The sequence below is a fragment of the Anser cygnoides genome, chromosome 4 (assembly GCF_040182565.1).
Source record: "Anser cygnoides isolate HZ-2024a breed goose chromosome 4, Taihu_goose_T2T_genome, whole genome shotgun sequence".
Classification (NCBI taxonomy): domain Eukaryota; kingdom Metazoa; phylum Chordata; class Aves; order Anseriformes; family Anatidae; genus Anser; species Anser cygnoides.
In genome coordinates this window covers 32,507,320-33,660,752 of record NC_089876.1, presented here as the reverse complement: position 1 = coordinate 33,660,752, position 1,153,433 = coordinate 32,507,320, and the positions used below count along the sequence as shown (strand labels likewise).

At 41.6% G+C, this 1,153,433-nt stretch overlaps 23 protein-coding genes, 10 long non-coding RNA genes and 1 pseudogene across 110 annotated transcripts; 19 read left to right on the top strand and 15 right to left on the bottom strand.

The window, feature by feature from the left end:
- The first annotated feature begins 46,460 nt into the window (after window positions 1-46,460).
- LOC136790836 (uncharacterized) lies at window positions 46,461-50,346 on the top strand. Its single transcript, XR_010831586.1, has 4 exons — window positions 46,461-47,109; window positions 48,164-48,258; window positions 48,397-48,534; window positions 50,155-50,346. It is a non-coding gene; the product is annotated as an uncharacterized lncRNA (long non-coding RNA).
- A 13,920-nt stretch (window positions 50,347-64,266) lies between these two features.
- Window positions 64,267-80,411, top strand: LOC125184059 (uncharacterized). Its single transcript, XR_007167322.2, has 4 exons — window positions 64,267-64,663; window positions 66,910-67,072; window positions 70,155-70,291; window positions 80,251-80,411. It is a non-coding gene; the product is annotated as an uncharacterized lncRNA (long non-coding RNA).
- Window positions 80,412-80,497: 86 nt separating this feature from the next.
- On the top strand, window positions 80,498-106,966 carry LOC106038685 (uncharacterized). The gene is made up of 5 exons (XR_007167321.2): window positions 80,498-80,550; window positions 83,471-85,255; window positions 85,944-86,113; window positions 100,157-100,195; window positions 106,830-106,966. It is a non-coding gene; the product is annotated as an uncharacterized lncRNA (long non-coding RNA).
- A 7,963-nt stretch (window positions 106,967-114,929) lies between these two features.
- On the top strand, window positions 114,930-136,334 carry LOC106038684 (uncharacterized). Of its 3 annotated transcripts, XR_007167320.2 has the most exons (6): window positions 118,503-118,680; window positions 119,011-119,195; window positions 126,805-126,894; window positions 127,476-127,687; window positions 134,675-134,758; window positions 135,525-136,334. It is a non-coding gene; the product is annotated as an uncharacterized lncRNA (long non-coding RNA). The 3 variants fall into 3 exon arrangements; XR_010831070.1 differs by lacking the exons at window positions 118,503-118,680; window positions 127,476-127,687 and adding an exon at window positions 114,930-115,508; XR_001208772.3 differs by lacking the exon at window positions 127,476-127,687.
- Window positions 136,335-166,285: 29,951 nt separating this feature from the next.
- LOC106038624 (uncharacterized) lies at window positions 166,286-196,824 on the bottom strand. Of its 4 annotated transcripts, none has more exons than XR_007167324.2 (9): window positions 195,632-196,824; window positions 186,943-187,043; window positions 183,879-183,928; window positions 176,088-178,639; window positions 175,013-175,103; window positions 174,722-174,813; window positions 171,196-171,298; window positions 167,648-167,793; window positions 166,286-166,419 (listed from the first exon to the last, which is right to left on the bottom strand). It is a non-coding gene; the product is annotated as an uncharacterized lncRNA (long non-coding RNA). The 4 variants fall into 4 exon arrangements; XR_007167327.2 differs by having other exon boundaries at window positions 176,088-176,192; XR_010831069.1 differs by lacking the exon at window positions 183,879-183,928 and having other exon boundaries at window positions 176,088-176,192.
- A 44,632-nt stretch (window positions 196,825-241,456) lies between these two features.
- MAD2L1 (mitotic arrest deficient 2 like 1) lies at window positions 241,457-244,275 on the top strand. The gene is made up of 5 exons (XM_048074500.2): window positions 241,457-241,608; window positions 241,799-241,945; window positions 242,024-242,144; window positions 242,594-242,697; window positions 243,482-244,275. Exons 1-5 carry the CDS (start codon window positions 241,533-241,535, stop codon window positions 243,652-243,654), a joined length of 621 nt encoding a protein of 206 aa, XP_047930457.1. The 5' UTR covers window positions 241,457-241,532; the 3' UTR covers window positions 243,655-244,275.
- A 711-nt stretch (window positions 244,276-244,986) lies between these two features.
- Window positions 244,987-278,405, bottom strand: RPL7L1 (ribosomal protein L7 like 1). 2 transcript variants are annotated; one of them, XM_066996651.1, is made up of 7 exons: window positions 278,353-278,405; window positions 248,614-248,722; window positions 247,093-247,256; window positions 246,774-246,911; window positions 246,409-246,518; window positions 245,967-246,179; window positions 244,987-245,723 (listed from the first exon to the last, which is right to left on the bottom strand). In XM_066996651.1, exons 1-6 carry the CDS (start codon window positions 278,388-278,390, stop codon window positions 245,971-245,973), a joined length of 768 nt encoding a protein of 255 aa, XP_066852752.1. In that variant the 5' UTR covers window positions 278,391-278,405; the 3' UTR covers window positions 244,987-245,723; window positions 245,967-245,970. The 2 variants fall into 2 exon arrangements, with proteins under 2 accessions (XP_066852752.1, XP_047930456.1); XM_048074499.2 differs by lacking the exon at window positions 278,353-278,405 and adding an exon at window positions 248,843-248,991.
- Window positions 278,406-287,719: 9,314 nt separating this feature from the next.
- On the top strand, window positions 287,720-423,987 carry PDE5A (phosphodiesterase 5A). Of its 9 annotated transcripts, none has more exons than XM_048074554.2 (23): window positions 287,720-288,109; window positions 303,729-303,831; window positions 305,270-305,381; window positions 371,735-372,317; window positions 373,810-373,899; window positions 383,057-383,128; window positions 384,225-384,314; window positions 385,532-385,669; window positions 386,846-386,913; window positions 389,108-389,216; window positions 392,060-392,144; window positions 396,313-396,488; window positions 397,970-398,020; window positions 403,201-403,347; window positions 405,399-405,524; window positions 407,477-407,571; window positions 410,960-411,047; window positions 412,199-412,299; window positions 412,389-412,466; window positions 413,941-414,004; window positions 414,599-414,673; window positions 415,191-415,274; window positions 418,595-423,987. In XM_048074554.2, exons 1-23 carry the CDS (start codon window positions 288,017-288,019, stop codon window positions 418,730-418,732), a joined length of 2,766 nt encoding a protein of 921 aa, XP_047930511.2. In that variant the 5' UTR covers window positions 287,720-288,016; the 3' UTR covers window positions 418,733-423,987. The 9 variants fall into 9 exon arrangements, with proteins under 9 accessions (XP_047930511.2, XP_066852733.1, XP_047930515.1 ...); XM_066996632.1 differs by having other exon boundaries at window positions 287,723-288,109; window positions 397,970-398,029; XM_048074558.2 differs by lacking the exon at window positions 303,729-303,831 and having other exon boundaries at window positions 287,723-288,109; window positions 397,970-398,029.
- Window positions 320,379-436,136, bottom strand: LOC136790809 (uncharacterized). Its single transcript, XR_010831435.1, has 5 exons — window positions 435,254-436,136; window positions 417,296-417,412; window positions 380,723-380,794; window positions 370,531-370,584; window positions 320,379-320,729 (listed from the first exon to the last, which is right to left on the bottom strand). It is a non-coding gene; the product is annotated as an uncharacterized lncRNA (long non-coding RNA).
- FABP2 (fatty acid binding protein 2) lies at window positions 431,846-434,993 on the top strand. Its single transcript, XM_013185328.3, has 4 exons — window positions 431,846-431,966; window positions 432,666-432,838; window positions 433,450-433,557; window positions 434,476-434,993. Exons 1-4 carry the CDS (start codon window positions 431,900-431,902, stop codon window positions 434,524-434,526), a joined length of 399 nt encoding a protein of 132 aa, XP_013040782.1. The 5' UTR covers window positions 431,846-431,899; the 3' UTR covers window positions 434,527-434,993.
- An 837-nt stretch (window positions 436,137-436,973) lies between the features above and the next one.
- On the top strand, window positions 436,974-437,821 carry LOC136790808 (uncharacterized). The gene is made up of 2 exons (XR_010831434.1): window positions 436,974-437,450; window positions 437,538-437,821. It is a non-coding gene; the product is annotated as an uncharacterized lncRNA (long non-coding RNA).
- A 1,652-nt stretch (window positions 437,822-439,473) lies between these two features.
- USP53 (ubiquitin specific peptidase 53) lies at window positions 439,474-478,082 on the bottom strand. 4 transcript variants are annotated; one of them, XM_048074542.2, is made up of 16 exons: window positions 477,907-478,082; window positions 467,926-468,656; window positions 465,489-465,581; window positions 461,477-461,611; window positions 459,892-460,005; window positions 459,723-459,805; window positions 459,325-459,430; window positions 458,385-458,531; window positions 457,726-457,875; window positions 457,097-457,268; window positions 456,155-456,304; window positions 454,960-455,103; window positions 453,995-454,727; window positions 450,609-450,682; window positions 444,417-444,516; window positions 439,474-443,610 (listed from the first exon to the last, which is right to left on the bottom strand). In XM_048074542.2, exons 2-16 carry the CDS (start codon window positions 468,067-468,069, stop codon window positions 442,626-442,628), a joined length of 3,330 nt encoding a protein of 1,109 aa, XP_047930499.1. In that variant the 5' UTR covers window positions 468,070-468,656; window positions 477,907-478,082; the 3' UTR covers window positions 439,474-442,625. The 4 variants fall into 4 exon arrangements, with proteins under 4 accessions (XP_047930499.1, XP_047930502.1, XP_047930501.1 ...); XM_048074545.2 differs by lacking the exon at window positions 477,907-478,082 and adding an exon at window positions 477,658-477,852; XM_048074544.2 differs by lacking the exon at window positions 477,907-478,082 and adding an exon at window positions 472,784-473,765.
- Window positions 478,083-478,683: 601 nt separating this feature from the next.
- On the top strand, window positions 478,684-691,228 carry LOC125184060 (protein transport protein Sec24D-like; annotated as a pseudogene).
- MYOZ2 (myozenin 2) lies at window positions 493,563-512,173 on the bottom strand. 2 transcript variants are annotated; one of them, XM_013185300.3, is made up of 6 exons: window positions 511,970-512,167; window positions 511,315-511,418; window positions 505,815-505,984; window positions 503,170-503,299; window positions 501,195-501,378; window positions 493,563-493,991 (listed from the first exon to the last, which is right to left on the bottom strand). In XM_013185300.3, exons 2-6 carry the CDS (start codon window positions 511,388-511,390, stop codon window positions 493,760-493,762), a joined length of 792 nt encoding a protein of 263 aa, XP_013040754.1. In that variant the 5' UTR covers window positions 511,391-511,418; window positions 511,970-512,167; the 3' UTR covers window positions 493,563-493,759. The 2 variants fall into 2 exon arrangements, with proteins under 2 accessions (XP_013040754.1, XP_013040755.1); XM_013185301.3 differs by lacking the exon at window positions 511,315-511,418 and having other exon boundaries at window positions 511,970-512,173.
- Window positions 531,105-623,954, bottom strand: SYNPO2 (synaptopodin 2). 3 transcript variants are annotated; one of them, XM_013185299.3, is made up of 5 exons: window positions 623,681-623,954; window positions 563,889-564,040; window positions 558,712-559,505; window positions 553,318-555,500; window positions 531,105-535,449 (listed from the first exon to the last, which is right to left on the bottom strand). In XM_013185299.3, the coding sequence occupies exons 1-5, from the start codon at window positions 623,807-623,809 to the stop codon at window positions 534,883-534,885; spliced, it is 3,825 nt and encodes a 1,274-aa protein (XP_013040753.2). In that variant the 5' UTR covers window positions 623,810-623,954; the 3' UTR covers window positions 531,105-534,882. The 3 variants fall into 3 exon arrangements, with proteins under 3 accessions (XP_013040753.2, XP_066852732.1, XP_047930498.1); XM_048074541.2 differs by lacking the exon at window positions 531,105-535,449 and adding an exon at window positions 535,492-547,976 and having other exon boundaries at window positions 623,681-623,953; XM_066996631.1 differs by lacking the exon at window positions 563,889-564,040 and having other exon boundaries at window positions 623,681-623,814.
- On the top strand, window positions 656,472-671,600 carry LOC125184062 (uncharacterized). Its single transcript, XR_007167333.2, has 2 exons — window positions 656,472-660,882; window positions 664,515-671,600. It is a non-coding gene; the product is annotated as an uncharacterized lncRNA (long non-coding RNA).
- LOC106041932 (uncharacterized) lies at window positions 690,350-695,115 on the bottom strand. Of its 2 annotated transcripts, none has more exons than XR_007167329.2 (3): window positions 694,972-695,115; window positions 694,634-694,813; window positions 690,350-690,489 (listed from the first exon to the last, which is right to left on the bottom strand). It is a non-coding gene; the product is annotated as an uncharacterized lncRNA (long non-coding RNA). The 2 variants fall into 2 exon arrangements; XR_007167331.2 differs by having other exon boundaries at window positions 694,988-695,076.
- Window positions 695,078-702,575, top strand: ABRAXAS1 (abraxas 1, BRCA1 A complex subunit). Of its 2 annotated transcripts, XM_066996640.1 has the most exons (9): window positions 695,078-695,205; window positions 695,734-695,824; window positions 697,155-697,191; window positions 698,044-698,110; window positions 698,802-698,995; window positions 699,951-700,070; window positions 700,670-700,754; window positions 701,215-701,326; window positions 701,471-702,575. In XM_066996640.1, the coding sequence occupies exons 1-9, from the start codon at window positions 695,119-695,121 to the stop codon at window positions 701,896-701,898; spliced, it is 1,221 nt and encodes a 406-aa protein (XP_066852741.1). In that variant the 5' UTR covers window positions 695,078-695,118; the 3' UTR covers window positions 701,899-702,575. The 2 variants fall into 2 exon arrangements, with proteins under 2 accessions (XP_066852741.1, XP_066852742.1); XM_066996641.1 differs by lacking the exon at window positions 695,734-695,824 and having other exon boundaries at window positions 695,086-695,205.
- On the bottom strand, window positions 702,574-704,946 carry MRPS18C (mitochondrial ribosomal protein S18C). The gene is made up of 6 exons (XM_066996654.1): window positions 704,796-704,946; window positions 704,647-704,708; window positions 703,602-703,685; window positions 703,146-703,203; window positions 702,775-702,834; window positions 702,574-702,686 (listed from the first exon to the last, which is right to left on the bottom strand). Exons 1-6 carry the CDS (start codon window positions 704,845-704,847, stop codon window positions 702,616-702,618), a joined length of 387 nt encoding a protein of 128 aa, XP_066852755.1. The 5' UTR covers window positions 704,848-704,946; the 3' UTR covers window positions 702,574-702,615.
- A 50-nt stretch (window positions 704,947-704,996) lies between these two features.
- HELQ (helicase, POLQ like) lies at window positions 704,997-722,941 on the top strand. 7 transcript variants are annotated; one of them, XM_048074551.2, is made up of 19 exons: window positions 704,997-705,242; window positions 705,538-705,745; window positions 705,875-706,276; window positions 706,772-706,950; window positions 707,528-707,728; window positions 708,171-708,243; window positions 708,706-708,803; window positions 709,375-709,473; window positions 710,162-710,307; window positions 711,188-711,427; window positions 712,279-712,420; window positions 712,727-712,831; window positions 713,346-713,565; window positions 715,866-716,023; window positions 717,550-717,648; window positions 717,945-718,118; window positions 718,720-718,836; window positions 722,021-722,155; window positions 722,698-722,941. In XM_048074551.2, the coding sequence occupies exons 1-19, from the start codon at window positions 705,090-705,092 to the stop codon at window positions 722,782-722,784; spliced, it is 3,036 nt and encodes a 1,011-aa protein (XP_047930508.2). In that variant the 5' UTR covers window positions 704,997-705,089; the 3' UTR covers window positions 722,785-722,941. The 7 variants fall into 7 exon arrangements, 5 of the variants coding, with proteins under 5 accessions (XP_047930508.2, XP_047930505.2, XP_047930504.2 ...); XM_048074548.2 differs by having other exon boundaries at window positions 705,538-706,276; window positions 718,723-718,836; XM_048074547.2 differs by having other exon boundaries at window positions 705,538-706,276.
- Window positions 722,942-724,243: 1,302 nt separating this feature from the next.
- On the bottom strand, window positions 724,244-731,057 carry LOC136790810 (uncharacterized). The gene is made up of 3 exons (XR_010831436.1): window positions 730,917-731,057; window positions 725,227-725,500; window positions 724,244-724,957 (listed from the first exon to the last, which is right to left on the bottom strand). It is a non-coding gene; the product is annotated as an uncharacterized lncRNA (long non-coding RNA).
- On the top strand, window positions 726,424-733,803 carry HPSE (heparanase). 2 transcript variants are annotated; one of them, XM_048074560.2, is made up of 12 exons: window positions 726,424-727,275; window positions 728,210-728,355; window positions 728,991-729,116; window positions 729,221-729,394; window positions 729,475-729,646; window positions 729,894-729,941; window positions 730,469-730,562; window positions 730,824-730,930; window positions 731,010-731,124; window positions 731,875-731,993; window positions 732,125-732,271; window positions 732,880-733,803. In XM_048074560.2, exons 1-12 carry the CDS (start codon window positions 727,109-727,111, stop codon window positions 733,439-733,441), a joined length of 1,977 nt encoding a protein of 658 aa, XP_047930517.2. In that variant the 5' UTR covers window positions 726,424-727,108; the 3' UTR covers window positions 733,442-733,803. The 2 variants fall into 2 exon arrangements, with proteins under 2 accessions (XP_047930517.2, XP_047930518.1); XM_048074561.2 differs by having other exon boundaries at window positions 726,428-727,275; window positions 732,935-733,240.
- Window positions 733,804-733,942: 139 nt separating this feature from the next.
- Window positions 733,943-742,233, top strand: COQ2 (coenzyme Q2, polyprenyltransferase). Of its 2 annotated transcripts, XM_066996642.1 has the most exons (7): window positions 734,916-735,161; window positions 735,345-735,511; window positions 737,503-737,624; window positions 737,820-737,905; window positions 738,662-738,795; window positions 739,213-739,401; window positions 741,683-742,233. In XM_066996642.1, the coding sequence occupies exons 1-7, from the start codon at window positions 734,939-734,941 to the stop codon at window positions 741,836-741,838; spliced, it is 1,077 nt and encodes a 358-aa protein (XP_066852743.1). In that variant the 5' UTR covers window positions 734,916-734,938; the 3' UTR covers window positions 741,839-742,233. The 2 variants fall into 2 exon arrangements, with proteins under 2 accessions (XP_066852744.1, XP_066852743.1); XM_066996643.1 differs by lacking the exon at window positions 739,213-739,401 and having other exon boundaries at window positions 733,943-735,161.
- A 532-nt stretch (window positions 742,234-742,765) lies between these two features.
- Window positions 742,766-748,707, top strand: LOC106041938 (placenta-specific gene 8 protein-like). 4 transcript variants are annotated; one of them, XM_013190653.3, is made up of 5 exons: window positions 742,783-742,923; window positions 746,065-746,239; window positions 747,426-747,568; window positions 747,642-747,766; window positions 748,365-748,707. In XM_013190653.3, the coding sequence occupies exons 3-5, from the start codon at window positions 747,454-747,456 to the stop codon at window positions 748,650-748,652; spliced, it is 528 nt and encodes a 175-aa protein (XP_013046107.3). In that variant the 5' UTR covers window positions 742,783-742,923; window positions 746,065-746,239; window positions 747,426-747,453; the 3' UTR covers window positions 748,653-748,707. The 4 variants fall into 4 exon arrangements, with proteins under 4 accessions (XP_066852753.1, XP_013046107.3, XP_013046106.3 ...); XM_013190654.3 differs by lacking the exon at window positions 742,783-742,923 and having other exon boundaries at window positions 746,039-746,176; window positions 748,365-748,468; window positions 748,594-748,707; XM_066996652.1 differs by lacking the exon at window positions 746,065-746,239 and having other exon boundaries at window positions 742,766-742,923.
- Window positions 748,708-749,206: 499 nt separating this feature from the next.
- Window positions 749,207-750,757, top strand: LOC106041939 (placenta-specific gene 8 protein-like). Of its 5 annotated transcripts, XM_013190656.3 has the most exons (5): window positions 749,414-749,733; window positions 749,972-750,088; window positions 750,174-750,298; window positions 750,408-750,511; window positions 750,626-750,757. In XM_013190656.3, coding segments are annotated over exons 1-5 (411 nt in total). In that variant the 5' UTR covers window positions 749,414-749,669; the 3' UTR covers window positions 750,627-750,757. The 5 variants fall into 5 exon arrangements, with proteins under 5 accessions (XP_013046113.1, XP_013046111.1, XP_013046109.2 ...); XM_013190659.3 differs by lacking the exons at window positions 749,414-749,733; window positions 750,626-750,757 and adding an exon at window positions 749,207-749,363 and having other exon boundaries at window positions 750,408-750,515; XM_013190657.3 differs by lacking the exons at window positions 749,414-749,733; window positions 750,626-750,757 and adding an exon at window positions 749,225-749,363 and having other exon boundaries at window positions 749,952-750,088; window positions 750,408-750,515.
- Window positions 750,758-754,072: 3,315 nt separating this feature from the next.
- Window positions 754,073-764,011, bottom strand: HNRNPD (heterogeneous nuclear ribonucleoprotein D). 2 transcript variants are annotated; one of them, XR_010831432.1, is made up of 9 exons: window positions 763,716-764,011; window positions 760,227-760,395; window positions 759,237-759,398; window positions 757,916-758,047; window positions 756,893-756,992; window positions 756,651-756,797; window positions 755,606-755,703; window positions 755,191-755,297; window positions 754,073-754,389 (listed from the first exon to the last, which is right to left on the bottom strand). XR_010831432.1 is itself a non-coding variant. In XM_066996644.1 (8 exons), exons 1-7 carry the CDS (start codon window positions 763,901-763,903, stop codon window positions 755,636-755,638), a joined length of 966 nt encoding a protein of 321 aa, XP_066852745.1. In that variant the 5' UTR covers window positions 763,904-764,010; the 3' UTR covers window positions 754,073-754,389; window positions 755,606-755,635. The 2 variants fall into 2 exon arrangements, 1 of the variants encoding a protein (XP_066852745.1); XM_066996644.1 differs by lacking the exon at window positions 755,191-755,297 and having other exon boundaries at window positions 763,716-764,010.
- A 647-nt stretch (window positions 764,012-764,658) lies between these two features.
- HNRNPDL (heterogeneous nuclear ribonucleoprotein D like) lies at window positions 764,659-769,023 on the bottom strand. Of its 4 annotated transcripts, XR_010831433.1 has the most exons (9): window positions 768,845-769,023; window positions 768,410-768,578; window positions 768,170-768,331; window positions 767,597-767,728; window positions 767,367-767,481; window positions 766,416-766,583; window positions 766,106-766,203; window positions 765,621-765,724; window positions 764,659-764,928 (listed from the first exon to the last, which is right to left on the bottom strand). XR_010831433.1 is itself a non-coding variant. In XM_066996649.1 (8 exons), the coding sequence occupies exons 1-7, from the start codon at window positions 768,931-768,933 to the stop codon at window positions 766,133-766,135; spliced, it is 906 nt and encodes a 301-aa protein (XP_066852750.1). In that variant the 5' UTR covers window positions 768,934-769,023; the 3' UTR covers window positions 764,659-765,724; window positions 766,106-766,132. The 4 variants fall into 4 exon arrangements, 3 of the variants coding, with proteins under 3 accessions (XP_066852750.1, XP_066852749.1, XP_066852748.1); XM_066996649.1 differs by having other exon boundaries at window positions 764,659-765,724; XM_066996648.1 differs by lacking the exon at window positions 765,621-765,724.
- On the top strand, window positions 768,987-774,998 carry ENOPH1 (enolase-phosphatase 1). 2 transcript variants are annotated; one of them, XM_066996645.1, is made up of 6 exons: window positions 769,092-769,250; window positions 770,509-770,610; window positions 770,708-770,910; window positions 772,194-772,326; window positions 772,643-772,766; window positions 773,407-774,998. In XM_066996645.1, exons 1-6 carry the CDS (start codon window positions 769,167-769,169, stop codon window positions 773,544-773,546), a joined length of 786 nt encoding a protein of 261 aa, XP_066852746.1. In that variant the 5' UTR covers window positions 769,092-769,166; the 3' UTR covers window positions 773,547-774,998. The 2 variants fall into 2 exon arrangements, with proteins under 2 accessions (XP_066852747.1, XP_066852746.1); XM_066996646.1 differs by lacking the exon at window positions 773,407-774,998 and having other exon boundaries at window positions 768,987-769,250; window positions 772,194-772,312.
- A 142-nt stretch (window positions 774,999-775,140) lies between these two features.
- Window positions 775,141-788,744, bottom strand: TMEM150C (transmembrane protein 150C). Of its 6 annotated transcripts, none has more exons than XM_013190571.3 (8): window positions 788,588-788,744; window positions 784,210-784,291; window positions 783,142-783,195; window positions 782,990-783,022; window positions 782,820-782,887; window positions 780,096-780,223; window positions 777,566-777,743; window positions 775,141-777,228 (listed from the first exon to the last, which is right to left on the bottom strand). In XM_013190571.3, exons 1-8 carry the CDS (start codon window positions 788,601-788,603, stop codon window positions 777,020-777,022), a joined length of 768 nt encoding a protein of 255 aa, XP_013046025.1. In that variant the 5' UTR covers window positions 788,604-788,744; the 3' UTR covers window positions 775,141-777,019. The 6 variants fall into 6 exon arrangements, with proteins under 6 accessions (XP_013046025.1, XP_047930349.1, XP_047930350.1 ...); XM_048074392.2 differs by lacking the exon at window positions 788,588-788,744 and adding an exon at window positions 787,836-788,062 and having other exon boundaries at window positions 784,210-784,294; XM_048074393.2 differs by lacking the exon at window positions 788,588-788,744 and adding an exon at window positions 787,836-788,062.
- Window positions 788,745-790,930: 2,186 nt separating this feature from the next.
- On the bottom strand, window positions 790,931-810,613 carry SCD5 (stearoyl-CoA desaturase 5). The gene is made up of 5 exons (XM_066996639.1): window positions 809,843-810,613; window positions 799,502-799,632; window positions 795,885-796,090; window positions 793,072-793,304; window positions 790,931-792,614 (listed from the first exon to the last, which is right to left on the bottom strand). Exons 1-5 carry the CDS (start codon window positions 810,525-810,527, stop codon window positions 792,424-792,426), a joined length of 1,446 nt encoding a protein of 481 aa, XP_066852740.1. The 5' UTR covers window positions 810,528-810,613; the 3' UTR covers window positions 790,931-792,423.
- A 5,542-nt stretch (window positions 810,614-816,155) lies between these two features.
- SEC31A (SEC31 homolog A, COPII coat complex component) lies at window positions 816,156-856,120 on the bottom strand. 16 transcript variants are annotated; one of them, XM_048074319.2, is made up of 30 exons: window positions 856,034-856,119; window positions 855,687-855,822; window positions 855,299-855,381; window positions 854,738-854,861; window positions 852,626-852,824; window positions 851,362-851,457; window positions 849,683-849,823; window positions 848,600-848,742; window positions 848,007-848,106; window positions 846,727-846,888; window positions 846,385-846,537; window positions 844,494-844,730; window positions 843,891-843,965; window positions 841,634-841,684; window positions 840,761-840,838; window positions 838,328-838,403; window positions 837,454-837,632; window positions 835,805-835,931; window positions 834,668-834,813; window positions 832,731-832,904; window positions 831,997-832,170; window positions 829,257-829,349; window positions 828,486-828,612; window positions 827,570-827,926; window positions 824,214-824,261; window positions 822,800-822,858; window positions 820,627-820,893; window positions 820,124-820,243; window positions 817,458-817,529; window positions 816,156-816,751 (listed from the first exon to the last, which is right to left on the bottom strand). In XM_048074319.2, the coding sequence occupies exons 3-30, from the start codon at window positions 855,375-855,377 to the stop codon at window positions 816,572-816,574; spliced, it is 3,837 nt and encodes a 1,278-aa protein (XP_047930276.1). In that variant the 5' UTR covers window positions 855,378-855,381; window positions 855,687-855,822; window positions 856,034-856,119; the 3' UTR covers window positions 816,156-816,571. The 16 variants fall into 16 exon arrangements, with proteins under 16 accessions (XP_047930276.1, XP_066852717.1, XP_066852718.1 ...); XM_066996616.1 differs by having other exon boundaries at window positions 824,223-824,261; XM_066996617.1 differs by having other exon boundaries at window positions 827,615-827,926.
- Window positions 856,121-857,140: 1,020 nt separating this feature from the next.
- LIN54 (lin-54 DREAM MuvB core complex component) lies at window positions 857,141-894,822 on the bottom strand. Of its 6 annotated transcripts, none has more exons than XM_066996635.1 (14): window positions 894,684-894,822; window positions 880,440-881,167; window positions 875,035-875,155; window positions 872,232-872,377; window positions 870,529-870,684; window positions 867,957-868,173; window positions 867,143-867,216; window positions 866,792-866,989; window positions 865,687-865,778; window positions 864,285-864,356; window positions 861,735-861,837; window positions 861,296-861,433; window positions 860,410-860,612; window positions 857,141-859,950 (listed from the first exon to the last, which is right to left on the bottom strand). In XM_066996635.1, exons 2-14 carry the CDS (start codon window positions 881,130-881,132, stop codon window positions 859,749-859,751), a joined length of 2,415 nt encoding a protein of 804 aa, XP_066852736.1. In that variant the 5' UTR covers window positions 881,133-881,167; window positions 894,684-894,822; the 3' UTR covers window positions 857,141-859,748. The 6 variants fall into 6 exon arrangements, with proteins under 6 accessions (XP_066852736.1, XP_066852737.1, XP_066852735.1 ...); XM_066996636.1 differs by lacking the exon at window positions 894,684-894,822 and adding an exon at window positions 894,450-894,570; XM_066996634.1 differs by lacking the exon at window positions 894,684-894,822 and adding an exon at window positions 892,783-894,226 and having other exon boundaries at window positions 865,687-865,772.
- Window positions 894,823-894,895: 73 nt separating this feature from the next.
- Window positions 894,896-904,200, top strand: COPS4 (COP9 signalosome subunit 4). The gene is made up of 10 exons (XM_048074535.2): window positions 894,896-895,059; window positions 896,299-896,378; window positions 897,156-897,307; window positions 898,535-898,638; window positions 899,354-899,507; window positions 900,612-900,762; window positions 901,137-901,307; window positions 902,621-902,736; window positions 903,076-903,160; window positions 903,631-904,200. The coding sequence occupies exons 1-10, from the start codon at window positions 894,986-894,988 to the stop codon at window positions 903,762-903,764; spliced, it is 1,221 nt and encodes a 406-aa protein (XP_047930492.1). The 5' UTR covers window positions 894,896-894,985; the 3' UTR covers window positions 903,765-904,200.
- A 56,844-nt stretch (window positions 904,201-961,044) lies between these two features.
- ARHGAP24 (Rho GTPase activating protein 24) lies at window positions 961,045-1,149,367 on the top strand. 11 transcript variants are annotated; one of them, XM_013190528.3, is made up of 10 exons: window positions 961,045-961,112; window positions 996,065-996,264; window positions 1,025,584-1,025,671; window positions 1,109,779-1,109,901; window positions 1,125,990-1,126,197; window positions 1,138,955-1,139,087; window positions 1,142,852-1,142,925; window positions 1,143,524-1,143,645; window positions 1,146,431-1,147,499; window positions 1,148,630-1,149,367. In XM_013190528.3, exons 2-10 carry the CDS (start codon window positions 996,085-996,087, stop codon window positions 1,148,871-1,148,873), a joined length of 2,241 nt encoding a protein of 746 aa, XP_013045982.3. In that variant the 5' UTR covers window positions 961,045-961,112; window positions 996,065-996,084; the 3' UTR covers window positions 1,148,874-1,149,367. The 11 variants fall into 11 exon arrangements, with proteins under 11 accessions (XP_013045982.3, XP_047930482.2, XP_066852738.1 ...); XM_048074525.2 differs by lacking the exon at window positions 961,045-961,112 and adding an exon at window positions 967,584-967,680; XM_048074527.2 differs by lacking the exon at window positions 961,045-961,112 and adding an exon at window positions 967,862-968,095.
- Window positions 1,149,368-1,153,433: the final 4,066 nt, after the last annotated feature.

Below are 1,153,433 nucleotides of genomic sequence, written 5' to 3'. Positions count from 1 at the left end.
GATGTATGAAATGTAGATGGTCTCTTTTGGACATATTCCAGACTTTTCTGGATTTAGCTTCAGTTTGCCAGAGAGCATTATAAATATATCAGGTCTTATTAAGCCCTTTTTGCATGCATCATATCATCTAGGCACAAAACTGAGTGAACCATGCTATTTTTCAGTGCAACTAATTGTCCAGCCTTTCCTTCTGGAAACACTCTAAATGACTCTTTACTTCCTTTTGTGAAATTTCCATCTCCTGATTTGTTTGGCTTTTTTTTTTTTTTTTTTGCCAGGTCACGCTGTTCTTTTTTTCCCCTCTTTATTTTTTAAGCTTCTCTCTTGCTTTTTTTTTTTTTTCCCGTCTTCTGAGTTTCTAAGTGCTCTAGGCACTGGTGACTGAGCAGCAGATTTTTTTTTTCTTTTTACTCCAATTTGGCCATATTTGTTTTCTGTAACACAAATTCACCTCATTAGAGGCTGAACTTTTTCCTCACATCAGTGTTATTGTTCTGATACTGCAGTGCTGTTACTAGAATAGCTAGCTAGAATGTGCAAGCAGCAGACTGCTAGAGAATTTTATTCCTCTCTAGCAGAAATAGATGAAATGTGGGGTTTTACAAATAATTTTCCTTAAGAGAGGAAACTGATGACAATGTAAAGGAAATCTTCAATGGGATCTTGCTTGTTTATCAGTTAGGTACAAAACTCTTTTTCTCTGAATGCAGAAAAATAAGGATTAAAAAAAAAAAAAGTATTGAGTGTAATTCCAAGAATTTCTCAGTAGTGTTTGTATAAAAAGCTCTCATTCTATCCTTCTGTGGAAGCTTTCTTTTCAGGTATACACACCAAATGCTTGCTCTGACTTCTTATTGGCTTTGCTTTTTTTCTTTTTTCTTTCCCTCTCTTGTCCCTACTGTTGTGTCTCCTCATGTCAGATGTATGCATACACAGTTTTGCCACAAAAATATCCAGTGAAACACCTGAACCTGCATAGCTCAGCTATCTTTATTGATGAACAGATGAAAATCTGTTTGACTCTCTAATGCAGCTTTAATGATTTTATACAACTATTTTAAGTGAAAGACCCATCCAATCATTCCAACTCATCTTAATGAAGTTTAATCCAGTCTGCCACCTATTGACAAGATTCTTTTGTCTCCGTGTTTGATTTTGGGGTTAGTAGAAGTAAAGATGTACAGTAAAAGAGTGTCTTTTCCTCTCCTTGTGGCTCAGGTAATTTGCACCATTTCCCACTGCTTGCTGTGTTACCTGCCCAAAATTGCTAAATTTTTTTAAATAGCTTTTGCTGTCTGGTAGCAGAAATGCCTCAAGTGTTTGTGTGGTTGTACCTGGAGGGAGAGCAGCAGCAATTCACAATTTCTGTGGGACATGTGACTTGCTCTCTTAGTAAAAGTATGTACACCTTTGTGTGTGAAGAAGTCTGAAGTAAGCCTAGGCTATGAGAAGAAACACTATGGAAAAGCAATTTTTGTGGAACTTCAGGTAGATTTCCATAGCTTTATGTGTAAACTGGTGCGAGAATATCTCAGAGATGGGGAGTGAGGGAAATGAGACTCAGAAGGAACTCATCATTTCATCTCAGTTGGGGTGGTTTTGCATGTGAAATAGAGGGAATTGGAATTTTGGCTGTTGCAAAAGTCCTTGCAAATACCAGCAGTGTTTCACTAGAAGATTTTGCTATTGCGTTCTCAGTTTCACTGAGCCTTTTAGTGTTTTAGTAAAATTCTTAGAGAGGTCTAGGTATGATGCAAAATTTGTTTCCCTAGTTTTTTCCCCTCTTTGCCTTTTCCCTTCAGGTTATTGCTGCTGTTCCGCATCAACTTCTCAACCCTTCCTTTCCTGGCTGTCTTTCTTTGTGTTTAGATCTTTCTCCAAGAAATCTGGAAAGATGCACTCATCTATTTTCCTTCCAAGCAGAAGAACAAAAGCACAAAATGAGTGGTGTATTCCCTGCTGATTTCACAACTTGAACCAATATTTTTCACAGTGTTTATGGAAGCCTTCCTCCAGAGACACCTGCCAGATCTTGATCCCTGCTCGAAGCCTCACTGCTGTGGCTATGCACTGCTGTGGATTACTGGGATAAGAAGTGACCTTGGAAAATGTGACTGCAAGTGGGAAAAGCCAGGATGTTTTTCTGTAGAAAAAAGTTAACACTTCTTTTGCATCTTGGTTTGTTACGAGTAACCATACATGGTTCAAGGTTCTTAGAAAACTATTTTCTGTTATCTTTGACATACCTTATAATGTATTTCAAGCTTTGACACAATGTGGCTGGCACAATTTCATGAATGCTATAGCATGAAATGGCTGAGCAGCTAAAGAACTGTTCTTTTTAAATTGAGTTTTTCTAACATTTTCAGAGCTGCATGAATAGAGACAATCAGCATAGTTAGGTTTGCTCAGAAGAGCACTTGAGTCTGCCTGCTTGTGACTCTGCCAAGCGATGGGACTTGGAATACAAGTACTGAGATCCGTAGTTCATTACTTTGTTTTTAGTTGTCTAATGTTTCTGTATTTCAGTAACAGCTGGGGTAGACCCACAAGTATTGATGACAGAGGGAGATGTTCTGGCAGAGGATTAGGCGTCATGTCTCTCTACCACCTACCTTGAGGAACTAAAAGGAGCCATTTGCATGGCAGACCCTGTGTAGGCTGCAGCCAGTGGCAATGCTTTCTTAATATGGTTAATGCCTCAGGAAACTAGCAAAGGCAATAGCAAGATTAAATGTGGCATATCTATTGGAAGTATTTGTTAGTAACATCATGGTTTACTTGAAAAAAAAGATCCTACTTGCTTATTGCAGATTCTTTATTGATTATATCTGCTGGTTGTTTTTCCAGGTTGCATAAATGCTGCTTTTCTAAGTATTGGTCTGCATGTGAGGGCAATGGGTGGATTTTTGTGCATATTTTCCTGTTCAGTAAAGTTAACACTTAGCCTGTAAATTCATTCTGAAAACCTTGTTTTCAACTTGGGATAGTGGTTGGGTGTTACATGAATAGTCAGCGTTTTCCTGTCCGTTTCTACTTGATGTATGACCCTATGTAGAATGGGACTTTTCTTAATATAGCAGTCATTACTATGATAAAATACTTTGATTTGGGAAAAAATAATAATTCCTGAGTGATCTGTGAACTTAAAACACATTGAATTCCAATTAGAAATGTTACTCTATGAATTACAATTTTATTTGAGATTATTACTACATTTACTGTGATCTTCTGCTTGTCCTTAAGTCACAGCCTGGGCTCATAGTTTGATTTTTACTGTTTTGCACCTACAGGTTACACCTAGCTGGTGAGCTACAGTTTAGATCAGTAGTTCAGAACAGGATGAAAAATACTATTTCTAGTATCTATGGCTGATAAGTGAGGAATGAAATAATGAATTGTCCTGGCCATACTCTGAAGTCTGTGGCAAAGCTAAAATTTGAAATTGTGTGTTCTGACTCAGCTATTAGATACAAATCCTTGCCTGGGTGTTCAGATGTACAAAACCTTTTTTTATATACCGAGTAGTTTGAATGTCACCTAACAAACCAAGTTCTCCTCTTGTTTTGACATGAACAACTGAGATTTCCTCTTTTGCCCACAGACTTCATTAACTATGTGGCTTTTTTAATCACCAGGCACTCACCCAAAATAGCCTACACATTGTTCGAGTGTCCTTACTGGTAGGAAGCATGACCTCCTCTCTGATACTGGGCCACCAAAAAAGAATGTAGTAAATTTTAATGTGATTGTAACTTAGCCAGCATTTACATAAAAGAAAACAATGATCTTCTTGTTATGGAGATCATTAATGAAACATCAGCAGTGGTCTGCAAATGCTACCACGTTGTGATCCAGCTGAAAAAACAGCCTTGTGTAACTTGAGTACGTTGCATAACACAGGAAGTGGAAAAACAAACTAAATTTTCAAGGGCTGTTTGCATTTTAACTAGAGCTGAATGAAAAGTCTACATTGAATAACTTTTTGAGTAATTTAACTTTTGTATCCTCTGAAGGTATATGTATGAGGCTGAATAAATTCTTCCTCGCCTGTTCAATGCTGCTATTTGTGGTGGCATTTTTCAGTGTGTTAATCTAACGTATGAAATTCAAATAGCATAGAATTTCAGATACATCACATGGCACTGTTTCTGTTTCCTGTTGGGTAAGGGTATGAGTGCTCTGCAGCCAGGATTTGTAGGTAATTCAAAATTCATCTTCCTTGCTTAGTCAGGCATGTAACTTTGAAATTTACCAATTAGCCTCCTGAAAGATAAATGCAGTAAATCATGTGCTGTCATAGGTGAACTTGTGTTCCAATAAATTCATGGAAGCATGATAATTTATAGAACTTGCTTGGCATTATTTATCTAGGAATAGTTCAATACATTCCGATGCATGTATCTTCCAGACAAACATTTCTCTCAGATAGTATTATACAGGTACATCTCACTGTAGAAAGGCAAAGTTGCAGAACTCAGAAAAATTTCAGGAGGTGACAGTCAATCAAGAAACTCTTCAACTATTTCTTACAAGGTCTGCCATTTTCAAAAATGAAAATTTCCCATAAGGATCAAGTATGTAAATAATCTGAATCTAGTTTTTGACATCAAAAAAAAAGTTTGTTAACAGCATTAAAAGACTTTCCCTGATATTCAAACTTCCCAGATCAGAGGTTTCTTTAGGATGAGTGGAAGTATAGTACAGCCTATGGAAGTTTTTTGCTACAGAGTTTTTCAAGGAAATTGCATCCAGGCCAAAAAGGGTAAAAATCGAATGTAAAGATGGAAAAATCAGGAAAATGAACTCCAAAATGAAACTGTCAGCTTTTGTTGTGGGTGATGTATAAACAAACATATGCACAGAGTTCAAGAGAATTATATTGACTTCTCATTAGCTGAAGATCTGTTTCTCTGACCCAGCTGAAGGGACACAGATATTACTGACCAAAAAATGGTTGTTCAGCACTGACAAGTAAATTGAGATTGACTCACTTGTGAATTAATAATAGATAGGACAGCCACACTGTAAATTGCATTTTGTCTTTTATTAGTGGGAGAGGAGAGTAGGAGAGGGTGCTGTGCTGGCTTATTTTTGTAAATAGCACGGAGCTGTGAACTTTTAAATTTCTTCTATGTACTGAACTCAACAGAATTGCAAGGCATACTCTCATTATAGTTTCCTTTGTTATTATTAAAATTAATAGCCATCTGGTGAGCATCAGCTTCAATATAAAAAATGATGTTCTTTAGTTTGGTCAGCCTTCAGTGGATAAGTGAGAGGCACGAAGGATCTGCATTTACTCAGGCATTACTTGGCATTGGTATTTTCTGCCACCAGGATCTAAGGGTAATGGATGAGAAAGCACTTCACAATGGATATAATTGCCATATTCCATGGGGCTGAAGTAACATTCGCAGCCCACATTATCTGTTCAAACTCTGTAATACTAAGTATGCATTAAGTATTGTGGTTTATTTGATCAACAGAACTCTCCCACCTCCCCCGTCCCTGCTCCCCAAGCCACAGATGGAGCAGTGGCTTTTCAATTGAGTGAGGACACCACAGAATTTATGGCTGCCTGGGGATTATTCTTTGGATTTGGCGTTAACTTAAAATTGGGCTATGTTTTTATAATTATTTTTTCCTTTATTTTATTTTCCCCATGTGAAAAAAATCTGCTTTTGATATATATTGTTACCCATGTATTTAAAATGTGACAATATGTAAACTGTATTTCAAATGGTGCAACACTGGCCAATTTCCAAGCTGGGTTAGATTTATAGGATAACAGTATGTTGTATTGTTTTGTGCCAAATTCTTGGACTGATGTGACACTTAGTTAATTTTAACACACACATACAGACCCCTACCTATATTTCTATCTATAAAATTTTATGAAATACAGCAAGTAGCTGAAAGATGCATGCTTTTTAAAGAGCTGATTGTTTAAGGGAAAATATTCTAATTGTGTGCCTTCTACTACCATATTTGTCTTTTGTATTTCAGTGAAGTCTTGAGGACCTCGTCTGTTGTGATAGGTGTACACGCATGAGAAAAAAAGTGGTCTTTACCCCAGCTTCCCTGCAGCCAGGTAAAAAGGAAGAAACTGGAGCTGGATATACAGAACAATTGGGGAAAGCATAGTGGGTGCTTTGTAATATTTTTGTTGTTGTTGATGATTTTTTTTTACCTTTTCAACATACTTGTGAAAACAAACTTTCATGTTCTTGTTGCTTCGTTGCTTATGTCTCTCTAGGGTTACAGTTCACTCCTTGTGACATTAATGCTTCTGTCTATATCAAGCAAACAAGGTGTAATGAATTAAAGGTTTCATAAACTTATGTGGGAAACCAGGCAGGACAACTATGGAACCTTTGTGAAAATATGTCCCAGTTCAGGCCAAAGGCTTGTTTTCTGCCATTTCTTTTACCATGATGTGGCTGGGAAGATTTCTAAATTAAATATATTTCAAGTATGCCAAGAGATAAATATATGCCTTTAAATTTTATTCTTTCTGTACCCATCTACCAATATAAAGTAAGCTTTTTTTTTCAAAGAAAGGTCCCACCATAATGAGCTATTTCTGAATTCATTCAGATTACCAGTATAATCTGAGGTGAAATTTTTGTGGAATATGAAGAAATTAAGATTTTGTTAACAATGAAAAAACAGTATTTCTGCTTTTTTGTAAAAGTAATATCATAAGGGTACTTTTTTTGATAAATACCTGTCAGAGTTTACACCATAATCTCAGACATAACCTGATTATACCCATGTTTTGGAGAAGCAAGTTTCAACATTACTTCTTGCTCAAGTGTGGTTGTATGAGTCTGGGCAAGTCATAATTGAATGTGTGTGTGGCAAAAATGATTTGGGTACTAATTATCTTGGATATTGTTTGATTGCATGTGTGCAGAATGTATACCCTACATATTTATGGGTGGGTCTAGTGAACAAAGGTTATTTAAAATGTGGGTTCAGTTCCATGAAATAAAAGTGGTAAATAGAAGGGAAAGTTTAAAGAAAAATAAAAAGACTAATAAAGGCAGAAAATGTGGATTTTTTTTTAATTCCATGTAGGTTGGGTGTTTTTGTTTTATTTTTGTTTTCTTTTGTTTAAAGGGAACTGTATTAGATTTACTGTGATTGCTTCATAAACCTGGAAGGATGTTAGTAACACAATTCCAGAGATGAGTAGCGTTTTGTAACTCTTTCATTGCTGATAGCACCTCACTCTTGACAAGACTGATCTTTTGTCTTGTGCTTGCAGCCTTCAGGGTCCATGTGTTTGTCTTGTAACTTCCCAGGCCTCTTGCAGGCTGATTTGTATGCCACAGTACAACTGGTAGAAAAAAGTTCCACATTCAGCACTGCAGTGACTGCCACTTTCACTTAGAACAGGTACAAGGAATTCACACCTATTCCTTGTATTCAGGATTTCAGAGAGTGGAGCTCACACACTAAATTTGGGAAAGTTGGGTTAAATTTTGTCCTCTGATATTTCTACTTTGCAGAGCAGTGGCCTGCAATAGAGGAGTTTGTTACAATCTGGGACGTGTCCTTCTGGGAAAGCAGGGAAGCAGATGCATCACCATTTTGAAGTGGCTGTCCTTATCCCTGGAAAAGCTGGTTTTATAACCCATGGCTCTGAAGCCTGGAGTAGCAAAGGAATGACCGCAGTTTGTTTATGAACCTTGTGCTTCTGGCACTCCAGCAAAGATGTGTCTTAACAGTCAGACAGGTCAGAGACTATTTTCAGTAAAAAAAAAAACCTTGCATTGTTTTTGGATTGCACTCACTCCCTTCTATTTGTTTTTCATGTCTACTCCTCTGATCATTCTCATGTTTCTCTATTTGCAAAGCTAAACAAGAAAATAAAATATAAAAAAAAAAAAAAAAACACAAATGTTTGCCACACTAGAAAGTAACAGATTAGAAATACAAAAATTAAAAATGGCTGCATTGTTTGTATTTCCTCTTAATTAAAATGTGATCTTTTCAAAAGTACAAAAAATCCATTTTTTATTTTTATTTTTAAAGAAAACAAAGGTATTTTCAGTGCAAAATATTGTTTGAGAACTGTCAGCTACTGGGTGTCTTATATCCTCAAGTTCAGTGGGAGTGCTCTGGAAGCATGTATAATCTAGAACTTTGAATAATTTACTGTAGCTACTTTATTCTGTGATCTATCAGAGTCAGGCTGCAGTAACTGAAGCTGAACTAGCTTAGCCACTGGAACTGAATAAGACAATAGGGGTGAATGTATTTCAACAGAGTATAAGGGTTTGATCAAAGTTTTGTGTGTTATCAAAAGTAATTCCCTGTTGTAACAGGAGATTGCCTGCTGATACACATGTTTTTAACAGATACCATAGACTATTTTCTATTATTTTTGCAGGAGGATGAACTTCTGTTCAACAGCCCATCCTTTAATAGACATAAGATCAAAGCAATGTCAAGCAAGTGTTGCTAATCCGTTTGAATTAGTGGTGCAAGTTCATGAGGTCACTTGTAAAAGTGATGTAATATGCAGAAAACCTCTAAAAACTGAACATATGTTATATGTAAAGCAAGAAGCAAAGTAAACTGGAACATTGAAATGGGACTGAGTGACATGCGTTCTGTATCCACATGGAAGGCACTAGAGACGAGGACACGGAGCTGGTAATGTCTCTAGTTTTCTGGCTGCAGCATTGCACATAAATGCACATTGTGTTGCAACAGTCTGAGCTTGTACCTCCTAGTTCAGGCTTCAGAAGGATTACCATTAATGGCACAGTTGCAAAGAGTTGGGTGTATTTTGCTTGTTAGTTTGTTTACCTCCATGACCAAATATATTACATTTGTGGATATGGTGATACCATTTAATGAAGTCCAATGTATTAAATACCAGTTGACAAAATATGAAATATCTTTTTTATAAAACAGTTTTTTTGTATGTGTTGTGGAATAAGGGAGAAGAAAGATACTGGTCAAATACTCAAAGAAGCTTAGGGAATTATGATAGCTAAACAACTACAATACTTTTAGGAGCTAAGCTAATCACAGCTTCAGTCACAAATCATTTTGTAATCCTTTCAAATATAATCTCATGGCATAGTGGGACCCAATCTTACTTGTCACTGCTTTTTTGTTGGAGCAGCAGTATAAAAATAATAAGTGAAGAAGAGGGTTCTGGAGTTCAGACTCCTTTTTTGAGGTGTTGCACTGTGTTTAATATTGAACAAATGATTAAAAGATGCTATGTCAGTTAAGAAATTACCTATGTTTAGTGAATTAAAGAACAGTGAGAAGGGGACAGAAAAAATAGGAACATGGAGTTAATCTGATTCCCTAGTTGGAATCATTATGTATTCTTTCCAGGACTTACTAACTAGTCATATTGCTAAGGGGAAAAAAAATTGTCATTACTGATCTGTTTCTGTTTTGTGTTTAAGTACTGGATAGTAATGACAGTAAGCTTGCATTTAAGGCATGTCTCAAAACTGTGCTAATGTGCCTGACTATCTGAAGAGGAATGTTTGCTGTCTAGCTAAAGATACCATTTTGATCTAGCAGGTTTGGTGCATGAAAATTTGGTATTAAGAGATGTAGTTTTAAATTATGAGGAATACCTAAGAGAACTGTGTTTTGGACTTTGTAAACACAGAACTCTTTCCTTTTTTTTGTTTGTTTTGTTTTGTTCCCAGGTGCAGGAATAGCACAGCACCTCTAAAACACACATACATTACAGTGTGCAAAATGTATGTTTGGAAAGCAGAGCTTTTCACCTATCAGCTGTCTCTAAATCTATCCACTGCTTGGGAAGCCCACTGGAATTAGGGCCCAGTATGTATATGCCCAGTATCATTAAGAGTTAGAGTGAGATGCAGATGCTGGTATAGGGTGATTGCTGGTCCTGGAGCCTTCGTGCAGAGTGCGCAGCATTCCCCCTTCTAATCAGAAGCAGATACTCCCTTCCCAGCTGTCCCCTGTACTCTTGTTCACATTCTTACATTAGAAGCTTGGGCCAGGCAGTGAAAACTTCATTTCTCATAATATCTTCAAGGAAATCCATGGGATTATCACCACCTGTTACCACTGTGTAACGCTCAGATGCTATTCCACTTTGCGAGGTGACATAGAAAGTGAATGACAATTGCAAGAGTGGATGGCTGCAAAAGAGAGCTTCACAGGTAGGTTTTCCTGCCTCAGGATCACTGTCTGGACATCTTGGGACTCTACGCTTCAGTCTAGCTTCCACGGTCTCCTTCTGATGCGTGCTTTCCCTCTGTTTATTTTCCTGCTTCGTCTCTTTATGACTTTTCTGGTCTCTTGGTGCCTCACTAATGCTTTTTGCTCCCTTGCTTTCAAATTGTTTCCATTAAAAAAAAAAAATCCCTGAATTTATTGTAACGGATCTGAACATGCAGCTTCTAATGCTGGTGAGGCATACGCTGTGGGTGGGATCCAGTTGCCTATATTGTGCTCTTGAGGATGCCCCAGGGCAGCCCACTTGGCCTGCGTTTGCCCAGAAGGGCACGTTATTTCCTGGAGGTCCTGTCTTGTTTGTCAGCCTCCTGGAGACATTTTCACATGCCCTAAGGCAGCCAAAATGCCACCAGACGCCTATGTTTACACAACCAAATCTCACCCACAGTGGAACGCTGCAGTCTGTGCAAAAAGGTTGAGAGAAAGTTTCCTGCTGACATTTTTTTGACAGAAAATTGGGGTTTTATTTATTCCTTTGTGCGATATATGCCTTTTCTGTGGGCAGAATTCCCAGTGAAGACTTGATGGTTCAGCTCGCTGTGCACATGCACCCTGTCAGAGGGGAAAGAAACATTTTCTAACCAGTTTCATAGCAGCCTCAGCTTACATTGGTGACTCCTGTGAATTATTGCCACTTAGGAAGCCTTGCGTTACAATGCTATAACATGCTGTTTGGAGCATGGTTTCCACTATTTGTGAATTCTAATTTGGGCAGAAAAATGGAATAGGGACAGTTAGCAGAATAACAAGTAATAGCAGGAATGTTTGTCTTCCTGTCATAACCTTATATTTTTATAATACCAGTTCATCAGGAAGCTGAATTCTTTTGTCTTTTTTTTTTTCCCCATAGTGATCTTGGAGCTAGTAATGCAAAGGTAAAGAAGACTTGAATGTTTTAAAACAAATGAGAATATGTTGCTTGAAGAATATGCAATCACTGTTCTGGCCCCCTTTGTTTTTGTTCTCTGCCTTGCCTTACACAGCTTTTGTGGATAGTGCATAAGGATTTATTTAGAAATGCAGCCCTCACTTCTGTGATCATCTCCACATGGGGGCAGAGGTCCATCTGTCGATCATTTTGCTGGGTGGGGTATTAATTTTGAAAAGAGCTGGGTAACAGACAGCTTACATGTTTTTGATATTTCTTCATGTGGTTATGGTGGCTTTTGCTGCCCTCCTGTCTTCGAGGAGGGGATTTTCAGAAATGCTCTGCTGGCCAAAGCCTGTACCTATTACAGACATTAGGAAGACTCTCCTGGGTGCGATACAAGTTGAGAAAGGACAATAATAATCATTCTTTAAAAAAAAAAAAATCTCATCAGACATAATTTTGCAGACAGCAGGTAGAATAGTTGAAATGGAACACACAGTGTGCAGGCCGCCTGGCAGTAGCTGTGAAGAAAACGTGTGCCTGAATACTTCACTGAGAAATGTAGTCATTGGTGTGCATTGACTAAGAGCTTTTGACAGTCTTTGTTGCTGGGCAAAAAGGGAGCAAAAAAGGAAAACGAGTATAGAACATATGCTGAGAACGTAAGTCGTATAAGCAGATGACAGTTACTCTTTGATTTGTTATTTATCTACAGGTATTCTTAATTTCAATATTCTGTTGTCATTATATCCTAGTTGTGATCCATCTCATTGCAATTTATTCCGCAGCATGCTTAAACAGCATGTTACATGGTTGAAAAATATTGGTGTAATCTGTACAATATATCAGTAAAGGATATTGTTGGCGGAAGACCACCTAGGTGAACTGGAAAGAAGAGATCTGAAAGTGTATTTTGTTTCCTCTCAGTCGCCTTGTATTGGCTATGACATTGATTGTAGCTCTTCTGTTTGCCTGAAGGGCAAATAGCAATATTTTACTTGTAGCGTAAAAGGTAACATGGATGTAATATGTGTAGGTAGTGCATGTCTCCAAGGAGAAATTTTAAAGAGAGGAAGTAGGCACCCTTGAAGTACTCATGATTTTAGCTGAAATGGACAGGATTTGTGTCCGTCTCATATATCAGTGCACTTTATATAGTATTGCAAGCCTTTTGAATGATATCAGTCCCAAGCAGAATATTTTTGAGAACTGCTACGATTTGTTATAAGGGCCATTCAATACTATCAGATGCTTTTCTGGCAACCTATGATAGGACAGCTGAAGAGTATTCAGACAATTAGGCCTCAGGCATTAACTGCATTATTCCTTGAACATAGCTTTTAACACCTGATATATGAAACCCATTTGACCTTTCTCTGTATTTATAGAAATCTGGTAGTGCAGTCTGACAGCCATGGGTTTTTGCTACCTTTTGTAATTTACAGTTAGGTAAGCTATTTGCTGGAAATCCCTGATTTGTTTGATTTGATTCTTGTTTGATCTTTTTGGGTATTAGTGTAATTAGATGAGTTTTTGAATTGGCTTGGACAGGGCCAATATTGAATTTCTTCTATAGCTATTGTAGTATCAGCATTATTTGGTGTTTACAGTTTTATAAAGTTGACCAAAAAGAAAAAAAAAATGGGCCTCATGTCAGTTATAGTTCCTCTTTAATGTGATACTACATTTCTAGCTTATCTGCTTTCTATCCTCTCTACATACATAACAATATACATCTCAGCTGTTTCATTCATGTTATTTTGTTAGGAAAATGGCATATTTATCAGTCTATATGAGTAAGTTTCTTAGTAAAGGATAAAGAGGGGAGGAGTTTGGGGCTTACAGATGTTTTTATTAATGAAGTTACTCTTTCAGTTTTTTTTTTCTTTTTTGTCTGCTTCCTTGAAAGGGAGGAAGAAGTGATGTTGAATTTCAGATTTGCTCCGTCACATTTATCTTGCAAAAAGTTTCTGCACTTGATTGGAATTTGCTGTGACAAACGCGAATAAAAGAAGAAGGGATAATTACTACTTTTCAGTAGTGAAAAATGCAACTGCAGAGTCAGTGCTACTGGCTAAATAAGCTAAAAGAGAGCCAAAAATTTGTTACTGCTGCAGAGTCTGGTTCTGGATGCCAAAATCAAATCTGATCTTTCCCATTGGTATTCTGGTATAGTATTCTAATCCAGCCTAATTTCGGTGAAAACTGTGGCCTTTTGATTTATTTTGGTATATAATCTATATTTCCTGCTAAGGAGGGATCCTGAGGAAGGTTGTGAGGTCCCTATCAGAGGACGTTGTTCCCAAGTCCCAAGCTGGTTTTCTGCTTACAAAAGCGAACAAGATACGCTCTGGCACCCAGATCATTTTTCACTGGGCTTTATGGAAGTAATCATATGCTACCTCTGCCAGGAAAAAAAATAAAATAAATCCATAATCCACATTTGACCACCCCTAGCAAAAGTGGCCCCAGCTATAGGTTCTTGCTTGGGTTTAATAAGCCTTTTGTATCTGTCCAAAGCCTGGAGCTGTTTAACGCAAAAGCTGTCAGGATTATTTTCACAATAGCATGGCTAAGCTAGAAGTGGAAGATCCTAGTTTTACATCGATCTCCTGGAGAGCTTGCTTTGGGGAGTCCCTGGAATACCAGCTGGGATTTAAATCTTCCTTGTTTTGGTGACAGCTCTGTCTGTTTGTTATCAATGGAAACAGTCTCTGGGAATGGTTCCTCCATGCACCAGGGCTGTTTTTTTCCCTGTGGTTAATTGCATTAAAGTGAATTAAGTATCAAAGCAGAGTTCAGCAAGGAAACACACACCTCTTAAAAATGAACAGAACGTTCGCTCTTATTTATACCAATCCACTCTGAGAACTCCTACTAAATGTTAAGTAACTATTATCTTAGAACTAAGCATCTAACAACTTTTCATGAGTTGTGGACACAGAGCATATTTGGGATCAGATTGTTGTGACAGGTGTGACTTGCAAGGTGGTGTAGCGATCAACATTTGGGAAAAGAGATTTTTGTGTTCTTTGACCCTGAACAAATTTGCATACTTACAGGGACTGTAGACCTACTGGTGCTGACAACAGATGGCTCAGAATGTTCTCAGAGGAGAGCGTGAAGTGAAAAGGGAGATAGATAATTGCTGTGATCATGCTGTTGGCCTGGAAGTCAGGAGGTGTTACTGGCTGCGAAATGATGCAAAGAAATTATTTGACCACAATGGACATGTAGTAGTAACAAGGTGAAACTCTTGCCTTTTTCACAGAACTGATAGTGTTTTCAATATTTCACTCTAAACCATTTGCTTAGGAGTGAATGCAAAATCAGAGAGTCCTTTAGTATCCAGTAAAAATGTTATTAATTCAGCTATTTAGCTGGGGTTGAACAAGCCATGCAAATCTGAAAAGGAATGTCTTGTGCATCATTTGTTTGTGCTTAGTTTTTGTGCTTCCTCCCATTTGGTTTGGTGATTTTGCTGAATATATTTGAGAAAGAAATAGAAATGGTGTACTAGTGGAAGCATTTCCAGATGGGTTCTGCGTTACAAGAGGGAATATACTCTGTGGGATATTTGTGAGAGGTTTATATGCCTATGCACAGAAATAAAGAGTATCCCTGTAAAAGTATCCCTGAAAGTACATTTAGCGTAGGCACTCATAGTAATCCACAGCATACAGCTGAAGGAGTGGAAGGCACTGTGAAAGTGATGCTTCTTAATTGTTGTGTATCTTCACTGCAAGTGCCTTCCTCCAAATAAAATTTGCAAGGAGACAGGAGATGTGGAGTGACAGTGCACTAAGGAATGCATTGCCGTCTCTCAAGTCACATGGCAAGACTTCTGCAGCAGGATTGATCTGTTTTGCTTCTAATCTTATATAGGTAGATCTGGGAAATGCATAAAAAGGGTATTAGAAAATAGAGCATCAAAAAAAAAAAAAAAAACGTGATGTGTTGGCTTTACAAGCTTCCTCCAGGGTATTTGACAGAATCCATAGCTTCATATCTCATTGCACATGTTTAAATAAATATTAAAGACAAGCATTTTTCCTAAGATATGCTAGGGTACAACAGAAAGAATATTAATGTTTTTGCCCCTGGCAAAAGCATTTCATGGCTGTAGTAATCATCTCCAATTATTTGTTAGTGTCATGACTTTTTGGCTATTGTTTATCTAATAGCATTTAAACAGAAGCTTATTTGTGATAAGTTTTTACATTTTTATAGGTTGAAGTCTGTATGTGTTTAACATACATGCAAATTAATTTGGAAAATGGGGGCAAGACACACAGATCAAAACTGGCTGTAAACTGCTGCTGACTTCACAACAGGGAGTTGGGCTTACATGGGTTTTAGTACTTCAGATTCCTTCCCAATCCTTTTATTTCTGATGTAGCAATTGCCAGCAAAAATACATCTTATTTCCCCTTGCTAAGAAAGACCTAAGTGTTCCCTTTCTTTGAGAACATCCAAATTCCCTTAGGCAAACACCCAGGAATGTGTAATTATTTTGAAAAAAAAAAAAGCTACTAGGGTAATCCTGCATTCATAACCAATTCCAGAAAATATAGAGACAAATATGAAATATCCTCTGTGTAAAAATTTGGTCTCTAGGTAGATATTTGCACTTGATAGATATTTGCATATGTACATATTTGGTAGGTAAACATTTTATTTGCACCTCAGATGTATACATACTACTAAAAGGTAGGTATTTTTCCATCTTGTCTTGCTGCAGATACTGCTCTGTGGAGATGACAAATGTATAAATCTCACAGATTTCTCAGAAAGAGAATTCTCAGATACTTTTCTTCGTCCTCAAGAAAAAAACCACAAGGTATTCTCATTCCTCTGTTGAGCATCCTGTAAATGGAAACGGAAATGTTTCTTGGGTAAGTTCCCATTTTTATATTGAAAATGCTGCGGGCCTTGTTCTGTGATATAGTTGCCTTCCTTCTGCCAGTAAATCCCAGAACCATTGCTAAATGTTTTCAGAAGTAAACCTCATGTCTTATCCTTCCACCTTTCCCTCTGGAGGTCAAATGTTTGTAGGATGGGTCTTTAGGCAGGGAAGAAGGGATGCCAAATTCACAGCTGTGCAAATATCCTGTGCCCATGTGTGAAGAACACTTCAAACAGTGCACCCAGGATGTGCCAGAGTTGGTTCAAGATGGACCAAAAATAGATCACACTGCTCCAGAGAGGACTGCCAGCCTGGGCAAATATCTATATTATCCTATCAAATATTATCCTAATGCGGATGCAGCTGGTTATTGATCTTAATGTGGCCCAATTCTTAAGGTCAGTCAGTGAAATCCAAAAACGTAGGATGCAATTAAAATCATTTTTGTTGTTCTATTTTCGTCCCATCATTTGCACTTTCTACTTCTGGTTGAAACAGCAGGCAAAGCGCTGAACCTTTACGGAGAAACCTTCCATTAAAGGTTTTGGTAATGATCTGATATAAATGAATCTGTTAAAATTGCTAATGTATTTATAAACAAGGAAGTATTAACAGAGGCAAGAACCAGGGAGAAGTTTAAAATAGCAAGATTGCCATCTTGTATGTTGTTTGAAGAATGGACTAGCTATGCTCTCCCTTGGTCTTGTTTGCCTACTCAGGTTTTGAGGGAGGCTTGTTTTTTAAGTAAATTTATCCATGACCTGGAGAAGCCTTGGTGGAAGATTCTAAGATCATCCAAAATGTTATTCAGACCCCAGGGCAATGTTTGTTCTATTTCTAAAAAAAAAGCCAAGATATTGGATTATAGCATAGTCCCTGCCATAAATGTAGTGTTTCCTCTCTTTAAAACTGTCAAATTAGGTCATACCACTATTCTGTCCCTTCAACAATCTTTACAACTGAAACCTTCCAGAAGGCAAAAAATTAAATTTCCTGCCTGAGAAGTATTGGGAGAGAAAATCTGCCTTGATTTCTGTTTCTCTTCAGAAGTCCTACCATTGGATACAAAAATGCCAATTGCACTTTAGTTGGTAATATTTGCAATGTGAACTATTAAATGAAAGTTTTAATTCATCAGCCATTGGTAGTAAATCTTTTGATATTATGTGCATTACTTTAGAAACAGTTTTGTAAATCAAATTAAAAGGAAAAAATGCTTTGATGATTAGAAATGCATCTGCAATAGCTCTGTAGGCAGTTCAGCCATATTATAACTCCAGATACATTCCTGTTGCCTGATTGTTCCCTGTGTAATGGTGTTTGTTGTCTGACATGAGAAGCAAGCCTTCTGAGAATGAAAGACTTGTCTTCTGTTTGTAAAGCACTGGCCAAACTCGAAGCACTGCAGTGATTTTGTAATTAGTGGCAAACCTTAAGAAATTTCATGTAATGAAATGCTTAACATTCTGTTGGGTTGTTTTTAATTTATTTGAAATTCTGAGGTCTGAATTTTTCGTATCATATTTTGTTGGTTTTTCATAAGTAGCATGCTATAAAACAGTGTCATTTAAAGAAAAAAAAAAAAGCTAGATTAACCAGCTGTGGACAGAGTGTTTGGCAGAACAAAATTTTTGAATTTAACTGTTGAAAAAACTCCATTCTGGAGTTCTGGACTTTTACCATAGAAGAATGAAGTAGAAATTGGATCTGAAAAAAATGACTTTGTATCTTTTCAAGACTAGTGCTTTTTACTTATATGCTATCTGAAATGATTTTGTTTGGGGGAATAAAACAGTAATATATGATCGAAGCACTGAGCTTTCTGACTCTCATTTGGTGCTGGAATGCTAATTATTGGATATGTACCTAATTGCTCCACAATATGAGCTATATGTCATGAAGATGATGTTCTCCTTCTAGAAGTTTTCAGCTTGAAATGATACAGCAGAAATGGAGGTGCAAAGTAGCATCAAAGAACAAGTCAAAGAATGATAAAAAGATTCCATTACTGAATCTGATATAGATTTGCAACAAAGTAAAAAGTGCTTTTCCAAAGGTGAAAAAATTGCTAGATTTTCTAAAAATATTCCTTTAATTGTGATTTTGTGAAGCGGACCTATAAAGCAGATAAATTCATGTCCAAATCAATTAGTGACATAATAGCAGGCACAAGTGTGGAAGAAAAAGCCTATTTTGAGTGATATTCCTGAAATACAGCAGGTACAGTCATTTTCATATTTGCTAGTTATTAACATTTTTGAAGTCACCAGAGCAACTGATCTATCTCTAATGTAATGCAGTATTTGGAATTATGGTGTTTGTTCTTTGTTTGTTTGTTTTGTAATCCTGTTTGGTGATGAACATTTGCACATTTCTTGGACTTCTTTCAAAAATTTACAAGAAGGTGCTTTGTATGTAGGCTGTGAAAGGCCCCAGAAATTTTCTATACTGGGTTTACTCAGACAAAGTGAAATAAACCTCCAATTCAAAGGTATGACAAACACTATTTCCATACTAGTACTGTACCTTCATCACTTGTGACCTTACTGTTTGATGATTTGGCACAATGCCACAGCATAATTCAGTGATTCCCTGAATATCATGATTCTTTCATGTGGAAAACAATAAAAAGCATATGGTATCAATTATACTTCACTATTTCCCTGAGAATTCAAGCACTAGAAATAAAAAACATTGTCTGAAGACTTTGAATTTCCATTAACCGGAAACAGTTGGTATAAATTATTTTTACTGAAACGGCTTACCAGCCCTGGATAATAAAAGAAAAATAACATTGGCATTTCTTTGACTTCGTAGGTGCAAAATATGTCATGCTCAGAGGGAGCATAAAATTCCAGGTCGGGTAGTGGAATCATTTTATTGAGTATTGCATTTGTCTTGGAGAAGTCTGGAAGAATGGGTTTCCTATGATCTTAATTCCTACAGCATCTCTAAGTATCATGGTGATTTGTGTGATAAAACAAATATACTGGATAATGAATATCATGAACAGCTACAGTAAAAGTAGGACATAAGAGGAGAGGCTTCTAGAATAATAAAACTTTTGGTGTCATTGCAAATGTGTAAATTCTTGCACAGGTGCATTAATACGTTGCAGGTAATTGAAAGAGTAACCTTTCATTATCATTTCTCTAAGATCTCTAATTAGGACATAGTTTCTGAGTATCATCCAAGGTGAAAATTCTGAACTGTATCTCTTGACAGTCTCTTTTGAACTCTCTCTGAGGGAGATTCATTCTTTAGGTGTATGTGAGTGCCTGTGAAGGCACAAATTGGTCTTAAGGTTTCAGCTAAAGAATGCACTTAAACACTTCAGAAATCAAAGCTGAGCTATTCAAAGAAATGTTTTTACTAGCAATATATTTCCAAAGCATGGCTTGGTTGGACCTGAGTTTTAGAAATTTCATAGCTGTACATATTTTAGTGCCTTGCTCTCTGAGTATTTTCATTGTAATTGACCGTATAAAAGTCAGTTACAGTGCAAGAGAGGGCTTTTGTTCCTTTGTTCCTTGGTTCAAGACAATTGCTCTGCAGAATCTGGACTCATTCTGATGTGGCAACATTTCTGGTAAATCGCAATCAAGTTTATATTACATTGTTTGTCTTAACTACCAGGATTTATCTTTATTGCCTACTACCACATTTGGTAAGTGGCTTTTTTCCTATTGTTTCCATAAAAGGAACAACTCTATAAAAGCAGTAGTGTTTACTCAGACAGAAACTTAAGCTTAACTGATAGTAACTCTCAGAAACCTAAACATAATCTATCTGGGATTGCCATGGTAAAGCAAGAAGTCAATAAAATGCTTGTTAACCAGAAAGGAAAATAGGAAAGTGAGTTAAATTCCAGACTTCTAAATTTTGTACTTGACAAATAGACTGCTATCCATGTTAAATATGACTTAATCAGTAGGGTTGCTTGTATAATTATATACCACCTAGCATTAGGAGTTTATGTGCCTGTGGATTTACAGGCACATTTTTAGGTTTATTAGGCAATAGTTATTACTTTCTATTTACATTCTAGAACTGGGGTTGCATGAAACAGAGAATGGAATTTAGCCTTCAAACTTGGTGTAAATCTCACTGGTTGGGTTAGCAAAGGAGATGGACAAATTAAGTGTGCAAGAATGGCTGAAGTTCAGCAACAAGAGTAGAACTGCAGAATTGTGAAAACAGCAATGCGAAGGAAGGAGTCAACATTAGACTGAAGTCTTTCATCTGTGGATATATGACAACTGTAAAAGTAAGAAATTTGCTGTTGATTAATTAAAAAAAGAAAAAAGAAAAAAAAAAAGCATGATGAGGTCAAAGAAGCCAATAAATCCTTGAAAACTCCAGGTGGACCTCTGTCGGCTTCTGTTAGCATTTGTTGACCAGCAAGGCTTCATTTTCCAAGTCTTTTGTACTGCAGTAAGAATCTTTGCTCTGTTAAAATATGCTATATTCTAAAGCTGTGAGAGTAACAGTAGTGTAGAGAAATGTAAGTGGACAAAAGAACAGTGTCCAATGTATTTGAGATGAACAATTACATTTGAAATGTTGTTGTCTTTGCAGAGGCTCTTGTAGGAGTTCAGAAGAAAGATCTTATCTAGAAGTTTGATAAAAGATTAATGGTGTCCTGTATGCTGCTGAATTCCTTTAGAAACAGCTGATTTTCAAGCCACTGTTCATGTTAGTTTAATGGAGTAGCCATTTTTCTGTGTCCTAGTAAAATACTGTGCCCATGGTGGAGGGAGGTGGCACTAATGTATCCTGTTTTGAATTCAAGCAGAGCTACAAAGGTCTTTTCTCTTAGGGTCTCTGTGCACACCCCCTTCTAAGTATAAGACCAACTGCATAATCCTGGATGTATTTAGTGGTAGGAACCTGGACCTCTTCCTCAAAGCTCAAGGTCTACGAACCCACGTCCTGTTGTTGCCCCTTGATGCTGGCTAAAAGTCTGGTCTGTTATCTCCAATGTGCTCTCTGTGAGGACAGGCCCTTGGTATCCAAATAAACTTGTTTTGCCTGATGTCACTTCCAGTAGCCTGTGGTTTGAATGGTGACAAAGCATCTCTTCTTCCTACTGATTTCTTCTGCAGCTTTATTCCCTTTTAATCTATGAAGAAGGTAAGAATTCTGATCAGAACTTGGCGAAATTAGACTTCCAGGGCTGTGCCATAGCATGATTTTCATCCTTTAGTTATGGTTATTTGAAGGTGGGTGCATAGCTGCTCCCAGCTCTTATATCTGAAGCAAATTCAGGCAACACCCATCCGAATTATGAACCTGAGTTTCTTATACTTGCCTGCTTGCCCAAAAAGCTCTTTCCATCTATCCCCAAGAAAAGAAGAGGCACAGGTAATTCACCTGGTAGCAACACTTCTCCACACAGTCCCTTATTTGGGTCTGTTGACCCCTATGCCCAGCTGGCTCACCAGGAAGGAGTATTGCCCTAAAGTGCTTACGTTTAACTGGGAAATCATGAAGGTATAAAGACCCTCCGTCTTCCTTCTTCTGAGAGATGAGTGACACTGGTCTGATGGGAAATAATGAATTTTCTCTTTTCTAAGGTATTTGGAGACAGAGTTTTCCTGAAGTTAACTACAAATTATACCCACCTTCTCTGGAATAGTCTTAGTTTCAGCATCAATGGCCCAATATAAAAATGTTTTAACTGACATAGCCAAATTTAGTATAGTTAAGAAACCATATGTATTTGCACAAAATTAGAATTTATTGTTATAAAATAGCATATAATATTTAAACTACCATATTTTTTCCAGGCATCTTTCATTAGAGAGACTGATGACTATTACTACAAATATCCCACAGAGTGTTCGATTATGCTGGAAGGAGGATGAAAACGACATGCCAGAAGCTACGCAAGAGAGATGATGCACATTATTCTAATTTTATGAGGTTGTAGATCTTGGGAAAAGGAGAGATTTATAACACCACTCCCTACAATAATTAAGAAAGTGTGTGTATGATTTATGTGTATGTATTGGGAAGATGGGGTAATTTGCTGAAAATATCACAGAAAATAGAATCTCTGAATAATAATGATCTGTGCAATATGTGTTTTCTCAGGATACCTCAGAAGAATCCAAATATTCTGTACTAGTCATGAGGTAAAAGTCCATTATTCAAATTGAAAAATATCTTTCTGTGCTGCAGAACTCAGCCATTGTTTTCTCTTTCATTTCTCAGTGATTTGGTGCTAGCTAAAAATACATGTCATATTCAATGCCACAGAGTCTGAAAAACACCGCTGATCAGCTGCCAACATAATGTTTTATAAATCTTGTCATCTTAATGTGAGCAGAAATTAGGTAGGGATTTTACTTTAAACTAAGCATAGGCCTGATTTGTCAGGTCATTTAAGTGTAGGCTTGCTGGTATTGCATAAATGTCATTGAAATCACTTTCAGAGATAAAAATTATTTATGTCTTGGAGGGATTATTATTTTGATAATTCAGAAACAGAACAATGGCAATCTTATATGCTTTGTTGACTTGAGATCAGGAACAACTGCGTATGCAGATCTTGAGGTAGAGTTTGTTAAGGCAAGTTATTTAAAAATATTTTTTAAAACTGTTGATAGTATATCATGTAATTTTTTCTTCCCTTCATTTACAATTAAAGATTCAGTGTTCAGATGATTATGTGGAAAGTGAAATAGTGCAAGCTATTTGAAACAAATATGAAGTTTGCTTTCTTTGATATTTTACGTTGCACTCGTTCCAAGAACACATAGGGGAAGCAAGCTCTCAGTAAGAATAAAATACAATTTCTAGGGAAAGTTGTAGATAAAATCTGGCTGGTTTCAAAAGGAGGAGCAGGGGCAGTAAATTAATACTTTATGTTCTCTATGTTAGCTAATATCAGACTGTGTTGCAGGAATTCTCATCTGGCAACTTTTTCAACAGAGAAGTAGGTCTTAAGTTTTCTTCTTAAGTAGTTTCCATTTTCTACAGCAAAATCTGGATTTGACTCTGATCTCATTTCTTGTTGTTTTAGGCTAGCAAAATTCCACTGATGTTGAATAATAGTATTTGTTCTAATACAGGATTTCATTAGGAAATTAAAAATGGCACTGTTGTGTCCCTTATATGTCCCATTGTTTGTATTCGGGGTGAACATCAAAACTGCAGGTCTGATTTTTAGCTTCTTCCTGTAGAGCATCAATGGACTGCTTATTAATTTAGAGTCTAAATTAACGTGAAAACTGGCTTCATTACCTTATTCAAAGTTCATTTATTTCTATGATTCTATTCTAATGGTGGGACACCCACTAATGGTAGTGACCTATTGCCTCTCATAATTATTGTTAATCTAATACTCTGTGCTTAAAGTGTGGGAGCAGCTAGCAGTCTGGGCTCATGCAAAAGTGTTTGGAATTTATTATTTTTTTTTGGTCCCAAAAAGACATAAGGAAACAACAAACAAAAAGGTTTCGTTTGCTGGTGCTGTGGTTTAACCCGGCTGGCAGCTAAACACCACACCAGCCGTTCGCTCACCCTCCCACCTCCCTCTCTGGGATGGGGGAGAGAAACGGGAAAGTGAAGCCTGTGAGTTGAGATAAAGACAGTTTATTAAGACAGGAAAATAATAATAACAATAATAATAATAGTGATAATGATAATAGTATTAATAATAATAATGTGTAAAAAACAAGTGATGCACAATGCAATTGCTCACCACACGCTGACCGATGCCCAGCCTATCCCCGAGCAGCCGGCCCCCCACCCCGGCCAGCCACCCCTATATATTGTTTAGCATGACGCCATAAGGTATGGAATACCCCTTTGGCCAGTTTGGGTCAGCTGTCCTGGGTCTGTCCCCTCCCAGCTCCTGCTGCACCCCTAGCCTGCTCGCTGGCAGGACAGAGCGAGAAGCCGAAAAGTCCTTGGCCTGGTGTAAACACTGCTCTGCAACAATTAAAACATCAGCATGTTATCAGCGCTCTTCTCATCCTAATCCAAAACATAGCACCCTACCAGCTCCTATGAGGAAAATTAACTCTGTCCTAACTGGAACCAGGACAGCTGGCTTGGAACAAGAGAGCAGAGCAGAATTAAAACTGTGTGGTATCTACATATAAATATGAAATATAAATATGAAAATCACAGAATCGAAGGGGTTGGAAGGAACCTCAAAAGATCATCGGGTCCAACCCCCCTGCCAAAGCAGGCTCCTTAGAGCAGGCTGCCCAGGTAGGCGTCCAGACGTGCCTTGAATATCTCCAGAGAGGGAGACTCCACAACCTCCCTGGGCAGCCTGTTCCAGTGCTCCGTCACCCTCACTGTGAAGAATTTCTTTCGCATGCTGGTGTGGAACTTCCTGTGCTCTATCTTGTGGCCATTGCCCCTTGTCCTGTCCCCACAAACCACTGAGAAGAGGTTGGCCAAATCCGTCTGTCTCCCACACCTCAGGTATTTATACACATTGATAAGATCCCCTCTGTCTTCTCTTCTCCAGGCTGAACAGACCCAGGTCTTGCAGCCTTTCCTCATAGGGAAGATGCTCTAGGCCCTGTATCATCTTTGTGGCCCTCTGCTGGACTCTTTCCAGGAGTTCTGTCTTTTTTGTACCAGGGAGCCCAGAATTGGACACAGTACTCCCGGTGAGGCCTGACCAGGGCGGAGTCGAGGGGAGGATCACCTCCCTTGACCTGCTGGCCACACTCCTTTTAATGCACGCTCCTTTTAATACAGCACCTGAAGAGTCAGTTCTTTCTAAAAGTATTTTAGTTTGTATGCAAATAACTTTACAATGTACTATTTATCTTCTAAAGCAAAAATTTGTAGCTGGTGGATACAGATTATAGTAATGTAGCTTTTTTTTTTTTTTAATTCTAGTATGGTAATCTAATTACAGTTAAACATGAAAAAGTAAATGTCCCTTTGCAAGTCCATTTTTTATGTTCTTTTCTAAAGCAAGTAAACGTCAGTAAATTTGTCTTAAATATGTGATGTGATACTGTCCAGTTTTTAAGTATTTTTCTTACGGTTCTGCAGTGGAATTACTTTTTGTTCATTCAAAAAGGATGAAATCTTATGACTGCTGTTACTGAGGTCTGTGTTATTTATTTTAAATTAAGTGTTCTAATATTGTTCACAGAGAAGAAAATATACTATGGAAAAACTAGCTCCAATGCTTGAAACACATTCCAGATCATGCAGACGTACTGCTCTATCCATATATTATGTGTGAGTCTGACCACTGGCGTAAGTTACCTTATTCTCATAAAGTGTTTATTCTATAGAAATTTTCCTTCTTTACTGTGAGTAGCTCCGAGATCATCTCTTCCACTTTCCCCCGGATGTGGTCTTCTGCTGGGGATCAAAACCATTAAACTAAATGTAGTCTAAAGACAATATTTTTATGGTGATGCACTTATGTAGGTAGAGTTTTGCATTGTTTCTTGAGGCTTTTCATCCCCTACTCCCCCTAATCTCAATTTTTTTACTCCAGTTTTGTGCTGTCATAATGATATTGCTGGTCTTCACCAGGCAAACATAGATTTGTGCATCTGGTCATCTTTCTGGTTACACGTGGACAGTACTTACATAAAACCACTCTGGAGAGTGCATTTAAGATAGACATGGGACTCTTACATTGAGGTTGCAGCTGAAGGCTTTTTAAATCATCTTTCTATTTCCAGGATTGCTGTACATATTTACAAAATGGTAGAAGCAGCACATTATTCAAAAGTAAAGTTTGTATAAAGCCATGTCAAATGCATGCATGTTCTGTGTTTCAGTATGGCAGAGAAAGAGCTTCTCTTCTCCAAGCCTCTGCAGTCCAGCTTTTCTCACAGTCATGTTGAGTAAGGAAAGCCATCAGTCAGAATTACTTTGCAGAAAGCAAACAAATTGCTATCAGTAAGAAGTTTTTGTTACAGGATCCCAGGACAGCCTTAGGACAAAAACAAGGCTTCCTGTGCTAGTTGGAACAGGGATGCACACACATGTGCACACAGTTCTCCGTAAGAAGCAAGAACACCAAGAACTGGTAAAGTACACGTTTGGCTGCTTCTGTGAAATTGCACACAAGATTTTTGCTGCCAAGCAGTGTTTTTTTTTTCCTCTTTATGAATAAACTTCTAACTATTGCAGGTGGCAGACCCCTTTTCTAAGTGTATATTCCTGTGTGTCCTGAGACATCAGAGGGGGAAATATCTGAGGTGGGGGATGGAACTGAGAAGAGACTGGAATGCTGTGCAGGTATGGTGAGATTGTGAGTACAACTTCTTTGAGACAGAGAAAATACTAAGAAGGGTGAGGCCTGGGGGTTTGTCAGTGCTGCATGAATGTGAACGTGTGGGAAAGAAGGATGTCTCATTGAACAGTCACATCAAAACAAGTCTGTCTCATTTCTTTTTGTTTATTTACATACAAGTTAAAAGTATATTTATTTGGACAGCTTGAAATAAGCTCTGTTTTCCAGCAGGAAAATACAGCTAAATCCTTGCGTACTATGAATTGGCACCACTGCACTGAAATCAAGAAAGCTTGTTGATTTACATCAGCTGTTGCATATTAACTAGAAAAAAAATATAATGTAGTGCGTGTTGTAGGTGTCCAGATCCAAAATTTTTCAAGTCAGTTTTTTAGCTAGTATATTTGGATGACTGAGATATCCTGACAGGTATATTAGAAGAAAAACTTCATGATTTAACATTAATTTACCATGCCAGGTGTTTCCGATTGGGTTGTGTGCTGTACCATAGTAATCTTAGGTAATGCTTTCTTCATATGTGCTAAAGATTTTATTATCCAGTATAGCTCCTGTTTTGAGTAAGGATATTGCTTATGCCTAATCTTGTGTAGCGAAAGTGTAGGCTATATATAAACAAGAATTGTTTAAGCTGAGATACATTCTGAATCTAATCATAATATTAATGATACAAGAAGATGCAAACTGCTAGAATCTAGTTTCACAGCTTTATAGGGTTACTCGACAGGACAAAAGCATTGCACCAAATTGATTGACTGATGCAATGCCAAAGCTCTCACAGGGGCAGACCTTGAATTGCCTGGCACAAGACTGTTTTGGCCAGAAGTTCAGAGCAGCACAATTTGAGGAAACTGTCTGTGAGAAGCAGTGCCCCCTCCCTGCACCACCAGTTCAGAACTCAGGGGAAACCAGAAGCTGTTGGCCTTGAACAAAATGGATGTAATTGGTCTCATCTTTGGAGGAATAACTGTTTTTGTTGGCATGTTTCCTCTTTAACTTGGCAAAGAGCAGTACGTTATGGTAAGACCTTGTAAGACCACTAGGCTGTCTGTGGGTTGTTGCCCATCTTTCATATGATCCATCTTTGATACCACAATGTTTTTTCTTCACAAGATAACAGAGTTACAAATAGGATATTTTTCTGCTATTGAAATGATTCCACATCCTCTCTCCAGAACAAGTTACCTCTTGGGCCAAGAATGCTTCAGTTTAGGTGCATGGAGCCAGGCACACACAGCTTAGACATACATTTGCCAGGATTTGGCATTCACATTTCTGTCTGATTTGCCTCCAGTTGTAGCTTTTCCTATTCTTAAATTTGCATTTGAAATGTACTCTGGGTCCTTTGCCGGTATCCTACACCTTAGGCAGCTTTTTAATGGCCCTGAAAGGTATAAAAGGCTTCTTGGCATAACAGATCATACAAGCTGTGCTGCCAGAGCTGACCCACCAGAGACAGCTACACAGGAGGTCTTTGTGTCTTTACATGTTTAGCCATAACTTCAGAGCATCTTTGTTTCTCAGCCCCTAAGAGAAAGGAATGTGGGTTTACAATGTCTTGACACACGTTCCCTCTTCTGAAAGATTCCCAGGAGTAAAAGAAGTCAAGACAAGGAGGGGTTTGTGGGGAGAGTATGAAAAATATTGTGAAAGGATGGCAGCAGCACCATGTCGGAGAAGGTTTTATTTTAACTTGCCTATGAATTACAAATTGCAATTTCAACCTCTTTTTATTCCCCAGAATGAAAAGGAGAGAACTAATTCTCTATTGAAACAAAAGCTTTAAGCATAATAATCTATATCTGAGAGTAGGCATTGGGTTGGGGAACATCACTCAGCCCTTTGGGCCAATAACAGTCTGCTGTGCCCACAGAGGTAATGAAGGATATGTGACCACATCCCTTATGGGTCGTATAAAGAATATTGAAGATGGGACACTGGAAAAAAAAATACAAAAGATTGTTTCTAGAGACCTTGTAAACTGACAGTTAACTCTACTGTTCAACAGAAGTCCTTCTGGCAGGTTGTTTAAGCTGAGCTCTTTTATCCAACCATAGAACTGGTAGAGGAGGACAGTTGTTGAGAGAATGAATTTTGAGATACTCCACCATGTCAAGACTGTACAGAGTTTCACCCCAAACACCTACTGCTGTCATCTCACAGAAGCAAACACACAAACAAAACCTAAGTAATATACCTGGAAGCTTGGAAAATAGCTCGTGATTACTAGTTATGCAAGAAAGAGGGTGTTGGAATGGGTGTAAGAATTTTTGGCTAGATGGATTTTCAAACTTCAAGGAAAAAGTTGGGCTTGCATTTTGAGTAAGGTTTATTCTTCTTTTAACTCAGCAATGTCCTTGTTCCATGTTTATTTTGGCATGCAGCTAATTAGTAATATGATTCTTGTTGTGAGGGTTTATATAAAGTATCCCACATTCTTTAGTACCCAAAACTCTGACTGGCTTTAATACAGGTCGGTGTTACTGTTGCAGTTCATGGCTGAGCTTCATTTTGGGCATCTATATGTAGCTACTTAAGGCACTGCTGAGGGAAAAGAATCTATCCAAATAATGTATTTCCAAAGAATGCTGGTGGTGTGAAACGCTGTGTTTATTGAATAAACACAGTGGTGGAGTAAATCAATGCTGGGTATAAAAATATGCAGTTCTTGTAGAGTATATGTTACACTAAGCATGGATATGTTGCATCTCTATGCCATCTTTGTATCTTGAGTGTTACACTCATATATGCTAGTTGTTGTGCACTTAGAAATTGGGAAAAACATCTATCAGGTATAACACAGGGTCTCATGGTCTTGTTAAACCAGCCACAAAAATCAGATGTACTTAGAAATTAAAAATCAAGCAAAAGTTATCTCTCAATCTTAAGATTGAATGGATTCTTAAAATATGTTAGCAACAATAAATTCTACTGCCTAGGTTCAAAATGCACTTAATTGTATTCAAGAATGGCAGAGTGACCCGTACTCATCATTGAATGATAAATGGGATGGATGTGAACTCCTGAAATGCACACTGGAGTGTGACAAAATGCACCTGCACCACTGTTAGATGAAAACAGATGATGATACACTTCTTTCTAAGATGAAACAGCTCTTTCTAGAGCTACATATGAAAATTCCATTTCTGAAATCAATGAGATGAGTAAATTTTTATTGTATAAGTTGTAATTTGAATCACTATAATTTGAATCAAATCATGGTCCTATGCCAACAGTGATATCATTAATATTGTCAATTTTTTAGTCCTTATCTATATAATTTGTCTAAAGTGGCAAATTCAATTCAATGTTAGTTGTAAACAGATGGGGATAACCTGAAACAATTCACTGGAAGTTATATATGTGTTGGAATACATCCTTTTATTTTGTGTGCCATAGAAAGAGTAAACATAATTAGATCTATACTTTTCCACCCAAGTGACTTTTACTAATAAAAATGCACTCACAGAATAACATGACATGATTTACTCCTTGTATATAAACAAATAGTTACATGTTCCTCTATTTCCTTCTCTCTGAATTTCAACTGCAGACTCAAAAATGCATGCTCAAACTGGTGCAAAATAAAGGTGCGGATTATTGTGCAAATGAAACTACTGAGATCAAGAATGCAAATTTAAAAAATAGAAATAATCTCTATCCATTTTTTTGTCCTTTTGTATGTCAAGTATTTTAGGAAGATAAGAATCTTCAGATTAGGAAGAGATTAATACTGATTAATATATTTTATTATGCTGTAGTTCAGTGCACACATCAAAAAAAACAGTGACAGAGCCTGAAGGGTCTGGTCAATATGATACAAACCACAGCTCTGTCTCCCCCACTACCTTATTTTCTTATATGTAACTTATGTTTGTTTCTGGAAGATAAAATCTGGGTTTAATTACATCTATGGACAACCCATGCAAAATAAGAAACAGCAGGAAGGAGGGTACTTTGGGGAGCAAAATATTTGGGTGAGCTTCCTCTTGTATATTTGGAGAAGCAAGGGACTTGGATTTCTCTGAAACATAAGCTGGCTTTTCTTCCTCTCCCCAGAGAACCCATTAGTAATTGGTGTGCAAAAGTAGTAATTATATTCAGGTGTTTAATCCACAGTATTTCATAGCACATGGCACTTCACTAGTGCTTATATTTTATCTTGGAAAAGTTATGTGAGAAATTAACTTAAACTGTGGGAGTCCTTGAACATACCTGCATCAGTCTGAAAAATGTGTTTTCCAAAAGGACTTGGGGACGGTAAGCTGCCACTGAGTACCTATGGCCTGCATAGCTACCCTGGTCCTCATTCAGTGAGTGAAGCCCCCACTTGCTGAGGAATGATTCAAGAAGCTGGGGAGCTGCACATGTCTGCACATCCTCCTGCCCACATGGGGCCAAAATGACCCCTCAAGGCCAAGAGCAGACCAGTACAAAAACCTTCCTGACTCCTGAGGTCTGCAGAAGATACTTGTGCTATGCCCCAAAATCTCTTTCACTTCAGCCAGAGCAAGGTTACTATGTCAGGCTGCATCCTGCAACGATACAGGTTTGAACTGCCAGGTCTTCATCTCTTTGTTTTGTCAGACGTTTGCCAGAAAAAATTATAAATAGTTTTCTCAGCCAGAGAACCGTGTGTTCTATGCAAATGAAAGCAAATTGTTCTGGTGTTAATCATCTCACTTGTCATTGAGCAACAGAAAGCTTTTGAAGCTAATTCAGAAATTTCCATCCCATCAAAATGCAAGCTTTGTTGGGTCTGCTTACCTGTGTAGTGTTATTCTCATACATACACACACATTAGCATTGCCTTAACTCAAGATCTGACAAACATATCCTGATTTAGTGGAGGTCAGTGGAAAACAGTATTGAATCCAGACTTTCCTGGTTCCCTTTGAAATAACTTGTTGGATGAATGTGCCAAGATCATTTGTGGAAAACTGCCCTTGCACTATGTAACAGTGAGCCCCGCTTTTAGCTCTGTGAGTCTTGCCTGGCTCTGGTACAACCTCCCAGTCTACTACTTTTATTATCTTCAGTCTCTTTTCAATGCAGATGTTGCCTGTATTTTCTGAGGTATGAAACAAGCAATGGAAAAAAAAAAAAAAAAGCAAAGGATGTTCTTTCTGGAGATTGTAGGGATTAACATCTACATTGCTCTTTAAAGAAGCTCAAAACGTTTTACTAGCTTCAAATAGTAGCGGTTTGTATCTGTCACCCTACCTGTGATTATCTCATTGTTAGGGTTTGTATGTTTGGTTAGTAACACATGCTCATTCGTCTGATTAGCACCATGCTTTAATTTCATTTAATAAGTATACTTTGGAGTCAGGATGATCTTCATCAACCAGAATAATTTAACTTTGCTGTGTAGAATTAATTAAGATGAAGACTGTCAAATGAAACATAAAAAATAATCAGTGGTTCTAATTAGGAGATAATAACAAGTTTTTTTTGTTGTTTATCAGTTTTGTTTTGGTCTCAGCATCACATTTATTTTTTAAGAACAGTTACACGTTGTGAACATTTATTTAAATACATTTGATTTCGCATGGCACCATGCAAATAAATAAAATCCTTAACCCTCTTTTGACAACCAATAATTAAGAGTGCAAACTAAATACTGAAAAAAGAGATTTAGGAATAGGTGCCTAATTTAGGCATACATCGGGAGTTTGAAGAATTATGTATCACTTAAGAGATTAGCTGAGGCAGTCTCTGTTAGAAATTAACAATTATCTCCAAGAACTGATAGAGTCCTGATACAATTTTGAGAGATTTGAGGCAAGACATTAAAGAAAATGCTTTTGAAAGGGAAGAAAAAAGAGGATCAAGGGAACTGTAGTTGTTGAAGAACTGACTACTCTCTGTTTCCATTCAAGAATGTCCTACTTTGGGAATCTAAATGTCACTCTGGTTATGTTCAGGACTTTTCTTGCTCTCTGCACATCAAAATGCTACACCTGGCGTTGCCCAGCACGTTGTCTATGTGCCTGTACTTTGGTATCAAAACCTTTATACAAAGGGCTAGTGGAGTATGCTTAGGCACCAAGCCTGTATAACTAATATAGATGTCAAACGGAATGGCATTTCAGGACAGAACCTAAGAATGTTTTTTAAATCAAGTTCTTTTCAGTGTTTTCATTAATGGCTCAGAGCATGGCCAGTGGAAAAGGCTGGTGTAAGACTTTGTGGAGGAAGTCCAGATGGAAGGGGTTTGAAACAGTTCAGACTGTGAAAGCGAAGACTCTGGATAAATTGGTGAAATGGTCTTAAATACATGAAATTCAGTGCACAAATGCAAATTATGACAGTGGGGAAGAAGAAATCTCATATACGAGTGTAAAAAAGGGTCATGTAAGCAGGCAATAATACTGTGGAAAAAGGATGGAAATATTTTACTGGGTTCAAAAATGAATCAGTGGTGTGATGCTGTTGCAAAAAGAAAAAAAAGATTTCATTCAGGAGTATGTTGGTAGACACATGATCTATCAGACTGTATGTACAACTGTGCTCAGTAATAGTAGAGACTTACTGGCAGTATGGTATATAAGCACGTTCAAGATAGAAAAGTTAGAGTTCAGAGGAGAGCGTCAGGGCAATAAGGGGTTTAGAAAAAAACTGGAGGCTTTTGTTTTGTTTTGCAGATAGAAGACTTGGTCCAATTTCTGTGATTCGAAAAAAGCTGGCTGTGAGAAGGATGGTGCTGGCTGATTCTGTGTGTCGCCTAGGGATCAGGCAGGAAGTATTTGGTTAACATGCAGCAAAGACATTTTGGTGTCAGGAGGAGCTGATATCCCAAACCAGACAGCTATTCAAGGTGGTTATGGAGTCTTTTCCTTTGGAGATTTTTAAGAACAGAGCAGAAAAATATCTCCCGGAAATGCTGAGATGCGTTTTCCCCAGACTGGGGAAATTACTTGGTGCTTTCTTTCTGCCCATGTGCCTGTTTTCTTCCAAGTCAGAGCAGAGTTTGGAGGAAGGCAGCTGGCATTCATAAGGAGTGCACTTGCCTCAAGGTATTGCCTCAGCCAAGGAGTCAAAATTTGGCTTGAAGCATTTTAATTTAATAGTCATAAGGTGATAGGGCATATAGGTTGAAACATAGATCCATGGTGAACTAGTACAGACATTGTGAAATGGAAAGTAATTCTGCAAATGCAAAAGGTTGGCTATGCTTCAAATCAGAGAAATTCTTCCTACTTATATGTGCAGTTTCTACACGATGGCAGCATCATTTGCTTTCTGGATTTCCTTTGAGTTGTTTCACAGCTCCAGGTTTATGGTGAACATAAAGGTCATAATAAACTATTCAAAAAACAGAAGTTTTGAGGGGTTAGAGATGTCATCGTTGTTGCTTACAATTAAATCCAAGAAATAGAAGTCTCACCCCTTCCAGCTTGTTATTGGGCACTGTGCCCAATGAAGTAATTTTCCTTTGATTATGCAGCCAGTCCTGAACATATGAATAGATTTGATGACTGCATGCTCTATTTTTTTTTTTTTTATTTTATGGATTTTATTCTGACTAGAGGCTATACAGTATGTTATGCTACCCATCAGACTTGGCTACAGAGTCAAGCTTCAAGAACACTGTTCTTTCCTTGCCAGCTTATTCAGCCTACAGTCACTCAGCCCACAACAGCTTGTCAGCTCTACTGAAAAGAGCCAAGTAAGACTTCACCATGTTTCTTTCCTGTTCCTCTGCAAAAGACAGTACGTTTCTTGAATCAGATTGAGCAGAAGTTCTTGTGGTACATGGCCAAGAGCTTTGTTAATATCTCATGGGCTCAGAAGAGGCAGCCTGGTCCTGTTAACTGTTGAGTGCTGAAGAGGAGCCAGGAAGAAAACAATTCTTCCTCGTAGTTACGGGAATGTTCTGTTCATAACGCATCGATGTTTTTATGAGCTCCAGCAAACTGTAAACACAGAGGGAAATATAATTTCCACCCCTATGCTGTGGTGAAGAGAAACACCATGTCCTAAGTTCACAGAATGAAAGGCTACTGAACTGCACATGAGGAAAAAATACTGTTGGGATTAAAATCCTCCAAAGGCATCCATGTAACACATGGCATCATTATCTGATACAAGCTGAAAAGAATGCTCTTCAGAAACACTCTCAGGATAACACACAAAACTTTGTGGGAAAGGTACATTTCAAGATGAGATTGCTGGCCATGTGCTCAGAGCAACAGAACAAAAACACCAGGAAGAGACCTAAGGTATAACAGTAGAAGCAAACATGGCATCTGTGTCTAGGGAAACACCAACTACCTGATAGGTCTTCTCACCTCTGAGACTTATAAGTCTCAGTGTACCTGAAGGGACCCATAGGAAACTAGCCAATACAGGTATCCCACAGACTAATCCCTGGTAATTTAGTTTGCTCACTCTTTTATACATTCTACACTGTTTAGCATTGGCATTTTTTAATACTTTAGTGGAAGAACCCAAATCATGCACCTTTTCCAGGTGATTTTTCTATTGTGCATTAGCATTACAAAGTACCCACTGTATCATTTTATGTAAGAAGACATCTCAGAATCCAGCATGCCAAATGAGTTAACAATACAGTCTGCATCTGGCTGCTCAATTGTGCTAGTGGTGAACAGAAGTACAGGAAATGGGGAAAAAGCATGACAATAAAATTGTACCAGAATAAGAGTAGAACCATCATACAGACGTAGACCATTGTTACAACTCTAAAATTAGGGATATAATCATAATAGAAACCTCACATTCTAACTTAATTTAGACCCTCCAAGAAGAATTGCAGATGCTTTCACCCCACAAAGCACGTTGCCTTGACAAATCCTCAGGAGTTTTTTGCCTGCTAACCATGACAACACATCTGGCTGGTAAGGTTTTGTATTGTGGTCCAGCAACAGTACAACTCTTCTCTTCTTCCCTCTCTCTCTCTCCCCCTTTTCTCCATCTCTCTCTGTGTCTATTCCCTTCCCTCCTCTCAGGCTTATTCCCACTGGGTGTTTCTTTCAAGTTCTGCTGCCAAACTTTTTGCTTCTCTCCTGCCAGGCGTTCCGCTTGTAAATTGCCAGAGCACTCTCTTTTTTCTTCTAAGCATTCACTTTTCTTTCTTCTCATTTTCTCTAGTCTTTTGTCTTTCATTTGTAATGAAATCCTTTTTTTCCCCATCTCTTTCTTTTTTCTTTCCTGCTGCCATTTTGTGTAGCTGTTGCCTACAAGTTTTTGAGATTACAATTTCTGTTAGTGTATATGTGATGATGCTTTTGGTCTAACACTTTGCTCCCCAATTACTCACTGTTTTGCCTGAAATTGATTGCCTTTCAGAGCAAACATTGATGTAGTCTATGGTTCTAGGTAACTTGTATAAATCTCATGAAATAGAAACTCAAAGGAATTAGAGTCTGTAAAAACACATAGGTGTGAATTGATTTGAATGTTTTCAAACTGTGCAAAATTAAATTCTTGTCTTCCATGAACTTCACAAATTTTTGTATTTTGATGGAGGAAAAAGAAAGATTTGAGGAGTAAAGTTTTCTGTAGTATTATATTCTGCTGCTTTTAACAAATGCATTGGGGACTTTGAAGTATTGTGTTAAGCTCTATTTTAACACGAAGTACAGTATTATCAAAATGCTTCCTATCAGTTGTTGAAAACAAATTTCTTCATATTTGAGTAATGTTTTGTATTCTTTTATTTATCTAGGATGAGGAATAGCAGGAACACAAGAGGTTTTCCTGGGAATGCATCCAAGAAGTGCTGGTAGAGGCTTTCTAGTTAATCAGTTTGTCAAAAGCAGTACTTTTTCAACATGCAGCATTATTCACTTAATTTTTCATTAAGCTTTTTAATGTAAGCACTATTAAAGCAAGCAGCTGTGATATGGAAATGTTTATGTATGCCAGATCACTTGAACGTCCTAACTTTTCATCTGTGCAACAAGAAACTGAACTATATATTGTGAGCATCGCTGAACATCAGCAGCCACAACAGCCATGCAGGGCGCACTCCCTCCGGCATCACACGCTCACTGCAGTCTCCCTTAAAGTTTGTTCTCTGTTCATATATCATAAGTGAGTGTTACTCATAAAGGATTTGAAGTCCCCAAGCATATGTGTCCACTTCCACCATTAAAGTGGATTCAGGTGCTTGGCATGGCTGTCTCCAGGCAGACTTTCCTTAAATAATTGATATCTGCCGTCCCATTGCCCCATAGTTGTGTATCTGGATGTACTCACGTTGCATTTATAGGGGTTTTGCATGAGTCGCTGGCTGACAGAACCTGTGGCAAGGATCTCACACTTTCTTTTATTAACGTAACCTATTTTTGCATTCTCAGATGACAAATTATGCCAAATGAGCTTTCTTGCACCTACTATGATATGATGAGAAATTCGTACGTCAGCCGCAGCTGTCCTGAAAAGGTTGTAAAACTTTTAGTGGTGTGAGGCACTTGGATTTGATTGCCAGAAGATGTTGAATGAAAAAAGGAGAGAGACATGCTAGAAATCAACCTTTCAAATATTTAGCTGTGATCAAGTGTGTTATATTTTGACTTATCTGCTTTCTTAAGAGTTAGGTATAGTGCTCCTATGCGGTGTTACAGTTAAAATCTTGCTGCAGGCAAAAAGCAACATTCGTTGAACCAAGAACTTTCCATTCGTTTAGTTAGTCTTTTATTACTCTGGTCAAACTTATCTAATTAATACAAAAATCCTCGTTAATCATATGGTAAAAATGTTACAGAAGAAAACTTTCCTATTTACACCTTTTCTCTGGTGTTATATACACAATTCTGAAGTCCTTCTGGGTCCTCAGAGCAATGGTTTTGGTCTTCCTCAAATGGAAGAGGAAGTTCATAATGATGTGTCAGCATACAGAGAACAAAACAAAGTTATTGGTGTTCTATGCAGCGAGTGCCTATCTGTGTGTCAGTCCTTTCCTATGTATGATTTTCCCAGAGCTAAGCCAAAAGAGCTGAGGCAATAAGCAGTGGCCTGGCAGTTGAGTGACTTCAAAAAATGGTGCCACAGAAGTTTGAAGGGCCTTAATCTGCCTCTTTTGCGTGGTTGAGTTCATTGCAGACTTAGAATAAATCTCAGTCAGATTTTTGAAAATTGAGGTGTACAGTTCCAGGAGCCGAGGCAATTCACTGCCCTTTGCACAGAGATGAGTGTAAGAGTGTCAGATGAACTGTACGTGGTTGTTCTGTGTCACAAAGGATAGCTAATGTACATACTGGGCCTCCCTCTAGGGGGGAAAAAAAAAATCTGTATCTTAACCATTTTACTAGTTTCATTGATATTTAGAATTTTTTTAATTGCTTTGGAAATTCTCTGCTGCAGACATGAAATTTTAAGGGCAAACCCCCAAATTATTTGGAGACCGGAGAAATCAATTGATTAAAACAATTTGGAAAAGACTAAATATTTTCCAGTCAATGAAATATGAACATAATTTGCATATACTTTAAAGATATGAATGCTTAAGTCAAAGGAAAGGACTAATGTTATATCAACTTTGGGAAAAGCTGTTTCTGTTAGTTTTAGTTGTGAAGAATGTTTTGGAACTCTTCCCTGAAGAGCTCTTGCAAAAATCCATGATGCTTTCCCTTGTTTTAAACAAGATGTTCTATTTTCCAGAAGACTAACAGACATATGACACAGTTTTGCAGCTCTCTTGTGCTTGCTGGTTTTATCTGGATGCTGAACACCTGTAATCTCAATTCATTTAAATATGTTTTCTCAGTCTCATCCTGTACCAGCTGTTTGAGTAGCTCAGTATCATCTCCTTAACTACAGCAAGCACTTGTTGCCTAATGGAAAGGATCTCCCTCGCACTCTCTCTCAGGATAGTTTATTTCATTAAAAGGTACGGCCCAGTTTCTTAGGCCACTAAATCGTGTATATCTCTGGCACTACAACATAGATGTTTTGCAGCAGCTTTATTTAAACTTAAAGAAACAAAATTCATTTATATATCAAATGATGAGAGTAATAAATTCAGTATAGTGGCTTGTTGTGCATTTTGTTCTTTTATTTGCTTGCCACTATTAATTCAGGGTGATTTATTCTGTTATAAACTAATTGATAGTTTTCAGATGTGTAATTCTCTGTATGTGAAAGGCTATTGTATTTACAATAACCTAGCTATATGTATTCAAAAACTTCCCAAAGGATATTAATGGTGGATGGCAGAGGACAGGTGGGAGGTGATTGGACTTTTGTCCCAAAGATAAGTAACAATGCTGATTTTTATATTGCCACTGCTTGCTCCAGATTGGGTATTTGTTCCGATGAAATGGATAGTTTACTTTCACCAAGTTGTCTCAGGCAGTTTAGAGAGAGGAGAAGTTGGGGGGGGGGGGGGGTGGAATATCTGATTTGTTGCTGGCTCAGATCTGCCATACTCTGCTAGCAAATGTGAGAACCCCACATATGATCCCCAGAGCATAATTTTGCTACTCATTGGCATCAGAGAGCTAGAACACCCATTCTCCTGTTTTTACCAGGTCATTTTATATCCTGAAGTAAGCAAGTTTGAAAATATCATTATTTCATTTTGCATAAGTATGTAAACTATGGTCTTTCAGATAGTTTTTAGAAAACTGATTGCATGCATGTACTGATATTGGTGAATTTCCTTCAGGTGGGATGACAACGTGCATGCTGTTGACAGCACTGAGACAACACAAAGATGGGCTTTAGAGGGATAACAGTTCCTAGTTATGGCAATGCTGTTCAGAAACAAAGGAATGCATATAGCAGATACCAGCTTCCACATCATTAGATGCTGTAATTTTTTTTCTCTGCAGAAAGTACAACAGAGACTATTCCTGTTGAGTGAGTACAATATTGAATTTTATTGAATGTTAAACAAGCATGGTTTGTATCTGTTTTGAAGCTTTCCCTTTGTCATGTGCATTCATTTGGTACCTATAATGCCTATTTGTTGCACTGAAAATCTGCAAAGTGCATGTGGCTTCAGTACTTTCCTACTAGGAGGGTGGCAACTAATTGAATGGCTTCCACATGGATAGCAGTTACACATCTTGTAGCCTACCAGGCTTCTGTCCCTTAGTTTATCATGGGAGCTGAATTTTACTATATTCAGATTGTTGCCTTCTTTTGTATTTGTTTTTAAATGCAAACCTTTTTCATTAAAAGACACAATAAATTTAAGTTAAAATCGTTGTCTGCTCTGGTCTTCCCTCTACAGGGAGAGCAAATCAGGGAGTGAAATGAAGCTGTAGCTGATGTGCCATCCTAATTTATGATTTGTACTGTATTTTGAAAAAAAGTAACACACAGATCAGAGTATTGAATTTAATTCCTTATATTTGACACACTGCTTCCATGAAAGTAGTGGGACGTCTCAGAAGATGGTCATCAAATTCTCCATTTTTTTCTGTAGAGCTCATGGATGCACAAAAGGTGTGGTGCCCTGGAAAAAAAACAACAAAACAACAAACCCTTTAGGAATGCTATGGAAAGGCAATATTTTGCTGGGCCAAAGTATAAGTTTTAATCTTGCAAATGTATTCACATGTGAAGGTAAAATAAATTTGTGTATATGACTGTTTCTGCCCAATGCAGTAGCCTCAGTGAGAGTTGGAGTCATCCTTATTCTGATGCTGTCTCTGAGGTGTTTCCAGTCATCTTAGAAGGAAAAAGAGATGCAGATTACAAGCCCGTTTTAGTCATTGCTTGGCACAGGGCAGAGATGAGTCTCTAGAGGAGGCTTGGGGAGTGGGAGAGGAGGGGTCTGTCAAGAAAGGCAGCTTGGAAAGCCAAGAAAAGGAGTGACACAGTATCTAGGATAAAGTATGGATAATAAGAAGAAAATAGTGTTGGGGATGGAATGTAAACAACCACCCTCGGAGCCGTCATGGAGGCAGCCCTGGATTTCATATTGCAGGTGAGCAATCTCTTACTGGATCTGCAAAATCCCTGTGTGGGCAGGGGCAAGGAAGAGGAAATGAAGACATGTCGAGTGTGAAAAATCATAAAGTGGTTTTTGCCTGCATTGTTATCCAAGTCAGTCTTTCACAGTACGAGACCTCTATGACAAGCATGGATTTGTAGTGAGGAGGGGCTACTATTTCAAGTCAACCTTCTCTGCTGGTGTGTCTGAGAGAAATAAAAGTAGCTAAATACAGTGTCTCTGACATATATTCCCACTTCTGTTAGAAATATTTTATAACCCACATCCCTAACAGAATTTGGGAGAAATAATTGCAACAATGTATTGTTATGATGTATTGCAAGACCACAGTGGAATAATATTTTGGAACTTTAACTGTTCTGCATCTGATCTAATATTGCAGCTAATCCATCAAAAATTGATCCTGAAGTCTCTCAAAAATAGCTGCTGCTGCAAATACCTATAATGAATGCTAGCATTGCCTTGCTGAATACAAAAATGGTACTGCACAAGTCCTGAGAGTGACCAAAACAGATCAATAGTTTGTGGGAAGATATCCCCAACAGAACCTGATGAGCACTGATCTTCATCTCTCTATTGATCAGTACTGCAATTCCACATGTTAAAAATAAGTTTTGTTATATAAAGAAATGTCATAGAATCATTGAAATAGGACCAGAGCTACCTCCACTCAAGTATCACCTCTACCTGAACCACTATTAATGCACTGAAACTGGGTGCTTGCAATTATTGCCATCACTGTATTAGGGCTTTTTGCAATAACTGGCATTCCCTGCATTTCATCAGGGAGTCCTTTTTCATAAAAACAAACAAACAAGCAAACAAAAAACAAACATTGCTATCCTTTCTTGGATTTTTATAAACGAATCAAGAAGTTTTGTAGAATAAATTGTACATCAACTTGACAGTAAATCCATGCACTTAAAACCAAGTAAATTCAGGATAAATTTAATTTCAAGAAACTGTGCTAAACTAAGGGAGATGCTACATTTAAATACTGAAAATAAATTTAATCAGTTATGGACAAACCAGTTACAGGCTTGCTGATCAAAAAAGCAGGAGCTTTAAAGCCTGTAGATAATGTGTTTGAGTCACACTAAATTATATTGCTTTTTTAATGGAAGAAATTTGAGGAAAATGGATCTTTTTACAAGGAATGGACAGAGCAATAGCAGAGTATATTGGCTGTGATGATTTATTTGTTTTCCAGAGCTTTTGGGTGACTTATTCTTGAAATATTACTGAGTTAGCTTCTCCCAGCTCACCTGCTGGAGCCATTGTTTTTCCTCTGCAGGCATTTTACTATGTCTCTGTCTGTCACTATATGTAGTCATAAATGTAGTACTTCAGGCCTCGTGTTTCACATGCAAAGCCAAAAAGGAGAAGAGAGGAAAATATCATGATTTTCTTTTTCTTTTGCTGGAACAATTGGATTCTGGGAGAAACTGAAGCTAGTTAAGCAAAGTGGACTCTGAGCCATTTGGGAGCTAGCTAAAGATTAGTGAAAATTATATAGGAAAGGAGCAATTCTGCAAAATGAAGTGTAGAAACTGGATAATGCGAGCAATCGTTTCTGACAAGGTCCTTACTGTCTATTATTTGCGTAGAGAAAGACAATGCCTAGTTTGTAGCTCCATCAAGAATGGGACTTCAGCATTTTGCAGAATCTCAGTGAGTAATTGCAATTTTAAGGCTATTATTTCACTATTCAGGATTTTATTCAAAATGGAGATAAAATGCTTTTGTTTACTAACAAAGATGCATGGAATTTCCGCATGAAGCATTCAGGTGCTGGATAATGGCCTTTGTTGTCAGAGGATAAATGAGTCAGCCTCATTTCTCAAAGGACACTTTGGTCAAATAGTGAAAACAGGAACTACTCCCATTGAAGTATCATAAGCAGAATTTTACAAACTAAGATTAGGTAGCCTTTGCAGGTGTAGTAGTTATCCTGTGTATTCCGCACATAAATATTGAGTACTCAACAGAAGCCTGCCTCTGGACATGCTTTTTGGCATGCATTCCAATGGAGCTTTTCTGTTTCTGAAACAGTCATTTAGGGACTTCTCTGTTAAAGCTTTCACGAGACAAGAAGTGATAGGGAAGGAAATGAGTAAATCCATGGCAAATGTGCATTTTCATTATTAGTGCTTTTCTGGTTCTTTTTACAGCTTTTGTCATACATTTTAGAAGAGAAAGGGTTGTTACAATATCTGGGTCATTGATTGTTTGTTGGTGAGTTTTGAGTTCAGAAGTAAGCATGACAGCAATGGCTATTTGACAACATTTTCATAGTCTGAAAGAGTTCCAGACCAAGCTTCTTTTCTTGCTATCACATGTTTTCCTTTTGCAAATTACTGTGATTTAAAGGAATGTTACATGATTGTTGCTTCATTTAACCTTTGAGCTGGAAAATAGAAAAGGATGAAATGGATAATGCAAGAACCTTCTTTTAAACTATAAAGCAGCAATTTTTAAACAGCATAGAATGATCTAGTACATGCTGAATGCTTGACTTTTTTTTCATAGATGTGTTATAATTCTTCAGTTGTTAAAGAGAAGAGAGCTATCTAGTGGTTACAGATGTCATCATGTTTTGTCCAACAGCTATCAAGGACTGTATCCAACTTGAAAAGTACAGAGTGGTTTAAATCATCTGTGAATAATGCAAGGTTTGGGATTACGCTCTGTAACACTGGAGGACAGATTCTGCCACCTGCTATGGTTTTACAAACTCATTTTTTGAAATACAGGTTTCTCATCTTACTAATTGAAAATCACACAATATTTTAAGGTAAAAGTTACAGCTGGAAATGTGAATTTAAGTAGTTTTTGTTGGGATACAGTTTAATGACTAGTCTTTGTGTAGCCATGGGAAAAAAAAGGAGGGGGGGGGAACAAAAAAAGCAGATTAGTTGCCAAGTGGCATGAAGGAAATTTGGTTGCCCAACAAATATTTATCTTCTGGAAGTGAAAGAAACCCTCCACAGCATACTTTACTATAGAGGATAGTCAGCATATCAACAGTCGATACGGCATCCTATGGCAGATTGCACCAGTCTGCTGTATATGACTCATATATGGAACTTGAACATTTACTTGCCTTAAAAATGAATAAGAAACTACAGACCTAACTGAAATATCAGTATTGTTTGTTTAAAAAAATGAAATAAAATCAAATGCCACTTGAAGCAGTGGAGGGTATTTCTCAGTTCTTCTTTTCTGTCTGAAGTGTAAGGTGTTCTCTAGCAAGTACTTGCATTGAAATAGAGAGAATAGATGCTAAGTTTGAAGCTGTAGTAGGAGTTCATTTTCATTAATTTCAGGTTGTGTTTTGTCCTTTAAAGCTAACAATGTCTTGAAGAGTCAGAGAACTCTCAACTCACACTCTGGCAGGTAGATAGTGCAAAAATGAGCTCTGAAATATTTTCAGCTCTTTTGAATAATTAATTATAACAACAGAGATTTTTTCCAAAGAGGCTCTCAGTGCAAGGTATTCCATTGCATTATTCTTCTATAGAGAGTGCCAGCCTATTCCTTTGCACATTTTGCATCCTTCTAAGCACATGCTCTTGCCTTTTTTTTGTGCTACTTTATGTTCCCTTTACTGTTTCTTCTCTGAACTAAACCATTCCAACAGGGACATTGCACCTGCTTAAATATCTTTAAAATTACCTCTGCACATACCTAAATTCATTACAGATGCATACGAGAACCAAGCAGTGAGACACTCTGTCTTGGTGTCTCTGACACCAAATTGTCATCAAAAATCTCACCATTGCTTTTTCACCTGCTCATGTGGTACCCAGCTGTGGCTTGTTGGCCTTGTGTTCGCCTGCACTATGAGATTTGCTGTTCAGAGATGAGACTTCCACTTCTGCAGGACTCTCACATCAATTCTGAGTTGGCCCCTGTGTGCTCTTCCAGGGAATGCAGAGAAGTTAGGCTTTGATGGGAGGGGATGTGGGGGTTACTTGTTCGTCTTCCATGTGCACTAAAACGTAAGTGCATACTGTAAAGAAAACATAGCTACAAAAGAGAGCAGAGTGGTTAGAGTGAAAATGTCTAACAACTTTGGAAACCAGTATCTTTACATGTTTTACATTATAGTTCAGTATGTTAACACTTGGCCACAGTGCCGTACATCTCCTAATGCATCAGAATTATTGAAACATCTGGGCTAAATAGCTTCATGCCGATCCACTGAGAAAATCCACAAAGGATTCAATCCTTTAAAAAATATTTCATTTTATATCTAGGATAGTAGGTTGCATTACAGTTATATACCAATTTATTAAACACACAGGAACATTTTGTTTCCTTTTTTTTTCCTGTTAGTCTTTAAGTGCCTGCAGGGCACACCTGTGTTTCTTCACCAAGAGCTGCATTGCCACCAGGCTTTGCTTGGCTGCTGTGTGGGAGAGGGAGCAGAGAGGTGCCTTGTCCCTTTACGCAGCCCACCAAAAATAACAGACCTCTCCAGAGCCAAGAGCAATCCTTTAAAAGAAAGATGCTTCTGCTATGTTTCTCTCCTGTGCAGCGATGCAAGCTGATCCCATCCAGCCTCAGGAGAGGCTCCTGGTTTCCAAAACTTCCCTGGTTCCCTGAAAATTGTGCATGCTGTATGCTGCCCTGCTCTGAGTACAGGAAGGCAGAGCCAGTGGGCAGCCATGGTTAAATTTAATGCACTGTGGCCGAGCGTTCAGAAATTACATTGAGGAGTGTGGTATGATTTTTGTACAATGGGAATTTAGATGTGCTAAGCATGAATAGAGCTTCACTTCCTTCCTGTGGCTGGGGTTAATAATGGCTTAGAATTGCTTAAAATGTTTTGTCAAAGTGCGCTATATTGAAGAAATAATCATTTTATTGGTAGAAATTCTATTTTTCTCTCCTTTTTGGGGAGCATGGGCCACCAAGAATGCACGTCATCCAACTTAGCAAAGGCAGATTTTATTCCTTTCCTCTCTCTCTCCTTTTTTTTTTTTTTAATAGCTCTTTTAATTCTTTCCAGAGGGGAAAAAAATCCAAAGCCACTATCATCTTTTTATTTTTTATTTTATTTTATTTTATTTTATTTTATTTTTTATTTTTTCCAGCTTTGCCTGAAGTACAGAATGTTTCTGGCATCAGCTGCCTTCTCCATTGCTCACCAGCCTGGTGCTGCCCCTTGTGATGACTGCTCCTCTTCTGCCTTGACATCATATATCTTCCGAAATACCATACGACTCATGTTCCTATGGTAGCCATCTCCTGAAGGTGAGAAGGTTGCATATGCTACAGCAACGTACTCCTTATATCTGTCTGCAGCATCTTCCACAGACTGGAGTGGAAATGATTGTGAGAGCCAATTAAGAATTGGTTGAATGGTGTTTCTCTTTATTACTTCTATTGTAGAAAGAAGTAGTGAGTGTCTGTGGATTTGTTTTTTGTTGTTGTTGTTGTTTTGGGGTTGTTTCTTTTGTTTGTTTGTTTTATCTTGTTTTTTAAATCCTGATTTGAAAAACCAAGAAGGAAAGTTTTGCCTGGAGTAAATGCCAGGGAAAAGACAACAGAATATATTTCTCTGCATTAGATACCAGATAAGTGGTGCAGCTGGACTTGTTCAGTTGGCATTCCAGATGTTTTCACGCTGAAGTCCCAAATGTGCTGGTAATTAATGTGTTTTCTAGCATTCAGAAATACCCATGTATCAGCAATAATGAATTTCAAGTTTTTTCTACTTTGTGTCATTTTAGATGCACTTTTCTCCAATATACGTAGTACCAAAACCAGTCCCACATTTCAAAAATGCATAGTGCCAGGTACAACATTCACACTCGTTAAGGAAATGATGCATGAAATAAATATGCTTTTTTCAGAGAAATTTGTACCTATTAAACTAGGTGTTCAAGGGATCGCATCATCTGCTCAAGAGCAAAATTCGGTCTGAAAAATCACAACTGATACCTGATAGCACTCACTTGTTCTTATGGCATTGATGATTTTGGTCAGTTTTCTCAGATATTTTCAGATGGAAGGATAAATGATTCATGCTGTTACGTGGACTGGTTCCCTGTTTACTTAGAAATAATTACGCTTAGTAAGGTTCTCTTTATTATTATCATTATTATTATTATCATTATTATTATTATTGTTATTATTATTATTCTGCAAAACCCCTATTGAAATTGTTGTGGGGCTTATTTGCAATGTTTTCAAAAATATTTATCTTTTAAGTCTTTTTAGCAGGTAGAAATAAGGTGGGGTTGTCAGCAGGTTGAATCAGGCATCTATGAGCAAAATGCTTCATGGATGTTAATTTAGAAACCATTTAAGACAAATTAAATAGCACTTGGATGGTAGAATCTTCCCCAAAGACACTCTTTTAAGAATATTTTGTATTGTGCAACTGAAATCTGGTGTTGAGAGAGACGACCTAAGTCCCCCATTTCCTTCAGTAATTTCTTTTGTTTACCATAAAACACAGAGTTACTTGTAAGTGATAGGAAAAAGTCCTTTTCTACTTGTTCAACTATTAATGTCTTGGTATTCCAGGGCAGATTTCATGGAGAAAAGTGACAATTACACCAGATCTCTTGGGGCAGTGAAGCACTGAGGCTGCCCACACAGCACCTCCATGTTCGTGTTAAGGGACGTGTGTTCTTGACTTTGTACTCTCCTAATGACAAGAACATTTGTGCCGCCCCAAAAGGCAGCTGTTGTTTCACTGCCGGCATCCCTTGCAGTCAGCAGGATTTGTGGTACAAGCTGAAACATGGGATGGCCAGAGAATGCTGTTCAGCTCACTGTGCATTTCAGGACAGCCCCAGGTGACTCTGTGATGGTCTGGTTGCAGTGAGTGATGGCAGCGTTCCTTTAGGTGGCGTTTCCACTGGGACAGCCGAAGACACCTTCAGGTAGGTGGTGATTGCTATTTCTGTCGTACGGTTGGTAAGATTAAATCCCTAGGGGTTTAAGTGGTTAACCTGAGGAGCAGGTACTAAATCCAGAACACATTAAGCACCAAACATTCCAGCTTTTGGCCTCTGGCAACATAGCTCCATTTAGTATAAGAGGAACAAAAAATCCCCAAATCCTTTAATTAATCATGGAAGGAATAAATGTGCAGAAACCTCATACGCTTTCAATCACACCGTTATTTTTCATTGCTGCAAAGCTATCCTGGGGCATGAGTTCACAGGGAGAAAGGGTGGCTGAGGTGAGAAGTGTTCAAACAGCTGAGTAAACCACACATGCACTTGAAATTACTGCAAGGTTTATAAGTTCATATAAGCCTCATAACTGTAAGGTTTATTAGCCAGCGCTGAGATTTTCCAAGGGAAATGGGGGAAGATGCGAGTTGATTAACTCTCCACTATATTGCATGTGCTGTAATGCTGGAGAGCAAGTGGCATGGAAGAGTCCCAAATGGTGAAGGTGGGGTAAGTCCCACTCCACCTCTTTTTGCTGCTTTTCAGGGAGTTTAAATTAGGGAAAAAAGTTGGTAAAAAATAAATGGTTGATGATAACAAGAGAGCAAAGGCCCAGTGAATCTCATTTCATTTCATGAAAAGTTTTCAGCTTTTGTGCTAAAGAATCAGTTTTGTTTTCAAGCAGAGAGTAAATACATCTTTAAAAATCGAGGACACCTAGAGACATGCATGGTTTGGACCTTGGTGCTGGAAGCCAGGGTGTCTGGCAGGTGATTCAGGCTCTCTCATCCTCACACCCGGATGTTTGCAGCTACTATCCAACAGTTGCCACCAACAGCGATGCTTGTTAGTGTGGAGAAGGAAGCCTTTAGGTGATTCAAGCCAGGCACCCAGAATCAGAGTATATGAAACAACTCACAAAAAGCCCATACTGAGACAGTTGTAGTCCCTTGACAGTTGTAGCAAGAGCAAGCATTAGCATATTTTACAGGCAGGATGTAGAGTTTCACTAAAATGAGATTTTCTTATATTTTACCAGCCACAATTCGATTCTGAACGTACTTGAAAGACCTGTCATTCTTCCTTGGGTGTTTATGGGACTGATCTCCATGTAACCATGGCCTAAATAAGCAGGTATATGTGTGCAAGCAGATTACAACAAAACTTGCTCAAGAAAGAGGCTTTGTTTGTTTTTTACACTACATCTGAGATCATTTTGGCTAGTGAGGTGACTAAAAGGAGATAAGGCTTTTGTTTATTTAATATTTTTAGCAGAAAACTTGTCCCATGGATTGCTGGGTACTGGTGAAATGATGACGTAAAGTTTTGAGGTTTGATCTAATGGGAAGAACGGAAGAGCTTCTTGGAGTACAGGAAGAAGGAGGTGACTTCCTTGCAGCAAGTGAAATGGTATGGAATGTAACGGTGCTGAGCATGAGATTAGGCAACTAAGAGGAAGACCAACCATATGAAAAACAAAGAATTGGTCAAAAGTTTTAGTGCTTGGCTAAAATGTGAAGGTTTCTGTCCAACAAATGTTCAGACTGATATTACAGGAAAAGACCCTATGCTCCTGATTTTATTTATTTAATTATTCATTCATTCATTTTTGAGGTGAAATTTGTGAAAGGCAATATGTTTACCTATGGCAGCAGAAGAGTGCAATCAGTGGTTTAAGAGTGTCTTTCCAGTTTTGGGTCCCCAGTCACAAGCAGTATTTACACAGGGGAAATGGAAACAGCATTGGTCATCTAAAAGAGACATGCTGACTTGCCGCAAAAGAGTGTTTGCTAAAACTTCTAAATAGACTATCACTAAAGATGTAGTTTCTCGGGAAAAAGCAGAAGAAAATGAGTTTTGTGGTATTCTGAACATACAGCACAGAACCCATCACTTAATTGGTGAAATTTTTTTTTTTCAGTAGCAATGAAATGATAAAATGGCTTCTTATTGCACATTTCAAAACAAAAATGCTTCAAAGCAAAATCTGCTACTTTTTTTTTTTTTCTGTAGATGGAGTAATTTATTTTTCTGTATGGGTTTTGTTAGGATGTCAACATTCAAAGGCATAACTTTTGTGGTTTGAGTAATATCACTGGTGGCTTTTCATGCAGCTGGCAAATATGATTCACAAAAAGTTTGCATTTTGCAGACATGTTTTTAGCAGGAAAAGTCATTTTTTCCACTAGACTCTGGAAGGATTTTATAATGCATATAAATGGAGTTTATTAAGGTTTTGGCAGATTTGTGATACACATTAATTTGAATAACCTACGATGTCTCCTATTAAATAGTCAAATTTGGTAATCTTGGTCCCAGGTAAGATTCCTGGGTAAGTTTCTCTGACCCTGACCCCAGGTAACATGTTTTCTTATATCAGTACATGTTTCCTCCAGCAGCTGTGGGACAAAACAGCATATCTTGACCATCCAAGCTACTTCTGTCTAATCTAAGGTAGAATTCACATGCCTAAAGTGGACAGCAAATATAAAAAGTGTTTGAACAGCTGAATAAGCTGAACAGGTGTTTTAAAATAATACTATTTATAAGTTCATACAGCTTCATAACACTGAGACTTATTAGCCAGCATAATAATTTTCCAAGGGAAGTAGGAGATGGTTTGAATTAATTAACCCTCGAGTATATTGTGCACATTGTAGCACTGAAGAAAGCACTGCATGGACCAGTCCTGAATGGCACATGTTGGGTAAGCTCTTTTCTCCTAGTCAGTGGGTAGCTGCAATACTCCACATTGCATCCAAGTACTTTGTTTTGTCATAACTGTAGGGGTTAGAAGATTTAATTTAACTTCTTTATTTGCTGCTGAGAAATCAAAAGCACAGGATCATACAAGTGTAGTGATAAGTGATGAATGGCTTGTCCCAGCACCTTAGTAGTTCTTGTTTTTTCTGTATTTATTTTCCCATGCCTACCCTGCTTGTCATGGTGACGGGGTTAAAATAAGTAAGATAATAAATATTTTTTTCTGTATTTTTGCACATTCAAAAATAACTGCAAATTTCTCCTTAGAATAAAATGTGTTTGATGGCAAATGGAGGCTCTGGCAGACAGCGCATCACTCTGGCACAGCGGGCAGCACCTACTCTGGTGAGACTGCCTGTGGGCAGTGCAAAACCTGGACCTTTCCTCCTCTGTGAGGCTGGGGACATGTCCCCACCAGCGCCCAGGATGCTGGTGGAGAGGCGCATGCAGTATTTAGGTATTGCTCGTTTGGGTTTATCTGTGTTGCCATTCAGCTGCTACTCAAACTGTCACGTCTTTAATTCTCAGCAACATATGCAGCTTTGGAGACTTGAACCTAATTTGGGAAAATGAACTGTGAAAGAGGCAATTATATGAAGTTAGGGAGGTGATTATGGAGTGTGTTGCTCCGTCCAAAAAGGCATTAAATTGTTACACTAAGCCCTACAGAAAACTAGGTAAGATAGGTAAAATAATAATAAAGAAAAGGCAGTATTTTAGAACAGGCATATAATTTTCAGAAAATATTTAGAAGGTGTAAATTAGTCCTTATAACATACTGACATCTTCCACCATTGTATTACACTGAAAGTCTATACATCTGATATTGAAAACAGAGGTCAAAACTTCTTAAGGTTGATCTCATTAAGTCTGGATTGTTGTGGTAAGAAGAAAATAGGGAACTGGATAAATATGCATTTAAAAAAATACTACTTTTATTGATAAATAAAGTAAGTGTATTCATCACTGTGCCTGAAAAAAAACACATAAGTATTTCTTTGGTAAAGTAGTAAACAGATTTCACAATAATGTAAGGACTATTGTTTGCCCAAACTAGTTATAAAGAATTATTGAAGAAAATATGGATGAAAATATTGCTCTCTAAAAAACATTGTATTATCCCATAGATAAACTGAATTTCCTCTTCCAATCCCTCATTGCATATACGGCTCTCCATCTGTTCTAACCTTTAGTTGAAAAATAACCTGAGCTTTCAGTAATTTGGTTTATCTTCATTAAAAATGTAGTGAGTAGGTTTTTAAATGAATGAAGTCTCAGTTCCTTCTCCTTTGTTGTGGGTACTGTGGTAAATGATACAGTAAATAATGCAGTAAGTGATATAGTAATACAAATCTGGAATATAATAAATGATAATTACTTTTTAATTGCTAACATTCATTATGAAAGTTAAAGTCACCAAATGAAATTCAAATTATGGGAACTCACTATACCTTTTCTTGAAGAATAAGTTTTTCTTAAAACAAAATGAAACAAAACAAACCGCCCTGTTTCCTAGAAACTCAGTCACTTGAATACAATGGCATTTCTCAATGTCTCCTGCTTCTACTTTAGAAGAATACACTTGTATTATAACAACACTGCAGAGTCTTTACAGAAATGGAGAATGCCATTTCAAGGTGTTGTTGATACAGCATGAATTGCATTTTAGGAACCTGTGATTTAAATGAGGAAGGCAATCAACATTCCTCACCTGGGAAAAGGGGAACGTCTTTATCTGCAGGTGGGAAAAGAGTGGAAATTAATGCATCAGTTGAGCAGAATAATCCTGGGGTTGTGAAGATCTCAATGCCAAGCATCCAGCAAATTTTCCTTGGGATGGGGAGGAGAAGGCAGGCACACAGCCCTTCTGAGCTGAGGGCAGGCTGAAGAGAGTTCCAGCTCAGCAGGAGGTCTTGGGTCACTAATAATTTTGGAAAGTTTTGGGACACTGGTGAGAAATTTGACAACAGAGTACCAGAAATATCAATCCACATAAAACAGTCTTTGGGTCCAATTTTTTTTTTTTTTTTTGCTTTCACCTTTCTCTTTAACATCTGTGTTTTTCCAGTAAATGTTTTTGTAAGGCTAGGGTACAAGCAATGATCCCTCTGTGGCAATGTTTCTCCTTCTTGATCTTGAATGGACTAGTTTGAAAGAATCTTATATTTCTTGGCTTCTATGGTTTATTTACTGACATTTCCTCTGATACATGTAGGGAGACTGTATGAGAGTAGTAGCATGAGTAATGGCTCCTTCAGAGGGCAGATGAGCTCCCTGCAGGTCTGACAGCTGATGCCATCTTTCAGAAAACTTAGAGAAGCCCTTCAAATCACCAGGTATGTTTTCCCTTCAGGACTTGCTGCTGCAAGCTGCAAGTTTCCTTTTAATGGTTTATGATTCCTCTCTGTGTTCTGTGGGAGACCAGAGGCTGCTTCATCAAGCCAGTCTTCATGGGGATTCCTCACTGGTATCCCACAAGAAATAATGTACAAGGTGCCATTCTGCAAAGATGGACTGTAGAAATATATACATACATAGTGAATGATAAATATAGATGCCAGCAAAGATACGTGTAAAAGAACCTGGTATAGATAAGCTTCAGAACTGACTGAGCCCAGCCTTCAAGTGAGTGTGGTCCTTTGACTGTGGGTATTCCAGCAGAGCACAGAGCCTAGCTTGTCACATTTGCAGTTTGATCCAAACTTACAGAAAGATGTCCTGGAAATTTAAACTGTACATCTAAATGAAGACCTTCATAACTTTACTGGTATTTTTTTTTCTCCATTTAGTTATTTCTGTTCAAATACCTTTTTTCCATCACCTGAGGATTGAGGCAGATGAATTAATATCACTGAGCTCATCGGCAGAAGGTAGGCACACTTCATTGCGCTCTCCAGAGCGAAAGGTAAATAAAAAAAGGAGCAGGGCAGTCTTTCTCCTCACCACATGTCAGCCAAGAGGTCCGTCCAGGCGGAGAGGCAGCACTGCACTTCCCCCAGAGAGGCTGAACGTGAGCTTCCTGCAAGCCAAAGTGTCTGCATGGTCCAGCCAGACTGGACCCTTGTGTTATGAATCCTGGCCAGTTTGGGGTGCAGGATAGGATCCCAAATTGCTTGGGGTTCCTAGGAGCACATGTTGGGAGCCTGTGCAGGACAGAGGAGGAGCAGAGCAGCTGGGGTGTGACGGGTGCTCCCCTGTGGCAGCGCCCCATGGGTTTTGGCAGTGCTAGGAGGAAAAGCACCAACAGTGGACAGAGGAAGGGTTTCTGCTTTCAACGTGTCAGCCAACTTTCAGTTGCTGCTGCCAAGATTTTATTAGCACTGCAAAAAGAAACTTTGTTCGGGGGGTCTTTACTTCCAATTCCAGTTTAATTCAAGTCAATGTTGGAAAGCGTGTCTTGCCCTCCACTGCCCTTCTGCTGTTTCACAACCTCTGGTGGAGTTGCCCTCATGCAATGGAGTAGGAATGGCTTCTGGATCTCAGGGGAGCTTGATTTATTATACCACATTCAGTGTATAAATGGGCATATTATGGGCATGGGGGAGAGATGGAGACAGGAGGAAGAAGGGCCTGAGAGATGTGAACTGGTTTCAATAAGAGCCAGTATGAAATTTCATCCCCCTCTCAGGAAGAAATCAGCCTCTTCAAAATCTCCCATTTTCCAGAGCTTAAAGTAAATAAGTAAATAGCTTATGCTCCTGCTTGTTGGCTTCAGAGGGAGCCCAAAATCATGGTACAAAAGGGATATGAAGAACAATTTAAAGGTTTGAAAGAAAGTATTTCCAAATGAATCTGTTTGAGGTAGGATTGGTTCTTAATAATTTCCCCCTTTGGTTTTCATAGCAGAGGGGACAACAGAAGATCTACTTTCACCTATTCCTGCATTCACTCTGAACCAAATAGCTGTGCCAGTAGTCAAGCAAAGAAATATTTAATTGCTAAAACTTCAATTTACATTAGCTCTAAAGACTCATTTTGTTACTTTCTTTAATTATCTGAACCAAATAAACACTGAAGAGTATCTCTCACTTTAATTTAGGACCTGATTCAGCAAGGTAATTTAATTAAGTGGGAGTATAATTCACAGCCCATTAGAAGTCCCACTGAAACCTACTTTTGCCGCTTTGCAGTTCTTTCAGAGCTGGTTTTATTTCTTGGCATTCCAGGCCAAGCCAAGCTTGGTTTGTTGTTGGTGTTGTGCTTTTTTTTTTTTTTTTTCCATTTCAGCTCAAGTTGTGACTGGGGAGAAAGGTATGCAAAGTTAGTGGCAAAAAATTTTGTGGATGGTTTAAGGAAGAGCTGGATTTCTGGTTGCGGAAGGGCTGCAGAGGAGCAGAAGTGTGCACGAAGCTGGTGCTGCCCCAGATGCTGGGGGATTCTCTGTGGCAGAGGGATGCTGGTGGGATGCTGGTGCCGGAGGGACAGGCGATGACACTCTGTGAGCCATCTGTGCTCCTCTCCAGGAGCGGTCAAAGCGTCACCACCCCCCTGTGTGCTCCCTTGCATAAACCTTTTGCAGACACCTGCATTGGTGGTGACGTGCTGGCAGGGACCAGGCCTCCGCTTGACTCCTCACATCACTTGCCTGCGTAGGCCTAAATGTCCCACAGGAGGCTGCCTCTGCTGTCCCAAAAAGGCTGATGAAGCTGTGATGAAGGATTTGCCTGGATGAATTTCTATTAAAAAGTTTCAGAGAAATACTCACCTTGACGTTAGCTGAGTTGGAATATTTATTTTTGAAATCCAACTCACTCAGAGTGTAGTCTCACTTGCCCTGGTATGAATAACTCCATTATGTTTTTATATATATATATATATATATATATATATATATATATACATATAAATGGATCAATTAGAAGAAACTTGGATAAAGTGCCCCTCTTTCAAGAATTTGTGGATGCAGTTCAAGAATCAACATAGTTGGTATATAAATTGAGAACACACAGAGGAAAATTTTTATCTGTTGTTATGGATAAAGCAATATTATAAATCACTTTTTTTTTGTTCAAAATAGGGAATCTAGGTGATAAATACTTTATTTTGTTTAAAAGCAATTAAATTCATACTTTATGTTCTTATATAAAATATAGAAGAAGCAAGATAGTGTTTTTTTTCAGGAAAATATCTAAAAATTTTCTGCAAGTTTGGGAAAACTTTGAACTTCTGTTCTAACGATACAGAAAATGATGGCAGATTAGCACTTTAAAACAAATACTTTTTGTGTAATACGAGAATAACTAATCTTCATGTTAAAGAGGAAGGGACATAACAAAGAGGCAATTTGCCAAATGCCAGTGCAGGGTTATGAATAGACTCCAACAAAGCTCTTAGCTTCTTGTCCAGAGAGTGCAGTGCAGAGCTGCTTTCCCACAAAGTTAACTTTATGTCACTGACTGAGTTGCTGGGAAACTGGGGTACTTGCACATAGAAAATTAATATGAAAGATGTTTCCATTCTGGATTTATCAACATATGATTCTGAATTTTTTTTTTTTCAGTTCTCTCATTACCTGCTTCCTTTTTGTGTTTCCCCATAATTTCAAATGGGAATTATGCTGCCTCCGGTGATTAGTGGTGCTTGGAAATATTTTAAATTTGTAGAGTGACAAATAAATGTCAAATTGTTACTTTTAAAAATAAGTTAAAAAAAAAAAAAACTCTTTAGAAATACCACTACTATGATTTTACACAAGAAGAAAATATTTTCAGTTTGGTGCCAATAGCCTTCTGGGGGACAGTTCCTGGAAAAACTTGCGTTTTGGGTTTGGGGAGAGGAAAAGGAAGATAAAGTAGCTTTCAGAAGAAATTCATGTTGAGAAAATTCTTACACTAGAAAATAAATGCAGTAAGGTCAGAGGGAAACGAACAAATGGCAACTACTCCTTTGGCTTATAACAAATAGAAAGGTGGGAAGATTTTTTTTGCTTAATTATTGGTCTTTAAAAGACGAGTGAGTGTGAAGCAAAGGTATGAGCTATCTTTAGCTGGAAGTGTAACTGCACTAGCTGAACCAGGTTGCACAGGCTGTTGAAAAACCTTGAGAAACAGGTTTGCAGAGCTGATTTCAGGAGCAGATCAGCTGGGACACATCTGGTCCAGGTTGAACATTTTTTCTGGGTGCCTTTTTGCATTATTAAGCGGGACAGGGACATGCCTGATCCTGCGTATGCTTGTGCATCTCGTGGAGCTTACATGGACAGCCTCAGCCAGTTGGTTGAAACTGCAGCAGATGTGAGACTTTGTGCAGCTGAGTTTACTAGCCAATGCATTACATTTTTAGTTCTCCAAATCATTTAAAACTGTTTTACAGCTTTACTACAGCAAGAAATGTACATGAATATATTTAAGTGCTGTTGATACAGAAGTTGATTGAGGAAAAAGGGAATGCACTTTAAAAAAATAGAAGAAAGGACAATAAAAACTTTAAGCGGAAATAAAAGACAAAATTTATTTAATTTATCAGCTGTCGTCTATGTTCCTCTGCTTGGGATATTCTCCCTAGGTGCTAATTTTCCCTGCAACAGCTAACACCAGACCACACTGTATAACAGGAAAAAATGTTAAGCTGTTTAAGATGGTTCAGTTGTACTATAAATATGCACAAAGCCCATACTTGGGTAACTGAAGTATTTGTGCCAGGACCTTTCTGAATCGCTTGTTTCCAGCTAACTGAAACATCCGTGCTGTTTCTGTGTGCGGGAGCAGCACTTGTACCTTTGTGACTTGCTCTGCAAAAGGGCTTCTGGTGCTGGGAAGAAAAATTAAAATAACGGGGGGCTGCAGGAACATCTGCTAGGACGTGGAGCCCTCACAGGAGACGCAGAGTTCAGGGCACCAAGCATAAACTGAGCACTGATATGTATTTTTTTCCTGGATTATCTGACAACTTATTTTTTTTTTTTTGTTAGGTCCTTATTCCATGAGGAACAAATTTACATAATCTATAAGGATTCAGAGTGATCTCTATAGATCTGAAACCCTGAGCATGCTATCCGGGATGATTGACTTAGTGCTCCTCAAAAATGCTGTTCATTTGTTTCTCACTTGCCCTCTAGATTTCGCTCCTGCTGTGCTAGCAGACGCACACCATGTATGCAGACATCTGTATTTGTTCCACTGACGGGAACTTGGTTGTGAACATCTCATGGCTGTCTGCATTAGTTTGGACAGCTGGGTAGGCACGTCCTTAGGGAAATCACCAAGGCACTTTCACAACTTTTCTTCCTTCATTTGTTTTATACCTCATTGTTTGTTCCTTTGCTTTTATCTGTATCAATGTTACTGTGTTTCCTGCCAGCATGCAAACTCAATGCCTTGTATTCTGCATTTTGTTGGCTTCATATTTAAGTGAACATTAGATACTTTCCATTCACATTCAACGTAGTTTGCCTACATTTCCTGAGCCAGGTGATCTGTTAGCAGTAGCTCTGTGCCAGTCATAGATTCCTTTAACTGAAATATTTCATTTTTATACCTTTTGTGAGAGCTGGTCAGTCCACGGGAACCAACAGGTCAGTCCTTTTTCTGTAGCTGCTCTGAGTGGAGAACGGCAACGTGTCCTTGGGTCAGGGGAGGGAACCCAGCACATTTCCCAACAGCTGGAGGAGCAGGCTTGAGAAAAAGGCAGGCAAGCCACTAACGAGCTCATAACAGAAAGGAAGAAGATCAGAGCGAAGCAGCTTGAAATGAAGGGCCAGGTGGGCACCAGAAGGAAGTGCTGCACACTTTCTTGCTTTGGCCATGAGGGAAGGCAACTTCAGAGCAAACACTTGCATGTGTGCAAGGAATGTATCAGCTAGTGAGATCATGATGATTTGTTCCAGAAAGTAGCCAAACCGTGTTGTGCAAACTTCTAATTCCTGGTAAAGTAAGCAACACAGCAGGGGTGCTGGCTCAGTCATGTCTCTGGCACTTCATGGTCTACAGTGAGCTTAATGTTTTCTAAAGGGTTGGGAGCTGTGGAGGAAACTATTCCCTTCTCAACTGCTCTTCACACATCTGAAAACCTCTGCAAAGCACTTTGAGGACTGTTTCTCTGCTCCCCAGAGCAAGCAGCCCTCACCCTTCAGGCTTTCCTAATAAGCTGTCTTCCCAAGGCCTGTCTTCCCGAAGCCCCTCATTGTCCTTGTTCCTGTTTTTGAGACTTTTTCCATCCTGTCCACATCCTCCTGGACTTATGGTGCCTGCAGCTGAGCCACGTGCTTCCCACCACTGAGCCAAATGCCAGTGGTACACCATGTGTTTTACAGATGGTACTTCTGTTTATTTTTCCCAGAATGGTTTTCCATTTTTTCCCAGCAGCGTGATATTGTTAACTCATATCTACAAGTTAATATATTAGTAGTGAAATGGTGGGTTTGGGGTGTTTTTTACTTTTTGGTGGTGATGTGTTTGTTTTAACTTAAGACAGCTGGGAATCACTGGCAGATTCAGCTTATTCAATGTATAGGTTTTCTCAATGCTAAGGTTGAAAAAACACATTCACAAAAGTACCTGCCAACACCACGAATGTCATTAGAACTGTACTGGGCTATCAGAAGGGTTGCTCTGCTCCTTCTTTTAATCGGTATCAGGAAAGAGGTTTGTGCTTGACTTCAGGTTTGTCCATCATCACTGTATAAATTAAATTACCATTGGTTTTATCGGGTCTGAAGATAGGCTTCTGAAAGTGGAGGTCAGATCTGGTCTTTTGCTTCCCAGCTAGTTTCAAGGAAGCAAAAGGTTGCAGGCCCTTTGCTGTCTGTGTCACAACAGTCTGAACTCCTCAGTTATCAGTGTGTCAAAGTATTTTTTCCTCATGTCAACAAATCCACATTGATTGAAGGCTCAGTTTTCTATACTCTCCATGATTTCCCCTATAGGTCTACACTGAAGCCATTATATAGTCAGAAATATCTGAGAGAGTAGATGTCCTGCAAAGCTGTAATTTGTGTCCAGGCTGACACACTTCAAAAACATGAGCAGGGAAAAAATAATAATAAAATGTATATTTTTTTTCTTTTTAATAGTTTGGAAACAGATGACTAGTTAACCTCTTGAGATTCAACATATGTTAGTGTGAAGCGGTGAGCTTGCATGCTTGCTGCCCACTTCATGACTACAAGCTGAAAATATTTTGACATCACTAGTCAAAGTTTGATAAAGCTAATTATTGTTGGAGAAGCACCCAAGATGCTTGCCATGTTGGCTGTCTTTCAGTGCATCCCACTGAATATTGCAGTGCTCTCCAGTCAGATGTTTCCAGAGACCATTTCATGAATGCATATAACAACCTGGCAAAGTTTCCTGCCACTGAAAATGCACAGTCTGCATAAATCCCAGGGTACTTATTCCTGTCTCTGTAATTTTCTTCGTAGGAAACCATTCAATATACAGAGTATATCTTCTGCACGCATTCAAATGGTAAAAAGAAAGAAAACAACACAAAAATCTTCCAATAGCTCATTTTCAGCTCATATTTTATGTTTCAAATAAGTTTCTGGATATCGCAACAGCTGTAGACTGTGCAAGCAAAGCAGAAGTCTCTCGATTTAGTCTGTGGCATGATTTTGCTCATTCTTCCACTGCTTCCTGAACTCAGCATGTCCCAGTGTTGTTTGACAGAGATACCAAGTCAGCTGGCTGCTTTTCCCGTCAGCACTGCTCTCTACTGTGCCTCTCCCTGCAGACAGCAACTTCTGTGATAAGGACAAGTTTTTGACTCTTAGCATTCATCAAAAAGCACCGTTTTTTTAACAAATATGTTCAGCTAGGATCTCCGATGCATGTCCAATTTGTCTCCTGCACAACACTCTTCTTAGTTTGCTTTTTTAATGCAGTGGGATTGGAAATAATCAGACTTTAACAACACCATGTGGCTGAGCACACAGTATAGAAACCAGAACGTTTAAGAAGTACACCATTATCTGTGTTACACAGATGGAGTAGCCCATCAGTGAGTTTTTTATCACAGACATAGTGGTGGTGGAATGAAATCAGGGTCACTACTCTTGCTCCCTGTCCTTCCTTCTAGACAGCAGTTGGGACAACAGCATTAATGGTTCAAAGCTTCTGTGTTCATTTGTTGTTTTGTTTGTTTGTTTTCTTGCTTTTGTAGCTTGACCTCCTCTCTGCTCATCAGCCTACTTGATGCTCATGTACACCTAGTGGAACTATAGACTTGCTTTCATCCCAAGCCTCTGCATTTTGGCCAACTCTACAAGGGGAGCAGAGTTCTCAGCCAGGCTGAGGTGAATGTTAGGCAGAAATGAAGAACGTGAGAGCGTGATCTCTCACCAGCAACAAGAAGAGTCTGCAGACAGCTCAGCAGCCCTCAGACCTGGAGATCAGATGGGGACTGATGGGGACTGAATACAGTGAATGTTCCCAGTTCACATGGAATTATGTTAGAATGGGTATTTCTAACTTAAGGGGGCAAAAGCCCCTCCCAGTAAAGAATTTTGGTTGTTTTAGTTCTTAGGACATTTAATGATGTACTGGCACATAATAACTGCGCTATAAATACAGTCTGAAAAAATATGAGCTTAGTTTGGAAGCTGCTCTTCAGCTAAATTATGGGGTTTTGATCCTGACCTAAACTGATCCCACATGTTCCTGGATTCTCCCAATGTTTGAGTGCATAGTAAATCAACCATAGCTTTTGCTTTTTATTGCAAAGAATGAACAGAAGAGATTGTGAGTTATGAGACTTTGGCATCTGTTTATCACATGGTTTAGGATTGTTTGATATCTTTTTAGCTTTAAGATGTAAATGAAGTTTAAAACAGGTACACAGGATCAAAATGTAGATGTCTGCACATATCTGCCAGGGGTCAAACTATTTAACTGGCATCAGTTTACAGAAAGTAGTCTGAGGTTCCCCCAAACCTTTGTGTTTCAAAAGTGTCTCTACAGAGGCAACTGCTGGTGTACTGATCTTACAAGTAGTAATGGGTTCTGCTCACAAATATTTTGCATTATTGCCTATGTGAAGAAACAGTACCATAGTAGTGAACAATAAAGAAGAAAAATATATCAAGCAACTTCTTCACTAGTAATTCCCAAAGTTTAAAAGCAAAAACTGTTGTACCCCTAGATTATGCTGCTTCTGCTTAGAAAAAATGTACATGTCCAGTATGTCTTCTTTCCTCCTCTTCTAAGGCCACCTCATCCCTCTTTTTTGATCCGTCTTGTTAGACCAGTTTTAGTGGTCTTATTATAAGCAAGTGTCTGTTCTGCAGCATGGATCTTATCCTTCCCACCTCAGCTCGAAAGCCCTTTGCATTTCTGTTCATGGACATGTTTTTGTCCCCTGATCCCTGCCCTCCAGGCCTTTTTATTCTTGAGATGTTTTGCTCTTTTTGTCTTTGCAGTCTGTACCTGGTAGCTTCTTCCTATTCATTGGCTTTTTTTTGCAAGTTTCTTTTTTTTTTTCTCTTCCTTGAGAGTTGGTATTTTTACTCTTTAACTGTAGTATTAATGTATGGCTAAGCTGTATTCTTGGACTCAGCTTTCCCAGTGCACTGGCTTTCCCCTTTGAAACCATTAATCATGCAGCAGGACTTTTTTTTTTTTTTTTTTTTTGAGTCTGCTGCCCACACAAGCCTGTTGCCATGTGGGCTGTAGAGTCAGCTTGTCTGAAGTCTCATATAGTAATTACCAGGTAATAAAATTTAACTGCCCGATAAAACCACATGGAAGAACCATGCTATTGCTGGCTTGTCCTACCCAGCTGTCCTCTTCCTGCCTGCCGGATCTTCTGGGCAGGGGAAGGACTAACCAAGGTCCATTTTGGCCCTCTTCTGTGTGTTTCTGTGATAAGGATTCTGGTGAATCAAGGCTCAGAGGACTTCTGTAACAGACTGTGAGCTGTAAGCAGTGAATCTGAACTAAATAATTCCTACTTTTCATCAGAATTCCTACTTTTCCATCAGGAAAAAAAAAAAAAGGTAAATAAGGCACTCCAAAGTTATCCTCAGACACTAAGCTGCTTTCTAGGTGCCTGGGAAAATGTTTCACCTACCAATGCTGCAAAGCTGATCTACTGCAGCCTTAAATTACTTGGTGTGGTGTGAAGGTGTCTAGCATGGACTAAACAGCAGCTCCACTAAATTGGCTATGACTCAAGCTGGCAGAACTAGCATTACGTCTCCGGTCCAGTAAGGGTATATAATAGCTTTATGGAGAAATGAAAAATGTCAGCTTTCTGCCAACTTGCTAACAGAATATATATCCCCATTGTAACTCATAATTTATATTACTGTAGTGCTGGTATCTTCCTTTATCACCTGCGTGTTCTGTCTCATTTTTTTTTACTTCTCAATAGGATAACAGTCCTGGTATTTTATGTTGTTGTTGCTTGTCTCTGTTTGTTTTGTTTTTCCATTTTCCTTTTTTATAACTCAGTAACTAATATTCCTGTCTTCTCCTGAGCTCCTTGGGGGTGAAAGTATATCTGCCTAGAGTTTCTGGGAGATTTGTGAATGCATTTAAAACTGGTCCAGAAGACTATTAAAATGGTGGGTGGGTAATTTGGGAGAGAAGGTTGCTGAGTTGTACAGTCAGGCAAACAGAAAGGATCTTAAGATATCATTAAATCCATACTCCTGCCCCAAAGCAAGATACTTACACTAATATTCCTAAAAGATGCTTTTCTAAAGATTCCTTCAATGATGACAACACTTCAGCTTCATTAGACAACTGTTTGCCCTTAATGTTAAAAATGTTATGTTAATATTGAATCTAAGTATTTCAGATTGTCATTTATGTAATTTCTGCTCTTACTCCCTGGTGGACATGGAGAACATAAACATGTCCTTTTCTTTGAAGCATCATTTTAGGTTTTTGAAGACTTATCTGCTCTTACTAGTCCAATCTTCTTCAGGCTGAAAAGCTCCAACACAGTAGGTCTTTCCACAGACTTTGTGTTGTCTATCAATTTTGTTTCTCTCTTCTGTCTTTTTTCCCCATTAATCCACATCTTTGCAGTACAGTATACAAAACTGGACACACTAATGTAACTGAGGGCTTCCACTGAGGCTGGTGAGATGAGTGGGGAGATGACTTCCCTTGCCTTGCAAGTTATATTCCCATTTATACAGCTGAGTGTTGTATCTGGAACTTTTTGCAATGTGATATCATTCATGCCTGTCCTGTCTGTGCTATGTCCACTATAACCTATGTATCAACTTCTAAGGAATTGCTCTGAAGTAGTCTGGCCTGTATTGGCACAGTTTAATATCCTGAAGTACACAATAGCCTTGTAAGGGTGCCATCAGATGATGTGTCCTTATTCTTTGAGATCACATCTCCATTTGATCTGCTCTTTGTGCTAATCCTGTGGTCCCCCACGTGTCCTCCCAGATTCATGTTGACTCCAAATACTCTCTATTCCATCATGTGGGACATTAATAAATATATTTAATAGTCCTGAATCTAGGATAGATTCTAAAAAGCCATCCCTTGAAGCACTCTACCATTTTCACTCTGAAGCACCATCTTTCCTTCTTTCTACCTGTTTTCTACTGCCTCAGAGTTTGTCTTGTTCCTTGAAGGAAAACAACTTGTTTGGTATACAGTGCAAAAAGAGTTCCATTTCCTTCCTACTTCTTGCAGTGGTTTTCTGGGAATGGAGAAGGAGGGAAGGAAAAACGTGCAAGTTGCTTTCAGAATGAAGTATATATTTTCAATCCTTTTTGTCAGATTGATCATTATAGTGCCTGCAGACACTTCAGGGTCTCCACTTGGAAGCAGGATCAGAGCTAAGCATTCAGAGCACTGGAGTCAAAACCCTGAGCCTCCTACAATGGCTGCACATGGCTGTTCTGCTTTTAGTTAAAAACCAATGAGCTGTTACACCGAAATCTAGGCAAGGGAGCTATGAAGGGAAAACGCATGCGAATGCCTTGATTAATAGCATCCCTAAATGACAATGGCTGTTTTATAGGCTTTATAAGATTGTGGTGTTTCTCATATATAAAAAAGGACAAGATGTGGTTGTAATTAATGGAGAAGCTCTTTGTTGAAGCTGTTGACTCTAGCAAAGAACCCAAGGGTTTCTCAGGCTCTTCAGTTGTAAAACTAACTAAATACATCTAGGGCTGCCTTGTGTCACTCCATGGCATCTTTCAAAGCTGTAATTAGCAGATACCTAATGAGTTGCTGTTACAGTATGTGCATCAGATGACTCAAATATTTACTTTAGGCCTCTGCTTCTCTTTCTCTATGCAAGTGAGAATTATTTAGTTTTAACATTTAGAGAGAGAGTTTTCTTCAGTCACCTCACTTCAAAACTTCATTGCTTTCCAATATCCTGGCTGTCAGACTGAGTCCTCTTTAGTACCTTCAGCAGAAAGGTGCATATAAAACATTTAGTGGTGAGAGTCCTTGCTTCATGAAGCTTTCTCTGATTTGTAGGAAGTTTGCCTAAAGGCAATATTTTCACTACTATAGGTAGTAAATTTGAATTTAATGTAGTACCTGGCATAAAGCCTACTGATGGGCTTAGGAAGAGATTTTAAGATTCTCCTCTGCACCTTCTTTTCAATTGTCTCCATCTTCATGAGTCTTCAGTAAAGCTGCAGTGTTCATTGTGCTCCAGAAAACCTGCTTGTTATCCTTATTTGAGTGTTACAGCAAATCAGATGTCTGATGCATAAAACATAGCCGGCCTGCTGATGGTTATGAAGGAGCAAATGACAGAATAACATTGTTACCCTCCTTGCATTTTTTAGCATGACTGCAGCTGCCCAATTGCTTCATGGTGGACCTTGTGAGCATAAGACATCTCGCTAAAGGTGAGTGGAAACAAATCAAGACAGGTTATGCTTTTAGCTCTAAAAGAATTTCATGAACGGGGCAGTGGAAGAATAATTAGGAGACTGGATCCCTGACACTTACCTCGTATAACAGACTCTTCTGACAGACCGTGAAGTGCGATGCCAGTAATGAAGCAGCTGTGATTTAGCCTTGTGATTCCAGTGTACAGCACCTGGTTTTCTGTACTGACTTTGCTTTCTCACTCCCAAAATTTGTATTCACTTACCTGCCTGTGATATCTGAAGCACTGGGCAGACAAATATTTTTATCATCATATAGTTGCTATGGCAGATCTTTTCAAAATGACCAACTGCAGCAGTCAGTATTAAATTGCCTACATTTCTTAAATGCTTGAAGGTGTAACCCATGTGGTAGCACAGCTAATTGCTCCTTAACCTTGGAGAAATATGGTATAATGGGAGTGTGAAAAGACTAAGAAATTAGGCTGCATCTGTCTGTTGTGGCCTAGATTGAGTGATGCCAGATGATAGTAGCCCTTTATCTTTGCCAGGATGGGGTGGTTCTAGTTGAGGAACTTTCATTGATGCTGTGATGTCCTGTGGGGCAGTGGTGATGGAGCCGGAACATGATTAGTGGAAGAAGGGCTGCAGACACCCCTTCCCTTCCCTGACCCGTGCTTGGGTGCAGGGAAAGGAAGGGGGGCCTGCAGCCCTTCTTCTACTAATGTCTTTTGGAATGAAGATTGCTAACACTTCCCAATGACCAGCAAGGAGCTGCTTCCAGGAGAAGAGTATATGTGTCAGGAATCCTTCATACTCCAAAGCCTTCCTATTATTGTCCATCCACATTATTCTAAAGACGTTCCTTTTGTACTCTTTGTTAAGCACACTTGAAAACCTTAAATATTAGTTTTGACAAGAATTTCACATTTACTGTGTTTGGGCTGACCTTGGTTCAGAAATTTGCTAGTCACTCCCTGTCCTTAGCCATTTCCACTGTAAAAAGTAAATATTCAGATAAGAATCAAATATAGAACTAAATTAAAGATAAATATCTTTCACTTAGATATTTTTTTCCACACAGCTGGTTATTTCTGAAGACTGTTCAAAGACATTTTTAAAGAAATAACTGAATGACTTCAGGTTTGAGAACAAAGGTACATCTAGATACATATATGCAACTAGCGTATTGCAAGCATCTTCTGTTGCACGTACCTGAAACAGATTTCTTCCTGGCATCACTGGTCTTCTAGACATAAATCTCAGGGGGCTTGAACTGAATGTTCAACAGGTTTTGAATGAAGAAAAAAAAATAGTGGGGGGGAGGTTAGCATGTGTTGTAAGAGTATCTGTTTTATAACAGTCATGGTTGTCACAATAAACATGATTAATTTGTTCTTCATTGCCAGCCACTCTCTTAATTCTTTAGATGGTGGCAAAGATGAATAGGGAGCAAGTTTCATACTTCTGAAAAGCTGTGAATTTATATGGTGCCAGTCTCATAGTTACAGGCAGTTGAATGAATCACACATGAGTTGCAATCTGACCAGTAGTTCTTTTCTTAACTATGATTTTTTAATGTGCCAGTCTTATTTTTCCCTCAGCACAGTCCCATTTCTTTCATTGACAAAAGGAAGAATAGGAATATTTCTTTTCTTTAGCAAATTTGCTTTAGTCTGTGGGCACTGAGTAATTCATGCAAATTATGCAATTTATAGAAGAGAGACATTAGTTTTGCTCCAAGGTCCCCAAAATACACATTAGTGTTAATGTCTTTGAGTCTGCCCTGTCACTACCGTCCAAGATCCTATGAATCATTTTCACTTTTATCTTCAAACTTATCTTGATTTTTGACAAAATTACAGAGAAACATTGCCAATGGGCTCTGTAAGACATGCCTAAAATAAACCAAAACATAAAGTATTATTGGTTAGCCTCCACAGATCGTCTCTTCTTTAAACTGCTGCTCTCACTTCTGGCTGCTTTGGTCAGTATTGATTTGGTCTTGTCAAATTGCTCTTGTTTATTTTTTGCAGTCATCTATCTTGCCCTTCAGATGTTGTTTATCTGGAGTGACATTTGCTTACACATTAATTAGCAAAGTGACTTAGATGTATATATTTTTGTAGGTCTGGTTATTTTTAGAGGGGTCTGGATGTTGCCAGATTAAGTTGCATTCCTACCTCTGCTCTTTGGATATCTGTCAGGTAACAACTGTAAATTTGGGGCTGTAACTTACCAGTGATCATGAAATTTGTTTGCAGATTTACACAGATGTTCAAAATGGACAAGCAAAGAGGTGAACCACAATGTCTACCCCTAATATCTGTGGTTGAGGTTTGACATGTGAGGATTTGGCAGATCAACCTCAAAGTTTGGAAAAGCTGTATTCCCTTCTTCAGTGAACAAGACCTGATGCTGCTTAATGTAAGTAAGGTTTTAATACAGTATCTGGAATGTGTATAGATGCTTGTTTAAATTAAATGTAAAGTGTTAAATACACATCTTCTGCGGCATTTCAGATCTCATTTGGATGAAATCAAAATTGGCATTTGTAACCCAAACTGAGATATAACTCACAGAAAGTGAGAAGGGTATTAAAGAAAAAGACACACGATTTGATTGTACTTAGCAAGTAAACAAACAAACTATACATATGGTTAAGGGACACTACAAATTTTCCTGGTGGCAATGCCAGAACCAAACATTGGGGCTCCAACCCGCACTCCCAGTTCTGGACCTTTTATCACTCATATACTAGAAGTAGCCTTTGTAGTATTGGAAGATGATGATGATTTGCCATATCACCTAAAGTGCTGGAGATGTGCTTTTTTGTTTGTTTATTGGCTTTTGGTTTTGGTTTAACGTTACACAAAGCTTTATAAACAACTAATGTGACTGATAGCAATGCAAATTTCCCTGAATCATGAAGTAGCTAAATAATTTCTGTTAGTAGAGAGAGACTATCTTGTCTGTCAGTCAAGCAGATCTTATTGTCCTATTGGTTGTATTCAGATGATTTTAATGGACTGAATTAGAGGAAAATGCCTCATAGCACAGACCTTCTTGCTTTAAAGATGTTTGTAATTTTACTACAATATCTTTACCCAAATTATCTATTTAGTATGTTTAAAATTAACGAGAAAATCCATGGCTTAAACAGGTAATGAGAGTCACTTAATTACTTCAAGCTATAAGGAAAGTAATTTCCAATAGAATAACTTAGGCTATCATCCTGTGCTCTACAGCTGAGGGACTGAACTGCACAGCGCTGCCCGCAGCTGGGAACACAGCAGTATAAACTGCTTTCACATCCCTACTCCACCAGAGCTCATGCCTTACAAAGGAAATGGGTATGGTCAGGGAAAGGCTGGAAATAGGGAGCTGAGAGATGCATGGCATGAGCAGGCACTTTCCATTAAAGTGAAGTCCTCTTGGTGAAGTCCTTGGGCAAAAATTATTGTAATATCCCATCCTTTTCTTCCAAGGAGATGATTCATGTCTGAGATCTTTCAACTTTTCCTGAAAGGGAAAGACAGAAACTCCTGCTGTTGTAGAATAATTGAATTCAATGTTTTTCCTCCCTTCAGGCCAAGGTTTTTAACTGAAAGAGAAAACTGGCAGATATTCTTAGCTTTCGGAATGTATCTCTGTCAGTTTTCTGTCTTGTGATTCCAAACAAATCAAAACAACAAAGCCGGTCTCTGAGTTCCAAGATGGGACACAGAAGAATGACACAATTGTGTTTGCAGAATGGATGAGTTAACCTCTATGTCTTTCAACTTGCTTGCAATGGCTGATGTCAAACATACGTATACAAGAAAATATGAAATTCCTTTATAATTTACAAAATTGCTGCTGAGCTTTTAGTGCAATGTGGTCAAAGCCTGTTTTACTTCTAATGCTGGGAGGCTGGCCATTTGTGCTGAATGAGAGGAGTGGGCTGCTTGTAATCTCGCATGCCAGCCCTTTATCAATCTTGGAGATGGGTCAGCAACTCCGACCAAATTTGAGATGGGCTTTAATCACCTTAATTGCCTATGGACGTCTCTGAGCACTGGGAGCTGGATGGAACGAAAAGATTCGTGTTATTGCCAGCACTGACAGAAGCACTGTCAGAAATCATCCTTTACGTCGAGGGTTTGACAGGAGCTGTTGGGCCAGACCGCATCTCCAGCTCCAGACCAATGCTGCAGGTATCCACCACCAGGACTATTGCAGGAAGAGCAGATGGTCAGGGTTATTGCTCTGGAAGGAGATTTAGGAAACAAAGGGCAAAAATAGAAAGGAAATCAAGCTTTGCTAATTTTGCTGTTTGTGGAATTAACTTTTACTATTGAAATTAGAGAACAGCCCCACAAGTCTCTTTCTGGTTTTTCTCCAGAGCACTGTCAGGGTGAGATTCTTCTCACTGATCTAGTTTTCAAATTAGCTATCAGTTTGGCCTGTGCACATTCTTAGTTCCTTTTTTTTTTTTCCCTGACATAATGTTACTATTGCAGAAGATTTTTAACATTACTACTTCAGAAGATTTTTGAATTATAAATATGACAGGAGATTCTAGGGTTTTCTTTCATTTTAAAGACATTTATTGAATGTATATATATAATGTCAGTAGAGCAAGGGCATGACCAGTACTTGTATATTGTCTACTGGGATCAAAACATAACAAGGCTGGTATTTTACTCTCTTTATGTATGTTTTACTACCATTGTAAATTGTTGTCAGTTGACTTTGAAGGTGGTCAGAGGTTAAAATACCAAGTAACTGTTTTGTGAACAATATTCCAATATTCTGCAGCTGGAGAAGATAACACAACAGCTTAATTTCATAATTTATGGCATATCTCTGCAGAGGGGACATCATTTTAGAAAAATACACCCTCAATGAATGGATGTTACTGAGAAATCCATGAATGTCAAGCCAGGTCGCAGCCATTAAACTCCAACATTCACATGCAGTCAGATAGGTGTGGGGTCTGATCATCTCTTTTGAAATCTATGTGTTGCTTTTAATTATTTTTCAATAACAGTTGAATTTGGCCCTTGAATTATAGGTGGAGGCTATTTACTCTGTTTTGGTGGTCTAGAGCGAAGTGTTATGTGCTGATGTGAAAATAAGATAGCATAAGACACGGCAGCTTTGGCTGATGAGAGAATTTCAGCTTTCAGCCTGGCTGGTTAAGTTAGCTATTTGTTCAGGGGCATGATGGAATAATAAATAATAATAATAATAAAAAAAAAGGTTATGCATTACAACAGTGAACAATTGGCTGCAGCTCTAATCAAGAGACAAAGAAAATCATGCCTAATGACTAAACCAGACAGCAGGTTGCACATTTGGACTTCATGATGCATTCCAGTCAGTAACATGAAAGACAGGAAATACCTTACACGTGTTGCCTTTGGGGAACAAGAGAAGATATTGGAGGTCAAGCATGGCTCTACAACATTTGCTGATAAATCTTTTCAATAGTGTTTTTTTTTTTTTCTTTTATATTCCTGAGCAGTGTGGTATTGCCTGCAAAGCAGTGGGAAGATCAAACAGCCTTTCAGCCAGCTGCTCAACATTGGTCACTGCCTTTAGAGAACGATGAACCCATCAGCGCGGCTGAGTGCTGCTGTAGATCATCCAGCACATGCAGAGGTAAACTGAGAGCCGGGAGTGACCTTGAGCACTGTACCAACAGCATTTGGCCACGACCAGTAATAATGTCAATCTGTTATCTCCCAGTGCAATCCAACTAGCTACTGGAGTCAAGGTTGCAGACTGGAGACCCCAGAGCTGTTTTTAACTGCTTGCATCTGAAAGTTCATCTAAATTCAGTCTCGTGAAATTGCTGCAACATTAGAAACCATCATTGTAATTAGGCTTCACAGAGCCCTTCATCTGTATTCCTTCACTCTCTTTTGTAAATACAAGATAGCTGACTTAAGAGAGTGTCATTCCCTCTGGTGCCAAAATTTGGGTAAATCACTAGAAAAACAGTATTCTTGGTGTGGTAACAAACACAGTAAAAAGTTATTTTCCCCTTTTTAAATCCTGACAAGCTGTAGAAAGCAGCAACTTTACAGCCTCTCTCAAAACACATTATAATATAGCACATTATTTTATGCTGTTCCTAATGTTTTGGCTGTTATTGCTAACTACAATGGCACGTTAACATAGGCTACTTCACAGGTTACTGAGGAGTAGAATCCTTGTTCCAAACAGAATCACAGAATCATCTAGGTTGGAAGAGACCTCCAAGATCACCTAGTCCAACCTCTGACCTAACACTACCAAGTCCTCCACTAAACCTCCACTAAGCTCTAAATCTAAACGTCTTTTAAAGACCTCCAGGGATGGAGATTCAACCACTTCCCTGGGCAACCCATTCCAATGCCTAACAACCCTTTCAGTAAAGAAGTTCTTCCTCATATCCAACCTAAACCTCCCCTTGCACAACTTTAGCCCATTCCCCCTCGTCCTGTCACCAGGCACGTGGGAGAATAGCCAACCCCCACCTCGCTACAGCCTCCTTTAAGGTACATGTAGAGAGCAATAAGGTCACCCCTGAGCCTCCTCTTCTCCAGGCTGAACAACCCCAGCTCCCTCAGACGCTCCTCATGAGACTTGTTCTCCAGGCCCCTCACCAGCTTCGTCGCCCTTCTCTGGACTCGCTCGAGCACCTCGACGTCCTTCTTGTAGCGAGGGGCCCAAAACTGAACACAGTACTCGAGGTGCGGCCTCACCAGAGCCGAGTACAGGGGGACAATCACTTCCCTAGTCCTACTGGCCCCACTGTTTCTTATGCAAGCCAGGATGCTGTTGGCCTTCTTGGCCACCTGAGCACACTGCTGGCTCATATTCAGCTGCCTATCAACCAGTACTCCCAGGTCCTTCTCTGCCAGGCAGCTTTCCAACCACTCATCTCCCAGCCTGTAGCACTGCTTGGGGTTGTTGTGACCCAGGTGCAGGACCCGGCACTTGGCCTTGTTGAACCTCATACAGTTGGCCTCAGCCCATCGCTCCAGCCTATCCAGATCCTCCTGCAGAGCTTTCCTACCCTCGAGCAGACCGACACACGCACCTAACTTGGTGTCGTCTGCAAGCTTACTGAGGGTGCACTCGATCCCCTCATCCAGGTCACCGATAAAGATATTAAAGAGAACTGGCCACAGTACTGAGCCCTGGGGGACTCCACTAGTGACCGGCCTCCAACTGGATTTAACTCCATTCACCACAACTCTTTGGGCCCGGCTACCTAGCCAGTTTCTAACCCAATGAAGCGTACACTAGTCCAAGCCACGAGCAGCCAGTTTCCCAAGGAGAATGCTGTGGGAAATGGTGTGAAAAGCCTTACTGAGGTCAAGGTAGACCACATCCACCGCCTGTCCCTCATCCACCAAGCGCGTCTCTTTGTCATAGAAGGAGAATAAAAGACAGAGTAAAAGTGAAGGAATTAGTTCCATGTCATTGGTGGGTTTCTCTTGCTCAGCTGTTATGTTTATTTAGTGTGGTGATAATGATAATGATTTTCTATAAGACCATAGTAAAAAAAATAGTCATTCTATTTCAGTAAATATAGGGTGTTTAGACCTTTATGTTACAAAAGGTAAAGAGAAGGATATAGAGATGTGGGGGGTGAATCTCACAGTAGAGTATTTCTTCAGTAATTGTATGTAAATTGACAGTAAATTTCTTCAGCATTGCATGGTCTACAAGTGTGCCTAGATATAAGCACATAGTTGAACGCCTTGGGCCGGGACCAAGGTATGGTTGGACTTGATGATCTTATGAGTCTTTTCCAACTTGAATGATTGTATGATACTATTTGTAAATGGAAATGATGTAATTCTGTCCGTGGTGCTGCCGAGAGTCCCCGTGCCACTGCTCAACCACAGTCTGCAGGGTAGTATCAAACCTTGACTTGTTGTCTGCTGCGGCACAGCTTTTGGGGTCCATTTGGATCTGTTAACTGTTAGGTGAATGGTTACAATTGGCTTCAAGTGAGAAATTTAGGGATTTCAGCTCCTTGGTGGATAATTTTCTTTCAATTCATATGTGAGATATTTTGATCTGTTCTGTAAAGAAATCTTGTGAAATTTCTGACTCTAAACCATGCTAAGAATGCAGGTATGCATGTGAAAAATAGTAACCACAATATACTTGAAATGGTTCTTTCAAAATGTGTTCCAGAAAAGGAGAGAAAGGGCAGAAAGAGGGCACATTTTTTTCTTGATTTCTTTAGCAGCTAAAGAAAACTGTTTGTTTATTTTAAAACATGTAAGCCTTTTTCCTGAGTGCTTTTTGAATGCTATAATAATCTATGCAGTTTAGAAATACCGGAGCCAAAGACAGGACTTTAACTAGGGTTTCAGTAAACTGGGGCTGCAGACCTACCTAAGCAGCCGGTTCTGTGCTGAATTTCAGCTCAATCCTGTTTCATCTGAGGACAATAGAAAAACTCAGAATAAATTCAATATTATATGTTCAGGGAAGAAATCTGTGGTTTGGAGGGCAATTAAAAATCTACTGGAAGCATAGAGAATCAGCAAAAATACTTTCAGAAGTCTGTCTTTCCTCTGCATAATGAATAGTCAGAGCATCTTGTCGCCCAACAAGGTACAAATTAGGTTATTATTTTCCCAGCTGCAAGTTATTCACGTGGGGAATGACGTACCAACAAAGCTGGTTGTGCATATACGTATTTCAAGACTTTCAAAAGCTAGTGACAAGGTAATTGTTTGATAGATGCAATATGCTATGGGATTGGTATCCAAATAACACCAACATCAATATTTGGTCATATTGTCAGTGTATAAGCAATCTGTCTTCAAATTGTGTCTGAAAGCAACAAAACCAAATTTTCTCAGAAAAAAGTTGCATTGCATGTGCAGTGGAGAAAAATCTCCACTGGTGATAACACATTGTGGTCAAGTTTCTCAGAATTGGTGGGTAACTTATGCCAGACAAATATGAACCAAGTATATTGTGTGAAAACCAAGCAAGTGCTTGGTTGGTAAAGTATAATCATACTCAGACATGCTTATTGTTTGAAGAAACTCAGGGAACAAGTCTCAAAATTCCACTTAGTGAGTTCAAACTGGCGCTACTCTGAGTGGCACTGAGCATTTATTGGGTTACTGAGCAGGACTGGTTGTTTTAATCTGAGCCTTACAGAAAGCAAATTACAAAAAAATCAGTCAATACTGTTGACAAAGTCCATTACTTCTGCACTTCAGTCTGCTTGCATTTTGCTCCACAATTATGTTGCCATAAATATTTTCCATGGAAAGTATGGAGTGAACAACCCTTTTATTTTTCAATGTTGATGATTTTTTGTGAGATGAACTGCATAGCATTTCCAAAGCATAACGGCACCAGGGAGGAGGAAACTTGCTTCAGTTTAGCATATTTCAGTCTTTTAGAAAGTTCCTTTTCTAAGTTGTGTTTTTATGCATTTGGACCATCTCTGAATGCAGCTAAAGGGTGGTTTTGATGTATGAGGTAGTTAATATGATTGAGGAGAGAAAATGGTCAATACTTGATTTTAAAACATTTAAGGTGACTTTGACCATAGCAGTCTATTTCTTGTTAAGCCAATAAATTAGAAGTGATAGTCTACTTTGTATTAAGACAAAATATAAGTAGGCCTAAATGTCTGTAAAATGCCCATTCACATTTACTATGCATGTCATTGAAAGATAGCTGTGACGTTTTCTCTTGCATTTTTCTCAATCAGCCAGCATTTCTATTTAAACGGGCATTTTCAGTCCTCTAGAAATGTGTATGAAAACATTCCCTCAGCTAAGAACTGATAAGCAGGGTCACATTTTACGAGCCTTTTGAAAATATAAAATATTGCATAGCATATACCTTTAACACACTCGTGTATATGTAGCAGATCCTTTTCATATCATTTTTTGAAGAGCAATATGGTTGCATGAAAAAAGACACAAGGCCAACAAGCAGTCCCCAGCAGTTCACCCAGGTCTGGCAGCGGTGTGGCAATGCCAATGGAGTGCTTGGCATGAGCTATCCCATTTCTCAGCTGTGACACCACATTTGCAGTCTACTTGTTGGCTGGTTGTTCTTCTGGGGGAGATTGTTACTGTTTTTTAATTGTGCTATAACTCTGTGATTAAACAAAGCAGTAAACGGACTGTGTGGTGATAAAAGCAACATATATACCTGAAGACTTTAAATTAATGGTGGGGATGTTGCTGTAGAAAACTTACTAAAGGTTGTGACCCTTTTTTGGACACACATTAAATTTTTATGAAATTCTTCCCAGTCCCTGTGGATCCTTCACAAACACCAAGAGCAGTTCCTCTTGCAGGCTGGGCTTCTTCACTGCTTATGCTAAATCATTAATAAATGATTTTAAGTAATGTTGGCTCTGATAGAGATTGCAAGCCTGTTCTTCAACATTATAAAATTGATATTTGCATCTAATTTGGGTTTTGGTCTCCTATTCCATTTATGATGCAGAACAGTATTTCCCTCCCCTTCTGTGTCATGCTTTGTCATGAGCCTTCTGGGAACTGAAGTGAGCGTTATCAAATCCTTCAAGCAGTTCCCAGGCTTAAGAAATGCAAGACCATTACACAACAAACCACGAAAATTCACAGCTTTTGTTTGTAGATATCCAAGAGTGGAAAAAGCAAAATAATTTGATTAGTCTGTTCATAATATGTATGCTGTAGGATCTGTAGATGCATATAACTTTGTAAGACTCGCTATTAACAAGTATTTCCAGAGGAAATGGGTTCCTTTCTTTCAGGAAGTCTCCCTAAATGTGAAGTTCTGTTTATGGCTTAAAAGATTATTTTGGCATCCTTCCACTCAGTCGTTAGCATCTTGAATCCCACACTGTAATTAGCTACACATGCATACTGGAGTACTGGTGTAGCAGTCTGTCATATCTAGCCACCTTTAAGCTCATTGTTTCCTGTTTGTCACCATGTTCCTCTATTTGTTAATTATTGTTTTGCTGAACACCTACAACTAACAATACGGAAGTGCAAATATTTAGAAAGATGAGAGAGATACTCATCTTGGGAAGAGTATTATGGATTTTTCAATACTATTGCATTCCATAATATCACTTTGACCTTCAGAGAAGTTTCACAAGGGAGGATGCTCTAGCTCTGCCTAACCTACCATTGCTATATACATGTTACGTTGTTAAAGGTAAAATCACTTATGGATAGGTCCTGAAGGAGGATGAGGTGCCTGGAGAAACCCAGAACAGTGCCAGTGCCCCAGCTGGGGTCCAGATGCTCCTGCACAAGCGGTGCACTGACCTTCTGTGTTCGCTTCTCTCTGGCTGCCATCACTGCAGGTCCCCCAGGTGGGCAGGGTGGCACCGCAGCACTGGACACCAGCTGCCGCCTGTCACCCCCGGGGGATCTGGGTGGGCTGGAGGTCAGGAAGCAGCTCATGTCTCCTGAAGACCATCTGATGGAAACACACTCTGTCTTTAACATATGGAACAGTGAAATGAGGAAAAAATCTGCATTTCTGCTGTAGCTTTCTATTAATTCTCTGAGCTGTATTTGGTGGCCTTGGTAAGCATGAGGAAGGTTGGTGCTGCTGACGAAGGTAACCAAAGCCAGTACCTCCTGTGCACAGGTTTCCAGCTGGTGTATGTTCCTCTGTCACAGCACAGTCCCTAGGCTGTTCTTGTTCAAGCCAGGTGATGTTATCAGCTGCTGATCAGGCTCTTGCAGGAAGCTCCACTTTCGTGAACCTGAACGTTTATTCTCCAGAAAATGATCATCAGATCCTTGTGTTATTATAGTTCTGAATGGGAGCTGCAAATGCTGGTTTAAGACCACATTGCTCATCTTTAAAAGAATGGTGTACTTCCTCAGGGACCAATGTACGGTTTTTATCTGAATTTATTACCTGTTATTTTGTTTCACATGTCAAGTATGATAATGAGGTCCAATCAGGAACAACCAAGACTGGCTATTTCTTGAAGAGCAAAAACTTGCTAAGCCTTTGAAGCATAAGGCTTTACGCATTTAAAATGAGAAGTATCAATGAAAAACTAACTTCTGAATGCTCAAAGGCAAGATCTGGGATAGGTGAGGAGACTGTGATGGCGTTTCAGCTGGGAGTTTCACAGCTCATGTTTGCACTCACAAATGTGTATCTGTCCATTCTGCTCTTTGCAGAGCCCTTGGTCTGGATAAAAAGGTTGTGGGGTGTGCAGGAGGGTCTTTGTCAGCAGCTAAAGTCTGTCTCAGAAGCCAAGCTGCCCATGGGGAAGAGGACATCTCATCTAGATATTTGGATGGGATCTGTATTTGCACTCACAAATAGCAGTACTCTGCATCCATATCCCAGTTGAGCCTCATCTGGGACATGACCAGAATACAGGAAGAGCAGGCTTATTAAATTCATGTTGGCACCTTGTCATTTGAAGACTTTTTGTGGACCTGAAGTACAGCAGCTGTTTACAAGGCACCCTTATTTTTTCTCATCTATTTCGTTAATAGGCAAAAATACTTTAGAAACAGAAATCCTCTGATCAGGCATTCATAATGAAGAATTACTGCCTGTCCTATACTGTTCCCTTCAGACTGTTGCTGTCATTTAATAACTCAAGGATGTGATTTGTAGCATCCTTCTTGGGAAAGTGTCCTACCGTCTAACATCCCTTTTTGGAAGGCTGTTTCCAATATGTAGCTGTAAGCTTCCTTCATTCAAAATTGTGTTGCTTTCAAGCTGTTCTTCCAATGTACACACACATTTCAGTTACGGCAATTAATCATTTTCTTTCCTGGGAAACTTACATGGGTCTAGTCATAGCTTTTTCTCGTAAGCTGGAAGTTTTAACTAAGTAATGCCTTGGGATCCAAAACCAGTTCGTGGCACTGAAGCTGTTTCCTCAGAATAAACTTCATCACAGCTAGGTTTCATTGTGCTCCAGATTTTCCTTGATATTTTTCAGTTGTAGGTGCATGCAAAGTATTAAATATTGGCCTTTGTTAGTGCCACCACTGCTACTCCATACTGGAAGACCACTTGGATGCTCCTGGGGTTAAAGAAGCCTAAACTTATCCTGACACCCTTGTCTTCTTCTAGGGTCCCATGTGCTTTCCTCTCTCTAGAAAACAGTTCAATGTTATTGGTCTCTCCTTCCATTATTACCCCATTTTTCTACTTTTAACATGTTTTTGTTGGCTGGTGATGTTATTTTTCTTCTCCATCAGCCCTGCAGCCTTGGTACTGTTGGGGCAGGACCCTCTTCCTGTCCAGCATCATGTCTAGCAGCTGACAAACCACAGTATGAGCCCTCTGCTTACACTTCCAAAAATTAATTTGTTGTTTTCCAACTCCTGAAAGCGTCTTTGACCTGCTTGTGTTACTGTAAATATCCTCTTTGCCTGTCACAACTATTTTGGTGATAAAACAACTGTTCACATGGTGTCAAAGAATGGGCAGGAACTTGAGAGAAAAATGATCAAGACCAATGTTTTTCCTGCTTTCTTGACTCTAGGCAGTGCTCACTGAAAATACAGATCTACTGAAAAACAATGCTATCTAAAAAGAGAGCAGTTTTCCTTACTCTCAGACAAACTTTTAAAAACAATCTCTCAAGAAAAAGTTTCAAAGTTCTCAAAAAAAAAAAAGGGGGGGAATGTATCTAAAGATGAATGGGAAGACACATGTTTTTAGTAACAGATACTTTATTTTTAGGTAGTATAATTTTTATGGAAGTCATAATGTTTTATAAGTTTTAATGAATGTCCTTCTCAGAATAACTTGAGAGTTACTATCAGTGCATTATCTGGGAAAAGGTCACCAGATCTGTTCTGAAAAGAGAGGCATTTGCAAATGGGAGGTTACACAGGTTGGGGAAGGGAATTTAAAGTAAAGCACTACGTGCACATCGCAGTCTGCACTGAGGGAAGTGCACACGTGGTATAGCAAGACCAGATGCATGAATCCTGAAGTCTTTTGGATTTTATTGGTGTCCAAACACAAGCGAACCTTTATGCCATGGCAGAATTTATGTTCTGTAGCAGGAATACAACTCCCTTTCTTGAGACAAATAAGATACAACCTGCTCACTATTCTAATATCTTTAAGTTGCTAAACTTCAGATTCACAGCCGAACTTCAGAGAAACTGTCCTTGCAACCACTCCATACCCATGTCCTGGCTGCTGGCTGGCACCCAGCCCTTAGGTGTGCCTCCAGCGAGCCTTGGCTCAAAATGCAGTGCACCAGTCACCCTGAGGTGCACGCTGAATTTAATTCAAGCCACAGCCAGGGACACAAGCCATGTTGTAATTATGGGCTCAAAGCCCATTACATTCATGGATCAAGCTTGCAGTATGATCCTGTGAAAAGACACCAGATCTGTTTCAGCAGAAACTGGGAAGCAATGATTTTTACCAATTTTTCCGGTTAACTTTAAACTGTTGACATGGTGCTAAATTCAGTATGCTGAAGGTGTTTCCATGTGTCACTTCTAATAGGATACAGGTGTCAGACAATTTGAGATTATTTCAAACCTAATTTTCCTAGAGTGAAGATACAAACAGTTACACCAGAAGCAGATGTTGGGTCTTTCTCACCCCTCTGAAATGTGGTTTGGCATCCATCCAGTCTGAGTCTATGGGGAAAAAGAGAAAATTATATTTAATTTTAGCTTGCTTGGTTTCCTCCTTTCAAAATCTACATGAATGTGCAATAAAATAGCCCATCCCTTTTCCCTCTGCTTACACAGGGACTAAGTATCTTGTTGCAAACAGATGGAGTGCAGTCAGGTTGGGACGTGAACATTTTTCCATCTCCCCACTATCACTATGTGGGCCAAAATTTTGTAAAAAAAAATGCTATCTTTTCCTTTTTCCACCATTCTCCCTGCCTCTTTCAGTTATTTTTCTAGTGCATTTGTCGGAAGTAACAGCCAGGAAACAAAGGCTACAAGGACTGCACGTAAACCACCATTTTGGGGTCCTGCCTCTGGTCCATCCCCATTGACCTACCTTGGGGTGGTCTCTAGGATTGCATCAGGGCTCGAGAGAGCAGCCCTGAGAGCATCTTCTTCCCTCTGATTTCAGCCTGCTAAGATCTCCTTTAGCTTTTCTTACTTTTTGAAGCAATGTTTCTTTTCCACTTTATTCATGTAGTTTTATGTGAAATCTCAGCTATGCATCATGGGTACAAAAACTAGAGATCACTTGCTGGCACCGTGCTGTCCTGAGAATGATACATGCTTTCCATCAGAACTCATGTAGGTGACAGAAGAATTGAGCTCATAACATTGGGATTTACACTTTGTAGAAAAGAACATCCTATTCTGAGCATCACCATTCAGATTTTGGTTTCTGATGCTCAAATATGTATTTCTTCACCTGTTTCTAGTGAAGGAATCTTATGACTACAAATCCCACTTAGGGTACAACCTTACTTAAAGTCAAATTATCATCAAATGCTACAATTAAAAATAGTTCTGCTTAAGTCCAAATAATTGCACATTAATATATACATATATATTAAGGATTTAAGAAAATGTATTGTGGAGATATGGAGATAATGTGGAGATAATTTTTTTTCTTTTCTTTTCTTTTTTCAATCAATATTTGTTGACCATGAAAAGACTTCTGAAGAGTTGCTCTCATAACCAAACAACACAACCTTCAATATTTAAGAGCCATAAATTTATACTGGGAAGCAAAGGGGTGGGATGTTTTTGTCATCCATCTCCACGTGCCCGAGGAAGAAATGCATGAAGTCCTTCTACACAAAACAGGGACTCCACAGAGTGGTAAGCACATAAGGGAAAAACCACCAGATGATGGGTGGAAGGTTTTAACATCACTGTTTATCTGCACTATGTCAATGCAGATTGCACCAGGAATGTTCTCAAGTCAACCCCCCACTGAGGCCACCGGCAGAGGTGAGTAAATACAATAAATAGGAAGCATTAATTGCTGGCTTCTGAATCAAAGGAAAAACTACGGAAACGCCACTCTGCAAATTGGGTTTTAACTGCACTGCCAGGAAGTTATCTAGAGGCATTTGAAGACCAACTTAGTAACAGGAAATTAATCAAAAGCATTTTAAAGTGGCTCCTTGGCCAGTGAGTGCTGTGGTGGCTATTTATTCTGCTGAACTATGGCAATTTAGCCCAGTTAAGGGTCTGCTCAGATGTTGTATATTAGCCACTGCCAGAACAAGTGACCTTTTTGCACAGTACATTAAGAACAGAACAAAAAGATAGAAATTCCCATTTTCCAAGCATGGTCCAAATAAACCTCTGTGCTCTTGTTGAGCCAGCTGTGTTGAAGAGGAGTGATTATAACAAGCCTTTTTTTTCAGCCTGCACCTGTCTCTCCTTCCGCAGCTGAGGACACACTGGAAATCTACTTCCCTATAGACCTGATCCAGTAAAAGTTTCAGGTGGAAATTAAATTCATCATTATCTACATCTATTTTTACTTAACCACTTAAGGGGAAAAACACCCAAAAGTCAGCAGTTACAGGAATGTGCAGTAGCTACTCACCCGCAGTGAAGAAAAACTTCCCCCCTTTCTCCATCCCCAAATAGATTTAAGGTTCTTTTATTTTTCACTCTTGTGGTCATCAAGGTCTTGCAAAGAAGAAATGAGGACCAGATTCAAGCAGCCTCGCGTTGCTGGTAGCCACAGTCCAGCTCGTGAGATGACAGCTCTGCTACCACCTAAGCAGAAACATTCATGTTTGGGGAAGGTTTAGTGCACCCTGGGTTGTGCCACTTGGGACTGTGTCCTGCACCCCTTGCTTCAGGCACAGCTGCATGGATCAATCCAGCAGCTTTGTTTTATCAAGGAATATATGGGAAAGAAATGTGCCAAAATATCAAAAGGAAAACAAAAAACAAACAAACAAACAAAAAAAAAACACACACAAATGTGTTTACAAAGTGTAGCATCCACTGCCAAGGTCTGATGTGGATCCACCGTGAAGGACACTGGCTGGCTTTCTCCAAAGACTGTTTTCCTCTTGATTTTTCTGAGGAATTTAAGAATTTGCTAGAGCAAAGTGGAGTTCAGCATTATCCATGGAGAATGCAAAACTGTCTAGTTTCCTCCTAGCAGATGGATATATTATAGAAAATATAAATAGACGTTTAAAGTCTTCAAAGTGCTGTGAAATATTCCATTTATTTGGTGTATCTAAAATTGCATTACCATTTCTAAAGCATTGGTTTCCTTTAAGATATCTTCCTTCTTTCAAATGAATAGCTTTTTTTATACTTAGTTATTTTGCTGAGGTAATTCTCACAGTGATCTTATCCACCTTCAAATCTTTGCCCGTGTTCCCTCAGCCAGCTGTTATTCACCCGTAAGCATGCCTAATGCCAGTTGTTTGATTTCTGGCACTGAAATACAAGAAAATTAATAGCTTCAAAATTGGCATTATTGGATTTTTCTTTTAATCCAAAATTATTGGATTTTTCTGTCTTTAAGACATGATGTCTGTAAGCTGACCGGCACTATGTAAATATCAGACATCACACATAGTCTCTGTTCCTGGGGAAAAAATCAAAGTAGAACTCAAATTGTTTTGTGACAAGATGCTGTATATGACTGAGGCAAGACAGCAGGATGCTAAATGAAAATTACTAAAGCATGTCAAAATAGAGTGACAATAATAAATTATTGTCAAATGAAATGCTTCATGCTGACCTAAATTGTTACACTACATTTTATCATATTGTGATTAAGTATGTGGTTCAAAAAAGATTAATCTCCCTGGGATGTTGTTGTTATTTCTACTGTGAATCAATTGCCACAGCTTACTTGAAATAAATTAGATTTTTCAAAATAATATTCTTAATGCAAGCTATGCAAATCATAACTCCAATAATTAATATATTTATCTCCTATAACATCGAAGTGCTAATTGTTAGATTTTTTATTATTCTTACTACTTCAAGGCAGTACCTGCATTTCTGGAACTCTGTGTAGTTTCATCCTCTATCGTTTCGGGTTTGAGAAGAATTATATCTACAAATGCAGCCATTCAAAATTATGGTTGTATGATAGAAAATGACTACTTTCAGCATACTAATCAGCAAGTCAATAGAGTCCATAAAAACTAGGGATACGAACCAGAAAACGTTATTCATTAATTTTGTTTATGGTTATTTAATTTTAATTATAATACTTTAAAGCTCTTTAAATCTACAACTCCATCATATGTAAGTTAATGTAGTATATTTTTTCAAAAATAATCAAGGCCTGGTAATATAGATCACTACAGAGCCTGTAATTAAATCTTTGATGAGTTTCAAAGTGATTTTTAAGTGTGCATGCAGATTGTAAAAAGTGCTTTACCAAAGCTCTATTCCTATCATCATGACTTCAGGAATGTTTCTCAGGCAATGTCCAAATTAAATTTTCTTTCAAGTTCAAAATGGATATGTTTCTAATTGAATAATGACCTTGCCAATAAATATTCTGTGTACGTACACAAAACAATGAATTTTCACACCTCTTTTCCTTTGTAAGTGATAATAACGAATATTTTTCTACGGATCATAAAGGCCTTTAATACTATTATTGCCATTATGCCTTAGAGAAGGGAGCCTTGATGATATCCATTGCAGGTGTTTTCTTCTCTGAAGAGGTGATTCTAGATCTGATCTTACAGCGCTAATTTTGGCACCATCACAATGGTCAAAGGCCAAAAAAAAAAAAGGCACTGACAACAGAGTATATCTCACTGCTGTCTGCATAAGGACCTCATGAGATGGAGGACAATTTCTCTGCCATTTCCTGATTTTTATTTCGTAGAAACCAGTGTGCACCACTTATCCGCTATTCTCATTGCAGATTTTATTCACATTTGTACATTCTGAAATGGTCCTCAGACCGGTACCATTGCCATGGTCCATCAGGAATCACATCACCTAATTCACGTCAGCAAGTCTCCTGGCCCACCTGCACCTCTGACAGCAGAAAATGGAGTGGAAGTATTTTATTTTTTTTTCTGGAGTAATTTCCTTGTAATTAAATTACATGTTAAAGACAGGCTTTCACTACCTCGTGTTACAACATGGGAGCTTGCAGGTTTCCAGCGATAAGCAGGCTGTAGTCAATTAGAAAACCTCAGGGTTTTAAGAGTCTGTTCACTAAAATATGTTATAGTTCAAGTCGTTGTGTAACAACCCACATCTCTTACAGCTGTGAAACGCTCCCATCATCAAGTAGGTCTCTGGGACTCCCTCAGGAATGGCAGACTCTAGATATCCAGCTGCTAGGAACAAAAATAAATCTCTTTGAAGACTTATTTGCTGTCACATTGTGCGAGGACTTAGAAAGGCTGAAATATTTTAATCATTAATCTCCATTCATCAAATCTTGTCATTCTTAACAAAACTCCAAAATAGTTTCAGCTGTGAGTTGGATGTCAATGACACCTAGCTCCGTGCATAGATATCAGTTTTGTGAGATATGCCACACACAAGACATGCCTGCTGCAATTGAAACAACTCCTGCCCATGCAGAGACACTAGAGAACATTCCATAATTCATTATTATTTATACTTTTAGCTATTCTGCAGGAATAATAGCAAAACTTTAATAGCTATTGATCACAAACCTCTATTACCAGTATTATAATCTTTTTCAATAATGGTCAAAGAGTCTGTGATACTGACACATAGTGTTTGTTACCATTACTCTGGTGTAATATTAGCAGCAGAAATCACTGCTATTAGAAGTTGTCACTACATAGAAATATTTATTGCAGAGGCGTATTTGGAAAAATATCTGAAAATATCTTAGTGAGTGATGAAAAACTCAGTAGAATATGTGGGTCTTTATTTTGCTGGGGTTGGAAAAAACACATTTTCATTTCTTTTCTGAGTTCCTTGTTTTAAAGTAGTAATCATTTCTATTTTTTTTCTCAAAATATTTTATTTTTTTATAGCTAACCTTAAAAGAAAGAAAACAAAAATAATATGAAGGAAAATGTGGTTGTATTTAAAACGTTCCTTGACCTCTTCCTTGGTTGTGCCTATAAACATTGTACAAATTAATAGCAAACGTTGCACAACTTAGAGGTAAGTTTTTAATGCCTTAAAAGACTTCTTGGCTGGCAAGTATTTCCAAACAAAGGAATCCCAACATATTTCTTTAGGCTGTTTTTTTCTCGTAGTATTTCTTCTTATTTATAAGCAATGTCTTGCTTCTCCCAGTCTTCCACCCAGCCTTCTTGAGTAACACCAAGACCATTAATGCTACATTTGTGGTGTTGCACCAGCAATCCTGGTGGAAGTCCTGTGGCATGCGGTTAGCAGAAGAGAAGGTGAATGTGTGTGGGAAAATGTGCTCAGGCTGCACAAATATCTGAAGCGTGCACATTAAAGAAAGAGCACTTTATTGCTGGCCAAGTGCAAGGCTATTGCTTGAACATCATAGTGATTCTTTGCTCTGCTACGATTTAATCCAAAGGCCACCAAGATCAATGGAGAGAAGCTCCTCCAGACTTCACAAAAACTTTGCATCAGCCTGCCTTAATACCCTTCTACCAGAAGGCCAGAAATCCCTGCAGCCATCTAGGGAGAAAAAACCTTACCCCACTTCGGAGTCAAGATATCATTCAGGGATGCACAGGTTAGATCATCTTACCAGATAGATAGAGTATGGGAATGAGGAATAAAACATCCTAGCCCAACAGTTGTTTTCAAGGACTTTTATTCATTCTTTTGAAGCACAAGCCAAAGCCATTTGCAGGCTCCTGTGGAAATGTTCACATTAACATCAGTATGTAATTTTTCTGGGGTTTGGGTATATTTGAAGGACAGAGAATAATATAAGAATTGCTATGAAATGCTGAAAACATTTTGACCTGCTCTTGATTTTTTATTTTCTTTTATTTTTGAGTTGCTGGTTTATCACTATATTCAGTTCACGTTTAGAGAATACTTAGTAGAAAAAAAGCTCTTTATTAGAAGAATAGGGTAGCAAGCAAAGCATGAGCATTGTCTTGCTTTTTATTACAAGGATGAGGCCAAAGGTCTGGGCATAAAATGGTTCTGGACCTCAGTATTACCACTGAGAGTATACAGGCTTCTTCACTAGTAACCTATAGCCATGGGGAAAAAAAGGTATAATTAGCAGAAAGCTGGACAGTTTACTGAACGCATGTTCTCGCCTCCCTCCTTCTTAGTGAATTTTTCCATTGAGTTTTCTGCAGCTTCTGATTTTTTATTTTTATTTTTTAATTATTCCCTCCCAGAGAGGGATTTTCCTGTATCGTTATTTCCAAGAGTTTTCTGTCTGATTTATTTTCTATTTTCAGTACTCAATGAAGCAGAAAAACAATATTAGTCTTTGGTGACCAGGGAAAATAAAAAAAGTTCATGAAGGTGGTCTCCAGATGATCTAGTGCCTCGTAGAAGCGACCGCTTTGGTCTGCCTTCGCACTGACTGGAAGCAAATCTCCGATGCCAGCAGGTTTGGCAAGTGCAGGTAAGCTGCGTTCGCTAAATGTGCTAAGAAATCACCCACACAAACATGCTCCAGCTTTGGCAGTATCCAAGCAGTGGCTATTACCACTCCAGGGAGGAAATAATTAAAGCCATTTCTTGACTCTGACAGTTTGATACTGGTGGTTTTCAATGGCAAATTACCAACATCTGTACTGCAAAATTCAGCTACTGCTGCAATTATTCAGCAGGGATAACCACAGAGGTGCTAGGACTTTTTCATTTTCTATATGTTCCCTAGTTAGATGTGACCTACAATTAAGACCTAAACTACACATGGTGGCAAGTTCGGTCTCTTGTGTTAGAAATGTAAATGAAACCATATGGAAAACTTAATATGCTGTGAAAAACTCAATAGCAAATGCATCAAAGACAGAAAATGAAAGACTGGAAAAACATCTGAATGGGCTTCTTAATCATGTAAAAATTTCAAGTTTGCAGAGCAATTCAGAAGTAAAATTTATACAATTCATTCAATTCCACAAAAATGATGTCTTTTCATTCCCACATACTGTTCTAACTGTCTTGCATAGTAAACACAAGTAGAGTGTGACTGTACGAGCTGAAAACTCACGTCTAATGTCCATGGCAAGCAACTGGAACTCTTAATTGCTTTTGAAAGAAAAATGTAGCTAAAAGATAAATAATCTAGTCATATATAGAACTCAAACTCAAATATTTCTTTTTAAATACTTGCTAGAAAAGGGAATACAAATCTGAGCGGAAGTGAGAGGCTACGACATGAAATATATTTCTAAGAGAGAATTAGGTTTGAATTCATCATAAAATTACTGCTTTATTATTCCACTGCTTCTATTGTAGCTGTCTATCAGGGTTTTAAGTTATAATCCAATTGGGTCAAGGATTTACTGATATATGAAACTTAGTTTAGTTTGTAAAGTGGCACTCAGTCTTCAGCTTCATATCACTATTGTTTAAGCTTCAGAACCAGATCAAGGTGTAATATAACTGCTGTTAAAACGCACGGTCAGAAGGATGAGGGTTTCCTTTGTGTTTCATGCTCTCCTGGCTGGGTGGGCTTTCACACTGGGCAGCCACAGGTGTGCAGACTGCACTGATCCTGCCCCAAATACTTCACTGCTGAGAAAGGAGAGGGAAATTATCACCATGCATCAACCTCTTCTTGCCATGTACCTATGGTTCTGATGCATTAATACATAAGGGCTGATTCCCAGCTTTAGATTTGCAATAAACATTTTACATGAACTGTGTAGTATGGGATAAGAGACAAGTCGGAAGGAGTTACTTTGCATGACTATGGGCTGAAAAACAAAACAAAACAAGAACAACAACACAGAGAAATCTGCATGTTGTAAGCAAAAAGTGTAAGAAGAGTTTGCATAAAAAACAATTTTCTCTCATTTCAGTTGTGTTAAGGCCAAACAGTAGTAAATTTTTAATGCTGATGATAGTTATAGTCTTTATGGCGCTAATCAGGCTGTGGCAAAAATCATCTGTAGTCACTAAACAATTAAATGCCTACTTCCCTTTAGAAAAGGGAGAAACAGTGTTGAGCTCCTAGGAAATCAGAGCAAGTTTCTCAGAGGTAGCTATTTTAGGCTGCTCAGAGGGTTCTTTGTGAGTAAAAGGATGAAGATCTTTGGTGGACAAAGGTAGCTTGTTTTTTATTTTCCTGTTTTGTTGTGGTTATTTCAATTTAATTTAGGTATTATAAGTGCCAATAAATCTAATAGAACATTTAAAGGATCATAGGCATTTATATTTTGAAATTGATAAGGAAGAGAATGTCTAATTTTAATGATGCATTATCATTGCAATAATAAAGCAATTTTCGGTCCTCGTTGCAAGCAGAGTGTTGTGCTGGCTATGTTCTTATCAATGGGCCAAAGGATGCTAATTTAACCAATGTCCCCATCATGCAAATCCTACTTGTAGACCTCAGGAAAGAAATAGGTCACTAAATTTTTTGTGGTAGTACTGAATCCAAGTGCTGTGAAGCGAATTAAATGCAAACTAAGTAGACTAGGAAATGTTTGTAGTTTTGAAAAGCAAGGGCAGCTGCTGTATATGCAGTTGGATGTAGATTATATAGAAGAAAATACACATGTAAATATCTTTTTTCATTCTGACTCCACATTTCACGTGAGCATGGACAGAACAACTCTAGATACTATATTCTCATCAGCAGCACCTTAAAACGTTGTCATGACTTATAGCAGTGAGAAACATAGAAATCAATATTGATTGGCCACTAAATTAAGAGTAATATGATGGCATAGCTTCCAGGCAAATCCACAGTGCCTTGATTTATGAGCAGGTCTGGGAAAAAGGGGTAAGGATAAGGTTTAAAAGGTATAATAATTTTGTGATTGAGATTTTTCTCATGTAAGACTAAACTAATAGTTTAAAAAGAGGAACTGTGTGAGTGCAATGATCTAAAAGGAAAATTTTGTCAGTCTCTAGGCTGTTTGAGAGGAGTTTTAGCCTCTTACCAGAGTACTGAGCCATTTCACTGTGTATTGGAGTCATCAGGGAAAATACAGCATGAAGCTAATAGTAATGAGAAAAGAAAATGACTTTCCTGTGATGCAGGTTGGAGCGAGCATAAGTTGCATCTCTTTTTTGTCATGTTGATCTTTTGTTTTGTGTTACTGCTGGGTGTATTCAGTTCCAGAAACTTTGCAAGTATAGCTGTTTATGTATAATATCTCCATTTAGGGAAACCCACCAAAGTAATTTGAAGTGTATTTCTCCTAGGAATCTATGTAATCCAACATTTATTTTTACCTGCCTCTTGATGATCAGGGGCAGTCATTTATATATATTTATATATTTTTAATCAGGTTGGTTTGTGCAACAAGCTATATCTGACAGCCATATCTAACATGTTTGTTTGAGTGGAGCCATGTGCGAGTTGCAAAGCAGAGAACCCAACCCACTGTGTCACTAACTAAATCCCAGGGCTTTGTATTTCCACATATTTTTGTTTCTCTAAGGCCAGTGAAGAGGAAAACTAAGGGAAATCACAGAGAATGAATGCCATAAGGAACTGTTTCTCATCTGGTCATGTTTACACAAAAATACAGAGAATTATGCCTTTAAAAGTTCAAGTCTTAGAATGGAGATTTGTGCTTAGCAGGCATAAGTCAAGAAGTCACTTGCAACAAAACTGGTTTGTTTTTTATCATCACTCGCAATATCCTGATTCTCTGCTAGCTATTGCAAACAGTTTGGTGAGCAAGCAGAAGAGATGTCAGTGGACAAGGTATCACTAAAAAAAATTCTTGGCCATTGCTAGGTAAAGGCATGACTTAGTACAGAAAAGTATGATTTAGTCACTGAATCGATTTTTAAAATAACATTTCTCCAAAGGCAAGAAACAAACCTTAGAAAATATATTTATATCTGGTGATAGAAGAAACTAATATTTTTTTAATCTGAAAGTGCAAAATGATAATTTGTATTTTCTGAACATTATGAACAAAGCCAGACAACTCCATAGTTTTTGAAGAATTTCACTGATAGTCTTCTAACTGAAGGCATGATCTCAGGAGAAATCATCCTCTCCATTCTGGATTTTAATTTTTGTTCAAGTGTTAATTTCTAAAAGCTGGCAAGTATCGATTCTCTGAATTCAAAAAGTTGAATTTTTGAAGGTTTTGAAACTTAGGAGCTATAGGATTTGGTGCTTGAAATATTCAGTCTTGGAGTTTTGTCAGGAGTCTCCAAAATTGTTCTTTGTTTCTTCAGTCAGCTGTAAGGGATGCTAAGTTCTCCTAACAAAAATATTTGAGCAGCATAAAGAGTTCTTGAGAATGAAAAGAATTTTCTTGAATACAAATAGTATTTTTCACAAAACGCTTCAAATTTCTTTGTAGCTTTTTCTTACTGTTCACTCATTTACTTCATCATGATTATGGCATCAGTGTGATGATTTCCTTGGGGAACCCTGTCTTCAAGTTTCAGGAAAAAACATGGTACAGTTGAGTTTATGAGAAAATTGCTTGTGCTCTAGACATGACACTGTCGTGTCCTGCTTCTAGAAATGCTTCAGTGCTCCTTTGTCAAAGACTCCTGTTTCCTTTCTTGAAGCCTGCTGGCTGGCAAGAGGACCTGGGTCAGGCGGGCACACACCCCCAGCACGACAGCTGTGCTGCGCCCTCCGGTCCCAGCCCTGGCTACATCCAGGCTGTCTCTCCACCCAGTGCAGCAACAGCTCTTCTCTGTCTGCTTCTGGTCCCAGGACTGCCTGATGCGTGATGGCATTGATTCTTTCCCTGGGATTGCTTTAGTGACTATGACAACAGAAATGTGATATTTATTCATACACAGAAGATACAGAAAGAGCAGTTGCGACACGAAGGTACAAGGATAAATAAGAGCTGCTCTCTGCAGCTCTGTGTCAGGACTGGAGGAGTACATGGCAGTGCTCCTGCAAATGTTTGCATGTAGATTTAACTGGGCAGGAGCCCCCAGACTTTTGTGCAGGCAAAAACATTGCCGTCTTGTGATCTGTAGTTAACACGGACAACACTAATAAACTGCAGTACTTACTGGGATGTTTCCCTGTCCTATTAAAAAAAGGAAATTATATAATCTAATATTTCTCTCCACTGCCATCTAGTGAAGTTATTACGCTGCATAAAGGCTTTGATACTCTCAGCTGATCATTTTAACTGCTAACCATATCTTAGTTGCATACAGGACTTTGTGCAGAAAATAGAGTTTGAATGTAAAGTAGCTAATATTCATCCTTAGAATAATAGCAAATGAGACTAATAATACCAAAAAAGTTAGGTAGTGTAAGTCTAATTGTAGAATTCTAACAGTGATTACAATGCTAGAGATATTCAAGGCTTTTGAATAAAGCAAGGACTAAATATCTGCAAGCTGATAGAGTGGTTTATATTCAGTCATCTTCAACCCTCCCCCCCCCGAAAGTAAACGGGTTTCTTAGGGTTGAAACCAATATAAGTTTAGAAATAAAAATGTAACTCTTGTGGTAAATGTATACTTTCTGTTTTGTAAACCATCCTAAAAGATTTTAAACTTAAGATTTGGTTACTGTATGCTGTTACTTCCAGAATCTTGCAGAAAGTTTATCCTCACACAGAACATCCCTTCATTAAGGTCTGAAAGGGACTCCAGATGCCCTTTGGACATTGCCCTGCACCAAATCAAGCTCATAATTAGTCCATTCCATCCCTTCAAATAAATGATCTTTTCAGTCTCTGATCTCTCCTGATCCACCTTTTGTGTGTGTGTGTGTTTGTGTGTCTCAGTTACCAGTCTGTATCTTCTACTTTAAGTTTGTATCTTCAAGTCCACGGAATGATGCTCACCAAAATCCTCAATGAAGATCTTTGGCCTAGAATTAAACAATATATTTCAAAAACAAACTGCTGAGATTTTCATTAATTGACTATGCTTAACTATGTCAAGCAAAAGACACCGTGGGTGTATTCTTTTTTTCCTGCTTCCTGTGCCAGGATGTGCATGTCCCCAGGTTATGCTATGAGCAGTGCCTGATCTGGAAAGAGAAAAGAAATGGAACAATTATACTTCTCCATTTCTGTTCAACTCGATGAGATTGATTTTGTTTAAAGATCCTTGGCTATTTTTGTTACTTACAAGTAGGTCAACCCATCTTTTCCTGATAGTGGAAATAGCTAAAATAGGACATGCAGCTCTAAAGTCATTACTGCCTTCATATGTCATTCAGTGAGCAAAATCTGTCTTAATGCTCCCATGAACCTCTTCCTAAAACCAGAAGCTTTTTGCAATACAAGAGCCTAAAATTAATTGAAGTTGAAAACATACATAATATTAACACAATTTAGAAGAATATATTGAGACAAAAATAATCCCTTCTGTGGCTGAAACCTGTACTTCCATTACCATAGCTGAGTGATATCTCTAAACTCTGTCGCATTCACTGTATCTCAATTTCACTTGCACAGACAGGATGGAAAAGCCTAAGTTCATACAAGGCTAATCTGTTTGCTTTTGTGTCTAGCTTTAATAGATAGATGGGGCTTATGTAATTATTTTTAGTTTTGTCCGACTGAACTTGTTATTTTCCACAAAATCTACCAGGCAACATTTACTGGCAAACTTTTGGTGTGTATCCTTCAGCCCTAACTGATTAAATACTGTGTTAAAGTAGAAAGATAGGATGAGTTAACTTATATTTTAACTTGAGGTTAGCTGCTGAGATGTGTATTACAGACAGAAACTGTAGATTTATGGACGTGCTGTATTTTCTGGAGTTATGAAAAGGAGGTCAAAGGATCACAGAATGGTTGAGGTTGGAAGGGACCTGTGGAAGTTATCTGGTACAACCTGTTTGCTGGAGCAGGTTGCAAACTAGAGCAGATTTTTTGGATGGAAAGTTAGTTGGAGTGGTCCAAAACATATCCAGGTTGCAAACTAATGGTTAAGGACTGTGAGAGCTCAGAGTAAATCATTCACATTTACTCCTTTTATTTATCTGACTTGGCCTATCTAAAATGTTTAGCAGACAAATTTCCTCCCAGATATTAGCCAAGCTCAACCTGGAAGTCTAAAGTAGAGCATGAAAAAGTGAAATAGAGAGTGAAACAAATGGTCATCTGGCAACCAAAAGACAAGTCTGGGGTGTAGTAAAGTTCTGGCTATTATTTATTTGGGGAAAACCTTTTGATTAAAGTCTTCCATGGAATTGTATCATAAAGTATAAATTACTGAACAACAACTCTTAAAATTGCTTAAAAGTTTAGGGAATTCAGGAGGCTTTGAAAAATCTGATGCTTATAGTTCTGAATGAGGTTGCTATATAGAGTAATTGGAGCAATATTTAAAGAAAGGAACAAACCTTTATTCAGTTTACTGAGAAAGGGTTAAATAGGACTTAGTTGTATCTACTACTCCCCTAAGCCAAGCTGACCGAGTGATTAAGAGAAGGAGTTATTTTAGCTGTCTCTTGAGGCTGTCTTCTAAATAATCTTAAATCATATAGTCTGCACAGGCTTATTTACAATATGCCAGGATAGCCAGACAATGACCATGTTGCTAATTATAAGTAAGCAGACAGTTTGGTTCATTGACAACTTCAGTACTGATCTTTTGCTGAATAACATTTAATTTCTAGCCAAATTGCGTTTAAGCTTCTTTGTTCAAGAACTTGCCTTTCTGAGTTAGAAGCAATGACATTTGAATGCTTGATTGCATATTGCTATAATACTTACATTTATTTTTTATTGGAAAAATACCATTCTGAGTAGAAAACTACAGCCACTGTGTTATCTTTATTTACATCTTCATCCAAAAAGTTACAAGTTAATAGCATATAAAGAACCCACAATGAAGTTCCTAAGTAGCCCTATTATCAATAAACAGCGAAGAAAGTACCTTGTACTTAGGGATGTCAAGCACATCAGGAGGAAGAAGGAAGTTGAATTATGATGGCATTGCATGGTTCACATTATATTCTCAACCAGAATTCTTATTTCTTGTTTTGAAGTTGCCTGGTAAGGTTTCAGTATTAAGAAGCTCTCTTTTATTCTTTCCATGATTGTTTATGTTGGACCTCACGTACTCCAAGCTGTTTTTTTTAACTCACCCCAAAACATCAGAGTTTATGGACATTCCTACAGCTGATAAAGCAATGTAAATGGCCTTTATGTCTCAAGCTAAAAAGCAGTGTGGCAGATTAAATGGCATGCCCTTCTTTGAAAAGTGACAAGAAAGAAAAACTCCAAGAGTGCAAAGCCACTTGTTTTTCACTTTCAGGGTAAGCTGCTTGATGGATAGGTGGCTATAGAAGAGGGATGAATACAGGGCATTTTACTTAGACACAGGAAAGTTCAAGATTGATTACATACCCTAGTTTTGCATAGTGCAGCTTCTATACATAATATTAAATGCAGACTGGAGAACAAAGGTAAAATATTTCAGGATGTGCTGAATATGGATGACTGTAACATAATTATTTCCTCTTTTCAATGCATTGTTGTTTGTAATACCATGCTATAAAACTATCCTGTTGAAAAGATGAATCAATCTGACCAGGTATATGAATTCTCAGCTACACAGACTTACTGCAGATGGATTTTACAAAGCAGTACTACAGTTTCTCAATCTGCCAGTAAGTTGAATGCTGTTCTATTTCCACAAGAAAAATGTAATAAAAAATGAGACATCAAGAAATCTATGAAAAATGTGGGGGAAAAAAAAAAAAAGGATTTGAATTCTAATTCGCAGTAACATAAAGTATCTGCAAAAATGGCTTGTTTTCAGTCAAACTTTTCTAATCAAGCATTAAAATGTTTTGTTTTCCTGAGAAGTTAACCTGTCCATTGTATTCTTCTTTATTCCTGCATTCCATCAGAGCAATAACTGTATTCCACCTTGTATGTACATTTTCCATTAAATATTGGAATGAATGTATATTAAAAAATCTGGTGAAAAGGGAGAAGGATATAAGCTACAAATTTTGAAGGTAATCTTGTTGCATAAGATCAGTATCAGACTTAGCATTCATTTTGTCTAAAATCATGTGTCCTATATGCATATTGACCAAGGATGAATACTTAGGAAGAGAAAAACTTAAGAAAACAATTAGTGATATTTCCCCAGAATTCTTTTCTGGCCTCTGTTGCTATGTGGCCCAGGATCTTCCTGAGCCAGAGCTGGTGTGAGCTTGACCCAACTCTTGATGGATTTTTCTTCCATAAGTTTTGCCAATCACTCTCTAAATCCAAGGAAACTTTTGGTGTTCTGGTCCTGACTGTGGAACCACCTCTATGAATCTGATTTTGGTGGGTTTCAAAAATCCAGGGCAAGTTTTGGGGTCCTGACCCTAATGAGGTTGATGGACTTCTTCTGACTGGGACTCCATCCTTGCTTCTACTTGCACAGATTGCATCTGGTACACAGGCTGCCATACAGCCCAGTTCTTCTGAAGGAATAAAATAAGTATAAATAATAAAATAAATAAAAATAAAGACTTCTGGGAAAATTATTTGATGTCTGTCCTGTCTTAGACTCATTTGGTGGATGTAAAAGTAGTGTCATAACAATCACTTAATATTTGTAGAGAAAACCAGAACTCAGCAGTATATTATTGTGCAAATTTGTATATAGGTTGCATTTTTTTATTTGTTTACTTAGAGTAAGTAAAAAAGAGGTTTTTTCTTTTTTTTTTTTTCAGGCAGAAGGCATAGAGATTTTGCTAATAAGGGCAGATTCTTTTGATGTCAGGCCTCACACTGCATAAAATTCATAGACTCATCATTAGTTCTTGTCATCTCTTAGGGGCTTTTGGCTTGGGGCCAAACAGTTGATATAGTAGAGAGCTTCCAGCTAAAATAACAGCCTCTGCATCTTTATCTTCCCATCCATCAGATTGTTGGTGGAAGATAGGGCTAATTTGTCACTCTATCCACTTGGAAAAGTTTGATAAATGGCTTAATTAGACTTTTTTTTTTATTAAGAAATCATATTTCTTGAGAACTGGAGGTTGGGAAAACAATGGCTAAGGAGTGAATTAGAAAAGGAAAATATTTTTTCTTCAGTAAAGATCAGAGGAGACATGACCATTATGTGAGCATGAGAAGTGGAAGGAGTGCAGTTGGTTGGAAGGAGTTTCAAGGAAAAACAAAACAAAAAAATAACAAACAACTGTTCTGCAAGCAGAGCAGTAACCTGGAGAGCGTGGGCTTGACAGTGTCTCTATAGAAGCATCAAGCTGCAGAGTGCCAATTTAAATACGCTGCCTCCCAAATTAGAGTGCATTTAAACCTCTATGTTGAGACCTCTAAAACAAATAACATGGCACCATTGTACCCGGAAGACCATCCAAAAATACAATTAAGTATATTGTTTTAATGCTTTTTAATCCAGGTTGTCATATATAATGAAGGGAACCATGCTCTTGAGGACACTCCTTGTGCTGGTTAGTGTCTATGCCAGTCAAAGTGAGGACTTCAATTCAAACCTCATTCTTTACTTTGGGGAAAGAGGGGACAAGACCATGGCCATGTGCAATTCTTTTTGTGATGAGTCAAAGGCTGAACAAAGCAGGATCACAGTTTTCAAATATCCCTGCACAGAACACACTAAAGTTAAAAGGATATTTCCATTTTCTTCTTCTTGTGAGGTCATTTCATGGCTTATGAATAAAACACCTAAAAGGATTAAAATCAGTAATTTTGGTACTTTTGGAACTTTCAGCCATAAAAAAGGGAGAGGGAAGTTGCATTAAGTTCTTTTCCTGTGTGTTGCTTTAGCCACTGTGTTTAGATAGTTACCCCTCTACTTTACATATGTAACTATGACGTGTACACACGTATTCACACGTGTGGATGTCTGTGACATCTGGCAAATCTTAACGTGTTATATATGCCTGGACTTTGTATTTGTAACTATCTTTTTATGTAACTATGCTATTTGGGTCACCAAAAAGCATCATTCTTCTTCCTCTTGTCTGATGTAAATTAACAAGGCAACAGACAAATTTCACTCTCCACTTTTCAATAAACTGTCCAGAAATTGGATGTAGTTCAGAAATAATTTTAAGACTCCTTAACCTCCAGGCAAAAAATTATTTTAGGAAGCAAAAGACAAATATTTTTCAATTAATAAGATTTAGCATCCCCTTCTATGCAATGCATTAATATGAAATGACACTGAGGGGTAATAGGCCTGGAATTAGTACTTCCCCAAGGAAATGTCTTATCTTTTGCACTAAATTAACTGTGTCTTTCTCACACATCCTAAAGCTGTCACTTTGGGCATTCTGCTTAAGGAAATGTCTTCTGATTTAAAGTTTCTGAGAAGAAAGGCAAAACAAATGTGGTTAAACAATAATGACCTCTTACGCCCCAGTCTCCACAACCCTTTCTGAAGTGGGTAGCTGTTACCATTACCATTAAATCATTAACACTCCTCAAAGGTCACTGGGACAGATTGTGGGAGTAGCCTCCATGTGGGTCAAATCCTGGAGGCATTACATCTGTGAAAGCACAGCGGAAAATAGCAGGGTAACGAGGCAATGAATCAGCATAACACGGAACTGCATAAGGAGACTGTTCATGAGGAGTTTGCAGGCCGGCCTGCAGGCAATTGGTACAACTACAACCAGAAATGGTTGCAGGTTACTGCTATCTCCTGGTGGCCTCTCTGAGACCTAATAATCACAATGCAAGCACTATACTGCAGGTATTCTCCATCGCTGCAAGCCAAGGTCACCAAAAGGGGACTTTGGGACCTGCTCTTGCTACTCTTCCTGTTTTGGCCCACCTGCTGATGGGACCCCTGCTCTTTGTGGCTGCTCTCACCAGAGACCACAGCAGGAGGGCCACGCTGACATCCAGCTCAGCAGATGCTGTTTGCTGAGCCAGTTTTGCAAAAATGCTTCATCTGTGCTATTCTGTCTTGCTCCTCTGTTGACAGCAGTTGCAAAATGCCCTGCATTGCTGTTTGTAGCTGGCAACTAGTAAGAGCTCCAAGTTGGGCCTTGTTGTAAATAAGGTACATCCTTAATGTAATAGGAAAAAATGATGTAAAAAAGTACCATTTGGTATTCCTGGCTATAGTTTTTTTCTCAGTGTAATCTAATTTATGAGTTTATATGATGACTCAGTTTTACCATCTCCTCTTAGAGTATCAGGACTGGTACCCTGTGACATTTTCCACCTCAGGGAATGGTTGCATATGTCCTAGCTCACATGAACAGCATAATGGTCATCACTGGACCAACCGTGATGGGTGAAGCTATTCATGTGCATGTTTACAGGATCTGGTCCCAAGATAGTAACTGCCCCTATTACTAGTGAACTGAAGATAAATTGTACTTGCAGCTTTAGTTCTTCACTAGGAAATCTGATTTATCTAATTGCAGAATCTAAAAGTTCAGCAAAGTGACTACACATTGGGACATGAAAAGTGCATTTACAGGATTATTTTTGCATTGAAGGGAAAGGAAATCAAGCATTTTTTTTCCGTATAAAGAAATGTTTTAGACACAAGGAAAAAAGGAATATGTCAATCCTTGTGTTGCTGATTTGCTATTTTAAACTAAGTGAATATATGCAATATGCTTTGCTATACTTTAAAAATAAGAACTGTGAGAAATAAAACTCAATAAGTCTACAGTAATTCTTTGTTTTTATTTAGGGACAGTTGTGGATATTAATATTTTAAATTAATTCAATGTGTTTTGAGTTGCTCTGCCACTTAGTTTACTTGAAAACTAAAAACATTTGTAACAAAACAGCTAGATTGGTTTTAAGTCAAACCAGTGTAAAAGAATATGTAAAACTAATGGCGTACTTCAGACCATTAAAAAAAAAAGAAAAAAAAAGCCTTTTGGACTATAAATGAAAATGATTTCAATTTATGTGCATTAGAAACCAAAGCTAAAACTCTACAGCTACTTCAAAAAAAAATATAAATTAATTCTCCAGACATTCACATTATGATTCCCTCTACCCACCCACCTATGCACCCCCCCCCCCAAAAAAAAAAAAAAAATTCAATATAAAGTGAACTCAAGGTCATTTCTACAGGTATTGAGCATCCAGGAGAGCTGGAATGAGTACATTGGAACTAACTGGAAGTTTTGCAACCAGGTCTTTTTTGAATCCTGTGAATGGCATATCTGCAGTTTTAACTACCTAAATCTGTTATGTTATAGCACAGAAGCAAGTATCTGCTATATTAGTCAGTCAGTGGTGAGGTCCGGAGAGTAGAGCTAATGGAAGCCCTGATCATGAAGTAGACATATAGAGCAGAAAAAAAAAAAAAAGCTTTGAAGTAGATATATAGAGCAGAAAAAAATATATATATAATTGTCTTTAGGCATTTCCAGTAGGCATTTTCAATATCACAGCTTTACTGTATTGTACAACTAGAAGTGATCAGTAGCTGGAAATAGCCTTTGATGTCTCATGTGAACATCAATATGAGCATGCAGTAGTGAGTCTAAAGTGACCACGATACTAAGCTCCACATGGTCAGTGCTCTTGAAGGTATTGATCTATTTAATTTGAGGTGATTCTCAAGCATTTCGGCAGATGAACTTGGTTTCTTAAAAATGATCAAGTGTTCTCTCATCAGCAGTTTACTGCATGTAGAATAGGCTTAGATATTTTTACAGGTACATTAAGCACCATCTGCAAAATGATTGTGAATCTGCCATTGATTTGCTTTTTTATACTTAGTATCGTACACACTTTAAAAGAATCTGTTATATGTGAATAGAAAAGAACAGCTCATAACATTTTACAATTACTGTAAATAAATCATATCTAGCAGTCTGTCCTAAGGTGAAATGAAGCATATTTTTATTATTTCACCTTACAATATAGTGTGTTTTAGTCAAACCAAGTTCTTACTTGTTTTATTTAGAGCCTGAACTGAAATCATTACACTTTAGTTCTTCATAAAATGCTTGGAAACTAGACTTTTCAGTAAGGATTTCAAAATGATGTCATTCTTACACAGTTGAAAAGTTTAGACCAAACAGGGGACAGCAGAAACAAAGGGCCAGGTTCATTCAAGCATTAAAAATAGTACATGAATGGATCCCAAGTGGAATTTAGTTATGTAAGGACTTCACAATCTGATCATAGTGATGACCTGCAGATTCCTTAGCTGTAGTTCAAATTCATTTCTGGAAAGAGTAGTTAGAAGCTAAAACATTCATGGCATTTTTTCTGAAATGAAGAAAATTGCCAGCCTTCCTCCTTCTTGTGATACGATAACACTTGAATAGTTATTTTAGTTATGGTGAACTCTATCCTTAGGATTGGTTGGATAAATAAGATTTTTTTTTAAATAAATATGTATTATTAATAGTTTGATAATTTGGTTGATAGCTGTTTTCAAAGGGGAAGAATATAACACAATCAGGAAAGTGTGTGATAGTCTCTCTACTGAACTCAATAGTAATATCTTTTGGTCTTCCTGTCTAGTTCATCTATTGAGATAATCTCTGCCGAACTTTTTCATCCATTACATATTATCTACAAACTAAATAAACTCCATTTTCTTTTCAATACAGATTCCAGTTGCTCATCCAGTTGCTTCTGGACTTATTAAGGTAAGTGAGAAACACAGTGAACTTGAATGAATATAAAACTAGGAGAGAGATCATAAAGCATAGGATATGCATGTACTTAAAATTGTTTATGTATGTTTGCTTTGATCTTTAAATGTAAAACTAATGCTCATCGCAAGTTAGTAATTGCTTACCAGAACCAGATTTGCCTTTCATTGTAGCATCAAACTTGAGATAATAATAGCAGCATGAAAAATAGCTCCTAAGTTGCCAGGATGAAAAATAGCTTCTGAGGTTTTAATGTATGATGCTTTTACTCTTTTGGCTTTTGTTTGCCTTTAGAACCAGAAATGAACGTATTATCCTTTCAAATTGCTTTGATAAATCTCATTCCCTTTAGGATTAAACATTCCTGAACATCTTTATGTTTCACTGATGTCTTTCAAACAAACATAAATTAATTCTTTAGCTCAGAATTTCTACTCATGAGACGTAATTCTCCTTGTCTCTAGCATTATTATAGTCAAGTTTGTTTGTTCAAAGTGACCATCATGTTACTGTTTTGATTTGTGCTATTTGACATAGCTGGTTTGTATACTTAAGGGAAGTACAGAGATCATGCATGGCATTGAGCAGTGCAAAACAAGACTCAGATTTTAATGCTGTAGTGTCCTACAAGGGCAAGTTAGAGGGTTATATGTCAAATGTCAGTTGTAGATGCAAATCTAAGAGACTTTTTTGTGTTGAGTTCAAACGCAGGTGTAACCACCAGGTACTAGCTACTTTGTGATATGGTGTATCTCCACTGAATTAAAGCTGAGGAGAATACATGTATAGACAGGAGTTCACTCTTCATAAATACTCATACACAAACATTTGCAAAATTGTTAATGGCATAACATGACTCAGCTCTCTTGAAATAATTGAACCATGTGATTTATACCACTAATTTTAGTTGACCATGCTGTAAACTTCTGGAAGCTGACCCTATTCAAAAGAGCGTGATACAAAAAAACATTTTTTTCTGCAGAAAAGGTATCCACTGAAAATGATACTAAACTTAAAACAGTACAAGTCTCTATCAGAGTGCTGCAGTTCCACACAGCCAAGTATTCATCTGGTTTTATGGGCCTGCTAGGTGTCACTTGACTTTTTTGGGGTGTGTATTTCTTAATGTATATTTATGTGGACAGCGCCGATCTGGTTGTAAACAATATAGCTGGCCAGGCCAGCTGGATGGTAAGGAAGCACTGGCCACAATTGTGAGTGTTGTAGGTGTTGTATAAAAAAGCACCCAGCGTGTGCTACTGGTCTTCCGGGGATGCTGCAAGTGGCCACTACCACCCCAGCACATGGTGGGAATCATTTGGTATAACTGGTTTTCTCACTTGCAACTTCTGTTTAGGGGCTCTGGAGCGGGAGAGACATACAGGGAGGATCTGAAGGACGCAGTGTCTGTGCCTGGCACCACTCTGCAGGGCAGCTTTTGGCCAAGGGGCCTGTGACAAGTTGGGTTGTCCAGGCTGCCTTTGGGGGAACCCAAAGTGAGCTGAGCATTTCCCAGGTTTCTTCACTGCACATGAACTTGGCGTCCTGTGAGCTGACCCAAGCAGACAGTGGTCAGCCAGTGAATTTGGCATGGAAGAAGGTGGTTTTGCAGGGCAACAGTTCACCAGGGGTGACCTCTCTTTCTAGTTCCCTGGAGATATTTGTTAATCAGCCACAATCCTTTTGGTTGTCTGGCCCTCAGTTTTGGCAAAACAGTTTTCTGACATGGCTGAAGTCAAAATATAAGAATTTTGTGAACAGTTCAGGCTTTATATTATGAGAGTTTGCTGTGAGATATCTTGCCTAAAGACATTCTCCATTTTTCCTGTTTGCTTTTCTAACAGCCTACTAGACAAATCTGTAGATTTATACAAAGAACATCGAAACAAACAGTTCATATACAGTATTCAATATTAATATAGTAACTTAGACGAGGTATGCACACTCACGTAGCTGGTAAAGTGCATGAATCACAGAATGGGTGGGGTTGGAAGGGACCTCTGAAGATCATCTAGTCCAACTGCCCTGCCGAGCAGGATCACCTAGGGCACAGTGCGCAGGATGGCATCCAGGTGGGTTTTGAATATCTCCAGAGGAGGAGACTCCACAGCCTCTCTGGGCAACATGTTCCAGTGCTCTGTCACCCTCACAGTAAAGAAGTGCCCCCTCATGAAGGAGATACAGACTTGATAGAAGATGAATTCTTGTCCCAGCAAATCTTTTTAAGGATATCAGTGTTCAGGAAGAAGGAAGAAATGTCCAATTCTATCTCAGATGGAGTCTGCAGCACCTATGTATTGTTCAATAATTCATTTTTTAATGTTTAATTAATTTTAAATTACATGTCCTAATGATATGGCAGTACTTGAATGAATGAGATGGCTCATGCACACCAGATAATTTGAAAAAGTTCAAATGAAAAAGAAAATCACAATTCTTGCTGCAGATTATGAGTATTTATTTTAGACTTACTAAGGCTTTGAACAAGGCTATATACATTTTAGTTAATGAGGCTGGCATGTCATATAAATGGTTTATGAGTTCTCTGGTTCAGGAACAAGGCTTTATAACTGATACAGTACAATTCTGAAGTACAGAGGTGTAAGAGACAAAACCAATCTACATTGAGATACATCCAATTTGTGTTTTACTTTGCATTTGACTTGGTGTTCAGCCGCTCAACAGTCATCCTATAATTGGACTTATAAAATTACACTCTCATTCCCTTTAGTGACAGGGAAACTGCTAAAGGAAGTGTCCGCCATACTCAGTTTAATTTCTACCGTCATCCAAACACACAGATGGTTATTCAAATCTCATCTAGGAAGGAAAGTAGGACTCTTCCGATCAAAGTGCTGTGAAATTTCTAGTACTCTGGACAGGGCAGAATGAGTGCAAAAACGCTCTCCCTTGCACTGAAATACTGCTGCAGGGTTGGTGTTATCCCAGCTCCAGTGATGAAAAAAATACTGGCAAAATGTTTAAAAATAGACTACAAAATATGTGTTTTAAAAGTCGATGTATTTTGTGATTCAAATTTAATGTTTACACTGTCTACTATTCCGTTCAAGACGATGTATACATTTCCAACATGTATATTGTATTTTTGCATATTGTAGACCTAGTTCAATTTAGAAACATATAAAAGTAATTCCAAATGAAATTACATAAACCCATAGTATTAAACTGGATTGCTTTCACATACAGGCTTCTTATTAGACTTCGTGTATTAAGATTAGGACTTGCCAGTTACGGTGATGTTATATTCATACTTAAGAGTTATTCCATGCCATTGGTGCATTTTTACTAGTTATAAATTAAATTGGACGCTTCCTATTATATCTATTATTGGCTGAATAAATTATGTGTTAAAAATTGACCTCCTAAGCATTTCCAGGTAAAAAACAAATAGGGTAAAAGTGATTTCAATATCCATGGTTTTGTGGTGATTTAATTTTGTTGATTTCAGAATTATGCCATAGGCATTATTGTTCTTTACTTAATTTAAAAAAGAAGAAGAAAGCCAATATAAGGAATCCTTAACATTGCTATGAAGAAATGTTCTACTACCACAAAAGCTCTATTTCTCACTAACCAGTTCAGGCATCTCTAAAACTCTAGGAACTGAAGGTGGTCTTTTTAGGTGCAGAAAGGTACACCAGAACGTTGTAAAATTATGAACTATTGTTAATGCTCTGGTTGTTTCAATACATAAGCAAAGGATTTCTGCCATTCTTCCCAAATACTTATATTTTTTATTACTGTGCCTGTTATCTTTATTTTTTCTGTAATATTTGCTTAACCTCCTGGGACCTTTTTGAGGATTATAAAGCAGTTAACATTCAAAATTCACTTCTGAATGTGCATACAAACTGATTCCAGTTCCAGGTGCTGTGGTTGCAAATGAAAGAAGATACATTTAATCTAATATTCAATTTAATGTTTAGTCTTAGAGGAGAAATTCGATTAAAAATACTAAACAAGTTTAAAAAAAAATCAGCAAAAGCAAAACTTACAGTTAAGAACAAGCAAGTTGTGAAAGTTCCATATCTAAAATGGTTTAACTGTCCTTTAAGAAAGTTTGACCCAGAGCCAACATTCATCCGTTCCCATATTATAACTGTATTTTGGAAAACTCACCATTTGGGAGTTATATTTCCTCAGGTAACATTGGTAAAGCACATAAAATTCCTCCTGTTTAAGCCAATGTAAGCCTGTGAAATCTGTACACTTCTGTGAAGCATTTATAAAAATGTTATGGTGTTGGACTCAGTCTGTAAAGGCCTTTCTGTGGCTAATGCCAGAGAAGTACCATATACAGGACATATTTTCAATATTGACGAAAATGGAAAAAGCAAGCTCAGCCCAATTTGTGCTCCAGACTTGGACTGTGAACACTGACGAACTCTCTCAGCTGTGTCCAGCTGCGAAGGCCAGGGAGTTCAAGAAGTGCACAGTCTATCAATGGCTCTTATGTGCCTCTTACTGCCCTAATATTGGAATGTCCCACAGTCATCTTCATAACTCCTCTGTGTGCTAGGGATGTGATAAAGTTTCAGTTCAACAGAGATAACTGAGTTTCAAATGCCAGCACTTTCTTATCCGGTAGTGGAGGAGGCACCACCACTGAGTGATTGATTCCACTGAAAGTTCAAAATTCTTTCTTTTTCTCTCCCTCCTTATTGCAAGTAGGGGAATATAAGATGGTAGGTTAAACGAGGTGCTTCTCTTTTATATGGTGAAATTAGGAAAAATGAACCTACCTTAACTGACTTTCCCAGCAACACACAGAATGGTTAGCTGAGGCAGTGGGCCAGTGACTAATCCATGCTGGTACCCTAATTACAGACATATCAGTTTTTATAGTCTTGGTGAACAAATGCAGAAGAAAAAGGAAAATAAAATTAAATTTAGTTGACCAAACAAGTTTTATTTATTTATTTATTTATTTTGAGAAAAAAAATAGATATTCTGATTGCTCTGATTGCTGTGGAACATTATTCTCAAGAAAAGTCAATCTTATAGAAATTAATTGTTTAATTTAGTTCAGTTCCAGCTTGCAAATATTTTCTGCTCTGGAGCTGTTCTCTTAATGAACTAAATGAGAAAAAGAAATCCTGCAGCCCTCAGTTTAATCACCCTCCCTCAGTATAACTTTTCTTGTGGGCAGTGGCACCATTCATACCAGAGAAGTATGACCTTGACTTTAGAATTAGCAATATCTCACACTGATAAAGTGCCTTAAGAAAACAATAGGATGGAGTGGCACATGTACCATAGCACATTACATTAATATAGCTGGGATAAATAGCTAAAAATGGTACTATGCATAAATTTAATGTATCAACAATGAATGGTTGCAATTCCTCCCTCCTTAGTTTAAGGAAAGAACTTCCATTTTCCCTAAGGGCCTCTCTTTTAATATTGGGGTGACCAAGAATGATAAATAAGCAATCAAAACCACAGGTTAATGATGCCAGACTTTAGTCCGAGTATACAGTATGTGATTACAATGGTCTCAAACTGCTAGCAGGCAATTACTGTTCACAACAGCAAGGCATCTCAAGAGCATTATGTCTGCTGTGAACATGTATCTGCTCCATGTGAAAAATTCATTGCTTTAACTGAAATTTGTATTTTATTTTGCTTCCCTGAAATGCAATGTCAGCCCTGAACTTGGGCATAGTGGCACCCCTCCCGAACAAAACAAAAATCTTTCTTTGTCATTTTGTCATAGAAATAATATGCACTATATACATAATACAAGGAATGCTACTTCTATCATACAACAGAGATAATTAAAATACCTTGTAAATTTTTTTTCCTGCATGTAACAACTTTCTGTTCATATATATACATATATATTTATTTTTGTTGTTGTTTTTTTACATATGCTTAAACAAGTAAGATGGTAACATGCACTGACTACTCATGCACCTGGGCAGTAGACCTCAGCAGGAATTTTGCTGACCATCTACAAAAACACGGATATGGGGAGGTGGCAAGTTGGGCTAAGCATCAAAAGGGCTATGTTGGAGAAACACGGCCTGTTACAAGGTCTATTACAATGAAATGGCTATTTTCACTAAAAACAAACAAACAAACAAAAACAACTTTAACCTTGTTAGTGTTCTATTGATAATGAGTAGCCTCTTTCGTACAACATTGTTCTCTTAAGCTCGCATTGTATTATGTACATGTTAAAATATACACCTTCTACAAGATTTCCTGTTGAGATACCAAGCACCTAAAAAGAAGCACCATCTGAGCCACCACCAGAGAAGTATTTTATGGCCAAGAGTGCTGCCCAAGTTTACAATGGATGCCACAGATTTCAGGAGGCAGGTGAAAATCTGTGATCCCTGAAGGGATGCCATGGCCTCAGTTTGCCCATAGTGTCATGGCACTCTGTGTCTGCTCTAGGCTACTATGGGAACTGCTATTTCCCAGCACTACTGAGAAAATTCTTGACAGAATAAATTATCCTGTAGTCAATTCAGCGCATAATGTAGATATGTCCAAATGCAAAATGTGGTATGCATTTGCGTCTAAATCTAAAATTATATGTTTGTTTTCTAAGGAAATGTTATAAAAATAGGTAATGAGAGTTCTCTGCTTTTATTTCCAGGGACTGCAAAATACCCAGGTGATTTTTGGGAACATCTTAATATTGTGTACATGGTGCAGAGCACAGCGTAATCTGCAGAAAGCCCTTGGAGAGAAACATAAACTTCCATTGGCAGACTCCAGTTCTTCAGGAAAACAAGGTGTAGGTCAGTATCCATATGTCTTTGATATACTCTAATTCCTTTTAAAGAAATACAGCCTAATAACAAAAATTTAGTAAATTCTCTTAAGATTTTTTCCAACTGTATCTCTTGCTTTATTATGAACAAACAAGTTTTTAATTCTAATAAATTTTACTTAGTATAGCACAGAAAACATTTTACAGTGTAAACGGGTGTAATCTCTTCCTGTGCACCAGGGATTGTCTGCACAGGTTTTCCATTTCCATGCATCTCTTGATGCAGTTATTACTTCTCATCGACTTGACAACACTTCCAAGGGACAGGAGAATTCATAGATGTGCACAAAGGAACAGAAAATATAAACATGAATGATAAAAGTCTGTTTTTATACTACATTCAAGCAATGATTAAGCTTTCCTATGTGACTGGAAGACAAAGAGAAAAACAGGTCAAGGTTTGGTAAACTCAGAACCACCTAAGTTTCAGAAACAAACAAATCAAATGTAATTTTGATTTAACATTTTAACATTTAACATTTCACATATTTCTTTCTAGGACTAGTGATTTGGAAGTGATTTTCTTTACCTTTTCGTTTTTCTAAAATCTTGTTAGTTCATCTGATCTTGAATGCTTGCTTTTTATTGCTTGTCTTTCCTAGTGAATTTCTTTACCTCTCTTTGATATTTACTATACCTGGCTTTAAATGACAAGATAAATATCACTGATGTTCCAAACAGTGTCCATGAAGAACTTATCAGTGTTTCTGAAAATTTCTTGGACTTTATTTTTAGCCTAATTGAGAGATTTTTATTGTTTAACCTCTGCAAATCCCTCCATAAGGAATATTGTAGGAAAATTGAAAAGGAACAACCTTAAACCCAACTTCTAATACCTATACTTTGTTCCTTGTTTTTTTCTGAAGTCATGTGCACTTTCTTCTATTTTAATTTCCCTACTGAGAGATTTTTTGGGTGATTTTGTAGAAGCTTATCTATACCCAGTAGTTTTGTCATCTTACTGTGGTGATTTGTTTTGTTTTGTTTGTTTGTTTGTTTTTAATGTGCTAGCACAACTACTGTCAGAAGTGATGAATTTCTATTTGAATCTCAGTTACAACTTCTTTATTTGCATAAATAGTCCTATTTTTGCTTCAATAATGATATGTCTGCCTGTAGTTGTTAACATCATTATTGTCCAAGCAAAAGATCTGTCAAGAAACAGATGGGTTCTTCCACAGGCTAAAATGGGGCTAAAAGGAGGATTTTTAAACAAAAGAAACTGTAAGAAAAATCACTTTTTTATATTGAGGTTTGGCTGTACCTTGGCTTGATCAGTTTAATGGTTTTACATAACAGCCTATGTCTGTTCAAAGTCAATTCACATTTACCTGCAGAGTCCTCATCAAGTGTATTTGTACAAATAGAAAATGAGAACACTTCTGTTGTATTTGTCATCACTTATCTGAGGTCTTATACCTGCACAACATGCTCCATGTATTCTGGAGTCAGCAACACACACGAGACCTGAAGACATAAATTCTACAGCCTGCCTTGAGTTGGGTACATCCATCTATACACCTGCTTCTCAAAGTGCACCTGTTCCTCAGTTTTGTAGGTTTAAATGATCTGATTCAATATTTTCCTAAACATTCATGTAATTATTACTGTGTGTGAAGTTGGGCAAGTATTTGGTTTACTTTGCTAAGTCAAAGTTAGTTTCAGGTACAGTATATGCAGTTCCCACTGGTGATCTAACAAGCCCAGGTGAGTAACTTTCAGAAGGCAAATTTAGGAAGGGTGGCTTTAACATAGATATTAGCGATAACTGACAAAAAAAATGTTCTTTGCTTTATAGGAAGGTAAAGATTATACTGAACTTATATATTTTTTTTGTTGATTATTTCAATTCTACTGCCCTTTATTTCACTCCCATGGCTATAGTGATGTAACATTAGGATTTAAAAAAAAAAAAACACACACACACAAAAAAAAACAAAAAACAAACAAACAAAACCATTTCATTCCTGCTTCCATTTTTAACGTCTTTTTCAGTACTGACTGGTAAAAGGAAAAATGGGAATTGCCCAAACTTTCAGACTGAGCTTAGCTGAAACAATCTTAATAAAAAACACAAACATCTCCAGGGAAGCATTTTAGGAAATAGAAACTGCTCCAATTTGGGAGCTGAAAAAACATCGAAGAAAATACCCTGCACATACATACAGATCTATTTGCTTTAAAAATATTGTGCATAGGAAGCTGTTCTTTTCTTAATACCCATATCTGAGTTTTTCAACAGAAAATGTTTTAAGTGGATCATATAGAAAAGAGTCAAGCATGGATTAGAGTGGATTGTACATGGTTGGCTCAAGAATGGTAAAACCAATGTTGACCAAGTTTTACAGATATCCCGGACAAAACCTCAGTCTGCAAATTGCAAAGTCCAGATGGAGTTTATTTGAGGGTGTTATGCTCAATACAAAATAAAGAGTTTTTATAGTTAAGACAAAATTAAATCTTAACTACATTTTTCACAGACCAAACTTTTTTCTTACTGTTGAAATTACTAACTAGGCCACTAGCCATACCACCACAAAGCAACAGAAATTCCTGAGGTATCTCCTGGTGTTTTGTTTCTATCTGGCCTAAAAGACAGACCAGAATCTGGCCTGCAAAGTTATCATTATAATGTCAATATAAATATAATTACATTTTCTCCAGCAATGGAATTAGTGCCACTAGGAAACAAAATCATTTTAGGTTTCTCCTGCTGTGTTTGTACAAGCGTAGGGTCTAACTGGCAACCAGGGAAATTTGGCCTTTACGCTGAGATACTTTAATACTATGCTTTCCATTTCAAGATGAAATTACTACTAGTGGGATTTATGCCATACAAAAAGAATTTTTGTTGCTAAATCTTCTGGTTGTTCAAGCTGCTTTGCCTCACCACATAAAGATAGCTATTTAAATGACTCCACATACATAGATATACAGCTAGATGTGTGTGTGTGGTGGTGGTAGGGGTTAGGATGCCTTTTTAGGGAAATTAATGTGAAAGAAATTATGGCAATGTAAAGCAACATATTCAACCAGAATTTACAACACTTTTTCTGTTCCTCATATAGTGAGGCATATGTCACCTTTCGAAGCAAATGTGAAATAGAGCCTTCACACATTCCTTTTTCATTTGTCCAAACATTAGAAAAGGCTGACAGCTGCCAAAGATACAAAGCACATCCCTGTTGATTTTGAATCTGAGTGCATTTTTTTTTTTTTTATTTTTTTTCAGAAAAGCTGGTGAGCTTCCTGGTAACTATTTTCTGCAGCTCTGGGCATGTTCACTTCCTAAGACTCTGCAGGTGATTGAGGCATCTTTTCTGAATGCATGTGATGATAGGACCCAGCTCACCAGTTTTCACCCATTCTGACATACCTTGGTAGACCTCTCTGAATACCAGGTGCTCCATCTCTGCTGGCAGCACTCAGTAGTAAGCCCTTGAATGCTGCTCACTGTAGGGACCCAGGCAAGCATGCTGAAGAGCTTGCAGCAGGCCACATGCCCACATTTTTCTTTGTGAAAGGAAGAACTGGGAGGGGGGAACAAGTCACTTAGGGGGTAGGAAAGGAGAAGGGCTTGGTTATCCATGGGCTTGCATTCTCAGTTTTGGGGGAAAAGTCATTTAGGAAATAAATGAATCCCTGCAGATTCCAGAAGCATGTCTTGTGCATCGGTAGATTGGCTCTTCACTTAGTAACACAGAAAACATGGCATTAGTCTAGAATGACGATGAAAAGCTAATTATCCCTACATAAGATTGCTTCTAAACTAATATTGGAGTGACTAAACTGTTCTTAAAAGTGTTCTCAAATGAGAGAAAATCAACAAGCTGAAGCCAATTTTCCTTAAACGTAGCCATCAACCTCTTTTAAAACAGTCTGAAGTTTTACTACATTTTAAGTATTTCAACTGCAGCTTTAGCATTATCCAGCTTCAGTGATTTAGAGCAAAACCTTGCCCTCGTTACCAACTGTAGCCCAGCTGGGCTGCTTAACTTTCTGTTGTAGACATAGCAATCTGATGCCCAGCATCCATCAGTAGGAAAAAATATACATATTGCATGGCATATTGTTGGTTTTACTACTAAAATTGTTTCAAATGACCACTAGAAAACCTAAAAGAGTATAATACTCAAGCCAAAGGAAATATTCTCATGATTTAATCTCAAAGCTTTTTAAATCCCTAGCTTAGTTTTTTTTCTTCCTCAGCCAAAGAAGCAACACTTTACTTTCAAGATGTTTTGCTAGCATATGCGTATTAATATTTTTTTTAAATCTCTTTTCCACTACAACTTAAACAGTGAATGTGCTTATTAAATCCTAGGTAGGATGAAATTTGGCTTTAATTACTTTTATACTAATTACATGTTTTTAATCTATGGTTTAGTGAATTATTAGTTACAGCTGCAGTAAGCAAAAATACACATTGGCTGAGGGAAATGTGTCCCTTTGTAGATGGTCTCTGTAGGTCCTTATTAAATCCTACTAAACCTTATGAGTTAAGGCCTAAGTAGTTTATAGGCTTTGAGCAAATGAGCACATTTCAGTCTCTGAGGATATCGTTGACATCTCCCCAGTAGGTACATAGTACCTCTGCTGTTTTTCTAACCATTTTAGATATATATAGTAATAATAATAATAAAGGCTTGAATGTAAAGCCCAAAAAAACTTATCGCAGAAAATTTAAAATCACATACTTTCAGACAGGATTTTGTTCCAAAATTTTGTATTGTTTCTAATTTTCCTCTGCTTTTTTTTTTTTTTTCTGTCATTGTTATGATATAGCAATGGGGGTCAGATTCTTGAAGTCAAGATAGGACAAGTTTATTGAAAAACTTTCTGGGTATCTAGATTTAAAGTTTTAGTTGGACTGTTTTCTGGTGTGCAAAAACTGTACACATGTATCGCTCTTCCCTTTGCACATCTGAAAACTACAGCATTAAAGAATTAGCCCCTGGAGTGTTATTATCCACTTCCAACTGATGGGATACAAAGAGGCTTTATGACTCCTTCAATACACTGTGGTAAAGCTGGGAAAGGAACCCAGATGTCCTGGTTCCTCATCCTGTCCCTGAATCACAAACCACACAGTCTTGCCTTATTAGTGACAATCACAGCACATGGAAACAGACTATTTATACTTAAATATTTCATCTGTTCTCACTCATTATTCCCTAACTCACCAATATAATTATGCTGGCAAGGCAACAGTATCTTTTCCCCGGTAAGCACAAACAGATTGTTAGGTTTTCTGCCGAGATACAATCTGTGGAAGAAGAGCTCCCAGATAACCAAGATCAAAAGCATCGTGATTTCTTGGTAACTCAGCAATGGGAGAGAAGATTTCTTAACATCTTCCCCAGTTGGCTCTGACAGATGTATTAAAAGGATAGATGAAGAGAAGTTAACATTGAAAAGAACATCAATTCAGAAAGAGTAAAGCCAAAGACTAAGAAAGAATAAAATGGGCCTTTGGAAAGTTCTTTTTTCTGTTTGTTTGTTTTAATTTTTTATTTTTATTTTCCACCAGTTCAGTGCTCCCTGGGACAGTGCAGGGGACACATACATCCCATGCAAATCCCCTGTGGGATGAACCCCAATGTGGTTCACGTTCCTGGCTTGGCACCTTAAAACCCAGGCAAGGCTGAGAAAACTATGAAGAAGTGACTATGGACGGGTCTTGGGGATGCTGGAGACTTCAGCACCGTGTCACAGCATGATTCCCATCTCTCTCACGCTAACGGGAATGTTGCAGCCACACATCTGGATACAGCTTGCCAGGGAAAGGCTCTCAAGCCTGCAGATGTGAGACAGGTTCTCTGCAAAGCACAAGGGTAATGGTGAGGGGATTGAAATGAGCAGGGCATTTAACTGACAGCTTTGTTTGCACTTGATAAAGCAAACAGCACCATAGCAAGCCATTTGGTATCTAATGCACTGTTTGTTTCTTCTATTCAAACAAGGGAGAAAGTGGAGGAGGCTATGAGATCCAAAGCTCGTGGTGGCTCAAGGTGTTCAACTGGATCCATAACGAGAAGAACACATTGGTTACAGTAGGCTAACAGACATTAAAAAATGCAGTTTTGCCACATCAATACAGACCTAGTCAATTGTTTTAGTTTGGGAGGCTTGCCCTAAGGTTGTAGCCAGATCTCTTTCAAAGTCCTTTCCAAACACGCTACTCATAATACTGTGTAAAAGTTGTTCAAACAATATTTAACAGTCCTCAGAGTCTGCATAACAATCAACTTTGCACAGAAAAAATAAGATCTGTGCAAGATAAATCTGAGCTATGCATTGTATAAATGTTACAAATTGTCTAAGTGACTACATATCCTCTGATTAGCAAAAATCACACTTGTTCTGTCAAAATATTTGCTTCCATATATGGGGAATAAAGATGCACCCTGGGCAAAGCATGATAGCCATAGAGAACTTTGCTACTGAAGCCTGTAACACTGCATTTCACTCTGTATAAGGCAGGGACCTCTCAGCTATTGACACTGCCAGGCTGCCTCGTCCTGGGACTGGGGTGGCAGCTGCAATCTGTCTCCCAGATGTCGACGTCTGAACACTGCATTATATAAATGTCAGGTGCCCCATACTTGGTGTTTTTCAGAGAAATGCAGAAGCCTGGTTGCATTTGTTAACATGTAGACAACACGTACACTAGTCATTCTCAATAGAGAGTTTATCGCCATAAAGCTTTAGGCTCCTAATTTCAAGCAGATTTGGAGCAGAGGCTGAAAATACATTGATTCATAATGTTCGTGTTGAGGTTTCCAAAGCAATTGCCAATTAACAGGAACACTTTGGCTGGAACTGTTGGTCTGCTGCCTTATGCCCTCTCAAATGTATCCCTAGGAAATCTCCCCAGTAGTGGAAAATAACCAGTTGAATCTGAGAGCATCAGAGAGAGGAGATGGCTAAAGAGCACTGTATTTTCATCTGTTAGTAAGTCGGAAACATTCTGCTCTACATGTGCTCTTTTGTTTCCCTTGTCTGGTGTTGGGTGACTCAGTGCAGCCCCTGTGGGATCCTGAAGCATTGCGTTTTTTAACACTGCAAGTGAAACGGGCACCATAACCTCTGCACGGCCCCGGAGCTGCATAGAAATTATTTCCTGCTCTCTGCAAAGGAAGATGCCTTCAGATTTTGTTCAATGATAACAAATACAAAAAGGGAGGCCTCCCCTGGCTTCAGCAATCCTATCCCTCCCACTGGGCTTTGCTAGAGGTGGCAGAGTTGAAACTCTAAGGTTTTATTTTCAGAATGTGGTCATTTTGATATTTTAAAGTAAACAACTCTTGGTTCCCATGTATTATTCAAATAGAGAGGAGTGGGTATCCAAAGCATGCATAATCAAATATCCAGCCTCCACCAGACTACCTTCTCGGACCACTTGAGAAATTTCCCTGTCACTATTGTTATCATTCTCCGTTCACTTCCTTCCGTTATTTAACACTTCAGACATCACGTCTCATGTTTACCCCACAGCTGTGGGGTGAAGCGAGCATGGTCTGTATTCCTGCAAGCTTTCTTGGACAGTGCTTGCCCACAGCAGAAGAGAGCGGCGCAGGTGTGGCTGCTACCACATTCAGACAGAAATAACCTGTTGGAAGTAGATTTGTTTTCGAATCTTTCAGTGGGAAAATATCCATTTCAGAGAGGGGAACTAATGATTTTTAACCTGCCTATCACTCTCTTTTATTGCTGGCATGTAAAATCCTTACTGGGTTTGAAGTTGTAAGTGGAAATGCTGAGGATATTTTCCTTGCTGCCAAAACATTTACATGAAACTGCAATTCAGATCAAATTATCTTGAAACTGCAAAGCGTGCAGAGATTCCAAATTAGTCAACTCGGAGAGATTGTTGCATATTGAAATTACACAGCAGAAGCCAGCAGAATGCCACTGCTGCTTCCAACTCACAAGAATGGCAAAAGCAACTCTTAAAAGAATTCTTCTCCTTAAACGCACAGTTGTAATGGGCACAAAGAGCAGTATTTGACCCAGCATTTCACTATCAGAAAAACATAGCTTGTCATGCTTTCAGGCAGGCTGGTTAGTTCTGGCCATTGTTTCCACAATGCTTTAGGTACAAATGGAACTGCTTAGAGAGAACAGTGAGGTGGGTGGTAACGGGGCATGGAAGTGATGCACGAGCAAGCTAAAGCATAAAAGTAAAGAGCTACGGCTACTTACAGAAGGACAGGCTGAAAATATAAATTCAAAAGTGCACTAGGCTGTCAAAGCTGGTCAGTGCTGGCAGGATCCTGTTACTTGCTCTATTTTATTTCTTTGTATCTCACATTTATTTTTCAGCAACACCCTAGTTATGGAAAAGACTCAAAAAATATCAACAAAAAGAGGACTGGGGCAACATCATGAAATTCAAGTCTTTAACAAGCCACCATTCAAGATATTTAGAAGTGTTCTTCCTTTTCACAGTATTCTAAATAATGTTACTGCTGCTGTTCAATGGGGATTCTGCAGTGCAAGGTAAAGTAATGTTAAAGGCTTCCCTAAAATATACCATGGTTCCCCCCAAAAGCCGTAAAGGTGCTTTTTCAGCAATCACAGGAAGGGCTGTCTGATTTGGCAGCAGAGGTCAGGGGTCATTTCTATTTGTCAGAGAGGGGATGGACAGATGAAAGCATTCTATACAGAGAAAACTTTAAGTGAGAAAACCAGAAACTTCTAATGCTGCTCTCAGAAAGGAGCTGACAAAAGTAAGGGCTGCAGAAAGAGCTCACTCGTAAGGAATACTGGGGGTGGCACTGGATAGGGGTCCTTTGCCCTCTCAGTCACTGGCAGTTGGAGACTGACAGCTACAGCTTGTGTGTTTTCTCTGGGCGAGTTTGCAGTTGATTTGTTCTCATTCATTCAGTGAAATATCCTGAAAAGCAATGGGATAACACGTGATAGGATAATCCATAGATGTCATGACTATTGATGCTCAATATCCTTCAGTATGACATATTTGTCGCGGTACAAAATCTCAACAGTTTCAGAATCATTTTCCTAATTTTTGTTAAAAGGATACTCTGCCCTGGTGAGTGTCCTGTATGTAAGGAGAGTCATAGTTTCACAAAAATCAGATCAAATTTTTTTTTTTTTTGTCATTAAATTCTTTACCCAGAGTTAGCAGAAAGAAGAAATGAATGATGCTGCACAGGATAGCATGGCACTGGCTTTTTAAATCTAACACAAATTTCTGCTAAAATACTAATAAAATCCTCCTGTCCTGCAAATTTGACATAAATTTTTGATGAAAAATGGGCTAAAGCTCAAATAACCCATTAAAAAGAGAGACTATCTTGCAAACTGATATTTCCTTCATACTTCTTTGATGTATTTTCATGCATGTATTTTCAACATATGCATACAAAGCCAATGATCTCAGAATGCTTGAAACAGTGATGTCATGTCACACCTCACTATCTTGAGTATTTCTGATCCCTCAGGTTTGGTGGTGAACTTGGCATCACCCACAAGGAGAGGTGCACAAAGTTTCCTGCATCTTCTCCTTTCTCACAAACTCTTGATGCTTCCGGGAGGAATAGCTAGCTCTTCATTCTCCACCTTAAAAAAGTGAAATCTATCTTATGGCTCTGATTCAATAGTGCATTTCAACACCTATTTTAAAGCATCAGACGAGCTCCAGTGAGCACAGGAAGTGTGTGGGCAGTCTGAATGACATAGGCGCGTATGTAAATATTCTGCTGAATGGGGCTTCAAGTTGCATTGGGGAAAGCATGCAGTTAGATAAAAAAAGAGCACAACTATTCCTTTTCTTTCCTTCTATTTTCAACAGTATTTATCTGTATTTTTCTTAAAGTAAGGGTGTGTGAAAAGCTGCACTATTGTAGATAGAATATATAAAATGTGATGCATTGAATATTTGGAAATTAATTTTTCAGGGGACTTCTTTTCAGTCTAGACTATAATGACATATTCTGCCAATTTGTTTGTCCGGTCTCCCTGTGAACATAACATTTGATACTGTAGGCAATGTAAAGATCTCTGATAAGCTTGCTACTTCCTGCAGTACTCTGTGTTTATGATGAAGATTTTTAAGTATTTTGGGATACTTCCTCAAAACATATACAGTAAGTTAAATATCAGACCCTAAGGAATAGAATAAACTTTGAACATATTTGCTAAATCTTCCTTCCTGCCTTTTTTGACTGATTTTATTATTATTATTTTTTATTTAATGACATTTTATTACAACATTTATATCCAAACGACAAAAGGAAAATTTGAACCAGGAATTTCAGGTCTGGTCAAAAGCAAACAGAAATAGGGAAGATTAATATCAATGTACTGAGTACCAGACTCAGTCATATATCCCACTGTTCTGGCACTCAGACTGGAATTCCTGATAGACGAGAAAGTGCAGAGCAATCTTGCAGCAGTTCTTAATGTGTTACCTTGTCTCCAGGGAACTGCAACTTCCAAAATTTAAACTGATCAAGTCCTAAGTCCTTGCAGAGACACGAGAAACGTAATTGTCTCAAGAATGTCTCATATCTTGCAGTATCTCAAAATTCCTCGTACAAGAAGTTCCAGGACATGCACATAATTCAGTGCTGTCTTCTTTGTCCACATTTTGCACATTTTAACCATGTGCCCTCATGTTTTTTTCCAAGCTAGACTATTCTTAACTTTAAAGTCCCTGGTTAAGACCAGGCATCTTTGAGTTTTTGCTGCTGTGCCAACATCCTCTGAGTTTACCCTCTCTGTGGTGCATATATACTTCTGAAATGCTAGGACTTGGCTGTGATCTTGCTCATGACCTCAGCCTAGACCCTTTGGTAGCTCTTTACATCAGTACCAACCAACTGGGAACTTCTGGATGTGGAGCACTGGAAACAAAGCTGAATATAAGAAATAACAAGCATTTCCACCAGAAAGATTCCAGTAACTAAGCCAATCTTCAGGGGGTAATGCTGACTCATTCATGGTACTTCTTGCAATGCCTTTATTGCTTTTTAGTTAAGCACAATGCAGCTGTGTATTAAGCCACAGGCATAATATGGGACAAAAGGCACATCTGGCTTTTTCACTGTTTTTAATTTTCTTCCTTCCAGTTATTACTGGGCCCATTGTAGTGGCAACAGCTAGACATGAAGAAGAGTTGCGCTCAAATTTTGCCATTTCAGATTCATTTGTAAAATTCATGTTGTTTTCTGAAAATGTTAAATTTCACTACAAGAAGTTAGATTAAAAAGAAAAAAATCTAATTATCCTTATTAGTCCAGATATTTTGGTTCAAATTAGGAAGGCAAGAATATTTGAAATTTGAATAAAAAACAAGCTGAGTGTAAAAGAAATCCAGGAAAACTAACTCCTGTTCTTCCTGTCAGATAACTCAAACATTGTTCTAAAAAGTTACTGGAACCACCTGTAGGAATAATCAGATCATGATTTACACAGGCAAGCCTAGCTAGCTAATTAAGATCTTCTGGGAAGCTGCTACAAGGGGTAAAGGTGCTTAAGAGAGCTGGTGAATTTTTCTGAGAGCTGAGGACCAAATCAGCCCTTGTGCATGAAGACAGAAAACTATGTCAGAAGGCTCTCCTGACTAAGCAAGAAGATTTTTAATGGGCTGAAATGGAAATGCAACCACCCAAGAAGCAGAAACAAGCATGGGCCATCAAGGGCAGGGGTGTGCTCACTTGCTTGGGTACTTAATAGTGAAATGGGGAAGGCCAAAGCCTGGCTGGAGCTAAAACTAAGGGGTATAAGAAGGTGATAGGAGGCTGCTACAAGTGCATTAGCAGCAAAAAGACCATTAGTGTTTCCTGCAAATTGATTAGAAAAAACTTGGTTTTCCTGGGCTCTCTGCTACCTGGACTCATCTGCATGGACGTGTTTGTGCTCAGAGAACTGTGTTAAAAGAATAGATAAAAATGGTTTTTTATGTTTGTTTGTTTTTGTTCTGTGTGTTTCTGAAGTATCCAGTATTGAAATTATTCTCTGTTGTCCTTGCATTTAGAGAAATATCTCCCCTGGTTGTGTGCAGTCAGCTCTAGTTTGAATGTATGAGAATATCTTTGAGTTGGTCTTCATCATCACTCAGAATCACACTACTGGGAATGGCAGCAGTATCCTTTGGCACAGCGAAGTCACCTCCAGAAATAGTGGCTCACAGCTCTCCTCAGGTTATGCCAATATCATACGGTGAGTAATGGTTGGACCTGGATTATCCAATGTGACTGCAGATAAACGAGGTACACCTGAGCTAGATTTAAACTACCTATGAAGGGACTGAAAGCCATGTAGTCTAGAGTTTGCCCCAAGCCAAGGAGCTGATTTTTGAATCTATTTCTATGCAAATCATTGTGATTTCTACACTGTGGGCAGTGTGACAGCTACCACAGTTAATTAGAAATCAGCCTTGCTGAGTTTGTCAGCTGCTAGTTCAAGTCTGCATGACTTGAAGTTTATGGAAACCAGGACAGTCATCCAGAAGGTATGTCATCTCTATTTGGAATAGTTTATTTACACTAGCTTTTACATATATGTAATGAACAAACTTGGATGAAAGCCATCATACGGCTGTAACCCTCTCATGGGAACCACTCTTCAAATTAGATATCTAGACCTAATTAAGTTGACTTTCAGAGAGGAATCTATTAGAGTGTGCCAGTGGTTTATGTGACGCTTGCTAAGCAATGCCATTTCTGTCTGGAAACTCTTCTGGAACAGTGGAAAAAAATAATATATATTTTTTCCAATAGGTCTCAAAATGTTGCACTAATTTTGTCAACGTTGTCTATAAATGGGCAAAACTTCAAATTGTGCTAAGGGATGAAGGGGTAGTATGAAATAATTTAATGGAAAATTGGCAATTTAAACTACCTATAGTCTCATTAAAAGTAACTACATTGGACTAGATGAGTAACTTTTGAGCCTGTAATCTGGCAAAAAAAATAAATGTTGTCTATTCAAAGTCCACTAAGTTCTGTTCTGTCGCAGTCTCTGCCTTTCTGAAATGGAAAGTAAGATGTAGCAATCTTCTGTGGATTTTGTGGCATTCTTTTTAGGATGTTTTTCATATTCTGTACCTTGCACAATTACCGAAAAATGCCTCCAGGCTTGTAACTGCTTTCTGTCTTCGTATATAGATCATCCACCAGCTGGGATGGTTGCCTTCCCTCATCTCTCTGGTGCCTTTTAGGTAGTCGGACCCAACTATTTTGGAATAAATCAAGTGAGCATCACCAGTTTTCCTTTGCTGAGACACCTTCCCTCTGATGGACAAAGTTCTCTTTTACCACACTGGGGTGATCCGTACCAGTTTGGTGCACTCCTTTAAAAAGAGCAGTGTCTGCAGTGAGCTATTGTTTGAATTACTATGCAATACAGTGGTTGTAAGAATAAACTCTTTAAGTCAGAGATCCTTGTGAATAACTTGTTATTATAACTAGCTGAAAGCACCATTTCCTGTTTCTTGCTGGAGGACTTTTCTGTGCTAGAGGTTTTTCTTAGCAATGCTTCCAACATTGTATTTAGAGTACCATCCTTAGGTCAGTCTAACAAAGAAAATTCTTTTTACACTTTTAAAATGTTGATTCTTGTTTCCTCTTTAATTTTATTTATATATATATATAAATGTATATATATATACACACACACACACTGGGAATCTCTGAAATCTCAGCAATTGTACTAATTACTGAAAGTTCACTTTTCTCCAAAGACATGAAACTTTGGCAGTAGCATGGTTAGCTTTTAAACTGATTCTAAATCAGACTTCAGTTCAATCTGCTTTGTGTGAGTTTTAAATCCATTTTTTTTCTTCCATCTGACTTTTTTAAGCCTTTGCAGAGGGTAATTATGAAGAGAGTAACACAGATCTTCAAGGAGATAGTGTCTTTCAAACAATATGTCTGCTCTTGTAGAACAAGTTTCAGCGTAAATTCCAGTTACAAATTAAAACAAAAACCATTCTCTGCCTCCTACTGTCAGCAGCCCCAATTGCCCCCAATGTACTTTTTAATACCTACTTTGTACTTCCTAATCTTTTCATAACGCAGCCAGTTCATCCCCAGCTTCTCTGTGAAGGAAGGTGCTCAGCCCCCTGGCTGTATGTTGTGTGGATGCACAGCTTTCAGGTGGTTTGGAGAGCAGTCACCAGCTATCCTCTTTTCCATTTCAAAAATGGAAAGGACAGGGAGACAAGCCAAACTTACAGTTAATCTGCAAAAATATATGCTCGAGTTCCTGTGCAAGTTTGTGACGAGAAGGGTCCTGTGTTTTTAGAAAGTAGTAGTATTTCACATGGTATTGTATTTGTTTACAGTTGCTATACATTTTTGCTTCAAGTGGTTACACATCAACATTTGTAAAATGAAACCATATGGTGTGGTTATTATTTCCAATGTCAACTGTTACTAGACTTAAACGCCCACCTTCTCTGGACATATTTATTTTTTTCCCCACTTTAGAGTACACTGCTGAGGAGTCTTTTGTTTTGCTTTAATTTATGTTTGTTTGAGACCCAGTGCAATAGAAGTTTCATTTTGGTGGAAGGCTACCTGGCATTAATGCAATACAAACAATAAGTGGTAATAAAAATGTTTTTTGTTGTTGTTCGCAAGTCACAATAATATCTGACAAACATTTACTTTTTGCCTCTTTAACCAAGTTGATTAAATGATTCACTTCATGCACATTCACTGCATCCAGATGTAATTCCAGTTTCAGTAGATAGGTTGCCAAAGATTTGTTGAAAAACGGCTATTTTACAAGTTTTTTTTGGTAATCAGTTTTCAGTCTATAAGATTTTTGTGATTTGTTTCATTGATGTAACTTGTTACAGCAAGTGTGAGAAAAAGATCTAGGTGTTCTGCTTGACCCCATGAAGAATATGAGTTCTCGGCAGCAGGGAATCATACAAATACAATAACACAATCCAATTTAAATGTGACATTTGGATTCATCAGGAGAAATATTTCAGGTGGAGACAGGGAAGTGTTAGCACCTTTGCATGAAGCCCTGAAAAGAGCGCTCTACACGTGGAAGGCTGTGCAAAATTCTGACCATCTGTGGTTAAGAAAGATGATCTCAGATGGATGCTGGAAATGCTGGTAGGATGATGGGAGGAGTGGAAAATCTATTATACAAGAGAAAAGCAAAGATCACAGCCTCTGCAGCCTAACAAAATTAAGAGGGGTTATAGTCATTGTCACTGAATATGTTCTGGAGATAAGTATCAAGGGAGAAATGCTACTTCAGCAACCTAAGAGCAACATTGGTATTAGAAACAAGCAGGGATAAATTGCCTATAACTAAATTTAAGCTGGAAATTATGATGGTTATAAGCAATGAGATCCTGCAACTGCCATAGGGTAAAAAGAGCTGAGTGTTAACTCTTTCTAAGACTGAGCTCACTAAATTTTCAAAAGGGGCTTTTAAGTGAGACTACGTTTGTTACAGTCCCTCAAGAGGCCCTTCCTTTGTAGAAGGCAGAAAACGAAGGGTGTCCCAGACCCCTCCTAAGCCAGGGGCTGCTTGGATTTCAGGCTGGTATGATCAGAGCTCCATGGTTTTATGTTCTCCAGCATAACCGGGATCACTAGAATTTTCAGAGTAACGATATAAACTAAAGGAAACAACATTTGATTTTTCAGATAGATACCGATGCTTCAAATTCATGACAATTTTGGAATTAACCAAATACCTGGCTGCAACTTCGATGCTGATGCACACACAGTATGGCACAAAAAAATGAAAGAACACATTAAAAGCAAACAATATTTTTATTAATGAGTATATTCAGATATTTTTAAGGTTTATTTCTTTTTCCCAGGGGATTCATACAGTTATATCCTGAGTTGGAAGTGTCTACCCTGATGATCCGCAAGGATCATCAAGTCCAACTGCTTGTGTGCACACAGGACTACCCAAAATTCAAACCATGTTTCAAAAGTTTGCTGGAAGAAAACCCTGCAGCACCCCTAAATGGCCAGGTCTCTGCCCAGGAGCCCTGGGGACAGTGCAGGCTCACAGGCACCGACCCTACCATGGGCTGAGCCCTGCTTCCCAGGGGCTGGGGGACACAGAAGAGACTAAGGCTGCAGGAGGGGCAGCTGAAGGGACAGATATGGCATGTCAGGGAAACAAACAAACCAACAAAAAACAAGACGCATTAGGGAAGCACTGTATTTACCTTGCATAATGAGCTATGATGCACTCCTTTCTTTCCCGGAAAGGGGCCTCTATGAAACGTGCTACATAAAATAATCTTCCAACCCCATCCTTTGTTTTCTAACTCCTTACATGTTTTTAAACTGTACCCCTGCAAAACCAAAAAAGAACATATTCTGCCAGTGACCTAAATTTACAGAAAGACAAATCCATTGTCTTCAAACAGCATGTGAACTCCCAGCTTCATAGGTTGCTGATCCTCTCCCTCCCGAGCCAAAAAAAAATTTCTATTAACCAATAACATGATTGTCTTATGGCAGCATATTTGTAAAATGCCCTTTATGTTTTCTGTCCTGTTAAACTATGATACTATTTCTGGGGCTCTATATTAAGAGCAAGCTTTAATCTTCCGAATCATCTGCCTCAGAGGCAGGTGCTCAGAGGTGACCCGCACCACCTTCCTACTTCCCCTGTTCTGGGGGGTAGTATTGCTCTAAATAAGGGTCTTGTACAGACTAGAACAACCACAGGGCTACTTTAATTTTCTTCATTAAATTAGAAAGGTCATGATTAAGGAATTGGCTGCATATACTATTTCACCTCTGCCTCTCAACATCCCTGGGACCCTGCCTGTGCTGTTCAAGCATCCATCTCAACAAGAAAGAAAGGGAGACTGGAATAAACATATCACCCAATGCTACAGAATCAGCTGGCTGCTTGACATTTATGTAGTATTCGTTTTTTTTTGTCACAGAGGTAGTAAAGTGTGATTCCAGCAGACCCAGAGACTGCCTCTTGGAGAATCTGGCACATGATCACTGGCCTTTTTAAAATGACAAGCAAGCCACAACAAAAGAACGGGAGTCCATTATTTTGGAAATAAGTGTTTCTGTACCTGGTCACTATGTTCTCATCAAGTGGTAGAGATGCACAAATTTTCTTTAGCAATACCGCAATTTTGCTTGCTTGGAATGGCCCTTATGTATCCTTGTCTGTATCTAACACTGACAAATTAACAAATAATGTGCACCTTAAAATTTCTGTTGTAAGCTTGCTTCCTCTGGCTGATAACAAGTTTCCAGTAAACTCAGTTTGTGCTATAGATGCAAAGGAGGTTTTGTCAGACAAATTCCTTCCAAACCATGGATAATCGTTATCCACTATAAATTACCTAATTTTTTATTTTTTTTTTTAATTGTGTGGAAAAAGGAACAAGGAGTTTGGTTGCCAAATCCCTCAGAAGTGGCCTAAATGCTCATTGTCTAACTGAGATCACAGATTCAGACTGTTGTCCCATTGTCCAGCATCGGTGCATGCAATAGCCTGGCCTCATAAAACAGACATTTAGCTGAACAGAACCAATTAGCCCTCCATCGTTGCCCCTGTTCACAATAGAAAAAAACAGCTGATGTTCCCTTAACTTGAAACAATAGGAGGATATGCATGGGCTGTGTAACTCTTACAAGCAGAGTAACTCTTTCCAGAGTGGGACCGTGAGAAAGTAAAGCCCATAAATGCCCTTTCAGTGGATGAACTCCTGAACAGTCTTTTATAATGTGAACTCATCTGTCAGCTGTCTGTAGATGCACTTTTCTTTAGAAAATCTCAGTTCAACTGCAGCATGCCAGTTTTTAGTGATAAACTATTCTGCTGAATAATATTCTGTCTCAGAATTGTATTCATCCCAGTATTGATTTATTCAGCAACATCTTTTACCCCCAGCCCTCTTTTACATTCCTTACCATGCTTGCACCTCTTCCTAATGGTCTCAGAATAGCAATGACCACCGATGAGAGTATGGCAAGAACTGAATGTTGCTTCTAACAATAGCAGTGAGGCTTCATTTAAGATTAAGATGCTGAGAAAATTCAAGTGAAGAAGCTGATGAGCTCAGAAATTCAGGCCTTCCATATGAATTCAGTAATTTACTTTCTTTTGACTGCTTTCTGCTCCACCTAGTTGGGATATTGCCACCGCATCTAATGTTTGAATACCGAGAACCCAGCTAGAGCTCCTGCTAGCGACAAGGCTGTGTTCAAAATATGACTCCCTCCCTTCAAAACTAGCATACAGCATTGTCTCACTTCCAACCCGCAGTGTTTTCCAAGCACCTTCAGGCAATAGTTGCAAGTATGAAACTCTTTGGACAAAGAGGCCTTCATTAATGGCAAGGCAAAGATACCATTAACTTCTGAGAAACAATGCACAATAAATAAAACCATCTACTCATTTAGTACCTTTGGCAATTGTCCCTTGTCTTGGTCGCCAGCTGATGCTGTGAATTTTGTGTAGGCATGCATTCTTTCTGAAAACCATTTCTCCTTCCCTATCTGCTAAATTTCACTGTAGTTTAGCAGTATTTGGACACTGCAGCTTCAGAACTCTGAATCCTGCTTAGGCAGGCCTGTTTCCAACCCCCTGCAAATCCATACACTGTTATATTCTGAATTCCCTTCCTAAAGCCCCATCTAAAGATCTCATTCTATTTCATGGCTCAGTAAAGGAGTTTTCAGTGATAATGTCTGAGTTCTGCTGCTGTTACTGATGGTTTGAGTAAAAAAAACTTCCCTGTGTTCAGCTCCATCATGACCACGTCTCTCCATCAAGGCTACTTGTTAAATCCTTTGCCAGAGCTCTTACAGAGGAGTCCTGCCAGTATGAAAGGCTAAGAGTGGTAGGGCTTTGCTTATTTAAATGTAACTGTTATCTCCCCAAAATGCCACTGTAGGAGTGAGTAGTGAAAGACATAGAAAGGCCATATTTTTTGTTAACTAACAGGTGGTATCAGAGAGCCCCTACCTCTCTGTATTATCTGTCCTTCCAGTGATCTGGATGAATAACTGAACAGATTAACTAGTTTTATGGGCATTCTTCTCTTGCTCACCAATAGATGGGAGCAGAGATTTCTCTACTCATGAAATTTTGAGGGTAAAATGCTTGCAGTTTTTTGAAAGACTAGAAGGGGAAAAAATAAAAACCAAACAATGACGATATAGCTCATTCATGTGCCCACAGGGAGAAGTATATTGTTTAGTTTAGTAGCATAGAAATGAGGTTTTTAATGGGAGTCAAATGGAAACCAGGAGTCAGCACTCTTGAATTCTTTAACCTTGGAAATCTCCGTTACGGTATCTAGTGCTAGTCAGAGGTATTTAATACATTTACAACCTCTCATTGTTATTTCCCAGATATAAGCGTGTTTTGCTTGGATCCAGGCCTTTACAAAAGTAAATAAACATGTCCTAAACTTCCATTCATTTTTCTTAAAAGATCAAAGACAAAAAGCTGTCCAGATGTAAATAGCTAAGCCTCTAATGAGACGATCAGTGAATTGTTTCTCTCTTGTACTGTAAGCACTTAAATTAAAATATTGCACTTAGGGCCCTCTGCACTTTCTAACTTGTATAGCAGGAGCCAAGTATCTAACACAAGCCAGACAAAAAACTTCAGCAATTAGCTTTCAACATAGGTCTCCAGCCTCTGACCTTTCTTGTTCATCAGAGGCAAGCCAAATGCTTTGTTAAACAATATTAATTGTGCCTGGCACTTCTCTAGAGCCAGAGACGTCACAAATAGTTTCCTATTAGCAGGAGGCTGTTTGCAAGAAGCAAATTCATGCATATTTTCTTTTCAACAGAGGCTGACTCAGCCGTACTAGAGGTGAAGAGACTTCTGATCCTGTTCTCTGCACGCTGAACGTGGACGTGGAACGGGAGCCTCTACAGAGGTAACACCCGCATGGTGCTATGTTGTGCTGCTCTTTGCCATCCCAGGCTTAACACCACCCCTGGCCCAGGGGTCTATCCACTGCATCCTGCACTTGCTGATCCCTGCAGCCATCCTATCTAACTGCACACATGTAGCTGAAGTGCTCAGGTTAGGACTTCTTTGTACTGGCAGTGAGGGAGAGAAATGTTTGCAGAGGCACAGTTTGGCTGGGCTGAGCTGCTTCTTGCCACCGCCAGTTTGCACCACGTACAGATGGGGTCTGGGGCTGGTAGGCACTCACCTTGGGAAGCTTAGTCAAGCGTCACAGCAAGGCAGGATGAACGTGGGATAAAAGGCTTGATTTATGTATGTATCAGAAGACAGAAAGCTGCAGCTTTCCTGTTAAATGGAGTCCTGCTGTTACTGTCTAATTTCAAGGGTTTAAACATGATGCATCGCCTTCTGTCTAAACTGTTGTCAAGTCACTGTAACTCCAGTGGCACCCATAGACTTTCTCCTCTTCTGCAACAATGTGAGGTTGGAATTTTTCACCCCATCTTAAAAACTGTTGGATTTCTCCCTGTGAATTTCTGTCCTTAGATGCCAAGAAGATTAAGTAATCATTGTAGCAAAACCTAACTGCAGCTGATTGCCACTTACCAACTGCCTAGTCCTGGTGTCTCCATTCTGCAAAAAGCAGCTACTTTCGGAAAGTGAAGCAAAAAAACTCCTCTCACTTACAACAAAGGAGCAATTGATATTATCTTTTGTGCTGATCCATGCTAACATATTAAAGTAAGCAGCAGTATAAAGTAAGTAGTACTTGCCTTGGCTTAATGGATTTCACATTTTTCTAGTTCTAAATTTAAAAGAATATCAGCAATGCAGCTCATTTCACAGTTAAATACCATATATCTGCTTAGAAATAGTTTGAGTTGAGATATATGCTAGTCAAAATTGTAGTCTGAGCTCTCCTGTTTCTTTCAGCTTTTCCAACAATAAATGTATCAGAAATTCCTCAAGGGAAAACATCTCTCCTGGAGCCCTGTGTTGTGTACATGCCTTTGCACATGGCACAGTCTGAGCTTCCTCTTTCTTCCTGTTTTATTTTATCTTGCTCTCTTCAAAGCTTCTCCATGGTGAAAACATTGAGAAAATCTTGTTATGGTCCCAGTAGCTGGAGTTTCTGTTTCTGGATTATTACAAATTGTGCTACAATTTGATGCTAAAACAGTCCTATTGCCTGTATAGCCTCAATTCCAATTACTTAATAGTTTTCTTTGGTTTGGTCCCACTAGCTGCTGAGTAGCTGCTCTGGAACATGGACAGATGTTTACAATATGTTGGTACACATTTGGGGTCCACTCGGTATGAGATGCTACCAAGGACTACACAGGTGGACCAGCCCCCCACTCCAGTGATGGAAATTACAGCTTTCAGTAGCTGCTGCTGTGGAACATGACAGTCTGAATAGGAACAAGTTTTATTCTCTGCTACCTTTCGAAGTCAAGAAGCAGAGTTTGTACTTGGGAAGCAACATCAAAAGACTGTGTTCACTTTTTCTTAGAGTCCTGAATAGTTAACTACTGCTGGTAAGACAGAGCTATGGGGCCTAGCCCTCCATATCTTGGCACACCTGACATTTTGCCAGCTCCTGAGGCGCTGTTAGACACACACTGCTCCTCCCTTACATCTCATACTGCTTTGGCAGCAGTGGGATATAACCAGAGAAATGTTCTGCCTAATCTTCTGCCTGGGTCACAGGTGAATCTTTAATTGCGTCTTTGTTTTTTAAATAGGTGAAAAATTAAAAAAGGAAGAGTTAAGGAAAGTCAGAAGTTACACCAATGGGGTTAAAACACACTCCTTCTTCAGTAAACAGGAATTACAGGTGTAAGTTGTAACAGCTAAAATACCCATCAGTGATAAGGGATTTGTATCAGCAAAACAATGCTGTAAAGGTTGATTCAGTGGCCTTCAGGTGTTAAACCTTGCCCCACCAGAGGCATCTGATGCGGGATCCAATGCGGGAAGTGCTGCCTGGAGAGGGACAGAGCTGGGGGTTACATGGGCAAAGGTTATGCCAGACTATAAATGGAAAATTGCTTTTGAGAAGTGATTTGGTTTGAGATCTACTACTGACCAGGGATAACAGAATATCGATTTTTCTTAATAGAAAAGAAAGGTAGTAATGAAGAGGTTGAAACAAATAGAAGCAGTTTTACTGTACTGTATGTCCTCCCTCCCCATTTCAGGAGATCACATTTTACAGATTTACAGCTTGAGCTTTCAGAGTAAAGCAGGAGAAACGAGCATCTATCAGTTTTAGAGAAAGCGCATGCAAGCTCCTGAAGAGATTCTAAAGACATTTCAGCCCACAACTCATAACTAAAACAGACAAAGGAATAGTTTTAGTAAACGTGTCATCCCATGGATCACAAAGTGGGGAAAATATAGTGTCATGATTCTCTTTAAAATTTATGTGTCTGTATACAATATGAGGCTCTGAGGAGGATGCACGTAATACCACCTGAAAATATTAGTTAGGGCAGTGAAAGTCAGTTCACTGAGTACCTCTGCCATATCTTATTTTCAAAAACAAAAATCTGGTTGATATTGGCCAGGAACAAGGTGACAGTGACCTGCATGTCTTGTGGGAGCTAGGGAAAGCTGGCAGGGCGAGGACCATCTTTTTTATAGGATATGGCATGGAAAGCAGCCACACACTATCAGAAAGGCCAGAGACCATTGTGATCTCTCCTTTATTTGCTGTATTGAACAAACAATTTTAGGAAACAAGAAGGTGGGACTTTAGATCTGCTGCTGCTTTTTCCAAGATGTCGTCAGTCAGACTTACCGCCAGGGGTCACAGAAAAATGGGTATTTCCAGGCCTACGAACTATCGGGTGGGGCTTTTTTGCCACTGAGCTTGGCATTGATTTTGTAACACACATGTGCATGTACAGTCTCAGATCTGGCTGGATGACAGCTCTTTCACCTAGGTCAGCAGGCTGCTTACTCACCACACTCACTATGGTACATCTGCCAGTGGGTACCACATACTTTTCATGTTCTTCTTTAGCTTAACCCGGGGCCCTATTGCCTTCTGGCTCTGGTGAATCAAAGGGTGCAAGACCATAATCTGGTTTGTTTTCTCTAACACGTCCTAGTACTCTTCCTTTACAAGCAGGCAATTAAAGAGCATAAACCTCAATCTAACATTAGCTTGAAAAAGCAGTTTGCTCTTTGCATAATCACAAAGAACTAGTGCGGTTTGATGACAATTCAGCTTCAGAAAAGGTTTTGAGATTCTGACAAAATCCATTCCACTTTAAAACAAACTCATTTTTCTCAGTTTACAATTATGATATATAAATATAACTTTACTTGCTTAGCTGCAGAAGATAAAGGTTTTAGTTTCTGCCTACATAATTCAGAACAATTTTCAAGTAAGAGCAAGTGGTCCAGAGAGAACCACATCATGGATTCTCTAACATCTCAGATCACTTACTTGGGCACTTTTTGAAGAAGAGATACAGATAACCCATCCTCTGCAATGAATGCTTATGTTCCGGGATCAAAATAATTTTGGATTTATTTTTTTTTTGTCTCTTTAGAATTTTCCAGAAAGAATTTCTGGTATTTATTCTGAATTTTATCTAAACTCATTCACTCTCCATTTTTAAGAGATTTATTCCGTATAAAAAAGTGGGTTTACCACCTTTTCCATGAACCCCATTTTTCATGACACAGTGACCTTTCAGAGCCCTGATCTTGTCCAAGAATGTTGGTATTCAGAATGCATTTCCCAGCTCTTCTCAAGTCATTTGCTTTACTACAGGATGATGATCTCTCCAGATCCTCTTCGTTACAGGGCTTCTCTGAAATAAAAGTCTATATTTTTTTTCCTTCTGGCAGTAACCTACAGATACCAATCGTCTTAACTAGCACAGCTAGAGTAGAAATTGCCAGGAGTTCCAAAAATAAATAAATAAATGGAGTAGAGAAAAAGAATTCAGCTGACTGCAAGACAAGGAGGAGTTTTTTGGAAGTCAGCAAGATCTCTGATTTGTAGTTTGGTTGTGTTCCTAATTTATCAAAGCCACATCTTCATTCTAGTAATAAGCTGTACTAAAAACCAAACTCTCCAACCCAAAACTGACTGCTGACTTTATGCTGACAGTAATAGCAGCCTTTCTGAAATTATAGTTTTTGTTACTGATGCTATCAAAATTAAAATTAAAACCTTATCCTGCAAGAGGGAATGCTTTTACACATTTCTGTACACTTTTATAATAAAATGGGGGGAGAAATTTCACAAAATTACCCAATAAAACATCAGATTAAGATGCTGTAGTAATTCAATATTTAAGATCATAATTAACCAGCTTCAGCTGATTAGGAGTCAAGGATTATCTACTTCCCTCCACTGGAATAAGTAGAAAAATAGGTACCTCTAGAGAGCTCCCCGTGTTACAGCCATGCTATGAAGGGGACATTTGCACAGGGGAGAAATATCTGGCTTCCGTTCACTATAGGAAAAGCCAAAACAAGCAGCTTTAGCCTAAGTGCCCAAGTCTTAGACAGCTAACGTTAGGTGAGTGGAACCCTGTCCTGGTTATGTAGCAGGAGGTACAGGGTTTTTTCAGTAATAGGTTCTATTGAAATTATCAGTGGTAGTGTCAGTCCTAAACTGGAGTAAAAGGCAAAGGACTGAAGGCTGCTCCCTTTGACGTGGTGTAAAATGAAGCTTGTGGCTAGTGGCAGCGTGTCTGCATTCATGTAAAGAAAAAGAATCCACGTAATCATATATTCTTCTTTTTATTATTTTATATATAAACATGATCTAGGAGAAAGAACTATGTATAAAATTCAAACCCTTAGCAAAAGTCTATGGTTTTTGCTGAGCTACAATTTATTCATGCAGAGGAGCATGGCTTCTATTACACATCAAACACGTTTGTGGGGCAGTGCTTTGCTCCAGACTGTTTACATTAACACCACACATATCCTACTCACACTCCTTATCCATCTCCTGTGCCCTTTCTGATCCAGGAGAGAGCAGTGCACAGGAGTGAAGGCTGTGTGGTGTGGAGGTGCCGACCTGCTCCCACCACCAAGTGCTGGGCAGAGGGCTGAGTGGGATGCTTGGCAGCATGCTCCGGCTCCACAAAGGCATTCCTGCTGCTCTGCGATCCAGCTGCGGGCACAAGGCCCAGGCTGTGATTTGTGGTGAGGATATTTTGCTTTGACAGCCCAATGTCACTTTGTTTTTACATAATCAGCCCTTTTTATTATAATCTGCTGGCTTTGGATAACAGCGGTGAAAAACATTTCCAAGTGGAAGCGGCACCCTGGGTAAGGACCGAGACAGAAGGCATTCAAAGAGACCAAATATTTCTTATTTCTTGTAATCACCTGCAGTCAAGTGTTGGCAAGTGTTTGCTGATAATTTGCTCTGCAGGAAGGACAGAGTGACAGCATGCGAAAAGGGGTTCTTTTGTGTTTTAACAAGCCTCTGATTATGCCCTTCAAAGACTGGTTTGCCGTCAGCAGAAAGTGAGACAAGTATCTGCGGCCTGAAGTGGCTGGAGGAGAAGTCAGACATGCCTTCGCTGTACCAGGCTTTTGTTCGGAGAACCTCTCCGTCTGGATGGGCAGCAGGAACAGGAGAGCATTTCAAGCTGGGGGAAGTACCGTGCTGCTGTCCATGAACCACTGATGGGGTTTTTGCGTGGAGCATTACAGAAAATTACATGCAGTGCTTTTTTTTTTTTTTTTTTTTTCTGCCAAATGCAAGAGCTGAGATGTTTGCAAGCAACACAAAGTAAACTCAGGCATTGAGACTCATTCCTGAAATCTGTCTGGTGGCTGATCCTGTGGCATGTACCCCGAACGTACTCATTGTGTAAGCTTTCCCTCATGCATACCCAAAGACTGTCATGAGTACAACGGCACTACCGCTGTGATACTGCTAACGGTACCGCCTCCACAAAAGGGAAGGTAATTAGCAGAGAAATGACTATTGGTGCAGCTAGAAAGTAGACAACTAATCTTTTGGATTTCAGTTCATTGCGTCGTTGTTGTCAAACCAGTGCCTGATCTTCCCAGACCCCACTTCATGGCTGTTCCTTTCTTTCTGTCCTTTCTTCTTCCCCCTTTTTGCAGGGACTATGGCTTACTCTGATTCACTTTATTTCTTCCTTCTGAAGTGGCCGTAGGGCAGCCCCCTGTTGCCAAGGATATGGTTAATGCATGCGACATCGTGCCGCAGGAAACAATCGGGAGCCTCCTGCTCATGCCTGGCATAACGGTGCTGTAATCAGCAAAGCCAGACTGGGAGCAGGACTTGCAAGCTGTGCAATTACAGAGGAACTTCTCTTTAAAGGAAGTGTTCTTGGAAATAGCTTTCAGGAGGAAAGGTACAGCTTTTGCTTGTAAAATGATAGCTTACAAAGGTATTATGGCCAAACTCAAGTCAGAGCATAGACTAGCAGTGGTAAACATGTGCCCTTTTGACAATAAATCACCAGGTAATATTGCTGTGTGGAAAATAATAAGATTTTTTTTCCTAACCGCAAAGAGCCTATCAGGAGATCAAGAATCTCCAGTTCTCAATGATACAGCTGTTTTACCAAAATTTAATTAATGAGGAATAATATTTTGGGAACAAGAGAAAACACCTCTGTAGGATGTGGACTGTGAGGGATAGATGGAAAGTGGCCTGTGTAAACAGCTCAGCAACTCTGGGATAAATTATAGCAGCATTTGTATGCATGATTGCCCTTCTGTGTAAAACAAGGCATGCAGCCACACACAGGAGTGATGTGCAAGGCAGGCATGGGGGCTGATGTTAAGCTGATCCAGAACAGAAGATCTCTCCCATCACATCTGAGTTCGACCCAGGCAAGTTTATGTAACTCTAAATGAGCAAATAAATAGGGGAGCAGGTCTCACTGAGAGTACTGAGAGGAAATTCAAGGTATGCTATCTACATATATTTATTTCTGGGTTTAGGGTTTACTTAACTCAGAATATGGATTGTAACTTCATCATTAATAGTTATTTTGTCAATTTCTGGACTTCAGGAATGCTGAAAGATCAGGTCCAGGGTGCTCCATTTTCATGGAGTCTACACACACGGGCATGGGTACAGAGAGCTGGAGGAGTTCGTATCAGAGGCACCGCCAGGAGCTTTGCATTCCCCAGATCTGTCTGCATTGCTAGCCGCAAAATGTCAACATCACCTTCCTCAGAGAGCACAATGAATTAAATGAGGCTTAATTAATTAGTGTCAGTAAAGCAGATGTAACAATTATGATGGAAGTAAATAAATGTACATATTGGAAATTATTATTGTCTCTGCAAAGGATTTGTTGTGAAATCCCTATGGCCATTTCACTCCTCCCCATGTTGCTGTTGGGAACATCACTGGGAAACATTCAGAAATAAACTGCAAATTGATGAGGAGCTAATGTACTTTTACAAGTTTATATTGTAGCAAAACAATCAGGAAGCAGCCCTCTTTAATAACCCACTGTGGACTTGATGGTGAAATACACCCCCGGTATTTTATGTCCATATCATGCCATGTCATGTGTCACAAATAAGGGTACTGTTCAAAGTTCTGGGGTTTATTTGAAATGTTTTACTTGTGATAGCCCCACCGAGGCTTTTGTATTATTTATGAAGGCTATTCTTCTACACTACAGGAGGGGAAATTAAAGCGGCTGTGCCAGTCTGAGCTGTTTCATATGAAGATAATAATTAACTGTGTATTTTATTCTGTGTACTCACAGGAGCTGATTTTGGTCACATATGCCCTTCTGAGAATCAAGAATAATAACGCTAAACTTGGTTTAGTTACACTGAACATGTTTGGTGTAAGTAAGAGTGAGCATCTGAACCCTACCTCCTGAATATGCCTCCTCTCAGACCAACAGGGCATCTTTTACAATGTTGGTTGGCAAGTACTGGTGCAAAGTAGTCATTTGCCCTTGGGTCATGGGATGACGTCAAGGGAAAGAAAAGGGGGAAATAGTGGGGGGAATGAAAGAACACAACCTAGTAATTGTGAAGTTATTGCATGTGTCTGTGCAGTAGGTATTCTGCAAAATATGGGTCTGAAAAAAACAAATTTGAAGCTATACCAGGCTAGTATTGTATGAAGCCTTTGGCAGCTTTGAAATTCAGGCTTATTAGCAATGAAATTTATTGCCAATCCATTCAAGAAATTAGGCCATTATAAAAGATTTGAAATGAATGAAACCTTACATACCTTGCGGGTAGTAAGGACAATACAACCTCAATATAATAGATACTGTAATAGTGAACCATACTTGGAAATACATAAATTGAGAAAATTCTGAGGTGCTTTTCTAAGCAAAATGACAAAGAGGACAAATTAAGCTGACTAGAGGTCCTAGGTATAAAAGCAAGCAGGACTAATGTACTGAGAGAAGCAGGCAAAATATTAAGAAAATAAGAGTAGGATGAAAGGATGAAAGATAACGTGCCACATTGAGGGGAATAACTGGACTGAGGGGAATAACTGTACCCTGCAGAGGCAGCCAGAGATGAAACCCTTTCCAGTCATCAGCTCACCCAAGAGATTTTTATATTTTGCTCTGTGCTCTTTTCGCTCTGCAGGTGATGGCAGTTTCAGCAGAGAGAGAATGGGAGCCAGGACCTGTGCGACTACAATATTGCCATCTCACTACATCATGCTGAGCAGAAGCCATGAAGGGGGAAAAATATCCTCTTGCCTCACTGAGGAAGGATAGGGGTGAAGCAATCATAGACCGTGCATAGAGCACTCTGTCTTTTCTGCCTCTGAGCCCACTTGCTTTTTTTTTTTCTTTCTTTTTTTTTTCTTTCACTAGATGGTACTGACAACAGTCAACATTTGTGGAAAGAAAAGTTTCCACAGCCCATTCCAAGATATCTCCTTGTTTCTTTGGGTGACTGCATTTCCTGTGCTGTAATGAGCTGTCCATGACTGCTGCATCTTCAGGGCTATGCACTGTTCCCTGCCAAGGATGGCAACGTCATGTATTGCCCTGCTAGTAGGACATATCTGTGGATTTTCAGTTTTATGTTATACACTTTGTGCTTATGTGTTTCCCTCCTTGCTTCCCAAAAAACAAGACTTAAGGGTAACTATAATCTCTGTTTTATGACAGTGCAGTGTGTTGCTAACCTCATCAGGGGCATGAGTCTGGTTTCTATTCACAGATGTACATTTCTTTATTGCCTGTCTCAACTTAATCAATTTTTGTCCCAGTGAGTAAGTGAGCAGTAAATGAGTAATGAGATGAGTGAAAATATGAATGGAAAAATAACAAGTACTATTTTCTTTATTGCCTTTAATAATATTTGTATTTATATTGCTACATTAATAAATTAAATATTAAATGAGTTAGCTAAATTAAATATTAAGACAATATGTTAGATACACATAATGTATACATGGTATTTGTATTATTATAAGATTTTATTATTATTGCATTTTAAATACTAGCACGTTTATATATAATTCCAAGAGAACCACTCACAGAGTAAGATGTGTGAGTGCAAAGAGGAACGAAGGCATTTTCCCACACCCAGCTTGTGACCAAGAAAGTCCCCAGACAGCTCAGGCACCTGAGGAGGCAGAGAGACGATCAGCATGATGGGCTGCCACCTGGGCACATACTGCGGACAGCCTGGCAGCTGCCTTTCAGCACTTAGGCACATTTGGAAATCTCTACCTCTGGCTTTAGATAGGTGATGGCAGAGTGATGCGGGTAGAAACTACACAGGGGCTCGGTCTGCCACAAAAGGAGTCTGCTTGGGTTTGGGGGTTTCTGAACAGGAAAATGTCTAAAACAATTCTTTTTTTCTTCTCTCGAAGTCTGAATTCCTTCTTTTTAAATGACTTTTTTTTTTTTGACACATGACATCTTTTTCTTCCTGTTTTCTCTCATTTAAAAAAAATAGTTTTTGTGCACATTCCAATGCATTTTAGAGAGTTTTTATAAGACAGCTTTGCCAGCTTCCAACTACACTAAGCTTTCTATGATTTGAGCATCTATTCAGGCAACATTAGCTTTACATTTAATAGTCAATTTCTAGATTTACATAAACACAAAATATAAATGATCTTCAGGGACTTAATGCAACAAAAGCTAACCAGCTCTCCATAATATTATCTCTGTTTTTCATAGCTGTGCTTTGCATTTTTCACCATACCTAAATGGGAGAGGGGAAACCCTATCATTAAGGCAATTTACTGAAAGAAATGCCCTGATAACAAAAACAAACAAACAAAAAATATTCTTGTTTGCAAATTGTCACCAGCTAGATTATGTGACCTCTACTCGTGTGGAAATTTTTGAAAAGAGATGCAGTGACTGTAGAGTCAATCTAGCATTACAGAGCCTAAGCCCCATGAATTATTCTCAGGTGAAGGATCTGTTTGAGTGGAAGATGTAGATGTGCATCACCTTTTTACCTCTTCCCATTTGCTCCTCCTCATCCCCCAGCCATGCAGTGCAAAGCCGAGCCTGAGACACAAGTATCACGAAACCACAGGTAGCTGCGCACATTTGCAGTCACAAAAACAATAAAATAAATTAGAAAAATATCTTTTTTATTTTTATTTATTTTTCTGAGTGCTAAGACAGAAGAGAACTCACCCTGTGAGAGCTGGATGTGGGGCTGGCAGGGTCTGTGGTCCCATGTCCATGTTTCAGGCACTGGGGGAACGCGTGGCCAAGGCTCAGGACGTCTCTCGTATGAAGCTGCATTTGGATGAGATGTGTCCCTGTACTGCAGCTTCTCAGCAATACCTCTGTGCCTGATCCTGCTGATACCCCTTAACCTCTCTGAGCACTTAATCCCTATCAGGAAAACGGGAATGATTACGCTGCCTTTGTTCCACACATTCTTATTTTAAATGTGATATTCTTCAACGCAACCTGAGCACGTAAGTTAAAGTGATGGTTTCAGAGACCAGTGGACATTGCTGGAATAGGAAGAGATGTGGTCATTGAACAGCTGTCATAGGATAGCACATATGGGTTTGGCATGCACTCCTGCCAAAATGCCTTGATCCAAAAGTATACATTTTAATATAAAAATTAATTATGCAAATTGATTTTGAGTGAGGTGAAGACCTGAATGTGTAGTGTTAGCAGGAAAAAAAGAAGGAAAGCACTCTGTTTTTCAAGAAAGAAAAACAATATCTCCTGAACTTTCACATTTCTTTTGCAATTCCTAACTGAGAAAACACTTCCTCCTGCAGTTCTGACCCAGAAGGAGGTAGGAAAGGGGTGCTGGACAGATTTCTTTCAAACCTAGCAGCAGGTAACCCAGACCTTCATGTTAAACACAGACCGTCATCTTAAACACGAGCTTCTGCGTGACACTTCACTTTGAGAGGTGCAGATCTCTTCTGATGTCCACAAGGCTCCATGGGCCATTGGGGATTTTCTAAGGCTTGTGATGTCTTTCCATTTTCATTGTATATTTCTCTCATTCCCATTTTTTCTATCTTCCAGGTACTGCATGTTAATCAAGACAAAATTGGGTTAATACCTTTACCCTCAGTCCAGAGAATGACAGTCAGCCGACAAACATTTCAATAGATGCGACTACTCCCAGGCTTAAATTTAAGCAGGTGCTGAATGCTGACTATAGGAAAATACTTCAGTGTTCCCGGCCCAGCTCATATTTGAACATTCCTTCCAAGAAAAACCTTCATAAACTTTGTCAGACAGTGAAACAATAAACTACCACACGCCTTGGACACTTCCTTGACTTCCATCCCCTTTTTTAGATAATTTCCAAAAAAATGTGTGTTCTCTTCCTGTAGTCAGTACACGACAAGCTTAGAGCAAGTTGGCTAAAGTTTGTTCAGGCTGGGGAATACCAAAATGAGGCTCAGAAGGGTGATATGGCTACAGTCTCTGTTGCTGGATCCATCGTCAGCTGGACCAGCCCCCTCCTCATGTCCTGTACACGCAGCTTAATTGGCCTCGTTGCTCCAAGAAAAGGCAGCAGTATTGATTTACTGCACTGTATAAATGTGTTTATAGCTTGGCACTAGCACACTTACACTCACTTTTTTCCAACATAGATTTCAAATAAGCCCTTTGCTCAAATGAGTCTATTAACTTTAAAGTGCCTAAAGCTAAACTCAATTACAGGAGGCAGGCTTTGGGGGCTGCAGCCCAAAACAGCTGGGGATGGCTATTGGAATCTTCTGTCAGTGACTGTTTTTGGGGCATTGCTGGTGGAAAAATAATTAATTAAGTAAAAGCAAGCAGCATACATTGCTCCAACTGAGCTGCCTGTTACTTCGGCTGGTGCTCAGATCCACCTGACTCCTTGGGCTTGTTAGAACAGCTCTTGATTTCAGCCAACAAGAAACTAGAATATAACCCATTCCTTCCTCTTTTTAGTAATTTTGAATAGTCATATTTCCCTGTGGGTGGGGAACAAGGGGATCAGCAGCCCTAAGAGATGCTGGGGGAGCCATGCCTCTGCATAGCACTGGAGACTTTAATGCCTAACAGCAATTTGCAGCCCAGCAGGGATAGTTAATCAAGCAGAAAGTTTTAGAAGACCCCTAAGTGCAACCTATAATTACTTATACCTGCTCCAGATGAGTTCTCTCCAGCTAAGGAATAATATGGCATTCTAGTTGCAAGTAAGTGTTTGACTTTAACTGTAATACTAAAGGAACACCTTCCTACTTGATGAGAGAAAATATTTGAAGAGAACAGAATTAAATTAAGGTCAATAAATAAAATTTAGGATGACTGCCAGAGTAGAAAATTTAAGTAGAAATGCCTGGGGATGCCGCCTGTGCTGTGAGAGTGTAGAGACAGGGCATGGCAACTGAAAGTCATGACATGAGCTTTTACTTAGACATATGCAATGAAACTGGTACATTGTATGTGGGAAGGCACACAGAACAGACAGTTGTCCCGTATTAAAATTTATGCATATTTCTCAGGTAGGTGTGATCTGCATAGCTTGAAATCCTAGCTCCATTTGAACTAATGGAAGTTTTACAGTTTAACATAAAGACATCAGGGGACACTCATGAATCTGGCTGATATTTTTCTGTCTCATCCCCAGCATATAGTCCCTTAAAAATTCTTCAGACTTAGAAGCACTGCTTTTGCACATTTCTGCAAGATAGAACATGATCATTACTGGATATCTGCTTTGAAAACCTGCTTAAAAACAAAACAAACAAACAAAAAGCTCTTTTTATTTATTTTTTTTTTTTTACAATTATCCCTAGTATCTCAAAAGAAAAGCACTTCTTGCTGGAGGAAGAGAAAAATAGACAGACTTGCTATGTAATAAGAACTAGATTTGTTTCCGTGCTGTGTTTTATTTTGCTTTTTTTCCCAGGGAATTTGCTCATAGTTTCTGGTGGGTAATGAGGAAGTATCTCCTGATCTGTAGCTGTCCGGGGAATTCCTTTTCCAGAGGAAATTTTGAGCACAACATTATCACAAGTTATAGGCTGATCTGAGAAAGCACGGCTGCTCTGTGAATTGGGAACTGCTCTCTTCTCAGCCTGCCATCCATTACAAGGCAGTGCCTGCCCACTGCTTTTTGTGCCAGTGTGTTGTTTGTGTGAGGACCGAAAAAAAAAAAACATCTATGTGCCACGGTCAAGAAGTGATGCCCCATTCCCTCCGGAGCCTGGCTCATGTTGCCCTGTTTCTGGATGGCAGCCATCAGAAAGAGCTGAAGACATTATGAAGGGATACAGCTTTTAATTAAAAATTATAATGGGCTGGTGTCACACTGTGATACAAATTGGACTTGCAAACTTCAGCAAAATACCTGTGTTTAGGAAATGAATGTTTTCAGTGCAATATTTCTTGGACCCACAAGATTTATAAAGTACTAGGCTACATAGATGTTTGTTGAAATTAAAGGCATTGTGATGAATGAAAATGCACTGAATCTGTTTCATATGACATTCAGACACCTCATTCCATGTACAGATAGATGTTACTCTCCAAAACAAAGGCACGGAGATATACTAGTCATGACCCACGCAGTTTTTCCCTGGAGACTTCCGTGTGCATAAAAGAAGAAATGAGAGCAAGAGAAGCTAGGAGAGAGGAAATAGTCCAAACAGGCTCCGAATGGAATAGATATGGGGAGAGGAGCTGCAGGAAACTCAGTGGGAGCAAGCTCAAGGGCTGAGCCCAGGTGGAGAGAGACCTGGAGCTGCAAGCAAGAAGCCATCTCCCATGGTGTTGTGGTGTGCCTCCTCCTGGGCCTGGGGAGTGTGTCGGTTTTAGGTAAGCAGGGCTGCTTCAAAGATACCCAGCAGCAATACCCATTTTTCTGTTTAACACAGAATATATGGAGACCCCTGTATTTTGTCCAGCCACTTTGATTACAGCACTCACAGCTGACTGGCTGTTGCTCCATGGCATCAGCCATTAGGCAGTGCTGACAGACTCATGTAGTTATTTGTGTCTTATCAGGAAAAAAAGTGTCTATTGCCACTCTCCAGATATGCTGGAAGGCTCAAGAAAACAGACATGGAGAACGAAGCATCCATGGCTACCGTCCTACTTCTGTTCATGTTGGCTTTTGCATTTGTTCAGGTTAGGCTGCTGCCACTTCATGGTGCACTTCATCTGCTGGAATGACACTGGAGCTGTCTGTGTTTATCTTCTGCATTTGCATTTATATTTGTGTTTATATTTGTTACTTTTATATTTTGGAAAGGCTATCCACTGTGATTTTTGCTTTCACCTGACTGGCCCCCTTTGCATGGTAAGTCTCTTCCAATATTTCCCATAGTGTTTCAGAGTACACATTTGAGCGGAGGAGGTTGCTACACGAGTGGGGAGACCAAAGACTTCAGGAGAGCTCTGTAGTTGGCTGGGGGGTCTTAGGGAAATTTCTCTCTCAGTTCTTTATATACAACCTCTTATAGCCATAAAGCTGGGATTTGTCTATTTTTTAAGGCCGTTGGACTCTTAAGTGGGGTTTCCTTCTGGTTGTTTTGTGTTTAAGATCAGAAATCATGAGACTGGGATGATATTTCTTTCAGTTTACCACAAAAACAATCAGTGAAATGTTTTCACACATTTTCTCTTGCTCCAAAGGAAGGAAATAAATGTTGTCTGCTGCAATTCAAGCACTCTAGAAAGGACAGACAGACCTTGATGATGTAGCAGCCCTGGGTAATCAAAAGAAAAATCTGTCCTGCTCAGCTGAATTGCCTCATGAAACACAAATGCCAAAATGCTGTGACCTTCATGAAGTTGGGGCCTCCTGACAGCACACGGAGATTCCTTATATTCCTTCATTTGCAGTTTTCTGCAACAACACTGCAGCGACACTGCAGCAAACAGAGAACATCGGACATCCCTGCTATGCACAGGGTGACCAGCAGATATCAGGTCCAACAAACCCAAACATAATCAGCCTCAGACACAATGTGAATAGTTGTGATGGAAGCTGAATCCTTCATTTGCTCTTTGCGTTTTCTGCCTTTTCTTTGGTTTTGTTTTTCTCTCTTCCTTTGCAATTGTCAAGGAAGCATCTGTGAGTTTTATTAAACAAATGTTACACATTAAAAACCCATTGCTGTCTGCCAGAAAGGAAAATGGCATCTTATTTGAAAACAATATGCAATTGTTATTGCTGTCTTGTTGCAAGTTACGCCCTTGAAAAATGATAGGGACTTATTTAGTAGCAACTGATGCTGAGGAAAGCACTATAACTAAAGCATTAACTGTTGCATTATCTTTGGGAAATACAATACCCAATTTCAAACACCATAATACAAATATGCTCGGTATATTGTACTCTTACATAAGTTTATGATCACTTCAAGGAGAAAGTACTTACAGGACAGAATAACAACATTTTTCCATGACGCTTTTGTCTGCTTGTCTCAGTGTTGCAGCCAGCAAATGTTCGCTCTGGCCAAATGCACCGAGGTACTGGGATAGCGTCTGTCTGGTAGACATAGCGTTTTGTGGTCATCACTCGTATTTCATTTCATGCACAGGCCTTGGGACAGTAAAGGGGACTTGGGTCTTGATCTGCCATTGCATCTATCAGCACTAACTGATTTTATTGGCAGGCTGTGTGCAAATGTTGCAACACCATCCTGGAGTATGCCAGCAGGGCTAATGCTGACATGCCATGACTAGAAGTACAATTTTTACCTTAAGTAGGTACCCTCAACATCTATACATATATATATATAACGTATACATCTATACATGTACATATAATAGACAGCAACTTCTGAGGTTTTATTGTTCTTTTTTTATGTTTCCATCTGAGTGTATTTTGTATCCCCTTTTATTTTACTTCTCTTTTTTATTTTTTTGCTCAATTTTATTTTGTATTTTATGCTGTGTATAATTCAGATCACTACTAACAGATTGTTGCAAAGCAAATCAGGAGACACAAAAGCAGATCATTCGTCAGCAGTGGCAGAAACCACTTGGAAACCTAGCCTTATTTTCTGCATGTGGTTAAAGCCTCTCTCTCAGCAGAACTTATTTACTATATTTCAGTTACCTGCTATTTATTCAACAAATATTTCACGTTATTGAATTTAATTTTCCCCTCCTGCTTTAGAGAAAACATATAAAAATATTTGTATGATGAATTATGGGTTTTATAAATACTGGATAATATAGTACATAAAGAATTGTGGGAACTAGTGTAAAGTTTTTATCCTTGCTGTTCATTCAAGTGGGTTGGATCCATAATTCAGAAGAGGTGAAAGCCCTGATCCAAGTAGAATTTTATTTTTAACTACAAAAACAGTAGCATAATCAGTATTCAAAAGGAGAAAAGAGCTCTGAAAAAAAGCTGTAAGAGTTTTAGCCCAAAAAAAAAATTCAACTTCCACACCTTGTACTAATTGTCCTGTTAGTACAAGTCCAATGAACTTGTTAATTTAATATATATATATATTACAATTTAACATATGAATTATTTGACTTATGATTTAAAATTATTTTAGTTTTTTTAAAAAAATCTGACCTTGGACAATGTGATTTTTCTCAGTAGCAGATCAAATCTCTGGAATTCCAAAATGTCGCTACATGAAATGCTCCCATTTCCTTCCTCCCTCCAGCTCCAACAAGCTGATGCACATGGTGATTACAGTGCATTATTTTCATTGTGCCAATTGTACCAAACCACTCCTTTCTTAGAGTAGAAACTATCGGATGAGGCCCAAAAACCTCCACCTGCAGAACAGAAGAACATGGTGAAGCTGAACAATGAGGGTTACAGCAAAGTTTCACCTATGCAAAGAACTCTGGAGATGCTCTAATGATATTTTGGTACCTTTGAAACAAAGCCCTGAGCAAATGCAACCCTGTGGCCACAGTCTGGGAATGATGGTAATGTAAAAAGGAAGCTCACACTGACATGCCATGTAGTATTAGATAGTACATAGAACTGGCACATGGTATTTACTGCCAGCCGAAGCATGGTTCTCATGTCATCATTAGGAGTACAAGCACCATGCTGAGCCCCAGTCTCCACTTGGCACCCTTACAATTGCTTACTCTGTAACAGCCAATGGTTCTGTGTGCAAAGAGCATTTATTCTTTTGGGACTTGGAGATGGTCTGAAGACCATGCAGGTACGTAGTGAAGCGTTCTGCAGGCTGAAACCCCTCAAAAATCTTTTCTCAGGGAAGGTGATGTGAATGCTCTGGGCAGAATCAGGGCACGTCACCCAAGCAGAAAAAAAACATACTTATTTTGAATATGGCAGCCTTGGAGTGGAGGAATCTCTCCAGTATTGGACTCCAGAGCTGTAACACAGAGGCTGCAAAGTGTGCTGCTTACTGAGGTATCAATGCTACGTGATTTGGCCAAGCCAAATTTCGAAAGCCTGAAAGCCAACATCCTAGGCTCCCATAGGCAAGGAAAGAGGTTAATGCATCCATCATATATAAAAAGCGTCTGTGAAGAATTTGCCCGTGCCCTCCCACTGGTGAGAAACTCCAGCATTCACGGTAAAGCAGCTGATGTCATTACATCACATAGACAGTGACTGAAACTTGTGGCAGTGCTAGCTTGTTATTATTAAGACTGATTGAAGCCTGTGGCAGCTCTGGTTTGCCAGCAGATTCCCATCCGTTTTCAGGTGGGAGCGAGGAGCACAGAGTGCTGGCTGGCCACCCAGCGTGTCACATCTCACAGATTCCTGCACTTACATGGGCAGTGGAGTGATCAATCACTGGGAAAAGCTTCATTTTGCACCTTCCTCAAGAAATTGGTGAAAGGGGGATTCTGCCTGTTATGCCTGGTGTGCAAAGCGCTTTGCAAAGGTCCATTGAAGACACCTCATCACCTCTGCCGTAACACCTCATAGTCCCTCGTTAGCTCTTCCCTTTTTACAGTCTTGCAGGTGAAAAGGTCTGCCTTGTTTAAACACCCCTAAGGCTACCAGCAAGGAAACATTGAACTGTACAAGAAATCACTAGAATATAAAAACAGATGCATGTGTTCGTCTTGGGGATAAGCACGTTATGATATGGGGCTAACTCCGTTCCTGTTTCACTTAATGTCGATGCAAAGCGATCCCAGCACAGCCAGCAGATTTCTGAGTTTATGCCAGGCTTGCGGAGAGCAGCGTTTGTCTGAGAATTACTGTCAGGCCCCTCACAATCACATTTTCACTTGTTCCGGGTGGGCTGGGTCTTGTTGACAATCCCCTGGGCTTCAATTTGGAAGAAATGGCTTCATGTTTGACCTTGTATCTCCAATGTCATATGTCTGCCTGCCTCGCCCACACGCTTTGCACTGACTCTGTTCCCCTTTATTTGAATTTCATATGATGTAAGCTGTAGTAGCAATGCCTGCTCTTTTTTTTTTTTTTTCTGCTTCACTTTTGGCTTAGAGCATTCTCAAGTGCTCCCCAGTTTTTGTTTCTGCATCTACACTGCTTTTATAAAACTGCCTCAGCAAATATGGGTGACCAATAAAAGGTATGCTTCCTTTCACCCTCAGCTGCTCCAACCTGAATTTTCAAAATCCCTTTGGGCTGAACAAATACAGAAGATTTTATGGACAATTTTCAAAACATTCACAGCTTTTTCATATGTGAAAACAGAAAGCCAAAGTTTTATCTGAACCTAATCCAAATGCTCTGAAAATTTTCGAAGATCTCATGTGTACCTATGCAGATACTTTTCTTACACTTGCTGCGAGGAGGGGACAACTCCTGGTAGTGGCAATAGCTAGTGAGTTAATGTGCTCTCCCTGACCACTGGTAGAAGACATGCCAGGGCTAAATAAATTGATGTCCATTTAGTGTTTAACTATCTACTCATAGTAGCAGAACCAACTCATGGCTACATATAGGTGATTTGTGGTGCACAGCTGAAGCAATGAGTGTCCCTCAATATATTGTTTTTAAAACTTTTGTATTCCAATGAGTCATTAGATATTTGATGATCTCTAATTTTTGGATGAGAGTCCTCAGGGTTACAGGGTCACATTAAGATTAAAAGTGAGACAAACAAAGATATCTCTCTCACACACACACACACACAAAAACCTGGATCACGAGTTCCCCAGAAAGGCACTGGGAGTGACAGACATTCAAGTCTGAAAACCAGTGTCTGAGAAAGGCAACAAAGAGGCAAGAATGAAGGGCCACCTTGACAAAAAAATTACCTGGCATGTTTTGAGTCTGCTGTGATTTGTGATTTTTTCCATCACATTTGAGGGGGAAAAAAAAAAGAGAGAGAGAGAGTGGAAAAAGAAAAATAAGTTAGGTTATTTCAGTGTAAGCATGTTAAATAACTGGCATCTTTCCTGAAAACTTGTAAAATGAGTTGTAGCTCCACACAATTAAGTTGGCTGGGTTATAGTATCCTGCAAAATTAGACATCTTTAATGGGAGTGTTGACAAGTTCTTCAGTGTAGCAACAAAGTGGTGCCCACTCAAAGAACGAAGCAAAGCTCCTGGGAAGTAATTAAAGAATATTTTGGTCAGCTTGTGATGCAAATGTGATTTTTTCAGGTTACACAGAAATAAACTGGAAACCCACAGAACATCAGCAAAAAAGACTAAAGTAACAAGACTGACTGATGTTTGTCCAAACGGGCCTGAAAGGAAAGGGAAAGGATGGGGAGATATGACAGGAAGGTTTCAGCGTTGCTGTGGTTCAGGAAAATCTCTCTCCTCTTTGTCCTTTTAATTTTAGATTTTTACAGTCTGATGATGGAGACAAAGCTAAGACACCTTTTCATTAACTTTAGCTCTTTCTCCTTCATCTGGAAAAAAGACACTAATTCAGATTCACATTTAACTGATGCAGAGCCTTGTTACAGAACAGAATTTGCATTATTGAAATGTGCTATTTTCACTAGTCTGTAGCTATATTTTGTTTCAAGACAAGCTTTTCTTCATTGCTTTTTAATGGTGTTACATATCATAGTCTGTTCATTACATAGACCATTTCCTATTCATATTACTGTGAATTAAATTCAAGTAATTTCAGTGAAATCAACAGAGACCATCTAGATTTCAACTGATTTATCTGATGCAGAAATATGGTTTTATACTGTAATCTAGCTCCTCAAGTTCACTAATGACCTAATGAAATTTAGAAAAGCTAAGTGCAGTAATTCCCAAATTAAATGCATCCTTTTTTTTCTGCTAACATGATGAAATAATGATGGTCAACAATAATATTGAATAAATATATCCAAGAGTTAACACTCTCCTGTGTACCTTTCATACTTAGCTAGATCAATACTTCCAACAGTTCTTCAATGGTGTTACTACTTTGTTTCAGGAAGAAAATTTAATGCAAGAATACCAAGAGGAAAGTAAGGTTTTAAAATCAATATGTTAATTGTTGAAGTCCATCTAACAAAGCAATCTTTTAGTTATTTTGTCAACATGGTAAAATTAGGAGATAGCTGGTGTTCAAGGGGGAAACAGTCAAACTCTAAATCAAGACTTGAAAAAAAGACTTGAAAAATCAGGAGACATAAAGTACAGGGAGGAAGAACCAAGTCACAAACTCTCTTCTTTGTCCATGAAGACAATTCAGTAAAGGAGTGTTTTGAACAGTTCTGAAGGAAATTTATTTAGACAATTAGCCCATAAGTGGTTATGGGTGCCTTGTATTCAAAGGTGGAAGCCTGAAAAATTAAAAGGTGTGAAGTAGATACATCCACAAGGTGAAAAGTGGGTGAAGTCATTTTTAAATCACTTTTATCACTTTTTGTATGCACTGATGTTTAAAACAGCATTGGTTAATGACAGTGTTTATTAATGACACAGTAGATTTTCTAATGTACCCTACCATCCCTAATTACTTCTTAACCCACTTAATTGGACTATTCAATTTTTAGTAATTTCTGCAGTAAATGGGTACATCATATAGTCCAAATGCATGACTGTTCTTGTAATTGCTTATGTTTCCGGTTTCCTGATGCAGTGAGTTTTCTATTTCATGAACTACTGTGAGAAAAAATCATGTGATAAAGGTGTGACCCAGCAATGCATCAGTAAATAGCCATTCCTCTGATGAACAACTTATTAAGAAACAGACATCTGAATGAAATCAGATTCCCGGGGAGTCTGTGGCACTAGACATACCAGAGAGGCATGAAACCTTGTTATATGCCATGACCAAGAAAAAGGATTTTTTTTTTTACCTAGGCAGGGCTCGTGGTTAATATTCTGCTCTTGTGCTTAGCCTATTAAAGACCCAGTGTGCTTTTGTTTATGATCTGGTTCTTGTTCAGCACATTTACATGCAACTAATCGTTCAAGTGGCTCGGTCACCTCTGGTATGAAATGGAGCTGAGCTGAAATGCTAAAGGCTAGAGCTTTGTTTTCAACATGGAAAAAAAATGAAACAAAGGTATTGGAATTACTGTAAATATATGTATTTGCTTTGATAGAAACCTTGAGTGATAACTTTCTTATTCCATAGAATAGCGTTGTATATATACATTACAGCTGGTAAAAAGACTCCAAGATTATTTAGGTTTTACGTAACATTTTTGCTTTTAAGTTTGTTAGTTTGGAGATACAGCATTTACCTTGGCAATATAAGACAATATTCACAGCTTAATTAATTAAGTCATGTCCCAATCTCTAATTATGATACATACACACACACACACACAAAAAATACTCTTATCATCCTTAGACAATTTCTTGGAAAAGAAGAGCAAGCTCTGTTAAGACATATGGCAAGCAGTCTTTTCTGCAAAACAGCAAACTAAAACACAGTACTATTACCATGTGCTAAGAGATGCCGTCCTTTTACACAGTATATTTTAAAGTTCTCCAGAAGCAGCAGGTATGCCACTTGAAGAGTTGCACCAAGGTTACCAAGTTACTACAAGGAATTGAAAGGTAAGAAAGAAAGGAACAAAATGAGATGAAATTCCGTGAATTAAAATTGCAATTTCCCAGACATTTTTTTCTAATTGCAAAATTCTAAGTTGGAAATTTGTGAAATGTGACTAAGAAGAAAATAACTGAGAATGCCTGCTGCACTGAGATGTCTCTCTGCTAACACACACCTAAATAGAAATAGGTATCAGAAGTCAGTTCAGTTGAATTAAGCACCCATTCTAGCTGGAGTGAGAAATGAAGCCATAGATTTAGTTGCCGTAAAGCTGCCAAGTTGTTTGCTTTTTTTTTTTCTTTATTTCTTGGCTCCATTATGTTATCATCCTGTTGTGATATTTATATACAGTATGCAAAAAAGTAGGTATTATTTTGGCATCCATCACAAAAAAATCTATAGAAGCTACTGCATATTGCTATTTTCGTGTGCTTAGTAGCCATCATCCAGCAAGTGAACAAAGACTATATTTTCAAATAATCATGCTTTTATCTTGACCAAATACTCTGTTTATGTTATTTATGATAATCCTGGCTTCATGCAAGCAGGCTGAAGGAGGTGTGCAGGGGAATCCACTGACGATGGCACATTAGTACAACACATTAGTACAGTGATCTATTTGTCCATATTTTGCTATTGCATATTTGAAAAGGTCAGACCCAAATAAAACTGCCAAGATATGATATTCCTCTGAGAGGAAGAAAATGGTTTATGTATCTCAGCTTTGCCAAAAAACTATGGAAACCAGAGCTTCATTTTGTGAATAAAGATGTAGGCACAAATACTGCCTCAAGCAGGGTGAAGACCACCCTTGGGCAGAAGTGTTTAGGAGTTAAAGTGGTGAAAGGTTGGGGGTTTGCTTTGTTTTGCAGAACATTTGGGTGTGTATAACAGGCCTGTCTAAACAGAATTGGTGTGTCTGATGGCTGATCCAATATTCCAAGGAGGTCCTCTATTCAGAACTTGTTTTCCTTCCACACTTACCCTACTTTGTGTATTGTGCTAGATTATACTGGTTTCATAAGTGGCAGTCACAGTTACTGTCCATCTGGTTATGTTTTGAGGCTCTATAAAGTTTTAACAACTGTGAAGGGTGAAAAATATTGAAGTATGCAGCCAGTCTGAAGTGGTTATCTAGAGACTTAACCTACTGTCGCCAGGAACACACAAAGGATACTTCATGTTCAATGTAAAATGTGTTTATATCTGTAGTCTTAATACAGCAAGTGTTCCTTTGTGATGTAAGAGATTCTCTCTATATTTATAACCTCTTAATGAATGAAAATAGTTACAATTATAATATTAAATTCATACCAACATATCTCCACATCTAATCTTGATTCAGGGCATGTGTAAGTGAATGAGCTACTTGGTTAACTCTTGCACTTGTCTTATTGGTTACTTTTTAATAAGCAGGTTTTATGCTTTTCAATGTCCTTTAATAAGATTTTGGTTTGTGAGTATTAATTCACATGCTGTTCATAATGGAATGCCAGTCAGTTCTCAAAATGCTTGTACACACTTGTTTTTTCATGTGTAAGAAGTCCTTTTCTCTATTTTGGATTTTTCAGTGCTTAATAACTCCTTCTTTAAAACAAAGCACTAACAACGATGTACAGGATGAATATAAATTTCATCTACTTCCATGATAAAAGACAGCTGTTACCAATTAAATAAATGTTACATGTGCAGTCAGAGAAGCCATACCAATGAATAGTTGGAAAAAATCAAGATGGCTTAAACAGACATCTAATACTGGTGTTTGGTACTTGGTGTAATTCTGCATGTCAACATAATTCCAGTTGCTCCTGATATTTCCAGCAAATGCTGCTTTCAGTTCTCAGACTTTACTGGTTGAGGAGTGAGATCCCAATTTCCACAGAGTTAAATTCCCCAATAGATTCATCAGCACTTTACAGTAAGTCACAAGAAAAATATATAATGTTCATTTTTTGGAACAAGAATGTACATAGAGAAACATTTTGGCAAATGCACATACTATATTAGTAACCTGCAAATCTTAATGCAACAGATTTACCCTTTGGGGAAAGAAAAAAAAATGTTATCACAGACTAATCTTTAACTCTTATCTCTGTGGTGACAGAGAATCTGTTTTGAAATGTCTGGCTAGGCAAGAGCATGGTTGTGCAAATAAACTGCTCAGGTACACATCCTGAAGCTCTGGAGCAGACCTTTTGACATCAATGAGATTTAAACTGATCATCTGTCAGTTTAAAAAGCAGGATGGTGCTTGTTTTGGGGTCAAAGGGAAAAACAGGGCATTAGGACTACAATTCTGCAAACTACTGCCTTCACATCATTGTATAATACACTACTTGGCTCTTTTCTGGTTTATCAGGATAGCACGTCCAACTGGATCTGCAAGCTGGGTCTACAATGCCTCCCTGCTCACAGAGTGGTGCTAAAGACCACAGCACATGCCAAGGACTGGTCCCCATTATGCCAGCTTTCAGTCAGCTCCAAATCATGCTGTCTCCCTGGCTGGCTTTCATTTGGGCTTTCTCTGTGCTCCTGGTGTTTTGATGAATGCTTAACAGAAGAGAAGCAGAATTACACAAAACTGTCTTGTTCTGATATATCAGGCAGTTAGTTACCCTCCGTCCCCTGAGCAAAATAATACCTGGGCTGAGAATAGCACCAGAGCTCCTCACTCAGCAGCTGAAACCTTGCCAGCGATTGCCAAGTGTGATTTAAGCCTCTCTTGGTCATAAACAGCTTTTTGGTACTTTATCCCTTGGTTATCCCAGCTAGGCCAATATTTTTTGTTTGTTTGTTTGCCATTTGTAAGAGAGAATGAAACTATGTTGGGCTCAAGAGAAGCTCTCCAGTTGGAGGAGGGGGAAAAAAGGTGCTCCAAGACTATCATAAAAGCAGAGATGATGTCAGAAGAGTGAAGACTTTTCCTGTGGTTTCTTAGTACCCATCTGAAATAATTCTTTATGAGGATTTGGAGGAAGTAGAGGCCTCAGTTTACTATCAGGTTCAGCGGTTTGGAAAGCTGTGCGGTAGGGTTACCAGCAAATCTTTGTTTTATCCATCCTGACAGGTTCTGCTGTTTCATACAGGTATTTATTTTTCTAATGCAATATTATAAATCAGTGTCAGCTCATCAACATTCCCATGGTCTTCCAAAGCATTTCCATACCTGCCAAAGGTTCCCACCTGACCCACAGACCTAGGATACTATATAAGCTCCTTTAATGTGGCATGTAGTGCTACATTGTGCTCTGGCACGACACTCCCACTCAGAGGAAGGAGTTGCTCCCAAGAGTTATGGCTTAAGGATACCACAAGACTTGTATTAAAAATCACCTCTAGTAATAGTCTGTCTTAAAAAAAATCATAACAAAGTAAGCCACTATTTTGTTTAAACAACAGCTTTTTTTTTTTTCTCCCATTTGCTGTTCAGTTAGGAAAGGCTGATCGATTAATTTGGCTAATAGGATGATAAGTCATTGTGTTAATGTACTGCACATGGTATGCTGTCTTCAATCGAAACGCTTTGTATGTATTTACAAACTAAAGGCTGTTCATTCCTCCTGGCTAAGGAAGTCCCATTGGTTCTGTTTTATGTATAGGGGAACCACGATTAAGGTTATTTGCCTAAGGCCAAATTTCAAATTCTCTGTGAGGACCCTGGAGTAAAGTAAGAGACTATCAGGAGCCTTCAGAGGACCATCCTCCAGCTGAGACCAACCAGAGTGCAACATGTGTTGGTCATGCCTCTTCCTTTGCCTCGTTGTCCAGCCCAGTACCTGCCACCTTTCTTTTCTTTTGAGTGGGTGCATTTCAAGAAATGTTAAAAATTAAACAAAATTAAGTTCAGTTGTTATTTTGTAAGAATCATACTTATTTCTAGGAGCTGAAATTACTGACTCCACCAGCTAATAACACGACTGAAGTCCTGATAATAGGAAATGGTGTCTTGGATGCTGGGGTTACTAGTGTCACACCAGGTTGCATATTCCGTACCACAGTAATGCTGCAATGCTCTTGCGCTGCCCTGCTTTGCTAAAGGTTACTAGATCAAAGCTAGGTCCATGCTAAATGATTTGAAGCAAAACAGGCCCTTTATTTTCAGACTATCTCAAGGGCTTTTGAAAGTGGGAGGAAACCAAATGACAGTTAATGGATCTAGGAGGGCCTGACCTGAGGATAAGGTTAAGTGGTATAATAATCTCCACGCTGAACTTGGTGCTGTATAGCAGCTTCCCTAATGTGCTTGGTCACAAGGTGAACCACTTTGAGCCAACCTCACAGGTTTTCTGCCCACACCACTTAGAGTGAAGTTTAAGGTTCTGTCAAACATGGGAACCCCCACATAAAACACTTTCCTTTCTACACACTAAAGACCATTTTCCTCCAGACTACACTCACTGATAACCTTCTCATATTTCTCATTCACTTCTGTGCACTGTCCTTTCTTTAATGTTGTCATATTTGCCTCCGAAAGTTGCCTTTTAGAGACAAAATTTAACAGAGTGCTAATGTTGATGTATGCATACCATGGAAGCTTTCTTGAAGAATTTACTTTCATTCTATCACATTTTCTAAATCTAAAACATTTATTAGATTGTAGGCTTTCTTCTTTGAGAATCAAAAAGTTAATGCACAGGTTCTTTTGTTTGTCTTTCTTGTTAGAGAAGGGAATGGCCTGGCTGAAGAATGGTTCCTTTGCAGATATCGTTGGATGGGCATATCAGTCAGATTTTATTTATTTATTTATTTATTTATTGTCATCTTTGAAAGATAGATAAAACTAGCTAATGAATTGCAGAGTTTCTACTGTAACAACATGCTTGTTAAGACCAGCATAGACAATATTATCCACAGACCTCATTAAGGAAAAATGCCTTAATGTCCTACTCTCAGAGACATTACACATATCTTCCCACTGCAGGAAAAAAAAAATAGCTGAGCTAAATTTGGAATTTCTCTGAAGTAAGAAAAAGACTCTAAGCTAAGAGAACAATCCATGAGGAATTATTCCCCGATGGCTTGGGAAGGATTTGTTTCTGACATGTTCCAGCTCAACCCAACCACAGTCTTGTGGTACCACTGCACCAGAGAAGGTTTTTATCCTGCAAGGATAACACCAAGTTACTCAAACTGAAATACGGTGGTATTTTAATACATAGAGAAGAAAAAGTCATGTGATAAAAGCCAGCAAATAGAGGTAGGAACACTTCCCGTGCTGAAGACAAAATGAAGGAAGCTCTAGTCATGCCTCATGGAGATCTCTGCACCAAGGAAAATGACAGATTTATTGTCATCAATTCAGGATGACATATGAATATAATCAAATGTAGCTACAATGACAGACTACATGCTAGGTCAATATGCTACCTGGAATTTCAAAAGGTCAGGATATGGCACAAATAACAGGATCAGTCAAAAGACACACAGGGGTAGGAGACCAACATTTGGTATGTAGACAAGAAGGACTTTCATCTGAGCTAGGAAAGCAGATGTAATTCAAATAATAGGTTAGTTAGCTAAGTAGATGGCTAAGAAAAAAGGAAAAAGAAATGAAAAACAGAAGAGATAGAATGTAATCCTTCTAAGAAAGTTACAAATCTCCTAGATAGGATGGAAAGAATATTAAGAAATTTTTTTAGAAAGAGCGTCAGCTGAGATCAAAAAGTCTGCTGTATTCACAACAAAGGAACACAGGTATTCTGTGCTGACTTCTCTATGAGTTGTATAAATAAGAAGGGAAATACAATCAGAAGTTTGGGAAAGATTTCCAAAATAACCCCCCCTTTAAAATCAAAGTGCTCATATGAGTGATGGAAAGAAGACAGGGGATTCAGAACAGGATGCAAGTTGTTTATAACAAAAGCATTACAGATAATATGGTTTGGTTTTGTTTACATTCAGAAAAGACATCTGAATAACCTGTCATCTCAGCCAATTGTTCCAGAAAACTTATTATTCTTTTCTAAAGAAATCATGTGTGATTGACCTCTCAAGCAAACTGCTGAGCTACAACCCCACAATAACAAGGGATTTCTGTCCGTTAATGTTCTCCATCAAGCTTAGCCTTTCCATTTAATCTAGACCATAGTCCAAGTTGTCAAGGCTCATTCTTTCAGTTCTGGAAATTCTTTGTTTGGCCTATTGAGTTGGCCAAAGGAATTACTATAAAAATACACTTAAAGGACTTTGTCAAGAGATCTTCTATTTAAGTCTCAAAAGGTCAACATATCTTCAGTTTTTTGATTTTCCTGAACTGATGAGGAACACAATGGTGCAGAGAAATCACACTTATCCCAACCCACAAGATGGTAATAACTGAGGTGCTAATGCGCAATCATTCGGCTTTCAGATTGACACAGCAGTCTAGGGGGAGAAAACAAGTTTTTTGTCCATGATGTCTCTATTTTATGGTGCCAAAAGACCTAGGAGGAGCTCAGAACTCTTACTCATTCTCAGTGTTCATTGCTATAGGCCCACTTATTAATACCTTAGCAGTATTAACTCTGCCATTCAAAGCAGTCACAAAACCCACTGATTTTACCCCACCTTAAGTATCAGAGGTACAGAAAAACATAATTCCTTTTTTGTTGAAATAGATTTTAACATTTTTTGCCATTTATATAAGCATACAAATCTACTAAATCAAAGATACATAATGATAAAGGAACACTTTAGAAAATCACAAAGTAAAAAGAATAATAAAAGTAAGATTAATCTGACTTAAAAACCAAAGGTGCTGAAAATAAAATAAATTATCCTATTCCTGCATCTAAGCACCTTGATTATAAGCTCTACAGTGTTATATATCACTAGCGGAAATAAAAGAAAGTGAAAGAAAAAAAAATAAGAGTATTAATAGAACAGTAAGAAGTATACCAGAAAGGATAATGAAACATCGGTAATGATTAATGGTGTAATGGATCACTCTATATATCTTTGCAGAAAGAAAATATCCAAATTACCTCAGCTTTAATAATCATATTTCGAGTAACTGTAGATGAGGAACTTAAAATGTATGTAAAAGACTGGAAATGATTATAAAAGATCAGAGGCTTTCAAAATTTGCTGTATATCAGGTCTAATGCCAAGAGCAACATATGAAATCTAATCTGAGAGTTTCACAATTTTCCTTTGTTTGAGCAGATCCCCATGCAATGAAAACCTACATCATGCCCAAACTGAAAGGAACAGTTAGTGGAAAGGATTCAGAGGTAACTACCACTAGTCCATTTCTCACTGGCAAAGTAAAAAAGGAGGTGAAGAATTAATTAGTTTAAGAAATCCCAAGGAACATGGTTTAGATTAAAAGATGCACTTTGTAAGCAGTCAGCTGGAAAGTTGATACAGCACTGCTCATACAGATGTTTGGAAGTATTTCACAAACTAATTTTGGAGAGTGCTTCTAAAGGTTTTTGCTCTTCCACTGCTCTGTGCCATCTCCTATTTATCCTAAGTTTAAAATAGAAAGAAAACAACAACAACAACAACAAAAAAAAAAACTACAGCTCCTAGTTAAATAGGATGGATAATTTTAAAGAAACACAAGAGAATATAAGATATTATGGTCCATATTCTGTAGATCCAGAAACTATAGTAGGTTGGCAGGTCCCTTTTTACCAATAAGCAATAAAAATGAAGTAATAGCCTATCTGTCAAAAGCCATGAGGTTTAATTCAGTCCCTTGGTTCATATTGTCTGTGTGTGAACACCTCACAGAGCAGTAAATTGCTACACTGAAATCCTGGAGTTCAGACCTGGTTGTGTGGCTTATCTTTAACAATCCAGTTCCATATTGCTCTCTGGCTAGTCATTCCTAGCAGGACGCTCTACCTGACCCTCTGCCTACAGAGGTAACAGCTCTCTCTTATCTTGGTGTCTCAGCCCACCTCTACTGCCAGTTTGTGATATATTTAGAGCTCTACTGCACTCCCTAAAAAATAAACACACAAATGAGTTACTTAATTAAGAACTGAAGTAGAGGAGTAAGGCAGAATGTCTGACCTACATTTGACAATCATAAGTGGTTTTAATACTTAAAATCAAGGTGTGCCAAGGTAAAACTGAAAGCTTAGTCATAAGGTAAAGCAGTGCTATGCCTGTTCCTTGTCTGGTTCCAGCAAGTACCACAGCATCTGTCCCCAGACGTGTTCTGTTCTCAAAGCAGAAGAAATTAGAAGGAAAAGGGCTTTGATGTTGACCTCTCCACAATGCAACAGCATTAATTCAGTATTGCACAAGCCAGAGGAACTGTCAGTGTCCCTGGAGGTGACCCAGCCTGCTAGCCGTTTTCACGCCCCAGAGACTTGAAGTGATCCACGAGGAAAAAGCATCTTGCAGTGTTAGTATTTGTGCACTTATATAATAGAGATGGGAAGGGGCTCAGAGCTCAAGAAATTATGTTTCTGCTGTCCCAGTCTGGCTTGGCTTGGGATGGAGCCACAGGGCCATTCCTGGAGCCACTGCCAGCTGCAGCAGGCATGCAAAGAGGAGGCAGCGGCACAAAGCAGTGTGGCGTTAGAAGCAGCTAGGGATGGGTAGGAAAAAGATGCATGAGGACGCAGGCACAGGAGGGAATAAGCAAAGAGAAAGAGAAGATCTTGCCAAGTTTTCATACAAAAACACTGAGAATGTCTGAGCGTGTGTTTGGGTCAAAGTCTGGGCCAATGCTCTTGGGTTCTGTTAATTCATTTTGCAACTTTTTGTGAAAATTCTGTCTTTCTATTGATGAGGAGCTGTGAGTGCTCTTCAAGTTGAAAGATGAAGGCTTATCCCACCATGCCCTTTATCCAAAATATTTCTCTGTCTTCAGAGATTTTGTGTTTCTGAAATACATATAGACTTAGTGATGAAAGATGTAACACAAGAATGAGTTGTTATTGTTACTATCACAAAAACACACATTTAGCACTCAAGGGAATTCAAGCTGCCATATGGTGTAACTGAGGAGCCCAAATTCTAAATTAGATATAAATCATTTTGATTCATTCTTTTAAGTCAATTTCTTTTTCCAAAAGAAAGAAGACTAGATGGAAGGAAAAGTAAAGAAAACTAATACCACTTTGCCAGTCCACAACTCATTCAGAATTAAATACTTCCCTTTTTAACCTCCTTACAAGTGGACATTTTTCTGTTTATTCTAGCTGTTTTACTAATTATTTCTCTGTGATCTTACTTTTTCTTAGTGGGCACATTCCACATGCAGTCTGGTCCTGCAATGCCAGTTGTAGCCTTTGGCTTTCTTTTTTTTCTTTCTTCTCTAAAACAGAAATAAACCCTGCGCTGGTGCTGTCTCAGCTTTGAAGCAGAAACAAGCCAGCTCTGACTGCGTATGTTCTCTGTGCCATGCTTCCCTGCAGTGACTAGGGCCCTCTCTCCCTCTGGGAGCCCTTTCCAAAGGACAGCTCTTCCTTCCGTCTCTACCCACTAGGTATCAGGTTCAGCAAGGAGAAATGGTAGATGTTGCTTTTCCCCTTCCTGCTGACTTGATGCATTTTTGTGTATCTGTTCTGCTCATCTCTCAAAATCTCTCTGTGTCTGGAAGAGGTGTTACCTAATGGCAGTAGCCCAGTGAGACAGTTTCTCCTTTTCTATCTGAGCTTTGGTGTTGCAAGTACGATTATGAGGGATGACTCTCGTGTTGATGAAAGAGAGTGGAGTTTCCATTAACTTCCCTGGGGTCAAAACTTCACCCTGGGGGACCTATTCGGAGACATGGGAGGGAATTTCCATTTTAACAGAGAATTTTCAACCCCTTAATTATGCTGCAAACCTCAAATATTTTCTTCACAGGACAAAGTTCGTATCTTATTTCAGATGAATGTAGTGGCTGAGCGTCATCTGCTGCCAGAAAACCTTTAGAAGTTACTTAAAACTAAAACACGCATAAAAGAGAAGCAGGGTGGGAAAGGGTTGTTTGCTATTAAACACCAACACAAACCAAGCAGGGGTTTTGTCTATTCCCTTCCCCCATTTTGTTCACACAGTCCTTGTCACCCTTCAGACAGCCTTAGAATGCTAATTTTTCTAATCACTAGGGGAGTGAAAACTGTTGTAGAAATTAACCAAAATATAATTTTAAACTTTATTTAATGAGCCTGCAGCCACACCTGTAAATAAAATCTTAATCCTTCCCTTCTTAACTGCCAAGAACAGTAGTCCCAAACACTGTACAACCTGACAAATTCAGATTCAAAGCAAACATTTGAAACCATTTCCAAAAGGTTGTTTTAATCAGAACTGGCAGGTGGCTTTTACAAAGAAATGGTTTTAAAGAAGAGCCTAATTGTTCTCTTTTCACAAATGTTTAGGATTTCTCTTCACATAGAAGCAGATGATACAGATGCTCTGCATGATTCAGCAAAATGATACCGTAATGATAAAGCTTAGCTCAGCTTTAATCTTTGTTATACTTTCCACCACCTTCTGAACTTTAAGTCTTTCAATTATTCTGTTTTTCTCAGGGATAAAATCTGTATGCATGTAATTCTCATTTAACACTAATAACAATGTGAAAACCTTCACACATCAAAGATGTGACTACGTGCTTTTGTCTATACTAATGGCTTGAGAGAAAATCTTGATAAATCAAGGTTTTTTTTTTTTTCCTTTTCCTCTTTCTTAAGTTTTGTTGCCTTGATTAGATAAAAAAAATAATAGGGGGCTGTCAATCTGCTTTCTTTTCAGGTCTTCTCTGTCTCTTTCTAAATTAGTTACAGCCTGCTTTTTGTAGCTTTATAGCCAGCCTGACCTAATTTAATTACCATGACTTGTGTGGCTTAAAGATAAATAGTTTTATTCAGTCTGTCTACTTTTGTATAAGTTTTCCCTTTCATGCATCTCTCTATATTTTGGCATTCAGAATTCTTGCTTTCTGTTCCTCGGTGGGTTAACGCAAGGTTAGTTTTATAGCATTGTCCATATTCCCACAAAAAGGCCCCTTTGATGCTGTTCTGCTTGGCCCCTGCTTTGCTCTATCTGTTGCATGCTGGGGGCCTTTGTGGGGCACAGACAACCAGCTCGGGGACTGCCGGTGACATTCCCCCAAGCATCTCAGTGTCCTGGTGGCACTGGCTGAGTCTGAGGAACACAGGATAGAAGATGCACTGCTGTACCCATCGTGAGGTACAAACCCCCAAAGCCCCAGAGCTTGCTCACTACACTGCTACTGATATTTTTCTGTTTGAGGAAAATATTTCACAAAACAAAGTGTGAGACATGGCAGAGAGAGGAAGATTGGAAGGCCTGGGATACTGCTGATGGACCGGTTACCCTGCTGTTCCTGTGCAAATACTTGACAAATACAAATCCCCTGCTCAACACAGGTTATAATTATGTTCATTCCACGTTTAAAGGGAAAACGAAAAGCAAAGATTCTAAGACTATAATCAGGCCTTCACCAATAGCAGTGTTTTTAGAGCCAACTGGTTCTGCATGTAGATGTTTTGTTCTAAGGAGTCTTTGAAATAATTTTATTTAGGATGATAGGGTGGGGTATGTGCTGCACTTCAGAACAAGGAATCACCAAAGTCAGTAACATATAAACTTCTAAAACCAGAGTTGTGTTCTCAATAGGCAGGGCTTCACCAAAGGTGATATAGCTGTACTTTTAACTGCACTGGAAAGCTGTCTTAAAACAAGCAGCCCCAGGATGGTGAGTACACAAAATATCCAACCACAAATGTATTTAAATAAAAAACTGCATGTGTTGAACTATCCAGAAACACGTGAAAAATCTTGCCATAACCTTACAAAGGCTGTTCAGTGGAAATGCACTGGGAGAAGGAAGGCAAAGAAATGTATTTAAATGGTATTTCAGTTTTCAACCATTTCAAGCCAACTGTACAGCCACATAAGAAGATGTTTTGTTTTGCAGATGCATCAAAAGGGCTAGCATCAGACCATGTTCCTCTGGAACTATGAATAGCACCTCTAAATAAACAGAGCACTTCTTTGTGCACTTGCCAGAAACCAACACACTATAGACACAAAGTAGAAACAGTATTTCCATGTGTTAACACCCACAGCAAGGAAAGAATCCATTGACACTTCCATGGTTGGAAAATGGAGAGGTGAACCATTTCTTTCCAGCCACGATTAACTAGAAAACCCTACGGAACACATAAAGAGGGAAACAAAAGGAAGATGAATTTGTTGCCTGTTTACACTAAAATAGCCCAACCGTGTAGGGATGGATTTGTCATAAACATCCACTGGTGCCTTGCCTCAGCTCCTCTGAAAGCCTGCAACTGACTTCACTAGGCAAGGAGTTTGATTATCAGTCATTTCTTTTGAGAAAAAATGTGGCGCATACCTTACCTTTATCTAGTTCTCCCCTTCATAAACAGTATCAAAATAAAGTGCAGCCACCCCTGAGCACAGTGCTGCATCCACTCAGGAAACAAACTGCTACAACTGTGGAAAGAGACTGGGTCAGGTCACTGGGGTAAACCTCTACTGCTGTTAAAAAAAAAAAAAAAAAAATGTCCTGCTGAGAAGATAAGGTTTTAAAGGCTCCTCAGATAGATGCAGACACAGAGGAAACTTTATGGCACACTATTAATCTTTCTTAGAAAGATGAAGTGTTGATGTGACCTTGATGAAATCCGAAGCTGCCATTTGGAAGAGGGGAAAAAAGGGAGACCAGAATGCTTCAAATACAGCATTTTCATCACCAAAGAACACCTATCACACTGAGACTCCCTTTTCAGTGGAAGAAAAATGTTTATTTTGATTTTTAATGTATGACATAGCCTGCTTGAATTAAGCTGTTTGCAGTTGCCCACTTGTACCTCCTTTCATAAGAGCTTTCTTTACTGAGTGAATCTCTCTCACTGTCTTGGAAATCAGGTTTCTTGGCTTTCTTCTGAGGTAGCACATGTGATGATGGTAACAGGTCAGCCAGAGACAGAATTTAGTATTCTCTCTATTAGAGTAAAGAAACAAATATAGGTATGTCCACTCTTGTATTTAGAGAGTCATGAGTAAGTTGTCTACTGCCTGGGTAGCCTTCCCAGGCATTTGTTTCCTACTGAAGTCATGGACCAAACAAGAAACTCCACTTCATGAACTTCTGCTGCTGGCTCAAACTTGCTGCAGCCACGCCATAGCAATCACTGATCTGGCAGAGGGTCACTCTACAGACTTGGGGTTGGGGAGTGTTTATGCTTTTTTCAAGAACATATAAAAGCATAAAGATGGCATAAAGACTGTAGTAAATGTACTGGCTCCTTTGACTGAAGTGCAATTGTATTCTTGTGCCTGATCCAGATCACACTTGTGTCTCTGTGTGCATCAACAAAGATTTTGTATTAACGGTTACAGAATCACAGCCTGAATCTGCACAACATAATAAGTATTAGTTCCTTCATCTTCGTGGGACAAAGTCACTCAATACATCTCTGGCCCATAGGTCTGTGGAATTTATTGTCATTTAGTCTGAATCCACTTAATAATGATCATATGCTCTAAATACTAAAAATAAAATATGAAAAAAAAAATCTGCAGATTGTTTTAAACTGTGACACAAATGGATATAAGATCTCCAGTAACACAATTTTATGCTGTGAAAATGCCCTCAAGCTGTCCAAGGATACAACTGCATTACACAGAGATATACACACACCCATAAAGTTCATGCCAAGTATGTTGACAAATCCCTCCACTGTGCTCTTGGACACTAAAATACAGAAATAAAGCAAAGAGCTCATACAACTATGAAAGCTTACTTAAAAGAACGGATTGTGATGTTTCTTCCCCTCTTAAAACGGAGAAAGGTGTACCAGGAAAATATGAGTGAGAATAAATATATATTTAAAAAAAAAAAACTGATTAAGCTTCTGTTACATTCCTACAGCCATTGTATTTTATAACCTCACATAGAACATTCAGATGAATGTCAGTATCACTGTACAAAGTGTATCTCAATATAAATACTCAGTATTTCACCTATGAACACCAAATACATTTTGCAGTGGTTTTAAAATAACCCTGTTGAGGTTTGCTTCAGTTTTTTAATACAAATGTAGATATATAATTTAGAAGCGTTATTTCATGCTTTATCTTGATACTGTTAGAAGAGCCTCCAGTCCTTGTTTAAAAAGGCATCTACTAGGGTTTAAAAAGAATATATCTGAGGTCATTAGCAAAGGAAATTGCTACCATCAATTCTGACCTACCACAGGTTTTGAAAGAAAGAACAAACTGTGAAACTTAAAAGAAAACCCAAGAAATGTGTTTTGTGTATCCATGTGCAATATTTTGGTTACAACGAAATAAAATGCTGATATGTGCCAGACACCCTGAAGTTGCTCTCCTGTGACTAATTCTTCTGAGCTAGTTTTTAAATTAATCTCCCAGTGCTTGGCCTCTTCCCACCCTTGTTATTAAACTAACAAAAGCAGTTTATACCAACCACGCTATAAGCAAAGAAATAAAATAAAAACTCCTTGTGATGGACAGCTTTACCAAAATCACATTAATGTTCTATTAAATAAAATTCCATACATAGAATTTTATTTCAGTGTATAAAATGCTTAATTTCCAAATGTGATACTCAAATGCTTTATTTGGATCTTTGCTGGTCTGTTCTAAAGGGAATATTCCTAAGCAACGTACATGAAGCTAATTGTACCCTGGGGTGCATCAGGTTCAGCACTGCCAGCCGGGTGAGGGAACGGATTGTCCTGCTCTGCTCTGCGCTGTGCGGCCTCACCTCAAGCACTGCGTGTGGTTTTGGGTACCACAATATAAGAAGGACATAAAACTGGTAGAGAGCATCCAGAGGAGGGCTACAAAGATGGTGAAGGTTCTGGAGGGCAAGACATATGAGGAGCAGCTGAGGTCCCTTGGTTTGTTCAGCCCAGAGCAGAGCAGGCTGAGGGGAGGCCTCATGGCGGCCTGCAGCTCCCTCACGAGGGGAGCGGAGGGGCAGGCGCTGAGCTCTGCTCTCTGGGGGCAGCGACAGGACCCGAGGGAACGGCATGGAGCTGGGACAGGGGAGGGTCAGGCTGGGTGTTAGGGGAAGGTTCTGCACCCAGAGGGTGGTCGGGCACTGGGACAGGCTCCCCAGGGCAGTGGTCATGGCACTGTGCCTGGCAGAGTTCAAGAAGTCTTTGGACAATGCTCTCAGACATTTGATTTTTGGGTGGTCCTGTGTGAAGCCAGGAGTTGGACTTGATGATCCCTGAGGGTCCCTTCCAACTCAGGGTATTCTGTGATTCTATGATACTAAACAGAATAGTTGCAAAGTTCCCAGGAAGCTGATTAGCTGCAGAAGAGAAGTGTACGTTTCCATTGGTACAACCCCCTCACCCTCCTCACCTCCCTGTCCTTCCCCCCCCCCCCCCCCCCCCCCCCAAAGAGATAGGACAAACAAACAATGACAAAAACCCTTCATATGTGCTTTTCAAGGATTACTGCAACCCTTAGCAAAATCATGATCAACAGATTTCAATAAGGTGTTCAAAACTTCAGTGCATGAATCTATATTTTCCATATAACCAGGCAAAGGATTTCGGAGAAGTCCACTCTGAGGCATCTGAGTGGTCCGGCTATGCTTTCTCACTATCCTTTTTCTACTCAATGATCTTTGGAGTTTTGCTTTGACTGAACTGGTGTTTCATTTCAGAGTGCCAACTCAAACACACCAACAGAGTTGGATATTTGAGGCAGCTGCTGTCCTTGCCTTTAGCCCTACCTCCTTCCTGTGTGCCACTGCCTCTGGAGAAGTTAGCCAGAAGGGATAGGTAAGCAGCTTCTCCATAGCTCAATCTCAGTATACCATGGTAAATGCAATCTATAATTCCAATAATGAAAAAAAAAATTAACACTCTGTGAAGAAGGCACCAGAGGTGGATAAGAACAGAAAAAGCAGGTACGCAGAATGTGGGATAGAAAAGATGTGCGGAAGATGGAAATTTGTGCTGAAGGGCTGGAAAGAGAGTAACTGGCCTCCTGAAGAGGACAAAGGCAAGGTGATCTTGGCAACCATTGCCAATCACTTCTATTCTTTTTTCTAGGAAGGCTTAAAGCTGCTTTATCTGTCCAAAATGTTTAGATTTAAAATTGCAAAAGGCTACCTCTGCCAATATGAGTGCAATGGTCCTTGATCTCATTTGGTGTCTCTAGATGTTTTCATTTTACCAGCAGTAATATAAGAGCAACCACAGATGAATTTTAGAAATGGTCATTCCTTATTTGTGTTTCTGCCTTTGTTATATCCTGAACAAAAATAATGCCAGAAAGAGAGATGCCATGAGAAAAAAAGTATAGATCAATTCACAGATTTATATGTGGATCAAACACTGACTGCCTTTGGCAGAGGTACACATATGATCATTACTCCATCCAGATTCAAGAAAATGAAGGGCAGAATGCAGCATAGATTCCACTGCTCTGATCACACACAGAAACCAGCTGATATTTTGAGGTTTTGAGGCTACAACATGTGGATCTTCTAAAGAGCAGACTGCAACCTTGAGGGGTTTGTTTGGTTTGGTTTTTCAACTGAAATCTGACATGCATTACATGTGAACATTTGGAAGTCATATTGCTCATTATGCATTACATATAATTGCTTCAACTTTTACAGTGTGCAGTCATTAAACTGCCTTTCAAAATAATAGAGCACTTAACAAAACCCTTACGGACATGTGACCAAATAAAGATGAATAAGCGTGGTGTCTAACTTTACAAACTCTGTTTATTTTAGTGTAGATGTGTGCATCCCCTTTTTAATCAGTGGTGATGCTTGCAAATGGAAGGGGTGTGTAGGGAGCGGGCCATATTGTAATCTATGTACAGATATACACATAGAAGAATAAATTACTTCTGGCACAGATTTATTTTAGTCAAGATTCTCTGAACAGCAGGGAGAGATCTGATATGTGTAACAGTAGGCCCCAGCCAATTAGTCCGTGACAGATAAGAACCTTTCCTTCATTCATGCTGTTAGGTTTATATGTCGCTTCAACCTTTGGTGATTTCAGGTTCCCCTCTGACTTCAGTGAAATCCAACTTTTATCAGCTGGGATTCTGGCATTCTTTCCAGGTGCAGCAAAGAAATACCCCATTTGGAAGGAATGAACTATGATATGTGAGCCTTGCTTGTGTGTTATGGGGAGGAATGCTTTTGTAGTTACACTCCTCAAAAATCTGCAAACAAGGAAACAAACTCATTAATTATACACAGAAGTGTACCCTTTCAAAGCACCACCAGGGGGCTCAACCAAGTGACATCCATTAATTTCTGTAGTAGCAGCCAAGACTAAAGTATGCTGCTTTGGAAATTTACCCTGCCATAGCTGTGCAGAAATGGTTCCTTTAAAATAGTCAAGAAGAGTTTAGAAAATCCCCTACACTGTTAATATCTTTCATTGTTTTTGATATCAGTGTTTTACTACACTCTCAAAGTTAAGAAAAGTTTTCTAAGACAACATTCCCCATGGTACGTAAAGACCCATGGGGTATCTTAGATTGTTGAGATGGCAAATTCACTCCATTCATTAGCTCATGATCCAGATAGAGGTGCCTTTAAAAATTTAGACTAGTACTTGCATTGTTTCACTACATCAGCAAAAGCAGCACTTCACGGTTTCCTCAGTAAGAATTTAATGGCATAAACTCAAATTTTCATTTACATACATAGAAAAAGTAAGATTCCCACACTTTTTTCCCTTGGGCCTTGTGAGTCTGTATTGAAAGAACTAAGAAGGCTCCATTTTACCTTACGAAAGTGAAAAGAAAAGGAAGGAAGAAAGAGGGAGCAACACCGCACATCTTCCAGGAGCTGAAGAGGAGGGAAGACACACAGGAGCAGCTGGGAATGAATAGCAGCTGGTTTTCCCTAAGACAAGAGCTCTTAAAGACGGTTCTCAGATTCCACTGCCCTTTGAGCTCAGGAAGGGCACTAGACCTTGCCATCCTTGGTGCTTCACATCTGGGACAGCAGGTAGCTGCCAGGCATTAGTGGTCATAAGTGGCTTCTGAGCTCATGGATGCCTGGTAGTTGCACATGGTCTTCAAAAGACTTCAACCAAGAAAACCAGCTCATTTATTAGACAGGTGGACATTTAGCTGGCCTCTGCAGTCAGCAGGATTCAGCATTACTTCTGACCTCTGATCAGAGTACAGTTTCTCGTACTTATAAGTACTTATAAGTAGAATCATAGAATAATTTAAGTTGCAATGAACTGCTATATATCATCTAGTTCAAACCCTTGCTCAACTTCAGAGTTGCGTCAGGTTGTTCAGAGACCATCCTGTTGAGTTTTGAGGATCTCCAGGGGATGAAATTCTAAAGCCTGGCTGGGAAGCCCCTTCCTGTGCTGATCCACCCTCATCACGAGCATCTGAGAGGTACTGATGATCTAGAAACCCTTACCTCTTAGAAAAGGAAGATACTGCTGAGCAGACGATGGGCCAACTCCTGAGCTTGCTTGCTCCATGGTACTGGCAGGACTTCAAACGAGGGGACAGCTCTGAGGAAACTGGTTGCCATTCCTTTCAACTTGTTTTGGTCAGTGGGAACTGAGAGAGCAAGATTTAGAATCACTCAGAGCAGACATGAGTGAGGACTCCAAAGTCCCATTTCAGATGGTTTTGAGGATGTACAAGAAAGCACTCCCACAGTGAGATTTAAAATCAGACTCAAGTGACCTCACCAGGTCTGTTTGCAGAAGACCATCCCCTTTCCACCCCTTTTCCTTCCCTCTTCCATTTTGTTTACACACCAACAAAGCTGTGCTTGTTGGGTGGCTGGAGGACAGGGTGTTATAGAGATTGTTGGCTCCACACTTTAGAAACAGCCTCAGTAACCTCATATAATAAAATACCAGCCCAAATGTTCTAAGGAAGCAAGAACAACCTTCTCATATGTTTACATTTTAAATCAAAAATTAAAAGTTCTGGTGAAACAAAAAAGTCTGATTTACAGTTCTTTTTGGTACAGTTGAAAAAGAATTATTTTGGAGGTCTTACAGGAAGGCTTTTTTTCCTTCCTTTTGTTGTTGTTAACTTGATTTATTTGTACATATCCTTAGAAGTTTCAGTCAAATTTCACACAAAACTTATTTCCAACAAAAGAGTTTCCTGCTTCTCGATAGAAAATGAGTAAAACTCAGGTTCAAATTCCTCCTCCACTTCTGTGACCTGGGGCAACTATTGCTGCCTTTTAAAATATGCGTACTTCTCCTGTCCCTGGTGATTGTTATTAATACAGTTTAGGGAAAGTGGTGATAAAGATCAATCCCCTACCCAGAAAAGAAACATTAACTGCTTCTTTCATGTCTTCCATAGTGAGTGAGCAGCTACAGTTTTAAATGATCCCCAGATGTTTACTACTTCTTGTGCTCAACTGAGGTTTAGGTTTTCTCCAGAGCAGCTGTGCCATGTTGGGTATTTCTGGTTATCCTGCAGGCTTCAACTTCTTGTCCTCTGAAGAAAATGTAAAGGTCAAACTAAAAGCCTGTGTGGCATGGAAGTCCCCAGCGAAAAATAAACCAAGGATGATCTCTTACCATTGGCCAGCTGAAGCTATGCCTCTGCACACTAAACAAAATATTCAAGGAATTCCTATAGAGATGGGTATGTGAACATTACAAGCTTTTCACTTGATTACAAAAAGGATTCCCATAAAAGAATAATCGCTGATGTCCCTCACTAAAAACATGCTCTTTTTCTTATTCTTTTTGGCAGTGTTTCCTATTTCCCTATTCTGACTCAGAGCTCAGACTTTTCCCTTGTTGGTCCTGCCTAGAGTCTTTTCTTCACATGGTCACTCAGTGAAGATACAGAAAACTAAAGTAGATCAAACATTATTTAAAAAGAAGGCAGGAGAGAAGACAGCTCAGGAAAGTATAGTATAGACAACCTAATTTGACCATCTGGAAAAATTATTACAATCAATTTATAGGCACCTACAGCAGTGTGAGCTGAAAAACAAAGATTTATCAAGACCAAAAGATAACCTGATTACTTTCCCTCATTCACAACTGGCCTGGTGAAGAGGCAAATTTACATTGCATAACAAAGTTTTTGACACAATCTAACGTAAAAGCACACTGGGAGGGATGCTCAAGACAAAACTACAAATCCACAGTTTTCTGAGGAAATAAATACTCAGAAACTACTCCTTAGCATGCAAAAAGACACTAAATAGGAGAGTCTACCTTGTGTACATAGTGTACATATTTCTTTAATATTTTAAATACTAAGAGTATTAGTAATCACAATATTAACAGCAATAAGAAGATACAAAAATGCCTTCTAAATAACATTGTTTTTTGAAATCCCTTAGCATGAGAGAATGGATTTTTTTTCTTGAATTTAAAATACAGTCCTTATTACCTTTTGAGAATGGATTATTTTTTCTTGAATTTAAAATACAGTTCTTATTGCTTTTTTTTTTTTTTTAGGAGAAGGGAGTCAGATTGTTTCTTCTAAACCAAACATGAAAAAACAGAAATTAAACTTCCAAGTTTTACAGTTTACCGTTTCAGTAATTTCTACTTGACTACTGCATAGCCGCTATGCAGTATGACTGTTTCTGTCAAGGTAAACTCACTATGGAAAAATCAACCTCTGGCTAATTAGCAGTGGCTATGTTCCTTGAATAGGAGAGCAAACTGTTTTTTACATAGCTGATCTTCACAGCTGTGGCTTTTCACTGAAAGCAGCATCAAAACCAAACGTATTTGGTAGCATTTATGTATACACAAAAAATAAGGATGGATAAAGGAAAAAAGTCCTCTAAGTTAGAAAATTTTTACCACACTAACAGGTAATATTAAAAGCAAGGAACAGAGAAGTGTGTTGTTATGCTCAGAACACAATAAATAGCATGATTAAGGCAGGATTAACAATAATAATTTTCATTCTGCTTCTCTTTCCTTTGCACTTGTCATAATTAGTCCCTGATGATGTGAAGACTTACCTTTACTAATGCTTAGTCCCACTGGAAGTAATTAATGCTGATAGAAGCATGCACTTTTCAAGAGGTTTAAACAGATTAGTATCTGAAGAGCCCAACAATTTTTTTCATAATTATAACCATGTAAGTAATGACAAGAAGATCATGCTGTACAGGGCATTAATTTTATTTTTTATTTTTTGCCTTCTTGTTATGCACTGTTCCTTTCCTTCTGTTCTTGTGAGGAACATTACAGATGTAGTGAATCTGCATGAACAGTGGAGATGGAGGAAAAATGCCACAAATTAAGGTAGGACTCCTACACCTGATACAGTGTATATAACTTAGAGGACGTCATGAAAAACAAAAGGCTCTGATCTTAATTACCATTTCAGGGCAGTCATTCTGATTGAGCACTCAAATAATTGAACTGGTCTTCTCTTTTTAATTAATGCAAAGAGGCTAATTTGATTTAATTGGATCTAACCATATAGAAACTAAGTATATACATATATTGTTAAGGCATTTCTTTCATGGCACATAGGCAGGCTTAAAATTGTCCTAAGGGGCTTTTAAATTTTAATAATACCAGAGACGCGGTGGAAAGTATTCTGCACTGTATGAAATAATTTGACTTCATTTATCTTTGCTGATACTGAGAAGGTAGTAGGATGGCTCTTGCATTCAATTATGTGTTCCCACACAGGAAGGTTTGAACAAGACTGTTTTTAACACAGTGCACTTTTTCTACTCTAATTTGGCTCAACATAAAACTACTCTTCATTCTACTGCTAAAACATTAGAGCAGGCAAACATTTAATCATGAGCTGAACTATACCTAGTTCATATGTGAAATATTGTCATCTGTTAGCATATAAATGTTAATAAATGTTGAGTTAATCTTCTATTAACTCTGGATTAGTAACTGTCATAGGTTTATTTAAACTGAACCATGAATTCACATATTTAATTATTTCTGAAGACATATAATTTGACTTCTATGTGAAAATCATGTTACTTACTGATCTATTTCACTGAGCTTATACAAAGAAAGTGGGAATGCTCTGAAATGCATACACTACAGACATCTTCCAACGTAGAGGCCAATCTTTCCTGCTGAGAAAGCTGAAAAACAATAAAGTACATAGTTGATTCTCTATTTATTGGAAAATATACATATCTAACAATTAAATACAAATTGCGATCTCTCTTCCATATTGCTGAAATGGGATTGTCAAAAAGACACTAAAATAATCATCTTAGAACCACGTTGACGATTTGGTATTGCTGTTTGCTGAGACAAAATGGTAGAAAAGTTGGAAAGCAATTTCATTAACAATTTCCACACTATTTCTCCTGGTTGTTCTTCACTGGATTTGGGGTTTTCTTTTCCTATTTTGAAGTCTCTCGCCTTTTTGCTTTAGCATTTAAAAAGAAATCTTTCATTTACAGATTTTCATTTCTTTCTACTTTTTTTTTTTTGTCTGTTTTATCGCTTTCCCATTTTTGCTCAGGGGAAATAAATTTTCAGAATTAGCTAGATGTCTATAGAGGAGAAAACTGTGAACAAAGGAAAAAAATACATATAATAACTGCAAACATCTTTTTTTTTTTTTAACTTTACGAATTGCAGGAATATCCTTACCTTTTTAAAATCAATTGCATTAGAGGAGGGGGGTGTCATACTTTACAAGGAAGTCTATTGTCAGTTCATAAAATTTTGTTCAAAAATACTGATCAACTCAATTATAATTAATTATGAGACCACCTGGTTACTTACAATGCCAAGGATTTCTTGAGCTCTCACTAGCTAAACTATCTTAAAAACAAGAAGAACTTAGCTTATTGAATTCTGGAGGACTCCTAATGAGGACATCCAGGGAGACTTAACTGAAATGGGCTCCAGTTACATCTCCCTAGAACTGACTGGCTACTAAAAGCCACAAGGCAAGAATCAACAGTCTTTCCCTACCCCTGGGAACACATTATACCTCATGGCTCTTTGCAGGCATTGAGATCCAAGGTCTCCACCCACTCATCAGGAAAATAATCTTCATGTGGCTGTGCCAGAAATGAGACTTGATCATCGGCATAAAATTAAAAATGGATTTATGGACTTCCCAGAATGGGACTCGGGTTCTGACAAAACATCCTGCTTTCTGCTCATCAAAAGGAAAGGCAAACATAAGATATTATTAAAGCTACTGAGATTGTTTTGTTTGTTTGTTTTTAATTTTCTTTCATAGCCAGTATTGTTCAAATATCTTTTCTAGGTGTTATTTTTGTAAGGATAATTAGATTGCATTTTCTATCTGAATTCTCAATGAGAATGCAGCTGCAGTTTGACCTCAACCTTTTTATTATCTTTTTTTTTTTTTTTTTTTTTGTATCATTTACCACAGGCAGGAAATAATAGCAAGCTTATTGGGCTTGAAGATACTTCCCATTGGTACACACTTCAACTGGGGTATAGCTGTTAATATGTCTGTGATATAATTCCTCACGAGTAAAAGTTAGCCAAAGATCCTACTTACTCAAAGCAAAATAAGAGTTAGGGCAAATGTCCTGGGATCTGTAAAATCTACTGTTTCTAAAATTAATCTCCTTTGCTCTATGAAAAAGGCTATGAGGATTATACACCTGGGAAGTTGCAAACACTATATTATAGTTAGTTAAAATGGACTAGATTCTTTCCTTCTGCAAAATACTGAAGTCAATGGTTACAAAAGTAGCGTTTTTGGCCTGCAGCTTCTGATGGGTGACTGGAATAGCAGATCTAAAGGAAACTTAATGCAGAATTACTATGGCATATAATTTTGGAATAGGCAAAGAAAAAGCCTTAGGAAACTCTACAGTAAAATGATATGCTTGTAACTTTGAAATACTGGAACTTCCTGACATAGTCTGACCTATTTCTATTAGTAGGTTTGCAACCATTTGGGCATTTCAGTTGCAGAGTCAGAGTCTACAAATTGGTACATTGTGCTACCCACCCACACAAGCATCCCCTAAATACAAATCAGTGACAAGTGTTAACATTGTGCTGAGACTCTTCCTGATCTGTGCAAACCAAAAGCAACTCATAAGATAAGGACAAACAAAAGTACTGCTGAATGGTGCGCACTCTTTCTTCCTTTCTCCTGCTCAAGCCATGACACTTTCTTGTGCACCCCTGTTGAAGTCTTGAACATGATGTCAATACTGATATCATGATAAAAATACACACACACACACATATATGGTTTGTATGTTATTGTAGTGCCTCATCACTACCCCCAAGAATGAAGGCTCTATTCAGTGAAAAACTACAGATAAAGTGTGCTTGACCTACAGCAACAATGACAGAGCCCTAAACATTTGCAGTCAGGCAGGATAGAAAGGTTACCAAACTGAAAAATTTGATGGAGATGGTCAGGAGGACTGCAAAACAAGAAAAACATGATTTGTGAGAAAGCAGAAAAGTAGAAAGAAAGCTCAGCTTGCCCTTATCTGATTCAAATTACATTTACAAGTGAGAATGCTTTCTACTAACAGAAAATAAGGATCTGCACTGAGTGTTTTACACAAAACTGGAGGATAATTGGTTATTTAAGACAGAAATAAAATAAGTGCATGAAGCACTTTGCAGAAGCTCGTACAATCCACTGGAACACTTTTGGCTTACTGAACACTTTGAAACAGAAACTGAACGTTTCAGCAGAAGTTCAAGAGTCCTTGAAATTGGCTTTTGTTCGTCACCCATAGATTATCTACTCTAATGACCCCTCCTTCCTTTCTGCACTCTCTTCTTTTATTATTATTCATGATTTGTCAGCAGCCAAGAAATTCCTCTGGGTTCCAGTGATGAAGTGCTTCATTTGGACTAATTGTTTCATTTACTTTAAAAGAACAAAGAAATATGTCAAAGCACATTTATTCATTTGAGGCCACTTTTAAATCTTAAATGTTAAATATGTTGCCAGTCCTTACAATTTTTGGAAATGAAAATCAAAGATTTAACTTTCAAAAATATTGTAAGCCAAACACCAGCACACATTGTAGATATTATGCAGAGATGGTGAAGAGAGCATCAAAGTTCTGGTGTTTGTGCCACTACATATTTTACCTTAAGATCACTAATTTTCCCAGACTGCCTTGGCACATCTCAGATATGACACCACTAAATTAAGGCTCTTCATCCTCTGCTCCCCAGACACACAAACAACATTCAACACTCTGGCTGAAATGTCTGCTGAAAGTGTGGTAGAAGGAAACGGCAGGAGAGAAGGAAATAGAATAAACTAGTACAGGAGAAATATAACATCAAGACAGTAGAAAACAGGCAGGAATTTGGGTATGGAAATAGAAACAGAGTACTATGTGGAAATATTAGTAGTAGAAGGGGAGAAGAAACAGCCATAAATTAGGCATAGTTTTTCATAGGACTTTAGGTCTGAGAATAGATAACATGGATGGGTAATTTTGCCCAATCATCCAGCTATGCATGCTTTTGTGCTAAGCCTTAGCTGGTATATATTGGCTAAATAAATGGGAAAGTAAGTTTCATACCTAACTTCAGTGAAACTGCATCTCTTACGTTTCAACTGAATTTGGTTCTTGTTTCTTCTTTTTTTGGTACAGATTTTGGAACCTCTCCCATCCTGGGTGAAAGGAAACACAGATTGAAATGGTTTCCAGAAAAACAAACAAAAAAACAACAAACACTAAAAATGAATTAAACATTAAGAGATACATTTGACAGGGGCTATAGATACAAAACAGGCTAATACCAGAGTAGGCACTCAGGTATTCATTCCAAAACTGTGGTTCAGGTATGTGAAAGCCCAGTCAACCACCTACCACTAGTCCAGTGGAAAACATTAAACTCTATGTTCAACAGCCTCGTGATGGGTTGTAAGAAAGCGGTTCAGGTTACTCATGCTCAGTTTGTCTAAAAAAAAAAAAAAAAAAAAAAAGATAGTGAAAAATAGTATTTTGAAGTGTGTTTTACCTTTTGCAGTACCTGGACTGCTATCCATTTAAACTGTTCTCCAGTCCCACTTCCCAGCACCTTTGTGCTTAACGGGTTAAAACTCCACTAACAGGAGAAAGTAATGTACCATTTTACTCTGAATTTTTGTGGCATTACTTCTTTATCATAGTATTAGTACTCAATAATAAGGTTAACAGCCCTTTGAACTCAACCGTTCGCATGTTTCTGCATACTATACAGTTGTTAAGGGAATGCAGACTAAACCTCTATGTTGTATGCTCTTTAATCTGAATTTCTTGCCTCACTGGCTGCAAGCCAGCTGTGATCCTAATCTTTGATATATTATAGGGTTTTGTGCAAGATTTAAAGTAGTTAGTGTGATGCTAGAGCAGATTACCCCTTGGAGAAGTAGAATAAATAAATTAAAAAAGACTTAATTTTCACAGTTCAGAACCGTGGCATGCACCCTGATACCACACACAGATGAAACTTAATGGCTCTTATTTATTCTTGTCCTTTACGGACAAACCAATTAATGTTATTGTGTGAGGTGTGCTCTACTTGTCCATTGTGCCCACTCTACTGAAAAGAAACAGTTCCCATCATTTTGATGTACCACCCCAGCATGATCTCTAGTACATCATATCTTCAGATGATGTGTGCAATGGAGTCTGTGGCAGCAGCTAAATCAGTACTTAGTTCACTGATGTGAGACGCCAAATTGAAAGAGATTGACTTAGTGTCTTGGGCATTCTCCTAGCCATAAAATGTGACATACTGTGCCCATTTAAAGTATTGCTGTCTAGAAGAGTGACAAGGTTAGCAGGAAGATGTATCATTGAATCATTGCTATCAGCCATTGTGCAATAAAACCTGTGTTCAAATAATGATGCCAGCATACAGAATATTTAAACCAATATGTTTTCAGTTGGAGCAACTTACCGTGTTTCTGCTTTCAATGGTAATGGTCTTTGGTGTTTCCTGGGAGACTTTTTTCAAGGACATGATCAAATGGAAATAAGTTTGCACATTTTTCCACAGCTACAACTGAAAATAAAGCAGCTCAGTTGTTTGGAGATGCAGCTGGCAATATTCACAGTCACTTAAGTGGTTGTATACTCTGAAAGTCAACTGTGAAGTTATCAGGAATGTGGCTACTTTTTCCCCTGCACAGTATTTACCAACTTTAACATTTATCCTTTGTCATCTGTCAACCTAATAATTAAAAAACAGGAGAAGGCACTTCAACTTTAATTTAAACTACACAGACTATTGCTCAAGTCACGGTAAAGAATAGAATTGTTCATTTGACATTTGTCTTTATATAAAAGAGAAAACAAATAGTACCATGAAGTTGGCACCAGTTGTATAAATGTTGCTGTTCAGCCTGAGGCCAAACAGTCTGTAGTTTTTGACCTGATACTTGAACAAACCTGAGGAAAAGCTCTCATACAAGCAGTTCTGGCCTTTCCTGGGAAGTCACAGTGAACTATACAGTCTGTATAAAGACTTGAGCTCCAGCTCATACTGTGAGGAGCAAGGAGGATTTTGACACCATAAGATAAATGGAATAGAGCCATCCTGCTCTCTCAAGTAACCATAAGATGATCCTGGTTAATTTGCCTGTGTTAGCCACCTTCAGATGGCTAATGGGAGGTGAGATGAGTTCCATATAAGAACAGCCCTTTCTCACTTCTTCCATGATCAACTTAAAATTTAATTCACCTCCCCAGCCTGTTCCAAATGTAGTGATGCATAGGAAGCTAATAGTTGAATTTGAATGTTATCCATTTCAAGCTTATAGTTAATATAAGAAATGCACTAAATTAAAAATCATCCTGATTTGCTAATGTATCATTTTCTGTAAAACCTGTTTATGTTTTAAAAGGGTTATATGTATTAATTCTGAGGTCTAATATTAGACAATTACTTTTATGGGTTAAGAAACAAACAGCTGGTCTTGATGATGGCAGGACTGAAATGAACTTTGAATACACATGTATAAAATCATCTCTCCAGCAGCAACCCAGCACCTTCGTTGATTCTGAGCTGGCTGGCCAGTCTGAAGATTTATCCATAGGACAGAAGAGGAAAGATTATTGCATACATAAGTCATGCTCTTCCCCCAGAGTATGTCCCATAATGACTACTTATTGCAGAGTGAGTTCTGTGCAGACAGATCCCATAGCACCACATTTTCAAAACTGTGTTTGCTTCAAGTCTATGGCTGAAGTCCAGTACAGCAGTTCAAGACCACATTTACAAGCATCTGATAGGCATTGCATTCACCATGGCAATCTAGGGGAATGAATGCTACTTCCTCCAACAAGCCATCATCTTTGTAATCTTAATCACCTCTTCCTTCCTTCCTTCCTTCCTTCCTTCCTTCCTTCCATTCCATATTCTCAAAGACAAGGAAATATTGAACTTTTCACGTTCTTTCACTTCTCTAGCTTCATAATTTCTAACAGTTTGCTATCATGAGGTTTACTCAAGACAGCCCACTAAGATCAACAACCTTTTTCTGACAGAGCAGAACCAAGAAAGAAACCAGGAAAGAGCCGAAGTCTTTCTTGGTAAGACTTGCTTGTCCCATCTCAAAGCTTTGCTGAGCACAAAGGTTTTTCCTTCTGTTTACAGAAGGAAATTCATGTTAATCTAAGAGTTTCAAACATAATTTTAGGTAATCGGGCATATTAAAGGGGACAGCTTTTGTGCAACTTTTGCTCAAAGTCCATAGGTTTTGTTTCCTTTCTAACTTTGGACTCTATTCCTGACTCTTTCAGTTTCTGTCTTTCTAGGCAAGTAACTAGTTTCCCCTTCACTGCAATTCATCATTGGTTTCCCTTTTTTTTTTTTTTTTCCTTTTTTTTTTTATGAGCCTGACTATTTGTGGTGGAGTCTTCTAATTTGATTCCACATTGTGGCTTGCTCCCAGGAATATTTGCAATGCTTGGACCATTCTGCCTTCTTTACCTTAGTTATCCTATTCCTCAAATGGGACAAATATATTAACACCAGAAATTCCATTGTAGGTGAGAGGGTAACCTTCTCCTTGGTGACACTGCCTGTCCTGTCCAGTTTTACATTTGTTATAAACTACTTACAGAAACTGGGGACATCATTCTCCCCGTAAAATCATAAAACATTTATTGAAGTAAGGTCAACTTGAGCAAACAAAATTATATATACAAGGGGAACAAAATAAAAGCTATCAGCAGGGCACAGGTTTATTTTATGCAGATGTAGTTTGTGTTCTATGGGACCCAGCAATACTCAAGTTTCCAATAACTTCTTTTTTTTTGCTTGACCAATTTTCTTTATTACTTATAGGTCCCTGAAGAATTCAGAGCTGTTATTACAAACATATACATTACAGAAGGAACACAGCCTGACATGCATAACTTTTTAATAAGGTTTTCATCAGCTGCTCTTACTGACATTTTTTCATTTCTTTTACACCCTGCTTTTAATGTCTCAGTCTTCATTTGATCCTGTAAAATAAAAGTGGAATATTACCACAGAATGTGTTCATGGCTGAATATAAAAATAATCACACAATGTACTTGAAGCATGAAAGCTCTCTAGGCAATTTCCGTTCCTGTTTGCGTATGTAGTCTATGCATCCGGATTGAAAAAGTTATCCTCTTTTCCTATATCAGATTAAAACTCCCAAAAAAGCATTCTCAAAGCTTAGATTCAGAATAGGAAATAATCCATAAAAGTCTTTAAATCCAAAAAAAAAAAGAAGTCTTTAAATCAAACATTCAAAAGTAAGCACACACATTTGTGCAAAGAATTTTGTGAAATCTTTCAAGACCTGCACTTGCAAAACTGTACACCACAAGTTGGTGTTCAAAACTCAGTCTATATCAGAGGATGTATGCCAAAATAAAGAATCCTTTTTATCAATGAGAAGTGATTGTAATGATCTAAAATTTAATTATCTGAAGTAACAATATACGCAAAAATATGAAGCAGTTCTTAGTTGTACCACAGATGTTAATACAGTGACTGTCTGTTTGTTGCTAATTCAGGTCCATCAGGACTGCAGGGAAGTTTATTCTGGCAACAGCTCTTATTAGCATCAAAGAAGCATATTTTAGGTTTGACTACTTTTAATAAAGTGTGATTTATACCCGAAATGGATTTGTTTGCCATGATCCAAACATTTGGAGACAAGTAAATATATATATACACATACAAAATATATGTTAATTTTCTCAGCTCAGGTGTCAATATTGGTGACAGAAACAATGGGATGCATCTAATGTCCCTGTCGACCAACCTTTCTTAGCAGAAAAACTGCTGAAAGAAATTTTAGTATGTTATTTCTAGACATTTTCGTCTTTGGTGTGTTCCCTCTTCAACATGAGATGCATTGTAATAAAAAGGAGAGAAAGAAAGTGAAGCTTCAGAGAGTTAAGCTTCACATTCTGTGGTCAAAGATGAAATATAAGCTTGCTATGGGATTGCATCAGTAAGCAAATACACATCTACTGACTTCAGTGGATTTCTGTCAATGATCACTCTTACTAACCCTCACTTTTCCTTATTTTATCACTTAGGTCTGATACATAGGTTTGGCTTTGTCCCATCTGTGCTCTGCACTCAGCAGTTATGATGGATGAGGGATTCATATTCAAGAGCCATTCATTTGCATTTGCTGCAATATACTGGGCAAATCCATTTTAATTTTTCCATCCCCATAAATACCAGCAGGCACCATGAAATCTGACCTGCAGTAGCTCACATTTGATACCCACTGCTGACGCACTGCTCACAGCACTGCCAGAAGAGAGTTATATTGAAGTGCTCTGGACAGCTTTACCAACTGAAAATGTCAGTGCCAGTACAACTCAAAACAATCTCAAAACCTGACTGTTAATACAATAAATCTGAAAATGTATGCAAAAACAACACAGAATAAAGAAAAGCTGTGAAGAGCAGGGGAGAAGCTGGGGTAAAGAAAAGAAGCTACAAAATATGGAGTTGGTAGTTCTGAAATAATGCAGGATGCTTAGGATTTATAATGGTGAGGGAACACATCCAGAATTAGTCAAATAAATGATTCCCAACTGTTCTATACCCTGCAACCTGGCAAGTAAACCTGCAGTCTACAGATATCCCTCTTAACATCTGGTAGTGTGATGATTCTGAGCATGTGCTTGTCCATTCACATTCACAAAGACAGGAGATTGCCCATCCTGCTTTGTTCGCTAAAGAAAAATTCAAATACTCTTCAAAGACTCTTGGGGGTGTGTTCACATCACTACAATACTTCACCAAAATTACAGCTTTACATTCCTCTTGACTCTGGCTGTACTGTATGAAACATCCACAGGGCAAAGGAGGAGGGTGATGAAATACAAACTAAATTATCTGAAAATTCAGAAGTGTTACGTTTCTCCATGTGCTTCCCCTCCACCCCAATCTTGCTTCCCCTCTAATTTAAACTCCCTGTCTTCCTGATCTTTCCCTAACAGTGGCATTATAGTACTGATAATATAAAGATGACAACAGAGAGTAAAGTCCGAAGGGACTGCTCATTTCCCATCATCTTCAATTCTGCCGGTAGCATAACTGGCCATCACAGCCTGGGCAGGATACTTGTGAGTATCTGAGATGACTGTAGCCACCTGCTCATGACTCCCATCCCTTGTGGTGATAATGGCAGCTCTAAGCTTTCCTCTTTAGTTCAAGTAAAAACAGTTTCGATACCTGAAATCAGCTAAATCATATTGATATGCTGAGAGTCACACAGAAGTACCTCAGAAGAGCTATTAGGCAACTTGTGACTGAACCTTTGTCTCCAAGAAGGTTTTGTACTGGTAATGGAGACCTATAACCTCTACCCCCCAGTTTGATCTCCAGAGAGTTTTTGTCTTCCCTATTTTAACATTTAAGGAGGTCAGCATAAGTCTTCCCAACGATTTCAGTGATCTCGAGCAGAAGGCTCCAGCCCTGCATCTGGAAAGTACTTTCTGTCCTCTTGGGCTAAATAGAATTTATTAGCTTTGCAGTATTACATATTAATATATATCACTATGTCTGAGAGCCTCATAAACTACCTGGTGGACATATTATGTTCATTAAATGGGGTACTAAGACGTGTGTACATTAGCCAAATGCAGAATTTAACAAAAATTGATATATAAAAGAGTGTAAACTAAAGAGGAATAAAGGAATGTTAGTTATCATGCCATAACAAAATGTTCTCACACCTACACATATCCCTGGAGAATTGTTACCTCATGCCCTGAGTGGTGGATGTCTACAAAGAGTGGGTTTTGTTGTCTGAGGTAACTCACCTGGAATTAGTTAATACTAAGTGAAGCCAATATACTAAATACTAAATGAATATAATGCTAAATGAAGCCAAGGAATGCTATCATTTTAAAGAGCTCAGTGATACAGTAAATTGATGTCGGATTTACAGTATTGACATCATATTTAATTTAAGTGTCTACATTTATTTATTCTGATGGTTTTCTGATTTACATGTAAAAAAAGTTGCTGAGGAGTTATGATTAAAGTCTAGAACATCTCTACACTGCTATTAAAACCTTTTTTTTACTCGTCTAATCTGAAAGCTAAAATGACTGTTCTCTATTGATCTGCCTCTACCTCTGGTTAAACAAATACATATATCGTCAAAATTATATTCTATAATATGTAAAAGGGCACACCACATAAAGAAATAACTAAAATGACACAAAATTAAATGGGAAAACAGAAGATTCTTATAGCCTACAAGAGTATTCTTATTGGATATTAAACACCTTTTCATGACATATTTATTCCATCTTTAGTTTACAGTCCTTATGAGGGACTGCTTCTTGTGGTACCTGAAGGCAGCAAATTCTGTAAAAATCTGTATGCAATACATTTACTTAATAACCTATTGAAACCCAAATAAATATTTCAATTCAAGGTGCATTGGATCAGTCATATATGCAAACTACCATTTGTAAATAAATATCAATAATCAATAATATATCTTTAGCAATACAGTATAATGGGCTCCCTGAAATTCATGATTCCTCTCAACCTAGACTGAGATTCAAAGTTTTCAGTGGCAGCTGCATTTTCTCTCATCAGAAAGAGATTATTCCCTGAACTTGCTTAGGATTCATGCACCAAAGGCAAACATCTAGCAGTCCCTTGGAAATTTTACATTACTATGCAGTTATGAAATCGTCTTTTCTACAATACCAACGGGACTTAACATCTTTAATAGCTTTCTTCTCCAGTAGCCCCAAAGAGGAAAATGCCCAGGAATTAGCGATAAGCACTGTTCACACTCACTAATCCTAATATTCCATTATTAGGATACCTGAATACATCTTAAGGAAGGCTTCAAAAGCATGTGCCAAAGAAAGCACTTAATTTCCACCTTTACTTGTACACATTATTCACATGACTGAATGCAAAGAACAGGAAGGTACCAATGAAAAATTAGTAAGCAAGTAAATCACTAACTACTTACATGTGCAATCAGTTAGTTTATAGTAACTATGATGCAAATTTAACCATGGCAATCAGCTCTCCACCTTTACAAATGTATTCTCACACAAGTTTTCAAATCCCTGTATGTATGACCTCAAGAGCCTCTGACGCTCCTAAGCTATTTTATTAGATAGTCAGAATTTTCAGATCTTTTTCTGCTCAAAATAAAACAACAAAATTAAACTCAAACATGATGGTTTTTGTTGTTGTTGTTGTTTTAATCAAGAACAGCAGAGCAAAAAGCCAGTAAAAGAATAACATTATTGCTTAAATACTAGAGCACTACTTCTTTTTCCATTACTTTTCTGTTTGTTTGATTGTTCTTTAAAGAAGCTTCTGCCAGTGTAAAATAAAATCCAGTCTGGGGTGGAATGAGAAGCTACCTACTACAGAACAACTAAGAGGCCTCCATGAGACCTCCATGAGACATGTCAGGGTTTATCAGCTGGTGATCGTGGAGGCCAGTGATGCTGATGGAATGTGAGTGCAGGCCCCACCACCCTGACCACAAGGCCTTTCCAGACCTCGTCCCAGATGGAAACAAAAACCAGTTGTGACCATCAGAAACCTGATTAATTGGGAATGACATTCTGGGCCTAGTGCTGGTGACCCAATGACTGGGAATTGCCCTGGAGGTTTAAAGTCTCATGTCCTTCCCAGAGCAGCAGTCAGACATATAACAAAACTGCCTAGTTAAATTACATTAGCCAACTACTGTTTACAAATTTCAGGATCACACACGGTCTGCCCATTGTTTGGCACAGATAAACACAATCAGCCCTGGCATTTGAAGCTGCTGACAGATTGCCAGCCACTGGTGCAGATGGTGGCAGCACAAGAGCGCTAATTACCGATGACATTAATGATGAGGTAACCTGTCTCTCTTCAGCTAATAAACAGACGGAATGTGTTTCCTATTATTATTATTTTTTTTCAGATAACAAATTGTTTAGCTTTAATGGTAGAGAGCAACAAAACCAAATTATCTGTTCTTTGGAGAAATTTGTTTTCTGCTAATTGCTCTAAACAATCAATAAAAGAATTACAACTGGCATTATCCCACTGGGAACAGAAGCAAAGAAGTCAAAGTCAATTAGCTTTCTATAGTATGATGCACTCAGATGGAAAGAATCATTACAACAGAGTGTAAAAGTCAAACTATAAAGTATGCAGTTCCATGAACAAAGCAGACTTAGGAAATCGAGACAGGCTGCTTTTACATACCTGTCAATTCTTCATATACCACAGCAGCCTCCAGTTTTTTTTAGATGCTTCTAGAAAAAGGGAAAAAGCCACATAATATGACTTCCTTGGATCTTAGAAGTCCTGGTGTCTCAGGAGAGCACTAAGGCTATAAGTCTTCAGAGGTCATGACCAAAAAATCTCTCAGCTATAGAACAACAAGAACTACTAACTAGCTCAGTTTTCTGTCAATGTTCCATGAAAGCAAATACGATAAATACAGCAAAACTGAGGACTCCACAGTGGCCAGTGAAATGCAACACAAATGTTGAAAATAATTGCCATAGTTGACTTCCCAGCCTTTTCCATATTATTTCCATTCTCAATCTGTGTATAGAAGTGGGGGGCAGGAATAAAACAGGGCAACTGTTCAATGCTTACATATGATCGACTCTAAATACTTATTAACAGCCATGCTTCAAGTGAGAAGATCACCACTGGGACTGGCTATCTGGTATCTGGTTCCTGCCTTGTGCAAGAACCAGATACCAGATGCACAACAGTGTGCTGAATGACTGTAGCATCTCACCTGTAAGAGGCGGGACCTCAAGTTCTTGCTGAGACTCTGAAAACCTTGAGAAGTGGGATTCCTGTGTTCTGCAGGGCTGTGGCTCCTGGCCTTGTTGAGCAGTGCCTCTCACCACAGCCCACAACCTGTCCAGGAGGAAGCAGCCCCTCACACACTAGCAAGATATCACAAAGCTGTGATATCCTGCTTCAAAACTGAGTAGAGATGTATATTTCTGCATATATCCCTATTTCCCCCACTGTGTGATTATAATACAACAAAGCAAAACAAAAGAAAAATATATTAACTGGCCATAGGGGTTGAATACTTTAATCAGTAGCAATTAGAAAAAAGCAGCAGCCATGTAGTAATGACAAAGGAGTAGCCATCTCCATCGAAAAAAAAAAATCAAGCACATGAGTGTCCTGGTTCCAGTTAGGACAGAGTTAATTTTCCTCCTAGTAGCTGGTAGGGTGCTATGTTTTGGATTAGGATGAGAAGAGCGCTGATAACATGCTGATGTTTTAATTGTTGCAGAGCAGTGTTTACACCAGGCCAAGGACTTTTCGGCTTCTCGCTCTGTCCTGCCAGCGAGCAGGCTAGGGGTGCAGCAGGAGCTGGGAGGGGACGGACCCAGGACAGCTGACCCAAACTGGCCAAAGGGGTATTCCATACCATCTGGGGTCATGCTAAACAATGGCTGCGGGAGCTGGAGCTGGAGCGGCAATATATAGGGGTGGCTGGCCGGGGTGGGGGGCCAGCTGCTCGGTGATAGGCTGGGCATCGGTCATAAGTGATATTCTGCTAGAATAACTTCTCATTGTTGCATTATCTGATTTTGCGTAATTACACAGAGCATTGTTTTCAGAATTACATTTATATTTAAATATAATTCATGAATTATTTCTTGGTTCCAGTACATTCAATTAAGAAAATGACATTTCAACACACTTTGTGTGGAACACAACTCACTTTGTATGTTGAAAGAGTCAAATTCACATTATTTCATGTTAATTCCTTGCACCCTGCAGTTTGTCATCAGTGAAAAGCTTAGTAGCATATAGTGTGCCCTTGAAAACTGAAATCATTGAGCGTTACATGAACTCTTGATTGATTTAACTTATCTTTTGGGCTGAGTTCCTGACTCTTCTAGTAAGGAGTGGCTAAAAAGCCAAAATGCTTTTGCACAGGCTACTTGAATGACAGTGCTTATTTCCCTGAGATTACTCCATTAGGACATTTTCCTGCACAGGTTTATTTTTCTACAGTAATGCCTCTAATTTTATACTGGGTAAAAATTGCTGGCCACCCAAGGTCTTAAATGCATTCATCAATGTTTTCAGCGATGATGTAATGTTGTATTTGAAAACACATTATCTCCTCACTTTCTACTTTATGCTGTTGCACACAAAGGAGTCAATTGACTTTTTCATGTACATACAATTGCAAAGGCATCCAAAACTTTTGTTAAAGGCCACCTACTTTTTCCACGAGTTATCAGAAACAACACAGGCAGCCTATTTAGGAGCGAATAACAATGAATGGCTGTTCTAGCCTGGGAAAGGTTTACATATATCCTCATAGCTCTCTTTATTCAGAGCTTGTAAATAACAACAGAATACAAGCCCTACAGCCACTAATTTAGCACCACATTGTGACTGTTTCTTTCCATTTGCCTCAAGCAAAGTCAAGTTTTAGTGACCTTTTTTTGGCCAATATAGATGGAACTTGTTCACGTGACCTGGGCACTGTTCTGTACAAAGTGTTAAATATCTTGTACAAAGCAAATGGTACAGACTGTTGACCAAGAAATTCCTACGACTGGGCTTAAGATAGGTTGTTGGTGCATTGCTGAATAAATGAAGTCTTGGACTAAATTTTGTTGAAAAGGAAAAGAAACATTTTTGTGTAGTTTTGTTGCAAAACATTCCTAATTCAGGGGCTATTCTTCTGTTAAACACAAAAAAGAAAGTTTTAAGGAATGAAACAAATGATTGTTTTTATCAGTTTTCCTCCTGACTTCTTGTGAAATGAAGACAACATCCCTCTATTGCTATATGTAATAATATTTAGTTATCACCTGTAACTTACTATATTTTCCTGTGGGAAAAAGAACGTGGTGGTTAGAAAAGATACTTGATACAGAATGAAACACTCTCACATAGACTCTGTTTACAAAGCCATTTATGAAATTTAAAAAATTGCTGTGAATGTCTTGCTTACTTTTCAAGCAAACAGAGATGTTTTCTTCCTGTGCTAACGCAAGACAGATTTCCACAGAACTTCAGATGAGTGCTAACATTTGTTCTTTACAACATATCCCTCTACAGATGAGACTGAATTCTGCCCTCCTTCTCATTTTGGCAACTACTGCATAAGTAACAGTTGCATAGTGCAATTCTGAGTCACAAGTTTGACTTATCATCTGCAGACTGTTGGGTTGGTTCCCCCCCCCCCCCCCCCCCCCCAATGCTGGAATCCTCATACTTTATCAGATACAAAGGGTGGGTATCTAACAAAATCTAAGTCGGCTCTTACCATGCAACTTTTGTTTTCCCTTCACACACATAAAGCAATCCTGAAGTGTTTATACAGACAAAAGGAAATCTTTTATCATACTCTTTGCTCATCTGGGTCACCTGAAATGCAAAGTGCAAAATTAAATTCCTACAAATAGTAAAACAGTTCATTCCTCTTTCTGCACTCTGCTACACTTCACCATGCACACAATGCGGTAATTGCTTTTGCTTGACTTGTTCAAACAGCTATGTTCATGATGTGACAGCTAGGGCACTAATATATTTATGCCCTTTGTAATCGGCCAGCACTGCTTGTAATTAGGTGCAAAGTTAATTAAGTGCAATACATCTAATAACTGCCTGCCAGTAATTGTAAAGTTTGATTTAGCACATGAACTGTCAAGGTGTCAGAATGGTGTATTAAAAAATAAGTTGCTAACAGAAAAACAATCCTGCCACAAGCCAGAGGAAAGCACTGTGACTGTAAGTCAGTTGAGAAAAGGAAGAGGTACTCAGTACTTCCTACTTCCGATGCTGGGAAATGACCCCACCTGCATGGTGAGAAGTTGTATCTTGCTTTGTTGAACTCCAAATTAAAATATATTTTTACCTACCGGCTCATGTCTTCTCCTATAGATAACCATTCTCTTTAAGAGATATGCATATGTTGTGGAAATTTTTAAAGCCTATTAATGTCACTAAGACAACAGAATTACTTTTAATAAAATTGACGCACAATTAATATGAAAATAACTTAGAATGGTGTTGGCATTTCATGCTTAGGGTCCTGGTTGTGGAAAAACAACTTTTCTTCTATTGAGTGTAAGAGAACAGTACTCATATCCCAAATACCTATAAGTAATAACAGCTTATAAATTATGCTTTAGCTGTTTGTGTTTTAATTAATTTCACTGTTTCAATTCTTTGCCTGAGAAAAAAACATGTCTTTCATGATTTTAGTCATTACAGGATGTCCTTTCTCCATATGACCATTTCAAATTACTTATTCTTGGTTTCAACTATTTATTTGTGCTTTTATTTCTCTCTGCATTTTTTCTGGAAAATCAGTTTCTTTCTCATGAATTGATCATCATTTCTCCATAAGCACAGTGTGTTTTCCAGATCCACATTCTTCTCTCTTAAAAGCAATTTTGGTAACCTCAGATGTTTCTGTCACCTCCATCTCTGTATGGCATGAACTGTGAAATGTTCTCTGCATGCTAGGCAATCTGGGCCGGTTAGAGCCAAAGCATAGCTGGTCAGTAGAAAAAAATAAAGAGCAAAAAAATAGCACATAGTTCTATGCATAGAAATATATAGAACAATTTAGAACTAGCTGCACAGCAGTTTAGAAGTTACAGTGAGTGCACATGAGTTATACAGCAGCACAAAATATATGCCTAATTCAATAATACTTTGGTTATTAGCACACTTATAGATGTATGAAGATCAGAAACTTATACCTTTGAGATACCAAGAGGGAAAGTATGGACAATGCTCTGAAACTTTTTTAGGCTAGCAGGTCCAAATGGAATGGATGGAAGTTGTACACAAATAGGGTAGCCCATAAACCTTGAGAAATAATGTTAACTTCAACGACAGCATTACTCCTTCAAAAGCAATCCCCAGTAAAGCTTTCTTTCTAAAACACTTCACAAAAATCAATGTCAGATAAGCTAATCTTTGTGGTTAGTTATTATGAACTGATATTTGATCGGGGAAATTATGCTCTAGATTGACATGAAATTAATAATGCTTGTTGTGTGGTGCCCAATGACAAAGGTAAATGCTAATAGCTCTGAAATCCTAATGATTGCCAAAGTACTCTTCCGAGCTTTGATTAGTGCTTGTGTTGTGCAATTATGCTTTTCTATAATTACTGTGAATTACCATCATGATATTATTATTCTCATATTTTCTATTCCTCTGAAATCGTCAAAATTTCCTGCAGCTAAAAATGGATTTCATTTGCATTACCACAAGCTTTGATTGTTTAATGAAAAATAATTCCATGCAGACCCTCATGTTAAATTGTCCATTTAAAATTTTCCTGTTATCTAGATTATGTTGAAGTGCTCCTTCTTTCATTTATCATTTGCCTTTATTATCACAGTCACAGTCCTCGTTTTATGCTAGATTCTGGAGAGAAGAAAACAATGAAAGACATTTTTATCCATATCCTTGTCTTTTGCCTAGAAGCGTTTCTCTGCATGTTCTTCGTTAAAGTTCCTTCTTTGGAAAGCTTAAAAATGCACCACTTTCTAGCAAAACGTGGCAGCTTTCTAAAAAAATTACTTTCTTTGGTTGTAGGAGGGTCTGTGGAAGTCTACCATCGACTCATCTAAAGCTTAGAACCATGCCCTAAGCCATAGAGATGACCAAGGTCCATGAAATGATCTTGTCTGTGCCTGATGGCTGCTGGATATTTCCCTCTCAATAAACACACACAGTCGGGCAGTGCATGTTTCTTGAGAACATCCATTTCCCTGCTATGGGCACGCAGCTACATCTGTGTCAGTACTAAACTGTTTTTGGCAACTGTGGGTATCTTTGTGGTTTTCATTGCTGTAGTGGCTTTAAACTTCACAAGCCTAAAATGACAATCATTTATCAAAATGAGCTTCAGTGCAATTTGCTCAATTTGAAGCAAATCTCAGGACTGATTTTCAAAGTGTTCGTACTCCCTGTGAGCAGTATTGATTGTTTTCATTATTCAGATGGCTATTTAACTGCCTTGGGAAAACAAACAAACAAGAGACCATTTCACCTTCAGAAATTCAAAAGTAAATAAACAAAAAAGCCTTTTTTTTTGCATGTTTCACAATGATTTTTGTTTATGTACCGGGAAAAATTAGACCCAATTTTAAATATTGATTTTGTAATCTTACTTTTTCCCATCTGTAAACACTTACTGACTTTTTTTCTCCTTTCTCAGTAATTTTACAGAACATCTCCTGATGTCTTATGAAGCAATGGTGGTTTTGAGCACTCCCCAAAGCCTGCTACGTGGCAGCTAGCAAAACATGATTGCAACTATGTTGGGGGGAAATACTCAAACCACGTACTCACCTTTGCTGTAATGAAAATGTAGCTTAAGCCATACTCAAGACTAATCTTCATAAAACATTTTCAGAGCAGAAAGGAAAAAATGATTGAGTTCAGTAGATTTGTGGGGACGGTATGAACTTTGAAACGCATACAGTGTACAAGAAACAGCAAAATCCATCCAAAAGCCAAGCTTCAAAAATCAGAGAAAATATGGGTTTGTAAGAGTATGCAGCAGTCTCTTTTAGAGGTGTTGAGTTAAATAAGTGTAACAAAACACCAAACAGACATGACCTTCAAAATCAAAAAGTATTCAAGTATTCCACAACCTAAAGAAGAGGTCATCTGATATTTGGAATATTTCTTCCTAAAATACATCACTTCCTCCTGAAGTGTGTGTATGTTTAAAAAGATAGATAAAAGAAGATAAAGAAACAGAATCTATTCTTCAAAGCTTACTGAAATTCAAGTAACTTTTTCTTTGTTTAAGTAGAAAGTTTTCATATTTCTATTGCAACAAAAATGGAAAAATATTGTGAGCTTTGCACAGTTTTGACAGCCTTGATGCCTGATTGTTGTGTTACTCAGTCTACCTGAAGTTCACCACAGTTTTGCTGCCTGTACTTTAAAAGCCTTCACTGCAGTATTTTTACTGAAATAGTAATTCAGTAATTTTTGAAACACCTAATGCTTACCTTGTGATGTATTCACAAATGCTGGACTAGAGCAAGAATATAGTCTAGATAACTCTAAATTGATATTATGTATTTAGCTACATACACAAAGAATATTATTTTGTTCCTTTCCCTCTCTTATTTCTTACTATTGTTTTTCAACTGGTTCTATTTTCACCTCATATATGCATCTGATTTTTCTCTCACATACACACAAATCTCCTATGCAAAGTGTTAATATAACACGTGTGGTCACAATTTCACACTTATAATACTCAAATAGGTTTGAAGTTAGTCAGAATAAGTTTGACCATGCCCATATGTATACCTGAGGAGATAAAAGACTGGATCAGATGAAGGAAAACAATCAACAAAAAAAAAAAAGTGTGTATACATATATATATGAGTGTGTGTATATATATATATCTTTTAAATATTTTGTTTTTCATTTTCATCATGGATAATAACAAATGGAGATACTTTACCTATAATTTTATTGTGATGTGGGGAAAATGAAGCCCACATTGAACGTCTGTAGATTGCATCCTTTGAAGCAGTTAAGATTTTATAATGATAGCTAAAGAATTGGGTTTTGAAGCAGCAATGCACACTTGTGAAACCACAACTTTGTGAAACTTTGTCACAGCTGTGACTGTGTTCTCTTTGCTTCCTGGATGAATCATGGTTCTGCTGGGCTGTATACATGTCCTGATGAAATGAGCACATGCTACATGGCCATCTTTAACACTGTCTTAAATATTGGTTCTGTACCACCTAGCCCAATTAGGGCTGCCAAGGGAATGAACATGGCAGTGACACCGACAGTAGGATTAGCATCATACACATCTTCATCCCAGTCTGCTTTATGTCAGTTCTACTTGAAGTCACACCATATAAGACGGGCTCTTATTTTTAGGTACCCAAACCAACACTACATAAACAAACAAGAAGGAACAAACGAGCAGAAACATCAGGCTTTGACCTTGCCAGTGAGCCAACCTTCTCTGACTGGAACCAGTATAAATGTAAAATATTAGAGAAGATCCCACCCGTACTTCATGGAAACTTCTGCTCTACCACCCACATGGTCACTGCCCAGTCTTAGCCCTCATATGGGAGGTCAGCACAGATCCTGCTCGTTACAGAATTTTTCTTTCATACTACAGATCAGCTTCAAGAGCCTAGGAGAGGAGCTAATCCTACACACATGTGCCTCTGGTGAGATGGCAACTGTCCCTGGCTAAGGAATTAACACCCCTTTTCAAGTTATCCTCTTTCTTCTGAGCTTCCAACAAACAAATCAAATCCAGCATTTAGCAACTGCATGTTTCAAATCACCAAAAGCCCCTTCAGATCTTGAAGCTGTACACACTGTCTGCTAGAATATCCTCAGGCACTCTGTTACAATTGAATCGTAACTTGTGGCACCCTCGTTCTCATCCCATTGCACTGAGTTACCTCCACTGTCTACAGAGAGGACTCCACATACTTTCAGGCAGGCAGCTATGTGCTGGACAACAGCAGGAACATATTATTAAATATTTCTTTTATCTTCACTTACAATAGCCACAAGTTTAACCAATCTTGAAATATTTTCCATCAGAGTACTGCATCCACAAAGGTTCTAAGCCTTGGAGAGTAAACGGGGTTTTAGGTGATTATGGCTCCTCAGTCACTTTCATCTAGCCCCACCAATTTTATCCCAAAACCTTGAAAAAAATCCGCTGTCATATGCCACAGCATAAATGAAAGGTACACAATCATCTGTGTTGCTCTATTTCCTCCTGCTAGGCCTCGTGTTCTTCCTCTGAGATAATATAGTTTAGGCTGTTGACCTTTCACTACAGTTTAGATTTTGTTTGAGAGTGTTAAAAATATTTTAGCTCCTGAGTGGCTCTGTGACTGGAGAGACCGCAGCCAGTGAGCTGGGTGGTCCTTTCTACTGCAAGGCTTTTCTGGACGCTCAGGAACTGACTAGGCCAAACTGGCACTGAACTCAGTGTACTTGAGTAGTCACACTACTACATTATATATCACAGAATCACAGAATTGAAGTGGTTGGAAGGGACCTCGAGAGATCATTGAGTCCAACCCCCCTGCCAAAGCAGGTTCCTTAGAGCAGGCTGCCCAGGTAGGCATCCAGCCAAACCTTGAATATCTCCAGAAAAGGAGACTCCACAACCTCCCTGGGCAGCCTGTTCCAGTGCTCCGTCACTCTCACTGTGAAGAATTTCTTTTGCATGTTGGTGCAGAACTTCCTGTGTTCCATCTCGTGGCCATTACCCCTTGTCCTGTCCCCACAAACCACTGAGAAGAGGTTGGCCAAATCCCTCTGTCTCCCACACCTCAGGTATTTATAAACATTGATGAGATCCCCTCTCAGTCTTCTTTTCTCCAGGCTGAACAGACCCAGGTCTCTCAGCCTTTCCTCATAGGAAAGATGCTCCAGGCCCCGTATCATCTTTGTGGCCCTCCGCTGGACTCTTTCCAGGAGATCCCTGTCTTTTTTGTACCAGGGAGCCCAGAACTGGACACAGTACTCCCGGTGAGGCCTGACCAGGGCAGAGTAGAAGGGGAAGACCTACCTTGACCTGCTGGCCACACTCCTTTTAATGCACCCCAGGATCCCATTGGCCCTCTTGGCCACCAGGGCACACCACTGGCTCATGGTCAACCTGTCGTCCACCAGGACCCCCAGGTCCTTCTCCTCAGAGCTCCTCTCCAGCAGCTCACCCCCCAGCCTGTACTGATATGAACGATTGTTCTTCCCAGGTGCAGGACTTTACACTTGCTCTTATTAAACCGCATTTGGTTTCTTCCGGCCCATCTCTCCAGCCGGTCCAGGTCTCACTGAATGGCAGCACAGCCTTCTGGCGTGTCAGCCACTCCTCCCAGCTTCGTGTCATCGGCGTACTTGCTGAGGGCAGACACTATTCCCTTGTCAAGGTTGTCGACGAAGATGTTGAACAGGACTGGACCCAGCACTGACCCCTGGGGAACACCACTAGTCACAGGCCTCCAGCCAGACTCTGTGCCACCAATCACCACCCTCTGAGCTCGGCCAGTCAGCCAGTTCTCAACCCACCTTACTGTCCACTCATCTATCCCACATTTTGCAGCTTTGCTAGCAGGATGTCATGGGAGACAGTATCAAAAGTCTTGCTAAAATCAAGGTAGATGACACCCACTGCTCTCCCCCCATCTACCCAGCTGGCGATGCCATCATAGAAGGCAACGAGGTTGGTCAAGTACGACATGGTGAATCCATGCTGACTACTCCTCATAACCTTCTTCTCTTCCAATTGCTTGGAGGTGGCATCCAGAACAAGCTGTTCCAACACATTTCCAGGGACAGAGGTGAGGCTGACTGGCCTGCAGTTTCCCGGATCCTCTTTCTTGCCCTTCTTGAAGACCGGAGTGACATTGGCTATCCTCCAGTCTTCAGGCACCTCTCCTGTTCTCCAGGACCTTTCAAAGATGACAGAGAGCAGTTCGGCGATCACCTCTGCCAACTCCCTTAGCACACATGGATGCATCCCGTCAGGGCCAATGAATTTGTGTGCATTGATCCCACTCAGACGCTCCCGAACCACTCCCTCATCAACCAGGGGGGAGCTCTCCATTTCCCAGACCCTTTCTCCTCCCTCCAGGGTTCAGGAGTCCTGAAGGGGGAGTCCTTGAAGCAAAGACTGAAGCAAAGAAAGCATTCAGTATCTCTGCCTTCTCAGCGTCTCCCGTTACCAGGACACCCCCCTCGTTCAGCAAGGGACCCACATTATCCCTAGTCTTCCTTTTACTGTTTAAATACTTAAAAAAAAACTTCTTATTATCCTTTATCTCTTTTTCAAGCCTCATCTCTAGGCAGGCTTTATCCTTCATATTGCAACTTACGTGTAGTGTGGAGGGATTTCTCTCCTATACAAATTGGATGTTCTGTTGTAATGTAATGCTGGAATGCAATATATGCTTTACCTATATGCAGAAGGCCACATATTCTTACTTCCTGCTGAATGTTCCGCAAAAACTGGAAGACCAGCCTGAACACAAAGAAATCACATGGAGAGCTGTATCCAAATTCCTTCAGAGAGGGAAATGGTCTTAGACATTCATGTCCATCAGAATATGGATATTCTGGTTATAAATTCTTCTAAATCTTCCTGGTTATGGCTAGAGTAGCATCTCCAGGCTGCCTTGTGGCCAACCCAAGGGAGAAGTTCTGGTCCAGGAATGACTGCTTAGCTGAAGAACAGTCTTGGATTAATCACTTTCCTCCCCCTGTTACTATTTCTGTTTGCAAAGCACAGAGTCAATTAAGGATAGGAAGTCGTACATAAAAAGTCATTACTATTAAAGGATATTCCACTTCACTTTTCACACTCCACTGAACTGCAAAGGCTTAAAAATGCACTGCTGTGACACAGTCAAGACTGTGTCTTATTGGCCAAAGCTGCTTTTACCTGTCACCAACTAAGTCATCTTATGTAATTGTGATCAAACATAAAAATGTATTAATTTTTTCTAGGCCGCTACTTAAATGCCTGGAAGGATACATGAATTGTCTTAGTGAGTTAAGTGTCTGAATAGCAAGATAACAAATAACTTTGGTAGCTGTGTCCATGTCTCTAATTCTTACTTGAACATTCAGGGACGATCTGCAGTAATAAATACAGCTTCAAGTGATTTGGTCAAACAGCTGTGAAATCAGGAGAAAGCTCATGACCTATTTGAATACACCTTTTAGTGGGAGTCAGATATAAACAACATAAAATTGTGACTGAATCTGGACCACATTCAGGTTAGTATGTGATGACATCTTCTAGACAACCCATGTTACACAGAAGACGGCTGACCTAGTTCACTGCTGTCAGAATACTGCCTGAGTCGCCCATTTTGTTCGTCAGTTCCCAGGCTGAAATTTCAATCACAATGTATAATAAATTAGGCCAGTCATGTAATCGTATTTCAAACTAGATACCAAAAGACTGTCACCTGTTCTAGATAAAAATTGAACCACAGCCAGTAATCCATAAATCCCTTTGTCCCGTCCTGAAGGTAGTACCTAGAATAAAAACATAACAATATTTAGGATTCTGAAGTGATTGCTACTGCAGAGATGACAGATGAGATACCGCAGAGCAAACATCACCGGACTCGCAGCTACTGCACTGAAAGAATCCCTCCTAGCACAGCTGTGCTGCCAGGATGTGTGAACAGGACTGAAGATGTAGCATGTTTGGAAGCCTTTTCTTGTCCTGCCTTATGTTAATTCAGTCCAAATATTGGAAAGCAAAAGTTTGCAGCCTTACTGATATGAACCAAAGTTAAATAAATAAACAAATCATAATCACAAGCATGGCAGAAAGCCAACATGCTGAAGTGAATGCTATTGACCTAGCAAGCACACTGCAATCTCTCCATCTGGGAACAGCCTCTCAGGGCAGATGAATGCCTAAAATATTTACAGTCCCCCATGAAACAAGCACTGACCTTCTTATGTAGAAAACAAGCCTAGGTAGCTATTTGATCTTCCCTCGACTGGCTTAATAGTTTAAAAAATCCTTTTGGCTTAACTTAGCTATTAAACAGAATCAAACGAGTTGAAACTTGCTTTTAGCAAAGCAAATGGATGACTGTCATCTGGATGCAATGGCAGCAGGACAAGCTCAATGAGAACTGTTGCACCGACACTGCTGCATCCAAACCTGCCTTCTGGCTGGAATCTTCAGTCTAATACAGAGCAAGCTAGAAGGCTGAATGAACTGTGTACGTTGTCTGGAGACAGAAGCAAATAAATATCAAAGGAAATTCCAAAATTAGACCAGTATGAAAGACAACGCTAAGGATGATGAGCAGAATATTCAGAATAGTAGAATATATTTGTAGAAATGTTCCTAATTAGAGTCAGTTAGCAATAATCCGAGAGGATATCTCAGAAAGGTTACTCATTTTCCCTGAAAGCAGTATTTCTCACAAGGGTGTATTTATTTCTTCCGGAAGAGCTGGCCCTGTCTGCAGGCTTAGGAATGCCATTTCAGGGACTTTCAGCTGGAGATTTCATCCAGAGGACCCCAGATGTCCCAAATGTAAAGTCAAGCCAGGAGCTAGCAGGCAGGTAAATTTAAAATATCTGTCCTGAGACCCTGATTCATCTGGAGATATCAGCAGGATGAGCAAAAGGAAGGCAACTCCAGAACCCACAGGGACCAGCAGCTGTTGAGAAGACTTGGGGACAAGGTTAGATAAAGAAATACCACATTTAAATGTTTTCTATATGTAATATTGTGGGATTCCTGGGAAAAGCAGACTTTCTGAATTACCAGTTCTTTTCCCCTTACATTCAAAAACTACCAAATTAGTTGAAGAGCTTACTTTAGAAATCCATAGCGATAGGTGACGCAACTTTGACTACTGCTATTGCTTGTTTGCACTTCTCACCTTAGCCTTGCAGAGCATGCTACACTCCTGTTCTCAAATCTCCTGTTTTCTTATATTGAAATTTTTATCTTTCCTGTTCTTTCATAACCCTCACATATTTTTTTCATAAAGCACTATTCCAAATCACACAATCTCTCCAAATCTCAGGAAACAGAATATTCCATCATTTAGAAAGTTTAATAGTTACCATGTTGTTGAGTGAAATGTAAACATCAAATATAAAGACCTCAGATTTTTTTCCCTAATTAGGGGAGTTTCGGTCTCTACCTCAGTAAACAGAACTGCCTTTCCTTTTCTAAGGAAGAGAAAGTTTTTAACAAAGCAGGAGAACATTGCATAAATGTTGCATAAATGTTAGAAATAACAAATATTACCAGTATTACAAGAATACAGTAAGATGTTCAAAGCTAGAAAAGCTTAGGGAGCGTTATCTCTCTGCGATGTTTTGTTTCACAGTCAATTTCAGTTTTTATAATTTCTATCTCCTTCTGTTTCCAGCAGCATTGGTCTCCCATGCAACATTTGGAGAGATTAGGTAAAGCAGATCCAGTACACCAACACCTTCCTCAGTAGTGACATATCAGCTCTTTGCTCTCTAAGCTTAGCTTCTTAGGGTTTAAAGTTAATGAAATAAAATATCCACAAATTCACCAAATGAGCTTTCTGACACAAAACCACTTTCTTGCATATCTATATCCACTAAGGACATTTTTGAAGTATTTTGAAATTATATTTTAACACCACTGCCAGCATAATAAAGTTCTTCATAGACAGTGAGAGGTTACTTTGACTCTGGCACCATCTACTGAGAAGTGAATAAAAGTGCCTGGCTACAAGACCAAGAATGTATATTAATCAAGGAAATACGCCCTGATTTCTTCATGCAGTGTGAATATTTCTATTTTCTCATCACCAAGAAGGCTTTCACTTACATCCTTGAAAAATATTTTCTTAGCTTCTCATTACTGTTGACATTCAACAGAGTGCAATGATATAATGTAATAGGATCTTTCCAGTCTGTAAGATAACCAGTACAAATAAACAAAAAGTTGCTTGCACTGACTTTGCAAGTAATTTTTCACCACACAGACACTAAGGAGGGCTATTTCAGTGTTACTGCCAGGAACGTTCTTAGCTGTGCAAATACATTAAAATATGAAGGTAAAGGTATAAAAAAATAAAAACAAAAAATTCACAGTCTTAGTTTAGAAAACAGCTTTCTTATTCTTACCTTTCTAAATATTTAATTCTCCCTATGCAGACAGAATACTTTCACCATGCATTAACAAGCAAAGCACAAATAATACAGAATTGTATTTTGAGATTAATATTTAAGTTGAAAATGTTTCTAAGCAAAAACTTACCAAATGCCAGCTTTTCATCCATTTTCTGTGATTACTTGAAAACACCAATGTTGAGTTTCATAAATTTTTGCCATTAGTGAAAACATAGAAATATATCAGAAAACAGCATTTGTACTAAAAATTGAAAAAAAATAATAATTATATTGAAAATGCCTCCAAACATCAAGTCTGTCATAACCAGTAATCTCCCAAAAGAATTTAGGCACTCAAGAAAAATACTGTAAGGTATCTCTTTCTGTGTGTCACACGCATTGCTTTGGTTTACTCCAGATTCTAGAATTTCAAAAGAAGATAGGCATTTTAAAAGTAAAACAGTTTATGGGAAAAAAGGTGATATTTTGCCTTTGCCTTATGTTTATACAGAACTCATATTAATTAAAACAGGAAGCAAAATGAAGAAGGACAACAAGGGGTTACTCTAAATTCAGAAGATGAAGACAGAGGTTAGTAAAGAAATAAATGCTGCAAAATAATAAAAATTGATCACTTGTACCTCTGAGCAATGAAATGAAGACAAGGAATATTGGTTTAAGCCTGCTGGACATTGAGAAAAACAGAGCCATCGTGCTCGCAGGGTCTGCTGATTAATGTTTGGCTTTAGCGTAATATAAGATTTATTGCATTTTGCTTGAAGTGGGTAATTGAATAATCCCTCCAAAAAGCAATAATTTTTCCATGAAGTTCATAAAGTTAATACACTCCAAATCTCCAAGCAGCAGAAGAGAAATAGCTAAGTGTCTACCTGTGGAAATCATTGGAAGTAATTCACAATGCACAAGCATCACTTTATGGAAGTTAGTTATTAAAGCATTTCAAAGGACAGAGTAAACAAAATATTTTTAAATACTGCCCATGTATACATATCATAACTGGGTGAATGAACAGCGGTTCTTTTATCAGTATATATATCATATATACAGTATCTACATTGAATCATTGATTACCATTGCTGCTTTATATGGACTAAAATGAAATTGCAACTCGAATGCATCCTGACTCAACATATCCTTATTTTTGCTAGTCTTTCAAGCTGTACTGACAATATTTCCAATTGCCGAGAAATGGAAGAGCAAGTTCCACAGGTACTACTTAGGTTCCTGACACCAATGGAAATATGGGGAAAGGGAAAGAAAATTCATATTCATTCATTTTATGTTTGGGGTCTATAGACCATATCCCTTAAGATGCTTGTAAGACTCAGACAATCATCCAGAGATCAGCACCATAGCATCTCGTAATCATTATGAGCATTTGGAGGATATAATCTCTTCCTATGCTCTGGAGTGGAAATTACTAGAGTTAAGATCCTGACAGAACACAGAAGAAAGCAAGCTAGCCTCTTCTACTGTCCTGTGCTCTTCTAACTCATCTTACCTAAACCAGATCAAAAAGGCATACAATAATGAACATATTCATCAGGGCTGGATTTACAAGCGTACAAAAGTGTATGTTAGACTAACAGAACAAAGATGTGTCACTTAATTAGTTTTAGCAAAAAGAAACTGAAAAATAAAAAGCAGTATTTGTACAAAATGTGGCTATCATTAATTCTGAAAATGTTAACAACAAAATCAGAGATCATAATGCCTTTCAAATCAATGCAAAACAAGATGCAATAACCTGAAATCTAACCATATCCAATCTTTCAATATCCTCAAGCTTACGTACTTAAAAAGTATCACCTACAACAGTTACCACACTTCTAGACATTCTTAACAGGAAAAAAGCACTGAACAATTTTTGTTTGTTTTTAAGGAAAGGAAGAAAATATCAAGCCCTTAGACTGTCACTAAAAATGTTGATACAAAAAGCAAAAATCATTCTTCATAGTGGCCTGTGGGCTCTTCTTTAGCTCCCAAAAGATGGTCCCAAGCAGCAAAACATTTTCACTGCAGCCCATAGTCTCCAGCAAATGTTTTTTTGAAGACATCTTACATGCTGGAACTGTACCTTGACGTCAGATAACAAGGCTACTCCTGAGATCAAATTAAAAAATAACAAAAAAATTAACACGTAAATGATACCCGCCCACAATGTCACAATGAGTGTCAAGCACTAATATTTTAAGGAATGTAGGAAATACTACTACTACTGTGCTCATCCTGTTAGGTGAATAAATTACTTGGACATTTTATTTGATAAGTAAATTACCAGGTAGCTATTTAATGTAAATGTGCAGTAGACATTGGTGATCAAGGTGCATTTTTCTGCATCTGACTTGTGCATCTGTTGTGCCTAATTTGGCGTCTGCTCCATTAAGGATACTGACACCACATTTGTTCTGATCTTGCTGACCTCTTAGCCACGTGTACCCATGTACCCAAAACAATTCTGTGGAGAAGGGAAGTTCACTGTGAAACTTTCAAAACACTTCAACTATGACTGTTAGAGGTCAAACTCTTTCATCTAAAAGTGCCCTTGAAGATATAGCCAGACTTGAACAAACCACGAATAGCCTGACAGAATGCTGGCTCACCATCCCATGGAGCATGTATACCGAAATGGAGAGATCTGCAACACCTAAGGACATGTTCCATGATGTTTTTGAGTCCTATAACAAAGGTAGGGAGATGATTCAAGCTTCAGTTGCAACAGAAATTCTGAACCCTGAATCATGTACCTTCTTTCTATAGGCCATATGTAACAGTACTGTACAAAAATGCAAACTTACAAACTTCAACCCAATCATGCCCATATCTGTGCTGAATCTGGTTCCAAGCATTATATCCAACAGTTTTCCTGGAAACTCTCAAATCCATAAACATCAGTATAGGACAAATTCAATCCCGGTGTTAGTGGACATAAATTGGCAAAAGCCAATGCAGTCACAAAAGATCAGACAGGTAGATATTTCTCATATGGTTGGCAGGTATACATGACTGTACTGCACATGCTATCTAAATTCAGTTAGTGCCAAAAACCAGAGTTACAGTGTTTCTCTCATGAAGCAACTATTAATTTATTTTAAATTAGTAGATATAGAAACATATCAGAAAAAAATTCCATAAGAGAATGGTGAAACTAAAATTCAGAACAACTGAATAAAACCAGAAAAGTGATTAACAGTAAAAGAAAACAAGGGAAAAGTCAATTCACAGGAAATCATCTTGCCTGTGCCCTTCAGACATCCCCACATTTCCACAAAAATATCTGGACTTCACACCATGGCCTAAAAATCAAAGGATTTAATTTGTACTGGAGAGGGACAAATGAAATCCAAAAGGAAGAACTAACGCTCTTCCACTAACCCTCCAACTTAAAACAAAAAGCAGAGGCTAAAGCCTCTTCCCCAATGGGTCTGTGTACCACACGGAAAGATACCACCTTGTAGACCAGATCATTGTGTCTCTCACTACTTACACAGCTTCTCTGTCTCACACTGACTGAAAACACACTTTTGGAGCCACACACGGACTCAGCTCCTCAGTGAATGTAAACTAGTAAGTTCTGGAGTGGAGTCAATAGCTCCATGCCTAGTCACAGCAGATCAGAACTTGGATCCCAGTTTTCCATATAGCTTTTCAATCTTTGTTTTTCACCTGGCCATGACAACAAAATGGCCTTTCAGCTGGGGCGTGCAACTTACACTTCCAGTACTGCCCTCAGTGGATTACCGAGTTGAGAAAATCATGATGTCTTTCTCATTAATGAAACGTTTCTCAGACTGGATTGCAGTGATACAATACATTTCAGACATTCTTCTTCTCTGAATTAATGCACATGGGACTACTAATGTAGTACTTTTGACATAAGAGATCTTTTTTGAATGTGCACTTCATATTATATAGCTTCACAAGAAACACCAATGGAAACATTAGAATTCTCTATTCATACTTTAACTTTCACTTTGAACCATCTGGTAATCTCAGTCAGGTATGAAGTAAATTATGCGCCTCCAATAAATTTTCAGGACACTGTCTGCCTCTTTTTCTCCTAGATAAAAAACACATTTTAAAAATATGATGTAGCCATTTAAGATTCAAAAACAATGCCATCACAACATATATAGTAAGATAATGGAAGAATGAGGGCACTTTTTTTTTGGTACTGATGTGTACTTAAGACAGAAAAAAATGATGCTTCCACCCTGCAATCAGATTTCACATGGTATTACTTTGGGAACTCTGTGCAAAGATAAAGGTCAGATGGGACATATTGCTCCAATATCTCTTAGGGAGTAAAGGTGTTTTGGCTCCTGCTAGAGTAGATTAATAGCATATCTATGAGCAACATGAGAGTTGTTGGCTGAAGAAAAGTTACTCAATCTTGAAAGCAAGCAAGCAGTGTGGGCTGCCAGTGAAGATGGAGGAGAAACTGATTTTCTCAGTGTGAATAAAGGACTTCTACCCCGGCACTGACAAGATGAATCCACCTGATCATTAGAACAAAATAAAGTTCACAAGTGCTTTGTACAGAGTAGAGAAGCCTAGTTTGGGAAGCAACAAGAAAAATGGCCCTGTTTGTGCAACAAAATTCTATTCATCTTTTCATGTGGATACTTTTCCACAAAAATATCCCCTTCAGTATTTGAAAAATATACACATTAGGCTGACTTTGGCACTCAGAGTGCAGTTCAGTCACACATTTAAGCACATTCAAGCTGTAGTCAGACACTCTTCTGACTGAAGCTGAGCTGGATTAGCAAGTAACACTCACCACTACTCTCAGTACATCTCCTCTGCAGAGGGATTCCTGGCTTTGCAGGAGTGCCAGCCTCCCTATATTCAATAACACCCTAACCAATTTCAGAATCATAGAATCACAGAATATCCCAAGTTGGAAGGGACCCACAAGGATCATCAAGTCCAACTCCTGGCTCCACAAAGGACCACACAAAAATCAGACCCTGTGTCTGAAAGCATTGTCCAAATACTTTGTGAACTCTGGCAGGCTCGGTACCGTGACCACTGCCCTGCAGAGCCTGCCCCAGTGCCTGACTACCCTCTGGGTGCAGAACCTTTCCCTAAAACCCAGCCTGACCCTCCCCTGTCCCAGCTCCATGCCGTTCCCTCGGGTCCTGTCGCTGTCCCCAGAGAGCAGAGCTCAGCGCCTGCCCCTCCGCTCCCCTCGTGAGGGAGCTGCAGGCCGCCATGAGGCCTCCCCTCAGCCTGCTCTGCTCTGGGCTGAACAAACCAAGGGACCTCAGCCGCTCCTCACACATCTTCCCCTCCAGGCCCTTCACCATCTTTGTAGCCCTCCTTTGGATACTCTCTACTAGTTTTGTGTCCTTTTTATACTGTGGTGCCCAAAACCACGCACAGTGCTTGAGGTGAGGCCACACCAGCACAGAGCAGAGCAGGACAATCCCTTCCCTCACCCTGCTAGAATTGTTAAGCCTGATGCACCCCAGGGTACGGCTGGCCCTCCCCACTGCCAGGGCACGCTGATGTCAAGCAAACCTTCCAGGTTCCTCTCTGTGGGGCTGTTCTCCAGTTTCACATCCCCCAGTCTGTACATATAGCCAGGGTTGCCCCTTCCCAGGTGCAGAATCTGACACTTGCCCTTGTTAAAATTCATATTGTTGGTGATTGCCCAGCTCTCTAATTTGTCAGGATCTCTCTGCAGGGCCTCTCCACCCTTGATGGAATCCTCCCAATTTAGTCTAATTTGCGAACTTACTCAAAATACCTTCTAGTCCTACATGCAAGTCTTTTATGAAAACACTGAAGAGAACTTGCCCTAAAACAGTGCCCTGGGGACCCTACTAGTGACTGGCTGCCAGCCTGATGTTACCCCATTTACTATAATCCTTTGAGCCCAATCCGTCATCCAACTGTTCACTCATCATATTATGTTTTTATCTAGCTGTATGCTGGAAATTATGTCCAGAAGGACACTGTGAGAAACAGTGTCAAAAGCTTTACAGAAATCCAAAAAGATTACATTAGCTAGCTTCCCTTGGTCAACTAGATGGGTGACCTTGTCATAAAAGGAAACTAAGTTTCTTAAGCAGGACCTTCCCCCCGTGAACCTATGTTGGCTATAAGCAATGACCACATTGTCCTTCAAGTGTTTTCCAATAACTTCCAGAATAATTTTCTCCGTAATTTTACCAGGCACTGAAGTGAGACTGACAGACCAGTAATAACCAGGGTCTTCTTTCTTGCCCTTCATGGAAATTGAACCAATGTTTGCCAGCTTCCAGTCAACAAAGACCTCTCCAGATTCACAAGACCATTGAAAAATAATTGAGAGAGGTCCCGCGATGACATCAGCCAGCTCTCTGTGTACCCTGGGATGAATCTCATCAGGCCTCATAGACTTATGTGCATCCAGGTGGAGCAGCAAATCCCACACAAGTTTGGGGTTAGCTAGGAGTTTATCATTACTGTAGTCACAGTCCTCCAACTCAGGGGCCCTGGGATCTCAGAGCCCATCATCAGTGTTGAAGTCAGAGGCAAAGGAGCCATTAAACATCTCTGCTTTGTCTATGTCCCTGTTTGTGAGGTGACTGTCCCCATCAAGTAACGGACGACTGTTTTCTCTGGTCCTCCTTTTGCTGTTAACATATTTAAAAAAAAAAAAAATCTTTTTATTGCCACCCACAGTACTAGCCAGAATACAGTTTATATAGCATAAATAATCATTACTCTATTTTCTGATACATTTGATCAAACTGTATAAAGAAATGACTATATGTGCTTTGTACCATCTGATCTGGCAACAGAAATAGACAGCCAGCACTGGAGAGTATGACTTAATATTTTATCTAAGCAATCCTCCCATTGGGTTAGGAAATACAACAGTCTTTATGAAAACACTAATCAATGTTTATCATGTTTCAGACTAACATGGGTAAGAACTCTAAATTTGTAAATTAATGAATTTACAAAAGAAATCAGTGTCAAAAAAAATGTAGGCAATGAACTAGGTCTGACTGAATGATCCATATTTGTGATGCTAAATTTGCATTCTTCAATAAGCAACCAAACACATTCTTTCATGAAGAATTTAGGAGTTTGGGGTAACACAGTATCGTACGTAGTAAGTTCTATCCCAGACAGCATATCTGATACAGAGAAAAAATGGAGAAGGAAAGTCCTACAACCAAATTACAGTGGGGCCCACACAATAAAAAAGGGTGAAAGTTTGGAATGGCTTGAATATTTGGAGTGGGTTGAAAACTGGGAGTAATGCAAGATAGCAAATCTTGCCAAAATATTTATGTCTCTCTGACCTATGCAGGTTAGATCTTCAGATGAGAATCTGTTTGTAACAGTGGCAGCTAATAAAAAGTAAAATTTATGGTTTTCTCATCATAAACACTGCCCCAGATGTTCAACCACAAAGTACACAGGTTAACCACCCAACCAAATGCAAGGATGAAGATCAATAAAACAACATCAGGGTATCCTCTTACCAGTAAAGGCAGAATATTTGACTAAAGAGCAGACAGTATATGGTATCTCAGGTGACTCTTTAAAACTCTTGCCATAAAATTATTAAGGATGTTAATATGAGAATTGCAATCTGAAGACCAAAGACCATATTTTATACTCTCCTTCCTTACAAGGGGAGATACAGAGTGTATTTCAGAACCTGGGCAGGACTGATACTATCCCTGATGGGTTACGAGAAGTTCACATAATAAGATAAAACCCCTAAAGCATGAAAGATAGAATCATACTGTCCTTTTATTTGATCAGATGTAATTCCACATGCACTTTATTCTAAATCCTAGCTGTATCCTATTTTCTGAATTTCTGCACAAAGAATAACATTGGAATTAGTAGTATTTATGACCCCATTGCCGTGCACTATGAAGTACTGTCACAATCCCTTGCTTTGCCCATCAGCTGGTTTCAAGGCAAGCATTACTGTATTATGTATAAATCTGACTGATCACCTTGTACCCTTCATATTCTACAGCCAAGAGCATCCAGAGCTATAATGGTTGAAATGCAAGATTTCCCTTGTTGTTTACTAAGTAAGTTCAATAAAACCTCAGTCCTAGCTCAAAATGCCTGTTGTCAGTTGCAAATAGGCTTTCTGCTATTATTCATAAATTTTAGGGCTAGCTGCATGATTACGCTAATCCTCATGATAAAACAGCAATAAACATGCAACTTGTAATGGTGAATAGTCCCTGCAAATGATGGAAGACTGAGTAGATTTGTGAATGTTTATGCAGACCAAACATTCAATCTTTTTGTGATGTATCCCAGTAGATTGTTTTCTAAGATTTTTTTTTCCAGTTTTGAGACTGAGGAACTCTTCATTACATTTTACACAAAATACAGCTTTCTCTGCTATTTCTTATTATATGTGTTGGAGAATTTTTTCTTATTGAATTTTCAGAGATCATTGATGATATACAGATAGAGCACATCTTGCCTCTAGCAAATTTGTGAAGACACCAAATGCCTGGTTTTCTTAAGTTGTCATGGTGTCTGTAGCTGACAATGCAATAAGAATGAAAGATGATTTCTTTGTCTATGTGAGGGGCCTTAAACCTGTGGGGAAACAGCTTTGCAAGCACATAAATGTTGCACCTTTTGGTTCTGCTTTGCATAGGACAAATAAAAGAGTTTGCATAGGAGACAAATAAAAGCAGTTGCCCTTGCTGAAAAGATAGAAAAGAATTAACATACAGAAAAGAATTAACATAGTTCTCAAAAATTTCTGGAAGTTGGAAGATCAGATCATTTAGAAGGTTGAGGAATATGTGCAGAGAGGAATGGAAGAACAATCATGTAACTTTGGTTTCTTTGTTTGACTTTCTTGTGAACATAGCACAATTAGTGATTCCTAATCAGTAATTTGCATCTTGGCTACTTTTTCCCATCCGTATCTGATGACGTGGTATGACAGGGCTCAGATTTTGACTGCTAAGCCTCTCTTTCTGGATTGCACAGACTTGATTTCAGGAAGTCAGCTTTCAAGGTCTACAGATATATGGATGCAAGATGTGTTACTGTAACTTTGTAGGCACACACTGTTGGTGAATATTATTTCTATAAGAAGAGGAACAAGAGAAACTTGTAAAGTGGAAAATATTCCATATTCTTTTAGAGCATCTTTCCATGTAATGCCAGGTATAGTTTTAAGTGACTTTCTAGCAACTTTTGTCCTTTTAATCAGCTATGCCTCACCATAGAAAGGGTTCCTATAGTTTACCATTTTGTGGTCAATAATTTTAATTTTATTCATTGTCATTGCATAATTTTTAATGGAAAGAAAAAGTCACATCATTGTTAGAAATAATTTTATACTGCAGCATCCTGTGGCAGTGATGCGAGACCCCACCTTTTTCTCTGTTTCTGACATTACATTCCAGAATTATTTTATCAACATTTCAGTCGCTGACATTCAGCCCTGTGAGTGTTCACATGTGTGATGTATCCTTCGACATTTAATATCTCACAGTGCTTTTGTTACTCATAAAAGGAATGCTAAAAATTTAGGATGGGAAGCCTGATTGTTTCATCCATGCTGTGTTCCTTCTATCTACTGCTGCTCAACACATGAGAACAACATCTCTGGTTAGACCAAACGTCCATTTAGCAGAGCAGCAGATGCTTAAGAAAACGAGGCACATATCCTTCCCTTGAGGTGCTCTCTCAGTTCCTGAAGCTGAGTCGCTCAAGAACCACCTGATGGCATCTACACAGGTACGTCTTTTCTCTTACTGGAAGAATTTATCTTTTCCGTGACCCTATACTGAGATTTCTGAAGTTTGTGTTTTCGATCTTATGGATACTTCCTCTTCATCAAGTGTAGTAGCCCAAGATGTGTCACATGCTCCGGATGGTCAGAGTACCAGTTCTGTTTCCACACAAGACTGATCTGTTGTGGGATTTGGGACTGGACACTTTGTGTCCTCTCATACCCATCACTGGTATGGTAGTTAACATAAACAGTTGTCAGCTGAAACCTCAGCATACTGAAGCAATGCAAATAGTAACAACACTGCACATCCCATTTTTTAGGCAAATAACCACTAATGTGGAATTTGGCCCCTTAGTCTTCCACAGTCAGCATCTGCATCTTCTTCCATTGGCCTTTTCCACCTTGCAACGTCTTCCCCCATGCACCTATTTCTGCTGGTGTGTGAGGTAGAAACACTGCCAAAAGTTAACATTTCCTAGGTAAAAGAGTTTTCCTGGAATTTTGGTAGCAAACCTTTGCTTCTGGAATAAAGTCATTTTATTACTATTGTCCCTTTACAAAAGGGAGGGTGGGACAAAGTGGATTTAAATACAGAGCTGAAGCATGCAAAGAAACTGAGAAAAGCCTACTTCGTGTTAAGAGTTACATAGCAGAAACCCAGTAGTCCACCACACTGGATTTACTCATTAATTTTTTTTATCCCCCCCCCCCCCCCCCCATTTAGCTAGAGTTTCAGCCTCTGCCTTAAATACCACTGCTGTGCCTGTCCTCAATGGCTTGTGTTTCTGGATCAAAACTTAACTTTCTTCCTGGAAGAACACTATTCTTTAATATGTCATTTGTAACAACAGAGCCGTTAGGCTGATGGTAAATCTAGTCCAAATTTCACTTCCTTACACATTCCATTTTTGCTGAACTGGAGTAGACGAGAAAAATACAGAAACTTCAATGGGAATAATCTTGTGCAGATGGAGGAAACCCAGATGTATTTAAGTAGAGCAGCTCTTTGTCAGTCAAAGGAGTCCAAAGGACAGATGTGTTGTTTGTTAATCATTCAGAAAACCCTTGTGATTAGAAACTCCTAGATCTTGAAAAGGCCAGCCAACTAAAAAAGATACACTGTGCTCCAGCATTCATAGTATTCCACTTGGGAGAATAAGAGGATTCCTTGGCCAGAAGTAAGAACAATGTAAATAAGGTTATTATATTTAAAAATCAGAGTGCATGCCCTGGAGGATGGGGATATTTCAGTTCTATAAATCATCAAGGAAGATCTGGCAAAGTTCAGTGTCCAACTGGCATACAAATTTAACAAGAAGACTAGTGCAGACATTTCTTTAAAAATCTGAAGGAAAAACAGAGGTAGAGACAAGCCAATGAATTAAAATACTATGAAAAGCAAGTGAAAGCCATTAGTAAAGAACCTGAAAGCAATATACTGTGACCTCCAGAGAGTATCCCCAAGTGTACAGAGTGTAAGGGTGGAGGAAAAACAGAGAGTATCCAATGAGAACTAACATAAATAAAAGCCTAAAGTCATGGAATATAGAAAGAGTTCACCATGCACTGAATTTTGTATGGGTAAGATGTATTAATTTTATACAGCTCATTTGATACCCTAGGTTATGATTGATAATTCCTGTTGCATTTAATCAACATCCTATTATTAAATAATTATTTGTATTACTTAGGACGCAGTCAAAATCAGGGATCCCAGGTGTCAAACAAAGATGAACTATATAGCTGCTACCCCCAAATATAGACAAATAGATAATACAGCAACAACAAAAAAGAAGCTAAGACTAGTCAACAGTATGATCAGTCGTTTCACTGCATCATCCACATATTTATTTTCAGTATTTCTGTAGACCTCATGGCAAAGTAGAGGCTAAAGAAGAGTTTTGAAGTGTCTTTGCTAACTCATGGGGAGATTCCTCCAAACGTGGAGGACAACTTAGCAGAAAGCAGAAGATATTTGCTTGGAAATCTAGCAGGGAAAGATGCCCTCACAAGGAAATGAACGAGACCCATTTGGTAGCAGTATCAGAGCAGTGATAGAGCAGTGCAGCTTGTACAGTAACTGCAGCAGAGGAAAAGAGGAACTGAGAGGTTGAGCCAAGTTGGTGGTAAAGCATTTAAGAAAGGTAGCTAATGGAGAATGACAAAGATTTCAGTCTGGGCTAACAGGGACAACTGTATGTCCCGTTGAGCTATTATACAAAGTTAAGACATAGAATGAAAAGGAGGAAATCTGAGGCACAAAACCCCCACAGACAAGGAGGAGGGAATTGGAGAGGATCTGTTTGTAAGATGTGCCGAGGGAATAAACAGGGAGGTAGAAGAGAAATCAGGAGAAGACAGAGACACAGCAGCCAGACCAGACATGATCTCAAGCAGACAAGCGCAGTTGGATGGGTCAAAGGGGACGAGCAGGGACACTGATCAGAGATGCCGCAAACTCCGGATGGAGCTTCAGTCATGCTGAGTTATGAGGCAGCTGCAACAGCCACTAACAAAGACTTGGCTCAGATAAGCACCATAGTTAAGTACTGAGACACACTGGAACAGAATGGTACTGCACAGCAGAATCATCTCTTTTTCTTGTTATTCTTAGGTATAAAGATTGAGTACTGCAGAGCTTCATAGTCCATCTGTTGGAGACCATAGCAATTGAAATCATATGTGAACAGTAGGACCCTGGTTTGCAAAAAAAAAAGGTAAAAAAGAATCTTTGGACACAGTTCAGTAATTTTTTTCAGTCCAGCCAGGCAGTGAGGTCTGGAAATAAACAGGTGAATGCACCCCTGATTTTATGATAGGTAAATCCATGAGCAAGACAGGAATCGTTTTCTTCTATCCTTTTCTACTTTCAGTTTTCTTTCTATAAATCAGAGTTAACTATTCTACTACAGGTTTTATTTGTCATGTTTATTCTTTGGTGTCATGGCCTTAAATATTTCCTTAGTCTCTTAATCAGTCTGCCTCCTCACTGGTCACTGCCCTTCCTCTGTGCATATTTCTGTACCTATCTCATTTGAAAAAATAAAAATAAAAAACAGTAAAAGGAAGAGATCAGTTAACAGTAACTTAAAAGTAAGAGAAAATAGGCAACTGGGAAGTTTGCACCTCTCTAAATACATGGCATGCTCATTGTAGCATATTATTGTAGCTTATGAGAATGTTTATTGTAGCATTGGATCTGAGGAATAAAAGTAGTTCTACGGGTCTGATTAGCAAGGATTTGCAAGCTTAGCCATTTATTCCATCAAACCTACCTACACGTAAAGAATTTAGTAAGGTGTTATAATATTTTCTAACTAGTAATACTAATGTTCTCTCAGCATGCATATTAGCTATCCTATATTCAGTACATTATTTTCTTGTTTTGATTCTTTAGGAAAAGCATGGTTAACATCTCACTGTCTATAAAGTTCCACTGCTCTATACTTAACAATTTTCTTATCTCGGTTTTGTTAAGACTTACTGAATGAAGAGGGAGATCAAGATATTCCAATTCTATTGTCCTCTACTCACCGAAGAAATACTCAAAAAAAAAAAATCTGCCTCCACATCAAATACCTTCATCTACATTAGGTCCAATGGCAGTTTTGCCATTTACATCACTAGGTTTAGCATACCTATGCATGCTCATGAAAAACTTACTCTTTTTTAGTATAATTTTTTCCCATACACAGCTGAGGGCTTGGGGCAGAATAATGTTAACAGGAGCAATGTAACTTAACAACAACAACAACCAGTGTGTTGATAACTATAAAATTACATCAGCCAACACAACACCTGGTTACCCATTATCATTTTTGAAAATTCAAAAAGGATCCTAATAGCCACAAACTACATAACAGATTCAAGTTTGTATCTCATGCCTAGCAATTCTGAGACTGGGTTCTGATCCGAGGGAAATTAGGATTTCACACACAAATAACTCTTCGCCCAGAACAAAAAAGCAATTTGCCCACAATCATGTCTGATGCAGGAAGCCCTCTCAGATAACATTATGAATAAAACCAAAATGAGCAAAACTATTTTCCATTTGAGTGATAGAGTTTTTGCCTAAAAGATATATTAAGTGCAGATCAAGTTTTAAAGAAGGAAGTAAAAAATTACTAGAAGCCTTTCAAGAATTACATAAGAAAACAAACGTTCAATCTGGATAACTGGATGAATTTCTTGCTATTTCATTTCAACATTTAGATTCTCACAATTTTAGGCACAGCCTAAAATTAAGAATACATGCTTAAAAAAGAAACTCTTGACAAAGTATGATCTGCCAAAAACATGAAATGAATGTTGTATATTATGCAAACAAGTATTAGATTTCTGTGAATTCACTGTTACTTTCATAGTAATGACTGTTGTGGACAGCAAGTAACAACAGAGGCAGGCCAGCACAACAAATCTACAGCAAAATATGTGGACACATCATTTTATGTAAACCAGCATTTAGTTATTACTGTTGGTTTTGAGGAGCAGTGTTGCCAGCTGTCACAAAATGCATAAGCAGTTCATAACCATAAGAATAGTTCCTCAGGCAGCTGCAAGACCATAAGCAACCGATTTTTATTCCTCAAAGGCCTTCACAAAACATACCATTTAGTTTAAAAAAGGGCAGCTATTTCAGAAAACATACACCAAATATAAAAAGGAAAAAGGAAATTTCTCTGTTAAATTAAATGGATTTGTAGAGTAGCCCAGCCAGTACATTCTAAGCATCTTGTCCTAAAAGGAAGCCACAGTTACAAGACATATAGGACTAAATCACAGTACATCAGTTTACTTTATGAGTTTAATTTATTAAATTAAACTAGATCAGCCGACTTCACCAGATGAGGGTTTCACACCTTGTCATTCTTATTAAACAGAAGATTAACTCAAAGTGAACAAAGTTGAATCAATTAGGCCAGGCCTACTGCTCCTTAAGGGCAGGAAGTTTAGACTTGGATAAAAGCTGAGCAACAGTAAACACAGATCTTCATAACCTTCACATCACTGTTGCTCATTGCCACCAGCCAGATTTCACCTCCGTCTACTACATTCCATCAGAAGCCATGTTATGACAGTTCCTTAGCACAAAGAACAACTTGTGCCAAATGAGGAAAATGGGTTATTGTCAAGCAGAGACCAGGGGATGAGAGAATGAAGCAAGGCTCTACGTGGCACAGAAACATTTAACAGCAGAAATGGATGAGAACTGAAATTCAACAGAAAGTGCAGAAACAAGACAGATTTCAACCTCAGTTTTCCTACAGAAGCTACAGAAGGATGTAAGGATTGCCCTACTGACTCAGACCGAAGGGCCTGTACTGTCCAGTAGGCTAACTTGGACAATCACTAAAAGACAGCAAGTAAACATGGCCAACTTTTGTGGCCCACACAGGATGGCTGAGTTTGGAAGGGACCTCTTTAGATTACCCTGTCCAACTGCCCTTCTCAAGCAGGAACACCTAGAACAAAGAGGGCTTCTGAACATCTCCAAGGATGGAGACTCCATAACCTCAATGGGCAGCTTATTCCAACGCTTGACCATTCTCACAGTAAAAATATTCCTGTGCTCAGATGGAATCTCATGTGTTTTAATTTGTGCCCATTGCCTCTTGTCCTGTCAGTAGGCAGTCCTGAGAGTTTCCCCTTTTCTTCATTCCCTTCCATCAGGTCTTTACACACATTGGTAAACTCCCCGACCCTTCTCTTCTCCAGGGTAGCAGTTGCAGCTCTCTCTTCCTCTCCTCATTTATGAAATGTTCCAGTTCCTTAAAATCATCTTTGTACTCCTTTGCTGGACTTGCTCCAGTAAGTCCATACTTCTGTTGTACTGGGGAGCCCACGAATCTAGATGTGTCTCACCAGCGCTGAGCACAAGGGAAATCACCTGCTGGCAATACCCTGCCTAATGCAGCCCAGGGGGCTGTTGGCACCCTTTGCTGCAAGGTCACATTGCTGGCTTGTGTTCAGATTGTTGTCCACCATTACACCCCGGTCCTTCTCTGCAGATCTGCTTTCCAACCAGTTGGCCTCCAGCTTGTACTGGTGTCTCGAGTTGCTCTTCCCCAGGTGCAGCACTTTGCACTTTACTTTATTGAACTTCATGAGGTTTCTTTCTGCCTGGCTCTCCAGACTGTAGATGTCCCTCTGAATGGCAACAAGCCCATCTGACATATCAACTGTATGAATCTGTATGAAGAGGTGGGTTCATCAAAGTTTTGTTCAGTACCATGATGACCCCTTTAGTCTTTTTATCATTATTCTCTCCAGGATGCCTAACATCTTGACAGTTGTGGCTGCCACAGCACATTAAGCCAATGGTTTTATGTAACTGCCAGTGATGATAAAATCTCTCTTTCCTGAGTTGCAACATTCCGTTTTGAGTACAGTTTACTTCTTTCTAGATGCATAATCTTCCAGTAATTTACACTTTTCATCAATTTATCCTATTTTGTAAGGTCCCTATGTGTTTCTGTAATGTAAGCGTGACATTTTTCCAACTAGGCAACCTAGTAGCAGATGCTGACCTGAAAAATCACACTGCTCCAAGCCCTTTTTCCGGAGCATCCATGAAGACATGGAATAAATCTTTCATTGGTACTTTCAGTGGTCAAAGTAACCACTAAATCCTATCCTATGCTTTCTACCCTTTTACCAGCCTTCAGCCCCAAAGGGACTTTTTCTGCATTCACATGGTGACTTAAGCGGCTTTAATAAACTTTGGTATGAAAATTTGTCAAGAGCTTACTGAAAATCCAGTACGTCCATTAGATCCACTTCAACCATGCATTTTTGATACCCTTGAAGAATTCCAATAAGCTAATGAGGCAGGACTTCCCTTTAAAGAAGCCATGCTAACCTCATCCAAACTGTTTTTCATGCATTTAGAAACTGCTTTCATTATTATAGGCTCTCATCTTTCCAGGGAAAAAAGTCAGACTCAGTGGTCTGTAATTCTCAGGATCCCATATAGTGCCTTTTCCTAGTGGCAATCCACAGTCCCTTAGCACAGTTATTGTTTGCTATGAAGCAATAGATTACACTGGCCACAAACTCTGCAATTTTATATTACTTATTAGTCATACACCGATTTTCTAAGGTTAAATCTATGACACAAGAATACAATTCATCTTTTTTTTTTTTTTTTTTTTTTTTTTAACCTCCTCTACCCCTTCCCCAAGTTTTCCACTACATCAGATTCCCTGGAAAAAAAAAGTATCAGCACAAGTGTTCACAAGTTCACAGCTGAAGAAAAAGTTTCTAGAACTTGCTCAGTTTTCTTTCTTTTCATAACTATATTATGCAGCAAATGAAGACCCCTAAAAGTCACGGCATGAAAAACATACCAAATATAGGAAGATCATAGAAATTTTCAGACTATGCAACAGAACTGCTCAGAGTTGGTCATTTTCCTTTGCAAAGGCTTGTACAAGCATTCTGTTCAATTTCATGTCTGTGGGAGTTTGCATCCCCCACATCTAGTGTTCAGATACAAAGTCACACGAACCCTTATTCTCATAATAAACATGCCCAGCTATATCTCACCTAATTTTTCCATGGTGCTGAGTTTAATAAAAGCTGGATTTAACTCCATTATTTGGACAAGACTTATTAAAAGTTTTCTGATATAGAATCATTTTTTTTTCCATCTGTGCAGGCTCACCCCTAAGTTTATAATGAATGCTGAGGTTACAAGAGGCATAGGATCTGGTACCTTGTGATATTTTGCATGACACTGGTTCTACAGAAGAAGATAACCTGGAAATTAATTTACTGGCTCCAGGATATAAACCCATCCTTTTGCAACTGAGGAAAGAAAGAAAAATGAACAAACAAACAAAAAAAAACCATCATTCACACTAACACCACTAAGTATTATCAAATGAAGTAGTTAAGGTGAAATACAACACAATTTTCAAAAACATTTCATTTTCATGAATGAATGCTAGTGTCTGGACAATATATATCAGAACAAATTTAGCTGCAATGTCCACCCAGTAGTGGACATTGTGCCACATGAGACACCTTTTCTTATAGCAGTAGATATTCTTCAAACACGTGAATGAAGGCAAAGTTTATAAGTGCTCACATTCAGGCTTCAAATAATTACAGCTGCACTGCAGCTTAGGTTTCAGCATTTTTACTTTTTAATAGCATGCTATCACACTTGTGATATAAACAAAGTAATCAATTACCAAAGCAATCAGAACTACGAGTGGCTAGCTCTTTCAAAATTGTTCTTAGTCTGGTGTTGTGTGGTGAAAAAAAAAAGATGAAAACATTCCTAGTAAAATCATGACTTTGAAAGGTGCGTTTCCTTTGTTCTAAGTGCTTATTTATGAAAGTACGCACATCACAAAAAACATTGTTTCATGCCATGTATCATTGCTGAAAGATTTGGTTTACTCATGTTTGAACGTGATCTCTCTGAAGCTGTAGATCCTGGCTTTTCAGCCGTCTACATACAGTAGGAAACACTATATTGTGTTTCTTTCACCAGAGACTTTGATAATAGAGCTCTGTCATGCTTCCTTATTGGAGTTTGCATTGCCTTAGGCTGATTTAGAAGGCCATCTGGAAATTGCAACTGATTAATTAGCTGTGAGCCTATGATGTGAAGAGGGCAGATGGAACACAGCACTTCATTGCTCCCTGCTCTGCAAGAGCTACCAGTCCAATACCAGACCCACACCAAGGCCCCCGTCTCTTTCAAGGAAGATTTAGATATGTCTATCACAGTGATTATATTTCCTCAGCTGCTTTTTCTCCCAGTTCTGTTCATTGGAGATACCAATGGTGACAAAGATGATGTCTAAAAACCATGAGGGAAGGGAGCTGACAACAAGAGTGTTTTCAGCATAAGTCCAGCCTTGTAGAACTCAGGCAAAACCAGTCTGGTTTCATATGTATCACTCCTAAATGTATTTCCAAATGAAAAGCCATGGTATTATAAACCTAATTGTTATCTATAAAAGAAAAACAACAACAACAAACAACAACAACAAACAACACATACATCTGAGAATCCTCTTGGCCACTGCGCGTATACCAGATTCACTTGCGCACATTAAATACAATCATATTTACAGCCTCTGACTTTCTGGTCAGAGATATGGACGCCCTACACCAAAGTTCTGGTGCTATAAGTAGCATAAGTATCAAGAAGCAGCTCTAGGCTGAGGCAGAGAGGAAAGCTATTCATCATCCCAAGATTTATCTTCCCCACTAAGCCTTCCACATTACTCTCCCTATACTCTCTGAGTGAGAAGGACAAGATGAAATGAATGTCAATGAAAACCTCTTCTTCCTTCTTTATTCTACCATACTTCTGAGAAAAAAAGACTTCCTTCTTATTAGTTTGTCTTGCTAACCTTGTGGTCAGCTTGAATTTACAAAGTCAAGAGACTGAGCTGGCTGATCCCTTTGGCCTAAAAACTGTGCGTAATGTTAGAGAAAACAATATCAAAAAGAATGAAGATTAAAAAAGTGACTCTTTTTCATTCTCCAGTTTAGCTATTGAGAATGGCTGAAGACTAACAGAGCACGCAATAGAAATGGTAAATATATTATTTCTCTTGATAAGGTAATTACATTTCAGAGCTCCAGGCATGAATCAGTACCCCACTGTGTACAATACAAGGTCTTATGCAATCACAGAGGAATATCTGATACAAACATTACAGCTAAGTGAGAGAGGCAGAGCTTATTTACTCTGTTTAGAGTTATTGCTATGTATAAACTACAAGTAATCAAGCAGCTCTGCATTTCTTTCTGGATGCAACTGTCATGGATATAGTAATCAAGGAAGATGAAGTTATCTCACATAGCACGTTTATGCAGAAAGCAAATTATTCTGTCATTCTCTCCTTGCTATTTTGTCAGCTACTTTTACTTGAAAATTAAGGAAGACAGAGAAGTAAAAAGGCATCACCTTTGATAAACAGCTTTTTTTGCACAAACAGTATCATAATGTACCAGCTTAAATTTAAGTCTCACCTCTTCCAAATTTATTGCTGATGAAATATATATGCATAAGCATCACTAAAAGCTGCACTTTCAGAGCTTTTCCGAGAAACTTGACCATAACTGACGTTTAAGAAATCAACAACATCAAACATTTGCCAGAAGGTGGCCAGTAAGAGAGGGATGCAGTACTATAGCACATTTGCAAATAACGCAGAGAAAGAATTTAAGACAGTAGTTGTTCAATAAACATATTTACAAATATTTCATTGTACTTAGATTCAAATGATATTTCAGTCCAGATTAAAATACCAGGCTCAGTATTTACACTTCAAATCCATTTTCTCTCTTTAAATTACTTACAAGCCCACATTTTAACATACTAAACTCCTGATGAGAGGCAGAAAAAAAAGCCACCAAATGCCCATTCCAAAAACTCCTTCATTCCACACTGAAATCTGAAAACAGAGTCAAGCTCTGCCTATTTGACTCCATCATACTTGCTGGTATTGGCCTTGCTATTTTCAACTTGTCAAACAGCCCACTGACTAGCTATTTTAAACTGAATTGTAAATATTCCAGGAGCAGCCCAAAGGAAAGAGAAACCAATACATCTAGCCTGCAAAACCCTTCCAGTTCTTCAGTATTTTCCAAGTGGATAGTCTGAAAATCTTTATTTTTTCTCTGGTAGGGTAAATCATGTATCAAATGTTAGCCCATACATTAAAGCTCTTTGCTTGTCTACAACAACTTGAGGAGTCCAAGGCTCCTGATATTAGCTAACAGCAATACACATATATGCAAAACCTTGTTTACCTTTCCCTCCCATTCTTCTTTCCTCTTCTTCCTTCTTTAAACCATTCCAGTACCCGTGTCTTGACATATTGAACTCTGCACGTTAGGCTGCTTTTGATTTGTGAGGAGAGTTACAATAGTTAATTACAGAGCACGGTCTTCTGTGACTCAAACATTTTGCATTTATAGGCTCTTGATATAGTCCAGAGCAAGAGGCTAACCCGTATTTAATTTGTCCAACACGTTTCTGGTTAAAGTTCCATCAAATGGGTGACTGGAATCCCTCCGATTCAGCTGGAAAAGTCACTTTGAAGGAGGCGTTTATTAGCAACATTTGCCTCAGTCACAACAGGAGGCCCTGAGGGCCTGGGGAAAATCAGTGGTTGCTTATAATAGTCAAACCCGGCTATTCCCCACAGGATAAAGTGTCAATAATAGGTTAGATATTATTATTTGGAATTGATTTTACAGCGGGTATAAAATTAAAGAAAGCAAGGCCATTCCTCCAGGCGGAGGAGGCCTGTGCTTTGAAAGGCCCTCTGGCCTGACCCCCGCGGCCCCAGCCCGGCAAGGCTGCCGCAGGGCCGGCCTCCCAGCCAGCACCCAGCTGCTCGCCATGGAGCATGATTAACATAGCTGAGGGCCCGCAGCACTTAGCACAATTAAATCAACAGGCTGTAGTTCATTCCTCCACCGTGACACGAAAAAGGCGCAGAACCCAGATGTCTGCTTTTGCTTTCTTCTATCTTTACGTTTGCTGGAGTGATTCTTGCGAGCGTTTAATCCTCTCTGTGGCCCGACATTCACACGAAAATTTAGTGCGCGTGTGATTTTTGACTGAAAACGTCTGAAGCCAGAGTATCATTAGCTCACGGTCTTTTCAAGTGATACACCCAGTAGTTAATTCTGAGGGGATTCTACATTAAAACAAGAAATATTTTCAGCAGTATTGTGAAGGAATGTGCTGGGCAGCCTTTAACTACAAATATTTTTCTTACACACAGACTCTGAAACTTCTCTATAGAGACAACCACAAACTCCTTGAGCACTGTAAGACTGTTTCAACTGAGGAAAAAGACATTTTGTAGTCTTTTACAGTCTCTTACAGTGTGTTATACATCATACTGCCCTGAGAAGACAGCTTAACGAGAGAGTCCTGCCTTATCAGAGTGACTGTATTACTATTGTAAATGCAATGAAATTATACTTTGCAAAACACAGCAAATACCTTCCTTAAAAATCTGTGCAATAAGAATGCCCTTTTTCAATAGCAGCACTAAACAAAAATGTGAATATGTTCTCTCTCTTTAGGATCCCAGACAGGTGAGGTAACTGAAAGTTCCTCTTGTTCAAGCCAACAATTCTTATTCTTTTCTGTTTATCTCACTGTCCCTAGAAAATTTAATGGATACTGCTCTAGAAAGCATTAATTTTCAAATGTTTCATGGAAGTTAAGCTCCTCGTTGACAAACACCTCTAAAATTTAGCCTAAGCTTAAGACCTGAAATGCTATAGGCACTTAGGAGCCTAAGTCTCAGTGAATCCCTGATACAATTCCTTTCTGAAAACAGACTATTTCATAAATCATCAAACTTTTTGTCTAAAAGAGCTGGTTTTGCCCTTTTGTAATCCAGTACAAATTCACTAGTCCAGTTAGACTTATATCCAGCAATATCAAGTCTAAATTTCACCAACCCTATGTAAAACCTTGATTATCCAAAGCTCATTTTCAATCCTGTTTTTGTTGTCATTTGTTTGTTAGTTTTTTGTTTTGTTTTGTTTTGGTAGCTGTGTGGGTTCTCTGCTTGCTTGCTTGTTTGTTTTTGCATTTTCTATTCCTGTTCTCTTCTCCCTTTGCCCCTTCACATTTGTCTATTTTGCCAGTGCTTCCTCATCTCCTCATCGCCCCTCACTCATTAAGACCTCCAAAATTATTTTTAAGCATGTCAAGACCAGGAAAGCAGGAATGAATTTCATGATGTTCACAATATTTTGAAAGAAACCAGACTGTATCGAGAAAATGTTCCACGTGGTGTTTTCTTTTTAAAAAAGGTACACTGTTTTACCTGTCTCAGAAAGTCCTGTGAGCCTGAAGGTGGAAACCATTGTGCTCTTGATGCAAGAGGTACAAAGTGCATGGCCTGACTGAAGAATGAGATGATGAAATATTTGTTGTCTGCACCAAAATGCATTAGCCACAATAATTTATTCTAAACCAGTCAGTGCATTGCTTTTTTCTCAAGGGAATCAAGGAAACATTTGCATACAAGCGGTGCTTAAATAGATGTTAACAGAGTGTCACTATTACAGATACGGGCCTGAGAGCACCACACCCTAATGCAATGTTCTTGACATTTGACAGCCTTGCATCAGCACACCACCCAGCTCTGTCCTGAGCTTTCACACAAGGTGGTGGAATCCAACCAAGTGCAGAGCAAGAGCAGAGAGCTCTCTTTCATGCACATCTGGGAGTCCCAGAGATAAGAATGCTAATACAAAACCTTAGTCATCCAGCACTGTTTCGCATATTTTGGCATGGCCTTTCTACTATGCTTGCACAAGGAAAAAGACAATGTCCTGTATTCTCTCTACCTGCAAGTTGCTAACTAATTGTTAAGTCTTCATGGCAAATGTGTTCTTGGGAACAGCAGGAAATGCTCTCTGTCTGTTGATACCTTACATATATCTTAAATTACCCTCATTCTCTTCCCTAAGCTGTCATCAGACTATGAATCTCAGGGCAGGGGCGACCTTGGTAAACTTTCTTCACTGTCAGGGCTAAGCAAAGTCTGAGAAAACAGTGCCGGTATAAATACACATCTGACTTCAGCACTAAAAACTCAGCTGGGATGAGAGCTGGAAGTAAAAAATGGCTAATTTCACAAACATGGTAGGAGAAGGATACCTGTATCTTACACAGAATGCAACAACAACAACAAAGTGTCCCAGCTTGCTCCCTGGCTCCCATTATCAGAGCATCTTCTCTACATTACAGGAAAAGAAACAGCCCTCGTGGGACCATGATTTGATTTACATCATCACATAACCAATACATTAAATAGTTATTGGAGATGATTTTTGCCATGTCCTTGGTGCAGTGCTTTCTGATGAAGTGTGCGCAAAACACACATCTGGTCTATTAAGCTATGGAGACATTGTGTGAACCATATGGTAAGGGCTGATGAAAAAAGAGACCAGTGAAATCTGCAAACTTAAATACATTTGCCAGAGCTGGGTGTCTGATTCTGGTAATAGCCAGTACCAAGCTGGGATAACGTAATTAAAAATGTGTGATGTTACATGGCTCCAAACATAGCAGGAGATTCTAGTGAGAAAACTAACGTGCCATGTGAAATGCTGAACTTCATTAGGTGACGCTTCTAACCACCACATGACATTTGTAAAAAAATAACCTATCAATACAACCCATGATAGTGTGAAACTGTGCAATTTTCTCTCTCTCTTTACAAAAAGTACCAGCTTAAACAGATTCTGCCACTCGTGGAAAGAAGCTGCTAGGTTTCTACTTGGGATTAGTATGTCTGACTAAAAAATCAAAAAAAAAATAAAAATAAAAATTCACAGACATCTTTGAAAAAAAGCTTTGTAGCCAATTTTACACTTAAATTTCTCTAAATAGGAAATAAATTATTTTTCAAGTAAGCTATTGGTCTATTGTATTAAAAGAGTTTGGAGCATTTTGGCTGTTTGAATTTTTGCTGAAGGAGAGAAACAACATAAATTCTGATTATGTAAAACTAATCAAAATGCCTTTGCGAGGCTTAAAAACTGGTATTTTAGATGGTCAATGACAAGACTTGGGCACACCTTTTCAAGTTTTCAGTTTTATTTCATATATATGATTATCCGATTTTTATTTTTTAAATAGGAGCAGGTAGCAGTGCTGGGTTCTGGTATTAATTACACATGGAAACAGAAAACCTGAAGTAAACCTGGTAGCATTTTAAGAATCCAGCTATTGTGAATTCATCTGGAATTCATTGGGCTACCCCTGGCGGTAATGAGTTCATGCTGTATTAGTAGTAACGTCACATGTACACTAATAGATGTTCTACTGAGATCAGTATTATTTAATTGACTCAAAGGATTAGTTTAAGATCAATTTTCTTTTAACTGTATTTTTAACATAGCTTTCTATTGAAGCTTCCCATGAGACAAAAAGACATCAGAGGAAAAACTTTCATACAAAAAATATACAAAATCTGACATTTTTGTCTCCTTAGGAAAGATACAAAAAGCATTAGAATTGTATAGTCTGTCCCCCACATAAACAAATAAGTTTTTTTATAAAATAATTTTCTCTGTAGGAAACAAAATATTTAACTCTACAAAAGTGAACATATACAGATTCAAAAGTGATATTAAGGTGCATCTAAGTAAAAATGACCTATCTTACATGGGGAAAAATGATGCAAACAATCCACAGAAATACTGAGCAGTATCACCCGCACATTTCTGCTTTGTCAGGCATGCTAAATCGGAGAACAAAAATAACATTGGTACCAGTTGCATGACCAGGATCTGATAAATAATGGACAAACAATAGCTTGGATACTTGGGGCTGTATAGAGAAGACATCTCAACTGTTTGTAGTGTCTTGTGAATTGCACTAGAAACAACAATGTGATTACTCTTAACCCCTTTTTAACTTCAGTCCTCTTCACCAGTAAGTTTCTATGTCTTTCCAGAGTTAGCTGGCTAAGATGAACAAGCTGACCAGGTATCAAAATCCAGATGCAATTAATATCAGCAGTTCCATAGCCGATGAGAATAAAACAGGTCTTCCTTCTTCATATTTTTTTCTTCAAAGAAAGAAACTACTGCAAGGAAGTGAAAAAGAGTTATAAAGGGGACACCTGGTTTGGAAAGTTCTACTCTTCTCAGATGGTCTGTTCCACCTAGAGACAAGAAGCCTTACAACTTAACTTTCCTTACGTCAAGCAGCTGCGCATTCTTATCCTTTTATTTCAGATTATCCACCTCCCTGATTTTACAAATCAGTAGCAGAAATTGCTCCTAGCAAACTTTGGTGCTGTGATCATAAAAGAAAGAGGACCTAAGAAGCAATAAAGAAGACCTAAATCAGAATTTAGAAGAGCTGCTTTCTTAGGAAGCAAGATTTACACATTCATGTATCAAATGTGCATTCATCTTTCTGAACCATCCCTCTCAATAACTTTAGAGCTGTCAGTCATCTTCAAACAGATTTAATAAAACAGTGGATGTCTCAAAAGATTTTTAAAAAGATTTAAAATTTTTCAGGAACAGGGAAAAACTTACTTATGCCAAAGTGGGACGAGAATGATGTCTCTCAGTCCTTAGTAGACATCAGGTAATCCACACCGGAGGGTATTTTGAATGCCCTATATGCAGAAAAAGCTTCCAGGAGGCTTGCAGCTTAGCAGGCCAATTCCAAGCCATGTTGTTTTGTCCTTTGTATTTTCTAGAGTCCTCTCCAATTCTGCATATCGCAACACTCTTTCCTTTTCTCTGTTCAGACTACTTGGCAATGCTTCCGCGGATGCGGTTCTTACTCCTTCAATATCATGTCTTTCACAACCAACTTGCATTTAAAACAGCATATGGTATTGCAACTTAAAACATGGCACTAAGGGAATTCAAACACAGCTTCGGTTCCTGTAGGTCACCTCCCTCTGTTTGCTCTAGTTGTATTTTTCAGACCCTCTAATCAGCTTCCAAACTCAGAAAAACTTGTTCAGGCAATCTGTGCCTACACTCCATGGACCTACCCCTAGCTCTGAAAAACAATACTGAAAGTGAAATGGACAGAAGACAGGGCAGACAGGAGGAAGCACACCCAGACAGTAAGGAGGAGGAGAGAAAAATTAATTAGTTACATGATGGAGATGATCCCTAGTACTAATTTGCTTTTGCTAGCAGTTACTACAAATACACAGTTATCAACATCTCTTTAAGTACCCTGCATTCCTCAGTGTTTGTCTCTACAAATATTCACAACTCTCCTTCTGTTGTGGTCCTAACTGCGCTCCAGACATCCGTGCACGACCAGGAAGTTCCACTCCCTTGGTGGCATCGTTATGAAAACATTCACATTTAAGGGAAGTCTCACAGCAAACAAATGGTGTGGCTTTACACTAATCTCCCACTACATTTCTGCACACAGGAATCTGAAAAAAAGCTCAACGGGGAGGTCTGCCAAGTCTCCCCTGGGATAGCCTTTGTGTAAAAAGGAGTACTTTGGAAGTTAATTAGAGACAGTCTGGTTTTTATACTCAGTAATAAATAAATAAATAAAAGCCAATTACAGTTAATGGGAAATCAAAGGATTCTCATTTGGATTTGCTTACAGTTAGTATTGCAATTCAGTTTTGTACAGCAAAATAGCAAAATGAACATTAAGAGTGACTAAACAATGAAAGGATCCCACTTGCTGGAATTTAATTTTCTTACAGCAAGCTTATCCCTCGTGTAGGAGTTGCGAAGGCACTAGGGATTAATTAAACAATGCAAGAGAGATATATTGAACATATGGACACAACAGAACTAGAGAGGTTGCTAATATTTACCGAACAAATCGTTCACACTGGGAAAGGAGACCGCCTTTGTGGAGCATGCAGCCTCATAGCATGTGAAAAATACCCTTGCTACAGTGCCTTCCTCAAGCACACCCAACAGCGAGGGACCAGCAACAGTCTCCCTTTGAAGACATACACACACTCGGGAGATTAGCTGAAGGACTGAATAAGTACTGGCAGAAATTAAAAGCAGCCATCAACCAAGTGATAAAACTAAGCTTCCAGATAGTACAGCAAGGTCACAAGAGAAGGGATCCTCAGCACAGCAGAGAGCAGTGAAGAAACCCTTGAGCCAAGTCTAACACCTTCCTATGCTTCAACAGCGGGTCGCACAGTGCTGTCAGCCCTGAACCCCAGCTGCACCTGGATCCACAACAGCTCCCCAAACCTGTGTTAGGACAGGGATCTGCTTCTGCTTGTAAACCACCTACGGGCACACAAGGAGAAGAGGCCATGCACACTGCGTACAGCTAGGATTGGCATAGGAATAAGACTTGAGTAACACCTAGATAAGTTGGGACTTAGGAATGAAGTTAGTGCTGAGCTGGGACCACCTGGCATATCTACAACCACAGACACCTCATACTTGCAAAACAGCTTTACTTACCCTGCTTTGGCAGAGGCTTAGCACCACACTACAACAGTAATAAGCTCTGCAAGGGCAGCACAGATCCCAAACTGATTTTGATCCTGAACAATAAGCTGAGTCAAAGGTTTTCCCTCTTTTTTTCCCCCCTTCAATAAAAAGAGTTATTTGGGCCCAAAATGAACATCAAATAGAGTTTTCATGGCTAATATTTTATCCTTCCTAATTATAAAAGGGAATCAACCAGTAGTTTATTTTTATATTTTTTTTGTTTTCCTCCACCTTCCTCACATTAAAATGATTATTTAAAAACATGCTTCAACTTAGTGTCCCATTTTTTGTTTAAAAAAAAAATCATGCTCAAAGCTAAAATAAAATAACTAAAATAAAAATAATAATGACAAACTAGCAGTTTACACTTATATTTTTTCTAAGCTGTAGCAAGAGACCAAACACTCTGGAAGCTATGTGACATCCTGGACAGGAGGTATGTCATTATAAGATGTTAATATTTCTGTCCTTATGCCAGCACAGTCACTTGTCCAGGATTAGCAGAAAGCAAATTATTTTTTTGATTAAGATCAAGATTTGATTAAGATAAGAAAGATTAAAATCTTTCTTAAATGTCACATTAAAATTCCCAGCTCTGGATCTTGTGTAGCCTTGTGTGCTGCATTCCCTCAATTCCTTCTGAAGCCTCCCACTCCCCTGACAAAATGTCCCTTTCAACAGTCCCAGCAACTGACACACTCGTAGCCCTGAAAAGGCCCTTCCTCAGACAAATGCCCACTGAACAGAACACAAACATCTGGGCAGTGTACATAGCTCTTCAACTTTCCTGGTCTTAAAATATGTTTCCTATCTGGAAATCCTTTTGAATCACTATTCAGCTTGCTTACAGCTATATACCTCTTGAATCCTACTCAGCTTGCTTACAGCCTGAATAAAACAAATATTACATTTTGATGAAAAAGGAAAACCAATAAAGTTCCAATGCTATTAATCTCAAATCTGTTGTGGTTTTTTTGTTTGTTTTTCATTGAAATTTGCACTTAATAGTATTTTCTGTAAAAACCATACTAGCTATCTAAATCTAGGTCTTAACCCATCTCAGAAGCACTTACATTCTACTCCAAAACTTTCCTATATTTTCCATCAATGTCATTCATGTGACTATAATACACTTCATAATCCGCATAGGTTCACCTGATCATGGTAAATTTTGATGTGCTGAGCACAAAAATTATATATCTTAAAATCTATCTAGTAAAAACTTTTCAGAAAATACCCATTTTAAAACGTGTGCTTTAATTTAACTTCCAGTAGAACAGAAGTTAAGAATAACTTCAGTAAAACTTCCTACAAAAAAATAAAATATTGGTTTTATTGTGTTTAGCAAATCTGGATAAATCCAGAAACTATAGACTTCTGTATTAGAAGTTCATAATATTCTGATTACCCTATTTCCTCCTTGAAGAAATAACTCCCGATAGATAAAGCTTCCTGTAACTTTTCACAGGACATGCGTACAAACTCAGACTATTGTTTGTGTCTCTGTGTTATAATATAGTACTTTGTGCTCTTGAGACAGAACCATACACTTCGATTACATGACCTCTGTTTTAATAATACTGACATCAAACACTCCTGATGGGGTTCTAGAAAAACCAGCTTCATAGCAATGACTACAGGGCTGATCTCCCTCACAGTCATGGAGTGACCATTTTTTAGTGTATTGGTTAAAACTATTTCTATCAAACGCAGACCCAAAACACTGCTAACCATGACGTAACTCTCAACTTACGTCTTCAGTAGCAATGCCAAGATCAGCTGGCGCTTTAATAAAAATGGAACACAATACTACCTATCGTATTCCAATGTGCAAATAAATGTCCAGTGTGTATGATTTTTTGTAACTTTAGGGAAAACCACATTTTCCATGAAACTGTCACTTAAAAAGTGATAAGTACATGCACACATGAATTAAAATTAAATAAATTAATTAAATTTAACAACCTGGAATTCACTGAATATACATCTATCAAATGAAAACCGTAGCCTCTTTAGACAGGGGAAGAATCAAGAATCATAAACATTCAGTATGGAACATCAACCAAAACAGCTTGTGAAACTATGTTTTTTCACAAAACAATGTTTGCACTGCACCAAAATATTTTTGAAATTAAGCTTAAAACCAGAACATAACTCATGAAAAATTGAACAACTGGACTCTCATCTTTGTGCATGTAGGTAATTTCATTAATACTCCCATCAGGGAAGGATGTTTCCACTTCAGCACTTATTCTATAAGTCTGTGCTCTGTATTTCTAAAAACTAAGCTTGGGACTCTTCCCATCTGAATGCCTCTATTCCTGTTCCCCCTTTCAGCGTTAATAGCCAAATAGCTTTATCAAAGAGTCGATCTCTTCTATGATAAAATACATTGAGACCAGCTGAGCATAAAAGGGGAAGAAAAAAACCACTTCTCTGCAGGAAATACATAATGCAGCTTTCATATCATTCATTGTAAACAAGCAGGACGATGTGCTAGGCCTGTTTACTGAGAAAAAGCTGCTGTTTTAATCATTTGTAAACAAAAATGATATGAGGACCAGAATAATTTACTGAAAAATAAATACATTTACTAAAGCATCCAGTTTGGGGCACTTATTAAAAAGCAAGAGAAGTAATCAGGTTATAAATAGCCTCTATACTTGTTGCAAGTTACAGAGACACATCTGGCTTCATAGATATTGTGGCAAAGTTTGCTTTCACTTCCATGAGTGTAAACGTGGTGTAACTATACCAGATTCATTGTTTAACTGAGCTTGCCTTGTTATTCATTCCCATAGGGAAACACAGGATGTTATGCATCACTCCTGAAGGTATTCCGATGTGGCTTTTGTCATGTCGTGATGAGGGCTGAAGGTTTTCACCCCCTTAATAATCGCGTGAAGTTAAATTTGCTGCGTTGACTTACCCCATGTTCAGGGAAAAGGTGAGACAGAGACAGAAGACAGTCATGTCCGTTGTCCCACTATCAGCCACCCCGTCACGTACTCCACTACAAAACCAGTTAGGATTCTTGCCACTACTGGGACACGTAAAAGGTTAGGACTTCCATTTGGTGTTCTGTTTTCTTGGACAGAAGCAACCAAAGATATTTTCGCTTTACAAAGGTGCCAGACTTTGCCACCCACCTCTGCAGCACCAGGTGCTGAAAGCAGCAGAACCACTGTGCTGTCACTGACAGAGAAGCGGTCACAGTGCCTACCTCTGAAGAAACAAGTAAAGCAGATACATTTGGTGGGCTTAACTCTTCTGCAGATTGCTGGAGTTTCTCCTGTTCTGCCAAATGTTTTAAGAAATGTAAGAGACTCTTTCTATTAGGCTTCCTTCCTGCAGACAAAACCCTTCAGTAGCATCGGGAGGAGCGGCTGATACACCAGAGGGACCTTGACAGGCTGCAGAAATGGGCTGACAGGAACCTCACGCAGTTCAGCTAGGGTACACGCAGAGTCCGGCACCTGGGGTCTAATAACTCCTTGCAACTGAATGTGAGGGTTTCCGACCAGCTGGAAGGCAGCTTTGCAGGAAAGTACCTGGACACCAAGTTGAAGATGAGCAAGCAGTGTGCCCTTGTGGTAATGAAGTCTAATCGCATCTTGGGCTGCATTAGGACGAGCATTGCTAGCAGGTCGAGGGAGGTGATCATTCCCCACTACTTGTGAGGCCACACGTGACTTACCGTGTCCAGTTCTGGGCTCCTCAGTACAGGAGAAACATGGAGCTACTGAAAAAGAGTCCACTGAAGGGCCGCTAGGATGATTAAGTGACTGGAGCATCTCTCCTATGAGGAAAGGCTGAGAGAGCTGTCCTGTTTAGCCTAGAGATTTTCATCCTTGGAAATACTGAAAAGCTGCCTGCACATGGTCCTGGGCAACTGGCTCCAGGTGGCCCTGCTTGAGCAGGGAGGTTGGATAAGATGGCCTCCAGCAGCCCCTTCCAGCCTTAGTCATTCTGTGATCCTGTATCTCCTTCAAAGTGCTTGAATAAATGTGTTATGAAGAAATGCATGTTGAATTACATGTGTAACTTTCTCACTTCAATTATCTGCAAAAATCATCACACAAAAAATCCACCATAACATATATACACATACATATACAAAACAATATCTGAGAATAATACCAGAGCATAAAACATTGTAATGACAAATGAGGAATATTCTGAACTTGACTTACTTGTGACTACTTCACTGACACGCCGTGTAAATTTACACCTTTCCTGGTTGGTTACATTATTCAGAACTTTGTTTTTCATTTTCCTCCGATATAGACAGATTCAGACAACTTATAAAATCTGCCAGCAAGCTGTTGCCAATTTTTAGTATATACATGATTTAGACCTGTTTTTAGTTTAATTGACATTTTGCTTATTTAAAACACAAAACTTGGCCACTGAGGAAAAAAACACTCATTTTTAACAGGATCATGGAAATATTAGCAAGAGCAGTCCATAAATCACTAAAAATGATTTTTAAATTCTCAGAGCATGAACAATCAGTGTGTCAAATGGAATGGAGGTTTGATGGGAACATTTTTTTTTCTGGGAACAATTATTTTGCTTCACTAAAGCGAGTCCAGCTACAAAGGGCAATCCTATTCTAACATAAGCATGGTTTCTAGTGTTCCACTTAGTAATATGGTTAACCAAATATAAGAAAAATCATTCTCAAGCCAATTCTTCAGGCATACTAATAAGTAACAGAACCTTTACAAAATCCAAGAAAAGACTGGCTCCACAAAATCTTACCTTAATGCACTTAAAGATACTGATAATTGCACACTACAAATTGGAAGTGGGAATAAGGGAGACATGCAGTCCTAATGCCTTACTCCCAGACTATGTCCTTCTGCTCCACTCAGAGAGAATGAGAATAGAGCTGTAACCAGAAAAAGAAGGGGGGGGGGGGGGGGGTGGAATGTCACGACAGGGTTGAATAGGAATGAAATGCTGGCAAAAAATAAAGTTAAAAATAAAGAAGGAAAATGATTTAAATCAATATTGTCTGCTTTAAGGAAGATCAAGAATTATTTAATACAATAGCAATACTCCATATAAACAGAAGTTGTGGTTGCATGACGTAGGTCAGTATTTTGTTTCAAACCAATATATATTTGCATTTACTCAAAACTAGCCATAGTAACTTGGGGTAATTTTTCATTAATACATGGGTCAGGAACAGTTTGTGAATTAGAAACTAATCAAATTTTCCAATATTTAATTATATTCACATGAAACATTGAATTGTGAAGGTGAAAAGTGCTTCTGCCTTCTCAGAAACTCTACAAAAGCAACCACTGTCATCTGCACACAAACACAAGTTATCCCCTTGTCACAACAGCTCAGACATGAGCTTTCTTTATCTAGTAATTTATTTTTATAAGCTTTTAACAAACTGAAGGTTGGCTAAATTGTAATTAATCACAATTTATCATCTCAAGAAATGGGGCCTTTTTAAAATATCTAAATAGTTTGCCAAAATATTAAAGAAGTCTCAAAAGTGCAGCCAGTAGTTTTCCATCTATTATTTCTGAATACAAATTTAAAGCCAATCATTTTCCAGTTTCAGTTGTGTTCAGCAACTGTAAAATTCAGCTTATTCTGAATACCAAAACAACTCTCTCAAACAGAGGTGGTTGATGAACAGTGTCCAGAAAAAACAACACAAAGTTTTTACAAACCTATGTTATCTACGGTACCATGACTATAGCAGCCCCATCCTGAAGTAGGTGAAATTGAAGAATGGGACCAGGCGTAAAAAAGAGGTAACATGACACAGCAAGACATGGGTAATTAAGAGTGTGAAAGTAAATCCAGTGCTTCCTGAGCTCTAGTTTCTTGTTTACTAGTAAGAATGCTCCCATATTGAGGTCATTTGTCAAACTATTTTAATTTTATTGCATGTTCTGAGGTGTTATGTAAAGTTTTTGCTTAGTACACTTACCCATCAGTAGATCATGTCCTTTGGCTCTACAGCATCCTGTTTAATGTTGAAGAATGTTTATGTAACATGGCTATTGCTGCTTCTTTCCTCCAGATTTTAGTTTAAGTCTAGGTCCAGTTTTGTTACTGTCTGTGTGGTTTGCTTTTTGTTTGTTTTTTTTTTTTTTGTATTTTTCAGGAAATATCAGCACAGTTGTCACTGGAGATGGAGTAGCCATGTGCATTTCATCTACTGTCTGCAGAGAACTTAGCAAGATTATTTTTCCCTCTTTACAAATAACAGTGCCATTTGCTTGGTAAACATAATGCAAAATCAGCAAGGGTAATGTGTAAAAGCCTGCAGGTCAGCACAGATTATTACAGCTTCTAAATTCACGTGCAACCTGGTTGGCCAACATGTGCCCAAGGATACAGCAAGGTTAAGGCAGCTCCGCAGAGGAAATCTAAACATCGATGTAATGCAAAACGCGTGTGTGGCAGTAACTGGAGACAGCCATTCATAGTGAGATAAAGCTTTTGGCAGAGAGAGTTCAGCAATCTGGCCACGCTGTTGAGTGGAAAGAGCTACGTGCAACTTTGGACACATTGAAGAGAACACAAAAAGATGCAGGACATTTTACCTAGCAAATTAGCACAGGCAACAAGTAGACACGGTGAATCAACCTGTAGCATTTTAGGAAATAATTCAAATAATTAAAACAGGGGACATTTCTTATTACAGCATGTAACCCTACATTTTACTACCATCACTAAGCTGGCATGTCTTTATTATCATTTCCCATTAGTATAATTTTGTGGGGTTTAACATGTGAAATACAATGAAAATTCATATAAATAAATGCATTGGTCGTTAAAAAGAAAGATTAAAAGATATTTTCTGGCATGAGTTTAATTTAGAGCAGGGGATAGAGTAAGTTTGGATTTTACCATTGCTAAAAAGTTTATGCAAAGTGAAATTGTATGGAAAATAGAGTACGTGAAATACAAAATAACTGGGCAGCTGAACTGCAGTTCAGGACTATCTTTGCCAGGTCTGACCATTAAAACTCAATCTTTTCCTTCTCCCTCCTGTCTTCAAATGGATTTTCAATTCCCTTTTGTTCCATGGCACAGTTTCAACAGATGGGATGGAGAATGTTGCCCAGTCAAACTAGCCTAACGCTTGATGCCAAGAACACTTTTCTGGCCATGGGAGAAGAGGGTTTGAATCTCTTCTGGTTGCAGAAGTCACTGAACCTCAGTCTTCTCAATGCTAGATGACTGTTCTGATATTGCAGTGTTAAATGGGTGTAGACATCATCACTATCGGATCTTTTCTACATATAAATAAATAAAAATAGAACCTCTCTGTTCTTTAAAATATAAAGATGGCAGCGACCAACACACCCCCCACCTAGACGTTGCAGTACCTATGCTTGCAGGATTTATAAGTCTTTTGTTGGAAACTTAGACCTAAAGTGGTTAGCACAAGCTCATACAAAGTCCCTAACAAGAAAGAATGCAAATGAAACAGTGCTGACTGCCAGCTGCAGAAACCGTAAAGGGCAGCATCACCTTGCAAAACATCGTATAGTCACACTGCACAGTCGCTGCAGAAAGCTTGTAACAGATCCAGAAACCATGGGCCAACATGTAGCTTAAGCAAACAGCACAACAAAGCAGTGTCACCTCCCCTCGATGCAACTAGGTGGTCAGGTATTACCCAATGGCTTCCCCTCATCGAGCAGAGGACCTGCATAATCCCCCTCTTGTTTTAACAGATTGCATTGTACTTCTCCAACAACTCTAGTAACCTTGCGTTTAATGAAAATATTTATGATTATGATATTTATGATTTTTTTATGCTTTGACAAATGTCAGATTATTCCTTAAGTTGCTGCTTCAATACATCCAAGTCCACGTCCGAGGACTTCTTCGTTAACATCTTTAAAGGCTTAAAGGAACTTAATGGATCAACGATGTGGCAAATCATTCAGCTAACACGGATCAAAGATCATAGAATCATCCAGCTAACACAAACAAAGTAAGCTTTGCTTTAGCCCAATGAATTTTTCCAAGTCGCAATAGTGACCCGACTGTGAGAGCGACTATCTCCCCTCAGTCTGCCACCTACCTCTGTCAGATTACAACGAAGGACTAGCTCACCTTGAGCAATAATGCCTTGTTTTCGCTCAAATCAGATTTCCAGGAAGGGACACTGTAGGGAACAATTAGCATCAAACTGCTACTCACATTACTAAGCCATCTGGTTTCCATTTTTATGCTCCTAGCAACGTCAGATCATGAGGTTTGGACGAGGCCATCCATTGTGCAGGAGACGTAGATAACTAGCATGAACTTTCAAATATTGTTCCAATCTTCTCTAGTTTTCTCTCCTAAAAACTTTGCCAGTACTGACTTACGCAACAAACAAGTGAATAAATAGCATGTCCTTTTGGGCTCATTAATGACTTTTAAAATAAAATCATTTTATTCAGATTGTTCCAGCAAATCCTTTCTTCACTTGTTTTCCTGGCTACTTTGCAAGTGGTCCCACAGTCTATCATTAAGTGATTTTTTTTATTATTATTTTTAAAACAGCAAAGACAACCCCAAATAGCCTTCCCTTCTCATGTGGCACCTTGGTTGAATATGGATCAATGTCTCACCTCTAATAAAAAAATAAAGTATTTATTTACTACTTTCTGACTGTCCTTAAAGATAATTAAGAAGAACATTTCACTTTCCATGTGATGTGTGATGAAGTGAGAGAGATAGGAGCCTCTTTACAGTTAAAGCAGAGTTGTATAAATTTGATTTTGTGCCTGATATGACCCATACCTAGTTCAGTGCTGTTCTTGTGCAAATACAACTTTAACTACTTTTAAGCTATCAATGTAAGTGCATAGGTATTGCCCAGATTTTCATATAACGGTACTTTTAACAATCCATCTCATTCGTAGACAGTTCATGGTTCTTCTATTAACCAGCAGAGCAGGTGAATTCTGATGGAAACATCAAAGAAAGTTTATAAATCAGCCATTTGTCATGCTACAGGATTAGACTTCCCAGGGAGCAAACTGAACTGAGAGGGACAGGTACCGAGGTTCATAAAATATTTCAGATAATCTCACTGTCATGACATACTGATGGTCTTTTTTGTTTGTTTGTTTGTTGTTTTGGTTGGTTGGTTGGGTCTGGTTTTTGAAGAAAGGCATACAAAATTTCCCAAAACGTGAAAAAGGATAGTTTTATTGAAATAAACTACATTTGCTAAAGAATTCCTCCTTCCATACAGTAATAGATAGCTTATTTAGAAAGCCATTCTCTCCCATTTTCATAAGCCGTTCACTACTTAAGAGAAAACCTTTGAAAATTTTGCATGCCTATTTTAACATTCTGACAACAGGGCACCTAACTTGCCTGGTCTAATCTAAATGCAGAAAAAAAAATGCAGAGAGAGACTAATTTTCAAGAGGAAATTAAGGAATGATTCGTACTTTTGCTTCAGATATTTCTAATGCTAACACTATGCCGCTCACAATTTATTTGCCTTTTCAGTCATTATAACTCTCAGGCATCATGTAACCCATGTTGTATTCCTTGCAACACAATCAATTGAACAAGTCCATCATGGTTATACATCAGAAATGACACAATAGAAAGCAATCACAAAATAACAATTATCATCAAACGCATTGTAATCATGCACCTATATCTTATCAAAAGTCCTTGTGATACTATCAAGGCACATTTACTATGCTAACCAATCTTCATCACCCCTTTGCTCCTCAGTACTTGACGACACATTGACAGCCTAATTCTCTGCTGATGAGTCTGCTCTGGTGTTACAAAAGACCTGTTCTGAATTTAAAGCTAAATAGTGGTATACTGGCTTAATAAGTCTAAAATACTTGAGAACTGTGTAGCTGTCCATTAATTTCTACATATGCCAACTTCAGACACGAATGGAGCTTAACGTGAACAGGATTAACATTCATCTTTCAAATTATTAACCTTCTGGTGCTTAATTGGGGATTTAGTAAAAAGCTGGATTCAGTGGATTTCACATTACCTGTTACCACTGTAACACGACATCATCGAGCACTACAAAGTTTTCAAGGCACAGAAAGTTCATTCAAGTTCTGCTATTACTGATTCTGAAACAGGATTCCTGTCTTCACTTGAAACCTTTAAAAATTATTGTTTAGCAGTTAAATCAGCTTTAGTGCAACAGCAACAAAAAGTAAACATTGAAAGTGGGCATCTTTCATCTACAGTTTGTTGAGGAGCCCCTTTCAGAGCCACATTGGCATTGTTAATCTATGTTACCATTTCAAATACAAGCTGTACCACCTATACTGTTGTAGAAATTCGCTTCCTCTAAAACACAGTGTTGAAAGAATTATTATGCAAATAAAAGTGAGGCATTCTTCATACCGTTCATATTCCATAAATTACACAAACCATCCTAGAAAGAAATGACATATATAAATGCCCTATGTTAACTACTGAATAAGTATGTGTGATTCTATAGTAGTTCTGACATAATCAATGCAGCTGCACCTTCAGAAAATAACCTTACCAGGCAGGAGATGAAACCTGCAGGGTGTCACAAGTATGCTTGTTTTTTCAACATGGTCAACAACAAAGTCTTAACAAAAATATAACAAAAAGTGTTTTTATTGATAAACTATACATCTATACATTTAAAACTATACCAACGATATATTAACGTTCTTGCTGGCATCTCAGAGGCTTGTCAGTGAACCATTCATGTGCCCTAACACTTGGTGTCCAGAACAAGACTGACACGTTGTGGAAGAAGCTCTCACTCCATGTATTAAATGTGCCCAAAGCACCAGGTGGTAAACTGTGTTACAAAGGGAAAAGCATTTGCACAGACAGAAAGACCTACATGTATGTACCTCTCACATCTCTCAGACAGGCAACCTACACAATTATGTTTAGTCTGGGTGAAAACGAAGGAAATTCGCCTTCAACTTGCAGGATGTGGACAGGAAAAAAAGAACACAGACTTACTGAAAAATCAAATCAAATTTGATTTCTGTCACTATCATTTTTATTTTCGCGTTTCAAGTTAAGGTTTTCCTTCATTCTGGCACATGTTTTAAAAAACAGCAAAGAAATAAATCTAAAACTTTCTAAACTGAAGTACTTAACTACTGTAAAATGAACTTGCTGTAGTTTCAGACTAAACTGAAAGGATGCAGATAACTTATGCTCCTGGTGCCATCTCCTGGTAGTGAAGAGGTAAAATCACCAGAAGAATCTAATTATTTTCTAAGTACCCTTTAGAAAAACGTCAGGACTCAGAGAGCTAGAGGAAGAACGTTGTTACACAGAAGTAGCTTTTTAAACTCTCGAAACCACAAAAGTTATTTCACTGCACATGAAGGCCAGTATCTGGATGTAGCTTCACTCAAGATGAGTGTTGCTCTTACATTGGCTTAAATAAGGAAACATAACATTTCTCTGGCTTTCTAGGTATAAGTAGTTACCTGAATAAGTTTACTTTCAAAATACATTCAGTATCACTGATAACAGTTAAGATGAAAAGTAATTTTACAGAGTTTCACACCATGTTCAAAACCCAAACAAGGAATTCCCTTTGAGAAGTCCACTCAGAGTAATTCTAGTGCAGCTTATTAGCTCACGCTGACTCATTTTAAAGTCAATTTCTTTTTAATATTTAAAATTCAGAACATTCTTTCCCAGTTGCATCACTCTTTCCTTGTTGTTGATGAAAGACTGCAGTATGGCTACTTGTAATAATATCCCATGGATTACATTGTAAAAAATAAAAATAAATAATAGCATTAGCCAACTTGAAAAGAAATGTTATAAAGTTATTTTGACAGCTGACACCAAGTACCTGGACTTATCCTACAAACTTCAATGCTACGAAGACTGTTTGTTGAAACTTGACCACCACCAACAAAAAAATTGAAACAACTTGAGCTTGGTAATAAAACACCTGTCAAAAAGTACAGTATTTTACATTAATTCTAGAGTTAGCTCCAGGTAATAATAAATCACGAAAGGAATCCTGGGTGAAAGCTGTGAAGACACAATGGAAGGCAGTAAAGTTAAGTAAGTTAAAGATTTTAGTAGGTTTAAAAATAACTCTTAGATAAAGGAACAGTGATGGTACGTGGCTGTGCTGGTGGCCTGCTCTGTGCCCAGGGAGCACTTTTCCTGGAAACCAACCAATGTCACTCCCTCCCACAGCACAGAGAACTAAACAGCTGAAATAGAAAAGCTGAAATAGGAAAGTAACAATTTCACCAAAAATCATGGAAGTTCAGCCAACTGAGAAGGACCTCAGCCCACTGCGGGATAAGATAGCATCCAGCACATGATGTAAAAATACCACAAGCTGGACTGAGGACGGAAGGGAGCAAAATGTCTAACCTGCAGAACAAGAATGAGCTCAACACTGCCATGAATTTTAAGCGCTGAAAACTAGTGATGGGTAGAATTATAAACCCCTAAGGGGAACCAAAGCAATGCACAGAAAATAGGAGGGAATAAGGCAAAAGGGCTAGCTGTATCTGTGGGCTAGCGAGTAGGGAATCTCCTGAAGTGGGAGAGAAAACACCTCAGAAGAGCCTGAGATCTCCCAGAACGGGAGAGCGCTAAGGGTCTGTTAAGGTAAGCTTTCCTTCCTCTGCACAGGAAAAAATGGATTTACTGAGGCTTAATATGACAATTTGTTAATGTGATTAGAGGGCTCTTGTAACAAATGGAACTTTTATTTTAACAAACTGTTTTACTACACTGTCCATATCACCCTGAGGTGGGGAAAAAAGAAAAAAAAAAAGTGAATTATTTCTTCTAGTCTGCTGAATGACTACAGGAGTGTGACTAGGGTTGCCTTAAAAAAAAAGTGAAGGAGCAGCAGTGATCTGGATTGTCACAGGTTCACTGACAATTGCCATGGGGAAGCAATCATTAAATGCTGCAGAAAAACCAAGATAAATAGGGGACATTTCCTTCCACAGAAAGAGAAGAAAAAAAAAAATCTGTCATAACATCGAGCTATAATTTAGAAATAGAGCAATGAATGAAGAAACATAAGAGAACCAAATTAAATGCAACTGGGATTTCACATTCCTTATGAAAATTAAGGCTTTAGCATGAGATAATTAAAGCAAGGATAGCCAACTCATGATGTGCCAGAACATATAACTCAGCCTGTCATCTTCATTCCTGAGAGTCCCTCCGAGCTGGTCAGGAAGCAGGCTGTCAGCCACACAAACCATTCACTAACCCATGGCAGTCTCCCTGCTGTTCTCCTCTGTGAGAGCCCCACGGCCTCCCGGAGGTGCCCTAATCACAAGCAACACAATCATCGTTGCATGGAGCATGCTCATTCATTCAGTACTATGACAAAAGGACTTCAGTGCATGTGTCCCCAGCACACCACGGTGTGCCCTCATGTGGCCACCAGGCTCAGCTGAAGCAATGACTGCAGCCCTAGATACATGATGGTAAGCACACATCCCCTAGGTGCCTCCGTTGGGGGATTTTGGCTTGACCTGGCAGAAAAGCTGAGTGACACTGATCTAAAAGAAGCAAAGAAAATGAAGACAAGTATTGTGGAGCTTAGGACTTGTAATAGAAAAAACAAAGATGAGATAATGAGAGAACACAAAAGGAAAAACAGCACACATACTGTCACATAACTAAACCTTTATGCAAGTGAACTACTGGCAGAGGGAAGGACAGGAACATCTTGCTGACATGAAGACAAAATAGAGGCGAAGATGAAGAACCTTCTGGCAGAAGAAATACAAAGGTTAAGAAAAAGAAAGATGCTACCTTATGGACTAAAAAGACTGAACTTTTTAAAACTAATGAATTGGCCATATAAAAAGTAGTATATGTTAAAAGACAAAGGAAAATATTAGGAGCTTTGTACTGCAAAAAGTTCAGAAGTATTGAAAATATGCAGTTCCTACCATTAGATTACATTTACAGTACAAATAAGAAATTAAAAGAGAAGTAGTGGCACATTATAAAAGGGAAAAGTATTTCCCTAAGGAGACAGAAATATTAGAATTGCAAAATGCAAAGGGTTTTTCTTGGCATGGGAGCACGGTGCAATTAAGTCTGTTGTTGATAAGCATATCTGCACAGTCACATCAACAACAGATCTTCAAGCCATCTACACCGAAACACAGTGAAACAAATTTATGGAAAATCAAATCAGTTAATTGCAGTGGGAGACTCTTAAGAATCCAACAGAGCTATATTTAGCTGAATTTTGCTTCTAGGAGCATTGGGGTTTATTGGGTTTTTGGTTTTGGTGGTTTTTTTTTTGTTGTTTTTGTTTTTTTTTTCTCCATTTGTTTTTTTTTACAGTAACAAGCCAGTTGGAGGAGAAACATGTAAATATTGATCAAAAACTCTACTATGCTTGCCTGTCCTCATGCAATAGTGCTTTCAAGCTCTTATGTTAATCACAAGTAAGCAGCCCTTCGAAAACCTCTGAGGGGGCAAAACGTATGAAAAGCCAAGAAGGGAAAAAAGGGTTCTAAGGCCATTTTGATATAGGGTAACATAGTGCACAAGGTGTGTAGTAAAACAGCAAACTAACTTCTAAAGGCCAGGCCTAGCATGGATAATGCTGCCATAGGATGAATAATGCTTACCATAGGCCTTGAAGCACCCTATACTTAATCGAAAAATATTCTGTTCAGAAGACTAATGTATAACACAGTCACTAGTGATCAAGGCCCAGAATAAAGTTCTCTAGATTAATAAAACTATTTTGACTCTTTCAGAATTTCCAGCACACGAGTCCAGGACCATATTACTCTTTTTAATCACAGCAGCACAAACCCCCAAACAAACTGTATTTCCTGTCAGCGCAAACACTGGAACCAAAAGATAGCCTCGGCTTTTGAGAAAAATATTTTGCTGTGACAAAATAAGCAACCACGCTACTGACTCACTCTTTTAGCACCTAGCCTATGTAAGGACCATACAGGTAATTCCCCCTCCTCTGTGAGTCACCCATTACCCCTTGGACTCTAGGAGACTGTTTCGTCCCCCTTGCTTGGTCTCTCCCTGCCTGCCTTTTAGCAGCGCCGGCAAAACAAGTCTGTTCTCCCCTCAGTGCCTCATACAGGTCAGGCCACCCTAACCCAGGCACCCGCTGCCCCTGCCGACCCGGGGAGCGCCCTCACGGGGACACCCAGCGGCGCTCCGCCCCACAAACCCGCCCTTCCCTCAGCCCAGCCACAGGGCCGGGACGGATCGGACACCCACCGACCCCACAGCACCCAAAACTCGTGAGACATTTAAACTGGAAAGAACTGCTTTACTCCGTGCCCGACAGCCCTTCCTAGCGAGGACGGTGAACAGTTCCCCCTCCGTGAACGGACCGCGCTGACGGGAACCACCGCCCGCCAACGGCCGCCCCGCACGCAGGCGCCCTGCGGCCGCGGGGCGGGAGGGGAGGCGCGGCGGCGGCACCGCGCCTGCGCGGGGAGGGGCGGGGCCGGGATTCGAAAGCGGGCGGCGGGGAGCGGGCGGGCGGCCCCATGGCCAAGCAGGCGGTGCGGGACCAGCAGGGCATCACCCTGCGGGGCAGCGCCGAGATCGTCGCCGAGTTCTTCTGTAAGGGGCTGCGGGGCCAGGCGGGAGGGGTGGGGGGAGGAGGAGGAGGAGGGAGGAAGAAGAGGGGGAAGGAAGGCAGCCCGCTCGCCCCCGTGCTGCGACGCGAAATGGCGGCCGGTGGGGGGGTGGGGGGGCGCGGGGTCTGTCGCCTCGTGTCCCGCCTCACGTCTCTCCCCACACTGCGCTGCAGCCTATGGGATCAACAGCATCCTGTACCAGCGGGGCATCTACCCCCCCGAGACCTTCACCCGCGTCCAGAAGTACGGGCTCACCCTGCTGGTCACCACCGACCCCGAGCTGAAGAACTACCTCAACAACGTGGTGGAGCAGATGAAAGGTGCCCGGGGGGTCTGGAGGCGCAGGGTCGCTGCCTGCGCTTGGCGCCGCCGCTAACTGCCCGGGCTGCTTCTTTCAGAGTGGCTCTGCAAGTGCCTGGTGCAGCGCCTGGTGGTGGTCATCTCCAGCATCGAAAGCAACGAGGTTCTGGAGCGGTGGCAGTTCGACATAGAGTGCGACAAAACTGCCAAGGACGAGAGGTGAGTAACGGTGCGCCTCTGGGCCTGGCTGTGGTGCAGGCACCAGGCGATGGCCGTGTGCGTCAGCACCGTTCTGCCTCCTCTGAGCAGCTGCCGCAGCTTTGTCTCACTAAGAGCACAGAAGGTGTCCTGTCAAACCTAAAATCCTATGTAACGGATGTGGCTTGAAGAACCGCTTCTCTCCTGTTGTTCTGCCAAAACTTTCTCATCCATTCCAGACTGAAAATAAACCTTAGTGTTCCTTAAAAATACTGTGAAGTTTCACAAGCAAAAATAAAGTAAAGCTGACAGTGTTCCGAGCCTGTTTACCTAAGGCTTAAAAGAATGCCCCTCCTCTAAAGGATCACAGCAAACAAACCACCAGCAGCTTGGCAGAACTGTGTTTAAAAAACACTGTTAGTATACTAGGTTGAAAATTTGCTTTTTTAATAATTTTCCTATTTTTCCAGTGTGCCCCGAGAAAAATCTCAGAAAGCTATTCAGGATGAAATTCGGTCTGTTATCAGACAAATAACTGCCACAGTAACTTTTCTGCCTCTGTTGGAAACTGCCTGTGAGTATTCACAACTTCTTTAAAGCTATCAAACATTTTCAGAAAGCCTGAACAACTTTTTCCATTGTAGAAAATATTTTTGGTTTTTGTTTTTCTTATTATTACTTGAAATGTCATATACTGTTGCATTCGAGAGCATTAGGTTTTGTTAGACTGAGATCATCTCCTGCAGATATGTACAGTATGGAAGCAGTGCGTCTGACAAAATACTCTCAAGGATTGTCCCATGCTGCTTCCTGCACAATAGTGAAAAGAATTGCTAATGTACATACCGTGCTGTAGCTCTCATTGAAGAAATTGGAACAACTTCATTAGAAGGTGCTAGCGGGACTTTCTCCAAAAACTACTTGAAGCTCTTTTTGTCAAAAAGTTACAGTTCAAGGTGACCTAACTAGCTTGATGAAACTAAATATACTCTGAGGAACATAATTTTTCATAATTAAAATGTTTTATGACTACAGCTGTGGACAGACTCATATAAATACTAAGCATTGAGATTATCTGAAGTAACTGCCATGTAGAGCCCAGTTCACAGTATTTCAACACATTTCAAAACAAAAAATTGCATCATACTCATTTCAGGAGAAAAGTAAAATGGCTGTGCATATGAATGTTAACCAGGACTATTTTTTCATGCTTTAACTGCTCTTTCTTTCCCCATAAATAGTATTAGTGTAACTTCTGATATCATTGGCATGTCTCAAATTCTAGAGGAGTCACTAACTTCAAACATGGCATCTTCCTGTCTGTGTATAACTGTTAATTTGTTCCCTCTTGTTTACAGGTGCCTTTGACTTGCTGATTTACACTGATAAAGATTTGGCTGTGCCAGAAAAGTGGGAAGAGTCAGGACCACAATTCATTGCCAATTCAGAAGAGGTTCGCCTTCGTTCCTTCACTACCACGATCCACAAAGTAAATAGTATGGTAGCTTACAAAAAGGATTCCTTTCCCTGAGACAGGGGTTCTTGTACATATCTTGTCATCTTGTATAGTTTCTGTTCATAGTGCAGCTATTATGAACACACTATTGCTCTTGCTGAAGTATGGTACAGAAAAACGGCAAAGCGCGTCTGATAATGTGGTTTAACACTAGACTATGCTGGCATTGTTTAAAGAGGTCTAAATAAGGTGTTCATTATGATAGTTAAATCCTTTCTTAACTGAACACACCAAACTAATGGTGTGCTAAGCCGTACAGAATTCACTGAAAATAATGCTTGAGTCTAGGATTAGTTGGTAGAATTCAGATCCTGTATAAACTACATTCTAGTAGCAGACTGACATTAAAATTCTTGCTCCTGACATGCCAGTCTTTCACGTAAAGATGTTCCTATTACCAGGAATAATCCAAAGCTAATCAAGACCAATTCTGAAGTGATGTGTACCTCTTTACAATGAAAGCAGCTGTTTATCAGAAAAAGCTGAAATACATGAAGCCTTGTATGTTAGAAAGGGGGCCTCTGTAGTTCTGGGGAGTGCTGTTCTGCTTCAGTGTATCTTTTTTTTTAACGTCTGTCAAACATTTTCTATGTTTGTATTCTTGTTTTATGGAATAAAACTTGAAATTTTAAGTCAGACATTGTGGTAATTTGTAATTTGGATGTGTCTATGAACTTCAGCTATTACCTGTCAAGCAGTAACCTAAAGGCATACCTGCTTCTGGAAAAAACACAAACCTCAAGTACCTTACCCCCTTCCTGAGTCAGAGAACAAGTGCTATGTAGTCAGTATGAAATCCATTAATTATAGTTTCCCTCTACTTGAGTCTTCAAGTAGCTGTGTGCCACAGCACCTAATGGTTAAATAGTGTTGCCTTTCAGATTTGTTCATATATCCTTCATGTTTCAATATCCCTAACTTATTCTAATGTTGATAAAAACCTCTTGTACCCTTAATTCGTCTTCACCAAATTTCCCACACCTGTAAGTGTTCAAGAGCTGTCTGGACAGTGCCCTCAATTATGTGCTTTAACTTTTGGTTAGCCCTGAACAGGTCAGGCAGTTGGACTACATGATCTGGGAAGGTCTCCTCCAGCTGAACTATTGTATTCATTTCAGCCAGAGTATTAACATCCATCTAGAAGATTTAAAGTACTTCTACTGTTATTCTGAAAGTAAGGTAAGCCTCTTGCAAGTTGAGAAGCATGTTTAACACGGATGGTTACTGAGTAATCACAGGGCTCTCTCTTTGTCCATGGCATATTTTCAGAACTCCCAACAGCAACAGTCTGTTACTTACCCACTTAAGCAGTTATAAATCAATCAGAGCATGAGTGGTATAACAATATCATTTTAAGAATTTATTTAAAAAGTATTGAATATTTTTGTAATACAGCTGTGAAGTATACATAGCGGGCTTTCCTACCAGAGAATATTTATCTCCAGCAGTCCCTATCTAGCACAGCTGCAAAGATGTTTTGTAAATCAGTAGGACAAAATCACAGATTTTTAAATAAATACAATCTAGCTGCTTCAAGAAGTGTTACACTGTTCCCTGTGGTAACAGAGGAGTAAAGCTAGTGTTTTCCTCTGCCTGTCAGCAACAACCAGCTGACTGCACTACCCATCTACACCTACAAGGAGATACACTTCAACAGCGAGAACAATTTCAAGCACTTCTTCCCTTGGGGAGGACTGGACAAAAGCACTGGGTACAAGTCACTCGTAACAAGTTTATATCAGGAAGTGACAACCCATGCTTTATACTAAAGGTGTTATTCAGGGCATAATTGCTACAGAGCCGGCAGTGAGGAATATAAAAAAAAAGTTAAAAAACACCTTCTTTTACAGATAGCACAGTCATATTGCTCCAGGAAGTTCAAGTCACTTTTTTCTTGCACCAAATACAGTTTCTCTTCTTCTTCAAGAAGGACCAGCCCAAAATGTATCTCCATCATCATCTATGTTTATTTTTTAAGAGGCAGCAAGAGTCAAAAGATGTAGCATATCACTGTAGACAGCCAAGGTCTGTGAAAATTACACGTGAAGAGGAACAGGTTCTAAATCCTGATGTTTTCAAAGACCCTGCAGAACAAGAAAGAAAAATAGAATTAACAGTCACTTCAGTCACTAATGAAATCTCCCAATAGTCAAGTCTTTATGGAGGAATCTATCAGGATTTGCCAATACCTAATGTGACCCTCAATCTTCACTATTTGACCTTGACAGTCACTTTCGTAGAGTGACCTGGTGACAGTACAGTTATTCTTAAGAAGACAGATAAAGGGTAACATAGGATTTAGAAGTTAGACTACAGGCATTCCTCACCTGTCTAGTTCAGCTGACGTATAAGCTGGTTGATTCCTTCACCTCTGCAGCCAGGCTTACCCATTTCCTTGAGGAAACCCACTTTATTACGTGCAGCATGGCGGGCCACTGACAGATGGAAAGGCCATAGAAACTCCGTGACATTTCTGAAATACCTCCCAGCTGAATAGATTTCATGAATAAGGTCTTCCAGGCAAATAATACCAAAGTTCCCTGCAAGGAAAAAAAAAAAGAAAATAAAATGAACAAACACACATACCACACACACAGAGGCACATCTCATGTGTGTGGTATTATCTTTATTCACATTATCCAAGGACTGCAGTCCTCCACATACAAGTCTTGCAGGATTTCTCTCCCTCCCTTCCCTCAGGTCAGAACGCAAACTCTCAGCACCCCCCTCTTCCCTTGATTCACTTCATTTTCTTATCTTCTTCCTCACCTAAATGTTCCTCTATCAGCATATTGTCTGTCAGAGGTACCTTCTTCTTGTTAACAATTGCTTGGCCCCGTTTCAGGATAAGCTCTCGTACAGACTTCAGGTTAGGGTATCTGTACAAAAACAGAAATCAGATTCCATAGTGGAGAGAAAAGATGCAGCGGAAAGTCCCATTCTAATTCTTTGTACTTAAGTAGGAAAGTAACCAATATATGTTTACAAAGATGAAAAGGAACAAGATTTAAATGTAAAGTTGCCAAAGACCACTACTGGACCAGCTAGCTATAGATTTGTGACAGCACATGAAAAATTGGGAAGATGTGATGCTTACACACAATCTGCTATGAAATCATGCGAATAGTACTTACCCCCACGCCACGTAAGGTTCCACAATCCGCAGCATCTTCAGCGTTAATGGAGACAGTTTAACAAATGTTCCACTGTAAATTTTTCTCAGCCGCAGCAACTCGATCACTCTCCTTACCCTCAAACTCACTCCCCTAATCCTGAATTGATAAAAAAAAAAAATACTAACAGTTACCGTATTTCTTTAATACAGCACCAAATGGCCTCAGGTTACTTGCATAGAGACCTGTCTGGCTTGATCCCACTTCCTTTGCTTAGGAAGGATATGACAGTTACAAACAGTAGCAATAATAAAGATAGGGAGTAACAAAGACTTCTTACTCTGTAATCCGCACAACAAAGGCTAGTTTGTGCTCCTTAGGCACAGCCACCTGTCCAGGTTTCTGCTCCATGCGCCTCAGCCGGACCTCGTCTCGGTGTTTGCGCCATGAATCTCGAAGAAAAGTTTCAAGGCGCTTAAACTGGATTTGTTTCCCCTTCTGGTGCTAAAGACAAAAGGATAAGAAATGATTACCCTTCCCAACAATCTTAGAAGCTAGCATCTCAAAGGTCAGATGAAATTCAGAACTTCATGAACTATGCTCTTTCATTTTTGGAGGCAGTAAGAAGAAAATAGATTTGAAAATCCAAGCCCAAATGATACAGAATTGAGGGACAACATGCAAAGTTATAAACTTCAAGCAGCTAGCTGTAGCTTCCAGTGAACATGGGAGTTTTGCCACAGAAGAAAATAAGTTAGGAGTAAGAAAGAGCAAGACCCAGAACGCTTTCAAGCATAGGAGAAATCAAATGGACACAGCCACATACACAGCTCAATTAGTCACCTGGAAAACCAGAAACAACATATGTCTGGGTAAAACAGATGATAAAGTAATAGTCCACTGTGAGTCAAAGTAACCATCCAAAAGAAATTAACTTTTAATTCCTTTTCTATAAAGGTATACATGCAAGAAAGGAGAAAGAAACATTCAACTGAGTATTACTCATTTAAACACAGAAAGCCCAGCTCACTTGAAAAAAAAATCTTTTCAGAATTATGAGAGGAGGGAAAACATATTTAATTCAAAAGATGTTTAAATGCCTATGCTTAGTTCAGGATCAAGTACATCCACCTAAATCACAGCACTTCCTCATATGAGGAAGGCATGTACTTGGCATTTACCAAATGAATTTAGCCAATAATACATCTAAAATATATTATACACTTTTGAATTAAAGAGTATAGTGTTGTGTGTCTTTAGTTTTATTTCACATCGGAAATCACCTGTGAAATTAGTTCAGATTTTCAAAGCAGGCAGAGACTTGATCAGACCCATCATTAGGGTCTTTTTTCAAATGAGAATCTTGAAAGGGGGCTATCGAACATTATTAGTTTGGTTTCCACTTTCACTCTGGGAATACAGCAGGCCTTTCACATATGTAACAAAACATACACAGTAGGTAGCAAAGAACAGAAGTTTTACACGTAATCCTATAAACACCATAAAGGTAGATTCCCAAGGAAAGCCTTAAGCCATTCCCAAGGAAGGCCCGGGCTGTTTTAGCGGAGACACAGCAGAGCGGGTCCCAAGCTCGGGAGATAGCTCACAGGGCACAGCGAGTCCCCGCATCAGTGGCACTTGTCACCCCGTGCGTGGCAAAAGGCCTCACCGTGACGCTCTGTTTAACTACGTCCAGGAGACGACCTATACACAGCTAACTAACCGCACTCCCAGGGATGCGCACGGTCCCCGGGGAGGCTCATAACGCAGAGCTGACCGCTTCCAGGCAGCACAGCCACCGCTAACACGGCGCCCCGCTCCCCGCTCGGCTGCGCTCTCCCCCTGCGGCCCCGGCCCCCACCTTCCGCTTGTCGAGGAGCGCCTGCTTGGCCTGGGTGGCCTTGATGGCCTGGTACGCCTTCCTCTTCTTCAGCAGGTTCTCCGGCACCAGCGGGATCCGCCGCTTCGGCCTGCGGGGCACAAGCAGCCGGTCACACGCACCGCCGCCCTCCCGACCGCCCCCCGGCCGCCCGCCGCCCGCTGCCCGCCGATGGCGGCCGATGCGCTGCCCCCCCGCCCCGAGCACTCACTCGCCGTCCGCCATCTTGCCGCCGCCGCCGCGCATGCACCGGGCGGGGCGTGTGATGGCCGCCGGGAGGCGGGATGGGTGCAAGCCCGGGGCACGGAGGGAAGGGGAGCGGCTCGGGGCTGTCCCCGCCCTGAAGGGATAACGGCCGGATAGCGGTTGTTTGGGAACCTAAAAGTTAAGCCGTGGAAGGGCAGCCCCGAGCACTGACTGTGTTGAAATGGGATGCTGCCGCACTTCGAGGGGCACGAGGACTGGGAGGGGAAGAAGTCATCCCCCAGCACCTACCGGGCGTCAAATGGCAGCCACAGTGGCTGGGCACGGACCTCAGGCTTTGACGTGTCAGTCCCGCTGCAAGAGCAGCATCACCATGTCAGGAGCCTGTGACAGACAAAATGCCTTTCCGAAAGATCTTTCCTTTCAGCCTCTCACCTCAATACCACAGGTGGCCTCACCAGGAGGAATGAGACCATTTCTCTCCCTTCCTGGTGGCTTCCAAGTGAAGCCATTCCCGCCCCCGAACAGCAAGTCCTGCCTGAAGGAGCATGTAGGCCCAAACAAGGACTCGGGGGCCACACAGCACACCTGATGCGCAGGCCAGCAGCTGGGCACAGCCACATTTGAGGGAAGGGTCTCAAACATGGCCATGGCCCTGTGCAGTAGGAAAAGACAATCACACCTCTGGGGCAGTAGGGGCAGTGTGAGGAGCAGGTACAGGGACAGGGAATGGGGAGTTGCATTGCAAACTGTAGTCTGGAGAGGTTGCAGAGGCAGGAACAAGCACAGAATCATAGAATCACAGAATATCCCGAGTTGGAAGGGACCCACAAGGATCATCGAGTCCACCTCCTGGCACCGCGCAGGTCTACCCAAAAGCTCAGACCACATGACTGAGCACAGTCCAAACGCTTCTTGAACTCCAACAGGCTTGGTGCCGTGACTACGTCCCTGGGGAGCCTGTTCCAGTGTGCGACAACCCTCTCAGTGAAGAACCTTTTCCTGACATCAAGCCTAAACCTCCCTTGTCACAGCTTGACACCATTCTCTCGGGTGCTATCACTGGTCACTAAAGAGAATAGATCGGCACCTGCCCCTCCACTCCCCCTCGTGAGGAAGCTGTAGGCCACAATGAGGTCTCCCCTCAGTCTCCTCTTTTCCAGGCTGAACAGGCCAAGTGACCTCAACCGCTCCTCATACATCTTCCCCTCTAGGCCCTTCACCATCTTTGTAGCCCTTCTCTGGACACTCTCCAATAGTTTCACATCTTTTTTGTACTGTGGTGCCCAGAACTGCACACAGTACTTGAGGTGAGGCCGCACCAGCACAGAGTAGAGCAGGACAATCACTTTCCTTGACTGAAATACAAGATTTTTCTTCTCAGAGCTGGCCCTACCTCTTAATGTCTTCGCATCACCTTTGCTGATACTTCCTGTTGTGTAAGAGACAGATTACAGGAGGAATTTATACCTAACAGGTCTATTAACACCTCTACCATTCTCCACTATTTGAATCTGTCTCAGCAACACACATAAGTGTGTTGCTATATCATATCAATGTAACTTGACCCAAAAGAAGTATTTCTCAAGAGAATAAACACAGTGTGATCTTGAAGAGGTGTGCAAAGCTGTGTTGTCTTTTGATATCCACTAAAACTCACTTAGGACATTAAAGAACATCTGTCCCTGGCTGCATGTAGTAAGTCTGAATGTTAGATTAGCCTATACCAGTAGATACTGCTCAACATCATTTCAAATTTAGGAAAGGTTTGGGAGTCCGCCTGTGGAGTTGGTTGGGTATCTCTGGTGCTGACAGCCAGTGGCAGTGTGCTCCCTTTACAGAGCTCCTCTGCTGGGACTACAAACGCAGCAGAGAGGCAAGACTGGAGGGGGTCCAGCACTGTCCCCTCATTGCTCTGTAAGAGTAGAAGGAACCTCCCAAGCTGGGAAGCCACTGGGCATAGCAGGGGGTCCCCTCTGGTCCCTCTTTATCCCCTCTTCCCAATTTCCCTTGGCCCTCCCCCAGTTCTCCTGTCTCCCTCCACCCCCCTGCAGGACCTGCTGGTCTGCCTCACCACACCTCTGCTGTGGCCCCAGGCAGCACCGACACCACTCCTGCCCTGGTGTCTCCCACTGCACACAGAGACCCTTGCCCATGGCCACCCTACTGCCACCACCAGCTCCCCACAGTGCCGGGGGGGCTCTGTGTGTTTGCCCCAGCCAAGGCAGCACCAAGGTGACGGGATGCTGCAGGCAGCATCCCCCCACCCAGCGCCATCACCATACTCCATCCATGCCAATGGCTCCTGCTAGAGACAGGTTGCATGGGGTTGTGGTGGGAGGGACATGCATGGGTAGCCAGAGGGGATTAATCAGCTCACCAGGAGATTTAGAAATAAAGATTGTCTTCTTGTTCACAGGGTCCTGCACTGAGCTTTATTGCACTAATTTTGTGGAGTTTGCTTGGGCCAGCTGATAAAATTTCTGAAAACCTAGGGAAATCATCAGGTCAGTTTTCATGTGTTCCTGAGAAGGAAGCACATTAGGGAATATAGGTACCCCAGAGTATGTTGCCAGGCAGAAAGATCACCAACTTTCACTGCCAGGCCCAGACAAACTGGGTTCCCAAATGCATGTCTGAATGGGACTGTGTCTCTAACAGTAAAAATATATATTTCAAATGGCTGCTGATGGAACCTTTACAAATTTCACTAGAATGTAACTACTCTCCGAGTTAAAATGTTCACTTCACTGTCCTTTTACATTCATGTGTTAGTTAAGTCCCAACACCAGCCAGAGTGGCTGTCCCAGTCAGAAAGGGCTGCCCGACCAAGCCAGGGCAGTGCAGGTACAACCACCCTCTGTGCCCTCCAAGTGTCAAATGAGAGCAACTGTGTCCTGCCAGTCCCAGGTTAGGTGACGTTTACATCGAACATGGAGCCAAAGCTCTGAAGAGGAAAGAGCCCAAGCACAGGGAAAACTTATCCAGACAAAACAGAGGTTGCTGATGCAAATGTTAAAGTAATTGTAGCATAGATGTCTTCCTGGATAACATTCCCAAGACATGGTATAAAAAGAAGAAAAGAAAGGAGGAAGTGGAGTTGTTACCCCCAAACCTCAGAGATTTTGTCACTGTATTTACTGCAAGTTGGCTTGTGATAATCCTGTGGAAAGAAAAATATGAAAAAATAGAAGACGCAAAACAGCAAATATCAAAGGACTATTGCACTGAACTTGTAGGAACTTTCAAGATTATAGAAACACAGTCAGGATTTATATTTAGTGTTGCTGGATTTGGGGCTGGACCCAAGGATGCACTCTGGAAGGGGGAGCCTTGATGAACCAGAGCACTGGGCTAAGGAGATGGGGGAAGCAAGCCTGGGACAGCATCTGGAGTGTGCATATCATGTGTGAAGGTGGAGAGCAGGACTGAGGAGAGCAGCCTGATCCAGCTCTTCACAACCTACTGAACGTCCTCAGCTGAATGACAGGAAAGCACAGATGAATGCAGGGCTTGAGCAGACAGACCGGCATAGCTGGCAAACGGCTGGAACCAAAACCATACCAATGCTTTTGTGTGTTTTTTTTTTGTTTGTTTGTTTGTTTGGTGGTGGTGTTTTTGTTTGTTTGTTTGTTTTCAAATCCTTATTCGAGAGAAGGGGAAACTGTGGCAAACGGTTTGGACAGCAATCTCACCCGCAGATGGTGCCATAGCCTCACGGAGGGGAGATGTTGCATCTGATGAGGTGGTATTTGTGCTCTGCAGCCTCCTCTTTGCCATGGAGGGTAGAAGCGTGTTGCATGCCTGCACGCTGGACTTGTTGCTTTAATTGCATCTGTAATCATTTGATTTATACCAGCCACTGTTAACTCTTCAGCTAAATAGCTGAGAATCAGAGCCTTTCACTAAAAATCTCAGGGATGTCAAAGTTTAACTGCTTCACCTCAATAAAGCTGCAAACCTTTACAACATTGTAAATTAGGCCATTTCTCTTTTGACACCTAATACCCAAATATCTGTATTTAGAAACGCGAGCCCACATTCTGGCACCTGCTCGGGTACATGCTCTGCAAAGAGCACACCACTTGGAGAGTAAAACCAGCTTCCCACCAGCTATTCTTTGATGCAGTCTTTTGGATTATGAAACAGAAAGCACATGAAACAGATCATATGAAAGTTTTATTTTTTAAAAAATAGAGGCAAATTAATAAATTTCACTCTGCCATGAGAGTAAGCTGCTCTACATAGAAATAACTGAAGTCTCTGGCAGCTCACAAAGGGAAATGTGGCCCATTTAAATTTACACATGAGTATGTTTTGTTTAACAAGGGAAATGCAAATAGGATCTTGGGTATTTCATTATTTATGGAAAGGAAACAATAAGTAAATAAATATTTCAAGTGCTGTTGCTATGAAATGTCACACAGCATAGCAGCATACCCGTGCTGACTTGTTAAACATTAACTAATAGTTACAGTATATTAATGAATGACTATTCAAATGTTCTCCTTTGCAGGCTTAGTCAGAAAAAAATATTTTCTTTCCTATATAGCAAGCTGTTGTAAATTGACTTTCAGCACTCTAAATCCCTATTGTCTTCATTTTTCTTCACAAGACCTTACATTTTTTGAGATTTCCATTAACTGTTACAGATAAAACCAATGACAACATGTTTATGATTGTCACCATCAGTCAGTGATGGATTAAATGATTCCTCCTCGCTTACAGGTCATTCAGGATGAAAGGTAAAACCATTTTCAAAAGGCTGGAGCAAAACGATGGATATTTAGTTATGCCACTTGCAGTCACTGCTATTCAGTGACTTCACAAATCAGCTAGTGGCTTCCCCTCAGTATTGGTGATGAAGGTCCTTTGTGAGTGCGTTTTCTCCATTTCTCCAACACACCTCAGATAAGGCTCAGAACTCACCCAAGGAAATTATTTTTGAAAACTAGGTTTTTATGTAATTCAAAAAGGCCTGCTGGGTTGAGGAGGGTGGGTGGGGACAGAAGACATCGCTTTTAAGGACCAAAATTGAATGTGTCATATCAAAATAAATCATCCATAAAGCAAGTCAGGAAAACATGACTTCCTTTTCATCAGCAGAATAGAAAATAACCCCTTTTCTGTACCGCATGGAGACTTCTTCCACTTTAATTTCAAAATATAAAAATCCTCACAATGTATTTTTTAACAAAGCATGTTACCTTTTGATACGTTACTGGCTGTGGCAGGTCTGCTATGCTGTTTTTGAGGAGACTGTGTTTGAAAGGTTGACTGGGAAGATCAAAATCAAGAGGCTGCCTATATCTTTCCAGAAGGATGTCCCTGGAAGGGAAGAATTTTTGAAAAGAGCATCTCTCAGATGGCCTTGCTTTGTCTGAGCTGCTTGCCTTTATAGGTAAAACTTGGAATATTTTACACGTGACTAAGTGTCCCTGCTCTAATCACACTGGTCCATTTTGGAGTGCTGCTGCAGAACACTCACAAACATCTTTCATGGTTTCTGCCTACCTTGGCTTGAATCTCTTCACAGTGCTTCTACAATTCACATAGGTGCTGCAGAGCTGCCCAAGAGCAGATCCCTTCGTTATACTTGGGACTCCATTAGAGCAAATAAAAGCAAACAAAGGCAGATCTCTCTTTTGCCCCCTGCAGTCCTTACATGATCTGGTTCCCTCTCTTGAGTGAAGCGTCTTGCCAGCTTTCATTTTATCGTGATCTGATATTTTATCGTGGCTGATATTTTGTGTCGCATATTTTAATGTTCATTTTTATTACCTCATTCATGGACACAAAGCTGCAGCAAGTCTTTTATGCTGTTTTGAGGAGGCTGTGTTTGAAAGCTTGACTTTGAGACCAAAATCAAAAGGCTGCAGATATCGTTCCATAGGGAGCACCCTGGAAAGGAAGAATTTTTTAAAAATAGCATCTCTCAGAAAGTGAGGTCTTGCTTCGACCTAGACATTAGAAAATACAAAAATAGCAAACTGAAGTTAATAGGTATAAGTCTCAGAAAAGTAGATGCTGTTGTTTTGTTTTGTTGTTGTGTCAATGTAGTCCTCTTCTCCTAAAGGAGAAGAATCCAAAAAGAATCCAAAACTCTCCTTTGGATTAAATATTTAAGACTATTTCCTCCCTGCAGTAGGAATAAATTGTGTGGACTTCAGCCACAACTTAAATCTTCATTTTCATCATGCCAAAAGCTTAGCTTTCTGGAGGTATCCGAGTGTTCCTCTCTTTCCATTAATGGAGATGTTTGCTATTTGGGGTACAGACCATTGTTTTTGGATGCACTGGTGGTGAACTGTACACAGCCATAGAAGGAATAACTTGCACCAAAAGTTCTAGTCATCTGTTTTACTGGATTATTTATTTTCTTCAAGTATGAATGATGGCATTTGTAGACTCTAAATTTCTAAATTTTTAATCCTAGACAACAGTTTATGTCCCCAAAAGAATTTGTTATGACATGGTTACTGCAACAGAAATTTCCAGCCCTTTCTTTATACTTACTATGCTTCTGTTTAGATAGTGCTATGCTTCTTGTGTTACAGATTTTCTTAATGTTTCTACAATGAGTGGATAGTTAATAGGAATAGTAACTGCCACAGAATAAAGGATATTACTATTCTTTAGTTAATAGCAATATATTGCACTGCCATGTTTCCGTAACTCTGTCTAAGCCATTTAACTCTATAAATATAAAGCAAGACGTCTGTGAAACAAGTATTCAACTGTTTGAAAATGCAACATATACAGCTTGAAAAAAAAAAGTAACAAACATGTTGCTAGTTGAGCGCAAAAAATATGTACAAAAATGTGTAAAATGTGTGAAAATGTGTAAACAAAACTAAACATGGTAAAATATAAGTATGGAAATGTAGTTAAGAGATGAGTATGTCAAAAACGTACTCACTTTAGCATGCGCACAGTTAGGGCTCCTGGGACAAAATCTGTCGTGTGGGATAAAAGGAGGGACGCTGCTGACCTGGGCGCAGAATCAGTGCCTGCATTTCAGAGAGGTCAGTCGGGAAATGAAACAAGCTGTGGGTAACAACACGGGGCATGGATTCCAGGAGCAGAGGCAGGAGGTGAAGCATCTTGTCCATAAAACTTCTTGCCTTATTTTATCTTCTGACATTAACAGGAGAGCATAAAGCTCCATTAAATTCATTTTAAATCCCACAAAACCTCTACAGACAATATGTGCTGTCTCAGAACAAAAAAAAAGGAGCAGTGTTCGAAGTCTATCACTCTTGCCAGTGAACCATGTCCCAATCTGAAACCTGCCTGTAATGTATTCTCTGTAAAAAGAGCCAACAAATTAAATTCTGTTTATTTTGCCAGATCGTGATCTAATCTGGGGAACATTTTAATGGGGGAAATACCTTGTGATCTTAAATTATGCCCATTTTCAGATCTTTTAAGGAAAAAGTTTATATGATTTGGAAAGAGGCCCAAGAACTGCTCTATATGCACACTAAAACCAATGTTTAACAGAGAAAAAAGCCATGTGGTCTAGGACTTTCTTTCATGAAAATAACAATCACATGGAGATAGACTAATATTTAATAAAAATATTGTTGTGAAAATTGTGCATACATGCTTTTTTATTTTAATAACAGGGTTTCTTAACAACAGCGTTTCTGACAGAAATCCTGCAAATACTCCTCAAGGAGAGTAGTCTGGGTATAATGAAGAGACATGAATGGGACTAGTATTGGTGACTATTTGGCAGCTAATGGCTGCCTAATATGTCAAATTAAAAGGTCTAAAAACTTATGTTTTGTGGTTTGCGTCTCCCTGGAAAAAAAAAATGTGGGGAAAAACAATTCCATACAGTGGACCTAAGTCATAAAGTCAAGAATTAAAAACTATTTACTTATTCCAAATATTTTATCTTGTTTCCTTCAAGAAATTTAACTCAGATGCTTATTCCTTTCATTTCCAACATTTTGTAAATAGAATATGACTTTCTGATGAAAAAATAACAGCATTTTTCAGGAAAAGAGAATCTGGCATTTCTGCGTTTTGCACATGTTGAAAGGAAATGCTTCACGCTTCAGATTTCTGCCCTTGTCTTTTCACTGAAGGCATTTGCTTTCTTTGGCTTTCTGAAGACTTTACAATAAACCCCTCAGAAGTCTATTTTGTGACCTTACAATTTGTTGAAAAACTGCACCTGCACCACCATATCAAATTGCAGATAGCTTTATGGAAAAATACTGGTGTTTGAATCCATCCTGGCCATAAGATATACACTGCCTGATAAACCCCACATGTAACAGAGTTCACTGCATCTGCATCCACGGGAAGTCCGAGATGCAGCCACAGGATTTTTGAGAATTTCACTCCAGGTATGGTCTCCTGATACGTGAGAACACATTTGACGCAAAAGGAGTCTATATATTTATAATCAGTTTTTAAAAAGCTTTCAAAATATTTTAGCATTGTTTTGAGGTTTTCACCGATTTCAAAGGAAATAGGATCAGCCAGAACTCAGTATTATTTAAAACACTACTTTCTAAATATTGTGCGGTATGCAAATAGATTCAAGTAAGTACGTAAATAAAATAAGTCTCCATTGACTATGACAGAGTGATAAACAATAACACAGCCGTCACAGCAAAATCCAGTTGCTTGCCCCCCTCGTTGTGGTATAACTAGCAACCCCGTCTTGCAAGCACCTATTTCTGTGAGAAATCCCCCTGCTTCCCATGGCCCCGCAGCTGGCTTTGGAGCTCCCATTCCGGGATATTTTCCAGGCTGGGCCACAACGGACTGCCTGCGGGAGACAGGAACACTGCATCTCTCAAGAGGCAACGCTGCGCTTGGTAGGTCTGAACACGAGATCGTGGCTCAGTCTGCTCCTTCAGCTGTGGTTTCATTGCCTTCTTCACGCTGCCTCCTGTGTGAGAAGCAACAACTTGGCAGTTTTCAAATACTTTTTAAAGTGGGGATTCTCCCACGTTTGCAAGACCAAGTCCTCTAGCACTCCCCCAGCTGAGTAATAACTACTGCAGTGATTTCTACCTTTAGTGTGATTCATTTTCAAGTGTTGGAAAATATTCCAACTTAGAAAGCTTGATTTTATAGAAACTACTGTGAATACTTCACCAGAAGAAAAGCAGACTACTAATAAACCACTCACACTGTTCTCAGATATTGTCCGTGGAAATTATGTCTGGAGTTTTAAGAGCTTCTGTGTTATTAGAGATTTACATCTATCAAAAAATTCTGACATTTTCTGAGAGTGGTGGTACCTATTTACAAGTTTCTGAAGTGAAACACTTGCAAGAAATGAAATGTTAAGTAATTTAATTTTGCTCTAATGTATTTGTAAAGGCTTGATTAATGAACCTGAAATAGAAAAAATAATGTTTTTCAATTACAATAAACGGTGATGAAAATAATTTTGTTTTCCATCTCGACTAACCACACCAGAGAGTAGTGTGTACTATGAATTTAATTGTACCTTTAAAGAAAAACCAGACATCATTCTAGATGGTCTCCACAGGTCTCTATGACCTCTCCTACCTCCACGGGGATGAAAAGATATATTTTATTTGTGAAAAAGAAGACAGATTGAATTATGCTTGAGATGAAAGACAATGAGAGCAGAATAGCTGTCTTCCACACTCAGTAATTGGAAATCCTGCCTCCTACTAGATTACTTTTTAATTGAACCTCCAAGATAAAAATGCAACTAATTATGCCATTTAGGTAGCGGAAGCATGTTCATAAGTACACCACAGCATGAGCTATTCATAAAAATACTGCAGACTGGGGAACCACAGAAAGGGATGGAATGGAGTAAGCTAATTAGGAGGTTTGTCATTTCAATGCAGACAACTTCATAGGAAATGCTTTGTGTACTCAGATGTAATTTCTGTCCTAAATGTCAATGATTCTGGTACAAGGGTGGTAGTGCTAGAGAATTATTTCTATCAACTAAACAAAACAAAATAAAACACACATTTAATTATTCTTCCTTCATGGGCCAAGTTATCCTGGGCCAAGTTATTTCTTATACAAGAAATCCTTCAACAAGTCCACTTGTGGAGACTAGGGGAGGGAGCTGTTGTTTCAAACAGAAGAATAAATCTGAAGAAAATTAAATCGGTATAAATGGGAGATGATTTTCATTAATTTATGTAAAATCACAGCAGAATAGTATTATTAGTTTGCAGACTGTACTATTGAGCTCTAAATGAAGCTGTGATTCTGAGTGCTGTAACGGTGCATGGCAATAGAGCTATAAAGATCCTCTCACTTTTTTCCCTGTTAATTTATGCAGGGAAAGATTTGGTTGGAACATTTTATTTTGCCTACAAGTATTTGAGACAACTGCCTAGTCAAGATAAAGAGACAGAGCATTTGTACTTGACCAGGATATGCCAGATACAAAACACAGAGCCTGAAGAAAACGGTTTTACCCCAAGGAAAGAGCTGTGTCCCAGCCTCTCCAATCTGCTGATGTGTGGCTGGAGTGAGGGGAGGGAGGAGGTGGTTGCAGGCTTCTCCTCATGTAAACCACAACCTTTTATGGGTGGGATTTTAGCTCCTTACCGAAGCTGAATTCTTCAGTACCTGGATAACAGTAACTGAGCTGAAAGTTTTCACTACAAGAGTTCAAATATATGCTTTAAAAAATAAAAACAGTAAATAAAAATGTAGCAGCATTTCAAATATTCATACATGAAATGTTGGGTTCTAGGCTAATTACTAAGCATGGGAGTGAGATTTTGGAATTAGTATAGATTTAAAAAAAATCAGCTCTATGCTTAGGATGATAAACAAAAATAATTGAGAATTATTTGAAAAGGGACTCAGAACAAAGTTTTAGAAAAAGTTTTAGTTTAGAGACCATCATCACATTACTGTAACCCTCAGCATGTTTTGAATGCTACACCTTTGGTCAGTTTTCATTCTTCCCTCTGTCCATCCTATACCCCTCCCTCCCTCCCCCTGAGATACAAAAGTAGATTTGGAAAAGCTTCAGAGAAAGAAGATAAAAGATATGGAATGGTTTCCATCTGTAGAGCAGTTAAACAGAATGGACACACAAGCTGAAAGAAAGGTATATGGGAGAAAATAGTCAGTAAAATCACAGTTGGTGTGGTGGTTGTTTACTCCTTCTTCCAGTACAGGAAGAAGGGAACCTCAGATGAAAGTAACAGGAGGCAGGTTCACAAGTAACCTGTTCTTCCAACACATGAACTTGTAGTTAAGACGTGTTCTGAGAAAGCTAAAACCCTACATGCAAAGACTGAACAATTTCATGGAAAAACAGATATATTGATTACAAATGACACCCCTTCTGGCTCTAGAAGTATCTAAGCAGCAACAGTTGGAGGTCATGGAAGTGTTCTTGTGGTTTGTCACTTCACGTTTCCTTCACTCTTCCTAAAACTTTACTTCTTGTGACTGTCAGAAACAGACTACAGCTAGATAAACCTTTAATTTGTCTGAGCCTAGCTGTTCTCATAAGTCATGCCAAGCCCCATATCACCATATTTTTTTATTTTATAATATAATCTCTTCTCCTTGAATGCTAGGGAAGGGAAGATTGGAGTGCAAGTGCACCTCCGCAAAATGGTTTGGATAACCAAGACATGGAGAAAAGGTAGACACATTGGAGGCAGCTCTGAACAACCATTCCCTTTTCTTCTGCAGCTGGTGCCCAGCCTTCTCTGTTTGCTGACTATTTCCCATTCATTACAGTTATCCTCACGTTCAAGTATCAAAAAGACTCAGTTCTCTTAAAAAGAGTTATGAAAAAAATGCTGGTGAGTCAGGAGTCCCAACAAATCAAAAAGACGTGCCTGGAGCAAAACACAAGGAGGTGTTAGGCAAGTCAAAGATCAGGAGAGAAACTTTTTGACCCTATAATAGACTCCTGATAGTTAGAACTGACATTAGAACTGACATGGCACATCTGCCAGCCACTTGCATATTGGGAAGATGTAAATCTACATGCCATTTTCTGGGACAATATTTCCCCTGCAAGACTGGAAATCTATTTTCAGTATCAATTTGGGCCTGCAGCACAAATTGGATTCTCAGATACTCACAGTTCTGTGGTGGTCCTGGCAAAATGTCATTCAAGTATTCAAGCTATCAGATGGATGCAAAACGTCATTTGAAAACGCCACCTAACACACAACATTTAAGTGTCTTACACAACCTACCATCAGTCATAGCCTTGGTAGCACTTTTGCCCGTCGTTAGAATAACCCCCTTTCCTTTGTACGTTTGGGTTCTGTCATGAAATTTATCCAGTAAATTTCCTGAACAAGTTGATTTTTATGGCATTCATTCTATCTCTATATGCAGAGATACTTCCAGATATTCTATCATTTCTCATAATACTCATATACTCCACTTTTTTCCTAAAGAGTTTGCAGATGTTTCTTTCACAACACCCAGTCCAGTTTTGTCCTAAACATTTCACACTTTTCACACAGATCCTAATACAGATAAACCAGTTAAGAAGTTTTCTGAAAATGAACAAGTTAAGGCTCCGCAACTAAACCACAAATAAGAAAGGTATTGATCCTATGCCCAAACTGTATTTTCCAACAATGGTCAACTCTATACCAAAAAAAAAAAAAAAAAAACGGAAAAAGCAAACTGAACAAAGTCAGTGTTGTCACAGAGCAGCCAAATAATCCTGCATTCTGCAGGAAGGGCTGATAGAAGAGGGGCTGATCTGATCTGACTGCACGTCCTTCTTCCATGTCCACCTGCCCCTGTCCTGTTTTTCTGCCTTTAGAGCACATCCTTTTCAGATCTTTAAACAGCCCTAGATAAATGAATCCATTTTTGCAATGAACTATTATTACTTATCTGAAAGCTAAAAGGATGAGGAAATTTGCCAAAGACCCGAGAACAGATGTAAATTAGCGAGAAGGGGATCAAGGAGCTGGTTAGCTCCAGGTACCCTTGTCTGGACCACAGCTATGGAGAGCACTTGCAGCAAGTGGTGCTTGGTCCCTGCTTCTCAGAAGTGTCCTCCTCCCTGTTGTAACTTTCATCCATTGACTGATGGAGTGAGATTGCAGGGGTACTCATTCATCTTGAAATAAAACAGTTTTTACAGTGCTCAGCCTTGCGTTAGGGGGGGATAAGAAGAGGAGCAAGCATCGACAGTAATAAACCAGAGAAATTCAAAGCGACTGCACTGATGTTCTGCACCATGCTCTGTAGGACTTGCTTCTTCCCTGGCAGTTTTCTACAACCCCCAGCAGGATCAAGGCCTTTCCATATCAGATGCTGTGGTCTGACATCTAAGATAGAGTTTCTGACTCAAGGGACTATACTGAAGAAGGGCTAATAAAGAAAATCTGTGTCCCCTTTCTAAACCAATTAACAGAAAAACAAGTGTGTCTTGCTAGTTTCATTTTTCTCTGCACACATACTGATTATACTGTACATTTTTATACATCATATAGACAAAAATATTTGTCATCATTATTTCATATTTTTAATAACAAAAAGTATTCCTTCCTTTCAGTAAACAACCTTAGCAGTGAAAGAAATCATTTGGGTGCGGGTGTGCTTCAAAAGAACGTTTGTTCTGAGAACAGTTTTTTTTCCTCTGCATCCAATGCACTGCAGTTATATCAGAAAAACACACGCTTTTTTTTTTTAAACCTGGTATGTCAAGTCACTGCCTAATGCAGGAGCTAGCTCTACGTGATGAGGTAAAGATAATCAGCAGGGCAGGTTTTATCAAGAAAAGGCTCTTAAACTTGCAGGAGAGGGAAGAAGCTGATCTACTTTACATATACACCTGTGATTTCATTTGACGTCTTCTTGAAGGAGGTGCCTGAGTTTAGTTTATAGCCAATGTAGAAATGCTTTGTGTACTTTCATACTGCTTAATTTAAGTGCCTCAACTTAGCTTTCAATATCTCCTTCAGAAAGAAAAATCTTTTCTTACAGCCTCTTTAATACGCAACAGAAAATGGAAATAAATACCTTCAAATTCAACCCCTTCCCAAATTTGACAATCTCTGAAACACTTTAAAATGTGTGTAAAATAAGAAGAAAGAATGGGAAAACTGGCTTTTCCATTTCTCATTCTTTTCAAATCCAGACTGGCTACCTTTATGGAAGATTAAGCTTGAATGAAAAACACACTATCTGTAGGATTCAGAATACAGATAACAAGCCAAAAAACAGGTTATCGAAACCCACTGCTGTGATGGGACCTTTCTCCTCCTGTTGGAAGCAGCACGGGTCAGCGAGGAGGTGCCCGTGCCCAGGCTGGGGCTGCAGGGACCTGCTGCGGCTCTGCCCCTTTGCCAGGACAAGCCTGGGTCTCCTCCCTAGCTCCCTTCCCTGGTTCCTGTCAACAAAGTGCACCTGCAGGTCACAGAGGAGCTGCAAAACATTCTTGCCACAACCTAGAGAGGCCTGAGGGCTGCAGACCGTGTTACAGCATGTACCTGTATAACCCAGTGCTTACTTCTAATTCAGATAGGGATTTAGTCTCAACAGCTCACTTCTTTATAGCTGTTTCAAATCTGGAAGGTACCATTGAAATGTGACCCCGTTGCCTGTTTGTAATGATCTGTGAACAGACACCTGGGTTTAGTGCTGTTCTGTTATTACTATGGATTACCCACCAGATGGTTTAGATAAAAATACTTCAAATGATGAATAGCTCATGAATTCTTCACGTCACTTCAAAGGCTTGCTTTTCAGAATTTGCACTGTACAAGTGGTCCCTTGTGCGTATTTTTTGTTGCTGATTCTCTTCGCCAGTTTGCAGGCCACCAAATCCACAAGCTGCCTCCAGAATAATCACATCTACCTGCGAAGTGTGAGTACCTCTGCAAATACACATGGGCATTTCCACTGCTTGCTGTTGCTGCACGCAGAAAGTCTCTGGAAAGTGAGCGTAAGGCCTTCCATATGGAGCCAAAAGGGAAACTTGGGGGTGTTAGTGGAACAAATGTGAATTAGTTATTTTTCAGTCTTCATTCAGCTCTAATTAAAATTAATATCACTTTGGCTCATACTAACACTACTAACAGTGAGGAAATTTGTAGCTAAAACTTCCAGCTTGCTAGGCTTAGATGCTGCTGCACATATGGTTTGTGTGATCACTGACTGTTCCCGATAAAAGCCCATATGGGCTGCGACGAGCATGCAATCAAGGCATTGATGCTGTAGCCTCACTTGTTGTTGTTGTCATTAGCTTATTTCTCAATTTCACTCCACTTCTAACTACAAGGTATTTACTGTCTGTCATCTCTTTTCCCCTTCTGCGTAGTCTCACAGTCATCACAGCACCTCTAGCGACCACGACTCAGGCCATTCAGCAGAGGCTTCCAGAAGAGTCATGCATCATTGCCAGTCTGCTCCCAATATCTCATATTCTTTGCATCAGCAGCACAACCACTGACAAACCTTGCAGTCCTTCAGGAAGCTGAACTACCTGCCAGCAAGTAACCTGAGGAAAAGTTTCTTACCAACTGGTCATTAAGAATGTCTTACATTTAAAAGACAAAATTATGTACAACAGGAAACATTTTTCCTGATCTTTTTTTTAAGTTGATTTATAATAGAAGTATTTTTGTGTTGTTTGTTTATTTATTGGGTTCTACAGTTGTTGCTACTATTGTGTGAAATATTCCCCACCATCACTTCCAAATTATTTTGAAATCTAGTGATTTGAGTTACATCTCCCCAGAGTTTAATCTATTTTAATAAGTTTTAGATGCTTATTTAGTTTCTATAATTTATCTCACTCTTCTCGTAAATCTCTCCTTCCTTGCTTTAGCGTACTCTTTGGAAGACACGTACCCAGAATACATTCAGAACAATTACTGCTGGTGCAAACATAAGAGTTTAAAGGTATTGAATTAGAATCAGTGGGTTTCTGAAATGTAAAGCACATGCAAATGCCAATTCACTTGCCGGAGAACATAGGGTATAGGTAAGAGACTGAAGGAGTGTTGCTTCAGTGGCCATCCATTTTATGTCTGCATGTCTTCTGCAGGTGGCTATCAGAAATTAAATGCACCATCCTCAGTGGGCAGTGTGTACATAACAAACGTGTGACAAATTTGCGAATATCAGAAGTCCATTCTAAGCCAGCACATTTCTGTACCTGCAAATTATCGGTGAATGCCTTTTAGCAGAGTAAACTTATCCATGAGTTAAGTCGTAAGGATTCTTAAACAGACAACTGAGTGACTTAATAGGATGCTATTAACAAAGCAAGAGTGAAAATGAGGAAGATTATTCTCAAATATTTTGCAGTTTATGCAGGATTTGTGACAAACATTTAGCTGTGTATGGTCTGATCTAAACTTCTTTGGATGCGTCTCCAGGTATATAACAAAACAGTTGTTGCATCCTTCTCAGTCTGACAGCTAAACTAGAAGATGAATACAGCCCCTGACCACCAGGGCCTCTCTTCTCCAGGGCTCTGCACCTCTGACACATTTCCCTCAGGCCCTTTGGTTCAAGCTTTCCCTTCTGTCCATTGCAAGTCTGCTCTGGTTGAATTATAAAACATTTTCCACTCAGAGGGGTCTGTTGGTTGTTGTGCTTTCATTATTTTTGTATTTTACACTGGCGGTATCTGAAAACCATACAGAGATTTCATATTTCATTCCCCTGATGGGGCCATTGAGTCAGAAACTCGCATCAGTCTCCTAGAGTTGCCCTTCCTTTCACCAATGCACTTTGAGCTGAAAAGGAAGATTTGGCCACATATTCTGACAGCTTGTATTTTGTTACTTCCTATCCTCTAGTCCTGTATCTTTATTATACTGACTGTAAAAAGGGATAAAAAATAAAATTATGTTAAAGCTTAGTTTATATAACACTAATCTAATAGGAAGCTATTAAAGTACAGTGAAAATAGAAACATACTCTTCAGCCTAAAACTTAATTTCAGCTGAACTTGTGCTCTTTACAACATAAGAGGAGGCACATATTCATTTTGTAAAAATGAGCTTTTTGTTTAAGTTAAACTTACTTATTGGTAGCATTTTCATTATGACTAACGAAAAAGAGAAGTTTTAAGTTTAGATTTTTAAGCAAAAAAATATTCCTATTGATATATTACGGCAAATAATCTTGCCTGAAAAATAATTCACTCTTAAAAAGCAATTAGTAACAGGATTAGTTATCATTCTTCATTATTTTTGTTTTGTTTGCTTTATGACATGCTACTTTTTCAGAAACACTCTTTTGACCTCCTTGTCCCATCTGAGTTAAGCACTTTCTTGGGAGAGAATTGACAACCCAAAAGGTGCTCTAGTTTGTGTTAAGTGTAAATAGCACAAGTGATCTCATGATCAACATGACTTTTAGGTACTAAGATCCCACCATCTACAGTGTTTGTTGATAGCATCTTCCATATAGAAGAAATTCTGCACTTGGAAATACAGCATAAAAGGCCACTTCTGTCACATTACAGCATAAAAGATTAACGGAAATTACATTATTTTTCTACAAAGGAATTTGTAAATAAGAGCATAAACAGAGGCAACAAAGTTAAATAGACTAAACTACAAAACAAAGGCCCTTATAAAGGAAGCAGATATGAAAATGTGTACATAGAGACATATATCTACATACATTAACTTATAGATGTAACTACAGAATAACAGAATGTCCCGAGTGGGAAGGAACCCACAAGGATCATTGAGTCCAACTGCTGGCTCCACAAAGGATCACCCAAAAATCAAACCCTGTGTCTGAAAACATTGTTCAAACACTTCTTGAACTATATTCAATACGGGTGCAAAACCTATAAAAGTTCAAAAAGAAGACCAAATGCTGTACAGTATTTTTACTACAATTTTAAAAGATACTTGGTCCAGAAAGGAAGAAGACATATTGGGTTTGGGAAGAAGGCACGCCTGGTCTTGGGGGAAGGAACAGTCTATGACATGCTTTTAAGGGGTAGCAAAAGATGCAGCGCAAATAAAGATGAACGTATTCATGGTTTCAGTGCCAGTCTTGATGGTGAACCCTCTGCGTTCTCACTGGCACTCATGGTAGCACGCATGGCATGCAAGAGGCAGCTTGTTTTGGAAGACCAGATATACCATACAGCAACACTGCAGATGTTAAAATTAGAAGATTGGAAGGGGCCTCAAGAGAGATTTAAATCAATTTTCCTATGATAAAGCAGCACCAGCTATTCCTGTGTTTTTCCAGACTCCATTAATTCTCCATGTAATCTATTGTACAACTCCTCTATGTTCATCATTAGAAAGTCTTTTCAATGTATAATCATCTGTGCTGCACTTCAAGTTCATTAGGGTGTTGTTCTATATAAATCTATCATAGAGGGTTTTTGGTTTTTTGTTTTTGTTTTTTTCTTTGTTTTTATTTTAAATTTTGTCTATTAAACATAGGTAAATCAGTAAGGGATAAGTCCAGGCAGTTAGCTCAGATGTTTACCAACTCTTCTGCTGATCACTTGTCTTACATGGCCTGATGGGACCCTTTCCTCGTTACAGGGGTTTACAGGGTTGTGGCCTCACTATCCGACTAGAAGAGAATTTCCTACTGCAAGCAGTTGCAAAGCTATCTTCCAAGGCCCACACTGCAAAGAGCAATGCTGGACTGGGAGCAAAAGTGACAAGCTGGAGACACGGCTGTCTCATGGTGTCCTGAAGGCACTCTAGGAAGCACTGGAGCTTGAGGGGTCATGCTAGGAGGCTGCCTTAGCTCTGAAACATCTTAAAACGGAGAGGCTCACAATTAGGAAGGAAGAGAGATTTTTAAGCCACCAGTGAACTCAGTGGGGCTCAGCGCTTTCAATGCAGACAGACTTTCTCTCTTTGTGTTCCCATGAACGGGGTATCTTGACTTTCTAATGCTCAGTAAATGCAGTTACACTCAGAGGCAACTCTTGCCTCCCACAAAAGGCTCTGTTCTGCCAGCTAAATTACCAGACTGTGATGTTTTATAAGCCATGTTTTTCCTCTCTCTTTATGTTGTAACCAATGGGCACTGGACTCCAAGGGATGTTAAGAGCAAGTTTATTGCACACAGTAGGTAAATATTTGTTGTACTCTGTCTCATACTTGCTCTTCTATTATTTTTTCCACAGACGTATTAAAATTGGATTAGTGCTTAATCTTGCTTTTATTTTTTGTCTACTTTGTCTACATAATAGCACAGCATCACTGTCACTTTATGTTTTGAAACACTTTCACACTTGCATAGCTGAAAGGATATTTTGTTTGGTTGAGATCCTAAATTCATGTGGAGCTAGGACAAGAAATGAAGTGCCTGTCCAAAGCAACCTGGTTAGCTTGCAGAGCCAGCACCACAGCTGAAGAAGATTACCCCCAGGCTTCTATGGTGGAAAAATATAAGGCTGTAGCAAACAGACGTGGGCTATAAGCTGCTCACCCCTATTTGTACAGGGAACTTGCAGGGGAAATCTCTTTCACAATAACTGCCAATTAGCCTTCACCCTACTAAAAGGGTCAAAATCAACTACAAGGCACACGTCTCCCTCTTTTTTTTTTTTTTTTTTTTTTTTTTTATCCTGAAGATCTGGTATTCTCAAGTAAAGTTTCAAAATTGTGAAATTTCTTCCCTAAATGCCTGTGGCTCCAAGACAGCTCATGGCAAAACTCCCACACAGCCATACCTACTTCCCATCGGCTACATATCCAAGCCCATAAAATACTTTAACTCTTCCAAACTGTCATAGAAATGTTTAGCACTTGTAGAGCTACTGCACAACTGGCTTTGAAAAAATAGCTAAGAATAATTGTTCTGCAAATTCAAAGAAATAAGTTGTATGTGACAGGTTAAAATTCAAAAAGGGACCGAGGAGTTGTAGAAAAAGAAGCCACAGACCTGGGTCTTTACTTTCCCAATCTTACCGCAAACAGCAAAAAGTTTTTTAATGACATAATCACTGGTGAAGACCTCTGTTTCCCCAGAAAAGGTCTTGACTTCTCTGAATAAATCAGGGTCACTCGAGACTGAGAAAAAACCTGCTGTGGTGACCAGCTCTGTGCACTTTATCACAAGCTGTAGGAATTTCCCATAATTATGCTTTGCAAATAAATTACCATCAACATAACAAACACACAGAGACATTAAATGTGAACAAAGATATTTTTGAGATCTTTGAAGAGGGAGAAAATTTAATTCAATTAGAGTTGCTCAGAAGACAGTCATAAAAGAACTTCCTGTTTAAAAGGATTTTGTCCAGATCTCTTACCAAGACTAATAACAAGTAATAACAGTAATTGGGATTTCTACAGGGCCTTTCACCCAAGGAGCTTAAAGAACAAAAGGGGAATTCCTTTCTAGTTATCCAGAGTTTGTTTTGTTTTATAATCAGGGGCCCAAGAGCAAAGCTCCAGCTCTGAGCCTCTTGGTGGGGGAGAGTGCTGACACTGAGGACACCCATAGGGGATGCTGGAGGGACCATGCCTGAGGCAGATGGGCCCTTATTAGCCCTCTTGCTGCTATATAATCAAAATCCCTCAAGGCTGGTACAGGCAAGCTGGTTTTGCTGGCACAAGCGGTTTAAGTACATCTTGCTAGTTTCTGAACACATCTATTACTCCTATTCTGTAACATGCTAACTTGGTGTGTGTTCATCATTTAACTAAAATTACTATTATTCAGAATGAATGACTCCTTAGCAATCTCACAGCTAATGTAACGTGTTTGCCTACCTTTAAATAGCCTCCCTGGAGATGTAAAATTCCTGTGCTAACAATGCCTCTCATTTTGCTGAAGGGCATTTCATCTAGTCCACTGCCCAGCAGCAACAATCACAAATTGTAAGCATCAAGTTGCAAGCTTTGAATCTAGTAAATAACAGACCAAAACACTAGGTGGATGTCCCGTTTGAAACAGGCATGGAGGCCAGAACATGCCCAGTCTGAAATTAAAGGGCAGGAGAGCAGGACCGGAGAGTAGCACGCAGCTCCATCTCCTTCCTCCATCTCTTTCCAGTAGCCAGACAAATTTCAAGTCTGAGCACACTCATGTGGACTGTTGCCTCTGTTTAAGAGCAAATTAATTACAGGCATATCGGAAATGTGAACAAATTAAATCCCTCTTACTTCACACTCTCTTGCTTTATGTATTTGCATCCTCTGTTTTGAATTTCCTGAGAGAAAATAGGCAATTAAAACTCAATACTTCATGACGCAGACTTTCCTAGTGATCCTGCGTAGCCTTGCTAGAGCTGGCACATGGCTGTGAGAGGGCATATTCCAACCAGGCAGCCAGAAGGTTGTAAAATGATAATTGAAAGGATTAATGGAGAGCACCATATGCTCAGCCTTTGGGTCTGGCCACAAGCAGTACAGGGCATGCAGAGACTTCCAGTACAGTGCGAGGCCAGAAAAGGTAACAGATGCTGATATTTCTAGAAACCAAGAGAATAAAACTTGAATGAAACACAGTAGGTATAAGTAAGACATGGTTTTTGCTTCATGAAGGATGTGAACAGATGAGTAACAGAACGGGTTGGGTTGGAAGGACCTTGAAGACCTAGTCAGACCCTAGTTCCTCCCCCCTGCCATGGGCAGGGACACCTCCCACCAGACCAGGTTGCCCAAAGCCCCATCCAGCCTGGCCTTGAGCACCTTCAGGGATGGGGCATCCACAGCTTCTCTGGGCAGTCTGTGCCAGTGTCCTGGAAGATTTTGCTGCATCGGAGACATTTAATTAGTCCAGCTCTGAGGGGCTGGGGACAAATTCCTCCACCTCAACCATCACTCTGTACAGTCCAGTTTTTACGCTAAAACACTCAGCCTGCGTGCATTTTCCTCTTAAAGTCTTCCCACTGGGGTACCGCTCCCACATGCATGCCGTTTCTGTTATCTGGAAACCACCAATAAAAATGGAGATAAGGTGTTTACTGTCAGTATGTCCTTTTACTCTGGAATAAACTGTTAAATTCTAAAATACCTGAACCCCAAAGAGGAAGCTGCTTTTGTGATAAAGTTTAGTCAAGGTGAGCAACTGAACTCCTCTGAATGCTGAACTCCTCTCGGAGCTCGCAGCCAAGACTGGGAGGCTCTGGGGGAGCCAAAATACAGCACAGGCAGAGCAATGCTTGCTGGCTATATAAGGAACAGATCCACAGGCTTCCCATCTCAGCAGAAGAAAGATGATAACTAATAAGGTGCTATAAATACAGACATGTTTATGGGACGTGTTACATAACGGCTTTCCATGAGCTTCATGCCTCCCCCTTCACTGACACACACCACAAAATGTTTAATCTTATTGTCTCTTTATACTAAAAGGAATCTAATTTTAAAGCCAGAAACTAGGACAATATCTCATGATCTAAAGCTCCAAGTTAGCATTCACATGACCAAAGAGTTTGCTTTTCATTATACTTTATTTTCTATTTGTACCTTACCTATTTTTTCTCCCCAGATATGCATCCACAGCCTTTTCTAGTTTTTAATTTGATGCATAGTGTTGAAAACAGTATTATTTCCACAATTTCAGAATGTACTTGGGAGAGAAAAAAATATTTTGAAGAGTACAGTGATTTGAGGAATACACTAGAAGACTTAAGTACTTTAAGATATTTGGGGTAACAGATGGCATACATTGTCCTTTGCAAATACATGTCAAATAACAAGCCTATGAGGTTGAAGATGTGAACAGCTGCTAAAGAAAGAGGCCAGAAGTTATAGTAGAATAAATTGATAAGTCTTGTCTTACCGTATTGTAAGAAAGACAGTCTGAGTTTGCCTGGTTAACACGAGTAGATGGCACTCAGATCCCCATGTAACCCTGAGGTTGAAAGGAAGTGCAAATAAAGCACCAGTTCATCCCAACCCACCCTATGGAGTACAGTAATTACACAGCTGTCTTGAATGGGTCAAACTGCCATGCTAAATTTCAGGTGATAACATGTACATTTTGAGTGTAAAAGTTTTTGTCATTTTGTTTTTTTTTCCGGAAAGGTGTGGGTTATAATAAATAGATTTGCTACCTCTGGTCTTTAAGGACAGTTTTTCTAAACAGTTTGATTTATAATTGCTTGGTCCTGCGCCGGAAAGGAAGAGAAGGCCAGCCACGTAGGAAATAGCCGACAAAAAGCCCATGCTGTGGGAGTGCATCCCTGGAGTACATGCATGGGAAGGAGCCAGCTTTGTAGCACTACAAGAGGTTCATCTGGCAGCACACCAGGAACATTTTGCTCCCGACTGAGAGTGAGTAAGGGAAGAGGTTGGAAAATACAGCACCTTCACAATATGTCATTTCTCATTGTAACTAAAAGCTGTCATGGCATGAGGGAAGAATGTAGAAAAAAAAAAAAGGAGCAGGAAAGAAAGCATATGGAAAACACAGGAGGAGAAGAGTGTGAAATATGGAGGAAAACAGCAAGGAGAGAATGGGAATGGAGTGGGTGGGTAAATTAAGAGCATATAAATAGTAGAAGAGGAAAAGGAATAGGAAAGGAGAAAAAGCTTGAAGACCAGGCCTTTTTTTCTAGCTCTAATCTAGTAATTAGGCCCGTATGACTAGGTCTTGGTGCCCATAGAGCTTCTGTCAGGAACATATTTAAATCTTGTCAAATCAAACACCTGCTTGAGGCTTGTTTTCATCCGCCCATGCCTCACATTGCCTTCCACGAGACCACACGTTTCAGCATCCCCACAGAAGATGGAGATGGAGTATGTCCCATGCTGGGGCAGGGTCTTAGCTAGGAGGTGACACAGGGATCCGCACCCAGACAGAGCATACTTTATATTATTTCCATTACGAATGATACGGTCTTATCCTTTCAGAGATTTCAAAACTGCTAATTCACGCTACTTCTCCCAGTTTACTATGGAATCATTTTCCCTTTATTTCCACAGGATTATCTTGTTTTCATTTCTTCAGTTGCTGCCATTTCTGCATGTTTTTGTTTTGTTTCTTTTTTTCCCTTCCTATTCTCTCTTTCACAACTTGAAAAACTCACAGCTAAAGGAGTGAGGAGAATTGCTCCTTGATTTCTACTGGAAGCACCAGATGACCTCTCCTCCCTCCCCTTTACTTGGTGTGGCGAGCACTGCGCCCCAGCACTGCTCTGGTCCTGTGGCTGCTCAGGGACTGACCAAGTAAGCAGGGAAATCTGAGCCGGGATCGGCAGAGACACCTGGTATCAGGCTGAAGCACAGAGCCAGAGAGGGAGCAATTCCATTTGGTGATTGCTGTCAAGGTTTCATAATCTGTTTCTGTTTCAATGAGGAATTAAACAATCCCTTTCAAACATTTCTGCGAAACAGAATTGTGGTGAAACATCTGTTTTCTGGCTGAAGATGAAGATACATTTTCTCTCAGTTAGGATACAATCAGGGACCTAGATCCTTCCAATTAAATGTTTTGCTAGTACCTCCATTAAATATTTTTTAAATATTTCAGCTGCTCAAGCAGAGCATATTTGCACATCGATGACAAAAGTGTAGTCAATGAGGGGAGAACAGTGTTGCAGGATGTAAAACTTCACTCTACAGATGAACAGGCAAAGCAGCTGCAGCCTTTAAGAGAGGAATACAAGGCCAGAAGCCTTTGACCTACCGACAGTCAGTACTGGCTATCTCGCTCCTTTATTCCCTTCATTTTTCATTATCGCAGCATTTGCCATGAATTAATCTAGCATTGCCAGTGACAAGAGAGCAAGCTTGGACTGCACCTCACCTTTCCTAAATAGATCTGCTTCCTCTGTTATTAAAAAGCGGAACTAAATAACGCATCTATCTTCTAAAACTCAGGAACTTACTGGCATTAGTGTATCAATGCTATTTGATGATTTCTTGAGCATGCATTTAATGGAGGCTACCTTCTGCAAGGCCACAGGTTACAGTACCATTCCTCAGATTAATTGTTCTTTTGCCATTAACAGCTCCTTCTCTTCCCGATTGTAACACTGTGAAGGACCATGAATTTTTAATGGACCTTTTCTTAAGGTTACTGCTCAGGTATGCTATATATATTAAATACCCAGGAAGTAAAAATAAATAAATAAATAAATCTCTATTGTGTTCATTTTTACAAATAGCCTACTTTAGACCCTCTCAATAAAACATTCAAAGAAAGATGCCATTTATTAATTGTTCATTACAAATAATTGGTTTATGCATGAATAAAGCACATTCCACATGCACCAATTTCTCAGGAAACGTATTGATTTCATATTTCCTTTCTTCAAGCTCTATTTCACAAGGGTTAATTTAATTCGTGGCAGTGAAAATTAAAAGCATTTCAGATTCAAAGAAAAACAGGGCTAGAGAGAAAGAAACAAATTGCATTAAATGCAACCTTTGTCCAAGGTCTTCTGTTGTGACCTGAGCCTGCTCTCTACCAAGCCACTGAAAACACTATGCAGGAGAGAAATCCTAGGTATTAGTGCTCCAACTAGCACCAAATACATGGAGGAAAAAAAAGTTCAGAGGAGGTACAAAAATTTTTCATGCTAAATACTTTTCCACTTAAGTTTCATCTATAGAAGTAATTTGTATTTGCAAAAAGCTTTTTCAAAGGTTATGTTTAGGTAGTCACTGTTAAAATATTGAATATGAACTTGCTTATTTTTAGCAGTGTTTAAAATTAGGTAAAATCAAGTAAAATTAAAAATTTGTGGGATTTTTTATATGCCACCGAAAGGGGATACTGAATTACAGTGAGAGTTATTTTGAAATATTAAAAATGTTGTTGCTAAGGATTAAAATCTACTAACTACTGAGCAGAAGACTCTTGCTTTTCTTGCTTTTTCTTATTGAGGATTCTGAACTTCAAATTTCCACGATGTTTTTCCTATCCTCTCAGCTGTGAAAGTCTTTGGAGTCCAGTAGGGATACTGAAGATAAATACATTGAACTTCAGTATTTCCTCAGAAGTAGAGAACACAGTGTTACAGAAAGTGTTACTCACTTCTGTGAACTGTCAACTCATTCTAGCATAAGTAACTAAACCTTTCCCAGAGAAAAATAGATTTCAAGTCCATTAGCTTGGACTAACTAACCTTGTGTTTTCTTGATGTCAATTCACAGAGTTTGGTTTCAAGAACTGTCTTCCGTGGATCCTTCTCAAAGAGTTGAAATTGGAGTTGCACAGAAAAAAATATCGAAAGTAACATTATCTGATGTATGTGTTTTTTTTTTCTTAGTCTGTTTCCAAACTCTGCTTCACAGAGCTCTTACGGAATCTTTGCAGCATCAGTTGTGTTCACACAGTGCTAGGCAGTTCCTTCTTGCCCTCAGGAGGCATGGAGCCAACAAAAAGAAGAGGGGAAACTGGCAGCAAACAACAAAAAAAAAGAAGCCACGCTCTCTTTTTTCCCCTCCTCTGAAAGGAGAATTTACAACATACGAGTACTTCTTAATGCTACATCTACATGCACACCGCTCCCATTGCTTCACCTTGGACATGAAGCGTGGGAGGTGCCACAGCTGAAAACAGGACAAACCAGCACCTCTAAGATACAGCCTGCAGCATTACTGCAGTTCTGGAGAATTGCACTGCACAAGAACACTGCTGGGGCCTTCGCAGAAAGCACAGTTTCAGTATGAGTTGTGCCGGACACATGACAATCTTGCTGGACTCACAGTAAGATTAAAAAAAGTAGAGTTCAGGGCTTTGCTGCTGGAATCAGAGAGGCACCAGAAGTGGTCCCTTCCCAGCCAGGGCACAGCAGTCACTCACCTGTATCTACCTCTCTCCTCCAACATCACTTGCTGTGACCACAGAACTGACACAACCAGGAGACTCGTCTGCCTTAGGCGGTGTTTACATTATGGTGGCCTAGATTGCAAAATACTCCTTCTCAGAGGAGGGTGTAATAAGCAGAGAGGACATAGTTTGATTTTCACATTTCAGCTCAAGCTTGCTAAGCTCAAAAGGTTTAAAAAACCATAAACATTTCCATAAAGTAGGCAGTATCTTTACAGCTCACTTTCAGAAAAAGATTGTTTCAGAAAGGTTAAGTTTCACATTTGCGTGCAGATCATAGAATCACAGAATGGGTTGGAAGGGACCTTAAAGCCTATCCAGTTCCAACCCCCCTGCCATGGGCAGGGACACCTCCCACCAGACCAGGTTGCCCAAAGCCCCATCCAGCCTGGCCTTGAGCACCTCCAGGGATGGGGCAGCCACAGCCTCCTTGGGCAGCCTGTTCCAGTGCCTCACCACCCTCTGAGTGAAGAATTTCTACTTTGTACCTAATTTTAGTTTAAAACCATTTTAAACCATTTTAGTTTACAACGTCTTAGTATAAAGGTTACTCCATTACTCCTTGTCCACTGCAGGCCCTAGTAAAAAGTCTCTCCCCGTATTTCTTATCAGCCCCCATTTAAGCATTGAAAAGCTGCAATAAGGTCTCCCTGGAGCCTTTTTTAATCCAGGCTGAACAACTCCAGCTCTCTCAGGTGAATGCTCCCAATATTGAAAAGGACAAGCCAAAATTTCCAGGCCTAAGTCCCTAAGCTCATAAAGTAGACTTCAAGCACCTACTCCAGATTTCAAGGATTTGCACATGACTGCTAATGGAGGAGAAGATATTAACGTAACTGTAAGGTGGGTGACTTCTTCGGGTGCTTGAGCATGACCCTGCTCAAGCCTAGGACTCTGGCACAGACAGCAGAATACCCAGGGTCCCACTAAGGGCAAGACGGTGCCATTTATTTTGGCTGTACCAAGTGATGTTCATTAAAGCAAGCTCAAAAGAAAAGAGATAGCCTAAGAGAAGTCAGAAATTAATAACTTCTCAGATCTGGGCTCCAACCAGTTCAAAAAGCTTTTCTGCTGACAGCAGGTTGTTTTCAACACTAAGTATGAAGCATTCATCTTTATCCTTTGAAGCTGTGCCATTCACACCAATATATACACAAGGGTCCTGAAATGGATACTTACTAAAACAAAATGCCTGTTCAAAATGAATACCTTTTTCAACTTCAAACCACATTGTACACAGAAGTTCTTTGGAGCTTTTTAAAGACAAAAGCAAGAAAAATAAAGGCAAGGAAAAAATTTTAAACAATTCTGTCCCTATGCACCAAGCAGTAATGTAAAATAGAAAAGTTATGTCAAAGTGAACCACTAAATGGGTATGCTTTCTGCAAATCAAGCCAATACAAATTTCATAAAACTTTCCCCGTTAGAGGTACAAACCATCTGTTAAAAGAATAACATTCTAGTGCCATAATATTTTCACTGTTCCAACTGAATGTGAAGTTGTGTATTGCATTGAAACAATAATATCAGATATCATAAAAATGTGTTGAGACTCATGACAGCATGATCCCTGAAGGCAGCCTGATGGTGGGAACTGAAATCTTAATTTTGGAAGTACTGCTGAGATGTAGTTTTCTTCCAAGAATTAGGGTACTGGTGCATTAAAGTTTTTTAATAGGCATCTATAAAATTGAATATTACTTTACTATGGTTTCCTAACAAATAATTAATTCTAGCATGTTTTGTTTATATTTGGGAATTTAATTTTCTCATTCAGTTTTTTACATGACATTTAGCGATGGGTTAGCCATGCTAACAATTAAGAATGCTTTGCCCATAAGAAGTAAAATCAGTATTTTTGATTATTTTTCATCATTTATTGTGCTAACACAGACCAGTTTCAAAGCTTCTATCTATTCCCAATCCCTCTTTCTATAACAGAGATAACAAATAACTTTTCAAAGTAAGAATGGTTCTGGAACGTAGTTTATTTGAGCAGAAACTTTTGGCTGTCCTTAATTTATTTGGTTCTGGATCACGCTAACAGCACTACTTTTTGCTCATTAAGGTCTAAATAGCATGTACAAAAATAGCTAAGATAATGTATAAGAAAATGCAAGGTTTTGCAAACAAAACAATATATTTTAATAATTTCTACAATGTTTTATTTTCACATTTCACAGGCAAATTTATGAGTACCTGACAGCAGTAAAAATGACTAATCACAACTGTAGCTGCGATCACGTGAAGCTTCAGGGTATGACCAAGGTCGTAGCAGTAATTTAACAAATGTATAAGTCTGGTTATTTTCTGTCATATAGATATTTGGATCATTAAGATGAAGGAAGTGAATGCCAGGGTTGTGCTAGACATAAAAGTAAAGGTAGAGCATTTACAGGAACCACTCTCTTGCTTTCTCATTTCCAGAGAGGTCACAGAAGTGTACACAAAAGGTATCTATCCTGTGACAAAAACTATCAACTCTTAGGTGTAATCACTTTGTAAAATTCATCATTTATGAAATTCCCCCTGTTCAGACTGCTCAAAGATATACTGTATTATTTTGTTACCAGGATGGATGGTGGCTGTACTCACCTCATTGATTTAACCTTATTTCAGAACTACAGTAGCTTAGGGCCACGATTTGAAAAGAACCTGGTATCCAGCAACTTCCATTAACACTTTCTGTGTTGATCATGTAGGCACTGGAGCTATTCACTTTTAAAAATAAGTTGAAAAAGACTTCACCTTGAATCCTGCTCCAGTTCATTAACATCACAAAGACAACGTATCTAGAGATTTCCCATTACTCACCCTGAAGTTTTCTTCTGCCTGCTGCTGTCATTCCCCATTTGTGCAAGGAGAGAAAAGCCCTTGTTCTCTACCTTAAGGCATCTAGTCATGCTGTGAAGCCTTTTTTTTTTTTTTTTTTTAACCAAGAGAACTCCTGAAAGACATTGCCATGGGAATCAAAGTAGGGCAGCAGATACTTGAAGCTGCATGATAATCAAAAGATGTGCCAAAGCTCCAAATTAAGAGATACACTAGTTTTTCATAAGCAACTGCAGATGATCCTTTATCTTATTAGAACCCAGAGTATTTGCATATGTTTGAATCTTGAATAACTGATTTTGTTGCATTCATTTCTTTTTCAAACCTTTTCTAATTATTTAGACAGCTTTTATAAACTCCATAAATTTCCAAAGAATCGTGTGTAGATATTAACTAAAATACTCTTTAGAAGGAAAGGAAAGAAAAATGTCCAAAAAAGTATGAAATTACTTCACAACTGAGTTTGAAAAGGTGTTACACCATAGTAAGGAATACACTGCAAAAGTAATTTACAGTACTTACTGGGCTCTAAAGATCAATATTTCAAATATGTACATGTGGAGCACTACACATAATAAGCTATCCACTTTCAGAGCAGTGTTATTCTTAGAGTAAGCCAAAGAAAGGTTAATTTCTACTGTTTATACAGGCAGCAATTATAGAACAGATTTAATAAGAGCAGGCTAAGAACAAGTTTGAAAGGGTTTTCATTTCATTTTCAGCTGCTTCTAAAATATCTCGTCACAGTTGCCTAGGTTGTGGTGCTTTATTATGACTTTCTGATTTACCCCTTGAAGAGAAACTTACTAGTTTTGCAAAAAATGCAACAACATGCCAGCTTCTTTCAGGAAGAGAAGACTGTGGAGTGCAAACACTAAGGGAAGCTATGAAAAATACATTTACATTCAGCTGTTCTGTTATGCAAGGTCATATGCACAAAGAACTAGTGATCATGTATCAACTGCAGATCTGCAACAGGAGCAAAAAGAAAAGCACCAAAGGAAAGATTCTTGCATTTGTTAGCTCTGCTTTTAGGTCACCCTCACAGCAAAAACATCCCTAAAACCAGGCATAGCAGCTCAAATGATAATATCCCCACCGCCCCAGTTTCTCTACAGCAGAGTTGTTTTTGCCTGCAGTTCTCCTGTAGGAAAACAATTTGCCATAGATGAAAAAAAAAAAAAAAGCAAAAGATGAAGTTGCTCAGCTATAGCCTGAACATTTGCGCTTAGAGTATACCATTGAAGCTAGGAAGACTTCCTCTGAAATTTGAGTTCAAGCAGCTAAACTGAAGTTTCTTTTTCCATGTCTTAAATTATTTGCTCCCTGTGAGAGTACAGAACCTCACAGGGCTCATTTGGACAAATGCTCAGATTTAAGCCTGAATATGAAGAGCCAGGTGGCTCAGCTGTTTGCATCCATATTCTTGCATCCCCACGTAAATGCAGGCTTCTCTTTCACTCCATATTCAAGCTACAGCAAGAGCCAAAAGAGACTGATTAAACAATCTGGGCTCAAGCAGCCAACTAAATCCCCAAACTATCATCATTGACCTCAAAAGCCAGTTAAATTATTTTTTGTCACCTTCATAAATTATAGGATTTCTATGATACCTAATTCAACAGGAAGAAAAGCATACCTTCTTCACCCACCAAATTTTAAACAGTTTGATAGGTCCTCTTTAGTCCCCTGACACAGAATAACTAGATCTTATACCTACTTCACGTCCAGAGACTTAACAATAAGAATAAAACAAAGATTTCTTTTTTAATTCCCTTCAAATTGAAATTAATTATTCAACCAATGTTCCAATGTTTTTCTAGTTGTTCTCCCTACATATAAATGAAATGCATACACATCCATAGCTATTCAGGCCTCCAGCACAAGTAAGTATCTTCAGACATGCAGATAAATACAGTCTCAAAGACAACTAGAAGGCAGGCCACTAAACCTAACCTTGCCACATTTTTATTTTTATTTTTTTTACCATAGCAGTGCTGAGAGCTAAAAACAGAAATGCAGAAGTCCACATTTCTCTGCAGCAGCAATGCAGCTTTTGTACACTCAGTGCAAGTCTCAGTAACAGGGCTCCCTCCTACCCTCATCTCATCCCTCCCCACGGCCCCTCTGGAGCTACGCCATTCCACAAAGCCACCATTATGGTATAATGCTATACGTTAGTCCATAACAAAAGCTCAAGAGCTTTCGTTTGTTCCCTTGCACGTTTTCTTATTAGGCTAAGTTACATGATAGTTTAATGTAAGCTAATGCAGGGAAACCTCATTATGCAAAGTGTGGGGGGAAGCCAATACAAATATCAAAGCCTAGCAGCTGTTGACGTGTTTTTGATATCTTATTAATGCTTTAGTAAGGTCTCTTGGATAAAGCCTGGAAATCAAACCCACACAACACAACACAACACAAAGGGCTCATAGAGGAGGCACAATGATAGATTTGGATATTGCTTACTGATCTACAGTGAAATTGCCTTCTGGAAGCAAGAAAAGCAAATATCATGAACAGGTATATTAGAAGCACTGTGGTGAAATTTGTTGTTCATCATTGAAGTGATGGGGCTAAGACCTATCAAAGGGACACATGCACTTTAAAACACTTACATGACAAAAGAAAAGCAATCCTTCAGAAAAAAAAAAAAAAGTCTTTCATTCTAAGAAGAAGTGTTAGCTGTGGGAGTTCATTTTCTGGAGAAATGACAGTAAGCTCAGATGAAGGACAATCACCCCAGACCCCCCAAGAACAGCACACTAGAGTTTTATCAGGACCTCTTGCAATTTCTCTCCAAACATCAGAGCTAACACCCAGCTGCATTTAGATACTGAAACATAAGTGTGCCAGCGCTGTGCCACAGGATGACCTTCTTTCTCTTAGTCTGTGGTCCAGGCAGCACAGGGACCAGAGACCTGGAAAGTGACACCTGCTTTTTGCTGCTTCACCATCTGTTAGCATGAGGAAAGGGTAACTTGATAAGCTTTCAGACACAGTGGCTATCTGCAATGCAAGCCTGGCAACAGTATGAATGTATTAGCAAAGGTGTCTACGTGCAATTCAAACATACTATTAAAGCTTTTTTTTTTTTTTCCTGGAGATTAACCATAAAGAATTTCTTATTTGCTGTTGTGTTTTTTTTTTTCCTCTTAGAAAGGTCTCTGATAAAAAATAGGGAACAAAAATACTTTCTTCTGAAGCTTAGACCCAATATAACCAAGTTATTCTATCAAGTCTGAATGTATTTTGTGTCAGAAGTTGGGACAAAAATAGAAATTTTTAGTTAGAGCTGGAGTGGTATTAAAGTACAAAAAGAGCATTTGTTTTTCATTTTCTGCAAGCAAAACCATGAATATTCCTACTATATTTTGCTTCTGATTAGCTTTTAGTATTGAAAATTAAAATCAATTAGAACAATTGCCTTGGTACTAAAGGGAATCACCACCATCTAGAGTCAAAGTTTGCAGAAGTGTTTATTTTTGGAAGTAAATCCAGACCAAGCAGCAGAGAAGAGATTGGTTAACTTCAAATTCAGTCTTTGAAAATGATTTTTTTTTCCCTTTTTTCTTTTTCCAGAGTAACATAGATTGTTTCTAACCTAGATTGTTTCACAGAAAAAGTCTCTAAAAACAACTCTTAAATTCCACAGAGGACTTAAATCTCACAGTTACATAGGCAGGGATGAGAACAAGCAAGTTTTCTTTCTCTGTGCCATTATCACAGCCAATCTAGAACAAACAGAACAAGAACCTAACACATCTAATGAATTGGGGATTTCTACCGTGACCTCTCCCTTGCACCAGGGAGCAGCAGCAGTACAGAGAAAGGAGGCAGTAACACTCAATTGCCAGGCTGCAGCTTCCTTGGTGCCACAGTTTGCAGCAAAAAACCATCTATCCTGGTGATATCTTCAGATAATATTGAACTTTAAATTATAGCTCCTTTATTTCCAGGGCAGGAAACACAGACAGTTGGCTGGATCAAGTCTCTCCCCTCACCTGTGAAAAGCCCTTTTCACAGATCTGCTGGAGAGCTTTAGCTCACAACAGCACCCAATGGTCTTAGCTCAGGTGCTCCATGGTTCAGTACCTGCTTTGATGGGTAAAGAGTTTGTTACACAAGTCATTGCAGAAGATCCGGGTAAGAATTTAGGCATCTTATTGTCATCAAATAAAGTACACATTCATTAAACAAAACAGGACATAATCATTAGCTTTAATCAATGGCTTCAAGAAAAGAAAATGAAGACACAAAACAGTTTGTGGGTAGAGAAATTCGTAAGAGATCACATTCAGTAATAAAGAAAAAAGGGGTTAAATGTTCCTGTTATATTCACGTGAAGAGCACCTCCTTTGGTAAGGATACTCATCTTAATTTGTTATAGAGGGAAGGAAACTGACAGCTCATATCGTTAAATAGACCCAGTTTTGAAGTTGCCTTAACTCAGTGTTCTGCATGAACACTGCATGCTCCTTTCTCATTCCAAGTCATCTGAGATTTATGGGCAATTGAAAGCTGGGAACTGCAAAAGGAACAGAGGGAACAACTGTGCTTTTATACATCCAGGTGGCAGAATAAGTAAAACTGAAAAATGAGCACTGATGTGCTGGGGTTTCAATTTTTTTTTTTCTCAAGTGTGAGCTGGGTCCTAGAGAAAAGTCAGGGAGTAGAAGTAGGAACTTTTGGTTAGAAAAATTGATTGAAACTCCAGAAGATTTTCCACAGTCTTCAGAAAATGCAGGAACAAATTTGATCAAAGTACTCTTTTGCACATTATGGAGTACACATTTTACCTTTGCCTGTGTTACTTCTATTCTAATCAGTCCAGCTAAAGACTGTCTTTTAGTATGTCTAAAGTCTTGCAAAACTAAACTCCACTCTTCCCCCAGATATGATTGTATCCCCATGTATTTATGTCGATCATCTACACTAAACTGGTGATTAGCAAGAAGAGTCTAGAAAAGATGCAAGTCTAGCATTCCAGATCATAAACAGTCTTTAATTCAGGGAAAAGTTCCCTTTGAGTAGGTTATTTCATATGATCTTACAATGACATTTCTTGCACTTCCCCCATGATAATTTGCTGCTTGCCACCACCGTCTACAGTGGTGATGAGATCATCAAGCTGAACTAATTCAGCATGATGGTACACTTGTTTCACTGTAATTAATCCTCCACATTTTCATTATGGAATTACTATTTTTCTTCAGAAAGTGTGCCATTATTGTTCTTTTACCTCAAGAAACTCCCTAATTTTACCACTACCAGTGAGGACTGTACTCCCAGGGCACTAGAGAGTACCTGGTTCCAGCTTGTCCCAGTCTGCAGAGCGACGCTGACTGATTGGTGTTGTGACTTAAGCACGTCTCAGAGGTTTTACTAAATTTCAAATATATTCATATTTCCTTGGCCAAGGGATTGGCTCATTCTCTGGAGGTTTCCAATTTTAGATGGCTCCAAAACGGTACTAAAAACATTCTCCAAGAAAAGCAGGGCTGTCACTCTGAGGAAGGTTTTTAGGGTGTGTGGAACACTGCTTAGCTGAGGAATGTCTGCATTTCGATGTAGCAAAGAGCACGCCATGCTAATGCAAGTATTTCATACTGGAATAACACTTACTTCATTCTGGTAAGGTGAAGAGTTTCAGTTTCCTCAAACACCCTGAATATTTTGCTGCCTGAGTAGTATCTGTCCTTTCAATAATCAAGGAAATCTTTATATGATGCTATAATGTCTGCATACTTAATAGGCTAGAAGCAGCTATCTGTATGAAAAGCCGTATGATTGAAAACGATGCAAGAATGAAGACTTTCAGCATTTTCTGTTGATAACTAAATTATTTTTTTTTTTAAATCCTTGAATTATAGGGACAAATTCTTATTACATTCAAGGCCTGTCAGTCAACTATAGATCATGTATAAGAATTCAAGTTTTCACAAGTAATCTGAGGTTATCCAAATTGTACTTGTATACATGCACAGTTTGAGCTTGGTTACTTTATTTTTCAGATCTCTGAACTGCCTGAAATCTTTGGTCCAGCTAGGGAAAAGCGAGCTATTCCTCAGCATTAGTCCCCAAAAACATGATTTAAAGTTGTAGCCAAAGCATGGAATGGAATAATCCACATGAACAAACAATTACAAGTTTATGTTAGTTCATTTTCACATGCAAGCAGGCATATCATTCCTCTGCTTCCCTTCTCTTCAGGGATCAGGACCAGAAGCATCAAAATAGAGTAAGAAACACTTCTTCCACTATTCCTTTCCTGGCTGAAATCAGGAAAGGCTGGAAGTCTCACAGGAAAGACTTATTCCATGATTTTCCAACAGCAGAACTTTAAGGATGCTTCCAATAAGTGGAGAGATTTGAATGATTCTGTCCCTCAGCCAGATTTCCCTAGCTATTCATTAAGCTATGTTATTCTGATCATTGGTCAATTCATCTAGTTTATTTTGGCTTTCATCTGGGTGAGCATTTCTTCCATTTTCTCCAAACTTGACAGAAAGCACAATATTGAGAAATTAAGAAGGTTTAGAGCTTAAGACTCCTAAAAGTTTGACTTAGAAATTTAACAGATTCCTTTGAGAAGCCTAGGCACTCACAGACTGGCTTTTAGAGACTTTCAGCTCTTCTGTATGCAGATCAGTGCCTGGTGTGAATTTCAGAAAATAGCTCGGGAACTAAACTTCTTCAGAAATATTTTTGTTACTGGCTAAGATGTTCTGAAGTCACAAGGAAATCTTCTGGAAAGTTATTTATATCAATAGCTATCACACCACTGAAGTCAACCAATCTAATCATCCCTAGAGAGTTACAACAATAGGAATTATAAATAGCTAAAATATCCTGGATATCTCCAGCAGTATTTTAAAAACATTGGTCATACAGACTAGTAACTAAGAACAAATCTTAGGACATGACCTCTCAATTTGAATATCAGAATATGTGCTCACTTGTCACTGCCAAATGGCTTTCCTAAGGCCAGATGCTTTATTCTAAGCAAAACACACTTAATGCAACAGACAAAGGTGAATACAAAGGCAGAGAATAGATGGTCCGTCTCATCACTATATAGGTAGGAGTCACTAAAAGTTTATGTACATGTGTTTGGTAAGGAAATGTAATAGATGAGACAAGCTAACAAAAAGCACTCAATTTTTGATTAACATGAAGACTACATTCAAGATGAGTTTGTTTTGAGTCCATTTGTAGATGAATTTTAAATTATCATCTTCAATGCAGTTTAAGCATATCCAGAAGAGATGGACTTCAATGAGGCATGTATGTTTGTTTTATAACTTAGTTCCCTGTTCACTTCAAATTCAAAGTGTTTCAGGTAGTAAAATTTGCATTATTTCAACACCATATGCATGGTTTTAGTTCTTTGGTGGAACTACACACACTGCCTCCATCTCATGAGTACTGCCTGAGGATATCTCAGTTTCCCTTTTCACTGTGTGCTTTGCAGCCTTCGGCAGTTCCTTCATACCCAGCTACAAGCAACCAAAGATCTCCCTACACATAGCTCCCCAGCCATCCACATTGCATAATGTTTCTAACGCAGACAAATGCAGTCAGACAACATTGAGGTAGACCTCACCTGATATTGTCTTAAAACATTACCAGTGTCCCTGCTGAGAGTGTGACCAAAGCCATTTTACATGAAACTAAGAGGACATGAAGCACAACTTCAAATGCCAGAAAAGAATGTTGCCAGAAAATACTTTGCAGCACTTGCAAGCCAGGACCACTTTCTGTAATGGTCATTTCTTTTTGTTCAGTGAAAGAGATGAAGGAAATTCTGAATAGTTTGAAAACTGCAAGACAAATTGTCTACATGCTGGGAAGTGTCCTGGAAAAAGTTAGGTAAAATGAAAAACTTAGGAAGTGGTGATTACACATACCAGCACTTCTTATACATCTTTATAATGCAGTCTACTTTTTTTTTCCTATCTTCAAAAAGTATCTAGGTAGCTAATAAGCAGCACATTATATTCAGTTCTGCTACTGGAACCCACTTGTTCCAGACCTGTACCATCCAGTTCTGTTACAGGACCTTGTCTGCCAAGATACTCTTTATTAGAAAGAAACAGAAAAGGACATATCCTGACCCCTTCCCTTTAGTGTTTGTGTAGTTATTAAAGGGTGAGTGCACGGTTATACTGACAGTTTAATCTGCCTAATTATTTTCATTAAACACTTAGGCTTTCAAGAACATCAGACTTCAGTCAGGTTGAAATTTCTTCTTGTACTCTGGAAATTTTTTTTTATTTTTTTTAAAGTTTGATATAAAATAGTTCAGCCTTTTTTGGAACAAACTTAGCGAAGGATGTTTTTGCCAACATTCATATTTTTCATCTGTTTTCTGAAGAACCATAATGATTTATAACAGGAGCTTAAAATCTGGCAGCAAGACAACCCTCAAGTTAGCATGGTATCTTTTGTCCCCAGGAAAACCCCATTCTTATTCAACTGGGTTAACAGTTACAGAAACATCCCAGTTGGTATTTATAGAACAGAAGCTGTAACATTTCGCAGTTTTTTCAATACTGCAAGAGGAACATGCAAACTCTGAAGCCTGCTGGACCCCTTGTCCTGAACAGGTACTACACATCTGAAGATAAAGCTCTGGACAGCTTTATCCTGAGCAGATTTCCATGTGTTTTTTTTGTTTTTTTTTTGTTTGTTTGTTTGTTTGTTTTTAACAGCAACTATGTCATCAGCAGAAAGAGTACAATAAAAATATTTAGCAAGAGAAGTTAATTGAAAGTTAATTTCTCCACATTATTTATACATGTCAGGAGAGATTAAAGCCTTTCAAGGTTGTATTGATCTATTCATCCTGTATAATGAGTTCCCTAGAATTTAAGGGCTATTTCTTCAGTTGTTATAACTCAGTTCTGTTAAGAGTTACATTGGTTTACCCCGACTAATATTCTTTAGCTAAGCTGCCAAGCTAATAAAACCATTTTAGCTGTACTTTTAAACTAATTCCCAAATATTATCTGAAAGGTTTCTTCAGTGCAAAAAACCCACCCCAGTATAGGCCACAGCCCTGAATCCATTGCACAATCCATATTACTGGTCAGTAAGTGATCATGAGGGTACCCTAGGTTACTGCTTCCTCATGATGAGTTCAGAGAGAGGGCGAAAACAGTTTGAAAAACATTTCAAATTTCAGCAGAGTTTTTCAGACTTTGCAGACACAGAAGTCACTCAGATGTCCAAAGGGACAGCCTTAGCAAGCCCTGTCATTTTATGACAAATTGGACCATGGTATTTTAGAAGGGATTTAGTTGGGATTGCTAAACACATGCCCAAAAGAGAACTGCTTCTTGGATTTTTTCAATCAAGTAGCACTATATTTGGACTGGAAACAGCCCGTGGACAAGCAGGAATAACCATTAGAAGGCAAGTGAGAAGTTTCAAGCAGATGATACTACAGTCAAGGAAGAAACAACTTGAATGTATCTGGGCACGTTTCCATACTGACTCAAGCAACACTTTTTCCCATGACATCAGACTCAAAACAACCAATATATTATAGCCCATATGTTGATTAAAGAAAACCCAAGCAGTGCAGAGGCATGCACCAGCCTACCGAGCACCGACTGAACAAAAGCTGGACTGCTTGCAAGCCATGGGAGTTAATAAAACAAATAAAAAGCCCCAAGTTTTCAGGATAAGGAGCCTGAGTAAGACTTCTCAGCAAGATGAGGTTGTGAACACTGAGGTAAGACTGAAAGTAAATTGGCTGGATAAATGTTATACAGTCTAACTAGATGACAAATACAATAAATGAGCAATGCTTTGAATATGCAGCAGTGATAAGGCTCAGAAATCTGAAAAGTTGGTTACAGATAATGTACTTAGAGAACCTGCTACCTAAAGTCATGTGGCATTTACATAGGAAGTTTGGACTGTAGAATGGTTTGTAATTGGTGTTCAGAAGATCTTCTGGCAGATAAAGGGTTTTCCAGCAATATAATGCTGAGAATAAACATGCAAAGAAATACATAAAAGCTGTTTTCACAAGAATAATGCTACTTTCATAAAACTGATTGCATTTTAGGAGAAGAACAGCTAGAACGCCATCCTCACAAGATGCCAACAATCAATCTATTGAGAACAGTTAGTAAATCATACCATTTAGCAACTTAAAATGACATGGTGTATTCTGAAATCAAAACAGAAACTTATACTGGATGAGAAAGAGGTACTTGCTAGGACTAGCATATTGATGCTGTTTAGGAAAGAATTGGGAACTGCACTCTTACTTTAAGATGGCCTAACGACAGTAATGGCTTACTGCATAAAGCTGAATTTACTAACTGAATTTACTGCACTATCGAACGTTGAATTATCTGATCTGCTTATCCTGTGTAATAAGAGGCCACAGGCCATCTTCGTTCCCTCTCAGAACAACAAGAAGTCAAAATCAGAAAGGAGTCCTGTCAAATGAAGATAAATATGAATAGAAGTATGAAGTAGACAGGTTATTAAGTTTCAATTATTTTAGCAAAAATGATATAAGCTCATCAAGACCAGTAGCCATGGAATATCATTAAATAAAATGTAATGTCATTGAGGTTAAAATGAGAACACCTAGGTTTACAGAAGAATGGATAATTGTTCTTTGTTTGTACAGTACTGAACACATTCACAAAAGGTAAGAAATGCCTTGTTCGTTAGCCAGATTTCTGAAGACAGTTCACTTATAGGTTTCTTCTGTTTTAAATGAATATATTTAAAGGAATATAAATTTGTTTATACTGCTTACAAAAGCTTCAGTCCAGGAATGACTGGTTAGCATCAAACTATACAGTGAAAGACTTACTTAAAAGAGCAACGTAAACAAATTGGGCAATTTTAATTCTTTGCCATTCAGTTTGGATCTCTGCATCCATCTTTGACAGATACTTGTCTGTAGAGATATTTAGGTAACAGCATACTTGATTAAGCTCTGATACTGTCAAAAAAAAGAAACGTGCTTCTTCCAAGCAAATGATCTTCCTAAAATAGTCTCAAGAGCAAGCTGTTATCTGTCAAGAGAACCCTTAAGGTCCTTAGTCCTAATAACTACCTCCCACATTGTTACCAACAGTGGCAGATGCACATTCAAGTTTTTTGGAATATTCACTATTTTAAAAGTTGAGTACTAATGCCAGTTGAGGTGTGTTAACATCTGAATAGCACTCTTGCACTGATCTTCAGTGCCTAAGGCAAAACCCAACAGCTTTTTTTCTGCATCTTCCATCTCCAATTTGCAGGAAATAGGGATGACTTACCGGCCAAATTCACTGCGTAATAATCACCGGGACTGAGTGAGCATGGAAGTACATGATTTCTGTAGTGATATCATCTTTTGTAACCCTACGTTTTCCTCAAAGGTGGAGAAACAGTGGTCAGCCACTAACAGCTGCCAACACACCACTGCAGTTTACAGCATCTTTTAGCTACTGTAACATTTTGAGCTAGAAGGAATGAATCTATTATAGATGCAGAAGTAGCTTAAAGTGGCTTCTCTCGTGTTTCTCCCTTCTTTCTCTCCTCAACACCCTGCAAGGATAAGAGCAACCACCTCAGAACAGGCAGAGATCTCTTTAGTAACCTCTTTCCACCAACAGCCTCTGGAATATGACTCCTATAATTTCCATGAAGCAAAGAAAAGGCCTGGGCTAACCATGAACTTCTTTACTCTAGATGGGGATAATCCCCAAGTTTAGTCAGAGCTAAGATTTTGAAAAAGGACATAAATTACAATAGCTTCATTAACTTTGCTACAACTAACAACTTTCACCTGACTTGTACAGTTTTGTTCTTTTACACAGCAAGTGCTCTTAAATTCTCATCTAATGCTAAAAGTCTATATTCCTCTTTTCTAAAAATGTATTAAATGATGTATCTTAAAACCACAAATTAATACATAGTCTGAAGACAGTCAAAATAATCTGTGGACAGGTGTCAGTGAATAATTTCTTCAAAACAAGAATTTCATATCTTAATAAAGATATATTTTAAACCTATACTCTAGGTCCAATTTGAAACCACCATTATAGAAATTAAGTACCTGCTATCATTCCACGCTCAGAAGCAAATTATGCAGTGTATAGTGCAGATGAACACTTTACAATTCTTTAAGTTAAAGAAAGTAATTTAAGTTGTTTAGCAGCTTAAGGTACAGTTAACAGTAACTTGGCTTTAACTCATCACTTTAGAAGTCCATCCTGTAGATTCAAGAAATTCTAGAAAAGGGAAGCATAGTAGGTCTTTTAACCTTATCTAATCCTTATGAAGTCATTAACATCAAACCGAGGAATAGAAACATAGTCTGACAACTAGCAGGCATATTAGTTATCTTTCAGCCCCTGCTCTTGATTTTAAGCTGAGGCTGTACATTCCCTGCACTGCATAGAAAGGAGTGTAATGAGATACAACTGGGAAAAAACATTTTGAACTTGATGACAGGTAGCTGAGCTTAAGACTAAGAGGTTATTTATGCCTTCAATAGTGCTACGGGTCTGGTCTTCAATATCCATATCCTTAAAATACAGGCAAAGGATATGTAGGAAGAGAGAGACATGGTGCAGTGTAAGACTGCACTCACTGCGTTGTAACAAGTAGCATTGCATCCTATTTATTCCATAGAGAAAAATACCTTTATAGAATACACAAGAAAGTGCTAAGATCTGGATTACAGTCAATATAAAGCACTGATGTCACTATTGCAAAGACCTTTGTAGGTGCATTTTCGATGTTCATATTTCAAACTCAAGTAACACCTGCTTATTTAACAGCAACCTGTGTAAACACTAATCCATGCTTTTTAAAGAAAAAAATGGAAACTCTGCACCCCAGTGTCCATTTCATAAGATGCATGTAAGACAGGTCTGCAACTGGTTTTGCTTTAGTAGTCATGCCATCAGCAATTACAAACATCTCAGCTACACAGGTCATAGTTTCCACATTTGTACCTAACTGTTCTGCTAAACTTACTTTGGTGTAACAAGCCAACATTCTTTAATAGAAAATCCAGATATTTTCACATTTAGTATTAGCATATTCTATATGCATAATTGCTTTTATGATATTTATCCCAGTGTATGAAAAGCAACCAAATGGCACAGTAGACTGTCATGAATTGCTAGGTAAGAAACGTTCTGTTGGACTGAACCAGCTGTTGAACATGTCTTTTCAAAATCCTTGAAAACCATGTTAACTGCTACATCTTGTTTTTCACGCACCTCAGCAGTTCTTCATGTTGGCTGGAAGTGCAGACTATGAAATGACTGTTCTTGCATTATTGTGAGTTTGGCTTTAGCCAAGAAGTCCTGGAATTGCAATCGTGTATTCTTTGGGGTATATTCAAAGTTAAACTAAACCTCCAAATGTTTCTTGGCTCACCTGCCATTAACTGGACCTTGAACTAACCATTCAATGGCTGGGGGGCTAGTGCTGCCATCTGTTTTGACAAATGTTTTCCATTGCCTCTGCATAGCTGACAGAACACAAGGCATATTGGGAAAAGGTGAGGTTCTCTTTCTGATTCACCAAGAATTCTTCTAGTGCTCAGAAATCTAATCAGAACATAGCTGACTGTATGAAACTAATTGTAAATCTGTTTGTAAAAGATTTTAATTTGTCATGAGCTGTAGGTCTTCTCAAATTTTCCTAGATGCCTATCAGTTACTCTGAGCATCTGTCTGCTCTTTAGTCCTTCAGTCAAAAAAATCTCTGTTAAGTGGAAAATCATAGCTGGAGGCGTTCTGAAAAAAACAATACACATCACTTCTACTTCTGTCTTCCATACAGTTTCAAAAACTGCACAAAAGTTATAACCATGCACATTAAGAAAAGCAGTTGTGTAAAGTCAGATTTATTTTTTTTTAGTTATTAAAACCAGAAATCCATAAACAGACTTAGGAATAGGGCTTTATCTTTCTCACAAGATAGCCAACGACTGCCTGTTTCATATTGTTAGTTTCAGGTGTGACTTAAATAGCTTTGGCACAGCAATAGGAAAAAATGACATCTCAGAACTTTCGTATCGAGTGCCAATAAGCTCTTATTTAGCCTGCAAGATATTTTGATAGCAAGATGAATTTTTTAATACCAATTCCATATCAGAAAAGCATTTTTTGTTTCTGAAAATCAGAATCTTCATTTCAGAGTAACTTCCTAAAACAACATGTGACACTACAGCTCTCCAGCACAAAGGCTAACACAGATCAGCTACATCTTTTTCTCTCTTAAAGGCAGTCTGTGGCTTGTAGACCTGGGTATCTGCTAGGTACTCTTCTCTATAAGAAGAGAGCCTAATCTGACCTCAGAATCAATTGTTAGGTCTGCACAGACCTCAGGACCTCAAAACAATTTTTCATTTCTTAATGCCAATCTACTATGTATTGTATTACTTCCTCAGAAACTGAGGCAATTGCCTGCAAAACATGGGAAGAAAATTCTCTAATTTTCCATTCCTTTTCCATATAGAATTAGACACTTATATCATGATGATCTAATCTCCTCTCCACTCAAGCAGTAGCTAGAAATGGGTTATTAGCAGAAGGTTCTTCAGCTTTCTTATAAGATAAAGCACTTCAAGATAGCACACATCCACTTCTTGGGGAGCTGCTTTACTAGTCTCTCTAAAAGATATGGTCAGGTTTATTCTCTAAATAAAAGATAAAAGATATGGTCAGACCCAGATCTGAAATGAGACAAATTTATTACAGACTGCCCAGGACCGTGAAGACTTCCTACCTTCCACATTATAGCGTGGACTATGTCTGTATCCTCAAGATTACCAAAATCCCGATTGCTTAAGCAAGGCTGGCCTCATAATTCAAATAGCAAAATTAATCCCAGTGTCTTAAAGTTTGATCTTACCCGCCAAAAAAAAAAAAAAAAAAAGGCAAGTTAAATTGGTGCTTTAGATCTACCTACATTTTCTCTACCATAAAGTGTAACTTGAAAGGTATTTCTTAATTTCATCTCATAAAAATTATAGTCTGGACTATGAAAACATCAAGCCTGATCCCTTCTGGTTGACACACTGTCATCAGTAACAAGAATTCAGTGGCATGTAGGCTTGCAGTGCCTCAGGTGTAGTCAGCTGGAATTTAGTTAGAATAGAAGTTTCCCCTTATCTCGTAGCTTTGCAGGGATAGTAGAAAGAACAAAAAAACTGTTTATATTTATCTCTAAGTAGGTGTGTGAATGCATATGTAAGCAACTGTCAGGTAAGCAGAGATCATTTTTATACTGTCATATTCCAAAGGAATAAAGACACCATGTTAAGGAGTCCCAGACTCTTTTTCCTGTGCGAACCACTAGAGATATTGGGCAAACAGCAGGAACAACGCCCTTTCCGCATGCACACATACAAGATGCACAAGGGATAGCACTATAGATAGTGCTACCTAATGCCTAGATTGCACACTGCATGACAAACTCATGCCCCTTCTCATTGCTATGCCTGGTGCTAGTTGCATAGAGAAACAGAGTGCGAAGCATTGAAGAAAGTAATGCCCACTTACACAGCCTAGTATCTTTGCACCAGAATCAGTGTGTGTATCACAAACCACCTACAATCACCCAAATATGAGCTGTACCCCAGCTCTACTCACCAGGCCAACACAGATTCACAGATTCACAGATTTCTCTAGGTTGGAAGAGACCTCAAGATCATCGAGTCCAACCTCCGACCTAACACTAAGTACTCCACTAAACCATATCCCTAAGCTCTACATCTAAACGTCTTTTAAAGACCTCCAGGGATGGTGACTCCACCACCTCCCTGGGCAGCCCGTTCCAATGCTTAATAACCCTTTCGGTAAAGAAGTACTTCCTAACATCCAACCTAAAACTCCCCTGTCGCAACTTTAGCCCATTCCCCCTCGTCCTGTCACTAGGCACGTGGGAGAATAGACCAACCCCCACCTCTCTACAGCCTCCTTTCAGGTAACTGTAGAGAGCGATGAGGTCGCCCCTGAGCCTCCTCTTCTCCAGGCTGAACAAGCCCAGCTCCCTCAGCCGCTCCTCGTAAGACTTGTTCTCCAGACCCCTCACCAGCTTGGTCGCCCTTCTCTGGACTCGCTCGAGCACGTCCATGTCCTTTCTGTAGCGAGGGGCCCAAAACTGAACACAGTACTCGAGGTGCGGCCTCACCAGAGCCGAGTACAGGGGCACAATCACTTCCCTCGAACACAGCACATCCCTGCTGCCCTCTGCCATGGCCCTGCTCTCTAAGTCAAGACCAGGTGTTACCAGCACCCACAGCAGCACTTGAAGGAAGGTTCACAGTCTTCCTCCAGATAGTCTATCTCAGCCATTACTACCTGAAGATGTTTATCTTACAGCTCAGCTCACATAGACTATTTCACACAGGCAAAGTTGAGAGCTGCCATCCTTGCATACAACTTAGAAAAGGCTGTGGGGCACCAGCAGTAAATACTTACACATCTCTACTTGGATAAGTAGGGCCTAAATAAAAATTGGCTTTGAGTTTTCAGTTTTTAAATGGACAAATGCAAGTGATCATTATAAAGTTACATTTCTGAGAAATTTAGGAACAATATCTTCTTTGGTAAGAAATGCTGCTAAGGATCAGCAACAGTCTGTTTGGGGGTGATACAGCATTTGCCTTCCATATTTCAGATTTTCCCTGTGCTTATTACAGCCCTATTGGTTCTCATTTCATTTTATATCCATCTGCGCTGCTCATAGGTCACAAATCTCCCTAAAGTCAGCTTCTATCCCACCTTTCCCCTGAATTAGGTACTTTACTATTTCATTGTCTCTTTTATTTACAATCCAGTTCCATTTTACCATTGAATCACTTCATCTTTTAAAACAACATGCTTGTTTAGATCATGGCCCTACAACCAAAAGCCTCTGCATTTTCTCCTTGAAAGGAAAGGAGAAAGACTGAGAAATACTGTTGCATGCCAACACCAACAACTTGCTGTTAGCCTCATCTTTTTCTGCAACTAAGATGGATGAACCAGAGCAAAGTTTTTTTGAGGACCTGTACATTTATCTAAATAAATGTATGAGCACAGGCTCAGAATGCTTAAGCAGAGAACATAAACAGATATTTTAACTGAACAGTACCATCCGAGCTGCATCCGTTCTATATAGTTAAGGAAATTGTCTAAGTTGTTAAAAAAGCAAGACCTCTTCTACAGAAGTCTCATGTGCTGCTCATGTCTGTACCTGAGGTTTGGATAAATTGGAGCAGGCTGAAAGGCTTTCATCCAAAACTATTTTCAAGGCAAAAAGAAATAAATACTTCAGAAATATTCTGCAAAGATCTGGCTTAATTTGGTCTTCCCTCTGCAAGCAGTGATGATATATACATCCAAAGCTTTTCAAACTAAAAATAAGAACCATTATTTTTATTTAAAGTTTCTTAAATTTTGTGGAGGATTGTATTTGTGTGAACATGGCATCACGATGAAAGCGGTATAGGTAGCCTTAAGAATTAGGTTTTCTTTGGTCCCTGGAATTGATTTCATCCTGCCCAAGTGCTAACTTCAGTATCACGAGTATAAAGTTATGCATACATGCACCTCTCTGCAAGATTTGATCCGTTAATGCTATTAGGATATATATGTGGAGGAGATATGCAACATATGTAACACTGGAGATCTCTTTTCAAAACTTACGCTACAGCTTCAAGTAGTCTTTCTCCTTAATCAGCACAGACTCCAGACATCGTAACAGTTATCTGCAGCTCTCAAAGCCCCCTAGCAATATTATATATCTGCTAGTCTTATTTCTCTGCCCTTTATTAGCTCACCTACCATACTTTAACAGGGATGAACCAAGTAAAATTTCAGGAACCGTTTTTGAAGCTTATGAATTATTTTACTGGTACCAAAGTAAATAGGTCTGCCTAAACATTCTCTCTAATAGCAATAAATTCAGTCTTCCTATTCTTAGAAGAAGTATTTTCAGCCTCTTATTAGAATCACGAGAATCAAGGGAGTTGATGAGGGTTGCCAATTCTGATAAAGCAACCATGTAAGTGTCCAGAAAAAGTAGTAATTAAAAGCTACATTTCATCTTGATTTTTAAAATGACCTTTCCTAATTTCTGTGCAAAATATAATAACCAGATACAAAAAGCCTTGCATAAATCAGATCACAAGATGTTTTTAAGATATCTGGTTTATCTAAACTTGAACTGAATAATGAATTTATGCTAGCAGTACAGAAGAAGGAAAGATGTAAAATTAGGTTGTGCTGCTAACTGGGCTCCTGAAGTTCTGAAAAGAGAAATCACAGACAACGAAAAGTACTGCTTTACAATTCAGGTTGCATGTCACAATGTCATACCTATGATTCATGTCACATGCCACAGAGTCATTGTGCACATGTACAAATCAAGTGCCAGACATAAAATTAGGTATTTCTGGATTACATAGAAATTACTTAAGTATATATCTTAGTTAAATATTAGTAAACAGTAAAATCTTCTAATGTAAAGTATTGAAATTTCATTTTCTCCTTAACTTTAAAAGATCAACTTTCTTTCTGAAGCATGCAACTCTTTGTATTTACTTGTCTTTCCTTTGTCTTAAAACAGAAGAGAGAATAACAAAAGGAAAAACAGACAATATCACTAATTTTCTTTATTCATATTACCAGATAAATTTCTTTATGAAGAGATGAATGACAGGCAAGGGTATATGCATAATCTAGAATTTTTAAAATACTCTAGGATTACTTTAAAACTTGAGACATACCTAAGCAGGATTAATTCAAATTTCCCCCAGCATAACTGAAAGATATTAGGCCCTGGAGACCTTAGTATTATTCAAAGATATAATTTTAAAGAAAAAAGGAAAAAAGTTCTGCACATGTACGCCCTCTGTGAAACCATTCCTTCATCGGTGAAAGCAGAGACATAATGTAATGTCTCATAATTCATAGGAATTACATTAAAAGCAGCCATAGGATTTGTGGGTTTATCTTCTATTTAAAAAGGCGACCACACAATCAGTAAACTTGCATCAAGGGAAAAAGAGTGAAGCCCAGTGATATTAGCTATTAAACATTTGAAGAACAAAACTAAGAAATAGCCTGATCTGTTTTAGTCCACCTGACATTTATGTCCACATCAAACTAACAAGTCATTAATATCCAGGTAAATGTAAGCAAGGGAGATTTTAGCTGAGAAGTCTTGTTCAAAGTAATAAAACTTTTATTCACACTCAGCTTGTACATCAACATTTCATAACTTGGCAGCCCTGAACAAATACTCAGAATCACCAGTCCAATGGCACGGAACAGAATCAGTCAGCATCTGTTAATAAAATCCTTACATGACTACGGAAAAAGCAATTACCATTAACATTTTTTCTCAGAGAAACCTGGCTACATATAGGGAAAAAATATCAGACAGCAAATTGCGTGTGATAGGGGCTTCAAGTTTTTCCTTTTTGCCTTCTACACAAAAAAAAGATTCCTTGGAACTCAAGTTCTTTCACAGACTTTAGCTTCCTAAAGAGCCACAAGAGAATTTGCTCATCCAAGTTCTCCTAAGCCAGGCCTGTCTTATTCCAAAACATTCTTAAATGCTAAAATCAGCAGATAACAAGAATGTATGTCAAAAAGACATGCTTCATTCAGGAGAAGATACCAGATACCAGTTTTCCAAGTTAACCATTTTCAGTTTATCATAAATTCTCATCTTACCACTGATTTCTGCAATGGAATTTCTTTTAGCTGTCAGTTCTGTCATAGTGTATAGAGCAGAATACAGCATACTAAATAGTATGATTTTTAATATGCCACATGTCACAGTATTTATTAAGGTCTCAGGAGTTACCAAGACAATATACTAAAATTTAACTTTATGTGCTAATACTCAAGATTAACACGCAGCAAGAATCATAACTATACAAATATAGCAGTTTTTAAACTCTACCGATTAGAATCATAGAATGGCTGGGGTTGGAAGGGACCTTAAAGATCATATAACTCCAACCCCCAAGAAAGGAAAGAATCCATCAAGTAAGAATTTTTTTTTTTGAACTAAGCTTACAGTGATTAGAGTTTCTTATCTTTCCCATGCCAAGGGAATAATCCTATAGTACCCTACTCTGACTACAAAGTTGAATGCCATTAGGAAATCCCACTGTTTTCAGCAGCAAGTACAATTTTAGTAATTACAACTTAAAAAAAAAAAAAATTAAGTATTCCTGAAGGTCTTTAGCAGCATATACTAGTATTAGTATAAAAATACTATGTGTGTATATATAGACATATATATTCACATTTTAAAACAGTGCTAGTTCAGCGCTAATTCAAAGAAAAGACACAAGGAAGAAACTGATACAAGACTTTGGAATGACTAGCTGAATCAACAATATGACTAACGGTATGAATTGCAGCTGACAGCACATCTTTGCATAGGACAACAATAAAGATGACTGGTCAGAGTAGAAAATGATGACTTATGCTGCATAAAGTATCTCGTAATATAAATGCAAGCAGATAGTATCTTCAGTGCACATGAAAATAGAGTTGGTTTTGGGACTTACAGTAATCATTGCCCACAGTCAGGAGGTGTGCTCTTTGTGAGTACATCTTTCCACGACTCCAGACTGTTATATGCCACTTTCAGTTGTAATTAGTTGTGGTCATTTAGTCAAATATTATGAGGTCAAACACTTTCAAATCTACATAGGCAGACATGGCTATCAGCAGTCTGATTTTAATTACAGAACTGCTACAACTAATCAACACCCACATCTTGCTTCTGGTCAATGCCATGTACCTTAATAGGTCTGTAGGTTGTGTGCTGTGTTTAACAGGTAGAGTTTTATCAGTTTTGTGATTTTAATTTTACTTGTAATCATTCTGAAAGTTTAATTACTGCTGCCACTTGTATATGTATTTTCTCTGTAGTGTTAAATACTAAATAAAATTGATTCGCTTTGGACACTTCCTGGGGCTAAAGAGTTCTGGAAGGCTGCTTTAGGACCTCCGTTCAATTTTCTGTTAGTTCCTGGACAGTGGGATTATGTTGTTTTCTAGAGTAAAGCGTCTACATTTAAAGTCCTCCATCCCCTTGGATTTAGGGAATTATACCGTGGTAGCTACTATGAATTTAATTACTATTTCTGACAAAGCAGACTGGTGCAGAATACACTCCCCTCCCCCTCGCACCTTCTCACCTACTTTTATTTTTATCATGGGAACAGAAAATGACAAGAAGGGGTGAGGTCTTAAGTCACTAAACCCAATCTCTGCTGCCTCAGGCACCACATCATCTCATCTTTCACAAACTCCACCACAGAAGTAGCTTGCCTTCTTACCATCCTTAAGTTGAATGAAAGACAGCTACCCCAGACTCTGCTTTAAAAATTAAAAGCCTCTTCTACTTTGCAATCTAAAATGGCTTTAAGTCACCATTAATTCATTGTGTCAACTTTAACACTTAGCTTAAATAATCTTATAGCGTTCATCTTCTAACGCATTAATAAAAAACATATTACCTGTCTCCTATTCTGCTAGCCTAAATAAAACAAATTCTCCCATCTTCTCTTATGTGGGAGATCAACATAGATTTGACCAAGCTATCGTTTAGTGTACAGATTTTATATTGTTCTTTTTTTATTATTATTAATTGTTAATTTTATATTGTCCTTCTATTTTCAATTTCTCATCGAGTATTCAGGATAAGTTCCTTAGGAAAATGTCTGTCAGGAATTTTCTGTGGTACATGGCATGGTCCAACCAAATCACAAGTGTCAGTCTCAAAGCACACATTGCCTATGAGTTAGGCTGCAAGTTTAGACAAGGCATCCAAAAATTAATTAATACTCAAATTAATACTTGTTACACTGATCAGCTTATTTATATATTTATTGCAGCATGCCTTGACTACTGAAATTACACCCTCTGTAGCTTCCAAGTTTTCCCATTCTGCTCAGACCACTGGAAAACCACAAAGCCACAAACAGATAAAGATGTTTTTTTAAAAAACATTTTTTGTAGTTATGTCTTCATATTTCATTTGTGCCTCCTTACTTTCTAATCAGTTTCTATTTTGTTGATTTGGGGTTCTGTACAAAGAGTATCCAATAACTCTTTATTTGTTATCCATCCGTCCTATCCCTCATTCTTGGCCGAACAGTGTTCCTTTACTAGCACAGCTCCACAAGTCTGGGTGCTCTAATAAACAAACCCTCCAGGTCAGAATGTTTTCTTACCTTTGACTTATCAGTCACCCTCCTCCTCTCAGTATTTCCAGAGTATGACAAAAATTCTGAGAGCCATGGTTGCACCTATTTCTATTGCTGTTCTTAGACATTCCAGCAGAAAAGTATTTAGCACCAAGCGATGAGCTCATTTTAAGAGCTGCTTTCAACCAAATTTCCTTTTCCAGATGGCATATGAATTGAAACCTTCTATCATGGACTTAACAAGCCGTGGGTTGCTGTTAATTGTCACTTCCAGGTTTCAGTGTTGTTTATAAGCCACTAATAAAGCCTGCTGTTCCTTTCAAATTAGAAAATTAATTCTAATTTTTAAGGGTATACTTCACACCCTACTTTCCTTCTCCCTCTTATTAAATTCTTGCCTTGACATCTGCCTGTGTATTTCTCACACGATCAGCAGAAGATTAAATCTTGATATTTCATTGAGATTTTCTTCGCATCTTTTTCAGATAAAGTTCTTTAAGGGATTTTACAGTAAAGGCCAAGTATCTTCTGCTCTATCAGCTCTTATTGCAGAGAAAAGAACTTGTCCCTTTCTTGTTTAATATTCTGAAACAAATTCTTACTCTGGTGAATAACACATAAAAAGAAGTGATACCATATTGATATGCATACCATATGAAAAATAATATATTTTAATATTTCCACTGTCTGATACCTTATCTCAACCAGCAATTAACAAATGTGCAACTGGCAGTCTTCTGAATTTGTGTAGCTTAGTAATAGAAAACAAAGCAGCAACAACAAGGTGAGGTTAGGTTGTTGGTTTTTAATATTAGAGCAGAGTTTAAGATGAGTGCCAAGTCACCAGGGTTCTGTCCACTAATATCTACAAGGCTTCCAGATGACACCCTGAAACATGAGCTGCACAAGTCCAGCTTGTTGATCACCAAGTTTCTATTATTTGTCAGGTAACTGTAAAGTAGATATTGGACTTGGGTCTTTCCAAATTGTCTGATGACAATTTAGAGTACAAAGCCACCTGAATTACAAGAAATAAGGTATCCACATCAGCAAAGCACCAAGTCCAGGACTCTTCTGCAGTTTACAAGACCCATTACCACCTTACACTCAGGCAGGCACATGCACTTCCAGCACAGGCATGCTCACTTTGGGGGCTTTTGCATGCTTAGCACTCTATTAGCCAAACTTTACATAGAGTAGATGTACAGTGAGTGCTAAAAGCAGGGCCTTAGAAGTTAGAATATGTACATCTTCAGTCATCACATTCTTCTCCCTGCAGCAAGGATTTGGAAGAAGAGACCAAGGTCATGCTACATAACTACAAAATTTCTTAGCCAGCCCATCTATAGATGAACTCTCCAAGGAAGTTGCTTTAACCCCAAGGCCATATTCACAGCTGTAAGACTTCTACATGGCCTAGAGAAACGGATTCCTCATTCAGCCTCCAAGGCATTTCCCAGCACAAAGCCCAGCTGTTTGAGCTGGGAATAGTTTGGAATTACAGCTTTCAAAATCCTGCACTTTTTACAGTTAATTGAAAACCAAATTCGATGGGAACATACCACAGAGAAGTCAAATAAAACAGAAATGTGGTTTGTATGCTTCCTCTAGACATGCATCAAGAAAGGAGAACCCAAACAGAAAAAGGCTCTCCTTACTATTCACTTACTATTATAAGCAAATCATAGGCTCTATACAACAGATTCAAATTCCCTAGACAGAAGTATGCTCTCATACATATCGCTGACTGAAAAAAAAACAATCTGATAATTCAAGCTGAAAACATATAAATCAGAGTTATGCACCCTAACAGTTACCTGGCATTGTCAGTGGCCACCTCAAACTGAGTAGAAGGGAAGTAGAGAAAGGCAGCATTTCAGAGCAAGCTGCATCAGCACACCCTGACAGCTACAGCCAGGCAGTGCCACTTGCCTGCTCCTCACTGACAGCTGTCCCAGCCCCAACAGCCAGCTCTGCTCTACCATCTCACCCTCCTTATCTACATGTAGGAAGGCTGTGATCCCTTCTTCAAGAGAGCGTACACCATGGAACTGAATACCTAAATTCCAAGGAGCTCTTTAAGCCCCTACCTGCAAATTAAATCTCTCCCTCAAAACATTAATTTTGCATTTAAAAAATACATATGCATGTGAGTCTAACATAGAGTAACTTTTGTATAACAAGTAGAAAGAAAATCCAGGCAGAGGTGGTTAGTTCTCAGGCTTCCTCCTAGTTTCTGGGTTACTGGAATAGCACCTGCTTTGCCTCTAGAGATCTCTTCTCCTCTGACACCACGCACTAATACAGAAGCAAAATGGAACTAGAGGTGCATCACATACCAAGATGTATGCACAGTATATTCATTTAGTCACTCATGAGCTTCCTGAACTGTATCCTGCTTGCCACATGAATAGCTAATATTCTTCGTCTGTTTTCTTGTGTAAATATTCGGGGGGGGGGGGGGGGGGGGGGGAAGTGTTCTTCCAGTGCTTTGGAATGTGTGTTTTGGGCAAGAAAGTATTACACTGGATTTACTGTACTTTGATACTTCTGTGTCAGTTACTTGAGATCAAAGCCAAACTCCTCCTTACAGGGGGAAAGTCACCTTAACCTAGAGTTACACTGTGCTAGTGGTATTTACATTTGGATACTATCAAAGAAATCTCACCATCACTAAAACATATAAAATATTAACCAAATTCAGTATTTTCTGTTGATTAAATCAGCTGTCCTGACTTTTGTTTCTATACACTGGATAACATATATACCAAATACAATTGTTGGCCCTACATTGCAGCATTTTGTTCTATGATGTGCATCTGGTCTCCAAGATATTTTGAAACAACTGCATGAAGCACTACATAGTATAGGTCTTGGCATATTTTCTACAATACTATATAGTGATTTGAGCCACAGATGTTTATTCCCACAGGAGATGTTATTAAGGACAAGGAGTTGTGAACATACCATAAATGGCCCTAAATCTTCAATAGGAACACAGTAGTTTTTCATTTTCACCATTAAATATGATTATAGTAATTAACCCAAAACTTATAAAACACAGTTATATTAATTACAGGGTGTAAATTGACGGTCTATCCAAAATGTTAACCATTCTGTTGTATGTTGGGTTTCTGCTTTATTGTCTCTGGTACAGAGTCATTTCATTAGAAGAATATGTTTCTGGAACCACTCTTCTGGCAAAGGCAACTCCTTCAGGAATCTTGGTTACAGACCTATTGGGTCAGATTATCTGACAGGTTAGTCTTTCAACACTTTCTGAAGGCTGGGGAAAATACTACGCTTTCTGTTGGAAAATCAAAGCAGATAAAAAAAGCCCATTTCTTGAGCTGAGTTTTTTTGTTTGTTTCAAACTCTTTCCTTTTACAAGCTTAATTTTTATTCACAGCTTCTCCTGATATGAGCATGCAACATGGGGTTTAAACCCTTTCCTTAGCTGAAGTTTACAGATTTTACCTCCTTCAAGCCCTTAAGATTTTTATACAAATTGCTTCACCAGCTATTTTGATAACCCTTATCAAGCTTTCAGAAGAGACATAGCAGCAGGGTTTTTTTCCTAAAAATCTCATCTTTTGTCTCAGTAATTGGAACCAGGCTCCTTTGAAAAAATCTGTCCCCAAGATTACTGTTTGCCACTGAATCGTGAATATTTGGATTGCCTATGTAATGCAAACTGCATAAAGAAGTAGTGATTCTGTTTTCAAAGGAAAGTAGAGCTGAAGGATCAGACAAATCAAGCTATAGTGCCTCGTGCCTTTCTTCTTCCAAAGGAGTGGCTAATGACTTTGGGAAGACTGGAAAGAGGTCAAGTATGAATGCATGATTAAGAGAAGAAAAATCTTCCACACCAATTATAGTTTCTATGCTTTTGGCTAGAACCCAGAACCCTGCTTCCAGGGGTAGCCCAGTGACTTTTCTATTTCCTAATCACTCTACAGGGTCAAAAGGATGGATGCATGCAATCAGCTTGCTATTTTGTAAGCCTGGAAGAAATGGGATTGGCAGACAGTCTCAGAAATTCAGTTAGAATATAATTAACAATAAAATAAACTTTTCCCAAAAGAAAGCTACTCAGGCTTCAAAATCCTCTGACATTGGGGACCGCATACAAACTACATTTCTACCTAGCTCCCCATCACTACTACCTGCAGCACTATCATTACTTCACAAAAGCATTCAAAAACCACAGGAAATTAGAATAAAGCAACAAATTCTACCACCGTATAAAGCACTATGCTTGGCATGCTCTCATTTGCTAAAGTCTACTGTTTTTCAAACTAGTTAGCACTCTTCAAACTAGTTAGCACACATGAACTCCTTTTTCAGTTGATACAGAATTGCAGACATCCATCCCAACAGCATTCAAGGAGTTCTCCAATGCAAGAACCTGTGGTGCATTTACTGAGGGTTCTGCCTTGTCCTAGGACTGTACAGAGTTTCAAACCCTGACAATGTTACAATGTTTTAAGAATTGCCAGGTGAACGAAGAACATCAATCTTTGTTTAGGGTATGAAAATCTTAGTCAACATTGAAAAAAAATTAAAAAAAATAAAAAAACACTCATATGCCTCTGAATAAAAGCATTTTTTAAGGAAGAGCCATTCCACTTCCAGCCGCACACAGGAGCATCACAGCTGCTGTACTACTTTTACAGTAAGGTACTATCTGTTTTTCAGGGTATGTCACCAATGCAATGGATGAAATCCACAACCCTCACAAGGCTCCTTTGTGCTGCTGCAGGTCTGTGGTTCCACCTCCACACCACTTAAGCACTGGAGCAGTTGAAAGGTATGGTGGGAGGAAAGGGAGCACAAACTGTTCTTGTGATCCCAGCCGGAAAAATGGCTCCTCTGAAAAGACATCCATGTAGCTGCTGTAGTTTGCATTAGGAAATGTTTTGTTTCACAGAAGTCAGAGATGTACCAACATCTTATTTATGTGATAAAAAGAATAATGATTGGGGTTGTCCATGCCTTTTTCTGCAGAGATCATGAACAAAAGAGTGGGACAAAATCATGTTTGAAGTTTACCGAGTTCTGTTTTCTCACTTACCGGTTTATGTAACTGTGATCAGCAGCACTTTAAGAGTTAAGCCAACACAGAACTTTCCAGTTCACTAGTAGCAGTTAGAACTGAGTTTGAATATAAATTGAAAATGTAAAATTATCTGAAGCTCAAATGGCTGCTTCCAATGCATTTTTATTTACTCTCTCAAGAGCCCTCTTCACATCTCTTGTTAAACTATGTACTACATTCAAATTAAAGCCTAAGATATATATATAACTTCTCTTTCTATTTCTCACCAATTGAAATGATTTATCTGGGTTAGGCATGAACCCAAAGGATATGATCTATGATGTCAGAAATGGCATTAACTTACCACAGTGATAAATAGCCAAGGTAATGCTCGTCTTAAACTGAGTACGGTTGGCTTTCCTCTTCAAGTAGACAACTGGAAAAAAAAAATAGTTTGTATCAACAGAATTGAAGAGGTTTACAAGTGGAATTTCCTTTTGGATTTCCCAATTTCCTTAAGAGAATTAATACATTATTTCTCAATTACATTCTACATTTTGGCATAGTCTAACGCAGTGGGAGGAGAAACTCATTAAAAGTGTGGTAAATGGTCCTATGTGGGAAGAATACAGCAGGCAACAATCAGAGCCTGGATGTGACTGCAGGTCTTCCCTTTCTGTTTTGAAGAAAAAAGAAAAAAAAAAGTTGCATTTGGAAATAATTGGAAAAATGTACACTGAGCAGACAAAGAGCCATCAGGAAGACTCGTAACTAGTATAAACAACAGGATTCAGGCAATAGTTGGCATGTTCCACTATGTCTATTGATTACCTTTAACACGCAGCACATTACACAACATAGTCTCAGTCTTGCTGCTCCCAGCACAAGGACACCTGCAGTGATGTGGGACCACAGCATTGCCAGTACCCTAGAGGCACCCCTAAGCAGCAGCACTGCATACAACCAGATGGAGTCTCATTAAATCATGTACCCTGAGTGCTCTTGAATAAGCAAATGGATAGCTATTTCTGCAGAACAGCATTGGTGGAACAAAAAGTATTAAAAAATGAAGCCTTCTATAGCTGTAAAATGTAATTCCTTTTTGAGACTTTAAAAGTTATACTTCAAGTAACAAGTGAAAATGCTATCACTTCTTGCAAGTTCTTCCATTACTTAAAGCAAAACGCAGAGAAAACATTTAAATTTAGGCTGATGTAGAAATTTATTTTCTGACTAAGCAATGTATTGTCCTCTCTATCAGCCCAGCTGCACAAATGCAGTAACAAGTTAAAAAAACAAAAAGCAAAAGGCAGCTTCTTAGTGAGGTCCAGATGCTTTAAATAAACTGCTCTTCTCCTTAAACACCTCCCAAGCCATAGCTAAATAGGAACTTAAGCATGCTTATGAAGTTCTGCAGAATTTTATTTGTTTTCCAGCGATTAGAAGTTACCATGCCTCTGTGGGAATTGGAAGCACACTAGGTTTTCCTATCCATAATAAAGGTAATTACAACAGAACTGATGCCACCTTAAGATTAGAGGATCATATATTTTATGATTCTGTTTATACAGTAACATATTGTGCTGTTTACCTTGGCTAGGCAATGTGCATACTGGGACTGCTTCTTATTATACGAAACTCGATCTTTTCACTGTTACCATGTCCTTTTCTGGCCTCTAACTCTACCTTTTCTGAACTACTTCTTCGTGAAGAGTTTTTTCATCTTTATCTCTTAGAACACATCATCTTACCAAACTATATTTGTGTGCATGCAAAGATGATGACTGAAGCTAAACCTGAGCACACATGAGAAAGGATGCTAATAAAAATGACATTATTTCAAGGTGATTTTAGTCAGAGCTGTAGCAGAATACACTTCTGTTTCCTGCAAAAAGCAGAAAGCATAGGAGAAAACTGTAGGGACTGATCACATAGCAAAAGACTGATACCATAATAGGCATGGGGAAGAAGCTAAATCTGTCCTGCTGTTTTATGCTTGTAGTGTTCGACTCTGCAACAGCAGCTTCCTTTTTAATATAAGTTTTGTAACAGGCGTTTGCCGTACATACTGCCAACAATTACACCTCAGCAGAAGGTTAGCCAAATGCAGAACATGCTTGCCTAATTTTTTGTTGACTCAGATTGCCCTGTTAGGAACTGGCTGTGGCAACTGACATGAGGAACACAACCACAGTAGCTGGGGCTGTGGCAGAAGCAGCTGTTTCTTGTAAAGAAATGCTGGTGAACATTTCATTGCTGGTGAAATAGTATTTTACCACTCATGAAACAACTGAGCAATGCCTCACTGTATGCAAATAAAGATTCTTAGCCCATGCATAAATATGGATTTCTTAACACCTGCCTTAGTTTTTAGGGTCAGAAAACAAGAATAAAATTCCATAGAAGTTTCATTAGTGACAGATCTTTTAACTGGCAAACTGCAAAGTAATTTTTATTGCTATATTAAAGGGGAGATTGCATTGTAAGGTGTTTTTTTTTTTTGCTTTTTAATGTAAAAATATATTTGAAAGGAAGAGGCTAGGAAGCTGAGGCAAGGGAAGTTTAGGCTGGACATCAGGAAGAGGTTCTTCACGACACCAAGTTAGGTGCGTGTGTCGGTCTGCTCGAGGGCAGGAAGGCTCTGCAGGAGGATCTGGATAGGCTGGAGCGATGGGCTGAGGCCAACTGTATGAAGTTCAACAAGGCCAAGTGCCGGGTCCTGCACCTGGGCCACAACAACCCCAAGCAGCGCTACAGGCTGGGAGATGAGTGGCTGGAAAGCTGCCTGGCAGAGAAGGACCTGGGAGTCTTGGTCAATAGTTGGCTGAATATGAGCCAGCAGTGTGCTCAGGTGGCCAAGAAGGCCAACAGCATCCTGGCTTGTATAAGCAGCAGCGTGGCCAGCAGGGCTAGGGATGTGATTGTCCCCCTGTACTCGGCTCTGGTGAGGCCGCACCTCGAGTACTGTGTTCAGTTTTGGGCCCCTCGCTACAAGAAGGACGTCAAGGTGCTTGAGTGAGTCCAGAGAAGGGCGACCAAGCTGGTGAGGGGTCTGGAGAACAAGTCTCACGAGGAGCGGCTGAGGGAGCTGGGGTTGTTCAGCCTGGAGAAGAGGAGGCTCAGGGGTGACCTTATCGCTCTCTATAGGTACCTTAAAGCAGGCTGTAGAGAGGTGGGGGTTGGTCTGTTCTCCCACGTGCCTGGTGACAGGACGAGGGGGAATGGGCTAAAGTTGTGCCAGGGGAGGTTTAGGTTGGATCTTCTTTACTGAAAGTGTTGTTAAGCATTGGAATAGGCTGCCCAGGGAAGTGGTGGAGTCACCATCCCTGGAGGTCTTTAAAAGACATTTAGATGTAGAGCTTAGCAATATGGTTTAGTGGAGGACTTGTTAGTGTTAGGTCAGAGGTTGGACTGGGTGATCTTGGAGGTCTCTTTCAACCTAGATGATTCTGTGATTCACAGAGAGGGTGGTTGCACACTGGAACAGGCTCCCCAGGGAAGCAGTCACTGCACCAAGCCTGTCTGAATTTAAGAAGCGTTTGGACTGTGCACTTAGTCACATGGTCTAAACTTTTGCGTAGACCTGTGCGGTGCCAGGAGTTGGACTTGATGATCCTTATGGGTCCCTTCCAACTCGGGATATTCTATGATTCTATATTTGAAGGTCTCACAAAAGTTTCCACCAATTCATCTGGAGTTCTTGTTGACTGATGCTTTAAACATGCCAGAATCTAGTAGAGTTCATAATCAGAGCTCTTTAAACAGCTGTTGAGTTAAAGAGGGTAAAAGATGCTATTCAAATGTAGATATTGAAATTGAGCCAGATTCCAGGCACCTCTATTCCTTAAGGTTTACAGGCCTGTTTTTGCAAACTGACAAGTGCCTTACAGGAGGTAAAGTTCTGAATGTTCAAATCCATACTTGTGATTAAGTAGAAACAAAAATAACCTTCAGGTAAAAAGTCTGAAAGCCTGTTTAAAATGCAGACTGATGTGCTTCCAGAAGCATCTCACTAAAACTATAACATACAAAGAAGGTGTGGAATTATTCCCCATCTTCAACAAGCTTCTACATTCCGCTAACCCTGTCACATCCACTGTGCCACAGATGCCTGATCCCTTGACCTCAGGATCTGACTAGAAAATACACCTTCTTGCAGCAGGGTATCCTGCATCAAATGATAGGCACCTGGGATAAAAATCACACCATGCTAAATTTTAGAGTTGGCTATGTCCTTTGCTAATTATCCCCAAGGGATTTCCACAAGGTGTCACGCAGGACTTGCTTCCACCTCCAGCAGCTAGACAGCACGCTGGTGCTTACAGCCCAAAAAACCCTCCAAACCACAACTGGGGACAGCTGCTGCTGAGCACTGCTGGTGTTCTTCAGGGTTATCTTCTTGCCTCAGTGGGAAGAAATCCTGGAGGACTTGTTTTTAATCCCTTAAAAAGTGCTTTGTAAAGGTTACGACCACAGGATAGGCTGAGAGAAAATATTTCTGACAAAACCCATTCTTAAATTATTGCCTGCTCTTTGCTAGGTAGGCTGAGTACCCCACCTGCTCTTATTTCCTATTGCTGGAAACCTGAATACAGTGTATACAGACTTGAGCACATTTCAAACTCAGCATAGCTGCACAAGGTAACTGGTATTTTCTTAAAAGAAATCACTTCAACAGATTATCAGGTTCACAGCTGAAATAACAAAACATAGTTGCTTGCTAAAAGACATGGAGAATGTTTAACACATACTACAGATAGCAAGTGACAAAAGACCAAGGAACCAAAACTGATTCATGCCGACGGGGTCTTGAATGAAACTGCAGCCCCTGCCAGTAAACAGAGCTGTCAGAAGCCCCAGGCCATGGCTTCTCACAGCCAGCTCCGGTATTCCTCCCACTTAAGTCTCCAGCCACAATGCCACATCACATTGCCACCTAGTGGACACCAATATTTAACACTCCCAACCCTCAGTCATAGGAGCATAAATAGTTTCAGTTTTATTTTTTATTAAAAATAATAATAATAATCTTACTCTTTTCAGTTCAGTCCCAGACTACAACAATGCATATAAGTGCAGGAAACACCCAAACTAGCAACTTCAGCTTTTACTGGTTTATGAAGGTGTCTGGAAATAATGATTCCTTCTCAAAGTCAAAAACGTGTAAAACAAACAGTATAGCCAGCAACTAGATTTTTATTTCAGATTTTTTTTTTATTCTATCGCGTTGTTGAAGAAATTCCTCCATTCTAAAGCAATACAAAGCTCCTCATAAATAAAACATGTTTAAGGGCATTACCCCTAAGAGAAAACCCCAGGAAGTTTTAGCACAGCTCCTTACAGCAGCCAGGCATGTTTTGTGTGAGAAATTTAAGATGCGTGGTACACAAAGATTAATGTGTACATAGAGAGGCAGATGCTGCTTGCACTGACACTGTTCTTGCCTCCCTTCTGGCTACAAGATGGGATATAATTAAGAACGGAAATACTGGAAGTTAAAAACAGTAGATGCTAATTTGAGAAAAGGCATCCCTGGTGTGTGAAAAAGCTTCCAACTTAAGAATGACATCTAGCCAAGCGTGACAACCTGCAATTGGATCTGTATCTTAGCAGTTATCTGATGCCTACATTTTTATCCTACAGGAAAACACTAGAGAAAATACGTTCACAGGCATTAACTTTGAAACTTCCATTTCTGTCCTGCCTATGGCTCACTAACTTAAAGAGGAAGCATAAGAAGAAAATGACTGGTTAAGACTGAGAAGAAACTTCTTTAAATAGCCATAATCCCCTGCTCCAAAGAATCCAATACAGCTCTCTTAAAGTTCTCTTAAAAGATCTTGCAGATCTCTTAAGATCACTTCACACCCTCTTTGCATTCTTATTTTGTGAGCTTGCCGGCCCCCAACCCAGCCCATCAGAACCAAGTAGTTGAATAGTTGTAGCTTGATTATTGCCAGTTCAGATGTCAAAAAGTGGCACTTTAAGACAGAAAGTCAGCTGTGAATACCGAGTTGTGCAAGTGCCCACTGGAAAGAATAAAATCATAGGTTTGACCATACTTCACCCACTCATTTTGATCAAACCTAGAAAAATTGGTGGTTTTGACCTCAGCTTCAAGAGCATAAATCTAGATCATCTTGACCAGAGCCTTTGATGTCAGTAAAGTCACGCCTAATTTACCCTAGCAGAACTGAAATTAGAGCCTAGCCCAAGGGTAAAAACATCTTTCAAGTCACCCAGCCTGGTCCTCCCCCTGTGCAGGTTTGTAGCTGCACCACAGTGACTCTATCCTTATACCATCCCTTCCTATGACTTGAAGTTTGTCATCGTTTCCTTCTAACCACAGGGTAGGAGAGACTTTCAGGGTCAGAGCTGATCATGGGACTCTGGTCTGTGAGGGGAACTTTTCTCCCAGCCTTCTCACACAATAGCATTTATCTGCATTCTCTAATTACATACAACTACAGCTGGGTAAAATCAGAGAAACCCACTAGACAGGATAACGTACATTTTCTTCAAGTCTAAGGAAAGTCAATGAGTAGTTCTGAAGTAAAGAAAAAGGAAAAAAAATGAGAGAAGAAAATAAGACCTGTATATGCTTTGACATTCTTAAAACTATATTTTTTTCAGGTCAGAAGGACTAATGCAAGTCACACTATTCAGGGAAGGAGGCACTAAGTGACAACAAAGGAAGATGACAAAGCAGGAGCAGAAGAAACTAGATCAAGTCAATAGAAAGCAAGTTCATGATTGGATTTGGCTGCCAAAATATCCTCCCATATCTCCCTCTCCTGACCTTTAGCAAATTATATCCTATGCTGTTCTGTTTCCCCATGGAGCCATAATGAACATTTACTTTCCTCTGGCTCAAAGCACACGTTCAATACAGGAAAGCCAAGCAAGCTAAAAAAGGTTTTTGGAAACAGACTGACAGATCCACAGTCACTAGTTGCCATACCAGGGTCTTTAGTGAGCATATCCCAGGGCAGATGAGGGTCCACACCAAGCACTTTTCATGCTGGCTCCTCCTCGGGGGGGGCACCAAACGGCCTATGAAACCTCAGGCACTGAGAACATGACTGGAAAAGGCCACAAGCACCCTGCTCCAATGTCGACAATAGCCCGGCTTGGACACAACAGCTTCCTGAAATCCCTTCCAATATAAATATTCAAAGATTCTACCAACATCTTTAAAATTTCACTTTTTTTTAACCTCAGTTAAACAAGGATAGAGGACCAAAGCCTCTCCAGAAATAAGCAGTGCGCTGTTAAAAAGCATGCTGTAATAAAACCTTTAAGTGAGTTTTAAGTGAATATTAAACACATAATAATGCACGTTGCTACAGCCAGCAATGAAATTGAACACAACAATCAGAGCAAGACAGTTTAGCACAGATGCCTTGACAATTCATTATTTAAATAAAAAACAAAGGACAGTTGTCCACAACACATAGGTTGCCACATGAAAAAGTTATTTCCACATTTTTCCTACAGCCTGCTTTAATTGAAAGTCATAGGAAACGTGAGCTTAGGAGAGCAAGATTAGACATAAAGCTCCTCAAAAATCACTAGAGGAAAGGAAATCTTCTTAAGCTTCGGTGTTTTTTAGCAGTTCATCCTAGACTAGGCCTAACTTCCCACCTGGGATTAGGCCTTTCCACAATGCTTTCTGTTTTCAGAGATCACATACAACGCACAGGGCTGGTTACAGTAGCTCAGGGACAAAACAAGCAGCACCCTTACCCAAACATAGAGTTACAGATTAGGCATTAGACACCATGCTCTGAGATCAAAGTAACTATCCCAGCTATTTCACTGCAGGTTTACTAATCCTAGTGCTAGAGAGAGATCATCTTTACACTTAATCTAAATTACATAAACCTGGTAGGTATCTTCACAGCCAGTACTAATCTACTCTGCCCAGTAATTTAAGCCAGGGCTCTAAATTGGTTTGTGAGGAACTGTCTATCCTGGATCTGCATCATGAGGGGACGCCTCTCTTTGGAAAATGTGGAAGTAGCAGTTTAAGCCAGGTGGTATTTGTTGTGCATGAAGCAAGGTAGCATTAATTCAAGAGATTAATCATAGTCTTTCTCACTTTTTATACCAGGCTTTATCCATTAATCTGCACTTGCAGTAGAAGCTCTGTAAGTCACATCAGTAACTAAGACAGTTATTGTAAAGTCCTGATAACAGAAAGCTGGGAAGTGCACAAGCAATGATAAAGAAAAAAAAAATCAAGGTTATGGTATCACAAAAGGAACTTTGTCTGCTTAGCCAGAAAAACATTTCTTTACAAAATAACTTCCTTATTGTCCAGCAAGTGTTTTGTACTACTAATTGTAAAAGTTGCAGAGAAACCTCAATGTGAGCCTACTGCAATGTTATCCATCAAGCAAAGGTCACCACTTTATATGTGCAGTTCAATTAAGTATGAGTTCACGATGCCTTCTCTGCATTTACTATACAGTGCTAGAGAACCAACAGAGTAGTAGAGATGCTGCAACATCATATGCAAGACAAAAACACCCTGCTTCATGTGCAGCACCTGGGATCAAACTTTATGATAAGGCACAAAACCAATTACACCTTATCAATACAACACTAAAAAACAAGCTCCCCAAATCCAAAGCCATTGCGCTTGCTTCCTGCGAATTTCTGCCAAAAGGTCATTTCTGCCTTGATGCCAACAGAGACACTGTGCTGACACAAGCAGTTGCTACACACTTCTGGCTGGTTGGACAGTTTGGTTTGCTGCACCAGCCTTTTTAGTTCTGCTTTCTCCTCACTGTCTACTCCTCTGTAAAGGCCAGAAACTTTTCTGTTTAATGCCAATCACAATACTTTGTTGGACATTTGTACTCCTGTAATAAACAGTAAGAATAACAGAAGGTCACATGTTTGAATCTACATCTGCTATCCCTGTCTCTAAAGGCTGTGATGGATGGCACTGATAGATTTAGCCATAATATGCTGAGCATTACTAGTCTCAGCTGTTCATTCATCTCTTTGCCAGAGGTGATTGCCTTGTGGCAAACACATGCCAATCCTGTAGCTTCTGTAGTTTGCAGCTTGGCAGATTTAACCACAGTTATTCACTTCTGTAACTCTTGCAATGTAACTTCTGCAGGAAGGTGGGGTAGGCACCTGAGAAAGGAAAGGTAGCCTTAACCTGACAGAGCTCATCTGTCATAGTCAAAAAGGCCAGTATTTTGATAACAGAGATTTCAGATATGCATGCAAAACAAACAAAAGCACCTTCTGACATGAAGCCATATAACAATCTAAGAATGGATTCTCCCTATTTTCTGTTTGATCACTAAACTTATTTTTTGTCCGTGCAGTATTTCCCTTTACAGGTTTAAGGTGAAAAACAAGCTCAGATTTCCATTTTAAGCACCCTCATGTTCCTCCTATAGTACAAGTCAAACTGACCCTATCCCAGTTAATAAATATTTCCAGTGTTGCTGCTCTCTCTGTATCCTGCTTTAATGTAATGACACCACAGCAACAGTTCCCGGCACTCCAGAGATGATGGGAAAGTATAAACAGCGCTCCATCTGCAGTTCATTTGCTATCGCTATAAAAAAAGAGCAAAACAAGCCTTTGACTGATGGTCGGTTTCCACAGTTCAGTGGCAACAGCTTTGCAAATGAACTATTTCAGGCAAGAGCTGGTGGCAGTTATTTGATAAAATGCAGCAGTTCTGATAATATGTGGATTTTTTATATTTTTTTTTAAACTTGGACTTTGTAAATGGTAGTATTCAAGGACAAGCTTGCCAGGTCAAATTTGACCCAGGTTTTGAATGTGTAAAAGCTGAGTGGTAGAGATCACTGAAGGAAAGATTAATGACACTATTATCATGAATTTGTGCAGCTACATAGCTGTGCACAGAGAAAAAGGTTTGTTTGGAGGCATGGTAAATGAAGTCTGGGTATGTTCTGGGGATACTTTGGTTCCTTTTTCAGTATGGAGATAATTTATCTCAGAGTTATTCAAATACACTTGAGTTACCATATGCAGGCTTTAAAGATTAATATTTTTTTTACTTCTGCCTGATGATCAGCAGTTTTGTAATTTCCTATTATCATCAAAATACACTCTATTTAACATTACCCAGCTAACCTGCACTGAAAGATTCTCATAATATGTCCAGCTGGCCCCTTCAATATTATGTTTTTCATGCTGTTGCAATGCAATCAGTGTGTGATATTTTAATTATTATCTTTCCAAATGTGTAAAATTGAACTCTGATTCTCCTGAGCAAAAACATTTTATAGTTCACCAGTTGTGATGTACTAAATTGTAAAGAACACAGCTCTTGCATGAAATGGTAAGAACACCTTAATCAGTTTGGGACTACATTCTTACCTTGTGAAATCAGCCAAAGCTCCTCTAATATCCTCAGTGCACTCATTTACATCTCCTGAAGAGCTGCCATCTGAGGGAGGCAGGGCCATGCAGAGAGAGGGGGCAGGAAGAACAGTTGATCTCATTGCCCACTGTGTTGAGTAATTACAGGGGTCTTGAACCTCGTGCCAGTGGGACAGACCTTGATAGTCAGGGTATGGTAATCTCTACTTGTATTACTAATTCCTTTGTAGCTCTGGGCACCTCATCTGATCATTGTCAAAGTTTTGGTCCAATATTTAAATTTGTTAAGTATCTGTAATCAAAGTCAGACAGGCCTGCATGTATAGGTGCTTGATACACTGCTGATTAAATTCAGCACTAGGGCCAAATCACTTGACTGAAATTTTCATCTCCTCAGTGCAGGGTAAATACCACCCCAGTGTCACTATGGGCATCTGCAGTCTTGAAGGTTCACATAGAAACTGGCCTCTGCAAGGACAGAAAGTATTTCTTCCCTTTGACTTCAATTCTTCCTTCATTTGCAGCTGATCTGGTCCCTGCAAAAACTGGTAGGTGAAACTCTGAGATCTGTTAAGAGATTTTTCTCTCTTCTTCCTGTCATTAAACAATTTCAGTTTCAGCAATGTTAGGCCCAAGAAGCAATTCTGGAGGAAAATGGATTGTAAAAACATGACCCAAATGTTCCTGACTTCAATGAAAAATTCACTGAATTCAGTCAGACACATTATTTGATGAGCTCTTTCCCTGTCTTCCCTGTGTTTCCAGAGGTGGATAAATAATTCAGTCAAACATAAACATAATCACTTTTGAAATCTGCTGAATAAAGGAGTCTTCCTCCTGATCATACTCTGGGTCTCAGTTTATTTCAGTGGAAATACTTTGTGATTAAAATACTGAATATTACAAGATTGCCATCACATTCCCAGGTCAGTCTGTGAGAATTGCTCCTCACCTTCAGGCTCTAAGTTTCCAAAATTCCCAGATATTCATGGGCCTTTTTCTGTTCACAGTAGACTGGCCTCTTCATTAATTTCTGCTGTGCTCAGATCTCTCATCTACAGAATGGTAGTTCTTCACATCACAGTGGTGTGGGAAGCATGAATCCAAACACCCCTCAGGTATTATGAAGAAAGGGTTTTATAGAGGCTGCCTGCACAAATTTGCCAGATGTGTTCAGAGTTTATTGTCCCTTTTAGCCTGCACTGAAAGTCTCCGTCATATAATGTGGCTGTAATTACATGTTGGCGTTCCACTCATGATTGGAGCTGCTTCTACTCCAGAATAATACAGGAAGGTAAAAAGCCTGTTCACGTCTAAAAATCAGTGCTGCTTGGCCATTTATCTCTCTGGTACCTTTCAGAGATCCTAATTCAAAGCTTGAAATTCTCTACCAGTTCATTAAGCAAAGTATTTATTGTACAGCTAGGAAATCCTGCATAATTTGGTCTTTAATTGTAGCCTTTCACCCTTTCTTTTCACAATGACCAACTGGAATTGCATCTTCTGTTCTTTCTAAACCATTCATTCATTCATACTGTCCACCAGGATATAATCCCTCATTTCCAGCTGGGAACCACTTGCAGCAATCCCCTGTTATACACACCAGAAATTTAGCACTATGAATGAAAGCAGTGACACATATTAATCAGTATGCCATGTTTTTTCTGGGTATGAAATTTCAGAATATCCGCTAAATTGTAAAGTTTGTTTGTAACTTCATCTACCTCTCCTTTCCTCATAATTATTTACATGGGACCATTGGGATACAGCATGTCATAATATTCTTTCATACTTGCAAACCACAAACTAGAAGAAAGCTGAGCCAGGACTAATGCAAACAGACAGAAACAGATAAGTACATCTGGCTATGAATAAACAGCAAGTTTTTTGCTTCCTCTCCTGGAAACTTTCTTGGACTGCGTTCCACCACAGTTTATTCTTTTAGAGACAAAATGGCCTGCTTCAATAGTTGCATAATATTGTAAAGCATCATCAGATTCAGGCATCACAAAAGACTTAAAAGTCCACGAGCAAAAGTAGATCTATTTTTAGAGCCAATGATCCATCATTTGTACAGATTAATATTAGTTAAAGAAAATAATAAATTAAACATAATCAGCTCTACCTATACAAAAACAACACTAACCGGTGACAAGTTAAAATTGAGCTGGCTGAGTTAAATCCACACTGTGAATGGGCAGGTTGGTCCCCCACACAAGTTGCTTTGCACAGCTGCAATACTGTCCGTGTTGTGGAAGGGACAGTTTGGGGAAATATCTATAACAAATCAAATCACACTGGAAATGCCATTTGCCTGTTGAGCAGAATGGGTAAACTAATATTAGAAACCTCCACTTTAATTTTTCCTGTCTCCATTCCATGGTAAATTGTTATCTATTTATTTTTAACTACAACAAAAGGTTGTACTTTTCCACAGCTATTCCAAATGTAGTCATTCATCCTTTTTTAACAAAGTTACAAGAACATTCACTGTGGAGTCTGAGGGATGGTAAACAGAAATTGATTTCAGATTTAATAGTAATATTTGTCATAGATGAGTTGATATTTTCAATTATTTCTACTGACTCCTCAATCCTAAATCTATGTTCCAGAAAGAGTTCTCAAAGAGATTTTTTTCCAAAAGTAATGATTTTTCTCTAAATTCAGACTGTTACGTTCAAGTTTGTAGAAAAAAAAGTTGTTACAGAAAGCTAAAACAAAACCATATGTTTTCTATTTCTTTTAAGAAAAAGTTCTCTGTTATCAGTTGCACTTTTTAATGCTAAAATTAAATACTATATTGCAGAAAAACAAGGGCTATTTACTGGCTAAATGCTACCAAAAGAGAAGATCTATTTATCACTTACAATTTTCAGTGGCATGTATGTGGTCTTTATTTATTGAGTTTTGTTATTTACAGTCATTCAACAGTTACTTATAGAACTTAATTTTGTAATTTTCTCTGTCTTGTTTCTCAGTTGTATATCTTATCTCTTTCCTAATTGAAAGGACTGAGCTTTCTTACAGAAAGGATTTCCATAGTTTATTTCCAAAGCTTTCGACAGCACTCTAAGTCTGTTCAATTCATCCGCTGTGTAAATAAACCATCATTTTAAACAAAAGATGAAAGTAGTGCTTTTGCAGATATCCTCCCTGTATAACCATTTAAAAGAGAACCAAGAGTTATTTTGCTTTCAGCACATAAGCTTGCAAATAAAATCTTTGAACATGAACTTTGAAGAAGAATACTGATCTGCAACAGGGTCTGTCCACGTGTATCGTCTCTCAGGCACAGGTAACTTTCCTAAATTTGAAAGAGCTTTGTGTAAGATTGGGAGTTTTTTTCATCAGATGGCCTTGAATGTACTGGGCTTACCTGCAGGAAGGGACCAAAGGTAGAAGTTAACCATATTGGATGGTTTTACATTTGTCTTGTAAAAAACTTACTTTCAGCCTCACTATGGCAGTAAATCAGAGACTATTTATACCCAGAGCTTTGAATACTTACTGCCTGGTAACACCAGACAAGACTAAAGAGGAAAAAAAAAAAAAAAAAAAAAGGAGCAGTTCTTAGTTCTTCAAGTTAGTGCCTTTCCCTGTCATGGAAAGTTTTGCAAACAGGTATTGCTTATTACTTTAAGCTACTGGGTTTGAGACTGAAAATCATTGGTTTGAAATTTGGTCTGAAGAATCTTGCCAAAGCTGGTACTGAAGTTTTAACGGCTCAAAAATAATGAAAGGATATGCATAGATTATTGTAAATAAATAACATGGTATGTCAGGAAGAATGAAGGAGAGTGATGAAAGGCAATGAAAGACCATGATTTAAAGAGTCACATTGCAGAGCAGCACAAACACAGTGATGTTCTCCTGTTAAGATCTCTTTTTACAAAGTTGTGGGCTTTTATTGTTTTGCTGAAAATGTTTTGAGAAGGTACTTTTCAGGAATTTAAAATAATGAAGAAAAACTACATTTCCCTATTTGTACTCTCATTGAAGTTTTAATTCTTTAAGGTAAACTCAGTCTGATGAGATATTTTTCTAAAGAATTTATTCCATTAAGGGGGAAAGAGGTAAATGTCCCAAAAATTGTTTAGCACAGGCATTCAAGCTCTGCCATTGGAAAGGGTAAACAGCAAGTTACACAGATCTTGAATGTCAAGTCATTTTATTCGTTATATTTCATTGTAGTTAGGCTTGGGTGAACTTCAGAAAATTGAAGTGTGTGCATACATGTGTCCTTCCATTTATGGAAGGTGTAATAACTCTGGAAGAGCTGACATATTATGACAGAGAATAAATACAAAACTGTATAAACAGATTTCATTGCAATTGGTAGTCCTTAGACAAAACTTTCTTCTATCCACATACTGCCAAACTCAGTAAAGACAGGATTTAACAAAGCTCAATGTAAAGTCCAAAACAGGGACCTAATTCCATTTTAATGGATATTATATAAACCCAGTATACAAGAATTTCATTGCTAATCTGGGAGTAGAAAGATCAAGATCTGGAGTCCTTACACGAGTGTAAAATACAAGCATTTAGTTCAGCTTTCTGCAGATCAAAGAATGTGATACTTTGTGATTATTATTTTAAATGCTTTTAATTAATCTCAGAACAAGCTGCAGCTAAAGGTCATGATTTAAGTGCTTTAGACTGCAGAGATGCAGCTCCAAGGAAAAGTGTGTTTTTGTGTTGCTAGGGGAACCCTTCATGTGTGATGGCAGCAGAAACTCTCTGAAAAACAAGAAAAGAAGGGTAAGTAGGTATTGTTTAATAAAAAACATGAAAAGATTAAATCAAGGTCCAGAAAATCATTACACATAAAAAAGAGGGACAGACAGAACATTTTTTAAAGCATTTTAAGAGAGTTTTTAAATATTTAATATTAATAGTTTTAAAATATTTATTTGTTAAAACTATATTTAATTATTTCAAAGGAAGAGCTTAGACTAGAACTGTTGCCAGAGATTGCTTAATGAAATAGATTAATGGTGCCCTGAAAGGACCTCAGAAGGCTGGTGCTGTGTGCATGAAACCAGTGGAAGGATGCAGACTGTAGAATTTCCATGACATTTTCTTAAAATCCAGTAATCTGTGAAACTTTCCTTGCTTCAGAATTTATCATAAATCAGATCTCAACAAATCTGTCAATTTCTATGCACAGTTGTGCCACATTTTACAGTAATATTCTCCACTTCCAGGGTGCTTTGAAAATCCCTCTGAACTGAGCCTTAAACAAAGATTTTCTCTGTATGATGTGGATTGAAATCACTGCTCTAGATCATCACTAAAAATTATAGGGTCAGGGTCTCAGTTGACTTCTGCCTATTTATATCCACTGAGTATATAACATGGTGCCGTAATATAAGGACATAAAACTATTTGAGAGCGTCCAAAGGAGGGCTACAAAGATGATAAAGGGTCTGGAGGGGAAGGCATGTTAGGAGCGGCCGTGGTCCCTTGGTTTGTTCAGCCCCGAGCAGAGCAGGCTGAGGGGAGGCCTCATGGCGGCCTGCAGCTCCCTCACGAGGGGAGCGGAGGGGCAGGCGCTGAGCTCTGCTCCCTGGGGACAGTGACAGGACCCGAGGGGACGGCATGGAGCTGGGACAGGGGAGGGTCAGGCTGGGTGTTAGGGGAAGGTTCTGCACCCAGAGGGTGGTCGGGCACTGGGACAGGCTCCCCAGGGCAGTGGTCACCGCACTGTGCCTGCCAGAGTTCAAGAAGCATTTGGACAAGGCTCTCAGACATAGGGTTTGATTTTTGGGTGGTCCTGTATGGAGCCAGGAGTTGGATTTGATGGTCCCTGAGGGTCCCTTCCAACTTGGGATATTCTGTGATTCTATGAAAGCTGATCAATAGAAATTAGTATCAAGTAAACAAGTTTTTAAACAGTTTTAGTAGATCTCTGTAAATAATTGAAATTTTGGCCAACTGATCACACTTAGAGACACTTAGTGACACTGAAGTATTAAGTGAATATGGTTAAATTTCATCTGAAGCATAGTTTCAAATTCACAACTATACCTTCTAAATTTAAAAAAAAAAAAAAAAAAAAAACTTTCAAAACTGGTTTAAAACCTTTTAACCAGTCTGTTAGGGCAATCTTTTTCAGGTAAAAACTATTTGAAAAATCAGTCTTGGTCTGTTTAATAATTTCATTGCCCTGCACATATTTTTTTGGTGCACAAGGTACTTATTTGAAAATATTTCTAATCCTCTACTTCTGATTGCTCTAAAGCCCTAGACTGGCACCTTCTACAACGAAAATCTTTGTACAGTGGAGATGATAAATATGGAGGTTCCTCTTCATTGTTCCTCCTACAACTGTCCTGGTGCCTTGCAACTGCATATTGCAATTGGGTGCAATCCAGTACTTTGGTTAGACCAAAGAAAAACCCAGTTCTACTGCTGACAAAAGAAGAAGAAAAAAAGATACGCATATAATCTTCTATGAGTTAAAGAAATCTTATTTCATTCATACATTTTTCAGTGCCTCACACAAGGGTTCTAGCACAGCCATCATAGCCAATGCATGAAGAAATTTTCCTATTCTTTCACTCTTTGGCAGCTCCATTAGGTAGCATGTGAAATTTTTCTTCTTTATCTTGAACAAAGTTATCTAAAACAGAAATCGTTTTCACTTGTCGAAGGGAAAAGAAGGACTAATCAGGTATTATTATCTTCGTGCAGACCTTTTTTATTACAGAATTACTTTCTGACAATTTGTTGTTTAGTAAATAAGTTTACTAAACATATATGGGAATTTGTCTAAATCATATATATTTCTGGGAAATAAGCTACATGGGTAGGTAAGAAATAATGATTTCATACATATTATATAGGACATACATATAGTTAGAAAATGCAAAGAACGTTGATACAGTGGGAAAATTATTTGTAGATAGACTCTTGCTTAAGAATTCCCATACCTATTACAGAAACTATGAATTGTTACATGTGAAGAACAAAAATGTGTGAAATGCCTATAAAAGTATTTGGTAATTTGGATGTTTCTCTGCACTGTGTACTTCACACAAAGCTTAAATGTCAAGGAATCCTACACTGAAGCACTGACAAAATTATGAAAATTATTACATACTTTTTAAGCCCACCAACATCTTAGTTAGATTGTCCATAGAATTCAGGTCAGCAGCCATAAAATACAAAAAATTTATCAATCCTAATTCCACAGTAGTATTTCTATGCACAGGCCTCAGGTCTAGTTGTTGCATTCCCAGATTTTTCTTCCGACAGTGGGATTATTACAGATATTGACAGTAGCATATTAAAAGGCCTAAACTGGAAATGCAGACTAATAAAAAATGGAAAATAATAATGTTGAAAAGACTACTTGTCTTAATACAATAATATTCACTATTTGACCTTTTTCTTCTCACGCTCAAGAAGAATAGAACGTCATAAACAAACTTCCATAGGGACAAACTATATCATAGATAATCTCTTTTGAGAATAGCATGCTTGCAATAATATACATGAATTAACTTACTGTAATTTATGATATGTAGGACTAGGACTTTTTAGTGTATAACCCTGCATTAAATTATGTGGCCCAATGCATCAGACTTTTCATTCTAATAAGTTCAATGTATATTAGACATTTGCAATAAGTGTTTACTTTAAAAGCCTCACAGAAGAGGGGACAAAACAACATTCTTTAGTTTTCATTATTCATGACTTGTTCCAGCTTAAATCATAATTTTCTCTCTGCTTCAGACAATCTGTTTAGTTTCACATTACTTTTCATGCTTCAATAGCATTAATAACAGAACATTGAAAGCTAAGGCATATTTTAGTTGAGCTTACAATAAAGACCAAAGCATAATCCATAACAGTTGCCATTCATGACTGCATTGTTCCAATATTATATTTCTATAATTGCATTAACTTTCACAGTACTACACCAGCATGTAACCAAATAGCACATTGGTGGCTAAGGCCTGGAACAGATGGGCTTCTCATGAGCCAGTCCCCAGCTGTTATGTGCCAGCACTGCGCTGTTGAAACCAATGCAATTGCAATAATATCAGCCAAAGATCTGCTCCACTGGATCATATTCTGATGCATTTGCATCGATATATATACCTCTACCAATAAAATATGCATCACGAATGGCATAAAAACAGGCTGTGAAAACAATTGTACAGTGCCCCAACACAGGTCAGCTGGCCCAATAGCACATCCAAACACACATCTGGTCACACATACTTAGGAGAGGAGGAAAAAAATCTGCAGATGCATATCACATGCACTTCCCCTTGTAAGGGTCCATCTTTACTGGGAGCAATTAGTGAACTGGAGACCTCCTGATGTACAGTTTGCATCCAGCTCATCATACTTTGTACCCACTGATATTCCTACCCTCATTGCATTTTTTAATGCTTTATGAGCCCATTTCTATTTTTGACTTCCACAACATCCAGTGGCGATGACAATAGGAAAAACAGCTCCTTTGTATATATTTTTAGTGAACTACTTGACATTTTCATTAAATCCTCACTAGTTCTCATCGTAAACACTAAATAATAGGTCCCTCAATTCCTCAGCAATCTATTTGCCTTTCTAATCTCCCTTCTATATACCTTCAGAGCACTCTGTGACAGGCACCCTCACTTTTTTTTTCCCTGAGTCCCACTGAATATAATTCACTGTTACACAGGCCTGACTGCTCAGTGCTTTACACCTTCTGTAATCATTACAACATACAGGGCAAATAAAGTACAGACTGGTTGAAAATCAATCCTGATTCAACAGCATTTTATACCCAAATGCACGACATAATATATGTTTAATCATACAGGAACTGACCACAGCTTGATAGAAATCTTCCTGTCTCTAGTAGCATCAACAGAGCAATGTTAATTTATACCAGATGGACATCTGGCCCAGCTTGTGTGAAGAAACTGTTGAGGTAGAAATTTAATATTTAAACTAGTACAAACCTACAGAATTCTGCAATGAAATTAAATTTGAGTACAGGATTAGTTATACTTTGATTATCTATTAAAGAAGGCCTGTTTTTACAGTAAACAGAAAATTGAAAATAATTGGAATCAAAACTTTTGCTGTTTATGTAGTGTCACTTTCATGACACTTACCCTAAATGTATTTATTATTAAAGTGGATGAGTGACATGCCTAAAGAAGGTGAGAAGAGTAACCTGGCACCTTGGGTTGCTCCCCTGTTTTTCTACAAATCTAGACAGGGCCACAGTCACAGCCAGCCAGTCACATGCATGTTTACATAGAGATGAATTTTGATACATTACAATGCCCTTGAGAAGCCATAAGGCCTGAAAATTGGGGAATGTGAGAATAAAATATTCACCCACTAACCAGAACTAGGGGGTTTATGATTCTAGAGTTGTTGAAGATACTTTTGGGACCAAGGGTTGAGCTAAGCCAGTCTTACCAAGAAATAGCTTATGCAGCAGTCTTTTTCCCCCTTCTAACTCCCCCATTTCTTATGATGCTTTTCTTTCCCCCTTTTGCTTTCTTCCTTCTTTATGTCAGGATATGAGAAGGAAGCTGGAGCTTAAATTATAAGACCTGGTTTTAGTATTTATGGCTGTTTTCAGAAAGTGGGAGAGCTGCTGAGGCCAGATGCCTGGCACACGCTTGGTGATTGAAGAGTATGTAGGAGGAAGCTTGCTACCTATTGCCTTGGCTTTCCACAGTAAACTTGGTCTCCCTACTCTCACTGTAGTTTCTCTGTCTTTTCTACTGCTGCATCTAAGTGATCTCTAGTTTTAAAGTCTGGCAAAGACCTGAAAAAAGATAAAAAGCATAACATAACAGTGAGCTGCTTTTATTAATTTTCAACTGGCATTCTAGAGATTTAATTAAATTTCTCCAATTTTGGCCATTGCCAGGAAATGTGACAGAACAGAGAGTGATCACCTGAGTTTCCGCAGTTCTTCCTGGGCACTGACTGGCAGCACAGTAATGCAGTACAGTGCTAGGGGAGGACATGTTGCAGGCAAAGTCCTTCAGAGAGCCAGAGAATACAACAAAGGCTGCACTGTGTCTTCACCCCCATAGTACTGAATGTTGATCATATTCTCCTCATATTATTTGCCTTGGACTAGTCTGACTTGTTTTTTTCAATGCAATGATAATTGGAACATTTAGATCATAGCTCTAAGCAGCATTTCTCCATAGTACGATATCTAAATATCATTGTTTCTATATCCAGCTTACGCGTATTCTGATGAAAAATATGTTGTGGAAGGACAGTATAGGGAAAAGCAAAATGCATTCCTCATCCAGAGGAAAGTAATCATTCTTTTGATATTTCAGTATTAATCTGTCATAGTCTCTTTGTGCGCATTTTATTGCCTGATCAATGGGGAACTCTTGTAGACCTATCAACAGATTTCCTGAAGCTTGAAAATGAGGCAATCATGGACTTTAAGTGTGACAATGTACTAGCAAAATGGTGAGGATTGTAGAACAGTGTAGATACTATATAACAAATTGTTTATCCATTTTACGAAATGCCAGTGTCTGGAATTTTTATAGAGATGATGAAGCACTGAAATACGAGCAGTTTGATAACCTTATTTTTAAGAGTGGGCTTGAATCAAAGATGTTGAAGCACAGATGAGGATTTCTTTCTGTAGTAATATTCACTTGTTACTCTTTACCAGTTGTTTCTATTCTTTCTGGTAAGGCATCTTCTAGTATATAGGTATACATTTCTGCCAGTTTGTCCTTCAAAACCATCTATCAGGCATTCAGCTACTTAACTTCACAATTAACAAAGCTATTTGTGATAGTGAAAAGCGTTCTATGCCCATATTTTATTAAACCATGTTTTTCTCGTGGAGCTTGATCACTTGTATTATTATTAAAGTAAATACCAGAAATTATATGAAGGCATTGTAGAGATCAGGAAAAAATATTGAAAGATCCATGAAAAATGGCTTTCCCTTTGGATAATTTGAACAGTTATTCTGCTGGGGCTATCTCTGTCTGTTTCTTTTTGTAAGACCTCTGGACCAAAGACATCTTCCTGAACTTTGTGGAATCATACTCAGATCAATAAAACTAAGAAAGATTAAGTGACAATACCTGTGCCTGATCAGGATTCGAAGTCCCTTTTGAAACAAATCCAAAACAGTTCACCATAAAGCAAAAAAGCCCACAACTCCATTATGATAATCCTATGTCATATGTTATGGAATGATTCTAAGATTCCCAGTAAGCCAGGTACATACAATACAAAAGAGCTACGTAAGCATGAAATAATGGACCTAGGTCTTACCAGTTGCTAGGACCAGGCAGGAAATCTATGTAAGTTTCACCCATTTTTGTGTGATAAGAGTGATCTTGCAATGATGCACTACACATAGTCCAACTGGCAAAAACCTTACATGTAGATGTTTGTTTTGGTGTAGTAAATTGGCAAGAGGGCCAAAGAACCAACAAGATGGACAAGAAAGCCAAGGGAGAAAAAAAGGAAAGAATAGAAGGAATATGAATTAAGAATATATATATAGATTAAAAAAAAAAAACAAACTATGCATGAATTATAATGTAGAGCTACTCATCTCAAAGAGTTTATTTCTGGCCCTTTACCCATAAGATTTTTCCAACGATAATATGGTATAAGCAGTAATAAGAACTTCATGAATGATGTTGCAGACAAATTATAGAAAAGAGATCAGATCCTTTGAGTTTTGGGGGAAATTTTATGACATAGTACTTGTGTGCTGAATGCTTGTCCTCCTATTCATGTCTCTATGATTTTCTTATGTTTATGTAACTTTATCATTCCATATAACCAAAATTAACATTAGTTTATTTTCTGCCCATCTCACATGTTACACATAAACACAGAATGAATTTTAATGTTTTGTTTAAATCTAATGAACTCAAAACCTATCAGTGTTAAACCAATGAAAAAAAGCGTTAACAAAAATGTCATCAATTATTTACATAGCCTCCAGAGAAACCTTGTGCATGTATGGTGGTAATATTTAAAAAAGAAAACTGTTTCATCTAAAAAATAACAAACAGTTGCTAGAGGTTCTGAGAAAATTATCTTCAAGTTATCTGAATTTAATCCATGAACCAGTGCAGAACTTCAGAATGGAATACAGCAGACTTTGGATAGCAGACCTTGTGCATTATCTAACTGCTTGATTTAGTCACTTATTTCAAAAACATAGGCTCTTTGGTGTAGACAATATTGTGTCCTGTTTTGTTATATTTGTATAAATCACAAGTGTTTAAAGTAAAAAAGACCTAAATATAAATCTGGTATAAAGACTAAGCAGTATTTTGCTATATATTATACATTCAGATAGTAGCTATTCCATAAACACAAAATATGCAATTATCCTGAAAAGAAAATGCAAGGGATCTGTTTTCAATTTTAGGTTCTCTAAATTTATTTCTGGGAACTGTATTACTTTCAGGAACTATGGGTTAAATGGGAGGAAAAACAGGAGCAATGAACTTGATTTGGCAGTTAAACACTGAGTTCACTGATTTCAGGAATAGTTTCTTTTCCACCAGATGAAGACTTTTCCAGTGCGAATAACTCATTGATATAGTAAGGACAATGAAGAACAATGGCTTCTTACAGTGGAAACTCAGAACAGTAATGACTGTTCTGTTTCCACAGAAAATGTTTTAATTTCATGTTTTGAAAGGACAAACCTTTTGAAAGCATATTTCCAAAATACATCTGCAAAATAGCTTACCATTCTCCTTTACTCACTGCTTCCATGAGACTCAGAGCATTATGCTTCATGGTTACTCAACTCTGTGCAGAAACATTTTCCCACAAAAAGACTGGTAAATTTTTTTGCAAAAGCCTAAGCAAAAGCCAATGTGGAAGTACACCTCCAGTATGGATCCCCGACATCTTTGGAAATGACAGAAACAGCAAAATCCAAAACAGATCATTCCTTCTGATCCAGTGTTGCTCTAAATGATTTCAAATTGTACATAAAGTATATGATATTCATGACCACAGATCAGTGCCATTATTACATATTTTTTAAAACCTATGATTAAGTTATCAGCTGCCAAAGCCATGTCTGACTGTGGCTGACACACACTGTCCTAATTTTTTTTTTGGATGACTAATACAGGTGCTTCAACGGCAGTTCTAGTGGGAAGGAAGGTCTGTGAAAAAGCCCCTCTGGCAGATACAGACATAGCTATAGATGCTAATCTGTAGTCACTTTAACACTCAGATGAAGAAATCTGCTAGCTGTGTGCTGTCTTGACAATAGAAAGCAGACTGAGTTTCCATAAAAGTTGAAAAACACCTGAAGAAATATATGTTAGTAGAGAAAAAAGCAGGTCTGTCAGTGCCCTAATGTATGAGGGCCTACCCCGGAGATCTTCAGTTGTGAAGGTTGCTATTTTTAATGAGTATGACAGACAAAAGTCTGTCTATATCATACAGGTAAATTTCTATACCCTCCCCGCCCCCCTCCCCAAAAAAAAAAGTGTCTTCTGCAATTCCTTTTCTTTTCCCTAGAAAGCTTTGAAATTTTATCTGTGCAAGATGGATGAATGAGGACATATTCTTGTCTTTAGAGCTTACAGCATCTCAATTAAAGTGAAGATATTTTTCCAAAAGAATGTGTTATGTATTTAAGAAAAGAAGTTCACTGTGGGATGACAGAGATCAACATTTTCTTTCCTGGAAGAAGCTTTGTTTAGTTTCCATTAAGTAATGAGCTGCTAAAAGATTTGCTGCTATAAGAAACCAAAAAAAGACACCTTAAACACACTAAAGCAAAGCATTGTCCTGTGGGACAGTTGCATAGTACAAGTTGGTGCCAGTAGGCACTCTGTCGCTGATATATGAACTAGAAATAGCTAACACTGAAGATTTGTTCCAGAAACATTCTTGAGAAAATTGTTTTCCTGAAATACATAATCATGCTTATTTTTTTTACATTCCAGTGTTTTTACTGGTTTGGTAGTCTTGACAGGAGGCATGAATCACAAACTTACAAGAAGACAGCATTCTGCATTCCTTTCTGTGGAAAAGTCAGGCCCTAATGATTTTTGCAAGATAGACCAAGGGAATATGCAACATGAACATTGCTTGCTTGACATTCATCTACATAAAAATGAGAAGACAGGATACTTCTGCAGTTAGAGCTACATATAGACAATAACAGATGACAGTGTTGTCCAAACAATGGTTTTTATTCTTTACTTAGTTTGGCCATATCTTGTTTTATAAAACCAATTATTATGGAATACTCTGTGAAGTACAGTACTGGTACACGAGTGAGAATGACGGAACTAAGAGGCAGTAGAGATGGCTGAATTTCATGTTGAGGAATTGTCTCTCAATATACCTTTTTCATTCAAAAATTACTCATTATTTCATTACTCATTATTTATTTCAACAAGATAACTAATGTCAACCCATAACTATCTGTGAAGATAATTTTTCTGAGTGCTGAATATATACAATTTAATATTTGAGCTGTTTGCTCAACTTAGCTTCTTGATATTGTTTCCTCTTCCTGACTGGAAGGCCTTTCATACTAATTTTGTTTGAAACAAACTCTATCTAATCATTAAATAAATTTGATTTTGTAATCAAATTAATCTCAATTTAAAGTCTAGCATTCACTTTATGAAAACATATTGTCACAAGAAGTAAATAAAAATGAGTATAAGCATTTGCCAGAAAAATGGTGAATATTTTTGTAGCGTTTTTCTGCTTTGCTGCTATCATAGAGTTGTCTGTAATACATATCAGCAGTAAAAAAAGTAATAAACAATTGACCAACACATATCCATTTATTTAGAAACAGTTCCATGGTGAAGATTTGAGCCTGTGACTTTGCGTACATTCTCAGTTGTATGAGAGGATATGTTTTTTGTCTAGCCACAGTAGAAGTCCTTATCTTTAGTTTCAACTTGTGAAAGTAAATTTGTCATTATATTAAGCCATAGGTCCCTTATACATGCATCTTTCTCTAAAACCAGAGTTATGTGGTCCTCAGAGCAATGTTATTAGGCTTACAGTTCTGCTGTAAGGCTCTTGGGCTTTAACAGCAACACCAAATACCAAAACTCCATGTGTGCTTATCAAGAACTAAGTACACTTGAGTAAAACTGGAAGACCACGGATTTCAGCTCACTCTAAACACATTGTAGGCAGCTGAAGGCTGACAGAAATAAGTACCATTGGCTTTAGTTCTGAATATTGCTGAAATAGCCTGGCCCTAAAGACACTCATAAGGATGATGCATATTTTCAGAGGTACCAGGACTCCACGCTGACATCCTACACTTTCATACTATAATAGTTTTGAAGTTGTTTGGGAACAACTTTGAAAAAAAATGTAGATTAAAGCAGTTCTTCCTTGCAAGGGCATCAAAGGAAGGATAGAAACACACACTGTTAACTTCTGCCAGTTCAGCTTGTTGAACCTGCACAATGTGAACAGTACTATTAATTTATGCATTTGCATAAGCATTTTCCTGGGTGAGCACCAGGAAAATATGTTAGCTGTGGAGACAGTAGATCAAGTTCTACACAGATTCCACAGGTATACAGTTTGGGTCAGCTGATACCACTTCAAAGTCTCTCTGTATGACTGGGGAAAAAAAAAAAAAAAAAAAAAACTATTACTTGTAAAAGTGCCACAAATATTACTTGTACAAAGTCTGAGACTCCTTCACTTCTTGGCCTTTGTAAGTGCTTGCCAACTCATGGGTTTAAACACGTTATTCATACAGGAGACAACCTGGACCTCTAATCTGTTTCTATTTTGAATTGGGGTAAGCAACTTAATCCTCCAGAGACAGTTTCAATTTCTGTAAAACAAAGTTTGAAGGCACTATTTTCTCCTACAGGGAACATTATGAATTGAACTAATTAACACTTAACAAGTGTTTAATATTTCAGAAAACTAAGTGCTATGGAGAAGAAGAGTATTGGGATCCTGTTTATGGTAGAATACTTGCATTTGACAAGTAGTTGAGAACTAGCCTTTACTCTCTGCCTTAGCATCTCTGAAGTGCCCTGCGTCCTCATCAACATTTTGTTCTCTACGTCTTCCACATGTATTTACCACTTCCAGACAGCAATTACGTTTATCCTCCAAAACTGGCAGTTATCTTACAAGTCAAACTTTATTTCACTGTTACTCCATAATATCATGAAAACAAACACCATAGGTTTTTCCTTGCACTTTTTATTTCAGGCAGACAATTCTCTACTCCCTCTGCTTAGAAAAATTCTGAGTGCAGTTATGATTCCACTATCAAACTAGAGAATACTCTGAGTTTTACACTTAACACTTTGGCTACCGTTGTATAGAAAATACTAACGGTGACAGCAATGAAAGGAAACAGCCTTTCCTAGTCATAAACTCCTGGGTAATCTGCATGGCATGAAGGTTCTAAATTAAGAACCAAAGCGTTCCATATTTCTGAGTACAACTGTAAATTAAAAGTAAGCATATACAAAATACTTCAAGCCCCTGAATAACAGCAGGACATCATAGTCCATTCCACAGTCTTTTTTAGACTGGTCCATTAATGTTTTATATACAGCTGGACATACATCTGATAAACATCGCTGCATTAACAGTACTTTTTTTCTTAAACACTTTGCATAATAAGACAAAGATGTAAGTAACATGGGGCAAAACAAAATGCAAATACCTGTAGATTTTCAGAACTTTAAGATCTTAACAAAACTTGCATCCTGGATCCAAGCATTCTCACAATGATTTTGAATTTACTTAGAGGCTGGAATTTTCAGAGTGGATGAAATCCAGTCACCAAATGTTCAATTTCTAAAATTCAAGTACTTATCTGAATTTGAAGTACGTCATGAACTTTTCATTGTACAGTAGAGATCATTTATGATGTATTTGGTATACAGGCATTATATTAAGCAAACATTTAAATGTGCAGGCTTACATTACATCAAGAGTATTCAAACTAAAAGAATGTCAAGCCAAACTTTTCAGAATTGTATTCTTAACAAGAAAAGCTCTTGAGGGGATACATAACCTCTGATGACATTGCAGTTGCAGTGTCCAGTTTAAAAAACTCCTGAAAAAAATATGTCAAAACCAATTTGAATGATTAGCTCTAGATTTTCCTTATCCTGGTGAAGGGGAAAAGTATGAATCTTAAATACTTACCATCATTAGTGTTATCTCTGTAATACTGCCCCAAATGACCACGTCAATCCTCATAAACCAGCAAAGGAAAATGATCTCTAATATGTGCGCAAAGCCAAATAGATTATCAAAATTTACATATCAACATGGAAGGACTCATCTAAAGGATTTTGCACAGGGATCAGTCGTGGGTCCAGTGGTATAAAATATTTCACTACTGACCCAAATAGCAGGTCAGAGAATAGACTCATTAAATTTAGAGACAAATGTAGTCTGGTACACTGTAACTACTTTGGAGGACAAAAATAGGATTCATAATATCTTGATAAACTGGAGATAAGAATGGAAAACTTGAGATATTTTTCATGTTGTAGAAGTGCAAGTAACACACTCATCAATAAGAAACTACACCAAGGGAAAATGGGGAAGAGCTATTGATGGAGAAATTCATTTGGGAAAGGATATAGAAATTAGCTGACCACAGACCAGACATGAGTTAAAAATGACATGCTGCTGCAAACACAGAAATGTCCTTCTGGAATGCAGATAGCATGCAAGTTTGCAAAGCAACTCTTCATTCTACTCAGCCCTGATAAGGCTTTAACTGGATTATTGTGCCTAGGTCAGGGACCACACTTCAAGAAATTTATGTACTGGTCAAAGACAGTCCCAAAGATAGCAATAAAAATGATAAAAGGTCTATAAAATATGAATTATGATAAAATACTGAAAAAGTGGGATTTTTAACCTAAAAGACTAAGGGAAGGCTTGATTACAGTCTTTCAGACAAGTAGAAGGCTACTTTATGTGTCTGCAGAAGTAACAGGCCAAAATTCAAGCAAGCAAATTCAGATTACATATTCAAAAAAAAAATTTTGAGAAGACCATGAACAGCAGAAGAGTTTGACTGAGGTTTTCTGTATCCATACTGAAGACTTCAGGGCACGCTGACAAGTATCTGTCACGAAGGACCCAAAGGTTGTTGCTTTTGCCTTGAACTAGATGACTTCAGGTCCCTTATAGCCCTACGATCCTGTACTTTTGGCTTGCTCTTTATCCTGTTTAGCTGAAGCACTGAAAGTCATGACATATGCCACATGCAAAATACATCCGGTTTCCATGAGCCCCGTACAAGCTTCTGCTTCTCTTCCTTCTACTTTCACTTTCTACTAAAAGGAAAAGTCAAATTATTGTTTTTCTCATTCAAACCTATTGTTTTACTGAAATTTCAGCTTCTCAGTAGTGGTCTAGAAATTTCAAGGCTCAAACCTAAGAGATAGGAACATTCTGGTCCTTATCCTGTTAAACAATGAAGGGCAAGAACAGCCAAACACATGCTTACTGTTTAAGGAAGTGTGCCAATATCTGGCAGATTGCTCAGCAGGCTCATTATCTTGTAGATTGAGCCATCGCAGGATCACAGAATCACACAGAGTCACCGAACGGTTGAGGTTGGCCGGGACCTCTGGAGGTCTTCTGGTCTGCCCCCCTGCTCAAGCAGGGCCACCCAGAGCAGGTTGCTCAGGACCATGTCAGTGTCATTCAGGAGACTGAGCTGTATGTATTCAATTCAAGTAGACAGAAAACAATAAACTAAATCTTGAAAACTGTCTCAAATATCTCCAAAACTTTGTTGTTTAATTTACAACTTCAAACAATTTGTACAGCTCAAACTGAAAGGACAGAACTGATGCAAGTAACCGCAGGAATTAAGAAAAAAAATCTTCTTTTATTACCAACAATGTCATTAATGCTTCTATGGAGACAACCAGAAATGTTGGCGTGTAGGGAAAATTGTATTATTTTTTTCAGAAGCAGCCCAAGTTTTTTTATGATTTTTCTATCCACAGCTTGTTTGAAGGTATTGTAGGGAATAGCTGAAAGGCATAAACCATAATTAGAAGTTGAACCATGCCAAGACACCATGGGCATTGTTCAAGAAGTCATGCCAATTGACATCCCAAGCATGCAATGTGAAAAGAGGGTTTGCCAACAATTTGTGAAAAATTATCTCAGCATGTTGTTTCATTTCAGTATTAACATTGTTTTAAAAAATGTCAGCCAGTTACATAGGGTTTGGCTGCAATCCAGGTGTGAAACAGTGATGAAGAGGGCCATTAATGCAAAATGCCAAGCCCTGAGTTTCATGTCATTAATATTTATGACATAGTGTGAAGAGCCTTATTTAAATGCCACTTGGTGTGTGGGTTGGGGAGGGGGAAGAGACGGATGGTAGGGGAGGAGAGTTATAGTATTTATGCTAAAGTGTCAAAGTCTTGACATGGAACAAAGCCCTTTACAGACACAGAGTAGTAATAATTAGCCTAATGTTTGGATAGTTACACTTTATTTGACCTCTGATTTTAATGGTATAAAATTGTAAAAACTAACCATCTTGTCAAGCCACCAAAGGAAATGCATTTGGATGGGTATTTGGAAACCACATGTAATTGTTAACCATCATCTATTATTTTGGGCAAATTGCCTGAAGCGTACTGAACCTCAAATACTTATTTCAAGCTGCTCTGGCCCTTCTGAAGTGATGTTATAATTTCAGGCAGACAATATGCTTTGTTTAACATCGTCCTATAACTCCTACCAGTGCCTGCTGAGGTCACAAAATAATTGATTTCCTCCTTTTCCAGGCTGTGGCAAGAAACTGCATGCTTCAAGCGAGTAGTGCCCTAGACCTTTACAAGGTCACAGGAGGTGATCAGACGTTTTCACATCCATGACTTCTATAAGTGATGTTTTTTGTACACTGATGAGATTTAGTGTTTAGGTCCTTCCTTAATGAAACACAACTCCATTGTTAGTGTCCTCTGTCCTGGAATGGCAATGCTCTGCATTTTGTCATATGAACACAGCGAGTCGCTTTTATACTTTTATACAATTCACATAAGATTTGCATGAACTATGTAGCCAGTCCTCAGTTCCCTGTTTTTAATTGCAAATTGTCTCCTTCTCTTGACATAAGTAGTCTGTTTTTTGTCATAACTTAATTCCTACAAACTGCTGTGTTTTTTCAACTTATGCTCTTATGTCAAGAAATAAATGAAGTGCACTATACACATCATATTTTTCATGCAACTGTCAGACATGCTTATTGCTTACATAAAAATACAGCATTGTTTAGAAAAGAGAAAAAAAATAGAGTGAGCTGGTATAAAATATTCCTTTTTAAAGTAGCAATTCCTTGGAGATTAAATTTTAGAAAGAAAATGATATTTCATGGTCTGCAAAGAAAAATCTGCTTTTCAAAATGCAGAGAACAATCAAATTAAATTAAATTTACAATTTTATATGAAGAAATCATCATATTTGTAGCACCAAAATATAAAATGAAATCATATTGTAATTAACTGTTGAAAAATCCTTTTAATATGCACTAATATAAAATTGATAGTGTACTCTGTTACTCAGGAAATGTATTCATTTTGTAGTCACTATCTCCTGTTTCTATTCAAAGAAGGTCAAAGCTCAGGCTCAGCAGGAATCTAGGAACTCTTAAAGCGAGGCTGAATGAACCCCCAGGCATGTTTTCTTAAATTATGTTACAGTTGCTCTGTAACTATATCCATCCAGAGTATCTCCTAAAATCCATACGTTAAGAATGGGTGATTGTACTTTGGACTACAAAACCCGTCACAAAATAACAAAGAGGTTAGATTCTCAATGATTTAAAATTGATAACCAATCTAAGACCATGGAGAAACTCCTTCTAATGACTGTTAATGAAGTTTTCTTTCTAGTAACCTATTTAGGTTAGTCAGGACTGAAAACAATGATAAGGAATATCAGAGACATCTGGGACATCCACATCAGTAAGTGGATAATGCAATGGGAAATTATAATCATTAGTTGATTAATGTAAATAATGTATGACCCCCCAAAATTTCTAGAAGTCACTTTTTAGCATACATTATTTACATTAATCAACAAATGAACAGGGATTTTCCTACATGGAGCTTAGTGTGCAGTGCTTGGATCCTGAGACAATGGGGCTCAGGAGTACTTTGTGTCAGGCAAAGGGACTGCAACATGGTTAGCAATTCGAGAAGTTACCCAAGCATGGCGTTACTCAGTGTAGCTCTACTGGCACCTCAGAGCAATACAACACAATAGAACCAAGCAATACAACACAATAGAACCAAATTCTGGAAATTAGAAACCACTCACCTCAAGCTGAGATCACAAAATCTGGGAACAAGAACTTTAGCAGACCTTTCTCACAATATGATCCTGAGCTGTGCCTGTGTTAAATAAAAGCTGATCTCCAGAGCCCCACTGTGCAAAGTGCATTTCTTTGGGAATTTTGTAGAAAGATTATGTTTGTATGCACACTCTGTATTTCCCTTTTATAAACACATATGGTGGCTCTTTAAATCTGACTTTGACTTCTCTACATATACCAGCCTCATCTCAGGGTTCATACTGAGAAGTTCACAAATACTGGATGCCATTTCTAAAGAACTCTCCTTCAAAGGAGAAAGACAGCCTCTTTGATAATTCTAGGATGGCCATGGCCAAAGTGTATTTAGCATCCAGGCTGGCTAGAGGGCTTGCCCAATACTTTTCTACTGCAGCAACATTAGGTTCAGGAGGAACTTGCCCAGCATCTGGAACTGTTCCGTTTTTACTAAGCATTTTCTACTGCAGCACTAAGACTATCTTATCTTTCTTTATTACCTCTGTGTAACATATATGTGTGTGTTTCAATAAGATTATCGTTTAGTCAGATTACTGCATTCACATAATTACATCAATCAAGCGAGCATTTTAGGCACACAATTCCTTGGCATCTGATCAATTTTCTGCAAAGAGGATAAGGTCTTTGATCTCACCCTAGAGAGGGTCACTAGAGTATGATCCCAAAGATGCTGAATGCTGATTTCAGAAAAAAAAAAATGATGATCAGGACATCTCAAAAACGATTGTTTAGGTTAAGAGTTCAGCTAATAAGTTCCCTGACTCCTAAGTGCTATGCACCTCCTGGGAGGTACTGAGACCCTCCAGCTGCCCTTGCAGTTAATGGAGATGAGGATACTCCATATTTTGCATAACCCAGCTATAAATGCATTACACTTAACTGCATAATCTCAAGGATAAGAGAACATCTGTCATCCAATAACAGCAAACACCATCTGGGTTTGTATCATTGTATTCCTACTTACTTGAACAAATGAAGCTCAAGTGACACTGGGCGTTGCTTCAAAGGAAAAACAAAATGTATTTACACTTGTTACTTTGCCCTTTTGCACATTTTGAACAGCTATAATGAAAGGCTTTGCCTACAAAAGCATTCATTAGAATAACTGCTATTTCTGTTTTCTCAGCTATCTTTTCAGAATTATATCATTTTTCTCTAATCATCTCATGGAAGATATCCAAAGTAGTCATGAAGGAACTCACATCTCATTCCTTCTGACCTTAGCTAGTAGCCTTTTTTTTCTTTTTTTGTCTATTTTTAAAGATAATATCAAGTGTCCTACTTGATCTTTTCAGCTTCTGCCCCAGAGAAGGCTGGCTGGTCCTCTTCTGCTTCTCTGCTGGTACTAAAACAAAGGAGCTGCAATAGCAGCACAGTATCAGGCCAAAAATCTTTTCTGTCAGAGTAAACTAGACCTCTGGAACTTTGCCAGAAGAAATGCAGATGAGTTGGTTTGAACACTTTGTACTGCTCATAATTTATAGTGTCTTCTTATTAATATTTTTAATTTCTGGAGGAAAATAAAATTATTCTGCACTGTGGAGTCAGTTTGTAAAGCTGTTCAAATTACCTGACTAGATAATTGTTCCTCTTCTAGCTTCTGATTAAGGCTATTTCTGCTGTCACTTTATTAAACAGAGAGCAGAGCACATGCCCCAGTCTAAAGTTGGAAATGGCTCTTTAGAAAGATTTGGGAAATTCATCATTTAACTCAGTACTACAATGGATTCTAAAGACAGTTACTCACAGCAATTGATGCTGTGTTTTCCAAACTTAGCCCTTTAAGGGACTGATGTGCTCTGTGCCCCCAAAAGAATATCCGACTTGAAAAGCAAACCTAAGAACTAGTGTTAGAAGAGGATGCTAAAGTAGGCCAAATGAACCAGGTATAAACAAAGCTCTGAGAACTAAGAGGAAATTAGTGAATAACTAGAACAGCTTGCATAAATCTAGGGAGACAAAAATATGTTTATTTCGAATCTTGGAATCCAAAGCCAATTTGTATCTAGTGCTGGGTTGAACTTTTCAGTAGATACTTTAAAATGCTCATAATTTTCTATACTACTCGTAGATTTTTTTATAATTTATAGAAACATCTGTTTCCCTAACTATGTACAGAGGCAACTTTTGTAGGTAGGCTTTTGTACTTATTTGACCAATTCCATCTCTGCACACACACTTTCATACACACCTTCAAAGAATAAAGCATGTTTGAAATGCCTGCAAACTCACAGATAGTTACAGCTTTAAAACACATTGCATTTCTAAAGCCCACAGATGTCTTCATCCAGACAGCTGTACTCCACACTAGCATCTCAATTCTAACCATAAAACTGAGAACTGACCTCCCAAGGTAATGCATATTATTATTATATGTGTTACAATAGCACTTGAGAAACCGAATTACATCCTTCCCGGTATTTAGAGCTGTGCAATATCTGCGATATGAGGCTGCCTTGTAAATTTAGAATGCTAGCTCCTAGGGGACAGGCTAGAGGTAGGGGGAGAAATAAGCTCATAGGGAAGAAATGTTAGAAATCAGACCTATTGACTTCCAGTCCAGGGCATTACACAACAGAATATGTCAACTATTATATTATCGTGTTAACTATAACTGCCTTTGAAGTGAGATGAGACTCACGTACTTCTGTGTCTCACACACACACATACACAAAGGGAATTTTCCCAAAAAACTTTTTTTTTTCTAATGAAGTTTCTGGAAAGAATTATAGGTGGTTGGTTTTTTTTGTTTGGTTGTTTTTTTTGTTTTGGTTGGTTGCTTTTTTTTTTTTTTCTTGTAATAGAAAGCAAGTTCCAAAGGGACAATTTTATTCTTGCAGTGGTAAAAGCAATTTAAGTTTCCATAATAATTGAGTAATCCATGGCAGTGTGTGAAAACTTTTGGTATATATATCAGTATTTCTATTCTGGTTGGGTAAAAGATTTAAGAAGTTTCTGAGAGATCACATGCAATAGCATCCCCTCACTGGTAGAGACTCCAGCAAGGAAAAGTAACCTCTGTTGTCCCTTGGCTTATAACCAATATAGACCAAAACCCTTTCTCTCTTTGTCTCCTCTCCCTTACACTCATTTAGAGTAGTCACCTCAGAGCATTACCTGGTGTCACCTCCAGTACAGGAAAGGAGACAAAATATCCAGTGTGAGCCATAGGTGGGTGGCAGGCTTTTAGTCGTCCTGTAAATGTAAAAGCAGGCAGTGCCTTCCTTCATACCTCAGCAGCAGGAATAGGCCCCGCTTTGCCAGTTTGCTGTTCCCTAGATGATCTCTTTCTCAGAAGAGAAAAATTGGCAACTTTCTTCACTTCCAGTCACTAACATATGTTCATGTATCAAACAACTTAATTGTCAGTACATGGAATAATAACAATTAAGGATCAGAGATCAGTGTTCTAGTTTAAAGTGAAAGTGAAATGCAGTCTATGCTCAGGCCAGTCCCACATGTTTATAGCATTTCTTCTGGGCAAAGTCAGTCAGATTGCAATGGCTGCATTGCAGGCTGGTGTGCCAAGTCTATGTTCAGAGCACTTCTTATGGGATTTCTGAATATATAGTGTAAATTGACCACATCTTTCTCCTCTCCTCAGGAATACTGTAACATGGTATCACACCTCCTATTTGAATGCTCTTGCAAATGTTAATGAAAGAAAGTTCACAATCTCTTTCTAAAGTAAAATAAGTATTTAATACCTGTTTTCCAGCTCAGCCATCCGAGGCAAAGACAATTAATTAGTGTAAATTCTTGCCCATGAGAGTTGCTAAATTATGAATTATTTTGGTCAGGAAGTATTTTTTTGTTTTGTTTTGTTCTGTTTTGTTTTAATTTATGGCCAGAAAGTAATAATTATTTATAACAAATAATCAGTTGTAACAACAATTAGTTATAATAACAAGGAATGGTAAAAAACATAATCCTAGATTGCAACAGTGGTAGAAATGAAGAGGAGGAATTTTGACTCTTTGCTATATCAAGCCACTAAAAATTAGCCATTAGACAAAAATGGCAGAAAAACAGATGGAAGCATAACTAGGATCCTTCTTGTGCATGGAATGGCAAGAAACTGCAGCGTTGGCAGCCCTTCTCATGAAACTGAGAACTTGAGCCACTAAGACATTCAGTGTCTTTCTCTGATTCACAGCTCAGGATTTCCGTCCATCTCTTCACAGGTATTTTATTTCTGGTCTCCACCGCAGCCACAGGTTAATTTGTAAGGTGGAAACTCCCCTTTCTGCTGAGCAAGCCAGTGCCAAGAGCAGAGCAGGCTGAGGAGGAGCAGCTCCCAGCCCGTGCTGAGCCCCCGTGCCACACACATCTGGCCGTGTCCAGGTGCTGTCTCGTGCTGTCAGGACAGACCTGAGCACCAGGTCCCACTGCTGCTTACTCCCTCCATCCCTCACAGGCAGGGTAAATCACATCCAGGCTCCAAGGCGAGTGCTGGCAGCTGTGCAAATGCAGGGTGAAGTGCTGCACCGTACACCCCAGCTGTCCCTCTGTTAAGGCAGGGCTGCCTTGTTTGCATGCCTGTATCAAAAAGTAACAGCCACAAAATATCAAAGACTGTTTTTCCTCTCCAAACTGACTGCCTGTTGTTATTTCTCAAAACATGAGTCCATCTGCGTCTTTCCAAGCTATGGACATGTGGAGACATCTGCGTCATTTTGAAAAAAGCATGTGTGTTTGCTTCTCACGGGAAGTTGGAACTTGCCAAGAAATAATTGTCAAGACTCTTTATTGTTTTCACTTTTATACCTGTTATTCCTGAGCAAAAAGGACTTGAATCTCCTCTCCTTCCCAATGTAAATCTGAATTAAGCTCACAGAGCTATGGAAAATAAGGTACCTAAGGCATCGGAACAAATATTCTTTGATCCAGAAGGTATCTATTTAGTTCGTTTGATCATAAAGAGAGCCTACTCAGTTCTCACTGCACATCACTGCACTTTCTGAGTAGCAAAGGTTCACAGGGCTGCTATGGCTCATCCAGTGTCAGCCACTCAGAGATATTCAGACTGATGGACAGTACTAAGAATTCCCATGGCAGAAATAAAGGCAGAGACAAGACCACTTCTGTAATCTACTGTGGTATACAAGTCCTAAAAGTGTTATTTTTGAAAAAGCTGAATCTGGTAGTGTAAAGAAACATAGCAACAGCTTTTAAAGCAAAACTATCAAGGTGAAATAAACACATTAGCAGCATCTAGATTTGGCACTTCCTTACAGTTCTGATGGAAATACTACTTTGGGTGCAGATCTTCCAAAGAAGACAAAATGTTGATTTGAATAAGCTTCTAGTTTTGTTGCATTGGCATAAATCTAGGTAAACCCTAGTGAATTGAATCACTTAACTACTAGAGAAGAACAGGGAAAAGAGAAGAATTTGACCCATTGCATAGAGTGACTGTGGTTCTCCAATGTATTTAGTTTTGCAGTAGTGATGAGAGTATGACCATGAAGTGGACAGCAAAGATGAATCCAGGTGTCACTGCAGCTACTTCCTATCCTAAGCCAGTGCTGTTTCTACTGCTGTACTGCATTTGGCAAAGTTAATGACAGGCAAGAATCTATGTGTCATATCCAGTCATTATCACAGGAATATGCAATGTGTTCTCTTCACCAAGGAGAAAGGTCCTAAAACTAAGCACAGGCTTCTATCTTAGGAGATTTTGAATATTACAAAAGTACTGCTAGCATTGACAGGACAAAGATCTGGCCTCTGATCTTCAAATGTGTAAGTTTTTTGCAAGGATTATCCAGCCCAGCTTTTCACACACAAAGTAGCCCTGTGAAGCTGAGTCTCACATGCCAAATGTGTTTCCAAAGCTACCAGTGCTTCAGCTCTGGAACCACAGAAGCCACTCCTTGCTAAAAAATACCTGTCTTTCACAATTCCTCTTTTTTATCTTCATTACAATTAATTTAATTTATTTCAAGGCAGTTGACAGCAAAAGCAAAACATTTTGTTCCTACTCTGGAAAAGATGTGGAGACATCCCTGAGGAAAACCAACCACACAATGGCAACACTGTTCATTAAAAATCCAAGATCTGCCATGCAATGCTGTTTATAATTTATCCCATCTGTGGCAGGAGGGACATCATTGTGATGATCGAGGTGATAAGTTCTGGAAAGAAATATAAATCATTCATTCAAGTATTTCAGATGTATTCTTAAAATGCAGCAGTAATTCTTCATTATCTCCTTCTTAGGAGACTGCATTTGGAAGCCACAGCTCATCCTTAACCAGTAAAAGTAGTTCACTTACAGACAAGGGAACTGTGGTATGAAATGTTCGAAATGAATGAGAAGACAATAAAAAGTAAACAAAATTTAAATATTTTTGCTTTTCAAAACCAAATTTTGTTTTCCATCACATATTTAAAATTTGATTTGCATTTCCCACAATAGGAATTTATTGTGCAATACCTGAAAGCACAGACTTATGGGAATGGAGTACAATTTTATAAATACTGGTGTTTATTTTCAGAAGCTCCCAGATCAGTAAATGAAATCACAGTTTTACCCATCAGTTGTAAATCTGTAAAACCTTAGCTACTAATGGCATTATGTAGCAATCTGGAATTAACCCAAGACAGCTTTCTGGATGAAAGAAGTCATCTTCCTATAGGAGTGTCCTTGGTGTTTATAAGACCTCTATCTTAAAATCACATCACCATAACACTAGAAAGTTAGGGGAAGTGTTAGATTTCCTCAGAGGGCATCTTATCTCTGGGCACTACCAGCTTTTTCCTCCCAGACATGATTAGCTTGTGGGAGTCATATGAACTTTTTTTGAAGGCCACAATTTTTGCTTCAGAATGGCTCAGATTGTACCGAGCTGCAGGTATTTTGAAAACAAAATTAACTTTCCATACAAGGTTAAAAATACTCACTGAGCCCTCTCCCACATCAGACTGCAAGAGCTGAATGCTACTACGCTATCAATACAGTCAGTATATTTTTCAGGAACAAAATATAAACATTGAGAAAGAACACTTAATATAAGTTTGCTAAGTACTTTTGCTTCCTTTCTTGGTCATGGCTATGAGAAACTGTTTGTTTAAATGTGGAGGAAAATGAATAGATTTCCCAGACTTCCCTCCTTTGCCAGCAAATACAGTGTTCACCGTACATTGCATAACATGTGGTGAAAAGGAAAAAAAATAGATTCTCTTGTTAAAATACCTGCCGTCACTAGTTAATTTGTTGTGTGTTTTTTTACCTTTCCCTATAAATGTGCATAGAGCCACCTCAGTGTCTATTGACATCTCCAGGGATAGGTTTGGTCCTTAGGAATAATGGGAAAGGTCTCTGGTCTGAATTCTGCACTCTCCCCTACGAGCATTAAGCCCAGTAGCTTTCCTACCGCTTCTACATAAATGCTGGCAAGGACTGGGCAGACGAAGTGCTCTGTGCAACTGCTCGGAGGATAAAAGCTCTTGACCTGGTGGTTTAGTCACAGCAAATGTGCACATTGAGAAGACGTGTGGTGCTGAGAAGAACAGAACGATTCTATTCCAGCCTCACACCTCCGCTTGGTTGCCAAGATGCCCAGCAGCAGTGCTGAACAAGGGAATCAGAGGCTGCAGAGCAGCCAAGCATAGTGCATGAGTTAAGCCACAAATAATAGGAGAACACGCACTTAAGTTAATAGCATATGCTGCCTCAAGCTTTCTTCTTTCAAGGAAACTTTCTAGCTTGTAGGAACAAAGCCCCCCACCCGTCTGGAGGCTGTTCGGCAGTGTGCAATAAGTGAGATTTTTTTATTCCAGCCGCTTTCCAGTAGACTGTGTTAACATAAGAAAGTCATTACTACTTTCATTATTGGCAAAACTGCAGTGTCCTGAGGGAGCCAAGAGATGTGAACAGGCTGAGACTCATCTAGGACAAGGAAATCTAAGTTGCAGTTTGGGCACATTAAAGAATGAGCCATACGCTGTGCTCTGTGGATGAGGACCTCAAACTTACCAATGACAGATCAGTGACTCCACAAGTATTTCAAAACCCTCACATAAGAATAAAGTAGAAAGGGCTTCTTTCCTTAATTTCTGAGATAAGTAACTTCTGAGAAGGAATTTTAATTCAAAGTACAAAAATCATTTCCTATCAGATCCACAGAGATGGACCTTAGTTTCTGATAAAGCCAACATTAAGAGGAGTCCATGTATTAACTCATATCCCATTTCAATGAGTTTCTGTCTCATCTGTGTGTGTCAAACATGTGTGAATCATTCTGCCAAAACTCTGGAGGCTGTCTAGGAACTACCAAGCACAAGTGAAAGCATCTGTGCTCCACGTAGCACAGCTGTATGAATGATGCTGCTCGCCTGCCCGCAGAGCACACACCATGCCAGCTGTTTGACAGGGTGAATGGGAAGGGAGATCGATGAGAGGCTCTCTGAGAGAGCCTGGGGCACACTTCAAAAGCATTTTTTTCCTTTCACTCCTCTGCTTTTATGCACTGCTCATATTGCTTTGATTATTTCACTTCTTTAATCTGATCAACATTAATAAACAGCAAGTACTCCTCCCAGCACTTATTTTTAATAATTTCTTTAAGCAATGAGCTGAAAGTCTGATACTTTGCCAGGGTCAGATGGCTCAGATTACGCAGCTGCGTTCCTGTGTTAGCACCCAAGGATTTATGTAGAAGTTTGCATTCTACTTTATAGTCAGTGAAAACCAACAAAGCCTGCAGTACAACCAGCTTTCTGGTGGTCAGTAATGTCCTGTACTGGAGGGAACATTGTTGATTACACAAATGTCTTTACCTTTAATGGCTTTCTTTAAATTCTTTCATATCATTGTGTTGTGCTTAGCTTGGTGACCAATCTGCTCTGCTGAGGAGTGAAGTACCAGCTATATTTTTATAATTTTTGGAATAAAAACAGATTAACCTGAACCTTAATTACCTCTTTTATCAGTGCAAAGAAAGTAGTTGCTAAGAAAAAGATTTTCTCATCCTTTTGAAGGCCTTCTTGTCTGTGTTTACAGCTCTTTTTATTTGAGCTTAATGAACATTTGTGCAGGCAATGTTAGATTGGCATGAACAGTACACAGAGTGAATTTCAGGCCTGTTAACAGAGATTTGCTATCTGTGAATTAGATTCTTGATTAAATAAAACACATTTTGGCAGGCTCAGATTTGCTTTTTAAAGGTCAAGACATTCAGTCAGAGAACAGAAACAATACTATGAACAAAACACAAAGGCCCACTCCATGTCCCAAGGACCTTTATGAAGAAGCACGGCTCTGTGAGAAGTATACAGTGAGATCAAAAGGGCAGCAATAAATCAGAATCACTAGTGTGCATGTTCAGATAATGATAGCTCTCTGTTGCTATTAATTTCTATTTCTAAGTGCTATGTAAGGAGTTTTCTGAGGAAGATTTGAATACGAGCGGATAGTGTGCTTTTGTGAAGCTGTGAAAGATATCTTCAAACACTGGTGATGATAAGAGCACAAATGAAATGTGATGAAATGTGATAAGAACACTAGAGACACCAGAAAAAAATCTTAATCTAGATCTGTAGGCCGGAATGATATTGATAGGGTGATGGGTGATATGTAGAGGGACATCTCTTTGACTCCTTCCATAAAGAAACTAAAAATAGGAAGGAGAATGAATGTTAGGCTATCTACATATTGATTTGGAAGGAGTGGATAAGAATTGTTTAAGTTCAATGTTAGCAGAGGCAAAGAAGCAAAAGAGCAGGTAGAAACCAGCCTGAAGCAGAAGAGCTCTTTGTTCTGGGACCATCAGAACAAATGCAACTGTGTTTTCTATACTTTTTTGTGACTAACAGATTTTTAATTGAATTATACTAATGCTCCAGGCAGCAAAAAGCCCACGCAGGAAAGATCTCACTGTCTAAAGGCTGCCTGGGATGGTGCAGACCTCCAGCTGAAGCTCCAGGTCTCTGCAAGGCTCTCTGCTGCGCGGGTGCTGTGGTCTCCTGAAAGGTTCACTATCGCACTGACTCTCAATGAGTGCATTAATAGTGTGTCTCTTCAATTGGGCTATTATTCTTTGAGATGTTCGCATTATTTTGTTATCTTTATCCTTCCATCAGCTTTGTCTGTTGCTGGCTAGAGCATTTGAAGAATCCTGGAGTTAAAGGAACTGACAGATATTGACAGATGCAGATAAACACAAACTGAAAAACCTTGCACCTTTTTTTTTTTTTTAATCGTAGCAAGAGCTTCAGAAATTATTTAATACTACTATTAATGAGCATAGCTCTTCAGAAACAGCAAGAATCCTGGAAAAAAAAAAAAAAAAAGGAACTCAAGTTTTGACTGAGGGAGGTTGTTTCAATCTGAATCTTTCCCACTGAGATGTAAAGTGACCCAGCTGTCTTAATGCTTTGAGCCACTCTGAATGAGAAACAGCCTAACCCTTCAGGGACAACCGCAGCAAATAAGAACTCTTAACAAATGAAAACAATAGTACTATGCATGTTTCAGCTGAATGCTCAGCGGGGTTGTATCTGTGTTAAAATCTACATTCTACAAGTTTTTAGGGCTGGAAAGCACTGGGGCACTTCCAGCTTTTGCTTTCTACTTTAGTGACTAGCTTAAAATCAACTTAAATTTCTATATTTTCTTCCCATATTAGAGGATATAAGCATTACAGGATTTCAGTTCCTGGTTGGTTTGTCTGTTTGCTTGTTTGTTGTATATTCATATATACACATATATATATATATACATTTTCCATTCTAAAGTAGTCACACTGTTGTAATCAACAGAATTGGAAGATTATAGCAATATATTTATTCTGATAGTAATGTTAAACTCCATGCTTCAGTTAAACTGAGAATCAGTCCATATAAAATGAACATCTTTCAACTTCACCAAAAATTCTAAGCCATCATGGAGATTTGTTGATTTGCTTTTTATTCCCTTTTGCTCTTCTTACTTCCACACAACTTTGAATTCTCTTATCTCCCCAAACTACTTTTAAGTAGCAAAACAGGATGGTATTTTTATTCACACACATGGAGTGGCAAACAGTTCCTGATTTATCCTGGGTTTTCAGGAGCTTAAGGACCTGAGGAGGAGAGGCTGTTCATGCGGGCCTACTGTAGCCATTTTGCTGTAAACACAGAACTCAATCATGTCAATACAAATCTAGTCAGCAGTGTCGTTTCCTTACAAGATCTGTAAAGTCAGCTGTCAACACACAGAAAGAGCTCTTCTAGATCACTATCAAAGGAAAACGAAATGACATATAAAGACCGTGTACCACACGCACACAAATCCTGCCTTTCAGTCCATTTTGCACCTCTGGCCTCTGGCCTCCTGTGGAAAGGAGAAAAATAGCACAGGATGTGTATGTGTTTGGCACGGGGTGAGCTGACAGGCAAGGCTGCAGCCCGCCAGCCCTGCCACACTCAGCTGTCCTTGCAGGCTGCCAGAGGCTGTGCCACATTTGGGTTTTTCAAGGGTGCTCGTGGTATTATTTGAGCAACGAGAACACATCAGCTTCTGCTTCCACACAACCATTTTACTTGGGAAATAAAAGAAAAACAAAATAAATGCAACCAGATCAAATAAAAATTAAATATTTTTTTCTTCAGGTCTCTGAAAGAGACCAGACTTTGCAGACAGACAGACGGATGGTCAGGTGTGGCCCGTGGCTTGCAAGCAGCTGGCAGGAGGTTTAGGCTCATGAAGAGTCCCCTTACTATTTCTGACTGCTAGCAGAATTGCATGCTTATTTCCATATCACTGTCCCCATCTATCTAGCTCTTTCTGGCAGTTTTTTTCTCACATGGTCTGATTCCTCTCAGTCTATAATCTTCACTGAAGGCCTAAAAGTGGGGTGGGCAGCTAGCGTTCTTAATCTGGAGGAGGTACTTGTCTCCTCTGTTGGACAGGAGACTTCTTGCTTTGCAGGGATGAAAGCCACAGTTCACATTTTCATATGCTCCCAAAGTGAATGCAGGCTGAAATTTTTGAAGTGACACAAAATCAGGGTTGCCACTTTCCAGAATCAGAAATTGCCCACAGCCCACAGCACACCCCTGACAGAGCTCTTACCTGCTCTCCTAGAGATGGCACAAGATGTCAGAAGTAGCTAGGTAACCCCTCAACTGTGGGAAGCATTAAAATTTAGCTCCCTGGTGGTTTAGAAGGATAATCACAATACAAAAAGCAAGTGACTCATCCGTTGTGATTTTAGCTATGTATGAGAAAAACTTTTTCACTACCCTAAGCCAAATCATGCAATCTTTCCGTTTAGTTAAAGCCATGTGTAGTACAAGACTAGTGACAACTATCTGTCTTCACAGATATAATGGGAGGACACTAATTAATAGAAAAGCTTTTAAGATATACAATTTGTATTTGAGTTCCAAGAAAAAATGTTTTATTCTGTCATTTGTGTTAGTTTTACAAGGGCACTTGAAGGTCCAATTATGCTAAATGCTGCAGAACCACGTGGCCAGGGACAGGCCCTGCCTCAGAAACTGAACAGAATGCAACCTGCCAGTGATGAAATGTAAGTACCAATTTGAGAAATGGAACATCAAGCTTGAAAAGATATCGTAATGTGGACCTAGTAGTAGCTCTTAGATCACTCACTATTTTCCTGAAAAATACAGATTTGCTTCTTCAGGAAGGCAGGGTGGTGCTGGCCCAAAGAGAGTCTAAATGGGAGTTTAATGGGAGAGTCTAAAGATCCATTTCACTAATTTGCTCTACAATAGTTTTCTTCTATTTACTAGACAGAAACTAGTTACTAGATCCTCAGGTCAGCCAAAGCTTAAAAACAAATGATGAGGCAGCATGAGCAGCCACTGGAGGGAACACCTCTTCATCAGATTGCAGCTGATTTGGGATCAGCAGTGGTATATTGTGAATAGACTCATTCAGACTCCCTTGGCTGAACAAATGTCTACACCACAGATGTCTTGAGGGATGGGCATGAAAGCTGAAGGAGAAAATGCAAGGATCCTGAGCATGCTATACCCCTCAAAAAAAATAAAAAATAAAATAAAAAAATGGGATCCAGCAATAGACACACATTCATTTATAAGAACCTCTTTTCAATCTGAATGCTTTCATACATTTTGTTCTTGAGTATAATTAAAATGCCATATATTCCCTTAGCCTTAGTTACAATCTTATCTCTTACACATTTACCATGCTTGTTCAAAACACTGAATGCTTTGTGGTTATACTTTTAGGTTATAATTTCAATATTATGTGTAAGTAATCTCTCTATTCATCTTCTGTATTGTTTAATTTTTGCTGAACTTTCCCAACCATACATTGACACTACTTAATTAACAGACTACGTCTACACATTCCTAAAATGCCCTGAAAACATTTTTATGCCCACTGCATAATACTTCAGTGATATATTCTGTGTTTACCTGTAGGCTTTTTATTGGACTGGGTCCAAACCTCCACTCCAACCACTCTACCGTAGCTTGAAAAAAAAGAGAATATTTGATGCTGTACCCACTCAAGCAAGAGATATATTTTTTGCACGGCTTCCAGTACAAAGAAATCCTGACTCCAAGTGTGTTCTTTAGAAAGTGTAGCATTTTTTTTTCATAATTATTTTTCCAGAATCGGTAATGCATATAGAACACCAATGAAGTTTGTTCTTATCAGTAAATCAGTAGCTAAAATATGCTTACTTATAATGGGTTAAAAGGAGTTAATTTATTCAGTTAAGTACAGTTAAGCTTGGTCAAAGGAACACCTTGTCTTTCAAAAATGTCTTCCACTGGGAAATGTTAAGCAGCTTAATTACTTTGGGATCTGGACAAGATCGTCTCCTATTAGTCTAAATAAATAATGTCAGTGAAAGTATAATTTTAGATTCATAAAATGCTTAAAAACTTTGGCACTAGCCAAATTTATTACTTGTTTCTATTTGTAGTGGGACTTCATTGTGATACAAATTTACTGGGCACCTTAGTATATAGCAGATGCTTCACAGAGTTTCTGACTACACAGCAGTTTCCCTCTTCATGGTAAGACAGAAGCAATGAAAACAACCGCATAAACATATTCTTGCATGTTATATCCTAGACTATGAAGATTTCATATTGATAGTAACAAACAGAAAGATTGACCAGCTCTGTGCCACTAAAATATTCCTTGGGATCTACTGAGGTAGAAATCATATGTCCACCACTAAGATTCCAAAATATCAGGAAGTAAAATAATACCTGTTTAACAGCCCTAAAGCCTCAGTAAGACAAAATTTAAAAGAACCAAACTCAGAAAAGCATGTCTTGAAATCCCAGGCAAGATCCCAAAGACAGAAGAGAAGCAAACATTGTTCCATTATTTAATAAGGAAATTGCAGATCATTTTGTCTGACATCAATGTCAGGAAAACTGATGGAAAGGCTGGTACAGGAAGCAATCAGTGTACAATTAAAGGATGATAGTACAATTAACGCCAGTCAACATAGTTAGATAGAAAATTGGTTTTGTCAGAAAAAAACTTCCTGTTTTCCCATGAGATTATGTATCTGTTTGATAAAGGAAACTCATACAGATTTCTCTAGGACTTTGACTCATAACCTTAGGGATATGGTTTAGTGGGTAATATTGGTGGTAGGGGGATGGTTGGACCAGATGATCTTGGAGGTCTTTTCCAACTTCAATGATTCTATGATTCTATGATATACAGACATTGTAGTTTGTTTTTTTTTTAAAAAAAAAAAAAAGGAAGAAAGAAAGACAGAAAAAAAAAACAGCAAAGTATACTATCAGTGTGGTCCATACTATGTGGACCCAAACCATACTGAATAATGTTAAGAAAAATAGAAAATTATTGCTGGAAAGAGATGCAAATGATAAAAAAGTTATAGTGATAAATAATGGGAAGGACAGGCCATTAACACAGACCAACTAAGATTACTTAGTAAGGTCTGGACTATATTTTAACACAGAGGAGAAAAGATTGTTCATCAAAGAACAAAGAACAGAGGTCTCATATCCAGGATGGAAGATGATATTGTAAAAAGCAGTGACTCTGAAAAGAAATAAATGGTAATAGTAGACCCAAGTAGACATGAGTTCTCAAAGCAAAGTGTAGGCAACAGGCAAAAGTTACTCTTATTGCACATGATGAGGTAGGAGTTGTTGGTACTATTACAACTGTCTATGATTTCAGAGAGATAATTACTTGGAAAATGTGCTGATTACAGCATCTCCAGAAAAGCAAAGCCTTGTACTGACAGAAACTATACTAATAATGCGTGATGATAGGGAGTCTTTAGAAACTAATTTGTGAGAAGTTTATCAGAGAATTATGGTCTCTGAATATATAAATGGTATAGTAGATGGCTTTCTAATCTGTCAGAAGCAAACAAACAAAAACCAACAGGAGGATCCATACATGCTACTGAAGACAGATAAATTAAAAGGCAAAATGGTAGAAACATTCAGCAGCAAGGAAAATTAACTGTGTGAACAACATACTTGAAGACATGTTGGATTCAAGTCCCTATATAAAAACAACAGTCTTTCTAAAGCCTTGCATTAACACTGAATTGTTGGGTGAGTTTCTGTGGCATACTGTTAGGAAAATATGAGGAGATCACCATCAGAGTAACACACCTCACTCTACACTGGATTCAGAATTCTCCTCCTCCTCATACACACTGAAGCAGCCCATACAATCCTAAAACAGAATGGTCCCAGTTGCAAGGATTTGTACCTGAAAAACATCTGAGTAATCTTAGCTTTATATAGTCCATCACTTTTTTATTTTCATGTTGAGGTCTCCTTCTTCCAGCAACCATAATTAGGAAAAATGCCCTTATACTTTGGCTTAATAATTATTTGTAAGGTTACATACAAACCTAATTAAATTTGAGATGACAAATACTAAAAAAACTACTAATAAGCACACCTATTAACTAACTAGCCAGTAGTTGCTAAAAAGCTGGTTAAAAAATAAACTGTATTGTGTCAATTAGGAAAAAAAAAAAAAAAAAGTTCCTTGTGCAGCAAGAGGGCCTAGAATGAAATCTGGCCTACATAAGTTTCCTACTTACCTACTAATTCCCATTTAAACCCTGTCAAACTCCGTATCTAAGTTAAAAAAAAACAGAACATTTTGATCACCGCTTCAATTTTCAACATGTTAGAAGCCCAGAAGTGTCTGCTGAATGCAACTGGAAAGGGGCTACGTGGGTGCACATTTGCAGGGGATTGTAGCCTGGCCCTTTGAACAAGTCAGTGCACTGGGTTTGCTGCTATCCCTTGTGACACAACCACGCATAACCTCCCTGCTTAAATCAGGGCTGTGTCTGCATGTTCATTGAAGATGTGGGTCTGGCATGTCAGCACCAGAAACCAGCTAACTAAACAAGAAATCATGCTCAGAAGTCCACTTTCGCCTAGCTGCATCATCCCCGTGATTGCCCAGCCCCATGTCCTTCAGCAAATTTGCACTAAGCTTGATGAGGTAAAGAATACACTGGAGGACAGGCATAGGATTCAAAATAACCTTGACAAATTGGAGAAATGGGTCATTATCAGAGGATGAAATTAAAAAGGTTAAAGAAAAGGAAAGTGCACTTAAGCAGAAGTAAACAGGTGCACAGGGAACATCTGACAACACGGCAACTATTTAGAAAAAGGGAATAGAGTACAGTGGGTCACCATGAGTCAACAAGATCAGACTGCTGCCAAGAAGACATACCCAAGGGGGGACTATATTAGCAGGAATGTAGCCTGCAAGGTACCCAAAATATCCGTTCCACTTCATTCATTATTGATATGTGTTCAACTGGACTACTTGATCCTAGCTTGATGAGACACCACCGGAATGGCAGAGATAATCTGGGAAAAGTCCACAGTGAGAAAGAATGATTGGAGGGCTAAAAAATGTGCCATTAAAGGAAGAATGGAAATAAATGGCACTACTTAGCTGAAAGGAGAGAAAGCTGAGGAAAAGAGACACACTTGGTAACAGTCTTCGAATTTATTCTGAGACTTCCAACAGAAAGTAGAAGAGGTTAAAACCTGAGCATGCTGGTCAGCTGATGTATTAAATGCTAATATGTTAAACTCAAATTCCAAATTTTCAGGGGATAAAGTTAGACGGTATTTTCCAGACAAATGTCTGTGTATTACAAACAAGTTTGCAAAGCCACTGCTTTCCTGAGATTAACAGCAATTTTGCATGGTACTTTGATTGACGCAAATGCTCAATCACATTCAAATCAAAATAGGAGGAAGCTACTATTTTACATGGCTTCCTGTAGGACATATGCAATGGTATCCCAGAGGAGAAGGCAGGTTATGCAATGAATGAGCAGCTCTGCAAAACTGTGTTTATTTCGGAAGCATTTCCAGTAATTATTTGGGAAGGACTGAGAGAAGGAGCTGATAAGACATTCTCATGATTTAGTATTTTCATCACTGAAGTAACAATTAGATTTTAAATGAATTAGATTTTGGTTGCTATTTTATCCTCTTCATACAACTTAAGTAATGGGAGGGAAATGGAAACTTGCTTTACTAATATTAGGCTTCTTCCACTGCGTGCGTGTTTGCATGTGTGTGTGAAAGTGCTGGCTAATAAAGAAGCAGGATAGTTTCCTCTCCCTTACCATATTCTAGCCTCACTGGCAATTTAGTACAGTCCTAAACTTGTTTTAGGAGCCAGAATGGTCCAACTGTTTTCCAGATTTAAGGGATGGTAGAAAGACAGCCAATTCCCACTTCTTAGCAATGCTAAATGTTGCTCCAATTCATCTAATGAGTAAGTCAGACAAATAAGTCAACTGTGGTGACATTAGAAACCTTATTTTCTTCCCTTTTAAAGGGGAATGCTATAGAAATAAATGAGTTTCTAATAAGTTAAAATAAATAAAGGGTTCTTTCAGCATAAATATTTTAGAAATACTTCTCTGATTAAAAACTTATTTGTTCTATATAAATACTCGTTCTTACATCTGATCATGAGTTAGCAGCATCTCTGATTTATGTGCCTTGCACATACCAAAAAATCCCATCTTCCTTATTTCCTTGCTAAATTCCTTATTCCTTCCTTATTTCCTATGCTACAGTATTTGCAAAATATACAAACAAAGACTTCAGTTAATAAGCTTTTCTATCAGCCGGTCCCGCTATAGAAAGGCCTTCTGCAGGAAAAGCATTCTGGCTTCTATACTGAGCTCTCAAGCACCCTGCCTTGCCACAAGTAGCTTTTAAACTTGAACCGGACATATTTATTTGTGTGTCATTACCACAAATCCTTTTCATGTTTACAGCTACTACACATCAGTTCTGTCATCCAAGTTCTGGAAACAAACTGGAAGCCTGGGTGTGAGTTAAGATACATGGAGCTTTTTCACAGCACTTTTGAAGCCAAAACCATGCAAGACTTTTTCCAATTTTACCATTCACTTCTCTGTTATGTTTGGCCTTCACCCTGTCCCGTCACCTTAAAAATGAAAACAGCATGTTCATTATTATTCATGAAAATTCATTGGATATGGAGAAAGTATCCCTTTTTTTCCCCCAACCATTCCATTTTTGTTTCTTTTGGGAAAGACTATGCTATTCTTTAGTCTGTTGAACTGATCTTTTGCCACTGAATTCACAGGAAGACAACCATCTGCATCAGCTTTACTGACTCTTATCTGTAGGATGGATAATTGAGAGGCCATCAACCCTGAGCCAAGTGCATGGTGCTGCTGCCCTGCCCATCTTCCCCCTCCTTTGGTACAAAATCACACACATGCTCTCGAAACCTGGGCAGCCATCCACGGTCCAGGCAGCTCCATCCTACAGGGTCCAAGGACCTCATGGCATGAACAGGGATGCTGTATGCTTACTTCTCAGCCAGCCTAGACTTCAATGTTGTTGTTTACAGGGCTCAGTACAACACATATCTGTTCTTGACTGGGCTTTACTGAATGCTGCTACAGTAAACATGCTTCTTTCTATTAGTGCTCCTCCTAATTATATGAATTGAGATGGTACATATTGCAGCTGACATAATATCATTGACCATTACCTTGTTATTCTCCTATGAGACAGACAGAAAATCCTATTCTATTTTAAATACCAGTAATCAAATTATATATTTGCATTCATCCTTTTGTAAACAATCTCCTGTCTCCTTACAGAAGAGAGATCTCCATCTGTTTGCTCATTCCTAGCTTTCCCATCTAGACCACCTCTGATAATTCTGCAATTGTATTTTGAGATGGGATGAGCAGTTCTGTTACCAATATGGAACCATTAGGAGACATTCTGGGAAATGCTTGTTGATATTTATGAAATCTGCATTTTATAATTCTGTATTTTACATTTCTCTTGTATTTCTTAAGCATTCTAACACAGTGTTGTTTTCCGAAAGCTTTGCCCAGCTTAGAAGTTTTTATTGCCATGTCTAGTGTAGCCTCAAAAGTCTTTTCCTGAATGAAACAGTTAATTTAGAAATCTGCGAGTTCCAAGACATGTTTATCTTCTTTTTTCTAACATACCGTACTTTCCAGGTTTTGACACTAAACATCAACTTCTTTTATTGCTGTGTTGTCTCTTTTTGTGGTTTGCCTGATAATTCTGAATTTCCCCGTCGAAAGACTTCTCTTTGCCTGGACTAGTGGCTTGACTCCTGTGGCATATCTTAACCAGTTTATCTTTACATCTTGCTCTTTGGTCACCGTGCACATTTCTCCTGAGATTCCTTGTATAACAGAGTTATGTTGATGTAAACCTTCCCTTGCTGTGCGCTTGTATTACACAAACTCTTGCAGCCAAAAGACAGATGTTACACAAAGACACAGAAGAAAAAAATTTCCCCCAAGCTCAGGGACAGGCTCTTAATCCCTTTGCCGTGAAGCTTCTGCCGCTGCCTCTGCTCGTGCTGCAGAATCCCCCTCTCCTGTCGGGGCTGGAGGCAAGTCTCTACGTGCACTGCCAAAAATCACAAAGGTGTGCGGGGATGCATGCTCTGTCTGAAGTGCACCACCCTGCATACACCGAAAGGCTTTAAGAGGGGCAGAAAACCTTTTACTTTCTATTATCTTTCTCAATTTATCATGCAGGAGAATCGTTTTAAAGACCCTATATATCCCTTTCCACAGAAACCTGCTGCTGCTTTTTACTGGTATTGACCTCCAAAGATGCCGCATGTGATGACACAGGAAACTATGCCTGTGCATCATACTTCGTGTGAGGTTTTTTGGGAATGCAGTCAATTATTGTAAAAGTGTGCACATGCATATGTTAGAGTGGAACTACAGTACAGGAAAGTGATGCTCAGCACTAACCCAGACTTTCAATCCTGCTAATATCAGAGGGAAAAAAAAAAAAAAAAAAAAAAAAAGTAGCTGTGAGTCTGGAGCATCTTCAGAGCTAGGCTGCGTTCATTGAGTGTCTAAAGCGAACCTAAAAGCCTCGCTGGAGGCAAGAAGGATCGAAAAGCCAGGGCTTATATCGACACCCAACCGTGAATCACTCCACGGAGCCTTCTGATTTCACCACTTTTTCTAAGCGGGCTTCGCCAGGCCACACCTTGAAGGGCAAATAACCGAAGGCGGGGAGGTGTTCCCTCGGCAGGCTCGGGGCGAACAATTCCCTTCTTCATCGCTTTGGGGTTTCTCCCTGCCCTGGCCACGCACACGGAGGACGCCTCCTCCTGCCGCCGCCCTCCTCAGCGCCGAGCACCGGGGGCGGCGCGGCCGGGGGCTGCCGCCGGTGCCCCGCGGCGGGACTGAGCCGTGCCGTGCGGGGCAGAGCCGCGCCGAGCCGTGCCGAGCGGGGCGGGGGCGCTGCGGGAGGTGGAGCCGCCTGCCCGCCGCGGGCCGGGGATGCGCTGAGGTGCGGCGGCGGGGCCGGGGCTTCCTCCCGCCCGCTTCGGGCGAGCACCTGGGCGCGGGGCGGGGGCGGCCCCCGGCCGGAGGAGGTCGGGCGGCGCTGAAGGGGGCCGAAGGGAGCGGGCAGGGCTGTGGGAGCGGAGCATGGAGCGCAGCTGCCGCCCCCCGCCGGAGCAGGAAGCGGTGGAAGCGTGGCTGGACGATCACTGCGACTTCGCCCGCTCCTACTTTGTTAGGAAAGCCACAAGGTAAGGCTGGTGAGGCGGCGGGCGGAGACAGAGCCTTCCTCGGCGGCGAGAGGTCGCTCCTCGGTTCCCCTTCGCTGTCCCCGAAGGAAAGAAAAAAGCCGTTCCCCCACCCCCACCCTCGAAAAGAGCAAAGACCGAAAGCAGCCGGCGGCGGCTCCGGGGCAGGCACCCCTGGGGGGCTCTCCTCGCCCCTTGGAGGCTGCCCTTGCCCCCGAGCAGCAGGCAGCGGGCTGCTCCCTGCCCGGCCCCGCCGGCCCGAGGGAAGCGCGGCGAAGCGCTGGGAGATGCCGGCCGGCCGGGAGGGGCAGCGAGGCGCTACTTGTCACCCCGAAACTGGGACTGTCCTTAAAGAGCGCAGCCGAACCCCTGGCTCTGTAGGTGTAGGGGCCGAGACCAGCTGGGATTGGGATTGGGGCTGGGATTGGGATTGGGGCTCGCCATTCTGCAGCCGTCGTGGCCGGCAGGGGGCAGCGCGGAGCCGGGCTGCGGCGCAGGGCAGGCAGCGGCTGCGAGTTCCCCTGCGCCCGGGGGCGGCTGCTCCTCGCTTCCCGTCTTTCGGGTTTGGTTTTTGCCAAGAGCTAATGTAAAGATCCGAAGAGCTCATCTGGGCTTTCCCCCCTGGCCTGACATGCTGCCTTATGGAGATAAGACGAGGTATTTGCTTACCGTTGTCACACTTCAGCAGTGGGACTTCGAGTTGAAACTGAGTAAATTCAGCTATTTTTAGAAGTGGAGTCAGGTTTCCATTTTGAATATTTTCCGATAAACAAAGCAGTGGGGATGCTGAGCACAGGCAATCTGCGGCTCCCACGGTATATCTCAGTGGAGAGCTCGGGTTAGTAAGTCCTGTGGTTTGGTCCTTGGACACACCACCTCCGCGGGCTCTCCTCTCCTCTCCTATCCTCTCCTCTCCTCTCCATCTGCTCACTGCTGCTGATTTACTTCTTTCCCAAGTCACTTAGCAGGGATGGCTGCATTCTGAATGAGGCTTTGCTGCTGCTCCTCTCTGCATGGGATGGGGCGGTAAGAAGAGAAATCCCCATTAATAATTGACTCACAGCAAGCCAGAAGGCTTTGGGGGTCACCTACTTTCTTGTGACCATCTGTCACACAGTCCCTCTTTCCTCTGCTGCTTCTTCCTTAGGTTGATTTAGCAGAAAGTAATAAAAAGTGCCTTTAAATAAGTCTTTAAAATGTTGAATTTTTAAAAAAGGCTGTGCATAGGTATAGCTGATGGAAGCGTTTAACTTTGATATTCTACAGAACACTAGTTCATGGTATATAACTGAAGGGTAGCTTATTTGCCCAGGAAATAGGGTGTTAGCAGCTTTGAGAAGTAGCATTTTATTAGTCCAGCTTGTCACACTTCCTTTGGAAACTGGAAGTAGTATTGAACAAATAGGAATGTTAATTAATAGTAACTGCTGTGTCAGATTTGTTCTCCCCTTGGAGGGGTTTGGTTAGTCTCTTTTCTCACGCTGCGGCAGCTTTGTGTTTGAGTAGGTCTGAAGCAGGCAGTAGTTCCCCAAATACAATCCAGTCATGTCTTCGTGACAGCAATGCCTCTGCATTTAGAGAAGGTTTTGCAGAAAAACTGTTGACTTGGAGTTGTTGCTTGGCAGTAATTGTGATGGTTTTATAGAGATGAAAACATTGTATTAGTTTTGAAACTATCTTCTCTGTTGTTTTGCATGGAGTGCCTTTTTTCTTTTTTTGTATTACTGTCTAAATAGCAAACTATAAATATTTAATAAGGAATGACTTTCATATGTTAGCTTGTATATGATTAGGCAAGTTGTGAGTTACCCAATTGTATGGTTCAGGTTTTATTCACTGAAATGATACCCTGTAAACCTGATAAAATGTTTAATGTTCTACATTGTGGCGCTATTTTAGAGCTTAAAAAGGGGGGGAAAAAAAACCACAGCCCACTAACATTTAATGCTATGCTTTGTTTTAGTTGAAACTTTGTGCTACAGCAGTACGTTGAACAGACTATGCTGTGAATCTTTCGGTTAATTAGCATTAGATTTATTCTGTCATGTAAAACAGTACTCCTTGAGCTAGTTCTTACTGTTTTCTAATCTTAATTTACTGCTGTTTTTTTGTCGTTACTGTTGTTGTTTTTTTTCTTCTTTTTAATATGCATAAGTCCTCACAGGTCCTGAAAGCAGTTGACCAAAAGTTAGTTACTGTGGTATCTTACAGAGCAGAGGCATATCTTGCATATCCACCTCCTCAACACTAGGCATAATTGCTAATGGCAAAAGTTTCTCTCTCTGTTTTTCAAATAGTCGCACGCAGGAACAGATCACCAGCTAAACCACTTACTACAGAGTAATACAAGCCCTTTCTGCTGATGATAATTGGCTTTGAGTCAGACCCTAATTTAGCAATTGCATTTTATGCTAGGCATTAATTTTTATATTTATATTTCTGTGTAATTAATTCATTCCTGCAGTGTTCTGGTAATTCTGCCTCCAAAAATTGTTTGTAGAATTAGGTGTCTAATTAATACCAATAAAATAAATACTTTGGGTAGTCTTATGCTGCAGATTTTATTTATTTTTTAAGTATGGGAGTCATGTTTTATATTCATGGAGTGAGTGGTAACTTCTGTTTTGCATGCATCAGTTTCATGTTAGTATCAGTTTTCATCATTTAACTTACACATTTTCTGACAGGGTGGCACTTCAAAAGAAAGCATTTGCTTTTATTCATTTGTATTAATTGTTGTTTATAACGTGGGTGTGACAACTGGCAGAGTCGATAGGCTCACCAGTAGACACTCTGGATGCTCGGGGAGAAGGGCTGCAGGTCCTCTGGTTAATGACTGCTTTTGTCCTCACCCCTAAAATGTGTTGCAGGAGATAATTATATCCAAAGGGTTTACACCTTGTGTTTTGATCCTGCAAAGCCTCGAGGCTGACTGTCTGGAGGCAGGCCACATTGCTGCCTCCCTCAAGTCTCCGATGGCTAGGCGCGCCGACAAGTTCTGCAGTAAAGCTCCCATGATTGACTTCCACCTGCACAGCACAAGGTTGCAATCCCACAAGCAGGTACAGATGAATAGCTTTAAATTTATCCCTCCTTTCAGTATGTGAACAAACTGCAATCCCAGAAGTAGGAAGCTACAGAATCAGTTATTTATTACTTTCTTTTGTACCAGGGAGACAAACGGTATACAGAGATAATATAAATAGCTATTATCCATGAAGTGCTACAGGCTGATCAAAGTGCAGAACAACAAAGGGGAAGTATGTCACCAGCACTCAGTGAAGTTTTATCGGAGATGAATTTGGTTCACTTAGGGATTCAGTCTGCTGGTTGGCAGACCTTCTGGCTGGAGGGTTTCTTACTGCACACTTAGGGGGTTCAAGAAGTCCTAAATGCCTGGCTCCTACTAAACTTAAGCAATATATTTTCTTGCTTTTTGTTTCAGCTCCTCTTGTTATTTTTCCTCTTTCAAAGTTTTAGAATTGCATATCATATTTTGGCTTCCCAGAAAGCAGAAAAGTCTTCAAGCAAAACAATACTTATTTTAGATTGCCTTGAGTTTACCCATAGTGTTGTTTAAAGACACTTTATAGCTCATGTTCAGAAGCTTTAAAGTATAATTTGATGTTATTGTCACAAAACTGTACTGCATTTACGACTGAATCTTGTTGCCGTTTTTGTCTTTCTAAAGTTCTATCATTCTGTATTTCCTTTAAAAAATAACCCATGCATTTTCACGTTCAAACTTCATACTTATTTTAACCCTCTGTGGAATACTTGTGTATTTCTAACTTCCTGCTTGTCCCTACTCTTACAGATATGAGAGGGATTCTCTTTTGGTGCTCTTTGCGATCACAAGCAGCAGGCTGCCAAAACAACCAAAGTAAAAATTCTTCTCGGTTAGAGACATCTGCATTGTTCCAGACAGTTTTTGTCTGGCTTCCTAAATGTATGGCACAACAGATATAAATTATTAAACCAACTCTCGTATGTCTCTCACTGGAAATAGGGTTATTTTGTTATAAATACATCTTGGCTTATTAAACCAGGCTGGGAAATATTTACAAATGAATTAAGGTGGGGTGGTTTTTGGAAAAATAAATGTCCTTAACAGCATGGTACTTCATAGTGCTTCACCGAGGATTCCAGAAGTGGCATTTACTGGGAACCTGCACTTTGCTGGAATTCAGAGATTGCACAATTTGAATATATCAATTACATTTATTACTTTGAAAATAACTCAAGTACAGTCGTTGTTTTTTCTTCTTGGTGGTTGGCGGACAATCAGTTTGTAATGTGCTGCCTGGTGTACTTAGGACACTTGCCTTCTAGTCTCCGTGTCTAGAGGGCTTTTCAAAAATGCCATTCCTTTTGAGCTGGCTATTTATGTTTAATCTCATAAATATTATCCGTAAGGATGTCCTTGCTTTGTTTGGTAATGTGTGCTTATTTTTTTCTAATTGAAAGGAAATTATTTTTTGAGCAAGTGTATGAAAATTCAGACTATCAAAGACATAAGTATATAAAATTTTCTGCACTGAAATGTGTTTTGGTCTAGCTTTTCTTAAAAAAAAAAAAATGGTTTATGGAAAAAATACTAATCCTAAGAATATACAAGTATGAGCCATATTCATCCTTAATGTGACCGTGGTAAGTAGGCAGTGGTTTTTAAACTTCTGTGATTGAAGGACCCCTTACAACTTTCCAGTGGAGGCACAGAATCCTATGCAAACTGTTCAAATATACTGAAAGTAGATTTGCTTTTCTAAGTTACTTGATGTGAAGCATTTACAAGTGGACGGCAGACCCACTGATTCTTTGGACCACGTCTAGAAAACCACAGGAAGCAGTGGTGTTAATGCAGGGATTTGAATGTTTTCTCCCACTTACTTCTATTAGATATTTACAGAAAGAAAGGAGTACAGAAAAAAAAAAAAAAGATTTCTATGAAATCTTGGAAAGCTTTCTTGTAGGTCTAACGATCTCCATAGTTATTTCATTTATAAATAGTCTCCATACCCTTTTGCATTTCTTGACAACTGCAAAGTACATCCCAAAATATTTTAATCTCCTGATTTCTTACCCTCCTGAATGTTTTTTGAATGTTATCCACGTTAATGAAGTTGTAAATGTGATTAAGTATTTTTGGCGTTTATTCTTGGAAATAAAGTTAGGTCTGAGCCTGAGTATTTTGGAAACAAAGTTTAAAACAGCAAATACTGGATACTGAAGAAAATATCATTTGAGAAACAGTTATAAATTGCTAGTAAGTGATTTCTATCTTTAATTCCCAAAAAGCTATAAGCTTTTCCTACACAAAATCTTTGGCATGAAGGTAAACTAGTCAGCAGATAGTACTGAGCATCTGCAAGAAGAACAAGTTTTTAGTACTTACTGTTTGCCTTAGGCAATCAAGAAACAAACAGGCATGTCAGCACATTAACTAAAATACTACTGGTGAACCTTAGTGGCCAGATAGAAAATAAGGTGGACTACAGTTAACATCTTCCTGCCTTCTTTGGGTTCAGGGTAACTTTAGTATTGTATTACAGTGCTTGTGGTAATACCGATAGGTGTTTGAAATTCATTTCCATTCTTGTTGCTGTTAATAGGATGAATTTAGAGAACAGGGTCTAAATTTATGGCAACGGGAAAGAAAGTGGAGTTGAGGTATATGTCACCCTTGTGGGAGACAAGGAAGTTAGACACCTTTCTTTTATTTTTAAAGTTGTAGAAGTTCGTGAAACTTTTATGTTGGGGATCTGTTGAATCTTCACAATTGCCAACTGCTTACATGAGGAGGAAATTCATGTCTTTGCACAGGATTAGTACAAAGACTACGGATATAAAATAAAAATACCACACCAATCTGTTTTTGAAGCTGAAGGGAGGCTTCTAGGGTGTAGAAATTTTGCTAGCTAACAAGCACAAGGATAAAATTCATGACATCACCTGTGATGTCGTCAGATCAAAGAAAGTACATTTAAATATCATAGCCTACATTCATGCTTATTTGAATGCTAGATTAAAGTTGAACTGTGTGGAGAATATACGATCCAGAGTAAGAAACAAAGCCAGTTTAGACAATACATTCTTGACTTGAACTAATATGCAACAACCTGTTTTCATTTTCAGCGTTAAAGAGAAGGCATTTTGCTTTTGTCATGAATAAATATAATTAATAAAATCACAAAATACAAGTCTTTCTTTTCCTTACTGGCAAAGAAATGTATATTTATATGGAATGCATCTTGATTTATGAGATTTACTTTTTTTAAAAAAAAAAAAAAGGGGGGTTGGGGCAGCATTAAGTACAAAAGGAGCTATTTACAAAGTGCCAGAAAAGAAACCCTGATCAAATGGCCCTTGTGAATTACTCAATGGTTGTAATTTCACATTAGGTCTGGCACTGAAAATATAGCCACAAAATATATTTGCTTGGTAAAAGATTTATATTTTCCCATTTATTTGTGCATTATGGTGAACTCACCCCAGCACAGAGGGCCAGCCCAAAGCCTCTGCACCACTTAAATCCTACTTAACCCCTGTTTTGGGACTTTAAGTGGAACTGAACCAGTGCCTAAGATTTATGGGAAGTCTCCAGGCAGGTGTACACTTAACTTTTAATCAGTCATTCACCAAAGCCACTGGCATTGTGCTATTGCTTTCCACAACAAAACAATTAGATCCATGGTTATTTTTAAGATTTTTTTGAGTCTGCAATGAGAAGTAAACATTTGGAGGAGAAATAAAGGGTCATGTTTTAGAATTTGACCTTCAGTCTCTGAGGATTTACTGTGTCTTTCTTTATACTGTGAATAGAAAGTTCGTTTTAGGGAAGACAGCAATTCTTGTTAAAAGTTAGGCTTGCAGTTTTCTTAAAGAAAACGTGAAAATAGCTGAGAACAGTCTGTTAATGAGTTTCCTGTTTCTAATACTTTTGCTTCAAATAATAAATTGACCTCTGCCTCCTATTTTAAAAATAATATGAGCATCAGACAAGATTTATGTTATTTCATAGCTCCAAAAAGTTATTTTACTCTTTCGTGACCATGATTTGAGTCCAGAATCAGAATTCTTCATTTAGATCTGTATTCGAATTGAAATCCATCGGACAACTTGCATGTTTAACATTAAATATAAGTTTATATATTTAACCAAGTTGTGCCCAAAAATTGACATCAACTTTAAGTTGTATTTTGTCTTCACAAATTGTTTGCCTACCACATAGGAATAGCACCTCTAGTAACTATAACTGGACAAGGGTTTAAGGAAAAGCAGTTATTGTCTGTCTCTTTTTTTTAGTTCATGTGTAAACTGTAAAAATGTGTTATTTTTAGTATTTCCATTTAATGAGGCCTTGCACAGTTTTTTTAAATTTTTCCATAGCTAGAAAGGAGACAAAAACACTTCAAACATGATTGTGAAATAGGATGTACTAGAAACAAAATGGAAAGGCAAATTGAATATCCAAGATGCTTGTTGTGAATTTCATACTCATTTGTTAAAATTGAATAGATTTCAATTTGTTAACCCTTTAAATGATTTCTATATCTAAATTATGTCAAGACATGGGAAAGAAATTTGAAGACATCTAGTGGTTACATTAAGGAAAGCAATTGAGAAATAGATAACAGGCTAGGCTTGAAATATTGTTGACTTCAACACTAGGATTAGGCCACAGGAACTCAGATACTCAAAAGCTGCCATTCTGTAGTAGACAAGTTTGGATTGAATCCCTCTCTTGAAGTGTATTATCAGTAACTGCTAGTTTAAATGAAAAACTAGCAAAACATTCTACACAACTGCTGAAATATTACATGTTGTATACCTGAACGATTTATGAGCAACAGAGAAAATGTACGGGAAGTTATTTGTTGTTTCACTAAAATCCATTCAACATTTGTTACTTTCATGGTACAGTAATTATTATGTATCTTTGTCCAAGATGAATAGGATGCAGCATACTATCATAGTTGCCTCTCAGTATTATTTTTGTGCTCTGTTTTTGCAGATTTTGTCCAACGATTCTAAATGCTTACTGAATGGTCACACGAGTATGGTCTTACATATGTGAACGTATGAGCAAAGCAACTATAATTTCGCTGTTACTCTTTAAACATCTTTACCAGGTGGTTTTGTTTTTTTTGCCTTTTTCTTTTTCTTTCTTTTTTTTTTTTGAGAAGTATGTGGTGTATTCTGAAGATAATCTCAAGGACACAAAGATGGGTGCAATAAATTATTTAACGTTACCAGTGTGTGAGTAGAATAGTAATTAGTGTCAGGTCAGCATGTTTTGATAAGTAAGGCACAGAAAAATCAAGCTGAGGTTCTTTTGAGGTATAACTGCTTGAACTGTCTCAAGCCATGTCTCCTCCTTGTGCCTATGTTTTCTCAACCACTGATTTTTTCTATTTTTGTTGCCTATTCAAATTGCAAACCTCTTGCTTCAAGGACAGTTCTACTTCCTATACAATCTTTAACACACCAGGGCCAGAGTCTTAGCTCTTCTGAAGTTCCTGAGTGATAATACAATGCAGATAATACGTGTGTAGTTGGATACAAGTGATTACAAAGAGGATCACACAATCTTTTTTTTTCCTTAAAATGTTTTATCTTCCATTGTATTTTCATCTGCTTCTCATCCCCTCTTGAAAATTCCTCTCAAATTTTATCATCTGCTGATGAGATCACCTGCCAAATTCAGCAGTCGGTATTATCATGATCCTTTGAAGTTGAGAGGAAAGACTGGAAGAAGTGACTAAAGAATGATTACTTCGTAGTTGTGCTTATGAACTCCGGAATAAATCATAGCTTGCTCAGGTGGAAGCTCATAGCGCAGTAAAAGACCATAGTGCAGAGAAGGATGTATGCAGCAAATGAGGAATGAGTGCAGATGTCTGTATCTCCTTAACCTGCAGTGACTAAAAAGCTTTGCTGTGATGGAAACATTGCATTGGTTTTAACTATCTGTGTAGATCACTATGAATCAGTATCTGCTCCTGTTTAACACACTGCTGTAACTTCTGAACTTACTTTCACCTTAACGTAATTTTTGCAAGGGTCTGGTCCTTACCGTCAGCTCTTAACAACGCCAATGCTTACTGAAGGCTACTTGTATGAATAGAGTGGTCACAAGTGTTTGTTTCTTCACATAGTCCTTTCAAAATCACATCTTAGTCACATTTAGCACTTGTTACTAATTTCCAGTCACTTACCTGTGGTTCAGTATGTGTCTGGTATCAGATACTTTGAGCTAGCCCCGTGCTGAGAAAATAGTTGTTTGTAATAATACTTGCCATACATTGTTAAATAGGATAGAAAGTCAACAAGCAAATGTACGTCAAGACTTCATCTCATAGATTTGAAATAGAGCTAGAATATGCCAGTTAATGTGAAATGCTAGTTCTTCCACCCATAACTGTATGAGTAAAACGAGCTAAATAGTTTCCTTGTTAGAAGAGGCATTCAGTAAAGGTCAGTGAACACTGTTCTTATTCCAGCTGAATTTGAGCAGCTTTCCTGTTGCCTAAACTAAAATGCCTAAATGGTTTGAAGTTGAAAACCATACTTTAAAATGCATAGCTAAGGATTTTTTTGTTGTTGTGAACCTACAGAGCTGTTTGAAAATTGCACTCTGTGTTGGCAATTTATTGGACCATCATCTAAGGGACATTAAGGGGGAGAGGAATATGTTGCTTGTAATTATGCAGCTTCACATACAGTTCTGTTCAATGTCAAAGCATTGTATAAGTAATGCAGACAGCTAACAAGTAGCCAGTCCTTATTAAAGAAATGTAATTACTTTCACTGGAAAGGCTTTACAGTTATGTTGCACATCCCTCAACAACCTCCAGCAGATAGAGAAACATTAGAAATCTTATTTTACACAGTGAAAAGCCAAAAAGGTAAAAATTAAATTATTTCATGGCCACAGTGTGAGAATTGGTATTAGAATTCAGCATATATTGTTTTTACTGATTATTATTACTACAGTGTTAAAGCCAGAAGACATCATTACACAAAAGTAAAGAAGTAATAAAAAGGCAAGTTTCAAATGATAAACCAAATTTCTGCTTTAGCTTTTGTTTTGTCCATAAGGGGCACCTGAATCTTTTTCTGCCTTATGTCTTGTATCAACATACCCACCCATGTAAATTCAGTGTAAAACAGAGCTAACCAAAATGGTAGCATTTTATATTCTCACTTCCTCATGTGTAAATAAGCAGAAAATCAGATTACTCTAAAACTGCTGTCACTCAGCAATAGTACAGGTTCACACCGATCCGTTTCCAAACGTGCCTAGACAAATCACTGTACCTAATTGCTGGCTAGTTGAAGAAAGCTTCCATCTGGTTATATGTTATTACAGTCTCTTTTAAATCTTATTTTACATGGATGCCAGTCCTCTATGTTCAAAAATCAAGTCAGCATGCACAAATGTGAAACTGGCTCGGCTCACAAGCCCTGTTTTCAAACTATTGATCATTCTCTATTTACTTTTCTGTGTCTGAGACTTTACATGCACACGGCTCGTGTTTTCAGGTTTGTCTCTGAAGCCTTAGTGCTAGATGCTCAATTTTGTTTAGAAAAAGCTAAAATTTCCAAGTAATTGCTTCTGTTGAAGAATCAAACAAAAAGAACCCAAATAAAAAGCACATGTGATGACAAGTTATAAGCACTGATTTTAGAAGTTGTACTGTGCTTACTTAAAAAATTTTGCATTTTGTTCTCTTTCTTTTCTTAAGGATATTTTTGGTCATTTTCATTACTATTTTTTATTCTGCTTTCTCATTCAAGTTTAAAATGAAAAATCCAAATGTTATCAAATGCTAGCTTCTTATTTTGGCTCTCACTGAAACAGCTTTTGCAAGTGTGATTTTGCCCTGTGCAAATTATATTATGTATTTCAACAATACATGGTCGCAACTCCCACATCTGGTATTTATGCTGATTAAGTACTATCAAATAATCTTGTTAAAATCATAGTCTTAATAATAAATTAATTGCTCCTTATGTTTCTTCATTGTGTGAAGTATGTGGATGAGATGACTTCACAAAAAGTATATATTGCTGCTGTAATCAAGAAGGATCACTGGTAGCTTTTATGAATATACTTAAAAAGCAGAGTTTACTTCCTTTACTAATAAGTAGCTAAGCAATGAACCAAAACCCTTTGAGAATAACAATGGAATTTCATTGTGTTCTCTGGCACCATGTTTCCAGTAACTGGACTAGCTTTGTATTGCTGGGAAATTTATAATAGATGTTGACTGAGGTATATTACTGCTACGGTAAGCGCTGTTCCAGGAGCTTCATGGAAAATGTAAAAACAAGGAATGAAATTCTAGCTCGGTGGAACTCTGAGGCAAAACTCCCACTGCCTTAACTGTGTCCAACATTTCATTCAGTGGTTTTGGACAAAGACCCTTACAACTCAAGACTCTCATCTTCAGAAGATTCACAGATGTGCATCACACACGTGATGTGTGACCACATTGACCATTCAGCCTTGAAGGTCAGTGAGGCTATGAATGATATTACCCATCTGTGTAAGGTTTTGCATGATGATGAGGAAAAAAAATAGTCTACCTACTTATTCGGAGTTGCACTGGTGTGAATAAGAGAAGGACTTGGTTTCACAGTGCTGTATTGAATGGGATCTGCCTCAAAAAAAAAAAAACAACTTTTTTTTTGAGGTGGGGGCTAAATTATTAAGTAGTTCACAAAGAGGTGGGATGGGTACAGTAACATAATGACTTTCTCTTGCCCAAGTGCTCTCTTTACACTCACACTGTTTCCTAAATGAATTCAATTTTTCATAGTATGTTTTCCTACAGTTGAGGCCTCCAAATTGTATGTGATTGCAGAATCTGAGAAACTCTTTCACAACATAAGACAAATAAGTCTCCTGTTATGGACTGCTTCTTAATAAAGATAGTATTGGTGGATTTTAGATTTTAATCAGCTATATTACTCTGAATTAACAACTAACTTGCATCATTGCATTCTACAACGTAGATGAAGCTGTTCTATAAGAAAAAAAGGCTATGTACTATCATTTACAAATTTAAGATATACTAATGCATGTAACTGATCAGAGGCTGACTAACCTGATTAATTTCCATGGTTTCATTCAGCTTCAGTCTTGAAATTCCTGTGGTCTGCTGAGCAAATAAAAAATATCCCAAATTTAAAATATGACCACCATGAAAGGCTTCCAAGAGATCAGACTTTTTAATAGGATATTTGCTGTTTGTAGGGCAAACATTATGTAATTCATAAAAAGCATTTCTTCTGAGAGCAGATCATGTGACAACGTTTCCTCACAGCATAAATGAAATTTAAAAAAAAAAAAAGATTTTGGACAAGTAAATATTATAGTGATAAGAAAGTATAGTTGTGGGTTTTTTTGATGTTGTATGTGTTTATGGATAATCCAAGATAGGCTGCATTTAGGGAGGATATAATTTAAGTGCTGGAGATTTAACATTAAAAATATATTTTAAAATTTTACTATTAATTTTTAAACACTTCAAAAACATTATTTTTGGTTGAATTAGGCAATGAGTTTTATCCTCAAGGAACTTAAATGGGAGAGGTATGAAAACAACATGTTTTCATTGTTTTGAAGAGGTTTGAATTAGAAATATTCATGTTTCTTTCTGACAGTTTTTAAGCAAAGCTTGAATGTTGACTCAAACAGCATTTTTCATGAGTTGTGAGACAGCAGGGAAAAATAACTTAAAACAGTGGACAAACAACATAAGAACAACATAAAAATAGGAGAGGTTGCAGGTGCTTTGACAGAATTGAAGTTCAAAATTATCTCTTAAAACATTAAGAAATGGTCTAGAAAAATAGAATTAAAACAGAAAGCTTTGTTTTCACACACAATTTTATATATATATATATATATATATACACACACACACATCTTATAAATAATTCCATATCTTAGGAATGAGAAGGACTTGAACTTTTCAAGCAGTAGATTATAGTGTAAACTTTTGATCTCCTGTATTCTGAAAGCCACAGAGTAAGCAGTCTTCCTCTGGCCTATTCAAGTATTTCCTCTAGGTGGAAATAGTTTCCTTTGTACAGGGGATAAAACATTACAAACTTAACCTAGGCTAAGTGCTGCCTAAAACTGAAGAATATTGGTAAATATTGATACAGAGGAACTCTAAAGGTGCACTCATGTCCACTGTATGAAAAAGTTTAGTCATCCTCTTTGCAGTGTCGTCTTCAAATACGTGTTAGTTCCTAAAGATTTTTAACATATATTATTTACTACATTTTATTTTTGTTTTACAGAGAAATGGTTAATGCATGGTTTGCTGAGAGAGTTCATACCATCCCCGTCTGCAAGGAGGGAACCAAGTCTCAGAGTGAATCCTGTGCTTGTCACCAGCCTGCCTGTGCTGAGACCACCAACTCTGGGACGCCAGCGAGGAAAATCTCTGCTTCTGAATTTGACAGACCCTTACGGCCTATTTTTGTCAAGGACTCAGTAGGAGCAGTGACCTTCCTCTCTGGCTCTGAAAAGAAGGAACAGATGCCTCTGCAATCTCCAAGGATTGGGACCAGTGGAGGGGATCAGTGCTCAAGGCTCTTAGAACTTGTGAAAGATATTTCTAGTCACTTGGATGTCACAGCACTTTGCCATAAAATTTTCCTACATATCCATGAGCTTATAGCAGCTGATCGCTATTCCCTGTTCTTGGTCTGCGAGGATAGCTCTAACGAGAAGTTTCTTGTAAGCAGACTGTTTGATGTGGCTGAAGGCTCCACCCTAGAAGAAGCTTCAAACAGCTGCATTCGCCTTGAATGGAACAAGGGCATTGTGGGCCATGTGGCTGCTATCGGCCAGCCTCTGAACATCAAAAATGCGTATGAGGTAAACCAAGAAAATCTATGTTGAACAAATCTTGAAACTAGAAAAAGCTGATGTGATTTTGTCATTTTAGCCTATGTATTTGGAGCTTTGTTGACTTACACCAGTCAAGAGGCAAACCTGACACCAAATTTCCCATTAGAATAGACATATTACACAAGCACACAGATGCAGAAACTTGTCGCTATGACTAATGCTAGAGGAATGGTAGCATCAAAATCAATTATTTAAGTTTGACAGTCAGATTTTCAGCCCCGTCTTAACCAGTTACGTACACACCAGTATTTACATTTCTAGCTTTGGACACATAAATGTTTATGTATAAGGACATAAGATACTTCCGCACCAAAATGAATGAAGTTATGAGCGTGAGTAATTATTTGCAAAACTACGGTCCTGAGACTGAAAATAATTTTGAGAAGTTTATCATATCTGGGGCACAAAGAGCAGGATCTGAATGAATAAGAACAGGGTGAGGCTTTGAACTGTATAGCAGTCTCCCAAATGAAATAATACTCTGCAATATGCATAACTTAATGCAAGGCTAGATGAAAAAAGAAAGAGAATCCAGCACTGGGAGAGGACCTGTCTTACACCTCCTCTTAACATCTTTTAATTCCAGGCTCTTTGGATATGCTGATTTTGTGCTTTGAATCTAGGGATGATGGAAAATTTAATTAACTAATACAAGCATAGAGAGCAAAAAATTACCACTTCTGATTGATCATCTCTTGGTTAATCTCAGCATGTTTACAGAATTGGGTACCATTACCAAGCACTATTCTTCAGAAGCAGCAAGGAGCACAGTATGATTGCATATGTTGTTTTAATTTTCAGCAAACACTTGCTTTTTCACAAAGTGCCTAAATATTTGTTGATATGTCTCCAATGGGGCATCACCTATCCTTGTATTTTAAAAGTTCTTCCTTGTATTGAGTCATCATGTTCAACTTGAAATCAATTACCAGAGAAAGAACAGCAGCTATACATATATTTATATTTTAGTGAGAATTAAAGTTTTATAACAACATTCAGCTGAAAAAAAAGACGTAAGCGAGTAAAAGCAAAAACATTAACCACTTTCATGAAATTTTGTTTTTCTTTGGCCATATGTCTTTCAGTATGTTTCTGTAATTTCCTTTTGATGATAAAAGCCATACTGGAGATAGTTATTCCATGCATAAATTCTTTATAATGATGGTCTAAGCTCAAGAAAGGCTTCTCCTAAAGTTGTTTGTTTTCTTGTTCTTTCTGTCAGTTGTATTTATCCACAGGCACTCATGTTCCACATAAATGTTTTGTTGTGTTTTTTTTTTTCCTTTTAACCCACTCTGACAGTAACACCTTTATATAATTATTAACTGTTACCTAAGATAGCAAAGGTTCCATTACTAGCTAAGTCAGATACTGTACTTTTTTAACCTTTAAACCAGGGAAGAAAAAGAAACAGTCTTTAAGCAAGTAGTCAACTAATTATTTTTTTCTCCTATATCAGGATCCACGATTCAATGCAGAAGTCGACCAGATCACGGGGTATAAGACTCAGAGTATTCTTTGTATGCCAATAAAGAATCATAGGGAAGAGGTAAGTTGCAGCATTGGGTTCACTTCATGTAATACTGTTTCCAGCTATGCTAATTCTTTAAACTTTTATTAGCTGTCAGTCATTATCTTACAGCATAAACCCATATCTTTAAAAAAAAAAAAAAAGACTGTGTGCTTATGATTGCTTGGACTTTTAATTTTATCTTATCTAGTTCAGTAATGTAAGCCAAAGGGAATTGTCAAGAAGAGTTTAACCCCCAGATGCAGAAGTAGAATATATGAATTTAACTCCAGAAGTGCTGTTCATGGTTCCTGTACCTAGTATCTGTCAGCATTAAAATTCTCTGCGGGTTTATTGGTCTATCTCGGCACACACTCAGATTGCAATTAAGAGTTACTGTGCTTCAGCTTGGGTTTTATCTAGGTTATGTTCTTGAGAGTACATAAATTATTTTTTATCATTGTATAGAAGGTTTTTACATTCTGTTAACTCAGCTCATAAGTAATAAATTAAGAAACACATTAAGTGCTTAAGATCAGGCATTGAAAACACATGGCGTTGATGTGATTTTGAGAAGTCATTGATAAGTCATGTAATGTAAAGTCAAATTACTTCAAATATGAAATAATGTGAACTCTTGCATGTATTTCCCATCAGTGCTACTTCTCACAGAAGTTCTCCCTTCCTACCTGATACCCTCCCTGATACTATTGCAGTAGGGAGAATTCTTATTACAAACTTAGGTCTTCTAGCATTGACCAGCTCAAGAGTACATTCAGTGAAGACAAAGCACAAAACTGGGATCGAAAAAAAAGCAAGCACCACTGTTCTACTTAGGGAGGTAGTTAGGATTTCTTAATTTATTTTTTTTTTGTGTGTGTGTGTATTTTGTTTGGTTTTTGATCCTGACTGCAGTAGCCTTCAGGTACACCATCAGTTCTTAGGATGCTTGCACAGTGTAGGATTCCTTATAGAGTGCATCAGAGCTTTAAGATGGAGACTTTCTCTCCTGTAATTCCTTTATTCTTCAGAGTGTTTATCATTTGCTTCCAGAAAGTTCAAACTCCAAAACCAAATGCTGCCAAGATTGTTTTGAAGATATCATACGTTCTTTTTCTTGCTTTTCCATTTTCCATAAACTCTTGACTGAGTTCATTTGTTGAATCTTACTGTAGCTGATCCAGACGATCAGCCAGGATTTCCTTTCTTAACCTACTGCAAATTTTGGTTTAAAATGTTCTTTCAATTCTTCCAAGGACAGAACTTGAAATTGACTTGAGTTGACACTACCTTGCAGACAACGCTTCTAGTCTTCCTCTCCTAGTCCCAAGCCCACTTCGAAGTCTTCCCATTTCCAGCTGGCAGCAGCCACTGCTGGCCCTGGGCCAGCTGATGAGCAAATCAGATGCTGTGTGGAGCAGCGCTCCATGTCAGGCTGATGCAAGATTTTAAATTTCACCCACACCATCCCATTTTCTTTTTGTTGAATAGGAAAAAATGCTGTGTTCTATGTAATTGGGATCAGAAACGAAGTACAGGATCCTCGCTAGCCAGGGAACACGAAAGTGCTAACTTCTCGTTGGGCCTTTGCGGTAGGTAGGGGAAAGAATAAGAGCTGTAGTCTGTTGGTGAAACACACCATGGCTTACAGGCTGAGTAAGCCTGCAATTGGCCGTATCTTCAGCTAGGTTTCTACTCCTAAGTGCATCAGCAAGTGGAAATGAAGCAGGGACATGTTTATTTTGAAAGCTTCAGCCAACGTGAAATTTGAAGAGTCTGTTACACTCACTCTTGTATGCAATAATTTGAAGGGGCTAAACTAGAAAATCCCTTTTAGGAAAGGATAACACTTATTTTTTTCCTGAATTTGAAGTCTATACTAGGAGGTTTTTGTTCCTCTCACCATAACAGTTTGGTGACATGCTTCTAGAGAGACTTTGGAGTCAGGGAATCAGCCTTTAATTTGCCATCTGCTTTTTCTGTTTAGAAAAAAAAAAATCAGAATATGGGCTCCTCCCTGTGATAAATAAATAAATTCCCAAAGCCCCTCTAGAAATATGGAGGCTAGTGAATGCTTCCTTAGCCCAGGATGTCAGCAGTCACAGTCAAGAGATGATTCTGGAAAACATCCAAAAATAAATACTGAGAATGAGAAGCAACTGTGACTTTTTTGTATGTTTGCTTAGTATTGGTACTATTTTTTAAAACAAAAGAATAAGTAATTGAGATTAAGAAAATCTCATGCTGATTATTAAATCCTCCGGGCCGGCTGAAGTACGGAGATTTTTCCAGTAGATGTTTTTCACATTTTCCTGTATTTCCATGAGGCATGTGAGAAACCAACATCTCACTTAAAAATAACTACTAATAAGAAATTCCATAGATGAAAAGAAGAGCTCATAAAAAGGATTCAGGAAATAATAGTAATCTTAAAAGGGAAAAAAAAAATAGTGAAAATGAGTACCTCTGCACAGATGCGTACCAAAAACGGAATCCCATTCACTTGATAGCAGGACTCTTTTTCAGTCCCCTACTCGACCTATTCTTGCTGACAGAAATGTCAGAGAAACGTTGCATTTCAGATCGAGAAAATTCTGCTGATTATGTCATCTAAGATCAGATCATAGAAGCTTGTACAGTGCTAGCTTTGTAAAGAGTTTTCATTTTCCCATGAAAGACTGCAAATACAAACTGACCGAGCTTTGTATGCAGCTTTAGGGGCTTTGAACAAAGTTCTGGCACCTGTAAATCAGTGCTGTGCAAAGTCTAGTAACTAAACAAATTCCATCCATCCCATTATATGCCAAAAGATTGCCATGTGATGCTTTCTGTCATGCAGAGCTATATTATTTGTTGTTTGTAACCATTGAAGAACACAGTGAGGAAGACAGGCCTTGAGTAATCTGAATTGTCCTCTACTTAAAACAAACAACAAAATGGTTCTAAGTCAAATTATCTAAAGCTATCCATGTATTTAAAATTGTCTGAAGGTGAATGTGAAGCCATAGCAAAAACTCCATTTTCATCCTAAAAGATTTTCTCTTCTGTAGCAGCAGATAACTTTAAACATATTCACATCAATATATGCAATGTGTAGAGTTATCAAGACATCAATCAGACCTACTCTGTGTATCAGAGAATACCTCAAAACCTTCAAAACAGAGTGAATTATCATCCTCAGTAGTACAAAAAAAAATCCAGTGAAAAGTCAGTATTAGCCAGCTCATACCACAGCTATCAAGGCTATTTCTTTTACAAGAAAAAATGATATTGATGGTCACAGGATTTAGCTGTAGCTATTAATGCTAACCGTTTTAGTGCTATAGTGTTTATGCAGAAATCAGGGTTTTATCACTAGTGGCAGATCTAAGGTTGTGGCTGTTCACATCATGTATGTCAAAAAGCATTTTTGATGTGTCCTTAAACCTTCGATTTTTTTTCAGAAGCTCTAAATGCTACTGATTTGCCTTCTTATAGTACCCTTAATGAAGTGAGTAAATGCACTAGCACTTTTCTTTTCCCTGATTTTGCTTGGTCTTGGATTCAAAGACCCAGAAAAAGGACTATAGAAGTTGTTGCAAGTAATTATCACCTTAAGAATTTCTCCATCTGGTTTTGTAGACATTTGTAAACAAACACTCATTTTGAAGAAAAAATCTTACAGAACTGAATAGTGAATGGAAGTCATTAGCTTAAAGCAACTTGTGGAGTTATTGAGAACTGATACAAGGCTCAGTACAGCTCTCTGGTTTGGAATATCTGCAGAAGGGATGGTTCCTAACTGGAAGAGTCATCATAGCTGTAGTAGAAGCTGTACAGGAATGATACATATTTTTTTCCTTTATGCTGTGCAAAATAATTTCCATAAAATACTATTTTGGTTTAAATCTTATTAAAATCTGTAGGATTTTCTCATGTGGGGACTTCTAGTTGAATTAACCGAGACCTATCTCCCAGGCTCTGAGCCTGAAGTATGTAAAATTGAACTTCCCACTAATTGGCAAGGCAAATCTTCTGTTCTGGCAATGATCATTCCAATTGTTTAGTTGTGTTTTTTGTTGTTGTTGTTTTTTAATTTGCCCTAACCTCTCACTGGGAAGCTTTTCGGCATACATCAGGGTGGTATTCTGTTTACAACAGCCATTCAAAGTATCCTGTTGAACTTTATAAAAGATAACCAGGCATGTTATGGTTAGCCAACTACATTCTTTTTTCCCACAATGCCAACTTCAGGTACAACATATCACAGTGACTGCAGTATAGCCAAGCTACCTTGAAACAAACTACCTCCAGTTCCAGTAGCAGTCTTGCTGCAGGATTATGGAGATCAGTAATTTGCTGCTTGGAGGATTTTCAACTAATGCTGAGACGTATTATAGTAGCTAGACTGCTAGGAATCACACAGGCTACTGTTGGCAAGAACGGTAGAAGAGGATGTGAAAGTTTTGTTGATTAAAAATGAAAGTCTGTAAATAGAGGTCTGTCCCTATAGGATAGTTTTATAAGCCTGATTCAAAGATGTACAAAAGCAGGAGAGCAAAGTAAGCTTAAAACTACTCAGTCTGTCCTCTCATGTGGATATGTTCCTATCTTTAAAATGAGATAAAAGTTGAGTTTTTCTCTCCCTGTTACCATTCTTTGGCTTAATGTTATTTTTCTTCAGGTGCCAGCAAAATAATTTTTATTTATTTATTTATTCTCAGGACACAAAACGGTATTTTTAAATCAGCTAAAGTCAGAACCAACTAAAAAAGGCACTAGCTCCCTGTAGAGCTGGAACAGCTTTCACAGAGTTAGGCCTGGAGTCCTAATGTTCAAAAAAAATGTAGCATGAAACAATACAGATAAAACTCATATCTCAGTCATCGTCTACTGAGAGACACTCCAGGTAGCCTGCTACTTTTAGAGGCAGGAGGCAGCTAACAGTAGAAAAGAGTGAAAATAATGTCCTCTGATAATTAGAAGAAATCTCTCATTGTAATGTGATCAGGTTTTATTAAACTGGATAACTGGTAGAGCTAGAGAGGAAAGGTTACAGAACAAGCAGCAGCACTGGAAGATTGCCTGTGTTGCCAGCAAGAGTAGAGTTAGGAGAGCTGTGTTCTGAGGTGGTAAAACAGGTACGGGTTCTGACTTAGTAATTGGTGGCTATTTTTTTCTCCTTTTTGGGGATTGACAGAGAACTATTCCATCATCAAAGCTGCTTTCTGTGTTCATGGCGTATGTCTGTCTTACGTCATTTGAATGGAAAATGACAAAGTGTTTGGTTTCTGATTCAAGGGGATTTTTTTCCACTGACTTTAAAGAAGGCTAGACTGAGGACTAAGGTCCTTTATATACAGCATGTTTGCTTCTGCCCACCCCTTTTGTACTTCCAATACAGCAAACCTGGATGAAGGCTCTTGCTAGGAGCTGTGTGACTAGTTTATACAACACCAACCTAGTCAGACTGGGAGTAAAGCTCATCAGTTTGTAGCACTTGACAGCTCGCTGGTTACTTTAGGGATTAGGACACAAGATTACAGGTCTCTAAATATAAGCAAATAATAATTACTGCAGTGTTTACTCTCCCTTAATCTTGGTTTTCTTCAGTCCATAGTACTTTCTTATGATTTTCTCTAGCAGTTATCCCCTTTCATGGCTGTTTTAGCCCCTTTCTGGCCTAGTAGTTTTGCCTTGGGTGAACAACAAGTATGCAGGATAATTCGGTAGGCATAGCAAGACAGTGACAAGTAAAAAGTATCTTTGCTTTAGTGCTACAGGACTCAGCTTTCAAGAAGGTTAATTTGGTGCCTGCTTGTAAAAGAAGTAATGAAAGATGAGATAATGTGCCTATGTAACTTAATACCTTTTTGTTAGACTGGAACAGAGCATTCATCAGTGAATCTTCAAGTGGGCTGTCATTTTTTTTGTGTGTGTTCTTCAGGATTTACAGAGAATGTTTTATTTCAGATATGAAGTAACATGTCTTCTTTATTGCCATAAAGATTTCACACTTTAATATAGCTGTTATATGAGTAAGTTTTCTGCATAGCTGAGCTCATAGTAGTTACAGTCACCTTTGATTCAAAATCTGTGCTGGTGTGAACGTAACTCCCAGATGGAGGGATCAGGCCTATTGTCTTTTCAGATTTGTTTATAGCAAGTTTAAAAAAAAATTAATTTTAGTGAATCCTAACAGTGTGAAAACCAAAAATGCAAGCCTGTGTTCTCCATGGCCTAAAATGCTTTCACATGATTAAGTTTTGTCCTAATTACATAATGACATTAGTAACAGGAACAAACCCTCCTGAGTTTTTACATCTCCTCCTAATTACCTGCTTGCAGGCAAGACTCCAGTGTCTAACTAATACACATCTTAGTGAAGTTTACTTGAATTTGTACTGATATAAATCAGAATAAGTCCAGAATCTGGACCAGCTTAATCTTTAAAACTGATAACTTTATATGAAAAATGACACATACTACAAAAGTCTCTTTCAAAGCTTAGGATGTCACTGAACAATGGAAAATATTTTGTCAACTGTTTTTTTTATAAAAAAGAAGTGTTTTATGCAGTTTGTCATCTGCATAAAATTTTTATCATCATCAAGACAAGCAGGATTTTTTTTAGCAGGTTTACTCTCCTCATTACTCCTTCCCCCCCTCTATTAAAAGCTTTTATTGGAAGACCTTAATAAAGATACAAAAATGACCATTTCCATTGATGCACATGCCTTTTTTTTAATGTATGAGTAACCTGCAAGGCTAAATAGTCTTTTTGCTGTATTGGTATGGTACTTATACTGTTTTTTAGCTTTTTTAAGCACCACAGGCCTTCCTTTCATTGGCAGAGGTGTTTATGCACAATAAAAGTACTCACCTCTTAATTCTTAAACTCCGTAATGATGCCTCTGAACTCATCATAATTGTCTTCGCCCGTGCTGGACCAAAGCTGGAAAAAAATAAAAATAAAAAAATGAGAACCCCCAAAAAGACAGTGGTGTGGGAAAAGGTCTAATCATTAGTCTTTTCAGGTGCGGGTTAACGTAAAAGCATATATGATTATTAAAGGATTTCCTTACTATTCAAAGTCTGCTTTAGAAGTATATATGGCAGGTATATTGTTAGTATAGTGAGAATGTTCACTAGGTAAGAAGTTTTCCCTGAAGTCAAGGAGAAGTGAACTGTGGGAAGAACTGGGTTGTATGGAATGGACTTGACAGCTGAGCTTTATTTCAGATGGACATTTTTGAGCCCACAGTTGGCACTGATTCATGCTGCAGAACACTGACCTTGTAACATCAGTATTTTGGGAATGCTGGTGTGAGAGATGGCAAATTGTTGTCTTTTCCATTACAAAAACATAACTGTATCCTCTCCTTCAGTTTAGCAGTTATATGTTGAAATGATTAACAGCCAAGTACAGTTTTTTAAACATGCACACCACACAGTTTTCTTCTGATATTGTTTATCAAAAAAAGCAAGATGAAAAAATGCTGTCATTAACAACTTGCAATGGTCTTATACTACTTAGATTTCAAACAAAGCAAATTCTTTTGTTTTGTCAATCATTTACTTGAGATCTGACAAAAATGTCTGAAAAGAATCAAAAGCTTTGTATATACTTTATGGCTTCTTACCACGTACCCACTCACGTTACTGTACTTGGCTTCATCTGTTCTAGTAAATTCTAACCTCAGAGTTTACTGCACTGTAGATTTACTGGCCTTAACAGAAGAGGAGACTCAGCCATTTAAATAGATGTAACCATGTTAATTGTAATGAAGTGCAGGGTTTTAGTGAGTGACTTCTAGCTCTTCCCAGTTTCCAGCCTATGTCTCCTGCCTCTTGCTCTGGTGCTTATCCTCTGTTTCACTTCTGAGTGCCTTCCAGTTTTAGTGTGCTGTGAAGTGGCATGGTTAACGTGATTCAGAAGGGTACTTATATGGAAGTAAAAGGGTAAGTGTAGGATCCATGAAAAAGTTTAAACTAGCTTACAGGACAGAATGGTCGCTGCCAGCAAACAGATTAAATAACTGCAGTAAGGAATCTAGAGAAATACTATCCCAGTGAGTTGTTTTTTTTTTTTTTTGACTAAATGCTCCCTCTCTTCATACAGACTCACATGAAAGTCTCTTGAAATTCTCTTGTTTCCCCTGGTCTCTGAAAAACAGACCCAAATTACCACTAAGACATCTATGTTGACTATGTAAGAGCAAATCCAAAGCAGCCATACAGTTTCATTTCTCTGAAAATAGCAGAGTTGGAGCCTACGTTAGAAACAAATCAATACTAAACAAAAATCTGAATTTCATTTTTATCTTTATAAGTAATTTTGCTGTTTGCCAGGCAGATTGGTTTGCTGGGAGGCTCTCACCAGCATGCAGAATTGAACTCCGCAAAGACTGGCAGTAACAAAAGCATCGTTCTTCAGCTGTGTTGTACTCTCACATTCATTTTACGTTTCTTTTAAATCTAAACCAACATCTTTTATTGCAAAATCACATTTCCTGGCTAATTCTTTTCTGTGTAGAAAGTTGGAAAAGCACCAGTAGCTCAATCATCTCTATGGGACTGTTTTCTGTTCCGTAAGAAATCATATTTTAATCTCCCAATTCATGTAATTATGTCCAGAAACCTGAAATCAAATTTTATCACAGACTATTTCTACACTAAAAAAAGCATCATCTCAAAGCTTAACACAACGTAGACAGGACTTTATAAGAATAAAACTAGGTGTGTAATCTTGCCAGATTCCATTTTTTTACACTCAAATCCCAAAGCAGACAAGCCAACAAGCAAGTAAATAGAGCTGGTCTGTCAGTGTCTTTATAATTATTTCATAAAGTGTAGCAGATCTTTTTATAGTTCATGTAAATACTCTTTGTTACTATCTATGCTCTGATTTATGTGAGCAGCCTTAATTTATGAAGCCAGTTAGCTGCTATTCCTAATACATAGTGCATTTGAAATCTAAGGATTTAAGCCATGTGCCAGAAGCAGAAAGAACTACCCAAGGAAAAGTCTTTAATGTTGTTCAAGGCATATAGATTTGTTTCTTAGGTCTGTCACAGATGTCCTGTGAATGATGTTTTACCCTTGGCTTAGCTTCTTTAGCTGTAAAACAATCATTTATTTTTTCATATGTCTGGGAATAAAGTCCAATGACAGATTCCTTAAAAATGATCTAATTATTCCCTTCTGAATGCACTAGGTTGTTGGTGTGGCTCAAGCAATCAATAAGAAATCGGGAACTGGTGGGACTTTCACTGAACAAGACGAAAAGGTATAGAAGCTGGACATTTCTGTCTGTTCTGTTTTCATAGGGGATCAGGGGTTATATATGCTATTGCTTTTCACACTGATCAGACATCTTAAAGTTACTAAAAATTAATCACTGAAAAAGTAAGAATTCCTGGTAATATTGCAAAATTCTTTCCTTATAGAGCCACGAGAAATATGGATGTGACATAGTTTAATTTCTCTTTTCAGAATGGTATCTCTCATACATGTCAAATACAGGTTTACTCTACAGAGATGCACTGTAGGACAGTTCCATAGCTTATAATAGACATCATTTTTATGAAGTGATTATAGGTCTCTTGGCATCTCTGACAATACATATTTTGAGTATTAAAATTTACATAGTGATTATTTTCTAAATATTGCATCACTTCTTAATACAGCAATTAGAGGAAGAGAAAAGGCCATGGATAAATTATAAATAATACATGAGATAATCAGTAGAGCAGACAGCACCTTGATTCCTAATTCTCCCAATGAAGTTGCTTTCCAGACATTTCCAGATTTCACATCTAGATTTGTAGAGCAAAAGAGGCTGCACAAAGGCTGAAGAAGTTGACTGAATTTTCAGCAGTAAAAATAAATAAGTAAATACCAGAATGTAATGTTCCTCTTTGAAAACTTTCCCCTTTAAAACAAAATGCATACTGAGTATTTGTGGGATATAAGAAGTAATCCCATTCAAATAAGGAAAAAAATTGTGGTTCCGCTATGTTAGCAGAATTTTATTTCCACTTCCCAACATAACAGAGGCTGATTGTCTGCACCAAGTTTTTCTAGGTAAAATCTGCATTATTGCAAGACGAGTTGATTCCTCTGTGCTGCTTCTTACCCCAATCCTACTTGTACCAGGATAAACTGGAAAGATAGTTAGTTTAAAAAGAGAGAAGAGATACTTGAGGAAATAACAAATTATGAGTAACTGGAGGAAAAAAAAAAGGAATGTGAATGCCAAAAATAGCTTTAAATATCAATTAAGATTTCAAAGTGGAAAAAAAAAGTAGGAGCTTATCTTTGAACAGAGTTAAGATGCTGTGAGACATTATCTTCATCAGATGCTTATGTTTATTTGTCTTCAGGATTTTGCTGCATATTTGGCATTTTGTGGAATTGTTCTTCATAATGCTCAATTGTATGAAACATCTTTGCTTGAAAACAGGCGTAATCAGGTATGATCTACAGGTTTGTCCCAAGAATACAAAAATTATGATGGTCAGCTAAAATCTGCACCTTTTCCTGTTATTTCTGATATGGTAGCAATTCCTTGGCAATTTTTAATTACTCTAATACTGTGGAGCTCTAACTGCACTGAGAAGTAGCTTGGCAGATTTCAGCTCGGGCTGTGAAAAGTGGGCTGTGTGGGGGAAAACAGTAAAGCTACGTGTCCAAAATTCATTCCATGTCAATATACTTGATACTGCCTGAAGTTATCCTGTGGCTCACTGTGTGTATTACACAGTCGGAGGCACGTATACTCCAGAAATTTCAGGTAAAATTATCCCTACAGCATGGCAGAGGTTATACAGATTGCTCTTTTAGTCTCCTACAACTATAAATAGTCACTAACAATATTTTCCATAATGATCAGACAGGAAACTAAATTTCCTAGAGGAATGTAATTCCTCCAATTATGTAATAAATTCCTCTAATAATGTAATAAGAATAGCCATCTATGTAACTGATGGGTTATTAACGCCATAGCCTTTATGGGTGGAATATCTCTCCCCTACATGATATGAAAAGTTCTTGGAGAAACAACTAGGCAGCAGTTGTTTTAATAGCATTCTGGTATGTCTGAGTTTCCAAGTGACTATTGGTGTCTGTAAATTGGTACAAATTTGGATAATCTTTTCAAATTGGTTCCATGCTTCCTGTGGGGAAAAGGGAATATAATTTGACCACATCTAAGTAGCTAAGTCCTTCAACAGCAGCTTTGAAATATGGCAGCCTGGACCTAAATGATGTTTTCACCAAATGAGTTCGTTAAGCTCTGTTTGAATTACAACAGATAATAGTTGTGCTCAAAAGTCTTCAGTAATCTAAATATCACGGTTGATATTTTTACAATGCACACAAGAGCCATAGGAAACCATTAGGTTTCCTAAGGGCAAATTGCTGTGTGCTGTCTGGACTTCTCAAATTTCATTTGATCAACTGTTAATGTTGATCTGACCGGAAACATCAGACAACTAATTAGGCTATCTATTTTCTCCACCAAACTGGCTAATAATTCCTGTTGCCTTGCAGTCTGTATGACAGCCAAAGCTTAATTTTTGTCACAGACATGTGTTGATTTCCTTGATTCAGAGAAGAGGAGAAGAGTAGGAACTGTAATTATTGCTTACATCGCCATCAGTCAAATTTTCACAAAAGACTTTTTTTCCAGGTGCTTCTTGATCTTGCCAGCCTGATTTTTGAAGAGCAACAGTCTTTGGAAGTAATTCTGAAGAAGATAGCTGCCACTATAATATCTTTCATGCAGGTGCAGAGGTGTACCATCTTCATAGTGGATGAAGATTGTACTGTGAGTATATTTTCTTGGTTAAAAGTCAGAAGTGCTGGGAAGTCCCTGGGAGCGGTATTGGCTTCCCTCCATTCTGATTCAGTAGCATTTCAAACCTTCTTCCTCCCTGCCATTGCTTTTATGGCATCCAGTCAGGGCAGGTGTTGATTTCAGAGGATTAGGTCTTTGTGTAGGCGAGGATGCCATTTTATGCAGTCATTTTGCATTACCTATTGGTAAGCTATGGCTCTAAGCTCTCTCCTGTGGCATAGATCTTGAATGTAGAACTTTTTTATAACTCATTTTATTGGCTACTGATGTAAGACAAAAAAAAAAAGGAAAAGGCTGGGTGAAAAACAATGCGGCTTTTACTTGATGTGCAGAATCAGTTTTGACTGTACTTTTTATTTCTTGAATATATCTCATCAGGGAGTATCTAAACAAGGTATCTGAAGAGAATCGTGGCCTCTCCCAAGATCCTGGCTCACTGAAGCAAAGCACATACTCCTTTCCTATCTGCCTACTTTTATTTCCTTTGTATTGAAAATAGGCTGCAGAACAAGAAGCAGGATGTTATGTTGCAATAATATTTCCCTGTATTTTAGAGAGTTATTCTTGCACAGGAATGTGGAAGAGGAATTTACATAATGTATGTATTCAGATATTCACACAGTCCCTGCAAGTCAGCCAAACTCTAGCACCTAGTTTCCAGTCTGTAGTTTGAATGCGTAGTACAGAGAGAATCTAATTTCTCTCTACGTTTAGGCTTCTCAAGTATAAAAAAAACTTATGTGAAAAGAAAGACAGAGATCTGTCAACCTGTTTAAAAGGCTTTGATGTCCTCACCTCCCCAAGCAAAGCAGTTATTATGCACTCCTGGTCTGGAACTGGATGAATGTTAAAATATGGAAGTTCTGTGCTAACAGGTAAATTTGGCACAGCTTATAAATACCGGCATTTCTTCTCAGAATGATCAGTAGAGATTCAAGACACTTCAGTGATATTTAAAGAAGATAATTATGTCATAGGAATCTGTACCATTGCTGCTAGATGTGAAATGAAATTAAACAATTTTATACTTGTCTTTATTACAGAATAGGTGTTGATAATTGCCATGAGCATAAGCTTTTCAAATGAATATTACTACTCTAACTTATAACCACAATGATATATTAAAGTATCTTCTTGGTATTCCAGGATTCATTTTCTAGTGTGTTTCACATGGAATCTGAAGAATTAGAGGATTCAGCTGAAAACCTGAAGAGGTAAAACAATGAATTTAAGGTTTTTTTTTTCATCATGGGAGAATGTTGAAGAAATTATGCTTTTAATATAGGTTTTCATAATAAAGGACACAGTACCATGCCTTTCCACTGGGTGCCATGTATTTCTGCTGTGGAACAGGTTTTGCCCTGAAAAGTACATAGACAAATTGCCTTAAAAAGTTCACTCTGAGCAGAATAGGAGAACAAGGTCTGTTCTCTTCATTTTGTCAGGTCGAAGTACATAGTTGCATCTCAAGGTTATGCTGTGGAAATGTGCAAAACACGAGAAGTAAAAATCTAATTTCATGGGCTGCTCTAGAACTGGTCTGTAAGAAATCTATGTAGGTGACTATGTTGTAGAGTTGACACAACCACATTAGTAGTTACCAAACGGTGTATAACCATATGATTTTAATCAAAAAAAAAAAGTAAAGTACTTTATAAAGAAGGATAAGCATTATTCTTATTTTATAGATAGGAAAGATGGATCAAAGAACATGACCAACGAAATCAAGAATAATGACTGATAGTTAGATTTTTAGGTCGTGTTCAAGAAACCACTAAGAATTTCAACTGGGAAGGATGGAAAGAAGTAGACATAATTGTATTAAAATACTCAGATTACATAGTTTCCAAATTTACTCTGAACCTTTGTATTTAAGTTTTGAAAATTACCGTCTTCATTACCTTTCTGTCATCACAAGAAGTTGTTTCAAATAGTGTCAAAAGAGTGAGAGACAGTTGTATCTAAAACACACTATGACAAATGTAGTGTCAGGAGAGAAAAATGGAAATTTCTATACCTCTTTGATCTTTTTTTTTCAGTGAACATTTCTTATATGAAATTTAATTACATATATTTGAAAATGAACTTAAAAATATGTGGCTTAAGCAAATAAAAACCATTGAGATGTAGTAGGATTTCTAGACAACATACAGTCAGAAAGTTCAGAGGTACAAAATGGTACTAAGATCACAGAATAACTCTTTACTTCCTCTTCTATACTGTGGGAATGGCAGAGAGAGATTTTACCTTCCTATTCATTATCCCTTTCATGGTTACTAGTTAAGGCACTCAAAATGTAATTTACTGCTTGCATGGGTCATCAGTAAATTATTTCTCCTAACTGATAGGAAGGGAATGTTGGAACCTTAGCTGCATATCTGAATTTTGTTCATGGGACAGCACAGTTAATATGCCAAGGACTGTACTACGAGTCAGCAATTGGAGTTAGAACTTCTGCATTGTTTTAAGGTCACAATTTCAGGCAAACAAAAAAACATGACATGGATTAGATGGAAAGTATTATGTTACAAAATATAATTTCAGGCTTATTATGTAATCAGGGACCCTGAGTTAAACCCAGATCAGACTCGTTTTCAGAATTATGTGGTATTGCCTTGTATAACCAAGTTGGTGAAATAATGAGAGAATAATTCTCTTCCTCAAACACGGTGAACATCCTTTGGATATACACTTACACCAGAAGGATAGCTAAAGTCGAGTCAAACGTCAGAGGAACTTGTTCAGGAGCTTGTTGGGAATAGGTGCATTATTAGGACATATGCCCTTCTCCAATGTTAGCAAAGGGGGCCAATAGAATTGAAATCCCTTAATTAATACATCGTGGCTGTATAAAGGAGATGATTGAAGGTATTTTCTGCCCCAATTTGGAAAAAAACACCTCTCTTTCAGGAACAGGATCCCCATGCAAATGATTGTTCTTTTACTTTTAGAACAAATCTGAAATAAAGTTAGGAGTAGGAAATTCACAAATGTTACCAGCTATACCCAGTCTAAAGAATATGCGAATTTCATCTATTGATTTTTCAAGTGTGTGAGATTTGAGAATAGTTTGTTTTCAGAGTTGTTTATTTCAATGCAAACTCAGTTGCTCATTCTTTATCCTTCATCTACATGAACGGAAACGATTTGTTTATTTCTTAAATTTGATGTTTGGTGTTAACATTTTGGAATGCTAAAGAAATGGTGTAGTGTATAAATTAATCCACTCTGTCATTTTGTGATGGCAACTGGATTAGGGTACAAAATTTGAACTCAATTCCATTATATAGCTGTTGGTTATATCTTTCTTGGCCTTATCCATGTAAGATATTTACTGTTACCTGCTTTGCATAATGAAGTGTCCTGTTGTCATACTAAGCAGCTAAAAATAATATTTTTATCCCTTAGGGACTGTGATACAAACAAAATCAATTATATGTACGCTCAGTATGTCAAGAATACTATGGAGCCTCTCAACATCCCAGATGTCTGCAAAGATAGAAGATTTCCCTGGACAGTAAGTAAAATAAGCTTACATTTGAAATTCAGAATTGATTTTTTTCTGTCTACCTTTCAAATCTTTCTCGCTTTCCCCTCAGTATTTTTTTTTAATTTGATGGCCACAGTTAGAATTCCACAAACACAAAGGAAGGTACAATGTTTGCTTTATAAAATTCTTTATCAGTGAAGAAATGGTACAATACTCACACAGTGAGCAGGGTATTCCTATAGCCATTATTTAAAAAGGTTAACATTCATTTGTCAATAGAAACTGTGATGTGGAGAGCTTGCAGTGTATTCTCTGGGAAGCATTTAAGTGAAGAACAGCTGGAGGTTTTCACAGCAATTCTCTGTAGTTTACTGTGATTGTTGGGAAGCTCTCAAAAGTTCCTTCCGTTTCATTCCCTCCTTTCCCTTCTTGTTCTGGCAAAGATTAATGATATTTATGCCAGTTCTTTGCTGCTTTTGAGAAGGAACAATTTCACTTTTCTGTGAAAGATTTTGCTTCACACTTCATCAAGTGTGAGCTTGTGGTGTGGTGCACTACTGAACACAGATACTGGAGAACAAGGAGGGAAGGTCACTTTGCAAAACTCAGATTACAATCAGGTTGTGTTCGAAGTCATCAACATAAAGTAAAATTGTAATTCTGTGTTTTCCTCTCAGTGCAGAAACTTGAAAAAAACTCTTCTTAATATAGGTAGGCCTGTTAGCCAGATGGGTTCAGAGAGAGAGTAAGAGGAGGGATAAGATTTGTCACGATCAGCAGGTTTTTATCAAACTCTTTGTTTTGTGTCACACAACCAAAAGTTCAGAAACAGTTCTGCTAGAAGGAATTTTGGATAATGTTTTTCACACAGTCACAGTGGCTGCATCTCCACCACTACGTAGGAGCAGTATCAAGGCTGGGTGGAGGCAAAATCTTTTGAAAGCTGACAAACCGTGGTATGTGGGAAATCCCAGGCGTACCTAGTAACCTAAAAACCCCAGCTTGTCTCTTTCTTTGGAGAACGTTCAACAGCATGCTCACTCACTTTATGAAAAGAACTTTGTGCTTTCTAAATGCATTGGCAGCCTCAGCTACCAACGTAGTGATGTGAGGCAGAAAAACAGCATGGGTTTCTTCACAGGAGAGCCCTGATGTTGCCTGCCTCAGGTTCAGGCTATCTATAAGGACAGGATTTAAGCCAAATGCTAAGATTCAGCAGCCATGCCTGTGTGTTTTTTTCCTGAACCAACAAAGTTAGGGTAGTAGAGACGAAGTTCAAGTATCTACAACACTCATTAAAACCATTTATGCCTATTCTTGTTTAGTCTCCTTCCTTTTCATTAATACTGGGACAAGTATATTTTTAAACACTGTACACTGGTCTTGTCCAATCCAGACAAGCTGGAGTTTCAGCGCACCTGAAATTTACCGTGAAACAGCAGGTTCTCCTTAAGGTAGCCGTAAACCAGTTTTCATGCAAACTTAACTTGGCGGTTCTCAACTGCCCCTGCTGGAGAGGTCTAGCAGGGAGAGATGCTGATTCCTAGCCTTTTTTTACAGCTTATTTCACAGGTACATCTTTTCAGCCTGCAGTTCAGAAACCAGCAAAATCCTACTCTTAAGTTGTTCCATCTAACCTGTTGATAATGGGCTACTAAATATTAAGTTCCTGGAGTCATGTAAAGTATCTGGCATGATATAATCCCTTCATCTTTTCTTCAAAGAATCATACTTCCTATTGCCATTTATAAGCATTATAGTGTTTGTGCATTAGCCTGCACAGAAAATCTTCAATCCCTTGCACAGGACAAGACGACAAAGCAACAGCAGTAAAAGCAAGCAAACAAACCAAAACACAAACAAACAAACAAAAAAAACCACACAGCCAACCAAACAATCCACCCCCCACCCCCCCCCCAGCACTTTTGATCTGAAATATTAGTGCATACACATTTTTTGTGTCACATACAATTAGAGATTGGCCTTCATTTACTTCTCAGCAACTGCCGTATTATTCCAGGACCAAGAGCAACTGAACAGATCTAGGTCATTTGCTCACCAGATATTTGATGTAGGTGTATTGTCGTTTTGTTCCCCCCTTTCACCTTCTCACTTCCTAGATTAAGTCAGTGTCCTTCTCTTGGGGCATGATAGCAAAAAATACATCCAGCCTAGCAATGATAAAAGGTCTTAGGAAGACTGTAGTATGTTCACCTAGTCAGAAAACTGGTCATTATTTGGATCATAACTTAGTCTCCACCACCAGACCTTTCATAACATCGCTGGGTTAATCAAGGTGTCTCAAATGAACCAAAAGGGTTTACAAAAATTTGTGTGTCACAAAATGCACAATTAGCTTAATGCTAGGTAGCTACTCCTGTTTTATGACATCTGTTCTTTGTGGCCATACTGTAAGTGAAGAAGATATGCTGGAAATAGAAGAAGTCAGTTACTTTCACAGCTCTTCACCTGATGAGAATAGAAAGGTGTCCTAAAGCCCAGCTGATCTCTTTTCAGCTGCACCAAGTCGAACACTTTGTCTTGGTGCAGAATTGTCATTTTTATGAAAGCAAAATGAAAGAACCTATTACAAAATTAACACATTTTTAGCACAATTACACAAGTCACTGGCAACTCTGATTATCAACTTTACCTGTATTATTATTATTCGCTAAATCTTGTATCAGATGTAATGTTTATTATACCATCCAGCCAAAGATGTGCAAACTCTTTGAAGACATGACTGCTTTTTGAAGGAAAATGTGAACCAAGAATAGCTGTAGGCCCCAGCTCTACATCATTTTCATTTCAGGCACCTAAGCATTAGTCTTAAAAATTGTAACTGTATTTTTTTTTTGTTTGTTTAACAGAATGACAATGCAGAAAATGTAAATCAACACATAAAGAGTTTGCTGTGTACACCAATAAAAAATGGGAAAAAGAATAAGGTGATAGGTAGGTATCTTTACAAAAAGTATTTTTGTACTTGTCATAGCAATATTTCTGTGCTTCACAGTAAAGTCTCAGCAACGTGGAATCTAAACACAGGGGAAGAGACCCTTAATTATCATGCTTTCAACTAACAAGTCCATTGCAACCTTGCCTGTAAATTGCTTGCCTTACAAGTTACCAGCTACCTACAACTCTCCTGTGATATTTCATCATTTTCATAGCTTCATGCATTTGATAGTTTTCTATAAGTAAAATTATTTTCACTGTTTCCTTTTCAGAGAGTCAGATACCACTCTCACTGTTACAAGGCAGTGAAAGGAAGAGAAGATGTAAATCAGTAAATAAGCTCTGGGCTTTTAGGGAACAGAGGTGGTAGTACTCTGAAAGTATAGCATGTGGGAAGGCAAGCGGGCTGTGCATACGGTGACAGTTTTGCAAATAAGGTTTGGCTACAGAAAGATTCATACATGAGAAGGCTAAGTGCTATGCAGTATTGGTGCTATGAATTGCCCTTTAGAGTTGCCTGCTTCTACCAGCAGATTGCATAGGAAGGCTACAGTCCTATTACAAGACACTAAGTTTAAAAGCCCAAATCTACCTAGCACAAATACCTCTGCAGCATCTCCTTTGCTTTTTCTTGAACTTTTCTTCTTTTTTAAAGAATGCCCATAGTACCACTGGTTTCCTGTGGTAAAATTTTCATAAGTAGTTTGATGTCACTTAGGCCCACATAGGCCTAGATCCTTATGGAAACTTAAAAGCCTATTTATCTTTAGGTCCCTGAAAATATTTAGGTGGCCAGGGTCTGGATCCTCCAAGATGAAATAAATGCCTAAATTGTCTTGAGGATCTGGTCCTAACAATGATTCAGGGAATAAGCTTAATGAGTTTTAAGTCTTTCCATGAGTTTCAGATTCACCTTAGGCAAGAGGAGGATGATGCTTTTGAAGATTACCAGGTCCTCCCTGTCCCATGAAGAGTAGAATGCGTGTCAGCCTACTATGCTGGCATCAGTAAGTTCCATGACCAAACAGAACATAAAATATATTAATTTCCAGATAGCAGTGTAAATCCAACTTCCTCACCTTTACAGAATTTGTCAAGAAAATGTTCCAAGATTGTATTTTTAATGGTCTTCACGTAATTGTGCTTGAGAATTATGGCAAAACCACATAATCAATGTATACAGTAAATACAAGATTCTTTTTCCATGAAGACAGCTCTTTTTTAATTCCTGAAGCAAAAAGAGAAGCATTGTCTTTACTAAATAGAGTTCTTTGAAATTTCTTCTTATATCAGCCTCCTCAATGATTTATTACTTTGTTTTCTGTATTTTACCAGACTCTAGAAGACCAAGATGAAAATTGAACTGTTGAACTTTAATGAGATTTGCTTCACTATGCTGTTAACTACTGATAAAAGTTACATCAGATCTCATGTGGAGTGTTTCTATTGTTGTGTTTTTGTCTTTTTTTTTCTGTGAAATTTCAAACTGAAAGTTTCAGTCAGGCAGCATTTTTAGGTGGGTTTTTCAAATCCGAGCAATTCTCAGTGAGAAATGTTCTTCAAAGTCCTTTCAGGTTTCACAGCCCACCTAATGTTCAAATCTTTAACAGGGCAACATCAAAAACTTGTTTCAGGGACAATACCCGTAGGTTCCTTTAACATACTGTATAAGAATATTTTGTCTCCCTTTTTTAAGATTAGTATACCCAAGACCAGAATTTGGAGAGTGGGGTGTGCAGAGGGGGCAGTGAGGGTAGGAAAAACCATCCACAGTAAAACCAAGCAAATCTTACTCGAAGAAGGATAAAAAGATTTTTTTTAACTCTCCTGACTTGTACATTTTTCAGATTTGTGTTGAAAACTTTATAGAATTTTTCTGTGGTTTTGTAAGTATGGCCCAATGAAAGAAATTTGAGTACCTTTACTTCTAACATATGGACCCCTGAATGCTTCTGGGACCCCTGAATGCTTTTGAAAAATGTTCCAGTTAAGAGTCTTAAATAGCACACGGCATATTTGTTGTAGTTTTCCCATTTTTAAAAGGCATTTATGTGTATCCAAATGCTGTGCCTTTTAAGAATTCATTTTCACTTGTGGCTTATTCACTGTTGAATCTGACTCTTGTGTTTGTTACATCACAGTTGCTATGGAAATAATTATAAAGTCATAAACAGTACTAAACAGAGATTTGAAAGTGAGTTCCATGAGATTTTCCCTGGGTTTTATAAGTCAGCTTCTTTTTCCCAGGGAAGGTTAATCTTGTTCTTAGTGAATCCTTATTCTCCAAAATTATATATTTTTAATATCATTTAAGTATCTACTAATCCATTAAAGCAGCATCTTCTTTGCAATATTCAGATACCACAACCCCTGCCCCAGTGGTTTACAACTGCAGTTGTAATCTTACTGATCTCTCTAGAGGAGACTCGAATACTAAAGTTCTTCAAACAGAACATAATTTGGAAATAGGATGGTGTTCATATAGTGTCACCAGACATTAAAATTTCTACATGCTAGGCCATTGTTCTTCTAAAAACATAGTTAAAACGTGCAACGTTCTTTTCCTTCTTTTTTCTGCTTACTGTAAAAGGGAAGATATAAACTAGCTCCCTCATAGACTTTTTTTAAAATTACAAACCATAATGATTTTTTTAGTCTGTAAATGTAGCGTATTACAATCCTAGAATTACTTTCATATAAAAAATCATTAGTACTAATAAAACCTTAGAGTAACTGATTATGTTCACTGTTGATTCTACTGTTAAATAGTATTGGTTATAATTTCTTCCCTATCAATAAACAGAGAGCAAATCCGTCCTCCCTGACATTATGGTGGCAAAGTGTAAGGCATTCAGATTCTATTCATATAACCTATGTAAATGAGGAGTAGCTCTGCTAGAGCAAAACCTGAAAGCTGGTAAACAGTGTTCTGGAAACATCATTAAATAGTTATCTTCTCCTTTGCTGGTTAAATACATATTTAATAAATTACTGTTTCTGCTGCAAAATGTTCTTCATAAAATACATAGAATGTACAAACTGGTAAGCAATTACAATTTATATCAAATTAAGAATACTGCATTTTCTTTTTTTTCTTTTTTTTTTTTTTAGAATTCTTAATTTGGAACTATGACTTTCACTGGGACAGTTATTTGCAACTGATCAGGAAAATATTAGCTTTTATCTTTAAAACTGCCAGTCCTTACACTTATGAGCGTGAAAAAGCGTTTGAATTTGCGTAAGACAGTAGTCGCTCTCACAGCATTTAGGACAAAGACGTTTTTACGATGCAGCTGCTTTAATTCATATTCTGATTTCTTAGCAAAAACTGCCATTTGCTAGGTGAAGCTAGATTGAGGTATATATGTGAATTTCCCTCTGCTTAAAACAAAGATTTAATCTGCAGGCATGGTAGAAGTTACCTGTCAAACCTCTCAATGGCAAGTGCACAGAAAAGTCTGGCACTAAACAGCAGAAATTATTAACAAAAAATAAACAGATGCAAAAAATAAACAGATGCAATCATCAGCAAAATCAACAAAAAAGTTAACAATCTGATTTCAATAGCATGCTTTTGGATGACTTCAGTAATCTTTGGAGCAGGCTGTAATCCAATCACATCCTCGTGGAGTCAGCAAATATATTTGAACTTCGAGCCTCAACTTGGCTATTTCTGTTTAGTTCATTTATTTTAAAAAATTTCCAGTACTGACTCAAACAAGAAATTGAAAACTCAGTGTACCAATGTTCTGACTTTCATAGATGTTCTTTTGGCATGCTGACAAAAATTTAATTAGCCTCCAAAGGACAAATCGTCTTTAGGGATTAAATCAACCTAGAATACTATTAATAATAAAAGTCAGGATGAAAACTACCCTAGAATTTCACCCAAATTTTTGGCTTATAAATCCTAATAAATGCTTTCGGGTTTACCAAGTAATGTATGATATTTTAGTATTTATTCTGTAATACAGTGAACTCACTCTAATGAACTTTGGGATGAAAAATTCTGTAGCACTACAATGTGTCACTTTAATGTATATCGGTGGTTTGTACTGTAGGCTAAACAGTCTTAGACCTAATTTTTCCCTTGACGTATCATACCATAGATGGTATTTTGGCAATTCTCTGTATTAATTCTTTAAATTTCTCTATCCTGACTTAGGGGTTTGCCAGCTTGTGAATAAGATGGAAGAAAATTCAGGCAAAATCAAGGCTTTCAACAGAAATGACGAAGAGTTCCTGGAAGCTTTTGTCATCTTTTGTGGCTTGGGGATCCAGAATACACAGATGTATGAAGCTGTAGAAAGAGCAATGGCCAAACAGATGGTGACATTAGAGGTAAGCTCAAAATCTAGGTGGTCTTAAATTGACACAAAACAGATCCTAACTTTCTCCAGACCTTGACTGTTCTACACAGAAGTGCAGCTACTCCCATGAATACTCAATAGAAATTGTTCTCCGCCATGAGAACAACATTTGGCCTGCTGAGTTGCACAGGATTTTCTTTGCTGGTTTCCGTATCTGACGGCAGACTATTTCATTTGGTGTTGTATTTTAACTTTACTCATGAGATTTAGTGGTGAACTGAACACATCTTTTCCTCTACATGAAGCTACGCATTGGCAGCATAGCTGGTTTGTTCAGTTGCGTAGGAAGAGGAAATGGTTTGGGGGATTAGGGGCTTCCTTTTCTTGTCTGAGGTTTTCTGTGATGATTTTGGCTCAGTCCTTTAGACAAACTGGTTTGGGGAGTAACAGCAGCGTTATTGTAGGTTTTCAGCAATTTCTTTGGAGTCAAAGACTCCATCAAACCATATCAAGATGAATGTCATCTGTCTAAGCCTTTGAATTGGTTACTGTTAAATTTAATAGCTGAAGAATGCTTTAGTCTGAGAAGTTGAATTACTCAGAGGTGATAGCTTGAGGCTGAAAGTGAAAAAATTGTAGACTTTGGATCTCCTAATATTCTTTATGTAAATAGAGTGTTTGCAGGTTTCCTAAAATGTGGGTTATATACCTGGTAGCCTCTAAAAGAAACGTTACTACTCTCAGATAAACCCATATTAAGTCATATTAAATAAAAAGATGGTAAAATTATTGTCAAAATAATTTAAGTTCTTTAAAAAGAAGCTGCCAGTTTACCTGGCAAATTAGCAATTCTCTGTCCTACTGTAGCACTTTATAGATAATATGTGAAGTCCACACCTATAAATTCCATAGTGGGAAAAATATTATAGGTTAATATATAAATTGGCTTCTTTAAAAAAAAAAGTTATTCTTTAGATGCTAAAAAAAAAATCCATAACATTTTCATGTCCTGGGTTCTCACAGCTAAAAAACATGAGCTTATTTTGTTAATTTAAAACAAACATATTTTCTTTCAGACTTTTCTGCCAAGTTTCATTTAAGGCAAAACTTTCTTTTATGTCTGAATAAACTCCTGAAACGATTATTATGGCAACAATGTCAGGCTCGTAATTATAGCTGTTTCATGAATTATTTGTCTTTGAAAGTGGAGCATGAAAATTTTCCAAAGAGAAAATCAGAGTTCTTTGCTCATTTATAGAAACTATTTACATTTTCTTGGCCTAATTATCTCAAGAAGATTTTGTGCTGTGGGAGATCTGTAAAAGCTGCAGATATCTCCCCGTGTGCTTTTGGAGCTCCTTAAAACCGGAGCAGGCCCTGCATGGACACCAGATTTCATCAGCAAGTGCAACACAATGCAGCTGCAGACTGAAAAATTCTGCTTTAGTTAAAACCCTCCTTCTTTTATCACATTGTTCTTTTGTTTGTTCTAAGGTCTCCTTTTCTCTTTAGGTTCTCTCATACCATGCTTCTGCTGCAGAGGAGGAAACGAGGGAGCTGCAGGTAACAGCGGTAATTGAATTTTTTACTATTACTTTAGAAATATTTCATTGATGTAACAAAGAAGGGCAGTCCTTTACACAGACATGATCCCTACACATGTGGAAGCACATTTTCCAGAAATAAAAATTATAGTGAAGTTAACATTACAATGTACAGAGAGCTGCAATTACCTGAAAGCCAGAAATATAAATAGACACTGACATACTGACTGCCATTCTCGTGAGCTTAAATGACAGCAGCTGTTGGTGCAATAATACTACCAACTCACAATGATCAAGTATTTCAGAAGCAAACTCTTGTGATTTTTTTTTCGCAGCTAAGTCTGAATTTTGTATATTTTATATCTTTGGTATAGCTTTGTGGCCTAGGAACAGAATCAACAGCATGTGGCTGCTCTAATTTAAAGCCATAGCTTTCAAATACTTTTTAATTTGTGGACTCCTGAAAAGGTTAGATTGGAGGAGCAAAACCATACAGAGTTTCAACCTACTGACAATAGCTTTAGTTTTCTTCTTAATTACCCTACGATTACAGACCCTTGCCCTAAAAATCCACATGGTACAATCAGACAGTTAATATTCCTGCACTGTCTTTTAGTTGAATCAGTTAAGACTTCATTCCTAAAGCACAGAAAAGAGACCAATCCTGCTCTTTAAATATCTGCAGTCAGCATATACCCCTTCAGATACAGGATCATTGATCATTGCTACCTTTTTTTTTTTTGACTCTGTACTCACAAAATAGAATACAATGAAATGTTGGAACTATCAACATCTATTTTTCTTTTTTTTTTTTTTTCATGAAGCTATTTGATGTTTCTGTGCACTGAGAAAGTTACCAATACTTGAATAGAGATGGGGCCAAGTGAGTTTATAAATCAAGTCATTCATGTTAAAGACATCAGTTCACCTGTGCCTAATCTTAAGTTTTGAATAAGTAGTGACAAAGGCAGCACCTGCTACCCAAGTTGAAAAGCTAACCTTCTCACCTTAGATTCTCCTCTTAGTAATGGGAGAGAGACAGGTGATTCTAGAAATTAGCTCATAGCTGAAGTCCGTTTTAAGTAAGAATTCAGGGAAATATGTAAGCGTGGCGATTCCTTTTGTATGCAGATGATTCTTTCCTTGAAATCTAACTTAAAATGTTAGTCGAGGGCAGGTGTAGAGACTTTTTTTTTGGGGGGGGGGTAAACAAAGGCTTTACAAGAACTTCTGTGAACTTGTTGTGCTAGTATTTCCCTCTAATTAAGAATAACCTCCACAGTATTACTCTGTGTTGACTGTCTTCCCATTAACACTTCACAGTAAGATTTCAGTTTTGAAATCATCATGTGGAACACCTAACTAATACACACACCTCGCCTGAAGTGATAGACGGATGTTGCTCAGAGTTTGTTCCAGGCGTCAGATTGTACAACACTGATTTCATGTGTGCCGATGTGATCGAGGTGACACAGCAAGTCAGTACCCATAAAAGAGGCCCTTACTGGTAGCTAAAGCTAATGCACTGCATATTACAACTTCCGTTCTACTACTGAGCATCAGCTGATGAATGGTGATTTACTTGGCTCCAGAACTCTTATATCAAGCCAGCCAAAATAGATTAAGGTGGTCATTCTGGATATAACTTTGTGTGATTTGCTTTGTTTTGCTTTAAAATAATCTGATAGAACAGATTTTTTCACTTTCACCATTGCATCCGCATAGCACGAGTGTCCTATTGCATCAGTCACTGCTTTTGGGCGTGGATACTGTCTGCAACCTGTGCTCTATAATACAAAGCAAATGAAACAAAGTAAAATTTCGTTTTGCTACCACCCAATTACCACAATGATACCATATTTTCCTTAGCCTTCCTTTGGCTGCTAATGTATTTATGGAATTTGGGTTAGAAACTGTCTGGGTAGCCGGGCCCAAAGAGTCGTAGTGAATGGAGTTAAATCCAGCTGGAGGCCGGTCACTAGTGGAGTCCCCCAGGGCTCAGTACTGCGGCCAGTTCTCTTTAATGTCTTTATCGATGATCTGGATGAGAGGATCGAGTGCACCCTCAGTAAGTTTGCAGATGACACTAAGTTAGGTGCCTGTGTCGATCTGCTCAAGGGAAGGAAGGCTCTGCAGAAGGATCTGGATAGGCTGGACCGATGGGCTGAGGCCAACTGTATGAGGTTCAACAAGGCCAAGTGCTGGGTCCTGCACCTGGGGCGTAACAACCCCAAGCAGCGCTACAGGCTGGGAGGTGAGTGGTTGGAAAGCTGCCTGGCAGAGAAGGACCTGGGAGTCTTGGTTGATAGTTGGCTGAATATGAGCCAGCAGTGTGCTCAGGTGGCCAAGAAGGCCAACAGCATCCTGGCTTGTATCAGAAACCGTGTGGCCAGCAGGGCTAGGGAAGTGATTGTCCCCCTGTACTCGGCTCTGGTGAGGCTGCACCTCGAGTACTGTGTTCAGTTTTGGGCCCCTCACTACAAGAAGGACATGGAGGTGCTCGAGCGAGTCCAGAGAAGGGCAACGAAGCTGGTGAGGGGCCTGGAGAACAAGTCTTATGAGGAGCGGCTGAGGGAGCTGGGCTTGTTCAGCCTGGAGAAGAGGAAGCTCAGGGGCGACCTTATCCCACTCTCCAGGTACCTTAAAGGAGGCTGTAGCGAGGTGGGGGTTGGTCTGTTCTCCCAGGTGCCCGGTGACAGGACAAGGGGGAATGGGCTAAAGTTGTGCCAGGGGAGGCTTAGGTTGGATATTAGGAAGAACTTTACCGAAAGGGTTGTTAGGCATTGGAATGGGCTGCCCAGGGAAGTGGTTGAGTCGCCATCCCTGGAGGTCTTTAAAAGACGTTTAGATGTAGAACTTAGTGATATGGTTTAGTGGAGGACTTGTTAGTGTTAGATCGGAGGTTGGACTAGGTGATCTTGGAGGTCTCTTTCAACCTAAATGATTCTGTGATTCTGTGAAACCATTTTTGTTGCCCTTCCCGTCCATCACTAGTTCTAACTCAAGGTTAGCTTTGGTTTTCCCAGCTCCATCCTGGTATGCTTTGGTAATGTCCCTGCACTGATCCCAAGTAGCCCATCCCCGCTTCCTCTCTGTGTACTGCATGTCTTCATCTGAGCAAACTGAGGAGTTCCCTGTTCATCCATAAGGGCCTTTTACCATGCTTGCTTTACTTCTTGCATGTCAGAATGGACTGTTCTTGTGCTTGAGCAGATTTGCCTTGAAGGTAATGCCTTGGCATGAAATGAAGTTATAAGCTTTATCTGTAAGTTTTTCAATAATATAAGACATGTATTCAAAACTATTTTTATACTTAACCAGGTAATGAAATGGAGTCACTAAATTATTTGCTATTCATTGCTACTAATACAATCCCTATAGTAAGCAATAGTAATTAGAAAGTCACAATTATGCAAAAAGGGGAAATAACTGGCACTTTTTCTTTTCTTGACTATGTCATGCTGTTTATAATTTTCCTGAGGTGGAGAAACTGAGCAAGAGGTTGTAGTTTGGTCAGTGCTTACAGAAGCAGAGAATAGCTTAATAACTTGAAATTAAAATAGCTGATCAACTTTCATGCCGCAAAATGGGTGGGCAGATAGCTCTACTGGCTTTGGTAAGTAGAAGGGGAAATATCTAATCCAGTTAAATAACCCTTGAATAGCTATAGAGTGCAGGTTTTTTAAGTGTCATCTGAAATTAATTATTGCTGGGAAAGACAGGAGATCAAGGACGGGAAAGATAAACTACAAATAAAATTAGAATGCAGGCATGAGAAGGTGTTCTGTTGAGCTACTACTGTGCTCTGAATTGTTTTTTGATTTTCCTCATGAAATATCAGGCTGCAGTTGCATTTTTTCAAAATTGTCATCAGATATCCTAAATGGCTGCATTATTTTCCACTGAGTATACAGGCTTGGTGGTTCTTTCCCATGCATGTGGGTGAAATACTACATGAGTCCAAACCAAAGGATGCAAAATTACTGGTACAAAAAAATATATATTAAAATGTTGGATTTTGTTCCTGTATAAATACTATTTTTCATAATCTTTCATGTCTTTCCAATTGTGATGCACAGAAAAGATAATAGCAAACTTAGGTGAAATAGAGACTGGTACACTTAGCTATGGGGAGAGCTGATTTGCCTCCTACACGTAACAGTACTTTAGATTATAACACGTACTTTCTTTTCAGTGTGCCAGCCTTCTAGGATACAGTTCCCCATGCTGGAGAAATGTTTTGTCCTAGAACTACAAAGCAGAAAGATAAACACTTATTTCTTTAGCCATCCCAGTTTTAGCTGATTTTCTTTTAAACCATATTGAAGTAAACAACTGGAAGGAAGTAGTACTGAAAACTCCACCTTTTTATTTACTGAAAAAAATGATACTAATTTTATCTGATTCTAATCTATAACATAAGATATCATGTACGTGTTAACAAATTTAACATCTGTATTTTGAGGGGCAATCGATACATATACTCTGAATTTTATAACTAGAAAATGTAGAGCTGTGATACACAGATGTGTTGGAAGATTATTGATAATAGAAGTTACAGATTTTTAAAATTAGTGTTGTTTTTTTTGCATGTCTACTTTAGAATTTCAAAGCAAAGATGTATAATTATACTCTAAATACATTAAAAACATCATTCAAGGGTTTTAAAGATTATCTGACCAGAGGTAAACCCTAATTTTTCAGGTATTTAGCCCTGAGAAAGCTGTAAACAGGTTCTGGCTACCGCAGTGCTGAATGTGGATTCTGCTAGGAATTCTTTGTTCTAACAAGTCTACGGTGATATATTTCCTCACCATTTTTAGAAAAACACCAACAGTTACAGATTTTGATGTCCGTACTTCCATAAAAACAAACTACATTGCTTAATTTTCTCAATCTCCCAATTTCATACATACTCTTAGTTATAATTTCTCTTAGGTGACTTAGGTAACAGACTGTTTGACCATGTAATCCTTTACTTATTCTCTTGATCTATGGAAAAAGTGTTTGTTAAATCTGAGAAGCAAATAAGACAGTGTTAAAGAAGAAAGGCTAATGAAAGATAAGTGAGAAGTACTTATGAGGTTTCAGCATAACATGAAGGTAAAATTTAGTATCTTACTACTTCTCTGTTGAAAAAGCAGATAGTTATGTTATGATTTCTCTTATGCTAAGTTTTATTCTCTTATTCTTCTCTAGGCTGCTGTAGTACCATCTGCACAATCTCTCAACCTAACTGACTTCAACTTCAGTGATTTTGAGCTATCGGATTTTGAAACAACACTGTGTACAATTCGAATGTTCACAGACCTCAATCTGGTGCAGAATTTCCAAATGAAACATGAGGTATAAAATCTGTCAGATGCTGCTTCACATAACGAGACAAATTAATGATTGGAAAATCAGGAGAATATTGAAACAAGCCTACAGTATATCAGTAATATAAGTGAAAACCTGTATTAAGGATTAGTTTCAAGCCATTTAAGGGCTATTATTACCAGAAACGGCGTAAAAGTCAGTAATGTGCCATAGTAAGAAAAAAGGGCAAATTTTTGTTCTTTACTGGCAGAGGAGTAGTGTTTAATGCCCGTGGAGTAATTATATTGTAGCTCATATTTGAAGAGACACACAGAGATACAAATTAATTTTAAAAATTCTGGGGAGAGAACTAACACTTTAGATTTAGGAAAGTTTGAATGATTAAGCTGATTTTCTCCAGAAAACAGAATATTGAGGAGGGAGATGTTAGCGACTTTTCAGTAAGTGAAAGACTGTTAAAAAGGGGACAGTAGTAAGGCTGTAAGAGAAGTAAATAGCTTAGTCTTTCCCCCACAAAAGATTAGATTAGATGTCAGGGGGGACTTTATATTTATGGAGATAGTAAAGACTGAAATAGATTACTTAAGTGGACTGTGAAAATTCCACTGGAGGCTTTTACCAATAGACCTAGTTGTAGATATGCATCTGTCCTTGGTGATCTAGACAGGTATTCTTATTTTGCCCTGGAGTTAGACTAGGTGATCTCTTAGGCCTCTTCCAGTCAATACACATGACTTCTATTAATAAAAGCATTCATTTATAAATGCTTTAATTTTTGCTCTTTATATTTTTTTGATAAAACCTCCAAAGCTTAGTATCAAAATGCAAGATTCATCTGGAGGACTCCATAGACAGATGAGTAAGGGAGAACAGGTATTTAATTTGTAGATCACCAGCTTACAGGACAATTTAAATGTGTAGAGTTTCAGGACAGAAAGCAGTACTATATTACCTAGTCTGATCTCTTGAATATCACAGTACTTAGTTTTACCTCTGTGGTAAGGCCAAGAACTTGTACTTCTTTAAGGGGTACGACCCAAAAGGAGGAGAGAGGGTGTAACTTCTAGTTCAGGGTGGAGCAATTCTGCTGGGTTTGAAACAACAAAATAGTACCGTGATAATAGACGTATAGGTACATATTATCGGTAGAAGCAAGAGAGCATTAACAGCTTTGAAGCTGCACCTCTGTCTTCCCATACTAGAGCTCAAGAAAACCGGCAGTAGCAAAATACTCCTTATTTGACAGTGGAAAGGCACAGAATACTGCTGTTTTTGTCTGTGCATAATTGTTCATCTGGATGAGTGACACTGGATTTTCATTTCTGCCACCTTTCACTAGGAACACTAAAAATCATCTTGAACAATCTAAGGCCAAGGTCCTCAGCCAGCATTTAACGTATAGCAGTATGCTGTACACATTTAAACCAAGGGATCTGCTTTAGTACACATCCAGTTACTCTCTGGCCTTCATGCCTTTCACTTTCTTAAAAGTAAAGTATAACCCACAACTAGTAATACATTTCTGTAAAACATCCAGGGCATACTTGCTTCCTTCATGAGAAAATACAACCCAGCAATATAGTAATTGCTATCTTTCTATCATACTTGCTTTCCAAAGTCCAAAACCACTTGTCTTTTGACAAGCTGATATGAGTGAAAAGCCACATGTTCATTATCAAAACAGCTCTTAAGAGAGTTCTGCAATTCAAAAATAAATGACATATGTTGTTACAAGCAAGCATTTTTTTCTCCCACTTAGCTCAATATAACTCAGTTTCTGAATTAACAACAGTTACTAACTAACATAACAGATACTAACGTTTAGCCAGTAGTAATAAAAAACAAAACCACAAGTGTTACATACTCAAGGAGAGGCTAAACTGGTGGTTGTAAGCACATTTTTATCTATGTTCACAAGAATGACATACACGTATGTTGTTATATTTGAACTTAATTGAGGTAAAAGGAAATTTTTCTGTATGAGAGTTTGCAAAACTATCTTGAGAAAAATTTGTTTTCCTAAAACGAATAAATGTTTAATATATTTACAGTTAACTATGTGATGCTGTTTCTTAAAGGTTCTCTGCAGATGGATTTTAAGCGTGAAGAAAAATTATCGGAAAAATGTTGCTTATCACAATTGGAGACATGCCTTTAATACAGCGCAGTGCATGTTTGCAGCTTTAAAATCTGGTAAAATTCAGGTATGTTTTGCTGTTTGTAGTTTAAGAACCTTCTGGCTAACTTCTGTAATAATGCAGAGTTCCAGTTGTCATGTTGTTAAGATGTTCATTCTTCTACAGGATTGCTAATGAAATCAAAAACTTCTGGCTTTAAATGCTTGGTTTATTCGGCTGTTGCCATGTTGTTATGTATCCAGTTTCAGCTAAATCCTCTGGAAATGTTCGGGTGGATGCTCCTAATAGAAATATCTCAAATAAAGCATGTATAGCATTATATCTTTTTTAAAAGTCAATGCTTGTGCTGCAAGCAAATCTACAAGCTGTAATAGAAAGGGACCAAAAGGACCACAAGAAGAGGAAATAAGTTTCATGATGCTTCCTTATAATCAGCATGTTTTGTTTGTTTGTTTGTTTTTAAGTTCATAAACAGAGCTGAATACAGCTGTAGACAAACAATAGGACATTTTTAGAAATAAAAATTTAAATGCTCATTTCGGTGCCTTTGAACAATGTTTCAGCTTTCCACCTAAAAGTTTAATAATTTCAAAAACAGTCTAATCATTCTGTATTACAAATACTGAAGAGCCAGATGATCCCAAAAATAAGAAAAACTTGCATTCAAGACTTTTCCAAAATATGTTTTCAGGTTTACTTTTTATTTTTCTTGAAGAAAACAAAATGTTCCTGTTCATTTTGAATCAACATGTTTCTCAGTTGGATTACGGACAATTGTTACTACTTGGTTTATTAAGAGACAAAGGCAAAGACATTCACATTCCTTCTAGTTGGAAAAGAGTGGGACATGGTAGATTTGCTCTGTGTGCAGTATGGCAATCTCAGATGCTTCTGATAGCTTGCTTGCTATTTTTGGAATCCTGTCAGTCTCCACTGCAATTTCCATAAATTGTTTTATTCCTAACTGCATTGGATTCACTCCACTCTCATTTTCATGTCCTAGATTCTGGACTCAGAAATTGCATTGAACATTAGTCTCTCAATTTCCTTTCATCTGAGAGGAAAAACAAGCAGTAGGATGCACATCTTCCTAAGAGAAACATAAAATCAGTCATTTCCAAACTGCTCTGACTAGAGTAAGGACAGGCTGCATTATCTAGAAAGCAGACGCAATCCACAGAAGTTGTAACTGCTTGAAGAAAATCTGGATTTGGTTGTACACAGGGCACAGCCCCCCAGTGGCTGTGCTGTCACTAGCTGTTTTTCAAATTCCTGTCGTGACTGTTGTGCCTGCTATTCTCATCCCATTAAAAAAAAAATGCTGCATGAATATTGTAGTTTTGTCCAGCCGCTGTTTCTCACATTTAAGTAAATTTTCTATTCATTTCTATTGAACAATATGCAAGGTATGAAATAGTCATGAAAGAGAAACTGTAACCTCTCCACTAATCTTTGCTGAAGCTCCAGAATAAGCTTTTAGTAATGAATCTGATGTTGCTGAATTTTGTTTTTAATGGGTTTTGAACTTCTGTTAATTTATTTGCCCAGTGATCAATGTAGAGCATGCCATTTTTCCCTTTTGATTATTCCAAGGACATTTGTATTTTTTCTACTGGTTTAGGGAATGTAGCCTAACTTCCTTGAGGTTATATAGGAGCTGAACTAAAAGTAATGGAGCCAGAACTAAAAAAAAAATCAGGCCAATGCTGTCTTTTTGCTGGCAGGTGACATTACACAAGTCACTTCCTCTTCTACATCAGATTCCTCATCAGTAATATTGGGCTTGAGGATGTTAATTCTTTCTGAAAACTCATTGAGGCCTATGAGGAATGATTATTACTGTGCACCACTTCAGAGATAACCCCTTACTGTCAGCACACAATTTTATGTCTGTGGCCTCTTGGCCAGAGCTTATCACCTATGTGGGTGAAGACAAGATGGCAGATATAAAACACGCTGTGCAAAATAAATCCCTGTTGCAAAGGTAACTCACTTCTTGTATTTCTCTTTACATATAGAGCAAACTGACTGACTTAGAAACACTGGCTTTACTGATAGCAGCTCTAAGCCATGATTTAGATCACAGAGGAGTGAACAACTCCTACATACAAAGGTAAGTAGCCTGAAAGAAGTTAAATAAAAACAATCGAATACATAAAATCACAGAACTAAAGTACAGTCTAATTGATTTGACAACGTGAGACTGTGCAAAGGAAGGTCTTTACATAGGAGTAAGTGCAAGAACAGCCTGAAACATTCAAGGCCAAAGACATGTAACCTCGCTGAGCTAGCTAACTGCGATGGCAGATGACCTGAACTCTTCGGAGACTGTGCAGGGGCAGCATCTTCCTGCTGCTGTTCCAGATGTCCCATCCCCCAGTTCCCACACAGAGATAGCAAAAGGTCCCAGCTTCTAAGCGACAGCATGACAAAAACGTGCAGCTTTTCAGATTGCTTGCTGCCCAGCCAGCTGTTCCCTATCTAGCCTGGGCCAGCCCAGAGCTGAGCTGTGCAGCCGTCCTGATGACACCACACCATTTTGGACTCCGATCATTTCACCCATGATTTAGCCATGGTTTTCCAGAATTCAAAGTTGATTTGGATAGGACACATATTTAAAACCACATTACAAATTTATGATTGGTTGGCATTATTTTGGGTTATCTATACTCTAACTTTGATCAAGTCTGAAATTACAGAAAAGCCTTTACAAAGCAAAAAGGCAAGATATATTTTAAAGCCTTGGAACAAAATATTTCACTAAATAATTAAACTAAACAATTAATAATAATTAAAATAATTAATAATTAAACTAAACAAAATATTTCAAATTGAAATTAGCAAAATAAAATCATCTGAACTCTTCTGAAATTCTCCATATTTTAATTTTTAACAAAAAAAAATATAATTTATCAATAGTTTCAGATCGGCACAAAATGTGTTTTTCAGTGAATTTAGTATTCACTTCAAATAACACTATACGATTCTTTGATTGAATAAATAGCTTGACTTAAAACATGATATAATGTTATTCCTGTGATATGGCAATGTGTCCTGCTCTGACCAGAGATGGGGAAAAGTTACCCAGAAACGTTTACTTGTATCTTTTTCTGGCAGAGCTGGAGAGTGGTTTTGAAGCTGCTTTTGGCAGAAATGGTCAGCTGTTCTCGCTGTGTGTAAAATAAGATATTAGGGGAGGAAAAATTTGTTTCAGGCAGAGAATACTGAAAGGCTGAAAATAAGTAAGCTGAAGGAGAGCTCCTGCCTTTCAGATACATGTCAAAAATAACGCTAAGACCAATGGGTAAAGCAAAAAAAAAAAAAAAAAAAAAAAAAGCCATAAAATTGAAAGAGTAACCTTTTTGTAGTTCCCTAATAGGGGAATCCAGCAGTAACTTGTAGCCTTGCAGTGATTAGAACTGGTTAGCTATTTTTTGCTTTATTTATTTAAAAATAAATTTCCTGGAAGACATCTGGAGATGCGTCATCTCCTCTCAAAAATGTCCTGGGAAAGTGTCATAGACAGCAAAATTTAACATTCATACATGCTGTAAAGCAGAAACGATTACAGCTGAATTCTTTTTCAACAAAACAGTTCCATGAATTTTGTTTTTAAATTCCACATGTAAATTAAATGAAAAGCAATTTTTTCTAGAAAAGGATCCCTTTTGTTTGCTCTTGGAAGCAGAGCAAGTGGGGAATTGGCATATGTTTTTTTTTTTTTTCTTAAGCAACAGAGTTTCAAAAATTAAAATGGTCCTGGTAGCAGAAATTACAGGAAATGAACTGTTTAAAGGTCTTTTGTAGATATGCAGAGGTTTTGTTTTCCTTTTTTTTTCAAACCCACATGTAAAGTAGGCAAGCACAGAGTATGAAAACTGCATAACCAAACCACTGTGTTCTGAAAGCAGTGGTGTCCTTTGCCCTGGCTTGGTGGTTTAACAAAAATGCTGTGTAGTACAGAACTAGGAACTTGAGTTTATTTCCAGCACTTGTGTCTTCCCAGACAATCAGGGTCTGTAAGTACTGAGCAAGCTCTAGTTTGGTGCACTACTTGGGAAGATAACGTAAGATTTTTCTCACATATTTCTCTCTTCGATCAAGATGAACTTCAGGGACATAGCATGCATCCCATTTAACTCAATGGGAATTTCACTCAGCGTGCATTGGCACAGTCCTACAATTTGTTTTCTAACAGAAACACGCAAGCATATTTGCTATATATTTTCCTCTTGCAGTGGTCTCAGAGGAGGTGCTGGGCAGCCAGCCCGTAATCCCGAGGGACTTGCATCCTTTAATCTCCCTTTGTGCGTTTTTGTTTGTCTTTCCATCTTTCTCTCCACATTTCTGTGCTTCTGAAATCCCTGGAGGCTCCTTTCATGGCTTTTGAGTTTCTGTGTGCATGTACTTTACATAGGGACTCAACCCTGCAACCACTTAGTCATGTGAATGATCCTTAACCATACCAAAAGTCTTATGGAACTGTACACTAAAACAGAATTTCTCACGTGATTAAACGTTTGTAGGTCAGATTATAATTAGAGTAATATTTTCAGGATAAGCAGCAAAACAGACTTCCAAGAGAATCTTGTTTTAGTTAAAGATATGAGATAACCGATGTGGGAACTGGGTTTGAAAATGAAGATAGAGTAGCAAAAGCTAAGAAAGTTATGCAATGAGGAAGAGGGGAAAATAAGAAATCCTCAGAGGAGGAATTTTATGTATTTTGTCTAAAGCTACTCAAACAGTAATTATTTTTTTTCTAGACTAAACTTTAAATTCTGTATCCATGCACTTGGTTTTATGCTGTTTTTCCACTGCCTGTAGTACAACTGACATCTTGTTTCCCTTTTGGATTTTGCCCTGGACAAAGGGAAGGTAATGATACTGCAGTAGTCTGGTCGTGAGAATGGTGACGAAGTATCAGTACACTTGCTAGCCCAATAGGAAATTATCTGCTCAACATTTGGGGGCCTGCACCAGAGTCCATTGAGGCCAGCAGGAACTTACCCATTGACATCTGTGGGCTTTAGATCAGGTCTGCTTTATTACTTGCAAGTTCAGTATATATGATGAAATATGCCAGGCGGGTGTGCAAAATGAACAGAAACCAAAACTCACTTATATTCTGTTGGTGAAGAAACCTTTCTTGTTGCCTTTCCTTTTTGTGGAAGAACTCTGACCCCTTTACAAGACCTCGTTTTACATTCTCACTCCTTGCATGCAGCTGGTCTCTACAGGTAACAGAAGGCAGAAAACTAGAGTTGTCAGTGCTCTAAGTAACAGTGTTGTCTTTTTATCTGTACTCCTCCTGCATCTTTCCAAATATATTCATTTTGTTAGCCAGTCATACAGAAGGGAGAAAGGAACTGGTTAAAAACAAGCATTGGTGGGTGGGGATGAACGGCTAATAATAAGAGGACATTAAAAAGGAAATTATTTCTGGATGAGCATTATGTTTAATTTGATTTCTCGATCTGATTGGTGTTTTTGCTCTTCAGAAGTGAACATCCACTGGCTCAACTCTATTGCCACTCTATCATGGAGCATCACCATTTTGATCAATGCCTGATGATCCTGAATAGTCCAGTGAGTGCCTCGTTTTTGTGTATGCTGAAAGGAAACCATTCCCGATTTTAATTTTTATTTTTAGCTTTTGGATAAATTCCCGCTCTTATACATTCCTAAAGTGATCTGTATTCCTTTTCGGGTAAAAAAAAACAAATGCAGCAGTTTTGAGATCACAGTTCCATTTCTGAGGGCCACCAAACCTTTCCAACTGTTGCCTGATAAGGGAATTCTTGCTAATATCCTTGAATACCTGCCTCCTTCGACCAAAGGAAACAAAAAGCTTTGTTGCCATTTTCATGACCTCTTATGAACCACCAAACAAACCCAAGTTCTTGCTTTCATTTCAAAAAACATTCCGGCCTACACATACACAGAGCAGTCCTGATGAGACCAAACCAAACACTGCTTGATGTTTACATTCCAAAGTGAAGCCAAACCTAAGCTAAGTAAATATGCAAATAAAGCTACATTCTTCTATTATTAACTAATTCTAAGACCAGTTATTCATCATGCATGATCATTTCAAAGCTGTGTATCTCCAATGTTCGTTTCATATCACAGGTGTGATACTTCTGGCATCCTTTGTATTGCAATGATTCTCTCCTGTTCATACAGGAAAATATGGAAAAATGTGGAGGCAAGTTGCCATGTCACCAACTATATAGTGCTTTGGTTTGACCAGGGGCTGCTGATCTTGTCTTTCTATGTACTAGCTTGTTATTTATGTTGCTTCGTGAAAGGGGAGAGTTTTAATTTATGTGAGCTGTATAGGCAGATAGTGGAACCTGTTACCATTCCTGTGCTTAAGGGAAGGAGGAGGGAAAAGGAAAGAGAAATGCTCTGATACGACTGATGGCAAATTTATTTTTTATGAATGAAAGGGACTTAAAGGCTTTGCTGTTGCTCTGCCTGCAGTTTCATTTTGTAAAAGTCAGTTATGACGCTGTGCTGCACAGCTTTCTTTCTGCCATTACTCAAGAAGACTGGAATTTTTATTTTTAAATTGGGGAATCCTCAAAAGGAAGCAGATAAAAGAATGACAGCAGATACCAATAAGCAACTTGGAATGATTCAGTATCTAAGACAGATTTTAGCAAACTGGTGTGTTGTTGCCTGTTTTACCACTAACACTGATTTATTTTTTGTTGTTGTTTGTTTGTTTTGTAAAGGGAAATCAGATTCTCAGCAGCCTTTCCATTGAGGAATACAAGGCCACACTGAAAATGATAAAACAAGCCATTCTAGCCACAGACCTAGCACTATACATAAAGTAAGTCACAGGCAAGTTTGGCTGTGTAGTCACTGCTTGATATTTGTGTTGTGTCAGCACACTGTAAAATCTTTTAACTTCTTTTAAAGGAGGAGAGGAGAATTTTTTGAACTTCTAAGGAAGAAGCAATTTAATTGGGAAGATCCTATGCAGAAGGAGCTATTTTTGTAAGTAAATGCAGAATGGTTAAAAAGCCAATTAATATTAGGTGCTCAAGTTTCCATGCCATGTTGTTGTGAACTACATTAAAACCAGCAGATCTATGTGCTCTGGGTGTGTACAAACTGGTACAGGTGACACAGGTTGCTCCTTGGGTGTGAATTACCAAGCCTGCAGCCTATAATAATAAATTTTGTTAAGTAGCATGTGGAGTTACAGAAGCATTTCTGTTCTATAGGATTCCTATCTAAGTACCATGTTCTTTTGCTGTGGATACTTCATACTTAATAATTGAATTGTTGAAACCCATAACTAAAGATTCAGGACTGGAAGTTTGTTTTAAACGGATTCCTTACTGGAAGTGGAAATATATATAATATATATATATATATATATTATATATTCATATATATAGTCATATATATTATATATATATAAATAATAGAAAGACACTTTGTAATGCACAGCTAGAGAAAAGCAGGTTTACCTAGGCTGTCTCAGAAAGGAAGACTGTCCTATTTCAAATTCAGTGCCTTTAAAAACCTGTCTCACTTAGTCACATTCATGTCTTTCTCTGTTTCAGTCCTTGACCCTCATACCGTCGATAAAGATAGTAGTCTCTGTTAATGAGAGGAATAAATCATAGAATCACAGAATTATTCCAAGTTGGAAGGGACCCTCAGGGATCATTGAGTCCAACCCCTGGTTCCACACAGGGCCACCTAAAAATCAAACCCTGTGTCTGAGAGCATTGTCCAAAAGCTTCTTGAATTCCGCCAGGCCCAGTGCTGTGCCCACTGCCCTGAACAGACTGTCCCAGCTCCATGCCGTTCCCTTGGGTCCTGTCGCTGTCCCCAGAGAGCAGAGCTCAGCGCCTGCCCCTCCGCTCCCCTTGTGAGGGAGCTTCAGGCCACCATGAGGCTTCCCCTCAGCCTGCTCTGCTCAGGGCTGAACAAACCAAGGGGCCTCAGCTGCTCCTCACACATCTTCCCCTCCAGACCCTTCACCATCTTTGTAGCCCACCTTTGGATGCTTTCTAATAGTTCTATGTCCTTCTTATGTTGTGGTACCCAAAACCACACGCAGTGCTTGAGGTGAGGCCACACCAGCACAGAGCAGAGCAGGACAATCCCTTCCCTCGCCCTGCTAGCAGTGCTAAGCCTGATGCATCCCAGGGTATGGTTGGTCCTTTTGGCTGCCGTGAATAAATGTGCTGTCTGTCCAGTTGCAAAATAGAATGAAACAGTTCATTTGATGTGAATCCACCAAAAGAATTGGTAGAGATTTGCTCATTTCACACAGGTGAAAGGGTCTACCACATCAGCAAGCCTTGGACATCTTTATAACTTTGCTTTAATTTCACTTTTTTTTCTGACTTTGATTTCCTTGAAATTGGATATTCTATTTACTAATCACTTGGCTCGGTGTCTACATAAATTTCACAATATAGTAATTCATAGATTTCTTTTTTTTTTTCTATAGAGCAATGCTGATGACTGCTTGTGATTTATCAGCCATAACCAAACCATGGCCAGTTCAGCAACGGGTATATGCTTAATTTTAAGACTTCCTAAATACAAACTCTGCATGACGTCTTCTGCTTCCTCCATCCAACCCATATTGCAAAGGCAAGGGTGGAACACAGAGCCTTAGGAAGCAGTCCTTCAAAGTGCTAAATGTGGATTGAAGACTTTCTCAGGTCTTTGCAGCAAAATCTGTGCATTTAGCTATGACAGCCTGTTAGTAGGTTAGTCTGAAGGTGAATCGTGGATCTCTGTATTTATGTAACATTTCAGTGTTACTACAAGGTAGTCAACTGATATGACAGTATTCAGTATCAGCTGGCCTTTCTCTATGTGGATTACTCCAGCTGTTACCAGTGGTAAGACACTTTTGTGCCATTTTCTCCAAGTTACTTTGTCAGAGTAATCATCAGAGTAAGTATCAGCACATGCATGTGTTTCTTCTGTGCACAGACCCATGTAAAGAAATCTAAAGGCTAGCTGTTATGTTGAAGATTTTCATTATGGGGAATCCCAATCTGATATATCCTAAGGAGACACAGAAAACTCAGGAAACAGTTTTGATCATAGGTAGCAAGCAAACTTTTATAGCTCTCAATGTATGAAATCTCTTGCAGATTGCTGAGCTTGTAGCTACCGAGTTCTTTGATCAGGGTGATAAAGAGCGGAAGGAACTCAACATAGAACCAACAGTAAGTGGAAGATCATATAGAATCACCTCTCTTTAAATGGCTTCTACAAATAGCACCTCACTTGCCTTTTAAAAGCCACCATTTCTGTCAGTGACCAGAATTTAGGACCAACTCCTTCCCTGTCTTCCTGGCCGTCAGTTTTCTTCTGTGGTTCCCAGACACCAGCACTATGTCATTATCTTTGAGCCAAAAGAACAGATAGCATTATCTCTTCTAAATCAGTATTATTAAATTGTCTAGGAAGTACATTCCTAAATTGGTACGTATTTGCAGCCTGTCCTAAATAAATAAGCTTTTCTATTCCTCTAGTCTGTCAGTCCAAAGACAACCTTCTAAGGCTAGTCATGCAGTCAAATTACCTGCATTATAACAAGTACTGATGCCTTGCTGTGTTGAGCTTGCTGTGTTTTTTAAGGTGCTGCTTTTTAATTTCAGACCCTTTGTTTCTGTTTCATCTTTAAATGCATTTAAACATAGAGCTTATTAAACATAGAGCTTATTTACTTCTTATTTGCAGGATTTAATGAACAGAGAGAAGAAAAACAAAATTCCAAGCATGCAGGTTGGATTCATTGATGCTGTTTGTTTGCAGCTGTATGAGGTATGGTGCCTTAGAACTGGAAATATCTAAAACCAGAACTGCTCAGTGTACCTTCTAATAGTTGCAGATATAAAATTAGAGCCAAATTTGTTGTAGTACCCAAGTTAGAAAGAAAAACAGATTACACACACACACACATACATATATATATATATATAAAATTGACTGCAATATCCAGTTGGAGAAATGATTATTTTAGTATTTACCATTAATGGTATGTTTGGCTGATTAATGTATATTGTTTTATTTTTTTTTAAATCCGGTAGTAATTGCTGTGTTCTGTGAACTGGTATTAGATCCCTGGGTTATATTTTGGATTCTGCCAGTGAGCTGCTGTGATCATTAGGGAAAGACAAAAACATCTAATGCTTTGCTATCTGTGGAAAGAATGGTATGCATGTACTGCACTGTTAAAGAGTGTTGTTTAAAAGTTCTATAGCATTCAGAATTTTTCATGCAAAAGGTGATATATGATACATATAAGAAATTTACCTGAGTTCAAAATTTCCCATCCATTTTTTTCTCTCTCATCACACACAAAAGGAGTGCATGAGAGCATTCATTAAAATGTTTTTCATCCTGGTCACAAACTGCATAAGTAAATACTTGGTCAGATAAAATGTGAAATAAATTATAATTCCTAACTTTTTAAAACCAGTAAAGCACTAGAGTGGAAGCTTGTCCACTGAGACTGTAGCAAGTGTTTTACAGGCAATGAGGTAAAAAAAAGAAAGGTGAGGAACAAATAGTCTAACTCTAATCTTAACCTTCCAATGGGAGGACGAAGGTGATTCAGTTTTTTCCCTTTTACACAGTAAATCCTTCTAAAAAGAATCCACATCCACCAGTTGGAAGAACACAAAGGTAGAGAGGAAGGAGGGAACTACTAGCTGCTGCCCCCTGTATGTTTCTGTGCTGTAAAAACGTTGTCAGGAAAATAAGGCAGCCTTTGCTGGGAAGCCTCAGAAAGCTGTCTCCAGTAGTAGCTAAGCTGCTGAAAGAAGACTAAGTAGCTGAGCAAAGGTACACATTATACAGATAGAAAATTCTTTGAATAGGATATCGGAACAAGTTTGAATGTCCACAGCTCCAGAGACTGTATAACTGTGCTTTATTTGCTGGGGAGAGCTTTACTTTCCCATTTATGAAAAGATCAGAAAACATTCAGTTATTTACTCTGAAGTATGCACTGCATCTCACATCAACAGTTACCAAATAATATTAGTACAAATTATACCTAGGTCTTGTACAGTTCCTGCAAGGAAATGAGGTGTGTGAGTAATTACTAGTGACTTAGTCCCTGCTTTTGTAACTGCAGCTTTGTTGTGCTGCAGTGAAGACAATCTAATTCCTGGTTGGCAGCCAAGAGCACCTACAAATATTAGGAGTCTTCTCCTTTCTCTTCAATTGGGGAAGAAAGAATGAGATGCCATGCATACAGGAGGGGCTATAAGCATGTACATGTTGCCTCTTACAGCTTTCCACTTATCACTCCTATTTTTCATCCTGTCTCAAAGTCTGTCCTGAACAGGAATGACACATAGCAAGCTGGCAGTATCTGGGACTTTATATAGGCTCAGAGTAGCCAGCACGCGTCCAAACTGGAGAGATAAGTGAGCGTGACATATCTGCAAGGGCAGAGAGCACTAAAGAGAATGGGGAGCGTATGAGGAAGTGACATAACCAGTAACAATAATGGTAAATCCAAGAAAAGGGCTACAGTGTGAGCTGACACACTGTTTATTTTAACTGGAGTACAGGTAGGGGATATCACCTGCTTACACAGATTTTAGTTCAATGAGTAATAAATGGTAAAACATAAGCAACTTCTATGTTACTTTGAAAATGAACAAGCACACATTTCACTCTCAAATATTATAATGCTAGAATGGCAGACAAGAAACAGGATTGTAACTACAGTGTTTTCACCAACTGTTTCTTAGCTTTAATCCAGTCAGTAGGAATTTGACAAACAATGCAGAGGTGAGTGTCCAGTGCAGCACTGCAAGTTTGTGACTTACCATGTTATTCAGAGTGGTTCAAATCCCAATGAACTGAAGCTGCGTGGCTTGTTTTAGACAGATAACCAGTGGAGTTATGCCAACTGATCTGCATGTCTTCCCTTTAAGTTCAGGAATCTGAAAAAAACAAATGTATGTTTCACTCTTCATTTTTTAATTGAAAAAATTGTACCATTTAGTAGTTGCTGTTTAGATATGTTCAGATATATAAATCAGGAATACTCAAGAGATACTTGAGAGCCCCATTCTTCTTATAGTGGTGTAAATCAAGAATAATTCTTTTAGGTCTACTGGAACTAATGACGCTGTCTAGAAAACCAAAAGGAGGAACTATGAAGATTTATACAAGTTGATAATTCACTAGAGTACCCATGTGAAATTCTGACTTTTGAAATATATATAGTGACCAGCAGAGGAACTAGGACTTTTCTCTACATACTTAACAGTCCTCATAGTAGTTCTAGAATCAGTGGTCTCACTCTTGCCCATACCTTGTAGTCCAGCACTGTCTGAACTATTAAACTCCCACTCCACGCTTCTGAATAGGGTGACTTCATTCCAGAAGTCAGCAGAACCCTTCATGCAAGGACCAAGCATCACTATCATGTGAGAATATGTATTCATCACTTCCATCAGAAAAACGCAAAAATGCTTATTCTTCTATTTAATTTTCAATTCCGTATTTAAATACCAACCCAGTTTTCCTTCAGTCTGCTATACTGTCACAGCCACATCACGGAAAATACTTGATAGACTTCAGTTGCAGCTGTTTCCCAGAGGCACCAAGTGCCAAATGGAATTTATCTATCAGGTGCTAATTGCCTTGAATTCAAATATTTCAGGGACGACTCCTCTGAATCAGTAGTGATGCCATCAGTGAATATGGTCACAGTGACTATAACTGCTCTGCATCTGATTCTGATTCCCATTCCAAGGTCATTTTTATGATGGCAGCCTTGCAGTATATAGAAAGGGCTGGCTTGCAAACAAAGTCCATCCATGGTACTTCACTAGGAATCCTGGACGGGTCATTTGTGCATAACACAACAAAATTAACATGGTTCCTCCTGCACCTGTGTATCATGTGCTGCACAGACACTGACATTCAGCCCAGTTTGCTGGGTAACTGTATTCATGTTTGAAGTGCAACGGGAAGCCTTCCTTAAATGTCAAAATACAAGTTCAGTTTCAGGTATAAATAGACCTCATATTTCAGTCATTCTGGTTGCTCTAATGGTCAACTTTAAGAACACTTTTGTTGTTGTTAAACTGTTTTACATGTTTTACAATTTATTTCAGGCCCTAACGCATGTATCAGAGGCCTGCTACCCTTTACTGGATGGCTGTAGGAAAAATAGGCAGAAATGGCAATCCTTAGCTGAACAACAAGAGAAGAATCTGATTAATGGAGAAAGCAATCAAGCCAAACGGAACTGAGATGCCGATTTAAAAACCACAAGCTTAAGTTCACATAGAAGACAGTAATAGGGGAGTACTGCATTTTACTAAACACTGTATGGATTTGGATTATGTTTTGCCACTGCTGTATTATTTTTCCACATTTCAAGATATAGCATGACCATGTATATGTCAAGGTTATATAAAGATCATATATTTCTTTTATTACATCTGAGTGAGATCAAAAAAGATCTGCAAAGTTAGCTTATGCTACCCTATTCCACAAGAAGGTACGAGTGCAGTTACTCGACTGTCTCTGAGAGCCTATTACTTTATAGATGTATATAGTTGTTCAGTGATCATGTTGTGGCCAGTATCTTAAAGACTACTGCATTTCGCACCTTTTTTCCTCTTCCAGTTTTGCTGTGTTAGGTTGTAAAAGAAATGAGTGGTCTTGCCTCCTCTCTTCCCAGAGGCTGTGAAGAAAGATTGGGACTAACTCTGGGGAGCTTAATCCAGCATATACTATGCTGACTTCTTTCAGGAGACAGAACTGGGCTTTGAAGTGAAATAGCCCCAGAATTTGTGTACCCAGTAGCTTTTTCATATGTTAAGAATGTCTTAGCAAATGTCTTGCATTTGGATGAATTTTTTAAAACCCTGTGAATTACTAGGCAATGGAGGACTTAGGAGTTATGTGGTACAAGTGTCATAATTATCCATGGATAATGGAAATTGCTTGTTGTTGATTAAATACAACATAACTGACAGGCTGCCTTGGAAGACTGATTCCTATAGAAGTCTGCAGGAAGCGAAAAGAGAAATGGAAGCTAAACAAGATCATTTTTATATGGTTTTAACTTCATTTTGAAGTTGAATTTAACATCATCATAACCAACAAACTAAATCACAGGCAGGAAAAGTGGAAGAGAATGTGACTGCAAGAGATGAAATCCGAATCAGAATGATGCAGGAATGGCATACTGCCAGTGACCATCAAGGACCAGTGCTATTATGAAATGGCTATGACCACTTTGAAGAAAATTTTATGTTAATATCTTTTTAAAATCATTTTTAGCAGCACTAGTTAATGTTATAAATGATCCACCATGTCTTAAAGGAATATGAAAAAAGAATACTGAAAGCAAATATATATCAGAATGCTACAGGGATTTACCAAAAGTAAGAATTAATTAACTTGCACTAGGAAAAGAAGGCATTGATATTTATTCAAATGAAGACGAATCATAAAAATTGTTTTGAACTGATCATTGGGAACCAATTCAAGAAAATATGCATGTAAGACAATCCTAAAAGAGTAGTACAAAGAGAGTACAATTGCTTTGGCTGGGCAGGATTAAGAGACTAATGTCAGCAATCTAAGATTGGTTAGTGGTTAAGTATAACTTCAGCTACATAGAGACAGAAAATATTGATTTATTTATTTTTTTATCTGTAGTAAGGACTCTAGTTAAAATCAAAAAAAGTATAACGTAAAGGTCATACACTTAGTATCATACTTGAAGGACAGGAGTTATTTTGTATCACAGTAATCCAGAAAATTCTTGTTGGAAACTGCAATAAATTTGTCTTCCCCGGAGACTATCAATCTCACCTCTAGTAGCTGGTTAGAAAGACACCGAAAACAACCTCTCTTTATGCATTTAAATAAGCAATACCAGCAGCTAACAAAAAATGAAGCAAGTGCTTCAAAATGTTCCACAAAAAATGTTCCATTTTCAAAAAACGTAGAATAATGTATTCTTACATTTTGCAGCATTTCTGCCAACCTGTATTATTTGGCACTGATTAAATCCCATCTCAAATTTCTCTAATGACTACCAATAACATATTATTGCAGCTGTATTTGAAAACTTTTTTTTTCTACAAAAGTATTTCTCCGATGGGGTTTTTGTTTTCTTTTTTTGGATTTTACAAGAAAGTATGGAATTCAACAGTAATTAAGAATTCTAGAGCTATTGTTATGCTGTGTTCCATATGTGTATTTATATGCATACACAGTACAATATATGTATGTAACAGGTCATAGACATGCTGAAAAATTACAGCATACTGCCCCCTCAGTCTCCCACCTCAAAAGAAATATAATGTTTTTAGGTACTTTTTGATAAATAGGAATCTTGCTTCAGGATTTGCATAGTCCTTGTATATTCTTTTCCTTGAATGTTTGAGATGCTGAACTATAATTATTATGTCAACTGAGGAAATACGTATTTAATATAAATATGAACAAAGTATATGTATATAAAGATGTATTCTTGCTGGTATGGTTGAGACTAGTAATTCATGGTGACAACACAGCAAATCAACTACAGTAGTATTACAGTGTAGTGATGTATCATTTACATTAAGGTTCCAGTATTATATTTCTTTGCTATATTGTGTGTTCAACAAAGCTTTATTATGATATATACTTGTAACTATTACAAAAGAATGCTGGATTCTTACCTTTGACTTGAAAAAAATGCACAAATTGCATTTTTCAAAGGTTCACATAAAATGAACACAGTTATAGAGTATGTGCATATATTTAATTACATATTTGTACACACTTATCCCACAATCTCTTCCACTACAAAGATTGGAACATTCATAGAAATATAGTTCCTAGTAAATAAATCATTTAAATGTCACAATATACCTGTATCTGTATATATTTCTACAAAAACAAACCCTTTAACTACTGGTTATAGAATCTTAAGAGCATAGTTTGCTGTACTTTGTGAAAATTCAGAGAATAATCAAATTGCATATGTAGTGTTTCACTCTGCCTGAAGGCAAAGTCAAAGGGTGCTGGTTTTGTCTCATAGCTTTGTGTGGGCTGTTTGCAGGAAGTTTTATTTTATTTCATAGTGTAGATAGGTGACAATATGGAGGAAAAAAAAAAAAAGCCAGACTGTTTTTTGACTGAAATTCATTGCCTTCAGAATTTAAATCCAGCCATGCCGCTATCATAAATTTCATCATGAATTGTGTATCTGATTATTTTAGTCGGCTTTCAACCGTACTCTGCCCTAACTTACATTGTTTAGCTAAAGAAATCAAGCGGAAGATACAAGCAGAAATGGAGTTCAGCACTTTGTCAGTTCAGTCTTATGTCTGCTAAAGCTGTTGTGAACTTTGTTATTTAAGTCTTCGGGTACAGAATTTGTCCCACTAATTTTTAATCCTAGTCTCAATTAAGACAAGTTATGATCCTACTTGTTCTCAGACATGCACATATATTCTTTTGAAGTCACTCCGCAGTGCAGGTTAATGCTTAAAATACACTTTTCTTTTTTTGTCCCCCTTCTGAAAAAAATACTTGTCATGTGTATTAACATATACAAAATTATTGATTAACCCTAGGTCTTCTAATTAAAAATAACAGTGAGGCTCTTAAGCTGCAGGTAGTACTTCTTTTCCCAGCAGGTTAGCCACACATCCAGTATTACCTGTGGAATATATAGGTTTTCTATTATCCACAAACAGGTTTTTTTTTTTTTTAAAAAAAGAGACAAAAAACAATGTAAATTTGATTTTGGAGATGGAGTTGATTTTCAAGCAGTAGCAGTTTAAATTCAAGAGCAGATCACTCTCAGATCTGTGCAGAATGCAAACGCAAGTGGGCTAGTGATAAAAGTGAATAATCTCTTCCATTGATAACCAGCTGATCTCTCTTTAGAAGAGAGGGCTGAAGCCTGATTTTATGCATCACTTTCTGCCAACTGGGTGCATGTAAAGGTAAGTTTTTGAACTCCAACCCAATGCATTTTATCTGGTAGTGGCATGAACTACCAGTTTCAGAGCAGTCTTATTCTTGCATAAGATTTTTCAGAATTACTGAGTAACTGACTGTGCAACTTATTATACAGAAAGATTATGACAAGTCAGATCTACCCCTTAAAATTAAGGGATGTTCCTGGAGTGAATTGGTTCGTGTCCCTCACAGTTAAGCATGAGAAAATAGCACTGAGTGTTGATGAAAAAAATGCCTCACTCACAGTTAATTCGTACACTTTTAAAGGTTTTACAGAGACCTAAGATTTCAGGTAAATTTTTACATTAGCTTTAGTTAAGAGTCTTGACTCTGCAATGCTGTAGGTTGATCTTCACATCAAATCACACGCACTTTACATTCCACAAGGTTTCAGCTTTATTTCACACTCCCCTGCTCAGCATCTTCAGGGACTTGCACTAATTTGAGAGATAAGCTTGAACATTGGAGCTTGAATAAAAATCCGACTTTGGCCTGAGTATGAGAAATAACGAGGGCTGGACTTTTTGGGTTGGACTTTCACGGGAAGAAGAAACATCACAGAGTCCGGCCTGGTAATTGGTGGTGACACTTGCTAAATACAGCAAATTGTGACTTCAAGATCCTTTATCTTTGTCATTGCTAGATGAATGGAAATTGCATAGGAAAGTTTATTTTCCACATAAAGTTTGTTTCCATAGAGAAACTCATATCTAAGTACCACTGTTTGTAAATGTATATTTATGTGACAATGCTATATAATAGCTAGTTTCCACTAACTTTCACAGCATGAGTTTGTCGTGCCGGGGCCTAAGGTATGCTCAAGTGTCCATTTAAAGTCAATTATGTAATTTCAGTTTACCTCAGTGGGAGTTGGCTTGAGCTCAGTGGGAGACTGGATAGAAGGTGAAGGAATGGGTCAAAGCCACCTTTTCTACCCAATAAAGAGGAACCAAACTCTTACCCTTGGTAACACCTGCCTCACCTGCTCTTTACTGCATTCAGCTATTGCTGCTGATGCCTGAGGTACCTTACAGATGTAACCAAAGTTAGAATTTGAGCCCTCTGTGTATTCACGTGGCAGACACATGCACGTGTCTCTTGAAGAATGTAGTGTGAAATGCACTGTAAATAGTTTTAATATACATTTCTATTATAGTTTAATAAAAATCTTAATCACAGTCACTAGCCACTGAGTTTGTCCACTTGTATTCTTTTATCTTAAAAATATTTGAACAAATATATAGTTTCTGGGCACAGTATTTTTGTACTAGGTTAACTGGGTTACTCTGTATATAATGTTCTGCCTTTAAGTAGTCTTCTGAATGTTATGTGTTCTCGCTCGCTTCTGTCCTGTGACTACTTAGTAAAACTAGTTATATTACTTAAGAGAACCATTAGTCCTTCTTAATTGTACAGCTGATAGCGAATATGAGAGTCACGTTATTTTTGATGGTCAAACTGCTGCTTAGTTTCTTCCTCATTCTTCTCTTTGTACTGTTCTCATGCTTTTTAAAATAAAAAGGACGTCAAATAATTTTTACTGTTTGTTAGCTAGCATTATTGAGGTTAAATTTTCAACACCTCACTGTTGCCTGATTCAAGTCATCACTTCTGCAAATGTATATTTTATTGCATTTTTAATAACTTTTCTAGGGCCTAGAAATTCTGACAAGAACTTCACTATTAATATCAAGATACCTCTAACACAAGCACTACTTGACAGTGGGGTTTCTTTTAACAGCAAAAAATAATTTGCTGTTACTAACCACTAGAGAGCAGTGCAGCTACAATTGCTAGGAGCTGTCAGAAACCAGGTTAGTAGTAGGCAAATAAAACTGTTACACAGATCCATTTTCATCCTTTGTCCCTGGCTGTCAATTCCTAGGTAGCATATAAGAGAGATCGAAATAGTCAACCCAGTGACTTCCAACAAAACTGTGAAAATTTTATTCTTTACACCAAAAGCTGCATCATGTGCAAACTGCTGATCCCAGAAGTAAATCAAGACCGATGGGCTGCTTGGCACTGTTCTTTGGCTATTAGGTTCTCCACAGCAACACTTCTGGCTTGACTTTTTTTTTTAGCTCTAGGCAAAACCAACAAGTATGTACATCCCAGACAAACAACAGGCTCATTCAAAAAGTTATGAAGGGCCAGATTTAGTTCAGTACAAAACCCAAGCACTGTTTGCTCAAACCAACTGCAATTTTGTGAGTGCAACTGAACAACTGCCTGTGTATATCTACATATATCAAGTAACCATTTGCTGCTGGGACTCCAATCTTTCCACCCCAGTCACCAACCTAGGCATGCTCCTGCTTGGTGTTCACTGGCCTGCTGAATGAATTCATTTGGGAGAAATGGCACAGTTTTCAACAGGAATACTGCAACACATTCCTTACCCAACCCAGAAAAGAATATCACCTTGAACTAGGGTATTTTGTTGAAGAGGTGAAAAAGAATATTAGACTTGGTCTTTCACATCTTGCACGGTGATGACCATTTTTAAACAAAGGGAAAAGATGATAGCCCCTTCTTCCACCTTATTTTTAGTAACAGTGGTGACAGCTGTTGCTGACATGCACCAGTAAAGTCTCACTATTTAAGATCTATACAGAGTAGTTCAAATTATGAGTTTGCTGCAGTAGTAAGTTCAGGATCTAAATTTATGGAATCTAGCAGCCATCAAGTTTTTCAGCCCTTCAGAGGAGAGTAGCATTTCTCAGCACTTATGGAGCCATAACTTTAAAACTTGAATTTCAGTTGAAAAATACCACAAGTTACAAACACAGTAATTTTTCACTTCAGTATACTCAATTCAGATTTTTTTTGCAATATTTGGCTGCGTGTATTTCCCCCAGTATTTCCAACACTCTATTTTACTTAACATGGAAATTTATTTTTACTTTTCCTGAGAGATTAAATTGTTCTTCAGACAGCTGTATTATTTTCTGTTCTGAATTTGTACTGTCAAATAAAAATAAAATCCACTTTCCTGATGAAATATGAGGCTAAACGATTCAGCCTGCTATTGTCCTCCCAACAGTTCATAATGGCTGATAAATAGCTCTGTATTTTACATAGCTTTCTTTTCTTTAACATCATCAAAGATCTTTAACAAACACTGGGAGTAAAACACACGGTTAAATCATTCCACTAAGTTACACATGATTAGTTCACATACAAGCATTTTTTTTTTGAGCTTTTTTTTTTTTTTGTAGTAGTAGTAGTAGTTGATCAAGTCACTGGCATATTATTTTATGACATAAATGGCTTTTTAATGTAAGGGAAGTTCAGTTCACAGATAAGTAGAGAGGTTAATTTGATCAAAGTCACACAAAATCTATTTCTTAGCTGGACGGAATTAAGATTTGGGTCCCAGTTCTGCTTTTACATAAGACATGAAGAAAAGAATGTTTTGTGTTGAAGACATCTTTCCCTTTCATTACACAAATGCTTAATTACCTGAGCTGTGTAGGGTGCTCCCTTGCTATTATGCTGAGCTCAGAAAAAATCCTTATTTTACAGATTGAGATTAGATCCGAGTCACTAATCCAGATAATCACAATAATCTTTTGTGGAGTTTGGAGCTGTATCATAGTCAAGAGAAAAAGTGTACAATCAGCAAACAGCTATGTTGAAATGAACCAAAAGGCCAGTTCAGATTTTGGAGAAACTGAAAAGATAGGTGCAGATTGTCAACACAGTACACTGTTAGCTCATTAACTACTTCCCCAAATTTGGCTGCTACTAAGCATCTACCTGGAAAATACAGGATAAGAGTACTAAGATACATGTTTAAATCAAGCCTGACTCAAAGCCCTACAGGTCTACTGACATCAGTCTGTATGTGACAAGTGCCAAATGGCACTAATACTCAGAGATTTGTGTAACGTTTACTGGAGAAGCACGCTGTTATTTATATTGGCAATAGCTCAATATCGCTTCCTCTTCATTATGACTAGGCCAGATTCTACTGTTCTAGGTAATCCTAGGACACATTTTAGGGTACACTAGTAGATGAAGGAAATAACAGAGTTAGTATTTCTTTAAGAAAACCTTGCATTTTGCTTCTAGATTATTTTTTTTTAACCTCGAGCTTATTGTGAAGAAGCCTTTGCACTTCAGATCTCTCCAGTAGTCAACTCTCAAAAACATGCAGCGCTTCATGGAACAGAGCCATTACACACAAATTATAAAGGAGCATATACAGACACTTAGGAGTAAGTTTTAAGATCCACAGCCCACTATTAAATAATCAGACAGATGCATTCTATGCTCCGTGGAAATTTCTAAGTAATCTTCGAACGGTGAAGTTTCATGTTGAACAGGTTGCACAATCAGCAGTATCCAGATACTGCTTGAAACATTTGGGACCGGCCCTGTTTAGCATCTTCGCTGGTGACGCAGACAGTAGGATCGAGTGCACCCTCAGCAAGTTTGCCGATGACACCAAGCTGAGTGCTGTGGCTGACATGCAGGAGGGCAGGGTTGTCATCCAGAGGGACCTGGCAGGTGGGCCTGTGCAAACTTCATGAGGTTCAACGCCAAGGGCAAGGCCCGGCAGCTGGGCTGGGGCAATCCCAAGCATAAATACAGGCTGGGTCGAGAACGGATTGAGAGCAGCCCTGAGGAGAAGGACCTGGGGGTGTTGGTGGATGAGAAGCTCAACATGAACGGGCAAGGTGCACTTGCAGCCCTGAAAACCAACCGTATCCTGGGCTGCATCAAAAGCAGTTTGGATAGCAGGGCAAGGGAGGTGATTCTCTGCCTCTGCTTTGCTCTCGTGAGGCCCCACCTGGCCTCAGGATGATCAAAGGGCTGGAACACCTCTCCTGTGAAGACAGGCTGAGAGAGCTGGGGTTGTTCAGCCTGGAGAAGAGAAGGCTCTGGGGAAACCTTACAGCGGCCTTCCAGTACCTACAGGGGCCTACTGGAAAGCTGGGGAGGGACTCTGTCAGGGAGTGTAGGGGTAGGACAAGGGGGAATGGCTTTAAACTACAGGAGGGTAGGTTTAGATTAGATATAAGGAAGAAATTATTTACTATGAGGGTGGTGAGGCACTGGCACAGGTTGCCCAGAAAAGCTGTGGATGTCCCATTCCTGGAGGTGTTCAAGGCCAGGCTGGACGAAGCCTTGGCCAACCTTATCTAGTGGGTGGCATCCCTTGCCCATGGCAGGGGGGTTGGACTAGATGATCTTTAAGGTCCCTTCCAACCCAAACCATTCTGTGACTCTACAAAACAAACAAACCAAAAGCCTACAACAACAACAAAACCAAACCAAAACAAAAACAAACTTAGCAAATGGGCAGGTGGAATCGGACAAAAGCTAGTTTGAGTATGATCTAATCCTGCTGCAGCACAACATCCAGTTACAATACATACTTGGAAATCGTTTATGGAAGAGATGGCATTAGTCAAGCTACATTGAACTCCTTATTGCTAAGCCACCCATAAGTTATCCTAAGGTTGGCTTTATTGACATAGAATTATGTTTACTATAGCCATATAAATATAAGTATTGTGGTTTAAATTCTCAGTCAAACTTCGTGACAAGCGATCTAGATGCAATTAAATGACGTCAATGCCCAGCTATCCTTGCTATCCATTCACAGACATTTAGAAGATTCCTGTAATAGAAAACATGCAGAAACACTGCCAAATCAGTTCCCAATTACCTGACAGACATCAGTTCATCTGCATCATTTTAACAGGTATGAACAGACTCATATCTTTCTTAATATATATATATAACAACATTATATATAATAATATTTATAAAAGTATATTACTTTTACGCTGGCCCCAAGCCAGTACCACTCTGTGGTAAAGCAGAGTTTTATTGTCCTTGCTAATTTTAGGCTGAACAACTTTAAGACAAGCCACTAAACAATAAATGGGATAGAGGAATGCAACCCACTGCAAAAGCATTTTTGCCACCCTGATCTTTGGAATCGCATTCTGAATTATCTTCATAATACAGCTTGATGTGTTTATCAGAGACGGGCATGATGAGATTGGCAAAGCAGTATAAGTTAATCATTGATTTCCATCCACCTCATTTAAAGATCAAACTTCAAAGTTAAGTTTGCCTTTTTCTAGTGTCCTACAGTTGGCAAACTGACTAAAGCCACAAATACAAGAATCCACACCTTTAGCTTTCAAGACTTTCATGCAACCAGCAATACTAAACAGATTTTTCAATGCAGCATCTAAACAAAAACTGTAGTTTTGAAATCTGCACAAGGAAAAGCTAGAAGAAGGGGAAAAAAAAAAGGGGGATAGTGAGATATTCCAACATTAAAAAAAAAATCTACAAAAACAATCTTAGTTATAATTTTAGAAGAGAAAAGAAAGCTTTTGCAGGAACTCAACTCTGAAATGTACATAGCGTCATTCTTTTACATATAAGAAATCTGAAGTCAGATTGTAGCGTGTTAATAGTCCTAAGTAACTCATAAAGTGTGAGTTAAATCTCATAAAAATGCAGCTGCTGGTTCTGACACTGACATTCCACCACACCTCGGGAAGAACAGCTCCTTGTGCCATCAGTGCACACCAGCGGAGGGACCCCATATACTCATAAATATCAACCACCTGTGAGGTTCTTGCTTAACTAACACAGCCGTGGGGCTGATCTGAAGAGGATCCTAAGGATTCATACTCAGTGAAAAGAAACGCTAAGGAAGGGAAAATGGGGAAGAAATGAAGCAACAGGCTGTTAACGGAAAATTCAGGACCAACCAATTGCTGCTCCTATGGTGAAAAGGTTTAGAGCTGGCTGCTTAGCCTGACTTCTGAGGGAGGCCACAGAATCACAAGTGGGGAGAGGCAAACTGTGAGATAACTGACAGGAAAAGCACATCTGGGAGAAGTTCCTGCTAGTTTAGGATTCACTCCAGAAGACCCGCTCTCTTTTTCAAGGTTCAAGAGAATTGCTGGACTAAGTTGGATGCAGAAATTCATACCTAATTTGTGGAACATCACTACTCTGAGTTTTGTTTTCAGAGCTTAAGAAGATGGTTTAAATGAGAAGAGCAATCAGCAATGATAATTTTGTTTAAATACATAGAAGATTACTTCAGATATTTTAACATTTCTTAAATGAAATTAATCACCAGGTTCTTGGAGAGAATACAGAACCCACCTAAAAGTTAGAAAAGCTCTCTTGAAGTGCTCAATAAGCAGTAGTTTCCTATTTGTTAGATTTCATATGGACCTGAAACAATGTGAATTAGAGACCTGTTGCCATTATTTAAATCATAGAATCATACAATCATTAAGGTTGGAAAAGACCTTCAAGATCATCTGGTCCAACCATCACCCTACTACCAATCTCATCACTAAACCATGTCCCTAAGCACTTAATAAAGTACTTTGAAAGTATCTATCTTTAAAAAAAAAAAAATCCCAAAAAGTATTTCAATCTTTTCATATAAAAAATGCTCTATGCTATACATATGCACAAAAATTATATATACATACTCTTCTACATTGAACTGCTGCACAGCCTCAGTTATTTACTGGATTCAAGACAAGTGACTACACCACTGACAGAAAGAACATTTCTGCAAAGACTATAAAAAAGGGAGACTGTAAATCTGGTGAACTATAACCTGACATCATATTTTTGTTTACGCCTATGTACTACATAAATAATATAGATAGACAATGATAACTACAAAGGTCAAGAGATACTCCAATGCAATAAAAAAGAAGAAATAATCCAACTTAAAAACAGACACTCATCTTGGCCATTTTTGGAGCTGGCTGAAGAGTAAGATGGGTGTCCATGAGTAGCACAGCACTGGGCACAGGCTGTGATATTCTTTGAGACATCAAGTTGGGTTTTAGCAGGGTGCTAATACAACTACACATCTCCAACCTTAGAACTGGTTGATTTTTACCCAGTTCCAATCTCCAGACTAGCAGGTGTATATTTCCCTAAGTCAAATGACAGGATTATAAGAAGAAGGAAAGGGAGAGAAGAGGTAGCTGTTACAGGAAGAATGGCAGACTCTGCTTCTCCTTAGTCTTAGAGAGAATAAAAAGGCATTTATAAGATGAAAGACTGTGGCTACAAGGGATGGGAACTACAGTAGCTGGAACAGAGGAAGATGAGCGGACAAGCTGCAGCCTGAAGAGGACCCATGTCCACCACCCCAATCCTTGCCACTTGTGGGTAAACCTTCTCATGCAGAAAAGGGGTATGTCTGGGGGTTTCTGCTCTCCCCCAGATGCAGAACCCCTGGGGGTACAGCAACCTCCCAGGAACCATGCATTTGGCATATGACATTAGCATTGGTTTCAAAATGAAGCTGACTGGAGGGAAAAAACACAGTGTTCTGGTAACTAGCAAGTATCACTGGGTTGCACCTCAGTAAAACCTCTTGCTGCAGTCTGGAATCCACAGGTGGACAAGATTATGATAACATGGGGCTGTTAAAATTCATTAAGCAGAGCACAACCCCATCACCTGTGTGCTAAGCAAAATTCAGTTCAGCATTCAGGATTTACGTTTTGAAGCTAATAGACAGTAAAGCTAATGCCATCCATAAGAACAGCGTAATTATAATCCTAAATTTGCCACAGACAGATTTGGTACAGGCAAACTTGCTCAGTTTTAAGAAGAGCTATTGTGTGGGGAAGAAGCAGCTAGGTAAGGGTAGGCTCAAGTTCAGCATTATTCCTAAACAGACAAAACCTGGGACCTATGGAAATCAACCACATCAGGTATATTCACTTTGTGGCATCTTTTTCTGTTGTAGGAATGGGTAAAACACATAGCATTCACTGAGCATGTTATAATATAGACAATCTTTAGAAACTGCTCAGAATTTAAACTGAGTGAGCACATGAATACAGAATATCATCACAATTTTCATAGCTCAGCACTAGACAAGAAGAAAGTGAATAGTTTTCTGAAACTGCAGACACTCAGTAAATTCTCCACCCAATGTTTATTATGTAGAGTAGAACAGACTTCTGCCAATAGACAAGGTAAAGATTTGTGTTTGGTTTGTTGGGTAAACAGAGTTTCTCCAGCTGTATAGAGACTCTCCCTCAAGCGTGATGTTCTATACACCAGAGAGAGAAAATGTCAGTAAACTTTCTTAGCCTAATCATTACTTTCACTAGATAAACAATTTTTACTACAAGTCAAATAAGATGAAAAAAAAATGAATGGATTAATGATTGTTTATAAAGAAGTATAATAAAGATATTACCATCATTTTGGGCAATAAGGGAGAGATTCAGCAAGCAGTCTGGTCACGATTTGAAAATTTGATTAAACTACAGTAAACCTCTCCCTGACAAGATCAGCGCAACAGTTGAGCTTTAGCCAGCCACATCATCATGTAAATTGCTTTCATGATAAGCCAGTTTATAAATTCTCTTTGCAAAGCTCGGCTACTTCACGGAAGTCCTCCTACAGACAGAAAGATGGCATTTAATGGTGCTTGGAAAATAGACAGAAATGAAAATTATGAAAAATTCATGGAGACCATGGGTAAGCCTTACTTTTCCAATGCCTTCTAAATGCTTGATATTGCTATGGCTGACTCCAAACTCAAGCTTTCGGTGCACTACCTTCTGGCTAACTTGTCTTTTGCTGTTTGCTACTCTGTCCTAGTACACTGTCCTGCATTTATTTCCAAAAGATTCTATAGAGAGGGGAAAAGATTCTACAGAGAGGTAGAAAAAGATTCTGATTTTAATTACATTATCTTAAACAATCCAGCTAATTCCAGTAGAGTTATTTCAGCAGAACAATCTCTAGGACTTCTAAGATTACATTCGTGAAAAATGCTCAGAGAATTTGAATGATAAACTCTAAACAGAATTCTATACCAGGAATATTATTTTGATAACATAAAACTGGTTTAAAAATTAGGGAGGAAGGAAACCATTTATCTTCAATTTTACAGAACACGCATGATTCAAGTCATTTTAACATGTGGATGCTTACTTTAAGCTTGTACAAATTGCCTGTAATATGGATATAAACAACTATTCCAGTTGGCTAGTGGTTTGTATTATATCTGTACTACTGAACACTGCCTCAGTAAAAGGTGGAGAAGAATAAAAATCTGGGTCAGAATGCTGGGCTAAGCTCAGCTGACCACATAAATGTCACGACAAAGATACAAATATGATGTTCTCTTTTGTGTTTTTTTTTTTCCTGATTTATGTTAATTGATTTTTCCAGGTGTTAACATTATGAAAAGGAAGTTAGGAGCCCATGATAATCTGAAGATCACTATTCAACAAGATGGAAACAAATTTCTTGTCAAAGAATCAAGCAACTTCCGTACCATTGATATTGAATTCACTCTGGGAGTCAGCTTTGAATACAGTCTGGCAGATGGGACTGAACTTACTGTAAGATACTTTTTATATGATTATATATTTATTATATAGTAACAACTTTCTGAAGTACAATTTCAGGATTAATGACCTGTTTTCCTAGGTTCTAATTTAAATTTGACTTTTAAAGTCTGACTGTCCAGGAATGCCTGCAGCACATATACAAGATCACAAGTTAGTCTTAACTATTAATGGCTTAACACTGTAACAGGAAGCTCAGTGTTCTGTACAGTGCCCCAAAAGTAGAGTATCCAGCAATCTTCACATGCAGGAACCCAGGCACGTGCAATTTCGTATTTTATAATACTCAAGTACACCACCTAGAGTGTAGTGAGGGTATTGTAAGAAATTAACTATACAGAGAAAAGGTAAAATCAACTGAGCACTAAAAAAATTTAGTTTGACAAATAGGGAATTAAATAAACTATTAGTTTTATTAATATTTCATTTTTATAGCCTGTCCAACTATGTCATAAAAACTTGATTATACTGTTTTAATCTCTGCTCACCTTAAAGCACTCCTGCAGTCTTTAAATCAAATCAGATATCAGATATATATAAATCAAATCAAAATAAACACAGAATGCTGTGTTTATTGTAATATATATATATATTTCCCATCATAGGGTTCTTGGAATATGGAAGGAAACAAACTTGTAGGAACATTTACAAGAAAAGATAATGGAAAGGCACTCACAGCATACAGAGAAATCGTCGGTGATGAGCTCGTTCAGGTGAGTTAAGCAGTCACTTATGTGCAACTTAAACACATAACAACCTGAAAATAAGCTCATGTTCAGAGCTGTTTCGACAGTAGAAAGTATTTTCTTCAAGCCAAGTAACCTAATTTATCTTCAGTTAAAATCCTCAAGTCTATATTAAAATTTAAAACTATAAAATAAAACTTTAAAATACGTGTTTTTTTTCCTACCCATGTAAACTGTATCTTATCAACACATTCTGACATCTCTGAATACAAGCTATATATAGAAGGTACATACATACTACATATATAGCGTACATAGTATATATACGGTATATATATAAGTATACATATACCTACTTTAGTGTGAGGGCCCTTTTCTGACTTCTAAAAGCGTTACTGCAGGAGCTCATACAGGATAATGTACTCAAGTGCCTGATAAATGCCCTTTTCAAACGACGGAAGGGGAAGCTCGAGACAAATGGGAAATGCCTCACTGATCTGCAGTAAAGCCAGAGACTGAAGTGAATCACAATGTTTCAGGATCCCTTCCACTAGCTGGACACAAACTTCTTAAAAATAAATAACCAGGTGTGAGATCTGAGATCAAAATCATACAGTCTAACCTTTCACATTTCTAAAAAAAAAAAAAAAAAAAAAGGCACTTGTTTAGAAATTTTATTGGGAATACAGCTCTTCAACACCTTGGTGTTTTTTTGTTTGTTTGTTTTGTTTTGTTTTAAGCCTCCAAAAATTGTTCAAATGTTTGCATGGGGAATTTATGGCTATTGTCAATAGGCTGCTTTCCTTACGTTCCTTTCCTCAGAGCCCTTACGAGGTCCTGTAGGCCCCACAATTAATTAAACTGCCTTTGCTGTTTCTCAATAGAATCTGTGAAATGAGATTTTATGAAAGCAGTCACTGATTTTTCTTCTTAATTTCTGAACAGACCTATGTGTATGAAGGAGTTGAAGCCAAGAGATTCTTCAAAAAGTGCTAAATTCTTCACCCAGAACAGCACTAGAACTGAAATCCAATGATAAAAGGCCATTTTTCTACATATACCCTGTTGTTTTTCCTTTTATCCCCTCACAGCACCTAAAAAGTTGTGATCACTTACTGCTACTGAAAACGTTTGTTTACATTTAGTGTTTTGCCTTGAATAAACAAAATTCTATTACAATTTGAAACAAATGCTAAAGTGTTATTTGTATGAAGTCCTACCTGACTGTAAAAGGCTGGCAAAATTATGTTCTATAATCAGAACCTAAATATTTTTGCACTGGTTTTTAAATGGTGACTTAGTTTCCTTACCATTATATTTATATTGATTAAAGGTTTCTCTGTGTACTGAGAATTGTGTAATAAGGATGGTAAAACTTACAAGAAACCTGGGAACCCCCAAGTCTCGAAAAATCTTATATGTAAATATAAATGCACAATAAATAAAAATATGGTCAGATAACACCTCTCACTTTGATGGTTCAAATGATATCTCTGATGCCTTGCTGATATCAATAGGAGTAATATCAAGCACTTGCTGATGATATACAGATATCTCACATAAAGCAGTTTCACTATATTTGTTTTTTAAAGTGTGGACATGCTTTTAAAACATACAGATTTGGAATTGTTCCAATACATTAGGGCTCAAAATCATTCTGTGTCAGGAAGAATGTCAGAAACTTTTTTTCAGGACATGAATAAAAATATTCAAGGTATCTTACCACGATAAAGAATGATTTCAGACAAAGCTGGCTTCAAGTAAGTACTGGTGCTTCTGATGGGTGACAAATACGTGTACCACGTTCTGCTCACATCACTCAGTCTGTAACTGCTGATTTCACCCCAGACTCAACTCCCTCGAGTCGCACTATTTCCTAGGGTTGGCAATAAAAATGCCTCTTGAGGGCCAGCTTTAGTCTAGATCTGCTGTGTCCCCATAACTAAGCCTCCCAGTGGCAATCCAGTCCTTGTCCCCGTGTCTGAAGGGCACCTTCTTCCAGCCCTGCGTGGTCACTGACACAGCAGCAGAACACACCTGGGTGCTGCGGACACTTCTGTCCTGCAGCAAACATGCCCCAGGACTCTCTGCTTGTTTCTGAGCTCTTTACACCTTCCTCCTTCTGCTGTCACAGTGAGAAAAAGGCTGATCCACGCAAGGGCCTTGCTAAAAGGTTATACCTCCACGGGGACCTGAGGACAGCCCCGAGCTCTAACCCACAGCACGAGTGCAGCTGTAGTCTCTTACAGCACGTCAGCACACAATTGCCTGAGGATGGGAAGCAGCTGAATAGCCTTCTGCCGTCTGCTTATTCATATGCTGCTGGAGCTCCTGGTTTCAAATATCATTTCTTATCGGGCACATTTACACTTCTAATTCTTTGCTTGTTTGTTTGTTTGTTTTCTAATTCCTCTCGAAAATTATTCCACTGTTTTCTTGGCTCTCTTGGCTGTTTTTTTGCTGGGTAGAAAAGAGAATGTTCTTTCTTCAGTTATTTCTACAGCTAAAGCCTCTCCAGCCTATGCTTTTGTAGTCTTAAGGGTCTCAGAGCTCCCTCTAATGGCAAAAGGCTCTCATGACGCCAACTGGATTCGATTTCAGATTAGGGAGCACCATCCTTCGTCAAAACAATTCGGATTTTCTCCAGTCCCCAATATTGATTGTAAGAGATGTAAGATTGGAGAGCAAATGTACGAAAAGCTAAACAAAAGTACAGGATAATTACTAGGTAGGGTTTTTGTTTGTTTGTTTTTGTTTTGTTGTTGTTGTGGGGGGTATTTTTTTAAGTATTTGAGAAATTATTTTAGCAAATTCTAGATTACATACAAGGCCATTAACTGAATGGTACATTGATAGGAAGGAAGGGTGTGAGAAGCAACCTGAAGATATAAGTTTAAAAGTGTTCAACAACCTCATATACTTCAGACAGATGCAGGTGGCAGCTGTACTTGAAAAATAAGGAAAAAACAGTAAGATTCAGTCTCTAATACCTGAGGTAGGATCGACTACTGTATTCTGCACATAGCATTGCTTTTACTCTTGATGCAGGCTAAAAGTGGTTAATAGCTCCAATGAAGATGCTTTTGTTTAGTATAATCACTAATTTCTAGTTACTCTTCTAGACAAAATGAAAAAAATTGCACTCCTTCCAACTCCGAGTGAATTGGCATGTCTGTCAGATGGCAGTACAGGCTGTGCAGCTTCGTTTCTTTGAATTTTTTTATGCAGTTGCATGCTGTGTAAAGCCCCCAGTGTGCATGAATTTCTCCACGATGGTTTAAGGCGTACAAGCTGCAACCAGCTTCCAAGCACGTATCTTAAAACAACTTCCAGTTTCGCTGGGTATCTTCCCACCAAGATTTCCTAGAGGAGCCTTCAGTTTGCTCCAGCAAGCCACCCGCCCTCCACGAAGCTGACCCAGCAAGTGGGGAATGTTTATTTCCACACAAGTCCCTGTGCAGACTGCCCGGAGCAGCCCTGGTACTTTGGCAGAAATGCCCGCCACGGGCTGACGGAGGCTCCCGCCGCGGGAGCTCCCTGCCAACGGCCACCAACGGTCACCAACCGCCACCAACGGTCACCACCCCCCGTCACGTGACGCGCCAGCCCATCCCTCGGGTGTGGCCGCGCGGGGGCGTGGCGGCGGGGACGTGCGCTCGCCTCCCATTGGCTCCGCACGCGGAAGGGCTGCAGGCGCCTGCGCGCTGGGCACCGCCCCCGGCCCTTCCCGGAGCGGCGCGACAAGATGGCGGCGGCGGCGGCGGCGTCGCGGCGCCGGGAGCAGGCGGAGAGGGAGGCGGAGCGGGACGCGGCGGCGGTGCCGGCGCCGGCGCTGTCGGGGCAGTCGTACTGGCTGGACCTGTGGCTCTTCGTCCTCTTCGACCTGGCGCTCTTCGTGCTCATCTACCTGCTGCCCTGAGGTCGGGGGGGCCGCGGGGCGGGCCGGGGGTGCTGAGCCGAGCCCGTGCCGCGGGGAGCCCCTGACCCGGCGTCTCTGTGCCCCGCAGGGCCGCGGCCCCGGCGCTCGGCGCCTCACGGAGAGCAGTGGGACCCGCCCGGCAGGAGGCGGCCGTGGGGACGCCGCCGCTCGCACCTGGGGACCTCCGCCTGAGGCGGGAGCCGCGCCCGCCCTGCCCCGCGCTGTGCCTTCGGAGTCCGCGGGACGGCTCGGCTGCGCCTTGGTCGTTTGTGCCTGAATATTTATGATGCATACGTGAAAATGTGTATTCTTTGTAAAAAAGCGACCGAGAGGACAGACGATATTGACAATAAAACGCAGCTCACACAGAGACGGGAATTGTAACTCGGGCCTTATTGCTTGAAAGACGAAACATACCTCTGCTGTCGTACTTTGGAGAAGTTGAGCGTGCTAGTATGTTGTTACCCCTGTTTGCCTGTTGTACCATTCTCTCTTTGTACCACAGTGTGTAGGAGATTCGTGCTTCAGCAGTTTCTGAGCTTTCTGGAATGTGGCAGCGGGTAGCAGTGGGTGCTGTCTGAGCACCCACTGACTGAGTCAGTTCTGAGCACCTTGCTATGAACAGTGAAGGAGGGAGCTTACGAGAAGAGCCTTCCTAGGCAGGTTACATGTGAAGTACGCGCCTCCCTACGTCTGTGAGCAGCTGTAAATAGTACCAGCCCTTCAACTTCCACGTGCCCCATCAAAATTTGGTGTGTCTCTGACTATAACGAGGCCTTCAAAACAATGTTACGTTAAGGAATATCTCATGTGCTCAGGAGAAAGAAAAGGAAGCTGAGTACACAGAGTAAGATTTTTACCAGATAATCAGGTTTTGAGAAAGAAAGTCTTTAACTATGGGTGGAAGCAGTTCAGTTGCCTTGTGTATTTTTCCCTTGTAAATACCCTTAATTGTGAGAAGTATATATATTTTTTTTCCCAGGAATAAATACAAAATATAACTGGACTTCAGAGACTCAAGTGTAGGGTGTTCCAGCATCCTCTAACACATTGAGAAGAGGCTGCTATCAGGTTAAATAGGTTTCAGGTCATGAAAGTGGGTACACTTTTTTTTTTTTTTTATTCGTAAACAATTCTTCAGTTGACAGTAGCTTCAATTATATATCAGGTTTGTGTGTTCAGAAGTGAGCTTAAAGCTTTATACCTGTATCTGCTAGTATTTATGACATGGGTTGGTAGTACCTATGAAAAAGTGGTTTCAGCATTCCTGATTCGGGCTAGAAAAAAGCTGAACTATGATTGCATTCTCACACAGAGGAAAATTGTTTTTTAACTTTTATTTCAAATGAGCCTATTAAAGAGACAAGTTCGCTACTGTTTTTTTCTCCAACATGATTTCACAGTGAAATCTCAAGGGAACAACCTACTAAGGAAGCACTGTAATCACTGTAATGTTCCATTTCTCTTTTGTAAGGCAGACTTGAGAAAAAATGTTGATTCAATCGACTTTAGAAGGTTAAAAGAAATCTCAAGCTATTCTGTAGTGATTTATTTTTTTCCCTTCAGCCAGGTCTGAAAGACAGGGTTTTACCTATCTCAGGAAACAAAGCTATCAAAGTACAGGCTTGTGATGCTTTGAGCTCAAGCTATTTAATACACCCCTGGAGTACCTAAATATACATATAAAAGCAAACTCCACTTCACTTCACTTACCCCTAACAGAGTAGCGCTATAAGGTATAACTAATCAAGCAGTTGTCACCAAATCTAGGGGATTATGGTATTAAAATTGATTTATGCATTTCATAGGTATTTAGAAAGCTAAATAGCTTATTAACAAGCCAGTATTTAACAAAATGAATTTTACTTCAAATATGATAACAACCACCTTCTTTTCAAAGCTTACAAGCATTAGTATTAACTGTCATCGTTTAAAAATGTGGTTCTGGAAAGCCAGGGTATGGGGGTCTTGGTGTGGGTTTGGGTTTTGGTTTGTGTGTGGCATACAGAAAGAACAGAGACAAAGACATTTTAAGTTTTTAATCTGATAGTTTGAACAAGCAGAACTTTGCAAGAAAATAATTCTAAAGACTGAAAAATATATTAATTACAAGACTTGTTAATTGTTTACTGTTACAAAAATCATCTAGGCTCTTATACAAATCTATAGCCAGAAGGGGACATTTATAAAAAAATAAATAGGCACCCTAGGTAAGTCAAAACAAGTTATCACATATTCATTAGCAAATATTACATACATACACGGAGTGCAGAGTCAAATATAAAAACAAAGGTGCCTGAATTAGCTGTCTGTTTACTATTAAATACCTGGTAAACATGGGTCACCTAAGAAGTTGTCTGGTAAGATTGTTTCAAGCAAAGCAAGAAGACAGAAGTACATCTAAATTACTGCAGCTACTTTAAAAATAAGTTTACCAGTTGTGCTTACTGGAAACCAAGTTCATTGGCATCAGTAATAGGCATTCATATTGCTTTTTGTACAGAAGTATGAACATTGTTATGCATGTTTAAAAATAGCTGTTATTATTCACAGTTGTTGCTGTGCTATTTATACATAAAAATACTGTCATTTCAAATACAAGATTTTTGCAAACACTTTTTACAAATTATACATTATTTACAAATTCCATAATCTTTGTTTTTTACACAAGTATTAGAAGACAGTTTTACTTAACTGGCTATGTATATTATGTAACATGGCTGTAGGTACACTAGAAAAGATTAATTTACAAGTTTTGAAATCTTTCAAAAATACTACAATAAGGAATCTTCCAAGTTCTTACATGTTCAAGGCTTTTTTCCTCTATTCCACTGATTTGCTTACAAAAGGATAATTTCAAGTTGCTGTTTTCCAGCAACCATACCTAAACATGCATAATTCTTTGCACTATAAACTCTAGAATTCTTTCTTTCTCCAAGTGCTGAAATAAATTTTGATCAAGAAGACAAAAATAAGATTAAGATACCTGGTTTGTTGCATACCTCCTGTTCCAGTTTTATACTATAAGTTACAAGTAGTTTAAAACACTGACCTTAAAGAATAACCAAATGTGTAACTTGGTTAATCACGCTAAACAGTTTTCAACATTTTATTGAAGCACTAAAACTCGCATAAGTTTTATAAACATTAAAAAAGCCTCTCTGACTAACAGTGCAAGCACAATCAAGTGTGTTTACCATGCATTTTTAGCCTGCTTGCATTATTTTCTTAACTAAAAGGCATTTACGTTTAGATGTCGTCAGCACCACCCCAATTTTAAGTTAACAGTAACACAAATAATTAAAAGGTTCAGCTTTTCCAGATTGTGTCAGGACTTCCTGACATTAATTCTAAATTACACATTGTGCAGTGTTACAACAGACTGGAACAGAACCCTAAGCCGATGCTTCTGATACCACAAGACGCAGGAGGTCATTTCTAACGCTCAGGGTTGCCAGGAGGGTAAAATCCTGTTCACCCTTCTTTTCTCCCCCATCCTCACTGGTCCACGTGCTTTGCCCCAGCAGTCACTTAATACTTCCATGCACTGATTTAACTTCCTAACCAAATAAATGCCAAATAAATCTGCTTTATTTCTGAATTAAGTCAGGTTAGCAAAAGACACTGTAAATGCCAGACCTGCCAAAACAGCAGGGCAGAGTGCCAGAACAGAGAAAAAGAGGAACCTCTTCTCATGCCACCTTAGTCTAAATGGCTGCAGGTTCAGTCAGACTTACCTGCTATTACAGTACTTAGCCATTTGTAGAACTGTTCCGAAGAGGGAAAAAACTGTCGGTAAAATTATGTCTGATCCCTGTTAAACATTGCTTAAAATGTCAAGCTGAAAAGATAGGAAGTTCAATAAATAGCAACACTGACTTTGTGTGCAACTGTAGAATAAATCAGAACAGAACATAAACAGCAAATATGCCTAAAGTACTTAGAGAGGCTACAGACAGGATGGAGGCTCACTCTTCACAAGGAGCCACATAGAGAAGACAAGGGGCAATGGGTAACGAGTTGCACCAGGAAAGACTTCATCTTGATCTAAGATTTTTTTTTATTTTTTTTTTTTATTAACAGTGAGAACAATCAATCACTGGAACAACCTCCATAGGGACACACTTATCTAGCACCCTGTACAATCACATCCTGAAAGCCTCCAATAATAGAAAGTTTTCAAGGTTCAATGGGACAGGATGCTAGATAATCCTATCTAAGCTGCCTTTTCACAAGAAACGTTGGACCTGATTATCTTTCAAAGGTCCCTTCCAAGCTGGGCTGTTTTATGATTCCGTAATTCTAAAACCTTACCAAAATGCATATTTGACAGCTATATAATACATCCATATTTTAAAATTAGCATCCTATTTTCCTATACCAGTTTGTAGCTTATGTGGTTAAACTTAATTTGACTAAGTTAAAGTATATAGCTTATAGGGTGAACAAATCTCATAAATGTGTAAGTTTAAAAGTGTGTACAAACAGAGCAGGTATATTAATAGGATAACATTACTGCCATTTACTTGAATTCCCTTTAAAAATCTTACCTAGCACTTGCAAAACAAAACGGTTTGTAAAGAATTATCCTTAAGGCTTTTAAATAAGTTAGAAAATCTCTGGATAAACTTGTATTAAAGACACTTGAAGGTTTGCGAAAGCACAGACTCTCAGAGAAGTCAGCTGAAGAAACAACCTCCTGCTATCTATCAGGAAAATACTGCTCCGTTGTATTTACTGCATTATATATGGTAATACGTTTACCACTTTTGTTTGTTTAAGTATGTAGTGACCACAGTCTGAAGGAACACTTTTTAAACTGCAACTATTTAAATCTTAAAAAAAAAAATAAATCAGTAACATCTAGTTGATCCCACTGCTGTAAGATGCATACACCTAGAGGGACCCTTTTCAACCTAAACTGTAGAAGATGAGACAAGTAACAGTGGTAAGTATTAAGGCAACTACAGTAATAAATCAAAGAACCGGAAGTTTAGCACCTCTTCTCCTCTGCTCACCTCCTATTTGCATATTCATTTACAGAGTCATAACCCCTAGGCAAAGTACAGCCAACTGGGTACCAACTTACACACAGAGATTCAAGGCTTGTGCCCATTTACAGACTATGTGAAATGCAACAGTCAGATCCAGATTTTTATTTTTATTTTTTTTAGCTCTATCTACTGCAATGTATGCCTTCTACATTTGCCTTGTACCTTTGCTCGGATGTAGGATGCCTGGGCTCATGAGTAGCATGGTAGGGAGCATTCAGTTCTACTCCAGCTGGTGATGGATGCTTTTCTTTGTGAAAGCTTCCACTGTCAGTAAAATACAGCTTGGGTCTCTGATGATATTTCATCCTGTATGTGTCAGTCATACAACTGTCTACTGAAAAATAAGTTGTTAGGGATACGCTGTCATTGCCATCCACATAGCCAGCACTTGGTCCCATATGACGAGATCCTTTCTTTAAGAAGTTCTCAGACACTGTCCAAAAGTCATTAACTGATAAGCTAGGTGGAGAATCCGGTTTATGAACAAACAACTCATTCCCTTGAAATGGCTCTTTGAGCCTTTGTTCGTTTGTAAATACATTTGCTTCTGATGCCGACTTTAAAGGTGTACCTGCTTGCCTTAATGGGTTATTTTGCAACGCTTCTGTCAGTTTTACATCAGCTGCTGAATTACTTTCTGATCCTGGCAAAACATTCAGAGCATATTTCTTTGGAGGTAAAGGGGGAGGAAGATTTTGGTAAACTGCTTCTGGCACCCAAAGAGCATCCGCCCTGCGGACTGGGTGCCCGGCATGCTCACAGGGAGGGGGCAGCACAACGGGCCTTTCCAGTGGGTTCTGTGGCACAGAAGCCAAAAACCCCATCTTGGGAACAAACATTCTTGCATGAAGAGGCTGCGGATGGGACGAGGAGTGAAAATCATTGTTGACTGGCTTCCTTCCACAGACGTTTTCTGTATAAGGGTGGGGTATGCCATCAGCACAATATACTGATACATTCATCTTCTCAAACCTGTCTGGATTAAGCCACTCTGAAGAATTCGGTTCGTTTGCCTTGTTCCTACTTTCTGACTTCACCACCTCTTTAAGAACTGGCTGTAGAGTTGATGATGGGAAAAGTTTCCTATTACTCTCAGGCATTTCAGCTCTAAAACACAAAAACAAAGAGGACATAAGTATCCATTAAAGCCAGGGTAACAATGGCAAATGATGCAAGCAACTTTTACAGTGACAGCCCTGGTAACACTGCCTAGGTATTCTTGAGCTGACATAAGCCATTTAATTAAAAGTTGCATTAAATCACTCCAAGCTTCTTTCATTTGAAAGGTACACTGTCCCCAGAAAACTTTGTGGGAGATTGAAAGAGTCATAATAAAGAAATTCCTTCAAGATACAGGACTGTATCAAGTATGAATTTGGTTTTCTTCTAAGCATCCTTGTGATTTGGGCTTATAATTCCATTTTTCAAATGCTAGGTGTTACTTCGGGGAGCTAAACTTGCATTTTGATTCTTGGTTTTCAAGAGGTTCTGAGCACTTACAGTTCAAATCAACAGAACAGAACAGAAACAACAGGTATACTGCAGCAGCTTCTAAACAGACAATACCCCCTTCCTGGTTATTGCATTAACCACAAAATTGGTTAACCAATACTTGTTATATAATACAATTTCAAAACAAAAATATTAAAACCCATTGCTCCAGTAAGATGGCTTAAACTACATAAATTTGGTTCCATCCACTAAATAACAGAAACTCATTTTTTTTCCAAGAGCAAAGCTTTTATCCTTATAAATTACATAAAATGCAAGAGGCATTTTCTGTCAAAAAGTTTTAATACCTTAACTTCTTTAATTATACTTTAACAATACTTAATATTGATTACTATCACATTACAGAATTATTTTTTTTTTTAAATAATACTACATAGTAAATTAATACTAGTATTAGTTACCTCTTTACTGGAGGACTGGGCACCTGCAAATGTAATTCTGTTGGGAAATTAACGTGAGGTTTGTAGTTAGCTTCTGAACTGATGGGGTCCTTCCTCAAGTCTGGGGGTGGAAAAATATTTTAAAATAAGCAGAAATACAGTCCAACTCCTTTGTGATTTCTTAGAGGTTATACACAAACAAAACACAACAAAACAAGAAATTTAATTCTTGTCAAGATCTGACAGAAGTCAAAATAACATTTTTGGAAAAAATTCTTCACAGAAGATCACATCTTATATTCATCCACAGTAATCTGAAGGAAATGTTCTCTCTCTTTTTTAAATGTTGCCAGAAAAGAGGTAATTATCACAATTTTGTTCACAATCCTATAGAGATGTTTTCAAAATTCATTTAATCTAATTACAAATACATTTTTCAAAAATAGTTTTTAATGAAAGCACCTTTATTCAGATATCCAAAATAAATTTTGTAATAATATATTACTACTTTTGAATTTTCACATGACTTATTAACAAATCAGAATGTATACTGTAAGAGTGGGGTTTTGCTTGTGTTTTGTTTCTTTGTTTGAGAAATGCATTATGCATCCTTGAAACATTTAAAAAATGCTAGAACTGTTACTTCTCCTACAATAACTGTACAGTTTGCAGAGATATGAAGCAGACAGAGAGCATTATCACTCACATGCCCTAAGCACACAACGTAAGAGTGCTCGGGCCAGCAGTACTACACACACTCTAAGAAGCTCCTTCTATTCACAGACAAAAGCAAAGAATTTTTCTCTAAAAATACACAATTTCTGAACAAAGCAGCTCCTAGTTAACAGTGAATAAAAGAAGCATTGAAGAATCCATGTTGACACCACACAGAAGAAAACACACTCTTGGCAAGTGACAAGCAATGGTCTTTCTGTTGGAAGATAGTTACTGTAAGTCTTCCTAATGCAATAATTGGTCCATTATAACCAGTCACCTGCTCTGCAGTCAATCAAAAGTTGTATTTTGTAAATGTATGGACTATATCCATACAACTACTTTGCTTATTTCAGAAAAAATGGCAATGTACTTCACAAAAGGCAGCCTACACTGCCTGAATTCCAGTGGAATGATCTGATTCAGCAGGCAGTACTAATTTACCCTGTCAGAAATTAGCTAACATAGGCTGTCCTCTTTTTATCAGCAAAAGCTATAAAAATTTGGTATCTATTCTTAACTGATGTAATCTTACTAAGTTTTTTTTTTTTTAATATATTATTTGCATGTTTTATTTTCCCCAGTTTTAAAGCCTTGGAAGCATTCTTTTGACTCATGAACTCATTTTTGACTTGAGTCAAAAACCCAACAGAGAAGAACTAAACTAAAAACTTTGGGGCAATGCTGGAGATTTACTTCAAGGGTCAGTATGTGCCCTATCTTTTAGCAGATAAAAGATTAAAGAAGTTAAATCTTTGACAAAGACACAGGTTGTAGAGGCTAAAAAGGCATATACCTGAAGAGACAAAGCCTTCAATACAGCTTTCCTTCGAGCCTTGAAACTAAAAAAAATTCTTGCTATTCCAGCATGGTAAACAGTACCACAACCCTAGAAAGAACACTTATGTGAAAACATGGTTACTGAATGAGCCCTTGTGACACTGGCAAGGGTCAAGTGACTAACCTGAAAGGAAGTTCGAAACTTCTCCAGCAGGCCATGACATCAGAGATAACTAACACTGAGGTAATCAAATAGAAAACATTTCATTCTGCTACAGATTTTAATGAACTGTAAATCACTTTACTGAGAAAAGCACAGGCTCTGTCACATTAATTCCTGTGAATCATTTTCAGTTCAGTATTTAATCATAGACCCGTCTTCAGCATACAGTCTAGGAATAAATTAGTCAATTTAATTTTCTAGATTAACTGTGTCTGTAGCTAATGTTTTTAGCTTTAAGTCTTTGAATATACAGGTTTTTATACAAGAGCATTCCTACTTAAAAATCACATACAAATTGACCATACAACTGCTCTTTAATTCCAAAACCCGACTGATGTGAAGTGCATTCCAAGCCAAACTCTGAGGGAATTTAGCACGTCAAGTCCTTCCAAAAGGCAGTATCATAAATCTGTCAGGAGGAGGCAGCAAAGGGTAGTAAACTGTTTCTTTAGCATGCCCATGGCACACTCAACCAAAGCTGCTCAGCAATACCAGGTGATCTGTCTTCAGAATTCCAGCTAACTTAAAAATAGACGTGTTATTTTCTCTTCTGCTGACATGAGATCCATGCAAGGTTAAAACCAGGCACAGGCTCTATAGGGAATTTTGGCTCCAGATTCTTTGCAAACCCAAATATGGGACACATGAGCACTGTGCTCAGCTGCAGACTGACAACCTTATCATAACCTCTAAGCAGCTTACCAATAAGTAAAGGTAGCTCTGGTCTCTCAAATACAAACCAATCTTAAAAGATTTATCAACAGCAGTTTTCACAGCTGAATAGCCAATCTAGATTTGTAAAAAGACTAACACCCATTCTATAGCCAACAAGTAAAGCAAAAGTTTTTTCCTCTAATGACTTAATTTACATATACAGAACATTTGCACAATTCTGCAATGCCCAATTTCTGTACATTAAAAAAAAAATCAAATTCTTACTAATGTTTTAGCTGCATGTTTCCTGTAGTTTTGATTTCCTGATGAGTGTTTTTTATTGGTTTATTTTTTTTAAGTTGCCAATAAGAATGTCCTGTGGTAAATTCTTCTCCCTGAACACAGACTTTTTCTGTGTTCAGCTGAAATCACAGATGAACTTACTGGAAGCTTTGGAAATGTGGAACAAAAACAGTCCCAGAAAAGAAGGTAAACACATTATAATTTGTTTTAAAAATACTGTATTTTTAAAAATATATAAAAAATCATTTTATTGAATAAACTCTCCTTTTAGAGCAACATGCAGTTGTAAAACTTTTATTATATACTTTTTAGCACATTTTTTTTCCTTAGTTTTTAACATCCAGGCAAAATGAAAATACAGTTCTACTTTTTTTTTTTTTTTAAATACTTGCACACGTGAGAGCTTAAGCAAGTTTTGAAGTGGAACAACTGTTACCAGAGAATATCAACTGTTATCCTCCCTTCATTATGATCTGCCCTTCCTATCAAGTTTATTGGGTCTTTGTTTTAAAATCTGAACCTTAACCTTTGCTTCGTTGCTTTTAAATTTCAAACTTCTTACATTCATAAAGTGAACAACAGAAATGAGAGTGCTTAAAATTTCAACCTTTGAGGGTTATTTGACTGCATTTGGAAACCTTTACAGTTAAGGATTTAGTTCTGAGGGTTTTTATTTGTCTTTCATCTGTCATTTATAGACACTCCAGAAAGACATTTGTTTGTTTCTGATTTGCATTAAGGAAAGTAAGTAGCTGTATGCTTCAATTCACTACTCAGTTCTTCAAACAAAATAGTCATATAGACTTACTGCATCAGAAAGGTTAACAACTGGATTTTCCCTTAGAAGCACATTTTAAATATTACTATAAATATATGTTTTTCCTAGGACGATATGTTTTCTTTTTCAGAAGTATGGTTTTCTGAAGTCACAAAGAATTAAAGGCAACCTGGGGATTGTTTCCATATTCACAAGAGCTTCTGAATGATTCAAGATTTCGGTTGAAATTGTCTCATACTAGTGACCTCAACAACTATTAACAGAAAAACCTCTGGATTTACGATATTAAAAACACCACTCTGCAAATGCAATGCAATTCTTTTCAAATGGAACGAATTATTAACTTAAGGCATTGATGCTGAGCACATCTTTTTTATTATCATTTAAATGAAGTCACTGAACAGGTAGCTTTTATCATTGCATCTTAAACAAGATTCCATAAAGCATTCAGCCCATTTGAATTACCATTTTATTTGACTGAACGGATAGTTCAAAAAGTACTCTGAACTTTGAAAAAAATAAAATCTAGAAAATACGGCTTCTAGGTTTAATTGCTGGCCATGTGGGACACTTGCTTTAGCGCAAGTTATCTACTGCTTACAAGTAGTGAAAGAAGCAGCCATTTGATCTACATAACCACTGTGTGATACGTTACTATCTTTAAAATGCTCTAACAATAAGTTTATTTTTGTAAGTCAAGGACAGAATTCCTGAACCACTGAACAGTAGCCTAATTCAGCTCCTGTTAAAATCGGGAACTGGCAAAGCACAGTTACGCAAACAGTGGGCATAATTAAAAGTTCATGGTTATTTTCCCAAGAAGAGACAAGAAGTTATTTTTTCAAGTTGCCAGGAGCAGCTAACAAACATTTCCTATGTTTTGTTCCTCTCTCAGAAAGGACTAGATATTTCCTTGTTAAAGTATCATTTTCTAGGAATCTATATAATGTTTACCTACCAGTTCTAGTTGTGGTCACAATACTCAGAACCATAATATAAGGCAATAAAACTGGTACCTGTAAATGACTACTACTGTTTTTCCTAAAGGTGTTCTGACACTTTTTACACAAGCAAGAAACCTATGTCTAAATCTTTAACCTTGGCCATGTACATAATCAAATTCTTCAGATTTCTTTTCAGCCCATTTATCATTTACAGTAAAAGTGGTTTTCCAAAACTCGCACACGTGAAAACTTCACATTTAATTTAGAATTACATATGGTTTTGTTACAAAACTACTCAAAAATTAGTGAAACAGAATTACTGAAAAGATGGGAATTTTACACCAATGCTTTATGACAATTATGTTTTATGATAACTGTGAGGATCACTTGGAATAGGTAACAGTTTTGAAGAAATATTTGTAACGTGATCAAAGTTTTAAATATAATCAAGTACAGTACACAGTAATCTCCAGAGAATACTTAGCAATAAATTGAAACATTGTTTGAACCCAACTATTTCTCATTCTGACAGCGTTTTTTGTATTTTCACTAGTGGCTTTTTTTCCTTTTTTGCTACCCCAGTGTTTATATACTTTCTTCCACTGGTAATGATAAAAAACAGTTATACTACAGAACTACAGTAGAAAAAATATCATACAAAACTAGATCTTTGCATTCCATGCCAAATTGGGTTTGAGGGCTTTTGTTTTTGTCAAAATGAAAAAAAAAGAAAAAACACCAAATTAGTTCTCTTTTTACAACCAAAAACTAATTGGAGTAACAATAACAAAGTGATGTGGCGAATGCATCACCTCTCTCAAATTTAAGTCTTAGAAGAATCTGTAGTGTACAATTCTCTGAAAAGTAGTATGATATCTATAAAAAAAAATCAAACATTTCCTGGGGAAGTGTCTTAATATTTATTGCACCTCTTTGTACAAGCACTATTCCATTGTTCCAGCAACAGTAGATAATGATTTTGGCTGGCCTCATGCTGACCTATAATATTTATATGCCACGGCATTTATAAAAACCCAGCAGACATATTAGTATGTAAAAGGAAGTAGATTTCCTTATTACAAGTTGTTTCTTCCTGATATTACTTCTTATCTTGAAGAAAGAGAAATGGTACCACAGCATACCCAGACATTTAAAAAAAAATCTTCCTTAGTATCCACTAAGAACACTCATGGAAATGGTTTTTTTTTTTGGAAAACACAGGGAATGAACAAAAGAACTGCATTTTCTTTTGACTTTTTTTGGGGGCGGGGGGGGGGGGGCGAGAGGGGGCATGGGAGATGGGCACAGTTGCTAAAAAAACATTAAATGGAGAAATACGTTCTCAAGCAGAATACAAGCAAAAGAAAATGAGATTCACATTTAATCATTTGCATCGGATTAAAAAGAAAATACTGATTAAAGGCAGTGAAAATGAATTACACTGAATGCCTTATATGCCAGCATAATGTCATTCAAAAATCATGAATACTGGTAAAAACTTGTGTTTCTGGTGCTTGTACAGGGAACCTACACCAGCCAGTAGCAGTTACACACTGGCACAAAACAGCCATCAACTCCATGCAAATTTTCTTGACCTAGGTACAGACAACATTACGTGTTGCCATTAAAATGATAACTTTTATACATTTTTCACTTTTATGAAATATCATGACAAATTTGCAGCAACATTATAAAATAAAAAAAAACAGAAATCTATCCATCTCTTATGTGATATCAGTATGTTAGTATTACAATTTTGGTATATGTAAATTATTTCTAGAAAGCTTCTAATTCTTTATACAAGTTAAAATTCTTACCGTAAAAATTTCTGTTCTGCTGGGATACGGAATGTAACACATTTTCAGCTTTTCTGGTTGACAGGTTCTGCTCACTGTAAAATAAACACACACATAATTTGAAAGGTTCAACTCCTGCCATGTGATCACAAACATTACTTCCTTGAATGCATACAAGCATAAAAATTTTGCCTGTGTGAAACTTTGGTGCTTGTTATCATTACTGTCACATTTTTGACTAAAACGCTTTACAGAAGATACATAAAATAGCGAAGGTGGCACTTGAATACTTTTAACACACCTAACATGCATGATAGGCTGCAATGACGCAGATGAATTTAGGATGAACTGCATCTTTTAACACGGACAGTTGAAAAACATACAGTTTGTGAGGCTGGTGTATCCGTTTGTTCTGAAGATTGCACATGCCCTCTCATCCCAGCCCCACTGTAGAGGAGCAGGATGTCCACTATGCAATGCAGAAATAATCAAGACAATTTGTTATGTAGTATCACCTCGGTCTGCTTAATAAAGAGCTGATTTCCAAAGCTATCAACAACTTAACAGAGATGTGTCACTAGTGAGAAAAGAATACAAACTGCACTTTTTCCTCACCGCAAATAAAAACTTCAGAAAATTTTTAAAGAGTGCATACTAACAGAGATCACTGAGAAAGCACAACTGTTTAGAATATCATTTTTCTAGAGGAATAGATGATACTGGTCACATGATTCCATTTATTTGATTTTTTTCCCAATAATTACCACTTAGTGCAGCAAAAGAAAACTACCAATGTGGTAGTCTATTCCTATTTATCATCACTATCACCCATGTCCAAAACAAATTTTCAGTGCTAGTAGGTTACACCTTGATTATTTCAAAGTGAAACACCTATGCAGCAGCATCTATGAGAAGCTTGAATTCAGTGCAGAAATCTCTCAGCATTTTAAATACGTGAAACTTGTTAGCTAACATTCTAGCTTGTCTGTTTTCCTAGTTTCACATTTTGCTATTTATTGTTTTTATATTCATACTTTGTTGTAACAACAAAACTGATATTGACACTTGGTCTCTCACTTTTTCCTCAAACTGGAAGAAAACCAGAAGATAACAGTCACAGATGCAAGTGGAAAATTCAGCAGAGTTGTTAACTTTTGCTGTTCTAGTTAAGCAAAAAGTGTGCCTTACCAACCCTGACAGGGAGCTGACAAACACCCTGCTATTTCCTTCCTTCCCCCAAAGTAAAGCAGAGAAGATACATGGTGACAACTTTGCTATAAAAGACTCTTGTTATTGAAACGACAGGAAAGTAAGAAAAACAGTGAAAGAAAAAGGCAGAAGGAACGTAAAAGGCAGGAAAACAAAAGTCATTTTTTTTCCACCTTGTCAAATAATTCAAGTAATTCCTTTGGATTCTGGTACTGGTACTGCCAGTCAATTCTAAATACCAATCACATAAAATCTTTCGGAAGATTTTATTGGTCTAAAGTTTTATTGGTCACCCAATAAAACTGGAAAGTCCCAAGAAATCATGTGTATTTGGATAACGTATATTCTTTCTTTGACAAAAGGTTAAACAACAGTGTAAGCAGATTCCTAATGATTCAAGTTATTTACATTTATAAAAGTCTCTCATAAAAAAATACAAGGAATATTTGGTCGTCTCATTAAGTTACCTACTGGAGGACATATAAAAAAACATGGTTAAACTGTAGAAATCACTGTTCAAGGTAACTAGACACCACAATTAAAAACATGGTTTAAAGGGGCTGTACATGCATTTATTTGTATAATTATTCAAATATTCATATTTATTCATATCATTATTCAAATAAAGCCCATGAGGGTTTTGCATGGTGCAGTTCTGTTTAGTTGGCTGGGAGGTAAAGGAGCAGAGAGAGTGGTGAACAGATAAAGCATGGAATAAAAGTGTTTTAATTGGAAGTGGATACCACAGTCTCAGTCTCCCGTTCGGAAAGTCCATAAAACAGCCAGGTACACTAGGGTCAGAAGAATACACCTCCCAAATACCACCATTTTTATCCTCTTTACTCTCTCCATAAGCACCTGCTGCTGGCTACTGGTGCAGACTGAAAGAACTCCAGATGAACCTTTGGTCCTGTCTTGGTAAGGCCATTTTTTTTGGCCTTATTTATAACTTCTGTATGCCAAATAAAATAATTCCCTAGGAAACTGAGAACTAAGCAAATGATTGTTTTTGCTTTCTTGCAGTACCAAAATAATCAGAGACATTTTATTTCACCCAGAAGGTGAATTCTGAATGTTTTAAATTAAAATTTTGCTTTGATAACTTTCTACATGCTTTGTGAAATACATTTTAAATTTTGCATCTCTACTTAGAGAAGTCAGAGCAGTTTCGTTCTTTGCACCTGCCACTCCCTTCCCCAGTAAGAAAAAAAACAGATGAAAACACGTATCCAAATCATGCTCAAATCTAGCAATCATTTGTGAATAAGCTTGGTCTAATAACTGTGCTTTTCCATTTTATGGATATAAACAAAATTCAGAATAAGAACATATAGATTCTAGTAGGAATGAATTTCTACATACAGTTTAAGACACACAATGCTGAAAACTGCATGCAGAAGGTTGACAACTTTATCTCACAGCACCATAGAATCATTTAAGTTGGAAGGGAGCTCAGGAGATCATCTAGTCCAACCCCCTGCTCAAGCAGGGTCAGCCAGAACAGGCACTGCTCAGGACCACATTCAGCCGCGTTAGGAGCATCTCTGCAGATGGAGACTCCAAAACCTCTCTGGACAGCATACTTGTTACTGCAATTCTTAGAAAGTTCACTAAAATTTGGCTACTAACCATTCTTTTTTTTAAGCCAGTTTTAGTAATTTTACACTTCTCAGCAAAGATTTCAAACATCTCAACCAATTATCAAATGACCAATATACCTTAGGTGTTCTAGAAATCTAAATTTCAGAACAATGACTAGAAACAATACACAAGAGTCATCTACTGCCATTCCCATCTTTTCAGTAGGGGCCTGTCCATACAACTATTACAGATACGATTTGTACGGACAGTTCTATTCCATTGCAGGTAGCAAGTTACCCACAGCTTGAAACCCCTGTAATTAAAAAGTTGTAGCAATTATTTGAAATTAACACACCCTGCCCCTCAGCAGGGCTTCAAAGCTCTGGCTCAGCACCTTCCAAACAGAACTGAATACTGTTGAAGCCTCAGAGTGAAGGTAATATAAGACTCATATTTGCACTCATATTTCTAGATATATTGCTAGTTTTCTACATACATAGCCCAAAGACGTAAAGTTCCAGAAGTATACTTACTTGATTGTATATGGAACAACACCCGAACATAGTAATTTATTTTTCTGTACAATCTATAGAAGTTCTTAAGAGAACTAGCATTACCTGCAGGAAGTGCCATCTTTAACGTTCTTGACCTCAGCTGGATTGATTCCTTCAGTAACAGGAGAGTCTGGATTTGCAGATCCATTGCTGATATGATCACTGCTTTCATAACCAGATTCTGTTCTCTGGATCTGCCAGTTATCACCATGGATTTTTCTCTCTGCAAAGCCTTTGATTTTTTCAGCATTGCCTTTTCCCTCTGAATCCAAAGAGCTTCTACTTCCTGTATCCTGTTTCGTTTCATCTTCATATATAGTCATTAAACATTTCTGGATTTGGTTCTCTTTCGGCCAATGGTGAAAGCTCCGTTCTTTTTCATGTTTAGATTTACTGTTCGGAGTTGCCTTGTGCTTCGGGCTATGCTGTTTCTTCTCAGTCTCACTGAAAATGCTGTCTACATTTAGCGTCTCTCGCATGGGTTTCCAGCCTTTACTTCTGCTTCTGCTGCTGATGATACTTCCTTTGTCTCTAGAGTCTTGACTGCAGTCTGTATCATAGCCAGTGACACCATCAGTCCGGGTCCTAACCATCGGTTTCTCCCCAGCTGTAAAAGCTTCTGTTTTATTTGTTCCAAGCACCGGTACAGAAAGCTTTGCTTGGTGCGGTACACTGTCATGCTTATATGGTCCTCTTCCCTGGCTGCTGTATATGCGCTGATCAGTGCATTGTCTAAGTCCATTCCCAACTGGAGGAGATCCTGACTTAAAATTGGAACGATCTTCCCCAGTTAAATCTGGTAAGAAGGAAGAGGGAGAAAAAAAAAAGCTGCATTAAAGTTCTCACAAATAATTTAACATACAACAAATAATATAACAAATATTATCACAGTTCATATTTTTCTTATATTATCTCAAATTCAGTACATGTTTCAGAACACTGCAAACTGAAAAACAAAGAAGAAAAAAAATCTTGGTGCTAAAACCTGTCTAAACCATTGATTCTCTGGTCATATTTTTAAAGTGTACCTCTTTGTCTCCCAGACTCTTTTCTTGGTCCTCTGTCAGCATCTTTTCGTAAAGATGAGAAGTTTTTCATATCAGCAGCTTTCTGAGCACACTCTCTGGATATGTCCTTTAGCCTGTCCTTTTGATCATTGTAAACTAACTTAGCTGCAAAAAATATATATTTTGCCAATTATCATTAATAAAAACTTACTCATGATCAAAATACACAATTGTATTTATGTACAATAACATTTATATTTTATCATTAACACTACTTAAAAAGATTAATGAATTATAAACCACAGATTCTTAAGAAAACAGAAGATGTATAGCATACATGTGCAAGCATACAGATATCTCCAAGCAGTCCACTAAAGAGCGCTAATGAAAGCAACCAAAGCAGCATTACCTCAGGCATGTCTTAAAGGCGTGTCTTGTTAAGACTGAATACTCAAGCTATTTTCAAAGCACATACTATTTACCTCAACTTTTATGAATTATACTACAAAATTAATCCAAGTTTAATCTTGTCTAAATGTGAAGTGCTATTTTTACTAAAACAGCAGTCACTGCTTAAGAACAACAAATTCCCCTTTTGGGTCATCACCTCATCAAAAAAAGTTATCAAGATGTGCATTCTGAAGTTTGATAAGGTTTAGCAATTCAACAATGAAAGGCAGAAGGGAAACATCTCTCAAGTAAGAGAAGCCAACATCTCTCCCAGTATGGGAAGTTTGTAGCAAATGCACAGACACATAAGACAGCAGTCACTCCCCAGTATTGCTGCTTAAATAATTTTTGGTTGGTTGGTTTTGGAAGCCTGGTTTACTGACAAAATAGATTGTAAAATAGGTTAAAGGTGCCTTTTAAAAAAAATAATAATAATAAAAAAGTATTTTTCCCCCCAAACATAAACATCAGTTAATATACAGGATTAAAAATAATACCGCACATCACAATACTGTTGGGAAACAGTGTTCCACCAAACAGCCAATGACTTGCAGAGCCACATGCTCTACCAGATCAAATCGGTTTCAACTTTCTAATGAGCTTTTTAACTGACAATATGACTGGAAGGTATGAAGTTGTTGGAGAAAAGGATGCAGGCCTCAAGCAGCACTTTAGTACAGGAAGTATAAGGGGTAGTTACGGCACCAATGTAAATATTTCATAATAAGCCACATATTGGGGTTGGGGGGGGGAGGGAGGTACATACCTGGACCTCTGCCGCCACTAGCCTGAATGTGGCTTCTGCTGAAGGCTGAATTATCTGGCTGAAGTTTTTTATTACTCCTTTGACTAGCGGAGTCTCCAATTCCATTCTCTTTCAACTGGTCTGACTTAGGAGCAGAATGCTTCTCAAACCCTAACAAACAACATATCTATCTTTAGAATTACAGGCTTCCTAATTTAAATCTTCCGATGTGTAAATTCAAAACTAATTCTTAATTTAGGATTAAGAAAACAAAAAGAAACAAGCAACCCACCACAGTTCAACATGCTAGGCAGTAAGGTTTTGTAACATCTTGTATCCTGCCATATTTATAATGGCAGGCTGCAGTAGAATAGGCTCCACTCCTTCCCTGAAGCAGTGCATGTCCTATTGCGACTTATTATGTAAAGAGGATACATGTCAAATTCAATTGGTCTTTTAACTTTACTTGTATGTTATATTTAAAGTTTAGAAAAAGTGCACGTGCATAGGCATATGGTAACACACACTCCAAATATATCTCTGTATTTGTATTAAGCTCTGGTAAAATGCTATAAAAAGCATTTTTTAAGCAGCATGGATGATTTTAAATTAATAATATTTTAAGCAGTTTTTTAAATGTACCAATACATGCTTAAGAACATTTGCATATACAAATATACTAGATTTTCTTCTGAAAGAACTACTTTACACATAACTTTAGTAATGACCAATCTTCCATAAAAAAAATCCACTCCTTATCCACGTCTCAATTTGTATTCCCATATCAGACAAAACAGGCAGTTCCAGTCTGAAGTATGTATACTAATATTTTTTCTTTTGAGTCCCTTTAGATAATTACTGATAAAAGTATTTAAGAACAAATCAGCTAATCCATTACCCCTCCTTATAATCCTCGTTTCATAATTCCTCATAGTTTATATCATTATTAAAAAAATGAATTACCTAAGTCTTCCCCATTTCCTCCTACTGCTTTGTTTGGAGACCAGTGAATAATCTGCTTTGGAGCATCTTCTGGAGATACAGCTGTGCCATCTGGGTTAGCATAAAATAGCAACAATGGCTGAAAGTGACACCGAATGCACCTGGAGACCACATCTTTCCATTTTGTTCCGATCTAAGAAAAAAATAATCTTTCTGTATCAAAGCCATCAACGAGAATTACAGAAAGAATAATTCAATCAACAGCAGGTAACCATGTCCTAATTCCAAAGGTACGTTAAGATTCAACACTGCAGCATAAGTTCATGTAAATTGTGGCAAGAATCTAGAACCAGCATTACACTGGCTAACAACCAGAACATCAATTACTGATGGCTATATTTGCAGTGTTAAGTCTTTCATAAAAAGAATGAAAAGTTCAATAGTTGACAGGACGTGCATTAACATGAAGTATCTGGCATTTTTAAGTGGTGAAGTTAATTCTATAATTCATTTGTGAAAACTTATTTAGTAAACTAAAGGTTCACTTAAAAAAGAGACATTCATTTGACTTGTTTAAGTGTTGTGACAGAAGAACGCATTCTAGAAAACTGAAGATCACTAAACTTGGTAGCAGTAAAAACAGCATTTACCTCTTTTACATTAGCATCATCAAACAGCACCCATTTGCAACTCTTGGTGTGAAAGGCAAAGGCACAGTAATGTCGGCTTGTGTAGCAAATCATTCCCACAAGAAAAAGTTCACTATTTTTGGCATTTTCATCTGTAACCCTATAGAAGAGCTGTAAAGATATTTAATATTTTTAAATGCATGTAACACACTTACCCTTGATTTCTAGGCCAACTACTGGCACTCCACCAAGACAATTAGAATTAAATATCTTGTTGCATTATTCAGTTTTTCATTAATAATGATCTTTGCTCTTAATAGGTCTATTTTAACTTTTCTTTTTTTATATAGCTATTAAGGCAAAATGGTAATGCTCTGGATTAATTCAACAAATTTCAAATTGAATATGATATTCTTAAATTTTCAACTAGGAATTTATCTATATTCCTCTTCATACTTAGGTATATGACCAACACTTCTGACAAGACTTTTTCCTCTCAGAAAAACTACACTAGGCAGCACATTATACAGAATGTTAGCCATAAATTTTGAAGTTAAATTGTGCTGATTTTTAAATACATATAATTACATACCCATATGTATATATGCATATATTTGTATTTACATAAGATTTATATAAAATTAAATTCTAGAATAAAGAATTAGTTTTAGGTCAGATACCCCAGGAAGATAAAGTTGTGTTGCCAGATTCCGCATAACCTCTTCTGTCAGGTCAGAGTGTTCTGAATCCCAGACTAAACCAATTGTCACAATTTCAGGGCAATTCATAAGAACACGACGAATTTTTATTTTTTGACCACAGTTACTCTAGAGAAAGGGAAAAAAAAAGGGTGTGGTGACAAGGAAAACAAATATGTTAAAAGAAACCTCTAAGCTCCTTGTTGAGTTACCAGGCAAAACAAAACAACCCTCTGCAACTTATTCTAATTCTCAAATTGAATTATGATTTTTGTTTCTAACAATTTATAGGTAAAATTCTTCATCATCACTTTTTATGTTTTTAAAGTAAATACCATAAACACTGATGAAGGCTACAGTTAAACTTCTACATCCAATCACCACCCTAAAATAGAAATCTCTGAGCACATGCAAGTCACCGTCATGATTTTGTTACCCATACCCAGGAAATTTAGGGTTATTTCTATACTTTCTTATTCCCTTCTTGATGATTCCCAGATTAATAGTATTGATAAAGTATCATTTGAAGAAGAGAAGGATGAAGCAGAATAAGCTAATGGAGACTTTTTTTTGGTTGATAAAAGTACAACATTATTCCAATTAAAGACGATTTTCTCAAGCTCTCAGTGTATATGAACGAAAGGTGCTTCATTCAAACAATACACTCGTTCAGACTAATCAAAAGTACCTAGCTGTAGATTTAACATGGAGTGAAAGTACAGGCCTAATAACTCAACTTTCTAACTAGTTACTTACACATCCAGTACAAAGTTTATCTGTAACTGTAGCAACAGAATTCAGACTGCACTGAAGTGGCCAGAAGGAATCCTGCTTTTAGAGGAATACTTCAGCCTGATTTAACATCCTAAAGAGTTCTCCATTATACATTAACGAAAGTCACGGAACATCTTCGTTTACTTACAGGACACTTTCTGTAGTCACCAGCAGTATTTGCTGCCTGCAGCAATTCTGCAAACATTTCTGGCTTGAGACGCTCATGCCTCTCCATCATTCTTTCTACTTCATTACTGTAAAAAATTGTAAGAAAGGAGTTCCACAGTTATTTTCCATTTAAGAATAAACAGATTTCTATCAAGTCTCAACTAATCTTTTGCATAACATGAAAAGACTCAGAGGTAAAACAGTAACAATGTATACTTTTTGTCAAACTCTCCCCCCAACATCTTGTTTTTGAAATCCAAATGTTACTTTGGGACACTATCTCAAAAGAACTCACTTTTAACTTACAGCATTTTTCTGGCATATTACTGGGAGTGTATATATACAAATTAAGACAAATACAAGAATAAAACCCCTTACCACAGGGCTGTGGTAGAAATGTAACGCACAAATTCCGTAAAAGGCAATGGGTCTGATGATGCTCCACAACTGCGGCATACACACTACAAAAATAAAGATCCTTTTGTTTTTACTTACTCATGACAGCAGAAACAAAGTATTTGTTAAAGCAATCAAATAATAGTCTGACCTGTTCATACAGTGTCATAGCAAACTTCTGATGAGAAATACAGGATTTTGAAGTGCACATATCTGTGTCACTGTTTGGCACTAGGTGAAAATGAATCCTCTCAAGGATATTTTCCTAAAAAGAAACAACAACATAAACTGATGAAGTCGGAATATATAAGCAATATTCCAGTTTAATACTCCAGCAATTATTCCTCTTAGCTCCAAACAGGCAACTTACAAGTTTAACATGTACTTAATTCTGTCCCTATTCACATTGAAGTGGATGGGAATTCTCTTCACTTAAAGGTTTTCAAACTTTAATATAACAAAAACAGCATTAAACAACAGTTATCCAACTCCAACTCTCCTAGCATGTGTTCTCTTATGAAGGTCATGAATCTTCATGAAGAAATACTAAGACAATATTAACATAATTGCATGCAATGCTTGAAAGATGTTTTGGATCAGGCCTCAGTCTCAGTTGTTCTTCACACTTGCGCATTTTCTCTACGTATTTCCTGATCATGTTTAGCGTTTATGCCAACGCAATGAGTACTGCTGACAGAGGCCTGGAAAAAGCTTATAAATAGCACATGCCTTATCCCATCCCCAGTCTTTTTAATGAAAAAGAAAAAAGGTACTATGATTGTCATTTGTTTGACCCCTGTATCGGCACAGCCATTTTTTTTTTTCTCTTTCGCCAAAAATACCAGAGGTAATGGGAGGAAGAAAATATAGGCAGATAATTCAGGTAGCAGATATTTTCAGGGGTCACAACACGTTCTGCTTAGACGAAGAACTGATGAGATTCCCTTTCCTGACTGCAATTCATTAGCCTGTCTGCAAACACTCAAAACAACCACTTTAAGGAGTTCTTCATTGGATTTTCCTATGTATTTGAAAATGCACCTGGCAGGTAGGTGTTCATTTGTGGGTTATTCCAGAGGTTGTTGAAAGCTGAAAGTAATCAAAGCAGCAAACATATTTTCTGTACCTGTTATATTTTTTTATTAGGCTGAACAATTTTCATTGTTCAGAGGACAGACCTCCCAGAAAAGTTTCTTTACCAGTGTCAATGTGACTTTGAGTCATCTTTTATGACCACAATAACCATTCACGCTTTTCAAAGAGAGACTTCATAAAAGCAGCAAGTAACTGCAGCAAGAGTTGAGATCTTCAAGTTTTTGTTCACTCTTGGATAAGATAATGGAAATCTCTTCTGCAGAGATGCCAGCAATGAGCTGGCTAGTTGAAATGGAACATCTTTCAACGGGTGTTAAGAGAACCCTTCTCTCCATCCAAAAATTTTTGGGAACGATTGAGAGTTACTTATCCTCCCTCACCTCCTGTAGTGATGATGTTTCACACACCCCTCTGTCTGAGACACAGAGTTAGGAAAGAAAGTATGGAGCAAATGCAAGACGACTCCATTTCACATTACTACTTACTGTGGGTGTCTCCATAAATTGACATAAACAAGATCAGCAGTATTATGCTACTTGTATCCTACCTGTGAGTCTAAATTTACCAAAACAATAAGCCAGGCTGGCATCCTTTCTATAAAGCTAACATAATCCTACTTGACTATTGTAAAGAATACTCACAAAGCATTCTGCTGCATCATCCATGAATCCAAGCTGGAAACGTTGTTCATCTTTAAAACTTTCCGCCAGGGCATGTCTCATATTATCTGACGGGAGTGCTTTTTCTCGACTGTGTTGAAATTGTGAAAATATTGCCTAGGAAGAAATATGATTACTCAGCTTAATTAGCCACTTAACTATGTACTGCATTTCTATTCAAATAGATCAGTTCTTATGCAGCATGCCTAAACAGCAAATATAAAAAGCATAAATATATGCAAATTTACAAATGACTACTTTCTCTTGAAGTTACTCAAGTTCCATGTTCTCACCATTACTTGTTCAATTATAAAAAGTTAAGCTACCAAACGGAACTCTGATTCAGTAGGAAAAAAACACAAAGCATATAAAAATGCAAAAAGCAAGCCCTTCAGCTCCCAAAAGCAACACAAAACTTTGGTCTGTAATTACGCAGCTTTTTTAATTTGGCCACTGGAATAGTGGTTTATGCTTAAGTATCTCATCTTTACAGATCGTACGTATTTCTTAGGGGCACAATGTAATTTTAGTTTATAGCACTTATTAAATAGTACATTTACATTACTATTTCAGACAGGATCATACCTTTATTAAAATGATGGATATGCAAAAAACTCCCGTTATATAGAATGCTGAAAATCCTTGCTATTAAATTAACTATCTACTCAACCAGTGTATACAGTAAGACAAGAAAACGGGTCAATATTTGTAGTTCCAGAACATGAAAATAAACTGCATTTGATTTTTTCTTCATTTCCCAGAAGAGACAGTTGTCTACTACTTTTCTTTTTGGCAGATATGCATGTAAGTGACCTCATTATTTAGCAAGTAAGGAAGGCTGATTTTAAAAGAACTGAACGTTAAAATCCATTAACTGGATGAGAAAACATTTGCAGACATTTAAGGGTGTATTCCACTCTCAAAAATTCTCTGAAGTCAAACTTCTGAGAAAAAAAGAAGAGAAACAAAGTACATCGGGAGAAGTCATGTAAAATATAAATAAGGATATTCATTCTTCACATAGGCCTCCTAGGTAAAAAAAAAAAAAATCTGTTGTACAGAAGGCAAAGAAGCAACAGACACCCAAAGTTTCAGTGCTAATAAAGTAGCGTTTTAAACATGATGCATTCCAGTATAACTGCCTGCCAAATATTTAAAACTTCCCTCTCACACCAGAAAGCATTTTAGCAGCCTCTATGTTCTAAATCCCACTCCAGCAGTACCCAGAAAAAAAAAAAATCATATTTAACACATAGAACACCAATATTTTTTAAAAAGTGTTGAACAGAGTAAAACAGAACTTACTGGCTTAGCTAGTAAACTTACTAGTTTACACTATAGGCTCAGAAAAAGCCTAGAATAGCACTTACACAGGGGGAAAAAAAGTCAAATTCCTTTTGGAAAGGTTAAAAAAATTCAAAAATAATGTTTTGTCTTTTGTATAAGAAGAGTTAAAATAGCCCCAAACCATAAAAAAAACACACAAACAAGTTGCTGAAATGCATCCTCATAGAGCACATACACCACATGAATATAAAAATGCCCCAGGTTCAGAACACAGAACAAACAGAATCACTCAACCAGTATCTCTAATAAGCCAAGAAAGCAAAACCAGTAGTGCACATAATGACTGAGGACAGATACTTCCAAATGAGTTAACTACAGTGGTGTTTCTGGTTCAATACCTAGGCTACTGGCCATACAGTTATAAAGAATGCAATTATGTCGTTAAAGCAATGACCAATTCAATTCTAACCCATTACAGAACAGGCAGCAATATGGCTTATCATTTATGTTGGGAACTTACCAAAACAGGAAGACATGACAGTCCAAGCGATGCAAAATATTCAGGTTTTGTAAGCCATTTAGAAAAACGGCACAAGAAAATGCATTATGGGAGTAATCAAACCTTCTAGAGCAGGTACTTGAGAGAATAAAATAACCAGTCCTAAATTGCAGTAGCCTTACAGAAGAGCTAAAGCTAGTGTGTTGTTTTGGGAGGTGACTTAAAGTGATGAAAACCTATTTCACTTTGTACTGGAACCCCAGTAATTACAAAGGAAAAGGGTATTAAGGTACAGCAAATAGCAAGTTTAGCTTAGAAAAAAGCAGCCGGTCTTCACAAATGCACCATTGGCACACACCAACTCATTACTTATGTTCATTTGCAACTTGACATGATATCTTCATGTTTCTGAGCACCTTAAAACTGCTACAGTATTTTTTTACTATGATTTTAGCAATGTGATTACTCACATAGAGAATGCAGTATACATACATTCCAGAAACTGCCACTATTCAATCACTCTGAATTTCTGAAAGTCAGTTCCAATGCATCATTGAACAAGACGATATATGACCAGCACTTAATGTGTAATATGGGTCAAATCAAAAGCAATAGGCCACAAAATGTGTAATATGGGTCAAATCAAAAGGGATAGGCCACAAATCTTACTCCAGATTATCACATCAGACGTAAACATGACTTCTCGTACACACAACAATAAAAGATTATACCTAAAAATTTTATCTAAAAACAGAGGTGTGCCAAGTTATGGTTTGGATTTCATGTAGTAATAAGACCAAGTGTCCAGCACACAGAAGAACATATAATATGCATGAAAACCCTTGTGAAACAGAAAGCCCCATTAAGTTCTGTGGAGTTAAAAGCTTGTAAAAAGGTTGGGAAAAAGCCTCAGGAAGCTGGTCTGAATATGAGTAGTTGCATCAAAACCTACTTCATCTTGTTTGTTTTTTAAAATGAACCATTTTAACCAAAGAAGTAAAATGACACCTTCTAGGAAAGCTATATTTGGGAAAAGAGAGACTAGTGGAGAGATCAGCCGTGCTATATCACAATCATGATAAACACTAAAATGGTTTGAAAAAAACCTACACAGAATACATAGATTATACACCTCCTGAAAGACTAAGTATCACTGCAAATACTTCTTGCCTCAAAATGTTTATTCAGTAACAAAGTTTGGTCTGTAAAATGCCCTGTGAATAAACTCTAACTGGAAACACCTGACAAATACTTGGCTTATCCTTGCCTACAATTTAGTATAGTCAAAAACCACTTCCTTGATGAATTTCGTTTTTAACTAGTGTTGACCCTTTCAGCTCTCTCCATACAAGTGATTCTTGGTTCTGTATATAACTATACAGAAACCCAAACCACCTTTGTTGTCAGTAAAAGTAGAAAGTGCATATTACTAGAAGAACAAGCAAACAAAACAAAAACTCCTATGCATTTTTCATTGGGAATTTTATCCCAATGGAACATGAGATACGATGTTTACAGTTCTTCCCTGGTAACTGAAAGCAGTCAAATACCATTGCAGTAGAAATAGCAAGAACCTAACAGAAATCATTTGTTTCTAGACTTCAGATGAGTTACAAAACTGAAGTACGAGTTTTGTGTGCTGGTTAAGACTTGCAGATCTGACATACTTTTACAATTCTAAAATACTACCAGCATTCTTTAAATTTCTAGTACCTCTGCCTACCTTTCACTACCTAAAAGCTAAACAATTAAGTTCTGTAGAGTTACCATCAACTACTCAGAAAAAAGTCCTGAGACCTTATCAGTCAGTAATGTTATTGTACTCAAACACTGAAGTAAAGAACAAAAGCATTTGTATGTAGATAGAAAAAACAGATCTCTACAAGGTTTGCTAGAAATTTTCAATTAGGTTATAGTGTCTTAGACAACAGTCGCATGCTTAAGCAGACTGCAAATTTGTGTACTGTAATATTTTGCCTATAATACAAGAAAATATTTGTTACAAACATCTGTTACAAATGTCCTTAAATCTAAATTGTTTCTTTATACAAGTATGATTCAATCACAAGAATGAGACATTCTTATTAGACATATGAACGAAAAGGACGTAAAATTATCAGATCTCAGTAAAATTTTCTCCCTCATTTTTTAAGACGTATAGGGAGAAATGCATAATGATTCGTTCTAAAATTTTTATTCATTATTTACCTTTAAAGCACAAAATATGCATGCATCTCCCTGGCATACGTGTCCAGTTAAACCTCTCAAACTTCGTCGAAATATGTCAAGTTGCCATAAAACCTATAAAAGATGCACAGAAAATAAGTAATGCATTTTGAAAGCTCTACATTTAACACAATAACATGCACTAGATCTCTCTTCTTCCTCCTGATTTTACATAACATTTACAACATGAGCACCAGGACTGCTAAACGATGATCCTTTTCCATTAGCTTAGTAAATTTTGGAAGGTTTGCATTCACAACTCTTGTATAAAATGTAGATCTCATTTTTAAACTTTTGAAACAATGGCACTATACTTTATATTGGAAATGCTGAAATGCTCTTTAGGAAACGAGAAGTAAGCTTAACTTTGTACAGAGTGCAGTAGTGTATCTTATGGCTTTACATAAGAGGAAAAAAGCTATGGGGTCTCATTTTTCCTCTCTCCCTCTTTCAAATAAAAGAGATGAAGACACGGAAACTGAATTGCTAGGTAAAATGTGAACAGCATTTCATTTTGCTCTCTTACTAAAAACTATCACTGAAATACATTTGTTTTTCCACAGCTCAAGATAATCCACTTGTGCTTTATCAGTTGCAAGTTTCTACTTTTTATTATGTAGCTACTGTATATAAAGGTAACATCAATTTAGTCGCACTATCCTGCTTTCAGTATCTACTATCTTAGTTGCACAATCAGTGCAGTAGTTCACAAAGTTGCCATAAAAAATAAATGCATAAAAATGAGTTCTTGAGAGACACTGTAACACAACAGTTGCAAATCCAGAAGAAAAATTTCTATCTATAAATATAAATGTTAAAATGAATTAGGATATTTTTGAAAAGGAATGTTAGAACATCAGTTCTGAAGGTTGAACAAAGGAGAGAAAAGAAAGGAACACATTCCTCCTTTTAAAAGGGCAGTCACCAATCATCACCCACCATGAGATAAACAGCAGTATGTTGTAAAATACTAGGACTGTCTGAAAGCATAACTAAAAATGACTTAGGGTTTAATTTCAGGGCACCCTAGGGGAAACTACCAAAACTAAAGAAGAATATAGGTCATGCTGTTCTCATTAAATCCAACGCAGCAAACTCATTCTACACAGCCTATTGTACGTTTTTGTTTTAAACCTATTTAGATACCACATTTATATGGCATTTGCATATCTCACCTCCTGTGTTCATATCTATACCATTTTTAAGACTTATTTTTGTTGTTGGATGGCTTTTTTTCACCTTTTTTTTTTTTAAGGGAAGTCTATGCATCTATTAAGACCTCTGCCAGTTTGGCAAATAATTCTGTACAATTTGCAAACAACCAGGGCCAAAATCTAAGCATTACAACAAAATATACTCTTATACCCTCTATTTGCATATTTTTTATTTTTTTTTAAACTTCTACTTTTTTGATTTAAAAAGACCTAAAACTAAACTACTGCTAGTATTCCGACTTGCAGACAACCTGGAAAGAATAGCACTGTTCTGTCACAGAATTAATTATATCCCCATATTCTGTCACAAATAGGCTTGTAAAAGACCAACTTTTATCATGCTAACATCACTGTACTATTAAACTATACTTAAGAGATCTAAACAGGCAACGCTTTTTTCAATTAAAGTTCACAGAACAGTACATAGGCAATACTTGCAAGAATTTGACCTGTAACAGATACGCATATAGAGTAAAAAGATACTTAAGTCATATTTCTTTGGTATCAATTGTATCTCCTGCTCTACTAATTCCATAAGGCTTTCCTAAAATTAGAACCAAAGCTTTCAACTGCATGTGCATCTTCTGATATGCCCCAGTGACATAATTTAATGTACTGATTCTGAGAAAACAGCATTTCAATAAAAATAGTATCCTATTCAATGCATGTAGTAGTACTAGCTGCTGCACATTTAAAAAAAAAAAAGTAAATTTGGTAGGTAATAAAAACACTATGTTTAACAAACATTGGTTTTAAAATTCAAACACTAAGTTTTAAAGTTATGAGTAATAAGCTGCCAAATATGAAAAGAAAGTTTTACTGTTATCCTTAATGTATGCAAGCAATATAACATGCTGTCATTTTTGGCAGAATTAAATATTTAACATTCACAATCAATTCCTTAAAATCAAATTCTAAATAAAATTATTCCCACCATTGTCTTTTTTCTGTGATAGCCACCTTTTACAGGAAAGTCAATTCCAGAAAGCAATAATATTCTGTCTCAATTCGCATCATTAAAAAGTTTAATAAGTTGAGAACTGAATTTAACACCACTGGAAAACATGGTGTATTTTTCTGTAGAACGCACATACTGCAATACAAAAAATAATAAAACAGCATTTCCAAGAGAACCCTTTCCCTGTTATGATCATCTAAGCTGCAACAAAACGAGAACTACTTAATAAATCAAAAAATTTTCTTACCTGAACAGCACTATTTAGAAAGCAGCTGTTTTGTCCTGGTTCATTTAATAAACCTTTTGTCGGGGCCAGAGACAATATACTTCCAGGCTGATAAACTTTTCCAAGGTTACCCCCAGGTTTCCTTAAAAATTTCACCCATGCCATTATCTTCCAGAGTTTATAATTGCACTATTTACACTTAAATATTTAAGGATATGATGGGTGCAAGGCAAAGAAGAAGGTCCTAAGAGAATCACTGTAAAGTCATGACATTCCATTCAACCCTGTGTAACAGTAACCATTCAGGGGTTTAAGTCCTTATTCCAGGAGCAGCTGTCAGCAATCTATCAGGATCAGTCTGTCAGTTAAAATATAACCACATAAAAGTTTTCAAATGAAACTTTCAAAAAAAAAAAAAAAAGAAAAAAACATATGGTGTCCAGTTAAGGTTAAAATACATAAAAGTTATTTGAATAAAAGTTCTTATTAAGCAAGTTGCACAGTAATTGACTTCTTCTTCCAGGGATATCAATGAATTATACTATAAATCATGAGTTGTATTATATCACGAGGTTATATATATCACAGAAATGGAAAACTCTTGACAGGCGTTATACTCCTATTTTCTGACTTGACAGGCACTATACTCCTCTTCTCTGACTTCCATCCATCTTTTTACTTTTAACTGTGGCCCACAAAATATATTCCAGTTTAGAAGACTCCATGTTTATCTCATTCTCTTTCAAGTGAATCTGAAATAGGAAAAAAATAATATAAAAACAGATTTTTCAAAAATGTTAAAGATCTAAATAAATAAGATGGCTGTAACAACTGCTTAATATACAGGCAGATGCAATAATCAGAGAAGAAAAGAAGAAAATTTCCACTCCATAGTTTTCTCAAGACAGAAAAATTATTTTGTCTGTCATAATCAGTTATTTTCTAGTTTACTATACACCTCTAGAGACCATGATAAAGTTTGGATTCTGCTAACAATACGTAGCACAGCTTGTAAAAAGAACACATGACATGTGTTATTCTAACTTTGAATCTCAAAGCCTAATTAAAAGATTACCAAGAAATAAATATTTTTATTCTACACTTGAAAACCTAAGATGCTTTTGATTTCAGTATCTCAACAAATCACATGAACTTATGCCTATGTTTTACGATTCTGAAGGTGTTATACATGGATTCTCAGCTTTCAAAGTTTTGTACTACTTAGTAAACACTACAAAAATACGTCATTAATCTAGTTGCATTCGTAAAGCATCTAGAGAAACACAGCTAGAAGCAGAGCAAGAATGTTTCAATAGCAGTCCTAGACCAGTGACTGCCCCAATAACCAACTCCAAGATTCTCCAGTTCCAACAGTAAGAGTCTCTCCTTGCTGAAGGCACGTATTTCCAGTTAAATGACTCATCGTCAAAAGCACATTTAAAGCCCATATAGTGATCCTCTCAGAACAATGGGTTATCCAATCAGTTTGGCATTATTACAACATCCATATACATACTTAAAGTAATAGCACAGAACAGAATAAATTTGAATGAACCAAAGCCATTACGACTACATATTTGGGGAAAAAAAAAAAAAGGTGAAATATGGGCCTTCCACATCACAGACAACCTATTCACCTTAAATTTTACAAGCATGCAAGATACTAAAGATGTATCAGGGTACACAAAAACTTGCAGCTTTCTCACTATAATTTTTTCCACTATGAAAGCCTTTTCAGAATGGTGAGAAATTAAAAAAAAACAGTAGTCCAACTACAACAGATAATCTGGAAGATAACTTTGCCCAGCTCAGAGCTACCACCAACACATTCACATCAAGCAATTCTACTGCTCTCAAATATTGTATAGCTGGAACACCACAGAAACATACCACATGACTTTCAAACATAACTGCAGGAAGACTTGCACCCCTAAAACCCTTTAGTAAAAAGAAGCACTTATACTTGCTTGTATTGTTAAAAATCAATAACTGGAACATAACCAAAAGTCCCTTTTGCCCAGTGCATAATCAGATGTTTTCTGTTTGTTTACTGATGTTACTGCATCTCACCCGTAAGTAATTTGATTTAATAATACTGGAAATAGTAAGTGTGATTTGTGACAGCACTGAGCAAAGAATCTGAAATCTAACTGGAAACTGACCTTGACAGACTATCATGTGATTATTTTGTGTTCTTTATGTTCACTTCAATAAACCCAGAAAGGGAAAAAAGAAAAAAGATGCAGTGAGTAACTGTAAACACATATTAGTTTAAGATCTTATTAAAACCTTAAATTAAAGGGAGTATCAACTTCAAATTTTATTTCCACATGAAAGCCAAAGTTAAAGTGCTCCATAGCATAACAACTACTCTTCTGCAAAGGAGCAAACTCATAGAAAACAGGGACAGAGGTGAAGGTAAGAAAGGGTAAAATGAAGCTTAATACAGAAGATTAAAGATTGTCTCAAGTCAGGTATGCAGAGGTGGTAACAGATCCACATAGCGCAAGTGAAAGAAAAATATTTTTAACAAGTATTTTCATTAAAGTCTTGCTACAGTATATAAATAGAAAATAATGAATAAAGAGGAGCCAAGAAAAAAAAAGTGTATAACTGGTTATATATATATACACCCCCACACATATATAATACATATATATACACTAGGAGCCAGTATCTTGTATCAAAAACACCTAGTAATAGAAAGCATCGTTTTGATCAAAGTCTCCTGCTATCATGTGGAACTATAACTTTTAATCTCTAAAAATACAGATATAGATATAACTATGAATTTAAAAAAAAAATGAGAAAAGTCTTACACATTCAACTCTTTCAACTGTTAAAATAGTTTCTGCTGATTTCTGAATTAGTACTCCTATATCTATGCTAAAAAACTGACCTACTACATTTTTGTCACAGGGAAACTTCTTGAGTCCCCATTTTCCTGGCAATACAGAGTTCTCAATTTCACTTTACATCACTTTCCACATGGAGAAGATTGTACAGTCTTCTCCACCTTCCTGCTGTTGCCCTGGAAGACAAAGCTAAATGTAAGATGGACAATTTTTAGTAATCAGCAGTATCAAAACAGATACACTGAAGAGAAAAAAGAATGGAAAGTGTGGATCAGGAACAGCCTGGATGGCCTGCAGCAGCCATGAAGGAATTGAGTATTTGCACTCCACCGCATACCTGAAATGTCCCTCGCTGAGTTGCTACCTTTGACACATGGGTGCAACATGATAAACACGAGTCTGAACCAGAAGCACCAGACTTGCTGTCAGGGTCACCCAGCCTAAAGTGCCCTACTTAATACATCACACCTCACACCTCCAGAGCTGCTCCAACAGTGGAACTCCACCACCATTGCTGATTCAGCCAGCCTGTCCTCTGCTGTCTGCATTTCTGTGTAAATAGCACTCAGCCTAGAGCAGCTGAGTAATGTGGGAAACACTAGATGGAAAGTAAGGTAGGCTATACATTAGTGCTAGAACACACAAGTTATATGCAAAAATAAATGTTTCTAGTATCTAAATTACAGGTGAAAACAGATCTTATGTATTCAACTACAAATGCACTGAGGAGGAGTCTGTGAAGTTGGACTACAGTTGGTTATTTAAAGAAAATCAAGAACAGACAAGAATCACAGGATTCATCTTAGGCCAAAAAAAGAAAGTGAACACTTGTTCCATAAGTAAGTTACTTTCTCATCTGAAGAAAAGCCTAATGATATACCCAAAGTCACGTTAAGTTTGGGAAAAATATGTGTTGTTCTTTTTAAATGCAAAAGTGAGATAGGGTTCTGTTTCACCCAGGTAGTAGCTAAAACAGGCAGATGAAAAATGTAACATACTTAAAGAAATTTTACCTCTGTCAATTTCATTTCCAGCCCTGGGACTTACTTACGCCAATCGATAAGGACAGAAGAGCTTCCATCAATGTTTGTTTCTTAGCATATTTCAAGAACAATTTCACCATGCTTCTGAACAAGAGATTTATGCATCGATATGGAACAGGGGCAAAGGAACACCAGAACTCTGAATTTAAACTAGTCTATACTTTAACTGATAATAAATACACACATTGTTTGGAAACAAAGTTCTTTCAGAACAATTCAGATAAGAAGCATTAATTCACTAATATTTTCAGGAAACGCATTTTGTTTTACATTTCATGGGTGTCCTAAGACAAACAGTGTATGCACTGAGTGAGCATTTAGGTGTTGGGATGGGTTTCAGAGAAGTTGCGATTCACTGCAGGAATTTTATAAAAATGGTTCTCTGCTAGCTCTCTGTTAATATCATATCACATTAAGATGCTTCCTGTTTAATTTCACATCCACAAAGCTGTAAATACAAAGTATTTCAGCTATCACACCAGGTAAGTGCACACAAACCTATTTATGATAAATAAAATTATATATTGCAGAAGACATTCATCGCATGGTTTTCATATGCAGACCAGATATCCATTTACCAGAGCACTGTGGTATTACAGTCATACGGCCTCTATTAAGAGCCCACAACATCAGTACACCTTTTCTAGAAAATTTCAATACAACACAAGAAGAATCAGAAGTGACTGCTTAAAAGTTATCCTTATGCAACCTTCTAAAATAACTCTCTATAAACGCGTTCTTTAAACTGCATATGTCAAACTAAACATCCCCCAGCAATTCAAGCATGAATCAACTTTAAAAGAAAAAAAAAGTAAGAACGGTATATCAAATAGCTATTCATTTAAAAAATTTATCTTCAATTCCACTAGGACTTTGCACTGAATTGGCACCGGAGTCCCTTTGTTTTATTAACTGCTGTCCTTCTCCCCAGAAGTTGTCACACAAAACAAGTAACAGAAAGTAGGTGTGAAATAATCCTACCTCAACCCAGTTCTCTGGTCAATATGACCAACCAGTCCTACTCCGGGGTTGGAAATCCCACCAGCCTCTCTTCCTCCACTACCATTCTGTATCAAGTACACCGCATCACTTCTTATTTGCTAGCAAGGGGACCACTGTAGAAGAGCCTTCCAACTGTGCCGTGAGCGATGTGATTAACATCTGGCACATATTTGCTGTTGCAGCCTCTCCCTAAGGAGAGGAAAGTTTATAGTAGCATCTTGTTTTGAAATTTATGTTGTACAAATGTCTCTTAGCTTCTTTAACAGAAGAAAAACAAAAAAGCCAGGATCAAACAAAGCTGTTGTAGAGGATGCTGGCAAGGACACATGCTCTTTAGTCACAGCAAACTTAGCTTGATTTGGACCATCCACCAGGAGCATTATTCCTCTGCCAACAAGCCTGCTCTCGCTGGAAGCTGTTCCATAAACCAGAGAAGTGATGCTGCTGATCAGCCGTGGCTCCTTCCCCAGCCCACGAGGTTTAGATAAGCATTTTGATGACTGGGACACAGACCACTGACTCCTTTCATCTAAATTCAATATTCTCCAGGACTGTAATTAGGAGTTGAAGACTGTCCTTACACATCTGTGGTAAGCCAGTGTCACTAAGAGCACCAAAGCATTTATTAGCCACTGGGGTTTTGAAGTTCTTCGTTAAGTTCCTGGCTTGACAAAGGTGTGGGTGACTGATGATTGATCATAATTTGTCCAAACCACACAGAGTCTTCAAGAGCAGATATTTCATGCAGAGTTAAATGACATGCTATGGAAGAATTTTATCACCTGGGAATTAAAGAAATATTCTTGCCTTTCAGACTAAAGGGATCAGTTTTGGATGACTGTTCTCTACCAAAGCTGCTAAACAAAGGCTATGAACTTTTAAACCAACAGCCATTTATCAACTTATATTCTTCTACCTTGCCTAATTTTAGGCAACTGTTCTTTGGTCATCAATGATCCCATCAAGCACCAGGCTACCCTTAGTCATGCAGTCACACAGGAGAAAATATATATATGCCTGTCACAAATTTCACACGCTTACCTTTATAGCTTCCACAACAAGAAATGCACTACTCTGCAAACAGCATGTTATCACCAGTTTTGTAGGTACACCCTAGGAATTAGGTAACTGTGGCTTGCACAGTCTTCTCAATGGAGGGAATAATACTATTAAATTAGCTTAGGAAATGGTACAATTACTATTTTACATAAACCACTTTCTACAAGTACATTTGGGTTTAGGCATTATTGGTATGCATTCAGTTAAAACCAGTGAGATAAACAGTTGGGTCTATGAACACTGGAGCTACCAGCCTGGCTCCTGGCAGCTGTCTCATAGCTGAACGAGCTCTCAGTTTTCTCCCTAGACATGCAGCAGAGTTGGTATATACCCAACATCTCCTCACAACGTCTCTCTTCCAGCCAGCAGCCTATTGCCATGCACTCTGGAAGCACATCGTCATCGTTAAGACTTTATCCCTTCTGTCAAATTGGGTGGAAACCTGCCAACGGGTTCAAAAGTTGTTGACTGTGTCTGAAATTTGGCTGAAGAATAGTTATTTGCATCATCTCAGCCTCATTTTGCAACGCATCCCAGCGCGTTGCATAGATGAGTAATGACAAACCTTCCTGGTGCCCAGCACTAAGGTTACTTTCAAGTATCTCAGCTTTCTGCTTCTGCTGGCAGCTCACACCTCTGTGCTGAGCTTGGCAACCCACCCAATGGCCTGACAACTCTGGTAGATCAATTTCTAAACTGATACATGTCACAACTTAGGAATTCAGATAACAAAAATTTGGATGGAAGAGTGACTAAATGTATTGAAAAGAAGCAAACCTATGATGGGAAACCATCAGTTTTCTGTAGTGAGAATAGCATTGTTAGGACTGTGGTTGCTTTTTTTCTCCCACCAGAATGAAATCCATCAAAAATCTAACAACTTACAACACCAAAAAATTGAGTACTTGGAGTGTTTTCTGTGGTTTTAAAGCTTGTCATTTAAAATTGCCAACAGACCAAAAATCTTGATTTGTATTATGACGATACTGGAGGACACCATCTGTTTTCCCCCCACACACACAGACTTTTGGAAAAAAATCAGTGATGTTGCTTAAGAAAAAGAGTAGAAAAAGACAGAATTTTGGAATGAATAAAACTCTTATATCCCTCCAAATGTGACTAACTCATTTCTTTGGTCGCTGGACCAATCCCTATCCCATTTCACCTTTAATACTGTGCTGAACTGTCTATGTCAGATCTCCTTTGCCATAATATACTCCATAACACACAGCTAATGCTGTTAGTAGTCCTCAGCTTGTTTTCAAAGGACACTATTTGCAAGAACTGAAGTTTTCAGTATCTGAAACATCAGACAGGGCAAAAACCCTTCGTTAACAGCACATATTTGCAACACAAACAACACTGTAAGACCAAAGTCACATCTCCCGCTGTGGCCATTAGCCCTGATTTTGTGGGCCATCTGCAAGTACAGCAGCCAGGGGTATCGGTTTGACACATTCTTTCTACCTTCCATCACTGACTCAAGAAGTCCTCCAGAGACAAAAATGGTATTTGACGGCCATTTCTTTAGAAATCCTTCTAACCAACCTCTAAAGATATTAAAACCAGACTTTTTTCTATTTTAAAGAAATTGCCTATTTCCAGTCCATTTAGCTATCCCTCACATGCCACATCACTGCTCCTGCATGTCATACTTCTGTGTGACTTTCAGGATGGGAGAACCAGAAGTATAGATGCTATCTCAGATGGCTTCTCTAAAAGGATACAATTTTTTCTTTAAGCTGTTCCAAGGAAAACTTTCCTGTTTGCATCTAGAAGAAAACAACAGGTTCACGGTTCAGCATTTCTGGGCTGTTACAACTAGGAACCAACTTTACTCAGAGTTCCCATTGTGGCTGTTTCTAAAGATCTGAAAGAATACAGGTTCCCAACATATGACACGAGCCAACATTTACAGTGAATCATCATGCACAGAAACTCTTAGTTAGACCGATGAATTCAGATGAAGCAGCAGAATAGAAGCAGTAGGAAAGAGAAGGCAGCAAAAAGTCTCAGCTGTAAGAAGTTTGGAACCCAAATGCCCTAGAGCAGCAAGTTACCTCTGAGTTCTCACACGAGCCCTTCTCCCTACTGAATTCAAGTATCAGCATACATTAAATACAAGACCGATCAAGATGATCTCAAATCAATCTGAATGTGATGAAATCTCAGGAGTACTATTCCTGACTGTCCTCATAAACACCGTGAGACATATTATTAAACAAAACCACATATATTTTTGTTTCTCCATCTTCCCAATCCTTTATGATGTGTTTTCCTCAAAGATTACCACGTACTCCCTGAACCTCAGAAAGATAGAAAGTATCTTTACAAGGTATCTTGGAAAGGTTTGTTACCCTTACAGGGTTACAAACTGTAACTTTGCCTCTCAGATTTTGGAGTAAATGCTTGATAACTAATAGAAATGCAAAACACCAGGTTTCTGTTCCTCCCCCAAAAGCTTTCCGATTTCTTAAGCCACCAGGAAAAACTAAGTAACTGAATTACAAGGAAAGGTAATATAAGTATTATCTTTAATCCCACAAATGTTTAATTGACTTGATAAAAGCGAACGTTCAAAACATTTACATTTCACACATACAAGTCTGCACAAACCTATCTAAAACCCTTTTTCACATCTGTAACTCTGATCCAGTCCATCTCCCCCCTACACCCTCAGCACGTCATCATTTAACCTGGCCCTGCCAAAATCCAACTTGTTTCTGCTTACGCCTAGAAAACATTTCTGAAGAACTCCTTGAAAGTGTTCCACTTATCCCTATGCCCATCAAGTGACTGTTTTACTGCACCCACAGCCATCAGCTGAGGAACACCAATGAGCATCGCAACCAAGACTGTGGAAAGCAACGTAACTGACAAGCGATAGCACTGATGCTGTCCCTGAAGTCTCGTGGGTCTCACACCCAAACAATTCTGCCAGTAGTACATCATGCACGCTGTACGACTGGAAAATATTCTGTTCTATCAAGTTTTGATATGAAAATCAAGCACATTTTAGGTGTTTTTATCATCAGCATCCCCCTGTTCCAGGATAAGAACTTTTTACCGAAGTCATTTGATCTTTAAAGGAAAAAAACTGTAAAGACATCTTACATTGCAACAAGGCTAAAACAAGAGAACATCGTTTGTTATTTACTCAGACTAATTTCTATTCAGATTGTAACATGAGCTCTCCCTGCTTTGAGAGCCAAAGTCACCACTCTAACCGGAGCAGGACGGGATAAGCACCGCGGCCGCAGGTGCGAGGGGGAAGGAGACGCGCACACACCATCAGTTAGGTAAAACACTACTCACATGACTAAGCTTCTGCTCTTAAAATAATCCTAGCAACTTCAAAGTCAAGCAAGAGGGAATTTTTTTTTTGCGTGCGCAGAATAAAGGATTAAGCAGAGACATGCAAAAGCCGCACTTATTTTGGGAAGGGAAAGAACGAGACGCGTTTCCTCAACAGCTTCTTCTCAAATATTTGCATCGAGAAATCACAGCGAGGGGCAGGCTCCGGCTCGGACGGGTTCCCGAGCAGTTTGCACGGGGTACCTGCCGGCTCCTGGTGCTCCACCGGCTGGGACCCGATCCCACTCGGAGCAGCCCCACGCCACCTGCGCTGGCATTTCCTGTTCCCAACAGCCTTCGAAAACACTCCCTAAAACCCCGCCGACGGGCAACGTGACTCCGGCGTTAAACATTAACCCCGCGCTCCGGCTCTGCCCGAGCCAGCAGCCCGGCACGGAGCCCCCCCCCCGGCTCCCCCAGCCCACCGCACCAGCGCCCACCTCGCTCAGCCCCGGCCCCGGCCGCCGCCTCCCGGCCGCTGAGGGGGCGCGCGGCGCCCTGAGGCGCGGCCGTTACCCCCCAACGGCCGGGCGCGCGACGCGGCCCCAGACGCGGCGGCGGGGGAACGACCGGCCCGCGGGGGTCCCCACTCCGCCGCTGCCCCCCGTGGGCGGGTGCGCGAGGGGACGGGGAGGCGGCTTTCCCCTTTCCCCCGTCCCCAGCCCCAAGCCGCGGCGCCCCCGCCTCACCTCGCCTCCCGGCCCCGCAGCTCCTCTCTCGCCCCCTCCCGGCGGGCGACTCCGGGCGCGGCCCCGCCCTCGCGGTAACTTTTCCTCCCTCCTCCGTCTGCGCCGGGTCTCGCGCTCGCTCCTCCTTCGCGCCTGCGCGCTGCGCGAGCCGCCGTTTGCCCGCTCCCCCCACCCCTGGCAGGGGCGCGAGGCCGGCCGTTGGGCGGGTGCCAACCGCCGGCGCGCGCGGCGTGGCCTCGGCCGTTACCGCCCCTCAGGCCGGTGGCTGAGGGCAGGGGTAGCTGAGGCGAGGCTGGCGCTGAGGGCGTCGTTACCCCCCCCCCCCCTCCCCCCCCGGGAGGAGCCCCGAGGTAACCGGCCGGTTGCAGGCAGGAGGCCGGTGTTGGGGCTGCTCCAAACCGCTGGGTTTGGGAGTTAATCGCCTGGTAAAACGGACGGGGCAGCGGGTGTTTTTCCAGCAATTGTTTGTCAGGGCTGGCTGCTGGATGCCTGTCAGCACGCTTTGGCTCCACGCGAGGTGCCCGTGAAGTTACACAGGCACGGGGGTGCCTCTGGGATGAGGGCGGCTTTGATGACAGACCCCAAGCAAGTGTACGCGTATCCCAGGGCTGCCTTGCTTTTCAGTTCCACAGAGCTCAGAAAGATCCTACTTAGCATCACCTAAAGATCTGCCCTGGGGTCATCGCCCCAAAGTCATGTTCCCTATTATTTTTATCTGGTCTATTATTTTGGGGAGGGAGGAGTGTTTCCTTTTGTTATTTGCAAAAGGAATTGTATGTTGATAAATACTCGTGTTTCTAGTTGCTCAAGTACCTTAAGTAGTTTGCTGTTATTTTCTTGGATAAAGATGTAGATTTCATTAACACATTTCACTTCTAGGCTAGTAATGAAAATATAAGTGTTACCACACCCGGTACCAGTCTTTAGCACATGACTTTTTACGTTCCCATTTTTCCAATTGCCTTTTTATGGTCTTTCAGGATTGGACAAGTGTTTATGTGTATGAATGCATGTTCACTTTTGCAATACCACCTTCTGCAATAAGTAAAGTCCTTTCCTTGTAAAGTTTACTTCCCTCACCTCCTTTAGATCATCCAGACTGCAGTAATGTTTTGCTCCAGAAGATACTGTGTGAAGCACAAGGCGCTGCATCAAATGAGTTCACTGCCTCATGTAAATGCTACACTTTTGTTCATCATTTATCCATTTTCATCAAAAAATCAATTTTAATCCATTTTGATCAGATTGGTTTTGCTAGTGTTTCTTCCATTATATTGCTAGTGTAAGAAGCTTGCTGGCAAAGGCAATTTTCTCAGTTTCACTGTCCAACATTTATTCTCAAGTAGCCAACTTTTTACTTCAAAAAATTATATATTTTGGGGAGAATTACAATTAAATTGTCCAAACTTTATATAGTTATATATATATATATATACATACTTCTCAGTGATTTGGATAGTCACATTCATAAATTGGAGATCTTTAATATAAGATTAGTATAATTTTTTTTCTTAAGACTTTCAGATGTTATGGCCAATAATGTATATACTTTATGATTGCTTAACAGATACTTTTTACGTTGTTCATGGTAACAGGTACAGTATATGTTTCCCAATTTTTGTGATTTTTGAAGGGAATATAATATTTGCTTCTCCTGTTGTCCTAAGATTCATACGGCATTTTGGCACAACAACCATGTTCTGATGTTTATGTAGAACTTTCTTAGCTGTGTATTGATAGGTGTTTGAATCTCTAGTTTTCTGCAGAAATTTTAAAGTGAAGGCACATTAGAAGTCAGCATGTTAATATTACCATTAAAAAGTCCACTTTTGTGTTAGTACACTTTGTTATGGTATATTTAAAAAAAACATTGTCCGTATCATTTTGGTTAGTATCTGTTTAGTCCTTGATCCCTGCATTACTTCTTTGCAAAGCCAGTCATGCAAAGGCATCAGTGAATCCCAAACTAGCAATATGACTTCACTGCAACTATGACCTTATTTTGATATTTTTGCTTCTCCGTGCACTCTGCTTTCTCGTTTGCCTTTGCCCTTTTCCTCAGCACAGATTTGTTTTTCATTGCTAATCTTTTAGAAGTCCCTTAGGACATATACCGGTTTCTTCTGTTCTTTTTTCTCAGAGGAAATGTAGTCTGTGAGCTTTAATTATGGTATATTTTAAGATTTTCTACAAGGGGATCTTAATAGAGTCTTCCACACAGTACAGACCGAGAATGACACAGGTGTGGCACAGGAAGCCCCAAATGAACTAAAAGAAGAACTTTAAAATTAGAATAAATGGTGCAAGTGCAAAACAATGCCACAAGGGCAAGTGATTTCCTCTTGTAGTTGTCAGTACAGGATATGTGCTATGCATGATGCAGGGATGCAGAAAAATGTTTACATGTTTTTAGTACTGATGTTTATGTAAAGTTTGATAGTATTAATAACATATGTTGTTAAACAAGGGAGTTGACTGGACAGTTGAAAAGGTCTTAAACTCGGAGGAAAGGGATCCAGAGTAAACTAAAACAGGTATTCATAGTTCTACTCAGTAATCCAACCACTCGGTTTGGCTCCAGGCTAACTGACCAATATTAAGACTTTCAAAAGGCAGAAAGAATGATGTGGTTGATTGTGGGGAGGGGCACGAGGGTGACACAAAACACGCGGCTGGAAGAGAGTGGGAGAAAGACCATAACCAGATCCTTCAGCACATCCAGGAGGTTGGCTTTTTGCACATGTCCAATCCAGGGCAAAACATATTTATGGAAAGTTAGGTACTAAAGGAAAAATCTTATTTTTAGGAGGCATTCAAAGGTTTTAAAGTAATTGCATTAAATATTTTTTCTGAAAACTGCAGACATTATACTTCCTTTTCAGTGATGAATGAGCTGGAAATCTGTTTCAGAGCTACACGCAACATGGTATATTTTTGTGTTAGAATGTTTTTGTTCCAGAGTGATCCATACTGTTGTTGATGCTGGCTGATCAGATTCCTTCCTCTGAAATAATTTTATTGTCGTGTATTTTGTATACACAGTGTTTCTGTGAGCATGTTCATACCTTTAGCTTTACTGGAACACCTGTTCTCCATTTTCTTTTATATTTCTGAACACTTGGGATATCTTTACAACAGTCTTTTCAAACAGTTACTACCCTCCTCACGTTCCTATGATTTATGAAGACATTATGTCTGCCTCTAATTTTCTCAGGGGGATAGGAAACTAAATTTTGTTTTTTTAAAAAAAGTGATTTAAGTAATGTTTTATTGGGTAGCTAATAGATTTTGTCATGGTGCTCTTCTGCACCCATCTTTTTTCCTGTTTATAAGCTGATAATCACGTGAAATCAACTTTGTGTACTTAATGGAAACTGTGTCTGTACTTACGGGGGGCTTTTGCAAAAACTGAATTAGCAATAATACTAACGTATAGGATCTGAGGCAGAAGGTTCCACAAGAAGCTGTGATGCTTAACTAATTATTGAATACTTGATTTTCCATGTTCTCAAAGCCTTTGGGGAATTGTCAGATCACTTTTTGCCCAGGGAAGAGAAAAAACTTTCAAATTCCGAGACACTCATACAGTTATTTGTCTTCAGGAGCAGTGGTTTTCACTGAACACAGGTTAGCGCAGTGCACTTTATAATACTGCAAGGGTTAGCTATTATAAGGAAAACAGGTTGGTAGGAAGGAGGGCCATATGGGAGTAAAGCAAACAAAAAATAAACAGTATTCTTGTTACTTAAAACATAAAATAATAATCATATGCATTTAGTAGGGAGGCTGAAAGGAAGTTTTAACAACATTTTAGTCCAACATCTGTTCTCTGGGTTGTTTTGGTCATCTGTTTTATCACAAAAAGATGCAAAACCAAGCAGAACAAGTAAAAAAAAAAAAATCTCAAGCTTTCAGTAAGCTAAGTGAGGACACATTGCTTTGTGGGCAATTTACCTAGCTATGTTCCAGTCCTCGTGTTTCCCCTACCACGAGGACATACACCCACCACCTTTTCTTTTAGACATACTCTAGCAAAGTTTTCCTCTATGTAGCCTGTAGCAAGCAGTCACATGAAGCTTAGTCATCTGATTGCTCTCTCGTTCCCACATCCTGTATAGAGGCTAAAATTTACACACATACCCACATCCAAACAGGCTAGTGGAGCATTTCTTTAAAGACTCCTTTGGGCAGACGTGATTTTCAGTGAACTAGTTTCCCACTCCTTTTTTCATCCTACCTGGAATGCTATGTTTAAAAGGTATTTTGCTCTTAGAAACCTTTCTGGCTATGTTTCTGCTTGTGGACATGCTGCAGCCCTGCTTCGTTCATACAGCATCTGTGAGGAAGGGCTACATAAGAGCAAAACATGCAGAGCTGAGCTCAGAATGAGCAGAAATACAATTTGGGGAAAAAAAAATAGAGAAGGAAGGTATGGAATAGTGATGACAAAATTAAAGGTGAAAAAGAAGAATGAAATAATGAAACAACGGTTACTATTGACAGTAAGAAGAGAAGGATGGGGAAAAATGAGGACATTAGAAGCCATGAATGAAAGAAAAATATTGATCTCATCTGAAGCAGCATCGCTTGGTTTTAGTCCTCAGAGTTCTAAATAAAGCTTCAGAAGCAATGAGAGTGTTAAGAAGGGTTGATTTATTTTAGCTAGGTTAAAAATACAAAACACAGGAGACTGCAAAAGAGCTGAAATAGGCAAGCGTCACAGACTTACTGGGAGGAGCCTGCTGCATGCCATCTCATGAACATGCAACAACATCTCATGATTCTAAACCTCCAGTCGTTTGTTCTCCCTTCTCCAGTGAACTAGCTGTAGACAAGCTTTCATAGAGCACAAACACACTATTTTTTAAGTTTCCTGACCTTAGGTGCAGGAGCAAACACAGTATGTTTTGCTCTTATTCACTGTGCACTATCCTATAAATGGATAGGATTTATAGACTATAAATTCTTTCCCAGTAGTTTTTCAAGCGCTAAGATATTCAATAGAGTGCCAGAAGCAATTTCACTGAAGTCATCTAGAATTTCACCCTGAGAGTAAGAAACATTGGTTTTCGTTCTTCTCCAGACCTACTGAAGACAATAGTCCTGAACAAGACCTGTGTGTGCATGGCTGTGTTCATTCTTTAGGAAGGAGGGAAAAAAGGAGGGGGGAGGGGGGCATATATCTTGGAAATGAAACATTTTCCTCTTAGATAATCCAGTTTCCAGTCCAACAATCTACCTCTGCGGGCCAACAATGCAAACAAAATCCTATCCTATTTTAGGCTGTTATGTTTTTAAAGTTGGTTCTTGAATTCCTGGAAAAGCAAAAGTATGAGAACCTTCTATGCATGCTGTACATGCCAGGCCCTTTTCTGAAACTGTGTCCTCATCAGGGTGCTTTAGCAAACAAAGTTTTAATGATGATCTTTGTTTGTCTTGCATGCATCTTGCACAATCCTTTCAAATTTGTTTTAGTTCATTGCTTTTAGGATATAAGCCAATGGTGATGGGTGTCTGCAACAGGAAAAGAGAAGAATGAGAGGGATGATTCCTTAAAAAGTTCATTCCTAGAATTCACATAGACCATCTCTGGCTAACTTGAGCTTTCTGGGTGAAAACCAACATAAAGCAAAGCTAACAAAAAAAAAAAAAAAGCAATATTCAAAAGGTACAGAATAGAGTAATACAGAGGTTGTAGTTACATTATGTAATATGTACTGTCTCATTAAGAGTTTAAAATACATGTGATACCTCAGATAATAGAATGCAAAAGTGTTAGCAAATATTTCAAACAGTGATTTTGTCCTCTATGAGAAACTGAACACTGATTTAAAATATATGACTTGAGTCCTTGAGTCTCCACCTCAGTCTACACTTAAAGCAAAATTTGACAGGATTGTGTTATAGAACAGGCTGATTTAAAGGGAAAAAAAAAAGCAGTTGATTTGTTAAGTGTTCTTTGTACTCATTGTATCTCAGGATTTAGCTTGCTCATTTTCTTCTCTTATTTTAACCCTTTCTGAAGTTTCCAGAAAAGCTCCCAAAATAAAAATAGAGTTTCCAGTACAACATTAAAATGGTTAGCCCTACTTCTATGCACAGAATGAGCTGGTTTTCATTTGCAAACCACTAAGTTACTTAACAGGTGTAAATTGAGCCTATATTACTTTAGTTTGAACAAAAAAGAAATCCTGGTATTTGAAATGTATGGTGAATTTGTACTATTTGTACTGTGCTGAGACATCCATTCTTACTTCTCTTCCCAGAGCTAGGAACTGTCCAGTACTATGTTCTGCTGTTCCGGGAGTGTTGTCAGATAAATTAAAAGCCAGGCCAATACTAACTTATCGTGAAAAACTCGTAGCCCTGGTTTTTTGATTCTGATGTAACAGCATGTCACTACTCCTTTCCGGGCAAGTGAAGGAGGCATAGGAACTACTAGGTCCTCGAGTCAAGAGGAAGGGTTTTCTATGTGAGGCTCAGTGCTGAAATGAACATCTTGACTGCGAATAGTTTTCTGTAACATGGGCCTTACGTAGACAGGACTCTGTCTACATAACTTCTTTATAGAGGACAGACACCTTTTAGCTTCTGCTTGTAAAGATTTATTTAAAAAAAAAAAATCTGGAGGATTAAAGAAAAAAGTTAAGGACACAGAAGTAAATAAGTTAAAACATCTTTTCACTAGATGGATCATGTCTGCTTTCTTTCTGTAATGCAATGGTTGCTTTTTGAGATGAACAAACTTGTTAAACTGAAGAAGAGGGGAATTAGTAAATGAGTTGTCAGATGGGCAAAGAAATGCCTGAAAGGAAAGGTGGTGATGTGTTACACTGAATGGCAGGGGGGAGTTGTTAGAGCTCTGTCAAAAGATTGATGTTGAAACTGGTGTTGTTTAATATTTTCATTAGTGGTGTTGGCACAAAGAATAGAACTTGCTAATGAAATTTGTTGACATCAAACTTGGGAAACATTCCCAGTGGGGTGGTGTACTACCAGAATAATTGGATGACCTTGAGGAGTAGAGAAATAAAATGGGATAAAATACAGTTACACAAAGCACAAGGTCATGTGCTCAGGGACTAATAGCAAAGGCTCTCTGATATAAACTTAGAGCTTGTCAAATGGAAGATGAGGGAATTTGAAAGCATGATCTGTAAACCACTGAGAGGGTGGCTGTGCACCACTGATTTGATGTTCCTGTGGAAAAGATGAACTCAGTCATAGGTAAATTCAGCCCTGTATTTTTTGTACAGGTAAGGAGGTACTAATGCCGCTTGTGGTACATGTGACTGGTGAAACTTTAGCTCTAAAACTGTGCACAGATTTGGAAGTGCACAATAATTTAATTGGACTTAGGAGAATTGTAAGAAAAAAAAAGCCCTATTAGAGGAGTGGACAGTAGTCTAAAGGAACTTGGGTTGTTTAGTTTAGCCACATGGAGCCTAAAAGACCTGACAGTCTTTGAATATCCTGGTTGCAGTAAATGTGGAAGGAAAGAAGGAAAGGAGGCCTGTTAAAAAAAAAAAAAAAGTATGTTTTGTTAAGAAAATAACATCAACAGAGCATGAATTAGAAGTTAGAGAAAGTTTTTTGTTTTTAACTGATCAAGCCTCTAAAGCCTAGCAAGCTGAGAGAAAATATCCTCATTATAGGAATTATATGATACAATGATCTGTAATGTGCAAGGGACATGCATTAGAGCATGGAATTTGTTCTGTCCTGTGTTTCATCAAGCTGTAGGTAGAGCACGCTCAGGTCTGAAGTGTCCCGTGTATTAGCTGAAAGCAACCATAGTCTAAACCAGACTGACAGAGGAGGTAGAGAGAATTGTTAGATTTCTTCACTGTGTTAAAGGTGATGGATATGAGCGCTGTGCTGAACAGAGTGTGCTGCTAGTGGCTTTCCTTGCCTCTTAGAAGAGCAATGCTCCTGTGTCCATCTTAGAGAACCGTTGTGCTGCAGGGCTGCTTCACTGCTTCCTTCCCACTGATGGCTTCCGAATTCCCCACTGTCTGCTCCTGTGCCTATTTTGTAAGCTATAGCCACGTGAATGGTAAAATCATGAAATGAAATATATGGAGACTTTTTTGTTTTTATTTTGAATTCTGTGTAGTATCACTTTCTCTTCAGCAGCTGTGCATTAATGAAATGTATTTGTATCACACAAAATCCTGCCAGAAATTAAGTACATTCCATTATAGTTCAGTAATGCTTGATGTAGCTGGTCAGCTTGCTTTTCTTCCTATTTGAACAGCATGTTCTTATTTTTTTCCTTGCCAGCAAATAGTCGAAATGTTCTCATTAAGAACTTGAGGAATGACACATTGCTAGAATTTAAGTGCCAGGATTAAGCCTTATTTGGGTTCTTGACATACGATAGGTCGGCCTAGGAAGAGTCTGTCATGTCTCAAATGTTTGTTTATAGTCATTTGTAGTTATCTTGTGTAGTCATCGTTCAGTAATCTTGAGTGTAATGACTACAGTAACTACTGTTTAAAGTTAATATTTTGCCTAGCTTGAGTAACTTGGCTCGACAGGGGAACTTCACAATGGAAAAGGAAGTGGAGTGATACTCCCTAGATTACTGCATGACTGCAAGCCTTCCTCCTGTGGGAATTGCTAGCCTGCTGCTGTGTGCCATGTGAGATCTCCTTGCTCCTTATGCTGTCCCTTTAAGCCCTTCTCCATTGTTTTCCCTCTTCTGCTTCAGGGGAATTGGATGTATTTTCTTGAAAAAGCGTACCATCCTTATGAGAATGGGAAAGGGATTTGAAGCTTTTTTGGTTTTATCCTTGTCTTCTTTTTTTTTTTCCAGTGTGTGTGTGTTTATGTTGAAGATGACTGTCTACGTGTCCCTCAGAACTCCAGAGAAATCCAGTTCTAAGTTATACCTTCCGCACAAAGCAGCCTGAGGGCATTCCTGCATTAATGAGTACAGCCAGCTCTGAACTGGCAAAGTTCAGGCTGTTCTTTGCACAAACTCCATCGAATATTTTAATCTCCATCTGCTTTTGAAAGAATAGCTGGCTCACAATATTCAGGCTTAATTTTACTCTTATGGTGATTTAAAAATCCTGTGCCTCTTAAAAGCATTACTGAAATTTGTCTCACAATGTCTCTGTCAAGTCGGGAAGTATTGCAAATGCTGCACCAGGTGTTTTGGATGAATAGTTTGTTCACAGGAAATACAGTTTCCATCTGAAATGAATTTGTACTGACTTTAGTTGATGGTTTTGGCCAAACATAACTGTAAGAAAGAAGTTATTTGGACTTCTTAAGAACTGCAGTTAACATCATTTTATTTAAAAACATCCCAAATACTAATTTGTTAATACTTACTTAAATCAGTTAAAATCTGTTCACTGTAGAATTATATCTTTTATTTCCAGTAAAATGAAAGCAGTATGTTTTTCTACCTGTAATGTAGAATTATATCTTTTATTTCCAGTAAAATGAAAGCAGTATGTTTTTCTACCTGTAATGGTTGTGGTATTTGTTATGCACCTGGAATATTATGTGCATATTTGCGTAAACCTGTTTACTTCCTTTTTTTTTTTACCATAACATTTCTTGTTTTAGATTAAAAAAAAAAAAAGTTATATAGCCTGCATTAGTATTTCTATTTAATTGGAAAGCTGAGGAATAAATTATATGTTCTGCCCAAAACCAGTCCATGACAAACCCCATACAAAGTTTGGATTTTTCGGACTATTTTTACCTGAGGCTCTTCTTGTGTTTTAATCAGTAAAGTGAATCTTTCACTTTTATTCATTTTTGTTGAACTTTGTATCATAATCACCACTTACTAAAACTGCCTTTGATATTCTGTGGGCTGATGTGTACTTAACATGTGGAAGGAACATAGTGAGCGTGGATGCAGGAGGGTGAGGTCTCACTGCACAGGATCAGGAGTCTTGCCAAAGGCGTAGCTGAGGTCAGGCTCTTGTGTTCCCTGCGGCGCCCATACTCTGCGTGGGAGGTTTTAAGTTAACCCTGGCTCTCTCTGGTTCTAACTTTTAAGTGTTGTTTTAATTTTAAGTGTTCTCGTTCACATGTGGAACTTGGCTTTCCTCTAGCTGCTCCCATAGTGGATATTTTTATGTAAATGAATAAACCTGTGTGCTAAAAACACTTGCTAGTACTGTTGTAGTACCTATGATTTGTCATGGTACTTATGATTTTTGTAGTACTCATGATTTTCATGAGACTGCCAGACAGTATTTCATAGGGCTCCTTGATCCTTCTTCCCTATTACTGAGCTTTGACAGTGCCTCGTAGAAGACATTTATAGAAATAAACTGGCTAAATGTGGGGTGAACTTTCTCACAAAGCTTTCCAGTTTCCAACAATAAGCCCCAAATTCATATCACATTGAAGCCATTATCTGTAGCAGGCATTTGTTTAATCCTGTTTTGAATTTATTAATACTTTTTGATCCACAGCATCCTGTAGCATCAAGTCCCATGACTAGACGTTTCTTGAAGAAGTATTCATTTGTTTAATTCTAAAGTTTGTTCCTTATCATTTTAAGAGTCAGTTTGTTCCTTAGGTATTGTCCCCTCCTCATCTTCTCCATACCATTTGTGGAGACCTCTGTCATAACTTCATTTATTTGTTTGTAGACAGTGTAATTACTGTTTCCTTGCAGAGAAGTTTTCTTTGTCTCTTTCTGTGCTGAGGCTCCTCTCTTCTACCATGCTGACTTTTTTGGAGGGAAGGGTTAGAACTCTGTACTGGTTTATACTTAGTCTGAACACTTAGCCTGCAGCCTGTTTAAAATAAAGTATTTCCTTGGAAGAAAAAAAAAAAACACCCTTTCTGTTGCTCTTTAATTTCCTTTTAGTTAGAATATTTTATGTTCAATTTTCATTTCTTAAACTATATCAATATGCTGGCTGTATTTTATAACTGTTTAATTTATTATCATCTCTCTTCTCCATTCCAGTTACGTAAGAGCTCTGTGACTGCCATATTATGTATGAATAATTTAGAATATTTATTTGTTTTTGAACAGTATGTAGCCTCTGGGAATAATGAAGGGGACAGCACCACATGACTGTTAGCCATATGGGGATCTTCTGGTATTTCTGTCTAGGCCGCTAACAATTTATGGACCACAGATTAAGAAATTCTAACCCAACATGTATAGTATTTTATGCTTCACTTTCTTACAGTATTTCAAGAAGTGTATTTTTTCCTCCTGTCACAGAGGTGGTCTGGAATATTTTGTGCTGGTTAGTAATGCCATCTAAGAACTGAATTAGAGGGTTGTAGGTTCCAGGTTATTACTGCCTGCTCTGAAAATAAAAACAAAACTTGTAGATACAGGCTCATATTTTTCTCCACAGTTCTGTACAGTTTCCCAGAGTATTTCTGAGGCTTGATGAGGGTTGTTTGTACTTCATCATATGTACCATGCACAAACAACTGCATATGTGGTCAGCCCCAGCTCTGTAATCTAAAACATCCATTCGGATGCTGAACACGTAGTAGCTTAAGGTAATGGCATAAATTTCAATTACAAATACAGATTTGAGATGCAGTAAATGTAATGAATGGTGAAATTCTGCCTCCACAGAAATCAGAGCCAAAACCCTTGTTTGATTTCACTGGGATCAGAAATCCAGCTCCAATGTGCTTTTCCTGGCTATGATTGAAGCAAAGCCTATTAAGCTAATGAAAACACTGCAGTGCTTTGACACAATAGACTACTAATTCATTTCCACAATTGTCGGTTGTGCAGAATATACGGGAGGGCATGCTGACATATTTAAAGCACCTAAGAAGTGTGAATGCATTTAATAAATTATACATCCAAAGTACAATATTAGGTATAAACAAATAGTTTGGAGGCAGACAGTAATAAAGTAATTTAACATGAAGTGTTTGTTTCTTGGTACTGATGGTCTGTGTTACCAACAAATAGGAAACAAATCAGCTACAATTTTTGTTGAAAGGGGGAGAGAGACCATATCTTTTTTTTTTTTTTTAACCCATTTTTACAAACATTCGTTATACCAATCATAAACAAATAACACATCAGCAGAAATCAGCATCAGAGAGTCTCTGGCCTACTGGATTCAAGAAAGAATCTCCAATCACTTACTGTGTGTAGTACTTCTGAAGTTATTTCAGTGCTGCCAGTGTAGAATTTACATTTAAGCATAATTTGGCCTAATAACTTCAGCTAAGTAAAGTGAAGTACAAATATATAATTTTTTTGAGTCTGACCAAAGTATGTGGAATAGGGATGTCATTCTATCAGTAAGCATACTTTCAGGCCATAACTGTATAGGATTAAAATACAGACTCCTGATTACTGTTATTGCTGATAACAATTTATTGTCAATGCTGCATGCAGTAACGACCATGAACTTGGGCTTTTCGTATCATAAAGGTTTTTAAGGTGCATATGTGTTTGTTTGGTTTTTTTAAGTTGTTACTACATTTTTACACACTGTGATCAGTGAGTATTTTGTGTAGGTTGGGAAATGGCAGATCTGTTTCCTCAGTTCACTGCATTGTTGATTAGAACATTGAAATGAATTTTAAAGTCTCTTTTATACTGCTGTAATGGATACCTTAATGTAAATAAAAATGAGGCCAAAAAAAGCTTTGGGAACAAAGACCTTTTAAGCTATATATTTACCCCTACTGCATTTCTGCCTTTTCATCACACCATTCAGTTCCCTTCTCTTTTGGAAGCAAATGTGAGTGTTGTGCGATAAAGTATATGTGCTGTTGTAAGCATATTTTCTAAAAATATTTATATACCTGTTATTGTTTACATTTGTGTAAAGCTGTTGCTTATGTTTTTCCATTTAATTTATCTTTTCAGCTGTACTCCTTAGCTGCAGGAGCTTTTAGAAACACCACTGAAAAGGTAAATATGTCAATTGTTTTGTATATATCTTTCCAGACCTATAACTAAAAAAACTTTATTTTTTCACTTCAGAGCCATATCTTTGTCTAAAAAAATAATACAAATCTCGATATTTGAACTCCTTCATTATTTCTACCCAAAGCTAGTCTCCTGTTGTTGTAGGATACGTTTCAATTGCCATATAAGTTTCTCACAAAATAAATGCCTGTGCTGAAACTCACTGAAGTCATTAGAAAATCTTTGAATCCCCAGCTTTAACAAAAAATCTTCCTCTGTGGCAAAGGATTTTTTTTTTTTGGCAGAGAGGTTTGTTTATTGCAGCGAGACTTGCACAATAAGGCTGCATCTAGAGTGATGCAGCCAGGGAACATTCCTGGACACTGGCAGTTGATCCTCTGTGCTGCTGAATGCTTAGCACGTTGCGCAGTCCTCGCTTCTGCTAATTAACACGCTCCTAAACACTTCCCAGACGTGGTTCAAGAGGTTAATGTGGTCCAAGGCCTATTCCCAAAAGGTGGTTCATCAAAAGCCGCCCAATATTGGAATATTAAATAGTATGGTTGCACGCTTCTGTGTCAGTTGGCCTCAGTTTTAAAAATAGCAGTTCTGGGCACATTTGGTTTACTGGTATGTAGATAGTTCTATGGTAGTCAAGCTAGTAAAGCAGGAGGAACAGGGTTCTGCTGCAGTTGATAACTGTAGATAACTTTAATTAGAGGAACCAGATCAGAGATTATTTCTGAAGTCTCAGTTAGAATTTGAGGATGTAAGGACTGTCAGTAATTTCTAGCCTCATCTAATGCAGTTATTTGGACCATCAAATGAACACATGCATAGCAGACTCAGTGCTTCCAAAAAATCTTAAGCTTCCTGAGCCCTTCCTACTCCACTGGATCCTTGGATATATAGACAGTGAAAGTTACCATCATGTGTATTGCATAAGAAGCAAGGTGGCTTGCTCCACACATATAAGTTATCTTTACAGAGTATACAATAAATATGCTCTGTCCCTTGTTCATAGTCCTTGCTGTGTATATGCTATACACTGATGTTCTCATATTTCTATTCAAACAGAATGATAGCTTCTTGTGGCTTATAAAAAACAAGCTCGAGAACTTGTTTGCATTGCTCCTCACTATAGTTTTTTTCTTTAGCTTTTGCATTTTTAGGCTTGAAGAATTCATAATTTTTATCATTTTCCATATAATTATTGTACATTGTGCACAGTTAAGGTCCCAAAATTAATCCCCTGCTAGGAAAGTGTTCTCTGTCAATGAGGTTGTTTGGTTTTTTTTCCTTCACAAATTTGCTTATGACCTGTGCATTTGGCTGTGCAGTTTGCAGCCAAAATTATTTTACTTTAAAGTAATTTAAAGGTAATGGATGTCAATTTTCTGTGCCAACTACCTGCCTTGAAACCAGAATTGAAACATAGGAACCATTTTTACAGACACACATTTTAGCCACAAGAATGTAGGCAGAATTTTCTGTTGGTCTTTCCATTCTAAATCCATTCCAACATTCTTTTTTTTCAGTTGTCAAGATTCTTGCTGAAATATTCACTTTTGTAGGTCAACGCCAACAAACTTTTAGTAAGAAAAATATCTAGAAAAAGCATTATTTTACTTGCTTACCATCATCATCTTCTGTGGGTTTCATTTAGAGCTAAAATTTGATTAACATGTCACTATAGAGCTTGCAAAACTTTATGAATATTCTGATTTAAAGAAAAAATAGGTAGCTGAGTTATCCAGAAAGCTCTTGTTTGTTGTGTGCATGCTTAGAGACAATTATGCCCTGGAGAAGCATCTGGGATATATGAAAGGGGAGTCGCCTGTTGCTTGAAGCTGTTTCCTATTTCAAAACATACAAATTAAACTGTATGTTAGAATATCCAACCTACAGATGTTGGATACTTATCAAACATGAAAGTATTTAGGAACAAGCAATTATTATACTAGTATTTTCCTCTTACCAGTATGTAGTTGTAACCTGAAAAATGACACTGAAGAACAGCACCTTTTTACTGATTTTGCCTACCTCCTTTGAAGTTATGGATGTAGTAAGAGTCCGATACTTGTATTTCTAAAATGTCAGAGTTTGCCAGCATATCAAGAACAAGAAAACTCACGTGCTTTTAAGTCCTAAAAGATATTATGGCTGTAGGGGGAAAGGTATATGACATTTCTTTCTATTAACAAATGCATTTGTGGTAACATAGCTCAATGAGACTAATTTGGTATGTTTGACGTGACCAGTCATTGGTAGGTTTTTTAGTTGTGATTAACAAACATTCTAGACTCATCCAGGAAATACCTTTGTACTTTTTCATACCAGTATGTAGTCTTTGTCATAGACAAATTTACTGCTTTTTCCGTAAACAAATCCATATGACAAGGACATTGATGTCCATAATTAAAGCTGAGTTAGAGAAGGAAAAGAAGAAAATGGTGTAACTTGCTGTCACCAAAGTAATGAATGACAAACATAACTTTGGCTGAAGAGTGATTGGGAAAAAAAAGGTTGGTTCCTCAGAGCTCTTCTCAAGCAGGCAGTACTAGGAGTGCACTGAGTGCACTGTCATGGCATTTTTCAATTGTTCTACCAGAATCAGCATATCTATCAAATCAAATTCGTTGATATTAGTGTCACTTTTTTTTTTAAATCTTAATGCACATGTTCTGAAATGACTAGCAAAGATTTTACAAAAGTCGTAGTTTTTGGTGAAGTAAAAGAATATATAAACACAAGTACAAAATATTGCAGCCAATACTTGCCAGATTACTTTATTTACGTTATGTTAACAGATGAAATTAGATGCCAAAGAAGGGACATTGCATCAGACATTATGACTTATATGCCAGCTGCCAGGGAAAGATTTTATCAGTAGCCTTTAGTAGTATTTGGACCAAAAATACATGGATGTGCAGCTTTCAGCATTTTGTATGATATAGAGTGCAGCTTCTCTCACAGGTCCTCTGTTTCTGGAACAGTGTCGGAATCTGTAGGCTGAATGAATACTACAGGAATATTCTCAGACGTCCATCCTTTAGGAGTCCTATTGAAGGATCTTCTGGTAGCAAGAGGGTTTGCAAGGATCATGAATCTTGGATCATTTAGCATCAGCATATTAAAATCTGGTACCTTGAATTTAACCAGCTTTGATGCTCTCTCAAAACCACCAAAGGGAGTGGCAACTCTGTAGATATTAGAGAAATTAAATTAAAATGTGATTTAAAAAATATTTTTCTCCCAGGCATCAAAAGTATAGAAGCTATTTTAATGATAAAGATTTAATGTAATTTCTTGTTTACATTTTAACACCTTTGGGAAAAGTATGCTAATTGCTTTTCTGGCAAATTGTCTTTAATATCTGATAAATTTTCCCATAGATAAAGCCTTCTTCAGAGTTACCAATGGACAGAAAATCCGAGGGGAAAATAGCTGTTGCAAGAAAACCTTTTCATTGGTGAGTCACAGTTACTAAATTTATTTTGTTGGTAGTGTATTTCTAAGTCTGAAAATCATAATTCAGCACACTCTCCCTAGCAGGTAACTAGTTCAGGAAGTTCTAACCCCATTTTCTCCTATCCCCAGCAGCCTGTTCCTCCCACTAGACTATATTTCAGCATCACATTGTTGTACCAGCAAGAACGTATGTGGGATATGTGATACAATTGGGTCATTTATGTGATCTGCATTAAAACAAACAAACAAACAAACAAAAAACACACACAAAAAAAAACAAAACACACACTTCAAAGGAGAATTATTACAGCAATCTGTTTTTTATCATTATGTTGAAACAATTATAACAATACAAGTGAGGAGGCAGTGAAGTGTAATGTGAAGCAGAAAGGAACAGCCAAAGACAACAGTCTTTGGAAAGGAGGGGAATGGGTGAGGACTTCTTACTCTAGCTTTGTTCCTGAAGAAAATGTTTATGTAACTAAACCTTGAAACACTTGCTGAAATTGGTCCTAATTTGCAGCCAGTGTTTTTCATGTTATTTAGATGTACGTGTTCCCTTGGATGGTAAGTCTGAGAAACTAAAAGATACGAATTACTAAGCAGGAACTGACTGCTACATGCAATTGCAGATATTTTTAAGCAACAGTATTAACATATACTTCCCTTAATTCTTTTTATTTATTTATTTTCAGATTTCTAGGCTGTAAAAAATTGAGGGGATGAGGGGGGAGGGAGAGGTCTCTCACTTTTTCCGGAATCCTTTGTATGAGCAAACATGAACAAACAGACATGTGCTTTGCATTTTGATTACCTGTAACTTTGTTGGGATATAGTCTGGCCAGTTAAGAGATGTAAGATTTTAAAATTACACATCAACACCTGACTTCTGCAAAGATACATATATAGTGGCATGTGAAAATGATTTTTTTAAATGGATTTCCTCTAGCCCTTGTAGGTTTTGTGTGTTTGATACCAAACAGATCTGCTGGTATATATTCCTACTGGCTCCAGGTATTATAGGTGAAGCCCAGAGAAATAATTACCAACAGAAACTAAAAGAGAGAAATTGAAGATCTGACTAAAATTTTCAACAAGGTAACTATGGATAAAACAAAACCTTTTTTGAATTAAGTGCACAAAAATAAAGAGATAGTGTTAATTCCAAAGGTCAATATTGCAAGATGTAAAAATCATGAAATTTCTGGGCATGCATATTTTGGGAGAGAAGAGGACAGCTTTGAATTAAGCTCTAAAACTCTCTCTCAATTGAAGATATGATTTTGCAGCAGTAACTAGTCCAGGCATTAAACTCTCTTGAGGTCAAAACTGAGTTCTTTATACAAAGTGCCTGTGGTGTCAAGCTTTTCTTGTCTTCTAGGTCACAGTGCCAAATTGGATACTGTATGATACTGATTAAAAATAATTGCTTGGTAATTGGCACAGAGTGAATGTAGTGATCTGCGTCTTACAGGATAATAAAGATTGTTTTAATTGCTGCTCTAATTAAGATACACAGTCTCATATTGTCGTAATATTTAATTCTCATCAATATGTAAATCAAAGGAATAATCAAGATGAATGGAACAGTAATAGCTGTATAAAATCCCAAACAATTCTATAGTGTTAAAATTCCTTCTTGTAGTACCTTTTGCTTTTATGTACAGGAATTTTCTGTAGGTAACAGAAACAAGAGTGTTCTACAGAAATTTAAATATATTTTGTGGGGAAAAAAAAAAAACATGTTGTTCCTATATAAAATCTGGCCTCAGAGGGGCCATTCTTGCATGCTAGGCAGAAGCACATGGTAATCAACATAAAGGAGAGTATAGTAATTGGCTACTAGATGTTAATTTTCCTTTATAGCAGCAGTATATTTTTGTGAGCAATAACTTGTCTGACAACGTGCTGTCATAATGACCTCTGTTGTGTGGACATCAATTGTATCACTTGACCTCTGATTCACTGTATAGAAGCCTAAAACTTGTGTAAAAATTCCAGTAGTCACTGCTCATAATAAGGGCGGAAATGCTGGTTCAGAGCCATAGGAAGTGGCACAAGTATAAGAGACTGTTTAGTAATCACTTCGCATATTCCTAAAAAGTAGATGTGTGATTTAATGTTATCAGGCACAACCGTGTTTAACTGTTGTTTTAGTAGGGCTTCTTCTTTTTGTTCTTAGTCTGTTTTATTGAACATTGAATTGTCTCAGCATGGGAGACTAGTTGTTGATTTTGAAAGTTTGAAGAAATGTTTTAACTGTATTGGATTAACACCTTCTATTACATCGCATTATGAAAAACGCGAGTTTCACTGTTAAAAATGGGACTGTCATTCTGTGAACATTCTTCTTATTGTTAATTCTGTGCTAAAAGGAGACATAGGAACAGAGAACTTGACCCTGCAAAATACTCAGAGCTTCAGGGTAGCTTAATGCAAGATTTAATGCCAATTTCACAAAGGTATTTAGATGCTAAGGAACTGGCTAAGCATTGAGCTTCCACTAATCTCTCACATCATTTGGAGTTAGGCACCCAAAATTCCTTAGAGGATCTGGTTCTCAGCATTTTTACAACAGAGTTCAGAATCCATTAATCAATATAAGCAGAGCCCAGTCCAGATGGACCGGATTCCTGTAGTGTTTTTGAAACAGTAGTCTTTGGGAATTGAGAAAGCTGAGCAATAATTTATCTGGTAGGAGAGGCAGAACCAGTCAGACTTGCTTGTCTTATGTGAGCAAGATGTAGTGCTTTGTGTGTCATTCATAATCGTACCTTTGACATTTTATCCAGCTTCAGGAAAGCAGATGGAATAAAGGTACTAAATGAACTGGTATTACAAACTTCTCAACAAATGTTAATTTTCTAGTAAGAAATAAACCGACAAGAGGAAATCAGGTGACATGTCTCTGTTCTGGAGTATTTCTCTGCTAGCAGATTCATTTTCATCTAGGAGAGAAAGGGTAGCCTTGTCTCAAGAGTCTGTTACAGAAACCCTCCGAACCCAGCTTCTCTGAGCATGTACCCTGCCTAGTACTATCTGCAATTCAGCCATTGCTGGCTGCCTCACAGAAAGCCCTGCCTCAGAAGGAAAATGTGCTTATTGGTTGCTTCCAATGCTTCTTCCTTCATTGACCTGCCGGAATTGCAAGATCCATGCAGTGTAAAATGCCTACGAGACCTCAACTAATAGTTCTGTGAATTCCATAGTCCTGATTCTGCTACTGTTAAAGCCAATGACAAAAAAAATTGTATTGGTACTTGGTCCAGAGTTGCCATGTTGCTGGCAGTGGAGAAAAACAAACAAACAAACAAACAAAAAAACCCTGAGTGCTCTTGAGTACTGAGTAAACTTTTACGCCATGTTTGTGTGGGGCTGTTCGGACACAGCTGAGGTCCCTAGCTGCTAAAGTCATGTTGCTAGTTTGTCCTGGAACAAAGAAAACTGAAAGGAACCTGAATATGTCCAGGAAAGTCCAAGTGTCATTTTAACAGATACAAATGAATGAACTGGGTAGAATCTGAGGCCCGTTTCCTTTGGGAAGTCCTATGCATCACACTTACTGTTAACCACACCCCGTTCTGACTAACGATGACTGTACTAGTGTTTTGCAGGAGAAGAGACATAATGGCACTTTGTTGAATGATGAATCATGATAGAAAGCCTTGATTGATACCCTCACTGATAAAAAGAAAAAAGGCGTCATTATATCATACTTCGATTGTTTAATACACTATCATTTGCTTTCTCTCCAAGACTGCAATTAAAGAAATCAAGGATGCTGTGACCTAGATGCACAGAATAGCTTAGTATGATACAGACATAAAAGTCCAAGAGATACTTCACTCTACGCCCAAAACCCATAGGCTGCTAAGTTCCTGAGATGCCCGAAAGTTTTCCTTCTGCAAATGCTCAGATCTTACTTAGCTATATTGGCAGCTGCACCTATCTTATACCAAAACTCATCTGTGATTCTCTAATTAATAAAATCTTGCTTGAACTTCCACTCCTGAAAACACACAATATACTACTGCAGCAAGCTTTCAGTAAAAGCATTTTCACTCTACGACCATGGCTAGTACTGTTGAATCTCTGTCAAATAATAGCATGAACATGACCAGAGCTGTTTTGCAAGAGATGTCTTTGTAAGAATGGACCTAACTGCTCACATAGAATATTCCAAAGGGCTTGAAGCCCTTCATATTGAAGCACAAATGCTACCCAAAAATATAAATTTAATTGGATTAGACAGAGTATGAATCTTAGCCTAGACATCAGGCTGAACAACTAATAGCAGAGAGGTGTAGGTCTTGTTTTCTGCTTCTAAATATTTATTTACTTTACTGTAAGGAATAACTAAAGAAAGTACATGAAAAGATGTGGGAACTCAGATATAGACCCTGGTTTCTCTTTCTCCACGTGAGCTACTTAATTGTTCAGCTAGAGAAAAAAGATTGTTCAGCTGGAGAAGAAAAGATGGCCCTTTGGCCCAAATAAGTTTACTATTTTCTGTATTGTGGTACGAGTCTTAATAAGGGAAGTGAAAAATGTTCCCACCTCTTCCTTGGAAGAGCCTGGAGCCAGGTTGTTATACTTCTTCTCAGGGTTTGACATTCCTTTAGAAATAAACCCAGGCTGGCCACATCCTAGGAAAATGCTCTTTCCAAAGAAATTAACCTTATTCCTGAGTATGCATTTTTAAAGAATACATGTGACCTCTGCTCTTTTTTTTGGAAAGGAAGCCCCTGATCTAGCCCTGACCTGAAGATAGGCAGTAATGATTAGGTGTTGATGGCCTTGACAAAGAGGAATTTAAGTCACATGAAGCATTCTCTGTAATGTTTTCTTTTGGCTAGCTTGACAGGTACAGTGTGCTGGTTGTACTGAATCCCATAACCAGTCACCCCACTCTCCTATGCATTTTTAGGAGTGTAGACACATAACTCATGGCTCTGAGATCCTCTCCAATAGGCTAGTATCTTGAACTGCAATTTTGCAAGTTCTTAATTTCTTTTGGATCTAGTTTTTCTTGCTATAAAACATAAGTCTGAGTGCATCGTATATATCAAACAGCTTTTTTAGGTTCACCAGGTATCCTTTTATTTTGCTGTGGATGTAGATTTTTTTTTTTCAGTGAGGAGAGTGGTTGCTTTGTTTAAATATCATGGATTATATCTCTTGCATTTTCAATTTACCAGTTTCATAATCTGGATCTAGAATTGCATGCCAGTTTTTTTTTTTTTTATGGCAGTTCCAAGGATGAATATTGACCTTTCCCTTAAATGAATGCATATATGTTCAACAAATTTGGACTGTGGTGAACCATGGTTCTGCCATATCATACACAGAGCAAATCCTCATAGAAAGAAATCTGAACAGTTAGTGTTGTATAGAGGACAACTAACAGATTATGGGACAACAAAGCATCCAGAAATTCACAAAGAAGCCATCAGATACTGTCTCAAGACACATATCCCTATTAATGGAGCTTCTGTGCCCTGTCTGATTCTGTCTTTCAACAGTGATGACTTGTATGCTGGACTCAAAATCTCATTTGTGTGAGGGACTACTGATTCTGGCTCTATTTCTATGTATATATATGTTTGGCTTTTTTTTTGCTTTTTTTTTCTTCTTTTTCAGTTACAATAACCATAGTACATAAACTGTGCTGCTACTGTTCCAACATTGGCAGCTGTGGCTCATCTCTCTGACTTGTATCGTTATTTTGTTTGCTGACAAGAGTGTGCTACACACTTGTTATGTGTATTGCTGTTAGGAAGTAAAAATTAATGTAGTGTCTGCAGTGCCAACTTTGATGTTGTATTGTGGAGTTTTTTCTCCTTATACTCATAGTTGAGGCCTGCCTCTATGACAGGAATGTAAGTGATGTTTGTGGTGTTTATATTGCCATGCCTTTTTTCTTTCTTTCTTTTTTTTTTTTTTTAGTAGATTGCCATCTATTTGATGTTTTGACAAAGGGGTTTTGGTTTGTCTCAGGTGTCTGGAGCTCACCGGGGATCATTTAGTGAAAAATTGTCCATGACTTTGATATATAAAGATACTGTGAATGACTTGAATTAAAGCAAAGGACTTAAGTAAGAATGTGTTTTAAAACTTTCAAAGTATTTCCAAACTCACTATTGTCAATATATAAAGAAGTTCCACTGAAAGCCTCAGTATTCAGTATACTACCTACTATGCAAATAACTTCAGTGACAGATCCCCTTTTATTTCAAATGTTTTTTCAAGTCTGCTTGTAATGTTCCATCTGTTGATTTGTTACCAAAGGTTATCGAAGATGCAAAAAAAGTTAAATGTGGTAAAAAATGCAAGCTTCTAACTGTCTAGTCTGAGGGATTGGTAGATGGATAGAGTTCATTGTAGTATCATTGCCTAAAAATGTAAGCCTGTAGAGTGTGAGTTGTAAAATAAATAAGTAAATAAATAAAATTAATAAATAGAAAGGAAAAGTATATGTGGTTTGCATTACACTGTTTACAAGCCAAGTGTTTACTGAGAGTTTCCCTGGTAGGTTTTATGAGGTCATGATCCCGTACCTGCCAAAGTCAACAGGAATACTGTAGGCGTTGCTATATCCCATTTTTCACGTTTATTCAGTACACTGGATTCTGATACTTCTATTTCTCTGTTTTGTTTTGTTTGTTTGTTTTTCTTTTCTTTCTTTCTCTTTTTCATTCAATATTTTCAATAATTAATCTTATATTCTTGGTTCTAGAATTTAATTTTGGGTCCACACTTTGAGAGAAACTAGTTACCTTCTTAAAGCTCTTGTTTGCTACCTGTAATCTGTTTGTTCATGCTTATGGGTATACTTGCAAAAACAGGTCATGGGTCTTTTTACAGCCAGTGGATACATTTCATTTCATAGTAATTTTTCTCTGCTCCATAAAAGTCAGTGTTCACTCAAAATTACCTGTTAAAGCTCCTGTAGTCGGGCAGTTCTGGCTTTGCTTCAGGTTTAAAAAGTTTAGGATATAAAGCCTCCAGCAGCTCTGGATCATCCCTAATGGCTTCTATCCAAGGAGACTGATAATACTTTGGCACAGAAGTAGTGTTGAACTTTTCAGGAGGAATTTCTTTTAGTGGTCCAGAATATCCTGCAAGGAGATCAAGGTAAAACCAGTATAACAGTATATTGATTTTTCTGCTTTCTTACCATCATCCTATGTAAACAGGAAGTAATATACCATTATTTCACAGTTAGTTAAAGTGAACAATTGAATCAAGTGAGTTAACCAAAGCAACATAAAACCAGAAAACTCACAGGAGGTATTTGTAGCCTTTTAGATAACTGATCTGAAGTTATCTACTCTTCTTTTGAGGGTAAGTTTATTTTAGTTTTATTTAAGTTTGTTTCTATCATTATAAGCATCTATTTGAAAAAGGAGCACATCTACACAGACCTTGGGCTGAATTAACAATCAAATTTTAAAAACAGCCTTTTGGTTAAAAGTAAGATGATTCAATAGTCTTTGCGTGAGATTTACCAAAAACATTAAAAGGAGTTAGGGTCCCAGCCATTCTAGCAGACTTTTTGCCTCCCTTTGATGCTTTAAAATGTCCAACCTACTTGGCTCTTTGGTCCTTTTAATCATGTAAAAAAGTGAACAATCAGTGTTTTTTTTTTTTTTCTCTGTATAGTCATCTGAGAATCAGGCTCTGATCAGAATTTTACTAAACACGTGAATTCCTTATTCAGTGTGATTTCTTCTAAAGCCAAGTACAATATGGCACAAATAAACATAAGGGGAAAAAAGCCCAGACCTTACTGTGCAGTTTGAAGAATTAGAATCAGTTGAAGAATTAGAATCAGCAAGGGATTATTCTAACATATGAGTTTATAGTATTTATTTGAAAAACAAGGGAAATCTGTTTTCCTGTTTACCCTCACATGACATCTAGCTCTTTAAATTAATGCTGTTGCCTCTTGTAAGCTTAAAAAAGAAAAAAAAAAGCCCTGTGGTTTAGTAAATACTCCTTTCACCACGAATAAATATTTCTTGCCTAAAGAAAACTTGAAGATTTGTATCATATTTTAGCAATGGGAATTACCTCAGTTTGCATTGTATTTGGCCCATGGATGCAGAGAGCCTTAGCTGTCACTAACAGAGTAGCATTGACCTAGTTTACATAGACTGGAAAAGGTCTGCACAAAACATGCATTGAGTAATTCTGAACAAAGAATGAATTTGTAAAAACCACAGTCTGCTCATGGATAATTCATAAACAGGAAGAAGGGCTATATCACTGAATAAATTAATTAAAACAAATTAGCCTTCTCTAGTCTTTAAAGAATACAAATTAAGGCCTTCCTGTAGCTCACTGCTTTAAATAAAGACAACAGTACCCTCACAGTTAAGGACTTAAATAAAGCAGAACAGTGTATACAGCCAGGGGCAAATTCCAGTTTAAGTTACTTATCTGTAAAGGGTTCCAGCAAAACTTGCAATGACTTCAGATGTCCATTTACAGGTAATTAAACTACAATGGATATCTTTCAGATTGTTAAGCAGTGTGTTGTACATTAGAAACTAGGGTGTTGAAAAGTCAGTATATTAATCTGGTTTAAAGTCTGAGGATCTGTTTCTCAATGTTTATAAGATCAATAAATATATGAGCAGTCTCACTGGATAATAATGCATGCCTTCAGTTGAGGGAAAGGTAGTACAAAGGGCATATCAAATCGTTAAGAACGAACAGAAGCAACTAAACTGTACTGGTTTAAATTTCCATGGGAGATTCTGATTAATTATCTGACTCAATTTATGGATTTCTAATAGTAACTCTATTAATAAATTATTGATAATTATATTGTTTTAGAAAGAGCTCCTTCGTCTGCTGTGAGTTGGGTAATAAATGCATTTCATGTCTATAAATTCATCTATTACCTGGGGCAATGTTGTCAGGATGCGGTGGGCTCCGGGGATCAGGTGTGTTAGGAGGTGTCATTGGGGCATGCTGGGGAATTCCTTCAACACTGAGGCCATCCATTTTAACACCCTGCATGGGCTCTCCACGCTGCATTCAAACAGAAATAAATATCACTGACAGCACAGGCAAAAAATGAGTTCCTCTGTGATTCTCTGTTGAGGGATGGAATATTACTCCAGCTTACAGGCCAGATCTGAGACCCAGGGTATATTATCCAAAGGCATACTGTCCTGCTGTTAGGTACCCTTTTTGCTAGAAGCATTCCTCTGGATTTTCTGGCTGTTACCCAGAAGATGAAACAGTTTCACAACTTTCTTACAATGGCTATGTAAGCAAAAGAATAATTTATCAGTGTTAAGAATGGTATCACAGCACAATTTTAAATGTCTGTATTTCAAATGTGTGATGGCTTTATTCAAAGGATTGGGGGTGTTGGGAGCTAGAACAAGACTCCTGAAGCTTCGTTACCATCCAACTAAGTTTTCTGACCGTTTTCAAAATTGGGGATATTTGAATATTAATAGGTAGTCTAAGAAGAGATTTCATCCCATCTGCTGGTCATACCAGTCACCACTATATCTACCTGTGCCTGTGGGCTGTGTAGTTCACAGCAAAGAGTAAAGATGGTCACTTTGGCAGGGGGGCCCATAACATGTAGCCCATGGATCACTAGATGCTAGAAGTTGTGATGTGCCAGACAGGGCCCCCTTGCTGCCCAAAGATTCGAGAAATCTGGCAGGTTTAAGGCATATGAGTTTCAAGTCACTGATTCTTCAAAGCTTTTCTTCCTATATCAGTTGAAAATCCACTGCATTTGTTGAATTGCTTTTGTTTGGGCTTTTCTTTTCCTGTATTTATAATAGAAATAACAACTTCAGTGCAGGTCACTTTCTGGAGATTAACGATATGCTGTTATTTTCCACCCTCCTATTGGGTCATCAGTTCTAAGGAAACATCTAAAGGCTTAATCATTGTTGCATAAATATAGATGGGAGTCTCATAAGAAGTCAGTATCTTATTTTAGCTATGACACATAGGCTAAAAGTAATTTAAATATAGACAGTTCCAGAGTATGAGTTTCTTAAAGTAGGAAAGCAAAAAACTATACTTGTTTTAACCTGAAACATACAAATAAACAAAAAAGATCAAGGCAGTATGGTTTGGAGCAATCCTAAAATATGTTAGAAATATTAATTTTGGCAGCCAGAATCATAACGTTGGTGAAGATATCACCAGTAGTGGCTAAATAGGCATGTAAGGGAGTGGAACAGAAACCAGAGAGACATCATTTCTTCCCATGTCAGAATGTCATAATGACTGTGCAGTATGCATGTGTTTTTGTGGGAAATTCCAGGGAAGAAGTAAAGAGATCCTTCAGCATTTGGATTAGCAAGACAGTAGTAAATTACAAATGCATCTTACTTTCTGCTCCCAAAATCTCCTTATGAGATGCCATAAGACAAAAAAAATTCCGTGGAGTCAAAAAAACTGCATTCATTTTATTGTTTCTTATTTAATTGCAAGTGTGTGTGTGTGTATATATGGTTTCGTTAATAAAATTGAACATAGTTTGAGCAAAGCCATTGGTGCTTTACTGTTTGGTTCATCAATTATTCATTCCCTGTTTGTACCAGTACAAACTTTAGGTTTTATCATAACAATACGTTACATATAGTCACTATCTTTCTTATTCCAAGTGAAGTTTTTGATTAAAGAATTCAGTCAAAGTCTTTCTATGGTTTCTGTAGGGTTTGGATGCTAATATAATCGTAGAATCACACATGCGGGATTTAAAACAATAAAGACTTGAAATTGCAATGGAAGTAGAGGGGCTGCTTGCATGCTTTATTAGACTGGGCATGGAGTATTCATGCTTAAATAAATAAACCATTATCACATTGGAGAGCCAGATAAAATTTATGAATGTTTTTCTCCTTCTTTGTAGAGATTAAACAAAAAGTTTAGAAAGGTTTAAGTATTTCACAAAGGCAATAAATGAGACAAACGTCAGGTGCATTTAGTTCCAGCCATGAGGATTCCCAGGGTATCACTAGTGCTTTAACCCAGTTCCTGGGGGCCTAGTTCAGAGAATAATTGTCTTTCAGTGACAAGCTTCATCGTTTGTCCCCTTGCTGAGACAGGCAGGCAAGAAGTCTCAAAAATTTCTGTCATTTGAGAGTCACATAGCTGCCTGGCAACTACGTTGAGACCACCACCCTATTTTAATAAAAATACTGGTCACGTAAAAGAGACCGTCACTTCTCCCAACCTTTTGAATATCATTAACTAGTTAATTTTCAGTAATGTGCCCATTATTACAGGACAAGAACTCCGATCACTAGTAACCTGAATCAGATTTGTGTGAAAATTACTTGAATCTGATGTCCTGAAGTATTAAGGTCTTCAGATTTTTTTAATTTTTCTACAGAAGCCCAATAAGATACAAATGGCTCACTTCATATTAGCATTGTTGTAGTACAGTATTTTACTCTTATTCTTCCTGAAGCTACAAATAAATCAGGCACATAATGTACCATGAGCACCAAGGGAACCCCAGGCTAGTCTCACTGTGTTTCATTAATAAGTGCTTACAAATACTCACGTTTCTTGGCTTGTTTGCTACATAATGATAATTTTCATACGTGTATTTGTCAGACCTCCGCTGACGTCTCTTGAAGAGTCTTGCGCCTCTGTTGCTGAGTGTCGATAGTTCCTCTACCATGATATCTCTTGGGGTGCTGACCTTTTTTCCAAGGTTTAAGCTGGGTGAGACTGAAATACAATGGATAAATACATACCTCTGTTTTTTGTAAATGCCTGATGTCACGTACCCTACACCTGAAACCCAATAACACATCAGTGCATACTTATCTAATACACGAGGCAGCTTCATATGGTGTTAGTGAAATTAATCATTTTCTAGAATTTTGGAGCAGATTATAGAACACCACAAACCTGTTTTTCAAAGATGCTAAGCACCCCAAGCTCCAAATTTATTTCAGTTGAATGACATTCAGCTGTTCTGAAAATCAGGTCTATATTGTCCTGCACACAGACTAGTGAAAACTGGCTTCTGCTGAAACCAGGAACAAAATTCTATCTGACCTCAGCATTCCAAAATCAAACATTAACTTTTTGTCCTGCACTGGGTAGATGAGCAGGTTGCTCCTTTTAAGCACAGCTACCAGTTTCTTATTGCTTAAAACATTTTATTATGAATTACTCTTTAAAACCCCGCTTTCTTCTGAAATCTAGGCTATTTTCTACTTTAAGAAGAGTTTGTATTAGAAAGTCTGTATTAAGCTGTATTTTTTGTTATTTTTAAAGAAACCTTCAAAATAAAACTTAAGGTGTTGAAAACGAGAGACAGAACAAATTACAACATGCTTTTAGGAAACGATAGATTTAGAATGTTTTATTTTTTATTCTCTCTAAGAGGAAAGTTACAAGCAAGTCTTCTTAAAATGACCCTATCAGATACTGAATTATTAGGTGCAGTATTAGTTTATTCACCGTTGAGGGATTTGAAAATGAAGGTACATAAGCAGAGGGAGAGGAGATCATTTGAGACTGTAAATAGAGAACACGGAATATCAGAAAGTACCGATCATCTCTGTGGTGATATTCTGGAGTTTGGGGTGCTGGTGGCAATGAGCAAGCTGAGTGACTGAACTCTCTCAATAGGTGTCCTCAACCTATAGACAAGGCTTGGACCTTGGAATACAGTAACTTCAACACTGAACAAACTATTTTTGTATTAACTTATTTCTGCTTAGAATTTAGTAGAATTGAACAAATGTAACAATAATTAGATCATATAGTAAAAACTGAATTTTCAAGAAAATCATTTCCTATTGCCACTTATATTAATATTTGCCATTTTATTAGTTGAAACTGTTCTCAGTTGATAAACTTCAGGAAGAAAAATGGGAAGGTGCAATATGCTTTGAGGATTATATCAAATAGGTGCAGTGTGTTTCTTTGATCCACTTATTCAGTATCGCATTCTGTTATTTCTTTAATAATAAGTCCTCCTATTGTTTACATATTCTAATAATCTACAGGATTTAAAACTATGAACTTCAACATACATTTTAATGCATTAAAACAAAATGAAAGCAAATTAGATGTAAAATACTGTATCTTGATTCCATGGCAAGCAGACTCCCAGTTTAATTAGCTGGATAGGTCCCTAATGTCAAAATTAATTTTGCATATGCTGGGGGAAAAAAATAAAAAGATGGTTTTATTTTTAGTTTCAGACTTTCATTTGGAGTACATGGCATATGTCTCCTAGTAACTTTATGATGGAAAAGCAATGTGGATTGCTTACATTTAGGAAAATGTAATAGAGATCAGTGCAATAACTATGTAGCCCAAGCTGTACAGGATTTCTATGTACTAAATCAAACAGGTTTGTGGCCGTGGAGTTCATCACTGTTGATCCACTTTTGTTCATACTTATTTCAGTCAAATGCTTGCAGTAGATTTCACTGGAGCAAGAGCAGGCTAACTGTATCATGAGCCGGAGCATGGACTTCTGCTTTAAAAATAGTACGCACAAAGAATCCTAACACCCTTCTGATATTTAAGGGGTAGCTACAAAACAGGGAGTTCTTAACATGGAAGAAAATGACTCAGCTTGTCCAATACAGCCATATCAGTGACAGATAGTGATGGGGTTTTGGCTCTGTGGTTGAGATAAGTGCACTAGTTATTGGCCTGCAGCCTGAAATGTTGACCCACAACTCATATTTTGATGTTCTTATTTTTCAAGATTACTCCAGGGGCATGGACTGTTGAATGGTTTTATATTAGTAAGGGATGAGAAGTTTACCTTTCAGATCAGCAATATTTTCATGTAGAAAAAGCTTTTCTTCATTGTCTGCAGAGTGGGTAATATGTAAGTCCTAAGAGACTGGGGCGCCAAGATGATTGCAGTTCTCTATCCAAACCACTCAGTATTCTTCTGGGACATGCTGGATGTTAACTATTTTGGGCCTTGCTGTTCCCTTCCATATGTGCTGTTCTTGTTAATGTTTACTGTAGGCTCCAAGGTACTTTGTAACCTACAGTTGTGTACTATTGTGTGTCTAGTCAGCATCCCAGAAGCATAGGTGTTAAGTTTATTTGAATCCCCTGCCAACTAAAATCTAATCTGCTGTCTGGTTTTATAATGTGTCTAGGGATTGTTTCAGTGTCACTGCAGGAAAGGTGATGAAGAATGAGAAAAGGGGGACATTTAGAGGATGATAGGAAGAAAACATCTCCAAGTGCTCTTCATAAATGGGCATTCATACTGGAAGTTTAATTCGTAGTTCAATCCTCATCTTAACTTTCTAGTTTAATTTTTTTATTTGTTCTTGCCAAGCCCTCCCTATCCTGCCCTTAAAATCTTAACAGATTTCATTTAAATATAATTTATCTATTTTCTCCTGCATTCCCCCCAATCGCTTTTAATCTTCCAGTTTACAATCTTCTAAATACCTTCATCTGGATTATAAATTTTAATAATGAGCATCATAGTATATGATATAGTTTTTCATAGTATCAGAAATAAGAATTTGTAACTCCATCATAAAAGATCATTTAGCTACTGAAGAATTAATGTAAGAAATAGGACAGAACTAGACATGAGATTTAAGTGTAATTGAATGCTAACGGCTTCCTCAAACATACATATATACATGTATACCTCAGCCAGTCAGACTTAGGAAATTTAAAATTAAGCAAAGTCAGCCAGAGAAAAAACAGGGGTTTAGGAAGGTGATCACATTCCTCTCTCTTCTAACACTGTAAGAGGGTTTACAGGTAGTGTCTATTACTGCAACATGTGGGGACATGTAGGATTTCACTAGAACACAAAGTCATGTACCACAGGTAGATGTGGGCTTTCAGTCATTACTAACCTAGCCCAGAACTGAGACACTGGTAAAAACTTGGATGACTTTGTATCTTATTCACAACTGTTTCTGCTTTTTTTTTTTTCTTTTTTTCTTTTACAAGGAGTTTAACTGTTTACCTGAAAGCATTATAATAAAAGGGGTTAAAATAAGAACATATCAGGTATACTTTCTGAGTGTCGTTACTAGCCACAGGGACTTGCACTACAGAATCTTCTATTACTGTTTACCTCTGTTAACACTGGGGAGTTTCATAGGTCTGTGAAATAAGGTAGGTTCTTTACTGGATGAAATTTAGTTTTCATGCAATTTCCAGGTACAGAATCTTCATTACTAATAGTGATGCAAAACCCAGAAAGACAGCAGTTTGTCTCAGGTTAAACTTGCTCAATTAACAATTAGGGGAAAAATAAATTCTCAAAAATTAAAAGAGCTGAATTTAGTCATTTAAAAAACAGATTTATCCCTGATTTTTCCAAGATCTGGTCCCAAAGAACTAGTGTATGCTTTGTCTCATTATGGCTTTGGTTATCCTCTGTTTCTAAATTGGTTTCACTGAGCTTTTACAGTTATAAATTTCAGACTCTTATCACATAAATTTCATGTAATTTCTTTTTTTTTTTTTTAACGGTAAGTATCCCAGACATCCAAGACATAGAACTAGAACATACACTTAAAGAGTCTGTATTTGCCTTCAGTGGCCCTGTATCATACCATATCTTGTAGAATAAACTGTAGTATCTATGTGTATAAATCTAAACTTGACAGCAAATCTGATAATACATAAATAATGAAACCAAAGATAATGTAAAGTAAATGTAAGCATCAGCACAGATTATCCAGTAATTCCAATGATTTCCAGAACTGTATGGTACATTTATTAGTATTACTATGAACAGTAACATTTACCACATGAAATGCCTGGATCTAAACAAACATATGACAGACAGATTTTCTGCCATGAAAAGCTTACAGGCAATTTCAGGCACGTATAATACTTGGGTTTTCAGTGGGAAAAATAATGGAATTCTAATGAAATCTGTAAGGGCAGGCTGGGTTTCAGACTTAAGTGTGTGTTCAGTGGAGAATGGAAGGAGGGAAGAGGTATTTGCTTAGAAATAGAAAGTATAGAAAAAAGTATGAAAATATCAGGACTAGGACCAGCCACTGAAACTTGTAGCTTCTTTTTTTTCTGAATTCTTTAGGTATCTGGTCCTACTCTTCCTGCAATCAGACTGGTCAATTAGTGAGTACAAAAAACATCCCCAAATTCTTTGGAGCAAAAGACCCAAGGAAGATTTTCAGTACTGGAATGTAATGTCCAGTGTTTTTCCCATGTAGGCAGTATGATTATCAGAAAATCTAAATATTAACAGAGCTCCCTGTTGGTTGTTTTTGTTTGTGTTTTTTGTTTTGTTTTGTTTTTTTTCAGTGAGACTTGTGGGGTGTTTATCACTTATAAAAAATCAGTATTTTTCATAGATGATAAAAAACATTCATAGGGAGTATTGGAAAAATCTCCAAAAACATCCAGCACATACCAAGTGAAAGCCAGGAAGACTTGTATTCCCAGATGAGTTCATTGCTTCTGAAGGTGTCACACTAGAAGCCTACTTTTTTTTTAAGAACCCATTTTTGCAAATCAAGCTACCTTCTTATAAGTGTCTGCATTTTCATCAGTGCAACAACAGAAGAGTGGTGGCTATGCACTAGAGAAAATTGCCACATTTCTAGTAAATTTTGTTAGTTACAAAGATTAATTATGCATGGAAGGAACAGAGCTGTAAACAGTTGTTTCAAAATTTTATATCATTCTTATGAAAAAGCAAAGTGAAACAGAGCAAAAGAAGAGGATACAGACAGATCAGCATGTTTCTCAAATGATAGCCTTTTAAAATGGAATGAAGTCATGTTATTCACCCCAAATAATATTCTGAAAGGCTATCCTAGCAGAATGTACATCAGCTGTTAGATTACTTCATTCCTTCACAGCAGTTGTTCATCTGAAAATAGCTTTCAAATGAAAAGAGGCAACTACAAAAGGATTAGTTACCATAGGCAGCATGATACTCCCCCAAGATTATTTATGGCAAAACACCCAGAGACAAAGCTGTAAGAGAGTTAAACTCTGTGATTAAAAATATTTTAGGGAGGGCTAGAGGACAGTGCATATAGAGTAAGTTGGGTTCAGCGCTATACCATTTCTGTGTATTTCATCCATAATGGCTGATGCTTGTTGTTTCCTCTCTTTGACCATGGCAGAATGTGATAACATTGTGATTTTCTGATATGATTTTTCCTTGCTGAAAGAAAACACACATTTTTATATTGTTGAGCCAGCTTGCGGTAGTAAGCCAACTTTAATTTCTGATAGCATGTTTAGAATGGCTGAATACTGAATTTAGTTATACCTGATCTAGAAATACAGTGGTTTTAACTATGCAAAATGCACTGCAGTTTTTGCTTGCAGACAGATGCTAGGATGTATTCTGATGGATAGAAAGTTCCAAGGAATGAACTTTGAGTTGGATACACACATTTTGTAGCAAAATCAGTGTCAGCGATCTAGGCCTTCTCACATCTACACATTATATTAAAAGATTTAAATTCATAACTAATATTTTAATTATAGCTTACTGTATGTTTTCAGAAATGTTATTCTGATTTTTTTTTTAATCTAATAAAGAATTTGAGGAACTAAATAAGATGCTCTGGCATCTTTAAAGAAAGTGCAAACTTGGTAAAAAAATAAACATCTTTTCAATTGCAGAGTCAAGAGGTTACATAAATGTCTTTTATCTGATAGTTTGTAGGACAGACAATGTCAAAATATTTCAGGAAACAATACACTTACCCTACTGTTTTGTTGTGCAGATAAAAGCGTTCTCAACCCTTTAGTTGAAGCTTCAGGAGTTAGTTATGAATGGGGATGACCTGCCTGGTCCAGGATGGTTTCTACCCTTGTGCTTGGATCTGCATGGTACCTAGTACCGAGACAAACTGGGGGCTGATCCTCTTCAAAGGGATTGGCATCCAGCTGACATCAACTAGTTATATATAGCATCAAACACTCCAGCCACTCATATCTTCCTGGCAAAAGAAGAGAACAGAAAAGATTCAGCTGCACCCACAACAAAGAGAGTTTATATCCCTTTCGGAGCTTATTGGAAGATTTAATGGAATGCTCCTCTCATACCCATACAGATCATCTCCTCATCACCTCTGAGAATAATAATCTCTATGTTATAACCAGGAAAGAGACATTTAAAAATAAGGTGTTAAATATATGGATGGGCAAGACTATCAGATGAGAATGGCATGGGCTAATCCTTAGTGAAAGATGAAACCGTGCTTCAATAGTAGCTGATAGCTAAAGTCAGTGGCAGATGGCTGATACACAAAGTCTGTTCTGAAAAAAAATGAGAATTTTTTCAGTATTATAAGTGGTAGGGAGTAATTGTCAGTATTATAAATATCTGGGAGTAATTTTTCAACAAGCACACATCTCTCAAACTGTTATTCAAAATCTTGTAATTTTCTTTGTGCATTAGGAGCAGAAATCTGCAGTAACTTGAAACTTCGTCATATTCAACATTCCAGGATACTGTTGTATCAGCTTGTCAAAGAAATGTGTGATATGTGGAGCACAAATATTACGTGACAGCAACCAACTTAGAACAGAAAGAAACAAGCAGAAAGAAACATTCCCCCCACAACCTGTTGTCTGAATGCTGATAACTGAATTATGGGCAGTAACAACAAGATGAAGAAGCTTTTCTATTTCTTATTAGGATTTGGCTTTGCTCTATGAAGTTTCTATTTCTTCTGGAAAATTATGGTCTTTTTTGGCTTGGAGTATTGATCAGAAAATTGCTTGGATCCTGATATGACAGGAGAAAGGAATTCTGCCTGTAAATTGAATCTGGAGAGTGATAAAATACACCAACACAGTGTGCATAACTTTACAAGCAGCAAGCACTCTGAGGCAGATGTGAAGTATGTGCCTGATTTAATGTCCTGAAAGCATTTGTGTTCAACCAAAAAATTACTTTTTTTTTTTCCCCCTCAAGATTTCTGTTCCTAGACTTAGCTTTGCAAAACGTTTTTCTGAGATCCTAGACATCTCTGCCCCAAAGAGAAGTTCATTCTAATCCTCACTATCACAATCTACCTGCTCTTTTTACCTGTCAGTAATTCTTTTCTCAGTTTTTTGTGCTTGGATCAGCTACTTAGGACAGTACCAGCAAACACAGTCAAAGTCTTGGTTGAATCTTATCAATTTCAAGATTGCTGTCCATCTGTTTGTCAGGAGGCCTTCAATGATTTCTCCAGCAAAGTGAAGGGAAAACTAGAGTGGATTTCTAGATACTCTTGAAATAAAAAATTAAGCCCCCCTTCTCTCTCCCACACAATAAGTGAATTAAAGAAGCATACAATGAACCTTTCAGTTCCTCTTATGTATTTGAGAAGAGAAGTTGCAGAATATGAGCAGGAAAGATAACGAAACTGAAGGGAAGACAGAACGATTTAATGCAAAGTATGTTACCGCATCCTGTTTTAATTCAACCCAAATAGTTCTTTTTTGCGTCCCCTGAAATCTTGACTGGCCAAAGCCATGTGCAAACCAAGTAGGCCTCACATTAAACGTGGAATTGAACCCTCAGAGGTCTCTTCCACTGTTAGTTACTCTGTAATTCAAGGCTTTTTTTTCCAAGACTTTCAGAAACTAGGCTGAGGTGATAAGAGCTACAAAGATGCGTGTCATCACAGAACATTTACTGAATTTTTACTTTTCATACATACAAGAAAGATGAGTGTTGCTTTAACTTACATTTTTCTTTTGGTATCAAAAGAGGAAAGTGTTGTAAAGGAAATAGATTTACATCTCTTTTATTCACCCCAAATATAAATGACTGAATCATCAGTTTCTAAGCACTAGCAGGATAATAAGCTGGTAGGAAACTACCAATATAAATTTATGAAACCAATTAATTTTCTTTATTTGACAGTAGTTGTTGGCCTATGATAGAAGGGGTAAGCAGTAGGCATAAATATTTTGACTTTTGTAACGTTTTTGATAATATGCCACATTTCCTTAAGCAAATGAAAGAACAAATGTTCTTTAAACTCCTACACAACTCATTGGAAACTTGTACTCTAGGAATTAGTGATTCACCACCAAGCTGTCAAATGAAATTGAGAGAGTCTGTCAAGGCTTCATGCTCATCAATGTTTTCATTAATAACTTCAGTGATGAAGCCAAGAATCTCGGTTAAGTGCCAACCTAGGAAAATTACAAGCAGTCTGCAGGAAAGAATTTAAACATTTAATTATCTTGATGAACGGGGAAAAAGTCAAACACAATTCAGAAGACCACATCCAAATGAAATTTTGAAGTGGACATTCAACCGATTGACACTTGTCTTTAAGCTTGAATTTTGAATCCAGGAAGACATACGAAGAGGCATCCCAAAGGCTGGGATTGCTATTGGAAATCCCCAGTAGTCCAGGGTTTAGTCTGTTACGATTTCCATTTACTAGTTATTTGATAGAATAAAAAATACATGAGCAAGATGAATCATGCTTTTAGAGTATTGTACAAGCATGTACAATTATGCCATCTGTTACTTCTGGATAACTGCAAGCTCTTGAGAATGGTAGGATTCCCACTCAAAATTGCACTGAAAAATAGATGAAATTATTCAAAATCAGTGAAATTAACCTAAGAAATAAAATACAGATTAGTTGCATATAAGAAAGAAAAATCAACTTCAGAGGAAGAAACTAAGGAATAACTACACAAATAATGTGGCAGAAGTATTTACATTGAATCACAAAATAAATATTAGTTACTAGGGCAGTACAAAAAAAGGCAGATATTTTGAGCTATGTGAACAGAATACCAAAAGGAAGATAGTCTCATTTTTCTGACACTGAGGAGCTGGAACATTTTGATTGTCATTAAATAAGATGTAAAGTTGTCAAGAACTGAATAAAATCCAGGCAACACATGCTAAGGATTATTACCTGTGAGGACAGAACAAAAGGATTTAGTTATTTTTTTAAATATATATATATATATATATTAGTTTGTTTTTTTTTTTTAAATATATTTCTAATATGCATGTCTTAAATGGAGAATTGTCCCACAGCATGGCATTTTTTTCCATGCTGTGGGACACTTCTCCATTTAGGACATGCATATTAGAAATATATTTTCCATTTGGGGTAGTGATTGGGCAGAGCTTGCTTTGTTCCTGGAGGCACAGCATTGCCTCTACTTCTCACTGAGAATGTTAAAATTGCCGCAGCATCCCCTGGGATGCTGTGTTACTGCTGAGATGGTTCTAGTTTCAGGAACAACAGATCTAGGCGCAACTTCTCCAGATTTATTGCTTATATATGACTCACACTTTCATGCTTTACTTCCAGTCTTTGAGAGTTAAAGGATTGTCATTTTGAAACAAAAACAAAAACAAGCAAACAAACAAACAAAACAAAACAAAACAAACAAACAAAAAACAGAAAGCTCAGAGCCTGATTTAATCCCAAGAGCTAAGACCACAAACACAGGCCTGTACTGTCAAAGACTTAATCAGAGCCAGCAGCTGGCCAGGAAACTTTAATTTAGTGCATGCGTTTTCTGATGATTGCTAGTTGAAAACACACTCATTTCTATGGGTGGCCCTTTGCACGGTGAAGCTGACATATTGCTTGTTTTTTGTTTGTTTGGTTGGTTTTTTCTTTCATCAAGTGATGCAAGTCTTCACACTGCTTATAACAACATTGCAGTTTGACACAGTGTCACAAGCATGTATTAGGTCTGTGTGAGAAGCCCTTAAAGGGTGAAGCCTTGCCTCTTAAATGTTGCACACAGAGTATCTGTGTGTGTCTTTGTCAGGTTGATGTTTGTTTAGAAACAAGTCTTTTCTGTATTGCATTTAATTCTAGCTTCCTTTCTCCATATCCAGTGAATAGACTTAGATGCCTTCACTACAGTATTCAGCTGTCTGATTGTTTTTATTTTGTGAGCATTAGATACTGGTATTGTCCTTTTTAAAAAAGCAATAATAGTTTGACTGCATATTACTTGTACATTATTACATTCCTACTCCAAAAGGGAGTTCAAAGCAAAAGCTCTAAATGGTAATTCTGTCAGAATATTAAGCTGCTTCTGTTTGCTGAAGAGTGCCAGGTATCAAGCTGGCAGACTATCGTAGGGCTTTTTTTTTTGGAAGGTAAAGAGGCAAATTTGAGTTTAAAATGTATTTTGTAATCATAAACTATGTGGTATGTTTTTAAAATATTTAAAGATGACAATCCAACTCAAACCTCAATGTATATCTGATTTATTTGAGCTCTATTGGATCTACTCATCCAGGTGATTAGTTGCACGCTTATTTTCCTAGTTTTGTTTCCAAATTCAACTATTCAGTCTGGACAGTGGCTTATACATAATGTGTTTTTAACTGCAAGGGGGGATGTGCATATGCAGACTTTTTTATGGTGTGCACTTCAGTCATGTTATCAGTTTTCTGTGAGTAGAAACTTTTTAAGGAAAGCTGGGATTCTAATGAATGCAGGAACTGGAAATTAGAAGGAATACTTTGAAACTTGGTATTAAATTCTGATATCTTAATAACATTGCTGCTCTGGCTTTTCTTTGCTGCTCTTCCCCAGTCCTGACTTAGAGAAAATATATATACCTTCTTCATAACCATTTATTTTTTTTCTATCTTTTCAGACAGCTACAAGCTTTTTAATTTTACCCAGTGATGCTGGTGGTGTTCATTTTGCAAGTATCTTTTCAATAGGAATTTCAGTTACTGAAATGCCATCAGATGACAAAAACGTTGGATGTAGCTCCTTTCTCACTTAAACTGCTGCGAATCGGAGGAGTCTTCATAAAGGATAGCTGAGAGCAGCTTCTCTTTGTGAGAGCAGAAATTGGTCCATAGTCGGGCATGGCTACCCCATACATGATAAGCATGTCATCATGATACCCAAACTAGTGTAGCCATAGAAGGGTTCAAACCTAACATTTCTCCAGTTTCACAGGCTAACTTTGAAGTGACTCCACTGATTAAGCAGTTCTATAACTCTTAAGGTTTCCTCAACCTGTTTCTGGTAAATTTAATCTGAAAAGTGGTTTAAAAGCTTCTCTCAATAACCAAATCTGAACATAATCATTATGCTTAAAATGTCACTGTGATTAACTTCTGTAAGTTTGGTGGTTTGAAACTAACTCAGAGAGGACAACGTCTTCTGTTATGAGCAGGGAAAGTTCCTTAATACCCGTTTTACAGTTCATCTGTTTGTCTTTAAGTCAGGACGGTGTGAAACCTTAAAAATAAACAAGAGTATAATATTCCACCACTTTAAAATCAACCTTAAAATGGTAAGTACTGTTAAACAAAGCTGAGAATAATCAGCTGGGAAAATAATTTGTGGCTTAAACAAAAATAACCCCCTGATCCTATCAATAAATACCTGCTCGATTTTATACTTTCTTGGATTTTTATGGGGTTATTATTCCAAGGACAAGATGAAGCACAAGTTTCAGACGGCTTCAACTTGTAAGGTGATCTACAGGACAAAATAAAAGCTTCCAGAGCTAGAAACAAACTTGAACAGTTAGAAAGAGCATTTGAACTGGTTTTCTGTCCAATTGATATGTCCAAGCACGAGCAGTATCAAGCCTGTGTTTATTAAGTATGGCTTATATAGCTTTTCATGCTGAAATAATTTCAAAACTAAACATAAAAACTGCCAAACTGAGAATATCACCTGCATGTAAAGGCAGAGAAGTTGGAATTATGGCTAAGTAGGAGCACTGTGGCATGCGCTCACAAGGATTGTGTTGGCAGGAAATAGTCAATCAGAAAAAAAAAAATCAGGTGGCCAAATATTTTCTTAGGAAGAAGTTGGCAGGAAATCTCTGCTGTATAAAAAAAGCAGTACAAATAAGGTGGAAAAGCTTACTTTAGTGCTTCCTTTTTTTTTTTTTTTTTCCACCCTTGAGAAAGAGAACAGTTATCAACATTTTGATTTACTTCAAAAACAGGCAGCCTGGCTGGCAGCCATAGCTAGCCCTGCTGTGAAAATATTTCTGTGGCTGATACTAATACTTCATGGTAACCATCACCATCCGGCAAGAAGCTCTCTATAGAAGGTTAACACACTAACTGTTTTATTACTGGCATTTCAGTTATTTTAAACACTTTTTTTCTTCCTGAAACAAATATATAAAGTGAGCATGTTTTCTGTAACATGTAAAATAAACAAATGAATATAGACGATACAAATAAAAGAAGCAAGACGTATTGCAAAGCCTTGGAATAAAGAAAAACAAATAATGTAAAACAGCTTCAGGAAGACTAATTATGAGAAACAAGTCATCAGTAGCCTTCTAGATTTCTCTGTTTTTCTGTACTGTTTTGCTAAAACCAGGTGTTCAGTATTGTTTCAGTTTGCTCCTCCATTGTTTGGTGCCCTGCACTGTTCATCATCTTGCCTTGGATCTCTGCATAGTACTTCAGTGGAGTTCTGGTTCCATGACCAATGTCAACATTCCTTTAGAGTCTCAGGTTTCATTAGTTACTTGTTCTAATTCTTTCCCCCAACTGGTAAATGTGTGTAAAACTTATTGGGATATATGTTTATTCATATATATATTTTTTAATCCAACTGAATTCTCCGTGAAAGAATACTGCCTTCTTCTATAACTACAAACTGTATCCAGAGGTCATCACCTTCCAAACTAGAATTTTCTTTTGTTTTCAGATTTCTTTGTCTTCATGAAGAATATAATCTAACATAACTTCTAATTACTACTCTCACAAGACTTTAGAATGGATCAGCATCCACTTGATTATAACCATTAACTGAAAAGTGTTTGCCTAAGCTTCCTTAAGGAAAGCAGCTAGGTGTTTGTTTGTTTGTTTGTTTGTTTCTAATAAAAAATGTCTTCCATCACTTTTATGAAATCCTTGGCAGAATTCTTCTCAGCACTGGAAATACAGAGACCAGATCATAGTACAGCCTTGCAGCTTCACAACCACATGGTGTGCCATATCATAAGTACTCAGGTTAAATATAAATTACATTTATGTTGGCAAATATTTTACCAGAATAAGTTATGATAACTAAAGTAGCAGCTAATGGAAGTTAGTCTTGGTTTGTTTGGTTGTTATTTTTTTTCATCAGATATTCCTTAATTTCCCTTTAAACATGTGCAAGTACAGTAGGACAAAGTGGGTTAAGTGAATTTAATAAATTCATAAATTTCATAAATTATTCTCATATCTGATATATTTTCCAAATATTTTTTCTAAGTGTATTTTCTATATGTTTTCTACTGTTTTACTGGTTCGTGGTCTGATATAAAAAATACTTGCTAACAAATTTACTTTGAATGTAACTTAAATTTCCTTCTTGGCTAGTAACACAAGCACTGTTATACCATTGGTGGATAATGCAACTTATGTACGGGTAAACTTGTGAGATGCAGAAGGTTAAGCTATAGGTTTAACTATAAGGTTAAGCTATAAAGTTAAGGTAGGTTCAAATTTTGCCTCTTCTGGCCCAGGAGGTAACTTGTGTGTGGTGAGGTAAGGGGGCATCCAGTACATCTACCAGGGTCTGGTTTCATTGGAGATACACAGCCTCTCTCCAAGCACATGACACTGTCTGCATGCCCAGAATGGGCTTTAGACTGCAAGTTCGCAGCAGGCTTCAGGACAAGCAATAGCTGTGCAGCTCCCAAGCCCTGTGTCTCTGGTTCCCTCTGTCATGCAGCAGTGAAACTGTCTGCAGCAGCTGTGTCACTGAGAGAGGAGCTTTCTCCAAGCCAGGCTGCCTGCACTCCCACAGCCCCTCACTGGAGTCGCAGTATTGAAGCATCTCTCTCCACACCGCCATGTCAGAGGGAGGGTGAAGAATATCACCCCTGAAGAGGCTGCTCTCCTTGCTGAGTTGCAACCTGAAGTAGAAGAGACCCAGATAATTTGGTATCCCCTTTCTAAGTCACTGTGTAGGCTGTAATATAATTTCAAAAAGTGACCCCGTTGACTTAGTAGACCTGATCTAAAAATGCAAATCAAAGTTTCTTGTTGCAGACATTCATGAGTACCTATGACCAGGCACCTAGTCCTGTTTTACAGGAAAAATGGAGAAAATATGTGATATCCCTGCTGCCCTGAGGAAAAAATGTTACAGACGTTATAAGCCCTTGACTTGAGATGAGGCTATCCCGGAAACTTCAGCACAGTTCCAAAAGAAGTGTCATCTTAGGTAACAGTGGTTTCTTTCCAGACACTTGTTCATCTGGGTAGAGTTGCTTTTTGTAAGTGATTCAGATTAATGTCTCCAAGTATGGAAGAACTTGCAGTCCTGACAAAGGGCAAACATGTTAATGTTGCTTTACCCCCCGTTGTTTTGGGCAAGGCAGCTCTCGTTCTCGTTGGTATCACCAAGTTTTAGTTCTAAGTGTCACAGGGATGATACCGTTCTTTATAAAGCAGGAATAGAGATCATGTCATGCAGGGGGTGTTCTGCTGTTGGGTGTAATATTTTTTCATTCTTCTTCCTTAATATGTTCCTGATACTATCCTCACTAGAATATTTTGCTGTAAATTAGAATAAATTAATGGAAATTGATTTATGATTTAAAGCAACTGAGGTCTACCTCAGTGGCACAGGTCCTGTTGACTTCAGAGACAGCAGGATCAAATCTCCTTTCAGAAACATGCGGCATATTTCAGTAAGTACATATTACATAACTTGCCCCACATTTCTTTCTCTTTTTAGTATCCCAGTGTTATGAAAATTATGTTCCCATTAATCATTATAGCTGCTCATCTTTTTATGTGAAAATAAATTATCCTCTGCTGCCCTTCCTGCACAGAAATATCTTTAAATGAAAACAAGTATATACACGGTTGGTTCAGGGAAGGGAGTGTCAGCTAATGGGGGCTTTGTTACTGCAAAAGTATGAAACCAGGATTTGCGTCTGTACTCAGTGGATTGCAATGCTGTGTGGTAGTGTCATTTGCCAAATAAGATTTGCACTTTAGCACATGCATAGCTTCTTTGAATGTCAATGGAAACTGCATGCATTCATTGTAGGAAGACCTGCGGTTGAGTCTCAAGTAATATTGTATCCTACAGCCTATCCTATCATACTTGCTTCTGAAAATACTTTGGCTGGAAAAGCAGTACTTTCTAGAAAGCAGCTATACAACTGGCAAAACCATCAGGCCTTTAAAATCCTATTTAACATTGTCACTGACTTTACGGAGACTTTCCAGAAAGCGTTTGAAATCTAGAGGTCTAAAATTATGTATGCAGCACCATATTCAGGCTACAAAGCAGTGGGGCTGCTTTTAAGACATGATGTACATTTATGCATTTCATTGTTTTGGGGCCTCAGCACTTCCAAAAACTAAGTCATTTTTATTTATAAGCTTTGAACATTGATTTAGTGACTTATCCAAGACTTTGAATATAGAGGCTAAGTTATTTTTAGATGTCACAATGCAATACTGGGCAAAAGGACTTTTGAAGCAGAGATTACTGGTTACAAAACCACAAACATAGACCAGCATTTTTCAGTAACTGTCAATTCACCTTTTTATTCAGGATGTGACATTAATTGGGAAGACTGAAATAACAAGTTAAAGGCTGGTTAAAAGCTGATTGTAGATGATCCTCAGGGAACTAAATCTATATGCAGAGGTCAGTTTCCTCCAGTAGACAGATCTGAGGAAGAATCACCCTCAGGATAGAGTGAATTTTCCTTTAAAGTAAGAAATGAGTTTGGGATTAATCGTACATGGAAAATGAGTTTCTTATCTGACCTCGAAAGACAGATGAGTTTCTATGAATTTACATTGTTCTTGTGGAAGAGCACATATACATTTTGGAACATATGTATACAATACAAAAAAGACCAGAAGTTTTAGGGCAAACTAGGTTAATTTCATTCAGACAACAAAGTACTTAAGAATGAATCTTTTCTGCAGACCTCTTGAATTTTACAGTGAAAAATGATTATTTAGTGGAGGTAGCAGAAACTAAGAAGTCATCTAAATAAACTTTCTGGTCATCTTCAGCTGACAGTCACATGACTGGAGCAAGTTGTGTTCCTTTTACAACCATGCAAAATCTGCTGACGTTATGGGTATTAAATGTCAGTTAGCATCCAAGCTTGTGAAGTGGGCACACCTGGATGTGTTTTAAACGCTTTTTAGCTTTTAAAAAGTAGAGACTGCTTGTTTAATAGACACTATTTGTTTAATAGCAGAATGACTATTTGCTGATAAGGTGGCACTTGTAAAGCTCCAAGTCTACCCCTGATGTTTGTTAGGGTTCTTCCCAAGGTGTTTTTGTAATTAGGCAGAATCATTATTAGCAGAGAAGAAGGAGGGTGTGGTATTTGGTATGTTTTTTCAGAACCAGAAATAAGATGTAGACCCCATTTTTGGAGTTACAAGTTTGTCTGAACTTGCTTTCCATTTGGTGTTTTCATTATCAAAAAAGCTTAAGAATTTCTGTCTTGTTGCAGTTAATTTTGCTGAGGAAAACGATATGCCCCTGCTCACTAACAAAGCTACCTCTGTACTACCTCTGTATGAATATGGAGACTCTTCTTTCAGAAACTAAAGCCCAACTTGAAAAAAAAATCCCCCCCTCCTTTTTTTTTTCTATCCCACATTTAGGGAACCAGCTTCTGCACTGAGTGATGCAAATCCTTATCCTTAGCAACCATCTTTGGTGAATTTTCACAAAAAGTCAAAAAGTTGATGATGTTGCTCGTCTACTTTGTGACATTTCTGGAGTTTGGATATTTTCTGGTAATCCATTTAACTTTGAAGTTAATTGGAATACTTCATGGCTGAAATGTAGAAAGCATATAATTGACCAGATGTTTCTTTTGTAAAGTTAGCGCGAAAGAACTGAAATAGAAGTACCATTTCTTTGTTGCTGTGTCAACAAGATGTCTCATTACCTTATCTTTCAAAAGTTTTAATATTGTTCCCAAACAACTTTAAGAGACTCTTCTTGTCATGTGTAACCTCATTACATGAGAACGAATACCATATCATTACCTTAAGCAAGTATGAGCTTTAAAACTGTAACACATCACGACTGAGGAAGTGTTACTGTATTATACCCTCCAAACGTACCTTTCAATTTGACCCCTATGAAGTGTGAAATATTACAATAGTTTTCATTTCACATCTACTATGCAGTGGTTTTGGGGATAATTTCTAGATTATCCTCTCAGTATTTCTTCCTTTTTTTTTTCTTTAGCTGTTAGTAGAGTCATCGACAAAAGACTCCACAGGGAGCATTTTGCCATACTAAGCCCATATTTTAGAGTATTTATGAAAGGTATACAATAGCTTGGATGCTATTTTTACCAAGAATGAACAACAGCCTTGAAAGTAATATTTGCTGGATTCATACATTCAGATTGCAGCCTGGTCAGTTTGACCCTTTCATTTTTTTTTACAAAAATTAATTTATTCACTCCAAATAATTGTGAATTCAAGTACATAACTGTTAAGCATGGAGAATCAAAAATTAAGTATTGCTCCATATTTTGCTGTGCAAAGTTCCATCTGTGCATAGATGGCCACAAGAAGAAATAGTTTAAAATAGGACAAGGAATATTTCACTCTTAAGACATGCTTTATTCACTCTTAATGTTGTTGCTCTTACTTCTTTCTGCACAGATTCACTTAGCTTAGAGACATTCCGTGATTAATGGGCTTGTTAGCTGATTAATAGAAAATAAAACTCCTAGCATCTCATATTTTCCACTTTACAAGAGTCCAACCATGCCATAGATACTTTCCATTCTCAGTCTTGAGATCCTACGGAGGTGGAATTAAAACTCCTTACACTATATTGGAATACATCAAGGAATTGTACATGTGTGTTTCACTTTACTGAGTAATTTCTCCATTACTTTAGCCACACTGAATGTGGGCACTGTGCCCAGAGGAATAACACTTGCTCTACCAATGCTTTTGTATGCCTAAATTCAGATAAAGCTTATCTGTAAAATCAAATAGAAGCTGTTAGCACTTGCAGATTATTTACTTTTCCAAATTCCTCTTCTGCTTAGGACAGTGAACAGAACTAGAAGCAACAAGAAATTATTGAATGCAAAAGCAGTAATGCTTGTGTTGGAAGAGGTCTGGAACTTCAAGTTATCTTTACAGTTCCAACCTCCTTGAAAAATATACTGCAAGAATCAAAGTCCCTGGTGCAGGACTTGGAGCTTTCTGAATGGAGAACCAGAAGTGTAATGTTTATTTCCCCAGAAATTAAAGACTCCATTTCATCTGAACCCTGACAGAGGCTATTCTTAAATGCCATTTCACTAGGAAAAACAATGTGTATAACGTAGAGAATACAAAGGTACGAAGCGTGTTTGTTTGTTTGTTTGTTTTTCCCCCAAGGAAATATTTATCTTGATGCTCTGTTATTTGATTTAGGACAAAACACCATGATCTGCAGTTATGGGATAGAAGGGGCGTGGATGACTGATATGTTTGGGGGGGGGGGGGACAGGTATAGTGTTTTTGCTTTTTTCCCTTGTTGGAAATTAAAATAAACAGGTATATAATATTATCGTTATCCTATTTGGAAGTGGAAGGTAACTGGGCATGCATGTCAAAGAAACTGGAAACACCAGTCTGCATGACTTTTGACATTTCACATAATGCGTTTTAATTATGCCAACTTCCTTTTCTTTCTCCCATCTATTTTGTGTCACTTACTCTTAGTATCTTGAGTGGAAATTGCTGATAGTTTATATTGTGTCTGCCGTGGCTGGAGCTTGTGAACATACATTTACATAAACTTACTATGGGTTTGCTAGTTACAGTAAATCTGTTCCTCACTACTTTGCTTTTAAGGGAGATTCATTAGTAATGGGTGTGTTGTTTTCCATTCGTGTTCTTTCTGTCGCTTTTTTCCAGAAGATTTCTGTCTCCAGGAATTGGCATTGCTAACTAATTAGAAAAGATTTTTTCTCTAAGGGTTTTGTTTACAGAAATACTCTACCATCAAATAGATGTTACCTGCGTTTATTATTATGCCACCTGCTTAGAAGCAGAGGTTAACTGTTAACTCAGCTTTGTTAGAAAGAAGTGGCAAGTTTGACAAGTTCTACCACTCATTTTCAAATTAATCATACAGCTTACTAAAGCACTTTTCAAGGAGTTACAAAAGAAACCCTTATGCCATCTGCAGTGACATAATTTTTTATGTACGTCACCTTCTCCCCAGGCTAATGTAAGAAACCCCTAGCATAAACATGCCCTGTGTTGATTAACTGCCTTCATTTGGTGCCTTTGAATATGACTGTATTGTTCTTTTCCTTTTAGTGGCACTGTTGAGCACCATGGCAACAACTGATTGTGTATTTTATGTTACTGTTACGATAGATACCAAAAAAACATGTGCTCCTTAGTAACAGACATCAAGATCATCAGAGTCTTAAGGCTGAAGACATTGCCAGTGATGACTGGGCACACTGGCTCATGGGGAATTTCACAGAATCTGATAATTTGGGTAGTTTTGGTTTGCTTTATAGAGATTTTAGGTGAGACTAGAGTTGTGGTATGGGAGAGGACAGTTGCTTCCATTATGATAACACAAATGGCAGACTCATCTTGTATTACTTCTGATTTTTTTTTAAACTAATCCTTCTACTGCCCTTTGAGGTTAATCCCTATTTGCCCTGCTATGATTACTGTCAGTAAACAACTCCAAAGCCTTACATTCTCTGTCACAGAAATTGGTGAATTCTGCCTGGCAGACTGGACCATAACTTTGTTGGTCTCTTGAATTATTGGATTGTTTCTTCAAAGGATTTGGAGCTTCCTTGACATTTCTTTTCTGAGCTGTAAGGATATAATTGTACTGGTTGTTAAGCATGTGCTACTACTATAAATAGTTAGTGGATTATAGGTGAAGGTAAGAGCCGGGTATGCCTGTGCTGAAGTCCATTGTCTCAACAGCCTTGGGCAATTCACGTGACCTTTCATTGTCTCATTTTCTTCCATTTGTAAAATGAGACAATGACATCAGTCCACACCATGGCATTGAGGTCAGGGGTAATTAGCTAGTATCCGTGTCGTGGTTATTAAATAGTGCAGCGTGAATACCTCATGTCTCTTCTTACTTATCTCAGACTAAAGTTTGGCATTTGAGTTCCAATTCTGCTGCAACATATATGTGGGCCAGCTAGAAATTACATCATTTGGCATTTGGTGTCCAGACTGGTCTCCTCAAACTCTACCAGATCTTCTCTATTGAAATAGAGGCCTTGTCAGGGAGAGCATAGAGTATGTTAGCTTTATGTGGATTGTGTACCATTGCCCTCTGTTGGACAGCACTAGACTTTGTTCAAGTGCTTATCTTGCTGTATAGGGCTTGAAAGTTGGACAGTGAAATAATGCACAAAACATTTGTTCAGGATTTTCAATGATTTTTGAGAAAGGTAATTGCTTTGTCGGTGCTTGTGCATGTTAGCATCTTCCCCTTCCACAGTCATTAACAAAGATTAGATTTCACTGTAAATAAAGATTTGCAAATAACTTTACATATCACTGCCCATGGATACTGATTTAGCAATTGTCCCTGCCTGATTTTTGTGTCAGACTCATCTGTGTCTTCATCAGCTAAAGAAACAGAAACAGCTGTAGCCAATCCCAACCAAACAGCACAGCTCAAGTTTTGGAAAGCTTGAGAGATGAAAAACGTGACAATATTTTTTAAGTAATGTTGAAGTATTTAGTGACAGAACAACTGTATTTTAGCAGACAATAAATGAAATTAACTAGTCAGTTTATTTATTGCAGCTAAGTACAGATGCATGTAGGGTCTTCACATTCCTGAATGTCTACAACATACTAGTCTACTTATCTGTTTTATAAAAGAGGCTAAAAAATAAATACAATCTCTTGGATTTTATTTTCCTATTGTCATGGATTGGTCAGGTCATAAAGTCTCCAGTGGCACAAGACGTCATGGAATAGCAAGTCTCTTTAGAGTACTGCTTAGCATTATTGCCTGCTAACCCGTCACAGCTGTTTTCTTGTACTCTTCCAACTGTCTTTCCGTTTGGGCTAGACATTAGATGATGTCTTTTGCTAAGGGCTTGTACAGGGCCATGTGTCTACGCAGGAACCAGAGTCAGGTGTCATAGATTGCACCAATCCCTAAAAATGCAGAGGGGAATTGCAAGCATGGGAAGCCACCACATCCTACAGTCCAATAAAATACTCTCTTTCTGCGTCTCTGTAACACATGATTTCTTGCATTTTTTTCCCTCTTGGTCTCTGCCTGTCTCAGACCTTCTGTGCTGTGAGCATTCTGTGTAGTTATAGATGAGTGAACGTTACAATGCACTGCCTTTTTTAGCTTAAACGTGATTTATCAGGAAGTATATATGCTTTGTGAAAAAATGTAATGCATCTCATGCACACTATAGTGTCTGAAAGAGAGATCATGAATAATGTCAAAGATTAAAAATGGGATAAAGTAATAAATACCAAAGTAAGACACAAACAGTCAAATTAATATCTGGGGAAAAGAAGTTACATTGTGCCTTGGAAATGTCCTTAATCCTCCATTACTGTAGTTGTGAACTAAATCACTTTCATGATCTCCACCCTGCGGTGCAGTTTATGGCAGAGCATTCAAAGAAGAAGTAGAAATTATTATAAAGGTCACAAGGAAAAATAAAGCTATTTTGCTACTGTTTGAATGTTATCCATCCAAACATCTACCAGCCGCCATCCAAGCCTGTACTTATATTGCCATTCATTTAAAATTAAATACAGAGGAGTCATATCTAACTGCAGTAATATACACCCAAAATACAGTGATCTGTATATAATTCTGCTAGGGTAAATAGCAGCTTATTAAAACTCAGAAAGGGATGACTTTTTAATGATCCCTTCCTCTGAGAAACCTCTGTGTCAATTTTGAAAAAATATCTGCCTAAAGCGCAAGATCTTTCTGGCTACCAAAATAACAGCAAACGTCTCTTCACTGTCCTTGGGTGGGTTATCTGTTTTGTTGCTTGTTCTCACCACAAGCAGAGAACTATCCGATCTGACCTCTGCAAACCTGGATAAGTTTGGAGTGACATAACTGTGTGTCCAGGGTCCTGGGGCTTTGTTACTCATGCTAGATCAAGTCTGGCTAGATGAGGAGCGTATTCAGGTTTCAGCCTTTAGTAAAAACCATTTACATGCCAAGTGTTTCACAATATTTGTACTGAAGAGGTACCTGTACATGTAGAAAGAGAGAGATTCATAATCACCTGTCTTCCAGCACTCTCTACACCATCAAAAGCTCTTTGATTCTCATCTGTCCAAATAGCCTGTAGAATTAGCGTCCAGTCCACCTATTTTATACATGTATTTGTGGATGAATTGAAATGCTTTTTAAGAATTCCTCTCCACATTGATCACACAGGGGACCAAGACAATTCAGTCTTTAGCCTGAACAGAGACCCAGCTGAGGTACAATTCAGTCTTAAGCCTGAACAGAGACCCAGCTGAGGTAACTATCCATATTTCTGTACATTGAAAGTAGAGCAAGTTCCTAACTTGATATTAGAAAAGCTGGTTAATGCCCCTTACTATTTTGTCAGTCACACTTTTTGAAACAACAGGCTTCAAAATACTGCAGAACTGCTGACATCAGTTACTGGTAATGGATTGATGACCTGTTTTACTTTGTGGTCCTGCACGTTTCTCTGTGAGGTAAAATTCTCACATTGCTGACATCAGTGGTAAAGTAGTAAAGATCCCATAGTCTTAGCTGGGATCAGTCTTCTTCCATGTGGTTGAAGGATTTTTTGTTGCCTTATGTCCTGTTTTTGATGTTTCTTTCAACTGCATTCTTTCTCAGGGCATACTTATTCAGTAGGTAGATTTATCCACCTCTACATTGATCTTATTTTGTTTGGCTATGACATGGATAGTGTCTTGAAGTTTTAAGTTGTTAGAGGAAGTAAAGAATGGTGGAGAATGCCACAGGAATAGTGGAGGAATTTTTTAACTTTCACCTAAGATGTGAAATGATGTGGAACCATAGGGGAGAATTTCTTGGAAGCCAGGAAGGTTGCCTATTTGTTTCTCACTGAAAAACAAAACAACACATCAGAGACTATTCACTTGTGCGCACAAGTAATTCACCACTGAGCTTCAATTTCAGCTCCGCATTCCAATAGGCAAACTATTTTAATAGCCCACAGATTGTGTTTAACTGTATATATTAACTGTCGTGAACAGGCCTGGAAATCAGAGTAGCTGATCAGCACCTGAGCAAATAGACCAGCTCAACCCCTGCAATTCCGTTCTTTACCCTTGATCTATATTGCTGCTGATTCTCTTTTGTTAAAGGTGTACGGATGAATGGAGACAGGGAGGCCGATTTCCTCTGCCTGGCTGCTACTGCACAGGCAGGGTAGAGCTCTTGGAAGGGAAGAGGAGTTTCTTTCCTCCACCCAGCACTGGAGGAGCAGGCAGATGGAGAGTGAGGCTAAGCCACTCTAACAGCTGTTAGCAACTGAAAGGAACATAAGCTAACATAGAGCATGAAACTTGTCTTAATTTAGGGACACTTTTCCTCTAGTTCAGCTCACTATGGCCAGACCAGGCCAATGCCAAAGCCAGTGGTAGTGTGAGAAATAAGGGAGTATATGGAGAGTGACACGAGCAGAGCAGCAGTATTTTCCTTTCTGAGGCTGGTTGCTACTTGTTGAGTGTAGCTCTAAAATCAAACAACACTCCAAAAGACAAAGCAAGAATGGAGACTGCTGCTTAAGCACAGAGCAGAGCACTACTGAGAAGCCAAAAAGGGAAAGAACCAAAGGTAACTAAAGGAAAGACATTCCTGTGGACTAAAAGTCCGCCTAAAGAAAAGGAAGGATCCTGCAGTGGGACTTATTTATGCACTTTTTAGGGTTAATCTGTCTCAAACTGACTTCCCTGTGCAAAATATTAGGCCTAATTTGTGAAATTCATATTTCTGTAAATGTTCAAAGCTCTTCCAGCATTTTTGATGGTCTTTTGCTAGGGGAAAGATGCTAGCAGATACAGTTCACATGCTTCTATCCCTAGTTGCTACACAAGTGATACACAGCATCACTTTCTTTATTTTTTAAGCTATTGCAAATTGCTGAAGTCAAGGGAGTTGCATTAAACGTTGAAAACCCTTTGTATAGCTAAGCTATTAAAATGCTACATTCAAGCTTTATTAGTTTCCCAAATTTTACATGCATCAATCATTTTTCTTGAGGGCACAACGCTGCTTGTTTTACCAATGCAAAAACTGATTTGTGATTCTTTAGGGCTATTCACATAAATAGTGGAAATCTGATCTGACTTTTCACAGCTAGATGGTGAGTGTTCATATCCTGCAGAACTGTTCACTGAATAGTCTGAACAGTGTCAAGACTGGATTCATAATTTATTCTCAATGTTTATTTATTTTTAAATAGCATGTTTCAATTAAGAATAAACAACAAGAGAGTGCAGCAATACAGTCGTTCTGAGCAAACCTACAGGGAAAAAACAGGTTTAGATGCATGTAAGGTAGACAAATAATTATAGTGAACAGATGTTAGTTGCAGGTTTTTACTGTGGGGAGAAAAACATTCAAACAATAAAAACTGCTCTGGCCATATTATTTCACCTGGGTAGACTGTGCTTCACTCTATTTCCTTCCTCTGCTTACTTAGTATGAAAATGAAATTCTACCGAATGTGACATGCTGCCATTTGACCTGATGTTGATTTAAGCTTCTGGAAGCTCATAACAGCACGAGGTCACAGACAGGCAAAGTCAGTGAATCTAAAAATGGTGCAGAATAAAAGAGATTAGGCTTTACTTGGGTTCAGATTATTTAAAACAAACAGACAAGAATTTAGAGAAAACAAAATTGTGTTTCTCATCTGGTTGGTCAAATCACTTTATTAAATGATACAATTTACATCTCTGGCATGCACTCTCAAATAAAGTGTCCTTTGCAGTGAACAAAAAGCCTTTAGAAGTGAAAAGCCTTTAATAAAGATAATACAGTCTTTTGCTACTAGGCAGAAATGCAATGTGAATAGATATTTGGTTGTGTTAAAGCAAACCAAACTGAAAACAAACTGTGAACAAGAGTTGTGAACATCATCATCTAGCACAACTAAAGAAACTAAATTTTCAGTTATATTGTGTATTCAAATCCTTTGCATTTTGACAGAGACACCTCTGAGGGTGAACAGGAAAACTGCATTTAAAATATCAAGACTTTTTTTTCTCATTTATTGAGCAGATCTGTGCATTCAAAACCAAATGTAAGAAATACTTGTATTAATATATTCAGAACTCACACACAACAGTCACAACTACATGATAGAAAGATGCTCTGCTAGTGGAGGAATGGGGTGAAGAACAGAGAGTGAAAGATGCTGTGTGATTCTTCATAAAGCTCTGTATGCATTAACATTTCATTTAGTAGTCTGGGCCTGCTGCTTCCATTGAAATCAGTTCATTGTCTCAATCTGGTTTTAGCCTGATTTCCTTTGTAAACAAGGCTACGTGATCTGTCTGCATGCTTGTATTCATGTCTGCCCTCCCATTAACGCTTTTGAAAATGTTTGTTTTGTTTCCATGTTGCAGTGGAATAGATCTCAGAGGCAAACCATTGCCCCCAGACTTTGTAAAACTAGGCAGCTGAGTGGAGAATAGGTACCCTTAGCAGTGTCACTCTTGAGGGAAATTCTGCAGGGTGAACTCATCCCATATTAGACATCAACAAATCCATATGGGAAAGAGAACTAGTAATTCCTCAGCAGTAGGAAACAAAATCTGTAGTAGATCATGTTAAACACCCAAGTTAATCTATGATAAGATACAAATCCATAGGAAACTCAGCATTGTTAATTCTCATGTTCACAGAAGTACTTACTGATGAATCCCTTCTTACCAAGAGAAGAAAATTATCATGCTACATTTTCTTTTTTTCTTGGGACATTGAAAGAAAGTTAGTGATTCTGTCTGAAGCTCTCTGATTCTGCTTTTCTTACACGTTTAGTGCATATTTGGAAATTTTTTTAGAGCTTGGTTCTAAAGTATGATTTCCCACATTGATTGCTGTGTAATCACAGCATTAAATACTTCTTAATATCACGTTATATCAATTTTTTTGAAATATCAAAATTTAGAAATACTTATCAGAATTTTTAATGGCATGTACCTTAAAACTAAGCACACTTTTCATTCTATTAGACATAGGATCTTAGAATTCATAACATTAGTTTCAATGAGAATTCAATAGCTATGCACTTGATTCTGAGAATTAAAATAATTGCATTTGGTAAACATATGTCTCATTGCAAACTCATTAATCTGTTTTCTAGTTTAACAGTGTAAAGGATGAAGTTCAAAACAGAAACCTAAGCTTGACTTGGATACAGGGAATCATTTTATTATTGTAATACAGACCACAGTTCAGCAAAATATGTAAGCATTATATAGTTTTCAGAATGTAGTCCTTCTGTGAAATACATGTACACTAGCATTTATTAACTACTTAAGGCTTTGATGACTTAGAATTATAAAGCATTACTGCTAAATCACAGTTATACTGAAATCAGGTGAAAACTTGACATGTATTTCCAGGGAAGTAGACCTGGATCCGAACACAGGTCCTTAAGGCTAATGGGACTACCACAGGCCCATTGGTTTCAGTGGAAATATTCCCAGTGGTGTCAAAAAAGGACATTATGGGGCCCTGCAGAGAAAAATGTAATTTTTTTTCTTTGTCAGGAAAATTTAATCCGATTATGCGAGTGTAACGACTCTAAGGTGCAAAGCTCATTTTCAGACGTACCATGGCAGCCTTGTTTGTATATTTTATCTAAATCATCTTTTCTTTACAAATTCAGAATTTGTGAAAGAAATTTGTAAGGTGCTATAGCAATATAATCCTAATTTAAAGATTTATAACTCCCATGTCTTCATTCCCTCAGTGGTAGAAAGGACTGATAGATTACAAGGAGATTTGTGTTTGACTAGAGAATTACTGCCAACTTAAACTCATTAAAGGTATATTTTGTGTGATTAGTTGCTCCTGTAGGAAGTTCCAGCTCAGCTGAACTTGGTTTACTTTTCTTGTTTCTTTTATACCAATTACATTCTATAATTGTTATAATTGAAAACTGTTTGCAGATGGGAATGTTTTGTAATACGTTCTTTCTTATATACACGTTTCAGTTCTTTCTAATCTAACCACTTTATGCAGAGTTGACAACCTTAATGAAAATAGGAATGCTTAGCAGTGTTTCTAGTGTTTCTGCAGTAATTTTAGTTTGCGGTGCTTTACAGATCCTTGAAGAATGCCCCACAAAACGAGGAGGATGCAGAGCACTTTGTAAAGCTTGGGGTATTCATTTAATGCCTTAACAACACCTAAACTACCCAATAAGCTTGCAATATGTATATTTTAGACACATATTTCTATTGCTTCAATAAGCTAAAAATGCAAGATATGTATCACCAGCAACGATTATTTAGCATCTCTTCAGATCCATCAAGATAATTGTAGCCAACTGTCCAAATATTTGCTACTCATACTAGACTCATACCATGTAACACATATCATAAACCCTCTTTCACATACCACCTTCTACATAGAACAGGTATTATGCTTGATGAACAACTTATTTATGTCTTCTGAACTGAGAATACAAATCAAAAGCCCTCTAAACATTGAGCTACCTACATACTAGGAACAACTGCCCAGCCAGTCAAAGTACTAGATACTGTAGCAGTAAATGTTCAGCAAGTAGTGCATTTCACAGAGAAATAAAGGCTGTTCCAGCCTCTGTCTTGTTTGATAGTTTATTACAAAATTAACTTTCAATCCAGTTTAAATACAATCTAAATACTTTCTTCATCCCTGTTGTTGTTCAGATATCATGGTACTGGTCTCTATTAACAACACCGTTCTTCCCGTTGTGTTCAGATTATACAATTAGTTATAATATGCAAAACTTCATTGAAACTGTCATGAAATCCAACTGAAATGTATGCCTGCATGAGATCAGAGTATATCTACTTGTTGTAGAGATTCAGGTACCATGACCACAGATGTATTTTATATGTTACCATGGTATAATTATTCACTGATTTCCTTTCCTAGATTTTTTTTTTTTTAATGCAGTAAAGAAAACATAGGGCCAATAAGCCAGTGCTTCCCAATCTTCCATTTCCACTGGAACTTTCTCAAGTCTGGTTATACTAGTACCCTGGAACTCGGGTGTCTAGCATATCCAGAAAACCTACAAGACCTTGTCAAATACTTCTAGCCTTTAAAATGCCCTTATTTTCCTTTTTTTTTTTTTTTCACATTATCTTAACCGCAAACACTTGTGCTGTCTCCATCTAAATCCTTTCTAGATTTTTGTATTGAGCACATGGTTGCCCACCTTCATAGCCACCCCCAAGAAATGTGTAATTTTGCCCTTTTACAAACAAAACTATCTTAGGTTAGGTGTAAAACTGAGTCTATTCTAGCAGCTGCTAGTCTTGCAGTCATATGAAAACTGTGCTCCATTCAATGTTGCCTCCTCGTTTCTTTAGTTCAGAGATGGTGAGGCCGGCAAGAAACTTTCCTTCTCCAACTCAAATCTAAGGCTTGTAAAGCTGGAAGAAGGGGGAATATGCCAGGCCCTTCTGCTGTTCATGTTGGACGCCTCCATCCCCTTGGCTGTGGATTGTAGTTTGAATCAGCTGTTGACACGCCATAGTCAGACCTGGAATCCATGGACATTATATCAGGATCTGTTCGGGACCGTTGGCTGCAGTAAGCATACTGCAACTGAGAGCCACCCTGCATGGTGGCATTCGGGACAGACAGGGAGCTTTTTTGGGGTGATATAATACCCGACTGCTTCCCTCCTAATAAGGCTACACTACCACTTGGGGCTGGGGGCTCATAAGAAACTTTTTGTTTCCATTCATCTGGTGGCTCAGGAAGTGTTTTCCTGCGAGCAGCTGATACTACGTTAGCAGCAATGGATTCCTGCATACTTTGGGGCCCAAAAGCTTCATCCACTAGGCCAAGAGGGGATTTTGCTGCTGCTTCCCAGGGAGTCGGTCTCTTGCCAGGCCTGTCAGCTGCTGTATCTGGCTTGCTGAAGTAGTCAGGGGCAGGCTGAAATATAAGAGGAGAAGTAGGAGACATGGCTCGAGAAATAAATGCAGAAGGCCTCCCAGGAAGTGATAATGAGCGTCCACTGCTTCTTTCCTAGGAAAACAAAACACCAAATATAGCTGCAGTCATTAAACAACAAAAACAGAAGCCCCTTCTCTTCACTTCCAAACTGGAACAACAAACCCTGAAAGCGCATGATATCCTGGCAATCCCATTCTATATATATGGGTACTTTTTAATAATTAGGTGGAAAGAGATGTGATATTAGAAAGGGTGCAGAGGAAGAAGCAGGAAGAAAGACAGAGCAAACTGATTTTTTGAGGAAAGTCAATAAACCAAAGGCAGGATTTTGTTACTGAAAAAGTACAATTACATTAACAACTGTACAGCTTTTCTTCCATCTCCACTACTTAGCTAGTATGTCTTGTTCAGAAAAGACCATTCTTAATAATGAAAAAGGAAGTCATGTTGCAACAGTTCTTTCTGTGTTTACAAGATTCCCTCAAACATGCAGGCACAGTCTAATTTATTTGATTACAGGCTCTGTCCGGGACATCTGTCCAAGAACATATCTTTGGCAATCTCCTTTTAAGAAAGGAATTTCTTATTCTAAAATTATTGAACTTTGAATGAGAAGGGGTCAAAAATTAACATGGAAAATTAAAAGCATTAATGTAATCATTTCCTTAATACCCTTGCAGGACGCTACTTAACCTGGCTTCTTTAGAAGGCAGTGCCCTCAAAATTTCAGAACATTCTGACCCATTTATAGGAGCAATCCATTCATATTTGACAAATCCTAATCTTCTTAGTAATGCAGCACTTTGAAACAGAAACTCTGTTCGTGAGAAGGTTCTGCCCACAACAGTCTTCATTTGGCATACAAAACACATACAGCCTTTTCCCCAAACCAGACATGTTCCTTGTATTCGACAAATCACATTGTTCTTACTGAGAAGTGTCCATACATGTGGTTTGTAAACTAATTGATTTACACCCACTGATTCATATCCTGAGGTTTAAATGTCTTCAGCTCTGAAATCCTGTGTGAAATTCTGGGCTCTGTTGCCAAAGGCTGTGCTAAGATTTCATTCAAATGACATTGGCCTGTGTTACTTTTCCTAATTAGCTTCCAAAACTTTGAATACTGTGAACATGATCGAGATACCAGTCAATAACTATACGATTATACAGGCAATAGCTAATCCTGCAAAGATTCACGCAGAAACATCATGTTTTATAGTTTTTTACATCACAAGATCTTGACACACTTAAGAAACTGAAATGACATTTACTTCACACAGGCTTTTATGTTATGTTTCAATATCAGCCTTGTAAATGAGAGATGAAAACTGAGAAAAAGACTACTGATTGCATTTTTTTCAGTCAGTCTGGTGGTGCACAGTCTGAATCTGCTGAGTGTGCAGAGACACAAAGAGGTTGCGAGTGATGCTTTACAACAGGACTATCATCTCACCACTTAGCTACAACCAGCCATTCCCAGTTTGCAGTTCCAGAGAGGAAATTCTCCAACATTACTAATCCTCCCCCCACATACTTCTGTCAAATTTGACAAATGAGCACAATTCATTTTTGAGAGTCTTCACTTATACCACAAGATTGTCAAGCATTAAAGATGTGGCTTACCAGATCGCCACATATAGACAGGTCCCATCAGGGTTCTTTAAGTTGGTAGCATATAAAAAGAAAAAGTGATCCATTTGGAAGGTAGAATGCAAGAATATACAGAATTTTCTTTTTCCACATAGATGAAGTGATACACCATCAAGAATGGATTAAACCTTCTCCACATCTTCACCTAGCAAGAGTGTTTCTTCTCACTTGGAAAATAAGAGTCCAGATAACAGATCATGCCTGGGTACAAGAAGTGGCAGACCCAGATAGGTCTGTCAGAAAAATTCTCTTTCCTCTCATGTATTTCAGTTTCTTTCTTCACTGAATCCACAGAAACCAGCTTCTTCAGCATGTCTAATTACTGTATTTTGTTTAAATTGTCAGCAACAATAAATTTTTCAAAGGTGTGAAATCAAAGCAAATATGCAAAATGAGATGCACTTTCCATTAGAAAGTAATGGGATAACCTCAACCATGAAACTTAGAAGACGGGATGTACAGAGGGATGAAAAAGTTGATCAGACAGGTTCAGCTAGGTAGCCTACCTGTGTTAACTGCTCTCAGGATGATTCAAGATCATGGGCTGTGCTGAATAGAAAAACCTCCTTTTAATAGAGATTCCAGTTCTGAGCCCTGTCAGTACTTTGTAGGATTACAGAGATGCAGAGGGAAATGATACTGTTGAAGGAACTGTTGCATAAAATGGCTGGTATTTCAAGACAGTCAGATGAAACACTCTGTTTAGTCTGTCACGTTTAGAGAAAACCTCCAGAGTTCATCAAGTTGCAGAGGTATCTTTTTGGCCTAATCATCAGTAATAAAGCAGGAGCTGATTTTCTTTGACAGAATTTGATCAGAGAGCAATGAGTTAGGAAAAGTATTTCAGTACTATGTCAAACAAAATGTCCTGTTCTATTATGTTACGAGGACAGGAGCTTGTAAAAGCAGCAATACAGTATAGCCAAATAAAATGTTCACATTGTGGTGAGTTCTACAGTTTCTTAGTATGGGCGATATATCAGATTCAACAGAAAATCAAGATAATTAATGGAAAATAAGATACTATTCTGTGATGCTGGAAACTATTCCAGGGAGAACTTTGTTATTACATAAGGCAAAGAAAGGGAACTTGCAGGGGAGAACTAAAATGACCTCCTAGAAAAACCCTCTGCATGAATCAGTCAATACAGTATAAAGGAGCTGGCACAGTTTTGACAGCCAAATTCAGGAAGAGTGTTTTACTGTCTTGATAATCTCTTTTGTCCTTAATTTGTAAGACATCAATGAACAAGTGTTTGTACTTCGAGTCATATCTATCCACAGTGCCTGTACTATCATGCAGATCGTAAGTTGAGCATGTAAGAGTTGCCGCAGAAAAAGCAGAATCTTGAATACTGATAATCTGGGGGATATTATTATATCTTTTCAGTTTCTCCATATTGAAAAAAAAAAATCAAGTAATGTGAAATACTTTGGACGTGGAAGATTTTAGTCTCATAGGAAATATAAATCTTTTCTCCTTTTAGTTCTGAGATTCTTCTCAGCTTTTGTGCAGTGTGGGTCTGCATTTGACTAGAATGCTGGAAAGATGCAGTCAGTAAACTGGAACATCAGTAGTGTTTTGAGAATGAGGTTGGCTAAACTAAAATTACTTGAACTCATTTTTTATTTCATTTTTAACTTTAGTTAGGCTCTCAGGGATAAAATGACTACGTAAGAGTCCAAGTAGTTCACACCCTCTCAAGAGATGAAGAACGTTTCATTATGTAACGATGGCTTTCCTTAGCTACAAAAGGGATTTACCCAGTGATCACTCTACAAGATGAAATTGTCTGTGATAGATTTTTTCCAATGAAATTCAATTTAGACTTCCAGGTAACTTGGAGCAACTGTTACAATTTATGTGGCCAGTGAGATATTGTGCCAATTTATCTGGAAAAACGTATTTCCTTAGAAGTTGATAAGTATTCTCTTTTTCTACTCAGAACCCCAAGAATAGTTATTTCAGGTCTTGTCCATTTTGCCAAATGACTATTTGCATTTGTTACTGCTGTCAATTTGCCAGAGTAACCTATGCATTTTTTTCATTGGTCTTCTGGATCTCACATAATCCTGTTAATTTCTGGACTTCATCTTCATAGCTATCATCAGAGAGTTAATTCTGATAGAAAAACAGAGCAAGTTACCCAAAGACTTGTTTCACTTGCCCCAGTGGACAGCTTTGTTAGGTGCTAAGTATCTTGTATGGAGACTAGTTACATAGGATACAGTGGACACATTCAGTAAGCTCTTTATCACTGAAGATAATCAGTGATTACTTCATTCTGGATAGTTGTTCAACCCATATCTAAATCACAGCAACAAAATTTGTGCTGCAAGATCAAACTGATGACATATGGTACTGTCAGATGGATGATTCTCATCCGTAGGCAGTCCTTTAGCATACTTGGTCCTGTTTTGGTATTCCTGAACCAGTCAAATCTTCTCCTTTCCCACTTGGTAGCTTGTATTTAGATACAGTTCTGATATTAGGCTGCTTTTTAAGTCTAAAACGGCTGTGAAATTGGATATCCATTTCTTCCACATTTTATAAAGTAAGGATTAATCTCTACTTCTCTGAAGGAAGGACTAAATACTGTGAGTTTTTAACAGTTGTTTTTCAGATAGTGAAAGAACGAAATCTGTAAGGGAAAATAGTGTTCTAGATGATTTACCTGGAAAATGTCTGAAGTAAGTGGGAAGCACTTTGCCCATTCTGTAATGGTCAGAAGGAATTGGAAGAAAAAGTTGAGAGAGAGAGACCCACTTTCTGAGATAATACCAACCTCCAGTTGTAGTGTTGTGTCTGGCTGTCTGGCTTTTGATAGGGAGGAAAAGTGGACCAATAATTTTTGAAGGAAGAGGGTCTTGTTGGAAGGAGCTGACACAATTCTCTACCCTTCCCAAATGGAAGAAATAATAACTGTGCTGAAGATGGGCAGAAGGGCATAAGAAGGTTTGAAGACTCTGGGGTCCCAAGAAGATAAAAATACATTTGACTAAAGTGAGCCTTAGTTATTTTAAATTACAGCATTCCTAAAATACATAGCAGTCATCATTATCTCCATTCCAGTAAGCTCAGGGAGAGCAAAACAACATTTTATATGAATTTTATCTTTACTAAATCTAGGAAAATTAAATATTAGTTTGGGCCTGAAACAATTCTGTTGAGCTTTGTAAAGTGGCTGCAGCTTGAAGCAGTTATAACCCATTGGATTCAGAAGGATATATTTCTAATTTTCTTGTCTCTTTTACAGAAAATTACAGAATTTCTTTCATCACCCTTGAAAGAAATATAGCAAATGCATCAGTTAAGTGCACTGTGCCATAATACCTCGGTGTTTACCTTAAGAGGGAGGAATTTAGTCTCTAAGTCTACTCACTAAGATTCTTATGGCAGTATCTATTGTAATACAAGTAGTCTAATAGCAGCCTGCACAGCAGATTCTTGTGTACTTAGCTGAATAATTATATAGGCATTACATAGTGACATACTATTGGAATCATTTATTTCGTTCAAAATTAGAATATTTCTACCTACTTCAACTTTATTCTAAAACTGAATAATCTTTGGCTTCAGAATACTTTTCTCCACATTTTTTCAGACTTTGTGGTAAATAGCTTTTATGTATTTGTAGAAAAGCCTGTTTTTCTAAAATACAAGTGTGTCTCAAATGTAAGAACTGAGATATGATTAATATTGCCTTGTTGTCATTGTGCTTAATTTTCATTACCGGTAGTGGTGTTCCTACACTGAAAGCCTAGGTCTGAACATTTCTAAATACATAGCAGATCTGCTTTTGATATTCATAGACTACTTTTTATCAGAACTGTGGTGTTCAGCCTCTTTGAAATAACAAACAAAATGTGGAATTAAGGCAACATTTAATCACTACAATTCATCATTCATTTAGCAGACAACAGCAGCCAGGCATACTGATACTTTCATTTACTTTCCCTTCCTGTTTAATTATTGTAGATAAATCTTTTGACATGAGTGCACTAAAAGGAGTGCACAAACCCCTGATCATAAGTAAGACAGTGGCAAAATAAAGTGCAAATGGAGAATGATTATTCTACCCCTGTCTCCGTTAAGCTATAAGAAAATCGCAAGCAGAGTGTTAGAGATCTTCCATTCTTCTGCCCAGCAATCAGAATTGGGAAGGAAATTTCCCCAGAGAAGGGAAACATAAGTGATGTGCTACCAGAATTATTGAATTGTCACATATTGTATTACTGTACTGTTGTTGTAAAACATTCATTACAGTACTGTACCAGCATTCAAAGTGCTGCAAAACAAAACAGAACCCTATACAGTGATTAATTTATGTTTTTCAATTGCCTGATGTGAACCTTTTCAGAGGGAAAGGTCTTTTCTAAAATAGCTGTTAAAGGGGAAGTGATTCTTAGCTGTCAAGAAAAGGAAAGGCAGTTCAGAGCTGTCCATTGCAATCACAGAACCCTAACAACAGCTACTGACTGCCCAGGTGTCTATGCAAACAGATTAAACTTCAGTGTTAGGTTAACATTGATTTAAAAATACAAACTGTTTGTAAACTGGTCGGTGAAGCACACATTTATTGTACCACAAGTGCCTTTAGTACTTATGATCCGTGTATTAATAACTAGAACTAAAACAAATATAAAATTACTCCCCAAAGTAACTTTTTCAGTGTAAATAAATGAATGTAAACACAGTACTTATGAAAATTCTGTGTACACATACATGTTTTCTCTTTCATTGTAAGGGGAAAGAGTGTGTATGTGTACCTCTGATTCAGTAATACTCAAATCAAAAACCTGTCATTTGGAACTTAATGATTTTTCAAATTTCTTGATAATTATGAAAAGCTGAAAGACAAAAATGCAATATTTGGTTTCATAACACAGTGCAAATATAAATGTCAAAAGTTAGAAAGATCTTTTTCACTTTACAGGCCAAATGGGAATGCAAAATGCTACTTAGTGAAATGATTTCACAATAACTTTTTCTGTCTCAGGTGGTGCATCTTCTTAGTAAGGGAAAACTCTTCATATGTTTACCTTCTGAAACTGCCTTTTCACCAGTTAAGGGGACATAGATTAAAAAACTCTATTTATAGCTCATATATTATAAAGTTCATATATTAAAATGCTCTAGAAGTAGCTTGGGCTCTTAATATTCCATGTCTCAGTGAAACTCTGCAACACAGACGCTCATCTGGTTGAGTCGCTTTAAAAAAATGATTTAGGTTTCTAAGTCATTATGGCATTTTTATTTTTGTCTTTTCATTTTAGTCATGGGCCTTAATCCCATATCAAAGCAGGTTCAAATCAGAGTTAACATTAGCATCTGGCTAATGTTTATACCAAAAGGGAACAAAGGAAAAGGAAGTGGTTAAAACAATTGGACTATTGCAAAATATGACTCTGTCTTTATAAAAAGCTCAGTGATGCATTTGTCATTTTGCTTTCTATCAGCTTGTAATTGCTACTTCAGTTAGAGATCAAACTCTAGAGAAAATGGTAGGACAAAATAAATAATACCTGATTTTTATATATTTTTATGTATATATCTCTTTCAAATCTTTCCATTTTTTTAAACAGAAAATAATCATTTCAGGTTTTTAATCTGATTTATAAATAGAAAGAAGACATGTTGATTATCTTATTGTAGCTTATTTTCATCTGAAAACACAATTTAAAAATTATATAATGAAAAAAAATTAAAAATTCTCACCAAAATGCTGCCGGCTCTGGAGTAAATACTGCAGCTACTTTACAATGTAACTACCAAAAATTTGGAAGTAAAATTTAAAATCCTGGAAATAATTTATAGCAGGCAAAAGGAAACTTGTAAAATTGGAATGCATCATTTTTGTCTGTGGGGATGTTAATGACTGGAGAGACAGGGAGTCTTACCTGTCTGTAACAACTAAAGCCTTGTCAGTAGCTATATTAGGAATTGTAATAGATTAGAATCACATTATGACAAATTCTGTTTTTAACAATAAATTCCTTTTAGTTGTCAAGTAATGGTTGAACATAAAAATATAAAATTGGCCCTTTACTACTGCAGAACACCTACAGCACACATGGAACAGAAGCGAGAAGAGTGCTGCTAACCTCTCACTTGTTATTGCTCAGTTTGCTTCTGTGTCAATGAAAGAAAATTGGTGCTTTCTGTTGACATTTAATATTTATCAATATATGATTATAAAAATAAATACAATTATGTCTATAACAAGCAAATAGCTGAAACGTTTTTGGCAAAAGGCATCTTAGTTTTCCTTGGAAGAGACAGTTTATTTCTGGTAAGGAAGAATATTTGCTGCCACCTTCTGGACTTCAATATTACAGTTTCGAAGAAGGTCTTAGAACACGAAGCCTTGCTTACTTGTGGATAAAAGTTTGAAAAACAAGTGCAAAGTTGCTCCTAGTTTCCAACCTTTCTATTTTGTATTGTCAATTGAAGTGTTTAAAATTAGTATTAAATGAAGACTATGGATTTTTTTTCTAAAATCAAATCAAAACTATATTGAATATATTGTGATTCTTGAAGGTCATGGCACTATTGTTTCTGAACATTTCCAAATGAAAAGGTACATTATCCAGTTCCATATAATTTTCTTATCAAATATTCCAAAACAAACTCTTCAGCCTTGTGGTTTTTTTTTTCCTATTTACTTCATCCCAGATGATTCAACCATCTGACATACATTTTAACCAAGTGAACCCATATGGCTCAACAATTTCAAGGAATGAGAGTGGGGAAATGACAAAAATTCTAGCCTCCTTTTCCTTGAAAAGCAGTACTACTACTTCATGCTTTAGAATTGTTCTGAGACTAATCCTCTTTGTGTCTGAAGTGTATTCAGATTTGCCTATTTATATCCAAGCTGAGAACCTTTCAGTAATTTTAGTTAATACTGGCTCAGCAGGAAAGTCAGGCTCAGTAGGAACACCTTATCTGTTACTCAGATAGCTCCTGAGAGCTCAGGACAGCACTGATATTCTGTTAGGCAGCGGGATTCTATTCGTTATTACAGCTCTAAGCTGCTGTATGTTGTGAAATGTCTGGGCACACACAGAAGAACAAGGAGACAGACCTTCTGCTTTCTCTGCCTGTGTAAACTGCAGGCTTTGTCCATCTCCACAGGCTGGAGAAGTCACTGAGGTGTACCACAGCTCCTGCACTTGCTGCACAGCTCAGTTTTCATTCACAAAAAAGTGTTGTGCACAGGGTATGGTGCATACCCATATCACGACACTGGGGCTGAACACAAGGCTGCACACTGACTGATCAGGACTGAGGTGCACTGCAGAGCATGTTGCCTCTTGGCAAAGCTCCAGAGCTCCTGTTTGGCCCAAGCAGCTTCAAAGGGGAAAACACTTGATTTAAATACGGAGCAGCAAGAAGCAGAATTTCAACAGGGTGGAAGAAACAGGCGAGGGAAGGACAGAGAAGAGGCTGGACAAAAGAAAACCAGGGTACAGGAATACTTGATGCAGAAGGAAAAACTGTATTCAGCACTGGCTTGGAGAGTGATGAGACTAGGTATTGATGGCCAAGATTCCCGAGTTTGGATGAGAAGATTAAGGAATAGAAAATTGACCTGTGTAGCTCGCAACGAGTCTACGATTTGGAGACCAGGACAAGAAGGAGATAAGATGAAGAAATGGGGCCATGAAGGCACATCGGGGGAAAAAAACCTGTGCTGACTACTGTGTACTTTCCTCTAGAGCTCCAGAGAAATTTAATCCCTGGAAGAATGGAGTTTGTCCTTCCTGGATCTCACTGATGTCAGAAAAGACTGCAGAGCCACACCAGAAAGCTGTGCCATCCTCCCAGTGGTGGCTCACAGCCAGATGTCAACATGCACTTGCTGCCATTTACTGTAGTAGCATGATGGCAATTGTTTGGGGTGGTTCAGGCTATGCTGGAGGACCTTGTTGGTTGCAGTGTGCTATATGGTAGTTTTCTGGGGTTTGGTTTGTTTCAAAAAAACCCTTGGGTCTTAAACACACAAAGTTACCTTGAAACAATGCAAGTAAATTTGGAAGGTCAAATATTCAAAAGCATCATTGGCCAGTGCATATGCATTTTTATTACATTTCAGGGCTTCTGCCCCATCCAGTGCACTTTCAGGGTTTCTTTTAGCAAATACTATGATTATATGGTAAAGGAGTATATTGTGTGAAAGATGCTTTCACTGGGTGGATTTCAGTGCTGGTCACTCAGTATTCCCTTCTCTGGGCTTCCACCTGGAGACCTGTAACCTGTGAATACTCATGGACTGATGTTAAGGAGAACCATGCTTTCGATATATTGACTAGTTCTTATACTATGATCTGAAGATGCTGAATGTCTTGAACTGGACACCCAAGGCTACTGAGTTTCCTAATATCAATGCTTCCATCTTCATTTACTCATTTGTAAAATGCAGTGGTGTAAAAATGAATTACAGCTTCTGAATCAGTTGGATACTAACAAAAAAATCTATGAGGAAATAAATGATTCTGTATGAAGAGCATACTTTGAAGAGTGCACATTAGATAAGAAACGGTGCTAAGCACAGAACAGTGTCATTACAAATCGGTGAAGAGATATTCATCAGTTGAGCAGTACCATTCTGTGCCCTGAATTGAGTTAGGAGTTCTACGGGGAAAAAAAAAAAAGAAGAAAAAAAAAAAAGCAAGTGATGAGGTGATTACAGGTGTTTTTGTCACACAAATGCTTGAGAGGGCTGAAGTAAGGTGACACATTTGTTTCAAGTGCCTCATTTTGCAATCTAAACAGTAGTGTTTAAGACTGTTTTTTTTTAATAATTTTATACACATAAGGGTCAGGCCCTGGCTTTGGTAGCTTTCCTTTAGCAGGACCAGGTTGGTCTAGTTTCCCTACCAAACCATCTCTCTGAAAGTAATCTTAGGATGAGGAAATATATCTGAAATGCTTACAGATGTGCAGCAGAGTACAGCACAACTGCAGATGTATATCAACATAACAAGTCATGTTGCTCCTTCTCATTTTGTGGAATCATTTGAATTTTTAATGGAAAGCCATCATGAAAAAAAAATAAATCTCATTTGTCGTACCTCTGCACTTTCTGATATCAGCCAAAGAAGAAGAAAGAAATTATGTGCCAGTGTTTTCTGAAGAAATTCACAGCCCACTTTTCAGTTCACAAAAGATTCTTAGGTAGCAAGGCTAGGACTGGCAGAAATACCCATATATATCTAAACATGGTTATTTAACCAAAGAAAACAAAACTGCAGACAGATATTGAGGTTTTCTTGTCACCACATCTTCAACTATTTAAGGCTGCTTAAGCTCCAGTTTTAAGCTATAGACCTGATGTGGGAAAATTACCAAAATTCCAGGAAGAAATCTAAGTGCACCCAGATGCCCGTCCTTTAGTTTTGCTCCCAGTAGTAAAGCCATATACCAACAACAACCTGCACAGTGAGACTGTGAGAAGTAGCATTCTTACAGATCAAAGAAAAAATCAGTGGCAGTTATTGATGTTTTTCTCAATTAGGGAAAAAAAAAAAAGTATATTTTCTCAAGAACTTTCTTTAAAATTTGAAAATATTTGTCTGTAGGTTGTTCCTGTACAGAAACCATTGATTCTGATATAAGTATACTGAATTCTTGGCTTTGAAAACAAGTAAAGCTCATAGTGAAATGAGTGAGAGTGGTGCTTCATGGCAGCCTTTGTAACCCAACATGTGTGACGGTGGTTTGGAGGGTATTTTATTTCCATAATGTTCCTCCTTTTCTTCTGTATGTTCTGCATTTCTTAAAATAGTCAAAGTCTCTTGTTTTGGGTTTATGTGGAAACATCAAGAGTAGCGATCCATCTGTTCCACAATTTAGTGTTTATGCCTAATTAGAAATGACCTGTTTACTTTTGTAGCAACGTATCTTTCCATTGTCAGAGTTATGTTTTTAAGATGTCTGTCTCAAATCATACAATATAATCAAGGATTCTTGTTTAAAAACACTACTGATATATTGATTACCCTGCACACAAAGCCTTCATCTACTTAGTCCATCTGTAAGCATGGTTTGGTAAGTTATTTTTCTCATTGCAGAATTTCCTCAGTCTAAGAGAGTGAACAGTTACTGTTAACAATATACTTCCATGTAACTTTGTGAAAATTTCACATGCATTAAAATTAAAAACATTTTGTCAAGATCATTACAGACAAGAATAGATTTTTTTCCTCTGAAAACCGCAGAGTAATGGGAGGCTTGATTAGCATGGTATAAAAAAATAAATAAAAAAGCTTTTGCTGGCCTTACTTAAGGAAGCCAGTGTTTAAACCATGGAAATATCGTTATGTGGTTAGTCTTAGTTTGTAAAGGAAGAGCTCAAGTCTGTCTCCATAAAGATCCTTCCAACACATTCCACTTAGCTTCAGGATTACTGTTTTAATCATTTGACAAAAAACCTAAAGTGCTTCCTGTAGTAAGCATCCAGCCTGAAAAGCACTTGCCAAACATAACTCCTCCCTTATATAATTACATGCAAAAGTAAAGTTTAGGATAAAATAAGAGCAGTCATTGTCATGGGTACTATGAAGTTGTGAAGGTAGCACCAAGTGTGTCATGTAAATATCAGGTCACGTATTTTCCCAAGAAATCTACCAGCAGTAAGTTCAGAGCTTCTGAATCCACAGGTTTTTTAATATCTTGTCATCAAGTTTCTTCTTTGCATAACATTTCTTTTTCAAGCTGAGTAGATTCATTAAAAAATAACATTATGCCAAGCTGTGAAATTAAGGCTTGCACTTGCCATGCCGAACTCACAAAGCGATCAGTGGAATCTCCTGGGTGTTTAACTTCAGGCAAAGTTGTATCATGGTTGGTTAAAAGAAAAAAAAAAGTAATATTGAAAGGGCAGATCTTTTTATAACCACTTGTTTTGTGTTCTGAAAGCTAGGAAATCTGGATAAGGATCCTGGAAAAAGAGAGGAGAAAGATTTTGCAAATTGTTAGTTGCAAAGAGTGCTGTTGTTTCACTGGTATTTCCCTACCTCATCGTGTACAGAGGATTCCCACAGAAAGGCTGGAGCAGCGGGACGTGCTGGAAAAGCTGGTCCTGTGTTGGGGTGTTGGCCCGGCTACGTGGTAAGCAGTGCTCCTCCCAGATCACCTCATCTGGTATCCAGTTCTCTTTACACTTGCATCCCACTGCTGATGGGCATTTCTCTCTACTATCTTTCATCAGAGTTCACTTCAGCACTTTCAAAAACTGTCGTGTATAGGAGCTATCTGGGATAATATGTTTGTACATCTTTTGCCTCTGAGAGCAAATGTCTATTGATAGGGTCGGCTTTTTTTTTTTTTTTTAAGCTCGCTTTTCTCTTTTTCCTGGCCATTAACATTTCCATTTTTTCACAATACCTTTTTGTAAGTAGACGAAAAAAATCATGCCCAGTGATATGCGTGCTCTGTCATCCAAAAACAGTCTAGCAAATTTCAACAAAAGGCTTGAAGTTGTCAGTGCAAAATAATTAAGCCCTTCTTTCTGATTGTTTTCTTCTCTTGTACCTTCAGTATTTCATAAACCTGTGATAGATATTTTATCCTTTGCAGTCTCTGCTCTGGAGTTTTGCTTCTCTGCCACTTAGCAGTAACTTTCCTATATGAACCACATGCTAGCCTCTCACTTCCTAATTGCTAGAGCCTGGTAATACCTCAGCCTCATAGTATCCCTTTACTTCAAATACAAATTTGCATGAATTCTAGACATTCATTTTAGGGTGAATAGTAGCAGCACTCTGTCAAAAGGAAAACTCATTGCCGCATGATTGCTGTGGTGACAGCAAAATGGGTCACAACACTTTTAGGGCTGATTTTATGTTTTGATTCTGTCTCAGATAAAGTTAGGTATATTTTGGGTCAGTGCAAGAAAACTTTGGACAAAAAATGAACTGAAACCTTTTGGTGGCTGATATTTTAATGGCATTGGCTTAATCTCATAGTGAATTGTCTGTGCATCTAGGAGAGAAATGAGCATTCCCTACTGCACACCTTGCTGTGAGTGTATTATAAAGTCCCAGTCCATCAGCCAGGTGCTTTTGGAATCAAGTGGCTTATTGTCACTGGATATTGTCACGTCTTAGGACACTGACAAAATTATTTCTTCCATAAGAGAGCAGAAAGCAAAAGGATGAGCCGCACTTTTAAGAGATGGTATTGTTTACTCTGTAAATGTTCCTACAGAAAAATATATTTGAAATATCTTTCTGTTTGTTTCGAAATATGTTATCTTTTGCCAGTCAGGAACTTGGTAAGAGTAGTTTCCCTGGAGAAAGGGAGAGAAGCTAAACAGGTTTTTTTTCAATAAATAAATGTTGTTTCTTATTTTTGCTACAAAAATTTAACTTCTTATTTAAAAGCTATGCCTCTCCAAGACAAAACTTTTAAATTCGGGTTTTATAAAAAGCAGTTTATAACTGAATCATGGAAAAGCTGTCTCGAATGTGAGATCTAAGTTGTGTGGTGTATGGGCTCTAGTATGGGCTATAATCAAATGTGATAAATGCAACATAAAGAACAAATAGATCCTTTAATGTGAACATATTAGAAGTATTGTTATTAGGGGTGGCCTAAAATTCTATGGTATATATGCTTACAGAGTAAGCACAACAATTGCATTTTGGAGCTTTGTCATGTTATATTAAAAATTCTAAAAACTTTTTGAAAAAAAAAAAATAAAGGTTCATTTTTCTCTCATAGAAAAATTTCAGATGGCTCCTTTCTATGCAAACAGTCAATTTTCTTGCCATTGCATCTATGCTTAATGTCATCTTTACCTTTTAATTAGGACTCAAGGCAGTGAACAGCTTAATTTTCCTATAAATATCTGCTTCATGAGAGATTATACCTTGGATAAAACTGTTAATTTAAGTAGGCCAGTCTTCTGAAATATTAATAAGAATTACAGACTTACCTGATTGGTAAAAATCTTGAAGGCAAGTTGGATCCAAGCACTATGCATGTAGAATAGTGTATCTATAGGGTATTGAATTCAGACTTGGTCTTTGAATGGGATTTTCAAAAGATCTTGGTTGAATTAAGAGCACTACTGTCACTGGGGCTTTTGCTGTTAACTCATACTGATACCTTAAAAAGCCCTTCTGTCATTGCTATAGGCCATACAAAATACCTGTATTTGAGTAACAGCAAAAAATACAAATCTGATCAAGATCCAAATTTTTAACATAATTTCCTTTTCTTCTGTACAAGGTAAAGAGAAGATAGGCTAATAGCTTCATTCTGTACTGCAATCACAGAAGCTGATTATGTTTATAGTTGTCAACATGAATATTATTTAGACAACATCCTAAGTAAAATTGTGGTTTGTGCTGTTAATGAAAGAAATAGCTAAATGACTTTCAAGTTGATAATTAGAATAGTAATGCATATTATTTCTTACATGGAAGTGGCATGTAGGCATATACACATTAGATTTCAGTAATCCACACATTTCATACAGGATATTCAGGAGATGGTGACAATCTCCAAAAGTTACTGACCTGAGCGTGATAGAACCTGGTCACCATGCCAGGTAAGGCATACATCTTATCTTTGTGTTAACAAGATGTATCTTGTTAGTAGCCATGTGCATCAACCTCAACTCTTGTGGTGAAAGTACAAAACTGCTAAAAATCTCCACATTAGGGAAATATTCTTGAGGTGGTAAGGTGAACAAGTACAGAAGTGTGATTATAATTTGCAGGTGTATTTTACAAGAGGAGACTCTAGGTAAACACATGTAAGGCAACATGAGGCTGTCTGAAAGGGATTAGATTTCTGTGTATCTCTCTAGTAGCACAACCCTTGTCTTTGGCAGGGTATCTTTATTCCAAGGGAGGAAGGAAAGAAGGAAGGAAGGGAGGGAGAAAAGGGAAGGGAAGGGAAGGGAAGGGAAGGGAAGGGAAGGGAACAGGAGAAGAGGAGGGTGAAGGAGAAGGAGAAGGAGAAGGGGAAAGGGAAAAGGAAAGGGAAAGGGAAAGGGAAAGGGAAAGGGAAAGGGGAAGGGGAAGGGGAAGGGGAAGGGGAAGGGGGGAAAAGGGAAGGGGGGAAAAGGGAAGGGGGGAAAAGGGAAGGGGGGAAAAGGGAAGGAGAAAGGAGATTTCATATTAACAGAATTACATAGAAAACAGATTTCCCTTAAAAGATACTGTCAGTCTGTATATATAAGCGAAACAAAGCAAAACATAACAGGAAAAAACAACAACCAAACCAAAGAAAAGAAACCCAAACAGGCAGAGAAGAAAGGGACAAATTTAATGGTAGAAGAAAAATATAGATACTGACAGTGAAAAACGGATTGAAGGGATATCTCCAGAGGATTAAAATATTGCTACTCTGTTTCCAGGCAAATGTAGTGTAATTCTTTCTTGAGTTTTCCAAACAATTTTCTTCAAAATTTCCCATCCTTGTTCTGAATTTTAAGAGAGAGTTGGATCACATGGTCATTTTCTTCTAATGCAGTGAGTATCCCAGTCCAAATATTAAAGGAGAGAGTGAGATTTTGGAGGTCCAAAATTCAAAGTGATTTTTGTTGACTTGATTCCAATCTGCGTTTTATATGTCCAACCAAATTATTATTTTTTTCAAACTTAATTGCTGTTTGAGTTACCTTCATGGGACCAAACTAAGGTGTTTTTTTCATACTGGGGAATGCTTTCTTCATTGAGACAGATAGTTCTACAAAATCTTTGTGCACCACTATGATATAAAAGAGCCATATTTGGGTCTGTAGCTTGCTGGATCATAACTTAAATATGCCAACAGATTCTGCTGCCTTTACTCACAGAGTGATGCTCTAGTCTTATTGCACTTCTCTAATCTTGTTGCACACGGGATGGATTTTGATACCCTTACTTGTGTCAAACAACGTTTTGTTTCAGACCCAGCACTACTGATGTAAACAAGACTCTTTACAGAATAACATGATAAACTGTTCAAATATAGGCCCTTGATTTCAGCAAGATGTATTCATTGCAATATTATACAGTAGGTTTCAAGACTACAGACTCTTAAGAATTTTCTACAGTAGCAGTATTTCAATCCTTTGTACCGAATACAAGAAGTAAAAGGTGAAAGTATAAGACCGGAGTAGAAAGATTTAAAGTGGGAAGAAGAACAGTAAATCCCAAAGTGAAATTAAGAAAATACGTATGACAAACCAATCGGAAGACATGGCAATATTTATGATTTACTGTTAAGTGCTGATTTTTGTGGCATATGCTACTCTGGTTGCAAGAATCTTAAATATATGTATCCCTTCAGTTCTCAGTCACTGTGCTTTCACAAGAAACTATTGCATTACATTGCAGCTGCAAAACCCATCTCACCTCTCTGACCAATATTTTTAATTTAGTAGTTTCTATGTTAAATGCTGGATTCAAGGCAAACTTTGGCTAAAAATATGTCTGCGCTTGGGATGTCAGATTTCCCCAAAATAGGAAATCTTAGTGATTTTTCCAGCTGTCTTTCCACCTCCTTTAAATTATTCTTCTGCAGAACACTCTAGCATCTCTTATAGCACATTCTCTGTGAAATCACAGAGGCAATTCATGATTTTGGATCACAGCTGATCCACATAACTTACAAACTAAGCCCCTGACTGATCAATCAGATTTTTGTGGAAGGACCTTTGAGCCAGGACAGATTCTGACTGAATTCAGTGGGGCTCTGTGCATACCCAAAGGTCTATCCAGCTCTATTCTGCTAGTGATCAGTCAGAGTCTAATACTTTACCTATTTTATACTATGTATGTTAGTAATACATGTTAATATTAATATCATTTAATAAGGCACTTTAAAAAAAAAAAAAGTCCTCAAATCCCTAGGTCATTAGGACATAATTGGTGCAGGGGTCTGCTCCAATTGGTGCAGAAAGAAAGCTCTTTTCTATTAGTTTGACATACCAGGAATACTGCTTACTGTTGTTTGTGTTGTAGTCATCTTAAAGCAAAAACCTAGTGTCCTGCTTACTTAACACGATAGTGTGAATTTATTGCAGGATGTTATGTGTATAAAGCATCTGATATTATGCTTAAATATCCTAAAAATTTTTATCTATTTTGATTCCTTAAAAAAGTTCAAGTATTTTGGACCCAGATTTGAGGTGATACATCTGAAGTTATTAAGTAAGCTAAGGAATACTACTGGCACTCTTTGTGTGCCCTGTTACCACTGCAAACAATTAATGCATGGCAAGCAAAGTGGACACTAAGTTTCAGCTGTAAGGTTTACTCTTCAATAATTGATGGCTTCCACACCTGTGCAGTGACGCCAACTTTCTTTGCTGAAAATTTTGGCCTCGGAGCAGTAAACAAAGGGGAAGTGGTTGTTTCCGGCTTAGAAAATGCAGAGTAGCCTGTAGGTGAATAGGACTCATTTACTGGGGTAGAGGCATTTGACTGATATGAAGGCTGTGTACTGTAGGCTGGCACGGAGTATACTGAAGATGCCCGGGCGTTAGTAGGAGAGCCAGCACCAGGTGGTCGTAAAGACAGAGCTTGCTTTGAAGTAGGCAACTTTGATGTCTGCTTAACAGCTAGGCTTTCCTTAGTACTTGGAGGTTGAAAAGTAAATAAAGACGCATCAAGTTGGTAAGGTTGATGTTTCATAACATCCAAAGCATTGAGACCTTTCTTAGGTTTTCTTTTGGTATTTTTGGTAGCAGCAGCAGACTTAGAGGAAGGTTTGGTAGCAGCAAGAGGATAAGATGGGCTGTGGATGGGATTGTAAGCTACAGGTGGAGGTGCTCGGACATTAGATGAATATTTCCAAGAAGCTGGTAAAGATGGAGTTGGAGATGAGGCTCGTGCCATGTTTGCTTGCACAGTCTCTGAATCAACCACATACTTCTCCATTCGAGAGTGCCTTCTGGCAAATAGTTGTGCTCCTTTTCCACTCATAGCTGGTGGCATCTCAAAGGGCGTCTTTGTCTCTCCAGCACTTGGTGTGACTGGTGTCTTGGGTGTGTGGTTTGGACTCGCTAGCGTTGCCTGAGGCCCTTTGAAAGGACCAGAGAGGTTGAGAGTATTTGGGGGATTGGCAGAAGGAGAATGAGGATACTGTGGGGATTTGAGTGGCGCAGGGTACGCTGCCTGAGGTGAGGCTGGAGCTGGGAAAGAAGGAGCCTTGTTAGCAGCTGCAGCTGGAGGTGACCAAACGGGTGAAACTGGGGTACCAGCAGTAGGAGAGACCTTGACTGAAGGCTTTGGAGCAATAGGAGGAGGGGTCTTTTGTTTAGATGCTTGACTCTGCATAAAATTGCAAGCTTCTGCTCCCAAACTGAGGTAGTCTTCTTCAGGTCCTGACTCAAAACCAGCTCCAGTACCCTTTTTGCCTTCTGTGTTGTGTACGAGGGACAACAGGGCAGGATTAGGATTTACTTTGGGTGCTTCTTTGAAAGAGAACATAGGTTTTGATGTGCTTCTTCTCTTTGCCTCTTGCAATATCCCAGTTCTTTTGGCTGGCACGGCAATCCTTTCGTCTCTGGATGCTATGCGTTCGGTTGGCTCTGTGAGTGACCACACGATTGGCGCAGCTTTGCTTGTTGCAGGAGCTGATACAGGTCTGTAAAAATTCTCAGGCGGTGGGCTAATAGAGCAGTAGGGCGGGGGTGCTGGTATATCTGAAAGAGGACTAGTGACATTTCTTATGGGTGAAAATGGTGCAGCTGCTCGGTTTTGAACCCCAGAAGGGAAGGGTTTAGCTGTTCTATTCAAAGATGCTGTTTTTTGAGCTTCAGAAGACTGAAAAGAGAGGTTTGTGTCTGGTGCTAAGCCAAACCCATTTTGTTGTACAATTTTACCATGATTCTGGCTCATGTCTGTGTAACTTTTGCTTACGCAGGTCTGCTGTCTTGACATTTCTTCCTCTTTTGTTTGGTAGGCTGAAGAGCTTACTTTCTGGAAGTTCTCTGACATGGTGACTTCCCTTTGCTCCTCTGCGTGCACTGTGCGTGCCTTCATCTCCTCTTGCTCAGCTGTGATCTGATCCATTCTCTGCCGTCTCTTGGCAAACATGAGGGCCCCTTTACCTGTGCTTTCCGGAAGCGTCTGCATCTCGTCTCCACTTTTTGTCTTCTTTTCCACCTCAAGTAGACTGCTATCCCAATCAAATGTCACAATCTTGCCGTTGTTGTCAATGTCAGAAAAGAAATCTTCATCTATTTCTGACTCACTCGTTGCAAGCAAACTCACTTCAAAAGTGTTTTCTTTGTCCCCCTCTTCACCTTCACCTTCTTCACCCTCGTCTTCGTCACGTTCTAGCTCCCCAGTACCGTAGCTCACTAAAGTATATTTCCTTGCCCTTTGACGACGCTTCTTGAACATCAACACCCCCTTGGAATTGGGATTGGGAGCTGCTGTCAGCAGCAATGCAATACTTTTACATTTAGATTTGGCTTCTTTGACCTGCTTCTCTGACAGGCTCTCACTTCGCCGGAGTCCTATGGAAAGAATTGAAGTGCACATTTAATTGCATGCAGCCCACAAAAATGCAAGGAGTATGTTAACAAATAGTTACATGTCTGTCTATAGTGAAATTTACCTACTGTCCCTCTTCCCCGTATTAAAACATTTCTTTTCTTGTGCATGGAGAGTTTGTTATGCTGAAGCTTTGCCCACAGTAGCAACTGTGGTATAAATTCCCCACCCAGCATTCCATTAGTTAGAGGCACACCCATACAAATTCAAAGGGTACATCTCTTTCTTTGCTTCAACAGGAACATCACGTGTGTCCATTTCTAATTTCTTTGATTTTTATTCCTGTAAGTCATCTCAGCAGCAACAGCTGGACAGTATTTTCTTATTTATTCAATTCAAGTGTTTGACCACAGTTCCTAGGCTTACAGAAGAGATTCACAGCCAGCCAGGCCCATGTCTGCTTAACATCTGAGAGCAAATGAAATTGTGTGTTGTGTCTGATGGCGGTAGCAGCTTCTGCCATTTATGAGTTTATTTTACTCATATGCATTTCAGAATGTGTATAATTGATAAAAGTAGGTACCTTTATATGCATTAGCTATTTAAAAGCAAGTATATATCCACAGAGTCATTCAAAGAAACTATTAGCATCAACTTTCAGCCCCCTGGAAGACAGTGGGAGTTTGGCCCCACAGTACACAGTTGTAAAAATGTAAAGCAGGTTTCAGTCCTTTAACAAACTTAACTTGCCTGAAACATAATCCAAAATTGTGTAGGATATAACATCTCCAGAATATTTATTTTTAAAATGTGGCAAGAATGAATACACATTTAAAAACTGAATGGAGGAGGCTCAGCTAACTTGTCAAGAGTATTCACTACCATGCATCCGTAATATGTATTTCTTAAAGTATAAACTATTGGTTTTCATCAAGTCATGTGGAGCAAGAATATACACAGCTGTAAAGCTGATAGGTGCACTGTACGTCAGCATGACTGCCTCACTGGCCTCTCCCTTTTAAAAAGAAATAATTTAAAGCTGTTCCTGCCTAAATCAATGGTCCCCTTCCAGTTAAATTCAAAAGGAAAAAGTGTGCCTCTGATATATGAAAACAGAACAGTACATTATTTAATATCTTCTGCTAGCATAAATAAAGCAAACTGGTTAAAGAAAGCCCTGTGCTGTATTTTCTATTAATGATCCTTTTAGCTATGTCAGAGGATGGAGCCTGATACTTCTCCTATTAAAGAAACTTGGAGTTTTGCCATCATGCCAGATGACAGCATGACTAGACCAATGGCTCTCACAAGAACCTATAAAAGAGAAAAGAGCGCGGTGTCTGTACCAGCAATTTGTAGTATTTTATTTCAAGAGGGCCAAATCACGAAATCCTTGGCTCACTCCTTTGACAAGCCAAATGCTTACAATAGTTGCTGGAGACATTTTCCAAAAGTATAGCCTGTAGCATTAGAGTGACTCTGCAAACAGAAACGGTCACCCTTCAGCATGTAAGTTCCATGCTTTCAAATAAACTACTTGCATCAGCAGTGACTGTTTTGCTAGGAGGGGGATTCAGCAGATACTCGCAGTTTTGTGGAAAGCAAAAATTGAGACTCTTCATTTTAATAGTGTATCTTTTCCGAACTCATCCCTGTAATTACTTAATCAATAGATTGACAGAAGAAATATTAATCAGATAAATATAATCTGATAACTGTTTACAGATAAAATTTCTGCTGAGATAAAACACCTGTAATAAATATTCTTCTGTAGTTTAAAATTAAATGCTGTGTTAAACTTAAATGCATGTCTTATATGTGTGGTATTTGCTGCATGCAGACTATTACCCCGTGATGGTTTTAATGTGTAGATTGTATTTTACAAATAATTATAAAAGCAAACATTTTTATAGGTAAAATTGTTGGTTCCTAATGATAATGTTTGCCACTAGCTTAGCAATAGTTGAGAATAACATAGTTGAGATGGGAAAAAGGCAGGATATGTCCTAATTGAAAGAAGAATATATCATGTAACACGTAATTTGTTCTGTATATTTTTGCCTCATTGGAAAAGCAGTGCAAGTAATTCACCGAGAAAGACAGGCACAGTCCCACAGCTGGTTCTAGCTACACAGCCAAAATGTAAAGTATGTGCACTCTTTTTATATGGTCCATTTAATATGCCAAAAATATGTGGATTCGATACAGACACTTAGGCATAAGTAACTGCTTAATCCACTTGCCAATAAGATACAAATGGTTATCATGCTAAAAATATGCTTACAGAGGAATTAGCAATGGGTTAGCAGGCTAATTCCAACACTGCATATAAAATAGCTTGTTGCTACAGTATATCATTGCATGCATTCAAGCAGCTTTGCCATACTGTTACTAAATCCCTGGACAGGATTCTTAACATTGTTGGGAAACACAAACAAACAACAAAAACAATAGAAAGCTCCCAAATTAATAAAATAATAAATGATTTTTACATATCTACACTCAACTGATACTGGATTCAATTTCAAGTGTACTTTCATGTAAATTTCTTGGACAGATTTTGGAGTTGACCTCTGGGTTTGGAGTCAGAAGAAATAGTTCACTTTACAGTCTAGAGAAGACTGACAAAACTGAAAGGATCATGTAACAGTTATACATATGCTAGTGTCTGTCAAAATCTCTTCTGCAGACAACATCAAGCTTTTCTAATAGCCTTTTTTATCAACTTTTTATTATCAAGAGCAGAAGCATGGCTTTGATTTTAGATGATGGAAATGACGACAAAGGTTTTGCTGTAAAAGGAGAAATCCACAGGATTCATTTAGATGTGTGCCAGCAACTTTTTTTTTCTTTTTTTTTAATATTCTACAGATTTCCTTTTAATGTACATGAGAAGCCCAGCAGAATTCATCCCTTTTTGGAGTTATAAGTCTATTTAGTTAGACAAAGTCATGAGATAATTTCAAAGTGGAAGTCTACCAAGCAAAATTATTCAGCACAGTTAAGGCATGGGTATACACTTGACTCATCAACAGGAACATTGCATTACCTTGAAAAAATACATAAAGCAAGAACAGAAACATTGTTTAGAAGACAAAGAGAGAGGGAAGTTAGAAAACTGCAGAAAACAGTCTAAACATTATTTTTCCTAATGTGATCTGAATTCTGAAAAGATGTTTCAAGTTACAAAAGATACCCTTAGGCAGTGTGAATGATTAGATGGGATATACTTACTTGCGTGCCTTGCCCTGTGCTTGAGAGGTCTGTGATCCCTTTCCGAGTGCTGGTTGTCTTCTCCCTGCTCTGTGCCTTCTGATGAGATTGCAAAGGAGAGGAGGGAAGGAGGTGCTTCTGACTGCCCTCCTTCCACTTGAGAATCAACACACCCCCTTTCAGCTAGAGACCTGGGTGCTTCCTTCTCCCTGTCTGAACAGTCTAGGATCACCTCCACCCTGGGGATAGATGGAGCTGCACCTTGGATCCTCTTGACCTCTTTGCCACTAGAAAATTGGACTACTTTGCTTGACCACTGGATGTTGCCCTCTTTCACACCCAGGGGAATTGCAATTACAGGGCTAGTTCCATCTTCTTGTACAGTGGGTCCTCTCCCTGAAGGGGCGCATTTTTCTGCCTCTAGGAGAGTCACAGCAGGAGCATTGGTGCTCTTGTGACCGTCATTTGAGAGGGACAACTGCAACTCAACCATAGTGCCTGGCCTTCTTTCTTCTCTCTTCCCTCTGAGAGCAGACTCATCTGTCACAAGCACTTTGGAGGTGCCTATCACTTTAGGAGCAATTCTGTGGCTTTGTGTGGTCTGTTGTTTCATTTCAGAAAAGTGTATGTTGCTTTCTCCTGCTGCCTGGTGAGTCTCACTGTATATCTCTGTGATGCATAAGTCTCCATGGGGTATCTCTTTGGCTGTATTAATCTGTAGTGTAGCGCTCTCCCTATAGTCCTCATTTTTTATGTTATCATGCTTTCCATTTTCTCTTTCAGCACTCAAAGCTTCATTTATTCCACTGGAGGATCTGCACATACATAAACAAGTAATTCAAGAAATTAAGCTGCTGTAAGTACAGTAATTGTAAGTACAGTTACGGAAGCAACTTTTGTATAGTATTTTTCCCCTAACTTAATTGTGGTACCTGCAAGCAGGTCCAGTTAAGTAGAAGAATTTTCCCAGAATGTAGAGGTCTCAAATTAAAACATCTTTGTATATTCCAAAATTCTTCAAGTTAACAGTTCGGTAAGAGAGAAATTACATTATTGCTGTAGGATAATAACTATGATCCTACTACCATCCTTCTGCAGTATTGAATCATATCATTTCTAACATCAGTTTGCTTTCACAGACACATTTCTGTTATAGTGATGCTACTGAGGCTTCTAGGACAACACTTCTTCATCTTTCACGTGTGCATGAGAAAATTAACTTTGCATGACACCAGAACTGTGCTTTTTTTTTTTTTTTTGGTTCTGTAGCTATTACCACAACTTCTTTAGGCACCTTCCTCACACACAGTTGCTCTCTCAAGTAGTTTACTCTCTAAGGAACAGATAAGAACTGGAAGAGGATAAGAGGGAGGGAGGAAGGGAGAGGGAGGGGGTTGAATACTTAAAATACACATTCAAAGAATTCCTGTGAGAATCATCATCCATATATATCATGGAATAATTGAAACATTCTCAGCCTGTTCTGGTGATCCAATGAGACAGGTTACTGAAGCCAGACAATATTTCCTAGTTATGAAAAAAAACATATTTCTGACTGGCAAATATGACTTTGACTTCCTGAAGCCTACTGCGTACCTCACTAACTCCCTTTTTTGAACTATTTATTCCCCTGATCCAGCTGGGCTGTGTCATTGGTTTTCTGACTCTTAGTGTACTCTCTAGCTTCCTCTTTCAGCACTCTGAAAAGTAGTGACCATACTGACTATTTAGTAATTTAAGAATAAACCTTTTTCTGCACAAGACTGCAACATGCTATTAAGGCTTTCTGTAGACTAGAAGGTAGCAAAGCACTTTTTCAAATGAGGGGAGAGGTAGGTACCCTCAGTAAAGTATTCACATCAAGTACTATAGTGTTTTCCGAAATCAAAAGCAGGTCCCAACTATTCTGAAACTTTGGAACCCCCTACAAAGAAAGGCTGGAAGAAGTGACAGAAGAAATAAATCTGTCAGTATACTGAAGAAGCTTCAATAACACTTGCATTTCTTGCCATGTGGCATACTGTTTGTAGTAGTGTGTGTCTGCCTCAAATAGCATAAAATGTATAACATCCATTAAACTACATATGGAGCTACATAAAGATCAGACAGATTTTGATTTAGGGAGCTCCTTGTGAGGGCTGCTGGATTCCATCATATTATGCTATTTGGGTGATCAGTTGCACTGCTCTTAAGTACAGATAAATTACAGAAATCCATAAACATTTCCATGTTGGATATGAGACTGGGGGTGGGTCAGCTAAATGTTAGCCTTTATTGGTAGCTGAGTGATTGTGTGTATGTATGAGAGAGAAAGATTTCCACCTTAAAAGGCCTTTGCTACTTATGGATATACTTCTACTCTATATAGACATAAATGTGTATCCATGTGTCAAGAAGCAGAATACTTGGTCTGATCTCTTTTTTGTTATTTATGATTGTTTTGTCAAATTATTATTTTTGTTTCAGGTCTTTCCAGCTCACTGCAAGAACAACATCCCTGGTATAATTCCAGGAAGGAAGCAGAACTCATGGAGTCAGCACAGCAGGGTTTGTCTCAGAGTCATGTTTTACTCCCTACATGGTGCATTTCATTTTGGTATGCATTGAGCGCACTCCCTGCCTACCCCTAGAAATTTTGTTTCTAGACTCAGCAGTAGCCCAGGAGTTGCTAACACTGATGTGAAAAGGGCAGGCTAGCTTTTCTGTCTCCACTCTCAATGTTTCCTGGATACACCTGTTCATCATTTGTTGGGAAGGTCAGTAATATGTTTCCCTACATGGCATCTGGAGGGTGCTTGCCCTGCAGGATGTCTCTTTCCTCTGATCCTGCAAACCAAAGATTTTGTGGGCATTGCTGGTCAGAAACTGACTGTGCTTTACAGGAGATCAGGAAAACTTTTTTAGACACCAAAGCCCCAGTAGCATTTCAAAAACTACTTTAAAAGCTAATTTTTCTACCCGTGAGTTCAGTAAGAGCCAAATTAGGTCAACAATAAATGCTTTTGAAAGTCTCGTCCTTTGTGTAAATACTTCAGGAACAGTCAGAAGCCTTCCAAGAAGAAATACTCTTCCCTACTAGCGAAATAAGTTTGGATGCAGAGATTACCATTGGAATACCACTTTAATCAGGCATTATTCTTTCCTTATGATTTCTAGCCTTTTCATGAGATGGCTACTCAGGAAAGGAATGACTTGCTTCTCATTGTTCTCTAAGAGTGTGATAAGACACTTCCTGAAAAATCCTTCTGGTTGTGGTGTTGATGGGCTATTAACCACAAAGAGTGTGACAAGGGAGGAGAAGCATTTCAGTTCATTCTTCCCTGCCAGGGAAGATACTGACAGGAGGTACTGGGAGTTGGGGGTGATGAGCTGATGAGAAGAAATTCACAGATTCTTGTAGTTAATTCCTTTAGAATATTTTAGTCACTTTCAGAGCAAGCCAACTTGAGCAACAGTTGAGCAACTGCAATTTTCTTAAAATTTATAAGAAACACAGTTTCATTCCATGAAACACTGAAATACAGGTCATAAACACTCTGGTTTGATTCTGATTTTCGGGACACGTATTACTGTTCACCATACATTCAAGCAGAAGCAGTGGAGTGAATAGAAGTTGTGCAGGCACTTTCAGCTAGAGCATAATGTGGTTCATACCACTGAAATGTCAATTAAAGAGCAGCAGCAGACTAGGATTCAAAGCATATGGAATTATTTGTATGGCTGCAAAGTGGGCAGCCAGTCAGCCACAAATATAATTTTCACAAGTGCATTTCCAGTTGTCATGCTATGAATTAAAAACATTGGAATGCAGATATCACATGAGGAGTACTCAGATGATACACTGTTGAACCAGAAACAAGAGGTATGCACTATACAGAAGGTAAGCTGTAATGTTCAGCTATCACTGTTCCCCTGATCTCACCACATTGATCCACTGCTTAGCCAAAAACAAGATGCACAGACAGGCCGTGCAAAATGTCTGTTATAAACAAAATGAATATTCTTTCAGAGCATTTTGTTTTGAAGGCAGATTGTGACTTCAAACTCCGAGACACTTCGGAAAAGTTTCCCTTACACAGGTTGCAGAAACCACAGGGGAATGTCACTTGCTTTTTTCGACATTCCTGGTAATCACAGGCAAGCGCCTTTTTGCAGCAGCGTCCTTTCAGCCTTTCCAGTGACACTGCTCTGTTAGCTGTTGTGATGAATCCTGGCCCTGTCTGTCCTCCTGCTTCTGCATGTGTGAAAGCAGATACAGGGAACTGCAGCAGTTCAACAGGGAGCCATAATTCCTTACAAGGAATGGGAAAGTCTAAGGTCTTTTCTTCCTCTTTTAACCCACGCTGAAGGCAGTTCAGACTTCATCTTATCTGAATGCACAAAGTTTGGGAAGAATGTGCTCACTGTTGGTGGTTCCCAACTCAGGACACCATATGTTAAACTGATCACCATTACAGAACCCCCTAGGAGTAGACCGATATTCAGTAAGCAGTAATGCTTGCTTGCTCATAAATTCACATGAAGGTTCTCTACTCTAAGAAGCTCAAAGCATTTTCAAAGAAAAGTAAAATTCACTATCACCTATTTATAAATGGAGAAGCTGAGATCCAGAGAGCTGTAAGTGACTTGACCCACCTCATCTAGTGAAGCGATAACGGCTACAAAAATAGAATTCATGATTTCCAGACCCTCTCACCCTCCTGACTACTCACACATTTTGCCACCCAAGATGACCGTTTGCCATGTCATCAAGGCATATCTATGTAACACACTTTCTCCATCTATACAGCCTTTGCTTTTTGTAAGCCTCACTTCCCTATCTATGGGGAATAACAACACTTCACTACTTCAAAGGGGTGGAGAGAATAATTGAACTCAAGACTCTGCAGTATGCAGATACAGTAGTGGACACCTTGTAAGTAGCAAGGACAGTTAATAAGAAATAAAATTGTTATATTTGGAGACTGGATTCTTAATTCTGTGCCTGAACTGTGCTGTTTGAATTATATACCTTAATTCCGTCAGATCAAATACTCTGTCTTCTCTCCCTTTTCCATACCAACAGATTTACAGACACAAATAAGAGAGCTATCAGAAGCTCACAGTAGAGGTCTGCAAAATGAGTGCATTCAACACCAGCATTTTCCACATGGTTCACCAAACAGAATCGCACCAAAGCATTGTGAGCATTCCTGTACCTCTTGATAAGCATCTGCAGGACGTCAGTCAAGCTTTCCATCAGAACGATAACTTCAGCATAGGTTAAGTCTCCACAGGGTTTGCCATTGATAGACACCACCTCATCCCCCTCACACAGGCCAGCCTTTGCTGCTTTGCTTTTGCTGCGAACCTACAATGAGTCAAAAACAAAATTCCAAATTGCACAATTAGTGTTTATTTGAAAACAGCAGCAATTATGTCCCCAACTTAATTTTATCTGTATGAAATGAAAGGATCAGTGTTATTGATCAAATACAAATTTCTGGTGACACAAATCAATAACTTGGCCCATTTGAGGTTAATACTGTTCTCAGTAATAACAAATACAAAAACTTCTGCTTTATTGAGCTTGTGAGCTAGATGTCAAGCAGGATGGACTTTTTTTTTTTTTTTTGAAAAAAGGGAGACATGGAAGTTTGGGACAACAGTCAATCAGAGTCTAGCAGAAAGGCAAAAAAATCTCAGTAACTTCAAAATGGAAGACTACAAGAGCTGAAATCCAGGACAAGATTTCAAAAGAAGAGTGTATAACATCGGGCTACTCTAGGCAGAATGTCAACACCTGCATGCTATTAGGGCTGTATGTATACGGATTTCTGATATACTGGACACTTTTCCTTAGGTGCCCAGCCACAGGTTTAGTTGCCAAATTATAAACATCCGAATCACTGAAGTCCTAAATCCATGTTTAGTCATATGAATAAGTTCCTTGATTTATTAAAAATTAAGACATGCCTGTTAGGGTTCAATCTTCACCATTAAGTACTCATTCAATAATCTAAGCAGCTTGGTTTTTGCTGTTTCACTCCTTTTTCCACTGGCAGCATGTTATAACTTATCATAGTTCGTGTATAACAAAGCCTAGAAGGCTTTAACACCACTCAAGGTATGCCATACAGTTGACTGCTATTTTTAAAGTACATATTTGGCAAACAGTACATTATTATTAACCAGGATACTTGCAGGAGTATTTTAGAATGACACATACACATAAAAGGGACGTCCTTGGGTTCTTTTCTCTGTATCTTTTATCTGTTTGTGTGAGTACTTTGGACTTAGACAATACTCAATTGATAGGTCAATACATTCTCCAATGTGTTACAATGATTAATAAAATCCTCAGGGTATTTTCTTGAAAATTTTGTAGATGTAGCATAGCTCTATCACGCTCACAGCAGCAGTCAGTCCCCACTGACTCTAGGAGAGTTACTTCTGATATATACTGGTCCTGAGCATCTAGTAGTCCCAGTGACCTATGGAATTATCCCCAGTATCCTGATAGGCTAGGGCCTAGGAGCCATTTCTGGAGGCTATTTTGAAGTTTCTTGAAGTCAGAATAATGTGTAGAATGAAGAGTGAGACTGAACATATTTTTTTGTGGTGGGGACATAGATCTTTGTTGTTTCAATTTATGCATAGCTGTATGTCATGTTATGGCTTTTTGAGCAGTGAAGAAACAGATGGCTGGTGCATACAGAAGCTGGTTACTACCTTGCAGGGGAGTTAACATTTACAAATATGGAGTGGTATGCTGCTGTGTTTATCTTCCCTTAGGCAAGAACATAAACATCCTTGTACTTTGGGAAGAAATGAGTTTAGACAGCCATTATTGTTGTGCTTCATATATGAGCTAGTATTTAGGTTAATTTTTTGTTATTGTTTTTTGAAATAGGAAGCTATGCTGTTAAAATTTTACAGGGCACCCCAGGCCTGAATATAAATATTTAATGTGGATGCTAGGAAGAATGTAGAGTGACCCTTTTTCTAAAGACATGTGAACAGTAATTGTAGCAACATGTGAATACAGTAATAGTGTAAGGTGATACCTATGATGTGAAAAGAAAACTTGTTTCTGTTTCTTTATTAAGTGTCTGAGAATATGGGGTCAGTTCTGCCATAGATTACTGTTACAGCTGTCTAAGGAGAGAAATTGTTACCCATTCCATAACTTCAGTGATTTATGTCAAAAAGTACATATGTACAATGTTAGTACATCTATATAAATTATATACAGCTCAAACAATTTCATTATTTTTTAACAGACTCCTTGGTAGCATTCAAAGAAAATAGACAAGGACATTGAACATCTTTTTACTGTTCTTGAAAGGGCCCTTCAGTCCCTTTTTCTGCCTCATGAATTGTTAAAAGATCACAAGTTGTGAGATACTTGGACCTTTGTAAGAAAACTCAACCCCTTCTTTGACTGGACATGCAGGAAAGAAATCGCTGTAAGTCACTATACGTCACTGTCTGGTTCCATTGCAGTTCATATGCATATTAGAGCAAATTTCCTATCCATATTATATTTCCAGGTTTATCCACATAAATCAAATCATTAACATGATTTTACCATCACAAGATCACACTGTGTGTGCTGTACCTATTAATGGTTCTCCTGACTGTATGTCAGCCTTTTTCTCAACCTCTCCCCAAGGCACCTGTGCCTCCTGAATTTGAACAATGTTAATGTAAGGTAACCTCAGTATTACCCTGTTTTTGGTGTTTCTGTTGGGGCAACAAAAGGGAGGAGAGAGCACTGACAAAAGATGAGCGAGGGATTGTATAGCATATTATAATAGTAAGTTATAGCAGGTTGCTGCTAGGATAGAAATACACCATCATCATTTGTATTGCTTTAGTCTCAGGATATGACCAGGTTGCTCAGCAATATGCAGACTGTCTTACCAGACAAGCTGTAATCATTTTGGATTTTGTTTATTTTTCTTCACTGGAAACCCACAAAAATGACAAAACTAATTTATTTGTGTAAACAATTTTTTTTCAGACTTCTGAAGAGAAAAAAAAAAAGGATTTGTGGAAACTAGGATTTTCCTTGTAAAGGAGTTGCTTAATGAATGTTTTTCTCTCAAAGGAAGTTTTGGCAGGAAGCCTTTGGCCAGCTCACTGGGAAATGGAAGCTGCCTTTGTTACCAGAAATACAATTTGGCCACACAGGGAACAGTAAGACACCTTTACCTGCTTCTTGGGACCTTAAAGCAAGGCACATATGATGATGAAGCAGAAGAGATTCTTCCAAAAGCAGTGATTTCCGTTGCCATATACTGCAGCACAGGCTTCCCCAGTTACTTGTTGCCTGTCTGCTTTGGGATGGAGTTTTCCTTGGGAAGGACAGGTGTGGTTTTTCTCCCCATAATTTATGAATGGGATCTCACTACTAGAAAAATGTGTTTGTAAAAACATTCTTAGTTTTTCAGTACTTGCAGTCCTGGCATAACACAGCAGAGCTGAGCCTGTACCGCTAGTGCTGAACCTGTCCAGACACCCAGCTGCTGCTGGGGAAAGTTGTACCACTTCAGCCCATTTTTCCCTGGTGCTCTCTGTGTTGCTTTTCTGCTCCCACCTCAGTCAGGACTCGTCCTTTTTATTATCACTGTTTATATTATATCAATATACCAATATTGTATCGATATTATTATTATTTATTACTCAAGGTGCATATCATGCTTTTATTAGACTGTTTTTTCTTCTAATCACAAAATTTCCAATGAAGTGGCAAAGGAACTATCTACTCCCAATTCCGAAAGTTTTGAGGAAATGATTTTCAAGGGTGTATCTGCATTGCAGCAGTACAGATCTTTCTTAGTCAATGTTGCACATGTTTTGCCCATAAGGAATTTTACATTTCTCATTTTTTAAGTCTTAAAGAGGTTGAATATAAAAAAAAAATACATAACTGGTGGTGGACAGCTCCTCGCTCCCTTCACCTGGTACCTCATCACATGCAGCTGCTGCAACAGGGTAGTAGGGCTCTCCAAGGGATTTTCAGGAGTCTGTAAAGACTTAGGCTAGAAACTGAGTAAGGCATCAGGAGGATCAGATCTTGGTTGTCAGCAGTTTGATTTAACAGGAGCTTATTGGTGTGAAAAGCTGATAATAGAGAATGTGTTTCTCTCTATTTCTTTCCCTTGTGGAGGAAAAAGTAAGTGGCCTGGCAGCACCAGGAAGAAGCAAGGAACTGAGCCTGGGGCCTGCTGAGGTGCGGCTGTGGGTCTGGGTGTAGTGATGCACTGGTGAGAGGTAACACCCTAGAGGCACAGGTATGTGGGGGGAAAAGCGTGGTGTGGTAACTTACTGTGGGTTGGTGGTAGCTGCAGCCTGCTGCTGGTATTGGGGCAATCGTGGGTGCTTGCAGCAAGTGGCAATTTCAGTCAGATTCTTAACCAGCAAAAGATGGATAAATTGGGGGAATACGCTGTAGCTGTTCTTACACTAGTACACGGCAAAAGAGAGGTTTTGTAGAGAAAGCCAATGCTGAGTGCCCAGCCTTCGTGCTGTGTTCACTGCAGTGAACTTTAGACTTTTACTTTAGACGAGCTCTAGCGCTATTACGTGACCTGAAGTTCCCTTGCCAAGTACCATATATTAAATGTGCTCCTTTGATTTCATCTGAAAGCAGTTCAGTTTATACAACCCAAAGCTCTTCTGTGATACCAATCAACATGTGGTAAGAAAGGATAGCAAGGAAACTTGCTGCTGCAAAATGTAGCCCTGGTGAAGCTAAAAAGCTAAATTAGATGCGCCTGTTATTTGTTGTGGGCTGCAAGTGAATGCACAGACAGCAACTGGGGCTCAGCTTACCAGCTGGTGATCTAAGTTGTGCATCTGAGCACTATAATATGCAGATCAGAATGCTGAGGTATGCTGAACCTGATAACGAGGTCATTGTAGTTTAATGCAAGGCAGTTGCAGTCATGGACACTCAGCAGTCGGTCCTCCAATTGCCCAACTAAGACGTGTATTGGAATACTTTATAGTGTTGTTTGTACCAGTGACTTCTTGGAACGATATCTAAATCTTATTTTGGTCTGCTGCTAGGAGTACAAACCTGTATGTGGGAAAAGTGTCTAGGTGGTGTGCTTCAGATATAGCTTGGCTGCGCATTTGCTCTGAATGAGAAGCGATGTCAGCATGAGCATAAGCCATTTAGCCTATTCCTTTATCTATTAAAAGTAAGACTTTTGTGGCTTTAAAACATACACAGAGATATTCTGAATTCAAAGAAAGCTTTCCAAAACTTATTATTCTCACAATTATTTACTGATCCTTTTCCAGCTTACTAGCAGCAAACAAATAACAGAAAATATTGTCATTGGTTACAGTGGAAGTACACTTCCCCACAGTTTTTGGTTCCTTGCTCATACATCCGACGTTGTTTGTTTAATTGAAGGGTCAACTCTGGAAGACTGTCTTCAGTTGAATATCCTATCTAATTCCTGAAGCTTCTTCTGAACTGCTGTGTGGCTCAGACTTGAAGCCAGTGTTGTTGGACCTTATTTACACATGTAAGTCCTCAGCGAAGCCACGGTTCAAAGTGTTGATCTTGAGCCTTTGATGGCTCAACATGTTTCATTATGATGAGACAAACATATGTTGCCCACAATAGCAGAGCTTACCAGGCAAATGGGACTTCTGTAGGTCAGCTGCTCGTCTTCACTGTTGTTCGCTGCTTTAGTTACATCAGCTGCAAACTTTACCAGCAGTGACTTTGTGTTTTCTTTTAGACTGATGATTGAACATCAGTAGCAAAGGGGGGTTAACAGGGATTTGTCCTTGGACTACTGTTTTGCCCCTGTTGAATAATGATTTCCAATTTAAGGTTACTTTCTCAGATCTAATAACTAACCAGCTTTTAAAGCAGTATTTTTTGCTGCAGTAGTAATCAGTGCCCTTAGATGTCTTGCCATCATCAGTAATGCATAATTGTGTTTAAAAACTATCTGTTAAATAGGTCGTTTTTAATGAAAATAATGATTAACCTTAATCTTGGGATTACAAATAACCCTTACATTGTATAGTCTCTTCAATCTCACTATTACCTAAGAGAGTAGCTTTGTTTAAATGTGCCTGGACTTGAGATCTTTAAATTTTTTCTCCCACAGAAGTGGTGACCTATTTTTTGTTTAGGAAAAAAAAATCAGTTTGGCATTTCCATTATACAGAAATTGTATAATAAATGTTATGTTTTATAAATTGGTTCTATCTACCTGCAACGTTGCAGGACTTTCTGCATGTAACAATAAGATTTTGGCATCTTAACTAAGGGCAACATAGTACTGCCACAATTAAATGCTTATCTGCTAGTTGTTATAATAAATTTAGTTAACTATCATGTTTCTCTTAAATATCTCTAAGGCCAGCATAAATAAGTTAATGTAATCAATACTTGGTTTAATTTTATTGAGCATTAGCTCATACTTTCCAGCAGTTACATTTCTCATTAATTGATTAGCTAGGCGTTAGTCATGAAGTTCAAGATCAGGGATCAAAGATCAGTGTTTCCTGTATACAGCCTTTAAAAAACAGGGAAAAAATAAAAATAAAAAAATAAAAAGCACTTTGCCTCTTCTATTAACAACCCTGCAGCAAAAGCAGAGGCTAGTAAATTTATTTAAATAGAATTAGTGATGTACAATGGTTTATTATGAACAGGAAGCAGAAGTATCGGAAGCAGAAGCACCGACTGCTGTAATTGCTAGTGTTTTTAACAGTATGAAATTAAGGAATTAAAAATAAAGTTACAAATGAATTCAGGTACGCTTTATCATAAAGTGTAGGCCTAGGACTTTGCTGTATGACATTTATGCACGCAGAAGTCTTTTAGACACAAAAAGTAACTTTTAGTTAGAAAGCTTTTCATTTTTTAGACAGACAGAAACATCTGTACAGTAAGTTAGGCCTACCTGATAATAGGTTTGGATTTTGGGGGATCTCTCTAGATCTTTTAAGTACATTTCCCAACCTGACAGACGTCAGGCTGGTGAGCACTGATCTTGTTAAGACAAAATCTTGGGTCTCAGCTCACAAACAACTTAATGCAAAGCAGCATTTACTGGTGCTCCTCAGTCCAGAGCACCAGCCCTTTCAGCGACAGTGTTCTGACCCTTCCCAGGCAGCTGGTGGGACATATGTGAAATGCCCCGTAGTCACTCAATCAGTAGAGGCAGTGCAGTGACAAGCTCACCTCAGCTCTGTTCTTTTTCCTTTTTTTTTTTTTTTTTTTAACCCAGGCTTACAATGAGAACAACCAAACGGAAATCCATCTTAATACTTTCTTTCCCATCCCCAAGCTTTGTCTTCAGGCAGTAGTTTTTCATTAATAAGAGCTATGCATATCACAAATCATAATATTATGGACTGTGTAAACTCAAGTCTTTAGAAAAAGGGGCCCTGTTTCTCCTTTGCTTCTAATACCTATTAGTACCCACACAAAAATTCAAATATGAGTTCTCTGTTCCCAAAAAGTGAGGGGGAATTTGGGGGAATGTACGTAGAATTTGCACTCTAAGACTAGTGAAAGCATGCGGAAGTGTGTTAAATGATTAAGTTGAACAAAGATACTTCTACGCTATCTCCTGAATGGTTTTCCTGGGAGGAAGCATTGAATAATGAAATACGTTTGGCTTGCAAGGTAAACACTGAAATATTTCCTTAACCAAATTCTTTCCAATAGCAGGATAATGATACTGGGAATTTGGCAGGTCTGCATACGCTTTTTTGCTTCTGGTCTTAAGGAGAAGCTTCTAGACAGAACCACTGTTGTAGAGATTGCTTTTATGAATGTCTATAAAGTTAATTATCTTTCTAAATTATTTTTTTAAATGGGAAAATACAGCATTAGTGAGGTCAAAGGAGAAAAGAGTGCATTCAGGTATGTTTTTGTTAGTTACTGTTCTTTAGTGTCTGATACAATTCTTCAAGTGTCAGATTAAATCTAAATCTGAGTCCTTCCAGAAGATGAGGTAGGATATTGCTCTTTGAGTTCATGGGAGTGCTGCCATTGATTATCACCAAGATCATCATTAGAAAAGTTGAACAGTGATATAATATTATGCTAGTTTATGGCAAAAGGTATGTGCTATAGGATGTTAAACTTCATAAAGTGAAGGTTCTTTCTAACTTTTAAAACCCATTGATCTAGTTTCCTGGAAGGTTTTGGGTTTGTTTACCAACCCACAGCTAAAGCAAAATTTGAATCATTGTTTATTCATGTAAAAATTCATGGGATATTCTTGCAGAGGGGTGATGGTATCATCTGATTATTAGTTATTGTATAACTCTGTCTCCAGTCAGTCCTCCTTTTGGTGAAATTACACTTCTTGAGTGCACTGGTTCAGTCTGCTAACTGTTGTCTCCTCCTTGCCATAATGTGAGAAGTACATATATAAAGGTACAGTTCTCCTGATGGTATTTTTGACAAATGCAGAAGAATCAATTTATTTGGTACAGCTTATATATACTGTTGTGGGAGGGTTAAAGAACATGTTTGACCAGTTGTGTATTGATGGAGAACTTACTTCATTTGGAACCAGAAAGCAGACTAATCTCGGTGAAAAGAAAAGCTTGCTCAAATTCCCCAAAGCTATGCCTAATGTGCTAGTGTATCATCTTGCTAGTGGTTGCCTTTCTCTGGCAAAAATCCAAAGCTAGCAGCTGAAGAAGGAGTGAGATAATGACCTCTGAAATACTGATCTGCTATGCTGGCAACACAGCAAATTTCCCAATAGTGAGCTTGGGTACAGCACTTGAAGTCTGTTATTTGTTTTGTGCAACACTTCTAGTGGATAGCCTAGCTAGCTGTGGATTATCCTTTTCTTGGGGCGTACTACTGTGTGCTTAGTAGCTGATGTGTCAAAACTAAAATGTTCTGCTGATTTTCACTAGTGCTGCTTGTGACTTGGTTCACGTATGACAAAGAGAGGAATGATGCTGCTGCCTCTCAACAGTGTGGCTGTGCCTTGTCTTGCTCTGTTTCCATTCTGCCTTTCTTTTTGTCCTGCTTGAATTGTGACTGGCTGTATGCTTTTTGAAATCCTAACCAACTTTGATTTCTTTGTGAACATTCTACCTATGCTCTCCTTTTTTTCTTCTTCTCTGTGCAGAGAGAGAATTCAATTGCCAATGCTTCTTTAGCTAGTGCTTTAGTACGTAAGCAGCATCAAAAGTCTTCTCACTCCAGTGCAGCTTACGGCCTGGAGAAAATAATTTCTGTGATGATTAAAGTTAAGAGAGGATATTATGGCCCAATACAGATGAAAAACATAAATGTCTGTATCAACTGTTATGGAGCAGTTAGGTGGTAACAATGCAAGTACTACAATAGACAGTGCCTAACCTTGGTCTGAGCTCTTGTCATTGATACAGCAGTGGAAGCTGTACATGTGCACCATTAGTATGGTCTTAAGACCATACAGTACGTGTTTCCAGCAGAAAGAGCAGCACATTTCTTATACCAAAATTGCAACCAAAAGACAGGTAAATGAAAGGTGAAAAGCAAAATCTGCCACCTGAAAGTAGGTACTTATGGTGGTACTAAGATAATACTAGGATACATATACACTGTTTCAAAGAGAACAGCTTTTCTAGCATAGAGTTTTGAGAACTGTTGGTAGAAGAAGTAAAAAGTGTGTGAGAAGTAACTGAAAACTTGTGCACTTCCAGACCTGAAATTCAGTTTTTTTAAAAGGACAGCAATTTTTTTTTGGAAAAAAAAAAAAAGGATTCTTCTTCTGTTCCTCCCTATAACTGTGATGGGGCGGGGAAAAAACTGGCCATATGCTTCCTCTTTGATTGGGAGATACTTGGTAAGAGGTATTTTTAAGTCCATTCCATGGACATCATGCAGTGCTGTAATAAAGATGCGTGAGCTAGGTGCAGAACTAGAGAGTGAGATAACTGTACGAGGAAGATACTGAACAGGCATGCCTGAACCATGCCAGCAGCTGCCAGCCTCTAGGAAGAGTTGTTCCAGGTCCTTGGAGACAAATGGAGGGAAACAAAGAGTATACAGAAACTGAGGGTGGGGTGCTGGAGTCAGAGACTGTTCTTGGTGCTAAAATACATTCATATGGCTTTAACTGTCAACTAGAACAAATACATACTGTTAAGTGGTTTAGGAATGAGCTGTTTTAAATTTCTCAGGCAAAATTGTGGTGCCAAGGCAAGTTCCTTAGAAAAAGCATGTCACATCAACACGATTATAATTTTCCTTGATGGAGTAAATCTTGTTGGGAGAGCGCTCAAATATGCAGTCCTGTATTGAGCAATCTTCCATAGTCATTAATTGCATTTTTGTGATTCTAAGAGTCACTGCACCGACTACTTCATTAATGCTGTCAGAGCTGATACCAGAACGTTTAATTACTTGTGTCTATGCTTTTAAAACACTGAAACAGCACTCAGTTTTTCTAGGCCTCTGGCACTGAGTGCCATGTTCTGACAAAGAAAATCAGCATTAGCTGTCCAGAGGCCTTCTGAGACAGCTTTCAAAACTTCTGTATGTAAATTAAAGAGCAAAAGCTCCTACTGCTTTTGCAGCAGCATCCTGTGTGAAATGTGCTGTTGTGGACACTGCCTTTTTTTCAGTCATACATGACAGTGGGAACTGAGGTTCCAGACTCAGATCAGGATTAGAGGAAGAGCTGAAACTGGTGTTTTTGCTGTGATGAGCAGCTCATGAAGAACACCAGGTGACCACCATTCCTAGAGTGGATTACTGCAGGCAGAGCCTTGGCCTAACACGGTTTTAGTAAACTGGGTTACTGATTGCCATAGTCCAATATGGGAGAGCACGTTAATGGGAGAATAAGTGTGTGGATCCAGGTTGTACTATTTTGGCTAACAACTGGTAATTTTAAGCTGCAAAATCAGTTAGGATAAAATTTGCTCACATTTATCTGTGGTGGAGGTTGGATGGGCCATAATTCATTGTGACTGAAATTGGGGTTATGGACTCCAGACCCAAAGCTTGTCATGAGGTTTGCCTCAGGAGAACTGAGATTGGTTTGTGAGTTTCAGCCGCAGCTAGTTTCCCTGTATCTCAGACCTATAAAACTGCATAATCTAGGATTAACTAATTTCTGAGGTGATGTTTATGAATGAGATTTGAGGCAGATTTGCAAGTCCCAGCTGTATCTGGTTACAGAGCATACACAGCTATAGATCTATACAGAACCTGATAATTTGCAGTTTTCTGCTTGGACAGCATTTGGCTGACCTGGGGCACAGACCTGCGCAACAGTAAAGTGTGCTTCATCCCAAAAGCATCTCTGGGAGAGTCAGACCACTCTCAGCATCTTCCTTGCTGTGGGTCAAAGATAGCAAGGAAGAGAAAAGACTCACTTTGAAGAAGAGAATAGACCATTACCCACTGGAATGTCATCGAGCATTGCGATAAAAATGGTGTTGAGAAGTATGAAAAAACCTTCCTGTCTTGGAGGGAGAATGGGGAGATTGGAGGGAGTTTCCTGGAGCTCTTTGCATTTTCCTGAGTTTAATCCAAAGCATGTCTGTGTAATTTGATGTTTTGTCCTGTGACCTGCCTTTCAGACTAAGCAATGTTGGGAGAGGGGAGACTACTTGAAGGGGCTGGGAGAACCTGCTTATTAATTAGTGACATACAGGCCATAAATCCATCCTACTAGCAGGTAAATGAGCCACTCAGCTACTAGCATGCATTTTGTCAAACCCACTCATTCCTAGCTTCATATCCTGTATCAATTACACTGTCCTATGTGGCTATCCCATCTCGTTTTCTCTCCTTTGGTCGTCTGCCCAAATTCTCTTGGGGGGTGGGGGGGATGACAGGCAGAAAGATGAAGGAGGGAGGGAGGATTTTCATTACAAATCTGGATAAGAGACAACACGTTTAATCCTTGGAGCAAAACTAGTCCAGTTGACAGTTAAAATGAAATCATTATTCACTCTCCTCAGTCCATTCCCAGAAATGGTATTGTTTATGACAATCCCTTACCATTATGTCATGGGTTTGCAAATATACAAGCATGGCATATGATCATCTGCCCAAAAGGAATAGCAAAGGCAGCAAGAAGAAACAAATGCCGTCTTGCAGGTTTCTGTTTCAGTGAGGGCTGTAGCTATCACTGTCAATGATGTCAAGGTTATACTGAAATGTGTGCCCAATGATGTATTTCTTGCTACTTGCCTCACTGCCTAGGCAGCAATTCAGTCAGCACCAGAAGGACTGTAAAGAGGTAACCAGAACCTTTGCCTCACTTCCAGTGGAGAAAGTAGTGTTTATTAAGAGAGCTTTCTGTTTGTACAATGTTTGGTACAATTGGGCCAGATCTCAAATTGCAGGGTATGGTGGCTTTGGGGACTTCCTAAGTACAAATGAATCAGAATGTTCAAAGAAACCTAATAGCAGGAGCAGCTGGGAAATGCAGCATCCAGATAATATACTTTAAACAGTTATTGTATTATGCACAAATAAAGAGGCCAGTGCCTGCTCTTAAAAGGAAAGCACAAAGCTTCAAGTCACAGAAGTGTGAATCAAACAGTGGCTCAAAGTCAGCTGAGAGCTCAATACAGGGACTGAGTTCCAGCTGCCATTACTTGAAGTCATCTTTAGCTGTGCTGTTCAGCTAAATAAAACATTGAGTTAGACTGAAGAAAATGGTCCTTTGTGCAAGCTGTTAGCTTTATTTACCAGGATTTCACATTAAACTCCACCATTTTACTCTCTTGAACTATTTATATTTCTTTCACTTTTCAAAATACCTCAACTAGACTTGAGCTTCTCTACTTCCTGAAAAGTTCTCTACTGAACAAATTTCAGAATTTCTTATTTCACTGGTTTACGCAAATTTCATTGACATTTCTCTGTTTCTTTGGTTGTTCATATCTTAGACAGTTCATGGAAATGAAGTGGTATTGGCTAATGGCTGCAGCCACGCAGTGAAGTCTCAGATGGATTTCCCAGAACTCACTAATATATCAAAATATATCACAAAACAAACAAATAAAAAGCATGCAAACTTAGTTACCAGTCTTCTAAGTTACTTAGTGTCCCTCGCACTTCATGGGTGATGTTTTGAAACAACCTTTCAAAACTGAGAGCAGCAACAGGCCTAGCCATGGTATTATTTAGGAAGGGAAGCTCTGCAAAACCAGGTTAATGTTTTGTGAATGTCAGTACGTTCACAAAATACTTTCACATAGATGCCTCCCAGTGTCTTCTGCCTGTTGTCCTGGACAACCCCTTTTTGGTGACTCGTTGGGGAATTCAGATGTTCAACAGCCTCACCTCTCCCTGCTGGCTCAAATAAAGCTGGTCAGGAAAGCATTAGTAGTGGCTCAGGGGGTGGCTGTACACCATGCAAATGCATGCCTACCAGAGGAGGTCAGTGGTCTCATTCTGGGTTTGTTCTTACAACAGAGGAGGCACAGTTCCTGTGCTTGTGCTCGAGACCCTAATGAGGGGGAAAATAGTGGGTGAAGATTCTCAAGTGTTGTTTCCAGATCCTCCAGGGAACTAGGAGACAGGATTATTCCCTCTGTGGACTTTGCCACTAGTTATTTAGCCCTGCGCTTTCAATTAAACAATTAAAGTCCATAATCTGGCATGAAGATTTCCTTATCTGAATTTCAAATTTTTTCAAAATTTCTCTTAGTTTAATTTGAGTAAGCTTTAAAACAGTCATAGTTGAATTGATGCAAACCCTCAAATAAAATTCATCCTTCTTTTTCAGTGGCTTGTTCTAATATGGCTTTAACCCAAAACAATTATAAGAAAGTAGGAATAAGTATGTCTATTGCAAAGATTTACTTTGGCACCCCCTTGATACTTTCTTGCATAGGCAGACCTTGAACCCATTTGTCAGCTTGTGCATGTTTCATAAAATTGACATGGAGATCAGTATTCATCAGCTGCCTTTCAGCTCTCAAGTAAAATACAGTGTAAGGCTATATACCAGAATTCCAGTGTGGGGCCAACCAGAGTAAAAAATGAGGTATCTTGTAAGTAGAGCATGAGACTTGCAGTGGAACTAAAGACTGAAAGATCCTAGCACAGTCGTGTCCGAGCGAGTTTGACAGAGGTGCTGAGCTCTGTTTAGTGCTCCTGGACTTAGAGTGCTGCAGAATCAGGCCTATCCTTACAGTCTCCAGTTCAGGCATGCTGACGGAGTTGATGGCTTTTTCTTTCTTTGACTTTAGTTGAGAGAAAGTTGTCAGCATCTTCAAAAGCTGGACCAGGAGGATTTGTGTTCCCTCTGCCTTTTCCTTTCTGTGTATTCCCAAGAGGAATGTCTGCCTGAGAACTGGAAAAACTGCTACACTGACATGTGAGATTTCTGTTTGCTTGTTTTCGTCTGCCCTTCTGTCCTCAGTGCAAATGTTGGGCTTAACTCAGGGTAATCTTGCCCAGTCAGGCAGTCTGGGAAAGGCTGGCAGTTGTGTACGAAGGCAGGGGGAGGGGGAAAGAAAGGGTGTTATTTTGCAGAGCTGTAAATCCAGCACCTTTTGCCAGTGCTGCATTCTTTTTTTATTGCCTGTTTCTAAAAAGCTATTGCTGCAACAGCACTGACTGCAAACAAAATCTCTTTTACTCAAAGTTCATGACAGGTCATGCATTTTGCACATTTGTGGGACACTTGTAGAAGAACTGCAGAGCGCACTTTCCAAAACTTCAGTTTGAAATGCAACAGTTTCCATGTTGCCTGGCACTTCAATGTCAAAGAGATTTCTATTTTTAGAGAGAGATTCTACTCAAAGAGCTATATAAGGCTGTGCTGAGGAGATCATTACTTTTTTATATAATATAGGAGAAAACTTGTTACTTATTGGGAGAGAAAAAGGACCTGATTCTTCTGTGTAAAACTGGAAAAAAACAAACAAAGAAAAAAAAGATACTCTGCCTTGGATATCTTTTGTGGGGAGAGGGAACAGAAATCAGAACTGAAGACCCGGTATTTGTTTTTAATGTTATTCTAATTTATCACAAGTTCTTGAAAATATTGTTTTAGCCATTAAAAATGGTTAAGAAAGCTCTTTATTACAAGTGATGATGCAAGAGAGAAGGAATGGTTCCAAGCACGGTCTGGTGCCAAAAGACAGCTTACTGTGCAAACAGGTGACAGCACTGGGAAAACCCTGCAAGTTATCACCGTGTCCCACATGCGAAACTAGGTAAAATTTGATATTACAGATTCAGTACTTCCAGCTATGTTTTTGTTGTTGTTGTTATCCAGAGCACAAAGTGCACTTAAGCTGATTGAATGCTGCAGGAAAAAAAAAAAAAAAAAAAAAAGCAGACTAGTGTGGTGGCCTAAGAGTAGCTGTCACAGTCAACAGCAGAAGAAAGAAGCAGTGTCTAAAATCCTGGCTTTCAGCATGGCTTGCTAGGGAGCCTTATTCTGAAGCCTATTTTTTCCTGATGTAGAATCATTCAGCAAACACAACTCTGTGTTACTCTTAGTATCTAATTTTGTATGAATAGATAGGAAAAAGGTCTGAACAGAATTGGATAAAACCGTTCTCAATTAACTTTCTCAATGTCATTTCTGCCACTGTTTTAAGAGGACCATTTGGCTTCCAGGGAATACTATGTCAGTGAAGCAAGGGAGACTCTCAGGTCTGGCCAAGCTTTCGGAGGCAGCCCAGGTAACACTGGTTTTAGCAGCTGTTGGAAATGTTAGCACAGCAGTTAGGGCCAATATGGTTTTGCCTGAGTGAGGAGTAGATGAGGTAGTAGTGCTAAATTAAGGACGCTCATCCATTTCTGCTGCAGTCTGACATGGCTCCTAAAATGAATTCTAAATGGAGTCAGAACTGAACTGATTCTGGTCTTAACTTACCTTGGTTTTATATTTCTGTTTTTACATTGTCTAGCTAGCTGTGATATAACCTGTTTGACTTCAGGTGAATAAAATTATGTAGAGCCAGACTATTTGAACTAGGGGTGAAAAAAAAAAAAAAAAAGGAATTGTTGTCTGCATTTCAGTAACATAAGAAAAGATAGTAAGCAGTCTTGTGTCACGCAGAAGGCAACACAAGCCAAATTAGTTGGTGGCAAAGCAGAAGCATAGGCATCAATTTCCAAATAGTCTGCACTAGGGAAATTTCTTATCCATCCAATGTATTGAACCAGGAACAGCAGGAGAAACAAAACACTCTGTTTTGACACTTGCTCTTCAGAAGTATCATTATCAATATTGAAATGTATTTTTTAAATTCTTTTGAATACGTTGACATGCTAGTCCTGGCATATTGTTAAAAGTACCAGAAGCAGTTTGAGTATATTGGGGAACCGCTGCTCTGGACAAACTACTGTGCACACAGGTACCTTCTTAGATTTATTGGTGAAATCTGTTTCACATACTGTCTATCTTGGTTTTGAATATTGGGCAGGAACAGAACAACTGGATGACACTACTGGCATTGCAGGCATTTGTTATGTTGTGAATATAGGGTCTGCACTTAAAGGAAATAAATTAGAAAGAGATCATTAAGCTGGAGAGAAAGAGGTAAATTTTAACAGGTCTCTGCACTTTTCAACAGAGCAACACTGCCCCTAAGTGGCTGAGTTACCAGCAACGACAAAAAAATTGCTATCCACATAATTGGAGTGCTCATTTTAGTGCAAATGTGCCAGAGCAGTACACTATTACTTTTTATGACCAGAACATCTAGGAGCCACACGTGAGCTATAAAAAAAATGCAGGTAACTGGAGTAATTGCAAGGGATTAATCATGATAAACCTAATGAACTTGGTGATAATTTTACTATGTTGTTCTAAAAAAGGTCTTTTGCAATGTTTCATTCATTCCCAGAGCACCACAACAGAAACCAGCTCCTCATCCTTCCCTACCTGTGCAAAGAACTTACTTCTGCTTTGAGCTAAAATTTTCTCCTTCCTCTTTCCTAGGAAGTGCCTCTCTACCTTCCCTTGCCTCACTGAGAAAGCACACAAGAAATATTCCCGTGGCAGTCCTCTCTTCCTTCCTAAATGTCATCAGCACTGCTGGCTTACCCTGCAGCAAAGACACGTTCCTAATTTGATCCACTTCGCAGCTGTCTCAGACAGGAATCCCAGGCTGCCTCTTCCCAGTTCCTGAACAGTCTCCTTCTGGGGCTAAACAAATCTCTACACTGTCTCCTAAACGAGTAGCTGTTTAAGGCTGTAGAGGTTAATTCAGACCACTGTCTACTATGCATTCCCATGGCAGTGGACTTTATACTTTCCTTTTTATTAATAAACATAGCAATTGTATGATATTGAGAAGATACTTTTTAAAATGTTGTACATCTGGTCAGTCGGTTGCCTTAATATATTCTCAATTAACTTTTTCAGTGTCATTTCCACCACAGGTTTCATGAAGTAATTGTAAGATACCGTTTTCTACGCTCATATTAGTTTTCATTTTCTTATCTGTTGTACAGAGGAAGACTAGAACTGGTGACTACCAAATAAATGCAAATTTCCATTTCATGGATCCTAACTCTTTGATAACAGCATAAATCTATTACATAGTGTTACCATTTGTAAAATGTAATATGGGTGCATTAATATCATATAGATGCCTAATCCAAAAAAAAACAATAAAGGCCTATAAGCTCCAAGGTTAAATTCTGAGCTAGAGAAAGGCAAGTCTTAATTGAGCTAAACTATCTTTTTGTTTGTTTACAGTGAAGTATATAAACTTTCATCAGTCAAGCTTCTTATCCTACATCGGATGGGTATGTTGAAGAGAAAGTTGAAAGGGCTGAAAACAAAGGAGACGACTTCAGACCTGAAATTTTCATCCTCATTGACTGATCATCTAAAATGGTGAGTATAAGCTTTGCAGGATGCATATTTATTCATTCAAATGGGCTTTCTGTTTATTTTGCAAATACTTATTTGATATTAACTTCAACATTTGATTGAATACCATTAGAAAATTTGCAAAATTTTCTTCAACTTTAATGTTCATCTTGTGTGTGTCTCTAAATAAGCATAATTCTGTTTTCAGCGCATAATATTCTAATGTCAATAACGTATTCTGAAAAATAAAAGGAAAAAACTACTTAAAGGATGTAATGAGGAAGGTGGGAAGCTCGAACTGTTCTTTAGAACTCTGAAAAAAGCAATATTTTCCTTCTGAAATACTGCTGTAAAAGACAAATAAAATTGAGCAATGGCATTATGCTGTATACAAACACCATCAGTCTGTAAGTCGTGATTGTACAATGTTTTGATCATCAGGCCTCCTCTAAATAGCTGAAGGTTAGATCAGCAACACAAAATGCATAGTTACAGAAAACATCTGTATTTTGTTTGTGTATGTAAGCCTGAATTTAGTTAAGCATAAAGATTTGCTTGAAATGCCACTAACTTCCAAAATATTTATAAACACATTACTAATCTTGGAGTCCTTTTGTGTTTATATGTTTTAGAAAAGTATTTGCCATAATAATAATTCTGAGAGTCCAAAACAAGAGGTGAAACAAACTAGATTAAAGAAATCAGACAGAGAAAATGTTAAATCATTTTTCTATTAGAGTATGTCTAAGTTTGTGAAAACTAATTGACCAGGCAAAGTCTGAAATTATTTTATTTATTTATTCATTTAATATTAAGATACTTAAGGTATTATAATGGTAGGAACAATTTAATGGAAAAGGATGAATGTTTATTAAAAAAAAAAATAGGAGGGAGGTCGATATATAGTCCCCAGCAGGAGTTGTGTATATCCTGTTGCCAGGAAGGTGAAGCTCAGAACTTTTTACAATCCCGTTGAATTGGCTAGCCACAGTATCAAGGAAAACTGCACAGTTTTTGTAAGGCCAGGTTTATGCGAGTATTACTCAAGCTCTTTATACTTGATTGTCTCGCTGTGACCAGACTGCAACACCTTTCAATTCTCAAGTATTCACCCTTTCAAAATTTTTGTCTCAGACTAAATAAAGATTTCTGATTATTTATTGGACAGTATGAACATTTCTTTCAAGAAGAGCAGAAGAGTCTTTTTGGGTTTGGATCCTGGATATTTTTTTCCATACCACTCTCACAGATTTCACTGATTCTCTGTCTGACTTCAAAACGATGTTTAATGACTTCCTTTTGGCAGTGTGTGTTTGTCTGTCATCTTATGTGTTTGTCATTAAAACTATATATATATATATATAAATCTTATATAATAAACACAAGGTAAATGTGGGAGATTGTTTGCCTTTCATCCCATTATTCTTGCTTTCCTGTGATATGGAAAGAAATATGATACAAATTATACTGGATTGTCATAAAGCGTATGTATAAAACCACAGCTGACACTATTAAAATTGTACTTTAACTACCGCCTCCATCTCTAGCTTTATGAACTTTTTTAAAGTATGGTAACTGACTACTATATGGTAGTTATAAAGAAAAACCATACATCAGAACTATACACGCTCAGTATATTTTGTTCTGAGATTGTACTGAAGAGTTGACTTTCATGTTAATCCGTGTAAATACTAAATGTTTGGACAGGGCATCATGATTTTCTTGCATGAAGGAAGATTTTTTTTTTATTATTCTGAGAACCATGTTATATCTTTGAGAGCACCAAGATAAAAATGGTCCTCAATCATAGTCTTGATAGTTTCAGCCACAGTGGGGTCACTCTCGAAGATAATAATTTAAAAAAAAAAAGTATCAATATATAAATTTCTGTATTGTGGTGTGGATGCAAACCATATGTATGCTGTAACTAAAGGGAGGACAATAACTGATCTTGACAGGACTCCTTTAGGAGGTCTTGTGTCAAAATAGATAGTTGAAATAACTGATAGTGAGTATGAGCATAGCTGAAACTGTCATTCACCAGTCACATGAACAGCTGAGACGGAGAGGAAAGTTGACAGAAGGCTCCATGCATTTTATTAAGACAGTAAGAACAGTATTTGGGAAGAACAGAAAGGGACGAAAGACTGGTAACTACCAAGCAGGGAATGGACAGTGTTCAACATAGGCAAGTAAAGAGGATTTTCCAAAACATAGTCTGAATGTGGCTGCTTAAGCAGACTGGCAATATTAGTGAGGACTCTCACAGAACACAGCATATGGTAGTTGCTTAGAGTGACATCTATGGTTTTTTTTTAAATGCACAAAACCAGCTCTCAGCGTAGAGTACTTGAGGATTACTGGTTGTTTTGTGTTAGCTGCCTCTTTTCAGCTTCTCTTGGCAAGTTACTGTGAACCTCAGAACATATGAAGTGGCAGTGTGACATTTTTTGTATATATTTGAACAGAGTGGGAAGTGCTCAACGAACTGTTGAATTGGAATTTGCATGTTTGCAATGTGAAATTATGCTATTGGAATAGGTGTGATGATACTATCTCCAGCTGCTATCTTGAGATAAAAATATACTCGTCATTTTCACCTTGTTACTGCCCCTGTTGCTGTTGTTTTACTTCTTATGAGCTCAGTGAGCTAAGTACCACTACATTATGTCATTACATCTTAAATACATCAAATATATTTAGATACAAGTCATACAGTTTTTTAGTAGAGTCTGTGCTGTACTGAAAATCCCTCTGTATACTAAACAGTTCAAGAAGCTGCTTGCACTTTTAAAATCTGAATCTATATATCGTGCTGATTAGCACTGTAAGGCCCAAGTATCTCTCTGAACAAGCTAGCTTAGTTATTAAAAGTAGAATGGTGAAATTCATTATTGCCATTCAACCTCAAGTTTTATTACCTTATAGTAAGGTGATATGTTGCACTATTCTAGTGGGTTTTGAAGAGCTTGTCCAGAATATGTACTTTCCATTGCACTATATAGACACACCTGAAGTATTGGTTTCAGACGTCAGCATCTCATTAGTTGTGTAGATACATTTGTAGTCAAAAAAGACTAAATCTCAGTTTATTCTTAAGTAAACACCATCAGATGAATGACTGACTAGATTCTCATTTACTCTAAGGTCTGAAATCTGGGTGGAGTTTTAAACATTAAATGTTACTGAAGATCCAAGACCCTACATGTCTCAACTTCTTGACTGTTAATCATTTTTTGTACTACTTTTGCTTTGGTGAACACACAAACAGTACCCTTTGTACAAAGCAGTATAATGTAGTTCAAATATTTTACTTTAATGAGATAATAACAAAGACCTTTACTCTAATTGCATGCAATTTTAATTGAAAGCTTTACTGCTAGTACAAAGCTTAATTCTTTTTTTAAGAAACAGATGAGACTATTGTTTTATTATTACAGGTTTTCCCAGTCAGTTTATATTACTGTTTGTCAAGACAAGTTAAATTGTTCCCTAGTGGCTTTGCTCTCATCTAAGACAGTAGAGGGCAGTGAATCCACTACACAGAAAGTGTGATAATAGGATCATTTTTCTCTATCCTAACAATCACATTTCCTAGACATTCCCTATCAGAAATGGCCCTTGTTGGGCACATACAAAGTAAATTACAGACCTGTGTAGATACCATGATGGTTTTTGGTTTTTTTGGTTTTTGTTGTTGTTGTTGTTTTGTTTTGTTTTGTTTTACTTAATAGGCCCAATACAGGCACAATTAGATGAACTATGTTTATTTTTTTGCGCAACTGTTACTTGCAGACCAGAGTACTGTTTGCTACCCTGCATACATATTGTAAAATTATCCTATGAGTTTTTATTAGTTGTCTTTTTATGTTGCAAAAGAGAAACATGGCAGCGAGAAAGAAAGGGAGATAAGGCCAAAATTAAAACTCAAAGTAGTACTGAAGACACAAAAATTATATTCCCTGCAGCTACAGTTCTGGGTGGTGCAATTTTCCCTATCTGAATATTTTTTGACAGAAGTGAAGTATGAGAAGTTGTTCAGTTAGGTGGGGTAAAAAAAAATCAAAACCAAAACAAATCAAACAAAACAAAAATGAAAAAAAGGAAAGCTTGAGACTTTTCCTCATGAAAATACAGACATTTTCTCCAAAATACTGACTATAAATCTCAGTCTTACAAAGAGCAATATTTAGATGTGAAATATTCCAGCAGCTATATTAAAAGCCATCCTAAAATAAGTTATGATAGAGGTATAACCTCATTCTAAAACATTCTTCATATTGTCCATTAAAAGTATTGCTACTTTTCAGTCCATACCATTTTCATATTTCCTAATATGATTTTTAGAGTCCCATTAGACTAACAATAAGAACCAGAAGTTTGATATTTATTTACAAACCTGTAGACCTAGCTGAGATTGGAACTTTTTTTTTTTTAAATTCTTTCTCACTGAATCGATTATGATACAGCAATTTTTGTGCTGGTGTGCCACCTGACATGTTATTTGGTGTGGGGTCATAAGGACTTTCACCAGAGCTTGTTAGGTAGGAAACGATCCCCTTGGAATTGAAAATTGGCTGTTATCATTAATGACAGACTTCCTGTGAGTTTCTCTATCTGTTGTACAAAGCATACCACACTTTACTGCTACAGGATTCCATCTTTGATAAGAAAACTATTAATGCTGTGCTCAGAGAAACCAGTGAAGAGTTTTTGTTACAACCCTTTCAAGTCATTTATCATTGTATTGGCGGGACTTTGTAAGGCTAGATGCTTAAGAAAGTTATATGTTTTTTAAAAAGTAATATTCTACTTTGAGGCTAGAGGGCTATTTCAAGCAGAATTGTAGGCTTATGCCATGAATCCACTCCTAACACTTTTTCTGTTAATTGTTTAGTGAAGAAATAGTATACACTAATTGGCTGATGATAGCCCACTGGGTGTGACTGCTGGTGTTATAAAGAGCCATGTTTGGAATGATCTGGAAAATGGAAGATAACAAACTTTATAACTTCACTTTTTACATTAAAACAAACTCCTCTACTTGGGAAAGAGAAAATGAATTTATAAAAACAAGAAGAGAAGTATCTTGCTGGCGCTGGCTCTTTTGCAGAAGTTCTGGGGGTCGTTTAGTGTGTTTATAAACTAAATAAGGGAAGACTGCAGGTTCAGGAGGTTTTTAGGGGTTGTTGTTTTTTTTGTTGTTCCTTAAAGAAACAGGGAAACATGATACTGGGCCGCATTAATAGGACAACTCAATCTGTAGAACATAGGAGGTAATTATTCATCTTTATTTGGCACGGTGAGTGCTCTGTCAAGTTCAGAAGGGTTTGGGCAAATTGGAGATGGTCCAAAGTAGGCCAGCAAGGATGCTAAAAGAGTTAGAAAGCATGACCTATGAGGAAGCTGTGAAGGAATTTAGTGTACTCAGTCTTTCTTTTTGGAGGGGGAAAAAAAAAAAAAAACAGCTATAGAGTTGAGTGGGAAGACTTAACCTCTTCACAACAGAAAACTTATCAAGAAGGCAGCACATTTGTTTGATCTTCTTTATAGGGTAAGAAGTAGCAAGAAATCAACTTTGCAGCAAATAAAATTTAGATTTACATCTTAAATATTTCTAAGAGCAATGAAAGAGTTAACCTAGGAGTCCTGGAATTTCCTTCACTGGAGGGTTTTAGAAGAGTTTAAGCAAACTTCTGTCAGGAATGGACTAAGACCATTTAATCCTTACGGCGAGAAGCTGTTTTTCAGTGATTTTTCAAGTGAATTTTTACTCTGATTACAAGTCGTAATTCATGATGACTGCAGTTTGACAGCCTGAAATTGCAAGAGGTCATAAGCATAGTGGGTAGATACGGGGTGATTTCACAGGAAATCAGTGCAGTATGTAATCTCTTGAGGTGCAAGCAGCCCCTTACATCTATAATGAATGTTAGCATCTACCTAAATAACTTTACAGGAAAGAAGAAAAACTAGCCTGGAGGCAAGTTTAGAGGACCTTATCAAATCTGTAGTTGCCACAGTAACAGAAAAGGCCATACAGAGAAACATGTCTTGAATTGTACTCTAAACATAGCCATAGCATTTCATCTTTGACGTTCTTAGAGAGAAAGAGTGCCTTTAACATGAATTTTTGAAAATAATAGTCAAAGCAGGACCACTTTACCTCTGTGTCTGAGAAAATAGCATGAAAGAAGATTAATGCAATCCTCTCTGTAGTAATTTAGCATGGAACTCTTTGGACTCCTTAAGCTCTGCACTGATTTTACAAAAGAAGGCAGCAGCCAAAGAAGAGTGTATAATATGATCTCTCCCATCCTGTTTGGGGCAATGTAGGAAGCTATGTTCTGTGCTAGTGGGGATCCAGTAGTCATCTTACAAAGATTACTCCACTTGCTTTAACAAACCTACTGGTGACTGTGACAAGGTCTGGTTATGAAAGATAAGAATCATAAAGCTCCCAGAGTCTGTATCAGAACCTTTCATCTAGGCTCATCTGGCAAAACTGATCTCAGAACACAATGTAATTACCTTTTAAAGTATGGCTAATATGAGCTAGGTGGCAGAATGATTTAATGAACTTAAATTCTTAAAACTTAACTTAAATTCTTATAACTTAAAAACTCTTCTGACCCAAATTTATACCTAAATAGTCTGGAGTGAATTTTGACCTCAGCCTAATCCCTTGCAAATGCTTGTTCGCCTTGCATTTGGAGAATGCTTCAGCATTATGAGTCACCTCTACTGAGGAGGCTCTACACTAAAAGAGCAGATCAGGACTGAAATATCAAGGGGAAGACAGGCACACACCCCAAAAAAAACTTCTGGTAGTCTCTTGTTTTTACTACAGTTATGCAGGGAAATGTAAGAGAAAAACAAAATGCTTCCTGCCATGGGTAACACAAGGTCAATAACTGTTTGGTTAGCACAGCTTTCTATTCACTTGATCTGCATCTAGACTTGCTCTGAGAAGCCTTGTGTTAGAACAGCAGCGCTGGCATCCTATTTGGACTGTCTAGTACAAAAATGTCATGACATTTTCTAAAAAACTAGTGATACATGTAGATAGTCTTTGCATATGTATAAACAAACTATAGCTTCAGCTCTGTGGAATAAGTTTGGGAATGTTATGTTCCTGCCCCTGAAGTATACACAGATACGTATGGACCATGAAATGGTAGGGAAAACTCTTTCCCTACAAATAAATACGACTAGTGTAGAGATTTATACTTCATCCATCTCTATACTCCAGGTTTTCCTTAAACTCCTGATATGAAAAGGTAACAATCTGTGTATTTAGAAGTATAGCATACAATAATAAGGGAGAATTTGCAACAATTCAACAGAGGAATTAGAACTTTCCAGCAAGAGAATTTCCTGTTAATGATCACCATCAGATTCACGGCATTTAGTCTTCTTTCTTCTATACTTCTGCTCCTCATTTTTTCTGTAATTCTCAAAATGCATGATGACCCATGCCAGCCACCACACTTTCTCCAAATATCTTTGTTTTCTGCCAAGTCTCTCCTTATGCACAAAACGGCAATTACTTGGTCATATTTTAGTACCTATTTTAATTCAGAAACTTGGGTGGTGGGGGTCACAAAAAATGTCTGCTTTGCTTTTAACTCAAATTCTAGGCAAAGTGATTCAGTTGAGATTTGTGAGCTCCTCTCCATCCACTCTGTTGTTCAACTCAGAAAGTTATTCTGGTCTCAAACACCGTGGATCACCAAAAATGAATACTATCGAAACAACTGCTTGTACTCTGTAATATCCTAGCATAGCTCTTTCTGGAGTTTCTCCTAGGGTTGATTTTCCACTGCAAAAGAGGATTTTAAAGATGTAGGAAAGGGTGCTAGCTTTGTTTTTTATTTCTGTGGAAAATGTGGGAGGGCATGAGGATAATGGCAGCTCATTTTTTTTGTGTCCAAATATAAGCTTGTCCCTACATTCAATACACATGTCCTAGCCTTGCAGAAATGAATGAGTAAGATAAGGAAAGCAATGTCATGACAACAGTCTCCCTATCACCAAACATAAGCTGGTATGCGAAAACCTTTCCATCCAAAGTTAAAAGGGTTTTTAATTATAAATTATTTAATTAGCATTCAAAGGAAATATGAAAAGTTTAAGCCAATTTTGACTATTCTACAATATTGTGCTGAGAAGAACTGAGAGTGAGTCCTTCAGATTGTGATCTGAAAAATTATTCCACTTTCTTCTGGAGCAACATTTGCTCTCTGCACCTCACTCTTGCCTGCTGTCACACTCAAATGAGATGAAGTGAGAAATCTTGAACACAGATACTAGGAAGCATTTTTACGATTAATCATTCTAAAAAAGAAGCATCTGATTCTGAGTGAACTGAAGTTATGGGAGAAATCAAAAAAGAGATGACATCCTAGATCAGGGCTATATCTTAACATAAACAAATCACTCTCCTATTTCTTTTGGAACTCTGCTGTCCCAAGCCAGCTATGAGAACAAACAAGACATTAGTTATATTTCCCAGTATAAAAGTCCCTTAAGGCAGCCTACTGGGAAAAGTGGGTCTGAAAACCACTGGCATTGTCTCAGCCTAAGCTATCGGTTTTGTGATGAATTAAAAAGGACAGCATTCTAATTTTAGTAAGTTTTAAGTAGAATTGTGAGAACTCAAAAGAGATTGAGTTTGCTCACTCATAGAGAAATGACTGTTAGTTTTTTGTTTGTTTGTTTGTTTTTTCTTTAGAGGAAGCTTATTAGATGAATATTGATTAGGGCATTGGCACACATTCTACAGTGTGTTCTGCAGAGAAGGAGATCGTCGAAGGGCAAACAGCAGGTGTGATTCCTTTCCATCTCTTAGTAGAGCCTGAGAAAGAGGAGTTGCAAGTAGATTCAGATCTAGCAGGAAGCTCAGCAGCCTTCAGAGGCTATGAAGTGGCAACTATAGTAAGCCATCTATTGGAAAATATCCCTTTACTCAGATTTTGCTTGCAATATAAACATTTCCATTACTTTCCACTTTAAGTGTCTCTAGTTATTTCTGTTGAATCAGCAGTATTTTTTTGTTAAAAAGAAATGACTCGACCCTGTAACAAAACAGTCCCCACTGTTTTTCCTTCTTCTGTTTAGCTGAAATTTGCAGGCTTGTTCTGCAAACACAGACTTCAGCATTTCCAAAAGCTAAAGGTCAGCCTGAAATCTCACAGCACACTTACTGTATAACAGCCAAGCAAGGAAATGTTCAAAAAGTCTTTGGAGAACATTATCCTAAAATATGAAGTTACAGTAACTTCAGTCCCATGAGCCTCATGGCCTTTTTTGTACCTTGGGATCTCCAAATAAAGCAGATTAACCGATCATTTTTGTAATTCTTCCTTTTTCCACAAAAATGGAAATAAGTGAACCTATAGCATCTAATTGGGTGTTTTGAACAGATTGGATTATAATTTAATTTAATGTTGAGGGTAAGTTTTTCCTCAGACTATTTTTAACCTCAAATGCCTTATTTTGTGATAAACAAAAAGATTTGTAAACAGATTATGTATTGAACACATATTTTAATATTCTACAGTTAAAGTGGATGGTTTTAGCAGCGCTACCTGTCCTGTGCAATTCTGTTATTAGGGAACACACCATAATCTCCCAGGTCCCAAATAAGTGATTTACCCTGATGATAAAGAAATTTATTAACTCTTTTTTACTGCTTATGGCTGCTTAAACCTATCAGGGAGAGTTTCTTGCTCAAGTAAGTATAGAAAAATATAAGTGTGAGGGCACCCACATACCATTTCCAATCACTACAATTGTTGTAGAAAAGCAAATGCTTCCAACAAATCTGCTTAGAATTGGACCTGACTCAATGCTGATTCTTCCAAAGCTGCCTATAAAAATATATTCTAATTCCAATCAAAGTTACTCATATTCTGAGTTTCAAGAAAGTGGGACTTAATATTTACTCTACATAATATTCTCAAAAAAATGAGGAAAGGAAAAGGAAAGAAAGGAAAAGGAAAGGAAAGGAAAAAGAAAAAAAAATGAGAGAAGAGAAGAGAAAAGAGAAGAGAAAATGGTCCTTCAAATCAATGTAAGACATATTCCTTCACTAGGAAATTGTATTGAATGGATCTCAGTAGTACTTGGACAATGTTTAGTGAAGTGGGAAAATGAACCAGAGAAAGCAGGTCCCCATAAAACTGCTGTCTGTTTCCCAAACAAGTGGGATTCGGTTTGTTGAGGGCCCCTGGTTCCTCTTGGTACACTAAAGCTCAACAGCAGATGAATAAGGAAATCATGTGAAGGAGTAAAGCATGTTGGAAAACTTTAATGACATTATATACAAAAGTCCTCCTTACCTCACTGGTGTGTTTCTGTGTTTGTTTTTCTCTCCAGATAAATTAGATATAAACAAACAGATTGCAATATGGGGAAAAGCATGCAATGGCTACAATGGGAACAGAATCCACCCTGTGTACTGTAGTTTCACATTCTAATTAGAGATGTGTAAACAATTCTTTCCAAACTTTTGTATGAGCTTCCATTCTGATAATTTTCAGTGCTTAAACAATTGTAGTTAACATTACTTGCTGCCCATGTTTTCATATGTAACTGTGCTGTCCTGGTACTCAGCTTTAGAAATAGCAGTGCTGTAAGTTCCTCTGAAAGGATTGTCCAGCTTTATATCCTCAGCAGTGGTTGCCAGTTAATGTGTGCAGGGGTCTTCAGAGACTTCAGCTGGAGCTCTAGACCTTTGAGTTTCTATCATCGCAACTGTAAAAGATAAACTTATGATTGGCATACAGAACGTGCCAGCCCGGATCTAAGATGTAGCACTTGTGTAAATCCACAGGTAGCTAAGACAGCCATATGCTAGGATGCTGGACAGAAGGCATGATTCTAGATCTCTCTGATGTAAAACTTTTAGCTGGACTCTATAGAAAGTGATAGATATATAAGATTAAGTCAGTCATGTTTAATGTTTTACATCTGTGTTACACTTTGAAAGTTTAAGACAACTCAGTTCTTGGTATCTCTTTTTTCTCTGACAGTGGACTACAGTTCCCTGTGTAAGGCTAAGGTAATTAACTGTTACCATTTTAGCATCATTATATCATTTTTGCCTACTCATTAGAGCCTTCTGCTTCTAGGAATTCCTTCACACAGCAATATTTCATCTTTTACCATGTTTATCTTTTATGTCCATGATATCGTTAGCATATTCAACATTGTATTATGATAATGATCTTTTGTTGTTGTTAATTTTAACCAATGTCTCCTAGAAACAAAAAAGAAAACAGTCACATCTTAATGTGGTCTAGAAGATGAAAGAAAATGGCTGACTGCCAGGTCTCTGAGCGCAGTCTCTAGGTAGTTGATTTGTTCTAGCTTGGACTAAGTCCACGCAACAAAATGTTGTTGGCAGGACTGTTTTGGCTAGAATTATTAAAAAAGAAAAAAACACCTTTCCTCCCTGAGGTAAGTACACTAGGAAACAGCAATATAGATGTCACTATATTGTCCTAAAATTTCTTTCAGTGACACGGTTTGAGCAGCTCACAGAAGGTGCCACTATGCCACAGAGAAACTTGGAGAAATCCACTGGCACACTTAACGCTGAAACATCTGTGGGGACTGAGCTCTTCTGCTTTAGAGAGACCCAAAATTTAAGGGCTGTTTACTGTCCTACCCATGGTAAAAGTAGGGCTTTTTTTGAGGTTCCCAGTCCAGAGAGGTCAGCAATGTCACTGCCCCTTAGCTGAAGATACGGAGCTGATTGACCATTTTCCTCAGCAACTGATGGCCCATGTGAGTTGCACAAGACAGAGGATGCTTATGAGGCTTATAGCTTACACCTTACCCATTTGAGTTGGAGAGGATTTCAGTATCCAGGACTGGTAGTGTGGCACTATAGTTAACACAAAGAATAGGGAAGAAGCCAACATAGAATAAGGGGTAGGAGGAACTAAGGTGACCCAGGCCTTAATTCTATATTATATGGACAAAAGAAAGATTATTCTTCCCACACAGAAAGTAGTAATGCCTATGTAGTCAGCTGTAATGCCTATGCAATCAGCTGCTTCAGTGCTTATGCACTGGTGAATGAAAGGGCTAAGTGCAGCCCCTATTATAAATTTCCTTTCTGAAGCCCAAGTGCCTCCCAGAGAAGAACAATTTTGGATTTTTGCATGTTCATTCACCTCTGGCCTTCTCAGAACTTCCTTTCTAAGCCATTGATTTTTCCCTAGGTTCTTACACACTGAGAGAGACTTGACAGGACCTGGTGTTTAGGACCTGTTTGTGTGAATGTCAATCCAGAACAAGAAGTTCTGAGAGACTTGCAAAATAAAGAATTAATACATTAAGCAGACCAGTTCAGACTTCAGGACTGGGCCTAGGAGGAAGGTAGAAAGTAAACTTATGGTTTTTTAAAGAAGCCATAAACTGAAAGTGGAATAGAAAATATGTTGAGGTTATTTTAAGCTGCACACTCTTGTAAGAAATATGTTATTTTTGTGCCATGGGTTTCTGTACATGAACCCATCTCTGAACATTAAGGAGCAATGATACGGTCTTCCTGCTACTGCTCTGATGAACAGTCTGTGGGAAATAACCATTGTGTTTCCTTTGAGTTTTCTTTTTCCACAAGTCCATTTCTAAATCCTATGAAGAAGTTGTAGGAATGAATCCTCTAAATACTCATGGCAGTGGTGACAAAACACTTCTGTACCTGAGTGGCTCCAGATTTTAACTGTAGAAACCTACATTTTTGGTGTTATTATCATCTCTGGGACTCAGCATTTCCCCAGTGGCCTCTGAGAGGCTGTTTTGTGCTTTCTGTTCCGTCCTGTTCCTTCTCTAGTATGTACAGAAGTTTAACACTTGAAATCAATTTAGCAAATTAAATTTAGAACTCAAGCTGTGATTCTCTAGCAAAAGGGAAAAAAAATAGCCTTCTGTTTCAGATACTGAGATGTGCTCATTGGACTGGTATAACAAATACCACCAGCATTAAGTTGTATGGTCTCATATGGTCATATGAAAATGCTCTCTTTTGTGGCAATTGAATCCATATAAAGAAATTTTGGCTTCCTTTGGCTCTATTTTATGTTTCACTGTTTCACAGGAATTATGTACACATTATGTACTGGCTGACAGTTATATATGCTGTGGTTCAGCCAAGTATTTCAGCATGAATCTAATTCTAAGCAGATAGTCTTTGCATTAATTAACGCTTATCTGTTTATACAAATTATGTGCTTGAGCACTCTGCTGGGTTATTACAGCATGTCATATGCCACTTCTGGCTGTGAAGGTAGATAGGAATCAGTGTGTATGAGTTGTAGAGTCAGCCCCAAAAGATCTGGAAAAAAAAAAATTCTCATAGTTTTTAAGAAAAATATTCTCTCATATACATGTGCATGGCACAACTGTCCAGGTCCTGTTGATCACTTATTTATATTTTTACAGGTAATGCACATACATTATTGAATGTATATGCTATAATTGCTGCTGTATAGCATGTCGAAAGATACTTGTACTATAAAATTGACTAATGCTAATGTTTAAGAAATCAAATATTATGATACATTAATACTAGCAGTTTTATCTTGTGCACATGTTCAGAAGAGGAAGGTAGATATTATAATTATCCTTCCTTTAAATATGAACTCTTTAATATGTAGCTTTTATAGCTTCACATTTGAAAGTCACAAGCATGTCAGTGAAAACTTAAGTTTTGCCTTCTGTGTACACATCCATGTAAACAACTTGCATGCTTAGAAATTCACATTGAATTTGAATGAATTAAAAGAAATATCCTGCCAAAATTCAATTAAAATTGCTCTGTTTCACTTGGTTCCCCATGAAAACTGAAGAAACAACAAAGCCATTTCAGGCTCATTTGAAACTTAGTGGAGGTTCTCCTTGCTTGCTTATTTGTGGAAAGTTTGGGGCTACTATATGCTGTGCAGTCTACTATGGATATTTGGCATTCCTTCAGGTGATCCCCACAGGAACATTTGTTTCCCACAGAAAGTGAAACCACAATTTTAAAAACAGTATTAAATTACTTTTCTGTTTTTAAAGTGGTTTTTACAATTTTTTAAATCTAGAATTCAACATTCAGACAAGGTTACCAGCTGTTTACACTGACAGAAAATTAGTAAGATTGAATTGCTCTCCAGGACTCATAATGGGTTCCTGTCTCATAATTCAATGAAAGGAAGTATTTTTGCAGCTAGAATTTGAACTACTAGAGGATCAACTGATTTTATACACTGTATTGTAATTGTAGTGGCAGCACTATGCTTAGGACTTCTTGTATGAGGAATTTGCATTGAGTCGGGGATAATTTGCACTTCACAACCTTGAGGAAACACACATATACTTATGGACAGGTGACAAATCAGAAAATCTCTGTTTTGGTCAGTGTTTTATCAATTAAGTCTTCTGCCGGCATCATCTTCTTTAAAGAAAAGGATTCTGTGTCTGATGACTTTTTGTGTTCAAGATAATTTCTGTGCCTGTTGTTAATATATTTAGACACTGAGATTTTACTCTGTGTGCTGTAATTAGTCTACACTGGTTTGGAAGTGGATTTTTATTGAAAGTTATCGCCAATGGATATCCACTTTGAAAGTCAGAAAAGCATAGAACAGTATCTGGTGCTCTCAAGTAAGAAAATGGCATTCAGCATGTTTCATAACTTGGAGCTAGAAACACCAACTATAATAAATTAGGTATTATGATCATGTTGAAGGATCACTTGCACATTATTTGATCTGTTTTATACTTACTCTGGATTCTTATTGAAAGGACTGAATATTCAACAGTGATGATTCCTTGGTGGGTTAGGGATCTCTGGAGACTTTAACCTGTGGAAATGCTTTGTTTCTTTATCTGTATTTGATCAGAACGACTGCTTTAGAAGTAAGGAAGAGGGGATTGGGAATTTAAATGGAATCAAAAAACTATGAACATCAAGGATTCACTAACTTCTCATAAAGTGTATGTGAAAGCCTGAGAGAGAAAGACAAGAACCAAAACAAGATTTCTTTTGATCTCTAAAAAAGAAAACTGCAACGGTAAAGGTAGTGATCACCCACAGGGAAAGAGAATCCACAAAAGGTGGTCTGTTCTGTGGGTTTAGGTATCACTATGATAACGTGGCTAGGTTGTAGTTTGTCTTCTGTTGAACAGCCTTGTATCAAACTCATGGATCTAGTCTTAAAATGGGCACTAAATCCAGAATAGTTCCTCACAATTCCACTGAAATGATTGTACAGTTGCTTGTGGTGACAGTTGTGTGTTGCCTTCTTTTTCTTCTGCTTCTTTTTTTTTTTTCTTTTTTCATGACTTGTCCAATTCCCCAAAAAGCTTCAAGTTTTGTTCTTGCATTTTTTGGTCTTTTTTTTTTTTTTCCTCCTCTCCCTTCTATGGCAGCTACTTTGGGGGGGGGGGACAGGAATAGCCACTGATTTGAAGTATATGATTTCATCTCCTTATAACCCCAAGAAAGATAAAAGGCCACTTACTTCTGAAGAAAAAGAGAGTGGGAAAGCTCAGCTTATAGGAAGAGATGGTTTTGTTCTTGGTTTTAAAAGGAAAATTACTTTGCTCCTCATTCAGGAGGAATGTTTGTGTTTGCAGTAATTGTTCTTGTTGACAGCACATACAATTGATGTTGTGGGAGAGCACAGAGGAAGATCTCTGCTTTTATAAAGAAAATACTGAATGTTTCCTTCTTGCCTAACTCAAGTCACTAGTCAGGCAAAGCTTCACACAGCCTCCATGCTTTCTCCTCTGTATGTCTCATGTATGAAGCAAACTAAGAAGGAGCAAAATGGATTATCTTTACTCCTTTCTGATACTGAAATTCTCAGTATATATGCTAGGATTTTTCTGTTCTACTTTAAAAGATATCTAGACAGAACACATATAAGTTATATATAGAATAAACGTTCCACAAAAGGGCTCTTCCTTAAAGGAATAAATGTGGCGATTCATACTTTGTTCTTGATCTTGTTTTTGATCTAGCTCCTAGTGTATTTCTCAGTTCTGTACCTGGTTTGTGGCTTAAATTCTGATAGAGAGACAATGTTTAAGAAAATGTGACCAACATAAAGATGAGTTAGTGTAGTCTTAGTAAAGGCTTTTTGTGTGTTTGAGGAGAGTAGGCAATATACCAGTGCAGGGTTACAAAGATGAACTTGTTTCATGTGGCTTTAATCAAATCTGGGATGCCTGGAATTAAGGGTCATCACCCTGCGAGGCACCTTGAGAAGAATTGCTGTTTCAAATAAGGCCATTGCTGACATGAATGTGGACTGAAAGTTATGCTTTGTTAGAAACCAGGCATAACAACCAAACCAAACAAAACCAGAAAGAAAAGAAAGAAAACCCACATATCAACAGAATATCTCAATTTATATTGTCGAGTAATTTATAGTACTTTAAAGAAAGAAGATCATGTCATTGTCCAAGAAAACAAGTAATTTAACTTGTACAAGCACATCTAATATATTATACAGTAATGATTCCCAACAGTTCTCCAGCTAAGCCATACTTGAAAAAATTGGCAAGATTTATTCTCTGCTGTATCCACTTCATCCTGCTCCCAAAGTTTGCTGCAGCATCCTCCTGCCTCTGCTGCCTGCAGAGGCTGCCCTGCTGACTGCAGCAATAGCACTGATCTTAGGCTAATCGATCTGTTTCAACCAGCTCCTGTATCCCTCCATTGTGCTCCCCAGTTCTCCCTGTTCCAAGACTGTAATTCAAGGGCATGTGAAGCAACCTTGTGCTAAACTGTATGGCATGACAACCTTCATACCATGGGGCTCCATGGTGTGTATGGCATTGCAACATGCTAGACCCCCTGTGCAGAGCCACAGCTCATTAAGCACCACAAATATCTTCCAGGAAAGAACTCATTTTAGGTAGCTGATAGATCATGGTGCATTGCTCTCACTGTATTCTAATGGGGAGTAGATAAGGATTAGTCAAAACTAATTTGATCCAGATTTTGCATTCAATTTTGCCTTCTGAAATAAGAATAATAATAAAATTAAAAAAAAAAAAAGTTGGACATGTACAGCTTAAAACAATGTAGTTTTGCTGCGTCATGGGTAATTATTGTTCACTTGTTGCCTAGCTATCTTGAGTACAAACAAACAATCCATTGAAGGTAGGCATCATTCTGGATGGTGGGAAGGGCTAAAGTATTGTTCTTGAGGACTGTAATAAGCAGATGAAAATAGGTTCTGACACATTATCCTAGACTGTTCTGGGACAAAGCTACCCTTGTTTTTTGGTGAAAAAGTGTATCACTTGTTGTAGGATTGAAAAAATAAGCTCATCCAAGAAAAAAAAGCTCAAAGATAAGACTGCAATAACACATGACAGCCCTCTGTGTAATGCTTCTACCAAGCTCTACAGTGTCTGGTTGCTTGTGAAAGAGGATGGTTGTTCTGCAAGGCCAGGAGCAGACTTCCTCACAGTGACCACAGGAGAGTTAACAGCATGGTTACCAGCAGGTCTTAATAAAGAAATTTCTGTATGCTTTCCCCACTGCATCCCTGTGAGATTTAAATTCAAGTTTCACAGAGAACTGGAACCCTGACATTTCCAGTTAGCTCTCTTAATATGAAAGATTTGATGATGAAGAAAGGAGGTCAGAAAAAGGACAGAGGGGAAGCAAAGGATCTAGGTGAGGCCAAATGACAGTTACACATCTAGAATTCATTGGGTTCCAAATCTCTAATAGTTCAAAGTGGAACATTTAAATTTACCTTTACATAATGTGGGACAGAGAGAAAACAGAAGGAAATTGACAAACATCTTCCCAGTATTTTCACTTATTTACCATTTTAAGGAAGCTATCATGCACACTGTGTTGAGAAAGCCTCAGCCATGCCTGAGTGTTTTGTTCTTTGCTAGGAATGACGCTGCTAGTGCTGGTGTCGGTCAGCTTGTCCAAACTATTTTCACTGTGCAGTACGAATGCTCTGGGCATATGAAAGCCAGTGGCTTATGTCATGGGATGTCATAGGCCTCACTTGTGCTGGGTAGCATAATGTTCTAAGTACAAGCACGTAAAATACTCCAGAGCACATCTGTGGACTCTTATTTTCCAAATTTAGTTGCATAGGAGGAATTGTAACTTTTTTTTTTTCCAGAGCACTGAATATAATACAGACCTTTGAAATTGCATGCTTAGAACATCTATGCTGTATGAGAATTTGATACACTGACTTTAAATTTATATAGCTTACTATTTTGTGTACAAGTGTACACAATCAGTAGTACTAGCAAATTCTGTCTGAAAGGTAGCTGCAAACAGACTGCTCTTTTTAAGAGTCTAATGGACCTTTTACAATCATCATTATGGACAGCCAGTGAGTCTGCAATCTAATACTGAGCAGGGAAAGAAGCTTTTTGTCATTTTGAATCAGCTTGCAGTTACATTATCAAACCCAAACAAAGCAATCTAAACAAACAAAAAAAGTAAATTCCTAAATAGGACAAGACGGTTACATTGGTTAATGCTGTAGTATTCTATGTGCTGTAGATTGCCAGGGTATGTTTTTGCTTTTACTTCTCCCTGCCAAGCTTAGTCAAATGCTGAAGCATACCGTAATTGGATATTTCTATTTGTAAAGAGCTATAGGTAATTTTTGCTTGGAACTAGCAACATTAATTGTTTTTCATATCAATCCTTTTCAAAGATGAGTTTAGCTGATGGTTGTTTGAATGCATAATCTGTAAACTAATCCCATTCCATTTTTATGTGTATACTGTATTATTCTGTGACGTGACTGGTTAAGTAGTTTATGTTTTGGGACGTAAAAGTGCTTACATGACTGTTTCTAAAGCTGTTTTATTTTGTGTGTGTGTGTGTGTGAGGGGGAGAAATGATATTAAGATTCTTTTAGAAAAGAATTTAGCTTATTAAAAAAAATGGGCATATCTTCAAAGCTATCTCAACTGTACAGATGTGTTCTTGTTATACAGTCCAAATAGTTTTCTTAGACCCCCCACCCGCTGGCTGAAGTAAACTTGCTCAGCTGCATAAATGAAAAAGAATGTCATACTGAGTATCTTTGAAGGTTTGTGAACCAAATTTAATCTACTGTCATTATCATTTATATCTTCTCATGCACACAGTATGTGTAGCAAAGTAGTTAAAATATTTAAATTGTTCTTCCATGTTTGATAAACTTCACAATCTTAGAATTGTCTTCATCATGTAACGTGGCTTCCCACTACCTTTATGCAGAACAGTTTATTTGAAATATGCCTGAGTAATTCGTTTCCTTAAAACACCTAAGAGAAAGGAATGGGAAATGTCAAAAAAGATGTGTATATTCCAATAAGAATTAAAGAGTGAGGAAGCACAATAGAGCTGTTCACATGGTGGGAATTTCCTTTTAAAAAAAAAAAAAAGAAAAAAAACCACGACCCTAATATCACAGATATTTGATATTTGTGGAAGGAAAGAGGAAAAGGACCAAAAAGACAAGGGGGGACTAGAATAAAGCAGGGGAACACCCAGCTTAAGAGGTAGCTAAGCCTAAGCAATGCAAGGTGTTTGAAGAAGGATTTTTAGACAAAGATTATTTAGAAGGGGATTGTTCATGGACAGAAGTTGTAATCTCATATGTCTGTATTCAGGAAGAAATTGGAGCAGCACACTGCAGGTGTTAAGAATATGGGGAGGGATGAGGGAGAGGTGAGAGATTAGATGAGACTCTGATTGGAAAATGTGTTCAGAGCTGATCCACTTAATATTTCGGATGTGATGAAAGGCAGATTTGCAGATGAAGAATGGTAGTGTGAAACCCAAGGTCATACATATTAAAAAAAAAAAAAAAAGACTGTTATCTGACTTTTAAGCTTAGATCCTGGCCTGTAATGCTAAATAGGGCTATTCTGTGTGGACCCTTAACTCATCCCTACGTTTCATCGGTTCTTTCTGTCTCCTACAATCAATGATCTTTGGAACCAGGTCTTCCACTGGAGCTCTTTCGCATAATTCCATTGACAGTAATCACTTCTACTGATCACATTAATAGAAAAGCTAAACATGTTTCTAAAATGAGTTTACTGGAACACTCCTGGGCCCATGCCAAAGTCCCAATATCCAAAACCCTCAAAATCCATGGGTGCAAAATTTTACAGCAATCTTATCCATATTGCCAAAGTCACAAATGCGTCAAGATAGGAATTTTGAATATTATTTCTGACTTTTTTATTTGGATTCCATTTTTAGTTCTTTGGGAGTACACAATTGGTCAGACACTTTGATTATTAATACCTATTGCAACTCTTGTTCTGTGTCAGGCTGTTTTGTGTCCGAAGTAATTACTGCAAATAGACAGCAAGGTTTGAAACCAGCCATGCTGTCTCTTGCAATTTTAATTTTAGACATATCTTATCTTGGCCATATCTTGCATTTGTACTATCAAAAATGGACTAGTTTGCCATTTGGCATTTTTGCTGCTGGCATGATTTAGATATTTGTCAGCACCGTTGGTCCATAACCCAAAAAGGCATTACTGTAGACAACAACAAAAAAAATCTCGCAACCACTTTTAGTTTCTGCATATGATTGCAAAAAAGCAAAGAAGTGAACATTTTAGATTGTGAGCATGAAAATTTTCCTCTAGAAGAATTAGCTGTTAGGTTTTCTTCCATAATGAATTGCTTATATCCTAGGGCTCAGGATGTTAACCTTTGTTGTAGGAATTCACATTTGAGAATGGAACCCATTTAAGAGCACATTTATATTTATTACTTTGAACTAACAGAAGTATTCTCACCAGTATTTCATTCTCATGAATCCTGAAGTACATACAGGACTGTTTTTTACTGCTTTTTTAAATAGGAGTGTTTAGGCCTCCAAAATTTACCGAGCTGGAGTTTTGGTGGTGCTGTGTGCAATTTTATGTTGGTAGGAGCTGAGGATGCTAAATAATGCACAGGACAGTTCAGAAACTCCTAGAATGGAGCACTAAGAGGAGGCAGCACTGAGAAAGGGAATAGGACTTCACTTTCAAATTGCAAGTTTGTCCAGTGTGCTTTTTCATTCAAACATAACTACTTACAAAATGTACCGTCAATGAAAGACATCCAAGCAGTAGGTAAATATATTCTTATGTGCTGGTGTCAATTACGAGTGATACTTTGTCACTTGCACCCAGTTTCCTCCTAAATCTCTGGCTTTTGTGTGGAGTTTGATGCCTGTTATAAACTAAAATCTGATATTTGCTTGCTGATGAATACCTAAAAACTAATGCTGATAAATAGGTAAACACTGCTGAACAAATTAAATCTACAGTCTTCAGGAAATGCTCAGGATGCTTCCTTTTAAATATGAAAATATCTCTCATTAAATCAATTAGTTACCACTCAGAGGAAAAATAATCTGGAGTATCTGAAGGTATTAGTAGACTATTTGGTTATATCTACTCGATTAAGGTTATTTCCTGCCCAATAGTTCAGACAGGATATTTTGAAAATCCAAAGTCATTCTTCTAGAGCAACCACTGCCCTCTCTGCGGGGGTTCAGCAGGAGTCCTCAGCAGAAGGGGGAAACAAGGGTTTGCTCACAGTCCTGTATTCTCATGCTGTTGCTTCTGTTTTCCTTTCATCCAGAAACTAAGGCAGCACTTCCTCAGTCTGTAGGAAATCAGTGCCTTGCTGCATCACCACCTGCTATGGGTCCTGAAAAATTACCAGTGTCAAATGAACCAAGATGGGCCAGTGCCACACATGCAATCCTAGATGTAATCAAGTCCAAGACGTTGTAACTGTGCAATGCAATGGCTCATGTTAGACACCAGTGATAAGTCAATATACTGTTACGCAAATCTGTGAAGACTGATTTCTGTGGTCATAGCCACTTCTGATTTAGGGGGCCTGTTTATTGTACTTGTTTGCTTAGTTCTGCTGATGTAATCTAATTCAATTTAACTGAATTATTTCCTTCTTTCCTGTCTGCTGCCAGCCTTCTCCCTCCCTCAGCTCCCTGGCAGCCAGGCCCAGGATAGGCCTTTAAAGGAGCACAGACTCTCTTTTGCAGTCTTTTGTGATACCAATCCTGTTGCTATCAGGTAGAGCGCTGGCTCAGAAGCGGGGAATCTCCTGTGCCTCTTGGCCTCCCACCCCCAGCAGCAGCGCCCTTGCCCTCCCCTACCAGATACCAACCAGGAGGCCCTCACACAGAACAAACAGCACGGTAGTACACTAGCAGCAGCAACAACAGTTTCATACTTCTTCCCCACATCTTTTCACCTCACATCTTTTTAAAATGTGAGATCTGCAAAACAAGTTTTCAAAAAATCCATTAAAATTACCTTAATTCTAAAATTCTGTCTGCCCACAATCTACTGCAAGGGTAAATTATGGCTGCAACTTTAGGTCTCTCATCACAAAGGTACCTCATAAAGCAACAGCAGTGCTTGAAGTGCACTGTACAGCCTAGAACAATCTGAAGGTATGCAAGATTACTGGGTTCTCCCAAAAATGAATGTTTGCGATACATACATGAACCGTGTTTGGCCGGGACTTTCTCAGCTGATCAGGCATTAGCAAGGTGGAAGGGAGTGATGAGGGTTTTGAAGCAATTTTTCTTTTAAAATCTAGCTTTGAAGACTACAAGATATTTTACCTATATTTAGAAGAAGATTCAATTTCAATTAGTCTCATAGCAGTTTGAAATGTTCGGCATTTTACTGTAAACTTCCTAGGAATAGGAATTCACATACAGAGACAATCTTGCCAAAATAGTGATCTGTTTTTACTTTCAAGATGTGAAACTCCCATTGAAATCACTTGGTTGCTTTCTGTTAACTTCAGCCTCACTTGGCTCAGTCTTAGAGAAACACTGAGGAAAAAGTTTATAGTGCTAAAAGTGGGAAAATCAAAAAAAAAACATCTTAAATTACAATTAAAAAATCAGCTCTTTTGCAAACTTTAATTTATACAAATGGCCATGCACTATCACACACACTTTTGTACATGCACTTTCACATCAAAATGTGAACCTCTAACAGTTGTTTAAGTGAACACAGAAATATATGTGCATTAAGGACAAAGTAATTAAAAATCTTAAAATATATTAACACCTTTCTGTTGTGACTGATGAATTACTGTCTTTGTTTAGAGTGGAAAAACTGTAAACTATTGATGCAGAATATTCTTTGGACTACACAGTAAGAAGTGTCTTGATATGAAGCAACTGACTTACTCCATGAAGTTTTATTCATTTACGATGTCCTATAACTTTAAGGCAAAATGGTGTTTTTTGCTATATTGTGTTCCCCTCCAGATGGTTTCTACAGAATTTTGGCAACCACATGCAATGATTATTGTGGTTGCCCTTCTAATCTCACACACTTTAAATAGACAAGCCATATCCTTACAAAAATATTACAGACTGTTCAGCAGATCTTTAACTATCAAACTGTGTTTGACTGTCACATTAAATAGAATATCCTGACCCCATTGCCTGGGGTTTAGATAAAAACATTGAAACACTTAGCTATTTAAAGAGTGGACTATATACCAGATTTTTCTAGTAGTTCACTGTGCTGCGTACCTACTTCTCCTGCTAGAGCAGCAATAGCTAAACAGCTAGAGCAGAGCTTAAAAAAAAATGCTTCTCTCCATATCTTGCATGAAACACTTGCTAAACACTCAGCATCCCTCACCCAGCCATCGCATCTTTAAAATACATAATACATCAGCTAGCATGTACTTTTTCTATGCATATTCCTAATGTTAACAGTCACAAGCACTATTAAAAATTAGTTTTGAGGCATAACACCAGTTTCCCACTTGTAAATAAAAAATAGGATACTTGAATGTTGCAGCACACAGAAAAGCAGAACTTTAAGTGACATGATGGAGATGTGATTTCATGCATCAATTTGTAAAATCTAAGATGGGGTTTATAATGAAAGAATACAACGATCACTTGAGTACTGCCTCGTGCTTTCTGATCAGCCTCCCCTTTGAATAGCACAGTAAACAAAAGTTACAAGGTATAAGACTGCCTCTTTCACATCTTTGTGCTATGCCAAAAATTTCAGTTGCTTAATCATAAACAATAACAGAAGTTTAAGGTGAAAAGGGCTTTTTTCTGTCCTAACTTTACTATTGTATCCTTTAAGCTGTCAGGGGAGAGAACAATAAAAGAAATAAAACAATAATATTTACTTGTAGCATTTATAGTCTCAAATGTCCACAGCATAGCCATTTATGTAATTAAAGTAGCTTCATGTCAAATAATTTTATTACTGTGAACAGTTGGACTTACAGTGTTGGGGTTTTGAGGAAGTTCCAAGAAGCTGAAGTATGTGGGGCGCAGTGGAAGAGCTGCACTATCTGTGCATAGCTGAGTGAGTGATGATTCCCAAGTTTGCTGCATGTTTTTGGCAGTCAGTGATTTGCATCGGTGGGTGTAGGAGCTCACTTTAAGGCCAGACCAGAATAAAGTAAATGTAAAGTTTGCATTTGAAAGGAGAATTCTGTCTCATCTGTAGAACGGAGAGTAACGGTAAATGCTTTATTTTTCCTGACCTTTTTCCCTTTCCCTTTAAAACATTACTGTATTACGTTGATTTACAACATTCTGAAAAATGCGATATTTTCCACTTTAAATCTATCCTTACTGTGCCCCAAACAGAAGATAATTGGGTTTGGTTTTATTAAAATCCTTTCTGAACTTTTTACACTGTAGCTATTCCTCTCAAATGAGTCATACAATAACCATTCCCAGTTTGTAGCCAGTTCTCCAAAGAAGCAGAAGAAAAAAGAAACAACTTCCTTTTAAGGGAATGAGACCTGTTTGTAATGATAAACCTCTTTCCATTTCTATTTGAAGACATTCTCCATAACCCAAGAATTGATAGTTATAAAAACACTACCTACTTTATTTGGATTACAAAAACACTCATAGCTATAGAACATTGTTTAATGTTAGCCTAAAGCATCTGTATATACAGTCACACGTAGGAGTATTGTTGAAATTACATGTGATATGTCAAAGGAGCATCTAGTTTATCAGAAATCTGTAAGAAACAGCCTGGAAATTGTTTAGTTTCATTTTACTTAATGTTTAAATGAGTGAGTTTAAACAAAGAAGTATTTAATATTTATGTGTAAAGAAAACAGTTCAAGTGTATGTAATTGTATAAGCAAGCTAACAGCAATTTCTGTTCGAGTGTGGTACAATTCCCAAAAATCATCATACTACATGAATGCTGGAGTATTCACCTGTTCCTAGAATTTGGGAAAACAATTATATGACATTGCAACAATTGCTAAAACCTCTGAAAACCCCTGCTTTTTAAAAGCAGCTATTTGTACATCTACTGAATTTCCATCTTTAGGAACTGTAACTGCTGTTTAGGTGCCTTCAATATGTATTTCATTTTCAAACTGACTGCGGTCCTTCCAAGGTTCTTCTATTAGCCTTGAAACTAGGAAGTAAAAGTTCCTCTGATACCCTATGAAAAAAGATAGAAACATTAAAACATTAGGATTGCTTGGGTTTTTTCCTCTTCTGGATGGAATAATTTTGCAATTGAGAACATGCAGAAATGTATTCTACTTGTAATGTAGGCTGTAACTCAGGTAGGAACCAGTCTTCAGAATCTAGTAGTGTAAGAAAAAGAGCACATGGCGTTACTTGCAGTAATTTTTTAAAAGTTGGCAAGAAAGCCATGATTATTTTTTATTTTTTTAAGATATCTGACCATGGGTATTTTTTTCAGGATATTAATTTTAATTGTGTAAAATGGGTGTTATTGCATACAAATTAAAATATTTAATTGGAAGTGCTACTTAGATGGGAAATTGGAATAGAAATACAAACGAGCTAAGGGTTGAAGGGGAAAAGAACTGATATTAAATTCAGATGCAAGAGTAGAGATGAATTAAGTTGTATTGCAATCCATTTAGCTCTGAACCCTGACACTATAGTTTATTAGAGAGGTGGAGACAACAGAATTCTTTGTGACACAGATTTGTATTACCAGAGGAGCTACAGCAGACTTCTTCTGTGTTGTTAAAATAAATTAATCAAAACCAGCAGGGGAGCGTTCTTGAATTACAATGGTTGCATTATTAAGGATCTGTAAAGACTGAGTTTTTAAGGAAATCCAAGAGGCATGTAGCTTGGGAAAGAGACAGTTGGTTTTTAATGCTGCCATTTTTAACAATTCTGGAGTAATAAAAGAGACTGAGTATTGTTTCAAGCAGATCTTTGGCATACATTTTCTATTCATTTAATTATCTTTCTGAAATATTATTATGATGTACTAACCCAAGCATAATATGGCAGCTCTCATTCCACTCTAAAGTGCTTTAATGACATTTGGCCAAAATCTGTGCCAGCTTGAAGACATGTCAGCTATCTTGCAGATGCAGCTGTACACACAGAAGTCTGCAGTCCACACATTCATGAAATGCAGCTGTCCTATGCCAGAGCACCACTGTATGTGTGTCTTTTAGGAGGTAAAGTAATATTTTCCAAATAAAACTCTCAAAACAGGAAGGGGCATGGGGTAACTAATGTAATCAGATCCAAGGCACAACTTGGAATTTGGTTGGGACACTGTAAGTAGTCTCTCTCCTACAAATAGACTTTAAAAAGTAAAATGATTGCAGGTGGTCAGACCTGCCAGGCACACATTTCCTGCTAGGGTCACTCAGGGGCTGGCCTAGCAGGGACCCTGGCGTGTACTGAATGCACAGCAGTAACTTTCTGCAACACTCTGGTTTTGTCAAGAAGGAAGGGCCTTGAAAAAGGAGATGGCAATTTGAAGTGGTATTATTTCACTTTGAAGCACAGTTATTTGTTGCAGCATAGGTGTACTTTGTATAAAAGCATTCCGCTAGATATGAAAGACAACAATCACTGCTGTTGCTAGTATTCCTATTAAGTGATGTCTGGCTTACAAAATATCAGTCAACTGTGGTCTACCAATGAGACAGTCACACACAGGAGATGTATGGGTACATCTCCATTTCCTGAAGACAAGGAACCGAAGTGTGAAAGTGCTTCTGCATTACCTATTATTATGTAATGGAAGAGCACAAGTAAAAAGCTTAGTGTTTTTTAAAGGCATCATATTTTCTGTGCATTATAACTTTACTAAGCTTCCAGAAGCATTAAATCCAATTAATGGGGACAAAACCTAGGACAAAATCCTACTTGTTTAATTAATTTCAATTGACTCTGGATTTTGCTGCTAATGAACCTTCCCATTTTAAGACCTTAAAGATCTAAAATCTGCTAAGAGTATGATCATTCTGAAGAATACTGTGTTACTCCAAATTACAAGTATGTTCTCGCCTGTGACCTTCCTTTATGCCTCCTGGACTTTGTTGAAAATGCACTACAGTTCTTCTAGCGCAGCTCCATCACCTTCTCTATTGTTATGCTGCAGAGTAATGGCCTATTCTGTAGAGTGTTACTGAAATAGAAGTTAGAACTTGAAGTCACGATAGACTTCTGTTCTTTTCCTCATCTTCCAAAACAATAAATTGTAGAAATAACAATTAAGAAAGATAATTGAAAAATGCTCTGGGACTAAAATAAAAGAAGATTTTCAAATCTTACTCAGATGTTAGAATAATAATGAGTTTTAAAATTTTTTCTGAAAATAATAATAAAAGAAACAAGCATATGCAAATGAGCAGGATAGTCTTGTCTCTATCAAACATCTGGAAAACATAAGCACACATAAAAGAACTACCCTTTCTAAGGATTTAATTTAATAACTCATCCCGTTTGAGAAGATTAACATGTGGCTATAAAATACCTACTTGTCATTCAGAATATTTCATCCGAACATAGTTTTTTGACAGCTCTACGGTTATATGACTTTAGGACAAAAGCATTCCTTTTCATTTTGCAAGGCTTCTGTTATTCCAGCTTTGTTGCAATCTAACTCAGTTGCATTGTTACAGCCATATGGAACCTCTGAGTAACTTTGATTAGATAAATCTGGAACTGTGACAGATCTTTATGATTTGGTCTTGAGACTGAACACAGCCTTTGCTACAGAAGCAAACAACAAAAAAAATGTATTTTGTACTGAGTTAAGAGGCACTTTTTGTAAATACATGTGAAATTAAGGGATTGGCAGCTGCTAAAACAAAATCCTTCATGTATTATTTCCCTTTAGATCTGTGGAAACTCCCAACAGAGGTCAAATACTAGCTTAAAAAGATGAGACACATACAGAACAGGAAATGGAAATCATTCTATCTTCTCCTCTCATAGGCATTCTTCTGCTTTCAGCATTTACTAGTGAAAGAAGAAATAATCTGAAGGAATATCTGACAATATGACAGTATGTTGTTCATGAAGGATTGTTAGAAGGAGTTTCAGGAAACCTGTGGTAATGGCAGCCAGCCCTGATCTGCAGCACTCTTCCAAATGCCAAACACCAAAGAAAGGGAATAGAGGCTAGGAGGAACCTGTGAAGGCACAGCTAGAAACCAAAAAGTTATTTATATGGATCAGTTCTGTATTTTGGATTTGTTTCTTGAGCAAGTGCTTCCCTATGATTCACATTACCTTGTGCATTGGAAATTGATGGGTGATGTAATTACCTAACTCATGGCACTGTTTCTAGCTCTCTTTAAGAAACCTTTAGAGTCAGATGCGAATTTCAGCGTATTGTTGATTAAAGAAGTCATTTAAAGATCAACTGAAAAGTGGCATTTTAAGCAATTGAAGAGGAATGTAGAAATGTGCAGTGCTCTCTTTCACATGAAAGAAATAATCTGACTCAGATTGCCTCAGAAAAGTTATAACTTTGTTGACACTGCTCTTATTAATACAATTTTGAGGGACAGGGCCTGCTATATGAATTGCTGGTATCTTCTCAAGTTTCTCTGGGAAGCATACTTTTTAAGGATTGCATAGTCTTTAATCAGATGTCATAGGTCAGTGCCTTCATAAATTGAATTTGGTGTCAGAATCAGTGTTCAGTTTCCTCTTCTCTTTATTATTTTGCCCTGAAACTTACCTTTTTCATATTAACTTAAGCCTAATAAGTAATTTAAAGAAAACACTTCAGCAAGAGCATATTCATGTCACTGTATCAGAGGCAACTGTTTTTCAGTTCTTTCCTTTTTGTATGGAAGAAACCAGGAAGCTGCATGTTGAAGTAAACTTTATCTCTGGCCTGAGAGCATGTTGCAAATGTAAAATTAGAGAAATCAAGAAAGATCATGGAAGCTTTTAAATGAAACTAACTCAGTTGGACCAACATAGGTTTTGCTTTAAGTGATGTGTAGCTATAATGTGAGGTTGTGCAAATCCCTAAGGGATTGTTCCTTTCTGTAGTGCTATAAAAGTATAAAAACAGAGTGAATTTTGCAGTATATCATTTCCTCTCCCAGTAAGGTGTACAACAATGCTACAATACAAAAGGGAGTAGATGTCACTAAGAAACCTATTGGCACAGTATTTCCACCATGTGCAGAATGAAGAACTTCTCCAGGTATTAAACTCAGTCCCACAATCTGTGGATTACAAAAAATCCTAATATCATAAGAAGCTGTTGATGCCAGAGAGCTCAGGTCTCATCTGAAGGCTCACTCATCATGATTTGGTGGAAACCAATGAGAGGAAGCTTTTTAGTTGGGTAACAGACAAGCAAGAGACATTGCATAGAACCGGAGCAATAGGTAGCTGCCTCTGCATGGTTTGTAGAGGTAAAGCTGTGACCGTCAGCATGATTCATCCAGTCATTGAAATAAATGTTGTTCCTTGTTTTAGATGCAGCACACAAAAAATGGAATTATGAACATTTTACAGCCTTGAAAAAATGCTTGGGTCTAGAGCAGTAAAAGGCTTTGGGGAGACATTTAGTTTGGCTCTTATTTTAGATGAGTTTGATTGCCGTGTTGTAGCCTACAACACTTGAAAATAAAATATTTTTCGTAAGAGGAAGGGATCCTTCCCACCCTGTTCAGTTTCAGCTGAGATTGTGCTAAAACCTGGTCCAGTCACTGCCTCTCTATTTTTATCCCTGGACCCAGCGGCTGGTGAACTGTGCCAGGGATTAATTCTTCAGAGCTGGCTGATGCAGGAACCCAGAAGGCCTAAATTCAAGCCTGATTTGAACAGGCCAATGCATCTTTAGTTTTCTCTTGAGTCAATTAGCACCCAATATCAATTTGTGCTAATTTGTAGTCCCTGCAACTTTTCCAGGCCTCTTATGCAAATCAGGATTGGAAGCAAACAACAACTGAATGACCCAGGAGGGTGGTACGGGGCTCAGCACCATTGTTCTCAGGCAGAGCATTTCAGTGCTCCATTTGTTCAAGTAGTAACACTAAAAAAAATATCAGGCCACAAAGATGACCATCTCCTTGGGCTTAATTATCATACCCTTCGTACTGTTCTTGCCTGTATAGAAAAAGAGGCATGCAAGGTCCTCTCGCTAGATTTAGATTCACTTCATTGTTTTTCACTGTTGCTGTAAATATAGATGAAGAAAGCTGTAAGTCTGAGAGTTTGGGAAATATTTGCGTCTGTGGATTGGCAAGATGTTTTAAAGTCAAATCATTTTGTAGTCACAGACTGTGCCATTTAATTCAGAAATCTTTTGGTAACATTATGTTGGGAATCTGGGAAGTGACTTAAAAATATAGCACATGTAGGAGCTGAATGAGGGCTTTTCAAGGAAAGATGCAGTCATGGAAAAATATGTTGGATCAGACTTATAGTGATCTCTTAATTTCAAAATATTCAAGTAAAAATGGGCAGAAGCTGAAAAACTCAGGTAGACTTCCAACATCCCTAGCTGTTCAAGGATGCATCTTTAGAAGGGCTAGTATTGCAGGCTGAAGTCATGACAAAAATTAAGGGAGGGAAAAGGAAAAGCAAGATAATGAGGAATTTAGAAGAGAAGAAAAAAAAATACTTCAAAGTTCAGTTTAAATTGTATACAAGACCTGGGAGACTTCTTAAGTTTTCCATTGCTCCCAGCCCTGGCCCTTCTCATATTGGGCTGGAAGAAACTTAGGTTTGATATAATGCTTGTTTTTTTTACTCTCTTTTGTTATTTCACTACATGTATTACATAGTAGTGTCTAATATTAAATGATTATATGATGAAAAACAGATAATGATTTTTTCTTTCTTTAAAGGATTATGTCTGCTTCTTTCTTAAGGCCTTCTGAAATATTTCTTTTTTAGTTACATTAAAAAAAAATTGTGACCTAATTATAGTATTACAAAATCACAAATCAAACCCTAGTACAAATTTATGGGGCCCTCCTTCAAGAGATTATATTCTGTTTGTATGCAGGGCTTAATAAGTAGATGTGACAGGAAGAACTGAAATGGCTTGAAAAAAGCAATGAGGGATGTAGAGCTTGATTAATTGGATAATATGTGATTCTTGGTTTGTTTACATATTTACCTTGAATGAATTAATTCTACACTTTGAAATTACTCAGTCTGAGAGTTGCTGAACTGAACAATACTCAACAGCTCCAGTAAGAAAATACTAAATCTAACAACCAAAATTTCTCAAAGGTGTATCTTTCTTTACATTCAGCTACCTGTGATTTTGGGGACTGTGAATAATAGCACCATCTAGTGATAATCAATAATATGTCAGTATCATGAAAAGGTCATTATTCAGCCTGGGTGTAATTGCACGCTGCTAATTCACTTAGCAATGGGATTTGGGCACTTGAAAAGGAAAAGTGCTCTAGATGTGATTTCTATCTCAGTTTAATGACTAGTATCTTCCTCATGATACCCCTAAATATGCACAGCACATCTAAATGCAGACTTTGGCTGACAGTATGGATCCCATGAAATAAAACTTTAAAAATAACATTTTGCTTCATAAACAAATGGCTCAATTTTATTAGGCATTATTATAACAAACCTTCCCACAAGTTTGTGAATTACTTGTTTTGTAGTGATCAGCATAATAGATTCATTCCTCTGAATGAAAATTTAGGTGAAACCATGCTAATTAGCTAGGTATCTTTTTTTTTTCTTTTTTTTTTCATACAAGTCAACAATTCTAAAACCTTGGGTTTTCCACAGTGAGGGATGTGGAACAGCTGCTTCTCTGTAAGGGTCTTAGACATTAAACAATGCTATATTTTAGACTTTGCTTAAAATATCCTTGATTAATGATAACTTTTTCTAATTTGAAGAGTTTTATAAGCAGGTCTTACACTATGCATTCGGGGAGTATTCTTTCCAGTGTGCAGGGAGATAATTATGAATATATGATAATATATAAAGCTATTTATCCTTTCAGATTATTTCCATATGCATCCTCTGTAATTAAATCAGTGGCTTATGGCAGCTAGTCTTTGAAGTTCTCTCTGCAGAATAGGAAAATGTAATTTGTGGAACAAAATGCTGATCAGTGTATTCCAGCCACATCTGTTATGCTCTAGTAGTTCAGAGATTTCAGCGATGAGAGAGTTCTTGCAAAGCAGAAGGTTTCTTTTATTTATTTCAGTCCAGAGGTCTGGAAGTGACAGGCACTATTCTAACCAAGCAACAAGGTTTAAATTCTTAGGCATTGTTTGGCCTCAATTTTCAGTGAGTTCACTGAAAGCAATGCTTAAGTAAGTAGCTGTATTTCTATATTCAAATAAAAGTACTTCTGAGAGAATCGTAAGAGAAAGCAGAGAAAGAATTTCTTGCAGAGAAGAAGGATTTAAGTTTGTATAGACAGATAAATAGAGATATGTCTTCAGGAGCACTAGTGTTAGTGGTTGAGTAAAGCTAATAAAACTCATGACAGTGAATCCCCTTGAATACGGTAGATCCAGGAAACACAGGCATAGGCAACCACTATAATTACCATTGCACAATTCTCCATTTGGATGCTTTTCTTCTGGAAGAAAAGCAGGTTTTTGCAGGACACTTAGAGCCTTTCCAAAGTGATGCCAGTTCAACTGTTGAAAATGCATCTGCAAGTTAGGTGTGCCAACTCAAGGAGTCACTGTCTGCTTTGTCCAGCCACAGCTGTGCATGCTGAAAAGGTTGCCACCCAGAGCTGCTTGGCACTCCTCTCTTTCCTCCTCCCTGTGCTAAGGTGGATGTTTCCACACTTCAAATCATGTAGATGAGCTGCTCTAATGATTGGTCCCTAAGCTCTTGGTCAAAATGAGGTGAGTTAGCAAAGCCCTGGTATATACATTGTTTAAGAAATACCAGCCTATTTCAACTGACACAAACCTATTTGCAGAGCTGAAGGAAGCAAGAGGGCAGTTACAAGTAGTCTCTTCAACCAATAAAAGTTTGCAACTGAGAGATATGTCCACAGCCTAAATTCCCTCCTTAGCTTACACCGATACTGTATGCCCATCAGTAAGTGTCTCAAGTATCTAGTAATGTCAGTCGAATACCTTTTATTAGCAATCATTTCACTTTCTTATGAATTGGCAAACTGAAATGTCTTCAACTCAGAAGTGTATCTTGGTGCTTACAAAGACTTCCAAGACAGCTTGGAAGTAAAATATACAATTACCAAATAAATCAAAAAAAAAAAAAAAAAAAGTTACATTATTCAACAGTGTTACTGGAATACCCTGAAGTCTGTTTTTATTAAGTTTCTTTTTTTTCCTTTGAAGGGAATTACTTCTGCTAGACAAAGAATATTGTAGGAAATAGATCTCTAGCAAAAGCTGCTACACCCTTCCCAATGAGGATTTTTATTCATAATATCTGCTTCTAATTAAATATCTATCCTATATAATACATCTTAACACTCAATCCTTTGCCCTTTAAGGTCAATGGCAATTTGCCCATTGAGTTCATGGGAAAAAATGCAACTGCTTTGTTAAGGAGTCCTTTATAGTAATTTCAGCTGTTTGGTTTTTAAAACAAAGATTCTTCTCTTCCACCTTTGCCTACAGACAACAAGCGGTTCCTGGTACTCCTTGTGAAACAGTACTAGGAAAGGGGAATTTGGTGTTACAAAATTATGCTCGCTTGTCGTTCAGTTTGTTTTTCTTTTTTACTATCGAGTACTGCAATGGACATATGATTGTCTTCCTTTTTTTTTTTTTAGAAACTTTCTTTCTTGAAATTCTGTATTGTAGCCATTCATGACATACATGACATGTTTATGTATATAGAGAACATACGAAATGAAACCATCAAGACAGATGATCCATATAGAAAACTGTAACTTATCTACTTTGCTCAGAGTTTTGACCCACCAACGGTTCATCTGCTAATGAATTGTAATAAAAAACATGTTTACAAAAACCAAAGTATCCAGCTTCCTAAATGGGACCATATTTCTGAAATTTACTTACAAAAAGACAAGTTTATAAAATAACAATTCCACAACTGCACTGTCCAGGATGACGTAACTCTTTTGAAGGAGAAGGTTACCCATGCTTCAGTTGCCCCAACCCAGATGTAGCAAGGAGATACCAAACAAAGAAGGAAATTTAAAGGATTCAAAATATGTTTCTATGGAAGTAGAAAGATTTGTAGGCAGTGCTTCCCTGCTAAACAAGAGAAGAAGATCCTGTACTGTGCCCAGAAATGCAGCACATAGAGAGCTCAGGGTATGAGCCTATCAACTCTGGAGAGCTTAAAACCAGTTTTTCATTGCAATTTTCCTTCCACATAAGCAACAAATAAAGCAGCCACTTCACTCTTCTTAGCACCCCATTGGGAGTAAGGTGCTGAGGTGTTTTGAAGATTTTTGGCTTTCATGCTCAACACCATGTTATATTGGCAGGTAACCAAAGGATAACACTTTTTTTTTTTTTGGTGCATGCTGAAGTGTTTCAGTCTAAACGTGCGTTAGCGTCTTCCTAACATCCACACTGCTTATGGACTGCAGATTCTAATGAAATGGGACAGATGGGAAAAATTACAGAAAAGGAAAAAGAAATCCACTGTGTAACTTGTGTACATTAGGTCTGAAATTTAAAACCTTCAAGCTGATATCCAGGGCTTTTCTTTAATGCCTGTTCTGTTCCAGCTAACAAACAGTACTAGTTGCAATCTAAATGTTATCATTTTTGTCCACAGTTAATTCCCTGCACAGAATTGTTCCTTTTAAAGTAGAAGCTATCTCTGTGAATCAGTCTCACTTTATAGAGTGCTAAGCATTTAACCCATGAAATATGGTCCCTAACACAGATTTCTGCTCTAGAAAGTAAATCTGAAGCACGCTGAGATTGGAAGAAAGCCCTCTATGATTTGCATAAATTGCTTGCAGTATCCTCTCCATCAATCTGACACAATCCTAAAGGGTTTTGTAAACAGCATTTCCTGTTGTGATATTTTACTGTGAACTTGGCCAAAAGTCTTACTATTACATTCACATTCACAATAAGAATGCAATGGCAGAAAATACAGAACAATGAAATATAATAATGTCATGCAGTGTACTTTAAATGTTTCCAGCAAAGAACCTAAACAATGGGGCAAAGCTCTGTACAAAGCAACTAATTTGATTTAGTAGGAATACACTGTTTGTTTTTTTTAACTTGTTCGGTTTAAATCAGTGTGAATTGTGTCGTTCATTCTATTCCATTGAAAACTCTCCTAGCATGAGAGTTGGGAAAGTATCTGTTAGAAACAAACACAGAATACTTCCATGTATCCAAAGCATGCTTGTATTTGTCTAAATACTGTGGAAAGCATGCCAAAACCAGCTTGGTATGTAGTTCTGTATATCTAAAATAGGGTGTACAATCATGTGCTGGTTCAGCCTGCAGCTTTTAAACAACTAGATGGGACTTCAGTACTAAACATTTCCACTGGCACAATAGCTGGAACGCAAAAGTTTGGAGCTAGAAAATGCGGAGCCCTAACCTTGGGAAGTGAATATAAGCCTTTGCTGGTAAAGGTGTATAAAGTTTTCTTTCCTAGTTATTTTTCTGTTTCTAACTAGCAATGAGAGCTTTTCAGGAACAGTTACTCAGCAGTGGTGTATTTTAGTTAGATTTTGTGAAACTTAATTTGTTCCTTCATTTTGCAAAATAAATTCACCTAACCTCTGCAAAGTCCAAGTTCTTCCCTTTCTTTCAATGGAAGTTTTGTCATTTACTTAGAAGCTGAACTGTGTCATCTGAACAGACGCAAAAAATGTTATCAGCTGTTAAATTGGGTCAGGGCCCATAAAGGATTCAAAATCCTCTCAGGAAAAGATAGGGAAAAAAAAAAAAAAAAACTTTCCACATAACTCTTCATGTGAAAGAATATGTAAATATGCCTTACAGGGTTTCCTGAATATCAGCAAATACAGGCTGTGTCAGATGGTCTGAAGAGTGAATTTGAGAATAAGAGCCTGTCCAGGCTGCGAAAACAAACTATGTTTGGAAATGTATTAGCTAGCAAATTTAAACAAACAGTTTTAAATGCAGTCCAAGTAAGGCAAGTTGTGTTTAAAATCTTGTAGGTTAACTCTAAACTCCCCTCCTTTGCAGCCAAAGTTCAGCTAGCATGTTTTAAACATGGCTTGCTCTGTCTGCATTAGCATGAAGTTGTATTCAAATTCTATTTAAAATGTCCGTTGATACAAATAAGGAACCATCAGCAGGGTCACATTAGTACACTACTGAGCCTTTACACTGCATCTATGCATCTTCTTTTCAAACACACTAACGTACAGTAAGATCTTACTTGACTATGCATTAACTAGTATATTTTCAGAATCAAATGGCACCAAAGTACCAACTCCAACTCAGAGATGATTTCTAATGTCATCTGGAGATGGCCCGAAACAAAGTGGTTATTTCCTGCGTCTCCTGCATCTCAGGAGGAACATGGTGCTCGTAGGTCATCAGTGCAGAGGCAAGCAGGCAAACAAAAAAACTGCTTCGGCAACTGATGGTTTGTACTCATCTGTGTGACTTGGTATTTAAATGAGCTGGGAGCACAGGTATAACACCAAGTGTATTTGCCGTGTCTCAGCTAGGATGTAGCAAGCAGAACCTCAGCTGCTGCTAACCCCGTGTTTCTACCTGGCATTTTGGGCACACGTCAGTGATGAAAATGTAGGAGAATGACAGTGACTTAAAAGCGTTTTCTTAAATCTAGTGGCACTGATGTACTTTGTGGGTGGGCCAACTGTGCGCTGACATACCTCTCATGCATGTGCCAGTGGCATGCTTTGCCTTACCTCAGGATCAAAAGCATAACTGTGCTAACATATCCTATACTGTATTTTTTCTCTACTAGAATTAAGTGTAAAGGTCAACTTGATGAAAGTCTCTTGGGCTTGTTCCGCATGTGTCAAGTTTTTCAGATAATCACAGGAAGAAAGCCAAACAACCACACTAGAGCCCACCTCTGTATGCATCTGACATTAACTGATCAAATTCAGACATCAGCATTTCACACTGATGGTTGAGGTTGTTGCCAAGTCTTTGAGTTTCTCTTTCAGTTTCAGGTTCCATTGAATCCGAAATGATGAAACTGAGACTTGAATTGAAATCAGAGAGTTCTCATGGACAAGTGCACAGGTCCAAAATGACAAAGCAGCCAGTTGTCACATGTCATTACTAAGGCAAGGGTAAAGCTACTATCTGTGTAGCAGTAGCAGTCCATTTAAGAAATTGGCAAAATAGTCACAAAATGTACATGTTTTGCATGAAGCCTAGTTGAAGCCATTGGATTTGAACTGTGAATTATCAAAGTATTTCACAGAATTAATTAGGACTATAGTTAACATTTACAGGAGAATGGAAATTGCATGATATTTTGCATGTTCCAACATAAAAGAACATCCATCGAAATAGAGCAAAGGTTTTCAGGGTGCAAAACCACACTGAGTTTCAAAACAGTTCCAAAAAACAAAAACAAATTAGTTTCAAAGTGTCCATTAAGTTCTTTGAAATAAATTGAAATTTTAGAGGATAGGCATTATAATTGTAATTATGCACTGGCAAACTGGTATGGTAGAAATTAAAGGAGGGGAAATGTTACCATTCTGTTTTTCTAAAAAATTAGTTGAAAAAGTTGCTGAAAAATTACATGAAGTTTATTAGCACTTTAAAAAAAACGTGTTTCTCTATATTAGACAATATTCTGCCATTGATGAATCAGGGAGAGATGAGAATACTCTCAAAGATATAAAATAGGACAACATGATTCCCTTTGAAGATGTGGTTTTTGCTGACGTATGTAGAAATATAGCTGTGTTGATCAGAATATAGACATATTTACCAGAGTACTTCTAGACCTGACGTGATTTGAAATCACTAACAAGTGAGGCACCACTCTGAGTAACATCAGTTTCTTCAGTGTCTTAAGCATAATTGATCATAAGGATTTGTAAGCATCTGCTCGTTTTGACTTTTAGGATACCAATATGAGAAAGAGAACTGAATTTCCTTTGAAGTGGTTAGAGGTCTAAGTGATGGAACTTACCACCCTTGAATACTAGAAATATTCAGTTAATTTCCCAAACTTTAGTTAGCAAGACTTTGACAGATATAAACAATGAGTTCATCAAATTGCTGCTTGGTGTAGGTAATGAATATGCTGAACATAGCGTACTTCTGTTGCAACCAGGTAATGTAATGGAGTTACACTATGGTTGAATTATAAATCAGTCATCTATAGACAACTACATTAAATTATCTGTTGCCAGAGAGGTGCTTCTTAAAGGATATAGCTGCGCTATATGTAACAGATGGTATTGTTAAGTGTTAGTAGGAACATTAACAGGACTTTATTTCAAATGCTAGTCCAGAAAATCACCCATGATTTTGTAAATACAGTTTTTATATATTTTATAAATTAAAAACTGCAAAGATATTTACATGGAAAAATGTCCATGATATTGAGAAAAATAAGCATTCTTTCATGTATGTTATAGTGGAAACAGAAGGGACATCACATGTCACTTTGCTCTTATATATCTGGAATTCTTAACCATCTAGGGTCACTGTTATATTGAGATTTCCAAACCGTTTCCTGCTTTGGAAAAGGTACTCTATCGTGCTACACTGACATGTTTTATTGTTGTTGTACATGCACAGCACAAGTGATACAACCACCGTTTTCCTTTGTTTAGTACTCCCAATTACCTTTTTTATTTCCAGAACATTCGTTTATTAGATAGCTTTCTTTAGCACAGTGTCCCCTTTGACAGTGCATTTAAAAGATATTTTTTAGTTCATTTTGATGTATTTGGACATACAAAGATTATGCAAACTATTTTTAATGGACAATTTTTTTTGTGAACTGTTTACAATAGCAGACTTAACAAAATAAGTTGATCTAAGGATCCACGGTTTGAGTTGGGGGGTGGGTAAGCATTTTGTATGCTTCTATGGAAAAAGAGTCAAATGTTTTTAAAAACTGCACGTTCTGAATAAGAGTTATAAATAGACAAAGCAACGTGATACTTTATGATAGTTCAAAAAAATCTCCATTTGTTGCAATCTCACAATTAACAAATTATGGAGATGTCTTGAACCTAATTTAATGGTTTGAAAATTCTTTGCAGATGAAAATTTCCTATTTTATGTGCTGGTGAGAAAATACACCACAAGATATTTCTTGGGAAGGCAAAAGGCTTCTTTCTCTCTGTTAACACTTAGCATGATAATGGTAGATGGCACTTTATACTACAATCTCATTGATTTTAGTGGGAATCCTACTTGCCTATACAGTTTAAGAGCTGGGCAAGAAACAAACAATTTTTCTACACTTTTCTTGTTAAAAATGACAAAACAATATTTTCAAAAAGCAGTCATAAGCCAAACTGGTAAAAGTTGCTTCTGGTAGTGAACTGCAATGACTTATTTCATTAGCTTTAAAAATAGTGTGTTTCCTTTACCAAGTGTAGATAAGTGTGAATTTGGGATTTTTGTATCCTGCCACAATTTCATGGATTGTCTCACTTCCCCCCGTGTTACTTCCCTCTCCCCTTTAGATCCATATCACAACCCCTGCTCTGCTTATGACTGGGGCCTGAGTGCAGTTCAGCAGCTGTGCAGGGGTATATTGCGCTCAGGCTGTGTTCAGCAACAACAAGAGCAACCCCTCACAGCTTTCCTGCTGAGCTGAGATACCGAAAGGGAAATACACGCTTCTGACGAAATCTGCGTTGGTGTAAATTGGCAATGACCCTTCGGTTCCATGGAGCTACATTAATATGCACTAGTGCAGAAGCTGAACCTTAAACTTAAAAAAAAAACGTGTTTGGAAAACACTACCTTTGGATCTCGGAGCCAGCAGGAAAATCACTGTGCAATAGCTGTGTAATTGTTTAATCTTTCATGTGTTATTAGTTTCAGTTTTCATGGATACTGGAAGAAAAGCTGAAAACATTGCCTCTCCCCAAAAAGGGTCACACAGTGCCTAGCTGCAACCAATCCACCATGCTTATAACACATACATGCTGATAGACATGTACTCTTACAAAGTATTGTATTGACCTGTTGATTGGTTTCATTTTCAAGAAAACACACTCATGCTTTGTTCTTTTTCTAAAAATAGATATACTTGTTTCCTAAATTTTGATATTGCCATTAGAAAAAGGGAAAAGTCACAACTGTTACCATGTCTCTAGTTCTCAAGCTCCAAATTTTGGTGGTAAAAGGGAAACGAGACTTAAGTGCTGCTGTTTAGGATGTGAATATGAAAAAAAAGTATCTGGTGTGGACTGTAGTTGCCAGAAAAACTAAAGTTTATTCATAATCTTGTGTTCAAATTACTGTGATTTTTTGGTTTTAGTTTTACATAATCAAGGGCAGTTGCCTTTCACTGTTTCTTACAATTTTTGAAGTTCTAGCTATAAATTTTCACTAGATGGCAGGACTCCACTGTTATCTATTATCAGTGGCTTTACTTGTGAAGCAACAGTTGCCTATCGGTAGAAAAAAAATTTAAACATGTTCAAGTTTTGCAAAATATTAGAACAAGCCTAAAACTTTAACAATAATAAAAAAATGATACATAAACTCAATAAAAATAATTCTCTTACTGAATATGATTAATATTATAGACTTAACTGAAAATAATAGTGAAAGATGTTCTTTTCTTGACAGAGGAACTACAAGGACCTTCTTTTATAAGATGACGTAGATTTACACATACTGTTCTGCTATTTGTGAAAAAAAGTTAACTGATCCAGTAAATTAGATGTAACTAGTTAATAAGTATATTGACAGCTTAAAAAGTTAGAGCTTAAACGGCTGAACTACTGATCTAAAATAATATATTAAAATACAAAGAAAAATTAACACTCAGTGTACTGGAACTACCAAGATACTAAAAGGTGATCTGCAAATCCCTAGACATCTTGTCTCTCTGCCTATTTTTCTAGCCTAAGGCATATTTTAATCTCTCTCAATTTAAGAAGGGAGAATTGTATGGTGAGCAGTCCCAGTACTGTTTCAGCCAATGGTATTTTGCTGATCCCAGAGCTCTGGACAAAATTTGTCCCCCTTGTCTAGGAAAACAGAACACAGCTCCATACAGTTACATAAGCCTCAATAACCATGACAAATCTTCATTGTTACAATGGCATGAGCAATGATTTTTAGCAGCGCTACTTTTTAAAGTATTATTTTTTAACTCGGGGTTACCAATTCTCCAGGGACTTACTTCAGTTTATTCTGAACTTCTGCTATCTCTTTTGCTTTCTTTTTATCCATGAAGATAATTTATGAAGCATTCAGTAATTTTCAATGTTGTTCATGAAATATAAAAGGAAATGTTTGGCTTCTGTTAAAGCTGCTCCTAAGACCAGCTAACTTTCCAAAAACAGAGATAACTCAGTGTAATGCTTTCCGGGATTCCCAAAATAGTAAGAACATTTTCTCATGATAAAGCTGTATTTATTCTATGCTTAGAGAAGAGAAGTATCATAAATAGATGACTGAAACAGCATTTCCTAATATGAGATTCAGTGTTGCGATATGCTGAGAACATTCAAATCATACAGTGAGTTGAATAGGAGCTGAAAGGCATACAACACCTCACAGTTTCAAAACTTTTACATTCAAGACAATGTTTGCAATACCTGTTAACTATCTAAATGTAATCATCCCTTTTATTGAAACAAACACAATCAGCACCTGTAGAATCTCTGCAAAATGTGTGAGCACATTCAAACAAGCATCACAATACAACCCACAGCAACAATTTCACCCAAGGCAGTATATATTTAACAAACTGTTCTCTTCACACGTGTTCACAAAACACTGACATCTTTCTCTCATGATCCTACCTTGGCGATTTGCAAAGGCTGCTTTTGCTCCTTGCCACCTTGCAATCTAAAGCCCCAAGGCGCCCCTCCAGTCATAGCAATGCAGATGTAATCCCCTGTGCCCATTTTCCTGGTGCAGTTAGGCAGCATTCATTTACAGAAGAACATGAAAAATTTGTCTTGCAGATGTTCAGCGAGCCTGAGGTTTGTCTGCCAGGCAGAGCTGGAGACCCAGAGCACCACACTGTTGCTGCTGCTGTGTACTGCACTAGCAAATGTAGTCATTCAGAAGAATGTAAGAGCTCTCTCAGACCAAGGGCACAGCCCACTCTTTCGTCAGATTCCTACGCTCAGCCCACCTTCAAAGTAAAGTAAGTAACGCTGAGGAAACGCACACAAAGAGACCCGGCCATGAGACAGAAAAGGCTGTATTTAAACTTGAGTCTCTCGTGACAGCTAAATCAAAACAACAGCAGAAAGAAGTGTACATTTCCCAGTGATGATTTAGGACATAAGTTTACTTTAATAAATGGTGCCAGACATTTTAAACTCTAATTTACCCACTTCTTGCATTCATACTCCAAACAAAGAAGAAAGCAGAATCTCAAGTGAAACATCATGTACATCCTCTGAATTAATGATACACTTAGATTGAAAGCTCTTTTTAGGATTTTCATCTCTACCCTGCACACACTTTCTGCGGCACTGTAGGTATGCCAAAAAAAAAAAAAAAGGAAAAGCTTTTTAATGTCCCAGTCCTGGAATTGCTTCTTTTGCTGGTACTCTCTAGCCCCAGCATATTGAAGCATGCACTGCTATTTAGCAATGACCTGAAGCATTATTGGACTGTAATAATGCCTGTTCTTATGCCTTTCTCACCATGGAAGGGAAGAGGATTAGTGGAATGAGATATCAATTCACTCTAATGATGCTATCAAGAGATGATTTGCATTGTAAGGTAGCCTTATCATAAGCATGAATAAAAATGATTCAGTGAGAAATTAATTAGCCACTGCATTACAAGACCTGGGTGCAATTCTGTTCCCGGTTCTGACTTAAGGTAGTCTAACTGTAGACAGCTGAGCTCCTGCAGATCTAGTTGGAGTGGTTTAAAAGGTGCCTGTACAAAGTGGGTTTGGTTGGTTGGCTCTAGGTCTTCAGAGATGCCAGGGCAATGGGAAACACTTGGCGTTTAAGTTACATGACTTTGCATCTAAGTAGCTGGTAACTGTTGAGGGTTTAAACCTAGGCCTGTGCCCTTCGTCAGGAATCTAAAAGGTACTAAGGTAACTCAAAGACTGGGTGGAGACAGGCTCCCTAATCAAACAGAGGAAAATGTCACTCTCTAAATGTCAGGATTTAATGGAAGAAAGAGTGTTTTCTTTTACTGCTTGCAAGTCAAAGGCTCTGGAGAAGCAAAAGAAGCACAGTGTGACTTATAATTAAATATTTTTAAAAGATACTACCAGAGAAGCCATACTCAGAAAGGGAATGGTCTTTGAAGAAGCTTTGCTAGACGACATCTGAGTGAAAAAGCCTGACTTAGAATAACTCAGTTCAAGAGGGCTAGCTGCTCCTTACTATCTCGTGCAATGTTGATCTGTTGCTATAGCAGATGCTTTTTAGTTTTTCCCTAAGCAAAATCTTGCTTTAGACAAAATTGTCTCCTTTCGCTTACTAATGAAAATTCTTACAGATAATCTTGTGACAGTAAAATTCTTGAGCATGTAGCTGCAAAAAATGCTCTACAGCACTCTGGTAAATACAAAAATACTCTTGCTTTATTTTGTTTTTTACAGAAAATGAACCTTATAATGCATCAACCCTTCAAATGTTATAAATTTCTGGGCAGATTTATGTTTTTAATTACTAGGGTGCTTTTGTATTTAGTTTGTATTAGGCTCTTTTTTATCATTTTGGTAAAAAAAGGATAATCAAATCTGATCCCTGTTTACGAACACCTCCAAATACTTGTAGAAAAAGCTTCCCAAAGAAAAAGCTACCCAAAGCTTCCTATGTCCTAATCTCTAACAAATAATGGTCCATAGGCATTAACAACTCCCATTTGCCATATATGACTTTCTTAAATGCTTATGCCTCAGCATATCTTGCTTTTTAATAGTAGTCTTATCTTCTTGTACATTCTCTGCCTCCTTTGGGATTTCTAAATGCTGGTCAGAAATTGGACACATCATCATTAAAATTGGAGTCATTCATGGGGTTTATGACATTTTGGTTTCTATTTGGTCTCTATAACACAAATAAATAGCATCAATTCAGAGATTTGAAGACCACTGAAAAATTTAAAGTTAACAGCAAACACAGCCACTTAACCATTGCCCTCATCTCCATCGTTTTCTCTAAAACCAAAAGATCCGAGTGCAGGCAACAACTGATAAAAATTCGGTGTGACAAAACTCAACTTTATCAACTCAGCAAGTTACAAATGCCAACATTCATCTGTGCCAAAATACAGGCAAAGATTTGGCTTGAATCTGATCTTCTATGATAAGATCTTTATGAAAAAAAAAAATCTAGGTCAAACCCCCAGCTGCCCATCTGCTTTCAAGAACTGCCAGTACAAAATTCTAGCACGTTAGCACTGATGAGCTCTGGTAAACTTAAAGTAGCTAAGTAACAGTACTTAGACTTCAGTGAGGCCATATATCCTGAAATGTTGTCTCTGATAGAGGGTGAAAAATGATTGCTCAGGAAAAAGAACATGAACATGGAAAATGTACACTAGTTTCCTCAGGCGGCCTGCAGTGACTAGCACTCAAGAAATTCCTCAGCCAGATGCAGTTCCTTTGTATTTAGTAACAGTTATAAATTTCTTTTCTATGAACTTTTCCAGTCTCCTCTTGAGCCCACATAACTTTTAGTATTTATAGCTGATTGTAGGAAGTCATCCCTAACTATACTGTGACATTAAAAAAAATCACCTCTTGTTTGAATCTGGATCCTACAGATTTGTCTGACATCCCCTGCTTCTTGTGTCAGACACTGAACAAGCAATCTCCAGCTACCAAGTGTATTTGTAATGTTTTCCACTTACTTTATAGATATCTGTCATATCCACCTCAGTCATCTACTTTCAAGGGAAGACAAATAGGATAATTAGTCATTCTTTATACAGAAGCTCTCATACCTTTCATTATCCTTGCTGTCTTTCTCTATACCCTTCTTGAGGCAGGGTCTGGAACACCACACAGTCATCTGACTGCAGAAAAAGTTGGGATTTATACAATAACACGATGACATTATCTGTTTTCTTTTCTCATTTCTAACTCTGGCATTGCTAACACTTGATCTGCTTTTTCAGCTGCCAATGAGTTGATGCTTTCATGGAACTATCTTTTAAAATCTTAAAATCTTGTCTGATACTAATCAGTTCAAAGCTCATTGTTTTATATGTGAATTAATGGTTTATTTTTTTTTCTCCAACATGCGTCACCTTATACTTATAAGCCATGTTACAGTATGGCTGTTTAGTTTTCTTACAAGCCTTTGGTGAAGGAATTTGTTGAAAGCCTTTTGTAAATCCAAGATCAATCAGATCACCCTTATCCACATGTTTTTTGATCCCCTCAAAGGATAGCCTTACGTTTGCGAGGTAGGACTTCCTTTTATGAAAACTGTTTTAACTCTTCCCAGATAAGTCATATTTATCCAGATGTCCACTGTTCTTTATTATAGTTTCCACCTATTTGTTTTGTGTAGATATTGGACTGACAGGCTTGTTTTCTGAACCTCTCTTGGAACATTTTTGTTAAAAAATGGCACTCTGTAGTCTCAGGTAACAAGGCACTTTTAAGTAAGTCATCTGTTGCAGCTTCAAATTCTTTAAAACTCCGTGTGATCTCAGTGACTATTTCATTTTGTTTGCCTACAATCACCTACAGACACTTGTCCATATAGATTCTTATGATAATAATCATTTATGATTCTGAACAGTTTCACTATCAGTGGATTTACCTAAAATCTAATGTATATCAACCAGTTCTGTCTTCTGGATTCAGAAGACATTCCAGCAACATGAAAAGAAATAAGACGTATGCTACGTTTCATTCCACAATAAAAGAGAAGCTGTCATTTCAGCTACAGTTTCCTACAAAATTACCCTAGGTCTGTGGATTCTTTAAAAATGCAAACCTTTCCACCCATTCCTTAGTAATGAGAAATAGAGAGAGGGAAAGAGGATATCATGATCTCTAATTTATAGGCAGCATTTTAGTGCTGTAAATACCTGAATGGTAAGGTTTTCTCCTTTTTAACATTTCATTCTTTTCCTATCTGATTCTTTTCACATAAAATCAACATAGGCTAGTTCCCTAAAAATGTCCATTCTAACAACTTTCGAGTAGATTCTAACTGTATCATCTGTAAATAATTTAATAAACTACACAATTTATTGTAGTATGTGATTTTAGCCAAATGAGAGAATCAGCAGGGAAAAAGAAAAGAAAAGAAAAGAAAAGAAAAGAAAAGAAAAGAAAAGAAAAGAAAAGAAAAGAAAAGAAAAGAAAAGAAAAGAAAAGAAAAGAAAAGAAAAGAAAAGAAAAGAAAAGAAAAGAAAAGAAAAGAAAAGAAAAGAAAAGAAAAGAAAGAGAAAAGAAAGAGAAAAGAAAAGAAAAAAGAGAAAAGAGAAAAAGAAAAGAAACATTGTCAGTGCTTTTTGTTTTGTTTTCTTAATTACACAGGGAAAAAAAAATACATAGTTTAATGGAACAAAAGATAAAATCACAGCCATACCACTTGAGAAAACAGTCTCTTCCAAAATGAATTGAAAATGGCGTCATCTAACAGATCCCTTCAAATGAGATTTTAAAATAAAGTGGTTTCTGCAAACTAAGAGTAGTGTAAGGCAATGCAGTCTACGTTATTATCCTGAATCACTGCCTAATAACATTTCTTGTTTAGTAGTAATACAATTAAGTAGTTGTGTAAAATAAAAGCAAATTCTGAATGCAAAGATAAATTCCATTTTCCCCAAACCTTGTAGAAGTAGAAAAAATATTCTGCTTAATTCCTAGGCTTAATTTTTATTCTACTGACTTCAGAAGCAACAAGAAACAGAGCCACATGGAAAGGATTTAATTTTTTAGAAAAAGATTTAAATGATGGACAAAGTGAATGAAATATGTTGACGGAAGGTTTAAGCTGCACAGTGCTAGCAAACTTTCATTAAAGCTGATTGCTCCTCATTTTCCCCCCATCAAGTTTCTCTTGTCCTACAAGAAAATATAATAGAATCCAGATGTTTGATGGCATGAGGAACTTAGCTGTGCACTGCAAGATAAATAGGGTTTGCTGACTGAAAGTACAGACATGTAAAGGTACAGTAAAACAGCAATACCAAGCTCTTAGTGAGTAGAAAAGAAATAAAAGATAAAACAATAACATACTTATTAGATACCTTTAAGGCCAGACTGGAAAGCCCTGCCCATGCTCATAAGAGGCCTGAGCATTTTCTCATTGGTAAAGGTAAAGGCTTCAAATTTTAATCCCTAATGTGGATTATTAGGCTAGATATTGTGTAGTGGTTGGAATTTCACAACTATTCCTTTGTTGTTGTCGTTGTTTCCCCAGTTTGAAGAATGGCAAATGAAGTACAGTAGAAGAAGCAGAGAAATGTCCTGAATCTGACTCTGGTGTGAAAAAACACTTTCTCAGAAACATTAAGTAAATGTGATGATGATTTAAAACCTGAGATAATTCTTCTTCTAAACTGAAGTACATGGGGTTGCACCGTCACTTTCTGAAAAGCTGTAAGTCTGCAATCTGCCAAGTGTAAGGGGCAATGCTGAACAGTTCTCAGCCACGCTTCCCTCAAAGGCGGAAAAGTAATCTGTTATTGTTCTGTGCTGGAAACAAATTACCTCAACTCCACACCAGCTCAGCTAAGGTTTACGAAGTTTTAGATACTGAGGAAGGGTCAAACCTTTGCCTGTTTATCTTTCCACTACCTCTTTGATCCCTGTCTTTGTCTTAGTGGAATGAGTAATAGTAACTCTAGCCACAAGAAGAACTTTATTAATGTAGATAGCCCATGCAGAGGAGTAAGAACTCTGTTCCTCTTGGTGGTAGACTTCACCATAGTCACAATCATGCATTTTGTTATTGAGTTAATGTAAAACTGTGAACTGATTGCATACACAGTTAATGCCAGACATTGTTGAGAAGTGTGTTAGATCACACTCGTAGCATTTATGGATGGTTCACTAAGAAGACAACATAAGTCAACTGAGTTCAGCTGCAGATAGAAAGTTGTCCATGCAACTACCAGGAGGTTTTTCTCTAAGCAATTATGTTAGTGGGAGTCATTCTTGTTGCAATAGTATTATTATTATGGTTTTAGGAGCAATTGTGAAAAAAAAAAAAAAAACAAAAAAAAAACGGCTTGGTCCTACAAAGTAGAAACTAAGTTAATATCCTTGAGTATTACTGATTGATAACACAGTGAGTAGAAATTCATACAGAGAGAGCTCCCTTGTAACTCTGCAATTCACCATGCCAGGATGCAGATCAGTGAAGATCTGCTTTCTAAGTTTATGCATAGGTGGCAATATGCCACAGACTCTCTATAGCCAAAGACTGGTCACCATTATATACAGTGAATAAAGATGTATTGATAACTTGAGTTTGGAGAACATATCTCTGATGTTTGTTTGGTCTTTGTCCTACCCTGTTCCTACCCCAAGCCACTTCCAGATACTCAGGAAGTATATTCTTGAACTGCTGATGGAAGAGAAGCAGACATTTCTTGTTTTTGTTTTTCCTGGCCTAATAAAGTCTTTTGAGAAGACTTTTGAGCCTCCAGGTGTATGCACGGGGCCTCACCATGTCCCAGCGGCACACTACAATAGGAGCCAGATTTCCTTTCCTACTTTCTGCCACTCACTTGTGTTGTCCAGGCAATTTGGAAGTACAGGTGGTCTTGAGGAACCCAAAGGGCCTTGGGAAAGGAAGGAGCTGTTTAGAAATATATAGAAAGACAAGGATTTTTGAATATACAGAAGAATCATCAAGCAAAATAGCTACAAAGGCCCCTCAAGATTTCGTTGTGAGTCAAAAGTAAAACACATTCACTGCAAGACTTGTGAACATGGACAAAATTTCTGCAACATAGGAGTAACATTTTAGTTAATGTTGAAGTAAGGGTTTGGGCTAGAATTTGTGTTTCCAGGTATCATTCCAGTTTTTTAGTTATCACTATATTTTAATAAGGAAGAACTCTTTTTCTCCTGGGATTTGGGGATACTCTTAAGTGCCTATCTCTATTTCATTTTGACTCTCAGGAGATGGGATGACTACATTTTGGCTAGAGTAGTTGGGAAAATCCTGATAAAAGATTCTAAATCAAAAAGAAAACTATCTGTGGTATTTTCTTACTGGTTTTGGCAGGGAAAAGTTGCATCATGTTCTTTTTAATAGTTTACAGGAATCAAAACTGTATGTTCTGTGCAAAAGCTTCTTGGTCTTGAATAGAACTCTTATGTAAGTAGATGTTCTGTGTTTATCTGAATTCCTCAACTCTGCCATAATGCTTTACCCTGTTCTTTGAATTGTCATTTAAAGATGGGAGTTAATTAATACAGCATCTTTTGTCTATCAATTCACCTTAGGCAGTCAGCTTTTCTAATCTCCCTTCTTCCTACTGAAAAGAACCCACTGCAAACATTTCATGCCTACTTTTGGACTAAACAAAAATATCATACTGAACTTTTCTGATGTACTACAGTGGCATAAATCAAGAGTAACCATATTGCATTCAGTTGGAAAATAGATTTTAATCGTAGCTGAGCTAAGAATTCGGCCCTAGTGGTGTATTTGAAATGATGAAAACATCGCACTGAAGATTGAAAAGATCTTGAAGATTTAACATCAATCTGATGAATATTCACCTGCATTAAATTTCATTTTCTTTTGAAACTTGTTTCATGTTAGCCAGCATAAAAGTGATTAATTCCCTTTGACTAGTTGCTTTTAAAAAGCACAATGAATAATTACATGTATTGCTCAAGTTTAGCATAAAAATCAACAATTTTTGCATTGCAGTGTAAATCAGGCATTGTTGAAAGGCTTCCACTTGACAGGCTCACCGGATTGAATTTATCAGTACTAAAAATAAGAATAGGAGAAGCAGAGGAACGATTGTGTTATAACGCAGTATGGGCCTCAGGAAATATGAGTTCCATTTTTACACTTGCAAATTTACATTTAAGTTTTGGTCTGGACCTTTAAAATGGGGAAAATACCTAATCCACGGTATAAACTTGAGCAATCTGTTTGAACTTCTGAACATCTCAGTGGGTGGTTCGATAATTTGTGTCCTTCTGTAGTACCCCATTCTTCCTTCTTTCATCTGCACAAACTAGGCTGTAAGTTTTGTAAGGCAGTTTCTAACAGGACTTTACAAATACAGTGAAGTATTTTGTTTGGTGTCTGCCCCAGTGAGTCTGATGTTTGTGGTTCAAACTAGAGCATCTAGCAAGAGGACTGTTCATAAAGAGTTGCCACGGCATCAAGTTCTATCTGCATAAGGCTACCAGCATTTCTTTCTCTGTCTCTGGATGGTTCTGGTTAGATTTTTACCAGAGAAACAATAACAACAAATAGGATACAACAAAGATCCTTACGCATGAAATCTTACCCCCATGCAAATAACTGCAATAGATAAAAAGCAATCCTTCATTCCTGGCTATAGGAACAAGAATTCCAGCTCTCTGCTTTGATAACTAACTCCTTGCCAAATGGAGCACATTAGAAAAAAAAATGTCCTCCAAAATCACCTTGATGTTTAACTCCTGCTGATCCTTTCCTGTGGTGCTGCATCTTCTTGCCAGAAACCAGTTTCCAGACTTCTCAGCTCCTTCAGTCTTTACAAAGGCTTCTGCTTTTGGTGCTAATCTACTGCTTAACTGGTATTGGCATGGATTTGCTGGCTTTCCAGACAACTGCCAACATCTGCAAATCCTGGACAACTGTTTTTTGTGTACCCACAGAGCAAATCTAGTATGCATGCTGCGAGACCTACTGTAATGTAGAATGTTGGTCCTGTCCTTTCTTATTTTATGCCAGCAGCATCTCCTACCCCTTTGTTGGATCTATCGTATACGGATAATGTGACAGATTTGTTTATTTAATTCTGATTTTCTTTGATTTAATTCTGAAGTGGGTTTGTTGGTTTATTTTTGGTGACAGGAAAAGAATCAAATAGTTGATATGAGAGGTATCTAAATGTCCCCCAAACAGTATTTTGAAAAATAAATACTCTTGTAAAAAATACTGATATTTGTTACAAATGGCAGATCAATTTCCTTTACTGCTGTCTAGTACCTATATTATTTTTCAATGCTCGGGTAGAAGATTTTTTGCTCCTATATTAATAGTGGTGTAAAGCAGAAAGACAGTGAATGTGAGTGAGAATAAACACAAAAGCATTGGCATCTTAGGTGCTTTCCTAGTGATTTTGAAAAGCTGTCTTTCTTATACAATATATTCATTCAACAGTTATGTCAGTACATTCAGCAGTAGTGTCAGTACTAACAAACAGAAATGAACTTAACACTGTTGGTGATACCAACTGAGCAGAGAAAGGGAATTACCTAAGTTTCTGTAGGCAATTGATTATATGTAACAAATATGACTTACTAATAACAGTAGAAATATACTCGGTTTCCTTTTTATGACAGTACACTTATTAGAGTATTCTTTCTAGCAATACTCCACTAACACATCAGAAATTTTTTACATGGGCAGGAAACAAAATGAAAGCCAATGGAAGTAAAGCTAATTCAGATGCTTTTGAATGTAAAAGTGAAATGTATCTAAGTTTGAGAAATTCCATACATTCATCAGGCAGACAGGGAGAGGATCACATAACTTTCTGCTGTCCTTTCTCAGACTGTCACTGATGGCTTAATGTTTATTCACAGTGCTTCATATATCATACATTATTCATCGGATTTTAATGAGAAGTTCTCTGTTTTTTATGTTAGAGTTTGTTATGTAGCAATTACAGCAGGGTAATCAAGTCTTGAGTTCTTTTCTTTAAGATCTAGTACTGCGATCGTCCACTTTCATGCATCTTAGACAGTACTAAATTAATTAAAAATTATAATTGAAATTCTCCAACTGAAACATCACAGCAGTTTTCTCAGAACACTGAATCTATCTCCTGTAAATGTTCCAGATCGAGTTGCAAGAATGCTGATTTCATTAGAAAACCAAAATAGCAACAGCCAGGGGAAGGAGAGGAGCCTTGCAGGTTTCAGATACTGAAAAATCAAGAGGCCTGAACTAGCCAGAAAATCCTTCTTAAAGAAGCAGCCACAGTGAGTTTTCTAAAGCATGTGCACTTTTGTAATGTTTGACTTGAACAGAACTGGTGGACCTTAGAGCATTTTATAATCATTTCTATCTTACTGAGTTTCAGAGAAAGTGGTTTTAGGTCATAGAGACCAAGCTAACAAGAAATCACAAACTTGGCTTTAAGGCAAGTGCCCTATTACCAAGACCCAGAGTGAGTCTCCTAGGTAAATAATAGCATTAAATACTTGCATATCGTGTTTTGCCTGTAAGCATAATTTTATATTTTGCAAATATGCCAGTAAGCTTTATCAACACTCTTTGAAGTAAGCAAGAATTGGATTGTCCTCTGTAATGGTTGATTTTTGTCCTCTGTTGGGCGGAGCCAGGGACCGTGAAGACAAAAGGGTCTGTCACTGGGGATTGACCAGTCACCAGTGACATTTAAAGAGGGTTGGGACTGGGAGGGAATGACACACTCCCAGTTCTTCCTCTCCTCTGCCAATGCAGAGTATAACAAAATGCAGCCATTTCTAGGGTGGAACAATGCAGCTGCTCAAAGGCAACCAGCAATTGTACAAGTGCAACAAAATTGCACAGTTTACAATAGGGAACAGAGAGTAATATTCAGTTTAAATGAATTTGCAGAAGAATTCAAATAGACAGACTATAATTTTATCACTTGGAATAAAGGTGCTGGGATTTACACTTTTATTCATCTAAAATATTTGGGAAACTATAATGAATGTCAGGACCTTTTATTCTGAAAGCAGCCTGAGGTAGAACAGCCTTGACCACTGTGGAGCAGTAGGTCTGTACTTAGCAGGAAGGAAAAGGGAGAATTGCTTGCACAATCCATGTGCTCAGCAATTCTTAACTGTGTCTCAGTGGCCCCTCTGGCCAGACGTGATTTTGGTTTTGGGTACTCTGACCAACTGCTTCTTTAGTGTCTGATATTGCAGAAAAAAGGGTAAGGAATTTTCTTCCTTTACTGTGGCCCCATGAAATAGGACTAATAGACAGTGGATAGTCACTGTAGGAAGTACCTAACTAACACCAGTTATTTAGGAGAAAATTATGTAGCAACGAATGTATGCCCAGCATTTTAACATTACTGAATTATTTTCCCTATATAACAGCAGCTAGATCAGTATAATATTCTAAAAACCCTTTGCTGTCTGTGTTTTTATTTTATATAGGGCTGTGTTTAAAGGCTGTAATCCAATAATATTTTCTGACTGCCACTGAGATTATTTAACAAAGAGATCAGTATTCACTTCTGTTGTAACCCTATATATGTTTTTAGTGTGCTTGGTTTTTTATATTAGAAATGCAACTGAGTCACAACACTGATCCGTTTCTTCTTTCGGTAGGGTGCTGTTTCCTGAAATATTACATCTTTCCTTTTTCTCACATTTTTTTAGGCTAACCTCATCATCACACTTTTTTTCTTTCCTGAAAAAAAAAAAAAACAAACATGGTCCCTTCCATATTTGATTGTTTTTTAAAGTTTTCTTTTGTTTTAAACAAAAACGCAACCTTTGTAAATATGCATTTTCATTTTGCTTGCGAAGTGCTTTACAGCAAACCATAAATTGTTCTCCATAGATCTTAACTATATAGAAGACAAAACATTAGAGAAGATATTTGAGTATATGTAAGCAACACAGGAAAAATAAAGGCAACTTTATATGTAAATAGCTTTAGGACCCTTCTGATGTTATCAAAACCAAACCTGTTGTTATGTCTACAGGACATACAAATGAAATTAAGAGGAGAAAAAAAAACATTATCAAAACCAACAAAAAGTCTTCTAGTATGTAGAACCTTTGGAGTTGTTTGAACTATTCCTTGTGATGAAATAGTCTTTTCTTTAAAGAACATACCCAATATTGTCTACATCTTCCCTTACAGAATAGTTTAGAATATATTTGATAGATAATATTTCATCTAGCACTGAACTGCAGATACTTGTCTTGTCACAGCTATATGTTAACACAATCAATGTTAACTGTTGCAAAATTTGTAGTATAGCTATCACCAGGAGAGATAACATGTCTGTATCTCATGCATCACAGTACTGTTCTCAGTCTTCCTGGCAGCTTGTGCTAAGGGTGTATTTTAAAGATATTCTCTAAATGAAAAGGTTAGGTAAGGATTTAGTTTTCCCTGAAACATGCATTATCTTAATGCAGTGTGCTATGACATAGAGATACGGAGTTCTGCACAGTTTGTCTGTGAGGGGCTTCTGTAGGCCACTGGTAGTTATTTCAGGGAATAGATCAATCCCAAATAATTATTAATCCCAAATAATTCTCCTATGAAGAAAAGCTGAGAGAGCTGGGGCTGTTCAGCCTAAAGAAGAGAAGGCTCCAGTGATGGAGAGCAACTTTTTGCTCAGTCAGATAATGACAGGACAAGGGGGAATAGTTTTAAACTAAAAGAGAGGAGATTTAGATTAGATGTTAGGAGGAAATTCTTCACTCACAGGGTGGTGAGGCACTGGCACAGGTTGCCCAGAGAAGCTGTGGATGCCCCATCCCTGGAGGTGTTCAAGGCCAGGCTGGACAAGGCCTTGGGCAACCTTATCTAGTGGGTGGTGTCCCTGCCTATGGCAGGGGGGTTGGAACTGGATGGCCTTTGAGGTCCCTTCCAACCCAAGCTGTTCTATGGCTCTATGAATTAAAGTCATTACGTCATTCCCCTTCCCCCTCCCAAAAAAGAAAAAAAAAAGAAAAGAAAAAAGAAAAAAAGGTCTCTGAAAGATTTGAGTTACTCTTCTTTGGGTTCTGAGTTAGTTTGTTTGGGTTCTGTAACCAGTATCTCCCAAGGTGATGGAAGACTGTTTTCTTTGTTTCAGAACTAATAAAAAAAAAAATCTGAAAACTTTAAATTAGAGATTTTGGTGGCAGAGGATTTGTTATTTTTTTAATTGGGATGAAAAAAAGCATCTAGATTTAGACAAATTCCTCTACTGACTTCACCAACGCTAACTCCAAATTAGGTCTTAAGTAAATCAAGTTAGTTCTCAGTAGTGTTGTATAGGTACAACTTCAGGATGAACCGACTTTTTAACCTACAAGATCTTCATTACTGATGATGATAGAGAAGAAATCAGTCTGATTCATAGATTTTATGGTAAAGTTTAATTAAAACTTTTAACTAAATTAAATTTAAACTAAATTAACTAAATTAAATTAAAACATTTAACTAAAATGAAGTGGCAACAGTTTAGTGATATTGCAACGTCATTTTTATGAAATTACTTTCCAGATCAGTAACGCACTTAAATCTTTAATGATTTCCACATTTTTGAAATTGACGACGTTGAATAACTTTCAGTGTTTATAGGTGGAAACTGCAGATAAATATTACTCATAGCTTCAAAACATCAGGACCATGACATGCTGGGTACATTTTGTTTCAGCATTCCACACTAATGGCAGATGGAAGCCAAGCTGTGGCCTCCAAAAAAGAGGTGTTTTGATCCATTTCCAGAACTGGCCTGAAATGGGGGAAGAACGGGCAATGGCATAGCTTCTGTATATGATCTGTTGCTGATCTCCTCTTTCAGCTTCACTAGAGCTGATTTCAGGGAGGAGAAATCTGATAGTAAGTATTCAGTGGCCAAGTAAGTGCAAGGCTCTTCTGTGCTGAATTATCCACAGCTGCTTACTGTTAATAGCTGCAAGCTAGACACAACAGGGCTGGCGGGACAAGTGACTTGCCAGTCTCCACAGCAAAATAGGGGATGTCCAAACTTAGCGTTGTTATTTTCCTCTCAGTGGCATGGTATTTCAAAACAATTCTGTGTAACTGAAGGTGATTGTATGCGTCCATATAACCAGCAAAAGAGTGAGGGACAACGGGTGAAATGGCAGCGCGACAATGATGAAAGGCATCGCTTTGCATCTTGCTTATGAAAGAGTCACTGATACCCCGCAGCCAAAACCACATGCGGTTTAACTGATGCTTGTCACCTCCTGGACCAAGTTTTCCGTTCTGGTTAGACAACCGTGAGAGATTGGAAAAGTTTGAGCAGAATATCCAACAGCATTAATTCCAGTAACATCTAGAAAATCAGTTTATGCTATTCAGTGGTGAGTCCAGCCCTGGAGAGCAAGTACAAAGCCTCATTGGGACTCGTTCTTGCCTCTTTGTGTTGCCTATGGAGGCTTCTTCCAAGTCTGTCATGTAAAGGATGCCCCTCTATTTTTGCCATCTATTTCAAAGACGTTATTTTTCCATAATTATTTTGTATAGTAATGAATGTTTTTGACAATCTTGTCTCACTACTGAGATTTAGCTCCATATAAAGCTATTCAATCCCAAAACGTACTTGCAAAAGCCTTAATGAGGTTGTAGAACAGACACTAAGGATGAGGCCTATGAAGCCTGAACTCCATGTAGACTTGAATTCTGAAGCTGTCTTTAATTGAATGACTTCTTGTTTTTCTTTTGCTAATTGTCTGCCTTTTTTTTTTTTTTTTTTAACCTCAGCACCATGAAGATTGCTCGTTTTTTTGACTGGAAAGAACAGGCAAACTTCACCAGTACATCTTCCTTGTGTTACTCCCGTGTTTCTACTTTGTTAATTAGAAAACCACTGATTCTGTGCTGTAACCAAGGCGGTGTTTTTAATTGTGCTCGGACAGTAACTCAAACCAGAGCAGGCAAACAGGTAAGGTACCTGTGTCGTGTTTCACTCTGGATATACAGGAGGCATAATTTTGTGTCTCTAAATACATGCATACGTATTGCCGCAGATGGACATTTTAAAAGCACACGTGAGGAAAAGTGCTTGCATTTTTAGTGCTTGTCTGTGTTTAAAGAGGAATCGTGTCCCCGTACAGCAGGACAATACCGAATCAGAGCCCCCGTCCCACTGCCACAGCCCCCCCACAGCTCCCCCCATCCGGCCGCAGCGGGCCGGGCTCTGCTGCGCGCACTGCGCAGGCGCAGCCGGCGGGGCCGGGCGCGCTCCCGGCGGCGGAGGGGGGGGGAGCGGCGGCGGCGCGCGCGGGTTCGGACGTGGCACTCGGCTGAGCGGCGGCACCGAGCGGCGGCGCGCGCGGGCGTGCGGGGGCTGCACGCGGCGCCCAGGTAACGGCCCTAACGGTCCTAACGGCCGCGCGGGGGGGCAAGGGGAGGGGGGGGGGGCTGCGGTGAGTGCCCGCACGGGTGCCGGGGCCGGAGGGGGGCGGCGGCGGCGCGCAGGTGCCGGGCGGGTCCCGAGCGGGGCTCGGGGAACTTAAGTCTGTGCTTTGCGAGGTTCCCCCAGGTGTGTGCTATAGGAGTAAAGAGTGAGGGTGCGGCTGTGTGCCGTCCTGGTCCTGCCTCTGTGTGTGTCTGTGTGTGTGGCGGTACGCATGGCAAACGCTGTTTGCCAAGCGGAGGTTGCAGCATGCCCTGGGGAGGGATAGCACCGCTTCCTAGGTGCATCGTCACGGTGCCTCTGCAGAAATACAGAGCTAATAGCTCTCTTTCGGGTACCGGACAGCGTGGCCTTTTATTTTTAACTCCGTTGTCCTGCCTCTGTGTGCACACGAGGGGATTTTACAGTTTCATAGAGATAGCGGGGCAGTGGAGTGTGGTGGGGTACCCCCACTGTGCTGGGGTAGCAGTAAGTTGTGGAGAGGTGTTTGTGTCAGTGCTGTTCTTCAGGCCATGGGGCGTAAGGTCACCTGGCGTTGAGGAAGAAAAAATCTTATTTTGTCCTTTTATGTAATGACATTGTAGTAAACAAACCCAGGGAAAGCCCTCAGTGTAGTTGATCCTCTGATCTTTCTCATGCCATTTCCAGAATGAATCCATATGTCTCTTGTCAGAACCTGATCACTAAAATCTTAAGGGATCTGCTTCTATTGGTACCTCGGATGTTGTCTCCAAACCAGTTGCATTGCGTGTTTCTATATGTATGTATCTGAGAAGGGATTAAATATGCTCAGTGCTAAGTAGAATCTGGAACTGTGTTGGATAAGCTTGCGTTGCCCTCCCTGTGTGTGGTTCAGAGTTCCTGTCTCTCTCCAGCACAACCTCTGTGTGTTTGTGGTGCCTGTGGGAAGTTCGACGTGGCAAGACTTTGTGTGGCTGTGTGTGAGGAAGCTGTGGGGGGAGTCATTTCCCATGGACGCTGTCACAGTTAAAGGTGTTGGCTGCTGCAGCTGCCTCAAAGTGCAAATCTCTTCCTTTTTATATATTTAAAATACATATGCATTTATACCAGTGTGTAGGTAATTCGGTGCTGATTTACTGTTTTGGAGTAAAAGACTCACACTGTCATGTCTCTTCTGATGGGGGCAAGGGAGGGAAGAAAGTATGGCTGGCAGCAAAAAGTCCCTCTGTGTAAATATTTTTCCCCTTTTCCTATGCTTACCTTCTTAACTAAGAAATGCGAGAAACCCCCTAAGCTTGCCCACCCAAAGCAGTTTAATGCTTCAGTCAAGAAATCTTACGGCACTCTGAGGAGTGTGTGGCTTCGTGCCACGAGCAGTGTGTGAGGAGGGCTGGGCCTTGCACCCAGCTCCAAGTAGCTTCTTGTCTGACATGACAGATCAGTAAAACTTTTTTTTTTTTTCAGAAATGTATGTTTAATAAGAGAAGCTAAGAGGTGGGTTTTGTGATGAGCGTAGCTTTTCTGTACTGAAATGTGTCAGTGCAGCGTGAATTTGTCTATTTTGTGGTTTCGTAGGTGTGTCTGATTTAGATGGTGCCTTCATGCGTGCTGCTGGATTGCAATTCCTGATCCAGTCTGCATCACCTTATGCTGCAATCCAAGGAATGTGAAATATAGGTGGCTGGCAATGCTATTTCAAAGGAACATCAAGCATATGAAATGCTGGTTTAGGTAATGGATCTCTAGTTCTTTGGGGATACCCTAGTTGGGGCTTCACAGAAGCACCAAATGCTCGCTCAGATCCTCATCATTTCTCAAAACACTTTTAATTTGGTTTTAAAGAAAGCTAGTGGAATTCCGGTTTTCTTAAATTCAACATGCAATCAAAAGTGAAGAATCTTTCTTACTTACAAAAGTGAAAGTTGGCAATCAAGGCTGCAGAGTGTACAACGTCAGTTACTTTTCAGATCCCTTGGTTGAAAGTGCTCTGTATTTGAAAACTGGTCATGTAAAATACAGTCATCTGGTTTAGCAGTGTAGCATTCATCAGATGTTTCTGGTTTCTGAAAGTTTCCTAGAAGTATCTTGGAATATCAGGAAAGAGATTAAATGTCATGTGAATGTCCTCATCATCAGAAAACTTCTTTTGATTGCTTTTAATGAAATTCTGGTGTTTTATTGTGTTTTATTGTTCTTTTTTTTTTCTTTCTCTGAAAACAACAGAATCAAGATGTGAAAGCTTAGGTAAAAGATGCCTGGTAACAGTTTGGACAGCGTATAGTACTGCTGAGGCCGTACTGCCCTCAGAGAACAGCCTCTCACTTGTGGAATGCCTTGTGCTCCATTTCATCACACTACAGAGTCCTTTAGTGTAAAAGCCTGCTCAGGTCTGGGCCAGTAATGTGGAAGACAGCTGGAAATAGGTTCTCTGTCCATCCTGTAATTTATTCACAGTTTTACCAGCACTGAAAGCAAGCTTTTACTCACTTGCTGGGAGTAGGGATGATGTAGAAGGTTTGATGAGGAGCTGGTGCTATGTTCCATACCCCATCTAAAACGAGTCTGCTGGCATTGGAGAAGGATTTGCTAGGAGTTCTGTTCTCTAGTCACTCTGCTTTTCCTGATTTTTTCAAAGTACCTGGTATCTGGCATGTGGGACTTAACTGTCTATTTTGCAGGTGTAGCAGAAGTCTAGTTTTTCCCTGTGAAGAGAACAATTTGAGATGTTTTCTTCCACCTATACATCCTTTAGTTACAGTTTTTCTCTTGCTTGGGAGAGGTGAATCCTGTTCAGATAAATTCAGTGAATTGTTTGAATTTAGGCAGTGATAAGGAAAGTAACCAACCAGTTGCAGTCAAATAAAAGCATCGTTTTCCCCTGACCTCCAAATCCATTTTTACCTCCAGGTTTGTTTTAGGTCTTTTTGGAAGCGTAATTCTCAGCCTTTTAAAATGTCCAAAGAATGAAGAGTAGTAGCAGGTGTCTCTTTGTCTTTTGCAGATCATTAAGGAGGACGCCATACTTGGAGTAAGAATATTGTCATCATGAGTCAACAAGGTTATGTTGCAGCTCCTCTGTATTCCGAATACCAGCCAAGAGTGGGAGGCTTTTCTACAAGTTTTGGACCGCCTAATTCTTCACTTCATTATGGGCATTAGGGCAATCCCAACTCCTCATAAGCAGCGCCTCAACCAGGTATGAAATTGGCTTAAAATATGTTTTCAGTCTGCTTTTTTGTGATTTTTTTTGTATCTCTTTTGGTGTTTTGCATCTCTTCATCATACTTCTGTCAACACACGGTGCTCAGCTATACGCTGCTGATGCATAAGGATCCTGCCCCGGCTTTGCTTGCGTTACTGTTTGTGCCCAGGTGTTGACGTAAGATGCCCGGTAGTGGGATTCTGACCTCTGAGTGTGAATTCCATTGTCCGGGAAGCAGTAGGCACCAGTGCTCAACGCTGTGCTGTGATTAACCTAATACAGGTGTTAATACAGACAACAACAAAATTCTGGGAATAAAGAAATGTTTCTCAACTCCTGTGTGTTAATGGCAAGCAAGGTTTTCAGAAATGGGTTGTATTCTTTGCAGTAGGACCTGTGTCCAACCAGGTTCCTGAGCGTAAATGTGCCTATAAATACAGGTTGATGTTTTACTGCTTAAGCTTGCTTGCTTGGTGACATGTTTGGATAATGCTCGGTAAGTGGAGCCCATCTGCTTTCTGACCACTTAGGGGATGGTTACTTTCCATGAGGAAAGGGAACTTGGGTAGCTTTTACATGCAGATGGCTTGTTTGCTGTTTACAAATGAAATCATGTTACAGATAATATAATTTGACATCCAAAAGATAAACTGGACTGTTACTGTCTCTCCTTTCTGTTTCATTCATTTTAACTTGGTATGTGGCTTCAGATTTTTCAAGAAGTATAATAAGTGAGACTATGGTGGCTGAGATCTTAAAAACAAAACATCAACAAAAGAAATTTGAGAGCATAGAACTGAAGCCCATTTTGCTGGTCTAATTTCAGTGAACTGGTCTAATTTCAGCGAACTCTAGGCATACTAAACTTGTGAATCGGAACGGTGGGAAATATCCCAAAAGTAAGATTCCCTCTTCCTTCATTAAGTCTATTAACACACCTAGGAAAAATAGGGAGGAAAGAGAGGGATCACTTCAATATGACTTCACAGAGGAAAATGACAGTTAAGATAGTAAAGATGTCTGAATTACTTTTTTAATACCAGTCAGATTATGGTAACTTATGTTAAACTCAATATTTGTGATTGGGTAGGGTAATAACAGAACCAAATATCCAACTGCTTGTTTGTTTGTTTTTTTTTGTTTTATATATAAAATATTCTTTTTAAAGACAGCAGGAGTTGTTACTTTAACCCAATGCTAAATGTAGTCAGAATTACTTCTGGTAATTGGCTTATTAGAATGCTAGGAAAAAATACCAGTTTAGGTGCCAAACAAATTTTTGATGTTAGATTAATTTAAATGAAAATAATTCAAGAAATAAAGATTGAAAAACTGTTTATTCAACAGTGGTTCTTACATAAATTATAATCCCTTTATAGTTGATGTTCTAGATCTGAATTAACCCTTCTTAGCATAGATTTACCGGACCTGCATATGGAAGCAGCATTGGTGTTGTGTTTTTGTGTTTTTCTTTTTTTTTAAGATTGTTCCAAACTTTCTGACGAGGTCTCTGAAAGCAAAGGGATCTCATGCTTCTCCCTACAAAAGTAAGCAGGTGATAGGGAACTTCAGTATCCCAAATCGGACTGGAGGGTCTGTTTCTCCGTTCTTGATTCTTCCTTACTGTCCCTCTTGGCTTCTTTTGCTGGAAAGTTGCCAACTACTGGTTGGTTCCTTTTTTGCTGTCTTTTTCATATCTGCTTCTATAGCTGACCAAAAATCTTTCCTTTCTTACAGAAAGGCTGAGGTTAGAAGGGACCTTTGGGGGTCATCTTGTCCCGTCCCCGTCCCCGTCCCCCCCCCCCCCCCCCCACTCAAGTAGGGCCACCTGGAGCTGCTATTCTTATTGTTAGAGCAGGGCTGTACACTTGTAATTTTTGATGATCATGTGCTTTTTTTTTTTTTAAGGATTCTTACATAAAAGTGCTTCTTGTCTGGCAGGTATGTCAAAATCAACTGTGCCTCTTGGATCTTTTGCTCCCGTTGGGCCTCCACCACCTGGTACACATCAGTTCAGCCAGACCAACTTCCAGAACGGGCTCAGTGCAGCAGGACAGCCAACGCACAGGTGACTTTCAAGAACTAATACATGAGATCTATCTAAGTTATTTGACCTCTCTTTGGCTGTTTCACTGGCATTTAAGTATGGCATCCCTTTTATCTTCAGCAGTTCTGACTTACTCCAGTTCTGAACTGGATCTTCTAGTTCGGTTCTCTGTGATGTCAAGCTGCTAGATCATGCAGTATAATCTATAATCTCATTAATTCAATTTCTAGAACAAGTCAGGTCTTTATCGTGAGTTGTTTGTTTTATTTTTAACTATTATTTCTGCTTGAACCTTAGACTCATTGCTTAAAAGCAGCAGTTAGGTGTTATATTGAAGTGCTCTTCAGGGAGCACTTATAAGTTGCTTTTTTTTTTTAGTTATTTTCAGATTTCTTAATTCTCCTTTGTTGCGAGGAACCAAGAAGTTGTTATTTAAAAATTAATAGTTGCTGGTGAGTTTTGACTAGAAGCTGGTACATGTCTATATAGCTGTAGGTTTTTTCCCCTCTCTTGCCTTTGCTTCATTGCTGTGGGATCACAGCCAAGGATCTGTAGGGTACTTTAAAGACATCTTATAATGCAGGTTTGGTATAATTTTTCAGATGGATGACTGTTGCTCTTTTGCTTGGTCAGTTAGTCTGAGATTAATCATGAAGAATTTAAGTGTTGTTTTCCTGCCTCCAGAACTTACAGGAAGAAGTGAAGGAGATAGGAGTGGGGGAGGGAGAAAACTAGGGACAGGTTGAAGCTGTAAAAATGAATCTTGGAAAAATTATGGTATGAGGGGATGAAAGGATAGGGTGGACAAGCTTGATTAGAGTGGTTGTATTGCAGGGTGGGTTGTAAGTGGGTAAATGCATGTAACTCTTAATTAATTCTGTCAATTGTTAATTATTTTGCTGCTCTCCCATGAGTGACAAAATTAGAGTTTGTGTACCTATAGCTATTTTAGCTTTAGTGAACTTAATTTCATGTAACAACATTCTTGTTTCAGTTGACTGAAGCTTTACTCTGTTTCTGTGCTTGTTTAGTTGTGGTGAAGTTATCTGTGTTCAGGTAAAGCCATGCATATGTTTTATGAGGCATCAGAATAGGAAAGCCTGTTGTCTGTGTGTTACAACTGTGTAAAGAGGACTCACAGAGGCTGGTCATCTGTTGTTTTTTAAAAAAAAAAAAGTGTACAAATGGATAGGGAGAAGCAGTGGTTGTCCTGAAAACAAGGAAAATGAAAGTCAGGGTGACATGACCAGCCCAGCAAAATACTGATTCTCTTCCCTAAGTTTTGGTCACTGTCCTGACAGCTACACGCCTGTTGTTTTTACCTGATTTTGGTTTTACCTGATCTTGTTTTATTCCTGAACTGCTGAGAGCTGCTATTCTGGGAAAGGAAATCTCCTTATCAAAATTTCAAGGAAAGTGAATTCTTCTCTTGATATACCTAGGACTATCCTCAGTTTTTAAAATGGTTGTAGATAAAACAATGTAGATATCTGGGAGATAGCCTGAGATCTCATTTGATCAGAATGAAATAGTCACGTGTTACCTCTTTTCTTCAGTTCTTTCTCTTGCCTTTATGCTTTCCTGTGTCTGGTAACCATGGAGCAGTTTTTCCCCACCTTCATCCTCCTCTTCCCTCTATAACTGATAAGTCCTTAACAGTTTCTCTGTCCATTGCCCTCTCTTTGCAGATATTCTCTGAATACTCTTCATTCATCCCTGATAGGGGAGCTTCCTTCATAAGCATGGAAAGGGGATGGAGGGATGTGCTAAGTTCAGAAGCTTCAGTTTCTTAATCTTCAAGCTTTCATATAGTCTCTGTCTCTTCTCCATGGAATACTCAAGCTTCTTTGTTTCTAATAAGTATACAAACAAACACGTTTGAAAAAATGCATTCTCTCTTTGTGCTTCATGACTATTTTAACAAAAATATACTTTTTCTGAGCAGAACATGACAATTCTCTGGAAAGTTTGTTCAACCTAATTAATTGTTTCAGCACCACCCTTGAGAAGGTATTGGACCTTCTGGGATTATGACTGGTTGATGTAGTTCCTTGCATAACCGCACTCATTTTTCCCTTCAGGTTTCAAGGCCCTCCACCTCCAAACAATACAGGACTTTTCTATCCTCCCTACAGTCATCAGTCACAGCCAGCCTGCCCAAATACTGCATCCACTTCATCTACAACACAACTTGCTAACCAGCTCAACAGCATGCAGATAAATAGCTACGGTAATCATTTTTATATGTTTGACTTTTTCCTGAGTTAAAGCTATTAAGACTATAATAATTAGAAACTTAATGAACTTGTATATAAGCAGATAATATTCTTGCCCACTATCATTTGCTCAAGTTCTTACATTTTTATTCTCATCCTGTTTTTTACATCAGTGTTCTTGAGTTAGTTCTGAATCTAAATTTGTTGAACCTTCCATACATGTTGGTTACCTTGTCTGTCATTTCTCATTATTTGTTGATGCTGGCAGCGACAGCCAAGACACGATCAATAATATACAGGCATTGTTTTGTTTTTCTCAGCTTTTTATAATTTCTCTCATCTTATTATTTTTTGCCCAAAACTTATAGTTTAGTTTTTCATCTAAATTTTGTTTGCATTTAATTTGGGGTTAAAACTAAAACATGAGGCAAAGATGTGATCATGTGATTCTTCCACATAAATTGCTTCCCATCAGTAATTTTCTGTCTGGCTATATCTGCTTTTTCTGAGTATTTCCTGGTCAAATTTACCATTTGACTGGAAAGCAGTGGAATTTAGTTAGCATCTTGTCTCTCTGTGGCCAGGGCATTTATGAGGATGAGTTTGCTAAACTAAGGTCACTTTAGTGGCTGATATCATTGTAAGATACGTGTAAAGATGAACTTTTCAGTTCAGGCTGCACTGATGCTATATCATTGTTCCTTCTCTGACTTGACAGGTTACTAACTTGAGTTTAATGAAAGTTGTGTAACTGCCAGGGGTCTGACTCTCCATTTGCACAATGGCTTGTGAAAACTTGGTTCTTCACCTTAGAAAAAATAACTTTGACTTGAATTCAGTCTTGGTGTACTGAACTGCAAGTGCACAATTAAGTCAGATAGTTCTATACAGGATGAAATGTGGCCCAGCACCTCTACAGCAGCACTTCATATTCAGCTGTTTCAGCACTTCATATGCAGCAACTCATGTTATTTAGAGCAAAAAGAATTATTTTTCTTCCTGCCTTTGTTACATTGCCTCCAGCAACAATTTTGTAACGTTCTTCCTTATCTTGTTACATGCGGGAATGTTGAGATACCCTCCAGAGCACTGAAGACGTGGGGTCTTTATAGTTATGCCCCTATGTTGGGTTTTATTCTTCTGATTTTTGCTTAGAGGTACGGCTAAGTTGGTGTAACTTGACCGAGCACTGAAATTCATGGCTTGTTATGCTGCTGGATCAATGTTTGTGTGTACCAGTGGAGAACCTGAGCATGGTTTGCATGTGACACTTTTTTCAGTTCACAAGTCTGACAGAAGATACATTTTAGTATTTGTTTATTAACATTAGTCCTTTTGCTCCAAACGTAATTTGCTATTTTTTTTAGCATTCTTGAAAATTAATTTGACATAGGTCTTTTGGGGGATGTTTGACTAAAAATGCAGGTTTTGTAAAGTAAAGAACACTTACAGATTTTAAGTCTCAAAAAGAAAACCACTTGCAGGGTCGTCTTAATTCTAATTGGAATCTGGATCTTACAAGCAACAAACTATTCCTCACCAGTGCGTGCAAAATAATTTCCACACGTTTCATCTTTTAACATCAAAACCAGAAGTTGGTTGTAAAACAGATTGAGTGGGTTTAACTTTCATTTAGTTTGTCATGGTGAAATGGGAAGACCAAACAAACAAAAAAATACTACATAAGAGAAATTGATTATTAAGCCAAAAGGAATGTTGTTTCACATTAAGAATTTAAATATTATATCAAAAGCCAATAGTGATTTATGTGTATTCTCTTCAAGAATTATTGAAGGCTGGCCTCCTTCTCCCTTTCCCCACCCACCCCAGCTGTAGGGTTTTATTGAAAATAGAGCTGAAGGAAATAAAATTGAACATCTGAGTCAGTTCATACTTCAGCTGTGAGGTCTGATTTGTTTTATGAACAGACATTCATGATCTGCTTAATGAAGCATGTCAGTATGTAACTCAATATTCCTTGTATGTTACAAATATATGGAGTAAAAATAGAATGTCATTCACACAGAGTTAGTACGTTGTCATTTTTGACTCATTTGATAAATAATTTCTTGCTCAGGTCCTGGCACTACTCCGAGCTCTCATACATCTTCTGGGCATCCAGCATCTTTTCAGTGTCCACAGCCAACACCTCCAACGCAGCAGCAAATGGCCTTGCCACCTGGATCACAGGTTCCTCCACCAGCAAATAATTTGTGGCCTTTGTGCTCAGCCTTCGTTGCCTACTATGGCCAGACAAGATGGGATCCCTGGATCTGGCTCCCCAAATCCTAACTTGCAACAGCTTCCAGGACAGCCTCCAGGGCCTGGATATCGTCCTCAGCAAGGTAAAGAATGATGTTTGGTATCTAATTGAAAACAAACAAACAAATGTATTGAGAATCACTGGTGGAACTGTGACCACTCACAGCTGATGTTCCGCTGCCTTGGAAAAATGAAAATTTAACCACCTTTTTGTAGAATGGAAGTTGTTATTGCCTGTCAGTGCATTCAAGGTAGGATATAGTTTTGCTCAAAAGTTCATCACTCTATTGAGAACTTAACAAGAAAAAGGAGATGAATTTGTATCAGAAACAATGTGTGTTTAGTATTGGGTAAGGGTACAACATATTGTAGAAAGGAGTCATATACTCCTTTTTAGATACTCCTCTTTACTATAGCAATAAAGATTTGTAATTGAATACAAAGAGCGTGCTTTAATCACCTGTCACAAGTGAGTAAAACAGCTGGCTTTTTAATTGTCAAACTAACTAGGCTGGTTTGCATTGACTGATGTTAGTAGGGAGATTCTCACTGATGCAACTGGAACACTGGAATCAAGGGCTACAAGCTTTACAGAAGAGACAGGCAGGAAAGGAGGGGCAGGGATATTGAGAAATGGATAGGTTGCACAGAGCTGGCTCTGAGAAACAGCCACAGACAGGCTGAAAGCATGTGGGTAAAGGTTAAGGACCAGACCCATAAAGGACACCTTGTGGTTGGCATCTCCTACAGACCGCCTGATCAAAGGGAGCCTGCTGATGAGGCCTTCCTGCTTCAGCTGCAACAAGCATCATACACACAGGCACCCGTCCTGATGGGTGGCTGCTTCAACCACCCGGATTTCTGCTGGGAAAGCCACACAGCAGGCTGTAAGTTATCCAGGAGATTCCTGGAGTGCATTGAGGATAATTTCCTCGTCCAGGTATTAGGCAACCCAACCTGAGAAGTGTTACTGGACCTGGTGCTCACCAATGCAGATGAACCTGTTAAAGATGTTAAAGGGATTATTAATAAATTAATATAGATATTAAGGGATTCTGGAGGTAACTGGCCAGAAAAGAAAGGCCAAGAAGAGTGTAACACCCTCTGATAAATGAGAAGGAAGAACTGATAACAAGGGACATGGAGAAGGCTGAGGTATTCAACAACTTTGCTTCAGTCTTCACTGCCAGTCAGGTTTCCCATACACACCTCTCAAATTCTTGAACCTCAAGGCGGGGGCTGGGGGAGCAGAGTCCCTCCCACAGTAAGCAAAGAGCAGGTTCAAGACCACGTGATGGAACTGAACAGGTCCAAGTCTATGGGGCCCAATGCTGTGCATCCCAGGGTCCTGAGGGAACTGGCTGATGTCATTGCCAAGCCACTCTTCATCATGTGTGAAAAGTCCTGGCAGTCAGGTTAAGTTCCTGGTGACTGGAAAAAGGGAAGCATCGCTCTCCTTTTTAAAAAAGGATGGAAAGGAGGACCCAGGGAACTACAGGCCTCACCTATGGAGCCTTGACTCTGTGTTTGGGAAGTTCATGGAACAGATCCTCCTGGAAGCAGTGTCAAGGAACATGCAAGACAAGGAACTGTCTGAGACAGCCAGCACAGCTTCACCAAGGGCAAATCCTGCCTGACCAATCTGGTGGGTTTCTGGTGGATGAAAAGTTCAACATGAACCTTCAGTACCTGCTTGCAGCCCAGAAGGCCAACTGCATCCTGGACCGCATCCACAGAGGTGAGGCCAGCAGGTCAAGGGAGGGAATGAGGCCCAACTTGGAGTGCTGCATCCAGGTCTGGGCCCCCATCACAAGAACGATGTGGATCTGTTAGAGCTGGTCCAGAGGAGGGCTGTGAGGGTGATCAGAGGGCTGGAGCACCTCTGCTGTGAAGACAGGCTGAGAGAGCTGGGGCTGTTCAGCCTGGAGAAGAGAAGGCTCCAGGGAGACCTCACTGCAGCCTTTCAGTACTTAAAGGGGGCTTATAAAAAAGGTGGAGAGTGACTTTTTATAAAGGAAGATAGTGATAGGACAAAGAGGAATGATTTTGAACTAAAAGAGTGAAGATTTAAAGGAAATTCTTCACTCTGAAGGTGCTGAGGTACTGGAACAAGTGGAGTCCCTGCCTGTGGCAGAGGGGTTGGAACTGGAATGTCTGTAAGGTCCGTTCCAACAAAAGCCGTTCTATGAAAGGCCTGGTTTGAGTAGCTGTAATAAACTCTACCAGCAATCCTACTTTGCTATATAATAGCAAAAACTTTAATTATACTCAAAAAATATAATTGAAAAATTTTGGAACTAGAGTTGTCACACCTAGCTTTATGTTTACCTTTAAATACCTTACCTGCATGAGCTAAAATAACCCATTTCTTGTACTTGCTGAAAACAGAAAGGAAGAAGTTGCATTTAGCAGAAGTAAGAATGATTTGTATGGCAAAAAACTGATGTTAAAATTGATAACAGAACTTAAATACTTCATATCAATGGTCATTTGTAACTGTGCAGCAAACTATGGCCCTCAGATGGCAGGATATCAACTGTCTTATCCTGGTGCCTTTCCTGGAGGTCCAGCACAGCTCTCTGGTCCGCAGCAGAAGCAGCTTGCTCCTGACTCTGTTCCAAGCCCAGTAAGTGATGTGGCACTAATGTTTTATGAAAGTAAATTTCTGCTCCATTTAATGCCATTGCATTTACATGGCTTGGTTTACAGGTTATGTTGCAATTTTTGTATAGTCTTTTAACTACGTGGGCTTTTTACTTTGTGTTGTCAGTTTGGAATAAGTGAGTAGTACATAGTGCTAGGTTTAGAACTGAAGAGGCTTTATAACTTTAGCTGATACAGGACATACCCACAACTCAGAGTACGTTAATAGGAATTCCCAACAAAGTTCTCCTTATGACAGTAAGGAGTAATGGGAGATTACTTGCATTCTCTGCAGCTGGTCACCTTTCCTTTCCACTCCAGAAAGATCCAAGGCTTAAACTTACTAACAGGTAGACACCTAAATTAGGACTGGTGCAGAGCACAGGTATGTGAACTCTAAAATTGCAAACATGGAAAAGCTGAGAAGTCCCATGCTCAAAAGCCATGTCACTGTTTGTAGGAGTTCCACAGGCAACCAGAACTATTTGCTTGAGCATCTTTCCACCCTTGTAAGGATTTCAGTAGCTCAGAGTATACATAATGCTTAAGCTTCCTACAGGTTCAGAAGGCTCTGAAGTTGAAGCCTGCCTTAATGTGCACTGGTGGGACAAAGCCTCTTCTTTTTAGAATTGTGTTAGATGAAAAATAAAACAAGATATGGATTGTCAATCTTTCTTGAATAAAGTAGTCTAATTATTACCCAAAGGAATAACTTGTCAGATGCAGGCTCTGTTTACCTTGATTGGTTTTTTTATTGGAAACAGCTGATCAAAGTGGGGGGGGGAATGTGCTGAGTTCATGGGGAAAGCACACTGATGCACGCACTTACACAGGTTTTGGCAATCAGCTGAACACGTTAAAAGGTCCTTGGAGAGTCAGGATTCGTGAAGCAGGCTATCTTGTAGCTTTGACACAGGACTTTCTACTTAGGTGCATTAACCACCACACTGTAAGCTTGTCTGGATGAAGGAATCTTCCATTCCTCTACTAGTACTCTGAAGCAGTACTACTGTACAGGAAAGGGTTTGTGTTTTACTGGGAGGGGGAAAAAATCACTTGTGTAAAATCCTTATCCTGTCTAGTAGGGTGTAGCTTTGCTTCCTTATACTGGGATTTTCCTTTGTTTTATCCAGTGATGGTTTTACTGAAAAACTGAAAATATCTTGGAAAAATGCTTTTTTTTGTAATCATTTAGAGGTTAGTGTAACAACTGCAATTGCCACCATTGTGGTTAAAAGAAAAAAACGCACACAAAAAAAAAACACCTAAGCGAATTTCTGTATAATTAGCAAATGTAGGTAATAGTGCCCTGAATAGGCTGACCATTCTCAGTGTTTCAGTGTGGTGCTTTTACTTAAGAAGTACAAAATCATCTTGTATAATAAGTTTAGGAAAAAAAAAGGCATCAGGGGAGCGGGAGGTCTGGCACAAAAGCGTGGACTGATGTCTTGTTTCAATTACACATGTAGAATAAACAGCCTTGACTATGACAGTGTTGTTAAAATAGGTTAAAAGGTTTGTTTTAGCAGCACAGAGAGGATCAAAATGACATGTTTAAAAGAAACATGATCTGGGTCAATGTCTGCAAAGGGCAAAAAGCTAACTCAGAATGAGGAGTAAGTATGACCATGTGTATTTCTCTTGTTATATTTACATTATACAATTACAGTAGTGTTGCCAGATAAATTTACTTCTTATCTGTAGCCATTGTTGATTTATATTTTCTTACATATGTTAGAGGTTGATATGTTCTCTGACAACAGCTATGAAAACTAGCATCTGGGCTTTGTCAACAATTATTTCCAAGAACAATGATATATTTAGGTCAGTTAACTGCAGAATACCATGGTGCATTGATCCTTTGCAGAGCCAAGTCTTGAAAGTGGTTTGCTTCTTTCAGCCAGCAGACCTTTTTAGAACAAAGCCTTTTTCCCTTCTAATGCAAGAGTTAGTGATAAGTATACAAGCCAAGCAGGCAGGGAAAAGTAATCAAGCAGAAGATATAACAAGCTCCGAGGAATGTATTGTGTATTTAAATCGCAATAAAAAAACTTTAAGGAGAATGAAAATGTTACAGGCTGTAGATTAATTCCAGTGTGTTAGGAAATACCTCTTGGACAATGATCAATAGACTCCATGCTGACTAATTTTGTTTTTCTTCTGTTTGCTTTCCAGCAGAGGCTTCTGAAGTTCCCCAGCTATTATTAGAATTTCATGTGCAGTGTAAAGATACAATTGCATGGGATACAAGCAGCAGTGGCAAAGGCAGTTTCAGAAATTCTCTGCCTCCTTCCTCTTTCTCACAGCTGTTAGGCTACACACTGAGGTTGATTGCTGAAAAGATAACTCCTTTGAGGATGAGAAGGAATAGTGGTATCGTCTCAGTGATCCAGTTCATGGTGTGGACCAATATACCCATTTATATAACTTCAGTTGTACCCTGAAAAGTATCAAACTTAAGCATGAGGGACTGCAGAAGTGACAGTATAGAAAGTGTACACAAAGGGAATTTGTTAAGTAGTAAAGCCAGTTTCATGAACATTTCATGAAAATAATTAACTAGTCTTCAACCAGAATAAACCTGCACATGATTAGAGCTGCTTCACCAGAAGTTTCTGTGATTGCTCTCCTTTACTTTTTTTTCTAGGAGGAAGCTCACAACATGGCAGTATGACTCAGGGAATGAAAACACTCAGTTCCAGGGTTGACATACTACCTCGTGGCCAGACAGGCTTTTCTTGAGGATTGAAATTACTACCTTCTAAATTGCAGTGCTGACATATAGCTCAGCTAGGAACGTGGTACTCTCCGTAGCTTATCATTCACTTTTTAACCATCCTGTGCACAGAGCCTAGTGGGCAGGAATTGAGGGCCAACCCCTCCCACTATTGCAATCAGATGAATTACCCACACATTCGTTTATTAAGAACAGATTTTGGCACAATTATGGCCATACAAAAGATAACCTGGTATATGTGACATCTGAGTAAGGTGATGCAACCTGTTATCACTTGTTTGATCTTGGAAGGCCACATTCAGTAACAAGGCTTATTTAACACAACCACTCTATTCAGTTTGCTGGCTAGACTCTCCTGAAAATGTCTGACTCCAGCAGTCAACATGCTTTGAACAACTCCCTTGTTCACTGTATATAGGTATGGTCAACCCCTATGGGTAGTGTTACCTCTGCAGAGTTCCAACAGGCAACTGTAGCTGTGAGTTACACTGCTCAGCTGTGTCTATATAGTTTTCTAGTTCTTAACTATCCTAGAAGTTTGTATGTGATGGGTTTATTGCACCTCTGTATGAGACAATAATTTTACTTGGTCTAACTCTTTATGGATGTAACTGAATCCATGGCCAACCTTTCTCACACTGTTCTTGGTTCTTATTCATCAGATTCAAGTAATTGAAAATGACAAAGCTTCTAGGGGAGGGCAGATCTATGCTACAAACACAAGAGGACAGGTTCCTCCTCTTGTCACTACAGACTGTGTAATCCAAGATCAAGGTAACTGTCCCTGTTACTGCTTTGGGGGAAATGAAATAAATATATGTATATATGATTAAATTCCCACAGTTGTCACCTGAAAATGGTGCTTCTTACTCTAAATTGGACATAAAATGGGAAAATTGCTCCCAGGTGTGTGTGTGGGGTGGAAGCAGAGGGGGGAGAACTGAGTTCTTAAACTTTTGGTTAATTCCAGTGAAAGCTGTGAGATCACCTTGCCCTCACCTTTTCTACCCTTTCTGGAATTTAAAGTAATATGCATAATTGACACAACTTCTTAACGTAAACTTTTTCAAGGTTTTCAAGTAAAAAGCCCTCTTCAGATTCTTCTGAAATTTTAAAAGATGGATGCTATAAAAAGCACTGACTCTAGCATCGTTGTGTTTTAAGATAAGAATTTTGGAAAATTCTATTCAAACCATAGGGACATAGTATGAGCCTGTCTAGTTGGCTTAGTGTTTTTGTTTGGCTAGTGTACCTCCATTTGCTTCAGCCTAGACCCTGTAAGTACCATACTGTGTGCTCCTGACAGCAGACTTGATACTTCAATATAGATAAAACTGATGGTATCATTTAGTCCAGCATTAATTGATCAGCGCTTGGATAAGCTATACAAAACATATGAACACATCAAGATTTTTGAACATTATCTGAGAATGGGATAATGCAGTTCTAATGAACAAAGAAATTCCTCTCAAGAAACTGAGCAGATCTGCAGCCTGATGGTTTAAAGAAAAAAAAAAAAAAGGAACATAAGGTAGTTTCTGAACTGCTTGGACTTCCAGTGCTCTTGTCTGCAGTGCAGAACGCAGTTTCTCATTGAGGGAACTGAGCTAAGTGTGCTACAAAAAATAGGGTAGTGATTTTAGCACACTGTATCTTGTAGGATATATGAGCATGGTCATGTTAACACTGGTATCCTACCTTCTGAATTAGAGCTAGCTCATTAGCGTGGTCTTGACAGTATCAGTTTGCTGCATTTTCTTATATACAGTGTTGACATTCTCTCTGGGGATTTCATCCATATTATTTCCTTTTAACGCCTCAGATATGGATATTTTCAAATTAATCTCCATTGAGAGAGATATAACAATTGTGCTTTTTTTCTTGATACTTTTAAATCTCTTCAGTAAATCTTAATTTTAAATCTCTTCATTAAATTCAAACAGCAAGAAAAGGTTTGCCTACAGGGGGAGGCAGTGGGCTGATACATGAGATGGGCAGAAGCTTCCATGGAAGAACAAAAAGCATGTATTTAACTTAGCATATGCTCTTGTTGTTTTGTTGTTGTTGTTTTTCTGGTTTGTCTTTAGGACAGGCAGATTGCTTTTATCAGTCTTTCACTGTGCATGCTTTGTTGGGTGTTCTAGGCCATGCCAGCCCTCGTTATATCTGATGTACTACCTACTGCTTCCCGTCGTCTTCAGATATGGCCAAACAGGCTCGCATTCCACTGGCAGCTGTCATCCAGCCTTTTGCTATTGTTCCGCAAAATGAGGTGAGGACTAACAGAATATTAGTCCCTTGTGGTTTTGCCTCCTAAACGTTAATGACTTCTCTGGTGGGGTGGGGTGGGAGTGTGTCTTATCTATGACTGTGAAGGAGTTAGAGAGGTAGCTGCAGAAGTCTATGAGTTGCACTTGGGTCATGATGCAACTTCGAGGGATAAAAATCTTTGAAAAGGTACAAGAGTGGTAATTATGTAATCTGAACTAGCAGGTTCTTGGTGTTGCCCCAACTACCTCTACTTTATGCCGTGACTGGCAGCTGCTAGAATTACGTAGCTATAGGCAAAGACATTAAAAGAGGATAGCCCTGAACAGTATCAACAGAGGCTAAATTCGTTTTACTACATGAATAGTTAAATTCAAAAAATCTCATTTTTCCATTTTGTTTTTTACAAAATAAAGAGGAAGATAAAGGTATTTTCTACTTGGGTGAACTGAGTCATAGAAAGCAGAGAAATGTAACTACCCATTTTTGGCAGTTATTTGAAGACACTAACCTAATCAATATTTTTTCTCACATTGCCATCTACGACAGCCCCTTCTATTCTAAGCATAGCCCTAGTTCATTTGCAAAATAATTCTGCAGATTGTCAGTATCCTATGATCTCAGGATGGTTGTTAACACGGGTACACAGTTTCCTGGCATCCCCAGTGGGTTGCATCTGTAGCAGGGATACGACCAGTTTGCAAGTGCAGCTTGTAACTGCATCATCTGTAGGGCTGTCCTTTCTTGTTCTTAACTGCCTGCCTTCTTCTTTGTGCAGCTTCTAAATTCTGCAACAAAGGTCTGTAGACGGCATTTCCTTTTCACGTGCAATGCTAATTTACTTTCAGAGCATTGTTTGCTGCAAAAAAAAAAAATATAATGTGGGGATCTCATATAAGTTATAATATGTGATTGTGTCTTCAGAAACTCCCTCACAAAACATGCGCAGAAAAGCCTAATTAAAATTGCACAGACTTTCAGTGTTTGGTTTTTGCAGTCATTGATTTTCTTCAACTTTGTTTTATTGCTTGTAAATTCTTTGGTTTTTGGTCGGTTTTTTTTTTTTTTGAAGAATAAGTTGGAAAAAAGCAGATGTTGTTCTTTATCTGGATGGATAACTTCCAATCCAACAGACTTCTGTAGTTTGAATTAAGATTTTTATCTTAGCAGGGAAGATAACTACATAGTTATCTTCTCTGGGGTCCACAGGGAAATAGGGTATATTACTTATAGTTCTGCAGATAGCAAGTCTCACCATTTGTCTGCTAGACAGCAATTTTGGGTTTCATTCCAGTTCCTGAGGGGAATGTGCGGACTTGGCTTGCTGCCCCCTGCATTTTCTCCTAGATGAAACTCCTGCTGTTGCTTCCCCACTCCTTCACCTTACCAGACAGCCTTTGCTATTTAGTCCCCTTTACCCCTCTTCTGTGCCCACATGGTTCTGCTGTCACGTTGGCTCCTCATTTGCATGTCTTTCAGTCTGCTTCCAGTCACTTATGCTTCCCATACATGGCTTCTCTGTCTCCTGTACAGCGTTTGGACGAGCGATCAAGTTGCTTAAATCGAAATCTCTTCTGCATATGTAAATTAGCAGTATGTACAAACATTTGGCCAAGTTCAGGAGGATTTTTCCATTGTTGGTAAAAAAGAAATGTACGCAGTGACCCCCTGGTTCTGAAGAATTAGTGTTCTCAAGCTGTTGGAAAGGTTAGCAGAATTCATTAATCAGTAAAGAGCAGTGTTTTTTCCCTAGCTTCTTTATCGGAAGAAGCTAAAAAACTTAAGTCTGAAAAATGTCTCTCAAAATTGGCTAAAATCCAGTGTGGAAAATTTCAGTCTAAACAGTTGTAGCTTGGTAAAGTTTTAAAGAACTGAAGAGATGGTGTTACAGTAGGAAGTGCTGGGGAGTCTTAGCTGAGGCAGTTTTTCCAAGGCTTGCCTATGACATGTCTTCATTGCTGCTGCCAAAATAAGATCTTACCCTTAAGATCTAAAAAAAAAAAGTCTTCCATATGGGATTTATAACCACTTCAATTCTGAAAAGCTACTTAATTTGAAGGAACTGGGCTTTTTATGGAGGTAAAATATATTCAAGTGCTTATTTGTGTTTCTGAATTTCCTACTATGGTGCTTTCTGCCTGGAACTAGTGACTGCAAGGCACGGGAAGATTTTCCCTTCAGGATGTCTATCCTATCTCGCGGATGCCTTTAAGTGCCTATTAACAAGGCCAGCAGGTGATGCTCATCACATGTTACAGGGCTCTGTACAGTGGGAATCTGTCTAATCTCTTGATAAACAGCATGTTATATATAGTAACATCACGATTTTTTTCTTGCCTTTTAATGAATAATATCAATTCATTCATCTTTGTTGCAGCTTCAGCTGCAGACATGCCTCCATTGCTAGTATACAGAGCACTAGCACCAAGTGAGTTTCAATTCTGTTCCTTTCCAAAGGAGGAAAAAAAAAGAATGGCTACAAGGATTTAGTGGACCATGGCTGTGAAATGCCCACAAATACTTTGTGCAGCTGGAAATATGATTAGGAACAGCTGAGAAACAGACATCTTAATTGAACTGTAAGGACTTTAGCAAACCCACACACTATACAAAATCCATTATGATGCATGTCTTTCTGCGTTAGTAAAGCTGTATTTGAAAAGTCACGGGCTTCCATGGTCATTCAAGTGACTGATAGTCTTATGAGTATTCCATAAACATAACTCTTACTTGACTGGCGTTTTGCTCTCATCACCGCTTATAGTTGAGGATGAATTTGAAATAGTTCATAGATATATTTGCATGTTAGAATCACAGAATATCCCGAGTTGGAAGGGACCCATAACGATCATCAAGTCCAACTCCTGGCACCACACAGGTCTGCCCAAAAGTTTAGACTATGTGACTAAGTGCACAGTCCAAACACTTCTTAAATTCAGACAGGTTTGGTGCAGTGACTGCTTCACTGGGGAGCCTGTTCCAGTGTGCAACCACCCTTTCGGTGAAGAACCTCTTCCTGATGTCCAGCCTAAACTTCCCCTGCCTCAGCTTAACACCGTTCCCACGGGTCCTGTCACTGGTGATAACGGAGAATAGGTCACCTGCCCCTCCACTCCCTCTCGCGAGGAAGTTGAAGACTGCGATGATGACCCCCCTCAGCCTCCTCTTCTCCAGGCTGAACAGGCCCAGTGACCTCAGCCGCTCCTCATATGTCTTCCCCTCTAGGCCCTTCACCATCTTCTTGCCCTCCTCTGGAGGCTCTCCAACAGTTTAATGTCCTTTTTGTACTGTGGTGCCCAGAACTGCACACAGTACTTGAGGTGAGGCCGCACCAGCGCAGAGTAGAGCGGGACAATCACTTCCCTCGACCGACTAGCAACGCCGTGCTTGATGCATCCCAGGATACGGTTGGCCCTCCTGGCTGCCACTGATGTTCAGTGGTTTGTTGCCATAGAATGTATGTGACTCTCTTTCTATGCCATTACTGTACTAGGTCAGTTAGAAACAATGGGAAAAACTTAAGTGCTTCCAGATAATTTGAGGGTACAGCACGGTCTTCAGATGTCTTGTTCTTCCTTTCTCCGATCCTGAGTGTGGGTTTAGATTTACTGAGGGCAGTTGTTTGCTTGTTTACTTATTTTCTTTCTTAAATGAACACGTTCACTGTTTTGGTGGATGACTTGTAAGCAGTGGTGTTACATGTTGGTACACCTTGGTGGGTTGTGCACTTGGGTTAGAATCTCCTGCTGGCTTTACATTGTAACCAACAGAGGGATTTGTTGAACTGTTCTTGCCTGTGCAGGCAGCAGGAGGGAATGCCTGAGAGATTCTTCATTTATAGTAAATGAACGCAAGGGTATAGGAAAAGGTAACTGGGGTCCTACAGGTGTATGTGTAGTCAAGATTATAGTCATCACTTTGAGTCAACTGGATTTTGATCTTTGAGGATTTGTTTCCTTTGACACAAGGGGTGGAGTTAAAAGATCCTGGGATCTTTTCCAAATAAAAAGTTTAATTAAGTTTAGTAGTATTTCTCAGAAATATTCCTTCCAGTCTGGAGGTCCAGCCTGGACAAAGATAATTCAGCGTTTCAGCATGTCTGAAAGGTAGATTTAAGTTTTTCAGTCACTGTGGGTTCTTTTGGGGAAAGTGGAGCATCTCCACATACAGGATGGTGTTCTGTCTCCAAAAGTCATTTGGGAATGCTAGCATACAATGGGAATAAGGTTTTTTGGTTTTTTTTTCCTTCCCAAAATATGGTCTGAGGGGAAAAAAAAAAGAGACAAGAAATACACAAACTTGAACAGGGGCATTTTTGGAAGATGTGTGCAAAAGATATCCATGTGTCCAGTAAAGAATGGGATACAAGCTACCCCTGTGGGAGAAAAGAAGAACACAAAGGAAAATCAACACAGTGCTAGGTAAGGGTGTTAAAACAACCCATGCATGCCTTTGAATCAGTGCAGTGTTTCAGGAAAAAAAAATACAGGATTTGTTCCTTCAAAGAGAAGGAATCTTGAAAAATTACAGAAATGTAATGGAATGAGAAGATAAAGATGCTGTGGCTTTATATACTGCTAAAAAAAGCCCCATGCAATTGAGACTCTGTGGCATGGTGGTATGTCCGAGAAGTTCCATAACACCTAGAAGTTTGGAAATTCTCAGTAGAGAGGACGCAAGAGCAACGTAAGTGCATACAAAGAAAGGCATAAAAATACACCAGTAGGCTGCAATATCAATCCTCAGATCAAGGGAGGAAAGCTGAATTCCTCAGCAATTGATAGTTGAGTAAGGAAAGATGTAGTACAGCTAAGATGCCAGATTGCAGGTGCTCACCTGTAACCTGGTGCAACTGCACCACGAGAACATTCTCATTTATGGCAGCCATTTATGGAAAACTTAAATAGATGTCATACTGGCCTTGCTGAAGAAAAGCTCAAGACGGTGGGTTTGCGTCAGTGGTGGTAAGTCACAAGTGAGAACTAATTTAAGACACAAGTAGAGACTGTTCAGTAGAGATCACTGACTGCTTGTGTTTGATGTCCTAAGAACAGCCAGGTTAGTAACACTTAGCACATGGACACTGAGCTTCGGAAGAGCAGAGCAAGTGAAATGAGAGAATTCAGAAAGGCCCTTGAGTTGAAAGAGAGGCAACCTCCATGGAGGGTGCACAGTCTCTCATAGATTACAAATGACAAAAAGCTTTCCACAGCCAATCTAGAAAACTGTAGACTAGCGAACCTTACATGCATGCTGTATATCATTAGAAATTAAGGTCGTTAGAACATTCATGCCTCCTCACCCCTGGCTGGTGTCTTAACAGCTCTAGATGTTTCTGAATCTTTATCTATACTAAGTCTTCATTTATTATTTCTCAAAAATAACAGTTCATTTTCACTCCCCTGATTTGGATGATCTATGAAAAGTATTTGTTTGTTGTAGATTTTGACAATACAGTATCATTGTTTGACAGAATTTATTTTTAGTCCACCAGTGCTTTAGCAACGGTCTATAAAAATAAACCAGCTCTCACAGTTATCGTTATGGACAAAGCTCTACGTGAATTTGTTTTGGAGATGTGCGAATGTTTCCAGAGCCTGAATAAACCATGTGATCTTGGTTTAACATTTAATACTGCCTGCTTAAAAAGTTAGTTAAAAGAGTATTTCAAGTTTTAAAATCAAATATAAACAACTCCAAAAATATATGTAGTTTTAAATATTAAAATATCTAGAATGACTTTCTTTCTTGTTCCTTAGTAGTTTTGTGTTGTCACTCTCTACAATGTTATTTCTTATTTATTTGTTATTTCTTCATAGAAATATTCAGTGGTGGGAAACTACTATTTCACGTTTCTCCTCAGTAGATTAACAAGTTAGAAAGATAAAACTGGAATGGAATTACTTCTCAGAAATTCTGGTGTTCATGAGCTGTAAGCCATTTAACCATTTCAGAAGAATACTGAGATATGATCGTGGCCAGTGCAGCTGAGCTGCTTGGAAAGCCGTGTGTTTTTTTTTTTTACAGGGATGATAGCGCATTTCCTAGGTAGAGCTGTGCAGTACTGTAAGGTTAGCAGAAACTACAAACTGAGTGAGGTGAATAACTAGCAGGTGATGCAGTGTTACAAAATCTCTTCTGTTTCAAGAACAAAGTAAGAGTATGAATTTTCATTTAGACCCCAAGACTGTTCAGTGGGTTTGAAACAAGTCATTCAAATGTTGAGTAAATTTGAAGAATTCAGGGAAATCCCTACACTCTTGTGATCTACTGTGAGGACTCAGATTCTGTAGTTTGTATTCGGTGACCAGTAAGAATGGCAAGCAGGCTGTACCTTTAGTTGGAAACACATTTTCATACAGGCACATGTATTTATTAATGGTTCCGTGCTTGTGCAGAGCTTTGGTTTGAGGGGACTGAGGAACACTTAGATTGCAGGCAGTACAAAATGATTTAATGGAAATACCTTACTGATTCTTCCTTTCTATTAGGGATGCGTTAAAAAGCACAGATTGCAGAGAAGAAGTGCTCACTGATAGCATCTACCCACCGTAAAAAGCCATCACTTTATTTTACCCTTTGATTTTTAGTTACTTACTTGCAGGAGGACGTTCCCCAGTACTGTGTGAAAGACTAGCTAATTTAAGGGCTTTTGATGAGGGATTCTATCAAAAGACTTTTAAAAAGCAAAGAGCAAAATACGTTATATCAACTAGGTCATGCTTGCCTGCATGCTGGCTGACTCTTGACAGAACTCAATAGATTGTGTCATGACATCCCTCTGCAAGAGCCACATCAACTCTTCCTCTGTATGTCCTGTTCATTGGCGTGTCTTTTTATGTTCTCCATTGTAATACCTACCAATTTGCTTTCTGTGGAAGTAAGACTTGCTGGTCCGTAGCTCTAGGATCGCCCAGAAGTTCTTTGTAAAGTTTCTTTTTATATTGGTGCCTTCTTTACTTTTGGGCGCTGAAGCTCATGTAAGCAATTGGTTTTATGCAGTTCAGCAATTTTGCACTGTGAGTCTTTTTAGATAAGAATTACATGATTAGGCAGTAAAATTGTCCTTACTACTAGAAAGATTCTTTTAAATAGCAAAAGATGATAGCAAAAAAAAAAAAACTTTCTGAAGGAAAGGCTCTGAAAGAGCTGGGCATTTGTTTTGCTCTGCTGTTTCTTTTGAAATATCGTTTTCAATGTTGGCTTGTAAATTTGTAATCCTCATATGGGACTTGACATAACTGAGATTTCACTTCATATCCACCACTAGTGGAAATGAAACGTCAGGGCTTATTGAATGTTTCATGACCTTTTTCCTTTGTGTAAACTACATATGACTCTTTATATTGAAATTATTCAAAATTGTTATGTGTTTGTAGACAATACTGGACTTTTCCTCTCCATTGTGGGTAACAAAGCCTTCCTCCTCTCAAATGAGTACTCCACAGCAGAAAGAGCAGCAGTTGACCAGTGAGGAGATAATGTTTTGCTATCTCTGAATAGTAACTAGGGCATACTGCATTGCGTGCTGTGCAGTTCTCTGGATTGTCAAAGATCCAGCAGTGTCCGACTTTTGTTGATGTGTTTTGGGCATACTTTCAAAGTAATCTGTGCCTGTTGTCATGTTCTTCTAAAACATGGTGAGTGTGTGATGTAACTTAATAGTTAGGATGGGGTCTGACTATGTTGAAATGCTTCTTCACCCTCCAGGAATGGGGAGCTATTGAGTGGTCTGTACAGCAGAGTTCACTGCCTCTGTTTAAACTTCCAGAGATGGAAGTCAGTGGACCAGAAAGAAAGCACGTGTACCCGTACTGCCTTGTAGATTCCAACTAGGCCAGTTAGCTTAGAGATAGGGCCATGCTACAGGACATTCCGCCACGTTCTTAGGACTGCCTTGGTATTTTTACAACTAATCCATTGTTGAGCTATTTGGAACAGTCAGTCCGTGTAGAAACTGTCTGGGTAGCATAAGCTTGTATCCTGAACTGATTACTGTCTATCTGCTCTGTTAAATGTGAGCCTTAACATTATTATTTCCTCCATTTTTCAGATGTTAAAACATGTTAACAGGGATGCTTTGGAACACCTTCAATTGAGAGGGAACTGTGAAACTCTGGTCTTGTGGTCCTGAGTACACCTGGAATCTGGAAAAGAGTTGTTGAGTCTTGTTGCTCTTTCAGTGCTTTTTTTTTCCCTTCCTCCTACTGACTAGCTCCAGGTTAATGTTGTGGTTTTTTGTATAGCACTCTGGGGTGCCTGACTATCCCATGCATGGTATAGAGAGCCCAGAACTTGTATGCATCTCCAGGTGCCTTACCTCGACAGCTTTATATCACTCGGGAGGCCAGTGCATGTGATCTAGGTTTTGCAGTGCCTAATTTAGAGATGCATAAATCCTGTGTTAGATAAGGCTTTCTTCATGGAGTATGCCCAGCGCTAGTCTGCATTTGGTAGTAAAGCATTTGGAATTGGATTGCTTCCCAAGACTTCATCTTCTAGGAGAAAGTTTTTGTTAGCCTATTGGGCTGTCACTACACGGTGTAACAAGAATGTAGAGCCAAAGTTAGCAAAGGTTTTGGCAGCATAGCTTTTCCTAATTCAAGTAAATTTCCTTATTTATTTTTTCCCATTTTTGTTTTTAGTGTACACTTTAAAATACTCTTCATACTTCTGTAGCGTGTTCCATGCATCGTTGTTGTTACAGTAAGGACTTAATTCTGAAAGAGATGGGGACAGTGACTTGGAAAATTGACATTCATATATACCTTATTCATATTTTAATCAGAATCCCTGATTAATTTGTGCAGTCTTGAAAGGTTAGACTGGGAAAAGTGCATTTCTAAAGATTTAGGTTACGATTATGTAATTAGTTTCTGATAAGTTGGAAACCATCTATTCTCCAGAATGGTCATGGCAGAAGAAAAACCTGACTAAGCACCAGTAAATATCGAGGGGAAAGAGGGAATTAAAAAAAATAATAATCATAGTCACTTACTTGTTTCACCAACAAAAATTACACTCGTAAAAAAAATTACTTTGGCTGTTGCTAGATACATCTGTAACTCAAAATAGCTCTTCGAATGCCACTTGACATTCTGTGGGTGCGTTTTCCTCTACAGGCTGCATGTTGCTCTCCTGAAATGGTGTTTGTCTCCTCTTATGCACTGGCCAAAGTTGACCATAGCAACAGCAGTAAATTAAACATTGTAAGACTGCGAGCTCTAACATTAAGCCTGCAGGGATGTTACTCAGTTACCTTGGAAACTTCACAGAGTCAGCACACCCTGGTATTTAGTTAGTTCAGGATGAAAAGCTTTATTTTGCTTTTTAAACTGAAGCTATTCTTGCATGTTCGGTTTATGCATATTTTATTTATCTGTCCAGTAGTACAGAATCATAGTCTGAATGGAACAATGTAATGTATGTAATTTCAAAGGGGAAAGAAGTTTTTATTAAACTGAATAGGAAGCTGATGTTGTTTGATCTTATTTATTTGTATTATTTTAATGTTTAGATTTATCCTTAGTATAAAAGTGTTATTTGGATGTATGGACATGCTGCATCTCAAGTGAAGGTCAGCAGCATAAGGCTATATCTAGGGCCTAATCATAATAGCAGGCTCTAACGCCGTCCTGTAGGAAAACAGGGGAGACTAAGCCTTCTACAGATGTCCCTTTATTCTGTGAGAAGGGATCCTTCTCTTCTTGTAGGACAGGAAATAAATGTGAAGGAGGGGCTGCTTTTTTGTTTAGTGTTTGACAGAATCGGGTAATCTGTGCTTGCTAAATAGATGCAGAGATCTCCTCAACCCTAGAGTACAGGAGCAATAGTACAGGTTTTTGTCCTTCCCAGGACTGCTTAGCTCATAGCTCTCTGCACAGCCCCTTACTTGTTATATTCAGCAGCAGCTTAATCTTCAAATAAAAGAGGAGTGTAGCTGCATACAAACACTCTTACTGTTGGGAGGTCCTGGAGTCTGCCTGAAGCATCCAGCTATCACAGCAGTGAAAGTATTCATGGAAGGGAGACTCAGAATATAAACACTCCTACCTGATGTTATATTTTTAAAATAACAGCTAGTTTTGCTACCGACCTTCAAAGCTAAGCTTCTGTATCATGGAAAGGACTTAAAAAGGATATTAAACTCACCCCAAATATCCTTGCTTCAGAGATTAAGATATCCTGTGCTGCTTTTTGTTCACGTAATAACAATTCTCCTTATTCTTTCTAAGTATTCCTCTAATAGAGGCAAGTGACCAGAGTTGGCTTGTGATTGTAGCATGACACTTCAGGTATTCTCACTTCTTTCTGATTTCAATGGAAGTAAATTAACTAGCCCTAGAGGCATGTTTACTACTTACCTGCTGGCCTTCTTGAACAATGTTAAGCAGAACTATTTTATACACCTTGAATTAAAACACCTGTAAGCTTGGCTTAAAAAGTCACAGCAATACCTTCTAACAAAAGAAAGAAACAGCTCCAGGTTTTTGAGAAGGAAAGAAACCCTCCATTCAACAGACCTTTCATGCTGTAAATCTAAAATCAGTAATATACTTTTCTCTCAAATGCTGACAAAAATTATATGTATACATTGTCTACCTACCTGTGTGTGTGTGTGCATGTCTGTACAAAATAACAAAAGAACCCCATCTGTTTGGCCACTGAAGTTGACAGTAGGCCACAATGATCCTGAAATCCGTTTAGGTTTTGGTTTTGTTCTTTCTGCAAAGGTTTGAATAACACTGGCAATGCTGTCCTGTGGCAGAAATTCATCCAGAATCGTTGCTTAAGAGATTACAACACTATACTTAGATTTATTTACAAACTTAAATATTTGCTCCCTAAACCTAGAGTTGCATGTTCCCTGAGCCCTGTTTGGTGAGTTGCCTGATTGGCTATCCTGAGGATATTATAGAGCATGTTAGAAACAGTCACAGCTGTGTTTGTGAAAAGTGGTCATTGGCCACTCTAAAACAGAATTGATCTGCCAGTTTATCCATTATATTTGCAGGTAATGGGTTGTGCCTGTATTTTAAACTGTGGTGTTAGATTTATTGTGTATTTAGCAATCCTGAAAACTTCTGTGTGTGTAAACTAACACTGATGTGACCATACAAAACATGTAGAGACCAGACCTGTCAAGAAGTCAGTAGTAATAGTATTTAGAGCCCAAATTCTGTCTGCTGTTTTGAAGATACTTCAGGGCTTTCCTGCAGTGACCTGCAGAAAAATAAAATGCTTTGCTAATTTCATTTGCTTCTGTAAAATATGTCACTATCTCTTATTTCATTTTCTGCTTGAATGAATGTCAAGCCAGACATATTAAATCAGACTGCCTTCTCATGGAAAATCAAACTCTTGATTTTGTGAAACTTCTGTTATCAATAAAGCTAGACTACCTCCTCTTGTAACTATTAACATTTCTGTAGAAAAGGTACCTTAAATTTGTCTTATTTTTCTATGGTTTTACAACTAATGTGACAAGGCCAAAAAAAATCTCAGACAACACCTGCAGTGTTGGGCCATCTGTGATACGGATGTGTGGGAAATGGAGCTGTGGATTAGTCCAGGCATGAACCAGTATCCTCTCATGTGATTTAACACGTGCATGTCACCCTCAGCAGCACTAAGAGGGGGCTGAGCTGCCCTAGGGTAGCTTTGTCTCCTACTCCTTCCATTGTTCTCACCTTGTGCATGTGCCTCTGCACCAGCTTGTGCTTTTGCTGATGAGTATAGGTGTATCTCTCTGGACTGAGAGATGGTCCTGCTTGAGATCTGATTCTTTAAAGTGTTAACATTTTGAAAGTCTGTTGTTCAGCACAGTTTCCTGATTATCCAATTTCACGCTTCTGCTTATATCATCAGTTAATCCTGGCTGCTGACCTTCACTTGAGATGTAGCATGTCTGTACATCCAAATAACAGTCACCACTTCAAAGCTGAGAAGTGCTGGAGAGAGCTGACTTGTTAACAGTTGGTATTCCCAACCTGGCATCATGACCAGAAGAAATTGTGTCTCTATTAAGCCTGGATATTAAACTTTTTTCCCTTTTTCTGCCACCAGTATGATATGGAAGTTCTAAAGAAGTAAGCTACCTACTTCTGGGCTTTCTTCGTGTCAAAATTTTATCAGTATTTCATGTGTTTCCCCCATACTCAAACTTCTTTAAATCCTTCTAATTTTGATTAGAGCAGCCTGCATTTGCAATCTTCATGCTGCTAGCTCTATTCAGTAAGTTGCAGCGTTCCCCTTAAAAAGAGAATGCTGACTGAATAAATATTTTGTGGATAGTCTGACCTACGATTCACTGATATCAATGACTAGCTTTCTGTTGATTTTGGTACATGCTGGATCTTATTCCCTGTGCAGTGCCAACTTGAAGCTCACCTACCGTGTCCCGGTATTTTTCATGCTACCATGTATGTAGGTGAATGTTTGGCCTGGGTGGGAAGGATTTTTGAACAAGAAGGTTTGAACATACTCTCTGCATTTCACTGCAATCTGTAAAAATCAGGTTAGAGCTAAGAGAGATTGCATTACGGGGTTGACACTTCAGCCGTGCTGCATTATGCAAACAAATAAAATAGATGAAAAAGCACTATTACAGAAAATACTTGAACCAGCTGTGACCTTTGTAGAGGACGCAGTACAGACTGGCTCAAGTCATATCAGCTGAGGAGGCTGATAGTGTTCAACATCCAAAAATCAAGAATCAGCAAAGTTGTTTCAGACTTCAGAGGGAATTGCTTCTGATAAAAGACAGTAGGAACATCACAAAGGGAAATGCTTTCCTGACATTTTAATGTGAACCAGTAAAGCAACTCAAAACCCGGGGATTGTTTGTTGACTGGTTAATCTTTCTCAAAAGCAATCTGTGATGGTATAATAGAACAAAATGCTTCAACAGTCCTAGAAAACACAGGCAGTTTGGTTCATGACCTAGGGTTGGGGTTTTTTCTTTATCACCCCCCCCTCCCCAAAATAGTGCTACATTTCAAAATTCTTTCTGATTATCCTGTGGACTTTTTCTTCATCTCTCTACTGTACAAATGAAGCACAAGATTTGCATGGGGCGGTGGTACTAACCTTGGCCAACAATCATCTCCTCTGATCATTAGAAAGTTATATTGTGTAGCCTCTCTTAAAATGCTCATATAAATATTTTAATAATCAGACTTACATGAATGTCAATGTAAATAATAACTCTAGAAACACTGCCTTTCTGGGTTTTGTTGCCCTGCACAGCTTGTCTGTGGGATGAATTGTCTGAATTGAGTAACTGGTAGTTGTGTCTTTATTTCAGATAATCAGTTGTGCAAATACAGTGTGTTTAATGTTCGCTGTACTGAAGTATAAAAATGTTTTATCTGCTAGCGTACTGTAGAGTGTAATTTTAAGGAACTATCACAGTATAAGCCATCAAGAGATATGTATCCGTGCAGCTTTCCAAACCTGTGAGATAATCTTCCTTTAGAAACAAATAGCCCTCATCTAAACACGTCGATTAACTAGTCTCCTGAAATCTCAGATACTAAATATGGTTCTCTCGTGGGATGTGCTTTCAAAATCATTTGTACTGAGATAATTTGCAGTTGAACAGGCAATTTGTCATGTATAGTATACAGTGTAACGTTGCAGTGAGCAGCTCTCTCTGTAAACCGGTAAAGTTCTTCAAAAGTATATGGAAAAAATGGTGGCAAATTGCTCATCTTGCAGGGAAGAGGAGGAAGGGATTGTGATAGAGATACTGATGTAATTGAAAATTGCACTCCTGGTACGAGTTTTCATGTTCCTCTTGGACGTAGCCAGATTTGCAAGTTGTGTGGGTCTCATTTCAATACACGTTCCTGTCATTTCAGTGCTGGGGCGTTAAACACATTCAAATGATGATGGAGTCAAACTGTGGGCAAAAATATTGCTCCTAATGCAGATTCATCAGGTAGTAATAGGGTGTATGTTGTGGGGGGCTAGGAGTCCACGCTGGCTGTGAGGCAAAGGCATTTTGCCTTACATTGCATGTGGAGATTCGACTTGCAGCACAGTTACAAAAGGTTTTCTTGTAGCCCAGTCTATGTATGTGAGTCTGGCAATGAAAACAGATGGTGTATATTTTTCAGTTTGTCGTGTGATAAATAGCTAGTTCTCTTCACCGTTTGCATATGCCTCTTTTTCATTCTCCAGAGACTCTCTTCTGATTTTCTCTTCAGAATGCTTTTCCAGAGATGTGCCATGATGAACTTGAGCTTCATCACAGTCCTTGTTCCTACACTTATAATTTCCAGCTGTGGCCCTGATCCTGCAATATGAATACAGTGATACTCTGCAGGCATCACAGGGAACCCTCAGGAGTGGGTCAGGTCTTCGTTTTTATAGCAAGCAATAGTAATTCAGCTCTCTGAGACTTTAAAGCACAGGTTATAGTCCCTTTGGAAATTTTTATGGATGTATTTCATCTTGGAGCGGTGCCACCAATGCCTATCTATTGCTCTGTGATACAGTTCTGACTCCAGAGAGATGTTCTGGCTGAAATATTTCCAAAATAACTCTTGCTATTCCAGCTATATTTGGACTAATAGTGAGATAAGTTATAGTTTATCAGATCAGCTTTCAGGGCTTGCACTGTAGTGGGGCCCGGAGGCTTCAGAGAAGGGAAAGTTTATGCAGGTCTCCCACAGCATTTCCCATCTCTACTGCCCAATCCCCTTTAACATAAAACCATACTGTTCTGCCTCCCAGTGCAGCTGATTCTTTCTGCCTCTCCAGTCCTTCAGTGTACATAAAAAGAATCTATTTTACGAGGTCATATTTATCCTACTGAGTAGTAGTAGTTTTAGTCATTGGTTTTGATAAATATTTATAATTTGATAGTGCTGGAAAGCTGACAATCAATGCCTACGTGTCCAGTTTTGTGAGGACTGTCCCTGTTCTCAGTCAGGTGATCCAAACAGGTAAATTGGGGAAAGGATTTTGAGGAGATAAAGGAGTAGGAGAGGTGCAAGAACAAAACACACAAATACAGCAAATGTTCAAATAGTTATGGTAGATACCTAAATTGATTCATTTATTATTTGTAGAAAATTACGGGAAGAGAGAAGGAAAATGCTGATAGTTTATAGTTGGAGAAGCAAAAGAAAAAGGAGTACTGCACTGGTTTCCAAAAAAAAAAAAAGGAATCTAAGTTTTGTGGATTTTATCTTAATCCCCTCCTTCTGTGAAAGTTTGCCACTGACTTCCATGGGACCGTAAACAGATCTCTTTATCTTCTGGTGTACAGTGACATCTACAGAGAGTGAAGTACAGGCTGTGGAGCATAGAAAGCAGGGCTTTCCCATTTAGCACCATTTCTTTTGGGCCGTGGATGGCAACAGTTTTTGTTTTATGTATTCATTAGTGTAGACTTGTTACTCTTTTTTTGCTTTTTAAACGCTTGTATGTTATTTATCTTTGTAAATTCCTATAAGATCTAGGTATTAAAAAGAGAAAAAAAAAGTTTTTTGACTCCAATGGAAATTGACAGTTGGAAATGTAATAGCAGTTTACACACCCAAACAGAAATGAATTTGTCATAACAACTGTGTTGTGAAGAAGTAGGTTTGGATGATTTCAGTCTGAGTCTCTATTCAGAAATTATCATATAAAATGGTTTATTATTAGATATGTTCATTAGTGATGTAATGGTTTAAATTAATTTAAGAAAATACTGAAAGGTAAATGAACATTTCACGTTAAGAAATCAAAAAACAGGGCTTTTTTTTTCAAGATTTTTCTGTTAGACAAAATCCTTTAGTCTATTGCATGCATTTCTTGGTTAGGCTTAACTTCATTGATTTTGGGTTTTGTTTTGTTTTAAAGTTTTTGCAAGTTTATTAGAAACTAAAAATAGCCAGCCTCTGCAGTATGATTGTATTGATATTTTATCTTTTATTTCTCTACATAAGATTGGAATACAGTTTTTGTAAAACTTGACAGCATATTATAACTTCATGCACTGCACATAGTCTCAGTGACTTCAAGAAGACCATTTGATGCAGAAAGTTAAACATACGTGCAGATCTTAGTAACGCTTAGGCTACTAGGGCTCTAAAACTGCATTACAAAAAGACTTTGTAATAAGTAAATTTTTTAATGAAGCTAAAGGGAGACGAAAGATAAATATTTCCACTCCAGAAATGGAAAGACAATGAAAAAAAATTATATTTTTATTTCTGCTGTCATTAAAAAGGTAATTTATTAAGTATGTATAAGAATGTTGATACCTAGGCTCTGAACTTTATGGCATTTATTTTTATGATTTTTCTTATTCATGCTTTATAGGTAAAGATCTTAATTTTAATAAGGTATTTCAAAATATGATCATTTGAGGGTAATTTTTCTTTGCTCTTGAATAACATTAAGTGTATTAGAACAGGGTTTAAAATCACTAAAAAATGTGTATAAATGCATCGGATGTTGTGTAAGGGTGTCTTTTTTTCCCTACCTGTTCAGATACTGTATTATGGCAAGCCAGATTCAGGCCTCATTAAATTAATACAGCAGAATGATAATCAGAAAATTGCCGAATAATGAACAAAATCCAGAAGTTCTAAAACTTAAGTTATTGTGGCTAGTGTGCAGGTTTTATAGCCAAGGCTCTCGTGTCTGCAAAATGACCCTGATAATTTGCCAGCTGACATTGTGTTAATTTGTGTTAAACTCAATTTTCATAGAAGAAAGAACATGAAGCAATGTATTACCTCAGTGGAGCGGGAGGAATCACTTAAAACCCATGTAGTAAAATCTACTCGTATGTACAAAGTTCTCGGCAAAAAGCATCAAATCCTTTGGAGAAATAAATAAGTAAAATAATTGTCTCTGTAAAATAATAAACATTAAAATACATGTAAGCAGTGAATGCTAGAAGGACATGTATGATTCTCTAGGTATTCAAAGACTCTTATGCTCCAATAAAAGATAAAAGTATATAATAGATTAAATATGTCCATTCCATAAGAGACAATAATTTTAAATAAGTGAATATGCTAGTGGAAAAGTTTTAGCGTTCAAGGGTTGTCAGCATTCTTCGTCTTGTAGAGATTATAATGGGGCCCAACTCTGGATTTATTTTCTTACTCTTACAGTCAGAGATTTTTAGTTAGGGTTGAAGGGAGTAAGGAAAAAAGAAAAAATAAAAACCACGTTTGTTTATGCTCCGTAGAGTTTCACAAATAATTGAACAAACTTCCATTTGTGCAGTGGTTTCAAGTATGACTTTTCTAACATAAATTACAATTACAGGAATCTTTCAATTGCTGCACAGTTATTACTGCAAGAGGCATCTGGAAAATGTCTTCCATTAGCTGTGGTTTTTGGCAGAGGCTATAAGCAAGCATGGTCAGTGTAATTAAGCTGACAAGTGTTCGAGATACTGTATTTGTTTACTGTGTGTTCTTTCCTTCAGTAAATATTAGTATTTCTTCTAAATCTTCTACTCTAGCTGGTGACCCTAACAGCATTAAACCTTAGTATAGCATGTAACACAGCAGCATTAGGGGGAAGGGCATTTAATTGAAAATATTAGAAGCTTTCTTAGTAACTACTTGTTTGGGATAGCTGTATGCAATTGGTGAGTATCAACAAATTTCTTTGAGAAAAGCTCAATCTGATAGAGAAGGCGAAATACCTGACCCCAGCAGATTTCTCCCTTGTGAGCTATAAAAATCCTTTGCTGGAGAAAGTCAGCCTAGAGCCCTGAACTTCCAATGCTTTCAAAGTTTTGTAGGCTCTTTGTATGGATCCTTTATTTCTTTCTGATAAATACCAAAATAAGGAGCTTGCGAGCTTGAAAATTAAGTTCTTTAGGGGACCTATGAGGTTGAACCAGCTGTACTGGCGAATTTGGATAAATGCTGAACAACCATTTCTTGGTCAGGTGAAATCTAACAAGTGTTAAGGCTGAGCAGCAGCTTTCTAGCTCACTTTATTTGGTTTCAAGTTTGCAGTGCTTTTTATAACTTCATGTACCTCTTCATTTAGACACCTCTTTATGTTGTAAACCATGGTGAGACTGGACCAATCTGATGTAACAGGTGCAAAGCTTGCATGTGTCCCTTCATGCAGTTTATTGAAGGTGGAAGAAGGTATCAGTGTGGATTTTGCAATTGTGTAAACGATGGTAAGTGATATTTCTCTGATCTGTGATTCATACAAATTCCATAAAACTAAAAAGGAACCGTATCCCTTAAATGATTTTCCTGACTAGCTGACTTGAAAATAGTTTAGTGAGATGCAGTAGCAAGGGCTATTTCACAAATTAAAAAAAAAATAGTAAAAATACTTAAAACACTTCTTCTTCAGTTCAATGTTTAAAAATAAATATAAGAAAAAATAATGCTAAACCATGAATTCCAAGTCCAGTCTGTTATGGTCAAAAGCTTATTTTAAAATATTATGTCAGCATAGGATACAAAGCTGCTTGTATTGCTAACCAAAAGCAACTTTTGTGTAGAGAAATTAACTTCTTGAAGAAGTCTAAATGTTCAGCAAAGAATTATTTAGAACCATGTTAGACTAGTCCTGGCCACGACTGTGGATACAGTGGTTAAATAGCCTATTAATCTTCCTGTGACAAGTGTTGGTTTTCACAGAAGATACCATGCCATATTTGTTCAAGTGTGCTGCATGTGACTCATAACTGTTCTTGTGCTCTTGGCTAAATCCCAGATCTTTGCCAGAAGTAGCCTTTCTAGACATTTGTATCAAGTTGGATTTCCTCAGCTGGATCACAGTGGTATAGTGCTTTCCCTAATACAGTAATCTTTTCAACTCTGAAACATGAACCTTGACAGGCTCATTCCAACTTCTTTTCTGCCTGGGGCTCAGATGTTTGTGCAAGCATAGCAGATAACAAATTTCCTAGTTTGTTAGCAATTTAAGCTCTCATAAAGAGAAATTTGAATGTGTTATGAACATTTTAAGAAAGACATTTCAATTGCAGTATCATTTTCAATCATGCTTTGTATCCGTAGTGTCTTTTATCTAAATTGGAAAGCACTTAAAAACATTAATGAGACCTTAAAATGCCCCAAAAACTAGGTAGATACTCTGCATCCCCTGCTTTTAACAGGCAGAAATATAAAAAATAACATTCTAAGTGTGTATTGATTGAGGAAAAAAGCTAAAATCCAGAGGTGACTCTTCCTAGTGTGACTAGCCATTAGACTAGCTGCCTGTAACTTGGTGGAGGAAAACAACTTGGTTTCTTAATGCTTGCTTTGGAGTTCTACATCCTTTATCTACAGCTACAGAAGGTTCCCGATGTGATGGACTGAAGGCAGCTTGCTGTACAGTAGGCCAGGTTTGTGAACATTGCAGAGCTGTTTCCAGTGAAGTCGTAATGTTGCACAAAGCAGCACAGGCTTTAGGAAAAGTGCTGTTTTTAACTCCGGTGATGTGAATTAAGCTTTGAGTAGATGGTATCTTTCTAATCTTTCTAACAAAATAACCATCATTTAATCTGTAGCCTGAGGATAGCAGACTCCTGCCTGTGGAAATAACCTGGGTCAGTTTTACCTACTCAAGCTTAACAAGAGTAGAGATAGGAGAAAATTGACATTCATGAGGGAATATGCCATATTCTCCAAATACAAGAGGAGCTGACATTACTAGAATGTTGTGAGGTTTGTTTGTTTTCTTAAATCAGTGTGAAGAAAAAGCATTATAACCTAAGTGTTTACACACCTCCTTGATCAATAACAGAGGTGCCTATGTCACCACTTGGTAACTATTGAAAGGAGTTGTTGGGTTGCTCCTCTCCACACTGTAAACATTTTTTTTCCTGCTCTTGTATTGTTTTTTAGTCCCGCCACTCTTCTTTCAACATCTGGACTACATTGGCTGATGGGTAGACCATTATGAAAGACCTGAGCTATCTCTGGGATCATAGGAATACGTTGCTACTTCAGATTATTGCCGAGTGAGTATTTCCAATACACAAAATAATTTATGATTTTATGTCAACACAAACAAAATCCTTTAAATACCTATGTTAGAGTAAATGCACTTATAAGCTGAATATCCAAGCTGAATGTCCAAGAACATTTTAGAAAATGTACAGATGTGGAGGATTTAAGCTTACAATAACGTTTTGCTCTTTTGTGCTGAGACTAGCAACTAACAGTAATAAATAGTGTCTCAAAGTCATGGTTCACAAGTCTTCAACTGAGGTGCTGGTTTGGTCCTTGGAAACATTTAGAGGATGTTCAGAAGTTATAGTTCAAATTCTGTGATGTGGTGTTGCTTTTTAGCTGCATGACTTACTAATTTTGCAGACAGACATGCACCTGAATTGTCTTCTCAGCTTTTCAAACCTTAGCATGGGAATTTGAATCTTTTCTTGGCATGAGTAGTTTTAGTGTTCTGACCAGTAAGTTATAATGGAATGGGTTCTCTGTCCTAATACTAAATTAGTTAAGAACTTGGTCCAAAGTCTACTCAAGCCACTGGAAGTATTTGTAGTTGATTTTATTAGATAACTGTATTTTGTACTTCCCAAAGCACAAATTATTTAAGTTTTTCAAACTTTTTTACAAAATTTTTCAAAATTCCTAGCGTGACCTCACCTGCCCACGGCATGGACATATTTTTTGGTCATTTCTGAAAGTGGGTGGAATTTTCTTTCCATCAGTGGAATGTGGATATGATAAAATTAGGAAAGGCGGTTCAATCCAACAAAGCCTTGAAGTAGGTACAAGTAACTTCCTCAGACCTTCTGATTATTGCTGGCGTACAAAGAAATGAACAGGTTGTTTAATTCTGGCCTCTCACAGGGGTACTGCTTCAAAGTCCAGTGAAATCCCTGAGACTGCCTTTAGAGATTCCATTGACATCTGCATTAGACCTCAGGACAGGAGAGAACTCAGTGGCTGTAGTGGGGCATTATAGAAATAGCGTGGGATCCTCGCTGTAGCTTTGCTGCTTTCTGCAGCTAAGCTTTTGAAAATGTGTATACTGAATAGCTCCATGCCATTTTCACAGTTCTTTTTCTCTATGTGTAACCCTGTGTTCATCATCACAGTCTTGCTTTCAGTGCAGTGAATTTGCCATACAGTTTAAATGAGGAAGCTTCTGTGATAAGCCATCCAGCATGGTTTGTCTTCTTATTGCAAAGACCTGTTCCATAGATTCAGCAGAATGTTACAAAAAATAAATCTCTGATAAAATCAACACTCACACTGGAAACGTTAAGTCATTGAATTTTAGAGAAGTTAACATTATTTTGTAATTATTTTCTCATTTTGCTCCAAGTTAGAAAAGTTTAGTTCTTTTATAAATCAGTTTAAGACCAGAACTGAAAAGCCATTTCCTTTTGCGCTTATCAAATGACAAGGATGAACAGCTACAAAAAATGTTAACAAATAGCAGCTGTTTTGCATTATTGTGCTCCTGCTAAGCGGATGTGGCAAGAGCACAAGTTCTCATTTCTGCCATATATTTGTCAGAAATTATGCAGGAATTCTTTATAAATAGTGATGTGCTATGAGAGTTCAGAAAGTAGTGTTTGATATGTTTTTTGAAACTAGAATCCAAATACAGAAAACAGAACAGGTTTTAAAAATACTGTCTGGTTTTAGTTGACAAGAGTTAATCTTGATTTACATAATTCAAATGAAGTGAGATCAAGGGTATAATGTTTAATTTTATGTGTTCCAAGGATATGACTGTGAATAAGTCATAACTCAAGGATTAGATGATTTTTTCTTAGGTGGAGTTTTCTGCGGTTTATTTGTAATTAGTATAATTTGGTAAGTGGTCAGAAGTCTCTATATGAAGGCAGTGAAATAGCATCTATAACTATAATGGAAAAGTTGTCCTGAATTTGACACCAGGTAATGACCACTACTCATCTTAATGAAAATTAGAAAAACTGAACTTAAGTGTATGGCTAGGCCCATGATGATAGAGTACTATGTGCACTCTATATGATCTTCCTGGGTACATCTGTAAGCATTACATTGCTTTGTTTATTAACAAAATAAAACAGTCATCATCTTGTTAGTTACAGAAGGTTGGTCAGTAGCGTATATCACAATATGTATGCTACTTATATGTCTCTTATGTACAACTGTGGCTAAGAACCTGTGCCAAAAGGAATCCATACCAGTCTGAGTCACTGCTCTGTATGTAGCAGTTGGATACATTGAGCATTACACTCTAGTGCTTTAATTATCTTACAGAAAATCAGCTTATTCCTGAAAGTACAGTTTTCTTATCTGTCCAGAGCGTACTAGGGCATGAGAAAGCAAGACAGAGAGGATGCAGACGAACACTTAGTGCTACTAAGGACTGAAGTATTTTAATTCTAGTTCAGTACCTAAGTCACATTTTCTGTTTCCAGATTGGTTAGAAATTGCTTAACAGTTTTTAGAGGCAAATGTTAACAAAAACTGAATTTAAGCATTCCTGTTAACAAAATGGTATTGCGTAAGCATATATGGAATACAGAAACAAATTTGTTTAAACACTTGAATTCCAACAGAAAATGCTAGTGTTTCGTCTTATCTAATAAACTGTTACCCTTTACATATTTTATTCTATTAGGATCTATTTTCCAGTAGTACAGTTTTATTGCAAGAATGGTGCTTACCCAATACATGCCATCTTTCTGTAATAATTACTCTTTCTAATTCATAGCATTTTTCAAATGACTAAACACAGTATTTAGATTGCCTTATGGTACGTTTTGTAAATCTTTTTGACATAACAGGACACTGTCTAATTTTCCCTGTGAATATTTTTTTCCGTAGAATAACAAGCCTCCAAATCCACCAGCTTATATCTTCATGATTGATGTATCATACAGAAATATAAACAGTGGCCTAGTTAAACTCATATGTGAGGAACTGAAGACTCTGCTAGATAAGCTTCCAAGGTAAAGAAACATACGTGTGTTTTGCTTAATGTACCATACTGCAGTTTTCAAGAAGCTATGCATGTTGACAGGTAAAACCAAGAAAGTACAAAAAATGACAAAATTTACAATACAGGCATTTTTGAGGTGACCAAAAGTTAATTTTAAAATTGCTGGCGGTTTTTGAAAAACTTACATTGATATCTGGGTTTACTATATGAACAGGAATGTGTTGTACTGATTGAACATGTAGCATTCTTTCTTTTCTTTTCCTGTACTGAACTCTAGTGGTGTTACCAGCTAAGTCTCAGCTTGTAGTTTTGACTTTACTTGCTGTAGTTCTGTTTACTGCAGTGCTGCTTTTCTTGTTAGATTAAGCAGAGAAATACCACAAACCAGAATCTCAAGACAGTAAAGTCTCTCTAAAGCCAGTGTTGGTGGGTTGTATCTTTAGCTCTTTTTTGTTAATCAGCAGAACTCTTAGCTTGCTTTGTTGTGAGATTTTTCTACCCTGGTATGTATCTGAGAGGGGAGCAAATCTTGTAGGCAGCTGACATTCTGTTAAATATGGCATGTTTGCAATGTCAGTATTAAACGTGTAGTAGTACTATTACTACTGATCTGTAGTAATCACAGTATATTACTTTAGTGTAGTTTCGTGTAGTTTTTAGTATATGTTTAGTGCAGTTTTCATTAACATTTAAGTAATGTCGACAGTTAAATGAAAGCAGTGGAAGTCAGACTGAAAAAATTAAGTAGACGAGGTGTTTCTTAGTTGAGGCACATGAAAGGATTGAAGAGCATACAGAAAGAAAATGCATTCCAAATAACAGTATTTGTAGAGGGAGAACAGGCTTAAGAAACAGAGGGAGCAAAGTGAGGAAGAGTGGGAGACAAGATCCTTGAGATAATCTGGAATATGTTAAAAATCTTTTTATCCTATGTGCTTGTTGGATCTCTGTGCATGAAAGAAATTCCAGTTCAGGGTGGGGAGTTAGTTTGTCAGATGCCCATGTAAGACCATCCCTTGAACACTTCGTCATTGAAGATTACACTGGAGACACGAGTGTTTGATACTGTCCTGCACATATCTCAGAGCTTTCTATCAGGAGTGGTCATGACTCTGAAGATGATAAAAGGCCGTGAGCATAGTAGCAAAAAACAATTGGCAGTTTAGGAACACCTAGTCTTGAATAGAGAAAGTAAAGGAAAAATGAAAGCAAGTGTATCTACATCACAAGAAATAACATACTCTTTTCCTCACAAGCACTCTGTAGGTGTCTGCTGCTAAATACCCTGTTTGCATGGACAAAGTTTTCATGTCCACTGAAAAAAGCAGGATAAATAAATAAATAAAGGGCAGGCCCATGGGTTTCTTCAGAGTGGTCTGTTGCCTTTAAACAATATGAATTAAAAATAATCAGGCACTCACTCCACCAGCATTTGTGGTGAAATTTTTATTTTGGTGCTAAGACATGAACTTCACTGTGAGTTCATTTTCTGTTGCTGAAGAAAGACACCTGCAAAAATATTCTGCTGTTATCACATGAGGTGAAAACATCATGCTGGGAATTCACCCTGTGCTCAGATTTCCGGGAGCCCAAATTCTTTAAGAGGAAAGACTTCTGGTTAACAGAGCAATGTATGTAACAAAAAGGCCACTGGTGTAGCGGCTTGTGGCAGGTAAGCCTGTGAGAATGGCTGAGAAGTGAGAAGTTAAAGCTAGCAAATAAAGGATTAAGTTAGGTGTCTAGAGACTTTGTGTTAAAAGGGCTTTAAGCTTCTGCAGATTTGCAGCACAGCAGAAAACACATTATTTGCTTGCTAGAAGTTTTAGGGCAGACACTTTCAAATTTAGATGTTCTAAACCATAACACTGATTCTCAATTTAGAGAAATACAGAGAAATATGTTTACAGAAATTGTGCTCCTGACCTCAGAAAATCAGGCTGTTTGTACCAGTATGATTTTTAGACATATAACTTAAAAACATTTCAGTACATTTGATTCAGACATCTCATTGTGAGATGTTAAAAAGAACTAAGTGTGTTAGCTGCACAGGCAATCAGCTGCTGTGTTTGACAAGTGATCTTTAAAACAATGATAGAAGAAATCAAATTGTTTAAAGTGTGCAGACTGCCAGACTGTAAGGAGCAGTGTCTGATGAAATTGTCCCAAATACCCGCTGTGTAAAAGTGTTGGAACCAGTAGGATGACGCAGCTATTTCTCCTTGAAGTAGAAAAGTGCTGTATGTGCCTAAAGTTAGTAATAACTTGTCCTGAATGCTCCCTGTTAATCACGTTACTTAGAAAATAGTAGTGTCTGATTGCTAGGAGTGATTAGAGACTTGCATTCAGAAAGGATGCATCTATTTGAGTTAGAGGATCTTGGAGAGATTATTTAAAATGCTTCTTTACGGAATGTGCTCACACCGAATATTGGTTTGTTTTAAATTAAAGGTAGCCCCTTTCTCATCCAGCTGTTTCCACAAAACAGGAGTGGTGGATTAGCATTCTTTATTGACACGAGTGTTAAAGATTGTAGACATGAAAAATCGTTTCCCTCCCAAGCTCAAGGTTTTAGATGAAGCTTGTAAAACTAAGAGAATGTGCTATTTTAGAGTTAATTAAGACTAATTTTTGGAATACGATTGCCTTTTACTAAACTTAGGGCTGCAAACCTGGTCTCATTAGTCTTATTAATGATACTGCTACTAATGACACAGTAACTAGTGCTTAAGGGAGTTACCTCCTGAAAAACAGCTCCTGAGCTCGCTGCTTGCAGTGCTCTTGCAGGTGTAGCTCATGGCAGCAGTTTGTGAGCTTTAGTTGGCCTGGAACACACTAGGAATAACGAGAAATTTCTATAGTACATTTTCTGCATGATGCACAGCTGAGGGATCCAAGACCTTTTGCTGCTTAAAAGCAGTCCTGCCAAAGCAGAAGATCGAGCCACCAAACTCTGAAAGTCACCAGACATTCATTATTCAAGCCTAGTAACTGTTCTCTCCAGGCATTGATCATTAGTGTCACTGAATTACAATGTATTCTAAATAAAGCTGATTTTCTGATTGTGTCTTGTAAAGGATTGTCCTATTCTCTCTTTTCCATGTTTTGAAGACATGGTCTATTCTTTATCTTAGATACTCTTGCCTGCTTGAATGGGATGCGCAGTTGATAGGGTTGACTTTAATATATATTAAAAAATAAAATGAAATTACAACAGTTGATTTAATATGGTTGTTTTAATTTGACCTGAGGCAAAGAGTGGGGCAATTACATCTGGTTGGTTGTTTGCTTTGTTGCTCCCAGTACAGATAATGATCTGAAAGCAGCCCTGTATTTCAAAGGAATGCTTTCATTGCAAGGCCAGAGTTTCAAAATTATAACCACTTGTTTTTTGCTTTTCTCACAGAGAAGAGCAAGAAGAATCCTCTGCAATTCAAGTTGCTTTTGTCACTTATGACAAGGTCCTCCACTTCTTTAATGTACAAAGTAACTTAGCTCAGCCTCAGATGATGGTGGTCTCGGATGTTGGAGTTTTTGTTCCTTTGCTGGATGGTTTCCTTGTTAACTCTCAGGAATCACGATCTGTTGTTAACAAGTAAAGTACAATAATTCCATATCTGAATAAGAGTTGAATGCTTAGAATAGGCATTTTCCCTTTAGTCAATTGTGTTACAGGGTTTTGGAGGATGCATGAATTTGTTGAAATGCTTTACAAGTCAGCAGATGCATCAAGTCCTGTATTTCCACCTCTGAGGGGAAGCAAAAGTGGTAGCAGCAACTCACAATGCTGAATCTGAAAGCCTGTTTAGACCAGCTGTGAGCCAGGCATCTTCAACTCTGCTTTGTCAGAAGTGGGAGGGCGGGTTGCAGCTTTGTGCCATGTTGCATGTTTTTCCTGGTTTTCCTCCTATATATGTGATGCACACCTAGCTATGACCTAAAGACTTTTAAGTCTTTATCCATACCAGAACTCCTTTATTTTTAGCTATTTTTGATTTAATGCATGTTCCTTTATGTTATCAGCTTTGCAATAATGCATTTCAATAGAATTTTAAAATTCATGTTTCATTTTATTCTGGCTGGAATCCTAAGAAATCAAAAATTTTTAAGTGTAAACTTGCATGGTAAAGAACTTCCTCTATGAAGACTTGGTATGTCACATATTTGGGGATTATCCCAAATACGCTAACCAGTTGAGACACTGAACCTTTCTTCTTTCATAGCTTGTTGGACCAGATTCCAGAGATGTTTGCAGACACTAATGAGAGTGAGACCATCTTTGCTCCTGTTATCCAGGTTGGCATGGAGGCACTAAAGGTTAGAACGTTCCTCTCTGTAAAAGTAGTTCTTTAATTAGGACAAGACTTGATAACCTGCAGTTTGCTAAAGACCAGTGCCAAATCCTTCTACAATTCAAGTAGCTTTCTGTATGTCAGGGATATCCCTTGAAATGCTGGCATTTCTGTGGAGCGATGCCAGTTAAAAGAATGACACCATGATCCACCACAAGATTTGCAGGGGCAGAAAACAGTCAGTGGTGCTTTAAAATAGTTGATTTATCTGTGAGCTGTGTACAAGTAGATCTCAAACTTTGAGTAGATAAATTGAGCCAAAATTACACAGCATCTGTCAAGTCCGTTTCTTAAATATTTATTTCTTCTTACGCATAGTAGTAAAAGGTATGTGTGCAAAATATATATACATTTGGTTACCACTTCTATCAAAATGTTCTTTCCCAGTATTTGACTTCTACAAAACAAACTTAACACCCATAAATGTAAATTTCCTTTTGATGTTGTTCCTATAAAAAAAGCACTTCTCAAATAAACGTTTTATTTAACTTGTATTTTAAAGTTGTAAGTTGCAAGGATGTTCCCTGTGAATTATTAATATGCATATACATGTGTTCAAGAAAATAACTCATCTGAAAAGAGTAAAATGTATTCCTCTTTGAGATTAATAATTTTTTAGAAATCATATATGCATTTTAGACACATTGTCAAAAGCAGCGTCAGTAATTCTTGATGTGTATTATGACTGGTGGTAAGTCAATCTTGCATTCTTTACAGACTACTTTTTAAGAGTAATTGAAGAAATTGGCATTCATGATTAAAGATAACTGTGCTATTAGGGGTGAGATTCAGCTCTGTTAAAAGTAAGATACTGTCTTTGATTGCATTTCTGCCATAGGAAGCAAATTCCTTGTTTTCCCAGAATGCCATGGCTTATTTTGAAATGTGGAGTATCTGGTGGACATCTTAAGATCTGGAGGGGAAGCAGTACCGGAGCCCGTTTGTGTCAGTAGTCTCAGGTATTGCATTTCTAAACTAGATGTGTGGTTAAGCCTGGAGCAGGAAAAGGGCAAATGCCTCCTTCCTTCCTTTCACTTTCACCCAACTTCTTCAGTGCTTAAGGACTTCAGAATTCTGAAGACTAATCAATTTTCATTCCTATCAGCTGTCTCAATATCAAGTGAAAAACTGGATTTTGTAAATTTTGGTGGAAGAGCTTGTTAGCAATACAAAGATGCCTGTGGTACTGCTACCATTGCTGTTCTCTTCTTTGGAATTGAAGGTTTTTTGTCAGCAGCTTGCCATCCCAGTTTGCAAATCCTATGGCCTCATTAGAGTTCTAGATAACAATTGAAAACTTGAGTAAAACCAGCATTTACTTTATTTCTTAGTGACAGGAGTTAATGTTAATCACAAGTTTTGCTGCTCTGCATTTTAGTGTAGTTTGAATGTGGAATCTAGTCCAGGAATGTAATTGTCATTCTTCTCTAAAAATACAATGGATAGCAGTGCACCCAAACGGAAAGAATCTTCTGTTAAATTACATTTCCTTTTAATTTATCCAATTTAGTGTTTTTACCTTTTATCCTTGTTGCTTGTTGCATAATGCTTGTATCTAACTGAAATGTCTCTAGGAGAGGTATTTCTAGTTTTTCCCATCAAGATTCTAGCGTCCAGTGTAGGAATTAGTGTACTGGTGCATCATCCAAAGGATCTATGTTAGACTAAGTTATTTACTGACATAAAATTCCCGGTTTGTTTTGGGACTTCACTTCCATCAAGTGTAAAGACTAAATGAATGATTTGGCTCTTAAGAACTTTTGCAGAAAGTTTGCACTGTTCTTAGAGACACCACAGCATATGAAAATTAGGCTTGTTTATCTGAGAAGTAGAATAAATGTCAATATGGTGTCTTTGCAACAGGCTGCAGAATGTGCTGGAAAATTGTTTATCTTCCATTCTTCATTGCCAACTGCGGAAACACCAGGGAAGCTGAGAAACAGAGATGACAAAAAAACTACTCAATACAGATAAAGAAAAGGTATTTTCTACCTGGAGTTCACAAGGGACTGCTATTACACTGAATTCCTCTAGTATAGAGCCTTGGTCTTTTTCACTTCTTTTCTTTTACAAAGAATTGTTGATTAAATATATAATATTCCCATATTAGACCGTGCCCTGATGATTTAGATATAGAGAATAAATATATAGGTATTGGCCCTACAAGAATTCCAAGGCTGAAGTATGGTCGAGCAGCAACACCCATTAGTAAAGGAAATCGACCAGCTGCAAATAATTCCACCCACCAAGAGCCTTTGCTACCTGCTAGGTGTGATTTAGTTCTACAAGAACAGACTGAGTGTTCAGTGTTTATAAGTGGAATGTATGAGCAGGGACAACACGATTACAATCAAATCGATGTCTCATTTTTATTTTTCATTTGGGTATTTGGACTGTGATTGGCTACCGACGGTATCTAATGTTATCACATTTGTATTTTTTTAATTCTGTGCAGACACTCTTCCAGCCTCAAGTAAATTATTACGAGATTTTAGCCAGGGATTGCGTGGCTAACGGCTGCTGCGTGAATTTGTACCTCTTCCCAAATTAGTACGTGGACATACCCTCCCTGGGTCTTGTCACAATGTACACTGGAGGAACATTGTACAACAATTTCCAGGTAAGTGATGCAAGTTTCTTACCTGTCAGATAGTAACACCTGGGGATTGGTTGTTTTTATTTCAAAGCATTCTTTGACAGCGTGAAAGTAGAGCGACTCTAGAAAAATTATTTATAAACCCCAGGGGGTAAAATTCAAATGTATAAACAGCAGATCAGGCTCAAATAGGTATCTTGAGACCGTAATTTTACTTCTACATAAGCTGGTTGTTATCTTAAAATTAAACCCACTTACCTACATATGGTGACATCTGAGCAGGGTAGTCAATCACTCCTGCATTTACAGTTTAAAATGCTTATGATAAAGACACTCCTCCCCAAAAGAAAAGCCATAACAACACTCGTTTGTTTAAAATTTCATGGGAATCTTTATGGGGAATAGGGGACTTTCTCCGTGTCATCAGCTGATCTGCAAAACCATTTTTTGCTAAGTGAACAAGGCTACTCTAATTTTTAAAGCTGTACCACAAAATCCCAGCTAGCCTGCAAGGGTAGGTGCAAGGACGGACATTACTGGAGACAGGTTTGATTGAAAGGAATTCTGCTTGTCCAAGCCTAGTGATGAATTAACGGTGGATACTTGCACATCTGTGTTTCTGTTAATAAAGCAGCAACTGGCATTTCTTGCCAATTTTAAAAGAAAAGAGATGTTATTTGTGAAAAGATTTGATGGGGGGAGGGCAGGGGCAGATTTCACAGCGGGCTGGCGGAGTGTTGGATTTCTGCTGGTTTGCTGCCACCCCGTGGTGAACTGCACCTTGTGCTTTGTGCTGTCAGCTCAATTCAGATAGCCCCCAGTTCCTCACCTACCTCAGGAAGGACATAGAAAAAAAGACCGGCTTCGATGCAATAATGAGGGTTCGGACAAGTACAGGTAACGGTACCCGTTGGGAATGAAAATAAATATGCATGCATATGAGAATATATAACTATAATTAATACAGTGCTAGAAGTGCTCTACAGATCACTCGCAACATCAGGCTTCCTGTTTTAACTTCATTATGTACCTTTTGAACAGTATAGACTGGTAAAATGAGTGTGCCCTTACTGTATATACCTACTTAGATCTGCAAATACAGTTAAGGTTTCTGATCACTATGCATGCGTCCTGAAATGCAAATAAGTTGTACAAAAGAGAGAGTTGTTGCTGGACACTTATATGTTCTTTCATTACTTCAAATGAAATTACTGTTCCTACTTTTCGACCAATCATTCTTGCCTCAAATGCAAGTATTTGAGAAATACAAACACACAAAATGGCCAAGTGGACAGTGCAAAAGGTTCTGGGGCGTCTCTGAGCTGCAGCACCACTTCATGGCCCATCAGAACAGCTTCACTTTGTCCTCACAGTGGCTGTTGACTGAGGCTGCACACCCCTGAGGAGAAATGGTTCCCATTTTAGTAAGCACAACTGAATGATCAAAAAAGAAGTCACAAAATAATGTCACTTGTACCTGTTATTTTTAAATAAAATAAGGTTTGTTTGTTTGTTCTAATCTGGCTACAGGCTTCAGGGCTACTGACTTCTTTGGTGCCATTTACATGAACAACACCACAGGTGTAGAAATGGCAGCAGTTGACTGTGACAAGGCAGTGATGGTAGAGTTCAAAGATGATGACAAACTGAATGAAGACAGTGGCGCCTTAATTCAGGTAAAAAAAACTTAATGACATGCCATGTCTTGAAATTGTGAGTAAGAACTTTCACAGCCATAATAATAATAAAAAAGTTATGCCGTAGCACTGAGGCGAGGAAGGTACAGCTTGCACAGACTCTGGTGTCATAGTACTACTAATAAAGTAAGTTTTCAGTTAACTAGCCAAAGATTGCTACCTTGCAATGCCAGGCTGTTCCAAAACTAAAGAAATCTGTGCTTCCCTTCTTATTCTTATTCCCTCAGTAATAGTTCCTGGAAATGCAGATTAGGCAATAATTAAAACTGGCATTTCTCTGCCAAATTGCCAACACGTGTGATATGCCTGTGCCTAACAAAAGATGTGCCCCAACCAACAGCAGATAACGTGAGGTTGCTACTTACTGTTCTGGGTATTTTGTCATGACATTTTTCTTTTATTAACGGCAGAAAATGTTACAACTTGCAAGGTTTTGAACTTAAGCTATGGAATTACCTGAACTTTCATTTCTGCTCAGCTTAGCTTTTATCTTGCATCTATAAATACACTTCATAGGCTAGCAGTTAATCCTTGTACAAATACAGTACTGTGGAACATCCAGTTTGATATGTCTGCCGTCACTTCCTGGAGTGGTGCTGCAGCAGTGACAGGAAAAGTGCGTGCCATGTAGATATTGTGTTTACCTGGCTTCCCTGTGACAGAGGCATGTGGCAGATCCAGTGCATGTCTGACTACAGTCACCTGCAGTTGGTGTTTGCCCTGCAGACTTCAGTTTGTAGCTGTAGACAAGATGATGAGATTCTTTTTTGATTGTGGTGGTAGGAAACAAGCGCGTGCCAGCAAAATGTTAGCAGTCAGGAAAGCTTGAGCTCAGTTCCTTTACTTTCCATACTTGGAAAAGGGTTTTCCCAAATGCTAACATTATATTGAAGCAGAATTGGAGTCACAAGCAAATTTTTAAATTATCCCTCCAATTTTAATATCTAAGTCAATGGAAGGGACGAGATACAGGGGCGGGGTTAAAAGGACTTCATGTCACTTCGTAATCAATTTATCCATGTAAGAAGACCCACTTGACTTTTCAAGATTACTAACTTTTTGTGTTGCTGATAACAGGATGAGCAGATACTTCTCAGCAAGCTTCTGATGTCTGGTATGGTGTCTTTTCAGTTACGTTCCTTTGGGGCACTCTTCTTAATAGCACGTTCAAGTATTACACAATTACAAGGGATGCTTTACAGATTTCCAGTCAGTGGTCTCTTGTTTTCAGATGATACCATCAGTATGTAGCAAATGAGAGAGTAATAAGCCTTTCAATCAGTCATATATTTATATACTTTTATGTCATTTATATACTTTTAAGGCTAATAATTTTTATAATGCATTAATCTACTTCCACAAAATGTGCAGGTATGTTGTTCCTCTAGTTCATTAATGCTGAAGCAGCACTACCAGGCTGGGCTGTCCTTGGGCATAATTACATGCCTTTTATGCACTAAGTGGTGGCTCTTACACAATGGAAGCTTTGAGGATCGACTTTTTGTTTTAAACTCAAAATGAATGGTAATTGGCTCATCTGTGTTGCAGTGTGCTGTCCTTTACACATCAATAAGTGGACAAAGAAGACTGTGCATACACGGTATCGGTTTAAACTGTAGCTCCCAGTTAGCTGATGTCTACAAGCCTTGAGAGACTGACGCACTTATCAACTTCTTTGCTAAGTCAGATAAAGTTATAACAGATTGGTTTTGTTTCCTTTTTGCTTTCTCTAGGGGTGGAGGAAGAGGAAGGTAGGAGAGATGAAGTGATTGCCTAGTGGGAAATCATGTTTTGTAACTTGCTATTCCAAGCCCGAGCAATTTGCTACTCTATTACAAAATAGGAAAGAGAACTAGATTATGTATGTACATATACATGCCATAAAAATAATGCGGGGGAAGGTAGCTAGAAGCAGGTAATGCACAAAAGTGTATAGGCATTTTTTTTTGAAGATTAATAAGCATCCTCTAAAATGATACAGGAAAGACTGAAAAAGCACCCATAGAGGTGAGTTTTACTACTTTAAAAACTAATTCAAAACTAGCAAAATATAGATACTTTAAGTGTGTCTGTTATTAACATAATCTTTTGTTCTTCTGTATTTGTAGCTTTTAAAGCTATTCTAAGCCAACACCTAAAGACGGTCAGAGAGATCCTGGTCGATCAGACGGCTCACATGCTGGCGTGTTACCGCAAGAACTGTGCCAGCCCACCGGCAGTAAGCCAGGTAAGGACCTCCCTGCGTAAGTCAGGCTACTGCAGCAGAGGAACAACCACCCCTGTAATGTCAGCAGTACCAGAAAGGGAAATTTCAGGACATACCTCTCATTTTTTCATCTTCTTTCAAGTCTGATTAATGGCAGGTTTGATTCAATGGCAGCAATTGCAGCATGTGGAGGCTGTTGTTCTGGGACAAATAGCAGTGCCATTGAGGAAGCTGATTATCATGCTCATACCAGACGGATAAGACAGCTGTTTTTCTTCCTGCTGAAATTATGTACTAATTCAAAAAAGTTTTCATTTTTTTTCTTCTTACACTGTTAAAAAAGTTAGTATTTTGATTTTTGACAATAACAGTGTTAATTGACAAAGTTGAAAATGTGAGAAACACTCTGTAGCCAATAACATAGGCGCAGGTGAGGATCTCAGTTGAGAGGAGGCTGAAAGAATTTTAGTAGATAAGATAGGCTAATGAGCATGTGTAAGGAAGCCAAAAGGATTTTAGTAAATAAGACAGGTAAGGGACATGTGCTATATCTTCCACTACCTATTGTGCAAAGAAACTGAAGCAGGAAATTCTGCGATTCCTCACGAAAAACAGTTCCTGATAGAAAACAGGAAACACATTTCAAGAACCAACTGAAACCGAATCTGCAGTTTAAGCAGAAGCTGAGAAGCTTATGGGTCTGCGCTGAGATAAGAGGTCAACCAGCGGTGACGAGGAAGACTCACTAATCTTCATCCTCACAACCTCCAGCGACCCCTACCAGAAAACACTGCGCAAGCGTGGATAGGAGGAATCTATGAAAATGACTCCCTGGAACTAATTTTAATACAAAGCGGGGATAGGTCTTGCATATGTATAGGCGTCTCGAGAAACTTCATGCATATGTAACTCTTCACCACATATAACCAAGACAAGTGCCACGTTGGGGTGTTCACGACTTTGGTGGGACTACCCCCGTGCCGCCCAGCGCTGAATAAACATACCTACTTTACAATCTTACTGATTGTGGAGTTTGCTTTCCACACGTCACAGACACTTTTTAGTTTTTCCCTAAGCAAAATCTTGCTTTAGACAAAATTGTCTCCTTTTGCTTACTAATGAAAATTCTTATAGATAATCTTGTGACAGTAAAATTCTTAAGCATGTAGCTGCAAAAAATGCTCTACAGCACTCTGGTAAATACAAAAATACTCTTGCTTTATTTTGTTTTTTACAGAAAATGAACCTTATAATGCATCAACCCTTCAAATGTTATAAATTTCTGGGCAGATTTATGTTTTTAATTATTACTAGGGTGCTTTTGTATTTAGTTTGTATTAGGCTCTTTTTTATCATTTTGGTAAAAAAAGGGTAATCAAATCTGATCCCTGTTTACGAACACCTCCAAATACTTGTAGAAAAAGCTTCCCAAAGAAAAAGCTACCCAAAGCTTCCTATGTCCTAATCTCTAACAAATAATGGTCCGTAGGCATTAACAACTCCCATTTGCCATATATGACTTTCTTAAATGCTTATGCCTCAGCATATCTTGCTTTTTAATAGTAGTCTTATCTTCTTGTACATTCTCTGCCTCCTTTGGGATTTCTAAATGCTGGTCAGAAATTGGACACATCATCATTAAAATTGGAGTCATTCATGGGGTTTATGACATTTTGGTTTCTATTTGGTCTCTATAGCACAAATAAATAGCATCAATTTAGAGATTTGAAGACCACTGAAAAATTTAAAGTTAACAGCAAACACTGCTGCCCACTCTTGGCTCTCGATCCCTGAGGTCATTCTACTTATTCGTTAATAGGCAATGTTTTGTGATCATCTGAGGGAACTGGAACCATTTATTTTTCCAGTGCATGGAGAAGCAAACACAGTGCTGATGTCTGCCTATTCATTGCACCTTACGTGGAAGGGTGAAATCAGGTCTGAACAGCTTTTTCCTGCATGGGAGTGGCCATACAGTTGTCATCTTTCAAGCAGGTGTACATACACCGTGAACAGATAAAACTGCAGTAGGACATACCGGCTCTCCAAGAGCACCGCTGGGGTTTTGCCTTCCCTCTGATATGCTACCTAACGCGGACAGAGAACAATCCGTGCACCCCCCCCAAGGAGAAGTCACAGGAGTTCTGGGAGCCACACTTTTCCAGATGTGACTCCTTCCTGTCCAGTATTCACTATTCTAGTGACTCCAAAAGGTGCCTGGAGACACATATCAGAGGAGAGTTTGCAGGCAACGCCCCCTTATCAGACTGCTAGAACATAGCATGTCCCTGGCAGATACTGTTCCAAAATAGCACAGACACATCATTAGTCAGGTGGTACTTCAGCTGAGGAAGTAATACGTTCCTATAGGTTAACAAAAAGATGTTTCTACCTAAAGGAACTAGCAATAGGCTCCAAGACTATCAAACATGGTCAATCTGACAGTCAATCTTCCTTTTTACAGTAAGATATATAGGATGCATTGTTTACCTATTCTGAGTTGCAACATGATCAAAAGCTGCTCATGGAAGGGCATCCTGGCATTGTTATTAGGCATACAAAGTTATTACTCTTGCTAAATGTGTTCCTCTGACTTCAGTTGTATGGGTCCCTGGTATTTCCATGCAAGTTTTGCCATGCCACAAGGACAGCAATGCTGACTGCGCTACTTCAAAAAGGCCCTTAGGTCAACAACACAACATCAAGAGAGCAAATGTAGGATGATTTTCAAGCATCTCTTAATACCTAGCAGTACCAGGATTTTGTTTAGCAGGGTGAGAAAGGTTTGCAAATGGCACTGACCAGAGCATTCTGCACTCTAATAGCTGTGAAGTGTGTGTTCACGCATGAAAACTGCTAAGACCACCTCTTTTTCTATTAAAATGCTACCAGTTATAACAACAAAAAAAAAAAATAGGCCCTCCTTTTTTTTGGCTTTTATGTTTGTTTGTTTCAACCTCACATTTAACAAACTCCTCACCTGATCGCTGCTCAAGACTGAAATCATCTCTGGTAGTTTTAGTTTCCTTTTAATGAAGAGCGAAGCGCATGCTTCACTTGTGAAAACTGCGAGAACAACCTTAAAGATCACTTGTTGTAAGGTAAGCAATTTCATTCTGAATATTCATTCGTGGAAACCACACTGCCTTCATGTACTCAAGTGCAAATAGCCACTGCTATTTGGGTCCATACTCTAACTGGCCTGTCTGCTGTTCTTTTAGGTCAGCACAGATCCCATCTACGACATCTATGACACAAAACAGCTCTGTGTTTACATCTGACCACCACACAATTGTGCTATTTATGGTTTATCTCTGCCTATCAACAGAACAATTATGACAACAGTAAAGAAATATGTTTAAGCATCGTATGAATCATTAGGATGACTGTAACACATTCAGGTCTGACCACACAAGCATAATTGTTCCCACCGAAGGCAAATTCAGCCATTAGAGAACCTTATTCATCCAATCCAGCAGCTTAGGCAGGACTGCATCTTTGTATCGCTGGAGCAAGGAGCCCTCCACCTGTTCTGACTACATCTGTTTGCTTCGGCGGTGTACAGATACTTGTCAGATGGGCATTGCGTGACGCTCAACATGCATCTCGCATGCCATCAATATAGATCTTGCACACCGTTTGCACACCACCAGTGCTGATAACAGCAGAATAATGTGTCAGTACCCCACATTCATCACACTGATTAAATGCATAAAATGCCCTCACTGTCCTTGGGTAGAATGAACTGTAAATCACAGTGCAGGGAAGGGAACTGCTGCACAGTTCCTGAAAGATGCCAGCATTCATGTCCATTTTCACCATTTTCTCCACAAACAGCTACGTAACTGGTCACATCCATCCATTCTTGTTGCCACCACCATGGCAACATGATCCATCATAGAGTTGTTTGTTCCACTACATCACTTCAGTTGTATTGTATTTATTACCCACTCATTGAATGCCCTGCGACCTGTGTTGCAAGAAATGCCTAATAGTTGTTTCCTGTTCATCTCAGTCATTCTGCATCACCTGGACACTTTGTCATCCCTCTGCTCATTTATGTAGGTGTTGAGGGGGGAAAAAAGTCTTAGCCTGTCCATCTCTCTACTGTGAGAACTGGTGAGAAATTCCAACAATTTTCTTCTTTTAAATACTCATACCGTTTACAGATATTTAATGTATAGTTAAATCATTAAGTGTGCCAGAGCTAGCCATTCTCCTTCTAAATCCTGCTGACAAGTTAAAGGGACAAGAAATTGTACTGAAAGCGTTAATCTCATATGCATGGTAAAAACACACAAAAATACACATATAACATCCCAAATTGATGGAAAAAGCCCTTGAGAGACTGCAAGTGCATTCATCTTATTTAAAAACTCAGGAAATGAATGTCTAAGACTAAGAAAATGCTTATAGCACACTTACATACAGTCCTGATGAGTGATGAAATCAAACATTGCCTTTCCCGAAGTGCAGAAACCGTGGTGGCCTTGACACCAGATCTCCGATCACATTTCTAAGAATGGAGGAACTTTAACTTCTCCCTTCCTCCGGTTTTGTTTTGTTTTCCTAGAGCTGTCTTCTGGCTGATCTAGTCCGGAACACCTGCAACGTGTGAGAAAAAGTACTTTAGTGCAAATATGTCACTGATGTTTTGAGGCTTTAGCAGAGCAGGACGCGTTATGCCGCTACTGGGAGCAAGCCGCCTGCCCAGCCGCCTGCCCTAGCCTTCGTGATTTTGTCGTTCTGGGAGTTACACGTACGGGGGGAGCTACCGACCCGGCCCCGACCCCGGCTCCCGCCCGCCGCGGCTCCCCTCAGAGCGGCCGCCGAGCGCGGCCCGGCCCTGCCCTGCCGCCGCCGGCCGCTGGGGGCTCCCTCCGCCGCGGCGGGCCCGCCATTGTCGGGGCATGGAGGGCGAGAGCACGTCGGCCCTGCTCTCGGGCTTCGTCTTCGGCGCCCTGGCCTTCCAGCACCTCAGCACCGACTCGGACACGGTGCGTGCCGCGGGGCCGGGCCGGGGGCCGCGCGGGGCGGGGAAGGGCGGCGGGGCCGGGCGGGCTGCCCGCCGCCATGTCGCAGCCCGCCTCCGGCCTGCCCCGCGCCGCCTGCGGGACCGCGGCCGGGCCCGGGCGCTGCCGAGGCCCCGCCGCAGTAACGCCGGGAACTGGGGGCTTTTTGTCGGGGAAGGCACGAGGAGGCGGCCCGAGGTGGGGTGCAGCCATACCATAGCCCTGCTGCTCCTGCAGCGGCTGATAAAAGTTGTGGGGTGAGCCCTGGACAGCACATGCCCAACCCCACACTCCTCGGGTTTGAATAAAAATATAAGGGATGGCAAACACTCGAGTACACCTTAACTTTTTCTTTCCCCTTACCTACTTGCATCTGTTTACAAATGAATGAGAACCTGCTTCGTTTAAAAAAACAGACAGCAACAGCTTTTTTCTCCACCTAACACGTTTGTAGTTACTGTTAATATCAGAGCAGCTCTGCTAACATGAACTTACCTTTTTTCCCCTAAAAAGGAAGGATTTCTCCTCGGAGATGTGAAAGGCGAAGCCAAGAACAGCATTACTGACTCACAGATGGACGATGTTGAAGTGGTTTACACTATCGGTCAGTGCACCCACACCTCTAATAGCGCTCTGATGTCAGGGCATATATGGCTACATGCATCTGCTAGATCCTGGGGGCCCCATTAACACCAAAATACGCATACCAAGTTCATTTTACAACACTTCAATTGCTGAAAAAAATTGATCTGAAAAAGTTGAAGGTTTAAACAGAAATATGAGTTTTTAACTCCTTGATTAGCTGTTCTTTGCCAGTCTTCTCACATTACAAATAACACAGGGTTTAGACTTCCTCTTTGTCTTAGCTATGTCACTTCACCCCTGCTCAACTACAATTGCCTGGCAGAAACTTGGCATATTTCAGTGATGTGAACTCTAATGCATTAGTACCCATTTCAAAATTTGCAGCTCATAAAATACTTCATGTGAATGATGCAAATTATAAATTTCATGTATTATTCATATCAAATATGTATTTTGCCTTAAAATTGTAACTTGCTTGGGAGTAGATGCATGTATTACAGTAGCCCTTAAAAACAATGAGTATACACAAATTTAACCTGCTTCTTTTAAAATACTGTCAATAGATCAAGAAAAAGAACCATCTAATACAGCATGTCTTCTTTCCAACTTTACTGAAAGCACTGTAGAGAGAATTCATGCCTCATTTTCCTTTTTTACCCCGGGACACAATTAATGAAGGTGTGACACTTTCCTCTACTCAATTTCACTGCTGAACAAAAAGTATGGGGATTTTTTTTTGTGGTGCCCCTAGTCATATTACACAGATTTTCACACAGGCAGAGTTAGTTGCTTCATATTTTTTGGAGTTCTATTTATTTTGCTAGATTTATTTTGCTAACTTGTGAAAATGAATATAGTGGAGAATTTGTGTAAAGAAAAGCTTTTTCAAATGCCATCACCTACCCTCTTTTCTGGTAGTCAATTTTTTTTTTCTGGTAGTCAATTTCCCAGTTCTGATCATATACCCTTTTTCCAGCCTCATTTTCCTAGCTACCAGCATCTGTGCTTTGTTGCAAAGTAACTTAAGTGAACTGTTTCATATTGCATTCTGTTCCTGTAGTCAACAGGAAAGGGAGGGAAAAACAAAATAGCAAGTGTGATTCTGCACTTGACAAAACCAAAATGTATCAAATATACATAACTTATGTAAGTGGTTCCCCTTTCCATTTGAAGAAACTTTGTTACACTTGTTTCCTTTCTTAAGATTAAGAAGATAGCTTGAGATTAAGTAGATAATTGGATATAAAGAAAGTTCTTCCTTGTTCGTTTTAACAATTCACATGACAGCATACATAAGAATGTACATCTTGAGCTGACAAACACAAAGTAATATTGCTTTCTCATTTCAGATATACAGAAGCATATACCATGCCACCAGTTGTTCAGGTGAGAATTTTAAGTAAAAAGATATGGAAACAATATTAACCCTAATTTTAGCTCTACAGAAAGTTAAACTTGTCTTACGTGATGGAAAAAATCACGGAGCTGTAACAATGAATGCAGGGTCAGCACCGTGGAATTACAGATGCAAAATGCCTTATGTTAATTTTACATTGGATCTACAAGCTTTCTTCGTGTTTGTCTCTAAGTAAAATACAGGTATGGTGCACCACATTCTAGTGAGTGCTGCAGAACTGTATAAGCTACAGAACGATGTCAAACTGCTGCACAAAAAGCAATGATTGCTTTTCTAAAAGAACACATCCTGACCCCTAAGCCTGTAAGAAGAAAAAAAACAAACGCAGAGCTCTAAGTAGGGCAGAAGAAAAACACACAAGTCCCATGTCAGGAGTCATTTCACAGACCAGTAGTATTTTGAGTTCTATCATAAATAGGAACACAGCTGTGCAGGTTTACTCCCTGTAAGAGGAAAATTGCGACATGATTCCCCTCTCAAATCTTCCTAAAAATTAAGAAATCAAGATACCGCTAGAGAGGCGCTTCGTGTCAGATTGAAGGCATTTTTTGTAGTTGTGACTCAAGTATACAGATGTCACCTTTGTGTCCCAGTAGCACTGATGCCAGAAGAGCATCTGTGCTGTTAACAAGACCACCTCAACAGCTATTTGAGCAAACAGCAATGAAAGTAAGGGCAGTCCTACCACAGAGGCTGTGTCAGCACAACTTTAATGGCTTCTTTCCCTCCAGTACACCTAAGGCAAGATGACTGCCAAATCACTTGGAAATAATTACTTCCTACAGTAGCATTTTGTCCTAATTGTCATAATTTTCTTCTAGCTTTTATAATTCTGCAGGAGAACTGAACAAACCAGCCCTGAAGAAAATACTATCTGGCTGTAAGAAGGTATTTTATTTTCAAATCTAACACATACCACAGGGCCACCTTAGATTTTGAGGCTTGTTCTGATCGGTGGTATTAAACTATTCCATCTTGTATCTAATCCCTCATACTACTTGTCAAGGCACCTGCATTATTTATCCCCCTAAAGAATACTACCCATTCAGGTTATCTTTGACTAAAGTTTGCCTCTCTGTATTATCGCAACTTGATTTTTTCGTATTAATTTCTCAAGTGAATTCCTAAAACCTTCCAAAGGAATTCCACCAATTTCTAGGTTGAGATCAATTGAGGTCAGCTCACTCCACTGGTTAAGCACCACGTGAACAAAATCATGTACTGTTTTCTCCGTACAATGTTTTACAAGGGGAAGAAGTAGAAGCTGGAAAGCAGCAAACAGCTAAATAGTCAAACCAAGTTTGCAGACTTATAAGATTGAGCCAAACCTCAGTAAACAAGCCAATTCAGTAGATTTCACAAGGATAAAAACTGTCATACCTAGAAAATATACTTGTCATATGAGAATAGAAACTGTCATACCTAGAAAATAGTCTTGGATGCTTTAAGAATTGAAAGTATCTCCTTATGTGTACAGGAGAGTTCACACTCATGAATCTTACTGGACCCTCCAATTTGCTTTGTTATGGCATGCAAGGACATTAAAGAATAGTACTGATGAGTTTTCTTCTGTCTGCAGAACGTAATAGGATGGTACAAATTCAGACGCAACACAGACCAGATGATGACATTCCGAGAAAGACTTCTCCATAAGAATTTACAGTCCCACCTATCAAACCAGGGCCTTGTATTCCTTCTGTTAACTTCTAGCGTGATGACAGAAAGTTGTTCAACTTACAGACTGGAACATGCCTTACACCGGCCACAAGAAGGGTAATCAGTTTGTTCTCTAGTTATGACAAAGCTGTTAAATATTATATACACTATGATTTGACCTTTTTTATTTGACTTTTTTTTTAGTTGCAACTGGATTACTATTAATAATAGTTTTTTCTCTAGAAAGCGTTAAAAGTTAGTTTTTTTTATACTGGTAGAGCCCTTACAGGCACAGCTGAAGCCTCACCCTCAAGTTCTGTTCAAGAACTTACTGATTAGCAAGCAATAGGACAAGAGGAAATTGCCTCAACTTGTACCAGAGGAGGTTTAGGTTAGAAAGCAGAAAAACAGGAAAAACTTTGACTGAAAGGGTTGTGAAGCATTGAAACAAGCTGCCAAGGCAAGCGCTTGACTCACCATCCTTGGAGGTATTTAAAAAGATCAATACATACAGTGCTTAGGGTCATGGTTTAGTGGTAGACTTGGCAGTACTAGATTAACGGTTGAATCTGATCTTAGCGGTCTTTCCCAACCAAAATGATCCCATGATTCCAAAGACTTGCCATTATAATCATGTGCAGTGCCAGCACTGGACTGCCAACTCATTTACACAATAACCGTTATTGGTGAAATCATTATTTCACCAAACAGGTAACTGTTCAGTTTTCATCTTTATATGTAAGTGAAGATGTATTAAATTGCTCATTGAACTATTTCAAGCTGTTGGTAGCTTTTAATCAGCTTTAGAGGTATCACCACTCACTGCTAACATGCTACATTTAACAAAGTACTGTGTTACTATACAACTGACATTCAAAAGCAGGGAAAAAAAATCTACACAGGCAGTGCTTTAAGTCTCCTCTCTTGCAGGATTTGTTTGGACTCAGTGATCTGTGATACCACTTTCAGCAACAGTTAATGCTGTATGCCCCTGGTTGCGATGCTTACTGTGTGGGGACATTCACCTACTCAAAAGGTGTTGAAACATTTTTTCATACTTATGCTTTTTAAGTCTTTTTCAGAAAGTCCCCTTGGTGGTTACCAACTTGGGTATGGCTGAACAGCAAGGTTACAGAACAGTGTCTGGTTCCTGCGTATCTTCTGGCTTTGTGAGAGCAGTGAGACAACACAGGTACAATACGCAACTTACATACCAGTATCCGTAGCTTTCCAGTAAGGCTGGCATAACCACTTGCTTTAGTTATTCCCAAGTGCCTCTACTGACAGCACAGCTACACCCTGCTCACTTCATTTCCTGCAGTTACCAGCCTTGGCAAGCAACTTAGAAATTAGTTGAGCCATGTGCTTTGCAGAGAGAACAGTCTCAAAACTGGCACCGAGTGCTGAGCTAACCTACATAAGGTAACCGGAACTGATATCTCAGTGACAGGGCATGTGAAATGATACAGTCCTGTTAGAACAGGAGAGCCCATCCAGATTTTTAGCCTGGAAAGAGCAGTTCATACCTAACTTTTAACTCAAACTAAAGCTCCGGGTTACTTCTTGAGCCTCCTAGTTTTATGCATTCGCCAGTAGTCAGCACCATCTTCACTTAATTCACATCTTGTGAGTAAAACCTTTAAGAAGTCTACCTCAGGAATTGCTAATTCTAAATCAAACTAATGAATAAAGACCTAACGCATCTTTCTGGATTGAAGCTCCTTGAAAGTGAACACTAGTATCCATTTAAATCATTAGTTTTGAATTATACAATTTGTTCTTTGTCTGCAGGTCAGACTTCTTTTATGAAGATGGATCCTTACAAGAGGTTCATAAAATAAATGAGATGTATGCCACCTTGCAGGAGGAGCTGAAGGTCAGTCAAGTATATCTGCTGGTACAGGTATTTTCACTACTACTATAAAATAAAGCAAAGGGCATAGCATCCTGCAATAAGTCAAACAAAGCTAATTCATCAAACAAAAGATCCACAAGTTCTTGGCTGTACTTTATCTTCTCAGAGACAAGTTTCTATTCAATCAACTTAATCAATAAATCCTTAGGGACACTAAAAATTCCTCAAAGTAGGATTGTTCCTAGGGTGTGGCCTGTACTTTGCTCCCATTTACCCAAAAGTTCTGTAGGAAGTAAAACACATGGCATCTGGTACAAACAAGGTTTCAGTTCTTATCTTCAAAACCAGCCTCAAGCTTCTCATTTCAGCTTTTCAATACTCTGTGTCTAGCACGAGCAACAGTAGCTTTAAGGTGTTTGCTACAACACTAAATTCAATTTACGTGCATGCAGTTAATCCCAAAATGGAACTTTCCTTGCAGAATATATGCTCTACAGTAGAAGTCAGCGAACGATCTGTAGAGAAACTCCTAGCAGAGGTGAGCCAATTGAAAGAAGAAATAAAGAGAAAAAAGCAACACAAAAACTCTTCAGGTAAGTTATATCCAGTGCTAATATTCATAAGACTGCCGAGTTTAATTTCATTGGCGTCAGCAGAAAACACTCAAGCTTGAAGCCACCAGAACAAAACTGGTACAAGTTTGAGAGGGTCTTCAACTCTAGCATTTGTTTTTTCAGGGGAGAAACAAAATCACCCAGAAGAGCCCAAGGAAAATGTTTTGCTTTGTCAGGCACTGCAAACATATTTCCCCAATTCTGGGCTTCAGACATGTATTGTTTCCTTCAAAGGAAGAAGGATATCCAAGAATTGCTGTAAGACAGACCATAATATTAATATCATGGACAAACTGACTCTCATGGTAGAGGAAAAGGACTTCCCTGAACCTGAAACAAGACAATTTAGCAAGCGCAAAGTCAAAGGGACCACCACAGGACCGAAGTCTTTTAAGAAATCCAGATCCCTGCAGCTTCACCAAAAGTTACTTCAAGATCAGGAGGACAGCGACCAGGAAAAGAAACTTACACTGAGTAGCACTGAAACAGATGAGGAGGTGCTGGAGAAACTGAAAGATATAAACGAATACCCACACTCTCCCACTTTCTGATGACTTAACAGCTTCCCCAAACATATTTGCACAAAAAGCTACTGCCAGCATATTAAAGTAACATACCAGTTTATAGCACTGCAGGGATGGAAACAGCTTACTGAATCTTTGTCAAGTACAAAGGTTTATTTTAATGCATTAATTCTGTTTGGCATAAGTTGAGCAGAGTCCAAATCACATTCCCTCATTTGGCCTTCCAGAGTTAAGCCTGTATTTTCTCTCTCTCAGGGTTTTAAGACTACACTAGCAGGGCGTTAGCAGTCATGTCACATACTGCCTCCGTGATACAACCTCAAGGTGCTGCAGAAGAACCCAAGGCCACGCCATCAGTGAGCCTCACCTCAGCAGAAGCCGATGCCAAGAACGTCAGATCCAAGGCAACATCCTGAGGAATAGCTGTTTACATATAGAGCCAAAGTCTTAATATTTTCTCCTATCAGTAGCTCTCCAGCATTCTATTTCCCCCTTCCAATTGAGGGAAGGAAAAAGGAGTGAACTTGAGCAAGACTTTTGATAACTTCAGTGGTCCACACAGCTGGGGATTTGTGCCATCCCGCTAGGCATTCATTATTCCTTCCAACAAGTTCAGAGACTTGACGCTGCAACTGACCACCCTTCAGTCAGTGATGCAGTACAGCAACCAGTGACATTCCCAATAAAGAATTACGTAAGCAGTACGTTTAGTTTTATTGTTTATTTCTTTACAGTATATAACTCTCAATATTTAACATTACAAATTTTGGGGTCTGTAAGAAATGATGTGTTCTTAAACATAACTGGCATAAATCCTGTAAGAAAATAAGATGAGTGGTTTTTTTCTTAAATCAATGGTAAGCTTGACTTACCAAACACCCAAGGAAGTATAATGATACTTACCAAGTACCTGAGCTCTTTTAATGGTTTTTGAAATTTCCTTCTGCTTCTTGTTACACAAGCCTAAAGAAAAAACATTTTTAGGCTCCTGACTTGAACAATAACTCGGTAATAAGTTAAGGGACTAAATCATTTAGTTGCAAATCCTTCTAGTTTTGTCCGAGTCTTCCTATAAAAACTCATGTGTGCCTATACAAACTGCTAAAATACAGAAAATAATTAATTTAATTTCTTCAAGTCTACTCATGAATATAAAGGCTTCAAAAATGTGTATTATCAGTAGTAATGACTTGTGTAAACGTATCTAATAAAATCTGACCTAAGCACTAAAAGACTTTAACATCAAATAGTAAATAGGATTTAATTTCACATACCTGTTAAATGCCTGCCATAAATACGGCCAGTATATGGAGATACAAACTGGGACAGAAGCTATTAAAAAAGAGGAATATCAGTTCGTGTTACTTGTAGCTCAGAGAAGCTTCAGCATATTTTATTCCTCGCATTACATTTTTAATATTTGGAACTGTTTCTTACAGAGCTTAGTTTTCCCAGACAGGGGAACAAGGACAGCTTGGACGTCCATAACATCCTGCATGCCACAACATTTAAGTCACAGTAAAGTAGAATTAGAACAAAGCACTCCTTTTCAAGGACACCAAGCTTCATATCTGTATATATAGGCCCAGGGGGCTGAAGAGGTTCCATGACACTATTTCACCCTTTCCTGTGAACTTCCTCACCCAGTTATCCTTGGGCTGCTGCCTCCCACCCTTTGAGCACAAGCACGTTACCTTTGTTATCTAAGCACACCTTTTCAGAGTACTCACCTGAACGTTCTTGTAGTCCACCTTTATCCCACACAAGACACACTTTTTAGGAGGTTCTTTATAAGGATTCTCCATTTCTATGGGCTGTAATTAGACAATTATTAACAAGCTGCAACACTGCAGGTAAGTGATCAGTTTGTACTTGTTTTAATCTACGCCATTAAAAAAAAACAGAAAGTGCCTTAACAACAGTGAGGATATTTAGCACAAGTGACATTTCTCAAGCATTAATATGGGCGCAGCTGTCTTCACCTACAGTTGTCAAATGCACTGCATGGTACCTAACAGCCTAAAAATCCATATTCCACACAACTACATGACCAATGCTATCTCAACTGCCAATGTGACCAATCAATTATAGTCATCATTAAGATGAAAGTTACACCTACTATTTAGCGGAGAGTATCTACATAGAACAGTAACAGAATAGCACTGACTACTCCTGAAAAGCTCCTTCTAAGACCACTCCAAGGGAAGCGTCCCAGGTCTGCTCATGCCATCCTTTAAGGAGGATGTTGGACCCACTCCTGCGCCCTGAGGAGCCGCTCTCAGCTTCTGAGCACACCTGGCACCAGCACAAAAAAGCTTCGCTGCTCCAGCAACGTAGATTACCCTTGTGCATGTGAAGAGACTTATTTCACAAGTTACGCTAGAGAGGAACATGTCTGCTGGCAACAGCCACCACACCAGTGAGGCCCGCTAAGTGTTTTCTGAGGTAGTCACAGAAAAACACTTCAACACTTGGTTTGTGCGTGAGCTACGGAAACAGCGATATTAAGCAACGACAATCACGACAGCAGACCGTGTCTCTGCAGTTACTTGCATTATTGACACCGCACCGTAAATTCAGGAGGCAATCACAAGCGCACCACCTGCAGCGGCCGGTGCTGCAAGGCTTCCCTCGCCCAGAAGGGCGCCAGGCACGGAGCACCGAGGCGCTGCGCCGCCTGCTTTTGCCGTTAGCCCCCCCCCGCCGGCGGGCTAACGCTCGCTCAGGGTTACGAGGCGCCGCGTGCAGCCGCCCGCACCGAGGCGCGGCCCTTACCTGGTCGGGGCCGGGCAGCGCCTGCTGCTGCAGGAGGCGGCGAGGCCCTTCCCCCCGCGGGGCTGCAGGGGACAGAGACAAGGCCGTGAGCAGCGGCAGGGCAAGGGGGGGCCCCGAGCCACCCGCCCCGAGCCCCCCCCCCCCCTCACCCGGCGCCCAGCTCCGCCGCGCCACGGCGACCGCCAAACCCCGTGCCGCCATCTTGTTCCCACAGCCGGCACCGCTACGTCACTTCCTGCCCGCCGCAGCTCCCACCCGAGTCTCTCGCCAATCGGAAATGCGATCCTCTGGCCAATGGAAGCGTGGTCTGCCCGGTCTGAGGGCGGCGATTGGTCGCTGTCTCGTCACGTGGTCGCATTTCTCTCCCCGCGCCCCCGGAAGTGGTGGCAGATGGGAGTGGTGGGCGCTGCGCTCCTCATGGAGCCGCCAGCCGGGCCCCGCTGATGGCCGAGCCCCCGCTCGCTGTGCGGAGGAGGAGCCGCCTCGGCTCCGCTCCCAAACGGAGCCGGCCCCCGGCGGGGCCCAGCGCTGCCTGCTCGCCGCTGGCTCTCAAGAGAGCGAACACCGGGGGTGAGGGGGTGCCAGCACAGAGGCCGGTACGGGGGGGAACGGGAAAGAGAAAGGGGGATGGCGGCGTGCAAGAAGGGGTCTGCTGGGGCTTCGGGTGGCTCCAGAAAAACCTCATTGTCATCGCTTTACCTGTATTAGGTTCCATCCCCTCACAAGCACCCGTTCCTTAAAGCTTAACTATTTCTTGCACAAATTAAGGATAGTGCTTAATTGCATGAGAAATTGCATCGTGGTTCTGTGGCGTGCGCCTGATGCTTCATCCGCGAAGTTGTGCCGCTTTGTTACCCCACGGTGCTAATGCTTGCTGTTCTATTTCCCTAGTATTGCAATGATAGTGAAGAGGATATGTTTGGAGACTACAACAGCTTTTGCGAAGATGATTCTCTGCTGGCTCAAGTTCTTGACACGGAGCACACGCGTCCACGGGATGCAGAGACAGACGTGAAAGCAGCTGGAGAGTTCGTACTTGAGGGTCTTCCATCAGGAATTGACCAAAGAAAGCAAGATAATTCTTCCGCTTCAGAAACAGGTGTCATATGTGGAGGGGATACAGAGCATGGCTTCCAAACGCCTGAAAATGACCCACTGGATAACAAAGAGGACCTGGGTGATTCTCTTTTAGATGAATTGCCTTCATCGCAACTTTTGTATTTTGCAGAAATGCGTCAGCCTTCTACTGGTTCTGAGAGATCTGCAGGCACAAAAAAGATAGACATGAGCAAGTGTTCCTCCTTAGACAAAATCTGGAGGGCATCATCTCCTTGTCCTGATTCTGAACACAAGAACAGAAGTACAGAATTTTCTAGTGATTTGAAGTCTGATTCATGTAAAAATACGAGCCTTAAGGATCATCTAAAAAATGCTTTGACTGAAAATGCTAAAGCTCAGACTCTGAAGGTCTCAAAAACCAAGCAGCTTAAAGAAGCTATTTTATCTGAAGAGATTTGTGTAGCTAGGAAAGCTATTGGATCATCTTCTGTCGATATAGGCCCTTTTTATGGATTACCCAGTAAAGTTAAAGATCTCTTCTGGCAGCTTCGGGGGATTGAAACACTTTATGGTAATACAACAAATGGTTTCTTCAAAATGAGCATTTGTACTGTGAGTGAAGTGTTTCCCGACTTCATTCCTATGGTGTGCAGTTATTTCTTTAGGCCTGTCTTTCTGTCTGTTCCTGGCACAAATATTTAAGTTAAAATACTTTCAGGTATACCAGTAAGATGGTTTCATACCACCCGTTGCATGGGAAAAGCTTAAGTGATGTCATCTCTCCACAGGTGTAACAATAAGAAAGTTAAGGCAGTAGCTAGACCATTTCAGAAGGAGGTTCTTTTTCATTAGGTAAGAGGAGGTTGATGTGGCTTATGGAAATACTTTTTGTGAGAGATTTGAGAAGATGAGGGATTTGAAGGCTGGATCTCTGAAAGTTTGTCGCATTTCGGTGAAGTGAAGTTCTCAAGCACAAAACTAGTGTTTTTCATAGAGTGTAGGCAAAGAGCTGTAGGGGATCAATATCCCCTTAACTGTTGGCAATGATTCTTCTTTAATTTTGCAGAATGGCAGCATGATTGCTTAACATTAGAATGTCTACAGCAGAGGAAGAATTTGATATACTCGTTGCCAACCAGTGGTGGAAAAACACTTGTTGCTGAAATTTTAATTCTCCAAGAGTTACTCTGCATGCAGAAGGATGTTCTGATGATCCTGCCATATGTTGCCATTGTCCAAGAAAAGGTCTGGAAACAGTGTTCTTGGTATTGTTTGTCTTGTGCAATGTGCCTTGTTAACGTGGCTGACTTTAATAATAATTTAATAATAATGGTTGGAAAATGTGTTGTGCGTGAACACCTCTACAGAAGTGACTGGCTTCTCTTTTAAGTGCCGCTCTGAGACAGTTATTTTCTGATAAAACAGATTATGGTTATCACTTCCAGATGCTGAGTGATACGATAAGAAATGTGCTGATTCTTTAAGTAGCAGTGTGCTGCTGTGTCACCTGATTTTCTGGTCTTTTATCAGTGTTTTCTGCTGTCTATCCGGCCGGAGAAATCACTTTGTAATAAAAACAGATCTAAAGAAAACGAGTTAGAGAACAGTTTTAACTCAAGCTTGATCAAATTTGCAGAGGGTTAAACTTTTCAACTTTCAAGGGAAAGTTCTTGTAGCTAATATTTTCATTTCCTTAAACAGTTCATTTGGATGTGGGTAGGTTAAATGCACACTGAATTCTTGAAACAGGCCTAAAGTTCAAACTGAGTGTGAGTTTGTTCTGTAACTGACGTTGTTTTTGTTTTGTTTTGTTTTTTAATAGGTTTGGGGCTTATCAAACTTCGGGATAGAATTAGGTTTCCTCGTTGAAGAATACGCAGGAAGTAAAGGACGATTTCCACCCATCAAGAGAAGATGTAAAAAGTCCCTCTATATTGCTACAATAGAAAAAGGGCATATGCTAGTGAATTCTTTGATTGAAACAGATCGAATTGGTGACCTTGGTCTTGTTGTGGTGGATGAGGTAGGTTACAATGAGGTGGTGAGGTTACAATGTGGTGGATGAAGTAGATTACAAGATTTGGCTTAATTAGCAAGGAGTGCTGTTTGAATTGATTGGTTTAGTTTTAAGTGCCTATTGTGTCATAAGTTGTGTAACTTTGTTACTGCAGGGGTACTTAGAGTCAGGAAAGTTGAACTGTAACCAATGCCTGTGTGCTGAATGTTATTTTTCATTAACAGAAGCATTTGTTTCTACATCAGAGCCATAGACCCTATGTTCCCGTGTTGGTTGACCGTGAAATTAACTCTTTCTCAATTTGGTTCTATGCAATAACAGAACAGAGAGGGGAAAAAAAAGCCATTTTGAGTTGTTTGCTATATGTTTTACCCATTTCTGTGTTCTTTGTAGAGAATTTTGCAACACACTAATACTCGTCCCTTTTTGCTTTCCTTTCTGTCTGCAGTTGCATATGCTTGGTGAGGGAAGTCGTGGAGCAACTCTGGAAATGACTCTTGCAAAAATACTCTACACAAGTAGTAAGTCATGTCTGCAGTCAGCGTCACTAAAATATCGTAGTGCAGTCATCTCTAGAGTCAAGTCTTGGCTTTGTTTTCTAGTTGGTCTTGGCTGCTTTTGAAAAATGTGGCATGTTCATGCTTTAACAGCGTTGACTGTTTTGACCGCTAGAGATGTTTTACCCTGTAATGATGGGCTGAGTGTTCTTGAAACTTTTCTGATACTTCTCTGAGAAATCCTGAGTATTGTCAAATGTCTCCATTTCTTCGTAGGAGCCCTTTAGCCATTGCAATTAAATGGATTCCTTTTTTATGTTTACATCTCAGGTAATATTTCTTAGCTATATCCCCATGAAACCTGCCACTTTGGCATTTAAAAATAAATACTAACAATAAATAAGCAGGCTTGTGAGTTAAATATTGAGTAGAAGTGTTTAAAATTGTGAGCACAGTAACAAACTCATCTCAACTTCTGTTTTACAGAAAGCACACACATTGTTGGAATGAGTGCGACTTTAAATAATGTTGGAGACCTCCAAAAGTTCCTGCAAGCGGAGTACTACACTAAAAATTTTAGACCGGTCAGTACACGAGATACTGTGAAGTAGTATATGTTTTTAGCTTTAAAATTACAGCAGTTCTGTGTTTTCAAAAATCAAGGAATACACATGCTAATGCTTGTAGTTGTCCTAACAGAAAACCTTTTTCTATTTATGTTTTGCAATGTGCTTAGTGTATTGTATATGTACAAATGTAAGTACCTTTATAAAGTTGTGACAAACAATTTCTCATTTTAAGCCAAATTCTAAAATAGTGGGTTAAATCATTGCAGTTCCCTTGATGGACATGCAGTCTGGACTACCGGTGTGTGCGTGCTGATGCTGAGAACTGTTTATGAATACTACATGTGATGCATGTCATATTCGTAGCTATAATTAGACACTTATTTTGTCAGGGCAGGTAATTAGATCTATTTATTTCAAAAAAAAAAATCTTTGTGGGGTGGAGTGCACACTTGTATGCATGGAAGTAATTGGTGTATGAATTGTGATGCTTACGAAAAAAACACATCAGCTGCACATCAGCAATAGCTTAATCTTTAGAGCTGGTTTGGTAATTCAGTATTTCTGTTTCTGGCTTAAATCTGCCTAGGTAGAATTAAAGGAATACATAAAGATCAGAGACACAATTTATGAAGTAGACAGCAAAGCAGAAAATGGCTTTACTTTTTCACGTCTCCTGAATTTCAAGGTAAAATCTAAGTTCCTTAGAACTATGGTTAGAAAAAACATTAATTGATTTGTTTACAGTGCTTTCATAAAAGAAACTACAAATGAACTATCACATCAGAGCAATGCCTATTACAAAGAAAATGGTAGGCTTGTGGGACAAAGAAGTCCTTTAAGATACTTAACCCTATTTTAGCTGTCTTTTTTTTTTTTTTTAACTGCTCTTAAGGTAGATGGTAGGGGTTTCTTCAGTATTTTCACATGTGAGGAGCAATGGACTTAAGAATTCCAGATCAGTAAATGTTGTAGATTTTCTCAGCAGCATATCACTTTTAAATAACAGTAAAATACATGTATAAGCTTATTACTGCCTTACAGGGATTTACTCTAACCTTAAGAGTGGTGGGTGAGGGTAAACTGCCACTAGCGCAAGCAACGTGGTTAATGTCAATAAAAGTTATGGTATTAAGGAGAAAAATGATGAGCATTTGATTCTTGCATTGCTGTATCCCCCCAGTTAAAGCTGGATCTTTTGATACACTGTAAATTAACAAATCGGGAGAACTTAATCCTACAGAATCTTGCATTTAACTCACCTTAAAGCAAATGGAAATATCCTAGTGAAGGCAAGGAGATACTGAGTAGTTGCTGAATTTAGGACTTGAATTCTAAGTTTTAAAAATAAACATATGTCAATCTGTTTATGATAGTATTCTAGTAATCTGAAGAAAGCAGATCCTGACCACATCATTGCACTGGTCACTGAAGTTATTCCAAAATATTCCTGCCTAATCTTTTGTCCGACTAAAAAGAACTGTGAAAATGTGGCTTCAATGGTGTGCAAGTACCTGAACAAGTACGTTTCTCATGGTTTTTTATTATATGTGGAATAATTCACCAGAACTTGGGATTTATCTTCACTAGAATGAAAGTGTCTTTCCCTGGTGATGACAAGTAAATACTTGGGTGAATATAGAATCATGTTAAGTTAGTAACTGGGTAAATGATAGGGAACTAATCATTAGTGAACTAGTGTTTTAGAGAAACAATTTTTCAACAAATTATTTGATCAAGGAATAAATAGAGGACAAATAATTAAAAAGAAAAGCATACTGAAACCATCTAACCTTGTATCCTATTGGCACTGGTCTTCTCTGCAAGCTGCTTAGCAAACACATTTTCTTTATAGCCCTGCGTTTGGACATGTATGTCACCAGTTGAACATGTAATTACTGAGTTCCATACATATGTACAGGATGAAAACTCTAAGCTAGGCTTCATTAACAAAAGAAATTGAGATATGCGTTTGGTTTCATACAAGCCTGGTTTGATATAATAGTCCATAAAAGTTTAGATTGTGTGTAGGAGGAAATTATATTCATTACTCAAATTCCCTCACCACCAAACTTGGAGCCATTGTTACGTCTGTAATTTTCCCTATCAGCTGATATTGGCCCTCTGTTTTTCAATGCATCTTATATACCACCTGGTCATTATTTAATGCCTTCTGTACCAGTGCTTCCAAACAATACAAGATTTCTGTTGTGGGTAACTTAAGTTTCTACTTGCATCTTACTAATTTAGGGATAACAGAAAAATCTCCAACCTCAGATGTCTAGTTACAGGAATACGTAAGGAGCAGAATTACAGTAAACCTGCCTGCATTAATAACTGAAGTGGTTATTGATTGATCAAAGTCTAAAAAAATATATAAATAATGCTTTTCATTCTCAAAGAGAATTTAGATCTCACAGGGAGAAGGAGAAACAAGACCTCATTAAGGACCTAAAGAACATTGGGAATGGAAGTATCTGTCCTGTTTTGAAGCAAACAATACCTTTTGGTGTTGCCTATCACCATAGTGGACTTACAAATGATGAAAGAAAGAGTATAGAGGAAGCATATTCTAGAGGTGTCCTGTGTCTTCTTGCTTGCACAGCTACATTAGCTGCTGGAGTCAACTTGCCAGCTAGGAGGTTAGTCACCCCAAAACATTACATGTTTTCATTAAATCTTGTTTAAAAAAATATATACCTGCATATATATAAAAATATATATGCAGGTATATATTTTTATATATATGTATATATATATATATATATATAAAGTTTGACATATCACTGCTGCATGAAGTATGTTCAAGGTATTATTAGGAAACTTCAGGAGGAACTAATTCCATATGTTCAGCTCAAGACAAGTGAAAAATCTGCATTTCTAATTAGGAGATGTGAATCGATAGCAAGTCCCTTAGAATGCATAGTTGAGGAACACTTTCCTAAACAGATGAAGTATTGAGAAATTCTTCAGTAACCAGTAATTTTACCCAGAAGAATAACGAAGTCATAGTGCTTCTTAAATGCTTTCCTAAGAACAACATTTAAATCCTAAAGTAAGTCTTTCCTAAGGGGATAACTTTTAAATGTTTTACCATTTGTGTGCATGTATATTTGAATAACACATCTGAGGGGGGAGAACCTAATTTTCATACAGAGAACTGTGGTTTGTTTTCAGCATTGCTGACTCCAGGGTGTTGCACATGTTTTCATAGGGGTTACTTTCTATCTCAGTGGTTTTCAGTCTTCCGCTCAAACCTTGCACTAGATACAAAGGCTCTGCAGCAAGTAACTGAAATGGATTATGATTCCAACTTCAAGTTGTTAAACATTGTTCATTTGCACATACATTGAAACAATCACACTTAATTTTGCTTAACTTAGCTGCTAAGCATGAAACATATCCAGAGAATGTATTTGTAAGATACTGATTTCAGCTTTAATAATTTAAATACGAAGCATGACTTATCAAGGTGGTTTTTGTTTTAATACAGGGTTATTTTGAGAGCCCCTTATGTTGCTAATGATTTCCTGAAGAAGAACCAATACAAACAAATGATTGGCAGGGCTGGTCGAGCTGGTATTGACAACGCTGGTGAAAGTATTCTCATAGTGCAGGAAAAAGACAAGCATTTGGTAACTTTAACAAAGCTGGTGGTGATTTAAGTCCTTGGATTAAGCTGGTGGGATAAACAGGTGGAGCTGCACTCTTTAGCCTAATTTCTGTGGACTTACTGTTCTAAGTGTTTGACTTATGTAATGATAACTTTTAATTGCCTTGGTTCATACATGGTTTGTTTTTAGGCATTAGCTGAAATGTTAGATGTCTACAGTTACTTTCTTTATAAGCAGAATCATGAGTATCAGTGCTTGAAAAGGATGGTTTATAACTATTGCATGAATATTTCTTCTCTACTAATATATCTCTCGGGACTTTTTTAGGTTCAAGATTTAGTTACCAGTCCTTTGGAGAACTGTTACAGCAATCTTCTACCGGAGTTCACCAAGGGAATGCAGAACCTGTTGTTATCTTTGGTTGGATTGAGGGTATCAGTAAACTCTTCTGAGCAGTTCAAATTCTTGGGGAATGTGATAAACACAATATCTGATTATACAGGAAAACCAGATATTTTCAACAGTTAAACTTAACAGAATTGCAGCACAGCTTCTCTTCAGATGACAGGCACAAAGCTGGGATTAGTATTTTTTAGCCTAAGTTAAAAAAATGGTGATGCAAAGTGACATTTGCCCAATTTGGACAAGGCCAAAATTACAGGTTTTTTTAATACTTCATTTCTGGTACTATATTCTAAAAATCGAAATTGGCAACAGTGAAAACAAATGAATATAATGGGGTACATGGAATAATAAACAGCTGAATATAAGGTCCTGTCAGATCAGTGATAGACTGTCTCTTTTATTTGTCATATAGTTCCATACAAACATTTTATTAATATGATAGCTAGATGTCCCTTAGTGAGTAAATTGTTTTGAATAGCTTATGCTTTGTTACACATAATGACACGTTTACACATGCTAATAGCTTGCAAAATTTATACAGATTGCAGTTACCCAAGAGGAAGTGTACAATTTTTTGTGCCATACATTGCTGGGTGTTCAGCAGCAGCTGCTGTCTAAGGAGAAGAGTCTCTCAGAGTTGGTTAAAGATGGGCTAGAAAGTCTAATAGAAAAAGGACTCCTAACAGTAAAAATAATGGAGAAGGACCAAAATTCCAAAACTGCATTAGCAATCACACGGTTGGGTAAAGCTGCATATAAAGGTAAGACGTCTTTTATCTTTCATCAAACTTGTAATCTCAAACGTAGCTGCATTTAACATAGCATCCTGTCTTCTCTTTGAAAAGGCAATGAAAAAAAATGCTCTTACCATGCTAGTTCAGTTACTATATAATGTAGTGGACTGAAAATGGGTATTATCAAGTGTTATCACAGTATCACAGATTTCTAGGTTGGAAGAGACCTCAAGATCATCGAGTCCAACCTCCGACCTAACACTAAGTACTCCACTAAACCATATCGCTAAGCTCTACATCTAAACGTCTTTTAAAGACCTCCAGGGATGGTGACTCCACCACCTCCCTGGGCAGCCCATTCCAATGCTTAATAACCCTTTCGGTAAAGAAGTTCTTCCTAACATCCAACCTAAAACTCCCCTGTCGCAACTTTCGCCCATTCCCCCTCGTCCTATCACCAGGCACGTGGGAGAACAGACCAACCCCCACCTCTCTACAGCCTCCTTTAAGTTAACTGTAGAGAGCGATAAGGTCGCCCCTGAGCCTCCTCTTCTCCAGGCTGAACAAGCCCAGCTCCCTCAGCCGCTCCTCGTAAGACTTGTTCTCCAGGTCCCTCACCAGCTTGGTCGCCCTTCTCTGGACTCGCTCGAGCACGTCCATGTCCTTCCTGTAGCGAGGGGCCCAAAACTGAACACAGTACTCAAGGTGCGGCCTCACCAGAGCCGAGTACAGGGGCACAATCACTTCCCTAGACCTGCTGGCCACACTGCTTCTTATACAGGCCAGGATGCCGTTGGCCTTCTTGGCCACCTGAGCACACTGCTGGCTCATATTCAGCCGACTATCAACCAATACTCCCAGGTCCTTCTCGGCCAGGCAGCTTTCCAACCACTCATCTCCCAGCCTGCAGCGCTGCTTGGGGTTGTTGCGCCCCAGGTGCAGGACCCGGCACTTGGCCTTGTTGAACCTCATACAGTTGGCCTCAGCCCATCGCTCCAGCCTATCCAGATCCTCCTGCAGAGCTTTCCTACCCTCGAGCAGATCGACACACGCACTTAGCTTGGTGTCATCTGCAAACTTACTGAGGGTGCACTGGACGCCCTCATCCAGATCATCGATAAAGATATTAAAGAGGACCGGCCCCAGTACTGAGCCCTGGGGGACACCACTAGTGACCGGCCTCCAACCAGATTTGACTCCATTCACCACAACTCTCTGGGCCCGGCTATCCAGCCAGTTTCTAACCCAGCGAAGCGTACGCCAGTCCAAGCCCCGAGCAGCCAGTTTCTTGAGGAGAATGTTGTGGGGAACGGTGTCAAAAGCCTTACTGAGGTCAAGGTAAACCACATCCACAGCCTTTCCCTCATCCACCAAGCGCGTCACTTTGTCATAGAAGGAGATCAGGTTCGTCAAGCAGGACCTGCCTTTCATAAACCCATGCTGACTGGGCCTGATCGCCTGCTTGCCCTGCAAGTGCCGCGTGATGACCCTCAAGATAATCTGCTCCATGAGCTTTCCTGGCACTGAGGTCAAACTGACAGGCCTATAATTCCCCGTGTCTGCCCTGCGGCCCTTCTTATAGATGGGCGTCACATTGGCTAGCCGCCAGTCAACCGGGACCTCCCCCAATAGCCAGGACTGCCGATAAATGATGGAAAGGAAATGGAAATGATGGATGGAATGGAAAATGGGTATTATCAAGTGTTATGTGACTGAATTTTACAGGATTGAATTCCAACAACATCCTTCACAAGGAGAATCAAACCAGAACTGTATCAAAATTAATGGTTTAATTTTATTTAGTGTTTGGAATAAAAATGATTGCCTTTCTCATTTTACAATTAATTCTTACAAGTAGATATTGTGAGGTATGTTAATTTTTTTTTAGCCTAGAAGGGAATAAGAGGCAAAGGAATTATATGGCTTCTAGTCCGAATGTAATACAAAAATTATACCAGGAAGTATGGTTTTCCATCTCTTAGTGCAAAGATGTAAGGCAAGGAAAATGATTGTAACAGGACAAAACTCATATTTCTTGAATCTATGAGACTTTGGGGAGTTAGTTAAAGCCAAGAGAATTCGAATGTTCCAAAAACATACAAAATGGGCGTGTATGTGGAAATCAGTGACTTGCTTTCCTCGGTTCCCTTTCATGAATAATGATAAATGACAACAAATATTTAGTCTACTTTTTTTCTTTCTTAACTTAGATGGTGTAAAGCAAGTGTTTTTTTTTGGAAAACTAAGAAGTGACTCTGAGTGAAAACCTATTGTGCTTTACTCTGTATGCCTGCCTACAATTGCCATACATTGTGTGCTTATTCTAGGGTCTATAGACTTGTCGTACTGCAATCTTCTTTACAAAGAATTGAAGAAAGGTTTGGAAGGGCTGGTTCTTGAGAGCAGTCTTCATCTTCTCTATCTGGCAACTCCATATGATATGGTTTCTAACTGTAGCCCAAATTGGATGATATACTTGAGACAGGTGAGAATTAACTTTCAAATGTGGATCAGGGCATGCGTTAATGCAGCACAGTGAATTTTGAAAGTGTCTGCACACATAGAATGTAATTAGTAGGGTAATGCTTTCAAAAGGTAAAAACATTACTGTGTTTTCAGTCACAGTACAGAACTGCTTTCCTTTTTCTCAGAAATGTAAATTACTTTGTGAATCACCGTTTTGTCCTTTTTGTGAGACACAGTATCATGAAACATCTTTTTCTGACATCTCAAATCTTGACTCTAACTTCAATGCTAGCCTTACCATAACCAGAAGGATTAATCTTGAACAAGAATTTCCTATAAACTAGTTATCCTTGTCCTGCAAGGAAAGCGTAGTTAAATGAGTCACTTTTACCTTCTGATGCTCTACCATTGCATCTTTAGTTTTGGAAGCAAAATCTGCTAGTGAATGTGAAGTCTTAATCCTTATGGTTTCTATATCTGAGTCTACTGCTCAACTCCAATCATAACTGCAATGATTATCTCCATGGGCAGTATCTACCTACAAACTACTGTGCTTACATGCACTGTAAGAATACAGATCTTACTGTAGTCCTGTGTGCTCTGCAAGATCCACCCATAATCCAAGTACCCGGTTCCTTGAAGTGTAGTATGCTGGGGGTATCATTAAAATCTGCATAACTAATTTTCTTAAGATGTGGTACTCAAGAGTTTGAGAGTTAAAAGCAAAAAATTTGCTGTTTTGACTGCAGAGAAGTCTACCTAGTGTTCAATTATATATATGCTGAAAAGCATTGTTTTACTTGAAGTAATAGACATCTGATTTCTGTAACATGCTGCATAAGGGAACTAAATATCTGTGAATTTTAAATGAAATTATCCTGGAGTCTGCAGAGCAGCTGTTAAACCTGGAGAACAGGAAAAAAATATGCTTTTTTTTTGTTATGGACGTAGTTGTTTCTGAAATATTTGGTGAGGCTGAAACTGATCTTTTGTTTCATAAGCTGCTATTAGCATTTATAAAAATTTGGGGGCAGACATGAAATTCAGGTGATATTGATGTAGATGACATAACTTGAAAAATTGCTACTGTAAATAAAAGAGTGACTGTTAGTGCTCTAGGACCTGTAATTTGTTTGTCTTGATTTTTATACAAATACAGAAGTAAATATCTGTAGAAAAGGAGGAGAGGAACATGATGCTGTCTGCAGCTTATAATGAAGTAATGTATGTATTTAAACATATAGAATCTTTTTATGCATATCCACCAGCAGTTTATCAGCTGAACACATCTGTATATGTAGCTTTAAACCAGTGTAGTTAAAGGTGGAAAAAGTATTAATGTTTGTAATTCATGGAGGAAAAAGGAAAGCGAATTTACATATCTGCCTGTAGGTGGTATAAATTATAGACAAATTGGATGCAGAATACTTTTTAAAGCTAATTATAGCACTTACACCTTGTCTGAAGCTGTTCTGATTTGTAACATTTAACTTCTAATGAGTTATTACGAAGAAATGATTTTGACTGTAGTCAATCTTTCTTTAGTTCAATCAGCTAAGTGCAGCAGAGCAAACAGTAGCAGATATGGTGGGAGTACCTGAAAGCTTTATTGCAAAAAAGGCTTCTGGTCAAGCCATCAGAAAGGTAGGCTGGATGTTTCTTACACCTAAGACAATAGTGTAGTCTTTTAATTTGACTGTTTAGAAATGTTAGATTACTTTTCTGAAAGTATTTGTTAATTACTAGTGTTCTTTTACACATTAACTTCTTCTTAACCTCATCATTTTTTTTTCTTCTTCTTTAATGTACTAGGGTTTAGCATAAATACCCCTATTTTAGAGATGTGAAGGAACAGAGATGAAAAAACTTGATCCTTAAAGAATTAGCAGCAAGTCTTGAACTTGATATGGGTACTGAGATCTAACTTGTTTTATTCCTAGAATGTGGACAGTGCTTCTGTAAACAGGCTCTACCTGACATTTATCCTATATACCTTACTGAAAGAGACCAACATATGGAGCGTTTCAGAAAAATTTAATCTGTCCCGAGGGTATGTTCAGAATCTCCTTACCTCTGCTGCCTCGTTTGCTTCTTGTGTTCTACATTTCTGTGAGGTAATGTGTTATATATCCCAATATTTTCTTTGGTATTCGTTTTGCAAAATGTGTAGTTTCCTTCTGTTAGGTTAGAATGTAATGCAGGCATTGTATTTCACCTCTCTTGTGCAAAACTATACGTTTCCTGTCAAGAAAAGCATGCTAGTGCAATGACACATGTTTCTGGTATTAACAGTAGGTTTTATGGACTGAAAAGGAAAATATAACTACTGTACAGGTCATTCATCGGTGTCATAAAGTGCTGTTGATTGAAGAGCTGATAAGTGTGCCTCTGAGAGATAAGGCCATCTGGTTGTAAAATGTCATTGCAGGAGAAGAGTTGCCTTGGCTGGTTCTTGTTTTCTTTCTCGTTTGAAATAATGCATCTATTGACCTTCAGAACTCTCCCAGCTTTAGCTGAGGAGTGCTAAATAAAACTTTGCAACTAGCTGGAAGGATAACAAACTAGAGCTTTCCTGCTTCTAAAAAGGCCAGGTGCATGCTCTAGCAGAGCTCTAACAGTTGTACCTGCAAGTATAGAACTTGGGATCAATTTCTGCATGTAAGTACTTTTTTCTGTGTTTAAGTTAATTTTTATTTTTAACTGTTCTTGTCTCAGCAGGAACTGGAGGAATTTTGGGTTTACAAAGCCCTGCTGACAGAACTTACCAAGCACTTGACGTACTGCGTTAAGACAGAACTCATTCCGCTGATGGAGGTAGCAGGGGTTCTAGAGGTAAGGAAACCCCATCTTGTACATCTTAAATGTTAACTTTGATGCTAAGTGTTACCCTCATTGAGGTGTCTCTGGAGGACCAGCTAGTATTTTATTCAGAATGGGCATCATGCAGGTATCCCACAAGAGTCCTGGAGGTCAGGGGAAAAAGGTCTGACTGTTTGGGAAACGTGAGCGGGAGCCAGTCACGTTTTTCTTCTGCCTGCTACTGCAGCAAGCGTGAAAACTGTATTTGCTTAATAGTTTTGAAATGTCTGCTCAATTGGAAAACAGAGCCCGGGTCGTGATTCTTTTGTGATAGAGTAGGAAGATGATCACAGAAATACGTCAAGTTCTATTGGGAACTTAAACTTTTATGTTCACTAAAGCTGCTACATGTATTTTAGATAAGAAACATAACCAGTCTGACCTGAGGACTCCCATTCAAGTAGAAAAATATATTGGGGCCTCAGTGCGAGGCTGTGAGTCATTACTGGACATCTTTTCAAAAGGCTCTGTCTTTTCTATCCAGCATACTCTAGAAATTAGTTAGCAAACCACTGAATTTGGAGGCTGTGAATTCTTATGCTGAAAAGTTAAACAACGAAGACCTCAGGCTTGATGCTTCATATATGAAATTGACTGAATTTGATGCAAAGGGGAAAGAAAGGCTTATTCCGTCGCTTAAAGTCTGTAAGGGCTTGGACAGCGTGATTCTGCTGAAGTTGTATCGTATAGGTTGCTCTGGACGTTTATTGTTCTCATCAAGTTACTTCTGTACTGAAATTTAAACTGTGCTGACAAATGATGTTTGTAGCAGACAGTCTGTAACCTTGAGCAGGCATGATTTGCATAGGTTTCTGTAGAGGGAACTGATAAAATCAATGGTTTTCTTACCATAGTGAATGAGAAATTAATGATGATTTTCTTAGACAGTTCCCAAAGAACAGTCTGTAATCTTTCCATGAGATCACTCGCTCACAGGGAGTGGTTCTAGGCCATCAGTCATGCTGTGCATACAACTGCAAAATAGTACAAAAAATATTTTCTGGCAATCAGTGGGTATTTTCTGTGAAATTAATGACACTTTGCATCACTGAATGCTCATAGTCCTTAGTCACCATGGAGGAAGATACTGTACTGTCTGTAAGCCTTTCTGTTGGATGCTTTTAAAAAAAACATATGCCATCAGTTACATTTCTTTCTATTACTTGGTGTCTTGCAAATAAGAGGCAAAAGGTAATAGATGAAATATGTGAAGGCAGTGTTCCACTTGTTTATCAAATGAGAATTAATATATCACTCATTCCAGTAGAGCCATGAGATTACCAAACAGTCTTATAAGTAGCCTAGAAATGCATTTGTACTTCAAGTTCTAGCACTGTATGTTTTGCACAAACAATTTCCCCCAGAGACCCTCTGTTTGGTCAATACTGTTCATAGCTGCATTGCATCCTGATACCACAATGGGACCAAGCCAAGTAAAGAGAAGCAGATCACAGACACTACCATGCTGATCATAGTCATCTAATTCAAGAGAATCTCTCCTGTTCTTGTGAACTCACAGCCATGACTTGGCACAAAACTATTAAAAAAATCTGTTGACTGAAGGAAAACACCTTGAACAGGAAAGTATAGTCTTTTCAGGACTTCTGTGGAAGCTCAGAAGACTGTATTGCAAGTTGCGGAAAAATAGGGGAAGAATCACAGAATCACAGAATCGTCTAGGTTGGAAGAGACCTCCAAGATCATCTAGTCCAACCTCTGCCCTAACACGAACAAGTCCTACACTAAACCATATCACTAAGGGCTACATCTAAACGTCTTTTAAAGACCTCCAGGGATGGTGACTCAACCACCTCCCTGGGCAGCCCATTCCAATGCCTAACAACCCTTTCGGTAAAGAAGTTCTTCCTAACATCCAACCTAAACCTCCCCTGGTGCAACTTTAGCCCATTCCCCCTCGTCCTGTCACCAGGCACGTGGGAGAACAGACCAACCCCCACCTCGCTACAGCCTCCTTTAAGGTAACTGTAGAGAGCGATAAGGTCGCCCCTGAGCCTCCTCTTCTCCAGGCTGAACAACCCCAACTCCCTCAGCCGCTCCTCGTAAGACTTGCTCTCCAGACCCCTCACCAGCTTCGTTGCCCTTCTCTGGACTCGCTCGAGCACCTCGATGTCCTTCTTGTAGTGAGGGCCCAAAACTGAACACAGTACTCAAGGTGCGGCCTCACCAGAGCCGAGTACAGGGGCACAATCACTTCCCTAGACCTGCTGGCCACACGGTTTCTTATGCAAGCCAGGATGCTGTTGGCCTTCTTGGCCACCTGAGCACACTGCTGGCTCATATTCAGCCGACTATCAACCAGTACTCCCAGGTCCCTCTCGGCCAGGCAGCTTTCCAGCCACTCATCTCCCAGCCTGTAGCGCTGCTTGGGGTTGTTACGCTCCAGGTGCAGGACCCGGCACTTGGCCTTGTTGAACTTCATGCAGTTGACCTCAGCCCATTGGTCCAGCCTATCCAGATCCTCCTGCAGAGCCTTCCTGCCCTCGAGCTGACCGACACACGCACCTAACTTGGTGTCATCTGCAAACTTACTGAGGGTGCACTCGATCCCCTCATCCAGGTCATCGATAAAGATATTAAAGAGGACTGGCCCCAGTACTGAGCCCTGGGGGACACCACTAGTGACCGGCCTCCCACTGGATTTGGCTTCATTCACCACAACTCTTTGGGCCCGGCCATCCAGCCAGTTTTTAACCCAACAAAGCGTACGCCAGTCCAAGCCCCGAGCAGCCAGTTTCTTGAGGAGAAGTCTCAGACAAAATCAGCTTTTCTTTGATTTTGATTTCCAAAGAGTGCAAGGCAGTCATTCATGTCACTGACAGCAAATTCAGAAAACATGACCAAGATAGAGGCTGGCAGAAACAATATTGTCCAGGTGCAGAGGAAATGATGCTTGGGTTTACTCAGAACTGGGTAAGGTTAGCAGGGAGTAAATCCTATGTGCAAGTAGGTACTTTGGCGGGGGGTGGATTAAGGATCCTTAGTGCCAGTTTTAGTGAGTTTTGGTGTTCATGTCAAGATCAATCAAAGGGAACTGGATTTATGTAAAAGATGAAATGTTTGAGGTGGATGCAGAGATTGGGACTCTGAGAGTTCTTATTGCCTGTTCTAATAACTTAACACTATTATTCGCTTGCAGGCACGAGCTAAACAGCTTTATAATGCAGGGTACAAAACCTTAGCACACTTAGCAAATGCAAATCCAGAAACTCTGGTGAAGACGATTGAGCATTTGTCACGACGTCAAGCCAAGCAAATTGTTTCATCTGCAAAGGTAAGCAAGAAGGTTCAAAGAAACTGCTCCAGGAATTCCACATTTCAGAAGTGGATGTTTGAATGACGTGAGAAGAAAGTGTAGGATTTGGCTTAGCACTTGTGGACATTTGTGATGCCAACATTGATCAGTATTAGTATAGTGAAGTATTTTATTGACCGTATCATTTGTCTAAGATAGTTACAAGAGAGGAGTTAATTCAGCAATCGCTGGCCTTCAAGCACATGAATGACAGGCAAATAGATATTTCCTTAAACCAGTTCACTTTTATACAGCATAGTGGAGAGTTGTCTTCAGCAGGCAAGCAAAAACCAGAAATGTTTTGATAGGTGGTCTGAAACACTAAATAGTGCAACATCTTGGTATTAGTACATGAGAAAACACGTTCCGGGAGGCAAAGGTTCTGCAGTCCTGTTAGCAGCAGCATTTTTTGATTCATTTTTCAAGACCAGATACAAGCCTGGAAAGCAGTGTTGGTGTTCTGTCCTAAAATTATAGCAAATAATTGTATTAATTTCCTAATGATTTGATTGTTATTTCAGATGCTGCTGACTGAGAAAGCTGAGGCTTTACAAGAAGAAGTAGAACTCCTCTTAAAGGTGCCTACAGATATCGCAGGGACTTCCTGACCAATTCAGTCATTAAAAAAAAAAAAAATCATGAATTCAAATATTTGAATGTTTTAGCTTTGTCCTGTGTAAATGTACTGTAAATATAATAAATATTTAATGTCTTTTATATACGTCATATTCATGTGCATTTTGAATTAAAAATATTTTTTGCAAAGTTGCATTCATTTGAAGGTTTTTATTAACCACCTCTTCAGCATTAGACCAGAATAAAAAAAAAATGTGCTATTAAAATCATTCTTAATACATGGTTCCAGGAACATCTGGGGGACTGCACTAAGTAGTGGTGTGTACTTGGTCCTAGAGCTTGGGTTCACAGATGGCTTAAAAAGCAGAGTAGAAAATGCCTAAGCTTGGCAAAAGATTTGAACACCCATGTATGAGTGAACTACTTCAATACTCCTTCAGGCAGGAATCCCTGTGTTCCAGGAGTAGCTAATGGAGTGAAGTAGAGCTGTAGTTGTAATGCAGGAGTGCCAGAGTTGCTCAGGGAATTGTAGCTACTATCTAGTCTAAGCATTTTTTAACAGATTGGAACACCATATTACTACTCAGTCTCTGTAAATGCCTGAAGAGGTAATTTATTAAGGATGTTTCTGCAGAAGCCCTCTAAATAGTTTAAATTTGCTTTAAAGGTTTTTAAATTTCATTGTTGCATATGAAGACTGACTTTCTAAGTCAATAGCAGAAGCCATATAAACAGAAGTAGCTTGAAAAAATGCCTGAAACATTCAGTTGTGACACAGTAAACTCCTTTTCAAACCTGGTGTGTAGTGCATGACAATGTTTAAGTGCTTCACATGAAGAGTGACTTGAAAGCTATGATGGACGGATGGGTTGAGTCATGGTAGCTTTTGTCAATATAAGCTTAAACTTAACCTATAGAGTTCCTTTGTGGAATCAGCCAGCCCCTCCGGCTAAAGGAAACCTGAGGCAAACCTTAAACAAAAAACATTAAATAACTTGGTCTTGTAGTCAGCTCTTCCCTAGTGTGCAATTGTGTTGGGATTCCAGAGATAAATGGGAATTATTTTAAATCCCAGTGGCGTTTGCAGTGAAGGACTGGATAAGGTGGAACTCCGCTGCAAAAAAGTTGCGAATAAATGATATAAGTGTTTCGTTGCTGGATTAGAGAAGCAATGGTTTGTTAGCAATTGAGTAAATACTTTGTGTTAGCCTTTCTTTTGACAGAAACATGCCTCTAACACCAGAATTCTGATAGTTGGTAATGGCTTAGGAGTTTTAATAAACGAAAGTGTATGCTTTGAGTATTAAAACAGGCTGAGAACTTCAGCTGCCCTCTTTAGGGGAATGTGAGTTATTTCCACAGCTAGATGGGCAGTGCCTGGGGGGAATACCACTGCTGATGCTTGAGGCTCCATGACACATGGTTTTGGGAACACCAGAACACGTTAAGTTGGTTCTTACGGTAAGATGGAGCTGTCCCCCAGGTGCAGCAGTAATTTTTGCCATGGCCTGAGGTTGTCTAAGCATGTCTCTGCCTGCCTTGCCCTTCTCATTAGGTGAAATGTTTGATTAAATTGTTATCAACATTTCTCTATCAGTTTATGTGAAATACCTTTAAAAGGGGAGATGCTCATTCAAGCAGAATTCTGTTTGTTCTGAGTTGTGTGTTCTACTTCACAGGCATCTGGGGAAATTTTAGTTATGCTTTTAAGACCTGGCCAGCTGCTCTAAAGGCTTATTGGTTTGCTTCACTGATTCTGAAACTTGAAACAGTCTTGCATGCAACTTCGTAATGAAGGAATTAAAAAATTAAGGAGTGTTACGTGTTTCTCTGAGTTAACGCAATAACAGATGTGGAAATAATCTCATAAATCCTTACCCAAACACTTAATGGGAAATGAACCTCTGCCACAATGATCGTTACATACCATGAAAGCACAAACATACAAAATGAGCATGCCCTTTCAATTTTTATGGTGAAGGGGATCAGCAAGGGGTAGATGTTGGGTGGCTGGCTGCAGCTGGGTCACTAACTCACTGTCCTCACTTGCATCTGGCGGTGACAACCAGCACCGGGCCAAGCTCAGCTGTTGAGACGTGTGCCCAGGAACGGGGTCAAGGACTTCATACCTACACGTGCCTCTTGGAGAATGGTGGCAGGACTTTGTGGTGGGAGCAAGCAGGCGCCTTCAGGCCTCGGTTAATGCTAGTTGGGGAAGAAAAAGGGCAGGCGTTGGTCACCTCTGCTGCTCAGCTTCTGCAGGCTGGGCTGTGCCATCACGACTCCCACAGGATTTCCGTGACTAGTTGTTTAAGTGAATGGAACTGAGGTGCTTTGCACTAACACTTGTGCAACACTTAACTTATTTTCCTGAAATCATGCCATTAATCAAAGCAGTACACATTTCAGATTGCATTCCCTTTCTTCAGTACTTACAGTGGGAATTAAATGCTCTTCCAGAACAGCTTTCTTACCTGGGTGGAGACAGGTGAGGAACAAACAAACAGGTGCTGGTCATGGTGTTTGTGTGCTGCTGGCTGCTGCCAAATGATTTTTCTGGGCCAAGCAGTGCATTGGTGCCGGAAATGGAGGACGATGTGCAGGCGTAAGGAGAGGTCCGCATGGGGTGGATGAAGGCACGTCATCAGCGGCTGTGCCGTGGGAAGGCCTGCGCCAGGATGGGGTCAGGACGTTTTGGAAGGCAGGGGTTTTCCCTTGGTTCAAAGAGATGGTTCCGTCCTAAGGCTTCTGTAAAAAGAGGAAGGAGCAAGGATGATGACCTCGTCTATGTGAAATCATGCTCGATGCTTCAAAGCTGAGGTAGGTCAGAAGCATGTACTCAGCTGGAAGTCCCTGACAATTTCATCATACCCCCCCCTGTGGGGTGAACAACCAACCTTCAGGTTGCAGCTGGGGCGGAATGTGTTCAGCCTGAAAACCTCAGCGAGTATTTCTTAAACTTGACATCCACCTACCCTACTGTTAAGGTGTCAGCCCGGGGGTGGCAGCAGCTTGCATAAGCACCTCGATAGCTCTGTCACTGCTCTTGATTCCAGGCTTTGTGTGCATGAGCTTGGTCTTTGCTCACATAGAGAAATTCTCCAGCTACTTAATTCAAGGATTTGTGGCACAAAATGGGGACAGCAAGGAGTGACATGAAAATAACACGGGAGGTCTTTGAGATAGGTAACCTGTTTTCTCAATCATTTAAGAAAGAGAAAGTTTTCAAGTGTGTAGTCTGCTCTTGCAACTTTGTTTTTTTCTCACTGAGGCTTCTCAGGAAGAAAAAGAGATTAAACGCTAATCTGATGCCACCAGCTCTGCTCACCTGCATAAATGCTGCAATGCCCCCAAGCTGTTTGCCTTCTGCACAGGGTATTCTTCCCTTCTGAATTCCCCTTGTGCGTACATATACGTAAGTGGAGGTGAGCGCCACACCGGCCCCATGGCAGGGCTGGCATGGAGCTGCTGTGAGCAGCAAGGAAGGGCTTAGGGCACGTCCTGGCTCTAGTTCACAGTGAAGTGCTCTGCCTAAACTTCCACGCGTGCCAAATGCCTCTGTACCCACCTCCCTTAATTTCCAAGATTTAATAATGCGCATAACGCAAATGTGATGTGAAAAATGTCCAAATCAGTGATAGAGCTTGCTGTTGAATCCTTGTACAGCTGTACTTCTCAGCTACAGGCTTTTGCGGGCCAGCAAAAGGACAGCACACGCTGGACCTGTCGTACCCACTGTATGCTCTCCGCGGATTGCACCCAAACCGCCTGAAACACCAGTCCTATCCCTACGTTGTGAGAAACACGGAGCGGTGGCAGGAGGCTGGAAGTGCCTCTTTCCAACGTGTTTTTGGAGACTGAGGGGGGAGCAGTGGATTGCAGCAGAAGGAGCGGTGCACAGGCTGCGCCCCAGCTGCACACCATTAACATCTCTGCAGCGGTCACCCCGATGTGCCGTGCTGCCACAGCTCGTTGCGCTCGGCCACGTTCCTGAAGCCATGCGGGGCCAGGCAGCTGCTGCAACACCCCAAGGTGCAGGGACTGATCCTCCAGCAGGCACTGGCACTGTGACTCGACCCAGCGGCCAAGGCACGTCCCGGGTGACATACCCCGAAATTGGCAGCGTTACTGTGGCCGTGATACCGGGAGAGGAGTGTCGCGGGTGTTTCCGCTCTGGCCAAGCCGTGGGCGTGTTTATGAAAGCGCTGATGTGGTCTGGTCGCTCTTGTTGTGCTGGCAGCTCACTTCACATCGTGGAAAACCAAAAGCAGGCGTGTGGGCTGCGTGCGTCTGTGTCCCAGCGCACAGCCGAGCTCCGGCACGGGGTAGCGCAGGAGGAAGAGGAGGGCGAGGAGGATGCTGGCGCCGCTGCTGCTGCTGCTGCTGGCTGTGCCGCTGTGGCAGGCGGCAGAGCTGCGGCTGGGGCTGCGGGGCAGCCCCCGTGGGACGGTGAGCCCAGCCTTCCTCTCCCTCACCCTGGACGCCAGCCTGGCCCGCGAGCCGCGCTTCATCACCTTGCTCAGGTGAGCCCCGGCAGCCCCCCCTCCGGCCACCCTGTGGGGCTGGGCACCAGCTGGTAGCGGGGGGCGATGGTGGCAGGAGCAATGGTGGCACAGGTGATGGGGGGGGCGTGGGGGGCGAGGAGGAGCAAGGCAGTGGCTGCTGTGTGCAGCCAGCTCTGCGGGATAGAAGCGATCGGAGCCTTCCAGCAGCTTCACAAACATCCGGCAGGGCATCACTGCAACACATGCCGAGGAGGCTTTGTCAGCAATGAGGTTAGATGCAGAGATCCAAAAACCAAAGCCCCCCCCCGCCCCCCGCCTTTATTTTTTCCCATTAGTAACTCCTGGAGCAGTTCAGGGGACTGCCAGGTGATGCCTGCTCCTTCAGCTCCAACTCTGCCTTTTCTTCCCTCCTCTCACTCTGCTATTTCACACTCTCTTCCTTTTGATTCAACTTCTTGTTTTCTTTTCGGAAGCTATTTCATTTCTTTCCTTCTCGTCCTCCCCCCGGTCCCATTTTTCAGCTCTGCCTTACTCCTCCAGAGCCGGAAGGCACCCCCAGCTTTATCTGAACACAGCTCTGGATGCTGTCCTGGCCGCGGCGGTGCCACCCGGGGAGCAGGAAGTACTTGGTGGCCCCGTATCTGCTGGGCGTCCCCGCAGGGCGAGATAGGGCTGCTGCCAGCCCAGGCAGCGCTGCCGCGCGTGGTTCCTCTGGCACGGGCGGGTGCTGGAGCCGCATGTCCCATGCAGCTTTTGTTTCACTTGAACGCTGGTTTTGGTGCAAAACCCATCCATTTGGTGGTTGCTCAAGGGAATAGGGAGCGATGGTGCACAGCCAGCCTGAGGTCCCCTTTCTGGCGGGCCAGGCGTCCCTCTGAGTGCTGGCGATGCTTCGCCTCAATGTGGGGGCCACCCATGACGTTCAGCTGGCTTCTCGCTGCCCTGTCCGCAGCAACCCCAAGCTGCACACCCTGGCCAGAGGGCTCTCCCCTGGATTCCTGAGGTTCGGTGGCACCAGCACGGATTTCCTCATCTTCGATCCCCACAAGGATTCGACTTTGGAGGAGAAAATCCTCTCAGAACTCCAGGCTGAGGAAGGTAAGGGCTAGACGGGATGCGAGGCTGATTTCTGCAGGCTGCGTGGGCTCCACCTCTCGGCACCGCTGCGCCTTGGGCTCCTGTCTTCCTCTTGTGCTGCACCTCACCCCTCCTTCGCCTGCCAGGGTACAACGTGAGCTCGGAGGACACAAAATGCCTCTGCTGACTCGTGCTGGCGTCACCCCGGAGCCAGGCGAAGCGGTCAGCAGAGGAAGCAGCTCCGTATCGCCCGAGCACAGGGCAGCTGCCAGCCCTGCTGCCGCTGGGGTTTCCGCACGGCGCTCTGGCAGAAATAGTTGGCCAGGGCGCAGCCACCACGAAGCACGGCGGGGTCTTTATTCCTGTTCAGCTCCTTAAATTGGGCAATATACATACATATGCATAATATATATATTTTGTATAGGTACAGTACATATATATATAAACTATGTATAGACAGCAAGCCAGCCGCCTTTTTCTATATGGTTAATGTACCAATGGTGGAAGCAGAGGTGCGTTGTGCAGACACGGATGCCCGCTGTTCAACCCCGTACAAACCACTGCTGTTTCTGCGTGATGGGCAAGGCTCTTTGCACCTTTTGCCCTTGCCGTGCAGACGATGGCTCTGTTGCTCCCACCCTCCTCCCGCCCTGCAGGTGCCTGTGGAGCACAGCCTGGCTTCGCTGCGGTGCAGGAGCTGCTGCTCGCCCAGTGGCCCGGCCAGGAGAAGTTGCTCCTCACAGAGCATTCCCGGAAGAAGCACAAAAACACCACCATTACAGGTAAGGTTTTGATGGATTTACGCAGTGGGGCTTATAACCGGGGGGGGTGCAGGTCTCCATCCTGTGGTGAAAGGGTCGTGGCTGCCTGTGCCTCCTCCCCACAGGGCACACGCTGGACATCCTCCATGGCTTCGCCAACTGCTCCGGCTTCCACCTGGTGTTCGGGCTCAATGCCCTGCTGCGGCGGCATGGCCGGGAGTGGGACAGCTCCAACGCCGGGCAGCTGCTGGGCTACTGCGCCCGGCGCGGCTACAACCTCTCCTGGGAGCTGGGCAACGGTGAGTGCCGCCACAAGCGCTCCTTAGGCACGGACGGGCCCTGAAGCCGGCACGGGTGCTGATGGGCGCATCCTCACCAGAGCCCAACAGCTTCAAGAAGAAGTCGGGCATCTACATCGACGGCTCCCAGCTGGGGCGGGATTTCATCCACCTGCGCCGGCTCCTGAGCCAGCACCCCCTGTACCGGCACGCCAAGCTGTACGGCCCCGACGTGGGGCAGCCCCGCAAGCACACCCAGCGCCTGCTCAGGAGGTAGGGGGCACCTCGGCTCCTCGCGGGGGCACCTCGGCCCCTCGCGGGGGCACGCGCTGCCCACTCACAACCCGTAGTAAGGCTGCAGAAAGAGTAAGAGCCCACGCGGAAGTCACTGTGAGGGCAGTACTGATGTCCTCCAGGGACACCGCAGCCACCGGGGCTGGGAGGGCTGGCAGGCGGTTATGGCCAATCGCCAGCACCAGCTATAACCCTCTTTTCTGCCCCAAACCCGCCTGGGCTGCAGCTTCCTGAAATCCGGAGGGAAGGTGATCGACTCCGTCACCTGGCACCAGTAAGTACCCCCAGCTGCTGCTGCCACTCTGCTTGTTGCCTTTTTTTTTTTCTCTCTTTTTTTAAATAAAGCAGCAATCTGCACGTATTAATGGGACGAGTCGACAGGTCCTGGGCGTCTCTGCAAACTGCTTTGCAGTGTTTGAGGGAGTGCATTTTGGTGCGCAGACCCCAAAGCCACGCCAGGGTTTGCAGCGTGGGCGTAGTAGAGGGGAATGCAATGCGTGCAAGGTCATTTTGCTTGCTAACCATGTTTTACTGATAAAAAGAGAAGTGGGATGGGGAAAAGTGACAGCAGGGCAGCTTTGCTTCTTCATTCAGCAGGCAGAGCTGGGTCACAGCTCTCCCCATTGCACAGAAAGTTCTGCAGCCTGCTGGTGTACGTCGCGTGTCAGCGGGTTCAAAGTGCGTCCCCAGTCTGCCGGGCACGCCACAGGACAGTGTCGCGTGTGGCTGGGGCTTGCGCTGAGAGCAGGTACCAGTGTTTGTATTTCCCCTTCATTTCAGCTGTCTTTTTCCCACTTCCAGTTACTATGTGGACGGACGAAGCGCCACGAGGGAGGATTTCTTGAGCCCCGCAGTGCTGGACACCTTTGCCACAGCTGTGCGCGATGTCCTGGAGGTGCCCACTCCTCTTAAATCCTTCCCATGTTTGGCTTCCAGGGGCTTTGCACAGAAACTGCACTAACGTGCAAAGACTAACAGGGATCCTCAGAGCTCTGCTGCTGCTGACAGCGCAGAGCAGAAACACTACTTCTAGTGAGAGTAACAACAGCTGCAAAGAGCACAAGCAGGCGTTCGGCCAAAGTGCAGCGCCGACCACCTCAGCAGCCCAAACCTGACCTCTCGCCTTTTTCTCCCCCTTCCCCACGACACCGCACAGATCGTGGCTGCGACAGTGCCCGGCAAGAAGGTTTGGCTGGGCGAGACCAGCTCGGCGTACGGCGGGGGAGCCCCCCAGCTCTCCAACACCTACCTGGCCGGCTTCATGTGAGTCGTGGCGGGGCACCCGCGAGTGCTGCTGTTGCTGCACCAGCCTCCGGTGCCACCTGTGCCTGGTTTCTGGCAGGTGGCTGGACAAGCTGGGGCTCGCGGCCAGGCAGGGGATCGACGTGGTGATGAGGCAGGTTTTCTTCGGGGCCGGCAGCTATCACCTGGTGGACGCCAGCTTTGAGCCCTTGCCAGTGCGTACACGGTGAGGCGTGCACTGGGAGTGTGAATGTGCAGGCGTGCGGGGACAGAAGCCGGATGGTTTTGCAACAAGGCAGCAACGGATCTTGGGGGATATTCACAAATATCTGTGCTGGTGCCTACAGTGAGCTCGCACTTGAGTGTGAAGCACTGTGCTAAATACACGTGCAAGATGGTACTGCGATGAGGTTTTAGCACAGCGGGGACCAGTTTTCGGGACGCGATGCCCTGACGTGTATCCCAGTGCCGCTGCAGCTGGCAGGGTGTTTCGATGCGGTGCTTTGGTTCGAGCACCGCTCAGGGGAGAAACAAGCAGCTTGTAGCCGGAAGTGATAGGAGGTGTTATGGTAAATTACACCAGGAGTGACAGCCAAAACAATGTGAAGTTGGGGTGGGTAGCCAGAACGATGGGAAAAGTCGCTTCCCCAGGCTGGTGGGGAGTCAGGGGAGAAGCTCGGCAGCTTTCCTTCCAGGTGCCAAAAACCCAAGCTGCACCCTGGGCAGAAGGAGCTCCCAGAGGTGACACGATAAGGAAAGTGACTGCAAACATAGCATGAGACGTGGAGACAGGGTTTTGTTTTCACCTGTGCTGTTTGTGCAGTTGTGAATGTATACGGTGGAAAAACTTGGTAAAGAAAAAAAACTATGAGGGGAAAACACTGCCGGAAAAAGGAATGCTGGACGGAGAGGTGTGTGTGTGTGCTGCAGGCCAGCAGGTGCTGATTTCTCTCCTGTTCCCGCAGGACTACTGGCTGTCGCTGCTGTACAAGAGGCTGGTGGGCACCAGAGTGCTGGAGGCCAGCGTGGCAGGAGCAGACGCACGGCGCCTGCGGGTCTACCTGCACTGCACCAACCCCCAGCAGTAAGGATGGGTGAAATTGCCCCAAAACAGCATCCCAGGCCAGCGGCAAAGGGAAAACGTGCAGGTGCGTGTGGTTTCTCCAAAAGCTCTTCATCTCCTGACGGCCGCTGTGCTTGCCTCTCATCCTACAGCCCCAAGTACCGGGAGGGGGACGTGACGCTGTTTGCCTTGAACCTCTACAACGTGAGCCAGAGCTTGCAGCTACCCAAGCAGTTGTGGAGCAAGCAGGTGGACCAGTACCTCCTGCTGCCCCATGGCAAGGAGAGCATCCTGTCCAGGTGAGCGGGCATCCTCCCTTGCAGCATGGGCCGAGTAGAGTGCAGGTGGACTCTGAAACCTCACCTTGTTTGGCGGGCAAGTGAAAACATATCAAAACAACGACAGAAAAAGCGATGTTAACTTTTCTCCCTCAAGCTGTGACTTGCATTACATCAGGTCTCCTAAAATCAGGCTCGCTAGGACGAGCTGGCAGTCCCCTGGTGTCAGTCCCCTGCTGCCCACATCCCATGCCCTTTGCACACCAGCAGGTGCCCTGCTATCCCACACACCTGCTGCTGGTGCCTGGCAGGAAAACGGGTTGGTGGCGGGGGTCTCGGTGGCTTCTTGTGGTGCTGGCACTGAGGCTTCAGCACAGGCCCTGCTCTGTGGGCACAGAAGATAGCTCAGCAGTTGCCGGCAAGGAAAAGCAGCTTGGGTTGGCTCTTTTCAAAGCCTGCTCTGCTGTCACCCTCACTACAGGAAAACAGGGAACATTTAATTCCCTTGCTTGTGCGGGGGCTGCGAGCAACCCCTCACAGAGGGAGCACGGCAGGCGCTGTGTGGGAAGCACTGTTTGTTCTTGGGCTATTTGTCGCGTGTGGCTCCGGGCACGTTTGCTTGCATCCAGAGCCAGGGATACCACTGGCGAGCCTGGCTGCAACGTTGCACGGGTGCCTCGGCAGGAGGGTGCAGCTGAACGGCCGCCTGCTGCAGATGGTGGACAAGGAAACGCTGCCCACGCTCCACGAGGCTGCCCTGGCCCCCGGCAGCGCGCTTGGCCTGCCCGCCTTCTCCTATGGCTTCTACGTGATCAGGAACGCCAAGGCAATCGCGTGCATCTAAGTGCGCAGGGGGCACAGGACCTGTCGGGACGCTCAGTGCGGTGCCACACGTCTTTCCTCGGCTGGGAGGCCGCAGTCACAAGATGGAGCTGTGGCCCCACGTTCTCCAAAGCCTCTGCTTTGCTTTGTTTGCTCGCACACAGCGAGGTTTTGCTCAACATCGTCAGCACCCTGAGAGCTCAGCAGGCTGAAAACACACACACTGTATTTCCCTTCTTAAGCTCGAAAAGGACGCTACCAGCTCCACGGGGTTTAAGAGCAAAGGGCTGGCTTGTGTTTCCTGAGAAAGCTGTGCACCTCCCAGCAGACGGATGTACTTCGGGAGGCGTGATTAAAAGTGCACCATAAAAAGGTTATATTTAACCACAGTTTGTGAAAGGAGTGTTTGCCTAGACAGCGTGTGTGTGTTGTGTGAAGGCCTAGCCACCAGGAAGTGATACACAGCAAAAATGTGAATGGGAAAGGCTGCGTTTGTGTACACTGTCCACATTCAAAATGAGTGCACGGAGCACAAAATGAGGGGGAAAGTCTCACGTTGTCAATATCAAGTTGTTGATGTATTGTTGTTATTGCTGCATAAGCTACAATTTAGAAACAAAAGTTGATGGTTGCCTGGTAGCTTCTTTCTAAAACTTTCTAACAGGTTTGTTTCAATGCTTCTTACTTTTATATCTGAAGATTTTGAATAAACTCAATTTATATTAGCTTTTTGCAATTTTCTGTTTTGTTTTGTTTAAGATTACTGATATCACGGAACTCCCCGCATTTCTTTTGGTTGCAAATCAGCTGCCGTTTAGGTGACTTTCACCACGCATATCCAGGTAAATAAAAATGTCAGAGATCCTGCCCAGCTGGGGTTGTTTAATATCTGCTGGCTCTGCAGCCTGCCTCAGGTGTAACGTGTGCTGGCGACATGCAGCAATCACAAGGAGGGGCAGAGGGAGGTACCAGCATGGAGCTGATGGCTTCCCAAGCTTTGCCCTGCTGCGATGGTTCCTCCTCTGAGCGTACAGGCGCAGTTCTGCAGCAGGTTTTGCAGCAGGTGCTACAGCAGACAGAGTTACACGTTAGGTGCTGTGAAGATGGTGGAGAATTCTCTTTGCTTAAGGCACTGGCATCCCTGCACTCCTTCCCTCTAAATTGCGTAGACCTTGGCAGCCTGACCTTGACAGAGTATCTGCAAACCTTTGCCGGGCCCTGACCCATGGGTATCACTCGCACACATTCCTACGTCCTTTTTCGTTTCTGATATGGAAGGTAGGGTTACTCATGGCGGCTTTACTGTGAATCAGTTCCGGTAAGGTGGAGTCACTTGAGTCATGTGAAAACAAGGAAACTGAGTAATTCTGGAAAGCTTTTACTGCAGATACTCTACCACGCAGCATCAACTTTTATGGCTCCGTCCAAAGCTCCTGTCCCAGTTTAGGCATTAACTCTGATAAGGTGATGGGAGAGCAAAGTGAACAAGGTCGCAGACCCAGCAGCCCGTTACGAAACGATCCAGAAGCCCTTTATGAAACCACAGATGCCTGTTACCGACAGCCTGGGAGCTGCTGCCTGAGCGCGCGCACTTCGTGTGTGGAGCGTGAAGGAATGCGACAGCGTTACGGACTCGGGGCACAGTCTGTGGCAGAGGGCAGCAGGCAGGCTTTCAGTGAGGCGCAGTCGCTAACGGCTAAGGGAACGGCTGCTCTTGCAGGCGCTGTTGCCGTTAGAGCCGTTAAGGGCCGCTAAGGGCCGTCAGCCCCCCAACATGGCCGCCGCCCGGAGCGGGGTGGAGGAGCACTGCGCATGCGCGGTACCGCGCGGCAGCGCCCCACCGGAAGCGCTTCCGCCGGCGGCAAGATGGCGGCGCTGCTGTGGCGGCTGGGCCGGGCCTGGTGCAGCCCCCGCGCCGCCCGCCCGGCCCTGGCGGCCGCCGCCGCCGTTTGGCCGCCGCCGTTCCGCCCCGCCGCCGTTCCTCCGGGCCCGCGGCGGCCGTTGAGCTTCTCGGCGGCCGAGCTGGTGCGCGCCGCGCCCGGGCGGCTGCGGCCGTACCTGCGCCTCATGCGCCTGCACCAGCCCGCCGGTGAGCGGCGGGGCGGGGCGGGGCGGTAGCCATGGCGACGCGGCGGCCAATGGGGCGGGGGCGCGGTAGCCATGGCGACGCGGTGCCCATGGCGACGCGGTTGCCGTGGCGACGCAGCATCCGCGGCCTTCGGCCCCCCCGGCCGCCGCGTTGCCCTGAGGCCCTGTCCCCGCCTGCCCGCAGGGACGTGGCTGCTGTACCTGCCCTGCGCCTGGAGCATCGGGCTGGCGGCCGAGCCGGGCTGCCCGCCCGACTGGCAGACGCTGGCCCTCTTCGGCGCCGGGGCCGTGCTCATGCGTGGGGCCGGCTGCACCATCAACGACATGTGGGACCGCGACTACGACAAGAAGGTGGGGGGACGCGCGAGGAGGCGCGGGGCTAACGGGCAGCTCCTGGTGCTCGAGGAGGGGAGGTGCTGGGTGTTCAGCACAGGGCGCGTCCTCTGAGCTCCTCGCCAAGGGCAGGCGCAGGGCTCCAGGCAGGTCTGGTTTTCTCCAACTCGAGACGTTCCTCCCTGTCACCATCCGAGACGCCCGCAACTCCTTTGTCTACGTTTCCGCCCGGGGTGGTTGAAATCATGTTGTTTTATACGACGCTCCTGCGCAGGGCTGCAGTAAGTCTCCTAGAGTGCTCACTTCCACGTAAGCTGTGCGTTGCTGTCAGCAACGTGCAGTGCTTGATCAAAAGAAGTTTATCTTTCAACTCTTATCTGCATGACAGAGCCCAAGTGATGAGACGAGACCCAGGTGATAAGACAAGGGGAAATGGCCTCAGGTTGCGCCAAGGGAGGTTTAGGTTGAATATTATTAGAAATTTCTTTACTGAAAGGGTTGTACGGCTCTGGAGTGGGCTCCCCAGGGACATGCTTGAGTCACCATCCTGGCGTCTTTCAAGGAACGTGTAGATGTAGAACTTAGTAGCGTGGTTTAGTGGGGGACTTGTCAATGCTAGGTTAAAGGTTGGACTAAATGCTCTTAAAGGTCTTTGCCAACCTGGATGATTCTATAAAAATAAATAACCCTTTCTTCTAAACTTAGTTATCATCTACCCTTTTCTTTATATTTTCAGGAGCAGGAAGGCCTTGGTTATTGTTAATTTCCGCATGAGAACGGCCGTTGACAGAATCATGCCCAAGCGTGTACTAATCCTCTTTGTGGTGTTGCATTTCCTCCTCCCTCTTGTTCAGTAGAAGGAAATAAACAGGAGGCAGTGCTGGGTGTCAGACGCTGACATGCACAGGGGCGTACGCTCGGCGGGGAGGATCCCAGTGAGCTATTGGCTTATTTTCTTTTCTGATCCTACGTTTTTTCTTTCACTTTGGGTATTGGCCACGGCAAAGTGCCAGGATAGTGAGTGACTGCGCTCTGTGAAGTCTTCCGTCCAGCGCCGGTGTATTTATCCTGTTAGAAAGCAATAAATCCATACGGGTTTTGTGGTGTCTTTGGATGGTTTAGGGTTCAGAGGTTATTAGCAGCTACTTGTGCTATGAAGGTTGCTGGGGTATGCAATCAGCAAGATGGAATTCACGTGGTAATACGTGCATTTGTGCATGAATGTGATGTAGTTAAACATAAAGGCTCAAACATTCCCGTAGCAGCACTTGGTTACACACCTCAACAGGCAATCTTCTTAACAAGCCAGCTGGCGGCTGGGGCGGGAGCAGGACGTTGGCTTGTGCTGCTGGTCGCAGTTTGGGGGTGGTTTTTTACAATACTAGGTATTTGATTTTTTTTTTTCTATTTTTTTTAATTAAAATGGAAGACGCCATGTCAGGTAATGATGTGCAGTAGAGTTGGTCACAGAAATGCTTTCTGTGGCCAACTCTACTGCACATCATTAATTAAGAGTGTATTTAAACTGCATAAGTAGTATTTGAAGTTTGGCTTAAATTATTTAGTAGTAGGGGGAGAACGTACTAAGGGAGTATACTTAAGGTGACGTTATTAAAGCGTATGCAGAATCCTTTATACATTTTTAGTATTCTATAAAAAGTTGGCGTTCAAACCTCCCCAAATAGACTTCACATCGTGTCTAAATGCATTTTTTTTTCCTGTTGTTATTGTGGGATGGATTTTGTTACTTGTTTGTTCAGATTATTGTCACCTTCAGCAGGTAACTCATCATTCATTTAGGTTTAAAAGTATTTTCCAACATTTGTTCCTTCTTTCAGTTGGCTTTGCATGATTTCTCTACTCCTGACAGACGTCCTAAACTCCACTGCATCCCACCTAGGGTTAAAATAATTGTCCTGTTGCATGCCAGTGGTGTGACTTGAACTTTTAGGATACGTTTGAATGCGTTAGGTTGCACTTTGTGTTAACGCTATTCCTTCCATGTTTAGGTTGCAAGGACAGCAAGCAGGCCCCTGGCAGCTGGAGAAATCTCCACTTTTCAGTCCTTCATTTTTCTCGGGGGACAGCTCAGCCTGGCTCTCTGTGTGCTTCTGTGTCTGAATTACTACAGGTGACGTACACGTTATCTTCTGTTTCTTAGAATTGCGTTCCTGGTCCGGAGGTAAGCCCAAAGATTTTGAACAGCAAACATGCTGGGGGCAGAGGAGTTTTAGCCATGGAAGTCAAGTAGTCAGTTTGGTACTGTGTACCAGCTCTTTAGACCTGTGATCTTTAGACCAGCAAACAAGTCTGGTACTTCTTACAGTATCGTTCTGGGAGCAGCCTCCTTGTCTCTTGTGGTCTCCTACCCTCTGATGAAGAGAATCACGTATTGGCCACAGTTAGTTTTGGGTGAGTTGGAAATCTTTTTAGTTTTCTTCTTCTTCCGATCTAGCTTTTGGGAAGTTTCACATACCGGTTAGTAATTGAACTTCAGCAGTCTGGTTTTATGTAAGTTTATATTAAAATAATAATACCCTGCAGACAAAATTCTGCCATGCCAGAAGCTTCTTAAGCAGTAGTTTAACAAAATTAAGCAGGAGCTGCGTTGTAATGTTTTCGTTCATAAACAATCCCTTCTGTTGTAGTGTCGAGAGAGAGAATAAATGCTTGTAGCTTGAGAGTTGGCCATAGTTTAAGAGTTGTCTCAAAACCTGTCTTAACTCTTGGCCTTCCCACTCCAGCTGTCTTCAGCTTTATCAGCCAGAACTGCCTTTTCCTGTGTGGAAGCACCGCGGTTGGCTGCTGTGAGCTCTTTTGCAGTCAGCTTTACCGACATCAAAGCATTTTAACTTCAGATGCGTTGTTGGAGTGCACTGCAATAGTTCTGTGCCAATGCTTCCTTAGGATAATGAAACCATATTTAAATGGGGGGAAAATGTGTGGCACTGCGCATTTCTCCTTAGATCTCCAGGGTATTTAATGTCAAATTACTTGGGATTTGTTACCTGACTGAAACTCCGTGCTAGGAAATAGGGATGCCGGGATTGTAGCAAAAGCTGCAGATGTAACATATGCTTGAAGAAATGATACTGAGTTCTGTACGTGTAATTTAGACTGGTCCTGGCACCTTGTTAACTATCTTTGTTCCACTCTCCCTGTTTTTAGGACTTACTTTTAACTGGGGAGCCCTTCTTGGGTGGTCTGCCATCCAAGGGTCCTGCGACTGGTCCGTGTGTTTGCCCTTGTACCTGGCTGGAGTCATGTGGACGCTGGTGTACGACACCATCTACGCGCACCAGGTAGAGCAGCAGTGGGAAACTTTTCAGACCAGTGTATGTTTGCTTGCTTAATTTACAGCTTTGGTCTTGAGCAGCACTAACGCGCAGGTGAGCACCACAGAACATCCACCCTTGGACCTTTCATTGCTCTGTAAATATTTTACGTAGCGGGCAGAAGGCCGCAAGTGAAATGCGTTTTGTGTGCCCATGCATCCGCGCTGTGTCAATAACTGCACAGCTGGTATTAACTGTTAGCGGCCAACCCAGCTCTGAGGACCAGCCTTTTAATTTATAGCTTAACCCAGGGACCTACAAATACACTCAATTGAGGTTGCTGTTAACAGCTGTGGGAAACTTGAGATGGGCCCCCCATTTTACTTTCCTTACCAAGTAACGGTTGGATTGCAGATCTTCTGCTAATTGTTCCTTTCCCTCTAGGACAAGAGGGATGACATCCTTATCGGCGTGAAGTCCACGGCGTTACAGTTCAAGGAAGATACAAAGCGGTGGCTCAGTGGCTTCAGCATGGCAATGCTTGTGGGCTTGTGCGTGGCGGGGATGAATTGTAACCAGACTTTCCCTTACTACTCAGCCGTGGCTGCCGTGGGCGCTCACCTAGCACACCAGGTTTGATGGATTCATTTATACTTTCTCCACGTGGAAACTCTTGATAAGAAATCATAGTGCTTTTCGGCCCCTGGCTGAAAATTCTCCAAGTACACCGAAAAAAAAAAAGAATCCTGTAAATTTTTGAAAAAATCATTTAAAGTCTTCTGACAAAGGCTTGCTTCTCCCAAGTACCTTTTGCAGAACTCTTTTGAGGAGACGTCTGGGTTCACAGCCTTGTAGTGACGGTTAGTCTATGGGAGGAGTAATTGCTGGCCTTCATAAGTCAGTGATAGCGCTGCGAGCAGTAAAACCGTCAGCAGTCTGAGAAGTTAAATGTGGGATTAACATGTGACTTGCCACGCAAGGGACAGCCTGATGGGTGTTTTACAGCCCCTCACAGCTGAGCAGCGCTTTAACGGGGGAGCTCCCACAGCTCGTAGATATCAAACATTAATCGTGCCTGCAGGTTACAACATTTTTGCGGCGCTGTGCTCTGGTACTTGTCAGCCACTGCTTTTCACAGGGTTTGATCTTGGAAATCTGTGGAGGAAAGTGTACTACGTTCCCCCACCTTATCATTGAGACCTGGAATTGCCAGAGTGGCCTTGCATGGCAGTTTTGGCACAAATGGAAATCACTTTCCTGCAGAGAGGATTTTTCTTGGTGAGGAGACAGAATGTGAGGGGCAAGGAGTCACAGAATCACAGAATCATCTAGATTGGAAGAGACCTCCAAGATCCCCTTGTCCAACCTCTGACCTGACACTAACAAGTCCTCCACTAAACCATATCACTAAGCTCTACATCTAAACGTCTTTTGAAGACCTCCAGGGGTGGCAACTCAACCACTTCCCTGGGCAGCCCATTCCAATGCCTCACAACCCTTTCCATAAAGAAGTTCTTCCTAATATCCAACCTAAACCTCCCCTGGCGCAACTTTAGTGTGTGACGATTCTCTAGATTACCCAAGTTGTAAGAGCAGCCCCGTTCCGTATACCACAGAGCAGCTTCTCTTTGAGTGCATGTTTTAATATTACTTCTGCCTAGGCATTTGCATGCTTATCTTCATGTTCAAAACATCAAAGATCTGCTGACTGACTGAGTTTAGAAAGCTGAATAAGGCATGTAAGGTGCCCCTTCCTCAACTTAACTAGTTTGTGCCTGAGGCAGAGGAATTTGGGTCACGAAGATGTCCAATTCCTGTACTGCTGAAGAAGTTCCTGAACAGAAAACTAAGCTGCCTTACGTGCTTCGCGTCTGTGAAGGTTCATCTCATGGCTTGGCCGCTGTTGGGTTTCACTCATCCATTTAGTGTTTTCACTTCCGTATGCCTGATAGGCAGGCAGGCTTTTAAGGGTGTGAAAAAACATCGTGTTTTAGAGGTTTGCAGACCAGGCTTCAGATAGTTTAATCAGAACCCACCCCCCTTATCTCTGTACAAGTGCAAACAGCAGAGGAATGTGTTTCCTAGGGAAGCTTTAATTTCTTTCATTTCAAAGTGTTTTCTTTCAACATCTTGAGGGGGTAAACGGCAGGGTCAGAGTTTCTGGGAGGTGTCTCTCTATGAATCCTTTCACTCGTGTTGTTTAACACGTCCTTTTGCCGTCCTTGACGAAAGACTTCTGCACCCAGTTTCATTTCCAGCACTGTCTTTCGGTAACTCTGCTCTTGCACTGTGTGCTGTTGGCACCTCGAGCTGGGAGTCGCAGCGGCTGCTCGCAGGTGTCGGGGTTCCTCTTTGCAGGGCAGATGTAGCTATGCGGCCAGCAGCACCTGGGCAGGACAGGGCAGCCTCTTGCTCTGCTGCTTTCCCTCCCCTGCCTTGTTTTCAGGGAAGCACGGGCAGTGCTTTCTAGCAGACAAATGAAGGGTGCAGGCACGCACTTGATTTTTTTTTTATTGAAGTTCCTGTTGACGAGTTAGCTGCCTTTCTGCTGAGGAAGGTCTCCAAAAGACTTTTTACACATTCAGATATTTTTACAGCTTTTATTACACAACTGCACCCAGGAGTATTTAGATTGTTCATGCTGTGATTCACTGGGAGGTTCCAGGAGTTGGGTTCATGTCCAGTCCTTTGCTCTTCTGCTGCATGTTGAATAAATCTGTCAGGTAAACATGGATGCCAGTCATGAACCATCCCTTGCAACTACAGAGTATTCCTGTTTCTTCTGGAGCTAAAGATAGGATTTAGAACCTGAAGGTTTTGAAATTACAGCCCTTCTCCTGTCTTTTTGAGATGTGTCAAATATTTCTGTGTCTGTAAGTAGTAATACTGGAATGTTTATACTGTGCTTTTGCAGATTTACACTTTGGACATAGACAAGCCTGAAGACTGCTGGAAGAAATTTGCTTCGAATCGTACTGTAGGAGTTCTGCTCTTCATAGGGATCGTGCTTGGAAATCTCTGTAAAAGACAAGAGTCGAAAACTGTACAAGAGCCTTTAGAAAGCAGGTAGTCGAAATTGTTAACGATACTGATGTTTTAGTCTGGCTCAAATGAATATTCTCCAAGAGGGGAAAACACTTTTAACGTGACTCTTTGTGGTTTATCCTATTTATTTATAGAAGTTGGTGAAAATGTTCTTCTTTTTTTTTTCTTAAAAAAAGAACAAACAAAAAACAAAGCCAAGCAAATCTTGTTTTTGACTGTCTTACAATGTAAGCTGTGATTACTCATGAATGAAGCAAGTGAAGCTTCTGTGTTGGTCCTATGTAGTACAAGGAAACTCCTGACTGGCTCTCAAGAAGTGAGCCCGGCATTTTATACAGAGCAAGACAGATGTCTCTTAGTGACAGGACTTGGGAAAATGCAAAAAGATTTCAGCATGTAAATAAAATCTGGCTGTACATGTTTGGTGTTGTGATTTATTGCATGAAGAAATTGCAGTTTGGGTTGGAGCTTGTTGTGTGAAATAATTGTGATAGCAGCTTTTATCCTGAGATGTCTGGATGCAGTCTGGTCTCCGTCCATGAGGTCCAGAATATGAACAAGTCGATAGAAAAGTTTTTAAGACTCCCTTTTGTTCTTGGTCTGACTGCTGGGCACTAGCGGCCCATGGAAACTGAGGTGAGCTCATTTATCGGGAACAATCTGCATGCAGACTGCCGGCTTAACAAACCAGCACATTCCAGAACTAATGCCAAGTGTTTGCATGCTGGTGGTTGACTCTAAGGTAGGAACTCATCTTGCCAAGTGAATCTCATTTCCTCCTTCTAATTCTAATCCTTTAACCTTCTGCTTCTTCTTTCTATTTCTGCTCATACAGGAGTAACTGGTTTGTTAGGAGGAGAACTATAAGCAGTAACAATAGCAACTGCAGGCTAATTACAGATCTCTGTACCTTTCCCTGCCCTCTACCATTTTATGCTTGGTTGGTTATGCAATTTGTCTGCTGGTTACACTTTTCCTTGCCTCCTGGTGTCCTCTGCATTGTGGGATTAATTGCTGTGGAGGGAGCGACAGGCACGCCTGTTCCAGGAAAACAAAACACAGCCGAGACCAAGAGAGGGGAGCTGCTCTAGTTCTGAAGCTGAGCGTCATGTAAGTTATTTAGACAGCTGTGGCTAAGAGACATTTGAGTCCAGAGCTGTACGTTCAGGGGTTGTCAAATTCAGCTTGACTGGTGCTGGTGGACAGATCAAGAAGTTGCGGTTGCAGCCCAAGGAGACAGCTCACAGTGGGTCAGGGGCTTTGGTCACAGGAGATCCTTCCTGGAGCCGTGCTGTGGTTGGTCCTGCACACTTCTTCCTTGTTGTGTGTGCTTTGTGACGCTTTGTTTATTGTCTTTTGGGCTTCTCTCACTATTTGGACACAACATAAAATATTTTTTGAACAAGCCAGAAAGAAGACCGTTCAGGTTGACTGCATATGAAGTAGAAATATGTGAAGAGGTTAGTAAGCATAGCTCTCGCAAGCAATCAGAGGCTTCTTTTGTTCTTACACGGAAGTTCTTAAAAAGGGTTTATAAATTTTCACTGGTACTAAGTTAAAGGACAGCACTTTAAAAATGAAGGATAGTTAAGTTTCTGAACAATTATGTGACAGAGCTGCATTCTGCACAGGCAGAAACGAATGCGTCCGGCTTCATGTTGAACCTGGGTTACGAGGCATTTACTAGTAATATCCAAGTCTAATTAATATCTGTAAGTGTCTTAATATTTGTAGCAGTACCTTAGAGAGAACGTGGCAAAAGTTATGTGTTTCTAACATACTAACGTGTCTTCAAGTGGCTTGGATTTGAGAAGAGCTCACATTTTGTAGCATCTGTGGACTGTCTCATGTCCATCTGCCTGTGGCAACTTGGCACAAGCAAGCATTTGTCTTGTAATAAGAAGAAGAACAAGGTGTGGCAACGCAGGGTAAAGATTCAAATATCACACCAGTCCTAAACCTAGAAATCATTGCGTGTCTTCTGTTGGAGTTCTCCAAAATCATCTCCAAATGCCTTTTGCTGGCTAAAATGCCATTTGTATCTGCTGGCAGTTATATGTGCATCTCTCTTCTGTTCTCAAGGTATTCTTTTCTGCGCTTCACAAACGCAATCTCAGCTGTATTTAAATACAATTTGCTAAAAAAGTCTCCCCCACATCCACCTCTAAGCAGCAGGGTTAGCTGTTGTGGTTTCACGCAAATAAACACTGCTCCCTGGCAGCCTTCTTGCCGGTGTCAGATGTTGTTTCTCCCCTTTCTTTTGCAAAGTTTCCCCTGCAGGGGCATGGACAAGGAGCGCGTCTCTGAGGGCAGGAAGGTCGGCTGTGCCTCCCGAGAGCCAGGGCTGGAGGTTGCTCAGCAAAGCAGCCAGGGTGGCTTCCAACCCAAAGGTTGTCCCCGGTGCGCTCCCCGCGTTGGAGAGCAGCACCAGCTCATGCACACTGGGGCGGACAGTGCCTGGACTTTGCTATTTGCATGCTGCTTGCAAAAGAAGGCATCTCCCAGTCCAAGGAGGCCAGAATTTTCCCTGCCTCTGTCTGGGGAAAACACATGCTGCGGGTGTGGAGCCAAGGAGGGGTGTGGTGCAGGGGACAGGGGACAGATAGGGTGGTGGGGTCGGTCTTGGCACCAGCCCTGGGTATTACGATCTTGGGGCGAGGAGAATTGCTTCCTTGCCAGAGGCGTTGGAGCCTCCCCAGGGGTGAGCCCCGCCTCACTGAGGCACCATGCTGCACTGCTGGGACAAGGGACAGTATGGCCAAGCGGATTGGGAGGGTGGGGGGACAGGTCCTTGTTTTCCTGGTCAGCAGGAGCAGGAGCAGGGCTGGGAACCTGCTTCTGATCGTATCGGTGTGGGGAAGATGCCCTCAGCCATCACAACAAAGCCAACAGGAGAGGTGAGGCTGTTAGCAGCTATGAATAACGTTGGCCTGCCATGGGCTGAAGGCTGCTGGAGTACTGCAGGGTGAGCGGCCGGGGTGTTTTAGGTACCTTTCCTGAATTACACAGGAAAATGCAAGGAAAGAGTGCGCTGCATAGCACCTCTCTTTTGCTGAATGCTGCTGGTAAGGAAACACACACAATGTCTGTGCCCCCAGGCAGGTGGCTGCACGCACCAGGCTGTGCTCAAGCCAAACAGGAAGAAGGCTAGCAAAAGAAATAAAACAATAAAAAAAAGGTGTAAAAGAGCCACGGTCAAAGTGTAAAAATACAGCTCCAATGTTTTTGACACCCAGCGGAAATCGGGGCCGCAGGGAACAACCAAGCGATGCCCAACCACAAACGTGCGAGGTGCTCCTCCGAAGGGGAGGGACCGTCACCGAGCCGTGCCCTGCGGCCAGTGCAGCTAGTGGAAAAATCACCCCTCTGCATGCTCGCCCCACGGCACCTTCCTGGTTTTGTTTGTTTGTTTTCATCCTGGACTGCTGTCCAGGCCTCGGAGGTGGAGGAAGGGACGTGACATTAGCTGGGGATAACACAGCACAGGGGCTGAGGCGGGGGGAGCCTGATGGCAACACTGGGTGGCCACATGTGGGGAGGACTGCCTTGTGTCCCGCCCCAGTTGCCAAATATTTCGAAGACGGGGAATTTCCTAGCTTCATCAGGTCTTGTTCGGCCCCAGAGGCTGCCAGTGGGCTTCACACAGTGCGGCCCCCTCTGCGCACCCCATCAAACGAAGCTGCTCCTCGTGACCGCAGAGCCTGGGCTTGGCGTAACCCCAAGTGGGAGGCAGCACAGAGGAGGAAGGCAGCTCTGCCCATGCCTGGTTTTGGAGGAGATCGGAGGCTCCTGGAGGTGTTGTTTCAAGGGAGATGAGGACCTGGGTGGGGAACAGGGAGCTGGCTGCAGACAGGGCAGGGGGAGGACAGCGCAGATCCCATCACGTCCCAGTGCTGCCTGATGTGGGGCTGAGCGAGGGGAGGGCTGTGGCTGCTCAGATGGAGACATCGGGGGCATGGGGTGGTGACCCCGATGACACCCGTGGGCCACAGTGGTTTGCAGGGAGAAGTTGGAGGAAAACAGCCCGGGGTGCTCCTCACTGTCCTGAAGCGCGTCCTTGGGTTTTGAGGGAAGGGACGGGGAAGAAGCCTCTCCCAGGGACTCGGATGAGGTGTGCGCAGCCGCCTCCGGTTTAACGAGCTGCAGGCTGTGGTTTCACACGGGGAGGGGAAAGAAGCACCCTGCACTGCACGTGGGCTCGGCCCCCCCCCGGCTCCCCGCCACCGTTACCTCCCATCTCTCCCTGCTCAGCACCGCTGCCAATAAGAGCCTGCAGGAGACAGAAAGCCAGGCACTCACCCTTCACCCAGCTGCTCCGCACACACCAGGGACGCCAGCCACAACTGAGGCTGCTCCACAGAAGGTTGGTTCCCTGGTGGCATGAAAATATGAAATGCTCCCTACCCTAGAAGGATTGGATAACAAGGCAAAAATTACATATGTATACTTTTTTTTCTTTTTTTTTTTTTTAATTCTTTTTTCCTCTGCTCAGTAATGCTGGGGGATTTAATCTTAATGCAAACTATTTGCTACATCCTACTTGGGGGAAAAGGGGATGCTTTTAACAAGCTGTGTGCTAAATCTGCTTTATGGGCAGGTCACTTCTGGCTTGCCACTTTCTCCTGTTACTACGAGCATATAAATGTACCAGGGGAATCTGTGCAACTCTTTGCTCTCTTATTAAACTGGGCTCCCTGCTTTTTCTTAGCGTGTGCTGCAGAGCAAGCCCCTCTTATGGGGGATGCTGAGGTTTGTAGCTGCAAATGTTTTCGGGCAGACCCCACAGTGCGTGCGGGAGGAAGCTGCTCTCCTGTCCAAAGGCTGACTGCTGCAGCTTGTCGCTTTTGTGTGTTTCTGCCCGTTCTTGTTGTGCTCTTCCTGTCCTTTTTGGTTGGATGTGGCTTTGGTGGCAAGAGTATCTTCCTGTGGCAGTGTCTGCATTGCTGTTTCCAGCTTGGAGAGGAGAACGCACACGAGGATCACTGATACAGGGAATGATGTGGGGCTGCAAAAGTGCAAGGGTGTGCGGGCATTTGTCTGTTGCTGGGCACATTTCCGAGGGATCACAGCTGCTCCGCCAGCAGTGCTGCCACGCGCATTTCGGTTTCTGTTCTGGATGCTGAGGTCAGTGGGGCTGCTCCTTGAAGCCGCGCCCCTCTCGGTAGCTGAGGAAAGGAAAATAAATTTATAGCAAATGGCCTTGGGATATGTGAGCCCAGTGCCTTTGTGGTTCCTTCCCCCTTGCTCTCCTTGTGCATACTGAGATGAACTTTCCCTAGAGGCACAGCTTTTTTTCTGTGGTTATCCAAGCAAAACACGTGCCGTGCAGCACAAGCCCACACTGATTTTTGTCATACCTGAGGATCATTTCCTCCGGGAGCTGCCGGAGAGCAAGGAGCAGGGTTCAGACCTAGGACACGGTGCCAAGTTCCTGCATTTCTGGCTCTGCTGGGAGCAAACGTGCGGCCACAGCTGCTTCCTACGCGCTTTGTGTGCTCACCGAGCTGCTCTGCCGAGGGATACCTGTCGTGCAGCCGGGGGTCCCGTGGCCCTGACGCCCTGCCCTGAGGCCGTGCCACTGACCGCTCTCTTCCCCTCCTTTTCCTTCCCAGCTCACACCACTCAGTGCCACAGTCGGCGATGGCCGCTCCCACCGTGGTGACCATGCAGCCCCAGTATGTGGTGGCTGGGCCCAGCGTGTCCAGGGCCATGTGGCAGACGGGGCTGATGGACTGCTGCACCGACTGCGGTGTCTGTGAGTACCGGTGGGGCCAGGGGCCGCTCGGTGGTGGGGTGGCAGGGGCTCATGGTGGTTCTCCCCCTTGCAGGCTGCTGTGGGACGTTCTGCTTCCCCTGCCTGGGCTGCCAGGTGGCCGGGGACATGAACGAGTGCTGCCTCTGCGGGACCAGCGTGGCCATGAGGACCCTATATCGCACCCGATACAACATCCCGGTCAGTGTGGGCGCAGGTGGTGGGCTCCCTTTTCCCCCCATTTTCTCTCAATCCTCACGGCTGGCCGTGGCCCCAGCTCGGCACCCTTCACCACGGCTCGCATCTTGCCTCTGGCAACAGCCAAGCTCAGAGAGCCACTGCTTGGCCCCTGTGTCCCTGTCAGGAAGAGCCCTGAAAGCACCGGGGTCGCACCGGTGCTGCACAGGATAGCAGCTTGGTGTGGGTGCCAGGGAAATGCGGGCGTTTGCGCACATTAAATGTTTCAGAGCTTTTCTTCCCACTGGCGGTGAAAGGACTTGATGTGTGACTTTCCCCCCCTGCCTCGGGCGGGGAAGCCAACAGATAAGTCCCTGTCGGAGTTCCGGGGTAAGCAGTTCCTTGTCCCTTCCTATCTTATCTCCTTCTGGCAAGCCTGCCCAGTCCTGCAGCCAGCGCAGCCGTTGCTGCTGAACCATGCACTTTTTAAAACATCCTCTGCTCCGGGGTCAGAACTGAACCGTGATGGAAAAGACATGTAGTGTGGAGTGCAACTAACCTTTTCTTTGCTGGAATGTGGTTTTGGGGAAGCTCTGGCTCCTAATACATGCCTTTCTTGCAGGGCTCCATTTGTTCCGACTACTGCATCACCCTCTGGTGTCCCGTGTGCTCTGTGTGCCAGATCAAAAGGGACATCAACAAGAGGAAAGAGCTGGGCATCTTCTGGTCAGCGCCCCTCTTCTCCCTGAACCATGGAGGCATCGTGCACGTCCATGGCCTGAGCGGGACAAGCGTGTGGCCGCAGCAGGCTGCTGTCAGCCCGTCCTCACCTCCTGTCCCTTCGCTTACAGATACCGTGGAGACCATACCGCCCGCTCCCCACAGGAAGGTGGCTGCGGACTGCCCATGAGTGTCACCCCTCAGCCCCTCACTAACGGCCCCAATAAAGAGCAATGTGTGCCTTGCCTGCTGTGTGCTTGTTGCCTCCCTGCATCGTCCCTCTCTACCGCATGGATGCATTTCCACCCGGGTTCTACTCCTTTTCCCTTTTATAGACTATTTTAAATGTGTGTAGGGTGTCTGCTGAGATGTCAGACGTGGGCTGGCTTCTGGGTCTCTTTGTGGAGCTGGCGCTGAACTTCCCCACGAGTGCAGGTACTTCACCTGCCTGCAGCAGCAACAGAAAAGTGAATGTGCTAGGGTCCCGGCAGCTTCTCCCTTTTGGGAGGCCGTGGGACTTGCCCTCTGAAACGATGCTTCTGACCCGAAGGCAGCTGAGGGGAGGCAGCGGAGAGGTGCCGTCCCCCCTACTCCCATCACTTTCAGAGGGGGGGGTTTGCCCTGTGGGTCTCTGCAGGCACTTGTGGGCTTGTGGAGCCTGAATGCGGCCTCCCCTTCTCCGAAGGCCGCTGCTGGGCACTGCTGGGCACGGCGGCGCAGGCACAAAGGCGGCCGGCATGGGGAGTGGCGAGGGCCGGCAGCGGAGACGTTGCGCAAGCGGGGTGCGTGCAGCCCGGCCTGCAGCTGGGCCGGGAGGAGCAGAGGTTGGCAGCGCCCGGTGCATATAAGGGACGTGAGTGGACAAAGGAAGCACGGCTCTGGGAGAAGGTTGGCTCTGCAGGTGCGTGTGGCTGGGGGGGCTTTGGGGTGAAATGGTGGAAAATCGGGGCTGAAGTGGTGATAATGGAAACTGCGGTGATCCCGCGTTGGACGTGGGCCGGGGGCGGTGGTCCCGGGGCTGCATGTTCAGTGTGCCCAGTGCCCACCGGTGTGCTAGCTGAGGGCACGTCCCTGCCCTAGGGAGCAGCCCCAAGGGTGTGGAGGCTGTGGACCTCAGGTGGGTTTGTTACAGGGTTCATTATGGAGCTCATTATGGGGGGCAGCTGGGTGTGGGGAGGAGGAGGAGGTGTTGTGCTGTTGGGGGAGGATGGGAGCGCAGGGGCTCCTGTGGTGCTGGGGAGCTGAGGAAGAGGAGGCACCTGGCGAGGAAGGTAAGTGAGCAAGGAGGGGCAGGAGCTGGTGGCTAGGCTTGGAGCAGTGGAGAGGGAGATGGGAAACGTGCTGTCTTCCAGCCCCCTGGGGAAGGAGGGTTAGACGGGGAGAGGCAGAGCGGGTGAGGCCCCAGTGGAGCAGTGCCCAGAGACGTGGCCCCTGGGCTGGGGCAGTGAGGGCTGCAGCCTCCTTTCCTCCTGGCCAACCTTCTCCTCAGGACGCCGTCTGCCCGTGCAGCTCTGTCGATGGCCTCCCACCATGTGGTCACCACCCAGCCCTTGGGCTCGATGGCAGCCCCGCAGAGGAATGACTGGCAGACAGGGCTGATGGACTGCTGCTCCGACTGCGGCGTCTGTGAGTAGGCCCTGGGTGGGCTGGTGGAGGGTCTGGGGGATGTGGGGCATGTGTCGAGCGTGGGGTGTCCCCATGTCTCTCACAGGTATCTGCGGGACCTTCTGCTACCCCTGCCTGGGCTGCCAGGTGGCCGGGGACATGAACGAGTGCTGCCTCTGCGGGCCCAGCGTGGCCATGAGGACCCTGTATCGCACCCGATACAACATCCCGGTCAGTGCGGGTGTGGGGAGGAGCACCGTGTGTCCCTGGGGGACTGGAGACGCACAAGGCCACGTCTCCCCGGGTCGGGGTTGTTTGTACGACGGGTCCTTCTTGGCAGGGCTCCATCATGGATGACTACTTCTCCGTCCTGTGCTGCCCCTGGTGCTCTCTCTGCCAGCTGAAGAGGGATATTAACCGGAGGAAAGAACAGGGCACCTTCTGGTGAGTTGGCCTCTTTGCCCAGCTCCGCGCGCATTCCCTGAGCCTCCCTTCCTGCCACGACTGACCTAGCGCATCCCCGTCCCATCTCTCAGCCTCCTCTGCCCTCCCTTGCAGATGCTGCTGCCCGGGCTGTGGAGTCGATGCTGCCCTCGCATTTCTGGTCTGTGCAATGGGGGTTTCAGTGTTCTTGCACAGATCCCCCCTTCCCTTGGTAACGCGGTCAATAAAGAACAGTGCTTGCCCTTACTTGCATGTGTTTGCATTTATTTACTTTGTGGTTTTAGCTTTATTATTTCCCGGTGTCCTGCTGTGACACCAGAGGACAGCATGCTGCTTTGTGCTGTGTGTTCAGAGCAACACTGAGCACACCAGAGGAAGATCTCTTGCAGATCTGCACCAGGACGGGACCAGCCCAAGAAACTCAGCAGTGGGAAAAACTGAAGTGAAACAAAACCCAAGCCAATGCTGCTGCGGCCATCTCAGCTTCTCCTCCATGCACGCCACAGTGTGGCCACTGGCAGGGCCTGTGACAGCATCGATGGGGAAGCGATGGTGGCAGGGTGGGGGGACTGTGGTCCAGCCTGCCATCTTCATGAACCTCCTGAGGAACCACGGTGCTGAGAGCCCACTGGGAGCTGCTGCTGCGTGGGGTGAGACGTCCTGGTGTCTGGCGTCAGACTGGGGGCTTGAGGAGTTTGGGGGAAAACCTCATGTAATTGGGGGCTGCCTTGCTACACCACGGCTTTGAGCAGGTGCTGGATTTACTCAGTAACCTGTCATGGGTCAGAAAAGGTAATTCTGAGGCTGGGGTTGGCTCTGCAGAAGAGTGCTGGTGGCTCTGGTCTGTTTCAGCTTTGCTGCTTTTCAGAGAAATTGGCATGTTTTTTGTGTTCTCCCAGAGGTCAAGCTGGCTGTGGTACCATCAGCTGCATAGCCTGGGGAGGCCACATCATTGCCTCAGCGAGCTGGCAGCACCCAGGGTCTGGGACTCCAAGGCCACCCACCCGTGTGCCAGTGACAGGTGAGAGCTGTGTCCCTGTCATGGGGTTCCTGCAGACCCCTGTCCCATCTCACCAGCACCAAGGTCTCCTCGGGGCTCTTCTCCCCTCTGGGCCATGCTTGCAGAGGCCCAGCTTAGCTCTGCCTGTCTTTGCTGCAGGATGGGTGTCATGGCTATGGGCTGAGAGGGTTTCCCCACCCGTGGGTGGGAGAAGGTGGTGACTGTGGGTGTGTAGGTTTCTGTAATATGCAAGGACACAAAGGCTTGGTTTCTGTAGTTTTATTACGAATTGCCACCCCTAAAGCAAGCACATACTTACTTTTATGCGTACTTATATATATATATATACACATTTATATATATATATATGCACACCACTCAAGGTGTTACCAGTATGGCACGGATCAGACCACTCCCAGGACTGGGACAGCTGAAGACAGAAAAGCTTCTCATCACTGGATGATGTTTGTGACAGCATCCACCATCAGCAGGCGTCCCCTGAGAGGATCCCGCCTGTCCTGGAGATCTAGAGAAGCTCCTCTTGTGTAAATATTGAGTTATTTTTATACCACGTTGGTGCTAATACCTAAAGGAGATGTAGGATAGTGCAGATCAGCTAATCCTGATTGATGACAAACTAGCCTGCAGGGAAAACAGGCGTTTGTTTGTTGGTTATCGGGGATTCTCTATTCTGTGCTCATCAAAGATGTCTCACTCCCTGCTGAGCTTGCCAGGCATGCCTTGGGCTCCCGGTGCAGTAGCTACGTTTCTTCATGTTTTAGTCTGCTCTTGTGGGGGGAAATGAGACTGGTGGCTGCGGAGGGCATGGGCACCTAGTGGAAGGGGCTGGGCGTCTGTCGGGCAGTGCTGTGCCCCCCGCATCTCTGAGCAACCGCTTTTGCTCCTTCACATGTACGAAGGACATGTCGCTGCCTCAGGACCCCGCCTTGTGGCCATGCTTGTGCTGTTCAGTCTCAGCCCGTGGGTGTCGGTGCCGTCACGGCCCCAGCTAACAGGCGCTGCGGCGGGGCTGCAGCTCCAGCTAGCGGACGTGCCGCATCAGAGGTGCCCTGCCCTGTACCACCGGTGGTCGTTGGCAGCTCCAACCCATCTCAGCTGTCTTTCCACAGCTCAGGTTAGGTGCACAATCGCACCCTGCTGAAGCTCCACAGTCTACCTCATGGCCGATCTAGCCTCTTACAGTTCCACAGCTGGACACTCTACCTTCTTTCAATATAAGATGACTTGTGCTACTCTTTGTTCCGGTTTTGACCACCCGGCTGTTGGGATATGTGATGCTCCTAATGCTTACGTACCTGTCTCATCGATCATCTGTCTCGAAGAAGTCATACCTGAAGGGTGCGGCTTAGTTCCATCTCCACCTAATGGATGATCCTTCCTCTTACAAGATAAGCGAAGGGCTGCTTCAATAAAAGCTCGTTCTTGTTCTAAACTAATTCAAGCTCCAGCTCATTTGTTGCAATCTGGCCTGTGGCCAAGGTCGTGAATCAATCACTGTCATAACTTCATATTAATATGGACTGTCAGAATTGTGCAAAGGTGGCGTAAGTATTGGACAATTAAGGCGGTAACTATTCCAGGCAATGAGTGCACGTGGGAAAGGGGAAAGTGCCTTTTTGCCCATCTCGAACACTTTATTCAGCCTGGTGCATGCCACTTTCTCCCCTGAGGGTCTGCATGCCTGCCCCGACACCCTCCCCCCTCCCTCGCCTGCCTGGTCCCCAAAACCAAAAAAGTGGAGCCACTTTCTGAGGTCCACCAGCACAGGACCGAGCCTCCGCTTTCAGGCACTGAAAATGCAGCACTGGGTCTTTGGCCAGGCTTCACAAACACTACATGGGGCCTTGCTTTTGGAGCCCCCCAAAAAACATCTCACAGAGCTCATTTTAGGGATCCTGAAGTGCGGTGCCAGGCCTTGCTTTCCTGCTTTGAAAATGTAGTGCTTAGTCTCCATTTTCAAGCAGGAACAAAGATAGGACTGACTGACTTAGGTGTTTTTTTTGAGTCTCCAAACCATGGCACTAGGCCCTGCTTTTCTGCTGTGAAAAGGTGGGACTTAAGTCTCCAGTTTTGGCCCCTAAATGTAGCACTTTGCCTCCATTTTCAAGCAGGAAAAAGATAGGGCTTAGCTACTTTTCTGAGTGCCGAACCATGGCACTTAAGCCTCCATTTTCCATCAGAGACTGGAGGGCTTAGGCAGTAGGGAAGTTTCAGCAATTCCCCCACCCTCTGGCTTGCAGCTCGCTCTCCAGCCCCAAAAGGCAGCGCTGGCTCTCCATTTCCAAGCTCTGAAAACGAACGACTCAGCCTTGTTTCCAGAGCCCCAAAACCATGCGACTCAGCCTGCGCTTTCAGGCCCTGAACACGCATGACTCGGCCTCTGCTCAAGATCCAGAAACACACCTTTGGGAGGGGGGGGTGCAACTGAGCCCCCAAAACCACCCAAGGAGCTGCTTGCCAAGACCCACAGCACAGCACCCCCGCCACCCCGGGCTCCGCCGCTGATGCCTTCCCCCCCCGGTACCCCCAATCGCAGCAGGTTCGTACAAAAAGATTTATTAAAAAACCGGCCCGACACCACTACAGCAGGACACTGCCACACGGGGCTTCAACACAGGACGCGCGCTACGGTACAGAGGGAGGGGCGTAAAACAAAGCGATCGGTAAGCATCGTGGTTAAGAAATAAGACGGTGTGAAAGCCATTTTGCCTTAACGAGCACTCAATTAAACTTCAGGGGGACCCCACGGCTTACTTCCCATCATGGACTTGATACAAAAATTAGTCTGAACTGCTATTAGCAGGCAGCATGTGCCGCCCCAAATGACTCTTCCCATGAGAAAATACTGCTGCTGCACCTAGGAGAAAGAAAAGAGAGGAACAAGTCATTCTGTGCCAACTGACAGCAGGCAGAACAGCTTTTTCTTTCTTTTTTATTAACAGAAAACTGCTTTTTAGATACCCCTATGTCCCACTCTACGTAAATATGGTATATCAACATTAATCGTGTAAATATATGCTTTTTAAAATTAAAGCTGAACAGGAGAGTCCATGAGCTGGAAATCCACATGTGCGCCAATGTTTAAGGCAAGCTTTTCATCGTAAGCTGTGAATTTACTGACAAAACGCTTCTAGTCTCAGATGTTGCGAGACATCTCAGATACCTGTAACCACCACCAAAAGCTACTCTGGTGGACGGACCTTTCCGGCCCAAAAGGTTGCGTTTAGGAATTGTGCCGACCCACTATAGAGTATTATTAGCTTATCCGTTAAGAAAATACAACTAGAAGAAAAGGTTACATCGACTACTATAGTAGGATTGTGCTCAGAAGCTAAGGAGAAGTCGACACAACAGGAATTCAGCTCAAGAACTTCTTGCAATTACTGCTACCATGTCTATAAATGGGAAAAGCAAGCATTAAAATAGATTAATAAAATATAAAATTAAGACTGGAAAATCCAGAGACAAGCTGTATCCTTAGAAGAACAAAGTTAAAATTATTCAGTAAGCTGACGTATTTAACCATTACTGGGCCTGTAAAAAATGCATTAAAATTACATTACATATAGTTTTAAAAGCAAAGAAATAAGTGAAGGCAAAGCTTGAAGTATCCATTTTATTTTATAATGCTGATACAGGATGTTGGAAGAGACCATACCAAACGGCAGCATTCGAGAGCGTGAGCATCTCGTACCCTGTCCGCATTGAGCGGGCCTGTGAGAATCGTGAAGTCAGCGCGACACAGGGCCTGCAATGAAGTTCCCGCTGGCGGGTACAAACAAGGTATAATGTCAGAGTTAGTAGGCAATATTGTTTCGCTGCAATTCCTTAATTTGTACCCATTAGCAGTACTTTACCTGTTAACTTTACTGACTTGTTAATTATAGGGCAAAAGGCAAAAGCTTAAGAGCACCTGTGTTACATATCTTCAAAGTCATTACGTTACATTACGGTAAGCACGTCTGGGTGCTGTGAAATTTTAAAGCATTAATCATTACAATAGCTTACGCAATAGATTTGAAAAATTACTATTAAGTACAAAATCAGGTTGCAGGTACATAGTCAGGACATACCTGTTCAGGGTAAGTTGCGAACGGAATAATTTAGTATGGTTTGTAGCTATTTTGATGACCACCTCGCCGAGATACTTTCCCATAACCACTCTGCTGATCTAAACACAACAGAAAGCCGTCAGATGGGAAGCTCCGGGGGCGGCCGTGTTTCAGGAGGAAACATCAACGCCATCAGCTAAGGCAGCTTTCAGAGCCAGCTTCCCGCACCCCGACACCTCAGCAGCATCAAGCTGCTCACAACGGTTTTCATCCTACCCACAGCTCCAGCCTCCCCAGAACATAACGATTTTACACTCACCCCTTCAAAAGCATGTGGGAGAAAACAAACACATTCACAAAAATGCTAGGCTATTCCCAAATTGTGAGTAGTTATTGGCACGCTAAGGCAGAACAAATTTACCAAGGGATCAGGAGGAAAACACCCCCCAAAAAAAAACTCCCCCCACTATTTTGCAGGAGTGTATAATTGTGCAGCTGCTGGTCCATCCCCAAATTCTGATTACGGCCATATCACCTCTGTGCTAACTACAGTCTTCTGAAGACGGGTAACTTAACGATGTACGACGCAGCCACTGCTGGACTCAAATTTGTGTTCTATTCTCGGCCAAGACAGCCCCTTCGTGAGCCTGAACAGTCTGCAGAGCACGTTTGTAAGGAGACAGCTGAGGCAGGTGTGCTCTCTGACCATCTAAAAGTGAGGTGTGCATTAGGAAGCCGACGGGCACCTTCCCCTGCCACCAGGAGAGGCAATACTCCATCTCCCCGGCACCCCGGAAAGGATGAGGCTTTCCAGGCAGTACCACAGCCTGACTGCACAACCGATGTGCACAAGCACCTGACTTGGTGTGACACAAAAGCTGGGGACACAGGGGCACTGGAAACCAGCACACCAAGGACCTCACACATGAGAGGAATGCCGCTAAGCTAGCTGAAAACCTAAACCAATATGCTTTTAAAGACAGTTTGGTGTTTGTTTGTTTTTTGTATTTGTGTCAGCAATTTTCTTTCCAACAGCAGGGCTTTTCACAAGAAGTTCGGTACTTACTGCTATAGTCACCATATCCGTAGTAGTTGTTGTAACCAGTGTAGTCGTATCCTCCGTAACCTCCGTACCCTTGGCTGTTGTAGCCATAGTTCCCATACCCCTGATTCCAGTAGCTGCTGTATCCCTGGTTCCAGTTTTGACTGGGGCCTGCAACACAGCGTGCCAGAACTCAGAACTGCAGGAGACTTGCTTTCGCTCAAGCAAGCCCCTCGACGTCTTATACCACGCCAGTGCAAACTTACCGCCGCCTCTTCCTCGAGCTCTTCCGACAAATCCTCCTCTGCTCCCCCACTGCTGCTGCTGCTGGTACTGTTCCTTTGACATGGCTACTTTTATTTCACACTGGAAAAGGAAAGTTGACATCAGATCCGATTCGCAGCAACAATCTTCACCAAGAATTCCTAAGCTTACGGAACGTTAAGCGGAAAATAAAATTTGGTCACCCCGGTGCTCTTCCTGGGAACAAAATGCAGAGCTTACACTCTTCAACTTGAGCATTGCTGAAAGACACTGACATTGTAAAGACTTTTCAAGTTCCCCACCTTCCTGTCAGTAGAACCGATTCTGAAAAACAACACTTGTTTCATTGTATTTCTTTCTGTTTTAACTTTAGAACAGACCTCTGAGGTATTTATTTGGGAAAAGCAAACTCAGCTCTGAGCTACAAAAGTATCGTTGCGTTTTGCTCAGTTCCCAAAGCTTCCACTGCATATCCATCCAACGAGGAAGAGGCCGGCTACGATTTGAGTTTGGGTTACAAGGTTTAATTTTAAACACATTTCTGAAAGGAAGGTAACTTCCAACAGGAAAGCCTAGCTTCCCATTTCAGTTCAGTTCCGGAAGCACTCTAAGATAAATTGGCATTTTGCCTAAACAACAGAGTATTTCCAGATTAAACACTCCAGTGACTTGATTAAAGATCCAGTGACTTGGAAAGCGTGGTTAAACCTCCCGGAGCAGATGAGTGAGGCAGCACCCAGGGCACACCGCCAGACAACCTGGGAGCGTCAGAGCCAACAACCACGCTGCTGCCAGCCCTCTCCCCACAGGGCGTGCAGAACAAAACGTCACGGGAAGACCCCTCAGCTCATAGGCTTTCTGTAACCAATTACTAGCACCTCTAGAAATGCTTCATAGGTTTAGCACAACATGAGAGAAATAAAGCTTATAGGTATTTTCAGACTATTCTTCAAAACCAGCCAGAAATGATCATGTAATTCACTCTACTGTCAGTGTTCAGTTTCTCTAGGAAAAAAGTCACCTACTTTACTAAGCCCAACGTTGTGGTATTTCTTTTCCATTATTTTCTTCACTGGTTCCTCCTCCTTGAAAGTAATGAAGCAAAATCCACGCCTCTTGTTAGTTTTGTTGTCCATGGGGAGCTCTATAGACTCAACCTGGTAGAGAAGAGTTGTGTTACATTTTATCCTGCCATTTGCACGACTTGAAAACATTTCTAACAGCTCGTATTTGCCAAATAAAATTATTTCAACTAGAATATGACAGTGTGCTTTCATCGCAGGGCTTTACGTTAGTCGATGCAAATCAGCATCACTACATCCATCATCACTGACATTGTGAACACGATCATCATCACTAGAAATTATGTTCCTAACTGCGTAAGTGACTGCTTTCATCTAACTCATTATCACTTGCCTGCTCAGGAGCTCTAACGGATCATGCTGCACAAGGAGTATTTCACTCGTGCTGGATAAGTACTCTCAATCTGATTTACAGTTATGTCAGTTAGGACAGGGTTAAACTAGGTGTTTCCACCCTTGAGCAGACCTAAATCTTCAAGCTTTGTATGAAGAACGTCTACCTTTGCAAAAGACCATAGTTCTGCTCGTTCATCACGCTACTAAAATTGTTGAACAGGACAAATGATACTGTTCAACACCTAACTGCAAACACAAAGTTCTCCTTGCAAGTGGCACGGGAGGATTTGGCCTAAGGAAATAGTTGTTGTAGCCTCTGGTACAGGCTACCAGGCAGGTATTGGAAAACCCAGCTCCCCGACAGCTGAGCTGTCATGACCTGATGCTGGCAACACCTTACAATAAGTAGAGAAGCTGCTGCCAACTCGCATCACCCTTACCAAGCTCCTACAGGGCAGCTTTTAAGCTCCGAGGTGGTATTTTGTGACAGTCCGCCTGCACCACCAAAATGGGGGACAGAGAGAGAGACAGAATATAGAGTTGCAGAGAATTTCAGAAAACTGCCTGAATCCCTGCCACAGCAGATGAGCTGGCCTGCCTGAAGAGCATCTCAGCCAGCTAACCCAGGCAGCATGCTCCGAAACTGTGCCTCCCACGCCTGCCTCGCTCAAGACATTCAGGCATCCCGCAGATCAGGTTCCAAGTCTCTGATGTGCCCCAGCTCCTCCTTCCAATAACCCCGTCCACATTACCAACCCATGCAAATCCCAGCCTCCACGTGATACCCTTATTGTTAAGATTCTGAGAAGCAAAACACGTGGAATTACACTGGCTGTTAAGCTTACCGTAGCTTCAAATGAGACTGAGTCTGGGGGCTGTTTTTAATTACCGAATTTTTGAAGAGCGAGCAATTTATTTTGCCACGTACCTCACCAAAACCTCCAAAGTATTCCCGTATTTTCTCTTCAGGTGTGTCTGGAGATAAGCCCCCAACAAAAATCTTTTTGACGGGTTCTTTTGTTTTCATGGCTTTAGCTCTTTTAGGATCAATGACCTTCCCATTCAGCTTGTGTTCTTTCTGGTCCATGACCTGTGGAAAATTAAAACAAGACCTTATTCACAGTTCAAGCTAAATGTTTCACGGGAGTTTTGAGCAAGGCTCAGCTAATTCATACTTGAGCTTTGGTAATGCTAGCACTTCAGCGGCAATATTTTTATTCCAATGATTATTTGTTCCACAAACCCAAACAGTTCCTTGATTTTGATTACTGTCCACTGACACAGACGGTTCTACTAAAGCCTTTAAGGAATAACCTGCAGCCACTTATCACCCAAGGAAATACGGACATAACATTTCCCAGAAAGCACTGCACAATCCCCTCCTCCCCTCCTCCCACCTCATAAAGTAAAGAAGGGTTTTATCTGTGCCTTAGATACCACCAAAGATCAACGAAGGTGACAAATCTTCAGGGTGCTACATCAGCAGCACTTTAGAAAGGCTAACGCCTAATTTTTGCTAGAATAATGCCCAAATGCATCAAAGCCACCGACCCCACTGCAGGGGTCACCCTGCAGCTCTGGAACACGAGGACTTGGCGCACTTTTAGCATCACCACTTCCCTGGCGATAGGCAGCAGGTGTATTATACGTGATAGTTTTGAATTGCACAAGGCCAGTGGGTTGCAGCACGTTCCCCTGCAAGTACCCAAAGGCCTATTCTGGGAGCCGCTGCTGCTCCCGGCCGCTGTGGCACGACTAAGTGTGGGAAAAGAACATTTCCATAAGCAGCATCTTAAATAGGTTGCATCCCAAAATCATCTGTAACAGGTTATGTGCAAATAACTATGTGTGCAGTCACCTGAGTGCTGCACCTTTGCGGACTACAATTTAAGGTGCCGTTTGATCACATTAATACTACCTTATCTACGCTCTCCGATTCTTTAAAGAGTACAAAGCCGAAGCCTCTCGATCGCCCAGTGATGGGGTCTAACTTCAGAGTGCAGTCTACAACTTCGCCAAATTTAGAGAAATAGTCCTTCAGGTCTTTCTTTGTAGTGTCCCAGCTAAGGCCGCCAATGAACATTTTCCTGTTGAGACAAGAAGGTTAGCCCGTTAAGACACTTCACCTAAGATCCCACGCCATCAAGCTGTACGAGCTCAGCTGCCTTACGTTAAGGTGTAGCAGGGCTTTATCAGTGACACCCCAGGCGCGCATAGGAGGCCCCGCACTTTTCGACACGTTGCTGAAACGACCCTGGCCAGAACAGATACAGGCCTGCAGGCATGCAACAGCTCTGCGCAGCCGTCCGCTGCAGTTGTTTAAGTCACTACCCCAAGAAGCCGCAAGGAGCGATGTAAAGGTGTACTGCTACCTCCCTGCAACCCCGTCGCTACTGACCCACAGGCTTAACCCACACGGGTCTCTGCGAAGCCCCCCACAGCTGTTTGTGAAGCAGAGGCAGGACCGATACATGTCTAAGGCAGCAGGGGTACCCAGGAGCACTGACACACTCGCTTGGAATGCACGCATGCCAGCACGAGTACACCAAAAAACAAATAAAAAAGCGCAGTCGAGTCCGCTTCCCCATAAAGGTGTAAAAAAGCTAAGTATTGGATGCTCAAAGCTAACTTTTCCTCCCCAAAACATGATATAAACAGCTGGCATAATCCAAACCAATCCCCAGAACAACTTCCCTACAGACTGTTTACAGGAGCCGCGCTGCTGGGAAAACGGGTACGAAAGGTACCTTTAGTCATGACTTTTAATTACACAAGCACGCTGGAAGCTTGGATTCAAATCATGACCGTCTGGAAACAGCAGTGTGGCACAAAAAATTCAGGCACTGCTGCACCGCTGAAGGAAATGCTTGACGACTTGCATCAACTGAAAATCAAGCCAACGAGCGCAGGAATGCAATGCCCTAGTCATCAGGCACGAGGCTTATGCTCTCATTCAGAGCGGATTCGTTTTGAGATGATCTCTTCTAATGCTGATAAAGAAGATTTTGTGACAGGCTCAGAACTGAAAGGTATGATCCACTGAAATGTGTAAAAACGTGTTCTCCAAAGCTCTGCCGATTTATTTCACAATGACACGCACTGTTTTCAGACAACCTGCGCAAGCACCCAAGCGCGCTTCCATCTCCTGCACGTGCCGCACACACACAGGCATCCCTGCTCCGATCGCGCTGCACTTCCACAGGTCCAGCCCTCTCAAACCCAAGCTGTTCATCTGAACTCACCCCAAGCCTCGTTGAACTGGCTGTGCTGTTACGAAATAAACAGGAAGGTTCAGCTTCTGACAAATGTCTCGAACCTCCAGACGCAGCAGGGCTCAGAAGCTTCATCTGTTTCCACATGAAGTTTTTCCATCTATCAACAGGAGCACCAATCCCCCATACCTTTATTCACCTCTCCCATTAGTTCCAGCTCTCTTTTCTCCAAAAAGCACTGGATGCCCTACCTTGGCGACCTCTTACTGTTTTCGGGAGTGACATGAACAAATGGACCATGCTAGTAAAACGGTAGCCTCCGACCAGCAGGGTTCAGTCATCCAAAGAAAGCCTGGTATCATTAGCAGTCATCCTGTTTGTTGTCGTGTGTTTTTTCTAAGCAGCAAAACACAACACACGCCGAGGATGCAGCATCGTATTTCTGACACATAGGAGATACTGACACTGGAGCAGTTCCTGTAGAACGTACACGGGCTTCATGCCGTACAAAACATCCCTTTTACAGCTGTCAGCAGAACAATTAACACAAACTACAAAACCCTGCTTTCTATCACTACGTTCACGACCCAAACCAGGAGTTTGAAATTCCTGCCCTTCTGAAGGATTTCCCCAGCACCATGCAAAAACTGAATGTGTGACTGCAGTCACGGAGCAGCAAAACCTAATTGCTCCAGCTTTCCACTACAGCAAAAGTTTTTCAGCTCCACTGCAAAACTGAGGCCAGAGCAAGGCTACGACACCAACAGGACCACAAATGACAATTACGAGCCGTGCCACCGTACTGTCAAAACCTAGTGAAACACGCGTCCTTTCCAAACCACGGCTTGGCTGGTTGAAGTCACATCAGTGCACGTTTTTCCAAAACAGGTCACCAGAAGGGCACTGGCCAAGCTTTCAAGCTTCGGACATAGCTAAACTGAGCATACACAGAAGCAGTGACTGGCTGTGGCCTTTCTCCAGATGCCTGATCGGGATGTTTCCCAGCAGTTGCCAACTTAGGGATATCTGAGTACAAAGATCATACCTGGGAAAAATTGAGAGTGCACTCAGTTGCTGAAAATCCTGTCTCTAATTCCTAATGTAAAGGAACCACTATCATACCTCCATCCAGCAACTACTGAGGGCACGCTGTCTTCCCTCTGCCTCCAAGAGCTGTCAAAAACAGTTTCCCATACAGTGTTACCAACAAGTGGCAGGTCAAAAACTATTCTCTCATGGGGTGAAAGACTGAACTCAACTACAAGCCGACGTACACTACAGTGTACTCAGTGCCCCGCATCACCACACCACGCAGTGACAACTCCTCGGAGGCTGTGCTGACTCAAAAAAAAGTCTACGTCCTCATGCAACCCTTCGATAGGTAAAGGCAGAACAAATATGAAAATGGTGACAGAACTTAAAGTGAGGTACTTAAGGTAGGAAGAAGTGAGGATAGCATCTAGGCTCCCATGAGCACTGGGAAAGCACTCAAAACACGTTCCTGTTGCGTCTCCGCACTGTCAGCAACACCCTGGTTTATTACAAAAGGGGAGGCTTCTCTGCAAGTCCTGACAGGACACACACAGCTACTGCTCCTTTATTCAGTTTTTTTTTTTTATTTTCTGCCTTGAAAAAACACACTTGCTGCCTGAGTTTCACAGCAGCACGACAGGCACCAGCACGGAGCGGCAGCCCGTCCTGGAACTGGATCTATTCTACATGAACTTCACCTGCTGTAGGAAGGCTGCTCTCTGCCCCCTGCCAAGCACCAGACTTTGGGGAGATGAAAAACCGCATTCGTTCTGCGCTTAAACTCGTCACCTACGGCACGGTCCTGCGCAGGGAGTTTCGTGGGCTCGCTGACAAGAGCCCACCTCGTGGCGCGAGCCAGAAGAGCGATACGCGTTACGGCCCCCCAAGCCCACGGTCCCTTCCCCTCTCTTTAGGGCTGCCGGAGGAGAAATGGCAGAGGGTGGCACGAAGCCTGGCGACGCTGCTCCGGCCATCGCTTCTCCGTCACAGAGCACCGCGGCAGAGCTCGTACCAGCAGCGCCGCGCCTTAACTTCCCGCAGCAGCAGCATCCTCCGAGGGAACGAGGAAATAAACAAACCCCCCAACTTGGCCGGGGCCGAAGCTCCCCGGCTCGGAGCGGGCCGCCCGGGGGGAGCCACGACCGCGGGGCGCCGCCGCTCACCCCTCGTCCTCCTCGTTCTTGCTGGCGTCGATCTTGGCTCCCTCCGACTCGCCGCCGACGCCGCCGCCGCCGCCAGCCCCGTCGGCGCCCCCCGCGCCGGCCCCCGGCAGCCCCTCGGGCTGTTCCGGCTGCTCCGCCGGGCCGCCCCCGCCGCCGGCCGCGTCCACGGCGAACTGCTGCTCCGACATGGCGCCGCCGCCGCCCCCGGCTCCGCTTCCCCGCCGCGGCGCCGGCCCCGGTGGCGGCCCCGGCCCGAGCCCTCCGCCCGCCGCCCGCTCGTCTTAATGGCGCCGACGCCGAGCCAGCCTAAAATGGCGGGCGGAAGGGGCGCCGCGCCGCCCCACGTGACGCCATGGCGGCGGCAGGGCCCGGCCCGCCTCAGGCAGCTCCCGAGGAGCGGGAGGAGGCCCCGCGCTGCTCCCTCGGAAACTGTGAGGGGAATTAAGAGCGAAGGAAGCTTAGAAAAGCGTTTACGCTATGGGTGGAAGGCAGAGGCAGGGCTGGAGGCTGGTTTCTAGACGCAAGAGGTCCCTGTGCAGACAGGGAAGCAGTGCCTTCATCTGTCAGTCCCCTTCTGTCAGTCACAAATAGAAGTGCAGAGTTGGTTCTGATCTGGAACAACTGGAGCTTCAACTCTTGCCACCTATTTAAGATAAAGCCTCTCCTCCTGTACAGCCTCCTCCACTGCCACAATAGCCCAGAAGCAGACTCCTCCTTTAAAAGATGTGAGATGGGTACTGCTAGGGACCTAGTCCCCTCCTCTAACGCTAATTAAGTCTACAGTCCTTACATTTAAGGCATACTCAAAATAGGGGCTGCACACCCACCTTTGTCTTAAGCCACATCTGCTGTCCAGCACTGCTCTTGCCCTTTTACACAAGGAAGAAAATCAGGTTATACATAACTACATGCACCTCACTCCACAGCCAATGTCAGGACTACATTCACTTCGGGAAGCATTTATTAAGAGAATCCTTTAACATGAAATTATACAAATAAAAGTTTGTATAAACACATGTCCACGTTGTGTCATAACATGAATGGCAAAAAGAAAGTAAAAACCATAAAAGAAAACTAGCCGGCCGCTATATACAGTTGGACACAGTTGTGTCGTACACTAAAAGTCTTTACAAAATAGTCATTTCCTCTCACGAAGACCACCCTCCGCTCGCACACAATGCTCTGCAAGATGGCTTTGCTGCAGCATCTCCACCTAAAAAACCAAGACAAAATGCATGTCAGAACTCCGCAAGGTACTACAAGAATCGTTAAAAGGTCCATTTTCATGAACTGCTTTAAGTCTTCTATATATTCCTTTCGTCACTGTTAAAGATCATATGCATATTTCCTAAGGTAACACAACGTTTTGTTACCCGTCAAAAATTTGTCTTCCCAAATCTAGCCACTTGGCCCATTCAGGAAGCTGTTCCAGAACTACGCATATCCCAATTTTATGGTTAATCAGGTTCTGAACCAGGTTTTCCAATGGAAACACCGCCAAGAAGGGGTTTCCCAATCATGTGCTTATCCGCCTCAGCAACAGCTGTGCAAAGGCAAATCAGATCTCATTTTACTTCCAACAGTCCACGTGCATATGATCTTTAATGTCTTTCCAGATTTAAAAGTTCGTTTTGGTTTGCAGATTTCACTATTAGCTATAAAAAGAAAAAAGCAAGCATTAAATCTTAAACAATGCACACTTAAAATGAGGTTCCACAATTGAAATACAACACTAAACAGAAGACCAAATGATTAAGCTGTAAAGGCATTTATGTACTTTAACTCCTGTAAAAAACCATTTAAGTTAAGACACTTAAATCTCCAAAAAGATTAAAAAAGAAGCCAAAGTCTGAAGTTTTCCACTTTAATCTTTACGCTGGTACATGAAGTTGGAAGAGACCATACCACAGGACAGCGTTTTCTGGTGTATGCCTTGCGCTCTGCCTGCAACGTGCGACCCCAGAGATAGACGTGGTCAGGGTGACACACGGCCTGCAATGAAGTTCCCGCTGGCGGGTACAAACAAGGTATAATGTCAGAGTTAGAAGACAACATTCTTGTTTTCCTTAAGTTGTACCCATTTCAGTACTTTACCTGTTAATACTTCTAATAAGTTTAATTATTCCTCTAGACCACCTGGTACACAACACAAAACAGAAAAACTCTTATGTTTTTCTGAAGTACTAAAGAAGATAAAGTCACATTTTTACAAAGTTAAAGATCTATAGACACGGTAGGCAAAGCTGGTTTTAAAAAAAAGTATTTTAAGTTAACAAAAAAGTTTAATTAAAGAAAAAGTCACGCTACGCAAGATTTTACTCTTCATTTGTCTATTGATCTTTAAATTAGATTAGGCATACTTAGAGTGGACCTCGCACTCATGTACACACCTGTTTCCTCAAGGACTAGGTACTGCTTTAGTATGGCTGGTAGTTGTTTTGGTGATTGCCGCCACCACGGGATGCTTTTCCATACGTGCTTTGTTGACCTGTACATGAAAACAAGGGGGGAAATGCCGTGAAAATTAACATCCTACTCAGTCGTCTCTAGTCCTCCCGTACAGGCCACCACCCCAGAAAGGTCTGCTCTTTTTCAAGCCATGCTGCCTTCAGAGCAAGAGCTGTTGCAGAACAGCATATGAGAGGCCCCCATTTCAAGATCCATGCAATTGTTATCTTGAAGGAGATTTAAAGTATTTACCACTGTAATCTGTGTATCCCGGCCCATATCCGTAATTAGGATAGTTGTACCCAGAGTAGTCATATCCTCCATAGCCACTGTAGCTTTGATCACTGTAAGCGCTATTGTAGTTTCCATATCCTTGATCATAATAGTTATTAAATCCTTGATTCCAGTTTTGTCCCTGACCTGAAAAAAAACGTACAAGTTGTTAAGTTGGCTAACTTCTCACTCCTCTCATAGGGCACTTTTACTTGCAATTTTTCAGTGCCACAACTATTACTTCCAAGAACCCTCTTGCCTACCAACACAAAAAATTTCCTAAAAAAATTGATTGCTTTCAGTTGGCTACCAGAGATGTGTTTTAAGACACAATCACCCATGAAAACATTAGGAGAAAGAGCACACAAGTCCTGCTCATAAACAATTCAGCAGAAAACAGAGAAAACAAAATGAAGCCAAGCCATGTACAACAGCAGCGCCTACCATAAGCCTTCTCTTTTTAGATCATCAATTAAATGAACAAAGTTATAACACACGAGAGACTTTACTGCATTACTTAGGGCTGCTTGACTTTTGAAACCTGACATGCAACAACCTGTAACAATTGCTGGCTTGTCTCCTCTTTCGAAAGTGACTGCCCCTTTAACCAGCATGATTTTTCACCCAGGAGGAGACCAACAGTGCATCTCTTCACACAAAAGGACAACTGCACTTTGCATTGAACTAGGCTGTGGAAAGTAGGTCTACTAAAAAATATCCTACATCTCACTTGCCCTTCGACTGCTTCAATGCAAGCCAAGACTCTTTAGCTTCCAAAAGCTATTACAACCACCAAAATTGAATCTACCACATTTAGTAAGAGGTTTCTTTTTAAACACAAGTTCTGCATGCAACCCAAAAACTGTACATAGCTGCAAACACCTTAATCTTCGATACATGTACATGAATTCCAATATCCAAAATACTCACCCCGTCCACGCCCCCTTCCACCACCTCGTCCACCAGAAGCATTGCTTTTTCCTCCTTTCTGTTGCTGCTGCTGTTGCCTGTACACCTCTTTGGGCTGTGCTACTTTGATCTCACACTGTTAAGACAGAAAGCCTCATGCTCAGAAAGGATATCAAGACCCTTCTGTCAGCTGCTTTCACGGAAGCCAACAGAGTGCCTATTTCACAAGCTTGCAAAGAGAACATCCCTACCTTGCCTGAACCAATTTGATGGTATCTGCTTTCTAGTAGCTTCTTGACTGGCTCTTCATCCGTGTATGTAATAAAGCAGAAACCCCTCCTTTCGTTCGTCTTGGTGTCCATGGGAAGCTCAATGTTTTCAATCTGAAATTACAAGTACATATCAATTACAGGTCATCTGCAACCAACTTTTTGTGCTACCAGAGCCATTCATCAGTCCAACACCCATGCTAAAAAGAGCTTTCAAAGGTTATCTCACTAGTTTTAGCGGTAATAACTAGTTGCACTTATAATGGTGGGATTACCTGACCACAGTCAGGACCACCTACTATGGACATTCAGCTGCAGGGTCGTAAGGTTGCACCAGGGGAACTAATACAGCTACAGCTATCGCAGCTATTGACAGCTGCAGTTAGCCTACCACGCCAGTCACAGCTATTGATGAACGCAGACTTTTCACAACCACAGAGAGGGATGCTTTCTCATTTTAAGGAGAGACCCTGCTCACTCGCCAAAATTCTTCTGTCTTAAGACAGGGACAACGCTCACTTGAAAGCTTTTTATTAGCACACTGCTACACCGTACCTCGCCAAAAGCACCGAAGTACTCCTTTATCTGTTCTTCCGACGTATCCGGGCTCAGCCCACCAACAAACACCTTTTTCGGCGGCTCTTTCCCCTTGAGGGCTTTTGCTCTCTTGGGGTCTATTAGCTTCCCGTCCAGCTTGTGCTCCTTCAGTTCCAGGACCTGGGGGAAGAAGGCTCTCAGGAGGGGGCGGCGGCCGGGCCCCGACCCGCCGGGCAGTGCCGTGCCCACCCCACGCACCTTCTCCACGCTGGCCGCGTCCTTGAAGAGCACGAACCCGAAGCCGCGGGAGCGCCCGGTCACCGGGTCCGTCTTGATGGTGCAGTCCACGACCTCGCCGAAGCGGGACAGGTACTCGGTCAGGTCCTTCTTGCTGGTGTCCCAGCTCAGGCCGCCGATGAACATCTTCCTGCGGGGCCACAGGGGGGCGGGGTTAACGGGGCATCCCGCGCCCCCATTGGCTGCCGGGGACGTCGCTCCGCCTGAGCGACACCCGCCGCCCCGCCCCGCACTGCCTCGCCCCCTCCCACCCCCGCCCCGCCCCCGCCCCGGCAGGCCACGCCCCCCTCCCCACAACACCGCCCCCCCCCCGCGTGAGGCGGGATGGGGGAGGGCCGGGGGGGGGGGGGGGGGGGGGAGCGCTGTGCGAGGCGGCCCCCGCCCCCCCGCCCGTACCCGTCGTCCTGCTGGTTCTTGCTGGCGTTGATCTTGGAGCCCTCGGCGAACTCCTCCGGGCCGCCGCTCATCTCGGTGGCGTCCTCCATGGCGGGGGCTGCTGCGAGGGGGAGGCTCGGCGGAGACCCGCTCGGCGCAGAAAATGGCGGCGGAAGAGAGCCGGGCGCCGCCCGCCCCGCCCTTATATAGCCGCGGCGGCAGCCAATCAGCGCCGCCCGCCGCGCGCCGCCGCACAGCGCCCCCCGGCGGCGCCCGCCCGCATCGCGCCCCCCGCGCTCCACCCCCCCCCCTCCGCGCTCCCTCCCCGCCGCCTCCCGCCGCCATGGGCGTGCTGCCGGTGCCGGCCGGGGTGCGCGCCATCCTGCTGGACGTGGAGGGCACCACCACCCCCATCGCCTTCGTGCAGGTGGCGGCGGGGCGGGGGGGGCCTGCTGGGGGCCGGGGGGGGCTGGGGGCTTTTGGGGGTTCGGGGCGGGGTTGGGGGTTCGGGGGGGTTTGGGGGTTTTAAGGGATTTGGGTGGGTTTTAGCGATTTGGGGAGGTTCTGGTGGTCCGGGGGGTTTGGGGGTTTTAAGTGGTTTTGGTGGGTTTTAGCGATGTGGGGGGGGTTGGGGGGTTTTAGTTGATTTGGGTGGGTTTTAGCGATTTGGGGAGGTTCGGGTGATCCGGGGGGCTTTGGGGGTTTTAAGGGATTTTGGTGGGTTTTAGCGATTTGGGGGGGTTTGGGTGGTCTGGGGGGTTTTGGGGGTTTTAAGTGGTTTTGGTGGGTTTTAGCGATGTGGGTGGGTTTGGGAGGTTTGGGGGGGTTTAATTGATTTTGGTGGGTTTTAGCGATTTGGGGGGTTTGGGGGTTTTTAATTGATTTTGGTGACTTTTAGTGGTTTGGGGGGGGTTTGGGGGGGTTTGGTGGTTTTAAGTGATTTTGGTGGGTTTTAGCAGTTTGAGGGGGTTTGGTTGATTCGGGGGGGCTTGGTGATACGGGTACTTTTTGACAATTTGGAGCGGTTTAGCGGTTGTGGGTTTCAGCAGTTTGGGTGGGTTTTGGTGAGTTGGGGGGGGTCTTAAATGATTTTGGTGGGTTTTAGCAGTTCGGGGGGATGATTTGGGGGATTTTTGGTGATGTGGGTGCTTTCTGGTAGTCTGGGGGGTTTCAGCGGTTGTGGATTTTAGCGGTTTGGGTAGATTTTGGTGCTCTGGGTGGTTTGGGGGGGTTTAAGTGATTTCGGTGGGTTTTAGTGGTTTGGGTGGGTTTGGGGGGTTTTGGGGGTTTTAAGTCGTTTTGGAGGATTTTAGCAATTTGGGTGGGTTTGGGTGATTTGGGTGGTTTTTAGCGATGTGAGCGCTTTATAGTGATTTGGGGCGTTTTAGTGGTTGTGGTGGGTTTTCGCAGTTTGGAGGGGTTTGGGCGATCTGTGTGGTTTTGGAGGGTTTTAGCGATTCTGGTGCTCACTAGCGATTTGGGTGGTTGTTAGCAACGTGGGTGGGGGTTGGCGATGTGGGTGCTTTCTGGCTGTCCGGGCGTATTTTCGGAGACTTGGCTGTTCTTTGGCTCCGACCTTACCGGGTTTACCGCCCCGGTGCTGCGGGGCAGCGCCGTGCTCGGCCCCGGTCGCGGCCCCGCCGGGCGGCGGGGGGCTGAGGGCGCGGGTTGCCGTGTGCCCGCAGGAGACCTTGTTCCCCTACGTCAGAGACAACCTGAGGGACTACCTGCGCGCCCACTGGGAGGAGGAGGAGTGCCAGCGGGACGTCGGCCTCCTGAGGAAGCAGGTGGGGCCGCCGCACCGCCTCACGCCTCGCCGCGCCCTCGGCGAGGCCTCGGGTCCCCCCCAAAACAAACCCGGCCCCCCTCTTTGCCCCCCCGCAGGCCCAGGAGGACGCCGGCCTGGACGGAGCCGTGCCGATCCCCTTGGAGAGCGGAAGCGGGGACGAGGAGCTGGAGCGGGTGATCCAGGCTGTGGTGGACAACGTGCTCTGGCAGATGGCTCTGGACAGAAAGACCACGGCGCTCAAACAGCTGCAGGGACACATGTGGCGGGCAGCCTACACCACGGGGCACGTGAAAGGAGAGTGAGTAACCCCAGAGCGAAAGCTTTGCCGGCGCAGGGTGCCCCGCTCCCGGGTGCCTATGAGCAGCGTTGCTGTGCCAAGGTCTTGCTACCTGCCCCGGGTATGGACCTAAGCGGGATTAGGGCCCTGTGGCAAGCGCTTTTGCTTCCAGCTTTTTGCTTTCCAGCTTGAGCCAGGCCACCGCTGTCGTGGAACCGACTGCAGGCATTTCATTTCCAAACCCGGTCAGGCACTGAAACACAACCCTGTTGGGCTTAATCTGAGCCCTGAGTTGCAGTTATGTTTTGGAACAAGCCCAGAACGAGCAGGGATGGCAGGAGTAGCAACCTCGGCTGCCTGTGGGTGAGGTCCTTCCAGCTGTTTCCTTCCTGCTTTGTCTCTTACCTGGGCATTTTCTGCCTTTCCACATCTTACTGCCTTCAGGCTCTTCTTTACAGTTCAGCCACAACACAAGGGTGCAGAAGTAGGTACCGCTGCATTTAAGGCCAATCTCCTTGTTTATGCCCGGAGATGCTTGGTTAAAACTATGCATTTCAAATTCCTAAGGAAGCAAAATAAACCCTTATGTTCATGAAGTGTTTTCTCAAAGCAAGAGTGAGGAAGGATAGCTCAACCAAAAATGTAAACATCCACCAGAGAAAGCAACACAAAACAGAAAAGCGAGTCAAGAGGGACAGCCATCCTGGGGTTTGTTTTATAAACAGGGAGAATTATCTCAAAGTGGCCCAAAATCGTTGGGTTTAGCTTTGCTGCCTGGCAGCATCCAAGGGGTGAGGTTTGCAGGTGCTGTACAGCAGCCTCAAAAGATTTTCATCTGGTACCAGACACACAATAATAACCATAAAAAAAGTGAACGAGTTGGTTTTTTTATTTTATTTCTTTAATAGATAACACAGCAAGGCAGTGACCATATGGTTGAGAAATTGGAGAGGAAGGGGCCAGCTGGTTGCCACAAGTCTGCACAGCTCTCCGTCCCACACCCCCTTGTGCATCTGCTGGGAGTCCCAACTCCTCAGGCTTTCGGGCGCTCAGGTCTCCTTTTCAGGACAGCGCCTTTGGGCCTTGGCTCAGGAGGCCACGCAGAGCTGTGCAGTGCTGCTGTTTGGGCTTGGATTAAAGCTAGGTTCCTGGAGGATCACTCCTCCGGCATCTCTCTCCATCCGTCTGCCACATCCAACTCAGAGCCCTTTAAAACGAAGTCCCTTTGGAAACGGTGCCTGGCTCAAGGTGTGTCCCCAGGTGCCTCTGGCTTTGTCCTCACCTCCCGCCCCGTTCTGCTTCAGAGTCTTCGAGGACGTGGTGCCAGCCATCCGGAAGTGGAGGGAAGCCGGCATGAAGGTCTACATCTACTCCTCAGGCAGCGTCGAAGCCCAGAAGCTTCTGTTCGGATACTCTACAGAAGGTGATATCCTAGAGGTAGATAACCTTATCGTCTTCCCTGCAGCTTCTCCGCCTGCAGAACAGTCCCCTCCCAGGACCGCTCTTGCTGTAACGCTTTGTCAGCCAAGTTTCAGATGGAAAAAAATCTGAAACCTGTGCCATACACATCCCCTCTGCCTGGGACAGTCCCTGCTGTGGCAAGTCCCGCAGAAAAAAAAAGCAGGCTGAGCTGTGAGGCTGAACCTGCCGTCACTACAGCAGGAAGGGAAGGAATCACCGCTCAGCAGCGAGGTTTAGCTCTGCTCTTCACACAGTGTCCAGCAACTGCCTTTGTTTTCCTCTTGTCTTTCAGCTCTTTGATGGCCACTTTGATACCAAAATAGGGCCCAAGGTAGAAAGCGAGAGCTACAGGAGGATTGCCGCGAGCATAGGATGTGCCACTAACAACATCCTCTTCCTGACCGACGTCCCTCGAGGTAGGTGGCCTGCCAGCCCCTCTGGCTCTCACGGGAGGGAGGCGCTGGCTGGACACGCGCTGCCAACTCGTCACAGCACCCCAGAAACACTGCAGACCATCCGGCTGGCCACTGCTATGCTCCTTCCTTAAGCGTTCAGGCTCTCAAACAGCAGCAGGATAGCTGGGTGCGACACCGTGCAATGAGAGAAAATAGGTCAGGTAGAAAACCTGCCCTTGCCCCAGGAAGCAAGGAGAGCCTGTTAAAGCGGAGCATTTGCTGAAGCTGTTGGCGTGCCCCATTTACAAATGGGGTCAGTAGTTTTCTTGGCCCTGCTTGGCTTCCCCTGGGAACAGACAGCGTCTGCTCTCCTGCCACGTGGCGTGCCCAGTGCTTGGTGCTGTCTGCCACTCACGTCGCGCACAGCAGCAGGAAAATGTAGATCCTGGCTCCATCCCCTCGCGTTACGCCACAGCTGTAGTCGCCCACAGGAGGTCAGCCAGGAGCCGCTCGGTCTCCAGAGCCCTGCAGTGCCACGTGCAAACGCGGCTCTGTCAGTCTCAGCCTTCAAGAATACTTTTTTAGGGGCTCTTCGTGCCTTAAAGGCCCTCATGTGCAGAAGGCACTGAGCACATCTCCACGCTCCCACTCTCTGTTTCAGAAGCGAACGCAGCCGAGGAAGCGGACACTCACGTGGCTGTGGTGATCAGACCTGGCAACGCAGGACTGACGGACGATGAGAAATCCTATTACAGCCTCATCTCATCTTTCACTGAACTTTTCCTGCCTTCCTCCACTTAGGGAAAGCAGTGCGTGCAGAAAAGGCTGTGCTCCAGCTGAATTGTCCTCGTGTAACTTTAGGTGATACTGTCCTTAATCAGAATTTACTATCAAACCCACATCATGTATTGGACCCACGACTAGTGCAGGTATGGATGGAAAGTACGGTGTGGGGTTCCTTGTGCAGGACGTTTTGGCTGCCACAGAGAAAGCCAGCCCTTGGTGCAGGCAAGCTCTTTAGACCAGGAGTGACTTAAATCTTGGCTACACCCACAGCAGGTCCTAGGTACAAAACAGCACGCCTTGTGTCTGGGTGCTGCTAAAACAGCCAGCCTAGAGACCAAAGCAGAGTGAACAGTAAAAATTACATTCCTTAAAAACTAAATTCTAGCCCCACCTCACGCTGCTGCCGGGTGGTGCTGGGCTACAGGATCCCACCAGCTGAGCCCTGACATCAGCTTGGCTGCGTTTCTGAAGCATCTCCCTTAGTGCTAACTGGTGAGCTCCTCCTCAGTAGCGGCACCACTCTCAGCATAGCATGGGTCAGCTCTGAGCAGACCTTGGCAAACAACTGCTGTTGAGGGCCACATCCTGCTGTATTTAAAGAGAATCAAACCCCAGCTCTTTTCACCCACCCTACCTAAAGCGTGCCAATTTATAGCAGTGGTCATGGAGCTTTTCCTCACGTAGCCAATAAAGACACATCTTTGCTTTCATTGTGTTTACTATTCCAGTATTTAGCCTTGCTATCTATCATCAGTGAGCCCAGCACCTAAAGGCAATTGTTTGTTTTTAGTTGTTTTTTTTTAACACTTTGGGTTTTTTTCTGCTTTTGCCGTCCCTGGTCCATTTTGTGGTGGCAGACAAGCCTGTCCTGCAGAGGAAGCAGCGCTACCTCCCTGCCCAGCCCCTGATTTCTGCAGGGACTTGGCGAGAGCCACAGCGAGGTTAAACCGTGCCATGGCAGAGGCAGTCTGACACCTTGCTGCTGGCACCTGGTGCACGGGCATCACTTGCTGCTTGCTCGTGTCCGTGCGGCTGCGCTGGAGATTGCCCTCATGGCTCTGGCAACCAACTGGCCAGAGCAGACCAGCAACATGTGCGTGCCGCCTCCCCGAGCCCTGCTGCGCATCCACAGCTGGCCCTGCTGAGGCTGCGGCAGGGAGAATGAGCGAGAGAAAAGCACGGGGGAGGGAACCACCTCATCCCAGCACTGCCCTTCTGAAACTCTCGGTGGCAGCTGTGAGGCAGCTAGTCTGACTGCCTCTCTGGGCTGCGTGAGCTTCCTCTTAGAAAGAGCCTGCTAATTAGCACCGTTACAATCAGTGTGCCTGCATGGCTGAATAGTCCCTGGCTTTGTATAGTGTTAATTTGCATCATGACGGTGTAAACGCCTTCTGTTTTGCCTTTGCCCTCATAAAGCTATGCATGGGATAGGGGACAAAAATAAAACTCACTTTCTCCATAAAAGCACTTTATTGAGTGGTCATGTTTCAGTGTATATCGGTTGTCATTTAGTTGTACTGAAATGTGCTTTTAGAAATACTGTAAGAAATGTACAGAGTTATCACCAAAAACCTGAAGTTCAGTTTGGATTGCATATAGGAAAAGGAAAAACAAACCACAAACATCATCTCATGTTTTCTTTGTTAAAATTATTACAAAATATAAAATGATAAACTGAAAGTAGTAATTGATTTAGGAAAAAAAAAACTACAGTGGGCTATTTACAGTAAAACACACTTAAAGCACTGCTCTGTGCTCCCTCTGCATCCAGTGTGTCGGGGGACGACACGCAGCCTCAGCACCTCCCTCCCTGAATGTGGCTTTTGGCCCAAGAAGGATCAAGGAGGGGGCTGGCTGAACTCTCCCTTTATGCTGGTTTAGACAGAAGTTTTTCTTGACCATTTCTCCTTGCTGGATTAGCCCCTGACCTTTGCAGAGCACTGTACACCCTCGTGCTCTTTCCGTTTCTGTCAGAAATGCCATGGTACAGTAAGAGTTCCCCTTCAAACACCTCGCCACCATTTTCATTTCTGCTGCTTTTCCTGTAGGGGCGATGAGATGCCCCGTGTCAGCTCAGACAGGAGAGCCTGAGGAAAATGGAAAATGTCTCCCATCCATCCCCTGCCTGGCCAATCCAGCAGCCTCCCCAGGCTCAGGGGTTTTCAGATACAGGCTTTGGGCTCCTGCTTTCTCTTTGCCCACAGACCATCTTGGCTGTAGGAAGTTTCTTGTTATATTTCCATCAGCCTTTGAATTCAAGCTCCACCTGGAGGGCACAACAAAGCTACTCTTGCTTTTGGTGACTCAGCTCTGAGAAAAGGTCCAGTTAATTCCACGTCCCCAAGGAGGGAGAAGCTCGCGTGGTTGTGCGGGTTCCATCCAGCACCTGCCATCCCCAGGCCGAGGCCCCCAGCCTCCAGGGCAGCACTGCCCCCAAGTCCTCTCAGGAAAACTGGCCACATGGAGAGGTTTGGATCCCACGCAGGGCTGAAGTGTGTCTGAAGTTTGACTTCTAAGTGCATAAGGACCAAAAAAAAAAAAAAAAAAACCACCAAAAAAAAAACCCAACCAGCCACCCTCTGCCCCATAAAATCCACCTGCAATGATTCCATTTTCACTGCAGGCTTTTCCCCCCCTCTGCGAACAACCAAAAAAAAAAAAAAGCTTTTAAAATATTACACGATATGTAGTGGATACACTAAACACTTAAAAGAGCAGCCTCTTCCGGGTCATCTTTAGAGCACACAGCCATTCCCATCTTACTTCAGCACCTTGTTTCCGTCAGTCCCCACTGTGGTGTCCGCAACACCACACCTTGCACAGCGCTCCCGTGTGCCCCCTCCTCGGGCCTAGGCACCGCAGTCCTCCCTGCTGCCAGGCACGCCTGGTCGCAGCGTGGTGTCTCCCCAACCCTGCTGTGCCTTCCGCTGCTTTCCAGGATGGAAGAAAGGCCCCACCTGCTCGCCGTAAGTGCCGGTCCCTTTGGGTCGGATTCGCAGTCCAGAAGAAACGGCCACTGTGCTTACGCTACCAGGTTACGCCTGTCAGCTCAGCGGCCAAGAAAACAACGCAGTAAGACATGAAAGGTGCAGCCCAGTGACTCAGGAACCAGTGACATCTGAGGACTCTGCGCCCAGAGAGGTTTGTTTCCTTCATCTCCTTTCCAGGAGCCGTGCCTACCTCGGAAGGGCATTGCGAGGACTGGCCGTTGAACATCTTCAGCATCAAGAGCGCGACAGAGTTGCTGACAAAGTCCCTGGTAGCACTAATCAAACACCTCGTGCTCTCTGGCACCGCGGTTCAGAAAGAACCCTCTTCCAGCAGGCAGCTGCTTTTGTGTGGCTCTTAATGAGACAGCCACTCTCAGAGCCCTTTGGCAATACGATCATGATTGCACGTGGAAAACAAACTCATCAAAACAAGTGTAAATGAGGTCATGTCGAACCATGGGACCGCGCCTGCCTCCCTCCCCCCTGCCAGAGGACAGGCTACACCTGATCTGTCTGGTACTCAGAGGCTTCCGACAGGCTTTCAGAAAAGCTCAGAAAGTTTTCCTGGTACTCAGAGCAAACGATCTCGAATCTGTAGTGCCTGAACTCCACTGCAAACGTGCCGAAGTAGCACAGGAAGCACATCACCAGGCCCCACTGGATCCTGGCAGCGTGCATGTGGATGCCCTGAGCCATCAGGATGAAATCTGGAAGAGGTAAGTCAAGGAAAACATCCTGGGAAAGCTTGTGGGAGCAGAGATATCAGCCAGGATGGGAGAAAGCCAACAGGAAGATAATAAAATGTTGACCATCAGAGCCACCAGGATGACAGTCGACCCACCCCATCAGACAAGCAGCACATCCCTGTAAAACAGAGGCAGCAAAACGAACAGATCACAGATTCATGCCTTGAAAACCATCTCAGCAGTGTTCCTAGATGCTCTGAGCTCCTAGGGTGGATGTGAGAAGAACCAGCATTCCCTGCTGCAAGGAGAGTCGGACACCACGATACCCGGCTTGCCACAGAGCAGGACCAAAGGATACAGAGCACCACGCAGAGGGTGATGCTGGCTGACAGGGCGACCCGTGGGATCCCCACTTTCCGTCCCTCGTTCTTCAGGTTGATCTTGAGGGTGAGGGCAGACTGGATCCAGCACGCCAGAGTCCCAAAGCCGAAGGTCAGCGATGTACCCACGTTGTGGATCTCCTCATCGTTTGAAAGCTAGGAGGAAACAGAACAGTGATTGCCTGGACAAAACAGGAATCATCTGCTAGTTACCTTGGGTTGCTGCCGAGGTGGGACAGAGGAGAGCGAGCACCACTGGGGTGTCAGACAGTGATGCTGTACCACTTCTGGCAGAGGTGGGTGGTGTGAGATAACCAAGATGAGTTGACAGCTGTCACAGTCGAGCAGATCTTCTGCCCAAAACCAGGCACAGTGGAAAACCCAGTCACCCGGCGACTGCCCCTGCAGCCCCCTGACAAGAGCCACCTACGCAAAGCTCAGGACCACGTACTTCCCTGACTTGACGTGACGGCCAGGGCAGGCAAGGACAACGCGCTGGGCTCTTGTTCAGCTCCCTGCAGCGGCAGGGAACTGCGGCCCCCCATGCCAGCTGCACAGGGCAGCGCTGCCTGGTGCGGGGGGCGGCCAGAGCCCTGCCACCTCTGTTGTACTCATGTTTGGGACAGTTTCTCCCACCAAAAGGCTGCCTGGGCATTCCCTCTCCCATCCACCCTCGAGCGTTAGGGCTAGAAGCAACAGGAGCCCAGCCCCTCTGGAGTGCAAGTGCTTTTCCATCCCTCAGCTGCCATCTCTCACGGGGATTAATAACTGTGCAGTGCTGTAAGAGAAAGGGACAGCCATGCTCCATGAGCAGGTTTGCAAAGAGATCCCTCCAGGATGCAAACACATTCAGAAAGCCCACTATGGATAAGGCTTGGGCCCAACATTTTCCCTCTTCCCTCTGAGGCTCTTCCAGAAAAGAAACCATCAGCCCATAATTCCTCCCTGCAGCCTTGATTCCTATTCTCTGATTTAACCAATTCCCATCAAACAATCCCCAATCTACAAAATAACTAACCAGTCACCCTGCCTCCACTGATTCGTCCCCTCTCCTCCCTACCCTGTTTTTTTTTTTCCCCCCTCCAGAAAGGGCAGGTTCAAATGATGGTAGATGCAAAAATAGGATAGAGCTGTTTTTCCCAAGGCAGCCTGCACTGCATGGGACTTGTAGCCTTCATGTCCCTCTAAAACATCCCATCTGTAATTTTCTAGCAATGTGATTTAACGCCACATTCAGCTCTGCAGTCAGGCAGGGAAAAACACAGACTAAAGTCTCATTACCATATGCTTTCATGGTTTGGCACAAGATCTAAGAAAGAATACAGCTAACAAGAAGTGGATTATCAGTCCAAAAATTTATAATCATGACTGACTCAAAATACCCACTTTTCAAGAATGAGCATTTGCTCTGAGGGGGAGAAAAAAGGAACAAGATGTTGAAACTGCTTCCTTGTGCCTAGTCCCCATAACAAAGACATCCTTCTCACACCTAGATGTGGTTCTTACAAAGGCCTCGCAGTTCCTGTCTGGGAATCTCTCATGAAGAAGCAAACCTACAAGTTTTTGGCTTGGGATGTGGAGTTAGCAAGAGGTCCAGAATAACCAAGTGAGCTCACGCCTCATTCAAAAACAAACAAACAAAGACAAAAAAGAGAAAACTGTGGATGACACAACGTTCCAGCAATCGCTCCACAACCCAAACAGCTGCTCACCCCCCACAGAACAAGCATTTTTTCCTGTATTAGCAGGAATGCCATCTCCCTTCCTGCAAAGTCAGTTGAGATTCTCTGCAACCCTGACCATTCCCAGTTCCCGGCAGCTGGGGCCCTGCACTTCCATCCCGGTAAGAGGCAGGGTATCAGGACAGCAGCAGGACAGGGACACCCACGCGACCCACTGGCTCTACCGCCTTGATTTTCGCTGCAGCCCTGACAGACACAGCCTGGTGGTGACGGTAGATGCGCAACCCCACCGAGCAGGCCGTGGAGCTGACAGCTTGATTGTTTGCAACGATTGTGTTGCGGAATGGGTGGAGAATTACAGGGACCTCAGCCAGGCCCCCGTCACACCAGGGAGAGAGGCAGCGTTTCTCTGCCGCATCTCTCTCGCGGCCAGTCTGAGGACAAGCAGGAGATGGATTTAACCAACACAGTTTTGGGTGAAGGACGTTAAGCTGCCTGCTAGCTCTGTACAGGCAGCTGTGCATCTGCTAGCACAGATGCAGCTGCAAACTTCCAGCTCCGTCCGATTACCCACGACCATCTGCACCAAACCCCAGGGCTCAGGAGATTCAGGAGGCTCCCTGCACTGGCTCTCAGCAGGTCAAGCATGCGTGAAATACATGAAAAATCACGTCCCTTCACCTCCACACATCGCTGGAGCCCCTGTAGGGGCAGGCAGAGGTGGCAGAGCGGGTACAAGGAGCGTTGGGGTGCAGCCAGGCATGTGTAACTCAAGGACCCGGGCAAATCCTCTCAGCCTGCAGGAGCTCATGACACAGACCCATACCTGAAAGTTGCCGAGTAAGGTCATCCCAAACGAGGCCAAGCACAACGCCACCAGGCCGCTGACGTTCAGCCACGGGTTCAGCACCTTCGGCTTCAGCTGAATGAAGCGCAGGACAGCAACGACAAGCGCTGAGAAAGAAAGAGAGAAGGCAAGGTGGGTCATTCGTGGTGGTTGTAACGTGCTGCAGCAGCTACCTCGCCGGGGCTCGCAGAGCCTTCAGCCTCCTCACACCCAGAGGCAGGGCTCACTGAGCTCTCCTGGAGGAGCAACACCAAACCCCGGCCCTGCGAGAGAACCCACCAGCACCACACTGGTATTTCTGCGGGTTTCAGTATCTCTCGTCCTCCCCTGCAATGAGCAGTAGGCGCCACGAACATCACGAAATCTTTCAAGCGTTACCCAAGCTGACCAAAGCAAATGGCCCAGAATATTGCACGAATTCTCTGCGAAGATGGGAAGAGCAGCCCCCTCCAACTCCCAATTCACCAAAGCGCTGTGATATGTCAGGACACATGATATACAGGATACATGATATATCAGGGGATATGATATAACCCCAGGAGATATTCACATTGTGTATTCCTGCCCTCCCCAGGGAACACTGCATGGAACAACACGGAAAGCCAGGCAATCTGCCTTCATCCGGGATTCAAAGTAGACCGCTGCAAAGCAAGGTAGTTGAGAAGGGAAATTTGCCGGTTGCTGCCAAACACCTAACTGCTACGATCAAACAGACGGTATGCAGGTCATGTTGCTGTAAATCGTCTCTGTTTGCAAGTTACACCTACACTATCCACAAAAATACAGTATAAACCAAAACCATGGTTTAGGAAAATAAGCACACTGTAAGTGAAAAATACCCAGCTTTATCCCAACTGCACAAGATGTTGGAATTTAGTGTCTCACCATTGGCTCTGAATCCCTGAATGCAAGAGAGCTTCGCTGCCCACAGAAGTAAGTTTTCTGGCTTTCATCCTCACCTCGTTGCCTGGGACAGACACCCTCTGACTACTTGGGCTCACCTGCAGGAGCTTTTTCTGTTATATCTACAGGACAAGTTCCTTACAAAACAGGTATCACTCCCTCTGAAACTGCACGAGCTTTTCCCAAAACACTGACAGGAATAACAAAAGGGAATTAGAAAGTCACCTTCCTGTTTTACCTGCAAAACCATGTCATTCTGATGTTCCAGTAAAGCCAATGCTTCTAGCAGCAAAGGCTTGGACACAGCCCAAGCCAACAGAGGCACAAGCCAGAGGCAGCTATCAGAAGCACCCAGCGCAACAGAGGAACCCAACCTGCTGCAGCCAGCCTGGCTACGTCCAGAAAGCAGAGATGCCGTGACAACAGATTTGCAGTCTAGAAAGACCGCCTGCTTTCATTTCTTCTCGCAGCTGTGCAATGGAAGCGCACGGTACAGCTGGGCTCCAAAAAGTTGTGCGTCTTCTGTTTGCCTGCCCTTCTTCACAGCACCTGCAGAAGCCCAAAGCCTGCCCTCGCGCTCAAGCGACTGCCGTCCTCACACCGACCCAGACCACAGGGATCCACAGGCAGCATCCAGCCAGGTCCTGCCCTTCCATAAAGCCCACGGACTGGTGGGACCCGGTGCAGACCCACAGGGGCTGCCTGGACAAAGCGGCCAGCAGAAACGTGCAGGCCCTTGCCTGGAGGCGGCGGAGAAGGCAGGCACCGATTCACTGGTGTCAAGCAGCCACCTCCACCTAACTGAGACCCTGGCTTGATGTGGAAAACGAGGTCTGACCTTGAAATGAAACCACGCACAGAAACAAATGGTAAGGATGCATACAGTCCTCCCTGAAGCGATATTTGAAAATAAGCAAGTTCATATCAGGGTTCACGACTGAACTCATCTCACTAGGTTTTACATGATATAAGCCTCATTTTCATTACATCAGACTGAAGTTGTTAAGGCGTCTTGTACATGCACAAGACTGGATTCATCCCAAAGCTCAACTCAACCCAATTTCTCAGGTTTCCGGAAGGAAACATTATGCCTTTCACAGGAAGCAGCGGTGGAAAAAGTGAAACTGGCAGCACCAAAAAGTGTCCCATATAGGGAAAAGGTAAATGCAAGTGCTACTAAAGAACAGCAATTCCAAGTTAAAATAATGACTTATTGGCCCATTTAAGTTTGGGATCATTTCTTCAAAATAAGTAAAAGTGTAAGTAATAAACAGTTTTAAGACCCTAATGCAGGTATCTTTTGCCAGCGTTTGTACATTTCAGGTATTCCTTCTATTCATGATGTTTCACTCTTACATCTGCTGCTGGAAAAAGCCAGTCAACTTGGATTGTTTCAGTAACGGAATTTGGGAAGAGGTGGGGTGGGGAGACTCCGGCCCAGGCAATATTTTGCACAGTCAGTTTCTGCACTTCCCAGTATTCCCGTGCCATTATCTCACACGTGCAGCAAATACCAGAAATCCAACACACAGTGAGAAACAGTCACAACTGATTCAAGGCTGAGATAATTAAAAATATGAGGATAAATCAGAAACCAGTAAATCTCAAATGCATCCAGCCTCATACTGTCTTTCTACAGCTGAAGACAGAACAACTCTGGCTTAATCAGTAGCAATCACAGCTGAAAGGATTTCACATCAGCCTATCCAAGAACAATACATCTCGGATACTACTTACGTTCCAATGACTTCTTACAACCAATTTTGAGAGAGAAAGAAACATTCTCCTTGTGATTCCTACCTAGAAATGCTGCCATGTTCATGACTTGGCTAAACACGCAGCTGGCAGGAGGAGCGTCACCTGCAATACTTTGAAAACACAAAGCATATTGTTGTAACTCCAGGGCGGCAAAGGCGTACAAATAACAACTGTTAATCAGAGCAGTAATTGGAAGGAAATCACGCACTCACCTTATATAAGGTGGTCTTTTGGAACCAGGCTTCCTACGAGACATAAGTGCACAGGAACCAAGATTCAAGATTTTCTTTCCCATTTAACTTTTATCGTTTAATTATCATGTAGAAACAACTAACTGAAAGTAAAACCCACAGCCACCTCTTACCTCTCTGGTACATTTAGTGCAATAATTTTGTTATCTTCCACTGCTATAAAGTACCTGTCAAAAAACAAAGAAGATGAAAACCTCATTCTGGCTTCTATTCCCAATATCACTCCAACTACCCAGTGAGTGCCTCAGAGCACACTGGCACTAGGTCAGGCAAAATCAGGAGCTGCCAGAGGCAAACCCTTCTCTCTGCTTAAGCAGGCGGTTTTGCTCTCTACTCTTTTCCCAGCCCAGCTATGTGCCCGTCTTTGTGCTACACCTGTTTTGCATGGCCAGGTAGAGAGTCAGGGTCACTGAACTGAGCTGGATTAAAGATAACCACCCAGGGAAACGTTTTCATTTTTAATCTGAAGCCTTGGATTCATCTGGTTCACTCTGCTCCCCGCACAAAAGCCATTTTACCAGCAGTAGGGGTCAGACAAGCAGCTTAAGCTGCTCCTGCTGCTGAAAAACAACATCCCCCAACGCGTGGCCGAAGCCATCACCTACGATACAGCCCCCCTCGGGCTGAGCACCACTGCTGATCACACACTGCTCTCGGATTCACGCTGCACTTGTCTGCCTGCGTGCACGGGGAGAGCCCAGCTCAGGGAAACGCACGCCTCGTGCCTTTTGTTAAGAAGGGCCGGCGAGAAAGCAAGGCGTCAGCACGAAGCTGCCGACAGGCTGTCCGTACAGGGCTGCACGCTGTGCATTTGGACTCTGCGCCCCAAAGCGGGGCCCGAACGCTCCTCCCAGAGCTCTGCTGAGTCATTTACTGAAAAGGCGAGGAAGGGGAACGTCTCCGTTTGTGCCTCTTGTTTTTCAGGCGGCTCCCAGCAGCACGTGCCAAAAGGAAGGCAGGGTCAGGAACTTGGCTCGGGGAGCCCAAAACCTCAAGGAAACACATGTGCTCCTCCACAGACTGGCCCCTGCCCCTACCACATGTCTTTCCTGCCCCCCAGTAACTCGAGGACAAAGCAACCCCAAAAGACTCCCCACTGAAACGCAGCCCACACCGCAGCAGCACTTCAGACTGCCCAGGGCTAACTTGCTATCTCAAATAACCAGCAGGAGGTAACTTACACTATCCATAATCCGGCTGACGTAAACAGGGTAAACACAAGAGGCAAAAACATCCACACGCTGCATTTCTTCCCGTCCATACCTGCTAGAAACAAAGTGCAAAGTAAAAACAAAGGAAAGATTGCAGAGAACCTCCTTAGGTTAAGCCTGGAGCGTGGCGGGGAGACTTTCAGACACGCCTATGGAACCGGGGTGGTTTTCCAGGTGTTTTCCTTCGGCAGCTCGCACAAGGTCACTCCAGCAGACACGCAGCCCTAGCTGCCTGCTCCTTCCCGGAGGCAGACGGCAGCGCAGCCTCCTTCCCGGGGTCACTACCCATTCCACACATGCTGTCTGGGCATGGCCTGCGGCGTGGAGGGAGACGGGTGCACGTGCCCTCTCCCCACTGCCACAAAGCACACGGCCAGCTCCCATCCTGGCCACAGCCAAAGCGTTTGGCAGCGCCAGAAGCGGAGCCAAGCCCAAGCACTGGCACCAGAGCTCTGCCGGGAGGAGGCACAAGAAACAGGACCAGGTCCTGATGTGTTGGTGCTGCGCGGGGCAGACAGATGCCGTGCACACCTCCCGGGAGGAAGCACTCGTCCTGCAGGCAAGGTCCCACTGGATGAGGATCTGAGACGACAGGGCTGTTCCTGCAGCACATGCAATCCAGGAACGCCGTGGTGCTGCTGCGCTGCACATACCCACCTCCGACACCCAGCCCAATACCTCCTCACGCTCCGCCGTCCTCTGCCAGTGTTCCTCCAGGCACCGGCGCTGCCGAGGGACGCAAACCGAAAGTGAACGACACGAGGCTCCCTGCTCCAGTGCCTGCTTTTCTTTCCCTAGAGCGGCAGCAGCACATCGGCTGTGCCGGCTTCCCTGCACCCTGCGCGTCGCCTGGTGGGGGCACAGAACTGCACCGGGGGGCTCGCTGCACCCCGAGCCTCGCACAAAACCATCAGCCTCAAGCGAGGCTAAACCACAAACCACGTAAATGACAGGCAAGCTATCGAACGAGGTTCCCCCCAGCCCGGGAGCAGGAAGAATTGCATACAGAGAGCACAAAGCCACGCAAGCATTACGTATGTCAATATAAAAGGCAGGCAGCCCCAGCGCACACAGATCCTGGTCACGGTGCAGCAGACCAGAAGGAATCGTCTGTGCGGGCGGGCTGGATTCCCCCACCCATCTCGTCTCTGCTCCTTGCCCTCCGTGAAGGACGCGCAAAGCTCTTGGCAGGGCGGTTTCCCCCCGGCCCCTGCTGTAGCAGCCGCAGCTGTTCTGCGAGCGGTGCCCTTGCCTTTTTCTCCTGCAGCCCATAAATATGCAGCGGCATCCTGAGGCAGGTGGCAGCGTCCCTGCCACAGCCTGGCAGCACTGTTCCCAACTGCTGGTGCCCCGTAGCTGCAGCTGAGCTCCTCGATCCCGTCCTGGCCGCAGGGGAGCAGGCAGGCAGATGTTAGTTCCCATCACAGCCCTCATTTATTCTGTGAGGTAATTACTGCTAACACAGCTCTCCTGCTTTCTACTGCGGCGGTTGGACTACAGCAAGGTAACACAGTTCCTTCAGGTCAGAGACAGCAGGTCTTATTACTCTTCCCCCTCGAGAAGGTACAAAGGATTCGCGTACGCCATAAAAGCAAACACCAGAAAGAACACTTGTCTTCATTAACGGGTTACCACAGCTCCTCACGTGCCAGCATGCCTCCCTGCCACGGCATCACAGCCTTCGTGAGCTACTTCAGCATTGTCTGTCGTGGGGAGAGGGAGGTGGCACAGGGCTTCTCCCTCAGGGCAGGGCAGGGAGGCAGCACGCAGAGATGGGGGCTGCACTCCATGATTGGGGAAGGACGTCGCTGCCATCCAAGCCCTCCAGACAGGCTCCATGTCGAGGCACGGGCACACATACCCTCTGCTGCACCCACGCAGGGAGGACTCACAGGCAGTGGTTGGACCAGACACCTTATAACGCCCTCCATTGTCATGTCCCACGCGTGCCTGGAGAAGTTCAGCCATTCCCGCGTGCCCAGAGGACGGTTTGAACTCAGGACTCTGCACCTGGACACGGCTCATTGGCTCCCCGCTGCGTTATCCGGGTGCAGAAATAATTACACATCACCTCACCTCCTTCCGAAGGCTGGCCCGCACCAACCCCGCCTAGCTCCGTGCTGGTGGCCAACGGAGCCCATTCGCAGCCGCTGCCTTCGGGTTAACCCGCTCGTGTCTCACGTTCCTGTCTCCAGGCGGGGAGACCCCCTTGCGTGCTAAGACCAGCATCTCCAGCAGCATCAGGGGTAAGAAGGAGGAATCCAGTCGACAGCCTCCCTTGCAGCTGAGCCAAAATAAAACGCCAAAAGCAGTGGGAAAATAACCCTAAATTCTCCCTGGGAAAAGCAGAAATCATTTCTTTGAAAGTTAGTTGCTCCGTGGGGATGATGCCAAGCCAACCTTCCCCTCCACAGCTCTGTTCTGCCTTGCTGCCGGCACCAGGGGTGCCAAATCTGAGCCGTCAGTTCAGCCATCTCCGCAGGCCCATATTTTCCCAAATAAACACATTTGGGAGGTGTCTGGGAATTGCACACACCCATTGGCCTTCTGTTTTTTGAAGCTTGCAGAGAAGGAAAGCCTCCGGCAACCAAAAGGCCTTGTGGTGCCACAGACTCCCAGGGCTGAAACAGACGTGCTTTGGGCATTCCTCCTGACACACAGCCTCGTGCTGGCACCACAAACGTGCTTTGGGCATTCCTCCTGACACACAGCCTCGTGCTGGCACCACAAACGTGCTTTGGGCACCCCTCCTGACACACAGCCTCACACCAGCACCACAGAAACCCCGCCAAGGCGCACTCCTGCCGCAGGACAGGGCGCGCAGCTGCAGAGGCTTTGGCACTGGCGGAGGATGTGCTGGAGATTTCTCTCAGCGTAGGCTTCCTCTCCCACCTCCACTCCCATCCTCCCGCCTCAGTGCTCAGCCCTTGGCTCTGCTTTCATTGCCGCTGCCCCACGGCACCCCCCCGAGCAGTTAAGCTCCCATCCCGCTAACACACTCCCGTCAGGTACAGCGGGTGGTGGCTCAGCTCGTCAGGGCTCGCCCAGGGGAGCACCCTCGTGTCACCTGCCAGGCACCGCTGGGGGCCCCTCCTCACGCTGCTTTTGCCCACAGACGTGGACGTGAGGAAGGGCAGGCACGGCCGCCTCGGCAGCGGAGCGGTACGGCTTTATGAAGTTATGAAACACACCGGTGCGTTTCGAGGGCCCGTACGCAAGCGGCACGATGATGATGATGATGATGATGATGACGATAAGCTGCAGCAGCGTGCCCGCATGCCCCGGCACCAGGCCACAGAGCATTTTGGAGAACGGCCGCGGAGCCAAAAGCAGGGGGAGGAGGCGGCGGCCGCCCGCCCGCCCCACGCGCCGAGCCAGGCGGCAGCAGCCAGCACGGCTCGCCCCGCCGCGGCTCTCTGTCGCGACACCGTCGCGATGGGAAGCAGCCCTGGCGGTTTCTCGCCCGTTTCACGAGCTGCGAACCCCATCCAGCGGGGGCCTCGGGGCCGGCCGAGCGCCGGTGCCCGTGGTGGGCGGAGGGGCAGGCACCCGGCACCCCCCGTCCCCTCAGCGCTGCCACCGGCCGCGGTTCCTACCTGAGGAGAGGGCGGCGGCGGCTCCGTTCCCGGCCGAGGCTGGGAGGGAGGCAAGGAAAGAGGCAGGGAAAGAGGTAGGGAGGGAAGGAGGGGGCCGGGCTGGTGCCGTCCCCGCCCCGGCCAGGCGGGGCCCCGCCATGAGGCGCGGCTGGGGACCCGCACCCCTCCGGCGGGCAGCCCCAGCACCCCGGGGGTGAACGCGGGGCTGAACGCACCAGCAGCGGGCCCAGCGAGGGCCCCCCCTTGCGACATAAAAGTGCGCTGGGCTGGCTAACACGGGCAGGAGGAGCCTGGCCTTGCACAACCCTCAGCGTGCAGCGGCCGAGGCTGCAACTGCCCCGTGGAGCCGGCACCGAGTGGCAGCGCCCGGCCCGGCGGCTCCGCCACAAAGGGAAGCCCGGCAGCTACCAGAAACCGCCTGAGTCACTTCAGCTCCGCCGCCAGCCCAAGCTGGAAGGGAAACGAGGCGGCAGATGGGCTGTTAAAGCAGCTTCGTTTTCAGTAAACTTCGCGTTCGAGACGTTTTGTTCACAGGAGCGCTTTCTGGAGCAGATGGCGTCCCTCAGAGCGCTGGTGCCGGCAGGCTCGCTGAAGACCTTTCAGAAATTAAAATTCACGGCTTCAACGAAGCCACCAGCGCGACCGGGGCGGTGCGGCACGGCACGTGGGTGCCCTGCTGTTGAGCAGCATCCCTCGGCAGCGCAGTGCCTGTCTCCCTTGCCAAACGGTCCCGAAGCCCTCCGCGAGCTCACCTGGCCCTGCCTCCATGGCCTTCTCCTTCCCTGCCTCGATCCCCACCTCCAGACGTGGGTTGTGGAGGGGGGCAGGCAGAGGGGGACCCCCCCAAACCCCTGTGGTTGGGGTTTGGCATCCACTTGCTGCAGGACTTGTCCCACCCCAGTCCCTGCTGAGTTTTTCCTGCTGGGCGACTGGGAATGTGCCTGGCAAGTTGCCCAGCCCGGAACAGGGACCAGCTCCAACGCACACAAATGTTCAAAATTACAGCTTTGCTTTGTCATTAATTAATATTTCCTCCTCCCGATGCCTTACAGTGCATGGGCGTTCCCTATCCACAGTCAACCACATCAGTGCTCCCACTGGGGACCAAACTGCACGTCCACCTTCTTCCCACGACAGAGGGAAGATACTTTTCGTGTGAAATAGAGGACTTACACAGGGTGAATGCGTCCTGGCAAATGACCCGCAGCTCAGCAAGAAGCGAAGGGAACCCCTCTAACTGCGGTCCTCTCAGGGGCAATTCAGCCATTGCAAACTTGCTATGGTTTTGGTGGGCTGTTTCTTCAGGGAAAAGGGGTAAACAGAGGGAAGGAAGAAAAGGGAATTGCTCTGCATTTGTTTTCATTCCTGGGAAACGCATGTGTTCTGAAAATAGATGTACCAACTGGTCGTCCTGTCCTGCTCCGTTCTGTGCCGAAGCTGGCGCGGGGCCTGGCAAGAAACGTCGCCCACTCAGCACTGGGGGTGGGAGGAAGGGGCCAGGGATCGCTCAGAGCTGCGACACGGGCTAAATACAGCGCCCGAGCAACTGTTTCTCAGTTTAAGTGATAACCCTTATTTCATTAGCCAGATCATCTCTCATCAAAGCCATCTGTTCCTTCATCCAGCTTTTAAAATATTTTGATAGACTTCATTTCTCCAAATGCCCCGCTGCTAAACATACACCGTCTGAGCATGTGCACCCTCTGCACGGTGGCAACAGGCATGCCTGAGATTTGCCAGAGGGGCCATTGCCTGCAAAATGCCCCCTCTCACATGCAAAATATCCCCAGATCCCAGCCCTCCAAGACAAGGCACTCCCTCTTCCCAAAAGCTCTGGATACCAGCTGGCTTCAGCTCTGGGACTGGGCACTGCTGAGCCAGAACCACGAACGGAGCTGGGGCACGTGGGTGCAAGTTAGCAAATGGCTCCTTTATCGCTGGGCTCTGCTCCTGCTCCTCTTCGCATTAAAGGAAGATCTTGAGGATCCCTCCTGCCTCCCAGCACTGCATTTTTTGACCAGCTCCACCATGTGAGTCCTTGCAGAAAAACTGGAGTTGAAGGAGCACAAGCTGACACTTCAGGCATTTGATAGAGGACCTTCTCAGTTTCTGAAAGACGTTTCTTTGCATACTTCCAGTTTTTTATTTATTTGTTTATTTATTTTCAAAATCACGGTTAACTTGCAAATGGTTTCAAAGTCTCAGATCCCTGAGTCCCACTGGAACTGGTGTTGCCACTGCACTCTTACACTTCCAAGAAAAACATGTATTACCTTGGTATAATTTCAGGTAGTCAGACTGAAAACAGCCTGTGTCTCTTTGCAGGGCCAGTTACTCTTCTTACAGCACATACTTGACAAGAATCAGCTTAGGGAAGTCCAAGCAATAGCAGCACAAAAGAAAAAAACATCTAAAACATGATAAAGATCAACAGGAAGATGTGTATGTAAGCTGCCATGAAGCGCATTCACTGCAGTTCTCCAGCCAGGAAGCTACACAAACAACATGATGGAAGAACCATTAAGGTGAGGCATTTGCCTCTTTCCCACTTTGCTCCTACACCCACACATCATGTCCAAGCCCATCTCTGGCATCAGTCTGAAGGCTTTATGCTGCTCTCCACCAGCCCATCAAGCCCTCGGAGAGGGAAGCAGCGCTCCCCACGCTGCTGTGTTTCCAACCAGCAGGTGAGAAGCCTCCCAGGCCCGTACGTAGGCACAGTAAGGGGCGGCAGGGAGAAGCCTCCCACCACACTGTGTAATTCCAGCAAGCGGCCCAACTACACTGGGATTTTCGCATGTGAGAACTTGCCATGGTGTCCTTTCAAGCTTAAGACAGCTTTAAATTTCTGTTCCCCTCCTTATCAGCGTGGCAACTGAGCCAAAAGCAATCCAGTCTCGTGGGGCCCTTCTGTGTGCTAACAGCCCTCTTTCCCCCACGGAGGAATGCACAAACATGGAGGGGGCAGGTACTTTGGAAACGCTGCACCCAGAGAATACCTGGAAATGCCAAGTGAAACACTGCTGTGCTTCTGACGTATGCTGCATGAAGCCCTTCGTTTCTGGAGACATTTCTGAACAAAGCACAGCAGCCCGTCTAATCATAACTGTTTATTGTAAATCACTCAAGAGTTTACACAACATTAATGGCAAAGTAACACTGTTAAAACACCTGCTGGATGAAATACAGAATAAAGACAACTCTTTAATATCATATGGCATCATTTGGAAAACAAGAAACAAGAAAAAAAGAATTGATTTTAAATTGCGTGGCTTTGTTTTTTAATTCTACATCTTTCCTGAAAATATCTGGGCCCGAGTCTCACTTAGCTCGAGATCACTGCCCTGCCCGGGGCATGCGGCCGAGTGGCCCCGAAGTGAGCACTCCCTCTGCGAGGGACAAGGCGGTGACCTGCTTTATAAATGAAAATCATGCCCTCTATCTTCGAAAGTGCTCCAGTGCTGACAGTACAAAGCCTCTCTCCTGCACTGGCTAACATCTAACACAAAGGGCTCTATGTCCCATTCCACATGCTTTTTTTTTTTCTTTTTTTTTTTCTTTTTTTTCCTTTTTAATCAAGGCAACTGTTAAATGTTAAATTCAGAAGCTACATAACTGTCTTTATATTTTGCTCAGAAACCAATGGATGTTGCATGCAGCTGAAACATTAGTAGAGACTGACTTCGATCAAGGTCGGTTTTCAAAGACCTGCTAGTCAAAGGCAGAAAAAGAAATTAAGAGGCCTCTTGTGCAAAAGGAGCTAAAATATGCATGCATCAATGGCCATGACTGATTAGAATATAACTCAGGTCTCCGAACATCGAAACCAAAGCTTTATTTGGCTTAAGACATTGTTGAGCTCTGTACCGTTACAAATTACAATGTATATGCGACAACAAAGGAATCATCTCAACATAGCATCAGTTTGTATTTTGGCCTGTATAGAGACTAATCTTCAACACAAAAGCCTGCTCAGCAATAAATGGTTTTTGTATTTAGCAAAGACAGCAGCACGTTGGTCTGGCTAACAGGGCTAACAAAAAGAAGAAAGCAGATTTTCAAACTAACGTCAAACTGATCTTCGGCCGATTACTCGCCTTGGACATCCTGTTTTCCATGGTGCTGTTACTGGTCCTTGCCATCAGTTTGTAGCTGACACGGCACATTGGGCCCTGCCCCGGCCTCTCCAAGAATCGTGTCTCAAAAGAATATTTGATTAAGAGTAGAAACAAATTCTCCCCTCACTGCACTTTAAAAAGGTAGTTAGTCCCTCCAACCTGCCACATTTACCATGAACGAGCAAATTGCAATGTATTTCAGACATGAACTACAGTGACTAAAATCAAATCTCTCTCCTGTTTTAACTCTAATATTAAATAATATAGAACATTTTTACACTTAATAGTCTGAAGTTTGGACATAAAACAACTAATAAAGACAAAAAAGCTGCGGCCGAACCTGTGGAATAAATTCGGCTCAACTGAAAAAACTAATTTTAAACCAGAGGAAAAGAACTCCAACCAGCACGTGCAAGCAGGGGGTGCCCACACGCGCACACCAGCGCTGCTGCAGGGAGAAGCGCTGCTCTTCAAGCACTGCCATCTCCAGTCCTTTCCTTGTGTGCCTGGATCATCTCCTTCGGAGCCTGCTTCCGGTCGGTGACCAACCCCAACCAAAACATGAAGTCAATGAACCAGGTGGTGGGGTTGAACTTCAGGCCCAGCTCGCTGGCGGAGTAGTCGAAGGGGAAGGTGTGGTGGTAGTTGTGGAAACCCTCACCTGGGAAACAGAGAGGGAGTTACAAGACTGTGTGGCCGGCACGCTGATGAATTCAGGACCGTGCTGGGATGGGACATCCCAAGCCCCGTTTTCAAAGTCCTGACCCCGTGCAGGTTATGCTGCATCCCTGGCTACGGGAGATCTATGGGAAAGACCCCTGACCGCCCCCATTTTAGAGCTTTTGACTTTCCCTCCCTGGCAGGAAGGGGCATTTCCCATCCCAAACACTCAGAGATGAAAAGGAGAACTGCTTCAAGAAGGGATACTGACAACCGAACAAGAAGCAGAGCATTCTTCGGCAGAACAGGGGAAGACTTCCTTGAGGATGTGCAGCCTCCTCCAAGCCCTGGCTCAAAGCAGTGGCCAGCTGCAGGTGCCCACAAACCCCAACCAGGCTGCAGCAGGACGAGATTTTGCTCTGAGTTTGCAGATCTCTGTGGGGGGCTACAGCACCTACCAATGGCTCCCAGAGTGACAAAGGTGTTCTGCCTGGGGTTGATGTACTTGTCGTACGGGCGGTTGCCGTACATGTGCGCGGCGCTGTTGACCAGCCAGGTGACGTTGAGGGAGATGGTGTACCGGAGGATGGAGGCAAGGAAGTAGGCGTTCCACAGACTCTCTCCCCACAGGTACCACGGCACAAAGGTGGGGATCACAAAGCACATCAGCACGACTGAGCTCTTGTAATACCTGCGGGGAAACAAAAGGACACCATTACCTTGGTGGGGACGACGGCAGGGGAGCGAGGGGATATCAGGAGGCAGGGGTCCGACAGAAACCCCTGGCATAACGTGGGCCAGCCCCATAACCTCTCTGAGCTCCGCACTCCTGGCTGTTTTGCAGAAGAACTTGAACAGAGCCAAGGAGCCCTGGAGAGACTGCTTTGAATGGGACTGCTCCAAGCAAGGCGCCAGTGTCTTCAGAGCATTTATCTGCTGTGGTAATCCTGGCCAGGCCGGAACAGTCTGAACCCAAGACATCCACATCTACTGACTGGTATCTACTGAGGGCAGGCATCCTTCTCGTGCCAAGCCTTGCTAGTGCTCAGCACCACAGGCAACTACCAAGAGCTAGGAGGGACAGCTGCTGCCATTCTTGTCCTCTCTAAAGCAGTGACACGAGTACTCACCCGCACTGAAAAGCGCCAGGAGATGTGTAAGGGAGAAGTGCCAGGTAAGGAACAGCTATGACCATTAGGATGCTATGGAAAGATGGCAGAAAAAGGACTGCTGCTAATTCAGGACCCACTCCAAAAACGGAGGAAAAAGCTTGACCCACAAGAACATTCTTGCATGTCTAACTGAAATGATGTCTCAGTAGACCGTAGCTGTATCCAGTTCTTTGGAGCTTGAGATGTTTGTTTTTTGTTTGTTGTTTTACAAGAGAAACTATGTTAATGTGTCAGAAGCAGCGTTAGGGAAAAAAATTGCTAGTGGTCCCTATTGTTACCTTTCAGCATCATTCACACTGTGGATGTTTCCAAGCAATACCTAGAAATGCTTACTGGAAGCAACCTGCTATTAGCAAGCCAGCACTCGGCTTTTCACTTCCGAGAGGCTGTCCTGCCACCCTGCCACCCCGCTCTCCCCAGCCTCAGAAGGCAGATGCCTCGGCAGTTCGCAGCTGCAACAGCCTTTGTCAAGGAGGAACACAAAGCTGAGTTCCTCGTCGGCAGCCAGGCCAGTGTGCCACTGGCTCGGCATCAGAAAAGTCACCTCTTCCGCCAAAAGCAGTTGATGTGGCAGGGACCAGGGCTGCTTTTTAGTCTCTGCCTTTGTGCAGCTGTCAGGTCTCTCAGCGAGGAATGTATGTGCCTTCATGGACTGCTGCCCGCAGCTGGGAGGACTAAATGGAAGGCTTTGATGGGGATAAAAAAAGAGAGACTGTGCATGCAACGGAGTGTGCCCCAGCTCTGCCAGCATGAACGCTGCCAACTCTTGCCTGGGCTTCCAGAGGATGAACTGGGTACTGCAGGGGAAGGAGCCACACAGCAGCAGGGAAATTTTCAACACTCTGCTGTTGCAATGACACCAGTTTACAATTCAAAATGCAAAGAGAGCCACAAACCCTGAAGCAGCAGGTAACGCTGGGGCTCAACAGCTGAGGCCCAGTCCCGGAGCAAAAACCTCAAGACCAGCACCTGAAGTCCTGGGGAAGTTCAGCGCTGGCTGCAAACCTGGCACCCGGGCACACCTAAAAGCCTGCAGCTGCCAACAGACCACCCGCTGTTTTTTCTGTGCTGTCAGAAAGACCACTTCAGCCTCATAAAAGGAGGAACCTGAATTTTTCTTCTAAGGGAAAGGAAGCCCTACATTCAAATCCCGAGCCCTGGCATTTGCTGAAACACAACTTCCCTGCACAAAACTGCCACCATCGCTACGCAACGTTTGCAGCACAACCAAGGCAGCAGAGCCTGCTTCTCGTGGGCTGCTGTTGTCTTGGTAAAGGTAACAACACAGCCAAGAGGTGCTGCAGCAAACCGCAAGGGAGCCTTTGCAAACACCTACTGCTGACAGAGCCAACAAATGACAACACAGAGGGCAGTGAATTCCTCCCTCCTGCAGCTCCTCGAATGCAGGGAACATTCTGTGCACAGCTTACTCTAATGCAAAGGCGAGACAGATTTCAGGACTCGGCCAGCTGCTTCCCTCACCCAGAAAATGCTCACAAATAGGCGAATGTGGTCTGCAGAGCACCTGTACCAAATGCTTGCTGTCAGGGAGCATCTTCCATTTCCACCTACTATGCAGTTACTCACACAGAGAACACAGCGTGCTGCTCAATTCCCACCTCTCACAGAGCATGTAGCAAGCTGAACCTGGTCTGCGCTAATTCTCAGGGGCAATAACTAATGCTGTGCAGGATGACAGTCCTGTGAGAGGAAGCACTCGGTCTGCGCTGGCCACAGATGGCTTTGCAGAACGAGAGGTGCACTTCTGCATTACAGCAGGTAGCGACTACAGCCTTTACTCCACTGATCAAAGGAGAAGGCCAAGAGCCCAGCAGCCTCTGCTGTGGCTGTTTTCACAGCCAGCCTTGGCTTTCTGGAAAAGGATGAGGACAGGGCACGCTGCTTGCGCAGCGCAGCTGGCCAAGACAGGCCGCAAGCAGGAGGCGCACAGCCACAACTGCAGCCCTGCTGCCTGCCATCAGGGTGGCAGTGATCTCCCGGGGGAGAAAGAGGACAGGCAACAACAAGGAAGAAGCCACCATGAGGCGGTCAGGACCCCTCCACCCTGTGCCACACGATGGCCATGCGCTCCCACTCACTTTCTTTGGAACCTGACAACGGGGTCGTCCAACAGGTCAGTGAAATCCAGTTTTCTCCCCTTCTCGATGACGTCCCGGTGCTTGCGCACAAACAGCCAGCCGATGTGGGAGAAGAAGAAGCCACGGCGGGCATTGTGCGGGTCTGCGTCCGTCTCCGAGTACTTGTGGTGCACGCGGTGGTCTCGGCTCCACTCGTAGATGTCGTTCTGCAGAGAGAGCACAGCGGGGTGAGAGGAGAGAGGCCCCAGCTCCTTGCATGCACGGGAACAGCAACCAGTTTGGAGGGATGAGTCTCTCACAGTAAAACTTCCATTTAAATGACTGCTCTGTCTGCAGGGGTGTGTGCGAGAGTACGAGGCTGAGACGTCAAAGGAAACGTGCCTACTTTTTGGGAAGCCAAGTCTTGCATTTAGAGCTAGGCCAGAATAAAAGCCTCAGACCCACAACACCAGATCAGCATCGGATCCAGATCAGATTTGGAGAGAGGCTTTCTGAAATTATTCAGCTGAAGGGATTTCAGCCTCCCAGTTTGCTCTGCAGGACGCACTGCCTATTGGGCTGAGCCGGATGCTTTTGCAGTGGTGCTCAGCTGCTACCACAGGGAATCGTAAGCGTGCGCAACACTTGGAAAACTCTGGCCATACACTCATCTGTGAATTCAGTTGCATCGAACAAAGAAAAAAAAAGCTATTTAATACCTGGATCTACAACACTGTGAACTTCAACCACAGAATGCTTAGCGGAGTGCCCTTTCCTGTGTTTTTTCCACCTTTGCACAGGCAGGGAGGGACCCAAACAGTGATACCCAAAGAAAGAAGGCTTTGGGTTGGAACAGCAGTAGCACCCACAACCACCAACCACAGCAGCTTCACTCCCAGAACTGAGGAAACCCTCTGCGGTGTCTGCGAAGAACCGCAGAGCGGCAGCCATCGAGGCAGAGGACGCCCTGCAGGACACAGCAAACCCAGGCTAACGACAGCTCTGCACGTTTGTATTTTGTGAGACCCAAGCCCTATGCTGAAAGCATAATGGAAATCACTGCTCATTCTCTCAGCTGCCAACACTGAGAGAAAGCACCAAGGCCACCCGAGCTGCTGAACAACTCCAGGAACAACTGAAAATAACAACTGACTAGCCCAGCTCAAACGCACCAGAGTTCGATAGCAGCATTGCAAAGGCGCTGTCTGCAAGAGACCACAAGAGCCAGGTGAGGAACAAAAACCCACTGCCCAAGAAAGCGAATTGAGCTGAGCAAAGCAAACTGAAGGAAGCCACCAAGCTCCTCAGTGAGAGCAAGGGCAGATCTTCACCTTGCTGCCATTTTATTTTTTCCCCTGCAGAGAAATGAAAGGGAATGAAAGCCACTGCATTGCTTCAAGTGTCAGATGTATACTTCAGGGGCGGTATCCAGAGCACTAGGAGATGCTAAGATCAAGGCATTTAAAACCAACTAGGCTTATATGAGAAGCACACACCTAGGAAAGGTCCTCTTTCTTAACCAGAAATGATATTTCCAATGAGATTATCGATCAGCTTGTCGTAAGAGCACTTGATAAAATTATTTGTGGCACAGCAGGTAACCAGGTCAAAGCAATGATACTGTGAGAAATTAACTTGGCTTCTCACACCACAGCAAACACCTGCAGGGCTGGCAAAAATGTGATTCCCCAGATGAAAGTGCAAGGAAGCTGTGAAACAACCAAATCACATGTAATTAAAACCACAAAGGCTAAGAGCAAATAAAGGCCAGAGGCCAGAACCGTTGGCAATAAATACACCAACAACTGGAGCGCCACGCACGTAACTGCGAGCACATTAATAGCAACCATTTTTCAGGAAGGTGTCGCTCTCGATGAAGTTTCAGGTAAACGCAGGAGTAAAACCCCCTCCGAAGCAGCACGACAGCATCATGCTGTGACAGTGACACGGGCATGAGGTTTCGTTAGCAGGCCCCTTAATAAATCTGCAGACCCAAACGTGATGACACACTTGGGCTGCATCACAAAGTCGATGCGCTCACATGAAATCGCAAACAGCCCCTGCAGCTGTGGACAGGTGCTCTCTTGTTTCACAGGGACAGCCAGGAAGGACGGTGCAACGACACTTAGCTGGGGAGAAACCACCACGTCCCAGCTGAGATGCTGCCCCTGCCCTTCGATAAGGCAGCTTCCAGGGCTGCTCCAATGCTACCGCTTCCTCCCAAAGCCAACAGGAGGGAGACGGACCGGAAAACTGGCTCGCTGCCTGTTTGTGGTTGTGCCAGCAGGCTTGGGCAGGCAATTGGTGTCACGGTAGCTAGAACGGGCTTCAGACTACTTCAGACTGAGAACAGGTGACTCGGCCTTCCACTTTCCTTCTGAAGGGCACAAAGGTAGCTTGAAGCCACCTTGAAGTACTTACTGCCTCGGAACCGTACCATGTCCTCAGCCAAAAGCGATGAGGAGGCCAACAGAGCCAAGAGCCAAATCCAGGGGAGCAGAAGGCAATGCCGCTGCAGCGTTCAGGCTCACTGCAATCCAGCTTGGCACATTCATTGGAATTACTCATGAAAGATAAGATCTGCTGTAAAACAGGAGTACAGTACCAGGGGGTTCTTCAAAACTCCAGACACTTGTTTAACACACTGAGCAAAGGGTTTGTAAAGCTCTGCAAGGAACAGAGCAGCACAAAGTGGCTGGAATACGGCTCAGAATAAACGGGGGGTGCGAGTCAAATGGGACATATCCCCATATTCAAACAAAAGCGTTGTGCTCTTTGTAAGGTGTAAAGGGACCAATGGGATTAATACCCTGCACCTTAGGAAGAAGATAAATCAAAGATGATAAATGAGCAGTACGGAAGCGGGTAAAGGGACTCCCTTCATCCTCTGTTGAGGTACATGAAATCATCCAAACGTATTGGAGGGAAAAAGGTAAAAACGTGGTATGCAGTGCCACAACAGGTTACAGCAGCTGAGCTAGATAGTGTAACGCTAACACAGATGCATAGATCTGTTTTGAACAGCCAAAGGAACAACTACATTCACACCATGGAAATCCTGGTTCTGGGCTACCTCCTACCACCAGCTGAACGTTACAAAAAGATTTTGAAGTCTGATATTGCCTATCAGGAAGTACAAAGCTAGTAACACACTTCTTTGCAAATGTATTTAAATTCTACTGCCAAAAAAAGCGGCATCAAACAGAGATAAATTAAGACTGTGTGAAAGGATGCCCGCTCTCCTTTCTGGGCACGTGAAAAACTCCAACTGCCTGGCTGGACAAAGAGACCTCATTATGCAGACGTATTTGCATGAGGTCGTCCCTTACAAAAGTTTCTACATAGTCCTCTAAAGCAAGGGGCCTGGCCTGGGTAAGAGAAGCTGCTGAGACCCTGATCTGGGCACATTCAACTTGGTCCTTCAATAACTGTTGCTCCTGGACTGTCTGTTAAGTATTGTGTGTGCAGTGCGAGGGGCTCTGCATCTCCTAAGCCAACACCGTGCGTCATCAGCAAACGTCTTTTTGCTGATAATATACATATGTATTGCTTTTGATGTCTCTAAGCTGAAGGGATCCCTGCACAGGAGGTAAAGCTGCCAGGAGGCCAAGAATCAGGACAGGCAACCACTATCCCACCTGGAAAGCCATGGAGTTAGCTGCAGCCAGAAAGATCCGCAGGGGCAGCTTGGCTTTGTAGGAACGGTGGCTCCACAAGCGATGCGCACCGGCCGTCACACCCAGGGCTGTCACCAGGAAACAGAAATAGGCTGAAAGACAAAAAGAAAAGGAAAGGTGTGCCAGGGGTCAGCTGTCCTTAGTACTGCGTTCTTTGCTGTAAAGCTGCTCCTTGCCCCTGCTTGTCCACGCCTGCAGGGACGCCCAGGAGACGAGGGGAGGATCTCAGCCCAGCTCTCCCCAGCAGCCCCGGGATGCGGCATTTCCCCTCCCACCCCTTCCCGCTTCTCTGGTGTGATGCTCAGCGGAGTTTGGCAGCACGGAAGCACATGCCGCGATGCATTTACACACAGTGTGCCTTCGCCAAGTACAGGGGAGCGAGGGTTCTTCGCTTGTCTCAGAAGAGCAGCGACAGCTCTCCGAACGGGACACTGCCAGCCTCCTCCAGACAGGTCTTTGCTCAAGTCCCATCTGCCAGCTAACTGAGGAGCATCACCTCCCGCCCCCACAATTGCAAGCCATGTCAGAGTTTCCACAATAAAAACTTTTCCCATCATCAGGAGCTCCAGTCAGTCACATGAACACAGCAGGAAGACCCGCATTCACAGCCTCCCTCAGCTTCTGGAACTGCCTTTCCGTAATCACCAAGTTGGCCAAGGGAACTTGTGTGGAGCATTTTTTCAGACGGCCAGCGCAGCAAGGAAGCAGCTCTGTTCCTTCTGCACCACACCGGCTGCGGTCTCGACACTGCCGCGGCACATGCATGCTGCAGCGCGCCCCGTGCTGAAAATAACGCCGCCACCAACGATGAAGGCAGCAGCACTGCATCTCCCCTTCCTGTCCCACAGCTCCAGCTGGCCAAGCTCACCTTGAAGTATTTATACAAATCACAAATGAACTGGACCACTTCAGCGACTCCCAGTCAGGCTGCCCAGCTGCCATGACAGTAGACTCTTACGTCTCCTTCCAAAAGAAGCATTGATTTCTCACACTGTGACCTGAAATGAGTTTGCATGGTGTAAGGTGACGTGCTGTTTGCCCAGGGCAGCCTGCCACCTGAAACACACGTGCTGCTTTAACCAAAACGTGTCTAATTCAAACACCTAGGTAGAGTTCCTGGAACAAAAAGGGGAAACCCTGTCTGTGAAAGGGGGGGGTTTACTTGTGTCGATCTGCACAACAGCAGGCAACCCTGACAGGCGGACAGTGGAAAGAAAGGAATCTTCGGTCAGCTTTTTCCAGTACTTAATGTAAAACAGCTATCTGTGCAAAATGAAAATTAAAATCTCCACGCATAGGTGGGTGCCTACTGTGTCCCTCTATCCAATCCTAACTCATACTGCTTGTACTTACAGTGTTGGAAGACAAAATACAGTCAGAAGGCACTTGGTAGAAAAAATGGCACCCGTATTTGATGCTGATTGTCACCCCTGCAGACTAAAGAAGTAAACGGACCTTACCCACGCTGCTGGTGGATCCTTAGAAACAGCTTTACCCAGACTGCCTCACGTTATGTACATGTCCAGGGTTCATCTCCCGCACAGCACACCAGAGCCTTTCTCACAAACTCAACACACAAAAGGAGCTGGAAAGATCCTAGTAAAGATGGAACGTCCCTTAAAACCTGCTTTCGATTCCGTCTCTGAGGAGGTCTTTCCCTTCCCAGCAGGCTGCAGCGTTCGCACTACTCCCAGAAAAGGTTCAGCTGTGCAGGCCAGTGTGGCGCTGAAGTCTGTTGCCAAATCCAGACTCGTGCCTGCTTCCCGAAGGGAGGTACCCAAAGGCACTGAAAAACACACACGCTCCCTGAGTGGTATTTCCACTTTTTGCTTGACAACGCTCAGATCAGTAATGACGCGGACACCACAACTACCTCGCGCTCCGGTTTCCTCTCGCTGCCCTGACACGTGCCCTGTCACGGCAAGGACACCGACTTGTCTTACACAATGCAGGGAAACCCATCCTGTCATTTTCTGTATGTGATACGGAGCCAGGTCGGGCTGGTGAAGCAACGATGTGGCAGGAACATCACAAAATAGAGCCTTTCAAATTGCTCAGATGACTGCAATTGTGGGAAGAGATCTGTGACACACCGAATACTGACATCCAGGCAACACAGAAATATTAAGGCTATAGTCCTGAATCATCAGAAGAACATATTGTCTGTGGGTTTTTCGCTTGTTAACCTCATGCTAGTCCTAGGGACTGAAATCCCGTCTTCACCTGTCTCTTCAGGGGACTTGGTATTTCAAGAGCACCCTCCTTGTGAATCCCATTTTCTAGCCTACCGTTAATGAAGACGGAGGTATCGCCAAAAAGAATAGCTTGCTGGGCCTTCCGTAGCACAAAGGGAAGCTGGAATGGCTGGGCTTTGTACCCACGCAGCATGCCTCTTCTTTGGCTTTGCAGGGGAGGAATCGCAACAGCAGGAACTTTCCTAAAATAAATCCCAAGGGCTGAAGCGTCCCCAGGAAAAAAAAATAACAAAAAACCCACCTCAGGAGTTCAGTGACCAGAGCAGACGCAAATCCTGTTGGACAAACGCACCGAACAGTGAGACCAGATTGCTGTGGTTCTGGCAGGAATTAGGGTGCCTGAGAATGTCACTTGGCCACTAATCCCTGCCAAGGAGTGGCCAGCGCGGTTTATTATCGCCTTTCTCATCCATCATGCAGGAGGTCCGGCAGGAGCGCTTCCAACCGCGAGCTCGTGTGCCGCAGTGGACACACAACGCTTCGGAAGAGGGGAAGGATAACAAGCAGTGAGTGAGCCGTACGATGGGACAAAGGAGAGAAGCCGAGGAGAGGACAGGAGATGAAGAGGGAGCGGAGGTTCAAGCACTGTGAGCACAGGGAGCCGGCAGGTTGCTAGGCTCCAAGTACGCGGTGCCTCTGCACAGATGCTATTTATGGGAACGCGCCAGAATCAATAGGCAGAAGATTTTTATTCAACATGCTTATTAATGACCTGAAACAAAGGCAAACAGCATATTAATTACAACTGCAGAGGATGCTAAATTCGGAGCAGCGGTGAGAGAGCTAAGAAACACAAAAGGATCCATGCAGAAAAGGCTCGAAAAAAGAATCTGCCTGGATAGAAAAAAGCAAAGCGATGAAGCTCTGGGGCCACAAGCACAGACAGGGATCTGCAGTGAGGATGAGATGCTTGGGGAAGCAGACACCTGCAAGGATGATCACCACCAGCACATGAAATATTCTGAGCTTGCCACACGATAGGGCAGCGAGACATCAATGGGATGCAGAACAGCAGGCGCAGGGGTATCATCTCACCGTCAGGGAGAAGCACGGCAAACTACACCAGGCAAATTGTTTAAAAATGGATGGGATGGGAGACCAGCAGTGTAAAGCATTTGGGTCAGCTTTCTCAGAACAGCTCATCACTCCCGTGGCCAGATTTCCAGAAAACCCGTGTTACATCAAGCAGCAAACCCCTCTGAAAATCTGTGCGTCTGAGGGGCCAACCTCTAGGAAGACTGGGGATATTGCCACAGTTTGTGGCACCTCCAGAGGCATCAGAAAACCACCCTCTGCTCTAAGTGGTGGCTTAAATCGGAGCAAATCTCTCCCCCTGAGAATTCCAAGTCTGTTGTGTGTTTAACATCACAATTTGACGAACTTGTTTTCTTTCCCAAAGCACACTGGAGATGGGACACGTATCTACGGGTAGCGAATCCAGAGGATTACTGAGGGCTTTGGACCTTTACCTGGCTGAAAAAAAGAAACAGCAAATGAACCTAAACAAGAAATCCAAGGGGCACCGGGTGAACTCTGCACGTCTGAACAGACAACGCTGGCTGCTGAAAGGGGTGAAATGGCTGGCCATCCTCCTCAGACACAGATTTCAAGGAGGCACCGCATCAGGGAGCAACCATCCACACGCCGCCAATGTCAAACATAACCCAGTTGCACGGAGCAAATGGCAATCATCTCTGAGGGACACGGCAGCGGATATAAAAATAGTAGTTGGGAGACAAAAATCAATAGCGTGTCCACAGCGGTGCTGCTGTCGATAGAGAAATGGGCTGCAGCATGCAGGACAAGGCTCGGCGACGCCTCCCGTGGGGCAGCAACATTCGTCGGACCGCTGAGCGCTGCCCCGGCCTCCCCGTGCCGCTGCGCAACAAAGCCCTCTCGTGACATGATGCCGTTTGGTGGAAATATTCCTTCTGTGGGAAAGCCTTGGGGAAACCTGCATGAGCAAGCCTGGCAAGACGTTTGCATCTCAGCGCGGGCCATTTTCATCCCGCCCGCTGCGGGGGCTGGAGAGCTGTGTGCGGAGGGGCGCCACAGCCTGACTTGTTAGCGTCAGTTGCAACGTGAGGGTTAAAACTAACAGGGATGGACACGCAACATTTGCGAATTTACACGCTGACATTTACCTCAGCTTATTGAGCCAGAGCAAAATTGCTTGCAAGGGAATTTTAATAATCGACTGCATAAAAGTCAAGGTCTTCCATCAGGCTACGAGAACTGCATGAGAAATAAAAACAGCAAGTTGCTCAAGCACAGGGTGAGCGCTGCAAAGCTGACTGATGGCTATAAATATGTAACAGTTCTGTACCTTACGGTTAGGATTTTTTCCCTTTCTAAAAATTACATCACATCTGCATATCCTCCATCCGCCTTCTGTTCCTCACTTGTGGGTGTCTGCTGTTGTTCACGGGCAGGTTTTGGACTAATGCACGACTACTGCCCAAATGAGGGAAAGTACATGGACACTCCTAGCTCACACCGGGGTTATCCAGCTCCTGCTGCCATCCACTTCAGCAGTCACCCAGAGCCACCACTTAACGGCTCACACAGATAGCGGGGCGAAAACACCCCTGCCTCAACACCAGGGCTCAGTCCACAAACACAACCAGTAAACTCACTTCACGCAGTCTGGTACCACCAGACTTTGTTGCACCACCATTCGATGATGCTAAGCTTTGGGATATTTGTGTTTCAAATGCTGTGTCTGCTGTCAGGGCCAGCCCAACATGCTGTATTATCAGGTCTGGGTTTGAGGATCAGTTCTCCAGACAGCCCTGGAGAACTCTGCCTCTGCAGCTGGGAGACACGAGGAGCAGTAACGCAGCACTTAATCCACGTCACCCTCTGAGGAAGGCTGGTGTCCTGACCTGGGACTGCAATTACTAAGGGGGGAAAGCTTCCCACCGCGGCCCCCGCCAAGAAGCGTTAAGTTGCCGTGGCCCGGGGTCTCCGCGTACAGACAGAGCGAAAAGGCCATCGGCTGTTCGCTGAGCCCTGCCAGCTGTCAAAGGCTGGCATCAAAAGCACCGTGGGCTGGACTCAAACCAGCAGCCGAGAATTAAAAAGCACCAATTCCCCGAGCCGCCTGCTGGGAAGTGCACGCCAGCTCTCAGGGGAGCCACGCATTCGTGTGAAGAGCAAACGTGTGAAATCTCAGGCCAGGAGCGGGTTCATCTAAAATTAGATTTGCACATTCTCTGAGCTGCTCTAAATCGAACCAAGAGAGAAAAAGAGAAGATGAAACGCATCAAAAGGAAGAGGGGAGGCAGTTTGGAGCTGCGAAGCAGGTGAGTTTGGCAGTGGCAGGGTGGAGGAGCTCCAGAAGATGTCTGTCGCGCCCCCTTGGCACCACCATCGCCAGCCCAAGACACCCAGTTTGCCTCCGTCTGGATGCACATGCCTGCGTACGCAGTTTCAGGAACGCTCCCCAGAGCCAGCGCTTTTGGCTGAGTATACAAAAGGCTTTATTCCGGTTGGAATAGCAGAAACGTTCACATTGACAACTGCGGCCAAAGTGACATAAATAAAGCCAAGAGAGCAGTGGGAAGTGCGGATGACAGCAAGTATTCCAGAGAACGCTATAATTCCCCTAGGAAGCACACACAGATTCCCTGAACTCACCAGCAACTGAAGATTGCCTTAAGACGCCGAACAGTTTCTATGTATTTTTAGATCAAAAGAGAAGGCTGGGAGATGCTTTGATTTCTGATTTCTCTGAAATTTGTCATGCTTCTGTGTGGCCTCTCTCGGCTCAGCTGGATCCCGCGTCATCACAAAACCATCGGCAGATTTCACTTCTCCCCCAGTGACCTCACTGCTGTCCTCAATCCGCAGGCTGGCAAGGGCTCCGCTGGCCTGCAAGTACTCTAGAAACACTGACGAAGAGCTAGCATTGATTTTCTCTTGTTCCTCAAGCATGGAAGGAAAGGAAGTGTGTACTCCAGCCATTAGCAGAGGGCTCCAGAGACTGGCCTTGGGCGTGCAGCTCTGCCCTGAGGAACCAGGGGCAGAGGACGCCAGCCTCCCCCTCTGCACCAAAGGCGAAGGACTCCACGGCTCCTGCGAGCAGCTGGCAGCGATGCCTGCTTATGGCAGCAGCACGGCCGACGGCAGCAGGGAGCCGACGGCCTGCAGACACCACCATGACTACGTGCTTCGGTTCAGGACTAGGGGAGCATTTTCCACACCAACAGCACAGTGAGCTCTGGAAAGAAGTTACAACCTGATGGCGCTGGCCACTACCGAAATCCAATAAAATGCAAAAACCCTTCATACACCCTCCATCCCCTAGAATAATAAGGTGTTTCTGGCGTTTTCGTAAGGCGTGCTGCCATTTCCAGTTGGCGCTGTGACCCAGCAGGTGTCTGTTTCCCATTTCCAGCACTCTGGAAGGCTTTCTGACCAAGCAACTGCAGGCTGGGAAGATTCAGCGGTTCATCTCCTGCTATGGCCTGTCCCAAAACTCAAGCTCAGCCCTTTGCATTTACAGTCACTGCCCTACCGCCAGCCCCTCCTCCTCTTGGAAAAACACAGTTCTCCTCCACAAAGAGAGGGCTCAGAGACCTGCCAGGCAGCCACAGCAGCCCACATCAGGTTTCTGCCTTGTTCAGACTGTTCTGACAGTCCCTGCAGGACAAGAAATTGCTTGGCTTCAATTACAACATCAGTGCTAATTACAAGTGCAACCGTAATTGCAGGGAGGGAAGGCGCAGCGGCAGCGATGAGGATGCATACTAAGTTCTGCTGGGTGAGCCCAGCAGAGTGAGCAGTGCTTCTCCCTCCATGAAAGCAACCGCAGGAAGCCCAGACAAGCCGGTCTGCGTGGCTGGTGCCGCTCTGCCTGGTGGCACGTCAGGCTCTGCCCACGAGCAGCTCCATCGCTCACTGCCCTGCATATTCTGCCCAGCTGCAAGAACGTGTTTGGAGTGCCTGAAACGCTCCTGCTGAGAGCAAAACGACGGAGGGCCCACGCAGCATGCACACAGGCACAAGATGCTTTCTCCAGTCCTTTACCACGTTCATGGTGCGTATGTGACACGCAGCACACAAAACAGAGGAAAACAAAAAGGAATCAACAGTGCAAGGGGGCGAGATCCAGACAGGAAACAAATAAACGCACTTAAAGCTGAATCTGGGGAAGTTCACAGGTAAGACTGTAAGCAATCACCTCCAGCAACAGCCAGAGCAGGCGAGGAGCGAATGTTGGGGAAGGGAAAACATCTGAGCGGCAGGAACATGTCCTGCAGCAGCGCACCTCGGAGCAGGGCGGTCTCTGCTGAGACGAAGGCGAGGAAAGGTTGTTTCGCCCAGTAAATCCCTCCTACCAAGGCAGCCTTGGATACCTCCTCATAGAATTTTAAGAGAAAAGCAGTCACTACACATTTGCTGACCCAAAATCTTGCCTGCAAGAAATTGCCCGAGTATAACCACCGCAGAACCCCCAGGGTGCTCCTGGCGGAGCGGCAGCAGGAGAGACAGCACAAGTTTAAATCAAGCGCCTCCAATCCACGCCTGAAACGCAGGTGGCACCTCCATGTCCTGCTTCCAGAGAGGTCTCGGAGGTACAGAGTGCAGCTCCCCTGGAGCTAGCATTTCTATGTACAACCACCCGTGTGGAGCTCCTAGCGCACCGGGAGCCTCCCTCAGTGAGCACGCCGCGCACAGGAGCGCTACCGACCAAAACCGTTTCACACCGACGAGCCAGCAGATGGCACTCAAGAACACACACGGCTTCTGAACCTTGCAAGACCGATAAAACTCGCATCTGCAGCGCACAGCAGCAACATGTGCCTCCTGGCGCGGGTCGCCTACCAGCAGGGCTGAGGAGGAGGAGGCGATGATGGCAGAGCCCTGCAGGCACCACGCTGACCCCCGGGGCCCACTGGCTTTCAGCCCCGTGTGATGGGATGTCCTGAACGACACGAAAAGCAGTGGCAAACCTCCCCTCCCGCGTAGGCACGAGGCCATAACTTTCCCTGTTGCAGGATGTCAAAGGGACTTTTTGTGCTGTTTAACTAACCCAGGCACTGGCTGGGCATTTGGCGGGGAGCGCCGGCTGGTCACTTAACGGCCCGTTCCAGGCTTATGGAAGGGATGCGACCTGCCACACGCGCTGTGGACCCCTCCGCACAAGTTCATGTCCATAAACAGACGCGATAGTGCCCAGCAAGTGCTGCTGAAACCACACCGACGGCTGAACACACCCCTGGGGGCCCCAGGAACTGCAGCAAAGGACAGGAAGGGGCTGGCAGAGCAGGGGTCGTATCCAAGGTGCAGCACTAGTTCCAAGGAGGCAGCAGGAAACCCAAAAGCTGGCATTTTAAGCGGTGTAAGCATGCATCCCTTGAGAAACAACCCAATTCCCAGTGCTCTCCAGGCAGCCTGGCGGTATTACACAGAGCTAGTGGGGATCCCGTCCGCAGCCCCAGCTGCGCGTGGGGTTCGATGAGCTGTAACGCCTGCCTCCACGTGCTTGTGCAGGAAGCAACGGGAACAGAGGAGCACAGATAATCCTGAGCAAACACCCAGCCAAGCCTTCTCTTGCCAGCTTTTTTTCCGTTGTCTGTTACGTATGGCTGGACGAGTGTCAATAAATTACCAGTGGAAATGGGTCCTGCTGAGCACGCACTTTGGCTAGGACAGCTGTTTTTGAGGTGGCACAGCGGTGCTGGTGCATCAGGGACAACCAAGTGGGTTCGCTAAGGGAAAAGTGTGCCCTGCGTTGTGCAGGCAGCACCCTGCCCAGCCCAGCCGAGTGCTTCCTGAGCTACAGACGTCCCTGAGGAGGATAAATAAGAAGCCAGGCAGGCGCTGGTGAGCCACCGACTGCTGCCCGCATCCTGCCACGCACCAATGAGGCCAAGTTCATTAACCTGAGCAACAACAACGCTGCTGTTGTCTACCCCTGCCTCCAGCGCGATGCCACACACTTTAGCCGTAGATATTCTGCAGGAGGTGCTGTATTTTACTTCGCCCACCGCTCCGGATGGCTGGACTCAGCATGCTTGCTCCCTGCTGAAGAGCCCCTGTGAAACTGCCCAGCCAGCTCCTGCAAAAACTTTTCAGTCTGCTGTTGGGTGGCTGTTAAAAATAACAGCATTGAGAAACGGGAGAGAGAAAGGGATTAAGTTGCAAAGTCGTTGAGATCTGTTTATTATTTAGCATCTCTGCAAAGTCAACCAGAAAAAAAATACCTTGAAGGATGGAGGGCTGAAGCTGGTCATTCAACCCTTCGGCTCCTGCCTTTAGGAGCTTCATAATTAAGACTGAGCAGAATCAGAGAAGATTTCAACGCATTTTCTCAGAAAGGCCACAAGGATAAGAGAAAGCCCACCTGCCACACACTGGGGGACCAAAAAGGTTTGAAAGCAGGGTGCAGGTGACGCGCCCAAGCCACGCAGCTTGGCCGGGCTCTGCCGGTCCCCCTGCCACAGCCGAGGCCAGCCGTGACGGGGAGGGGGACGGAAGGCAGGGGGGGACACGATGGCCCTAAAACCCTCCTCAGAGTGTGCGCGCCTGAGGGTTCGGGGCTGGTGTGAAGCGGGGGGCTACTCCGGAAGGCAGCTCCCCTCCGCAGACCCACGAACGGTTCCCCGGCTGAAAACTTGTGCGCGGCTGGTAACTGATGGCCGCCTTCACCTCCGGGCGCAACAGACCCGCTCCGCCAGTTCCTCGGGCTTCACCGCGAGGAGCGCAGAACGGCAGGAGCCGGACCCACGGGGAAAAAAAAATAAAAAAATCGGGAATCCTTCAAGCAGGCAGCGCATCCCCGATCCCCGCGGCTGTCGGCTTCTGCCGGTGGTCGCCTCCCGCCGCCCGCTGCCCGCAGAGCCCCTCCGCCCGGGTCGGCGCCGACTCCCCCGGCCCCTCACGCCCCCCACCTCCGCCGAGGCCGGCGCTGCCGCCCCCCCCCCCCCCAGCCGAGCCGCGCCGGCTTTCGGCCGACAAAGGCGGAACAAAAGCGGCCGGGGGGGGCCCTTCGCGCAGCCCCCGGCCCCCGGCGCCCCCCGCCCCCGGCAGCCGGACTCACCCCAGAGCAGGGTGAGGAGCTGCGCCCTCGGCACCAGGCTGAGCGCGTAGACGGCGCCCAGGTGCAGCAGCCCCATGAGCACCACGTTGCGCCACACGATGGCCTGCCCGCCGCCCGCCGCCATCTCGCCGCCGCGCTCCCAGCGACACGGGGGGGGCGGCGGCGGCGGCGGCGGAGACCGCGCAGCGCGGCCGGGGGGCGCCTCGGGGCGGCCGCTCCGCTCCGCTCCGCTCCTCGCCGCCGCCTCCTCCTCCTCCTCCTGCTGCTTCCTCCCCTCCTCCTCCTCCTGCTTCTCCTGCCCCTGCTCCTGCTGCCCCTGCTCCGCGGCTCTCCCGCACCGCGCGGCGGGGGGCGGGCGGGCGGGCGGCGGGAGGAGTCGGCAGCCGGCCCCGCATAGCGACAGCCAATGGCCGCCGCCCGGCGCGGCGCTGAGGGGGAGAGAGCACGGCGGCCGCCGCTGGGGGTGCAGCGGGCTCCCCTCAGGGCGGTCCCGGCGCGTGCCCCTGAGGCTCCCGGCGGCTGCTCCTCGGGGGTCCCAACGGTCTCCCCGTGGGGCTCCAACGGCCGCCCCTGAGGGTCCCAAGAGCTGCCCCTCAGGGTGGTCCCAATGGGCTTCCCTCAGGGCTTCAGTGGTCACCCCTGAAGGTCCCAACGGTCTCCACATGGAGCTCCCACAGCTGCCCATCAGGGGCCCAGTGGCTGCCCCTCAGGGTGGTCCGAGCGGGCTCCCCTCAGGGTGCCAACAGCTGCCCCTCGGGGTCCCAGCAGCCACCCCTCACGGCGGTCCCAGTGGCCGCCCCTGAGGGTCCCAACAGGCTCCCTCCCCTCAGGGCTCCAACGCCTGCCCCTCGGGGTCCCAACGGCCACTGGTATTATTAACAGCCCCAGGAGGGGCCGCGCTGAGGGCAGGGTGTTGTGAGGGGGCACAAGCCCGCAGGGTGGTGACATTTATCAGGCTGTGGGTAGTGAGGGTGAGAGGAGATGTGACATCCTTTCAGGACTCGGGTTGGGGGCAGGCAGGAGGGAGGACTGAGCCGTTCAATGATTTTTCCATCTCTTGGCAGCTGGGAGCAGAAAGAACCTCTACGTGCTGGCTGCTGTGGTGCAGGAGGAGACCCTCAGGCTTCCAAGAGTAAACAGCACCACTTGTCCTGCCCATGCCATATGCAGACGGGTACAGTGCCATCAGTGTTTAATGGAGGAAGGTCAGACTCAGGGCGAGCACAACGGGAGCGCTACCAGGCAGCAAGGGAGTACAGCATGCAGGGAGCACAGCTCTAAGAACCCAGGTGAAAGCACTCGCCCTGACCCAGCTTATGTGGGCTCAGGATGGATGTCGGTCTTCCACACTTGCACAGGTGAATAGTGGCTCCTGAAGGCCAGCAACTAACAACCACAAACAGTCCTGCCACCCTGGCAAGAGGCAAACACACCAGGAAACTACTTGTGATGTGTGAGTGGAGCATGTCACTGCTCCCCTGATCCCAGAAATCACCACTCAAGCAGCAGAGCTTTGGTGTCAGCCCCTGCTCACTGTGGTGACTGTGAGCAGCAGTACAATTTGGGAGCCCCTGGCTTTTAAAAAGTTACCAGGCTGCCTTGGTCATGACATAGGGGCCATGTGGAGCAGACAGAGACCTGCACTGCCAGGCTAAGCTGTGGCTCACAGCAGGAGATGCAAAGAAAAGACTTTGCAAATCTGACTGTCATCTCTGTGAGCCAGAAGTGCCTAAAGAAGAAAACCAAATAGCTGCAAGCAAAGCAACACACATGAAATGGAATTTTCTTTGTAAATGCCCCAGGGTTCATATTCTCAAAAGAGCAAAGGAAATACAAAACACAAAACAAAACAAAGTAGCCTCAGTGTGATTCAGAAATTTGTGATATGAATTGCCTGGTTTTGTCAGCTGCACTTAGCGGAAAACATGTGGTGGCTGCACACACGCTGGAAATGAGAACTGAGGCCGGTGTTCAGAGGGACATGTTAGAGTTTTCCCCTCCTTTGGGCATCTTGCATTTGCTGGCAACCCAGCCAGACTTTCTGCTGAATGGTGCCTTGCTGACCTGAGCAAGACACTGGCCTGTTAGCACAGGCACCTCCTGCCCCTGTGCACATATCCTCCTCCAGCCTCCCCAGCAAGAGAAACCCCCGTGTGTTGTGTTGGGCCCCGTGGCAGCGTGCGGGTGCCTGTCCTGGTGATGGAGTCACTGTGGGTCCCCACAGAAAGCCAGTGAAAGTGGCCTTCCTGAGCCATGGGCTCCTGTGGGGCGAAGGCTAGGGACACGGACCCTGGTGAGCGATACTGGTATGAAGCACATGAGCATGCTGTGCTAATTAATTACTAACTACACCTCCTGAGGCAACTGAATCAGCAGAGAGCATATAATTAAGCCCCAGATTGTTTCTGATATATTTTAAACATTCTTCTAGAATTCTCCGCCTGGAAAGAAGAAAGAGGACAGCAACAATGAAAGTTGGCAGATGATTTGTGGGGACACCGTGAGTGTCATTTTAATGCTACTGCTGCCTGCTACCAGCATATTTCTGCTATTTAAAACATTGACAAGATTGACCTCATTTTTTTTTTTCCTTCTCTCTTGTTGTGAAAAATTAAGCAGTGTCCACAGAGCATTTTTCAAATTAAGGGCTTAAGTGGTAGAGTAGGAAACAAAGCCTAGGACATCGGCGGGATGAGAAATATATGTTCACTATGTACATATTGAAATGCTTCCAGTGCCACAGGGCAGCAGGTTCCTGAGAAGCCTCCTTCATACAGTACAGGGCAGTCGCAGACCTAGGGGCAAGGTCATCTGTTGCTGCTGTCCTGGGGCACTCCTGGAGAAATGCTTGGAATGAGACACGCTTCCGTCTCTGAAGCTCATGGGAATTGTAATCAGGTTCGCCTCTGCCGAGTGGGGCTCGCGTTAAACACGTCCCTGTCTCCTGCCTGCCCACGCGGGGACAGACCTCTGACCTGCAGGACCCCCAGAGAGCCCATGGAACACCTGACCTGCCATGCAGCGAGGCAAGGCCAGGGGCTTAGTGCTGCACCTCCCTGCATCACATCAAAACTCTTCCTACTAGCGGTGTAGGTTCCTCAGAGTACTTGCCAAGTGCCCTCGGCTCTCATTCAAGGCTGAGCGACTCAACTCGGCCCCGGCAGCCCCTGCAGGGGAGGGAGGAGCAGTCAGCCAGCCCCAGCAGCCTGTTTGGCCTGGCCACAGGCAAGCTGCCCTCGAAAAGGTGCTCCCTCACCTCCTGGGTGCTGGGGGAAACAGCTACGGCAGCAGAGCCCCCCTTTCCTTCTCTCTCAGTAGCCCAGGCAGCCTGGCATATGCTCCCTTCTGCAAATCCACATTCCCAATCTGTGTGTTGGGGAACGATGTGATCGGAAAGGCACAACACAGAACAAGTCTGATGTAAACACTGCACGGGCTGCAAGTGCTGCAGAGATTAAAAGACAATCCCCAGCATTCACGCCTAATGCTGACCTTGGGCTCCTGCCAGCCAAAACAAGATAAATCCATTACAGAGGTCTACAGGCAGAAAAAGGGTTTTGCTCCGTTACTTGTGTGTTCTGCCCAGGGCCAGCACGTACCCTTGTACCACCCCCCTGAGCTCCCAGTCCGGTGGCCTCGGCAGTGGGAGAAAACTCCACTAACGCTGCCCTTACTGAACAATCTCCTGCCAAGGGTTTTGTGGGGATGGCGATGCCTGTGGCAGTGAGGTACTGCCTGCTGTCAGAGGCCGCCAGACAACAAACACCCCTGCAGATTACATGCTTAGATTTTCCTTCTGTCTCTTTTTAGTTTTACTCGCAGCAACCACAAGTAGCCTGATTGGTGTTAATGCCACAGTATAAATCTATTCTCACGTGGTAAAATGAAAGTTGGGCTATTTGGGGCCAAATTCTGCTACCAGTGTAAATTGGCAGAGCTTCATTGCCTTCTGTAAACCAAGCTGGCCATTTGCATTTGTGATATCAGACGGGTGGCAAATTGCTTGGCATTCCTTGAAGGTAAAACAGACGGCAGCGTAACTGATGGACAATTACTGTTCATCTCAGCTGCTCTCGGAAGAGAAGCAGCAGATTTTTGCATCCACTCCTGTGTTGTAAGGGGCAGTGCAGCTTTCTAGCCATGAGCTTGAGAGGACGGCCCAGCTTTACTTCTGGCAGCTCACAGCCCATTTCTTCCCACTACTTCTAAGTCTTCTTACTTCTCGCCGGCTTCCAGTCAGCCTCTGTGCTTGTAGCCCTCTGCATTTTCAGGTTACCTTGTGCTCTGCTGCTTCTCATTCGCCAGGTGAACAAGCAATGTTTATTCAGCCTCTTCCCTTTAAACTAACTCCTCAGTCCCCAACAGCCGCGTGCCTCGCTGAGCCTCTGTCGCTTGGCATCCTCTTTCCCACAGATGGAAGTCCGAGAGGTTTTGTGCAATACCGTTAGCCACAGCTTGTCTTCTACAAGGCCGCATCGTACCACGCTGGTCCCAGCCGGTCCTCTCGGGTCCTCCTGCTCCAATTCCCAAGCAATAACCCTCCGATTTACAGCAGTGCTTGTGCTGTGTGTTTCTAAGCCCACAACCACACGTTATCTACCTGAGTGCATCCCACTTTTGCCACTGGTGCCATCAGTCTCTCCACCAGCTGTTTGTGTATGAAGCAGTCAGCCTCCTGTAGAAATGGTACGCTGTCTGCATGCCCTGCCCCAGCGCTGCTTACCTTTGCTCCTTCTTGTCCGAGTTTGCTCCTGAAGGCACTCGGAGAGACCATGTGTGAGCAGCCCGAGGCCCCAGCACCTCCACCAGTCCCTTCGGTGTCCACCCCAGCAAGCCCATCCTCCCTCTCCGCTGGCCATTTCCAGGCAGCAGCTTTCCAAGCTGCCCAGATCCCATTTTGCTTCCCTTTCCCTACAGAACAGTTCATCACAGAAGCATCAGCGCTGCCCAGCATAGCTGCTTTGCATCATACTGAGGTCTTTTTATTCCCACCTCCCTTTGGATTTATTCTTTTTAAAAATTTGCTCCTCAGTTTAACCTATCAACCAAACGGGACAGCCTAAGAGGTCTGGGAGGAGCCTGGCTCTTTTAAACCTTGAACTGAGGTGTGGGGGTCAGCAATCCTCTGGCCAGTTTCCTCCGAGGGACACTTGTTGATGCTGAAGCTCAGCGCACCAGTCCCCTCAGCAGCCAAGATCCTGCACCAGAAAGTTGCAGGATTGGATTTATTCTGGTCGCGTGCTGGGGCCAGATTTATTAAGTGCATGGATAAATTAAGCAGGGTACCTTCAAGCCCTTCTGAATGCCAAGAGCAGAACACAAACTACTTGTAACGGTGCTAAGAAACCTATAACCTAGATTAATGAGAAGAAAATTAGTCCTATGGCTTTTTAAACTCCTGAAACAAAGGGACTCCAGTTCAATGCTTTATGTTCCCCAATTATAAGAGCTTATGAGGTCAGCAAATACTGGAAAGGAAATAAGATTAAGCTCAATTTTGTGAGAGGAACGGAACTGTTGTCCCTGACAAATCTGTAACTCATTATCAGCTTAAAGTCACAGAAATTGTCTGTGAATTGCATTATTTGTAATATTTCTTGCAATCTTCACTGCCAAATCTGATTTCCACAGACACAGACTCTAGGTATTTTCATGAGAAGCAGCTTCGCACAGGCCAAGTCCTGTTAATTTTTTTTTCTTCCAAACTGGACAATTCCTTCCTCCAACTGTTCTTCCTAGACATGGCACACTTGTTTGAAATGTTTAAAACTTAAATCCAGCTCCAACTGAGCTGCAACACCCACCCCACCGCTCTTGTTACTGGCCAGCAGAAGCTTGGCTGCAGTTTCCCAGCACAGCACGTACTTGCAGTGCAAACTTGCAGGGGACTGCAAGAAACAATTGGCATCTTGTTTACACAGGGAATATCTACCTCACCGTACAGGTGGCTTAAGCCACTCGGCATTATTTCTGCTCTTAGCCTTTGAAAAATGCATGCAGATGCGTTCAGAATCCTTGAAATGTAAACATCTCAGTGTAAATGTTAAGCAGGGATTTTTCATGAACCATGCGAGATCAACATACCCTTGTATCTCTGAAGCAAGACAAAGCTGCCCCACTGTAATCCAGGTTCAAACTCTCCAAGTTGCACTTCATCAAGACACATTTTAATAAATTAATGTTTATTGAAAATATCACAGTAGCCTCTATTTTGCTCAGTTTCCCCTGTGCAAAATTAAGCTATTTAACATGTAAATTGTTATAACAGATTTGCAAGCAGCTTCATAAAATGAAAGACCAAATACACTTATAATAGGATCAGACTCTTTAATCTGGTGGATAAGGAACAGTGGGGTGCAGGGGAAGAATCTGTTTTAGGGTCTGATACACAACCTATCTTTTTGTTTTCACACATACATCTGTTATTAAAAGCCGCTGTTTAGCAGTATAACATGCATCTAAAAACTGACAATACGGGGTATCATCCATTAAATACACTATTTGTAGACCAATCATTAAGGATGAGGAAACGATTAAAATAAAAAGAAAAGCACCAGGGCTCCAAGGCCCGCCTAAAATATTCTGCAGGGAGAGTGTAATGCCATTTGTCAGCGCTCTACTGCAACATGCCGTGAGGACTAGCGTTTGGTCCGTTTCTTGCATGTTTGCTGTAGAAATGCACTTCTTTGGATAAGCCTCCATCGCGGGCTTTGCAAGTGCAGGGTTTCTTCAGACACCCAACTTATTGGCCTGGGTGAGGACAACTTTCAGAACGGGCATGAAAGCCGAGGTCTCACTGAAGTTGCTGGTGCTGACTATGTGCGTGTGGATGTTCAGTCCTTCCATGTAGTTGCGGGTTTCGATGCTCTTCACAATGTTGTGCAAGCCGCTGATGATGGTTGGAGAGAGCTGTAAGGAAGCCAGACAAGGCAGCTCAGCACGGAGAAAAAGTAACAGTGCTAGAACAACTAAAGTTCTGAAAAAGTAACAGTGCTAGCTAGTCCTGAGTGCAATCTCTGGCCCTCAAGGAGGTGCAGGAATTAGGTCCTTGATTTAAGGATAGCAACCTTTGGAGGTGCTCCACCCTGGGCACAGCTGCTGGCAAGTGCGACAGCAGCTTTCAGGCAGAAGATAGCACTACATACATACTAAGAGATATAAAGCCAGTCTGTTATTCTACCAGAGACCTTCTGGAAGCCTTTGGAAAACATACCAGATCTTCAAACTTCTGACTTCCAATCAAGTCTGTGAGCCTTGGATGTCTGCAACATTTTTTTTTTTTTTTTTTTGACTCCAGGTTGCATGCATCTCAGATTCCCTACTGGGAGTGGGGAAACTGTTGTCCGATTCTGCCAGCTTGGGACTGGGACCCTCCTGACGCAATCCCCCTACTGCCTACTGCAAGGGGCTCTGCCCTCAGTCCCTGCACAGGGCCATAAACACTGTGACCCCACAACACTGCCAAGTCTGCACAGGCACATCTGAAGCACGCTTGCGGAAATGAACAGTCAGTGGCTACATACTGCAAAGGGGGCCACGCCAATTCCTAGCCATAGCCTGCAGTATCCGATGGAGGGTGAAATGTTAAAAAAAAAACCACAAAACACAAACTTACTGTCTGTTCCCTAAGTTTATCGTATAGACATTCAAGGCGTTTATTCGCATCATCTAGTTTTCTTTTGGTTTGCTGCAAAAGAAAAACACATTAAAAACTAGCAACAGCAAGGACACCATTCTGAGCTGATTCCACTGCAAAGAAGTCCGTGTAACCCATCAAATTCCTTGGCTGAAAATATTTTGTTAACACGTAATTTTAACTCTTCTCTGTACTTTTCTCCCCTGGTTTTGCTAGGAAAGACCAGATGATATGACTGCAGTTCTCCACCTACAACTGTTCTCATGATCTATCAGGTATAGTAAGCTTTACAGGTACATCCAAAGGGACACCTGCAAACCCCGCAGATATAGCTGGTGTGCCAAGTGACAAAAGCAGCAGGAGCATTGTTTTATGGTTCACTGGCAAAGCACTGTAACAGTTGGAAAAAATATTACTGGAATTAAATATCTAATGACGTCACAGAGAGCTTAGGGGCACATGCAGTCATTGAAGCCTGAGTATGCACAATTCCATTATCATTTACAGCAAATTCTAGCTGTATTTTTCATTATATGACTAGTAAAACCAAAAACTTTTTTATAAGTTTTCACTGTCAACAGAAAAACTAATAGCCTAACCGTAACTGTTCTTCAAGATTCTTTCTGCTTCCATGATAGTGAACCACCCACTGGTGTCTCTGGGATGACCTTGTCACAAAAGACTATTAAAATAATCCCATTAAATTTCACATGGAGTGCCACTGCAACTGCTAGGGAAATGCATTTTTTTCCACTTGTTTTTACAAACAGCTACGGAAATAAAAGATTTTAGTCCAAAATAACGAGAAACAGCAGAAATAAATCATCCAGGTTACAATTACAAAAGCAAAAAGAAGTAGAAGGTCAATAGCAGTAGAACTGGTATCAGTGCACGTAAGTACTGGAACTTTCTCCTCCGTCAGTACACACATCAATACATCTTCATCTAGGGTAGTGCCATCCTTCCTGGCTACTGGGACATTTTCCCTCGGTTAAGTAATTGCAGAGAGAAAACAGAAGTCAGGGAATGCTCTAGCTCAGGTGTAAAGACAGGCTGGTGGCTGCCTGCTGTGCCAGAAATTAGGGGAAGCTGCTTGGATGGCAAAGGGCATAGAGGAGAACACAGGCCACAGATCTCTCGTGCCACTTGTGCAAGTCCCCTCAGCAGTGGCTATGTTGTCAAGGGACTGAGGCACGTACAGAAAGAGCATGCTAGGAACAGCTAAGGAACGGCCTTTTGGACTTTGTAATGCCCTCGGATACATGACCTTCCTACATTTCTTTCAAAACCTGTGAAAAGATCCATGAGTTTACTTGATTTTACAAATGGCTAAGGAAAGGAAAAATAAATTGCGTTCCATATGCAGCAAGACATCTCTCCAGCCACAGGAAATTAGGCACAAGTTGAAGTTGTTTGCTCTCCTGACTCTCTGCTTCCCATTCCAGCCCTAAGCAGTAACGCTCTTCATGTACCCATTTTCCCCTTTGGTATACAACGACTGAGCAGTGCCTGCGCATGTGCCGACAACAACTGATGGAAACAGTCAGGGCAGTGTTTCTCAGCGCCACGTGCCAGGAACACTCGCTCTGCCTAAGAACAAAGACTGAACAAGAAGCAAGGAAGCAAATTGTGTTGGCAGAGCAGAAAAGCAATCCCTGAGTACAGATGTGAACTGAATGCTTTTGTCTTTGTTGTGTGTCTAGGAGAAGAGGGAAGACTCATTCAAGGAATAAAAGGTCAGAGAGCCCCCTGCAGTATCTGGCTTCTATCCCTCTGTTCTACAAGGTAACTTTTAAAAACAGGATTTTGAGCAATCAAATGCTGTTGAACCTTATGGGCTGCATCCAAAGCAGGGTTTATGGCCTCTAAAAAGCTCTGCAAAGGAGGAATCAGGTGAGTCCACCCTGAAACTGTTGCGCTGAGACCCAAGGGGGAAGGAAGTACCTGCAAACATCAAGTCAAAACTAGAGAGCCAGCTGAAATGGTACAGCAGACCTAACGCTAGTGGCGTCGAATGCCCAATATACTCCCACAGCCACGGAGCTCTCTGACAGCTCGGCTCCTGGTAGCACAGAAGAGTGAGTCTGGGCTGCTGACCGAGCACAGGGAGCGCCCTCCTGACACCCCCAGCCTTCACCATCCACCCTTCAGCATGCAGCAGGCGCGAGGTGAACCGTCAGCATCTGGGCCGCGGGGCAGCGTGTTCTTCACTGACTGCTGGAGATAAATGAGAAGCTTGGAGATGGATGGCTCGCTCAGAACGAACCGACTGCCACAGGATATGTTTTTCCTGTCCAGCTCCAGTGGCTGTGTTACAGCTCATAACCTTCCACTCCTCAGCTACCCGTTGTTTCCTGCAGCGGGTTATCACCAACAAGATCTCCTTGGCTGTGAACAGCACCACTGTGCTCTGCCCATGCTGAGGACAACAAGAAACCACAGCGAAGCTGCTTGGGCAGCTGGGCTGTCAGCAGGGCTGCGCTCTGCCCCCAAATTCCCACATGCCCCTTGTACGTGGCTTTTCTGCACATTGCTTGTGGCTGCTCAAAGCAGCCTTCTGACGGGCTGTGACGGCCAGCCTAGCTGAAGCTACCAGTGCATGCTCCTCAACACAGGGACACTCTGGGAACACTGCAGAGACTTACTGGATCAGAGGCAGACAGCAGGCACCGCTGGATAAGAGCTTCAAACGTGGTCTTCAGAATAAGGTGCTCCTCAGGGATGGGCTTCTTGGTTATCTTCTCTGTTGGCAGTGCCTGCACGTGCTAAGAAACAGAGCAAGTCAGGCTTCCCAGGTCACTCTGCTACCACACGTCCTTTATAACTAAAGCCGGTCGCACTACTAGCCAGCTTGGCACAACTTCTACCTCTTCCCTGCGGGTGCGTGGAGGTGACATGATGAGCATCTGCTGCCACTCCCTCTGGAGAGCAGCGCAGTTGCAAAGGAGACAGCTTGTTACTCCATATTACTAGTGAATTAACTGCACAGAGAGCAGCTAGGTGGAAGCTACAGGAGCCAAAGGCCATCATGGCACAAAACTAGTGCTTAAGAACTCTGCAGAGCACGCCTGAAGTACAGCAAGCCTCCCATCCCACAGGCCTCTGCTGACATCCAAACCCCCACCGCCAAACAGCGGGGTCACGTTACCTGGATGGCGTTGCCAATTGGGGCCCCCGGAGCCCCCTCGGTGCTGGGTTTGGAGACAGCGGGAGGAACGATGCACGGCCCCAGGGGCTGGGGGGCAGGCGGGTAGGGGCCCTGCAGCGCCGGCTGCCCCGCGGGGAGCTGCGGAGCCTGGAAGCTGGGAGCGCCCGCGGGCGGTGCCGGAGCCTGCTGCATCTGAGACTGCGGGTCTGCCAGCGGGGTCATGATGGGCGACGTGATGGGGACAGGGGGCATGAAGTTATCAGGGACCTGGGGAAGAAGGAACAGCATCAACACTGCTCATGGCAGAGCACAGCATCCAGCTCCCACTGACTTCCCCACGCCAGCACCTGGGAGCTCGGCCAGGTGGGGTGCTGAGCCCCTGCGGTACAGGGTGATACCCCACATCGATGGCGATACAGAATCCCCTTCCCCTGGTGGCAGCTGCATGCAAAGAACCACCTACACCTATATCCGTTCTTACCATTGGTCATTATATTTAGATTTTTGTGTCTTGCTTTCCAGACTACTTTTCTGCCCATGCAGTACGTAGGTCACAGCTAGCAACACGCACCGAGAAAGCTTCTGAAAGGCTTTCAAGCTTCTGGCAAACAGGTTTTCACTGAGACAGATTATGAGCGCAGTTCAGATTTGTCCCTGAGCATCAGCCAGTCTTTACTTGTGGATATTTTGGAAACATTTGGTAGAGAGAAGAGACAAGAAAATGAGCTGCTAGTCTCTGCTACAAATCTCCTGGGAATCCAAACGAAAAGGAGAGCTCCCATGCCTATAAGCATGTTTCTTTGGGTGTGCACAGAGAAAATGAACCATTACAGAACACTGAACGCGACCCTGAAGGAATGATGCCAGAACTAATCTAGTGGTTTGCGACAGCAAGAAACATATTCCCATTACTGCATCACCACCACTTATAGTGAATCACAATGGTAGAGCAAAATAGTAAATCCTTAGTTATGGAGAAAACAGTTGCAAATTAGTCTGTTGGATGAAATGTGAGACAGTCCCGCTTTTTTACGATAGCCTATGTAGTGTCATTTTGTAATAGTCCATCTCTACCTCACGCAGTGGACATGAGCATAACAAGTGTACGAACATTTCAGACAGGGTTGCTCAACACTCACCTGGGCAATGGGACTAAACATGGCTCCTCCTCTGGAGGGGAGCCGACCCCCAAGCCCCGGCTGTGGCAGAAATTGTGGCCTTGATGCGCACACAGCAGCAGCAAAGGCCCTGTTCACAGAAGGATTTTTCTCAAGCCCTCAGGTCTGGCAGTTGTTCTCATGACAACTCTTCCCCTCCTACCCAAGAACCTGAAGGCCTGAAAAGCAGCACGCTGCCTGTAGGACATGTCCCAGCACTGGGGGCAGCCAGAAGCACTCAAAACACCCCTGGTCTGTCCTCCAATAGCTTCAAAATCAGCTGCAGAGACCAAAACCCCAGGCTCAAAGGAGACTTCTGCCCTCGCCTTGGCACAGACCTTATCTTGACTGCTCCAGCTTTTTTTCCTTGTGACGAACACTTCACATACTCCAGACTGTCTTGCTTCCCACCAGCACCTGCAAGTGATGCTGACTGCTGGGGAGATAGGCAAGATGAAAGCAGCACCAGGGGATGAAAAGGCTCACTCTGCTCTATGCCAACCATCCCCAGTTATTTTGTCCTGCTACGATCTAAATTGTTTTTTTACAGAACTACATTGTCTGTACCACAAAAATTATCTTACTTTTAGCAGATCTCTCAGGGTCCACCCCTTAATCAGGATAAATTTCTTTCAGCTCCAGCATCGTCAGTAATCTATAACAATTTGCACGGCCTCATCATTTCGCTTAAGTATCATCCCTGGAAAAACTCATCTGCTTTACTGCAATGAACATAGTTCAAGGTATTCTCTTCATTCAAACCAGAATCAATGCTGTTATCAACAACAACTCTAGCACAAAATCACCATCCCTAGAGGCCTAACCATTTTGAGAGAGATACCACATAGTGCAAACGCATGAAGGCCATGTTCTGTTCACAAGGCGTGGCCTTAGTTTGCAGCTAACCCTTCTTTTTCCTTCTCCTGCCAACAAGCTTCCCAAGAGCAGGTTAAATTACTGCTTTTGAAATGGTCAGCACTCAATTGTTTCGAGGCAGGACTTCCCAGACTGAATACCTTTTTCTTCTTCGCAGCCCTGTTCAGGGCAGGAGGGTCATTCCAGCCGTTCTGAGGCCCTGGGACAGAAAGAAAACAGAGACCGTGAGTACCTCAGAGACGGTGCTGCCTCCGAGCCCAGCCAGGCTGGCTCCCTGCCGCAGCTCTACCAGCAGAGCCTCTTTTTTAAATAGCACGTCTCTTGCCAGATAACTGCTTTAAACAGATGGACCCTGTGAAAAGGCAGGCACTTGCCTACCGTGGCCCAAAACACAGCTCTGCCACACAGACCGCCTGTGTTAAGACAACGTGACGGTTACCTGCGAAGGTTTCTCCTACCCATATGACATTAGTCATCGGTACTTTTTTCATACATGTTCCCCAGCAACACAACACGGTAATTACAGGCATAAGAGGCAAGGGGAGCCTTAAACATTTCCAGCCCAGATCACCCAGCCACCACGGAGACATACGGAGCCATAAAGCCAGGTTTCCCCCGCCAGCGATAGCAGGTGTATGGGTGCTTTGCGCCCTGCAAGCAGAGCAGAGCTGCTGGATCAAGGTGACCAAATCTAGCCTGGTCCAACACGGCCAATTTGTTCTGAGCTGAAGAACAACAGAGGACGTCTGAGCAGATTCACTCCCAGGCCGGGGCTGTGTTCTGTGCCAAACCTTTTGCTCCTCAAGCACAGCACGCTCAGCATTAGCGCGTTAGACATGGGTCCCGTCTCAGCGCAGAGCACGTGCCATCGGGACCACAGCATTTTCTGTCAGCTTTACCGTGGGCTCGACAAGCCATCAGGATTTATTGCACAAAGCCACAAAAAGCCCAAACCAACCCCTTGCCCAATGGACTTTTTCACCACAGCGTTTTTCACTTAGCAAATGATCAATTCACCTCAGACAGCAGAACATAACACCACTGCAGAATTCGTTTAAGCGATCTGAAATTTCGTTTTCTCCTGTGCTTTTGTTGAACAAGTTTCACATCCAGAGCACGTTGGTGGGGTAAATGAAAAACAAATTAAACCCCCTTTCACATCTGGTTTCTTGTGAACCAAAGGCAGTACCAGCGTCCCTGGGGCTCTGCTCCTCCCTATCGCCAAAATCCCTTCCCAGAGTATTTCTGATACAGGAAGTCTAACTTCTGCAGTGCTGATAGTGCTAGCACATTAAGAAAACCTCCCAGTCTGATATTAATTTCCTGGAATAATTTGCTTTAAAAAAAAAAAAGGCAAAACAGCATTTGATTCTGTGGTTAAAAACTCCGGATATGTTGTTATTGGTTTTAATTAAGGAATTAAAGTTTGACTTGATTAAATTGTAATTGGCAAACAGCATTGCACTTTATGTTCTCCGAGAAACGTATGCATTATTGATGTTTGTTCAATTAATTTCACGTAGTAGCTGTAATCATTTTCAGCGTAAGAGGTACCTAGTTCACCTGCCAGGGGAGAGGCCTGGTCTTGAGCTGGTAGGTTTTCTGCAGATAAAACGCAAAGAGAACCAAAAAAAAAAAGTTTTTCTTCAAAACTAGTAAGACAATCTGCCTGTAATTTTAAATGAGCGATTTAGTTTCAATAAGCATGAGAAGTCAGGAGAAAAACGCCTAACTTAATTAAAATGTCAATTGAAAGACAGGAGTCATTTGACCAACCCACCCTGTGAAATTGCTTTTGTCTGTCTACCCCGAAAACAAATCCCTTCCTCTCGCCATGCAGTAAAACAGTGTTTCTAGTCACTTCTAAGAGAAGTTGCGGAGTCCTGGCCCACTTCTTTATCTCTTCCTGTGTTCTCATCTTCTATTCCTGCAGGCCAGCACAACTGACAGACCATTACTCTTAGCAACCATCTTCTCACCATCACTTTACCATTGCAGAAAGTTTTTCAGGAGATGTTTTGAGGGTTTGACTTCAAGGTGGATGTCACCTACTTTCCTGAGTCAAGGCTCTCGTCTGTACCTTGGAGATGCAGGAGCCTTACACCTGTGCGAAAAGATGCTCTGCCTGCTGGCCAAGCAACAAACCCAGATGGCACCACAGAGCCAACACACTGTTCACCATTTCCAAGAGAAGAGAAACACCAGGATTTAACAATTCTTGTCCCTGATGTTGGTCTGATGTGCTTGTAGCTCTGCTGCAAACATGTCCCTTAGCTCACAATATGAACAAGATTCAAGACTCTGAAAACTACAACTCCCTTCAAAGCGGGTTCAAAGAGATGCTGAAAATGAAAATAAAGATAGGCTTAGTTGCTGAATGGAGCTCTAAGTATGGCCTGACATCCTAAGTTTGTATACACTTGCAAAAAATCTGAGATCTTAATAGAACTATTTATTTTTAAGTGCATCTCTAAACCCAAACGAGTTCACAGGCTGGGTGCTATTCAAGACTCCAAATTTCAGATCATTTTCCCAGCCACCCTTAATGAATCGCATTTGCAAAGTGAAACCTGATGTTCCTGGACCAGACCACCACAAAACCCAGAAGCACAGCACTCCAAAGCCATGACCAGCGCAGCTACATGCTTTGCATCACAACAGACAGAGTTACAGCTAAGATTTATTGCTGCAGTTCTGGGGGATCTTATACCAAGGCACCTTGCCCTGAGCAGTGTTGCTTTTCTGGAAGATGTGTTGCTGGCGAACCATATAAAGCCTAGACACACTAATTGCAGCATTTACGCAGCAAGTTTTTTTTTTTTTTCCCCCTTCTATTTATGTGTTTTTTGAAAGGAGTAATGTATAAATGAGAAGCAGACAGAGCGTGCTTGTTGGGTACCTCTACCTTCTCGGCAGCTCTCTAGCTGCAGGCAGCGGCTGCGTGCCAGTAGCCCGGTCCCGGCACACGTCGCAGTGCCCTGAAGCCCACCCCTGCCACACAGCCCTGGAAATCACACTCCAGCTGGGTTCCTGAGGGCCTGGCGCCTCGTGCCAGCTGCCTTCTCCCCACGGCTATGGGGAGAAATGCAAACAGCGCTGGCGGTTTCTCCGAACAATGTACAAAAAGCACAGCACAGTCAGCTCTTCAGTTTGGAAGGAAACATGGCAAGGCAACGCTGATCATGACTACTTCAACTTCCCTTCTATTACAGTGGCCGAGGACAGATGTGTGAGACCGCAGCCGATGTGAATTGCACAAGGGTGTTACAAATAGGCCGCTGTCATCCTCGCTGTCCGTTGTTTCTACTGCTGGGGAAGCCGAGAGCCTCCCCTGCTGAGCGCGCACCACGGATCACAGCACCGCGCCGTTAACGCCACAAACCTCGTGAGCGACCACCTCCAACGTGCCTGCCAGTGACGCAAGCACAGTAGTAAAACGGGTAAGAACAAACAGTTTTCTTGCTCCCTGCATCTATTTGGAGGTGCAGGAGCAACGCTGTCTGCATTATCGTGTGCTGCTCCAACCCCTAGGCCCAGGACCCTTTCCAACAACTCTTCCTCTACATTTTCATTAATCCCTCTGGCTTAGAGATTCACGTCTGATTCGTCCCATAATGAAGGGACGAGGGAGGTCCCAGTAGGGTATCTGGAAGGGTAACAGAGGACACCAAGCGTGGCTGCAGGATGGAGGGAAAACACCTCTTCCCCGCCTCACAGCCCCGAAGGCTGCCCCACTGCGCTCCTTTGTGTTTCTTACTGGAGCACATTTCTGCCAAAAACACGTGCCTGTGCGCAAAGGCAGTGTGCTCACGGTGTGCTGCCAGCCTCCAGCAGCACCTACTCACAGGTCTGCTGCCAACGCCAAGGCAAGATGCCTCTTCTGCACTGTATCACCCCAATGACAGGGAGTCACAGTGGGGTCCTCAGGGCCAGCCAGTCAGCGCCCCTGAAACATCCCTCAGACCCTGCCTAACATCCCCTCTGCTCCTAAGTCTGGTCCTTGACTCTCCAGCTGGACCCCTGGACGTGAAGCACGTTTCCTGCAAGGCCCGACGTACACCAAGCTGCTGTTTTAACAGGGCTGCCAGCCAAGAGACAGATTTGTTAAACTCAGCAAGGTCAGTGTCCCACAGCAAGCACGAATACATTCCGGCAGTCCTGAGGGCCGCCAGGAGACATCGCTCCTCACCTTGGTGTGTGCTCAAACATGCTCTTAGGGCCAGCCACGCACAGCTGCTTCTGATTAACATTTGGGAAAGAGGCCATGTAAAAGCATTTCTAAATCACTTCCGATTATCTTTTAAGGTATTGACGGCTACAGTAAACCCCATTGTGCTACGTGGCTAGGGGAAAAAAAAAAAGTGAGCTGATGCCACAGGAAATGCCATTTGAATTAAACACGCTGCCAGTCCTGGGCTTGACCGGCTGCTCACAAAACAGGGACAAGCTGACCAATTCCATTTGCAGAAGCGTTCTGCGAGAATAACTAGGACTTGCTCTGCAGCAATTACGAGAACTCGCTCATTTTTCTCTTTCGCTCAGCAGGTGGCAGGTTTTGGTGCCAGCCTCAGGAGGTTAATGCTGCGCCACCACCCATCTGCTGGATACGACAGCCTCCTAAGGAGGCGATGCTGGAGCACCACGTCCTGGGCCAGACGCAAGCTGTGCGCATGCAGGGAGGTCTCGCTGGCACAAGGCAGACCCAACCCGATCAGGAAGCCCTGGCTGCAGCGACACGACCGTAGCGTCACCAGATGCACAGAGACAATGACACGTGGTTTAGAAATGCTTTCAACTGGCACAAGCCAACTTGGTACAGAGCATTCACAAGGCAGTGTGCACACAGGTATGGGAGTTACCGAGCTAATAAACCCGCCCCCTCCCCGCCTGCCCCCCGTCCAAGCGCAGACCTGTTCTCTGGGATGCAGGAAGGTCACTGGCTGCAGGCAGAGTACCTGTTGGTCCAGTAGGCAATGCATAAGCCACAGAAGTTGCTGGAAGTCCTGGCCTGCCATGCTGAAAGGATGCACCAGAAGGAGGGAGGGGGAAGGATGAGACAGGGTTGGGGCCAGTGGGGGAGGGCTGAGGCTGCCCCGGGTACAGCGGGGCAGGTGCAGGGTGGGCAGGGGCAGAGGGCAGGTAGGGAGGGGTGGTGTTAGTGGCAGGGTTCGGGTAAGAGGCTGAAGCAGGGGCAGAGAGAGGCTGCTGAGGCTGATAGAGAGCTGGTCCCCCCGTTCCGAAAGAGTACTGCTGTGTGGCCTGATACGCTACAAACGGAGAAAAGAAGAGATTCGGTCAGTAATTCAGGACAAAGGGGCACGTTTTCTCTGCTTCCTGCCCCTTCCCCCCTCAGACCAAAGCCTGGCGCTCTCAGCACTGCCAGCCAGCTGAGAACCGCTCCCAACCTCAGCCTCACACTGGGAGCCAAGGGGGAGGATGGCCTCGGCTGCAGGGAGCCCCCTTCTCCTCCTCCCCTGAGCCACCACGCCGCTCAGCAGGGTTCTGGACTGCTGCAGTCCCCACGGTGCCTCTTGGAAGGGTTTGCATCAACGGCAAGCCTATGCCCAGGAAGTGAACCACATCCTCGGGGAGCCAATGCAAGCTCACAGCCTTTCACCGGGGGCCCCGCAGCTCTTCAACTTCACTGTCTCTTCTCCACCCATCTCTTGAGGTCACCTCAGGAGATTCTGGCCAAAAAGCATCAGACTGGCTTGGTCTAAACCCTCCCAACGCCAAGGAGGGGGCTGGCTGCCCCCAGTAACGTCCCCCATTATCACCTGGCCAGTCCAGCTGGGCGGGAGGGAGAGGGGAGCTGCAGCTACTCACTCTGCGGGTACGCGGGCCGGGCCCCTGATTGCGAGTACATGCTGTACGCTGAGGACGCGGCTGGCTGCGGCGCGCTGGGGTTAACGGCTCCCGGCATGATGAATCCTGGAGGAGGTGGGTTGTCTCCCTGTGAGACGAGGAAAAAGCATGGGGGGAAGTAGGATTTAGTCAGTGATGGTCAGCAGCGCCGAAGCAGAACCGTAACGAAATCATCAGTTCACAGTAAAGAGGCCTGAAGCCACCTTCCCTGAAAAGCCACCGGCACAGGGGCAAACACTTGCGTGACACAAAGCACAGCCGGCACGTGCAGCGCGACTTCAGCAGCAGCAGAGGAGCACGCAGCTTCCTGCTCGAGGCAGAGCTCCTCGCCAGCACTGCCTGCCGCTCAGCGAGCCTGAGAGAGCCCTGCCATCCACGGCTTTCAACTGAATGACTTTCACGTTAACTCTGACGCGTCACAGGACAGAGGAGGGAGAAAAAAACGTATTTTCACACTTGAAATATCCCAGTGTGGGGCAAGGACTGGACTCAGATCACCCTGAGCTACCATGTGAGGCCTGCCAGAGCCACTCATCTGGGTGAAGGTGAAAAAATGAATTTTTTTTTTTAAATAAAAATGTACAACAGAGGATGCAGAGGAGCAAAACCTGCGTACAGTGAAAGCTGCTGCTCCTTCCGCCTATCCGCGCCAGACTGCGTCAAGCACGCAGCCTGCACCGGGGGACTTACGGGGTGGAGCAGGGGCTCAGAGAGGAGTAATGAAGGTTATACCTGTGTGTCAGAGGGACATCCTGCAGGAGGATGGCTGGGAAGGGCAGTGGGAGTTTTGTTACTCCAGGTAGTGACAGTAGGGGCAATTCTAACCTGAATTGAACAAAGAAACACCAATCATGGAAAACAAAACATTAAGAAAGTCTAAAGGGTTTCACAAACCGAGATGCAAAGAAGTGAACAGAGAAAGGTTTGCATGCTGGCACTTCCAACAAAGCCAAAAAAAAATCACACAGGAAGGAGAAAAAATGCATTCAAGACTGCTGAAATCACCGTGCACTGGAGCCGAAGTGAATCACAGAGTGAAGATGAAGCACAGTGAAGAGGAAGCTACAAAAGGCTGTGGAGCAAGTGCAGTGTTACATGTGCCAGCGAAGCTGGGTTTGCCCACAACATGACTACTGCTAAGCCCTTTTATCACGTACTCCTATCGCAGAAGCTCCCATCAGGCTACTGCATGGCACTGAGCATCGCTAACCACAGCTGGAAATCACAAATCCTTTGTTACATTCAAACGTACTGCTTCACACAAAGCATTTAAAATGAGCTTCTGATGCATTAAAGAAGTTAAAATGTGAAACTAAGCTCTTGCACAGACACAAACATCTTAATGCTAACTGCTTCTCCGTGAGCGCAGGCAGAAGGAAAGCTCAAACAACTTCGGTGTGTCTTTCTCTAACCCTGCGCAGTGCCAAGGCCAACGCTGCCATCAGCTGTACAACAGCTGCTGTGAACGTCTGCATAAGGCTTTTAACCGTGGAGTTAGCTAAAACATTTGTCCACCCTCCACCATTTGTGCATTTTTATTTGAAAAAAATGAAAATCGGTGTGAAATCCTCTGCCAAAAGGAAATGGAAGTTTAACGATATGTTCCTATTAGGGACAACAATTACAGAAATGCCGCCTCAAGCTGGAACAAGCCAGTATGACAGAGGGAGTTAGGAGACTCTTATCAAGTAGAGACAGAGCGCTGATGGCATTAAACTAGGATGCTACTTAGTGTCTTTGCTAACTACGGTGCTTTGTGCAAATTAATTAAAGCAAGAAGCCTTGGGCCCCTTACCAAGGTCAGTCTCCTAATAAGAGAGTGAGCCTGTCTTAAGAAACTGGTAGAAACTGGTCCTGTGGATGGACAAGAGCCAAGGAGTCTGTGCAAAGACAAGAGGTCAACCAGCGGTGACGAGTCAATCTTCATCGCCAAGACCCCCGACGACCACCACCAGGATACACTGCGCAAGCGCAGATGGGAGGAGTTTATGGAAATGACTCCTTGGAACTAATTTTAATATGAAGCAGGGACAGATTATGAATATGTACAGGCTCGTCGTGAAACTTCATGCATACGTAACTCTTTGCTGCATATAACCATGGCAAATTGCTGCGTCAGGTGCGCACGACTTTGGTGGGACTACCCCCCGTGCTGCCCAGTGCTGCATAAACATACCTACTTTACAATCTTATTGATTGTGGAGTCTGTTTTCTGCAAGTCAAGAATACCCACTTGCTTAAAAGGGGGGAAAAAAAATCAACCAAGAGATAATAAGGCTTAAGTATGTAATTTGTTTCCATTCTGGTTCACCAACACATCACTGGGCACCTCTTGGACCTGTCCCTGTCTGCTGCAAGCCCTTCCTGTAGCTCCTGCTGAGCACAAAGCCAAGAGCACAGAGGGCAAATCCCTCAGTGTGCTCCAGGGCCTGTGATACTTGCAGGCTTTTAATCATGTGCTCAGCTTTCTTAAATAATAGCTTGAGGCATTTGGGAGACAGGAGGAGAAATAGGGACTGTGGAGGACTGTGTTGTGAAAAGGAGGACTGTGTTGTGAAAAGCATTGCTAAGCTCATGCCATCTAGAGGCAAGGTGCTGTTTTCCACAGCCAAAATGGAACCGCAGCATCGCTTCTCATTGCAGCTCATTGCTTACAGGAAGGGAGGTCAGACAGGCAGCGCAGAATAGCCGAGTTCATTATTAGCAGCAATGCATTTAACATCAGATACAATTGTGTTAGCAAGGTAACGCTGTACAAACGGGATGAAGGCTTTGTCCCTTCAGAAGGCTGCCTTGTTAACGCCCTCAAGAGAAGGCGAAGGCACCCCCAGTCATTAAGAAGGAGAGAACAAAGCCCACCTCCCCACCTCGTCCCAGCCGTTCTCCCATCGTGCCCGCATTTTTCTGTGCTCCACGTGCAGCGACACGCCTGCGCCTGCACCCGCCTCCTCTGCACATGGCCAAGAGCCACACCATGAGTGCAACTCTGCTCTGCAAAAAGCTGTGGCTGGCATCCCGCCTCCTAGCCTGATGAGCGCCATCCTCAGCCTGCAGGTAAAACCAGGGCACCTGCCTCCCCAGTCCTCCTCTTCATCCCGGCACAGCTCCCAGCCCCCACAGTCCCACACTCACCTGGTCTGTCTTCTGGCACAGCTGACGCTCAGCCCAGGCCTGCTACCATCCCAACTGCTGCCCATGCTACCTACACTCCCCTTAAGCATGGTCAGGAGGGCTTTTCAAACTCATCTTCAAACCCAGGCTACTTGACAAGGTGTGAGGGACATTTCCAGATGAATAAATAAGGTATCCGCACTGATTGAAGAGCGGCACCTATCATTTCTCCCCCAGGTTGCTTGGAAGGTGCATCTTAGAGCCCCAGCATGGCCCAAGAGAACGGAAAACAAAGTGCCCTCTGCATCATGCTCCAGAACCCAAGCACGATGTCTTGCAGCAACTGCCAAAAACCAATTACCTGTTGGTAATACTGCTGTACTGGGGCCTGAGGCCCTTGCATCTGCCCTGCCACAGGGCCAGCTCGTCCTTTGGGCATGGGCTGTCTGTCGTACGGTGCCTTGACGGCCTCCTGTCTCACCGGCAGCTCCCCTTGGGCTCTGCAAAGCCTGTCCCGTAACAGCACGATGTTTGGCTGCGGACAGAGGACAAGGAAAGAAGGTTAACTGCACTGCCCACCACCCAGTGCATCCCACCGAGCAGCTGACCAGCCACACACCAACGAGCTGCCTCCAAGAAGCCTGCTCTGCTTTACTGGACTGGAATCCATCTTTCCTGCAGGAGAAAGGCAGCTGCTACTGGGCCAGCCTTACTGCCATTGGGAAGCCTGCACCTGCTTCCCACCTCAGGCTGCATCGCTCCCAAGCCAGCCTGCCTATTAATACCGGCTGATGGAAGAGGGGAAAATGAAAGAAAGCAAAGAAGCAAGTACCGAGGTACACATGTACCCGGTTTGTACCAGCGATGACAGCCTTGTTGGCAGACAGTGGCTGCAAGGATGAGGCTAAGAAACAAAGATGGAGAAGAACAAGGCCATGCTGCCAGCTCAGCAAGGTCAACAGCCTGACCACCACACTGAGGAGTTTTTCGAAAGGCAGTTTTGCAGGTGAACACTGCACTACACAGAGATCTTTGCTTGCTCAAAGTGTGCCTGTTAACAGTGAGGGGGGAGCAAGAAGCCCAGAGGCCACATACCTGGTTGGTGCTGGCGGGCAGGAAGGTCAGAGCTGCAGCAATGCTGCCCTGGGCAGCCAGGAGGTTGGCGTACTGGCTCATCTTCTCAGCCAGAAGAGCCCCCACAGCATTTGGGTCCACAGCCTGGGTGAGCTGCACAGCCTTGCGCAGGATCACGACTTTCTCTATTAAATCCTAGGAGGTCAGGACAAAGGAAACAAGAAATGAGAACAAGAGCCAACCCATTCCTCAGCAGCCCTACAGGATCCTTCTCACCCGATGAGAAGTCCGGGCCAAGTGCAGGTTTGCTGGATGGACACCCCTGTGCGCAACGTGGGACAACAACAGCAAACAGCAACTGTGCACCAAGTGCCTTCAAATGGCAAAGCTGTGTCAGCTACATCTCAATGCCAAAAGAATAAGGTTATTAAACAGGATCTCAGGGCCCTAGCAGCATTGAGCACGTGCACCAGAAGAATATTCTTTTGTAAAAACTTCTGGTGAGAGCAGTGAGCCTGGATGGAAAGCTTCACACCCATCACCACTGTCAGAGTAGGGCTATTCAAGCTGGGGCGCTTTTTATCTGTTTGCAGCATTTGACTAAGTCAGTTCTTAACCACCTGAATCAAAAGCATCTAACACTTGCACTGGGAGACTTGTCTATGGCTTTCTGGCTGTTACTGTGAGGATGGTTTTCCCAGTATTCACCAGAAATGCTCCCTGTCTTGCCTTCCTTGTACATCCCCAACTACCGGAGGTGCTCTGGGCTGGGTTTCTACCTAGTGCTAAGTTACAGAAACATGTTCCTGGTAGTTTTCTCATCTTCTCCTATTTTCTTCCTCTAACTACATTATATTGCAAGGTACTGCAAATACTCATTTGCCATCATTCAAATCTAATGATGGATTTAAAAGAGTGCACCACAAAGGATTTCAACAATACTTCGCTAATAAGGAGTGTTGACTGACTATTCAGTAACAGACTTGCGTTTGTCCTAACAAATCAGTACTTCAAAAAAGGCAAGTAAAAAAATTATCACAAAACCCACCAGCTTGTAGGACTTTCAGCTGTTTCTTACCATAGTTAACAAGCACACCAATTATGACTGTTATTTTTCAATATTACTGAGAGAGCAAAACAACGGAATCAAAATGTAAATTCACATTGAAGTCAAGTCTAACAAAGCCACCACATCCAAGAGATGGGTAAGAACTTTTCAGTTTGCAAGTGGAGAGAAAAAAATAAAGTAATATCCAAATTACTCCAGTCCCTTTAATTTTCTAAAGATAGAGAATTACAGCATGATCAGGTAGAATTACTTTGAGTACTTTCTAAAACTTGTCCTTCAAAGGCTGTGAACAGATGGAAGAAACTAAGATTACACTATAAAATAAATTACTCAATAATTGCTTCATTTCACTGTCATCAATCCTCCTATTCCCCCAAGATATTTGCTATATGTGATGTATTTCACTGCTGGAAACCAAACCTTGTATATGCAAACCCCTAGAGACAACGTTCATGAGAACCCTCCTACAGTTTTTCTCTACGTTTAAATCACATTTATTAGATTTCTCCCCCTTAATATTTAAGCCATCTATTCCAGAAGCAAAAACGTACAAGTATACACCTATTGCAGAAGATGTGACCATTCCAAGTCACTTCTTTACAAACGCACTCTAGGCCCTCAGACTTCCCATGGGCCTCTTATATAGAGAGCGTGTTAGCCCGACCCCACAAAGAACAGAAGAAGACCCCAAGGCCAATGTGTTTCACCAAGTAATTTCTGATACCATATATACTTGTTGTTTCTACTAAAACCACCCATTCCAGAAGCAAAAGTTTGCATCTTGGTAGGTAAGATAAGTTTCATCAAAACTCTACACAGGCCATTTGATTTAAGTACCATAGGATCTCCACCTGTTACTTCCAACCTCTTTCTTCACAGCAATACCAACCTGAAGAGACAAGGGGCTGTTTCCATCCTGAGCTTTGGTCCAGCAGGCAACAAGCTTTTCCACATTGCCGGCACAGATGTAACAGAGACAGGCCTGCGTCTGCAGAAGGCTGTCCCCCTCGCTCTCCAGCCTGTTACCCAGGAGATCTAAGGAAAACAGGAGCAAAGATGATGCTTGTTAACCACCTCGCAGATCTCCCCATTGCTACTGGCACACAGGAATCTTTCAACACCTGTTGTGCATCTCCTTAGCACCACGAGAAGAAATATTGCCTCTGGGCTCCATCTGTGAGGACATACTCCAGTGTCCAGCACAGGTCACCTCAGAGGAAGCCCATGTCGTGGCAGCAAGGACTTGCTAAGTGCCTGCAAACCTGAGACACATCAGAGAGGGCAGTCCACCAGCTGACATGACAGAGGACAAGAGGCTGGGGCATCATCACCCTCTCTATCACCTGCTTTTTGTGGATCCTCACCCAGAACAGTGAGCACATGACTGCCAAGGAACTGCGAGCAAAGCTGTCAAAATGCTCAGGGCTTGTGTGTGCTAAAACACGTCTGTACAGCTCGACAGACACCGTGGCTGACATCTGAGAGGCACACAAGCATCGGACATGTAACTATTGGCAATAAAACTTCCTTATGGATTGCGCAAACCTGGCCAACTGCCTGCCACACAGCACACGAGAAGGCAGGCATGCTAACCGCTCAGTGCCTGGGAAAGAGCGCATCTTCCCCCAAGTCAAAACACTGTCAGTAAAGAGCGAAGAGCTTTTCTAAAACATTTCCGCCTGTGCCCCATGGAGAAACACTCCAGGAGACTGATCCCTTGGCTGGGACACCTGTCACATCAACTTTGTCAGAACCCATTTTGAAATGGAGACCAGTGGCTGTGCACAGAAGGCGGTGCACAAACACAGCTGCTCAGAGTTTGGGGCCCAGAAAAACAGGGAACATACAAGAAATACAGTACCCCAGAGGTTCCTCTCCTCCTCTGCAATGGTACTGAAGAACTGCATGACCCATCAAAGAAGCTAGTGAGGCATTACAATAATTTACCTGAAGGGAAAAAACAACGGCGAAGTGTAGTTTTTGCAGTAAGTGGGATAAATATCATTCGTCTGTAAAGCATCCTTACCACAAAGGGCTGCAAATTCATCCGGCCTGGCATAAGTGAGCACAGCAGCCAAAGCCTCTCTCCAATTCTGCAGGTCACAAGACTGCACGATCTCCTTCCAGTTCTTTGTTACGACTGCAGTGATGAGCTGGGGCCAACGGAGAGAGACCACAGTTAAGATCTTGGTAGGATTTCCTTTTTTATTTTCTTATTTTTTTTTCTTTTTTTCCCAGTACAGTGTAATTTCTATCTACTGATTGACTTATTCCCACTGCATCTGAGCTGGCTGTGGTAACCTGACCCTTCACTCACGCACACAGGCTGTCTGTCCACAACCCCTGAAAGTGAAATTCCAGTTTCTTCTGTCTCAGACTCCGCCTCCAGTTACTCTGCTTCAGACAAAAGACAGGCTTGGCAGCTGTGCTTGAGTCTAGTGAACAATGCCCTTGTCATGCCAAGAGTTCAAGCTCAGAAACAGCTGAACAAGCACTAAGGGCGCAGTTTGGGCCAGAAAAGAAACACCACCACCTGAACAACAACTACAAGGTCGTAACAACAAGGTTATCGCATACTTGTTAGCACAGGCAGAGATAACTGGTCAGCTCTCCATAAAAACACCTTTCTCTAAAGGATGAACTCAATAAAGCACACATTTCCCACCCGGTATCAAGTTCTCTTTTGTTTAGACCAAATGCAGCAAAGAAGCTGGGGGGAAGAAACCCTGCCGAGTGTTAATACTCGAGATTCTCCTCTTGTCATACTAGAAATGCAAACTTTCCCCATCTCAAACTGGCTCACAGATGGTGACCAACAAAATTCCACCTAGGGGCTGGCTGCAGCTTGTGAGGCTGGGTGCTCTAACTGCCCAAATGACCGTGCTGTGTGGCAGTCAGTCCTGCTCCAGGAAACTACTTCAGCAGCTGCCCGGTTTATAGGCTGCCTCCTGCTACTGCATCAAACACCTTTCTTTGCCAGTGGACTGCTGAAGAGTAACAGGAACTTTCTCCCCTCCTGTAAAAGCAGCCATCCTTGCTAGACACGAACTGTCCTGTGCTCTTCTAAGGCCACTTTTCCCGTCTCATCTTTCGTTTGCTAGTCACGTCAGTACTCACAAAGGAAGATTTAGAAGAGCAGCGTCAGCAGTCCCTAGCATGGCAGAAATCTGACAAGAATCAATAACTGGTTGGCCCTAACATGCTGTCTCCTGCACACAGCAGCAGCGTGCTCAGATTACCTTGTATATACTTAGCTACCTTCTGTGCACGCAGCGAAACAAAGCATCAGCAAAATCTGTTCAGATTGATCCCAGGCATTACTTAAAGCTTTTGGCACTGAGCACAGATCCTGCACAGCACCTGAAAACATGTCAGGAGACTGAAGAGTACACTGTTTAAGATATTTATCAGTGAGAATCTACTAGTGTACGTGCATCTCAGAGATACTGAAAACAAGGTGAAGAACACTGTGATATCCATGCACTGTGCCTCTTCTCTCCTTATCAATCAAATATATTTTAAAAAAATCCTTTTGCTCTGAGACACTGTGGAAAACTGGAATACATATTAGCTTCCCACAGAAACAAACCTGTGAGATAGCAAGAAAACTTATAAGGTGAAAAGGGGGTTGTCAGGGGTCTAGGTGCAGGTTGTTTCTTAGCTGAAAATACATACCCTGGTGATTTTGCTCTGCATCTTCACAAAGTACTTTTCCTGTGTCCTAGAAAGCAACTCTTGTCCGCCTGCGATGGCCAAGATAATGGCATCAGCCATGCGGTTATCGTGCAAGCAGAGATCTACTGCGCTCTCAAAGTTACCAGTCAGCAAAGCTTGGGTAATCAAGCCATCCACATCTGCAAGAGAGCAGTGCCTTTTCAGACCATGGCAGAAGAGTCACCTAGAAATGCAACAGCTGGTGATTCAGTCCAGCTCTACAACACTGCACAACTTTCTCTGCAAAGCAGCCTGTCCCACACAAGTACTTCGAGGGATGCTCCAGGTTCATCTCCAGTCACACTGTGGTCACAGGACGATCAGGTGGGACACTGTCAAGCATCACTTACCTTGCTGCAGAGCAAGATGCTGGTACTTCACAGGCAGCATTTTTCTAAACGACCTCTGAAACAACTCCCCTGCATACATTACTGGAAACAAAGTGAAACCTAGACAGGGTTTGGATGGCTTCTGTGTTACTCAAGATCCCCTGGAAGCTTCTTTACAAACAGCGAGGTTAACACGCTTCATGCCTGACCAGGTGCACGTTCTTTTATGGTAAGTGTAATCCCTCTCAGAGTAGCCACATTACAGCAATGGGGTACATGAGTGCTTTACACTTCCTTCCCTGCACTAAAGCGGTATTTGCAGCGGTCTCGAGACTGCTGTGCAATGAATGGCGTAACAGAGGCCAGTCATGATAATCCTTCATCATCTATGCAGAAGTTTCCTTCTCACTGGAACACCAGTAGCAACATTATTATTTATAAACATCAGCACATACAAGGAAATTGTTACCCCCGCCCTTCTCTCTTCTTTTTTTTTTTTTTTTTACCTCCACTGACAGAGATGTTAAATGTCTTCTTTGCAGATCCCAAATCTTCAGTTTCTTGCTTATTGTCTTTCACTCTCTAAGAGAAAGAAAAAGCAAGTTTTTTGAGATTATGTACACACTTGGAATGCATACATGCATCTTTAAACAATATGGCTCTTGCACTAGAAGTTAAGGTAGACCTTCATCTGCCAGTCCCCTAAGAGGTCATTGGTTTTGAAGGAGAGAACATTATTACCTGTCATTTGTTATAAAAGTGCTTCAGCACATGGAATCAACTTCTCCCAGTGCCTGCACCAAGTCAGCTCCTAAGTCAAGACTTCTCACAGTGTGCTTATTAAAAGATCTCTAGTGTATGTAAATGTACCATTACAAAAGCTCTGATCTCTCTGAACAGACCATTTTTTTTTTAAACAAAAGATACCAAGGGGAAAAAAGCAGCGAAACCCCCAGATTTACCACCACTGAAGGCTTACGCATGCGTAAGTATGCCTGCCTGGCGACCACAAAAACCACCAAGCAGACACCTGGATCCTGGGTACTGCTTTGCACAGGTGCACCCTGCCCACACACACACACACACACACACACACACAACCTCTCAAAGCAAAACAACCACAAAATCAGATATTCTCCTTTCCCTCCTATTCCACCTCCAGTCCCCACCAAGAAGAGCCTCCCATAATGCTGCACAGGTTTCATTTTGCTCCATGCAGAGTTTCAGCTCATCCTCCAAACACCTGCATTAGGCACACACCCCAGTTTAACAAACACATGAACGCGTGCTTCACTTTGAACACGGAAGTTCAGAGTGCTCTACACAGGCTTAAGTACTTTGCTGGATCAGTACAAGATTGCTCAGCAGATGGAAGCTTCTGTAAGGCTCCCCCAGGAATTAAGATGGAGGTCATTATTGGCAAGCTTTGGAATTCAGGGATTTTCAACACCTCTCCTCAATTTATAATACCAAGAACCAAGTCTCTCTCCACCATAAATTGTGCAAAAAATGGTCTCCTCTGGCGTAAGTCAGCGTGCCAGCACATGCAGTGGAAGTTGAAGAGGAAAGGCCTGGTAAGAACTCCCTGCTTACATGCTGATTCGTGAAACAATACTGGAGAGGATGAACAACAGGCACACAGCTGACAGAGCATTAGAAGCAGGGAGGCAAAGCTGCAACAAGCATTATGTTTGGCTCATGAGAGAGGCAGTCTGCAAAATTAATTTGCTGTCGGATGTTGCGTGACGCATGGTTGATATCAGTGGAGAGCATGTTGTGGCTGGGCCCATTCACTTCACGTATGTGACAGCACTCCCTCGTGCATCATCCGTGGCTCCAGGCCAACCTCACAAATATTTACCAGCCATGCTGTCAGGCTACGGTTGTGTTTGGCTGGGAAGTTTCTCTTAGGAGAGATTGGTTATGAGGTATCTTGTAAATCACGTATGGTAAAAACCTCGTGCGGTCAGATACATGGGTTCACCGCTACAGACTGACAAACTAACAATCAAGCACGCCAGCTAAAGACAGCTCGATTTTGGTGTCCTTAACACGCTGTTACGTGGAGTTGACAGCTGCGCTGATCCAACATGTGAGCCCTTAACCACCATCCAGGCCCCAAGCACAACTCCACTGGGAAGCTCACGCAACGCTGCAAATCAACATTGCTGGGCTAACAGCTCAAATTCTACCCTACGAGGGAGACTGATATTTTCAGTGCTATTAACCTCATGCAACACAGGTTGGGTCCTTAGTTCAAATCACGGACCTGTACGTGAAAACAGCGCTGTTCAGACAGGCAGAAGCGAACAAAAGCTGCAGGAAGCACTGGTGTGGAGCACAAAATGCCCACAATAAACCTGGCCGAACTGTTGCAACAGAGTTAAGAGAGCTAACTACTGAAGACCGATACTCCCTGTTCAGGTGCAAATGGGCTGGCACCCAGTGGAAGAAACCAGTATTTCCCCTTTCCGCCAATACCACAGCTACATCTCTGCAAAGGGCTCTGTCTAGAAGCAGAGCAGTAATAAGTTGACTGCTCAGTAACTTATCAACCAGAGGGAAAGGAGAAAGCAGTGATAAAAGACAAAAAAATGAGGAATGCATGAGAGTTGTGGCAGCAGATCATTTAGTATGTGTTAGCTGAACGTCAGAGTGAAAATTATGGCAGATGATGGTCCTTGGGTCTGGTGCTGACTGGACTGTTAGGTAATGAACACATTCTTCACTGTGACCAAAACCTGTCTGCGTGATGCCTGCGACTGATGAGAAAAACCCGTGGAGCTTAACAAGAGCCCACATTGTACTCATTCTCAATAACTTCTTGTATTTCCAGAAACCCTCAGCAGCAGGAAAAGGCAACAAGATGAAATGCTCTTAATAGTGGTGAAGTAAATATACAGTAGGCCAACAGGGTTAGTCTAGAGGACAACAGATACCTCTCCCAAGAACAGCTCCTCTGCAGCCTGGCCTTCATCCCTCTCGTTCGGTACAGATGCATCAGATTCTGCGGGAGCCTTCAGCAGAGAGAAGATGCCATAAAATAAAAAGAGCCAGCAGAAGAGAAAGAAATACTCTGCACTGCAGAGAACAGCCACCTTCCAACCGATAGTCAGAGCCAGTCTGCAAAGCAGTGAAATGCATTGGCAGTACATATGCAAATACGACAAACGTGGTAGAGGCCTCAATTTCCTTGCTCTTCACTACTGCACAGTATCTTTCAATCTTAAACACCTGAAAATGTGCAGCAAATCTTTTTTCCCCATTAGGCCGCTACAGATGATATCCAGGATGCATAGGGCACAAGAACAACACTCCCCACGGTGGACTCAGGCTGTTACTACAGGCAGTGCCTGCATGATGAGAATCTGTCAGGCAGGGCAGTGTTACAGAACCAACTCTTGGTCCTGTTTTGTTTTTTGTTAAGCCCGGGGAAGGTGCTGTTCTTGACACCAGCTGCCAAGCAGCAAGGCTCTGTCCTACCTCATGGACAGCAAAGTGCAATGGTGGGTGGGACATGGGCAGCAAAAGGAAAGTACGGGGACATCTCTGAGACCTTTCACCAAAACCCGTGACTGACAGCCCATCGTTAGAAAACGGGAGGAGGTTTGAGCAGAGAAAAGCAGTCCTTTATTCTACACAGGTACCTTCATCCTACTTAATGTAGGAAATTGTCCTGTGCTGACTTATTTCTGACTGACTCACTCTGTCTGGGACAGTTACCAAGCAGAAAGGAAAGTTATTCTTACTTTGCACATTACGACGGCATTATAAAACTACATGAAGAGTTGAACACATACGTCTTTGCTTACCTCTCCCAATTCACTGTCTGCATGACCCCCTTTATTCAGAGCTGACGTAATCTAAAAAGAACAACCAAGATTTATTAAGTAAGAGCCCGTTTATTTTAGGGACAGACTTCTCACCAAACTCGTCAACTGTACAACTGGCAAACGTAGCTACTTTGCTGCTTGCACAACAGTTAACATGAAGCTAGAGCCATTTCCTTTCCCAGCCTGGTGATGGATTTACTGCTAAGCCCTGTGTACCCCAAGCTCTGGTGGAAACAACAACTTCTCTATGCCTTTAAAGGTTTAATTGTTAACTCGAGGGCCTCAAACCTCACTAGAGCTGCTGGAAACCACAGTAATAAAAATATTATCGGAGCATACAAGAAAAAACCCTCTGTCTGCACTGATTAGGGAAAACGAAACGGTGACAACCTTGCTGGAACAGGGAACTGGCCAGGAAGCTGTGGTTTCAAACACAGCAGGCATATGGCCTCGGGGTAGAACTTTCTAAGGTACAGAGGAGTTAAATCCCCAGCTTTTACTGCTTTTAAAGGCAAATCAAGACTCCAGATTCGTTTTGGGGCCCTCAAAATGCCAATTTCATGTACAGAGTTTAAAACACACACAAAAAAAAACACATTAGTTGGGCATCTAGAAGCCTGGATTTAGTAATGCTGCTAATAATCATCTATTGCCTTGAATTTAGCAAGTTGTATTTTACCCCCATAGGCTGGTTTTCACACACAAAAAAGCTCAAATAGCTAGGGATAATTTTCTGTTTTTTAATCATTAGTATACAACAGAAAGGAGAAAACCAGGACTTGACTCACATATAACAATCCCAGCTTTTCAAAATACTAAAGTACAACACCAGTTCTTACTAACTGATTCCAAGAAGCTGAAGTCACTGGCTTTATTTTATTTTTTTAAGCTTTTCCCACTCTATCAGTAAGATGAAAAGCAAGTTGTGATTCAGGAAAATGATGGGCTAAGTCCAGCATCTCAGGCCACTCAATTCAGTCGCGTCCAGCTCTTCCCCATGGGCAGTGCCCATCAACCCAAGAGCAACAGTGGCAGTGGACTCCAGTCTGCCCCCACGGTACCACCACCACTCCATCTGCAGAAGCAGGACCAAGTTGCACCTGAGTATTTTAACTGCAAGCTGCTTTCAGAAGACAGGATTTGTCTTGTGCTTGTCTTTGAGTCACACTACAAAAATCTAGACGCTGAGGACAAACTGTTACAGACAATGTAATGTTTTTGCTAATCATAATGAGTTTGGCCTGGAAGCCATTTAATTCATAAACATGATGCCATGTTCACAGAGCCACTCTTTCAAAACAAACATTAGATTGATACAACGGAACTGAGTCACACACTCAAATATCCATTGAATCAGAACTGATAAAGCATTAGACAGTTCCTGGGTACAGCACTGCCAGCAGCTAGGAGCCAAAATGCACAGCAAGTATCCCCGTGTACCACTAAGATAACAATGTTCTTCCATCTTGGACGAAAACTCCACCCCTAAGAAGTACAAATTCCTTCCTGTAACCCAGTCTGCCTTTCCAAATGCAGTCACATGTGATCTTTGTTTTCTTTTTTCCTAAAACCAAAAGTCATCCCCCATAAAAAGGGACTATCCTGGATTAGCAAAGTAGTTAATGAAACACTGAAGAGTGCTTGCATGTTCTTTAACCAGAAAGCCTAAAACCAGATGAGATTCAGTGATACTACAAAATCAAGATGTCACGTATCAACAAAGTCACACGAACTGTAACAACAAATATCAAAGCTTTGGATGGGTGAAAATTTCCCATCAGCAAGGGACACTCAGATGTAAACAGGCCTCTGAAGTATGTCGGGTGCTTTGAAATTCTTATTGTACAACCATATTGCAAGATGACATAGCTAATAAAACCCAGAGGAAACCGCAAGCGCTGTAAAAATATCAGAATTACTCAAGGTTTCTAGTACCTCTGGAACAAAGGAATTCTTCAAATAACACAAATATTCAAGTCAGCCTTGTTTACACAGAGAATCCAGCACCACTGGTCTTACAGCTATTACGAAAGCTGCAGTGCTGACAAATACTGTCTGATGAGAAACACACTGAAAATAGCGTGGTATAAAAAAGTTTCACGTATGGAACAGCTTGTGCATTACCGGCAGTGGCTCTTGCAGTCCCACATGTAAATGATTACATCAATTGTACTTGGCAGATACAGCCATCAGCAGCAAAGCATTTAACACAAGCACAGCTTCCAGGCACATTTACCTTATTCCTCAGATCATCCTTCCTGTATCCCAACAGCTCAAGATATTTAGCACGTGAATCTTCTTCAAAATTCACCTTAAATAAAAGTTACAAAGAGTATATTTCAATTCATCATTTCCACACCCTCACCCAGCTGGCTTTTCACTTGACTGGAACAGTGACTGTGAATACTAAGAGAGGGAAAAAAAACAAAAAAACACGAAAAAGGTTTCAGTGAGCTGGACAGCTGAGCAGGTAAGCACGGCTTCAATCTGGTTAATGGAGGTTAACTGTCTGCAAATCTGCTTCACCCAGGAACTTCTAAATATTCACAGCAACCAGTGAAAAGCAGGCACAAAGATGTAGTGAGAGGGGATGACTAAAACACAGAACACCTTTCGCAAGCCGTGACTTCTCCTATGGTGTCCCAAGGGCCCTGACCCTGGGACCCTCATTCTTCTGTTGAGCCACCCCTACCAACAGGGCTTAACGAGCACCATTCCCCCAGTCTGCACTTTCTGTTCCTATCTCCTCTCTGCTAGGACACTGTAACATGCAGAATAAACCATTTCTGCACTGGCTTTCCAGGTCCATGGGGAACTCCTGGACTGCTGTCATTGTTACCTTTAAGAAAGCCCACACATTCTTCTCAAAGTCAGCCTGGGCCATGTCAATTTTCTTCTGGCAGTAGCTGATGAAGCCTTCGGACTGCACAGCCTCCTGCAGCTGGTTGGAGCGCACCAGGAACTCCTTCTCTGTAACAACCTGGCTCACGTAGACGTAGTGACGCTGCTGCTGCTGATCGATGCCTGGCTGCTGCTGAGGCTTGGCGTTCTCAAATGTAACCAACTTGCCTCCAAACTGGAATTGAGGACACATGTGAAAATACAAGTATATGCAAACAAACTATGCACACGCACATACATCTGCATGCTTTTGTTTAATGCATATATGCTTATCATTCAATGGACAAACGTTCCTGGCATCAGCTCATGGTGTTCTTCCACCAGCACATGATGCTATGCAATGAAGAAGCTTGCTGGTAAGCGTGTGCACATTCAAGTGGGCTTATAAACACAACTATTCCTATGCCTTTTTTCCCCCCCAGGCTGAGGACCTGGTCTAGGAACTCCTGAGAAATCTGTCTGCACAGTGGCCAGCATAAACAGATTATCTCATGTTACTGCAACATTGTACTGGTTACTGTTGGGATACAGTTCATTCTCTTCATAGCCACCCATATGATGCTATGTTTTGGCTTTTTTGTGCCCAAAACAGCGTTGATAATGCATCCACGTTTTAGTTGTCGCTGGACAGTGCTTACACAGCATCGAGGTCTTTTGTTTCTTAGGCTGCCCTGCCAGCGAGGAGGCTGGGGGTGCAGAAGGAGCTGGCAGGGGACACAGCTGACCCAGACTGCCCAAAGGGATATCCCGTAACATATGGTGTCATGCTCAGCAATAAAAGCTGGGGTAAAGGAAGAGGAAATGGTGGTAGGAACAGGAACATTCCAAGTTATGGCATTTCCCAAAAAAAGAAAATCTTCTTGCCCATCCCATTTGCAGGGCAACCAGTGAGCAGCTACATGAAGCCTGGCTGCCTACTGGGGTAAACGTAGAACACGCTAAAGGATCCTATGCATCATTAAATACATGCTCGAGCATGATGCGTACCCTGCTTGTGGCAGCTAGTTTACGGTTTGAAAGTCTACTGAGAGATTGGCAGTGAACGGCCTCATCATATGGAAAGAAATCCAAAGGGGAAAAAAAGTGGAAGGGGCTTATGTTATTTCAGTTTACAGCTCCAAGCTGATTTAGACATGGGTGAGATAATGAATAAGCAGACACACACTGCTGAAAATCGGGTAGTATTTTGGAAATACATTTCATGTATTCAATACAGAAATCCATTTCAAGTGGACTGCTTAAAATCTGCAGGAGCTCTCTTGGGAAATGGCCTCTGAGTCACAAAAACAAGCCCTTAGTGGAGCTGAAGAGCAGGTGACTCTGCTCTTATGAAAAGCAGGGCCTCGCCAGGCCAGCAACCGCAGAGGAGCCTTGGCCTGCGTGCTGCTACAGAGACTCCAGCTACCTCCATTAGGGCTGAGTTATTTTTCTCTGCAACGAGACACAATACCTTCAAGCTGCACTGAAGACTCAGCTACTTGCCCAACTTATTGCCCCCACCCCCCAAATACACATTTTTTTTTGATTCTAAGCAAACACCACGGAAATAAAAGCAAAGCCTTAGTTCCCAAAACAGAAAAAAACAAGCGCCTGGTGGGAACACAGGGCTTCCCAGTTGCTTTTTCCCAAGCATTTTTTTGTCATGTTTTTGCTGGCTTGCTGTCCCAAGCGCTCACTCCAGATGTTCCCACAAGCACCTCAGCCACCACAGCACTCTGGGCAAGTTCTCACAAGGTGGAGCATGATGACCAATTCCCCTCTTCCAGATGTACTTTGCAGGTGCTACCGCTGTCTCGCTCCCTGCCCGGCCAGCTTTGGCCCCTGCTTACCGAGAACGATGCTCCCACGGGTCGCCGGATCCATTTGGGTGGTTTCTTTAGGGGCAGAACGACGCTCTGTGGGGCAGTCTGCTGGGGAAGCTGCAGGGGCGGGAGGGGCTGTCCTGTACCAAATGGATCCAGGTTCCCAAACGAGGACGAAAGCTTTGACAAAAATAAAAAAAGGGGGGGTAAAATTCTGAGACGCCATCTCCAATAAGCCAAACAGCATCATTTTTTTGCACTGGATTAGTCCTCCTGCAAACACAGGGTTGCAACACCCCCTGAAGGTTTCCCCGAGCCCATGCTTTTTCCTCTTCCCATCCACTTTCTCAGCTGCGTGCTTCTCAATACCTGGTCCACTTGCTTCTGCCTCAACCCGTCCGTGCTGCCTCCCATAATGGAGTAAACGCTGATCCGCCCGTCGAACGAAGCGGCAGACAGGACGGCAGGGTTTCTGGGACACCACTGGATGTCAAAGCACCACTGCGTGTTGGTTGGCAACTCATACAGCACCTGGGCAACAAAACCAAAGTCCTACGTATCAGAGCTTTTAGGAAACACCATGAGCAGCAACAGCATCTTTCTGGCTGCCCTGAGAACAAGCTGCTCTTCTTGCTCCCCAGCAGCCTCCACATTACCCGTACACACTGACAGTGGGCAGGATGTGACGATCAGAGGAGATTACCACACACCGCTGCTTTATCTCCTCCTCCCATTAAATTTTCTGTTTAATTCACACACGACCAGCTAGGCAGGCTGCATATGCCTGTGCTGTGTGTGCAGCTACTGACTTTTGGGGGATAACTGGGAAAGTTAAAACCTGCACTCTGAGTAGACGGTCTCTCCTGCCCTGGAACAGAAAAGCCTACTGCTACAGGAGGCATTTAACCACAAACTAAGAAATTGTTTTTCGCCTGTCTAACAATTTTTTGCTGAAGAAACAAAATGGTAGCTGCCTTGCTGTCTCCTAGGAAACACTTTTACTTTAAATAAAAACATGTGGTATGAATCATCCAAATGTAAAGCCTTCTTAGCAGCACAGCATCCAGCTTAGATCACACATTTACCACCCCCACTTTTTGTCTTACTCAGCTTTTGTACTTCACCCATGTCTGAATTTTGGAAACACGTATCTCCCTGTCCGCCAGGATTGTCTTGCCTACACTGCAGGCAAGAAGCCCTCCAACAGTGTCACGGTCTGGGGGCAAACACTCACGTGGTCTGTAAAGAGGATCCACTCAGTTTAGTGATGTCCATATCTATCCCTTGTGAGACAGATAAATTTTCTGGACTACTAAATACTGCAGAAAAGCAGTAGGGACCCACGTGTAAGATTAGCTACACCAGGAAGCAGTCTTGCAGCACCAAAACAAGCTCAGGAGGTGCATGTATCAACCACAAGTAAACATGGAGAAACACCCCACAGCAGCATAATTCCTAGGACTGCGAACAAAGATCCATCCCCGGCTCCTTCCCCTTCTCAAACAGTGAAAACGCAGGGAAGCACATACTGCGAGAATGTGTAAAACAGCACGAGAAAAATCCATGGCTTTTAAAAATGCTCCTTTACACGTGCCACTGTGCAATCTCCAAACAGACTGAGACTTTAGTAAGTTGCGTGAATACAATACCTCGCCCGTGTTAGGGTTGGAGCACAGAATTTTAGCATCCTTTCCACAGCTAAGCAGCAGCTCTGAATCTGCCATACTCCAAGCAATGGCCAAGATACCCCTGCATGAAAAGTCACAACCAAGTAACAGATTAATATAAATGAAAAATGGTAACACAGAGCATGTGTTTAAGTGAGTTGGTACTGTATCTGAGCATTCCACCTCAAAATGCCCTCCCCCCTCCTCCCTGTTATAAGAAGCTGTTAAATGTTATCAGCATTTGATATATCGAAATAGATGCTATTTTCTGCATGAGTAGCTCTAAAGGTCCAGCCACCATATATGAAAATTGAATTCAACACTCTCTGTAGGAGAATGTCGATACCAGTGTACCAGAAGGGTGTGTTTGCCTTTACAGCGTGTGCAAACCTGTAGTTTTTTTTTTTTTTAAAGCAAGCTTCTGCTACTTCTTTGAACTCCAGCTCCCTCTTGTACAGCATAAAACAAATCAGGAATGTCAATTTTTTTCAGGAGGAAGGCGTTTTTAATGTGAGGCCTGGTCCCTTCCAATCCGCAGGCCCCGTAAACGGAAGCCTTTCCGGCTTTTCTCATACCTTGTGTGGCTTTCCAAAACACGCAGCGGCGAGGAGGCAAATCTAAGGTCCCACATCTGAATCACGGGCAACCTGTCGTCCTCCGAGGCCAGGACCATCTGGGTAGCAACATCGGGGTGCCATGCCAGGCCAGAGCAGTGCATCTGAAGGATAACATTGTGCCACAGCACAGGGTAACTAAACAGCGCTAGAGAACAGAAGACAACCAGCCTAAACAGGTCTAAGCATGAGGAAAACAGGGTTTTCAGGTAAGTGCCAATTTGTGGCTGTATTTCCGGGCATTGTTTCTGACTGCACTCAACGTGGGATGCTCTCCTTGTTTCCATTAGCAAGGAGAGCTGCAGTTAGCTCCCCAAGGCTCTCTCAAGCAGGTGACTTCATACTGTCTTGTTCAAATCCTATGTTTTAATCTAAGAACATTGTAAAAGCATCCATAAAGAGCTTTTTTGCTAACTTTAACTTCCATTGATATTTTAACAAAAGCCATCACTAGACAGAGATTATCATTGTGGGAACATCCCATCACAACCCACAATCACACGATGAAGCCAGCCTATTGTGCTGCTATTATGTCAGGGACCAGATATGTAAAACATGGAGTTAGGAAGCTTACCAGAATCAGAGCACAGTGACCAAGCAGCTATTTCAGGAGCGCACATGTCAATATCATTATGAGCTCTTGGTGATTCTTCAAGGTTTTTACCTTACCCAATTACAAACATGCAGAATTATACATGGAGTTCATCCTCCACAAGCTCAACAGGCTCTCTTCTGTATTCACAGCATGGCAGGGGCAGGCATGGTGATTTTGAGCATAAGGAGGCAGCATCCTCTGTAACCTACTCATGGCTGACAACCCCTCTGTGGTGCTCTCCATCACCAAGATCTGCCCTTGCCAAGCTCTACTGGTGAAGGGCAAGCCCTCTGCACGTACACAGCCTTCTAAGAGCACTGCCTGACGTTCATCGTGTTGTAAAGAACTGGAGCGAGCACCACGATCTCTGTGTCACGTATAGAAGGAGCGCCCCGTGCCAAGAGACACCCTGTAGCTCCCCGCACATCTCCTCACGCGAGCTAACTCACCCGGTTGTTGTGGTCACTGACTTTGATGATGGGTTCGTTCTTCCTGAGATCCCACACGGTGGCTCGGCCACTGGGGCTGGCAGATGCCAGGATGTGCTGGACTTGCCTGTTCCAGGCGATACAGCTGATGTCCTCGAGAGGCTGCCGGGCACACAGAACAGCCTGTCACACCCTTAACAAAGCAAGGCCTCAAAAGGCTTTCTTTTTGGGCCCCACTATATAACATGTTTGCAAGGAGATTCACCACAGGTACTGCGAGTATTCTGCTTTCCTACATACACCTGCTGCACGGTAGAGCCCCTGAAAAAACTGTCAATGTAGAAAATCCTACACAGAGATCCTTAACAAAAGCAAGGTTCCCAAAATATCCACGTGATAATGAAGTACCCATCCCAAACAAAGTATCCACACTAACAGTTTTAAACTAGAAATCTTTAAACTCCAGATTTCTGCTCATTCTATTTCCTCACTTCATTGCCTCCAACTTACCACGCAGTAGTAGTACACTGATTTTCCAGTAACTACAAAGTTCTTGCATAATTTCCTAACAAGAGCTGCATAAAGTACATGCTTTTAAACAACTTCCTCTCATTCTTCCAGCTCCTTCACAAGACAAAGGACAAAAAGCTATTTTCTTCCCCAGAGATCTTTGAAGAGAGGCTAAATGCCGTCACCCAAACGCTCCTTGAAACACAGAAATGTAACTGCCAACCCTACTGCCTCATCTTCTCCCTTTTCAGCAGCTGCTTCTAGTCTTACTTGTGTTTTCCCTCAGTCTCTGCCTTTGTGGTCTTCAGATACAAGCATGCAGTGAAACACACAAAGGCAGACTAGATGAGATTCATCCTGTGTGCAGTGGCTATGGATATTTAAAAAATGGTGTAACCAGAGAGACTCTGCTTGTTAGTACTTACTACTTGATAAAACGCAACATTATTCTAAGACTAGAAGGGGTACTTTTAAAAAGATAATTTATTTAAAATTGTGCCACATGAAGACATCAAGCAATGCTTGCGCAGCCAGTGAGAACTGCAGTTCTGGAGTGGTCTGCACATCCCACGTTGCTGCAGGGGAACGACAGCAGCTTGCTCCTTGCAGGGGCTGCACATGATGGTACTGACCGACACAGCACTCGAGCTGTGCTCCCAGAAAGGCAGCAGTGGTTGGTCACCCTTGTATGAAGCCGGGCAAAAATTCTCCGTTAGCCATAATGGAAGCCAAAACACGGCGCTGTCATAACTGACGTGCTACCATACACGTTCACTGACAGCTACTTCAGCTGCAGCTATAGAGCTCTCCTGAAGGGACACGGGCTCCTGCCATAACAGAGGCACATCACACGAACAAAAATACCTGCTTTTCAAACCCCACAGACTAATAAAAGCCCATTGCAAGCACCAAAAGCCCAGTTTTCTTGACCTTTCAGGAAGCCACTGGGGTAAAGCCATATGCGGTAAAGCAACATATTTTTACTTACATTAATAGGAAACAACTGTTGTACAAGGACTCTAACAATCAGCGACAGAAACGCAGTTCATCACTAACTACAATTAATTGCTTTCTATCATAAGTCTCTTTTTTCCGTATAGCTTCTAAAGTTGATTTTAATGAGCTCGCAACATAAATGACATTCATGCTTTTCATTAATTTACAGTATTTAAGAAATACCGATCTAGTACCTGCGTCTTCACTCCTGGAGTCATCGGCGTGGCAAAATTATTCAAGTCCCAGATATAGATTTCAGACTCATTAGCACCAGAGGCCACCAGATTAGTCTGTAAGACACATTAACAGACGCTAATAGTATTTCCAGCATCAGCTTTCAGAGTCTTAGCTGCTGGGAAGCATCAGATGGACAAGACGGTGTCAATTTCTCATACGAGCTCAGGATATAGCCTTTGGTTCACACAGAGCAGCTTAAGGAAAATAAAAGCAATGTCTGAGATTGCAGATAGCGCTGAGTTAATTAAAAAACATACACGGAGACAGACTGGCATGCCAACAGCCAAATTTCTGTTTTCCTGATCGCTCCCCCCCATGGCAATCGCCCATGAGGAGGCTGCACAGCGGCCAGAAGAGTGGTGCCATTTGCAGGACGGGGCAGACAGGGAGGCAGTGCTGCAGCTCTCACTGCTGCAGCCAGGATGCGACAGTCTGGGTGGGAAGGCGCGAGCAGGAGCCGCGGGACGCCCTTTGATCGCATCCCACGTCTGCTGACCAGCAAGTCCCGTCTTCATGAGGGACAGGAGAGGAGAGGAAACCATTCGAGAAGACACAATGAACAAGGGATGGCCTTGCTGAAAGCAAGTGTCCAGGGACAAAAGTGCTATTTAGGAAAGGAAATCGACTCAATTCCCTCGCAGCTGGAGGGGGCTGAAGAAAAACCAAGCCACTGTATCTACAAGGAACTAAACTCTCATTAACGATGGAGCAAGCTTGCCGATTTCGAGAGCTGTTCTGCCTCAAGAGACCATGTCACAGTGTGTTTGTTCTGCCTCCCTTTTCCAGGGAGGAGATTTAGAGATGTTGATGCCATCTCCCAAAAGGGGACACCTTAAATTGAATGTCACCAGAACAAAAGCGTGACAGCCCAGAAAAACGTCACAAGGACAAAATCAGCACATCCTATGGGAACTGAAAGGGGAGACTGGTTAAAACAGCACAGAAAACCACTTCTATTTTACACTGAGGCTGAGCTAAAAACTCCTGCAACATTGACAACATCAAATTATGAGGGGAAGGAATCAACTGGACACCTACAAGTCTTCATTCCCTCTCCCGAGATGCCAGAAACAGGACAGGTTTTTACTAATGAAGATGCGAAGAGCAGGTTTAGGTCGACCTTCTCAAGGGCTGATAAAGGTACAGATACGTATAAGGTAATAACTTGTTCAGACATGCCACTCATCCATGTCTGTACATGTCAAACAGCAGAAAACCTACCTGGAACATGTTGACATCAAGTGCTCTCACGGGTCCCGTGTGCTTGTCTTTCTGGGCAATGATGACTTCGGTGTCTCCAGCTATGATTTTGGCTGGGTCATACAGAATGACATTCCCGTTCTCGCCCCCAGCGATCAGGACTCCGGAGACTCGCTCGCCTGCGGTCATGCTGTGCGGCCCCCAGATCAGCTTGTGGTACCTGCAAGACAGACACCCACAGGCTACAACCATCCACCGTCAGCTCAACGTAGCCCATTTTTACTCTGCAGGCAAACCTCTGCTACATGTGGCCAACTGTTCGTGCAAGGGAGAGAAAATTGGTGGAGCTATTAAAAGATTGCAAATCCTTTTCCTTGTAGGTGCTCCTGGAAGGGCAAACTTTCATCTGTTGTGCTGGGTGCGCAGTGAGTGGCTCGCTCACAACAGACACGTGTCACTTGGACTGCAATCGAGTTTCCAGGCTGAACTGCAAGAACTAAATATACTTCCGGAGATGTTTTCAAACCATTGTGTCCATCCACAAAAAAGAAGAAATTACTTCAGCTCCAACTTGTTAAAAAATCAAGACAGCATTCCTATGTATTCAGCCATGCAAAGCATGGTATTCTTCCGCATGAAGCGCCACACTGTCACACGGCAGGTGTTACACGAGCAGAATGCAAACCCACACGCTCTGGAAGGTGGTGACGAGTTGCTTGAGCCTTCACTGTGTTACTGCTGAACTCTTGGCTTTCTCTGGATTACCTGTGACTGATTTCTTCACAGCACATCAAGCTCGGCATATTAAAATATATACTGGGGAAGGCCAGACAAAGAGCATATGCTGGCTGCCGAATACTGTAAGCACCAAGTGCTCAGCAGCTCAGTGTCAGTGGTCACTGTCCCGCTACAGCATCCAGATTACAGTAATGGTGCGCTCATCCACACCACAAACCAAAATGGCCTTCTCTCTGGGTACACTGATTTTTGTAGTTCCGCACGTAACTACAAAAGGGGTGAGTAACAGGCTATCAGGGCACTAGCATTACACCACCAGCAAGATTCAACATGTAAATAACCTAAAAGAAAGCAGAAAAGGATGAAGAACAAAACCCAGAGTTAACTGCGCCAGTACTTTCCTCTTGCCCTTTGCTCTTTCCAAGATAAAGAGTGGTTCTACAGAAGCAGCGTCACATTTTCCACAGGAGGACAGTTAACAAAACTTCTTGCTGAATTCATCTTTTCTGGATTTGTTCGCCCAGCCATTTTCATTTGCTGTACACCAAAATATAACCTGACATATACTTTATAAGCTAAGGTATGGGTTGTGGTCTTAAAAAAAAAAAAAAAAAGACAACAAAAACCTCCTTTGCAATGTTGCAATGCGTCTTCTGGGGGCAAAGTCAAACACTTGTGCTGTTCACAAAGAGAAGCACTTCTAAAGGAGCTCTACATCCTCCTGGCCATAGCAGGTGGGTTCTGAAAGTCAGTAAAGCAAACGCCACTTGGCAAGCTTTGACTAATCTCAGTCACATTTAAAGCAAGGGAGAAAAAATCCCAGGGGCTCAATGTCATCACTCTGCCCTCAGTAATCAGCAAGGAGCATCAGCACCAGCTCTCCCACAGCTCAGGCGTAAGGCAGTCCGGGCCTGTGCTGGCTGTTCCTTCCCCAGCCCTGCGTATCAGAAGAGAAACAACTGCAGGGCAGGGATTGTGAGCCACAGCAGCAGCCAGGGAAAGTGTTGCTGCAGGACTGACAGCTGCCCTACGCCTCATGCTTCCTCCTGCAAAAGCCACTGTAACTGTTACTTATCCAAATCTGGAGAACATCCTGAAACAGGGCCACAACCTTACTGTGCGCAAATGCAGCAGAGTCCTCATTTCAATCCCTCCACATCTACTTAAAGGCAAGACCTAACTTCTAAGGCCTCAGGAAACTGCGTTTGGTAAAAATCTCACAAAAGAATCTTAGATCTTTAGGCCTTGAAGTTACTGCTCAAGAATTGAAAATATAGCCCCACTTATGTGGCTGTAATGATGTCCTTCAGCAGAGCTTCTGTCCTCAACAACCGCAGCCAAACCCCACGCATCAGCCCTTCAGCGCAAACCACGTGCGACAACCCCGCCGCTCACCTGTGAGAGGAGGAGAAGGTGGCACAAGACTTCATATCCAGCGAAAGGTCTGCTAAGTCCAGCTCGAATATTTCCAGGGAAGCACTCGTGCTGAAGGTTGCATCCAGCTGCTGGGCCGATGTACCTGCAAAGGAGCGGGCTCATCAGTGAGATAAAGATGCTATGCAGAAGAGCAGCTCCAAAAGCAGCATTAAAAAAATCACGCTTGCAAAAAGGGCTCTGAGAAGCGGTCAGACTTCTGTTTGAGTTACTTAGACTTCTATATAAGTCTCTTCTCTACGGCTGCCTTCAGTGGGTTTTTTACCCAGCACGAATAGGAAAAGCTTTGGGAGAACGTTCATCTTTCCCTGAGGACTGACAGAAACCCACGGCAAGCGGCACATAAGCAACATGGGTTACTGTCCCAGCAACTAGGGTTGCTATCACCGTACCCTGGCACAAAGGAGAGGGAACTCGTTGTCGCCTACAGATCGCCTCCCAGAAACGAGCTAACTGCTACACCTTTCAATTATAAGCATTTTACAGCTGGAGGCCCGCTAACACCGGCTTCATGAAACTCACCCGTGGCCAGATAAATGGGGTGCTGCTCGGCAGGGCTCCATGCCTGCATGGCAGTGCGGTCAACCTCCTTCAGCTTCATTTTGCTGGAAAAAAAAATAATGAAAAGATAAAGATGAAGCGGAGGAGGGCGCTGAGAGCGGTCGCGTTAGGGGATGCCAGGAGTTGGTTTCTTTAGGGGATGGGAGGAAGAGGGTGTTCGTGGCGGGGTGATGCTTAAAAAAGGGGGAAAACGGGGTGTTTGTGGGAGATAAATAAAGAGGATCAAAGCCTGAAGCCGCCCCAAAAAGAGGGGTATAACGGGGAGGAAAGCCCCGCCGCTCCAGGCGTGATTTCCGAGGGGGATTTGGGGTAAAAAAAAGGGGAAAATGGGGGCCGTGCCGGCTCTCACCCGTCCCGGGCCCGCTCCAACGTGGCAGCCCCGGCGCCGCCTCCCGTTTCCGGGCGCTGCCGGCGCCTTCCGGGCGGTGACCGGGGGGGCTCCGCCTCTGCTCCCGCGGGGACCGGGCTCCTCCTTCAGCCGGGGCCTGGCGACAAGGGGAAAAGGGGCGTCAGCGAGGGGCGCGGAAGGGGGGGGGGGGGGGGCACGGGGTGAGGGGAGCCGCCGTCCTCAGCTCGACAGCGGTCGTCACGGCGTGTCGGGATGTGAACAGCAGTGAGGCTCATCATCGGACAGCGGCTCGGAGGAATTAGTTTTTTTATTGGGTTTTAGCGGGGTGTTTGTGAACCTTTTCGCACCCCGCAGCGCGGCGCGACTCGGACCCATAGCGCTGCCCACACCCTCCTGCGGCGCGGCGGCAAAGAGAACGGCTCCCTCCCGCCCCGCTATATATAGGGGAGGGGGGCCGCGCCGCTATTGGCTGCCGCGAGCAGCGCTCGCCATTGGTCGCCCAGCGGCCCTGCGGATTGGCCCCTTCGCTGGCTTCACGCCACCCTCTCTCCCTCCTCCAACGGGAGAACGGCGGCTGCTGAGTGAAGGCCCGTCAGCCAATAGCGAAGAGGGACGCGGAAGCGGGTGCGCGGCAGCGGCCAATGGTGTGGGGCGGCCGCGAGGAGGGAAGGAAGGGAAGGGCGGGAGCGCGGGCTGTGCTTCCGCCAGCAGCATGGCGCTGGGCCCAGCTGCGCCTGGAGGCGGGCTCACGCAGCCAGGGCAGGCCCGGGGGCCGCTAACGGTCCTGGCAAGGCGCCTGGGACTCCCCGAGCACCGATCCTGTGTCACCTCCGCCCAGCTGTTAAGGAGAAACCTGAACGTAGCAGTTGGACGCACAACAATAAAAGCAGTTTTTACTTGGCAGGAAAAAACCCACAGGCTCTCCTAACTGGCTCGTATTCCCCAGCGACACCCAGTAACGTACCACGGCAAGGGTGGGTCACGCGCTTACTCCCCAAAGAGGCCGAAGACGCCCCAAACTGCACATCAAAACAGTGCCTCGTGTCCTACTAACAAGCAGCCAGAGGCTCCCCAAAAAGATTTACCTGCAAGTTTGGCCCAGGTCCTGCAACCAGATCTGCATGGCACCCTGCTATCCCCAAGGATGTGGCAGACGGGCTCAGTGGTCCGGCCTTGCGGATTTTTCTTTGCTCAACTCTTGTCCTGCAAACACTACATTTTTTCATCAAAGTTTTTCTTATTTTTTATTTTTTTTTTAATTAAAAAAAAAGACATCGAAATACGCTAACAACCCAGAGTTTATCTCTGGTAGGATTCAATCGCATATTGGGAAGTCAAGCCAGTACCTGCATCGCAAGAGAGCCTAGTGATAACAGATGTATTGATTTTGATACTTCAGTGCAGTTCTTTAGTATGTATTCGTCAGTGCTGAAGGAAAGGAGTACAAAAAAGTGTTTACAGAATAGTATAAATGTTTATTTTTCTTTGTGATTTATCTGACTGTTTTATTTTTACAATATAGAAAAGTGTATTCTTTGAATAGGTCTAGTAAATATAAATTTAATTTTTCTACTTTCAGATGTAAACAGAACTAGAAAATGAACCCTTGCCCCGTTCCCAATTATTTTTATGTAACTGGATGGGCTTGACTGTAAATCTTGTCCAGCAGTTTGATTCAAATGGCTAAGGAAGTACAAAACCCAATCCATACGTATCACACCAGGGAGAGGGGAGAGAGGAATCCCAGCTTAATATTGGAGAAAGCTTGTTCAAAGTAAAACCGAAAAAACTAAGAGCATTTGATTGCACCTTCAAAGTCTTTACAAGTAAAATATTCTCAAGCAATGCCATCATACATAATTACAACTGTAATCTAAATTTCACAAGTGTTTCTGCACACTGTATATAAATACACATCACAAAAGGTGCAATTTAGAGTAAGACACAGAATATATACAAAATTAACATGGATTGAAGTCTAAACAAAAGAAGGCATATTGCAATCTGTTTAAAAAATAATGTACGTAGTTATTACTTTATTCACTTACACTAATTTACATTTATACAAATCTTACTGGACATACTATGTTAGCTCACTAGAAGTAAACTGAGTATCTGCCCTATCTACATGTAAAGTTACTGTACTGACTTTTAATAAACCCAAGTCTTAATTATGGAAAGAAAGTAGTTACTTACATGAGAGATGGATTCCTTTTTCAGAGATTTGCACTATCAGACTTGCGGTTTATGCTGAGGGAGATGCTTCTACCAGGCAGAGCCCTTCAGACGGTGACCAGCAGGACACCAAACTGGCACACCTCCCAGGGCCTTCATGCTCCCGAGCCATGCTGGGGAGGGGGGCACAAGGAAGCATGGAGGACAAAGGGCCTTTTGCTCACCACGCAGGGCCACAGGGTGAAGACAGGGAGCAGAAGCCTCTTCCTGTCCTATTGCCGTCAAACACACCCGTAGGTGCTCGGCTCTGCTGCACGTTTGCCTGGCCCCTATCTTTTCCCAGCTTATCCTCACCAGAAAACCTCGAGGAAGAGCTCTGCCACATCTCTGTGTTTACAGTTTTACATGAAGAATGCAAATCCTTTTTGGAAAAAAAAGAAAAGCCATCTTGTTCAGGCAGCAATGAGACAGTTATTAAAATTGTTATTGACATTCACATTAGGTAAGTAACCTACCACGTTGATTTTGCAAATGTATTCTACTATCAGAAACGTGATCTGAGATGGCCTGTAACAAATACTGAAGAAAATCCCCTGCTCCAATCTACACAGAGCTCTAAGGTGATTTGTGTGTTATGTTGGTATATTTTCCTCCTTTTTGGATCAAAGGATCCATAGATCTATTTTGGCAGCAACCTTGATTCTGCGCTAGCATCCTCCCCCATCACAGCACTGTCATTCTAAACAACACTTAAAAAACCCTTACGCCAAATAAACCACCAAGATACTGAGAAGCAGCATCATGGTAACACACAACCAGGCTGAATGTAACCTCCACCTGTGGTCACAGGTCAGTTAAAAGCCAGATTGTCTCAAGTCCTCATTAAGACAACTGTGGCTCCATGGTCTCCTGTGACCTCAGCTTCTCAGGCTTAAACACTTCTCCAGGGCAACAGCTTCACCCTAGAAAACACAACGGACTGCACATCCCTACCTGCAGCGAGGGATTAGGCTCCTGCAGGCCTCTGAACACAGAGCTTCACCCAAGCAACAGCACCTACCTGCTGCACAGTCAGCTAACACCATACGCTGGGCAGACAGCTTGGCACTGTGGCACAGCTGCTCTTCCTCACTTTCAAGAGCAGGCCACTGTCAGCCTCTGAGTTCCACCTTAAAATACACCTGAGCCCTCATCCATGATCATATAAAAAAATTCCCAATTATCCAGTTTGCCTCCAAATTCCTTGGGGTCTGCTCAAGCGAGATTCTCAACCACTTGTCCAACACTAGACCTGCAAGCAATCCCCGTGTACTCGCCTGCATATTTCACGCTGCTCTGTGCACTGAAGAAGCATGCAGTGTTACGTCCTACATATGGGTACCACCTTCCAGTTAGATGCTCATTTCCAGATGTTGCCTTTTAGAACTAACTTCGACACACAGATACCTCTTCATTACGAGCCTGTTGCCAAAAGTGTCATCTGGTTCTTGCCATCATCTGCATTTTCCTGTACACACAACGCAATGCAACTCCATATACTGTAAATAATATATATTATAATCATTTATATATGCCCTTCAGGCAATTATTTTGAGGGAAAGGGGAGAAAACAGCTATTTTTTTTTTCCCTTAAGAAACCCACGTTAAAAGCTGTACATCAGGAAGAAAAATTGACCTTTAGGCATCATCTTACATAGAAGAGGATTTAGTTAAATTTAAAAGGCTCTAAATCTTGATATAAAATATTTTCTTGTTTCATCTTCCGCAAATCAATTTAAAACAAGCACCAAATTAACGAGTATTATTAAATCCTCTATGCCAAACCAAAGTGTCCCTGTGCCTTAAGTGTTCTGTTCAGTCCACTTCATTGTGGCTCTTGTGCACGCGTCAGCAGTTCATGGCACAAGGGTCACTTTTGGACTTGCCAGCAGAGTTAATCACTCTCATCAAACAGCGTCCAAACTCCTCCAGGATCATGCGCTCTGCCGCAGCTTTCGACTTGCCCAACTTCTCCGCTTGCTCAGCCTGCGCGAGAAGGCATTCGCAAGTTGCATCGGCCACCTCCTTGGTTACAAATGTAAAGGGCAGCCTGAAACAAACAGAAAACCAAAGAACCCACTCACTCCAACAGGCAGCGAACAAGGCACAGCAGCAGTCAAATGAACAGACAGGCTGTTGTGTTCAGTGCCTGTCTCCACTGAGAAACATGGTAAAGCCCATTTTGACCTGCCCAGGTACACAGAACAATTCTCCAGCTTTCAGTGTACGGGCGGCTCAAGGTTTACAACCACCCAGTAAACGCAACATGCATACTTCACGGCTCCTGGCAGCACATGGGCAACCATGCTTAGTTACACGCTTGAACATAGCCAAATGTGGCACACACTAGATTTACAGGAAACAAAGCTGTGTGAGCAAAACGCTCCAGTCACCCGAGTGCTCCTGGTCCTACAGCTTAGGTAACATTCGAAGATGACAGGGATATACTTGTTGTGTATCCAAAAAAACACATTAGAACCAGGCAAAATTGCGAGCTGCGTTAACTTACTTCCCCCCACCACTGCTGAGTGCTGGTGTTGGCCTTGTTAGGAGATCTGAGATCTGGGAAGATAACTTGGTCTTCGCAGCCGTCTGCTGCTGGACCCTAACTTCGGCAGCATCCGCTAAATGCATCAATGTCTTTCGCTCTGGGCTTTCTTCAAAATTTTTGCAGCCAATGCATTTGCATATGGAAGAACACATGATTTTTGCCTGAAAGAAACAAACAGAACGTGAGAAGCCTGTCGCAGTTTTGACACCCTTAAGGACCACCCACAGGGGAAAGGTGATCTTGTTTTAGTCTGTTTGCAATTAGCCACTAGCAGAAATCCTCAGGTAGTTGTCCTCTCTTTAAATTCAAGGTGAGGTACCTTCCCAGAATTTACACTTGAATCCAGTGCAAATGAACAGTATCCCACTCATGCCCTTCTTTCCCAATCTGCTGTTTTCAGCAGAATTTAAGTGGTTAAACTATGAGACAGGTCAGTCTGCCACTGTCTCTGCATCCGTAGAGCGATCAGTTATCTGATGCAACACAAACTTTTGACTTTGGCTTCCACACACGTTCCATCCCGGAGTGTCTCTGCAATGCTGCAATAACTACTTGAGCTCCGAGGGACATGATGCAGTAGGTTTCTTTTGAAAATATTGCTCTTCAGTAAAGGAGAGCTCCAAGCCTGTGTTCAGAGTTATTACATGTTTTAAAATTAAACTCAGATGACAGAAGTGATCAATCTTGCAAAACACATGGCTTTCTACGTGTAAACTGCTGGAAGAAAAGAGAGACCCAAAACTATTATTGCAACATGAAAAAGAGCAAAAGACAAAGCACAGCAGCAAAACCGCAGCACTGAAAGGAAGAACCAGCATCTTTAAGATGAGAGAATACTTCTTACCTCGTAACATTCACAGTAGTTTTTGAGGCATCCCGAGCGTTTACAGTTACACCCTTTGCTGTGTCGCCGGTCTGATTCTCCTTCCTTTCCTTTACCTATTTTGGGCTTGAAGGCTTCAGGGTTTCTGTCAAGGCAGGCCTGTCAAGGCAGATCCAAAGGGTCAAACAATGCATGCAGGGAGTAGAAATTACAGATGCAACGCAACAGCTTACATCTTGCACAGGTGGGAGATCAGGGTGTTACACACCCACCCGGCCCCATGCCGTGGCTTCGGAAGACACCAGCTACTTCTTTCACTCCAGCTATCTTTGAAGCAAACTAAAAGGCCTGCTGTCCAATCACGGCGCTAACTCAGCAACACACCCAAATCTATACGAGCAGGAACAGGCTCTTTCCTTCCATGACATCAGAAAGAGGAAAAAAAAAAAAGACCCCTCACCTTTATTGCTTTTTGCCTATCATTTTCATGGTCCAGGTTGTTGTAACAGTTTGTACAGTTGCAGTTATTGCAGAATTCACCATTTGCAAAGCAATCGCAGTACCTGAAACGGAAGATAGACAAGGCATTTGTAAACATGACCGTTACCTTGGCACTACTACTGTTGGCAGCACCAGCCGTTTCTGGTCTGGTGACCATGCACATGCACTGATGAACACCTGAGTCACCCTATGCTGAGCTCCACATGGACAAGGTGTCTGTCTGAGCTGATGTTCAGACAGCTCAGGTCCTCAAAGCAGCACAAGAAGCTAATAGGGCTTGGTTCCATGGCAGTCCTTGGGTGGTTATCCTCATAAGACAGTTCCTGACCCTGCTGGTTCAAGTTAGCTTTAGGAGCTCTCATACAGTCAAAACGAAGAGCAACTGATTGCAACAGTAAGTTAACAGGCAACCTGACATCTCACAGGACTAACACAGCAAGGCACATTTTTTGGTAGCTATGCCCAGAAGCTATTGTCAGCTGTGAAGTAAGGCAGAGTTAAAGAAAGAATGAGAGAAAAGCAGGGATGGAAGAAGAGACTATGATTAACAAGTACATCTCAGACTTTGAAGCATGGGTAACTGGAAAGGATCTGAATGAGGATAAAACCGCCATTATTGAAGACTTTCTAAAGGGGAAAGGATGTAAATAAGAAGCAGCAAAATACCAACAGGAATAACCTACCGCATCACCTTTTCTCTTCTGCACCTGTGCTACCTCCCACCAAAAACAAGATCCCATCACCCTGTGGGTCTGATACATGGAAATACACCACATTCATCCTCAGCTCAGACATGATTTCACGCCATGAGAAACTCTGGCAGGTTCCAGTGCTCCCAGTACCACTTCCAACAATAGTTGATGGAAAATGCTGATCCTTTTCAGCTGATCTTCAAATACTATTGGGAATCTATGTTCATTTTTAGGAGCCTAAATCCCTTGCCAAACTGACTTCTACTTCCTGTCATTTGCCTCGGGCAACACTGCAAGAAGTAGATTAGGGCTGCCCTGGATGCCACTAGAACCCTCCATCTGGTCAAATTGCATTTTGGTGATTTTTAGCATCCTGAATGGTCCCAGGGATGAACTACATAAAATGTGTTAACAACTTGTAATAGCTCTCCTTTCTCTCCTGCTTAAAATTCAGCATTGCAACGGTCCTAGATTTCAAAACAAACAGCACTGGCATGGCATCAATCCAGAGCACCACTGAACAAATCACCTTGGAGTTTTCTTCTTTGTAGAATGGGCTATGTAGCCATCTGCAACATTCATTTGGGAAACGTAACTCCCCTTACAGACACATGAAGTATGACTACTGGTGAGAAAGCACCTTTGCCAGAACGAGTTAGCTGTTTGCTCTGCAATGCCTAGCCACTTAAAGATATAATTACAATAATGCACCAGAACAGCACATTCCCAAACAGCATTCTAAAGGTGGCAGCACCTGTGGAAGCCTAACAGCATTCTTGCTGGTGCAAGACATGAGCAACAATGCCATTATTCTCTCAGAGTTTCCAGAGCATTCAAGAGCCAAAGACTAAAATCTGTGGAAAACTCCAGGCATCTAACGGATATTTGGCACCATGAAGACAACACCTTATGTTGTAAGAGGAAAGAAAGGCTAAACAAAGGAACAGCTAGACATCTTCCTGTTTACCCTGTCTGCTCTGCAACAAGCAATTTTGAGACTAGGCAGTATAGGGCATACCTTCCCACACAGGTGTGGGGTCTATTACATGAAAAGATATCCAAACTGCAAAGTTCAAACACATTTCTTAACGAGGGTTCAGACACTACTTCATCATTTTGTCTTGGAGAAGCGCACCAATGATTTCCTCTTCATTGAGTAACATCCCATGAAGCACAGACCAATTTTATTATCTCCTCCTGATATGGTCCAGAAATCCACATCCTGAATTTGCTTGAGGCAAGGAACTTAAATTCCTCAACTTAAAATGCTTTTACGTCAAATTGTTACAAACACGCTCGATAAAACAGCAAAAGATTTCATGAAGATGATCGAGCCTTAGACCTAGCAGTTAAGAATCGCTTGCCCATTCAAATGTTTAAAACAAACAAACCAACTATCCCTGCAACCCAACCCAACCAACCATAAAAAAAAAACATAACAGCCCAATTTTGCTGAAGTACTTCATACAGCATGGCATTACTCAAGGGATTTGCAAAAGCATAGTAGATGCCCACTGATGATACTGTGGGATGTCATGTCACTCACAGCAATACTGCAACTCCAGCTGCTGAGTGGAATTGGCTCTACCACACACAAGGGCACATTATGAACACTAACATTATGAAACGCTAGGGTCCATACAGCTCACGAGTTACATGAAGGCACGTGCACTGTGACATCTCCACCAGTGTCACCAGCAGCTTTAAATGACAATCTAGACATAACATTTCTGACATACTTAAAAACACTACTTTTTGATTCTTGGCATAAATATGGTGTCAAGGATAAGGCTTAACAACAAACAAGATGTACTTACAATTTCAAACATAGAGACTTTGTACAATTGCAAGGCTTCCGGGGGCGATTTGCAGATTCAGAAGGAATAATTCTGTAGAGGGGGGAAAAATGCATCTATTTATACACTATTTATACATCTATTGCATCTATTGATACACAAAACGCATCTATTTATACACACACAGTTTTATTAGTTTCAGTTTCTTCCTATTTTAAATTCAAGTAAACGGTTGATGAAAATTCTGAAAAGTCTTTATGTTCCCTTACCATTAGGTTCTTGGCTGACGTAAGTAACTATTATATATAGTGTATTTCCAACCCAGAAAAAGCTGGGTTATTTGTTGCAAATCTGTCTACATGTCTTAAGTAGAAATGAAGCTTAAAGCTAGAGGATGCACTACAACTGCAAATGGCAGTCAGAGAAAACTTCCCCAGAACCTGTCGTCACGCAACGGGACTAGGTCCAAAAAAGGTTCATAGATTAAGATCATGCCTTTACTTTTGAACAGCAACAACAAAATTGACTAAACCTAGAACAATGGGCAAGCAAGCCAAAACACGGCATTCAGCTCAAAGATGAGTTTTATATCAAACACAGGCTTTAACTGCTCTTAAAAGCTAGGATTTTGTGTCATTAATCGCTTTTGATGAGATTCATTCCATCCCTATCCAGCAATTTCTGCACATAATACCAGGGAGATTAAATCAAACCCATTCGTTTGGATAGCTGCATCTGGATTAAGGATTAGTTTGCATCACAGTTTAGGTTGCAGCAACAAAAAGCACCTTGGCGTACGCAATTTCCAACAAATAATAACGCAAAAGGACAGTGCAGAACAGCTAAAAGCTGGCTGGGTCAATGCAGGGAAAATATCCCACGTTAGCTGTTATTTTCATCTTTAAAGTGAAAATACAATATTGAGAACAAATAAACAAACCAAAGCCTCCTATTATGAACCATTTTGGGCTTGAGATGCATTTTGAGGCTTGGTTGGATTTGTTTGTGCTTAGCATCTTGCTCCTGTATCGACCAGTACCTCTTTCCAGCAATGTGGAAAAATAGCTCAAGCCTGTAGCTCCCAGGCTCTGATGCAAAATGAAGCACAAACATCAACAAAATTTCAGGTCAACTTTCTGCCATAGGAATTGAAAACAAAAACAAAGATGGTGGAGGGAGCTACAATAGCTTTGATCAGGAGGGTAGTTCAGTTATTAGTTAGATGCATGTCCTTTAGTCAGAATTATTAACCTCAACACAGTATACTTGATGTCCTTAGAAATCCCACAAAACCCAACATCTGAGTCCCTGCCTTTATTTATAATAGCACTGAAAAAAGTCTGTAAATTCATCAGCCTATACTGCAGGTTTGCTGTCCTTTTTTTTTTTTTTTTTTTTTTTAAACTCTTTGCAAAATACTCACCCATTAAATGGTAGCCGTGCTTGGGACTGAATACTAGATGTCCCTGTGAAGCCAGTGTTGCTTGCTATAGATACATATGACGACTGCTGTAACTAACAAAACAAAAAGGTAATGTGTAACATGAAATAAATTAAAGCATGCTCAAGAGGACTTGTACTAAGTATTTTAATTAGCTTTCCAGATACTGTTATAAAAAATAATATGCTTGCAAGCACAGATTTAGAAATTTGCAGAACTTGGACCAGGCAACAAGGTCAAGTCTTCGTATTTAACAAAACCCCAGTATTTTAGATGATATTTTTGTTCTTTAACAGTGTCTACAGACATACGGATAACACAAACGTTCAGACCACAAACAGTTCCAGCTCCTGAAAACACACATCTCACTCTTGTTTTCTTAAGCATCCCTGACTGCCAACAGATCAGGATCACTTTCTGCACAAATGACTATAGTAGCCCCTTTCACCTACAAGCCCCTTATTACTTAACTAAAACAAAATTATTTACATCCTGACTTTTCTTCGTATCTGGACCCACACAGTGCTTTTCATATTAAGTAAAAGGAACCACCCCTAAGAACCTGCTAGGTAACACTGTTTTGGGCTACCTTTTTTTTCTACCTACATACAGCTCTTTTCTCCTGCTAAGATAGGTTTTGAAGACAGACTGGCACTTAAGATGTGGACCTACGGTGGACAGCCTGAAGGAGACAGGTTGTGTCTAGAACACCAAATGTCTGAGTAGTTTTCCAAAAAACCTGTATTCTTCACTTTAAGAGAACATTTGGGCAAGTGCACAGGAAGGATGCAATACAAGTGTTTTTAGGGACAAATAGCAGCTTTAACAAAACCAAAAGGGATCCAAAGAATAAGGTTGATACTGGTGATGCCACAGGCTGACTGAATTCTTGTCTGAACAGACTGGCTAGTCAGCTTTCAGCAGGGGGTTTCATTTATTCTTCTTTTCATTCTCAGCATTGGCCAGATTTTGACAAAGCGTACAACCAACCCCTACACCTTGGCTGGAGAGCAAGGACTTCTAACTGGAAGGCAATATGTTTCATAACAGCACTACTTTCTTACTTATCTCTGGGTTAAGACTGTACCTGTGTGACATACTGAGCTGGAAGGACTGCATAGCCGACGTTTCCTGTGCCAGGTGCTGGTGCCAGGACAGTGCCTGGGGGAAGGTTGGTGAGGTTGGGCTGTATCTGTGGCAGTGGAGTGGCTGGCATAATAAGTCTTTGTTGGGGCTGACTGGTAGTGACTATCTGGGAGGTTGGGTTGATTGGTTTGGGCACCACCTGGAAAGAAAGTCTTGATGAAATCTTGCCCCCCCCCTTTTTTTTTTTTGTTCAGAATGCACTTCTATTAATAGAACATTTCACGATGGTGCTGAAATTGGACTTTTTAATACAGCTGACAAGCCAGTAATATGCCTTTTACATTCAGCTTACCTGTTTCACAGTCTGGGCCGGCACTATGGGAACAGACATCCGCACTGGGGTCGCATTCACCACCACTGGCTTTGCTGCAATCAAGACATAACATTACATTAACACGCATTATTCACTCAGCACAGAGTTGAGTCAAGACTTTCATATGCAGAGAATCCAAAGACACCGACTACTGCAACTACGCTGAGAGTAACTGACCAAACTCCTAACAGGCAACACTTATGCCAAAACACCACCTACATGAACAGTTATGTGCACAAGAGTGCAGGCATATGTTTAGCAGCTATGGTTTAAAAATCAGTTTGGGTGCAGAGCCCCTCTGGACACTCAATTTTTTTTGCCAAGAGGACACTAAAATACTACAGCTTGGTTTCAGATCGTTGATTCCGTCACAGCTCCGGAAAGCATGGACAGGAACCATCAGAAACATTTGGCACTTCTAATGCATTTTGTATTGAAGGATCTTCACATTGCAGTAGTTTTGTCAAGACGTACGTGGGCTCTCATGACTTCCCACTTCTCATACTGAGAAACTGGGACTTGCCACAAGTCACCCCCATGCTGATAAGCTAGTTGAAAGCAACAGAAAATGCTGCAGGGATTCAGGCCCAATGACAAAACCATTTGACACAGAGGAGCATTTCCACATACAAACCTGAGGTAGCAGGAGAACACAAAACCTTTCAAAACCTACCACAAACTCGGACACATCTGGCAGTCTTGAAAATTTCTATTATGTAACTATTTAAATCCTCAAAAACCAAACAAAGGATTAAAAACTTAGTTCAGACACCACATCAGCACCGGCACTTACCCTGTTGGAGAGGCTGTGTATTTGTACTGGGATTTTGACTGGCCGACTGGGTTGAACTATTGGCTGTTGTGGCAGTAACGAGTCTGACGTAATGGAACTTGCTTCCAGGTACCTGAATCTGCTGAACATTGGGTGCAGTTGCCAAGGGAATAATTGTCTTAAATTGAGATGTACCCACTCCTCCTACAGTAATGGTCTGCACTGCTGATTTCACAGCCTATTAAGCCAATACAGAGAGCATAAAGTTACTTTTACAAAGGCAGAAAGAACAGCAGCATGTCTATTCCTCCATGCGTTAGTGAGGAACTCTTTGATCCATGAGCATCCATGAGAAGTCAGTTATCCCCATTTTTTGCTTTCCAGAGTAAAAAAGAGACGCAAACGGATACAATGCCAGCCAAAGCTTGGTGCAAAGCAAACTCTGTTCTGTTTTCAATTCTTTACAGCAAACTCCCGAGTAAACTAATATTTGAAAGAGTAGGATGACTCAGTCTGCTTCCCAAGATACAGTGCATGCCAAATTAGACTTCAGCTGACTAAGGAGAACATTGCTCACTTTGTATTCAAAATCAAGCTGAGGACAAAACTAAAAATATTCTTATTAATAAAAACACGCAGTAAGAACTCCTTGCAGAACTGTTTGTGCTGGACTGCAGCATGATTAATCTGTGTGTACAGATACATCCTGTTGGACACAGTTTATGATGAACACACACAAGTCACTGTGCAGCCCTCGAGGTGCAAATGGAACAGAATCCATAAACTGATCGCTGAAGAGATGACAAAGTGGGCAGGCTGTGAAATGAGAGAAGCAAGAACAATGAACCGCAGCAAAACAAATTTACTAAATAATAAATGCCAAAAGGAGAAAGAAGTGGATTTTGGCAGACCTGTGCTGCCGCACAGCTGGGGTAGCAGTACATCTCAAATTCACAATACTTCAGCTTTGCAATTTCTCTCAAACGACAAACTGATAACAAGTCCATGTCTATTATTTTTATAAACATCCATAACTGTACGGGCTTGATAGCAGCCCTTTTACCATTCTTTCTGATGACCTCAAATGCGAGTTTATTCCTCTTCTTTCTCCTTTTATCCGACTTCTTTTGGAGTTCAGCTTTTTATTATCAGAATCTCTTAAAAACTGATATTAAATCTATCATGTACATTTGAACTAAGTTCTAACGTTAAATTTGATACAGTGATATGACTTGATATAACATTTTCCTAGCTTCCCAGCTTTGAACACCTACAAGAATGAAATCTCATTTCACACACACTTGACTGGAAATATAAGCTCACTCTTTTATGTAAGTTTTCCCTGGGATAACTTTTTTTTTTTTTTTCCTAAATAAATATATCGAAACCTCAGGAACTCAGACCAATTGGAAACAAGCACTGTTTGCAAGCACACTCACAGCGACACTCACAGGGAAACCAGCTTGGGCAAAGCTCCCTCTAGCACATGAATTTCTGACTGCTGTCCAAAGACAACCGGGAAAACTGTAAAATTTAAGTGACAGCTCTTCAAAGGGTATCTTCTTGAGCCCTGTGATGACAAGGGAAACCCTTATGTTGTTTCAGATAGCTTTCAATCAGATCTCAATATACCTACCACCCAGGAATCCCAGTTCTGTCACTTCGAGTGCTTGCATTAGAATGATTTCATATTTTAAAAAACATTTTAAACAGACAGTCTTGCCAGCTTTACTCCGAAATATCAAATCATGCTGGTGCCTACGTCTCCTTATCACCATTCCCATTATCACATGCCATGCTAAGACAAGACTAGTAAAATCTCTCTGAGCCTCTGGCCTTTTGCAGTGCATGCTACTGTGTCCGCTACCTGAGCTATGTCCACCTTGCTCATTTACACTCATACACATTCCTGTGTATTTACCAAAACAGGAATACAGAGATTCAGATAGAAAAAGATTCCCCTAAGATAAAAAAGGAGGGATAAAATAAAAACTGTAGTTTGATAGACTACTCAGTTCTGTCTCGTCTTCCATTAATGGAAGGCAACTTATCCAAGCTCACAGGGAGAACCTTAAAATTTTTCTAGAAATGAGACAGATGGAATTATTGACTTAAATTCTGTAGGTCTCAGACCACAGTGTCTTGGTTACGCAGACGTTTACCACAAGAATATGAACTCCATTGTTGCAAGCCTCAGAAACACCCAGGAAGCAGCCCTAGTTAGTGGTATACAAACAGTGTTCATTGGTGGAAAAGAACCAACCACTCCAGGAATTCTTCCTACCGGCACAGGGTGCCTTTCAGATGACTTGGGAGATTTAATACGCAGAGACGAGAACATGCCCCAAGTGGGGCTTCTCCGGCTTGGGCACCTGCTTTCTAAGTGCGCGTGCCCTTGAGTGTGCTGCCAATAGTTGGCAGCCCTCCATGGGAGGAGCGCCTGCTCCTCCGGGCAATGCTTCTGCCAACTCTTAAGCAAATGCTGCTACAAGAACACCTTGGGACTGCCAGTTTGCAGTTCAGCACCCTAGATTCTCACGAGCATGAGATGAGACGCAGACACGCTAGAAATTAAACGAAAGTCAGTCTGTACCTGCGCGGTTGTGTGGTTGACTATGGCCTTCCCAGGGGAGGAGGGTGCTGACTGCTGCACTGTGAGGATCTGCTGTCCTAACGCTACATTCAGTGGGACGCCCACCGTCTTCTGGGGGGAGTTGGGAGGCTGGGAGGCCACTGACACCACTGTTAGCTGCTTGGCAAAACAAAGAAGCAGTTTAAATTTCTGAGCAGCATGCAAAACCCTGTACATAAACGTCCCCCTCCTCGTGACAGAGGTACAGTTCTCCCACAGTAGCTCAAGTTCTTCCTGCGAACAAGGGCGCTGTATTCAGTCACAACTCACACGGCCTGACTGTGCAAGCACAGCACGTAGATATGTTAGAAACTTCAAGGCGTTGCCGGTTTCCAGCACAGAAAGTCCCATGCAGACAGCTAGCACTGCTTCTCTTTTCCTTACGCCCCCAAACTCTGTACACTCAGACTGAGCATTGTCAGGACAGATTTCTGAGTTACAGCTTTCTAATCAGCACCGTGACTGTTTCATGATAAAGGGAAGCTTTAGAGGAGGGTAGTGGAAAGGAAAAACAATCTCACTTTATGCTATTAATTCAGCCAAAACATAAGAGCTTCATAAGTATTTTTCAACTTTATTTCATTTTTTTTCTTTCCGATATCTTTTACTTTCTGATTCCTGTAACGATCCAGTTTTCTGACCAGATTTCTGCAGAGCGCATCATTTGAATACTCTATTCTAAACAACCACAACCCTTCCAAGGTCAGTTTTCAACTTCTTTTTAAAATTCCTACTTCAAGTTTTAACAAAAAGAAACCCAGCTTTTGAAACCATTTGTTTTTAAAAGATACTTAGAATTATTTATCTACAGTGAACTCAAGAGGTAGCGCAAAGTCTTTTCACTCCCACTCATCTATTAATTTTTATTATAAGATTTACTTAACACCTTCCCTGCAATGCTTTTCCCAGCAATATTTCTGAAACACAAATCCTCTGCTGTTTGTCTAACTCTCCGTAGCTAAAAGCACATCCAAAACAAGAAAATCTTAATTCTTGTGCTAGTTTTCATACCTGCTACTTAGTTTGCATGCATTATACATCTTGGTTCCCCTCCCTAACAATCATCCTTTCTCCAGTAATATTCCTATTCTCAAGGCAATTTTAATCAGGTCTAAAATCCCAGCTTCGCCGTGATGCTTGTCTGCATTGCATGAGTTATCTTCCTATCAATTGCCTGCCTGTGCCAATCTCCGGTTCTATCAAGGATCACTGCCAATCTCATTTATGTCAGACAAGACTAGAGAAGACTAAATTATCTATGCAGCACCAGGCAACAGTTAGTAAATGTTAACCTATTAACATAACCAAGGTCTCCTCTTAAACAGCCTGTTGAATTTTTATGAATGCATTTAAAGACAAAAAAAGGGATTATTTGAGCGCTTGGCTAGGGGAGAACAGCTGCTCTGGGAATGGATGCTGAGGGAATGGCAAGAAGTGACAGGAATGGGAAATTAATGCAGTACCACGTATTTACTTAAAACCACATTAAAGGAGACGGCTGAAAAACCTAGTGTAGGCCATTAACGCAGAGCGTAGTGCCACGCAACAGAGACTCTGGAGTGGCAGGATCACAGACAGCTCGTAGCCAAGACTCAAACACAGAGCTCCATTCAGATCACTTTGCAGCAAGGACGGGAGGGCTGCAGCCAGAATGGGGTCCTTACCTTATTGGGGGATTTGAGTGGTGAGATAGCTATTTTATTCGGTGTCTGTTGTGTTGTTGTACTCAAAGAGGATCCAATAACTCCAGTCTCAGAGATCGTTATTGTCTTTGGTGGTGTTCCTGGAGCAGACTGCGAAAGAACCCTGCCTATAATCAACAAAGACACGGTCAGCTTCAGTATCCCCTTTTAGAACTTGTAAAGCTCAAGTTTTCCCTGGTTAGCACGCTGTTGATCCTTGCCTCTGAGGGTACCTTACCTACCAGGAAGGACAGTGGAACTCCTTAACTTAGATTCAGAAAGAAAGCAGAAACAATCTGTGTTACCACAAATGAAGAAACAGTTTTCTCAGGCTTAATAAAACTGACATTTACTTTGAGCTTTCTGAGGCATCCAGCTGGTAATTCTTGAAAGCCAGCACAGCATCCCCAGGCACGCATCCCTCCAATACACCTGCGCTGCACACACTCAGCCAGCTGGCAGCATGCTACCAAGTCCCTGGGCTGCTGCCAGTGTACAGAAAAACTGTGAATTGGGAAGGGGTGGAGGGGCACTTCCCTTTAATACTCTGCCAGCAGAAACGAGCTCTATGACAGTGACCACCAAAAAGGTGCTTGGTGTCTCTCTACATTCAACTTTGACTTTTTTTCATTCTGTTTGTGCTGGTGGTTGGCTTTTTCACTGCCTAACACAATATATGATACTCCTGTGAAAATATGCACGGAGGTATAACTCCCCATACAATCTGCTTTTGCAATAGCAAAGAAGCTTAAACATCAAAAACAGCGGCTCCAAATCACAAAATCAGCCTCATGAATACTGCAAAACTGCAAGAGCAGAAAATAGATTTTTCTTCATACTTTTAAGTTGCTTTCCAAAGAGCGTTTGACCACTGAGCCTTCCTCTGCTGCACTTTGGCTCAGATGTGTGTTTCTGTCACAGCCTATCTCTCAGCAATTCTCTCATATATATCAAAATATAAGAAAAAGCAGTGTAACTTTGCCATCCAGAACCAACTGGTGACATGAAAATTGGGTCAACTGCAACTAACATGATCAAGCACCATCCACATAGAAAGCTGCCCTCCTCTGAGGTCTACATGCTCTGAGATAACCCTCACTTGTGTGCAGCCTAAATAACAGCATGCTTGGTTGCTAAAGCCACATGCAACCCGAAAATGTCACTATCTGTGGGAATTTTACCATCTTCAGTATTCAGTGCTGCTAGTTTTGTTTTTTCCTGGTGATAGCTTTCCCTTTCTCACTGCATCCCCTCTGCGCTCCTTGGCATCAGCTTCCTAAACAGAATCTGGCTGCTTATATTGACAATCCTTGCAAAATTACAACTGGCACCTCAGTTTTCAGAAATGTCCAGGCAATTACAAGTATCTATCGGATTGAGAAAAACACACACACACAATCTAAACAGAACACACATGTGCTACACCTTCCATAAAGCAATACCAACCTCTCTCAGCTGGTAAGCTGTACTGGCGGTTTGGGGTTGCGAGAGGAAAGGAAGATGTTTAGGAAGACTTCACTTAGACAAGCATCTTCACCTCGCCAGCTCAGGGAAAAGTACTTGTTATTCTCCAGCTTATTGATTGAAAAGCTGGAAGCTTATTTCTTTAATAACACATTTGCTAGTCAATATGATGCAGATCTGTTGTGACCTGCACGTTTCTTTTCACTCTGCAGGCAACAAGCTTTAGAAGTCTAATGGAACAATAAACTCTTGCAAAAACTATTTCTGTTGTGGTTCTTTAACTGTTTGTCAGTTTTCACGTACTGCCAAATGAAAAGGTAATGCCTCTTGAAGTGGCTTGTTTGTTTTTGAAACACACAAAAACCTTAGTTCAGATGCATATGCACAACGTTTTACAACTAGCACAAATCCTGGTTCCGTAAGGACTTAACACATTCATATGTGGAAAATATTTTAGGCCTGCTGGGAGGGGGTCGATCTGGAAACAGATAGACATCCTTTAAAGCTCTGAAGGTGACTGGCTTTCCAGGTGCGTCCTTTGGAAATAATTTGCGTGCCTTAAATGTTACCTGCATACAACTCCCCCACGCCAAAATCAAATGATTCAAGTCTAATTCATCTAAATGAGCAAAGTGTAAGGTTACTGACCACTACGGGGCCCCTCGCTACAAGAAGGACATGGAGGTGCTCGAGAGAGTCCAGAGAAGGGCAACGAAGCTGGTGAGGGGTCTGGAGAAGAACTCTCACGAGGAGCGGCTGAGGGAGCTAGGGTTGTTCAGCCTGGAGAAGAGGAGGCTCAGGGGAGACCTCATCGCTCTCTCCAGGTACCTTAAAGGAGGCTGTAGAGAGGTGGGGGTTGGTCTATTCTCCCACGTGCCTGGTGACAGGACGAGGGGGAATGGGCTAAAGTTGCGCCAGGGGAGGTTTAGGTTGGATATTAGGAAGAACTTCTTTACCGAAAGTGTTCTTAGGCATTGGAATGGGCTGCCCAGGGAAGCGGTTGAGTCACCATCCCTGGAGGTCTTTAAAAGACGTTTAGATGTAGAGCTTAGTGATATGGTTTAGTGGAGGACTTGGTAGCGTTACGTCAGAGGTTGAATTAGGTGATCTTGGAGGTCTCTTCCAACCTAAATGATTCTGTGATAACATTTATCTGCTTCTATCTACCTCAAAATCTTTGTTGATTTTTCCCCCAATTGCTTGAGGTGTTAAAACGGAAACTATAATAAAAATCAACACAGGAAAAAAAAAAACCTACAATTGCCATCTCTTTGAATAACCTTAAAAAATCATAAAGCAAAACAAGTCAAGTAAGTACAACCTGCAATGACTGGTGACACTTGAGTGGTCTGCCCTGTAACGGCTTTGCTATTGATTGGTTTTGCAAAGATCAGCTTGGTGATCACTGGGCCAGAAGTTGGGGTTCGGGTCTTCTTCGCAATCTGAAAGACGGATAAAAAAATTCTCAAATAACTTGAGTGTTTTGGATCTAAATCATCATGTTAACGACATCATACAAGATAGAGTGCAATATTCACAGACAGAATAATTCATCATCTCACACTTTACCTCCATTTCTCATGTTGGAGAGAACTGGGTTATCATCTATGCCTCTTGAGAGAGCCAGCCACCAAAGCAGGACAGCCAAACCCCTCACAGCTATCTCATAAGATATCCCTGAACAAACATACCTCACTTTCAAGGCGCCTTATTATTGTCCTGAAAATATTTCTCACATGTGGCCTGCCTATGTAAAAAATATTCAAGTTAAAAGCCAAGTCTCAAAATTTCAAGTTTAAAAAAAAAGTTACTTTTTCAGCCACCCAGGACATAAACTTGCTCCTTGAGTCACTTAAATGAGACTACTACAGCTCTGAAATGTTTCTTCACTGCTCTGAAACATTTCTTCACCTGTTCTGACATAGCAGCACACTCCTACCCTGCAAATGGGAAAAGAGAACGTGGATCATCAGCCCCTGAAATTTTTGGACATGGGCTAGCCAAAAGCAAATCAGTACATCCAGGCCCAAGAGTAGGGGGCCATGTGTCCCTTCTGTGACATCTCCCCTCTGAAGTGCAGCTGGACCAGGGACAGGTACGTGCAATTCAATGATACGGACTGCTTCAACTTAAAGGCTTTCTCAGCAGGGCTTGGTAACGAGGACAATCAGAACTTTTTCCTCCCTTCTCCACACTGAAGGGGCAGCTACCAGATGCGTTTATCCCAACCGTTTCTATACCCTGGCATGCAGGCGTGGAAAATTCAACTTAGAGGTGACTTCTTTCAAAGATTGCTTTAAACCACCAACTCTCGAGGCTGCCAGCAGATGAGGGCAAGCATTAGGATCTTCTCCTGTAAGCAATACTGTACTCAGACCCGCAGATGAGCCCCGTCCTGCCTCACCTCTGCCCCACGTGCCTGTGTGCATCCCACAGGCACCGGCCACCACCTGCAGCAAGGTCACAGAGGCATGAGATGGCATCAACATGGGGAGCCACATCGATATTGCACATCTGTTGCTTTTACTCAAACGAGCAAGCAGAGAAACCTTACACATGGAGACAAATACAGAAATGACAGCTACTTTCAACAGCCTGAGAAAGAAGCAATTGCTTAAATGAAGCAATCAAATAGGCTGGATGTTGTGGTTTCCTACACAAAAACCCTATTTATAGCATTTGCTGACTGCAAACACCTCCTTTACAGTAGCGCGACGCCAAAGCATTGCAAGTGGTCGGCAATGTGCAACAAATCCAGCAGGCTGCCCGCAGAGAGGGTGCGTGAGGCTGGTTGGGCTGCCTGCAGCATGCTGGCAGCACAGCTGGGGAAGCCCCCGGATGGCACCACAGCTCCTGGCCTCGCACCGACAGCAAACCCCGCACTGCGTGCCCGAGTTGTGCCCGGCTGAGGCCAAGGGCCCCCAGGCAGCTCCGACCCTGGGCAGCGCCAGATTGGAGATTGCCATGCTGTTGAAATTAATCCTAATCCTGCTACAAATTATCACCGTAATTTACCTGCTATTGCTTCTAGTCGCTGAAGCAAGGGCAAAGTCTGGCTCAGAACATGGCCAACACCTAGCAGGAACAGTGAGCGCTCAAACAGCAGCAGCAGTTTCCCAGTAACAGTCATTATCCATGCTTAAATTACTTGCATAAACACTTACAAAATACCAGCCAACTGTTACCATCAAGTATCTCAGGGCAAAGTAAAAATCCCAGAACAAGAGCTGGTCAACACAAGTAGCCCTGCTTCAAGGGGGCTCAACTTGCGATACCCTTCTCAGATATTTTTTTTTTTGGAAAACTGATGGACTGGGAAGCAGAAGCTCTACATTTTCTAAGAAATGACTGAACTCCCGCAGGCTTTCAGAAACGTGGCGAAAAACCGGCATACTTTCCCTCGGCCCTGCAGCATGGGCAGCCCCACTGGCTGCCTCTTGGCAGCGAGCCCTTCTGGAGCATCGATAGCCCCAGTGTCTGCCAGAGCCTCCCAGGATAAGGTGGGAAGCTCATTACCTGTTTCAGTAGAGACTGGAGACACCAGAGGAAATAATCAAGGTGACAGAATGTCCTCTCAGTGCTTCAGCAAGAGCAACTTCTCTGGAGCCCTCTGTCACTGCCTGTACTAATCACAAGGAGGTCACCATTATTCCTTTTTGCCTATGTAAGCTAAGCACGCTCTCGGAAAGTTGCTTCGAATTAGACTGCAGAAGTATTTCATAGGGCAAAGAGCTCTTCCCTAAGAAAATTATTAATTTAAGAAGCACACAGCAGCCTTCTTCCCCCTGCAGAAAGGAAAAGCTTAATGTGCAAGCATCTTTATTTCAAGGGTTAATTTGTGTCTCCCTAAGCTCTTCCCACTAAACAAGATGAACAAGTGTGCTTCCATGACCAGCCTGCCTTCAACTGTCAAGCAACGTGATATTATTACAGAAAAAGGCACTCGCATACCTTGAATTTACTGCGGGCTAGGAAAAGCCACAGCCACTTACCACAAAGGAGCTAACATAGTATAAATCCACTCCCTAGATGACCTCATGGGAGCTCCTCCATGCAGCCACACCCTATGTAATTTTTACTTGGCATAATAGGAAAAGAATCACAGAGTCTGGAAATAGAAGACAACAGCCTACTTGAGAGAAGATAATAAGGACCCTGAGTCAGGAGCAGAGATTTGCTGTGGGCTTAGGGAGTGCGCGAGTTTATTTTCCCACAGTGAAACAAAGCCACACTGATGGTGCCGCAGTTGTCTTGCCACAGTAGCTACAGACATGTAGATGTAACCACTGAAATGCGGAGCCAGCTACCACATCGAGACAAGTTCAGGTTGGAGCAGCTCAGTCGCAGCAGTGGCGATGGGTCTGGACCTCTGCTTCTCACACAAGCGCCAGGTAGTACGCCAGCACATCATGCTTTTTAAGCCTGCATGCAAGCAGAGTCCCAGGCTGAAAACATGTGCTGGCCAAATTGTTTTGTCCACACGTGCAGGGCAGTGGTTTCTACTATATCATGATGAACTGTCCAGATCTACAGAAGGTCTACAGAAGGGAGAGCAATAAACCTCTTACTACAGAAGCCCGAGGTCCCACTGTGTTTTACACCCCACAGCTTCATACCTCTAACATTGCAGTCAGAGAGGGAGCAGGATTCCAAGGCACGTTTTGCAGAACTCTATCAATTCTGCCTTTTCTCAAGTGCTGAGATCTCAAGTGTCACAATTAGATTCCAGTAAGACAAAAGGATTTTATTTTTGACCTGCAAAGCCCCTACAACATTGATAATGTGAGGAGAACTGTACAGAGCTCGTATCCACCTAAGCCTCACCTTTTATCAATTCTTTTTTTCAGCACGAAGTCGAACTGCTGTGCTGCCTTGCATCTGAAACAACTGTTTCACATGAGTTAAGTTACACAAGACCCTTGGGAAGCAGGGAAGCATTCACTACTTCCTTTTCCACTCAGGAGGTGCCAAGAAGGCACTGAAAGGTTGAGAGGCTCGTCAGGATCATGGGGTTAACACATGACATCATTTTCTAAGTGTGGGTTACCTCCCCTGTCATCTATGATAGAGTAAGATCGTGAATCTCTCACCTAGCCTCATATATCCTTTTGATAATTAAGTAATTTCCTGCAGGGAGACGTACTGTCTAGGAGTTGCACATGTAGTTCTTTCCTGCAGTATCGGTCACTTTTAACAAACTGAACTCTGCCTTCTTGCTTTTCATTTCTACTTCCTCATCTCCTTATAGGGGAAAAAAAAAAGGAATATCAGGCATTAACAATTCATTCCATTTTGCAAAAGAAAGCAAAGATTTAACAGAAAGACCATAACAAACAAATTCAACCCAACTGCAATTAAATGGATTAACAAAGGGATGCAAGCCCATTTATAATGGGTTATATTAAGGAACCTGTAGAATTCCTCCTGACAAACAGATATCAATCACTGAGTCAGTTTCTCAGTCACTGATGGCACAGGTAATCTCATGGAAGCAAAAGCTCATTGCAGTTATTTTCTTAATATTATACTGTTTCATTTATGTACTAGTTGGCAGTAACTGAAGCCAGTAGGAAATGATCCACTCTTACACGTTCCTGTGTTGACATCGCTTTTTCGAAAACTGTAATGACAACTGTATCATTAACAATGGAAGGCACAAAAACAGGAGCCACATACAGGGTGCACAGATAAATTGAAAATGGTCCTAACTATTAAACATTTTTGTCTGGAGATAAGACACAGCAACAAAGGAGGGGAAAGCAGATACCGGTGCAGGGATCATCTGCTGATTTAAAACAAACTACCTGGACAGTTGCTTATGTGTGCTTACCACAAAATGCTAGCTGGGGAACTTACCAGTGCTCATGGTATGCTTAAAAGTAGCATGAAAAGTTACTTGAAAAATTTCAAGTGTAGGAAATTTGTTTTCATTTGTGTACTTTCAGTTTCCTTTCTCATCTCACTAATTTCAATAATCATTTTCCATCATAACCTGCACTGAGTTCTAGTTTCTCTTCACAGTCATCTAGAAAGAAGTTGCTCACATTTAGTTCTGCCACACATCAGATGAAAATCAGGCCCTTTCATTAATAACTTGTGTCTTTACAACACCTTTTCAGATCCCATCAGATTCTCTCTGTTTTCAGTTATCTCCAGATCCATGCCTGAGTTGGGAAACAGCGCTTAGAGACATCCAGCTTACAATCCTGTCTAGTTGATCAATATCTATTGATAAGCTTAAGCAGATTTGAGGCAGACGAGATGTACCTTTCTGTTACTTCTCAAATACTGTACGGTTCTTTGGAGACTTTATTTATAACAAGCTCAATGCAAGAGGCAGAAGCTACTTGATCATAAAAGAGGAAAGCCGTGCACATTCTGAATAAAGAAATGGCAGGCATAAAGAGTTCAATTCAGTATTCTGAAAGCATGTAGAATTTATTTTTATCAAATGAAAATAATGGGAAAACTCTCTTTAATGAATTTTGATAGCTCACTTTCTCTGAGGCAAACTCTAAATTCCTAGACAGTAGCTAGAGGTAGAAGACATTAAGACTGTAAATGCCTACACAGATGAAAAAGCAGGCCAAGAGCAGCACTGTGCTTTTATACAAGGAATGAATGCGAAGGCTGAAAGCAACCGCGCGCCAGTCAGCGAAGGAAGCAGACAACAGTTGCACCAACAGAATTATTTTAAAGAGGTTTCATCAGCATAACTCACTTTACCTGTACTGTTTTTAATTGCTGGGTCTGCAAAACAGAAGGCTGGGCGGCAGTATTTATCAGCTGACTTCCTTGCGTCAAAGCTGAGACACCAACAACAGGTTTCACTTCTGACCGGCCTCCGATAACAACTTTGATCTGCTGGCCTTGTACCTTCGAGTCTCCGGCTTGGCCTTGGGACGCAGCCTTCTGTGCCTGCGGGAGCTGGCTGTGGGGCAATGCTAAAACAATGGGTTGGCCAGACTTGCCCAAAGTTGTTACGATGAGCTTTTGCCCGTCTGGTTTAATACTCTGATTGCCTATTTTAAGGTCGGCAGTCTTGTTCAAAAAAATCTGATTGGCTGAGATAGTGACCGGGGTCTGAGCACCAAGTTTATGGAGGCCACTTTGAAAGGCAGGCTTTACTATCGAGTTTCCCTCCGTTTTGGCAGTTGCGGTGTTCACCGCTGCATCGCCTGAGTGATTACTGGGCGCAGTAACCGGTTCTGCGGTGACTGGGGCTGTAGTCGTAGTTGAAGAGTCACCAGTGGAACTTATATTCACTATTTCTTCCAGTTCTGTTTCCATTGGAATAGAATCTCCCATCGGTGATGACACAATAACTGCCTCGATGCCGTCATCTTCCACCAGCGTTATCCCGGTGTCCATTATTTCCTCAGGGAGCAAGCTGTTCACTTCTGCTGAAACCACCTCCATTGTAGCAGTTTTGGCAGTGGTGACTAGAGCAGGTACTGCAAAAAAAAGGAGAAAAAAAAAAAGAGAAGTGAGTGATTTCCAGAAAATAGACATTTTGCAAAGCTTTATGAATGACATCACCAAAAAAAGAAAATGTAGTAGCAGAAATTTTTGACAACTAACCCATTTAGCTGGATTTAATTACACCAAGAATTTATATCAAAGCTCTTCAATATGATCCATTAAAGTCAAATAAAGGTGTCAACTTCCTGTTGTTTACCAATCCACTCTTGGCAATTTTGTATGCCTAGAGAAAGTGTTCCCCCCGAGACACGGTATGTTGTTCACAGAGATTTAAGCTTACTGAGATATAAAGCAGGAGGTAAAAAGCTTTGCAAATCCAATAGACAATGACGACTTTTGTCATACACGTCAACATCTACTAGCAAGGTATCTTGCCTCAGCGACTTGATTCCCAGAGCTGAAGTAATGGGGTTCATCCTTGTCTAAACCCTCATTTCAGAAACATCAGGCAAACAAACAGCTGCCGGGTAAGGGGCTCTATTTACCCCAGAAGCCAGACGCAGGAGCAAGCTAAAGCCCTGCCCTTCCAAGGTGAACGTCCATTCCTCTCTGCTAGCACGGAGAAATGCAACTCAGTTTTTCTTTTTATACTTGCAAGATAACATAGAGCCCCAACTCAAAACGCTTCCTAAAAGCCAAACAATTACTACCCTGTCTGAATGCTAACAGGATTTTTTTGCGTGGATTAATGAGAGGACCAACTCAGATAACAAATCCACAGTTAGTTTCAGAGCCCGAGTCAGTTCCCACTTGAGAAACCTTAAGGACAGTGCTGGGAGCAGCTGCATCCACCGTGGCCACTGAAACCGCATCCCTGCCAGAGGCTGCACACAGCACCTCAATGAAGCTTTTCCTCCATTCGCTGACCCCTCAGCATGCTCGGGCACTGCATGGGTGAGTACACAGCACGGATATACGTACTCCACACACCCTCAAGTGCCCATGATACGCGCACGAGGAGAAGATGCCCACAAATCCAGCTTCCTTCTTCCTAGGAAAAGCTGACTGAGTTCCTTGTGCTTCAGTGACATTCATAAGTCAGGAACCACGCTGCTGAAAATGCAGCCCCACCGCTGTGGTAACAAAGACCGACCCTGTGGCTCGACTTGCGCCTAGGACAGCTGTGTTGTGTCCAACAACTTAAGTCTTGTGCCTTAAGCCGTACCGCTTGGGGCTCATCTGCACAGAAACCCATCACTGCTTCTGCTGTCCGAGAAGGAACCAAGGGCTGGGATCCACAAGTTAGGCTCTTAGGGTCAACTACAATCCAAGTAATGATTGCTTCCATGTTTGAGAAGGAGGGCATCATGTAAATCAGACAGCGGAAAAACCAATTCGATAAAGACAAATTATTTCAAACAATATTGTTTTAAGTTGCATTTCTAAGTGCTATTCCCTAGAAGAAAGGCCATTCTTAGTATATTTTAGCAGTATAAACAGAACACACTGCTTATATGTATTTAAACAGTTATACAGTTCAAAAGGAACTTATTTATATTCTTTATTCTTACCATTTGGTTATGCTACAAACCAGTAGACGGTTGCTAAATACCTCTATCTCTTTGAAAAAAATGAAATGGAAACGCAACAGAGTCAGGATTTTAAACAGAACTCTGAGTTCTAACCTCCCGCATATCAAAATGCAGAGGGAAAAGAAATACGTTGTTTCAAGTTAGGCATTAAGACCTGTAAGTTAAAAGAAAAGAAACATTACATGTGGTTGGAATAACAGTTTACAGCCATCAACACTGAAAGATTCTTGAGGTATGAGGTCTTACCGCTTTACAGATGGCTTTCATTACTGTATTTAGGCTCGTGTCATCAAAAACAGCAAGAAAAAGGAAACACAAACGTACCTCGCTTGTTTGATTTCTTTGTTTATTAGATAGAACTAAAATAGATGCACAAAATGAAATGACGAAAATCTTGTCCTACCTGCATAAGAAGCTGATGTCATCAAAAGCCACTTCAACATCCAAGCACATCGTATTTTTAGGTATTTACCCAGGATTTCTCAACCACTTAGCTGTTTACTTTTGCAAATGTTTTTATAGCAAACATACTGTTTCCATTTTTTCAGCTCCTCTACTGAAATGTTTTCCAATAATAAAAGGTCACCAAACTCTTAACATTCTAACGGATCTGAGATCTTCAAGCAAGCACAGAAAATACACTGCTATTTTCACTAGATTTCCAAGTTTCTTTGGCTTCACCAACAATCACTTGGCCTTGCCAGAGCTGTACCTACACCTCCAAAAAGGATGCATCAGTAAGCATTTAGTTGTTTGTAGCTGACAACCAAACGAAAACCTACACCAAAGAAGTGGGTAAGCATACCATCAGATTGAAGAACTCCCCCAAGACTGTATGGTCAGTTTCACAAACAGATCATTTCAGGCCACAGAACAATGGTCATGCAACAAATTAAAAGCTCTCCTAGAAAGTTATGTAAAGAAGATTGCTTTAATAGAAGACTCTACCCCAGTACAGCTCAGGACATGAAATTAGCTAAATGTGCACCAAAAATAGTAAAGTAAATAAACAGAGAAAAAATAGGGACTAAAGTGCATCATCAGCAAGGTTTGGCAGCAATGACTTCATCGAATTACTTTCTGTCACCTTCTACTGAGACAGCAGACAGCAGTTAGGAGGGCAGCAGGGACCGAAGACCAGCTCAAGCGGCCCACCCCTGCCCATCTGTCTGACGGCACAGACCTACACCTGATATTCAGAGGAAAGAAAATAGAGAACAACTTGAACCTTGCTGTTGCCTGACCTCACACTCCAATACTCCTGAATGCTGTATTTGTTTCTAAAAGGTCTTATTAAAAAAACGATCACCACATTCCTATCAATATAACTTCATGAAGGTTAAAAGAGATTTCTAAGTAGGAGGATCAACACGTGATGACATCGGCAAAACGCAGAATGGAGATAAGGGTTCTGACAGGTACCTGTGAACTTCGATCTATTTTCTCCTTTTCTTTGCCAGTATGCCAATGCACAATCTTCAGGAAAGTAACTGTGTTAAGTATTGAGTGCTATTATTACACCTTTGTTGTGAAAACATGCAGATCTATCATGTTAAACAGGAAAAAAACACATATCAAAACAATGGGCAGAGTAAAACAGTGAAAACATGCAGATCTATCATGTTGAACAGGAAAAAAACATCAAAACAATGGGCAGAGTTAAACAGTGGTGTGGAAAGCAGTCAGCAAGAAGGCAGCGTAATGCCCGTGTGCCCCAGTATTCAGGCACAGCTCGTTGCCCCTCCAGCAGCGCCAGCTGGGTAAGAACAGCTGAGCTCCCAGTCTGCACAGCCAGCAGCGAGGGCTCTGCACTGTGAGGAGAACTGTCCAGGGGAAAAATAAATGCTCTGACAGGAAGGCTAAGAGACCAGGATGTCTGGGGTGCAGCTGCAGCAATGCCCTGTGCACAAGCTCTCGCCTGGAAGTGGAAAGTGAAGCCCTAACCCAAAAGCTTCATTAAGGCATCACATCCGACACAGCCCCTGGTGGCAGGGATGGCTCTGGGGTTTCCAGATGTGCTGCCCACGAAGCGAACCAAATGGCAAGCAAGCACCCCTGCCAGGCACAGCGGCCACCTGAAGGTGGAGCAGAGCTGTGTGCTGAGGTGCAGCGCTGTTCGGAGCCAGCAAGTGCAAATACCTTTGGGTTCTTGAGCCATGGACTGCAAAAGCCTTCCAAGAGGAGGAACGATGAAACACCCGAGTGAAGTCCTACCCTGACGAGGTGACTGCCGGTACAATCATCCAAGGGACAAACGGCACGGGGACGTGTACCATCTGTACAACTAACTGCTATAAAACTACCTTGTGCATCACTCACCACGAGCAGATGCCAATATGACCGTACATTATTGCAAGTTTCTTCCTGAAGGGTGAAAAACAGGATACAGTTTAGAAGGTCCTGAACCAGAAAATAGACTGCTCTGAATCCTTGCAGTGGCAGAGTTACAAGCGTCTCCGCAGCCCCTTGGCACCGCCACGGCTTTTCCAAAGGTCTGTAAAGTTCACAAACGATTGTTACCTTCCTACTGAGGGCTGGCTGATACCAAAGGGGTAACATTTTGAGTGCTTGGCCTCTGCAAAGGAATGCGGCAACACCAACGCTTCTCTGCCAAATAGAGGTGCAACGGGGGAACTGTCTGCAGGCTGCACCTCATATTTCAGGATTTTACAACTCCAAACCCTCGCAATATTTGTATAAAGTTACAATATTAAAATCAGTATATTCCTAGTATGCTGATCTATTAAGAGTTAAAAGAAATAATAATCTATTTCTACATCCACTTAATCGAACAGAGGCAAGAGCAGGAGGAAGCAGTGGAAATACAGAATGAATCCTTGATGATTACGGTTCACAATTTTTAAGTTATTCACTTGGGAAATGTGAGATACTTCCAGCCACATGCAATTAAAATTTAGGTGCTTAAACGCTTCTCAATTTTTCAGCTTTTGCTCACGCACACTTTTCAATAGCAGCAATCTCAAAATTCCACAAGGCTGCCGAGCTGAATGTATTTTTTTTGCCTTAATACCTAGAGATTAAGCAGTGTAAAATTACTCGGCATTGACTAGTTGGATGCTGCCACAAAAAAAAGAGATCCAAGTACCCCTCAGTGGAAAAATGCAGAAGCCATTCCTCCACCTGCTCCCACTCCCCTTCCTCAACTTCCAGCACGTGGCACGGAGGCAGAAAACAAGCATCGTGCACTTCAACTGTGGAAGTAAGCTTTCCATGCTGCGGTCACTGACATATAAAAAGAGTGACAGGGACAGATAAAGAACAGCAAGCCAAAAAGCACACCAAGGAACAGAAACTGTTCTGCACAGACTTGCTTAAAAAAGAGCACAAAAACGCAATCAACAACACAAATCTCTTTGCTTGAAGTTGAGTAAAATTCATCTTCTATTCGCCTTGAAACAGGAGTGTTTTATCAAGACAGATGAAATACACTGCCTTTACTAGAAAGCCTTGATCTGACGGTACCCACAGCTTCAGAAGCGACACACGCAACGTGACCACCCCCCCTTTCCTTCTCCACAACCGCTCCGATGCAAACAGGCTGATGGGCTCAGCTGTCCTGCGACCTGTAGCTGTTTTCTCCACATCAGACTGAGTTCTCCCACACAAGGCATCACAGTGAGCTACCGCAGAAATTAGATTACACACACACGGAGCACAAAAGCAATTTTCACAACAAAACTAACAAAGACCTTCGACATAGTACATGACCAAAAATCCCCATGAGTCAGAAACCCTTTCATGTGAAACAGAAGCTAGAAAGAAAGGGGAAAAAGCCACAGCCAAGTTTTTGATGAAAACAGTATGTCACATACGTTGTCAGCGCCTGACTTACATTACATGTACACATGTGCTTTCTAAAAGACCATCACTTCAAAACCCTCAGGTATCTCACCTGGATTGGACAGCCCCTTTTCACCACAAGAAGAAAGCATCGTATGGCCCAAATGCTCCTTCAGTTATGAAACCAGACGAGCAAAGAAGAAGGCACTAGCCGTGGCTGATTACAAAGAGGTATTACGCAGCACTACTGAAAAAGCCATGCCAGACTCTTCTCTCCTGAGTTAATCCTAACCATAAAACCCAGCCACTTACAGGTTACACTACTTTCCTAGGCATGGCCCACACACTAGTCACACATCCATTAAGAAGGTGGCCGAAATCTAGGCCGTTTTACTAACGCTAGTCTTCATCTCGTGCCCAATCTGCATTTCCAACTTGCATACACAAATAGTTTGTTCCCCTCGGTCCACACTTTCAGCGTTGGCTGTTGGTGGCTCACTGCAAGTGTAAGACATGCACTCCTGCCTGGTTCTGAGGACGATCGTGGACCAGCTGACGAGAAAGCCACTCCGCAAGAAGGGCTCAGTGCCCGTAAGGGGCTCACCCTCGCTGTGGCTACAGCAAGTCCGGGGCACGCTCGGGAGCAAAGCCGTTCCTGTTATGTGAACCCTGCGAACACAACAGGGCCCCATGTTGCAGAACAACACTGATACATGCTTCTTTGACAGCTGAGTGGCATGTCCATGTTAAGAAGGCTCAAACAGAGAATGAAATAATTAGGACAGCTCTTCATGCTCCCATTACCAACAAACAGAAGTGTGCATGGGATCGACCACTGAAGTAGGTTCTGTACGGATCTGTATGCCCTCCTTTCCTCTTAGAAGGGAACCACTGGGTAGGTTGCTTCAGCATGATAAGGCTCAACCCTGCCTGTTTAGCCAGCTGCTTACTGCAACCCTGGAGGAAAGAACGGGGCACTTCTAACATTTATTGCAGCACAACACTTCAAAGCGGTTCCGTTTGCTTTCTGTAATGGGAAACAACATTCTACTTCCAAGTAGAGCTTCAACGCAAACTAAAAATAAAATGGAAACCAAAAATCAGAATGCTTCCCTTCACCCTTCCCTTGGCTTGCACAGCATAGCCCTCGTTTTCATGACACACAACAGCACCAATTCAGAGAAACAGAACTTCACAGGTGTTCTTATGATCACTAAATACGTTCCAAAGGTGTTGCTGCATGAACAGTCTGAGTTTCCTGTCTGTAGAATCTGGGTCTGTACATTTAACGAAGCATTTCTAACCTTAGGTTCCATGCAAACTTTGTGGTGAGACCAAAAGAAATACCCTGAAACTAACATGAACATACTTGAGTTTTGTGAATATTTAGGAGTCCGAAAGTAAAGCATGAACAATCTGACGTCAAAATGACTATGTCCATAGTGAACTTAGCTTGACCGGAAAACTACCAGAGAAGTGAAATCTATAGGCCCCAGAAACGCAGATTTGAGAAAAGTGCTTCTTCTCAGTCTGTTAAATATAGTTGGAAATTGGTCTTGCTTTCCAAGTTCAGACTATGGCAGAATTCAGACCCCACAGTGCTATCGCCCCAAACACGCAGCAAAACGAGGAGCGTGGAAGCTGCCGTTTAAGGCTTGATAGCGAGTTCCCCACAGACTCATAAGAGGTGTTATCACGCTGAGCACCTTTGCAGGGCAGACCTGCTGCCAACAGTTCCTGCACGAGTTCATGTTAGCACTTTACGTATGTGCAAAGGTTCATCACAACAGCACTGGAAACCACCAACTTTACTGAGGCTTTGCGAACGGGGAAGAGTGACGATGAGGCAGTACATCACACGGGTACTTGAGCACCTTTGCCCAGTCAGAAGGCTAAGTACGCTACACTGTTTATTCTAACGCAAATTAAACCACGTGTAACGCTGATTTCACTTCCAGAAATACTCTACAACACAGCACAATGAAGCATTTTGTACTGAAAACTTTATTCCTTACGTGTCCTATGCAATCATTTGAGTCTTTTCTGGCAATAATTTGCCCCAAACCCACACACCTACCTGCAGATCTCAGCAGCTGCCACAGGACTAAGCATGACAACTTCACAAGTACAGAAGTGTACTCGCTCACAGGACTGAGCTGAAGATAAATAGCTTGCCTGCAGGCAAACCATGACTAGGTCTTGGTGCCAAAAACACCGTTACCCCTCCCTCCCACTTCAATCTCTAGATAAAAGACCTCCAAATTGCTTTTGAAAGAAACTTATTTGAATAACCAGGATTGTACAGTATCTGACTGGCTTTTGTGCCCGTCTTAATCACATTAAGATTTTGAGACAAAATACCAAACCAATAGGTGAAATGAGAATTTTAGCAAAATCTTGGTTTCTTTTCCACTTCCAATGCAAGCTTCTCACACTCCTGAAGATGGCATCACAAAAGGTCCCAGAACTTCTATACATATAACACAAACACCAACTGCTAAGTTTTCTCAAGTATCCGTATGAAATCCATGTAGTAGAGAAGCTTTTGCAAGCCGCTGGTTCCTACTTTTGCAGTCGGAGATGAGCACTGTCACGCGGGGCAAGACACAGAGCTGGCTGTGCACAAGGAGCCCGCTGCGGCAGGTTGTGTGCCGTGACTCAGCACTGCACCAACAAACCGTCCCACGGGGTGGCCTTGCCGTGCTGCGCCACCGTCCGCGATAAAGATGCCCGAGGTGCCCAGAAGAAGCCGGCGCCCTGCGATGTCCCGCCAGAGCCCAGCGCAGGTTGGGCTCCGCAACAGCTCTGCCTCAAACCAAGGTCCACAACGCCAATGCCTGGCTGCAACAGCAGACTGTAAGTGACGGCAAGACGAGATTGTGTGTAGTCACACAGCTCTTATTTTTTGCCAGTTGTTCCAATAGACAAGGTAAAAATTCCCCTGTAGCCTCCCTCCTTTCCATTTTCTGCTTCTCCCCAGTAGAGCCCATACCTCATATACAACAGGTAATTTTTTCTTCACAGGCAACTCGAGTAATAACCTTTCCTCCCTCCTGTAGATGTTAAACCGACTACAGCCTCCTTAGTGCCAGCGCTGCAGGGAGTTCGCAGCACCAGCACCAACCCATTCTGTGCAGGAGACAAAAAAACCAAAATGCTGCTACTTTGTTTAAAGTTCTGGACATTACCCCAGCAAACAGAACAACCTTAGTTCAAGAAAAGCTGGAATTAACAGTATAAAAATCCAAGGCTTGTACTTCCCACAGATTGCCGCCTTCTGGCTAGTGCCAGGGACACGGAATAGCAGCCCATGCAACGCAGAAACAAGCCACAGGTCAGGAGGAGGCGACAAGGTCACTTGCTGGTGTAAGGTGCTTTCAAGAGCAAAAAAATCTTAGAGAAACCATTTTATCAAGTCATTTTATACAACAAAGCAAGACAAAGAACATGCCAACTCACTTCCTTGTTTGCTGTATTCTTGCATCTCTTTTTGCCCACTAAGTACAGCACACAACAACTGTTCCAGGTCACCAAAACTCACAAAGTTCAATGGTGCAAAAAGAGGGAAAACGCACTTCTAAACAGACTCTTGACAGTCAAAATCTTTCCTCTCATTTGCCAGCAAAGCTTTCAGGGAAGCATATGTATAGCCAAGATTTGGCCGGTACTATATCATCACATTTAAGACCATGACTGCGTGTAGGCAATCTCAGGGTACTACACAATTTGCCCAATTATTTGCAACCCCTCTATTCTGCCACTGTTTCAACAACGGGCAAAGGAGCCTCATTCATTTTATGCATTCCCCGTTTCCTTACTCCCTTTTCTGCTTCATGTTTTGTCTTCAAAATTGCAGGGTTTGTTTTGCTGTAAAGCAGAGAACTACAAAATCACCCAGCACTGCATTTTTATTTTTTTTTTCAACAGAGGGTCTTTTGTTTCAGCTTACTGGACTGGAGATGGCCTTAAAAATACATGTCTCAAAAACAGCATTCCTAAGAAAGCTAAAATTAACAAAGATAAGAGAAAAAATTACTAATCTAAGCCTGCAAACTCAGTATGTTTGTATATGTAACAACAAAGTGAAAACAAATCGTGATGACATGGTAAAAAAAAAAAATAAAGTACCCATGTGGAACAGATAAAATAATGTCCATTCTCTTTGCCATTGTCTACAGAAGACAAGATAGAGGGAATTGGTCTGCATCCTTCCCAGAGGAACACAGTTCTAGATTTATCAAATACCATGCCAATGCAAATTATTGTACAAAAAAAACCACCTTGCTCCTTACCAAATGCTTATTACATAATGCGGGTAAGTAGCAGTTTTTTTTTCATCAGCTGCAAGGAACACCAAGAAAAAAAAAATCAGGTGTTATATCTAAGGAGACATTTCATGTTCTTCGCCATAAATTCATCCGGCTATAGGCACAAAATTCAAAATAAAGGTTCCCAAGGCAACCGTAATTCACTCGAGGCGCAGCAGCCCCTTCCCAGACTGCATGGTCTGCTGCGCACCACACCTGCCACGGTGCCCTGTGCAGTCCCACTGCGGACAAGGTGTGCCTCGCGGCAACTTGTACACCGTGGAAGTCACCCACCTCGAGCCCACGGCATGCGACAGCTTTACATTGCACACTTCAACTATGCTGGTTCATTCATTTTTAATGGGGGGAAAGATTAGGCTCACGTCCCTCTCAAGAGGTGCTAGCCATTTTCTTAAGAAGGGCTTGAGGAAAAAATTGAATCCACTTGCCCACTCAGCAATCACGAGGAGATCCTTCTTCCCTTGGCAAGTTGTGGGTCATGTCGGCTTCCATTATGATTTCAAAAGGAACACCAGTAGCAAAAAAACCCCTTATTTGTCAACAAACTGGCAATTGTCTACTAAGCACCTGCTCCTATTTCTATTACATTAATAACGCAAAACATCAGAGGAATATCTTTTCATGGTTATTTCAAATATCATCTTTTGCAAATTTGATCACTGTGTGGCATGTCACCGTCAGCATTACTTGGTTATATTCCCAGTCCCCACACCGTCACTACTACTCAAGCTCTCCTGTCCTCCTTTGGCATCTGCCCATCCATTTCCCTCCCAACACGCTCCCTTGTAGCTGCAGGGACGGAACAGATCAAGGAACGGAGCTGGGTTAGATCCAGCCTTCCAAACCCAACCCGAGGCTGTCGCAGCCCTCCTTTCTCCAACTGCTGATGCTGGGGTCCAACAGGCCTCTGGCAAAGCCGTTGCCACATGCTAACCCAGCAGGACCCCACTCCCCTGAGCCACGAACGGATACGGCCAGGTCAGTGTATGGGACAGGTCAGCTCAGAAGCTGCGAGTGCCAGAGGCACAGCAAGAAACTTCGCCCAAGCACGTGACCCAGCTGGGCTGGGGTCCCAGGGAAGCCCAGCGATCTCCCTTCCTCCCTGCCCCTCGCAGCTAGGCATTGATACTCCCTGCACAGCTTGTGCTTGGAGACGGGGATGCTTCAGCTCAGCGCCACCTTGCAGCAAAAAAGTCAGTTCCAAGCAAGCAAGAGCAGCAGGAGAGGGCAGCGCAACCAAGTCCTTCCGTGGTGGCAGGCCGTACAGTGACAGGCTGCCTGGCCCACATTTGCTCCAGCTTCCAACCAAGCCCGGGTCGGGATTCATGCAGATCACTCTTTTGGCGCGTGGTCTACGTGTAGCTGCCTAAATGCTTATGCGGCATAAGAGAAAGGGAAAGCATGCAAGAGGAATGAACCGACAGGGAGAAGCTGAGCCATCAGCAGCAAGTAGTGCTGTGAACATGCATAGGCATGTGTTCCAAGCCTCCTAAAGAAATGGGAGAGTAATATATAGAAAAAAAAGGTAAAACAAATGCAAAACTATGAAAGCTGGCAGGAAATCTCTGCCCAGACACTGCAATATTTACAATTAACTATGTTTTCTAACAGAAAGCTTTTACTGCTTTGCAGATTTGGTCTCTTGTTTCATTTAAGAGAAATAAAAGTGAGAGAGGGGTGAAAAGAGCAGATTAAATTATATAGGCAGTCATGAGACCACTGGAATTTTTTTTGGTAAAACTAATATTGAAACAAGAGAACCCAGGAAAACCAGAAGATGACTTATCCCAAGAACATCAGATTCATCTAAAGAGGCTTGTAAAACCTTCTTCAGAAAGGCTTCATGTGTCCATAGCACACTGCAGTTACCTCAAGGAAGAACAGAAACAAGCAGGGGATAAACAGACAGGGGGGCTGTGTATGTACCTGGAACTCGTAGTACGGATGACCCAGAAGTAGGGATGGAGCTCTGACCAGAGCGGGAACGCCTTTGAGAGCAGAAGTACAGCTTGCAAAGGGCAGTGACACGCATGGAGGAGCTCAGGAGCTGCCAGTCTGTACCTGGGTCTGGAACATCAGAAATGTGGACCTGTCGTGCTGCATAGCTATGTGTCTCACTGCCAATCGAGGGGTTATTCTGGATGTCTTCTTTTTTCCCATGTAAGACAAATGTTTCTGTTTTCTAACACTATAAAGCTAGCCAGCCTGGTTGTAGGCTGTCCTGGGAACCCCATGCTGCTTTGCAGGTTTTCTAAGTGGCAGAGTAATCCAAGCTACTAAAGAGTAAGGCCTGCTAAAACACAAGCCCTAGAAGCAAACCTTTTAGACCTTTTTCTACTTCTCTCTGGGAGGTCCTGCAGCTAAGAAGGAAAAAAAACCAGGAGATTCTCTCCTGGGCATTTGTAATGAACTCCACCACTGCAATACACAGATTCTTTAGGACATTAGAAAGCATTTTTAAGCACATCTGAAGTAGGAAAGGACCACCTCTATATTATAGGAAGGGAACAGAGCACAAACAGAAGCGAGTGACATAAAAAAAACACAGTTTGTTGCAGAAGCAGAGCTCAACAACCCTCTGTAGCGTGCCTTGCTACGTCTCCCATAAAATATTTTTGAAACAAGCATAAAGGAAATGAAACCAAGGGGCTTAGACTGAGCGCTTTCCAAAATCTAAAAGAAGGTGATAGCTGTACACGTGAGGTGTCAGCATCTCTGAGGCCGGAATCCTCCAGCACTGTCCATCGCCACACTTCCAGCTGACCTGTGGTTAGCAGATCCTCAACCCGAAACCAGGGATTGCTTTTTCTGAGAAACCAAGCTGAACCGCTCAGTGTTCAATAACAGGCTGTCAGGGCTTGAACGCGCACACAAGTGTAAGCAAAACAAACAACACTAGATAGTTCTTGATACGTAATCTCAACAATTAGCCTTGCATAACCAACTTCTGAAACCGATAGCACTACAGGAAGCACGAAGGACGTTTTTAAGCCATGAAGCTGCCGGGGCTGCCCTCTCCAGCAGTGTCCCCGGCAGCCCTGAGGAGCGCTTCGCCCACAGCACAGCGCCGGCTCCCATCTCCGCTCCGTCGCCCAACGCACATCCGCACGGGGCACGCACTCAGCAGCTTCTCCTTGCCGGGGCGCGCACGCAGCGGGTGTTTTGGGGAAGGACAGGCTGCTGCGTTTTGTTGGGGAGGGGGGGGGGGTCCCTCCACGGAAGATCCCTGCCACGGAGGAGGCACTGGAGCTAGCAGCCGCCTGGGGCTGCCCCCGCTGTGCCCCCAAAGCAGGGTGAGGGGACAGCCCGAGGCACCGCGTTTTTACCACCCCCAGCCCGATGTTGTGCTGCTCCTCGCCCCCTAGAGACCACCCCCGGCCCCCCCGGAGTCCGCCCCCGGCCCTTCAGCGCCTCGGCCCCCCTCAGACAAAGGCCGGGCCCCGGGAGGCACCGGGCGGGCACCGGCTCCTCCCCGCCGGCCCGGCCGGGGCCCTGCAGCCTCCCGGGGCCGCCTGAGGAGCCGCGACCCACCGCCGCGAGCCCCTAACGGCCACCGACGGCCGGCTCCCCCCCTCCCCGGCCCGGGGCCTCACCTCGGCGGCGCGGGGGTGGCCGGGAGCCGCCGGCCCCGTTTCGAAAGCTCCGCCATTTTCCGCCCGGCCCCGCCGCACCTGCCCCGGCCCCGGGGGGGGCCTCCCCCTCCCCGCAGCCCCTCACGGAGCGCCCCGCACCGGCGGAGGGGCCCCCAGGGGCCGAGCCTGCGCCCTGCCGCCGGCTGTCAGCGCTCCGCCGCCACAGGGCTCTGCCTTCCCGCCCCCCGCGCTCACCGGGCGGCCGCTGCCCTTCTTCCTCCTCCTCCTCCTCCTCCTCCTCCTCTTGCTCCGTTCCGCTCCGCCGTCCCCCGCCGCCGCCGCCCCGCTCCCCCCGCCGCGGCGCCCGGCGGCGCCCGCCCGCCCGCCGCGGCCGCGTTTGTTCAAAATCACGCGCCCCGCGCCGTTCCCCCGCCGCATCCCATAATACTCCGCCGCGCCGCCCTGGCAACCGGCGCCGCCGCGCTCCCGCCCCCGGCCGCGGGGCTCCATGGGCGCGGGGAGGAGGAGGAGGAGGAGGAGGGCGGCGGGGCTACAAGATGGCGGCGGCGGCGCGGCAGGAGCTGGCGCAGCTCATGAACTCCAGCGGCTCCCACAAGGACCTGGCGGGCAAGTGAGTGCCGGGGGTCGGGCCCCTCAGCGGGGACGCCGAGGGGGAGGCTGTTCTTGTGGAGGGGGGCTCCAGGAGCGGGGCGGGGTGGCGGCTGGGGCCCTGCAGCCGCGGTTTGTGAGGAAAAAGAAGGGGAAAAAAGGGGGTTTTGCCTCAGGGTTTGGTCGTTTTCTGCTTGTTTTTCATTTTTGACCGAGGCTCTGTGCTGCCCTAGTGTGGGTGGCCCGTTGGGGCCGCGCGGCGAGTTCAGGGCCGGGTCCTTCGGGACGCCAGTAAGCCTTCATTTTATTTTATTTTACTTTATTTTATTACTTAATTATTTATTCTATTTCTTTTTTATATTATTATTATTTATTTTTCCCTTTCCTCCTTTAATTTACACGCATGTTTTGGGTGCTGCTACTTGCTCTGTGATTTTTCACGTGGATTTTTTTCTTTTCCCTGAGAGTAGGCTGTGAAGCTGATCAGTTAGAGTAAAATTTCCTCACTCCCTGACTACCTCTTTCTTCCTGGAGGAATTCTTTCTTCCTGGAGGAATTCTTTCTTCTTTCCCTTTTGGAGTTTCATGTTTAAAAAAAAAAATTTTTTTTCAGAATACCCAATAATATCTAAGCTGTCTCTTGAGGAAAACACTTTAAACATTTTTACATTTCAGATATTTTTGCCTCTCTTGAGTAGTAGACGTCCTCAGGTTAAAGCCCAGAGTTGCACTGGCCTTTCGAACCATGAGAACAAAAAACTTAACACTTAAAAATGCATTTTTTCTGCATGCATTTGTCTCAGGGGACCAGAACCTGCTACTAACTTCCAAATTCCACCGCAGTTTCTCATTTTCACTGAATGTGGCAGTTTAAACCTTTGCTTAATATAAGTAATGTTATTCCACAAGGGTTAGAATTTTCTTATTCTGTACCACCTCTTTTTGGCAAAAGAAAACTGCACTATTGTAGGGATATATAAATAAACTTTAAAAAAAAAACACCTTTAATTGCACAAATAATAAGAGATAAGAAGATGATTGGCTACATTATTGATGCTTTTGGCCTGGGTTTCGGTAAGAGTCAGATACCAATTTCAGGTGAACGTGCCTGGCACTTGAATGTCAATGCTTTGGAAAATATCCACCTCACAGGTAGAGAGAATAAAAGCAGGAGGAAGGCTCAGGTAGAAAATAAGCAGAGCAGTGGAAGCGGTGAGTGAAAATGTCATCCAAGATGTTTTTTATTTTTCTCCTATGGACAGATATCGTCAAATATTGGAAAAAGCAATTCAGCTGGTGGGTGTAGAACAACTTGAAGCTTTGAAAGCTTTTGTGGAAGCAAGTAAGTGCTTTTGGTATAATGGATTGCAAACTGAGTGAAAGCCAGACGTACATGGGATCACATTTGTTACGTCTCCAAGAGGTTACATGAAGACATTATTTCTTGGTCCTATTGGAACTTAAAAATTATTAGGAAAGGAACCATCAGCACCATGTTCAAAAGTTGAGGAAAGATGTAAGATTTCTAAGTTAGTATAACTTTCCAACCTGTCTGTGTGACAGTGTCTGAAGGTAAAATCCAAGTAAGCTCTGAATGCTAAAATGGATACTGGATGTTTAGCAGTCTTTGAACTAACAAACTCCTTCTTCAGTCTCAAATTAGCTTGGAAAGCAATCAGAAGAAATGGTTAGGTGTTTTTGTGTTGTATTGGATACTTGGCCTATTGATTACCTCTAAATTATACCTGTTGTATTTTTTTTAAAAAATTGTGAATAAACATAGTGCAATTTAGCCTAAGGGTTTATTTTGTCCAAGATATTTCTAATCTCCTATTGAGAACAGTGATTCTGAATTAATTGTTTTTAAAAACTATAAATCAGAGTGAGAAACGGGTTATTTGTTATCTGTTAGGTGTTAGAACTCTGACCTCTAGTGTTGCTGAAGGAATAAAATTCATCTTTAGAACAAACAACGCTGCTTCACTGATACACAGATGTAAAATTTTGAATTACTTTAATAAATAAGTAAATGATTGAAAGGCTAGGGATTGCTTACAATGAAGGCACTAATGAGCATTGTGTCCATCTTACGTTTTTCTTCCATGCATTTCTGAACCAGTGGTGAACGAAAATGTCAGTCTAGTGATCTCACGTCAGCTGCTGACAGATTTCTGTACCCATCTTCCGAGTCTTCCCGACAGCACAGCCAAAGACATATACCACTTCACCTTGGAGAAGATACAACCTAGAGTTATTTCGTTTGAAGAGCAGGTGAGAAATCCAGTGACAATGGGTTTTGGTTTGCAGGCTTTTTTTCCTCTCAACTTCTAACTATTTTTAAGTCTTTAAAAATACTGGTCAAAACAGACATTCCTACTTTGAGTCCATTTTTCATTCCTTTACATGTGAAAGGAGATAAATGCAGGGAGTATTTAGAACCATGCAGAGAATACCGACATTGTGTCTTATCAGGATGCCAGGCATATAACTCTTCTGTTGCCAGAAAGTGTCTTCTTACAGTGAAACAGTGCTTGAGCAACTGGAGGCACTGTCCTGAGACTGACTGGTACTCATTGTATTGCATTGTACCCAACCCGGGGACAGGCCGGTGATGGAAGGACTGAATCATTTTGACAAGCAGCTGTTTTTTAATAAAAAAACAACAACAACAAAACATATTTGTAGATATGTATGCTTATATTTAAGCCAAAATAGCTTTACTGGGGGAAAAAATACTCTTGAAATTCCCATTCTGCAGTTACTTATGTGAAAAGCCTGTGCGATCTAATATTAGAGGAGAAAAAGCAGTTTGTCATGATTTGTCTTTTTGCCTTCACCCGTGTTAAGCAGCTTTTGCTCTATATCTTAACTGAACTCGCTTTTGTAGAATCATTTAGGGTGGAAAAGGCCTCTAAGATCATCTAGTCCAGCCTTTAACCTAGCACTGCCATACTTTCCCATATGTTACAATGATTATGCATAAATTACATCCTCAACATAACGTCTTTTTTTAATGTTTTTATAGAACCCTGATTCTACCACTTAGAGTTTACCTGCTGACAGCTGCTCTACAAAGTTGAAGCTTCAGAGCTAGGATCTAATCATAGTTCACCTCATTTGTATCTCTCCAGCCTGATATGAGGTGTAACTGCAAGAAATGCATTATGAATCTTGGTGTTCTAGTTGTCAAAAACCTTATTTCGTCTTTAAAAGTTTGGTAAGAGAGAACTACTTACTATTCCCTGAACACCGACTCCCTTTATCTAGTTGCAAGGTCATTAGGAAATACTTCAAATCAGCACTCATATTTAAACCGTACGGTCTTAAGGACTTGATGGGGGAATTGAAAACCTTCATGTCAGAAGAGTTGTATCTGTGCAGGTTGCTGTGGTATTGAGAGGTGGAGAGGAATGTACAAACGACGAAAAGGACTGTGAACGTTAACTCCAAACCATTCAACTGTTACAGCGTTTGCTAGTGGCTTTTATTATTGCCTAGGTTGCTTCAATAAGGCAACATCTCGCATCCATCTATGAGAAAGAAGAAGACTGGAGGAATGCTGCACAAGTGTTGGTGGGGATCCCTTTGGAAACGGGGCAAAAGTAAGTACTGTGCTAGACGTTGTTCTACCTTGTATAGTATACTTTTTCACTGCTTAGTGAACTGTACCGGTGAGTGGGAATTTTGGGGTTTTATATTCTCTTGGAGTTTAGGTAGTTTAGGCTAAAGTACTTTCTAGACGATGCAAGTGTAGCTTGATGGCTGTTGCTTGCAGTAACCATTCTTGTCTGTCAAAACACTGCTCTGGAAGTGTTTCATTATTTATTAGATGTTGACAATGTCTGTGCAAGTTCTTAGAAATGTTGGCTTCTACAGTTCAAAATGAAGACATAATTTGAAATTTGATATTAGCTTTTTTTTCAAGTGTAAAACCCTTACTGTTATTTTTCTTGGCTGTCCTTTCTGTTCTTTCTCAATTTGTATGTAGAAGGAGTTGCAGTAGGTTTTACCCATTCAGCTCCTATTTATTCCACTGCAAATTTGCCTTCTACCTCCAAGTGGCTCCTTGTTCATGGCAAGTTTTCATCCCATTAGAAACCCATTTCTTTTGTTGTTTGTAGGAGCCAGATTTAAGTTAGCCTTCATCTCAAATTTCTGTACTCTGAACGGAGGGCACTAATTTTGGATTTAGGGAAGATGAAAGCATGGTAAAGCAAAAGCTGCCAAGTGCTTAAGAAGCATAATATACCTTTAGAACAGGAAAGAACAGAGGTAGTAGCGGAGCGTCACTGAGCACTCTTTTCTGTTTTGCTGCAGACAGTACAATGTAGATTATAAACTGGAGACCTACCTGAAAATTGCCAGGCTGTATCTGGAAGATGATGACCCAGTTCAAGCAGAAGCTTATATTAATCGAGCTTCCCTGCTTCAGAATGAATCAACTAATGAGCAACTGCAAATCCATTATAAGGTTGTATAACTTTGAGTTCTCTGTCTAAAGATTCTACATGGAGATGGTTATTAGACAGTGCCTCACAAAAAGAAACAAAGGGAAAAGCTTGTAAATGACCTTGGGAACAGGAGAGCTCCATCTTAGCAATAGTTAGGTAGCTGATTCCTTAAAATCTCGAGAGAAACCCATGAAGGCTGCTATGTGCCAGCTCTAGTGGCTCAGAATAACTGAGTTTTACTTGATAATATTGTCCCCTACCTTTGTAAGTCTAAGGGGAAACAAAATCACGTACAGTATTGGAAACGGTTGATTTTTTTTCCCCCCAGCAGTAAATAAATAGCAAGTACCATCTGTGAAAATAGTTTTCAGTCCAAAACAGTCAATTAATTTACCTTTTTGCTTATTGAACAATTTACTGCGTTTAGAATTTGGACACTAATTTCCCAAATGAAATTGAATTGAATAAAATGAAAATGAAATTTTAGTAACTGTGATTGACAGTGATTGGTCTAATGTGACAGTACCAATCAAGTGGTTTAAAAGGGGCCTTGTGAAGTTCTTCAACACAGCAGATGTGACAAGAGTTGCAATTTAGAGTATGAGATTTTAGTTTGTTTTTCCCTTTTTCCCTACATACATCTCATGTTACCTTTTTAAAGTGCATATTGGGTGGGAAATATAATGATTAGAATGCATTAGAATAGCAAAAAATGTAAAGAAGTATCAGGTGCTGATACAGCTTTTGAGAGAAAAGCAAACACGTGAAAAACAGGATTGACTATCTAAGTGCTAGCTGTTAATGTCACTAGTGAAGGGAAAGCTTAGGTAACTATCAGCTGTATAGTATTTCATTTGCTTTGTTTTTAGACATGTGCAGAGTTTAGCATGTGAACAGCACTGGAAAAGGCCTTTTCAGTCATCTGCCGTGTTACTTGGTTTGTCAAGGCCTCACGTAAGCTAAGCATTTCAAGACAGATTTGCTGATGATTCATTAAAGCAATGTTTATGGGAGCTGACAATTGATAATGCAGGAATTACAGCAAATGCAAATTATGCTGTGTAAAACTAACTGCCCCATGTTACATGTTAGTTTTCTGTTACTCAGACATATTTTCTTTCTAGGTTTGCTACGCTCGGGTTCTTGATTACAGAAGGAAGTTTATTGAGGCTGCCCAAAGATACAATGAGCTGTCCTATAAGAGCATAGTCCACGAAAGTGAGCGACTGGAGGCACTGAAGCATGCTTTGCATTGTACTATTCTAGCATCAGCAGGTAAAATGCATGTTTTGTTTTTGTGCTGGAGATCCCATGCACACGTTGCATATTCCTGAAGCAAGTCAGCGTGCGCATTATATGTGGGGACTGATGGAGGAATCCAGAATTGTGAACACTGTCAATTATCTCCTGGCATTCTTTTAACTCGGAGTGGGAGTACTTGCACTTTTGCCAGTGATAAGGTGCCATCTTGCCTAAAGATGCAAAAATAAGTGTCAAACAGCATGCTGGAACTGAAAGCAGCCGAGTCTTCTCTGCTGGAGCTTTGGTGCTTAATTATCTCTATTGAAAAAGACAACTTTTTTGTTCTTTACTTGTAAATTCTGAGTTCTGTGGTGGCAGTTTATGAGCATTCTTCTTGACTCTCCTAGGACAGCAGCGTTCTCGCATGCTTGCTACGCTTTTCAAGGATGAAAGATGCCAGCAGCTTGCAGCCTATGGGATCTTGGAGAAAATGTATCTGGACCGAATTATACGTGGAAACCAACTGCAGGAGTTTGCAGCTATGCTAATGCCTCACCAGAAGGCAACTACAGCCGATGGTAAGCATTTCTTTGACGCATCCTAATGCTGCTTGTTCATCTAGCATTGTCTGTTGCGGTCTCCAGGTGTGATAGAAAAGAACACAGTATTGTTTGTGATTGTTATTTCCTGGATTGTTACCCTCATGAGCACAGTTGTAGAGTAAAGCTTCTTAGTCTCATCTTTTGTCATTGGCTATTAAGATTTTGAAATTCTGTTCTAGAAACTTAGTTCTAAAAAGCTAATTTTTCTGTCCATTTCAAGTCCTTTTCACTAACATACTCTCCCAGTAGTTCTAGCCTTGACTCTTGCCTCACTCTACATGAGTTAGAACTGAAGAAGCTCAAAAGGACAGAGAGTGGATAGGATGCTTAGAAATGTGACTTGCATGAGGTAGAACCGCTGGAAATTGTTCTAGGTCATGAAAAGTCTGCATTTGAACTTCTTCCTGACTGTTGACAGATTGTGGTGGCGTGATGGGGACTTCACGTGGTCTCCGAATTGTTTTCTGATCTGTCACACTGACACCTTAATACCTTTATTCTTCCTGGAACTTCTAAACAATGATAAACTGTGCAAAGTAATGACTTCAGCAGAATCCTAAATAGGCCGGTCTCAGTTTCCTGAATGAGAACAATGAAGTGAAATACCTCTTCAACTGGCAAGCCTGCCTAGTAAACAATGCAAAAATATACAAAATGTAAACTTACAAAAAGTAAAAAAGGACAAAAACAGTTCTGTTCTAGTATCAGAGGTGAGAACTACTTAAAGGAACTTCCTATGAGTAAGCTGCAGTCTTCCTCAAGTCAATCTGTTCTTTGTCCATGACCTGTACTGTTTATCTTTTAAGTTGAAGAATACAGGTTAGCTGATAATGAAAAAGCCAAGGATAGGCATCTGTATGTTACGAGGCAAATGAGTCAAATCAAGAGCAGACAAACAGGATGAGGGTTTCTTATCTCGGGGCTTAGATGAAGCTTCTAAGTGCTGCTAAGGATTTTGGGGGGGGGGGGGGGGGGGGTAATTTTGTTACCATTGGGCAACCATCCCTCAGCTTAGATGCTGGGTCTTGTAGCAAAAGGAATATCTCCATTTCATTATTCTGGAAATTTAACTAAAATGGTTAAAGCTGCCTGTCTCAAAAAAATTAACCACATGGAATCCATTACTCTTTCCTTTTTGGTGGCATATGCTGATGCAAGGCAAAGAGACACACTTGAATGTTCTGCACATGCAACCTTTAAAAAAAAACCCACACTTTCCATCTGTTTTAAAATACAAACCAAATATTTGATTCGTACTAATTTAACCGTTGTCTCATCCAACCCTTAAGGTTCCAGTATCCTGGACAGAGCTGTTATAGAACACAATTTGCTATCTGCAAGCAAACTTTACAACAACATTACTTTCGAAGAGCTTGGAGCATTACTAGAGATCCCTGCAGCTAAGGTATTGTTTTTTCTACACCTTTTTATTTAAAACAAACAAAAAGCAACAAGCTACCTCAGAGACATGACAAGAACAACTCTAGTAAATAATAGAATAAATAGTTAAGGAATAGGAAATCATTAAATAGTCAATACTAGACATATGAAAAAAATTATTTAGCATACTTCCTGAGAAAAGGTACAGAATATGGAATAGACAATTGGACCCTTTCTGTAGGGTGTCCTCCTCCCCCTGTATAGAGATGATGAAAACCTACAGGAATTGTCAGAACCATATTCATTTTTCATTTCTTCCAGAACAGAGCAGCTGCCTAACACATTTCTCTCTTTATCACTTCAGGCAGAGAAGATAGCTTCTCAGATGATAACCGAGGGCCGCATGAATGGATTCATTGATCAGATTGATGGAATTGTTCACTTTGAGAGTAAGTTGGAGTACAGGATTTCCGTTGGCATCATTCAGAATCACCTTTTCTCAAGCTGCTGTCTGACAATACAAGAAAATTACAGTTTGTCGAAAGTGAGCTCACTGTGTCTCGCTGTGGCCGGGAGGTAGCAGAGCTTGCCCTAGCAGAGGACCACACTTCACCCATCCCTGTTACACAGTTACACATTCTCTTACCTACAGGAAAGTGTGAATGGATTCTGTCAGTCTGCTGTAGGAACATGTTCAGCAGGAAGTTCTCTGCTCACTTTTCCTTTGCAAGGCAGGAGTTAGGCTTGTAACAGACAGCCAGAATCATTGTAGCTTTTGATACAGAAGTTGAACACAATGTAGCTGCAAGGAAGGCTTTGCCTGTGAGGTAGGTGGGGGCAGTGCCACAGGAGGAGGTTGCAGTTGAACAGACGGGGCATTACCAGGACTGACTTGGTTTTGTATGGTTCCCTTCTGCAGCTCGCGAAGCTCTGCCAACTTGGGACAAGCAGATCCAGTCACTGTGTTTCCAGGTTAACAACCTGCTGGAGAAGATCAGTCAGACAGCCCCGGAGTGGACAGCACAGGCGATGGAGGCTCAGATGGCTCAGTGACTGTGCCGCCGTGGCCTGAGGGGAGGCAGTCGCCTGCTGTGCTGGAGGAAGCGAGCTGAGCAGGGCTGAGAACTGAGTGAATGGCCTGCCTTCACAGCCACACCTCTTGTTTTCACTCCGGCTTAGGACACAATTAGGCGATACTGTGTTTGGCGTGAGAGTCCGCCTGTCCTCTGAGCATAGGATGATGCTGTTGGTGCCCCTGCATTGCACTCTGCTGCGCTGAAAGCTGTGGTTTCCACGTAGAAGAAACTGTCACGTCTGCAGCAAGCTGGGGTTTTGGTTTATTTAATGTTATTTGGTTTTCCACTGTATTGCTATAGCTTTGTAGCCCATTTCTTCCTATGGTGCTTATCCCACTGTGAAAAATGCAAGTGCCATGTTTCTTTTAGTTGTAACTATTCTAATAAAGGCTGCAGTGAGCCACTTGGTTTAAGTGTTGGAGGGACCTTGCTTTTTTTCCCCCCCTCCGAAGCAGTAACTTGAAGGAACTCTGGTATTTGGAAACGTTGCTTTTTGCCCCTGAAAATAGAAACTGAGCAAGTGGTTCTGTTTTTCCTTTGTGCAACGCAGGTCTTCAACCCTAACTGAAGAAAACAAGGGCCCTTCTGCATAGGTGCTGCAGGGCACAGAACTAGAACTCTGTGGCATCCTGTGGGCTACAGGTGGCTGTAGAAAAAAGCTGGGGTAGTGGCCAGTGTTCTACAGGGAGCTTGTTGCAGTGACATGGCCAATGATGAGAACATAAAATCGAGTACGGGAAGCCAAGCATGCTCTCTTTTCTTCTCTAGGTTAGCATGAGGTGGTAAATCAGCAAAGGTATCGTTAGTGTTTCTGGAGCTGCAGCTGTAGCAGGAGCCTGTCACACAAAGCATTAAACACCTGAAACGGGAAGGGTGGTGCAGGTCAGTTGTACACACTGAGATACACCCAGCATAGGAAGCGCTGTGTGCTTAATGCTGCTGACACGAATGGCTCAGAGCAAATAAGCATCAAGTGTCATGCCTATGAATTATGTCACAACTGGCTTGCGCTTACTGCTGCAGCAATGTTTCTTACGCTTCTTACTGAATCACAAAAAGCATGATGCTATGGCCCAGCTCTCAGAGTTTTTAATGGTATAAAATGAGTTTGTTAGCCTTTCTGCTCTGCCTGAGCTCAACAACACAGTGTGTGGTGTCTGTTCCACATATGTACAGCCCTGTAATATTCTGTGTAGCCAATGAGCTCTCACTGTGGGAGTCAATTTTACTGGCACTACTCAGCCATTGTCTTAGAGCTGCTATGTGTAGAGGCCAGGCAACATGGCCGTTCTTTGATGGCTCTTGTGATATTTGTTGTGTGATTCACATCCACGCGGTCTGCTGATACACAAGTCTTAACGTGCAGTCTGCTGGCAAGGTTTTGACAGAGCTCTTCTGATACTGGAGAGCCAAGAGCAAGTTCCATGAAGAGCTGTTTCCTATCTAGAGGTTAGATTTTTAGTCTTAGATCATTGTGTTCAAACTGCAATTCCAGTTTTCGTGAGAGTTCTCTTAGCTTGTTTTTATATTTCAGTAATAACTTTCTATGAGTTATCAGTTAATATTCATACTCTTTTGTCTCAAAACCCAGAGGATGTTGGTTCTCAACATACCATTCAAAAGGTTTTACCAAATCCACAGCTAGAATGCCTTGATTCTTGTTTTGCTTTCTTTGGCATATTTATTCATAGAGAGTTGTATTGCTGTTAGATTTTTTTTTTTTTTAGAACATTCTGGAGCTGGTGAATGATGATAACAACATCCTTTAGTTTATCTAGTTTAAGCTGAGTGGTGGCAGAGCTGATGTGGGAACAGGGGGAAGCTGCCCGCTTTACAAAGTTCCTCTAAGAAAGCAGAGGTGGGAGATTTTCCAGATCCTTGTCACAAATGGTGTTTGGATGGCTGTTGCCCTTCACTGTGGGGTGACTTCATCCAGTAGAAGTGTCTCAGTCTACTGGAGATGTGTTTGGGTACTCCATTTGCTTGCATGCGATACCCACAAGGGTCATTTTTCTTTTATAAAATAGCTTCCTGTGTTACCCTCCAACAGTGCAGATGTATTTAACGTATCGGCTACAGGTAAGATGCTGGGTACTTCACTAGGTGGCAGTAGAAGCCCAGCTGACCAAGAACAAATCCTGACTGTCTGCATCTTTGCTGCACTCCTTTTTCCAAGTCAGCATCATCAGAACTTAGACCTGGCCTTGCCTAATCACTGGATAAATGATTTTATCTGCAGGTGACCTTTAAGGTTGTTCTTTAAAACTTTCCCAAATTTTTAATGCCTACTGCAGTGGGGCAAAGAAAAAAACTGATGTAGACAATGTAAGACAATTTGATGCACAGTCAGAGTATCAGCAGAGGAAAAATATATCCTTGCAAATTGGTGATTAGGCTTTTGATCAGTTCAGTGAAGTGCAAGGAGTTACCTTATACCCCAGATGTGAACTACTGAGTTGTGTGGTAAACTCACTCCTCTAGCTAGTCGCACCATTACAGCTTGACAGTTTAGGTATAACCTCGGTTAACAACTATTCTGGGGAGGATCTGTCATCACTGCCTCAGTGCTTTAAAGTGGTTCGTTGTTTGCATAGCTTATCCACCAAGTATCGCTTATGTTTGTATTTGATTCCATTTACATTCTTATTGGCCCTTCAGAACTTCAGTGACCCATCCAACATACGTTGCTTATAGATTTGGGTTGAGTTAGATGCACAATTGTCTGTTTAATTCTACAAGGAAATGAACTTGCACTTTTGCAATAACAATAATTTAGCCCTATTGCAACAGAACATTTGTTGCCAAGATTTCCCTCATTTCACTGTTCCCATCTGGGAGAAAAAGCAATTTCAGAACCATCAGAATTTGAAAGGAACAGTTGTACAGAGCCACTATTTCCAAAACAAAGACAACCACAAAGGATTTGCTTGGCACTGGAACTGATGTAGAGAAGATAGCGACTGGAAAATTTTCTGTTTGCTAATAGTAAGTATCTTATATAACTTTTTTTTCCTAGAAGAGTCAAGCAGTGATAGTGACATTCACAAAATATTAATACACTTTCCAACTCTTTTTCCATTTCTGCTGTTGATATCAAAAGATGTGACAAACCTTGACTCTGCAGAGGCTTTTGAGCTTTCTTCTTTTCGTGCTGCTGGGATTTGCATTCAGTCAATCACCTATCTAGCTTCATACCTCAGATCCTTTCCAAATCATTCGCTGTTTACAGAAGCAGAGAGAGCTGGGTGACGAGGCCAGAAGAGCGCTGCCTCAGATTGTCCAGCATGCCCCTGGTGAGTGGGCCCCAGCACCGGGAGCAGCATCAGCTGCAGCTGGGATTCTGTCAGGTCTGGCTGTGCTCCCTGCTGCCACTGCCCCGCTCAGATCTGTGCTGCACACAGTCTTGTTGCTCAGACTTCTAGACCGAACCTAAGCTCAGTGCTGCGTTGTGTGATGCAGGTGTAGCCTGTGGCAATTCTTTTTACCTTGTAATAGTTGCTGTTGTGTCATCTGTGCAGGAAAGCCTTGGTGGGGGAAAGTCAAGACAGCCCCCAAATGCAGTGTTTAAACGAATGAGTGCGGGCAGTTCTGTTTGCAAGACGTAGTTCAGTTTCCTGTAGACTGCCCTTGTAATAGAGCGCGCTGCAAGTTATTAACCTGGAGTTTCAGGGCAAACCTCCAGCAAGAAAGGGAGTTTCAGGATGGCAAGGTAAGGCTGACAGCACATCTCCACTTCAAATAATTTCACAGCAGCAAGTAGCTGCTACGGAATCAGGTTATTTGATACAGGAAAGAACGCAGAAAGCATGCTGACTGCTAAACTTGTGATTACATCATCTAGATGTATAGGGAGAGGTGGCTCACTTTAAGGTACCTTGCCTCCGTGATCCAATAATAAGCTATCATTTGAGTTTACGATTATATTATTTCCTGTGCAATTGTTGTTAGTTCAACTGCTTCAGACAAATGAGCAAATGGGTAGTACCATCAATGGGTGTCAATTTTCAAGGAAAGGGAGAGTATTTTGACCACGCATTTTCAAGTGAAATTACTTCTGATTGTTGAAAGTGGTACTGCCTGAGAACTTTATCTTAGGTACAGAACTACAAATATAGTCACCGTTAGTCTGGTGCCAGGGTTGGTGGTTTTTATTTTATTTATGAAACAATTACATTTGTGCAAAGGAAGTCACAATGACTTCTGCCCACAGCTGTTCTCTTGGGAGCATGTCTTCTGCAGCATGGAGGTGGGTAAGCCATGCATATGAATTCCAATTTAGGGCGTTTGCTACCTCAGAAGACAGCTCTAAAAAAACACAACAGGATGTGTTCAAAGCTAGTTCGTGCAATATTTTCTCTCCCAGTGGACCAGAGTGAGTGACTTCTGGAAAGCAAGAGATGGGTGCCTTGAAACCTTTTTGAAACAGAGAGCCAGGTGGCTAGCTCTAGGCTGAAAACAGAAGTGGTCTTTGGTGGTCAACAACAGCATGTGAACAGGGGCAATGCTAATCCCTCTGAGCCCGAACCACACTGCTGGCTGAGGTGTGTGTATCTTTCTCGTTTTAGCCACAGCCTACCCTGATGCAGCCAAAATGAGCAGCTCCCCACTAGATGGAGAGCTGGGCACACAGCTGTTGCAGGGGCTCTTCTGGATAACAAGCACATTTCCAGTTGGGTATTGCAATTAAACTGAGTTCATCCTTGGTGATCACAGAAGAAAGAAGTCCTCAGCCTCCAAGCCTTTTAGATTTCTGGGCCTTTACATGTATTCAGATCGCATTACGCGGCATGCACAGGTGGGTCATTGCACAGCCGAGTGAATTTTTTCTCCAATAGGTGAAAAAGGCACAAGGACAGGATACGGTATCAAGGAACAAATATTCCCCCTGAGTTTTACAGGCTGATTGAAGGGAACATGTAACGTTATTTACAAGTAGTTTGTGTAACCGAACTTGGGGTTCTTGAGATTGTGTTGGTTTTATGGTTTGCTCTAGCAGAAGCTTAGTTCCCTTTAATTACGGAGATCTGGTAAAAACAACTTCTAAGAAAACCCTTCAAAATGGTGCAAACCATGCATTAGGAAGACAACCCCCCCCCCCCCAAATAACTTTTTCCATGAAAAAAACACATGAAAGAAAGCTTAGCGGTCTTAGATTTTCTCTCTAAGAAAGCTTAGAGATCTCTTCTAACACAAGACATTTTTTCAATGTAATGACTTTTTTCTTTATAATTACTCAACTATTTTTTTTCACTGCATGAAGTATTTCATACGAGGGAAAAAAAAATATCGGATTAAGAAGGCTAGGCTGGGATATGGTCAGTCATCTTCAGTTGATGCTTAATGACCATACAACATCTATTTCATTGCAGCAGCAAAGAATTAAAAGTATAACCATTTATCTAGAAAAAAAAAAAAAGGATCAAACCACTTATAGAACCCAGCTTTACTAGTAAATAGACTGTAGAAAACAGTCTGGATAACTAAACCAATTCCAGCCCTCCCTATGCTGCTCTACGTAGAAAATTTCTATGGTTACAGGAACTAAAACTATGGCTGTCATTCTTGCAAAAAAAAACCACTTTTTTTTTTAGTGGAAAAGTAAGCATATTCAGACAGCTTAAAGTTTCACTACCAACCATTATTTTATTTAACTTCTCTTCTAGATTCCTGAGATATCTAACAGCTAAAAGTTAAAACAGTAATAAAAATGCAAATAGATAGTTTGACAGTACTTTTATGCAGTACAGGCTAATAAAACAGCAGCATTTATGTTTGTACACCTCCCTCTCATGTCCTAGCAAGTATTAGTGTAGATTAAGTCACTATTGATGAGCTGTGCAATTTATAACAACAAAAAAAAACAATTTTTATTACCTGTTCAGTATGAACAGCAAAGTACATTACAACAACCTTAACAGTATTTTATGGCTTGAAAAAGCTAAGACATTATGTTTTAACATCTGATAAAGGATGAATAATAAAATACCACTTACCTCTCCCAATCCCAAGAAGCTGAATCATAGTCTAAAGAATCATATTTCAGACAAGTTATTTGCATTTTTCTCCATCTGCTTTTAATGATTGTTCCCCCCTGCTAACTCACTGCTAATCAGTGCTTTGATTGAGCCAAATTACTTGAAGTTTATATAAGCTTGTATGGTAGGTAGACTTTCCTTAGGTTGAGTTAGTATATTGTTCTTTGTTCTGCCTTAGAAATTAAGTTTTTTTTTAATTGTTATTACTTTCATTATTGTATTAAGCTTTTTTCATGCAATATTTATTTAGTCATTTTTTCTAAAGTTCTAGGAACAAATACTTTTCACAGATATTATTACAGATATTTATTATGCTCTTGGCTTTTTTTGTTTGTTTGCTTTGTTTTTTGTAAAAAGAGAAGGCAATTTCATAATCCAGAGTATTTTACTGTGTGGGTATCATTAGCTGGTTAGCTGCTGAATAGCTTTAGGTTTACTACTAGGTACTTTGATCCTTATTGCTGTGCTCAGTATATCTGTGGGAGAACTGACAATATGCCACTTGTAAGTGTTGATTTGGAGGATGTGTTTGTCCATAATAAGGGAAGGTCTCAAGTCTTCAACATGTTCTGCTATAGTTATTTTTAATTAAAGAAGTAGTTTATTGACTATCCTGAGTTGGTTCAAGTGCATTTTGATAATGAGATTGTTTGGCTATGCAGCAAGCTAGCTCACCATGTGCCTTACAAGCCTAGTGGTTTCTGCTAAACTCCACCATTAAAAAAACTTAATGCAGTGTGTGTAGTAGAGAAAGCTGTCTCCTTTCAAGTTTTTAGTATTTGCTGATTCTTGGTTTCATTAGCGCAAAACCTGTGTACAGTCTCATCTGCTTTCTAACAGGAAAGACAAACTCTGCTTTCGTCGCAAAGCAAAGGTTACCGTCACGACAATTTGTATTCCCCCACTGTCCAGGCAGAAACAGGTTGCCAGCGTTTTTATTATGGCTAAACAAAAAGTGCTTCCTAATTTCCTTTTTGTGTGCTACCATACTCCAAAAGAAGTAATTGACAAAGCATTTTACAGCACGGTGTGAGTGGAAGGTTTTGGGGGAATGATTGAAGAAATTGCGTGTTATGGAAACTACACAGCTCAAGGAGAGGTTCGGCATGGTTATCTTTTAGTTGGCTCTCGAGTGCTGCAATCATCATTTCAACTTCTACATGCTTGAGGGTACATACACATTTCCATTTTTGTTTGTAGGAGACTTCAGAGTGTGATACTTGAATATATGATCATTTCTGGATACCAAGCACTGCAGTGCTGCAGAGACTTTGCTTTTAAACCATGCAGTTACATACCTGAGCTCCATTAAACTGCCACTGAGTGTTTTAAAAAGCCAGTAAGTAAGAAGACTGCATTACCCTGCATACTCGGTGTAGCTTGACTCTGCTCTATAGAGACAGTCTAAGTTCTTGCCCCAGGTATAAAATCTGAGTGAAATGGTAAGGTGTGGTACGCTGCAGTTATTGTTCTGTAATGATTTCATAGGCTCATAACTCAGTGTCAGCTGTAATCCTCTGCTCTGAAGTACAAGAAATCATCACTCCTTACAGTTCCTGCTCTTGATCTTGTCACTCCTGAGCATGGCATTCTGTTGTGCTTCCTTTTAGCTTTTAGTGTCATGGGCAGAAGCATGACTGCTTTTTTTGTTCTTTGAATTAGCATATGCACAATCTGGAGAGATATGATTGTGGTCCATACCTTCGCTTTACAGTGATGGATAAAAGTGGCAAAAAATAGAAGAGCTCCTGAAGATGTTTTGGTTTTGAAGCACTACAGTCTTTGTAAAATGATGTTATCCCTCGAACTTTCTCTAAGCCTATAGTACTTGTTTTCTTGTCACCTGCTTTATGAAGGTAAGTGACACCCTGAGACAGGAGCCCTGTCACTCCCCAGCTGAGTAGCCAGGCCTCTTGCAAACTACATGTGTACATTTAATAATCACAGAGACTTAAATTAAGATTTAGAAACATTGCAGAGTAAAAATGGAACAAGTTGGTGGTTGTCTGTTCCGAGGTGTGATGTGCTGCTGTTTTCAACTGTGTTACAGCACTACAGGGGCTTTAAACATAGATATGGTGTGATATAATTTTAAGCTGTAAATGAATACAAGTACCAGAAAAAGAGGAGGGAACAACATTCAAGGCTATATTGTAGTGGGAGGCCAGGTGCTGGAACAATTCAAAATCTTCTCTATAAAGAAGCTTACTGAGCTGTTATTGAGAGCTTAATTTCAGGTTATTTCTGTGCTAGAACGTTTAAAATTCTCTAAAAACGCCTGTAGGCAGGCCTGATCGTAGTTCGTAAGTTTAGTTTGGTACAAAGAATGAATGAAGATAAAAGGTTGTAGGTATAGATTAAACAACTACAAAACCTAATTCTTTGCTGAAGAGTTTTTTTGTGAAGTTATTAAGAATAGAATTTGGATATAACACTGAAGTTGTAGTTGGACATCACACCTGTCCTTCTGCTTAAAGCAGAAGGAACTGAGAGATGGGGATGGAAAGCTAGAGCTGTCTTTGTAAGTCTCCTTTATGAGCTGCTGACTAATGGTTTTGACCTATTGGGTTTTGCTAGTGGAGCTCAGTAACTGTTCCCCTTGCCTCAGGGCATCTTCTCTGATCCGAGAGCCTTTTTGCTGTCATGCAGAATAGAGATTAACAGAAGGGAAGATGAGTATGAAGGTCCCTGGAGGTGCTGGCTGGGAACTGAGGATGCATTTGCAGCCAGTAGGGCTGGTATGGCCACGCAGAGGGCCTGAAAAGTAGGTTTGTACTGCAAGGGCAGCTGGACGCCCAAGATGGGACCAGAAGGCCTCGTGCTGGTCTGTGCAACTGGTGCTGCAGCTTCTGCCACAAGAATCCCTAGTTACCTGCTCCACGTTTGATGTGATTTTTGTAGGTGGTGATTTTAGCTGAAATGTACCTTTGGGTGGTAAGTGGTGTTTCTCTGCCTAGTGGGATGTGCAGTGAGCCAGAAGAGGAGCATTGTTCAGCGCACCAGGAGCTCAGATTATCTCAGAGCTCATCGGTAGGCTTGCTAGCCTGTCCATAGTGCCAGGGAAGGTAGATGAGAAGTCAAACAAGATTCACTCAATAAAGAATTAGAAGCTGGGAAGGTGGTAGTGTAATTCAGCCTGGCTTAAAGGAAAGCAGTTGCTGGCAAAGAAGCCACATGATGTCTCTTCAGTAGAAGCATTCAGCTTGGAAAAAAATAATTGTGCAGGTGTAATAGGTTTGGGAAAAAAGAGGTACTCAGCATCGCAGGAGTTGGTGATTTGCAAGTGCTAGCTATTCCCAGCCGGCTGGCCAAGAGAGAACTGATCTCATTCTAGCTGTTGATTAAGGAATCGTTACCTGCTGCAGGCTTTTGTCAGAAACAGCCACAGCTCAGCATTTGTGTTTGCAGCCTGCAAGTAAATAGAATAAATTGGTGGATGCTGCGCTACAGTGAGGATGTGCTGGTAGGCAAGATAGTCTGGATGCAGGTGAGTCACTAAAGCAAAAAAGACCTTAAAATGGGTGCGTGCAAAGTTAGACACAGATATGCAAGTGTGTCATTGCTTCTTAGTTTGCATGCTAGCCCTGGCAAAGCCATTGAGAGAAATAACCCTGACATTTTGATACCTCTTTTAAAGGGGATATTGAAGTGCTGGGGCAACACATCAAAGCCAAGTCAGACTGATTTATTTTTTGTGCTTAAAAAAATAGGGAAATGCCTTTTGGGGAGGACCTGAGGAACTTTTGCTGTTGAATTCTTTCAAAAGCAGTCCCTGGAGTCTCTGTGTTACAATAGTTTTTCTTTCCTGGAAAGGATGTTTACTGAAGTAGGGTGAGAGATGCAATAACAAATGGGTAGAAGTTAGAAACATGCAACTGTAACTAGAAAATAAGGCTGCAGTTCCTAAAAGCAGGAAAAGGGTAGACTTCCACTTTTTCCTTTGCTGAAATCCAGACTGGCAGGTTTGCTGGAAAGTGTTTGTCAGCTAATGCTGACTGAGTTTAGCCCAGAGGTAGCGGAGAAATGCCAGGGTCTGATCTGCAGGAGGTCAGACATGATGACCTAATGGTCTGGTCAGGCCTGCAGCTTTCTGAAGCTGTTTGAAGGTGAAAAACTTCAGGAACTGCGAGGGAAGTAAGCTTGTGGGCAGGACTGCTGATAAACAGAGCAGGTGGAGCTGGCCCTGCATGTATGCTGTGAGGAATGGCTTCATGTGAGGCTGGAGAGCACGGATTCTGCAGTCGCTAGCACTGGGTAGATGGCTTTTTCTGGGCCTTGCTTTACCTGCGATCCTTTAATTGTTGTGTAGCTTTCTGCTGGCTTACTTGAACTCAAATGTCTTGCTAGGAGACAGCTCTAAGCCAGCTGCTACCTGTTCTTGAGGGTCTGAAGCAATTAGGATGGTTAGAGGGGAAGGTGGTTAAAGGCTTCACCGGTGCTCTGCCAAGCACTGCTTCTTTGTTTCTCACACTCACAGACTTAGCAGGCGTTTTCTTCCTTTGTTGACACATTGCAATTGCTTCTGGCTGCTGTCAGCATAGATTGCGGTATTAACTTGTATTATGGTAAGAGGAAATTGATGCAAATGCTGAGCTCTCTCTCACCGGTACGCCACTGTCATTCCCCAAGCTGCTGGGACTAGCAGAATAAGTCATTCCATTCCCCCAGGTGAGAGATGTTCCTTCTGGTGGAGGAAGCCCCTCGATTTAGCTGGATTGATAATCTAGAGAGGAGCAGGATGTCATCTTTGTGTTTCCATGAGTTAAATGTGGTACCTGGAAGGGAGTTTGTTACTTTTGTCACATTTAAAGGGCTTCAATAATTAAACATGGGTTCTGTCTCACAGCAACTACAACTAGGCTGTGGCAGGTGTACAGGCCTTTGCTGGCACCTGCAGATCTCGCACAGGCTGTTGGCCTGGCTGTTCTACACTGAGCATGGACACGTAATGTAGCTTGGAGTCAGTGCTTGGTAAATTTAACACAAGCTGTAACTGCCCTCTGAGCTGCTGTCGCAGACTTTACCATTAAAGAAGGTGTCTGGGGCAGTGAGAGCTCCTTCTTCTTACTGACATTCATTTTTTAAAGTTAATTCTTTGAAATACTTTCCAAAATGGGCAGTTAATTTTAAAAAAAAAAAGAATTATGAAAGTAAGGTCATCAGTCTTCATGCAGAAGACCAGGCAGTACCGAGCTGTAACTGGTGCTGTAATTGACTACTTGTGCTGTAACAAACTCGATTTGTTCTCATGGGGGTGACCAGAGGGCTTCATGCAACACAGCGCAGCTTTGCAGCTGCTTTTCTCCTATGTGCTGGCCTTGCGAGACAGAAAGTTGGTGGTGCTGCACCTGGGTGAGAACTGCTGTACTCAAAGGCTGTCAGATGAATAGCGTGCTGTAAAAGCAGTGCCTCTTTTGCAGGCGGTAGGGTTATGAACCTGGGTTATGAGCCGTGCTGGCAGAGCTGTGAGGATGTCCTAGTCCTCTGCAGGATGGGGAGGGCACCTGGCTTGAGGTAGCAGAGCTGTAACTGTGAAAGCTGGTGTTGTGTAAAAGGGGAGCTCGTGTTGGCACTGCTTCCACAGAACTGTGCTGAAGTTTGAGTGGTTGAGCAGTTTCTCAGTGCAATGGACCACAGAAATCAGAAGCTACTTAGGGAACCCAATGCAGCTCTCCTGCCTGATTACCTGGTGATACAAAGGTCTGCAGTGAAATGGCATCGGTTTGGGTACCTGAAATGTTTTGTGATCTACATCCCATTAAAAAGTTACCCTTTAAACTGGCAAGTTGTTTAGGTGCGTGCCCTAAGGAATCAATTGCATGCAGTGTTTTAGCTTGTGATAAAAGCTTTTCTTTACTGCTGTGCATGGGACATGTTTTATTCATGCTTTCCAGGTGGTTTTGATTTCCTGGAAAGAGTTGTGCGTAGTGACCCGGAGAGCTACCTGAAATCTAGATGGCAGCTCCACTACTGCAATGGCAATAAAAATGGGTAGGTTTCCCTCAAGAACAGCCAAATCCTGTGGTGGAAGATTCCACTGCAGGGGAAGGCTGTGACTACAGGATGTGGTGAGCAGTTCTGGCATGTTCTCCCTCTGCAGGAGGTGGCAGCGGCTCCCTGGGACCTGTGAAGGGAGGGACGAGACAAGAAGCCGTGCTGCCCCTTGCTGCAAGGCACCGTCTTCAGCTTTTGCCTTATTAGACAGGCAGTTGGCAGAATGGGGGTTTGCTTCAAGCCTTGCCTTCACTTGAAGTGTCTGAGCTGCAAACGATTGCATACTGTAGAAGCATACAAGCTATTTTGAAAAGAGAGGCAGGACAAAATCCCACAAAATGTTGAGCTGTTGTACCAAATTTGTTGGATGTGCTCAGTTAAGGGTAGCCTTTGTATCTCTTCATTGTACTAGGATGCAATTAATTTGTGCATGGCTTAGAGCAGCTCTAATTGCTTTGAAACTTCCGAGCTGCCTTCTCTAAAGGTGGTTATAGCAGCTGATTAGTAAGAGTCTGAATCAGGGCAGCAGAAGTACTTCTAAAAGCAGCAAGAACAGCGCCCAGCACAGGGGAATGTCTTGCAGAAGAGGTGAAAATTTCCCTAGAAAACTTACTTGTTAAAATTGCTGTCAGACTTCGACCTCACTGCATTGCTTCCTGCCGGCAGCAGCTCATCAGCTTCACAGGAGCTGAACTTGTTTCCCACGAGTGACAGTAGGAATCGCCTCGTAAGGTTCTGGTCTCTGCAGGCTGCGCCTACTCTTCAACTCCTGTTTTAAAACTGAGCAACTTCTCCTCTGCAGCAAAACCTGAGCAACGCTGCTTAATTCTCAGATTCTTGCCACTTCACCACATGGGTTGTTCTTAGCGTGTGATTTGCAGTGGTGTTGCAGTTTGGTTTTGGCACTCACACAGATTAGGCGTAATCTTGCTGAATGCTTGAGAACCCTCCAGGCCGGCGCGTTAGGGAGTCTCAGGAAGAGACTACAGGTTGCTGAGCTGGGACTATTAAAAAAAAAAAACCCTTTCTTAAGCATATTGAATAACTTTTATTCAAAACCTAATGTCTCCTCTATCAAACATCTTCCTGGTGGTTTGTGAGAATGTTTATGTAGCTTGTTAGGCAGTCATGTATTTGTGTTAGCTGGAAAATGCCCTGCAGGAATATCTCTAGCATTGGAGGGAAAATTGCTGCGTTATGTTGGTCCCTGGTGGCACCTTCTGGGCTTGAAATTCCTGTGAGGAAGGCTTGAGAGAAGGCTCGGCAGGAGTGTTTGTGTTCCAATACCTGGAGGCAGGAATTAGGCTGTGCTCTTCTATAGGTTCCTCTTCAGAAAAGATGATGATCTGTTTAGACAAGAAAAAAATTATAGAAGGCAGGCAAGATGTATGTAAAAGTTTAGGATCCCTTGGGGGTTTGAATTTTTCAGCCTTGCTGGGTTTGGAGACAGCTCCTGGAAGGAGCAGCCGGAGGCTGTGATGGGAGGCCACACAAAGCCCTGTACAGGCAATTCTCGGAGGTGAAATGCAACCATGTCCCAAGCCCCATAATGCCAGGGGCTTGGGTGAGGGAGGAGGTGTGCCCAGGTCCTGCAGTGCTAGTTCACAGCTCTGGGGAGTTAATACTGGGCCACCTGACGGGTGTGTTCCTTACCCAGGAGGGCGCTGGTTTTCTTACTTGACTGCGGAGGGAGACAACATCATGGATTTGATGTGCGTATTCCTTTCAGCAGCATTTGGTGGGCAAGATGAATGCCGTTCATAGCACAATCCCCCTGGCCATGACAGTTTCAGCTGCATGCTCCCGAGGGTAACAGTTCCCCTGAGAATTAGTCATGCTCCAAATGTAGGTGTGGTACTCAGACCTCTGTAAGTGGTTAAGCCCTTCTGTAGATTTTCAAAATGAGCTACAGATGTGTTCACATGGATGGAAAAAATACTTGTGTTGGTGGTAACAGTTTTACTACAGCATGTGATGGTACATGAGTGCTGTCACTTGAGACTACAAGGGAAAAAAGCTAGCCTATGCATGTCAAAATAGAGAGAACGGGACCAAGCTGGGTTCCTCCCCTTGTCTCAGAGTATGTTACTGTGTATGAATGATTTTCTGGGGCTGTCCCAGTCATTGCTTTAACTTGTGAGTAATAAAAATGTTCTTGAGGATGCTTCCCTTATTATGAGAGCTTGCACTCTGACCCCTTGGAAAGTGCCCTTTCATCTCTTACAGCCGGCTGACCTTCTGGATTAAATGCACTTCAGCCAATTAGTTGTTGTGGTTTTTTTCTCCGCTTACTTGTGATGGCTAACTCTTGGGAGATGTTTTTCCTTTCTACGCTGCTAGTGATCTAATAAAAAGCAGCTGCATGTTATTAATGGTTTGATGTCATCTGTCTTGTTAGAAGAAAGAGAGCAACAAGGGAAGCTAGCTGCCGTGTGCCTGCCGATGCGCTTGCTCTGCCTGGCTGCATGGGTGTGCAAGTAGCCACCTTGGCAGATGCTGCTTCTCGGGCCAAAAGGCTAGAGAGAGAAGTTAATTTGGCTCCTGCGTGCAACATGCAGTATGTTGAGAAAGCAGAGCCACTAGGGCTCCGTGATGCTCGGGGCTGTGCTTGAGCTCAAATCAGTTGATGAGAGCACTGGCGGTATGGGACATGAGAAGCCCAGCCTCGCAAGGAGGTATTTGAGGTAGTAGTATATAAAATCAGCCAGGAGGAGCTTGAAGCAAGAGCTCATATTCAGCTGAGGTCTCCGCAGCAGTTCCTTGTCAGAGGCGAGAAGGAAGATGTATGTCACAGCTGTGACTGTGCTGCCTTTGGTGTAGGGGGCAGTGTTCCTCCCAGGTGAAAGGAAAGGATCTTCTCTGCTTATGGCAATATAGACTTCCCTTGAGTCGTGGAGTACCAGGAAACAGGTACTGAAGGCAGCTGTAATGAAGATAATGACTGGATATGTAGGGTTTGGTATTTGGTTTTAGCAGCAGGAATTATTTCAATGCTTGCAGCTGAAGAAACTATTATTCCTTTCAAGTGTCCCCCAGTTAGCTTCTGATTGAGGGAAGCAGAACAGAGCTGCGCCTGTGGTGGAATGGATGGCCCAAAAAAAGAGATGGAGACGTGCAGACACCATTCCCTCTTATGTGCCTTCAGTCAAGCGTACTGCCTCACTAATTACGTAGCTGGTTGTTGGGGGCTGGAATTGGCGGTGCTGGAGCTGAGGCTCCTGCAGAGCGCCTCAGCGTGCCTTCAGCACTTGCACCATCTAAGTGGGATGGATGGAGCAGGGAAATGAACTCCCAGGGGAATACAGCACGAGCCAGATGGATTAATGATGCGTCTCCATGAACGGCTGTCTGTTGAAGGGGGGGGATTTCTGTTGGCAGGGCACGTGATTGCGTGTACGTGCTCGTGAGGCACAGATTGGCAGCTTTTCTCCTGGTATCCCGGGCAGTACAAAACCTTGTGCTTGCCAAGTCCAGGGGTGTAGGGCTTCCCAACAGACCCGTTTAGGTGTCAGTTCTGAAAATTGTTCTGTTCATGCCATTTTGATCCCAAGTACTGGGGTGTTGCAGCTATGCAATTTGAATTCAAACGTGATAAAGGATGATGTTTAGTGAGCTGGTACTAATGAATTGGTATTAGGGAGCTGTCCTGCTCACCTGTACTGCTTTCATGTTTACCCCGATGCCATTTACTACCGTGTTTTCTCATGCTGCCTGTGTGCAGCAGAGTAGGAGCAGTCTCTGCCCCTTAAAACTGCCACAAATCTCATAGACTGCACATGTGACAGATCTAAATATACATTTAGGTAAAATATATAACACAGCTGCTAGGCAATTTATTTTCACCAGCGGAAAGATGATATGCCAAGGTGGTGGTGAAATGTCAAGTGAATTATGGGGTTTGTCCTCTTACTTGTGAAAACAAATTGTATATTCTATAATCTGAAACAGATGAGTTCCTAATTATGTGCTCTTGGTCTTTGATTTACTAGTCGGGTTATCTACAAGCCAAAACACTGGCAGATTTACCCTAGTTGCTCTGGAATGGAATGAGTAAAAGGGCAAACATTAGGCAGAGTATTTCATTTTTTAACGAGCTATCCTGGTTCCTTGCTAGGCTTTAATCTTTTGCCCACAAGATTAACTCTTTTGTGGATAGTATCAGCCACTCCATTCTGATTTGTTTTCAGTATTAATCATCAACCCTGTAGAGTCTGCGTTCAGCTTACATCCGTGGGCTGCCTCCCGCCCCCCTGGGCTGTGTGGCTTGGTCCTGGGCAGGTCGGGCCCTGCTGCAGAGGGGCACCGGGGCTGCAGAAGCAGCCAGGAACCGAGTGGCATCTGGGTACATGGGGCCTTGCATCTCTGGAGAGCTGCGCGCTGTCGGAGGTGATATCCCAGCACTAGCCCCTTGCTGCTCACAGCAGCACTGGCGTGGAACTTCCCTGAACATGTGATGGTTTCTAGCGGGGTTTCACCCTCTTGCTCTGCTCTTGTGCTGGAATTTTGTGCTTAATCAAGCGCCAAAATTTTCTGTAAAGAGGTAAATTTGGAGTCAGATGTGGGTTTCTTAGCAACAGTTTGGGTGATTGTGGCCAGTAGGAAAATCTGGCATTTCCCTGGCTTTTGCTGCTTGCCGCTTGCGGGTGTGGTCTGTGTTCAGAGAGCGACAATGCTCTGTGTGTGGGCTTCCAGTGTCAGAGAAATGCTTCAGCACCTAAAATGACCAATAGAAATGGTTGGTGTGGGTTAGTAAAGAAGACCTGAAAAAAGCTAAATGTAAGGACCATGTGTTAACATCCCAGTCTACGTGATTCTTCTAGTAGATATGACATTATACATGATATATTTGAAGCAGCAAAAACCTAAACCAGAAACCCTGTGGTGCTACTCAGCATCAAGTAACCCAACAACAACGCGATGCTATTTCGGGCGTCGTTTTCTTGCAAGATTAGTTCAGCCACTGACAATTGCAATAAGGGTTGTTGTGTGAGAATGAGGAGACGCTAACCTTTAACAGAGTATATTTTAATGAAAGTTACATCAATAATCTGGCCTCAGGGATTCAAAAGGGACCCTGCAGGTGGGCCAAGTGTCAGAAGTTAGTGAGCACCGATACTGTGCAGGACAAAATGATTACTGTTTTCTTCTCTGCTGATGCTCCAGCCTGGCACTGCTTCCTTCTGGCATCTTAATGTGTTTTAGCGTTTGATTCGTTACCTAGCTCAGCTATGCAATGAATATATAGGCACATAGCTTTTGTACTGGTTATTCTTTTATTGGTACAAAACTTATAAAAAGGCAACAAATCTATCTCTGAAGATTGGTTTAAGTAAAAAGCCAATTATTTGGTAAGTCTATATGAGTTTTGTCTGTAAGGGTAAAATTATAAACATAGATTACTGGATTTGCTCATGGTTGTGTAAAAACAGATGAACACAGCTTGATATTTTCTACAACTTGATACAATCTACAGTCCGTCTGTTTCTGACTGAAGTCAGCTTGTGTTTCTCATGTCCTCAAGTGAATCGCCATTCAAACTTCTTGTCCCTTTCTTAGTAATTGAGAAGGAAGGTTCAGATGCAGCTGACTGATGGCTGCGAGCACAAGGTTGAGAAAAGCTCTCCAAATGTGTTAAGACCTTTGTTGTCACCCTGTGCTTTTCAGTTACCATGAAAAGGGCTGGGTGAGCGCAGCTGTTCAGCCTGTGATCACAGTTGCAAGGCTGGGGTGCTTTCTTGCTTGAGTGCGTGTTCTTGAGGTCAGCAGAGACCTTCCTGCCTGTCTGCTTTCAGTTTCTTTTCCCTGCCAGTTTCAATGGCCCTGTAAGCCACAAGTGGCATGTATTAATAGCAGGACCAGGAGAAGCCTCCCAGTTTCTGTCTCTGGTTGTGTTGTGGAGGACATTAAGGCATGCAACATCCCTTGTGAAAATGAGTTAAATTAGTTTGTGTGGAAAGAAATCATACTGTGCTTTGAGAAAGCACTAGGGATGCCTCGAGTTCCACGGCCCTGGGACATGATGGGGCATGTGGTTTAGACAACCACAGGGATGTAACATGGTTTTACCCAGTCTTGTCCAGCTTGTTTGTTGAGAGCTTTGGGGTTTTGTTGCTTTTTTTCCTAACAGTCAGTCTCCTGTTGAAGTTGAAATCCCTATATACGCCCTAATTATACCTGGCACTCTGGTCAGGTCAGTCTAGAAACCTGCTTTGCTTTTCTGCCATCCCATGTAAGAGCCTTCAAAAGCTTCCCTTTGTTAGGGAAAGTGCAGCAAGGCATCCTGAGACATCCTGAGAGTGTCTGATGAAGCAGAGAGGGCCACCACATCGCAGAGTGCTAGTCTTTGAGGGGCTTCAGGCAAGAAGAGCTGATTAGCTGTGCACCTTGAGGTGATCATCCTTCCTCCAGGTGGAGAAAAACGCTGTCCAGAGATGAGCAGTAGTTGTCAGAAATTTGTACAGGGCATGACCAAACTTTCCAGAAGACCATGGAAAAAGCAGTGCTCTTCGTGCTCTACGGGGATTTGGAACCTTCTTTGGTGTGCTTTGTCTTGTAGTGCTGACAAGATCTTAGCTCTTACTAATAGTGTCAAGGAATAATCATAGAATGGCCTGGGTTGAAACGGACCTTAAAGATCATCTAGTTTCAACCCCCCTGCTCTGGGCAGGGTTGGCAACCCAGCTGCCCGCAGCCCCATCCAGCCTGGCCTTGAATGCCTTCAGGGATGGGGCATCCACAATCTCTCTGGGCAACCTGTGCCAGTGCCTCACCAGCCTCTAATGTATATATGTAATAATGTATAAAACTGTAATGTAATAATTACAACTGTATTGTAATGTAATACAGTACAACTGTAACTGTACTGTAATAATGTATAAAATTGTACAAGCATGCCTTCCTTCTCTTAAATAAAAGTAAATCTGTTAGCTTCTAGGGGTTTTCTTTTTCTTGAGAAGTGGTTTTCACCACGAAAAAGCCGTGCTGCCATGGGTTCCTCAGCACCAGGGTAATTTGACAGGAGTTCGTTGCTGTGGTGGTGGATGCTTGCTGCTACAGCCATGTGAATAACTGCTGTTTAGGCAAATTACCAACAGATATAGAATGAACGGTTGCACTTCTCAAAAAAAGGAGGAAATAGCAACAGGGCATCTAATTAAAGTGGTGATCTTGTCATGTGACGCAGGGCAAGGAAATGTGCTGAAAGCTGAAGTAGAAAGAGCTGGCTATGGGAGAAAAAGGAGTGAAATAGAGCCTCTTGCTGCATTTGCCTTCTAAAAAATTAGCTGCAGTTGTCTGTGTAATACTACCCTGGCTGTGGTCTGACAATCACCATTTGTTCCAAGGCAATCTATTTCTCTCCTGGAACTTATCCTCCCTGAGTAAATCTGAGTGGGTATTTATATAAGTTTGCATCATGAATTTATTTTCACACCATAAACAAGTACCCCAAGGCAAGCTTGTGGATAGTGTCAAGGAAAAATAGTTGGACAGGAAGAAATGCCGCATCTCCCTGTAGAAAGAGCCATCTTGAAGAAAGAGTTCCTTTCGTAAGGTGTGAACGCTTCAATGTATAGAGGGCTGTAATTTGAAATTCACTTTTTGTTTTACAGGGATATGCCCACTAGTTTTTGCTGGACGTTACTCTATAAATTAAAAAATAACTTGAAGTTTTCACAGCAAATTACTTTACTTAACTGAGATTTTACACTTGTTAAGCTTTGAGGCCAGTGAGTTTTCTCTGGATTGCAGCAGGATCAGATATTCCACACTATGCCATGTGGCTTTGCTCTTGCCCTGACACTAGATGTCAGGGAGTGAATCAGGCAATGAGAGCAACCAGCAGTGTGGTCCCTGTACACAAAACACAAAAGCAGATGCTTTGTGTTTTCCTGCCAGGTGGGAGGAGATCAGGTGGCATAGTCCTGTGGGTTTCTTTTAGACTTGAAATCAAGGAAGCCATGAATTGGAGCAGATGGAAATATTTTACCTGCTCAGAAGGATGCATGTTTCAAATGGACATATGCAAATGTAGCCATTGAAATTCTCAGCTTGGTGGCCATGGTTCCAGAGACGTGTATATTTAATACCCATTAGTTCAAATGCAAGTTGCGTAGCTGCACTGAACAGCTGAGGATCAAGCTGTGCGTGAAACCTGAGTGTAACCTTGAAAGAGAAGCAGTAAGTCTCCATCCTCAGGCAGACCTAAGCACAGGAGGTGTGTCTGAGGACACGAAGCCTAGGGTGAGGCACAGGTCAGGCTGATCCCATGGGCCAAGTAGGGTGTCTGCTCTACAATTGCATATAAGTATTTCTCTGAAGACTTCACATTGTGGGGATCTAAGTTTTCAATCTATGTGCAGGGCAGCCATTAATTAAGATTTTCACGTTGAAGGATTCCAGTTTGGTCTTAATTCAAATTCTTATCAAAAAGATTTTAGCCAAATTAATTCCCTGTTTTCTGGAACGGGTTCTAGAATAGCACCAAAACACTTCCTGTACCAGTGGTAAACTTCCTTTGAAATGAAATACCTTTGCTATTAAAAAAACCAAAACATCACAAAATGTCTAAAAGTTGTGACATGTTTTCTATTGATGCATAAAGAGTAAAGCTTAAATCTTTCTTATGCTCAGGTGCTGAATTAAAAATGCTTTCAAAAATAAATCTTCAGTGGAGATCTGATAAAACACCTCCTCTGCAGTCAGTCGGATTCATAAAAGGTGTTAGGCAGACGTTCTCAGCTAAAACAAATGTAAAATATTTGTTATCAGGCAGGGGCAAGGCTAACTGTGTGCACTTGTGAAGACTTCTACTGTTTTGTTCTGCTTGACTGAGACCTCTGGCAAACCATTGTGGTTTGTGCCCATGTAGCTGTTAGCAATGTTTCTGGCAGTGATCCTCTGTGGATTGGTACCGACTCAGGATATTCTGTGGTTCTGTGAAAGAACGAAATGGTGAACCCGTTTGTAATACCTGTGGTTCTAATGCAACTTCAGCTGCAAGCCATAGCTAGGTAACTGTAGGTGCCCAGGTCTTTTATGTATGTTCTTGGCAGGTCCAGGACATGCTGATGAATATTTTTTCCCTACTGCTTTCCTTAGCTAACAAGACACTCCAACAAATATTTGCCCCATTTGCTCTCTCTCGTAAAACAGAAGGTTATTTGTAGGAACTTTAAATGTTTGAGCATGAAGGTGTGAAGTCATGGATTTCCCATCAGAGTGATGCATCTGCTCCCACTGTAGTGGTTGGGTGTTGCAATCCATATCCAGCTCTCTGAACAGCTGGAAGGCCGCTGTATCATTGCTTCATTTTTCAAAAAGAACTGAGAAACAGCAAATAGTGTCCTGGAGTTTTCATACTGTTTCTTCAGATATGGAGCCCAGAGACTGCCAAAATTTGGAGAGACAGGTCACAAATCCTGTGGCTGAACTAGAGGTGCTTTTGTCCTTGGTGTCTGTCCTTTCCTCCCTGACATCTTCTCTTAGTAACTGCAATCGTGTGTTGAAATACAACTTACTGTAGTCTAGAAATGAGAGTTGGAATTCATGTTTTTCATTTATGTAAACTATCTCATCTCAAACTTACACATCACATCTATGTGTATTGTTACTTAAGTTTGCCCACTTGTGTTTTTGTTTGTAAAAAGCACTGAGTAAAACAGTCGTGCTCTCTGTCTCTCTGTTAAATAATGAAAAATGACTTGGGTTGCAATTGCACAGGTACGTGTTGCATTGCAACCCATCTCCTAGAGGTGCATGTTGTGTGGGGCTAATGTCTAGTGATGTTTGGTGAGGCCCAAACCAGCACAGGGGGAAGTACCACCAAGGCTTTGTGTACCCATTGTGACAAAAGTGCAAAGTTGGTGCTTAATAGGAGAAACTGTGGGCTACAGCAATGGCAACTTTTTCCATGATCCTGGGAGCACTGCAAATTTCAGCCCTGTTTCTGTTTGGTAATGGTCAGATAGGTAGAGGTAATTTTTGAGCAAATGTAATTGCACCAAAAATGTGCTTTCAGAAGAACTGTTGTGGAGCAGGGAAATGGTTAAGTTTGTGTCAGATTTCATCCCCTTAGTGAGATTTCATCCTTGTGTACCTTTGAACTTCACTTCATTCATGCAGGCTTAATGCAGCAAATGTCAGTTACCAAAGGATTAGCACTTTGATCTGTCACAAGCATGTGACAGCAATTGCCCAGCGTTGACAACTGCACAATAATTGATAGTGGTCTAGGGTGTCAATAATATTGCAGAGCTGGGGAAGCTTCAGTGCTGGCACTTATTGGCACTCGGACTCCGCTTTTTTTGAACAGTTGCTCTGCACTCACTTAAAATATTGTTTTATCTCATTTTTTCCATACACGACAGCAAAATAATCTGTCAAATGTTTGCATTCTACTAATCGCATTGCAGAATGGACTTGTCACCTGGAGCTGTCGCTCCTGCCCCTGCCCGCTGATCTCTGTGGCGTGGTGCTCCTCAGTTCAGAGCTGCAGATGGGCTTGGTGTCGCAGCTCTGGGGCTGCTGGCAGTTGGGGTCTTCCACTCTTTCTTTGTTTTCGAACCAACATTTCTCAGCCTGCCAGCTGTGAGCAGTGAACCTGCTCTTCAGCCCCCTCCCCTTCCATTTGGGTTTAACGCCTGGGGTCTGAGGGGCCTGGGATCAGAGCTCCTCTGTTAGGGGATGTGTAGACTCTGAGAAGAGCCAACTTGAACTGTTCTGTGCTGGAACCAGGAGGAAACCTATAGATAATAACACCCGGGAAGACTGTTCACTGGCTCTGATGGAAAAATGTGACACGTCCTCCTTTATCTGGGGGTGAGCTATCTCAGGCACTTACTTGTTGGGACTGAGTCGCTATATCTGAGCGATGCCACAGAACTTTCACCTGTGAATGCTGCGTGCTTCTCATCGGCTCTGCAGGTGTCTCCAAGATAAGTTCTTCTAAATCACAGGCCTGGAGAAAACTGTCTGCTTCCAGACCTTTTAAGGTTTTATTTCTTTTTAGGAAAACAAGTGCTCTTAAGCTTTTGAGGAACGCACCAGTTGTTAGGCAGGATTACCAACTTACGTTGTGTGTTTTGCCCTTACTGGTGTCCCTCTGTGTGTGACCTGCAGTTGTAAGGACAAGAGAGCAATGACTGCTTCAGACCCTGGGCCTGAAACACTACCTGGAGAAAGCTGTTGGTTTCTGGAGAGTGGAAGACAAAAAGGTATTAGTGAGTGCTTCACAACTGAAGATGAAATCGACTTTTACCCTCTTTTTCTGCCTGACAGGGATTTCCCCGACATTGTACCACATTTGCGTTCAGATGGGACAGGCAGATGCTTCCTTTTCCCATGTTTGGCAGCAGTACAATTAAGGACATTAAGGCTCATTAAGGACAGTGTGCTCTGGCCTTGCTGCTGAGCATCCTGGACTGAGCATTTGTGCACCCGTGCAATTAGGTCAATAGGGGGAGACCGATGGTGGGTCACAAAAAAAAATTGAGAAGCGATGGGGAGAGGTGAGCGCTAAGGTCAGACGTACCGCTTTGGCAAACAGTTGTCTCTGTGCGGAAGGGGTGGAGTGGGCCAGTGCTAGAACGTGGAGGTGGGACCATCTCTGACCTCGCTGTAGAACAATAGTGCTAATGGAAACACAGCTCGAGTACTGGGGACTACATGCAGTGGTGGCTGGAACGAGTGCTGGAGGTGCTCGTGGAGGTGTGGTCCCCAGGAAGAAGCCTGAGTTCTTCTGCAGACGGCATGGATCTCTTGCTACTGCTGCAGCTGCACTGTGGTCAGAATGGCATGCAAAAGGAGAAGGGGTTATGTAAGGGAAGGGCTTGGGCCCTGCGTGCTGCTACGGCAGGTGGTTCAGGTGGTTTTGGCAATTGCAGGTATTTGCGAAGGGAACAGATGACAAAAGCCATGTGTTCAGGAAGGGAACAGTCCCACAGTTCATGCTCCTGCTAGGACAAGTTCCTATTGTTCAATTCCTTTAAGTCATTTCTTAGGTGGGCCGGGAAGGCATGCTGGCAAAAATGTTGACACCGGAGGGTATTTGCCCAATGTTTTTTCCCTCAGAGGTTGTATGTTATCATCAAGTTGATTGTGTTAAAGCTAAATCTGTGTGCATCGTTCAGTATAGGAAATGACTTAGTAAAGGTCACTTTAACTGCTGTTGTTGGCTCCTCGCTTAAATCTCCTTTGCAAGGCTTAGTGTTTTAGAAAGTTGGCTACCAAACTGTTAATATCTACGTAAGCGTTTTTGTCCTGTTTGGCTGCTCTTCTGTTTGGAGAGACTCTTTTCTCTGTAGCATTTGCTGGAACACACTTCAAGGGCTTCACTGATCCTGAAGGAGTTTACTTAGTTTGGAACAAGCCTTCTGTGAGGCACGCTCATATCCAACAGGAAGAGCATCATGAGGAGAGTATGTTGTGTGCACATGTTCCTGGCAGCGCTTGGTATGTCGGAGCTTTGCTGTTGGCAACTTTGTGCACAGAATGGGGCTAAAAAAAGTTGGATAGAAGTTGTTTATTGGATGAAAGAGGGATAAGAGTTGTTCTGATGCTTTTGTAGCCTAGGAGAGCTTACTTCACATGAAAATCCAAGCCCTGGAAAACTCAAGTTTTACCTTTCAGCTTGGTCGGGAAAGGGAGATGGTGCAGCAGTCAACAAGCCAAGTGTGAAACAGCGACTGCGTGGTCTGGTGCTGCTGCAGCTCTGACGCCGAGTGGTTGTGCCACTCGAAGTGAGTGTCAAGCAGGGACTGTGCCTGCCTGCCTTGTCCTAATGTATCCAAACTCTGGGGGGAGACTGTGATGTAGCTAGTACAAATGGACAAGGATAAATAGGAAAAGGGAGTATTTTTCTCCTTGCAGTGTGACAACTACTGTTGTCACAGTCCTTAAAACATAAATTCTTAAAAGCTTTCTGTCTGGAGTTAAACAGGTCTGCACTCAGGTTGGCATTAAGGTTTCTGGGCTGTGCAAGAAAAAGCTAACAGTAATCCTGTTTTCTGCTGTTTAGAAACCTTTCTTGTGGAAAATAGACCCTTTTTGAAGGCAGTAAGGTTTGCTTGTGAAGACAATGAGCAAAAATAACTGCTGTGCTGCCCAAGTGCATTTGAAATTTCAGATTTGTTTCCTTTTGGAGTTATTTATTATTCATCTGAGTGGAGCAGTTCTGAAACAAGATCTGTTTAGGGAACACCTGGCGTCCACTCGAGCAAGAATAAAAACCAAGAAGAGAAAAGAATGGTTTGTACAGCGTAACAGTGGTGGTGCTTTGAGATGCTCCAGTGGACTTCTGTGTCTTGAGTGCAGCCTTTCATGTTACCTTTGGCTGCACTCACTTAGCTGCAGCCTCTACCTTTTGTCTTGTTTGGCTGTTCTTCTGTTTCAAGGGATTTATTTATTTTTTTCCTCTGTATGAATTGGCTGGGATCCACTTCAAGGGCTTATTGATCATGATGGAGTTTAGTTGGTTTGGAACAAGCCTGGGGCAGGGCATGCTCATAAGGTGCTTCCTTCAGTTAATGGTCTGCAGATCATAATTTCCTTTTATCTGCTTCCCCTGTAAACTGGCTGTGGCCAGGTTTCTCCCAGTTTCTGCTTGCTCCTGCAGCTCCAGCACGGTCTGAGGGTGCAGTGAACCCCATCCCCTCTCGGGGATGACAGACGACTGGCGAGCGAGGCTTGTTTTATCAGGAGGTCTGCCAAATTCCCAGGATGTGTGAGCTTTGGAAACTATACAGAAATGCCTCTTGACCGATCCTTTGCCAGTACTAAGCTCAAATCATTTCATTCAAGCTTTTTTTTTCCTTGGTGAAGAACATGAAAAGACAAGTCTCCTCTCCTCTGCCTCTTGTTAATTTTTCAAGAGATTTCTTCAATTTCACAATTAAGCGAAAGCTCTTTAGTGTGCTGAGGATTTAGAGAACTACGACGTGCAGCAGCCACTCCCGGCCCCCAAGTGGAGTGCTTTTCTGTTGGAAGTGGGACTGGTTTTGTGGTACGGGCTCGGGGGCCACTGTACCCGGAATCGATGGTGGCCCTGTTCACCTGGTGGCTGTATGCGTGTCCCCGGTGCTGCCCTCACAAATCCTTCTGCTGCCAATGACCAACGGCCAGAATGGAGCCCTCTGACACCTGCAAACACCACACGAGGTCAGAGCTGCCCCACCACCACCTCGGGTGGTGCCAGTTTTGGGCTGTGCCATGGGTTGAGCAGCTCTGTTGGGGATGCAAAGTGCTGAGGCGATGGCCTGCGAGGCCAAGGGGCTTTGGGGACCTCTGCTGATGCCTGTGAGGTGAGGAGGGAGCCTGGCCTGAGCCTTTTTTTTTTTTTTTTAAGTCAGGTAGTAAGGCAGGACCGAGGTGAGTCAGTTCGGGGAAATCTCGTCGGCCGTTGTTGTCTCCTGCTTCGTCATTTTGAAGCTGAATGCTGTGGTGCTCTTCTGGCACATGCATCAACCAGAGTGTTCTGGTGAGTGCTGTTTTAACGAACCAAAGGGACACCCCCCTGCCTTGAAGGGCTCTGTGTTGGCCTCCCAGCCACGCAGGGCGTTAGGAAGTTACAAGGACACTGTCCCAGCACGGAGCTGCAGGTGGGTGGGCAGGGTGGCAGCTTGGTGAGAGCCTGGGGCTGACTTCCCTAAAATGAGCACGTCTGTTATGTACAGTGCCGTTCATTGCAGATGAATATGCTGAGCTTCTTTTCTCCAGAAGGAACAATGCTGGGGTCCTGGAGGTGTGAAGAATCAGGTCTTTGTGATCGGCAGCAGCTGACTCACTTGTGACAAGTGGAAGGCATGGGTTTTCCCAGCCAGCAGGATAAATGAGGACACTGTGTGTTCTGCTGGCATCTTGTGTGCCATGAGCATGCCTGGGTGACACATGCTGGATGGAAAAATTCAGTGCCACAAGAGATGAGTTGATCCCTTTCGTGCCGTGGCTCACATCTTGCCACTGGATACAATGTTTGGGGCTTTACTCATTGCCAATCCGTAACTTCCTTCCATTACTTTACATTTTGGAGAAGACTTAGCTGTTGTCTGAAACATGAGTACATATTTCTGCTTGTTGAATAGTTCAGTTTTTGCTGTTTGTTTTTTTCCGCTGATACTGAGACTGTTTAATGGGATATTGTTTTTTACCGTTCTTAATTAAACTTATTCTGCCAATTAGAACTAAGCTATATTGATGTCCCTATGTTTATAAGTACATTAGGTGGAACCAGAAATATTTAATAATGGTTTGGCTGAAAGGCACTTCTCTGCCTTGAGGGGGGATGTAAGAGAGTTCATCTTCCTGAACATCACCCAGCAGCTGCAGCCATTTTGATACTGAGCTTGTCTGTGCAGTTTCTCTTCCCTTTTCTGACAGAATTGATCCTTCTCTTCTTGGCCTGTCCTCAAGTTCTGACTCCTCCTCGGGCTGCAACACGAGGTGCACCCTACCGAGTTACTCCTGCTTGTGCTGTGAGGTGATGCTGCCTGTTGAGACTTCCTGAGACTGAAGAGTAGCTTTTAGGTTACTGACTTCTGGGCTGTACGTTGGGCCACAGTATCCAGGACTTGATGAGAATGTGTTTAGTGAGAGTTTCTCTTGCCAAAATTTGGGATGTGCTGGCTTATTTTGTTCTGCACAGGTGCTCAGTGGTCTGCTTTTGGCTTGGCCAAGGCAGCTTTATGGGGAATTGTGACTGCCCGGGGTCTGTAGCTGATAATGGTAGACCTGTAGTAAGGATGCTTCCTTTTTGACTCTACAGAACACCCCGCTTTAGCTTGTAGTAGTTCCTCTCCCTGACTTTAGCATGTTGGGTACGTGTGTGGCACTAATTGGCGTAACGCGTTTGTGTGCGTAAATGGAGATGCATGTCCAGCAACAGCAGATGGATGTGAGGCTGCGCTTTTCAACTTCAGCACCATCTGTTCAGCTTGGCCTTGTTTGGAGACAAGCATTTGGTGGCATACTGGCATGTCCTCTGCTTGCATGAGGGAGGTACTGGGGGCTGCAGACAGCCAGGCCATTGCTGCAGCATCTTCAGGCAGAGAGGGGAGAAGGGCAACATGAGCTTTGCTAGCAGTGAGCAATTTCTGAAGGGAGACAAAAGGCTGGCAGAAGTTGGAAACATGAAAGAGATGCTGCTGGTCGGTTTGCTATTTTATGAATGTCCCAGTTGCAAGGGAGTTAACCAGCAATTTCATTGAGCTGGTTGAATGGTGTGCTGTTCACAGAATCACAGAATCATCTAGGTTGGAAGGGACCTCCAAGATCACCGAGTCCAACCTCTGACCCAACACTAACAAGTCCTCCACTAAACCATATCACTAAGCTCTACATCTAAACAACTTTTAAAGACCTCCAGGGATGGTGACTCAGCCACTTCCCTGGGCAGCCCATTCCAATGCCTACGTGGAGAGAATAGACCAACGTGGGAGAATAGACCAACCCCCACCTCGCTACAGCCTCCTTTAAGGCACCTGGAGAGAGCGATAAGGTCACCCCTGAGCCTCCTCTTCTCCAGGCTGAACAACCCCAGCTCCCTCAGCCGCTCCTCGTGAGACTTGTTCTCCAGACCCCTCACCAGCTTCGTTGCCCTTCTCTGGACTCTCTCGAGCACCTCCATGTCCTTCTTGTAGTGAGGGCCCAAAACTGAACACAGTACTTGAGGTGCCTTTCATAAACCCATGCTGACTGGGCCTGATTGCCTGGCTGCCCTGCAAGTGCCGCGTGATGACACTCAAGATAATCTGCTCCATGAGCTTCCCTGGCACCAAAGTCAGACTGACAGGCCTATAGTTTTCCAGGTCCATCCTCCAGCCCTTCTTGTAGATGGGCATCATATTTGCTAGCTGCCAGTTGACTGGGAATTCCCCTGATGGCCAGGGGACTGCTGATAAGTGTTGGAAAGTGGCTTGGCCAGCTCTTCCGCCAGTTCTCTCAGTACCCTCGGGTGGATCCCATCCGGCCCCATCAACTTGCATACATCTAAGTGCTGTAGCGGGTCGCCAACCATTTCCTCGTGGATTATGAGGGCCACATTCTGCTCTCCATCCCCTTCCACCAGCTCAGGGTACTGGGTATCCAGAGAACAACTGGTCTTGCTGCTAAAGACTGGGGCAAAGGCGGCATTAAGCACCTCAGCCTGCCACTGTAGGGATGGAGGAAAACACCACCTGTACTCCCGCTCCACCTACTAATCATGCCAGTCCCCTCAAGTCCGGCCTGCTAGCCTTCAGGCTTCTCTCAGCAATTTCATCACTATCTGGATGATAGGCCTGGACTATCAAAATAGGATAGTAATCAGGGGGGCGAACCAGTTTAGGAAGGTTTCTGGCAATGTCCCTGACCCAGGCCCCAGGGAGGCAGCAGACTTCCCTACAGGTAGGGTCAGGCCGACATACAGGGCCCTCTGTTCCCCTGAGAAGGGAGTCACCTACAACAATCACCCTTCTTTCTTTCCTAGTGGAGGCAGTCTTGAGGCTTGGAGATGACTTCCTCGCCCTAGGCATCCTCCTGGTTAGACTTAACCTCATCCTCACCCACCAGTCTCTCAAGCTCCAAGGCCTCAAACCTGTTGTGTAAGGGCACCTGGGAAGGCAAGGCTGGTAGGGAGGGGGACTCCCTGTGACGCCGAGCAGTGACTTGTTTCCATTCCCCCTCACCTCCTAAGGCCCCTCCCTCTGCCCGACAGCAACAGGGCAGGGGGTCCACCACTGTTTGGGGTGTCTCACCCCGGTGCCTTTCCTTCAGGCCTTGCAGGGAGTTGCCCCACAGGTCTGTCTCCTGCTCACACTCCCTGATAGCCCTTAACCTCTCCACCTCCCCCTTGAGCTCTGCCACCAGGCTGAGCAGGTCATCCACCTGCTCACACCTCACACACGCGGTGTCTCTGCCGCCCTCTGATAGCAGCTACAGGCTCAGGCACTCCCTGCCTCCAGAGACCTGAACTGCCGCATTTTTGAGCGGGCAGTCAGTCCGGGTCGCCACAGGCTTTCTAGAAAGAGCTTTCCGCCTAGTGCAGACCATGGCGGTTTAGCTGTAGGTAGCCAGCCGGTAGATGAGCTGTTCCCCTGAGCGGGGAGGGATGCTCTGCCCTGTCCGAGCGCGCCCTGCCCGCACGAAGTGCCGTGCCGTGCTCTGTTTGCCCGCCCTGGTCGCCGCGCTCCCCAGGGGCTGCCTTTGAACGGCCGGGGAGGGGGCACTGCCCACTCTGCCCACGGCTCGTCAGCCTCCCTCACGAGGGCTGCCGGGGCCTGGCGGCTCCCTCGGCTGCCTCGAGTGGCCTCGATGCCGGAAAAAATGCCCTGCCTGCCTCGATCCCCTGCTCCGCTGCAGAACGCATCTGCCCCGGAGCCAATCGGCTTGGCGAGAGTTGCGTGTGTTCAGAAAAATAGCCAGCATCTGCAGTTGCACACCACCATCCATCTGAAATGACTGGTGGAACTGGGTCTCATTGAGTCTCTGAGATCTGAGCCATGCTGAAGCACTCGTCATGCTGTATCACTCTAGTGTTCGATACAATGGCAGGGGCACTTAGAAATGTGGGAGGCTGATTGGCCTCAGGTTTTGTCAAACCGCAGGTGACTGCTCTTGAATTCTGTTTGACACACATGCGCGCCCAGAAGAGTACCAAAACCACCCTCAAATAAAAACAAGCTTTCAAAGTACATTTTAAAAAACATTGTGTTACCAGCGTGCTAGAAGACAGCACTCTGTGAAGTACAGGGCTGTCGCAGGCAACGTTGCCAAGTGTCTTAAGCAAGCGTGAAGTTGCTGGTAACATAGGGGAACTTGTTAGGAGGTCCTTGCACAGACATTTTGACTCGAGACCATTTCAGCATCATGTGTAGAATAAGGCATGAGAATGCATATTTGGTGTAGATCACACTAAAATAAACAGTATTTAGGGGACCATTAGGCTCAGCTGAATCTCTGTGCTATTCTGCAGCTAGAAAGAATTAAAATTGTAACGAAAACTTGTGGAAATTAAAGTATTTTTCCTTTGTCCACCTCCCAAATCTTTCCGCTCCAGGCAAGTTATGCACAGGAAACCTTTTTTCCAGGACCTTGTGGAAAACAGAGAACGAAGCCAATCAACTGGATAGCTTGTTTGGAGCAGGCAGCGAGCCAGCTGTAGGGCACTCCAAACTGTTTGCAAATGTAAGCTGCTGTCTGCATGCATGTGCAAACAGGTAATGGGAGGTTTGGTGTTTCCACACCAACTTTCGGCTTGATGCCGTGGAACTGAATTTCCTGGTGGCCATGTACTGCTGGAAACTTAAATCATGGTCTCTTTTTAGGAATCTTTAGTTCTGACTGCACGAGCTCTGCTTAAAATGTGGAAGTGATATGGTAAAAGAAGTTACTGCTTCTGGTTTCCTTTTTGATTAAGCCAGAAAATAATTACTATTGTAAAATAAAATCCACGTCTTGTTTTTTAACTGATATTTTTGTCTTTTCCATTGAGAGATGCAGATTGTCACCAGATGTGATGCTTTTGATCTACTGCTGTAAAATGTGGACTGAGTGGGGAGTGAGCAATAATGTATAAAATATAAATTGGTGACAACATAAAATTACTTAGGTTATTTAACATTGGAGGGACTGCACCAAGAAAAAGAGGCAAGAATGATGGTAGAATAAAACGCAGTATAGGCAAGTTTTGTTTCAGATCTTACTGTTATAGGCACTTTGTTGTTGTTGTTTTAGAAGAATGAAGGCAATCTCCTCACTGCATGTGTAACTTAAAAATTCTGAGGTTCTTTTTGGTAAAGCAACATGGATTCACACAGATGTCTAAAACTGTCTATCGCTAGTACCAAGGAGACCTTTCCATTTTGTGTTACTTGATTATGTTTTTGTCATCAGACAGGAGCTATGAACAAGACTGGACTGTTCATGTGCTGACAAGACTTTTGATTTTGTCCTTTAAAAAGAAAGGGGAAATAAGGTCGCTTCACATGAGGTTTCCTGTGTGTGAGAATGCCGTGTCTCAGGAGTGTGTTAGCCGAGGTGTCTCTCTGAATGCCTGCTGATTTAGACTTTCACTGAATGTTTTAGTGGTGGGTGCAGCTTTTTGCTTTATTTTCCCACCATTGTTTCTGCTTGGCCAAAAGTGAGGCGAAATTACACGGACATGGGGACAGCCGACCACAAAAAAGAGGCACAATTTCCCTGGGTTCTGGCAGGGTGACGTCTGGACGGCGAGTTGCTACAAGCCTCACAGGGCTGGACCTGCATGTGACGAATGGGGACAATGGCGTTTCTGTGTCCCAGCTACTCCATGATGCTTCCTGTGTCGCACTGGGACCGAAGCCAGCCTGCCCGAGGAGCCCTGTGTTGCATTGAGACTTCTCTTGGTGGTAGCTCCACGAAAACACAGCGAGAGAAGGCAGATGGCTTGAGGGATGGGGTATGTGACACTTGGCATTACTTGCAGCAGAGCTGAGTGGTCACCCTCAGGGTGAATCGATAGACTGCTTGCCATGCTCTGCAGCTTGTCCCGTGCAGTGAGTGAGACCCTTAGCAAAGGGAGCTCTCTGCTGAACCAGAATACAAGAGCCTTGGTGATACAGCTGCTGGAGGCAGCTGTACAGCCCAAGGTCTAGCAAATGAGCAGTTTAAAGTGATCTTACACACCTAAAAGTAGAATATAATTCTTGTAATGGAAGTGGATGGCAGGAGAAAAGCTTGAAGAAAGCTTGAGAAAAGTTTGAGATTATCTGAAGTGTGTTAATTGCTTTGGTTGCCTGCTTTGGGCTGTGGGACAGTGACAGATGTACTGCAGGCCTGGTCATATGCCCAAGGCGCTCGGGCTGACTCACTCCAAGAGCATGTCAGTTGAATGCTGTGTGTAGTGGCAGTGGCTGTCAGACAGAAGCTGAATGGGCTGGGTGAAAAAAACTCCGCTATCTAAATGTGAGTCTTGGCCCTGGGAAGGTGGCTTCCGAAGCAGGCTAAAATATTGTCTTAACATTTGAAACAGGTATTAAGGGTTAAGTGCATTTATCAAGTGCACATGATTATTTTCACCCTTGATGTCTGGCATGCTGTTTAGGCATGGGCTGAAGATCTGAAAGAAGGTGCAGTCTGGATTTCGTAGCCTGGGTTTCAGGGGCACTGAGGTCTGAGACTTGGCTGATCAGCAAGCAGTAGACACCAGCTTCCCATTGAATCGTTCATGGTGTGAGCAGAATTTCTGTCCAGTTACCTGTCCAACCTGATGTGTTGGACCTGTCTGCTCCTTGAGGCTGACATTTTAATGGTTTAGCTCCATTAACTCCCAAATTCATATGCTGGTCTTCTGCAGGAACTCTGGTAGTATTTGCTAAATCTGGAGAGCGGAGAAAGAAATAAATCTATTGTCTTAAAAAAAAAAGTTTGACCTTAAGGTCCTTCAAACTGTACTGAGGTCAAGGCCGAATCTTCTATCATGCTTTTCACAAAGACTTGGGGTTTGGCTTCATCGCTGGCAATAGAAGTGCTGTTTCTGCACTGCAGTCATGTAGAATTCATTCTTCTTGTCAATTCCTCGTCCTGTCTTTGTTACGTGATGGGCTTTCATCACCCTGTTTCCTGAGTGCTTGCTGGCTTTGTTACTGCTCAGAGATTTGTTGAAGTATTCTTTCTCTCCATGTCAGATATAGGGTAAAAGTTCAGACAAACGGCCAAACTTTTAAAGCAAATAAATCCTGTATGCTGTGTTTGCTCTATATTCCAGCAAATATCCTCTAAATAAGTAACGTGGGATTTTGTATTGCAGGTGCCAAATTAAATAAGTGGTGAAAAACGTTGAGTGGTATGACCAAGGGAGCAGTGTTTTCTCAGAAGATGTGAAAACAGGCAAAAAACCAGAAAAAGTTCCCTCCAGTAGGGCTCACTAATCATCTTTGAGTGAAACAAGCTGCTCAGATCAAAAAGAGGCAGGCTGAGATGGTGCCCTCCAAAGGGATACAGGTGAGCCTGGGAGCTGATCTTATGAGAGAAAGGTAGAGAAAAGCTTTATGTTCAGCCATGTAAGGCAATGTGTTGAGGAATTCTAGGCTTCATAGCATTCCCTGTCTCATACTTATTAAAAAAAAAAAAAAGCTGACTTTTTTCTGCACCTGCATGAAAAAGAAGTCTATTAAACATAGTTGTGATCTCCTACAGCCTGACTTGTGAAGGATTTATTTGGTCTTCAATTTTTAACTTGCATGCTTTCAGTATCTTTCTACATTAACAGTCCTGTTAAAATATGTATCCGGGCAGGTGTGACAGCGGGTTTTATAGAAGGCTTATGTAGGCATGGCTTTCAAATGGCAGCCTCACCTAAAACCTGTGGGCTGCCTCAGGAGAAAGCTGACACCCTCTAATATCACACCTTGGAGCTCTGTATAACACGTGTGTAAAATTAGTGTGCTTTACAAAGGGGGGAAGGGCAAACTATTTCAGAAATGCATATTTTTACAGACTTTTTATTGTATCCTTTCACCTGTAAAGCTATGTGCTTGATACTTGAGGAACCAAGTGGTTTACACATCAGAGGAAGAGAGGGAAGAAGTGTGGAAAATAGCTTTCCTGGACACAAAGATGTGAGCTCTGCTGTTTTTGGATGTACTAATTAACAATGTGGTGCTGACGGTTGTGGCTGTGGTAGAAATCCTTCCCTTTCCAGGGGTCCCTGTCTTCCTCTGATGGCAGTACTGGCACACAGCTTTCTGCTTCTCTGAGTTTGTTTTGTAACTTCAAAATGCTATTCTAAGTGTGTTGCCTTTGCGATTAAATTACTATGTTAAGTTGAATATTTGGGGACCTTCTTAGTATCCAGCTGCAAGATGGAGCATGATGTCAAAACCACTCCTGCATTGCGAGGCTGTGAGGAGTCAGTAGGCAGCCTTGTTGGGGAAATGGGCAAACTTAACTTTTCTTAGGAAAACAGCAGAAATATGTCACAAACCTGGCCAAAAGCAGTCAGAGGTGCATATACATAACCAAGCTAACATGATTGTTTATAAAGCTTGCTTGATGACACTAGGGTGGTGGAACAGAATACGTTGGGCATGGGCAAGGTGAGAGAGAACTGTGGTTCTCAGCAACCAGCTGGGTGTCTTTATGATCCTAAGATTTACCGGTGTTTGGCTTGTTACAGCTCCCTTGTTCTGTCAGATGTTATAGATGGCTTATGCTTCCAGAGATTTTTCTACTACATTCTGCTTCTGATGCAAACACGAAAGATAAGGTGTGTTTGGGGGGGATTCGTTTAAAAACAGACCAAAAAAATAAAGCACCGAGAAAATGGATATATACTGCTTTATTTGTCTTAATCCGTATGATAGCATGCATAGTATGTGCCAGCAAATCATCTCATTAGAAAAATCATGAAATGACACTAGGATGGGAAGAGAAGTTGGCAGGCCTTTTAGATCTGGTGTTGCTGGGATCTACTCCCTCCCAATAAGGAGCGAGGGCTGTTTTCCTGCAGGTTGGGAAGTGGAAGGGGCTCTGTCTGGTTCTTAGTGACTGTCTGGGATCCGAGCGGTGCCCCTAATGTCTGTACAGGGCTTCATCTGTCAAGTAACCCTTCCTGAGCTGCTGTTGTGGAACCGGTTGGGGTTAGCGGGACAAATGAGCCGTGAGCAAGGGCTCCCTGGTGCAGAGCCCGTGGGCAGCTGCCCGCTCTCAGTGAGAGCAAGCTCACTCTGCCTTTGTTTACAAACAGAACACACGCAGGTGCTCCAGAATTCAGGGCACTGCGTGATGGATTTCAAGGGGATGGAGAGGACTGCTATAACGTTAGAAGAAGACTTAGAAGAAGTGTTGGAGGAAAGATCAGTGTGTGTACATGTCGGCTTTTCCCGCTGGTGCTGCTATCAAGATGACAATTATCTCCTTCCTTTGATCCTAATAAGGACTTTGATCCTAAATAAGGACTAGGGGCATGTTTTTGTTACAGCACTTGTGACATCTTTAAAATGATCCAACTGACTGATTTGATATTCTCCTAGCTGTGGAGCATGATTCACATTTTGTCTGTTTGCCCTTAGACTGTTGTGTTCATGGTTTGAGACTGCAAATGATAACCAAGGTGCAAGCTACTGATAAATTACCATAGAAAGGGAGTAAAAGGTCTGAGAAATCACGTGGAAGAAAAATCGCGGTGTTTCTCTTCTACTGTAAAAAGAAGGACCATCATTTAAACTGTAAGTTCCTTTTTTCTTTCTTTAGTATTAATAGCTTTTATTTCTGATTGCTCTCAGCACAGCTAAGCTGTTCATTCTGGTGTCTGTTCTCCAGAGGCCTTCCTGCTGGGGAAACTTGTTTTATGGTAAGTTGTTACCTCCGAGAAAGGAAATTTTATGTTCGCGTTAGTGTTCATGCTTTTTCTGAGTGTGTATGGATAAGAAGCAAAGAAATGTTCCCTTTACACTCCTGTTCTTCATTATTGCACGTTTCCACTGTTGAATGCTTCAGTTTAAGTACTTGTATGTTGTGGTGTTCCTCTGGGTCTGTACCAAGGCGCTGACATGGTATGTGAGTCCTTCACAGCACTTCACCAGTGATCTACACTCTGGAGATAGGAAGAATATACGTGAGACATGAGGCCTGGGTACTCGGTGATGGGATGTGCACTCCCAGGACGGTGTTAGCAGGCCTAGGCAGTTGTTGGAATTGCAGAGTTTGGGGTCTGTGTGCTAGCTGTGTCCTGTGATGGGAGGGTCCCCAGGCCGAGTTTAGCCCCAGCCTAGCTCTAGAGCCGTAAGAGACCATGAGGTGCTTACGTGGCTGCTCACTCTCTTGTTTTGGGTCAGAGCTGCTCGTTGGCTGACTTGGGTGCTGCAGACAACCCATGTCCTGCGCAGTCTCATGTTGCTGGCTGAAACAGTGGCTGCTGCTGAGGCAAAAAGACCTAGCTGTTCAACTATCATGGTGGTTGTACATTTGCAGCCTGAAGTTTCCAGCCCTGGGAAGGCAATTACGAAAAGAAGCCATTTGGTTTTTGAACGCCTTCTTTAGTTAACCACTTGGAGGCATTTTAAGCTTCGTGCATTAAAGTTCATTTGGTTGGATGCCAAGCCAAATCAACAGCTCTGCGTACAGTTAATGGCTTGCTGGTTGTGCTCCTCGGTGGATTAGTGTGTGCTCTCTGGATGAATTCTTCCACCTTGATATGCCTGTACAGGTCTGCCTTACCAGGATGTTACAAGGGCGAGCTTAACCAAGGAAGAGGAAAATGGCACAAAAAAGCCCTGTCCGGCGGTCAAAGCAGAGGGTGGGCAGTGTGGTCTGCCCGGTTCCAGGCCGGTGCGGTGTGGGTGTGACTGTAGTGACCTGTTAAAATCCACCAAGTGCGTAGGTACGCAAACTGAGCTGCTTGGTGCTCGCCAGGTGGGGTCCAGCCTCTGAGCTGTACCACAGCTGGGTGTCTCACGGGAAGCCAGGGGAATCTGGTGCTAGATGAGCTGCTGAGAAGCTGATTTATCAGCTACGTTTCTGAGGAGTTGACACAGGAGGCTTGAACAGCGTCTGTAAGGGTGGCACGGTCTCTCCTTAACGACAAAAGCAGCGTGGGGAGGAAGAAGGTGTTTATGGACATTTCCCGAGGGTTTCTGTTTTTAACTGCCTCCGTATTCTAAAAGCTTTCTATTCCAAGCATCCTTCCTCCATAGATCTTCCTGAAGTAGCAGCAGCTCTTAAGGGATGGATGAATGTTCCCAAGGCCTTGATACGCGAGAGGTTGGCCAGGCTGGCCTGCAGTCGGTTCTCCCCCTGGCCTCGAGCAGGCTGGACGCAGGGTGCGGGTGGCTGATGGGAGAGGGCAGCACATCTCTCCTTGGCTGGCATTAACTCTTCCACTTGGGGGCTTGCAGTGCGGTGTGCTGCTCCTGTCAGGTCCCATCTGTGTCTGGTTTCCCAGAACACAGGCAAGACCAGTTGCAGTGTCATTGAGAGCCGAGATTGTTCTTGGGCAGAACATCTTGTACCAGTTTTGCTGTCACTTGACACCCTGGTGATGAGATCAATGACATCCAATTCAGCTTGTATGTACTTAGGCAAGCCCTAAAGTGGGATTGCAAGGATTACTTCTTTCCCCGAAGCTGCTGACAGACTTTGTCGTGGCTTCTCCCCAGGCAGTGCTTTTGGAAGACTCACTCTGAAGTGGGCGTAGCTGGTGCTAGAGCAACACCAAGGCTTCTCCCCTGGTGCTTGAGGAGGATTTACTGTGGCCTGCCTTCCAAGCTGAAGCCAGACAAATCATTGCTGTTTGTTAAGTAGTAGCTGAATTCTCTGTACCTGTTGTATATTTTATTTGAAGTGTCAGTGTCAAGGTTTGTTGGCATGCACGCTCATGTTTTGTATGTCACAATTTTCATGCAGTTCTAGGAATTTTTTGAAAATTCCTAGGTAAGTGTAAAGAAGACGTATACATTTTCCTCTGACTGTCATCTTCATTGCAAACATTTATGCAAACAGGATCTACTCTGAAAAGTGTTCTGAAAGTTTGGGACGATCTTAATTCCAAATCCCTTCGTGTTACTGGAAGAGAAGTGCGTGTATCTGTCATTGCACAGAAGGCCTGCAGAAATGCAAACTATTTACCCAACTGTCTGCGATGCTGATAAATAACACTGTACTGCCAAAGAGGTTCTTGGGGGTAAGTCTAAAGCCGAGGGACTTGTTTTCACCAGTATTTATAGGGAAACCTTATGACTTGCTTCAGCAACTGGGATATGCTTCTTGGTTTGGGGTGTTGTTCATTTGCCAGTTGCAGCTTGAATGGCAGTTGTTTAGGAACTTGGTAAGTCTGGTATTGATTTTGGGGGATGGAAACAGTTTCTATGAGCTAAGTTATCTGCTAACTCTGCTCATGTGAGCAGTTTTTAAATGATATTCTGTGTAGTATTAGGGCTGTATCTGAGCATTGCACGTTCTCGCTTGTGTTTTCAGCTTGTCAGGTAATCCCATTGCACTGAGTAAAACTGCATTTGGTCTGGGATGCTGAGCACAGGTTTTTCCCTTTGTTTTTGACCTCAGGCCCACAGGGGGCCACTGGAGAAGAAGGCTGCGAACAAATGACAGCTTGCTAGTACAGCAAGCTCTGGTGCCGCACCGAGCATCTGCTGTAAGGCGGGCCTATTTGACGTTCTGGGTGCTGGGGCACAGGTTGTTACCAGCTCCTCTCCCTGCTTGGTTCAGCAGCACAGGCAGCAGCTGGCGAGGTCTGGTGCAGGTTTAACTCTCTAGTGGCTTCTGAATGCGCGCTGCATTAAGTGTGCATCAAAAACATAATTTTACTCAGCGTGTTTTATCCCTTTTGTAGCCTGTGGGTGACCTGGATCCTAAATCCCTTGGTCAGCATCTGAATGACTTCCAGAATGCAGGATGTGTGAAAAGGAACAGCAGCAAAGTGCAGCTGGTTCTGATGGGGCTGAGTGGCTGTTTTAGAAACGGAAGGGCTGAGCAGCGCCGAGCGATGATGCCATCGGTTTGTCCAGAGCTGACAGGGCAGTACAGCCAGACAATAACTGCCCCCTTGATGACCCGTGGTATATGTGGAGGCAGCCTTTCATCTCTCATCCCTGCGCTGCCCAGACGGATAGCTGGAGGTTATGGGTTGCCGTTCCTCCTCAGGAAGTTTTACTGCACAGCCGGGCACTGGCAGCTAATAAATCGTAGACAGGAATATCTTTCTTCCCTCAGATTGAGTCTGGGCTGCTTTGCTGTTTGGTAAAAGAGCTGAGACTCAGTACCCTCCAATATTATTGGAGGTTCCATTGCTGCCTAACGTGCTGTTACACCTAGCTTGTCCCTTTGCAATTCATGTGAGGTTTTACAATTACTTTTCCCAAAGCTGCACTGTGAGGTTATGGCAGTAGATAAGCAGGTCAAGTGAAATGCAAAAGGAATGGCAGGTGGTATTTTTCTTGGTCTCTTAAAACCTTACACCTGATGACAGCTTTGAAGCCTGAAATTGGCCACTTATGCGAAATAGACTTCAAAAATAGTTGAAGGATATAGCTGAGTGATCACGCTTTTCTTCCCTGCAGGTGCATGGAGTTGGTTGTTGTTTGCCTGGTAACTCTTGAGCTGTCATGGAAGTCATTTTAAAGTCACATCCATAACGAGTCGTTTGGGTTTTGAGAGCTTTAGGGGGCACTGGGTTTAGTTTGTTCTGTGTTTCTTACAGTGACTTAGGATGTAACATAACTAGGTTCTAACCTCCTCTAGCCACAGAGTAGTCCAAGTATATGCAAAGGAGCAGCATCTCCCATTGCTGTGGCGTGTTACCAGGACAGGAGAAAAGGGATGGCAACCTGGTGGTGCCCACAGGCTGCGTGCTGTGCTGAACAAAGCTGCTGCTGGAGGTCAGCACTCTGCCCTCTCAAAGGCTTATGGCAGTTAACCTGATGGACACTCCGTGTGTGCAGTGAAAATCTAGTAGGCAAAGAGGCTTTTGCCTCTCGTTCTCCTTTGGGAACAGTTGGAGCTACATCTTGGCTTGTTGCACAGCAGAATGCTTGGACTCGATGTTGTGGTGATGCAGTGTGCTGCTGCAGAACAATTATAGGTAATAGCACAGAGCAATCATAGAAATCAACTGAAGCAGGAGCTCAATACACAGAGCTCTAAACCCTTCATATATTCAGGCACCGCAATAGGCAACCCACTGCTGAATGACCCTTCCCTTTCACTGCAATGGAAGTAGGAAATTGCAGACATGAAGATGAGTTGCTTTCATGTGAGAAAAGCCTTCTCTGTTACAGAGATGGCATTGAGGTTTTCAGCTTGCAATAAACTGCAATTTAAGTCACTGTACAAGAAGTACTGTTTATGCTGTTCATCCTCTAGTCTAATATTGCATGTGATCTTAATTGCAATGTGATTTTTAATCTGTAGGCAAGCTTCCTGTCTCCTGATGGTAGCAGTCTGAACCCTTGCTTCAGGGAAGGGAATGTCTTGGCTGGTAATTACTCTGGAGACAGTCTCGAGCTGTTGGTTTTGTGCCTTTCACAGAGATGAAGAGTGATTTTCCTCCATATATGTTCCATAAATACACCAGCAGCCTCAGCCGAGCTCAGTTCCCCCGTGATCTGCTCCGTTACCCTTGCTCTTGTTCCCACCACCCTCCAATCCCCTGGTGCCCCTCTGGAGCTGAGCACTGACTGCGAAGAGGGGTGGGAACAGCAGCACAATGTTGCAAATAACAGTACAGGAGTGCTGTTCATTTTGCATGCTTCCCGTCTCTAGAAGAGTGTGCTCCTTTCAGTGGCACATGGAAGCGTAGTGTGCTCTCATAGCGAGGTGAGAACAAGCTGCTGATGAAACTTGCTTGGCTTGGAGACACAGGGAATCAGACCCCAAATCATTCATAAGTGAAGGCATCAGTCCCGTTGCTTAGTCCAGGCTGTGGTTTCTGAAACTGACTTAAACCTGCTGATTATTCTCCGATGCTGGATGTAGCTTTGTTGCATTTCTTGCGGCTGTAGGCTGTTTGCCTCTCTGTTCTCCCTGTTCTGAAACCTAAGAGATTGCCTGCAAGTATTTTTCCATGAATAAATTGTAGGTTTGGGGAAAAAATAAATAAGGTGAAATGTAGTTGCTGTTGGTTTTCATTCTGCCTCTGCGAAAAGGGAAATAGGAGCAAAACACATTCTTCAGGTCACATACACGTGGCAGTTGTCCGCTGGCAGTGTCCAGCAGCCCCTGTAATGATCAGCCTGGGTTCTCTGGCTTGCCATTGCTCCTTGGGGGGCTCGGGCTCCCTTGCCAGGCTGAAACCAATTAGGTGCATGTGTGGTATGTAAACAGTTTGGTACTGATACTTTTCTGTAAACTGGAACTAAAATAAATGCTCGAATATTGACATGCTTCAGAAGAAGTAATTCTCAATTTTTTAAACTTACTCCACGCTTATTGGTCTGGAAACTGTTACCAATATATCTTCTGAGATTTAAAAATCATGTAAAACACTGTGTATTTGACAAGATTTTTCTCCTTATAAACATGGTGCAAAAGGGGAGTGTTTGCTTGCTGAAGGTCAGTTGATTTACAAAGGTTACCCTGCTTGTAAGGGATTCTTCTTGCGCATATGCACTTGTGCTGGGCCAGATGTGGGTGGCCCGCTCTGATTAAATGGGTAAGCAGGCTGCTCAGTAAACAGCTTGAGTGCTGTCTCAAAGCATCTTAAAAATAAGTCACGTAACATTTCCTCCTGAGTATAGCCCAGTCTTTGGAAGTTCTACTTCAGTTGTCTACTTGCACTTAGCGTACTGCAGCAACATCTCTGAAGCGTTACTGGGGAGAAAAACCCACATTGCTTCAGCAGCACTGCAAGTGTTAGGGGTTTTAATCTCTCTTGGCGAACTTTTCCCTTCACCTTGTGTTTCCACAGCCCACCCTCACTTGAAATGGGCAGCACGAGCCAGGTTACCAGGATATTAACACAGTGCTGCCCCCGCAGCAGCCTTAGATGACTTGTTCATCCCTGTAATTTTCCTTTCAGCATTCCCCACGCTCACGCAGAAGGCTGTGAGCAGCTGGCAGCTGTCTCTTCAGACATAGCAAGGCATTACTGTTTGCACACCTCTGGTGATTGACGTGATGATCGTTTCATGGTTTCAGGATATATCAAAATACAGGTAACTTAGCACCTTTTTTAGTGAGGGAGGTGAGTACCAAGATGGTGCTTCATGAGCCCGCTGCGAACACCTGGAATTACTGCTGCATGTATCGGGCTTGTCCCTCCCTGTTTATAGACCTGCGGGCAGGGCTTGCGTGCGCCCTGCGTGATTCACGTTTGCTGAGCTACCTGGATTAGTTTGTGCCTCAGGTTCCTGCAGACACGGCGTGGGTTTGAAGCACAGATCACTGGATCTGACACGGATGCAAAATTTGGGCCCCCTGGGGCCTCTAAAGCTAAAGGCCTCTTTAGCTTCGTAGGCTTACCGGGTGCTCTTCCACGGGGTTGCCGAGCCTTTCAGCAAGCTGGCCAGATTTTTGGGGCTCTCTCTTCTGCGAGTCTCATCACCCATTTGTCCCACAGGTTGTTTGCTTTCCACGGGGACAGGAGTACAAAGTAGGGACTGAGAGGGAAGGTTCAGTGTTGCAGTAGTTAAGCCTCGTGAAATGTAGCTGAGAAACAAAGCACAAGCTGTTGGGGAAGAAAACAAACTGCCTTTATATCAGTTTAGTGGCACCAGTTGAAAAGTGTTTTAAATGAATACAGTGTAAGTTGATTTAAGATTAATTTAATCACAGTGATTTAAAACCGAAGATCAAAATGCTTTCTGTCAGACTGCCGTCAAGTTGGTACAATTTATCTGGACTCTTGTTTGTTTAGTCGTTACGGTATTTGCAGCTGTTCTTGCTTTGCTTTATTTTAGGAGCTTGCATCTGCTCGGGGACGTGCTGCCCCTCATTCAGGATGGATGCTGCCTTCCACCTTCCCTCCCGCTCACAGCTGTGGTAGGATGGCCTCGGAAGCAGGTGACAGCTGGGGCTGGGTACAAGGAAGGTGCTGGGAGCCACCATGCTGGTGCAGTTAGCAGGTGAAACCCAGAAGTTGTCTTTGCTGTGTTCATAGAGCTTGTGGGAGGCACAGGTTTGTGCTGAGGCAGTGTGATGCTTTGGCTGGGCCAGGGTTACACGACAGGGGCTTGGCAAACATGGTTCAGAAATGTTAGAATTAAATATGTTGAATCTGTTAGAATTGAAATCAGTGAATCTAAACCACACCTATTGTCCTTAAGGTGAAGCTGTAAGAGCCCTAGGTATGTTAGGGCTTAGTGTCATCTGGGGGAATAAATAGGAAGTATACCTATTTATATCAGCTGGGAAATGTACATTATGGTCTGTCTGGTGTTTTTTTTATTTTTTTTTTTTTATTTTTCACTTCTCAGACAATGAGGCAGGAGCCAGGGTGAAAATGTAACTTGTTACTGGTTAAAGTAAGTAACCTTAAAAGCAGTAACCTTCCTCATAGCTTCAGTAATCAAGTCCTTCTCTGACTTAAAGAACAGCAGGTTTAATTATTAAAGCATAAGGAAGGCTTCCAGATAAGGAAGAAAAGTTACCGTGACTTGGAAGCCACTGGTTTTTAGTACCAGTGGCTACAAAGCTTTATAAGATTGTCTCATTCAGAAGCACGTGGTTAGAATATCGGTTTGCTTGTGGGAAACTTCAGTTCTTTGTACAACTGAAAGGACAAATTCTTTACCAGTTCTGTCATCTGTTTTCCATTTTGTATTTTTCATGTTATGATTCAGACAAAAGTATTTTTCAAAGGGTAAAAAGTCAGCAATTAATATTTGACAAACCATGACTCAAATCCATTAAGAATCATACATTAAATGAGAAGTACCACTCTAGACTGTTTTTATTACTGAGAAATGTTTTGAGTAGTTTTTTAGTGTTGCCTTAGCCCCGAAATAAGTTGATAGAATCTGAGACCGCTCTCAGTTTGAGACTGAGAAATATTGCTGCACTTCCAGAAATCGAGAGGACTCTAATTGGCAGAACGAGAAAATGCCAGATGTGTTTCCCAACTCCTTTTTTTTTTTTTTTTAAACCTGACAAAAAACAGTTTGCTAGAGTGGGTGCCCTCTCTGTGCGCTTCAGCTCCAGCATTTTACAGAAGAGCCTCAGTGCTAAGGAGAAGCAGGGGGTGAGGATCTGGGCAGGCGAGGTGTCACAGCCCGGCACGTGCTGCTGCCTTGCTCCGAGGACTTGGCACCCACCATGCGAGGCGGTGAGTGGGACCCCGGGAGCCCTCCCTGGCTGCTTTACTGGTGCTTTACACCATCCTACGCTGTTGTATGGGATGAGGGCTCTGGCCAGCTCTTCCCCAGCAAGGAGCTGTGGGGCAGCAGTGCCCGCGTAGGCAGAGGTAGCTGCTGGCAAGGAGGAGCGTGGTCGTGGCCTGGTGTTAAGGAAGGCTGAGTAACTTTAGCGTGTCCACAAAGTGCCTAGTGCGAGGTCTATCGCACGTGTTAGTAGCATTTGGCAATCTTCAATTGGGTTGAGATCTTCAGATGGATTTTCCTCCACAGTAAGTTGCTCTGCTCTATTTCTTAGTAACGTACCCCAGTGTTCTGAATGAGAGAGCAATTGTCTTTTGCATTGACAGTGCGCAGTTGGTAGCGTTTTATTGAGTCACTTTAGTTCCCCAAGATATGGAATCATATTTGCCATGTTCCTTGACTTATGTTTGCTACCACAAAAACGAGAGTGGACAGATTTTTTTTTAAACTGGGCAAGTTGATGCAAGACAGGACCAATTGTAAATGTAACTCAGAGAGATCTGAAATGGCTGACACGATCTTTGCAAGATGTTGATCGGGAGTTGGAACATCTGCAGCTGCACTAGTGTAATGGTATAAAGCATCATTTGTCTCTTACACTGTAGGTCATTTTGCCTGATGCTGAAGTTGATGTAGCTTATGTTAGCAGTATTAGTCACTATTGGAATCCAGTTTCGAGGTATTTTGGATCCTGGATTCCCTGCCATGCAAACTGTTGTCCATGTAACGGAAATAGGGTTAAATATTTCCTTTATTAAAGGACAGCTGCCTAGTTGCCTGTGTTGAAAAACAAACCTAGGGGATTACACTGCTGCGGCATAATAAATTCTCCTGAGCTGAAGGAACTTAGTCTGTATAGGTTGAAGTGGGATTTCAGATTTTGCAACCTCATCAGTATCATGCTTGCGCTGGACAGTGTCATTTGTTTACTTCAAAACCATGTGCAATTTTAAAATAAAAATTCAGTAGGTAGGATGCTAAATGCCACTTGTCCATTATTTAAAAGGACTTAAACCTCTGAGCTGATTTGGTCAAGTTAGCTAAATTTTCTTCAGTTGTATTTGTACAGCTAAAAATACTGTATTGTACAATTAAGGGGGAAAAATGTTGCATTTCTTCTCATGAAGATAAAGTTACTCAAGTGATTAGGAATTAAAATATTTTACCTATATTTCGGTAAAAATGTTTTAGCTTGTTTCTACAGCAGGCAGTTAGTTGAAACCCAGTAGACCACACCACATCTTCATTCATTTCCTCAAGCGGTTACCTGTGGGTAGATCTGAAAACCAGATATGAGAAATATGTTTTCTAAAGGTGTCTTCTGATAATGAACTGTGCTGGCAGTTTGGCATGATAGTAGTGGGTGACCTGCTTTGTCTGTAAGGCGTCCCCAGGAATTACACCTCTCATTATCACAAATGGGCGTTTGGTAACTCGTGTTTTAATGCAGCACATGTGCCCAGGGAACAGGTTGGGCTTGAAACAAGGTAATTTATTTGTTTGATGTCAGCTTTGAGTGTTCGTCACCATGTCTCATGTCACTTTCTGGATGTAACTTATGGAAACCAAGCGTGTTCCTTTATGTACAATGGCGCGGGAAGAAGTGATGAGTATAAATTTACAACTTAAAACTCAGCATCGTTTAGTAATAGGGAGATAAGTTTGCAAAATCTGCATAGCTATTAGAAATAAAAGATTTTTGAGTGCAGAGCTCTTGGTAACCTGTTGCAAGTTGGCTTTTGGAAACTGAGTAGGCTTTGTGATCCGAGTGTAACTTGGGAGTTAAATGAGTATCACATCAGGGCATGGTTTGGATGCCCACGGGGGGAGTGCAGGCAGCAGCCAAACGGAGTCTGCCCTGCAGGTAGGGGGAGCATTTTCGGCTCTTCTCCCTCTCTGATAAACTTGGGCAGCTGTCACTGAACTGCAGCTGACTCGTGCATCTTCTTCAGACACCCCCTGTCAGTTTGGCTAAGTCACACTACCCTTTCTATCGCAGCTCACAATCTAAGCCATGGATATTGCAGTGAAAAGAAAAACAACTGAACAAGCAAATGATGGATTCTGAGATGAGATCATTGCGGAAAATAATGAGCAACTCCTTTCAGAGATGAAATACTACCCTAATCCAGCCATCTTCTGGTTGTCATAGCTGAGTTAGTATTGCCCAGGAGGTTGTGTGATCAGTGCTGCAGTGCAGTCTCGTGCCTGCTAAACACTCCAGTAAGGGACACAAGTGATTTAGTTCCGCTCATTTATTACATGCTTGCAGCCACCTTAGGCAGAGAGATGACAGTCAGGGCAATGTGCTGTGCAGGTGGTGCTCAGGCAGCACAGGCAAGTCAGTGTGAACAGAGGACACCAATAAAAGCGGAAGGGCCAAAACCCATCTCACCCTGGCTGAGCAGCATGGCGGGACGTGAGAAGGCCCTCGCTGCTGCGGCCTCTGCACAGCAGGATCCCCAGGAAAGGAGAAGGCCCTCTGAGGACAGTAGGTGAGTGAAACGGTTGGACTCTGCAGGGACGAAGTTGACCTCAGGGCCTTGCTGTCCCTTGTGCCGAAGCTGAGTGCTCCGCAGATTCCCTCTTCTGTGCAGCAGCACGGGGAATTGCGCTGGCGGTTCTTGCAGTCTGCCCCTCGGCCCCGCTGGATGGAGCACCTGCCACGGTCCCTCTTCTTCCCCAGGCAGCAGCTGCTCTTGCAGTAGTGCACTCCGGAGAGAGGAGGTTTCTTAAACACGGCTTTAGCTCGTCTCGGCTCAGATGCTTGCTTCATGACTGTTCTAGGAATACTGGACACAGCTCTGGTCTTATAGAATCCACTAAAGCCAAAGGTACTAAGCATCAGTGAAAATCAGAGGAGCCTGCGCTTGAAATACTCCTTTTCCAAAGAACCAGTGTATTACGTACCTTGTTTGAAATTACGTACTCCTGCCTTGGTGCTGTGGGATGCTGTAACTGGAGGCCATGCTAACCCTGAAGTAGCAGTTGCCATTTCTGCAGATGCTCACAGAAGTTGGAGAAGTTCAGACCACTAATCTTGGGAAGGTTGAGAAAGAGGGATTTGAAAAAAGCCTTGCTGGTGCCACAGGCTAGTGAGGCTTTCAGAAGTGATGCTGAACTATGGGTTCGTTTTAAAAGCCTTGGTTTACCTTTTTCTTAAAGGTGAGGTTGAGTTTGATCTGTTTGGAGAGGGCAATTGAAAGATGATTCAAGGTATCTGTGACTCTGGTATTAGTGTTTTAGCAGCTTGCTTGCACTGCAAACTGCTGAGGCAGTGGATGCGTGGCTGTGATCCCACTGATGTGCATGCCAGCAGCTTGGCCGCGGTACCAGGCATCTGATGGCTCCTTCGAGCAGAGCTCTGGGGGTGCCCTTGGTTGGTGGTGGCAGCCATGGAGGGAGAATTTCTTGCTGTACAAGTAGTGAGTTGATCATAAAAATTACATGCAGGAGCTTGTAGGGAAGCTGTCAGCTGCTGTGGAGGCCCTGTGCTGGGCTGAGTGATGCTAAATAATGTTGGCGAAATATTGTTGCTGACTTAAAAACAAACAAACAAACAAACAAAAACACAACAAAACCAAACCCAGGAGGCCTGGAGGCTGATCTTGCAGATATTTGTCTGTATATTCTTCCTAACTTGAGAAGTCATTTATCACCAGGAGTAGCTGCAAACGGAGCTGGGAGAGCTGCCCAGCAAATGGCCCAGGACTGGGACACTGACGTGTGCATCTGCGTGGGGTGTAGCTGAAGGAGCAAGTGAAGCAGGCAGCGTGTTGGTGCAGCTGTTCCATGTCAAGGAAACCACAGCCACCCAACTTTGGTTTTCACCTGCTGGGAGGTGAGGCCAGCTGTGCTACCTATGCTTCGGTAACAGTATGTTCCAGGTTAACCCCACGAAAGTGCTAGTGTTCATTTCTAGCTGTTACGTGAAGGACAACTGTTAAGTTGCTGTTGATGCCACCAGACCGGTGAACTTGTGGCCCGTCAGCAGAAGGCTGTCCCTAATGTGCCTCCTCATCACAGGTGTGCTCAGTGCTCGGCTGGGAAGGACCAGCAGGCTCCTGGCTGCACAGCGGCACCAGGCTCCGGAGGAGGACTGCCATCAAGTCACATTTTCTTCAAGCAGCATTGCCTCTTCACAGTGAGCAAGAGTGATTAACGCTTGGTTATTGAGTGGGGAGGAAAATACTGTGCAGAATGTAATTACACTGCTATACAACATGCTTTCATTTCAAGACCGATCTTCTACTTGCTTTCTTCTTATGGCACAAGCGGTAGAGAACCTGGTCTGAAAAGTAAGGTCAGAATATCTGCAGGATGCACTAAGCTGTCCAGTTCATTTTAGATGAAGAGCACATTTGTTGCACAGTGCATGTATCGTGCTTTTACAATTTCTGTAGTAAGCACTGGGCTTGTTTGAATCTTGTCACAGAGTGGCCAGTGGGTAAGAGAGCAATATACATGGCTAAGCAGTTCCCTTTTCCTCTTTCCAAATTTCCAAAAAGCAGAACACTGGAGTAGTTTTGACTTAAGGATCAGGGTCGCACTTGTGCTAGGTTTATAAGTTTACTTTTCTCTGCATTTTCAGCAAAAAATCCATGGCCTCTTTTGTTGAGGTGGCTGTAACATTTGGGAGGAACGCTGAGCCCTTATGTTCCCGTAAGTGAGCCATGTCTTGCACCAGATTGCCTTGATGGTCTTGCACTTCCTCAGCAGAGTTAGAACTGTGTAAAAGTTGTCCACTTCCTTTTGACAGTTAAAGCATCTGCTTCTGCTTCTCCTCTGTTAATCGAAGGCTACTCTTTGAGCAGGCAGGCAGTCCCTATGCAGTATGAAGACTGTTTTCCCAGACAGAGTTTTTTCCCCACAAAGTGAGGTGATTGTAGTGGTACCAAGAGGAGCATTCCTTACTTTATCTCTGCCTCCATCAGGTGAATATGTTTGTGCTTTAGGCCATGGGATTGTATGAAGAAACAATGAAAGACAAAAGGATTCCAGATGAAACTGAGGCTGTGCAGTTTTGCTTGCTTAGAAGCCAACTGTCAGCTCCACTTTAGTATGTGGCTGCACTTAGATGCCCTTTAACACTGAGAATTTGTGTGGCTTCTGGGTCTGGGAAACGTACTGACGCGTGGTGTTGCACAGCCTATTCAGGTTTGTGGCAGAAGGGGAAACTCCACTGTGAGGTTTTCCAGTACCCCGGGCTGTACCTGTCACCAGTATGTATTCTCGGTTAATGAGGCCTTCAGCACTTTATCACAGAAATCGAAAAGGCATCGTTTGCACAAGGTAGGTAACTGTGGAACATGTTGATACTTGGCAGTTGGATGTTAACTAGCTGTGACCAGCCATGGTGGAGTAAATGGCTGGCCTTGCTTGAGGTTCTGGGGAAAAAAGTTGTTTTTATGAGTTCAGAAATGATCAGCTAGTTGTCAGAAATGTGCTGGAGGGTGTGAAAAGGTCATTTTGGTTGAGGATTGTTAGGAGCTGGGACTTGTTTTGGTCTTGGTATTGGGTTTGTCCGCTTGTGGGGATAGCCCAAGTAGAAACCAACTGTATTTTGGGTAACAATTACTGTTTGCTGCAGTACGCCTGATCATCGCGGTGCACGCTGTGGCTTAGGTTCATCTTCACTGCTTGCCCTTCCTGCTTGGTGATGGAATTGCTTTCTGGTGGCAGAGATCATAAAGTACTTCCAGAAAGTGACGGTATGAGGAGCTTTGGCTGAACTGGAAGCACAAATTGTCTGCAAAAAAGCAGCAGCTGAAAGTCGCGATTTTTCCTTGTCTGCCTGCACGTGAACAGCTTGCTCAAGGAGTGGTGCTTAGACCTTTGAAGCACTGGTGTCCCTGTCATTGCTATATTTGCTGTGTTTCAGATGGCTGCACTTTTTCATCCCGTGCGTGAAGGATAACATCACCTCGCCATTTGGCCTTCTGTGTCTGACTAAAACCACCGCTGTGAGCACGTAGACCAGTGTGCAGTGCTGCCCTTGTCGCCTGTCGCCACATGGAGAAATGTCATTTTCCAACTTGTCATTTCAGGGGTGAGCGAGGGTGCAGGGGGAGAACACCAGAGAGGACTGCAGGGAGAGGCAAGGAAATAAGACGGTAAAATGATCCCGGTGGCATTGTAGACCAAGGGAGTAGTCTGAGTGTTTTATCACGTCATGAAAACCTCCCCTCTTTCGTGTTAGGGTTTGTTTATATACGTACTAAAAATGGAAATGAAAACAAACTGAGCTTTGCAATATTTCTGAAAATCTCTCAGAATTTCTTGTCTAGTACTGGAGTAGTACTATTTTTCTGGGCTTGACAGACACCTCCAATCCATGCCTCTCTGAACTAACGGAGTCTTTCCGTCCCACTCTGGTCAGTGAAATCAAATCCATTTACTTGATGGAAAAGCTGTGAACTAAAAGCACCCAAGGCAAATCCTTCCTAAAAGTTCTGAAAACAAAATGGAATCAGATATAAAAGCATTGTTGCTTATTGAATTACGGCCATCCTGCACATATTATCAAACAATTACAGTTTTTCAGAATACACTTTATTTAAAAGCAAGTCAAATGAAATGGTTTACTTCTGTGTCCAGGTCATCTCTTTGCTGTCAGCGACGATCTGAGCGGCTTCACCTCATTCAGCCCTTGCTCATCCCCAGATGTGCCATATTTCATCTCACACACAAAAAGTGCTTAGGAAAGATGTTTGCATAAAACTGAAGAGCCACCATAAAGTACAAAAAATATTTGCATTCAGTCTGTGAAGGATAGAAAAATTATTTGAAAATAACATTCATGAAAGCAACTGCAGTAAGTTCTTGACTTCTCACCCTGGCTCCTCGAGGGATACCTGCAAAACCCTTGTGAAACGAGACTGGGAACTAAAATTCGTAACTGAATACTAAAAAGCAGAGACAGAGTAGGCTTGCTGGATGCTCCGTTACAGTTTTCCTGTTGGCTGCTCCTGGTAACATGAATGCTAATGGCGTTTTGCTCATCTTTGAGGACAAAACACTTATTCCTTTCTTTCTGCTAACAAGTTTTCCACTTGCTAATGACAGTTTTATTTTTTTTCAGCAGAGATCCAATTGATTACTATAATCGCATTGTGCTAAAACCAAATGTGATTTCCTTGTAGTAGATCTTGCTTTGCTACTTAAACATATGAAGCCAAACTTACCATTTTTTTCTCTCACAGTTATTCTCTTTACAAGCCCTATATTTCTTAATGATGGTGATGACATATTAACCCTAATTCAGAGAAACACTTTCTGGTACAGAGAGAGGTCTTCAGCTGGTGAAGAGCATTTTCTCTTTTAGCTTCATTGAACCCACGGTGGTGGGTAAGGCCATTTAAAATATTTCTAAAAACACGATTTAACCAGCTACAGTGAAGGGTGGTTAGACAGGAGGCCTGCCAGTCCTACGGAGCACTGTGTGCAACTATGGTACCATTCCACAGCACTGGACTACAGAAATCACAGGCAAAATGAGGATAAGAAGCCATGAGGTCTGTACTATGTGTTTAACAGGTGGCCAGGGGCTGAATCAAACACAGGAGGAAATGCTCGCCTGTCGTCTCATCTGTGCTCAGCAGGAGTGTGTGAACAAGCACGAGGACACGCTGTGGGATGGATGTAGTAGCCGGGCACAGCTGTGAAGTGAAGAGGTAGGAAATGTGTGGAGGGTGGGAGGAGGGTGGGGATGCTTGGGGAAAAAGTCAGAAAAGGCACTTAGGTCCACATTCCCATTCCGACTTGAAGATCATCTGCACGTCCCTGAGGTACATGTGATGCATGGTGGTCTGTACAGTGAAGCTCTCCCAAAAGCCAAAGCCCTCTGTGCCATAGCATATAACAAACGTCCTTGCATCATATTGTGTGTTCCACTACTTCACGTGGTAATGTGCTTTCATCTCCTGTTCTGTGCATCTTAAGCTGTTTTTACCCAATGGAGAGGTTTATCTTGTGCCCATTTGTTTGTGTGTTATGCAAAATTTGTTCCGTAGCTATCTTGGATCCTTAATTTCCCAATGTCCTTACTCATTTTTTGTTCTCTTATTGCTTGGGGACCACATGCAGTGAGTACCTTGCTATGGTATCTCTGGAGGTATGGCAATGAGTTTACTGAAATGGAATATGTTCTTGATACAATGTTAGGTAACTAACAGTCTGTCGATGTTGAAGGACTTGAACTGTTATGGTGAGTGTTGTAATCTCTTAGATGTGTGCATTTTCTCTCTGTTTCCTGTAATGGTGGGGTGTTCTGGGCGGTCAGCTGGTGAGAGGCGGTGGTTTCACAAATACTGTTGAGAAGTACAATGCTGGTGGCTCTGGGGAGGAATCGAGCAGAAGTATCAGAACTGGGATTTTGCAGTCAGTATGTCTGAAATGAAAGGTGATGCTGTCTCCAGCTAAACTTAAAGGTATTTCATGGATGCGACTGGACAGTAGTAAAAACAGCTCCTGCGTCTCCTCAAAACCATGGTCCGTGTAGTGCATCTGCATCCCTCCTTCGGAAGCCCCTTCCAGTGTCCCAGCTGCCAGCACCATTTAATAACTGGGGTGCTGGCGTGAGCAGGTGCCTACAGAGAGAGCTGGGAGGCGGCTGTGTGGGACCTCCTGCCCTGCCCCAGTGTCTGTGAGCTGCGTAGAGTTGAGTCACTGAGCCGCCCTCTTCGTATCAGTGCTTATCTCAGGAGGAGACTTGCTGGAAGGTGCTGCCTTTGTGCCAAATCGTTTCTCAGGCCAGGGTTCTTGAATGCAAAATGGTATCCAGTTCTCACTTGCTTTTGTGAGACTCACTTTACGCCGTGTAGTTGGGCCAGTACTGGGCTTCTTTTTCCTACCTGCTTCCATGCCATCTGAAAAACACCTAATATGGGAAAAAGTGATGAAGGCTTACCCCATGTATTTTTTCTGCTGGGAATGGTTCTTAAATGAGTGAGCCGTCTCTGATTTTTATGGTCTGTGTAAAAGCTGGCAAGGCGTTATTTGCTTGTGCTTTCCACAACTGCTTGAAGTGAGATGAGGTGCGTCCTCTGATCTGATGAGATGGGTTGCACAGTCCAAATTCCTCTGTACTTCGCTGTGAGTGGGTGACTTCATCCTGTTCCTCTGCAGCAGAAAACGCAGGAAAGAAAGCACTGTGCCAGAATCTCTGAGCACTCTGCCTGGATATTGAACAGTCACCTTACGTAGCGTGTAAGCTTTTTGTTGCTTCCTAATGGAAGCACAACATGTTGGGCATTGTAGCAACAGAGAGCCATTGTCCTGCTGAGCTTAAGTTGAAACAGATGTGTTACAAGTAGGGGAGGAAGAAAAAGACCCAGCATAGCAGCTTGGGTTGCCCAGATTCGCTTGGCTGGCAGGAACTTGGACTCAAACTCCAATCTCATGGCCCCTAGCTCATTGCTTTTCTTGGGCTGGATCCCGTTCTCTGTTTATATCACTTGTGGCATCTGTGTCAGTTCTGAGAATTGCCAGTTAGGTGCTCGAGAAGACCTTAATGGGACATACTGCAATTGCGTGGGGATATCCAGAAGCAAGCAATGCCACAGTTAGGTTTTTGGAAGGGGAAGGTAACAGTGAGTTTTCTTAACATCAAGATTTGCTGAAATATCCCAGTCATGAGTCTGATTTGGGCCATGACTTCTGTGCAAGGCTCAGTAGCAATGGCTTTCCAGTCTGGGACATGTTTTTCTACTCTGCATTTTTCAGCTCCGTTGTCATGTTATTGCAGCACCTTGCTGCTGTCTGGGGATGCGGGATGGCTGTGCCAAACCACGCCATTGTCGTTTTGTAGCTGGGCCAGGAATGAGTGTGGCCTTAAAAAAAAAATAAAAATTAAAAACACACATTAAAAAAATAAAAAATCCCACACTAATCACAATACCATTGCATTTTCTCTTGCATCTGACCCTGCACGTCTGCTAAGCAGGAAGGCTCAGGTTGCCTTAAGGCCCGGGTCTGTGTTTGACATCTAGGCTCCGGCCGAGAACTAGAAATGTTTTTGGCAGCCTCCCTGCAAGGCATTTGAGTCCTGCTGTGGGCTCAGTCGTCCATGAGACGCACCCTGGTTCCACAGCAAGTTTCTTGTTTTCTCATGCAGCCAGCTGGGCTTTCATCCTGCTCTGTAGTCCTGTGTATGGCCACATTTGGCTAGTGAGGGGCTTGAGGGGACAGCGGGGGCTGGATGAGGTGGCCCTCGCTAAGTGTTATAATCACCTGGGTCCCCCCGCAGGTGCAGGAGGAGCCTTGTCTCTTTGTGCCCAACAGCAAGTTGTACCTGAAGAAGCCAGGCGTTCACAGAACCGAGTGTATTGGGGCAGCAGGCTGAGCCCTTTTGGTATTGTCATATCTGTTCAAAGCCTTTCTGGATTTTTTTTTTTCCCCAGTCTGTTGATGCTGTAGATTTTTGTTAATCGATGCCTTAGCGGAGAGAAGCTTTTAGTTTCCTAGGGCTGCCAACTTTGTGTGAAAGGCTCGCTGGAAATGAGGCAAATGATGCAAATGTTATTAGCCTCCTAGACATTATTTACACTGCAAATGCTCCTTGCTGGTCTCCTAAATAGATATTTTCTGGTTCTTTGGTGGTCTTCTGAACTACTTGGCCACAAACAGAGGTAAACAGATCTCTAGCAGCAAAGATACAGGGTCAGAACAGATGTTTGAGATGATGAGGTGCATAAAAGAGACACTGAAATTTCTGTAGGGTATATCTCTTAACGCTTTAAAGACTTGCATAATTGCCCCACACGAGCACAATCCTTCGGAGTTAACGTGTTGATAGTCACCTGTTAGGTAAATGTTACTCCTAACTGGACGTTTTCAGTTTTTAAGTCTCAGTAGTAGCTGCTGGGATTTAGTGTATCTTGTTATTCGCTTGTTGATGCCTTAGTGTGCTGATGCCTGGCACAGAGACGCACAGTGTAAGGCAGGTGTGAGTCCCTGGCAACCTCTGTCAGAACTCTCTCTTGTTTTTTCAACAGTTCTTGTACAGTCTGAGTGCTGGAGTGCTGTGCTGATTTGGAAATGCTCTTCCCCATCAAGGATGAAAGGTGGCACCATCCCTCGTGATGAGGAAGAGTGTATGACTGAGGCTCTCCTGGGAGCAGCGGGTGAGATGCTTCTTGTGGAAACAGCAGGTGCTGTTGTCTTATCTCCAGTTCGGGGTCTGGAGATCTGCCACGGGAGGCTTCTCCTGCGGCCCTGGCGGAGCAGGGGAGCAGTTGTTCCACCCGGGAGCATGGGTGGCTCCTCATTCCCACCCATGGTTTGCCTGAGAGGGACCACAGATCATCTCTGTTTGTGGTGTGTGCTGCGAAAATGCGATGAGATTTCTCAGCCTGTATTCCAGGTCCTTTGTGTATGTTTTTAACACAAATGTAATCAGTTCTGGCTCAATTGCTTGAGGAAATACTGGGGTTGAACTGTGAGAGGTCTGTATGTAATCCGTCCTGGCTCGTAGTAATTGCCACGTACTTTCACCTTCTTGACTTGGAAGTCTTGCTCTGAGTACCTGAGGAAGTGTTATGGAACTATGGCTGTTTGAGAGACAGGATTGTCTGTTGTATCTCAGGATGCTACTGACTGAGTGGAAGAGCAAGGGGTGACACGGCACTGCTGTGCCTCCTGGTAATACTGCGTCTGCTGCTGGAGCTGTCTGTCACTTGAATCCCTTGTTGGAATGCGGAGAGCTTAAGTGGGGGGCTCTGAAAGCTCCCAGAACAAATAGTAGGGCGGATTGGATGGGAAGCAGCTGTCAGGCAGTGCTCAAACACTCCGTGGGTGAGGCAGGAGCTGTGGCTGTGTGTGCTGGCTCTTAGCTCTGTGCTACAGCACGGCACATAGTTGGTGCCCAACCCGGGGCTCCCGGGTGATGCTTTGAGCGCTGCTAGCTGGCCTGCTGCAGAAGGCAGTTGTGCTGGCTTTTCCTTTGTGCATTGTGCACCATTGTGCAATGGAGACAGCGAGACCTGATTTGCAGAACTGAGAAGTAACTTGGATGTGAAAGCTGAAGCGCGGCAGGAAGTGTCCGTGAGACTTGAGAGAAGGCAAACTGTTACCAAAAGCCACCTGAGCTCTGGTGTTAAGCAGGGTAAGCTACACAGAGGGGTAAAATTGATAATATAACTGGAAACGCTTGTGGTAGTAGGATGGCAGATGTTGTCAGCCCCTGCAGACATCTCTCCTTGAAGGAAGTGCCGATGGATGTGCCAGGAAAGCCCTGAAATCATTGCAGCCTGAGGCTTGCAGACCCTGTCCTGTGAGCAGATCTCTGCCTTTAGCAAAGCTCCAGGGGCTGAGTGAGGTTCCCCTGGTGTACAGCATGCTGGTGATGGGGGCTCCAGGTCTGTGTGTCACCCGGGCATTAGGTACCCGTGGTACCTCACCTGTGACATGGGCTGTTGTGACATAATGTGATGGGACTAGAGGGGGCACTTGGACCCGCAGGCATGGATGGATGTGGAAAGATGAGGGACGTGTGGCCTGGGAAATGCTGTGCTCGGTTCTAAGGTACTGTGCAAGCCTTGACAGGAGCAATCCTCTCACAGGGGCTTTCTTGGGTGAATTCAAGGCATTTTAGCAGTCATCTTTGGTGACTCGTTCCTTAAAATAATCCTTCAGCACGAGGGAACTGAGCTGTTCCCTTCCATCACCCTTGCCTACTTGGGCTCACTCATCACACGTGCTCACTAACAACAGCTGACCAAGGAACGTGTATGTGGTGTTTTTTTCAATGCCTTACACACACCTTTTAAAAGAGATTTTCTCATCTGTCCCTGGTGACTGAGCCTGTTTCCTATGCAGGGGAGCACTTGGTGAGCAATTTGCTTGACAGTTGTTTCCCTAGCTTTTCCAGTAGCTATCGGTAGTGATCCGCCCATATTTCTCTCTGCACTGTTTCCCTTTTCCTCTTAAATGACGCAGGCTGCGTGATGAGGCATGTCACTCATCAGAGTGGCAGTCAGGCCTGTCGGGACTGCCCCCGGGGAACCCCTGTCTGTTATGTGCTGGCTGGTTTGTCACATTGCCCCCTCTCCCGTGCCGCCACGCTGAAATGCAGAGTAATGCCTCTGTTCGCTTTTTCAGGGCTTCCTTCCTAAAATGCAGACGTTTCCTTCATCCACAGAGCTGTTTGAGATGCTGCCTTGTACCCCTCTGTACTTGTTCTTCACTGACGTAACATAACCACAGCTGTCTGGGGCGATGCTTTGTCGCAGATAGCAGCAGAAGTCAGTGCTGTCATAAACTGGGACTCAAAGGATTTTACAAGGACTCAAACTGTGCCTCATGCAATAGCTGTACCCGTACATTTGCTGTAAGAGCTTTCTGGTACAAGGAAGCAGAGGGAGGCGTCCGGTATCACCCCAGGAAATTTCCTGAGGTGTTCTCAGGTTTCTCTCCAGAGATGAGCTCAGAGCTGGATGAGTGAGGGCCCTCCAGCCAGGCTTGGTGGGGGAGACTGCCCAGTGGGAGCGGTGGGGACAGTGAAATACAGACACCGTGACACTTGTACAGCTTGGCTGCTGAGGCTGTACTGAATTCTTTATCCACTGACATAACTCTGTGAGATTCATCACATTTGATGCATTTATTCCTGCAGTCGGGTTCACCGCGGGTTGCTGTTTTTCCCTTGTAAATTTAGTGCTGCTTTACAGGGTGGATGTTTCTATTTTCCATCCCACCTATTAACTATTTTCCACCCCACCTATTAAGAGGCATGTAAACTGGAGCTCCTGTTTGCTTATGATGTCTAAGAACATGTCTTCACTGACTAGCAACTTGAGAAGATTGCTGGGCCAGTGGTGAGGTGCTCCAAGTATTTGTGGGTAGTTTTTTTTCTGCTGCTTATTGAAAGAGGAGTTGCTCAGAGCTGGCGTCTGCGAGAACGAGGTGAGACAATGCAGACTGTAACCGTACTGTTTGGTTCTGCTTAAAGCAGTGATGTATTTTAAATGCGTCTGCAAAATAAATCCTGACACTTAACGGCTTCTCTCTTGCTAGGTGCTTTGTCTTGTGTTCGTGTAGTGCATTTTTTGAATGTCAGGGTATAGTAACAGAGTACTCTGGTTGCAGTAGGTGTAGCCAGAATTATCTTCTCACCAGGATTTTGTACTACAGTCTTTGTTTCTGGTCATTCTGCAGGTAGGATATTATCTTTTCTTACACTGACTAGTCAAAGAAATATTAAATGCCTCATCTAAACAGAAAAAAAGACGATGAGCTTAAACAGACCAAAAACAATAATAGTGATGTTAATACTATTAATTGGTCTTCTGACTTGTGGGTATTGTGCAGCTGACTTCAACATTTTTTCAGATGCTGAGTACTGCATAGAAGTGTTTTTAACTGAAGGCACAATTTGTGACTAACGTATCTCCAGGCTTGAAGATGCTAGTCTTAAAGCAAGAGACCAAGTACTTTTTAATGCAGATTGAAGTCATTAATGTTGACAGGATGGCTTTCCTGATAAACAAGCTGAATTCACTAAGGAAGTTAGACCTCCATGTTGTTACTTGATTTCTCAATGTCTCGATATAAACTGACACCAACTCTGAAATTTCAGCTGTGTAACTTTCGGTTTTGTTCAAAGCACAAAATATCTGCAGTTGTTGTATCAGGTAGTGCAGACTGGAGATTTCTGTAATGAGCTTGAGCAAAGTGGAAAATACCAAGCTGGGTTCCAGTTTCTCCATGCAAGCCACCTCGTTCTTTTAATGCCAGTACCTAAAAGTAGTTCTTACTGTGTGGGCCATTTGGGGAGAAACTGGCTGTCTCTTGTTTGTTAATAAATGCTCCCTGCTTCGAGTGTTCACCAAAAAAAGAGAGAGAAAAGCAGCAAACAAAACATGGTGAGGGTGCTGGGGAGGCACGCAGAGGTGGGGAGGATTGGAGCTGTGCTGTCTGCAGTCTGGTGCGTGCTGTGATGGCTGGCTCGAGCCCACCGTCAGCGCTGGGTTTCCTGCCTGCTGACTTCCCACGTCTACTCGACATGGGATTTGTTTAAACTGAAACACTTTCAGGTTGAACATATGTGATACCAAAAATGAACTGTACAAAGGCTGTGCACCAAGCCTTTTCTATTGTAACAGAGTCTGTTTTAATACCAGGCTGCTGCGGCTGCAAAATGGGCAACTGAAGAGGTTTATGAAATGTGTGGCACAACAGAAGTGCTGCAGTATAGCTCTTAATTTTTAAAGGGAAGAAATCCTTCTTTGCACTGTCAGTGTTCATAACAGGGACAGGCAAGGACACTCCTTACCCATGGGGATTTCAGCTTGTAGGAAGATACCCTTCTTTCTGTTGTTATTTACAAAATAATAAAAAAAATAGCGTATCACCAAGGGCTTTGCAAAGTGTTCATTGGCAGCTTAGGCAGACAGCCCATGAAATGTGTAGATTTGAAAATTTTATCCGATGTAGAAGGGAAGAGAAGTAAAGTGTTCAGTTGTAAAATGCTTTGTCCAGTGTCCAGAATTGGTTTTGTTAGTTACTTCGAGCTCTGATTTGTGTTAACTCAGGTTTCACTGTTAGAATGGCTGCAGTGGCAAGTTTTCCTTAATTTTACTCCTTCCTGTGTGCTACCACCCCTTGCAGGGATGCGTGTCCCTGTGTCCTGTGCTTCTGAACAAAGATACAGGGTCAGTTACCCTTCTCCTGCCTGGCAAGCCCAAATGAAATTTGCTGTATGGCTGGGAAAACATGCCACGTTTATGCTAGTAAGGGCTAATTCCTAAGTAATCTTGGACCAATATCATAAGAACTTGAGGAAATCAAAGCCAAGTGTCGTAAAATCCGATCTAATCTAGGATCCTGTCAGCAGCCTTGTGAAAGAGTCAAATCCCATACTTGCTGAGCGCTGAAAAAAAATTAGGTTTAAAGTTTTCTGTTAGTGTACCTTGTTGTTTCTGCATTTCTACATGGCTCTGTCGTGCCAGGAATTGCCACTACATCTATTAAAGCTCTATCCTGCGGCTCCTGACAGCTTTCCAGTTCTGAGGGCTGTGTTAATAGGACTTGGCATGCACCTGACAGGGGTCACCATCGTTGGTTTCCTCAGCCAGGTCATAGTTGAATCAGCTTCCTTTTGTGTGTCCAGTTTAAATTCATTTGCTATTCATAATGTTTTCGGTATGACTCTAGACTCAGCAATCTGGACTCGAAGGAAGTAGATGAGATAAAATTGGGCCTGTATTAAAGTACGAGTTCCCCACTTGATAGCAACATCCAACCTAAACACTATGCTCATCTGAGCACTTACACAAAAAGGGGGAGGAAGGCGATGGAAAAGCTTTCTTGGGAAGACAGCATTATGGATCTCCCCTCTGTAGCGTGCACATCTTGAGTCCTACGTTAGTCACACTTAACTAGACCAGAAAACAGAATGCGCAGATAGGAAGTGCTGTGTTGTTGTGTGCCCTTAAAAGTTGCAGCGGCAGTTCAGTTACCAAGAACAGGGGTGGAAAAAGTGGTAAGGCACGGGAATGTGGAAATGTAGCAACTGGTGAGGAGGCGCAGGTGTCTCGGTGGCTGTGGGCTTTTGAGATTTTTAAAAAAAAAAAATTAAAAAAAATCCCTGCTGGACAGCGCAATCCTGATAGCTTCGATATCTTTAAAGATGCACAAAGTTCTCCAGACACTCCTGATACCACCTGCATAGTGCTCAGTGGTGTCAAGTACTTTGTTGTGTGTTCAGGGAGGACCTCGCACTTCTCAGCCAGTTCTCAGAGGTGTCAGTTCTGGGTCCTGTCTCTAAGTACACCCGAACTACCACGTGAGGCTGCAGAAGCAACTCGTCTTGCTGTGACTCGCTCTGCAGCCCGGTTTCCAAAAGCCCCGGGGCTGTGTGCACGTGGCTGCGGGCTTTCTGCTGTGCTCGATAGGGGCTTCGTGTGGCCAGCAGCCCTGGCTGCCCTCCCGCTCGCTTCCTGCCTGCCGCCGTGCCTAGCGAGTGCATTGTGCTGCTCTCCTCTCGCTTCGGCGGCTGGAAACTTCCCCGGGGTTACTTCTCTTCTGTGAGAGCAGCACAGTAGCAGAACAGCCATTTCCTACAACCTAAACAAGAGGCCTTGTGTGCTGATGTGGCTGCTGTTCAAGTCAAGGGAAGGCGCGGATCGATGGAGACCGAAGTTACGCAAGTGCCCAACTTAGGTCTCTCTACAGTGTCAGTTACTGCAATGCATAAAGCCCGGCTCCCACGTGCGCAGGCACCTCATGGGAGCAGCCACGTTCCTTGATGGTGGAAGGCTTCCCAGGCCATTAAAAAAACGTTTCTTGTAGCATGTCATTCTGGCTGTTTTCCCCGTGCACCGGTGTTTGGCAGGTGCCCAAGCCGAAGGCCAGCACAGGCAGCCTGCTGTGCGCCTGTTGCGTTCTGTCCCCCTCGTCAGCTGAGGGTTGTGCATGGTTACCTTCCCCCTGAGTGGCCATGTAGACCTGGATGCTCTGGTTACTCTCCTAAAAAAAGAAAAAAACAAAACCAGCAAAGTCACAGCAAGACGAGTTGTTTCCCCAGCCTTGTGTGGCTGCTGGGACGAGGTGCCTGCCGCTGTGGTGCAGTGTGCCGTCCCCCAGGCTGGGACTGCTCTTGGCCTCACCCCTGCGTTTGGAAGAGGGATGGTGGGAATGGCTGTGCTCTGCCTTGTCCCCGTCTTATCTGTCTGGGCTTTCTTCCCAGGGACGGAGCAGGGACCAGCCCTTGTGCTCAGCAGCTTGCACAGTTCTCACTTCTGGCTGCTCGCTCAGACAAGCTAGGAGGGTGAGCGAAGTGCCTTCGGTATTCCCCTTCGTACACCAGTACTGGGGCCGGCTGCTGTGTAGGAGGGTCTTTGCCCTTACTGCAGCATTGCTGAGAGGTAGAGGTCAGCGTTGGGATTCACTCTGGACAATCAAACACCTTCCTAGATGTTTTTTTGTTAGAAGCAGAAGCTGCTCCATTGCAGTGGCATTCCTGCTGCAAGCTGTAGCTTATTGGGAGTTCGAGTGTGTAAATGTTCATCCCTCATCCACTTAAAAACTTCATAGTCTGTGGAATTTGTTAGAAAACTGGTTGCCTTCAGAAGGCTGTGACTAATTGTTGTAGTAGCAGGGATTTTTTAGTGCTGCTGTGCTGGGTGCAGCTGGGACCAGCAGACACAGAACTGCAAGAAATGGGCGATGGGAGGGAAGCCTGTGCGAGTGTGCCTGGGCCTGTCTGTGCTGCACGTGCATCAGTGCTGAATTCCGGGTCATGCAGGAAGACTTCTCTAGTTTATTCCACAAACCTGTCGGCTCCAGTTGTCAGAACCCCCCAGCCTGACGTGAAAGTGGCAGCGCTTGGTTGTGAGGACGCACGGTGCGTGGGGCCCTGCTTAGGCTCGAAGGGGTAATGTTGTGCTGCAGCAAAGTACTATTATTAGGAATTGTTTCTTCGGACTTTACTGCAGCGTGGTGTTAGAAACTTGGTGTCCTGAAGGGGATTTGGAAGAAGAGACCTGTCACCAGGCCACCGTGGGCTCTTTGCCTACACAGGGGGCAGCTGGGGTTTGCCAGAGGGGCCCTGCTCCCACCTGGTAGCGGTGCAGCAGGGCTGTGAGGTGCTGGGCTGGCCGAGGCCACGCATCCTCCGCCTTCTTCCCGAGCACTGGGAGAAGCGCAGCACGGCCTCACGCTCACTGAGGCACGTGGGAGCAGTGAAGAGCGGTGTCATTCACTGCTCCCGAACCCCAGCTCCTGCTGCAGTTTCTATCCAAATTCCCGCTATGAGTTGGAGTTTGCAGCCCAGTCGGGCTTGCGGAGGTGGCGCGCAGCCCCGTGGGGGTCCCCCGCAGCCCTCCGCCGGCTCCGCACGAGCTCACTTCTCCCTCCCGGTCCTTGCTCAGCAGGGCTGCAGGCCGGGAGTCAGCGCCACGAAAATGGGTTTCCGTTGACCGGGGAGGCGTTGCAGGCAGGGGAAAAAAAAAAAAAAAAAAAGAAACAAAAAAAAACAAAACCGGGGGAGGGAAGGGAAAAAATTTGCGTTGGGTCACAGGGCGTCTGGGTGTCAGCTGGCTGCTGCGTGCGGCGGGAGGGGAGCCCCTCGGCGCAGGACGGGGCAGCAGCGGTGAGCGGCGCCGGGCGCCTCGGAGCCGCGCGGTGCGGGGGCTGCGGCCGCCGCGCGTGGGGAGGGAGCCGGGATCGCCCCGCACGGCAGCGGCGGCGCTGCTCCGGGGCCGCCAATGAAATCCGAAACCCGGGGCTGCGTCTGAGGGCCGGCCCTGGGAGGCCGCCCCAGCCTCCCGACCCTATATTTACGCACCCGCACGGCCGGAGCCGCGCTTCCCAACTTTTCGGGGCGCTCCTCGTCCGGCGGCCGGGAGCTGGGGCTGCGGGCGCCCGGATCCGCCGAGCGCTGGCGGGAGGGGGAAGGAAAGGCGGCCCGGAGCGCCGGCGAGCTAAAACGAGCCGTGGCCGCTTCCCGGGCCGGCTCGGGAAGCCGCCGCGTTGATGGGTGAGAGCGCCGGCCCCGCCCGGGGCAGGTAGGAGTCCTTGCCCGGGGAGCTCGCCGCGGCCAGGAGCGGGGTAAGGTGGCTCGGCGCTGCCCCGGGGCTCGCTGGCAGGAGGGCACGGTGCTGGCCGGCCCGGCGCGGCGCGGTGCGGTGCGGTGCGTGCGGGCAGCCCGAGCGTGGCCGCGTGCTGCCACATCCGCAGCCAGCAGCGTGCCTCTCGGCCGGGCGCGGGGGTGCGGGCACAGCGGGCGGGATCGCAGGGCTCGTGGCTTCAACGGGAATAAAAGCCCTTTGTGCTTTCTGCAGTGCCCACGGTGATGTTCGTCTCGGGATTTGCGCTGGTTGTCTTAACGTCTTCTTTTCTTCTCCAGAACTGCCTGTAGCAGGCTTTCAGACGTGACATGCCCACTGGGACAGGCTTCACAATAAGCACTTTGATTTTAATCGCCAAAGAGTTAGGCAATCTTCAGTGCATTTGAGTTACTGAGCGGATTTCTTTTTTAAGATAAGGCAGTAGTCATCCTTGTTTTCCTCGTCATTTGGGCTTGCAGGGAATATTTATCTGTCTGTATTTGTTCCAGTAACATGCAGGCAGTTGCCAATGGGGGTGGGGGTGCATTCTTTTTCAGCCGTGGTGAGTAGTAAATAAATCGTGTTCAGCATTAGAGACATTGTACAATAGGTAAGCAGAAATAAACTGCGGGGCCTTTTTTAGGTAGGTGTCCTTGTCCTGCATAGGGAGAAATAAGAAACCAAATTAATTCCCTGTGTAAGCGTAGTGACTGTAATACTTGGAATTTGTCTAACGTGAATCTGAATTGTGTTTGTGTTAAGAAGCATGGTTGCTGGGAGAAGACAATAACTCTGAGATATCAGCTGTCACCAAGGTGCTGTTCGGTTAGGTGTTCGTGTAGGGGAGCAGTTCTGTACCTGTGAGATGACGGTGTCTTCCTGTGCATTTGGGGGGAAAGGTTTCCCCTTGAACTAAGAGTTAAGGGAGGGTGTTGTGGCTATGCAAGGGGCAAAGCATCCTGTCGCTGCCAAAATCAGTTTAGTACCATGTTGTACTCGCGGGAGGTGCACAGAAGTATGAGCAGAGGGAAAGACAGAGTGAAGTTTGATCTCCACTCCCTGTGAAAATCTTGTGCTCTGGCAAGTCCTGTTATTGCAAAAGGCATCCTTCAGTATGTGATACAGTGGCTTGAGTTAAAAATAAATGTGCTTAGAACTTGTGTTTCTTCATGCATGATGCCTAAAGTTTTGTCTGCCTCTTGTTTGGTTTGTGGTCTTGTCTCCCAGCTGCTTTTTTCTTCGCATGGTCTTTTCTTGGCTTTCATTTCCTGATAAGATAAGGAGAGTTAGCTCTGGAATAAAGAGTGTGCCCACACACACAGACAAACTTCGGCTGCCTTGTGGCTGAGCAGACTGCACGTTAGCTGTCAGACATAAAGGAAAGGACAAGCCATCTTCTCAAACTCTAAGACAAGGAACACAGTGAAGGAAAACATGGGGTGTAGGAATGCTGTGTTCGCTGTCTGGTAGGTGGCTTCTGTGATGCCGAGGACTCCAGGCAGAACAGGTGGCTGATACTGTTGGACTGCAAGGAAACAGATTTCTGTAGAGTTTGTTACTCCCCTGTCAGTTTGGGCAGGAATAGACACAGGAGGTGGCTGGTGGTGCGAGGAGCTGCGTGCCGAGGAGACCTGTTCCTGTTCTGCAGCCTCTTGCACGCATCCTTGCTCTTCCCTTCTGCTCGGCAATTTTGCTGCTTCCTTTTGGGTGGTCAAAGTGTGGATGGTGAGAACCAGAGAGAAGCTGTGTGTTAATTTTGTATTGAATGGACTACAGATAGAAAATGAACCATAGGAGTCCTTGACTAGCTCCCATTAAAGCTAGGCAACTTCTTCCAGAAAGAGATGGTTTTGCTAACAGGAAGTCACTTGACACTCTCAACCCAACATTCTGCAGTATACTCGCTCGGTGTAATTATCAGTCTGAAAGTATGTGCTTTACTACTTGCTTTATTTGTTTGTCTTTAGCTACCTGCTTTGTTAGCTCTGGTGCTTATTAGCTCTTTGTATGTTCAATAGCCTTCTTCTTTCAAATTTCTGCTTCATCTGAACTGCTGCCTTGCTCTTGGCCTTTGTTTTTTGTAGAAGTGAAAATCCCAGTTCCTTCATTACGTTTGGAGGTCGTTTATTCTACTCTTGAAGTGGTTTCGAGTTTTCTGACATGCTCCTCGATGTTTGAATACCTGCACTGGAGGTAGCACTTGAGGTGCAGTATCGTCGAATCCAGAGACGTAACAACCTTTATATTGCAATTTTCTTTCTCCTCGTTAAATTGCCTTGCAATGGCACAAGTCAGGGGGCGGTTGTGTTGAGCGGGGCCCTCGGCTGATGTTGCAGAAGGATGCTCTCAGGTACTGTCAGCTCTTGGCAGCCCGTGCGACGTTGGGCCAGAAGGCGCCGGCTGGTGCCCAGACAGCCGTCTGTCCGTCGCCTTTCCTGTTCACAATTAACCGCTTCCCTGGTACTCATCACCTGCACGGGTTTTCAGCCACCGTCTTATTTTTGCTTCTGAGCTGTCGGCTGAGCAGCAAAATAAGGTATTTCCCCTGAGAGCAGAAACCACCTGCACCGGGAAGGTTCTTCATTTGCAGTCACGCTCTGTGACCGGGCTGTTAACTGTTGATTTCGCGTTGTCTGCCTGGCTCAGCTTGTGTCTTGTTGGCCTTCTGGACCAAAACATTGCGCTCCCCAAGCCTCCAGGGGCCTCCGGGGAGCCCACGAGCACCCTGCTTTCAGCTATAAGCAGCTCGTGTTGTTCCTTGCAGCCCTGCTTTGTTCTGAGGGGCTTGTGTGTGCCGCGGCTCACCAAGACAAACCTGTGTTGAATTCCTCAGCAATGCTTATGGAGTTTTCTGTCATGAAATACCATCTGTTTTCTTATGTTTAGTTCTGCGCAGTAAGGTATTATATCAGTTATGAGCAGTACCTCTTTAGAAAAGACAGGTTTCACACCTGTTGCTTCCAAGAATTAACCAGTTAATTCCCGTCCTTTTCCTACAGTTGCCCATGGTTTTAGAGCAGCTCGAAGTTGCATCTGGCTTGGTGTTCTTTGCCTGCCACACCGAACAACCATTATGTGTTAAAAAAGTCAAAATGCAAGAAAAGTGACGTAGGGCCACGTGCGTTACCAAGGGCTATGGGAAGGCTGTGAAGGGGCCGCTTGGGCCCTTCTCTGCCAGGACAAGAACACCAGGGTGTATCTGAAGGCAGTGGTGGTGCGTTCAAAACAAATGAAAGGAGGTAGGACTGCGCACAAGTAAGATGTAAATAAGGTCTAATTAAGATGCACAGATGCTTGCTGAAAAATGTTGTGGTTAGTAAAGGGAAAACCCAGGTTTCAGGGGTAGCTTGCTGAAAGTGACATTCTGTGCTTGTGTTATTTCTGCTTGGCCCTGAGGTTTAACCTCAGCCCCTCAGAGATGGCACGCTGGGCTGGAGAGACGACTTCTGTCCCCTCCTAGGCGCCCATTTGCTCCGTCACGATCCTGTTTTGTCTGGATGTTACGTAACTAGGGGGAAAAAAATAACCTGGTATTCTGTTTGGTGCTTGATGGAAGGAAACTGAAGGACCACAGCAGACCGTCGCTTGCCTTGCTTCATTCAGAGCTGCGTGGACATTAGGTTGGGTAAGAAGTGGTGTTGGTGAGCACGCTGGGATGACCGTTTGCACTTGTGATTTTTGAAGGCTGCAGCCTTGTCTGAGCAGTGTTGCAGGGATGAGTGTTTAGAAAGTGAATCCCACGAGCGAGTCCCGTGTGCTGGGGCAGAGCAGAGCTTGGAAGCCTGCTTCGGGTTCCTTGGGTAGGCAGTCCTTCTCCGTGCGCCCTGCTGGCACCTTGGTGGGGTGTCCCAGTGGGAAATGAAGAAGCTGAAGCGCTCTGCACGCCAGCACCCAGGAAAGGAGAGCACTGCAGACAGTCAGGCATGGCTTCGTGTGTGTGAGGCCACTGCTGCGTTGCTGGAGCAAGAAAGGTGCTGCAGAGGCTGCAGATGAGATTTGCTTCTCATTCTTCAACTCTTACTCCGTGGATCAGCTGGATGTGGGTACAGCTTGCAATGGCCAAAGTGGCTCATGATTCTTACAGTGTTTTGAGGGGGAAAAAAAGTTCAAGGAAATCTCTAAGCCTTAAGAAACGTTGCTTTCTATGGTAATTCCAAGATCTTCTTGCTACCATGACTATATTTAGGACTGGCTACTTGAGTCAATTATTACTGTAATGGAGCACTAATCCTGTTCACTTTACCTGCTCGGGCTGGGAACGGGGAATTGCAGTTATCCATACAGAGCACAGTGTGAAGCTCCTCTGTCCTGCTTCCTCTCGAAGCATACCAGACAGAGGAGTAGGTAAATGCAGACGTACCAAGGAGATGAAGGCAAACTTGTGAAAGCTTTTTTTTTTTTTTTTTTACTGATACCATCGCTCAGTTATCTAAGTATTGTCTTGGAAAGTGCTGTGCCATTTGTGGACTTAGTGGTATTGTTCTGCGTGAGATGATGAAGGAAAAAGCTGTAGTGTACATCTCTTTCTAGTTATCAGCTCCCTGTCCCAGTATCTGGGCTGTTCAGGAAAGCTGGAGCGAGCAGCGTGCTTGTTGTGTAAGCTTTTTTATTTTGGAGCTCCCGGACGCTGCCTTCAAGGCCTTGGGTGTCCAGCGGCGCTCTGTGTGGGTCAGCTTGTGTGTGCATCTACTGCGGGGGACGCGTGCGAAGCTTTTACCTCCCAGCCGCAGCTGAGATCAAAATTGCAGGTCCCAAGCGTGGGTAGTTGCTGCTAAGTGGTCTTGCAAAACGCAGTGAGAAATCCTGCAGGCTGGAAAGAAGCTCTGTCTCTGGCAGTTGCAATATTTGTGCAGCTGCTCCCACTTTTTTTTTTTTTTTTAATTTAAGTTTTAAGCAGCGAGCAAAATTAGGGAGAGGTGTTAGAGGACTTGTCTGGAGAAAGAAAACTTGCTGTGCCTTTTTGTTTGGACATAGTGACACGCCTCATTTTTTTTTTTTTAAGGGCTATGAGTCCTTCCTTAGGTTTGCAAGTTAAAAGCCTGCTTAGGTTTTGTCTTTAAGCAGAGCTAAAGGCGATCTGCTAGCATCAGAGGTTTGCGGATGGGCTTTGTGTTACTGTACTCCCTGTAGTAATCTGGGAGCTTAATCAGCAGCATTGCTGGAGCCTGAGGTGTTTTGATCCCAGTAACTTTTGATGTAAATTTTGTGGAGTTGAGAAATGAATGGTAAAAGTCCTGGTCAAAAGGCTTAATCTGACAAGTTCTGCCCTGTGGCCAAAAAGGAAGTTTCAGAAAGAAATCGTAGCAGCAACACCACCTGCTAGTCACTAACTGGTTGCAAGCCTGGGGATTAACTTTGTTCGTATGCATGGTGAAATATCATTCACCGTCTGCTCTAAGACGGTCTTATTTGCAGTGCCATTTGCTGTTTTTTTTAAATTAAAAATAAAGCATGCATATAACTCTGTTACATGGCAGTCTGAAGCCTTGAAGGTTCAATTTTAAACACAGTTGAGGTACAAGTACCTCAAAAGTTGATGAAATAACTTTAAATTATTAAGTCATTAGCATGGAAAAGGATTTCGAGCTTTTATGAAACTTTTCCTTGTCCCTGTGTTTGAGGAGCTTTAAGCCCAAACCTTTGAAATAATTTGATGCAAGAAATGTAAGCTCGCTTTGGTTTCCAGCAGCCGTGGATTTAGATGGAGGAAAAAAGCTTGAGAACTTGAACCCTGAACCTTTTTTAATAAAAAAAGGCAAATGAGGAGTGATAATCAAAACCATTTCAAGTGAGTTGAATGGCTTGTATGCTTGCACTCGGAGCAGGAGCCCAATTCAGAGGAGATGGCTGTAAAATACGAAGGAAACAAGTTAGATATCTGAAAGACTGGTTCGTTGTACCAGAAACTCTTCTTCCCGAGGCAGTACAGCAGTACTCACATTGGAGACACTTAAATTCATCCTCCAGGAATGTGTAAGAAAGGATAGTTAACATACATTTGTGTAGAGATTTATGACTTTATGCTAGCAGGCTTTCCTAGGGTGGGCTTTCCTCTCAGGGGACACGACTGAAAATGCTGCCGGTGGCTGGAAGAGGGCACTGCTGAAAGTCACGGTTTTAAATAATCGACACTTGAGGAGAAGACCATAGATCTGGGGGTAAGCAGAGGAGACCAGGTGCCTTTGGGTTGCTTTCTCATCTGCGTGAGCTGCCGGGAGCGTGGTGAGATGCTTCAGCCTCTGTCCGCAGGAGGGAATTGCAGCCAGTGGGTGTGAGAGGGCAGCTTTGATCTCTGTTCGTAAAGGCACCGGGCGGCTCGACATGCTGCAGGGAGACAACTGCGTCAGGGGTGAGGCAGGGGTACCTGTCTGTGTAGCCTCCCTGAGCAAAGCGGGATGCCAAAGAACACCTCTAGCAGGGAGGAGCTCCTGGGAAGCCCTGGGGTGCTGGGCTGGGGTGCAGGGAGCTACTGACACAGCTGCTTGATGGTGCTTTTGCACTCCTGGGAAGTAACTGCGTGGCCAGCTCCTGCAAGGCTTCAGGAGCCGTGGCTCTCGGCCGCCGCCAGGAAAGGGCTGAAGCAGCCTGTTGAGCACGCACCACATGGCACGCTCAGTGTCAAGACTCGTTATCACGTAACGAGATTAAGCCTTGGTGCAGCAGCGCTGTGCAGTGCAGGCTCGCCTGGGTGGCTGGGGAAGCGCACCGCAGGAGCTGGGCACGGGGTGATCCTCCGCGAGCGTCAGCAAAGAAGCTGTAAATGCTGAGACCGCCGGCAGACGTTGGCAGGTTATTTGATGTTGTCGCTCCCGGGATGCTGCTTCGGAGGGCTTCGTCGCCCAGCATGAGCAGGAGGGCTCTGAAACGTGAGTTTGACCATGCTTTATTTTCTTAGGGAGGGACAGAAGAGGGTGCTTAGCCAGAAGGACGCATTAGTTACTATTACTCTGCATGTGTCTGTGCAGTAACTAACCTGTAACTTGTGTCCAGTAAGTAGAGACAAATCGCTATGCAACGCCTAGTGGAAGTACACAGCGAAGGAAATCATTACTGGTCTGTGCTGTTACATCAAATGCTGAGGGAGTCCAGGACAAGGAAATGCTAACAAAAAGGTCACGCTACTACCGTGGCAGGAGAAAAACCAGAGTAATGGGCTAAGGCAGTGCTGCTGAGGGATTTTGTGGACGAGCTTTGTGGCGCTCCAGTCCCTTTTCTGAGGTTCTGACTAACAGGCAGGAGTCAGGGAGGCAGTGCCGCGGGCAGGTAGGGCAGGCGGGGAGCAGCTCCCGTTTCTCTGGCAGACCGATGGTCTGATGAGTGCTGCTGGACGGCTCCGCTGTAGCCAGAGCAATTGGGTTGTGTTGACAGGTGGGACAGGTGAGGAAGGAGAAGCTCATTATTTCTCAAATGGTTAGATGGATTTTTTTAAACTTTTTTTTTTTTTAACCTGGGAGTTGATTAAAAGCTTTTACCTGGCACTTAACTCTGTGTTGGATGTCCTTGCTGCCTTGTGACATGGAGGCACCCTGGGTTTCAGCCCTGAAAGCAGAGATGTGCACCTCCAGCCTGCCCAGGGTGGGCAGCGGGGCTCTGGTGCCTGGGGAGCGTGCTTCCTGGGGGTGATGCTGCTCGCAGCACGCCTTCGCCGCTGCAACTCCCACCACCCGAGCTGAAAGGGTGAAAACACCTTGCTCGGGTAACTGCTCGCCTTCGTGGCATTGCAAGGAGCGTCACTGGGAAGCAGAGAGGGCTGTTCATAGCTGCAGCAGCCTAGGCAGGTGGCTGGATGGGGTGCAGATGAAACAATGCTCAGTGCCCGGGGCATGTGCTGCTGCTTCGCTGGGAGGGTGCTTGAGGCTGGCTGGGAGTGCTTTCCTCAGGCCAAAACTGATGCAGCATGACTGCCCAACGTGGCTCTTGGGGCAGGGCAGGGGGCAACTGTGATAGCTGTCCTAACATTTACCATGCAATCGTTTCCCTCCTTCCCTCCTTCCTTCCAGTTCTGCATCAACGTTGTTCTTGTTTTGTACTTCTTTCTTGGAGAAAAAGTGCATCTACACTTGCCTGCCCAATGCTTTGGAGGGCAGTGAGATAGAGGAGGTTTTCATTTATATCGCAATATGAGGCTGTTCTTGCCTGTGATCTACCTTTTTGTGGTTGTAAGGAGTAAAGAGATGGCTGGCCTTGTGAAGAACCCAAGGGATCCTGGAGTTGCCTGGGAGGATGAAAACCAAATAATAAACACATCCAAAATCCCTCTTTATGAGGAAATCACGGACAGTTGGAGCCAGTGCTCGAATGCTGGCTGCGGTGTACCACCAACACAGCTAAACGGATGGCCGCAGGCTTTGGGGTGCCCACTTGGCGAATATTGAGTGTAGAACTGGTGGCAGCAAGGTCCTTTGCCAATCAGCGTGGAGTTAATGTCCGTGCCCAGAAGGAGGATGAAAACGTGAGCTCAGAAAAGAGCTGAGAGCGCTGCTGGACATCTGGGAAAAGGGGATGCTCCGCTGTGTTTTTAGAAGCAGGCAGACGCACAGCTTTTGGGCATCTGGTATAGATGACTAGCAATGAAAGGGCTCAAGTCTCATTGCAAAAATGAAGAGAGGAGTTATTGGAAATGAGAAATAAATCTGCACCAAATAGGCCTGTTCAACAAGCTTTCTTTATATTTGCAAGCCAGGAGGCTTGAATGGCTCTTCTGGTTTTTCAGCCTGGATGCCTAGACACATTGCTTGGAAACTGATATGAGCAAACAGTTTGTTCTGGGGCTCGTGGAAAGCGGAACAAAAAGAAGCTGTTGTGTTTCTTGGCTAGTCCATCATGTGCACAATTTTTTGAGACGATTAAGGTAGGAAAAAGTAAAGTGCTATGGAAATCGTGACACGGTCCTGCAATTTCTCCCCTCTTTAACCGGCCTATTAAACTTTTACAGAGCTCTTTAGAGAGCGCCTTTGAGTGGCAACTTGTGATATTTTTGGTGGTGCTGAAAGATCTCTTGAGAGAGAGACTGTGGTTTTGCTGAAAGCTTGTAGAAAATGTACTGCTTTCGGCCAGGTCTTCATCAGGAGGGTGCTGCCCAGACGGAAGGTGGCCGTCAGCTGTCCTGGGACGAGAGCATACGGGCTGAAACTGCAGGTGGCTGGAGTGAGCTGAACTTTGTGGAAACGACAGGGGTTTTGCTGACCCTGTTTAGCGCTAGTATGCTGTCGTGCAGCATCGTAAAACTAGCAGCTTCTTGGGTTGAAATTGCCTTGAAATGTAGAAGCAATACCAATTTACTGTTAACCAGCATCTTTTGTTAAGGGATTTGGCATGCTGCTGCATCATGAGGATGGCTGTTTGAACTGCGAAGCTTGTGGAGCAGGGATCGGAGGTGCAGAATGTGAACCCATTTCATGTGGTAGGTCTGCTGGAGCCAGCACAGTCATCTTAAAGCCTCTGAAATTGCAACGGGAAATCAGGAAAAAGTCTCATCCTTAAGGCTGATGCTCCCACAGGACAGGACTGAGTTTGCTTGACGAGCAGGTGATACTCAGCCAAGAAGGCGGGGATGTGCTGCGGTGTGCCCGTCTCTGTGTGCAGAAATCAGGGCTGCTTTGTCCTGGGGATCCTGAAAACAGCGCCCTGGGCCCAGCACGGCCAGCTCCTGCTGATGGCATCTCGGTTTTGTGTGTGCTGTGAGTTCATTACAGCTTCCTCAGTTAACTTGGTGTTGTTCCTGGGACTATGACATGAAACCTGTGGATACAGAATCGTGATGCCTCACTGCCGTGTATTTGGCTGTAGGTACTTCATCACTATTTGGAAGAGCTTATTTGAGAGCTCTGATGCTTTGCTGCCCACGTGTATTTTGTGACAGCCATGGATTTGTGAGGAGATGAGTGAAGGCGGCCGTGATACATGGAGTAGGGACCCGCAGTCTTGTCCTCTGGGAATGGGCTGCAGAAGTGCAAAGGGTGCTGCAAGAGCAGTCAGGCATTGCCAGCCTGTACAGAAGCCATACCTCCCTGAGAAGTGCTCGTGAATTACTTTAAACATACGTCATCCTCTCTGTGTGTAGAAACAAGAAGTGTATATGGAAGCCATTTGCAGGCTGGGAGAGAGCAGGGGGGGAAATCCACGTTACGAAAACAAATAATCGCCCTGGCTCTCCAGGCCTTCCAACCCCTTTGGTTTACCCAAGCTGGCACTTCTTCGGCGTGTTTGCTTGCTGGTAATAGTGGCACACATCCGCGCTGCCACGACGCGCAGCTGCTGGGCTCCGCAAGGCCTCTGCGGGAAGGAAGTGGTGGACGCCAGCAGCCTGCCAGTGAACGCTTGCATGAAAATAAATGGTCTCTATCAGTCAGGAAACAGACCCTGCATTGCCTTATTGATCACAGACATCCAGCGCAGCCAAATGGAGCTCTGGATTTTATCTTTCTTGCAGAATTCAAGAAAACGCTGTTGGATAGCCCAGGGTGGCACTGGATGAAAACGTTGCGTTAATTTGGGCATTGGGGGCAGCACAACACAAAGGGAAATGAACTCCAGATGCTCTGGTGTGTTGTGGGGGCTTGTGAATTGTCTCAAATGCAGCAGCGAGTTGCTGAACTGAAACTGCCAGGTTTTTGGTGCTTAAAGTGAATCCCTCGTCTCAGCTGGCCATCCATAATTCCCCATTCTCCCTTTGGAACACCGCGATGTTTTAAAAGCCACGCAAATAGCCTTAAGCATCAGCAAGTTTCAAAGTATGCCGTGAATGATTCAGTCATTACTCTGTAGTAATTAATTCACAGCTCAGGTCGTCAGGATAACTTGTGCTTTTTTTTTTTTGCACAGTTATGCTAATACTGCTGTCATTTTCTGCAGCTAAAATAGAGAAGCCGTTCTTCAGACATGTTTTATTGCTATCGAAGTACAATGCACTCTTGCGATGCCATTATAAGAGCTATTTTTTATTATTTTTCTGGAGAGCCAGATTTTGGCTGGTCCCCTTGTGGGTGTGCAGGGCTGGCAAGTTTTTAATGACGATGATGAGAGCAAGTTCTCTGGAGACAACAGGAGGCCAGGAAGCGTCCAAGCATCTGTGTGTTGGGAGGCTACCTGCGAGCTGGTTCTAACAACAGCGGACCAGAAGGAATAACATTGCTTGGCAGGAAGGGGACAGCTCACCAACAGGTTTGGGGTGAACTGGTGTGATTTTTCCTCGAAAAAAGGCTTCCATTTATATTGTGTTAGTCTGTCCTGGAACCCTGTGAAAGAGACAGAGAAGAATTGCTAAGAAAAATACAGCGTGTTAGCATGAAACGGGAACCAGGGAAAGGGAACGTCGATGTTGACCTAACAGCGAGCTGAGAAACACGGAGCGTGCTTTTAGACCCTTGGAAGGATTGTTCCAGTTGTTTGTGTCAATCTGCAGGCTGAAAGAGGAAAACTTCTGCACACTGTCTTGCAAATAAGGACTAAATTCCATGTCCTTCAGGGAATGTAGGAAGAAAAATTACTTCAGCGGTTCAAAGGTGATAAAAAAGTAAAAAGCTATATACTGCTGTTTGGTCCATCACTCGTTTTCACGTCTTCGTATGCTGAAATTCTTGGTTTTGACCTGTTCGGATTAGGCACTGTCTTTGTGCAAACCGCTGTAAAAGCAGTTTTGACTTCGGGGTGTTTTCTTACACACCAAAGAGAATAATTAGCAGGGAGGGATACTGAGATGCTTCATCCTGAACCTTTGTGCTTTCATCCAGTCAGGATGGCATTTAAATCTGTGGTTTGAGAAATCGTGCTGCCCTCGCCCCACTGGGGGACTTACACTTGCTGGGCTCTTGCTGGGGTGTGGGGGGCTGCTTTGCGCGTCTCTTGCCTCCCCGGGGGGCTGCCCGCCTGCTCACACGTGCTGTGGGAAGGTGACTCTGCTGCACTGGAGGGTTGCCGGTGGGCACGGCTGGCTGATTCCATGAACCTTACCTGCCTCAGTGAGCTGATGTTAGTCATCCTTCCCTTCCAGTCGTCGTTCCCCTGGCTGTTTGCACCCTTGAAACGTTTTCGGAATGCTTCGTGTTCTTTTCTTGGCTGTCGCGGCGTCAGTCCAGCCAAATGCTCGTCTTCATTCCTCTGCCCTGAATGCCTTCCAAGTTGTCTCTGTCTCCGGGGGAGAAAAATCAAACTCAGAAAAGAAGCTGATAATACGTTGGTATGATGTATTGTTTTCCATATTGAATGGGAGAGCAAGCTTGCAAATCATTTGTTACATATTACCAGAGTTAGGAATCGGTAATGAAGAAAGAGACCAATGCTTACTCTATACTACTTTCAGGCTCTTTTTCATCAGCAAAGATAAGCTGCATTTTTGAAATGTGAATCTCACAAGAAATAGGCTGGAGTAGCCGTGTCCTTTGTTCTGTGTGATTCTTGCAGTTCTTCTGAGCATCGCATGGTCTTTTCCTAAAGTTACTCTTCTATCCAGGAGCAACTGCTGTTTTAGGATCGGAAGGAAAACTCCGGAATAGCTTGGGCAAAGTCTGCAGTTTTATAAAATGTTTCACCGCTTCCAAATGACCACTGTTAAAGCCTTCTCTTCAGGGGTGCCGAGACAGCTTGCTAAGGTTCTGCTTTGCAGATTGAAGCTTGAAATGCTTGTTAGGAAAACGTTTATTGCAGGGCTGCTTGAAAGGCAAAGCCCTGTGAAAATGAGGGCCGCGAGGTGAGTGATGAGGAGCTGGATGCTCCCCAGGCTGCAGACGCGAGGTCTGTGCCCGGTACCCTGGGCTCCTCAGCAACCTCGGGAGGGCTCGCACCACTCGGAGCGCTGCTGGTGCCCTTCCTGCCCTGTGTGAGGGAAACTATGCGGAGCTGCCATCAGGATGCTAAAGCAGCTGTGTTCGGCAACAATGTCTTGAAAGCTGTTCCTCTTAAAGCTCTTTCTGTATTTTCCATTCCATCAGGTGCTATGCTCTTTGTCACGGGCTTTTTGCTTTCACCAGCAGAAACTTGCCCATTTTTGTGGGTATTTTCTATTTCTAAACTGTAATTCAAATAACCTGAGATTAGATTTTAGTACATACACTGGTTGTTTTCCAGAGAGAAGAACTGGAAGTCATGTTGAAAATATTTTACTTTCATAATGTGTGCATGTGTCTAGACTTCCTTTTGTCTGCCCGCTGCAGTGACATCTTCTCAGTTGTCTTCTGTCTTCCTTTTGCTGTGTGTGGTTTGTAATTCAGTAATAAAGATAAACTGTGGCTTAGTCCTCCGTGTGAACCGTGACACGGACACGATCAGATTGCCACCCGCATGTCCCTGGATGAAGGGCAGTGCTGGGTGTGCAGGGAGGAGGCACTGTGCAAAACTGTTTGCCACCTTTCAGTGCTGCTGGTTTCCCATTTCTAGGAGTTGTTCAATGTTCCCACTGGATGTTAGCTGGGTCAGGGCTGGTCAACCACTTCCCCAAAGAATTTGGCACCAGAAAACAACCATTCGTGTAATTGTAACTGTTACTGGCAGCTTGTCACCTCTTGTGATTTATAGATTTTTTTAATTGAAGTGCAGCAAGGCTTGATTTTCAGCACGTATTGTAAGCTAGCATCTAATATAAGTAATAACACTGTGTGTTGAATTTTCAGGTGTTAGGATGTTTCTGAAACCATCGGTTTTAATGAAAAGCAGGACTTGAAATCAAATTTGAGATGATAAGATAGTTAGAAAGCTGTGGGGTTTGGAACAAGCTTCAGTAGGGTTCGGTAGGAATGTGATCATAATTGTGCTTTAACAACCTTAAAATGATGCTATTCATCTTCTCAGGAACTGTTCTGCATAGTTGAACTTGTACATGAATCTGGCAGTAAATCACATACAAGGATTTATTACCAGGTAGCAACTTCAAGTGATCACCATGATAAATGTCTGCTGCTTTGTTTATATTGTTGTTCATTTAAAATCCTGCGTAAATCTTGCCTCTGTAATACTGTGGAGGAGCTGCTATCTTTTTTTTTTCTACCAGTATTCACTTATCTTCTCGGCAGAAAGAGCTGGTTGTGAGGCTGTCCTCAGTCTTGGAGTCCTCTCCTGTAATTATTGTGTGGTGGTGCACTAGTGGCAGACTCGGTGTCAGCGATAGGTTGGGTGTCAGGCTCACTTGTCCCCTGACAAAAGTCGATCTTTTCAGAGAGGTTCTCATCCTCACTCTGTGATGGCTTCAGGATAGAAAAGGCAGTAATCAGGCTCTAAAATGACTGCTTCTGTTTTGCTTCAGAGTTTCTTCTCTGTACTTGTACTGTGGTTGCATCTCGCAGAATTAGCGGTCCGGAGCAAATACCCCGGGGAAGGTGAAGTGCTTCTCTTCAATGCCTTTTTCAGACTGCTACAAAACAGTCCCTAAGTATTTCAGGGTTGGAAAACCAATTAAAACGGAGAGGGTCTGGCTGTTCTTGTTTGTGTATTCTCTTCTCCTCCTTCTGTGTGTCATTCCTCAGTGACAGGTCCATTGGGCAAGTACCCTGATGTCGGCGTAGCCTTGCACCAGCATCTGCAAAGATGTGTGCAGTGCTAGATCCTGTCAGTCTGCTGACAGGATGGCAGGTCGAAATGTCCTCATGGGGTAGTGGATAAGTCTTTCTGGGATTGCCAGACAAGTCCGTTCTTAGCTCACTTACTGCCCTCCTTGGGAAAAATGCGCCACTTCACTGTGTGTGTGTGTGTGTTAAAACCCTTTACTTTGATGGGGTTTGAACATGCATGCTACTCATCCACCTGCGGTTTTTCAGATGGGGAAAATGAACCCAGGCCTCTCTTACTGGTACTAATTGCTTCAAAATGGGAATCTTTATAGCTTGGCCAAGAATTTGCAAAGAACAATTGGGGTTGTTCCAAGTGAAATTTTTCAGTGCTTTGCTTAGTGTGAAACAGCAGAGATGCAGCAAAACATGTTAGCAAACAAAAAAACCACACTGCTTATTTGATGTTGTCCCATTTGCCCCAGTGGAATTGTCAGGTGGTGTCAGCCGTAGGGATAACTTCGGTGCTATCTACAGTGACCTGATGGTACTGATGAAGATGAAGTAAAAGCAGAAGTTTTCTTGGTGGTTTAGCTCTACGTACTCTGGTTTTATCTTTAAAGCCAACTGTGTTCTACAGCCAGCCATTAGTAACTGTAAAAAATGCTTTGTACAGGATTTAGGATGCCCAAGCCCTGAGAAGAATCTCATCTGCCCCACATTGATGAAAGATGAGCAAGATCCATCAGAACCTTGATAGTACAGGGGTGTGTGTGGGGGAAGTTCAAGAGCAAAGGGGTGGCATGTCTCGAGTTTTTCAAGATCTTTCCAGGAATGAATCCCAATATTTCTCTGTCTTGTCAACAAAGAAAGCAGTTTGCGCTGTTGAGAGCTAGGTTAGCTACCAATGCCCATTTGTATTTTGTCATCTGAGCTATGAGTCTGGTAGAGCGGCAAACCTCAGAAAATGAAATGATTGACCTTGAGGGATTCATACAAAATTCCTTATGGAAATGAATTTCTTGAATATGTCTGAAAGAAAAAAAAATAATTCAGAGGCTTTGAGCTGTGTTTCCTGCACAAACAAAAGTATCGCACCGCACCAATTAAGCAATGATGTTATTTGCTGAATGCATCCAGATCTGCACAACACGAGGCTGTTACTTCATAGCTACAGGATTTTGAGGGACAGCTTCTGGTATATCTGACGTTATCATCCCTGATCAGATCTTTTTGTTACTCCTTTTATCCCTTGAAAAGAATGCAGGGCTGAGTATTGCCTTTTAATGCACTTGTAACTTGCAGTTTGTGCCTGCTTTACCCAGGCCAACCAATGCTGCAAAGTTCCTGTGTATGTTTAAAAACAGCTTATCCCAGGAAGGCAGATAAAAAGCAATAACTTGTTGCCCATATGTGATAATTTCACCTGTAGTAAAACTCATGCTGCTGCGGAGCATTCTCTGGAAGCCCTTTGTGTGAGAAGTCGTTTGAGAGCAGCCTTCTCCTTCCTCCCAGTTCTGGTGGAGGATCCAGCTGTCTTCATTCAGCACCTTGCTGTCTTGCAATCGGATTGGCATGGAAAGGAGGAAATGTTCCCAAAGTGCAGGTAGCTTTCCAGCAGTACGAGAATTGGGGAGTTTTGGAAACGATCAACTTCTTTAAGTACCTATCCAGAATTATCATCCATGTGAAAAGAGCTCTGTATGGTTTGATTGGTAATTCATTTGTCCTAGTCTTACTTGTCATATTTTGGTGAGTAGTCGTACTGAAGTGTAAATATGTTTAATTAGCAATGGACATTAGAAGACCAGTAATTAAAGAGAGAAAGTGTTGTAGTAATCAGCAAATATTAGGGAAAGAGATGACCTGAAAAATTTGCATCCTACCTCAGAAGTTCCCAAGTCAGAGCAACTTAATGCAGAGCTTACTGATCAGTCTAGTTCCTATCCAACTGTACCGAAGGATGGAGCTTTGAAGGAGAATTCTTCCACGTTAAAAAAACTCCCAATGTGTGCAAGTATTTTCAGAATGGATAAACCTGGGAAGCTGAGTTTTAAGTGTGTGCTTTTAGTGTTTTGGCCTCAGTCAATGGTACGTTAATGTTCAAGGACAAACGAAGCCTTCAGGAAGCTGAGCACATACCCTGTTTCAGTCTGTGTTTGTGGTCCCCAACAGCAATTAGAGAACAAAGCTGCCCACACCTGGGGGAGGGTACGGGTTATTTTCACAGCAGTAACCCGCAGTTACATGAGCAGCGTATGCCCAGAGGTTGTGTTTCTGTGCTGTGACTACTCCAATAACGCAATGAGCAGGGTTTACACTCTGGTGGCAGAGAGCGAGGGCTGTGAGTGCTCATACTTTCAGTTTCTCTTGGTTAAATAAGCTCGTAGGATTTGGTCTGTCTTGGGGGGTGCTGGGAAACGGATGGATTTGGTCCTTTGGTCTTGGGCTTCCTGGGGCCGCCGGTACTTAGAGGTGTACATTCTTTCCCCTTTCGTCTAATTTCCTCCCTTTGAAGTGGGGATCAGGCTTCCATTGAAAGCAGAAGTTGTCCAGATACATGACACACGAACATCTGACTTCGTTTGAGGGTACATGAAAGGCTTTTATTACTTTCCTTTAACGTTTCTGCCTCATAATATCATCCTAAATCACACTATGGAATGAAATCACAGTAGTTGCCTCCCCGACCCCCTTTGTGTTGTAGCAAGCTTAGTGCTTTATGTACAGGATCTTTCAGGGCCTAGCTGAGATTCCGGCTGCATTGTCCTTCATGTGTCTGGAAAAGGGCTGCATCATCTGTGTCCAATTTAGCTGAGCTGGAATGCCGGAAACGGGTTTTCTTTCCTGAAGAAATGTAACTGCAAGTGTGTTGCGAGTGAAAGCACCGATCTGGAGTTGTTCCTCTGTTTATGTACAGCGGAGAGGGTTTCCAAGGTTCAGCCGCTTTTATCTATTGATAGGTTATGGTCCCCATCTCTGTGGCATGGAGGAGCCGTGCTGCTGCCCTGCGCTCTCTGCACGGTTTGGCATGGTGACCTGAAGCCCGCTGCAGCCGGCCACCCCTGCCGGCTTCTCGCGTGTCCTATCAAAAGGCGCTCGGTGAGGTTTGCTCTCTTAATACTGTGTGTTTGGGCTCGTAGGCTGGCCTCGGTGGAGGATGCTGGTAGATGTTATGGCTCTGTTACGATGCCTTATCACAAACAGCAAACGAATTAATTTCGTTTTTTGTTTCGCTGAAGCACGTGGCAAATTTCAACATCTTGAGGCGAACTTCTCTAAAAGAAATTGTAGAATTTCAGAAGTGAGTTGGCATGTGGAAGCATTGGTGTGGTTTTGTATGTGTTTCCTCCAGATTCCTTTGCCAGCTCATTGCCAGGAAAGCTGAATGCCATCAACAAAGTAAGTCTGACATCTGTCAGCTTGATTGCTTCTCGTTCTGTCAAATCGGAACATTTTATGCATAAAGCTATTTCTGATTCTTTAGAAACTTTCTAGGTTTTTGATGGTTTTGTTAGGGAAATGTAAGGTCAAAGAATCTTGCTGTTTACTCTTACAGTGTTGAAGCAGCACTGGTGATTTTAGGTCTTGTAAAAGACCTGTAGGAATAATGAAAACAGAAATGTGGAGAAATAACAAAGCCTTTCAAGAGCTAATGCAGAAAAGAAAACTCAAGTCACAAGAAAGAATAACGACAGCATCTGTTCTGCCAACTCCCAAGTACTAACTTCTTTTTTTCTAGAAGATAAGCTGAAAAATCTTAGGGAAGCCTGCATCTGCTCTGATTAAACTTGGTTCTTAAATTTTGGTAAGTGATGAATCAAGCTGGTCTAAACAAGTCAACTTTTATGAATCAAATCACCTCCTATAGGGTTGCTATCGAGAAATTTTGACTTCTAACTTGGAAGAACAACTGTATGCAAAGATGATGAAATATTCGGAGGAGAGAAGTGGTAGCTAACAATCTGATGTCAGTGAAACTATGTTGCTTGTAGTAGGTAAGATTTTTCGTGACTGCAATTTCTTAATGAAGTATAGTATAGTATATAGTATATATACTGTATATAGTATATGTGCTATATATATATACACACACTATATATATATATATAGTATAGTATATAATGAAGATGCATTCCAGACACCCAGTACTTAAATAAAAACCATGGCTAGTCTGGAGCATTTAGGACCCCCTGGAATGGCTTCAGACCTGTTTTTTTGGTGTCCACGTGTGCACAATCAGTGTGCCTGCCTGCATGCCTTCTCTGTTCTCTCTCAAATCATTAGCTTATCAAGGTCAAGTGGCTGCAGAGTAGAAGTGCATGCTGTTCGGGTTGCACATGCAGAGAGAAGTCAAGTATGAAGTTCTTAAAAGAATGGATTAATCTAAGTACCTTACACTGGCTTTTCTGTGATCTCTTCTAGAGGTTGGCTGTAAGTAGAATTCCATGGGAAATGTTGTATGTAATGAATCGGTTTAAAATAGCAAAAGTCACAGCTGAAGCTTTTTCCCAGCTCTGCTGCACTGGGCTTGTGTATGGAATAACCTGTGGTGCTGATGACTGCATTTCTCATGTACTTAGCAGTCACCTCACATAATTCATACTTTCCAGAAAGCACTGTATTTTACAAAAATAAATCTTCTCTCTATGTGTTTAGACGAGTAAGGGAGCTGTTTGAATTTGCAAGGCACTGATTTAAACTTCTGTTGTAATCCTGCACTGATAAAACACGTTGCTTTTGAAATTCAGGGTTGTGTTGGTACAGGTGATAGATAACGTAAAGGTTACAAGTGTGAAAATATGATCTTCTGAAAATGAATATTTTTTGAAATGACAATTGTGACACTTGCTGTAGATGACAGAGGGAAAAACTATATATTCTATGAAAGGAACATGATTTAGTCCTATTTTTCTTCACCGGTGACCACTGAAGAGATAGGGAAGGGCAGACAGTGACTGCACGTGCATTGCTGAGGGCAGCTGAAAATCCAGGAGCACGCAGGGACCTCAGCCAGCAGCAGTGCTGGAGCCCTTGGCACAGCAAAAGGAGCGCGTCTGGGCAGCGACCCTTGTCCTCAGGCCACATGCTCTTGGCAAGTTGTGAACTGGGGTCTGCGGTTAGCTTGTACCCATCTGTAATATCCATAGGAGTGTGCTTGCTTTCCCCCCTCCTGTAATTTACTGCTTCTAATGCCATGCTGGAAATTGCAATGAGCTTTTATTCAGTCATGATCAAGGATGTAATTTGCAAGTGCGGGGAACAAGTGCATTAGCCAGCTGAGCAAAGCAGGAGCTCATTTACAGAGAATGCCATTGCATTAAAATCATAATTGTATGCAACTCTGTCACTGAGCATCGTGATGCATTACTGTGCTAGCCGGTGCCTTTCGGTGACTCCCCAAGAACCTGAATCCCTTCCTGAGGCCATACATGATCTGAACGTGCTTGTCTGCCCACTCACAAATTTAGGGAAGAACAAAAAGCGTAGCCCAAATGCTGGTTAACGTAGGTTGTTACAAAAAGGAAACGTGTATCTTGGAGGTATGTTGGCAGTGTTTTCACAGCTAGTCCTGAAAAACTAGGAACAGAACAAGAAATGTTTACCTTAGAGGTTAAGTGTAGCCAAGCGGTGTGCATCTCTCCTGGCTCTCAATTGTTTACTTGATGGAGGATATAATGTTCTCTTTGCTTTCTCTTTTGGTTGAACAATGCTGGAGAAAGGTGTTTACGTGGGTTTTTGCTAGATTTCAGGTGGCTGAAGATAACCAGGTCATTGCTGAAAAGGCTCTTGACTTCTGTCCTACTTCTTCCTTGCTCCATGAGCAAATGAGCGTGGGGAGGATGGCAGTGTGCAGCTAGGCTCGGCATCGTGCACACTTCACAGGCAGTATATGTAGTCGCCAGAGACACGTGTGAACACAAAAAAATGAACTCACCTTCTCTAAAAGCCTTTGGCTATGGGATATGGGAACAGAGCCTGAAGATTGTGGGTGTGATACGGCAGAGATGCATCTTTGGCTTCATTAGTTCTGTAGGCACTGGTTGGAAGAGGAGATGCTACCATCCTTGCACAGGTTGACCTTACAAAGGACAAGGACCATGTGAATTTGGACAGTTCCTACATGAGAATGACTTTGAGAGTCTAGGGAGTGGGAGTCAGAGGCTGGCTGAGGAAGGTGGAGACAGTATTAGCGTGGAGCTTTAATGAAAAGGGCCGTGAAGTAGTAGTGCTTAGTTAGCAGTATTGCAGCATCACTTATCTTCTACTGAAACAGCTGAGGTAGTTAGTACGGCAGACTCAAAGCTGCTTTCTTCAATATACAGGAGGGATTTTAGACTCCAATTCTAGTTTTCTAATTCCTAATACAAACTTGGTTTTAAAGTAACTGAAATGTGAATTCTGTAAGTATGAATTAATGCTTTCCTGGGCAGAAGTTGGAAATAGCAACTACAAAATAATGGAGCTTATTTTGTGTTGGCGCTCTCAGTGGAAAGACACACATCTGCTTTCAAAAACGTTGGCTATATTGTCTCCAGTTTTGTAGCATGGAAACTTGTCAGCATGGTTCATGTTTTCAAGTGGCAGAGGCAATTACCTTTTACATAAAACATTTCTGAAAAGCTCTAGAACTAGACTGATTTCTGCTCAGAAGTCTATTGGAAATTGAGGTCCTGCTGGGGTTGGCCTGCAGAGAGGACACAACTGTTTGTTCCACTTCGGAGAGGAGCAGGAATGGAAGGAGATGCACCCCCGAGGGTGCCAAGCCTGACCCTTTGGTTCTGACCTGCCTGAATTTGTAGTCCTGAGACCAAGCCAAGAAACAAACTGCCTGACTCATCACCTGTGTACAGCACACGCCTGCCTCTTTACCCCCAGCATGGCTCCCACTGAGGCCCCCAGGAGAAGATTGCTGCTGCTCTGAACCTGGGTATGTAGGGAGCAATGTCCAGCTGGGTCTGCAGCCACAGAAGCACAGCCCCAGCCTCTGCTGTGGCCAGCCAGCGCCTGCTGCAGCGCTGGGACTTCACGGGGGCTGTGCTTGGTCTGAACAAGAGATGGACTTCAAGTGCAGTGCAGGCAGCACATGTTCCTCTTATGCTCTGGCAACCACAAACCCTTTTTGCAGGACCTGTGTGCTCCTTCGTTTTAGAAGAATTTTTTCCTCTCCCCCATCTTTCTTCATGGGTTCTTATTCCCATGTTGCATGAATGGGGCTCCATGTTGACTCATCCTCTGTTTTTTTTTTTTTTTTTTTTCCTAAGGAGAACATGGGTTAAAAGCATGGAGGGAGCAGTTAATTGCAGCAGCTTTGGGTGAAGGCTTTTGCTGCTGTTGACAAACTAAGATTTTTTTTCCCACCTGCCCGCATACTTAGTGAATGTAATTTATAACATCTTAATTCTCTTGGTCAATTCTGCAAGGAACACCTAAAGCCTGAGCTGCTTTGAGAATAGGAGGACAACATGGCCAGTCCCACTGTGTTGGTTTTCCTAAAAGAGCATGCAGCCTAGTCACTGTCAGAGAGCTGCTGACATCCTCACTTGATGCTTTTGGTCATCAGTCTTTTAGAACGAGGAGTAGTGCCAGAAATTATTTTTATACTTTTAGAAATGATTTGCTGAGATCATGTTTGGACCCAACTCTTGATCAATTCTTTTGTAAGCTAGTCCTGTAAATGCTCAAGTGTTTACCAGTGACATATGTGAATTAAGTTGTTTTTAAGCTGTCCTCGTGATCACTTTCTCCATGTGAAGTATGAAGTTGTAAACAGGATTTGGGGTTTTCCAGTTTCAGCTGCTCTGGGCAGCATAGCCCATTGGTTGGGAGCGACATCTGGGAGCTGGAGTATCTTTTTGCTGTTCCAGATGCAGCCTTTGACTTTCTCCCTGACCTTTTCGCTGCTCAGCATTGCCACTTGAGGCTTGCCAGCCATTCTGCATTTCTTTGTCCATCTTGCATCACTTGACCCTTCAGCTACCAGAGGCTCTTCTCCATCTTGTCTCTTGTTCTGTGTGCTTCTCCAGATGGTTACAGCTGACTTCCTGCTGTGTGCAGTTTCTCTGTAGCATTGCCACTTTTACAGAATAAGACACCTGAAGTGGAAGCCCAGGCGGAAACCAGGAAGATGAGGGACTTCTCTGCTTTCATCATGCCTTTACTTCCATCACACTGGCAGCAGCAACCTTGTCTCACCACCGTGTGCTGCAATGTGAGGAAAAACCTGAGGACGTGATGTGTGCATAACAAGTAACATGCAGAAGCATAACAGAGGTGCTGTTAGCCTTCTAAGTTCCTCGTGAAACTTTAAAAACTCTTCTTTGTGGTGTGACTCTTGGTAATGGCTGCTAAATCACAATATTCCAACCACCTACACTTGAGAGTAGCGAGCCAGGCGGATTGTCTGCAAGGGCATGCCAGTTTCCTGGCCTTCTACAGGTGGGGTCCTTCTTGGCTCAGAAGTAGGCAGCTGGATTAGGACGTGGTGAGACTAAAGCACCACTTGGAGCTGTCAGAAGAGTCTGTAATGGACGGGGGCTCTTAGCTGTGCACCTTTCCTATGCCTCCTGCTGCCACAACAGTAATGTAGGGACAAAAAAGCATCTATCTGAAGATTGCTGTTTGCCTTTAAACAGCAGAAATTTAGCCTATGACAAGTGCCCAAAATACAGCGTGGCCACATGATGCTGTAGTCACAGAAGTGCTGCAGTTGCTTTGCTTTATGTAACAGGAATTGACAGGTTCTGGGGATGCTCGGGAAGACATCAGGTTACCCAGCTGTGCTTTCTACCAGGGAAACTGAGCATCTGGCCTGCTTGGGTTTCCTACACGCCAGCTTGGGCAGAGGGCTATCCTGAATACATTAAGGCAAAAGGATTTTGAAGGTGATTTTTTCCAGGGTCATTCTGAAGGGAATTTAGTAGTCACAGTTTCCATTGTACTTTGGTAGCAGTTGAATACCTTCAAGTAGTCTTGAAAAATCCTCTGGTGCCCTTTTATTTGTGCTAGATATAGTTGTGCTTGAATTCCTGTAAATAAACTGCACGCTGATAATAGAAGTTGAGCCAGTGTAAGAAGATATGTAGGGTGGTTCTGGCACTGAATGCAGCTCAGGCACTCAAGTGTTACCTTGGTCCAAGAGCTCCATGTCTTGGCAGAAGTATTGGATCTTGGTTTGGGAACAGCTCCCTGAGTGCGCTGCAAAGTAGTGCAGTCTTCCATTGGCTTCGCTGGGCTCTGCATCAGGCCTTGTCTAATCTGACCGATGATACAGCTTTCACATTTTTTTTCCTGCCCGAGAAGTAATTATTTAGGCCTTGGAAGTGAAATTCTTTCAAGCTAAATATTGTCAGCCTGTCCCTGATAGGACAGAACTGGGAAGGGGGAGTTCAGAAGGGCCGGATGTGTCTGTGATGAGGAGCGTTAGTGCCAGTAGCACAGCAGCAGTGGCTGACACACGTGTGCCTGTGCTGCTGCGGAGATTTGGGTCTCTTAAGATGTGTTACGAGTAAGATAACCATTGCTGGTGTTTTCAGACACTAAAAGGTATCAGAGTTGTTATTCAACCAGGTTAAATGGAGAAAAATCAAAAGAAAATGCTCTGCTCAGAGGCAGCGCTCCATACCTGAAAGAAGCTGATAACCTTCAGCCTGGGCACTTAGACTCTAGGTAGCTCATGGGAAATAAGCAGAGAGGAAGCCAGAGTTAGGCATTGCTTGGAAAATGAGGTATATCCCTTCATGTAAGGGTGGAAGTATCAAAATGCCATTTCATACATTTGTGTCACAAAGATCATTATGAATTTGGCACGCAGGCAGGCACAAATAGGGGAAGGGAACAGACCTGTGTCAGACTGCAGGAGGGCGGGTTTGGGCTAGTGCTTGGGCAGCTTGGTGCCCCGACCTGGTTCGGACCAGGCTGAGCATGGGCTTCAAGGGAGCTGCTGCGGCGTGTGAGGGATGGAGAAGGCTCGCTGGAAGCGAAAGCTGATGCAGCTTTGCGTGCTGGAAGTGTGCCAGCTGGGCCATGAGAAACTTGAGGGGGAATAAAATCACACAGCAAGATCAGGGTTCCCTGCCAAACATCTTGGTGCAGTCCGGGGGTTGCATTGCAACTGGGTTTGTCGTGCTGTAATAACTTTCTCTGATGATTTCCTGGCAAAGGGCTGGGACTTGGGGGAGCTGCCAAGTCCTGTGTTTCCCCGTGTCCGTATGACAGCAGGAGATCTTGCCCACAGCCAGCCCAGAGTGAACGGACTGCGCAGGATTTGTCCAGCTCTGCTCGTTCCCTACGCTGGAGGCAGGCCACGTCGGTGGCGCTAGCTCTGGCAGAAGGCATGAGTTGTGTTTCCCATTCAGAAGATGGGTTTGAGGAATACGCTTCTTTAGCGCTTGAAAACGTAGTGGCTTTCTGCCTGGTCTCATGGGAGCGAGAGGACTCGCAGTGTGTTGATATAATTCCACACGTGTTCATGTGTTATTTACATGCTGTTTGCACCTCGCTGTTCCCTGCAGCACTGCCAGCACCCTGATATTTCTGCAGTTTGTTTTTATGATCTTGGTGTTGAAGCAGCTGTAAAAACAACTGGTGAAAGTGAGCCAGCTGCTGGAATTTGTGATTCAGTCTGGTTTGTTGTAGGCAGACTCTGAAAGCAAAGGAGTGGTGGAAAACAACAACAACAAAAAATGTAGTCTTGTGTCTAAATATAATAATGTGCACCAAAAACAGGTCAGGTGGCTGAAATTAACTGCTGAAGAGAATCAGTTCACTGATAAAAAAATAATATGGCGGTTGTGTACAGAAAGTGTCTCAGGATATAATATAGCATTAATCTAAAGGAAATCTTACCACTACCTGCGAGGACTTACTGCTTGGAGACTGCTCTTGCACCTCGTGTGTTTTAGCGTTACAGAAAAGGGTTGATAGATTTATCAGCAAGGAGGCACAGATCAATCAACACGTTGGCTGTCTAGCTGAAATGCGCATACTTGGCTTGTGTCCTGGTGTCAGCACCAGTGCCGTGTCTGGGTGGAGTGGAGCAGCAAGGCACCTTGCAGCCCGGGGTTTCATAGGCGGTCGGATGCCTGTTTGTGGTCCAGGTGCAGTAGGGACCTGGCTTCCTTCGCAGTGCGCCAAAAGAAGTCGCTGTGCTTAAACTCCTCCTTCTCTCCTCCCTCCAGGCCGGCCTGGGCAGCAGAGGTGGATTGGGATTTTCTGCAGGTGCATAGCAAGGAGCAGGGAATGGCCCGTGGAAATCATTTTGTCCTGTTCTAAGTTGTAACAACCTACCTGCTGGCTGCAATGCTTTCCTTAAAATGGTTGCCAGTTGGCTTCCTGAGGACGTGAGCTGGAGAGCTGCTTCTCCCCATCTGCTTTGCCCCCCCCAAAAGCCAGCAGTGTCCGAGAGATTTCTGCTGGGATGGAGAAACTCTGAGTACTTGTTAGGTGCATATTCTGTCAGAGAGGGTGGCCTCGTGTGGGACAGGAAGGTCTGTCCTGGTTCCTGACACCCCCACTGCATGTGGGTGATGAGCAGAGGCAGGGTGTGAGCCTGTCTTGAAAACCTGCCACGTGTGCGTGAGGTCATATATTGAAGATGATCCAGTCGTTGCTTGTTGCAAATAACTTCAGGTGAACCCCAAAGAGGCAGGAGACCCATTTTCTTTTCTGCTTCTGAGATGGCCACCAAGCGATTGAAGTTCTGATATTGCACTTTGCAGCAAAAACTGTGGTGCAGAGCAGGCACCTTAAGGGTTGTAACCACAGGGGGCAGCTTCCAAGAGCCAGCCCAAAGCAGGGGTGGAGTGAAAGGCTGAGCTCAGTTACAACAAGCAGCAGTGGAACCACGGCAGAGACAGCAGCTGGGGCAGCTGTTCCAAAGGGGGATAAGTGTGAAGGGTAGGAAGAAAGGAAACAAAGGAAAAACATGCTGAAAAACATCCCTGGCTGGAAGCTGTCATTCTCCAGTTATTTCCGCTTGCTTTCTTACAATTGCTATTCATTTCACATTGATGTAGCAATATCCAGACAAAAACTGGTGCTAATTGTCAAAGGGATCGTCTACTCTATCAAGCGAATGTGTATCCCCATTCCTCATGTTCCTTAAAAGCCAAGCACAAACCTCTGCACCGTTGGTACCTGTTAGTGAGTTCGTTAACAGCCTTGTTTCTATCAGGGAACGGAGCAGGAGTGCTGGGCGCAAAGTCACCAATACCTTTTGCCAAAGTCACAACAGAAAGCTTGTGTCTAGATATTCCTAGTCAGAAACATCTCCTGCTTGCAGGGTCTGGGTTATTTTGTTCTTTTTCTACCCGGGTGTGTAGAAACAACAAAAGTCCTTAGGCAGCCAGCCTGCCCAGGCACTAGCAGCTGTGCAGGTTCCCGGCTGGGCAAGGATGGCTGCTGGTGGTTGTCCAGGAGAAGAAAGAGGTTGTCTTTCAGGCACTCAGACACTGAAATTTCACCGTTCATTTTGCACGCTGGCGCTTTTGTGGTTTTGGTTGCATTTTATTCTGTTTAAGTATATGCAATTTGGCACACTTGGGTCTCAGTTGGACTTGTATTTCAACTGAGAATATCACAACGTGCAACCGAGAAAATCTTGATTTTTTTGAGCTCTAAACTTGGTAAGGTATCAGGAGAAGCCTTTTGACCATCAAGATTTAGCATGTGACTACACGGTTGTATGTAAAATATCCGTCTAGAATGTCTGTGACTGTCCAGATATGGTAACAAGTATAGTTTTAACAAGTCAAAAAGCCACTTGAAAATTTGTCAGTTCAATTCCACCCTTCAGTGCCGGTTTGGACACGTCTCACGCCTCGAGTTGATGCACTAACATTTTGTATGATTGGCAAAATGTCTGTAAAGAGGCACAGCTGGACACACCGATTTCAGCCATGGGGTTGGTTATGGGTTGCATGGGATATGCAGCTATTTTTTATATTTACTGTCCACAATACCAGTGACAATAGTTAAAAAATAAAAGAAAATAAAATAAAAGCAGAAGCCTTATTATATGGTGTGATAAAGCCTGTCAGGGAATATTAAGAGGTTTGTCTGGCAGCGGGAAGCATCCTGCCTTCCTTGGTATGAAGACGTACTGTTAGTTCATTCCTTCTCAGTGCCTGTAATCCAGCAGCACTCAGTGTGAGAAATAGCTGATGTCTTCCTCTGCCTGCGAAGATATTATACGCTGTAGTTGAAGCAATTTTTGCCTCTTGCCTGCTTTTAAACAACTCATTTCATTGTTGTTGCTGTCTCCTATAGGTGAGCAGTACTCACACAGCTGATGGGTGCTTGTACGAGAGTAAGCAGTCAGATGGTAAATGCCTTGCTAGCACTCTCTGGTAGTCAGGGCATGTTCATTTCTCAGCTGTGTTGAAAGGAACAGCTTTCTGCTGGGCTCATGATCTGATTCTTTTTCCTTTTCCCCTTCCTTTCTCATCAGGAGAGTTGCCCAGGCCCAGTATGGATGAACACACTGGCCCTGCAGAGAGTCCTCCTCCGAGCCGTGGGCGGCACAGTGCCTTTAAGTGTGGGTGGCTGCGGAAGCAAGGAGGCTTCGTCAAGACCTGGCACACGCGCTGGTTTGTTCTCAAGGGGGACCAGCTGTACTATTTCAAAGACGAAGATGAAACCAAGCCATTGGTAAGTGAAAGGAGGAGATGGGATGGGAGGTGGGGGAGAGAACTAAGTTCGTACGAGCAGATTTGTCTCACATTTCAAGAAACCTCTCCATCTCTGTCACAGACTCAATACAACTTGAGATTTTGTTGGCAGTGACCACAGAACAGAGTCAGGCCTTGGCAATTAACATGGTTCTCCAACCACACTTGCTTCTAAAGCTTCCTTTTCAGGTCAGGTTTTCTCATCGCAGCATTTTTAAGGGAGCATAGTCCAAATTAAGTTCAAGTAGTAAAAATCGGTCCGATGCGCTTACTTGAGTCAGATGAATACACTGTATTTTAAAGGTACTGCTTATTTTTCTGCTGTTTAAAATCTTGGAGTACCACAGCTTTGTGCCTTCCTGGATAGGAAATCCCCTAAGAGTGCAGCCTGAATACATTGCCATCTGTAGCGTGGAACAGACTTGTGTCTGCTGCCTGCTTCTGTGGTGGTAATTTACTGCTCCTTAATGTTCATCTACTTTGCTATTTATTTAGCTTTTTTACAGGCATGCTTTAGGGCTGTCTGTCTCTAGAGTGCCATAAGAACAGAGTAAATAACTCTTGCCGCTCAGCCTAGGGCAGCTCTGAGCCACTGTGATAATAAGCTGAGAGACCTTGTGCTAGCACCTGCAGGAGTATGGTAGTCCTAGCTGTTAATCATCTCGTGATGTTAGAAAATGCTCTGAGAATTACATCTGTGCAGATACTCAAACATATGATCGTATGCATATTATTGATGCCTACTAAATTTTTGATGGTATGCGTTTATGAAGATTTAGCGGTTAGTTCAGAGATGTCAGACCTACCTAATCCAGCGTCCTGCATGGCACAGGCTGTGACAATTCATCAAGCTTTGCAGCCTGCATTAAGGTGCATGTGTTAAGAAAACCATTCGGTCTTCAGGTAATTGTTCCCAGAGAAGGTTCTTGTACAAGCAGCTTTCAGAGCACCGATTTCACATGGCAGCCTTAGTAGCTGTTGACCCTTAAAAGTATGCCAGGCTGTATAGGTTGATTAAATAACCCATGGCAAGTTTATGCTTTACACGTTTGTGAATATCCAATAAGTAATAATTTCTGGGGAATCAAATGTATCTTTCACTATAGTTATTTTGGTAATGAAGAGTTTGAAAAGTGGACATCAAAATAAAAGTGTTTATGAGCCAGAGGCTGGAATTCAGGAAGTACAGCTCTTCTTCATAGCACTTGACATCTGGCAATATGTTTAGATGCATTTGAGGATTTTGTCGCTTACTGAGAGGTGTCAAAAAGCATGGAGCATCGTACAGCACTAGGAACCCCAAATTGTTTTCATCTCTCTGCCACTGACCAGTGGGATGACCTCAGAAGATGCTTGCTGCTTTCCTTTTGTGAAATGGAGGTGGTTATTCCAGTCTTTGGATTGCTTTGATAAGTTTGGTAGCAGTTGATTAAATAGCTGATAGTTTGCTTGAGTTTTCCACTTTAATCTGAAGTAGCTTGTAAAGACATGTACAGATGAAAAGGTTTAAAGAAAAAACAAGTGCTACCAGCAGTATAATTTAAAATATTCTGCTAGGCTTGGAAGATGAATGAACCCCAGCCCAAATTGAGGGTCAGTCAGATGGTACATGTGTGTCGCTGAAATATGTCCCACGTTGGATGCCAGGTACAGAAGGGTGTTTTTCCCATTAACTATGTATAAGGATCTGCTGCATTCACTTTGACAAGAAAATCGATGTGACCTTGTAGGAACCCTGGTGTTCTTGCAGTGAAGAACTAAAGTGAAGAAGTCAACTGACAGCATGAATTTCCAGTGCGTGAGGAGGTCATTAGGAGATGGAGAGCAGCATTTTGCCGTTATTATATTGGCAGCGTACTGTGGCGTCTGTGTTTAGGACGAATACCTGTTTCTTCACTACTGGATTGCACAGTCTGCATACAGTACAGCCACACATTTAGACAGTAATGGGATTAATGGGATGGAAGACAGTTCAAAGGGTGGTTTTTTTTTTCCCAAGTCAGATTGTAGTTTGTATTTTGCATTTATTTTTTTTGCTTGTGCTTGGAAGCAGGCAAAGAGGTATGGTTCCTGGTCCTGGGGAATGCTCTATTTCGTGCGTGCATTTATAGAAGATGGAAGAACGTGGGTAGGAGTGGACAGGGCAAGCCACTGAGTTTATCTGCATAGCCCTATTGCGAATTTGGGAAATGCAGGTTCCAGTTTGTGGTGTGAATTTAGTGAATGCCTGAGAACCAGTCTGCTTTAAATTTTGGGCTTGGGTTCTGTCCATTCCGCACCAAAAATTACACCGTGACATTTGTATGTGTGGAAGTGAAGGAGATGTGAATGAAACTGAATTTCAGAAAAATAGGATTGCCTGTCAGATTTTAATCTAAGAGTGACTGTATGTTGTGTTAAGGGGTGTAGCCAGTTAACCATTACGGGTCTGGTCGGATTCAGGGTACTGAACTATCAAGGTCAAGGATTCACCAACAACGTAGCACGCCCCCACTCTCATTGCGTTCTATGAGAACTATCACGGCTAGGAACAATGCAATTAAGTGCAATTTATTACCGCAACAGGTACACACAGGTTCTTTGGATTGCCAGCGATAATTTACTGTCTGCAAAAGCAAGCTAGCATGCGCGAAATACACAGATACACAGCCTGGCTATTAACGTGTTAAAAGGCACAAAGACTCTATAGAGATTTCTGTTTCCCCTGAGACGCCCAGAATAACCAAGTATTCAAATCTTAAACTACGGCGTCTCAGTGGGGGGGGGAAGAGAGGCTCAGCCTGTCGACTGATTCCAGAAGTCAGAAGGTATCTCTCGTGATGGTATCTTCCCTAACATCCCCTTTCTCTTAAGCCAATCTATATTATTTTCTATCTTTTAGGTGGAGCTTGAGTGACTCTGGTCAGGCATATCTTGGTTATGATTGCTGAAAAGTTTGCTTGCTTTTGTTTAAAGGTATAGGCTCTGAGAAATTCAGAGTGCCTGCTCAGTGAGGGGTGGTCACACCTTGGGAGGCGGGTAGCTTTTGGGATAGAGGTGTGTTTTGGTATTATAATAATATTATAATGAGCAAAAGTTCACTAGAGTACAGCATTTTGTCAAAAATATGGCAGGTCGTTGGTTCAGGATAGCAAATGTGCAGCTTATCGGTCTCGGTGTACACAAGAACAATCGAGTCCCCCTCTTGTCACAGAGCCTAGCTGTGGTGTCTCCGCTCTGCTCTACGCTCCGTCCTGTTCCTTAGAGTCAGCACACAGGTTCCCCCAGTGCGATAGCATCTAAGGTTGGAAGCCTAGGGAACGCTTAGGTAGTGCAGCTACACTCCACCCTGAAAGCCTTTTCAATGCCGTACATTTTCTTTAAAATGTGAATATTAGTTTAATTTTCCTTAACAAGGAATTTTTGGCAATTACTCCACACTGTACGATGGGAGTAAAGAAAATAAATAATATCTGCTTATGTCGACACTCTAACTGAATGGTTTCCACTTTGTGAAGCATGCTCATTTGCTGTTAGAAATATAAGCAGCTACAGCATGCTGTAGTGAATATATGTGTATGTCTCCTTGGTATCAGACTATTACATTTGAGTCATTAGCTGTCGGTAGGGAAAGGTCTCTGCCAACGTGTATCAGCTGCCTGCAGGGGCACAGAGCTACTGAAGGAGAGCAGAGGAAAAAGAAGCAATACATGTCTGTTATTCTTCTAGTCAAGGTCAGTGAATTTTCATTGATTGCTTATTATCATCAAACACAATCTTACCCTTGTAATATTTTATCAATAAGAACAGCAGCTGTCTTGTGCGCTGATATCCTTGCAATGTCTCAGGGGATCCGGCAAGGATGGCAATTCCATTTAGTGGAGATGCAGGTAGGGATAGCAAATTGATCTAGGTACTTCCAGAAGACAAAGTGAAGAAGTGAGCAAGCCTATAACATATGAAGAAATCTGACTTCTGATGATTCTGCGTAGCGTTTTCCCTCTTGGAGGTGGTTCAGGGTATCGTGTTGTTGGTTCTCTGCTGCCTCTGCTAGTCACCGTACTCCTGACAGCCCATTCTGCTTTAGGAAGCCAGCATTAAGCTGGATCTGAAGGTCACCTATCCGGCTTGAAATATGGGCAGCTGAGAAAATCAGCATTTAGCAGTCCCTCCTTCACAGTACAGCTGTTGTCTATTGGCAGCTGATGAAAATGTCTGTCTTGCTTTCCCCTCTGCCCAGGGTTAACTTGGGTGGTTGGGTGAGCAGCGGGACGGAACTTGCAGGTGCAATAGCTGTGGGGCAGCTCTGCTGTCACACAGCCCTGGTGTTATGTGCTGAGGACATGAGGTTTGGGATCAAAGCGAGGTAACCTGTCTGGATGGAGCAGCACTGATATGGGGCTGTAAATGAACCAGAACAGGCAAGTTCACTCACTCTCAACTGTTTTAGGCACCTGTTTAGTTGCCACTGTACAGTTGTGGCCTATGTGGTTTTATGGAATTGAATTTGAGGTGTGTAATGAGATCCCAAAGAACTGTGAACTTTGGCCTTCAGGAAATACTTGTTGGTGTGTGCCTGAAAGTTGAGGTTGATCTGCGCTTTCAGTAGATAACCCGTCCTGAACTTCCTGGTGTGCGGTTTTTATCCTCTAGGTCTTATTATGCTCCTCATTTTTTGGCTTAAGTAATGCTTAACAGCGTTCATTTGCTCACAGGATCTTAGCCAGATTCTGGCAAGGAACAGTAGGTAGGAATGCTAAGGTGTAAACCTTAAACTTGGGATTTGAGTGTCTTTGGAAACTGAATAACTGTCTGCTGGAATCTTAAGTACAGGTAACCACCGTCTGCCTGTAAGGGGAAGACTGTCTCTGGTGTACAAACAGAATATTTTAAAGTACTGCTTTCTGGCAAAATATGCGTGCTTCATTTAATCCGATTTGTGTGGAGCAAAAAGAACCACCACGGGCAGCCAATTCCATTTATTGGCATTAACAGGATACAAGTGACAAAATTTTGTTACGTTTTTTAATATAAAACAAAGCTTGGAATGAATGCGTTAAATAGAAACTAGTGTGATAATTATCAAAATGGAAACAGAGTCTGTCAGTAGGGGAAATCTCTCAGTATGAGTATCGGATACGATGAAAAATAGAACATGGTGCCTTTTACAAGTTAAAAAGGAATGGATAATGTTGCAGGGCAGATAGGAAAACTTAATTGTACGTGCACGTTAGAACCGCGTCACGAGAAATGGCTGTCTGTCCCTGTTACCTGGAGGATTTTTGGTAAGGAGCATGAGAGTTTGATTTGCCTTGGTCCTCGTCTTTGGATATCCACAGGAACCAGCTTGAGTATAAATACAGAACAGCAGCGTCGCCAGCACAGCAGCTGCTCCGCAGGTTGCTTGGGTGGCGAGAGCGGCTCCTCGCTCGCGTGCAGGGGAGGAGGATGTGCAGCACCCACCCTCTGCACGCCTCGCTGCTTGGGTCTTGCTCAAAGACCTCTGGCCAACTGTGAATGGAAAATTAATCAAGCAGTCATGCAGATGTCACAAGAAACCCAGGGTTTTGACAGAGCAAGCACGCTTCTTGGCAATTCCACCAAAAATTCAATGTGCAGAACTAAGTTATATGGGATTTTCCTGAGATGACCAGTGATCAGAGATGACCGTGGTGCCGAGCTCCGTGCAGCTGCAGCCCGGTTGCTCTCGCTCTCCTGTTGTTGTTCTGTCAGCCAGAGCGTGAACTCGCCCTTATTTCCTTTCCCTGCATGGCTTTTGACTTCGCTCACTGCAGAAAGGTACCGCTCCTTTCAGCTTTGAATGCGTCGTGCAAACTTGGAACACATTTTGGGTTAGCTTCGTGTTCCTGATGTCGTGATTTTTCCTGTTTCTTGAAACACTTAGTTGAAGGAAGAGAAGCCTCTATGAGACATGTCTTTCTATTTAGGGCAAGTGCATTTTTTTCCGTTCTCATCATTCTTGGTCTTCATTCACTGAACATAAGGTCTCAAGTTTTAAATCAAGTTGTTAACCCTCTGACTAGATGAGTTTCAGAATAGACGAGGAGGGCTGCATCCTGTCTGATGCGAGTAGCAGAATCTCCTGTTCTCCTTGGCTTGTTTTCTACCTGAGAAAACCAGGTAAAACCTGGCATGGCTGCAGGTGAAGCAATCTAAGGACTGGTCCCTTTCACACAGCAAATGGCCATGGTGGCTGGTTGATGCTGAAAGTGAAGTGAAAGCCCCAAAACTGCTTGGGGCCTTTTTTTATGAGTTTTCTGGGAATGGCTTCACAAGTGCATGAATATAAGTGGGCTTGAGCATCTTGGGCAGTGAAGTTTCGGGAATACAGAGGTGGTTATGGAGGGATAGCTCTTAGCCTGCACGTGCAGTAGAAAGTTCTGCCATTTCTAATGCTGTGCCTTGAAGTTTGTCGGTTGGCCGTTGCTGCAGGTTTCAAGGATTTATTTGTAGATATGCTTTTTTCACCACAGTGATTTACATCAGTGCTATTAAAGGTATAATATGTTTTGTCAGTAGATACCCATGGGAATTTTGTACTAAAGAATTCAGGGTGATAAAGCAAAGTATTTTGAAACCGTGGTGTTTCTGATGCCATCGCTCTGTTGTTTGGGAAAGGTTTCTCAAATTCACAGGATTGAATTTCTGTCCTGGGCCTGAGATGAATATCCACAAACTCGTTCACTGAGGTGCTCAGCTGGGAGGTGATCAGATTCCAGCTTTAATCCCCTCTTCTGCTTCTTTCAGACCAAAAATGTGGGCCTGAGTTTTCAATAATTCTTGGTTTTGTTCTGTTCTGTTCCTTTGAAACACTTTGGAGGCCTTGGGTTTGGCCCTGTGGGAGCATTAAATATTTTCACAGGAAGAAAAAAGGTGTTTCGTCCAGCATTAAGTCCCAGATGAACTATAGGAGTGCCACTAAAGGCTGCACAGAGTCACGGGTTCTGTGCCAGGTTCAGACAATTCTTGCTCAGTGGTTTGCCCCTGACTGGTGCTGATAGAAATTCACTTTTCCCTTGGAGATGGTTTGTAGGATTTAGTGCAGTGCAAGAAGTGTTCAGTCTTACTTCATCAGCTTGGCATGTAGCTGCTGCGTTAATGTCTGTCCCTGTAGTGGTGACATCTGCAAACCACAGCCTGTTCCTGCAGCCATCCCTTCAACTCCCCGCATACCTCATTTCACAGGGCTTGCAGCTCTTCCTTCTCCCTTGGTTTCCATGGATGTCTCAGGTGCAGCCTTCATCCTTCCTGCGCAGAATAATGAACAGCTGATCCCACATGAGAGCCTACAAGGCAGGCACTGCAGCCCCAGCTCCTCTCCCAGAGCCTTTTTGGGGAGAATGGCTGTGTTTCCAACCTTCTCTGTCTTTGTTCGATCCAAACTGAGAAGTGAGTCTTTTGGTAAATATTTTTCAATAGAACAAAGCACAAACCCTCATGGTGTCGGTGGAGAATGTTAGCACCACTGCCCATGTGTGCGCACAGAGCTAAAGCTCTCGAGTACACTACCATGTGTTGTGTAAACTGGGTATAATTACACTCAGCCAGCAGCTGCTGCTAGACTGGAAAAAATAGGCACTCTAATAAGTCATCCAGTAGCCAGCAGTTTAATTTCGGTTCTTGGTGGCCAGTGCATCTGTGTCTCCCTGACATTTGCTGTACTGCCCCCTGTCTCTTTGAGGGAGTGTGCAGCTAGCTTGGTGTAAAATCCTGCCAGCTGTGTTTTCAAGCCTGCCCGATCAGATTGCAGGACATTTGGTCAACTCCTAACTTGGAGCTGGTGCAGTCAGCTTCCAGCATAGCACGTGCTGTTAAACCAATGTTCAAGGTGTGCAAAAGTTTAATTTGTGTTGTGTTATCTCACGCAGGCCATAGTTAAACATCCCTATTCAAAGAAATTCTACCTGTGTGTTGTGGTTTAACCCGGCTGGCAGCTAAGCACCACACAGCCGTTCGCTCACCCTCCCCCCTCCCTCTCTGGGATGGGGGAGAGAAACGGGAAAGTGAAGCCGGTGAGTTGAGATAAAGACAGTTTATTAAGACAGGAATATAATAATAATAACAATAATAATAATAATAGTGATAATGATAATAGTATTAATAATAATAATGTGTAAAAAACAAGTGATGCACAATGCAATTGCTCACCACCCGCTGACCGATGCCCAGCCTATCCCCGAGCAGCCGGCCCCCCCACCTTGGCCAGCCACCCCTATATATTGTTTAGCATGACGCCATAAGGTATGGAATACCCCTTTGGCCAGTTTGGGTCAGCTGTCCTGGGTCTGTCCCCTCCCAGCTCCTGCTGCACCCCCAGCCTGCTCGCTGGCAGGACAGAGCGAGAAGCCGAAAAGTCCTTGGCCTGGTGTAAACACTGCTCTGCAACAATTAAAACATCAGCATGTTATCAGCGCTCTTCTCATCCTAATCCAAAACATAGCACCCTACCAGCTACTAGGAGGAAAATTAACTCTGTCCTAGCTGAAACCAGGACAGTGTGCTTGCTTATTTCTCACATACTGCTAAGGGACCTCTTCCACGCAGTTGCTGTAGTAACCAAGGACTAATAATTTTTTTAGCAGCATTTGTACAAGTCCATTGATTTCAGCTCTGTTCAGCAGGACTGTGTAAATGCTCTTCTCTGTGAACATGATGGAAAATGACCTGGATCCTATGCAAGCTCAAAGGGTGAAGGCATGCTATGTAATACCGATGCTGCGGATGAAAGACCTTCCTGAATGTGGTTGTTATTAGGGCCTTTGGGTTGCCACATGTGCCCTAGCAAGCTGAGGCAGACCTCTGCAATCCCCTTGTACAGAACAAGTTCATGAGAGTGGCCGTCACAGGGGGTTTGGTGTTGGCAGCCTCACAACAGGGGCCAAGGGCTGAATGGTGATGGAAGCAGCTAAATTAACTTCCCCTGCTGGAGGGACATCCTCTTAAGCAGACTTAGCACAAAAGTTGGACTAACAAAAGCACTCTCTGTTACTGCTAGGGCTGCTGAATAAAACCCATTACACTCCTTCACTGCCTGTGCAACTACCCACAAAGAGCTCCTGCTCTGAGTAGCTGCAGTGTCTCCAAGAAAAAGCAAATGCTTTGAGCTCCTGAACAGTGACCAGAAGCACAGAGGCAGTGGTGAGGACTTGCACAGCCCGGGCACGTGTTTCAGAAGCCTGTTGACACGAACTGAACGCTTACTGCAATGCGGGTCGTGGACAAACAGACATGAGGCTGTGATTTAAGCAGCAGGCTGATGCTTTAGGGCAAACTTGCTGGTCTCTGTTACTCTGACGAATGGCTGCTCCAGCCTAGGGACAGTACTTGGCACTTTAAGGATGTGGAGCAATTAAAAACTTGCATATCTGTGTCCTATATCTACTACAGTAAGCAATGCATTGGTCGTTTTGCTGGAATGTGCATAGACACCCCTCAGCCCCTGTTCCCAACTCGGTCTTCGGTGAGGACAAATCCTTTTTTTCTCTTCCCTGTTTAATTGGAGCTTTCGTATCCTAAAAATGCACATGAAATAGCACAAGTGCTCTAGGAGGGTGCAAAAAAGTGAGTGAGCAGCCAGAAAAAACGTGGAAGTGTTTATCTGTATTGGAGCCCAGGGAGCATGTGGGAGGCTTGCAGGTTTTTTCCTTTTCCTTGCCTCAAGTGCACTAAGTAATGCCGCACATCTGAAGAAAAGGGTTAATATTTACGGGGAGAAAAGATGTTGTGGAAGAATTGGGGACTGCCATTGGTATGAAATTTACCACGTGCCACTTTGCTGCCGAGTATTGAGGTGCCAGAGTTCCTCCCCAGGCCTATGAAGGATAGCTGTCCTGTTGTGTACCAGCGATAACTGCCACTCTGTCTAGCTTCTGCAAGCCAAAAGTATATTTAGCAAATGACTTACAGGTAAACTGAAAACTAGGTGGTTGCTCAGTTCATTTTGATAAAATCTGCCCTTTCTAATACAGAATCAGTAACCATGGAGAGCCCGAGAGCGAGCCTCCCAGCTTTTCCTGATCCCCGGGGTTTAGGGCAGTATTACCTCTTTGTCTTTAGTCTCAAGTCCAACATAAAAAAAAGAGTTTCCTGTGAGACAGAAGCTGTGCTACGTAAATTTTTACAGAAGCGTAGAAGTTGTGCATTACAAAAATCTCCATTTCGACAGGGGGAAGATTGCCTAAAGAAACATTTTGAGAAAGTGCCTCATAAGAAACACTGCCATAATCGGTCGGTGTTAGTTGCAACTCCCATTAGTGATTTGGTGAAAAGGATAAAGAGGAGATGGATCTGTGAGACCTGCTCAGCTCAGGTGAGGCGTAAGGCAGCGTTGGGCAAGGAGAGGAGATGCAGCAAAGCAAAGCTCGTTTGCTGTAACCTTCCTTGAGCTGTTCTTGGGATCAATCTCACGAGCATCCAAAGTGCTGCATTTCTTTTAAGGGGAGAAATTGGCGGAATGGAGAAAACGGAGAATTTCCATATGATATCAGAGCTCTTGTGTCCCCAGGTATCTTGCCAGGAATGGAAGGCTACTCGGGGAGGAAGCTTAGCACAACGTGTGTAACAGCGGGCTCCCAAAGCAATGCCCTTTGCTATGAGAATTCACGGATTAGTCTGGAAGGAGTCCAGCGTTAGATTTCATTCACAGCCTAGGTTGTAAAACATTTATGTTGTGTTTAACTAGCCTCAGATCAACAGAAGATCTTTTTCCTTTTGCTTCCTGGGTTTGATTGTTATTCCAGGTGTGTTTCTTAATTTTCTTTCTGTATTTATATAATGTCATTTATATAACCAGCACTATCTGGGAAAAGGAGGTACTAGCCACAGCTGAAAAATAAAGCATACAGAGCCTCTGTGTCAGCCTTTCTGATACACTGAAGTTTTTGGCTTACAATTTTCTGGCTGATTGCCTCATTTTTGAAGAGGTGAGGTGGAGGGAACAGGGAAAAATAAATCTTCGGTACTTTATAATGTGACAGTAAGATGAAATGCTTACAATACATTTCTTCCCGCTGGCTCACACCAGGACACAAGTAAAACCTACCATTTTACGAGCAACTCAGCTGTTCTCAGCCAGTTGCAGTCAGGGGCTCACGTACCTTGTGCTGCGGAGATGCCAGGGAGGAAATGGTGGGCTTTTTTTTCCCCCTTAAAATAGTCTCCCAATTCTACTGAAGCACTTGCTTCAATCAAGAGAGTTAATGACCTTCTGGAGCAGACACCGGAGCTGTCGCTGGCTCTTGGCGGCTGCAGCTCAGTCTCTGGTGAAGGAGCAGGTCCCGGCTCTTGGTGCTGTGCTGCCCACACCACTCGGACGTGGGAGCACCGCAGCCCTGCTTCCCCCAGCCGTGCACTCAGGGGTTTGGGATCAGCGCGTTATGACCCTGCGTTTTGGGGGCTGTTTCTCACAAGGAGCGTGAATGTGTTTGTGATTGTGAGGAGCACCGTGCATCCCATTCCAAAAGCATAAGTGTGGGTCAGTGTTTGTTTTGGTTGTGTAATAGCTGGTCCAGTAAACAGCGATTATTTTGATGTCCTTTTGCTGCATCGGGAAGAAGTATCCCATTAACTGAGTGAAGAAAACATCTACTGCTCTGAATTCTCAAATGGCTGGTCTAATATCTAAATCGGGGCATTTAATATGGCGAATAAAGCTAATTAGTCGATTTAGCTGCCACAAAGCACAGAGCAGTACAATGAAGACACCCACTCTTGGCTGATGTTGGCAGCACAGCTGTATTCTTGTACTTTTTTGATAGGTTGACTTGAATGCTAAGTACAGTACGCATTTCTTACCAAGTGTTTAACTAAGCAGAATGAAGGTCTGCTGGGTTGGATTGTTGCTGCTTTTCACCATTTCCCAGAAGATGACAGCACTCTCGCCGTTACCTGGGTCCTGATGAAAATCCCAACATCACGTTAAAAATGCCTGTGAGCGCGCTGCCGTTCTTGGAACCCCAATAGAGCAGTTTGGCCCAACATGAGCGGTGTGGGCCTGTGCCACAGATGTCTCTCTCCTTGTCCTTTCCATTGCCGGGGTCCTGCCCATTCTGCTGCCTCTGCGTGTGTCTGGGTGATAAGGGGTCTCTGTCAGCAGTCTGTGGTGTGCTACAAGGACACCGAAACACAGGACTTCTGTCAAGACCATCTTTTCTTCAAAAAGCTTGACTTCAGCATGCTTCTGCTTGGTTCCTCCTCATCCCATCGCACTGTGCTCCCAGAGAAGAGCAGAGCTGAGGAAATGGAGGAGGGGGGCAGGGGTGAAGAGCCCTCCAGGACCATCTGCACGTGGCTTGTGCTGGCAATATCCGCCTGTCAGGTCTGGGGCATCCACGTCTGCGGGGTGTGGATGAGGGATTTCCATCGCCCCCGTCCTGCTGTGTCTGTGCTGCTGGAGCGGGAGCACTGCTGGAAAGGCAAGAGGAGATGAAGGGTGCCCAGTACTGGGATCCCAGTGGGAAACTGGTTGTGGGCCATTAGTACAAGCATGAACCGGTCTGGCTGATGTTTGTCACTTGGCAGTGCCAGGGGTGCAAGCAGGGAGAATTCGGAGAGGCTACACATGGTGTGCAGAGCTGCACTGTCTTCCCGATGAGGGCCTTGGATGTGATGCTGCAACAGTTGGGAGTGCAAGCGTTAGACCTTGGGAGGGCAGGTGAAGTGGTCAGAGGGGCCTGAAAGAGAAATACTAGCTGTGGTGTGTACGCTCCAAGACAGTAACCTGAGATGGAGAGAAGAGCGTGTTAAAGGAGCGGCTAGAGAACAGGACCAGGGCTTCACAGCAGGTGCAGGGAGGAAGAGCTGGACTTGCAGGACCAAAGGAGCTGGTAAGAAATCCATGAATCTGTTAACCACCGTTCCTGACATTCTCTGTTTTCTTCAGAGGATAATTATTTGCTGGCATTATTTTGCCTGGCTCAGCTTGTGAGACTCAGTGTACATCTGCAAATGGCATTAACTTCTCTGTTTGGCTTGCAGAGCTTTCTCATAAAAGACTGTAGCCACTATTGTTTTTAAAACCCTAGGCAGTTCGCAGTGGAGCTCGGGAAGATGTGCTCTGTGGATGGTACAGGAACAAAGGGGCTTTTTTTTACACAATTCTCTTGAGCTCTCAGTGTGTAGATGCTTTTAAATTAGTGTTTGACAATAGAATAATAATGTTGAATAAATGAGACGACAAAATGCCAAAAGATTTCTGAGACATTAGAACAATGCATATGGTTCTCGCCCATCAGTGGTAACGCCAGCAATGGAACAAATGGCTGCTAAAGAATGGAACCAGCTGAAGGGGAAAAAAAAAAACAACTATTCTCCTATGAACTGTGTCCAGCAGGTCCCCAGTGTGTCGCAAACATCCAGGGAGAGCATAAAGGCTTTTCATGTAGGGTGGCTGCGAACAATAGATGCTATCCAGGAAAGAACTGGTGCGCGTGATGGAGTTCACTACTGTGTGGGTAGCCAGCGAGAAGGTGGCTTGAGGGAAGTGTCTATTAAGTGCTTAAAGAAAGCTGTGATCAGCAGCCTTGGGAGATGCTGAGCACATCAGGGTTCAGCAGGAGAGATGTTTGTAGGGACAAGTACTGCAAGGTGGCTGCCTTTTCTCACCTGACCCCAAAGGCGACGATGCTGTTATCTCAGTGAGTAGAGCCTATGTTCTCCTGACAAGTGCTCTGCTATATCAGAAGTGTCCAAGTGCTTGCAGATGGAAGTAGACAAAAATTTGGGTTTTTCTTTGCATCCAGCAACACGTTGTCTGCACAAAACACAACGAAGCTGCAGGTGCTGACAGCGCTGTGAATCAGAAGACAAACAGGGAAACAGCCTGAGGAAGACTTGGGCTTACTGCTGCTCTGTGCACGTGGGAAGCTGAAGCACAGCACAGCCTCGGAGGGGTTATAAATAAAACACTGAGCAGCTACAGGAAAAAATGGAGTGAGAGCGGAGAGAGGAGGACCACAGGCAATGAAGTAGCCTGTGCTCAAGTGCACGCTTGAAAATTCAGAGGACTTTTTATGTGGGCGTCTGTTTTGCTTGCTTCCCAGCAGAGGGATGGCCTGCCTGCCCAGCGGCCGCCTGTGCCCAGGTTGCCTCCAGCAGCAGTCCCTGGCAAAGCACTCATCCCGTGGAGCTTTGCCTGCCACCACTGTTGCAGGGACCTGGTAGCTGAAAGCCACTCGGGGGGTTGTGAATATTTCAGTGTTTCAGGAGGTAAACGTACGTCTTTGCTTTTCCAGAGAGAGCGGATGTTCCATCACTTCACTGGCTCTAGGTACAGTTTCATTTCCTTAATCTGTATTGCACTAGTTTTCCAGCTGCATATAAATACCTTAGTCATGTCTGCTGATACAGCTAAAATGTCGTTTTTTCTGGGTGGCGGGGCCTTAAAAAAAAAAAAGGTATCTTTTTCATTTTAAGGCAATTTAGGTCATAACAATGATTGTTGCGTTAGTGGGAAATGCCTTAAAACCAGTTATAAACGCAGATCCTGGCTTTTAGATTTATTTATTTTTTAAAATAAGTTTGTAACAGGCTGGTAGGTACTCCTGCAGTGAGCTGCTGGGCATAGACCCTGGCGTTATGTGCCAAGCAGGGGCACTCGCAGCGCTGCCGTGGGACTCGTGAGTTCAGAGGTGCGCCGAGGTGGGCGGCTGGGCAAGTTTTCATTGGCACCAACACCCGGCAAGGTCTGAAAAGTGCCTTGCCTTTTTTATTATGCTGGGCAGCAGTAGCTGGGGGATGCGAAAACAGATTGTGTAATGGCTGAGCTCAGTCCCCAGGCAGCGGTGTGTGGCAGCTGGAAGGTCGGCTACGGCTGTTTTGCTGGGGACTCGTGCAAGCAGGGGTAGGGGAGGCAGGGTGCTGACAACCAGCAGGAGGGGAGTGGAGTGCAGGTGACAGCAGTTGTGTACGGGGAGTTACGGGTCTTACTTACCTGGTTGCCTTCTCGAGCAGCAGCTGTGTCACCAAGGGCCGCTTAAAAGCGGGGCTTCAGCTGCCGGCCGTGCAGGTATTGCGCTGACCTCCTGTGCCTGAGGCTTGCAGCGAGCGCTAGCGCCTTCAGCTTGGGGCTTGGCTTCTCTGCAAGGTTCTCAGAAGAGTGTGCTTCTGAACCGGCTTGGCGATGGAGGAGGGATAAGGTTCTCGACACGGCTGGAGGAACGTGCGCTTCAGGTGAGCGTGAGGCTCATTTGGCAGAAACCCGGGTGCCTTTGTCACTTAGCGCCAATGGCAAGTCCCACCTCGCCTAACCCTGTAGGTTTGGTTGTTTGTCAGGTATCTGAATGGACGGAGAGCTTCCAGACTAACTTCAGAGTGTCCCCTGATATGTGGCTTCTTGAATAAAAAGAAGCTTGGGCAGTCTTTGGTGGGGAGCAGGCGCATGTATCCCCAAAGGAATTGCCTTGGTTTGCAGTTGTCAGATGTTGTTCGATTATCCACAGTTAATTTTAGTGTATGCATAACTTAATAAACACAATAAAATGCACAACATATCTGAAAGCAGCTAGAGATATCACTTTATGTAGGATTTAAAAATAAGTTTCAAATACTTTGAAGATAGTATAGTTATAGATATATATGGATAGTTACCTGTGGATTAAGGCCACAACAGGATGCAAGGGTGCTGAGAGGGACACAGGTTTGTGTCTAAGCAAGCCATGGGGTCTGCCTGGGTTGTGTGTTATGGAAGTTAAGTTTCTTTGTTGTTGTGTGCCCTGGGCCTGTGTTTTTTTAGGAAAACAGAGAAAACAGTGCTGCAGAAAAAGGAATGAAAATCTTATGTATTCAGTTCTTGCCTGCACAAGCACACCAAGCAATCCTGTGAAAAAATGAGCAAAGAAATTAGTTTTTCCGTTCACCTGGAAGAACTTGAAACTACCAAGTCGGGTTCTTAAAGACACTTTCTAGTCTGTGGGATACGTTTGGTATGGAACAAGGAGCACTGAGCTTCCCACGGCTGTGGAAACTCAAGGGCGCTGTGCCACATGGGCAGGGATGCCGTGAAAGCTGCAATTACTCATTGCTGCCCAGCTTCTCTTATCCAGGCGCACAGTGGTGGAAATGTAAAACAAAACAAAAACACAAAAAAAAAACATCCTCCAGACCAGAGATCTGGAGGCACTTAGAGCATGGCCGTGCTTCGTTGCTTTGCTGAGAGGCTGGGTGAGGAGGAAGGCTTCCTGTGACTCCCTTGCAGGCGGGAAGGGTTGGGAACAGCGGTGGGACGTGCTGGACATTGTGTGCCCTCCCAGACTTGTTTGAGTAGGTTTTCAGGTAACTATGAGGTACTTTCAGACAACACATAGTGCTTTTCATCTCAGGATTGTTCATTATTTTAGTACAGACAATACCTATGCTGTGCCATTTCAGCAAATTCTGAAACTGAGGGCTGATTTTTGCCCAGAGAGAAGAGTGGACAACAGAGTAATATTCAAATTTATTCCTGTTTATCCCAACATTGTTCATAACCTTTATGGAAATGCTGTGTATCACTTAAAATGCCAAGAGTGGAATGAAAATTGTGCTGTCGCTTTGTACAGGAGTTTTCTCAGAAATGCAAACACGATTGATGTCTGCCAGCCAAACATTTTGTAAGGAATGCACCACCCCCTGTTGAATTCTACAGGATCACTTTGTCAAACCCTAAAACACAAATCCGTACAAACTCTGTGGGTTTTCTAGAAGGATCTCCTGTCCTGCATCATTAAAACAGAGAGCGAGTGAGCATGGGTGACAGCTCCCAACAGTTTTGCATCAAGAAAGAAACAGTCCCAATAAATTAGACGACTGTTGCTGTTCCTCTTCTGCAGCACAAAATCCAGCTTGCTGGGGCAGAATGTGTGGCCGTGGACTGCCTCGGTGAGGCTCGTGGCAGGATGCCCAAGATAATGGAGCAGCAGCAGGGACGGAGCCTGCTATGGGTCTTAACCCAATGGGCAAATCGGGTCCAAGGTGTGGAGGCACGACTGGGCTTGAAGTGCCCAGCTGGACACAGTGACTGTGTGACCGCTGAGGCTGTTTTGGGGAGGAGGCGAGTGCTGAAAATGACTTGGCTGTATCATCAGCCCTGAGGCTGCAGCGGGTAATTAAAATACATTAATATGGCTTTAACGATGGGAAAATTAAGATCGTCTTCATTTGAAGAAAGCACTTGATCACAGGGGGATGACCCTGTATTTTAGAAAGGTCCTGTGGAATTAAGCTAGAAGCTTTTTTTGAGGGTGTGCTGAGGTGCCCGCCGTGTTGGCAAGCAGACAGAAGCTGGAGTTTGAGCAGTGGCCTGCCTTTGGAGGACTCCTCCAGGCAGTCAAAACTCACAGTTCACTTTTTTTACTCATAAAGTACATATTTCCCAAAATGTAATGAAAGTGTAATAAGTAATATTACGCTTCAGAACCTGAAGTCCAAGGACAGGCAGTGAATACATCTTGGTCTTGTTTCCGTTCCTGGATTGCTGTTTGAGTAACAAGCCTGCCCTTGCGCACTGTTTCCTAGGGAATTCACTTGTCTTTGCTTCTGGCTATCAGCTCCTTCAGCTGGTTGTTTGTGTTTTGGTTGGACACATAGCCAAGCTGGGTGCAGAGGGTCCAAGTAAAGATATCGGTGACTTGGAGATCACAGGTGGTATTTTAATGGCAACAGCACCAAGTGCAGCTCTCAGTAGTGGTGTGTTACTTTGCTCTTTACTTTTTTTTACTGTGTCTTTTGAATCCCACTTTCAGTATCGTATTAAAGACTTCAGCAGGCCTTATTTTCTCTGCCTGGCTTTACCAAGAAGCATTGCTATGTAGAAAGAACAAGAATTGAATATGGAAAGCACTGAGATGTTGACAAAATAAAAGGGCTTTCTTCCCCATACAAAACATAGGCTGTCTTCCACCTTGCTTTCTAATACCAGAAATATTTTTTGGCCCTGCGGTCATTAGCAGCCCCCTTACCTATGCATGTTTTTTACGGTGTAATTAGAGGCTTGTGGGTAGCCAGTGAGGAAGGTGAGGTAGGCAGCCTTCACAGGGACTCTTCCCTCGTTGTAAAGTGAAGATGGCAAGTTGCTAACAAGGGACCTGTTCCCTGTAATCTCACGTAATCCTTTGTGTGCATTAGGCTAATACCGATATCAGGTCAGCATCGAGTGGCCTGAGGGAAGCAGCGCTGGAGTATTCCCAATCCCATACTCATTCTAAATGATGAAAATGTTGCCTTGAAATTCCCCAACTATTAGGGATGGTAAGCAGTTCAGCGATAATTGCTTCTGTCCACAGCCTGACCCTTGCACACTGCTCTATCTATCGTGATGAGCTTTTTAATGATCTTTCTCTTTTCCCATTTCAAGGGAATTTCAACGCTGTAGGAGGTCTGTGCCCATTAAAAGGGCCCATCATGGTGACTTTTGTCTCCCTTCCTTTTATTTACTTGGATCTGGTACAAGTGACGCCTGGCTCCTCAAGCAACAAAATGAATAGCTCACAGGAGAGCCTTGTTAGTCTTTAAATGAAAATAATTGGGTTCTTTTAGCCTATTAGTGCTTAAGAATAGCCTGCTCTAAGTCCATTACCCCTGGGATAAAGGCCGTATTTGCAGCTGAAGGAGCAGCATGTACAACACGGCTAGCTGCTAAGGAAAGCAGCTTTCGGAGTTCTCCACCAAGCCCAGTGCGGTGGCTCGTGGAGCAGGTGAAAACTGAATGACCCCAAACTGCACTCTTGAAATGCTCTTTGCTCCCCAGCTGGCAGTCGGAAAACACTTCCAGAACAGACTGGGGCTTTCTGGAGTTGCTCTCCTGCCCTCTCTGGCTCGGACCGCCAGCACCACGGGAAAGGCAGCCTGCTGGGGCCCAGTCTGCGAGGGCAGTGCTCAGAGCAGGCGCCCATCACATCCAGGGAAGCAGCCGGCCCCAGCTGTGCACGGCAGGATGGAGGTGGGCAGAGACACGGGTTAGATGCACCGTCTGCCCTGTTGTCCTCACTGCAGCAAAGGGCAAGCTGCTTTGCTGGCCAAGGGAGCAGTTGGTTGCCAAAAAGTGGTGAACTGCAGGAGTTGGTGCTGGCAGAGGATGACTGAAAGCACAACCTGGGGAGTGAAATGTGGTAACTGGCCGCAGGGAGTGTGATTTGAAGCACCTGCCTCAGTATGTTGCTGCTGGCTTTTTACAGGCTTTGCCTTGCTGGAGCCCGGAGCTACGTCTGGAAAGTGAACCGGTCCTGACCCTGGGGTCTCGGTTGGCAGTGGGCTTTTCCTGGCTTTGAGAAGTGGGTGGTTAATAGTTGGTAAAAATCTAAATGCTGAAACACACCTGCTTTTGCTTGCTCTGATATCCACCATCTTCCTTTGCCACGTATCTTTGTTGTAAAGATGTTGCACAGGACAGCGGAGATCTGGACAGACCGAAACTCTTCTGCCGCTAGCGTGATGCTAATAATAATGAGCAGCAGAAGCCCAAAAATCCTGGCAGTGTCCCTAATGTGAGGCGGTGTCCCACCCTTTACGTGGAGCTTGTAGCTGTCTCAGTTTAATAATAGAGAGAAGAATCCCACCAGGCTGATAGTGGCTGTCAGTCGTTTGACTGGCACTCGCATTTAACAGGCCTCTTGGCCAGAGAGATGTTAGGCCTTGTCTGTATGTTACGGAGCAGCTGTGTGTCAGTTAACGTGCACTGAAGCTCAGTCGGGAGGGCTGTGCCTCGAATATCAAGCAGGAGCGTTTGGAGGCTTTGGTGCCTGCATTGCTTTTCCTGGATGATAAAGCAGTTTGTGTTTGGAAGTAATTTTCTTTATCCTAAATCCTTCTCAGCACTTGCTGCTTGTTAGTCTTTGCATAAATGAGAACACGAGCCTTTATCTTACACTCAGGAGGGGGGTCATCAAATTGTAGCAAAAACGTGTGTTTGAAAATGGACATCTGCTTGATCCCATGGAGTGGAGTAATATCACATCGGTTGACCTTCTCACCTTTAAAGAAAAGAAACAAATAAAACTTAGCCTGGAGCAATCACGGACAGAAACTCTCCTTCGGAGAAGGAAAGGAGGTTGTCTAGGGTTGAGGTTCCTCATTTAGAGCTGTGGAAAGGTTCTCCTTTGTCCTTGTGCTAAGTGTGTTTGGGGGCAGACCCTCTTCAGCAGGGCTCCAGCAGCGTGTTGTGGCAGCAGAAATGATGGTTGCTCTCTTCGCTCCACGTAGGTCCAAGCCTCTGACAGGCACCTCTGCTGGCACAGGCAGAAAATGAGGCCGAACCAAGGACTTGTGACCTCAGGAACAAGGCTCTCAGTGCCTCTTACCATGGGAGTAGTTTTTCATAAATCTTCATAAAATAAAAATCTATATTTTTTTTCCCCACAAATGCTGAATTGCAGGTTAACGCCATCCAACTCGGGAATCATGCTGTGAGTGTTGGTGTACCTCTTGGGCTTCTGCATGGCACGGTCAGAAGTATCGTCAGCAACTGCCCTCCCTGCTCCCTGTATCTGTCCGGCCGCACGGAGGGAGTAACCCCGTTGGTTTCCTGTATTTCCTTGACAGCGCTGTGTTAAAATGTAAAAATTATCAGAATTGGAGTAGGAAACTAATGAAGAGAGCAGCAAAGTCATAGATATGAGATGATGATGATTGTCAAAACCTATGCTAATATTTTACAGCTTAATTTGATCGATGTAACAGTTAAAACAGCAGCCTTGAACAGAATGCTTTTGTGAACAAGGTGATTTATCTCAGCAAATGTGTTCACATAAATGTTTTAAAACAAAAGGACAGATAAATCTGTCTGGAGCCCACACGTGGTAGAGCTGCCAAACCTGCCACCTGTTAAAGATTTTAATGACCTGTTCTGTATTTAATGGAAAAAGTCAAATTAACGCTGTCATTAGCCTTTGCTGAGACTTCCCTCATCTCAGGAGCTCGGAGATAGCATTTAGCACGTGCCTCTCAGTGGAGCAGCTCTGGTCTTCTAATTAAACAGCAGCAAGCTGGCAAAGCGAGTGCGGTAGGTGCTGTAAGAAGGGCTTGGGGCTCTTCTGTGGCAGCAGGAGAAGGGCTCACCTCTCTGCCCCTCTCTGGGGCAGCCTGTTGTAACAGGGAAGGAAGAGGCTTTTGCAGCATTGCGGACGCAAAACAGGTGCCCAGGGAAGCGTGGCATCCCCTGAGAGGCTGCAGAAGATTTACATGCTGTTTTTTTTTTTTTTTGCTGTTTTGTTTTACCATTGGCAAGTTAAATGTGTGTTGTAATGGCCTTAGGTTGCCATCTCAGGTTTTGCTTATTGTGAATAACATAGGAAAATGGATTCTAGTGTGAATCCCCACTCTTTTCCATCCAGGAGTATAGGGGAGGCTTGGTTCCTTGTTCGTCCTTCCCTGCCTGTGATTTCTCACCCAGGAATGCTTTCCACATCCAACACTCAGCTGCAGCTAAGCTAGGTGCTGACCACACCAAAGCTGTCTGGTGTTGCAGAAGGGATGTAAGGCAGGAAGGTGCTGTAAAAAGTCAAAGCCAGGAGGACAGGAGATGGAATAGTAAGGGAGAAAGCTGTACGGAGAGTTGTGCGGTACTTGGGGAAACTTGGCTGGAGCATCCTCAGAGCTTTTAAAGACAAACAGGGATTGTTGAGAAGAAGACGACTGGGAGAGAGGTGAAGCCATGGTGACAGTGGGCATAATTCAAGTTCTTGAGGTTTTGACTGACACAAGACAACTGCTCTCTGCTCACATCAATGCTGATGTAGTGGTATTGCTGTATTCATTTGGCAAAGTCAGTGTCCGTGTTTCCTCGTGAGCTCGTACGTGTGCCTGTCTGTGAGGACTTGCTGGCTCAGTGCGTAGTGCTCAGTGCGTGCCCCTCAGCAGCAGGGCTGTTTGTGTTAGCCTGGGGATTCCTTGTGCCTGATGTCAGAAATGGGCTCCTGCCATTTGCGTGGGGATCGGGCATGGGCAATAATAGCTGTTAGTTAGCAGTGCTGGACTTGCAAAACTGAATCCTTAAAGTAAAATATTAAAACCTCATTAAGTACCTTCACTGCGTATTCCCACTTCAAGAGATTTTGAAGGAGCTTTTTCCCAAGGGCTCAAATGTGAGACGGGAATTGCGGAGCTTTCCCATTGGTCTTCTGGCTGACCACCAGCTCCCATCAGACAGAACCAGGTGGCAGTTTTCACAAGCAACCTCTACATTTGGGATGCCCACTCCCCTTTTCTCACAGCATCCTGATCGCTACCTCGCTCTCCTGTGATGATGCCTTTCTCCAGCTGCAGTCAGAGTGCTCAGACGGCTGATATCAGCTGTTTTTTGTTCTTGGCCAGTGGAAAGGACCCTTTCCAGCAACAGCTTGAGGCAGGGAACCATCCGGTGGCCAGAGCGCTGCTGGTTGTTTGCCAGAAAATCTGCTGTTTGCTTTCTGTTCACCCGCTGTGGAAGCTTTGTCTTGGTTTCTCCGCTGACATAAATTGCGGTTCATCCTCCCTGTTGGTGAGGGATATTGCAGGCTGTCTCGCAGACTTCCATGGTCATTTATATTTTGGTAATTTATTAAAATAGCAACATGGAATCTAAGCTATTTATATGAATATAGCATGGAACAGAGCAGCTGCTGCAGTGCAGTTAATTACGCTGGCCTCCAGTCACCCCAAATCCATTTTTACCCAAGTCAGTCTGGCACTTGGCGAGGTCCCCTGGCAGGTCTGTAGGAAGCTTGCCACACTCCTGCGGGGAAGCAGATCAGCCGTGTTTTGGTGCTTAAATGCCCGAAGCCACAGTAACCCCCTGTACAGTCAACTGTGTTGGGCTACTGTGGCCCCTGGGTGCGCTGCTTGACCTGCAGCAGCTCCCGCTTAACTTGGTGGAGATCCCTAATTACTGAAATTAGGGGATGTCTGCCTCTCTTGGTTCTTACACAGTTAGTCTTCTACGCATTCTTTTTGAAAAGCATGTGTTGCAGGGATACTATTCTCAGCAGACTGACAGAAATGAACTGACAACCCTTTACTTTTCTCACATTGAAACCTGCAAAACCTTGCTTGCATTCCCCAGAGCAATTCCCCCCCTTCTTCTCCAAATGGCAAAGCACTAAGGCATACTCAGCTACAGCACCACGCAGTAACCTCCTGATGACACTGATGTGTGTTTATGCTCTCCAAATTTGCAGATGATGTTGTACAAGTGTGTTCCAATTGGTAGATACTTCTGTAGTGTCTCTTGTGCCCAAGAGCCTAGTGTTTAGAAGACCACCTTATGTTTTGTCTAAAGCATCTGCTTTCCATGGCAAATTCAGGATGTTGAAGTACCACGTCAGTGTTTTATGGACTCGTGTTCATCCAGTAATGAAGTTTGCTCTAGTTAGTAAATTTACTTTTAATCAGCCAAAATTCCCTGCTCAATATTTAAGCTGCCTATTAAAAATGTTTAAGGATACTTTTCAAAACCAAAATACGTGGAGAAAGGAACAACTAGGTCTCACATCAAAGCTATAGAAATGTGCAATCTGGTTCAGGTATAAAGATGAGAAACTACCTGAGAAGTCCAGTTTTAAATTAGAGAAGGTGTCACAGAACAGAAGAAACAGGCTAGTTTGCTTTGAATTCAATAAAAAAAAAATGGAAAAAAAACCACGCCATACGCAAATTGTACAGCTGGAGAAGCAACCTGTAATCAGCAAATGGTGTTTTTTGTTGGCGTTAATTGTTCAGGTAGCTCAGAAGACCCCAGACTCCCAGAGATGGGCTCACTGCTAATGAGCAGCGCTGCTAATGAGTGTCCTCCCTCAGACAAGTGCCTCACACCAGCTGCCCGGAAGCAAAGTGGGATGTGTAAATGTTTCTGTGGTATTTGCAGTGCAGTAGTATTTCTAAGCTGTGCTTGTAAACATTTATTATCTAGACAAAATATAAACAGCACATAGATATTAAAACAACAAGCCATGTAGACATTAAAAAAACCTGGAAGAGATGGATAACCCTTGCTGTTAAGCCCTAATATTTTTTCACATGAAAGTGCAGTTCATTCTTTAATGAAAAAGTGAATGATGATAACTTTATAGGATAGATCAACTCCCCTGGAATGTGCTTGCTAGCTGAAAGCAAACAAGAACATTTGCACAGGAAAGAGAAGAATCAGTCAGTGGAAGCGTCTGCCACTTCTCTGACCACTTGCTGAGAAAGTCGTTTCTGCAATTGGCAGGTCCCCTGCAGCAGCGTGAACCTCTGCTACTGACTGACCTGGGAACGCCGTGCCCGCTAGCAGGGTGCTTGGCAGCATGCGGCTTCCTTGGAAAGGAGCTGCGTGTGGGGGAATTGTAAGGGCTTTCACTTCTCACATTCAGCATGGAAATCCAGCAAACAAACACAATCCAAACAGCCTTGAATCATCCCTTGTCTCCAGACGAGAACAGTTAGGAGTTAATGATTCCCGTTAAGTATGTGCCTTCATCTGCTTCTGAAACACTTTGGTGCTGAAGACCCTGCAGTTCAGCTCTTGACTGTTTCACGTCCTGTTCACATTGGACTTAAGGAACAGAGGTGGTCGCCTGTATGTAAGTGACAGCCAAATGAGGTTTCTTCTGAAAAAAGGCAGCAGGTGAACCTGAACAGGTTCAGGCTGAGGCTGCTGTGGTTCAGAGGGGATTGTCCATGCTCTTTGTTGCCAGCCTGGGGGACAGAAGACAGCATTTGTCACTGATAATTAGTTATCTGGTGCCTTTTATGGTGTGCCAGGTCTTGCCAGTCTGCTCTGAAAGGCCTCTGTAATGATGCACCTATTTCTTTTCTGTGTTGTTTTCCAACAAGGTATTGCAGTTAGTGTTTCTACAGATTCTTACACTGTTTTCCCCCTAAATTAGTCCTCCCACAGTGTGAAAGCATAATGCACTTGATTATCATTAGCATTCTCGTAATTTTAAATGTTTTTCTTTCCATCATGGACTCGATCCTGATTCTTTCATTCAGCCATGGGTGTTTAGCCAAGGAAAGAGCATAAATTATATTGGCGTTACCCTTGGAGGTAAGGCAGCTGCATGCAGTGACTACAGGTTCCCCACCTTTTCAAAACAAGATAAGAACCAAGATGGAGTAGACAGTTCAGTTTTAGGGCCTTTTTTTTTGGTTGTTGTTTTGTTTGTTTTTTTCTGCCTCTGAATCCTCTTGAAAAATGTTTAGTTCAATATTTAATGACTGACTTGGTTTTTCACCTGTTCAATCATACATGCTGCATTATATCTCTGCTGCTGTTTCTGTCGAGGCTGTCACCGGAGAGCTCTGTGTATAAACATGAGGCTGTACTTGAAACTGTCTGCTGCCAAATACCATCCTTTCAGGCAATAATTGAGGTTGAGGCCTGGATATTCTCCGGACTACAAGTCAGTAAATTTTCTTTACAAAAGGTCTGTAAGACGTGTTCCCCAGCATTCTGATGCAATAAAAAGCATTGTGCTGGCTTTTTTCTTTGGTGGTCAATATAAAAAAAAAAAGAGAGAGAATAGTTATATCTAATAAGCTAAATTTCTGCTTGGAAGGAAGATATTCTAGAGGTAAGATTGTTCCATAATTGCCTCTGTCCTCTACAGTAATACCTAAATACAGTAATTGTTGCCTATTGAGCAAAACCTAATGAAACCTAATTTTATCAAAACTTTCACACATGGATCTAATTAGGTGCTCCCATGGGTGTTACTCATGAATTTTCTCACCCCAGTGCCTCGCACCCTTCTGTGATGAGCTTGGGAAAGAAGAGGAAGAGGAGGAGCAGAGTTCCTTGCAGAAGCTGCTGACATTTAGGTGAATATGCTCATTCGCTAGGGAGAAGCCAGGAGAGCAGGGGTAAAACAGAGGTGTTAAAGCTTCGTGAGATGCCACAGAAAATCATCCTTGGATGGAAAAGCTGCTTCATGTAGATTCAAGATTTGTCTGAGTCCCTTAGAATAGCAGGCAGAATGGAGGGGGTGGGAGGACAGGGTGTTAAGGCTTCCTTTCACCAGGAAGGTAGTGGTTAGTGCTGAGAAATAGATGTAGAAAGAGAAAAAGCTTGTAATAATTTCAGATGGAGTCAGGAGATGGTCATTCTTCTCGCTTTCCCTTACTGGAGAAAAAAAATCCAGAGGCATGCAATGTGTGAGCCTCAGTTTTTAGGGAAGCAGAGTCTTCTGTGGTGTTACAGCTTAATTTGGTGTCACCTTGCTGTCTCTTGGGGAACAAAAAGGAGTTTAGTTGTTTTTTTAGTGGCTGCTCAAGCCAATATTGTTTTGTTCTATGGGCAAGAACTGTATGTTGGGCAGAGAGAGGTGCTGAACCATAAAGCAAGGTATGGCAGCAGAGAAATGTACAGGATCTTTACACATACCCTAATCCCGTTGTAGGGAAATGGACAGCTCTCTCTGTTAGGTCAGGATACGTGTTTTGGTGCTTGTTACCATGCAAACAGTACGTGTGGTATTAACCTCTGTGGAAGTGAATTTGCTTCTTGATTAGAAAATTAAGCAAAAAGCTTAGACTTTAACCTTTTCTTAAGTAAAGGAAAGGTCCCCTTTATAGTTCTCCTTGGGGAATTTCTGGGAACTGAACAGCAACTCTCATTCTTCCACAGAAACAAACCGGAGTAATGTGTTAACGTAGTGGGAGGAGAAAATGTCAAATGCAATGGAATTTATGCCAGAAAAACTTATACTATCTGTTGACCCCATTTTATCCAACCAACTCTATTTCTTCTGCAGTTTCTCTGTCTGTCTGCGTTCCTGGTGTGTTACGTCCCCCTCCTCAGTGTGCCTCTAGCACAGCAGCATTTCTTTGTCTCTCGCATTGCACGCTGCGCAAGTATGGCTGGCTACAAAACTGCAAGATGGTGGCTGCATTACCTGCAGTCCATTGATCCAGAGATCTGTTTACTTAGCTGGTATTAAGATCATCATACTTCAATGCAGAACATCTGGCTCCTTCATTCTTATGGTAATCAGATCTGTGGTGACTGTTACTTGTTCCCGTTGTCATACTGTTTGTTGTTCTGTGCGCCAGGAAACCGGACGTGCTGTGCATTGTGCACTGCAAGTTCTGTACGGTTCATATTGAGTAAAACCTCTTTCCATTACGCAGTGTTTGGCAAAGGGACTGAAAACCCGTAACGCACGTAGGGATCCCTGTACAGAGCTACTTCCCCTGTGCAGTGGAGAAGTGCTCCAAAGCTGCCCCAGTGCCTCGCTGGGGCGAGCAGCGAGCGAGCTCGTGGTTGAAACCTTTCGGGCTCGGTGGCGGTAACTGCCCGCCTGCCGCTTTGTCGCTCAGCACTCACACCGAACGAGCCGATATGTGATGGCTGCAGGTTTTTTCCTGGCAGGGAAAAAACATTGGAAACTTTTGCTGCCAAAGCAACACAGGCGCTTCTGCAATGTGGTTAACCAAGCTGTAGCAGCAGACAGAGGAAGAAACCTTGTGAAGATCCTCTGAGTCCACTGCGACTGCACAAAGGTATCAGAAAACTCCTGGGAAGCTTCCCACAAAACAAAACACACAGAAGTATGCACAGCATTTGGTTGCAAGAGGAAAGAGAATGTAGTAATCTTTGATAAATCTTGTTGATAGAAGTTGGAAGGGCGAGGAGAACACCTGATAGGAGCGACTGCTGATAATGTGGACTTGAAGTAGCTTTCTCTAAGGGGTGGCAGGACAAGCTGTAAGGGAGCATGCAGACTGGTTGAGCCTTGTAGAAGTGGGTTAGCATAAATGCCAGAAACACATCTGGGCAAGAAAGCAGTTCACTTTCTCATGTATCAACAAGCTTTTTGAGTAAAATCCCTCCAGATGTATAGAAAATCAGGTATTTGTAGTCAGCATCTTGGAGGGCATGGGAACTCCTTTTCCCATCAGCTTCCCTGGGAGCAATGGAGTCCCTCTTGGACATGGGTGATGAGTGTGGGGTAAAACCTCCCAGGTGAGGCTGTAGTACTGCGATCCTAAGCCAAAGTGGGTTTATGTCATTCTTGCTGCACTGCAGTATTTTGGCAAGCACATCATTAAGTGGGCCTTCAGTTAGAGGCTGAGTATATGCAGATCTTAAACTTTCTTGAAACTTCTTTTATTCTATATGCAATATAAAACCAAGCTTTAACTAGTTGAAGCTTCGCAGCTCCAACAGCCCATGGTCCTCCGCATATGTGTTTAGAAAAACATATGTATGTATTTCACATGCTTCAATGTTTCCAATAGTAGTTTTAAAAATACTAAAATATATTAGCAATTGAGAGCATGTTTTCTTTTTAAATAAGAGCAGTGTTCTGTATGGTGTTGCTGAGATCGCTTCAAATAAATGTAGCTGCCATGTGGGATTTAGGCTTTGCATTCTAGTAGGGGAAGTAAGTTTCATCTGTAGAACAAAAGAGCTGAAGTTACAAATATTATGACTGTTTTGTTCTTAGGTTCTTAAAAGTCTGTCATTATGACAGCTCACTGTGAAATAAATATTGAAGGGATTGTACATCAAAGAATCAGAAAGCATCACATTGTAATGAGACTGCATGCGTACAGCTAATGAATTCACAGCCAATTTAAGTGCAGTTTTCATTTACTGACTCATAAATTGATTTTAGGTTACAGTGCTGTAGGCTAGGTCTCCTTAATTTTGTGTTTTTTTTGTTTAATTGAATAACATGGTGTGTAATTACCGTAAGTATGCTTATGTATTCACCGACACAAGCTCCTGAGCCACTGAAATTTGCTCCAGAGCGAAGACTCCGTTCTGCTCATCCCATGATGCATGTAGAGCTTTTTTCGATAGAAACAGTTCAAGCTGGAAATTACAATGGGCAGCAAAATTATACCAGTCATAATGGTTTATGGCGTGTGACATAAAGTACGTGTTGTTAACAGTGCTTTTTAAAGTTACATATTCTTTGGGTTAATTCTTCTATTTGGTTTTGAATTCTCTGTTGTGAGAAGGCTGTCTCATGTTCCTTGTCCTGTTTCCACCAGTTGGCAGTCCTGCTCTTAGTGAAGGCCATAGCAGTGAATGCATCAAACCAACCCCTTCAGTCTCAGATAAGTGTCCCCTGCAGCACACTTAGGTCTGAGTGGTACAAAAATCTGCATGGTATTAAAAGCCTAACAGATGGGTGGGGAAAAAAAAAGGTTATAGCTATTACTGAATGCCTTTGTTAATTAAGGTGTTCTATGATGTTGGCTTTTTGGATAATCCCTCCTCAGTCTTGCTTTGGAAATCAGCTGGCCAGGAGCAATAACACGCGTTCATGTATGCTGCTGCCAAAAAGAAAAAAAAGGAAGCATTTGTCTATCCAAAGTCAGGTAGCAGTTTTGATCCCCTATTTGATGTTGCTTTTTTCCTTAGGGTACCATCTTTCTGCCTGGCAACAGAGTAATTGAGCACCCCTGCAATGAAGAAAGTCCAGGGAAGTTCCTTTTTGAAGTTGTTCCAGGTAGGATATTCTGCTCCTTGTACAAACTGTTTGCACTTGTATTCTCAGTGACGAATGGCCACATCTGTTCGGCCAGAACAGAAGCTGAAGGTGATTAATGATTCGATTTAAGGAAAAAAAAATTGGTTAATTTGTTAATACTCTGATTCATGTATTTTTTTCACTTACCTCTGGGCAGCATAGGAAAACAATGTGGTTTTTGTTTGTCAGTGTAATGTATGATTGCTTTGCAGCCAGGTGTTGTGGCATCAAGTGGAATACAGGCAGTACAAGTGTATTGTGCAATTATTTCAGATGGTATTGGATGTCACAAAATGGAGCTTCTACTGGCAATAAAGGGATCAGTTACTTGGCAGCAACAGCTTCTCAGAGTAGCCTGTGGTCTGATGGCACCGGTAGCAGCACCTAATGTTGCTACCCTGTCCCTGGGGGTGGATAACAACACCGAGCATTGCTGCTTTGAAACCTAAACTTGTTTTTAGCGTGGCTTTTCTTGTTTATGTTTTTCTGGGAGTGGGTTTGTCTAAAGAATGTTACCCTGCCAACTGAGTGGTACTCCTAACTGCCTGTATTACTGGAGTGATTTGATAAGTGTCTCCACATCTGGTTAGCCCACTGTGTTTATTCAATATATTCTCTTAATCCCCATATTACCTTCCAGTGTAGTTTCCTATTATGGCTATTTAAAATGGTGAATTGTAGATAATGTTTATTGAAATCGATCTCTATGCTCTTGCTCTTAAACCCAGTGGATGTGAACTTAAAAAACTTGTCGTGACGAATATGTGGAGATTTTGATGTATTGTGAAGTGCAACAAATAGGAAATACACTTCCAAGTTAAGGAGGCCACTCACTCATCAGGTAAGGAGGAGCAGAGCAAAGTGGAATTCGCAGCCGCAGCTCAACACAGAGTGCCTTTTGTTTTGTACGTAGTAAGGAATCCGACTATGACAGCTACATTCTGTAAGGGGTAAGTATGTGAAGAAAAGGAGCGTGGTATCTGTTTTTGAGGTTTCCTTAACGCTCACCCCAGCTTGAACCGATCATATTTTAAAGTTTTTCCCTGTGTTCTCTATCTTATGTGTTGTTCAAAGTACCAAGGTAAACCTGTTAACTTTACAAGCCTGGGGTCAACTCTAATCTTGATTCCACTGAGAAGTGTTGAGAGTTGGTTTCCATTGAATAAGCGCCTTCCTTTTGCAGAACATGCCGAATGCGTTCGGACCGATTTCCAGGCAACGTGGGATTTGCACTCAGTCATTTCATAGGTGAAGCTTATCTTTCTTCTGGGGGTTGTAGGCAGGAGAGAGAGAAGCAAGGCTGTCAGCATTGCTGAAGCACAGTGCCTGCCCTGCGGGACCAGAGCAGAGCAGCAGAAGCAGGCCGGCACTGAGCTTGGTGCTGTTGCACCCGCTCCTCCTGAAGGGCATTGCCAGGGGAGAAGCAGTCTCTGTTTCTGCTGCAGCTAGAAGGTGCTGCCGAAGAAATGCCAGCTGTGCATCTGGCTGATGACAGGGTAGTAGGAAATAGTATGGGGTTATGGCTACAACAGCCAAATACTTTGAAGGCAGGCCCTTCTGTGCGTCTTGAAGCACCTTCTGAAGTGCTTGCTCATTCTGTGTGTGAAGCTGCCCCAAGCAGCACCGATTCCCCTGGCATGTGCAGAGCACATTTGGAGGCCAGGCCTTGCCACTGAGTTGAAATGCCTGTTTGTTGCCTACATTGCAGAAAGCTTCCAAAAAACACCGTGTTTTTCCCTGTTCTTGAGGTGCCGGGACACTGTTAAGCCTCAGGCATCATCTGTGTTGCTTCCTTTCCCATAATTGACTGCTCTTTGCTGGTTTTCGGAGTGCCAGCAGCTCTCAGGACATTTCCTGCCAGCCCGAACTCTTTTGTGCCCAATGTGCTGAAGATCAGATAGGGTTCCTACCTATCTGGGTTTGTTAGCTCGCTTTTCATTCCGAGTATGAGGTTTTGAAAGTGTTTAAGGTAGGAGTGCTATATTTATTGTTTGCCCTCTGGTAATGACTCTGCAGCTAGTGACACTGGAGCACTTGTCCTGGGGAGATACTGTGCCATGGGGTCGTGACAAAAATTTAAGTCTTCAGTAGCTCAAAATAAAACTGAGACACGGACTGATCAGGAAGGCATCCTAGTGCCCATGGAAGCATTGTCAGCTGTATGTTAAGCGGACACAAAGTGAGTTTTCCTCCTGCTGTTGTGTCACCCTTACTGCTAAAGGCAGTGCCGTCAGTGCTTCGTAAGGGAGCTGCTTGTCACCAGGGTGCTCGTGGGGACTCAACGTGAACGTTGGTTGTAGAGGTAGATGGCAATGATGGGACGTGGTTTAATGGATATAACTGTGAAAAATATATTGTAGCCAACATTCTCTTCAGCATTTCTTAACTTTTGTGTGAGAAAACAGCTACGTAGCAACAAGATCTACTTGCTGGGATTTTTCTTTTGTCAGTCTAGCTGAACCTCGTGTTAAATGTATGGCACTGAGGCTCACGCTCTTCTTGGAATGACGCTTTATAATCCCAAAGGCAGCAGTGACAAGTCCTCTTTTTGTCTATCACATCAGTGGGTGGCCTGTGTGTGTGTTTGTTTATTGGAAATACATGCAAATCATTTTGGGAATGCATGTGGGAGTTGGTTTATACTATGAAACTAATTCTCTTTGTACGGCCGTCTGTGAAGATGAATGAAAGAAATGTATGTGTGGAGACAAATGCCTTCTAGTTTTGTTGGTGCTGTAATTAAAATACAGATGCTTGAATTTGCATTTTCAAAACATTCTGTTCATTCCTTAAGCCGTGACATTATTTAACACTTGATTTTTTTTTTCCCCCCTGATCTGATGAAGATACTTGACAGGAATGGAACCATATCTTGTACAGCGTGGGGCCACAGCTCCGCTGTGCTGGCGTTTTCTGCACCGGAGTCGGTGTGACCGCCAGGTGATTAATGAGTTGGGTTATTAACAGCCTCCCTCGTGCTCAGGGGAATGTTTCATTTCAGTTGTGGTGGTGGCTGCTGAGCAGGGGTTAAATAGTGACTGGATGGGATGGAAATGAGAAGTCCCCGTTGTCTTCAGAAAGGCACTTTGTAGAACCCGAAGTATCACAGTCCAGCACCAGTGTCTCTGAACTCATTGCTACTTGGGTAGAACTGAGTTACCAGGTCACTTGATGGGGAAGAAATGAGAAAATCGGTCATCTGTATTAAAGCAACTTCAGTGACAAATCCTTCCAGTTTATATGCTGCCATAGTAATGTTTCTGAAGATGCAACAACTTGCATGCCCCTCAAATTTTCCTTTGTGACTGAAAATCATTGTTGTACTTAGATCTCAAGGGTTACTCAGGCTGTTCTGCAGGAGCTGTAGTATGGCAGGGAAGTCGCTTGGCTCTGCTGCTGCTTCTCTCTGGACCTGTGGTTCTGCTGATCTCGTGTCTGTACAGCTCCGGGGCTGTCTCCCTACCCCCAGAACATGGGGCCTTTCTTGAGCCGTGGATGGTGGGGACTGCAGAGAGCAGGAATTACCTCAGTGCTGTACGCTCCACGTGTTCACAGGTTGGTTTGTCAGGCCCAAGAGCTGTGGCCAGGAAAAGAGGCTGGAAAGTGCTGCTGGAGAATTGCACTGCTCCTGTTCCTGCGCACGGGTTCTGCACGAACATCTTTTCAGAAAGCAGCTACTGTGTGACGATGGGCAGTGAAAGCATTGTTTCCTCCTGTGGTGCGAAGTGAAATCAGGCCAAACAGATTGCCCCAGTGACACAGTTTCAGCTGCTTCAAGAGGAAAGAAACGCTGGATATAAATCTAAATAGGACATGCTTAAAATATTTAAGCTACTTTCCTGAATGCTTTATCTGGACAGAGTGTTAACCAAAAGCAGTTTCTCCAGACTGCCACACGCCAGCCTGTCTCAGGACTCACTGTGGCACTCCAGCAGTGTTTGTCTCTGATGCTGATCAAACATTTGGCTGCTGTTACATCTCAGCTTCCCTCGTAAGAATCATTTTCAGGTAATTTAGGAGTAGGTTTTGCAGATCGGTGTTAGGAGAGTCCTCCCAGATGCTGTCTTGGAGAGTGCCCTACTGAGTAGTTTTACATTATTTTGGAGGACTTCAGTTGCTGCTGCTCCCAGCCTGTCAGAGCTGCTTGCTGCTCTCTTCTGGCTTGAGATTCCTGTGCTCAGCTTTCCCAGAACAGTGAGCAGTATTTCATCAGTTTTCTAGGTTGGCTGTATGGACTTGTGAGGTCTTGGAATACAGAGCATTTCCCCAAAGCCCATGGCTTTATTAGAGAATCTCTGTAAGGAAGTGAAATATTAATTCCCAGAACTTTGAAATCATTAAAATGATTTTTTTATTAGTCAGAAAAAAGAGGTGTCCACAGGCCTTTTTCTTTCTTTCTGTCATCTTCTTTTTTAATTGCATACCATCTGGCAAATGGAGTTTCCTGCAGACTGACTGTTCTGGTAGGGAGCATGAAGTGGGTTTGAGTTTTGTTTTTTTTAGGGTCCTTTACGTAAAAGGGTGGGTTAGAAATTATTTTGCTGCTACTGCTGCAGCAGGCTTTCCTTCCTCAAAACTAATGATACTTATTTCCGGTTCCAAAGGACAAGGCTTTCACTCTTGTAGAAGAGCCATTTTATTTTTAATTCAGCTGAGATGCCGTAGGTCTTGCGCACTGATGGCAGGGATCAGGAGGGAGCTGGTTTCTGTCTGTACATGTCGCTCTGATTCCACTGCTGCCAAACAGGCCCTTGAGCCTCCGCCAGCGTGTCGTGAGGTTTCAGAAGATAAACGGCTGCCAGTGCGTTGTAAGTTATTAAAAACCCTCTCGTTCCCTGTTGATACACGGTGCTTGGCAGATAAACCCTCTGAGAATTTCACTATGGGTTCTTGAGCATCTGAAACGGGAAGGCTGCAGAAGGTGGGAATTCGTGCCACCTGGAGATGGGTAGAGGTTTCCATCAGGGGCCCATCGGGGTCTGGAGTGTGTGGATTTCCCAAGTTCACTTGTGTGCTTTTAGCAGGAAAAAAAAGTCAAAACAGGATTTAAATACGAATGCTTTTTTTGGTTATACAGACAATTTTTTTTTTTGCTCCCATATACCTTAACAGCTTGGATACTGATTATTAATTAACTGGATTGTCTTAATTGGTTGAGCTACAATGCATGGTCTCTCAGTGTTTTGGAAGCACCATACAGTTTCCTTCTGTAATGTGTGCAAGAACAGTGCAGATCTTCAGATGCTAAGTGCTGCTTCCAGACCTACTGCTGTTATTTTTAAGATGTGCTGCTGTTTTTAAGACACTTAAAAATTACACTTGCTTTGACTTGCTGTATCCCATAAATGCGTTCTGCAGACTCTGTTTCAGTGCCATTCTCTTCTGCTATCAGTGCTTCATGGTCCTAAAGGTCATGGCACAGCAGGATTTCTGCAGGACTGCAAAGGTTGGACTTGACACAGAGGTACCAAACAGGCCAGATGGTTAGGTGACACGTTGCAACGACTGACAAAATAAATCTCAAATCTAAGGGATGGAAACATTTTAGAAGGCTTTGAACCCCAATGTTTGGAAGAAGAGCTGTTTGCTTTCCATAAGGACTTAAACCTGAGAGGAATAAGGGGTGAGAGCTCCCTGCATAATGTTCTCTCTCAGGAGTAAATGCCGTGTCCGAGGTGAGGGTATGTCCCTGCGTACTGCAAGTAGTTTTTCTGGAGGCTTAGCAGAGTGTTAGGAATGCAGTACACTGAGCAAATTCCCTCCTTTGGGCCTCAGGAGAAAAAAGTGTTGGTGTACAGAGCAGTTTCTCACCCCATTGAGGAGGGGGAAAAAGTGAAAAAAGCCTTTCCATAGCGCGCACACCCACTAGCACTGAGATGCTCTCACCACACGTGCTCTCATGCAGATGCTCTGTATTCCATTCACCCTAAGCATGGCTAACCAACAATTGATTCCCTTCTCTGTAGCATGTAAAACCCAAAGGCTGCGTATAAAACCAGTCGGCTTTGGCTTGTTCCCTGCGCTGAATTCCTGTCTCCTACTGGTATGACCCTGGTGGATTTAATTGGCGCTGCCGCGAAGATGAATGCCTCCCCCTGCACGCTCTGACAGCCAGCAGTGCCTCTTCATTAGTTGTCAGGAGCACAGGACCTCAAGGGCATTGCTGATACTGCCGGCTGAACTAATTGTGCCTCTGATATCTTCTGGAGGGAGCAGCCAGGCTGTTTAATCAAACGGGCACCAGCCTTACTGTCCAGAGGAATCTCTATAGCGGTGTATTGCGCTAGCGCAGCTGTGAGCACTATTCTCTTCCCATTGAAGGTCTCCTGAATGCAGTGCTGGCCTTATTAGTGCAGTGCTTTCTCAGAATCTCAGAAATGTGGTTTGTAGGCAGCCACCTTGCTGTGTGCTGATGGGGTGGCATGCTCTGTCTTGCTCTCAGCCTACAAAGGAAGCTGTAACAAACCTAACCCGCGTTTTTAAGCGACCCTTGGAAATGCGTGGAGTCGGCGAGCCAGAGAAAGGGAGCTGGCTAAAGGCTGTTGGTGTTGGCGCTGGGGGAGCGTGCTCTTTTCTGTCCTGAGCAGCAGTCATTGTGATGCTCAGATACTTGACATGCACATAATAGGTTTGCTTCCTCCATAGTTTTCTGAGAAATAAAACTCAAACCTTCCCAGTTCCTACAGCTCTGTGAAATGAGGTGCAGGTCGTGCCATCTGGCTTCTGCACTGCCATCATAAAATCTGCTAATTTCAAGCTCAGTTCCCTACAGGTCAATGCATAAAATAAACTTTTTTAGCTATGTTTTTTCCTGCATTTGTTGTCATGACTACTGAGGAACACTGGGGGAAGGCACTGAGCTGAAAAATACCTGATTTTTGTCCCAGGTTCAGCAGTGACTGACTTGGTGACATTGAACCAAGTCCCTACTCCTTTGTACCCTTGTGTCCACATGGCTTTGAGGTGATACCTGCATACCTGCAAGAAGTAACATCCTTGCACGTTAATGATGTTCTGGAAATGTAAACCTGAACTAATGGTAAAAGTAAAGTTTGTGTCATTTATGCTGGGAGGTTAGGAGGAGACAAAAGGCAAGGAGTGTGACACATTTTTGCTGCATCATGTGAGTAGTTTCACTCCATCTCCTTCATATGGAAGATCCTCGCATGATATCACATCTGTTTGAGGAATAATATTGGGGTTACTCAGTCTAGGGCTACTGAAGAATTACAAAAAAAAAAAAAAAAGGTCCTGGCTATCCCACAAGGGGAGATGTTCCACCGTTTTGCATTTGGAAGATGTAATCCCTTTTTCTGGTAGAACTCCAGGACTTCTATCTAACATAGAAAAGCCTGAAATATATGATTTAATTACCAATCTCTACTGAAATATAGAAAAATTAATTCATAGATTTCGTGGTCAGCCTTAAAATTAACCTGGTAGAAATCAGGGTAGTTTAGTTCACCTGCTTTTAAAACCATAGGAACTAAATCTAGATGTGAGAGATATTTAGAACCCTTGTCTAAATGTCTTCTGTGAAGCATGCAGTACGTGCAGAATAGGCACGTTACCTGCACTCATATGGCTTGGCTGTGTAACTGAAGCCTCTGAAACATGAGCCATCAGAAATCTGAGTAAATGAAGCCTGCTATCATGAACCCTTTATTTTATCTTTGTGAATGAGTACAGAGTATAGGTTGAAAGTGTGTATATTTACAACAGTAGCAGTACTACTGCCTCCTTTCTGAACGCCATTGCCTTGCCAAGGTCTTTTTTTGAGAGCGGGTGGTGGATGAAGTGCTCGTGGAAACTCCTGAATACATGTAGCTTTCATTGACCTTCCTGCAAAGCAATGTCACTTTATTTTCAATCATCTGTTCTCAATGGCATTAATTTCACGTGGCAGAATGCTGCATGACTGCTCTGCACGTGTGCAGATTGTTTGCATCGCTATGCCTTGAGTGAAATGTGGGATATGAAATTGAGGTTAAAAAAAATGATTTTCAATTGCTGCTTCTACTTCAGAAGCAGACTGCTTATACTTGGCCCTTCTCAACATCTGATGCACATGATCTGATGCACTTGTTTCATAGGTGAGGTTAGCCGTGCTGATCATTTTGACACGCTTCTTTCTCTGTGTGACCCACCGGTGTCACTCTGCATGTTGTCTGCTACTTAGAAGAGTTTGGGACACCTCCAAAAGCCATGTAGCGTAGAACAAACTTACAAGCCAGGTTTGTGGTACACGTCTTCCACCATCAGTATACCTGGGTATGGGATTTGCTCTTAGGGGGGAAGGTGTAGCTCATATCACAGAAGTTGTGCTTGAGGACACTGCTTATTCCTACTCCATTTTAAAAGGCGCAGCAGGGATGAATTTCAGCACCTCAGCACTGTAGCTGGCACTTGAGTTTGACCAGAAATGGCTCTTGGTAGTACTGTGTGGGGCTGAAGGTAAATTAGGCCCCAGCTCTGTGGTTTGAATGAGTTGTGAAGGTACAGCAGAGATTCAGAAATCTCTGTGTTGTGATCATTAACTATGTGCCGTGGACACACCTTTGTGTTTCCCAGTAGAAAATCACGTGTTGTGATACTTCTGGGCTTTCCAGGTGTGTCAAGGCAAACCTTATGTCTCAGAAGAAATACCATTACTTGTATCTCCATAACGCCAATAGTAGGCTGAACAGCTACTAGCTTCAGTTAGTTTTTGTTGTTGTTGTTTTTTTTTTTTTTAATGGTTCATTCATGTCCCTCTAGTGGTGGCAGCAAAAACTCCAGTGAAGTGATAGACACTTCTGTGTTGAACACCCTGTGCAGGGCTTTCACGTTTACCTTGTTTCATGTCAGCAGCACGCAGAAGATACAGCTTGAGACTTAATGTTTCCAAAAAATGGTATGAAGTGGAAAGGAAAGGTGGTGCTAGGAAAAATCGGAGGCAGGAGAGGCAAAATAGGAGGGTCTGCATCCTCAAAATGGTAATGCCTAGCACCTAGCATATCTGAGCAGAAATGGGCTTGTTTTCCTGAAGTTTCCTGATCTTAAAGCAAGTTTGTTTCATGTTTTCTCATGTGCTTGGATGTTGCTGCCTGATCTCATCCTCCGTCCTGTGGCTGTAAGAGGCTCTGGTCTTCATCCAGTCCTTCTGCAGGCTGTTTTTGTCTTCCCTCTGTCCCACTGCTGGTGCTTGGGGAACCCCGATTCTTATTTAAATAAAGTCGCTTCTTTCTTGCCTTTTAGCCGTGCGTTAGAGAAGTGTAACAAAATTTGAAGCCCGTGGTGAGTGCAAGGCCCTTGCTAGTCTTAGTTTATTGAGTCCAGCTGTCAGATCTAAGGCTGAAGAGCAGAATTTCCACCTCGCAGCTGCCAGTTTGAGTTTATTCATGTACTGGTACTTGGTGTTGATTTGCTGTGCAGGGTGGTGAAAGCCGGGCTAGCCTGACACATGCCCTCTGACAGCAAAGGGGAACCTTTCTCTGGGACAGGAACGGCTCTGCACAGGATGCTGTATTGTCTGTCCTCTGCAGGCCCAGCTTGAGCCGCTACCTCTGGAGATGTACATCTCTGCCGGTCACATTGTGTGTCTTTTATAAAGCTAGTGGGTATAACTGGTGGCCAGATCGTCGTCTTCCGTGCTGTATTTCAGATCACCATGATGTTAAGTGAGTGGTTAGCTTTTGTTTTCTGGCAGAAATTCTGAGGAGGAGCATGTGATTGATGCACGCCTGTGAAGAGAGAGCTTCAAGTGGTAAGCCGAAGGTCAACTGTCAGGTCTTAATGAAGCCTGATGTGATGATTAGTGCAGGAATAGCGTCAAGGAGCAGCGCTGGATGGTGTTAAGTCGACTTCTGCTTCAGACTGAGCAGGCTTTCCAGTGGGAGGAGGTGAGGGCTGCTCTCGAGGCAGGACCCCAAGAAGATCCGCTCTGTAAAGGGCTCCTTTCAGGGGCAATTAGGGAAAATGTGACAGCCTTGTCAGCCAGCCTGCTGTGTGCCAGCGGGGAGGAGGGAGAAGGAAAGCACCCGGGGAAGGCTGATCTTTGCAGTGTGCCAACTGCGGCGGGGCCTGTGAGGAAGACGCCATCTGCTACCGCTTGGCATAGCTTGGTCCGAGCACAGAGCACATTATTGTCCTTGACTTTGGCGGGAGGAGCTGGCACCGAGCCCGCGGGTGCTGCCCCCGGGAAGGGGCGCCGTGGCCACGACACGGCAGCAGCGTGGGCACTGCGTAAGAGGGACGGGGAGCCTCGGGCACGGCGGGGTGTTGCTGAGAAGCGACATGCTTGGCCGGGAGTGAGTGCATCCTACTCGCCTGGGGGGCTGTCCAGGGGCTCCCAGACCGTGGTGGAGTAGTGGGCCTGTCAAGGACAGCAACACCAGTAGCGCTTCTGGAAATGTTCAAGGGTAATAACAGGAGGTTTGTGCGGCCTGATGAGGAAGAGCTGGCTCCGTGGAGGCCTTGCTGGACTTGGACAAGATGAGCTGAACCGGGGATGGTTTAGTCCAGGACAGAGCACTGCAGCCCTGGGCCTTGTGCTTTGTGCTGCAGGTCACTGTCATCTCTAATGTCACCTTGCTTCCTGGGGGCAGAAGAGAGGAGCAAGGTCCTCAGCAAAAAGCTTGGGCAAAGTGCCGAAGCCATCAGGTAGAGCTTTGCTCAGCTACGTGAATAAAATGATGTATGGGGGTGGGTGGGGGGGGACACAGTGCTTTGTGCTGCAGGCAAGACAAACCCAAAACTCAGGGTCTGAGAGACAAGAGTGGCTGGAGCTGAGGAGAATGAATAGTGGAAAGAAATGCTGGGCTACCAAAAAGACATGTGAAACAAGTGTTTGCTCTGGAGGAAATGAAATAATTTGGGCTGTACCCTTCTCATTTCCTTATCAATGGAAAGTTGAGTCGAGCTGTGCTAAACAGCAAAAGAACCACCATGGTATAAATGCCTTTTTGCAGTGCTGCAGAGGAGTGCTTGCAAAGTGGTGAAGGATAACCCCGGCAGGATGAGCAGCCTGCGATTTATTATGGGCCCGTGATGGATAAAAGCACACTTAGCCTCCATCTGTTCTGTTTTGGATGATGGCTCCAGAGAGGTCATGGCTTTGGCAGTGATCGATATTTGAAACCAAGGCCATTTTTAGCTGTTCCAAAATGTTTTCCTACTCTGTTTGTTGGACGTCCATTTCTCTGAATGATACGTTCTGCCAGATGCATCGCAGGTGTTGGTTAGCTGCAAGCGTTAGTTAATGTGAGGCTCTCCTCCCTGTCTCCCCCTCTTCCACTGCTGAGCTTGCCGTAGAAGGGAAGGGGAGGGGAATAGGTAGATATTTTGGCACACTTCAGGTAGGTTTACTTTTGCTTTTCTGGAAATATATGCATAATTTTCTTGTGTTTTGTAACTGTGAAGCATTATACAGAGTGAGTGCAGCTTGAATAATAAAGAACCCAGATGTTCATCTCCACCATGATACGAGAAAGGGATTACCGACCAATGCAGTGTGTTTCCTATGATGGCTGAGCTGCAAACATCTCTTTTTTATGTTTGTGCTACCTCATGAACAAAAGCAGGCATCCAAGTGTGCCTTCTATAGTTCTACTTTAATTAAAAGTGAAGTGGGAGTACAGAAAGCCGTGCCCCAGGCATGGTGGTAGCACTCAGCAGCAATTCTTCTGAGTGAGAGGAAAGCAGCACGGGCGGTCAGAGAGGCCAGGGTGCTGCCAGGGGAAGTTGTCACAGCAGCAGGAGCCGGGACGAGGGACAGGCATGGCTTTCCCCAGAGGTTTGTTCTTTCTGCGTGTGCCAAGTGGCACTTGTTATGGATCCATGTTTTGCACAAATGAGTGCAGATCCACTTATTGTGGTTCCATGTTAATCATCGTAGATTTCTTTTCTGATACTGAACCAGCATTTATGTAAAATGCTGTAATTCCTCTGTTCGCTCTGAATGCAGATTTGGGGTTCTCCTTTAAAATCCTTGTCAAAGGCGAGTTAGACATCAGTGCAAGAAAACCTATTTAAAGAATCCCCAAAGGCTTTTTACATGCCAGTCCTTTTCAAGCCATGTTGTTTGTCTGAGAAGTGGGATCTTGTACAGAAGGTGCTGTAGTATGTGTACGTGTGTATGTTGATTTACTGTGTTTTGGGTACAGCTTTGTCCATGCATGCAGATGGTGGGAGAAGAAAAATGTGAAATTCATTATCCACTTGACAGGGCTTTTGATCTCATGGGACTCCTACGTACCTCCGTGATAAAACCACACTTCAAATAGGTTTGGCAGAGCGTGTCAACACCACTGCTGGGATAACGTAGGTTTAATGTCCTCAGAGTACCATTAAGTACTGTTAGATCTGCAGCTTTTTTTTTTGATGCATCAGCTCTTTTAATTCCTTTTCTGTTTTGACAGCATCAATTACATATCAACACGTTATTTAAAATAAATAGATGGGGAATACTCCCTTGCAAATGCCCTGAAGATCCAGTTGTGTTCATAAGTTGCCTTGCTCTGACAAAGGCTGGGGAGAGTTTTAATAAGGCTTTTATTCCATAGTAATTAAATAATGTCTGACTGATGACACCATAACTCAACAGATTAAATTGCAGTGTGGAAATGTATAATGTGTCCCGTGGAGATGCACGTCAGTAATGAGGAGAGCTGGGTGGTATGTGGCACCCCCTCAGACCGTGTCAGCCCTGGGTAAAGCGCCTGGGCTGCAGAGTCTGAGAGTGGGGCAGTCATGTGTAACGTGTTGTCTGAGGTGTGTTACATTTCTTGGGCTGTAGGCAGAACTGAGACAAATGCAACATTATTGAGGTATGTGAATGTTACCTTAAAACCATCACTGTAATTGGTTACCATCCTTCTCCTTTGTATTTTTATTTTTTAAAACAGGTGGCTCATATGGTTTAGCATCTGACTAAAGTCTTTTCCAGAAGGATGTGGACATTTTCAGCCTTGGTGTAGGCAGAGTTCATCCTTGGCGGTCTCTTGTGCTTAACCTGTTTCTGAAGAGGAAAGGTAAAGATTAACTGCTGCACTTAGCCCTTCATCTTGCCCTTTCCACCTTCAGGGGCACGGCTTGCTGCTAAGGAAAGCATCAAGGTTTTGCACAGCCCTGTTGTTCAGCAGACTATATGTTCCCTTTACTAGTAAGGTGGGAATTGCTTTGTGTGAGGTGGTGAGATCTACGCAGTGTGGACTGTCGTGGTAAGTTGAGTGGCTGCTGTCACTTATGTACTGAAGTGCCTAATCTTGGGCAGCTCTTAAACAAAATGAGGTTGAATCCCAGGCTGGATTTTTGTGCATCAGAAACGGTGGTGCCTGACCTCTCATGATGCTCCCCAGCAATATTTTCTTCTGCGGAGTGACAGAGAACTCCCTCCTAATAGGCATTGCCAAACAGGCTTATCTAATGGCCTTTGTCTGTGCTTAAAATGAATCCAAAAGCATAAAGAGATCAGCTTCTCCAAATCTGTTTATTCCTTGTGCCGAGGTGGGTGACCGAGCAGTAGATAAAGACGTCTCAGACAAACAGAGCTGGTATGCAGGCTGAGCTCTGCCCTGACACGGTGCCAGGCACCGAGCTGAGAGCACCACTTGTTGCTGCAGCTCCACTTCCCTGATGAGTCTGCATCCTGTGGTATTGGAGCGGTACTGGAGCCGGGCCCTTGGCTGTTCCTCTACTCAGTGGCTTTTTCCGAAAGGAATCGCCATCCCCTTTCCACCTCTGACATGTTCCCTCTCCTGCACTGTGCTCCCTTTGCACCAGCTGAGGTCCCCAAGAGCTGGTGCGGATGCTGTGTGCTGGCTTTCAGGGAGGCCTTGAAATTGAGGGAATTTCACAGTGGGTGTGACAGCAAGGTTAATGCAGTTAATATTCCCTTTCCATTGTGATATCCAGTGCCGGGTGATGCAACCCAAGAGCACGGCAGTGCTGCCCTCTGCAGCCCCCCGTTGTGCTGGCCACAGGAGGCAGCGGAGTGGCTTTTAGGGCAGCCTGGTGCAGAAGGGGCTGGAAAACTGCCTGTCCAACGTGCCTGCTGCCCAACCTGGCGGCCCCTGGCGAGTGCTTATGCATGGCAGCGATCACAGTGTAGTACTCGTCTGGAATAAAATGATCCTGGGAGAACGGGCAGGGTGTCCGTGTGTCTGGACCGTGCACTAGGGTGACGTTGTGAAGAGGAGGTAGGATTGCTATGCATTTCCCACAGCAGCAACTCTGAATGGGCTGCAGAACAGTGGTTAGATCTCGAGATGACTTCAGACAAACCCCTTCCTGCTCTGTTTTTGTTCCCACATAGGGCAGTCAAGTCAGCTTAACTCAGTGCCTGACATGCACAAGGAATGTGGCCTTCTGCCACAAGGTATACTTAGCTTCCTCACCTCTATTTTCCGGTGTTAGTAGTTGCAGTGCGTATCTATCCTACGTGATATGATGAGCATCACTCAGGTAAAGATGCTCCTCTTCAAAGCTGAAACTTTTGTTTGACACGTGTTTATGCGGTCTAAGCAAATTGAAGTCACCCTGCATTTTGTTTGTTGTAAATGAGAAGAGTTTGGCCTCAGTGTCATTCAATTGAAACCCACCCCGACAACGTAGTGAACTTTCCAATGAATTGTGCCAAGTCCTGTGGATGTCTGTGTGAGCACTTGGAGGAACTGAGCCGGGCCTCGACTGTCAAGTCGGGGAATTCAGTTTTGATCCAAGGAGGTCATCCAAGATGGCAGTTCATTTCCAGGGAAATTACATTTCCTGCTGGTGTATGGCAGGACTCTAAAACGTATGGCAGGCATCTAAATCTGTGTGGAATTTAAAAAAAAAAAAGGCAGTCTAGGAAGAGAAAGTAAATATATAAACAGTTTCTTGAATTTGCATTTAAATTACAACTTACATAGAAATTATAAAAATCACTGATTATGCAAGCAACAGGCTTTCATGTGTGAACGTGATGATAACTTAAAGTTTCAATGAGCTGCTTGCTCTCTCCTCATTTAGTTTATATGCAATGCTTTCCAGTTATTTCCTTTGTAGCCAGTTGGGCCCTAAGATGCTGCCTGTGTTACTGTGTAACTACAAAACCAGGTGTAGTGGCGCTGTGCTAATGACACGCAGGCCTCCTGTTTTCTGGGGCTGCTTGAACACTGCTGTATTCTGGAGGAGGTGTATGAATTGCTGCCACTGCTCTGCATGATGAAAAGCTCTGGGCTAGCTGTTCCAGCCCCTGAAGCGTGGCTTCTGACTCGTTGCCCTCATCTTTCTGTTAGTGCTGGGAAAAAGCTGGACTTCGAGTTTTGCAACAGGCACAAGCACAAGAGCCGTGCTGCACCCCGCGGTCACAGCGTTTCTGTCTTGAGTACGGGGCTCTTACCCACGCGCTTTGACTCGTGCAGCTGTGTCAGAAAAGACTCCCTTGAATACCTTGCTTTGGGGAAAAAAAAAAAAAGAGAGAGAGAATGAAGTGTTCCACCTTGTATTAACACATTGCAAAAGGAGCTTCTGCTGACGAGGGATGATTCACTCCTCTGGCAGCAGAGAAGCGCCCACATGCAGTTATTCCAGGTTGCTGAATGCCAAGCGCTCACCGTGGTGGTTGACCTTAATCTCTGTGTGTAACTGGGAGTACTTGGAAGTCTGGCCCCAAATGGCTTCCATCCATTTCAGAAGTACTTCTGATTTTTATTCTTTGCCCATTCCAGAAGGAAAGGTTTGAATAATCAGTGGTTAGGGTTGAATGTTAGAGATACTTGGCTAGCTAGTATTTCACCTGTGTGATGTCAGGAAGACATCAAGAAGTGCCTATTGCTAATGGCTAGTCAAAAAGAAGCAGAGAGGACTGAGGAGGGGGAATACCAGTTGTTTTGGGCCTCCTTGTCATCTGACAATCTCCGGCTGTGTCGGGCTGTGCTGCTGTGAAATGTCTTCCAAACAGAGCAGCGTTTGCCAAAAGCAACTTCTTGGTGGAGATGGATCAACATTTGTATCAGCGCACCAAAGTGTTTTATAAATTATACTATTATAATAAATCAGTCCTGTTGCAAAGAGGTTTTGTGCTCCTGCACCTTGTGGGGAGGTGTATGGCAGGCTTGTTCCTATTGTTAGTGAGCAGCATTCTCTTACTTAGCTAAGGAGCAATGTGTATTAGATATATATAAGAGGTGTATAAGAGAATATAAGAGCTGTATAACTAAAAGATAGTTTCACTAATGTGAAGGGGAAATAGTCCATGTGGGTTGATTTTACTTGTGACTGGCTCACTGATTCCAGCAACCATTTACAAGAAGAAAGTTCCCAAAGACTTCAATATTTTCATGCAGTTTATTTTCTTTCCTCCTTTCCTCTTCCTTTTCTCATTTTTTTTTTTTTTCGTATCTACCAGAAACATTTATGACCTCTGTCTGGCAAACCACCCCAGTTACTAGGAATTTTGCAGTGGTACATCTGACTCCTGAGACTGGTGGCAAAATTCCCAGCAGCTGTAAACAAGATTGCAGCCTGATGATGACAGGATGTTGTGGAAAATACCGCAATGTCTTGAAATTGGAAAGGGGATTTTAGGTTGAAAATTCTTAAGTCTCCAACTGGAATTTAGCTGTAGTAGCCATGTTTAAACACCCCCCTCTCCCCTGTGTGAATGTGCTTGGGGGAGTCATCACAAGGACTTGAATAAGTGCATGTGGTCAGGAAGTCTGTTCCAGATTTCATCCAAATGCCCTATATGTAATAAGATACACCACAGCTCTGGGAGTATGTTCTCAAGTGTAAAATCAAACAATAACATTCAAAGTTAGTCTTTTGTTCTTTGCAGATTTCATTGCGTTACTGCACTGCATGAATACAATAAGAAGCCCACAGTAATGTGCTCTCTAAGCTTGCCCATCGCTTGTTATAAAGTTTAAAAAAAAAAAAACGTGAGGTTGAGTTACCTCTGAAAGGTGTTGACCTTTACATAAGAACAATACCTATAATCTGACTTTTGCTGGCTTGAAACTGATCCTCTTTAATTGACTTAGAGTACTTCTTTCAAAGATCGGATCCTGTTTCAGCGATAAGCTATTTAATAATGAAAACATCTACAGAGCGTGTCTTTGCTGTGTAGAGGCATGTGTGTATGCAAATGCAAGCATGTGTACTCGGCATTGCATATTGATATACATGTGGACGTGGTTAAAAGAAAACTTTCTCCTTTGTGAGGCCAGAATTTCTGCGTCATACCAATAAAAACCATCTACAGCGTGATAGCCTTTGGAAACATCAGACACCCCATGCACAGTAAGAACTCTTCCAAACCTGCCCTTACCTTCTACGCAGAAATCCTCCGGGGAAAGCTCTCCTGCCTGTCTGTGACATACCTAACGCTTCACAGTTCTGTATATAATGCAAGATTTTTATCCTAGACAAAGGAATGTTTTTTTTCTTTAAAGCACAGACTTTGGATTAGATAGAAATCGTCTCATTTTAAGATAAGGAAACTCGTGTAGTTGGATCTTAATAAAATGTTTGTCAGTTATTGAAATGCCATCTTAAAGTTAATGTAGCTTCCCTCGTTGCCTGCACCTGAAAACATGATGCCGGTCTCTTTTTGGGATTATTTTTAAGAAATTACAGAGATTGCAGGCTTTCCCTGCAGTATGTGAGCAGCTGGAATGTTTCAGGGGGTCAGTATAAAAACAGCGCTGTTTAGGTCCTGTAAGCAGCCTGTGCACTGCAGTTCTGTGCTCTGTGAAATCCCATCAGTGTGTCCCGTGAGGCTCGGCCGAAGATGAACTTACTGTTCCCTTAATGTCAGGAAGCAGAAGAAAAAGGGCATTCATGTACAAACGCTTTCTGCTCTGACTTGAGTCTTTTATTTTTTTCCGAGATGATTTAGTGGTAGTGACTTAATGACTTCAAACAGCACTCCAACTGCTGCCAGTCCGCCCTAGATAACATAACCTATCTGCTCGATGACTGATGGCAGTGATCAGATTCACTTTGTTACCGATGAGGCAACTGGGAGCCTGTAGGCAAAGGTGTAGGTGAGAATGGCAGGCAGCAAAATCACTCTGCCTCAGGTTCAGGACGCTGCAGCTGCTCTGTTGTGTGAAGAGCGGGGAAGATTTGGGGGTATTTGTAGTTTCTGGGTGGCGTGATGCTACACTGGGGTGTACAGCACCCAGAAAGTTGTTAGGAAGCCCTCCGGTCTCCTAAACAGAGGGAATGTGCTTTTATTTTTCCCCACTGAGAAGCAGAAAGCGTGTACCTGTGTGCCGCGGCTGCTGTCAAAGTTCTGGGTGCAGTTTTGGGTTGCGGGACGAGCTGCGGGAACGGCTGCTCCTGGCTGCACGCTGGGCTTGGGCATCGTGCAGCTGCTGCTGCCCTACGCTCTGGTGGAAGCAGGTAGGAGGAAAGAAACCCAGTGGATGCTTCAATGGATTATTTCACTGTGAATTTATATAGAGCTATTTGTTTCAGAAACAACAGGCAGGGAAAGCTCCAGCTGAGTTATTGTCTTTGTGGCCACCAACACAGAACTGAAAGGTGCAGCAGCCACGGAGAAGCCATGTCACAGAGGGAGCCTCCACCCGCATGCAAGCAGGCAGGTCTTCACCCTGCACTGTACAAAATGGCTCAGCCTTCTAGGTAATTGCTACACAGCTATCCCTCCAAAACGTATGACAGCAGCTAAAAACCCTCCCCCTCCAATATATTCATCACAGTATAATTGTGATTGGGGTGATTATCTGTGTTTTTTTTTTTTTTTTTTTTTAATGCTTTCAACTGCATCTGCTTGTTATTTCTCTCTAGGAGATGGGTATGAAACCGTGTTTTGTTCCTGGGGTAAGAACGTAGGATAAAGATCTGGCAGGGAGAAAGTACTTTCTTCAGCGCTGTGTAAATGCTAGCTCGGTCCTTCTGAGACCAGTGTTCCTTGACAAATGGAAGTAGCAGTGCTCTAGCATAGGAGATGTTCCTAAGGACGTTTAGATTGGCAAAAGGATATTCTGGTTTCTGAGAGAGGAAGTCCACATCTGCAAGCTGTGGTGGCAAATGGCCACTTGCATTTCCCCAAAGCTGAAATTCTTGGAGGCTGTTGGAAGGTTTTACATTAACTCGGAAAGCAAATAAAAGTGGAATTCAACTCGTGTTGCTAGCTGGAAAGTTAATTCCTTCAGTGTTTTAATGCATAATGACTATGAGCCCAGTTGGATTTGTGGGACATTTGCACGCACAACTGACACATCTGCAGCTTCCCAGTGCAGTCAGACCCCCATGTTTGCAACTGGTGTTGCAGGCGCGGGAGCAAAACAAGCATCCTGTGGCTTTGTCTCCAGGCTTGCACTGACAGAGTCACAGCGCAGCAACAGAAAGCTTTCACGCAGGATAGACGATGCCAGCTTGAGGGGCTGCATGACAGCTGGGTTTTCTCAGTTGATTGATTAAAACATTTTTAAAGAACTAAAGTTCTGAAGGAGTTTGTTGTGCCACATACCTCAGTTTTACTGAGTGAAAGATTTAAAGTCAAGCAGCACAAGGGAGATAAGGCATGTGCCTCGCGGCTGGATTTCTGTAACCGTCTGGAGTAATGTTCCTGTGAGGCCATTGGGGTCCTTAGGTGGGCACAGGTCCGGTTTGAGATTATTTCATAGGGTGTTATTGACAGTGCAAGTTCTGTTCGGAGAGCTGCTGAAGCAGCTGTTAGAGCCACGGTGCTTGTTACCCACAAGCACTGGGCAGCCCCGGTTCATGTAATCGCAGGTTCTGGGTGCAGCGAGACCTTTCCTTTCCGCCCCAGAAGGGATCTAGACGCACGTGCGTGACTGCTGCTTGGACTGGACTGGGTTAGTGTGCCCTGGGAGGGAAGCCTTGTAAATCACATTTCTTTGGAAAATGACTTGGATGCATTTTGGGTAGGTGACAGCACACAGAGAGAGATCAGTGTTTGTCAAGAGAAATGAATGGATTTATGTATGGAACATGGGAACCCTCCAAAACTGAATTGAAAGAAGTGTTGCCTACCTCCACGAATCGGTCGGGGAAGATAGGGCGAGCATATGCCCTCATACCTAGCATTGCTTAGGCAGTTAACGCAGCTTAGGGTGACTGCCCTTGGACCAAGCCATCTGCTGCTCGCTCCTGCAGAAGCCCCTACTCACGTGGACCCTGGGAGGAGAAGTAGTGACAACGAACAAAGAGTTAATAAATCCAACAGGAAATCTGCGTGAGGAGGGTCAGCACGGAACCAGTGCTTCTTCCCAGAAGCAGCTAGGAATTTGTGAAAGCCAGAAAAAGCCCACTCTTGTAATTGGAGCACTGGGACCTAAAACCTGGGAGGTAATGCAATTTGTAGTTCACTTGAGAACTCCAAGTCAACAGAGAACAAGCCAAGATGGGAGACTGAATTATCTATAAAACTGCCTGTGCAAAGTGATTTCCTTTCTTCTTCCAAAAATGTAACAAACATATGTTAAAAATACAATTTTCTTTCATTCTTGAATCATCAGCGACTGAAACGAATCACATAAAAATCCTCAGTACTGGAGAGACAGTATTGTTGCGGCTCTGCTACTTGAATTAGCCGAACTTGTTCTGTGCAGGGAAGCAGAGAAGTCAGGAAGCAGGGCAAGACATGTAAAGCCAGAATCCTCTTGGTCCCTGTTCAGAGAGGTGGCTGCTTTTTTTTAAAGCTATGAGAAAGGGTCTGATGTGTCAGCTGTGCATTGACCATCCGAAGCGATGGCAGTTAGTTATTCATAAGCTTGAACTTCGAAGCTGCAGTGAGATAAAATTGCCCATCTACGTTGATAGGGTTATTTCTTCCTGCTGATGTGTTAGAGGTTTATATTTACTGTAGTGTATGAAGACAGGAGTTTGTGTGCGTTTCCACAGACATCAAATTATGCACAAGAATGTAGAAGATGATAAAATACTAGACTTGGCTACTTACTATAACTAGCTAGTCCAGTCTGCTCAGTATTGCTGAAGCCTTCACTGAGATTGGTGGGTTGCTTTTAGTAAGGTTTTTAATGAAAATGCCAAGCTGGAAAGTCAAATATTTCAGTAATGAACATGTTTTAGAACAATAATTAGAAAAAGAATGATGTGCTGCATTTCTTTGTAGGAGAGACAGAACTTTTGTAAGTATTCTCATTGTGCCTGATATCCTTGTTCCACTGGTGCTCTCAGCAGAGGACGGGAATTGCAAACTGTTCGTCTCTCTGTCCTCTGCTACATTGGGACTGCCCCCGGAAACCCAAGAGGTACTGGTCTGGTTTTCCTGGATGAATAATGAAGAAAAATAGTGTCCATCTGTTGTTTGTGAAAAATTTGGATGGGGAAATGCTGATTTATGCACAGTCAAAGAATGGATCAACTTTGGCAAGGGACGGTGAGGAGCCGTGCACCCATGGGCTTGCAGCTGCCCGGGGAAGCTTTACACCCAGTTTGTTCTCACCAGAAGGCAGTTTGTTTTCCTTGGCTGTTGCAATCCTGTCCTCCTGCACACAGCAGCACGTTCCCAGTTGCTGGGGGGCCCAGGCAGGTGTGCAGGTGTCTGCGCTTGTGCACAAACGTGTGCAGGGTGTGGGACTTGTGTGAGATGCTGGCTGGGAGCCGGCATTTGCTCTGTCCCAGAGCGCGTCTCCAAGAGAGGTGATCACAACCCTTGGTATAGTCCCTAAAAGCTGGGCATCACTTCTGTCTTAAATGGGTCCTATTTTTATTCCCTATTCATCTCCTTTTCGCCTACTTGCATGTCCGGAGTGGTGGTAGCAAGGCTGTCTTTACCAACGGTGGCTTTTCTTTTGTCCTAGTACTTGCCTTCCGCGCAACTGAACACAGCACAGCTGTCAGTGCTGCTCCAGCTCTTGCTACACGCAGCCCAGGAGCACGCTACCTGAGACTCTCAGGCCCTTGGTGTCGTGTGATGGTCTAGCTTTCTGCCAGAAAGTGTGCAGTGAGAACCGATTCCTGGTGCCTGTGTGGAGATACAACTGAAGTTAAAGGGAACTGCACTCCCTGTTTTCACATTAAAGAGCACTTCTAATTGCGTTTTGGTTGTAGTTTCTGCTTGGTTGTCCAGGTTTTTGGCCATTCTCCCCTTCAGGATGGCCACGTAGAAGGAAGCTGGGGCTACCTGATGGCCTGGAGACTCCAGTGCTCAGGACTGTCACGTCCCAGCGCTGTCGTTTGTGAGCGCTGTGGGGGCAGCGTGGAAGCAGCACTGACTGTCCGGTTCATCGGCATTAATTCTGGAAACTGTTAACATTTTTCTGGGTGTGCAGCGTGGTTATTATGCCTGGTTTGTAACTGGCGGCATGAAGAGAGGCAATTCAATGAGCCTGTTCCCCAAAAAGGTCCCAGAACCAGCACGAGCTCTCGCCCCATGCTGAAGAAGCAGAAGAAGCCAAGGCGCTGCCAAGCTGTTGCCTGCCTGCGCCATCGGTACGGGTGCTGCGAGCGGTGCTTGGTCGGGCTTCATGATGGCACTTCTGTGGGCATCCTGTCTTCATGTGTCTGCCCCAGATTAATTTCCCAAGCACCCCAAGTGAAATGTTTTCTGTTTCTCTGAGCAAAATCTGATGCAGAGTGAGCTTTAACACTGGGCCTGTAGAACCAGTAAAGCGTGAGCGAGTAAACGCAAATATTCATTAGCGGGGGACGTTTCCATTTTGTACTGAACAGGAGAAAAATAGGTCTTGGAGGGGACAGTGGTGTGCTGGAAGTATGCTGAGTAGTGGGCGAGCATTATCGCATGCCCTGGGTTCTGTTTGGGTGACCGCATGCCTTACAACACTCCTCCTTCCTGCTGCTGCTGCCTTCCCTCTGCTCAGGCCCTCGTCTTCCTTCCTCTACACCTGCTCGTTCCTGGAGCCTGTTGCTTTACTCCCGTTTGTAGTTTGCATCCCACGTTTTCTTATGAAGTGAAATGTATGCTAAAACATGTCTGGTTTGGGCACGCTTTAGTAGTTCTTCTAGTGAGCACTAAGCATAATTCCAAGTGCTGATATTGATGATTAGCAGATGTTTTCCCCACCCACAGATAGCTTTCCGATTCTCCCCCGGGGTGAACTCCACCTTTTTGGGGGCTGCCTTTGCACGGTGAAGTAACTTACTGTGTACAGCATCTAGGAATATTTTTTTTGGTGATTTCTGCCAAGGCTGTGTAAGTGCTCTCCAAATTCTGGCTTCTGTCAGACTGACTTACTGTGGTTTGACACAGAAATTAGTTGAACATTTTTTCCATGAGCTTCTGGAGAACATGTACCAAGTCATCGTCATAGTATGCAGTCAACTTTTATGAAGAATTAAGAAGGCTGTTTTTTTTTTTTTTTTTTTTTTTTTTTTTTTAAGGAATGCATTTCTCACTTTAATGAGATGGAAAAATACCTTTGTGTAAGAAGAGCTTGTTCCCAGGGCCACAAGGACCTTTCCATTCATCCTTGGGCAGAAGTGAAGACAATCAAATGAAAGTTAAAGCACCAAACGCAAATGTTAGTGGTGCTGCAAACTGTATACATTTGCCTTTGGTAATTTGACTGCTGGGAATCACAGGTGAACCTGCCTTTTTACCTGAAATTCTACACAAGGAGCACATTTCTGTTGGAAGCAAGTCATTGAGTTCCAGCTGAGTTTTTATGCTGGGGTTGGTGGGTACTCATGGCAGGAGCTTTTGGAGTCCCACAATGACTGACGACAGGCAAAAGCATCCTAACAGCCATTAGGATGCCTGTCCCTCCCTGCAGAACGGCGTGCATCAGCAAAAGCTGCAGGCATGCGTGCTTTGTACAGATTTTGTGCCCAGATGCCCCAGTTGGCCCTGGGCCTGAGAGGAAAACCATTTTTGGGGTGATAACACGGTGAGCGTCTGGTAACACCGCTGCCTGGGAACACCACTGCCAGTGCTCTCCCTTTGCCCCCTGTGAGAAATGCCAGAGCTGCCTGCATGCGTGAGGTCGGGAGGAGGGACTGTGCGATGCAGAATGACTGCTCCTCTGCCTGATTGCGTTTTGGGGAAAAGAAAGGGATATTTTGGTCCCTTGACTACAAGAACCAGATGAAATGTTACAGCTTACTAATAGCACCAGCAGGACAGCGTGAGTTTTTATGACGAGGAATCCCAGGGAACAGTGAGTATTCAGTATTCAATATGTTCAGAAGAGGCATTTCCCTTGTGACCTGTAGTGCTTCTCGTTTTGGTCATGGTATTTTGGAAACTTCATTTGAGGTCGCAGAGGTTCCCGAGTACTGTCTGCTCGTGATGGACGAATTGTTCCAGGGTGCAACTGCCGCAGCCGTCGCTCTGCGGGGCTGGGCTTGTGCCTTCCTGCAGGCACTCTGAGATGGAGGGAGTTCATATGGTACACTGTGCTCTGTCTGTATATGCATCTAAAAATCCCATTTTAATTAGGACATGAGTGTAGAAGGCTGTTCTGAAGCAGCATAATGCCTTGCAGATGTCCAGGAGGTGGAGCTGGTAATAGTTGTGCTTACGGAGTCGGTCACATTTCACTCCCAGGGAAAGAGGATCTTGCCTGCCCAGCCTGGCAGCTGGCTGCCAGCCCTGATGTGCACGAGGAGCTGGGCAAGCGGGTGTTCCGGCTGGGCAATCTCTGCGCAGAACGACCTGCCTGCAGCGGTGTAGCTGCAAAGCACGTCAGCCTGCACTCGTGATGACCGTATGGATCATGGGACTGAAAGAAAGTCACCAAAAAGCTGAGTATGTTTTGCACATACACGGGATAAACTTTGTATTTTTCTGAAGATGCTGAACACAGGGACCAGACCAGAGGCAGCAGCATGCTGTCTGATGTGGCATGTCTGTTCCTGTTCCCAGAGCTGCTTCTGCTCTTGATGTGTCATATATGAAGCCATGACTGCCCATACAAAACTGGCCCAAAAAAGGGGAAGTCATCCACTTAGGGACGCATTTTTCCCATAAGCCCTCGACCTTTAATCTTAATAACTGTAAACAACCCTTGACCTGGGAAAATCTTTTCATTTTCTTGTTCTTCCCCTTCAAGTGTGGGAAGAGAAGTCCCACTCCGTAACCTTTGCACAAGCACGCATTAATCTAATTTCCTACCCATCATGACCTACTGATTTGAAAATTGCAGCTACAATTAATTTGATTTTTCTTTCTACGTTTCTATGTGATGTTTTTTCTGTTACCCTTATTCGTGTTTTAGGTTCAGTGGTGGTTCGTTAACCCTGAGTTGCAAATACGAGCTGCAGAGCAAGCAGATTGTTGTCATTTCAGCTCATCAGATGTCCGCACATCAGGAGAGGTTATTGCATGTACACGGGGGAGATCAGAGCTGTCCCCTTTTGGTCCTTCCACTTCTTGGGAGGCCTCAGCCGATTGCTGTTGGCTCCCTACATTGGCCTGCTCAGCAGAGCAGAGCCACTGTAGCAGAATGCCTGTAGCAGTGCTTGCTGATGTTTTGGTCTAGTTCTCCATAATTCTAGCTCCAGGACTGATTCATCAGAGGAGTCACGGTGGTTTTCAGCAGCTGGATGAAAGCAGGCAGCCTGAGCAGCAGCAGCAGCCTTGTGGGTACGGCAGCATGGGCTGAAACCAGCCTGTGTGCTCTCTGCAGGGCTCGGCATTGCTCACTTTGCCAGCTGATTTAAAAAAAAAAAAAAAAAAGTTACCATCCTCTGCGCCCTGCTGCTGCACTTACCCTGGCATGGTGTTTCGGAAGGCAGCAGAGGCATACCAACACATTAGCAGGCACCTCAAGTTTGCTGTGCTCTCAGACAGCAGATCTAATCTGAGCATCGCATCTGAGACGTGAGACAGCCAGCAGATCCACGCTTAGTCACACGTTTAGCTTTGATCTTCATTCACTTAATTGAAAAAATTAAGGTGGAATTAAATGGATGATGTGAGAAGAAAAGTGTTTTATATTGCTGTAAGGAATGCTGTAAGCTGCGGTTAAGCTGTCGGGCGAAATGGCAGTAGGTGGGGTGAGCAGCAGCTGCTACTGGTTTTGCTTCAATCCATTAAGAGCTAATGTTCAGATTTCAGGAGATGCTTAAGAGATGTTGTTACAAGAGATGCCCTATGAAAATCAGAAGTTTATGTTGCTTGAAATTTAAAAAATAAAATATATCTATGTATGTTTATGGGTGATGATGGGCAGTTGACACACGTCTTTAAAAAAACAAAAAACCAAACAGCTCTGAACTCCAGAGTTGCACACCTCTCCAAAGAGGGGAAGAAAGCTGACTTCTTTTCTTCTGTATCTTCCATTGTTAAAGGCTCAGTCAAAAATGTTTGTTTTGAGCATAATCCTAGCAGGCCTTGGATTAGCACAATACCTTGAACTCCCCGTCGCCGCAGAGCATAACATCTTTTCCCATGCCTATGTTTAATTGCTGCAAATCCAGCAGTTCCCACGGCTTGCTATGAATTCTTTCCAGTAAAATTGCTGAATCTCAGAATTAAAGCCATCAAAAATGGCATCTGTGAAAGTAATGAATCCTACGTCTTTATAAATCCTAAGTGATTTGAGGTTGCTTCCTTAACTGTTTTCCATCTTCTACCTTGCCTTGCGTGTTTTTTGATTTTTTTTTACTTTTTTTTTTGTAGCAGTCTGCTCTCCCATCTGCAAGAAATAATGTTTTTCTGAAGAGTTTATTGTTTAGTTTATAAGGAGAGCATCAACACAAAGACGGACTGTCTTATGCTTGCATTAGAAGCATGCCTTTTTCTTCAAAGGTGAGCCTGAGTCAAAATATTTTCCACAGCTCATTTCAAAATGTGGACAAGTTTACAGTTATGAAATTCTCATGACTGGTGAGCATAACCTAACTGTGCTGACCCCATGGTATGGGTGGGCACATTGCCTTCACTAAGCTTCATTGGCTACATTTGAAGAGAAGCAAATGTAAGTAAAGAGAAGTTTTAAATAGCAAACTGGGTATTGAAATGTATTAAAAGGAAATTTTGCCAAAAGGTTGATTTTAATAACATGATAGCTGCTGATTGAGATGATGATTTCTTCATAGTTGCAAACAGAAATCTACACAGAAAATTCGACAGCAGTGAGCTGACTCCATGAACAGATCACTGCACTGCTGAGGAAAAAAAAAAAATAAAGCAAGGTTCTGTAGTTGTCTTGCATGTGTATGAAAAAGGAACAATTGAGTAGGGGAATCTGACCTGTACTCTTTGAGAAGAACAGCAGTGCGGGGATATGTTTGTTCTTCCTCTGAAGTGAAACAAGACATCCCAGGGAGGTTACTCTGTCCCCTCTTGCTTTTCTTTTAAAGTAAATAAAATCAACTCGTGCTTCCTAGAACTGCTATGGGAAATCTTTTTCCCAGTGGATGCAGAGGTTAAGAAAGTGATTGAATGAGGTGCCAATTAACAAAAAAAAATACACCCCTACCAATAGCAATTAGGTGAGTAATAAATGATTGTGCAGGGCTTTCATTTTCTAAGAACTATTCAGTTGTGTTCAATAATCATATTTTAAAGTGAAGAAATAATTTACTTGGTGTCTTAGGGAGATGTAGGCATCTCAACACTACCTTATATTCTTCTGCAATAAGGTACTTGCTTTCCCTAAGAACCACGTACAGTTGAATTTGGTCATAAACTAGCTAGGAATTAAGTGATGGATAAGGAAGGAATAACTACTGGTGACATTTTGCTTGGATACTAGACAGTCCCTAATTCTCTGGAGAACCTATTCCACGTTGGTTTTCTTTCTGTCAGCCCTTTGTGTATTAGCTTTCAGCAGAAAAAGCTTTTCAGCAGAGGAGCGAGCGGACAGCGAGTTGCTAGTCCTGCAGGTCAGTGTAGGTGTGTGCTTGGCTGCTAGCTAAGTAGGGGCGATGGGATGCTGCAAGGTGGGCGTGAGAGGAGAAGGAAGTATGGTAATTTTACAAATGGTTTTTGCATGATCAAGGATATTAAAAGATGCAGGAGAGCCTTTCGGTTGTTTTTTTTTTTTTTTTCTCTTCTTTCTGCACTTTTCCCAGTGCTGTAAAGCACAACTCTGACAACATGCTTGTCAACTTACCATGGACCCAGGTCCTTTCAGCTCCTTTGGCTCTTTTAATATTCGAGTGAAATCAAGTGAGCCACTTGCTGCCTAATTGCTTTAATTTGCATGCTGATCAACTCAAGTGATAGTAACTGAGTTTGAAAAGCACTCTGAGCCGTTGGGATGGGAGGCAGGTAACATCTGTGTTAACACCACTTTCTCAATGCATAGTCCGTGTCTTGGAGCATCTCACATTACAAAGGCTTTTCCACAGAATCACAAAAACAAGAAAAGTTGCTCACCCTGCCTGGCCCAGGCTGTCTGCCTCACAGCACCTGGGCAGCTCCTTGCTGGGGACTGATCCTGCGGCACTCCCGTGTGCCTGCAGCTCAGAGCAGCCATCTGAGATAGAGCTGCTGGCCGTGGTGCTCTGCACACTGTAATCTTGGCGGGGTTATTTCCCTAGCTAGAAAAGGACATAGCACCCCATTGGAACGTGGCGTTTTCTTACACCAATTAAGACAAACTGCTCAATAAAGAGAATATAAGGTCACTTTTGCTTTGAACGGATGCGTCAGACCCTTAAACGTTGCTACCAACTAGTTGCCTTCGTGGTAAGGAGACAACTTTTGTAATGTAGCTGTTCTGGGGTAGGTGGGGGACTCCTGCCTACCTGCAGCCTTCGTTTTGCCTTGTGTGCTCTTGATGCCACTGCGGCATAGGCCTTCCTGTGACTGAGCCGAGGCGGTCTCCAACTTCTTTTCTTCTCCTGAATCATGACTGTGTTTTTTCATGGGAGTCCTGGAAAGATAAGATGAAAGGCGATGTAGACAAAGGCCTATTTAAAAATAAGGCATGCTTTTCATCATCGAAGGTTTTTCTCCTGAAATCTTAGAAAAGGCTGCCTGTAATCATGTGGTGTTTTCTCAAAGCAGACGACTTTCACCAACAAACTTGGCTTAGGCTGTCTTGTAGAGCAGCCAGAGGAGAGGTAATATTTACCAGATTTGACATGGGAGGTCAGTGGGAATGTAAATAGAGTAGTCCTTCAAAAGATAGCGAAGTCAGAGCAATCATCCTGCAGCTTTGACAAATTTACTAACATCTGTTCCGGTGCCATTTCTGCTGCACAGACCTGCCATTAACTGCGGAGAGGAGAGGGTTTTAATTAACCGAGCAGATTGACATGCAAAACTTCGATAAGATTGTGCCATCTGGGTGGGTTATATCTGCAATTCTCACCACAGCTTCCTGGATTGGGGTCTACTTGAGCAATGCCCTAGTGAGTCTCAGGAAGACGCCCCGATGCTCGCACAGCCGCGTTGGTGAGGGCTTCGCATAGTCCTGAACAATGACACTGAGATTAATAAGCAGCAAAACAAAACCCACGTTGCTGATAGATGAATTCCCTGCTAGCAATGTGTCACTGGGTTCGTACAAATTCAGCAGCTCAGGAGATTGCTTCTTAATTCAGATGGAAATTGATAAATAAAGTCTTGCTGTGTTGTAAATGCATAATGCGTGGAGTATATTCAGCTTATGCTTTAGTATTTGTCATCTCGTCAAGTTGTAATAGATTGGAGCAGGGTGTTTAGTGTGGTGAGATGTGGTTATAAATAAGAGGCTTTTATAGGTTCAGAGAAAATCTTTACGCACTTTAATTGTGTAGACAGGTTCAATTCCCAGGAAGGTCATGAGGGAAATCAATTGATAATTTTAATCCCAGATCCATTTGATTTAAGTTTTTGAAATGTGCTGAGCCAACTTTTTCATGTGGCAGTGTTTCTGCTGAAGCAGCAGGTGTGTTGCGTCTGCGGTGGTGCTGGAGCTGGGCTCCCCCTTGTACGGTGACGAAGTGCCTGGTGAACAGACAAAGCCTTTTGGGAGCTGGTGCTGCTACGCTGGTTCTGCTTACAGTTGTCTGAAATCCCAGGGAGCCCGGTCTGTCACCTTTCTCTGTAAAATAAATGCATACTTCATTCAAAAATGAATTAAAAGCTTCAAAAATGTATGGGTTCTGAGCAAGCCTTTTAAGCTCAGGTAACTACTTACCAGTTTGCCAGTGCTCTCATCTCTGAGTGAGATGGTTTTCTTTCTGCTTTAATACATGAGCTGATACTAAGAGCTGATAGAACAGGCAGAATGCTCTCTGCCTCCTGCCTGTTCCGCTACAGGAAGGTGTGTCAAATGTTGCAGGAACCTGAAGGAAACTCTTGTCAGGAATTCACGAAGTGTCTGAGAAGTCTGAGCGGCTCCGTAGGAGGCCATGGATAACAATCTAGCAGTCTGGCTGGAGTGTAGGAAAGTAGCTTCAGTCTCTGTCTCACTTGATAATGGCAGTGGGTAAAACCAGGAACTTTTACTTTGCTTTTTGGGTGTCCAGTTTCTTCAGAATCCAGGGGCGAGGAATTGGGTTGTCTTTTCCAGCTGGACCGCCTCTTGTTGAAGCGGCAGCAGCCTTGTTGCAGGCTGCCCTGGCAAATGCCCGCAGCTTGTGCCGCTGTTGTCTGGGGTGTTCAGTACTCGCTGTGCTGCAGGAATGCGTGGAGCTCTTCCAGTTTGTGTAATGGGAGGGTGTCGACTAATGCTGGCGTTTATAAATCCTGGTTATACCTGCTTATAGGTCATCGGAGCGCATGGACGGGCACTGGATTATTTGTAGGTGCTGTGGGTCTGGCTGGAATGCCATGCCCGTGTATGCATTTTGTATGGATGGGCGTGAAAAAGAAAGCCATGTGAGCACCAAATGAAATCGTGCATTGCCAGGTGTATCTATAAATCCAGGGAAGGGGGTAGAGAAGGATACATGAAATAAAGGAAACGCTTCTCAATGTGAGCGCACATTTGCAGTTTGGAAAATGTTGCATTTGTAGCAATAATGTGAAACTCCTTTGTGCTTTTGAAGTACTTGTGCTCTAGCCGAAATTATTTAAGTGTTTTTGCAGGACGTAACTGACCCCATGCATCGTACAGCGGTGCAGAGCTGTCTGAAGGCTGCCCCTCACCGTGCAGGCCCGCTGGTTGGCGAGGTCTTGGTTACCTCCCTGTCGGGAAGTGGCACTGGCTGCTTCCAAATGTTCTTAACCTGTCATACGTCCTGAGTGTTGGCGTGTAAGGCATGGGTATGTACAGAATACTTGAGCCAGGATGTTGTGGGTGCTTGTCCCTGTGGGTTGTGTGTGTCTATGTATGCTTGTCTGTGTCAGGCAGGGAGAATGATGCTGCTTTGCATCATTAACACAGAGCTGGCTTTGGTTTTACTGAGTTCCTCCAAGTTCCTGTCATGCTTGTAACAGACACAGATTTACAAAGGCCTTCAAGGTGCCTCAGCTTCTTGGCAGTCAGTAAGGATTGCTCGTTTCAGGGTGAAAGGGAGGCAGAATTGTGCTTTATCTCCTTGGAAAAATGTGCTCTTGAGGGCCTTAGAGGAAGAGGTTATCCAAATGGTTTAAGACCATGCTGAACTAGGACATCTATCATATTTGTTCGTGGGTGATGACAGAATAAAAAGTCAAGGTTTGTTCTCCTCAAGGAGGGAGCAAAGCAGCACCTTGCATCCCCATCCAGGTGCAAGAGGGTTGCAGCCAACCTGCTGCACAGGTCAGCGAGGCACAGCACCCCTAAATACCACCGGGGCCGTAAGGCTCTCCCCAAACCTCCCTTGTGTGCAAAATACATCCTTGGCTGCATGCTGGCAACAAGCCTGGATGCTTTCTGACAGGGCTGTGCTCCGAACGTGTTTCAGTCCCACCCTTTGGAGGACGCTCACAGCTTCTTCTCCCCAGGCGGGACCAACCAAAGAAGCAGGGGGCTGCTGAGTAGCTGCAAAGAGGCGCGGAGCGAGCGCCTCGCTCAAGCAGCTGCAGAAACGGCCGCGCAGGTAGGGAGGAGGCTCTTTGAGGCTGTAAACTTGGGATTCTCAGTGCAAACCACGTTAGGCACGAGATAACAGCTGTCCCCTGCCTTTGCTGTGGGATAGGGCTTGTCTGGTGGGGGCACCTCTGTGCTGGGCAGGGCAGGTGGGCCTTTGTTACCTCGAGTCCAGCGGTGTAAGGAGCAGCACTGGAGTGAGCAGAGGCTGGGGGATCCAGGCATTACACTGCTGTTCTGGAGCTGCCCTTCTCTGGTCTCCTAGGTGTTTCGCTGCTGCCTCGGTACATTTGTTTTGCTATCTGTGGAAAGGAGAGAAAAATATTTATCCGCTTATTGTAGCCTAGAGGAATAATCTGTTTATGTTTATGCAACTCCTTTCTCAAAAGTATTTTATTGGCATTAGCTACAGGAATGTCTGTTCTCTGCATCTGGTCCCCTGAAGAGAGTAGTTAATACTCAGTTGACCCTTATTATTTTAGGACTTAGCTACAAAGTAAATGGAAAATGAGTGAGTTTTTACTACCACTCTTCTGTGTCTGCTTACAAACTAAACAAAAGCACTTCTGTGTACGAAGGTGAGATTTCTGCCTTCTTACCGTATTTTTCCCCTGGCCCTTTCTCAAAGTTGGATCAGTGTGAAGTACAGAAATTTAACTTTGCCTTCCAGCCTGCTTGGGTCCATGCTTCTGGAACACCCTTCTGGTCCTAGCTGGCAGGTTGCAGCTGGTGTCTGTCTGTGAACTGGGAAATGGTGGTGCACAACCAATTCTTGGCCTGTTGCTGCTGTGCTCTCCTGGAAGCCCTGGCATATAAAAAACCATGTGTCACGCCATGCCATGGTGAGAAAACAGCCGTGGCTGGCCTCCTGACGAAGGCCCAGTTACACAGCATAGGGCAGGTCTCCTCTGGGACCAGTGCTGTGATTCATCGCGACTACCAGGATCCAGATGTGCGATCTAACACAGATGTTAATATTTTATACGTTAGCTGTAAGTCACAGTTTTCTTGAGGACCTTGAAAGGTCCTGCAGACAAAGCACTTTGGAGGAAACGTTTTCACCAGCTCAGCAGAACAGTGGTTATCGCCCTCCAAGCTGGGATCGCCCAACAGAAATGGTATTGTTGCAAAGTGCCTGTGGGCTGGCAGGTAACACAAGACCCACCCAGAAGTTTTAAGAGAGCGGAGGCTCAACATGCCTCTTCTCCTGTAACAACTCCTGTCCAGAGCAAGATGCAATCCTCTTCCACGTGTGCCCTGCCCTTGCCTCTTGCGCTGACCTGGCTGCCAGAGCTGCTGCCGATGGCAGTCCTGTTTTGGGATGCTTCCCCAGCAGGAGCAAGATGCCCGTCCCAGCTCACTGGAGCTGTGGCCTTCCAGACTTCCTAGTTTGAGAAGAAAGCTTCAACACACACAGAAATTAGAAGACAAGTGAAGAAACAATGTGTTGTTTAAAGTACAAAAGAATGACTTGTTTGTTTCAAGGTGATTTCAGTGTTTGTAACTCCTGATTCATACCTGGGGTTGCACTGTTGGGTCTTGTAGAGGAGCTTACTGCCCTGTGGGCACGCCTCACTGGGCTGTTGGAGGAGAACTTGCTGGGAAACAAACCTTGCAGGAAACAGCAACCTGTGCTTTTGCTGCTCCCTAACAGCAGAGAATTTGAGGAGTTATGCTTTCCATTCGAGAGAGCAAGATTAGTGCTTTTTCTGGCTTTCCTAGAGGGTTGTTTTTCATGATCAAACCTCAAAACTACATTCTTCTTCAGAACTCCTGCTTATTTTCTTGTCTCCTCTCTGGATTTGAAACCTTGGTGCTACTGTCACCAGTGTTTCACTGTGGTGTGGAGGAAGACTCAGGCAGAACAAGCATTTGGGCTCTTCTCAGCTTATAATGGTCTATTTTGATTAATCACCTAATGTACCAAAGTCCATACTCTATGTCAAACAAGGTACTCGTGGCACACGAGTGATGTAACACGTGATGTAAAGCATCAAGTGTGTAAACACGTGATGTAAAGCATCAAGCTGCTGCTTTTGAGAATATACTGGAGGATCCATCAGGTTTCCTGTGCTCTCCCTGACTTCAAGCTAGTGTGACTGCATAATACATTTTGAATCTACATCTAAGCTTTCTGAATTCCCTATTTAATTAATAATTTTGTGTTTACTTTGTTTAAAAACCAAGTAAATAACAGCTGGTGTTTGCTTATGTCAGGAGGACAAATGAATTACACAAACACCATACTTTCTCAGCATCAAAACTGAAAATGAGTTAATGTCTGAAGGGCCATTGGCGTACTAATATGTGTTTATAAACCTGTGTGTTTCAAAGTAACAGATACAAGGGGAAAAAAGAAAAGATGTTGTAACAGATTTCAGCAGAAACAAAAAATTCTTCCAGACCTGCTATAACATTTCTCATGCTTCCTGTTTCCCCTAGGAATAAGCTCTTTGAGAAGTAGCATATTTTGGCAATTCCTTCTTGTGACCTAGCTCCTGGAGAGAGTTTGTCTAAGCTGCAGGGCAGGAGGGCAGCCAAAAATGTAATTGGGCAAGTTAAACAGTTGTGCAGCTGAGAGGCCTTCATGTGGTACAGCTGACCGAAGCTTCCATGAGAAGATCTTGGTATGTCATACGAGTTATTTGGGCATCCCTCTGGGTTGCGAATACAAACCCCCAAACATGCACACCTGCAGAGGAAGACTCATTTCTTACGTATCAGCTGAATTGGATTTGGCCTGTGGTGCAGTTGGAAGGAAGCGAAGGAAAGAGCTTGGGAAGATTTATTCCTGTGTTCAATATGTAAAACCAGATGCTGCATCTGTATCTCACAGGAAATCATTTCTGTGCCCAATTCTCATTTTCTGTGATTGCAATCTCCTCTCCCTTTTGGTATGTCCTTCAGTTTGCTGTTCTAGTCCTGCCTGTGACTGACTTTTCACCCACCCCCAGAATGCGTGTAGCCCAGTTGCATCCTGTGGAGTAATCAGAAAACCAGTTTGGTTTCTCATAGGAACTTCTGGTAATGCCCGTCATCCTAGTGCATTTCTTTTAGTAATTTTAAGGGCCAAGTTGCCAGCTTTACTTCCAATAGAGATTGCACTTCACTGACAATGAGAGACTTGTGGATTATTTAGAGGGCAGATCCAAATCAGGACATCCCCACGTCATCTAGGAGCTTTTAACAGAGGACCCAATGTGCTCTTGTCACATGAAATTCACAAAGCAGTTGGGGAGTGCTCTGTATTTTTAGGATTCCTCCTCAGCATTCTTCTATGGATACCCACATGGTTTAGCTGTCCTCCTTCATACTTCCTTCTTTGATGTGTCTGTGCTCATATTATTAAACGTATGACATAAAGCACAAGGGATCCACCGGACAGCCAAATTTACAGCAGTGTATGATCCTTATGATTCGTGTCTCTGGGTGTTGCTGTCTTTACACATGGGTGTAGCACTGCTGGCACCCCTGAGCACATTCCTGCCTTAAATCCCACTGAAACGTGCACAATGAAAAAAATTGCTTTCTGAGGTCACATGAAGCATTACAAATAATCCCGGAGTGCTCAGTTATGGTCTCTGCAGTAATAAGGAAGGATCTTTTCATAGGGATGTTGGAAACTTGAAGCAAATACTTTAAGTAGCATACCCTGGACCTAAAAGGCAGAGCAGAAGTGACTAACCAGTTGGTGTGATCGGGTAATAACATGGAACTGTGCTCTGCGTTGTGCTCTGCACCTTTCATGGATGATTAATCTTCATTTTTTGGTGCTGTTATCCTCCCGAAGTCATGCTCCCAGCGCATGTGAAATGAAAGACAAGGACTGGCCGAGGGGCAGCAGGGCTTCGCAGAGCTGCTTCTGCTTTACGATGAGTGAAGAGCATATGTGAAATAGGCAGTTGTATGGAGAGGCTGGTGACAGAACACCCCGTGCTCTTCAGAGGCCCCTTTTTAAGCCAAGATGCTCCTTCACGTGTGCCCAGCTCTTGCCCTTTGCAGTAGCCTCAGCTAGGTCATTCATGTGCAAAGCGTGGCCCTCCAGTGTGTTACAGGATAACCGCAGAGGTGAGTGTTGGAAACGTGCCCTGGTTTGCCTCTAGGTCTGTGATGCGCAGTATATCCAAATGAAGAAAAACTCATGGTCTGTAACAACTTGCTGCTTTGGTCGCAGTTAAGAAAACAGCAGTGCCTTCCCAGGCAGTGGGTGGTGTTTCTGCTGGCGCGCTCTTGGCCCCAGCACATCTCCATCCCAGTCCCGCCCCAGCACCAAGGGGGGTGGCAGTGCTCTGGGGGGTTTAGGTGGATGTTCAGGAGGAATTGTCTCTGGAGGGTTTCAGCAGCAGCACTTCCAGTGGCAGATCGCTAATCCTCGCTGTGATGCGGTTCAGCCGTCTGCAGGGCAGCAGCAGTAGCGGTCTTATTGCCAGTTCAGTACTGAACTCCTCCAAATCTTGGCAAACCCGGTCCTGCGTTTCCACTCTTTCCCTACGCAGTGTGAGCCAACGCCTGACTGCTCAGGCAGAAGCTGCCTGCCGGATGCTCGTGTCACTCTGCCCGTGATGTCCTCCCGCCGGAGCAGCTGCAGAAAGCTGGCTGCTGGTCTGTAACGCTTGGAGCCCTCCCGTTACCCCGGGCAGGAGGGGAGAACCGCGGAGCACCGCGGAAGGCGGTATCGAGCTGGATCCTTGCTCGGCGTGGCTGCAAGAGGCCGTGGCCCGGGGCCACGTCCATCCGGACGGGAGCGTTCCCCCCGGCACGGGTAGGGGCAGGGGTGTAGCATCGGGGGATGACGTACTGGGAGGGGAATGTTCCCCTCCTCTGGTGGCTTGACTGGGTGCAGCTGGGCCTCAAGTGTGTTTTAAAGTATTTTCTCATTAGGGTCAACTTATGGGAAGTAGCAGATGGCAGAGTGAGGCTAAATTAGTGAGAGACGTGTGCTCTGTTAATGCTTTTCTCTGTATAAATAATAGCTGGAGAGTGAAGCAGGAATGAAGACGCTGTTGTGTTTGTGTCTGCCTCTGCTGCTAAGTAGATGCAGAGGTCTACAGCATGTTTTGTCAGCAGTGAAAAAGAGTAGGAGGAATTTGCCAGTCCTCCCACAAGGGAGGAAATATTGCAGCTCTCCTCTCCTTGCAACAAAAATAAAAGTGCTTGAAAGCACGTGAGGGAAAGAAAAACGCAGAGACAATTCCACATTAACAGCCAAACAGACCATATACTGTTGATCTCTTACGTTTCAGCTTCTTCATATGAAAATCGATGAAACTAAGAATATTACAAACAGCATTTCTGCTCTGCTGTTCCCAGAAACTCTCCAACTTCCTAGTGTTTGAATCCGTCCTAAAATATGGGTTTGAAATATGTGTATCTTTCTCTCACAGCTGTGCGTATGTACGTAAACGCACAAATACAGCCCTGAACAGCTGCTTATGGAAAGCTTCTCTGCCAGTGGCAGTTTCTTTATGGAAGTGAAGAAATAACTTTTCCTGCAAATTTATGGTGCCTGAGGAAGTCTCAGAGTAAAGATATAGATGTCACCTTCTCGGCGGTGTACATTATGATAGAGAGGGGAATCCTTGATGTTTTTACAGAGTAACGTCGGCTGGGCAGTGATCAGCCCCAACTCTCAGCATGGTTCAGACGTCCCCGCGTGCTGCCAGGTGAACTCTGGTGTCTGCCTCACGACCGAAGCAACCACCAGGAGATGGATTTTAGCTTTACCAGCCTTTTATAATGCCACAAACAATTGTTGCCAGCAGCTGCCTGCATCTTCTCACTTCTCAGCTTATTTGCTACGTCTGCCTGCATGCAGCAGTGTAAAAGTGTGCCAGTCTGGTGTACGCTGATGGGGAGTTTTGCATCTAAGTATGCTCCTGGGATCCCAGCTTGGACGTTGGCAGCAGCACTGGTGTTGGTGTCTCAAATGATATTTTTGCAGCCTTCGTCTTCAGTGATTGTTCTCAAGCCACAGCAGTGAGAATCTTGGCAAAATAATTACCTCGGATTTCTGTCCTGCACTTTGCAACCTGGGCTGTGTGCTTCCATGTGCAGTGTCCCTGTGGGTCGCTTTCCGTGCTTTTCCACAGACCTTACCGACAGCCCTGCAGGACGGACCCTCCTGTTACCACCCTCCTGGTGTGTTAGCTGGTACCAAATCCTGCTCCGGCTCCCATGCCGGTGTTAACTCCGTGGTGGAAGCAGGTGTTAAGACTATTAGAAAAACAAACACAAAACTGTAAAACCCAACAATGTGAAACATTGTTTTTCAGCAGGGCAGACAGATCCCTGAACAACTTGGAGACTACTTACTAAGGAGATATACTTCCTCCAGGGATCTTTATCATAAAAGCAGCTTAAGTGACTCACTCTTTCCCTGAGGACATTCTTAAAACAACTCCACTCATTTTGTCTCTGAGTGGTCAGAAAGAAGGATTTATTTTTTGCTGTCCTTCAAAAAAAAAAAAAAAAAGGGAGGGGGGGAACTCTGTTTAAAAAAGTCAGCAGCCATATTTCCAGGAAAATCTGGGCTGTATTTAATCCTAAAGGTCTGCATGCAGCTCCCTAACGCATGGGCTGACTGGCACTATGTTCACTCAAGCAAGTGCTTCAGCGAAAAATTCAGCACTATTTTTAGTTCTCTTACAACAAACCACTTGATTGTAAGGCCCGGGGAGCTGTGACATTGTGATTGCAAGGGGTTTGCTGGAGCCGACAGGAGACGCGGCAGCCTGTTAGCTACGCGGAGGAGACCCAGCCGATGTGGAGAAGCCCTCATCGAGAGCAGGTAAAATCCTGTAACCCTTGGTGTGCCCGTGAAGTGGATCCGCTGGTCAGAGGCAGGGCATGAAAGCGTTAGCTGGCTGGCTCTGTCTGCTCTTGCCTTTAAAGATTTCATTCCGTAAATTCCTGTCCTGACCGTCAGCTTTTAAATCCTCTCCACTTTTTTTTCCTAGCCTTTTCTGGGGTTTTACAGTATCTTGGGCGAGTTAGCAAATGGCAGTAGTGAAAAAGAAGTTTCCGAAGTGAAGGCATTCTGCTTTAAAAAAAAAAACACCACACAAAACACAGCCATTTCAGTGTCGGGGTGAGTAGCCTGTAACCAAGTACTACAACCCCTTCCTCCCTGCTAACTTTATTGACTCGCAAAAGAAAACACCCTGCCTCGGCCTGGCCGCGCGGCTGAGGGGATTTGATCGGAGCAGGCCGTGGGGGGCTCCGGGCAGACCGTGAGCGCGTGCCTGTGCGCGGTGCCTGGCGCGGGTCGGCTCTCCCCGGTGCCGCGGCCTCCCTCCGGCAGCGGTCCCGACCTCCCTTTGTCCCCGCGGTGGCTGGCGCGGCTCAGTCCCACGCCGAGGAAGCTGGTCCCGCGAGGTGTGTGCCCGCAGCCCCAGGGGCGAGGTGGTTGCCATTCCCAGGCGATGGAGTCACGGCAGGGACGGCCGCCAGCCAGCCGATAGCGGGAGCGCGGGCAGGGCTGGTGGCAGCCCCGGGGTGCTGGCTGTCGCGCCCGCGGTGCCCCTGCCCTCGCTGACTCCGCTGCCAGCGTGCGCTCGTGCCAGGTGAGATCTCGGGGCGTCAGGTTTATTTCCCGGAGGGCTGGTGGTCCGTGGTGTGCCGTGGCCCTGTTGTGATACTGCCAAGGAGATGAGCTCCCGGATTTCGGCAGCATCCTGCCCGCTGCCTCCTCGGTTCACGGAGCTGATGCCGTGTAGCAGCTGCTTAAAGCGTGCTTCGTTTGGAGCGAGGGCTTCAGGATGTTGGTTGCACAGGAGCTCCTGGCTTCTGCAGGGCGCGGGAACAGCAACTGGGGTTAGGGAAGGAAACTTTCACACACGTGATGTACCTGGGGTAGTTGTCTATGCTTTGCTGTTTTGTGTTTTCAGCCTTTTGTTTCAACTCGGTTGTGTAATGTTTGCCAAGCCCTTGCTTTGGTCAGTCTCAGACTTCAGGGTGAGCCTTCAAGTTTAGCTGCTTTTTGAAACAACTGTGGGTATGGTACCGTCTATGAAAATATTATCTTAAAAGAGCATGGCATGCCTCTTTTTTGATGCGTTGTTGGAATGCACGAGGAAGGGGCCCAGCTGAATTCCCACGAAGTCTGTGTTTAACAGCCCTGTCCGAGTATCAGCTGGCCGAGCTGCTGCTGCCTCCTCCACACACTGGGAACGTGTGCTACCGAAACGGGCTGTCCCGGCCAGGGCCCTGCACTGCTCTCGGAGCTGCTGTGGTCGCCCAGCTCTGCTGGAGGGGCATTTGAAGAGAGGCGAAGGGGCAGTTTCATGGCCAGGCGTTCTGCGTGTTCCTGTTAGATGCGTGTGTTTGGGTGTGTATGGTGCAGATGGCACAAACAGGGGATTGGTAAGATGTGTTGGCCTTAAGCTTGTATGGACTGAGTCAAGACGATTGGCTGTGATCAGTCATGTTCACGTGAGATGAGATTTTTAATGATGTTTTAAGGCTTTAAAAAAAAATAATCAAATATCAGAATTAAAGTCCGCTGATTTGTTCTCATTGATGCTGGCAAACTAGATTTACCTCCTCCAGAAATAGTTTCTAACACCGATCGCTGAGTTGCCAGTCACAACACTGATTACTAAATGAAGGCAATTGGAATGAAGAGTCAATTACTCCATGATCTGAATTCAGCAAACTGAGTTCCCGTACTCTAGAACTTATTATATGCTCTGAATAATTAAGATCATAATTAGTTGGGTTAATTCCGGAAAAAGTAGATGAGATTTCACAAGAATTTGAATGACAACTGTTTAGTGCTATTGCAAATAGCACATCTCTGGGAGATGCTGTACGTCTCTGTGTAGATCAAAGCTGTGTGTCTGCTCATGGAGACCAAATGCACAAATGTTAGCAACTGCTGTAAAGGAGGACTGGAAATGTCTCAGTCAGCACCGTGTGCTGGTCTGCCTCCTCCTGTTATTCTGAGTGTTTTGTGGGCTGATACCAAGCAAACCGCTTGGACGGGGAGCCCTAAGCAAGCACCTGCGCTTGCTGTTCTCTCCCTGGGATCTTCTGTAGATCCCTGTCTGCAGAGTTTGTTATATTTATGCTTTACCAATTTCTTTGTGTACACCTTTCTCCCGTGTCTCCTCACTTTGTGTTTACCCAGATTGTAAGTAGTTTCTTCTTTTAGTCTTTGCTGAAGTGAGCACATCAACAACTCAGCCATCAGTTTAGGCACGTGAAGTGCTAGCTTATGACTCAGCTTTGTATTAAAAAGCAGCAGACTCCACCAGGGGGGAAATGGGACCTGCAGATTTTTTGGCCCAAAACCCATATCAGGGTGAAGAGCAAGTCCCTCAGCTGTCACTGCTGTGGCCACTCCTTCGTCTTGGAAGATGCCTGGGCAGGAGGCATCACACCGCCTTGCAGGAGGATGATGCCTTGTGCACCACACAGGGCAGGGACAGATGCGTGTGGGCTGGAGTCCCACACGTTGTTCCTCTGTTCCTATCTGTGAGCAGTGGGGCTAATCGAGACCTTTGGCAGCAGATATTAAAATTAGGGTCTTAATACTTAGCAAGAACTCAAACCTGTTTGTGTCTAGTCATTTCTTCGGTTGGTTGCTTGTTAGTAGCTCTGTGCTTGCAGCCTTGCTTGGCCTGAGAAGCAGCGTGTTCCTTTCCAGGTGGTTTGCTGTGCTTGCAGTATCCCAGCCCTCAACAGGAGCATCTGATATCTCTAAAGAGATCTTGCTCTTGCCTCGTTTTGAGCCTTCAAGTTCTATTTTCCACACTTGACGCAGCCTGGATAGTGTTACTGCATGGGAAATGCTTATGGCTCTGTGGAAAGGGGAAACTGCAGGAGCAGGTAACACCATTTCTGCTGGAGAATCTTTGCTGTAGCTCTTCTGCTGCTAGCTAAAGAGCGTAGCAGCATGCTGTCAGCACAGGGCAGCACGTAGCCTTTCAACTGGAGTGCTTCACAGAGCAGCTGAACAGACAGAGGGAGTTATCTGAGAAGTTCTGATGTGCAAAGGGCAGAAAAGGCCAAATAATGAAACAGTTCAGAGAGCTGCACAGCAAAGGAGAGGAGCTGAAGCCATCAACAAAGCCATCGATGGTGGCAAAGGTGAAAGCCTGGAGCGTGCCAGTCACAAATTTCATATGACAGGTGAAGGCAAGCCAGCTCTGCGGTTCAAACACAGGGGTAGTGGGGGTGTGCTGGCTGCTGTGTGCTAGAATCAGCCTGACACAGAAGATGGTCTGTGTGGCTGGATCATCTGATCCCAATATTCTGGTATCTTCTGTGCTGGAAAGACACACGGTCCTTAAAGCAAAAAACTCCACTACCTCAGAAGAGCTATGACTGTTCTTAGCTGCCTTACTCAAAGACACACCGAAACATCAGCTGTCAAGGTTTTTTTTGGTAGTGTGGGTCTTACCACATGAGAGGTGAGAGGAAGGTAATTACAATGCTCCCAGGAGGTGTTATGAAGTGAGCATGTGTTTGCAGAGTGTCTGGATATAAAATCCCTTCCTCCTCTTCCCCTGCAGCCCTAAGCCTCTTAATTGGGTCGGTGGGTGAGACGCTGTGCCGCCGGTCCCCTGCCGTGCGCTGGGTTCAGCCAGAGGTGGTACCACAGGGTGTGTTGGAGCACCCCACTTCTGGAGCTGCTTCTCGATATTGCAGAGCTGCCCTGCTCTGTTGAGGGGCTGCTGCTGGCTCCTGTTCTCCCTAAAACTGGGTAATGCTTGTACCTTAATGTCCGTGCATCCTCACAGAACGGACAGAAATCTTGGTTCAAGGAGAAGCAATTTCCTTCTGTCTTTATTGTACAATCTGGGATGAAAAAGAGATGGATTGCACATCACTAGTGCACCCTGTATCTTCTGCAGGCTATAAATGCAAGCGATACAGTTCGAAAGCAAATTGTGAAGTCCAGACTGCGTTGAGGCATTTAATCATTAGTTCAAAGAAATAATGGCTTCTGAGCCAGTCCTGGAGATGAGCAGTTATCACATTGTCTTTTTTCACATACTGTAATTGAAGAGCTGTAAATCAGTTACATACTTCAGTTTAAAACTGCTTTCCGTTTTTTTTTTCCTGAACTTCATTAGCTAATTATAACTTGAAGTAGTCTATTAATTAAACTTCATTTTGTAATGAATCCAGCTCATCCTTCTTAAGCCAAGTCTGATGCAAAACCAAACTCGTTCTAATCCTTAAATGAAGTCATTGACTTTTCCGTCTGTGAACGTCAGTCAGATGGTGCAGATGACTGCAGTACTTAACCTGACCGTTACCCACGGACCCTGCAGCTCCCTGTTCTTCCAAGACAGAGTTTATTGACTTACGAAGTGCTGTAATACAGCACACGTAACCAGGTGAGTTCCCACTGTTTGTTCCTGCTGCCAGAGGAGCAGTTGCAGATTTTTTGATGCTGATTTTTCAAGAACACACCTGCTCTTGGGAGCAGATCTTGTGAGAAATGCGTTGTTGATGTTAAGCATGGAAATAAGTGTCAGGTTTTCACCACCACCAGGACCATGGGGTTGTTCAGGTTGGGACAAGAGCCGCTCTGCGTGATGCTCCTGATAACCTGCCCCTTCTCCAGGTATGCAGATAGATCTTGATGAAAAGCTGAGCTCAGCAGTGAATGGTATTCATGAAAAGATAGACATGATTTTTTTTGTCAATTAAAAAGATGCATTTTTCAGGCTGAATATTTTGCACTTTATAAAGGAATAAAAGGCAGCTAGAAGCAGAAGAGAATGCCTTTTAAAACCAGTTGTCATATGCTTGGGGAGAGCACAGATGATACTCGTCCATGTTAGTGCTTAGGACTGTTGGCTGAGAGCGCATGGAAGAGCTAACGACATCCAGCAGTTGTTTCAGTTTCCTTGTTTGCATTCTGCTTCAGGCTTTGCTTAGTTCACTTTATTACACCCAGGGGACATTGGCACTGAAAATGAGCTGGACTTTTAATAAGCAAATACTAACTTCCTGATATGAAGTGGCCAAAAGCTAAAAATGTTCCCTGTAACAGTGAAAAGCCGCCATGCTTGTCTGTGGATTATGAACACCCACCTCTTGGGGAGCTGATTGCTGATGTTGTGTTACCAGTGGCAAGAGATGTGTGTTCAAATGCCGCTTGTTCATGTCCTCCCATCACCTGACATTGAAATCTTTGCTTACTGTAAAAGAAAAGGTGGCTTAGTGGCTTCATAATTTTGCACTCCTAACATGAAAACTAATGAAATGATAGAATGTAGGTGTAAAACTAAGACCAGAATAACTTGAATTTTGAGAGAGATGGCCGTGCAATCAGAGCCTGCAATAAATGATCACAGATGAGATAGAAAAATCTGTCCTAATTAAAAGAGGTATGTGCAGTATATTTGTTTAGGTGCTCAGAATTAGAAGAGCTGTGGCTGCTTTGAATGTGAAATGTGTCCTCAGGAAATAATTTTTGCATTTAAGCTTTAAGGAGTCTTGGAAGTAAAAGTCATTCTCGTGGAATTGGATTATGCCTTAGGCCTTGATTTTTATATTTTTCTGTTGTGCATCATCGTTTCTTTCTAAGATCCACAAACAGGTTTTTCATCCTGGTTGCTACTGGCAGAAACCTGTAAATCTGATCTTTGGACAGTAGCTGGTGAATCAGAAATGCTGCAGGTGGGAAGTCGTGCAGTCAATAGAAGTAGTCACGCAAGGCTTATTGACCAGTTTTAGGCCAACTCTGTGTTTTTTCAGAAAGATTGTGGTGATGAGTTAGTGCCAGCAACCTTAAGTGCTCTGGATCACAATGTCATCTGCAGCCTGCGTGAGCACTCTCCTTCTACAGAAGTTAAGTACTGCATCTTACGTGTCTAACGTGTCTGCTCCGGTGAGCACTGCTAGCACCAATCCATCTTGAAGGAGAACCTAGAAGCATCCTGAGGGGAACGGATGAACTCGGCTTTATCTTCGCCTTTTTTCTGCATCTCGAAGAGATGCGGTGATAGACCAGGCAGGACACAGCTCTCTTGGCCTCTCCCCCAGGTTACCCTGATGTACGGCAGTCACTGCTGTGTAATTATTACACCAAGGATTGTACAATATTTGCATTGATCCGTGACTTGCTGGTGAGGCAGGCAGCCGGTGAGATTTTAAGCCACTGCGTGGTATCTTGCTTTACAGCAGCTTGCTGTGTCCCCTGCCCTTGTGCACACCTTGTTCTGTCCTGGCATGCCTCATTTGCTGCCCTCGCAGCTCAGGGCGTCCTGTCCTTCAGTGCTCTAAGAACACATTCGCCGTAGGCCTTCAGGCTTTGTAGTGTTGAAAGGGGCTGATTCCTTTTTTAATACATTAGGCTTTTGTCTAAGCCAGTGATATGTAGCAGTGAGGGGCAGTTTTACTTGGGCTTGCGTGGGCCCTCATTGCGTCTTTTTACAGCTCTTAAAGCAGTTAGGATGTTTATAGGTAGCAGTTTGTGTCGGGTGTCTCCGATTTGCAAATTGCCTTTAAATGTATTCCTTCCAGTTCACCAGCTAGTGTGTGAGCTCACACACATTGTAAAATCTCAGTCAAGCTACAGTGAGAAAGCATGTTGTAGTAATTTATATGACAACTTTTTTGTTTAAATCTCAATGAGACCTTCACTGGACACACTTCACTTCAGATACGACCTTTGTGTCTCTCCTTGGTCATTTTCTGGGTTTATTACGCACTTTGCATTCCTGTAAAGCCCTTCGCTGGGTGATCTTAAAGTCTTCAGAAGCTTTAATTAACTGAAGCAGTGTGTCTTCCCTGTGAGGCCAGTAAATATTCTTAATTGCTTTTTTGCAGAATGAGGAAAATGTGGTAGAGAAATTTTAAAGGAATTCACCAATGCTGTGGAAAAAGCTACTGAAGAGACACAAGCAGAAGCCCTAATCCCGAACCCCTCTTTATGTGCAACATTTTGCTTTATTCCATAAGCAGGCGAGGGAAGGATATAATGCAGCTGAGTAAGGCAATATATAGGTCATGTCTCCTTTGTCAGGAAACTTTCTGCTTTGTGACCTGTGAGTTGCTAAAAGCGACAAAAGTGTATGGATGAGGAAGTCTTTTCAACACCGGGTAAAAAAGAAAGAAACCCTGAAAGCCTCATTCTGTTCTAAAGGGCTATTTATAGGAAGCTAAGGCAAAGAAGTATATACCCTGGGGGGTGCGCAGAGTTTCTGTACGTCTGGCTCTGGATAGCTGAAGTCTGAATGTAGTTCTTGGGCTGTTGTGCTCTGCGTGTGGTGAAAATCAGGGCCCAGACAGAGCAGACCATGCTGAAGGCACAGCATCGCTGCTGCACGGCATGCCGCTGCGCGGGGAAGGGACGGATCCTGCTTTGAGGCTGCTGGTGTAAAGCCTGGTAACTTGAGCTTCTGTGGAGGGGGCAGCACGTCCTGTTGAGACAGCCGTCATTCCTGTACTGATGGTGGGATGCTGCTGACTCCGGCCTGAGCAAAAAGGAAAAAAGACTCCAACTGTGTTGTGAACTGCTTTACCAGAAAAGTGGCATTTATTGGTAACACGATGTGACGCCCAGTTTTAAGGACCACCGAGGAACAAGGGCTGAAGCGGCGGTGAAAATCAGTTGCGCTTCCTGGTGCTCCATCCCACACGGAAACCCTCTTCCACCCTTTGGTACCTGGTTGTTCGCCTCAGCTGATGGTAGGCTGGCTCTCGGGACAAGGCTGTCCGAGTTGTCAAGAAGCAGGGAGCAGTCTGGAGTAAGGAACGCAAACCCTTCATTTACTGAAGTCCTCGGTAGTTGTTCCGCTTTCTTTACCAAGCACAGGATAGATAGGCAGGTGTAATAGTGAGGGCAGTCATGCAACAACAAAATGGGTGAATGAGAATCAGCGGGTTAACTCTAGCTCATTTGATTGCTTTGATGTTTGTAGCTCATGTTTTCTTCTGATCTTCCTGGAAAATAAAACTTTTTTTTTTTTTTTTTTTTCCCCCCAGTGGGTCAGTAGAAGGAAGGCCTGGACACAACTGTTTTTTCTTTTACTCATCTGACAGCAGATGAGTAATAAAAATACACCTGTCTTTGGAGAGCAGAGCTGCTCAGCTCCAGCGAGCTTTTACCTGTTCCCCAACTCCCCAGAGAAAGCTTCAAGCAAGGAAGGCTGCAGCAATGGCAACAGGTTCCTGTGGCCTTGAACTCTGCTGCCAGAGGATAGTTGTGCAGTTTTGAAACAGCAGTTACTGTTATTAAATTGCTTTGAATTCCTGCTTTGAGACTTTAGTGGGGGAGTTCTAACATGCAGTTGGCTGACACAGACAGTCTGTGATAGATCGTGATGGGGTGGGATAAGACAATACAAACAGGAACAGGTGATCACAGTATTCATTTAAAAACAGACAAAAATGGCACCGAAGTGGGGGAGAGCCCCACAGTCTGGCACGTGAACACGGGGAACCAAGTGGGGAACTCGAGGGCACCGTGTTACCTAAGGCTTGCAAAGATGCTGCAGGGTGAAGCCTTCAGCCTCTCCGTTTGCAGGCACCAGGACAGGATGTGTGCTTGGCAGGTATTGTTCTCTACAACAAACTGGAGTTGTGACTTTGCAGTGGGGACTGTTTGCCTCATCTCCTGTGGTTATTGCTGCCAGAACTGGAATGTGAGAGTGATGTAGTCGTTTAAATGAAATTTAAATCGATACAGCTGAGGCGACTCTTCCTCTGCTGTATACTATACAGTGTATAATGCCCTGTGTTCACAAATACTGTGCATTTGTATTTATCTGATGATTTGTACATGTAAAAGATCATTTTGCAAGATGTTTGAGCACTCATTTGTGTGTTGGCCACTCAGTACTTCCATGTCCTCCCAATAAAAATGACCCCAAAAGGAGGCAAACAGGCAACAGAGCAAGGCATTGCAAGCTGGAACCTCATGCCTGGCTTTGGATTCTTTAGATACTAAACATGTAGGACGTAATTTATTTTTAGCAAAGGAAATGCCTGGATATTTTTCAGCAGAGGAAGCATTTTTTCCAGGTATTGACTATTTTGAAAATATCGAAGTTTGAGATGACCTCAGTCCTGACAGCACTCAGTTACTAACATTGGCAGATGAATTCAGTGTTACGAGCTCTCCACCTTTCAAAAGCTTGCTTTCTTCAGGAGGAAAGAGAACACCACAAACCCTTCTGTTTCTTACCCCTTTTTCCTGTTGTCTGCCTGTGTTGTGTCTGCTGTGTTGCAGATGGAACCAGTGATCCTCCCGCCCCTCACTCTGAACTAGGGTAAGTCCATTTCTGTAAACAGGCAGGCAAGGCTTCAGGAGGACGGAGTGGAGCTGACCTTTAATTTTGGCAGCCTGTCTTCAGAGCCGGTGGTAGGATTCCCAGTGGTGGAGCACCTGCGCAGGGAAGTGTGTAAGCCTTTGCCTGCTCAATTTTTGTCTAATTAATGTGACCAAAGTCACTGTGCAGCCGCAGTCTACACCAGGAAGCACTCACTGGCCCTAAGCAGGCAAGCTGCAGTACTGCATAGCTGATCACTTGCTGGAGCTGGGAGGCAAAATGCCGAGATGTCACTGCTGAAAACTGTCTTTGGTGCTCTGTTAGCTCCTAGTTTGTTGAGAACAGAATTGACAGGTGCTCACTGCCTGCGTGCATACCTCGTAATAGCAGCTTAAGGGTAAAAGTGTAGCATCGGTCTAGAAAATGCAGTGCACCAAAGATCGACTTGCTTGCGGTAGGTACCTGAGCATTTTTAGTACAGAGATATCAGCATCACAAAAGCAGATGACAAGCATGTCATTTTCCTGTAATCTGTAGGAGCGATGCCACTTGCCGTCATTGCAGAATCAGTGCTGTGCTGTCTGTCCCTTTTGTTATGTGTGCCGTGGGGCTTCGGATACGTTTAATCTAGTTCAGCGCCTCCCAGCTCGATGATGTGTTGGATCAGTTCTGGCTAATTCCGAGCGTAGTGTGCGCGCTGAGAGCACTCAGAGTATTCTCTTACTGCAGCTGAAGCCGTTTAGTTATGTAACTAAACTGAAAGACTCTGCTTAGATTTGTTTAGTGCTCTTCACATCTGGAGAACCAAGTCGTTGTGCACTCAGTATAAAAGAAAGAAGTGATTATATCTGGACCTGTGTGGATTCCAGCAGATTGCTCTCTTGCTTCCCCTCCACCGATCACTTGTACATCTGGTGAATCAAAATTAGGTTTCTAAAGTGAGTTTTGGAAAAGTCTCGAGCAGCGGCCCTGAAGTACGGCTTGCCCTGGGGCGGATGGCAGCCAGCTGGCATCGAGGCGGCCCCGTCTCGCTCCCCCTGCCCACTGCAGGTCACAGGGTTGCACGGAGCGGTTCCTGCTGCTGCCGGCACAACAGGCATTAACGGGGAATGGCTCTTCCATGTAGAAACCGCTGCGGCAGCGTAATCTTTGTCTGGGGCTGTTTAGGCAGCAGCCTGAGCTGCCCTAATGGAAATAAAACATACGTTGGGCCAGTGGAGGAGAGTGACGCAGCTACGGCCCGTTAGCGGTGGAAGGTGGGGCTGTGCCGGGACAAACCAGCGTCTCCTGCGATCCTGACAAACGGGCAAGGAGCCTGGGAGTTGAGAGGAGCAGCAGCAGTGAGGAGCAGAGGTACTCCGTGTGCTCTTTGCTTTTGTCCCGGGCGAGAAAAGGGAGACACGGCGGTTAAGAGGGATGTCGTGTTTGTGATGGAGGGGGCAAATCCCTTTTTCGAAATATGCCAAAAGCTACAAGTTGACCCAGGGTAAAGAGCAGATGAAATTTGTGGCATTTCTGTCAGAATGTGTTCGTCAACACTGCAATTTGTAGTCGTACAAAGACACTGACATCTAAGCAGCTTATACTGGAATTTGTTAGCATATACTGGAATCTGTTTGCAGAATCCTGCATCCACTGAAACTTTCTGTAGCGTGAAAATTTCAACTTTGAGTTGGTCGGTGTGAGCACAGAAGCTGTGGCTGCAATGCACCTCCAGCAGGAGGGCAGAGAAATCCTTCCAGCTGAGAAATTTCCATTGTGTCAGTAGTAGGAAAGCCTGTGTGTATGTCAGCATGTGCTATGAATAACTCCCAGCGCTCCTGATAGAAGGGAGTTCTTATTTCTAGGTAATGTAAATAGAAATGGTTTTTCTTTCCTAGAGAGAATGGTTTCAGTAAATCCTACAAGAAGGCAGGATTATTTGGGCAGGTGGTTTTTCCTGCTGTCAAAAACGACCGGGGACTAAGGAAAAAACTCTCTTTCTTAAAATAAGATCAGAATTAATGCGTATTAAGAATGTGTTGCAGGCATGCCGGCTGTACAGTGGTAGCTGTTACACACTGCAGCAGTAGAGAACTGTGGTATTTTTAGAAGTTTTCAGCAAACAGCAGCATTATTGTAACCATTGTGCTTCATTCCCATGTCACTTTGGCAGCCGTTTCCAGTATAAGCAAACAGGGAAGTTTGCCTTGTCATCTACCACCCACGGACGCGTTTGTGTGTTAACACAAGTCAAGGTGGCACTCACGGATCCTTTCTGCAGTCCAGCTTTATTCTCTCTTTATTTTGGCTTGCACTGGGAGATGCATCATCGGTAGGAGGTGGCAGATAATCGCTCATCAGGGGATGCGGACGGGGAGCGGTGTTGGGGCAGTGGGATGGGATGTCCTTCAGGGTGCTTTCCACCCTGCTGCTACAGGATTGGGCCTCACCCAGATCACGTTATTTTGCTCCAGAAAGGCAAGGGGAGGAGAAAATGTCTGTGCTTTACTCCGGAACCTTTTAGAAAACAGCTGCTCCCCTGAATCAGGAGGGAGAGTTGCTTCCCTGGGTCTGCTTTTGCTCTCAGTTAAATCAATGGAAGGGGAATAGAAAATGGATTTTGAGGAGTGTAATACTGTACTGCTATATGCTGTTGCACGGTGTTGTTTTCTCTGAAGCCAGTTAGCAGAATGGTTTTGGTTGGTTTTGGTTTGTTTAAGCACAAAATTGTAAACTTCCTCTTGCGAGCATGAAGTCTAAAAGGATAAAATGAGGATCGAGTCCATTTCATTGCGAGCAAAGTGTAACAGTGAGCTTTAATCTCCAACACTAACATTCAAACTGAGATTAGGGTTAATGTGGAGGCAGAAGAAAAATTGCAAAAATACCCAGCTTCTCATGTCAGACACTTCATAAAAAGAACTACATTTTTTAAAAAATGTAGGCCTACTATGAGAGAAGTTTTTAATGAAGCAGAAATAGAGATGCTCAGATTTGAAATGAATGAGGTAAAGAAGAAATATAAGATAAAGTGCTATTCTAGTAAATATACAGGGGAAATGGCATACTAAAATATAGAAGTACTCAAGGGTATCCTGAAATACAGCTCTGAGGAAAAAGCTAGCAAGGTAATTTAGGAAATAAATTTGTATTTATTGTGATTGTCTCTCGGAATATGACCCAAGAAATATTGGACGGTTTATTTGTGCCACCTCTTTCTTACAATGCTGTCAATCTTTTTATCTGAGTAGAGCAGTTCAAGAGATTGGAGCTGCTAGAGGAAAAGCCCAGGAGAATAAGCTGGAAGGAATGGCTGCATCTGTATTGCTTCTGACCCTGCATGTACCAAAGGCTGGGAGAGCGTCGGTTCCAGGAGCTGGCCAAAAGCAGAGCTCCGGAAGGGAGGCAGGGGATGAACTGCGAGTGACGGACTGCTTTGCAGGGATTGCAGATGTGGTGTTTGGTATAACTTGAGCAAAAGGGCATGGTGTGGGCAGGAAACAGTTAGAGGCGATTCTCATTCAATGATCTGTGGTATCTTTCTCTAGTTCTGGGTAGAGAAAACACTCCTTACTTGCAATGGCAAAATTCCATATTTTTTTCCCCTTTTGACTTCCTGGTTTCCCTTACCTCTGTGTCTGTAGTGTCATGTAGTGTGGCTGCATGCTGTAGCTCACCTGTTCTTCTGGGAGCAGGAGGGACTTGCCCAAGATTCTGGTTTTCCGGTTTTGGCTGCATAAAGGATGTAGCCTAAACAGTTTGGTAACTATTGCAAGGCTGAGCTTAAATGTGCAGTGTATGGGCCAGCAAGTGTACTGCTTTGCTGTAGACCTGCTCACAAAATGCGCTTCCCTTTCTGTTTGTGGGGCCTTTTGAGCCGTAGCATCATAAAAACCCCACGTCCACCAAATGCATTGTTGCTGAGAATTGTTAATGCCTCATTTTTGTCATAGCTTGACTGTGCTATCTGGGGCCGATTAGGGGTGTCTGGTACAGAGGATGCCCTTTATAGCACCTGCACATCGTAACTTTCTGCCCCTTTCCCCACTTTCTGGGATATATAAATTCCTTGGTTCGTATTCATGTGACTTGGGGCAGGGGCTCATGCTCAGGGCCTTACCGTTCACCGTGGCTTCACAGGAGAAATGTGAACTTGATGAGCGTCTGTGACCTTTCTGTCCCTGGCCATGAAAATCTCTTCATTGTATGCGGCTGCTTGTACGGCAGCTTGGTGTTTGCCTCCCCAAAACACGTCAGGGATTAACCTTTTGCTGAAGCAAATTCCAGAAACAAAACCTGCCAGCCAGCACAGACTGCCCGTTGCCACCATTCTCCTTCCTGGGCTGCGTCTGCCCCTGGCCTGGGGCTCCGTTTGTTTTTTTGCATATAAAAACATCTGCCTTTCCCCAGTGAAAGCAGCACTTGAATGAGGTTCTTGGAGACCTCCTGCACTTTCCCTTGAAATCTAAATTTACCCAGGGACAGAGATTATTTTAGAAGAGCAGGAGCAAGAAAATGATGCCTTTGTTCTGAAGACTGAGAGAGCAGTCTGGTGGTTGTGTTAAAATGCCTGCGCCCTTAATTAATATTGACTGACATTGCTCAGAACAGAATGGTTATATTATGTGCTGTGGCTGAGGGGATGGTGAAAAACGGGCAGGAGTTATCAGGTAGGCTTCAGACCTGGCTGTCATCACTGCTGTGTTTCCCTTTGGCTTCTAAATCCTTTCCCTGTTTGTTTAAAGAGCAATTCATAAAACAGCTTTCCGTCTGGAAGCTTGTTTTGTAGTTGTAAAAATCTGTCTTTCTGTTCCCAGCTGAAGAACTTTGAGAAAATGCAAGAGACGGAAGACTGCAATAATACCAAAGTGTAAATTAGTTGGAAGTAAATATTTTGAAGTGGGTTAAATACTGCCTTTGGGCTGGGGACAGTCTCCCTGTGGCGGAGAGTGACGGGTGCATTCCTGACACCCTCAGGACAAGGCCTCTGTGGGAGCGGGTGGAGGAGTGAAAGGAGAAACACGGCCCAGAGAAGCTTTTACTGCGCAAGGCAGCCTCAGACAGGCAAGCACAGACAATGAGGAAGAGCAGAGGGGAAAGGGCTGCACTGTGTTTGCTCTGGAGGTTGGTCAGTCTGTCCGAGTGCCAGGATTTACGGCCCCGGTGCTGTGGAGCAGCCCTTTGGGCTCCTGTAACCTCCAAGAAGCGTCCCCCCAAACAAACAGTGGCAGCACTGGCCTCTGGAGCTCAGCCGGCAAGAGATGCTGAAGCAAAGCTTAGGGTAAGGGAATGATGTTGGTATTTCTATACTGGTAAGTTTTCATTTTTGTGCCTTTTCTGTGTAACTTTTCGAGCACGACTGCCTTGGCATGTGGAGTGTGGAAAGTAGGCATGCTTTGTGTATTTCCTCCGGCGTCAGGAATGCAGGGATGACGGTGTTAGAGGTGGGGAAGTCAAGACAAGCCAGGGAGTGCCACGGATTGGGATCCAAACATCTGGGGCTGAGCTGCCCCAGCAAGTACCGAAAAAAGGAGAGGCCTCAGCACAGGGATGATGCTCAGTGGCAGAGGCTAGGCAATGGACTGATGCAGCCGACCAGGAGCAAATGCTTTACAGCATGGATAGGTAACATGTCAGAATGCATCACTTGCTTTCTAAATATCTTATCTGAATGTAACAATGCATGTAAAGGTGCATGCAGCTCGCTACCAGCTTGGGCAGAGGTAGTATCCAAGTATAAGACTTCCAAATAAAAATCACCAGTTTGGGTATTAAACAGTAGTTCACAATTATTCATTTTCCACCCCAGAGATCATGCGTTTCTTTTCGGTTTGGCTATTTGATGTACATTGAGATCAAAGCTGTGAGAGCAGCAACATCTGTTTGCATTACGAACGAAAAAGATTTTAAATGACTGTTTGGAAACATGCAGAACTCAGCTCAGCTTTCAAGCTGGCACTGAACTTACTGACCTAGGTCACAACCGGGCTGTGTTTTACAGGCTTGAGCCCAGGCAGAATCTGCTGGCCGGGGAAGCTGCCGTCGCCATTTCCTGCTGTTGGGAATCCTTGGTTAAACCCAACAACGTGAAAAGCTCTGCCTGGATCTGTGCAGTGGCAGACCACAGAAATTGCTGCTGCTCTTTGTGCCTTCTATCTAATTGCCCAGATTATATATTTAGTTGCCCATCTTAATGACTTGTTACTAAAATTACAAAACACCAGAGTACAAAATGAGCGAAATACCGCAATTGGCAGCTCTATCCCAGGTAATGTGTTGCCATGGCATCAAACGGAACCAGCAGCGGCCAGTGTGCTGCAGGCAGGTTATCAGTGTGGTGCTGAACGTTTAAATTACGTGTTTACTCTCGTTTTACTCTGCTCAGTGATACGAGTGTACCTGGAGGAGGGCAGAAGAGCAGACGGCGTCCGGTGCCGCAGGGAGCCATGCACGTGCTGCCGGCACTGCCTGTAGCCACGGAGAGGCTTCAGAGGTGACCGTGGTGGCGCAGTTGTTGCAGGCAGCACAGGCCAAATTTCTAACACTAAAAAGTGAGAAAAAGCATTTTCTGTTAACTGATGCTGTGGTAAAACGGGGCCAGACAGCTTGTTTGGTATTCTTAGTAGACTGAAGCTATACGTGAAGCTCACTTGAATACACCGAATGGTTCAGGTAAAAAACAAAAACAAAAAGCATGGATTTTGTTTGATTTGTCAAAAAATAGTTGATTGGAGGTTCTTTTCCTTTTGAAAGAATCTTATCTTGCTTTTAAAATCATCAAGAATGCTGTTGAAATATGGCATAAGAGGAAAATACTTTTGTATTGGGTTACCATATATTTTTGCTGCTCTGAAAAGAACCTTTCCAGTTTTGTTTTACCCGGAAAGCCAAAAGCCTTGTCATCTTGAGTTGGTGAAATGACTTTTTTGTTTTCTTTGGCCAGTACTCCGCAAACTCGCTCACTCACGTAGCTATAAATAAGGATACCTTAATATTTTCATATCTACACGCTTTGATTTATAGCAGCAGCTAAAGAAAACAACTGCTTTTCCAGTCCATGGCAAACTGCCGAAAAATATGCTCACATATGCGTCTTTTCCTTTCTTAATTGACTTGCACACATGACAGAAAAATCCTGATGGTATGAAAATGTGTATTGCCTTTGGGCCACAGCCCGTGACAGATATTCAAAAAACGAGATTTATGTGGGGATCACAAGTGTTTGTTTAAAAAGGTTTTCATACGCAACAATAACACCAGCAGAGGTCCCTCAGACTCCCCTGTGACACGGAGCAGACGGAGTCGCGAGCCATGGGGTGAGCTAAGGAAATGCTGACCTTCCCGTCCTCACTCTCTGCCCTAGCCAAGAGCAGGTTCACTCAGCAGCAGACCTGGCTGCTGCAGCTGCTGGGCTGACGGCTGTTGGTTTTCCTGTCTGAAGCACGGCTTCCCCACCGTCCCTGGCCATGCCTGAGCGAGGGACGCAGCCCGTGGGACTGGGCTGCCCTCTCCTAAGGGCTCCGTCTGTGTTGCCTTTGTGGCCAGCGTGTTGCAGGGGGCTCGATGACCATGTTTACCCTTCCACCTCCCTGTAGGAGCCTGTTGCTTTTTGCTGGCTGGCTGGACTGGTGAGGCATTTCAAAAAACACAAACATAACCATCTTGTGCGTCACAGGTCACGTCTTGTCTGCAGAGAACTGGTTCTCAGAGCCTGGGGCAGGCGGTTGACACCAGGCCGAAGGCACTCATGCTGCTAAATGTAATCGATAGAGCAGAAGGCTTTGCTAGGGGAGGGCTGGTTTTTTTTGTTTGTTTATTTGTTTTTAGGGAAGCAGAGGTTTGTTTCTTGACTCTTCTTCTGAAGCTGCAGATGATGTGACTTGATGAAAATGAGATGGCACTGTTTCAAGGATAGCACAGATGTGATGCATTCCTTTAATCTGTGTACCCCTACAGGGAACGAACAACTTCTCTGCTAAGCGTACGGCTGCCTGTGCAGAGTCGCCACCAGGCAAAGGCTTCTGCCATTCAGAAATGGCTGTAGCTGCTTCTGGTGCTTCCCCTCCTGTTGCTCCAGAAGCACCGATGGCGTTTGCCAAGGCCGTTGGGCGAGCCCTGGCTCCGTTTTCTTGTTTGTGTGACTAGCAGCTTGGCATCTGCCAGCAGCTACAGTCCTCACCTCCCCGTAACTGGCTTTTATTAACCTTCCACAGATATATGTGCATTACAAAAAGTAGCTGCGAGCCAAAGCTAAGCTCAGACAGGAGTTGCTGTCATGGTGAGGGCTGAGACTTAAGTCTCACATCCCCTTCTCCTGCACGATGCTTTTAACGTGAAGCCTTAGACCAAGCCTTAAGTGAGAAACAGTGGGGTCTCAGGGCTCAAAGTCCACATTGGGATCCCAGCTCCACTGAAGCATCTCCAGGGGAAAGGGCTCAGATACCGTGTTCTGGTCCAGGGCAATCACTAATGAAAAAGCTTCGCTTGGGTAGCTGCTGCCTTTCTCTCTCTGTGATTTTGTCTGCCTCGATACTCGTTGTCCGTGTTGCTGCGGCTGTGCCGGCACGATGCCGCCTGCCCTGCAGGAGCTCATGAAAAGAAGTGGCTGCCTTTCCGCTCTGTTATTAAAATATGCCAGGGGTGCTCAGCAACCTGGAAGGCCTGTGTTTTCTAATAAATGTAAGTCTGTAGTAGCTGGCTGTTTAGCAGTTCTCCATGCCTTTTTGCTATAGTAATTGTGGTGGTTATTAATGCCTTCTGCGGGTGCTGAGAACAGAGCTGCTGTCATTCAGAAGCAGTCCCTGAGGCAGCCCTGGCTATTTACCCTGCCTTAGAAGTCTGTATTTAGGAGGAACATCTCCAGTGAAAGCCCATCAAGCTGCAGAAACAGTGCTGCTGATGGAAGCAGCAGTCTGCCCACTTAACTTGTGACTGGGGGTGTTTCCCTGGGGTGTCCCTGGGAATACACGGTGCCATTATAGCTGCTGTTTGCATGGGGAGAGGAGAAGGCTGCCTCTTGCAAAAGCTGTTGCCATAGCAGCTGTGTGCTTCAAGAACCGCTTCTAATACCATCTGGACATGTGATGCCATAAGGGTTAAATGCAGTACAAAACATTTGATTTAAGAGCCAACATACCTGGGTCTTTTGCTAGGCCACGAGCATAACTGGAATCAAGCCTTGGGGGCCAGCTCTCCTTGTCCAAGCATCTCCACGCCCATCGCATCCTCAGCAAATAGGCATTTCGTGTTTGGCAGTGCTTGTTGTAAGTGGATCTGTGTACCCGTGTTTAGAAAACAAAACAACACACACCAGCAGTGGTGACTTACAGCGGTCTAGGAGAGTGTGTGAGTCTGCACTTACTTCCTGTGGCTGGGCATATTTTAACCTGAAGAAGAACTTAGGAAGTTTTAACGATGCAATGGGGCTAAGTTGAAGAATGAGCCATCTGAGTCTGTGGAAACTATTATACCAGAAATAGGGCTGAGGAAGCCAGGGCAGAGGTTGGTTTGTATGTTTTCCCTCTGCGCACATATGAATGTACACACATGCAAAAGAAGCGAGGCTCAAACTGAATGTCAGGCTGTGGTGTGGTTAACTTCCCAATGGACGTTCTAAAAAAAATTTTATGCCTCACCTGATATCTAATTTCTACCTATTGGGAGAAAGAATTTCAGTTCACACTGTTTTCATTCTCCTCTTACCGCATTAGCATGAAAAATGGTAAAATGTCATTTGCTTGAATAAATATTTTACATTCTCATTCTGCATGCATATTGTCTAAACAAATCAAAAATTCTTAAGAACGTAATAGCTTAATTTTCCTGGAGTCCTTCTGTGAATCTGGAATGAGAGGTTGAGTGAGCAGGGAGGAGGAAAAACTATTTTTTTCAGGAACTTGCAGCTCTTGGCATAAATTGCAAAATACAAGCTCAGGGCCATAAATCCTGCTGGTACCCCCATTGCCCTGGCAGTCCCAGTGCAGTGCTGGGTTACATTACCAGTAAAATCCTTGTCAAAACGCAAGTGTCATCTGTAGCTGACTAACGGGGCAGAGGGCTCCTTGGTGTTCCAGGTCCCACTTTGGGCTAGGGACCACGCACGCTGTCTCCCGTCAGCCTCAGTCACCATGAAATGTGAATTCAGCTCAGCTATGGCTGTCGGAGTGGCGCAGAGCAGGCAGTAAGCAAAGTGCTGCCTTACAGAGCCACACAGCCTGCTTCCCCACCACAGCCGGGTACTGGTTTTAGGGGACTTGTGCAATAGTTACGGCTGTTCATATTTTTCCAGAGACTTTAAATGCCTGCCACCCCACTCACCGGCTCCTCCTCTGATCTCACAATTTGCCAACTGTATTAGCTATATGCTTTTTTCTTACAACTATATCAAAGGAAATTAAATTTGTAATTCCATCTCATTTCTCTTCAGTCATTACGCTACGCCACTGTGCGCTCAAGGTTTTATGTTACCAAGTCCCACTCCTAAATTATGGGCACAGTATGTCGAGTGGGAAGTATCAGTCTTGATAGGTATTGCAGTCACTGTGCAATAATATTAATAAACCTGTCACATCAATATCCAGGGAAGACTTTTAATCTGTGGTCTTCCTACAAGAATTTAGTATGGTGATTATGTTAATTAAAACGAATGGTAAAATGTTTATTAACCATTGGTAAAACCTTGAAAGATGATTGCACCCCAACTGACAATGCTGCCTTGGTACATTTTAACATGCACTTTAGATGGACTGAAGACTGGAATTGCATTTTAAAGAATGAGCTCCAAAGACTGCAAGAGGCAAGCTCCTCTTTAATAACTTATGGTCTAAATTTTGCTTTCTTACATTATGAGCTGTGGATGTCAGTGCTGTCTTCGTACTCGGATCCCTGCTGCCCTCTAGGAATTTTTATAATGAAATATTGTCAGCAGTACTGCTATACCTGTATCACAAGCTGTGGATTCCTTTATTAATGTTCAGTCATAACGCTATTGAAAATCCTTCAGATTTCTGCAGGGACTGCTGAATTACCATATCTTATTTTTATAAAGACCTTCAGGATTTCTGCAAAGCCTCTCTATTACTGCAGAGATCTTTAAGGCATTGGCAAGGAAATGACAAAGTTCCTTGGAAATAAACTAAGAATTAAATAAGCTTTTTATCTGGGCTTACCCTTGCCTGTTGGCAGACTAGAGGTGGTAGCAGTAGAGAGATGGTATGTGGCGCGTCTAATAGAAACATAATTTATATCATTAGGAAGGTTTTCTACCCTAAATAGCCCTTAGGCAGGATATTTAGCAGGTGGTGGGCTTACCTGCTCTATATGATATAATAAGAGGTAGATACAAAGCAAATCCTTGATGACAAACAAAGTTTTTTAAGAACTGGCATTTTTTAACTCTGATGGCAATTAGGATCACTATTGATGCCCTAGTATCTTTTCTTTTACATCTTTTTAATTATTAAGTAATTGTGGTGGTTGAATGCTGATTGCTTAGCTAGGGTTAGTCTAGAGAAAATGCCTAAGCCTGAACAGTGGAATATCCTGAAAGGTCCTTTTTAAAGGATTAAAAGTTTCAGTTTATATTAATAATGTTTGTGTTTGTTTCAGGATAGATACTCAACTGGCTATTTAAAAAAAACTTGCTTTAATATTTAGACAGCAGGAGAAAAAAAAAACCTCAGTTCTGGTAGCCTGACAGGTGGCTTTCAAATGTTTGAGAAACAGGAGAGAGGTTTACTGTTTTATCATTAGTTAAAAGATTAGCCTGCAGAAGCCTGCTGCTGCCATGTTTGGACCAGTTTAACCCTATTGTTTCTCAGAGGAAATATTCTGGATTTGCACTTTGCTTTGGGGTTAAAATTGGCTGGTTGCTTTTTGTGTAGTATCATAACGTATCTGTCATCGTATGCAATAGAGAAAAAGTGTTGATCTAGAAGCACATATTTCTGTCTGTACTTTCTAATTGATGAAACTGATGTCTGAGGTGAAATACGGAGCTTAAGATCGTGCTTAGTAGAGGCTCCCTGTAGTGAAATTAGGGATTCAATTTGCTGCAGACTGATTTACACAAGGGAAAACATTAGTACCAACTATAGTATATATATATATAGTGTGTGTGTATATATATATATACACACTATACTACACTATACTACATATATATATATAGTATATATAATCTCAAATAGAGCGTTGGTAAAACACTGAATACCTTTTGCTGTTACTAGGTGTCCCTGAAGAGCCCTTAATTTTGCATTTCACTTCCGTCAGCTGGCTCAGTCTGCACGTAAGGTTGTTACAGTAAGGGAACTTGTTTGCTGAAGAGCAGAAATCCCAGCACCTTTTCGAGCAGCTGGGCCAGGTCTGCAAAGCTTGCGTGGATGGAGCAGCAGCCTCCGTGGACAAACCATGTGCCTGGCACACCATGGGGAATGGCTCACAGGCTTATGGCTGTCCTTTTGGTAGGATCCTTTGAATTTCCTTCCCCTGGATTTCCTCCCCCCCTGCCCCCCATTGCTGTGTAGCATCACTGCAGTCTCTGGTTCCTTGGGATACAGTAGGGTCGGGCACGTGTCTGCTGAAACTGCAGGGGTTTTGTTTTTTGGTTTTTTTTTTTTTTGAAATACTGCCAGCATGTGACATTTCACACAGCTCAGCAGTTCTCTACCCGTCCCTAGGTGTCTCAGAAAGTGCTGTGCCTGACTTACTCTTTCAGACTTCACGTGCTAACATCACTGGGTGTCTGCCCTTTCTTTGGGTTAGAGGCTTGTGGATGGTGCTGCCCCATCTCGCACGTGAGCAGGGATTTTAATGCCTCAGGTGCCTGTGCCTGTGCCCTCCCACTGGGGTGTTTCAGTCGCATTTGTGCTTTTTAGGGGGACAAGGACCATTCTCTAGCTTTGACTAAAAGCAAAGCAGCAAATTGTAGCCCATTGCTGCTAGGCAGGCACAGCTTGCCGGAGTCCTCAAGTGTGTCCTTCAGGAAACGCAGGGGCCTAAATGCCACCGCTTACTGTTGGTGCAGAAGGGGCCAGATGCTTATCTCCTTGGGGCCGATACCTGAGGCTTTTGTTCTCAAGGATGAAGTTAATGCTGCCCCTGATAAGTGGCATTCTCCTTCTGTTGCATGGCTGCTGGACTCCCCAGAGGGGAACGAGGTGGGAAGGACAAACAGCAGAGCAGCTCAGCCACTGTTGATTCAATAGCGGTCAGCCCTCCTCTTGAAACTGGACCCTGGAGCTCAAAATCGGACTGAGGTTCCCAGCAGGGAACTGAGTTTGCAGTGCCTCCATTGTAAACAAAGAGCGCTCAACAGGCTCAGGAAGAACTGCTGAGTCTGGTCTTTGGGCGATTTGCAGAGACATTTATGCCTACAATTGCATTCATTTCTCTGGTGGAGGGCAGAAGCTATTCTTTGGTTTTAGCCAGGATTTCTGTTGCTGGTTGGGACTTCTTTTCTATTTTTATGAAAGTAATGCTTAATTGTAGATGCTTAATCTCAAATAGAGATTATTTGTGTATGGTCATAAATGTGGAAAGATTTGCAAAGCTCTTGAATTAAATGTTTCCGATTTTATCTTTGACCCTTTGCAGATGTCGCGACAAAAAATAGCTATTGACTTTGTTTGCAGGAGTAGATACAAGTCTCATCATTAGCCTGTACTGCATATCCGTATAACAGCCTCCTTGCTTTTCCAGGACATTGAACTTCTGGTGATGCCACTTGGGGAAACTACTGCAGGTGTGTGCAGCAGTGTGTTCAGCATGACAGGTGCAGAAAGGAGAGCGCGTTTCTTTGGTAGATGGATTCAAATGCCGTCATCTGGTTTACAGGATGGTGGTATACTTGCTATTTGTTACTTAATGTTTCCAAATACTTTACCTTTTGAAATTTTATTAATCTAATTTTCTGTTCTTTGATTAGCCTCTCTTAAATTTCTCATGCAACGTAGCTTCCAGGTTCTGGCCTTTACTAATGACCAATAAATTACTGATTCCCAGAACCTGGCTCAGAGACTTAGCAATTTCTGCTGCATCTCTGCCAAAAGTGAGTATTAGTTCGCTTTATGGAGTCAATGGTCAGGATCGGCAACTCCTTTGCCCTTAAATTATCAGTTCAGGGACAAAATACAGAGGAAGTAGGTTGGGGAATAGAAAGCATATTTGGCTAATTTAATTGTTTATTTTCTTAAATAAAGGCTCTCTGCACTTGCCCAGGTTAGAAAATGAAAGGCTGTCTTTCAGGACTCGAGCCAGAAATGTGTTCTTTCTCCCTTTCCCAAATGCAGCTTGGGAACAATTTCAGCATGGTTTGTTCTCAGAGATCATTTGGTTTTTCAGAATGTTTGGCTGTTGCAAATCCCATGGTTTCTGTAGACTGGTTCCTTTTCACAGTAAGGTTTTTGGGCTTACAGGATGCTTGTTATATAGCTGATACTGCATACACTGAGATAACCAAAATGGATAGTATTTCGTTCCTTAAAAAAAAAAGAGAAAACACACACAAAATACCTACCGATGATATTGTAGATGATAGCTACATTTCAATTCCGAGACCTGCTGCTTACCCCCAAAATAAGTATTACTCTCAGCTAGTTGAAGTGCTTCACCTCCCATTGTTACCATCAAAAATACGGGTTTGCTCTGAATAGCCTGTGGTGCAAATGGCATGAACCTTCTCATTTCTTTTCTAACCCTATGTATGGTATAGGATTTACATTTTCATTGAAGTCTGATCAAACAGTATAGTTGTTCCCTAATGGACTTGTGTATTGTTAGCCCAGCACTGCAGTCTTCCCCCTTTACCTTCCAGTGTGGTTTTTGCACCTCCAGGCACCCAACAGAAATCTCCATTCAGCACAGAGGAATACTTGAAGCCATTCTACCCTTCCTCAATCTTGTCTAATGAATGGCTATGTTTGGCAGGTTAAAAATATCTTACAAAATAATTAAAATACAAGGACATTGAATTCCAAGGCTGGAGCAGCAACTGACCTAATCCCTAGTGATAGGATGGCATCCCGGCAGTTGAGTCTGAGGACGCTGTCACCTCCTTACCTAAAGTAACTAGTCAGGATTCATTCCTGTGGATTTATTCTTGGGATTGTTTGTTGCGTGCAAGCAAGATTGTCCTGTGTGTGGTGAGGGTACTTCTTTCTCGCCATGTTAAGTGTCCTTCCGGCTAATCAGAAACCCATGCTGGGAATGAGATAAGACGTAATTTTACTTTGACTGCTTCCAAGGTCAGAGCTGTTGTTTGCCTGGCTTTGAGCAGATTTGGTAGGCTGCTGATATCCTTGTCTTCTTTTGATCCTATACCTCCCATTCCCCTTGCAGGGAGAGGCAGATTGGGAAGACAGAAGTGTTTTGCAAGAACCACAGGTGAACTCTGTGGAGACCAGAGCAAAAAGTAGTAGAGCTGACTGGAAGGTTGCTTATGACCTGAGCTACAGTCGGTGTTCAATGTTAGCATGTTTTGGGTGGCATTTCCCTGTTCCCACTCGTCAAGTAGTCATGTTTCCTGTGGGATCCGCACAGCTAGGTTTTACAAAAGCAAGCATCCAGGTGAGCCAGTCTGCACAGCATGTGGGTTGTGGTAAGCCATGCTGTGATGGTGGTGGGAAGTGGTAGGAGCAGTCCATCTCCTGAACAGCAGAGATCAAGTTTGGGACATATGGATACAGCTCCTGGCAAGTGACAACAGGGAGTCTTTTCCCTTGGTGAAGCTAACACAGGTGACAAAAATCTCCAGCCTCTGGCATAGCTTGGGAAGCAGTAACTGGTTTCTCTTGACCCATACTAATCACTGAAGGGATATATGTTTAGCCTGCTCCAGGATGGCTCTTAAGTGCAGTGCTCTGCGGAAATGTTGTGCAATAACTTTCTTTTCAGTGGTTTTACAGAGCCCACCCGCATCAAAGTCAGCTGAGGATTACCATCTGCTGAGGGCGCAAGCCTACGGCTCACAGCAGTCTCTGAGGGAAGTCTGGGAGTCACCAGCCTCTGACACAGCAGGCACGGTGCACGGCTGTGGTTTCCCCAGCTGTGTGCTTAAATACTGACAGAGAGACATGAATGCTTCTGCTGCTATCTTCTGACAGGATGGACGTGCTGTCTGGGAGGCTCTGCATTACTTGGTAGCTTCACAGAGAAATTTGGTTTGTTTTGCAAACAAATTCATGTTTATGTGCCTTACTGAGGCCACTTGAAGCATCCTTTCAAAGATTAGTGAAAGAAAATAAATGGATGCATTGTCAAATGTGTCAGTCACAGCTGTCTCACAGCAGCAGACAGTGAAATGGAAGATTTTGTGCAGTTATACATAGAAGCTTGGGATGACCGTTTTGGTGCCCGTGGCCCATGCAAAATGGGTTAGGAGAGGGTGGTCAGGTAATGAAGCAGTGGGACCTGTGGATGAGGGACTAACATCATTTGTCCAAAATGTGGAGAAAGAACAGCTGGAATAGAGTGTCTTAGATGATTATTATATGCACTCTTTGCTTTCCATCTGCACCTCATTAGGATGTAACCATTTTCTATTGCACAATTTGCCAAATTCATGCAATACACCTCATTACTTCAGGAGTGGATTACTGTAATGAGCTCTGCATGGTGCTACATCTTAAGGCCACTCACAAGCAGAAACTGGTGCAAGAGGCCACGATTTGCTTATTAAGTGGAGTTCAATGAGGCTAACCTGACTGCAGTGCTTTGGGATGTGCAGTGGCAGCATGCTGCTATTTAAGTGGTAGCAGTATACCTTTTATGTTCAGGACAGCAGTTACCCGATGAGCAGGTCTCTTTGTGTGCCGCTCTGTTTTATGGAGCTGTAAGGGAGGTCTTTGGTGCTGCTGAGGAGGGGACTGCTGGCAGAAGATGCTCTCCTCCAGGCGCAGCATGGTGCCTTCTCCTGGTGCAGTGCGACTGGGCTCTGTGGAGCTCCTAGTCCTCGTGCAGGATGTGGTTTTTAATTGTGTGATGAGAGGATGAGTGAAGCTGTTCTGCACGTGCCGGAGTTGGTTGCTGGGTTTCAGCATACTTCTGTTAGCCTGGGAAAAGGAATGCAATAGCAAAGCTACATGAAGTGAACTCACTGCGAAATACTGCTGTTGAAGTGCTGCAGGATGGCTACCCATCTACCATGCTGTAGTGCTACAGCTATTTAAAACAAACAAACAAAACCTTTGCCATCAAAGCCTGGGGTTGCTTCCCAAGCTCCAGGGCAGAGCAGCAGGAATGGGAATATTCAATCCATCCCCAAACAGAGAGGATGGGAAGCTAAGTGGAAATACTGAATATTGCAAATGTCTGCTTTTACAGGGTACCTGCATTAAAGCACCCTGTAAATGGGCAGATGGGCACAGCCAGTTGTTCAGTGTTGGCTGGCAGTTCAACATGAGTGTGCATGTGCAGTGTCAATACAGAGTCACCCTGAGGGCTGGGTTTGTCAGAGGGGGAGTCCCAGGTGCTTGAAATGTCTGGAGCCTGAACAGAAAGAGCCCAGGCACCAGTGCCACCCTCCCTTCTCTTGGCTTTTCTGGGGTATGTACGTCCCTATCTAGCAACTCCTCCTCAGGGCTGAAACTCTTGCCCATTATCCTGTCCCCAAAGGTCATTCCTGAGATCCTGTCGGAGCACAGACAAACACAGTCTTCTGTAGGCTTTCTCCGCAGGTGATAGCCTTCCAGTCTCTGGGCGGCTACTTCAGACCTGTGAGGTCAGGAGCATTAAACATTTAGAAAAAGAAAAAAGAAAAAAAAACACTGGCTAGACCTTGCGCGAAGTTACTAAGTACACAGATGTGTTTACTTAGAGATAAAGCACAAGAGATTAGACAACACCTAAATTAGTAGTATTCCTAAAAGCATTGCTTGTGTTTGGCGTGTCCTTCACGAGCACGCTGCCCATCAGGTGGGGACGGTGCTGGGCGGGCTGCTTGGGGGAGCCCGCTCTGCCTGCAGCGGAGGTGGGAGCTGCTTGTGTCTGGGGCCGCACACCCTGCAGGCGCAGCGTTCCCTCTTGCCTGAAGGTTTAAAGTCCTTGAAGTCCTCCCTGAGAACTCCTCAGGCCTTCCTTTGTCACTTGTCCTTGTCAGGTTGCTGTAGCTCTCCCTTTTGTTCATTTTTCCACACTTCCACTTCGCAAGGGTGGGAACTACTTCCTTCTTGGTCAAGCAAATGTGTAGTCCAAGGAATATCCCAAAGCAGCAGCAGCTGCTGAATGTAATGACTCATGTAATGAATGTAATGGCTAACGATCGTTTCTGGTCTGGCATGGACGGATCCCAGTCTTGCTGGTCTCAGGAGGATACACAAATGGAGGCATTAGACGAGAAAACAGTTTTCAGACTAGCTATTCATATTCCAAGTCAGATTTCACAAAGTGCTCCAACAGATTTCACAGATCACCGGGTGAGTATATGTGGTGTGCATCTACTATTGAGAGGCAGAACCAGGCAGGATGACAGATAAAAGAAAAACGTGAATGAAGGATCAGGGTTGTGTGCCTTGGGAGACTGAAGCACACAGGAAGAGCATGGAGAAAATACACAGTTAAATGGCAGGTAGGTGAAATGAGAGTTTATGTTTATCTGCCGCTAGATTAATGGGGGTTGATAAGCCCTAGCTGTTACTTAACACCTCAGTGAAGCAAGGGTTAATTGGTCAGCATGTTTTTAGACTTCAATTAGCAAACTGTAACTTGAACTGTAGCATGTTATTTCATGAATATTCTCTTTTACTTTGTCACTGTCTATCTTAACGTGGAATTATAACAAATTTGAGCATTTGTGCTTTATTTTCTCGTCATCTAGCATTCCTCACCAAACACAGAGGATTTCCTTTGTGCTGTAAACCAAGCAGGATTTTTGCTTTGCATCAAAGGATAGCAAATGAGGTCACAGACGTGCACTTTACAATATTAAAACTGAGACACAGCACAGTGTGGTGGAGATGACATGGTTTTTGGGGACAGGCCTGAGCTTACCTTTCTTCAGACCTGTGAGTCGGGATGCCACGTAGCCAATTAATCCCTTAGCACCAACTGAGTCTTCTCATGACAGGTCACTTGATATCTGTGGAAAATAAAAAAAAAAAAAAAAAAAAAAAAGAGAGAGAATGCATCTTCTCTAATAGGTTTTCCAATTTCAAAGAAATAACTAATTCGTGTTGCAGCAGGAAACCTCTTCTGAACATGGCAGTATTGTCCCCTGCCATACGTTTGATTTTTCTCGAGGAGCTGGGCTTCAAGAGCACCATGCAGTAGGAGAACTTCTCATATTTCTGGCAATCTTCTTTCCTGTGGAAGCCTCAAGTGTTGCTGCAGTAGCAGCCTAGGTGTGTCTGTTGGGATTTCACCCCAGAAATGGGGCTTCATTCCAAGTCACCCATTTATGTATAAAAATACACCTCCTGTTGTATCACTGCATGCTGGCTCAGGGCTGTCAGATCTCAGAGCTGAGTCTGGCTGAGCAATGGTTACCGAAACAGTTGACATTTTGGAGGCCCAGCCTCTGTGGTGAGAAATCTGCCACCCAGCCACGTGGTGCGTGTTTTAGTACAGTCGTGGAAGTTGCACTAAAAATTGAGTGAAGAGGTCTGTAAGTTTAGTTATGTGTCTAAGCAAAATCTGCTTTCAGGGAGAAAAGCTATTAAGCTGCAGAAATCTTATTAGCAGTCCTGAGTGGTAGACTTTGCTATTAGATTTTAAATTGCAGTCCTGGTGTGTTTCAGTTCATCAGAATTATTCAAGGCATTCTTGTGAGAATTACGCCTACATGGTAAGAATGCATAGTGACATTTAGTTTAATATAGTAATTCATTACGTCTAGATTTGTTTACCGCTCTAACTGTATCATTATATTTCCACCATCGTTTTGAATTAACCTGGTCTCTCCCCTCAGATCCTGCTGCCTTTTTCATTTTCTTTTCCCTGGGATGTTGTGTCTTTATAATTACTTGATCAGCATTTAAACAGAGCGTTTCATCTCAGAAAAACGAGCAGAGAAAAGCACGAGGCAATTGTCCCTGTTTTGTAACAGAGCATCTGAAGCTGAGGGAAATGGCAGGACTTTGCTCAGCTTCCTTGGTAAGTCAGTGGCAAAGAACAACTCCCAGCTGGCACATGCGCTGCACGATGGTACAAAATGAGAGGCTCTTGTCCTTCCTTCAGTGTGCCCCGACATCTGTGTGGGTTTGGACATACCCAGCCTAACTACTGCAGCAACGGGCTAATAGAGAAGAAGGCCCAACCCCATCTGTGGATACAGAGGCCGGATCTGCAGGTCTTTGGGACTGTTTTCATCCATTTTGTCTATCTGTCAGTGTGTTGTCGTGTGGAACGGAAGTTACTGCTGGAGTAGTCCAGCCCCCTAAGAGGGACAGCTTGCACATTACTGTTGCCAGATGCCTTTGAAGGCATTGATAGTTAATCCTTCAGTAGAAGAGAAACCATCAAGTTCTTTTGTGTAAATTAAATTTATTTACTCTGTGTATACCAGTTACAGAACAGATTAATCTGCATATCCAACAGGCCACTTCCCCTCCCAGCAGTTTCGATGCAATGGCCAAAACCTAACTCTTTGGAGGCCATTCTGCATTAAAAATGAGTCTGGTCAGAGACTGCAAAGAGAGAGAAATGAAGGCAGGAAACAAACTCCTCTGCCAGAGCTGACGCAGGAAAAAACTGTATCCCACAGCATGGCAATGCAACGTTTCTCTCAGGCTGACTAGTACCAGCACGTGAAGGACTGCTTCTGACGTGTCATCCCTACAGTGTCACATAGCTCTGAGCTGGTGAGTTTTGACTTCGGTCCCTTGGCAGGCTGGCCATGGCCAGCACAGATAGTTCATCCTGGTTCTCCTGTTACGACCCAGCTCCCAGGAAGGGCTCTTTGCCTGTTTTGAGTTGCTTCTTCCCGCTGCCAGGTCAGTGCTTTCTCCATCCTGGGTACCACAGAAGCTCGAGACAGGTAAGCTGCGTAGTCATGTGGCTTCTTGTCTTTTTAGCAGGTTGCCCTTTAGTCATTGCATCCATTTGAACAAGCCTTTTGCCCTCAAAAAAAAACACCCAGTCACTTGGCAGTTGAGCGTTATTCCCTCCACTTCAGTGCTCACTAATGAGAGAGTAATTTGTATTACTGGGCTTCAGCTGACATTGTATTTAATATATAAGGAGCGTAGTGATCTTTCTTTGTTTAATTAGCCATAAACAACTTGGTTTTTTCTCCTTTGTGAGATTTTAATTTGGGATAAAGAGTTACAGTATAATTCTTCTGGGAATATTTGTAATCACTACTTCAATGTAGTGCGTGGTAAAACTGTGTTCCTGTTCACCTTGCTATCAATAAGTGTGTTCTCTGTACAATATTCACAGGAGACACAAGAACACAGTTCCAGAGATTTGTTAAAAAAAACTGAACATTCAAAGTGACTTTGTATCCAATTATTTATTTTCTTGACAGTTCAGAAAGTGGCAGGGGAGAATTCCTGCAAAGGAAACACAGCCCTCAGGATTAAATCGTGGTGCTTTTCCCAGAGCTGTACAATAGATTTTTCCATAAAGCTTTGAACAAATTATTTACATTTTAGGTACTTTTATTGTTTTATTCATAATTTAGATATGCTATATCTCTGACCATAGGAATGTTTTGAAGATGAATTCTTTGCAAGGAAGTGAAAATTGTGCTGCAAATGCAAGACAGAGTTGGGTCTTACCTAAATATTGTCTTTCAACTACTTTTGCTCTGTTCAGTTTTTCGTTTCCTTCTTTTCCAGCCTCTGTCTCTAACCTAAGCAGACGCTGGTAGGTAGGAGAGCGCCTCTCCTCCATCTCCCAGTGCTGGCCGACCACCCCTTCGCAGAAGGGTTGAGTGATGCTTGTCGCACCTGATTGCTGTGCAGGAGCAGTCATTCCCACAGCCTGCTCTAAGGCTGTTGTACCCCTGCCTTCTGTTCCTGGCCTGGGGCTGGATTGCGAATGTGCAATTTAGCTCTCTGTGAGTACATAAAACAATGCTAAATTCAGTAGTTCTTTCTATAGAGCGAACTGCAGGGGAGGAAATGATTTTGAACTGGGGACTAATTGGGTTGCATCTGATAGATTGACCCTAGACTCCAATCCTATTCTGTGACACATGGGAGAAGTGACTCGGCTCTTACCATGATAGAGAACTTAGCTTTATCTGGCAGCTCCTGCCTAATCCATATAAGACCAGGGAAAGTCATTTTAAGTGCTGTGCCTGGCATTTCTGCTGAGCTCCTCATGTGAGCACGGCTCTGCCGGTATGTTGTTTGTGCCACTTGAAACACCCCACGCCTGGGGGCAGCCCCCCTCTTGGTGTGTGCCTCAGCACACTTCAGATGGGTTCAGCTGTTTCGTTTGGATAAGCATCAGAGAGTTTGTATCCTAATTGGGAAAACTTGATTTCTAGAAATTACGTGGGAAACCTTGCGAGAAGCAGTGCCCTCATGTGCTTTCTGACACTTGCCAGTTTGAGCTGTCATTGATTCTGGGAGAGTGTTTCTGAGATACCAGAGACACCTTTCCAAAATATCCCCCAGATTTTGGCAACTTCCATGTACGACACACTAAGTGATCCTGCAGTTCCCTCTATATTTGGAATAGGAGATTTTGGTGATAAATTTAATCATCTCGCTGGGAAGTATTTATCTCTCACCAACTTCTACCTTATCATATAATTTCTGTTCTTATTCTTACAAAAATGCTTTCTGACAGATATGCTGTATGGTTTAAGGTTAGTTACTTGCTGGGTCTGTCTGTAGTGCACATCACAATAAAAACAGTACATACCTCCATGTAGAAATAGCACCCATAGTGTATACTAACCTGATAATGAGTAGTAACCCTTTGATTGAATGTATAAGCTGTCAGAGAATGTGACAGAATTTAGGAATTCATCAAAAGAACATAATTTGCCATTGAATGATTTTGTAGCTTCCAATGCAGCTAGAGAATCTTGTTAACCATCACTGAAATCTTTTTCCTTAACTTCAAATTACCATGAGCATGCTCTTTTATTAGGCAGTAATACATTGGAAATCTCTACCATCTTTGGATGGAGGCTTCAGCCTACATTGCATGTGGTGTTTATGAACAGTAAATTTTTAAGAGGATCCAATGTCAGTTAAATTCCTCTCTCCCGTTCTGTCAGTAGCAGATATTTTCATGTCATCTTGAGGTCACTGCCCCAGGTTTCTAACTTTTCCGTGGTTCAGGTTCTGTGCTTCATGAGAAGCTCAAACGACCTGAAGGACAGATGCTGTCTCTCCAGTGTTAGCCGGCATCTGCTGAGTGTGTGGCTGCTTTGGTTCATACTTTGCAGCTGCCAGATTGCCATTGATTTTTGTCGCATTTCCCATCGTCAGAGTTTAACTCTTTCCACAGACCTAAAGAAACGTGCCAAAAATAGATCAGAAATGTCTAATAGTTCCATCTCATGTTTGTTATGTGCTGTCATGATTTTATTACATAAACTTTTTTTCCCAGTTGTTAAAACAATCATCTTGAATAACTTTTTCTTAGTTAAGGATTACTTACTTGGTATGGTTAGTGATATTTCTTATTAAATAAATAGTCTGTAGGCACTTCAGGGATATGTTTTCAACCATTAGCTGTTTAAGAAATTGCTAATAATGATCACATGCCTGTGCACGTCTGAAAGTTGGTGTGCAGTCCAGAACAGCCCAGGGAACAGGGAGCTAACATTTGCGTGTAGAAATGGACCCTCAAAGCATGCACACAGACACACTCTCATGTCAGTGAACTTGCATGGAAAGCTGATGTGAGGGTGCCCACATGAACAGCTCAGAAGAGACCTGATATTTCCACAGCGTGATTCATCTCATCCTAGAAGAGATTCCAAAGATAGCTCAGGTGAATCACCCTCTGGCAGTTCTTTGCCATAAAAAAAAGCTTGTGGCGATTAGTTCAAATGTGAAGACCCAACCTATTTTTTAAACTGCATCATAAGAGCGTTTTTGTGGGTTGTTCTCAGATGGAATGAGGATCTGGGGGCAAATCCACTGGTCTGAGAAGTTAAAGCTCCGTTGGTCACAAAAGCCCTGAAACCACCTAGGCCTATGACCAGCCGGGCCCGGAGCCTTTGGCAGGTGCTCTCTGACAAGCCCGGTGATGTACCTCTGAGGGGGAAGATGTAGGCAGCAGTGAACAAACTTCCTAGTGTTGGAGGTACGTGTGGAGATTTGCAAGGCACTGAGCGCTTTTTGTGCTCTGCAGATAACTGGTGCTTGGTGACTCTTCCTGGAGGAAAGCGGCACTTGAATTAGAAATCTCAGAAACATTTAAAGGACTGAGGAGTTGAGCTGATAATCCAGGAAGCGGCGCCGCTTCTGTCTGAGTTTGTATTGAGTTGATAGCCCAAAATGGTGCTAGGAGGCACAGTGCTCCTGGAGACATCTGATTTCAGAGGAGTTGAGGAACAAAATGTCCTGAACTGCTAACTAAAACCTCCTGCTGTTTTAGGTAACCGAGAGGGTGATATGCAGAGGCATAACTCTCTATTAGCTCTTCTGTGTACATCAATTAGCCCTGAAGTTTCATTGAGTAACTTATTCTTGTTTTGTTTTCTGAACTGCTAAAACATGGGTTTGCATTATTAAACAAGTGCATTGTGATGAAGTGATGTGTATGCATAATACATACTTGCTCAGTTAGCATATCTGTATCCTTTGGGTTGTGTATACATGCCACGAAGAGCTATTATTTTCAACTGTGATCTAATTAGAGGCCAGATAATAGATGAAATAACTAGTTGCTCTGTGTAGAAATGAAGTACTTATAAGTTGAGCATAATTCAGTGCAAACTGGAAAGCACCATGCTCAGAACCTGCGGGAGAGCATGTGCAGTTTCCACTGGAGAAGTGAAACTGCTTCTCCCTCAAAGTTGTTGGAAACGCGGTATCTTTACTGCCAGATGTTAACAAAATCGTTGCCCTGTAAAATTAGAAGAAGAACAACATTTCTGTGTAGCAAACCAGTTTTGTTATCTAAGAACAAACAATGTCTTCTTGCCTGTGTGGAGCAATGACCCCAGCTGTTGCATGAGACAGAATTACAAGGACAGGATCAATATATGGCTGAGCACCAGCAATTTCACTGTCCTGGGGTACTAGACAGTTGCCTGCTGAGCAATGCTCTTCTTTTTGGCTTGCTTTCCAAAGGAGATACACAATAATTTAGCTGTTCAACTTCGTTTTTGTGATGTGCCAGTCCCCACTACCATTCTGTTTTGCATACAGCAGCATGTTTAGAGGGATAAAAGAGCACCTAGATTTGTAGCTGCTGAAGGCTCGGGGTAGTCCATGCTTAGGAGGAACAGGGCGCTTAATGTGCGCATGCTGAGAGCTGAGGTGTGCACGTGCTTCGAGTGTCATTCCTGTTAAGACTCTGAGGAAGACATAGGTGTGGTATCTAGGCATCCTGGTTTGCACGCTGAAGTTCATGTGCCCATGGCTAAAGGTAAGCCCCCCAGTCCCTGGGTGGTTGTACGCTTAAGAACTTTTATTCTGGTATCAATCCTTCCTTTCTTAAAATCGTGACAAGTTTTAACTTCCTCCAAGGTCAGATGCCAAACAAGTAAGTGCTGAGGAACTGACCTTCCAAAATAATCCATTTCAAGTTAGTTCTTTGCACTTCAGCGCAGTTCATGATGTGAGGCTGAAAAGCAAAGAAAGCACTTGGTAGCACAGGGCAGCCACCTCTCCAGCAGCAGCAGCTCTAGGATTTTGCTTTTTGCCAAAGTAGAGCCCTCACAGTCTACTTGCAAGGCATCTTTCTATATTGGTCGCTATGTCTAGACCAGCAAATGCACGTGTGGGTTGTTTTCTCTCTCTTCAGGTATGTGCCGACAGAGAGTTTCTCCATATGTGGCTGATCTCTATGTTTATTTTAAAGTTACACAGTGGTCATTTTGGGTGTCCAACTTGAAAGAAGGTTGTTATTGTCAGATGATAGGAGTGCAGTAAGTTGTCTTTAAGGTGTGTCATATAAGTCAGAGAAAATTGTAAGTTGGCTGTCATTTGTATTCTCTCAGGATAAATCAGCTATGGCAGATAGCAGAGAAGGGACCCACTAAATCTCTTGCCACTCCACTGATGCTTGTCTTCCCAGGAAACAATAGACAAAAGTAGTCTGATTAATTTGTCCAAAAAATAAGGCTTTGACAGTCTGATTTTATATCCTCTGTGTTTCCAAGTTTTCACTAAAAAGCCACAATGTTTTAATGTTTTTAATTGTTTATGGAATTTGGCAAGACTCTTTGCTTTAATCTGTACTTTCTTGAAGTCATTATTTCGTAGGATGGCTCTTTATGGTACAAGTTTTGAAAGTGATGACACACAAGTGGGTCCCCCAACACTTTTTCTGTAACTGGATCAATACTGGGTATCTCTCAAATCCTAGCAGAAAGGATGGATGTAGAGGAGTGGATTTCTTGTGGCCAAACTCTGGTTTTTGTTTAGTTATATCTTCCACGTCTTGATGCAAAAATACCCATGTGAGATTCCACTGCAAGAGAAAAGGAGTGAGAAGCTTTCTTGAAAAGTGATATTGAACGCAACTTTTGCCGTTCCATCCAATTATTTCACTGCTTCCCTGTGCTGTTAATAGTTTATTAAGACCAGGTAATATTGTAATACGTGTTTAGTCAGCATTAGAAAGTTTCACATTAGTGCCAGGGTGTGTATTTACAGTCATCTGCACTGAAGCTATTTATTCTCTTTAAAAGTTTGACTTGCATCCTGGAAATCTGTCCTTTCTTTCCTATCTGCTTCTGTGAGTTCATTTCCAATATTGACTGTACAGGCAGAAGAATGTGATTTCATCTCAGCATGGCTGAAAAAGAGGTAGACAGTGTTTTTTGTTGTTGCAGTTTCACAGAACTTCAACATAAATAAGTGGATTCACTAATGGATGCAAAAAATGTTACCAACAGCTCTGAAAACAGCTGAAAGTCACAACAATAGAACAGCAAACATGACAGTTCAGACAGCATTTTATATCACAAGGATGCTGACAACATTGAAAAATTCTTTCTGGAAGGCTGAAAACTATCATCGGCAGTGCGAAGCAAGCATGCCTCTGACTTCCACGTGGCACTGATTAACCAGGGAGGCAGCGATGTGTGCTGCTGCTCAGGGGCTGGCGGAGTGCAGAGCTGTGAAGGGGTCGACACGATGTGATGGCCTTTCAGTGCAGCCTGTAAACAAAATGTTCTGGGCGGTGTGCCTTGAGCAAGAAGAGAGATGAGATTTTTAAGTGGGAATGGCACGAGGTCAAGGGGGAATGCAAAAGTTAACTGTACTGGCACCAGCGTCTTAGTTACGGGAAAGGGAAGGAGGAACAGATGTGGCAGAATAAGTGGGATCTGTGTCTGAGGATAAGGTGGCTAACAGAGAAATCCACCTGAAGCAGAGGTGAATTTTAAACTGGGAATAAAGAAAGAGCAGCAAAAGTAGGGTAGAGAGGCAGAGTGAGATGTGTGCCTGAAAAGATAAAGTGCTCTGGAAAAATAAGAGCTCTTAAATGTACGAGGGATGGCTTGAATTCACTGCTTTCTTTTCCCACATCGCTTACATTTTTCAACATAGTTATGACTGCTGATGAGCAAGCATCACAGCTTGTTGCTGAGGTATTTATGCAATAATTATGTTAGCACAAAGACTTTTGGTAGCTGTGCAATACACAGAACACGTGTATATAGCACTGTTTCATGCTCTTATCGTGTAAGATGCTTTTCTGTAAAACCTTTATAGTCATGTAGTGCAGTTGTAGCCCTGCAGCACGGCTGAAAGCTACTGGTACAGACTATTCATCATGTTACAGACGGTGAATACATTTCCTGAGCCTGCTTTCAGGTATCCAACAGCAGCTGATTCAGAGCTTCATGCAAGCAACTCCCCCTCTCGAATACCTCCTGCTGTTTTTCAGGCTTATGCTGCAAGTGGGGAAATTGTGATAGAGCACAAAGCCCACCAGGGAATGTACTTGTGTTAGCAGTCTTTTGCCATTTAACCACTTAAATTAGCCTGCAGCCCTTATGCTTAAAAGCTAATATGCACAAAAACCAATACACCTTCAATGCAAAGAACTGCTATTCAAGATGATTAACGCGAAAATCAGATTGGACGCTATCAGCAGAAAATGTGTCTTTATACTCCGGTATTTAAAAAGCAGTACCTTCAGTATTGACTTGTTTGCAGTTTCTTAATTGCTCTCTTGAGGAAAGCGTATTAGTTCTGTGTGGAAAGAGAAATTAAATAGGGCCTCTGATATGGTTTGGTAGTAAAACAACAGTGAGTTTGATAACTATGTATTTCAAAGCCAAGGTTCTCAGTGGTCGTGGTATTAATCATTTAAAACATATAGGGGATTTGAGCATATCTACAGGCCATCTCCTTTCAGATGACACAACAGCACTGAGCCGGACAAGAGCAGCAGATAAACAGGACAACCCTGGGTAAAAGAACTGGAATTGTAATTTGTCTATCTTTCTCAACCCCGTCTATTACTTGTCATCAAGGCTGTAGAGGCGTAACGGCACTCAAAATAACACAGTGGGTCTGATACCTGCTCTGGTTTTAACAGAACAATAAAACAGAGTATTTGGCAAGTTTTATGGAATACATTTTAGAAAATGCTTAGAAATTAAGTTCTAATGGTGGCTACTGCTGTGTTGTTACACCTAGCCATCCAGATAGATTTATCTGTCCAAAGATTAGTGGAATACCAGTCAAGGTATTTCACCTAATATAGTGAAAACTTACAAAGCATATGGGATTTTTTTCTTAGTGTCTCTTTGATCTTTCCAGTCTGGTTGGTCTTTCTTGGACCAGGAATAGAGCTGGCAAGAAGTTTCTTGTTTTAATTATTGGTATGACTCAATTGTATTCTTTTTCATATGGAAGTGAAATGTTTCAGCTTCTTTTTCAGCATCTCTTATGATGGGATTCGAACAGGTGCTGCAGTAGGGACAACATGTTAATTTATCATTCCATTTTCTCTAAAAACAAACTTTTGGACTCAGTTTTGCCATGAAGGTCTTCAAAACACAAATCCTGAAATCTTGGGAATCATCAAATATTAAACTAAGATACTCGAATCCCTAAACCTCTTAGTCTCTAAGCTGAGCAGTGTTTTTTTTGTTGTTGTTGTTTATTTGTTTGTTTGTTTGTTATTGTGAATATGAATGAAATGCTAAGAGTTGCCAGGTTGTACTTTAATTTCTGCGGAATTCAATGCAAGATAAAACCATCAGGCATTTTAGGACGTGATTGTTTAGTTGCAAAGAGTATAACTTCTTCATTGCAGCCTAGTTCAGGGTGATTTTTCTCTTCCCTTTGGCTCTTGGAGTATCCACCCGCCGTATGGCTCTGATAATGTCTCTTAAATAGAGACCCTTCTAGGGTGCTCTCTTTTACCCCAAGTTGATACAGACATGCTTTAGAGAAGCTGTGCCATGGAAGACATAAATGAATTGAGCCTTGTCAGAAAATACAAGGCTCTGTGCAGAGTTTCAAAGGACCAGGTTTCCCTGATGAGAAAATACAGCATGCGTTATCCAACAGTCGCTTCAGAAGTAATGCTGAAGCTCCTATAAGTATGGAGTATTTAACTCTGATATTCATAGTGTTGCTTTTTTCTTTTTTGGTGGTGGTGTGTTTGTTTTTTTCACATGAGCTTTTGCGTAGTTATGAAGAACTCAGTTCTCCAGACTATCTTAATTGTGTGGAAAAAAAAAAGAAAAAGAAGAGAGGGCTGACTGGGTCTTGGACTATATACTCCTTTTTTTCATCCTAGATGAACTAAGTGGGTACTCAATTCTTGGTAAAGCTTTACATAGTGGAGAATAGTAGAAGCAATGCCAGGCATATGCAAAATAAAGAAGGTTTTGAGAAAATAAAAATTAAAAAAAAAAAGAAATCCAGCTTTTGTCTGCAAGCCCCACGTTATACCTGCATCATCAGAACTAAGGCCTCAGCTGATCTGCAGAAATTCGTTGGTCCCTTACCTTCCCCTCCACCACAACACAGCTGTAAGAACATATGCTTGGCTGCTTAGTAAGCAGTATGTGCAGTTCAGTAATGCTGCAAGGTTCAAGTAGCTGTGTCTCTTTCGGTTATGTCTTTAAATCAGTTATCTGAGATGCAGCCATTGCTAAGTCTGTCCTACCGTAATAGAAGCCTCAAGCATATTTGCATTTGCCATAAGGAAAGGTTTCTCAATGAATCCCAGAGCCAGTTAGATATTAAAATCCTGTTAAAATACAATTACATCCAGGTGCTTAGCTCCCTCATTTTGCTTTGCAAATTTCAACCCATGTTACAACCAAGCTTTTTACAGTTAGATTATTCTGCTGGCCCAGTTGGAATGACCACAAAATGTTTTAGTGCTCAAACTGGCCTCACAGTTCAAGGGCAGTTTGAAGGGCAAGTTGTCCCATATCAACTGAGTGTGGGTTGATATCGAACGGTCTTTTAGAAGCTCATCAGTGTGTCAAGTCAGACAGCTTTGCTTAAAGCAGCAGTGATTAGTGTTAATAACAAGGTTGGGTAATCATTATTTCTGTTTCATTCTTAAAAAAGAAGTTCCATTAGGAAAAAAAAAAAGAAAAGAGAATAAGGTTGTTCATCTTGGTCCGTGATACCCTAGTAGCCCCTGCCATTTGCAGAGACAACTACTGCTTTGGATTACAAAGTCTGAATACAAACGATGTAAAGTGCAAGCTGATGAAGTAAATGCACATGAGCTTTTCCAGAGAAACACATTAAGTATGTCACTTACCATGCACTTAATTTGCAACACAGAGAACATTTAGGAACACCAAGTATATTGGGAGAGTGTCACGAATTCTGTGGTAATTATTGCTATTTTGCTTGTAAAGAAATACTGACTGGAGTCCTGAGCAGGAACTATAAATTACTTAGTATTGTACACTTAATGGAGAAGAGCATGCCTGCTATGTTGCACAGAGGGTTGGCACTTATTTCTACAGGGGGCTAGAATCAGAAGATTTATGCAAAACAGAGATGATGTGTACTGTTGTGATTTGCAAAAAATTTGTATGGAATATCAGCTGTACCTGATAAGGTCTTCTACCTTAAAGGCTGGTACAGCTATGAGGATTCGGCTGATACAAGATGTTTGAGGAGAAGAGGAGGGCATTATTTAGCGTGCCTATGCAGAAGTGGTGATGGACAGTAGCAGCTAGAAATTCCAGACCATGTAGTGGCCAGAACTATCTGAAAGATACTCTTAAAAAACAAAAACAAAAAAACCCTCAGGCAAGATTTTCAGAAATTTATGTCCAAGCATCAGCTCCTAAACCTTTTTGGATGTATATGGCTTATAAATGTCTTTTTTTTTTTCCTGAATTGATGAGTAACTAGGAGCTCCTGTTTCAATACTATATATAGGCATATTCAGTGTATTCATTGAAAACATTACCAGATTGAAATTTTTCTATTCAACATTTTCCTGAGAAACAAAAGATTTAGAAAACAAATGTGAAGAATCCAAGCAGGAGGTTGTTTCTGAAGAAAACCCAGCGGCTTGTGTTGTAATGCCAATCTGCTTTTCACCATCTTTCAGTTCCCAAGCTGAGAATGAGGGTTTCAGAATCTGTGGCTTAACGAAATGCAGAAGGGAGCTGGGAACTGTTTCACTTTGAAATTGGCCTCCAACTTTTTTTTTTTTATTATTGGAATGTGAATATTCTTTTGAGGTTGGCCATGATATTCTCAGCTCAGAAAAAAAAAAAAAAAAAAGATTAATCCTACTTTTTGATGTTCTTCTTGGGAAAAAAATTCTCTTTTAAACAGATGGTATGAATTTAATCCCTTTACATTTCATTCTCAAGGATGCTGGAACTACTGTTTGTAAGAAATTCAAGATGCTTTTAAAATGACAAATATTTGATTCTGAGTTCAGCCTTTATGAGTTCAGGTGGGAGAAGGGTGTTGGGTTGGACAGGAAGAAATTCCGAAAACAAAACACATTACCTGACTTTTTTTTTCCCAGCTGAGTGCAAAATGTCTGTGCACATTCACATTTTATCAACAGATGATACAAAGCAGGTGAGCTGTTGAGCCTGATACTTCAGGAAACAATCGCCTTTCAACTCTGTCACCACCTCTTTATGCTTTTCCAACTGCATGTTGTGGTGCTGCATGAGCAAACGCAGGCTGTTCCCTTTCTTTTCCCCTGTGGAGTGGATCCCTGCAGGAACTGGCCTTTCTGTATTTTAATTGTTTTTTTCCGGTTGCTGGCAGGAGTTCTTAAAATACCTCGCCTCGCTTGTATCAAAGCAGCGCTAGCTCGGCGCACAAGGCTGCGCCCAGCATGGGGCTGAGTGGTCTCAGGCTGCCCTGGTCAGGAAGCGCAGCAGCAGGCTGTATTTACCAGTTACCGAGCTGCTGGAGGAGGCAGGAGTGGCATTTAGGAACCCGTAAGTCAGTGCTAGTGCAGGAGGAGGGGCAGGGGGAGAAATCTGACCTCTTTGAGTTGGACGATTCACCATGGCATTGTGTGGTTTCACTGTTTCCAGTCCAAATGGATGCTCTGGATTGATTTATTCAATAGATGTAATTCATTTCTGATGCTGCCAAGAAAACAAAACAGATTATGGATTGGTTGGGGCTGTACAAACAAAAATGCAATATTACATTGTAGTTTCGAGAAGCAAACTGGATCCACTTATGTTTGGCAGTTACCAGAGGATGTAAGGAACAGGATGTAAACATCAGTTGTGTGAACAGCAGCTTTTCATCTTGAATATGTCAGAGTCAACTTCTTTGATCAGGTACACTGGGTTCTGCTCCTTCCAGGTCCTGTGACACCTGCAAGTAATGAGTGGAAAAGATGAAACAAAAGCTGAGTTCGTGTTCCAGCCCTTTGAGGTGGCTGGCCACAAGCAGGCCGTGACCCCCAGCATTATGTGTCTCTTGTATTTGGACTGCAAATGCAGGAAAGGGAACTTGAAAAGGCATAATCTGGAGCTATACAACAAAACAGGTAAAATATATTATGGTTTGCATGCCCATATGAAAGGATTAAGAATACATTCACATCTCTAATGGACTCCATGCACAGCACCATTTTCAAGTTGAGGCACTTAATGCCAGTATCTATGGTACGAATAAGATGTCTCATTTTTGGAGAAGGTGATCTACTCACTTTCCATTATAGCTGTTACAGTAATATATGGAAGAAAAAACAAGAGTGAAGATTTTAAACAGTACCTTTCAGAGGGATCCTGTGGACATACTGAGATGTAGAAAGGTCCTTGTCATTCTGTTTAAGTTTCACTGATAAATAGTTATTTGAGGTGACTTTTTACCAAACCATGGGCATTTCTTCTTGTTTTTCCCCATACTCTTGTCTGGTTTGTATTTTAAATACAATCCCACTAGAAAATTAACAGTTGCAATAATACACAAATTAAACATGCTATTGTATCTCCCAAAATCCTTTAGCAAGGTTTAAGACCAGCTGCTGTCAATTTCTGAATAACAACTAAATTAATGCGCAAGTAGAAGAGCCGTACAAGAGCTGGTATTGTGGTGTAAAAGAAAGGGGTCTAATTACAAAGTAGATAAATCAAGTACTGATATAAAATGGTGGAGCTCTTTCATTAGGAAACCTTTGCTTTCTTAGACCAAAAGAAAATCAAACCAAACATTGTTTTCTTTCTCTGCTAAATTAAACACATTAATTCTGTATTAGTTGAATGGGTGTTTACTTGAGTTAGTTGTTTAGAGTACTGCTCTGGAATCTCCACTGTAAATCAAATATCTAGACTCACAAGATTAATCCAGTTTATCTGGACAGCGCTCTCCAGAAAGCATTTTTGTTAGAAAATTATGACTGAGTAAATCTCACATAATCTGTTGAATTTAACGATGTACATTATTAAAAGAATATGCAATGACCAGAGAGACATCCAAGAAGGAGGGTCATTAGATGGCTATGGTTGTCATCTTTTTTTTCTTCCCTATTTAGAAAGAAAATCAGGTCACCTCTTGTTTTATTCTTAGATCTGAATTGTGTTTTCTGTGAACACATCTTTTTGTACAGCAACTTACAGGGTTCTGGTCTGTAAAAGGATGCCTGCAACACAGTATGATAATGTAAATAGGATTTTTATCAGCAAAGAAAAGGACACAGCTATGTTACAGGCTTGTTCTCTATACTATGTTTATTACTATTACATTTAATAGGCAATATATTGAGGCTTTTTGTTTGTATCTTTGTTTCTGGGTCTTACCAGGTCAAGTACTCTAGATGTTATATCAAATTTGGGACCAGGTTCAGCAGAGTGTGTCATGTCTACTCTTTGTGTTTAAGTGTGAGATTTGTCCTGGCTGTAGGCAGCTTGGCCAAAAAAACGTAGAGGCTGGGTGTGCATTTCCAGTGCCTGACCACGTGCTTTCTGCTGGACGGGGTTGGTGTGGAGTGCTGCTGTTTGGAATGCTGATGCTTCCTCCTTCCCATACCCTCATCCTCCTATTCCGTGAAAGGTAAAAAATGGTGGAATGAAGCATCAAAGGCCCTTGTTTTGTAGCAGTTGCTATGGTAGTAACTGAAAATGTTCCAAAAAATAAAACACACGCTGTTTTTTCTGTAGTGTTGGCACTTAAAATAGGTTCTTTGCTACCTTTAACAATGCCTTAGAAAAAAAACAGTGTTTTTCAAACTTTTAAACTGTGATACATCCTAAAGCATACCTGCACTGTACTTCAGGTTGCTGTATCAGTCCTTGGGATGCTGTGTGTGGGAACACATGCTTGCTGTATGTATAGGTACAATTGGCAGAAGATGAGTTTCATTTGCTTCCAAGTTCAAATTTAAGTTTTGAGTAATGATTTAAACCCTAAGAATGAGTTGTCAGTTTGATCTGCCTATGTCTAGGAAAATATGGCTTGTGTTTGTAAAACTGCGTTTAAGTTATTTTTGCAGTTGTGTGGCTTAGTTCTGCAGAACCTGGTGTATACAAGTAAGTTTATTCATAATGGTTGTGCCAGGAAGTCATGGTTGAATTTGTTAGCCTCTGAGCATGACACCTTGCAGAAGACTAGCAGTGTTCCTGAGGCAAGAACAGAAATACTTACTTTATATATGACCAGAATCAAAGATAAGGATGTGAAGAAGCTGTGAAGAGATAAGCACAGAAACTTGTGGGATTTGTAGTTTTTGCATTGAAATATAGCACATGCTGCTGGCTCAATGAAAGGACTTCAAAATGTCTGGTGCTGTCTTTCTAGAAGGGTTTGTTCCTACTGCAGTGCTGGAAGGGTGGCTCGAATCCCCATCTGCTCTTGAGCTAGCGTAGTGCCCATTAGGATGGAACTGATGCAGTACTAGAGGTGTGAAAACCTGTGGTGAGCCAGGTTCTGACTTTTACCTTCTCAGTGCCGGTCTGTCCTTTACAAGGAATAAGAAATCAGTGTGTTCCCTCTTAATCCTCATGAGACCCATGCAAAGCAGCGGGTTGTGCTGTGCCCGCTCCTAGCATCAGCTGCCTTCTCCTCAGAGATTCCCAGTAACGCTCGGGAGCAGCAAATGTCATTGCCAGGAATGCGACACAGTGTTCCTGAAAACAAAGATGGACTCGTCCCCACTTGTTCAAAGCACACTTCTCTCTCGCTGCGTTTATTCTCTATGTTGTGGTATAGTAACTGCTGCAAACCTTCCAGTGCATATATCAGGTTACAGATGAGTGCAGGCCCTGTGGCTCTTGGAACAGCATGGGGCTGGTTTTGTTTACCGATGACATTTATCCTCTCATTTCCTTTTGGAAGCAAGACAGCTCCTCGCTGTCTGGTGGGGAATATACTTACAGGACCTTCTTTTCGTGCCGTAGCTGATGATAAACACTCCAGTGCACGGTGTCATGTCTGCTTGCCACGGAGCTGCTTTTACCACTTTCCGCAGTCAGTCTGGCAGGAGCTGGCTCGGCAGGAAAGCAAAAGGGTTTCTAAAGTGCAATTATCTTCTCTTGCAGGAGCAGACCGAGAGCGGATGACAGCTAATCATGAGACGTACCTTCTCATGGCGGGCACGCAGAATGACATGGAGGATTGGGTGAAATCCATTCGCAGGGTTATATGGGCACCATTTGGAGGAGGTGAGTCAGCGAGAGAAAATGCAAGGCTCCAAGTTGCACAAAGACATAGGGGCGACTTTGTCATCCCTCGCTCTCAGCCAGAATTTGAAGAGGAGGAAACAAGAACGGTCTAGATCTTTCCAAAAAGTGGAACAGGTCCTTTGTTTTCACTTGCAACGCAGGCATCAGGTGTGTTCCTACACAAAGCACTCAATTAAAAGGCTTTAAACTATCTGGAACTACTTTCCTTGATAGGGATAGCACAGGATAGCACGTTACCAAGGTGAGGGAAGTTTTCACAGAAGATGTGTCTTCTGCGAAATCAGCTTTCCACTGGGAGACCTAGGGTAATTCCTCTGGTCACCAGCTAAAAGACCATCCATGTTAGAAGAAGCTGTCAGTGATTCTCCTGCCAGTGACAATGTTATTATAAATCTGTATGCTCTGATAGTGAGCCTTGGAATATTAGCACAAGCATTGTATGCTAGTCTTTTTCTTTTGATGGGCAGACCCAACAATTTTAATAGGACTGAATTTATGGGAAGAGCAACTGGATTGCATTGTGTGCTTTTTTTGCTCTTTGCAGGTGTTGTTAGCATGGAAAAATAAGGCAGAATTGTCTCCGATCATACAGAAGAGCAGTTATCACAGAAAGCTGTGATAGGTGACTGCATATGCCTTTTTTTTTTCACCTGTCAGACACAGCACGGGAGAGAGGATGGGAGGGACTGAAGGAAACTACCATTTTGATCAAAACTTTTCTTCTAAGCCACCCCCCATCTTCTTCTGTGCTTTGTTCAGGTTGTTTAGTTCTTAGAAGGCTTTGTCCTCACTGGTGGGCTGCCCTGAGGGACTTGGTCAGCTGGGGCTTGCCTGGCACGTCTTCAAACATGTCTGTCTTCTCTTGGTTCCTCCTGGGGAAACACGTGCTGGAAAGATAATGCTAAGCAGTCATCCTGCTGAGAAGTGGTCTTATGTGTTCATAAGCTGGTACTGTCCTGGGACTGGGCATATAGGGTTCGCAGGATGATGTTTTTAAAACCCACAAAGTGAGGGGTTTATCCTCAAAAGTGTGGTCTTCTACAGGCTTATTGAGTTGGTGTGGGGAGGTGGGAGGGCCATGGGCTTCTGAAGTTAGGCTAGGGGAGAAGTGTACTTCATATAGCACATGTTCATGTAGCACAAAGATTATCTATCCCCAACCTTCTGTTCATGAAGAAGTCCTCATGTTGAGCTCTTCAGTGTTCTCCCACTTGAGTCAAATAGCAGCGTTAGCTACTGCAGCAATGCAGACATTTGGGTGCATAACAGAAGTGTATTTTTCACAGAGAGAAACTCTCTCTCCGTGTTGTACACCTGTTTTCCACCAGCACAGCGTCTGTCCATGCCAGACAGTGAGCTGCGGCAGCCCTGCAGTACTTGGGCAAACGGAGAGGTGTCACCATTTTACAGGTGGGGAGCTGACATCTGGTGAAGCCGTGTTTCTAGCCCCCATCTGCGCAGAGGCTGTGACAGAGCTACAGATAGAAACCAAATCTCCTGAGCCCTGACCCCGTGCTTTCTTCACCAGCCCCTCATTTGCTTTTATAGGGCAAGAGCTATTTCTGTTTTACAGCTGGGAATCCTTCCAGCCACCATGGAAACTCGCAGGACACCCTCATTGTTGTAAGAGTGTTTAACGCCAAATACTGAGAGAAGCACCTAGCTGAGGAGTTTGCAAGCTGATCTGAAAAAAAAAAAAAAGAGAGAGAGAGAAAGAGAAGGGTGCAATCCTTAGATTACTGTTTAAATAAATTTGTAGTTAACACACTTATAAATGTGTTCTCGTTTCCCTATTGGATATCTTGAGCATATACACTGACTTCAGGATTACTGTATTAGGAAACAAACAGTTAATTCCTGGAAAACGTGAGAATAGACAGAATGTGATTTTGGGTTTAGTGTTTATGGAGAACATCTGACTCTCAGTACAAGGTAAAAGCAGTATCAAGGGAGGTGTCACCATTAAGAACTGTGCCAATACAATGTTCCCTGGTTGATTAACTATGGGTTATTTAAGTTGACATTCTGAGATATCTTAAGTCTTAACAAGGACTGTTAACTGTTCTGTAATCATGTATGGGTGGACACGCTCGTATTTTTCTTACCTGTTCCTACAGGGATGTGTCTACAGCTGCTCTGCAACAGTATGACCCTCCTAAAGAAGGGTTCCTCTGGCTTAAGGCGTTTAAGAGCCTATCTTGATCAGCTGTAGCCACTGAAGTTAAGAAATCTATTACATTAGCTATAAACAAGATACAGAAAAGTTGTGGTTGTATAATAATGACTAACCAGTAACTAGTACATTTCTTGCAACGCAAAATTATTTCAGTTAATCACAATACCTGTTTTCTAGCTGCTTCTTAAATTTCAACACTAGGTGGTAAACTACAATAGTCTGGTGTCATAAAAGTCCAGTGCCACTTTCATGAGCAACATATTTGGATTTTCCAGTTCTTTTAAGCATTGTAAGCAAGTTGTGTGTGTGTTCAATGGATGTCTCTGAGTCTTGGTGAGCCACCTGTGTGTGAAGTTTGGCTTGCAGTGGGAAAGGACTCCTGGTACCAGAGCAAGGAGCTCTGTGAATGATTAACCATATCATTAAAACGTTATTTGTTAACCTGTGCTAGAAAGAGAAGAGGAGGGGAGGGAGGCGGGAAGCCGCTGTGGTGGTCAGAAACAGCTTGTTTTTTGCACAAAAAGCACAAGGTGACTGTGGAAAAATCTCTGTCAGGGAAGAGAAATGTAAATGAGCCAGGGCATGTAATGCCTGTTTGCACATGAAATTCCTTTCCTGATTAGATTTTAAAAGGCAGTTTTTAACAGGAGGGAAAGGCCTGTCCTCTAACTGCAGAGCCTGCGATGACGGGGGAGGGAGGAGGCGAGAAGGAGCGCGAGCGTTTAGCAGGGTCGTGGCAGGAGGTCTGGTACCTCCTGCGGGAGCTGGGCACAGCCTGCCTGCTGCTCGAGCTGCCGCACGCGACAGCCGCCTGAAGTCAACTCAAAGTCACCCGGTGGAGCAGAGAAATCCGCGCTGCAGCAGCAGCAGCAGCAGCAGCAGCAGCAGCAGCAGCTCCCTCCTCTCCGCCGCTTCCCTGCACCTGCTGCATGCGAGGGGCTGGCGCAGCGGCGGTGGCTGCCATTGCCAGGCGCGGGACCGGGAGGGAGCGAGCAGAGCATCCCCGTGTGGAGGCATGTATTCCTCGGTAGCAGCCCGGGATCCTGCTGGCAAGGACGCGTTGCTGCTGCTGCATCTGACGCGTTTCTCCCACGAGAGCTTCTGGTAGTTCGAAGGCAGTCGAACGAGAAGCCCACACGGACGGACGTCAGGGAGCCAGGTATATAAAAGGCCTCCTGAGAGGAATCCGGTATGGACAGAGAGCCCTTTGGGTGAAGGGGCTGCTTTTTCTGCTCCTCCGTTGCAGAGATAAAAGGAGCCAGCGAGGAGTATCGTATCCCAGAGGATTCTTTGGTGGCCTTTTCGGTATTGTTCTCCTGTTTCTCCTTGTGCACCGCAGAGCACTGACCTTTTCCCGTGGAATTGGAGTCTCTGCCACTCCACCCCCTGTTCCAGCTGGGAGGACGAGGTCTTTCTCCGCCTCTGTCTGTGCAGGCACTTCTGTTTGAATGGAAGATCCATCTTTCTGCTGAAACTCTTTTGTTGTGCCATTGCATAATAGACGGTTGTCTCACCGCAGGAAATAAAAGAAACGAAAGGAAACAGAGAGACGGAAGGAAATTGTTCCCTAAAGCAAAACTGAAGCAGGGAAGAGAGCACTAAAATTACTTCAAGCTTTCTCCAAGAGCTAGAAGACCACTAATCTCCTAGCTCCAGAGGAAAATACACTATTACAGAAACTCCTCAGCAGTCAGTAACGATGAGCAGCCCTGGTGTTTTGTCTGGATGCAGCTGCTAAAGGAAAGCTTTGGAGGGACGTGGGGTCTCTGGCCTGTATGATGCCTGAAGACAGAAATGCTGGAGTCCGCAGCCCAGGTGCCTTAGCGGCACCTCCTTTCATTCCTAAAACTACTTACAGGAGAATTAAGCGGTGCTTTAGTTTCCGTAAAGGTAGGTCTGTTCTCTCACTGTGTTCTGCTTTGCTAGTGAAGCCAGGTTTCTGAGAAGTCATGGGGGCTGCATGTGCAGGCAGACGAGAGCACCGAAACAAAAGGCATGAAACAATGCAGATGCTGACATTTCATGAATGATTTATTTACTTCTTTGTTCATTTGTTTGTAGTTGGCCAGCTGATACTGTCTCCTCTACATAATAACCCATGAATGATGGGCTGCCTGAAAGAGGTGGCTTGAGACAAGATTATTGCAGAGCTTCTGAGCAAAAATCACTGAGAGGAGCTGGGGAACTGGACCTGGGATGCTAACTGCTGCCTGTTTGGCTGGCAAAATACTGGGGAAAAGAGTTTGGGTTTTTATCTTGTTTGTGTGGGAGGACTGGCAAGAAAAGAGGGAGTAAAAGAACATGATAAATAGGTAAAAGTGCATGTGTGCAGAAGACCAAGTCCTTGGATTCAGAGATTTCTGATGGACTGAAGTGGATCCCTACAGTGCACTGTCCTGCTGCAAGTGCTGCATTGCCACTTGATTCTGCTGACCTGCAGCCTGCACTTGCCTTTCCACCTGCTGCAGAGAGATTTTTAAGGCCAGTTTTCTTCTGCATTGCATGTACACCTGTAGAAGCAAAGCATGGCAGCACTGAGGGGAGGAAGGCAAAGAGGAGGCTGGCTTTCAAAATATGTCAGCTGGAAGGGAAACACATGTCTGAGAGCGATACAGCAAGTGATGTAAGGTACTACGGTGCTGGGGCTGCGGGGGGGAAAAACTGCCTCTATGGTAAGGATAAAAAATGTGGGTGGGGAAAGAGGAAAATGTTGGTGCTGCCTTAGAAACTATGCTGGAGCAGGAAATCCAAGTGAAAGTGCTAAACCATCATGTTCTGAAGTGTGAGAAATGACCTTACACGGGGCTTATACGAATACAGTCATCATCTGCTCCTCCCTAATGTGTCCCTCCCTGCTGCCATTTGTCCTTTAGCAAGACCAGCAGCTCTCTGCTTGCAGCACTCGGTGGTGATGTAGTGACCTCACTGCTTTTGAGGGTGCTGTGTGCAGGCAGGGGCGATGCCCTGAAAAGAGGAATCACAACCAGTGGGGTGCTCCCTGCAGAACTAGAGCAGGGATCAGCTATTGCCTGCCGCTGACATGGCACTGAAAGCTGTTTGTCCCCTGTAGCCTCCTCCCTGAGGCCAGCGTTTTCCGTGCTTGTTGGAGTTTCCACGCCCAGGAGGACGTGGATATGTCTGTATCAAGTGTGCAAGTGCATTTCAAGGTATTGGTGTAAATCAGAGCTGTCTGTGTCCCGTTTGTACACCTAACTATTTGAGAAATGTTTGGAAGTTTAATAAAGGATTAACTGATAATTTTGCAGGCTGCTGCCTTTTTGCCCCAGGGTACAGCCTTAGCCTCTCCAAGAAGAGCGTCAGCTGTTTACTCCTTCCCCCTATGTTTTGACACAGCAATTCTTCATGTCTAAGACCCCAAATGAAGCTGCAGCACTTTGGGCAGAGGACTGAATGACAAAGGCCATGCTGCTCATTTGCTTTCCTCTAAATATCGTTTGTTTCAGTTCCTTTCCTACACACATGTTCTGTCAAGAGTGTTGCCGCGAGGCCCCTAGATCAGAGAGCTCAGAATGATGGTGCACGTGTTTAACAAGGTCCATGTCCCACTGGAGTCAACAGAAATATGATAGTTAATTGGACTTTCAGTTAAGCCTTTACAGTGACTTAACAGGCAAATAAGCCAACTACACTCATCTTACTAATTGGCTTCAAGAATTCTTGTAACTTCATTTGCAGTTTGTATACCTAAGTGTAAAAATGGGCAAAACTAGCCTTCTGCAAACCCAGCCCATACACTTAAATAAAACAGATCGATAAATTCTAAGCTGTGCAATACAACACAGCAAAGAAAATTAACAGGGAAAGCCGTTGGCTGCTCACTGGAAGAACTACAAGGGAATCACAACACTGTAAATTTAGACAGAGATGTACCATCATGATGATGCAAGTTGTAGAACCCCTTCTGGAAATCCAGATGAAAGCTGCATTGTGTTAGGCCCGGAAAAATGAACTGCCCTTTGGAGGAAGGTCACGTCATAGGAGAAATGGCTGCTCAGAAGGTGGCACCTGAACAGAGACAGAGCCAAAAGTCTTTAGAGCCCAAATCGGAGGAGATGCTCTCTGCTTGAGTAGCATCATGGGAACCTCCTGAGGGGGCATAGAGCGTAAGTGCAGAAAGGAATGAATACCCGAGGGTGACTTGCTACTGCATACAGTGGTGGGAACATCAGGTGGCATGTGAGTGACCAGTTTTGGAGAAGAAAGTGGCATTGGCTATGGCCGGAGAAAGAGTAGCAGCCCTAATCCAGCTGTGTTAAGCTCCTGGTGATGTTTTAAAAATTGCCTCCCTTCTTTTCCAGCCAGTAGCTATTTCTGCTCTTCTTTCAGACTTGTTTTTTCTAAGCAGTAACCTCTGTTGTGCAGCTGTGCTCAACTCCAGGGCAGGGACCTTATCTCCTGCTGGCATCACATTGACTGTGGGGTAGGAGAAGGCTCGTAGGTAAGAAAATGAGTCAAACAAGAGCAAAATTCTGCCATTGCTGTGTCGTTTTGTTTTGTTTTGTTTTCCCTCTCCTTTACATTAAAAACATCTGGAGAGAAGAAGGAAATACTGCGTGCATTTGATCCTCTCAAAATAGCATGTAGTGCTGGGGAACAGCAAAGCAGAAAGTTGGTGAGAAATAACAGTTTAAAGCTCCATATGAAGTGTTACACAGCCATGGAGGACTTGATCCCTGTGTTGCTGTTGAAGACCCTTCCCCTGATCTTTTATTTTCAGTGTCAATTACTGATTAGAGTTTGAGGGGTGCCTCAAGTACTCTAATCTGAGACCAGTTCCTTAGCCCTTAACTGGCCCTTTATGATCAGTACAGTCCATAAACTAAGAGCATGTTCTGGAAGGTGGAAGATCCTCTCTGCTGCACAATGAGAGCACACGCTGTACAGGCATGGGCTCTGTGTTGAAATTATCAGCCCTCTGGGCTTTATGCTTCTGAAAATGTTGCTGCTGTCTGAATTGCTCAGGGGCAGCACGGAAAAGGCAGAACCTTCTGGTTCACCAGCCACGTGTGCTGCGGTAGACCTGGAGAGGCAGGCGGGTTTTTTCCAAGTGATTTGTCAAGGAGCAAGGAGCCGAACTGCCACCTAGATCTTCTCCCTCCTTTCTTCCTACTGGACTTGGAGTCAATAGATTTGAGATGTGACCCTTGACTGTGTGCGGTAGTTACGGAGATCATTGACTAACAGCATTCTTAAATTTTAAAAACATGCTCTAACTATGAGTATGTACCATTGAAAATGCCACAGTGCTTTCACAACTCTTGAGCAGACACACACAGAATTTAGACATAGGACTGTAGTGTCTTTCATAAGCTTTATGGACATCTGTTAGCCTTGGAAATCCAGTTTCTCAAAATGTTTACAAAACTTCTGCCACGGGAATGTTCTAGTTAATGAATAACCACTCAGCATGCCCTTTGTTATCATGTGATTTTCCTCTTTGATGTTATGCGTGATCTTGGCTTAATTGGATATAGCTTTAAAAGACCTACAAGGGCCTCTCTGAAAAAGCAGTTCTGCTGATTAAATCTAAAGACTGGTCAGAACTGGAAACCTGTACATTTCCCTGCTTTCTTCCAGTTGTGGGGAAGACAAGCAAGTTGCTGCCGTGAGAATGCCAAATTTGCTTGTTTTTGTTGCTTTCTTCTCTGACACCCTATCCACAGGTTGGCACTCGTGCATATGTGCATTTCTGGATTTTAGAGAGATTGAGATTTAGGAGAACTTGGGTTTGGAATGCAACACGAGGGTTCTTTTATTTCTTTTTCCATGGAGGTTTTCTTGCTTAGTTACAGTATTATAAGTTGACTTCAAAAAAAACAGCATGTGAACTTAACTGTGGTTTTGGTTGTGATGTTGTTTGTCTCTGTAATTTGGACCATCATTTCACTGCCTTTCTGCAGAGGAGGTGCTAGTAGTTACCAGCTATAGCTTACAGCGTTCACCTTGGTCTGTCTCTTCTAAGCACTGTGTTAACAGTATGTTTGTAACCACAGTTCATCACAGCATTGCCTTTGCTTCGTGACAGTCAACATCTTAGTCTTCATGAACCATTCATCTGTGGTGTCTCTGGAGTAGTCACTTGTGATATAAGAGGAGATAAGGACCTTCAAAAGAGATAGTGGAAGAAAGGGAACCTTTACAGGGCAACGATCTTGGCTTTTATTCCTTGACAGTGAAAAACCCAACATAAAACAAAAAGATGACGAACAAGGTAAAAGTTAGGACAAAACCAGGTGGAAGCAGAGTTGTCATGTTTCTGCCTCTTCTGCCCCTGGCAACAGAGTACTTTTTCCATAAGGCATCAGCCTGTAACTTCAAGTCAATATTTATGCAGGCTTATCACAACTAATTCCTTTCATGGCTAAGTGTTGCTTGGTGCAGTGTTCTGTATTTATTAGGTGAAAGAAATAATTCCTTTGGAGAAGTTCAGTCTACACTTCAAAACCACACCAAGCCTGCCTGAGATGAATTCCAAAGCCAAACAAACTGGAAAACAGCGTATAGTAAATAGTGACTTTAGAAGCCCTTAATGCATGACGTGTTGATTTCCCATTGATTTCCCATGAGACTGAGGTCTTAAGGTTAGTGCATATTTTTTCAACATCACCACCCTAGCTCTGAGCTTCTCAAAGTAGAATATGGAAATCCTCATGCCTCCACGGCAGGTAAACGATTGTCACCATTCACATAGTTGGAGAGCCAACTCTCTGAGGCTTCATCTGGGATGTGGGTGGTGGTGTGCATAGACCCCTCTGGCTGTGAAGATAAACATGACCAGACTGGATGGAACTGTGTTCTGAAGGTCGTGTGGGATCTGAATCCAATCCGTCAAATCTAGACAACTGCTGTGGTTATTCTGCCTCTCCTCCAGGCATTCCCAGCTATGTATATTTTAAGTGTCTCAATAAAAGTCCCTTAATTTGCAAACCACCTTATTGCAGTTAGTAGTAGAAATACTTCAATGGGAACCAAATGGGAACCAACTTTGGGAACCAAAATCAGGACATTTTCAGCCCTGATTTCAATGACATTGTTTTTGTTCACAGTGGTCATCTCTGCATCATACCAGGTTTTATTTTTCCTCATGTATAGTTTGTTTTTTAAAGTTTTTTCTTCAGTATCTGTGATTTGCTGCTGTGATAAATTTAGGGACTTCAGGGGACTGGGATGGTTAGTGGATGGAGCGGGAGTACAGGTGGTGTTTTCCTCCATCCCTGCAGTGGCAGGGAGGGGTACAGAGAAGACCCAGAAAGACCACCTGATAAACACATGGCTCAGAGGCTGGTGCCAACACAGAAATGTTGTTTTTTTTGACCATGGGGTGCTTTACTTGGCACCCGGCCTGATAGCTGCAGACGGGTCCCACCTATCTCTGAGGAGAAAATGGATCCTAGCCCAGAAGCTGGCAGGGCTCATTGAGAGGGCTCTAAACTAGGTAAGAAGGGGGACAGGGATGAAATGAGGCTCATTAGAGATGAGCCTGGGAGAACAATGTCAGGGCTGTGAGAGAGGGCAATGGCCCAACTGAAGCGCATCTACACTAATGCACGCAGCATAGACAACAAACAGGAGGAGCTGGAAGCCATCATGCAGCAAGCAAGCTATGACTTGGTTGCCATCATTGAAACATGGTGGGACCACTCCCATGACTGGAGTGCTGCAATGACTGGCTATAGGCTCTTCAAAAGGGACAGGCAGCACAGAAGGGGAGGTGACGTGGCTCTCTGTATTAGAGAGTGTTTTGATGTTGTCGAACTTAAGACTGGGAATGATAAGGTTGAGTCCCTATGGGTTAAGATGAGCGGGAAGGTCAACAAGGCAAGCATCCTGGTGGGGGTCTGTTATAGATCACCAAACCAGGACGAGGAGACGGATGAGGCGTTCTACAAGCAGCTGGCAGAAGTCATGCAATCGCCAGAACTTGTTCTTGTGGGGACTTCAACTTTCCAGACATATCCTGGAGATACAATACAGCTCAGAGGAAGCAGTCTAGGAGGTTTCTAGAAAGCGTGGAAGATAGTTTCCTGATGCAGCTGGTTAGTGAGCCTATCAGGGGAGGTGTCCCGCTAGACCTGTTCACAAACAGAGAAAGACTGGTGGGAGATGTGGTGGTCAGGAGCTGTCTTGGGGAGAGTGACCACGAAATTGTAGAGTTCCCTATTCTCGGCGAAGTCAGGAGGGGGATCAGTAAAACTGCTATCTTGGACTTCCGGAGGGCAGACTTTGAGCTGTTCAGGTCACTGGTTGGCAGAGTCCCGTGGGAGGCAGTTCTGAAGGGCAGAGGAGTCCAGGAATGCTGGGCACTCTTCAAGAAGGAAATCTTAAAGACTCAGAAGCAAACCGTCCCCATGTGCCCAAAGACGAGTTGGTACGGAAGAAAACCGGCCTGGCTGAACAAAGACCTGTGGCTAGAGCTTAGGAAGAAAAAGAGGGTTTGGAAAAGAGGGCGGGCCACTCAGGAGGACTATAAGGATGTTGTAAGGCTGTGCAGGGACAAAATTAGAAAGGCCAAAGCTCATCTGGAGCACAATCTGGCTACTGCTATTAAAGATAAAAAAACGTTTTTATAAATACATAAACTTGAAGAGGAAGACTAAGGAGAATCTCCATCCTTTACTGGATGGGTGGGGAAACTTAGTGACAAGAGATGAGGAAAAGGCTGAGGTGCTTAATGCCTTCTTTGCCCCAGTCTTTATCAGCAAGACCAGTTGTTCTCTGGATACCCAGTACCCTGAGCTGGTGGAAGGGGATGGAGAGCAGAATGTGGCCCTCACAATTCATGAGGAAATGGTTGGCGACCCGCTACAGCACTTAGATGTATGCAAGTCGATGGGTCTGGATGGGATCCACCCGAGGGTACTGAGAGAACTGGCGGAAGAGTTGGCCAAGCCGCTTTCCATCATTTATCAGCAGTCCTGGCTATCAGGGGAATTCCCAGTCAACTGGCGGCTAGCAAACGTGATGCGCATCTACAAGAAGGGCTGGAGGGTGGACCTGGAAAACCGTAGGCCTGTCAGTCTGACTTTGGTGCCAGGGAAGCTCATGGAGCAGATCATCTTGAGTGTCATCACGCGGCACTTGCAGGGCAACCAGGCAATCAGGCCCAGTCAGCATGGGTTTATGAAAGGCAGGTCCTGCTTGACAAACCTGATCTCCTTCTGTGACAAAGTGACATGCTTAGTGGACGAGGAACAGGCTGTGGATGTGGTCTACCTTGACTTCAGTAAGGCTTTTGACACCGTTTCCCACAGCATTCTCCTCAAGAAACTGGCTGCTCATGGCTTGGACTGGCGTACGCTTCATTGGGTTAAAATCTGGCTGGGTAGCTGGGCCCAAAGAGTCGTGGTGAATGGAGTTAAATCCAGTTGGAGGCCAGTCGCTGGTGGAGTCCCCCAGGGCTCAGTACTAGGGCCAGTTCTCTTCAGTATCTTTATCAATGATCTGGATGAGTGATCTGATCGAGTGCACCCTCAGTAAGTTTGCAAATGACAGACACCAAGTTAGGTGCATGTGTCGATCTGCTCAAGGGTAGGAAGGCTCTGCAGGAGGATCTGGATAGGCTGGACCGATGGGCTGAGGCCAACTGTATGAGGTTCAACAAGGCCAAGTGCCGGGTCCTGCACCTGGGCCACAACAACCCCAAGCAGCGCTGCAGGCTGGGAGGTGAGTGGCTGGAAAGCTGGCTGGCAGAGAAGGACCTGGGAGTCTTGGTTGATAGTCGGCTGAATATGAGCCAGCAGTGTGCCCAGGTGGCCAAGAAGGCCAACAGCATCCTGGCCTGTATAAGAAACAGTGTGGCCAGCAGGGCTAGGGAAGTGATTGTCCCCCTGTACTTGGCTCTGGTGAGGCCGCACCTCGAGTACTGTGTTCAGTTTTGGGCCCCTCGCTACAAGAAGGACGTCGAGGTGCTCGAGCGAGTCCAGAGAAGGGCAACGAAGCTGGTGAGGGGCCTGGAGTACAAGTCTTACGAGGAGCGGCTGAGGGAGCTGGGCTTGTTCAGCCTGGAGAAGAGGAGGCTCAGGGGCGACCTCATCGGTCTCTACAGGTACCTTAAAGGAGGCTGTAGTGAGGTGGGGGTTGGTCTGTTCTCCCACGTGCCTGGTGACAGGACGAGGGGGAATGGGTTAAAGTTGCACCAGGGGAGGTTTAGGTTGAATATTAGGAAGAACTTCTTTACCGAAAGGGTTGTTAGGCATTGGAATGGGCTGCCCAGGGAAGTGGCTGAGTCTCCATCCCTGGAGGTCTTTAAAAGACATTTAGATGTAGAGCTTAGTGATATGGTTTAGAGGAGGACTTGTTAGTGTTGGGTCAGAGGTTGGACTAGGTGATCTTGGAGGTCTCTTCCAACCTAAATGATTCTGTGATTCTCTGATACGCATCTAAGTTGGTCATACCCATTTCAAGTATGTCACCTTTTGTACATGAATCACTCACTACTTTCTCTATGAGTTCAAAAATACCGTGTAGCACTACTTCTGGGCATCTGAATGCTTTATGATTGCCAGCTGTTTTCAGTATTCTACAGCTTGTGTTGGGATGCATCAGCAACTTATGACAACATGGGCATTCTTTTTTGCTCCCACTGCACAATCCCCCTTATTCTAGTTTATTTCTTTATGTATTAGACATGCTTTGAAAGCCAGCTCTTAAAAAAAAAAATACAGCACCATCCCAAAAAATGAAGTGATGTGTTTTGACTACAGTGTCATTACTAATACTAGTTTCAAAGCAATCTGGTAGGTTTGAGAACTTAATCTTTCTTCTGCAAAATGTAAACTGGTCTGCAAAATGCACATTATTGAATGGAACGTTAGCGTGGAGAGAAGAAAGTAGAGCTAATAGGACAGAGCTTATTCATAGTAAACGTACTGTCAGTGAGCGTGAGTTTTAATTGTATGTCATATAATTGGAATATTCATATTTTCCACTGATGAAAAGAATTGAAAACTCTTGTGTTACGAGCAAGAACTGTTGAAGGAAAGCTCTGAATGTACATTCATAGGACAAAATTAGGAGAGAAGGGTCAAGTTCTGCACCTAAGGAGGAATAACCACAGGGAAACAGCTCCATGGAAGAGAACCTGGGTATCCCAGGGGACAGCAAGTTGGACAGAAGACAGCAGTTGGCCTGGCAGCAAGGAAGACTGACTACAGATTGGGCTGTATCAACAGGAGCAGAGACAGCAGAGGGAGGGAAGCGAACCTCATCTACTCAGCATTTGTTAGATCACATTCCAAATACTCTCTGTTCAGCCAAGGGGCCACCAAGGTGCTGGAGCTGGAGCACACGCTGTGCGAGGACAGGCAGAGAGAGCGGTGTGTGTTTAGCTAGGAGAACGGGCGACTTTGGGGGCAGCAAAAAGAAGCTGTCTCAGATAGTAAGAGAAAATTGTCAAGAAGGTGGAGCTGGGCTTTTCTACAACAGTGGGTGGAGGGAGGGTAAGAGACCACTGGCATACACTGAACAAGATAGTTTCAGACAGGATAAAATAAGGAAAGCTGTTTCACCTCGACAGCCAAGTAGTAGGAACAGGTTGCCCAGAGAGGTTGTGAACCTGGTTGTGAAGAGTTTTTGGAACTGTCACATGCCATTTCCTTTATCTGCTTAATGAGCTGTACCACATGGGTTCAAGTGATAAAGAATGGGTGCTTATTGAAGTTTTTTGTGTCATCCCTCTACAGAAAAAGGTTTGGATTTGTTTCAGTGGGTAGAACAGGTGCTTTTGATGGGAAAGACTTTTTTTTTTTTTTTTTTTTAAGAGTACCTCAAAGTGCCTGGATTTTAAAAACCCTAAGAATTGTAGAGGGTCTTTCTGAATTGATTTCCCTAATGGAGCTGAGTCTTTAGGTGAAGGTCTTGGGTGCAATTCCAAGTGCAGAAGGGCCCTTGAAATCCCCAAATTCCTAGAATCAATCACACTGATTCCTTAACTAACTTAATATCAGATCTCCTCCTTAATTCTGCTTCATTTAGAAAGAGTCTAGAAAATGGGGAGGACTTGAGGATGTCCTCAGTGTTGACCAGCAGCAACCCTTAACTCAGGGAAATACAAGAAGTCCAAATTCATATAATACTTCTGTGATGCCCTGGGCAAGTTTGCAGGAGATGAGAAAGGTAAGTAAGAAATAAGAAAACATAGTTAATGCCCTCTGCCAGCATGATGAAGCTGAACTTCAGGGACACAAATATTTTACATTAGTCAGTATTCTTCTAAGCTTGATTGACTCTGAAATTTCAAAAATTCCTTCTTGAATCAAAAATTTGGGGATTTTGGTTTTTGTACAACTTGAAAAAAAGTTGGCTAGTAAAGAGTGACTGTGTAACGTTTAGTCACTTTACCTACTGCTGTTTTTGGCATCCACATGTGTGAGTACCATGGAAATCGCAAAATGTGCTTGCTGCTCTGCATCTCAGTATAATTTCTGGATGTCTTAGCTGGACATCATTATTCTCACCAGTCATTTCCTGTGTTAGCATAAAAATAATTGCACTTAAATGCAAGCCCCAGACCTTCAGTGTGGGTGGCTGACAGCTTGCTACCTACTTGCTGTAACATCCCAGAGCATACACAAGGCAACTTTCACCACAAGGACAGGCAGGAGTTATCGTTCTTTTGTTGCAGGAAGGATGTACACATTGAAGGGTGCTCTGAAGGACGCTTTGCTCTGCATCCTACCTTACTTTTTGGTTACTTACGTGTTTACGTATCAGTGATTTGTGGGTGAAAGAGGTTCTTCGGGCGAGAGGCAAAAGCTGACTGGCTCAACTGTGGGCTTTCTTTAGAAAAACCAAAATAACTCTGTTCTCCTTGTTGCGCATTTTCAAACTGGTAGGAACTGTGTGCTCAGTGAAGGGCAGAATTTGACTTACTGCTTTTTTTTTTTTTCACTTTCTGTCATACGTAATTGCAAAAGCAGTCTTTCAGGTATAGATAGTTATTTGGTATTTAGTTTCTTATCATGGCTGCCTTAGAGCTGTTCATTGTGTTGCTATATATAGAAATTAGATTGCCTTGCTCCAGCCCCAGCTCCAATCAACAAATGGTCTCAAGGGAGAACTTCCATCACAGATGATATATCTGAACATTGCTGTGATAATGCTTGTGATGGCTTGCTCTGCAGTTGGAAAGGGAGAGGTAAAACAGTTACAGAAGAGGAGTTGTATTTCCAGTGTCCACAATGGTATCCTCAGTTTGGGGTTGAAGTTAATTTTGTTGGTAAAATTCCATGTTTTTCCAAGGCTAAAGCCAAATACTGGTTTCCTGAAGTTTGTCTGACGTGTTTTTGCCTTTCATTTCATGATCTTTTTTTTTTGTACACACAGTTTATTGTTCCTAAAGTGCTAATGCAGCTGGCAATAAATTGTAGGAGAGGTCTTTGCTTATTTTGTGAAATGCAATTAATTGTTTGGTTTAATATGAACTAAATCCTGAGTTATAAGTCTCCTGTGTTCCATGTGTAAAGGTAATGTTTATATATAATTGAAACTCATACAGAAACTACCTGATTTTATACGCATCATTAGGCACAAGCTAAGAAAATGGAGATGTACATCACTTTTGAATCAGAAGGTTTGTGACAGAAAATGCCATGTGTAATATTTCTCTATGTTTTGTGCTTTTGGTCTAAAAAGTCACTTCAAATTTTTTTTCTTTTTAAAGAATGTTTTAGAGCATTGTTGTGTAATATGTCATCATCATATTTATGTGACAGCATCAGATGTGAGATGCAGCAATTTATCCTTAAGAAAGGGGTGCATTAATTGTCCATGCATTGAAGTGAGCTGTAGATTGCATGGGTTGTAGTGAAAGACACAGGCTCCTCGCGCGTTTTTGTGAATCGCAACCATGTTACATCTCTCTTTCATGTAGGTATTTTTGGCCAGAAACTAGAAGACACTGTCCGATACGAGAAGCGATATGGGAACCGCCTGGCTCCTATGCTGGTGGAGCAGTGTGTGGATTTTATCCGGCAGCGGGGGCTGAAAGAAGAAGGCCTTTTTCGGCTGCCTGGGCAGGCTAATCTTGTCAAGGAGTTGCAGGATGCATTTGACTGTGGAGAGAAGCCTTCTTTTGACAGGTAAAATCCTCCAGCTGTCCCCCACTCCCTGAAGCCTAGATAGGACACAAAGCGGTCTGCTGTTCTGGCAGACCCAAGGTGCTGTAAGACACGTGGCAGCGGCAGATAGAATGAATGCTTTTGTACTTTTTTTCTGCATGTTTCCTATTATCACTGTAACATTTTATTTTTTTTCTGACTTTGATGTCTGATTTCAAAGCATTTCTGGAGGAGTTCCATTTATGAAATGCTGGTTACAAAATGTATCATTAATGGTTTGGCTTAATCAGAAATATCTGGATTTCCTTGATCTTGGTATAACTTGAAATGCAGTGTTGGTGCTGGGATTTAGTCAGTACCACAAAGGAAGAATTTGTCTTATCACCAATTGCAATATGTTCTGTTACCTATAAAACTGATTGGAAGGGAAGTCCAATTTTGTGTGATCTTTTATAATTTTGAGCCTCTGGCTTTAAAAAACAAAGGCTGCTGTGACCATAATCGTAAACCCAAATGATTTTGAGTGTCCAGGTCCAAGATGCGTTCCAGTATTGATATAATTTTGCAAAGCTATTAAGAATTTTATGGGCCAAGAACCCAATCCTGTTCACACACCTGTAGGTGGCTTCAATCTGTAAGATCAATCTTTTGGGTAAGTTCAGCTCTCCTGACGCAACCACTGCAATAGTTTGTATATTCAGAAGGTGTACAGTCAGAGAAACAGAACCAGTTGATTACGAATGCCCCAAAGCCTGTATTAAACTCCGTATTAAGGGTTAGTATGATGTTAATGAAATTCCGGTTTAGGGGATTGTAGTCCTCGATGTGTGCTGTAAGTAACACCCATAAATACACCTCCAAAATGGATTTGGGATCCTTCATTCCCACCAGGGGTCTAATCTGAATTAGGAGGAGGAAGAGGCAGGCTACATTTATTTTGTGGGACTTCTGATAGCATTGCAAGTAACAGGAAGGAAAGCGCAGCTTGATCTTTTAGTGCAAAAATATACCATGATACGAACCTGATTGCTGGAAAACATTTACCTCCCCTTCTTCCCTACTTCTATGAAGTAGGCAAATTTAGTATGTATGAAGGTATGTGTTTCACAGATGCACAGAAGGCAGACAGCTGTAGTCTGTTTTATCTTGAATGGTTTCCTAAGTCCTGATGCTTAGTTTAGGAAATGCCAAGAATTTATAATTGTGTGGAAAAGCAAAGTGATTTTCTTCATACGAGTTTTATTAATTCCTAATCAGAAAGTGAGAGTTAGGATGACTGACCAGAAAACAGTTTTATGGAGCTGGAAGACTCTGGGAAGTGATAGTCTTACCTGGTAAACGTTTGAAGCATGCTTACAGACTGTTCAAATATAGCCTAACTTACCTAAAAATGAGTAGAAAATTACAGTAGTCGGGAACCCCCTGAGTATCTTTTCCTTTCTTTGACATTTAGCTAAATACTGCATGATAAATATCATGTTCCTGGCACAATCTCTACCAAAGGTACAAGTGGGCAAATGCTGTGGGCAAATGAAACCAAAGGTGATTTTTTCAATGCCTGTAAGTCAAATTATTGTGGAGGAAATGCTTAAGAAACAGACTGCCCCCAAGCCCCAGGAAGATGATGTACTGAACACCCCACTGGGAGGTACAGCTTGAAAGAGGTGCCATAAGGTCTATCTATTCAAAGCAAATGAGACCAGAGATGAGCTGCTTAAATTATTTTTGCAAAGTTATTTAACAGTGTCTGTAGCACACACTAATGAGACCCAGGAACAGGCACGCTAGTTGAGCTCTATCAGATGAAATGGAGAAGAGATTTTAAACGCCAGTGCTGTGAAGTAAGCACATGATCTCCACTACAGCAAAAAGAAACATGAGCAGGAGTTAGCTATCAGTCTTTGGTACTGCAGTTCTGCTTCTGAAGCTGAGAATTTATAGAAGTCCTGTGTGTCCTTTTTAAAGGGTCCTTTTTCTGGTTAATTTTTCACATTTGAATTTGGAGGTAATGTGTGACTTTGCTGTAGCAAATGGACCAGAAGTCAGGCAGATTTAATCTCTGCTCTCACCTCTGCCATTGGGCATCTACTTTTTTCCTACAATCTTTTGTATCAGTTGTATGCTTTGGAGTTCATTTCGCAATGTTGAAAGAACACCTACATATTACCTTGGTTTTGGGTAGCCTTTCTTTTCCTTGTGCTGAACAGCAGCATGTTATCCGGGTTTGATGGAATTGGTATGGCAAGCTGAGCTCCTGGAAAGCGGCCACAGTCTGAAAAGTTGCTGTAGAGAAAAGAAAGTATGTTAGGGGAGGGGGCTGTGCTTAGTTTTTGTCATGGAGTTCGAAATCCACTGGGTTTATTCTGCAATTATCTATTTGTAGTCACCAGTCTGGTAGTGCAAAATCTCCTGGTTTTTGTTTATTAATTTACATTCCCTCCTTCTCATACATCAGTAGTAATAATGATTTAGCATTTAGAGCTTAGCTGACAGTTTTGTTGATGGGACAAGAAACACAATGGAATCCAGGTCACGCTTCCATAGCAGTGCCGGGTCACCAGCTCGGACTGGGAGAAAGACTAGCTGTTGTCATTGGGGCTGGAAGTAATACAAAGAGCTGATGTTTGAGTAGTTTGCCATTTTTCATAGTGACGTTTTTCTGCATGTAAGTACACGTAAGTGAAACAAAGACTTCAGAATAAATGAAGTCACCGTGAAATGCTTAGGTATGCAGGTGTATGGGTTTATGTGAGAAATTAGATTATTAAATAACCATTCTTATGCTTTGTTAGCTAATTCTGTACAATTCATAACTTGCAGAAACAAAAGGAAAAAGAAAGGTAAGGTTTTACAGCTGTAATTAGTACTCTTTTAAAATTAAATCTCTATTTTTGGGAGGTGGAGTTCAGTTGCACAGATGTCTTTTTTTGCGCAGTGGCCTTGAGCTTAGCTGCTGTCCACGGTTCTGTGGATACACTGCCCTTATCCTCTCCTGTGTTCCTGTCCGTGCCCGTTTGACAAAGACAAATGAAAGCAAGCAGAAAGAGCGTGGTGCATTTTAAGGAAGCAAACTAGTCTTGCTCAGAGGATAAAAAAATTCCAGCCATGTTTTGTAAACATGAGACACATTTGACAAATTGTAGCTCCCATGAGTTAGCAGCTGGATGTGCTGTTGCTGAAGTCAGTTACAAAAATGCAGTGAATCCAGGACAATTCAGAAAATAGCAAAAAATCTTCACATATGAATTTGAGCTTGATCTTATTTTATAGGTCGATAAAACGTTGCTTAAGAATTGTGAGCCTTCTGTACACAATTCAGTGAGAGTGGAACCAATATTTGAAATTTCTTAAACTTGCAAAATGACAAAACCCGGTATCCAATCAGAAACATCCAACATCCTACCTGTTATGAAAACTGGCACATCAGCATTTACATTTCTTGTGGTCTTGCAAAGGTGAGGAGGTACAGTTGCAAAAGCAGAAAAATGCTGATGCCTTTTGTATGAAGGGAAAAAAAAGAATAATGAAAAGTGTATGATAGTTTAAAAAAAATCAAATAATATCCCACTCTGTATGTATGTATTATATGCACATCCTATGATATCTGCTTTGAGGAACTAGCACTGCAATTAGTTAATCATGTGTGCTCACTACTATTTGAAATATCTCTGGTATTTGCCATCTCTGTGTAGAATTGTCCCCTCCAGGGAATCCATTTTGCTTGCCTTTGGGGTAGGTTTCTTTCTGCTTGTGTGGCTTACATTTTAAATTTGAAGTCTCTCAGCTGCATTACAAATCACACGTTTGTAAAGATACAAAGTGGATTATGACTATTTGTTCTGTAAAATTAGCATAGGAAATATGGCACTGCATAAGGAAAATAGCAATAATGGTTCATTTTGCAATTTTTACACATAAAATTTGATTATTCTTTTTATATTATCTCTTTCCATCTACTGTTCATCACAATTGTTGCCAGAAGACATGAGAATTATGATTTCTCAGGGAGAAAAAAATATTTGAAGTGTCACTGAAACAGATATTAATACTTACGTGACTGATCTATGTATGTGGCTTGGAATTTCAAACCGTTATCATTGATATATATAGCCCAGTAGTTTGCTTGGCTTTAGAATTGCATTGTTTACCTGCCTGCGTTTTTGAGTATGCACAAGAGCAAAGGCAAGCACACACTTGCACATTTAGCAAAACAAAATCCCTTTTACATTCTCTCATGCGTATAGATTCCTTTAAAAGAGAAGGCAGGAGGTGATAGGACAAAATATTCCTTGTTGCTCTAGTCACCGTAGCTATCAGCTGAGGAAAGGATATGTAAGTGGCAGGATGTGATGGCTGGCAAACATTAGCCGTTATTCACCACAGTCAAACAATCCAGACCATGGAACTAGGTATGTCCCTGCACATTTAATCACTGGGATTGTCAAAGAAAAATAGGTGAATGATGAGGATGGTACGAGGTAATATCCTCGGTGTCAGAAGGACCGCATGCCCAAGTCAATATACGGAGAACAGCACTGTCTACCAATCGCTCTTGCATCCTCCCTCAGCAAGGGCATATTCAAAGCATACCATAAATTACTTCCAACTCCAAATCGACCTGACTGAATGATTTTAGGGGGGATTCCTCTCCACTGGCTACGTCTGCACATATCCTGAAGCCCAAGAAAAGTGCATGTATTTGAGGGAAGATAGCGAAGGCACAGTCTCCCTGAGCATGCTCAGGCAGCACGGCAATCATTCAGGGCTTCTGAGATTTTTTGCTTGTAGGACTAAAGCAGCCCCCCTGTGTAGCAAGGCACAAGCGGTGGGCACAAGAACACCGACCTGATGTACAGCAGGGCATGGGCACCCCCTCACTGGCTCTGTAGTGTGAGGGGTAATGGGGACACTCAGCCCTCCAGACCTGGTGTAAAATTACAGTGCGGATGCAAAAGAGAGAAAGCAGGTGTGCCAGTTCTAGATTCAAGACTTCTCTGAACAGTGGACATGGGGACAGCGTTTTCCAAATTGCTGAAGGCAAATTTGATAAGGACAGCTGATTGTATTTTAAAACTGCTGAGCAGACAAAACAAGGGCGACTCTGAAGAAAGTACAGCTATAAAGAAATACTCTGGTCCCTGGTGGAGTAATTATGGTGTGTTATGTATATCTTTTCTGAATCAAGGTACAACAATTGAATGAAAAGCCTGGCAAAACAAATGTTTTTGTAGCATGGAAGTAATTGTGCTTTCCAGGAAACCTTACTTTTTCAGACCTCAGGCAGTCATCTATCAAGGTCCTCCACGGTTTTAGGGCTTAGCAGTTTCCAGGAAAGCTGTCAGAGTTTTAGAAGGCGAGTGTATACGACATTTAAAAGCATAATACTGAAATATTTTTATCTTTTTCTTCTTTGTTATGTGTTAGTATTATTGTAGTATATGGAAAGATGTTCTGGAAGAGAACAAGACAAACCTTTGTTTGTTGTTCCTTTAATTATCATTAAGGCATTCCTTGCTGCTAGGCAGCATCCCCCCCCAACCCCAGCAGAGGTCTGCGATGCAGAGGAAAGGACCACTCTTCTAGGCACTGCACAGGCCTTGGCGCTTAGTAATCTATCTAGGAAGCCAGCCTAATTCCCTTTACAGTCTCATGCAGTGGGAGCTGTCTTTTTGGGGGTGCACTGTGCACTGGCACTGTGAGGGCTACAGGTAGACATGGACTTGGATATCACTAGTTAAGAATTTTCTTTATTTTCCAAATACAATCCTCTATGTAAGAAGTTGTTTAGAAACAGTTCCCCACAAGAATGGGGCTTTATTCCTTTCCTAGGGGAAAAACACAGTAATCCCTACACAAAGCACTTATGTGAAATGAAGTTTTTACTAGAAAGCCAGTTCCTGCCAACACAAATGGCCTTAGGCTTGTGTAAATTCCCATCCGTTTGTGCCTGTGGTGTTCCAGGCTTCCTTCCCTGATCCTCACAAATGACACCCTGCTCATCACTTGTGCATCTGGAGCCACTTCCAAGTCTGTTCTAACCCTGGCCCTCTTCCTACCCAGCTAGCAGAAATTACCTCTGCATATGGCATGAGTTAAGAGACCTAATCTAGCAATTAAATACACGTTAACAAAGATATTCTAGTGTGATGCAAGGGTCATTAAATCAGTTTAATTGGTGTCCTGCTGTAGGAGTGTGTGGTTTTGGTTATTGGCAGTGAGCAAGAATTTGTAGTTGCTTTGCATGAATTTCAGTTTCGGAAATGGAGTTGCTCCTTAACCTTAGTGAAGATACCTGCTTTTCACTTGTTGCTGTGGGGCTGTAATTTAAGAAGGTAAGAAAAGGCATTTTCCACTACCAATGGCAAGTTTTTAAGAAAGGATGACATTTTGTAAGCATGTGGAGTGTTTTAGAACATCCTTATATAATAAGGCTTGCCAGATTTGTGGCTTTCTCTTCCAATAAACAAGAAGAGGTAATTACTTGTGGGGTTTACCCAGTTTTATATATTTGTAGAATGCCTGCAAAATCTCTGCATAAACGTACCAGTCTTTTTGAACAACCTAGCAATGATTAGATATTTTGGCAGCATGTTGGCTGGAGGCAGCTAATTGTTTCCTGATAGGAACCCATCTGTTTTTTAGGCCTCAGAAAGCACCCACCACCTCTTTTTAATGATCTATATTTCGTGAGTAATTTTTTATGTCCTTCCACAAAGTCTGTCTCTTGCTGTCCTAAATTGCTGTCTTCATTGCTCTTCTTGACGCATCAGGCTTTAGAATGAATTGGCTCCTGTTATAACTCCTGAAGTGGATGTCTAACTTGGAAATAGTCTTTCAATCTTTAGTATTCCTTGCAGTGCTTGCTCTCCTGAATGGGTCCTTGGGAGGTAGCATGGATTCTCAAACATAGCACAAGGACGAAAGAGCAGAATGTGTGTGTTTCGTTTTTTTCTGTCTCAATAGAAGATTAAGAAAAGAGATCAGTAGACATGATGATTTTTGTAGATCCCTTCCAACTGAACTATTCTAAATAAATCCTACCTGCTAAGCTGAAACATGAGAAATTCTGATTATATATTGGGATTCTTTTTTTTTTTTTTTTTTTTCCTCCAGCAAGAGTGTGACCGGACAGTGGAAGAGGCGCTCAGAGAGTTTTTACAGTCCCCATCCTTGGAGATACTCAGAAGTCAAGTAGATGAGGCACTAAGCAACCTGCCATAACTGGTCTTGTTTTGAGCAGGGGTTGGACTAGATGACCTCTGGACGTCCTTTCCAACCTAAATAATTTGGGTGATTCTATGAAGTTTACTTAAAGTAGAGCCAGGCTCTTGTGGCAGCAAGGAGAGGAGAACAGAGCTCAGGGCCTAAGATGGTAAAGGCTTTGATGCATGTTTCACAAGTTGTAGGCAAGATTTCAGCTGGCACTTAGATTATGCACTCTACTGCTTGTACTGTATGTACATTATACAGGAAAGTGAAGGTATCTACACAAGGGGACAAAAATTGCACAGGGTGTTCAACCAATTATGTTATGCATTGACCTGACCTTTGCATTTCTGGCCCAAAGCCTGACTCCAACAACGGTTGCATCGCTCCTGAGTCACCTTAACATTACTGAACACAGGCTTTGCCTGGCCATCCTGTGAGTGCTGGTTCCTCAACAGTAGCAGCGCTCTCATTCTCTCAGTAAAGAGTTATTCATGTTTGTAATACTCCTTGATGCTGCTCACTTGCAGTATTTCAGCACTGGTTTATCATGGACTCTAGCATTATGTGCTGTCTGCAGACTGGCAGCCAGTTGCAAACTCATCCTCCTGTGTCAGGAAGACATCTATACTGGTCCAGGAGAGCTTCTCTACAAGACCTGAATGCAGCTAAGCAGGGACACAGCCACCAGGTGTTGGGATGGGTTCAGGATATGTTGATGACAGAGTCTCTGTTTGCAGGACTAAGATCTGTGACATATTTTAAAGGACAGAGATGCAATTCCAGTAATTCAGGGATGTACTGATACACAAACTGTTCGTACTGTTCTCCTTCATTTTATTACCAGAACTCCTGAATTTAATTAGAGCCTCACAGCTTGTTGTTTCCTACTGTTTGTTCTTTTTGCAAACTGTGTATGTGTCATCGTGGTCCAGAGCTATTTTTGGTGTAGCATTTATCTTTTTGTAATGTGACCCTGCTCTATTTCCTCTCTGAAAGTTTATGAGGAGCTTGTTGGCTTTGTGTGCTGAAGCACTGACTCCAGCTCTCTGAACATGCTGTGCGCTTGTCTGAGAGTGAGGGTTATGCGGGGATTTCTGGTGACCTGCTGGGCTTCAGCAATTTTTGTTTATGGTGGAGAGGGTGAAAATCCCCAGGCAGTGTAATCCGTCTGACAACCACTTCCACAGCGTCTGTGGTATCACAAAGGCAAACGCTGTCAAAACAGCTCTGCCATGAGGGATACCAATGGCAAAGTCTGGACGAATGGTGCTTCGAAGACATGTGTCCTGATGACTACAGGGAGGCTGTGGTGCGTGTGCATTTGTAATGCCTTTGCATGGACAGTGCTGGGGTGGGGGATGCTCCATCGAAAGCATCAACAGTAAAGCAGTATTAACGTTTTAGTGGGTAAGTAATCTTTCTCAGCCTAACACAAGATGCTGAAATGGACTGTCTCTCAGCTTGCTGCTGCTTTTTGTGTTGCATTCCATTTTCAACTTTGTGCTTCGTCATTCCCATTTCAGGGTTGTAATCATTCATTCTCCACTTGGAAGAGTTTGCCTCAATTAATGAGGATTGTTCCAATTTAGAATAAGGAGGATTTTCTGCTGGAACTGACATTCTGTACTTCAAAACTTGTTAATAAATACTTTTAATCATGTTCATTATGAATGTATAATCATTAAACATTTTGATATTACGATGCCACACTGCAAAAGAAGTGTCAAGATAGGTATAATTATTAAGTGTCTGTAGCTGTAATGGTTCTAGGATGTAAGCAAGGCCAAGACTGAAGAGGGCAATACTGTCTTTTCTTAAACTGATCAGTTGTAGCTGGAAAAAGTCCCTGAGGAAAAGGCCCTGCACAGGCCCTGAAAAGATCCATGGAGTACTGATTACACAAATGCCCTGAAGGCAGGTATGTAAATACTGATGGCTGACTTAGACTGTGGATACAACATACAGTGCTGTAAACAGGAAATGGAAATAAGTGCTCCTGATCCTTAAGAGAGCTTGGAGTTGAAAACTCCTTTGAAACTCACAGCTGTCCTCTGTGGCTGAAGTTGGCTTGAGGGTATTTGTGGGTTGAAACACCTAAAAAGCAGATGGATTCAAGCTGTAGTCTGATGTTTTTAAGTTTACCTCTGCATTTTAAAACAGTGGGTGAAAAACTAATACTAGATTGAAAGGTCTAAACATACTGAAACTATATGAAATGCTCTTCTAGTTGCATTATTTGACATTTTTATATCAATATGTAACAATGAAAGAAGAAAGTTGCTTGCTTCTAACTACCACTTAAATAGAATTTAAAAAATCGAGCTCTTTTAAAAAGATTCACAGGCAGGATGTGTGTATACATATGTGTTTGTTTATACTGCCAACATATGCATGGTATTTTCTGCATAGATTAAGTCCCAAGCAGTGCTTCAGTACAGTTCAGGGGAAAATCTAACTCAACCATCTTATTTTGTAATCGCACCATCCTGTGGCAGTCTGCGGTATTGCCTCAGCGTTCTGTCAGTACAAGGCCAGCATTAATTTAAAAGATTGCAAATATGTCCCCGTCTGCTAAACTGGGACTTGGGTTTCTTACCCCAGCTCAGAAAGCACCTTGCTGTAGACTCAGATACAGCATGTATTTCAGGACATTGGTTTGAGTATACAAGTCTTCCTATTATTTTTTTTTCTTCTCTCCTTGGCATCCTGCCTTTCCATTTCTCTCTCAGTTCCCCTGCAGGAGAGCCTAAGTTTTTAGTGCACAACTGAGCCCAGAGCATTACTCTGCCAGTACTGAATACTGAAATGTGAAAGTTCATAAACTGCACAGTGTTGGACTGCTTTTCTTGTTGTTTCCCACCCGACCCCTTTTTTTCCCCCCATCAGCTGTGCCCTCAAGGAGCAAGTATTTTACTTCACACTAAGGGACTGGTGTGGAAGTTATACTTAGGTACTACCCAAAGCGTGGTTCTGGCAATAGAAAGAAGATGCTGTTGCTTCTTCTGGGAGACCTATGGATCAGTTTTTGATAGTTCTTTGGTAATTTTTCTTACTCTGTTTGAATCTTGTATTTTCAAAGGACCTCTGTAGTTTAATGCAAATAATCCCTGGAAAGATATGATTCAGCTCTTCAGCAAGGCCTGGGAAGTTACCCTGTTTGCTAAAGATAAATAATAAGAAGAATCTTGAGAAAGACCAAAAATGCAGAGCAATTGGAGTTCAATTCTTCGCAGATTCACAGCCTGTGTTACCTTCCCTTTCATGCTGCAGTGTAGGGCACTGTATTAAAGCTGCCAGTTCTCATCTGCTCTCTGCAACTGCTGCTCTCCTTCACAGTCTGAATAGCAAATGTATTTCCCTCTGTACTTGCTTTTTGCTTTCCTGATACACCAACAAACTTATGAAACTCAAGAGCTCTATGGATGATCTGCATCTTGGGCAAGGATGAATAGTGACAACTGCTGGGACATGCATGCCATCTGTGTGCTCTGAACACCAGGACTAAAAGCAACAAAAAGACATGTAAGCAAGTACCTCAGAGGAGAAAAGGATCTGTGTTTTAAGACTCCGAGCTGTGTGGTTGGTAATGAATTTTGCTTGTCAAGATGTCAAGAAGAGGTTTTTAGTTTGCATCTGGACTGGGGAAAGGTACAAGGCAAAGGATAAATGCCAAATCTGAGCTAGCATTTGAAATCTCATAAAATAGTTCAGCTATGTCTAGTTTCGTGTATAATACTGTTTCTTACATGTTTGATATGCATCCAAGAAGGGCGAATAACACAGGATTCTCAGTTTAGATCCACGCCTGGCTAGGCCTGCAGCCCAGGGTTGCAACCTAGGGATTAGAATTTGCACCTTCTTTAAAAAATGCAGATTTGAGTTAATGCTTTATTTATAATTTTTCTGAAGAAAGCACTTTGATACATGTTTTGGAATTTTGGCTGGCAATTTTTCATGGTTGAAATAGCATTGTTTTCTGGGAATTTATTTCTTGCGGGTGGTGGTGGTAGTTAACATTTACATGTATACAGTGCTTATCACTGCTCTTCTTCTGTTTTGACTTAGATTGCACATACCATAGCATGTTAATCTAAGGTTGTTCCCATCATTGTTGTTAAGATTTAACTTAGTAAAAGCCATTCTAGTTTTAATAGAGATCATTCCCAAATAAGCTTTGCTAGAGGTATGTTAATCATTAAGTGCATCAGATACCAGTGGTTCCCTCTGTGAGACTGCAAATGTTAAAAAGTTCTAAGTATGGAGTCCTCAAAGAAAAAAAGAAAATATACGGTGATGTGCATCATAGAAATGTCTGTGCATTACTTATTTCTTATGAATGAAGGCAGTGTAATTCAGTATCTGTTTTTCAAACTCTTCAGAAGTCAGAAGGAAGGGTATCAGCTTGCAGCACAACTTCTTACCTGAACCAGGGAAAGCATGTAGAACATTCCAGTAAGGAAGGATTTTAAGAAATGACCGAGTAGTTAAATTCAGAGGAGTTGGAAGTAACAAAAGAGAGATTTCTTCACACAAATTTGTGTTTTTTTATCTATTTCTATACTTTTCTTTTCACAGAAGCACTCCTAAGTTACCCCGATGTTATCTTACATGCTATGGAAAGATTTAAGGAAGTTTTATTGCATACCTAACCTGTGGTTTTGTTCTTTGTCCTGTCTTCTTACTTTTAGCACACCTGCTAATGAGCCTAGAATGCTATTAGATATATCCAAAAAGAACTTAAATTTCCATAAATGGAATTGCAACAAAGCATATGTTATATCAGCTCTTTGACCCTCAGCCCTAAAATGTTAGTTGTCGTTCTAGCATTCAGACATGTTCTGAATTCGAGCAACTTGCAGTGGTTTGTCTTATTCTGTATAGGATGGAGCTAAAATTCGTTTCTCGAGGATTTACCATTGTGTGTACAGAGCATATCCATGTTTTCTGTTTCTCTTCTGGTACAGCTGAAAGGCAGAGTAGTCTTTTTGTGGGAGCCCACAGGAAGAAAACGCATGCCAGGAAAAGACCTGTAATTCAGATGAAGTTTGGACTGAACACACAGAATATATGGTCTTTAGAAGTTGCTTGCTTGCTTAATGGTCCTATCAAAGGAGGCAGTGATACAGTGGAACTGAGACATGCTGGGGATCTTTTGGGAGCTAGAGCCACCTCTGCTAGGAGAATAATCCCCACTGTGTAAATATAATGCCTGGCTGCTGCCTTGGGTCAGAATGAAGTGCGTCTTGCAGTTAAGCCAGACTTTGCATGATTGGTGTGAGATGCCTGTAAATGACAGCTGGGATCTCAACACCTATGTCTGCAAATTGGGCCCAATTTGTAATTATTTATAATAATACATTGACAGAGTTGATGGACTCTTGTTTGCAGGTACCCTTCTAAGTTCTTTACAAGACAATAAAACTAAAACCAGATCACAGATATGATCTATAAATATATATAATGCTGACAGTAAAATCTGGGATGACAATCAAAATGTTAAGTAGCTTTTGGCCTGTAATTTGCATTCTCCTGGTTCACACTGAGGACCTACTGTATTCCAACCCAACAGCAATACAGATGTGCACACGGTGGCATCGCTGCTGAAGTTGTACCTAAGGGAACTCCCAGAGCCAGTCATACCATATGCAAAATATGAAGATTTTCTTTCCTGTGCCAAAATGCTCAGCAAGGAGGAAGAAACGGTGAGTTTGCACTTTGAGTAGTATGATGAATTAAAAGGCTAGCGTGTTATAACCTGTTACAATTTTGAGAAAGAGACAAGGTGCTGATTACCTATCATAATTTAAGGTGTGCTTGAACTAATTGACACCATCTTTGTATGAAAGTTGTTGCTATCAATGTGTTTGGAAGTCTGAATTAAAACACAACATACCCTTTGCTGTGTTTATTCCATGTCACCAAAACCAGTTCAAATGAACATCACTGTGGTCAATAACTTCCAGCTTGCATGGAAGACACTTTGTTTTCTTTCAATGGATCATTATCCTGAACTGTAAGAGCTCGAGTTTTAGGAGCTGCTGTTCAACTCTTGCGAAAAAATGAGGGGTAAGCATTTTAGGATGACACATTTCTTCTAAGCATTTGAAGATGATACATTTTACTAACTTTTGCTTATAGACCAAAGGAATCTATTCATTGCCTATCATTGAATCAGAAGGCATCATAAAGATGTCTAAAGTAGGCCACCTTCCAAAATTTCTTTACATTTGCATAACATAGTATGTGATAGAATCCCTATTTTGTTCATCTATGTGCCCTGCAGTGGCATAGGGTACTGTATATTAGTCTGAAGAAGTACTAAATGAAATTAAGTGCTTGATTTTACATTGTTCTGTGTGTTTATCGGTATTCAAGTCAGCCAGACATTTTTTCTTCCAAGTAAATATAAATAGGCTCATTCTTTTGATTGCAGTCTTTTCCTCTAACTTTCTAAGGTTATTCTTTCTGTTTAATTGCATTTTGACATTTCAAATACTGCTAGAACTGGACCCTTCCACAGAATCACAGAATCATCTAGGTTGGAAGAGACCTCCAAGATCACCAAGTCCAACCTCTGACCCAACACTAACAAGTCCTTTGCTAAACCATATCACTAAGCTCTACATCTAAATGTCTTTTAAAGACCTCCAGGGATGGAGACTCAACCACTTCCCTGGGCAGCCCATTCCAATGCCTAACAACCCTTTCGGTAAAGAAGTTCTTCCTAATATCCAACCTAAACATCCCCTGGCACAACTTTAGCCCATTCCCCCTCGTCCTGTCACCAGGCACGTGGGAGAACAGACCAACCCCCACCTCTCTACAGCCTCCTTTAAGGTAACTGTAGAGAGCGATGAGGTCGCCCCTGAGCCTCCTCTTCTCCAGGCTGAACAACCCCAGCTCCCTCAGCTGCTCCTCGTAAGACTTGTTCTCCAGACCCCTCACCAGTTTCGTTGCCCTTCTCTGGACTCGCTCGAGCACCTTGATGTTCTTCCTGTAGTGAGGGCCCAAAACTGAACACAGTACTCGAGGTGTGGCCTCACCAGAGAGGAGTACAGGGGGACAATCACCTCCCTAGCCCTGCTGGCCACGCTGTTTCTTATGCAAGCCAGGATGCCGTTGGCCTTCTTGGCCACCTGAGCACACTGCTGGCTCATATTCAGCCAACTATTGACCAAGACTCCCAGGTCCTTCTCTGCCAGGCAGCTTTCCAGCCACTCATCTCCCAGCCTGTAGCGCTGCTTGGGGTTGTTGTGCCCCAGGTGCAGGACCCGGCACTTGGCCTTGTTGAACCTCATACAGTTGGCCTCAGCCCATCGGTCCAGCCTATCCAGATCCTTCTGCAGAGCCTTCCTACCCTCGAGCAGACCGACACATGCACCTAACTTGGTGTCTGTCATTTGCAAACTTACTGAGGGTGCACTCGATCAGATCACTCATCCAGATCATTGATAAAGATACTGAAGAGAACTGGCCCTAGTACTGAGCCCTAGTAACTGGCCTCCAACTGGATTTAACTCCATTCACCACGATTCTTTGGGCCCAGCTATCCAGCCAGATTTTAACCCAACGAAGCGTACGCCAGTCCAAGCCATGAGCAGCCAGTTTCTTGAGGAGAATGCTGTGGGAAACGGTGTCAAAAGCCTTACTGAAGTCAAGGTAGACCACATACACAGCCTGTTCCTCATCCACTAAGCATGTCACTTTGTCACAGAAGGAGATCAGGTTTGTCAAGCAGGACCTGCCTTTCATAAACCCATGCTGACTGGGCCTGATTGCCTGGTTGCCCTGCATGTGCCGCGTGATGACACTCAAGATAATCTGCTCCATGAGGTTCCCCGGCACCGAAGTCAGACTGACAGGCCTACAGTTTTCCAGGTCCACTCTCCAGCCCTTCTTGTAGATGGGCGTCACATTTGCTAGCCGCCTGGGACCTCCCCCGATAGCCAGGACTGCCGATAAATGGTGGAAAGCGGCTCGGCCAGCTCTTCCGCCAGATCTCTCAATACCCTCGGGTGGATCCCATCCGGCCCAATTAACTGAGAGGAGTATGAGTCCCTCCTTTCTGAGGGGCCCTCTCTTTTCTGAGCCTTCATTTAATGCCTGCCAAAAGCAGAGGTGGTAATTGCTCCCCTCTAATGGGATGGGGGGAAGAAAGGTCTTTGGAAACCATCTTCTCTGGTCCTGATCTCTTAAACCCTCTGAATGCAGGCTGGGTGCTTGGCTAGCCTTTACAGCTCAGGGTCAGCAGCTTGCAAAAGGTGGGAGCAGAAGTTTCAGCTGGTTTGATTTTACTTGCTCTTTGCACAAGTTATGGCAGGGGATCCTCAGAGCTTGGTTTAAGTTGCGGCTATCTGCTTTGCATCTGTTTTTTATGTCTTTAACTACCGATAGCTCCAACGTAAAGGCACCTGACAGTGCTGCAGTTTGCCACTGCATGTTTTATGCAGTGATATTCATTCTTATATTTTCATTCATTTGATACTAGTTTACTTGAGAGTGTATTTTTGTAGTTGGTTTGCAACTATGCTGTGAAGCATTTTCACAATTATATTTTGAAATCAAAAATCAAATCACAGTGGCCTTGTGGTGCTGGAGTTGGTACTGGCAGTGTGCAGTAATCAGCACTACAGAAAATGAGCCTTTTCAATCCTGTTTTTAGTGGCTTAGCAATCCAGCTGTAAAACTGACTAGGTTTTCAGTTCATCTTTCTCCATATAGAAGTTAAAAGAGTAGTCACTGTTAAAGGAAAGAGCTGTGCGTTTTTTCTTAGCCTACAAGTAGCAAACTCGTGCTGTTGTGGTCTGTCCATCTTGAATGGCATTTTGTTCATAACGTGCTGTAATTCAGACCCCATGGATGTTGGCAAAGCACCAAAACACCATACTGAACAAGAGTTTAAAGACGCTGGTTGGCAAGGACCATAGCCAGGGGCTGTTTCCACAGAGCACAGAAATTACTGTGTGCAGTTCTGCTCATCACATTCCCAAGGTGGGCACAAACTGGAATAGCTGTTTATTAGTCTGATTCTAGTATGGACCAGAACTAAGTTCATATATATATATATATATATATATATAGTTTGTCATCTGAAAACACCAACTAATTCAAACCAGAACTGTTCCTCGAAGCCTCAGCCTTCTTATCATAAGGAGGAGGAATGGAGCTGCTGGTCAAAATAAGAAAGAGTGAAGGCAGAGGGCAAGATGAGATGAAACCAAGTCAGTTATATATGTATGCATTTTTATCCAGAGTTAATCCTTGTTAGCAGAATATAGCCGTCTCACCTCAAAATGAGTTCTACAAGCCGTTTCCAATGGTAACGTATATAGCATTTGTCTTACTACTGCAGTTTCAGTGATGTGTTTATTGTCTTGTAATTGGAATTGCTGACATTTTCTCAGTCTCTGTAGCAAAATACTAAGAAAACTCTGCCTCCCCACTGTGTTTTAAACCGCATATATAGGGCCTGAAAGAATTGGTGAAGCAAGTAAAGAGCCTGCCAGCTGTCAATTATAATCTACTGAAATACATCTGTAGGTAAGTACTCCTGCAAGAATATAAGAAAGGCAGAAGTAAATATATACCGTCTGCTTCATAGGACCCTGGTTTTCCCATTTCTAGCTACAGTTACTGGCCTTAGCTCTGCACTCCTGAAGCATGGTGTCATTGAAAACTGCACACATCTGGTAGAATAGTTGTGTGGAAACATATAAGATCTTAAAAACAAGTCTTCAAGAGTTGCAATTTGTGAACTTAAAGGAAGTTCCCAACATTCAAAAAAAAAAAAAAAAAAGAGAAAATTAGTATAAACAAACCATTATAAAAATTAATTAGTTGTTTGCATTTTGAAGATATTTTATGAGTCAAATAATTGATTGAATGAATATGCTGGAGAAAGTCACCATCTTCAAGAGAGTTATCTTAAAGTTAGTTCAGAGTGAGATTTTTTTTTTTATTGATGTATAATTTTTTAAAAAAATTAAGAAGCTGAGGAGAATAGCCTTGAGCTTTCGTGACATTCCATGAGGATATGGAACGGAATACTTCAACAGTGTTAAGAAACTTTCATACATTGTGATTGTTTTTCTTTCCTCCCTTTTTAAATGTTCCTCAAAGGCATTTTTCTTTCACACAGATTCCTTGATGAAGTCCAGTCTTATTCAGGTGTAAACAAAATGAGCGTGCAGAATCTGGCTACTGTTTTTGGCCCCAACATCCTTCGCCCTAAAGTGGAAGATCCTTTGACTATCATGGAGGGTGAGTTGACTGTAAATAACCCAAGGTAGAAAGAAGGGATATCTTTAGATTTACAAACAGTACATACCAGTCTGTGCTGTATGAACAGTAAATTCTATATATTTGTCTCTACAGACACAGTGTTCTTCAATGTGAAGGAACTGCTGGGTTAAATCTTGCAAGATACTGTAAAAGTGACTGACATTTACAGCATTGCAAACAGATTTTGCATTAAATTCTGCTGCCTTGGCAACTTAATTAAAAATGTACTTTTCCTCTAAACACTTGCTACAGATACGGCATGTTCTTATTCAGCACATGTAGCAGAGGTGCAGTTAATATTTCACCTGCAGTTTTTAAGGATAAAGTTGGTGCAAGTTCATACTGCAGTGACCCATGTAGAAACCCCCAGAAGGCAGAGAAGTATTGCACGCCTTCTTACACAACAGTGATCAAATGGCTGCATTCTGTTATTTACAGCAGTGTCTAGCTGTAACGTTTTGCTGTCATTAGAACTAATATCACTGTCACAGTAAGATTTTTTTTTAAACCTTATGGTTTTCATTCTCCATAAATTACATGGTGCCTTTTCTCCCTCCAACCACTAGTTTCTTAGTATTTACGATTTGCTTAACTTTCTCAGAAATTAGGGCTGTACACTGACCTTGCACTGACAGTTTTACCAAAATTCAAAAAGGTAGTTTGTGATTGGTTTATTTGTGAGTGTGTGGATTTATTTTTTTCTTTGAATTTGAAGATTTTCCTCTTTCCAGATGTAATAATTCCCCATAGACTTTGTTTATTTACTTCTTTTATTTTTCTTTCTTTCTTCTGGGGTCCTGTATTTCCTCCTCCTTCCATTTGTCAACACAACAACTGTGTTGCTGAAGACAGAAACATGGTGTTTCCAAATCATGTAACAAAAGTGGTGACTACCCAGGGCAGCTGAACAGTATTCTGAACAGTAGCTTAAACAAGCCAGAAAGCTTTCTAATTTGGAAAGGGTTTTTAGTTGCCATCTGCACTGTCATGTCTGGGTTCTCATTGTCACAGGGAATGGTTTGATCATGCAATTGACTCAAAAGGCTTTGCAAGGGCAGGTGTCCAATTTACATGCACATTTGCTGTGACTGTGCATGAGTATCATCAATCTTTGCAGCTCCAAGTACCCTTAAAATTGCGTTTGTGGCTTACCCTTTGTTTCTGTAGATACTTCTCTCAAATCCATCATGACCATCAGACATTGGGGTGCAGAGATAAGCTTCACAGTGTCCTTGAAGCCCTAGTTTAGGCATCTTACATCATCTCCCCATGGGAGATGGGAAATCCCATTGGGATAGGAAAAGGAGTTAGCCACTCATTTAATAATTGGAAAAAAAAAAGGTATCTTCTGGTTCTGTATTTTTTCGGAACTGGCTGCTGAGAGGAGTTTTTTGTTTAAGTTTGAGCAAGAAAGATGTTTTAAGTGGGTGGAAACAAAATACTGTTTTTGCAATGACTGAAGAAATTTCTCCATCCTGCTTCTCAACAGCCTAAAATGGTGGTGGCTGCTGTAGAAGATGGCATGGTTACTATACTCACTGAAGGGAAATACATTTTATTTTTTTTTTACTCATGAGAAACAGCTTTACTTAAACAGATTTATGACTTCTCCTTAGTTAAATGTACAGGAACTTTTAAGAGAGACTGCACATTGAACAGTGCAGCTGTGTTCTGAAGGAATACAGCTACACCTGCCAGGGGAATTACTAAGTGAATTTTCCTGCTGCATGATTCCTTTAATGCATGATTTTGCCTTAGCAAACAAACACACAAAAACACTAAAAAACTGTTTTCAAGTACCTGCCTGATTTGTCTCTTAGTAGTTTTATTTTAAAAGGCTAGGTTATAAAGATATTCCAAGTATTCCAAAGCAGTTGATATTACACAGTGGGAAACGACTGATTAAAAGAGCACGGCCTACCTCTGAAAGCTCTGCAGGAGTTTAAAAATGGGATGGTTCTGACTACCTTGACCTTGTTCCTGAAAGATTCTTAATAGTCCTTAACGAGGTTCAGTTTAAAGAAATAACAGTTGCACGTCTTTATTATCCCAAGTCCAGTTATAAACGGTAGCATGTAAACTGCAGTGCAGCCAAGTGGTGTGCACAGCAAGGGGTTATTGGAGATGCAGTCATTTATTAAAGCAAGTAGCAAGCTGTGGTTCTATATAAGTTCCTTACCATGCCATAACGTGACAGTCTCCTGCTTGCATCTAGTCTCACTGCATACTGGTTAAAGGCATTCACATGAAATAAACTCCATCACATTATTGCGGTTTTGCTCCAGAAGACTGAATCTTCTGTGTTGCAGCAATGTGAATCCCACGCCTGCCGCCTTTCTGTTAATCTACTACATGAAAGTGCTTGGCCAAAATGGGACTTTGGTTTTAAGCGATTTCCACATTGAAACACATCACTTATAATGGCATTATTCTTTACTACTCATTATCTCCTTCTGTGGTTTTCTTGGGATGCAATAACTGGCACAGTAATAGCTCCTTTGCAAAAATTGTGGTTGTTTGGGGGTCTGTGAGGTGTGCTGGCTTGTTTTGATGGAAAGAAGAGGTGGTGCTCATCTGGCCTGCTGGCCAGATGAATTTCAGGCATGTTGTATAGATTCAGAGTGTCATACAGATGGACATACTAAGTAAATGTTTGTGTAAATTGATTTTTTGCTAAGTATTTGTGGAATTTGACCCATAAAGTGCATTCATGCTCTAAATAAAACAGGTCATTAATAACCACGTGCTTGGTGCCTTCTTTCAGGTACGGTAGTAGTCCAGCAGCTGATGTCAGTGATGATAAGCAAGCATGAAGAGCTGTTTCCCAAGGACGCAGACCCTGAGATGGGACCTGAGGTGTGCAACAATAACAATGAAATGCCAAAGAAAGCAATCATGGGGCAGCTGCAGAACAAAGAGAATAACAACACCAAGGAGACAGCAGTGAGGCGCTGCTCCTGGGATAAACCTGAGTCTCCCCAAAGGGGAAGCGTGGACAATGAATCTCCGACTGCTCAGCCAGGCAGCAAGACAAATAGCCCCAGGAACAGCATCCAGAAATTAGATGTCACCAGAAGCCCACCGCTCATGGTGAAAAAAAATCCCGCTTTTAATAAAGGCAGTGGCATAGTCACCAACGGGTCATTCAGCAGCTCTGTGGAGGGCCAGGAGAAGAGCCAGACCTTACCCAACTGCACCCTGCAGAGCAGGAGAACGTCATCCCTGAAAGGAGCGGTGACTAAGATGGGCACACAGAGCATGCAGAACGGCGGTGTGCGGATGGGTGTTTCTAGCACTGACGGGCTCACCACCACCCTCAGCAACCGGGCCGCGGGCTGGGCACCCAATGGCTATGTCACGCTGAGGGACAACAAGCAAAAGGATTCAGTCAGTGAGTCGGGTCAGCACAACAGGCTCTCCACCTATGACAACGTCCACCAGCAGTTCTCTATGGTGAACTCTGACGACAAACAGAGCGTGGACAGTGCTACCTGGTCAACGTCGTCTTGTGAAATATCCCTCCCCGAGCACTCCACCTCCTGTCGTTCATCCACCACCACCTGCCCAGAGCAGGACTTCTTTGCGGGTAACTTTGAAGACTCTGTGCTGGATGGACCACCAAATGAAGACCTCTCCAACCCGGGTGACTATGAGAACAAAAGTGACCGAAGGAGCGTGGGGGGCCACAGCAGCCGGGCCACCAGCAGCAGTGACAACAGCGAAACATTTGTGGCCAACAGTACTAACAATCACAGTGCTCTCCACAGCCTGGTGTCCAGCTTGAAGCAAGAGATGGCCAAGCAAAAACTAGAGTATGAGACAAGGTTAAAGAGGTAAGATGGTTTGGCTCTGCCATCTGATCGGCTCTTGCAGAGAAAAGAGGTGCCCTCTCTTACGGGTTGCTAAAAACCTGCACTAGCTGCAATCACTGCATGCTCTGCACTGAGTTTGCTGGCATATGGAATTGCTTTTCTGGTATCATGATCCAATTGGGTTTGTTTCAGAGCAACTGTTTGCCTCTGTTGCAAAACACTACACTGCACCAGAAATAAAGCCAGAACCTTAGGAGTTTGTGTGGAATCTGACTGACAAAATCAGTAGGCTCTTGCAATGATTTCATTACTCAGTGTCTGTCCTCCAGAGACCGAGGTGCAAGTGAGGTGCATCACCTTTCAGTGAAATCAGTCTTGCATTACTCCACGTGTAAGTTTTGGGACTGGGAGACTGTTCTAAACTCTCTCCAGAGTCCCTGTCCCTAGTCAGACAGTGCTACATCTGGGAGTTACCTCTGCTCACAGTCCCATTTCTGCACTGCTGCTTTGCCTGAGTCTTTCCTTCAAAGCTCAGGCCTGTTAGAGAAGACATGGGGGAGCCATGTCTTTTTGTACAGGCAGTGCACAGTCTTCTCAAACACAAGGTCGCTAGGGTAGATATAGTGATAAATAGATCAAAAGTAGGGTAACTTTTTAGGACAACAAACAAGCCAGGTTGATTGCAGGGTTTTTTGTTTGGTTTTTGAATTGTCAATCTGTATTCGTAAATACCGATACAGTAGATAAATCAACTGACAAACCTGAGTTGCAAAATAAAGGCATTCGGGGAGTTACTCTGACCTTTTACATTAAATTAGTGCAACTACAGTGGGAGCTGGGAGTCAACACTTCCAGAAGTAAAAGGCTTACTTAAGCTATTTGCTGGAGAATTACATGAAGCTGTTTGCCACTGTGCACTGTAACCAGTGGCTGCCATCATGCATTTTCTAAACGAGCTATGGAGGAGAGAGTGCCATATGGGAAGGGATCATTGATGAAGACATAGTTTGTAGATACACCTCTTGGAAATTCAATATAAGCTTTGTAATTGAAAAGGCAAATGCATGAGTTTGTGGTGGTGTGCATTTCTGCACAAGTGAATGGAAGGAGTGCTGTTCAGGAGCTGTTTGCTTTTATTTCGGTTTCTGCAGCTTGGAGCAGAGAAATCTCACCTTGGAGACTGAATTGATGGCCCTACACGAAGAGCTGGATCAAGAGCGGAAGAAGTTCACAATGGTAGAAATCAAAATGCGTAATGCAGAACGGGCCAAAGAAGATGCAGAGAAGAGGAATGACATGCTGCAGAAGGAAATGGAGCAGTTTTTCTCCACTTTTGGAGAACTTACAGTAGAGCCTCGCAGACCAGAAAGAGGCAACACCATCTGGATCCAGTGAGCATTGGAGGCTTGGACTGTGGGACCTCAGGGAAGGGCTTGGGGGTATTACACTGCATCAGGTGGCTGGTCACCTGTCTGAGGCTAGTACTCGACATAATGTTATAAATCCTTGAAGGAGGAAATCATAGACATTAACCATTCATATCTACAGCGTGTACTTATCAAGTTATGCTCTTTGAATGCTTCATAAGACTACTGTCAAGTGTTACAACTGGATATGTGTATATAAATTTAAAAAAAAGAATCACCTTAGAGAGCAAGAGATGTATCTCAAGAAATATTTTAATGCAAGTCTTGTATTTAAACTGGTAAATTGAAATGTTGTTGCAATCAAGCTTTATATCAAGGCTTTTCTCCCTTGCACTTAACATAATAAGCTATTTTTGGCATTGTGTTACCATCAGCTTATTTTGTATATCAAATGTTGTTTTTTTGTTTTGTTTTGTTCCCCCCTCTAGCTGGGGAGTGAAGATAAACAGATACGTTAAGGTATGTGTGCCGATGGTTAACCCTTTGCGTCGTTTTTAAAAAAGACAGCAGGATGAGAAACAGCAGTATGCTGTGGGTAACAAATGTACTGATCTAACAGAATTTCCACCTGGCTAGAAATTACCAGAGCACCCATATCGAACACCCTGTAAGGATGTCAGGCCACTGAAATCAGACAGTTAGTGTTGAAAGGTGCTTGTATGGGAGGAAGTGTGGGTAGTGAAGTGTAAGAAGTTGAAAGAGGGGAAAAGGGAATGTAAGGGGAAGTTGGTTGAAGATATGGCTAGCGCTTTTTGGGGTACCCTAACACAGCCCTGCGCCTGATCACTGCAGCTCAGAGCAGGAATGTAAACCATTTGCTCTGACCACATTTACATCTGTCTTACCTCAGCATCCTGGGTGAAAGGAGCCTTTCCTGTAATGCTTGCAAACAGACAGATGGAGTGGGTGAACGGGACATTTGGACAGCCTTAGTAATGTGATGGATGCTGAACAAAACACAAAACCACACAACTGATGAGCAGAATAGAAATTACCAGGGCTTGTATCAGAAGCAGCAAATAAGGAAGAAAACACACGGACTTTAACCACCCGTATTTACAGTGCGCTTTAGCAACTTTCACTGTTGGAGATGCATTACAACTGTGAAAGCAGCCAGGCTCATAGCGTCACCAAGGAAACACCCAGAGGGAACGGTGTGGAGCCTAACAGCATGCAGACTGCCAATGAAAAAATCCAAAGTTGTGCTGTAAATGAATAACCTTTTTGGCATCTTTACATAGAGTAAGTATGACCGGTATTTTCTATACCATGCTAAAGATTTTTTTTTGTTTCTTAACTTTGTGTTTAGGGCTGCGAGTTTTATTTTTAGAGGGTTGTTGAAACATTTTGGCTTCCCTCTAGTGTCACTGAAATGTATTACAGTTATTTTCAAACTCCAGTTGAGAAAGAACTCTAAATGTAGCCTCAAAGAGGCTACAATGTCCATGGTTGTACCATGGACATTAGACAAATATTAATTAGACGTGGGAAGCAAATATGAGGTCCACGTTTCAGAGAAATAACAACTGGGAGTGGAGCATTCCACTTGGCGCTTGCGGATGCATTGTTTGTGTTATCTGAGGTTCAGAGGCTCCAGTCAGGGTGCCTGTTGTGCTAATTACTGTAAACAAGTCTAGTGCACATCCAGTCTGTATGCAAATGAGAACAACTCAGGGAGAGACCAAGGTAAGAGGAAGTAGAATGTTTTGCATTGGCTAGCAGCAATCATGAAAAGTCCATGCAATGGTAAGAGAAGGAAACATTACCACGTTAACTATGTCTGTGTTACCAAAGCCTTGGTATCATATGCAGTAAGCCTCAAAGTCAATTCAGAATTTATGTAGAATCTGAAATCTGTTGGCATGACAGCAAAGTCTCTGAGATGTGTATTTTTGTAATTGGAATTCCTATTTTCAGACTAGAGGTATATCTTAGCCCGTGCAGCAGTATGTAAGGTGCAGAAAGTCCTGCTTCCTCAGTCACAGTAAACTAAATTTTTCCTTTTCATTTCCTCTAGCACTCTCTCTGCTGTTCAAGCTCTCATGCTCTCCTGTATTTTAAACACAACTGCATTGACTAGTTGAAGGACCTGCATAAACAATGACCTAGAGCTCCGCCACACAGGCAAGGCAGAAGGTGGCCCCTGAGACAGTGGAAAGGTGCTGCCCTGAGGTTACCAGCTGCTAGGATGGCTAAAGTGACAGCTCCTCGATAAAATTGCATTTTGTGTTCACAGCTGCCTCCAGTGCCTTGGGCTATACAATATATATGGAAGAAGGGAAGGTGTTCAAGGTGCATGTACTCTCTCTGTTCAATTTGGATTATCTTCGGTTTTCACAGGAAAAAACCTGGAAGCTTCCAGTGATCTCATCGTCTGCATTCTTTCCTTATATGTTTGAACAGGTTTATTCTTATGCTTTGGTTTCTGAATCCAGATTGTTGCTTTCTGAAGCTTAGTTCCTGGTCTACCACAAACTTTAAAAATGCATTTCAGAGTGTTTTTTGCTTATCTTCAGGTCTTTTCACTCAAGATGCCCAAGATGGTTTATAAGACAAACTATTTCAGTGAAAATCTTCATTTTTGGTGTATATAGAGATATAGAGCCTGCTCATTTTTGTATAATTTTTTTTGAGATTGCTATTAAACACACTTCATTCAGACTGGCTGATGATAACCTCAGTGATTTCTTTAGGGCATAATCCTTGAGAATTTTTTTGTTTTGCAGGTACTGTAGACAAGTGGTTCCCCATGTGAATTTTGTGTAGGGGTGAGGATGGAGTAGGCCTGGCTCTTTCTGACCAATGGCAGGCTAAGAAGTCAGTGAATATCTGTTTTTTTTTGTTGTTTTTTTTTTTTTTTATTTTATTTTCTCCTATGGCTGTATCAAAAGGATCTTGATCTACTTTGAAATTAGGACTTAGTCTTGGAAGAAAATAGAAACCATTAGTAGCCGTTATGGTCACACATAACTAGCTAGCATTTTCAGTCACCTGGATGCAGAAGTAATTTTCCATAGCCAGGATGTCCTCTGGAAGGTCTTTGTTGCTCTGGGAGCACCTCAGCCTTCTGTCTGTTTAGCCATGCTCCTTTTGGTGCCCATACCTTGACGGGTGTAAAACCGTTCCAGGTGCTGCTGTGATCTTCCAACCACCTGTTCTTGTACCCTACTTCTTAGTACTCTCTTCACTCAGCTCATACTATGGTGATCTGCTTCCAGAAGCTGAACCTGGACAGAGCTATTCTTTGGCTTAACTTTCTCTTGTTTGAGGTCTCTGTACTGGCTCAGTACAGTATCAGTCAAGTTCACTGTGTAGCTATGCCATTTGGACTCAACTTCAACTGTGCTGGACCACACAGTTTCAAATATCTTTGAATGATTTTTTGGAAGCTGCTGTTAGGCAAGATTTGTTAATGTCTAGGTTTGAAGCTTGTCTTCACCTTAGGAAAGATATTCCAGTACTTGTAGTTCAGTTCCTCAAGGATCTTAGCTCCCAGTTGTATGGCTGAGTGCTATTTTCCCAAATTTCTTGCTTTGCAATCCAGGACAACAGTGACCAGAGAACAAAACCTGCTCCTTCTCATGTAGTAGGGTTGGAAAGGGGCAGGAATTATTGACAAAACTAAGGTCAAAGCAACCTGAGCCCAAACATTCTGAAAATAACTATCAAGATTCTGTGCAGAGTATTTGTTGATCAGGACCTATCTTATGAAAGCAGTTTTTCCAGTAAGCTTAGTGTCAAGGTATTAAGTGAAAGTAAGGCTGTAGCTGAGATAACCATTTTTTCATCAGTCTCTGTAGCAGCACGAGTAAGGCCAAGCTGGCCGTGTTACCTACCGTGAGAGGACACTGAGAGATTTTCAGCTACCAATTATGAGAAGGTTTAAAAATAAATTTGCTTTCCCCTCTGTCTCATGGGAATTTCTGTGAACTCCCCAAACAAAAAATGTGTTCTGGGAGTTCACCAGAAAGCTCCAAGCTGGGAGCAGCACTTAAAAGCTCTGCCGTCTAGCCCAGCATCACTTTACCTTGTGCACAGTGCACAAGAGACAATACTCTTACAATCCATCAGTATAGACAGCAGACAGAATCTTCCCAGGAGCTATCAACCTGCTCCAATCACAGGCTATGATCACATCACATTACATTACATTCATGAGTTCAGGGCAGCACCTGTGTAAGAAAAGCAGGCTACCAGGATGCTACAGCCGACGGACAGAGCAAGGGATGGAGCCTTGCTTGGTGCTGTTAATCCCATCTCCAGCCACATCGCCAGAAAACAGTGATGGGGGATGTGGCCCTATGCGTGTCTGCAGAATAGACTGGATTGGTGGCAGACACTCACTGTACCTTGTAAATGCTAGATTCTGTTGTTTTGCTCAGAAAGTCTTCTGTCTTCCTTTCTCTAAAAATCCACATTTGGAGCGTGCTCTGGTGTAGCAGAATAATTAAGCCTATTTTTCTTATTTGCTAAGTGTTTTTTTGAGCATCTTACAGAGCAAGTCTTGCAAATATTAAAATTAATAAAT

What these genes read in the sequence shown, in the direction of transcription:
- COPS4 (XM_048074535.2), top strand. Translation starts at nt 894,986, where the DNA reads ATGGCGGCGGCGGCGCGGCAGGAGCTGGCGCAGCTCATGAACTCCAGC. An exon ending in AACTGCAAATCCATTATAAG is followed by an intron (nt 899,508 to 900,611) that starts GTTGTATAACTT and finishes TTTTCTTTCTAG; the next exon opens with GTTTGCTACGCTCGGGTTCT. An exon ending in TGGAATTGTTCACTTTGAGA is followed by an intron (nt 903,161 to 903,630) that starts GTAAGTTGGAGT and finishes TCCCTTCTGCAG; the next exon opens with CTCGCGAAGCTCTGCCAACT.
- LIN54 (XM_013190549.3), bottom strand. Translation starts at nt 892,888, where the DNA reads ATGCGTGTCACTGCCCTTTGCAAGCTGTACTTCTGCTCTCAAAGGCGT. An exon ending in AGCAATTAAAAACAGTACAG is followed by an intron (nt 875,156 to 880,439) that starts GTAAAGTGAGTT and finishes TCCGTCTTTCAG; the next exon opens with ATTGCGAAGAAGACCCGAAC. An exon ending in CACTCAAATCCCCCAATAAG is followed by an intron (nt 870,685 to 872,231) that starts GTAAGGACCCCA and finishes TTTGCCAAGCAG; the next exon opens with CTAACAGTGGTGTCAGTGGC.
- PDE5A (XM_066996632.1), top strand. Translation starts at nt 288,017, where the DNA reads ATGGGAGTTAATAAAACAAATAAAAAGCCCCAAGTTTTCAGGATAAGG. An exon ending in TAAAGAATCATAGGGAAGAG is followed by an intron (nt 373,900 to 383,056) that starts GTAAGTTGCAGC and finishes TGAATGCACTAG; the next exon opens with GTTGTTGGTGTGGCTCAAGC. An exon ending in AACAGATGGTGACATTAGAG is followed by an intron (nt 396,489 to 397,969) that starts GTAAGCTCAAAA and finishes TTTTCTCTTTAG; the next exon opens with GTTCTCTCATACCATGCTTC.
- LOC106041938 (XM_066996652.1), top strand. Translation starts at nt 747,454, where the DNA reads ATGGCCGCTCCCACCGTGGTGACCATGCAGCCCCAGTATGTGGTGGCT. An exon ending in CTGCACCGACTGCGGTGTCT is followed by an intron (nt 747,569 to 747,641) that starts GTGAGTACCGGT and finishes TCCCCCTTGCAG; the next exon opens with GCTGCTGTGGGACGTTCTGC. An exon ending in GCACCCGATACAACATCCCG is followed by an intron (nt 747,767 to 748,364) that starts GTCAGTGTGGGC and finishes CCTTTCTTGCAG; the next exon opens with GGCTCCATTTGTTCCGACTA.
- ENOPH1 (XM_066996645.1), top strand. Translation starts at nt 769,167, where the DNA reads ATGGGCGTGCTGCCGGTGCCGGCCGGGGTGCGCGCCATCCTGCTGGAC. An exon ending in ACGGGGCACGTGAAAGGAGA is followed by an intron (nt 770,911 to 772,193) that starts GTGAGTAACCCC and finishes GTTCTGCTTCAG; the next exon opens with AGTCTTCGAGGACGTGGTGC. An exon ending in CAGAAGGTGATATCCTAGAG is followed by an intron (nt 772,327 to 772,642) that starts GTAGATAACCTT and finishes CTTGTCTTTCAG; the next exon opens with CTCTTTGATGGCCACTTTGA.
- MYOZ2 (XM_013185300.3), bottom strand. Translation starts at nt 511,390, where the DNA reads ATGTTATCACATTCTGCCATGGTCAAAGAGAGGAAACAACAAGCATCA. An exon ending in GGATGAAATACACAGAAATG is followed by an intron (nt 505,985 to 511,314) that starts GTATAGCGCTGA and finishes ATTGTATTTCAG; the next exon opens with TCTCACCCAGCTTAAACCTT. An exon ending in TCCTGACAACATTGCCCCAG is followed by an intron (nt 501,379 to 503,169) that starts GTAATAGATGAA and finishes ATCTCCTTGCAG; the next exon opens with GATATTCTGGACCACTAAAA.
- HNRNPDL (XM_066996647.1), bottom strand. Translation starts at nt 768,933, where the DNA reads ATGGAGGACGCCACCGAGATGAGCGGCGGCCCGGAGGAGTTCGCCGAG. An exon ending in AAGAACCAGCAGGACGACGG is followed by an intron (nt 768,579 to 768,844) that starts GTACGGGCGGGG and finishes GTGGCCCCGCAG; the next exon opens with GAAGATGTTCATCGGCGGCC. An exon ending in TGGAAGGGGGCGTGGACGGG is followed by an intron (nt 766,584 to 767,366) that starts GTGAGTATTTTG and finishes GTTTTTTTTCAG; the next exon opens with GTCAGGGACAAAACTGGAAT.
- MRPS18C (XM_066996654.1), bottom strand. Translation starts at nt 704,847, where the DNA reads ATGGCGGCACGGGGTTTGGCGGTCGCCGTGGCGCGGCGGAGCTGGGCG. An exon ending in GCGGCGGAGCTGGGCGCCGG is followed by an intron (nt 704,709 to 704,795) that starts GTGAGGGGGGGG and finishes TGTCCCCTGCAG; the next exon opens with CCCCGCGGGGGGAAGGGCCT. An exon ending in TGGACTACAAGAACGTTCAG is followed by an intron (nt 703,204 to 703,601) that starts GTGAGTACTCTG and finishes CTTTTTTAATAG; the next exon opens with CTTCTGTCCCAGTTTGTATC.
- ABRAXAS1 (XM_066996640.1), top strand. Translation starts at nt 695,119, where the DNA reads ATGGAGGGCGAGAGCACGTCGGCCCTGCTCTCGGGCTTCGTCTTCGGC. An exon ending in TCAGCACCGACTCGGACACG is followed by an intron (nt 695,206 to 695,733) that starts GTGCGTGCCGCG and finishes TCCCCTAAAAAG; the next exon opens with GAAGGATTTCTCCTCGGAGA. An exon ending in TACTATCTGGCTGTAAGAAG is followed by an intron (nt 698,111 to 698,801) that starts GTATTTTATTTT and finishes TTCTGTCTGCAG; the next exon opens with AACGTAATAGGATGGTACAA.
- SCD5 (XM_066996639.1), bottom strand. Translation starts at nt 810,527, where the DNA reads ATGGGCAGCTGTGGGAGCTCCATGTGGAGACCGTTGGGACCTTCAGGG. An exon ending in GTTGTCAGGTTCCAAAGAAA is followed by an intron (nt 793,305 to 795,884) that starts GTGAGTGGGAGC and finishes GTTTCCCCGCAG; the next exon opens with GTATTACAAGAGCTCAGTCG. An exon ending in TGTCACTCTGGGAGCCATTG is followed by an intron (nt 792,615 to 793,071) that starts GTAGGTGCTGTA and finishes TCTGTTTCCCAG; the next exon opens with GTGAGGGTTTCCACAACTAC.
- HELQ (XM_048074547.2), top strand. Translation starts at nt 705,090, where the DNA reads ATGGCCGAGCCCCCGCTCGCTGTGCGGAGGAGGAGCCGCCTCGGCTCC. An exon ending in GGGGATTGAAACACTTTATG is followed by an intron (nt 706,277 to 706,771) that starts GTAATACAACAA and finishes TTAATTTTGCAG; the next exon opens with AATGGCAGCATGATTGCTTA. An exon ending in TATCTTTGGTTGGATTGAGG is followed by an intron (nt 712,832 to 713,345) that starts GTATCAGTAAAC and finishes AAATTTATACAG; the next exon opens with ATTGCAGTTACCCAAGAGGA.
- HNRNPD (XM_066996644.1), bottom strand. Translation starts at nt 763,903, where the DNA reads ATGTCGGAGCAGCAGTTCGCCGTGGACGCGGCCGGCGGCGGGGGCGGC. An exon ending in ACTTTGGAGGTTTTGGTGAG is followed by an intron (nt 758,048 to 759,236) that starts GTACGTGGCAAA and finishes CTTCTCTACCAG; the next exon opens with GTTGAGTCTATAGAGCTCCC. An exon ending in ACAACGTTGGGCTTAGTAAA is followed by an intron (nt 756,993 to 757,915) that starts GTAGGTGACTTT and finishes TTCCTTTTCCAG; the next exon opens with TGTGAAATAAAAGTAGCCAT.
- USP53 (XM_048074542.2), bottom strand. Translation starts at nt 468,069, where the DNA reads ATGGCATGGGTGAAATTTTTAAGGAAACCTGGGGGTAACCTTGGAAAA. An exon ending in ATTTCTACCACAGCCCTGTG is followed by an intron (nt 459,431 to 459,722) that starts GTAAGGGGTTTT and finishes AATTTTTTACAG; the next exon opens with TAATGAAGTAGAAAGAATGA. An exon ending in AAAGATGGCACTTCCTGCAG is followed by an intron (nt 450,683 to 453,994) that starts GTAATGCTAGTT and finishes TTTATTTTACAG; the next exon opens with TGAGCAGAACCTGTCAACCA.
- ARHGAP24 (XM_013190528.3), top strand. Translation starts at nt 996,085, where the DNA reads ATGGATGAACACACTGGCCCTGCAGAGAGTCCTCCTCCGAGCCGTGGG. An exon ending in AAGATGAAACCAAGCCATTG is followed by an intron (nt 996,265 to 1,025,583) that starts GTAAGTGAAAGG and finishes TTTTTTCCTTAG; the next exon opens with GGTACCATCTTTCTGCCTGG. An exon ending in TCAGCAAGGAGGAAGAAACG is followed by an intron (nt 1,139,088 to 1,142,851) that starts GTGAGTTTGCAC and finishes CCGCATATATAG; the next exon opens with GGCCTGAAAGAATTGGTGAA.
- LOC106041939 (XM_013190655.3), top strand. Translation starts at nt 749,670, where the DNA reads ATGGGAGCGCAGGGGCTCCTGTGGTGCTGGGGAGCTGAGGAAGAGGAG. An exon ending in GGAGGCACCTGGCGAGGAAG is followed by an intron (nt 749,734 to 749,971) that starts GTAAGTGAGCAA and finishes CTGCCCGTGCAG; the next exon opens with CTCTGTCGATGGCCTCCCAC. An exon ending in GCACCCGATACAACATCCCG is followed by an intron (nt 750,299 to 750,407) that starts GTCAGTGCGGGT and finishes CCTTCTTGGCAG; the next exon opens with GGCTCCATCATGGATGACTA.
- COQ2 (XM_066996642.1), top strand. Translation starts at nt 734,939, where the DNA reads ATGGCGGCGCTGCTGTGGCGGCTGGGCCGGGCCTGGTGCAGCCCCCGC. An exon ending in ACCGCGACTACGACAAGAAG is followed by an intron (nt 735,512 to 737,502) that starts GTGGGGGGACGC and finishes TTCCATGTTTAG; the next exon opens with GTTGCAAGGACAGCAAGCAG. An exon ending in ACACCATCTACGCGCACCAG is followed by an intron (nt 738,796 to 739,212) that starts GTAGAGCAGCAG and finishes CTTTCCCTCTAG; the next exon opens with GACAAGAGGGATGACATCCT.
- SEC31A (XM_048074319.2), bottom strand. Translation starts at nt 855,377, where the DNA reads ATGAAGCTGAAGGAGGTTGACCGCACTGCCATGCAGGCATGGAGCCCT. An exon ending in AGGATGATCTGAGGAATAAG is followed by an intron (nt 841,685 to 843,890) that starts GTAAATGTGCCT and finishes TGTTCTTTTTAG; the next exon opens with ATTACGTCAGCTCTGAATAA. An exon ending in GATGTCCCTCTGACACACAG is followed by an intron (nt 828,613 to 829,256) that starts GTATAACCTTCA and finishes CTCGTCTCACAG; the next exon opens with GGAGACAACCCACCTCCTCC.
- HPSE (XM_048074560.2), top strand. Translation starts at nt 727,109, where the DNA reads ATGCTGGCGCCGCTGCTGCTGCTGCTGCTGGCTGTGCCGCTGTGGCAG. An exon ending in CTGTGCGCGATGTCCTGGAG is followed by an intron (nt 730,563 to 730,823) that starts GTGCCCACTCCT and finishes GACACCGCACAG; the next exon opens with ATCGTGGCTGCGACAGTGCC. An exon ending in CACTGCACCAACCCCCAGCA is followed by an intron (nt 731,994 to 732,124) that starts GTAAGGATGGGT and finishes CTCATCCTACAG; the next exon opens with CCCCAAGTACCGGGAGGGGG.
- FABP2 (XM_013185328.3), top strand. Translation starts at nt 431,900, where the DNA reads ATGGCATTTAATGGTGCTTGGAAAATAGACAGAAATGAAAATTATGAA. An exon ending in AAAATTCATGGAGACCATGG is followed by an intron (nt 431,967 to 432,665) that starts GTAAGCCTTACT and finishes TGATTTTTCCAG; the next exon opens with GTGTTAACATTATGAAAAGG. An exon ending in TCGGTGATGAGCTCGTTCAG is followed by an intron (nt 433,558 to 434,475) that starts GTGAGTTAAGCA and finishes ATTTCTGAACAG; the next exon opens with ACCTATGTGTATGAAGGAGT.
- RPL7L1 (XM_066996651.1), bottom strand. Translation starts at nt 278,390, where the DNA reads ATGGGGAATGACAGCAGCAGGCAGAAGAAAACTTCAGG. An exon ending in TTTGTTGTGCGGATTACAGA is followed by an intron (nt 246,912 to 247,092) that starts GTAAGAAGTCTT and finishes TTATCAATTCAG; the next exon opens with GATTAGGGGAGTGAGTTTGA. An exon ending in GCTGATAGAGGAACATTTAG is followed by an intron (nt 246,180 to 246,408) that starts GTGAGGAAGAAG and finishes TTTTCCTTGCAG; the next exon opens with GGAACTTTGGTATTATTTGC.
- MAD2L1 (XM_048074500.2), top strand. Translation starts at nt 241,533, where the DNA reads ATGGCCAAGCAGGCGGTGCGGGACCAGCAGGGCATCACCCTGCGGGGC. An exon ending in AAAACTGCCAAGGACGAGAG is followed by an intron (nt 242,145 to 242,593) that starts GTGAGTAACGGT and finishes CTATTTTTCCAG; the next exon opens with TGTGCCCCGAGAAAAATCTC. An exon ending in GCCTCTGTTGGAAACTGCCT is followed by an intron (nt 242,698 to 243,481) that starts GTGAGTATTCAC and finishes TCTTGTTTACAG; the next exon opens with GTGCCTTTGACTTGCTGATT.
- TMEM150C (XM_048074392.2), bottom strand. Translation starts at nt 787,974, where the DNA reads ATGGCGGGGCCCCGCCTGGCCGGGGCGGGGACGGCACCAGCCCGGCCC. An exon ending in AAAAGACCACCTTATATAAG is followed by an intron (nt 782,888 to 782,989) that starts GTGAGTGCGTGA and finishes GTGTTTTCAAAG; the next exon opens with TATTGCAGGTGACGCTCCTC. An exon ending in GAACATGGCAGCATTTCTAG is followed by an intron (nt 780,224 to 782,819) that starts GTAGGAATCACA and finishes TTTCTTTCTCAG; the next exon opens with CGCTTGTCGTTGCTGTCCTG.
- SYNPO2 (XM_013185299.3), bottom strand. Translation starts at nt 623,809, where the DNA reads ATGCTGCCTAACTGCACCAGGAAAATGGGCACAGGGGATTACATCTGC. An exon ending in AGCCTTTGCAAATCGCCAAG is followed by an intron (nt 564,041 to 623,680) that starts GTAGGATCATGA and finishes GACTCATTGTAG; the next exon opens with GTTCGCAGCAAAAGCAAAGC. An exon ending in GCACAGGGCAAGGCACGCAA is followed by an intron (nt 555,501 to 558,711) that starts GTAAGTATATCC and finishes TTCTTTCCATAG; the next exon opens with GACTCCGGCGAAGTGAGAGC.